This window comes from Loxodonta africana, chromosome X, assembly GCF_030014295.1.
Source record: "Loxodonta africana isolate mLoxAfr1 chromosome X, mLoxAfr1.hap2, whole genome shotgun sequence".
Lineage (NCBI taxonomy): Eukaryota > Metazoa > Chordata > Mammalia > Proboscidea > Elephantidae > Loxodonta > Loxodonta africana.
The window spans coordinates 109,412,751-110,566,183 of NC_087369.1; the positions used below are offsets into that span (position 1 = coordinate 109,412,751).

The window sequence follows — 1,153,433 nt, forward strand, 5'->3', positions numbered from 1 at the left end:
AACAGTCTGACATCTGACCTGCTGATCTTGGGTTCAGCAGCCCATGTAACTCCAAGAGTCAGGAGAATTCTCTAGCCTGAAGCCTGATCCACAGACTTGTTATTTGCCAGTCTTTACGACTGCATGAGCCATTTCCTTCATATGTGTATACGTGTGTGTGTGTGTACGTATGTGTGTGTGTCACTGGTATTTCTTCTCTAGAGAACCCAGCCTAAGACAGTAGCTATTTGGAGTTCTCCTTTAGTATGTAAAAAACATGTATAACAAACTAAATGCATGCACTGTAGAGAAAGACGTAATGGGACACACATGATCTGGGCTTGTGTGTAAGGGGGTAAGGATATGTGAAAAAGGGGAAAGACATTTCCTTTTTATTTTTTGAATATTTAATTTCATCTTTAATTTGAATGTGAGCCATAGACTCTTTGTTAACATCTCTTCTTCTACTCTCCTAAATCATCCTCAAGCCTCCTCAAGCCTGGAGAAAAATTAGGGCTGAAATTAATGAGAAGAACAAGCATAAAGAAAAACCATTTCAGCTTTGTTTTTCCCATATCAGTTCATTTCAACATTTATGGCATTCCCACCAAATGCAGAAAGCTGACTTCCCTTTGTAGCTCATTCTACCAATTCAGATGTAATCATAAGTATTCAACTTTTTGCAAATTTTTTACTTAGCCTACAAATATGCACTACCTCCCAAATTACATGTAGTGTAGATAAAATAAAAATTACTATTGAAAATTGGTCTTGATTAACCAACCCCATGATAGCAACTTATTCTTTTAATAGTCAGATATTTGAAAACAAAATGGAAATTGAGACACGAGAGAAAACCTGAAATTAAAATATAAACAATATTAAGAAATACATTGTTAATGAAATAATATTACCTGATGAAGTTTTTTCATTAAGAATAATTTTCCTCTTTTACATGAACCATAGCTTGTGTTTGTTAAAAAGGTGCCACAGTAAATAATTAAAGGTGGTAACAATTATGAATGTCTGCAAAAAGGAAAATAACACTTCCATGTTCAATAGCTAAAGAGTACTTTAGGTGTAAAATCAATGGCCTTAGTGTAAATTTAAAAAGAAATACATGGCTGACTGGCACCGACACTGACCACCCAAGCCCTGGACCCCACTCCGTGCAACCTCCCAGCCCCACCCTGCCAAACACTGTGCATCTGGGCAGGCCTGGTGCAGACCTCTGGACCCCCAGACCCCACCCCACCATGGTTGCCACCAGACCCACACTGCCAACCCCAAATCATGCTGCAGAAAAAATCCATCCCTGTCCTTCCTCTCCTCCCCCACTGGACCTGGCCTGATGCACCATAGCTGGGTGACCAGCCCTGTCCCCCTGGGTAAGGTGGCGAGAACTATCATGCCCACAGAGAAGCAAGCAACAAAACATGGCCAGCCCTCCCTCCCAGACAAAACCAAAATAAACCAAAAAAGCAGGACAAAACAAACAAACCTACAATCAATAAATGAAGAAAATAAATCCTGACTGTCTCGGAGAATATCAAAACATACAAAAAAAGAAAAGAAAAGAAAAGATGCCTCCAGTAAGCAAGCAAAATAAAACACCAGATGGCCTTCTGGTAGAAGAAAAGTCACTGGAACTAACTGATAGGGAATTCAAAAGTCTAATATTCAGGGCTCTCCAAGAGATTAGGAAATAGATTAAGGAAAACACAGACAAAACTAAGGAAAAAATAACCCAAATCAGGAAAAATACAGACACAATCAGGGAAAACACAGACAAAGCAATGGAAGAATTCAGGAGAATAACACAAGAAAAAAGTGTCAAAAATAAATAAACGATTAGTAACTACACAAAAACTGCAGTTACAAATCCAAAAGATAAACAAAAAGATACCAGAAATGGACAATGCAATAGAAAGTTATAGGAAAAAAATTGAAACAATGGAAGATAGGATCCTTGGATACCACTTTGAGGAAAAAACAGAGAAAAAAATGAAGAACACCAAAGAACTATATGGGATATAGTCAAGAGCAAAAATTTGCATGTTATCAGAGTCCCAAAATAGCAGGAGAAAATGGAAAACACAGAGTAAATCATTGAAGATTTGCTGACAGAATGCTTCCCTATTATCATGAAAGATGAAAAGCTGACCTTCCCAGAAGCTTAACGAACCCCATATAGGATAGACCCCAAAAGAAAGTCACCAAGACGTATCATAATCACACTCTCAAAAACCAAAGACAAAGAAGAATCCTGACAGTAGCTCAAGAAAAACAAAAAGTCACAAAGGGGAAACAATAAGACTAAGTTCTGATTACTCAGAAGAAACAATGCAGGCAAGAAGGAAATGGGATGACATATATAAAACCTTAAAAGAAAAAAAAAACCTGTCACCCAACAATAATATATCCTGCAAAATTATTGCTGAAATTTGATGGTGAAATTAGGACATTTCCAGATAAACAGAAATTAAGGGAATATATAAAAGCCAAACCAAATTTACAAGAATTAATAAAGGGAGTCCTTCGTTTAGAGAACCAACAACATCAGATAACAACCTGAATTTAGGACACAGGATGGTATCAGCCAGACACCAATCTAGGTAATGAATTCTCAAGGATAAAACAAAACTAAAAGACTTAGGACAAGGAACCAGAGATGTCAATATATAAATGACAATAATGTTAGAACAATAGAAGAGGGAATAAACAGTGTAAGTTAGAACTTTCGTGTGAAGAGGTAGTCAATGTGATACCAAATAATAAAAAACCGATTCAAGCTTAGGAAGATAGGAGTAAATTTCAAGGTAACTACAAAGAGAGTTAATAATGTAAATGGCTTAAATGCACCCATAAAAAGACAGAGAGTGACAGAATGGATAAAAAGCATGACCCATCAATATGTTGTTTAAAAGAGACACACCTTAAAAGCAAAGACATAAATATATTAAAAATCAAAGGGTGGAAAAAAAATGCACCAAGCAAACAGCAACCAAAAAAAAAAAAAAAAAACCAGGACTGGCAACATTAATCTCAGGTAAAATAGGCTTTAAGGTAAAGTCCACCATAAAGGATAGGGAAGGACACTATATGATGATTAAAGTAATAACCCATCATGATGACACAACCGTAATAAGTATGTACGTACCAAACAATAGGACTCCAAAATACATAAAATGAACTCTTAACAGCATTGAAAAGAGAAATTGACAGTTCCACAATAATAGTAGGAGACTTCAACATACCACTCCCAGTAAAGGACAGAACTTCTGGAAAGAAACTCAACAAAGATCTAAAAGCCACAATCAACCAATTTGACATCATAGACACATATGGAACACTCCAGCCAACAGCAGCAAAGTATACATTCTTTCCATGCACATGGAACATCCTCCAGAATAGAACACATCTTAGGCCACACAGCAACCCTCAACAAAATCCAAAACATTGAGATAATACAAAGCATCTTCTCTGATCACAACTCTATAAAAGTAGAAATTAATAACAGGAAAAGCAAGCAAAAAATAAATAAATAAAAAACATGGGAACTTAATAATACTTGCTTAAAAACCATTTGGTAATAGAAGAAATCAAAGATTGAATTAAAAAATTCCTAGAATCAAATAAGAATGAAAACACATCATGTCAAAACCATTGGGACTCAACAAAGGCAGTGCTCAGAGGCCAATTTATAGCAATAGAGGCACACATCAAAAAAGAAGAAAAGAATAAGATCAAAACGTTAGCTTTACAACTTGAACAAGTAGAAAGAGAACAGCAAAAGAAGACCACAGCCAAAGGAAGAAAGGAAAAAAAATAAAAGAGCATAATAAAATGAAATATAGAGAATACAAAAACAGTGGAAAGAATCAACAAAACCAAAAGTTGATTGCTTGAAAGGGTCAACAAAATCAACAAACCATTGGCCAAATTGACAAAAGAAAAACAGGAGAGGAAGCAAATAACCCAAACAAGAAATAAAAAGGGGAACATTACAACAGACCCAACTGAAATAAAATGGATCATTACAGAGTACTATGAAAAACTGTACTTTTTTTAATAAAGTTGAAAACCTAGGGAAAATGGATAAACTTCTAGAAACACACTACCTACCTAAACTAACAAAAACTGAAATAGAAAATCTGAACAGACCCGTAATAAGAGAAGAGACCGAAAAGGTAATTAAAAAACAAAAAGCTCCCAACACAAAAAAGTCCTGGCCCAGTAGGCTTCACTGGAGAATTCTAGCCAGCTTTCAGAGACGAGTTCATACGAGTACTACTCAAATTATTTCAGAACAGAGAAAAGGAAGGGATAGTTTCAAATTCATTCTATATAGCCAGCATAACCCTGATACCAAAACCAGGCAAGGACACAACAGAAAAAGAAAATTACAGACCAATGTCTGTCATGAATATAGATGCAAAAATTCTCAGCAAAATTCTAGCCAATAGAATTCAGTATCATATCAAAATAATAATAATAATAATACACATCTACCAAGTGGGATACATAGTATGTATGCAAGGATGGCTCAAAATTACATAATCAATCAATGTAATCCATCAATAAATAAAAGAATCACATGATCATATGAATTGGCACAGAAAAGGCATTTGATGAAGTCAAACTCCCAATCCTGATTAAAAAATCTCATCAAGATAGGAATAGAAGGGAAAATCCTCAACATAACAAGAAGCATCTATATAAAACCAATGGCCAACATCATTCTCAATGGAGAGAGGCTGAAAGTATTCCCCCCGAGAACAGGAAGAAGACAAGTGTGCCCTTTATCACCACTCCTATTTAGCATTGTGCTGGAAGTCCTAGCTAGAGCAATAAGGTAAGAAGAAGAAGTAAAGAGCATCCAAATTGGTAAGGGAGAAGTAGAACTGTCCCTATTCAAAGATGATATGATACTTTATACAGAGAACCCTAAAGACTCCAGGAGTAAACTACTGGAACTAATAAAAGGATTCAGCAGAGTAGCAGGATACAAGATTAACATACAAAAATCTGTAGGACTCCTATACACCAATAAAGCAAACTACAAAAAGGAAATCAGGAAAGCCATACCATCTATAATAGTGCCTAAAAAATTAAAATACTTGGGAGTAAATCTAATCACAGACATAAAAAACCTGTACAAAGACAACTACAAAACACTATTGCAAGAAACCAAAAGAGATCTACGGAAATGGAAAAACATACCATGCTCATGGATAGGTAGACTCAACATTGTGAAAATGTCAATTCTACCCAAAGCAATCTACAAATACAGAGAAATCACAATTCCAATACAAAAAACATTCTTAAATGAGATGGAAAAACTAGTTATTAACTTTATATAGAAAGGGAAGGGGCTTCAGATAAGTAAAGCATTGTCAAAGAAGAACAAAGTAGGAATCTTCGCACTACCTGACCTCAGAACCTACTATACAGCTTCAGTAGTCAAGACAGCCTGGTACTGGTAGAATGACAGACATATTGACCAATGTAACAGAATTGAAAATCCAGGTGTAAACCCATCTACTTACAGCCACCTGCCCAAAAGCAAAAACAAGAAGGCAGGAAGGGACAGGAAAGCTGGAGGAATGGAAATGGGGAACCCGAGGTATAGAAGGGCAGAGTGTTGACACATCTCAGAGTTGGCAACAAATGTCACAAAGCAATATATGTAGTAATTGTTTAATAAGAAACTAATTTGCTCTGTAAAGTTTCACCTAAAGCACAATAAAAACACAAATAAATAAATACACGGAATAATGTAGTTTATTTTAAATTTATGTAACATATACAAGTGAAGTTGTTTATGTGTGTTATGCACGTTTAATGAAACCAAAAACCAAAACCAAACCAATTGATGTCAAGTCGATTCCAACTCATAGCAATCCTATAGGACAGAGTAGAACTATCCCATAGGGTTTCAAGGAGCACCTGGTGGATTTGGACTGCCGACCTTTTGGTTAGCAGCTGAGCTCTTAACCAATGTGCCACCAGGACACCATGCTTTTAAAAGGCTACTTAAAACATATATGAAAAAAAAATTTTTTGGCAACCCTGTGGGGCAAGTCTACTCTGTCCTATAGGGTCACCGTGAGTTGGAATTGACTTGACGACAAAGGATTTTTTAAAAGTAAGCTGGAACTCAAAAATTGACACCCTGAAATAACCACTTATACTATTTGCACACACGCACAAATACTGTGCAGTGAGAGACTAAAAGAAAAAAGACACCCAAGCTTGGTAACTTCCTAAAATCAAACAGAAACAATAATAGCATATAATATTTGTAGAGCATTTAAAAAATGCTGGCATGATTTTAAGTGTTCCATGTGAATTAATGCGATTCATACAACAAAACTATGAAATTGACTCTCATTATGTCCATTTTTGAAATGAGAAAAAGAATGCACAGCAATAATAAGTGATTTACACAAATTCACACAGCAATAATATGTTGTAGTAGGATTCAAACTGGCCATCTGTTTCCTCATCTCATTGTCTTAAAAACTAAGCTATAACTCTGCTTAAGTAAAAACATCATTCAGTGAAACATTCAATAACTGAAACATTTTTTCAATGTTTATAATAAATATAGGAATCATTCTGGGGAATTTTATAGCTATACTTTAAGCCTAGATCAAGTAATGGCTTAATATATTCAGGTAAATTATTAATCACAGGATAGTTGTCCTCTGAACTTCCCTATCAAGTTAATCTCCAAGTTTGCCTCACTTTCTGAAAATAACCAAAAGCATATCTTTTTCTCTAACAGAAAGGCCTTTAAATGAAAGGAAGCAACCTGGTTTATATGTCACTCAAGACATAGGAGGCTAATTCTTTTTTGGGGGGGTGGGAATCAGAAGCAGCTTTCAATGTTGGCAGAAACACAAAAGCCTAATGGCATAATGCCTAATTTACTTCAAATATAGATATGCTCAAGTCAGACAAGCAATAATTTATAAGATGTCACTATTTAAGAACACTAATCGTTTATTTTTCCCCTAGGCAGGGTCAGCCAAAATGTTATAGATTAAGGATACCAAACAATTTTCTAAATAATGATCCAACTCAAGGCCAAAAAGGCAAAAGAAGCGTGTGAAGTGTATTCTGCTCCATACCTAAGAAGTTTCAAAATCTTTTATACTGGTTGAGATTTAGTAACAGTTGAACAGACAAATGATCAACCAGAATAATTGGATTAATAATCATAATTACACTAGAAAATATTTTTCAATATCTTTTTATGTGCCAGGCACTCTACTAAATGCTTTACATTTGTTAACTCATTTAATCCTTACAAAAACTCTGTGAAGTACTATTCTAATCTCACTTCACAGGTGAGGAAGATACTAAAAGCATCTGCTTGTTGGCATAATGCATGGTATTTGAAAGAATATCTACAGTTTAAGAAGTTTGGAATGTGTTGCTTAGTCAGCTAAGAATTACGATCATTCTCCAGGTCATTCAGGTTTCCAAAAGGAAAGAATTTAAATGAAAAATATCTAAATCCCCAGAACCACTGAACTTGCTCTATGTCCTAACTTGGGCCTCGAATTACTCGACAGCATCCTCGTCATCCAGTCCATTAGGATGCAAGAATTCTATACCCAAAGTACATTTTGTAGTCACTAGTTTCTGTGCTGTCCTCACTAGTATTTAAAATGCTCTTGTCCAGTCTTCTCTTGTGCTCATCATATTTATCCCAGTTTTCATTTTCGTTCCCATTGCTACCATGCTGGGCAAGATCCTTTGTGAAATGGGTTCAAAATGGTGTCCCTGCCTCCAGTCTGTCCCATTTCTAATATAGCCTTTACCTCAATGAGTTAACCTTATAATTTCTTTATTCAACAGATATTCCTTGAGCACTTACTATATTCCAGGCATTGTAGATATAGTAGTGAACAAAAGAGACATGGATTCTTGCTCTCATGGAACTTGTAGTGTGAGTTTGGCACTACTCAGGAACCTAAAATGGCTCCCACTGTTTTTAAGACTATTTCAAACTCCACAACCTTTTATTTAATTACTTAAAAATATGCCCCACAAGCAATGTCACCAAATAATTTGTGTAGAAATTGTTGAATGGGAACCTGAACTAAACTGCTATATAAACCTTGACTGAAAACACAATAAAATATTATTTGAAAAAATATGGCCCTAACTATTTTTACATGTTTCTCTTTCACGACTATCCAATACAAACTCTCTAATATAATCAGGGACGTCTCATTATCCTTCAAATGTGAAATATTCACTCCCAAACCTCAGAGAGTTTCCTCCATGAGAATTTTCTTCATTGTCTTCTTCTTGATCACAAAGGACTGTTCATCACTCTTCCAGTGTCAGATCAAACCTCTTCCCTATCATAAACATTTTTCTAATTCCTCCAGCTAATATCTTTCTTCTATGAGCAGGTTTGAACTTATAATTTACGTAGTGTTTCCCTATGGCAATTGCAAAGGCCATCAAGGAACACTGAGAATACATCAGAGCATGTTTATGACTAAGTTATAACTACAACTCTTTCACCTTGGTTAGAAGAGAAGCTCTCAAAAGATTGTACTGCGTGGACATAGAGGTTCAGGTTCTTAGGCTGCAAGATGTGTTCATGGGTGCTAATTTAATTATCATGATTATATATACATACATGTGTCATTTTATATATATATATAACTTATTATGTAGAAATATTTCTTTCTAAAATATAAAAAAATATATTCTCATAAAAGAGAAAGAAGACTGCTATGAATCCATCTGCTCTGTTCACTCCATCTTTTTTTAAATAAATAATAATATAAAAAATCAGGATCTAAATTAAGAGCAGCAGAATTCTATGATGGACTCCAGTAATTCCTCCCTCCCCCCATATACATATACATGCCTTGTATAATCCCTAGGACCATAAATTTGGTTGATTTTACTTCTGAGATTAGGTAGTGTTATACGGCAGAGTAAAAATAGGGAGATTATCATGGTGGGCCTGACTTAATCACACGAGCCCTTAAAAAGAAAGAGTTTTTCTGGCTAGTCAGAGGGGAAGAAGTCAGAAATTTGAATCATGAGAGATTCAATGCATTGTTGCCGGAGGGCGTGCATCTGAGAAGGAATGCAGTGGCCTTTACTAGTTGACAGTGGGCCCCAGGTAACAACCAGCAAGGAAGTGGGGACCTCAGTCCTACAGCCACAAAGAAATTAATTCTCCCAACAACCTGAATGAACTTGAAAGCAGTTTTTCCCCCAAGCCTCCAGGCTTAGATTAGCCAAGCACTCTGATTTTAGCCTTGTGTTAGCATGAGCAGAGAACCCAGCCATGCTGTGCCAGTTTTCTGGTCTACAGAATTTTGTGCTAAAAGACAGACATTGTTTAAAGTGACTAAATTTGTAGCAATTTGGTTCTCAGCAATAGAAAACTAATACATTAAACTTTGAGGTGAAAATGAATCAGGAAATTAAGAATTCCTCTTGTTTGAAAAGTCAGCACCTGAAAAAAAAATCCTTCTACTTAAATCATGGAACATTTGTTTCTATGATGCACATATGATGTCTAAAATATTCTGCTGTGACCTCTGCTAAGAACTCTCCCTAACTCTCTTATCTGTTCAAACTTTTCGGACTTCTGAATACCTACGGAGAACTATTATTCACTTCTAAATGGAGCAGCACAGGAAATGTAAGGTAGTGGGTGTTAGCAAAGCCATACATACGGTGTGAGGATAACACAACACATTGCAATAGTGTCCATTGTCAGCATAATTCATTTCACAGTGAATCTATTATATAAATAATCTATAACAATAATGTGAAAATTTAACAGCAATTGGCCAGTTGTTATTGTACAGAAGCCACAGCTTGTAGAATTATTCACACTTAGAGCCTCTGCAATGCCTTCCATCTCTCTTTCAAATCCACAACACTCCCATGCTTGAATTGCCGTGAAGAGGAAAAGAAATAACGTAATAATCTATTGTCATTTCACATTTAATAAAATCAAACTTGGTTTTATTGGATCATTTCTATCCTTAGCTGAGTTCAATAACCATATACAGAGCCTTTGTTATTTGAGGTAAGTAAACTGAAATCATTTGTTGAAACAGCATATTATTTATGATGCTTTTAACATTTCGTTTCTTATTAGTGTTAACCCATAGGATGAGGTTTCAGGTTAACAATGTGTATTACAACCTTGCCTCACCATTTTTGAACTTCAGAATCAAATCTTGGCCATGAAACATACAGGCTACAAGCAAAAAGAAAGATGTAGTTTTGAAATATACATATATAGAGAGAGTGACAGAGAACAAAATAAAGCCTTTTAGCAAAAGTTGTTAAATTAAATACATATTTAAAAAAGCAAGTTAAATACGTGTATTTAGCTTAGCATGTTTTGCTAAAAGGCTTTATTTTCTCCTGGAGACAACAAGGTATACAAAGGAGAGTAATACGAACTTTAGTAAGTAATATAACTACAAAAAAAACCCCTATGCCTTCGAGTCAATTCCGACTCATAGTGACCCTATAGCGATTCTATAGGACAGAGTAGAACTGCCCCATAGGGTTTCCAAGAAGTAGCGAGTGGATTCAAATGGCCAACCTTTTGGTTAGCAGCCAAGCTCTGAACCACTGCACCAACATAATAATCCATATACAGTGAAATCTGTGAGAGCTGGAAGTAGACAGGGCTGCCCTTTTTCTCTGGGTCTCACAAGTTTCCCACCTTTGATAGGATGCAGTCTTACCACTTTTCTATCACTCTTTTTAATGGAAAATATTTTAGTTTTACTTTTCTGACAATGTCTTGTTATTTAATGCTGTTTTAGCAGAAATACCACAAGTGGATGGCTTCAACAAACAGAAATTTATTCTCTCACAGCCTAGTAGGTGATACGTTAGAATTCAGGGTGCCAGCTCCAGGGGAAGGCTTTCTCTCTGTATTGGCTTTGGAGTAAGGCTTTGTCATCAATCTTCCACTAGTAAAGGAGCTTTCTCAGCACAGGGACCCCGGGTCCAAAGGTTGCACTATGCTCCCGGTGCTTCTTTCTTGGTGGTATGAGGTCTCCCTGTCCCTCTGGTCTCTTCTCTCTTTTATATCTCAAAAAAGATTGGCTCAAGACACAATTCCATCCTATAGATTGAGTCCTACCTCATTAACTTAACTACCACTAATCCCACCTCATCAACATCATAGAGATAGGATTTACAACACACAGAAAAATCACATCAGATGACAAAATGGTGGACAATCACACAATACTGGGAATCATGGCCTAGCCAAATTGATACACATATTTTGGGGGGACACAATTCAATCCATGACAGACAGATTTCCACCTTACACAGGTTCTGGCTTTTATAGGTTTTACGGTATCTTAAAAAAAAAAAAAAATTTTTTTTAATAGCCAGTCAGTCACTTGTCTTCTCCATCGGTAAGTCATTATATATTATGATATTAAGAGCATTATCAGAACTCTTAGTTCTTCAAGAGATTTGGGATCTTGAGGGGTATGAAGTTGGAAGGGAAATACTGATATCTGAATTTCTACTAGAGGCCAGACACTGAATTAATGTATGTATGCATGTATATGTGTGTGTGTGTATATATATATGTGTATATCCTTATGTGGAAACCTTAGTGGCATAGTGGTTAAGAGCTTCCTCTGCTAAGCAAAAGGTCAGCAGTTCAAATCCACCAGCCACTCCTTGGAAACCCTATGGGGTTACTATTAGTCGGAATCAACTCGATGGTAATGGGTTATCCTTTTGTGATCCTCATAATAATAAAAAAGATTCTAAGAGGCTAGTGTTATTTTCACCTGTCGCTCAGACAAATTAAGTAAACTGATCATGATAACTCGGTTAATAATGGGCAGACCTAATATTCAAACTCTGGTCTGCATGCCACAAAAATCCATGCATTTTCAGAAAAAAATTGGTATTCTTTGATTAAAAAAAAAAACAGCTTGACACCTATGTACATTTAAATAAGAAATGATAATTTCCAGGTATACTTAATCTCCAAATTAAGTGCTATAAATTATAAAATAAGGAGCCCTGGTGGTGCAGTGGTTAAAAGGACTCACCTGCTAACTGAAAGGTAAGCAGTTGGAACCCACCAGCAACTCAGTGGAAGAAAGATGTGACAGTCCACTTCTGTAAAGATTTACAGCCTTGGAAACCCTTTGGGGCAGTTCTATTCTGTCCTATAGGGTCACTGTGAGTCAGAATTGACATGCCAGCTGTGGGTTTAGTTTTGGTTTTGGATGGTGTAGAAGAAGACTTTTAGAACTCATGCCTTCTAGGCAAACTTGGGTTCCAAGTAATGTCCTGAAATTGCTTAAGGGAGTAAATTAAACAAAATGCAGGAAAACAATGACTTTGATTCTTTGAAGTTTAAAAGGGCATAGGAATATAAGACCTAGGACCATGAGATTGAGTGACATAAAATAAAATGGTGATTTATATGGGGCAGTGTCCCATTGTTTGGCATGGTTTGTCCTGATCCAACCTATCATATTCTATAAATCAATTTCAGCCTTCCCCATGGTTTGACTTCATAAGCTTATGGAAGCAAACTCGATCCTCTTGCTGGGTTTCGTGGTGTGTGTCGTTTCAAGCATCTTTCAAATTAAGGAAGCATCAGATTACTTTCCATATTTTGTGTTTCTACAGAAGAACAAAATCAGCTGATTCAGGCAATACTTATTTATAACCTATTCAAAGTTGAAAAGTTTTAATCTCTAAAGCCTTAAGAGAAATTGTATAACATGAGTTCTTGCTCTATAGAAATGCCTCTAATGGATCAATAGAGACAAGATGTAATTTTTGAAAAGTCAATAAATTCCCAAATTTAATTCATAGCTCACACTCTAAGGAATTTATTCTTACCTGTAAAAGAGATCGCTCAGTTTCAGATACTTATTCTATGTCTTAGTTATCTAGTGGTGCTATAACCGAAATACAACAAGTGGGTCGCTTTAACAAACAGAAATTTATTTGCTCACAGTTTAGGAGGACAGAAATTCAAAATCAGGATGCCGACCCTAGGGGCAGGCTATCTCTGTCTGTCAGCACTGGGCAAACATTCTTGTCTGTTTCTCTTGGATCCTTGGCGATCTTCATGTGGCATGGCATCTGTCTTCCCCCATCTCTACTTGCTTTTCTGTTCTAACCTTCTCTTTTTATATCTCAAAAGTGATTACCTTAAAACACACCCTTCACTGATATCTCCTCTTAACAAAGAAAATCTGTCCTTAAATGGAATTATAACCACATGCACAGGGGTTAGAATTTACAACACATGTTTTGGGGGACTCAATTCAACACATAACATTCTAGGCCCCCCAAATTCATGTCCTTCCCACATGTAAAACACATTCACCCCATCACATCATCCTAAAAGTCTTAAATCCATTCCAAGTCCAAAATTTCATCTTCTGAATCATCTAAATCAAATATCAGTAAGACTTTAGGCAGATTCCATCCTGAGGCAAAATTCTTCCTCTTCTGTGAACCTATGAAATCTAGAATACAAATAATCTGTTTCCAAAGTACAATGGTGGAACAGGTACAAGGTAGACATTTCCATTAAAAATGGGAGAAATTGGAGAAAAAGAGGTAATGGGCACCAAGCAAGTCCAAAACCCAGCAGAAAAAATTACATTAATTCTCAAGCCTTTAAAATAATCATCTGTTCTCTGAGACCATCTGGACAATGGCCCTGTCCTCCACACTCTTGGTGTTGGCCATGCTGTCTGGGTTCTGGGTGGAGACCGCTCATCCCTGGGCTTCAGCTCCACCTTCCAGGTCCACTGGGATGGCAACTCCACTCCCCCAGCTTCAGGTTCCCCATTCTCCTAGTCCATCTGAGTGGTGATCCCACCCTTTGGTGACTGTTAGGCCTGGTTCTTCTGCCCCCTCAGCATGCCTCCACTTTGAGTGGTGGCCCTATCCTGTTGGCACAACTAAATGGCAGCCCCACACAGAGGGAAAGATCAAAGCCTACAGCCTTCAGTATGGATTACACATCAATTTAAAGAAAAAAAAAAAAAACCTTCACAACTGGACCAATAAGCAATATCATAACAAATGGAGAAAATATTGAAATTGTCCAGGATTTCATTTTACTTGGATCCACAATCAACATCAATGGAAGCAGGAGTCAAGAAATCAAACAATGTATTGCACTGGGCAAATCTGCTGCAAAAGACCTCTTTCGAGTGTTAAAAAGCAAAGATGTCACTTTAAGGACTAAGGTGCTCCTGACAAGCCATAGTATTTAAAATCACCTCATATGCATGTGAAAGCTGGACGATGAATAAGGAAGAAGAATTGACGCCTTTGAGTTGTGGTGTTGGTGAAGAATATTGAGTATACCATGGACTGCCAGAAGAACAAACAAATCTGTCTTGGAAGAAGTACAGCCAGAATGCTCCTTAGATGAGAGGACGATCTAGAGGATCATGGCACCACCCTTTGAAACTGATGCAACCTTACTTCCTCCTTCCTATGCTCTTCCCAACAGTTCTGCTGATTTCCACACTGTTCCAGGGATGGTCCTTTTCTTGGACGACAACACATGCTCCTTTGGCCTGCTGACTGCTTATAGAATTGCAAGAGGCAGACAGATTTCCTTTCTTTCCTCCAATGTCTGTCTCCCTTCAGTCTAAGCTGATTGGTGTTCTGCCGTGGTAGTTGGTTAGATCCATCAGTCACAGGTTTTATCTCTTTAACAAAAGATTGAGTCACCAAGGCTTTGGTTAGAGTTTTACAGCATGTGTCCTTAGTTTGTACGACAGAATTCTCCAAACTTTAAGTTTTGTCTTCATTTTGCAGATTTTGTTATTAAGTCCGTATCTTTTCTCTCGCATTTTAATATGAGGGGCAAGGAGAAACCATGCAGTCTCTTTAAGATCTTGCTTAGAAATGCCCTCAGCCAAATATCCAAGTTCATCACTTACAAGTTCTACCTTGCCCCAAACATTTGAACGTAACTCAGGCAAGATTTTTGCCACTGAATAAAAAGCATCACCCTTCCTCCGTGGTCCAATCACGCGTTCACCATTTTCTTTTAAAGCCTCACCAGAAGCACAGTTAATGTCCACATGTTTAGCAACATTCTGTTGACAGCGCCATATGTATTCTCTAAGGTGGTAGAGACTCGATCTATGGCTCTCCTCACTTCTTTCTGAGCCCTCATCAGAATTGCCTTTGACACCCGTAATTCCACCAAGAGTCTCTTCAGTCCAATCTAGGCTTTTACCACTAGGCACCTTAAACCTCTGCCAGCCTCCACTCATTACTCAATTCCAAAACCACTTCCACCTTTTAGGTATTTTTTAGAACAGCACCACACTCTTTGCTACAAAATTCTTAGTTTTATCTACTGCTGCTATAATAGACATAGAAGTGGGTGGCTTTGAAAAATAGAAATTTATTTCCTCATAGTTTAGAAGGCTAGAAGTTCAAAATCAGGGTGCCAGCTCTAAGGGAAGTCTTTCTCTCTCTGGGGGAAGTTTGACGTCTTTTTTTCCTTGGCTCCTTGGTGATCTTCACGTTGCGTAGCATCTGTCTGCCCCCATGCTTACTTTTTGGTCCTAATCTTCTCTTTTTGTATCTCAAATGCGATTGGCTTAAAATACACCATACAGTGGTATGGCTTCTTAACATAACAAAACCCATTCACAAACGGGATTACAGGTAGTCCCCGATTTACCATGGGGTTCCGTTTTGATGACTCCGTTGTAAATCAGTTCTGACATAAATTGAATACCTCTTTTTTTTTTGTTTTTCTTTATTACTGCCTTTTATTATCAGTATCGTTATAAAGCCAATCTTTAATTGTTGGCAAGTGAACATCTAATAATGACAACATTAGCAAATAACGCCACACTGCAACATTGTATGTAGTACATATTACTAAAGATGTACAAAAAATAAAAAGCTGATGGTTGTAAGTGAGTTTTGTTGTAACTCGATTATGTTGTAAGTCAGGGAATACCTGTATAGCGGTAGGTATAACCAAGAAAAAAAAAAACTCATTGCTGTGGAGTCTAACTCCAACTCATAGAGACCTATAGGACAGAGTAGAACTGCCCCACAGCACTGGGTTTTTGTTAAATCTTTATGGAAGCGGACTGCCACATCTTTCTCCCACAGAGCGGCTGGTGGGTTTGAACTGCCGACCTTCTGCTTAGCAGCCAAGAGCTCAACCCTGTGCCACCAGGGGCCCTTAGCTACAGCTCTAGGGGTTAGCACTTACAACACATATTTTGGGGGGACACAATTCAAGCCATATCATTCTATTTTTAAGTTCATGGAATTGTGTATGATTCTATATTTAACTTTAAATGTCTCTCTGCTATACAAAAAGTGAATGCTACAGTTAAAGGAGTACAAAAAAGGAATAATTTCTGATTGCTGAAAACTATTTTCATAGTAATAATAGGAGATCATTAAGGTCCTGTGTCAGCTCGGCTGGGCCATGATTCCAAGTGGTTTGGCAGTTATGATGTAGTTTGGCAGTCATTTAATGATGTAATCACCTCCATGATGAGATCTGACATAATGTGATCACCTCCATAATGGGATCTGCTGTGAGCAGCCAATCAGTTGAGAATTTCCTTGGAAGTGTGGCCTGCATGCAACATATGTGGACTTTCTGGTGAAGCTCACAGTCTTTTGCTTGCTCTGGATCTTGCAGCTGTCTCCTGTTATCTGACCTCCAGTTCTTGGGACTTAAGCTAGCAGCTGACCTGCTGATCTTGGGTTCACCAGCCCCTGCTGCTACTTGAGTCAGGAGAAGCCTCAAGCCTGACCCACAGACTTGGGGCTTGCCAGCCTTTACAACCACATGAGCCATTTCCTTGATATAAATCTTTCTCTTTATATATATATATACACATATACTATTACATATATAGGCACTTCACTGGTTTTGCTTCTCTAGAGAACCCAGCCTTAGACATTTGGCACCAAGAGTGGTTCTAAAGAAACAAAATTTTAAGAATGAATTTTCTAAATTGGTCCTCAAATCTCGTTAGTCTTAAAGATTTTGGTGACTCTGACTCCAGTAGTAAAGAGGGCACCACTAATCCATGGCTTGAGGTGGCAATAGAAATGTGCAAAATATCACCACCAATAAATCAGGTATTGGTGAGAGGTGAGGCTCTGGGTGATTGCGTGCTCGATACCTTTCTACAATTCTGTCATAATGAGAAGTGTAAGGAAATTGGTTGGTTGGTACTACTTTAGTTAGACAAAATGATGAAAGAAAGAGATGAGCTCAGGGCTTCAGAGTCAAAGCTTAAGCACCGCATAAATCATGTCAAAGTTTACACTTGTGCCTTGAAAGAAAGTCTTATTTCTTATAGTAAAAGAGCTGATATTGTTGAAAACTAAACCCAGAGTCTTATCATAAAAGTAGCTGAATTACAACCCCAACTGAATTCCCAAACTTGAGTGATGATCTATCAGGTTAGATCCACAGACCTACACGTGGAATGCCCTGAGGACATACCTTTTACCACAACTGTGAGGAAGAAATTTTTGAAGGGAGTGCCAGCATCCTTGAAGAATGCTGTGATTGCTATTTTAGGTAAGTCGGATTTGACAGTGGGAACTGCCCTAACTGAATAAAGACGCCTAACTCCAGGGGGGATGATTTGACTCTGTGGTGGTAAGCACAAAGTGGTGGCACCCAATCAACAAAGACAAAGTGGGCATTGTTTTCCATAATGGACAGCGGAGTCAAAGTGGTAATCAGGATAGTCTGACTCATTTGGACTTATGGGATTGACACCTTAGTCCTAGTATCCCTAGGATTGAAATATACAGGAAATCTACTTAATATTTGCTTGATCTGTACAAGTGAATGAATTCTAGGTCAAGTGAACAGCAATCTAACCAATTGCCAAAATAGAGAGTCACGGCCCCCCAATAAATTCCAATATTTGACCGAGTATACAGACTCACAACCCCTTGAACAAAAGGGAGGCTGGGTTCTCTTGAGGAAGGACTCCGCTACATTGCAAAAAATTTATACTGTTAATCTTTCTCCTTGCCTCCCCAAAAGAGTTCCACAGCCTTTTATGAGAGTGACAGTTCATTGGGGTAAATGAAATAATCAGACTTTTGGGGGATTACTGGATACAGTCCCTTACCTGACACTGATTGCTGGAGACCCAAAACGGCATTGTGGCCCACAAGTCAGAGTGGAGGCATATAAAAGTCAGGCTAGTTTTAGCTCATGCCCATCTCACAGTAGTCCAGCAGGCCCCCAAACTCATCCTGTAGTGATTTCTCCAGCTCCAGAATGCAGAAATGGAATAGGTATACTCAGCTACTAGCAGAGCCCCCATATTAGATCTCTGACAAGTGGAGCAAGGGCTATTATGGTAGGAAAAGCCAAGTGGAAGCCATCAGAACAGCCCCTACCTAAGGAAATAATAAACCAAAAGCAAAACCGTATTGCTGGATGGACTGTAGAGATTAGTGCCACCATCAAGGACTTGAAGGATGCAGGGGTAGTGATTCCCACCACATCCCCTTTCAACTCACCTATTTGGCCTGTGCAAAAAACACATGGATCTTGGAGAATGACAGTGCATTATCAAAAATTTAACCAAGCAATGACTCCAATTGTAGCTGCTGATCCAGATGTGGTTTCATTACTTAAGCAAATTAATACATCTCCCGGTACCTGGTATGCAGCTATTGATCTAGCTAATATCTTTTTCTCCATTCCCATTTCAAAGGACCACTAGAAGCAGTTTCCCTTCAGCAGAAAAGGCCAGCAATATACCTTCATGTCCTACCTCAAGGGTATATCAACTTTCCAGCTCTATGTCATAATTTAGGGTCTTTGATTGTCTTTCCATTCCAGAACACGTAACATAGGTCCATTACATTGATGATATTATGCTGGCTGGACCTAATAAGGAAGAAGTGCTGATTACTCTGGACTTATTGGTAAGACATTTGCATGCTAGAGGGTGGGAAATTGATCTATTAAAAATTCAGGTGCCTTCCTCCTCAGTGAAATTTCTAGGGGTTCAGTGGTGTGGGGCGTGTTGAGATATTCCTCCTAAAGCAAAGGATAAGTTAGTGCATCTAGCCCCTCCTACACTAAAAAGGAGGCAAAGCACCTACTGGGACTCCAGATTTTGGAGGCAAAATATCCCTCATTTGGGTGTGCTACTCCAGTGTGTTTATCAAGGGACTGAAAAAGCTGCTCATTTTGAGTGCAGCCCAAAACAAAAGAAGGCTGTACAACAGGTTCAGGCTGCCATGCAAGTGGCTCTGCCACTTGGGCCATATAATCTGGCTGGTTCAATGGTACTTGAAGTGTCAGTGGCAGGTAGAGATGCTGTTTGGAGTCTTTGTCAGGCTCCTATTGGTGAATCACAGTGCAGACTCCTAGGATTTTGGAGCAAAGCCCTGCCACCCTCTGCAGAAACAGGTTTTAGCTTCTCACTAGGCCTTAGTAGAGACTTAATGCTTAAATGAGGGTCACCAAGTAACCATGCAGCCTGAGCTGGCCATCATCAACTGGGTGTTGTCTGACTCACACAGTCATAGAGTTGGATGTGCACAGCAGCATTGCATCATTAAATGAAAGTGATATATACCAGATCAGGTCCAAATAGGACCTGAAGGCACAAGTAAGTTGCATGAGGAAGTGGCCCAAATGTCCATGGTCTCCACTCCTGTGACATTACCTGCCTTCTTCATATCTGCACCTATGGCCTCATGGGGAGTTCCTTATGATCAGTTGACTGAGGAAGAGAAAAGTTGTGCCTGGTTTAGAGATGGTTCTACACAATATGCAGTCTCCACTCAAAAGTGGACAGCGGCAGCACTGCAGCCCCTTTCTGGGACTTCCCTGAAGGAAGTTCTATCAATGGGTAGAACATCGAGCAGTGCCCCTAGTTGTTCACTGTGCTTGGGAGAAGAAATGGTCTTATGTGTGACTGCAGACTGATTCATGGGCTGTGGCCAATGGTTTGACTGGATAATTAGGGACTTGGAAGGAACATGATTGGAAAATTGGAGACAAGGAAGTATGGGGAAGAGGTATATGGAGATATACAGATAGACCTCTCTGAATGGGCCAACAAAGTGAAGATATTTGTGTCTCATACAAATGTTCACCAAAAGGTGACCTCTGCAAAGGAGAATTTTAACAATCAAGTGAAAAGGATGACACATTCTGTGGAAACCAGTCATCCTCTTTCCCCAGGCACTTCCATCGTTGTTCAGTGGCCAATGAACAAAGTAGCCATGGTGGCAGGGATGAAGGTTATGCATGGGCTCAACAACGTGGACTTCTACTCACCAAGGCTGACTTGTCTAAAGCCACTGCTGAATGCCCAATCTGTCAGCAGCAGAGACCAACACTGAGTCCCCGATATGGCACCATTCCTCAAGTTGATCAACCAGCAGCCTGATGGCATGTTGATTACATCGGACTGCTTCCTTCATGGGAAGGGCAGTGATTTCTTCTCACTGGAATAGACAGTTACTCTGGATATGGATTTGCCTTCCTGCACACAATGCTTCTGCCAAAAGTACTATCTGTGGACTTACAGAATGCCTTATGCACTGTCATGGTACCCCACACAGCATTGCCTTGGATCAAGGGACTCATCTCACAGCAAATAAATCATGCCAATGGGACCAGGCTCATGGAAAATCACTGTTTTTTACCATGTTCCCCATCATTTTGAAGCAGCTCACCTGATAGAACAATGGAATGCCCTTCTAAAGACACAATTACTGTGCCAGCTAGGTGGCAATGCCTTGTAGGGATGGGGCAATATTCTCGAGGACACTGTGTATGCTGTAAGCCAGTGTTCAATAAATGGTGCTATTTCTCCCATAGCTAGGATTCATGGGTCCAGAAATGAAGAGGTGAAAATGGGAGTAACCAGTCACAAAATTTTTGCTCCCTGCTCCTCAGACCTTATGCTCTGTGGGTCTTGAGGTCTATATTCTAAAGGAATGAATGCTCCCGCATGGAGACACATCACTGATTTCACTGAACTGGAAGTTAAGAATGCCACCCGGCCCCTTTGGACTTATGCCTCTGGATCAGCAGGCAAAGAAAGGAGTTACTATTTTGGCTGGCATGACTGATCCTGATTACCAAGAGGTAATCAATTGATATTACATAATGGAGATAAAGAAAAGTATGTATGGAATGTAGGAAATCCCTGAGTGTGTCTTTTGGTACTACCATGCCCCCTGATTAAAGTCCATGGAAAACTACAGCAACCCACTTCCGACATGACTACTAATGACCCAGACCCTTCAGGAATGAAGGTTTGGCTCACCCCACCAGGCAAAGAGCCATGACCAGCTGAGGTGCTTGGTGAGGGTAAAGGGAATATGGAATGAATGGTGGAAGAAGGTAGTTGTAAATATCAGTTATGATGACGTGATCAGTTGCAGAAATGAGGTCTGCAATTTTTATGAGTATTTCTTCCTTGTATGAGTGCATCTAATATTTTTTGCCTTCTTCACTTTTAAAATATAAGATGTAAAAAAGGCTAGTGCATTTTGGTTTTATGCCTGTTAGTTGCATCATATTAAGCTCAAGTATGACTTTATAATTGTCTTTATTCAGAGATTATGTATGATTTAGATAAAGGAATTATAAAAAGATCTAGAACTATTTTTGTTTTTTTTTTTGTTTTGTTTTCTATAGGACAAAGAAAGCCTCATTCATATTTCATAGATAATATTTAAGTCTAATATTTAACAAAAATTTAAGAGTTAGATTTGTTTAAATATAGATAAATAAAAAATAAAAACCTACGTTTTGCTTGCTTTATGTTTGTTGTTTGTTATATCCATAGAATATGACTTGTCTACTTATTTTTCATATTTTGCTTTTTTTATTTTAGATATTCAATTTATGTGGGCTTTGTTTTTTCATTTTCTATTTTAATGAGATTTTGCAACAAAAGCTACCCTGAAAATGAGATGAAATATTGCAGGTGTGTGCATCCTGGTAAGATATATTTAATAAATATGTAAATAAATCAATTTATCTCTCCCCTCAGGCAGAAAAGGTGTATGAATTTATAAGCACCACTTTAAATTCTACTGAGTGCACCCAAAGTCTTTCCAGGAGATATTGGAAAGAAAGTTTAAATTTTATGTTTGTCATACGGACATACAATATTGGCACCATCATATACAATTCCTTACTCCAAATTCAGAAACGGCATGACAGATCTGAAACCTAGCATTATTTACTGTTTCCAGTCAAGTTTCATAAAGCAGAGGAAGAGTGAATACAACCAGACTCAAAATTATAATATGCCATTCTATTCTAGTCTGACAAATGAAGTAAACACTTTATGTGAACTCTCTTCATCTGATTTCGACAGGCAGAATGATATTTGTCTAGCCTGGTAAAACTGGCAGTCTTACACACTTTGCATCATGTAAAGTATGAAAACATGCACAATTGCTTGTGAAATTTCAAAGTAAACCAAACTAAATAAGTACAATAAATATACTGAAATACTATTTGTGACTATGTCTATAAGAGAAATGTGAGGTAGGAATATGAGAAAAAATATACGAGAAGTAAATATTTTACTCCAATTTCATGCATATTTCCAACAAAGGAATTTTGAATCTTTTTCTCAAGTCTCTTTATTACTTCTCTTGTGTAAACATAGTACACATATTATACAATAATTTGTGTTTTCTGATGAGCCTGTCAATTGTCTAACTTTGATTTTCTCATTAAGTTCTCCGTGTTTTTTTTTTTTAATAGAAAATGAAGATTTGTAAATTTAAGGCTGGAAAAGAACAAAAGATATTTCACATGAAATGACATTCTATAAAGCAAAAACTTATGGATGGCCATACTGGGTCAAATTAATGATGTATCCAATCAGGTATTCTTTCTCAAAGCAAAGAATGTCTTCGATGTCACAGATGGTTTCTTGGGTATTATTTTCAAAAGACTAAGAAAAAAAAATTATATCTTTATATCTAAATGGTGCTTTAGAGTTCACAGTCTATTTACCACAACCCTATGATATAGTGACCCCAACAATAGGAGATTAAAAAAAAAAAAGCAGATGGAACTGGTAGTAATGGTTTTAATTGCCATATTATTTTATATATGAGAAAACTGAAAAAACTCATCGTACATTTTCATGGCTATATAAATGGATACCAGGCCATCAAAACCTTCTGACTCCTATTTAATTATTTTGACCACCATACATCCATGAGCATGCTAGTTTCTCTTCAAAAACCCATTTTAGAGCTATTATCCATGTAGCTATCTAAGCATTTAAACCATTTTATATGTTCTTTTTGTAGCATTTATTGAGAACAATGTAATCCATGTATTATTTTATTTACTTAGCCAAAGTTTGCTTTCACAAACATTATCCAAGTTCTGACACTCTAGTATGTTATGAAAAAATATGCATCCAAATTGGCATGATTCTGTACATTTCAACCGTAACTCGTCTCAGCTTTTATCTTTATAAAATAGTTATAATCTTTTTTGAATCAATCCCCCAAATCATTATATTAATCGATTGTACAATCAATGCCCATGACAGGAGTCAAGAAATCAAACCGTCTATTGCATTGGGCAAATCTGCCACAAAAGACCCCTGTAAAATCTTAAAAATAAGGATGTCACTCTGATGACTAAGGTGCACCTGACACAAGCCATGGTCTTCTCAATAGCCTCACATGCATGCGAAAGCTAGACAATGAATAAGGAAGACCAAAAAAGAGTTGATGCTTTTGAATTATGGTGTTGGTGAAGAATATTGACTGTATCCTTGTCTGCCAGAAGAACAAACAAACCTGTCTTGGAGGAAGTACAGCCAGAATGCTCCTTGGAAGTGAGGATAGCAACATGTTATCAGGAGGGACCAATCACTGGAGAAAGACATAATGCTTGGTAAACTTGAGGGTCAGCAAAACAAAGAGGAAGACCCTCAATGAGATGGACTGACAAAATGGCTAGAACAATGGGCTCCAACATACTTACCACTTTGGGGATAGCACAGGTTTCGTTCTGTTATACATAGGGTCACTATGAGTTGGAGGTGACTCAACTGCAAACAACAAAAACAACAAACTGATCCCCAATAAAGAATAATTGCTTTGCTTTAACCTGAAAAGCAACATTAATATCTTCTACCCAATTTAAGGTTCATATACTTCAAGAAGCAAATTCTTTTCATTAAACTTTTGGAAATTTTGGAAAAGAAGTAATTCCTTCTGTAGTGCCTATTTTAGGCTACAAAACTGGCCTGGAAAAGGCAAAATTAATAGCAGAAAGTTTCTACATGTTAAAGAATAATGCTGAAAATTACCGTGGGTGAAATGGTTATAAAACCAACCATATTAATTTTTTCAGATTAGTCTGTAAGCTATTAATAACAAATAATCCAAGCCTGTATTTAAACAAAAACCTCTTATGATATTCTCCAAATCATTGTTCTACCATTTTTATATGTAAACCATAGAGTGAAAGACTGTTGAAAGAAGCATTACTAAATGGTATCAGTTTAAACAAATAAGACATACGCACAGTTACCATCTTCCCACATCTTTGCTATCAGCTGGAAAATATACTACTATTAAAACAGGTCAACCACCCCTCTGTCAGTTTGTCATACTGTGATGGTTTGTGTGTTGCTATGATGCTAGAAGCTATGCCACTGGTATTTCGAATACGAGTAGGGTTACCCAAGGAGGACAAGTTTCAGCAGAGCTTCTAGAACAAGAAAGAATAGAAAGAAAGACCTGGCAATATACTTCTGAAAATTAGTAGAGGGTAAAGTAATGGGTAGAGCAAATGAGGAAAACCCTCAACAAGATGGACTGACACAATAGCCTCAACAATGGGCTCAAGCATATCAAAGATCACGGAGATATTACAGGACCAGATAATATTTCATTCTGATATACGTAAGGTCGCAGCAGTAGTAGCTGCTCCAACAGCAGTTAACAATAACAACCACAACATTAAAACACATAAGGTAGTAGAAGGCGAAAGTTTTAATGTTGGAAAAATATAACTGGTAAAGTTCCTGATAGCTGCTTCTATTAGAGAATTTTATTTATTATAAGTAGTTAACAGGTTCATGTTGTTAGGTGCCGTCAAGTCATTTCCAACTGATAGCGACACTATGTACAACAGAAGGAAACACTGCCCGGTCCTGTGCCATCCTCACAATCGTTGTTATGCTTCAGTCCATTGTTGCAGCCACTGTGTCAATCCATCTCATTGAGGGCCTTCCTCTTTTTCACTGACCCTCTACCCAACATGGTGTCCTTCTCCCTGATAACATATGCAAAGTATGTGAGACAAATCTTTTGCCATCCTTGCTTCTAAGAAGCATTCTGGCTGTACTTCTTCCAAGACAGATTTGTTTGTTCTTCTGGCAGTCCAAGGTATATTCAATATTCTTCACCAACACCATAATTCAAAGGCATCAATTCTTCTTTGGTCTTCCTTATTCAGTGTCCTGCTTCCTCATGCACATGAGGTGATTGAAAATACCAAGGCTTGAGTCAGGAGCACCTTAATCCTCAAAGTGACATCTTTGCTTCTTAACACTTTAAAGAAGTCTTTTGCAGCAGATTTGCCCAATGCAATTGATTTCTTGACTGCTCCTTCCATGGGTGTTGATCCAAATAAAATGAAATCTGTGACAACGTCAATCTTTTCTCCATTTATCATGATGTTGCTTATTGGTCCAGTTGTGAGGATTTTTGTTTTCTTTATGTTGAGGTGCAATCCATACTGAGGGCTACAGTCTTTGGTCTTCATCAGTATGTGCTTCAAGTCTTTCTTCACTCATTAACAACCTGTGATATGCAGATGATACAACCTTGCTTGCTGAAAGTGAAGAGGACTACAGGTTCATAGGATGTTGTTATTCATTAAGTAGCTTTTTTGGGCTTTATTATGAGCAATTAGTAAAAATTGTCAGTAAAACAATTAATCATTCAGTAATTCATTATGTCAACACTTATTGAAGTTTGTCACACTCCAAGTGCTGTGATAGGAGCTTGAAAAATCTTCAGGTAGAGATAAACATATAATGTAATAAAATTTTGTGATAAATACTGGAATAGCATAATATTTAGCAAAACACTATGGTAACACAGATACATGTGCACGAGAATCATGTAAAAGAATTGTCACAGCAGCACTGTTTATAAAAGAAACTGAATAAAACTCAAATATCCATGAACAGACACATCCATGAAAGAGTAGAGCAGAAAAATAAATTCAGATATATTCATAGAATGGAATCCTATGCAGCTACGAAAAAAAAAAAAAAAAAACTATTGTTACACAAAACAGTAGATTTTGGATGAATCTTATATGTATAATATTGAGTGAAAAAAGCCAGATACAAAAGAACACATACTATGGTACTGTTTATATATATATATATATATAATTTTAAATACACATAAATAATCTCTTTGGGGACAGAAATCAGAAATGTGGTTACCTTGAAGTAAGTAAGACAAGGTAGTAGCTGGTGGGGGGAGTGGAGAAAAGGAGGCTTCTGGAGTGCTGATAGTGTTCAATATCTTGATCTTGGTGGTTGTTATACAGGTGTTTTCACTTTGTAAAAATTCATTGAGCTGTACTCTTAATATTTGTGTTCTTTGCTACCTGCATATTACATATTGTATTTCTGTTTAAAAGTTTTAAAACTATATTGTAGATTAAAGAAAGCAAGAGGAAAGAGTTAACACATTCCTCATATGTAAAATAAAATTTTGCCAGGCACACAGTGAATGCTTAATGAAACTTAGCTATTATTATAAATTTAGGCTTTGTAGGATGAATAAAACTTCTCCTAGGAAGAAAAGCCTAGGGAAGAGCATTCAAGGCAAAGGAAACAACATGAATAAAGACATGGAGGGATGAAATTATTTGGAAAATCAAACAATGATTTCAAATTATGAGCTCTGAGTCAGAAAGCCCTAGGTTTAAGTACAGGCTCTGCCACTTACTATGTGTATATCCAAAAAAAAAGAAAATCTCACTGCCGTCAAGTCGATTCCAACCCATAGCAACCCTACAGGAGAGAGTAGAACTGCCCCATAGGGTTTCCAAGGAGTGGCTAGTGGATTCGAACTGCTGACTTTTTGGTTAGCAGCTGTATCACTTAACCACTGCACCCCTAAGGGCTCCTACTAGGTATATGACCTTAGAAAATCCACTTAGTTTAATCTCTCTAAGCATCACTTCTCTTATCTACAAAATGGAAATTACATTAGTAACTAAGTCTTATATTTGAGCCCCTCTAGTCTGTCACAAAGTCTGAACTCTAGACTGTCTTTGTTGTTGTTGTGTGCTGCCAAGTTAATTCCGACTAGTAGCAACTCGATAGCACAGAGGAGTATTGCCTCATAGGGTTTCCATGACTGTAATCTCTACAGAAGCAGACTGCCACATCTTTCTCCTGCAGAATGGCTGGTGGGTTTGAACCACAGGCCTTTCAGTTAGCAGCCAGGCACTTTAACCACTGCTTCAGCAGGGCTCCTGTATAGCCTTTACATGGGCCATTAAAAAACAAAAACAAAAACACAGTTGCCTTAAGTCGATTCCTACCCATGCTAACCCCATGTTTGTCAGAGTAGAACTGTGCTCCATAGACTTTTCAATGGCTGATTTTTCAGAATTAGATTGCTGGGCCTTTCTTTTGAGGAACTTCTGGGTGGACCCCAACTTCCAATCTTTAGGTTACCAGCTGAGCACATTAACTGCTTGCTCCACCCAGGGACTACTACTTGGGTCACAAAGTCTCTTAATTCAATTGTTCAATTACGAATCTCTGTTTGCTTAATATTATCAATTACTCACCTGGTTTGCTAAAAGTCAAAGCTACTCCTACAATTATTTTTTAAGAATTTACTATTATAATAATCCCTGCGATCGTTCATCCCATTTTCACTCCCAAGGTCTATTAATTTCTCTTTCGTTAGTTAATCTTAAGAGGAAATTAAGAATCATTTGTCTACACCTCTTCTTCTGGAAGTAATACCAGAATTCTTCACAAGTACTTGTTTCCAAGACTTTTCCTTATCCTTTTGTAGAATACTGGATATACTGGATGCAGGTTCTTCATCACAAAGAACCTTAGGGCTATAAGGATCCATTAGTAAATTCCAAATCTGTGCACCAACAGAACACTAAGAGCCCTTGCTCAAAGTGCATTAGTGATTTTATCCATGTGCTTAAAAAATAAATACTCTGTTTTTCATAAGCAACAAAAGAGATACAATATCTTGAAATAGTAAAGGTCAGCTAGTCTCAAAGACTGCCAGAAATCTTTGTCAATAAAAAAAAAAAATTGTCAATAGTTGCCTATAATTTAAAATATGTGATTTGAAATTAAATAAAAATAATTCTTTTAGTTAAAAGTGTATTTATTTTTAAATGTGGGATAATATGCTATTAAGTAATATTTCACTGATAAAGTGAATATCAAGTAAATTTTTTGCTATATAATGAGATCAAAGAGGACAGTGGTAATAGAAATAATCGTAAGTCTTGTAAAGACTAAAGGAATATTCAATTGTGAAGGAAGTTTGTGAAAACAGTGAGGGATACTACCTGCCCGGCCATAATTCTCATGTAAAAGAACCTGGAGATAAAGTAGAAATGATTGAAAACTTTGACAAAAATTGATCATGTTTAACTTGGTGTTAGGACCAGCCATGGGGAGGAATTGTTGATGGATTGGATGTGGGATGTGAAAGAAACAGAGGAGTTAGGAATGACCTTACGGTTTTTGGCATGAACAGTTGGAAACATAGAGTTGCCATTCTCTGAGATGGAGAATACTGGAGGAGAAACAAGCATGGGGAAGAAATTCAAGAGTTGAGATTGCTGTACATTTTAGGAAAAAATGAAAACGTCCATTAAATAGATAGTGTTAAGAGGATGTATCAAAGGAATTGTTGATCACTTGGAGACAAGAAAAGATTTTGAGAGTAGAGGAAGCCAAATTAACTAATTTTCTTCATTTTTGTTTTAATTACAAGATTAGTAGATGAGAGCAATGCTATAAACATTCTTTATTATCTTAACTAAAGCATAGGATAGGACAAATAAAGAAATGTGAGCTAGATAACAGGGTTAAGGGGATTCCTAATTTAGTAGATAAACTAGATTTAAAGTGTATCGTTTAATAGATTGATGACAAAATTGGAGAGAGCTCTCCAGAGGTCTGCCATAGGTCTTTGCACTTGATAATGCCCTGTTTGGTGCAAAATAATATTTGTAGATGACAAACCTGAAAGGTGTAGTAAATCTCTTAGGTGGCAGAATCAAGATTTTCAAAATGCGCAATGGAAAAATATTCATTATAATGAAAGATCGATACTAGTAAGAGTAAACTAATCAGAATAGGCTAATACATGCTATGGTAAAAAAAATCAAAATCTCATTGGCTTAACACAACAAAGTTTTGTATCTCCCTCATACTACACGTCCTTCAAGTCCTTTGGGAATCATTAATGGGGGGGAGGAGGAGTTCTGCTCCATAAAGTCCTCACTCAGGGTCACAGTCTGATAGAGTTTCCACCATCTTGACCATTGCCAGTTACTTTGGCTAGGGAGGAGGGATTATGGAACACAACACATGTGGGGTTTTTTTTGGTTTTTTGTTTTGTTTTGATCATTAGTTTTTTTTTTTTTAATTATTTTTTGTGCTTTAAGTGAAAGTTTACAAATCAAGTCAGTCTCTCACACAAAAATGTATACACACCTTGCTATACACTCCTAATTGCTCTCCCCCTAATAGGACAGCCCGATCCTTCCCTCCACTCTCTCTCCTTGTGTCCATTCGGGCAGCTCCTGGCCCGCTCTGCCCTCTCATCTCCCCTCCCGACAGGAGATGCCAACACAGTCTCGTGTGTCTACTTGATGCAAGAAGCTCATTCTTCACCAGCAATTTTTTCTATCCCATTGTCCAGTCCAATCCCTGTCTGAAGGGTTGGCTTTGGGAATGATTCCTGTCTTAGGCTAACAGAAGGTCTGGGGGCCATGACCACTGGGGTCCTTCTAGTCCTAGTCTGACCATTAAGCCTGGTCTTTTTATGAGAATTTGGGGTCTGCATCCCACTGTTCTGCTGCTCCCTCAGGGGTTCTCTGTTAACACATGTGTTTTTAAGAGCTTTTTGCCTAGAAGTGACACTCATCACTTCTGCTCACGTTTTGTTGCCTGCTCAAGGCAAGTCTCATGGCTACAGTTATTTTCAAAGAGAAGGAGAAATGCAATCTTCCATAGAGACCGGAGAGAAGAATGAGAGATACTGGTGAGTGGGACTAATGGCTTCCACAAAAATAAAATGAAATTATCTTTACCGTTGCAGTAGTTATCATTATTATTATTACCATCTTTACTCTTTGTAATGTGTTAAGGTTTTCTAAACTGTTTCATACAAATAATCTCACTTGAACCTCAGAATAACTCATATTATTATTCTTACTTTACTAATTAAGGTTAAATTTTTTTTTTCAAAGTTAAAGTAGGAATGATAATAAAGAAGTCTGTCAAGGATAATGGCATGACACAGGAGAGATATTCAGGAACTAACGGGCATGTCAGTATTCTTCACATCATATCACATATCACTCAGATAGCTAGGCAATGTGGTCCATATCATGAGAGAATAAAATGGGCTCTCTGATCATGGTTGGAGAAGATAAACTTATGCTAGAAGTATGGAAAGTGTTCTGAAAGTTCGACTAAGGAGAAAAGCACATACTCTCTACTAACTATACGTCATCGTCCAAATGTTAATTTTTTTAAACGCCACGACTGGCTGAAAATTGGTTTGGAAAGACTGACAAAATCAGAAATGCAGTTAGGTAGGGTGCAGTTAAGGCTGGTTTTTCTCAGAGCAAGATGGCCAAAATCCTCAAAATATATTATACTGGAATTAGTACAAGGAATTGATATTTTCCTAGAACATTTATATTTTAAAATTTATGTTACTTACGCTTTGGTGTCCCCACTCACAATCCTAAAGGTATTTTCCTTGATTTCATATGTAATATTCAACATTAAGTCTATTTGTGTCTGTACCATTTTTTGGTTTGTTTTATTATATAGTCCTAGCCTTATAATTGAAGCCCATCTCTCAAAGTACTCCTTAAATGGAAAAATTTTCTATTTATTTTATTTCTAATAAAGTAAAATACATAAACATTGAATGGAAATCTCATAGAAAAGATTACTCTATAAACAAAACAGTAGCAGCCCCATAGTAATAAAGTCATAGGCGTTTGTCACTTAAAAGGATATTAACCTATCTAAACACCTCTGTTCTCCTGAAAACTGCTAAAAAAAAAAAAAAAAGGAAACTTTCATCAAACTCCTCACTGTGGGTGGATTAGCAGAAAACCATGCATCTGAGTGACAGGAATTCATCCAAAAAAAGTATGAATTTTAATTTTATTTATGTAATACTCTTTCTTAAAATATTTTGCAAATATTTTATGTTACACTTTATGAAAAATTAAAACACAGCTTCTTTACCAAAGAAATGAATCCTTCTAAGTGGAGTTTTATAAATCAGATTATTGCAGCTTTAAATTTTGTCACTCTTGTTTCTGAACATGTTTGTTTCTATATTTCTATACCTTCTCCATGTCAACAGCAATTCCTAGTTTACATTTAATCCTCTATACAAAAAAAAAAAAATCCTCTATAGGTAAGCATATTTGTTACATAAAAGCAAGAGTATTAAAAGAGAGTGTGAGAAGAGGATGTAAGAAGATACCGTGGAATTGAGAAAGACATCATTAGGTATACAGATGTATAGTTTAGTTCAGAACAGGCTCTAAACAAAACTGTAAGAACTATCTACTGGTCTTTTCTACAATTCTCTCCCACAGAGAACTTCCCTCTCATTTCTTTGAAAGACATCACATAACCCCCTCACTCATCACAATCTCACTTTCCTAACAACCTACCAACTCACGCACACTGATAGCATTAAATATTACCTGCTGAGGCATAGAGGTTTAAGATAAAGCTTTTCTACTAGACGTTTGTCTCATTCATTTCTTTTCATTCATTCACGAATATGTGTTGAACATTTCTAGGTACTGTGTCAGCTATCTTGAAGACAAATACATTCATCTGATGCTGCAACTGAAGTTTGGGCAAGGTGCTCTGGAAGAGTGAGGTCAAGCCTAATGACCTAAAGTAGTGAAGAAGGTGTTCCCAGAGGAAATAAAATTAAAATGAGTCTTCAGTGATTAACAAGGGTCTCCTTAAACCTGGAAAGTCATTACTACCTAAAGCATTTGGAAATTTTCTTAATACATTCACCATTCAGAAGGTTGAAGATTGAGTTATTTTGAATGTGACAGAGAGTGGGTGAGAAAAGGGGAGGAGTTTTATAGCACACCTCAAATGATAGCACAAATGTGGGCCAATTGTGCCTACTTGAAATATAAGCCTTTTTTAAGTTAATGGGGAACGTATCTTCAGGAAGCATTGATAACAGAGTGGACTGTTATCTAGCTCTGTTCCATACCCCCTAGATAATTTAAATGGCGCAGAGTGAAATGAAACAAGAGAATAATTCCAATTTATATGAGTGTATATAACCATGAGAAGAGATAACATGGTTATTTGAACTCCAAGAAAAGTTTAAAGATAAGCAAATGTGAGGTAATACACTCCAGACCAGAAAAAGAATAACCCAAATTATTTTATTTATGCTGTGATTTAAGGCCTAAGAATAGGATCTAGGTCATTGTCAACTATGAATTACATGGAAAATAATGAAACGAAGAACATTACCTTACTCTAGTCATTCTTGTAAAATACCGTGGTTCAGATGCATCTAAACTATACTAGATTTGGCAACTGCTGATAAACAATTAGGTGCCTGGGTGGCACAAACTATTTGAGCTTGGCTACTAACCAAGAAGTTGGCAGTTTGAATACACTCAGTGGTGACATGGAAGAAATGCCTTGTGATCTATTTCTGTAACATTACAACTAATGAAAACCCCGTGTGCTAGTTAAGCTAAACTATTGTTGGGTTTTAAGAAGACTTCTGGAATATTTTTGGTTTAAGGTTTAAAGATTATCTCAGGGCAATAGTTCCAGGAGTTAGTGCAAGCTTCATGACTCCAGAAAGTTTAAGAACTATCTATACGGGATTAAATTGACAAAAGCAACTTGAAAGATTGGATAGGAACCTTAGGGGGGCAGTGAATTTATGTTAATGGAGGAGGAATAACTCAGAAAAGAGGGTGAGAATGGCTACACAACTCAAAGAATGTAATCAATGTCACTAAACGGTACATATAGAGACTATTGAATTGGTGTACATTTTGCTGTGTATATTCTCAACAACAACAAAATAAATACAATTATATTTAAAAAAGAAAACCCTATGTGCATTTCTACTCTGACACACATGGCATAGCCATGAGTCTCAATTGACTCAACGGCAACTTTTTTTGTTTTTGATTTTGTTTTTTAGTTTGTTAAAGGATTAGAAACAGAGCAGGAAATGGTCAAAAGAAGGGCATATGGAAGAATTCAAAAGATGTTGGATTTATTTTATGTAAAGTCAGACTTAAGAAAAGACCAAGAAATAAATGGAACTAAGTGTACCTTTGAAAGAGATGATGAGATAATGATGATGATGACAGCTACAATTTATTGAGCATCAGACACTTAATTAAGCATGTTACATACATACCTTACTTCACACTTACCACATGAATCGGGCATTTTAAGGTCTATTTTATAGATGAGGAAAATAGAAATACATTTTATAATCAGTGACAGCTACAAATATGAACCTCCTTTGTTATTAAGATCAATACTAAATAAAATCAAAGGTGCCATGTTCCTAACTAAATAACATTTTTAAAAGCTAGTGACCTTGGAAGCCATTATGAAATCGCTGTATTTGCATTTGGTTTTATTTGTCCCTGCATTCTGTTGCCTGGTTCCCTTGTAAAACCGTAATTAGCTTTTGTGTTTATCTCTATTGACCTGGAGGAAATAGGATATTTTGCTTTACTCTTTGGATGTGTATTATGCATAAGAGAAAATAAAATTGTACCTCATTAAAAAAAAAAAAAAGCTTGTATAAGATCTGATTTTAGTAACTGAATATAAACAAATTATTTGTATTTAAATTAAAAATGAATGAATGTGGGGGATTCTGGGAAGATGGTGACATGAGCAGGTTTAGATTATTGACCCTGCCTACGTATACACTAAGAAATACAACAAAAGACCTGTACTCTGCCATGTGGGACACTAAATTAGTGAGCAGAGAACAGTAGCAAACACCTACAGATGAACCCAAGTCAATGATGAGTCTCAAGTGGTAGGAAAACACTTCTTTCACTGTCCCCACCCTTCCTACTCCTGGCGTGGCAGACTGTTGGCTGCTGCACACTATGGCTACGCTAGAAAGCTAATGATTACAGCAAAGCCTGCTTCTGTAGCCAACACACAGCTTGACTGTGCACAGGGAAGGACTTTAAACTGTGGCTCTGAAATTAATAGGACATATCTCCCTGGTGGTCCACTTAGGGTGTTCCTGCCCGTCCCCACAGTGGAAAGATGGTGCACAGTAAAAGTTCACCCATTGCTCACCTGAGCACAAGACAGGGCCTGGACTTCTGGCTTCCAGAGAAGTGGGCCCTCACAGAGTTGGGGAGGGACTGGCAAACAAAAACCGAAGACTATACTGGCTGGAGGGTCATTCATTCAATGTGGGTTTTCTGATCAGTTTGGGAGCCACAAAAGGACAGAAATCACGGTCTGATTCAGCCCTCTCAGAGCAAAGAATGATAACCAAAGAATGAAGGCTGCGTCCCCTGGAGGAAGAATTGATTACTGTGTGTTCTCAATTCTGTTTGGGAGCCTTTGAAAGATGGAAATGGAGTTATTGTGGAGTAGGAAATAGAGTGGTAAGCAAAGTCTGAAGGCTCTGCCCACCTAAGATTTTCTTGGAGAAAGTAGTGCTGTTGAAAACACTGAATACTTGGAACAACTGAAAAATCTAACATCTTGTAAAATGCATTGATAATTACTGGTGATTGGAATATGAAAGGTGGAAACAGAGAAGAAGGATCAGTAGTTGAAAAATATGGGCTTGGTGATAGAAACGATGCCAGAGATCACATGATAAAGTTTTTCAAGACCAACGACTTCTTCACTGCAAATACCGTTTTTCACCAACACAAACGGAGACTATACATGTGGAGCTCGCCCGATGGAATACACAGGAATGAAATCCACTAAATCTGTGGAAGAAGACAATGGAAAAGCTCAATATCATCAGTCAGAACAAGGCCAGGGACCGACTGTGGAACAGATCACCTATTGTTCATATGCAAGTTCAAGCTGAAACTGAAGAAAATTAGAACAAGTCTATGAGAGCCAAAGTACAACCTTGATCACATTTCATCTGAACTGAGATAACATCTCAAGAATAGATTTGACGAGGTGAACACTAATGACTGAAAACCAGATGAGTTGTGAAACGACATCAAGGGCACCATGAAGAAAGCAAGAAGTCATTATAAGACAGGACAGAAAGAAAAGACCAAAATGGATTCAGAAGAGACCTTGAAACTTGGTCTTGAAGGTCAAGATTTCAGGGAATTGATGGAATATCAATTGAGATGTTTCAACTAATGGATGCAGCACTGGAAGTGCTCACTTGTCTATGCCAAGAAATTTGAAAGGCAGCTACCTGGCCAAATGAAGAGATCCGTATTTATGCCTATTCCCAAGAAAGGTATCCAACCAAATGTGGAAATCATTGCACAATATCATCAATATCACATGCAAGTAAAATTTTGCTGAAGGTTATTCAAAAGCAGCTGCAGCAGTGTAGTGAAAGGGACTGTCAGAAATTGAAGCCAGATTCAGAAGAGGGCATGGAACCAGGGATATCATTGCTGATGTCACATGGATCCTGGCCCAAAGCAGAAAATACCAGAAAGATGTTTACCTGTGTTTTATTGACGATGCAAAGGCATTCGACTGTGTGGATCATAACAAATTATGGATAACATTGTGAAGAATGAGAATTCCAAAACACTTAATTGTCCTAACGGGGAGCCTGTACATAGACCAAGAGGCAGTCATTCAAACAGAACAAGGGGACACTGACTGGTTTAAAGTCAGAAAAGGTGTGCACCAGGGTTGTATCCTTTAATCATACTTATGCAATCTGTATGCTAAACAAATAATCCGAGAAACTGGACTATATGAAGAAGAATGGGGCATCAGGATTGGAGGAAAACTCATTAATAAACTGTGTTATGCAGATGACACAACCTTGCTTGGTGAAAATGAAGAGGACTTGAAACACTTACTGATGAAGCTCAAAGACCACAACCTTCAGTATGGATTACACATCAACATAAAGAAAACAAAAATCCTCACAACTGGACCAATGAGCAACATCATGATAAATGGAGAAAATATTGAAGTTGTCAAGGGTTCCATTTTACTTGGATCCACAATCAACAACCATGGAAGCAGCAGTCAAGAAACCAAAAGATGCATTGCATTGGGTAAATCTGCTACAAAGGACCTGTTGAAAAGCAAAGATGTTACCTTGAAGCCCTTAGCTGTGGTGTTTTCCATCGCGTCATATGCATGCAAAAACTGGATGATGAATAAGGAAGACTGAAGAAAAACTGATGCACGCCTTTGAATTGTGGTGTTGGCAAAGAATATTGAATATACCATGGACTGCTAAAAAAAATCTGTCTCGGAAGATGTCTTAGTCATCTAGGGCTGCTATAACAGAAACACCACAAGTGGATGGCTTTAACAAAGAGAAGTTTATTCTCTCACAGTCCAGTAGGCTACAAGTCCAAATTCAGGGTGTCAGCTCCAGGGGAATGCTTTCTCTCTCTGTCGGCTCTGGAGGAAGGTCCTTGTGATGCATCAGTCTTCCATTGGTCTAGAAGCATCTCAGCGCAGGAACCTCAGGTCCAAAGGGCATGCTCTGTTCCCAGTGCTGCTTTCTTGGTGGTATGAGGTCTCCAACTCTCTGCTTGCTTCCCTTTCCTTTTATCTCTTGAGAGATAAAAGGTGGTGCAGGAGACACCCCAGGGAAACTCCCTTTATATTTGATCAGGCATGTGACCTGGTAAGGGTGTTACAGTCCCACCCTAATCCTCTTTAAGGTAAAATTACAATCACAAAATGAAGGACAACCACAGAATACTGGGAATCACGTCCTAACCAAGTTCATACACACATTTTCAGGGGGGACATAATTCAATCTATGACAGAAGAAGTACAGCAAAAGTTCTCTTTAGAAGCAAGGATGGCAAGACTACATCTCACATACTTTGGACATGTTATCAGTAGGAATCAGTCCCTGGAGAAGATAATGCTTGGTGAAGTAGAGGATCAGTGAAAAAGAGGAAGACCCTCAGCTATATGGATTGACACAGTGGCTGCAACAATGGGTTCAATCATAACAACAATCATGAAGATGGAGCAGGACTGGGCACTGTTTCGTTCTGTTGTACATAAGGTGGCTATGTAGGAATAGTAGAATTGACTCGATAGCACCTAACATCAACTACAGCAATACTTTACACCACATACAGAAACTAACTCAAAATGTATCAAAAACCTAGATGTAAGGATTGAAAGCATAGCACTCTTAAAAGAGAACATAGGGATAATGCTTTGGGACATAATTTTTAGCAATGGATTCTTACTTATTACACTGAAAGCAAGGGCAGCAGAAGGCAAAATAGATAAATGAAACTTCATCAAAATTAAAAATTTTTGATGATCAAAGGACTTAATCAACAACATTAAGAGGCAACCTACAGATTGGAAAATTTGCAGTACTATATATCTGATAAGGGTTTAATACCCAGAATAGGTAATAAAATCCTACAATGAAACAAAAAGACAAGCAACTCAATCAAAAATGGGCAAAGGTCTTGAATAGGCATTTAACCAAGAAGATATACAAATGACCAACAAGTAGAAGAGAAGATTCTCAATGTCATTATTCATTAAACCAAACCAAACCAATTGCTGTAAATTCAATTCTGACTCGTGGTGACCCCGTGTGTTTCAGAGTAAAACTGTGATCCATAGGATTTTCATGATTGTGACCCTCTAAAAGAAGATTACCAGACATTTCTTCTGAGGTGCCTCTTGGCAAGTTTGAACCGCCAACTTTTGGTTAGTAGCCCAGCACTTAACCATTTGCACCACCAAGTGGCTCCCATTAGCCATTGTTTTTGAAAGTTGCCTTCAAGTCTATTCTGACTCATGGAAACCTCATGTGTGCAGAATAGAACTACTCCATAGAATTTTCTAGGCTGTGATCTTTTGGAAGCAGGTCTCCAGACCTGTCTTCCAAGGAACCTCTGGTTGGGTTTGAAGCCAACTTTTGGATAGTAGTTGAGTGCTTAACCATTTGCTCCACCCAGGGACTCCTTCCCATTAGTCATTAAAAAAAAAAAAGTCATTAAGTAGGTGCAAATCAAAACCACAGTAATATGCCACTTCACACTCACTAGAAGGTCTATGATAAAGACAAAAAACAAGCAGAAAATAACAGGTGTTGTTGAGGATGTGGAAAAACTGGAACCCTTATCCACTGCTGGTGGGAATGTAAAATGGTACAGCCACCGTGGAAAACAATTTGACGTTTCCTCAAAAAGTTAAACTGAACTACCATACAACCCAGCAATCCAAATCTTATGTATACACCCAGAAGAAGGGAAAGTAGGAATGCAAATAGAAATTTGTACACCAATGTTCATTGCAGCACTCTTCACAATAGCCAAAAGTTGGAAACAACCTAAATGTCCATCAACAGATAAAAGGGTAAACAAATGTGGTATGTACATACAATGGTGTATTACTCTGAGAGAATTGAAGTTCTGATACATGTTACAACATGGATAACCCTTGAAAATATTATGTTGATTGAATTAAGTCAGTCATAAAAAGACAAATATTGTGTGATCCCATTTATATGAAATAGGCAAATGTAGAGAAACTAAAATTTATTAGTGGTTACCTGGGACATGTTGTTAGGAGGGATCAGTCCCTGGAGAAGGACATCGTGCTTGGCAGAGTACAGGGTCAGTGGAAAAGAGGAAGACTCTCAACGAGGTGGATTGACACAGTGGCTGCATCAATGAGCTCAAGCATAACAATGATTGTAAGGATGGCTCAGGACCGGGCAGTGTTTCATTCTGTTGTGCATAGGGTCGCTATGAGTTGGAATCGACTTGACGGCACCTAACAACAACAACAACAACCTGGGATGAGTGGGATGGGGAGCGGGGATTTTTCCTTGACAGCATACCTAGTTTCTGTTATGGTGGTGGGATAATTTGGAGAAGGATGGTGGTCATGGTTGCAAAGCATGATGAATATGATTGGTGTCACTGAGTTGTACATGTAAAGATTGCTGAATTGAAAATTTCATTTGTTATATAAATTTTTACCATAATTAAAAAGAGGTAAAGATCTTGAATAGACATTTCACCAAAGAAGTAATAGAAATTGCCAACAAGCAGATGAAAAAAATGTTCAATGTCACTAGTCATTGTTGTTAGTTACTGTCAAGTTGGCTCTAACTCATCGTGGCCTTGTGTATAACAGAATGAAATGTTGCCCAGTCCTGTGCAGTCTTCACGATCATTGGTATGTTTAAGTCCATTGAACTAGTCATCATGAAAATCAAAACCACTGTGAGGTACTACTTCACACCCAATAAGATGGCTATGATTTAAAAAATGGAAAACAGTGAATGTTGGTGAGTATGTGAAGAAATTGGAACCCTCATCTGCTGCTAATGGGAATGTAAAATGGTATAGCCTCTGTGGAAAACAGTTTGGCAGTTTCTCAAAATGCTAGACATAGACTTACCATATGATCCAGCAATTCCACTCCTGGGTATATACCCAAAAGAATTGAAAAGAAGAACTCAAACAGATATTTGCACATCAATGTTCATTGCAGTGTTATTTACAATAGTCTAAATATCCATCAACAGATGAATGGATAAACAAACTGTGGTACATACATGCTGTTACTAGATGAATGGATAAACAAACTGTGGTACATACATGCCTCTTCCTTCTGAGGCACCTCTGGGTGGACTTGAGCCTCCTACCTTTTGGTTAGCAGCTGAGAAAATTAACCATTGCACCACCCAATGAAACATTACTCAGTCATAAAGAGAAATGAAGTTATGATATATGCAACAACATGGATGAACTTCGTAAATGTGTTGAATGAAAGAAGTCAGTCACAAAAAGACGAATATTGTATGATCTCACTTATATGAAATATCTAGATTAAGCAAATGCATGGAAACAAAAGTTTTTTTAGTGGTTACCAGGAGTGGGCAGGAGGAAGGGGAAAAGGGGAAATCATTGCTTAGAGGACACTGAGCTTCTATTAAAGTTTATAGAAAAACTTGGAAAGGGATAGTGGTGAAAGTTGAACACATGGTGAATGTAATTAGTGTTACTGAATGATATATGTAAAAAATGTTGAAATGGTATATGTTTTGTTACAAATTTACCAATGTATTCACTTTTTTATTGTGGCAACTATATTTGTAACAATAAAAAAGTGAATACATTGGTAAGAGCCACTGAGCAAATATAATGAAATCAAATTGTTTTAAATGTTGTAGATAAAATGTATCTTTAATTTTTACTTCAGTACATCTAATGAACAAATCCCAAGATGACTTTTCCAGTGTTTTTTTTTCCTATTTGATTTTCCTGCTTTTCTACTTCCTGAACAAGCTTTTATATGGCACCCACAGCAATGCCTTTTTACACTGACCCAAAAAAAGAAGTTCTAAAATTATCTCTTCTTTTTAAAGTACACGAGCATATCATTCTACTGTATAACTTACCACAGACCCATCATTCCTCACATTTTTATATTTGTGATTGTGTTCTATTGCTCTGAAGTCACATAATTCAAATAAACATGAAATATTTTGGATATGTATGCATTCATTTGTATATACTTACATAAACATGAATGTTCTGTTACGATGCAGAACACTGGAACTAAGGCATTTATTTATGAGTGGAATTTTCAGGTATTTTACCTTTGTTCAACAAATATACTGAGTACTTACAATGTGCAAGGCACTGCCCAAATAAACTCTTCCTGCCTCTCTCCTCAAGAAAAAAATTCAGTTGTCCCAGGCAGGAAATGGGGATTATGTGGGATTATGAAAGCATGCTCTCCGGTCCTTGTAACACCAACACTTACTTATGAAGCCACTTGCCAGAATAGGGAGGCAATCTTTGTGAAAGCTTTTGGTCAACATTACAGCTTTAGCCAAGGTTAAAATAAAGAACGAGTATACAGGATCTGGCCTCTTATCCAAGAAAATAATCATTTCAAACTTTTTCCTTTTTAATAAAGGAAAAATATTTACTTCTGTATTCAAACTAAGTATATGCCTTATTAATAGAGAATTTAATAGAATTATCAAGCTGGATAAAGGCTTTAATTTTGGTAGAGTCTTAATAAGTATTAAATTAATTTAGGATAAGAGAGAGGGGAAGAAAAGAACTGAAACACTAATTCCAAAAATACAGTGAAAAGCTTTAAAAAAAAAAAAACTATCAATGCCTAGTCTGAAATCATGAACTATGTTTTGTAATAAATGACCAGGTACTTAATTTGGTACACATCAAAAAATCAAAAAATGTTGGTATCTGGCTTCATATATATTTATATTTTTATTTATATATAAAAATACTAGGAAAAAACTAGCTTCTCCCAAAGAATGATTTAATTTTTAATAATATAATTCATACCAAAGAGAGGGAACATAATTGATTAAATGTATGAGATAGGAGTTCAAATACCTACATATATACCTAGTTATTGCATACTTTTTTTTTTTTTTTTCATATGAAACTTTTTTATTGTGGTAAATTATACATAATGAAACATTTTCCATTTCAACAATTTTTACATGGACAATTCAGCAACATTATGTACATCATATTGTGTGACCATTACCACCATTTGTTTCCAAGTTTTTCCATCACTATTAACAGAAACTCAGTGACCTCTAAGAAATAACTCTCCCTATCCTCCTCCTTCCTACCCCTGGCAACCAATAATAAACTTTGGTCTCTATACATTTGCTTATGAAAGGCATTTCTTATAAGTGGGATGATACAATATTTGTCATTTTGTGACTTATTTCACTCAGCATAATGTTTTCAAGGTTCACCCATGTTGTAGCTTGTATCAGAACTTCATATCTCTTTACAGTTGAATGATATTCCATTGCATTAATATAGTGACGATGGCATAGGACCTGGGAGTGTTTTGTTCTATTGTACATAGGTTCTGTCGCTATGAGTCGAAACCAACTCAACAGCACTGAACAACTATAAAAAAAAAATATATATATATATATATATATGTAGTTTTGTGTGTTTATTCATTATCTGTTGATGGACATTTAGGTTGCTTCCACCTTTGGACTACTGTGAGTAGTGCTGCAATGAACATTGGTATACAAGTATCTGCTTTCAATTCTTTGGGGTTTATAACTAGGACTGGAATTATTAGGTCATATGGTATTTTTTTTTATGGTATTACCATTTTTTTTTATGGTAATTCTAGGGGCCTTGGTGGCACAGCGGTTAAGCACACAGCTACTAACCAAGTCAGCGGTCTGAACCTACCAGGCTCTCTGTGGGAGAAAGATGTGGCAGTCTGCTTCCGTAAAGATTTACGGTTTTGGAAATCCTCTGGGGTAGTTCTACTCTTTCCTATAGGGTCACTATGAGTTGGAATTGACTTGAAGGCAACAGGTTTCTCTGTTATTTTCTTTTAATGGTAATTCTATTTTTAACTTTCTGAGGAACCACCAAAATTTTTCCACAGCAGCTGTACCATTTTACATTCCCATCAGCAATGGATGGGGGTTCCAATTTTTCCACATCCTTGTCAACACTTGTTGTATTCTGTTTTTCTGACTTTAGCTATCCTAGTGGGGGTGAAGTAGTATCTCAGTGTCATTTTGATTTGCATTTCCCTAATAACTAACAGGAGCCCTGGTGGAGCAGTGGTTAAGCATTCAGTCACTAAGCAAAAGGTCGGCAGTTCAAATCCACCAGCCCTCTTTGGAAAATCTATGGGGCAGTTCTACTCTGTCCTATAGGTTCGTTATGAGTCGGAATCGACTTGATGGCAATGGATTTTTGGTTTGGTTTAATGACTAATGACACTGAGCATTTTTTCATGTACTTGTTGGACATCTGTATATCTTCCTTGGTGAGATGGCTATTCAGGTCCTTGGTAAATTCTTTTTTTTTTTTTTTTTATAATTTTTATTGTGCTTTAAGTGAAAGTTTACAAATCAAGTCAGTCTCTCACATGTAAACTTATATACACCTTACTACATACTCCCACTTACTCTCCCCCTAATGAGTCAGCCTGCTCCCTCCTTCCAGTCTCTCCTTTCATGACTATTTTGGCAGTTTCTAACCCCCTCTACCCTCTCATCTCCCCTCTAGACAGGAGATGCCAGCATAGTCTCAAGTGTCCACCTGATACAAGTAGCTCACTCCTCATCAGCATCTCTCTCCAACCCATTGTCCAGTCCAATCCATGTCTGATGAGTTGGCTTCAGGAATGGTTCCTGTCCTGGGCCAACAGAAGGTTTAGGGAGCATGACCACTGGGATTTTTCTAGTCTTAGTCAGACCATTCAGTCTGATCTTTTTATGAGGATTTGGGGTCTGCATCCCACTGTTCTCCCTTGGCAAATTTTTTAATTGGTGTTGTTAAGTTGTAGATTTATATATATTTTTTTTTCTGCATATTTTTCTCCCATTGTGTAGGTTGTTTCTTCACTTTGTTGATAAAGTCCTTTGATGCACAAGATTTTAATTTCTTTTTTATTGTATTTTAGGTGAAGATTTACAGAGCAAATTAGTTTCTCACTAAACAATACGCATATTGTTTTGGGACATTGGTTGCCAATCCCACGACATGTCAACTCTCTCCCCTTCTTGACCTTGGGTTCCCCATTACCAGCTTTTCTGTTCCCTTCTGCCTTCTTGTACCTGCCCCTGAGCTGATGTGCCCAGTTAGTCTTGTTTTGTTTTATGGGCCTTCTAATCTCTGCCTGAAGGGTGAACCTCAGGAGTGATTTCAGTACTGAATTAAAAGGGTGTCCAAGGGCCATATTCTGGGGGTTTCTCCAGTCTCTGTCAGACCAGAAAGTCTGGTCTTTTTCGTGAAATGGAATTTTGTTCTACAATTTTTTTTTTTCCACCTCTGCCTGGGACCCTCTATTCTGATCCGTCAGTGTAGTTGGTGGTACCACCACCTGGCATCATCTAGTTGTGCTAGACTTAGTCTGGTGGAGGCCATGGTAGCTGTGGCCCATTAGTCCTTTGGACTAATCTTTTCCTTGTGTCTTTGGTTTTCTTCATTCTCCCTTGCTCTAGATGGGATGGGACCAGTGGAGTATCTTAGATGGCTGCTCACAAGCTTTTAAAACCCCAGATGCTACTCACCAAAGTAGGATTTGAACATTTTCTTTATAAACTATGTTATGCCAATTGAGCTAGATGTCCCTTGAGATCATGGTCCCCAGCCCTCAGCCCAGTAATTCAGTCCCTCAGGGAGTTTGGATGTGTCTAGGAAGCTTCCATACCCTTGCTTTGGTCAAGTTTTCTGACTTACCCAGTATCGTGTACTGTCTTACCCTTCACCAAAGTTGCCATTTACCTATTGTCTATTTAGTGTTTTTTCCTCCCCACCCTTCCCCTCCCTAGTAACCATCAAAGGTTGTTTCTTTCTGTGTGTCAACCTTTTCATGAGTTTTTATAATAGTGGTCTCATACAGTATTTATTCTTTTGTGATTGACTTATTTCACTCAGCATAATGCCCTCCAGATTCATCCATGTTTTGAGATGTTTCGTGCATTCATCATTGTTCTCTATTGTTGCATAGTATTCTATTGTGTGTACCATAGTTTGTTTATCCATTCATCTTTCAGTGGGCACTCAGGTTGTTTCCATCTTTTTGGTATTGTGAATAATGCTACCATGAACATGGGTGTGTACATGTCTATTTGTTTGATGGCTCTTATTTCTCTAGGATATATTCCTAAGAGTGGGATTGCTGGATCATATGTATTTCCATTTCTAACTTTTTAAGGAACCACCATATTGTTTTCCCAAAATGGTTATACTATTTTACTTTCCCACCAGCAATGCATAAGCATTCCAAGCACCCAGCAGCCTCTCCAACTTTTGTTATTTTCCATTTTTTGATTTGTGCCAGTAATGTCAGAGTGAGATGGTATCCTATTGTGTTTTTTTTTTTTTTTTTTTTGGTAGTGATTATTGTTGTTAGTGACCCCATGTGACAGAGTAGAACTGCCCCATAGGGTTTTTTTTTTTTTTTTATAATAACTTTTATTAAGCTTCAAGTGAACGTTTACAAATCCAATCAGTCTGTCACATATAAGTTTACATACATCTCACTCCCTACTCCCACTTGCTCTCCCCGTCTTGAGTCAGCCCTTTCAGTCTCTCCTTTCTTGACAATTTTGCCGGCTTCCCTCTCTCTCTATCCTCCCATCCCCCCTCCAGACAAGAGTTGCCAACACAATCTCAAGTGTCCACCTGATATAATTAGCTCACTCTTCATCAGCATCTCTCTCCCACCCGCTGACCAGTCCCTTTCATTTCTGATGAGTTGTCTTCGGGGATGGTTCCTGTCCTGTGTCAACTGAAGGTCTGGGGAGCATGGCCGCCGGGATTCCTCCAGTCTCAGTCAGACCATTAAGTTTGGCCTTCTTATGAGAATTTGGGGTCTGCATCCCACTGATCTCCTGCTCCCTCAGGGGTCCTCTGCTGAGCTCCCTGTCAGGGCAGTCATCAATTGTGGCCGGGCACCAACTAGTTCTTCTGGTCTCAGGATGATGTAGGTCTCTGGTTCATGCGGCCCTTTCTGTCTCTTGGGCTCTTAGTTGTCATGTGGGCTTGGTGTTCTTCATTTTTCTTTGCTCCAGGTGGGTTGAGACCAATTGCTGCATCTTAGATGGCTGCTTGTTAGCATTTAAGACCCCAGACGCCACATTTCAAAGTGGGATGCAGAATGATTTCATAATAGAATTATTTTGCCAATTGACTTAGAAGTCCCTGCAAACCATGCTCCCCAGACCCCCGCGCTTGCTCCGCTGACCTTTGAAGCATTCATTTTATCCCGGAAACTTCTTTGCTTTTGGTCCAGTCCAATTGAGCTGACCTTCCATGTATTGAGTGTTGTCTTTCCCTTCACCTAAAGCAGTTCTTATCTACTGATTAATCAATAAAAAAACCCTCTCCCACCCTCCCTCCCTCCCCACCTCGTAACCACAAAAGTATGTGTTCTTCTCAGGTTTACTGTTTCTCAAGATCTTATAATAGTGGTCTTATACAATATTTGTCCTTTTGCCTCTGACTAATTTCGCTCAGCATAATGCCTTCCAGGTTCCTCCATGTTATGAAATGTTTCAGAGATTCGTCACTGTTCTTTATCGATGCGTAGTATTCCATTGTGTGAATATACCACAATTTATTTAACCATTCATCCGTTGATGGACACCTTGGTTGCTTCCAACTTTTTGCTATTGTAAACAGAGCTGCAATAAACATGGGTGTGCATGTATCTGTTTGTATGAAGGCTCTTGTATCTCTAGGGTATATTCCGAGGAGTGGGATTTCTGGGTTGTATGGTAGTTCTATTTCTAACTGTTTAAGATAACGCCAGATAGATTTCCAAAGTGGTTGTACCATTTTACATTCCCACCAGCAGTGTATGAGAGTTCCAATCTCTCCGCAGCCTCTCCAACATTTATTATTTTGTGTTTTTTGGATTAATGCCAGCCTTGCTGGTGTGAGATGGAATCTCATCGTAGTTTTAATTTGCATTTCTCTAATGGCTAATGATCGAGAGCATTTTCTCATGTATCTGTTGGCTGCCTGAATATCTTCTTTAGTGAAATGTGTGTTCATATCCTTTGCCCACTTCTTGATTGGGTTGTTTGTCTTTTTGTGGTTGAGTTTTGACAGAATCATGTAGATTTTAGAGATCAGGCGCTGGTCGGAGATGTCATAGCTGAAAATTCTTTCCCAATCTGTAGGTGGTCTTTTTCCTCTTTTGGTGAAGTCTTTAGATGAGCATAGGTGTTTGATTTTTAGGAGCTCCCAGTTATCGGGTTTCTCTTCATCATTTTTGGTAATGTTTTGTATTCTGTTTATACCTTGTATTAGGGCTCCTAGGGTTGTCCCAATTTTTTCTTCCATGATCTTTATCGTTTTAGTCTTTATGTTTAGGTCTTTGATCCACTTGGAGTTAGTTTTTGTGCATGGTGTGAGGTATGGGTCCTGTTTCATTTTTTTGCAAATGGATATCCAGTTATGCCAGCACCATTTGTTAAAAAGGCTGTCTTTTCCCCAGTTAATTGACACTGGTCCTTTGTCAAATATCAGCTGCTCATACGTGGATGGAACTATGTCTGGGTTCTCAATTCTGTTCCATTGGTCTATGTGTCTGTTGTTGTACCAATACCAGGCTGTTTTGACTACTGTGGCTGTATAATAGGTTCTGAAGTCAGGTAAGGTGAGGCCTCCCACTTTCTTCTTCTTTTTCAGTAGTGCTTTGCTTATCCGGGGCTTCTTTCCCTTCCATATGAAATTGGTGATTTGTTTCTCTATCCCCTTAAAATATGACATTGGAATTTGGATCGGAAGTGCGTTAAATGTATAGATGGCTTTTGGTAGAATAGACATTTTTACTATGTTAAGTCTTCCTATCCATGAGCAAGGTATGTTTTTCCACTTAAGTATGTCCTTTTGAATTTCTTGTAGTAGAGCTTTGTAGTTTTCTTTGTATAGGTCTTTTACATCCTTGGTAAGATTTGTTCCTAAGTATCTTATCTTCTTGGGGGCTACTGTGAATGGTATTGATTTGGTTATTTCCTCTTCGGTGTTCTTTTTGTTGATGTAGAGGAATCCAAGTGATTTTTGTATGTTTATTTTATAACCTGAGACTCTGCCAAACTCTTCTATTAGTTTCAGTAGTTTTCTGGAGGATTCCTTAGGGTTTTCTGCGCATATAATCATGTCATCTGCAAATAGTGATAACTTTACTTCTTCCTTGCCAATCCGGATACCTTTTATTTCTTTGTCTAGCCTGATTGCCCTGGCTAAGACTTCCAACACGATGTTGAATAAGAGTGGTGATAAAGGGCATCCTTGTCTGGTTCCCGTTCTCAAGGGAAATGCTTTCAGGTTCTCTCCATTTAGAGTGATATTGGCTGTTGGCTTTGCATAGATGCCCTTTATTATGTTGAGGAATTTTCCTTCAATTCCTATTTTGGTAAGAGTTTTTATCATGAATGGGTGTTGGACTTTGTCAAATGCCTTTTCTGCATCAATTGATAAGATCATGTGGTTTTTGTCTTTTGTTTTATTTATGTGATGGATTACATTAATGGTTTTTCTGATATTAAACCAGCCTTGCATACCTGGTATAAATCCCACTTGATCAGGGTGAATTATTTTTTTGATGTGTCGTTGGATTCTATTGGCTAGAATTTTGTTGAGGATTTTTGCATCAATGTTCATGAGGGATATAGGTCTATAATTTTCTTTTTTTGTAATGTCTTTACCTGGTTTTGGTATCAGGGAGATGGTGGCTTCATAGAATGAGTTGGGTAGTATTCCGTCATTTTCTATGCTTTGGAATACCTTTAGTAGTAGTGGTGTTAACTCTTCTCTGAAAATTTGGTAGAACTCTGCAGTGAAGCCGTCCGGGCCAGGACTTTTTTTTGTTGGGAGTTTTTTGATTACCGTTTCAATCTCTTTTTTTGTTATGGGTCTATTTAGTTGTTCTACTTCTGAATGTGTTAGTTTAGGTAGGTAGTGTTTTTCCAGGAATTCATCCATTTCTTCTAGGTTTTCAAATTTGTTAGAGTACAATTTTTCATAATAATCTGAAATGATTCTTTTAATTTCATTTGGTTCTGTTGTGATGTGGTCCTTCTCATTTCTTATTCGGGTTATTTGTTTCCTTTCCTGTATTTCTTTAGTCAGTCTAGCCAATGGTTTATCAATTTTGTTAATTTTTTCAAAGAACCAGCTTTTGGCTTTGTTAATTCTTTCGATTGTTTTTCTGTTCTCTAATTCATTTAGTTCAGCTCTAATTTTTATTATTTGTTTTCTTCTGGAGCCTGATGGATTCTTTTGTTGCTCACTTTCTATTTGTTCAAGTTGTAGGGACAGTTCTCTGATTTTGGCTCTTTCTTCTTTTTGTATGTGTGCATTTATGGATATAAATTGGCCTCTGAGCACTGCTTTTGCTGTGTCCCAGAGGTTTTGATAGGAAGTATTTTCATTCTCGTTGCTTTCTATGAATTTCCTTATTCCCTCCTTGATGTCTTCTATAACCCAGTCTTTTTTCAGGAGGGTATTGTTCATTTTCCAAGTATTTGATTTCTTTTCCCTCGTTTTTCTGTTATTGGTCTCTAGTTTTATTGCCTTGTGGTCTGAGAAGATGCTCTGTAATATTTCGATGTTTTGGACTCTGCAAAGGTTTGTTTTATGACCTAATATGTGGTCTATTCTAGAGAATGTTCCATGTGCGCTGGAAAAAAAAGTATATTTTGCAGCAGTTGGGTGGAGAGTTCTGTATAAGTCAATGAGGTCAAGTTGGTTGATTGTTGTAATTAGATCTTCCGTGTCTCTGTTGAGCTTCTTACTGGATGTCCTGTCCTTCTCCGAAAGTGGTGTGTTGAAGTCTCCTACTATAATTGTGGAGGTATCTATCTTGCTTTTCAGTTCTGTTAAAATTTGATTTATGTATCTTGCAGCCCTGTCATTGGGTGCGTAAATATTTAATATGGTTATGTCTTCCTGATCAATTGTCCCTTTTATCATTATATAGTGTCCTTCTTTATCCTTTGTGGTGGATTTAAGTCTAAAGTCTATTTTGTCAGAAATTAATATTGCTACTCCTCTTCTTTTTTGCTTGTTGTTTGCTTGATATACTTTTTTCCATCCTTTGAGTTTTAGTTTGTTTGTGTCTCTAAGTCTAAGGTGTGTCTCTTGTAGGCAGCATATAGATGGATCGTGTTTCTTTATCCAGTCCGTGACTCTCTGTCTCTTTATTGGTGCATTTAGTCCATTTACATTCAGCGTAATTATAGATAAATAAGTTTTTAGTGCTGTCATTTTGATGCCTTTTTATGTGTGTTGTTGACAATTTCATTTTTCCACACACTTTTTTGTGCTGAGGCGTTTTTCTTAGTAAATTGTGAGATCCTCATTTTCATAGTGTTTGACTTTATGTTAGTTGAGTCGTTACGTTTTTCTTGGTTTTTGTCTTGAGTTATAGAGTTGTTATGCCTTTTTGTGGTTACCTCATTATATACCCCTATTTTTCTAAGTAAAAACCTAACTTGTATTGTTCTATATCGCCTTGTATCACTCTCCATATGGCAGTTCAATGCCTCCTGTATTTAGTCCCTCTTTTTGATTATTGTGATCTTTTACCTATTGACTTCCATAATTCCCTGTTATGTGTATTTTTTTTTTAATTAATCTTAATTTGTTTGTTTTTGTGATTTCCCTATTTGAGTTGATATCAGGACGTTCTGTTTTGTGACCTTGTGTTGTGCTGATATCTGATATTATTGGTTCTGTGACCAAACAATATCCTTTAGTATTTCTTGTAGCTTTGGTTTGGTTTTTGCAAATTCTCTAAACTTGTGTTTGTCTGTAAATATCTTAATTTCGCCTTCATATTTCAGAGAGAGTTTTGCTGGATATATGATCCTTGGTTGGCAGTTTTTCTCCTTCAGTGTTCTCTATATGTCGTCCCATTCCCTTCTTGCCTGCATGGTTTCTGCTGAGTAGTCAGAACATATTCTTATTGATTCTCCCTTGAAGGAAACCTTTCTTTTCTCCCTGGCTGCTTTTAAAATTTTCTGTTTATCTTTGGTTTTGGTGAGTTTGATGATAATATGTCTTGGTGTTTTTCTTTTTGGATCAATCTTAAATGGGGTTCGATGAGCATCTTGGATAGATATCCTTTCGTCTTTCATGATGTCAGGGAAGTTTTCTGTCAGAAGTTCTTCAACTATTTTCTCTGTGTTTTCTGTCCCCCCTCCCTGTTCTGGGACTCCAATCACCCGCAGGTTATCCTTCTTGATAGAGTCCCACATAATTCTTAGGGTTTCTTCATTTTTTTAAATTCTTTTATCTGATTTTTTTTCAGCTATGTTGGTGTTGATTCCCTGGTCCTCCAGATGTCCCAGTCTGCATTCTAATTGCTCGAGTCTGCTCCTCTGACTTCCTAGTGTGTTGTCTAATTCTGTTATTTTATTGTTAATCTTTTGGATTTCTACATGTTGTCTCTCTAAGGATTCTTGCAACTTATTAATTTTTCCAGTATGTTCTTGAATAATCTTTTTGAGTTCTTCAACAGTTTTATCAGTGTGTTCCTTGGCTTTTTCTGCAGATATCCTAATTTCATTTGTGATATCATTAAGCATTCTGTAAATTAGTTTTTTATATTCTGTATCTGATAATTCCAAAATTGTATCTTCATTTGGGAAAGATTTTGATTCTTTTGTTTGGGGGGTTGGAGAAGCTGTCACGGTCTGCTTCTTTAAGTGGTTTGATATGGATTGTTGTCTCCGAGCCATCACTGGGAAACTAGTTTTTCCAGAAAATCCGCTAAAAAAAAAATGCAGTCAGATCCCTATCAGAGTTCTCCCTCTGGCTCAGGCTATTCAGATGTTAATGAAGCCGCCTGGGGAGGGTGGGGGAGGGAACAGAGAGATAGGAGAGTAGCACCTCAGAATATAGCCAGAGTTGCTTGTCTTGCTTGGAATGACTGTTATATCTGAGATTCCCGCGGGCGTGTCGCCTGTGTGTGCTGGCTGTGTGGAGATTGCCCCCAGGGGGTCTGGCCCGCTGGAGTCACGGTCAGATCCTCCGCTTCCAGCCACACGCCCAGCGTCAAGGCTCCCCTACTGGGACGGTGCACTCTCAACTCCAAAATCAGTCGCTGCCTCCTGGGGACTTCTCGTCCCTCCAGCCGCGTGGCCGTGCCGCCTCCGTGAACCAGGTGGGCCCCCTCCCGGGGTTAGTTCAGATGGGTGGAGTAGCTCCCCGTGCTTGTGCCGCGACCAAGTGTCCCGGCTGGAACGCTGTTCTCCCCACTCCAATACCAGTCGCTGCCTCCCGGGGACTTCTCCTACCGGCTGCATCCCACGCCGCCCGCGCGACCCGGCTGGTCCCCTTCCCGGGGTTAGTTCAGGGGGTGGAGCAACTCTCCGTGTTTATGGCGTACCTGCGAGCAGTCCAAATCCCTGCGGGACGGTTCCCCGGCTCGGATGCTGCTCTTTCTGCTCCAAGATCAGTCACTGCCTCCCGGGGACTTCTCCTACCGGCTGCGTCCCACGCCGCCCGTGGAACCGGCTGGTCCCCCTCCCGGGGTTAGTTCAGGGGGGTGGAGCAGGTCTCTGTCCTTGTGCCGTACCTGACTGGTACGCTGGCTCCAGGCTCTGGAAACTATCGCTGCTTCCCCGTATTAGTTCGTTCTCCGTCTCTAAATCCGTGTTTGTTGTTCAGAGTTCGTAGATTGTTATGTATGTGATCGATTCACTTGTTTTTCCGTGTCTTTGTTGTAAGAGGGATCCGAGGTAACGTCTGCCTAGTCCGCCATCTTGGCTCCGCCCCTTATTGCATACTTTATTTACTAAAATGATTCAACAAAAAAGTTTAAATCATAGCCCATTAAGATAATGTTATATACTTGAAAAAGGCGTTAATTAAAAAATTTCCAAGGCCCATTTTCATTATTCCTATCTTGAGACATCTTACATATTACCCCAGAGGATGTATATGGCCACAGTGATTGCACATTGCTTTGAGATTTTCCCCAAAGAATAATGATCCAGAGAGGCAAAGAGAAGGACCAAAGTAAAGCCAGGGAACAAACATTTTTTTCTCCTCTCTTACATTTGTCTAGAAATACAGAACAACATAAATAGAATTTCAGCAATAAGTAAAAATGGGACCATCTCTTGAAAAATGCCTGAGATGGCTGGGACTAGCTCCAATTTTATTCCCTTTCCCCTTCATAAAACAGATATCCTATTGGCTATAGAGACTATTTTCTCTTTTTTTCTCGTTCTGTAATCAAATGGCACAGACACAAACCTAATTTCGCCAGAAATGCAGGAAACTGGTTAAAATGTATTTTTCTCTCACTGAGGAATAAAGGATACTCAATAGATTTTAAAAGAATAATAATGTTGATTGCATATGGCACTGGAATTAAGATTAATAGCTGCAGAATACTTTACAATTTACAAAGGACTCCCATATATATGATTTGATTTCTCAGCAAACCTGTAAGGGATTTTGTATTAATCGCATTTTACAAATAAAGATACGTGAGCTCAGAATCCCTGCTTCTTACACTTAAACTGTTTTTTACTACTGCAATTTAACTTACTATATGAGGGGTACCAAAGGACAACAGTTGTAATGTTGTATATTAGACATTCAATGCGTATTTCCATAGAATCTGCTAAGTAATCAATAGAGTCTGTTATTTTTAAAACACTAATTGGTGACTTCCAATAGGAATTGAATTATCCTCTAAAGCAAAAACTACAAATAAACAGCTTTCTCTATTTTCTCAAACCCCTCTTTAAAATTTAAAGCACATGGTAAAGAATTTTCCACTAAAACACCAATCTTTTAACAATAAAAATGATTTTATTAGTCTGACATAGAAAAACATTGGGTACACCTGCTTTGGAGGAATGAGGACTCCTTTCTCCAGTATAACGGTAGTAACTGACCAAGGGACCTTCAAAAACTTCAAAGCTTGTTCACCTTCAATATTACGTTCATATCATAAAATCATGGCAGCTTTCCTAGTGCTAGTATCTGGTTTAGTAGTCAAGGGCTGTGTTTTACAATCAATCATTTTCAGGCCTTTTTTTATATCACTTCCTTTCACTTGGCCTTAGAGTCCTGAAAAAGCAAAAGTAGAATAAATCTCTCTGAGAAGGTTTCTCATAGTACAGCTGCAGTATATTTGACATACAGATACTGAGGTTACAAGAATTCTCCTTTAATCTAACAATTTTAAACTTACCCTAGTTTAGTGCCCTCATCATTTCCTTTACCAAAAAGCAGTTAGAGAGATAATATTATATTTAAGTATATCACATGCTTTTAAGCCTTTGCATACAGTCAAAAGCAAGTTTTTTATTGTCGAAAATATACACAGCATAAGATACACGAATTCAACAATTTCTACATGTACGATTTTAAATTAGAAAACACTTCTTATTTCACCATCCTCTAATTTTCTCTACCATGAAATAATTGTGTAACGACCATCGTGTACAAGGCCCCATCCTAGATGCGATGGGGTTTCAAAAGCCTTTTTACACATAGTAATGGCCTTCACAGAACTTTCAATGACTGTACAAATGCATTTACACTGACTTACTAAGGAGAGAGACAATAAAGGTGATCATTATTAATAATATTCCCTACTAAGTTTACAAATAAATGGTCAGTCCTTGTCGGTCACTTGCTTTATTCTCAAGTTAACTTTTCTTGCTATATGTCTCATGGAGTTTAATAAAGGAGCCATTTTAAGGAACTCTGAGAGCTTTTAGGAAAGGCACTTAACCTTATTATTATTTTATTAGCATCTGATTGGTATAATGCTCTCACATTTAAATTAATATATATATACACATATGTGTGTATGCATATATATATACACACACACATACACACACTTTTTACTGAAAGCTAGCTTCTCTAACTAGGGGAATTGCATGTGTAATGATCTGATCAGAAATACAGTGACAAAAAGTATTTGCATTAATTTTAAAGTGGTCACCCCTGATTGGAGTAAAGCTCCAAGTAAAAGTGGGGAGGGGGGAATCTGTCTACTGGAAAATCTAAAAAAAGGTGAATATTTCTCAGTTTATAAGGATGTTTTATTAAAATAAAAGTAATTAATACCTGGCATTTTTACAACAGGCAGATCATTGTCATACAGACTATTGCAGTGAAACAATGAAATGGGCATCAAAAAGATTTTGAAATGATTGATTGTTAAAAAAAAAAAAGATCTAGATTACTGCAACTTACAGTCCATGAGGACTTCATGATTTATAAGGTACATGCACGTGCTCCTCAAACTTGACATGGAATGGTTGCTGGAGCAAAACCTCCCTTATATCCTGATGCTGACTAGATCTACTTCTCTAGTACTGGTATAGTACTGACTACAGTGAAAATATTTCTGCTATGAGCAATATATGCATTATTAAGAAAACCTCACATTCTGTGAAATCACTCACTAAGAAGAACAGGTGTATATGGGGAAAAATACGTTAGAGCAGACCACTCAAACTCTAAGAAACATCGTGAAAAGCAAACAAAAATAAAACAATTTCAATAAAATGTAGCACTGTTAAAAAAAAAAAAAAGACATGTTAAACTCTCAATAAATGAAGAAATACAGCAGTAAATATAGGACTTTATCTTAAAAGAAAAATATGAAGATAGCTGGATGGAAGCATGTGTAGGGGGAGTTTGATATGTTGAGCTCTGGAATTAAGGCCAAAATGCACATTCTGAAGAGACATGCAATAAGTACTCCCAAGAATGAGAGTATGGACATAACAAGCCTAGAGGAAGACGGTAGTGAAGAATGGACAGTATTCTCCTGTGATTTGCCACATTTGTCTATGTTAGTGTATTTTGGTTAAGCTGCTGTTATGTGATAGCGCAAAAGGTTAATGAGCTAGAAAAAACCATACACAACTTTGACTATAATGACATGCTCTGGCCAATGAACTGTATTGATGCTTGACTTTCCACCCTGCCTTATGCTTGTTAAAGTTATTGTAGAAACATGACATAGGTTTGCCATTATGAGTCTGGAATGCCAAGCCAAGACATGAAGGACAACTGCTTAGTGGAGTTTTCTGAACCCACTGGAGATTATATGTAAGCAAAGAATAAACTTTGTCTTAAGTTACTGATTTTTTATTTTCTTTAACTTAACATAGCCTAACCTTCCTTGACTAACACCAGGACCTTACAGGAAAGCTTGAAAATGTGTTCTAAGAGAATCAGCAATGTTTTCAAAGAAGCATTTTTTCTCACAACGAAATTGTACTGTACCTTTTGAAAATTTCCAACTGTTTGCAACTTCACTGCAACTGGATATGTTGGTCAAGCACAGAACTCAGAGTACACAATACTATTAACTTCGTGGAGTCACGCAAAAATATAATTTCTTCTCCTTTTGAATATTGCCTCCGTTAGGAATTCAAGGAAATTGTTACATACTCAAATATAGTGGCTGGAATACACCCTCTCTTTCAGTGTTCCCTCTTAAATAGAGGTAGTTGTGCCTTTCACAAGGGATTGTTCTTTACTTGCTTCCAGTGGCTGGAAAGACATCTTAACTAGTCTCTATTCCTTTCACTGCCCTCCTCAATTCTAGATAAAACTCCCCTATCATCAGCTCTTTAAACTATGCTCAATCTGAGGGCCTGCCTGTATTTTGGGTGGTGGTGTCACACCTCAAAATTGTTACCTTACTTAAGAGCAGCATCTAAGCTACATCTATTGGTCCCATCCCAACCGGAGCAAAGGAGAATGATGAAAACTAAAGACACAAGGAAAATATTAGCCCAAAGGACTAAAGGACCACAAGAACCAGAGCCTCCACCAGCCTGAGCCCAGAAGAACTAGATGGTGCCCGGCTATCACCACTTTCAGCTCTAACAGGGATCACAATAGACAGTCCCAGACAGAGTGGGAGAAAAATGTAGAATAAAATTCAAATTTGAGAGATAAAACCTGACTTACTGGTCTGAACAGAGACTGGAAGAATCCCTGAGACTATGTCCCCCAGACACACTGCTAACCTAGAACTGAAAACACTCCTAAAGCTCACTTTTCAGACAAAGATTACACAGGCCTATAAAACAAATAACAACACAAGTGAGGAACGTGCTTCTAGTTCAATAAATACATGAGACCAAATGGGCAACTCCTGCCCAAAAGCAATATGAGAAGGCAGAAAGAGACAGGAACTGGACAAATGGACAGAGGGAACCTAGGGTAGAAAAGTGGAGCATGCTGTCACATTGTGGGGATTGCAACCAATGTCAGAAAATAATATGTGTATACATTTTTGAATGAGAAATTAACTTGAGCTGTAAACTTTGACATAAAGCACAATAAAATTAAAAAAAAAAGTTAACTAATAGGAATTTCATACTATTGACTATTTCAAAGTACTATTTCGAATGTTCTAGTAAATGGTTGTTTTCACTTTGCCATATAGTACACAGTGGGTAGATTAGTACAGTTTGTTTAATATTACCGAAAAGATGAAGAAGCTGACAGCAATCAATGCCGTGTATTCAATAAGGGAAGAAAAATTGGATTAGGCAAATTTAGCAACATACTGCTTCATTTTACAAAAAGTCCTACTTTCCAAGTGCAATGGCTAACATCTGCTACACCAACCCGCAATTAATTCACTATGAAAATAATCTTTTGAAACATTTTCCTCAAAGCAAAAGACGTCTTCAATCCAAAAAGTTTATTCTTCTCTCTCAATTCACTGTAATATTTTTTTTAAAAAGTCTACTATGTTCCAGGCACTATGGTAGACCTTGTGAATGCTAAGGTAAACAGATAGTTCCTGACTCTTAATAAGTAGAAGTTTAATTTTCTTTTCTGAGTCCCTTAGCACCATTTTCCTTCAAAATTGTCCTTTCACTTTCTATCTTACCTCAGTTTTCTCTCTTCATCTTCTATCAGTGTGTGTTTTTTATATTGAGGATAAATCTTGTATGGAGGCTTGAAGTGATGTACTCAAGATTGAAAGGTACCTCCATTTTGTTCACTACAGGTTTTATGATTTGGAGCCCTTTTATCCCTCTGGGCAGAATCAGTTAGTGTTAATAAGAGGAAGCATTCTGTGCTTTTGAATCAAATCCTTCTGAGAAAGATTAAGCTTATTATTATCCCACCTATAAAAATAAGATAGAAAATGTGTGGTTACGGTCACAAAGGAAGCCAGTGGCAGAAATCAGAATTAATTGCCTTCATCTCCGCTACCTAATTAACTAAGATCAAAATGGTCTGATTATTCTGTCATGTATGCACAATTTTGAGTATTTTTTGAAATTCATAAAAGCAAAAAATTGATTTTTACTTAAAGCTTACAGAAAAGTTGCCTTTTAAAAAATCTTCCATTCCTATAATAAGCTCAGCCTGTCAAATGGATACTGTATTAAAATATTACACTAACAATTTATCAGTGATCTAAATATGATGAGTTAGTGTCTAAGAATAGGGAAAAATTAATAGTCTACAAATGTATGCATTTTAAGATAAATAAATAAAATGAGGACTCACTAACACTTTACTCTCAATCTTGTATATTTAGAAAGAAATAAGTATTTGCATGTCAGAATTGGTGCAGAAACGTCTATTTCAGAATCATTCTCTTTTTTTCCTGTTAGCAGATGGATCCTACTGTTCACGTTTGAATCTGGGACATTTTAAAAGCCTGTCTTCCCATTCCATCTGACTGAGATCTTTCCAGGAGGGAAGACAAATCTACATCAAGAACAGTAAGGAAGCTTACTTTCCACCTTTCAAAACACTCTGGGATAGGGGAACAAAGCAGCAGTTAGGCAGAAACAAATTAGTTCAGGACAGGGAATATTTTCATTATTAATTCCTAAATACAAGAAAGGGGGTTTATCTCTTTATAATACGTGGAATATATGGAAGTGTTTTTTATTCATATCTTTTCATATGGCTTGTGCATGCCACCACATTAGTAGGTAAATATTTACAAGTTGAGCATCTGGCTATATAAGTCTCTCACCTCCTGAAGATAAAAACAACAAAGGTAAATACTAATGAGCAAAAGCAGAGCATATTTTACAATTGGGAGTGGAAATTACAATATCAGACCAAACATAAGATGTGTTCATTAACACTCAAGTAACCATTAAGATTACCAGAGTTTTATAACTCCTCTTCCCCCAGTGACAGTGAGTCAAAGAAGAAAACACCGTTGTACAAAGACTCAAGGACATAACCTTTCATTATGGCTGAGTAATGTTCTAGTCATTGAGGTTTGAAAGAACATCTTTTTTCTAAATGTAAAAAATAATGTTCACCATTTCTCAAGTGAATGCATTATTGTTGCTCAAAAGTACTTGACTTTTGAAGAATTCTGCTGGGTAGTATAAGTCCTACTGCAACTTAAATTTCAAGACCCTTTCCATTACATCTTAAAATAGTTGAAATTACAAAGGAAAACAAAGAAAGGATCATTTAGAGGCTTAGCTTTTTCTCGATTCTGCTAGCATTACAGTCTTGGCAAAAAGCAAAACTGATTCACTGGTTTAATTCACTTCTATGATCAGAGAGAGAAAGAGAAAGACCGGATAAAGACAAGATGAATGTGTAATGGAATGCAGAATTACCAGAAGACAATTGTCCCCATGTGTCTGCTGTCCTAATACTACTAGGCAATCTGCTTCATTTTAAATCCTAATTGTATGAATGAGATGTGTTCTAAATTGTATGTATTTGTTGCCAAATGACTGGAAATTTGTTCATTAACTATCAGGTAGAAGAAAAAACTCTCTCAGGTGCAGAAAGAAGCAATACTGTGCAGTCAGTGGAAAGAAACATTCAAATAATTATACACCCTACTGCTCCAAGTCATATTAAAATAATATGTAAACTAATGCAATACTAACACAATGATTCATAAATGGAAAATGGGCTCTATGAGCAGCTAACCTTCCAAGTTAAAAAAAATATAGTATCATTGTTTTGTTCTATAAGAGTTTAAATGCCACATATGTTTTTATTCACAGTATGCGTATTTAGAGTGCTGTGAATAATATGCTCTGTATAAACAAATACATGATAAATGTCTCATTTTTATGGGACAACTTTCACAAACACCTGAAAACAATTACAAGGAGAGAGTTTGGCACACTTGTAAAAATAATGTCTATGCTTGAGCTTTTTACATTTAGATATCTGTAATTTCCTCTTGCTTTGTAAACATATGACCACAAATCAGGCATACAAAGGTTAAAGCTATAGTTATTTACACTTTCACAGTTTTGTCTTCTAATTTTTATTATAAATCTACGATCTAAAGCCTCTTTGCTACACAAAGTGTGCTCCACAGATCATCAGCATAGGCATCACCTGGGAACTTGATAGAAATGCAGAATCTTAGGCCCCATCCCAGAAGTATTGAATAATAGTCTCTATTTTAACAAGGTCCACAGGTGATTTCTGTGCCCAAAAAAGTTTGGGAATCACTGGGCTAGAGCAGTAAGTTTGTTATAATAGAACAATGACCCTGGTTCAAAGCCTAGTTCTACTGCTGGCCTTTCTAAGGCTCAGTTTCCTCATCTACCAATAGCAACAGTAATTCTGACATGACTACCTCAGAGTTAAACTATGAATCAAATTAGTGTTTATGTGAAAATTTGATGAAATTTAACACCTGACAAGAGTTTCAAACAATATGATGGCTGATCTCCTGGGGATAAGCAATGAAAGCGTTCAAGGGTGGAGGAGTAAAGAAGAAAGAAAACAGATGGAAAGGTAAGTAATTAAATCAATATATACCAAAAAGCTAAGAGAGAGGGAAAAGGGAAGAAAAGCAACTGTATTAGAAAATAACATGTTAACTCACATAATATGCACTTTTCAAACAAATGATAGCTCTTTGTCCACTAAAAAATAACAATGACAAAAATTACAATAATAATGTGTTTAAAATACTTTCAAATGCTAAATGCAAGAGCTAAGTTACCTTTTCTTTGTGTTTGTTCCCTTTACCCAACCCAAAAACAATGTAGGAGAGTCAACACAAAGGGAGAAAAGTCAAAATGCTTCGTAAAGTTAAAAAAAAAAAAAAAAGCCTAGCAAAACAAACTATATAATTTGTCCCAGAGAATTAGTTTCCTGTGGCTGCTGTAACAAATTTTCACAAACACGATGGCTTAAACCAATAAAAATTTATTCTCATAATTCTGGAGGCCAGAAGTCTGAAATTAAGGTGTCAAAGGTGTGAGCAGGGCTACACTCTGTCAGAAGACTCTGTGAGAGAATCCACTCCTTGCCTCTGTCAATTTCTGGTAGCTCCAGGCTTTCCTTGGCTTATGGCTGCATCACTTCAATCTCTGCCTCCATGGTCACACTACCTTCTCTTGGTCTCTCTGTGTGTAATCTCCCTCTATTTCACTCTCATAAGGACACTTGTTGTTGGATTTTTGGCTCACCTAGATGATATAGGAGAAAACCAAAACAAAACAAAAAAAGCAAACCCATTGCCATAGATTCCAACTTATAGCAACCCTATAGGACAGAGTAGAACTGCCTCAAAGAGTTTCCAAGAAGCGGCTGGTGGATTCAAACTGCTGACCTTTTAGTTAACAGCCTGAACTCTTAACCACTGTACCACCAGGGTTCTGTTAAAGGAGAAGCTCCTCTCAAGATCCTTAACCTAATCACATATTTTGCCATATAAGGTAATACTGTTTTACCACATAAAATAACATTCATAGGTTCCAGGGATTAGGACCTGTGTATGTGTTTTGGTGGGTCCACCATCCAGCCCAGTACAAATAGCATATTTGATTACATCCAGCAGATTCATGTTTAATAAAATGATGAAGCATTTTTTGGTCTACTGTAATGTTGTTGTTGCTATTAGATGCTGTCCAGTTGGTTCTGACTCATAGCGACCCTATGTACAACAGAAAGAATCACTGCCTGATCCTGCACCATCCAGACGATTGTTGCTATGTTTGATACTATTGTTGCACCCACTGAGTCAATCCTTCTCACTGAGGATCTTCTTTTTTGCTGACCTTCTGCTTTACCAAGCATGAAGTCCTTCTCTAGGGATTGGTCATCCCTGACAACATGTCCAAAGTATGTGAGACAAAGTCTCAACATCCTCGGGAACTTTCTGGCTGAACTTCTTCTAAGACAGATTTGTTCATTCTTCTTGCAGTTCATGGCATACTCAATATTCTTCACCAGCGCAATAATTCAAAGGCATTACTTCTTCTTCTGTCTTCCTTATTCATTGTCCAGCTTTCGCATGCATATAACGCTATTGAAAATACCATGGCTTGGATCAGGTGCTCCTTAATCCTCAAAGCGACATCTTTGCTATTTAACAATTTAAAGAGGTCTTTTGCAGCAGATTTGCACAATGCAATGCATAGTTTGATTTCTTGACTGAGGCTTCCATGAGTGTCAATTGTGGATCCAAGTAAAATGAAATCCTTGACAACTTCAATCTTTTCTGTTTGTCATGATTTTGCTTACTGGTCTAGGAGTGAGTTTTTGTTTTCTTTATGTTGAGGTGCAATCCATACCGAAGGCTGTGGTCTTTGATCTTCATTAGTAAGTGCTTCAAGTCCTCTTTGCTTTCAGCAAGCAAGGTTGTGTCATTTGCATATCACAGATTGTTGGTGAGCGTTCCTCCAATCCTGATGCCACATTCTTCTTCATATAGCTCAGCTTCTCAGTTTATTTGCTCAGCATGTTGACTGAAAAGTATGGTGAAAGGATACAACCCTGACACACATATTTCCTGATTTTAACCACTCAGTATTCCCTTGTTCTGTTTGAATGACTTCCTCTTGGTCCATGTACAGATTCCTCATGAACAAAATTAAGTCTTCTGGAATTTCCATTCTTGGAAATATTATCCAAAATTTGTTATGATCCACACAGTCAAATGTCTTTGCACAGTCAATAAAACACAAGTACACAAACATCTTTTTGGTATTCTCTGCTTTCAGCCAAGACTCATCTAATATCAGCAATGATATCCCCTGTTCTTATGAAATAGGTGCTATTATTATTTCCATTTACAGATATTGAAACAGAGTCATGAAGTAATTAAATAACTTATCCAAGGTCACATAGCTAGTCATTTTTAGAGGCAACACTCAAACCTAGGCAGCCTGGCTCCAGAGCCCTCTCTCTCAATCAGGGTGAATGAGACTATATGTATAAAACATAAATTTGCATTTATGGGAGTTTCATAAGCTCATAATCATTTTGTTAACTGTATATGAAAAGAGCAAAAAAAAATACCTTACCCTAGTAAGGTAAGGGAAAAAAGATATAATATCTGTAAACAGTACAGTCACGCTCTGCCTAACGTCCATTCAGGCAATGCCCCACCGCATATACATCCCTGGTCCCATAAGTTTATAATAGAGTTCTGAAATCCTGATCATAGAACTGGACTTAGTGGATGTAACCAGACATAATGAACACGATAGTTTCCCACAGTCAACATGTGTATCTCATGTCTCTTGTGTACAAAGTGATTGCACTGCCAGGCATATAATAGTACAATACATATATAACCTATAATACATATGTCTTGATAGTCACAATAAAGACTTATGTTACTGGCTTATGTATGTACTGTACTGTACTTTCTATCATTATTTTAATGTGAACTTACCTTATTTACAAATAAAAAGTTCACTGTGTAACATTGTATGCTTCAACTGATAGGCAGTAGCATCTAATATCTTGTATGGCACATCTCTTCAGTGTTGTAGTGTTATCTCTCTGTTTAAATTTGCTTTGAAAATATTACCATGAAGTGCATCATGACTCACAAAAGCAGCATAACCAGTACTAGTGATAGCAGCAGCAAGAGGCAAAGGACGAGTATCAATTTGGAAGTGAAACAAAAGTTAGAGCATATAGCTAGCTTTGCTAAGCATAATATATGGTATTCTCACAATGTCCAAATGACATTACGTCTCTTTTTTTTTATCGTGGAGGTTAAGCGATGCATGACTGTACTTGAAAATTGTGGCGAGTTTTTGAAATACTGTTAAATCAGCTTCATAGATTACATGGATCTGTGTTAGACTAGATGTGGAAAAATATAATATTTGTCTAAAAATGTCCAAATAGCAATGTATTCTTAGTAATATTGACCCTTGCATAGCAATTAAGGAAACAACATCCTATACTCTCCTTGATTATTTTGACTTGGACTTCCATTTAGCACAGAAAAAACTTCAATAATATTGAGAAAAAAAATCATAAGTTGAAGAAAACTGCAGATGAGTATGTTATTAAAAAGTTGAATTCCAGGACACTGCATTTTCAGACTATGGTAGTGTAAGCAAAGACTAAGTTTTTACAGAGATCATATCAAGATATACAAGAAAAGAGTATTCCCGGAGGTTTAAGTTCACCCTCAAGAAATATATCTTGAGTAATAGAGAATAAGGCAGAAGAGAAAGGAGAGCAGAAAAGTACAGGAAAGGGACTAGAAGAGGCATACCACTGATCTAGGAAGGACTGTAGTGCCACAGAATTATCAGTCTTTAAATAGATATTATCCTTCTTTGTTCTGGATAGCATTTTACTTTGGGAAAGGTCAAAGCATTTTTAATAATTCTCTTACAACATCCTTTCTTTTGTCCCTTCTCAAGAAAATCACTCAATATATTTTCCTCCTTTACACTACAGACACTTTTTTATGTGTATTTAAGTATGACCAACTCTCTCCTATCTTAAACATTAAAAAAAAAAACCTTCACTTGACCTCATGTTATGAAACAAGATTTGTCCTTTATATTCTCCTCTTCCCAGAAAAAAAGTTTCCATTTGCCATCTGCCTTTCGTCACCTGCAATCACTCTTTCACTTACTGAAATGTAGCTCACCATCACCGCTACCACCAAAAGGTAATACTACTTCTTCTTCAAAGATCATATTCCCTTAGTTTCTATTACATCACTACTTTCGGTCTCATTTTTTTTTTCCTACTTCTCTCATGCCTCCTGTTTGTACTGCTTTCGAGCTCCTCTTACGGTGCCCAACCCTTAAATGTATCTGCTTTGCAAGTTTATAACCTCTTTTCTCAACCTGGAGTCCATGACCCCCAAAAGCTCATGGATAGTGTTTAGGCAGCTATAAACATAGATGAGGAAAAAATAAAACTTTATTTTCACTAAATTTCCAGCATCACAGCAACACACAAGCCACTGCAGTACCACAAATTGACAGACAAGTGATGGATAGTTAACTATTATTCAAAATTTACACACCAACCAATAATGTCAAAAATGAAGAAATTGAAGATTTTTACCAACTCCTGCAGTCAGACATTGATCAAACGTGCAATCAAGACCCACCGATAATTACTGGAGATTGGAATGCAAAACTTGAAAATAAAGAAGAATCCATAGTTAGTAAATTTGACCTTGGTGACTAAATGACCTCAGAGATCTCATTATAAGAATTTTGCCAGACCAATGACTTCTTTATTGCAAATACCTTTTTTCAACAACATAAATTGCAACGGTACACGTGGGCCTCACCAGATAGAATACACAAAAATCAAATCAACTGCATCTGTGGAAAGAGACCATGGAAAAGCCCAATACTGTCAGTCAGAACAAGGCCAGGGGCCAACTGTGGAACAGATCATCAATTGCTCATACGCAAGTTCAAGTTGAAGCTGAAGAAAATTAAAACAAGTCCCTGAGAACCAAAGTACAACCTTGAGTATATCCCATTTGAATTAAGAGGCCATCTCAAGAATAGATTTGACACATCGAACACTAATTATAGAAGACCAAAAGAGTTGTGGAATGACATCAAAGACATCATACATAAAGAAAGCAAAAGGTTATTAAAAAGACAGGAAAGAAATGGAAGACCAAATGGATGTCAGAAGAGACTTGGAAACTTGCTCTTGAACATACAGTAGCTAAAGCCAACGGAAGAAATGATGACATAAAAGAGCTGAACAGAAGATGTCAAAGGGCAGCTCGAGAAGACAAAGTAAATATTATAATGAAATGTGCCAAGGCCTGGGGTGAGAAATCCAAAAGAGAAGAACGGGCTTGGCATGTCTCAAGCTGAAAGAACTGAAGAAAAAAATTAAGCCTCGAGTTGCAATATTGAAGGATTATGGGCAAAATATTAAATGACACAGGAAGCATCAAAAGAAGATGGAAGAATACATAGCATCACTCACTGTACCAAAAAAGAATTGGCCAATGTTCGACCATTTCAGGAGGCAGGATATGATCAAGAATCAATGGTACTGAAGGAAGAAGTCCAAGCTGAACTGAAGGCACTGGCAAAAAACAAGGCTCCAGGAATTAGACAGAATTCCAACTGAAATGTTTCAACAAAGGGATTCAGAGATGAAGGTGCTCATTCACCAATGCCAAGAAATTTGGAAGACAGTTACCTGGGTAACAGACTGAAAGAGATCCATATTTGTTCCCATTCCAAAGAAAGGTAATACAAAAGAATGTGGAAATTATCAAACAATATCATTAATATCACAAGCAAGTAAAATTTTGTTGAAGATAATTCAAAAATTGCTGCAGCAGTACATTGACAGGGAACTGCCAGAAAGTCAAGCTGGATACAGAAGAGGATGTGGAAGAAGGAATATCATTACTGATGTCAGATGGATCTTGGCTAAAAGCAGAGACTACCAGAAAGATGTTTACATGTGTTTTATGAACTATGCAAAGGGATTCAACTTGTGGATCATTAAAAGTTATGGGTAATATTTTGAAGAATGGAAATTCCACAACACTTAATTGTGCTCATGGGGAACCTGTACATCGACCAAGAGGCAGTCATTCCACCAATAAGGGGCTACTGAGTGTTTTAAATCAGGAAAGGTGTGTGTCAGGGTTGTATCCTCTCACCATATTTATCCAGTCTGTATACTGAGCAAAAAATCTGATTAGCTGGACTATATGAAAAAGAACAAAACATCAGAATTGGAGTAAGACTCATTAACAACCTGTAATATGCAGATGACACAATCTTACTTGCTGAAAGTGAAGAGGAATTGAAGCATTTACTGACGAATATCAAAGACTACAGGCTTCAGTACGGGTTACACATCAACATAAACAAAAATCCTCACAACTGGACCAATAAGCAACATCATAATAAACGAAGAAAAGATTGAAATTGTCAAGGATTTCATTTTACTTGGATCCACAATCAACACCCATAGAAGCAGCAGCCAATAAATCAAAGGACTTAGAGCACTGGGCAAATCTGCTGCAAAAGGGCCCTCTAAAGTGTTAAAAAGCAAAGATGTCTCTTTGAGGACTAAGGTGTGCCTGACTCAAGTCATGGTATTTTCAATTGCCTCATTTGCATGCGAAAGCTGGACAATTTTTAAGGAAGACCAAAAAAAATTGATGTATTTGAATTATGACATTGGTGAAGAATAGTTAATATACCATTAACTACCAGAAGAAGGAACAAATCTGTCTTGGAAGACTTACAGCCAGAATGCTCCTTAGAAGCGAGGATGAGGAGACTTCGTCTTATGTACTTCGGACATGTTGTCTGGAAGGATGAGTCCCTAGGGAAGGATATCACACTTGGTAAGGTAAAGGGTCAACGAAAAAGAAGGAGACCCTCAATGAGATAAATTGACACAGTGGCTACAACACTGGGCTCAAATACAGCAAAGACTGGGAGGATGGTGCAGGACTGAACAGTGTTTCTTTCTGTTGTAGATAGGGTCTTGAGTTGGAACCAACTCAAGGGCACCTAACAACATAACAAAAACAACAAATATAATTTCGTCCATGAAGCCTTCTTTGACTTATTGATTTCTAACTCTCACCCCAGCACATATAAGCACAGGGTAGGTGGTTTTTAAATGAGCTTCCAGAACACACTGCATTCCCCACAGCATATCCCTAAGGACACTTTAGAGTGCTTATTTGACTACATCCCCAGATAGACTGTATCTCCGCCAGGAGTGCAAATGATATTTTGTGTTGAATAAGTGAATAAATGAGCACATAAATATCTTTGAAATTACTAAGCATAAACTAATAATAACATCTAACACTTACTAAAAGCCTTCTATGTGTCAGGAGCCGTTCTAAGTGCTTCATATATATTAACTCATATCCTCACAAATAACCTAAGGCACAAAGTATTCATATCCCCATCTTATAGAGGAGGAAACTGTGGCAGAGAGGGAACACAGGGCAAAATAACACAGCAAGAAAATAATGGAATTGGAATTTGCATTCATGCAATCTCATTCCAGACTCCAGGCTCTTAACTGTTCATTAAAAAATAAATAAATAGCCAACACTCACGTAGAATTTATCACACACCAGGCACTTTTCTAATTCATATACATATGTTGACCTAAATAATCTCAAAACAATCATCCAACAATTTGATAATACAGGCATAACTAGCACTGGTTTCTGGGTTTAGCGCTGGTAGTCCCTGCATTGCTAAAATTGTAGGGGAGGGCATAAAAAGAGAAGATCTTCTCTCCCAAGGGAGCTATTTATTTTTAAATAATAAAAAGGCAATTATATCAATTCACATTCGTGAAGCAATTTTATTCAAAGCATTCACACATGTAAGGTCACCTCTTTTTTCTCTGGGGCCTGATAATTTGAAATAATTACATTAGCAATATTACTTTCCAGTTTAATTTTATACTGTAAATCTGATGGTGTTTGAAATTGTGACCAATTTGAGCCCACCACAGGATACCAAGGTAACAACTTCCAAGGTAGCCCTTTAATCACATGAATGAGGGTTTCAGAGTGTTCTTATATTGCAGGTGCACCACATGTGATGAGCCAGTATAGCTCTGTAAGATGTGATGCTGAAAACTTAGCAGCTTCATGTTGAGAATCCTGATTGGGAATCAGAAGTACTGGCTTCCGTTCTCGCCTCTGACACTAACTGGGAGACTTAACTTACCTGAACCTCAGTTTTTTCACCTGTGAAATTACCATGGTGGACGAGGATATATGTAAGAATTTATAACTCTAAAAGCCTGATTCTGTAAAGCCACTAGCCACTCAAAATGCAGTTTAATTCTTTTGTAAGACCTTTTCCAGCCAGCTTGTCAACACTAATAAATGCTACCTCTTTTGTCCCTGTTGGTGAGACACATAAGATTAAAACATAATCATTATTTACCCTGTATTACAGGCTTGAGAAGTAAGGAGAACCCCATCTCTTAAACTCATAGCATTGAATAGAAACTCTTTTGAAAATATCCACATTATGTCGTGTGTGAGCAGAAAATTACCATCGTGATACCAGTAGGTAGATTGTTCACAGAGTGTTAATTATGAAGCAGTGCTAACTGAATAATACATGGCAGTTATTAAGAGATTTTCAGGAACTGATGTGCCATGACTCAACTGTCAATCAGTAATGAACTATTACACTACAGAGCCCAGGTACAAAGAATCTATAGCACCAGTGATGGGGATGTGTGATGGCTATCTGGCGCCAAAAATCATGGTCAATACTGAGGGTGAGCTAAGGTTCCTAAAGCATCTGCTGCCAGAAAGAGCCATCTGAGCAGATATAAACCACATACATCTGGTAAGCTGTTTTCATGGACCTTGAGTGCAGAGCTAATGAGGTCAGGATAAAACCTCCCCAGGAGGTCATCCTGTAAGATTTGTTCTTTCCTCTTCAGGCATTGTGTAAAATAATAGTAAATATCCAATTTCAACTGAATTACTAAACAAGAGCAGCTTACCTACCTCCTGAGTGAAGGAAACAATAGAGAAGAAAGAAAAAAATAAAAGGGCAAAAGAATCTGTTTTTAGAATTTCTTACAGGAAAATACGGTTTTAATGAATGTAAGTACAATGAAGTCAGTCATGCCATAAACTCAGGAAGCATCAAATTTACTAAGCATTTATTTTTAGCTCTAACAAGACTGAAGTGAATGCACTAAAAAATTACCATGGTAAAATATGAAGCTGAAAAAGATATCACAGTTACAGGCTTTATTTTTAACAAGAAAAAATTCCATTAACATCGACTTATAGTATTTCCCTGAAATGTAAAACATCCCAATCTTCTTAGTTAAAGGTCTTTTAACCAGCAAGGCCATGGCCTTTTAAGAAACATTTCTTAATAATGTAATTAAGGCAAATTACCATCTAGCACGGGTGGGGTATAGGAACCACAAATAGGAGTTCTGGGTTAACAGATTTTAGCAATTCAAAAATATATTCCAAAAATTCTTTTAGTTAATGCAATTTCTCTTTGCACTATTTTTATTTTCCGTAGTCTCAGTCATCATCAAAGGCATTCACACAAAAAAATACCAATTGATTAAACTGCTTCCAGAGAGCGCTCTTCATGATAAGGGAAAATAAATTAAAACAGAAAAGACAGACCGTATTAGATAAGGAATACTAGTCTTTTTGAATTGAAAGAGACCTTAGAGATCCTCCAATCACTCCTGGAAATTTTTTGAAAGGAACGATTTTGTTTTTCTGAGTAGTCTGTTCTCTAACATAACTCCAGCTGTCCAGTTAGGTAAGTCACTTCAATCAGGGATAACACAGAAGAACAGGATCGACAATAACAACAACAACAAAAAAAAAATCACTGGGAAAAAAAAATAGGTTCCTGTCAGGTAATGCAGACTTTGTAATATGAAAATGTGAGTGTGAATAAGCTGCTGACGTAATAGCCTGCAGCCATTTGGCCAAAGCATAAAGATGGCGCTGATGTTTTTACATTAGCAGATAAACCATGCTTGTTACTACAGAATTTCTACAGACAGTATTTGGAGGGACACAGTAGCAGTATTCCTGAATTACTGAACAGTAATACATGGCATAAATTTTACAATGGACAAGCCAGCTAACAGAAAGGAGATTTATTTCATGAAATCTCTCTCCTGTCAATGTATGACATCCAAGGGGAGAAACACTGAGCAAGGATTTCCACAAACCGGGCAAGACTGAAAATGTGTTCTTGCCTCTTTAGGAAAGGCTCTTAATTTCTGTCCTTGCCCTTTATGATGCTTTTTCCACCTTCTATTTTTTCGTAGTCCTTCTTACCCCAACTAGTAGGGGAAAAACAATCACAGGAAAAAATTATGTAAACTATATCATTTCTTTAATTTTTGACTGTCGATATTAACCCAAATACTTTTGATTATGATATATCCCTCTTCCCTTTCTCTCTGTTACACACACACACACACAACTACACACATGTGCATACACAGACAATTATTTCTAGGACTGAATGTCCTAGAAGGCAAATGTATTTGTATTTTTTTGTTACATATGATATTTACTACAGAGTTATGATTGCCATTTATATTTTAAAAAATGATAAATTAATAAGTAAAAGCGTTCTCCTAAAACAAAAGGAAATTCAGCCTTTTCAGGGAGATTAAATACAATGCCCACTGATACTGACCGCAGCTGTGAATATACATCTTAAAAAAGGGCTTGTTTACAGTAATTAAAAAAACAAAACAAACCCATTGCTGTGGAGTTGAACTGCCCCATAGAGTTTCCAAGGAGTGGCTGGTGGATTTGAACTGCTGACGTTTTTGGTTAGCAGCGGATCTCTTAACCACTGTGGCACCAGGGCGCCGCAGTAAATAAAGCTATAATAAATTAAAAAAAAAAAAAAACTTTTTTGTGTGCGTAGGATTAGTAAACTACACAGATCACGCCTGTACATGGACTGCCTGCTTCCCCAATACAAATTATAATAAGTAACAAAGTACATTTGAGTGTGTCTAACATTTTAGCAAGGAGTCCTGGCGGCACAGTGGTTAAGCACTCCGCTGCTAGCCGAAAGGTCTCTGGTTCCGACCCACCAGAAGCGTCATGGAAAAAAGATGTGCCTGTCTGATTCTGTAAAGATTTACACCTTTGGAAACCTTATACGGCAGTTCTACTTTATTCTACAGGGTCGCCATGAGTCAGAATTGACTCGATGGCAATGGGAGCTTTTTAACCAAGTTGAGGCAAACGCTGCACCTCTACATAAGAACACAGTGTTCTAAAGAATCAAAAGGAAGTTTTTTTTTTTTTTTTTTAGGAACTGGAAATAAGCTCCAATTAAGGAATGACAACACAACCAAAAATGGCAAATTAGAACTGACAGGTAAAAAGCTTTGCATAAAACAAATTGAGCGCATATTGAGTGTACACAGTTAATTTCCTATTATCCGTATCAGTGAATAGAGGCAATCACATAGAAAATTCACAATGGTAGGCATTGAACAAACATCAATATTCGGTTTGATGTGTCTGGAACTAGATTTCAATATGAGTATAATCTTACACAAACTTGTGAATTGGCTGTGAAAAATCTGACTTACTTCTTCTTGTGATAATTAAGTTTGGAAAACCACACAGCTTCTAAATTCTGCTTTCCATGCCATGTGGGAAATTATTGCTCAGATTGATTCAAAGTAGCCTTGAAAAGTCAACTTTCCAAACTTGCTTTTCGGGCAGTTTTCTTAGAGCAAACAGCTAAATGCTTTATCCAAAAGGCATTTTCTTCCAGATGTCTCTCGGACTGGCTAGAGAGAGAGAAAAAAAAAAAAAAAGTTACGCTTTTTAAGACATCATGGTACTTAATTAAACAGGGAACAAAATATTAGTAAGGTTTGGAAAATACTTTCTTACCCAAAACCAACTGAAGAAAAAAAATAAAATAAAAGATACTAATTCAAGATCAGGCAGATTAATAAAAAAAAGTTACAGTTAGAAAGATCCATAGGTCCTCATTTTATAGATGAAGAAAAGCGAAGGCCAGTGAATCTAAGTCCTGACCATTTCAAGTGTGGTCTGGGCCAGTAGCAGAGGGATCAGAAGTGCATAATTATAAGCCCTACCCAAGAACCACTGTATTTTAACAAAATCCCCTATTTCATATGATTTGGATGTACATCGAAGTTTGAGAAGCACTGGTTAAAAATATTTTTTTAATTGAACTTTAGGTGAAGGTTTACAGAACAAATTAGTCTCTCACCAAACAGTTAGTATACACATTGTTGTATGACATTGGTTAACAACCCCATGACGTGTCAACAGTCTCCCTTCTCAACCCTGGTTTCCCTATTATCTGCTTTCCTGTTCCCTCCTACTTTCCAGTCCTTGCCCCAGGGCTGGTGCGCCCCTTTAGTCTTGTTTTGTTCCATGGGTCTGTTCGATCTTTGGCTGAAGTGTGAACCTCAGGAGTGGCCTCATTACTGAGCTGAAATGGCATCCGGGGGCCACACTCTCAGGGTTTCTCCAGTATCTGTCAGGCCAGCAAGTCTGGTCTTTCATTTTGAGTAAGAAGCTTGCTCTACATTTTTCTCCAGCTCATTCTGGGACCCTCTATTGTGATTCCTGTCAGGACAGTCAGTGGTAGTAGCTGGGCACAATCTCGTCATACTGGACTCAGTCTGGTGGAGGCCGTGGTAGATGTGGTCCATTAGTCCTTTGGACTAATCTTTCCCTTGTGTCTTTAGTTTTCTTCATTCTTGCTTGCTCCCGAAGGGATGAGACAAGTGGAGTATCCAAGATGGCCACTCACAGGCTTTTAAGACCCCAGATGCTACTCACCAAAGTAGAATGTAGAACATTTTCTTCATAAACTTTGTTATGCAGATTGAGCTAGATGTTCCCTGAGACCATGGTCCCCACAGCCCTCAGCCCAGCAGTTCAGTCCCTCAGGGAATTTGGGTGTGTTTTTTTTTTTTTTTTTTTTTTTATGGAGCTAGCATGGCCCTTCCTTGTACAGGCTGTGCTGGCTTCCCCAGTATTGTGTACTGTCTTACCTTTCAAATTTTTTTTTTTTTACCTTTCACCAAAGTTATCGCTTATCTATTGCCTATTAAGTGTTTTTCTATCCCCACCCCTCCCCACCCTCATAACCATCAAAGATTGTTTCTTTTTGTATGTAAACCTTTTCACGAGTTTTTACAGTAGTGGTCTCACACAATATTTGTCCTTTTGTGATTGACTTATTTCACTCAGCATAATGTCCTCCAGATGCATCCGTGTTATGTGATGCTTCACAGATTCATCATTGTTCTTTAGCGTTGCATAATACTCCATCCTGTGTATGTATCACTGTTTATCCATTCATCTGTTGATGGGCATCTAGGTTGTTTCCATCTTTTTGCCATTGTGAACAATGCTGCAATGAATGTGGGTGTGCATACGTCTATTCGTGTGATGACTCTTATTTCTCTAGGATATGTTCCTAGGAGTGGGATTGCTGGATCATATGGTATTTCTATTTCTAGCTTTCTAAGGAAACGCCACATCATTTTTCAAAATGGTTGTATCAGTTTGCATTCCCACCACCAGTGCATAAGAGTTCCTATTTCCCAGCAGCCTCTCCAACATTTGTTATTTTCTGTTTTATTGATTCATACCAGTAATGCTGGAGTGAGATGGTATCTCATTGTGGTTTTGATTTGCATTTCTCTGATGGCTAGGGATCGTGAGCATTTCCTCACTTGTCGGCCACTTGAACGTCTTCTTTGGTGAGGTGTCTGTTCATATCCTTTGCCCATTTTTTAATTGGATTGTCTTTTTGTTGTAGAGATGTTAGATTTTCTTGTAGATTTTAGAGATTAGACCTTTGTCTGGTTTGTAATAGCCAAATTTTTTTTTCCCAGTCTGTAGGTTCTCTTTTTACTCTTTTGGTGAAGTCTTTTGATGAGCATAAGAGTTCAATTTTTAGAAGATCCCGGTTATCTAGCTTATCCTCTGGAGCTAGTGTGTTGTTGATTGTGATTTGTATCCTGTTAATGCGTGTATGGAAACCCTGATGGTGTAGTGGTTAAGTGCTATAGCTGCTAAACAATGGGTCGGCAGTTCGAATCCTCCGGGTGCTCCTTGGAAACTCTATGGGGCAGTTCTACTCTGTCCTATAGGGTCGCTATGGGTTGGAATCAATTCGACGGCACTGGGTTTGGTGTTTTTTTTTTTTTTTTTGGAATGCCATGTATTAGGGCCTTTTGCGTTGTTTCTACTTTTTCTTCTATGAACTTCATAGTTTTTGGCTTTATGTTTAGGCCTTTGGCCCATTTTGAGTTAGTTTTTGTATATGGTGTGAGGTATGGGTCCTGTTTCATTTTTTTGCAGATGGATATCTGCATTTGCAGATGGCGGTGGGTTTTTTTTTTTTTATTTGTGAAAAAGAATGTCTTTTTCCCATTTGATGGATTTTGAGCCCTTGTCGAAGATCAGGTGACTGTAGGCAAATGGATTTACATCTGGGTTCTCAATTCTGTTCCATTAGTCAATGTATCTGTTATTGTACCAGTACCAGGCTGTTTTGGCTAGTGTAGCTGTGTAGTAGGTTCTGAGGTCAGGTAGTTTATTCTTACAACTTTATTCTTTTTCTTCAATGGTGCTTTACTTAAACGGGGCCTCTTCCCTTTCCATATAAAGTTAACGATATGTTTTTTTCATCTTTTTAGAGAATGTTGTTTCATATTTAGATGGGGATCGCATTGTATTTGTAAATTGCTTTAGGTAGAATGGTCATTTTCACAATGCTGAGTCTACCTATCCGTGAGCATGGTATGTTTTTCCATTCATGTAGATCTCTTTTGGTTTCTTGCAGTAGTGTTTTGTAGCTTTCTTTGTATAGGTCTTTTACATCCCTGGTTAGGTTTATTCCCAAGTATTTTATTTTTTTAGGGGCTATTATAAATGGTATTGTTTTCCTGATTCTCTTTATTGTTGTATAGGATTCCAACTGATTTTTGTATGTTGATCTTGTATCCTGCTAATCTTTCTATTAGTTCCAGTAGTTTTCTGGTGGAGTCTTTTGGATTTTATACATATAATATCATATCATCTGCAAATAGGGAGAATTTAACTTCTTCATTACCAATTTGGATGCCCTTTATTTCTGCTTCTTGCTTTATTGCTCTAGATAGGACTTCCAACATGATATTAAATAGGAGTAGTGATAAAGGGCATCCTTGTCTTATTCCTGTTCTCAAGGGGAATGTTTTCAGCCTCTCTCCATAGAGAGCGATGTCGGCTGTTGGTTTTGCATAGATGCCCTTTATTATGTTGAGAAGTTTCCCTTCTATACCTATTTTATTGAGAGTTTTTATGAGGAATTGGTGTTGGACTTTGCCAAATGTTTTTTCTGTGTCGATTGAAATGATCATGTGATTCTTTTCTTTTTATTTATGTGGTGGATTACATTGATTGATTTTCTGATGTTGAACCATCCTGCATACCCACTATGAATCCTACTTGGTCATGGTGTATTATTTTTTTGATATGATGCTGAATGCTATTGGCTAGAATTTTGTCGAGAATTTTTGCATCTATATTCATGAGAGATATTGGTATGTAATTTTCTTTGTGGTGTCTTTGCCTGGTTTTGGTATCAGTGTTATGCTGGCTTTATAGAGTGAATTCAGAAGTATTGCTTCCTTTTCTATGTTCTGAAATAGTTGGAGTAGCACTGCTGTAAGCTCTTGGCTGAATCTTTGGTAGAATTTCCAGTGAATCCATCTGGGCCAGGGCTTTTTTTGATGGGTTTTTTTTTTTTTTTAATTACCTTTTCCATCTCTTCTCTTGTTATGGGTCTGTTCAGATTTTCAATGTCATTTTGTGTTAGTTTGGGTAGGTGGTGTATCTTTAGAAATTTGTCTGTTTCCTCCAGGTTTTCAAATTTGTTGAAGTGTAGTTTTTCATAATACTCTGTTATGATTCTTTTTATTTCAGTGGGGTCTGTTGTAATGTCCCTCATTTCATTTCTTATTTGGGTTATTTGCATTCTCTCCTGTTTTCTTTTGTCAATTTGGCCAGCTGTTTGTCAATTTTGTTGATCCTTTCAAAGAACCAACTTTTGGTTTTGTTGATCCTTTCTATTGTTTTTCTATTCCCTTTTTATTTCTGCTCTGATATTTATTATTTCCTTCCTTCTGGTGGCTATGGACTTCTTTTCCTGTTCTCTATTTGTTCAAGTTGTGTAACTAATGTTTTGATTTTGTCCCTTTCTTCTTTTTTGATGTGTGCATCTAGTGTTATAAATTGATCTCTGAGGACTGCCTTTGCTGTACCCCAAAGGTTTTGGTATGATGTGTTTTCATTCTCGTTTGATTCTAGGAACTTTTTGATTCCATCTTTGATTTCTTCTATTACCTAGTGGTTTTTAAGCAGGGTGTTATTCAGCTTCAATGTAATTGATTTTTTTTTTTCCTTACTCTTCCTGTTGTTAATTTCTACTTTGATGGCATTGTGGTCAGAGAAGATACTTTGTATTATCTCAATGTTTTGGATTTTGTTGAGGGTTGCTCTGTGGCCTAAGATGTGGTCTATTCTGCAGAACATTCCTTGTGCGTTGGAAAAGAATGTGTACTTTCCAGCTGTTGGGTGGAGTGTTCTATATATGTCTATGAGGTCAAGTTGGCTGATTGTGCTCTTTAGCTCTTCAGTATCTTTGTTGAGTTTCTTTCTAGATGTTCTGTCCTTTACTGAGAGTGGTGTGTTGAAGTCTCCTATTATTATTGTGGAAATGTCAATTTCTGTTTTTAGTGTTTGTTTTATGTATTTTGAAGCCTTCTCATTTGGTGCATAGATGTCAATTATGGTTAAGTCTTCATGACGGATTGTCCCTTTAATCATTATATAGTGCCCTTTTTTGTCTTTAGTGGTGGATTTTGATTTAAAGTCTACCTTATCTGAAATTAGTACTGACACTCCTGCTCTTTTTTGGTAGTTATTTGCCTGATACATTTTTTCCATCTTTTGATTTTAAATAAATTTACATCTTTGTTTCTAAGGTGTGTCTCTTGTAAACAGCATATTGATGGATCTTGTTTTTTTAACCATTCTGTCACTCTATGTCTCTTTATGGGTACATTTAGGTGTGAGTTTATTGCTGTCATTTTGTAGGGCTTTTTTTTTTTTGTGGTGCTAACTTTTTGTTTCTTCCTCTTCCTCTCCTGTGCTGAGTTCCTTTTGTTTGTGGATTTCTTTTCTCTTTGTAGATTTTGTTTTTATTGAGACTTTATGTTTTTATTGAGACTTTATGTTTTTCTTCTTTATTTTGATGAGTAGGTTTGTTAACTTTCTTTGTGGTTACCTCAAAGTTTACCCTTATCTTCCTGGATTTGAACCAGTCTATTGTTACTGGGCATCACCTTGCCTTCCTCTCCATTAGGAAGTTCTGTACCTATACCGTTTATTCCCTCTTCACACCCAGAAACCATTTCCGGCTTCCTACCTTCTTCTCTTTATTGCTCCACTACAAAGTCAGAGATAAATAAGCATAGTTTATTTTTATTCAATTAATTATCAAAAAGTTTAAAAAAAAATTCTAGTTCTTCTAGATGTAAATGATGCCTTCAGTTTGTAATGTAGCTATTTTACAGAAAGGAAACATTTTGATACCTGGTTTTGGCTCCTTTTTACTTTAGGTAATAGATGAAAAAGGGCTCTGAAGGATAAAAATTGCTAGCAATTGCAAGTATTGTTGATCACTTGAAGTCATGTCAGATTTGGGATCTTAAACTATTATGTCATTTTAGCATTTAAAAATATCCTAACTTCTCTATTCTTCTCTTTCTTTTACAAGTATTTGTGCTGGTCAAAATGGTACCAAAAGTTCAGTATACTGGCTGGGAAATCCATAACATATCTGTATCTACATCTCACTTTTTGTGCCTCTCTTGCTTTCTCACTAACTTTGATACTTAAAAGAATTATTGAGTCAGTAATCAATTACTATTAACACATCATTAACTCAAACTATAAAGTCGACCAATCTAAAAGTGCAAAAAGTTTGAGCTAGAGAACAGTTTACAAGTTGACCACCTTGTATTAGCCTACTTTTTTTTTTTTTTAATTAGAAATCCTTCTTGGCATTTCACACTGCTTTCCAAATCTTTCTTGACATCCTCTCAGCTTATATAATGCTACACTTAGTATGTCTCTTACCATTTGGACCAGTCCTTTGCTGGCTTCTCTTTAGATTCAATTTCTTTCATCAGCTCCATAAAGGTATATAGATAAATATTCTCTAGTTATTCTGTTCTTCTTTCTTCTTGTATTACCCTTCACAGATCTCATCTTGCTATATACCTTGGACAAGTTTCTTAACATCCCTGTGTCTCAGCTTCCTTCTAAGTAAAATAGGGACAATAAGGTACCTTCTGCATAAGGTTGTTTAAAGATGTTAATTAGTTCATACATATAAAGCACTTTGAACAACACCTGGCACATAGAGAATTTGTGGATGATTTCCAAATCTGTATCTCCAGCCCTTCAGGAGCTTCTCCTAAGCTCCAATCTAACATTGCCAATTGTTTATTGGACACAATCCTAAACAATGTCCTGATTTCCCCTCACACTCAACTAATACAGATGTCAACCTTTTTCACTCAGTCCAGCTCCCCATGCCCGAATTTTCCATTTCTATTGATGATATTATCATTAACTACATATCAGAACTAAAAGTCTCAGTAAACTTCTACACTTAACAGATTCACGTTTTGTCAATCCTTCCTGATTGTCTGTTTCATCAGTCACCTTTTAATGCCCATTGCCACTATGTCAGCACATGTCATTTTCTCCTCATTACTCCATTACTACAATAAGCCTCTAACAAGGCTTTCTTTCTGCATCCTCTCACACCCCAGTCTCAATTCATTATGCTTATCACTACTAAAGTAATCTCCTGAAGAGTAGCTTCATCAAATCATTCTTATACTCCACATTCTTCATTAACCCTCTACCATCTGGCACCAAAACCCTCCATAATCTGGTCTTTATTTTGATAGTCCTAACTCCTCTGAACTTGTAGCATGTGTTACCATTAATTTTGCAATTAATCACGTTTTACATTGAGAATCTCATATTACTATTATTTAAAATGTATGGGATCACATCTTAACTGTCTTGATAAAATTGTAATCTGCTTATGGACAGCTACAGAATAATATGTATGAACTGGTGTTAATTAGACTTATGCTATGCACAATAAACATTGCTGTTGTTTTTAGTTGCCATCGAGTCAGCTCCAACTCATGCCCAGCCCTGTGCCATCTTCATGATTGCTGACATGTTTAAGTCCATTGTTTCAGCCACTTGTGTCAGTTCATCTCATTGAGGGACACCTTCTCCTTCACTGATGCTCCACTTCACCAAATATGATGTCCTTTTCTAGGGATTGCTCTTTCCTCATGACATGTTCAAAACAATAAATACTAGTTTATTTTATATTGTTACCTGTTAGTTTATAGACTGAAGTAAATTCTTTTTTACTTTTTATTGTTATTGAAGTGAAATTTCACAAATCAAGTCAGTCTGTTATAGAAAAACTTATATAGACCCCTAAAAAAAGAAAAAAAAAATTTATACACTCCTAACTGCTCTCCCCTTAACAAGGCAGCACACCCTCTTCCTCCACTTTCTATTTTTGTGTCCATTCGACCAGCTTCTGACCCCCTCTGTTCTCACATCTCCCTCCAGACAGGAGATGCCAACATAGTCTCCTATGTCCAGTTGATCCAAGAAGCGTACTCCTCGCCAGCATCATCTTCCATTCCATAGTCCAGTCCAATAACTGTCTGAAGAGTTGGCTTTGGGAATGGTTCCTGTCTTGGGCTTACGGAAGGTCTCAGTCTCAGTCAGACCATTAACTCTGGTCTTTTTAAGAGAATATGGGGTCTGCATCCCACTGCTCACCTACTCCCTCAGGGTTTCTCTGTTGTATTCCCTGTCAGGGCAGTCATTGGTTGTAGCCAGGCACCATCTAGTTCTTCTGGTCTCAGGCTGATGTTGTCATTGGTTTATGTGGTCTTTTTCGTCTCTTGGGCTCATAATTACCTTGTGTTTTTTGGTGTTTTTCATTCTCCTTTGCTCCAGGTGGACTGACACCCATTGATGCATCTTAGATGGCCACTTGCTAGCATTTAAGAACCCAGAAGCCACTCTTCAAAGTGGGATGCAGAATGTTTTCTTAATAGATTTTATTCTGCCACTTGTCTTAGGTGTCCCCTGAAACCATGGTCCCCAAACCCCTGCCCCTGCTTTGCTGGCCTTCGAAAAGTTCAGTTTATTCAGGAAACTTCTTGCTTTTAGTTTAGTCCAGTTGTGCTGACCTCTCCTGTATTATGTGTTGTCTTTCCCTTCACTTAAAATAATTCTTATCTACTATCTTCAACTACGTTATCTGTGTGTTCCTTGGCTTGTTCTGCGTATTGCCTGATCTCCTTCCTAATTTCGTTCCTGATGTCTTGTAGAGTTCTGTATATTAATCTTTTGAATTCTGCATCTGGTAATTCCAGGAAGGCACCTTCATCCAGAAGATCCATTGATTCTTTGTTTTGATAGCTTGTTGAGGTGATCATAGTCTGTTTCTTTATGTGACTTGATATTGACTGTTGTTTCCAAGCTATCTGTAAGTTATTGTATTAGTTTATTTTATATTTGCTTACTGTATCCTAGCTTCTTGCTTAGTTTTGTTTTGATATGCCCAAATGGGTTGCTTGAGTGAACTAGCTTGATTATTTTCACCTTTGAAACTGATGTCCTGTCACCAGATGGCTAGAGGTGTTATCAAGTATATCAGTCTAGAAGACCATTCACTTTTCTTGTATGAATTCAGCTCAAGTGTCCAGGTAGCTGGTCATCAAGTGTGTGATACAGGCTCTGCCCTACAGTCTTAGGAAGGTAAGGGTGATTGGTGTAGGTACCGGTATCTGATTGCAGCAGGGGGTCAAGCTCTGAACAAGACAGGGGGCTGAGAATAGTCCCCCAAGTCTCTCTGAGGAAACCATGTCCCTGTTCCCTAGAGTGTACAGGTGGGTGGGTTCTGCAGACGGACCATGGGCATCAAATGCTTTTGTTTGTAAGGACTGGGAGGTACCAGTTATCCTTGGACCCCTGTCGCAGGTGACTGGGTGACCTGAGTGGAGCCACCAGTCCTTATGCCCCTGATGTGGGTAGGTGAGGACCTTGATTAATAGGCAAAGCGGTGTCAAATATCAAACGCAGCTGAAACAGTTGCAGTCTGCCAACAAGGGTCTATTCTACTGAAGTAGGCCCACACAGGTCCATGCTGGGGGAAAAAGGTATTCAAAGTCCATGGACTGTTTATGCCTGAGCAAGGGCCACTTCTTTCCTGAGCTCCCCTAGTTAGGGGAGCTGGCAAATTATCTTTTCCCCTAATTGTGAATTTATTCCTACTCCAAGGCCAGGAGGGTGGCTCAGGACGCTCAACAGGACTTATCTCAGGCCCAGGAAAACAACAGCCACTGAATCTGGCTTGGGGGTGGGGGGCGTGGTCAAATATACCAGTGACTTTTTAAAGACCACCTTATGTAGCAAACAGATGTATTTTGGTAAGACGTAATTAGTATGGTCACTAAAATTCATCCTAATATTCATTCAAAAGCAGGGACTAGACCATTTTCAGTAGGTTCTCTTTTATTGGTGGTCAGAAACTGGCTCTTGCTCTCTACTTTGAACTCTCCAGCCATATGTTAGGATTGTGTCTACAGCAAGCTGAGCCCTTCCTATACTCCAAACAAGTGGTTCTCAACCAGGGGCAATTTTGGCCCTCAGGAGACATTTGGTAATATCTGGAGATATTTCTGGATGTCACAACTGGGAGTATGAAGGGTGTTAATAGCATCTATTTGGGAAAGGTTAGGGTTGCTGCTCACCATTCTACAACGTATAGGACAGCACCCCAACAGAGCCCAAAATATCAACAGTTTTGAGTTTGAGAAACCTTTCTCTAGATGCATTGATCCTATAAGTTAGCCCCTTCTTTATTCCTAAACCTTTATAAGTTAATTTTCCTCTTCAGATTCAGCTATTTGCTTCCTACCTGCTGACTTAGCTATCCCCAAGTTATTAAGATCTATCCCATCTTTAGAAAGGAGGGATCCAATACTGACTTGGTGCCCAAATAATGGGTCTTTGTTTATTCTCAAAATATAGGTTTTTCCTTCTATTATAAATTTTGATAATGGTTTAATACTTTGTCCCATAGTCTCGAGTATCCCAGTAACTCAATGGCTAAGAGCTTATGTTACTCTTGTTAATTTTCTTTTAAGGAAAAGTCTTGCTTTCTAGCATCTCATGACTGGTTTCTGCATTTGCTATCAGACTTCCTTTGCTATTGCCTGCTTTTTGATTTTCCAATTTTATTCTTCACCTGTCTGTAGGGTGATATGCTTATCCCTGGGGTTGACATTATCATTATATTGAAAAACCCATTAAAAATAAGCATTCATCATAAAAATCCTGTCAGTTGTACTCTTGGGAATAGTTCTCTGACATAAATACTATGGTAACACAGAATGTTACAAAGAAATTCTCTTTAGGTCAAATCTCTAATAAATATGCTGAGAATTATTTAGTATCTTTATTAATATCTCAGCTTCTGTCTTAAATAATGCAGAAGTAAGTAATTGTAGCATGTAGAAAATGTAGACTGATTTCAATTACTATCTGACATTTTCTGGATTAGTATTGCTCTTTCAAAGATTTACCTATGTGGGATAAAATTGACAACAACATCTAGAAAGGTTAGATGAGAAGCTTCGGGGGCAGTGAGTTTATGCAAATCGTAGTGGAATAATTTGGAAAAGGATGGGGAGATAGGTTACACAACTTGAAGAATGTAAAATAGTCACTGAATTGTACATGTAGAATTTGTTGAAATCGTCTATCATTTGCTGTGTATATTTTCACCAAATAAATAAAATTAAAATAATGACAAATAATTACTTTGGTCTTTCAATTCAATTGTAACTAAAGGATAATTTTAGAAAGAAGAAATGGTAAGCATAAAGAAAAAACAAACCAAAGAGAGAAAAAACAAAACCAAACTCCTAAAAATTCACTAGCAAAAAGAGCTACGAATGTTTCAAGATCTCAGAAAAAAATGATTGTATGTAGATTTTCTTTGAATTCAAACATGTACAGTTTTGTTTGAGAATTACAAATAGCTTGTTTAAACCAGTTTACTGTTTTAGCTGTTGTGACTGCCCCACAGTGGTACATCTAAACATAAAAGAATAAGATGTCAGATTTTTTTCATTTTCTGTTCATAGAGAGAAAAAAGAACCATCATTTTTTTCACTGTCATATTAATAATCGATCTTTATAGACCAAAGCAAATACAACCTAAAATCACATTTCTTCAGATCACTTTTATTAAAGAGATAAAGCATCTTCTCTTAAATGTTGTTACATTTTCCCTTTCTAAAGAGTAGTTTAGATGAAACGAATGGAGGCATATGAAGCAGATAAATGAGACTGATTCAGAGAACAAGCCAGTCATTGAATCCCAGGAATAAGGAGTGATGTCTCAACAGGAATTCACGAATGATAAAAATTTCAGGGCAAGCACTTTAAATGCCTGAGTATATGAGTGTGTTATTTTAAATGCTGCCTGAGTCCATCCTGGTTGAGTGTAATAATTTATGTATTGTGGCCACTGTTTTAGAATGCATTGTAATTTAGATATAGTGAACTACTGATCACTATATAATAGGACTACTATTGCCCTTGTCATGGTAACACTTTGTTTATAATAAAATTTTATCTTTATCTGGTTGTAGTATATATGAAGTTTTCATTTTCATTCATTTCATTAGAGGTTATCATTAGGTGACAGAGTTTTGTGTTTTCTTTAAAGTGCGTTAAGTCATGAAAGACAGCAGGCTACTCCTAGACCTGTGCTCTATTTTACTATGAAACAACAAAAAACTGGAAGTTTTAAGGCATGTTCATAAGTTAAACATGTTTCTAGCCACAGCAGTTCATATTTCAGGAGTTCATAACATAGCAGCATTTTCTCAGGAAAATGAAATCTCTCAATCTGACAAAATATGAATACTGTATACTAAACTACACTAAAAAAACAAACAGGTTTTCTTTATAAGGTTTAATGTTTAACACTACTGCTGCTTTATTTCGTTTGGTTTGATTTTTCTTTTTTTAATAAACTGATGTTAAGGGTTAACTGGAATTTTTAGTTAACTTTCCAATTAATAGAGTGAACTGGAATTCTCCAAATTTCTTCTTACGTGTTGAACTACTGTGTCACTTTGATTGTGAAGACTGAAAAGCATATAAGTGCATCTAAGAAAGGGTAAAATGCAAAGTATATGTTATTTTTTAGTTGTTTAAGTCCATAGAAGAATGATGATGATGCATTTGTACTATAATCAAAAACAACTTCAGCAGTGTCCTCTCAGCCTATAATATGATGTTTCCGGTTTATTTAGAAGCATCTGTGTGATGTCACAGATTTCATAATAGTACTGCCCTCCCTTATTTCAGAGGTTATTTACTTACAAGGCTAGCAGTTTTAGTTTACAAGGTTAGGTGTCATTCCAAGCACACTGCACTGCTCAACCAAAGCGCTACTGAATGATCACCTCTTTCCGATAAGCTGGATGCCAGTTCTAAAAAATACTCAAGGACACAATTAAAAATAATACATAAAAATATGTTTATGTAAGATTTAGCACTATTCAAAGGTTTGCCATGATGTCACTGCTGATGTTCTGTGGAACAGATTAGAGGTGGAAAGGGAAGTGAAACCAGCAGGGAAAACAAGCACGAGAACAATTCTTTACCTTTGATTGAGTTTTTCAGATCAGTAGTTACACCAACAATCGTTACAATTTCACTGAAAACAACTGAACTTGAGAATCAAAAAGGAAAACCTATGAATTGTCTCCCTCAAAGACTTTCCCCTGCTGTCCTGAAGAGCTTAGGCATAAAGCCACTAGCACATAACCAAAAACTAAACCAAACCCCTTGCTGCCGAGTCTACTCTGACTCATAGCGACCCTATAGGACAGAGCAGAACTGCCCCATAGGGTTTCCAAGGAGCGCCTGGTGAATTTGAACTGCTAACCTTTTGGTTTGCAGCGGTAGCTCTTAACCACTACGCCACCAGGGCACACAGGGCACCTCTATATGCTTAAAAAAGAAAGAAAGAAAGAAACCTGTGTAAGTTTTCTATTGCTATCATAACAAATTACCACATGCTTTTTTTAGAGGCTTAAAGCAACAGCCATTTATTATCTTGTAGTTCTGTAAGTCAGACGTCTAGGGGGACTTGACTGGGTTTTCTGCTTGGGGTCTTACAAGGTGTTGGCAGGAGTGCGTTCCTTTCTAGAGGATTTGGGGAAGAATTGGCTTCCAAGTTCACTCAGGTTGTTTGCGGAATCCAGTTTCTTGTAGTTGTAGGAATGAGTTCTCTCTTCCCTTGCTGGCTGTCAGCTGAGGACTGCTCTCAGCCCCTAAAAACTACTCACATTCCTTTGCACAGGGCCTCGTCTAACTTCAAAGCCAGCAGCAGCTTGTTGAATGCCTCTTGCACTTTGGATCTTTCACTTCCCCTTCTTTGACCAACAAAAGAAAACTCTCGGCTTTAAAGGGGCACATGATTAGGTCAGGTCATCTAGATAATCTCTGTCAACTGCCTTGTGACATAATTACATCTAAAAATTCTGTTCACAATAGTACCTAGATTAGTGCTTGACTAAATAGCCAATGAAGTGAATTTTGGGGACTGGGGGCGTATTTAGAATTCTGTCTGTCATAGCACCTCTTCCTCTAAGAGTAAAAACCTCCAGGGTACCTAAAAACCTAGCTTCATTTAAATCAAATTAGCCCACATATTAATTCCTTCACCTTGGGGTCAAGGGGACTTGCTCTTATCCCTTGGCTTCTTTCTGACATTAGAACTTTTTATGCTTTGCCCAAACGTATTTATTGAAGAGATCCTATCTTCATAACGTATTTCCTCCTCACATTCCTCCAAACTCTAATATTTATTTCCCAGTGTATTTTACATTTTTAATGAGCACTTGATGATAATTATTTATTTGATAATTATCATTTGACAATAATGTGTACATAACTGTTGCTCTGGAATACATCTCTATGTCTAATTCATTTCTATCAGTGGAGGCATGTTTTCCCCAAAAGAAGTGTGCCATTCAAATATATCTTTTTCAGTAATCTCTCATTTTAATTTCAACTAAATGAAATGCCACAATCCCATAGAAGTACAGATTTTTCTAGTTCATTTTTACTACTGAAAAAGTGACTGCTGAATTGCAGTATAGACAATGGTCAATTAAGAGTATAGTCGTGCTTCTAAGGTCAGTATCTAAGATATACGAATCACGTTTCATTTTGTGTATTTGTGAAAGAAGCTCCACAGTTGAGAAAGCATCTAAGGAGATGTTAATAGTAGAAATAAATGCATGTAGAAAAGTAACTATGAAAATGCTTTTCATAGGTCTATCAGAGATTTATATAAAAAAAATTGTTTAAATAAACATACTTATTGTGTCTGAATGGCCTGGGAATGAAAAAGAACTTTATCTTTCAAGGGCAATAAACTTCCAGGGGACTGAGACTTCATTCAGAAAATGTGACAATTGAATCTCTCAACTGGGCAGAAAAGCGGGGTATTCTTCACTTGCAAGCTCTCACAGTAATTGACCAAGAAGACTACTATTTCTATGCAAATGGTTGTTGTCACTATTCGTTGCCTTGGAGTCAGCTCCAAATCATGGTGACCCTATGTACAACAGAACAAAACTTGCTCGGTCCTGCACAATTTCCACACTCATTGGTATGCTTGAGGCCATTGTTGTGGCTACTGTGTATTTGAGTGCCTTCCAACTTAGGGGACTCATCCTTCAGCACAATATCAGACAATATTCTACTGCGACCCATAGGGGTTTCATTGACTAATATTTTGAGGTATATTGCCAGGCCTTTCTTCCTAGTCTTAGTCTGGAAGCTCCACTGAAACCCGAACACCATAGGTAGGTAGGTATTTGAAATACCGGTGGCATAGTTTCCAGCATCATAGCAACACACAAGTCACCACAGTATGATAAACTGACAGATAGATGATGAATGCAAATGGTAGATGACCATAACCCCTCCTCCCACAATGAACATTCCTTTATTCCTTAGGGACACTGTAATTCATAAAAGAGCTTATCACACTCACCTCAGTGAATTAAGTCCACTGCAGTGAGGTCTTTTGGCATTCTTAGAGGAGTTAGATGATTAAAAGCACGGGTCAGGAACTCTGGCAACAATGTTTGTTTCCACTAGTTAGCATATGTCTACAAGACAAAATGCAGTTTGGTAGGAAAAACACTGACTTAAACTTAGGATATGTGAATTTTAATTCACACTCTGCCTCTAACTATAAGACTTTTTATTTAGCCCAAGTCTCAGTTTCTTCATCAGCAAAATGAGAATGTGGGCCTAGATATTTCGTATATAAGATTTTAAGAATTTTATGGTGACCACATCATGGACTTTTGAGAAGCATTTTGACAAGTGCACGTGCCACATCTGTATAAAGTGCCAATTCCTAAGAAAGCTATTTTTGGAGCAAGTGATGGTCCAAGGCAAGGCTCTGGGAGTCAGGAAAACTTAATTGTCATCCTGATTCTTCCAACAAAGTTGTATCACTTTGGTGGCTTTAATTATTTCAATCTCATTTCATCTCTAAAATTAAGCTAAAGCTTGCTTTAACCACTTAAGAGCATTATTTTCTAGGGTCATATCAGATAACAGACACGAAATTTCTTTAAAAAGTTCAAAATCATATATAAATATAAGGAATAGTATATCCTGGCAAATTTCTTTGCTGAACACTTCATTCTGCCACTAAGTAAATGGATACACCACTCATGAAGAAGTTATTTAAACTCACTGGCCCTCAGTTTTCTCAAGTATAAAATGAGGGTGATGGTCAAGATCAGTGATCTTTTAAAGGTATTTTTATCTTTTTTAGCAATAGAACTCCAACTTCAAACAAAGTGTTAAGTGGGACCCTAACATATAAAAAGATGGAAACAGCAATTCCGACTGTGAATGACCCAGGGCCTTGTCCACCAGCTTTATTCTCATTGCCTCACCTTAGATTCTGAGGCACTTCCATAAAGCCTTAAGACTCTGATCAATACAATGTGGAAATATCTGGACCAGACGATCCAGTTTCAAATATCTGTTTAAAATTATTACTACTGAAAAGACCTGTTCATGATTTCTATGTAGAAAATTTGTATTATTTTAGACAGGAGTAAGAAGTAAATTCAACACTTTTACAGCAAGATTTCTGTTTTGTTTTGTTTTTGAGTTCTTTGTCCTTTGATTTTCATAGTTTAAAGGAGTACAATGCCTTCCTGATTATGAAATGAGGCTTGTTGTCATAAAACGTATTTACTACTTACACTTCACTGGTTAGGGATTGAAACAGATAAATTGTTTTTCATTTAAAACTCATTATGAAACAACTACTTCTAGTGCTCTCATCATAAGGAATAGTTATTAACAGCGCAAAAAATGATTGTGAAATTTGTATAGCGCTACTGAGCAATTCCACTATAAACACTCACCAAGAAAAATGAATACTGGTATTACCAGATGCATAGAAAGATCCAGACCCCATTAGGCAGACCCATTTCAGAACACAATATTTTATTTCCTCCCAAATGATAAAAATAAGTTTGTAACCATGGAATTATATGGTGTTATGGTGATTTTCTGAAAAGGATATTGAAAATACTTGGCTATAAATGAAGTAAAATTAGGTAGTACCACTATTCAAACAAGGTATGTAATTAATGAATAAGCACCTCCTGTGCACCCAGCCCATGCACTTCATGAATTCAGAATTACACTTGATAGATGACCTGCTTTCCTATTAAACTTATGACAAAGTGTACCGCAGGAATAACCCATTTACAGCTACAAAGCGATGTTCTACTATCCAATTAGAAACATAATTTTAAAACCAACTGAAATCATATATGTATATCTGAGTCAGTTAATTTTAGAAAAGAGTATGTCTGATGGGTTAAACAAGAATGTGAAGAGAAATGACAAAGTTGGTACTACAAATTCCTTCATTATTTTTCAAAAATGACTTTGGTTAACAGAATGAAATTGTAAATGTCATTGATCTATTAAGTATATTATGTCCTGAGGAGACTTTAATAAAAATACTAAAAATAACTGTTTTATTTTCAATATTTCCTGTATTGAAAACTATTTTTTATCTTAACCAAAAGGAACAGGGATTTAAAGATGTGGCTTTAGTGCCTATGGTTGACTATCCATAGCCAAAATTGGTGTGGCAAGCCTAGCTGCCTAACAAGTCAATAATCTTCAAAGTGAAATTGTCCTATGAGAGATCACTGAGTTCATCTGCTGAATGACATATACTGAAAAATATGCTAGTTCTCTTTCATGTCAGTTACCAAAAACAACAAAAAAAAGCAACCTCTTAAAAACAAATACAAAAGAAAATTAACAAAGAAATTATGGCCAAGTAAAATGAGTTTCATTTACATCGTGACTGTGATCTGAAGCCACTTACAAAACCAAAGTATCAGTCATCTTAGGGGTGCAACTTGGCAACTACTTAACACAAGGTGACATAACACAGCAGTTTAAGGCAGGAAGTAAAAGAAACTACATATAATCGATGTTAGAAGGGGAATTTTAATTAGGCAGAATGTGATTTAGCAGAAATTGGACTTTGACCAAGTAACCGATATTGCTTCTCTTGTGCTCATGAATGTCTTGATATAGAGTCAGGTCGCGATGAGTCAGAATCGACTGGATGGCAATGGGTTTTTTTTTTTTTTCTTTTTAGAGACACTCTGGAGCCCTATTGGGGTAATGATTAAAAGCTCGGCTGCTAACCAAAAGGTAGGCAGTTTGAATCCACCAGTCGATTCTTGGAAAACCCTATGAGGCAGTTCTACTCTGAAATCTACTCAACGACAACAGGTTTAGAGACACGCTAGTCCAAAGGCCTATTTAAATCTATTAGTGTTATTTTAACCATTTTAAATACTGTGTTGTATAATTTTGGACATTAAAATAAAAGTTTAGAGACATAAAGAAGTAATTCTTAGTATAATTGAGCCTCAATTTTTCAATTGTGATATTTCTGCAATATATAAGTGGTTTTTATCTATTTTTTTATATGTTCTTTCAGTAGGACTATAAAAACAAAAAATCAAACCCAGTGCTGTCGAGTCGATTCCGACTCCTAGCGACCCTATAGGACAGAGTAGAACTGCCCCATTGAGTTTCCAAGGAGCGCCTGGCGGATTCAAACTGTTGACCCTTTGGTTAGCAGCCGTAGCACTTATCCACTATACCACCAGGGTTTCCAGTAGGACTATAAGTACCTTATAAATCATCATTTCTCAAAGTGGGTTCCATAGTGTCATAACAGTTGTTACTGATAAAAAGAAAAGAAAAAAGACTCCACAGGCAATTAATTTTGGGAAATTCTACGTGAAAAAAATTTTGAGTTATTTCTTTGCTGCAATACATCTCAGAGCCTTTAATGCTAAAATGTTATTTACAAATCTAAGGAACATACTTTCAAAAACATCATCCTAACTAAATGCCTCACTTAGTTAATGAGTAATCTGACAAGGGTTATATGGTTGTCTGAATGAAACCTTGAGGCACTTTAATAAGCAAACTGATGGATCTGCTTTAGCCCTCTTGCACTATTGGGTATTAAGATCACCAAAACAATCAGTGACCAAAACAACTTAACTGCCCAATTTAGTTGTGGTGATCCTCTAATACTATGATTGGTAGTACAACATTGATATGGCCCCTGATTCAGCACCATGTTTCAGAGGATAAAATTTATTAGATTACTTAAGTTTCCAATTTTTTGTGAGCATGCATGGGTAGTATTTTAACAATAAACCCAGTGCCCTCGAGTCGATTCCAATTCATAGCAACCCTATAGGACAGAGTAGAACTGCCCCATAGAGTTTCCAAGGAGTGGAAGATTCAAACTGCCAACCCTTTGGTTAGCAGCTGGAGCACTTAACCACTACACCACTAGGGTTTCCATTTTAACAATATCCGGTATTTTTGATCTCTATATTCTGTCCTTTTTGTGTTCCCCTTATCATTTTTTAAGGATTAAGGTGTACCTGACCCAAGCCATGTTTTCAAACTCATCCTATGCATGAGAAAGTTGGACAATGAATAAGGAAGACCAAAGAAGAACTGACACCTTTGAATTATAATGTTGGCGAAGAATATTGAATACACCATGGACTGCCAGGAGACTGAATAAATTTGTCTTGGAAGAAGTACAGCCAGAAATCTCCTTAAAAGCAAGCATGGCAAGACTTCATCTCATGTACTTTGGACATGTTATACGGAGGGACCAGTCCTTGGAAAATGACATCGTGCTTGGTAGAGGATCAGAGAAAAAGAGGAAGACCCTCAATGAGATGGACTGACACAGTGGCTGCAAACAAAGGGCTCAAGCATAACAATTATTGTGAGGATGCCCCAGGACCAGGCAGTGTTTTGTTCTGTTCATAGGGTTGCTATGAATTGGAACTGACTCGATGGCACATAACGACTACATAAACTTTTCCATTTTTTAGTACTATCAACATTGGCCAGTAGACTACTGAATGCTAATTATGCCATGCTCTGCCTGTATGACCAAGTACCAGGAAAAAAGAAAGACAATTCTTTTTCTCTACTGTCATTGTAATGTCAGGAAATGTTAGCACATTTTGGCATCCTTGCTTAATAGTCTACATCTGTTTTAACAAGCCAAGTTAAAGAACCTTATTCTTTCAAACTTAGGATTTGTCATTATTTTGAGATTCATTAGTTTAATTAGTTAGAACATTGTGCTAATGAGTCCAAGGCCATGCATTTGAGTCACATATAGGCCAGTTAATTTTGTATGGAAAAAATACTGTTTCCACCCACACTAGGCCCTTTGCCATTAGCCAAACATCTAACGAATGTCTAGTTTTTGATCATAAAGGAAAACCATCACTGCTGCTATAAAAAAAGGAGTAAGCAAGATCCTGTGCATATATAGCCAGCACACTTGTTCATCATTATTAACTAACAGTTCTTTAGCCATACTTCTAAACACATGCTTTGCTTAAAGAAACTTTCCCAAAGGGAGAAACTTAAGATTTAATCACCTTTTAACTCACAAATGCTCCATTTTAACCAATGACTGTTCGAATTGCTCATTCTCTTACACAAATACCAACATTTTTTAAGTTGAAAAATACTGTGCGCAGTACTACAACAATTATAAAATTAAGAGATTCATGGGCTATTATTATGTGCTAAAATTTAGTCTGTTTGCATTTTTATAATTCATTGTAATTTAGTCTAAATTCTGATTCTTTTTTTAGCTCAGAGCAGACTGTAAATAAGAGTGAAGACTTCACTTGAGGTAGAGAAAATCATGGCAATTGCTTCCCATCCCTTGTGGTTTAAAATAACAAAAATGTCAACTGGCCTGAAGAAAAGTTTAGAAGTTTGACTAATGCTCTTTTTGTGTGAAATATAATATACTTAACAGTTCAAAGTGGAAAAAATCTAATGCAAGAGAGGTTTGTCATCATAGAACTCAAAAGAAAGATTGATCTGATAGTTATCCACTTTATGTTCAATACAAAATTCCATTTCATTTGATTTCTCAGGAATTTCATATAGCCTTTAAATATGACAGATTATTATCTGAGAAGACATATGCCTATGACCAAAAGTTCAAAACTTGAATTCTATAATTTCCAAAATGATAAAGGCCAGTTCTAGTTTACAGAGTCCCATATGTATGGTCACAGATTGCATGTTCTCTGCAATCTTGCACTACTGGGTATTAAGATCACCAAAACAATCAGTGACCAAAAGAACTTAACTGCCCAATTTAGATGTAATGATCCTCCAATACTATGTTTGGTAGTACAACATTGATATGGCCCCTGATTCAGCCAATAAGTCTCCATGGGCGGAAAATGTAACACAGGCTTATATATCCCATGGTCCATAGAAGTGTTATTGTACTCTATCGAATGTACCATGGACAACTAGAAGAACGAGCAAATCTGTCTTGGAAGAAGTACTACCAGAATGCTCGTCAGAAGCAAGGAAGTTGAGACTTCTTCTTACATACTTTGGATATGTTATCAGGAGGGACCAGCCCCTGGAGAAGGACGTCATACTTGGTAGAGGGTCAGTGAAAAAGATGAAGAGCCTCAATGATATGGATTGAGAGGGTGGTTGCAACAAAGGGCTCAGGCATAATAGCAATTGTGAGGATGGTGTAGCACCAGGCAGTGTTTAGTTCTGTTGTACATAGGGTGGCTATGAGGTGGAATTAACTCCATGGCAGTGAGTTTGGATTTTTGGGTTTACTCAGCATATATAACTCATCGGAGCCCTGGTGGCACAGTGGTTAAGAGCTCGGCTGCTAACCAAAATGTTGGCAGTTTGTATCCACCAGCCAATCGTTGGGAACCCTATGGAGAAGTTCTACTCTGTCCTATAGGGTAGCTATAGGGTCCCTATGAGTAGAAATCGACTCCACAGCAACAGGTTTGTTTGTTTTTGCTTTTGTTTTTTTGTTATATAACTCATCAGCTAGATTTTTAAAAACATACATCAAATGAAAAAGCTATTTAAGGAAGTAATATGCATAAAAGGTGCCTTGAACATAGTAGTTGCTCAATAATCATTTATTCATTCATCAAGAAGATCAGTGAATAAATGAACTAACAAAAGAGTAAATGAATAAAATTGCTCTCTCCACCTCCCTTTTTCTTTTACCTCAGGGACTACTTTAGGTGTGTAATGAAGTTTAAATCTATTAGAGCATTAAACTATTTGTGTCAGATACTCAGTTGTTTTTATGTTCATTATCTCGTTTATTCCTTATAATGATTTTAGGTAATTTCATTTTTCAATCCTTAGCTATTAAAATTGTAATTTAGACAGTTTAAGTAACTTGTGAAATGTTCTACAGCTAGAATGCCATAGGATTCTAAATTGAGTCCAGATTTTCTAGACACCTAGGTAAAATACACCATAGCCGTTTCTGTTCTCTTCATGTACAAACATAGATTAGAGAGAAAGAGCACTCATGCGGCATGCACACATAAGAGATGACAAAATAAATTAATACTGTGTTACATAAATAACAAGCTCTAGACAAAAATGTAACATGTCAAAAATAGCTACAATTGAGTCCCTTGTTGTGTTACAATGTACAAATTTCTTCAACTTATTCCCTTTTATTTTCAGATCTATAAATTGCTCTTCATGTTTCCAGTTTTGAAATTGAGTTTGGTCTGGTCTTGGGCAGCAGCACATCAAGGTTAACATGTATGTTAATATCATGGCATAGCTATACAAGGAAGGGATAACCTCATTATGATGGGGCAAACAGGTTTGAAGAGCAAAGAAAGAGAGGTTAAATTTGAACTGCCTAGAGGTATTTTTCAATCTATTTCAAAAAGGTTCAGTGGTTGAATACACTCTTTGTAGATTTCTCCTGGAGGGTCAAAACATATTAAAGACACCAGAGGTCCTACTCTGTGTAAACTGTTTCCCATCCCTGCACATTCCTACCTCCCCCAATGCCAATATTTTTCTCTGCTGCCCCCTAAAGGATCTTACCCACAGCACATTCGCTATTACTGCCCTCTCCCCTATGATTTCCTTTTTCTATCTCAGACCCCATTGCTGAGCTCAGGTCTGGGAAGCTCAAAACAAAGAGCTTCCAGGCTTGGGGGCAGGGTTCAAGCACTGATTTGTATGTGTCCACCATTTGCTAAGAACTTCCTTCGCTTCTTTCCAGAGTCTGCAATATGGAAACCATTGAGAAGAGAAAGGCAATTTCAGGTCCTTTCTTGCTATCACTTTGAATTCTCCCTTACACTAGCCGCCACATGGGCATTTTACTTTGCTGGAGTGCTTACAGAAAGTTGAAAGAGAAGTATCAGAAAATAAGTTTAAAAAGTGATGGTAGTGAAGTTGAAGGAGAAATAAAAGTTTAAAAAAAAACTCTATGGCCTCCCTTCCCTCAGGTCCCTAAGTTTGCCTATTCCTCATGTCTTACTACCCATCTCCTCCTCTTAGACTCCACCCAAGTTACTGGCTCCCAAACATGCCTCTGGGGAAAAAGTCTACCTTCTAGTTTGTGGATCCATTTTATTAGTTGAATAGAACTCTAAGTCAAGTTAATTTTCTTGTTAAAAATTCATTGAACTATAATTTATAGTTTCTTGGTGGATCAAATCTAATGTAACATAAAGATATTTTTTATCTAACAATTTTACCTGTCTAGAATGCATCTCACCATGTTCATGTTGTTCTGTAAAGCATAACAAGTAGGCACTATATTTCAGGGAATATTTTAATTTATATTATTTTTATGAGTTTTTAACCCAGAAACCTTTGCAGAAGAAACTAGAAGGGCATCAAGTTAAAAACAAAACTTAATTTAATACAAACTTTAGAAGCATTCAATTCCCCATGAAACATTAGTTTATAACAATGGTTGACAAAATCAGTTTAATACCTGCAATGTTTCCATCATAAGTATACAATTCTTGAGATCCTTGACTAACTTTGAAGATTCACATTTCATTGTCTGTGCCACTAATTGAGACCCACTTCAAAAATGCCACACATCTTGTCTTGTAAATGCGCTTTTAAAATATAGCCTTTTCAAAAATCCACTCACGCTGTTCTCCAAATGATCTGTGTAAAAAAGGGGCAATTTTAATAATTCGTAAGACATTTTGAAACCTCTATCACTTGACAATTTTATGACAAAGTTAATCACATTCTCTGATTTTTTATTTGTAATTTTTCTATGATTGTTATATCACTGTGGTTTTTTTTTTAGAATAATTTATAATCGATGGGAGTGGAGATGTGGGTGTTAAGTAATTCTGTAGTGCTGTTCAAGAATAACAAACATCTTTGAATAATATAACATTACTTATTATTATGAACTGCAAAATGCTGACCAACATAGCCTACCCATTTCAGCATCTTCCATAGAATAAATGGTCCAAGAATGTGAAACAGTGAGGTGGAGTCACAAGTGACTTTGATATTGTAAGACAGTTTTGGAATGTTGTCCTTTTGGGACCACAAACCTAAGCCAAGTAGGTAATATTTTAGTGTCTAGGGTGCCAGGGAATAGGACTGAGTATCAGAGCCTGAGCAGTGATCCTAGCAGTGGGTACTAGAGAATGACTCAGATAAATAAGGTAGATGGCTCCTTATACAAACTAGACCACTAGGTTTGGACTTGGAGTAAAACCTGGATATGTTGGGTTCACCACAAGCACACTAAATACTGGGTTTGAAAAGACATCAAATTAAAAAAAAACCATCAGTTGGCAAAGTGGAGATTTCTGAAGGGTTTCTTGACATGACAGGATTAGGTTCAGTTTGAAGGAAACGTTCCTTTAGGGCTTAGAGCCCCAGCAATAGGACTGGAGAAGATGGAGGTTATCAATGACATTCACAGTGGAGGAAATCTAAGGTATAATATTTTATTTTCATTGTCAATTTTGTGTTACACTTCCGTTTTTCTCAAAAGAAGAGCCTTCTATGCTCCTACCCCCTTTTCATTCGCTATCCAGCCTTTCAAAAATGGTAACTACAATAGGATCAACAATGTCTCAAACTGAATCTGTGATTTCACTTTATTTAGAGGTTACTCAGGAAAGTACACTTAATAAAAAATTCATGACATCATTTCGCTTTTCCTGAAAATAAAATGAATCACCTTTCTTCACCTTATGCAAAAGGAAACTGAAAAGGAATAGTGGAGACCAGCTGCGTTTTGGCAATTGAGGAGAATCTTGGGCTTTTATATTTTATCAGTTTAAAGACAGAAGCTGACATTCAGCTAAGTTTCAGTAATAATGAAACAAAAAATGTTCAATCTTAAAAGTAAATCAGAAATCCGATGTTGATTATGTAAACGCATGTCTAACCATATAAAATGGAATGTCTGTAGTACACCAGTCATTGAAAAATTGCCCCAAATAGCCATCCATTAAAAACTTTGTTGATTAAACCACAGCCATGCTTGTTCAAAATAAAATAAAACAATTTTCCGTATGTTTCAATAAAATACACAGTATATTTGTTATTATACATTAAAAAAAAAGCTTAGTTTACAAACCATGGTGGCACAGTGGTTAAGAGCTTGGCTGCTAACCAAAAGGTTGGCAGTTCAAATCTATCAGCCACTCCTTGGAAACCCTATGGGGCTGTTCTACTCTGTCCTATAGGGTTGCTATGAATCGGAATCGACTTGCTGGCAATGGGTTTGATTTTTTTTTTTTTTGGTATAGTAAAAATAAAGAGATTTAAAAAGTTAAGAAGTACTGGAGTGGTGTGGGATTTGTCCAGGACTCATATTATTTCTTTGTTTTCATATGTGTATGTATTTCCTAAATTTAGAGCAGTAACTACTACGTATTTCCTACTTCCTGGAGAGATGGCCCTGTAGCAGTTTTGGTAAGATGGAAAGATTCATACTTTATGTTAAAAGAAACAACAAAAAATAATTCTGCTTTCCTCAGCGAGCAAAATCTCTTTGCATCTATTACCCCATGATTCCAAATCTGGACAACTCAAGCCAAAGCCTGTTCTAAGGAAACAAGAAGGACAGAGACCATAAATAGCATTCTGATTCTTTTATGTTTTAAAAGGCAGAATGATTTACCCTGCTCGTGTTTCCATCACAATACAGGCAAATGCACGCAGAGAAAAAGCCTCATCCAGTACAGTTGGCAGCTATTCATTTGTAAACAAACAAACAAACAAAAATGAAGTGCAGTAGAAGCACTTTGTTTAGTAGGAAACTGTAACCTTGAGGAAAACATCTCATACCTTCACTTGCTTAATTGCATTAATCAGAGTTCAGTGCTTCAGCAAAGTTCAGCTAAACACAGAAGGCAGTAAATATCAGGCTCGTATGAAAGGAAAGCCAGTTGCAGCTTCTGTCCACTGCAAAAGAGTAGCTGTTCACGCCTAGAACGGAAAAGAATCTTATATGGCATGATTACCAAACAACAGCTCCCCCCGCCCCCCCGCCAAAAAAAAAAAAAAAACCTGTTGCCATCCAGTCAATTCTAAATCATGGCGACCCGTATGAGAGTAGAACTGCCCCATAGGACTTCCAAGGAGCAGCTGGTGGATTCGAAGGCCAGCTTGACTTTTTGGTTAGCAGCCCAGCTCTTAATCACTGCAAACAGCCCCATTCCTACTTAATTACAGAGGTGGTTGGGGTAATGAGGAATTCCTATAGAAATTTTTCCTCCATGAAAAATCCTTTCTTTTTTTTTTTTTTTTAATCTTATCTCCCTGGGCTGCTTTTTCCTCAAAGCAGAGAATCATTTCAAATTTTTCCCAATTATTTCCCAAGCACCATGGCAAACTTCTAATATTTTATTATCTTGATAATATTGTAAAACCAGTCTCAGGAAAAAAAAATAAACTTGCAAGTCACGTCCAGGAGGGAATGGAGCAGTGTTAGTTTCATTTCACAGGCATGCCCTTTTCAAATTCTTATGATATATAGGAGCAGGGGGGGGGAAGGTGTTGGAAGATTTTATTCTTACTCCTAAGCTTTCACTAATAGCACCCTCTAGTGTTTCCAGCTGAGCTACACATTTTGTCATCAGCTAGGCACAGTATTTCTGCAGTTAAACTATTGAAAGCATAGAACTCTATAACTAACAGGCTTTCTCCACTGTTTGTATATCTTCAGCTTCTGCAGAAATTCATTTCTTCTGTTTGTACCCGCTGCAGTTTGCAATCTTATCTTTGTGACTTGAATGCCTCAACACTAGAAATGTCTACCAATTAAATGTTAAAGTGCCTGCACAAATGATGATAGCAAAAATGCTTGGAGTTGAGAAAGCGCCTTCATCTACATAATTATTTTTGTGTCTCACAATTTTGTCCCTACCCTCATCACCACGCATGTATGTTTTTCCTCATTGTTTTTAGAGAAAGAAGTAGAATGTTTTCACTTGGGGTAAAGAGAAATTAAGTCTTAACTAAGGCCTTCTCTTTAAGCAATCCCTACCCTATCAAGTTTTAGGTTATATTTTAATTTTACCTAACATCTTTATTTTCATCTCTTGTATAGTGACAACTTAATGGTAGGCACTGTGGTAACCATGTTAAAATTTTCTATCAGCCACATTAAAAATATTAAAAATAAGCAGATGAAATTGATTTTAATCATGTATTTAACTAACAAGCCAAAATATTATCATTTCAGAATGTACTCGATATAAAAATATTAATATTTTACATACTATTTGTGTGTGCGTGTGTGTGTGTGTGTGAGCATGCACAAAGTCTTCAAAATCAGGTGTTTATTTTACACTTACAGCACGTCTCATTTTAGACTAGCCAGATTTTAAGTGCTCAGCCTGTGGCTGGTGGCTATCATATTGGACAGTGCAGGTTTAGAGATTTGCCCTCAGCCCCACAGCTAGAAAGTGGCAGAGCCAGGATTCCAAATTTAGTGTAAAACTAAAGCCCTTTTCTTAAACCCTTTCTTAAATCACTGCCTCCTACTAATGCAATTGATGCTTATGGTTTAATAATAAACATGAAAAATACGGCAAACAGTGTATTCGGTCTTACAGATCTGTGGCCACTCCCTCACCTATTTTCCCAATAGCAATGACGATCTATTGATTGTAACACTAGTGCTTAACTTACAGGGCAAGTTGATATGGACAACAAAAAGATGAATGAGATTTAATGTAAAATAATTGTCACAGGATAAAAAGTGCTTGTTCTCATACATCTCATGACCTGCAGATTCTCTCTCTGCAGAGAGATTAAATGGCAAAACAAATCACAATCAGTCGGCAGGTTACTTGAACTTGATAAGAGGTGTTTAAATGCAAGTACAACTAAAATTACAGAATATTTGATTGGCACCATCAATTTCATATTAAGGATGGTTTTGTCAGTGAGATGAAAAAGTTTGTAGATAGGCACTGCCAATATTCATCTCTCTGAGTCTCCTTTTACTAGGTCCCCATTTCTGATCAACACTTCTCCATATTGACACATTATTTCTCAGATTTAATCAATTCTTACAGGCCTGGGAGACATCCTTACTCACTGAAGACTTTTAAGTCTCTTCTCTGCTGCATTATAGTTATAATACTGGAAAGTTTAACCTTTAGGGAGCTGATGTATTTCCATGGTTATGGGGTACACATTACTATAACTTCCCTTTTCTACCCTTAGCAGGACTCCGGTTCCAAGTTCCAAATTGGAACAATGAAAAAAAAAAAAATGAAATGCAATAAATGTCACAGTTCCTTCACAGCATCTCTTCCCCAAAACAAATTCCTACCGTGTCCTTTTCACTTTGAAGGACTTTTGTTAACTATAAAATTTTGGATGTAATATGCATTGTCAAAATGGGTAACTGCACAATCTGAAACCATATGCTGAGAGTCTGCATAGTGGACTAGAAATGACATAGATTTGAATTTCCCAAAGCTATTTTTTTTTTTATCATTTATAACTATATAATCTTGGGCATTTTACCAGGCCCCTCTGAGTCTCTGTTTCTCATTTATTAAAAGAAAAAAGAGGCTAATAATACCTACCTCATAGAACAGTTGTAGGGATTAACAGGACAGTGGATATAATGCAGAAGTTCCATAAAAGGCATTCAATACAGGGGAGTCCCCCTCTCTCTAAGTAAGCAGAGTCCTCATTAGTCCTTTTGGAGTTAGAACGCCTAAAGCTTTTGCCAGGTGTCCTGGTTTTTAGTTATTTCATTGCTCATTGGCGCCACCATCAGACAGAACATAGGAGAAGAGAAAATGGAAATAAAAATCTTTATTTTCAGATGTGGATTTCTGTTCATCTTATCAATAAATTGGATATCTCAGATGATTTTCTGGGTTACTTAGTTCAACTACTAGAGTCTCCTGGGTCTGTAAGTGACGTTTCTACTCTACAGAGATGATTTTATTTAAGATTATACACTAAAACTAAAAGCTGTGCTCAATATTACAGAAGAATCCAGATTAACCGTAAAGCAACCACATAGATGAATTTAGGAGTTATACACCCCTGAGTGGAAATCTTCTGAGTCTGTCTCTCTTTAGCACCGTGGCCTTGTGCAAATTACCTGCCCTTTATGAATTTGTGCTTAATAAGGAATTGTGAATAATAATATTAACCTCATGAGTCTCTCATGATGATTGCTTTAAATACCAAACAATGGACAGGAGATAGTTCTCTCCCTCTACTTTAGGTTTAAGATGAAAATCATAATAAATCAATTAACAGGTGTCTAATTCAAACATTTCAAATGATTATTAGTGCTCTGAGAGTACCTCCATAGCATGGCTTTGCCACACTGTCCTGGATCAATCAGTGATTTTATTTTCATTGAGTTCCTGCCATCCCCTATGACAGAGTTTCATCCAGTAGTGCAAACCACAAGAGTCAGAGCTGTAACTATTTGACAGCTTCTGATTCCATGAACAGGACAATGCATGCGTGGTACACTGTGAATAATGGAGGCAGAATTACAGGAGTGAAGTGCAATAGTAAAGTGTCCATCCCGACCTGGGCAAGCAAATACTGCCTTAATCTTCTGCAGACTACACTGAACTACGGTCCTGATGGTTCCCCCAGTAATGGCTTTATGTGTAAAAGAAAGCAAAAGGAAAAAAAAAATCATGTGAGGACTATTTTAACCAAGGTTTTAACCTTAAAAATAATAGAAATTGGAAACAAGGCAGTTTTGAAGATGGAGAAGGACATACTGGAAAAGGTGTCATAAAGATTTGTCCCTTCAATAAAAAAAAACTTTCCATGAAGGAGTCATTAGACGAAATCAACTTAAAATAATTCATAAATCTGTTTTTTCCCTTCTTGATGTTCTATTCCTATGCAGACACCATTTCCCCTTCCATTCAAGAGACAAAATATAAGAATGGATAATGTGCTTTTGGTACCCGAAAACATTGTCTACTTTTTCTCCTTTTATTTCAGGAAAGAGTGTCTCCTTCTTCTTCTAAAAACAAGGCAGAGCACTGGAAACAAATTTTTTGGTTAATCATGGTGTCATGATTACATACATGGAAAGTGTATTTCCTCCTTAAAATCGTACACCTTTCTCGAGAGGAATTTAGAGAATTCACCTGGCTCATTTTCCGGACTCTGGGCAAATTAAAGGACCTGCTCCTTGGAGGGAGAATCAGAGTAGAACAGCTGGGGAGGTTTTTGGCTGTTATTGTTTGTTTTTAATCCCACGCCTGGGACCAGGGAATTAGCTACTGCTGCTTGATACTTGCGACCCATCTGAGCCATAAATCAGCCAAATTGCTCCTGGTCGTTTAGTGGTTTTTGGAGACCCGAAACCCTGATGTCCGCCGGAGCGTCGCCAACTAGGCAGTCCGGAGCGCGCTGGCAAGCACCAGCCTGGCGGCTCTGGGTTGGGTTCCTCCCTCTCTTGCATTTTTCCCTACCTCAGAAACGCGCTGCCCACTCCCGCGATGCAGCCCGGTCTTCGGCCATCCCGACCCGCTGAAGCTCACTCACTCGTACTTGCTTTCTTGTATAGCCAAAACACAAGATCCCCTGTTCACCTCTCCCCCGCTCCCAGATGTACAATCTGAAAGGCCACCGAGGTACCAGACCCCGCTCACAGTTGAGAGTGATATGTGCGGACACAGCCTCTGGGCTCCAACTGTGGGCTTTGCCAGGCTCCTGCCCCTACTTCCACTAGTGTGTCTTAAGTATCCTTTGTATGAGAAAATGATGCTGCTGGAAGCTTGTGCTCTAGCTGGAGTCAGGGCGGCCAGCGGGATCTCGAGAAAAGCACACATAAGTAGAAAAACAAAACTTCTGGATGATAATTTGAATGAGTTAAACTTAAGCGGAAGCTTAGGAGGGGCTCGAGCAGGGGACTGAGGGAGCGATGCATGCCCTCGTTTTTGCTCGGAAAAGCCGGCTGCCAGAAAGCGGCGCGTTTTCCCCAGCAGCGGGTCCCACACGCGAGAGTGCAGCCAGCACGCATTCTGCCGCCTTCTTGGGGCGGCAAGCAGTAACTTCCTAAGCTTACCTCCATCTCGCCCCCGCCCTTCTCCCCTGGTTCCCAGTCAGCGGGGAAGGGCCGCCCCCGTAACGGCGGGGGATGTGGGGTGCGGGAGTGGGGACCAGAGGGGGGTACTCAGCAGTTGGTGCTGAGCCATCCCCTCCCAGCAGGCAGCCCGGGCACTGGTTCACTTTTCTCTCCCCCCCGCCCTCCACTCGCTCACCCCCCTTCCTTCCCCCCTTCTCCCCCTCTTGCTAGTCCCTCCCCCTCGCCATTGAAAAGGGCTGGCTCGGCACTGGCTCCTTGCAGTCGGCGAACTGTCAGGGCGGGAGGAGCTCTGAGCCTAGCTGAAAGCTGCGGCCCGAGCGGCAAAGCGGAAGGCAAGCGAAACAGAGTGCGCTGAGTGGCAGCGGCAGCGGCAGCGGCAGCGGCGATACAGGCGACACAAGCAGCCCAGGCACCCCGGGCGGTTCGAACAGCCTCAGAAGCCCCATCCACGACTCCAGCTGCTCCGCGGACTGCGAGCTGTGGCGGAAGAGCCCGCTACAGCAATCGCAGTCTTCGTGGAGCTAAAGCTTTTTCTCTCTTTCACCTCCCACCCCATTCTACTCAAGAGGCTTCTTTCACTGGGTGAGTATCCGGTCCGGGTGCCAGAACGGAGCGCGGTGTGTGAGGCGTGCGTCCCGCACTTAGTGCGCGGAGGTTTCCTGCTGCCTGGGGTCTTGACTGACTACCGAGTAGTTTCAGAGACCCTTCTGGTGTCCTCCCCCATCCTCATCCCCTTCTCTTACCTGAAAGTAAGAGAAAAAGCAAACCCCGGAGGTGCGCGCAGATAGAATATCTTTTTGGCCCTGCCACCGCTCGGCTTGCTTACTTTGCGAAAACTCACTTTAGTCAGTAAAGTGCCCGCTCATGAATTTTCCCGATATTGGCTATGCAAAAAAGTCTCTCCCTTTAACAGATACAGCCAGCTTCAGCGCGGCTGAAAAAAACTCTAAGATCCGGGCAGGTGCTGGAAAAAATCATGCCCCAGAGTCACAGGCTAACCTGGTGGAGTAGTCCAAACTGAGAGGGGCAATGCCCTGAGCCAAGCATTTGCCTCAGACATCGCGCGCCCGGCCCCGCGGCGCTCCTTTCTCTGGGGGTTCTGGATTTGGAGCCCTGTCGGGCCGATGCTTCCCTTCTGGGGTCCGACCTTTGGCGCAGAGCTGAGATCTAAGTGAGCCTCCAAGCGCGCAGGACCCCGGGGCATTCCTCCTGGCGCTAGTTTCCCCGCCCCTCTTTCCCGCCCTACTTCTGGGGCCGTGCTCAGCCAGCACCTGCTGGGTGTGGAGATGGAAGGTGTGGAAAATTCTGCCTATCATTAAAAACATAAATAAATAAATAAAACTTATAACCGCATAGCCTAAAAACGGCACCCTTTTCTTATAAATGACTTTCTAAGAGTGTAGTTGAAATAAAAAGGGGGTTTCTCTTTCTCTAAGGAAATGACTTTTAATCCTTCAGAAAAAAAAGCCTACCTATCCCATAATGACGCTTTCTAAGATAGAACAACAACAAAAAAAGCAAAAACAGTTCATAACGCCACGTTTTTTTTTTTTTTTAAAGCGCGTAGTCATAAAACAGCTCCTTTTCCCGAAAACGAATGCCTCTTAATAAGAGTGCCATCGGGAAAGGTGACTTTTTAAAAGCTAGTAGCTGCTAATGGGTTCTTGTCTTTAGACTTTACAAGAGCTGAGCGATAGTCTGCCCTGGGTTGGAGACACGACCTGCATACGAGCGCATAGTCGAAAATTGAGCAGCCCGCCCCCTCTTGCAAAAAAGAAAAAAAAAGGTCACTTTTTTTTAGAGCACCTTTCCTTCCACAGTGATTTAGTCCGTGCTTCCCTGCTTTGGCCGCATTTGCGGTTTGGGGTGCGGGGCGCTGGAGTGCGTGTGTGCACGCGCGCGCCTGCGGGCGGGGCCCTCGCGTCTCTGAACCGGGTGTCCTTCCAAAATGTTGGCTCAGGGGCTGGGAATCAAAATTTGCGCCACTGCGGCGCATATCCACAAAGCAAAGACGAGAGAGAAGAGTGGCTAGGACAAAATTATAAATGAAAATTAAAAAAAAAAATGCCAAGATGGCATTTTAGCCTAGCCCAGGAGCTGTTTCTGTAGGAATCGGAGTATGTTGAATAAAGTGTTTGAAAATCTGCATAGACTGGGAGACGGGCAGAAAATATGGGGAGTGGGCGATGGAATCACCGGAGCCACTAGTGTGCGCTTAGCGCTGCAGCAAGGAAACAACCTGAGGAGCGTGCGGAGCAGAATTCCGAACACCAAGATAACGTCCAAAAAGGTAGTGTGTGCTTTATGACTAAAGCGTAGACCCCTCTCCCAAGGTGAAACATGTGTGATTAAAAAAAAAAAAAAAAGTACTTGCGGGCACCTTCAGAACTTGGTAAAGAATAAATGGAATTCCACTCTTAATCTTGTTTGAAAACTCGCACAATCACTCCAGGAAGTCTCGGCCCCAGGGCTGCCCTTTCCTGTGTCTATGTGTATGTGTGTGTGGAGGGAGGTTTGAAAGCAAGCTGAAGTCATAGTATATATACATGTTTCCAGCTTTCTTGTCTTTGTCTGGTTCATCCGAGGAAGCGCGGACGGTGTGCGGGCTGTTTTGAGGACTTGACCGACAGATGGGCACGCTAAGGTCTAAAGACCACTTTCTCATTCTGCTAAATTAAGAATTGCCGCGCGTAGCCCACCAGCCGCCACCGCCACGGCGCTGCGATTGCCAGGCGGCGAGGGAGCGCCTCCACCAGCCGGGCCCGAAAACCCAGTTCTCCAGTCTCCTTCGCTCGGACAGCCCCTCCTTCTGACAATGATGTCAGTCCCGGCGAGGCACGTCTGGCCTAGAGGAGGCCGTGTGGAGGATCGGGCCGGGAGCGCGAGCGACCCTGCCCCGCGCGCTCCCTGCGCGCAGCCGCCCTTGCATCCTTTTGGCCTCCTTCCCGCGCACTCGCTCTCGGCCCCTCCTTCCAGCTCGCCCGCTCCCTAGAGGCGCGCATAGCCACCGGGGGGCGGGGCAGGCCACTGCAGGCCTGGCCTTGGCCGGTTTTGAACCCCTAGGTTCAAACCCAGATTTGAGGTCTTTCCCCGCCCTTTCCCTCCCCTTGCTACCGATTTTCTCCTCTTTTCAGCTCGCACGTTTACTGTTCACGGTGAATATACTTAGCAGCATTTTAGAGGGCAACTACTTTAGCTACAATAATAATAGTTACCATTGTTAAATTTCCGCTGTTTTCCCTCTCTCAAGTTGAGGAGGCAGGGGGATGTGAAGACCGACGCCTTTAAAATACCTTGGCTGTCTCTTTGCCTTCGACAGAGCGAGCACCCTAGAAGGTGGGGAGGATCGGCGGTGGGGGATGGGGCAGTCGAAGGCGTGTATGGGGGGAGGTCCCCTTAACTGAAGTAGGGACTGGCAACTGGGGGTTACGGAGAGAAAGGCTCTAGAAGCTGCTGCCGAAGGGGAGAGGCTACCGTGCTCTCTATGATAAGGCTGCACAGACACTTCCCGAGGCCGGCCCGCCAAATTGGGAAGATTCAGGAATAGGATTTTACAAGACGGAAGCCCGCTTCGGCGTCCCTTCTGAGCTTGCTCTTCACGGTTTAACGAGTAAACCCTTGCTTTCCAGAATTTGAGGCTAATCAGTTTCTCCTGATTGCGGGAAATGCTTTCTTTAGCTCAGGGAAAAAAGGCGCAGCGCGCAGTTGGAGAAGGTTGTATAGGGCAAGAAGGAAGGGAAGGAGGCAGGGCGTGGGGAGGCAACTGGAGCCTCAGGACTGTTACCTTCCAAAGGAAATTACATACAAAGGAGATCCCAACAAACTGCTTAGTTCCTGTATCAAGGCTTGGAGGCAGGTGGGAAATTTGGCGGAAGGGGAGCAGGAGCAAAGAATTCTTCCTTTTTGTAAATGGAATCCCCCCGCCCCCCACACACCCTTTTATGGAAGGCTTCCCTTACATGATATATCACTGGCAGCAAACTTAGTTGCTGTTCTTTTGAAATACAGGAATGAGGAGAAAACGCAGACCAAGCATAACGACACGTCCATTTTCTAGAGCTCAATCATTTGCTAAGGGTTGGAAGGAAGCTTTTTTTTTCCTTTTTGTCATCCAAATGTGATTCTGATGGATGCCCAAGCAATGTTGGATTTCGGCAGCTGGGAACCCTGGCAAAAGGGATTGCAAGTTTCACACTATTTTTTCCCTTCTTATTCATAACTTTGTTTTTTGCAAGATAGAAATTCCTGATAGCTGCTGGTGGCAGGAAGAAATCTGGTAAGGAATTTAGAAAGCGGAAAATTCTCCTTTTTCTCTATGCAAGCAGTCTACAACAGCCTTTAGCCAGGATTTATAAGATTCTTGGAGGAAGGAGGAAAGACACACGACAAGGAGACTTTATATATAAACCACTAGCTTTGAGGTACATTTATGAAATATATATGGTTGCCACATTTTCTATTGCTGTTAAAGGAAACTATTCAGAGAATAGAAAATCTGAGAGCTGATTTTCTCCAATAATCCTGTTTCATATATTTTAAAAGAGGTGCCCTACATTTATGTATTCACCAAAAGAATCTTCAAACATATTAGTCACCTACTGTGCCAGACAATGTGCTAGGTTCCAGGAATACAAAGATCGTAAGAAAACATGACCATGGTCCTTTGTGAGCAGAGGACACTCTCAAAATTATTGTACAGTGTGATAAATGCTCTAATTGAGCAAAATGGAGGGAGAAATTAATTTTTCCTAAGAGGTTAAGAAAAGATTCTTAAAGAAAGTGTCTCTCTGGCTTTGAAAAATAGGCATTCCAAGCCAAGAAGTAGACTTGGAAGGGCATGTCAGACACAGAACAATTAGATATGGAATTAAGAGGAACGTTGTGTTTTGTAGACTAGGCCATCTTTGATGGTTTTTCAAGCAGATAGTCTTAAAAAAAAAAAAAAACAGGATGACAAAATTGGGCAGTAGCTGGCAAACGGTAGGTTTTTTTTGTTGTGTTTTAAGTGAATGACTTGAGTAAAGAATGGATGCAAATAAATTTTAAAAAATTCTATAATATCAAGAAAAGGGGACAAATGAATGAAGAAGGCCTAAATTAAATCAGTCGAAGCAGGATAAAAAAAGAATGTTACTTTGGGGAAGAAAATTTTTCGTTAGTACATGATCACCTACTCACTTTTAAATCATCTCACTTTCCTCACCTAATCCTTAAAATTCCAATCTTCGGCCATTAAAAAAAAAAAAAAAAAAAGGAGACTCACTCCCCTTCAGCCATTTGCAAACGCGTGTATCTCCCTCTCCCATTTCCACACACATCCCTGTTTCATCTATGCCCTTATCCCCCCTTATCCGCTTCCACACTATCTCTCTCACCAGTTAGTGTCATTTAATCTTGGGCTTTCTCCCACATAGGCACTAGAAAGCACCTTGATCTCTCCGCTTTTCCTCCTTCACATCAGTTGTCCCACCTCCCTTTCGCTTCCTCCTCCACATTACCAACCTGGGGGTGGGCTTACTCCACTAATCCCCCCTTAGCTCCTTTCTCCCAACTACCTACCTGGGACTCTCCTCCCCTTCAGTGACCTCAAAGAAGCTACCGAAAAGGAGGAACCTCTACTTCAAACTCCATTACAGATTTGTCAAGTTTTCTGGCCAAGAAGTTTTCTTGCTGTCTGTGTGTATCTTTTGCTGTTTTATTTCAAACAAGATTTATAGTGGAATTTCTCAGATTTGTTATATTTTTTATTATGCCTACAAATGCCTGTTTTGGTTACACCCAGGGATTCAAATATTGTACGTTGGGGAGTACTTACAACTTTTCTGAATTTCTCACCGCACACTCCTGACACTGTTTCTCTGCATCCCATCCCATGCTCTTTTCCCATGGGTCATTCCTTCTGTGTTTTCGGTAAAAATTTCTTTCTTATTTTTATTCCCCTCTCTTTTTTGCTTTGTGGGATTATCATAGTGGCTTGAGTTTAAATATTTTGAGAGGATGTCTCCCTCACCCCACACACAGGATTTCAAGGCTTTTGTCAATGTGTGTTCATACCAACACACACACTTACCATCTCGATTTTCAAAGGCAAAGAAACCCTTGATTTTTACTTTATTCTTAGAAAGTTCTTTTTTTGGGGTAGAAAAAAGGCAATTCCCACATCGCCCATATCTCCACATTCAATGAGGTTGACTCAGTATCATTGGGAATTGGGGAGGGAAGAAAGAGGATGCCATAAAAATAGATGATACATTCTTTCATCATTGACATATGTAAATTTTAACTTTGGGGAAAACAAAATATATAATTTACATTTAATTGGATTGACATTATACTATAACATTCCAAATCACATGTCATTGTCTGAGCAGAGTTCTAATATCTGAAGACTTTATTGATCATTCAGTATCCAGAATGAAGAATCCTAGGTAAGATGCCTGTATGTTCCAGACTGGCTTGAAATGTTTAAATTAATGGAATCATATTGAAAAATGGTGTTATTATTCAACAGAGTTTCATCAGGAAGACAGCGTCCCTAAAATATGGTCATCTAGGAGAAAATATCAAATGACCTATATGCCATAGTCCCTCAAGATTTCTGCCCTGTGCAACATTAGTTGTTAAGCACAGGCTTATCGCATAGAGAAAGCTATTTTACGGTGAAAAGTGTCTTGAGATTTGTTTAGATTGTAGAAAGAACGCATTCTAATTATGAAACAAAAAATATGAATTGGGAAAAGGAAGACTTTTTCAATTATGGTTTTGAATTAGAAGGGTGACACGCCAGAAATCATAAAAGCTTCTACTAAATTTTGCCCTTAAAAAAAATGTCAATTGCTGAAGGATTTAAACTGGCGCTGTTAGTGTCTCTAATGTGTTAAGTAACTAATAAGAGTGAGATCAGTAGAAAAAATTTTGAAACTAAGAGTGACAATGGCTATAGTTGTCATTTGCAGCTCAAACCTACAAGAATTATTTTTCTACCTAATCCGCTCATCTTGAATGTGTAGATTTGTGAAAACAGATGAAAGAAAAATAGAAAAGGTAAAGAAGAAATTCTGAGAAAGGGTTTTTATCTGTTCAATAAAAACTGCTTCAATAATCTAATAAATCTGTTTTGCATGACTATAATAAACTAATTTGCTGGTGGATTTTAATTAAACAATCTGAAGACTAACCTTTTTTTTACATTTTAAGTAATTGAAATGCAAATTGAGATTTGAACTGATTTTACAATTCAGTTACTATCATACTGAAATGAAAACAAAATGTTTAAGTAGTTTTCTGCCATGCTTTTTTTTGATGCATTCTTCTAGTTTAATACCTTCAGTTTGTGCAATATTCTATATTTTTATATCATTTAAAAAGGCATTATGTTATTTTAGTCTCATAAAAACTTTCAGTACAAAAAAGAAGGCATAGTTCTATCTGTTTTATGAATGTGAAAGCTGAAGCCCAGACAGGTTTAATGAGTCCCCCAAATCTTTCCAATTACTAAAACGGGAAGTCTGTATAGGGATGTTGATCTTCAGTCTCCAAACCAGGGCTTTTCCCAACTCCCGCTTTTCCTTTCTTATTTTTTTTAGTATATCTTATCAAAATTCTGAATGTAAAATAAAAAACAGTGCTTCTTGGATTAAAAAATAAAAATCTCAACGATAAATATATTCAAAAACGTTGATCAATTAATTGGCTATCTGCATTATATTTTCTTCCTAGTGTCTTTGTGCACTAACCCTGTAAAAATTATGTGATAAAATGGTAAGACTACTAAAATTTAATGGTATACACACTCAGACACACTCATACATTTTATTTTCAGAAATGATTTAGATTACGGTCCATCTAATGATACTGTAAAGTTTAAGCTTTCTTAATGTAATATTTAGTCCTATAGCCTAATTCATGTTTCTTTCAGGACATCTGTATTTTTACATATGATTTATTTTAGGGAATGCTTGCCAGTGATTTTTCAGTAGTGGTTTTCTTCTGACATGTCATCTCTGAAGCAGCCTGCCTTTGGAAATCAATTGAATGTGTGTATCGTATAAACCAAAACGGCATTAAGCTTCCAATGTGCAAATCATTGTTTTTTGGTCTTTAGGATTATAAACTCCTTTTTCTCGTGGTTTTGGGGCAGGGAATGGGAATATAGGGTAAATTTAAATTGTGTAAAGCACTAAGCATTTTGTGATTTAAATGCTATTTAGCATCTAGAAAGTGACCTTGGGCAAATAACTTCATTCTCCCTGGACTACTGTGTCCCGAAACGAAAAATGAGAGACTTGTAAATTACTTCAAGTTCTCTTCCAATGAAAAACAATTCAAGATGTTTTGCAATGAATAGTAGTCATACAAAGCATTCTTTCCTTGCCCTTGATTCTACAGGTATTACCAGTTTAACTACATTGATTCATTAATCATCAGTAACTAAAAACCTCATTTGTCCAGCATTTCAATACTCTATGTGGTGGCTGGGCTGATTGTGAAGCTTGGCCCTTAAAGAAATTAAGCAGAGTACCTTCTTAAAGAAGCTTACATTCTGACTGAGCAAAAACAATGAGCAACATCAACAAAGTAATGTATACTCACATTAAGTCAAATTCAACGAATATTTATTGACTGCTCTGTGCATTACAGTACACCAAGTATGGCCCAAGTTTTAATAGGCTCCGAAAGTGGAAGGGACCCAAGAGATCATTTTGTCCAACCCCTTCATTTTACAGATAAGAAAACTAAGGCTCCGAGATGTGAAATGAGTGCTATAGGAGCTCGGTAAGGTATAGAACGATGGCATTAATTAATTCACTTCACAATCTTACCTCTTCCGTACTCTAAAATGTATTTATAATTCCAAAAGGCCATCATATATGGCTTTTTAATTAATGTTGCTCAAGTGCAATAATAGGTTTGTATCTTATCAGAAAGTTAACTATAAGATTCGTTTATTTCTTTGGCTTTGTTAAACTGGACAGTTTCCCACTCTGACTCAGGTATAGAAAATAGTGCATTTTCTACATTTTAACGTTTTGAATTTAGATTATTAAAAGCACCTGCATTGTACACAGTATATTATAAGGCATACACTATGAAGGCCGAGTAACGGACTACAGTACCAATGCATTAAATAATATAAATATTTTAACTATTTAAAATATTTTTACTTGAAAAGCCCATTTACCTAAGTTTTCTAGAAATAGGCATTCCTTGAAGGATGGTTTTAGTTTTATAAATGCACATTTTCCTAAGGACTTAATGTATATTTCCCTGGATTTTAAAATATAATTTGGGGAGGATTTTGAGTGAATTTTCTAGAATATGATCTCTTGGCTACATCATCTTATTTTATTTTCCATGTCAGGGTGTGTGTGTGTATGTGTGTGTGTGGGAAGTATAGGTCAGGAAAAGGTAGTCAGGCAAAATATACCAAAGCAAAGCTTTTCTTTCTTTTCTGAATTACCTTAGACTGATTTATTTTACTTTGTGGCTGAGTGGAAGGAGGAAAAAAAAAAAAAGAGGAAATCAAGTGGAGATAAAATTTAGAGAATGGCCAGAGTGTTAGGTAATAGGGCCTGCATTTTAGTTTAGTCTGAAATATGCAGTCTTTGTGAAACTACCTAGGCTGCCATCCCTCTTTCAATTCTAACATTAGAAACTTGTAATTTTTTTAAAAATGTTTTTTGATAATTGTTTGCTAGTTTAACTAGGATCAGTAAATTTCAAAAATGTGACTATGTTAAATTTTTAAAAGAGACTTAAGAATAGGAAACAAACACACAAACAACAGGAAAAAACTTTTATATGGGAGCTTCCTTTATGCTCATTAGGCAGAATTTCCATTGTCTTTTCTTTTTACACTAGGGAAGAATTTGCTCAGTTTAACACTGAACTTTTAGCCTTAAGTCAGTCTCCATAGTTTTTACATCTCTCTTTGTCTTGCAGCTTTTCTTAGTCCATTAACTCAATTTTTACATTCATGAGATAAAGCAGTTACAGTAAGTATTGGCCATTTTGTAATGAGATTGAATGCAAAGCAGGATTATTTGGAGAAGGGAATTTGAATCCATTAAATGTCATACATATGCCTAAGAACTGTATACAAGAGTAAACTAATATGGGAATATAAAGCTACTCCAACAAAAAAAAAAAATTGTATAGTTGGGTAGCTATAACAGAATCAAAGCACTTTAGAATGAAATAGAGCCAATAAACGGTTTCTAATCAATCACCATCACTGCTAATGACTTGTAATTTTAAACTCCAGCTTATAGGAAGTTATATTCTATTCCTGTGCTTCTCAAACTTTAATGTGCATACCCATCACCTGGGAATCTTGTTAAAATGCAGATTATGACTCAGTAGGTTTGGAGTGAGGCCTGAAATTCAACATATTTTACAAGCTCCCTGGTGATGCAGATGCTGCTGTTCCTCAGATCACATTTTGAGGAGCAAGGGGCTAATTCATATCCTGACAGACCAGCAGGAAAAAGGTGAAGTGAGCCAAGGGTAGCCATTTTTTAAAAATATTCAATTAGGTATTTTACAAAAGGATGAAATAAAAAAAAAGTAGATATACAGTTCTTTACACTTGGATATTAAAATTGATTTTAACTTTTGGTGTAATTACATCATTTAAAACTGTAATCCGGAACAAAAGCTGATTACTTGATAATTTTACAGTCTATTCTATTTCACAGGCACTATATATTTTTATATACATGTAGGAAACCTTGGTGGCATAGTGGTTAAGAGTTCAGCTGCTAACCAAAACGTCTGCAGTTCAAATCCACCAAGTGCTCCTTGAAAACACTGTGAGGCAGTTCTACTCTGGCCTGTAGGGTCGCTATGAGGTGGAAGTGACTCAATGACAACACGGTTTTTTTATGTACATGCATTCATACTACTTTGAAAATGAAAATCGTTGACCACACAGTACCAATAGCTTACCCACATTTTAAAACTTTCCCCCAAAAGATCCAAAAGCTCTGAGCGATGTTAGTATAGATCCTTGATGGTGTTAGTTTGTAAAATATTGAAAATGAAAAATATTTTAATTTTTCAGGTTTTAGAAGAAAATGACCAATTACAATTTTCATGTATCTATTTGAAGACAGAGTCCCTGGACCTATAGAGTGGTTTTCTTCTCTAGTCTTTGAAAATACACCTTTCTTGAGGAAGTATTGTTATTTTTTTCATCAGTTTCTTTTGGTATTTTCCTTTTGGTATATTTTACAAATGATTAACGAGCTCAGCTGCTAACTGAAAGGTTGGAGGTTCCAGTCCACCCAGAGATGCCTCAGGAGAAAGGCCACACACACGTGGGGACACGAAGACTCGGAATTCACTCAATGGCGACTGGTATAGGTTTTAATTGGAAGACCTTCTTTATATTTTCTTATAAGTGTCTGACATTTGGTAGGACAACAACAACAACAAAAGAGATTTGGTAGAAGTTATTTTATATTTGCTCCCTCAACAAACATTCGTCAAAGCAGGAACACATGGTAAATTCAGCATCATGCTACGTTTTAATGCCTAGACTTTTATATTAGAATACAGCAGAGAAGCCCTTTAATCTAAGTGTGCTTTTCTCATTCATCGGAAGTCTAGGAAAACTTCCGTAGTTCCCGTTCTTTACATGCAGCTCATGTAAAAGGTTGTCAATTAAAAATTTTTAAATTAAAATTTTTTTCCCTCTTTCCTTCTTCCCCAGTGTCAAATTAAAGCAAACATACACACAATGTTGAAAGCAACTATTGACATACATTAAGTGTAAGTGCTTAAACTGTGTTTGCTGGGAAACATGATGTGCCTCTGGCAGGATTAGAAAAACAACTGAAAAAGTTGTCATTTCAAAGCTGGGATTTCATGTCTTAATTATGGTGTTGGGATTCAGAAGTTATCACCTTCCGAATGAAGCTGTGTTAGTCTTTTCTAAGCTCTGATACTTTAATATCAAAAGCAGAGCTCGTTTTGTGGCAACTTGAAGTTCCCAGTGTACTGAAGGGCCAATTGGATTAAAATGTTTTTTGTAAGTGCTAATAAACTTGGGTGTCTGCCAAAATTGCCTCGGATTTCATTACTCTTAACATTATTTAATAACAATGTTAAACATAGACTGTTTCTATGTGCCTGAGGAGCTATGAGTATAGCAACCAGAATATATTTGTTTTTGGGGGGAGACATTCCAAAATATACAAAAAAAGAAAAATACCAAAACAATAGAAACTGATGAAAAAATAAAACATCCTCAAGAAATGTATATTTTCAAAGACTAGAGATCGAAACCACTCTATAGAAAGCATAAATATCAGTTCTATGAAAACATGCACTGTTTAAAAAAATGGAATATAATTTGAAAATCAGACTATGGCATGGTTAAAACGAATTAGAAGCAAAAAAAAAAACAATTTCTTTGACTAATCTAGCAAATATTAGGAATGCTAAAAAATATTAAACAAAAGGTTCAATTAGAGTAATTTAATACAGCTACTTTTTTTTTTACATACCTTTAAATAAATTCTTTTTCCTCCTTTGGAGTCATTATGACTACATCATAATAGAAGGATTTTTTTTTTTTTTAATGAAAGGAAAATATTTTGTAACTGGAAAAAATTTTAGTAATAAATCCCATAATTTTGGTAAAAATTTTAAAGAGATTGCAGTTAAAGTTGAGCAAAATTTGCCAGAAAATAGTGCGCCATAATGTAGACTAAATGTTGAAGTACTCACAATTGCTAATAATAGGCTAAGATAGCAAAATTAGTAATATTGCTAAGAAACTGAGTAGATTATAGTCCTAAGAAAAAATAATTAGAATTCGAAGTTGAGATTAATTAGGTTCCAGGATGAAGATTGAGAACTAAAGCATCATCATTCAAATAAATGAAACATGCTTGGAAAACATGTGGTTAGGTGCCCTGGAGTCGGTTCCGACTAATAGCGGTCCTATGCACAACAGAACGAAACACTGGGCGATCCTGCGCCAGCCTCACAACTGTTTCTGTGCTTGAGTGCATTGTTGCAGCCACTGTGTCAGTCCATTTCCTTGAGGGTCTTCCTCTTTTTCGCTGACCCTGTACTTTACCAAGCATGATGTTCTTCTCCAGGGACTGATTCCTCCTGACAACATGTCCAAAGTGAGACTAGTGTCGCCATCCTTTCCTTCTAAGGAACATTCTAGTTGTGCTTTTACCAAGACAGTACATAAAAATGTCAGTATACTTTATACCTTCCTTACACTAATGGTAGCAACTATATTATGCAAGAAAAATGCTTTGGTGGTAACTGAAACTACTGAGTTTTTGAAACAAATAATTTTTTAAGTAGACTTATTATAATATTTTTCATTAAATTTAAAGATACTACCTGAAACAACATCTCTCAGTAACTATGAAAGGCACTATGACCAGGTTTAATATTTTTCAAGTGTTTTCATTTCATTTTAGGGTACTACAGATTTTATCTCATCTGAATGTCACCACAGTCCTCTGAAACAAGTTTTGTAAATATTATGCCTTTTTGACTTATGAAAAAAGAGACACAGACATGTTGTTTATTTTTGTTAAGGTCAGATATCTATTAAGTGACAGAGACAGCACTTAATCCTGGTTCTCCTGATCCCTGGAATAACATTCATTCCATCAACCAGTGTTGCATACTATTTTCTTTAAGTGTAAATACAGTTAAGGGTATATATTAAAGAAAAAATGTAAATGTATTATAATTAATCTTTAGAAGTTTTGCATTTATTCAATCCTATTATGCACAATTAGGATAACATCACTGGCCTTAGTAATTTAAAATATATGATAACTAAAATATACAGTAATACAATAGTCGTAGTAGACTAGGAAAAAAAAAAAAAAAGATGTAAACAAATTGACCAAGAGAGCGATGCTAGAATTGGATATATCTGAGAAACTTTTTTTTTTTCAAAAAAAGGAAAATTTGGTTATAATTTAAAATAGGCTCAGAAACCAGAGTCAAGTTCCTGAGAATTTCCTTCTATTTAAAGATAAAAAAAAATTTGAGAGAACAAGTCTGGAGGGACAGTGTTTGGGAGAAAAAAGAAAATTTATTATGTCTAGGCTATGAGTTGGCTTACACATAAACTGTTAAATAATAAACTAAGCTGTATTGCTCTAGATAAATTCTGGCAATGTTTGAATCCCTGACTTTGGGAGGTTTTAGGTTTCTTATTTTATTTGAATTACATTTGGGCATTTTAGTAAGATAGATTTTGTAATAGTAGTTAACAGTCAGTGGGGCGAATAGTTTTCCCTTTGGGAGATCACACTTTGTTTTCCCTTGGAAGAACTAGATTATTAGAAGGTATTACAAAAATATCTTTTGTTGTCAGAGAAACAAACCCTGTTTAGTTCCTTTAATGAATCTCATGAGGAAATTAGTAGACTTAAAAGTATAAACTATGACACATATTCTGCCAAAGTGCTACCAAATATAAAAGAAAAACACTATTCTTATTGTAAAGTTTCCTTGAAACTATAGCTCTTCTAAATAAAATTGACATTTGTGAATTTATATTTGACAAAAGACTAGTAATGAATATAATCATTTAACAATTCATGCAACCCTGTGAGTTAGGTGGAGCAGACATTTTTATCCCTCTGTTTTTGTTTTTTTTTTTTTCCTAATGGGGACTCAGGCTAGTCCAGAGTTAGGTAAATAATGGCTTGCTCAAGGTCGCAAAATTAGAACTGGGTTCAAATCCATGTGTTTTTCACTATGCCATATAAATTGAGTAATTGTGTATAACTTACCTGGGAAATATGCAGTATTTGAATTTTTTAATAAAGGAAGAGAGAGAAAGGAGATATTTCTTACATATCAAATTAAAGCTAGGGTTACTATTTCTCTTCAGAAATAGTACAGGTGATAGTTACTCAGGCTTGACTGTGAACCAGCAGTATGTGGAGATAACTAGCAATGTTTCAATGGAAATACATTAATTTGTTTGCTGTTGTGATTTTATTTCTGTTCTTTTTATTAAAGACTCCAAATGGAGAAAGTAGGGATATTTCAGTGAAATACATGTTAGTGGATACTATGTAATGTCTTCGAATTTTCAGTTTATTTAGTTTGTCTGTTTTACTTAGGAAGATCATTCTTCAGGATGTTTTGTGTTTGTGCTTAACTTGTGTTTTTTCTGAGTTAATTTAGTAAAGCACAAAATTGTTTAAATGTGAACTGTGATCTGTTACACCTACTTATAGTTTAGTTTTTCAGAAGGTTCCATTTTCCTTTTGAAGTGAATTTCCCAAGGTCACAAAAGCTACTTAGTGACAGTCTGGAATAGAATTTATGTCTTCTGTCTCCTAGTCAGTGTACTTTTCACTGTATCGTATGTCTTTTACCATAGTAATAGTGCTTGTGCAAATTAAAAAAAAATTTAATCTGTAGCGATCAAATAGCCTAAAATGTTCCAAAGTGCTGGAAGTAGTTTTTGTTATTGATTTTTGTAGTAAATACCCAATTAAAGTTTATTAACTAGCAAAATTGACGAATCTTTTCAAACAAATTAAAAACTTAAAATATGAACGTATTAACAATTTTTGTGAATAAAACTTAATTTTATAAGGCAACATTACATATTTCATAGCAACTTATCATCTTGAATGTTAGATACGTCTTTTACATGAGAATTCATGCTGCAATTTAAACTGTACTGAAAATTCACTGTAATACCATTATATTGCAACATAGATTTGTCTTGCATTATAGAATTCTATTTGGAATAAACACCGTAAGAACAATATTATAGTCATCTTAACTTTAACAGTGTGTCCCTGTTAACTTAGGCCCTCATATACATTAATGTAGAGTTTTAATATTCCATGAGCACTAACAGCAAGCCAATTTTATGAAACTTATGTTTTTCTCATTTGCAGAAAACTAAATATTTTCCCTATTTTTTATTTTAAAGGTGTTTGCTTTCCTGCTAAAAATGTCTAACACATTAGGCTTTTAATAGATGGACTGGAGTTGTGAATTTTTGCTTAGCAAACACACCTTCAAAGGTCATGCTGCTTTTCAAAATATAAATTAACAACTTTTGGTTAATTGCAAAGAAATAATCTACAAGCCAGCAACCTCAGTTATATTTTGACCCTAGTTGTATTTCTTTGAATGAAATAATGACACCTTTTTTTCCCATTATGAACAGAAAGCATTTTATTTGACATAATTTTTTTCTTTTTCTTTTCATTTCTACCAGAACCTTAGTAGCTATAGGTTATACCTATGTAAATGTGCTGCTTAGAGTGGGAGGGTGTCTAACTTAAAAGTATTTGAGAGTAAATTCTTTTAAGAAACAATTCGAATGTCTTTTATTTTTCTGAGAAATTTTGTATATATTTTTTTTAATAACTTTTGGAACTAATATAGAGATAAATTTTGAAATTTTAGCTGTGTGGTGAAAAAGTCAAGAGAAAAATCTCCTTTCAGAAGCTATTGAAGACAAACAGGTAAAGTCGTAAACTGTTAAGTGACTAAAAAAGGACAGATATGATCAATAGCATTTTCTTAGCTCTCCTTCTACAAATGGCTTGCTTGATAGGTTGATTCTCAAAACTAGCACATTCACAATAACTGAAAAATCCAGTTAATTACTTAACCAAAGATTATGGTTAAAATATAAATGTCAAAAATACTAGAAAATTACTTTTTGCCCACTTGATAATCATGATTTATAAATATTTCAGTTGGTCCAAATGAACCAAAATTGTGCTCTGTTCTTCCATTATCTATATCTTAGACATCTACATCTGAACCCCTGTAAGGTGGGAGGCATTCTAATAATTTTCATGTTATAAACATGGAAATTGAGACTTGCCCAAAGTTACATAGTTATTAAATAACAATGTTACTAATCAAATTCACAAATTCAGACCTTATTAAATTCACAGCACATATTTTTGACCACTATGGTAAATAAAAAATTTGTTTGCCTAAGATTTTGAAATATCATTTAACTATATTAATAATAACTGAGCAAATGGACATTTTATTTTCATTTCTCTTTAGATACTTTTCATGTTAGATCCATTGTTTACCTGTATTTACTGTGTTGTCGTTAATGTTGTGTGTAACTGTACTAGGGCTGTAGAAACAAAAAACTACATAGGTTAAACTGAATGTTAAGAATTTTTTTCTTCTTCAGAACATCTTAATTGTAGTGGAAATATTCACTCTATGAAGTCACCAGCCATTAACAATTCATGTATATCTTGGAAAATGTGTGAATACACACTTAATTGGTTTAATTTAAAATCTAGATTTCTCCTTTGATAATTGTATTTTTATTGCATATTACAACGCAATCGGATAGTAGGAGCCCTGCTGGCTCAGTGGTTAAGTGCTACACTGGTAAGTGAAAGGTTGGTGGTTCAAACCCACCAGCCGCTCCATGGGAAAAGACGTAGCAGTCGGCTTTGGTAAAGATTTACAGCCTTGGAAACCCTATGGGGCCAGTTCTGCTCTGTCTTGTAGGGTTGCTGTGAGTTGGAATCGACCTGACGGTAACGCAGTTTATATACCCAGTTTAAACAAATTAAAATTATAGATGACTTGGGATCTTTCTCATCAAAGGCCATTGCTTTTTTATTTCATTTTTATTAGAAACTTGACAGTTTTGATCTAGAGGCATGATGCAATTTTTATTTTTAATGGATTTGCTTGGTCAATCTCAAAATAAAAGCTTTCAGTTCTATTCTCTGTTCAAAAATCCTGACATAATTCTGGGATAGATACTGGAGGGATAAAATTCTTCACATCATTAAGTAAATAAGTAGTATTCTCTTGAACCAAAAGGGAGAATCGAATTTATTTACAATCTATCTGCATAGTACCACGTCTAGTTAAGTCAATAATTTATTTGAAGCGACCTTTCACCAAATTAACAGCGGTTTCCTTTTTAGGTGGACATTAACCTTACTGTCCAAATAACTCAGTCTATATTTCTACCTAACCCAAAGTGCCAAAACCAAAATCAAACCTGTTGCCGTCAAGCCGATTCTGACTCATGGAGACCCAAACTGTAAAAACCCAAAGTGTAGCAGTTCTTTATTCTTAATTATATTCTTAGAATTTATAAGCCAGGATGAAAAATTGTGAACCAAGGATATTGATCATAGCTTGGTCAAAAGTTAAAATATCTTCTCTTGGATTTATTTTTAAAAAATAATTACCAGTATTAGCATGCAATAATGATGCAAATGCAGCTCAAATATAGAACATAGATTAACCGCTTGAAAGAAGTACAAACAAGGAAGCCTAGCATGGTGGCATCTTGCCTAAGTAGGCTCTCTTTCTAGTAGGTAAAGATGCATTTTTTCTTACGGCGATTTTTTTAGAATCTTCGAAAAAGACAAAAAATTTTCTAAAATACAAGTACATAGGCACCCACACACACACCTTTTAAAATGTATAACATATAATGGTTTTTGAATAAGATACAGACAGAAGTTTGTCTTTAATAATGCTTAAACTGTATTTCTCTTGGTAATATTCAGTGCCCCTTTAGAATTGTAGTTTTTACAAAAAAGAACCTACGATTGTAAGGCCTCGGTGGTGTTCCTGCTATTAAGATACATTACCAACAGATGGCAGTGGTACAGTGTAAGAACTCTACTTTTTGGCATTATTCAGACAAGCATTATTTCTTCCTTTGAGATATATAATATATGAAATATCTGAAATTGTATAATATATCATAAATATGTACGTATCCAGGACAGATTTTTATAAATAAAGATTAGGCCCAACTTATTACATTTTTCTTATCGTCTATTTTTATCACCAGGTAAAACTTAATCAAAACATACTTTTCTCCAGAGGCTTAGAATACCTTATTTCTGAAATATTTCATACTTTTTATAACATTTTCTTTAACTATCTTTTGAAAAAATATTGCCAAAATTATATTTAAAATACAAATTTTAAGAGTATTCTACAATTGACTAGAGATTTGGACTAAATTGATGATCTTCTAAACAGAAATCATTCCACTTTCTGACTGATTTAAGAAAAAGACGTCTAAAACTATGATATATTAGATATTAGTATTTAGGGATAGCCATATGCAGACACATAAGCTCATATATTTTTGTTTAGACAAAATGGCAATATAATGATTGGATAAAGTTCCTAAACAGAAATTTGCAATTAGCATATGTACTAATACTGGCAAAACAAATTCGATCTTTTAAGTTTTCATCTACAAAACCAATTCCAAGTGTCTTTTTCTCCCCCCACATTAGTAGCACTTTGAGGCCTTAGTAATAATCACCCCCACATGCTGGGGTGGGGAGTTAAAAGGCCAGAGAAAGTGTACAACGTAGGGATTTTGACCTGATTTTACCTCGGTAGGGTTTTTGTCCAACACTTTACGTAACTCTTTTACGTTCCATTCCGTTTTCATTTCCTCCTACTAAAATTAGCTTCTTCCATTGAATTTTCACCACTCCTTCTTCATAAGTTTAGTTGTTGAAAGATTAAATAGTTTACTACAAGTAACTCTGTTGTCTACTTCTGCTGTTCTACATATACACACATATGCTAAAAAAATCAGTTTGAAAACCTCCTTTATTTTCCTGTTTTTGTCTCTTTCCAAAAGTAAAAACAGAAGTTATCAATCAAGAATACTGGTTTCTACAAGGCTAATATTTGCCCCACACTCTGAAATCGCCCCCTTGTTTGGCCTCAGTTGTCTTGGAGATGCACAATGAAAGAGTATATGCCCAGGAGAATAAGGCCCTGATGTTTCAGCTTGGCCTGATAAGGTAGTCATATAAGCATACAGACATTTTTTATTCACATTTTGAAAAAAGGTGATACTAGATAGATCATTTTTGCTGTAATTATAATGATTCTGTATATGTAACTTTATGTGTATGTACTCATTAGTTTTTTTTTTATCTAGCATATAAGTCAGAAATTACTTACTTTTCAAAATTAAGGCCCTTTTTGTTGCTGTCATTGACGATTGAAAGAAAAAAAACGAAGACAAAAAAACAAACTAATCATATAGTAAATGAGGTCAGTCGACCATTCAAATTAAGGTAGATGGTGGTTTACATGTTAATTTAGGAATATTTGGTTTAAATTCAAAAGTTACTCCGTTTTTGAAAAATAAGTACTTTTTTTAAAGAAAAATTCATTTCCCCATCTGGGCTTCAAAGAAAACGATTTTAATAAATACTGCTGTTACTTACTCAACTTGGCAGAGTTTATAAGAAATAGAACTTAGAGGATTTTGACAGAAGCATTTATTTTATGCCTTTGTTAGTCAAATAAAACGAGGACAATAAATTGGAACAAGATTCCTTCATTCTCAATTTATTAATAAAACGTAATTTGGGGTTCATATTGTGCCTGAATAAGGAAATTTCTTCAACATTATCTGATTTGAAATCATTTGCATAGAAATTATAGGTTAACCCTTGGTTATATACAGAGGGTGGGAAATAGCCAAGCATGATTTTTCTAGAATAAAATAAACTTTCCTTTTATTAGTGAAAGTCACATTTTACTTTCATTTGGAGTTACAGAAATACTTTACAACTTTATCTACATAGTAAATTCATAAAGATAATTACATATTTTAAAACTAGGAATATTTTGACATTAAAGATTTCCTTATAAAACCAAAATTAAAGATGATATTAACATAATTTATACAACATTAAATATTATTTCTTTCATAAAAAATGATTCATCATTGTATAAGTGGATTCATCATAGATTTTTTAAATATCAAGCACTCAAACTGTATTAAAAATGGCATTTGTTATTAGGCCTCCAGGTGTTACATATGACTAAGAATCATGGATAGACGACAACATAAGTAAAAAATGCTTAGCAGAGGCAAGAATCTGGGAGGCCAAATTACGTTAAAGAACTTTATTTAAATGAAACAAAAAAATCTGGACTCATTAAAAACGCTAATGTATTATGGTTACTTGAAGAATTGGTCATTAGAGGAATACAAAACTGAGAGTTTTCCCTACTTCCTTAAAGTGGGGGAAGATACTCATGCCGGCCTTCATAGCTTTCCTTATGATTCAAGGGCAGTGCTAACAATCATACACATGCAAATGTCATCCTGCTTGCCATATTAGAAGAGATGGAGTAAAGTGTCTATTCAAGTTGTTACTGGCAGCCTGTGTTCCACTGGGTGGAAATTTACCAAATTAAATGCAGGCGATTTTCTTCATCTAGATACCAGACAAGTGTTCTTTTTCAGGTTGTCTCTATATTTGCTTTGTTGTCTTTTCTTTACAGTTCCTTATGTTAACTCAGTATAGTGCACACAGCTTAGATTAAAATAATTCTGTTGACTAAAACACACTTTTTTAATCCTTTTTTTTTCTTCTCACAGCTACACATCCTACTCTGCTTTGCCTCTGTTGATGTTGTTAGGTGCCACCGAATTGGTTCCAACTCATAGCAACCCGTGTACAACAGAACAAAACACAGGCTGGTCCTGTGACTTCCTCATAATTGTTGAGCCCACTGTTGAAGCCACTGTGTCAGTCCATCTTTTGAAGGTCTTCGTCTTTTTCATTGACCTACTTTATCTAGCATGATGTCTGTCTCCAGAGATTGGTCCCTTCTCATAAGATGTCCAAAGTATGTGAGGTGAAGTCTAACCATCCTTGCTTTTGAGGAGCATTCTAGCTGTACTGCTTCCAAGACAGATAGTTCCTTCTTCTGGCAGTCCATGGTATATTCAATATTGTTCGCCAACACCATAATTCAAATGCATCAGTTCTTTTTCGGTCTTCCTTATTCATTGTCCAGCTTTCACATGCATGTGAGGAAATTGAAAGTACTATGGCTTAGATCCAAAAAACAAAAACCAAACCTGTTGCCGTCAAGTCGATTCCGACTCATAGCGACCCTATAGGAGAGAGTAGAACTTCCCCATAGAGTTTCCAAGGAGCACCTGGTGAATTCGAACTGCCAGTCTTTTGGTTAGCAGCCGTAGCACTTAACCACTGTGCCACCAGGGTTTCCATGGCTTAGGTCCGGTGCACCTTATTTCTCAAAGTTTTTTTTTTTTTTCTTTTTTAACACTTTAAAAAGGTCTTTTGCAGCAGATTTGGCAATGTAGTACGTCATTCCATTTCTTGACTGCTGCTTCCATGGGTGTCAATTGTGGATCCAAATAAAATGAAATCCTTGACAACTTCAGTCATTTTTTCTGTTTATCATGAAGTTGCTTATTGGTCCAGTCGTGTGGATTTTTATTTTCCTGATGTTGAGGTGTAATCCATATTGAAGCCTGTCGTCTTTGATCTTCATCACTAAGTGCTTCAAATCCTGTTCACTTTCAGCAAGCAAGGTTGTGTCATCTGCATATCAGAGTTTGTTAATGAGCTTCCTCCAATCCTGATGCCTAGTACTTTTTTGTATTGTCCAGCTTCTTGGATTATTTGCTCAGCACACAGATTAAATAAGTATGGTGAAAGGATACAACCCTGATGCACACCTTTCCTGATTTTGAACCATGCAGTATTCCCTCATTCTGTTTGAACCACTGCCTCTTGGCCTATGTACAGGTTCTTCATGAACACAATTAAATGTTCTGAAATTCCTATTCTTAACAATGCTATCCATAATTTGTTACGATCCACACAGCCGAATGCCTTTTTGCACAGTCAATAAAACACAGGCAAGCATCTTTCTGGTATTCTCTGCTTTCAGCCAAGATCCATCTGACATCAGCAATGATATCCCTCCTTCCACATCCTCTTGTGAATTTGGGCAATTTCCTGTCCATGTACTGCTGCAACCACTTTTGAATTGTTTTCAGCAGAATTTTACTTGTGTGTGATATTAATGATATTATTTGATAATTTGTACAACTTGTTGGATAACCTTTCTTTAGAATGGACACGAATATGGATCTCTTCCAGTTGGTTGGCCAGGTAGCTGTCTTCCAGATTTCTTGGCATAGATGAGTGAGTGCTTGCAATGTTGCATTCATTTATTGAAACATCTCAGTTGTTGGTCTGTCAATTCCTGGAGCCTTGTTTTTCACTGATGCCTTCAGTGCAGCTTGACCTTCTTCCTTCGGTACCATCAGTTCTTGATCATGATTATATGCTACCTCATGAAATGGTTGAATGTTGACCAATTCTTTTTGGTACAGTGACTCTGTGTATTCCTTCCATCTTCTTTTGGTGTTTCTTGTGTTGTTCAATACTTTGTCTGTAAAACCCAAACTAAACCCATTGCCATCAAGTCAATTGCCCACAGAATCCTTCAATATTGCAATTCGAAGCTTGAATTGTTTCTTCACTTCTTTCAGCTTGAGGAATGCCCAGCATGTTTTTCCCTTTTGGTTTTCTAAGTCCCGGTCTTTCAATATTTCATTGTAAAACTTTACTTTCTTTTCTTGACCTGCCCTTTGAAATATTCTGTTCAGGTCTTTTATGTTCAGGTCATTTCTTCTGTTCACTTTGGCTACTCTACATTCAGGGACAAGATTCAGTCTCTTCTGACATCCATTTTTTTGTTTTCTATCTTTCCCGTCTTTTTAATGACCTTTTGCCTCCTTTGTGTATGATGTCCTTGGTGTCGTCCCATAACTGATCTGGTCTTTGGTCATTAGTGTTCAGTGTCTCAAATCTATTCCTGAGATTTTCCCTAAATTCAGGTTGGATATACTCAAGGTTTTACTTCAGCTCTTATGGACTTGTTCTAATTTTCTTCAACTTCAACTTGAGCATGCATATGAGCAATTGACAGTCTGTTCCACATTCAGCCCCATGCCTTGTTCTGTTATTGAGATTCTTCAGTGTCTCTTTCCACAGATATAGTGAATTTGATTCTTGTGAATTATATCTGGTGAGGTACATGTGTTTAGTGGTCATTTTTGTTCTTGAAAAAAGTTATTTCGAATTAATAGATCCTTGGTTTTGCAAAGTTCTATCATGTGATCTCCAGTGTAGTTTCTATCACCAAGGCCATTTTTCCAATTACTGACCCTTCTTCTTGGTTTCCAGCTTTTGCATTCCAATTGCCAATAATTATCAGTGCCTTTTGATTGCATGTTGATCAATTTCAGACTGCAAGAGTGGTGAAAGTATTCAATTTCTTCATCTTAGGCATTAGTGATTGGTGTGTAAATTTGAATTATCTTCGTATTAACTGGTCTTCCTTGTAGGTATATTGATATTATCCTATCACTAACAGCATTGTACTTCAGGATAGATCTTGAAATGCCCTTTTTGACAATGAATGTGACACCATTCCTCTTCAATTTGTGATTCCCAGCATAGTAGACCATATGATTGTCCTATTCAAAATGACCAATACCAGCCCATTTCAGTTTACTAATGCCTAGGATATTGATTTTCAAGTGTTCTGCTTCATTTTTCACAACTTCTAATAATCCTAGATTCACACTTAGTACATTCCATCTTCTGATTATTAACAGACGTTTGCAGCTGTTTCTTCTCATTGTGAGTTGTACCACATCAACAAATGAAGATCCCACAAGCTTGACTCCATCCACGTCATTCAGATAGACTCTACTTTGATGAGGCAGCTCTTCCCCAGTCATATTTTGAGTGCCTGTCAATCTGAGGTGCTCATCTTTCAGCATTAGAGAAACCTGCCCACCGTGAGTGACCCTGCTGGTATGAAATACTGGTGGCTTAGTTTCCAGCATCACAGCAACACAGAAGTCACCACAATACAATAAAATGACACAGGAATGGTGGCTGTGCCTTTATCAACTCTCAAATAATTTCACTTATTCAAGCACTTTACTGCTCATCTCACATTAAAGTAACCTCATTAAGAAGGACCACATATTTTGATAATTTCCATGCAATTATTAATGTTCATAAGTAGGTAATGAGTTTTCCTGCACACCTTTTTTGTATATTCCACAGACTTTTGGGATTAATCTTTTCTTATTGATGCTGTGATTTATATGAAGAATTGAATATCAGTGGAAAGTCTGACTAAATACCAGGCAGATAATATGAAATTGTCTTTTTTAGGTCAAAATCAGTTGAATATCTGCAATTTCTTATGGTGTAACCTGATAACCATAGTCCAGGAAATGTACTGAAAGTTAGAAACTTTCCTGTTGATAACTCATAAATCATAGTAAGTTATCAATGGAGGTATTTGCTGAATATCCTCCTCACTTAATGTAGGTTTATTAAGACCATTACAAGAGGCTTAAGTAAAAATTAGTTTTGGAGAAATCCTTATGAATCATGGATATTTCTGGAGAAAGTGAGATTTTTAATGCTCGGACTTCTGATCTAATTTCCACATGAGTTCCCGAACAATGAAACATAGCTCTATTAAATGTCCTTAGTGAAACTTAGCCAATTATGCTACATCAATTTCAACACGATCAAGTAAATTTATTTCCCAATTCAATTACTTATTGAATGCAAGGATATTTTTTTTTCTGATAAGGTAAGCATTTGAATCAAAGGACAGTGTTTAGTTCAGTCTACAGAAGATATAGTGTTTGCAATTTAATTTGGATTATACTAACATGTGGAATGATCCCTCCATTTAATTGTTCATACCATTATCAGAAAATTTGATTCCTAAGAAAAACTTAAATCAACAAAACCATTTGTTGTCAAGGATCTTTACCATTTTGCCTACAATTACATTGTCATATAGATTAGCTTTTTACTGGGTGATCCCTCTTGATAATTTTGATGTAGATTCTAATTCCAAAACATTTTTCCTTTTAGTATAAGTGAACACATGAACATATTTTTTTCCTGATATAAAAGATAAATCTGCTTTCAAATTCTAGCTGCATACCTTAATAGCTGTGTAAACTTAGCCAAGTTACTTAAATTGTTGGATCTTCCATTTCCTTTTATGTAAATGAAAGTGATAATAATAGTACATATATCATAGAAATGCTGTATTAAAGGCACTTAACACAGTGCTTCGCATATAATAAAAACTCATTAAATGACAACCATTGATTGTGGCTCATAGTGATCCTATAGGACAAAGTACAACTGCCCCATGGAGTTTCCAGGGAGGTGAATTTGAACTACTGACCTTTTAGTTAGCAGCCGAGCTCTAAATCCCTGTGCCACCAGGGCTCCCAATAAATGATAGCTACTATTTTTAATAATTGAGCACATGCTTTGGAAACTGTATTAAGATGAAACCAACGACTGAATGTATCAAGATATCTGTCACACTAGTATTTGCAGAAACATAGATCTTTATTTCCTTTATATTTTCTTTTAGTAGGATTATGATTTACAGAAAATTGCCAGTGTGTAAATAATTTTGTCAAAAGGACTTAAAATATCCAGAGTGGAAAATTCTCCAAGTTATCAGTTTTCTTTCAATCACATATAGTGTAATTACTGATAAAGACAATTACAAAAAAAAACAAAACCTGTTGCCGTCGAGTTGATTCTGACTCATAACAACCCTATAGGACAGGGTAGAACTGTCCCATAGAGTTTCCAAGGAGCACCTGGTGGATTCAAACTGCTGACCTTTTGGTTAGCAGACAGAGCTGTTAACCAAAGTCAATAGTTTGTTAAATAGTGGAAATTTTACACTTGTTGAATTGGAGGCATTGCTGGCGACAGCAGTCAGTACAAATAAAGCATATTCTTGTCTTGACAGTTTAAGCCAATGTTAAAGTAAGAAGTTCTCCCTTCTTACCAAATGGAAGTCTTTTCAAACTTAGCAAAATTTATCTCAGTGGTTTCTTAAAAATAAAAGTTATTTTAAAGCATATTATATAACTAAAATATATCATTTTTAAGATTTTTGTGGTGATGCAGGATGGTATTTGTAATTGTGCACAAGACATGAAATGATAGTGTTGTATTTCAAATTGTTTTGGTCATTTATAATTAACCTGTGAGGAAGTAAGAAAAAATTAAGACAATTAAAAATTATCAGTAGTTCACTAGATTAAAATTTTAATTGGTTAAAGTTTATTTTTTATACAGTCTTTAGTAAATGTATTCATTAGGTTATCTGAGGAAATTCTACTTTAAAATAAGTGTTACTTCATTGTTCTCAAACAACTACTCAGTCAGTACACATATGGTTGTGGGTTTTCTTGATTTTTCTTTTTTTACCAGCAGTGATGCTTTATTTCTAAACTGATCACTTTATCTGGATAAAGAGGACATAGTTTAAAGTGTAACTATTTATTCTTTAATTGTGTATTTAAAATCATTTTAGTTTTGAACCATCAGATATTCAAGTAACCTCGATAATTGTGCATGTTTTTAAAAGATTCATATAATAATAGTAAAAAGACATACTATAAAACATCATGATAAAAGACAACCAAGAACATATTACTTAATCCTATTCAGAAAGACTAATTTTTCTAAGAGACTTTACAGAATTCTTGAGAATAATCAAGAATAACATTTTTTCACTTTTTTAACATGGTAAGTCAGAGTTTTGAAAACTGGTAAATATAACAGTAAAAATGTCAAGAAAAATATTCAATTTCCATTTATAAAAACTGAAATGACAAGAAGACTAATAAAATCCCTTACTGTCATTATTTCTAGAAGTTGCAGTTTTGCTTTGTGATATATTAAAAAAAATGATGAAAACACCAAACTTTATTGTATGGTAGACTTTTTCATGAATATAAAGGTTAATAATCAGACTTAACTTTCTATCACTGATTCTATTACTACTCATTGAATATATGTAAAAATGCTTAATGTAACACATTTAAATGGAGTACTTATTTTGCAGAATTTTAGTCCCCAAAGTAAAGAAATAGTCATAGAAGATGAATTTTTAAGACCCAGAATTTCATTTATCCCCCAAAATGCAGTTCCTTATCTATTCTTCTGGCATTCTTTAGACGCTAGGCCCTGTTGATCTCGATACTGCATGTGTGTGTGTACTTTTAAATCATTATTTGTAGTAACTTACCTCAAAAATGAATTAACATATTCTAAGGCTCTAATATTAGGATAGAAATAGTATATTCATCACAATGATATTTGTTGGTCACATGTAATATAATTAGAGCAGTTTCACACTAAAATAAGTAACCAAGATAAATAAGATATAGAGAAAAATAAATGAAATGTTTACTCCAAAAAATAGAAGGAAAACAAATTTTGACAGTATGAAAGTGACATTGGATAAGTGCATTGCCTAGGACTTTTCTTGAATAATTTAGTATATTTTATCTGAATAATTTAAAGGAGTGTAAAGTGGGGAGATCAGCAGTACTGTATCATGAAGGAGGAGAAGAAAGATTGTTATTCAGACTTGATTTAAATTGATTGCCTTTGTAATGACATGAGCTTGAGTTTTTGTGTCTATTTATAATGAGTATTCTAAGGATTTATTAACTCTCAAAAACGGGGGAAAAATATTCATGCTTTTTTCCCCTATTTCGAGGTAGGCCAAAAATAAAACTTGCTTGAAGGATAAGGGAATGAAAGTGAAGTCGTGTGTGCTAAAGCATAGCCACTTAAACAGTTTGATTTACACTAGAATTTTTTTTTTAAAGGAGATAATGGGCATTCGATATTTCTCACCTTTGACAGTTATGTCAATTCTCTTAGATATCTTAAATTCTCTAAGTGGAGATTTGTCATAGTCTCCACAGTACACCTGTTCAAAAAATTGTTGCCCACGGAAATCTCAAGATGATAAGTTTAAAGAAATGCAAATTTCAGTTACCTCACCTGTGGGAAAATTTTTTCTATTACTTTTCAGCTAATAAGGCACCCAGGTGATGGGAATTTTAATCTCACTGAAGAGCCAAATTTCCTTTTGGAAATTAAATTTGCATATGCAAATTAAAATTTGAGTTTAGGCTTAGGCACCTTGAGTAGGGATAATAGGCGATGTGGAATTTGTTACTTGACCATTGATCAAACTTACTGAGTGCTGGAGAAAAAAACAAAAACAAAAACCTTCAGAAAATTTCCTCATGTTGACAGGGGCTAGTATCTATATTCCTTGGCATTTTTTCCTTATTGATTGTTTCCACACTGTCATATCTCAAAATGTACACAAGAGCAGAGAGTAGAAAACATTTTACTCATATCTTCTGCCAAACCTGAATAAAGAGAAAAGTTTTGTATTATCACTTCAGTTTCCTCGTTTTTCTCTGCTTTTCTTCTATGTTAACAAAATCTCAAGTCAGACCTTGCAACTTCTTCTAGCCATGTGTTTGTTTGTTTGACTGTCTTTTAAAGCCCATTAGAATTACTTTTTGCTACACTGAGAAATCTTTATGAACTGCTAGTTCTTTTAAAGATTTGTAATTCGTTTTATTCCAAGTACTCAAGTAAATTCTCACAGTCTCACAGACAGAAGCCGGGATAGTTGATTATCTGAACTGGTAAAGATATGCTGACCAAACAGAGGAAAGTAACTTAAAACTGTAGCATATCACTTTATGTTAAACTTTCAATCATCTTTTAATCTTACTGCAATCTCTCTTTTTTCATACACCTGACATTTGGCATCATCTCTTGCTCTTCTATCCAGTGCACACTAACTATCCAGTATTACTAGACTCAGCTCTTGGCAGGTAGTTCATGTAGTTATGCTATACCTGAAATTTTGTCTTTTGTCTGCCAATCAGTGTTCCTACAATAAATGTGCTTAGGATTCAAAGTAATTTTTGCTTCACTTTGAACTTACAAAAGTCATCCAGCTAGCAGGGTAAAGTGGAAGAACCCAAAACATTAAGTATTGGCCATTCTAGCTTTGTTGTAACAGAATTTATCAAGGATGAAGCTGTTCTCTGAAAGGAGGTCAACTGTAGTTTATTGTATTTTGACTTCTATTCAGATCAGGTTTGTACAACTTCATCTTGAATTTTAGAGCATCTACCCTTAAATGACAAATACCCTAATGTGCCATTGAGTCAATTACTACTTAAAAGTTATTTTTGCAGGCAATTATACCATCACCATTTAGTTTGGAGTGAATTAGCTACACTGACATGTTGCATTAACAATAATCAAAAGTAATTTGAAGGGAGATAAAAATGTTTCCATCCTCATACATTTGCCACTTATGTTTTTCATTAATAATAAAATTGTGTGTGTGTGTGTGTGTGTGTTTGAGAGAGTGAGAGAGATCATAAAAGTAGTTTTTTTTCATTCACCCTATGAAATACTTCTTTGGTGGTCAAGTTCAGAGATATTTTTAATTAGGGGGGAGAAATTCCACTATTTGAGAATCTGTGTGTCAGCAAACTGTTTATCTACAATTTCTTGATTTTCATGTATCATTTTAGGAGGAAAAAAAATGCCTACATTTAAGTCAAAGTGCACCTGATGTTCATAAAATGTTAAATATAAAGAGCAACAACTTTTCAATGATCTCTTGAGATACAAATTTCTTCTTAAAAACATTAGTGGAAAAAACATACATCTGTGTTAATTATCTTTCTGGGACTCATAATTGCATAAAAGAAATGACATCCATATCTGTTACGTCTATGAATCCAGAGATGAAAGATCAGTTAAGAAAATAACTTTAACCTACTACAGGACTGGTCTTGATTAAAAGCAGAGATATAGCCATGATTATCTCCCACATTTTAACATGCCTTCAGATGGAATACATATATTTATATTAAATACTTCATTATTTAAGATCCCATTTACTTAAACCGAGAAAATTCTTTAATTCTCCATTTGCAAAGAAAGCAAAATGATTTTCTGGACAAAATAGCATTAACTTCCAGATACACAAAACAAAAACAAAAACTCAACAATGGTCTCTGTAGATAAATATTAACTTTCATTCAATTTACATAAATTTTAATAAATTTATATTCCAAAGGAATGTGTGATGGATCCGGGCATCAGTAAATCCATAACTAATATTATATATTTATGGCATGTGTTTAGCCATCCACATCACATTATTTAAAAAAAAAAAATTGCCATTGAGTTGATTCCGTCTCATAGTGACTATATAGGACGGAGTAGAACTGCCCCATAGGGTTTCCAAGGAGCGGCTTGTGGATTCGAACTGCCAACCTTTTGGCTAGCAACCAAATGCTGAAACACTGCACCACCAGGACCTCACATATAGGGATGTCTTATTCCCCAGGAAGTGTTTTAGTCATCACTTATAGATTAATAGATGATGCAATATTTGCTGAGGATTTTAGGCACTCTCCTAGGGCATGAAAAAAATTTAATAAATCTTAGGTGATCTGCACCACCCCATAAGAATCTTATACAGGAATTAAAATTCCAGTAAGTTTTTGTTTAGCTACACTGACTATAGCTACCCTGGTCTTTGTCTTTAAATATAGAGACTAAGATGGAAGTTTAGATAGATGATTAATGCTCACACTTTACTAGACATATCTTTTCAGCATATCCCATCATCATATTGGTTAGATTTGTCTTTAGTAAAATTATAACCAACATATAAAGTACCTTTGATTGCTAAAGTATTAACTCACTTCAATGAACTTTTGTAACTAAGGAGCTCAAATTTAAATATGTTCCCTTATTTAGGCTCAACATTTTCCTACAAAACCTGTTATTTCTCCTGACTTTATCTGTTCCTGACACTAACCTCAGTCACTCAGACTTAAAAAGCCTTGGGCTATTTCCTTTTCTTTATCCCCACATTCCAGACTAAACTTGAGACTTTTCTATCTTCTAATCTTTTCCCCTTCTGATCTTTCTACAGCTTTCAGTTAATTCTCAAAAACATTTAAAGAACTACTTCCTCTGTGAACCTTCCACTGATTCTATCCCAAAAGTATTTGATACTCCCATAGCCTTTTTCTCTTTCTTTTGTCACTTAGCCTATTTAGCATATTATTTGTTTTGTACTTCCTGTCTTTTCTCCCCCACCATATAAACTTACTGTAGTGATTTACACTCATAGGTTGCTTAAAAATTATATATAAACTAGATGGATGGGTGGAAAATGATGGCGTATTCTAACAAAACAAAATTTCCTTAAGTAAATTCATGCATACCCCAAAGCTAAAGACAACATATGAAATACCTCTGAACTGTGCTGTCCAATATGGTAGCTACTAGCTACATGTAGCTATATAAATTTAAATTAATTAAAATTAAAAATTCACTTCCTCAGTCGCAGTAGCCACATTTCAAGCGGTTAAAAGCCACACGTAGCTACCAAATTGGACCCTGCAAAAAGTTATGTTGTATAGGACTGCTCTAGAACTATTTGATGGTGAAAAATTTGAGAGAAACACTCTTCTCTGGAATGCTAAGAAGGTCATATCTATGAAATAATAGGTGTAGGATTTCTATTTTCTCATATTAAAAAGTATAATTTATAGCCGTTTACAACATAAACAATTATCCCACAAAGAGGAAGAGTCATATGAGTGTCATTCTAGTCACTTTTTCATTTAATCTATAATTTTTTGCAACACCAGTGATATGAAACAAAATATAACTTGAATAGGTAGGAAGTTGCCCATATTTCTACATAAAAATGTGTTAAATGCTTTTACTATATAGATCTGGCTTAATTAGAATTAAGAACACAACAGTTTAGTCTGGCTTTTCAAAATTTTAAGAGCTTCTTCGATGCTAAAAAATGGAAATACCCTTCCAGCATCCTCTGTTTTGAAAACTATTGTGGACTTTTTGTTTTTTAATCCAAGAGAGATCCATAAGGTCATATTTAAAAACACAGTCTTTATGTTCCTTGCTTTCTCTTTTTCAAAATCTAAAATTGTGCAATGCAAAAACCATTAACCTCTTCTTGATTTGTAGCCAGTACAGCAAATTGGAGGATCCTGCTGTATAATGATGGACCTCTGTCATGTGTTGTCTACTTTTTTAATTTAGATTTGTGGTTTCTTGAAATCCATCTCAAAAGTCTTTGACCAACCACAGGAAAATCCTTTTGTGAGTAAGAAGGATTCCACAGATCACATACCAGAGAGGTCTTGCCTCAGCTGCTCTCAACTTTATAGTCTTGTGACGAAGCTGACAAGCTTGGGTGAGACAATGTTTTGCTATCCTCCTTACTGAATTAGAAATTCCCCTCTAGGACATTATTAATTGATATCAAGAGGCATTGTACATGAGATTAGTTTCATGACTGAAACTAATAACGGATATCAAATTGAAATTGGTATGTAGGTAATTATGAATTCACATAATACATGACTAATATTCAAGGCATGATCATTTTTCTCAGAGTCAGGAAATAAATTCTACTATCCAATGGGGATAGTATAGTTCATATATGTATTACCTTGAATCAATGCTTTCTAATATTTGCTAAACCTGCAAATTCCCAATGCTGTGTATTAGGTTTATAAATCTATTATAATGATCTAGGGATGACGACTAATTAGTGGAAATGGTATTTTTATTTAAGCTTTTCTTAGCAGATAAGGATAGCAGAGACCTCCCATTATTTTGAATTCCTGGAATATTTTGTGCCTACATTCAGAGTCCTAGTTGATTTGCTGCTAACAGCACTTTATTTACCAGGAAATGCAGAATCATTGCATCCTTCAAACTAAAGGAGCCTTGGAGATCCAGCAGTAGAACTTGCCACCTAGTACAGCATTTGGGTTATTAAAGCCCTGTCTTTTTAGTGCATTTAATTTATTTAAGTTTGAAATGATTACATTGTACTGGAGACAAAGACATTTTTCTTCCCCTCTTTTCATTCTCCACCCCACAGCTGATTGCAGAGCACTATGAGGACTGTACCAAAGTGGGTTTTAGTTCAGATATTTCAAGGTGAGTCTTATATGCGTAAAATAACATGTAAGTCACCATTACTCTAGATCTTTTCAGGGGTACTAACTTTTTCTGAACTCCTATTTTTAGTATTTAAACTTTTTTTTCTTACAAGATTTGTTTCAAGCTTAAAATGTTAACAGTGAGAATGGATGGGGGGAAGAGGAAGATTATATTAAAATGTATTGATTAATATCATGTACGGAGATATGTTTAAAATTCTATTTAGTTACATGAAATTTGGAAACGGTGCAAAATGTCATGAGGTTTTAGTTCATTTAAAAAATCATTTAAGTTTGTAGACAAAGGGATAACGTGTCTTCCAACCATCCCTTCAGCCTTGTCACATTGCTGCTGATATAACACAGTATTTTTTTTATGTAAAAATAATGTATTTAAGCTCTTCACCACAAATTCCAATTTTTTTTTCTGTCTTCCATGTGGCAGAAGAAGGGAGTGAAATATGCACCCCCTGGCATTGCTAAAAAAAAAAAAAGAAATCTCTAGAAAGTTTTAGTCAATGCTAAATTTCTTAGGCACTTTACTCCTTGTTTAAACAACCTCTTTTACTTTTTACGTCATTATGATTACTTGACCCTATTCCCCCCAAATACTCAAATCCACATAATCTCAGTGTTGCCCAACACATCCCAGACCCTGCAAATCACCTTACTTTCCCTCTGTACTTTTCGGTCCTGCAATTCTACCAGTCACTGAAGTTATTTCCGGCAGTCATTCCACTCATTTTCTCAAATAGCTCCCAGTCTTTAGAGCTTCTATAATTCTTCCAAGTCTCTACCCAATCCTTAGGTTCCCTGTTATCTCAGTCACCCTAGTTATTCTCAATTAGCTTCCATGCATTCTTGTCCTACTTAGCAAAAAACCCAAACCCACTGCCGTCGAGTTGATTCTGACTCATAATGACCCTATGGGACCGAGTAGAACTGCCTCATAGGGTTTCTAAGGAGTAGCTGGTGGATTCAAACTGCTGACCTTTCAGTTAGCAGCCTGAGCTCTTAACCACTGCACCACCAGGGCTCCTGTCCTGGTTAGACTCTGGGAACACTTATTATTCTGTTATTGTTGTGACCATCGAGTTGAGAGTTGATTATGAGTTGTAGTGACCCTGTAAGACAGAGCAGAACAGCCCCATACATTTCCTAGGCTGTAATCTTTCTGGGAGTATATCACCAAGTCTTTTCTCTCAAGGAGGAGCGGGCGGGTTTCAACCTCCAGTCTTCTCATTAACAGCCGAGCACTTAACCATTACGCTACCAGGTCTCATTGTTTAATTACTGTATTTCCTCCTAATCCTCAAAATCATTCCTTGCCTCTCTTCAGTCATCCCTTGCCTTTTCTTAGTACCCCTGTTCTTCCCAAGTTTTATCCACAGCCTCTTCCATGTCTTCTGATCCTTCCAATTTCCCTTAGTGCCTCATAGTCTTTCCCAAATTATTCAGGCCCCTTACAGGTAACTGGAACATAATTCATCACATTAATACTATTTTTAGAAACAGCTTAAGTTTGCAAACTACCATGCATAACACAGTTTATAGTTTAATCTTTGATGGGTTAATTTAATTTTATTCATTATTGCCCCTAACATGCATATGGAATTTTACATACTTGATGTTTATACCAGGCTTGCTTCCAAAAGAATTTGAGGAAGTGGAGGGGGATTACAAAAAATGAGGAGGCATAGTCTCCGTTTTTATAGTAGTAACTTATTAAAATAACAAATTCAAATCAAAGCATGGTAATTTTTTAAAATTCAACAAGACATTCAGTTCAAAACAATATTCTACAAATTTATTAAGGGGTAAATGAAAAAGAACAGATGAGCAAGGGAACGTGCCATTTGAACGTCCCTGACACTTAGTAACTACGTAATTTGATCCCCCCGAATTAAAGTTAAAACTCATTGCTCCAAGACTTTCCTGATTGCCTTTCCTATAATTGTCGCATTTTAACTACAAGCCCTTTAAGCACTTATTTTTAATATTATCCTTCCTCTTATCCTTATTCAGGTATTCTCTATGTGATGTTTACCTGTGAAAGTTTCTTAGAAGAATGAGTTTTTAATTTCCCTGAAGCAGATGATGACCTTGGATGACCCGAGAAGATGGGGAAAATATGGGTAGAGAGTAGGGATTGGCTTGGCCAAAGAGGTCGTAGATTATAAATTAAAGAAAAAGGTAGATGTTGGAAGCAACTAATTAAGGACCTTGAATGCTAGGGTTCAGAGTTTAGATATATTTCAGTAAAGGACAAATATAGTTTTGTGTGTTTTTTGCTGTTTTGTTTTGCTTGTATATAATGCTTTACAAAATAATATTTATCTTCCAAAATCAGAAAAAATAAGAGTAGTCTATAAAATAAAGTACTGGTTGAATAGATACCGTATTTTCATTAAAAAGAAAAAAAAAAAAGCTTTTTTCTGAATTAAAAAAAAAAAAGAGTTGGAGAAACTGTCCTTATGTCAAACCTGACTCATTTTAACAGTTCCTCTGGAAAACTAGCAGCAGTAATTAGTGGAAAAATTTGAAGGCGCAAAGTTGTAGCTGTCAGCTATAACAAGTTTTAATTATATGTTTTTTATTTTAAAGTGATCAACTTTACAGAAGTCAATTTTTTTTATCATTTTCAGTAGGAAATGATGATGATATAATTAACATATTTTAGTTTGAACTATTTTAAAAATCACTTGATTATGTGAGATGTGTTTGGTTTACTATTTTGAACATAATGCTGAATTACAGGGTTTAAAGTATTATAATTATTGAATTAAAATACACCCCTCCACTTTTTCTAATTTATATTTGTTTTTAAAATTTTAAAATAACAGTTCAAAACATCCAATGAGTCAATATATGTTTCCTGGATTATCACAGGAAACTCTGGTGGTGTGGTGGTTAAGTGCTATGACTGCTAACAGTTGGCCATTTGAATCCACCAGGCACTCCTTGGAAATTTTATGGGGCAGTTTTATCAAAGGGGTAAATAGGTCAGTTTAGGTATTTGAAAACCAAGCATCATAATATCTAAAGGTAAATGTCAATGGAATATATCCTTCTTGAAAATGTTATCAAGATTTATAAAATTTTGAGGTGAAATATCAACAAAATATCCTGAAAATGGAAAACAATAATTAAAATAATGTTCTAAAACAAGCTTTACATTATAAATTCTATGAAAAAAAAAAAAAAAACATTACCAAGCTAGGAAACAACCATAAAATTTCTACCCACAGGGACAACAAAGCATATAGCCTTTAACCTTACATGTATGATTTTAAAAACAATGAAAATTATATGAAGTGCAATTGGTGAGTATAAGATATGTTGGCCTTACATATGAGATTGTAGTGCAAAATCCTTCAAAACAGTGATATTTCTCATAATTGAGATTCATTATGCAAATGATTAAAGATTTATGATTAAAGCTTATTTCAATCATAGGATAGTTTCCTTAAATGAGGAAATGAGGTCCAGAGTGATTAAATTACTTTGGCAAAGTCATGTAGCTACTTATGCGGAGAGTTGGTTGAGCTAGAATTCAAGTCTTCTATGTTTTTTCACAGCATTGGACATGCTTTTGTGACTATATAAAAAAACGAAACCCATTGCCTTCTAGTCTGTTCTGAGTCATAGTGAGCCTATAGCGACCCTATAGAACAGGGTGGAACTGCCCCACAGAGTTTCCAAGGAGCGGCTGGTGGATTTGAACTGCCAACTTTTTGGTCAGCCGAGCTGTTAACCACTGCACCACTAGGGCTCTTTTGTGACTGTAGGATATGCAAACACTTTTGTTTATTTTCTTTAGTAATAACAATAGCAACCGTTACAAACACACGCAGCACTCAGATTCTAAGTACTTGAAATAACGTTAATTCGCTTAGTCCTCACAGTAACACTAAGCGTCAGATTCTGTAATTATCGCCATTTTACACTGAGTCAGAGAGAGTTCAAATAACTGGCTAAAAAAAATCACACAGCTACTAAGTAGTAGATCTTGGATTCAAACCCAGGCAATGTGGCTTCAAAACCCATGCTGGAAAATTGTAAATAATTAAAAAAAAAATCTGCTAGGGCTTTGGGTATGGTAATGTTTTATAACTTTGATTTTTAAGTACTAGAAATGAATGGCTGTCTTGATTTCTGTGTTAAATACACTTAGCAATACCTTCTAAGGAATGGTCTTGTCACAATGTATGTGAATCCTTGAATGAATGATTCATCTAAAATCAGTATTGATCCTTAAGACAGTTTAATGAATGATGGACTCTTTCATTTAATTCTTTATATGGAGAAATTTTAATTTATTTTTAAAACTAGAAAATCAAACCAAAAGCATATTTAAACAATTGCTCTAGGAAATAGCTTTTGTGCTCTGTGTGTGTGTGTGACAGAGAGAGAGCATGGTGGAATTAGCTATAGACTAATTATTGTTTTCATGCACTTGATAACGACTATAGATGAAAAATAGATTTTACATTTTTTCATGAATGTTGCACACAACACAGAAACGGAAGTCCACTTTTTTCCAAGTTTTTTTAGTGTGTGGACTCAGTTGTTAGTTTGAAAATAATACTGAGTATAATCATCCTCTGTGAAAGAGAGAATATTTTGACATATTGACACATGAGAAAAAAATAAGTGGGTGTAAAATGAAAAGCAAATAGAGAGACATTTCTTATTGAATATGGAAAAGGTGAAAAAAGATTCTTACTGTACAAAATGTCCATATAAGTTTAATGTATGAAGCATGAAGTATTACAGTATTATAGTAAATTCCGAAAAATTTTGGTATGAAAACATTAAAATGAAATTAGATTGTCAGATCTTCTACACACTGCCTTTCTTCATTTTTAATTCAAGTAGAATTGAGAGAGAATAAAATTAAAATGGAGAAGAGCTAACTGATAGGAAATGGGAAATTTGGGGAAAAATGAGATTAGGTGCAAGGCTAAACATTGTGTAGGAAAAACTGAAAATTTCATTTCCATTTTCTAGTGCCTTAACTATAACTTTGGCTAAGTTCTTTAAACTCTGAGTAATTTTCTTTATTGACATTAATTAAAAATTTATATGAATATGTTAGTAAATAAAAACAATAAATTATCAGCATCCATTAAGACTGTATCCAGTACAGTGCAGAACTTTGAGGTCAGTGATTAAGTCTGGGCAGTAGTAGAAATATGAGAAAATACATAAACTGTAGCAGTAAATGTATATCAGTTCTCTAAGTTCAGAGAAATAAGACAGCAGTGCAGGCAGGGGTACAATAAAGAAAGATTAAGCGTGAAAGGATCATTGGATATTTTAGAAAACAGTGGTTTGCATTGTATGGTTCTACATTACAAGTACTTATTTCTAGAATGCATGCATTTTTGATATTATTAAGCCAAGATAGCGGCAAACTTACATAGTTGCCTGTTAGAATATTTGCAGTATACCCATCAGTTTCCTATAGGAAGCTCTTGAAGAATTGCTGATTTCTACCACGCATCATTTTTTTTTTTAACACGCATCATATTCTTCATATTATCCATTTAAGGACTATAATAGTGGTAAATCAGAAGAATACGATCAGTACTCCATACTTCTATCAAGCCTACCCAATATACTAAACACTATCAACTGGGTAGTTGTGTTGGTATATTACTACTTCATAATTTTAGTGTCTCAGATACAGTACATTTATTTATATAGCATTTCTCATAGGTTTTATTTGGATCATATAATGTATTACCAAAATAAATATTTTAAAGGTACTGTTTATAAAACATTTTTTTCCCAATTTATCTCAGAGGATATCAAGGAATGTGATTTATAATTTAAAATGAGAGGACATTTGACCGTTTCTCCTTGAAATAAAAATTACCAATCTCTTAAAGAAATACTTATTATCTAATAGTTTCAAGATTTAACACCGTAAAATAGTATTAATTCCTAAATGGCTTAATAATACATTTTTTTGAGCTATTTCACTTTATCTTCCCCCATTCCCACCTATGAATTGGGTACTTCAGCCATCATTTCCCTTTCCCAGGAGCACTCATAGCTCAAGATTATTGACCTCTTGATCTGAACGAGCATTGTTCAATAGAACTTTCTGTGACAATGGAAATGTTCTATATTCTATGTCATGCAATATTGCAGCCACTAGCCACATTTGCCTATTGAGCTCTTGAAATGTGCCTTGTTGGACTAAGGAATTGAATTTTAAATTAAATTGTATTCTTAATAGCCATATATGGTTAAGAACTACTATACTGGGCTCCTCAGCTCTAGATGCTCAAAGTATAAATATGACTAAAGTACAGAAAAGAGACTTCTTTTTTTCAGGGCATAATCACATTTGCTTCTAAATTTTGTTTTTGTGCCATCTATAATACTCAGTCCTGATGCAAAATATTTTTAATGTGAATAGCAATGGCCATTATTTTCCAGGTTGCCAGTTTATAGGAAGAGTTGATCCAGCATGTGACCACAATTTCCTAGAGTAACAGTTACAGAAATAGTGAAATAGTTCTGATTGTGATAGCTCACTATTCTTTCAACTCCAAAAAGGGGTTGAATGTCTTTGAAAAGAAAAAAAATTCCCAGTATTTACAATATTTCTTGTAATGATAAGAAAATTTGAAAATAACGTAATAAGTTTATCAACTGTATAAAAGCAAACCAAACCCGTTGCCAACAAGTACATTCCGACTCATAGCGACCCTATAGGACAGAGTAGAACTGCCCTATAGGGTTCCAAGGTATCGACTGTATAGAAATTGTAATTTAACTAAAATGAGACAATGGGAATTTTTCATTCATTTAGTACTCTATTTCAACTTTTGAATCATCATAATTTAAGGTGTAATTCTAAAAACAATTTTTTTTGAGGAAAAAGTTTCACAAATAATTTGAGCCCGTAGTACCTAATAATGTCTTTTATTTTCTTTCTTTTATATCTCTTTTTCAAAACCAAAGTGAAATCAAATTTCGAGAAGATGAATTTTATAATTGTTTGCAAACCTTCATAAATAAGGAAAGTTCAAACCATGTTTTTCTTAAGCAGCACAATAGCTAAATAAGTAAAAATAGGAATGGCTGGAAATACCTAAATAAAAATATCTTTTTGGTCTCTCTATATTCATCACTTGAGTATGCTTTGGTGTGGAAAATAATGGAAGTACTGCATTTTGGGACCATCTTTATAGGAGAGTAACTGCTGACCACAGGGCTTGCATTTCAACTGGTAATTTTCATTGATACTCTCTCTCCTTGTGTGCACACATACCTGCACATGCACTCATATTGACATGAAGATTTTTATTATAAATGTAAAAATATCCCATGAATATTCTACAACTGGAATTTGGCTGTTTGATAGGAGATGAAACTTGTATATTTTTGACTTTCCATTTGACGGTTACTTAACTGTTTTTTTTTAAAGTCATTGTGAAGTTAATATACTACATGATTTATAAAAACAAAGTAGCACGTAATGCTTTTTCCAATGTGCTAATCTATTACCTCGTAGAGGCGAGACTCCTTACTAGTGTTGAGAAAGCTTGGCGTATGCTGAATGAAGGGTAATAATGAAAGACATCACTTTTAATTTCTTTATGAATTTGAGTGGGTAATATGAAGTGGGAAACATAAGACAAAGGAATAAAAATTAAAGAGGAGAAACCTATAAATATTTTGAAAAAATGCAGGATTACTTCATTAATTTAAATGTTTTGTTTCCTACTAACTGGGAAAACTGTTTTCCTAAGAAAAACGTAGTGTAATTTGTAACAAAAAGCACTGCAGATGAAGATTGTACTTGAAATATACTCTTGTCAGAAAAAATTAGATCTTTTAATACAATAGAATATGTATGAGATAATGAACACACCAAGTTGTAAATCATTCTTACTGTTTCTCGGAGTCATTGCCAGTCTTAGTAATATGTTCTTGGAAAAAAAAAAAAAAAGAGTTCAAACCAGAAGAACTGAAGACCCAGAGCTTCAACAAACATTTCTTAAACACTTATTATGTATTTGGCACAATGTCCATTCATTGCTAAATTAAATATAAAAACTTTCTAATTTTCGGTTTGTATTTGAAATTACTTTCAGAGGGGAGAAATACAGTACAAAATATGGATCTATCCAATTATTTTGATTTAAAACAGATTTTTATGGGGGAGAATTATACATAAATTACTATTTTGAAGAGATAAAATAGTTATTATGTAGATCTTTACACTTGGTAAAGAGACTTCTCTTGAAAAATATTCAGTATTTACTGACTATCTTTGCAGTCTCTCAAATACAATAATATTGAAGCAGGACCCAACAGGCCTTCTCTAAAATTAGCATTTCTTTCAAATTTAACAAGTTGTTTTTGAATGCCCAAATTGAAGTTTGAATGATTAGTGTTATATTTGGAATTAAAATGTATTTGAAATAATAACCTGGTGCAGGTGTGAGGAATATTGCTAAATCAGCAAAACACTCTCTTACGTATTAAGAAGAATGAGAGAGGAAAAATAATAGAAATACCACCATTTGTAATTTATCTTTGTATGAGCAGCTTGTAAATACATTTGGATTGTATCCATTATAGATACTGTTCTTTCATGAAAACCAGTCTAAACCCTGTGCACTAACCAAGGGTAACAGTGGGCAAATACCACCTTCATTGCTGTGTCTAAGGATAAGCATGAATTCAGTCCCCAAAATGTGGGGATGGATCCAGTCCTCACCCTTCCACTTTTTCATCTCATTGTTGACCACTCACTGGGGCACTTTCTCTCCAAACCTGTTCTACCCAGAGCTGGGTGAGAGCTCACGAGTTAGACGGACATCTTTCAGACTAGCTGCCCATGTAGCCCTCCTTTAACCCTAGCCACTCAGAGCCAGGTCAGAGCTCACAAGTTAGGACACTTTCTTGTCAAATAGGCAGGCACCAAAAACTTCTGGCTCTCACTCCCCTTGTGGGTTTGTTAATTCACTGGAATGACTTGCAGAATAAACGGAGAGTATTTTTTTATACCATAATTAAGGTTACAGATTTATTACAACAGAAAAGGATATAGGTGAAGAGACACATAGGTTTAGGACTGGGAGGGGTCATTTTGAGGAGTTTTCATGCCCCTAAGAAGTGCTACCCTCTCCCATTCATGATCACCAACCAGGAAACCCCTCTGAGCCTCAGGGTTCAGGGCTCTTATTGGCCTCTGCATGTAGCCATGATAGATTACATCATGCCTCTTGAGGCTTGGTCAGCATCAGGCTCCCAGGTGGTCCATCTTGGTCTGGTCAGCCCCCACTCATTAGCCTGGGGCATTGGCATGGCTCCAAAGAACTGGGAACAAAGGCCAAGTTTTTCAGGATGATTTCACACCTCACAAAAAAGCGCATACATTTATTGCTCAAATTAAGAACAGAGTAGTAGAATTCATAAATGCTAATTCAGTTTTTTTTTAATTCAGTTTTTAAAGACAGAATTCTGCCTTATTATTTCTCTGACCCAAATGTATTATAACTGAAATTCAAAATGTGGCCTGTGTGGCTCAATTTTTTTTTTTTTTATAATTTATGTATTAATGTTATAATTTGAAATTCACAATATAATTTATTTTGGTTTTGAGTTGACACAAAACAAAAATCACATAAATAATGTTAAAATGTGTGTAAAAGAATAAAAGGAGAAGGGATAATGCTGAACTTTTAGGCTGAGCCTCCTGTTATTTAAAAAAAAAAAAAAAGAGCCAAATCCATTACCATCAAGTGGGTTCCAACTCATAGCAACCCTATAGGACAGGGTAGAGCTCCCCCATAGAGTTTCCAAGGAGCACCTGTTGGATTTGAACTGCCGACCTTTTGGTTAGCAGCCGTAGCTCTTAACCACTACTCCACCAGGGTTTCTGTTGTTAGTTGATAAACCAGCAGCGAGAATTGATTTAAAAAAGTTGGTATGTCATTTTGAGTTTCAGGGTTTATGATTTATAGTTATTGACTGTGGATTTATGTCACCCCAAAGTCAATTTACCAGGAAGAGCTTCTTTGTCTTCCTGGGTGAATGCATGCAGCTATTAAAGATGGAAGTCTCCTTATTTCTTAAAACAATAGTTTGATAGATACAATTTGCTTTCTGATAGCTAATACCTTGATTCATTTTTCACAGTATCAGCTTGGATCTTATTTTCAACCACCATTTCCAATATTCTGGTGACATATCTCATTTGTCTTTAACTGTTGATTTTATTGTATCATGATTTTGATCAAAAAGTAACTGACACAAATAAAAAATACACTGTCATTATGAGGTATGCATGTATATAGGGCAGTAATCTGATCCGAAACTTTGAGCAAATATTGCAATTAGAACTTAAGTTTAGGGAGCTGGTTATGAGTAGGCTGTATTATTAGATATTAGTGAAATATTGTTCTTTTTACATAGATAATTTAAATATTAATATATGCCATCTAATTTTTTTCTGGTTAGACCTGTATTATATATTACTCTTTCATGGGACCAAGAATTAATAAAAACTATTGCTTCTCTTTACATATCTAAAAATCAAAATAGGCTATTCAACAAATAACCAGTGAAGTCACTAATTTTTTCAAAAATGTATTTTAAGAAAACACTTTTTAACAAATTACTAGAACTGTCATGTCTGAAATTTTTGTAATTAAACAATACCTCTCCTTATTTTTTTTCTCCTTATCTCTCAATTTCTTTACCTTTATCATGCCACAGCACCTTTATCACTTCATATCTAAGTAACAGATGGTAGTAAGCCCATCATTTACTGTCTCTAAATCCCGCCCGCCCTTTTTCTGTAAGCACTTTCACTTTATACATGGGGATTTTTGTTTAGGTTACTTGTACCTTCTTAAAACCTGATCATTTTTAGAGTGTAAAATTAATGCCTAATTGATTGAAATATTTAATATATAAATTACTGCCTACAGACACTTATATATCTTGCATTAACTGTTACAAAGATTAAATGAAATAACTAATTTGAAAGCACTTAAAGCAATTAAAATGTTACACCCAATGGAAATTACTCTTTTTGCTCCAGTAAATCTAGAATTTGTTATGATAATATGGTACTTATTGACTAAGTACTTTAAAGTAATTATTAAATGCTGAAATAATCATGACTAAATTCACCCCAAGGTGATAAAAGGATATGTGATGATGAAAGAATATTATATTTTTGTCATATAGGATATTTATTCCTTGATTAATCTGTAAAGCCAGATTTTCACATCCTCCTTAAATCGTATATCAAAAATCCAGAAAAACTGATATAGAAAAAAAAAAAGAAAAAAAGATATAGAACAGCCTTTATAAATTGCCTCATAAGTGCTATTTGAGCATTGATTATTAATAAGTTTTGAAACCCTGTTAAACTGTTAGGAAGTATTAAAATGAATCAACAAACCATAAACATTTTAAAGAAGAAAGTAGCACTGATGGAAGACACTTCTCAGAGAAGCTCAGACCCAAATGTGGAAAATTAAGATGTGCACAAAAAGAAATACACTAAATGATCCATTTGGTGGAATAAAATTTAATGAAAGTATCAGTTTTATAGAGTTAAAGTAACTTATTAAATCATCCATTTTGAAATCCAAAGTTTCAAAAGATTCAGGATTTAATTATGTCAAAGTGGGCAGCCCGTGCACCCACCTGCCCAACTCTTTGAACACATTTGGTTCATCGGTTGTTCCATATTGTCTTTACTCCAAGGATGATTACTTTTCTTGCAATATCTTAGATTCCTTTGTGTCAGCCTGCATAGCCACTTATTACTTAACACATCTATGCATCAGAACAGGAACATATAAGATTATAAAATACACCATGGCTGTTTAATGGTGTATTTTTTACTTCAAGAAAAATCAATCAGATGGTGGAGAGCCAAGTGGAATTAGAATAATGGGGGCAACAACATATAGGTTATAGCTAAATTTGTGCTAGTTTAACTATTTGTTATTGTGGCATGTAAGCCAGTCTTTCGCATAGAATTATTTCAAGTACACTGCAAAGGAACCATAGCTACAATGAAGGAAAATATAACAAGAATATCAAAGAAATTATGTATGCCTTGAATTCTTCCGACCAACCATTTGAACCACTTTTGTGGTCTGAAATCTCTAGAATTGCGTAGACTCAGCTCCATACCTACTTACCTTTGATTTTAGAACTAAATTGTTCCAAAACTATAAAATGACTTGTATTTTTTACTTTCATATCTTTAGATTTTTGGAGTTTCTTATTTTGTTTTTTGCTTTTGCTCTCTCTGATTGTCATGATTCTGTCCCTTAACTATCCAACCACTAAGTGTGGAGATAAAAGGCATCACCTAAATAACACAGGCACTACTAGACCTTTTAGAAAATTTTGATTCTTTGTATCTATTTACACTGTGCTTTTTTTTTATCCATATCAATTTCCAAACTACCCCGAGATTTTAGGAGTCCAGGGAAGAGTAAAGAACTTTAAGGTTATCTTATCATTTGTTTTTGATACTGAGAAAAATAAAGCCGTATATAGATGTATGTACTAAGGAATATTTTTTCCCTGCATATCTCAGTTAAATTCATCATGCTTCCATAAAACTAAGCAGTAGCTACTAATATGTGTATTTACTAGCTAAATTGCCATACTGGTCATTTAAGGAATTAAACTCAGTATTTCCAAATAAAACCCATATAATTTCAAAGATGAGAATTTTCAAGTGGTAAATTTTTTAAGAGTAGTAATAAAAATCTGGAGATGGAGGTTATTTAAGCAAGCATGTTCACATAGTGATAGAGACTGAGTTGAATTTTTTATACACTGGCTGAACACTGGATTAAATAAATTCTGGAATATTTATATTATCAAATGTAAATTCTATGAGGGCAGAAATTTTGCCTGTTTTGTTCACTGATGTTTTCTCAATGCCTAAAACAGTATCTGGCATATGAAAGTGCTTAATAAATATTTGTTGAATAAGTGACTAAACATTAATTCAGTTCATCGGAAGCTAATTACTAATTAGTGTAATATTCCTTCTAGGTTTGCAATATTTATTTTTGCTTACGCTCTAGAAATGGTATTGTCTTTTTTCCCAATTTTTCTTTTTAACTTCCAAATGAACTTTAAGGGTTGAAAGGCATTTTAAAATGTTTTATCTGATGGCATAATTAAGTGTAGAATAGAGCAGATTTAGAATGGAATTGTAAAAGGGGGACTGTTTGGAATGAGGTCACTTTCTTAAGTCTTCCTCTTGTGTAGAGATTGCAACACGCATGCAACGTTTTTTAAAAACAATCTGTAGTATTTTTCTGTCAGTTGTAATAATGTGTAATACCTCAGGGTAAGATAAGAATAGAGTGGTAGTATTAATTCCAACTGTCATTGCACCATTTTTGTTTTTGCTTATGTTTGCATGGCATTTATAAAACCACACACTAGGCACTCAGTTTTTTCTAGATGTCCTAGATTTCACAGTGCATAAGAAACACATATATGTATGCATAGTCAGTATCAATGGAGTATTTTTATTCTCACATTCATTAAGGCGTATAAGGCCAGTAATTCACAAGAGACTGAATCTTGAGAAGGTTTCTTTATTATGTAATCCCAGTGCTCATTAATGAGCAAATGATGCTAAAAATACAATACCACAGACAATAGCTTTTTGTGTTGTTTACTAGGATAATGTTTTCAGCATTATCATTGCTCACTATGACACCTAAAATGTTTTAGAAGTGGCACCAACTGCTCAATGCAGAAAGATGTTTGGATCTGTAATGTATATTTTTTAAAATCTGTGATAAGAATTTATAAAATGAGACTTTAATGTTTACCTAGCTCATTCTTGGTTCTGTTCATGACCTGAACAATCTCAATTGTTACAACAAGTGCATTTATTATATTGTTGATTGAAAATGGGGGGGTTCTTTTTTTTTAATTTTTGTGTCTTCCTATATGTGCCTGTGGGTGGCATAAATGGTAAAGTGCTCTACTACTAGCCAAAAGGGTGGTAGTTCAGACCCACCCAGAGGGATCCAAGAAGACAGATCTGGTGATCTGCTTCTGAAAGGTTATAGCCTTGAAAACCCTATGGAACAGTTCTACCCTGTACTCATAGGGTCGCCATGAGTCCGAGTTGACTTGACTTCAACTAACAACACCATGTACATGTACATATTAAAAAAAAAGGCACATGTGCAGTTATGCAGTGGGACAATTATTTGATACACTACTATAATAAGAGCATAATATCCATATCAAGTTGTTTACATCATGTCATAAGTCCTCCTGTTTTTAGGACCATTATTACTAAAACATTGTTAACGTTATTGATTAGCAATAACTATTGAGAACTTCCTTAATTAGATACCAACACGCATTAATACTTTTCTGTAATTGATTTTTAAATGACCACCTGTTAACTGATCTTTTAAAACTGCTGAAAGTCTTCATAGCTACATTAACTGCAATTTAACTATAAAAATACAACACCTGGTAGGGTTTAGTGCAGTATGATACAAGTTTCATTTTGTGTTTGTACAGTGTGTTACCTACAAATAATATCCAGAAGTACAATAAAATGTTTCATGATACTAGAAATTAAAAATATTTGACATATCAAATGGAGAATTAAGAAAGGAAATTAAAGATTTTGCAAATTATAGGAAAATCAAAATTCCTTATTTTTGTCAGAAGAACTAGAGAACCGAAATAATTTGAGAGATTTTCAGTGTGTGAAAATCAGTAAGTGAGGGGGAGAAAATTCCAGAAAGCTTGTTTGGTTGTTTCTTGACTCACTGTTTTAACTCAGTGGGGTGTTTTTAAATGCTTTTCTTATTTTTAAACCCTATTCAGGCTGTTCTCTGTAGTTAATTTCTATGTCAGTTTGTAGATGTGAAACTGATTTGAATATGGGCTACTTTCTGCAATATGTAAGCATAGATTCTCAGATTTGGTATGTCTTCTAGTCCAGCTCTTCCACTGAATCTTTGAATGCCCTTTACCAAATCCTAAATATGTAGATCCAAACTAGTGGTCCAGCTTCTATAACAATACCGCCCAAAGATGTGGGCTTCACTACCTCCTTAAAACTTTTTTTTCTTTTTTCAGAATGCTCTAATAGGCAGTTCTTCATGTTGATCTGAAATCTACCTTCCAATAATTTATATCTATTTTTGTTACTCTCATCCAAAGAAAGAAAAACTTTAATCCCTTTTCCACATGATAGTTCTTCCCATGTTTAGGCATTTATCATATCAACCCCTCTCCTCTCCAAAAGGACTTTTGCTCCCCAATCCAAATGTTTGAGTCTCCTTTTATCTAGATTGTTTTTACATTTCGATGCTCAGAACTGAACATATCATACTGAATAAAACATTCATTGCCAATAGAAGAATTGCATCAAGATCAAGTATTACAGCAAAAAATAATGATCATATTTTTGTGATTGTTAACAAGTATCTCTTTACCTTTTCTTAACTATTGAATTAAATATTTTGAACTACTTTTATAACGTTGAACTATCTTGGTATTTTAAGATATATTATTTTGTATTTCATTAATGGTGGACACTTCTAAATTCTCTTTTTAATTACTATAGGTATCTTGCTATTATATTTCATCTTAATGTAAAAATGTATAATATTAGAGTCAACAAAAATTTGTCAGGAGTTAACATTGTTGATTGTGGTAATATTTCATTTAATGATTTTATTTTAAAGCTGAGCATTTAGTTAACATTCTTGTTTATGGTTGGTTTGTTAATCTTTTTCTTTATCTTCCTCTTTCTTCTCCTTCTCTTTCTGTCTCCTCCCCTTTTTCTACCCTTTCTTTTTTTTTCTTTGTTAGTTTTGTGTGGGCTGATACAGAGAACCGTTACAATCGTGCCTGGTATGGACTTGTTGTCCGGGACGTATATATTTGCGGTCCTGTTAGCATGCGTCGTGTTTCAGTCTGGCGCCCAGGAGAAAAACTATACAGTAAGAGAAGAAATGCCAGAAAACGTCCTGATAGGGGACTTGCTGAAAGACCTGAACTTATCACTGATCCCGCACAAGTCCTTGACATCTCCTATGCAGTTCAAGCTAGTGTACAAGACTGGGGATGTGCCACTGATTCGAATTGAAGAGGGTAGCGGTGAAATCTTCACTACTGGTGTTCGCATTGATCGTGAGAAGTTATGTGCTGGTATCTTGGTGGATGCCCATTGCTTTTACGAAGTGGAGGTTGCCGTTTTACCGGATGAAATATTTAGACTGATTAAGATACGTTTTCTGATAGAAGACATAAATGATAATGCACCATTATTCCCAACAACGGTTATCAACATATCAATTCCGGAGAATTCAGCTATAAATTCCCGATATGCTCTTCCAGCGGCCATTGATCCTGACGTAGGAATAAATGGAGTTCAAAACTACCAACTAATTAAGGTGAGTTTTTAAAATTCTCTTTATTGAAAGCATCTCATTTTTTAAGGACAAAAAAAAAATTGGATCTAAGTGTACTTCAAACATTGAGCAAAACAATCCAGTATTTCTGTTTAACCAAAGTTTAGTGGAGAAAATTGATCAATGCAATGTTTGCAGTTGTATAGAGATTATATTTATTTAATATAATAATCATTTGCAAACCTTGTTTGTTTTCTTCAACAGTTTATTATAGGCATCAGACAAATTGGTCCGCACTACTCCTTAAAAATCAATATCTTGCTCACTGTCTTAGTCTTAAGCTGCCTAGTCATGATTCTGCCATAAACACGACCTAAACAAGCAAATCTAAATGTTAAGAATGAATTCACAAACGCTTGAATCAATTTTTCTAAGTGGTTATTTTAAGTTTAAAAAAAAAACAAACTTTATCTTCCATTTGAAAAAAAAAAAGATGCCAAATTTCAGGGAGTGATTTGAATACTCTTTATTACCAGAATTTTTGGACATAGATAATGATATTTATCATGATAATTTCAAATCAGGGTAAGAGCTTTGTTTCTTGAATCATTAAAGGGACATTAAGTTTTAGCCATTCTGCTGTTAATGTTAAATATGTTCACTTTAGTACAATTCTTTGAAAAACAAAACAGTGTCCATTTACTATAAAAGGTAAGTAATCTTTTTATCAAAAAACTAATCAGTGAATTTGAAGAACATATTTTGACTTGATTTGGGTTTTGGGGGTGGGGATGGAAGAGGGAAGAATAGATGGTATATTTGGTATTCTTCAAAATATGGGCAGAGGGGTCACATTTATGAAGTGAATTTGTGTTTCTCTTTAATTACCTGCTTGGCATGTAGAGTAGAAACTCAGATTTGGGCACATGAACTAGTGCAATACACTTCAGTGATCTTGGAAAATCCAAAAGAAAACAAATATGCAGATTTAATATAGATAAGACCAGGGAGATTTTCACATTCGTATAAATATTTTCTGATTATTCATTAGCAGAGTATGATTGATACAATGACCAATGTTAAAAAATATTTAAAGAACATATAAATAAGTCTCTCTGAATTATGTCGTCTGAATGTTTTGACATGAAGGCTGTATAATACTGGAAAATTGGTCTCAACTGATGCACGTATATTGTGGGTATGTATTTGTTAAGAAATACATTCAGGACTCAAAGACAACATATCTCTTAAGCAAATTCAAGTAAAGTACAGACTTGTTTGTGAGTATGAGAAGTAGGAACAGAAGGAGAAAGAATAGTTGGTTTATAAATGACCAATGGTAGTTAAGGCCCGTGTATTGATATCACGTTATTTGATGAATGGAAAAATATGCAGGGACCAGACGACACGGATCTGAGTTTTGTGTTTAACATTGACTAGTCATACTACCTCCAGCTTAATCTCTGACCTTTAGATTCTTTGATCATAAAATAAGGATGATTACATAAATACCAGAAGGGGAGAATTGGGAAGAGTAGGCAGTAAGTGTAGGTAAGAGCCGTTGGTGGTTCAGTGGTAGAATCCTCACCTTCCATGGGGGAGATCCAGTTTCGACTCTCAGCCAAAGCACCTCATGCACAGCCACCTCGTGTCTGTCAGTGGAGGTTGGTATGTTGCTATCATGCTGAACAGATTTCAGTGGAGCTTCCAGACTAAGTCAGAGAAGGAATAACGGCCTGGTGAACTACTTCGGGAAATCAGCCAGTGAAAACCCTGTGGATAACAATGGTCAGGTCCACAACCAATCATAGGTATGGGGCAGGAACTATGAGTGTTTTGGTCCCTTGTGCATTGGGTCTCCGTGAGTCAGGACCCAACTGGATGGCAGCTAACAACAATAGAGTGGGATATAATGGTATTGAAAATTTAGGAGATGATTTAAAACATTTGACTGTTTCTAGAAATGTGAATTGCAACTAAAGGCTTATTTTAAGTAATCAATTGTATAACAAAGAAAACCATTGCCGCTGAGTCAATTCCGACTCATAACAACCCTAAAAGACAGGGTAGAACTGCCCCATAGAGTTTCCAAGGAGCTCCTGGTCAATTTGAACTGCTGACCTTTTGGTTAGTAGCCGTGGCTTTTAACCACTACGCCACCAGAGTTTCCACTGTATAGCAGAGTGGGTGTTATTTCTAAGGCAGAGTTGTCCAGTGGAACTTCCTGTAATGATGGAAGTTCTATAATAGGCGATACCCAGTTCAACATCCACTAATCACATGTAGCTATTGAACACTTGAAAAGTGGCTAGTACTACTAAGGAACTGAAATTTTTATTTTATTTAGTTTTAATTTTAATAACCACAGTGACTGTTGTGTGCCTTTGAGGTGATTCTGACTCATAACGACCCTGTATGACACAGTAAAAATGTACCATAGGTTTTCCTAACATGTGATCTTTATGGGAGCAGATCCCTAGGTCTTTTCTCTCGCTGTGCCACTGGGTGGGTTTGAACCTCCGACCTTTTGGTTAGTAGCCGAGTGCTTAACCATTGCACCGCCAGGGCTCCTCCGCATGTTACTAAAACCAAAACCAAACCCACTGCCGTTGAGTCGATTCCGACTCATAGCAACCCATAGGGCTTCCAAGGCTGTAAATCTCTACAGAAGCAGACTGCCACACCTTTGTCCAAAGGAGCCGCTGTTAGCAGTCAATTGCTTTAACCACTGCGCTATCAGGGCTCCACATGTTACTAGTGGTTATTATTATGGACAGCACAACCCAAAGAAAGAAAACAGTTTCTTTGGAAAAATAAAAATTACCAGGTAACGTAAAAATGAGACCTTACTAAATATAAATTAAATAAAAAATATAAATAAAAGTAAAATATAAATTAAAATTAGGTATTAGTAATTGGGCGTCTTCTCCCAACCATTTTGACAGATGTGTTGTTTAAAACACGGTGCTTTACTCAGGAATAATTTTGTCGTGTTTCCCTCAGGAAAGCTTAACGAATTTCCAAATAGAAATTTCTGACTTGAAAGCTTAACTAATTCAGATAAAACAAACAAACATACTGGCATAATTTTAGCTTTGTTAAAACATGTTTTCATTTGAAAGACTGTCAGCAAATGACAAAAAGACAGGCTCAGTAGAAGTCCTTAGATGAGTCTTAGAAATAGAAATGCTCAAAAATGCCTTTCTGCCTTCGAATGTGTGATAAACCTTCAGTGAACTGTGTGATGTACCTAAAGTAAAGGGGCATTTGTATGGTCCTGTGGACAAATACTGTCCTGACTGCTTGTTAAAAATAACGAGAATGGAACACAAAGCATAGCCCTGGGCATGCAGAGGGCCATGACATGGATCATGTTAACTGTGTACTTTTGACTTATAAAAAGGCCTTGTCATAAAAGTGGTATGTATGCTGGAGGAGTGGGGTTAGAAAATAAGGAAAGAAATGAAACGTGTTATGATCCATCTATAATCTTTAGTAACTTTTACAATTTAAAAGTAAGTAGGCTGTCCACAACAATTTCTTTCAAAAGACCCTTTGTCCTGCACAATAGGATGAGCTTTTAATTAACTTGCTCTTTTTTTTACTTCTGTTGAGTAGACAAGGATAGCAAAGTTGCACAGTTAGTTTATACTAACTGGGGTAATATAAAATTTATATGGATATTCAGATAGCAAATGGAGAAAAGGGAGAGATATAGAGAACATTTCTAGGAAAAATAAGTCAAATTATAGATAAATAAGGGGTCTTGCTATTGACAATTCTATATCAATTAACTGAAAATAAAAGGAGTGGTAGAAAAGATTTACTAAATTTATCCAAAATGTATATAATAAAAAGTTTCAAGAGATTTAAAACTTACCAGTATAATATTTACTTCTGAAACTTTTGACTAATTTGTGTGTGTGTGTGTGTGTGTGTGTGTGTGTGTATGGCTTTTAGGTATGCTTTATCATAAACTGGGAAAGTATTATCATTCCCTATTTTAAATATTTGGAAAGAAGTTTCAGAGAAATAATTTATTTCTCTTATGATGATATGGCTAGTAAATGAGTTGGGATCTAGAGTGGGTCTTCTGACTCATGTTCCATACCCCACAGACAGATAGATAAAGTTGAGGGCAGAGATTACAAAAGTTCATGATACAAGAGGAAGGATGTAAAAGAAGAAAAAAAAGAGAAAATGAGAAGTGAAAGAATGAAGTGATTATCAAGTGACTCTACTTGGTAAAGAAAAAGGCTCGTTAAAATAAAATATCTATGTGACCTTGGTAAGGTTAATTTTCAACTTTTCAAAAGATCAGGTTACTGTCTAAAGTGAGAAAGATTAATCTATTTGAGTTCTTGATGTTGGTTGACACTAAAAAAAAAAAAAATTCAGAAGTGAAATATCTCCCTGTGTTTCAAGTAAAATTATGCTGTTACAAGACTCCCTGCAGATATTTTTATATGATTTTCTGTCAATGTTGGGCTCTCTATCATGAAAATACATCAGTATTCAAGGGCCACTGAAGCCTTGCAATATTTGATAAAGCTTTTGGCCAGGAGCAGGAGATGACAATATCTCTTTAACTTTATTATTCAAATGGCCTGTTATTTATAAAGGTTTTTTTTTTTTTTTTCATATTCCAGGTCATGTTGGCAGGGAAGCTAACATTTTCACAAATAGAAATATCCCTCAAGAACCCAGTCTGTCTTAGGTTATATATGTAAACCCCAGGGACCTACTTCTCCCCATGGCTGGAACTCAGGGGAAATTAGTGTATGGAATGATATTACATATGTCTTCATTTTCTACTTCATCTTTCCTCATATATATCAGCAATAAAATTCTTATACTAGCCCAGTGACAGTGCACTGATTGGCTCCCTTGAGGCAGGCATGACAATGTTTCAAAGGTTGACAGTTTGTGATGATCAAGCACAAAGATCACGTTTTTCTCAGATTGGTGATCCCACATGACACCTTCACTTCTTTCAGCCAATCCCATGAGGCATCCTCATCTTTTCCATCAAACTAAAAAAAAAAAAAAAGAAAAATTAATCTGGGGAGGAGTTCTCTCACATAGTCAAGGTTTTTAGGCCCTTGTTTCTATTTTGATTAAAACAAGATGTGTTTGATCTTTGCTTTAAAAACTAAATGAGAATTAAACATTTTCCTGCTTGATCAAGAGCTGGACTTGGACTTATGAAGCTTAGGTTAGAATTAGATTTGTTTTGAAATCTGGGGCTAGAAAATCCAAGTTATGAAAATATTAGCTACAATTAGATTTAGTAATCTTGATTCCAATTGCCAAGAATGAAGTGAATTTACTATTGTGAAGAAGTAATATTTCTTTACCTTTTGTAATCGTAGCCAAAAGTGGTGTGTAACATCAAGGAGAATGAGTAAAGATTTCATTAATGTTGTTGCAGGCAGAATATGCTATTACAAAAGAATGTATCTATTTTAGAAAGCTTATTTGCCTCCAAGAGGCTCAGAAGAGTTGGGATATAGTGATTTCCTCATTTTTCATCTATAAAATGAAGGATTTGGACTCTATTACTTCAAAGTTCACCCTTTTGGCTCTGAGATTACTTGATTTGATGATGTATGAATTCTATGATATGCATATTAATGTATTTTTGAGCTGTGCTAAAAAGCAAAAGAGAAGACAATCAAATGCTAATGACGGTTAGGTCCTTGAAAGCTGGGGGTTATTATCAAAGTGCACCTCCTGTGGGGATAAATGACAACATGAAACTCATTCTCTTCCTAAATGGACCTTTATTAATGCTGTCAGATCTTATTAAAATTAGAATGTGACACTAATAGGATTAAGTAACTTTTGACTTCATTACTATTATGAGAGTCCTGGTTAATATTCATAGCTCGCTAATGCTTTAGTTAAATGCATTTGTTATTAATAGTCTCATGGAACACATATATGTTGGACAATTTAAATAGCTCGATTTTAAAAGTTATAAATTGAGATTCTGAAGAACCAGCATGTTTCCATTAATTTACTCACACCATGCCTCTTAGCCTGAGAATATAACTACAAGAAGTACCGCAAAATTCTGTTAGTTTTTATTAAATGAAGATTTATTGAACTGTTACTCCATTGTTCACTATCGAAATAATAATCATTTTGATGCTTAATTTTTGTCTGCTGAAGCAAATAATTGAGAACCTAAGATAAAAAATATATACAAAACCTACAGTTATTTCTTACAGAACTCTTTAATGGAAACATGGGATTTTGTTGCACAGATTGATTTCACTTCCATAATTCTGACCAATGTTAACAGGTTAGTAATAAATGCCCTAATGTGAATATTAGCTTGGCATAAATTTTCATTTTGTCTACACTGCTTTACATTAACTATGTAACATTCTGTGCTGTGATGGCACACTGAGTAAACGGAAGCGTGATCTTTCATTCAATTTAGATTAAAAAATGTAAAGGATTGGTAAAGCTTTTGATGTCCTTGTATCAGAAGTAATAATAAAAGCAGTAGGGTCTTTCTGGGGGGGGGAACTTTCTGATCTTGTTTAAATTTGATCTATAAAATGATTTATATAGCAGTATGCCATTATCAATACACGTGAATTTGACCAATTTTTCAAGAATTTTTTCTTTAGCAAAAAATACGAAGTGCACATGAAAAAGAGCTCTTGCTTAAAAATCAAGTACTAAAGAAATTAACATTCTTCTTCCTTCACATTTATCAGTTTACAGCCATCTTCATAATATCAATTTAGGAAGTGTGGATCATTAAATAATTCAAGGGTACAATATATCAAATAAATTGTTTGGCCACAAATTAAATTTTATTAGATCTTTCTTGCAGTATCTCTTACTTTATGAATGCAGGTACAATTACCAGAGGATGGAATACACTGAAGGAGCCCTGGTAGTGCAGTGGTTAAAACACTCAGCTGCTAACCAAAACGTTGGGTGTTCAAATGCAACAGCTGCTCAGTGGGAGGAAGATGTGGCAGCCTGCTTCTATAAAGATATACAGCCTTGGAAACCCTATGGACAGTTCTACTCTGTCCTTCAGGGTCTCTCTGAGTCCAAATCAACTCCACAGCATCGGATCGGATGGGATGTATTGGATTCACTTTAATTAAAAACATAGAGCTAAAATATCTTAACAATATTTGAAATGTCCTTTATTTACCAACTCCTGACACTGGCAATCTCTTGCTAGACTTGACTCCATCTCTAGGCTGACCCTGTGGGTAGCCTCGATAAATGAAATAATCACACACACACCTGTGTATGTGTGTCTTGTAGCATCTATGACAATGAAAAAAATAGCTGTTCATATATTTTCCATTTGCTGTGGAAGATAAGAAGTAATTGTAGACGACCAGTGATAAGAAACCTATTGCTTATTTTTTTGAATGGAGTGGAAGATTGTTTAATGATATACTGTTTTAATTGCTACGTATACACATCTCTATTTTTTTTATACTTGCAGGTAAGCTAAGAAAAAAAGTACAGAAATACAGAGAAATGATCTATTTAAAATGGTAATCATAAATTTCGATTCATGAAACAAGTAGTTTAAAAAGATGAATATTATAAAATGAAGTTTTGGGTTATTTAACCTAATTTAACTTTGATCTTGAGATTACTTTTAATCAAGAGTTTTATTTTTATTTTTTAAAACTTTTATTGTGCTTTAAGTGAAAGTTTACAAATTGAGTCAGTCTCTCATATAAAAATTTATACAAATTGAGTCAGTATCTCATACAAAAATTTATATACACCTTGCTATTCGACGGCACTGGGTGACTGGTATATACCCCTAATTTCTCTCCCCTTTATATCTGTTGTTGTACCAGTACCAGGCTGTTTTGACTACTGTGGCCCTGTAATATGTTCTAAAATCAGGTAATGTGAGGCCTACCACTTTGTTCTTCTTTCTCAGCAATGCTTTACTTATCCGGGGCCTCTTTCCTTTCCATATGAAGTTGGTGATTTATTTCGCCATCTCATTAAAAAATGTCATTGGAATTTGAATCAGAATTGCATTGTATCTGTAGATCACTTTTTGTAGAATAGACATTTTTACACTGTTAACTCTTCCTATCCATGAGCAAGGTATGTTTTTCCACTTATGTAGGTCACTTTTGGTTTCTTGCAGTAGTGTCTTGTAGTTTTCTTTGTGTAAGTCTTTTATGTTTCTGGTAAGATTTATTCCTACATATTTTATCTTCTTGGGGGCTACTGTAAATGTATTGATTTGGTGATTTCCTCCTTGATGTTCTTTTTGGTGGTGTAGAGGAATCCAACTGATTTTTGTTTGTTTATCTTGTATTCTTTGCTCTGCTGAACTCATATTAGTTTAAGTAATTTTCCTGAGGATTCTTTAGGGTTTTTTGTGTATAAGATCATGTTTCTTATTTGGGTTATTTGCCTCCTCACCTGTTTTTCTTTTTTCGGTTTGGCCAATGGTTTTTCAATTTTGTTAATTTTTTCAAGGAACCAGCTTTTGGTCTTAACTCTTTCAATTGTTTTTCTGTTTCATTTAATTCTGCTCTAATTTTTATTATTTGCTTTCTTGTAGTGCCTGAGGGTTTCTTTTGTTGCTCTTTTTCTATTTTTTCAAATTGTGGGGATAATTCTTTGATTTTGGCCCTTTCTTCTTTTTGTATGTGTGCATTTATTGATATAAATTGACCTCTGAGCGCTGCTTTCACTGTGTCCCAAAGGTTCTGATAGGAAGAATTTTCACTCTCACTGGATTCTGCGAATTTCTTTATTCCAGCCTTGATGTCTTCTGTAACCCAGTTGTTTTTGAGCAGCATATTGCACAGTTTCCTAGTGCTTGATTTCTTTTCCCTGCTTTTTCTGTTATTGATTTCTACTTTTATGGCCTTACGGTCAGAGAAGATGCTTTGTAATATTTTGATGTTTTGGATTCTGCTAAGGCTTGCTTTATGGCCAAATGTGTGGTCTATTCTAGAGAATGATCCATGTGCACTAGAAAAGAAAGTATACTTTGCTGCTGCTGGATGGAGTGTTCTGTATATGTCTATGAGGTCAAGTTGGTTGATTGTGGCATTTAGATCTTCCGTGTCTTCACTGAGCTTCTTTCTGGATGTCCTGTCCTTCACCAAAAGTTGTGTGTTGAAGTCCCCTACTATAATTGTGGAGCTGCCTATCTCACTTTTCAGTGCTTTTAGAGTTTACCTATCTTGCAGCCCTGTCATTGGGTGCATAAATATTTAATATGGTTATATCCTCCTGGTATATTGTCCCTTTAATTATTATATAGTGTCCTTCCTTATCTTTTGTGGTGGATTTAACTTTAAAGTCTATTTTGTTGGAAATCAATACTGCCACTCCTGCTCTTTTTTGATTGTTGTTTGCTTGATATATTTTTTCCATCCTTTGAGTTTTAGCTTGTGTCTCTAAGTCTAAGGTGTGTCTCTTGTAGGCAGCATATAGATGGATCGTGTTTTTTATCCATTCTGCCAATCGCTGTCTCTTTATTGGTGCATTTAGTCCATTTACATAGATAGGTGCGAGTTTAGTGCTGTCATTTTGTTGTCTTTTTTTGTGTGTTGTTGACAGTTTCTTTTTCCCACTAAATTTTTTGTGCTAAGTGACTTATATATTCTCTTTTCCTCTTATTTGTTGTTGTTGATTTTGTTTCTGCTGAGTCTATTTTTTTCTTGTATTTTATTTTGATGAGTAAGATAGTTTCCTTTGTGGTTACCTTAATAATTACACCTATTTTTCTAAGTTTAAACCTAACCTTTATGTCTTTATATCACCTTGTTTTTCTCTGCATATGAAAGACATATGACTACATTTCTTAGTGCCTTTTTATTATTTCAGCGTTGTCTTCCTTTCCATAATAACATCGCTGTTTCTCTGTTGTGAGCATTTTTTTTTTATCTTGAATTATTTTTTGATTTCCCGGTCTGGGTTGACATCTGATGACTCTGTCCAGTGTTCTAGTATTGGGTTGATACCTGAAATTATTGATCTTCAAACCAAAGAACTCCCTTTAGTATTTCTTGTAGTTTTGGTTGGTTTTTATGAATTCTCTAAACTTCTGTTTATCTGGAAATGTCCTTACTTCACCTTCGTATTTGAGAGACGGTTTTGCTGGGATGTATGATCTTGGCTGGCAGTTTTTTTCCTTCAGTGCTCTATATAAGTCATCTCATTGCCTTCTTGCCTGCATGATTTCTGCCGAGTAGTCTGAGCTTATTCGTATTGACTCCCCTTTGTACGTGACTTTTCGTTTATCTCTAGCTGCTCTTAAAATTCTCTCTTTGTCTTTGGTTTTGGCAAGTTTGATTATAATATGTCCTGGTGACTTTCTTTTTAAAATGTACCTTATGTGGAGTTCGATGAGCATCTTGAATAGCTATCTTCTCATCTTTCATGATATCAGTGAAGTTTTCTGCCAATAAATCTCCAGCAATTCTCTCTGTATTTTCTGTTGTTCCTCCCTGTTGCAGTACTCCAGTCACTCCTAGGTTATTTCTCTTGTTAGAGTCCCACATGATCCTTAATGTATCTTCATATTTTAAAATTCTTTTATCTGATTTTTCTTCAAATATATTCATGCCAAGTGTTTTATCTTCAATCTCACCAATTCTGCCTTTCACTTGCTCAATTCTGCTCCTCTGACTTTCCATTGCGTTTTCTAATTCTGTAATTTTATTGTTAATCTTCTGAATTTTTGATTGCTGTCTCTCTAAGAATTCTTGCAGCTTATGAATTTTTCATTATGTTCTTGAATAACCTTTTTAATTTCTTCTACTACTTTATCTGTGTGTTCGTTGGCTTGTTCTGCATATTTCCTGATCTCCTTCCTAATTTTGTTACTGATGTCTTGAAGAGTTCTGTGTATTAATCCTTTGAATTATGCATCCATTAATTCCAGGAAGGCACCTTCATCCGAAGATCCATTGATTGTGTGTTTTGATATAGCTTGTTGAGGCGATCATGGTCTGTTTCTTTGTGTGACTTGGTTTGACTCTTGTCTCCGAGCCATCTATAAGTTATTGTATTAGTTTATTTTATGTTTGATTACTGTATCCTAGCTTCTTGCTTTGTTTGGTTTTGATATGCCCAAATGCTTGTTTGAGTGAGCTAGCTTGATTATTTTCACCTTTGAAGCTCTGACGTCCTGTCACCAGATGGCTAGAGCTGTTATCAGGTATATCAGTCTAGGAGTCCATTCACTTTTCTTGTATGAATTCAGCTCAGGTGTCCAGGGAGCTACTCATCAAGTGTGTGGTACAGGCTCTGTCCTTCAGTCTTAGAGGGGCAGGGGTGATTGGTGTAGGTACCGGTATCTGGTTGTAGCAGGGAGTCAGGCTTTGTAACAAGGCAGGGGGCTGAGAACTGTTCCCTGAATGTCTGTGAGAAAAGTGTTTCCCTATTCCCTATAGCATACAGGTTGGTGGGTTCTGCAGATGGACCATGGGCCCCTAGTGCTTTTGTTTGTAAGGATTGGGAGGTGCCAGTTATCCTTGGACCCCTGTCGCGGGTGGCTGCGTGACCTGAGTGGAACCACGAGTCCCTGGTCCCGTGATGTGGGTAGGTGAGGACCCGATTTAATAGGCAGAGTGGTGTCAAATACCAAACACCCACCTCTTCACCACACAGCTGAAATGGTTGCAGTCTGCCAACAAAGGTCTGTTCTCCTGAAACAGGCCCACATGGGTTCATGCAGGGGGGAAAGGTATTCAAAGTCCATAGACCTTTTATGGCTGGACAGTAGCCACTTCTGTCCTGAACTCCCCTGGTTAGTGGAGATGGTGAATTATCTTTTCCCCCAATTGTGAATTTATTCTTACTCCAAGGCTGGGAGGATGGCTCCAGGTGCTCAACACGGCCTATCTCAGGCCTGGGGAAAGCAATGGCCACTGAATCCAGTTTGGGGGCTGGGGCCATGGTAAAATATATGTGAGTACTTAGCTTTTGCCGATAGCGCCGTTATTTTTTGGTTCCGGAGGTGTGAGTAGGGTATGCAGCTGCCTGCTTCTCCCTGAGGAAACTGCGGCTGAATACTACCACCAGCCCCCACAGCCGCTCCTAGGAATTGTTCCTTAGGGATCCAGGTGATTCAGGTCAGGTAACGCGTCTGTGCTTCTGAACCATCCCTCCCTCTCCGTGCCGCTGAGTCCATTTTCTAAGTTTGCCTTTGATGTTCAGGGCTTCTAGCTTGTCATAAATATAATCGTTTCACTAGTTTTTTCGGGTGTTTGTTGTAAGAGACTTATTCTGACTCATAAGGATCTATAGGTCGCTATGAGTCAGCATCGACTTGACGACACTGGGTTGGTTTTTTTGGTGTTGTTGTAAGAGGGATCGCAGACAGTGTCTGGCTATTCCACCATCTTGGCCCTGACTCCAGTAGTTTTATATAAAGCATTGTCATTGAACATTTCTCATCCTAGTGCTTATTTTGTATAATGAAGTCTGTTACTTTAACCTTCTCTGATACAATGAAGTAAAATTCTAATGAATTGAAAGCTCCTATACTAAATGTTGTCTTAGTTGTAACAGTAACTAACTACTAACTGGTATCTTAGTCTAATTCCAATAATCCATATTTAACACAAACCTAATGAGTGCCTAATGTAGAAAGTCTTGAGGGATAAAAATGTTTGAAAAAGATTCACTATCTCCAAAGAGCTTAATAATAAGTATCCTAGGAAGTATGTGTTTTCAGTAATGATAGTAAGGAGAAAAACATTTATTAGATAAAAAGAAAATTTTATTTTGAATTGGCCTTGCTGCCTTTAAGAGTATAGAATTATTTTAAGTCTTTGTAGTCTCAGAAAAAGTTAAAATATCTAAATCTACTTTTAGTGGATTTCCACCCACATAATAGCTTTTAATAGCTTTATTAAATTATGTTATAGTTTGTTTCTGTTGTTGTTAGGTGCCATTGGACTCAGAGTGACCTACGTAGAATAGAATGAAACACTGCCCAGTTCTGTAGTATTCTTATAATTGCTGTTAAGCTTGAGCCCGTTGTTGCAGCCACTGTGCCATTCCATCTCCTCGAGGGTCTTCCTCTCTTTTGTTGACCCTTTTCTTGACCAAGCATGATGTCCTTCTCCAGGGACTGGTCCCTTCTTATAACATGTTCAAAGTATGTGAGACAAAGTCTCATCACCCTTGCCTCTAAGGAGCATTCTGGCTGTACTTCTTCCGAGACGGATTTTTTTCTTTCTTTTGGCAGTCCATGGTATATTCAGTATTCTTTGCCAGCACTTTAATTCAAAGGCATCAATTCTTCTTCAGACTTCCTCATCCATTTTCCAGCTTTCGAATGCATATGAGGCAATTGAAAACACCATAGCTTGGGTCAGGCACACCTTAGTCTTCCACGTGACATTTTTGCTTTTTAACACTTTAAAGAAGTATTTTGCAGTAGCTTTGTCCAATGCAATATGCCATTCGATTTCTTGACTGCTGTTTCCATGGGCGTTGCTGATTGTGGGTCTAAGTAAAATGAAATATTTGACAACTTCAGTCTTTTCTCCATTTATCATGATGTGCAGTTGTGAGAATTTTTGTTTTCTTTATGTTGAGGTGTAATTCGTAGTGAAGACTGTAGCCTTTGATATTCATCAGTAAGTACTTCAAGTACTCTTCACTTTCAGCAGGCAAGGTTGTGCCATCTGCATAACACAAGTTGTTGATGAATCTTCCTCCAGTCCTGATGTCCCGTTCTTCACATAGTTCAGTTTCTCATAGTATTGCTCAGCATACAGATTGAATAATTGTGATGAAAGGATACAGCCCTGATGCACACCTTTCTTGAGTTTAAACCACTTAGTATCCCCTTGTTCTGTCTGAATGATTGTCTCTTGGTCTAAGTATAGGCTCCTCATGAGCACAGTTGTGTTCTGGAATTCCCGTTGTCCAAGACAGGTTCTGCCCTCTTGTCCTTACCCTAATCCTTGTGGACATTGAATTCCCAAAAAGGATATGACTCTTTCCTACTATTAAATTCCAAGGCCAAAGGGAGGTGAGGACTGTAGTGGGGTTGGCAGGTGGCCTCACTTTCTCAGGTGATTCCTTGGGGAGGTAGGGGGAAGGGATTTATTTCCCCAGCAAGATGGGGTCCTGAAGGTGAGCCAGGGAGAGAGTACATCTTCAGGAGCCGCAGGCGTGGACCAGGGGCTGCAGTGCCTTGGATGTCTGGGATGTCCAAGTATGGAGCCAGTGCAGGGGAACTTGGTTTTTGTTACTAAGTCTGCAATAATGGCAGTAATTCTTTTAATCCACATTTATCTGAAAAATCATTTGAGGTTGAAGTTGGAAATAAAAATTTTTTGTATTGATGATAATTCCACACAAGAAGTTGTAATTACATGATTCTATTAATTCTAAAACTCTTTATCTATGCCTCCAATTCCTCTCCTATATAATGGAGAATATTAAAATTGTCCATATCTAACAAGCAAAGACACTGTAAGAATTAATGAAATAAGAAAAATCTATAATTTTTGGCCAAATTCCTTGAAGAAGTATTCTATAAGCCATATGTATTGGTTTTACTCTAGCTTAAGATTCATTATCGTCTTCCCCAATTTTTAAAAAGTCTGATGCTTTATACTCCTTAAGAGGCTTGTTTTACAACCAAAACTTTGTTTTTCATACATATTTTATGTACACATACAGAGAAAAAATATGACAGCATTATTCTCTTTCTCAATCAATGCCACTGGCTCCACATTTATTTCTGGACGTAGTTCAATTTGAAAAGAAAAATCTTCCATTGACTTTCTTTAGGTTATCTTTTGAATCAACTGTCTCCTTTTCTTCATTTGTCTTTGCATCCTGGCCCTCCATATAACCATGATACCACTAATATGTATATACAACTTCTACCATCTGGAATTGCTTTATTTACATCTCAATCATATGCCATTTAAAAAATTTCTTTACACTGAAAACTTTTAATTTTCCTATCCCTTTTCTCATAAAAAAAACTCATAAGTCAATCACAATTACCTTTGTAGTAGATTTTCTAGGAGAGATATAACGTATTTTAATTTTCAATCACACTAAATTAAATAGGTTTTAAATGTAATTTTTCAATAGCATATTAAAGTCCAAGCAGGAGATTTACTGGAACAAACTTTTCATGGATATCAGTATGTTTTCTTGATTTATGATGAGGTCAAGATGTCCTCTGAGGACAGTAGATAGGTTAGAAGTATCCATTTAAAGTAGTTTGGCCCAGGAAAATAAAACAGAACAAATATTCTGAATCCTAAAGACAGTGGGACATGGAGAGTTTTGCTGTCAGTAGTGAAAATAATGATGTAAATCGTTACCAGGAGAATAAAGTTATGCAAAAATTTTAGAACAACAGTTTAATGGATTATAAATAAATTAAGTATAGAAATTTATAGATTACTTTTTGTTAGACATGAAGTTTGTTTACTGAATGATTACATGGATGGATATGACAGTGTATATAGATAGCAAAAAGCTGAAAAATATAATCATGTTTAGTTACAAACTAATGAATATTCAATTAACTCCCAGAAATTCAACTACCCTCAATAAATATAAAATGAAGGTTACTTTCTTCAGTTTAATACACAATAATTTTTTAATGTTCTAAGGTTTATCATTTCATTTTCTTCTTCATTGATTGATCTCACACTGCTTTTTCTCTGAGGACTCAAGTATTTAACAAATTTTGCATGGTTCAGGAGTCATTTAAATCTTGCAGTTTTAATGTTGGGAATGGCATTCCTAAGGGACCAGCTACAGATAACCATACCATTTTCTTAAACACTATCTCACCCTATCGAATGTATCATTACCTTACATTCTAAAACCTGTCTAGAACTATTCAGATTGAAGAAATAACAATGACCACCCTATCATTTTTTAATTGTTATGAAAATATGCACAACAAAGCATATATCCGTTCAACAATTTCTATATGGATAATCCAGTGACATGGATTACATTCTTCAAGTTGTGCAACCATTCTCGCTATCCTTTTCCAAATTATTCTAACATCATTAACATACATTCACTGCACCCTAAGTAAAAACTCCCTCTTTCTTCTTCAGTCCTACTCCTGGTGGTTGTCATTAGGTGGCCTCGTGCCTACTCCAACTCATAGGGATTCCATGCATAACAGAAGGAAATGTTCCCCGGTCCCGGTCCTGTGTCATCCTCACAATCATTACTATGTTTGAGCCCAGTGTGGCAGCCGCTGTGTCAATCCATCTCGTTAAAGGTCTTTCTCGTTTTAGTTGACTCTCTGTTTTACCAGGCACAGTGTCCTTCTCCAGGGATCGATCCCTCCTCCAAAGCATATAAGATGAAGTCTCAACATCCTCTCTTCTAAGGAGCATTCTGGCTGTACTTCCTCCAAGACAGATTTGTTCATTCTTCTGGTTTTTCTGACAGTCCACGGTATATTCAGTATTCTTTGCCAGTACCATAACACAAATACATCAGTTCTTCTTTGGTCTTCCTTATTCATTGTCCAGCTTTCACATGTGTATGAGATGATTGAAAATACCATGATTTGGGACAGGTGCACCTTAGTCCTTGAAGTGATATCTTTGCTTTTTAACAATGTTAAGAGGTCTTTTGCAGATTTCCCCAATGCAACACTTTGATTTCTTGACTGCTGCTTCCATGGGCATTGATTGTGGATCCAAGTAAAACAACATCCTTGACAATGTCAGTATTTTCTCCATTTATCATGATGTTGCTTATTTGTCCAATTTTGAGGGTTTTTTTTTTTTTGTATGTTGAGTTATAATCCAAATAAAGGCTTTTATCTTCATCAGTAAATGCTTCAAGTCATCTTCACTTTTGCCAAGCAAGGTCATGTCCTCTACATATCGCAAGTTGCTAATGAGTGTACCTCCAGTTCTGATGCTGAGTTCTTCTTCATATAGTCCTGCTTCTTGGATTATTTGTCTCAGCATACATATTGAATAAGTATGGTGATAGGATACAACCTTGCCTCACCCTTTTTGCGATATTAAACCACACAGTATTCCCTTGTTCTGTTCGAAAGACTGCCTGTTGATCTATGCACACGCTCCACTTGAGCACAATTAAGTTTTCCGGAATTCCCATTTTTCCTAATGTTATCCATAAATCCCACCCCTGGCAACAGCTAATAATTTTTGGTTTTTATATATCTGCTTATTTTGTGACTTAGTTATTTCACTCAGCATAATATTTTCTAGGTTCATCCATGTTGTGAGATACATCAGGACTTTATTCTTCTTTATGTTTGAATAAATTCCATTGTATTGCTATGCCATATTCTGTTTATCCATTTTTCAGTTGATGGGCATTTTGATTGTTTCCACCTTTTGGCTATTGTGAATAGTGCTGGAGTGAACAGTGGTGTACATGTGTCTGTTCACGTTGCTGTTGAGTTCTTTTGGATATATATGTAAGAAAAAAAAATTTTTTTTTTTTTTTTTATGGTAGTTCTTGGAATTGACTCAATGGCAGTGAGTTTAGTGAGTGAGTATGGTAGTTCAATGTTAAACTTTTGGAGGAATTGACAAAATGTTTTCTGCAGTGCTGTACCATTTTATATTCCCACCAGCAGTGAATGAGGGTTTTCAGTTTCTCCACAACCTTACCAAAACCTAATGTTTTCCTTTTTTTTGATCGTTGCCATTCTAATGGGGGTGAGATCATATCTCATTGTGCTTTTGATTTGCATCTCCCTAATGTATCCTATTATATTTAATCCTTTGTAACCACAGTAATGATATGGAATACACCTTTAACTAGAAGTACTTGTGGGCCTGAAAAAGCTAAAGTTTCCTCATTGGTGATGGGATACATGGCACTTAGCTGGGTGGCACAAACGGTTAAGCACTGGACTACTAGCCAAAAGGCTGATGGTTCAAACCCACCTAGAGGCACCTCAGAAGACAGGCCTGGTGATCTCTTTATGAAAGATTACAGCCTTGAAAACACTATAGAGCATTTCTAATCTGTACACATGGGATGGCCATGTGTACAAATCTGGGACTGGTTTCCCATTACCCTTTCAGGACGCCATCCACAAGCTCAGGAGTTCACATGACATTCTTACTTTCTGACCTGCTGGCTCCCACTGTCTCTTTGGGTTCAATAATTTGCTGGATAACAACCAACAGAAACAGTAATAGTTGGACTGTTGTTGGCTGACTTCTCTATAGGGTGAACAAATTTATCCACCTGTAGCACTTAGGATTCGTAACATTTCTTAGAAATCTGTTTTCTCCAGAAATCTTGCCATGCGTTTTCAGGCATGTTTAGGTGTCTGGAATTTTGGCTTAGTCCTTCATCTGACGTTTAGGACTAAATATCAAACTGGTATAATGAAAGGATTTTTTATAGCTAGAACTCTCACATACACAACTAGTTTACTTGTGACATAATCAGATTAATAGAACTAAGGTATTAATCTCCCTAACTCTTAGAAATTGGATTTTTATTATTTATTTAATAGACAAGCCTTCTTGAGCTATACTTGTCTACAGAAATACATTTATCCTATGGGGAATTTAAGTAATATAAAGTTATTTGTAATCTTTCTTCACTTGTTTTGTGGCTATTTTGCAGATAGTAGTCTCATGTGCAGACTGGAAGTTTGAGGCAAAATTTGACTCCTTTCTGAGTTAGTGTTCTACCAACAGAATAGTGACTGGCCTTATTTGGGTATTACTGAGTGTAAAAATGGCACTTTACCCAATAATCTCCTCATTTTACAAGGAAACTATGGAATTTGTTGCAACAATTATTTTTCTATTCTTTTTGTTTCACCTAAAGGAATAGTGTCTTAATTAAATATCTGTATACATATAGCTATAATTAAACATGAACTAAGGAACTGTGATGGTACAGTGGTTAAGCACTGAACTGGTAATTAAAAAGTCAACAGTTCAAAGCTACCAGCAGCTCCATGGGAGAAAGATGTGTCACTGTGCTCCCATAAAGATTACAGCCTTAGAAACTCTATGGGGCATGTAGTTCTACTTTGTCCTATAGAGTCGCTATGAGTAAGAATCGACTCAATGGCAGTGGGGAAAACATAAACTATCTTCTATAACCTCAACGGTTATCCCACAGTCCATCCCTGCTTTGCCTTACAGTTTACTGACAGTAGTTGCATCTCTGCTTCTCTTAAACTTTTTGTTATTTTAATGAGTTAGTGATAGTTGATTCACCCATATTTGCAGAGCATTACCACAGTAAGTGTGCAGCATGAATCCAACCCCCAAAACGTAGAAATTGATACAGTCCTCACCTTTCCACTTCTCCATCCTTATTGTCATTTGCCTTGGTGGCACTCTATCTCTCTCTGGTTCTGGCACCTGGAGCTAGGTCAGAGCAGACAATTTACAAGGATGCTGTCCGTCAGATTGTCAGATAGGCAGGCACAAGCCACAGTTATAGGGAGTCTACATGAGACCTCAACTTTCTAAACTACTGCCTACAAATTTGGGGCTGGCTTCCTACTACTCCTTCAGGATGCCAGCCACAAGTTCAGGAGTCCATATTACACCCTTACGTTATGACATTCTGGCTCCCACTGCCCCTTTGGGTTCAATTAATTTGCTGAAATCACTCTCAGAACTTACAGAGTGTATACCACACTCACTTCTACAGAGTGAAAACCTCACATAAGATGAGGTCTTGGAGATTTCCCAGCACAAAACTTACATGTCCCAAGGGATGCAGCACCCTCCTGAGAGCAGATGTTCTCATCAACCAGGAAGCTCTCTGAGCCTTCATGTTTAGGGCTTTTATGGGCCAGTTCTGCATGATAGGTAAATCATCCCTCCTGAGGCTAGTTGATATCAGCCTCCCAAGTGACTCTTTTCTGGTCTGGCCAGCCTCCACTCACCAGCATAAATTCTTAGATGTGCCCTGCAAATCCCCTACCAAGACACCGCAATAACTCTAAGGGTTATTTTCAGAAGCCAAGGACAAAGGCCACTGTACTTAGGTTAAAACTAGGTCCTTTACCCTGCAATGAGTTATTGACACTTCCTTTTACTGACAACAGCTTTTGTGTTTTGTGCTACAGTGTGTTTTAGAGAGGGTTTTGTTGTTTGTTTTGGTTTATTTTCACACATATAACTAACTGTATAACTCTGTGCTATTTCACACGGTTAGCAATGGCTGTTTCTCAAATAACTGGGTTTGTTCTCCTAGTTACAGTTACCTGTTGTTGTTTGAAAAGGTAGTTGCTTAGGCAGTATTTATAGCTATTTTAAGTATTGCTTTTTCGAACTGGTTTGCCACAGGGACAAGTGACAAATGCTTTGACCGTACAGTTCAGATTCAATTTGTAGCTTAAAGAAAGAATTATCATTGTATGCTTTGTATATATCTTTGTGTTTAATTTTCACCTCTATTTCATCTTCATCTGATCTTCTGTTATCTATATGCATTGTATAAAATGAGGGCGAACATAAAATTTATCCTCCAAATCAGGACTATTTTAAAAATGAAAGGGGTCCCTCTTTATAATTAAACAGGGACACCCAGAATATATAGTCACAATATGTAAAACTTGAGAAATTTAGACTAGCTCATTCTTGGTAATTTTACACTTATCATTTTTGAAGGTCTAGTCTACCTTGAGTGAGAGAGCTACCATTTCTTGCATAATATCAGTGATGCTAAATATTACTTGCACAGCCTCAACGTGCACTCTCCCTTTATTTTAGCTGAACAACCCTCAAGCTAAGTTAACCCAAATGGCAAAATATTAGCTTGTGAAGAATTTTCTGGCAGCAGACATGCTGTCATCAAATCTATATAGGGCGAATCCTTTTCTGAGATGGCATCATTCATCTTATATAGTGTTTGCTATAGGGTCGCTATGAGTTGGAATTGACTCAACGGCACTGGGTTTGGGTTTTGGTTTGGGTAAAGTTGAATAGGCAAGAACATGGTATGGAAAGCAGATGTAATATAATTGCATTAAGAATTATTTTACCTTTAGACATAAGTTTTCTATTTTCTTCATCATTATGGAAATACAGTAAGACCTGCAAAAGCCTGTGTAAGGCAGAAACCTGTCAGAGAAGGAAAACTCAAATTTTTTCCAGTAAGATGAGTGATGGAAAAGTGGTAAGACCGTACCCTGTCAAAGACGGAAAACTTTCCAGACCCAGGAAAAAAAAAAAGAAGGCGGTTGCATTGAGTTCCGACTCTCACAGGTTTCACTGTATATGTGGCTATCTGACCTTTAACTTCCATGCACTGATGCACAAAAAGTAGAAGGGATTATACTTCTGCCCAAGGTCCTAAACAATTAAATTTTAAGAAGCTAAATATGTTTCTCCTTCTTTGCACATTTTCCCCCTGAATAGCTATTTATATGGAGGCAATTTGCTCATGGCCTGAAGAGAGGATGAGCTAGAAAACCTCTTGAGCATCTTTCCAAGATAGAAATTAGGTTGTAGATCCAAGAGCTTTGAGTAGTTTCTTGAGCATCTTTCCAAGATAGAAATTAGGTTGTAGATCCAAGAGCTTTGAGTAGTTTCTTTAGGAGAATAGTTATTTTATCTCTATGAAAATACTCTTCAAATATACTTCCAACAGAACAGTTTATATTTTACCGCATTTTACTGTTTGAGGATAAAAAAACACTATAATGAAGAATCAAATTTGTACGCTGTTGGTTGTTTTTCCATTCATCAAGATTAGACTTTCTGGAGCTATGGAAGCTGGGTGAACCTCTGAAACTGTTGCTCTGAGGTAATCTTTAAACCTTAAACCAAAAATATCCCCTGAAGTCTTCTTAAAACCAAATAATAATTTATTTGGACTAGTAAAGAATACCTGTTTTGAGCATTGTGCTCTTTCAAGATCTATCTACATAGGATCAAAGTGACAACAGCAACAAAAAGATTAATAGGAACTTAGAAGGCAGTGAGTTCATGTTAATGGTGGAGGAACAACTCAGAAAAGGAGAGTGAAAATGGGTTTACAACTTGAAGAATGTAATCTATGTCACTGAACTGTACATGTAGAAATTGTTGAATTGACATATGTTTTTCTGTATGCACTCCTGACAACAACAACAAAATTTAAAAACAAAATGATACTGAGATTCCAGGAAGTACGGTTGGGGCACTGACCATGTCAGCCACAGTAGATTAGTGTTGTTGTTATAGTTATTCTACTTTTGTAAAAACAAACAAATAAATCCTATGCAATAGTAGGAAGAAGAAAAAAAAGAATATAATCAATGTCAGTGAGCAATATGTGTAGAAATTGTTGAAAGGGAAACTGTTTTGCTGTGCACACTTTCACCAAAAATATAATAAAATATTTTTAAAAATTACAAAATATGCAAAACATGATATTACCACAAACATTTAATATTTTTCTTCTTTTAGAAAAAATATTGTGGCAAAGTAGCTCTATTAATAAGCTTGCCATATTAACAATTTTTCAAAATACAATTCAGTGACTTTAATACATTCACCATATTATGCTACCATCACCACTATTTCTGAAAGAATTTCATCCCCCATTAAATTGTATTTTCCTTAATATGTTGCGATTTTCTCCATGGAATTCAAATAGATTTTTCATTCAGGGTTTTGGATATTTAAAAAAAAATACTATGTGTCTTTTAATGATAACTTAAACACCTGTGTCTTATTTTGGTAAAGCTCATCATTTTCCTTGAAGCTTTACCAAAATGAAATTCTACATCTGTTGCCTAATTGAAGCAGATATGATGTAGATTTCTATTTTCATAACAACTGTGTGTATCAGGATCACTGATATTTTATATGACATTATTCATGAAAAGTGAAGAAATTAAATGAATTAATAAACACATTCTAAGTGTGTTTTCACTCTCATCTGTCGATTTGTTTACTGTGCTGGCTTGCGTCTTGCTGTGATGCTGGAAGCTATGCTACCAGTATTTCAAATACCAGCAGGGCCACCCATGGTGGGCAGGTTTCAGCAGAGCTTCCAGACTAAGACAGACAAGGAAGAAGGACCTGGTGGTCTGCTTCTGAAAAAATTGGCCAGTGAAAACCTTATGAATAGCAGCAGAACACTGTTTGATATAGTGCTGGAAGATGAGCCCCTCAGGTTGTAAACCAAAAAATAAAAAACCAAACCCGCTGCCATCGAGTTGATTCTGACTCATAGGAAGGCACTCAGAACACCACTGGGGAAGAGCCGTGTCCTCAAAGTATAGTCGACCATAATGACCTAGATGAAGTAAAGCTTTGGGGACCTTCATTTGCTGATGTGGCATGACTCAAAATGAGAAGAAACAGCTGCAAACATCCATTAATAATTGGAACATGGAATGTACAAAGTATGAATCTGAGAAAATTGGAAGTCATCAAAAATGAAATGGAACGCATAAAGATTGATATTCTAGGCATTAGTGAGCTGAAATGACAAGTTATTGGCCATTTTGAATCCGAAAAACATATGGAAACCCTGGTGGCATAGTGGTTAAGAGCTGGCAGCTCAAAGGTTGGCAGCTCAAATCCACCAGGCACTCCTTGGAAACTCTATGGGGCAGTTCTTCTCTGTCCTATAGGGTCACTGTCTTGAAGGATCGCTATGAGTCAGGACCGACTCAATGGCAACGGGTTTGGTTTACTATGCCAGGAATGGCAAATTGAAAAGGAATGGCTTTGCATTTGTCTTAAAAAAGAACATTTCAAGATCTATCCTGAAGTACAATGCTGTTACTGATAAAGATAATATTCATACATCTACAAGGAAGACCAGTTAATGCAATGATTATTCAAATTTACTCACCAACCACTAAGGCCAAAGATGAAGAAATTGAAGATTATTATCAACTTCTACAGTCTGAAGTTGATCAAACACGCAGTTAAGATGCATTGATAATTACTTGTGGTTGGAATAGAAGATTGGAAACGAAGGATAGAAATGACGCCAGAGATAGCATGATAGGATTTTGCAAGACCAATGAGTTCTTCATGCCAATACCTTTTTTCAACAACATAAATGGTGACTATACATGTGGACCTCACTGGATGGAAGACACAAGAATCAAATTGATCACATCTGTGGAAAGAGACGATGGAGAAGTTTGGTATCATCAGTCATAACAAGGCCAGGGTCCCACTGTGGAACACATCATCAATTGCTCATATTCAAGTTCAAGTTGAAACTGAAGAAAATTAGAACAAGTCCATGACAGCCAACATATGACTTTGAGTGTATCCCACCTGAATTTAGAGACCATCTGAAGAATAGATTAAACACATTGTACACTAATGACTGAAGACCCAGCTAGTTGTGGAATACATCAAGGACATCATACATGAATGTCATGGATTGAATTGTGTCCCCCCAAAATATCTATCATCTTAGCTGAGCCATGAGTCCCAGTATTGTGTGATTGTCCACAATTTTATGTGATTTCCCTGTGTGTTGTAAATCCTATCATTATGATGTAATAAGATGGATTAGTGGCAGTTACATTGATGAGGTCTACAGTATTAGGTAGTGTCTTAAGCTGATCTCTTTTGAGATATAAAAGAGAGAAGCGAGCAAAGAGATATCGGAACCTCACACCACCACAAAAGCAGTGCTGGGAGCAGAGTCTGTCCTTTGGATCTGAGGTTCCTGCACTGAGATGCTCCCAGACCAAGGGAAGACTCATGCATCGCAAAGACCTTCCTCCAGAGCCAACAGAGAGAGAAAACCTTCCCCTGGAGCTGACACTCTGAATTTGGACTTGTGACATATTCAACTGTGAGAGAATAAACTCCTCTTTGTTAGAGCCATCCAGTTGTGGTATTTCTGTTATAGTACCACTAGATGACTAAGTCAATGAAGAAAGCAAAGTCATTAAAAAGACAGGAAAGAAAGAAAAGACCAAAATGAATGCAGGAGAAACTCTGAAACTTGCTCTTCAACTTACACTAGCTAAATTGAATGAAAGAAATGATGAAGTAAAAGAGCTGAACAGATTTCAAAGGGCAGCTAGAGAAGACAAAGCAAATAATTATAATAAAATGTGCCAAAACCTGGAGTTAGAAAACCAGAAGGGAAGAATATGCCTGGCATTTCTCAAGCTGAAAGAATGGAAGAAAAATATCAAGCCTTGAGTTGAAATTTTGAAGGATTTTATGGGCAAAATATTTGAATGATTCAGGAAGTACCAAAGGAAGATGAAAGGAATACACAGAGTCGCTGTACCAAGAAGAATTGGTCGACATTCAGCCATTTCAGGAGGTAGCATATGGTCAAGAACCAATGATATTGAAGGAAGAGGTCCAAGCTGCACTGAAGGTATTGGTGAAAAACAAGTCTCCAGGAACTGGCGGGGTACCAATTGAGGTGTTTCAACAAACAGGTACAGTGCTGGAGGGGCTTACTCATTTATGCCAAGAAATTTGGAAGAAAGCTACCTGGACAACTTACTGGAAGAGATTCTTATTTGTGCCCATTTCAAAGAAAAGTGATTCAACAGAATGTGGAGATTATCAAACAATATTATTAATATCACACAAAAGTAAAATTTTGCTGAAGATCATTCAAAAGTGGTTGCAGCAGTACATTGACAGGGAACTGCCAGAAATTCAAGCTGGATTCAGAAGAGGATGTGGAACGAAGGGTATCATTGCTGATGTCAGGTGGATCTTGTCTGAAAGCAGAGTATACCAGAAAGATGTTTATCTGTGTTTTATTGAATATGCAAAGGCATTTGATGGTATGGATCATAACAAATTATGGATAACATTGTGAAGAATGGGAATTCCAGAACACTTAAATGTGCTCATGCGGGACCTGTACATAGACCAAGAGGTAGTCGCTCTAACAGAACAAGGGAAAACTGTGTGGTTTAAAAACAGGAAAGGTGTGGTTCACAGTTGAATCCTTTCACCATATTTTTTCAATCTGTATACTAAGCAAATAATCCAAGAAGGTGAACAATATGAAGAATAATGTGGTATCAGGATTGGAGGAAGACTCATTAATAACCTTTGATATGCAAATGACACAACCTTGCTTGAGGAAAATGAGGAAGACTTGAACCACTTACTGGTAAAGATTAAAGACTACAGCCTTCAGTATGGAATGCACCTCAACGTAAAGAAAACAAATCCTCACAACTGGACCAATAAGCAACATAATGATAAATGGAGAAAATGTTGAGGTGGACAAGTATTTCATTTTACTTGGATCCACAATCCATGCCCATGAAAGCAGTAGTCAAGAAATCAAAGGATGTATATTGCATTGAGCTAATCTGCTGTAGGAAACCCTACTGTAGTGGTTAAGAGGTATGGTTGCTAACCAAAATGCCGGCAGTTCCAATCCACCAGGTACTCCTTGGAAACCCTATGGTGCAGTTCTACTCTGTCCTATAGGGCTGCTATGAGTTGGAATCGACTCGACGGCAATGTTTTTTTTTTAAATCTGCTGCGAAGGACCTCTTTTAAGTGTTCAAAAGCAAAGATGTCACATTGATGACTAAGGTGTGCCTGACCCAAGCTATGTTGTAGCCTGTTGCCTCGTATACATGCGAAAGCCAGACAATAAGGAAGATGAAAGAAGAATTGATGCATTTGAATTATGGTGTTGGTGAAGAAAATTGAATATACCGTGGACGGCCGAAGAAGGAACAAATCTGTCTTGAAGTACAACCGGAATGCTTCTTAGAAGCAAGAATGGCAAGACTTCGTCTCATGCACTTTGGACATGTTATCAGGAGGAAATAATCCCTGGAGAAAGATATCATGCTTGGTAAAGTAGAGGTTCATCAAAAAAAGAGGAAGGCTCTCAAGGATATGGATTGACACAGTGGCTGCAACAAGGCTTAAACTTAACCATTGTGAGGATGGTGCAGGATCTGTTTTACACAGGGTCCTGTGAGTAGGAAGCAACTTGAAAGCACCTAACAACAAGTGTGCTTATTTTGAAACTTGCCTTTAATTCTTAGTGATAGCTTCAATATTTAACATAAAAAAAATTTTTTTAGTTACTAATAAAAATAATTGAATTAAATTCAAGTAAGTATCCAGCAAATGGAATTAATAGAAATTGCTACAAATTCAAATAATTCCTGGTGATAATGAAAATCAATCTAGATGCAATAGGTGGAATAGAGTTTAATAGTACACATTCAACTTTAGTGTAATGATGTTATAAAATTCAAATTGCTTATTATTAGGTTCTTTAATTTTATATGAGTTAAATGCTTTTCTTCCACTTCTTGGCAGTTTTACAAATCATAAACTTTAATTGGAGAAAAATGTCTTTTTCAGAAATTAAACTCAGTATTTACTAAATATTTACCAACCCATTGCCAATCGTAGGATTTCTGTTTCCCAGAACTATATATTGAAATATTGTCAAACTTTTGAGAAATTTATTTTATTAGAGTTTGGTAATAAAAATATACCTTCAAAATATAGCACCTGAGTGACACTTTAATATCCAGGCTTCTCTGTATGTGGTATTATGTGGAAGAAAGTAGTTTAGTATTATAACTATACAGTTTCATGTAATTCATTAGTTCAAAACCATAACCAATACTTGGTTATTCAGTAGTTTATAATCAAATTTGAGTGAATCATATCCCTCCCCATTACATGTTATATTCTTTCAGAATACTTTTAAATGCTTCCTAGAAATTTTCTGTTTCATCGGATGTATATTAAGATTCCCAGAAAACTTTTTTTTAATTCAGAATTATTCATGAAATTGAATTAGCTCACATCTCCATTAGATGTGTTTTCTTTTAGTAATAAACTCTGCTCTTAGTTTAAATCAGTGTTGTTGCATCCTTATTCTTGGTTTCCATTACTCATAGAGTAAAAAAAAATATTCTAAGATGAAAACTTAAAGCAAATATATGTGTTTATTTAGAACAATAGAGATACTTTTTAGGAAGTTTCAAATTGGACTTTGTAGATACCACAAACCTCAGTGCAATAGACATCGTAGATAAAGAGATTCCTCTTTTAAACCATTTATTTTGATGCACCTATATTTCTTTTCAAAATGTTTTGGCAGTCTTATTTATGTTTCCGTAAGCCATTTTTCATACAACTGTTGACTTCTTCCTGAGGCTGTGATAACATATAGAAGCTGTGAACACCTACATTTTAACTCCTGCTTTAATTCTGAGAGGGAAAATAAAAATATTGGCTTTGACAGATAAGGTTTTTAGATTAACTTTTGGTAAGATAAAAAATAATTGCTGCATTGCCTAATATCATCCTTTAATTGTTGCTGTTAGTTGCCTTTGAGTTTGTTCTGACTCATGGTGACCCCATGTACTTCAGAAAGAAATGTTGCTCAGTCCTGTACCATCTTCTCCATCCTTGGTATGCTGGAGTACACCCTTGCAGCCATTGTGTATTTTGGGTTCCTTCCAACCTAGGGGGCTGGCTCATCTTCCAGCACTGTGTTGGACAATATTCTGTTGTGATCCATATGGTTTTCATTGGTTAATTTTCAGAAGTAGATTGGCAGGCTTCCTAGTCTGTTTTAGCCTGGAAGCTTCACTGAAATTTGTCCACCATGTGTGATCTTGCTAGTATTTGAAATAAACTGTGTCATAGCTTCCACTATCATAACAACATGCAAGCCACCACAGAATGACAAACTGGCAGATGAGTGATAGCCTTTAATCCTGATAACTTATTAATGCTTAAAAAAGTTTTTTCTTTAACCATTGTTGTTGTCGTATGCCCTCAAGTCGATTCTAACTCATAGCGACCACATAGGACATTATAGAACTCCCCCATAGGATTTCCTAGGTTGTAATCTTTATGGGAGCAGATTGCCAGGTCTTTTCTCCCATTGAGCTATTGGTGGGTTCCAACCTCCGACCTTTGCTGTTGCCCAGTGCTTAACTATTGTGCCTCCAGTACTCCTTCCTTCAATCACAATAAATTATTATGGCTACAAAACACTATTTTCAGAACATTTCATTCTAAAAAATCTTTTCACGATGTGTGATTTTACACATATATATTTTCTTATTAAATTTGTATCTGTTTTTGCTTTCCCTTTTAAACCATGACGTGTAACTGCACTCAGATCGAAAATAGCTTTGTTTATTTATGACATTAAATTAGTAAGCTTCATTTAATGTAGGTCATAAAAAAGGAAACTTCTTGTTAGGTCCTGCTGCGTCGCTTCCCACTCATAGCGACCTTATGTATAACAGAACAAAACATTGCCCTGTCCTATTCCATCCTCACAATCTTTGCTGTGTTTGAGACAAAAGAGGAGATTAAATTACCAAAAATATTCCAATTAAAAAGATAACTAAATTAAAAATTCTCTTCTGTCAACTCTGTAATGTTGAAGCATTTATTCTATAACCCTTAACTGTCAAGAATGTCACATCTTTTGACATTTATGACAGCTCTTTTAGTAGAATAAGGGAGAAGTATTGTTATAATAGGTAAGGAGGAATTAAATCAGGGTCCTAGCAGATTATAAAATGGTGATAATTCTGCTATCATGCTGTTGATTTTTCCTGCACTGTTTGCTGGATTATCCATTATTACTCCAAATAATGCAAATTAATTAAGATATTTAGAAAGCCATGGAAAATTTTCAATATTTTATCAAATACCTATGTTTACTGATTGTACATCAGTAAATCACTAAACAATGCATGGAAGTCTAACAGTTATATTAGAATACTATGAAAATGTCCTGAAAAACCACTAGTATTTCTATGATATTGCCATAGATCAAATATATTTTTATTTTAGCAATAATCACCAATGTTAGATTTAAACTTATGTAAATATAAAAAGAGTTGGACATTTATTCATATCAGATAGTAGCATGTCTTAAAATGTATGCATGTTATTGTTGTTGTTGTTAGGTGCCATCAAGTTGGTTCCGACTCATAGCAACCCTATGCACAACAGAACGAAACACTGCCCGGTACTGCGCCCCTCACAATTGTTGCTGTGCTTGAGCCCATTGTTGCAGCCACTGTGTCAGTCCATCTTGTTAAGGGTCTTCCTCTTTTTCGCTGGCCCTCAATTTTACCAAGCATGATGTCCTTCTCCAGGGACTAATCCCTGCTAATAACATGCCCAAAGTATGTGAGACATAGTCTCGCCATTCTTGCTTCCGATGAGCATTCTCGTTGTACTTCCAAGATAGATTTGTTTGTTCTACTGGCAGTCCATGGTATACTCAATATTCTTCTCCAGCACCACAATTCAAAGGCATCAGTTCTTCCTCAGTTCCTCGTTCATTGTCCAGCTTTCACGTGCATATGAGGCACCTGAAAATACCATGGCTTATGTCAGGTGTACCTTAGTCCTCAAGGTGACATTTTTGCCCCAGCAGTTTACAGATGTCTTTTGCAGCCAATTTGCCCAATGCAATGCATCTTTTGATTTCTTGACTGCTGCTTCCATGGGTGTTGATTGTGGATCGAAGTAAAATGAAAGCTTTGACAACTTCAATCTTTTCTCCATTTATCATGATGTTGCTTATTGGTCCAGTTATGAGGATTTTTGTTTTCTTTATGTTGAGGTGGAATCCATACTGAAGGCTGTGGTCTTTATCTTTTTCAGTAAGTACTTCAAGCCTTCTTCACTTTCAGCAAGCAAGGTTGTATAATCTGCATAACGCAGGTTGTTAGTGAGTCTTTCTCCAATCCTGATACCCCATTCTTCTTCATATAGGCCAGCTTCTTGGATTATGTGCTCAGCGTATAGATTGAATAAAAAACTACCTGTTGCCGTCAAGTCGATTACGATTCATAACGACCCTACAGGGACCCTACAGGACAGAGTAGAACTGCCATATAGCATTTCCAAGGAGTGCCTGGTGAATTCAAATGGCCAGACTTTCGGTTAGCAGCCATAGCACTTAACCACTATGCCACCAGGGTTTCCACAGATTGAATAGGTATGGTGAAAGGACACAACCCTGACACACACCTTTCCTGACTTTAAATGACTCAGTATCCCCTTGTTCTGTCTGAATAACTGCCTCTTGATCTATGTACAGGTTCCTCATGAGCACAATTAAGTGTTCTGGAATTCACATTCTCCACAATGTTATCCATAGTTTGTCATGATCCTCACAGTCGAATGCCTTAGCATGTCAATAAAACACAGGTAAACATCTTTCTGGTATTCTCTGCTTTCAGCCAGGATCAGTCTGACATCAGCAGTGATATCCCTGGTTCCATGTCCTCATCTAATTCTGGCTTGAATTTCTTGCAGTTCCTTGTTGATATGCTGTATACTCTTTCCCATATTTTTTAGTTTTTCTTTGTCTATGGATTTAGCTCTGATTGAATAAAAACTTCTCTTGGAACTGTCTCTGAATTTGATTTTTAAATTCTAGTTGAAAACCAAAGGTCAGTTGAAGAAATCAAGTTTTCTGCAGGTCTATAGACAGGTGATCTCATCATTAGCCTAATTGGATTCATTTAAATCCAGATACCCTGTTTTAAAGGTACATTGATTTGTATCACATCTAATTTTCAGCTATTGTATAAACCTATGAATGGTTTAAACAGTGCCTCACTGGTCACAGATAGGAATTGGATTGCTGCTGTTTTGGCCTAGCATACAAGTAAACTAAGTAAAGCTTCTCTTCTTAGAAGTGTTTAGTCAGTTATATTTTCAAAAAATTAAAGAAGAAAAAAAAATTAGTTGCTATTTATTAGTGGTTTTAGTGTTTATGAGTCAGAATCGACTCGAAGGCACTGGGGTTGGGTTATACACAAATATGTGCCTTTATAGTCAGCTTATTGCCCTAAAAAGTGATGTTTGTTTAAATGATTCAGATGCACGAATGGTATTTCTTTGCATATATATTTCTCAGTGTCTTTTCTAATTTTTTTTTGCTGAATCCTAGAGCAATAAGTTGCTATACCAATTTCAGAGTAAAACTTTGCATTTAGATACCATTTAGTTTTTTTTCTCCTAGTATTCGTAATTTTTTTTGTGTTGGCCCAGGGTTTCTAAACCTTAGCACTACTGACATTTGTGGGCCAGATAATTTTTTTTTTTTTTTGATGCGGGCTTCTTGTGATTTGTAGGTTTAGCAGCATCCTTGGCTTCTACCCACTAGATTCCAGTAACATCCTCCTGCCTAATTGTGACAAGCACAAAGTCTCTAGACTTTGCCAAATGTTCCTGGGGAGACATTTGATAGTTCTGGTAGAAACCTACTGCTCTAGCCCATCCTTGTACACCCTGGTTTGGTAAGAGCAGATTTGGACTTTTAGAGAGAGGTTTCAGTAACCTCGAGGACAAATGAAGTTGTTCCTGAAATCACACCAAACGTGTAAGTGATAAGCCTTTCAAGTTAAGGAAATGCTTTGAGTATATTTAAACAATAAATGCAGTTTGAACAAGTTCTTAACCTTAAGGGTCATAGATGGAATAGTATTAGCACATGTAACAAGTCCGTTAATAGGAGGTGATTCTATAAATTAACAGTGTTGTTTTAAGCTTGCAAAAAATATTGATAATAAATTTTTTAAAAATAGTAAATATTATTATAATAAAAATATTACGATAATAAAAATTTAAATTTTAGAGATTACTTTGTTATGTATGTAACTGCAGAGGAAAACTATGCTAGATGATAGGGCAGAATAGCTTGAGAGATGGTTTGCTTTCACGTGGAAATAAGGATTTTAACAATTATATAGGTATTGCAATGTTTATTCTCTTTTAATATATATCAAGAACACATTTATTATTGATACTAGCAATAAATTGTCATTCACTTTATGAATTGAATATTTTTGTAAACTAAATATATGTGATCTTTGCCAACCAAATTTCCACTCTTAACAATTAAAATTTCCTGCTTGTACTTTAATATACTATTGAAAAATTGTATTTAAAACCTATTTAATTTAGTATGATTAAAAATCAAAAATTAAAATGTGTTATTACATATCTCTCCTGCAAAATCTACTGCAAAGATAGTCACAGATTGACTTACAAGAAAAGGAATAGGAAAATTAAAAGTTTCCAGTGTGAAAAAAGAAAACACATGAGAGGAAATTTAATTTTTTAAATGGCATATGAATGAGATGTAAATAAAACTTGGAAGGAAAATTTATATTTATGAGTATATTTGTTTGCATATGTGTTATAAATGATTACAGTTTAGCCAGTAAAGAAAGGTTTATTTTTTCATTAGTAAAATAATTGTTTTTCTGATTTTGATTCCATGGTGGTATAAGAATTTGTAGTAATGTTGAAATAGTAAACTTTGAAAAATATCATTTGTTATTTGTTTATATAAATAAGAAATGATAAAAAATTAACATCTAGAATTAGGCAAATTTAAAAATTCATTGAAGAGACTATATGAATGGAATGGAAACAATTGATATTGGTGTATGATAGCACTAATATGACTATCTTATTAAAAGAAGCATTCAATAAGCTAATTTTTATTTATGGGTTCATTTATAAAGATGTTCTTAGCACTTGAAATAAATATATTTTATTTTAGTATAGTGAGACATTAAAAATGTTAATGACCATATGTCCATAACCCTTTATATCAAACATGCTATTAGTCATTGAGAATTTCTCTGCTTCAGTGAGCAACGCTGGGGCCAGTTTGGTTAAGCTAGTCACCACTGGGTGGGACTGTAAAGAACTGGTAATTGAATGTGAAGGGAAATTTTAGATGTTGGATTGTTTTATGTAGTTGTTGTCATACAGACAGCATAAAAGTACTGGTTCTGCATTTTGAGATATCACTTTAATTAATACTGGAGAAATTTCATGGGCATTACTATTCTCTGGGTGGAGGTTAGATAATTTAGTGGATTGATACCCTGAATAAAGAGTGTTTTTCAGTGCACCTGGGGAAAAATTTTTTTACTAGTAGTCTGAAAATATCATTACATCTCCTAATTCAAACTGCATCCAAATGTAATTTAAATCACACCTAGAATCAGTATTTGCTGCTATTAAATACTTATTGTATATCTGAGTAGGGTAAGACTTATTAAATACATAAACAGTAATTGTGATTATAGAACATTGATGACTTTTCTTCCTATGAAGGAGTTGCTTTAAGAAGATATGATTTTTAAAGATTTTTAGTGGAAGGTGGTGTTAAAACTATTTATTACTTGCATAAGTGAGTGCAGAACTCAAATTCTATTAAGAAAAAAAAAACAGACCATTAAGTCTGTTTTTTTTTTTTAAAATAGAATTTGAGTTCTGCACTCACTTATGCAAGTAATAAATCTAGATAACAGTGACTTAAGTATTTTAGTGTTTCAAAAGTGAATATAAAAACTTTATTTTGATTTGTTAGTCCCATGAGTTTATGTGAAAGATACCTATCTTGGCCTATGGACGTGGTCAGGAGCTGACATTTGTCCCGAAGAGGTAGTGCCCTCAGAGGATGAATGTGACTGCAAAGATCATGATGATGATGAGGAGGGTAATGGTAATGATGGTATTATTGATGGTGAAGATAATTGATTTTCTGGCAATGATCAGTTTTTTTTTTTTATTGTGTATTCTTTAATGATACTCATGAATAGCTTAACGTCAGAGACATCTGGACTTCACCTCTCCATCTTTCTAAAAATATAGACAGTAATTAAGAGTGAGAAATAATCTCAAAAAAAAGGACATGGTATTTCCTGTGTGACAGAATCCGAAAATAATTGGGCAGATGAGCATGAGTTCCGCTTTCACCGAAATTAAAGCAGGAAAGCATAGGTGAGGGGTTAGGCTCTGTTAACAACTTGAGCTGTACCCATGGGATCACAGCCAACTTGGTAGGCCATGGATTATGAAAATAACTGATTATAAAGCCTTACCTGAAGCTTTCTCTCATTTAGTGGACAAGGCACTCTTCTCTCTTTATATGACCTACTGTTGTTTACCTTGAACTTTTTTCTATTTCCGTGCATGCCATCTCCCACATTTTTTTCCTGGTCTTACCTCCAGCAAAGAAGAAGTGTACATTTGAATTAAAATCCAGATTGCAAAAAGTTACCATCAGTATTCACAATCCTTCGCCTGCACTGGGGAAAAGTACTCTATTGGTCTGTTTGAAACATGCATGGGTAAAAAAAGTTCCAAGTTTACCATTTCTCCATCCTTGCCCTTCCCACTGGGGAGATTTGACTATTTCCAAATTTAACATGTTTGTTGTCATGTGCCATTGAGTTGGTTCTAACCCATAGTGACCCTATGTACAACAGAATGAAATACTGCCTGGTCCTGCACCGTCCTCAAAATCCTTGTCCTAGCAGATTATAAAATGGTGATAATTCTGCTATCATACTGTTGATTTTTCCTGCACCGTCCACTGGATTATCCATTATTAGTCAATATAATGCAAATTAATTAAGATATTTAGGGAGCCATGGAAAATTTTCAATATTTTATCAAATACCTATGTTTACTGACTATACGTCAGTAAATCACTAAACAATGGATGAAAGTCTAACAACTATATTAGACTATTATAACTATTATAACCACTGCTATTTCTATGATATTGCCATACACCAAATGCATTTTTATTTTAGCAATAATCACCAATGTTAGATTTAAACTTATATAAATATAGAGTTGAACATTTATTCATATCAAATAAGTAGCATGATGTCTTAAAATGCATGTATGCATGTTGTGTTGTTAGGTGCCATTGAGTCGGCTTCAACTCATAGTGACCCTATGCGCGACAGAACAAAACACTGCCTGATCCTGCACCATTCTCACAACTGTTGCTGTGTTTGAGCCCATCATTGCAGCCACTGTGTCAGTCCATCTCATGGAGGGTCTTCTCTTTTTTGCTGACCCTCTATCAGGCATGATGTCCTTCTCCAGGAACTGATTCCTCCTGATAACATGTGCAAGGTGTATAAGATGTAATCTCACTATCCTTGCTTCTAAGGAGCATTCTGCTTGTACTTCTTCCAAGACAGATTTTTTTCCTTGTTCTGGCACTCCATGGTATATTCAATATTCTATAGCGTAATTCAAAGGTGTCAATTCTCCTTCAGTCTTCCTTATTCATTGCCCAGGTTTCCAATGTGTATGAGAGAATTGAAAATGTCCTGGCCTGGCTTCCTCCGTGGGCGTTGATTGTGGATCTAAGTAAAATGAAATCCTTGACAACTTCAATATTTTCTCCATTTATCGTGATGTTGCTTATTGGTCTAGTTATGAGGACTTACGTTTTCTTTATGTTGTGGTGCAATCCACACTAAAAGCTGTAGCCTTTGATCTTCATCAGTAAGTGCTTCAAGTCCTCTTCACTTTCAGCAAGCAAAGTTGAGTCATCTGCGTATTGCACGTTGTTAATGAGTTTTCCACCAAACTTGATGCCACACTCTTCTTCATATTGTTCAGCTTCTTAGATCATATGCTTAGCATACAGATTGCATTGCTACGGTGAAAGAATACAATCCTGACACACACCTTTCCCGATTTAATCCAGACAGCATCCCTTTGTTATGTGAAAATGACTGCCTCTTGGTCTATGTACAGGTTCCCGATGAACACAGTTAAGTGTTCTGGAATTTCCATTCTTTGCAATGTTATCTATAATTTGTTATGATCCACATAGTTGAATTACTTTGCATAGTCAATAAAACACAGGTAAACATCTTTCTGGTATTCTCTGCTTTCAGCCAGGATCATCTGACATCAGCAATGATATCCCTGGTTCCATGTCCTGTTCTCAGTCTGGCCTGAACTTCTGGTAGTTCCATGTCCGTGTATTGCTGCAACCGTTTTTGAATGATCTTTAGCAAAATTTTACTGGTGTGTTATATTAATGATATTGTTGGATAGTTACTGCATTCTCTTTGGTCACCTTTCTTTGAAATGGGCACTAATGTGGATCTCTTCCAGTTCGTCGGACAGGTAGCTGTCTTGCAAATTCTTGGCATAAATGAGTGAGCACCTCCAGTGCCTCTGCATCCATTTGTTGAAACATCTCAGTTACGATTCTATCAATTCCTGAAGGCTTGCTTTTAGCCAATGCCTTCAGTGCAGCTTGGACTTCTTCCTTCAGGACCGTTGATTCTTGGTCATACGCTACCTCCTGAAATGGTTGAACTTTGACCAGTTCTTTTCGATACAATGACTCTGTATTTCTTCCATCTTCTTTTGATGCTTCCTGCATCATTCCTCTCTGTTGGTTTTCTAACTCCAGGTCTTTGCACATTTCATTTTAATACTTTGTTTCTCGAGCTGCCCTTTGAAATCTTCTGTTAAGGTCTTTTACTTCATCATTTCTTCCATTCACTTTAGCTACTCTATGTTTAAGAGCAGGTTTCAGTCTCTTCTGACATCCATTTTGGTCTCTTCTTTCTTTCCTGTCTTTTTAATGACCTTTTTCTTTCTTCATGTATGATGTTCTTGATGTCATCCCTCACCTCATCTGGTCTTCTGTCATTAGTGTTCAGTGTGTCAAATCTATTCTTGACATGGTCTCCAGATTCAGGTGGGTTGTGCTCAATTTTGTGCATTGTTTCTTGTGAACCTGTTTTAATTTTCTTCAGTTTCAAATTGAACTTGCATAGGACAATTGGTGGTCTGCTCCGTAGATGCCTGTGGCCTTGTTTTAACTTATGATATTGAGCTTTTCCATTGTCTCTTTGCACAGATGAAGTTGATTTGATTCCTGTGTTTTCCGTCCTGTGAGGTCCACGTGTATAGTCGTCATTTATGTTGTTGATAAAAAGGTATTTGCAATGAATAATCGTTGGTCTTGCAGAATTCTATTATGTGATATCTGGCATCATTTCTATCACTAAGCCCATATTTTCCAACTATGGATCCTTCTTTGTTTCCAACTTTCACCTTGCAGTCACCGGTAATTATCAATTCATAATTGATAATTGCACATTTGATCAACTTCAGACTGCAGAAATTGGTAAAAATCTTCAATTTCATCATCTTTGGCCTTAGTGGTTGGTGTGTAAATTTGAATAATAGTCTTATTAATTGGTAGTTATAGTTAAGATTGGGTGTTAACTTGGCTGGGCAATGATTCTCAGTGGTTTGGCAGTTATGGTATCATTTGGTAGCTATGTAATGATGTAATAACCTCCATAATTAGATCTGATATAATATAATCAACTCCATGTTGAGATCTGGTATGAACAGCCATTCAATTGTAAGGGAGTTTCCTTGGGGATGCGGCCTTCATTCAATATATGTGGACTTTCTGGCAATGCTTAAAGGGCTTTGGCTTGCTCTGGATCCTGCAGCTGGCTCCAGTCCATCTGACCCTCATTTCTTGGGACTTGAGCTAGCAGCTTACCTGACAATGTTGGAATTTGCTGGCCTCTGCAGCCTGTGAGCCAGAGGTCTGCTGTCTGACCTGTCAGTCTTAGGTTCACCAGCCCCTGCAGCTACATGAGTCAGGAGAAGCCTCCAGCTTGACCCATGGACTTATGGCTTTCCAGCCTCTATGACCACCTCAGCCACTTCCTCTCTCTCTATATATATATAAATACATACACACACGCAATTCACTGGTTTTACTTCTCTGGAGAACCCAGCCTAAGACACTGGTCTTCCTTGAAGGCATATGGGTACTATTCTGTCACTTGCAGTGTTATATTTCCAGATAGACCTTGAAATGTTCTTTTTGATGATGAATGTGATACCATTACTTTTCGATTTGTCATTTCCGGCATAGTAGATCATATGATTGCCTGATTCAAAATGGCCAATACCAGTCCAATTCAGCTCACTAATGCCTAGGATATCAATCTTTATGCATTCCATTTCATTTTTGATGACATCCAATTTTCCTAGATTCATACTTAGTACATTGTAAATGCTGGTTATTGTTGGGTATTTACAGTTGTTGGTTCTCGTTTTGAGTTATGTCACATCAGCAAATTAAGGTCCCAAAAGCTTGACTCTATCATTAAGGTCAGCTCTTCTTTGAGGAGGCAGTCTTCTCTAGTCGTATTTTGAGTGCCTTCCAACCTGAGGGTCTCTTCTTTTGGCACTATGTTAGACTTTGGTCCATTGCTATTCATAAGGGATTCACTGGCTAATTTTTTTCAGAAGTAGACCACCAGGTCCTTCTTCCTAGTATGTCTTAGTCTGGAAGCTCCGCTGACAAATGTTTACCATAGGTGACCCTGCTGACAGTTGAAATACTGGTGGCATAGCTTCCAGCAGCACAACATGTAAGCCAACACAGTACAGCAAACTGACAGATGAGAGGTGGACTCACAGTTGTGTGGCGGTATGTTTAGGACTGCTTTTTCTTTTTTTGTACTTTTAGCTTTTTATTTATTTATTTTGATTTTGATGTTTTTTATTGTGCTTTAAGTGAAAGTTTACAATTCAAGTCAGTTTCTCATACAAAAACCTATGCACACATTGTTATGTGACCTTAGTTGCTCTCCCTATAATGTGACAGCACACTCTTCCTCTCCACCCTGTATTTCCCGTGTCTAGTAAACCAGTTCCTGTCCCCATGTGCCTTCTCATCTCACCTCCGGACAGGAGCTGCCCACTTAGTCTCATGTATCTACTTGAGCTTAGAGGCATATTTCTCACCAGTATCATTTTATGTCTAGTCCAGTCTAATCTTTGTCTGAAGAGTTGGCTTCAGGAATGCTTTTACTTTTGGGCTAACAGAGAGTCTGGGGGCCATGTCCTCTGGGGTCCTTCCAGTCTCAGTCAGACCATTAAGTCTGGTTTTTTTTTTTTTTTTAAATAGAATTTGAGTTCTGCACCTCACTTTTCTCCTGCTCCATCAGGGACTCTCTGTTGTATTCTCTGTCAGAGTGGTCTTTTGTGTTAGCCGGGCAGCATCTAGTTCTTCTGGTCTCAAGAGTCACTGGTTTCTGTGGCCCTTTCTGTCTCTTGGGCTCATATTTTCCTTGTGTCTTTGGTATTCTTCATTCTCCTTTGCTCCAGGTGGGTTGGGACCAATCGATGCATCTTGGATGGCCACTTGCTAGCTTTTAAGAACCAGACGCCACTCGCCAAAGTGGGATGCAGAACATTTTCTTAATAAACTTTGTTATGCCAGTTGACCTAGATGTCCCCCGAAACCATGGTCCCTAGACCCCTGCCCCTGCCACTCTGTCCCTCGCAGTCTTTGGTTGTATTCAGGAAACTTCTTAGCTTTTGGTTTAGTCCAGTTGAGCTGACTTCCCCTGGTGGATTTGAATTGCCGACCTTTTGGTTAGCAGCCAAGCTCTTAACCACTGTGCCACCAGGGCTCCGTAATTTAAATAATACCACAATATTAAATATGTAAGAAATAATTGTTATTCTCCCTACTAGTTCTAGGCATCCTGTAGGAACCCAAGACACATTTTAGTGGAATCAAAGTTAAATTTATCATGTTGTTGTGTGCTGTTGAGTTGATTCCAACTCATAGCGACCCTATGAGTGCCCATTATATTTGTGCTCTGAATAGTTAAGTTTATCTCCCTAGAACTTTCTAAAATAAAATAAGTAAAATAAAATAGTGGCCTTATCCATTTGAAGGTATGTTCTTGTGTTTCTCTGGCTTGAAGGTATATCAGTCACGAACAGTTAGGAAAAAAAAAAAAAAGGAAACTTAAAAAAAAAAATCAGGTTGATTCTTAAGAAATCAAACAGTGGTAGAAACTCAGATATAAATTTTTAGTCTTTCCCCCAGCATTCCTTGAACAACAGAGTAAACATTTTTACTTAAATCAGTTTTGGAATCCAGTCTCTTTGGAACTACTTTCAGCACTTACTGCCACTCTGTACATTTTCTGGGCAACTGTACCAGATTTATGGCTCTGGAAGTGCAGTGTTATTTATTACCTTCCAATAGGCAGCAGAGTGGTGTCTTGCAAATGCGTATGTCAAAAATGTTAAAGTTTAGTACAGTGGCTCAGTTAATTCTTTCCCAGAACAATTGGAAAAACATACAGCTTTTTATTTGGCATTTTCTTTATTCTTTTCTTTTTTTTCAAAAGCAAAATACTTCTCTTGGCAGTTTTCATGTTCAACACCAACTTTCATTTCTTTGATTCTGTAAATCCCTACAAAAATTAAAGTCTCAGATGGGCTTAACATCTTGCTTATTTCAGCAGCTTTTGTCATGGGCTTACAACCACAAAGATTATTTTTTGAATTCAGGAAAAAATATCACTCACAAATGAAATAAAAAGTCTTTTGCCTTACATGATGTTATTACCCAGTCCATACATTTTTCTTGACCCCGAATTGGCTATTTTGTGTACTTGAGATCAGTGCAGTTTAAGGTGTCAGAATACAAAATCTACATGATGTGTGTGTATGATTCTTATACCCAGTTTATGTTATATGTCGTTTTCTCCTCTGAGTTTAAAAAAAAAATTATCATTTGTTTGTACACATGTGTATTTGACACACTTAGAGTTTTGTGTTTTATACCTAATGCACTGGCCACATACCACATTTAGTATTTGCCATCATTTCTTCTGAAAATAAAGGTTTACAACTAGGTTGTAAAATTTTGCTAGGGATTGACACTTTGGCTTAACTGAAAAAAAGTAGTTTCATAAAATAATTACAAAATGATTTTTAGACAGTTTTATTAAAGGAAAAGTAAAATAAAAAAATTTAAATTAACAATTACAGGGTATTCCTGTGTCTACACAGCCTGTGAATTAGAAATAAGAACAACCAAACTCTGCTCTTCTGTTATCTTTTAACATAGGAACTATCCTTTTAATTGTTGGATTTATTCATTTAACAGCTGCTTATTGAATGTTTATACATGCTAGGTGCTGTCTCTTTAGAGAGTGTACGTATAAACAAAGCTTCTTACCATCTTACGCCACACTCAAATCCATCCGTGTATTGTTTTTGTCAGTTGCTGTTGAGTTGGCTCTGACTCGTGGCGACCTTATGTATAACAGGAGGAAACATTACCTATTTCTGCGCCATATTCATGATCCTTGGTATGTTTGAGTCCATTGCTGTGGTTACATCAGTGTATTAGGCTGAAGTAAATTACAAAGAGATACACACATATGAATGATAGCTAGTGATCTCACCAAAGACCAAAGAACGTTTGGAAGAGATATCTAAGGTTTTGCTCAGGTGAAGTTTTTGTCTCTATAGATAAAAAAAAAAGGGGGGAAATAATTTAGGTAGGTTTGGAATTCAAAATACTACAGTTCAATTGTCCCAAACTTTTTACTTCGTTTTGTATATGGGGCATGTCTGTGCTAAAGTTGGGGAGATAATGAATTACAGAGGCATGCATCTTTATTTCTTCCTTTCCTCTTTACCACTGTTTTCATATCATGGTCAAATATCTGGCAGAGGGCTTCAGTTTTTTTCATTGCCCCTGTGGGTGTGAATGTAAATTCGGCTAACTGCCAAGAGTAGGACTATCGTGGGGTCCGTGTGTTAGTCATTCTTTATTCTTGAAGAAGAGGCTGAGGAACAACCTTGAAATAGTCATTCAGTGACTATTCTGGCATCACACATTGGCACAAAACAAATAATCTGGCTAAAACTTCGTTGAAAAGTATTTATATATGACATATAGGCAACTCCTGTTCAAATTCGTTGGAAAATATGAATTTAAAAAGATAAACTAGCAAGCCATTTGTAGAATTCTAAATATCTAGGTGTGTGTATTGGGGGGAATTATGCTAGGCAATCCCCTGGCTGAACATAGAGTTTTGTTTTGTTTTTTGACAGGAAAATATTATGACATCTTAGAACATACAGTTCAATAGAAATTTTTGCAGTAATGGAAATGTTCTATATCTATACTATCCAGTGCAGTAGCCACTAGCCACATGTAGCTTGAAATGTGGCTAGTGCAACTAAGGAACTGAATATTTAGGTTTATCCAATTTTATTTAATTTATATTTGAATAGCCTTTTATGGCTAATGCCTGTCATGTGGGACAGCGCAGTCACAGAATGTAGATGAGCAATAGGGGAATTATCCATTAGCTGCTATGTTTATTTAATTATCGTCTTGAACATTAAAAAAAAATTAAGATTACTGTCACTTTACATAAACTGATTAAAAGACAGTGAAATGTTGTTCTTGGATTTTTTTCAACTGATATAAATTTGTCTTTATTTGCTGGTCGGATTCAAAATTCAGGCAAATACATAGAAGCTAGAAACTAAATGTATAAACATGAAATACATAAACATAAGTACATAAAATAAAACTAGCATAGTCATTTTTTCTTAGATGCATTAGAGTCATGAATCGGGTAACTGGTTCTGAAACTCAAGAACTTTAGAAGAGCATTTACTTGTTCCTTTCTAATTACATAGTAATATTATAGTAATATCATTATTATATAAGGGGAAACTAGACTGCATAATAGTATAGTTTATATATATAATATTTTAATATATATGCTAATACTCATTACTATAAGTATATATATATAAGTATGTACATTATATATTTACATATGTAATTTTGTAACAATATTATTAATAATAATAAGGAGATGGCACTGGGTTTTATAATACATGAACCTCTAATAATACCTTTTAACATCCACTCACAGCTCTTATTAAAATGTAATTATTCTTTTATAAAAAAAAACTTTTATCATATATGCCTGTTAATATCAATACCATCAATTAATACTGTGATCATCAATGATTTTCTCCCATGCTAGCTAAGATTTCATTTCCATTAGGGTAGGGACTATATTTACTCACTGCCATATCCTCAATGTCTAGGAGAATGCTGTGACCATATTAGTTGCTCAATTTTGGCATGCCAGGAATTAACAGAGTAATATTAAGTGCCATGAATTTTTTACGAAGTAGAATTTATAAACTATTTTTTCTACCCATGAATGAGATATTCTATATTTGAACTTTCCTAAAAGCTTTTTGGTATATTACTGCAAAAATAAAATTATTAGTAATCACTAAGTTAATTTAGATAAAATTATAATAGTAAATATGGTTTATTTATATTTAATAGCACTCTCATTAAATTATAATTTTTATTTGTAAAATATGCAGTTTAAGAAATAGTATATTTAAATTTGATAATTTTCACATTTGTCAATAGATGTAACAAAATGTTTCCCTTGCTTATATAATTTATCCAAAGAAAATCCAGATTTTTGCTCATTTATATGAATTAAAATGTGAATAGGATGCTTTTTTTTAGTTATATGAATTAAAAACTAGATAACCAATATACATTGAAATTTATATTTTAAAAAATCACATTGTAGAAAGCCAATTATCTTAATTTATATTTCTGATATGCCACCTTAAATTTCGTAATAAGCATCTATGTCTTCCACCAGGGCGTATTACAGAAACCCTGGTGGCATAGTGGTTAAGAGCTACAGCTGCGGACCATAAAGGTCAGCAGTTCGAATCCACCAGCCTCTCTTTTGAAACCCAATGGGGCAGTTCTACTCTGTCCTATAGGGTCACTGTAAGTCGGAATTTGACTTGACGGCAATGAATTTGGTTTGGTTGGTGGTTTAACCTTTAGGATGGAGCCCTGGTGGTGCAGTAGTTAAGAGCTATGGCTGCTAACCAAAAGGTTGGCAGTTTGAATCCACCAGCTGCTCCTTGGAAACCCTATGAGGCAGTTGTACTTTTTCCTATAGGATTACTATGAGCTGGAATCGATTTAATGGCAACGGTTTTTTCTTTTTTTTAATCTTTAGGATCTTATTTTAGACAGTGGTATGTCAAAACTACAAACAAAAAATTCAGGTGTTATCTTGTTCTTTTATGATAGAGCATATGCATGCAAGATCGATAACTGGTCCTTGCTGTGTCAGCAGCTTTTCTGTCTACAAATATATTGGGGAATTAACTCACACGCATATTCACAAAACATTCATGTAATAGGAAGAGGAATCCGAAGGTCCTCTTCTGATATATTCTTCACAACCTCCAGTACCTTATCTTACTCTTTTCTGTCAAAATCTTATAACTGTCACTGTGTAGGACTGACTCCTCCTGAGAGCCAGTCAACAGTATTCCTCAGTCAACTTGCAGGATCAGTTTATCTGTGTAGAACCCATCTTATTGGAGTTCGGAGAAGGACTTTTTAAAATTTTTTTTCCCCAAAATACCCATATTGTGACCTCATGGGCATAAAGAGAAAATACATGTTGTCCTAAGCTATACTTTCCTATTTGACATTTCAGCACACCAGTTTCAAAAAGTAAATTAACTTTGTGTTGTTACTCCAAAATAATTTCATTTTTAATGTCTTGTTCTTATAGGAAAAAATGAAAATTCTGTATATTTTATGCAGGTTTATATTCTAATTACAGAATGTATTTCTTCCCTCTGAAAAAAATTTCAATTGTATTTATTAGATATTATACACATGTTAGGGAAACCCTGGTGGTGTAGTGGTTAAATGCTATGGTTGCTAACCAAAGGGTCAGCAGTTCAAATCTGCCAGGTGCTCCTTGGAAACTTTATGGGGCAGTTCTACTCTGTCTTATAGGGTCACTACGAGTCGTAATAGACTCGACGGCACTGGGTTTGGTTTTTGTTTGGTTTATACACATGTTAATGCCTTGGATGGTTATTTCATACTCAATTTTTATTTTTGGTGTTGCGAAAGTATCCTAGCCAACTGAAATCTACAGTAACAATTTAATTCATTTGGTGTAACCATAAATTACTCCACTTATTATAATTCACTTACAGCTTCATTTATCACATGAAATTTAGTGACAATTATTTTTTATATTCTATGTACTCCTTCCTTTTGAACACTTTAATAATTTAAATAAATGAGTTACATTTATTACTATAAAATGCTATAGCCTGAAATGTTACAGACAATCTTCTAGCACAACCTTCTAATTTTACAAATGCCTAGAGAAATTAGGCAGCTTGCTTGTGGTTACAATATTAGTTATAGGCAGAGCTGGAACTTAGAGCCCAAGTCTTCTGGTATCTATTTTTGAGCTGATTCTACTATATTATAGAGTTTAAAGACATTGAAAATTGATCTCATTACATAATTACATACGTTAAAATATTTTTCATTCCATGTTTTCCAGGGTCAAGGTGTATTTGGGCTTGATGTCATTGAAACACCAGAAGGACAGAAGATGCCACAACTAATCGTTCAAAAGGAGTTAGATAGGGAAGAGAAGGATACATATGTAATGAAAGTAAAGGTTGAAGATGGCGGCTTTCCTCGAAGATCCAGTACTGCTATTTTGCAAGTAAGTGTAGCTGATACAAACGACAACCACCCAGTCTTCAAGGAGAATGAGATTGAAGTCAGTATACCAGAAAATGCTCCTGTAGGTACTTCAGTGACACAGCTCCATGCCACAGATGCCGACATAGGTGAAAATGCCAGGATTCACTTCTTTTTCAGCAATCTAGTCTCTAACATGGCCAAGAGACTGTTTCACCTCAACGACACTACTGGACTTATCACAATCAAAGAACCACTGGATAGGGAAGAATCACCGAACCACAAATTACTTGTTTTGGCAAGTGATGGTGGATCGATGCCAGCAAGAGCAATGGTGCTGGTAAATGTTACAGATGTCAATGACAATGTACCATCAATTGATATAAGATACATCATCAATCCAATCAATGGCACTGTGGTTCTTTCAGAAAATGCTCCATTCAACACCAAAATTGCTCTTATAACTGTAACAGATAAGGATGCTGACCATAATGGAAGGGTGACATGCTTCACAGATCATGAAGTCCCTTTCAGATTAAGGCCAGTGTTCAGTAATCAGTTCCTCCTGGAGACGGCTTCACATCTCGACTATGAGTCCACAAGAGAATACGCCATTAAATTACTGGCCGCAGATGCTGGCAAACCTCCTTTGAATCAATCATCCATGCTCCTCGTCAAAGTGAAAGATGAAAACGACAATGCTCCGGTTTTCACCCAGCCTTTCATAAGTCTTTCTGTTCCTGAGAATAATTCTCCTGGCACCCAGCTAACAAAAATAAGTGCAACAGATGCAGACAGTGGGCGTAATGCTGAGATCAGTTACCTGCTAGGTGTTGATGCTCCGTCTGAATTCGACCTAGATCATCGTACAGGCATCCTGACTGCAGTGAAGAAACTGGATAGGGAAAAGCAGGAAAAATATTCTTTCACAGTTCTGGCAAAAGATAATGGGATACCACCCTTGATGACCAATGCCACAGTCTTAGTGACCGTTCTTGATCAGAATGACAACAGCCCAGTTTTCACTCACAACGAGTATAACTTCTATGTCCCTGAAAGCCTTCCAAGACATGGCACAGTAGGACTAATCACTGTAACTGATCTTGATTATGGAGAAAATTCTGCAGTCACTCTCTCGATTTTAGATGTGAATGATGATTTCTCTATTGATCCACAAACTGGTGTCATCCGACCAAATATTTCGTTTGATAGAGAAAAACAAGAATCTTACACTTTCCATGTAAAGGCTGAGGATGCTGGTAGGGTATCACGTTCTTCGACAGCCAAAGTGACGATAAATGTGGTCGACGTTAATGATAACAAACCAGTTTTTGTTGTCCCTCCTACCAACTACACTTATGAATTGGTTCTACCATCCACTAATCCAGAAACAGTGGTCTTCAAGGTAGTTGCTGTTGACAATGATACTGGTACGAATGCAGAGCTTCGTTACAGCATTGTGGGAGGAAATACAAAAGGTCTGTTTATAATTGATGAAACAACAGGCAACATTACACTGAAGGAGAAATGTGTTGCTGCAGATCTTGGTTTACACAGACTGGTAGTCAAAGCTAATGACTTAGGACAACCTGATTCTCTCTTCAATATTATAATTGTTAATCTATTCGTGAATGAGTCAGTGACCAATGCTACACTGATTTATGAACTGGTGCGCAAGAGCATTGAAAATCCTGAGACCGAAAATATTGAGACAACTCAGGCACCCTCACCAAGCACTGACTATGTCAAGATCATGGTTGCTATCGTTGCTGGCACCATAACTGTGGTTCTAGTACTTCTCATCGCTGCTGTGGTGAGATGTCGCCAGTCCCCACACCTTAAGGCTGCCCAGAAAAACAAGCAGAATTCAGAATGGGTTACTCCAAACCCAGAAAATAGGCAGATGATAATGATGAAGAAGAAGAAGAAGAAGAAGAAGCATGCCCCTAAGAACCTGCTGCTTAACTTTGTCACTATTGAAGAAGCTAAGACAGATGATGCTGACACTGATGGAAACAGCATCACACTAGACCTTCCCATTGAGCTAGAAGACCAAGCCATGGGCACCTACAGCTGGGGCACAACACCTACTACTTTTAAGCCTGATAGCCCTGATTTGGCCCAGCACTACAAATCTGCCTCTCCACAGCCTGCCTTCCAGATCCAGCCTGAAACTCCCCTGAATTCGAAGCACCACATCATCCAGGAACTGCCTCTTGATAACACCTTTGTGGCCTGTGATTCCATTTCCAAGTGTTCCTCCAGCAGTTCTGATCCCTACAGCGTTTCTGAGTGCAGCTATTCAGTGACAACCTTTAAGGCCCCTGTGTCTGTTCACGTCAGACCGGTAGGTAATTCAAATTTCTAACTGAGCTTTCTAACTTTATTTTTTATTATTTTCATTTGAAGTAGGGCTTTATACAATCTGTTGAGTTGAAAACCTGAACCTGTTGCTGTCCAGTGGATTCTGACTCATAGTGCTCCCATAGCGACCCTATAGGACTGAGTAGAACTGCTGCATAGGGTTTCCAAGGAGCGGCTGGTTGATTCGAACTACTGACCTTTTGGTTAGTAGCCGAGCTCTTAACCACTGCCACACACACACACACACACACACACACACACACAGAGAGAGAGAGAGAGAGAAAAGATCATATTTTGCAGAATTATCCAAATAGATATATGGATTCATTTAAGTTTGGTAGAAAATCAGAATAAAATGACTAATGATTTAGGAAAATTGGGTGTAGAATGATGATTATAATAGGGGGAATTTTGTCTGTAGATGGCAGTATGATGCTTCTTCCTAGAGAATATACTGGAAACACTCTAAACCAATGTAAAGTTAGAACACTGTCCTCAGTCAATACTGTTGTGTGCGAGAGTTTCAGAACAGTCTGGGCTAGGTACATCTCAGTAAACCTGTTCAAAATCTGATGAGCATCTCTTAATACTAATGATGTTGAGAATTCCAGATGCACATGGGAAAATCTGTGTATACCCAAGGTGTCTAAATAGCACCAAGAGATCTGCTTCCTCCCCACCCTTGCCAGCCATGGCCAGACACACATACAGAAAAAAAAAAAAAAAAGTCATTTTCAGGTTAGGAACTCACCATTATTCCTGTGTGTAAAATCTATCTTAATTCGCACAATATAACAAGAATGGAGTTAGAAAAATGAGGATACGTGCTTCTCACTCTCATTTTCAAGCCAGAGAATGAAATATATATGAGAACCTTATTTTAGATATCCATTTAAATATTTGCATATTTATACAAGATACTTAGAACCCTTCCGTAGACATTCTTAAGAGATAATAAGTTTTGAAAAATGAAATATGTTTGCTTTTTTATAATGGGCATGAAGGAAAATAAGATGCAAATTAAGATGGAAGAAATTTGTGCAGAATAATTTAAGACCCAATAAATTTATGAAAGCAAGAATTTGCATAGTGGCTTTTTATCTGTATTCCATAGGGAAGATGAAAAAAAAAACTACAAATTCATAAGTAAATTATTTAAGTTTGCTTCTTTCCTTGACAAAGTCAAGTGATACAGTCCATCTACAGTTTTTTCTCTTGAAATCATGCCATATATTGACTTTATTATTTTGTATATGTCTTAATCTCAGTTTCAGTGAGTAAAGGCTTTTGAAAACCTAGTCAGGCTTAACAAAATGGTAGCAGTGTGAAAGTCAAAATAGGCTTCCTCTCACAAAAAGTTAGAGATAGTATATAAGTCTATTGGGTTCAAGACAGCAATGAAAATAATTTACCACAGGTTTGGAAATGGCTTTAAGAAACAAGGTCATTCAAAGATATGCACAGTTAAATAACACAATAGTATTAACCTACTTTGTTAAACACACAATGCAGGTAAGTTCCTTATTCAGTTGTGAGTGGATTTTTGTTACAGTGGGTCCACAGTTATGCTGTTGCAGATGGCAAAATAGAAACATCGTATTTGTGTGTGGGGGTTTCTTTTATGCTTTGAGTGAGTTTACAGGGCAATGGTTATTTCCCGAATTTGGATGAACCCCATGTTTCCCTGCCTAGGTGGATCTTAGATAAGTGACACACATAATAGATGCCTAACATCTCATGGTGTGTTTTTGTTTATATTTAGCTATTTGAAACAGCACTCAATTATATAATTCTTGTCATTATTATGCATTTCAGAAACATTTCTCAACCGAAAAGTATCCTTTATGATGAACACTTTATGTGTGTTGTGTATCCCAATAGCACTTTTTCCAGGGCTCAATTTGTGATTAGTTTTAAAAGAGTATTCAAAGAGTGGGGTTTGTGAATTACATCTGAAGATCATCATTTTTAATATACTGGTTCAGAAAGTCAGTTAAAAGAGCAAATTCTGGTTTCAGCTGCTTTCAAAAGCCTGGAGAAGTTTTATGAGCTAGACATTTTTACTGAAGTATATGAATATACAGTAAGCAAGGCACAGATGAAGAAAAAAAAGTGTTTGATAACTATTTTCCTGTTTTAGTTTTTTCATATTCTATAAATTAAAATTCAATAAAGTTGATAACTTTTCATGATGGCATTTTATATTCTTTAGCTAAGAAACTTTGTCCTAAACAGAGGACAAATGGCTTCACGAATTAGGAAAAATATGGAAAAAGTAAATGCTAATATGAATAAATTGGTCATTATTAGTTTTTATTAGCTTAAAGGGCTATCCTAGAATCAGTGAGTTCTGAGATGACTTACTGAATTTTTTCACATCTTGAAAAATCGCGAAATAGTAGATCGTATGTCATTGGTTCACAGTTGTTTCATATTCATTACTAAGTACCTTCTAAAAATGAATTGGAGAACTTAAGCAGACTAATGTGATACTAAAAATAATTTGAATCTTCATATTTTGTGCTACATTTGCAATGTTCTTCACCCTTTCTATATACTCTTCCACTTGTGATCAATTCCAAAAGAGGCATCTTATATTCACTGACTTTGCAGAATGCAAAAAGATAAGCACTGAAAAAGAAACTATATATTTAAAAATTCAGGTACAGTTGGTGTCTTCTTTTTAAAAAAACATACAAAATGGGAGAAAATATCTGCCAATACAATATAAAATCGTTGTTCCTTAAAAGAATTCTGTGACATTGGGAGAAAATATTAGTTACTAGAAGGCAGAAATAGTCCAGTGAATTTTATACAAAGTAAGGAATGTATTTTCCAAAAGACGGTTTAGAATGCTGTTTACATTTAGTTCATTACCCATCAGAATAAAAATACAGGCAGTCCGCAGGTTACTAACAAGATCCGTTCCTGTGTCTTTAAGTTGAATTTGTAGGTAAGTTGGAAAAGGTGCATATAGTTCTTATTTAGCCTTACAGTACTTTAGTGCAAGAAAAGGCCCACAGCCTTTTCCCTGATTTAAAAGCTGCACGTGCAGCTGGTGAAGGTGATTGTGAGGAAGAATTTGTTGCGAGTAGGGGCGGTCAGTTCAATGGTTTCAAAGTGAGGGCAAATTTACATAATATTAAAGGGCAAGTACAAGTTGTCCTTAAGTCCGAAGTTCATAACCCGAGGACTGCCTGTGTAAAAGTGGAGAAATAAATTGGTTTTAAGTAGGCTGTAAGAGTTAGGGGGATTTATCAGAAATTTCATGTTTTAGAAAGGGAAAATACTTTCTAGGGATTTTTTTTTTTTTCTGACTAGTGTTCTTAAAAAAAATGGAACATTTATTACATACGTTGATGTTAGCACTGCATATATTGCATAAAGCCACCTATACCTGGGAAATATGATGCTTTTCTTTGGTATAAATTTCTATACTTATTCTGGAAGGCATTTTTGTACGTATTGTAGTAGAAATGAGAAACATAAGATTTAAGAAGATGAATCTATAGATTACCTTCTATGAACACCTTCAGTGTTTCAGAGCAAGCAGATAGCATTTGGTTGGTATGATGCTAGAAATACCATAAATATAAATAACTACTTTAGAATAAATTTTGGTAATTTAATATAAAATAGATATACTGCCAAAAACACGTCTTGCTTATCACAGTAATCCTATTAAACTATTATGAAGATTATACACATGAAAAATAGAGAAGAGAATAAAATTGAAAGTACAATTTGTTTAAAGTACCATTTTTGAGAGTCTTTTATGTACCAGACACTGTCTTAGGCATATATTTGAGGTAGTTCATTAAAAAAAAAAAATCCTAACAAATTACCGTGATTGGAGTTGGAATAGTCTTGTAATTGCAGAAATGAGGTATATAGAATAGTGGAAATTTGGGACGTTTATAAGACAATTCATTGATGTAACCATGGTATAGGTGTTATGTCTGGATCCCAAACGGTAACAGCAGACTGAGTTAGCTTAGAATAGGATTGACATTCACCACAGTTAAATTTAGTAGCATTGATTCTATGCATCTATCATTTGGTAATGTGAATTTTAGCCATGTAGCATGCTAGGCAATTAAGACTCCTAGAGTACAATCATTGATTTTGATAACATGTTATTTTTCTTGTCCTAGACTGATTCCAGGACATCAACTATTGAAATCTGCAGTGAGATATAACTTTCTAGGAACAACATAATTATATTCCCCTTCCAAAAAATTCCAATGATTTGTGATTTCAAAATTTGGCTAAGATTTGGTAATCTGAATTTCCCGGTGTAAAAGCAAGCAAAACAAAACAACTTTAAGAAGGATTTCCCATTGAATCTCATACTTACTTTAGCTGGTATCTGGAAATGAAAATTTAAAATTTATGGAAGAAACAGTGCAGTGAAATAGCAGCTTTATCATGCTGTTTCTGTTTGCTTGCTCTGAATGGCAACAACTGTGATGTGTTGTAATACGTCCTGGTGCCCACACTGATGGTTAATACATCAAACATGAAAGATGGAATTACTTGCCCTGTCTGATTGCTGAAGAGTTAAACACCATCTCCGGGGGTTTGGAAGTGAAGCTGAACTATCCAAGCTACCCTTCTGAAAGGTATCTAGGGCAAGATATTTTTTTAAGACCAAAATAAATAAATATAAGCCAAAAAACTTTAATTCATTTTTATGAAAATGTTAACTAATATAGTGTTGTTGAAAAATCACTTTAATTAGCCATCACTCTGTTTAATATGTGGATTATATAAAATAATCTAATTGGGTTCTTCCGTTGATTATAATCTTATTCCACTACTTTCATCATTAAAAATTATTTTTGTTGTAATCATGTTTTTTTTTAAATAAATACTGAAAGAGAAAACATTTTTTTCTATTTATACCTATCAAAAGGAGAATGTAAAGTTCTTTATACTCCCTGATATTTTGAAAAAGATACTGATATTTCTTGTATTGTGAAATACAGCTTCAGTCATTTTAGAGTAGAAACAAGAGTTTAGGTAAGATTTTTTTTTTAAAGATTATATCTTAATTTTGAAACTGCCTAAGATACTAGAGTCTCATCTAAATACATCTATTTTATTTCTCTGGCATTAAATTCGTGAGCATATTTCATTGTTTTGAGTAAGTTGCCACTTAAAATTAACTTTTCACGGTGTGTCACTTAGCTCATTTCCTACACAAATGAGTAAATTTCTTGAATTGGGTGTACATTGTATTTTACTTAGCACAGAATGACATGTTCCAATTTTACACTATTACCCTTAGGCTGTTTATGCCTTACATGACTAACAGAATTAAAAAAAAATCATGATTTCTTGAGACGAGAAGGGAGTATAAATGACCCTCATAATTATGGCATAAAGGTTATGTTCCCTGGCTTTTGATTCAAATACTTAATTGTGTGTCATTTTACTTTAAAATGTGAATAAGATTTGGCCTATTATGTGTATGTGCATTAAAACTAGTGTATTATTTGAAGTGTTCTTTGATGTAAAGGTATTTAGAAGAGGTTTATGTTTTATTTAGCACTGCAAATTAGTGTAATTCTTGGATATTTGATGTTTAGGTAATATTTTAAATAGGTTGATGTTAAAACTTAGTGTTTCTGTGGACTAAATAGAGAATCCCTCGTACCTCCAAGGATGTAGAGTTCCTTGAACATACTTGCTATCTGGCTCTTTAAACACTAGTTAGTTGATTGTATTGACTGTGAATGGGAACTATTTTTAATGGTAATGGAAAATGTCACATAAGTTAGAATATTGTATTAAAAAATTATTGTATTACATACTTATAAATTACTGTGTAGAAAAATGCTTAAAATTAAAATTTACCTTTGTACAAGTTATTTATATAGAACCACTAAACAATTCCTCCCAATTTCTTCTTGATAAATATTTAACTCAGATCACTCTAAAGTAAGTCAGAATCTAACCAACTTCTTAGACTCTTGGAGACACTACCTTGCAAGTATCAAGATGTACTAATAGTAGGGGGTTCTGAAATCCATAGTCTCAATTTAATTGTGAATAAAGTGGTAATGCCCAAGAGAAGGAATCAGCACTTCAAATACTCCCTAATACACTACCATGGCTTCATCACCATTTGAGTATATAATTTTTATATAGATGCATTATTAATATGAGTGTGTCATGACAACCCTGATGTCTCCTTTTCTGACTGTTCAGTGAACTAAGGGACAGCACCTCATTTTTTTTTTTTTTTTTGCCTCGGTGATCCTTGCTTTGAAGACTATAATAAGAAAAACTCCCAATTACTCCTTTGTATTTTTTTATACATGAAAATGATAATGTCTTGAAATAGTTATCCAGAATCTCTTAATGCATCCTCACTAGTTTTATGAGTGTTATCTTTGCAGAGGATGGAAATAAGAAACTTTATTTTTAAAGCTGCAAGGGTTTACATCTTTCAGGATGCAGATTTTGTGAGAAGAGTACATCTAACTTGTTTTCTATCCTGCTCTCTGAGCTAAAGCTTGCAGTAAACAAACTACGTTGATGATGTCAACACCAAAGTAGTTCCTCTTCTTGTTACAGTGAACATAAATATCAATATAAACAATGATTATTTAGATTTAACCATATTTAAAATTAAGCCATACATGAAAATACATTCTGCTTTTGTGTATTGAATTCCATTGATCTATCCCTCACCTATGCTTGACGGAATAATGTTACCATTTGAGAAAAAGACAAGAAGGCATTGAAACTAGTTTCCCACAAAAGCTAGAGAGGAGATAAGTAAGGAATTTTCCTAATTAGTTTCTTCTTATCAGTTGATTTAGTGACACCTTTAATTTAACTGTTGTTATTATTACGTGTTTCTCTTAGAAGGTATCAGATACCTCCCTACCTCTTGTGTTGGCGTTAGTGATATCCTGGAGTATTCTCAATGATGTTCTCTCTGATTCTTGTTTGCGTCAGTGAACAGGGAAAGACAAAAGGAAGGCAAATATAAAAATGAGTCAATATAGGTAAGACAAGGAAGCCTTTAGTGAATTTACAGAGGATTTTATCTATGGCATCATGTGTAGACTACTAATTGATGAGCCACAATATATTGTGTACTGCAGGCAGCCAAAGAAATATTTTGTTTTGATTAAAATCCAGAGTGCATAAATAGAAAACAGATTTGTGACATTCCCTCCTTTTACTTTAAATATAAAAGTGCTTTAATTTTTAAAAGTAAATACTTGAGCCATTACATTTCTTAAATTATTTTCATTTTCAATGGTTTGTATTTAAAAAAGATGAAAAAATTTTAATTCTATCCATTAATTAATATTTTATGTATATAGCTTCCATTTTCTCTGTTAACCACCCCGTCCACATTATCAAGGTGAACACATACAGTTTAGAATTTTCAAGTCAAAATTAGATTAAATCAGTCAACCACTATTTTGTATAAAATTTAGTAAGGTTTTAATTTCTACACAAAATAATACTGACTTGTTTTACTGTTTTGTTGCCTGCATTCTTCACTGTTTAATTAGATTTTGTAATTGTGTATCTAGCTAGGAGTGGTGTGAAGCCTGTCTTGACAGAAATGCTAGAGGACAAGCAAATCTTAAGAGACCGCTTACGAATTTAAGCCACACTTTGTAAATGCTTCCTATAGGTGCTCTTGTGTAATAGACATGTTCTCTTAGATTTTGTGAAGCTTAGTTTTTGTTTGTCTATTTAACATATTATTTAGAGGTAGGTTTCGAACATATTCAAAGGTGCTGTGATATTATAAAGTTGTATGTGTTGTATATAATTACTGCTTTTTAAAAGAACTGTGCAAGTTGTCTTTTCATGCATTATGGGTATTCATACATGACACCTGTGGCTGAATGTGGTATTTAGAATTAGGATTAAACTTTTTAAATTTTACAGTAGTCATAGGCTTTTATTTTCATCACACATATAATACACATCCATCCTAGAAAATTTAGAAAATCATAGGTAGATTTTAGGTGAAGAATTTTTAAATGATTTGGTTTGATTTAAAGCTAAATCAATAAGCTCTTTTTAACTCAGTAATTCTGTTTGAAGGCTGTATAACCTTTGGAAGTGGTGCATTTTAAAATTACAGCATTATCCTGTTCTTTTTATATTATGAACTATCCACCCAGAAATTTTTACGTGTTGGTAATTGATTGATTTATTATGCATATTTTTATGTTTATAGATGTAAGATTGGAGAAATTCATGTAATATTATAGCTTGATTAGTTGATAGTATAATATGGAGGCATGCTATGTATTTCAACCATGAGGCTGCCTTCCCTCAATGAAAACATCAAGGCTTGATGAAAAAGCTTTCTCAGTTAAAAAAAGAAAAAGAAGCCATCTAAATTTCTGTCAAAATTTCCTAACAAATAATGAAGACATTTAATTATTTTCAAGAATTCTTATACCCAACACTTTTATCTTCTTCACATTCTAGATACTCTCAATTGAAAATTGCATTAAATTTCTCTTTTTAAGTGATTAATTATATTTCATTTTCTACACATACACAAGTACTATTCAAGGAGAAAAAAGACTTTTTTGTCAAGTGAAAAATCACAGGCAGATAGTTAAATTTATGTAATAATGCAAATGAAGCATTTCAGTGGATTTTCTAGAAATACATTTTTTTCTTATCCTGGAGCCTTGCAGGAAACCCTGGTGGTGTAGTGATTAAGTGCTACGGCTGTTAACCAAGAGGTCGGCAGTTCGAATCCGCCAGGGGCTCCTCGGAAACTCTACGGGGCAGTTCTACTCTGTCCCATAGGGTAGCTGTGAGTTGGGATTGACTCGACAGCAGTGGGTCTTTTTTTTGTGTGTGTGGAGCCTTACAATTATGAGTTATTTATTGATTTACTTCATAAAATGTTATTCTCTTTGAAATGCAGTTAACTTTTAGGACATTTTCATTCTTTTTGTTCAATACTTGGCAGAAACATTAGATAACAGAAGAATGCTTTCATTAAATACTCAGAGAAAAGTTTAAATAATCCTATTTTTCCTTTATTCAATGATAGTTAAAAATAATCAAATATGTAATTCTGGTGAAAGATAATAATTTTCAAAATTCATAAATTAAACTTTAAAATGCCTTTACTTGTTTTATCATGTAACAGTTCTAACTTTAATTACAAAATAAATGCAGATCACCAGGATGCTAATGATACATTACTGAGAGAATTGATCATAAACACTGTTAACTACACGAAAATATTTCCAATAATTCAAACATGCACTTCAACTAGTTATTCTGTGCCACAAATAAACCTTGTTGTAATTAAAATTATAAAACAAATTCGATCAACTTTTTTTGCCATGTAAACACAAACATAGTCATATACAAGGTTGGAACAGATACATAGAAATAAAAATGCATGGACTCTGGAAAACTAGTTTGTGAGCCCCTATACGAGAGACTTTATTTCATTATGATTTGTATTCATTTGATCATCTGTAATTCAAATCTATGTGTATTAGGTGCCTTTTTTTGCAGAACATTGTATACATTATTTCTGATGTTCAGACTGCATAATTACATTTTTTTCACACAACCAGTTATTTAAGGGAAGGGACTGAGTTCTCTTCCAGATAGGTATCATGGCTGTGTCTATATAATATCAAAATACCTGGAGGCAAAATACGTTTTCACTCATCAGGGAGATATTTTGTCTATCTGACAAAATTGTCTGACTTTACAGAGGCACAGGTTTTGTCTAATACTACAGAATAATATTATAATAGTTTCATTTTAGATAGATAAAAGTTTGACATCCTATATAATGTTATCATTACCTGAATCTAGAGATAAAAAAACACACAGTGCTACAAATATTTATATATATATGTGCTGTACATGCATCTATTTCCAAATGCACAGGAATTATAGAAATGATGGAGGACATACAATTAAGTCTATTTAGGTGTAAGAATTGAAGGATCAATATACCAAACTCCTGTCCGGAAGTTAATATACCTAATTTTGTTAAGGAGAAAATTCATTTTAATGTGATGTACAAGAAATTCAAATATGGTGGGATTAAAAAGTTGGATTCAGTGTGTGTGCATATTTGGTTTATCTAATTTCTAGTAGAATTAAATGATATAAATTACATAATTTAAACTGCAACCTAAAGACAGCTAGTTCAAAGACTGTGCTTTTACGTTTATAGTGTTATTGTCTCTTTTTAAATTGTGATGCCTCAACTCAAAACTTTAATTATCCTGTATCCTTTATATCATCCTCTATACCTGATTTTGTTTAGTAAAATTGCTGTCATGTTCAGTGCATTCTGAATATGTGCTTACATATTTTTTTCCTTTTAATCAAAGTATTTTGGCTGTAATGTAACTGTAGTACTTTTCTTTATCAAGTTTCCCTGTTTTCTGAATGATCAGAAATCCAGTAACATCAAAACACATACGAAAAAAAATTAAATTGCTTTTTCCTATCTAAGCAGTAGAGTAGATTCTATTTCTCTTGCACGCGCGCGCACACACACACACAACGAGGATAATTCTCCTTTACTAACAACCAATTTCTGCTCAGTTGGTATAACAAATATGTGTCTTACAAAGCCCATCAAAACAAGCTCTTTTGTTTTTCATTAGTCCCTTACTTAATTTGAATACCTATGAAAACAAAACAGAGATAAGGCATTAGTTCTTGGTTAGTGCTCTATACAGTGTCAGATTTGCAGTTTCATATGTCTGAAATTTTGTGGGTTTCATTTGTTTATATTTCCATCAAAAGGCAATGAGATAGAGTTACCAGAATCACATAATACAAACACACATACACATGTGTGTAGATACATACACACACCTTTTTGTAAACAGTTCAATGTTGACAATGAATTACCGTAAATTTTGGGAATATTTATGAAGATAGATCCCGTTTTTAGATTGGGAAATGTGTACAATTTATTATCCATTCTCATTTTGAGTGGCATCAGCACTAAGAACAGCAGTGGAAGGAGCTCTGTAACATTAAAATTGTGAAGATTTAACATGTAAGGATATTCACAACAGTTTTCAAATCTTGTTTTTGTTTTGTAAGACGTAGCTGTAATTAAAAAAAAAAAAGAATAAGTAGGTTTTTGTGTGGATATATTAGAATGAATATTATAGAACTTTTTCAACTGGAATATGTGTAGATACTAACAACTGGTTGTATTTGATGTGATTTCAGTGAATAAAATGTGTGCAATCTGTGTAAAGTGAAATGCCTATAATAAAGTTGTTTCTGTATTGCAAGAATATATCTTCTGATATTTTTTGAAGCGCTTGTTGTTAGCAGAGGTTACCAATTTCTTTAATGCCATCAATGATACTAAAATAATTTTTAACACCTCAACATCCTACAATTCTGTGTGGTATAACTCATTATCTGGCATACTGTGTCAACCAGAACTTTATAGATTAGCACTTCTGTTCACCAACATTGTGACTTAACTGATACTTTTCAATTATTCCAAAGCAATCAAGCAAGTAGAAGTGAATCATATTTACTAAAGTTTTAATTTTGTGCGTTTTGTTGTACTCAAATTCTTTGATTATTGGGGATGTGGTATCTTTTATTATTATTTATGTATTTGATAAAACATGCTAGATAATGGATTTACCACGGATTTAAAAGAGATTTGTCAAATATTTCTCAAAGACTTGATATGAGAAAGGCAATGTGGAGAATGATGGTGGTTAAGTTGAAGGATGGGGTGTAGGGGAGTGGGGAGGTGGGAAAATTGAGGTTCTTCCTTCGTTCCTATTAGTGTACACCACTACCCCCCATGAGTTTAACTGAAAGTATGTTAAAAAATTATTTCACTTTTTCAATGTAGAAAATCCCTGAGTATACCAGGTTTTAAAAAAAAGAAAAATAAACAAGAAAAAGTAACAAGATAAAAAACATCAGTTTTTATCATAACAATTATGAGTGTGTGCGAGAGAGAGAGACAGAGAACATGACTAGCGAAGTAGCTTGCGTGGATTAGGTACTCATTTCAAATTTCATGAAATCTGAACCCTTTGCTTCTGAGCAGGCATGTAACCTAAAACGTTTTAGGAAGCATCTTAATCGACACTTCCTTCTCCTCAGTCACATTGAGGCAGCAACCAAATCCTGTTGATCTGACCTCTAAAATATCTCTCACACTTTCCCCTTTGGTCAGTTCCTTAGTTCAGATCATCGTTATCAGTTTACCTGTTCCACTGGTAACAGGTTGCCTGCTTCTAATTTTCATCTGCCCAATCCATTTTCTACCCTGTAACCAAATACTATGTCTAAAACACAATTTTGATCAAGTGAAGCCTATGACTGAAAAGCTTCCAAGTCCTTCCCCATTGTAGATAGAATAAATCCTCCATTACTGTATTTTTCAAGGGCCTTTCAATCTTAACCAGGTCAACTTTTTCACCCTTAGCTTCTACCACTCCGTGCGCCCAAGTTTTTGTCGCACCTTGTACCCTGACCATGCCATGTACTAGAAGCCTCCATAATTTTTCACAATTCACCAGAATTAATTGAGCACTTGCTTTGGTTAAGACAATTCTTTGCAGACTATAAAATAAGTAGATCCAGTTTAGTGAAGTAGAAGTGCATAATAAGACTGCAAATAATTTTAATTCCTGTAAGAATACAGCAAAATGCTACCTGTGATTTTATTTAAAATATATATGTATATATAAGCTTGTATGATATCCTTTTCTCCCGTATCTTTCATGCTTCTTAGCATTAACCTCACCTAATTCTTGTAAAATAAAACCCTCCAAATAAACAACTACATCATTTAACTTTTCAAACATTAGTTTCAGGAAATTATTTCTAGAAAAATCCTGTTATATCATTTTATCTCATTAACTACAGCAAAATTTTAAAGCCTTTTTTTCCCTGCTATTTTGATCAAAACGTATTGAAGAAAAACAACCCATTTGTTCATCGGAATATAACCCATGAAAAAGAGACTAGGGAACCTGCTTGAGATGTATATGTGTATATATATCTATATATAGATATATACGTATGTGTATATATATATATAATGTATGTATGTACATATTGTATATATAATTTTAAAGAATGTTACTTCTTGGCACACATATTGAAAGCAAATATACCACTTGCTTCCTGGAAATAGATGAGGTAAAAATAAACCACATAGCTCTTAAGTTAGTCCTTTTTTTTTTCCTTTTGTCCTTATTCTGACAGAAAAAATCTTTCTAAATTGCATGCAAGGAAGCGTCTTCAGAAATTGTAGTTCCATTTTGGCTAGTTTCTTTTTCATATCTTTGCTAGACAGCCTTATATCAGAATGCTGGAATACCCACATTATTATAAGACATTTCCACAGTGCCAGTTGTTTTACAAAAATTATCACTTATTTCACTTCTTATTGTTATGTGAATGATCACCAACATAGGTAGGGAAATGTTTCTTTAGCTCAGTTAAAATTATGAAGACATTTCCAACAGCCATGGTAAAATAAAAACTACTATTAACATTCTTAGAATAAAAGTTAGTGGCTATTTTCTTCAGTGCATATACCTTGAGATTATAAGACCATTATAAAGGGGTAATAAAGTGGAAGCTTGCATATAAAGACAAGGTTAAGGCCTCAAGAACATGAAAAATATAGCAAGAGTAGTACATTACCACATTTCTAGTGAACAGACTTTCCCCTCATGTTTGTATGGTGCTTTATATTTTTCCAAGTGGAAGGATTAGTATTAATAAAATTTACCCCCTCTTTTCCTTTTTTTAATCTGATAGAGTCAAGGAATACTTTTCATTCTGATTTATTTCTTAGAAACAATTCTAGCTAAAATGAATGTAACTAAAAAAAAACACCTTAAGTTAAGCTGATTCTGCCTTAACTCTTCCTACAACTAACTTCGTACTTTTGTGTGAAATTTCAAATTTCGTGGTGCATTTGGTTTCATGAAGAAAATACCATATCCCTTCTGATATAAAATCCTGAGAAGATTCTGAAAATAGACTTGTCAAATTTCCTTTCTTTAGGTTGGTCTGGTGTGTGGAATGTTTTAGAACCCCAGATTGACTGCAATATATGGACATGGGAAATATTGGGCTCACTAACTGATAAAGCCGTGTGCTGTTAACACATAAAGAAAACATGCTGTAAGTCAGGCTTCCATATCCAATTGCTGTCAATTCCATAGGGTGAAATAAAAGTCTTGATCACCTAGACACTTTCTGGATGAGGTGACATCTTTTACCCTGGAATACAGGACTTTGACCATCCTGCCCTTATAATACATTGTTATAAGTCTTAGTAATCTCTCTCTGATGTCCTTCAGTCAAATCACCTGAATTCTAATTCCCTGAGTAGTGATCACTGTACTCATCACAATGTAGATATGTAAACTTTACCCAGATCACCCGCTATTCTGAAAATACACCTTTCACATGGAAAGAAGTATAGTTTGCATAGCTAAAGCAACAAAGTAGTTGTATATTATACTCCTGAGGTCTCCCCTTGATCAACAGAATCGTATAATCCAGAAAGATTTCCGTACAGTTTTAGTTTGCATACAGACTTATGCATACATATGTATGTATATTTTTGTTTTGGATTTGGAGAGACATTTTACTTGAATTATTGAGAACACTATTTTTCTGGTTATATTCCACTGACCAATCTAATTCCCAGGCATGTAGTGCTTACTATAATCTTTATGAGATTGATTGTTTCACCTGTGACCTGCTTCTATTTTAGAGATGGAATGGAACTATAGAGATTATGTAGTGTCCCATCTGCCCGTTATTTGACGAATGATGGAACCAAGGCCCAGAGAGAGAACTGACCTTTATTGATCACCTGTATTATATCAGGATCCCTGGTGGCAAAGTGGTTAAGAGCTTGGCTGCTAACCAAAAGGTCAGCAGTTCCAGTCCACCAGCTGCTCCTTGAAAACCTTATGGAGCAGTTCTACTCTGTCCTGTAGAGTCGCTATGAGTCGGAATTGACTGGATAGCAGTAGGTTTGGTTTTTGTGGTTATATTATATCAGGCGGACTGCTGGGCACTTTACATATGTTAGTTCTGTATCTCGGATAGGTTACACAGGTAGTTAGTGGTTAGTTTCAGTTGACTCTCAAGTTCTCCTTCAGTTATGCCCAAATCATGTGTTTGATTATGGCTCCCAAATCTTCAGACTTGAAGTTCAGAGACCCTTCACTTTTCCATTTTTCTATTAAATTTGTTATCTGCTTTATAAATCAACATCTATTTCAAGTAGATACCCTAGTCGTCTTTTTCCATTCCTAGACTCATTCTCATCTATGCAAACTCAAGGGGATAATTCTGTACACGGCTCTTTTTATTAGATGTTCATAAGGTGGGCAAGTACCATGTTCATTCTGGAAGATACTACTGTTAACAGATATGCTGGGCATAATTTCCTGTGAACAGGCAGAATTTTTCTGCAAATGGGAAAGATACAAATAGCATGAACAACAAATTCACTCTTCTTCCATCTGCCCACATTCCCAATACATGATCCCCAGAACAAATCTCCAACATAGTGGCTATTCAAGAAATGTTTAATTGTGTTGAATTTTCTGCAGATAGAATGTTGAGAGCCCCCTCTCCCTCTGTTCTGCCTTTGCAACGTTTAAAACATATAGAGATGCTAATGTCCTGCAGTTTCAGAAACCACAAGATGAGTTTGAGAAAAGTATATATGTGTATCACTAAATACAAATGTAAAATAATTTATACATCAATTCATTATAAAAGGAACATTTTAATATATTCAGTATAACTATGAATTTCTAACTAGCCCAATTAGACACATTGGCAATAGCCAGAAATTTATATCAAATATAGTCACCAGATACCTATAAAAAGTCTTGAAAATCACTGATACCAAGTACAATATGAATTTTCACTTCAGTCATTTAAAATTACCAACTTCTATTACATAGGAGAAATTAGAAGAATTTTTTTTTTCTTCTGGATTGCACTGCTTAATTTAGCCAATCGATTGTAGAATTTGGAACATTATTTTTTAACAGTATCTGGCAATCTGCTTCTGTAAATATTACAGCCTTAGAAAGCCCTGTGGGGCATTTTTACTCGCCGTATAGGGCTACTATGAGTCAGAATCAACTCAGCAGGATTGGTTTGGTTTTTAACATATACTAGGAGTCCCCAGAGTCTTGGTGGCACAGTGGCTAAGAGTTTGGCTGCTAACCAAAAGGTCAGCAGTTTGAATCCACCAGCCAGTCCTTGGAAATCCCGTGGAGCAGTTCTACTCTTTCCCATAGCGCTGCTTTGAGTCAGAATCGACTTGATGGCAATGAGTTCAAGGAATCCCTCAGTGATGGAAACCTTATGGGGCAGTTCTACTCTGTCCTATAGGGTCGCTATGAATCTGAATCGACCTGACAGCAGTAGGTTTGTTTTTTTTCTTTTTTTGGTTTTGTGTGGTGCAAACAGCACACTCAGCTTAAAAGTTGGAGGTTTGAGTAAACCCAGAAGCACCACAAAAGAAAGGCCTAGCAATCTACTTTAAAAAAAAAATCAGCCATTGCAAACCTTGTGGAGCGCAGTTCTCCTCTGACACACATGAGGTTGCCATGAGTTGGAACTGCTGTCATAACAACTGGTTTTTAAATATATACCAAACCATATTATCCATCACAATTGATTTCAAATGAGAAAGATTCAGCAATTATTTAGGATGCTATATTAATTCCTTATGGCCACTCATGGAACTTATATCAGATGCCTATGCTACATTAATTCCTGAAAATAAACAGAAAAGAGAAGGAAGGGAGAGAAGAATAGTTTGAAGAAAATATTGTGAGTGACCACTAGGTGCCAGGCATAGTAAGTACTAGGCACACTGGGGCAGCAATGTGTAGTGGGATGTGGTTGTACTTCAGACTCAGACCTGGTTTTTAATCCTGTATGTAGAGGTTTTAGGTATATGGTTTTTAACTTCTCAGAACCTCAGAATCTTTATCTTTCCAGTGGCATAAAAATGTCCAGTTTAACAGGACTAAATGATAATCTATAAAATTTCCATAGCACAGTATATGGCATAAAGTAGATAGTCGATAAGTCCTTTTTCACACTGATTAACTCGTCCGACTTCTTAACATCTCTGTGAGCTGCTGGATTTTATTAATATTATAATTATATATTTCAACAAACAAAAAAACTGTATTTCAGAGAGCTCCACTAATTTAGCCAAGTCCAATTTAACTTAAATATTTGTTAAATTAAACCATTAAACATTTATTTAATTGAACAATTAAATTTGAGCATTTAATTTCAATGTGCTTTCTCCTACACCACAGCTGTCTCAAATCAAAAACATAGGCAATCTTATTGTCACTAAACTGCTTAAAGTTCACCCACATGGTGGCTTTACCTCTTGAACCCTGCAGTGTGTGTTCTTTATAGGAGCCTGAGTAGAAATATTGAGTATTGCTCCAAGCAGTAACGTTAACTTTAAAACCCTTTCCATTGTAGGGGGATGAATTTTTAAATATAGATGTTGGAAAAAAAGTTTTGTGTTCTAATGATTGTGAAAATTATTAACAAGGCTGATTTAGTGTTAGAATCATAAAATGTCAGATGGAGCAAATAAGACTCAGAATGTTAATTTGCCCAAGGTCATACAGAGTGATTTGCTCAAGGTCGTACAGGTAGATTTTAAAAGAATAAGGTAATAAGTGTTCGTCTCCAGACTCCGAGTTCATATTCTTGACCACTTTATACACAACCATTTTTATTGCCCCTATTTGGTCTGTGACAACTTTGTGTCCTGAATAATATCTGTACAAAGTGTCATTAAACAGTATTAAAATTAGAGAAAAAAGTGGAGCTAACCAAAATATAACTATTATAGGAATTAGACTACAATTGAGGTTAAGCATTCCCATTAAGTAAACCTTATGTGACATTGGTAGATCACTTACCCTCTCTGAGACTCGACTTCATTTGTAAAATGAAGATAATTTTCTTAAGCTTACGTGGGTTGATCAGAGCCTCAAATGTGGTGATTTTTCAGAAAGCATTTTAGAAAATGAGAGCTCCATAAAAAAAAACCTAGAAACGATAATTGTTATCAATACTATGTAACTATACACACTTCTTAATTTGTTTTTATTTTGGTGATAGAATACACAGCCAAGGATATACCATGTCAACAGTTTCTACATGCACAGTTCAGTGCTGTTGGTTGTATTCTCCCTGTGTTCTACAATCAACAGTTTCCTCTCAAAAAAGACACTGAAAATGACTGGTTCTTGATTACAAATACCTTACTAATATTTCAAGGAAGCACCCGAAATGACCAAGTTTTGATCATATGGGGAAGACTGGGAGACTTCTCTGTCTCGAAAACGCGCTTTCTATTCATGAACTAAATTTATATCAAGTATTTCTTAGAATAGGTCATAAGCATATTGAGCCACACACCTTTCAACATGGGTTTTGTAGGGCACTTAATTAAAGAAAGGATCCCTGGTGGCACCGTGGGTAAGTGCTTTGCTGCTAACTGTAAAGGTCGGCGGTTTGAACCCACCAGCCACTCCATGGGAGAAAGATGTGGTAGTCTGCTTCTGTAAAGATTTACAGCCTTCGAAACCCTATAGGATCGCTATGAGTTTTAATCGACTTTATGGCAATGAGTTTTTTTTTTTGTTTTTTTTTTTTTTTGCTTTAAGAAAGCTGAGTCAGCTTTCAGAGGCAAGTAAGGGCCATTTTAGAAATGATAGCTATAATGACTCTTTTCACAAAAGGAAGGAAAAAAAGGTGAAAACTTTTCTTGTGTGACTATTCTGTGTCAGGCACACTGGCACGGTAGGACATGGATCAGCCTCAGAATCAGATGGTTTGGATTCTAATTCTGATTTGTAATCTTTAGCTGTTGGGTTTGCATAAAACTAGTTAAGCATTCTGAGCCTTCAGATCTTCACACACAAAAAAGTCAAGTTCATAAATAAGATAATCTATAAAATGTGCCTCACGCATAATAGGCACTTAATAAGCACCCTGGTAGTGTAGTGGTTAAGATTTTGGCTGCTAACCAAAACGTCAGCAGTTCAAATCCACCAGCTGCACCTTGGAAACCCTATGGGGCAGTTCTACTCTGTCCTATAGGGTCGCTATGAATTGGAATTGACTTCACGACAGTGGGTGTTGGGTTGGTTGCCTTCATCGCCAGTTATCTCAATTACACTACCCAACTACCCAGCAAGGGAGATATTATTAGCATCATTCCCATGTCAAAAACTAAATTAGGAGGCTGAGTTTCATAAGGAAACCCTGGTGGCGTAGTGGTTAAGTGCTATGGCTGCTAACCAAAAGGTCGGCAGTTCGAATCTGCCAGGTGCTCCTTGGAAACTCTACAGGACAGTTCTATTCTGTCTTATAGGGTCGCTATGAGTCAGAATCGACTTGATGGCAGTGGGTTTGGTTTTTTTTTTTTTTTTTGGTTTGATTTTCATAAAGTTTCAGCCAGGTGCTTAAGCTTAGGCAACTAGTAAAGTGGCTCGTCTGGAATTTTACCTAGTTTGGCCTCATTTCTGAGTCCTTCCCTGTTCACCATTCTGCCTCAGTCATAGGACCCAAATTGCGTCACTTCAAAAGTAGTTTACAAACTCAGAAAACCCAAGTTGCTATGCATGACACTTGTCAAAGAGAAAATCTCGTAATCTGTTAGGAGTGAAAGAATAGGAATTTTATTGAGGAATAATACAGCTTAAGCTGGGTGGTTGTTGTTATCAGGTGCTGTTGATTCCGACTCATAGCTACCCTGTGTACAACAGAATGAAAACTTTGCCCTGTCCTGCACCATCCTTCACAATCGTTGTTGTGTTTAAGCCCATTGTTGCAGCCACTGTGTCAATCCATCTCATTGAGGGTCTTCCTCTTTTTCGCTGACCCTCTACTTTACCAAACATGATATCCTTCTTCAGGGACTGATTCCTCCAGCAACACAACAACATGCAAGCCCCCACAGTACAAAAAACTGACAGACCTGTGGGGGGATCTGGGTAGTGCTAAGTAAAAATACAAAACACTCCACTGTCCCTATCAAGTTAAAGGTTTTTATCCATAGAGAACAAAGGAAAGGTAGGGGATTAATAATTGATTTAGCTTCAACTTTGGAGTCTGAAATGTAAAGGTCGGCCATTTGGCTTGGGGTAAATTTTACTCCCTAGGTGAGTGGCCCTAGCTGATTTGGTTATATAAATTCTTCTTAGGAACAAATTGTTTACATCCTGAACTTTTGCTTCCTGGGAGTGAGTGTCGATACCACCATTACTGTTCTGAGAAGAGTTCCTCCATGTTTGAAAATTTCCAACTGTATATTTCCCCCTTTTAATCAGGTCTCCACTAGGGGGCAATGATGAGCCACAATAGAGTAACTTTTCTTCTGCAAGGACTTTGTTTTCCTGAGGAGCCTCGGCTGAAGAATAATATATATATTTTTTATTTCATCTTGCTGAATAAATAGACCTCATCTTCAGGGTGAGTGGGTTTTATGGGGAGCATCTTGATGGACAAGGCCCACATATGAGGAACATTTCTCAGTCAGGACAGAATGATAGAGATCAAGATGAAACATACCCAGGGAGACAAAAGGGAGGTGATTAAACACAATCATTGGTCAAAGCTTGTAAAACCAGCATGCTTTATGTGAAGGGCCAAATGGTTTTAAAGTTCAGCATTTCATGGATAGAATGCATTGAACCAAAGCGAAACAGCATTTTATAATTACAGTAATACAAATGATGAGGAATATAAAGATTCCAAAATAAAGTAGCAATTTTTTTCACCATCCACCCTAAGAAGAAAACAAATTACTTTTAATATCAGTTAAGGAAGGAACGGGATTGTTAAGGTGAGATACTACATATTGGATATGATTAATATACAGTGTAATATTAGCACTATTGTCAGGAATATAGGCACAGCAATCAGATTTTATTATAGCACAGGTACCTCCTTGGGCTGCAGTGGGAATGTCAAGGCCCATTCAATTTTGGAATGCTACTTTTGTCATCATTGCTATTTTGGTATTGATCTCTTGAAGCCCACAGACACTGTCATTTAGGGAAATTTGTATGTATTTGGAGACTATTTCTACATGTACCATAACATCCTCAAGTCCTATCTCAGGTAAGAATACTGTGGCTAAATGACCAAGCCAGAACACTGATTAAGACCATCAAGTTCTTAATTTGAGTAGATTAGCTGATGAAGGAGGTTCAGTTAAAGTATGCCTTTGACTCCATCACACACCCAGAGTGCATCTTCCAATCTAGCCTGGTGGGAGCCAGGGCCAAAGGTTGGTCCACATAGTAAAAAGGTGCCAGTAGGGGCTACCTGTAGGTACCTGAGCATGGTAGCTAGTTGGTGGTGAACCAATCAGTAGCTTATGAGGTTATAACTGATGTACATTCAGACATTGGATGCCATCCAATAGGTCTAGTGATGGCTGGGTTATTCATCTGGGTGTGGTTAGATTGTTCCCAGCAAAGGGAGTAACCTGACTTAACCTCCTCCCTTGGAGAGTTAACCAGGCGAATCTGTTCCACAGTTGTTGATATGGACCTATAATATGAGGAGTACTATTTATGGGTTTGGAAGACTGTTCAACTAGCTCTTCTTGGGAGGCTTTAGTAAAGTAAGGGTTGTGTTAATACTAAATGTTAAGTAATGGCCTGAGTTTTGTTTAGATCCTAAAAGAGGCCTTTTATCAATGGGAAATCTAGTAATAGTGACTTCCTGTGGCAATAAACTATTTCTCCATTATTCATGTATCCATAGATCAAGAGCAACCCAATCATATCCCTGTAGTGGAGATACCCAACAGGGAAGGCCAGGCTGACTTGAGGTTGGGAGGGCACCACATATCCAACAATTGACGCCTTTTGAATTGGTGAGGATAAGCATCTGCCCAATCTGGGAAAACGTTAGTAGAGGCATGACTGTAACAAAAGTAAAAAAAGGACAAAGAGGTTCATTTTCAGGCCTGGTCCAGTGTCTTGGGTCAGCCGTCTGCTTCAGATGTTATCTGTTTCTTCTGGCCAAAGGGACATTTAAATGTAACCTTCAATTCTCCAGTGGATTGGCTAGTCCAAAGAGAAGTCTTAGCCTTTTTTAACCGTGACAGATTTATCCAAGGTTTTATTCCCTATAATTTGGCTGCACATGATTAGTGAGGACTAAATATAGTCCCTTCCAATGAGGTTCTAATGAGTATTTTATTTGGTGTCTCTTCCAATATACATATTCTCCTGGGGCAATGTTAGGAAGACTTTGGGAGTCTGCTTTCTATTCATCAAAGGCTTTTCTAGCCTGAGAAAGATATTCTTTAGAATAGGTTGAACGATGTTAGGGTCAGTGCAGGCAACATGAGGAAAGACCATGGTTCTTCCAGTAATTATTTCATAGGGGGTAGGTTTGTGAAATCCGAATGGTGTGAACCTCAGATTTAAAAGCACTAAGGGAAATACCTTAGTCCAGGATAAATTTAAAGTTTCACAAATCTTTGCTATATGTGTTTTTTTTTTTATTCCATTAGTTCTGTCTACTAGACCAAAATACTGAGGAAAATAGGGACAGTGTAGCCTTTGATAAATGGGAAAAACTCTACACAGGTCTTGGATGACTTGACTGGTGAAATGAGTTCCCTGATTACTACAAAGAGTTTTTGATGCTCCCTGGGTAGATATGATGTTTTCAATAAGTTTCTTTGCTACAAAGGCTGAAGTAGCACAACATCAGGGGAACCCTTCTACCAAATGTGAAAACCTGCAAATCACTACTAATACATATTTATAATCATTTGAGAGTGGAAGCTGAATAAAGTCTAACTTTACCATTCAAGCATAGGCACAGAAAGTGAAGGGTATTCGTCCAGGTAGGACTTCAAGGTGTTTTCCTGGTTTGTAGCTAGGGCAAATAGTGCAAAGGGTGGCAACATGTTTGGCAGCCTAGAAAATTTTTTCCCGCCAATATGACCTTAAGGTCTCAATCATTTTATCTTGTCCCATGTGGGAACCTTCATGTAAGGCTTGCATTATGGGAACATGTAGGAAGTTGGGTAAGACAGTTTTCTTATTAGGCCCAGTCCACAGCTTAGTGGCAGAATCTTCATAATAAAACCTGCCTTTTTCTGTGCCTTAATTTCATCTATTTGGGCTAATTGTTGGTGTTTTAAAAGTTTTTACAAAGTTAATTCATGATGGTTGGAGTCATCAGCAGACAAATTTGGAGAGTTCTTGTCTTTATTTATCATAAGCATAGAATTAATTTGAGAGGCAGTTTGTTTGGCTGCTATATCAGCAAGATTAAAAAAAAAAAAAAAACCGTTGCCGTTGAGTCAATTCTGACTCATAGCGACCCTATAGGTGAGAGTAGAACTGCCCTGTAGAGTTGCCAAGGAGAGCTTGGTAGATTCAAACTGCCGACCTTTTGGATAGCAGCCATAGCACTTTACTACTATGCCACCAGGGTTTCCATCAGCAAGGTTATTTCCTCAGTTTGGGGTACTCCTTTAGGTTGGTAAGCTTGTATTTTTATCACAGCAATTTCAGCGGGAAGTAATAGAATGTCTAGAAAGCCCACTACTGAAGCTCCATTTTTTATGGCATTTCTGGAAGAGATTAAATATTCTCTTCATATCTAGAACATGGAAAATCATATGCAGTTCAAAAACAATATCTACTCTCCATAAAAATGGAAACATATTTGCCTGAAGCAATTCTATAAGCTCTAGTGAGGGCAAATAATTTGGCTCGTCCTGAAGTGGCTTCAGAGAGAGCCTGACTGTCTTAGTCATCGTGCTTCCGTAACAGAAATACCACAAGTAGATGGCTTTAACAAAGAGAAATTTATCTTCTTACAGTCTAGTAGGTTACAAGTCCAAATTCAGGGCATCAGCTCCAGGGGAAGGCTTTCTGTCTCTGTTGGCTCTGGTGGAAGGTCCTTGTCCTCAGTCTTCCCCTGGTCGAGGAGCTTCTTGGGTGCAGGGACCCTGTGTCCAAAGGATGCGCTCTGCTTCTGGTGCTGCTTTCTTGGTGGTATAAGGTCCCCAACCCTCTGTTTGCTTTCCTTTCCTTTAATCTCTTGAGAGATAAAAGGAGGTGCAGGCCACACCCCAGGGAAACTCCTTTTATCTTAGATCAGGGAGGTGACTTGAGTAAGGGTTGTGTTACAATACCACTCTAATCCTCTCAACATAAAATTACAATCACAAAATGGAGGACAACCACACAATACTGGGAATCATGGCCTAACCGAGTTGATACACATGTTTTTTGGGGGACATAATTCAACCCATGACACTGACTTTCAGTGTCTTCAGTAGAAGTTATAACAGAGTATGCTGCTGGATAGTGAGGACTAGTAGGATTAGGTTTTGAATAGGAGCCACCCACAAACAAAACAAAATCAGGATTAAAGCGGTCTCTTTTAAGTCTTTCCAAGGCTTCGCTCAGTCAAATCTAGCCATTCATGTGTAAGATAGTTGTTCTCAGTTGTTGGGAAAAGAGTAGCAGAGTGTAAATAGGCAATGAAATGTAGTTTAATGTTAAATGCAGACAGAAGGGGAACTTCAGAGGAGGTGAGCCTGCTGGCAGAAAGATGTGTCAAGGCAAAGTTAAGTAAGTCAGGCACAGCATGGGGCACATAAAAAAAAAAAAAACCTGTTGTGGTTGAGTTGATTCTGATTCATAACAACGCTATAGGACAGAGTAGAACTTCCCCATAGGGTTTCCAAGGAGTGACTGGTGGATTTGAACTGCCAACCTTTTGATTAGCAGGCAGGCTCTTAACCACTACGTCACCAGGGCTCCATGGGGAGTGTATACATCTAAAAATTTCCCAGCAGCACATCTGCTGTGGTTTCCACTTGTTGAGCAGTAGCAGCCACAGCCGTAAGGCAGGGAGGGTATCGTCTGGTTACAGGGTCAAGCTGTAGGCTATAATAACCTATAGGTTTATGTTTTCTTCCATGTTTTCGAGTTAGTATGCCTAAAGTGTTTTCAGATATTTCATGTACAGATAGGGAACTATGGCCCCTTGATCTTCTGGTGCAATTTGGAATGAATTTGACAAATTTTAAGTATTTTATAAAGGTTGAGCCAACAAAGAAAAAAATTGAATCCAGGTTCGTCACTAGCTGCAGGGTCCTAGAAAACTCCATGACTGTTTGTTTTGGGTATAGGAAAGACAAGAAAATCTTCTATTTAGAATCAATAAAGATGCCTTCTGCAGAAATTAGGTGGCCCAAAAATTTAACAGAAGGATGAGCTAATTGACATTTTTCATTGGAAACCTTATGTCCACCAGCAACCAGATGTTTTAATAAAGCTACTCTGTCATCAAGGCAGACCTGCTGGGAGGTTGAGCAGCTAGTAAATCATCAATGTATTGCAGCAATATGGATTTGTTTGTAAACTGTAAAGGCTTCAAATGCACATGCAGAATCTGATAAAAAAAATAAGCAAGAGATTCAGTAAATCCTTGGGGCATTACTGTTCAGGTATTTTGTTGATTTTCCCAGGTAAAAGCAAACAAATACTGACTTTCAGAATGCACAGGAATACTGAAAAAGTTGCAGCAAAGATCCCTGACCAAAAAATAAATTGCATCTGAAGGGACATTGGAAAGTAATAAATGAGGATTAGGGACTATTGGGAATCTAGGAATAACAATATAGTTGATTGCACACAAATCTTGAACAAATCTCCAGCCCCTATTAGTCTTGTTTGTTTATTTTTTTTTAACTGGAAGAACAGGAGTATTACAGGGGCTGGTACAAGACACAAGTAAAGAAATTTTGTATGATGGGAGGTAGCTTTTGCTTCTCATTTGAGTGGATAGGGAGAATTTTTGGCAGAGGTCAAAATAAATCTATTTAAAATATAATCTTCTTAGCTGACAAAACTCAATCTACATCTGCGGATGTGGTGGCCCATAGGACTACAGGACTTAGGGAAAAGATGTCATAAGGGAGAGGGCTAGGTTGAGTTGCATTTTGGAGAGGCATGACAAGCACTTGCATATGGCAAATGGCTTCTTCTTCCTGAATATTGTCTAATTTAGGGCCTGTCTGTTTTGACTTAGGGATATCAGGCATACTCAGTAATATTTCTCCCTTTTCATTAAATTGTAAGTGGCAATTTCATTTGGATAAAAGATCTCTTTCCGAATAGATTCAAAGTGTGTCAGAACTGTGCAGAAAAGGGTGTCAATCTTTTATAGGGCCAAGAGATATTGGAACAGGTTGGGAATGAATCAGTGTTTGTTCCTGATTGGCAACTCCCAATACTTTTGAGGTTAGTACTCTGGCACAGGTGGGGTTAATAGCAGAGAGGGTGGCTCTAGTGTCAATTGAAAATTGGCAAGGTTCTCCAAATATACAAAGTGGTTTTTCCTTGCCGATTAAAAGCCACCCCCAGAAAAGTCTCTGTTTTGTCCCTGGAGCACTTTCATCAAATAGTAAGATTTGTGTGTGTGTGTGTGTGTGTGTGTGTGTGTGTGTGTGTGTGTGAGAGTGAGAGTGTGTGTGTGTGTGTGTGTGTGTGGGGTTAAGTCAGTCTTTTGGAAACCTTGAGCTTAGTGGTTAAGAGCTACAGCTGCTAACCAAAAGATTGCCAGTTTGAATTCACCAGGCACTCCTTGGAAATCCTGTGGGGCAGTTCTACTCTGTCCTATAGGGTCGCTATGAGTCAGAATCAACTTGACGGCAATGGGTTTGATTTTTGGTTTGGTAAGTCAGTCTTATTTTTTAACTTATAGTGTTCATTTTTTCAGTGAGATTTTTGCAATAGTGACAAATACCACCCTTTGTTCTATTGGAAGGTTTAGCATTTTTTCTTTTGACTGGGAGATTGTTATTGTTGCAATTGAAGTACCATTAATTTACTAGCCTTAGAAACTCTTTTGGCTTCAAGAGCCGAATGTTTGTAAGCCAAGCTGATTGGCTTGACAGTAGGAGCTGTCTCCCAGTCTAATCGATGTTGCTTTATTGAGGCTGTGATCTCAGGTTTAAGACTGGATATGATAACAACATTAAAAGCTCTGGAGGCTCCATGTGCAGTCAGCATGAGTCCAGAGTGTTTGGAAAACCTCTGGAGCTGCCGAGTCTGATAATCATAAAAAAAACTCTCATCTTTATGTTGTTTACAAGAGTGAATTTTAGTCCAGTCAACTAGTGGAGAAAGGCTTTTGGGATACCTTCTCACAATTTTTTACTCATGAACTGGGAGTCTTCCAACATCTTGGTGCCCCTTTTATCAATTTTTAAGGCTAAATTGTCCTTGGGGGTCTTTTCATTCTGTCTGTTCTAGCCATAATCAGCCTTCCAATAATCATTTAAATAAGCTAATATAAGTTGGGGAGTCCAGGCTGGTAGGTTTCAACAAAGATTTTAAATTCTTCAGAAAATTTGTAGGAGTCTTCACAAAGTTTAGGAAAATCTCCTACAATGCTATGTAATTCTGAATGTGTCCATAGGGCAAAAGTGATATGAGGGGAATCTTCAGCATCAGTGCTGGCATGAATTTTAAAGGGCATTTCAGGCAAGTGTTTATTTGCAGGTTTTTTAGGGAAAAAGGAAAGTTCAGATAAAGTGTTATCAGAGGAGTAGGAAGACAAAGAAAGGTATAAAGAGGCAGCAGCCTGCAGGGGAACAGAAGGGATGGGAGCTGAAATTGGACATTGTAATTCTTTATTCTGCTTAGTTAATTTAGAGACAGTGTCTTGCAGGGAAGCAATTTTACTGTCTTGATGTCTTTTAGAGACCTTAATTTACCAATCAAAATATGCATCCCACTGGGACTGTTTAGGTTCTCTAACTTACTGTGCAGAAAAGTTAGAGAGATCAAAAGAACCCCAAAGTTGCCATTGGTTTTCCAAACTGTCTTGAGGGAGGTTATGTAAGACAGATAAAAACATGCATGACAAGAGACCATAATGCCTCTTCAAGTAGTGAGCAGAAGTCCAAGAAGGTGGCTCCAAATCTGTAGACACGGCGTTTCATATTTTATAATGACAGTTAAAACAAACAAACCTTTACTTGCTAAAACAAAAACAAATTCACAATAAAAGCAGGAGAGATATGAACAAAAGGGAGCAGAACTCAGATTTGAGGGTTTTTGTTTTTTTACCTTAAGTGATTCCCAAGAATTTGCAGATGTGGAGAGCCCAATGTGGCTCGGCAGGTACCATGCCCATGTCTGGATTACTCAGGGATTGTCTAAGATAATGCATCTTCGAAATTCTGCTTCTGACACCAGAAATGTCAAAGAAGAAAATCTCACTAGGAGTGAAAGAAAAGGAGTTTTATTGAAGAATAATACAGCTTGAGCTGGGCAGTGCTAAGTAAAAATACATAGTAGTCCACTGTCTCTAATGAGTTAGAGGTTTTTATGCCTAGAGCACAAAGGAAAGGTGGGTTTAATGACTGATTCAGCTTCATCTTTGGAGTAGTTCGAAATGTTAAAGTCAGCCATTGGGCTAGGTGAGTGGCCCTTGCCTCTTTGGATATGCACATTCTTCCTAGGAACAAATTGTTTTCATCCTGACACATTCATCCCAGGAACAAATTGTTTATATCCTGACCTTTGCTTCCCAGGAGTGCATGTTGATCCTGCCATTCCTGTTCTGAGATGAGTATCTCCATATTTGAAATTTTCCATCTGTGTATTAAATATATACTTAATTACATTTTTCACATTCTTTTTCTTTACACGTAGGGCAATAGGGTATGTTAGGACTGTATTTTCTGAAACACAGTAAATGACTTCAGAGGAAAAAGTTTATAATGATAATGAATCTGACTTAATATGCGATTTTGATATTAGCCATTTTCTCTATCATCTTTGAAATCAAAAACACTTTTTTTTCAAATTACATGGATGATTATCTTCCAAAGGGTTGCTCTAGTTAAAATAGGTGTCCCAAGATGAAACATTAAGACACTTTAAATTTGCCTGTGGTTTTGTTTAGATTCTTTGATTATAGTCACCTATGATTTTATTGAACCTAGGGCCAGATAGATGCAAATTTATCTGCCAGAGTTGGGTGACATCTCTCCATTTATCCATCCCTGTGAAGTTCAGTCAGTTTGCTGGTCAGAAACTGGTTATCATATAACTTCACAATAATATATATGTTTTCAATATACCAGAACCCAGTGCCGTCGAGTCGATTCTGACTCATGTTTTCAATATAAGTAGTAGTATTAGAAGATAGGTTAAACATAATTAGAATCCTATAATAGAAACCAAATTGCCTAACACAAATATTTTGAAACATGAAATTAAATTATGTATCATCTAGAATCTGTTAAGCAATTTTTCAATTAAAGTTTTATTTCCATGACATCTGTAATGCTAATCAAGATATGTACCAATTTAGCAAACCAAATCATGCATCTATAAAATTTTAAATGAATAATTTATAGATTTTCAGCTCATGAGCACAATTATTTTATCTCCACTACCTTAATTTTTTCTAGTTATAAAAGTTCATGATAGAAAATTTAGAAAATATAGGAATAGAACAGTGTTAGAAATAGGAGTTATTTTATATTCCTGCCACTCGAACGTAAACCCTTTTAGCATTTTGGTAAATAGCCTTATAAATTTTTATAAGCACAAATTTATAAATTTAAACTTGCATATAATTTAAAATGAGAAAATTCTAGGAATACCTTAATGTTATGTATAATTCTGTTAACTTCTTTATTTAAAAATTAAGTCATTCAAAGGTGGTTTCAGAACTGAAAGCAAATTATTTATGCTTTTACATTGTACACTCATAAAAAATAAATATTTATGGCAACCTCATATTAGTCAGAGTAGAACTGTTGCTCCATAGAGTTTTCAATGGCTGATTTTTCAAAAGTAGATCACCAGGCCTTTCTTCCCAGGTGCCTCTAGGTAGACTCAAATCTCCAGCCTTTCAGTTAACAGTTGGATATGTTAATCATTTGCACCACCCAGGCACTCCTAAATGCAACTCACTATAGGGTTAATTGCCCTTTTCAGTATGAAAAGAGAAACCACTGTGGAGTAGAATAGAGTGGGAAAGATTCATGGAAGAGATTTAATATGATTTGGTCTTTAAAGTAGGATTTAGGAAAACGGAGAGGAAGGAAAGTTCAAGTTGGTATGAATGGAATGAGCTAATGCACATGTCATATTTTTATAACAGGGATTTTAGCCACATTAGATATAAATTGAGAAAAATATGTTGTTAGGGCCATATTATGGTCAATGTTGGGCAGGCAATAAACACCAGTGTATAGAAATTTTTATATTTATTTTTGGCATACTGTTTCTCATATATCCTCCTCAAATGGAAGAATTACATTTACTATCTAAACTGCCTCAGTTCCCATTCACTCCTCAAAATATTGTAATCTTTTTACTTGTATATGCTCACTAGCCACATTCCTCATGTGGTTAGCAGTGGCCTCCTATTTGCCGAACTCAATGGATATATTTCAGTTGTGTTCCTTTCTTCTGCATTTGACACTTTTTTTCATCCATCCTCTCCTTTTGAAGGTCTGTTTTCTCAGCTTCCACGATATTCCTTTCTAGCTTCACTTCTCCCTTCTGACATTTCCGTGTATTTTGTGTATGTAGGTATTTCTTCGTCTGTCCATGACATGAATGTTGGTTTATCTTGGAATTTTGTCCTTAGCCTACTGTTCTCTTTATTCTCTTCCTGTTGTTTCATATATGGCCTATATTCTGATTAGTTCTAATTTCCATAGATAGTCTTAAAAGCTCTCCTGAGATTTTCACCGATATATCAAACTTTCCTACGAAAATCTCCCCCTCAACAATCTACATAACCTCAAACTCAGCAAGGCCCAGATGGGACTGCTTCCCTTTAACCCCCTTTACTCAAACTTGGCTCATCATAACAACTGCTGAAGTTACTGTTCATTCAAATTACTCAAGTTAGAAAGCTGGGCAACATCCTATGTTTTCTTCTCCCCCACCCCCATTTCAATAATTAAACAATTCATTCTGACTTTAGTTTTGAAATATTGTTAAAAATGAGAATAATAGCAGATAATATTTTTTAAAAAATTTGCTATGTTGCAGACATGATTCCAAGAACTTCAAGAGCATTATCTAATCCCCATTTCACTTTTAGGGACAATGCAACTTAGAGAGGTTCAGCACCTTGCCCCATCCCACATAAATAATCATCAGTAAATTTAGCATTTAAATAAAAATATTTTACTTCCAGATTCCATACTCTTACACACAATGCTATCTTTATTGGAAGCGGCTCTTGCTTCCTATATCTACTCCACTGCCCTATTTTGGTCTTCTTCATCTTTCACATGGACAATTGCAATAGTTGCTTTGTTTGCATTCTTCATATCTACTCTGGTTAAACTGAAACCAATGTCAGCACAGCCAGTAGAATGTTATATTTCAATCATTAACATTATTTCATTTCCCTGCTTGAATTGCTTCATTATATCTTCATAATTTTCAGGATAGATACTCAAATTTCTTAGCATGGCATACAAAGTGTTCTTTGATGTGGCTTATGCTTACCTTTTCAGCCTTTGTACACACCCATCCCTGGGTCATATTTTATGCTGCAGAGATATCAAATTGCTGACAGCTTTCTAGTACGCAACAAGGTGATTTTAGTTTCTGATAATTCAGTTAAGTTTTTAATAGTGGGGTTCTGCTGTTTGTCATTCTATTTACATGATTAATTTCTACTGATTCTTTGTGACTCAGCTCAGGCTCTTCTATGAAACCTTTCCTGACCAACCTCTTACCATGATCACATGAAACTCCATTTCAAAATTACTGTTGCTTTAAATGCCTTATTAGCCTCATTAGATTTGAGCTCTTTGAGAGAATGATTGTTGTCTTTCCAACTTAAGCATAGTCCTGGGAAATCATATATATATATATATATATATATATATATATATATATATACACACACACACTCATACATACATACATATGTAAAAACCATTGCGCTCAAGTTGATTCTGACTCATAGCAACCCTATAGGACAGAGTAGAACTGTCCTATAGGATTTCCAATGAGTGGCTGGTGGTTTCGAACTGCTGACCTTTTGGTTGACAGCCATAGCTCTTAACCACTGCATCACCAGGGCTCCCTATATCCCTATATCTACATACATATATATGTATTAAATATGAAAGATATACTTGAGTAGGCAAATAATATGATGAAAACATTCAAAGCTCATAATGGAAGATGGAAGGTGACTTTGAAGGTAGGGAAATCAGCTAGGAGAATGTTACATTAAGACCAAAATAAGAGGTAAGGGCCACAGCTGAGGTGGTAGAGGTAGGAATTGAAAATAAGGACTGATGAATGAGATGTGGAGGAACAAAAATAATAACGTGAATCATATGATTCCAAAATTTGAAGACAGCTGGGTTGAGATTACCAATTGGAGTTTGAGCTAAGATAATTAAGAGTGTACATTCTGAAAAGAACTGGTAGTTGAGGATATGGAGTACAAATGCGGGTGGATTTTCCATGTAAAGATGGGGAAACTCTAATTTCTTTTAACTATTGGGAAAAGAAAAGGTGTGAAGATGGTGAAGAAGATGGTGAATGAGAAAGCCGTTATAAGTAAATGGTTATTTAGCACAGATTTTACATAGGACAGAAATATATTCAGAAGTTAAAGCCAGCACTACAACTACATATTTTATCACTATATTGTTTAGTGGAAGCAATCCAACTATGATTGATTGATCAATGAGCAGTTTCTTCAAATAACATTGTTTTCACATGATATAGCCCACAATTAACTTACACTTGTTGGTAAATGACCTTTTTATGACTATAAAACAGTATGCATTAACTGTAGAAAGTTTGAAAAACACAGATGAATAAATAAAGAAAAAGTCACTTGCAATCCTAACAACTTAATGATTATAACTATTGTTACAGTAGCACATATTCTTCCCATCTTTTTTCTATGCATGTGCTACATTGATTGTTTTGTTTTTACACTCTAGGGATCGTCATTTTCCTATTTTATTCATTACTCTTCTAAAACATGATTTTTGATGCCTGTCTAATATTCCCTAATACATTTAGTCATTCAATATTACTCTATGTTTTCATTTTTATGCTATTATAAATAACACTATAATGAGCCTTCCTTAAATATAAATCTCTATATGTACTGAAGAAAGAGCCAACATCATAATTCACAGAAAAACACTAGAGGAGATTCTATCAACATATGTAATATGCTAGAATTACCAATATTTGTTTAAAAAGTGTTTTGGGCATTCTATTAAAAACAATAGTACAAAGAAAAATGAATACATATCAAAAGGGTGAATACAGTGCTAATATTATTTGTTGGTAACAATGATCTTCTACCTAGAGAATTCAAGAGCAACTTCTGCTAATATAAAGAGAAACAGCTTTTAGCAGTAGGAAAGTCAGTAATTCCATTTGTAGAAATTTATTTTCATGGATAAATAAATGCAAAGTATGTGACTACATTTTAAAAAGGGTTTTATATACCTTCCCATCAGTTATCAATTGCTTTAAAAGATAACATAATACTATTATAAATACTTTTCTCAGTTTTTGAAACAATAGCTACTTTTGTACATAAAATAGTTTTTACAGGGAAACTCAATTACAAGGTTAAGATTTACTAATTTTATCTACTTAATTATATTTAAAATTACAACTGGAAAATAATGCATAATTGATAAATAGTATTTTTTTCATTTTCAAGACAGAATGGTATTTTCACTTTCCTTTTTATAGGTTTTTCTGTGTGAACTCTACACATTTTATGGTATAAAATGACACATCAAGTAATTTTCTCCAGATTTTTAACTTATATTTCTAAAAGACGAACTTAATTCTGCCTTAGTGTATGGTTCTTAGTGTGCCATGGTACAATTCAGAAAAGAAAAAGAAAAGTCTGCTGATTTTCTCTTGAATTCATATCATCTTAGAAATTGAAAATAATTCTTTTTCTGCATAATTTCTACATAAATTAAGCATATTTACAACTTATGAGTTCATATTTTCCAAACATGGAACTAATCAAGGGTCACATACGTACTTCAAAACTGCTCCTTCAGAGAAGTCGGTAGAAGAAAGTAGCATACAGAATGCAGTTTCCAATGTATGTTCACTATCTTTACATTTTAGGACCATATTTAAAGTAAAGACTAACATATTCAAGACTAGAAAAGGTATAATACAGTTAACTTATACAGTCAGTAATGTGATAGAAGAGGCATTTTTAACTCACAAATATCTCCAGAAGTTGATATTAACTTACTGTGTATTTATAGAGATAACTTTAAATAGTATTTTAAATAAAACTCAGTACGTTGATGTATTTGTTTTCAATGGTGGGCATGGGCAGTTAAATTATCTAACACATTGGAATATATTAAAGATTCTTTAGCATTTCCTCATTTTCATTTTACTTAAGAGTTTTAAAGGACGTCAACCTCTCCTTCTATTAGAATGGGGCAAAACAGCTGAATCATCAGTGGCCCAGTATACTAACCACTTTGATAGAAGTGGCCTTTTATTTTATCGCTGTCCAGACCAGTGGTTTACAACACTGTCTGTGCATTAAAATTGCATGTAGAGGTCAGAATCTATCCCATGAGATTCTGATAAAGTAGTTCCTAGTGGAAGCCTAGCCATTTTCATTTTTTATCAGCTAAACAGGTAATTTGGATGTGCAAACAGGGTTAATAATCACTGAGCACACACCATACATACATCCATTGAATGAGTTCTCATTCAAATATTTGAAGCATGGATCATTATTAAGTTGATTCACTAGATCGAAATTTTCAAAGTCAGAAATAATGTCTTCATTAGCTCTTTATCCCTAATAACTAGCTCAGTACTAGCTCAGTGTTCAGTACATAGTAAAAAAAAATAGTAGGCACTTAAAAACATTTTACGTATATATGTATTAGTTAACTCATTCATTTATTAAATGTATTCATAGGCACTCACTAGATCAATGAAGAAATATGCCATCAATTAGATTCATAGAAAGTGCCAAAAATGCTTGTGAAATTCCTGTTTAAAAATCGAACAAAAAATTACTTTTGGAATGAATATTAACATTGCTCTTTTATTGTCCTTTTTTTCTAAGAAGGACACGCTCCTTGAAGAAAGCCAAGAATGTTGCTAGAAAACCATTTTCACCATTAAGATGCTAATGGATACAATGTTCATTGTCCAACGATTAAACTTCAGATCACACGGCTAAGTCAATTCTGTCTTTAAAATATAGCGGTATGGCAAGTGGGAGTATAACAATCATGTGTACTACATTACTGTTTTCACTAATAGAATTCTAAAACATGAGCACGTGTTGCACTGCTTTTAGTAGTTTTATAAATAGTTGATTTTTAGATAGAACTATAGTAAATCAAAGCATAGTGGTTACGAGCTCAGCTGCTAACCAAAAGGTTGGCAGTTCAAATCTAACAGCCACTCCTTGGAAAACCGACGGGGCAGTTCTACTCTGTCCTGTAGGGTTTCTATGTATGAGCTGGAACCAACTCAAAGGCACCTAACAACAACAACATGATAAATCTGATATTTATATTTTATTTGCTGAATACCTTCTGAATTTTTATTACTTCCCCTAAGAGCAACCATTGGTATACACATGCACACAGAGATGCACTCAACCCTCATCACACACACATACACACACATCTTCACCTAAATTCACTGTAACAGACAAATATGGGTTTTCAGGTTGCCATGGTCTTAGGCAGCACTGGTGATTTTCAGTTCATTTTTTTTTAAATCAAATATATTGCCAACATAAAAGACAGCCTTATACACTTCAGTATTTCTTTACCAGTTTCTCAAACAATCACACATAGTTATGTGCTTCTAAAACAAACCCTATAAAACATTCAAGTTAGAATAGAAAATAGCACAATATAAAGCCATTTCATTCCTTTGAGAAGAGGAAGTTTTGCATGGGTCTATAACAAGGGGGCCCTGGTGGCACAGTGGTTAAGAGCTCACCCGCTAACCAAGAGGTCAGCAGTTTGAATCCACTAGCTGCTTCTTGGAAACGCTATGGGACAATTCTACTCTGTCTTACAGGGTCACTGTGAGTTGGAACTGGTTATTCAAAACAAGCTATTCCGAATGGTTGGATTCAGTGTTTTTTTTTTTTAATTAACTTTTATTAAGCTTCAAGTGAACATTTACCATTCCAATCAGTCTGTCACATGTAAGTTTACATACATCTTACTCCCTTCTCCCACTTGCTCTCCCCCTATTGAGTCAGCCCCTTCAGTCTCTCGTTTCGTGCCAATTTTGCCGTCTTCCCTCTCTCTCTATCTTCCCATCCCCTCTCCAGTCACGAGTTGCCAACACACTCTCCCGTGTCCACCTGATTTAATTAGCTCACTCTTCATCAGCATCTCTCCCCCCCCCCCCAGCTGACCAGTCCCTTTCATGTCTGATGAGTTGTCTTCGGGGATGGTTCCTGTCCTGTGCCAACAGAAGGTCTGGGGAGCATTGCCACCGGGATTCCTCTAGTCGCAGTCAGACCATTAAGTATGGTCTTTTTATGAGAATTTGGGGTCTGCATCCCACTGATCTCCGGCTCCCTCAGGAGTTCTCTGTTGTGCTCCCTGACAGGGCAGTCATCGATTGTGGCCGGGCACCAACTAGTTCTTCTGGTCTCAGGATGATGTAGGTCTCTGGTTCATGTGGCCCTTTCTGTCTCTTGGGTTCTTAGTTGTTGTGTGACCTTGATGTTCTTCATTTTCCTTTGCTCCAGGTGGGTTGAGACCAATTGATGTATCTTAGATAGCCGCTTGTTAGCATTTAAGACCCCAGACGCCACATTTCAAAGTGGGATGCAGAATGTTTTCATAACAGAATTATTTTGCCAATTGACTTAGAAGTCCCCTCAAACCATGTTCCCCAGACCCCAGCCCATGCTCCGCTGACCTTTGAAGCTTTCATTTTATCCCAGAAACCTCTTTGCTTTTAGTCCAGTCCAATTGGGCTGACCTTCCTTGTATTGAGTGTTGTCTTTCCCCTCACCCAAAGCAGTTCTTATCTACTGATTGATCAATAAAAAACCCTCTCCCTCCCTCCCTCCCTCCCTCCCCGCCTCGTAACCACAAAAGTATGTGTTCTTCTCAGTTTTTTCTATTTCTCAAGATCTTATAATAGTGGTCTTATACATTATTTGTCCTTTTGCCTCTGACTCATTTCGCTCAGCATAATGCCTTCCAGATTCCCCCATGTTATGAAATGTTTCAGAGATTCGTCACTGTTCTTTATCGATGTGTAGTGTTCCATTGTGTGAATATACCACAATTTATTTACCCATTCATCCGTTGACGGACACCTTGGTTGCTTCCAACTTTTTGCTATTGTAAACAGAGCTGCAATAAACATGGGTGTGCATATATCTGTTTGTGTGAAGGCTCTTGTTTCTCTAGGGTATATTCCGAGGAGTGGGATTTCTGGGTTGTATGGTAGTTCTATTTCTAACTGTTTAAGATAATGCCAGATGGATTTCCAAAGTGGTTGTACCATTTTACATTCCCACCAGCATTGTATGAGAGTTCCAATCTCTCCGCAGCCTCTCCAACATTTATTATTTTGTGTTTTTTGGATTAATGCCAGTCTAGTTGGTGTGAGATGGAGTCTCATCGGAGTTTTAATTTGCATTTCTTTAATGGCTAATGATCGGGAGCATTTTCTCATGTGTCTGTTCGCTGCCTGAATATCTTCTTTAGTGAAATGTGTGTTCATATCCTTTGCCCACTTCTCGATTGGGTTGTTTGTCTTTTTGTGGCTGAGTTTTGACAGAATCATGTAGATTTTAGAGATCAGGCGCTGGTCTGAGATGTCATAGCTGAATATTCTTTCCCAGTCTGTAGGTGGTCTTTTTACTCTTTTGGTGAAGTGTTTAGATGAGCATAGGTGTTTGATTTTTAGGAGCTCCCACTTATCGGGTTTCTCTTCATCATTTTTGGTAATGTTTTGTATTCTGTTTATGCCCTGTATTAGGGCTCCTAGGGTTGTCCCTATTTTTTCTTCCATGATCTTTATCGTTTTAGTCTTTATGTTTAGGTCTTTGATCCACTTGGAGTTAGTTTTTGTGCATGGTGTGAGGTATGGGTCCTGTTTCATTCTTTTGCAAATGGATATCCAGTTATGCCAGCACCATTTGTTAAAAAGACTATTATTTCCCCAATTAACTGACACTGGTCCTTTGTCAAATATCAGCTGCTCATAAATGGATGGATTTATATCTGGATTCTCAATTCTGTTCCATTGGTCTATGTGCCTGTTGTTGTACCAGTACCAGGCTGTTTTGACTACTGTAGCTGTATAATAGGTTCTGAAATCAGGTAGAGTGAGGCCTCCCACTTTCTTCTTCTTTTTCAGTAATGCTTTGCTTATCCGGGGCTTCTTTCCCTTCTGTATGAAATTGGTGATTTGTTTCTCTATCCCCTTAAAATATGACATTGGAATTTGATCGGGAGTGCGTTATATGTATAGATGGCTTTTGGTAGAATAGACATTTTTACTATGTTAAGTCTTCCTATCCATGAGCAGGGTATGTTTTTCCACTTAAGTATGTCCTTTTGAATTTCTTGTAGTAGAGCTTTGTAGTTTTCTTTGTATAGGTCTTTTACGTCCTTGGTAATATTTATTCCTAAGTATTTTATCTTCTTGGGGGCTACTGTGAATGGTATTGATTTGGTGATTTCCTCTTCGGTGTTCTTTTTGTTGATGTAGAGGAATCCAAGTGATTTTTGTATGTTTATTTTATAACCTGAGACTCTGCCAAACTCTTAGTTTCAGTAGTTTTCTGGAGGATTCCTTAGGGTTTTCCGTGTATACGATCATGTCATCTGCAAATAGTGATAGCTTTACTTCTTCCTTGCCAATCCGGATACCCTTTATTTCTTTGTCTAGCCTAATTGCCCTGGCTAGGACTTCAAGTACGATGTTGAATAAGAGCGGTGATAAAGGGCATCCTTGTCTGGTTCCCGTTCTCAAGGGAAATGCTTTCAGGTTCTCTCCATTTAGAGTGATATTGGCTGTTGGCTTTGCATAGATGCCCTTTATTATGTTGAGGAATTTTCCTTCAATTCCTATTTTGGTAAGAGTTTTTATCATAAATGGGTGTTGAACTTCGTCAAATGCCTTTTCTGCATCTATTGATGAGATCATGTGGTTTTTATCTTTTGTTTTATTTATGTGATGGATTACATTAATAGTTTTTCTGATATTAAACCAGCCTTGCATACCTGGTATAAATCCCACTTGGTCAGGGTGAATTATTTTTTTGATGTGTTGTTGGATTCTATTGGCTAGAATTTTGTTGAGGATTTTTGCATCTATGTTCATCAGGGATATAGGTCTATAATTTTCTTTTTTTGTAATGTCTTTACCTGATTTTGGTATCAGGGAGATGGTAGCTTCAAAGAATGAGTTGGGTAGTATTCCGTCTTTTTCTATGCTTTGAAATACCTTCAGTAGTAGTGGTGTTAAGTCTTCTCTGAAGATTTGGTAGAACTCTGCAGTGAAGCCGTCTGGGCCAGGGCATTTTTTTGTTGGAAGTGTTTTGATTACCGTTTCAATCTCTTTTTTTGTTATGGGTCTATTTAGTTGTTCTACTTCTGAATGTGTTAGTTTAGGTAGGTAGTGTTTTTCCAAGAATTTATCCATTTCTTCTAGGTTTTCAAATTTGTTAGAGTACAATTTTTCGTAGTAATCTGAAATGATTCTTTTAATTTCATTTGGCTCTGTTGTGATGTGGTCCTTCTCGTTTCTTATTCAGGTTATTTGTTTCCTTTCCTGTTTTTCTTTAGTCAGTCTAGCTAATGCTTTATCAATTTTGTTAATTTTTTCAAAGAACCAGCTTTTGGCTTTGTTAATTCTTTCAATTGTTTTTCTGTTCTCTAATTCATTTAGTTCAGCTCTAATTTTTATTATTTGTTTTCTTCTGGTGCCTGATGGGTTCTTTTGTTGCTCACTTTCTATTTGTTCAAGTTGTAGGGACAGTTCTCTGATTTTGGCTCTTTCTTCTTTTTGTATGTGTGCATTTATCAATATAAATTGGCCTCTGAGCACTGCTTTTGCTGTGTCCCAGAGGTTTTGATAGGAAGTATTTTCATTCTCGTTGCTTTCTAAGAATTTCCTTATTCCCTCCTTGATGTCTTCTATAACCCAGTCTTTTTTCAGGAGGGTATTGTTCATTTTCCAAGTATTTGATTTCTTTTCCCTAGTTTTTCTGTTATTGATTTCTAGTTTCATTGCCTTGTGGTCTGAGAAGATGCTTTGTAATATTTCGATGTTTTGGACTCTGCAAAGATTTGTTTTATGACCTGATATGTGGTCTATTCTAGAGAATGTTCCATATGCACTAGAAAAAAAAGTATATTTTGCAGCAGTTGGGTGGAGAGTTCTGTATAAGTCAATGAGGTCAAGTTGGTTGATTGTTTTAAGTAGGTCTTCCGTGTCTCTATTGAGCTTCTTACTGGATGTCCTGTCCTTCTCCGAAAGTGGTGTGTTGAAGTCTCCTACTATAAATGTGGAGGTGTCTATCTCACTTTTCAATTCTGTTAAAATTTGATTTATGTATCTTGCAGCCCTGTCATTGGGTGCATAAATATTTAATATGGTTATGTCTTCCTGATCAATTGTCCCTTTTATCATTATATAGTGTCCTTCTTTATCCTTTGTGGTGGATTTAAGTCTAAAGTCTATTTTGTCAGAAATTAATATTGCTACTCCTCTTCTTTTTTTGCTTATTGTTTGCTTGATATATTTTTTTCCATCCTTTGAGTTTTAGTTTGTTTGTGTCTCTAAGTCTAAGGTGTGTCTCTTGTAGGCAGCATATAGATGGATCGTGTTTCTTTATCCAGTCCGTGACTCTCTGTCTCTTTATTGGTGCATTTAGTCCATTTACATTCAGCGTGATTATAGATAAATAAGTTTTTAGTGCTGTCATTTTGATGCCTTTTCATGTGTGTTGTTGGCCATTTCATTTTTCCACATAGTTTTTTGTGCTGAGACGTTTTTCTTAGTAGATTGTGAGATCCTCATTTTCATAATGTTTAACTTTATGTTAGTTGAGTCGTTACGTTTTTCTTGGCTTTTTTCTTGAGTTATGGAGTTGATATTCCTTTTTGTGGTTACCTTATTATTTACTCCTATTTTTCTAAGTAAAAACCTAACTTGTATCGTTCTATATCGCCTTGTATCACTCTCCATCTGGCAGTTCAATGCCTCCTATATTTAGTCCCTCTTTTTGATTATTGTGATCTTTTATCTATTGATTTCCATGATTCCCTGTTATGTGTATTATTTTGTTTCTTTCTTTATTTTTTAGAATTAATCTTAGTTTGTTTGTTTTTGTGCTTTCCCTATTTGAGTTGATATCAGGACGTTCTGTTTTGTGACCTTGTATTGTGCTGGTACCTGGTATTATTGGTCATCTGACCAAACAATCTCCTTTAGCATTTCTTGTAGCCTTGGTTGGGTTTTTGCAAATTCTCTAAACTTGTGTTTATCTGTAAATATCTTAATTTCTCCTTCATATTTCAGAGAGAGTTTTGCTGGATATATGATCCTTGGTTGGCAGTTTTTCTCCTTCAGTGCTCTGTATACGTCGTCCCATTCCCTTCTTGCCTGCATCGTTTCTGCTGAGTAGTCTGAACTTATTCTTATTGATTCTCCCTTGAAGGAAACCTTTCTTTTCTCCCTGGCTGCTTTTAAAATTTTCTGTTTATCTTTGGTTTTGGCAAGTTTGATGATAATATGTCTTGGTGTTTTTCTTTTTGGATCAATCTTAAATGGGGTTCGATGAGCATCTTGGATAGATATCCTTTCGTCTTTCATGATGTCAGGGAAGTTTTCTGTCAGGAGTTTTTCGACTATTTTCTCTGTGTTTTCTGTCCCCCTCCCTGTTCTGGGACTCCAATCACTCGCAAGTTATCCTTCTTGATAGAGTCCCACATGATTCTTAGGGTTTCTTCATTTTTTTTAATTCTTTTATCTGATTTTTTTTCAGCTATGTTGGTGTTGATTCCCTAGTCCTCCAGATGTCCCAGTTTACATTCTAATTGCTCGAGTCTGCTCCTCTGACTTCCTATTGCGTTGTCTAATTCTGTAATTTTATTGTTAATCTTTTGGATTTCTACATGCTATCTCTCTATGGATTCTTGCAACTTATTAATTTTTCCACTATGTTCTTGAATAATCTTTTTGAGTTCTTCAACAGTTTTATCAGTGTGTTCCTTGGCTTTTTCTGCAGTTAGCCTAATTTCATTTGTGATGTCTTTAAGCATTCTGTAAATTAGTTTTTTATATTCTGTATCTGATAATTCCAGGATTGTATCTTCATTTGGGAAGGATTTTGATTCTTTTGTTTGGGAGGTTGGAGAAGCTGTCATGGTCTGCTTCTTTATGTGGTTTGATATGGACTGCCGTCTCCGAGCCATCACTGGGAAACTAGTTTTTCCAGAAAATCCGCTAAAAAAAAAATGCAGTCAGATCCCTATCAGAGTTCTCCCTCTGGCTCCAGGTATTCGGATGTTAATGGAGCCGCCTGGGGAGGGTGGGGGAGGGATCAGAGCGCTAGAAGTGTAGCACCTCAGAATATAGCCAGAGTTGTTTCTCTTACTTGGAATGACTCTTATATCTGAGATTTCCGCGGGGCGTGTCGCCTATATGTACTGGGTGTGTGGAGATTGCCCCCCGGGGGGTCTGGCCCGCTGGCGTCACGGTCAGATCCTCCGCTGTCAGCCCCACCCCCAAGGTTAAGGCTCCCCTACTGGGACGGTGCACTCCCGTCTCCAAAATCCGTCGCTGCCTCCCAGGGGCTCCCCGTCCCTCCAGCCACGTCACGTGCCGTTCCCATGAACCGGGTGCGACTGCGCGTCCAGGCTGGGACGCCGCTCTCCCTGCTCCAAGACCAGCCACTGCCTCTCAGGGACTTCTCCCTCCGGCGTGCCACGCCGCTCTCGCGAACAGTGTGGGCGCCTCCCGCACGAACGACTGGACCCCCCCCAGGGGTCAATTCAGGGAAATGTAGGTGGTCCCCAGGCTCGCGCCCCGCCCGCTTCCCGCCAAACTCCCGGCGGGACGGCTCCCCAGCTGGGACGCTGCTCTCCCCAGGCCAAGACCAGTCACTGCCTCCCGGGGACTTCTCCCACCAGCTGTACTGCCACGCCGCCTGCGCCAACCGGCTGGGCTCACTCCCGGGATGATTTCGGGGGCTAGGGCTGGGCCCCTTGTCTGTGCTGTCTGCCCCCCTGGGCTCTGCCCCAACTCGGGCTCCGAAGGTCACCTGCCTGGTGCGCTGGCTCCTGGCTCTGAAAACAATCACTGTCTCCCCGTATTTGTTCGTTCTCCGTCTCTAAATCTGTGTTTGTTGTTCAGAGTTCGTAGATTGTTATGTATGTGATCAATTCACTTGTTTTTCCGAGTCTTTGTTGCAAGAGGGATCCGCAGTAGCGCCCACCTAGTCCGCCATATTGGCCCCACCTCCCTGGATTCAGTGTTTTTATCCAGATTAAAGCTGATTGGAAATTTGATTGCTCTCTGTTAGCCAAATGCTTTGTTGAAAAAAAATGTTTAACATAACGTAATTAAAGAAAAGTATTAAACTATTTTGAAAAATTAGATGATGCTATTATCTACACCAACGTTGTGAAAACATGGATTTCTCCTTCCTGAGCCTCTGCTTCTGGCAGAGATTATTCACATTTGATAGCTCATATGTTGTTAATATTCTTCAGTTTCCCAAACACTCCCAATCATGAGGGACCCAGCTTAATGCACTCAGTGGAAAACACATTAAATAAAAACATGTAATTTCATATGTTGAAATAAATTTTGCAGTGTTTTAAAAATGCCTCACTGATAAAATGAACAACGGTGCAGGCCCTTAAGCTTTGCTAACTTCAAAGGTGGTCAGTTCAGGCTAAATTTTGAATTTAGAAATCTTTTTATACCTCATTATGTTTAGACTCTTACCTGTTATTGTCTGATAAATAGTTGGAAAATTCAGCTAAAGAGAAACCCTTGGAAATTGTTAAGTCACATCAGAGTCCTAGTTCGTCTGTAAAGATGGCACATTGTATGATTAGATTGCTAGTTCTAAGGCAATTTTACTTTTCAGCCCTGCCTGTTTTATAACTCCTGTTTTAGGCTTGTTGAAGGTCATTGGTCAATAATACCAGGTCATTTAAGAAAGTTTTATTAATATATCCTCTCTTGAATATACGTTTTTTGCAGTGTCAGTTGGTGAAATAAAGTGTTCTGTCTAATCCGAAAAGACTTCTGATGACCATAATCATTTTTCTATTTGTGGTTCCCTATTTTTTTTTTTTTTATGGGTATCAACATGCTAAGATTTCACCTAATGTGAAGCAAAGAAAATAACACTATGTTTCCCTTGTTGGGACTTATCAATTCCCAGTAAAGTTACTTAAGGTGGCGAGAGAAGAAATTAGAAGTTGCAAAGGGTTGATACTAATATTAATTTATGATATAATTTCTTTTATAGGCCCAATCAAAATGCCTTGCCATTTGAACTTGGTCATTTGCATATGCAATGAAATATTATCTTAAGAATGTCCCAGCTGTCATGAGTAGATACATTTATCCACATATTAAATAAGTGCTTAATTCTTTATACGATTACTCACTAAAACAAAAAGAAACAAAAACAATTTTCTCCAGTTTTAGATATATAACATTTGACTTCTTAAAATATGTTATATCCTAATCCTGGCATCTGCAAACCTCAAAGAAGACATTACATGATGATTTGCGAGTATAGAAAAATATTCAAGAAGAAAATTTTTATGTCAGATCAAATTTATCAGTATCATTGCCTAGTTTGAAAAGTTCAGTGGTGTCAAATGCACATTTTGTTTTCTGTGACAGTATCTGACCTTTATTTAAAATGTCACTCTCACCTCATCCCCCAAATCATAATTACTTGGTTCAACCAATGATTTATAAAACAGTTTGGCTATTTTTTTTTCCACATCACTCATTACTATGAGATAAAATGCACTAAACTCTATTAAATAGTTCAATATTTTCTTCATAGAACTTTTACTAATTTGCAACCTATTTCAGGAAATAAAAAAACAGAACAAAACTAGAATAATTTGGATGCTTTTGATGCTATAATTTCTGTCATATTCCAAAAATTTTAGATTTATAAAAGTTAATTATCTGAACTTCAAGCACAGCTTTTCTTAAGTCTGTACCTTTTCAGAATGTTTATTTGGGAATAAAATCACAAAATGGCAAAAGTTCTGTGAAGCTAATCCAAGCTGATAAGTGTTAGGCCATTTTCTTATTGCTTCTACATATGCCTGGCCATTTCAATAATTAGATTTGGTTAACTCAGCTTCCCAGGTAGAGGGATAAATCTTTTCTCCCGTTATTTTTAGCAAAAAATAAATGCTCCATGATGCTAAAGAAAGTATTTGGTGGGCATACTTATTGGTACTTTAGGTACCAATAAGTATGCCCACCAAATACTTTCTTTTTTCAAATATGATATTGCATTTTTGCCTTCTTTCTCAAATATTAAAAATGCATACATGATCATTTTATACATTTACAACTCTCATTCATCATAGCACCTGTTGCAAAATTAAATAATATAAAACTCAGTTAACGTACATTACAGGGCTGGGGATAGATTGAGGTAAGGCAGGTGAAGAGGGCGCAAAATTGAAGGAGGCACTCATTCTCAGTGTCATGAAAGTGCACTGATAGAAAAACCTCCTTAAGTTTTGTGCCCTAGGTGCCTTGTTTGCCTCTGCAGTCCCGGCCCTGGTAAATTGAAGTAGACATTTGCAAATCTGATTGTTTTTATTGCTTCAATTAAAAATAGTTTTAATCTTATCGGGGCAAATACACTTGAAACAACAAAATGAGTACTGTAGAGCAGTATTCTTAATTTATATAATCAATAGACTCGACAAAAAGTATACCACTGTATTCATGTGTACCAAGCACCGAAATACAGATACATATAAAAGTAGAAAGCATTTTCTGAAAAAATAACTATTTATAATTATAAAAATGAAACCCCTCTGTGTCATGGTCTGTGAAAGTGGAAATTTCTGATCTTAAAGGTGAACTCAGAGCCTGAACAAACTGAATAAATTAAAATGATTTGTAGCCAAAGAGTATAGAAGATCAATAGGTCAGATTGAAGTTCCACTGATTGAAAGTTACAGGGGCATTCTCCTTATAATCTCATGCATCATTTTAATGTTATAATTATTAGAAATGTTATAATTCCAGAGGAGGAATCAGATTTAAAGTTGAGAGGAAAAAAATCTTATTATATGTAAGCAAAGACAGTTTATTGGGCCTATCTCTAAAATAATATAGAAAGTAGAAGGGACATCACATATCCTCTAACGAAAGCACACTAGAAATAACATTCATGATAGAGCAGTCAAATTTCCTGACTGCTAACTAGAAAAGTGATTTTTCTAAGACACTATCCTGCCTTCTCAAGCCATATCACTTAATTTGCTTTTATTTTACCAATGTTAATTGCAAGAAGCATATATATATGCGCAAGTATACACACACTACGCCCAATAGCTTGGTATTTGAACACATCCTGAAGGCTTACATAAGTTTTTCCATTTTATTTGGCTGTATAATTCTAATATAGTTTTTTGTTATGCCTGATAAATTGTTCAGAACAAACACTTGCTAACTCTAGCAAATGACAGATTTTGGAGTCACATCAGCAGTTTATCTCTTCCTTAATAGGATTACTAAAACTCCATTCAGTTGATATGGTGTTATTTTTAAAGCTCATTTAGGTGCACCCCAAAATAAGAGATTTTATATTTGTTTCTGAAATTTGCAAACACATAGGGACTTTTGCATGTTCATTAAATGTGAAATAACAAAACAAGCTAAGTCTGAGTAATTAAGCTTATCTCTAAAGGTTGTTTTTAAATAATTAGTTGAATGTATGTGTAGAAAAGCTATTATGGACACCAAAATATTCTAGACCTATGGAAAATGGGGAGCCTAATCAGTTTACTACCAAGGCTAAAAGGAAAGTGGTTTCAGTTAATGTTTGGAGATGTGTAACCATAATATCCACATCAGTACACCTGATAACTCAGTAATTTGTGTTAATTTCCTGCCAAACTTTTGAGTTTTGTGGTATTAACTTTTAAAATAATTAGAGTTTTGTCTTGCAGGATTCACAGATGGTTAGCAATAGAGGAATACAATTTATATATACTAGGTGGAATGTGAAGAATAAAGAGTGAAACACATCATTTCACATTTGTTGACCTCTCTGACTCAGTTTCCTCATCTGTAAAATGGGGGTTGTATTAGTTTTTGTGGCTATGTAATAAATTACCACTAATTTAGCAGCTGAACACAATACTCATTTATTATCTCATAATTCTGTAGGTCCAATGTTCAGGCAAGCTTGACTAGGTTCTCTCCTTAAAATCGCACAAGACCAAAATCAAGATTTCAGGCAGGCTGAGCTTTTATCTGGAGTCTCTGAGGAGAACCCACTTCCAAGCTCCATTAGATTGTTGGTAAATTTTAGTTCCTGGTAGTTCTAAGACTGAGGTTCTCATTTTCTTGCTGCCAGTCAACCAGGGACCACTCTTACTTTCTAGACGCCACCTCTCTCATGTTGAATCACTCTCGCAGTTGGAATCTCTCTGACTTCCTTTTCAGCCATCATCCAGTGAAAAATCTCTGCTTTTAAAGGGGGTTGCTAAGAGTCAGAATCCACTCAATGGCAAGGGGTTGGGTTTTTTTATGATTAGATTAATACACGTTTCCCTCCAGTAGATTCTGACCCATAGCGACCCTAGAGGACAGAGAAGAACTGCCTCATAGGGTTTACAAGGAGTGGCTGGTGGATTTGAACTGCCAAATTTTGGGTTAGCAGCCCTATCACACAACCACTGAACCACTAGGGCTCCATAATTAAATTAGACCCACCCATATAATTCTTTTTGATTCACTTGAAATCAACTGATTAGTAACCTTAATTGCATCTAAAAATTTCCTTTTGCCATATAATATAACGTAATGACAGGGATAGCATTTGATCATAGTCACAGTCCCAGAGTTTAGGGAAGGAGATCTGGAGGGAGGATGTTTGAGAATTGTGCCTGCCACAAAGGGGTTAGATGAAAATGATTTCTGCAGTTGTTAATATTCTGATTCTAATCAAACTGGTCTCTGGAAGTAAAGTGGATTCTGAATAATTTATTGCATTTACCATTACTTTTCAAAGGCTTCCCGTTGTATTTTTATCTCAGACGAAGAAATGTATAAATATATACGCAAAATTCTGTATTTTCTGCCTCAGTTAATTAGGTTAATAAGAGATAGAGTCCAACAGATATCTACAAGAGTTACGAACAATATCTACTGTACCCCATTATTAATGAACAGCAATTTCAGCCTTATCCAAAAAAATATGGCCCTCTATTCACACTACAAAATAATTGGTCTAGGAAGGAATGAAAGGAGAAAATGAGAAGTGTATTGTTTGCATTAGGCATGGTTTAGACATGTTAATCTATGGAGTCTCCTACATTTTCTCTTACATTTTTCTATATGTTCAGCATATACCAAATAGTAGGTTGAATGAATAATGTTTGTCAGTGGGATACTAAATAAACTTCCTTATGTTTCTAAGCATCTAGTTTTTTGTAATATGAACAACAAAAGGTAGCTTGCATATGTTTTCTAGTATGTATTACTTAGGCAGAGCAAAGAATTATGTATTGGCAAAGAGATTTGCAACACTTGATTATTTATGAAATATGAATTTCTTTGTGAACACTAATCAAAAATTATTTTAAATTATATTAGATGAATAAATTTTATCATGGATTTGGGAACATTTACTTCACTTTATCCAGTTCTATTGTTATCTAGCATTTCTGTTAGAGAAATCTGCTATTTAATTTAATAACAGTTTTCTTTTATTCTGATATTTATTTTAAAGTTTTTTTTGCTAAATCTTTCTGTCACTTTCACTTAGAGTATTATATTTAAGTCTCATTAAACAGGTAAAAAGAAATTACAGTATTATTTGAAAATGATTTTACAGGCTTTAGATTTTTATAAATTTAACCTCTGTATTTATCATATTTCTTAACCTACCAAGAAGATTGTAACAGAAAAACCACTATTAAAATAATGCAATTAAATATTCTGAAGAAGTAATATTAAAGAATGTTTACACTTAACTGAGAATAATTTGTGGATTATGAATTTTTAGATAGTTATATCTCTTCTGGTTTTGTGAAAAATTTCATACCATTGACTACTTAATGTGCAAAATGATATGGAAAATGCAATACATTGTGGGACTATTTCACTTAGCAATGTAACCAGACTTTTAAACCTTTCAGTCAAATGATGTAGACATTGTCAGTGGTTAAAACTGATCATTCTTCAGAACTAGATGGTGTTTGCCTACCACCACTGACCATTCCAATCAGGGCCACAATAGATGGACTCTGTGGTAGAATAGGAGAAAAATGTGGAGCAAAACTTCAAATTTCTAAAAACAAAACAAAACAAAAAACACTGCAAATTGGGTCAAAAAATAATGAATGTCACCCACAAATACTGTGCTCTTTTACTTTAAAAACAAAGATGAGAATGTAAGAGGGCAGGGAAACTAGATCAATGGAAAAGGGACAACCAGAATGGAAATAATGAGAATGTTCACACATTGTGAAGAATGTAACCAATGCAACTGAGCAACTTGTATAGAAATTGTTGAATGGGATCCCAAACTGCTATAAACCTTCACTGAAACCACAATAAAATGTTATTTAAAAAGAAATTTCCCCTTCTCAAAATGACCCCAAAATATTTATGGCACTTTAAAATTTCCACATCTCTGTTGGTTTGGTAACTTTCTAGATATGAATATATCCCACAAAAAGAATAGTACAAATCTCTTCACTGGTCATGAATATTCTGTTGGATTAAAAATTACTCAAATGATTATGGGTCATTCAAAAACAGCAAAGGTATTCTTTGATGATCTTTTATATACCATGTACTGCACTGGGTTCTTGGAATACAAAGATGTATAAATTGTGGTCCCCACAAGTTGCGTTGACAGATCAGTAAACAGTTCTAAGATGTAAGATCCATTAGCTCAAGGCATTTTTCTCTTACATATAGGGACTTTATAAATATTTGGTAGCTTTTTCTGTTCAGTTGATTTGAGTATGTTTTTGAAAATTCATTTAGCTTATTTTGATAGCAAAAGGAAAGGTAAGGATATTTAGATGCCACAAATCTTATGAATAAAGCTCTAAAACTAAACTGTAAAAAAAAACTGTAGGTTAGAATTTCATAAAATGAAACTAAAAGGCATTGATAGAACAAATTTTGTAGCACCCTTTGTAAATTAAACTGAAAATATAGCAAATATGGTCATAGAAGAAAAGATTATAATTTTATGAAATATGTAGTTACAATAATCATTTTTGAATATAACCAAATAGCTAGAATTTAGGCCTCCCGATGTGTAAATGTGCATTTTTAAGAAGAGCTATTTTTAACTGGTGAAATATCAAACAACATACTCAAATATATTTTTCAATCATCACAGAAACAAATTATGCAAAAAAAATATGTATTCAAAATTTTAGTCACTTATCCTCTATGTTTTCTAAAGGGTTTCATCACTACTAATAGTTGACAAGATGAATTTCTTGAGAGCAATCAAATATATAAAATCAGGCCAATGATACTTATTTTAATCTTGGTTTGCCACAGTTTGTTCTGTCACACTTTTAAATATTATTGAAGTTGTTTTTCAGTAAAATTAGTGCCTTTATAGAAATTCCTGAAATTAACACTGAAATAAAACCATTACTGAGTTAAATGTAGGAAGTAAACTATGATCCTTAGTTTAAGATATTAAAAATTATGTGAATTATTTACACTTGAGTCTAAAACATGACAGTCGTACAGATGTAGATTTTTATGAAGAAAGAAAGCTAATTTGAGATATCTACATACATGTTTACTTTTCACAAGACATGTTTGTTTATTTAATTTTACTTCAATTATAGAAATTTAATTACAAACTTAATGAGTTTCTGATATGTTTGAAGTAATGATAAAAAATAATAACTGTTGGTGGCAAAGGTTTCTCCCAATCAGCTTCATATTCTCCAAGGTCCAAGTTCTGTTGATTCTAACTCCAAAATTGATCACATGTTCCCATGATCAGTGCCACCATCTTCATTCAGGCCTTGATTACAGGCAGCCCCCAGGTTAGGAACTTCTGACTTACAACCAACTTTTACTTGCCCTTTAATGTTACCTAAATTTGTCCTCACTTTGAAACCATTGAACTAACCTCTACTGGCAACAAATTAATCGGAATCACCTTCACTTGCTACATATGCAGCTTTTAAATAATTGAAAAGGCTCAAAGCTAAATCTGAACCATTATGCACCTATTACTGACTTACAAATTCAAATTAACAGCGGAGTTAGGAATGGATCTCACGCATAACTCGGGGACTTCCTATATCTTATTTCTTTTGCTGTTGTTAATTTTTTTAATTGAAATAAATTATACACTACAATTACCTATCACCATAATTATTAAAATGATTTCTTAAATGGTTTTCCTGTTTCCAGGTTTCAGACTAGCCAACCAATTGGTGTTAGATTCATCTTCCTGTAGTCATGTTCTGATAATTTAATCTCCTATTCCAAACTTTCCATCATTTAATATAGAAGGCTCAGACTTCCTCATCTTGCATTTAAGGTCTTCTATGATCTTTTTTTTTTTTTTTATGATCTGGTTCCAACATGAAATTCCCAACTCATTTCTCAATATTGCTCTGCCTTATATAATATACAATCTAACTATAATAGATGCAGCCTGTAGAGTATATTCAACTTACAAAATGCACAACAAACACCTGTTGCCATGGAGTCGATTCCGACTCAAAGCTACTCTAGGAGGCAACACATTTATTTTAAAACTATGTTTTTTATTCATAAAATCTTGGTACATTGTACAATAACCCAGAACCCCAGTGCTGTCGAGTCAATTCCGACTCATAGCGACATTGTACAATAAAGGGGGAAAAAAAAAAAAAGAAACCTGACTGTCTTCAAGTCGATGCCAACTCATAGTGATCGTGTAGGACGGAGTAGATCTGCCCCACAGGGTCTCCAAGGCTGTAAATCTTTAATGAAATAGACTGCCACATCTTTCTCTGGCAGAGCAGCTGGTGGGTTCAAATTGCAGACCTTTCCTTTAGCAGCCAAGGACTTGAACCACTGTGTCACCAGGGCTCACATTTTACAATAATGGAGCTAAATTATATGATATAAGCTTATGCAACTATCTCTTATGAAATGCGTGTATTGCTATATATAAATTAAATTATAATTATATAAAGTATTCTACTAAACTCATATTAATCTGGGAAAGTAGTGTACCATTAGTAAATTAATATTTATATAAAAAACCCAACGTATTTTCTAATTTTTTAAAATAATTTTTATTGTGCTTTAAGTGAAAGTTTACAAATCAAGTCAGTCTCTCACACAAAAACCCATATACACCTTGCTACATACTCCCAATTACTCTCCCCCTAATGAGACAGCCCGTTCCCTCCCTCCACTCTCTTTTCTATCCATTTCGCCAACTTCTAACCCCCTCCACCCTCTCATCTCCCCTCCAGGCAGGGGATACCAACATAGTCTCAAGTGTCCACCAGATCCAAGAAGCTCACTCCTCACCAGCATCCCTCTCCAACCCATTGTCCAGTCCAATCCATGTCTGAAGAGTTGGCTTTGGGAATGGTTCCTGTCCTGGGCCAACAGAAGGTCTGGGGGCCATGACCAACAAGGTCATTCCAATCTCAGTCAGACCATTAAGTCTGGTCTTTTTATGAGAATTTGGGGTCTGCATCCCACTGCTCTCCTGCTCCCTCAGGGGTTCTCTGTTGTGTTCCCTGTCACGGCAGTCATCGGTTGTAGCTGGGCACCATCTAGTTCTTCTGGTCTCAGGCTGATGGAGTCTCTGGTTCATGTGGCTCTTTCTGTTTCTTGGGCTTGTAATTACCTTGTGTCCTTGGTGTTCTTCATTCTCCTTTGATCCAGGTGGGTTGAGACTCATTGATGCATCTTAGATGGCCACTTGCTAGTATTTAAGACCCCAGACACCACTCTTTGAAGTGGGATGCAGAATGTTTTCTTAATAGATTTTATTATGCCAATTGACTTAGATGTCCCCTGAAACCTTTCTAAAATTCTTGATGTTCATGTATTTCTGTCAGTAAACATACAAACTTTTGTTAGTCTACTACTGTAAAACACAGAGAACTGAAGTCATTATCAAGATATTTCTAGCAAGTTAAAGACCTAACTTTATGTTCTTTTTTGTTAGTAGAGGATTGAAATCAAAATTAGTGTGCCTTGTTGTCTTACGTTTTTACTGTTCGAGTTTTTTTTTTTTTTTTTAAGAATTCTTAGATGTATTAACAAATAAAAAAGACACAAAGAATCAAATACAAAGTTTGTTCCTAAACTTATATTGTGGTGTGGTGGTGAGGGAGGGGGAGGTGGAATCTATTGAATATTTTTAAGCATTAAACTTTGTCCCAGAGACTTGGTCATCAAAAAACAAACAAAAAAAACAAGTGTTACCATTTAATCTCGAATTAAATGCCTTGTAGTGTTAAACAAAAATTTCTGACAAAAAAATAAATTTTAGAGTTTATTTAATTTCGGAAAGGATTAATGAACTGGCGGCAGTCTCAGTGAGATATGTTCCACTGGACAGAGTGAAGCCGGGAGTTTTTATAAAAGATAAAAAGGGAAGAGAGAGAAACAAAGCACCTTTCATATATTTTGATATAGCATCAGGTAAAAGCAGAATGTAAAGAACACCCCAAAATTTAAATATATTTAATAAAAGCTTATTGGAGCCCTAAAAAAATTTTTTTTTTTTTTTTTAGTGGTGCAGTAGTTAAGTGTTTGGCTGCTAACCAAAGGGTTGGCAGTTCGAATCTACTAGCTGCTACTTGGAAACCCTACTGGGCAGTTCTACTCTGTCCTGTAGGGTTGCTATGAGTCGGAATCGACTCAATGGCAGTGGGTTTGGTTTTGGTTTTGTTTAATGTCTGAACTAAAAATTCTGAGCATGCAGGCAAAAACATTTGTGCATACCAAATGAGATAAACCAAAACTCGAAACTCGTAGCCATGGAGTTGATTTCGACTCATAGTGACTGTACGGGACAGAGTGGAACTGTCCCATAGGGTTTCCAAGGAGGACGGGTGGATTCGAACTGCTGATCTTTTGGATAGCAACCAAGCTCCTAACCACTACGCTACCAGGGTTCCAATGAGATCAAAGGAAATAGAAATTTCAAATGGGGGGTGAGAAGGACCGAAGTGGAATCGTCCAAGCTTCTTTAACTCTTTTTAAGAGCTTTTTAATTCCACCAAGACTGGAAAATAAAATACAAATGTAACACTAGAAAGAACGTGCCTGAATATATCTGATTAATTCTAAGACATATTTGAAGCTAAATTTGTTGCTTTATTCATTCATAGTTGTAATTAATCAGGATACTGGCTTTGACCTCTCTACTCTGACTTTTGTCTTGCTATTTTTGTTTGGAAACCCTGGTGGTGTAGTGGTTAAGTGCTGGAGCTGCTAACCAATGGTTCAGCAGTTCAAATCCGCCAGGCGCTCCTTGGAAATCCTATGGAGCAGTTCTACTCTGTCCTATAGGGTCGCTATGAGTCGGAATCGACTTAACGGCAACGAGTTTGGATTTTGATGTTTACTGTATTTTAGTCACATTTTAATCTTCCCAAGGAATTTAATACTTGGTAATAATCAGTCTTTAGCCTCTTTACAATGGTGTGTGTATATGTGTGTGTGTGAGCACATGTGCATGCCTGTCCCCGAGATTGAGGTGGAGAGTTGAGAGAAGTGTCATAGTTATTGTTCTTATAATGATTACTGTTTCCTGAAATCTCAGTGTACATAGCATTGTACTTGCCCTTAAGTGGGAAGTTGTACATTAAAAAAAAAAAAAAAGAAAGGAAGAATGAGAGCATTGAATTTAGAGCCTCTTAAGATTGATTTTAGTTTTGACTCTGCCACTGACACCGCTGTGTATTTAGTCAAGTCATTTAATGCCTTAGCCTGAGTTTCCTTTCTTGGAACGAATATTTGCCATAACATTTCTCTGTATCGTGATCTTGAAGAGAGATTATATATGGTGAAAGTATTTTACATTTACTGGATGGTAGTGCTAGTGGAATGCCACGTATAATTAATTGAAATTCCATTTCAAATGCTTGTGTAAACCCCTTTTTTTTTCCTTCAAAAAGCAAGGATATATTCTAATCTCCCAAGAAGAATATAAGTTTATTTGGCACCTAAACATTGGCAGATATGAGGATGAAAATATTTAGGTAACGGTATTTATTATTTAAGTGGGGAGCAAGATGTAGTTGATTAAAAGGCATTCTATTGGATCTGAAATCTCTCAGGGGAATATTATGATGGGCATGTTTATTGCAAAGTTGTTTCTTTTTTTCACATTTTGTGCTAATGGTGGATTTTCCACTTTTAATTAAGGAAAGTTCTTAATCACATCAGGAAATTTTGGCTTTATTATCTTAGTTATCTAGTGCTGCAGTAACAGAAATACCACAAGTAGGTGGCTTTATCGAACAGAAATTTATTTCCTCACAGTTTAGGAGGCTAGATGTTTGAATTCAGAGTGCCGGCTCTAAGGGAAGGCTTTCTGTCTGTGTCAGCTCTAGAGGAAGGTCCTTGTCTATTCAGCTTCTGCTCCTGGGCAACCTTAATGTAGCTTGGCGTCTCTCTTCCCCAATCTCCGCTTCCTTAAACTCCTCCTTTTGTATTTTTAAGAGATTGATTGAAGACACACTGTACACTAGTCCTATCTCATAAACATAACAAAGAAAGCCCATTCCCAAATGAAATTATAACCACAGGTATAGAGGTTAGGATTTACAATATATATTTTGGGGGGACACAATTCAATCCGTAACACTTAAATTTCATGGATAATAAAACCAATTGTTATGCATTCATGTATGAAGTAGGGCTTTTTAAATTTATCACGGGCTCATGATAAATGCCTTCCTCAGACAGCCCCTGGTGTTCTGGCCCTCTCTCTGTTTTAAAATATTATGAAGAATTCAAATCTACAGGAACAGAATTTAGGACAATACAGACTTAAGAGAAGTTCGTGTACCAGCAGTATTTCCCACTGGGGCAGTCTAGATAGGATACAACCCACGGGGGAGGATACAAACTCTGCAGGGAGCCTGGAAAAATGAAAGGCATGAAATTAGGGAATACAAACGAACAAATTACTTTTAAATTCAGTAGGGGTCTGTAATTCTACACTGCTTAGGTGCAGATGAAAACTACTCAGGTCAGAATCAAGTCATTTCAGTAAGAGATGGCACTATAAATAATGAGCTGTTCTCTGGTGAGTCAGTCACTACCAATTGCCTGTTTAAAATGTCAGAGCTGTCAAGGTCACTTGGCGTTCAACTGATGGCAGCACTGACCCAGTGTCACTTACACATCGTCTGTAAATTAAATTTGAAGCCTCAAAAAAAGGGTTATCTTCGTTTCTAGAGACAATATTTGAATCAATAATGTTTTGGGCACTGCAGTGAAAGAGTCATGTGTAACTTCAAGTTTATAAGCTGTAGACAATTGTCCATTAAAGCAATTACATTAATACAGACTTTTTGAAATCAGTATCAAGGCAGACTAAAAATATTTGTATATTTTTTCCCCCTCATTTTGTCCTCACCATAGATTTTGGAAATTTTTTTTCAAATGCACTTTAAACTCCACAACCAGGACTTAAACAGTAAAGATCCAAGAAAAGAGAACACTAACAGGAAGAGAAAGAAAAAGAAAGAAGTTTTTTTTTTTAATAATATTTTATCGAGTTTTGGTGAAAGTTTACACAACAAATTAGGTTCCCATTTAACAATTTCCACACGAATTGTTCGGTGACATTAGTTACGTTTATCACAATGTGTCAACAGTCTCTAATTAGGTTCAGTTTGTTCCCTTTCCAGTACTCTAGTTTCCCTGCTCCCTTATCTTCTCATCTTTGCTTTTGAGTAATTGTTGACCTTTTGGTCTCATACTGATGGTTTTTAAGTAGGGCACTGATCTTACAGGTAAGATCCTTTATTTTGTGTGCCACTCTGCTGTTTCACTAAAGGGTGATCTCAGGGGATAGACTCAGTTCTAGGTTTAAAGACTGTCTGAGAGTGATAAAGTCTCAGGGAATTATCTGTTTTCTACTATTCCAGTTTGCCTGGCTTTTTTTCTTTTAATAAGAATTTGAGTTCTGCTCCATGTTTTTCTCCCATTCTATTGGAGACTCGACTGCAATGGGTTATTTTGGTATAGATACTGGAGGTACCAGTCCCTGGAGAAAGACGTCATGCTTCATAAAGTAGAAGTCAGCGAAAAAGAGGAAGACCCTCCATGAGGTGGATTGACACAGTGGCTGCAGCAGTGAGCTGAAACATAGCAATGTTTGTAAGGATTACGCTGGACCTGGCAGTGTTTCCTTCTGTTTTACAAAGGGTCATTGCAATGAGTCGGAACTGAGTTGATGGCACCTAATAGCAACAACAACATAGATACTTCTGTCTGTTCTCAACTATGTGCACACCTGTCCCTGCTCGTATACCAGTTTGCCTGTACCAATCCATTTGTGCTCAGAGAGTTGTTTTTACTTTGATTATGCTGTACTTATTACATCCACATTGAGTGCCACTTTCCCCATCACACACACACACACAAACACAAGTCTCTGTGATTTAAAGCATACTTTCCACCTCCCTCCTCTCCCTGGTAACCACCAATGAACATTGGTGTCTATGTCTTTATATATTCTTATTTTCTTATAAAAGAGGGATAATTCAATATTTGTCCTTATATGCTTGACTTATTTCACTTAGCATTATGCCCTCCAGGTCCATTCTTGTTATAATATGTTTTGCTGACTCATCATTTTTCTTTAAGGTTGCATAGTACTCATTGTATGTGTGTACCACAATTTGCTTATTCATTCATCCCTTGGTGATCACTTCGGTTGTTTCCATTTATTTGCTATTGTGAATAAAGCAGCAATGAACATAGGTGTGCATGTATCTGTTAGTGTCATTATTTCTAGGTTTCTAGGATATTCACCTTGTAATGGGATTGCTGGATCATAGGGTAGTTCTATTTCTAGTATTTTTTAGAAAGTGCCATACCATTTTCCACAGTGGTCGTGCCATTCTACAGTCCCACCAGCAATGGATAAGGGTTCCAATCTCCCCACATCCTCACAAACACTTGTTATCTGGCTTTTTTTTTTTTTTAAATCAGAGCCATTTTAGGCGGGGTAAGATGATTAAAAAAAAATTTAAGATGATAATCTGATTGTAGTTTTGATTTGCATCTCTCTTATGGCTAATGATCCTGAACATCTTTTCATATGTTTCTTGACTGCATGGATGTCCTCTTTGGTGAAGGTTCTGTTCATGTCCTTTGACCATTTTGTGATTGGGCTGTTTATCTTTTTGTTGTTGAGTTGTTGCAGTTTTCTATAGATTTTAGAGATTAGATTTTTATAGGATAAGTCATTTCATAGATTTTTTCCCCAGCCTGTAGGTTGTCTATTTACTCTTTTCATAAAGTATTTTGATAAGAATAAGTTTTTATTTTTATGAGGTCCCATTAATCTATTTTGTCTTCTTCTATTTTTGCATTTATTGTAATGTTTGTTATTGTATTTTTACAAAAGATTAGGTCCCGTAGTTTTCCGCCATGTTTTCTCCCAGAAATTTTATGGTTTTACGTTTAACATTTAGGTCTTTGATCCATTTTGAGTTAGTTTTTCATATGGTGTGATGTATGGGTCCTGTTTCATTTTTCTGCAGGTGGATATGTAGTTTTGCCAGCACCATTTATTAAAGTGACTATTTCTGCCCCACTTTGACCTCTTGTGACAATCAGTTGTCTATAGATGACTGAGTTTAATTCTGAGTTTTTGATTCTATTCTGCTGGCCTATGTGTGTATCGTTGAACCAATGCCAGTCTGTTTTGATTGTAGTGGCTGTATAGTATGTTTTTATATCAGAGAGTGTGAGGCCTCCTGTTTTGTTCTGTTTCTTCAGTGTTGCTTTGGCTCTTTGGGGTTTCTTTCCTGTCCATACAAAGTTAGTCATTAGTTTTTGCATTGTAGTAAAGAATGCTGTTGGTATTTGTATTGGGATTGCATGGTATCTGTAGATCACTTTAGGTAGAATTGACACTTTCACTATATTAAATCTTCCAATCTATGAGCACAGAATATCTTTTCATTATTTTTTTGTAGTCTTTTATAGTAGTGTTTTATAATTTTCCTTGTATAAGTCTTTTATGTTCCTAATTAGGTTAAATCGTAGGTATTTTATGATTTAGGGCTATTGTAAATGGTATTGTTCTCTTAATTTCTTTCTCGGAATACTCTTTCTTAGTGTAGAGGAACTCACCTGATTTTTGCATATTGGTTTTGTACTCTACAAATTTACTAAATCCTTCTATTAGTTCCAGATGTTTTCTTGTGGAATATTTAGTCTTCTATGTATAGGATCATGTCATCTGAAAATAGAGATAGTTTTGCTTCCTCCTTTCCTATTTGGATACATTTTATTTCTCTTGTTTGTCTTATTGCTCTCACTAGGACTTCCAGTACAGTGTTGAATAAGAGTAGTGGTAATGTGTATCCTTGTCTCGTTTGCATTCTCAAAGGGAAGGCTCTCAGCATTTCTCTGTCCATTATAATTTTGGCTGTTGGTTTTGCATATATACCCTTAATTATAGAGAAATTTCCCTTCTATTCCTATTTTGCTGACAGTTTTTTTCAGGAAAGGGTGTTGAATTTTATCAAATGCCTTTTCTTCCTCAAATGGTATGATCGTTCGCGTCTTTTCCTTTGTTTTATTTATGTGGTGGATTACATTGATGATTTTCTACTGTTGAGCCAACCTTGTAATTCTTGTATGAATCCTACTTGATCATGGTGTATGATTTCTTTTTTTATATGTTGCTGAAGTCTGATGGCTAGAATTTTGTTGAAATATTTTGCATCTGTGTTTATGATGAGGAATATTGATCTATAATTCTCTTTTTCTTTCCTTTTTTTTTTTTTGTGATGTCTTTGCCTGGTTTAAGTATTAGGGTTGTGCTGGCTTCATAGAAAGAATTTGGTAGTGTTCCTTGCTCTTTTATGTTTTTGCAAAGATTGAGGAGAATTGGTGTCAACTCTTCTCTGAATTTGTGGTTGAATTCTCTAGTGTAGCCATCTGGTCCTGGGCTTCTTTTTGTTGGCAGTTTTTTTTTTTTTTTTAATGACATCTTCAGTCTGTTCTTTTGTAATGAGTCTGTTTAAATTTTTTACCTCTGTGTTAGTTTGTTTAGGTAGAGTGTTTCTAGGAATTTGTCCATATCATGTAGGGTTTTAAATTTGTTGGAGTCCAATTTTTCATTGTAATCAGTTATGATCTTTATCTCTGTTGGATTGGTTGTAATGTCACCAAATTCATTTCTTAATTGGGTTATTTGCTTCTTCCATTTTTTTCTTTTGTCAGTCTAGCCAGTGCTTTGTCCATTTTATTGATCCTTTCAAAGAATCAGCTTCTGGTTTTGTTGATTCTATTTTTTTTATTTTGTTTATTTCTGCTCTGATCTTTATTATTTCCCCTTTTCTGGTAGTTTTAGCTTCTTTTGCTCTTTGTTTTCTATTTGTTGAAAGTGTCATTTTAAGTTAATGATTTTGGATCTTCTTTTTTTTTATGTAGGCATTTATTTCTATAAATTTTCCCTGACCACTGCATTTTCTGTGTTTCAAGCATTTTGATATGTTGTGTTTTCATTTTGATTTGATTCTAGGAATTTTTAAATTTCACTTTTGATTTCTTCTATGATCCAATAGTTTTTTAGTAGTGTATTATTTAGTTTTCATGTATTTTTTTTTTTTTCCTTATTCTTTCTGTTGTTGATTTCTATCTTCCTACTGTTATGGTCAGAGAAGATGCTTTGCATGATTTTAATCTTTTTTAAAATTGTTGAGACATGCTTTGTGTCCCAGCATATGGTCTATTCTGGAAGATGATCCATGTGTGCTGGAGAAGACTGGGTATTTTTCTGATGCTGGTGGGGGGGATGTTCTATATATGTCCGTTAGGTCCATTTGGCCTATGGTTTTATTTAAGTTCTTGATGTCCTTAGTGATCTTCTTTTTAGGGATGTTCTGTCTGTAATTGAAAGTGGTGTGTTGAAGTCCCCCACTATTATTGTGGAGTGGCCTATTTCTCTTTTCATATTAGTCAGTATTTGTTTCATATATTTTGGTGCATTGCTGTTAGGTGCATATGTAATTGTTATGTCTTCTTGCTGGATTGACCCTTTTATTATTACGTAATGTCCTTCCTTATCCCTTGTAATAGACTTTGATTTAAAGTCTATTTTATCTGATATCAGTATGGCCATCCCTGTTTTTGTTTAATGGTGGTGGAATATTTTTCTCCATCCTTTTATTTTCAGCCTGTTTCTGTCTTTAAGACTCAAGTGTGTTTCTTGTAGACAGTAAAAGAATGAATCATGTTTTTTCCCCCCCCCAATTCTGCTACTCTCTGCATTTTGCATGTGGTGTTTACACGATTTACACTATTTTCTTTTAAGGTTATAACTGAAAATGAAGTTTCTACCTCATTCGTTTTCCTATTTGTTTTTATATCTTTTTTTTTTTAAATTCTGATTTTTCTGTTTTTGTTTGTATTTGGGTGCTTTCTTGTGATGAGTTTTTTTGCTAACTTCCTTCTTCTGAACATTTCTTCTTGGTGATTTCTTAGTGGTTACCACATATGTTACATTACACTACTTACAAGTGCAACAACATTTACCATATGAACAACAGTTAACATACAACCTTAACATAATAAATCTATTTCTGATGTGCTTCTCCCTCCCGCATTTATCTTAGAGTGTCTCCATTAACATCAATACACAATCTATATTTGATAAGTTTACTTTGTATTTATTTCTTACAAACTTGATGTATTGTTTGCAGGAATCAAGTATTCAGTTTATTCCCTGAAAATATCATATACTTGGTCCTTATTATTGCCCCTGTTGTGTTTTTTTGGAGCTCTCTCTTTCTTATTTTTTTTTCCCTGTGTATAAAAAAAATTTTTTTTTTTGGTATAGATACAACTATTTACATAATGTTCTTTCCTTTCCATTAAAAGTACCCCCCTTGAGTAATACTTGCAGAACTGATCCTGTGGTGGCAAATTCCCAGAGCTTCTGATTGTTTGGGATGTCTTGATTTCTCCCTTGTTTTTGAATGACAGCTTTGCTGGGTAAAAAAATTCTTGGTTGGCTGTTGTTTTCTTTCAGTATTTTATAGATGTTACTCCATTGTCTATTTCTGGGGAGAAATCCACAGCAGTGAGTTTGGTATCTTCTCCTGAGAAAAACTAGATCCCACTGTTATACTTAGTTTTTTTTTTTTTTTCCACTGTTGATTCAGCTCTGGATGCTTGATCTCTGGAATTCAATACACATGCAAGGGACAAGGAGTATTTAGTGATCACAGACACTGTGGAAAAGGTGGGGAGCTCTCTATGTCTTTCCCTCACTGGCACCCCTACACAGGTTCACCCACGGTGTCCCCCTGTGGGCTATTTCCTTCTGTGTCACCCTATCAGTCTGAAGTATTCCCCTCACCATGCTGCCCTTTGCTGTTCCTCCTGGGCCTCATGCCCATTCTTCCTGGGCCTCAGTGAGATTCAACAGCACTCTGTCACAGTGCCATGGTAAAACACCTCCACCTCCCGATTGCACGGCCCAAGGATTCCCTTGGCCAAAATGTGCCACCTTAAAAAAAAACTGGTCTTTAGCTTCCTCAGATTAGCTCCTGTTCTGAGTTCCCTGCTTTGGGTGTTACCGAGCCTCATCTCAGAATGGCTGTAATGAGCGAGTGCTCCCAATGTTAGTGGGTAGGTTTTCCCAGCTTCTGTGTCATCCGTGCTCCTCCTCTCCATGCTTCTGGACTCACCCTGAATCAATAACATCTCAGCTGCCATCCAAAGTTCTGTGATCTCAGACTGTGCTTGTTTTTATCCATTGTCTAGTGAGTTAGTTACTGGGGGAGTAAATGGGAGACTCCACTCACTTCACCATCTTGTTCTGCCTCCTCTGAAGTTTAGTTTTGATAAAAGTATATCTAATTATGAGTATTAAGGGAATGTGAGAATGTTTCCTCTGAAAGAGCTTGATTTCTCAATCCTTGTGACTTGTCTTAAATTTACTTTCAAGTAATTTCAAATGGATAGGTGATGGGAACCTAGCTTGTTGAAAACTTGCTAGGTTACATATTCAACAAGCCTGATGGACTGTTTTGATTATTTTTGCCCTTTACATAGTAAGTGTAAAGTAACACTAATTAAAAGCTTTTCTACTGAATAATCCATGTATGCTACCTTCCAACATTTAGCTTAAGGGGCCTACATTGACAAAAGTGCATTTTATTCCCTTTGCTTAATTTCTTTAGTGGGACTTCTCTTTGACTTTGTGGGAACATTTAGATTTTCCTCCAGAGCATGTTAGAGCACAGACCGATTAGCAGAGCATTTGAGTAACCACAGCTCAGGGATAATGGGAATGAGTCCTATAGCACTGTGCAAGCACCAGAGCCATTTATAGATGTTCTGTGCAATGGTGGGTAAAATAGGGATGCACTGTATTGTCCCACAGGCATTTTCTCTAGAGCCCTCTACAAATCCCTTCTATGCTAAATAATTCAAATATATATTTTGCATTCAGTAAACAATTGAAAACATAAAGGCAATGAAGAAAAAAAATAGCCTTGCTTTTAAAAAGGAAGGCTAATATTTAAGATCATCTTGAATTGCCTATTGAATTCCTGGTGGTATGGGTAAATGCAGAGAAATCTTGCACTCAATAAAAAAAAAATCAAGTTTTTTGTCTTTGTTGTTGTTATAATTTGCTTTGTAGTATATTTTTGAAAATTTAGACCTTTTGTACTACATTTGGTATTTACATGAACACAACAGAGGAATGAGAAAAAATATATTTGCTTAGAAAAAAATACCTGAATTTAGCTTGCTTTCTTCTTAATTTTTCTACCACTAACAATAATTCCTCAGTAACCATGTTCATAATTTCAAAAATGCTAAGTCTTAGGAAATCTTGGAATTATATGGATTCTTTTTTACCTGATCGTTAACAGACCTATACTTTTAGGTAAATCTCAATTGAGATCCATCTTAGGCAGTTAGACTAACTAGTTTGTAATTTCATATTCTGAATGCTTACAGGCAGCACACACTTGAAAAGCTCTAGATCTACAAATGCTTTTGACCAGGTGGATTTCTAGACAGAGTCAAAGTATCACCCAAAAATCTACTAATCAAATTTGCTGCAGAGGCTCCAGTGATACTTGGTCTGTGAATGAATTTTCTGTTTACAACCTCATGCCCAAAGCATCTCTCTCCTTAGAAGTATTTAATCTCTCCCCCTATTTTTGGAAGATGGAACCAAATAATATCTCAGCCATTTTATGACTCTGTTTTCTATCATATAAGAATGATCTTTGTCTTAGTTCATATTTAGCATTACACATACCCAAAAAAAAAAACCACATACATGTATTAAATTTCCATTTTTAGTGAGACTTTGTTCTATAACATAGTTAGAAGTTATAGAAAGTGTCAATATCTATTATTAATGTTGGCAATTAATTTTTATTAGACATTTTAATAGTTTTATTATAACTCAGTAATAATAGCTTATATAGCACTTAACTGTGTGCCAGGCACTGTTATAAGCACTTGACATATATTAGCTCATTTAGCTGCAAAACAATGCTGTGAGTTTGGTAATATGAATTCCATTTCACAGAGGTATAGAATGGTTAAATGACTTGTTGAAGATGACACAATTACCAAGTGCACAGCTGAGATTTAAACCCAATCAGTCTAGCTTTAGAGTCTGTGCTCTTTGACACTTGTAGGACTAATTCTTAAGTTACTTAAGATGAAAGAATCTTTGGTCTCTCTTGTAAATAACTTTCAAAGCTTTAATGACATTTGCAACATATCACCTTTCCTTTAGCAAAAGCAAGTGACCTAAAGTATTTCTTAATAACCCTTAAAGCAGAGTCAGAGGACCTAAAATTTCACATAGGCTAAAAATTAGTTATTTCTGGGAATACTAACTCAGAAGATACATTTTTCTTGAATTAACAAAAATTGAAAACAAATTCACATTTTTTGGACTTCAACGTAAAAAATACACACATATGTACTGTGCTACGTAGAATAATGGTCCTCCAAAGATGTCTGCATCCTAATCCCTGGAAACTGAAATGTTATTTTTCAAAGAAAAGGGAATTAAGCTTGTCGATGGAATTATTATTGCTAATCAGCTGTTCTTAAAATAGGAGCATTACCCTAAATTATCCATGTAGGCCCAATTTAATCGTAAGATTTCCTAAATATGGAAGATGAAAACAGAGGAGGTCAAAATAACGGTATGTGAGGACTTGACCAGCTGCTGCTGGCTTGAAGAGGGAGGAAAGGTGCTACAAGCCAAGGAATGTGGGTGGCCTCTAGAAGCTGGAATGCGGTTCTCTCTTAGATCCTCCAGAAAGGAACACAGCCCTGACAACATCTTGATTTTAGCCCAGTGAGACTCATTTCTGACTTCGAACCTCCAGACCTGTAAGATAATAAATTTATATTTTTTAGGCCACTAAGTTAGTACTGGAAACCCTGGTGGTGTAGTGGTTAGTGCTACGGCTGCTAACCAAGAGGTCAGCAGTTCGAATCCTCCAGGTGCTCCTTGGAAAATCTATTGGGCAGTTTTACTCTGTCCTATAGGGTTTTTATAGGGTCGCTATGAGTTGGAATCGACTCGATGGCAGTGGGTTTGGGTTTTTGGGTTTTTTAAATTAGTAGTAACTTGTTACAGCCAAGATAGGAAACTCATAGACACACATACAACACATTGAAAATTTAGTTGCAGTTGAAAACTATATCTTTCCCTGTTTCCTAATTCCTACGCATAGTTTATTTCCTTGCTAATTTTTTGACTTTTAATCTCTTATAGCTCTCTCATCCTTGCATCAACCTAGAATCTACTGATGTTTATGTGTGTGTGGGTGGGGGGGACCTCAATGGCACTATAAGTTTGCTGATTGTGGGAGATGAGCGAGTATGAACCTTCCGTTTAGCTGGTTTTAAACATACTATGTCCTCTTGGCCTCGTGAGCCATTGTGTGTGTGCATCTAGTAGTACGTTATATAGACCTCACTCTATGCTGCAAACCAATATTAGATAAGAAATAAAGATTAGTATAGAAGTTGGAGACTCAAAACTATTATCTAAACATATGCAAGACAACTGATTTTTTTAAAACATGCCACTTAAGGCTTTAAATACTATGAAACTTATTAGGGAGTATAGTTTTGAAGAAGAAACTACAATATTAAGTCAACAAGACAAACAGTATAAAAATACAGAAAACTGACATTAGTCATAAATTATATTTCCATTGAAATATCTACCAATCTATGACCTATTTAGCCATCTTTCTCTCCCATTGTTTTTGGACAAGAACAGACTTTTATGTCTCACTAAAGATTATTAATTGACATTCCTTGGTGTTAAGTACTATCTATAAAGAACACTTATTTCATTAAAAAAAAAAAAAGTCAAGAAGATAGTTATGGGATGTTTAAAAGCACTTGATTCCCCAAGTTCTCAGTGAACGATTCATCATTAAAGTTAAATATTATCCTTAGAGTAGTTTGGCAAACCACACTATTCTTTCTAACAGGGAGCATTCTCAGGACAGACCAACAAAATGCAGCCAGAGCTTTAGTGCAACCGTTTCAGGAAGTCCATGGCTTTATAAGACTTAAAGTAGTTGGCAGAGTTAGCTTACCTTTAACTGGATTTTCCCTTTTACTTCAAAGTATACTGATAACTTGGTATAGGGAAAAATGTTGGTGACACATTGTCCTAGTGTGTGTTTGCTTTTTTTTTTTCTATTTAGTGGAGACACCTACAATACTGAACAGAATCTGTATTGTAGTACACATTCTATTACTATTGTAAAGGTATCGCCACGTTTGGTGAGGTCACTATTTGATCCTGGCTTTTCTGTCTGTTGTTATATAGAACAGTCAATTGATTGAAAATAAGTGGATGCATTTTGCATAAATACCCATCTATTCCATATGTAATTCCTATTGAAGTGAAGTGAAGAAAATAAATATTTTGACATGTGGGAAGCATAGTTTATTCTAAGCTTGCCTGTGGGAAAATGTGGCACCAGAGCAGAGTTGAGAGGGTTAAAAAAAAAGGGGGGTATTTGGACTGAGGGAGCTAGAAAGATAATAGAGGTGGTATAATTCAATGCTAGATAATGAGTGTCGTTAAAGAGAGGATGCGAATATGATTTAATGCTAAATAGTGAGTGTTGGTAAAGAGAGGGTGATAGACATATTGAATCACACACACACATACACAGGTCATATATTTGCCCTGAGTGCTGTTCAGTGTAAGACAATACTTTTGTGTAATGCTTAGCAAAATAGTGAAAACATAGTCAAAATGAGTTTAGGCTTTTGTCATTGGCAGTTAGTACACGTGATAAATTTACCATCTAACAATCTGAATAAGAACAAAAACCCAGTGCCGTCAAGTTGATTATGCTGTAAAGATTATCAGGGTCAAGCTTATGAAGACTCAAATGTCTTTGAATGAACCATGATAACAAGGTAAATTAAAGATATTTCTTTTGTCTGAAACTGAGAACTGACTAATGCCCTTAGATATTTTTTAATAAAATGTTAAAAAAGAGATGTGCGATTTAGTAACCCCTTTGTATGTGTAAGGAGTCCTGGTGGCACAGTGGTTAAAGCGGTGGACAGCTAACCGAAAGGTCGGCAGTTGGAAACCACCAGTGGCTCCATGGAAGAAAGATGTGGCAGTTTGGTTCTGTAGAGATTTACAGCCTTGGGAACCCTATGGGGTCAATAGGAGTCAGAATTGACTCAATGGCAGTGGGTTTGGGTTTTTTTTTTTTTTTTGGTTTGTATGTGTAGACTATGAGAATAATGGCAACATTTTTCACTTTTACATTACTGTCGAGTTAATTCCATTAAAAACCTGTTGCTGCTGAGTCGAATTATAAATGTATTAAAGTTGTGCAGGGCAAGAAAAGGAAATTTAAGAAGGCACTGATAATTTTTTGGCAGAATTTTGTTTGTAAAACAACCTAAACATGTCATTTGAAGTAAGTTTGGTAAAATATTTGAATGCAGTGAAACTAGTAAAAATAACCACATGTCTTTTATTACTTCATACATTTGTTCTTCCAGCCCTTTTTAAAATGTTCCTATACTTAATGCTGTTTTAGCCATGATTTTGTGTAAATTTTAATTATATGTATAAAGAGTAGCTTTCATTTATCTATTAAATAAAATCATGTATAAATTGTTACTATAGAGGAATGCATTTAGGGAGTTTAGTCTGTATTAAACTTACATTACAGATATAAACCTGTTACATTTTAGGGGAAGAAAATGAATGTTTGGGAATTAAATAGGAACTGGGAAGCATTAGAGGTGCCCCACTAATATTTTAGGTAAAAACTTGCAAGGAAAGACTAATTAGGGTTCCTGCTAAATGTGGAGCTGTCATATGCATTTGTTTCTATCAATTTTATCTCTTACTTTGCTTCTTTATACTTCTGTATAAGAACCATATTTGACTTCCTAAGAAAAACTTTAGATTTACTAGTTATTAGCATTTTAATGTATTGCCATTAATATTGCTGTAATCAAGGGAGCCTTTCTGGACCTTAGTTTCCTTGTCTGTCAAATAATAAAGATAAACGTACTGCCATGTAAGATTACTTCCAGCTCAATAATGTTGTGATTTTTGCTCCACAAGTACTTTCTTCTTAATTTTTTTCTGATATATAAACAATTATAACTAATATTTACAAAGAACTTGCTAGGTATCATAGTCATCTAGTGCTGCTATAACAGAAATACCACAAGTGGATAGCTTTAACAAAGAGAAGTTTATTCTCTCACAGTCTTGTAGGCTAGAAGCCCGAATTCAGGCACCGGCTCCAGGGGAATGCTTTCTCTGTTGGCTCTAAACGAAGGTCCTTGTCATCAGTCTTGCCTTGGTCTGGGAGCATCTCAGCGTGGGAACCTCAGGTTCCCATGTCTCTCTGCTCACTTCTTTCTTTTATATCTCAAAAGAAATTGGCTTAAGACACTATCTAACCTTATAGATCTCATCAATACAACTGCCACTAATCCATCTTATTAACATTGTAGGGACAGGATTTACAACACATAGGAAGATCTCATCAAATGACAAAATGGTGGACAATCACACAACACTGGGAATCATGGCCAAACCAAGTTGACACATATTTTGGGGGGACACAATTCTATCCATGACACTGTGTCAGACACTTTTCTAAGTGTTCTATATATGTTAATGCATTTTATTCTCATAATAATTGTATAATATGGAATCCACTGTCATCCCCTTCTACAGATAGGAAAGAAGGAAGAGTTTAAATAATTTGTTCATGGTCTCGGAACTAGTAAGTGGTAAATAGTCCAGGCATTTTGGCTCTACACACCACCACCACCCAGTGCTGTCGACTCCGACTCATAGCGACCCTATAGGATAGAGTAGAACTGCCCCACAGAGTTTCCAAGGAGCGCCTGGCAGATTCGAACTGCCAACCCTTTGGTTAGCAGCTGTAGCACTTAACCACTACACCGCCAGGGTTTCCATTTTTGGCTCTAGAGAAGAGGCTTTTAACCATTAAGCATTCTGCATTTCAAAGGGGAATTAAAAAAAATGATTATGATGTAACTGATGTTCTAAACAAATTACAAGGCAGAGATTTTAGATTTACAAAGCTAGAAGGGCCTTTTAGTCTAATTCTTTCACTTTATCAGTGAGTTACCTGAGGAAACCAGAGAAGTTAAATGACTTAATCAAAGTTCATGCAGCAAACTTAAATATCTGTCATAACTTTTCCAAAAATCTCTCCCATTGCAGAAGACCAGGGGCAGCTAGGGAAGCAGAATTTTTAAAAAATATATACTGAGAGAGGTAATATAACACCTACTGAATCTGTTTCCAGGTTCTGATCTGCTACGTAATTAGGTATTTGCTTAGACAAGAGTAAGCTTCATAATGCACAGGGGTGTGAAGGAAGAAAGATTGTACTTGGGGCCCCACAGTTTACTGGGAGGGTATTAGTAATCTGTCCAGTGCTACTGTCTACTTAGACAGTCTAATTTATAGCCTAAATAAATAGCCAGATAAAAGTATATATTGTTTCTTCATCTATTTCTCAGTTAAAAAAAAAATGTTGAGACAAACAACCACCTAGCCTGGAAATTAAGTTTCAAGGTTTATTTTAGTGATTCCTCTTTTCTGTACTCACTACTGACAGCAGGCTGTGAATATGTTCTTGACTGCTGCAGTGAGTATCACTTCCCTCACTATGCATATAAAAAAGACTAAACTATTTGTCATGTGGTTTCATAAAATACACAACTGTCTCAAACTTGGCTCTTTTGGTTTGTATTATTCTCAGGCACCCATGAGGAGCATCATTTATTCATATACATTATGCAATGAGTGATTGCTTTCAATACAGAAGATAGTAAGAGGGCTATTTTTAAATTTATCAGACATGGTAAGATATACCATTACAAATTATTACTGTAAAAACAAGACACAAATTTAGAGTCAAAATCAAATCCAAATATTGATGTGAGAGGAAGGAAATAGGGATTTATTACATTTACTAAACTTTAATTTTAGCAGGACTTTAACCAGACAGTACACTTTCAGACACCCTCAAGTTGTAATTTGACAATTAGTGGTTTGGTGTGTGAGTAAATGTCTTTATAGAAGGGAAATGAATGGTTAGTATCTCCTAGCTGAGAATGTGAATGTCAGGGGTATGAGTTCATAATGAATGATACATGCCCTGAAAATGATGTGTGTTGTTTTATTTTCAAGTACTGCAATCCCCTCTAATATCATTGTAATTCACATTTTCAATTTAAGGAATTCACTGCTCCAGGATATCACAGAATTAATCAAATGCCTTGAGTATATTAGGAGAACAAATTAGTTACATAGGCATATGAACAAAACCTAAATAGGAACAACTGAATCAAATCCTTACATATAGTATGTATACATAATTTTTTTTGTTTCAATAAGCCTTTATATATAAATGTTTTAAAGAAACTTGAATTTGTTTTTTATGACTTAGAGTCCTTACCCCCCACACGTCTGTCTGTTTGTTGTACTGTGGGGGCTTGGGTGTTGCTGTGATGCTGAAAGCTATGCCAGTGGTATTCAAACACCAGCAGGGTGACCTGTGGCAGTCAGGTTTCAGCTGAGCTTCCAGACTGAGACAGACTAGGAAGAAGAACTTGGCAGTCTATTTCTGAAAGGAATTAGCTAGTGAAAACCTTATGAATAGCGGGGAACACTGATATAGTGCTGGAAGATGAGTCCCTCAGGTTGGAAGGTTGCATTATGCAGATGACACAATCTTGCTTGCTGAAAGTGAAGAGAACTTGAAGCACTTACTAATGAAGATCAAAGGCTGCAGTCTTCAGTATGGATTACACCTCAACATAAACAAAATAAAAATCCTCACAACTGGACCAATAAGCACATCATGATAAATGGAAAAAAGATTGACAATGTCAAGGATTTCATTTTACCTGGATCCACGATCAACACCCATGGAAGCAGCAGTCAAGAAATGAAAAGACGCATGGCATTGGGCAAATGTGCTGCAAAAGATCTCTTTAAAGTGTTAAAAAGCAATGAGGTTACCTTGAGGACTAAGGTGCGACCTTAGTCATGGTGTTTTAAGTGCCTCTTATGTATGCTAAAGCTGGAGGATGCATAAGGAAGACCAAAGAAGAATTGCACCTTTGAATTGTGGTGTTGGCGAAGAATGTTGAATATATCATGGACTTCCAAAAGAAAGAGCAAATCTGTCTTGGAAGATGTACAGCCAGAATGCTCCTTAGAAGCAAGGATGGCAAACTACGTCTCACATACTTTGGTCATGTTATCAGGAGGGATCAGTCCTTGGTAAAGCAGTGGGTCAGTGAAAGGAGGACCCTTAACTAGATGGATTGACCCAGTGGCTGCAAAAATGGGCTCAAGCATAACAAGGATCATAAGAATGGTGTAGGACCTGGCAGTGTTTCTTTCTCTTATGCATAGGGTCACTATGAGCCAGAACCGACTCGGCGGCACCTAACAACAACAACAAAAATCCTTAAAAATAATAAACTGAATCTGATCAAATGGTGCCTGGCCTAGATGGTAACGAGCAGTCTGTTTTTTGTACGGGTAAGTACATCCGGAATATAAGATGAAATAATAAATCCTATTTAGCTATTATTTTTCTGAAAAGTGAAATGATCTGCTCTTCATATATTTAGTAAAATCACTGCAACCACTTTGGCAGTAGGTGTGAATTATTTGGCCCCTATTATAGCAAATGTATTACATTAAAAGTCCATGTGATGGGCATGAATATAGAAATTCTAAGGAGTAAGTAAGAGGATAAATAAGGTTTATAAAGTTCTTGCTATCAACCAGGTATTGTTCTAAGCACTTGGACATATAGAACTTTTCACCCCTTACAAGAGTCTGATGAAATACATTCCCTTTTACCCCCATTTTCTAGATAAGGAAACTGAAGCACAGAAATGTTAATATCACCAACCTAGGAAGTAGCGGAGCTAGCATTCAAGCATAGACAGTCTGGCTTTGGAAATTCTGTTTTGACTATCTTTATTGAGCACCGTGCCACACTGTACAGAAAAGCAGATAGCATTCTTAAAATTGCATTTTTTTTAAAGCATTTAGGTTTTTTTTCTTTGAGTAGATACTAGATTTTATTCATTCTTTATTATTGTAATTTAGATGAAGGTTAACAGAACAAACTAGCTTCTCATTAAACAGTTAGTACACATATTGTTTTGTGACATTGATTACCCACCCCACAACACGTCAGCACTCTCCCTTCTTGACCTTGGGTTCCCTATTACCAGCTTTCCTGTCCCCTCCTGCCTTCTAGTCCTTGCCCCTGGGCTGGTGTGCCTGTTTAGTCTCGTTTTGTTTTATGGCCCGTCTAATCTGGCTGAAGGGCAAATCTCAGAAGTGACTTCATTACTAAGCTAAAAGGGTGTCTGGGGGCCATAGTCTCGGAGTTTCTCCGGTCTCTGTCAGGCCAGTAAGTCTGGTCTTTTTTTTGTGTGTGTGTGAGTTAGAATTTTGGTCTACATTTTTTTTTTTCTCCAGCTCTGTCCGGGAGCCTCTATTGTGATCCCTACCAGAGCAATCGGTGGTGGTAGCTGGGCACCATCTAGTTGTACTAAACTCAGTCTGGTGGAGGCTGTGGTAGTTGTGGTCCATTAGTCCTTTGGACTAATCTTTCACTTGTGTCTTTAGTTTTCTTCATTCTTTTCTTGCTCCCAACAGAGTGAGACCAGTGGAGTCTCTTAGATTTAAAAGCATTTAGTTTTGTTGTTAACTTAGGTGGCATCAAATCAGCTGACTCATAGCTACCCTGCATAAAACAGAATGAAACATTGCCCAGTCTTGACCCATCCTCACAATTGTTGCAGCCACTGTGTTAATCCAACAACCTTTAGAAATGCTATTAAAAGTGGGAATCTGGGGGCAATAATGAAATTAACCTCATAGCAGAGAAAGCATAAAGGAAAGGAAATATGATTTAGCATCTTATGTTTACCCAAGTTTTTGAATGTTTAATAACTTTAATTATCTAAACAGATTCCAATAGACTATATGAAAAGTTATAGTCAACTCTGATGCTCAGAAAATTGGTTAGTTTTTAGTACTGTTTTACTTCGAACAGTGTTATACAAATTCACAATATGTTGGTGATTATGTGTTCTTCAGATACTTGGCAGGCTGACAAGCGCTCCTTGAGAACAGTGGTGTGATTTATTTAGAAAAGAGGAAGTTAGAAATAACAGAAAGCAAGTTGAAGTCCATAAATAGGGAAAAAACTGATTAATAATATATTAGCAGATACAGATGATATCTCAGAAAGGCAATAAAAAAAAAATAGGCCCAAGTATGCAAAAGTTTCTTCTGGCAATAAACTCTCTTTTAAAGGTGCTAGATCCAGCCCAAGTGTCTGTAGGTAAGTCTGAAATATAGGATATTTATTGGATTAAAATGTTAGAAAAAATTTGGTGGAATAGGTAAAAATCCATCTTACATGTAAAAAAGTCCAAAATCCAGAAGCATACTTGATAATACTGATCAATTAAGCATTCTGTCTCTCTCTCTTTGTATGTATAAACAATTAGTAAAAGAATAAAAGACAAGAACCTCACCTCTCCTAATTCTGTGAAATAACAGATTACCCAAGGCAACAGGAAAAGATATTTGTCAAAAAAGTAGGGGCAAAAAAACAAAATTTGCGAGAAAACATTTATTTTATTCCTTAATCAGAAAGTAAAGGAGACTATGGGTCCAATATGTGGTCACTGAAAGTGAGAAGTGGAGTCAGTAGCCCTAAATTACCAGATTCAGCATAGCTGCTAACCCTGCCACATGCTCCAGTTAATTTAGGTCTTAGTTTTTCGTAAAATCTCCATTTTTACTTGGAAGTGAATTTGATCACTTAATTTGCCCCAGATTCTGGAAGGCATGGTGAGTAAGCATTAAAGGTGGCCTAGTGTCCTCTCAGAGTGTAAATTTTAGCGTGGTTATAGGGTTCAGACTTGAAGTCTAAGAATTAAATGTATATGTAGGTGGGGAAGTGCTGTGTGGCCACTTACATTGTTAATCTTATAGACTTAGAGCCCTAAATATATAACATTCAAAACCCCAAGTAATCCCAGAGGAAATATTTAGAAACTGTTCAGGAAGGGGCATTATCTGGACTTAGTCTTTGAGGGTTCATTACAGGTAAATTTTTCATTTTTTTTCCTCCTCCATGTTTTTATGGGTAGGTGTGTGTTGTGTGTGTGCGTGTTTTTTTTGTGTGTGTGTTTGTGTGTATTTACATAATATATAATCATGAATTAACTGCCAACATAAGTTTGCATGAAAGGAAAACCTTTTTGAAACTTTTCAGCTTGTTCCAACTAACTTTTATATAATAAGAGGCAGTAAAGCTATGTGCCTTTTGGGCTGCCAGAAAAAGATTCTGAAAGACAGAATTAATTATGTTGAATACAGTCTGCTAATGTACTAGGAGTAATTAGTAGTAACCTATGAGTGGAGTTTACAGAGACAGATTTTATGTCATTAGAAGGCAGAATTTTCTAATACAATGGAATGAACTGTCTAATGCGTTAGTAAGATTCCCAACGCTGGAATTTAAAAAGCAAAAGATAGATGACCACTTACAGAGGATTCTGTTGAAGGGGTTGTACTGCATGAATTATAAGACAACTTCCACCTCTCACTTTTTGTAATATTGTGATTTATGTAAACACTCCTGGCTGCAAAAGAAACACAGAATTTTAGATGTACATTATCCAGTCACTCCTCAAGGGTTCAATTTCAGCCACAGATGTTTAAAAGAAAATGTTCCCTTGGCCAATGAGTCAAATTGAACCCCATTGAGAAGATGTATTTCAGAGAGTTAAAAATTCTCTATTCAGCAGAAAAATAAACAATTTTATTGTTATTATAGTGTGTTCCTGACAAAAAGCTAAACCAAACAAAAATTGTTGGCATGGAATACTATATATGTGCATATAAAGAAAGGAAAAGAAAAGAAAATCATGTGCCCCTTTGTGATCATTGGAAACCCTGGTGGCGTAGTGGTTAAATGCTACAACTGCTAACCAAAAGATCTGTAGTTTGAAGCCACCAGGCACTCCTTGGAAGCTCTATGGGGCGGTTCTTCTCTGTTCTGTAGGGCTGATATGGGTTGGAATTGACTCACGGGCAACGATTTTGGGTTTTTTGGGTTTTGTGATCCTTGGAGGGAGAATGGGGAGAAAGAAATGAAGAGATGGTAAAGGAGAGGGGAAGGGAGAAGAGTGTGGAGAGAGAAGGGTGAAAATAGGGAGGAAACACAGTAAAGTGAAGTCAAAGAGAGGTGTGTGGAGAGATAGAAAGAGGGAAGGGAGTGATAGGGAGGGGATTTAATAAGAAATAGTGAAGTGGAGAGAGAAGTTGGGAGAGATTTGGAACGAGAGAGAGAATCAGGAGTAAGAGAAAGGGGGAAAGCAAAGAGAAAGGGAGGGAGAGAACAGAGATAAAAAGAGAGGGCAGGGAAAAGAGGGAAACTGAGGTATGTAAAGACATGTGTTGGGGAGAGAGAGAATTTCTACTGAAACATTTTCAGTAATATCTGATAATCATCCTATGCGAAGCTCATGGTTTAGTATATTTTAAGAAGGAAGTTCAGGCTGTACCTGTGCTCTTGCTCTCTCTCTTTTTGCCTCTCTCTCTTTCCCACTCCTTCCCTCTCCACAAACGTTAGAGGAGTATATGTCTCTGGAATTCAAACCTTGATCACTTCACCTTTGAATGGAAAATCCTCCTTAGGTCACCCAATATCGATATACATTTTCTGCAGATGCCATGAAAATTATTTGATTATGAAAAACATTATTTTACTATTTGACTTCCTAAATATCATTGTTTGGATTTTAAGATTATTTTAGGATAATCAGGGTAGGCCTTGATTTGCCTATTTTGAAAATCTCCCCTAACTGGTAAAAGCAGATTCATGTTTTGCAAAGCTATTCCTACTTCTTAATTCCTGATTAGCGCACCAGTGGAAAGACTGCAGTGATTAACAAGTCAAGATGTATTCAGGAAGTTTGGACACACCCAGAGAAAATTATCTCCCACTCCTTGGAAACCTTTTGGGCCAGTTCTACTTTGTCCTATAGGGTCGCTATAAGTTGGAATTGACTCGAAGGCAACAGGTTTGGTTTTGGTCTGCTACTATTAACCTTGGGAAAGAGAATAGTCTTTTTAAAATAATGAACTACCCTTAATAAAATATCAGAGGCAGGCAGTTTTTATGTATAATATTACTTCATGTTAATGGATTTTTGTTTTTATATATTTAATTCAAATGCCTACAATACATTGTTTCAACCTTCACGATGTCACACAGTACTCTATGCAACTATTTGATAGATATTTCCACATTTGATGCATTTTAAAGCAAATTTCTTTTACTAAGAAAAAGATCCAGGTTATATGCAAAAAACAATTTTAATATAAACTAGTAATCCTGATATATTTAGATGTATTTATTATTAAAATATACACTAGTTTCCTGGTTTGTTGATAAAAATCAATGCATATTTATGAACTGCTTAGGTAGTAAGCAATTGTTTCTAAATTTGTCAGTGAATAAGAATTGCTGAATGGGATACTTGGTGTGAATAAGTGAATATTTTAGGTGTCAGACATGCCTAAGAAAATCTCATTTTGCATGAAATCAGTGTTAAATTCTCCCCCTCAAAAAAGTTTCTGGTGAGAAAGTAGTAACAATCATAAGATGTGAAAAATAAACACAAATCACAAAAAGCCCAGGTTTTCAATATAGGCATTCTTTTTAAAAAATTTCTTAATAAAGACATTCTTAATGGCCTTTTTGTTAAATGTGCTTTAGGGAAAGGAGATAGCAAAGTTGTACTTAAGGATATCTCTTCATCCAAAGAAACTTTCCAAGTTTCTTAATTACAACAACAGTAGAACTAACTTCCCAGACACCCAGACATTATTCTTAAAAGTTGACTAAATATTTCACCTCAATTATATAAGTATTTTGTTTTCAAAATGAGCTTTCTCACTTTATCTTGGCTGTTTTCATTTGTCATTGTCCCTAAACATGGGAATGTTGTTGCAGAAGAATTTTCACATCTCAAATGATAAGACCCATTGATTAGGGACATTCAAATTTTACCAGCACCAGGGGAAAACTTGGTTCCTTCCGGCTTGAGTTAGGATAGCACCCACAATTAAAAATATCTGTCAACTGTTGTTACGCTCCAGTTTTAACGTTTTAAAAAAGACAGTCAGCTCTTTTTGAGAGAACAGTGTTTGTTTTCTTATCCTGAGACTTATAAGTCACCTGTTTTTGCTAAAATTAGAAATTCTTGGCACAACACTCTACTGTTAAAAAAAAAAAAAAAGCTAGATAATTTTTCTTCTTCTTCTCTTTTTTTTTTTTTTTTTGGCTGTACTGAGGTTTATAGACATTAGTTCCGGGATGTCTTCTGTGTCTCTCTGGGATACTCTAGAATGTACCAAGGAGATCTTATCCAGTCAGTTCTTCAAAACTATATGTAAACAGTTTAAATTAAACTTTAAGTTATTATATAATTTCAACATTTTATTTTGGAGTATACTAATTCACTTGTCTATGCCAAGAAATATGGAAGACAGCTTCCTGGCCAAATGACTGGAAGAGATCCATATTTATGCCTATCCTCAAGAAAGGTGATCCAACCAAATGCGGAAATTATAGGACAATATCATTAATATCACACACAAGCAAAATTTTGCTGAAGATAGTTCAAAAGTGGCTGCAGTAGCATATCGACAGGGAACTGCCGGAAACTCAGGCCGGTTTCAGAAGAGGACGTGGAACCAGGGGTATTATTGCTGATGTCAAATGGATCCTGGCTGAAAGCAGAGAATACCAGAAGGATGTTTACCTGTGTTTTATTGACTGCACAAAGGCATTCGACTGTGTGGATCACGACAAATTATGGATAACATTGCGAAGAATGGGAATTCCAGAACACTTAATTGTGCTCATGAGGAGCCTTTACATAGATCAAGAGGCAGTTGTTTAGACAGAACAAGGGGATACTGCATGGTTTAAAGTCAGGATAGGTGTGCGTTGGGGTTGTATCCTTTCTCCATACCTATTCAATCTGTATGCCGAGCAAATAATCCGAGAAGCTGGACTATATGAAGAACGGGGCATCAGGATTGGAGGAAGACTTATTAACAACCTGCATTATGCAGATGACACAACCTCGCTTGCTGAAAGTGAAGGGGACTTGAAGAACTTACTGAAGAAGATCAAAAGCTACAGTTTTCAGTATGAATTATACCTCAACATAAGGAAAACAAAAATCCTCATACCTGGATCAATAAACAACATCATGATAAATGGATAAAAGATTGAAGTAGTCAAGGATTTCATTTTACTTGGATCCACGATCAACAACCATGGAAGCAGCAGTCAAGAAATCAAAAGACGCATTGCGTTGGGTAAATCTGCTGCAAAGGACCTGTTCAAAGTGTTGAGGAGCAAAGATGTCACCTTGAAGACTAAGGTGTGCCAGACCCAAGCCATGGTATTTTCAGTTGCCTGATATGCATGTGAAAGCTGGACAACGAATAAGGAAGACCGAAGAATTGATGCTTTTAAATTGTGGTGTTGGCGAAGAACATTGAGTATACTATGGACTGCCAAAAGAAAGAACAAATCTTTCTTGCAAGAAGTAAAAACAGAATGCTTCATAGAAGCAAGGATGGGGAGACTGCATCTTACATACTTTGGACATGTTTTCAGGAGGGATCAGTCCCTGGAGAAGGACATCATCCTTGGAAAAGTGCAGGGTCAGGGGAAAAGAGGAAGACCCTCAATGAGGTGGACTGACACAGTGGCTGGAACAATGAGCTCAAGCATAACAACGATTGTAATGGCTCAGGACCGGGCAGTGTTTGGTTCTGTTGTGCATAGGGTCGCTATGAGTCAGAACCGACTCGACGACATCTAACAACAACAACAACAATTCTATTAATCCTTTACCCAAAATGCTGGTAACTTTGTTGTATCTATCAATTTTTTGGTGTTTATATGCCTGATAAGCAGGCAATTATAACTGAAGATACCTCAATTTATTTTTTCTCAGTGAAAGGCTTTTGTTGTTGTTGTGTTTCTTCTCTATTGAATTGAAGGAAGCTTGAGTTTTGATTTTTGCCATTCAAGAGTCCTAGACAATTTACAGAAATTTAACAGGAATCCCACTGTAGACTTGTTATTAAATTTAAACTAAAATAACTCATCCCATGAAAATAATCCATCCCCAAACTGGACAATTAACAGGTGTCAGTTTTTGAGCAGTTAGAACAGTTAATTTTTTAAGCTGCAACTCAGCGAGTCACAAGAATGCAATTCAATGAACACAGGTTAGGAAGATCAGAAATTTGAAAAGGAAAAATATTTTTCAATGTATGCTAATTCAGGTAGAAAATATTTCAGCAAAATGTGTTATCCTAATTGTATATTAATCTAAGAAACTTTTTTTTAAAAAAAAGCAGTTTGTTTCAAAAGATAAAGTATGCAAATGAGAGAATATTGGAACATGTTTTTATTTTGTCAAAGTAAAGAAGTAAAAGAAATATATTTTACTGGAGAAGACCTAGTACAACAAGCTTAAAGAGGTGGTAAAGGGACATCATGAAATAAGAGTTTGGAGAAAATATTACAGTGTTCAGTTTTCGTATACAGCTGAATTGTTTTCTTATAATCTATAATTTTGTATAATTCCTTACACTGAAATTTCCCCAATTTATATTGTTGCTTATACAGAGTGTAAATTATTTTCTCTGAATTTATATTCTATTTTTATACATGTTGCTGTTAAAAAAAAATTAGCATAGCTCGCTTACAAAAATACCTCGAGGTAGACTGGGGGGTGTGATTGGCGAACAAAGGTAGAAAACAGTTGTTAATAGAGTAAGCAACTTAATTCAAAGTCACATTTTGCAAAAACGAACAAACAAACAAAAAAAAACCATTGCCATTGAATTGATTCTGACTCATAGCAACCATATAGGACAGAGTAGAACTTCCTCATGGGTTTTCCAAGGACCGACTAGTGGATTTGAACTGCCAACTTTTTTGTTAGCAGCTGAACTCTTAACCACTGTGCTACCAGGGCTCCCACATTCTGCAAAGGAATCCCTTGTATTAAACTGAAATTGCCTGCAAGATTCTGGATTGAAATACTGCATAACTGATTAAGTAACTGCCCCTTACCATAAATCTTTCTTTGTAAAACTGTATACAGATTTTGTGGATGGAAGCAGGTTTAGGCTCACTGACTATTCATCCAACTGCCCATATACATAATGAGAACAAAGGCAGTAGAATGAAGTATAAATTCAGTAGGTAGCATTCATTCCTGAATTTATTTTCTATTACCAATGAGCTTCTGTTATTTTAATGATTCAGAATTAAATCTCCATAGTGATCCAGTGCTGAAAATATCTACCAAACCTTGCCACATTTTTGTTACTGTGCCTTTTGGAGGGAATATTAGTTTCTTTGCCCTATCCAGTTAACTTATGTTCTTCAAGTTATGTCAGAGCCAGGAGAGGGTGAGATATTTCAGCATGTTGGAATCTGCTAGGTGATATTTGTCTTTCAGTACTCCCAGATCAATAGTGTCTAAAGAATTGGAAAACAGTGAATGTAGAGTTAAACTATATTTGGTAGGGCTCCAAGATGAAAATTTTATTCACTCGAGTAAGATTAGCCTTCCTACCATTTAGCTGATGCATGCAGATATTGATGCACATTTGACCCCTTACACTTATCTCAAACTCCTCATTCCCTCCTCTCTAAAACTATCTCTTTTTGAAATCAAAACTATAGCCTGCCCTTTATATAATGTAGTTTCAGTAACATTGGGAATGGTTCCTTGCCTAAAGTGATTTTTCTGAGTTTCCTCTAGTGTGAAGATTATATTTGCTAGTGTTTGTTTTGGCTTTTGAGAGTCCTGAAAGGAATGGTTTATGGTAGGTTAATGATTTAAGTTCAGAGATAGGCTAACATTTTGTACCATTTTAGCATTAATCCATACATGAGGAAAGTTCATCACTTACTGCACCAAAGAATTATTATGAAAGCAATAGGTTTTAACTTATGGATGAGCTTAACATTTTTACCTTTTCATTTTTTAGTATATTTGATGAAGATGCTTATTACCTTCTCATTTTGTAAGATTTAAATATGCTTAAATATGTTATATCTTACTGTAATTCTTTAGATTACCATATTTTTACACAAATAACGCATACCTTCTTTGCTTTGCTGTTGCTAACCAAGCCCTCTCTGTCTGAGGTATTTTCATAAGCAGGGCTATGGTAATTTTTTTTACAGATTGCTGTTAAAAAAAAAAAAAAGCATAGCATGTTTACAAAAATACCTGGCAGGAGGAGGGCACGGTTGGCAGACAGACGTAAAAGTCATGCTTTATTTGTGTAAAAAAATGGTAAGTAGCTTAATTCAAAGTCATATTTGTAAAGGAATCATTTTTATTAAACTATAATTGACTGCAGGATTCTGATTGTAATACTACGTAATTGACTAAGCAATTGCCCTTTAATATAAATCTTCCTTTGTAAAACTATATACAGATTTTGTGGGTGGGGGGCAGATTTAGACTCATTGACTATTCATTCAATGGCCCACATACACAATGAGAGCAAAGACCGTAGAATGAGCATTTTCTATATGTGCATGACTCAGTATACATAACCATTTTTCCTTTTAAATAATAACACACACCACTTCTGTGCTACTGTATTTTCAGAAAAGCATAGTAGGTTTTTTTTTTTTTTAATTTCTTAGCTAGTATATGAAGTTCTTTAAAGCATTTTCTCCTTAACTTTCTTATGCTGTTTGTAAAATGAAGAGCCCTGGTGGTGCAGCAGTCAAATGCTAACTGAGAGGTTGGCAGTTCAAGCCCACTCAGTGGCTTTGCAGGAGAAACACCTGGCTAGCTGCTTCCATAAGATGGAAGAAAACTATATGGGGCAGTTCTACTCTGTCACATCAGGTCGCTATGAGTCAGAATCGACTGGATGGCACCCAACAATTACAACAATTTGTAAAATGAACATGTCTAGAAATAAAGTTAGATTTTTTTTTTTAGTGTATCAAACATAGGGTCAAACGTTAAATATCCAGAGGTTATGCATTATGAAAAAAGTGAAAGATTATTTAATTCTGATGATTGCAGTAAAATTTGGCAGGTCTAGCTATTGGCTGCTTGTGAAATGAGTGCTATCAGTTTTACTAGTTCATTTTACCCAAGTTTTTATGGATCTTAAAAAAAGCTAATATTAGAAAATATATTTGGTAATCATGTGTCACTTTCAATCATCTATAATCTAATAATTTCTAGTTATGATTCTGACATGCATAGCCTTTGCTATAGAGAAGTAGTGATTAGATTTATTAGCTAGATCTCATTAGTTTAAAACATCATTACAGTGTTTCTTTTTGTCTTCAGTGATTGTACAAGACTCCCTGTCATTTATAAGTGTAGTTTCAACATACGGTGTTGTTTTCGGCCACTTTTCTCTTCTTTATCAATTGCTTTTAATTAAGCTCAATTTTCTCAGGCAAACATGCCCTGTATATTTCATCCAATTAAATTAAATTCATTATGGCTGTTTGTATAGTAGGGTCAATAAAGTGACCGTTAATTTTAAATCAATCATTTCATGCTTTGTAATTTTTCCCGCATTGAGAAAACTAGTAATAGAACATGGCATAATGCCATATTTCCAAAAGAGGGGGAATATGCTTAAATAAATATAGTCTGGAATCTAAAGTTGCTACAACTTTCCTTTAATATCCGGAAGCTGGAGGAGTCAAAGTAGCCTGAAACATCTAAACTGGAAACTATGTGTTTTCACAAGGTCAACCTTCAGAAGCATACTTGTGGATATTAAAACTACTTGAAAATTTGTTCTTCCACCCAAGATGAAGTAACAGGGATGAGATTTACCTGGCCACCTGAAACAACAACCACAACAAAAAGAGAGAATATATGAAACAACATTTTTCAAGATTGTGAACAACAGGCAATGAAGGACAGTGATTCCAGAGAGGAAAAAAAAATAAGGCAAACTCTATAATTGCTCCAGTATACGACCTTGAGTTTCCAGGGCATGGCTAAGGGAGAGGTAACTTAGGTGGAGCCTAGCAAACTCCCTGAGTTGAAAAGGTGGAGATGAGAATCCAGGGAGAATAAGGTGGGTGGAGTTTCCAGGACAGAGTACTGAAGAGAAAAGAGCTGCACAGAGAGAAAACCTTGGGGATCATCAGCAGAAAGTCCTCCTTGAATATTCAGCAGTTTACTGATTAGTATACATGTGTGAAGAAACTATCTGAGGTCAGTGAAAAAACATCCAATAGTATCAGAGAACATTTCCTGGTGTTTACACAGAATTGGGAATGTGCCTTTTCCCACAGCCAGACTGGATAAACTCATATTTCTGGAGCATTGAACGGAAACCCTCGTGGTGTAGCAGTTAAGAGCTACAGCTGCTAACCAAAAGGTCAGCAGTTCAAATCTACCAGGCGCTCCTTGGAAACTCAATGAGGCAGTTCTACTCTGTCTTATAGGGTCGCTATGAGTCAGAATCGACTTGATGGCAGCGGGTTTAGTTTGGTTTGGTTTGAATAGAATACTCAGGAATATCTTGCCTCTGGGTGGCACAAATGGTTTGTGCTTGACTACTAACTCAGCAGTGACGCAGAAGGAAAAACCTGGTGATCTGCTTCCGTAAAGATTATAGCCAAGAAAACCTTACGAAGTAGTTCTACTCAGTAGCACGTAGGATCACCATGAGTCAGAACGGACTTGAAGGCAAAGGTTTTGGTAGTTGGGAATAATTAGCCCTAGGTGGAGCAGTACTCCAAACCTACCCAACAAATAATAAAAGCAAGAACTGAAAGGATCAAACTGTTTTCAGTTAACTTGAATGCATCCCATAAAAAGCTTAAGAATATTTATAGGAATAGAAAACATATCCAGAAGCCAATAAAGTAAAAATTCAAAATGAATGGCATCCAAACAAAGATTACCAGTGATACAAAGAAGCAGGGAAAATTTACCCATGAAGAGGGAAATAATCAACCAATAGAAACTGACCTAAAACTGACACAGTTGTTAGAATTAGTATCTGAGGGTATTTTAGATAGTTATTATAATTTTATTCTATATGTTCAAAAAGTTAGACAGAGATATGGATGATACCAAAAATTCAAAGCAAAATTCTAGAGATGAAACCTACAATGTATGACATGAAAAATACCTAGGATGGAATTAACGTTAGATTAGACATTAAAGAAGAAAAGATTAATGAATATGAGTATTTTACATTACAAAAAATCCAAAATTAAACAGAAAAAAAATTAAAATAATGAAAAGAGTAATTGAGCTGTGGGACTTCTAGCAGTCTTATATACATGAAGCTGGAGTCCAAGAAGAAGAAGTGGAGCAGGGGAAGGCAGAAAAAATATTTGAATTAATAATGGCCAAAATTTTTCCAATTTTCGTGGCAACTATGAACACTTAGGAGCCCTGGTGGGCCAGTGGTTAAGAGCTTAGGCTGCTAACCGAAAGGTCGGCAGTTCGACTCCACCAGCCGCCGCTTGGAAACCCTATGGGGTAGTTCTACTCTGTCCTATAGGGTCACTGTGAGTCAGAATCGACTCAGTGGCAACAGGTTTGGGTTTTTTTTAATGAACCCACAGGGTCAAGAGGTTAATGAGCACCAAGCACATGAAACATGAAGAAAACTACACTAAGGCTCAACATAGTCACATTATTCTAAATCAGTGATAAAGAAAAAAAAAATCCTAAAAGCAACCAGAGAAACAAGGCACATTATGTACAGAGGCACAAAGAGATGACAGTTAATTTGTAGTCTGAAACAATGCAACTGAGAAGATAGTGGCACAACAAAGAAAAAAACAAAACTGTCAACTTAAAATTTTATATTCAGAAAAATATCTTTTAAAATGAAAGGCAAAATAAAAACATTTCTGGTATACAAAAGTTAAAAGAGTTTATCCATAACAGACTTGCATTACAAGAAATGTTAAAAGAAGTCATTCAGACAGAAGGAAGTAATACCAGATAGAAGTGTGGATCTACACACGGAAGAACATCAGAAATGGTAGTTACAGGGTAAATACACAAGATATTTTATTATTTAATTCTTTTTTTTTTAAGCAACTTGACAGTTTATAAAAAAATAATAACATATTTTTGGATTTATAACATGTATAAGGAAAATGTATTACAATAACTTAAAGGCTAGGAGAGGAGAAATGCCAAGTTAAAGCCACCACGAGATGCCATTACACACCAATTCAAATGGCAAAAATTAAAGACTGACGATACTGACAAAAGATCAACTATAGTGTTGAAGAGGATATGGTGGAATTGGTACATTCATGTACTGCTGGTGGAAATGCCAAATGGAACAACCATTTTGATAAACAGTTTGGCAGTTTCTTGAACTGTGGAATATGACCTATCCATTCCATCCTTAGGTATTTACCCAAAATAAATGAAAGTTTATAGCTATGCAAAGATTTGCCCATGAATGTTCATAGAAACTTTATTTATAATAGTAAAAAACTGGAAAGAACCCAAAATGTCAATCAACCAGTGGACAAACACACATTGATGTATCCATACAATGGAATACTACTCAGCAATAAAAGGAGTATATTAATTATTCAGGTACAACATGGATGAATCCCTAAATAACTATGCTGGGTGAAATAATCAAGATTAAAAAAAGAGTACATTTTGTTTGGTTCCGTTTATGTAAAATTCTAGAAAAAACAGACTAATCTAAACTGACAGAAAACAAATCAGTGGTTGCTTGTGCAGTGGGGTTGTTGGCAGCAGCAGGTGCCTTTTGAGGTGATGGATATGTTCAGTATGTTAATTGTGGTGATCGTTTTAAGAGTGTATGCTTATTTTAAAAATTATCAAATTATGCAGTTTAAATATGTGCAATTCATTGTATGTCAATTATACTTCAATAAAGTTGTTATAAACAAGCCTTTATAAAATTAGTAGATTAATAACCAAAAAAAAAAAACCAAGCCCAGTGCCGTTGAGTCAATTCCGACTCATAGCGACCCTATAGGACAGAGTAGAACTGCCCCATAGAGTTTCCCAGGAGCGCCTGGCGAATTCGAACTGCCGACCCTTTGGTTAACAGCCAAAGCACTTAACCACTACGCCACCAGGTTTTCCAGTAGATTAATGTAGCTCACTAAAACCACACTATTAAATAACTTTTCAGTTGGACAACAAAAAATTTTTTTTTCCTTAAAAAAATTTATTTTCCTAAATGATATGATTTTAATATATTCTTCTGTATTATGTCATTTACTTGATGATACTTGCTGAAAGATTGAAAATTGGTTTAAAAAAATAAAGGTTTAGTTTTTGACTTTTTTGTTGAAATTATATTAGATGCATAACATAGATATACTAAAATGTATTTTTGTAACTCTTGTATTAATAGCTAATGATGCAATTTTTAATCTATCATTTAGTATTTCATATCTGATATTTGAAAAGAGTATAACAGTACAAACAGATTTAAGAGAAAACACATAACCACGGTATTTCACATTTCTTTCATACCGAAAAAATAAACAACGACAACAAGCCACATGCTTATTTCCGGTTTTTGATATACCCGTTAACATATCTGACATCCTCAGTGAGAACCATTTGTAATTTCACCTTAGCTGGCTTAAATTTTTCTCCTTTCATCACTGCATGTACCAAAGCTGTATCACTTTCTGGATTTTTTTTCTTTCTTGTTAAGTGTTTAGTAACAGGCCTACAACAGTTTTGTCATTTTAATACACAATTAGAACATCTTTGATCACATCATGATAGAATTAGGGTTAACTACACCACACACCAAGAGGAAACTGACACTAATGTGTGAAGTGAATAGAGTGAGTGAATTTAATTGATAAGATGTACTTACAAAAAAAATTAGTTTGAAATTCTAATAGGAAGAGTATGGAGCACTGTTAGATTTCATTGAAGTTGTTTATGCTCCACAAAAAAGCTAGCTACATCAAGACTGCTATGATAAAAGGTAATGGTCTGTAGCATATCAAAAATTGTTAAAAATGCTTGAACATAAATTCACACAAAGGGTATATTCTTTAAAAATATCTGTATTTAAACATCTTTAAAAAAATTGTTGTTAAGTGCTCTCGAGTCGCTTTTGGACTCACAGCAACCCCATGTGACACAGTAGAACTACCCCATAGGGTTTTCCAGGCTGTAATCATTCTGGGAGCAGATCGCCCATCTTTTTCCTGCGGAGCCTCTGGGTGGCTTTTAACCACCAATCTTTTGGTTTGCAACAGAGTGCTTAAGTGTTGTGCCATCAGGCCTCCCTTTAAAAAATTAAGACACATAAAATACGTGAATCATTATGTAACATCGAATAATATATTTTTTAAATTTTATTGTGGTTTAGGTGAAAGCTTACATAGAAAATTAGTTTCCCATTCAATAATCCATATACAAATTTTTCCATGACATTGGTCGCAAGCCTCAAAACGTGTCAGCGCTCCCCACATCAAATAATCTTATAATATTTCCTCATTTTTTTCTTGGATTTTTATACACTGGCTCTGTCTGTTAAAAATAGATGGTAGGTGAAATATTCTTACTGCATACAAATTAAAATTGTTTATTTTAATTGTCCTCTCAAAATCACTTAATAATGATCAAATCATTTTGTATGGGTTTACTTTAGAAATGGGCTTACGCATTTAATGAAAGTATGACATATGAAACTAGGATATTTATCATTTATCATAATATTATCATTAAAAAAAAAAAAAGCAAACCTGTTGCTGCCAAGTCGATTCCAAACCACAGCAACCCTATAGGAGAGACTAGAACTGCCCTATAGAATTTCCAAGGAGCACCTGGTGGATTCGAACTGCCAACCTTTAGGTTAGCAGCTGTAGCACTTAACCACTACACCATCAGGGTTTCCAATATTATCATTAGTCGACAGAAAATAATCCCTTTGTAGAAATTATTTTAAAAGCATTTAATACTATCAAAAATAAAGTTTTCAAAACACAAATCAAGTAAATCAGTCCGGTAAATGTGGTCCCATCAATAATTAGATCGAAACCATCATATGACACTTAGCACTATAAGATTATATTAAAATCCCTCTTCTTTGAAACCCTTTATATTAACTAACTAGAAATAGCAGCTGTCTCTCTTATTTTTTTCTAAGCTTTCATAGAGTTCATGTACGTCTTTCTAAATGCCAAAATGATGTTGCTGTTTTCATATATGTTGGAAATAATCAAATTCTTAAAAATATGCTGTTCCTATGGATAATTAATCTCTGGAAGTTTAGATTAAGAAAATCTAAGTGACAAGATAAAAAGCTATAAGAAATTATTAGTTTTATTCCTATTTATAATTCTGCAGGACTAAGTCTTTAAGCCGAATCCCTAGAATATGCAGGTAAATATTGTGACAGTACTGGAGAGTCATGTCAATTTGTTTTATTAGTACTATCATGTGCTGGCAGTCAAGACTGAAAGACTAAGATTTTACATTGCGGAGGAGGAACTGATTTAGGGTAGGGTTGCACGACTGATTATTGTAATTGCTGTCAATAAGTTGTACACCTGTAAAAAGTTGAATTGGCAGAAGTTGTGTGATACATATACAATTTCCAAAAAAAAAAAAAAAAAACTGCTGAGGCTGCTTATGTACAACCAAACAGCTCATGGGATTTGGTTCTTTTTTGATTCCTTGGTTTGGAAGTTTAGAGTCATGGTTTCATGAAAAGTCCCAGTTAATTGGTCTAATAACATGTTTAGTGCTTCTCTTCTACCTCCTAGTTCACAGTGTAGTGCCTGGGGTTTTAAAAGCTTGCAAATGGCCACCTAAGGCACAACTATTGGTCTCTAGTCACCTGGAGCAACAGAGGAAGAAGGAGATCAGGAATAGAAGGAGGAGGTGGAATGTGTGGCTATTTGCCTCCATGAACAACTGTCTCATTTGCCATGACACCAGAAGAACTGAGTGGGGCCCAGCTATTATTACTGAACATTTTGATTAAAAATTCTATGGAAGAATCCTGATCAAAAGGGATAAAATGTAGAACAGAATTACAAATCCTCATGGATTCCAGACTCCTGGAGCCATGAAGGTTGGATGAACTTATGAAACTATTGCCCTGAGATAATCTTTAAACCTTAAACCAAAAATATCCCTTGAAGGGTTAGAAAGGTTGCACAACTCAAAAAAGTAATCAGTGTCACTGAATTGTAAATGTAGAAACTGTTGAATCGGTGCATGTTTTGCTGTGCTTACTCTCAATAACACCAACGAAATAATTAAAATTTAGAAATAAAAAATAATAACCCTGGCCTTTACAATTAAAGTGATAACAACTCTAAATTAAACTTCTAAATTACCAGGAGCTCTTCGATCCCCAAACTACAAAGGCTAGTTTCGTTGTACAAGATGAATTAGGTGTACAATGTCCTTTGAAATATGGGGGTAGAGTACAGGAATGGCATTGGTTTTAGCCTTGGAAGGACGCGATTCTCTTTATTATTTTAAACATCTGTTTATGTGAGAAGACAAGTACGTTATTAATGAATCTTTGAGAATTTTAAGGCAAAAGAATGTATTATCCGCTGTCCTAAAAATGCAGCCTGTTTACACCATCCTATGATAAATAGGATACATTCAAGATAATGGCAAAAGTACACTTTTGTTACAAAGAAAGAATTATATTAGCCTTTTACAAAAACTAAAACTTCTCTTCTAAACATAGGCAATACGTAAAACACTAACGTCCTTATACTTGTACAATGATACCGAACCCATAAGCCACTTTGAAACTGCCACATGTGTCCAAACCCACGTTAGATATTTCTTAACCCTCACCCTCAATTCTGTTCCTAGTTGAGTCCTCAGATTTCAAGTTGGCATATAGTATGAATCAATTATTTAGGAACTAACAAGACAATTTTTAGTAAGTAGGTGGTATACCTACAAAATCTTTTAAATTGGAACACAGAACAAATAGAAGGGATAAAGAAGATTATATACATACTAAACCCTCTCCATTGTGAAATTGATTAGTATGGACATTTTTACTTAAACTAGTCTGTTTTATACTGATCATTTCATATCAATATCCCTTTTAATATAGATATTGTTACCCCCGTTTTACAGAATAGGGGCACAAATTGGTGAAATTTCTTGCCTAGAGTCACATATGTAGGAGGCATTTTGGAAGTTCACATCTAATTTACTTTGCTTCAATTAGATATTAAGTTCTACTTCTGTTCTACATGCCGATTTATGGGGATATTAAAATTTCTATGTTAAACTTTATTCTACGAAAATATTGATGCCAAGGTCTCGGTAACATAATCTTGTTTATAATACATCGTTTTTGAATTGCAAAAATTTGGAATCCCACAAGGTTAAGAAAAAGATGTATTTTAGTGTCAGCTTTGTCAATGAAGAAAAAAAAAACTTTGTCACCTCTGCTTGATGTATGGAGTACGTCTTTTGATTCAAACCTGTTTCCTTGTTCTAGTTCTTGATTTTTAAAATACTTACCTAAGATAAGCTTGTGATATCTTTATCTTTCATGATGCATGGGATGAAGCAATGTAGTTTTTTTTTTTTTAATTTAACAGTAATTAGCATGTTTTTCTGACTTTTGTTCTCTTTGCCACTATATACGGTTTTCATCCTTTTCCTTCTTTTGCTTTTATCCAGTCTGTTTAAAATTCTTACATATTTATAGAGATCAATAAGGTATACTTGTAGGTGTTTAAGTTAAAATAGCCTAGGTTAAAATTTCTGAAGACACCCCAATGTCATCTCCTACTTACTGTGCATGTATGTTTTTCTACCTGAATACATTTTTTAATTATCGTGGTAGAGATAATGTAAATTATCTTTGAAACACCTAATCACAGATGTTCTTAGAGAATGATAAAGCCCAGGTACTTGCACCAATAAATAAATAAAAAACCCATTGCTGTTGAGTCAATTCTGATTTCTAGCAACCCCGTAGGAGAAAGTAGAACTATACCACAGAGTTTCCAAGTCTGTAATCTTTATGGAAGAAGACTGCCACATCTTTCTCCTGCAGAGTGGCTGGTGGCTTCGAACCACCAACCTTTCGGTTAGCAGCCGAGCACTGAACCACTGGGCCGCCAGGGCTCCTCTAGGTACATGGACGTGCAAAGCTAATTTTGGGTGGTGGTCAACCAGGGGATGCAGTTACCATAATAAGTGTACTCTCAAAGAATTCCCCCCAAAGGCCCTTTTACTCTTGCTGGGACCCACTACAAAATTTTTTGATGATGTCTACATGCACTTGCACATGTGGGTGGGTGTGAGAGAGGGGTGTAGCAGTCTAAAAAAACTGTGATACTTGATCCTCAGAAATGATTGTTTTCAACCTCACCCAGGTGAAATCTTGATGTAAATGAGATTCAAGGAACTTCAGATAAGAAGCAATTTAAAAATAGGAAGGGTGGAAGTCATCCATTCTCTCCATTCACACTTAAGGAACACATTTCCGCTTGCAAGATGTGTTTTGCATAAATACACTCTACAAGAATGCCATCATTTTTAGGATACACTTAGTAGTTGGAGGAAGTTTTCATGTTTGAAACTCCTATAGTTTATATGGTTATTCTAGACACAACTGCTGTAATTTTGCAGCTCATTTCATATTTTTAATCTATAGCCCAAGTTAGAGCTTTGAAAAGAAAAAAATGTAGGGAAGAGAGGATGTCTATGAAGACTTTTATCAAGATAACTACACAGCTGGGTTCCGTGTCAGCAATTCCTTTCTCTATCACTTTCTTGGGGGTATATAGACTGAGTTTGCCCGAGGCCTTGGCTTGGGGAATGTGCAAAAATCAGTGAATCTCGTCATTATTAATTGGCTGATTGGCATGTAGGATACGGCTGCCTCAAATCACATTCTGTCTAGATACACACTTCTAGTAACTTGGGGAATCTGCTGGTATCCTCCTGATTACCTGCACTTCTGGATATCAGAAAGCAGTCTCATTTCCGTTTCTAAAATCAGACCCAACCACTAGGTGAAATTCCTTCTAGGCATTGTTAGGAGACATTCCAGTCTCCCAGGTCTCCTTCTTAATCTAGGTTCATGAAATGTTTTAAATTTTACTATATGGCATCTTTTGTTTTAAGCTGTCCTAGAAGCAAACCTGAGGTACTTGCTCTGTTTATACTTCATTCTCATGTAAACAGTCTTATTCTTAACAGTTTTAATTAGCTTCCATATGCTGTGCTTTAACTAAGAGTTTTTGATTTTTATGATAATATTAAAAGAATCTGAGACCAGCATTATCACTCAAAAATGTTACACAGTAAAATTCGCAAGACAAAGTAAAAGAAAAGGAAAAAGCTGTATTTAAAAAATACTTGACAATTCTACCAACACATTACTATCAACTCCATGTTACGTTGCAGCCCAAAGAAAAGCAATGGAACTCATGCAGTTTATCTTGGAGGGCCAGGGACTGTGGATTTGGGGATAACTGATGGCATGTGCAAAATAAATACAGAACTCCACAGTTGCCTCTGACAATGCACCTGGGATTTGGAATTCAATAAATTAGATGCTATGGCTACACCCCCTATGACTCACACTGAGATGTTGCATATCAGTAGGGTATGTGAAGACATATTACTAGTCATCACTTTGTAGCTCAGCACTTTCCATGTTATTGGGACACTGAGAACAGATTGTTAGGGAATTGGCCCAGCAGTTGAACATTAAGGTGAATGGAGGGACTGTTATCTTTGGAGATTGATTTTGTCGGGGAAGATTCTTACAAGGATGAGTTAAAACAATAGTAATTTAACAAGCACAGAAGATGACTGAAAGAGCTGCTTTCAGTTTGTAATTACTCAGATTAAAATTACCAAACATTTTTTAGAGAGGTAGATGTAAGGGGGGGGGGGGCTTACTGTAGAAAATACTGCTGTATATAAATAAATGGAATAACTCTGAGTTAAAAAAATTATATATATATATATATATATATATAAGCCAGTGCTGTTGAGTTGATTCCAACTCATAGCGACCCTATAGGACAGAGTAGAACTGCCCCACAGGGTTTCCAAGGAACGCCTGGTGGATTCGAACTGTTGACCCTTTGGTTAGCAGCTGTAGCGCTTAACCACTATGGCACCAGGGTTTCCATATATATATATATATATTTTTTTTTATATATATATATGGCATAGGCAAAAAAAGCATTTGGAACTTGACTGGATCTTAACACTGTAAAAAATAGATTATTGAGGAGGAAAAAATAAAAACAACCTTTACAAGCAGTTTTGTGAGGTGGAAAAGTACTGTAAAAGGGGGTCAAGTGCTAAGGCTTCAAAAACCCAATTGTGCATTTGAAATCTGGGTAACTGTGAGTAATCATTCAGCTTCTAGGACTCAGTTTTTTCTCTCCTATAAAATGAATTTAAAAACACATGATTTTAAAAATCCATCCAAACATATTTAATGGTGAAATATTTGAAAATGTAATAAGCAGCAAATATAATTATTTGATTAATTGGAATTATAAATTTTCAGGGAAGGAAGAAATCAGCAAAGGCCAGAGTGATTGGGAGTATTTTAGGGAAGAGGTGGAATTTACACTACGTGGATCACAGTTGCATAAAAAATTGGCTGAGTTCGTCAGAGGTAGACAGTAAAACAGGGATAAGAAGGGAGACTTTAGTTGGGGTAACAGCTTGAGTGATGAGGAAAAGTATAATGCGTATGGGCCTATTTAGAAGGAAAGGGAGTGGTATGTGTGTTGGCCACTAAAGAGTCCAGCTTGACAAAAGTAAGCCAAAGAATCCTTTTGCCATCAAGTCGATTCTGACTCATAGCAAACCTATAGCAAACCTATAGTAAAAATAGTAGTGGGTGAAAAATGACAAATCAGACGGGATTACACAATTTAGAGATTAATGCTAGCATGTTGAATTCTCACAAAATATTCTTGAAGATCTAAATATGTTTTATTATTTCAAAATATATTTGAAGATGCAAACTATTTTTTAAATATGCAATTGTGACGTGAAATATAGATAGTTCTGTTCTTACCACGGGGTTCCGTTCTGGTGACTTTGCCCTAAGTCTGTTCTAACATGAGTCTAATACATCTTTTTTTTTAGTTTTCATTTTTATTGCATTTTATTATCAGTATCTTTATAAATCCAGTCTTTGAGCAACTGCAAGTATCTGAGAATAACATCAGATTCTACAACATTGTGTGAAGTACATATTATTTTTAAAGATAAACCAAACCCACTGCAATCGAGTCTATTCCGACTCATAGTGACCCTATAGGACAGAGTAGAACTACCGCATAGGATTTTCAAGACTGAAAATCCTTAAGGAAGCCAACTGCCCCATCTTTCTCTTGCGGAGCAGCTAGTGGGATCTAACTGCTGACTTTTGGTTAGCAGCTGAGTGCTTAATGGCTGTGCCACCAGAGCTCCTTCATTACTAACAACAATAAGATGTACAAAAAAATGACAGTAGAATATTTTAATAAGTCTGGGACTACTTGCGTTTTGCTCCCTCCATGAGTATGCAAAGGAGCCCTGGTGGTGCCGTGGTTAAGCGCTCTGCTGCTCACCAGGAGGTCGGTGGCTGGAAACCACCAGCCACTCTGCTGGAGAAAGATCTGGCAGTTTGCTTCAGTAAAGAACACAGCCTTGGAAACCCCATGGGGCAGTTCTACTCTGCCCTGTAAGGTGCTATGAATGGAAATCAACTTGATAGTACTCAACATTAGTATGTAAGTTCCATGAGGGCAGTGATTATTGTCTGTTTTGTTCCTTCTGTATTCTCAGCATTCAGAATAGTGTCTGGAATATGAGTACATATTGCCCATGTTAAATTTTGTTTTAATGATTTAAAATTTGTTCTTATATCTTGAAAATGAAATCTTGTACATTAAAGGAGCCTTGAAAAGTAATTCCCACGTATAAAGATGTATTAAATATACAATTGTTAAGAGTAACCTTATTAGTTTGTCAAAGGCAGAGCTAGACATTTTTGTAGCTTTTTAGCTGAAGGCATTTATGACTACAACCTAAACCCCTTGCCATCCAATCTCTTCTGACTTATAGTGACGCAATAGGACAGAGTAGAACTGCCCCATAGGGGTTTGAAGGCTGTAATTTTTACGGAAGCTGACTGCCACATCTTTTTCCTGTGGAACAGCTGGTGGGTTCGAACCACCGACTTTTTGGTTAGCTTCCAAGCGCTTAAGCATTGCACCACCAGGGCTTCTTAGATATAACCTAAGTCTTAGTAAATAATGAATCTTCATTTCTCAGGCAGAAATGGTAACTAGCCATCCATGGTTTATTATTTTACTCTCGGGGTACTGTGTTAAATGTGAGTGTACCTAAATATAAAATAACCCCTGCCACTAGAGTGAAAGCCATTTGAAAGTCAGAAAACTACAACTGCTGTTGGCTATGGAACACTGTGTTAGAACACTGTTTGAAGCAGCTTAAAACAGCAGGACAGCAGTTCTACAGACAGTAACAGAATTTGTGTGAACTTAATTTTCTGCAGGCTGGGAGAAGTAGACTATCTGTTCTTTCATGTGATTTTTAAAGTCATAATTCTAACATTTAAGCATTCATAGTAGATGTAGAAATTGTTTGCAGAAGAAAAGGGCTGACTTTCTTTGGACACAAATTAGCATCATAGAGGGTTACTAAATTTGGACATTCTATGTATTGAATTTCCATTTTAATGAAATGTTATTTGTGTTGACTATTTTCCTCCTTGGTGCATAAAATATTCCATTGTCTGTAATTCATTTTTATCAAGACACAATTTTCAATGATATTAATATGACTTGTGACAACTTCGTATTTGTTTTTTCATAATTGTTTCAGTCCAACAACCACATAATAAATAGTAAATTAATATGCATGACTTTTATCTCATTGAATTAATAAAACCATGAAGCAAATTACATTTTCTGGTGATTCTCAGTTAAGGATTCACAAATTTCTTACAATTTCATTAGTAATCCTCTAGCAGTCTTGGTTGGAAGAAAAGCTTCTAGTTGCTCTTTCAGGAGATGCCTGCTGAAACTGTAATGGAAGTTGTAGAAGTAAAGCCTAGACCTCCTCATTGGTATTGCTGCTACTAGGGCAGTACAGAGACAGTGCCATGGCAGAGGCCTAACTTGGGTATGGCAGGTATGGCACGTATTGAAACAGCCCTGGACGTGTGGCATCACTGAGCAGTTTCTATTAACCTGGTATGGCCAGCGGCGTAGCTATGGAAAAGGGCGCCTATGGCAAGCACTGAAATTGCGCCCCGTCCAAACTTCTGACACCCCTCTTTTATATAACTTTACCATAATATCAGCTCAAAAATACAAGTCAAGCTTGTTAATCTTTTAATTAAGACATTACGGTGCTTCAGGAAGGACGTTGGGCCTTACTGGGTCAACAGAAATTGCTCAGTGGTGTCACGCACCCAAGGCCAGTGCAATACTGTAGATAGGCCGCTGCATGGGTGTTGTAACTCCCGATAGACACCTGGTTTTCCCATACCTTCTACGAGTGTAATAGTCATCAGAGCCAGATGCCAAAACGACAACAAAAAAACTCCCTTAAGTATCCCATCTACATTCCCTACCTCTCTGCCTCTCCTCTCCACTTTCAAAATGTGATTTATAGGTAAATGGGATTCATGGAAATTCACTTTGTAGCAAACTTTTCTGAATGTCTATCCCATATTAAAGAATTAGTGTGCTGGAAGTATACTTGAGAAGGATTATTGTTTCCACTTTTAGGAATACCTATACCATAGATAGATATGGTAAATTTGTTGAAGATTAGGTTTTATTTGATAAGATATGGATTATTATTCAATATTGCCTACAATTTAGAAGTAAAAACACTTGAGTTGTACTTTGGGATATAGTGTTTGAGGGAAGTTGAATAAAAGCGCCTTTAAAATTTACTTTTTAAGTATTTAAATTCAGCAACATTGCTATTTTTCGATTTAGTCGTTTTCTTCGGTCAGTTGCTGTTTGTCAACTTGAAGAACTATAAAACTGCCAAAAAGTGAATAAAATTAAGACACAATGACTCTTTAGATGCATTATTTGTATCACTATAGTGGAAGGAATAAAAACATGTTTGCTCTAAGACATATCCACCAATAGAGAATCTAATCATAATCTAAATTGAAGACATGCAGAGGGATCTTGAAGAGGTATCAGATTGAATAATTTATCTAAAGTAAAAATAAGATGGCAGATCTGTTAAAAGCATAATTGCCAGGATACCTGAGTTACTCTTTTTTGTTGCCCTTTTCACTTCAGAACAAGTTGGCATAGGAGGAAAAAAAGATCAGAAACTCAGTCACCATCAGTAACTTCCTATTATTGCTAATTTTCCTTAGAGGTCTAACCACAAATATGAATTGCCTTCTGCCTTGATATTTAGATCTTGTTCCTTCCTGCATTTTTAGTATTGCGTGAATATGTTTTATTATTGGACAAGTCCTAACAGCAATGTATCCAGATCTTTTTCTATTGCTTAATACTCTATAGACTGGCAAACAGGTAAGGTCAGGTTGCTACAGTGCTGGTATTTGGGAGTGCGGTCTAGAAATTAGGTTGTTTCTTATGAAGTTCTATTATGTGGCTTTGATAATATAAGTCATCCCTATATCTACAAGAACATAAAATGAATGTTTAGTATATGCATGGATGGAGGCATTGTATTAAAGCTAGCAGTGTTAGGAACACTAGTTTTCAGTCTTGACATATGTGTTGATATTAATAATGAAAAATATTATATATAAATGCTAATAAGATGGATCTCAGTCAAAAGTGGCATTGTTCCAATTTAATGGATAATGGACTTTATTAGCTATTGATGGCATCCATGGCAATAATAATGAATTTGTAAGGTATGTTTATTTTCTCCCTGAAATGATTTAGGGAAGTTCAAATTAATTTTTTGTAAAAAATTTTAAAACTTTAAAATATTTACTTTTGTTGTTAATAGGTTGACTGTAAAGTCATCATGGCCTTGCCCAATAGACTCTTTAATTATATTGCAAGGTTTCATCCATCTGTTTAGATAGAAAATGATTATGCCATTTTATATTAATAATATCATGTTTTGAAAACATTATTATGGCTGAAAATCATGGTAGTTATACTATAGAGCATCATACTTATTGAATTTAAATAATATTTTTTGCCTTGTTTTTCTTTTTGAATCTGCTCCTGCTGAAGTGTGGTTTTCTCTCCTGGACTTTGCTCCATCAGTAAGACTTGCATGTACTGTGTTTCAAGTACTGACAGATTGTACTAGATTGTATTCCATCCCTTATCAGTGCTTCTCTGGCCTAGCAACATGCAACGTGAGATTACTTGTAATGACTAGGGTGTAGGTTTAGACCCTTAGTATCCTCAGCAACAGTAGACAGCTCATAAAAACAGAAGTAGATAAAGGCAGAACTAAGTAGAACTGCTTTCACTTAGTTTACATGGTGCCAAATCTTGCTGTCATTTTTGGGTTGCTGAGTTTCTTTCTTATAGATATTTTTGCGTACTGATGACAGATAACTAATTGGAAGTACTCTTAACATTTTAACTTTGCATGACAAAAAGTAAATATTCTATTTACTTTTGTTTTCAGTAGCTTTAAGTACATGCAGTTATTTTAAATAACAGAGGATGACCTTCAATTTATTGCAAATAGAGGGAATGAACAAGGACACAAAGTTATGACAATCCTCTATTTTAACGAGTGATAATATGAGTGAGAGATAATATAAAATGAAAGAGAGTGAATGGGAAAGAAGAATACAGAAAGATGTGCAAAATTATAGTGGCTCCAAAGATTATTGTTTACCGCCTTTGTATGATGTGTAAGGTTCATTTAAGGATGCAGAAGAGTACAAAAGTTCATTCACACAAGACACAATTTATCATTCTTATATGTCAAACATGCTGATGGGCCCTTGCAAACTCACTTTTTGCCACTTTCTTCCTTTTCCTTTGCATTCATAGCCCAAATAAGTATTAAGAGACCCTGCATATTAGATGTGCAATTCACAACTATGGCTTTGCTGACAGCAGGCATTAAGTGGAGTACCTTCTAGACACACTTGTGAGTTAATTTATAGTTGAGTAAACAGAGAATTTAGGACTACTTCATTTCATTGTCCTTATTTAAACAGATCAATGTCTAACTTTTTAAAAAATGATGTTAGTAGTAACTCAGTACTTCACTTTCCTAAGTGTGCTCATGCTTTCTTTTTTCCTTAAAAACCCTGAGAGGAAATATTATTCTGATTTTAGTGATGAGAAACTGTATACTCGGAGATTGTTTTTACATTTGCACCCAGGTAATTAGGAACAATGGTAGAAATTGAACAATCTTTTGACTGTAATCCATTTGTTTTTTAACCTTTAAATTACAAAGTAAATCAGAATGTGGAGTAGTACAGTAGACTGAAAAAGCCCACCGTGAAATATGAAGTGGTTTAAGAAATAATTCTTCACTCTAATAGAAAACCTTAGCATATATTTAAAAAAATCTGCTAACACAAGAAACTGTTCGCAATGATTTTTTTGTGGTGAGTGTGTTTCAGATAGGGGGTTTACTTTTCTTTATATTTCTTACCGTGCTGTTTTAATTTTTATTCAATAGGCTTATATCATTTATATCATTACCTGTTTATACTCAGTCTATCTGCACTATAACCAGTAAAATAACAATAGAAATACCTAAGATTTGTATATAGAATTTTCTCCTTTCAAAATACCACCACATCTGTTTATTTTTTCTTTACTTTATCATCACATTTAACAGCTAATGAAACAGAGTAAAATCAACTAAAGAGGATCACCCAAGGTCTCACAGCTAGTTTGTGTACAGTACAGATGTCAGGCTCCTGATTTTAGGCCAGAGCTCTTTTCACAGAAAACATTATCTTTTACATTTTTTTCTAAACCCCATCTTTTGCAGTCTTAGCTTAATTGTCCTGAAGCTGATCAAAACCCAAACCCAGTGCCGTCGATTCGATTCCGACTCATAGCGTCCCTTTAGAACAGAGTAGAACTGCCCCATAGAGTTTCCGAGGAGTGCCTGGTGGATTCGTACTGCTGACCTCTTGGTTACCAGCCATAGCATTTAACCACTGTGCCACCAGGGTTTCCCCTGAAGCTGATAGGAATTTGTAATAATATGTTTCAGGCATGCTTAACTGATTACCATTTCAGGTTGTTAGCAAATGCCCTGATGACATGAAAAATGTGTGCACCTCTTAGGAAGTCTCATTTTCAATTCCAAAAGAACTTATCGATTTGGAAGGATCTAGTTCACCATGCCACTGAAATATTATAATAAAGCATTGTGATTTATGACACTATGTTGTTATAAGTCTAAAAACTAGGTGACCTAGTTCAGTTGTACTTTGTGTATTCAGATATAACATAGATGTATAACATGAAATTATTAACTTTAATTAATGTTGGTTGAATTTGATGCAGCTTAGAGCTAAAAAAAGGGCATGTCTCCACTTTTCATGGCTCTTTAAAAATATGAAATCTTCAGTTTCAACAATGAACTTTCACATTCTCATTGAAATATAAGCAGAAAGGATGTATATTTTCTTCCCCCCATTCCCTTCCATTTGCATAAAGATTGTAGTTGCTGGCAGACACAGAATGTTTAACTATTCAGTGATACATCTTTTAATTAAAATACAATACACCACGATTATATACTGCCAGATCTTCCATTATTACCCAAAGGAAAGTAGTTGATAAAAAAAAGGAAGGCTGGGTAATAAAGTGGCCACCTCAGAAAGTATACCTTAATTATATGAACATTTTGTTGACTTTGGAGAGGAGCCGTTTGCAAGCCCAATAGCAATATTTACAAATATATCCACATGTGAAAGCAGCTTTCCCTGTAACAATTTACACTGCAAAATTAGTATTCAAACAAGACTTTGCTCATTTGATGTGCATTTCTTGGAAAATAGTGTATTGTTAGATATAAAGTTGTTGTGATTGTTTTAAAAGGTAGCATCATGTTATTAAAAGCCAAGGCACAATGCTTAGATATCACGAAGCATCCAGGTAGTAAGCATAATCAATCAAAGAAGAGTTTTTCTCTTTGGTAGCACGGTGTGGTGGTAAGAGTATAGGCTGGAATCCTGATTCTTCCAGTTCCTTCTGTGTAATCTGGGATGATTTATTCAATCACACTGAGGCTCAGTTTCCTCTTCTGTAAAGTAGGTATAATAACACCTATCTTGCGTGGTTTTAGTGAAAGTTAGCAATGCAGTAAAGTTCATTTTGTTTAGTAGGCACTCAGTAAAGATAGTTCTGATTATTCTTCTGCTTTTCAAAAGCATCAAGTGCCATAAAACATGATGCAGTGGGGGAAAAACCAAAAAAAACTTTGGATCCGAAATCAGCATAATGAAAGAAGTTGTCTAATTCATAAGTGCAGTTGAGAATGCCTTTTAGAGCCTGTATAGGCTTTGGGGCGAAAAAATGAGGATATGAATCCTAGGTCTTTTTCCTAATCTGTTGTGTGGTCCTAGGTGATTTGCTGTGGCTCAATTTCCTTATATATAAAACTGAGCTATAACAATACCTACTTAATTGAGAGTAAAATGATATGATGTGTTGAAGTTACCAAGCATACTGTTTGATCCCATACATTTCCGATGACTGTTACCTTAACTTCCTCAATGGGTTGTGAAGTCCAAGTGCAAGTGTAGGTGTAAGGCATTGTAAACTGTAAAGTGTCATGCAAATACTACTTACTAGTACCATAATTTAAACTTCATTGCAGTTTTTATCGATTTGTTCTCTTAGGACAAACGGGTAAGGGAAAAAAATAAAGCATAACTACCTGTTCTTATTTTTATTATTTAAGAAAGCATTGGAAACCCTGGTGGCATAGTGGTTAAGTGCTAACCAAAGGGTTGGCCGTTCGAATCCGCCAGGCACTCCGTGGAAACTCTGTGGGACAGTTCTACTCTGTCCTATAAGGTCACTATGAGTCGGAATCGACTCAACGGCACTGGATCTTTTGGGTTTTAAGAAAGCATTAAAGAAACAGTAAGACAAGACATATAATTCAAGTAAGCAAAGAAAGCTTTCTTTTCTTTTTGATTTCGCACTGGGGGAATTTTTCTTGATTGTTTTCTTCAAAGGGAGCAGAGGATTCATTTATGAAAGCCAGGGGTCATGATTATTAAAAAAGAAGAAATTGAACAATTTCACATACTTCAGTAAAACAAAACAATTAAATTAAGCCTACTCAGTTCATCTTGGAGTTTTAGAAAGGTTGGAAAAATCATTTGACTTCTATTGTTAAGGGGGACTCTATAGACATTTATATTTGTACGAATGTTACTCAGTTTTCAGCGTGTGAATAAGGTCTAAACCAGGAAGATTTTCAGTTACACAGACAATGAATTCAGTCTTAAAGATAAATTGTTCACTGAAGTTACCAAAATAAACCCGTTGCCGTCGAGTAGATTCTGACTCATCACTGAAGGTAAGGCGGCTGAATTTCTGCTATAAGTAGCCATATAATCATGAGAGCTTTACCTCTAATGATACCACAGCTGTTTCTTCTTGAAAACAGTTACTTCACCTTTAGTGAGCAATTTGTCTTTTAGACTTGATGCATTAGCCTCTTATGTGACAGGCTTTTTGCCTGTTCTGTAAAATAGTTGGCAGAAATCTGACAGTGAACAGAAACTGTCAAACAAGCCCTTGATATTTCTCCGAGGAGTTGATCTGTTCAATTTTAAGCTTGAAAGTTTAAGTGAGACTGGAAAATAAAAACTTGTTTTACTGTTTCGAAGATCATTTTTCTTATATTATTCTATATTCACTGTAGAGAAACAGTTGTCTACATGTAAGACCTACTTAAAGGTCAAATCAACAGGTACCTTGCAAAGGTTCTGTACTGGTAGTATTTCCCATTTGTATCATCACTTATTTCGTCTCAATTTCAGAGCAGTAGAAACTTTTTTTTTAATAAACTTTTATTAAGCTTCAAGTGAACATTTACAATTCCAATCAGTCTGTCACATGTAGGTTTACATACATCTTACTCCCTTCTCCCACTTGCCCTCCCCCTATTGAGTCAGCCCTTTCAGTCTCTCGTTTTGTGCCAATTTTGCCATCTTCCCTCTCTCTCTATCTTCCCATTCCCCCTCCAGTCAAGAGTTGCCAACACACTCTCAAGTGTCCACCTGATTTAATTAGCTCACTCTTCATCAGCATCTCTCTCCCCCCCGCTGACCAGTCCCTTTCATGTCTGATGAGTTGTCTTCGGGGATGGTTCCTGTCCTGTGCCAACAGAAGGTCTGGGGAGCATTGCCACCGGGATTCCTCTAGTCCCAGTCAGACCGTTAAGTATGGTCTTTTTATGAGAATTTGGGGTCTGCATCCCACTGATCTCCGGCTCCCTCAGGAGTTCTCTGTTGTGCTCCCTGACAGGGCAGTCATCGATTGTGGCCGGGCACCAACTAGTTCTTCTGGTCTCAGGATGATGTAGGTCTCTGGTTCATGTGGCCCTTTCTGTCTCTTGGGTTCTTAGTTGTTGTGTGAACTTGGTGTTCTTCATTTTCCTTTGCTCCAGGTGGGTTGAGACCAATTGATGTAACTTAGATAGCCGCTTGTTAGCATTTAAGACCCCAGACGCCACATTTCAAAGTGGGATGCAGAATGATTTCATAATAGAATTATTTTGCCAATTAACTTAGAAGTCCCCTCAAACCATGTTCCCCAGACCCCCGCCCCTGCTCCGCTGACCTTTGAAGCATTCATTTTATCCCAGAAACCTCTTTGCTTTTAGTCCAGTCCAATTGGGCTGACCTTCCTTGTATTGAGTGTTGTCTTTCCCCTCACCCAAAGCAGTTCTTATCTACTGATTGATCAATAAAAAACCCTCTCCCTCCCTCCCTCTCTCCCCCCCTCGTAACCACAAAAGTATGTGTTCTTCTCCGTTTTTTCTATTTCTCAAGATCTTATAATAGTGGTCTTATACAATATTTGTCCTTTTGCCTCTGACTCATTTCGCTCAGCATAATGCCTTCCAGATTCCTCCATGTTATGAAATGTTTCAGAGATTCGTCACTGTTCTTTATCGATGCATAGTGTTCCATTGTGTGAATATACCACAATTTATTTACCCATTCATCCGTTGACGGACATCTTGGTTGCTTCCAGCTTTTTGCTATTGTAAACAGAGCTGCAATAAACATGGGTGTGCATATATCTGTTTGTGTGAAGGCTCTTGTATCTCTAGGGTATATTCCGAGGAGTGGGATTTCTGGGTTGTATGGTAGTTCTATTTCTAACTGTTTAAGATAACGCCAGATGGATTTCCAAAGTGATTGTACCATTTTACATTCCCACCAGCAGTGTATGAGAGTTCCAATCTCTCCGCAGCCTCTCCAACATTTATTATTTTGTGTTTTTTGGATTAATGCCAGTCTAGTTGGTGTGAGATGGAATCTCATCGTAGTTTTAATTTGCGTTTCTCTAATGGCTAATGATCGGGAGCATTTTCTCATGTGTCTGTTGGCTGCCTGAATATCTTCTTTAGTGAAATGTGTGTTCATATCCTTTGCCCACTTCTCGATTGGGTTGTTTGTCTTTTTGTGGTTGAGTTTTCACAGAATCATGTAGATTTTAGAGACCAGGCGCTGGTCTGAGATGTCATAGCTGAATATTCTTTCCCAGTCTGAAGGTGGTCTTTTTACTCTTTTGGTGAAGTCTTTAGATGAGCATAGGTGTTTGATTTTTAGGAGCTCCCAGTTATCTGGTTTCTCTTCATCATTTTTGGTAATGTTTTGTATTCTGTTTATGCCCTGTATTAGGGCTCCTAGGGTTGTCCCTATTTTTTCTTCCATGATCTTTATCGTTTTAGTCTTTATGTTTAGGTCTTTGATCCACTTGGAGTTAGTTTTTGTGCATGGTGTGAGGTATGGGTCCTGTTTCATTCTTTTGCAAATGGATATCCAGTTATGCCAGCACCATTTGTTAAAAAGACTATCTTTTCCCCAATTAACTGACACTGGTCCTTTGTCAAATATCAGCTGCTCATACGTGGATGGATTTATATCTGGGTTCTCAATTCTGTTCCATTGGTCTATGTGCCTGTTGTTGTACCAGTACCAGGCTGTTTTGACTACTGTAGCTGTATAATAGGTTCTGAAATCAGGCAGAGTGAGGCCTCCCACTTTCTTCTTCTTTTTCAGTAATGCTTTGCTTATCCGGGGCTTCTTTCCCTTCCATATGAAATTGGTGATTTGTTTCTCTATCCCCTTAAAATATGACATTGGAATTTGGATCGGGAGTGCGTTATATGTATAGATGGCTTTTGGTAGAATAGACATTTTTACTATGTTAAGTCTTCCTATCCATGAGCAGGGTATGTTTTTCCACTTAAGTATGTCCTTTTGAATTTCTTGTAGTAGAGCTTTGTAGTTTTCTTTGTATAGGTCTTTTACATCCTTGGTAAGATTTATTCCTAAGTATTTTATCTTCTTGGGGGCTACTGTGAATGGTATTGATTTGGTGATTTCCTCTTCGGTGTTCTTTTTGTTGATGTAGAGGAATCCAAGTGATTTTTGTATGTTTATTTTATAACCTGAGACTCTGCCAAACTCTTCTATTAGTTTCAGTAGTTTTCTGGAGGATTCCTTAGGGTTTTCTGTGTATACGATCATGTCATCTGCAAATAGTGATAGCTCCTTGCCAATCCGGATACCCTTTATTTCTTTGTCTAGCCTAATTGCCCTGGCTAGGACTTCAAGTACGATGTTGAATAAGAGCGGTGATAAAGGGCATCCTTGTCTGGTTCCCGTTCTCAAGGGAAATGCTTTCAGGTTCTCTCCATTTAGAGTGATATTGGCTGTTGGCTTTGCATAGATGCCCTTTATTATGTTGAGGAATTTTCCTTCAATTCCTATTTTGGTAAGAGTTTTTATCATGAATGGGTGTTGAACTTTGTCAAATGCCTTTTCTGCATCTATTGATAAGATCATGTGGTTTTTATCTTTTGTTTTATTTATGTGATGGATTACATTAATAGTTTTTCTGATATTAAACCAGCCTTGCATACCTGGTATAAATCCCACTTGATCAGGGTGAATTATTTTTTTGATGTGTTGTTGGATTCTATTGGCTAGAATTTTGTTGAGGATTTTTGCATCTATGTTCATGAGGGATATAGGTCTATAATTTTCTTTTTTTGTAATGTCTTTACCTGGTTTTGGTATCAGGGAGATGGTAGCTTCATAGAATGAGTTGGGTAGTATTCCGTCTTTTTCTATGCTTTGAAATACCTTCAGTAGTAGTGGTGTTAAGTCTTCTCTGAAGATTTGGTAGAACTCTGCAGTGAAGCCGTCCGGGCCAGGGCTTTTTTTTTGTTGGAAGTTTTTTGATTACCGTTTCAATCTCTTTTTTTGTTATGGGTCTATTTAGTTGTTCTACTTCTGAATGTGTTAGTTTAGGTAGGTAGTGTTTTTCCAAGAATTTATCCATTTCTTCTAGGTTTTCAAATTTGTTAGAGTACAATTTTTCGTAGTAATCTGAAATGATTCTTTTAATTTCATTTGGCTCTGTTGTGATGTGGTCCTTCTCGTTTCTTATTTGGGTTATTTGTTTCCTTTCCTGTTTTTCTTTAGTCAGTCTAGCCAATGGTTTATGAATTTTGTTAATTTTTTCAAAGAACCAGCTTTTGGCTTTGTTAACTCTTTCAATTGTTTTTCTGTTCTCTAATTCATTTAGTTCAGCTCTAATTTTTATTATTTGTTTTCTTCTGGTGCCTGATGGGTTCTTTTGTTGCTCACTTTCTATTTGTTCAAGTTGTCGAGACAGTTCTCTGCTTTTGGCTCTTTCTTCTTTTTGTATGTGTGCATTTATCGATATAAATTGGCCTCTGAGCACTGCTTTTGCTGTGTCCCAGAGGTTTTGATAGGAAGTATTTTCATTCTCGTTGCTTTCTAAGAATTTCCTTATTCCCTCCTTGATGTCTTCTATAACCCAGTCTTTTTTCAGGAGGGTATTGTTCATTTTCCAAGTATTTGATTTCTTTTCCCTAGTTTTTCTGTTATTGATTTCTAGTTTCATTGCCTTGTGGTCTGAGAAGATGCTTTGTAATATTTCAATGTTTTGGAATCTGCAAAGGTTTGTTTTATGACCTAATATGTGGTCTATTCTAGAGAATGTTCCATGTGCACTAGAAAAAAAAGTATATTTTGCAGCAGTTGGGTGGAGAGTTCTGTATAAGTCAATGAGGTCAAGTTGGTTGATTGTTGTAAGTAGGTCTTCCGTGTCTCTATTGAGCTTCTTACTGGATGTCCTGTCCTTCTCCGAAAGTAGTGTGTTGAAGTCTCCTACTATAAATGTGGAGGTGTCTATCTCAGTTTTCAATTCTGTTAAAATTTGATTTATGTATCTTGTAGCCCTGTCATTAGGTGCGTGAATATTTAATATGGTTATGTCTTCCTGATCAATTGTCCCTTTTATCATTATATAGTGTCCTTCTTTATCCTTTGTGGTGGATTTAAGTCTAAAGTCTATTTTGTCAGAAATTAATATTGCTACTCCTCTTCTTTTTTCCTTATTGTTTGCTTGATATATTTTTTTCCATCCTTTGAGTTTTAGTTTGTTTGTGTCTCTAAGTCTAAGGTGTGTCTCTTGTAGGCAACATATAGATGGATCGTGTTTCTTTATCCAGTCCGTGACTCTCTGTCTCTTTATTGGTGCATTTAGTCCATTTACATTCAGCGTGATTATAGATAAATAAGTTTTTAGTGCTGTCATTTTGATGCCTTTTCATGTGTGTTGTTGGCCATTTCATTTTTCCACATAGTTTTTTGTGCTGAGACGTTTTTGTTAGTAGATTGTGAGATCCTCATTTTCATAATGTTTAACTTTATGTTAGTTGAGTCGTTACGTTTTTCTTGGCTTTTTTCTTGAGTCATGGAGTTGATATTCCTTTTTGTGGTTACCTTATTATTTACTCCTATTTTTCTAAGTAAAAACCTAACTTGTATCGTTCTATATCGCCTTGTATCACTGTCCATCTGGCAGTTGAATGCCTCCTATATTTAGTCCCTCTTTTTGATTATTGTGATCTTTTATCTATTGATTTCCATGATTCCCTGTTATGTGTATTATTTTGTTTCTTTCTTTATTTTTTAGAATTAATCTTAGTTTGTTTGTTTTTGTGCTTTCCCTATTTGAGTTGATATCAGGACGTTCTGTTTTGTGACCTTGTATTGTGCTGGTACCTGGTATTATTCGTCATCTGACCAAACAATCTCCTTTAGCATTTCTTGTAGCCTTGGTTTGGTTTTTGCAAATTCTCCAAACTTGTGTTTATCTGTAAATATCTTAATTTCTCCTTCATATTTCAGAGAGAGTTTTGCTGGATATATGATCCTTGGTTGGCAGTTTTTCTCCTTCAGTGCTCTGTATATGTCGTCCCATTCCCTTCTTGCCTGCATGGTTTCTGCTGAGTAGTCTGAACTTATTCTTATTGATTCTCCCTTGAAGGAAACCTTTCTTTTCTCCCTGGCTGCTTTTAAAATTTTCTGTTTGTCTTTGGTTTTGGCAAGTTTGATGATAATATGTCTTGGTGTTTTTCTCTTTGGATCAATCTTAAATGGGGTTCGATGAGCATCTTGGATAGATATCCTTTCGTCTTTCATGATGTCAGGGAAGTTTTGTGTCAGGAGTTCTTCAACTATTTTCTCTGTGTTTTCTGTCCCCCCTCCCTGTTCTGGGACTCCAGTCACTCCCAAGTTATCCTTCTTGATAGAGTCCCACATGATTCTTAGGGTTTCTTCATTTTTTTTAATTCTTTTATCGGATTTTTTTTCAGCTATGTTGGTGTTGATTCCCTGGTCCTCCAGATGTCCCAGTTTACATTCTAATTGCTCGAGTCTGCTCCTCTGACTTCCTATTGCGTTGTCTAATTCTGTAATTTTATTGTTAATCTTTTGGATTTCTACATGCTGTCTCTCTATGGATTCTTGCAACTTACTAATTTTTCCACTATGTTCTTGAATAATCTTTTTGAGTTCTTCAACAGTGTGTTCCTTGGCTTTTTCTGCAGTTAGCCTAATTTCATTTGTGATGTCTTTAAGCATTCTGTAAATTAGTTTTTTATATTCTGTATCTGATAATTCCAGGATTGTATCTTCATTTGGGAAGGATTTTGATTCTTTTGTTTGGGAGGTTGGAGAAGCTGTCATGGTCTGCTTCTTTATGTGGTGTGATATGGACTGCTGTCTCCGAGCCATCACTGGCAAACTAGTTTTTCCAGAAAATCCGCTAAAAAAAAAATGCAGTCAGATCCGTATCAGAGTTCTCCCTCTGGCTCAGGCTTTTCGGACGTTAATGGAGCCCCCTGGGGAGGGTGGGGGAGGGATCAGAGAGGTAGGAGTGTAGCACCTCAGAATATAGCCAGAGTTGTTTGTCTTACTTGAAATGACTCTTATATCTGAGATTTCCACGGGGCGCGTCGCCTATATGTACTGGGTGTGTGGAGATTGCCCACCGGGGGGTCTGGCCCCCTGGCGTCAGGGTCAGATCCTCCTCTGTCAGCCCCACCCCCAAGGTTAAGGCTCCCCTACTGGGACGGTGCACTCCCGTCTCCAAAATCCGTCGCTGCCTCCCGGGGGCTCCCCGTCCCTCCAGCCGCATCGCGTGCCACTCCCACGAACCGGGTGTGACTTCTATTCCCAGCTGGGACGCCGCTGTCCCTGCTCCAAGACCAGCCACTGCCTCCCGGGGACTTCTCCCTCCGGTGCGCCACGGCGCTCACGCGAACTGGTTGGGCGCCTCCCGCACAAACGACTGGACCCCCCCCGGGGTCAATTCAGGGAAATGTAGTTGGTCCCCAAGCTCGTGCCCCTCCTGCTTCCCACCAAACTCCCGGCGGGACGGCTCCCCGGCTGGGACGCTGCTCTCCCCACGCCAAGACCTGTCACTGCCTCCCGGGGACTTCTCCCACCGGCTGCGCCGCCACGCCACCCACGCCAACCGGCTGGGCTCGCTCCCCGGATGAGTTTGGGGGCTAGGGCTGGGCCCCTTGTCTGTGCCGTCTGCCCCCCGGGCTCTGCCCCAACTCGGGCTCCGAAGGTCACCTGCCTGGTGCGCTGGCTCCTGGCTCTGAAAACAATCGCTGTTTCCCCGTATTTGTTCGTTCTCCATCTCTAAATCTGTGTTTGTTGTTCAGAGTTCGTAGATTGTTATGTATGTGATTGATTCACTTGTTTTTCTGAGTCTTTGTTGCAAGAGGGATCCGCGGTAGTTTCCACCTAGTCCGCCATCTTGGCCCCGCTGCCAGAAACTTTTTACAAATATTAAATAAAAAGTTTTTTCAATAATATGAGAAAATAATTATCAGAAACATTAAAAATGAAAATGGATGATATTGATTAATTACAGATCAATCTTATAGCCAGTCATTCTTACCTATTTATGGTTCATTTGGATATCTATATGTTGATTACCTTAAGCAATATATAGGTGACAAATTCTTATTGAAGAAAGACGATATATTTTGTATTAAGTGACAGTGTTTGCAAAGCTTGACTCTTCTCATGGTGACTCTATATGCTACCGAGTAGAACTGCTTCATAGAGTTTTCTTGGCTGTAATATTTACGGAAGAAGTTTTTTAGGGCTTTCTTGCATGGTACTATGCACTTAACGTGTTACTTTCAATTTTCTTCTTATTGATAATTGTGTAAAATATCAGTACTACAAATTAAATTAAAGCACCCTGAAAAATTGTCATGTCTGATAATTTAATAAACTAAAAGCAATATTTACTGAGTGCTAACTACATTCCAGATGTTCTCCTAAGTGCTTGAGATGATATACCAGGAAAAAGAACAACAACAACAACTAAGATGCCTATCCTAATGGCACTTACAATCTAGCAGGGGGACACAAAATATTAAGTGATAATTAGATGGGTAAATTACAGAGACCATTAGAAATGATAATCTCTGTGGAGCAGAGTAAATGGGATTAGGAGTACCAGGGTGTGTGGTGGTGGTGGTAGTGCAGGTGATCAGAGTTTGACTCATTGAGAAGGTGGTATTTCAGCAAAAATGGAATGTGATGAGTTTGTCAAGCACACATCTAGAAGAATTTTCTGGGCAGAGGTAATAATTAGGCCCTTACATGAAAGCATGTCAGGTATGTTCAAGAAACAGTAAAAGGCCAGTGTGGCTGTATCGGCTTGAACTAGGGGAGAATGCTTCAAGAGGATATGGGCGATGGTGATCATGGCAGGGGAGTTCTCTTGAAGGGCCTTGTAAGAGGCCACTGTAAGGATAATGGCTTAACTCAGAATAAAATGGGAAGCCACAGCAAGATTTGCCCAGCAGCTTGAAATGATTTTACTTGGGTTTTGAAAGGATCACTCTGGCTATTATGTTGAAACTAGTGTATAGGGGGCATGGATGCAAGCAATAAGATCTATTGCAGTAATTGCCAAGAGAGAGAATGGTGGCTTGGAATGGAATGGGAGCAGTAAAGGTAATGAAAAGTGGACAAATTCTATATTTATTCAAAAAAATTTCCTGATGAATTAAGAATCTAGGTTTGAGAAAAATAGAGATGTCAAGATGACACCAAGAGTTATGACTTCAGTAACTGAAAATATAGTTACTATCAACAGCTTGAATCCACCAGCCGCTCCTTGGAAACCATATGGGGGGCAGCTCTACTCTGTCCTGTAGGTTCACTATAAGTTGGAATCAACTCGAAGGCAAAAGTATCAACTGAGATGAGAAAGAATACAAAGGGGCATGTTTGAGAGATCAAGAGTTCAGTTTTGGAAATTTTGAGTTGTCTGTTAGACATCCATATGGAAATGTTGAGTGGGCACAGTCTGGAGTTCTGGAGAGAGGTCTGGGCTGGAGATAGAAATTTGGTAGTTGACAGTATATTGCTGTTAGTTAAAGGCGTGATACTGGATATCACCAAAGGAGTGAGCGTGTAGATTCAGAAAGGAATAAGCGTTAGAATACTCCAACTTTAGGAAATCTAGAAGAAGAGCAGCAACTAGTCAAGGAGAGTAAGGAATGGCTACCAAAGTAACAGGAAAACCCAAACGTGTGGCGTCAGGGAATCCAGGTGAAAGATGTGTATCAAGGACGAGGGAGTGATAACTGGGTTAAATGCTTCTGATATTTTCAAGTAAGATGAGGAGGGAGATTGACCAGTGATAAACTAGTTTATTGACCTGTGGAAAGCAATATGACCACCCAAGTGAAAGAAGATACTTTAAAACCATTAATAATAGATGACTTAGGACTCAGGAGTCACTATCTTATACCCCCCCCCCAAAAAAAATTTAAGAAATGTGAAAGCTGTTGGGAGGTATGTAGTCTCCTACAGGCCACAGACTCCATCATCTCCCATTATCTTAAATTTGGGATCTTAACATATTTAACATATTTGCCTGGCTCCTGAAAGATTTTGAGTTTTTAACCCGTGGTTATTAGGTATACTTTTGCTTTGGCACAGGCAAAGTAACCAGATACAGTTTTGAAGGTATAGCTATTTCCATCATTACAGACATAAAAGACCCTGATTTTTAGCTTGGCGTATTTGAACTTTTCATCTAAATCTATGTTCCTCTTCAAGGCCACAAAAATTTTCTCTTTTTGCAAGGACATTGTATGATGAATTGTTTGTTAGAAGGAGTGATTGGTTTGTAATTTTGCCTTCTCTCATTTGTCTGCACAGAAGATGGACCTGAACACAGAGATTAAATGTCTTGCTTAATGTCACACAGAAAATGGACAGTTGTAATATGATAAAGGCTCTAAATTTTCTTCCAGCCTTTTTTTTTTTTGTCATTGGTAGTCATTTTTGAAACCAGGAAATGTGCATAAACGTGTGAGATTTGCATAGGTTGCTTTTTATCACATGTAGTAGTTTCTAAGGTTGTATTTATACATGTTACTTCAGTAATAATTTATGATCAGGTTAGCTTAAGTGAAGAAAAGCCATATTAATGCTCTGCTTCGGTTTTGAGATAACTATCTGTATTCAATTCATTATTCTTATTATTCATTAGAATTCCTGTTTTGTCCAGAGATTATTCGGCCCTTAGAATCAAGTCTATGCTTCCCTATTTATGTTTCCCTCACTTCAAGTCTAAGTAGACACCATGTCTGCAAATTTTCCTACCATACTATGGTCATAGATAATATGTCTATTTAGATGTAGATTGCAGAAGTAAGAAGATTATTTTTATTGACGTAGATTAGAATTTTAATTGAAAATCATTTTCAATTATCAAGTCATTTTTTGCCTCTGTCACTGCTATAAAGAGTCCCCTCCTCCCACCCAGCATAATCCAGCCACTGTTAACCACAGACAAATAACTGTATAAAGTAAACCAGCTTTTGACTAAGGCTAGGCTATTTTCTTTGTTACCAAGGTCAAACTGTAGTTTAAATATGTTTAAAAGCAGCATTGGCTTATACCTTTCAGTATCTATGCACAATTTTTATCCAATGGTAGTATGTAAGGGCCAAATATTTCTTTCTTGCTTTCTCCTTAGCCTTTACTGGATGGAGTCAGTGAACACATCTTTTGGCATTTTTAGTGATTATTTTGATTTCCTAGTGCTTCAGGAAAAGCTGCAAGTGTCCCATTAGCCACTCAAATATAAATGGAATTTATCTCCTCTTTTTTATTCCTCATGTCTCCATTCCATAATTCAAAACTTCATCATTCTTTTTCTTAGATATGGTTAACAAACTGGCATTTCTAAATCAAATTCTGGCCTAAGTGATGTTTGGCCAACAAAGTTTGTTTACTTATATATTTATTTGAATTTAATGCCCTGTAGTGGGATGGGGGTTAGTGTCACACTTTTGAGTTCTTTGCTGGGCCTTTGAAAGCATTTGGATTTGTAATCCTTACCTACACTACTGTAACACAGCCTTCTAATTGGTTTTCCTCCCTTCATCCCTTCAGTCCCCCTTGTCAAATTAACCCTCCACATTGTTCCCAAAGATAGCATTCTAACAACCACTTCTGATCATATAACCCTTTTTTTTTATAAATCCTGTTGGATTCCCTGTTACTTGCAGGGTAAGATCTAAACTCTAACATGGTGGACAAGAACTTTCATTATATGGTTCCAATCTGTTTTTTCTGCTCACTTCACTTCCACTTTTTCTTGACCTCCTGTCTCCACAGCATACACTGTGAGCCCCAGCTGAGCACACTACACCTAGTCCCTTTAGCCTGAGTGTTCTTTAGTGTCCCTGCCTTTTATGTGTGCTTTTCTCTACCTATACTCCCTTTGACTTTGTTCTCCATCTGAAAAATTCCTATTCTTCTACTAAGCTCCAAATCATATAATAATTCCTGTGTGAAGAGTTTCTTGAGTCTCCTTGGCAGTTAATTCTTTTCCTGGGATACCAATAACGCTTTCCACATAGCTTTATCATAAGACCTATCACAATGCGTTTTAACATTTAAGTGTTTCACTTGCTATACAGGAAACACTGATCGCGAGGGTGGAGCTAATTCATTTTTGTTTCTCCAGCATCCAACACCGTGTCTGCCTCATAATGAGGAGGGGAGGACAAGGGATGTTTCTTGAATACATGAAACAGAGATCTATTTACCCTTAATTGTGTTCTGTCTGTAGCTGCTGTCCCCCTGCTGGTCTGCCTGATCCTCAGTCTCTTCCTCTTGTTACTTCTCAAACTTCATCTTGACACTGTGCTCATTCATCTTACCCATGACCTCTGATTGTAGAGATGGTGATAAAGACAGGCGCCAGGGCTCTGTGATTGATTATGTGTAGACATTGCAGTTTGGTTTGGCACCAGCATCAATGACAGCGGCTGCTATCATTTTTCTGTTTCCAGGATTTCTTCCAATATCCCGAGGCATAGTCTAATTCTAGAGATACCTCTGATGATTTGAGGCTTATGGTATATATAATTCAGTGCTTCGTATCTATATTCATTATACAATATGAGCCTTCCATAAGGGCAGTTTTGTCAGTTTAAAATTTAACCACAAATCAAAGAAATTGAGTTTTCTATATATCTGAATGCATTATTGTGAAACAACTTTAATGGCATCCAGATAAAATTTAGATTGAAAACATAGTTGTACCGATTGTATCTTTTACATGTCTGTGTAACAAACAGGAATAGGGTATGAGTTGTGAATGAATAACCGTAATAAAACTCAGTAGGTTTATTCTTGAGAGTGAGATTACACAAATTTTGAAACAGCAAGGTATGTAATATGAAACTAACGAAGTTAACCTTCTGGGGTTTAAATTAACATGTGACAATTTGCATTGCTTAAAATATTAAAGGCAACTTAGTACTTTTCAAAAGGGTAAGTGCAAGACAAAGAATAATGATAGACTGTTACTTTTTATATTGTCTTCTTTAGTATATTTTCATTTCTCCATCTTATCAACAACCTTCATATTATATTATTTTTAACCAATGTTCTTAGTCATCTAGTGCTGCTATAACAGAAATACCACAAGTGGATGGCTTTAAGAAAGAGAAATTTATTTCTTCACAGTAAACTAGGCTAAAAGTCCAAAATCAGGGCGTCAGCTCTAGGGGAAGGCTTTCTCTCTCTGTAGGCCTTGTTATCAATCTTCCCCCGGACTAGGAGCTTCTCTGCACAGGGACCCCAGGTCCAAAGGACGTGCTCTGCTCCTGGCACCACTTTCTTGGTGGTATGAGGTCCCCAACTCTCTGCTTGCTTCCCTTTTCTTTTATCTCTTGTAAGATAAAAGGTGGTGCAGGCCACACCCCAGGGAAAGTCTCTTTACGTTGGATCAGGGATCTGACCTTACTAAGGGTGTTACAATCCCACCCTATACCTCTTTAACATGAAATTACAATCACAAAATGGAGGACATCCACACAATACTGGGAATCATGGCCCAGCTAAACTGATACACACATTTCTGGGAGGACATAATTCAATCCACGACAACCAAGAAAACAGATTATATAATTTTATTGAAAAGAAAACAGAAGCTCAGATAATCTAAATAATTTATCCAAAGACATACAACTAGTTAATAACAAGATTGGGACTAAAATCCGGGTTCCCTCACTCTCAGACTGGGGATCTTTACCACATTGTATGCTATTTTCCCTCATTTGTCTTTCTTCTTGTCAGAATGTGTGCAGTTTTATTTGTTACATAGAAAAGATGCTTTGTGTCTCTGTAAAGTTATTACAAATTGTGTGGAACAACAGTCATCATAGTTGTTCCTACAAATAATTGAAATAGAAAATATTGAAAATGCTTGAATAGCCTTATCTTCACTGCCAATAGAAGAACAACAAAATGGTAATTACTGAATAGCAAAACAGTCATTTAACAACCAATATAATTGTCAAATGCTCTAAAGGCAAACATTTAAAAAAGCAATGGATTAATATAATTTTCCAAATTCTAACTCATCACACATAAACTGAAGGCTCAATATTCAATGGTTTGATGATTACATCAGAAACTGGGGAGGCACTGAAGAGATTAGCAAATGGTATATTTTATCCTGGATTGCCCTGGTTTAAAATTAGCAAAAAATGTGCTTGCTCTCTAATTTCTGAGAAGTAAAGACAGCTGTGGCTGTTTACCCTAAGTTTAGAACAAAATTGTATTGAATGAAAGCAAAAAGTGGAGTAGAAATTTTAGCATGTTAAAAGCTGAAGGCTCTAGCCTGAACTAGCAGTAGTTATCTTCTTAAAATATCTAAATGCCCCTGAGTCAGGCCATTTCTTCTTTCTGAACCAGGGCTTCGAACCGGTTCTTTCCGGTTCAATCATGGCCTAGGAAGTGAAACCAGAACAGAATTTGGGAGAACTGAGATAGTGGCGCAGTAGTTAAGAGCTTGGCTGTTATCCAAAAGGTCTGCAGTTCGAATCCACTAGCTGCTCCTTGGAAACCATATGGGGCAGGTCTACTCTGTCTCATAAGGTCGTTGTGAGTCGGAATCGACTCCAAAGCATCGGGTTTGTTTGTTCCTTTGTTTTGGTTGGAATGGTAACCAGAACTGGAAAAATTACAGATCAAGCCCTGCTAGAAATAACGTTCCTCTCAGACAACAAGGGCAGTGTATGTGTTGCATAACAGCCAAATCTCTTGCCGTGGAAACTTGGCACAGAGTGGGAAGAGTGGTGCCGCGCTCAAAGATGCCTGGCGGACGACCACCCGTTTTGAATGTGCACAGCTCTCCAAGGTCCTGATAGTAATCCAGTCTCACACATCAGGCTCCTGAAAGGGCTCGCTATGCCTCTTCTGAGCCTCCCATTCCAGGTCTTTCACCCATAATTTTTTCCTTTCCAGTTACCAGTTCCAGATCACCCAATTTGCAAAAATTTAGTCTCTTCCGATTTTCTTGGTTGGCTTTGACTGAACTGGTTTGAACAGGCTTGAAGCACTGTTCTGCACTGCTCTCTATCCACTTCTCCACCAGTGACATGTGATTCTTCTTTCAAAGCAAAGGATAAATCTAGCCCGAAGTAGGAATGTTTCCTTGACCAAGTACACCTCATTTGAGGGATTTTGTGAGAGTGTTCAAGCTTCCTTCTAGCTGTAAAATTATATCTGTTAATGGTTATCTCAGGAAAGCAATTTTTAAAAACGACAATGAAAACCTGGGGACTTTATAGAGTATGTTGTGTTGCTTTCATCGAGGATATGTGGTAAAATGATAAAAGCTGCAGTGTTACTTCCTTGTATTCAAAAGGAAGGAAAAAGGGAAGAAAAGTTGAAATTGGTTATTTATTCAGTAAACACCATTGCTTGCCTACTATGGTTGAAACTCTGTGGTAGACTCTGGGTATATAGTGGATGACATTTATTCCCTGTCCTCAAGAAGCTCACAGTATTAATCTTAAATTCAGTAAATGTTCAATAGCTAATTCTACAGTGCTATATAACTGTCGGAAACTCTGGTGGTGTAGTGGTCAAGAGGTATGGCTGCTAACCAAAAGGTCGGCAGTTTGAATCCACCAGGCTCTCCTTGGAAACTCTATGGGCAGTTCTACTGTGTCCTATGAGTCGGAATCGACTCGATGGCAATGGGGTTTTTTTTTTTGTTGTTGGTTATATAACTGACAGGTTATGTTTATTACACTTCTCTACACTTTCACTTACTGAATAAAGAATTGAATAAGGGGAAAATGAAGCAGAACCAAGTTTCCTCAAACTGTAGTCCTGATCACTATCTCAACTAATTCTATTCTTCTAATTCTTCTTCTGGAAACCCTGGTGGCGTAGTGGTTAAGTGCTATGGCTGCTAACCAAAGGGTCAGCAGTTTGAATCCGCCAGGCGCTCCTTGGAAACTCTATGGGGCAGTTCTACTCTGTCCTATAGGGTCGCTATGAGTCGGAATCGACTTGAAGGCACTGGGTTTGGTTTTTTTTGGATTTTTAATTCTTCTTCTTATTTATTTATTGTGATCCAAGAGAATCTTGACTTGTCCTTGTGATAATCAAATATTCAACAGAGACCTATAGTCGTGGTTTGGAAATCTACAATGTTGCACGAGGCAGTATAAGAACATGGGTGGCTACGTGATACATCTTACCCTGCCTGCTGTTATTGCACAAAATGATTCATTAATTAAAAATAATTTGGAATCAGAAATTATAGGTTCTATTTCTGGACCTACCACTTAACCCTTATTTTGATATGTAATAAGTCACTTGAACCATTTATACCATCAATAAAACCAATTTAATAAAATAAATAATATAAATGCATGTGAAAGATCCATACTGTATATTTTAAACCACAGACAAAAGAATCGTAGAAAAATTGCTTATAACCTACTTATGGAAAATATTATATAAATATGTGGATTGTATTCTTTTTGCACTATTAACATTTCAACTTAACTTTGAAGTCTCTAATTTGAGTTGAATATTACCAATCATCCCAACCTATCACTTTTTATTTCATATGGAAATTTCTTTTCCTTTTTAAAAATTTTTCTGTGATTTTAGAACTACAACATGTATGTCTAGTCTTCTATAAGTCGGTGATGTTCTGCAATCTGAGGATGGATATAGTAGTACTTTAAAATCAGGGGGAAATTTAAAGTAAGGTGAAATCCATGTGTCATGGTTGTCCTAATTTTTACTGTACCCACTGCCCTCAAGTCGATTCTGACCCATAGCGACCCTATAGGACAGAGTAGAACTGCCCCATATGGTTTCTGAGGACCACCTGGGGGATTCAAACTGCTGACCTTTTGGTTAGCAGCTGTAGCTCTTAACCACTATACCACCAGGATTTCCATTTTTACTCTATTACCTTATCAAGATAAAATGCTTTATTAATCCCTTAATCGTTAGAATCATTTTTTCCTTTTTGAATAAATGCTCTGCTAGGTTTTAGTTTCCATGACTACATATTTATTAATTTTTACACATTTAATTTATTTTAAAATATATACAATATTTTGTGATGTCATGCTTTTTGCATATTTTTTATTCTTATTGTGTCTTTAACCAAGTTAATGATGCTTCTTTTCATCTATCTAATGACTCTCAAAAGTTTTTGGGGCAACAGTAGGGCTGTTTGTTGTGGTTGCTGACTGTTTACTAGGATAAATTGTTTTCTCTCTCTTTCTGTCTTGGCAATTTTTGAACTCCGAGCTAATTTTCAGAGGTGGTTTATATATAGGAATCCTGTTCTGCCTGGACTGAATGTACATCCTTCTAAACAAGTTTTGTTTGTACTTTTTCCAGGAACCCAGGAGTATTTGCTGCTTGGGACTAATTTTTACTTTAAATTTTTAGTTTGGGTCTCCTTTTTAGACTATATGAGTAGTATAAACTCAGATTACAACTTGTTCAAAAGTAGATCTGTGGTTATAAATTCTCAGGAGACTTTTTTACCCCCCCCCAGAGGCTAGACTAAAATAAGCGCTGTTCCTTGTAATCTCGCTGTTGTAATGGGTAATTTTTCAAGAAATTTAGTCTATGTATAACTCTTTAAATGTACTGGTTTTATTCAGGAGTTCCCACCTCATGTGAATCTAAGACGGAGCCTCATGCCACTTCTTTGGTTTGAGAACCTGTAAATCCTGTCCCTTCCAACATCACAACCAGTGGAGCCCAAGTGTCAGTTCCTTATTTTTGTTTGTTTTGTTTTTATCCTCTAAATAGGGAGCCCTGGTGGTGCAGTGATTAAACACTGGCCTCCTAACCGAAAGGTAGACGGTTGAAACCTACCAGATGCTCTCCAGGAGAAAGATGTGTCAGTACGCTCCCATAAAGATTACAGCCTTGGAAACCCTATGGGGCAGTTCTTATTCTGCGATAGGGTCTCTATGAGTTGGAATTGACTCAACCAACAGCAGTGGTTTTGATTTTGGTTTAGTGTCTTCTAAGTATTGCTTTCCTTTTCCTGTGATCTTAGCAATTCATTTAAAAGGTTGTTGTTATATTCTACCAAGAAATTCTATGAGTTTTGTAGTGGATTTTTCAGGTGACTTATTCTGCTGTCTTGCCAGAAATGGAAGTCTTCTGAGTTCTACATTCTTACAAATTTTATTTGTGATATACAGGGAAGAACAATACAACCCATTTTTATCCTCCCCTGGAGTGTTTGCCTTATTCAGAGAACATTGCCACACTACAACAGAAACTTAGAAATTTCTCCGGAATTTTTGTTTATTTTGCTTATATCTGGGCTTAACTTTTAAATGCATCCTTATTGTCTTCTTTGCTGTCTTCCAAGCTCACAGTTACCATTGCAGAAGAAGAGAGTACTCTTCATCAAACCTCTATAAAGAAGTCACATCTAGCTTGAAGTCTATTTTATAGGGAATATAAATTAATTCAGGATAAAAATAAGCTAAATGCCAGTACAGAAATTTGCCTGTTTTAAATGCATCTTTTTTAAGAGCCTGAAATGTCTGGTAGGGAAGCATAATTCTTTCACCAAAGGGTTTCATGAAGCACAGATGTTTTTCAGCCTCCCACAGGGATATATGCAACCACAGTGAGGACAGCAGATGCCTCTTCTCCCACTTTCTTATCTGGCTCCATTCCTAAGGAATCTATTTCTTTCAGTGATTAGCTCAAATAAGCTTTCTCAGCACAGTTAACCTCAGCCTCTTCTTGAAAATAGGTTTTAGGGGATGAGGTAAGAGGAAATACACCAATTCCCCTAAAAATTCTGGCAGCTCCAACTGTTAATTTTTCTTTGGATGCCATTTGATGTACCCACCAAAAACATAAATATCTAAGAATTTAAATTATTTTAGGGAAATAAATATAATGTAGATTTAACTAATTGAATCATAAATATGCTAAATTTATGTTAAATTATGTATGAATCAACCATTTAAAAACTATATTCATTATGTATGACATTGGAACTATGTCAATGTCAATGTGTAGATACTGAATTATATTTGTGTCTGTATTTGTTTTTTTATTGGTGCTGTAACAAATTATCATCAATTTAGTAGCTTATAACAACAAAAGTATATTATTTTATAATTCTGTAGGTTAGATGTCTTGCACAGGTCTCACTGGGCTAAAACCAAGGTGTCAGCAGGCCTGCATTTCTTTCTGGAGTCTCTAGGGGAGAATGCATTTCCTTGTCTTTTCCAGAGTCTAGAAGCTGCTCTCACTTCTTGGCTCATGGCCTACTTTTTCCATCTTCAAATCCAGCAACTCTGCATCTCTCTGGCCCTTGTTCCTTCCTCACATCTCCCTCTAACTGCAGTCAGGAAAAATTTTTCTTTTTTAAGCACAAGTGGGATTAGACTGACCCCAGACAGATAATCCAAGTTAAGCTCCCCAAGTCAAGACAATTTAATGACATCTGCAAAGTCCTTTTCCCATATAAGGTAACATACTCATATGTTCCAAGGATTAGAATGTGGACATTTTGGGGACCATAATTCTGCCTTACCACAACGTATACAATTAAGTCTTGTTCTCAGCCTTCTTAAAGTTTCCATGAGCAAATGAACTGGCAATGTAGTCAATCCAATTCAGTCATTAATATCATCATAATAAAAATTTAACTGAAATATTTTAGATATAACCAGAATTAAAATGAAAACCATCTCATTAAAACAATATTTTGAACATCCAGCAATTATTTATTGAGCACATAAGATGTGTCTGACAAGTTAGTTATTAATCAAATAAGTTTAAACTGGGTTAGATGGTATTAGAATTGATGAGTGTCTAAAGTTTACCTTATATCTAGATTACAATGGGCAAGTATTTGTATATTCTAAATCTAATATTTATGTTAAAATTTTCCAGTCTCTCAGGGGGGTAGATTTTTTAAGCTTATAAAAATTGATTTTGATTACAAATTGTTCATACTATTCACTATGAATATTTTACATTATATAAAGAAAAGAAAAAAATCACATAATTTTTTATTGTGGCAAATGTATATGTAATAAAACATTTGCCATTTCAACATTCTTGAAATATGCAATTCACTGACGTTGTGTCCATCTTGTTGTGCAACCATCGCTATAATCCATTTTCATATATAGCCCCATCACCCTGAACAGAAAGAAGCTCTGTGTCCCCTAAACAATAAGTCTTCCTTTCTCCCTCCCTCACACTCTCCTCTGAAGACCACTAATAAACTTAGGTCTGTATAAACTTCCTTATTCTAAATGTTTCATATAAGTGAGATCGGCCAACATTTGTCCTTTTGTAAGTGACTTATTTCACTCAGCATGATGTTTTCAAGGTTCACCCATGTTGTAGCATGTATCAGGCTTTACTAAATATTAATAATTTTATACTAAAACTCATTCTAATTTTAAGAAATAAAATACAGAATAATCCATGAAAAAATCAGAGACACAAGGTAAACGCAACAAATTAAATATTAACATAACGTGGCATGTTTTTGTACTTCAAAAATGCATAGAATTTGTGATAAATGACAATTTTATGAGTTAATCTAGTATATAATTCTTCATTCAGAACTGGACATTATGTACTGAAATAAAATGTTGGAGCACACTGTCAATAATTCAGTTTTTTTTGTATGTGTAAGGTTTCATCAATTTAATAAAGCATTTAAGAATTAAATAGCTTGCATTTCAATGAGGTTTCAGAATGGAAACATTTTTGAAACATCCTTATGGTCTATAATAAACTCTCACAATGAAAAAGATAATTTCCTTTGGAGAGAAACCACATCTTGTTTATCTTTGTGTCTCCCATGGTGGGATGGTGAGTTTGTTGTTGTTGCTGTTTAATTTATGAGCTGTGAAGATATCAAAGCCAATTCTTTTTTAGAAGTTAAAATTTTAAAACACAGAGGAAAAAACTTGGAATAGAATCCCACTGTTAGCATACTTCTTTTGAGTAGCGATAATGTAAGAAATAGCACCATTGTTATAGTAGTAGATTAATATTCTGAGAAAGCTATTTCCTTTCCCTTCCCTTTTCTCTCTTTTACCTTCTGTCCTCTTTCTTATCATTTCCCTCTTTCCATTTCTCTTTGCTTTTTTTTTTTTTGCTCTTCTCTCTCTCCCTCACTTAGCCCTCTACCCTTCCCCTCGTATTGAAACCATTCAAAATCTGCTACTAGAAAATGCTTACTTAGCATGTCTTAAAACATATGCATTCATGACACATAGCATTAATATGTTTTTCCCCTTTACTTGACTGTGAGAATGTGTTGTCTTGGCCTTTCTTTTTTCCAGATTCTTGCAGACAATTTACGTCACTCTCTCTTCTACAAATAATCACATAGTAATTATAGTAGTCAATTTACATGCAGTAATTTTTTTTTTAATCACATTAGCTGTGATAATTATTTCACCTGAACCTGTATTTGTTTCAAAAGGAAGAACCAATAATTCTCAAGTGGGCAAAAGTGTGAAGCTGATTGTATGTTCAAGTGATCGGAGATTAGGTAGCATTTGATTAAATGAACTATTTGGAGCTTTTGCAATTACTTTTGATCTGCAAAATAGAAGGTACTTATAATAAATCTAAATTAGAAAATCATATCTGTTTTACCTTTGAAGCTGTTTTTGTTTTTCTTGGGGGAATTCACATAATACAGAAACTTCATATACCTCCAAGTGTCCCTGTGTCAAATTTTTTAAAGATGTTAGTCAACCTAGTCACTTCAGTAAAATGGTCAGTGTAACTTACTTTTTTATTATTTTATTTTTGTAATTAAGGTGTTTGCCATTTTCTTCTACACCATTTTAAGTTGGGGGTATGTATTCAAGAATAAGTACGAGAGAAGGCAAACTTGATGGATTAATGAGAACCAACAGTAATAAAGTATGATTGCTTCTTAAAGCTTGGTTGTAATAGGATGATTAGGGTCTTTGTGAGGAAAAGTTAGTATTATATGGACAGGTAGTTTTGAACCCACAGAGCTTTAGTTTAAAATCAGAATCCTTAGTCACCTTGGTAACTTATCTTTACCTAAGTCTCTATGTAGTTTCTTTGGTGGTAAGAAAGAATTTTTTATATTCACTTATCGAGATTAATTCTGTAAAATATACCTGTTGAGAAAGGACATCACCTTATTTTTTTTAATCTTATATATTTTAAAATATAAAATTGTCACTGTAAATCTTTATGTGACTGTCGGGGGCCTGTTCCACAGTCTCTTCTGTGAATGAAACCTTTCTATGTTCAGTTTCATTGGCAGAGAAAATCATTCCTTTTTTTGATGCTCCCATAACAATTTGTCCATACCTCTTTTAAGGTACTTATCACCCTGTACTGTAATTTATATGTTTATATTTATATTTGTCTTACTCTATTTTGAACAACTTCTCAACAGTAACTATGAAATTCATTTCTGTAACCTCTGCCTACTACAGCTCCTGACAAACAATAAATGTCTTTGAAGTGAAAGAATTGTATCAGCATTACTCAGATATTGCTTTGTGCCTGAACCATAAATAGGCTTTCAATATTTTTTGAATGACTTAAAATGTATGTGAAGATGGAATGACTTCAAATAATATGTAATAAATTCTACTAAGTATAAGCAGTGTGAACTATACTCACAGATGCCAAGTAGAAATAAGATTCACTTCAATTTACATTTTTCTAATTGAATCTGTCTCCTTTCCCTGCCCTCCCCCGTCCCCATCTCAAATTGACCAAGAATACTATGATTCCCTATGCAGTAGAAATGGGGGTCTGCTTGAATTCCAAACCCAAGAAGTGACATTTGATATTTCCACTATAACCTTTGCTGTTGGCTGTTGAACACTGGTCCTATAAATATAGTCTGGTAAATGGCACAGACCGTTGCTACTATGGTATACTATAGATCCAGATCACATCACAAGCTCTTAGGGTTATTTTCCCAAGAGAATGGTTATACTACTCAATGCTTATAAGCTCAGCTATCCAAGGGTACCCATTCTTGGGCTTTCAAGGACTCACTTCTTGGTTCAGGTATACATCCATTTCCCAGGGGACCAGCGGGCTCAAGGGTCAGGTTTGGTTTTTGTGTCTGTTACCTCATGGACCCAGATTCACAAGGGCTTTCACTCTCTAGAAGTCTACTCCTAGGCATTTCAAAATGTAGAGGGCCTGATTAGACTTCGTTTCCTTAGACAGTAGTGTTTCTCATACCTCCTTCAGAGGGAAGATGCCTTCTGTGGTGCTATTAGGCCCCTAAGAAAGTCCAGTTTACTTCCCAGTTGTGATTCTAATGTTGCTTACACTTCTTTAAAAAAAAAAAAAGCTAAAAAAAATCTATTCTTACCAATTTCCCAACATCTCTTGTTAAAGAAAAAGAAACAATCCAGGATATACATTTAATACCAGGTGGAAGGTAGTAGAGTAACCCTCTCTAGTAGGTCCCCTAAATACAGCTGGAAAAACAATGGTTGCATATCTAATAAATTTGTGAAGTTCTGATTTCATAATGCATAATAGCATATTCAAGATTCTGAGAATTTCTGGTGAAAATTGATTTAGCCATTTTTACTCAGCTTCTTGAATATATAGTTTTTTTTTTTCTTACGTATTGGGGATATTTTCAGCTATTATTTTTTCAGATTCTTTTTCAGCCCTGCCTTCTTTATTCTTTCCATCCAGGATTATGATGACATGAATGTGAGACCTTTTGTTATAGTCCTACAGGTCCCTGCTGCTCTGTTCAATTAATTTCCAGTCTTTTTTTCTTTTCAACTTGGGTAAATTTAATTCATCTGTCTTCAAGTTCACTGACTGTTTCCTCTGACCCCTCCTTTATGGTGTTGAAACAATCTGTTGAGCCTTTTTTTTTTTTTTCAGTTATTGTATTTTTCAGTTCTAAAGTTTACATTTGGCTCTCCTTTTTTATTTCAGCTGCTTTTCTTGCCTTTACCCACTATGCTTTTCAGTGGACACTTCTTTGCTATTACAGGTTACTCTGGTCCTCAGGCCCATCAGCCACCATATTGCTTCTCTTTGCTTCTTCCCACACAGACCTTGTCAACATGCGTGCCTTGTGATTGTTGGTGGTTTTTCCTCAACAATTTGCATTTTGAAAATTAGGGGGATACCTTGTCACCTGGTTTCATTTTAATATTTTCCCTGGATTTTTGATTTTGCTATCAAGTTGCTTGGAATTTTTCTGTGGGAATTCTGGGAGTTTGAAAAGCAGGAACCACCACCACCATCTTCCCAGAATCATTTTTTTATGCTTACTCTGTACTCACAGGCTGAGATGGATTATCTCCCTTTCACCTCATAACAACTCTATGAGGCAAATATAATTATTATCTCAGAAAATTGAGGCTAAAAGAGTTTAAGTAACATAGCTAGTAAATGGTGGAGCAACGTCTTATTTTAGGTCTGGTCGACTTTAAAGCCTATGCTTTTAGCTATTATATATACTGTTTCTCTGTTTGTGTAAATGGGGATCTATTTTGGGATAAGGCTTGGGAGAAATAATTTATGTTTGTTTATTAATCAATTCATGCATCCATCAAACATCTAATGACCACTCATGATACAGTAGATATTGGGCTTTGTCCTGGGGATGCAAGGGTGAAATATAGTAGTAAGGTCTTTGTTGTTAAGAAGCAATAGAAATCAGTCAATCAGGAGATGACACTGGCCACATAAGTCATACCATATTCACTTCCAGGTAAAACTAAGCATTTTGCAAACAGCTTAGATCTGTTTGCAAAGGTGAACATACTGAAAACACCAAGGTAACATTTGTTGAATTTTAAAATTGTTTTAGATTAACAAGTTTGCCAAATCTGTGCTCTTGTTAATTAGTTTCACAATGTGATGTGTGAACAGTAGACTAGTTCATACATTATGGAAAGTAATTTTGAATATATATTTCCTAGTACTTTTAACATCCAAACAGAAATTTGAACAGTATATCCTCTATTAACTTTTTGCTCACCCTATAAGTGCTGTGATTTATTTCAAAGATTAAAGAATAGTTGTTGTTTCTAATCACCTTTTTACAGATGGAAAGCTACAGGTTAAATGAATATTGTAAATATTTTTTAAAATCTTAAAGCTATGAATTCTCCTAAAATTCAGATTAAATTCTTGACTTTTCTCTTCCCTTCTTTGAGAAGAAGTGGGGTGGGGATGCCACAACATTGGAGTTGTGTTCCTGTAAAGTGATAAATGTAGAGATGATAAAATTAGAAAAACCTAATTTTCCTCAGGACCTGAAAATCTGCAGGAAGGCTGAGAAAACTGCTTAACAAGGCTGCTTTTAGGGAATTATAAAGAAGTGGGCCTGTTAAGATCTTCTTCCCTTCCCCTTGCCTGCAGGATTAATGCTTTTTTTCTGGTAAATTGCTTGAGTTTATTTACATTTATTATTAATGTGGAGAATAAAATTTTCTGTTACTGTGCTTCTTCAGTGTAAACCAGTCCTCTACGGTACTTTGCCAAGTATTCTCCAATGATTTTTTCCTTTAGTTTTTCTCAGTGAAGCTGACAGAAAAAGAATCTGTTATACCCGTAACTATCTCATCTATCTTTATATGAAAAATTTTGATTTAAGATATTAGGTTAAATTTAATTGGCCTTTCAATACTGAGGGCCTGCCTAAAAATACTAATCACTATTAGTCAAATAAAAAACATGAATTAAAGTTGTGGAATGCCCTAGAACACTTTGTAAGTTTATAAGAGATAAGACAAAATTACAAACAGATTGGCATTTTAAACACTAAAATTTAAACAGATATCTATCAGGAGAAAAATGGATAAGATGAGAAAGCTTTTTCATAAAAGACTGAGATCTCTATACCCTAAGTATAACTTGGTCTAGGAGCTGATGCCTTTTCTAATTTTAACATCCTTAGAGTATAAACAGAAATACTGCATTGATATGCCTTGTTCTTGTCCTTGTTAGGTGCTGTTGAGTGGGTCCTGACTCATCACAACATTTATGTACAACAGATTTAAACACTGCCTTGTCCTATGCCATCCTCAAAACCTTTGCTATGCTTGAGCTCATCCTTGCAGCCACTGTGTCAATCCATCTCGTTAAGGGTCTCCCTCTCTTTCCCTGACCCTCTACTTTATCAAGCGTGATATTCTTCTCAAGGGACTGGTCCCTCCTGATAACATCTCTGATAACATCTCCAAAGTACATGAGATGAAGTTTCACCATCCTTGCCTCCAAGGAACATTCTGGCTGTAGGTCTTCCAAGAAGATTTGTTGCAGTCCATGGTATATATAATATTCATCACCAACACCATGATTCAAATGCATAAATTTTTCTCTGGTCTTCCTAATTCATTGTCCACCTTTCACATGCATATGAAGCACGTTAGTCCTTAAAGTGATATCTTTGCTTTTTAACACTTTAAAGAGATCTTTTGCAGCAGATTTGCCCAGTGCAATGTGTCATTTGATTTCTTGAGTGCTGCTTCCATGGGTGTTGATTGTGGATCCAAGTAAAATGAAATCCTTGACAACTTTAATCTTTTCTCTATTCATCGTGGTGTTGCTTATTGGTCCAGTTGTGAGGGTTTTTGTTTTCTTTATGTTGAAGTGCAATCCACACTGAAGGCTGTAGCCTTTGATCTTCATCAGTAAGTGCTTCAAGTCCTCTTCGCTTTCAGCAGGCAAGGTTGTGCATATCGCAGTTTGCTAATGAGTCTTCCTCCAATCCTGATGCCCTGTTCTTCTTCATATAGTCCAGCTTCTCAAATTATTTGCTTGGCATAGAGATTGAATAAGTAAGGTGAAAGGATGCAACCACGGTGCACACCTTTCTTGACTTTAAACTACGGAGTATCCCTTTGGTCTGCTCCAACGCCTGCCTTTTGGTTTATGTACAGTTTCCTCATGAGCACAATTTAGTGTTCTGTAATTCCCATTCTTTGCAATGTTATTGATAATTTATAGTCAAATGCCTTGGCAAAGTAAATAAAACATAGGCAAACATCTATCTGGTATTCTCTGCCTTCAGCCAAGGTCCATCAGACATCAGCTATGATATACCTTGTTCCATGTCCTCTTCTGAATCCAGCTTTAATTTCAGGCAGTTCTCTATCCATGTAATGTGGCAACCTCTTTTGAATTATCTTCAGTAAAATTTTACTTGAGTGTGATATTAATGATACTGTTCAATAAGTTCTTCATTTTTGGGGGGTCACCTTTCTTTGGAATGGGCAAAATATCAATCTCTTTCAGTCAATTGGCCAGGTAGCTGTCTTCCAAATTTCTTGGCATAGACAAGTGAGCACCTCCAGCTATGCATCAGTTTGTTGAAATATCTCCATTGGTATTCTGTCAATTTCTTGAGGCTTGTTTTTCACCAATGCCTTCAGTGCAGCTTAGATGTCTTCCTTCAATATCATCGGTTTTTGATCACATGCTACCTCTTGAAATTATTGAACATTGACCAGTTCTTTTTAATATAGTGACTGTATTCGTTCCATCTCCTTTTGATACATCCTGTGTAGTACTTCAATATTTTGTCCAGAGAATCCTTCAGTATTGCAACTAGAGGCTTGAATTTTTTCTGCAATTCTTCCAGCTTGAGAAATTCTGAGCCTGTTCTTCCCTTTTTGTTTTCTAATGCCAGGCCTTTGCACATGTCATTATAATACTTCACTTTGTCCTCGTGAGCTGCCCTTTGAAATCTTCTTTTCAGCTCTTTTATTTCATCATTTTTTTTCCATTTACTTTAATATTCAAGAGCAAGTTTCAGAGTCTCTTCTGACATCCATTTTGGACTTTTCTTTCTTTCCTGTCTTTTTAATGACCTTTTCCTTTATGTATGGTGTCGTTGATGTCATCTCACAACTTGTCTGGTCTTCAGCCATTAGTGTTCACTGTGTCAAATTTATTCTTGAGATGGTCTCTATATTCAGATGGGATGTACTCAGGGACGTATTTTGGCCCCTGTGGATTTTTTTTTTTCTTCAGCTTCAGTTTGCACTTACATATGAGTAAATGATGGTCGGTTCTGCAGTCGCCCCCTGGCCTTGTTCTGATTGATGATATTGAGCTTCCCCACTGTCTGTTTCCACAGATACAGTCAATTTAATTTCTGTGTATTACACCCGGTGAGGTGCAAGTGTAGAGTCTCCATTTATGTTGTTGAAAAATGTATTTCAAGTGAATAAGTCGTCAGTCTTGCAAAATTCTATCATGTGATCCCTGATATCATTTATATCACCAAGGTCATATTTTCCAACTATCAGTCCTTCTCTGTTTCCAATTTTTGCATTCTAATCACCAGTAATTATCAATGCGTCTTGAGTACAATCAGTTTAGAACTGTAAAAGGTGGTAAAAACCTTCTATTTCTTCATCTTATCATTAGTGGTTGGTGTGTAGTTTGAATAATAGTTTTATTAATGGTTTTCCTTGTAGGCGTATAGATATTGTCCTATCACTGTGTCATACGTCTGGATATATATATATATATATATACACATATACATATATATATTTAATATGTCTTAGGACTGTCCATTTAAACCTATGTCCCGGCATGTCCCAGTCTTCCTCAAACAGTTCTGCTTTACTCCTTTTTTTCACCATACCCTTGGGTATATCATTGGTCTTGGACAATAGTTTCTCAGTTTAAATAATATTTTTTCACCACACATAAGATGTATTTAAGATACAGAATCAGTGCAAATTCACGTGCATTATGTCATATTAACACAAGATTCTTAAAACTTCCAATCATGCAAGAAAGTGGTCTTAACGAGATACAGTGTGTTCCTCCCAAACTCTCCACACCAAACAACTAACTTTCTCCATTACCTGCTTATCAGGATTGCCTATACAAAAGACTGACAATACGGAGTAGAAAAATAGTGGAGTGTGTGCATGTGTGTCTGATTATTGCGTACTTGCTTACTACATGCATTTACTGCATTGACTGATACATCGTTTATGCATACGCAATAGCCAAAAGGTGGAAGCAACCCAAATGCTCATTAACTCATGAATGGATAAACAAAATGCTAATCAGAAAGTAAAATGAAATCCTGATACATGCTACAACATGGATGAACCTTGAAAACCTTACGCTAAATGAAGGAAACCAGTCAAAAAAGTACACATACTGTATGATTCCATTTATATAAGATATCCAGAATAGGCAAATCCATAGACACAGAAAGCAGATTAGAGGATGTAACTAATCTTGTTAGTAGAGCAATTTTCTCTTTATTGTTGTTTGCTGTAATTACACAGGGGCTTAGGGAAGGAAGGAATGGGAGTGACTGCTTAATAGGTTGTTGCTGTTGTTAGTTGCTATCCAGTTGACCGAGACGATGACCTTATGTATAAAGGAATGAAAAGTTACCCTGTCCTGTGCCATCTTCATGATCACTGGTATGTTTGGACTCATCTTCTAGCACTATATTGGACAATATTTCAGCTAAATAGGTACTGATTTCCTTTTGTGGTGAGGAAAAAGTTCTGGAACTAGATTGTGGTGATGGTTATACAACATTGTGAATTTACTTAATGCCACTGAATTGAACCATTTAAAATGCTTAGAATGGTAGCTTTATGTTACTTGTAATTTGATCTCAATTAACATTTTTTTTATATGTATATTGTATCCCCACACGTCTGTCAGTTTGTCATACTATGGTGGCTTCCATGTTGCTGTGATGCTGGAAGCTATGCCACCAGTATTAAAATACCAGCAGGGTCACTAATGGTGGGCAGGTTTCAGCTGAGCTTCCAGACTAAGATAGTCTAAGAAGGACATGGCAGTCTACATGTGAAAAAAGTTAGGCAGTAAAAACTTTATGAATAGCAGCAGAACATTGTCTGATATTGTGCTGGATGATGAGTACCTCAGGTTGGAAGGCACTCAAAATACTACTGGGGAAGAGATGCCTCCTCAAAGTAGAGTCAAAGTAGACTCAAAATAAGAACAGCTACAAACATCCATTAATAATCAGAATGTGGAATGTATGAAGTATGAATCTAGGAAAATAGGAAATTGTCAAAAGTGAAATGGAATACACTAACAGTGACACCATATGCATTAATGAGCTGAAATGGACTGGTATTGGCCATTTTGAATGGGATAATCATATGTTCTACTATGCCAGGAATGACAAATTGAATAGGAATGGTGTTGCATTCATCATCCAAAAGAATATTTTAAGATCTATCCTTAAGTACAACACTGTCAGTGATACGATAATATCCGTGTGCTTACAAGGAAGATCAGTTAATACAAGTATTATTCAAATTTATACACCAACCACAAAGGCCAAAGAAGAAGGAATTGAAGATTTTACCAACTTTTGCAGTTCAAACTGATCAAACTTGCAATCACGGTGCACTGATAATTCCTGGCTATTGGAATGGGAAAGTTGGAAACAGGAAGGATAGGTAGTTGGAAAATTTGGCCTTGGTGATAGAAATTATGCCAGAGATCACGTGATAGAATTTTGAAGACCAGCAGCTTCTTCCTTGGTATGGGTGAAATACTGAATGACACAGGAAGCTTCAAATGAAGATGGAAGGAATACACAGAGTCACCGCACCAAAAAGAATTGGTCGACGTTCAGTCATTTCAGGGGATAGCATATGATCAAGAACTGATGGTAGTAAAGGAAGAAGTCCAAGTTGCCCTGAAGACATTGGCAAAAAAACAAGGTCCATGAATTAACAGAATACCAGTTGTGATGTTTCAACAAACTGACATAGCACTGGAAGTGCTCACTTATTTATGCCAAGAAATTTGGAAGACAGCTACTTGGCAAACTGAGTGGAATAGATGAAGTATGAATCTAGGAATTTATGCCTATTCCAAAGAAAGATGATCCAACATAATGCGGAAATTATTTAACAATATCATCTGCAAGTAAAATTTTGTTGAAGATCATTCAAAAGTGATTGCAGCAGCTCATTGACAGCGAACTGCCAGAAATTCAAGCCAGATTCAGAATGCAAAGGCATTTGATTGTGTGGATCATAACAGATTATGGACAACATTGCGAAGAATGGGAATTCGAGAACACTTAATTGTGCTCATGAGGAACCTGTTCACAGACCAAGAGGCAGTCATTTGAACAGAGCAAGGGGATACTGCCTGGTTTAGAGTGAAGAATCCTGTGCATCAGAGTTGTATCCTTTGCCCATACTTGTTCAATCTGTATGCAGAGCAAATAATCCAAAAACCTGGAATATATAAAGAAGAATAGGGCATTAGGATTGGAGGAAGACTCATTAACAACTTGCATTATTCAGTCGACACAACTTCACTTGCTGAAAGTGAAGAGGACTTGCAGCACTTAGTGATGAAGATAAAAAACCAAAGCCTTTGGTATGGATTACAACTGAACTTAAAACAAAAACCCTCACAACTGGACCAATAAGCAACATCAGGATGAATGGAGAATAGATTGAAGTTGTCAGGGATTTCATTTTACTTGTGTCCACAATCAACGCCCGTGGAAGCAGCAGTCAAGAAATCAAATGACGCATTGCATGGGGGAAATCTGCTGCAAAAGACCTCTTTAAAGTGTTGAAAAGCAAAAACATCACTTTTAAGGACTGAGGTGTGCCTTACCCAAGCCATGGCGTTTTCCATCACCTCATATTCATGTGAAAGCTGGAAAATGAATAAGCAAGATAGCAGAAGAATTGAAGCCTTTGAATTGTGGCATTGGCAAAGAATATTGAATATATCATGGACTGCCAGAAGAACAAACAAATCTATCTTGGAAGAAGTGCAGCCAGAATGCTCGTTAGAAGTGAGGAAAGAGAGACTTTGTCTCACATAACTTGGGCATATTATCAGGAGGGATCAGTCCCTGGAGAAGGACATCGTGCTTGGTAAAGTAGAGGGTCATCAAAAAAGAGGAAGACCCTCAAAGAGATGGATTGACGTAGTGGTTGCAACAATGGGTTCAAGCATAACAACGACTATGATGAGGACAGCACAGGACCAGGCAGTGATTCGTTCCATTGTGCATAGGGTCTCTATAAGTCGGAACTGACTCTAGGGCACCTAGCAACAATAACAACATACTGTTTACTTGCTATATACACTGTGGCATTTTAGAATGGAAACTCCTAAGTGGCAGAGACATATTGTATCTCAATTTTTCTTCAAGTATGAAAAAATGTGTGGTTTAAATATTTTTTGTGATTATTTTGTTTTTTTCTTTTTTTTTCTTATTATTGTTTCTGTATGGCTAGAATATTACATTATTTATTAATATTGTGAAAGTCTGATTCAGTTCAGCTACATCTTAACTCTATAACCTTACCCTATCCATGCTAAGCATTCCTCTATGCTTTATATTATACTATTTTGTGCTTATATATATGCATATACGTATATATATATATTTGTATTGTGATTTTATTATTTCATATATGTAATTTTTTTCTCTCCAACCAAATTATAAGTTCTCAAGGAGTAGGTTTTGTATGTTAAATTTTTCTACATTACTATCATGCTGAAGCATTTAATAGAGATATTCAGTAATTTGTTGCCTGATAAGTAACATGTTTCTGTAAAAGTGTAATGTAATAACACTTCAGTGAACTGGCATGCTGGCAAGTAAGGTATCTTGATTAATGGACATTCCTTGTAAGGGTTTGATCATTTTATGAAATGTAATCTTTCAGGTGGAATATCCCTGTGTAGAATATAGAAATTGCCATTAAGACACTCAAATCTGTTCATTTGTTTGTTTACACTATTAATTATTTTTGGACAACTATGTTTCTCAAGAAACTTCATTCAGATCAGTATGCTTGGAAAGAGACCACATAAAAATATTCAAAATTGTTACTAAAAATGTTACATAAACAGCATAAAGCTTTAAAGAAAAAAAATTTCCTTCAAAATTCATATGATTTAGGAGATTAAAGAGAGTAGAGCTTCATAAAAAATTGCAGCTTCAAAGTTTTGCTTAAGTAAAAAGCTAGCACTGGTTATACCAGAAAATGGAGAGATTGGGAGGTATTTTTTCTTGTTTATCCCTACCGAAGCTGCATATTCTTGAATTAAGGCTATAGGAATAGCTGCCCACTCCCAAAAGTTCAGGGTAAGCAGGTTTAAAGTGATGGTGTTAATATAGAAATCTAATGGAGGGAAAAATGGTCTAAATTCGTCTTTGTTTCTGTTAGCTAGCAAAATAACCCTATGATGATAACTGAAGAACTAGTTTTTCTCTGTGTAGGTCTTTAGGTAAGGCGTAAAAACATGAGGCACCTGGCATGCAAATGGGTTCTTATCCACACCAGGTAAGAGAGTAATAATTGTATCTGACCAGGGTTATATCATATATTGACTACCCTGGAAACCCCAGGGTTTCTATCCTTTATGCTTAGGCACTGGGGGAAAAAAACAAAAACAGAACAAATAAATCCAAAACAAAAAAGCAGACTAATCCCACAAAGAATTCATGGAACAAATAATTTATTTTATACAAATATTAATGAAATGTGAACACAGTAGATAGAGCTGTGATTTCCGGGTAGCCAGCAATTTGCTATGTGCTCCTTTTTTATAATTACATTTAAAAAAACTAAGTTTTTTCCCATTATTAAGGTTGGATATGGTTATTATTGTATTTCCCTTCAAAAGTAGTATTCTAGCTCAATTTTACTAGCTTCCAGATAAGAATAATGGAAATACTGAAATATAATTGTTGCTTGCTGTAATTACACAGGGTAGTTTGTGGCCAAGTTATAAAATTATTAAGGGCATAACTTCAAGTTTTTGAACTTAAACCTAAATGTACTAAACAGCAACAAAATGGTATAGAATAGGGCCACCTTTAACAAAACCTTGGGAATAGTGAAAACACGCAACTTCTTCCAGATGACAAATCAAGACAATGCCATCATGCTAAGAATAAAGTGGAATGCTTTTACTAATTGTTTTTTTTAGCTCAATTTTTCTTATTTATTTTGCTCCTATCTTAACATCAATAGTTCTGATGTAGCGCTGTTTTTAATCCTTGATTACAATCTTTTGCACCAAAGTTACATGATTATATTCTACAACATATAATTCATTATATATTTTAAATTAAACAATTCCTTATTTAAAAAATAGTTTTTGCTCTCACAAGTAATATTATGGAATATTTTATATAAGTTATGTTTTAAGAGCTATCATTTTACAAGACATTTTAATAATATTTTCAAGTTTTCAGACTATCATATTTCTTCCATACCTATTTAAAATGGTACAAACTGTATTTTGTGATGAGAATAGTTGATACATCATAAAAGATCTTCCCATCAATCTTTTATGATGTATCAAAAAAATAAATAAGAATTATGATGCAATTAAAATGAATTCTCATATATTGCAGTGTTTTAAATATTATAATATCCTGAAATGTTTTACAAAAGAATGCTATGGTAGAAATATGTGTCACTAAAGTGATGAAAAATAAAAGTTACATTTACTCAAAATAAGCAAATATCTACTTATAAGAAACTGTTCAGAGGAAAGGAAATATTTTTTGCCAATTTTCAATTTCAATTAAAATGGACAGCATATAAGTTGCATAATTCCCCAAATATAAATTTGCCTTCAGACTGTGAACACTGAAAACATGTTATCTGATGGTGTATCTGGAGGTGATCAGGAAACCCTGGTGGCATACTGGTTAAGAGCTAAGGCTGCTAACCAAAAGGTCAGCAGTTCAAATCAACCAGAAGCTCCTTGGAAACCCTATGGTGCAGTTCTACCCTGTCCGATAGGGTCGCTATGAGTCGGAATTGAGTCAACAGCAATGGGTTTGGTTTTTGGGTTTGGGGGTGATCATTAAGATATCCTAGATGATTGAATCTGCTGTTTCCCTTCTTTGTGCTTATGGACACATCTAAAAACATGTTTTTTTTTTTTTTGCCCAAAAAATATCATAAATTTATCATAATGCTGACTGATATGTAGATACTGTTTCTACTCTCCCAGAGAGTTCTTTCACTATCTCATTGTTTGTGATCTATGAGCTTTTCTCTGCGTGCAAGCAGTTTGGTTTTATGTGTTGAAAATATTTGATAAAATAACTCTTCAAGATTGATATGTACAGATATTATCTGTTTTTTTTTAATTTTTTTTTATGAATACTAGGGAATTCCCTAATTAGTGAAAAGGCAAATGTCACTTTTTATCTAGGGATCCTGGGTTCACAGTATATCAGTTGACCCACTTAATATAAAATGTGCTTCAATTTGGAGAAGGCAAATATTTCTGAAAACAAATGAGATCTAACTTGCTTGGGCAACTTAGAAAATACAGTTTATGGCCTTAACAATCTGAAGAATGTGTAAACTCTGTTGTCATTGTTGTTGTTAGGTGCCGTCAAGTCGGTTGCAACTCATAGCGACCCCATGAACAAGAGAACGAAACACTGCCCAGTCCTGTGCCATCCTTACGATTGTTGTTATGCTTGAGCACATTGTTGCAGTCATTGTGTCAATCCATCTCATTGAGGGACTTCCTCTTTTCTGCTGACCCTGTACTTTATGAGGCAGGATGTCCTTCTCCAGGAACTGGTCACTCCTGACAACATGTCCAAAGTATGTAAGACGCAATCTCACCATCCTTGCTTCTAAGGAGCATTCTGGTTGTACTTCTTCCAAGACAGATTTGTTCACTCTTTTGGCAGTCCATGGTATATTCAATATTCTTCGCCACCATCACAATTCAAAGGTGTCAGTTTATCTTCAGTTTTCCTTATTCATTGTCCAGCTTTCGCGTGCACATGATGTGATTGAAAATACCATGGCTTGGGTCAGGCGCATCTTAGTCTTCAAGGTGACATCTTTGCTCTTCAACACTTTCAAGAGGTCTTTTGCAGCAGATTTACCCAATGCAATGGGTCTTTTGATTTCTTGACCGCTGCTTCCATGGGTGTTGATTGTGGATCAAGTAACATGAAATCCTTGACAACTTCAATCTTTTCTCCGTTTATCATAATGGTGCTCATTGGTCCAGTTGTGAGGATTTTTGTTTTCTTTATGTTGAGGTGCAATCCAAACTGAAGGCTGTGGTCTTTGATCTTCCTCAGTAAGCGCTACAAGTTCTCTTCACTTTCAGCAAGCAAGATTGTGTCATCTGCATAATGCAGGTTGTTAATGAGTCTTCCTCCAATCCTGATGCCCTGTTCTTCTTCACATAGTCCAGCTTCTCATATTATTTGCTCAGCATACAGATTGAATAGGTGTGGTGAAAGAATACAACCCTGATGCACGCCTTTCCTGACTTTAAACCAATCAGTATCCCCTTGTTCTCTCTGAACAACTGGCTCTTGATCTGCGTAAAGGTTCCTCATGAGCACAATTAAGTGTTCTGTAATTCCCATTCTTCGCAGTGTTATCCATAGTTTGTTATGATCCACACAGTCGAATGCCTTTTCATAGTCAATAAAACACAGGTAAACATCCTTCCGGTATTCTCTGCTTTCAGCCAGGATCCATCTGACATCAGCAATGATATCCCTTGTTCTGCGTCCTCTTCTGAATCTGGCCTGAATTTCTGGTAGTTCCCTGTTGATACTCTGCTGCAGCTGCTTTTGAATAATCTTCAGCGAAATTTTGCTTTCGTGTGATATTAATGAAAACCAAACCCAAACCAAACCCAGTGCCGTCGAGTTGATTCCAACTATAACGACCCTATAGGACAGAGTAGAACTGCCCCATAGAGTTTCCAAGGAGCGCCTGGCAGATTTGAACTGCTGACCCTTTGGTTAGCAGCCACAGCACTTAACCACTACACCACCAGGGTTTCCGATAGTAATGATATCTCTCGATAATTTCCACATTTGGTTGGATCACCTTTCTTGGGAATAGGCGTCAACATGGATCTCTTCCAGTCACTTGGCCAGAGAGCTGTCTTCCATATTTCTTGGCATAGACGAGTGAGCAGTTCCAGCACTGCATCCGCTTGTAAACTGTACATAACAAAAACTGTTTTCTTAGAATTTACTCACATGATATCATTGCCCACTTACCACCCTTCGGCATAACTGCTTAATGTATAATAAGCTAAATAGATAGATGATAGATAGATATACTGATAGAGATTTATTGATTAAAAGCAGGAAGAATAACACTACTTTGTTTTAGCGTCAGTACCAGAAGGGAACCTGGCATTCATTTAGTCAGTCCCATACTCTTACAGATGAAGCCACTGAAACCCAGAGAAAAATGACTTACCTGAAGTCTGATATCTCATTAGTAGTATAGCCTGCCGTAGAATCTAGGTCTGCTGACTCCTAGGCCAATACTTTCTCTATAAGTCCTAATACATTTTTAAGTCACCCTAGTAAGTTTTTTGATATCTTGGTTCTTACCATAGCTGAAATAAAACAAAAAGTCAATCCTAACATATTTGGACATTGCAATAACATAATAGGTAAATCTAACACATATCCATTGTACTCTAAAAACTTTAGACACATCTTGATTCTTCACGCTATATAAAAGCAATGAAGTGGTGGTGAATATAAGAACATCTGTGTGTTTATAAAGGACATGTTATTTTTGTTTAATGTGGTAATGTTTTGATATACTGCAGAGTACCTCATCTTTGGATGACAGGAAAATGGCACCTGGTTTTACCATAGAAGACATCTTACTAGGGAAATTATAGCTGTGAATATATGATACTTCCTTAAATGGACAAAGAGAAGTTATCCCATATGTAAAATTGTTCTTCACATCTGTGCTGCTTTAGGAACCATGTTCTCTTTGTAATTGACTTCTAGCAAAAAACAAAACAAAAACAAAAAGAAACCCATTCCTGTCAAGTCCATTCTGACTCATAGTGACCCTATGGGGCAGAGTAGAACTGTCGGGTAGGGTTTCCAGGGCTATAATCTTTATAGAAGTAGGCTGCCACATCTTTCCCCCATGGAGTGGCTGGTGGGTTCTTACCACCAAACTTTCGGTTAGCAGCTGAGCGCTTTAACCACTGTGCACACCAGAATCCTAATTGGATTCTACAAGAAGTTTTATTTATTTTTTTAATTGTAAAATAAAATGTCAAAAACTGAATTTGTACAAAATGCTTTAAAATAATTGCAATGAGGATTTCAAAAACACCTATCGCAAGTGCAGCCTTCTTGAAAGTATAAATATATATGAGTATTTGAAGAGGGCTTGCTACAATCACCACGTTAAGATAAATAGTTAAATTATTGTGTGCCTTACTTATCAAAGCCCTGCCTAAAATCATTGGTGAACTTATGAGTGTATACCTGGTACAGGTTCATATTCCCAGAGTCCCACTGGGAAAATTCCTATTTAACAAACAAACAAAAAAATTAGATTGCATATCTTTGATCGTGATTAATGATATAGTCCCAGTGGAGGAAAATGCTTTGAATTTAGTAAAATATTATATCTCTTCTATTTAATGATAACTAATTCATCGACCAAAAAAAAAAAGAAAAAGAAAAGAAATCCTGTGGATTTATCAAAAATACATTTCCTTCCTTTAGTGGTCGTTAAGGCAAAATAGTAGATATACTTTACCAGGTTATAAAATGTATGAATCTGAAGAGCCATAACAAGCAGCTACGTGGTTAGGCTGAGGCAACTAGATTCTTTAGTAGCTGTCTGATATCTGCTTCTCTCATTCTTACTATTTGCTGCCAGAGCTGATGGGGAGGGAAAAGGATTTCTCATAGAAATTACTGGAGAAGGATCATCTGAAACCATTATATGTTGGTTGATTTTCAGCCCCAAGTAATATTGAAGTTTGTCTTCCTACACAATAAAAATTGTGTAAATCTGTTTTGGTTTAAAAATAATAATTTAAGAAGGTAGTTATTAAAAAAAATCAATGTTAAACATCTTAAATAGAATTATAATTAATATTATATATCACTAGGTAGGAAACCCTGGTGTCGTAGTGGTTAAGAGTTTGACTGCTAACTAAAAGGTCGGCAGTTTGAATCCAGCAGGTGCTCTTTGGAAACCCTATGGGGCAGTTCTACCCTGTCCTATAGGGTCGCTATGAGTGAGAACCAGCTAGACAGCATTGGGCTTTTTTTTTTTTTTAATCACTAAGTAGGGCATTATTATAAAGGTAGTGTTACCATTTTTTAAAACAAACCTATCAGAATGTATAGAGTTAAAAATGCCGTTGCTTTCTTAGCAGTTACCTTGGAAAACAATTTCAAATAAAATACTTCAAAAATGTTTTGAACAATAGTAGCCTCCTTGTGAGTAACGAATATAGTCTCTCAAGATAAATTCTTATAAATGAATGATATTCTTTCACATATATGGTCTGATGTTGTTATTTGTTGTCAAGCAGGCTCTAATGCATAGTGACCCCATGGACAACATAACAGAATATTGCTCAACCATGCACTATCTTCACAATACTTGATATGCTCATTGTTGTTGACACTATGTATTTTGAGTGCCTTCAAACATAGGTGGCTCATCTTCCACCATTACGTAGGACAACACTCTGTCGTGATCCATGGAGTGTTCATTGGCCAATTTTCTGAAGTAAATGACTTCTAGTCTGTGTTAGCCTGAAATCTCCACTGAAACCTGTCCACCATGGTTGACCCTGCTGGTATTTAAAATTCTGGTGGCAGAGCTTGCAGCATCACAGCAAGGTGTGAGCCACCACAGTATGACAAACTGACAGCAGGGTGGTGGATATGTTCTGATAATCAAACAACAACAACAAAAACAAAACCATTCTGACTCACGTTCTGAGAGGTTTGTTAAAAAACAGTTTTATTAATGTTTAGCCATGTGACTAATGTTTAGCAACAATTAGTATCTAATTTTGTGTGGGGGGCATGTGTGCACATATGCACACACACACACACACACACACACAACACACGCATGACTTTATTTTCTGCCGTGTCGGATATGGAGAGAGGAAGATCATTGTCTGATTTTTAGTTCCACCATACCTATACTCATAATCTCATACGTGCAGGAAACAATGTGGTGCCATAGATCAGGAGTTGGCAAACTACGGCTAGTGGGCTACATTTAGCCTGCTGCCTCTTTTGTGCAGCCTGCAGATAAGATTCTGTTTTTCATTTTTAAAAAAAGGTTGAAAACAATCCAAAGAAGAATATTATATGATATGTGAAATTATATGAAATTTAAATTTCTTTGTCCACCAAGTTTTATCGGAACACCGTTTGTCTACGTATTGCCTCTGGCTGCTTTCACACCACGACGGCAGATTGAGTAGATGCAACAGATTCTAGACAGCCTAAAATATTTACTGTCTTGCCAACCCCTGCAGTAAATCAGCCACTGAGGAATAAACGTGAGGGTAAGAGAAAAAACGCACTAACCCCAGGAATCAAGGAACACTCGTTATCCAGTTTTGAGAGAAAATTATATGAGTTTGACAAGTGGTATAAATTGAGCAAAATAGTATCTTCTATACCTTAAGATGGTGAGGAAGAATAATTTTCAAATTGTAGATATTAATTCACAGTGAGCATGTGTTTTCTGAGTAGTGTGGTTCTTAAATCAAACATTACACGGGGTAGAGCATGGGTAGAAAGAAGACAAGGCAGGTTATGATTCCATCCTATTGCCAGATTTCTTCTCCATCCTTCATTAAAGTGTAGAAGATACATCTGCTTCAAGATGGGCACGGTGGTCTTATTCCCTCTTGAGAGGCGATTCAATTTTAGGCACAGGGAAGAACATGACCACTCTAAAACCACAAGGGAATACATCCTGGGCTCAAAGGGGAAAATTGTATCTGATTGGAATTTAGCCACTGTCTGTTCAGCCTTTGCTCTTTCTTTCATCAAAATGTTACTGTGATGAGCACATATTCTATACAAGAATCAGCGTTATACATTGTCATTCTAGTGACTAGGTCTAATCTTGAGGAATATGTTCTAATTTTCTTTCTTGTACTAAAATCTTCAGTGTGTGTATTGTATGTGTATGTATATATAGTATATACACGTGTATACATACGTGTGTATCTATTTGCGTATTATATTTACGCATCAATGTGTCTCGGTGACAGTGTCATTGCCATAACAACATAATGATTACTGGTATGATCTAATAAAATTTAGCTTTCTTATTTTCTTGGAACACAATTACCAGGGAGCTTGTTGATTTGTATAAAGAAGCTCCTAGTTGGTATCTAAATGCCCTCACAGTAGCTAAACTTCCACCTACTCACTGTACAGAAACCAAATAATACAGAACATAAGGGACCAAAGCAATTTTCACTGATTGCTTCTTATTTGAAGGATAGGAGATATGCAGAACAAGTTAATAGCCCCAGGGATGGTGTGTATTATGGCCAAGAAAGACAGAAATGCGACTCATAAATTAGGTTTATTAGATCTTGTATATGGTATAGAAAGAGAGGCTTGAAAGTGATACCATATCGCTTCTGTTTTCATTCATCCATGAATATTAGATTTATCAATTATGCTTAGTGGTTAGTCCATGCATGAAAGAGCCATTATAATACACATATAATCCTATAATATAGCTGAAGAAGTATAGTTAAATATCTGATACTCTCTTGTATAAACCAAACTAATAATCCAGAGGGAGCTGAACTTGGCATTCAATGTTTCAGCTAGGATATGAGATCTAAGTTTTTAAAATAAATTTGTATGTGACCGTTGCAGTGTCGTTGCATTGAAGGAAAATTCACTTTACTATATAATTTTCTTACCATCTGAATTATGAATATCTTATTTTTAATGCTTTTTATTAAAAATATATTTATAGGCCTTTCCATTTCTAACTTTATTTTCTCTCTTAAAATTTGTCATAAATGAGTCCTGACTGTGCTTTTTTTTAATTAAATTTCTTAAGTACTTGCACTAGCTTTCCCCACATTTCCCCTTTCCCCCTCTAAGTTCAGAGTTTCCTAAATATTATTATTTATCTCACACTGTCTAGTGTAAAATGCTCTCTGCACAGTCAGTGCCATCCAAAGCTTATTAACTAATTAAGAGAAACAAAAATACGAACCCATTGCCCTCCAGCAGATTTCAACTCATAGTGACCATATACAGCAGAATAGAACTGCCCCATAGGGTTCCCAAGTAGCAGCTGGTGGATATGAACTGCCGACCTTTTGATTAGTAGCCAAACACTTAACTACTGCACCACCAGGGCTCCAAAAGAAACAAAAGTGCAAAAATTTATGTAGAGATCACACATTGAGAGAACACTCTGAAAATTTGCTAAAATGTATCAACACAAACTTCTCCAAAGTATACCCATGGGTATCATTAAAACAAAACAAAAAACGTTGCTTTCAAGTGGATTCTGACTCATAGCGACCCTACAGGACAGAGTATAACTGCCCTATATTATTCCCAAAGCTGTAATCTTTACGGAAGCAGACTGCCACAAATTTCTCCCATGGAGGGGCTGGTGGGTTCAAACAGCTGATGTTTCTTTCAGTTAGCAGCCAAGCACTTAACCACTGTGCCACCCGGGCTCTTTACGGTTATCATTGCATACCTTGTACTCTGTAAAATAGTGACATTAAAGAATAGGGCATATTTGCAATTTTGTGATCCTCATTGTTCAGCTTCTTACTTGTGAACTTAAGTCAGAAGTAGAATTTATTAACCAGCGATTTCATACCACCTTCACTCTTTTTATCTTCGTCTGAGCCAACTTTAATTCCTCACCTGAATTATTGCAGTAGTCTCTTTTATAGTTCCCTTGCTTTCATACTTGCCTTCCCATGCTCTAGTCTCAACACAGCAGCCAGAGAGATTCTGTTAAAAAGGTAGCCAGTGAATTTCTTTGTTCAAATCTCCGATCGTTCCCCTTTTCATTTAGATTAAAACCCAAGGCTCTTACAGTGGCCTACAAAAACAAAAAACAAAACAAAAAATATATTGCCAAAGTGCTGATTCCCGATTCCTACACATAGCATCCCTATAGGACAGAGTAGAACTGTCCCAAGGCCGTAATCTTTACGGAAGCAGCAGGCTGCCACATCTTTCTCCAGTGGAGTGACTGGTGGGTTTGAACCGCTGACCTTTCGCTTAGCAGCGGACTGTTTAACCACTGCACCACCAGGGCTCCAGTAGTCTACAAGGCCTTAAAAAAATCTTCAGTTTACTAATGTAAACTCACTCTTCTATTTAATCTCATCTCCTACTACTTTCTTCCCCACTCAAAGTAGCCTTTTTGCTCTCATCTATGAATTTTCATTTATAATTTATTTTCCCATTTCCTTTTTAAAATCCTTAGAAGCTGACATAGTCATAAATTGCGTTCTACTTGGTTGTCCTATGAATAGTTTTTCTAGGACTCAACAAGCATAATATTTGGAGGCCAAATAGGCAGCAATAACAACACCAACAAGATGTCTTTGCTCCCTTTCTGAAATTCTTTGCTTAAACTACAAATTATGCCGGGTTGGAATGGAGAATCAATGAGCCATTGTGAGCAACCTGCACACACTGTTGGTTTTGACATTTTCTTTTCTTTTTGGTTGGTCAGAAGGGTACTGTTGAAAATTACTGCTTCAGTGCCTGAAAGAGTTAATTTAGCTTCCAAAAATGCTTATTATACTCCCAGGCAGTAATTTATGCACTAGGAGACTCTGGTTCTATTTTTTGGTAAAATGCACATCTGCTACAGGACAGGATAGGGACAGCTGTTGATTAAAAGAGACTTCAGTGTCTTTGCGCCTTAGGAGAGAGTTATCAGAGCAATTTTACTCATTAGAAAGTGCTTAAAGATTATATTCACAGTCCAATGTGCCTTTTCTCATCCCATCTTACAGATAGTTTTTTTTTTTTTTAAATAAATGAACATAAATTGCTGTTGTTGTTGTTAGGTGCCGTTGAGTCGGCTCTGACTCATCGAGACCCTATGCACAACAGAACGAAATACCGCCTGGTCTTGCACCATCCTTACAATTCTTGTTACGCTTGAGCTCATTGTTGCAGCCACTGTGTCAATCCACCTAGTTAAGGGTCTTACTCTTTTCTGCTGGCCCTGTACTTTACCAAGCATGAGGTCCTTCTCCAGGGACTGATCCCTCCTGAAAAAATGTCCAAAGTAGGTAAGACACAGTCTCGCCCTCCTTGCTTCTAAGGAGCATTCTGGTTGTACGCCTTCTGAGACAGATTTGTTTGTTCTTTTGGCAGTCCATGGTATAGTCAATATTCTTGACCATAGCCACAATTCAAAGACGTCAATTCTTCTTTGGTCTTCCTTATTCATTGTCCAGCTTTCACATGCATATGATGCCATTGAAAATACCATGGCTTGGGTCAGGTGCACCTTAGTCTTCAAGGGGACATCTTTGCTTTTCAACACTTCAAAGAGGTCCTTTGCAGCAGATTTACCCAATGCAATGCGTCCTTTGATTTCTTGACTGGTGCTTCCATGGCTGTTAATTGTGGATCAAGTAAAATTAAATCCTTGATAACTTCAATCTTTTCTCCATTTATCATGATGTTGCTCGTTGGTCCAGTTGTAAAGATTCTTGTTTTCTTTATGTTGAGGTGCAATCCATACCGATGGCTGTGGTCTTTGATCTTCATTAGTAAGTGCTTCAAGTCTTTTCATTTTCAGCAAGCAAGGTTGTGTCATCTGCATAACACAGGTTGCTAATGAGTCTGCCTCCAATCCTGAGGCTCTGTCCTTCTTCATATACTCCAGCTTCTCGGACTATTTGCTCCATACAGATTCAATAGGTATGGTAAGAGGATACAACCCTGACCCACACCTTTCCTGACTTTAAATGACTCAGTATTCCCTTGTTCTGTCCGAACAACTGCCTCTTGATCTATGTACAGGTTCCTCATGAGCACAATTAAGGATTCTGGAATTCCCATTCTTCGCAATGTTATCCGTCATTTTTTATGATCCACACAGTCTAATGCCTTTGCATAGTCAATAAAACATAGGTAAACATCCTTCTGGTATTCTCTACTTTCAGCCAGGATCCATATGACATCAGCAATGATACCCCTGGTTCCACGTCCTCCTGTGAAACCAGCCTGAATTTCTGGTAGTTCTCTGTCAATATACTGCTGCAGCTGTTTTTGAATGATCTTTAGCAAAAGTTTCCTTGCGTGTGGTATTAATGATATTGTTCTATAATTTCCGCATTTGGTTGGATCACTTTTCTTGGGAATAGGCATAAATATGGATCTCTTCCAGGTAGTTGGCCAGGAAGCTGTCTTCCATATTTCCTGGTATAGACGAGTGAGCACCTCCAGCGCTACATCCATTTGTTGAAACATCGTAGTTGATATTCCATCCATTCCTGGAGTCTTGTTTTTTCGCCAGTGCCTTCAGAGCAGCTTATACTTCTTCCTTCGGTACCATCGGTTCCTGATCATATGCTACCTCTTGAAATGGTTGAACATCGACTAATTATTTTTGGTATAATGACTCTGTGTATTCCTTTCATCTTCTTTTGATACTTCCAGCATTTTTTAAGATTTTCCCCATAGAATCCATCACTATTGCAACTCGAGGCTTGAATTTTTTCTTCAGTTCTTTCAGCTTGAGAAATGCCGAGCATGTTCTTCCCTTTTGGTTTTCTATCTCCAGCCCTTTGCACATGTCATTATAATACTTTGTCTTCTCGATCCGCCCTTTGAAATCTTCCGTTCAGCTCTTTTACTTCATCAATTCTTCCTTTTGCTTTTGCTGCCCAGCATTCGTGAGCAAGTTCCAGTCTCCTCTGACATCCATCTTGTTCTTTTCTTTCTTTCCTGTCTTTTCAATGACCTCTTGCTTTCTTCATGTATGATGTCCTTGATGTCATTCCACAACTCCTCTGTTCTTTGGTCACTAGTGTTCAATGAGTCAAGTCTACTCTTGAGATTGCCTCTAAATTCAGGTGGGATATACTCAAGGTCATATTTTGGCTCTGGTGGACTTGCTCTGATTTTCTTCAGATTTGTTTGTTCATTTCAAACTGGGGTCCAGATTGATATTGGAAAAACATGCCAATAAGGTACAAAGACGTACAATATGCAGATCTTAGCCTTCTAGTAAAGCTCTATTTCTAAATAGTAACTGAGATTGTTTATACCTTTGTAGTTTATACTTTTATAATATTTTCTGGTGAGATAGATATTTTACCAAAGAAATTCTGAAAAGGAGAGAAACATTTTCTGCTTCAGTAATTTCAGAAATTTCCCCATTTAAAAAAACAAAACAAAACTATTGTTAGGTATTTTGAATGTTTTAGGAATTACAGTAAAGCCTGCAAAAGCTGGAATCTGTCAGAAAAGGGAAACTCGAATATTTTCCACTAAAATGAAGGATTGTTGTTGTTAGATGCCGTCTAGTTAGTTCCAATTCATACCAGAACAAAATACTGCCTGGTCCGGCTCCATCCTTACAATCATTGCTATGTTTGAACCCATTGTAGCAGCCACTGTGTCAATCCATGTCATTAAGTGTCTTCCTCTTTTTCAGTGACCCTCTACTGAGCATGATCTCCTTGTCCAGGGACTGGTCCCTCCTGATAACATGTACAGGGGCTGGTTATCCAATAAGCAAGATAAGCATGGGCTTACGTGTGTGTAGTTACTAATCTGTGATGAACAATTTCATATGGGTTTCACCACACCACATGCGAGTGAAACCCATGTGAAATTGGGCAAGTAAAACCCATGTGAAATTAGTAAGCAATCACAAGTAAGCCTGTGCTTACCCTGCTTACAAGGTCATCTGCCCTTGTTACCTAAAAAAACCTGAAAATTTACGAGGTCATCTGCCCTTGTTAGGGATGATAAATTTGAAAAGAGGCTTTGATTCTGTATGAAGGTGCTGTGTGGTTGGGAAAGAGAGAGCTTTCAGCCATACCTAGAAGCAGAATCTTTGGTATGGTGAAAAAATGTGAAATTGTTCACTACAGATTAGTAAATAAGCACGAGTAAGTGTCTTTTTTGGTGATTCTCTAATTTACCAAGCATGATGTCCTTCTCCAGGGATTGATCCCTTCTGATGACATGTAAGACAAAGCCTCACTCTCCTTGCTTCTAAACAGCATTCTGGTTGTACTTCTTCCAACGCGGATTTTTTTTTTTTGGCAGTTCATGGTATATTCAATATTCTCTTCACCAACACCACAATTCAAATGCATCAGTTCTTCTTACATCTTCCTTATAAAAAAAAGTAGCCAGTGAAAACAAATGATAGAAAGTAGTAAGACTGCACCCTGTCAAAGGCAGAAAACTTAAGACCCAGAAAAACAAAGCAGTTCTGTAAATTTCCAGTTCTCACAGGTTTCACAGTACCATTTAACATATTGGTTATTTTTTAAAATTTCAGTAAATCGGCACATGAAAGGAAAGAGAAATAGTGCTGTATAGTTTTAATTTGGCCGTTTCTCTTTAAACAAAACAAGGAATTATTATGCTTTTATAATATGACACTTTGAAAGGCATATATGTTTGTATAATAGACTGCAAATTATAAAGCCTAGTTACAATTGTTTTATTTTAAATTACCAAATTGATACTGTTTTGTGGTAACAGTTTTTCTTTCTCGGGGCCTTAATGCTTTGCCTTATGGTAATTCAGTGCAAACCAGAACAATATACAATAGTTATACAAAAATGCAGGTTTTAGAAATCATATCTAGGATACCTGATTTTCCCTAAATGTTCACATTAAAAAAAAAAAGGCAATATAAGGTTATATTTTTTGGTAGTTAGATCAGAAAAGAAGTAAATAATTCTAGATTACACTATTTGAATTTCAAATGGTTTTAACACACCATGTATAATTCTGCAGAGGCAAAATGATGAATGAGTACCACATAGATAGCTACTATTACAGTTTAAATAATCTCTTTGCTCATTTTGATTCCACAGTGTGTGAGACATGTGATTATTAATATATCAATTGTAAATTGTGATGAAATCTTAATGTAAATAGGATAACTAAATAAAATTTATCTTAATTACAGTATTTTGTGATAAGAACGTAGGTACAAATATTTCCCACACAGTTCATTAAAGTTTAATGGTCAAAATTAAGAAACACTAAATTTTAAAGTATTAACTAAAAATAAACTCTGGAGGATGCTATGATGTTTTTCAGTGAAAAATCGGAAATCTTAGTCTTGAATAAATTATCAACTAAAAACATTTACTTATTTTAAAGTAATGCATAAATGTTAGTGCAAAATTGATCTGTATGCATGTATCTTTCCAAATATTTCTGTAAATCAAATATCATATGACAGATTAAAACACATACTTAAAAAGATGTTTAATTTCTGAGTATACTTGGTATTGTTTTTTCCTTAATGAACACTAGTAAGTGGGCTTTTATGGTAACATACATACATCAATTTTTTTTTCAATAAACCACAGTTTGCTATTAATTGCCCTTTTCCAAATACACACAAATGAGTTTTCAAAGAAAACTTTAGCGCAGAAAACTACAAAGTTGTTGCTCATTTTTTAAGAACACAGTTCAGTGATTTTCACTGTTTAATATACTATTGTAGTGACCTACAAAAAGTTAAGTATTTTCATGTATTAGATTTATTCTGTGATTGTTATTGAAGAATGAATGATATCCTAGCTTTCTTATATATTAATATGTATGTGGTTGAAAAGTGAGGGAGAGCACTATTTTTCAGAAATTAAATGTTGCCTTTTTTAGTACATCAGCATGTAAGAACACCAGCACTTAAAAATAGCAGTAATTTCTTTAATATATTTTACTTCTATTGGTTTCATTTCAATTGAAGTTGCCTTGCAGTTTCTGCAATTAGTGGTTATTGCTCTATTTTTTTCCCTGTCAGTGCAAATGAGTAGTTGTTGGGTAAAATTTAGAAGACTGGGCTGTAAATCATTGAATCTCTGCATAAAAATCTCTAGCAGATTGTCAGGGTTGTTGTCCCATAAGGCCTTTAATTTCTAAAATATTTCAAAGCTTGTGTTTAGGGATGAACATTTTTGCACAATAGATATACTGGTATTCTCCTAGTCCTTCATCAGAATGCTAACTGATCTTTTGCTTTCAAGCGTTCATGGGCCATTGGTCCATAGTGATGAAGCTAAAACCTGGACGTAGAAAAAGGACATGAATATATGCAGAAATGATAACCCCTTAGCAGCTATGATTTATAAGCAAATGTTCAGAGTATATAAAAAAATTTACAAGAATAGCAAGTTGTCAATTTATCAGTCAAAATGACTGATCATCCCCATGTAAGTCCAATCATACAGAAATCCTAATAAAAATTTGATTTTGACTTTAAATGATTTGAGCTTCACTAACAAACATACTATCATAGGCATGACTTTCTGCAGGTTTAAAATAGCAGCATGAGCATATTATAATCTTCCATTTATAGATGGTTGATAGAGTTAATAAGAAAAATCCTGACTATAATCTTAAAAGTGAAATACTTAGTGAACTATTTGTTCAACTTGTCAATTCCCTGTAAGTATGTTGTTGAAATTCCTAAGGACATATTCTAGTTGCCTGGCAATGGATTGTGGTGAAATTCATTTAAAGTTCATTGAACATGGGAAGGATGTAATTTATTCAAATCCCCCACTTACTAAATCTGGATTTGACTTTTTTAAATATTTATTTTTTTCCACCTAATGAAATGGACTTGAAAAGAATTAGCAAAATCTCTGTAGAATTGTGACAGAGTAATTCCAGTGTTGTCTATAAAAGTTTTCACCGACAGGAGCTGAAGGCTGAATTAAGATAAATATATTTATTGTTGTTTAGAGGATTTGTTCTGTTTTGATTTTTCTTTCCAGAAAGTGATTCTGTTTTAAATGCTTTATAATCTTGCCAACACCTCCCTTTCCAGATAAATAATGAGATCATGTATCCACGCATTTAATGGGTACATACAGTAATAAAAAGTTTTACAGATGGGCTCCTGGATTTCTTAATAGTTAATCACATAGGTAGTAGAAGGCAGAATTTTTCCATGGACTTATATTGAAGCTATCTCAAGTAAGCATAGGTTTTTGAAGTATAAATTATATGACAGTTTTAAATGTGTAAAAATTTTTCACCTGAGACTGTTTTTACACACCTGATACTTTTAGATTCCTCCTTTTTTTTTTTAATTCTCTATATGTAGGTTATCCACATGCTCACAGCCATGTTTGTATAGATTCTGCAATTTCAGCTCTTTGGTCTTAGGTGTGATCCTTAATATCTGTGGTCAAGACCAAGCACATGCGTTCTTGTTAGTAAGAAAAGTCTTTGACTTAGTAAAGACTTAACTACTAAATTGTTTTCTGTTTAATGGAAGTGCAATGGAGCTAAAATTCAAAGCAGTAGGTGTGAAAATGAATTGTTTGGGAGACTCTTTTAATTGCATCCAATAATGTGCATGATATGTAACCAAATCTATGAAGCCATATTAGCCCTCTCACATTCATGATTTCTTTCACTGAATTATGGAAGAAGTTCTTAGTGAGAAAACCAAATAATTAGCAATTAAGAGAAAGATAGTCTTTAAATTAAATCTTGTTAAAACCAATAATTCTATTTTAAAATGACAACACAGGTTGTTTTCTCTCTCCTGTGCTAATAAATGAAATAGGCATAAATGTAGACTTCAAGAAGTTCAAGGTGTCCTAGAAGCTCCGGGAGATATAAAGATGAATTTACATCCAGTTTCTGCTTTTAGGGACCACATAGCCAAATTAGGGCAGATAAGAAATATAGGCAGATAATTATATTTCAAGGGAGAAACTGATTGATTCCAGAAAGGAGATAGAGAGCCTGAGCCATGGGAAGTCAGAGAAAGGAGAGATCTATTCAGGCAGGAGAAGGATTCCTAGTGCAGGTGGCACATTGTTGAAAGAATTAGACATGTGAGTCAGCAGGAAGAGGGTGTTCCGTAATTAAGAAAAGAATAATTAAAGGCATAAACATGGCAAGTCTCTGGTGTACACTGATGTACATTGGAAAGTTCAGTTTCCATGGGACAAATGTATGAGACAGAGTAGCTGGAAGGAAACTTGAAAGGTTAAGTTTAAGTCTTGAATGCCAGATACAGGAGCTCTGTTGATATTTAAAATTTGGGGGCTGGAGAGTCAGAACTACACTTCAGGAATTTTTTTTTTTTTCTGGCAGGGGCACCAAAAAAATAATCTGACTCTAATATACTTTACTCTATTTGTAACCACTGATTCTAAAGATATCCTGACAGTGGCATGCTGGAGCAGGCCAGTACTCACTTGTGTGAGCCGACTGTATGCATCTCTTCTAAGTCTATACAGTGATATCATGTTGTTAGCTTGAAATCAGCCATGGTGGGATTATTATACCATCAAAAAAACCAAAAAACCCAGTGCCGTAGGAGTTGATAAATGTTACAAAGCAGGATTTTTTTTTTTTTTTTGCCCTTTCTGAGAGCTGGTTGTTAAATATTAACCAGCATACCACTGAATGTACAATGTTAATGTTTACTTATTATTTTTAAATGTGGAGGCTTGAATGTTGCCGTGATGCTTGGAGCTATGCCTCCAGTGTTGCAAGTGCCAGCAGGGCCACTCATGGTGCACAGGCTTCAGTGGAGCTTCTAGACTAAGAATAGGAAGAAGGTCCTGGTGATCTCCTTAAAAAAAAAAAGAAAAGCCAGTGAAAACCTTATGAATAGCAGCAGAATATTGTCTGACATAGTTCCGGAAGATGAGACCCTCAGGTTTGAAGGCACTCAAAATACCGCTGGGGAGGAGCTGCCTTCTCAAATAACCTTCTCAAATAAAGTCTACCTTAATAACATGAATGGAGTTAAGCTTTCGGGACCTTAATTTGCTGATGTGATATGGCTCAAAACAAGAAAAAACAGCTGCAAACATCCATTAATAATCAGAATGTGGGATGTATGAAGTATGAATCTAAGAAAATTGGAAGTTGTCAAAAATGAAATGGAACACATAAAGATCAGTATCCTAGGCATTAGTGAGCTGAAGTGGAATCCTACTGGCCATTTTGAATCAGACAATCATATGGCCTACTAAGCTGGGAATGACAAATTGAAGAATGATGGCATTGCATTCAACATCAAAAAGAACAGTTCAAGATCTATCCTGAAGTACAGTGCTGTCATATCCATATGCCTACAAGAAAGATCAATTAATATTACTATTATTCAAATTTTTGCACCCAACTGCTAATGCCAAAGACAAGGAAATTGAAGATTTTTACCAACATCAGCATTCTGAAATTGATCAAACATGCAATCAAAATGCATTGATAATTACTGGTGATTAGAATGCAAAATTGGAAACAAAGAAGGATCAGTAGTTGGAAAATACAACCTTGGTGATAGAAACTACACTGCAGATCCCATGACAGAATTTTGCAAGACCAACAACTTATTCATTGCAAATACCTTTTTTCATCAACATTAAGGGTGATGATAATGCACATGGACCTCACCAGACAGAAAACACAGGAACCGAATCAACTACACCTGTGGAAGGAGACCCTGGAGAAGCTCAATATCATCAGTCAGAACAAGGCCAGGGGCCAATTGCAGAACAGACCATCAATTGCTCACATGCAAGTTCAAGTTGAAACTGAAGAAAATTTTAAAAAGTATACAAGAATGAAAATATGACTGAGAATATCACACCTGAATTTGGAGACCATCTTAAGAATAGATTTGACGCATTGAACACTAACAATGGAAGACCAGAGAAGTTATGGGAATACATCAAGGACATCATACTTGAAGAAAACAAATGGTCACTAAAAAGACAGGAAAGAAAGAAAAGACCAAAATGGATGTCAGAAAGACTCTGAAACTTGTTCTTGAACGTAGAATAGTTAAAATGAATGGAGGAAATGTTGAGGTAAAAGAGCTGAATAGAACATTTGAAAGGGCTGCTTGAGAAGAGAAAGTAATGTATTATAATGACATGTGCAAAGACCTGGAAATAGAAACTCAAAGGGTAAGAACATGCTTAGCATTTCTCAAGCTGAAGGAACTGAAGCAAAAATTCAGGCCTCGAGTAGCAATTTTTAAGGATTCTATAGGCAAAATATTGAATGACCGGGATGTATCAAAAGAAGATGGAAAGAATACAGAGTTACTGCACCAAAAAGAATTGGTCAACTTGCAACCAATTCAGGAGTCAGCATATCATCAAGAACTCATGGTATTGAAGGAAGAAGACTAAGCTGCACTGAAGGCATTGGCAAAAAACAAGGCTCCAGGAATTGACAGAATACTAACTGAGATGTTTCAACAAGCAGATGCAGCACTGGAGTAGCTTACTAGTCTATGCCAAGAAATTTGGAAGACAGCTACCTGGCCAACCCACTGGAAGAGATCCATATTTGTGCTCATTCCAAAGAAAGGTGATCCAACAGAACGCAGAAATCACTGAACAATACCATTAATATCACATGCAAGTAAAATTTTGCTGAAGATAATCCAAAAATTGTTCTAGCAGTACATGGACTGGGAACTGCCAGAAATTCCAGCCATGTTTAGAAGAGGATGTGGAACTTGAAAGCAGAAAATACCAGAAAGATGTTTACCTGTGTTTTATTGACTGTGCAAAACCATTAAACTGTGTGGATCAAAACAAATTATGGTTAACATTAAGAAGAATGGGAATTCCAGAACACTTAATTGTGCTCGTAAGGATCCTGTACATAGACTAGAAGACACATTTTTGAACAGAACAATGGGATACTGCACAATTTAAAATCAAGAAAGGTGGTACGTCTGGGCTGTATCCCTTCACCATACTTATTCAATCTGTATGCTAAGCAAATTATCTGAGATGCTGGACTATATGAAGAAGGACAGGGCATCAAGATTGGAAGGAGACTCATTAAAAACCTTCAATATGCAGATGACACAACCTTGCTTGCTGAAAGTGAAGAGGACTTGAAGCACTTTCTGCTGAAGGTCAAAGACTACAGCCTTCAGTATGGGTTACACCTCAACATAAAGAACACAAAAATCCCTACTACTGGACCAGTAAGCAACAATCACGATAAATGGAGAAAATATTGAAATTGTCAAGGATTTCATTTTATTTGAACCCACAATCGATGCCCACGGAAGCAACTAAGCCATGATATTTTCAATCACCTCATATGCATGCGAAAGGTGGACAATGGATAAGGAAGATCGAAGAAAAATTGATGCCTTTGAATTATCATGTTAGCAAAGAATATGGACTGCCACAAGAATAAGCAACTCTGTCTTGAAAGAAGTACAGCCATAGAACTCTTTGGAAGAGAGGTTGACAAGACTTTATCTCATGTACTTTGGACATGTTATTAGGAGGGACCAGTCCCTGGAGAAGGACATCAATGCTTGATAAAGTAGAGGGTCAGTGAAAAGGAGGGAGAGTCTCAGCTATACGGATTGACACAGTGGCTGCAAAAATGGGCTCATACAGCAACAATTGTGAGGAAGGCCCATGACCAGGCAGCATTTCATTTTGTTGTGCGTAGGGTTGCCATGAGTTGGAACTGACTAGATAGTGCCTAACAAGAACAAGAACAGACTTAATTCTCATTTGTACTTGCAAATTGATAACAGACTTTGAAGAGAAAATGAGGGTGTTATCATCGTTGCTTTATTATAAAAGGAAGATGATAATTTACCGAACACATTGAATTTTGTCCTCTAAGAAATCAAATACCTTGAGAAACTTAAACTTTGCAAAGAAAAAATTTCTTGGAAGCATTAATGAAAAGTATTATATATATATTTGATGTTATTTGTACTTACGTAGATTCTTTTGGTTTGTTGCTTTGGACATACCATCTTGGTTGAATGAAACACGGTAAGCACCACAGTGGTATCAAGGGAAATAAGCAATATTTCTTGTCTGAGAAAATCAAATGAGCAACATAAATGCCTGGGGCATTACTAGAAAGACTATGCAAATACTTTATTACTTTACTTAAAATAACATCATATTTTTAGAAGATATTTTTTGCAATTATTTTTAGCTAATCATGTACATTAGTATTAGAAATACAAAACAAATATTTTTTTTCTTGATTCAAGACTCTTATTAAGTATACAACTAAGTGTAGTTGTAACCAATACATTTTTTCATGGGATTAAGTGGTGCTGCCCTTGCACTTAAAATTTATTATACAACTTTCTCTATGAGCTCACAAAATTAAATTAAAATAAAACAATAAATAAAGAAGGAAAAACTATAAATACTGTTCTATACATGCATAGAAGCAAAAAATAAAATCCAAAGCAGAAAATAAGAAACATTTCTTCACAGTAGTAAGATATCTTTGTCATGATATCATACATCTGAATGATGTTTTAATACATATTATCTCCTTTGCAAGTTATGTACTCTGTTAAAATGTGAAGCATAAGAATATATAAAAATATGCTAAATTGGTTATAATAATACTACTATACACTTTATATGTGAATATAATTTCTTTTGCAATTCAGTTTTCTCCTTGTTTCTTATATTCTTTGAAACTTAAACATGTTGGCTCTCTGTCCTCCCTGTGAATAACATGGAAAAACTAGAATTGTACCTCAGCTCTTCCCTTTGTCTTGCTTGATTGATTGTGTTCTGTAGATATAGGCTGAGTCACTACTGAGCTTCTGAATTTATACAACTTCTTTTTGCTGTTTCTAATAATCAGTACGTTTAAGATGATTCTGGTCTTTACGTGCTTTAACTTTGGCTCTTAGCTGTATTTTCACTTTTGTTTTCTGGGATATGATGCTAGTGTGTTGCATATTGAAAGCTGATGTGTGACGTAGTGCTGCCTAAATAGAGTATAGATAGATAGATGATAGGTAGATAGACAGACAGACAGGCAGACAGGCAGGCAGACAGACAGGCAAAGAGGCAGATAGATAGATGGTTGGATATGGCTGAAATTTCCAGGTAATTTATACCAAAAACCAATCCAAACCCATTGCCATCGAGTTGATTCCCACTCATAGCGACCCTACAGGACAGAGTAGAACTGTCCCATAGGGTTTCCAAGGATCTACTGGTGGATTCAAACTGCTGACCTTTTGGTTAGCAGCTGAGCTCTTAACCACTATGCCCCCAGGGCTCCAGGTAACTTATAGAGGAATGAATATCATTTTCTATTTTTGTTTGTTTGTTTCTAAGAAATCAGAGTAAATAATTTCTCCCATCAACTTGTCTTTCAGACGCAAGTTTGAAATTCATCCTGGTAAAAAGAACAGAGACAGATTTTGGGGAGTCTAATTTAGGAACATGCCCACAATGTACTTTCAAGCAATGAAAAAAGTTTTAGCATCCCAGAAAAAGCAAACATTATCCAGCTCAATGAATTGTCAAAATCAAAGTAGATACATGCACAGTAGCGACTTGGGATTACCTACTCCCTTTACGGATGCACCTTAAGTGTGATGGAGAAATTTACAGCCTTCAGATTTAGGGAAAGGAAAAGAATATTTGCTGACTACTTTCATCAGGTCAGCCTAAAGCAGTGTTATTCGTATCAATATCATAGATTCTTACCTAGTAAAATGTCTTAAAATGCAGGACTTTTATGATTCAGAAGAAATAACTAATAGTCTAACATAGTGTTTGGAGGAGTCATAAAATCATCTAAAGACACATCGTTTCAAAACACAAATAATTATTGCTTACCAAGTAATATGAAGCTTTAGTTTTCAAGAAAAATACCATTCTTTCTCTTCCCCAATACCTACTTTGTGACTTTGGCCATGTTCTAAGTATCCTTTTTCTCAGGTTCTTATTCATTAAGACTTTGACAGTAAGAGCAGGATACAGCTAAGAGTAAACGAGAAAAACAAAACAACCTCTTTTTGCAGACTAAGCTCTCTTGTTTCAATGACTGAATTCGAGACATTTAAATTTTATAAACCTGATAAATCACTACAAAACAATTCAAATTTTAGTTATATTAATTACTGAAAAAAGAATCTTTATCCTTTTTTAATAGTTACTTATCCAGAGAAGTTAAAGTTGCAAGATGTTAGAATTTTAAACTGAAAATATGATTATTTTAGGTGAAACTTAACACCTTTTCAGTTAAAAGTTTTATGTTTAAAATAGCTACTAGAAAATAAATTCATTCTGTGGCACTGGCAGTTCCTGATTTTACATTGAGCGAAAAAGTTTTAAAGGATCTCCTGTGAAATTAAAGGAGGTTCACATTATTTGAATTTCAGTACAGTAGGGTAGTAAATATAAGTCAGAAAAGTATGATTGTAAACCCCTCATATGTAAAGCCTATGATATATATCTTTATGTATTCCCAATACTAGGATAGTGCCTAGCAGACATAGTAAGCAATTAACAAATGTTTTGATTGCAAATAAACTCTCCATTGCATGTTGGAAGTTGATTTAATTCCTTTGCAATTTCTGGTCCAGGTTACACAGGAACCCAATGTGGTACCAAGCTGAATCAAGGCTGCTGATTCACATATCAATGCAATAAATATTTGCTGGAAGGATTGCATAATATATTGCCCTCTTTTTGTCTGTTTGTGTCGATCCCATTGTCTTAGTTAATGCTGTAACATAAACACCACAAGTGAGTGGCTTTAAACAACAGAAATTAATTTTCTTACAGTTCTGGAGGCCAACTTTCTAAATCGGGTTCTTGGCCATGTTGAATCCCTACTTCTCAGTAGCCCCAAATGTTCCTTGGTTCTTTGGCATTTCTTGGCTTGTAGATGATCCTCACATGGAGTTGGTCTTCTCCTATATGTGTATGTCTCTGTGTCTATTCGGGTCTTTTATAACTCAGAAATGATTACGATTAACATCCACCCTACTTGATATGACCTCATTAACATAACAAAATTAAAAACTCTGTTTCCAAACAGGATCACATCCACAGATACAAGGGTCAGGAAAGCAACAAATATGTTTGGGGGACATAATTCAGTCCACGTTGTTGTTGTTAGGTGCCGTTGAGTCGGTTCTGACTCATAGCGACCGTATGCACAACAGAATGAAACACTGCCCGGTCCTGAGCCATCCTTACAATCGTTGTTATGCTTGAGCTCATTGTTGCAGCCACTGTCAGTCCACCTAGTTGAGGGTCTTCCTCTTTTCTGCTGACCCTGTACTTTGCCAAGCATGATGTCCTTTTCCAGGGACTGACCCCTCCTGATAACATGTCCAAAGTATGTAAGATGCAGTCTCACCATCCTTGCCTCTAAGGAGCATTCTGGTTGTACATCTTCCAATACAGATTCGTTCTTTCTTTTGGCAATACATGGTATATTCAATATTCTTCACCAAAACCACAATTCAAAGGCGTCAGTTCTTCGGTCTTCCTTATTCATTGCTCAGCTTTCACATGCATATGATGCGATTGAGAATACCATGGCTTGGGTCAGTTGCACCTTAGTCTTCAGGGTGACATCTTTGCTTTTTAACGCTTCAAAGATTCAGTCCATTAAATGATTTTTTTTATTGATTTAAGAAATGTTCAAACAATTTTATTTTATTTTAGATGAAGGTTTACAGAGCAAATTAGTTTTCTTTTTTTTTTAATTTTTATTAAGCTTCAAGTGAACATTTACCATTCCAATCAGTCTGTCACATGTAAGTTTACATACATCTTACTCCCTTCTCCCACTTGCTCTCCCCCTACTGAGTCACCCCTTTCAGTCTCTCGTTTCGTGGCAATTTTGCCATCTTCCCTCTCTCTCTATCTTCCCATCCCCCCTCCAGTCAAGAGCTGCCAACACACTCTCCCGTGTCCACCTGATTTAATTAGCTCACTCTTCATCAGCATCTCTCTCCCCCCCACTGACCAGTCCTTTTCATGCCTGATGATTTGTCTTCGGGGATGGTTCCTGTCCTGTGCCATCAGAAGGTCTGGGGAGCATTGTCTCTGGGATTCCTCTAGTCGCAATCATACCATTAGGTGTGGCCTTTTAGTGAGAATTTGGGGTCTGTATCCCATTGGCCTCCTGCTCCCTCAGGAGTTGTCTGTTGTGCTCCCTGTCAGGGCAGACATCGATTGTGGCCGGGCACCAACTAGTTCTTCTGGTCTCAGGATAATGTAGGTCTCTGGTTCATGTGGCCCTTTCTGTCTCTTGGGTTCTTAGTTGTCGTGTGACCTTGGTGTTCTTCCTTTGCCTTTGCTCCAGGTGGGTTGAGACCAATTAATGTATTTTAGATGGCCGCTTGTTGGCATTTAGGACCCCAGGCGCCACAATTCAAAGTGGGATGCAGAGTGTTTTCATAATAGAATTGTTTTGCCCATTGACTTAGAAGTCCCCTCAAACCAAGTTCCCCAGACCCCAGCCCCTGCTTCGCTGACCTTTGAAGCTTTCATTTTATCCCGGAAACCTCTTTACTTTTAATCCAGTCCAATTAGGCTGACCTTCCTTGTTTTGAGTGTTGTCTTTCCCTTCACCCAAAGCAGTTCTTATCTACTGATTGATCAATAAAAAGCCCTCTCCCTCCCTCCCTCCCTCCCCGCTTTGTAACCACATAAGTATGTGTTCTTCTCCGATTTTTCTATTTCTCAAGATCTTATAATAGTGGTCTTATACAGTATTTGTCCTTTTGCAACTGACTCATTTCGCTCAGCATAATGCCTTCCAGATTCTTCCATGTTATGAAATGTTTCAGAGATTCGTCACTGTTCTTTATCGATGCGTAGTATTCCATTGTGTGAATATACCACAATTTATTTACCCATTCGTCCGTTGATGGACATCTTGGTTGCTTCCAGCTTTTTGCTATTGTAAACAGAGCTGCAATAAACATGGGTGTGCATATATCTGTTTGTGTGAAGGCTCTTGTATCTTTAGGGTATATTCCGAGGAGTGGGATTTCTGGGTTGTATGGTAGTTCTATTTCTAACTGTTTAAGATAATGCCAGATGGATTTCCAAAGTGGTTGTACCATTTTACAATCCCACCAGCAGTGTATGAGAGTTCCAATCTCTCCGCAGCCTCTCCAACATTTATTATTTTGTGTTTTTTGAATTAATGCCAGTCTAGTTGGTGTGAGATGGAATCTCATCGTAGTTTTAATTTGCATTTCTCTAATGGCTAATGATCGAGAGCATTTTCTCAGGTATCTGTTAGCTGCCTGAATATCTTCCTTAGTGAAATGTGTGTTCATATCCTTTGCCCACTTCTTGATTGGGTTGTTTGTCTTTTTGTGGTTGAGTTTTGACAGAATCATGTGGATTTTACAGATCAGGTGCTGGTCTGAGATGTCATAGCTGAATATTCTTTCCCAGTCTGTAGGTGGTCTTTTTACTCTTTTGGTGAAGTGTTTAGATGAGCATAGGTGTTTGATTTTTAGGAGCTCCCACTTATCGGGTTTCTCTTCATCATTTTTGGTAATGTTTTGTATTCTGTTTATGCCCTGTATTAGGGCTCCTAGGGTAGATCCTATTTTTTCTTCCATGATTTTTATCGTTTGAGTCTTTATGTTTAGGTCTTTGATCTACTTGGAGTTAGTTTTTGTGCATGGTGTGAGGTATGGGTCCTGTTTCATTCTTTTGCAAATGGATATCCAGTTATGCCAGCACCATTTGTTAAAAAGACTATTATTTCCCCAATTGACTGACACTGGTCCTTTGTCAAATATCAGCTGCTCATACGTGGATGGATTTATATCTGGATTCTCAATTCTGTTCCATTGGTCTATGTGCCTGTTGTTGTACCAGTACCAGGCTGTTTTGACTACTGTAGCTATATAATAGGTTCTGAAATCAGGTAAGGTGAGGCCTCCCACTTTCTTCTTCTTTTTCAGTAATGTTTTGCTTATCCGGGGGTTCTTTCCTTTCCATATGAAATTAGTGATTTGTTTCTCTATTCCCTTAAAGTATGACATTGGTATTTGGATTGGAAGTGCGTTATATTTATAAATGGCTTTTGGTAGAATAGACATTTTTACCATGTTAAGTCTTCCTATCCATGAGCAGGGTATGTTTTTCCACTTAAGTATGTCCTTTTGAATATCTTGTAGCAGAGTTTTATAGTTTTCTTTGTATAGGTCTTTTACATCCTTGGTAAGATTTATTCCTAAGTATTTTATCTTCTTGGGGGCTACTGTGAATGGTATTGATTTGGTGATTTCCTCTTCGGTGTTCTTTTTGTTGATGTAGAGGAATCCAAGTGATTTTTGTATGTTTATTTTATATCCTGAGACTCTTCCAAACTCTTTTATTAGTTTCAGTAGTTTTCTGGAGGATTCCTTAGGGTTTTCTGTGTATACGATCATGTCATCTGCAAATAGTGATAACTTTACTTCCTCCTTACCAATCTGGATACCCTTTATTTCTTTGTCTAGCCTAATTGCCCTGGCTAGGACTTCAAGTACGATGTTGAATAAGAGCGGTGATAAAGGGCATCCTTGTCTGGTTCCCGTTCTCAAGGGAAATGCTTTCAGGTTCTCTCCATTTAGAGTGATATTGGCTGTTGGCTTTGCATATATGCCCTTTATTATGTTGAGGAATTTTCCTTCAATTCCTATTTTGGTTAGAGTTTTTATCATAAATGCGTGTTGAACTTTGTCAAATGCCTTTTCTGCATCTATTGATAAGATCATGTGGTTTTTATCTTTTGTTTTATTTATGTGATGGATTACATTAATGGTTTTTCTGATATTAAACCAGCCTTGCATACCTGGTATAAATCCCACTTGATCAGGGTGTATTATTTTTTTGATGTGTTGTTGGATTCTATTGGCTAGAATTTTGTTGAGGATTTTTGCATCTATGTTCATGAGGGATATAGGTCTAAAATTTTCTTTTTTTGTAATGTCTTTACCTGGTTTTGGTATCAGGGAGATGGTAGCTTCATAGAATGAGTTGGGTAGTATTCCGTCTTTTTCTATACTTTGAAATACCTTCAATAGTAATGGTGTTAAGTCTTCTCTGAACGTTTGGTAGAACTCTGCAGTGAAGCCATCTGGGCCAGGACTTTTTTTTGTTGGAAGTTTTTTGATTACCGTTTCAATCTCTTTTTTTGTTATGGGTCTATTTAGTTGTTCTGCTTCTGAATGTGTTAGTTTAGGTAGGTAGTATTGTTCCAAGAATTTATCCATTTCTTCTAGGTTTTCAAATTTGTTAGAGTACAATTTTATGTAGTAATCTGATATGATTCTTTTGATTTCATTTGGTTCTGTTGTGATGTGGTCCTTTTCGTTTCTTATTCGGGTTATTTGTTTCCTTTCCTGTTTTTCTTTAGTCAGTCTAGCCAATGGTTTATCAATTTTGTTAATTTTTTCAAAGAACCAGCTTTTGGCTTTGTTAATTCTTTCAATTGTTTTTCTGTTCTCTAATTCATTTAGTTCAGCTCTAATTTTTAGTATTTGTTTTCTTCTGGTGCCTGATGGGTTCTTTTGTTGCTCACTTTCTATTTGTTCAAGTTGTCGGGACAGTTCTCTGATTTTGTCTCTTTCTTCTTTTTGTATGTGTGCATTTATCGATATAAATTGGCCTCTGAGCACTGCTTTTGCTGTGTCCCAGAGGTTTTGATAGGAAGTATTTTCATTCTCGTTGCTTTGTATGAATTTCCTTATTCCCTCCTTGATGTCTTCTATAACCCAGTCTTTTTTCAGGAGGGTATTGTTCATTTTCCAAGTATTTGATTTCTTTTCCCTAGTTTTTTTGTTATTGATTTCTAGCTTCGTTGCCTTGTGGTCTGAGAAGATGCTTTGTAATATTTCAATGTTTTGGATTCTGGAAAGATTTGTTTTATGACCTAATATGTGGTCTATTCTAGAGAATGTTCCATGTGCACTAGAAAAAAAAGTATATTTTGCAGCAGTTGGGTGGAGAGTTCTGTATAAGTCTATGAGGTCAAGTTGGTTGGTTGTTGTAAGTAGGTCTTCCGTGTCTCTATTGAGCTTCTTACTGGATGTCCTGTCCTTCTCCGAAAGTGGTGTGTTGAAGTCTCCTACTATATATGTGGAGGTGTCTATCTCACTTTTCAATTCTGTTAAAATTTGATTTATGTATTTTGCAGCACTGTCATTAGGTGCGTAAATATTTAATATGGTTATGTCTTCCTGATCAATTGTCCCTTTTATCATTATATAGTGTCCTTCTTTATCCTTTGTGGTGGATTTAAGTCTAAAGTCTATTTTGTCAGAAATTAATATTGCTACTCCTCTTCTTTTTTGCTTATTGTTTGCTTGATATATTTTTTTCCATCCTTTGAGTTTTAGTTTGTTTGTGTCTCTAAGTCTAAGGTGTGTCTCTTGTAGGCAGCATATAGATGGATCGTATTTCTTTATCCAGTCCGTGACTCTCTGTCTCTTTATTGGTGCATTTAGTCCATTTACATTCAGCGTAATTATAGATAAGTAAGTTTTTAGTGCTGTCATTTTGATGCCTTTTCGTGTGTGTTGGTGGCCATTTCATTTTTCCACATAGTTTTTTGTGCTGAGACGTTTTTGTTAGTAGATTGTGAGATCCTCATTTTCATAATGTTTAACTTTGTGTTTATTGAGTCGTTACGTTTTTCTTGGCTTTTTTCTTGAGTTATGGAATTGATATTCCTTTTTGTGGTTACCTTTTTATTTACCCCTATTTTTCTGAATAAAAACCTAACTTGTATCCTTCTATATCGCCTTGTATCACTCTCCATCTGGCAGTTCAATGCCTCCTATATTTAGTCCCTCTTTTTGATTATTGTGATCGTTTATCTATTGATTTCCATGATTTCCTGTTGTGTGTATTATTTTGTTTATTTATTTATTTTTTAGAATTAGCCTTAATTTGTTTGTTTTTGTGCTTTCCCTATTTGAGTTGCTTTGATATCAGGACGTTCTGTTTTGTGACCTTGTATTGTGCTGGTATCTGATATTATTGGTTTTCTGCACAATCTCCTTTAGCATTTCTTGCAGCCTTGGTTTAGTTTTTGCAAATTCTCTAAACTTGTGTTTATCTGTAAATATCTTAATTTCTCCTTCATATTTCAGAGAGAGTTTTGCTGGATATATGATCCTTGGTTGGCAGTTTTTCTCGTTCAGTGCTCTGTATACATTGTCCCATTCCCTTCTTGCCTGCATGGTTTCTGCTGAGTAGTCTGAACTTATTCTTATTGATTCTCCCTTGAAGGAAACCTTTCTTTTCTCTCTGGCTGCTTTTAAAATTTTCTGTTTGTCTTTGGTTTTGGCAAGTTTGATGATAATATGTCTTGGTGTTTTTCTTTTTGGATCAGTCTTAAATGGGGTTCCATGAGCATCTTGGGTAGATATCCTTTCGTCTTTCATGATGTCAGGGAAGTTTTGTGTCAGGATTTCTTCAACTATTTTCTCTGTGTTTTCTGTCCCCCCTCCCTGTTCTGGGACTCCAATCACTCGCAAGTTATCCTTCTTGATAGAGTCCCACATGATTCTTAGGGTTTCTTCATTTTTTTTAATTCTTTTATCTGATTTTTTTTCAGCTATGTTGGTGTTGTTTCCCTGGTCCTCCAGATGTCCCAGTCTACATTCTAATTGCTCGAGTCTGCTCCTCTGACTTTCTATTGTGTTGTGAAATTCTGTAATTTTATTGTTAATCTTTTGGATTTCTACATGCTGTCTCTCTATGGATTCTTGCAACTTGTTAATTTTTCCACTATGTTCTTGAATAATCTTTTTGAGTTCTTCAACAGTTTTATCAGTGTGTTCCTTGGCTTTTTCTGCATTTATCCTAATTTCATTTGTGATATCTTTAAGCATTCTGTAAATTAGTTTTTTATATTCTGTATCTGATAATTCCAGGATTGTATCTTCATTTGGGAAAGATTTTGATTCTTTTGTTTGGGGGGTTAGAGAAGCTGTCATTGTCTGTTTCTTTATGTGGTTTGATATGGACTGCTGTCCCCGAGCCATCACTGGGAAACTAGATTTTCCAAGTAGTCGGCTGGTACGCTGGCTCCTGGTTCTGAAAACGGTCGCTGTCTGCCCGTATTTGTTCGTTTTCTGTCTCTAAGTCTGTGCTTATTGTTCAGAGTTCGTAGATTGTTATGTATGTGATCGATTCCCTTGTTTTTCCGAGTCTTTGTTGCAAGAGGGATCCGCGGTAGCGTCCACCTAGTCCGCCATCTTGGCCCCACCCTCAAATTAGTTTTTTTTATTAAACAATTGATACACATATTGTTTTGTGACGTTGGTTGCCAACCCCACGACAAGTCAACGCTCCCCTTCTTGACCTTCAGTTCCCCGTTAGCAGCTTTCCTGCCCCTCCTGCTTTCTTGTCCTTGTCCCTGAGCCGGTGTGCCCATTTAGTCTCATTTTATTTTATGGAATTGTCTAATCTTTGGCTGAAGGGTGAACCTCAGGAGTGACTTCACTACTGAGTTGAAAGGGTGTCCAGGGGGAAACGTTTAAAATTTTATTCATATAAATAACACATTTTTATGGCATGACAATTAGCATTCCACAAATTCCATAGAACTAAATGATGAGATAGAGGTTTGATGCATGGAGGGAAGACAGAGAGATGGATGGATGGATGGATGGATGGATGGATGGATGGATGGATGGATGGATGGATGGATGGATGGGTGGGTGGGTGGGTGGTTGGGTGGGTGGGTGGATGGATGGATGGATGAACAGAAATGTAGTACAGAATATAGTTCTGGAAGTATTATTAACCCATTTCATCCCAAGTACTAAACCATTATGATACCTTCCACTTCTTCCCCTTGCCTCCATCAGCATATGATAAAATTCTCTGCCCTAATATCTCTCTTTTCTGATTCTCCAGTATTGGTTTACAACTGGCATTGCCTCTCTTCATAATGGAAAATCAAATAATTAAAACTAGTTTTAAAGCTTCAATGTTCTAAAGTACTGCTATTTCAAAAGAGAAAACTTTTCTCTATGTTTCTATTATAATAAATGAGCCAGCAATGCTTTCAAATACAGTAGGATATAAATTCCAGGCTGATGCAATATGTTAATTACCTACATATTAATTAAGAGTTTTTTTGTTTATGTTCAGAGACATAAAATTTCATAAATCATTGAGATGCTTGTGCATGTGTGGACGACATTTTAATTTTTATGGTACTAAAAACTTTTTTTTTTTTTAAAAACAATACAAGAGAAAATATACAAATTCACTTTCCTTTATATACCTGCATAAAAAGACTTGAGAGTTTATGGGATTTCATTCCTAACATTGTGTTATGGCAGTCTCTGTAAATCCCCAAGGCATCAGTTGGCTCTGCAGTAAGGTTTTCTAAAGCTAAAGGAGTAACAAAAAAGTGAAATCTTGTTTCCACTCTCTCCAATTTGCTGCTTAATCATTCTTATCCCTTTAGTAACATAGAGGAGTTGGAATGAATGTCCCAGCCTCCATTTCTCCTGCCTTAGTAAACCTGCATATTTGATTAGTATGATTCTACACGTGGGTTGGAATTTAGATTCCATATGATTAAAGAAACTAAAGTAGGCACATTATTTTTCAAAACTTTTGAATTTGCAGAAAATACCAAAAGTTAATCCGTATGTGTTCAATTATTAAATTATTTTTATATTTAAGTGAGTTTTGTTGGAATGGGATAGGGATTGGTGATACTAACCAGTGAAGTGGTTTGTTTTAAAAAGGATATATAAAATTGTGTTGATTTTCAAGTCTGCATTGAATGATTTGTTTTAAAGCATTATAAACAGGAAAGGAATAAAAATCATGTTAAAGATATTATTAAATTTTGAAAAAATCTATTAAAAAACCAGTATGTTATGTATAGCCCAGTTATAATTCTCTGTTTTTTTGTTTGTTTTTGTTTTGTTTTTTTGTCTCTCTCTGTCAATTTAGTTCTGGATATTTGCTAAGGGTAATTACCCAGAGTAGAAACTAAACTCCAGATACACGTATTCCACTAAATTCCAATTAATCTGGTAGGTGTAGATTTGCCTAAATTTTAATCAATCCATATTTTTCTTTCAGTACCATAGCAACCAATACATGTTAACATAATCGATTTTTCAGATATACTGTGATGTGTTTGAACTTTGCTATAATTATCATTTTGATTTTCTAAAAATTTATAATTTTCCCTGGAGTGTCTAATTTTATTTTCTCTGTCCAGATTCCCTAAGGTACATGCTATTGAAGCTTTATGAAATAAGAAATTTTTATTCTCTACTACTGAATTTTTTGTTTGAATTAAATTCAGAAAATAAAATTTTAAGATAAAGTCATATTTTTACTGCTGGAATTAGATGTAGAAACAAAGTGATCAGTGTTTAGGTCCATGTTTTCAAGAAAATGAAGCCCCTGATTTAGTTTAGAAAAAACTTTAGCTAATCCTTTTACTGTAAAATTTTTAAACAACTTCTTTCCTTCCTCTTCCTCATTATTTCTTTCTTCTTTAGCCAATTACGTGCTGCAACATTGTATGTAGTATATATTACTAATGAGAAGATGTACAAAAATAAATAAAACAGATGGTTGTAATCAGAATGCTTCGTAAGTAGGGTACTACCTGTAAGTGCTTCAAATCATCTTCATTTTCAGCAAGAAAGGTAGTATCACTTGAATGTCACAGGTTGTTAATGAGTCTTTCTCCAATCTTGATGCCCTGTTCTTCTTCATATAGTCCAGTTTCTTGGATTATTTGCTCAGCATACAGACTGAATATATGGCGAAAGTGTACAACCCTGATGCACACCTTTCCTGATTTTAAACCATGAAGTATCCCCTCGTTCTGTTTGAACGACTACCTCTTGATCCATGTACAGGTCTCGTAGGAGCACAATTAGGTGTTCTGGAATTCCTGTTCTTCATTAATGTTATCCATAATTTGTTATGATCTGCACAGTTGGACACATTTGCATAGTCTATAAAACACAGGTAAACATCTTTCTGGTTTTCTCTACTTTCAGCCAAGATCATCTGACATCGACATCCCTCATTCTACGTCCTCTTCTGCATCCAGCTTGAACTCCTAGCAGTTTCCTGTTGATGTACAACTGCAGTCATTTTTTAATTACCTTCAGCAAAATTTTACTTGCATGTGGTAATAATGATAATGTTTGATAGTTTTCTCATTCTGTTGGATCACCTTTCTTTGGAATGGACACAAATATGGATCTCCTCCAGTTGGTTGGCCAGGTAGTTTTCTTCCACATTTTTTGGCATAGATGTGTGAGCATCTCCACCACTGCAACCGTTCGTTGAAACAATGCAACTGGTATTCCATCGATTCCTGGAGCCTTGTTTTTTCACCAGTGCTTTCGATGCAGCTTGGACTTCTTCCTTCAGTACCATCGCTTTTTGTTTATATGCTACTTCCTGAAATGGATGAAGGTCAACCAATTCTTTTTGATACAGTTCCTCTCTGTATTCCTTCCATCTTCTTTTGATGCTTCCTGTGTCGTTCAATATTTTCCTGTAAAATCCTTCAATGTTGCAACTCAGTTGTTTCAGGCTGAGAAATGCTGAGCATGGTCTTCCCTTTTGGTTTTCTAACTCCAGGTCTTTTCACATTTCATTTTAATACTTTGTCTTCGCAAGTTGCCCTTTGAAATCTTCTGTATGGCTCCTTTACTTTCTCATTTCTTCCTTTTGCTTTAGCTACTCTAGCCTCAAGAGCAAGTTTCAGAGTCTCTTCTGACATCCATTTTGGTCTTTTCTTGCTTTCCTGCCTTTTTAAGGACCTTTTACTTTCGTCATGTATGATGTCCTTGATATCATTCCACTACTTGTCTGGTCTTGTGTCATTAGTGCCCGATGTGTCAAATCCCTTGAAATGATCTCTAAATTCAGGTGGGATAGTCTCATGGTCATATTTTGGCCTCGTGGACTTGTTTTCATTTTCTTCAGTTTCAACTTCAACTTGCACATGAGTAATTGGTAGTCTGTACTATAGTCGGCCCCTGGTCTTGTTCTGAATGATGATATTGAGCTTTTCCATAGTCTCTTTCCACAGATGTAGTTGGTTTGATTCCTGTGTATTCCACCTGACGAGGTCTATATGTATAGTCTCCATTTATGTTGTTGAAAAAAGGTATTTGTAATAGTCGTTGGTTTTGCAAACTTCTATCATATGATCTTTGGTCTTCTTTCAAATACCAAGGCCATGTTTTCCAACTACTGATCCTTCTTTTTTATTTCAACTTCTGCATTCCAATTACCAGTAATTATCAATGCATCCTGATTGCATGTTTGATCAATTGCAGACTGCAGAAGTTGCTAAAAATCTTCAAATTTTTCATCTTTGGCTTTAGTGGTTGGTGCGTAATTTTGAAAAATAGTGGTTGTCTTAGTCATCTAGTGTTGCTATAACAGAAATACCACAAGTGGATGGCTTTAACAAAGAGAAATTCATTTCTTCATAGTAAAGGAGGTTAAAAGTCCAAATTCAGGGCATCAGCTCCAGGGGAAAGCTTTCTCTCTCTTTTGGCCTTCTCATCTATCTCCCCACCAGACTAGAAGTTTCTCTGCACAAGGACCCCAGGTCCAAAGGCTGTGCTCCACTCCTGGCACTGCTTTCTTTGTGGTATGAGTGCCCCCCCCCCCCCGCTGGCTTTCCTTTCCTTTTTCTCTTGAGAGATAAAATGTGGTACAGGCCACACCCCAGGGAAGCTCCCTTTACATTGACTGAATCATGGATGTGACCTGGGTAAGGGTGTTACAATCCCACCCTAATCCTCTTTAACATAAAATTGCAATCACAAAATGGAGGACAACCACACAATACTGGGAATCATGGCCTAACCAAGTTGACACATATTTTGAGGGGACACAATTCAATCCATGACAGTCATATTAACAGGTCTTTCTTGTAGGCATATGGTTGTTAACCTATTTCTGATTGCTGTTTTACTTCAGGAAAGATCTGGATATATTCTTTTTAAGGATGTATGCAACTCCATTCTTCTTCAATTTGTTGTCCCCATTACAGAAGACCATATGATTGTTAGATTCAAAATGATCAATGCCGGTCCATTCCAACTCACTAACATCTAGGCTGTCAAACCCTAAGTGTTCCGCTTCATTTTTGAAGATAACCAATTTTCCTTGATTCATAATTCGTACATTCCATGTTCTGATTGCTAAAGGATGTTTGCAGCAGTTTCTTCTCATTTTGAGTCGTGCCACATCAACAAATGAAGGTCCTGAAAGGCTTTACTCCACTCACACCATTAATGTCAACTCTACTTTGAAGAGGCAGTTCTTCCTCAGTTGTATTTTGAGTGCCTTCTGACCTGAGAGGCTTATCTTGCAGTACTATATTGGACAATGCTCTGTTGTGATCTATAGGGTTTTCATTAACTAATTTTCAGAAGTAGATCACCAAACCCTTCTTCCTAGTCTGTGGTAGTTTGGAACCTCTGCTAAAAGCTGTCCAACCATGGGTGACCCTTATGGCATAGCTTTCATCATCTTAGCAACATGCGAGGCACCACAGTACTACAAACTGATAAAGTTCTCCATAGTTGTCATTATTCCATCCTAAAAGAAAAATCAGTTACCTAGCGAAGTGTCTAATAAGCTTAAACAGTAATCCACTCACTCATTTATTTCTTAAGTTCCATAATGGACTGTCTTCTAACATAGAAAAAATAAAACATTTTCAACTTATATTCCAGTTTCTCCTCTAGTCGCCAAGACTGAATATTTCTTTTGAAGGATAAAGGGGATGAGATTAGTGGCAGAACACTCACTCATTACCATTATTAACGAGCCTTATCCTAGTTTTAAATGATTTATGGGTCGAAATGTGTAAAGGTGATGACCAAATATGTACAGCCATGTAGAGAAATGGCAACAAAGTTAACCAAAAGTTAAACATAGAATAGTTTTTTCTTTTTAATTCATTTGTTTGCTTGCTTTTTTTTTTTTTACAAAGAGGCAGTGTGGCATATGGGAACCTGGATTTTATCTCTCTCAATTTTATCTCTATCAATTAGTGACTGTATAATTCTTGGGGGAAAAATTCTGTAGCCTCAATTAATCTCATTTGTAAAAGGTGTTTCAGAAGCCATAAAATTCCATAAAACATTAATTCGAATAAAGCATATTTGAAATATATATTTACTCTTTAGCATACATTCAAGGGAAGAGAGAATAGTAAACTACAGAAAATCTACCCCCGTGGGGTTAGGATCTTAACCTTATTCTCTATGACAGGATTCTGTGTCACTTAGTGGTGATACAGACTGACTATAAACTATGGCTTCCACTTAGTTGGTACAAAAAAGAAGCCTCATTAAAAATAACAGAGATCAGTCCTGAAATCTGATTTAAAAAAGAGGATTTACAGACTATCTCTTTTTTTTTTTTCTATCATTATGAGTGCCTATGTGCTCCCATGTAATTCTTCCCATAGATAGGTATTCATATTTTCTGTTAATGTTGGAGGATTTCTTAAATAAATTCTCATATAGCAGAATACTGTCATACTTTTAATGGAAGTTTTCTATATAATTTGATACAAGATACTGTCTTAGTTATCTAGTGCTGCTATAAGAGAAGTACTACAAGTAGATGGCTTTAACAAAGAGAAATTCATTGTCACATAGTCTAAGAGGCTAGAAGTCCAAATTCAGGGTGTCAGTTCCAGGGGAAGGCTTTCTCTCTCTCTGTTGGCTCTGGAAGAAGGTCCTCATCATCAATCTTTCCGGGTTGAGGAGCTTCTTAGCACAGGGATCCCTGGTCCAAAGGACACACTGTTGTTTCTTGGTTCTATAAGGTCCCCATGCCTCTGCTCCCCTCTCTCTTTTTTATCTCATAAGAGATTGCCTTAAAAGGGTCCTCATGCTTCTCCTCCCCTCTCTCTTTTTTATCTCATAAGAGATTGCCTTAAAAGGGACCTAATCTTGTAGATTGAGTCCTGCCCTATTACCATAACTGCCTCTAATCCTGCCTCACTAACATCATAGAGGTAGAATTTACAACACATAGAATAATCACATCAGATGACAAAATGGTGGATGATCACACAATACTGGGAATAGTGGCCTAGCCAAAGTGATACACATTTTGGGGGGACACAATACAATCCGTGACAGATACCATACGATGTTTCAAAAACACTGTAGTAAATTTGATAGTCTTTAGCATTGGGCATCTAACATTGAAGCAAATTTTACTTCGACATTTGGAAACTGTGTTATCTTAGTATCTAACAGATATTTTTAGATATCTTTCAATTTACACCAAGCTTCATTTTATCATTGAATTGGGACTAAAATTTCCCAAAACTACAAATAAAATAAATGAGATAAAAAACATTAATGATGCTTAGCTTACTTATCAAAATACCAACATGGTACAACCTTTGCACTACAAATTGGTTTTTAAATTCTGAGTTTACTTTCTGTTTGCCATGCATTCAACTTGATCTTACATAGGATAGCTTGTTTTCATAGTTATACATCCATGTACCTGGAAGATTTGATTTATCACTTATCTCTCTAAATAAGTGAACTTGATAAACATACTGGTACTCTTTAGAGAATAGACATTTTGCTCATTATATTGTGGATTCAATTCTGAAGCCAGCTATTTTGGCATTGCAGTTGAAATTATTTATTTTAATCATGCTGTTAATAGATGATTTCACAGACACCATGCAGTAAAATTACAAAGTAGACTTATTCTGCGTTAATGCTTCCCGTATCTATGTTGGCCTTAGCAGTTCAGTGTCAGTCTTGAATACTCAAGTCTTGGAATATGACTTTGCAGTGATCCATCTCCACTTCTCTCAGGCCTACTCACTGTAGCAGTCCTCTAGCACCTCATGGCCTCTGTTTTTATCAGTGCCTCACAGGGGAAAGTTTGATGGTGGGAGACTACGAGTGTTCTATAAATCATTTTTAGAATATATTTTGTAAACCTACCTATATGGGTCATTGGAACTTGCACACACTATGACTAAATTGAGTACATATACATAAACACATACATGTGTGTATGTGTGTGTGTTTAATTGTGGAATTAAAATATGCCTAATTAGATTCGATACATGAGTAGCATTCAGAGTGTTTACAAAGTGACTATAGCCAAATTTTAATGTGCTAATAAGACATAACTTTATAATATATTTTAGACCAAGTAAGAGCTGTTATCTACCATGAGTTTGTCAGTTTGTCATACTGTGGTGGTTTGCCTATTACTGTGATTCTCAGAGCTATGTCACCAGTATTTCAAATGCCAGTAGGGTCCCTCATGGTGGACAGGTTTCAGCAGAGCTTCCAGACTAAGACAGACTGGGAAGAAGGACCTGGCAATGTACTTGTGAAAAAATGGGCCAGTGAAACCCTTATGAATAGCAGCAGAATATTGTCTGATCCAGTACTGGAAGATGAGACCATCTCAGAAATAGACCTGAGGCATTGAACACTAATGACAAAAGACCAGATGAGTTGTGCCATGACATCATGGACATCATACATGAAATGTTAAAGGATCCTATGGGCAAAATACTGGACACAGGAAGCATCAAAAGAAGATGGAAGGAATACACAGAGTCACTGTACCAAAAGGAATTGGTCAGCTTTCAGTCATTTCATGTGGTAGACTATGATCAAGAACCGATGGTATTGAAAGAAGTCCAAGCTTCACTGAACACATTGGCAAAAAACAAGGCTCCACAAATTGACCGACTGAGATTTTTAAACAAATGCATACAATGCCATAAATGCTCACTGGTCTATGTCAAGAAATATGGAAGAGAGCTACCTCGTCAACCAACAGGAAGAGATCCATATTTGTCCCCATTTCAAAGAAAAGTGATCCAACAGAATGCAGAAATTACTGAAAAATATCACTAATATCACACTCAAGTAAAATTTTGCTGACAATAAATCAAAAATGGTTGCAGCGGTACATTGACAGGGAACTGCCAGAAATTCAAGCTGGATTCAGCAGACGATGGGGAATGAAAAATGCCATTGTTCATGTCAGATGGATCTAGGCTGAAAGCAGAGAATACCAGAAAGATGTTTAGCTGCGTTTTATTGACTATGCAAAGGCATTCGACTGTGTGGATCAGAACAAATTATGGATAACATGGCAAAGAATGGGAATTTTACAACACTTAATTGTGCTCATGAGGAACCTTTACATAGACCAAGAAGCAGTTTGAACAGCACAAAGGGATACTGCCTGGTTTAAAATCAGGAAAGGGGTGAATCAGGGTTGTATCCTTTCACCATACTTATTCTATTTGTATTCTGAGCAAATAATCTGAGAAGCTGGACTATATGAAGAAGAACATGACATCAGGATTAGAGGAAGATCCATTAACAAACAACCTCTGATGTATGGATGACACAATCTTGCTTGCTAAAAGTGAAGAGGACTTGAAGCTCTCAGTGATGAAGATCAATGTGATTATACACAACTAAGGACTTGCCTTGATCCCATTAGACTCTTCTGTTTTTTTTCCTAGGTACAGATTGTCGCAGGCATTAAAATTGCATCCATGAAAAGAAGTTTGCCTCTAAAAAACATAGATTAGTTTATGGAACTAAATGTGGATTAATTATGTGGTGCTTTGAGATAATTTCACCTATAATCTGGTTAACACCCATGAAAAAATACTAAACATGATTTAAAATAAAATTTTCAGCTTTTATTCTATGTGTCCTAAAGTAAAATTGAAAGATTCCCATATGGGTTGGAATATTTTCTCTGTCTCTGATGACTTTCTACTTCTCTGGTCATTTTATTTATAAGCTTTTTTTTTTTTGTTAACTTTTATTGAGCTTCAAGTGAACGTTTACAAATCAAGTCAGACTGTCACATATAAGTTTATATACACCTTACTCTGTACTCCCACTTGCTCTCCCCCTAATGAGTCAGCCCTTCCAGTCTCTCCTTTCGTGACAATTTTGCCAGCTTCCAACTCTCTCTATCCTCCCATCCCCCCTCCAGACAGGAGATGCCAACGCACTCTCAAGTGTCCACCTGATATAATTAGCTCACTCTTCATCAGCATCTCTCTCCTACCCACTGTCCAGTCCCTTTCATGTCTGATGAGTTGTCTTCGGGAATGGTTCCTGTCCTGTGCCAACAGAAGGTTTGGGGACCATGACCGCCGGGATTCCTCTAGTCTCAGTCAGACCATTAAGTATGGTCTTTTTATGAGAATTTATATTTATATTATATTTATAAGCTTTTTAGAAATTTATTTTCTTTTATTAATAACTTTATTTAGATATAATTTACATAAAATAAATACAACAATTTTAATTGCCCTGTTCAATGTGTTTTGATGGACATGCACACTTGTGTAACCATCATCACAATCAAGTTACAGAACATTTCCTTTTCAGCAAATAGTTCCTTCATGCCTCTTTGCAGTCAGTTTTCTCCCTTACCTGTCCCAGGGCAACTACTGATCTGCTTTCTGTCAGCATAGGTTAGTTTAGTCTATTTAGAATTTCGTATAAGTGGAATCACAAAGTAATTATAGCTTTATGATTGCATGATAATTAAGGGACTTATTCGTTCTAAATTGAACTGTGCCTTAATGTTTATAGAGGGAGATTACTTTAGAGGTTTAGTAATAATGTGAAATCCTAATAGCTGAGGATGTTTGACATTTTAAATTGCGTTTTTAGGCAGTGTATGGAATTCTAGTACCGCTACTCTATAACAAAGACTGAGGATTTCATGTAAAGTAAATGTCTATTTATACTTCCAAACTGAGTAATCTTTGCTTTGTGTTGAAGGCTCTGTAGCAGAAACACGTTTTCTGTAAATAGCCATGTAGCAATTCATGGCACTAAAGGATAGAAAATATTTTTAGACTTCCTCTGTCTGTTGTTACACTTAAGTACTAAAATGGAAAAATTGAGTAAATTATGTATTCAGATAAAAACATTGATAGGCTATGAATTTTCAAGAGCTATTTTTTTTATACTACACATTTATTTAAAGTTCAGTGTAAGCATAGTTATTAATAAATGAACATGATATCATGGGAGATGTGGAGGAGACTTAGTAAGTGGGAATTTTCTTAAAAGGATTAAGTTTGACCTGAGGATTGAGGACTAAATCATAGACATTCCGTAGGTCTATTGAATATATTATTTCTTCCCCTCCCCATTCATTAATATCACGACTGATAATAGATATACTATATATATTCATATTATATAAAAAAAAGTCTTTCTTAAAAATTACCTCTTTTTTTCTTGTATTCCATGAATGTATTGGCAGTGGCCATGCTGAAAGTTAAAATATTGTGAAGTACTTAACTTGCCTTTTTTACTTGGAAGTGCATTAGTATTTTAAATAAAAAGGCTGTTAATTCAATCCATCTAAGTCAGATTTGCCTTCCTAGAGCAAATAGCTTTAAGTCCGTAAGTCCAACTTCTTGAGCAGCTGGTTTAATGGTTCTCAAGCCTGGCTGCACAATAGAATTGCCAGGGCAGCTTTTATAAAATAATGATGCCCAGGTCTCACAGCCAGATATTCTGATTTCTAGTTCTGGAGTGGGCCTGAGCATTGGTACTTTTCAAAAGCTCCCTAGGTGATTCAAATGTATAGCCAGAATTGAGGACCCGTGTACTAGATCATCCTTAGGTATCTTAAAAATTTTTTGATTGTAAGGTTGTTCTTCAGTTAGTTGAGGAAAAAACATGTCTTAATTTCTCAAATAATACAAAATGTGGGGGAAGGAAGAGACTATACTTGAGACCCTTGCCTTTGTGCCTACAACGATGGTCCTCAACTTTAGCTGCACGTTAGAACCTTCTGGAGAGCATTAATAAGACAGTGATGGTCCCCTGGTGATTCTAATATGTAGCCACAGTTGAAAATCACTGAGCTAGTCACTAGGAGAAGCACCAATGGCCTTTCTTTTGCCACTTGGTGGGTTTAGAGTAAAACCCAGAGAAAGTAATTCATATTCCCTCTATTCCTTATATCTCTATTTCTATGTTATAGAATGAATTCGTAGTAGTGAAAACCAGAAATCTTGGATATAAGTTATCTTAGACAATTTATTTAGCCTTTCTGAGCCTCAGTTCCATATATATATATTTTTTTTTGGTATCAGGAAGAGATAATCTTGATGTGATAGAAAATTAAAATATTTCCAGTAACACCGTTGAAAGATTTAGTATTATCAGGTTACATTTTAGACTAATTTAAAAAATATTTAATAGAGAAGAAACATCCTAAGATGGGTTGTGTTGCTCAAAAATATTAAATATGCATTGATGCCTCTCTGTACCCTGTTGGCACAGTGGTTAAGAGTTATGACTGCTAACCAAAAGGTTGGCAGTTCAAATCCACCAGCTTCTCCTTGGAAACCCTATGGGGCATCACACTTCCTGAAGCCTTAGAGAGTCTACCATATACCCATCATGCCATCAAGAGGCCATAAAGAAAGACTCCTTTCTTCACTCTGCCATTTCCCCGCTACATATGTTGCAGGAAACCATTTAACAGAACCTAAGATTAATGGGGAATCCTGGTGGTGCAGTGGTTAAGAGCTTGTCTGCAAACCAAAAAAGATGATTAGTTTGAATCCACCAGCCACCCTTTGGAAACCCCATGGGGCAGTTTTACTCTGTCCTATAGGGTCACTGTGAGTTGGAATCTACTCAGTGGCAATGGGTTTTGACACCTCTCTAAGGCCAGGGTTCTAGCCCGTGATCCATCGTTTGCCATACCTGTGAACAATTCGTTTAACCTCTCTGGACTTCTTTGGTTTTCAGGATTAAAATAATAAACTTTTCTGCCTTTGTCAGGAGTTTGTTCTTAGCCCAAAATTCAATTAAGCATGTGAAGAGGTATCCCTGTATCTTTAATATTATTATTACTAAATAAAATCCTGAACATTCTAGAAACTATTTTTCCTCTTCCTCAAATTCAGAAGCATATCTGAATATTTACTCAAGAATAGAAAACTTCTTAATTGTCTTAAAATTGCTGATTATGAACTCAGTTCCATAATGGATGCATTTAATTTAGTATACACCTGCACTGAAAAAGAGTAATCAGTAGAAACTAATGTAAGCTTACTGTTCTCAGAGAAATACATTGACCTCCATTTCCTCTAATATCATCCCCGTGATTACCTATATTAGTCATTCTCCCATGGAATAGACAAGATTTCTCTAATGCTAATTAGTACAATTACCACTACAAACCTGAGTGCCACTGCTGTGAACCAAACTTGTTTGCTTTTCCAAGCATTATAAATGTAATGGCTACTTTAACCATGATTTATATGTTTGGATTTTGAACCTGTAAAGGCGCATTAAAATTATAGCTGTTGCAATCTCCATGCTTCATTTAAAATTTATCATATATGTATTTAAAAAGAAGTCTGCAGTGTCTAAGAAGACTAACTAACAGCTATAGATATTAGAGTGACATAAAGAATTGTCTTATATATAGTCAGAAATGCTTAAGGGCAATGGTTAAAATTTACAGACCCCAGTTTACTGCAAATTCTCTGGTCTTAAATGTTCTTTGACTTTTAAAAATGCCATCACTGATGTGTGCTAAATCATCAGAAATTTTTCAGAAATAAAATTTAAGCCATACAGGAATAGTAATACACAACCAGATAGACTCTGCGTTTCTGACATCAGTAATGTTGGCAACATTTTTCTTTTAAAAAATTGTGTAAAGTGATCATTTTACTTTGAGCCAGTGCTGAAAATGAGACAGACATTTCTCATTTCATATCTAGTACAATGAGTGGACAGCTGACTGTTAGAAGTGTTGAGGATAAAATAGGCTATATTAGCCATGAAACGCTTCTTATTTTCTAATTATCAATGAACCTAGAGGCAATTACAGGCGAACCTGAGGTGATGAAACAGTAATGGACTTGTTTTTATGAACAAATGTATGAAAGATTATGGGATCATCAAGTAGCTGATGGTTATTTTCCAGGTCTTCAGGGGTGAGTTTTTTAGGTGCGGTAAGAGCCTAGATGAGGTAAGCAACCTCGTTAGTGAAGCAACAGTTAATCAAGATATTCCAAGTTAGGTGTATGGGAGGGTTGTTTTGTAGAGAAAACATTTGGATGGTAGAATACTAGGAGATCGTACCTAGTTTGGAATTGTGGCAGATGAGTGGACAAGTGTAATGTAGAGCTATACAGCTAGGATAAAACAAACAAACAAAAAACATTGCCTATGAGTTGATTCTGACTCATACTGACCCTTACAGTGATACAGTAAATGTGCCCCCTAGGGTTTCCTGTGAATGGCTGGTGGATTCGAACTCCTGACTTTTGGTTAGGAACCATAGCTCGTAACCACTGTGCCACCAGGGCTCCAGCTGAGGTAAAAGTAGGCTTTTAATATGTATGGGACAACTTTAAGGGGCTGGGCAACTACTTCATATGTCTGTAATAGAATACAGTTTGATGCTCACTGGGTTTAATTAATTTAAGTAATTAATTTTCCTTTTGATGAGTTATTTATACCTATTCAATGAAAGCTGCGTTATTTCCATTAAATATGTTTCCCAAAACATGATATTATAATAACTTGGATTAGAAACACCGGCAGAGCATGTTACAAGTGAAATACTGATTCAGGTGGCTGTTGGATCCACAGCAGAAAACACTTATCTCTTGTTCCTTTTTGCAACAGTGCTACTTTGTATCACTGACTTTCTCTTGTTTCAATTAGCTATAATACTTCTGTAGTGAAATGTTTTTTAAAAGCAAACTTTGACATTGGGCATTGAAAGAAAACAGAAATAATGGTAATTTTTTCTGTATTCCCATAAAATGAAGTTAAGCTGATGTCAGATTAAAAGTTATGATTTAGTTACAGATAGTAAAACTTGTGGCAGTGAAGTTTAATTGTTTTTTTTTTCAGGAAATTTAAATAAATGTATTTATATATGAAACGGAAGAGGAAAAACAAACCTCTATGTTTTCAATTGTACACACAGATCTAGTTTTAAAAAACTATTAAAAATTTTTTATCTTTAATAATAGAATAACTTTTTAAGTGTGTTTCAGTAGATATTCCCAACTACCTGTAGATATTTTAGGTTATGTGAACAAAATAGTTATATTTATTCACCTATTGAACACTCCATTTAGTTTATTGGAAAACATATCTCTTTGTATGAAACTGCAGGTAAAAAAATTTTTTTTTTACAGAGTCGTAAATCAGGTATAGAAACAAAGCAATAGAACATATATTCCATTTCTAACAGTCAATATTTTTTTCATATAATGCTCCATCGAGAATTTTTCCAACCCAATATTTAATTCATAAGTAACAAATCATGTATTAATTTGAAAAGGTGTTAATTGCAGCTAAAATCATATATTTTTTCTTTTTTTAATTTTTATTGCTTTAAGTGAAGGTTTACAAATCAAGTCAGCCTCTCATACAAAAATTTATGTACACCTTGCTGTATACTCCTAGTTGCTCTCCGCCTAATGAGACAACACACTCCTTCTCTCCACCCTGTATTCCCCGTGTCCGGTCAGCCAGCTTCTGTCCCCCTCTGCCTTCTCATCTCCTCTCCAGACAGGAGCTGCCCACATAGTCTCATGTGTCTACTTGATTCGAAAACCTCACTCCTCATCAGGATCATTTTCTACCCCATAGTCCAGTCCAATCCCTGTCTGAAGTAAAATCATAATTTTATTTTCTGTATTTAGAAAAGTTACTTTTATTTTGTCGTTTCTTGTTTTGTTTTCTTAATATCATTCCATCACCCTCAATTCTATCTACCCTGGGGTTAAAATCAATGTGTGTCTGACATCACAGTGGTAGTATTTACCCAGGTTAGCAGCCTTCCTAAATCTTGTCTCTCTAAATATCCATTCAAAGAATATAGAGCATATAGGTAAAGATCACTATAAGTAATGACACATAAACATGTTACATAGTATATTCATAAAAAAGTAAAGATACTTCCATTTTAGGTAATAATTGTCCTAAGGGTTTTTTTTTTTTTCCTTTAGGTAATAATGGACGCTAAATTCAAGGATCCTTGAGATGATTTCTCTTATTTATATGTAGGTTTCATAGAGGCCTAAGTTGGAATTAATGTAATAACTAAAAATCCACTGCTGTTGAGTCGATTCTGACTCATAGCAACCCTATAGAACGGAGTAGAACTGCCCCATAGAGTATTCCAAGGAGCACCTGGCGGATTCGAATTGCTGACCTCTTGGTTAGCAGCCGTAGCACTTAACCACTACGCCACCAGGGTTTACAATGTAATAACTAGCCGTTTTATATCCCTAGTTCAGTGGGTCCCAGAGTTTAATGTACAGAAAAATCAGCTGGAATGCTTGTAACTGTAGATTACAAGGCTCCACACCCAAGTACAGAAATTTGGGAGGTCAGAGGTATAGGTTAGGAAACTGCATTTTTAACCAGTATCTCAGCACCTTTAGATGCAGGTGGGTCTTAGACTCTGCTTGGGGAAGCACTGACTTAGGTTATGCCTACCCTTGGTGAACACTTTGTATAGGGTTCCTATTTGAATGAATGAGTCGTATATATCTCTGCGTGTGTTGAAACAAAGCAACAGAATAAGCTTTTGTAAAATGACTCAGACAAAATTATTTCTTTTTTTCTTTTTAATACTTTGAGCAACCTTCAGTTCATTCAAAGGTATTTTGGCTTCCTGAGATTAAAATACTTTGTCTGTTCCAGGGTCATTTTGTTGTTGTTGTTGAATTCACCCAGATCCATGAAATGGACTTATACGAATTGGAAAATTTCAGCCACATATTTATTCTTAATTAATAATCACACAAATTCGTAAGAGTAGCCCTCACTTTCTTTCTTCACAAATGGATAAATTGAGCTTAAGAATGATCAATTTCTCCAGGAAATGCATTTAGTAAGCACAAACTGAGCCCTCAAATATATGTTTTGGACCATACCTCTCTTTCTGGCCGTTGTACTAGGCAGTAGTGTACAAAGACATAGCTGATAAGAAGTTCATAATCTGAAGCTGTTGGAAGGTGTGGGGTATTTCTTATTTGTATGCCATGCCTTTTTCTGGAAATGAAGAAATTGCAAAACTGTAGTGAAATTAATTCATTTGATAGACATGCATATGCACCATCCTGTTACTGCAGTTATTTCTCTGAATGGGCATAAAAAAAAAAAAAAGGCATAGAAGATGTTAAAAAGACTTGGTGATAAAAGATGAAAAAGAAGAGAAAGGAATCCTATGCAAGGAAATATGTTAGCCTCTAGCCTAAACATTGTTACAGTGACAGCAGGTTTATGGTCTCTCAAAAAAGCATGCATCATTTTACTTGAATTCTTTTCCTAACATTTTGCCTGTGTCCAAGAGAAAACGAATGAGAGACCACAGCAATTGTTTGTAATTGTCATGATCAAATGAAGATGAGCCAAACTTCAAGATCATTACCAGTGCAATGTAGTGAGAAGTCGATGTTTATCACCCAGAAAGGGAAGCCAAGACTCAGCTATCGTTTGTTCGGGAAAGTTTCCAGTAAGGTCTGTGATCGATTAAGTGGTTGCTGTGTTGGATTTTACTAAAATCAGACTTTGATGCTCACGTTGTGGAACAGATGTGTTAAAAGGGTTGGAAAAGAAACAGCGTGATAAAGGCAGAATAGCACCAAAAGGGAAAAATAACTGAAGCTCCATTGCCTTTGTGGGACTGAGGTTTCCCTCATTAAATATGCAAAATCCTCAAATTACATTATTTCAGTAAAACCCAATTTGAATCATTTATTTTTATTGACATTTGGCTTTTTTGTTTCCTGCCAGATAACGCAATATTCTGAGCTTAATACATAAATACAATAAAATTGACATCTGCCCAGCTGGGTTTACTCAAAATTTCTGGATCCTCAATTTTTTTATTTTCTGACACAAAAACTACCCAAAACGCTTTGCCCATTCAAATAATCTCTTAGACACTAAGTTATATCTAGTGTACTAGAAGTGTATGCTAAAAATCATTTAGGAGATATGTACTTATTTAATAAACAAAGTTCTTTTCATTTGAAATATTAGAAACAGTTTCATAAAATTACTTTGTGTTCCGTAACACTGAGGTTGAAAACAACAGGTTTATCGTCTTTCATTCTTCTTGCTAATATACATGTTTATACGCATCATTCATACGATGAAACTATTTAGCACCTGCCATGGGCCAGTGGTTAAGAGCTAAGGCTGCTAAATAAAAGGTCAGCATTTCGGATCTAGCAGCTGCTCCTTGGAAACCGTATGGGGCAGTTCTGTTCTGTTCTGTCCTACAGGGTCTCTATGAGTTGGAATTGACAAGACAGCAGTCGATTTGGTACTGTGGTTTATGGGCCAGGCATAGTGTTAGGTGCAAGGGAACAAAACTGAAAAAGACAAAAATAGTACTGGCCCTCATCAATTTTATATTCTCTTGTAGGCAGCTTTTTTGAAATATCTACAGTCAATAAGAGCTCTCATCTTTAATTTTGATATTATATGTTCTAATATGAATAACATATTACAATAATACAAGAGTCTTTTCCTGCCATATATAGCCAGTTACATCTGGTTGATATTATGGCCTGAAAACTTACTGTGCCACTTTCTTTGGTGAGTATATGCATATCTTAACACATATCAACAGTTCTTCCACATGCCGGAAATTAAATTTGAGATAATATTATTTTAAATCATAATCTGGTTCCTTTGAAGACAAAGAGGTTAGCTAGCCTCACGATCACACTTAGTTTTTTTTAAATAATTTTTATTGTGCTTTAAGTGAAAGTTTACAAATCAAGTCAGTCTGTCACATATAAGCTTATATACACCTTACTCCATACTCCCACTTACTCTCCCCCTAATGAGTCAGCCCGCTCCCTCCTTCCAGTCTCTCCTTTCGTGATGATTTTGCCAGTTTCTAACCGTCTCTACCCTCCCATCTCCCCTCCAGACAGGAGATGCCAACACAGTCTCAAGTGTCCACCTGATACAAGTAGCTCACTCTTCCTCAGCATCTCTCTCCAACCCATTGTCCACTCCCTTCCATGTCTGATGAGTTGTCTTCAGGAATGGTTCCTGTCCTGGGCCAACAGAAGGTTTGGGGACCATGACCGCCGAGATTCCTCTAGTCTCAGTCAGACCATTAAGTCTGGTCTTTTTATGAGAATTTGGGGTCTGCATCCCACTGTTCTCCTGCTCCCTCAGGGGTTCTCTGTTGTGCTCCCTGTCAGAGTGGTCATTGGTTGTGACCGGGCACCATCTAGTTCTTCTGGACTCAGGATGATGTAAGTCTCTAGTTCATGTGGCCCTTTCTGTCTCTTGGGCTCATAGTTATCGTGTGACCTTGGTGTTCTTCATTCTCCTTTGATCCAGGTGTGTTGAGACCAATTGATGCATCTTAGATGGCCGCTTGTTAGCATTTAAAATCCCAGATGCCACACTTCAAAGTGGGATGCAGAATGTTTTCTTAATAGAATTATTTTGCCAATTGACTTAGAAGTCCCCTTAAGCCATAGTCCCCAAACCCCCGCCCTTGCTCGAAGCATTCAGTTTATCCCGGAAACTTCTTTGCTTTTGGTCCAGTCCATTTGAGCTGACCTTCCGTGTATTGAGTATTGTCCTTCCCTTCACCTAAAGTGGTTCTTATCTACTAACTAATCAGTAAATAGCCCTCTCTCACCCTCCCTCCTTTCCCCCCCAACCACAAAAGTATGTGTTCTTCTCAGTTTACACTATTTCTCAAGATCTTATAATAGTGGTCTTATACAATATTTGTCCTTTTGCCTCTGACTAATTTCACTCACCATAATGCCTTCCAGGTTCCTCCATGTTATGAAATGTTTCACAGATTCCTCACTGTTCTTTATCGATGCGTAGTATTCCATCGTGTGAATATACTATAATTTATTTACCCATTCATCCGTTGATGGACACCTTGGTTGCTTCCAGCTTTTTGCTGTTGTAAACAGAGCTGCAATAAACATGGGTGTGCATATATCTGTTCGTGATCACACTTAATTTTGAATTTTTTCCATAGCCTTCACATGGTACCTCCAATATGCAGGTAATTAGTGCATACCTGTAGCATATACAGGAGTCAGTACAGTGCAATTGAAGGAACATCTGAGCAGAAATGAAACAAAAAAATTAATTCTATCTTTAACTCTATTGTTGAATCAACATGCATTGTGTCCACTTCCTAGGATTTGATTTCCTTAACTGTGATTTTAGCGGTGTTCCCTTTATGAAATTTATTGTCCTTTATCTCCATCAATATATATTGACAATGTTCCCTTAAAAATATTTGAATTAAGGTATTTCTGGTTGTTTCCATAGCATGACCTTATTCCTTTTTGCCCTTTCATAGTAAATGTTTTGGAAAGGAAAGAAAGAAGGAAGGAAGGAAAGAAGGAAGAAAGAGAGGGAGAGAGAGAGGGAGGGAGGGAGGGAGGGACAGAGGAAGGAAGGAAAGGAAAGAGGCATCGAGTAAAAACAAACTAGGCACACAAATCTCACTTTAGTATATAGCACATAAACTCCTGAAAAGTAAGAAATATATAGGGATATTTCTGTGCTATTTTCTTGAGGGAACTTAAAGGTTGGAACTAAATGCTTCCAGTTTAACAAATTCTGGAATAGCTTTATCTCTGTTTGGATTTTGGGCCTCTAAAACCCTAAGTGATCATTTAACAATTTCTTCATTATTGTAATAAAAAAGACTAAATTGTTATTTATGATCATATATAAACTGTCGTATCTTGAGTGTCTCAGTGGGAAAATGAGTGCTTTTAAAATGTTGTTATTGCTCTTAGCTTTAGCAAGATTCTTGTTCCTGGAAACAAAGTGGAGTAGTATTTCCCTGTGGACTGAGTAGATTATTCAGACTATTTTGGCTCTCTCCTGCACAAGTTTAAAATTTTTTTAATATTCTCATCTGATGCTTGAGCAGAAAAAAAAAACATGTGTATACATATGTACATTGCTATGCTTACATCTTAATTTATTTTAATGTTTGTGATAATTATAGTCACTTATGAATAAATTTGTTTACTGATTTCCTGAGAATTGAACTGCAGGATTTTTTTTTCTTTTAAAATGAAGATACTGGAAGACTTGGCATCTTTACAGTATTTCAGTTTAAGCATTCCAAAGGATCTGCTCATGTTGCAAAGTATTTATAAAATATTTTAGCTAATGTAATTAAATCCCAGTAGTACAGAAAGCTTAGATTCTTCATTTTTCTTCTTCTGTTTTTACTTGTGTAGAAAATATGTGCGTATTGAACTGCTTTTACTCTACTTTTTGAAATACAACATTAGATATGTGTTTACAAATCTGCTTGATTAAGGTAGGTTTTCTTGTTGTAGTATCAAATTGCTTCCTCAGAAACTGTAATTCATATTATTGTCTGACCATCTGTGAGGTGCAGAAGGCAATTTGGCCCTTTTTTTCTTATCCCTGAGAACCCTGAAGACAGAGGCCCACCTGGGGGCCTGGTACTGACTAAGCCTCATGAGGCATGATGTAATTTATCATGGCCGCATGATCAGGCCAATAATGGGTTTGAAAGATGAAGGCTCAGTGGAGCTTCTGGGCTGGTGACCATGCGGAGGAAACTGTAATGCATTCGTTGTTGAGACATGGTAATTCTGCACTGAGACCACTCCTAGACCTGGAACTGTGCATCATTTTTATCCTTTTATGTTATATAAAAGTTAATATTGCAGGTATAGTGTATCCCGTGAGCTCCAAGAGCCAGCAAATTATTGGACACAAAGGAGCAGGGGGAGCTGGCCAGCCTGAAGTGGCTAGAGTCATTTGGACTCCTGGGCTTGTGGCTGGTTCCCTGAGAGGTTAGAGAAAAACCCTAGATTTTGTACCAACTGATCTGAATTGAACTGAGCCATATGGACCATCGAGCTTGTAACCAGTACCTAGCCCCAGGTGGCTGAGAGTGAAAGAAAGAGAAGGGCTGTGTAGGCACCTGGAGTCTGAAGTGAACAGGGAAGAAAAGCTGAGATTTCCATAGAACATAGCTGGCATTTAGAGTGAGATTTGTTATTCACCACACAATTTGGCATCAGAGGCGAGTGATCTTAGTTCCCCTGGGCTGGTTTGCATAATTGACACTGTGAGCAGGGACCTTGACAGTGCAAACCATATTACATGGATGGGCACTAATTATTGCTCAATGATTTTGCAAAGGATATCATGGTAAACAGAATAATGCTCCCTTCCCCCAAAGATGTCTGCATTCTAATGTCTGCAGTCTGTGAATTTGTTCAGTTACATGGTAAAGGAAAATTAAGATTGAAAATTGAAGATGGAATTAAGGCTGACCTTAAAACAGGGAAAATATCATGGTTTATCTGAGTGGACCCAATGTAATCATAAGGGTCTTTAATAGTAGTAGAGGAAGGTGGAAGAAGGAGAACTAGAGAGATGGCAGCATGAGAAGGACCTGGGCCAATGCTGCTGGCTTTGAATATGGAAGGAGGCCACAAGCCAAGGAATGCAGGTGACCTCTAGAAGCTGGAAAAGGCAAGAAAATGGATTCACCCCTAGAGTCTCCAGAAAGGAATGCAGCCTTACTGATACCTTGATTTTATTCCAGTAAGATCCATTTCAGATATATAGCCTCCAGAACTGATAATAGATTTGCGTTATTTTAAGCCACTAAATTTGTAATAACAATACACAATTACTAGTGATGTCTTCAAATCATGACTTGATATTTTTTGCTGTTGTTGGTGTTGTTTTAGTCAAAATTTATGTAATTAACTTGGTATTAAAAGAGTCAAATGAGAACAACATTTTTAGCTGAAAAAATGTTCCTGTTCAGTACCATTTGTCAACTTGGGGTAAATTGAGATACTAAAGAGTGCCCCTTGAATTGTATAATTTTCAGGTTCCAGAAACCTTCTTGAATACCTTATCAGGAAACTTATCTGTATAGCATTAAGAGAGTAAGTGAAGGACAGAGATTGATTTTGACCAGAAAACCCTCAACAAAATGAAACACTTGTGTCTCAAGTATACTTGTACATGTTCGCCTCCCAAGACATATTTACTGGTTTGTGGGTGCACATGATAATGATATATGAGGAATAAGATGGAGATAGGCAACTGGTACCAAATACACAATTCATTTAGTGTTAATCAATCAAACACTATGTGGCTAATCATATGGACTATATGAGAGATCTGTGCCTCACTTCAAGTTCACTAACCCCATTAAAACCCATTCGTTGCCATCCAGTGGATTCCAACTTATAGCGACCCTATAGGAAGGAGTATAAGTGCCCCCATAGGGTTTCTAAGGCTGTAATCTTTACAGAAGTGGACTGGCACATCTTTCTCCCATGGAGCAGCTGGTGGGTTTGAACTGCTGACCTTTCAGCTTGCAGCCGAGATCTTACCCACTGTGCCACCAGGGCTCCTTCACTGGTAAATTGCAATGTAATTGAGAAGATAAAACTTACACAAACAAATCATCATCAGTATAATACATATATAATTAAGTGCTAATGTGTGTGGTACTGGAAATTAGAGAACGGCATAATAACTTACAGCTTTATCTGAGCCAATAACACACACAAATACCCATGCACACAATTAAATGGTGGCTTCATAGAAGAGGAGCAACCTGCATTTGATCTCAAGGGGTCACTCACGGGATGACTATCGTTTAATTATTATTTAATTGGTGGCTATTTAATTTGAGGCAGTGGCTCAAATAACAGCATAAGAGATGAAAAACATAAGTTGTCTTACAAACGATAAAGGCTTGACTAGAAAAAATAAAAATACCTGATAGGCTGAGTACCTTTCATCACTTATTCCATTTTATCATTGCAACAATCTTTTGAGGCAGACACTATTTATTATCTTTGGCTCACTGAGGGGAAACTGAGAATGATTTAACAATTTGCCCAAGGTCACAGATGTAGTGGGTGGCAAGGCCAGGACTGAAACTCAGGACTGTCTGACCCACAGTCTCTGCTCTTATGCACTTGAAAAGTTGTGATGTTGAGGGAAAATAAGATTGGACAAGTTTCAAACACTTTTCAAAGACTTCATCTAGTTTATAGGTAAGCATACCTACAAACGAAGCATATATTTGTATATATACATACCTAACCTTTGAGAAATAATTTCTTCAGCTGCTGAAACTTCCAGTCCCAAACAAGCTTCTGTATGTCTTTGACATATATATGTAGATTGCTGAGGCATGTGTTAACATCAGAAATAACTTGTCTTGGTGTCACGGAAATGAATTTAATAGTGTAATAGGCTTTGTTCTTGTCACAATAATAATAGGGTACTTCAAAATATGTGAAATTATAGGTTAAAAAACAAAAACCCAGTGCCGTCGAGTCGATTCCGACTCATAGCGACCCTATAGGACAGAGTAGAACTGCCCCATAGAGTTTCCGAGGAGCACCTGGCGGATTCGAACTGCCGACCTCTTGGTTAGCAGCCGTAGTGTTGTGTTAAATACTTAGTAAGTATAGGGTCGCTGTGGGTCGGAATCGACTCGATGGCACTGGCTTTGGTTTTTTGCTTTTTAAGTCATACTAAAAAGATGGAAAGTGTGCTTAGGGGTTTTGCTTTTTTAAGAAATAAATGTCAATCAGAGATGCTTAAGGAAATGGCCAGGTAAAGAATTGGAGCCATTTGACTGCATTTGAAATCTAGTACATGTCTAAGAGCCTATAAAAATCTGAATTATTATTTATGGATTAATATGAACTTCTTCAGAACAGTATAACAAGTGTCATTAAGCCTAATAATTGATCACAGATGCCTTAACTGGTAATGCAATGTACTATCAATCTCAGGTTGAAAATACCTTGAAGAAAAAATATTTGGACAATTACCAGCTTTTCTTTTATAGAGACTTTTAATTTTGACTTTCTAAATTTTGCTTCACTCATCTTAAACAAAATGGGTGTTAATTTAACAGATATTCAAGTTTTATTAACATACTTTTTGCAGGATTTAAAAAGATGCAGTTGGGATATCGTGTTTGGCATATATAACTATAAGCGTATGGAGATTCATGTGTGTTGGATTAGAGCTTGTGAAATAATAAAAGAAAGAGATATATTAGATGCTAGAAGTCGCGTGAATTATTTGGAAGCACTAGTGTTAATTTGTAAATGAAAAAGGAACCCTCCACCAGTTTTCTGTATGTATTTCCATGGACTAGCAAATCGCTTTGCAAAAACGAAACCTGATTAAAAAAAAAAAAAAAATTTTGTTTGTTTTAAATCAGTAAGTTTTGTAAAGCAAGCAAATACAACTACTGTATTTATAGTAAGGTAGTTGATATTCACCATCAAGATTTACTAATTTCAGAGTACTCTGGACCGCCAGTGTTTTGTCTTGATTTTAAAATCAGGGCATTTGTTGTTCACTAGTATGGCCTTGGGAAATGGGCTTCACAATTCAAGTAATTTAATTTCCTCATCTAGAGAGTGAGGCAGGTCCTTAAAGTTTTATCTAGTGTATTTCTCCCTCTAAAATTCTAAGGTCCTTTTACTTTGGTGACATTGGCTAATACCAAGTTATTGTGCATTTGCAAGAAAATGATAAAACGCTGTTGGCTGTGTTTGACAAGTGGACACATGTATTTATGTTCGTAAAAACTGATACTTTTTTCAGAGTTTTTATGTTGACAGATATTATGAACTAGAAATAATTGTAAGAAGAAATTAGGGAAAAATAAGAGATCCATAGCTATTTAGGATATTCAGTTTTTACATGCTAAGTTACATAAAACTTTATATTACCAAGTAATTTTAAAGGAATACAGATTTAAAATGTGTTATCATGTCAGAACCACAGCAGCTTGGATGACAGGGCCATAGTTATGGTTGAAGACCTAAATCATATTAACACTATGAATGATCTTAGGTAACACTGCAATGTGCAATATTAGAAATGGGTAGTTTGGCAGGAATAATACATTTATCTAGGAAATATATGGTTGGATGGAACTGTGTCAGAGCTGGCAGGAATCACCAGAAATTTATGTAAAACATGGGTATTGTCAGTTTACTGTATTTTATTTTATTTATTATTTAATTTTACTAAGTGCTGAAAGTGTGTCTCATAAAAGCCTGCTGAAATGACATCTTGGCTCATTCCACTGGTTAAGAGAGGTATACTTAAATGTAAAAAGCTGCACCTAAACATAAGCTGTTTGGCCATTTCAAAACAGTGCAGAATAAACCCAAACAATAAGTTGAAATGAATCTACAAAATTGCCACATCAAGGAATTCTTCATTTTGCAAATAAGGCTAAATAATATTTTCTTGGCATTGTTTTAGATTTCAGAAAAATTATAGCACTTTGTTTATTTTAAATATGAGATGAACTTTTGTATAAAAGTCATGTAAACTACAAACTAGAATATGTGCAAATTTTAAGTATACAATTTCCTTGCACAACACTATTTCTTATATCCACTCCAAGGAAGATTAAAAAAGAAAAAAAAAAACACCTTTGAAAGTTCATCTTATGATTATTTTGGATTGTGTTACACTTTACGTTCTTTTTAAACTCATAAGGCTTCCTTTTCAAACCCAAATTAAATTGTTTTACTTAACGAATAAACCAGTTGGTGTTGAGTCATTTCCGACTCGTGGAGACCTCATGTGTGTCACAGTAGAACTGTGCCCCGTAGGATTTTCAGAGGCTAATTTTTTGGAAGTAGATACCTAGGCCTTTCTTCGAAGGCCCCTTTGGGGCTCAAATCTCTAACCTTTTGGTTAGTAACCCAGTGTGTTAACCGTTTGCACCACCCAGGGATTTAATTTACTGAATAAGTGGAAAAAAAATTTTTTTAATGAATAATTTTTTTTTAATGAATAATAATAAAAAAAATAGCCTCGGCTAATTTCAAAATCTGAATAGGTAACAACCATTTCTTTACAAAAGGCAGCTTTGCAGAGGAAAAGAGTATTTGGTAGAAAATCTGCCATTTGAATAGATTATTTATACAGCTTACTACGACACTTTTGGTAAGATACGTTTTTATTTTAATCAAAATAGTCTAGCTTTTTGGAGAACTTGGAAGAGTTCAGTTAACAGAGACTGAATTAATTTCTGAAGTTCTCTCTTCATTAAAATATTCTAATATTAAGTACCATTTCCAAGAGATCAAAGGTTTTGACTTAAATAATTTATTTACATATAAAACTGAAAGAGATTTGATTATAGTAATAAGAAAACTCTGGGACTATAACAAGCAGTAATTGCTCCTCTAGAGGATCACAAGCACTTGGTTGCACCACCCTAGCTGGACCACCTCTTGATCGTAGAAGGCTTTTAAAAGAGTGGCTATTATATAATGGCACAAAGGTGGAATTAGTTACATCATTTCTTGGAGCTGTAGTTTTGATTACAAATGACCTTAGGTTACTTCCTTTAAGCCCATTTAAGTCAAATTTTCATTTGGTCATAGGTTTCCTCATTGATATAAGATAAATGTTATTTGCTACGTGTAGCTCTAATTGGTTGGAGTTAAAATTAACCTTTCCTTAGGCACTGCAGGCTCAATTTCAAAATCCCTCTCCCTGTCCACCTCCTCTTGCGCTAGAAATTCATTCTCTAAAAATCTCTTCTTCCTTGGTTGTCAGAAATATAAATTAAAAAAAAGAAAAGAAAAAGCCACCCACATGCCATGGATGCTGTATTCTTACCCTGGAATTCTGCCATTACTTAACAGTATGTGCTCAGCTATGTTAAATCTCTTACAATTCCCACCCTCATGTTGTAGAAGGGGGAAAAAATAGTCCAAAGAACTTCCACCATCTGTCATATTGAGACTTTGAAAATTAAAGAAGGACTGTTAAGTTATGGTCAGACATGTTTTCTTCCCAAATAGCACCTATGCAAGAAAAAAAAAAAAACATACCACAGCAATTGAGCTATCACTTAGAGATATCAAAAGAGAAATACTGTTGCAGGGGATATGCAATGCCTGTGCTGTCCAATAAGGTAGCTAGTAGCTATGTGCAGATATTAGGCACTTAAAATGCAGCTGGTCTGAATTGAGATTTTTTTTTGTGAATGTAAAATACATACCCGATTTTGATCACTTGGATGGAAAAATGAATAAAATGATACTTTTTATATTTATTGCATGTCATAATGAGAATATTTTGGAGATATTGGATTAAATAAAATGCATTATTAAAATGAATTTTACCTGTTCTTTTTTTTTTAATAGCAATTGCATATTTCTTGCCTTATATTTTTGTTGAACAGGGCTCTTCTATACCAAAAGTAGTAAAGAAAATTTTGTGTGAAGGTTGCTTGATTCTAACACATTTGGCTTTCTTGTTTCTTGTGGTATAGCTAATCAAATATATAACTCCAAAGGCATATACCATTTATGAATTTTAATATTAAATATTAATATGAATTTACTAATATCATAAAATAGATGCAAGTAAACATTAGATATGCTTTTAAGAGTTCACGAACTTGAAACTTAATTGGACTTCTTCCTGCTCTTCAGCATATCTTTGAAGTGAGATTATTATTTTTTGGGCCACGAAAATGTGATTGACTAATCAAAAATAATGTTTATGAAAAGTTTATTAACTGATGATAAGAAACTATTTAAACCTCAGAGCGGTAAGTAAACTGTACGATATAGGTTATATCAACAAACAATGCTAAATGGAGGAATGATGTATTTTCAATAAAAAATATATAGTTTTTGTTATAGAGGACATATTCACTCACTCTTTATATTTCATATTTCCCTCCGTTCAAAAGTATAAAACTTTTTTAGGTGTTCCCAAAATATAGGAAAGGCAACCTCACACATTTCTTTATTTAAATCAACTAAGTATTGTGACTGACAGATTTGCACATGATTCATACCTCATCAATTTATGGCAATTATTTTCAAATACTTGCTGAACTCCTCCTCAGTTTAATGTTGGAATTATAAGTGAGCTAGAAAAAAAAATAATTGTATATCAAATATAGTTTTACTCTCCAAGCATGTACTAACAATGGCAAATAATGGTTTATGCTGAATAATTAATGGCAGTTAAAAAATGTTGATCTGTATTCATTTAGTTAGTTTGAAAATTTCTTAGTTGTTTAATAAGCAGTTTTACTGGCAAATAAGGCCTTGATTTCTTGGATTCTTTAAAAGCCTCAGTGATTTTGAGTGTGAGCTTTCCAGTTTGACTACATTCTTGGAAATCTGAAGTTATTTTAACTATATTAAGTAGAAATAAATAAAGAAAAGCATATTATTATCAAAACCACATTTAGCGTGAATAAATTAAATGAATTTAATAACTTTACATACCTATAGAATCTTTAGACTTTATAATTCTCAGCAACATATTTTTTCTCTGGAAGTATTTTTCAATTCTGTTGTTACAGATGTTTGTTCTAATTTTTATTATCAATAAATTAAAAAAACTGTAACAATTATGTCAGTGTTTTCTATCAAGTATCAAATATTCCTCCTTTGAGGAATTCTTCCTTTTTTAATACTTTGATCCCATGTCCTGGGAAATCATTAGGGACTCATATGCACATCTGTTCATTTAGTTAGTCCTTGAATTATGTGACAAATATCATTTTAAATAAGTAGAAAATGGGTTATAAGAAAAGGAGTTACTTTCGCTTATTGCAGTTCCCTAAAATTATGCTTTAAAGCTCAAAGACACTTTTGATTTATTAACTAGTGTGAGATTGGAGGAGCCAACCTACGTCTGGGAAATATCTTATAGATCCAAATCAGAACACCAAAGTAGAGAGAGAGTAACTGACTGGATTTCCCTAGTGCCAAAGTATGTTTCTCACTGAAAAGAGTGGAAATTCCCCCAACATCTACTTAAATTATTTTATTTCCCCAATTCTGCCAGAATTGGGCTTTTTTCCCTCTACTCTCTTAGGACTATTTATGTTGAAGAGACACTCATCAATTTTGGAGATCTTTGTAGTGTTCTGCAAGGTCTTACCATCTTAAAGTAATGCATTCATGTATTAGTCTCCTAATAATATTTTCACATCATTATACACAGATGCCAGAAGAGAAGAAATTAATAAAACAAAACAAAATAAAGCAAAACAAAACCCAAGACATGTTATTTTATTGAGGTAAAAAGAATGGAGAATGAAACAACCCTTGGGATGAGCGAGCATCTCATCTGAACATCTGAAGATAATTTCTTGTTACTTGGCAAATGCAACAATTCTTTCACATATCTAAAGGTATGTTATAAGGAATGTTCATAAGAAGCATAAATAAATTGATTTTCTAATTTTATATGTTGACAATAAAGTGCTTGCAGCACAATTTTAAACTGCGATATAACTAGACACATGATACAAGAGAAAACAACATGCTTTAATATAAAGAGAATTATAACATCCATTCAGTAAACTTGAATAACATGTACTTTCCCTAAATAATGAACACTTTAAATACTATATATTAATTTTATTTCTAAACAGCCTAATCTGGGGAGATATTATATCGTTTTTGTATCACATAGTCATATATAGTTATATGCTACCGATGTCATTAATAGTTTAATTAATTTGAAAATAATTTAATCAACTTTTTATGGTCTCTTGAGCTTAGCTTATGCTAAATAAAAGTCCACATTCTATACTTCTTTTGGGGCATGGGGCCCACACTACCCTTAGTAAATTGTTCTGTTAAGCCTTTTCCTGTTTGTTTAAAAGGTGATTTCTGTGGCAGCAGTTGATTTAACATTTGATTAAATGAACAATGACAGACTGCACAGAGATGGATTCATCATCTTAATGATAGTGGGTTGAGTCTTTTTCGATTTGCTCTCTTTTTTTAAAAATGAGCATCTCCCTTAACTTTATTGCATTCAGCCTTTTCATTTTTTGAAAGAGTGCAGACCAGCAACCTATCCATTGTAAATACATTTTTTTCAACGACATAAATGGCTATTATACACATGGACTTCACCAGACACAAGACAAAGGAGTCAAATCAACTACATCTCTGGAAAGAGAAGACAGAGAAGTTCAATATCATCAGTCAGAACAAGGCCAGGGGCTGACTGCTGAATAGACCATCAATTGCTCATATGCAATTTCAAGGAGAAAAAAGCTGAAGAAAATTAAAACAAGTCTATGAGAGCCAAAGTACACACTTGAGTATATCCCACCTGAATTCAGAGATCATCTCGAGAATAGATTTTACTCATTGAACACTAATGACTGGAGACAAGATGAGTTGTGGAATGACATCAAGGACATCAGACATGAAGAGAGAAAAAGGTCATTGAAAAGACAGGAAAGAAAGAAAAGATCAAAATGGATGTCAGAAGAGACACTGAAACTTGCTCTTGAATGTTGAGTAGCTAAAGCAAATGAAAGAAATGATGAAGTAAAAGAGCTGAACAGAAGATTTCACCGAGTGGCTAGAGAAGACAAAATAAAGTATTACAATGAAATATGCAAAGACATGGAGTTAGGAAACCAAAAAGAAAGAACATGCTCAACATTTCTCAAGCCGAAAGAACTGCAGAAAAAATTCAAGCCTCAGGTTGCAATAGTGAAGGATTCTATGGGCAAAATGTTGAATGATGCAGATAGCATCAAAAGAAGATGGAAGGAATACACAGAGTCACTGTACCAAAAAGAGTTGGTTGACTTACAACCATTTCGGGAAATAGCATATGACCAAGAAACAATGGTACTGAAGGAAGAAATACAAGCTGCACTGAAGGCACTGGCGAAAAGTAAGGCTTCAGGAGTTGATGAAATACAAATTGAGATATTTCACCAAACACATGCAAGACTGGAAGCACTCACTTTTCTATGGTAAGAAACTTGGAAGGCAGCTACCTGACCAACTGCCTGGAAGAGGTTCATATTCATGCCCGTTGCAAAGAAAGGTGATCCAACAGGATGCAGAAATTACCAAACAATATCATTATATCACATAAAAGTAAAATCTTGCTGAAGATAATTAAAAAATGATTGCAGCACTACATCAACAGGGAACAACCAGAAATTTAAGCCAGATTCAGAAGAGAATGTGGAATGAGGGATACCATTGCTGTGTCAGATAGATCTCGGCTAAATCAGATACTATCAGAAAGATGTTTACCTGTGTTTGACTGTCTATGCAAATACATCCCACTGTGTGGATCAAAACAACTTATGGATAACGTTGTAAAGAATGGGGATTCTAGGACATTTAATTGTGCTCTTGTGGAACCTGAATACAGATCTAGAGGCAGTCATTTGAACAGAACAAAGGGATGCCGTGTGGCTTAAAATCAGGAAAGGTGTGCTTCAGGACTGTACCCTTTCACCATACTTATTCATTCTGTATGCTGAGCAAGCAGAGACAGTGGTATATATGAAGAAGAATGAGGTATCAGAGTTGGAGGAAGACTCATTAACAACCTGTGATACACAGGTATCACAACCTTGCTTGCTGGAAGTGAAGAGGACTTGAAGCACTTACTGATGAAGATCAAAGACCACAGCCTTCATAATGGATCATGCCTCAACATAAAGAAAACAAAAATCCTCACAACTGGACCAATAAGCAACATCATGATAAATGGAGAAAACGTTGAAGTTGTCAAGGATTTCATTTTACTTGTATCCACAATCAATGCCCAGGGAAGCAACAGTCCAGAAATTAAATGACATATTACATTGGGCATATCTCCTGAAAAAGACCTCTTTGAAGTGTTAAAAAGATGTCGTCTTGAGGACTGGGTACACCTGACTCAAGCCATGGTATTTTCAGTCGCTTCTTATAGATGCAAAAGCCAGACAATGAATAAAGAAGACCTAAGAACAATTGGTGCATTCTAAATATGGTGTTGGTGAGGAAAATTGCATATACTATGGACTACCAGAAAAAAAAAAAAAAAGCCAGAAGATGGAACAAATCTGTTGTGGAAGAAGTACAGACAGAATGCTCCTTAGAATCAAGGGTGGTGAGATTTTGTCTCACATTCTTTGGGCATGTTATCAGGAGGGGTCCCTGGAGGACATCATGCTTAGTAAAGTAGAAGGTCACTGAAAAACAGGAAGACCCTCAAGGAAATGAAATGACACAGTAGCTGTAACAATTGGCTCAAATATAGCAATGACTGTGAGGATGGCGCAGGACCAGGCAGTGTTTTGTTCTGTTGTACATAGGGTCTCTATGAGTTGCAGCCAACTTTATATGGCAGCAACACTATAAATATGCTACTGATGATAGTGTTGGCTAAGTCACATAGCTACATCATTTAATCTTTCTACGGCCTGTTTTTTGAACCACAATTTGAAAGAATAGACTCTGTTCACGAGGAATTATGATTGTATGGCATTGCTAAAAGGTGTAGATGGTAGAAATATCAGGATTTGCCATTGCACACATAAAAAGCAGTACAAGCAATTGAATACTTTGAGATAGAGCTAAGATACATTTCTACCTTTTTATTGAGGACATGATAGGCTAATTATAATGCATTTTTTCAGACTTCTGAATAATAGCAAGCTCTTAAATAAGAAGGGAAGCATGTTAGAAGCCCCTTGCAAAAGTGGTTTCCAAATGGTCTTAGAGTAAATGGATTATTTAGGTCTTTAATCTCATCAGTAGTGTAGACAGATTTCTGCCTTTTCTAAATACCTAGACAAATGGTGGTTTTGATTTATCTGTATTCCAACTTTTCCTTCAAAGATAATTGTTCCCTAATTTAAAATGGTAATATAAAGAAATATTGATGTGCATTTTAATGAAAATGAAAATTCAGAGAAATAGTGACATAAATGAATCAGACCTAGGAAAGTGGAGGCTAGGTCTTCAAGTTTTTCAAATGTAATCCTTACTGAAAAATGGGCAAAGCCTTGAGACAGACTTAAGAACCCTGAAGTAGGAAATACATAAAAAGCTGTTTTAATTGCTAATGCATTTGTATTAACAGGGCAATCTATGACAATTGTGCTATCAATAATTACTGAGACATGGTTAAAGAATAGACATAGCAAGAAGAGATGATATTGCCAGCCAAATGGAGGTCCGGTAATTGTCTGCAGTATCAAACTCTCAAGTATAATGACTTTTGAAGGCTGAGGTTTATGAGAGCAGTTCATTATGCATTTCAAACAAAGCATTATTTTGCTATTGTTCTTCCATCGACTGGAGTAGTAAGCACTGCAGCTGAAATTGTGCCCAAGGGAACCTATGTCTACCAGTTGGTTAACCTTGTGACATTCCACTAAAAAGCACCAGGTTCTTCTGAAATACATAATTCATGAACATCTCTGATTGTTTAGCATTGATCAGCACTTGAATAAATTGAGTTGCTATCATATTAATATAAGTAGTAGTGCTTTAGTGAATTTTTTCTCTTATTTTCTTTTCTACAGTCCATCAAGTGGTTGAGGCACTTCTAGTTCTTAAAACAGGAAGTCAGTTTAGGAGACTGCAGAACTGTGAATCCAACTATAAAGATAGCAGAAGGCTGGGAAGTACATCCTTATAACTGTTTGCACATTCCATTTAAACTGTAAAATTATGCTGCCAGTATGGATTTGTTCTCAGACTTCTTGTCTTCTGTGTTGTCAGATATGTCTATCTTGGCATTTTTCAACTCTATACATAATTATTCTTAAGTCTAGGTAGGTTTATGTGGTTATATAATTGCCCAATATGTCAGCAGGCAAGGGACTGTAATTTTTATCCTCCAGTACCTGACAGGGTAATGCACTAAAGCAACCAGTCTTTCTCTAAGGAGCAAAAATGGATATAATAGTGATCTCTATGTATATAGAAAAACATTACTATTGTGTTGTAAGGGGATAAATTTTCATACAAGCTGAAGATTGAGAATAGGAATTCATTTGAGAATGTGCTTTGATACATAGATATTTCATTGCTTTTGTCTTTTGGCATACTTTGCATCTTTTAAAAGAGATAAGCATTTTAGCAAGAGAGAAAACATTATTAATTTTTTAGGTAATTTTACCTACAGTTTGAACTATTAGAGAAATTTAATATAATGTAAATGTGAGGTGGGCCATATTTAAATAGACCATTTAACATATGGACAAGCGAGTTCCCCAATGGTGGTAGGAATCCCACCAGTGAAACTACCCTTATTCTTGGGACGAAAGTCCCCCTGGTAAGAAGTCAAATGGCACAAGTGTCTCATATGATTTCCTACTTAATCACTGTTCCTTCTAGGGACTCATCCATGACCACTCGGCCATTCCACTCTCAATTCCTTAGGAATATATGTGTATGAAAAGCACCAACCTGGGAGAATTAGTTGCAGATTTGCCACTCAGAATGGTGAATATCTAGTGGAGCAGAAAGGAGGTATAGGACATCCAATTAATCAGAGAAAGTGATTCAATTTTCCAGTGTATCAGCATTTGTAGGCCAAATATATAGTGATATGAAAGAGATTGACTTTCTAAAAATTAAAAAAAAAAAGTTTTGATCCAGTGAAATAAAATGTTCACATTCTTCATTTAATTAGATTATTACCTGGTATAATAAAGACTTACTACACATTTGCCTAGACTCATGACTTCATTTTTGTTCTAAATCTACCTGTTTTTATGAACATGTATTATATATGAACTTTTTATTCATAAAGCTTTATTCCATTCAATTTACTTGTTATTCAAAAATACTCAGCATATTTATTTAACATCCCACACACATTGTTTCAAATAACAGAAAAAGATAATAACATATTATCAATCCTCGTCTTGAAAAATGCATTTATAAAATAGAATAAGTAAAACCAAATTTAATTTTCATTCTAGAATCTGTTTCCAAGTGATATTTGAAATGAAAATTTAATTTGGAGCCTTAATATCTTGTAAAAAATGTTATGTCTTTTGATACATATGTGTTAATCAGCTTTAATTGATTATTTCTATCCTTGAGGATATAAAGTTATATGTGAGTATAAGCCCACACTTACCTCTTTCTAAAGGAATAGAGAAAAGATTGAGGTGTGGCAATACGTCTTATAGAAAACCCTGGTGGCGTAGTGGTTAAGTGCTATGGCTGCCAACCAAAGGGTTGGCAGTTTGAATCCGCCAGGCACTCCTCGGAAACTCTATGGGGCAGTTCTACTCTGCCTTACAGGGTCGCTATGAGTTGGAATTGACTCGACAGCACTGGTTTTTTTTTTTTTTAATATGTCTTATTTTCCCCTCATTTTATAGTCTAAGACAATGTGAGACTCCTGTTCTAACATCCAACTGCTCTATCATCTCCATTACTAGGTTATCTGCCAATGGGATGACCATACATTCCAATTCTCCTAGCTTCTAGTAATTCTGCATTTAGAGCAGTTTGATTTTTGCCGGCGGAGTTCACCGGGACAATATGCCATGCCATCATGAATACCTCCTGGCTTGGGGGGAAACATTTAATGCTGTTTAAAACATATTTGGAGAACATTTTAAAATGAGATTGTCATAGTAATTTCTACAATCCAGAGTTTATAAAATAACGCCCCTTTGATTTAAGTTGAATGCTTAAGATGTCACACACACACAAACACACACACACAAACTCACATTGCTATCAATACTTAAATTACATTAAGATACTATATCTAAGAGCAAAGCTTTTTCATTGCAATGTGCATGGTAACATTTTCAGTATTACCTGATGAAGACAGAGTAAGGACTGAATTCTTTGCGGGATTTCATACAAATGAAAATTCAAAGTCAAATCCTGAGTCTGTCCTTAAGAGTCACTTAGTTGGTATCTTTCCAATTTTTTTTTTTTAACTCATAGAAATATCTCAGTCATTCATGTTTTGGTAAAAACTAATGCATTTGCCCTTCCAGTGCCTATGATCGGTCAGGCTTTTTCTGTGTCTCATGTTCTTTTTTTCTTTACTGGCTTTTCTCTTCTCAGCTTAATTTTATGAAAGGTTGAACTATATGTATTGAGAATTCCATTCCTAAATACAAAAAGAAAAGTTTTTAATCATCAATATTAATTTTTATTTTCTTCAGAATATTCTCGGCTGTTGTTTAGAAGTACATACCCCTGAATAAGTTATACCTTTTCATGTATATTTAATAAAATATAAATATTTCACCCGGGCATTATTGTGGTACATCCAAAGGTTATTACAGTTTCTATATAAATGCCCTTTATATATGTCTTTGAATATTGATTGACCTATACAAATTACAATTGATTTATTTACCTTGATACATCTATTTAACATTGAAAAATTATATAAGGGCCACCTCTTCACATTTCATCCTCACAGTGTAATTTTTGTGGGGTTTTTCATCTAGAATTAGATCATGAGTGATCCCTATAAGCCTAAATTAAATCTAATTCAAAGCTTAAAATGATGAAAAATTTGAATCAAGTGATTACTTGGCACTTCCTCCTATCTAAGTTTGAAATTTAAATGTTCCATAATATAAAAAGATGTGCCACTTAAAGCTCCTGCCCTACACATCAGTGGTAATGACCTTGTATTTTTTAATAATTAAATTTGTAGACATAGTGAAAATGCTTCATGGATATTGACAAGCCAGAACTCTTCACATTGGGAAATGTTGCCTTTTCCTGTAAAATCTTAGAAATGTAAAAATATTTTCTGAATGGCAATGAATCTTGACTCAAAATTACTTTTTGTTATTCAATTTCCTGGGCAAAGAAGGCTGTTTAGTGCTTTTAGACTGATTATTTTGCAAAATTAAAGAAAAAATGTAGGCGTTCCACCTTTTCTGGCAAGTTCTTGAAAGAGATATTACAATGAAAAAATTATAAAATCACAAATAATAGAATTAGTCACCTACATGTATTATCATGAAGGAGAAAGATGTGGTTGTCTGCTTCGGTAAAGATTTACAAACTTGGAAACCCAATGGGGCAGTTATACCCTGCCCTATAAGATCTGTATGAGTTGAAATCAACTCGAGGGCGGTGGATTTTTTTTTTTTTTTGTGTGTGTGTGTGTGTGTGTGGTATGTATTATCACAGAGGGTATCAACGAATAGAAATTTTCCTTACAAATATGTTGAAAAAATGATAAGGTAGTAAATCAACCTACATTGGAATTTAGGATGTCAAGGAAATATTCATGGACTGAAGAAGTGAATGCCCATTCTGAATGATATTTGAAGATCCCGTTCACCTTTACAGGAGCCCTGGTGTGTAGTGGTTAGGAGCTCGGCTGCTAACCAAAAGGTCAGTAGTTTGAATCCACCAGCCACTCTTTGGAAAACCTGTGGGGCAGTTCTACTCTGTCTTACAGGGCCATTATGAATTGGAATCTACTTGATGACAGTGGGTTTTTTTTTTTTTTAAAGTTCACCTTTATGAGCTTATACGGGGGTACTTTGAATGCATGGGACACAGTAATCACATGCTGCCAGGGAGACTATGTAAGAGGACTAAATGAGCAGCTAGGCTTACATATAGTTTAGATAGAGTGCAGAGCATGAGATTATGACATTTGAATAAATATATGGGAAAAGTTGGAGAAGTTGGAATTAATGTGGGAACTGAACCTAATGGATTTGACAAACACGTGTCCAATCTCTAGTATACAGAAATGTTTGCCTTCTGGTAATATTATAGTTAATAAAAAGGGATAAAATATTGATAGTTTTACTTACGTGTCTCAACAAGTTTATTTTCTACTCTCAGAAAACAAAATTTCTTTCACTGTACCCTTCCACCAACACCAAAAAAAATTTGTTTTTCATTTCCTCTGAGCCCTCACATGTCTAATGATGGCGTGTTTTCATGTTGAAAATTTATTATTCCTAAAATTTATACTCAGATAAGGTATATAAAAGTATACAAAGCAATAATTTATAATTAGATAAATAGCATTGAGATTGACAAAAATCCACAAAATTTCAAGAACATTAATTTTATTTATTTATGTACATATATATAGATATGTTGTTGTTCTCGTTAGGTGCTGTTGAGTTGCTACCTACTTGTAGTGACCCTATGTGCAACAGGAGGAAATGCTGTCCAGTCTTGCACCATTATCACAACTATTGCTATGTTTGAGCCCAGTGTTGAAGTCCTTGTGTTAATTCATCTCTTTGAGGAGCTTCCTCTTTTTTGCTGACCCTCTATTTTACCAAGCATGTTACCCTTCTCCAGGGACTGGTCCTTCCTGATAACATGTCCAAAGTACAAGAGAGGAAGTCTCCATCCTTGCTTCTAAGGAGCATTCTAGTTATACTTCTTCCAAGACGGATTTGTTCGATCTTCTGGCTATCCATGGTATATTCACTATTCTTCATCAACAGCATAATTCAAAGGCACCAATTCTCCTTTGATCGTCCTTATTAACTGCCCAGATTTCACATGTGTATGAGGCGATTGAAAATACCATGGCTTGGGTCAGGGGTACCTTAGTCCTCAAAATGACATCTTTGCTTTTTAACACTTGAAATAGATCTTTTTCAGCAGATTTGCCCAATACAATGCATTGTTTGATTTCTTGACTGCTTCTTCCAAGGCTGTTGATTGTGGATCCAAGTAATATGAAATCTTTGACAACTTCAATCTTTTCTCCTTTTATCATGATGTTGCTTTTTGGTCCAGTTGTGAGGATTTTTGTTTTCTTTATGTTAAAGTGTAATCCACACTGAAGTCCGTAGTCTTTGTTTTTCATCAGTAAGTGTTTCAAGTCCTCTTCACTTTCAGCAAGCAAATTTGTGTCATCTACATATCACAGGTTGTCAATGAGTCTTCCTCCAGTCCTGATGCCAAGTTCTTCATATAGTCCAACTTCTCGGATTATTTGCTAAGCATATGGTGAAAAGGATACAATGCTGACACAGACCTTTTCTAATTTTAAGCCAAGCAGAATCCCCTTGTTCTGTTCAAACAAGTGTCTCTTGGTCTATGTACAAGTTCTGCATGAGCACAATTAGGTGTTCTGGAATTCCCATTCTTCACAGTGTTATCCATAACTTATTGTGATCCTCAGACTTGACTGCCTTTCTGGTATTCTTTGCTTTCAGCCAAGATCCATCTGATATCATAGGGATATTTATTTATGTGTGTATATCAAATATCAAAATAGCAAATGTTGTCTCATTAATCCTAAGGATATACTCGCCCCACCCTTTTGATCCAGAATTTCCTGACTTACAATACACTATTCAAAGTAGATAAAACTACATTTCATGTTGTGAGGTTATGTGCTCATAACTTGAGCCTTGAGCACAGAATCAAATTAGGGTAAGCTTAGATGCAATTCCAATTATGAGTAAGCACTCAGTGCACCTGTCTCTAAAGCACGATAAAAGCCAAAAACCAAACCTGTTGCCATCGAGTCGATTCTGACTCACAGTAACCCTACAGGACAGAGTAGAACTGCCCCATAAGGTTTCCAAGGAACGCCTGGTAAATTTGAACTACCAACCTTTTGGTTAGCAGCCGAATGCTTAACCACTGTTCCACCAGGGCTCGAAAGCAGGATACCTAGATCTAATAAATGATTGCTATTTCATACAACCTTATTTCTATTTTGTTTTCAATAAATATGAACTCTTATTTAAATAAACATGTAGTTAGCTATTTAAGCCAAAAGCCTAAACTGAAACACAATGCTTGAAATTGCTAAGCATTTTTTCTTTCCTCGGACACTGGCCAGAATCTCATCCGTGGTTAAAGCGCAGGCGCGATTCTGGAAATGTATTGCCAGAAATCAACAGAGCTGGCTGCAGTTGACCAGGGAAGCTCCAAAGGCTCTCTTTTATTTATTCATTACAAATACATATGGGTCTGTGTGTTCCTAAAAGTGTAATGCCATACCGTATTGGCCACATCAAGCGTGTTTACATAGGACTACCTCGTTCATATTTATTTTAACGAAAACGTCTCTAAAAATTGCTTTCCTAGCTTAATCATTTTTTTATTGGCTTTCTTTGTCATTTATCTGTTAAAATTTTTCTTTGACAACTTGGCTGGATAACTGCTTTGCATTATTATTAATTCCATGTGTACAGTTGTTTAGAACTTGTACTGAAAGTCTGTATTTGCTTGGAACTGAATCCAATTAGGAAATATAAATGACACTTCTTCTCAGCTTGGCAGAAACTGTGAGAGACGAATGAATTATTGCCAAAAGCTTATTGCGGTGTCTTCTTTTCAGTATGCTCTCTTCGAACTTCATAGCAGTAAATGCAGAAGAATCTCATGTATCAAACTTATAGCAAGCTGTGAGCCAGGTGTCTTCCATCGCAGGTCATATGTTGAGCTACGTTAATCATTTTAATGTTTTGAATAAAATTCCCCCCAAATGAGGGATTTTAACCTCAGCAAAAGTGTGGTTGCTTATAAGTTCTTTTTTCCCTCCCACTTCTGAATCCTGTGTTACATTTGCCTGGAGTAACTCTGGGGAAAGAATAAGGCATAGTGTATAGTACATAGAGGGTAGGCAATAAGTGTTTTGGACAGACTTAGATTGTTAGCATGTTGAAAGCATGTGCCAGAGGCATTCTTTTATACAAAACTCAAGCATTTAGTACATTACTATGTAACCTGTTTTCAGTCAGTGAAAAACTGTTTATTATTTACACACTAATAAAATGGTTCAGGGACTTGTATTACCTTTTATAGTCATTGGAGCCAATTGTAATGTGAACTATGTTATGACGCTCAGGTGAAAAGAAGTGCTCTGATCTATAATTTTTCTGAAAATCAACTCCAAGTTTCAAGTAGGCAAGGGGGAATGATGGCTGAATTCAGCACATTAATTCAAATTCTAGTTAGAGCAAATTTGGCTTATTTAATTTCCACCATATTGATAGGACTACCAAGCACAACATTTAGCAGAATGTGTAGTTTGTATAAAAAAGTATACTTCCCCTTAAATGGGCATGTTTTCCCAGGTTTTTCATTTTTTTCTCTTTATTTGTTGTGGTTTTGAATATGTATTGTGCTCAAATCGTTTAAAAATCAAAACTAGGTAACAAACCCTACTTCCACTCCTGTCCATGTTTATCCCACTTATCCCCATCTCCATATGTCATAACTTTCACTAAATTCCTGTGTAGGTTTCCAGAGTTTGTTTCATTTTATTTTATTTTGGTTAGTATATGTATAATAAAGTATATGTATAACAAAGCATTTGCCATTTCAACATTACTTGTACAATCCAGTGACATTAATTGGGTTCATGCTGTTGTGCAATAATCACCACAGTTTCTAAACTTTTCCATCACCTTTAACAGTCACCCATTGTCCCATAAGCAGTGATTCTGACTTTCTGAATCCCTCTCACTCCTAGTAACCACTAATAAACTTTGGTCTCCACACAATTCATAATCAAGGTATTTCATGTAAGTGGAATCATATAATGTTTGTCCTTTTGTGACTGATTTATTACAGTCAGCCTAATGTTTTCACATTCATCCATGTTGTAGCATGTATCAGGACTCATTTATCTTTAAGGCTGAGTAATATTCCAATGTATGTATGTACCACATTTTGTTTATCTATTCATCTGTTGGTGGACATTTAGGTTGTTTCTACTTTGGTGATTGTGAGGAGTGCTGCAATGAACATTGGTATGTACTTGAATCTGTTTGCATTACTGCTTATAGTTCTTTTCGGTATGTACTTAGGGATGGAGTTGTTGGATTATATGGTAATTTTGTGCTTATCTTTTTAAGGAGCCACCAAATTGTTTTCCACAGTGACTGTACCATTGTAAAATCCCACCAGCAATAGATTAAATTTCAATTCTGCATATTCTCACCTGCTATTTTCCATTTTCTATTTTTCTGATCACAGTCATCCTAGTGAGGATGAAGGGGTCTCTCATGGTTTTAATTTCCATTTCCCTAATAACTAATGACACTGAATGTCATTTCACGTGGTTGTTAGCCATTTATTTTTTCTTTGGTGAAATGTCTATTCAAGTACTTGGCCCATTTTTTGACACAGTTGTTTCTTTTTTTGTTGTTGTAGGATTTATTTACATATGATGGATATTAAACCCTTATCAGATACAGGGTTTGCAAAATTTTTATCCCAATTCCAGAGTTTCTTTATGTAGCTATAAGCAAATATGCATAGAATGTGCCATGATTGTTATAAATGTCTTTGCTGTTGTTAGGTGCCATCGAGTCGGTACCTATTCATAGAAATCCTATGCATACACAACAGAACGAAACACTGCCCAGTCCTGTCCCATCTTCCCATTGTTGGAGCCACTTTGTCAGTCCACCTCGCTGAGGGACTTCCTCTTATTCGCTGACCCTCTACTTTACCAAGCATGATGCCATTCTCCAGGGATTGATTGCTCGTGATAACGTGTCCAAAGTATGTGAAACATAGCCTCGGCATCCTTGCCTCTAAGGATCATTCTGGTTATACTTCGTCCAAGGCAGATTTGTTCATTCTTTTGGCAGTCCATGGTATAGTCAATGTTCTTTACCAACACCACAATTCAAAGGCATCGATTCTTCTTCGGTCTTCCTTATTCATTGTCCAGTTTTCACATGCGTATGACACGATTGAAAATACTTTGATCAGGTGCATCTTAGTCTTCAAGATGATATCAGTGCTTTTCAACACTTTAAAGAGGTCTTTGCAGCCGATTTGCCCAATGCAATGTGTCCTTTGATTTCTTGACTGCCGCTCCCATGGATGTTGATTGTGGATGCAAGCAAAATGAAGTCCCTGACAACCTCAATCTTTTCTCCATTTATCATGATGTTGCTTATTGGTCCAGTTGTGAGGATTTTTGTTTTCTTTATGTTGAGGTGTAATCCATTATGAAGACTGTGGTCGTTGATCTTCATCAGTAAGTGCTACAATTCTGCTTCACTTTCAGCAAGCAAGGTTGTGTCATTTGCATAACGCAGGTTGTTAATGAGTCTTCCTCCAATCCTGACACCCCATTCTTCTTCATATAGCCCAGCTTCTCGAATTATTTGCTCAGCATACAGATTGAATAGGCATGGTGAAAGGATACAACCCTGATGCACACCTTTCCTGACTTTAAACCATGCAGTTTCCCCTTGTTCTGTTCAAACGAGTGCCTCTTGCTCCATGTACAGATTCCTCATAAGCACAATTAAGTGTTCTGGAATTCCCATTCTTCGCAATGTTATCCATAATTTTTTGTGATCCACACAGTCGAATGTCTTAGCACAGTCAATAAAACACAGGTAAACATCTTTCTGGTATTCTCTGCTTTCAGCCAGAATCCATCCAACATCAGCAATGATATCCCTGGTTCCACGTCCTCTTCTAAACCCTGCTTGAATTTCTGGCAGTTCCCTGTCAATATACTACTGTAGCCGCTTTTGAGTGATTTTCAGCAAAATTTTGCTTGCATGTGATATTAATGATATTGTTCGATAATTTCCACATTCGGTTGGGTCATCTTTCTTGGGAATAGGCATAAATATGGATCTCTTCCAGTCAGTTGGCCACGCTGCTGTCTTCCAAATTTCTTGGCATAGATGAGTGAGTACTTCCAGCTCTGCTTCTGTTTGTTAAAACACCTCATTTGGTATTCTGTCAATTCCAGGAGCCCTGTTTTTCACCAATGCCTTCAGTGCAGCTTGGACTTCTTCCTTCAGTTCCATTGGTTTCTGATCATATGTTACCTCCTGAAATGGCTGAACATCAACCAGTTCTTTTTGGTATAGTGATTCTGTGTATTCCTTCCATCTTCTTTTGTTGTTTCCTGCATCGTTTCATATTTTCCCTGTAGAATCCTTCTGTATTGCAACTCGAGGTTTGAATTTTTTCTTTAGTTCTTTCAGCTTGAGAAATGCCGAGTGTGTTCTTCCCTTTTGTTTTCTATGTTCAGGTCTTTGCACATGTCATCATGATACTTCACTTTGTCCTCTTGAGCCTCCCTTTGAAATCTTCTGCTCATCTCTTTTACGTCATCATTTTTTTCCTTTTGCTTTAGGTACTCAACTTTTAAGAGCAAGTTTCAGAGTCTCCTCTGACATCCATTTAGGTCTTTCATTTCTCTCCTGTCTTTTTAATGACCTCTTGCTTTCTTCATGGATGATGTCCTTCGTGTCATTCCACAACTCATCTGGTTTTCGGTCATTAGTGTTCAATGCATCAAATCTATTCTTGATATGGTTTCTAAATTCAAGTGGGATATACTCGTGGTCATACTTTGGCTCCCGTGGACTTGAAATTTTCTTCAATTTCAAGTTGAACTTGCATATGAGTAATTTATGGTCTGATTCACAATCGGATCCTGGCCTTGTTCTGACTGATGATATTGAGCTTTTCCATTGTCTCTTTCCACAGATGTAGTCAATTTGATTCCTGTGTATTCCATCTGGTGAGGTCCATGTGTAAAAAAAAAAAACAAATGAAAAAAGGTATTTGCACTGAAGAGGTCATTGGTTTTCCAGAATTCAATCAAGTGATCTCGGACATCTTTTCTTTCACCAAGAACATATTTCCAACTATTGATCCTTCTTCTTTGTTTCCAACTTCCACATTCCAATCTCACCAGTAATTATCAGTGCATCTTGATTGCATGTTCAAACAATTTCAGACTGCAGAAGTTGGTAAAAGTCTTTAATTTCTTCATCTTTGGCATTAGTCATTGGTGCATAAATTTGAATAGTAGTCATATTAACTGGCCTTCCTGGTAGGCATATGGATATTATCTTATCACTGACGGTATTGTACTTCCGGATCGACTTTGAAATTTTTTTTTTGACATTGAATGCAATGCCATTCCTTTTCAAATTGTTGTTCCTGTCATAGTAGATGATATGATTATCCAATTCAGAATGACCAATACCAGTCCATAACAGCTCACTAATGCCTAGGACATCAATCTTTCTGTGTTCCATTTCATTTTTGATGATTTCCTCTTTTCCTAGATTCATACTTTGTACATTCCAGGTTCTGATTATTAATGGATGTTTGCAGCTGTTTCTTCACATTTTGAGTTGTGCCACATCAGCAAATGTAAATCTCCAAAGCTTAACGCCATCCACGTCATTAAGGTCAACTCTACTTTGAGGAGGCAGCTCTTCCCCAGTCGTGTTTTAAGTGCCTGCCAACCTGAGGGGCTCATCTTCCGGCACTCTATCAGACAATGTTCCACTGCTATTCGTAAGGTTTTCACTGGCTAATGCTTTTCAGAAGTAGACTGCAAGGTCATTTTTCCTAGTCTGTCTTAGTCTGGAAGCTCAGCTGAAACCTGTCCACGATGTGTGACCCTGCTGGTATTTGAATACCGGTGGCATAGCTTCCAACATCACAGCAACATACAAGCCACCACGGTACTGCAAACTGTCAGCTGACCTTCCAGATAAGACCCCCACGCGTCTGTTAGTTGTTATAAGTAAAAAAAAAAAATTTAATTTAATTTTTTTATTATTTTTTTTTATAAGTAGTCCCCAATAAATAAATACTGAAAGCTATTTACAATTTTAAAATGTAAACAGTGCTGCAATGAATAATGTTACACATGTGTCATTTACATATATTCCTAGAAGTGTGATTGCTGGGTAAAATGACCTTTCTAATCGATTTATCTAGTTCCAGGAAAATGTTTCTGTTTATTGGAATCACTCCAAACTTAATATTAATGTAGAAAGAATTGTCATCTTTATGAGGTTGTGCCTTCCTATTTGGGAATATACAGTGTCTTTCATTTTTCCATTCCACATTTGTGTCTAGAAGTATTTCAAAGATTTCTCTACGACCGCACATATCTTGCTGTGTTTATTTCTAGGTATTTTACTTATTTATATCACTCTTGCTATTGTAAGAGCCCTTCCATTCTTAGCATATTAAGTATTGCCCATATAAGAAATATGAAGATATTGAGCAGAATTGGATGTGTTGCTGTTGTTGTTAGGTTTCGACTCATAGCTTCCCTATGTACGACAGAATGAAATACTGCCTAGTCCTGAGCCATCCTCACAATCATTGCTATGCTTGAGCCCAATGTTGCAGCCACTGTGTCAGTCCATCTCATTGAGGGTCTCCCTCTTTTTCGCTGACCCTCTACTTTACCAAGCATGATACCTTTCTCTAGGGACTGGTCCCTCCTGATGTCATGTCCAACCTACATGAGAGGAAGTCTCACCATCCTCCCTTCTAAGGACCATTCTGGCTGTACTTCTTTCAAGAAAGATTTGTACCTTCTTCTGACAGTCCATGGTATATTCAGTATTCTTCGCCAACACCACAATTCAAAGGCATCAATTTTTCTTCGGTGTTCCTTACTCATGGCCCAGCTTTAGCATGTGTATGAGGCAATTGAAAATACCATGGCTTGAATCAGGTATACCTTAGTCCTCAAGGTGACATTTTTTTTTTTTTAACACTTTAAAGAGGTCTTTTGCAGCAAATTTGCATAATGCAATAAGTTGTTTGATTTCTTGACTGCTGCTTCCATGGGTGTTGATTGTGGATCCAAGTAAAATGAAATCCTTGACAATTTCAATCTTTTCGCCATTTATTATGAAGTTGCTTATTCTTTCAGTTGTGAGGATTTTTGTTTTTATGTTGAAGTGTAATCAAGACTGAAGGCTGTAGTCTTTGGTCTTTATCAATAACAGCTTCAAGTCCTCTTTGCTTTAAGCAAGCAAGGTTGTATCATCTGCATATCACAGATTGTTAACGAGTCTTCCTCCAATCCTGATGCCACATTCTTTTTCATATAATCCAGCTTCTCGATTATTTAATCAAATTGGATGTAGCACACAGTATACATTTGTATCAAATGCATGTTAATCCAAAAATTTATTTGTATGAATATTCAATGAATAATTATTGATCTTACTAAGTTTATGATGCCCAGTACATGACTATTACTCAAATACCTGCTGATACAGATATACACTATCATGAAAATTTTCAAATTGGAGAAAATAAAAGACATTTTGTGATTTAGTGACTTATTAAAAAAAATTCAAATACTGAATTACCTCTTTAATTAACAAGATGTCACTTATATTTTGTAAGCTGTTTTCTGGGATTTAGCTGTCTGACACCCTTTGATATTAATGGGATCCATTGTCTACATATCCATGAGCAGCTTGGAAATTTAATATGTGTGTCAGACAGTCATGTCACAGCTGCAGTATTTTTCATAGTTTTCTTTATTCATTTCATTTCTCTCTGTTGTATATTTTTATCATATAATAGTAATATTAAGCACTATTGATTTTTAAAGCACTTTCGAAAGGTTAACTAATAAAATCTAACACCTGTACAAAGGAGGTAAATAGTTTTAATCTCCTTTTAGCTGAAGGAGGACAACGGAGTGAGAGCCAGCAATTCATTAAAATTAAAAGAAGAGGTGGTTATTGGAACAGCAGTCCTGTTGGTTTTAGACAAAGATCAGGTCAGAAGTAAAATTTTGATGAAGAAAATTCCTGGAAGGGCCTTGCAATGTGTAGCACCCCTTTTGCTCTGAGCCACCTAGCCTACAAGCTACCCTGGATATCCTTTATCTGCTGTGGTTACCTTGTCTCTTTCCTATATCTCTTTCCCAGCCCTTGTAGAACAACTCAAGACCTCTCCAGTTATTTGAGTGGGTATGAAAAAATTTTAAATGTTTAAAAAATGCATATCATTTTACATTATAAATTGCATTTTGAACTTTATTTTATTTGTTCACAACAAATCTTGTTCCACAAAAGATTGGAAGTATGGGTAGTCTTAATAATATAACAATTTCAGGAGAAGGGAGAAGATGGTAGGCAGACTGAATGATATGAAGGCAAAACTCAATTAAGATATGGGATAATTGAGACATAATCTATAGATAGGTAGATAGGTAGAATAACGTAATACTAGATTTAAAAAGCGTAACTTGCTTGAGCTAGCAACCAGTATAATATGCATAGAAAATTACTAGTGCAATTAACTTATCAGTGTTATCTGATAGTTTGCAAAATATCCTGTGTGTAAGCAATATGAACTGATTTTAAAAAATGACTAGTTCTGATGTTAGGATGCAGAGTTCTTTGATAAGTCCAATGAATAAAAAGTACCTAATACGTAACAACAACAATGCTGAAGGAGTCCTGAACATTGCTTAGTTTGTAAGCATCAAGCAGTCCAACACCTGTTTCTGAAAATACCCCTGGTTCAAAATACAGATTTTCTCAAAAGGTCTACATCAGTACAAAAGTAAATATATGATGTAATTACTTTACTAGTTTATTCCTCTTTTGTTCATTAAAATGGTACAATGACAATAGGCTTGCAAGTGATGTCAGCCGCTTTGGACTTATGATTCTGTCAGGAGGGTTTAATGTTGTGATAAGGAAAAAAAAAACAAAAAACTAGTATTTTCAAGTCTGACTGCCTGGGGAAGACACTGTACTTCAAATCAGTATGTATCAATTGTGAATATTAAGAAGGAAAATGAATTTAATAATTTCAATAGAGGCTTAGAAAAAGCATAAGACACTATCATTCTGAGGTTAATTATCTTCTGTGTTGAGTTTTACCTTCCATAATTCAAAATGATAAAAATTTTCACTCAGTCTATCAATACAGATTAACGTTTCACCATTATGGTATGAATGTAATGCAGAGTGCTCTGTTTCCCATTGTGACCTTTACCACAAAACTGCTTTTTCATAGCAGACTGTGGGAGGAAATACTTTTTAAATAGAATTCCAATAATGCATTTGTAAACACAAACTCTTATCCTTTGAACTGCTAAGTGTTAACCTTACTATGGAACATGTTATTCCTTGTGTTTTTGAATAAGTAATAAGAGGTAGGGATAGAGAATAAAAATGCATCGATAATTATGGTTAGCATTAAATAAGGTTAGTCTAAAATGTGTATTTCAAAACAGTGAATAACAGTATATAAAATGTTTTATTGTCATTGGAAAATTTATATTTTTACGTTATTCTATGAAGATCCATTTGTCGAAGAAGACACTGTATAATTCACCTGTTGGTCCAGAGAGCTGCAAAGCTTCTTAGCCGTTAGTCTTTTCTAAAAGCTAGTTTGCACTTGAAAGATATATTTTTCTACGTTGATTAGTTCCTAAATATAAATCAGTTATGTGTTTAGAAAAGTTTTAATTTAAAACACACTTTAGAGCTTTTGGGTAAAACAAGCTAGAAGTGCTGAAAAAGTTTTCGCTTATTGAGAACTAAGAGAATTTTTCCTATAGCCTGAATAACTAGTAGGAATAAGTAAATCTTAGTATCTTTCACAAAGAAAAGAAAAATCAAATCCTAGATTAAGATTTTCCGGTATGAATGAGAGGATAGACTAGATAGCTAAAAAATCAAAGAGAAAATTTTGAATTTAAGACACCTTATTCGAGACAACTCCAAGCATTCCTGTCAGCCTCTATTTTATTTTCTTACTGGGACCCTAACATCAAGATAACCTTTCTTAAAATACGTTAATCTGTAAAGCCAGCCAGCATCTGGGGTATTCTGGGCCTTTGATAGCTCCGCAAACACAAATATTTTCACCTGGAGAGAGCTTCTAAATCCTAAGACTTTGTGGCAAAATAAAGATTATTATGAGTCTGGTGTAGTTTAATCTGTACCAGTGATATTTTATTACTAGTATTCTCTGTAGGTTTGGAGAATATGAAAACAAGCTCTATATTAGCCGTAAACTTTCTGAGCTGGCTTTTAAGCACTTAAGACATTCTTTTTTTTTAAATTCTGTTTCAACTACTTAGAAAGTTAGCATGTCTGTTCCCAAGACATAGGAGCATATTATTTAGAATAACATTTAGAATAACAATAATAAAAATGCATCTACCGAGAAATTTCATGTCCTGCCTTAATGTTTCTTGTTATTAATAAGAAAGGAATTTCTTGTGAAAATGTAGTTGTCTCTCTATTAGAAACTCTGTTCATATGAGCTTTATCTACTAGTCCCAAAACAAAAATTTAATGCCACAGGGTGGAAGCAAATTTCCTCAAGTTAGAATTAATAATATGTATAGTTCTTTTTACTTTTAAGATAACCAAGCCAGTTGCCATCGAGTTGATTGTGACTCATGGGGACGCCAAGTGTTTCATGGAAGAACTGTGATCCATGGGATTTTCAAGGAATGAAGCAGATTGCCAGGTTTTCTTCTGAGGTGTTTTTCGGTCTGGTTTACTATTGTCTGCTAACATAAATGTTGACCTTCGAACCTAGCCAGTGGATCTATGGAAGAATAGGCCTGGTGACCTGCTTCCATAAAAGATTACAGCCAAAAAAAACCCTATGGAACCTTTCTACTCTGTAACACATGGGTTCACCATGAACCTCGGGCTGACTTGAAGGCAGCTAATAACAACAATAAATATTTATCCAGTGTCCTTTGGTCAGGGAATCACTTAGTTGATAATGCCCTAGAGGTCAGGGTTTTACAAAGGAAAAAAAAAATTCTGAAAGACAAAATAATTTTTACAAATCACATACTTAGTTAATGGCAGAATTGGGCTAAAACTTGTCTTGTAACCCCAAATCTAATGGCCATTTCACTAAACTGAACTGATTATCAATCACTCAATAAATCATTACAGGGAACTAAAAAGAAAAAAATAGATATAAGCTATAATCATTGCTCTTATGGATCTTATAATATAGTGAGAGAGATATATATCAGATGACAACTACCCATGGTCAAAAGAGCCGTAACCTGTACTTTTGTCCAGAAGACAGAGACATCATGGTGTAGTTCTGGGGTTGAGAGAGGCTTAAAAAACAGTTAGTATCTGGGGTAGGGTGAGGATGTCATAGGAAATGATATTTTATCCTATAGTTATCAATTATTTAAATTTTTTTTCTGTTAAAAATTTTGAAATAAATCATTTCCTAAAAAGTTTTTAAAAAGTTTGGATTTTTGAATTTTCTCGTAATGGAAAATGGAAGTAAATTAAAAATATTAATGATTTTGATGATATAATTGCTACTTACTGCCATTTGTGCAGAATAATTTGAATAAATATGTATATTTTTAGCTAAAGAGATTTATAATAATGCTTTCATATGCCATTTTGATATCATTGTGTTGTTTATTTATCTTGTTTAAAAATTATTCATTTCTCTCTTTTATGTCATTATGATTTGTTGAGTAATTATAAATGAGTTTATGATTAAGACAATCTTAGTCATTTGTTAAGCCATTTTCTCTTTTTACTGGAACATATGAGTTCTAATTGCAATTAATAGTTAAAGTTGAACATTTGGGGGTTACTTGATGAATTACTCAAGTTGTTTTAGTGTAAATTATTTAACTCTATGGAAGATATCAATTTATACTTTGTCTTTTATGTGCAAGGGTTAACAGTGGTTATAGATGATTTTTGTCCCAAACATTTATTCAACTTCTCTGCACAAGAACCTGTAATGACAGTCTGTAGCTTAAAGAGACATATTCAAACTATTTGCAAATCTTAAATGTTTGAGGAAGACTGGTGAATGTTTGTGGGTTAGGTGTAGAAAAAGGGAATTATACTTTAAGCACAATTGCTGCACTTTTATCTATTTTCTGTATTTTGGCTTTGGTTCTGCTTAAGTTTCTAGTAAAAATGTAGGGAAGTCTTTTGCAAAGTTTCAACTTTTAAAATAAAAAAAAAAAATCACTTGCCTAAAGAATGAAGATCAAAATCATTCAAAATTTTCCACATTTAATTATACTTTCTGCTGCTTCTTCTACTATGCAAATGCTTTGTCTCATGCAAGCTTATTTCCTGGACATGGTCTCAATGTACCTTGTGGTTTTCTTGCTGCCTGCCTTTGCATGGACTTGTCGTCTCCATCTAGGAAGCTCTCCTTTCCTGTTCTCCACCCCCACACCCTTACCAAAACGTTACCCTTCCTTTCAAGTTTAGATTTACATTAAATTTTCTCCTTGAAGTCTTCTAAATCATAATACCTGGAAATGATCTCTCTGTTCTCTGAACTCCAATGCCATTTACCACTTACTCTTTTCCACTGCTTTATATTATCCTTGTATATGTAGACTAGATTAAAAATTCCTTGATTAGGTACTCAATAAATAAGTGTTGAATGAAGAAGAAGAAAAAAAAAAAACAAGTGAGGCATTCATGGGTTACAAATTCTGCAAGAATAATAAAGTTTTGTTTTTATTGTTCTTCTAGTTGCAAGCAATAATAAAACAATGAAAATATGTGTTTATCAAGAAAGTTTTCTACTAAATACCATGTAAAATTATAACTCTGGGAGACTATAGTGCACCTATAGTCTCAGACTCAAAGATTTTCTCTGAGTGATAGTCACCTATAATTTAAAAATTAAAAATATATTACTCTGCAGAAATATGTTCTGTAAGAATTGTAGATGTATGTGTTTTAATTAGCTCTTCAACATGTAGCTTTTTAACACTTAGAATGCTCTACTTGAAGTAGATTTTTTATTTCTCTTGAGACTTTTCCTAAATCCACGATTAATCCTTTAAGACATGGGTCTGGTATTCATATATAATCTTAAGTGTATTTTTTCCTTATAGCCTATAACATTTGATTTACTTTAAAAATATTTTTCATTTTAAAATTGACCTATGATGGCATCTAGAATAAATTATTGAACCCAACAGAGAATCAAGAAACAAAAAGAGACAGTTCTTTCTACCATCTGTTTGGATTATCCCATTGATCCGTTCTAACTTTAATAGCAATGGATGCCAAAATCAATATTAATTAATTAGCATTAATGCAGTTATAAACAGATATATTGGAAAGCTACAGAAAAGTGAATTCTTAGAAGATCATTCTTGGTATTTCTTCATTTGGCAAATTTATTTTATAATTAAAATGATCAATATTATGAGGATCAGTGTTGTATAGTAGAAGGAACACTAAGGATTAGGAAACCTGGGTAGGGATTAGCTGTATGACTTTTGGAACATGTATTCCCTTCTCTGCTCCTCAACCTGTCTCTTCTGTCACAGGGGGTTTGGAACTTGTTCATTTCTGGAAGAGTTCTTCCAGTTCAACGATTTTATGTCTTTAGAGTTATGAAAGGCAGGGGAAAATCCTCAAAAATTAATACCATGTTTATACACCTATTATCCAGAGGAACAAATGCAAAAGGTTCTGTATGTACTAGTGGAAGTTGTTCTTTGAAATTCAGGATGTTACTTCTTCATGCAATGCATGAAAAGGTTATAGATTAACTTTTGTTAAATAAAGAAAATAAAAAACACTTTTCAGCCTAGAGTTTGATTTCTGTGGCAGCAGAAGTTCTTCCATGTATTAAATAGAGGAAAAAATGCCTCAGAAATATATTTTAAGAGAGCTTTTATATTAAATTTCAGAGGAAAGATTCAACATCTCTGGTAACCCCCGGGTCCCTTCAATGAAGTGCTCTAGTTTATACATCAAAGTGAGAATAAGCATGCTGAAACACAAGGCCAGAAGAAACAACTCAATGTTTCTACCAAAATGTAGTTCAGCAGTTATACAGTTCGTGAAACGCTCATTAACAGGCAGAGGCAATATGCACTGAGTATACAGATTCACCTTTGCATATTAATGAGCAATGTGTAATAACATTTATGACTCTTGCTGTTCCACATGCAGGGAACATTGAGATTAGAGCTGGGATATATAAATGTCAAATGGATTTATGGTCATGCATACTGCTGTTTTAAAACAGTAGTCTCTTAACAGCCACAAATGTCCCATTTATATGCAGGTACTTGGCACCTACCTTATTTCTTGAGCCACAGATTACTTCTGCTATAGATTTCCAACCTACGACACAGAACTACCACCAACAGTTTTATGAAGCCATTTGCCCTTCAGAAATAATATGATTTTGGTTTTCCTGCCATAATAATGAACATTATCCTAATGTTTCAAAAAAAGAAAAAAAAACTTTTATTTAAAGAGGGGCAAACCTAGAAGTCAGGAAAAATAAATCCAGCTAACATGTCACTAAACAAGACTCTAAGTGCTGAAATTAAAATATAGTTTTCTGCTTTACTAGCAGCATGAGATCTCTTCAATATAAAATTTCCAAACCCACAAGAAGGGAAGAGAGTGGAATAAACACATTTATTCATTCATTCCAAAGCATCCTTAAATACTTCAAAACCAGAAAACAATGACATCAATGTCTCAGCTGCTTTCTCACCCATTTCTAGGATGCCTTGTCTGAATAGCCCACCCTCACAGCCTTCTCCACGTGGACTTTAGAATATGAATTCAATATATATCTTTTAAAATTAATAGTTATATGAACATTTTCTTTCAAATTTGTCACATTGCAGATTTTACTATATTTTTGTATTCAAACTAGGCATGCATATGTATTGTTTTGATTGTAATACACTCTTGAGATTATCTGATAAATCATGGGAAAAAAAATAGATATTAGAACCAGAACTTGTTAGCAACAAACTACCTATGTGGCATAACTTTTTGGAATACAGTATTGGGTATAGATATTCCACAACAAACAGTAGTACTTTATTAGAATAGATATGAAATTATAAAAATGAGGAGGGAATTTTGAGAGGCCTTAAGCAATTCAATAATTTCCCAAAACAAAGTGAACTGATTAGTAGTAGAGCTTTTTGTTTTCCGTTATTATTTCATTATTTTCAAATAAACTTCTTTACAAAATACGTGTATGTAAGCCAAGTTGAATAACCAGCACACTGCTTGGTGTTATGGATTGAATTGTGTCCCCCAAAAATGTGTGTCATCTTGGCTGGGACATGATTCCTAGTATTGTGTGGCTGTCCACCATTTTGTGACCTGATGTGATTATTCTATGTGTTATAAATTCTAACCTCTATGATGTTAATAAAGCAGGATTAGAGGCAGTTATGTTAATGAGGCAGGACTCAATCTACAGGATTGGGTTGTATCTTGAGTCAATCTCTTTTGAGATATAAAAGAAAGAAGTGAGCGGAGAGACAGAGGGACCTCGTAACACCAAGAAAAAAAAACGCTGGGAGCAGAGTGGTCCTTTAGACCCAGGGTCCCTGCGCGAAGAAACTCCTTGACCAGGAAAAGATTGATGACAAGGACCTTCCCCCAGAATCAACACAGAGAGAAAGCCTTCCCCTGGAGATAGTGCCCTGAATTCAGACTACTAGCCTCCTAGACTGTGAGAGAGTAAATTTATTTGTTAAAGGCAATCACTTCTGGTATTTCTGTTACAGCAACACTAGGTAATTAAGACACTTGGTAAATACTGGGTGCCCTTAAATGTATATTAAAAATTTAAGATATATTTCTGCATTTTCTATATTTATTTTATATATTTCTTAGTTTAGCTGTGAAGGGAAAACATGTTTTTTTAATATTTTGAAAAATTAAAGGAGTGGCTTTTTCATGATAGAGTATTTGTTTTCTTGTACTTTTTGAGATAAGAAATAGCTTTGTGGTTTTGATAACGTATTGCCAGCTATATTAACGTGATATATCAGAACTGCTTCAAAACACACTATCAGAATGGAGTAAGATGAAAAGGGGCAGGAAACATATGCTGTAATACTTTTTAAAAAATAAGGAATCCCTTCGCCCATACTATGTAGTAAAGATATTGACTTGTAGAATGGCGCCATTTGTTAACTTTTCTAAGATGTAGTTAGCTGCCCGTTGAGTCAGCCCTTAGTTCATGGCAACCACATGCACAACAGAAAAAAATGCTGCCCTGTTCAGTACCATCCCCACAGTCGATTGGGGAGTGGACCGTTGTGATCCATAGGCTAATTTTCAGAAGTACAGGGCTAGGCATTTCTTCCTTGTTCATCTTAGTCTGCAAGCTCCTCTGAAACTTGTTTAGCATCATAGAAACACACAAACCCCCACTGACAGATGAGTGATGGCTGCACTTGAGGTGTATTGGCTGGGAATTGGACCAGTGGAAGGCAAAATTCTGTCACTGAACCACCAATACCCCCTTCTAAGATGTAGGGGTAAATATAGAGATAAGCTTAGTTAAAATAAAGATTAAGAATAGGTAGAATTTCATTTTTGATTAAGTAATTTTATATGTTAATTATCAAATTCATATTTTACACTTTTTGATTATAAGCCTTATATTTTTACTGTGACACTGTAGACCAGAGTCATGCCTTTTACACTCATGAATGAAGGCAGATCCGTACACATGATTTATTGTGGAAAAGGTCTTAAGTCTTTCACACAGTGACCATTATAACGATGACTGTTATTAGGTGCCATCGAGTTGGTTTCGACTCATAGCAAGTCCATGTGACAAAGTAGAACTGCCTCGTTGGGTTTTCTAGGTTATAATCCTTATGGGGAGCCCAGGTGGTGTAGTGATTAAGAGCTCAGCTGCTAACCAAAAGGTCAGCAGTTCGATTTCACCAGCCACTCTTTGGAAACCCTATGAGGCAGTTCTGCTCTGTCCTATAGGGTCTCTATGAGTCAGAATTGACTTGACAGCAATGGGTTTGGTTTTCAGTTTTGGTAATCTTTACAGAAGCAGATGGTCAGGTCGTTCTCCCACAGAACCACTGGGTGGATTCAAACCACCTACCTTTCAGTTTGAGCTGAACTACTAAGTGTTGCACTACCAAAACCAAAAATCAAACCCGTTGCTGTCCAGTTAATTCTGACTCATAGTGACCATATAGGCCAGAGTAAAACTGCCCCATTAGGGTTTCCAAGGCTGTAATCTTTATGGAAGCAGATCAGCACAACTTTCTCCTGCAGAGCAGCTTGTAGTTTCAAACCATCAACCTTTCAGTAAGCATTTGAGTGCTTAACCACTGTGCAACCAGGGCTCCTTAAGAAACCAAAAACCCATTCCCGTCATGTTGATTCTGACTCAGCGATCCTATAAGACAGTAGAACTGCCCCATAGGGTTTCCAAGGCTGCAATCCTTATGGAAGCAGACTTCCACATCTTATTCCTGCAGAGCAGCTAGTAGTTTCAAACTGCCAACTTTTCGGGAAGCATCCGAATCACTAACCACTGTGCAACCAGGGCTCCCTAATAAACCAAAAACCCACTGTCGTCGAGTTGATTCTGACTCATAGCCATCCTATAAGAGACAGTAGAACTGCCCCATAGGGTTTCCAAGGAGCAGCTGGTGGATTCAAACTGCCATCCTTTTGGTTAGCAGCCAAACAGGGGCTCCTTGATAGGAGGCAAAATAAAATTTATTTCAACATGGTTTTATCTTTTAAAGCATACTTTTTTTTAAGGCTGAACAAAATTAATAACATAGGATCTTCATAAACATTAACTGTAGTGTGTGCATACTGGCTTCTGAAATCCTTTAATCACTCAGGAGTTTTTTTTTAGCATTACTTAAAAAATACATTTCAGGAAGGTAGCACACACTCGAGTGTTGAATTTCTTTGTCTGTTCTAATCTCTTATTAACTTAAATGGCCAGATTTTGTTTTCTTGATAGCGTAAAGCCTGTAGCATGGGCCAATAACAAATGCATCTATCAATTTTTAGGACGAGTATCTGTGTGATGTATTTTTACTTTTAGTAACATGATACTTATTTTCAAACGTGTCTCCTAAAAATATTTTTTTAATTAACCTTGAAACTCCCATTAAGTAATTAATGTCTATAAACATATTCTGTCAAGTCAGTAGGGGGCCATTTTTTGCCTTACACTATCAAAGCACATTTTCCCCAGTGTACTGTGTGTCATCTGTGCCACAGTGTTTCTCTTATCACTTGGACCTCTTTAGGAAAAATTGAGTAGTTGGGGAAAAATATAATTTCTTTACTCACACCAGGATAAGATCAGTTTTTCCCAATTCTTTATTGGTTTTACTTTTTCCCTCATATTTGTCATTAAAAGTTTAGAAATAAAAGATATCTGAACATTTTTCCCTCATGGGAGTTATATGTATTAGAAGGAAATGATATTTTTCTCAATTTAGCTTGTATAGATATGCTTACCTTTTTTTAATAAAGAGCAAAAATACAGTAGTATATAGCTTAATCATCTACCCCCTCTTCCCTTCTAGCAAAACAAGATAAAGACATTTTAAAAAAATGTCAAATTGACAAACAAATGAAAATATCTGAATGGAACTAGAAAGACAACCTACGGTGTCCATCTTCAAAGGTCAAATATAAAAAAATCAGACAGCTCTTGAAAAACCAAATTCCGTTAGAATAGTAACTACAGCATTTCTGGTATCCCTGAAATAAGTATTATGGGAGGATTTGGGGAATAATTTTTGAAACTATTGAACAGTGAACTGCTTGGTTTTTTTCTTGGCTACTAGTTTCAAAATGGCATTCATGATGAGAAGTCTCCAGTTCATAATCCTCTTGTTTCTTTCTTTTGTACTTAAGATGTCTATTGCATTTGTGAACCTTGCTAGAAATTCTGCTACAAAGAAAAGAACTGAAAGGAATCAACGAATATCACATTAAATGGTGGTGTAGTGAGAATGAAGGACAAGTGATACTCTTGAGTAATTAATTTTTACATTTAAGAACATTTGTAATCTCAAAGTATCGCCCTTCATTCACCCTATGCTTTAACCAGTTGAACGACTTATTGTTCCTGGAACGCGAGCAACGTTATCCTGCATCTACGTTGGGGGGGGGAGGGATTTTTTTCTCACCTGAAATCCCTTCGCTCCCTCCTCCACCCACCCCCTGTATGTTGACATGTACATTTTTCTTTTTCCTTTAATGCCAAATCAACATCCTCTACCAGTTAGTCTCCTTTGATTTTCCCCAGCTCCATGAATATTCCTTGCCTTCTCTGACCTACCACAGCATGTTGTTGCTGTTACTCTGCTTATCACAATCCAATAATTTTTGTGCGTATCATCTCCTTAAATAGACTGTAAGCTCTTTGTGGGCAGGAACCACACAATTTACCATTGTCACAACATCTACTCAAGCTGTAATTGTTGAAGTTTCTCAGGGCTCAGTGCTAAGATGCCATCTACTTCTTCTCTGTTATTTTTTCCTTGATGATCATATCCATTCTAATGGCACTAAATACCATCTATAGGGTCGCTATGATTTGGAATCAATTGGATGGCAATGGGTTTGGTATTTTTGGTTTATATGCTGATGAGTCTCCACCTTTAAATGTGTGTATTTAACTACTTACCTCCTAGGCATTTTAAATTCTAACAGATCACAGGCATTTTAAATTCTAGCCACCTCCCTGTTGTACCAAACCTACACTTTCTTCACCATGCCTTTCTATATAACTGGTACCAACATCAACTCAACCCAATTTCTCCCACCACTACAACTTCTACTCAATCCATCACCAAGCCCTGTTTATTCTGCCTCAAAATTTTATGCCTTATTCATCAAGTTCTCTCTGTCTCTACTGCTACCACACTATTCCTAATCATCGCCCATCTGCCACACGCTATTGTACCAGTCTTCTATGTGGTCTCTCCAGCTTTCAGTCTTACAATCTTCAGTTACATTCTCCTCAGAACAGCTAGCGTGATATTGAAAAACATGAATCAGACCATAAAAACTTTTCAATGCATTTAGAATAAAATTAAAATCCTTTCCATGACCTACAATATCCTACATGATGTGATTCTTATCTATCACTAATCTCATTTCATTTTACTTTTCTCCTCCCTTTTGTGTTTTTATTATGTAAGGTAAGCGCTTTCCCACCTCAGTGTCTTTGCCCTTGCTCTGATTTCTGCCTAGGACACTGCAGCACCCACTCATTCTTCTTATCCTTTAGGTTTAAGCTTAAAAGTCACTTTCTCAGAGATGCTATCCATAACACTACCCTTCGCTGTCAAGTCGATTCCGACTCATAGTGACCCTATAGGAACAGAGTGGAACTGTCTCATAGGATTTCCAAGGCTGTAATCTTTACAAAAGTAGACTGTTGCATCTTTCTCCTGTGGAGTGGCTGGTGGGTTCGAACAGTGACCTTCCAGTTAGCAGCCTAACCCCTAACCACTGTGCAACAAGGTCTACTTATCCGTAGCACTATTATCTATTAAAATGATTCTGTATTTTTACCTCATTTTTTTTCTTTTATTGCATGTCTTATACTTTGTAATTATGATGTACTTCAGAGGCAACAAGCTTAACTTGACAGGGGCCAGACAGATAAATAGGTGAAGTGGGCCTGGTATAAAACCGTATGAGTGGTGAGGATTGGGAGTGAACTAAAAAAACAGACTATTTGAAAATACAGCCCTAATGTTGGAAATATTCAGTTTTTCAAGAAAGAACAATCTAAATATTTATGTGAATATTCTAGATATTTACATGTTATAAATCAATTAATATTTGTAAAACATTGTGTGGACCAAATAAAACATGTCTGATGACCATATTTGCCCTAGTCCTCCAATGTGTGAACTCTGATCCATTTATCCACTTATTTATCTGTTTGTTGCCTATTTTACCTACTAGACTGTGAGCTCCATGAGGGTCAGGGAATATGTCTGTATTGTTCATCAAGGCATCTCCAGTGCCTAACAAGTGTCTGACACATAATGTGAACTCACTAAATATTTAGCACATAATTAATAAGTTTATATTTTATATACATATTATTTAATAATGTTTTTGGATTGAATTATTAAAAAACAAATCAATTAATTTTAATTTTTTATGCTTAAAAAGAACAATGCAGTAGAGGCAGCCAATATTTAGTTGCATGCTTCCATGATAGATGGCGCTACTCAAATATAAAAAATATATTAACATGATAATGTTTAAATTTGATGTCTTCAAAATAAGCAAAAGCAAGACTGTGCCCTTTTAGACAAAACAGTGGAGCTAGTAGCATTGCAATGACATATGCAACCAAAAAAGTTATTCATATTGGTCGTTTGAGTTTTACATTTCTATATAAGTCTCAAATAGTTGTCACTGCCACAAGCATACAGTTTAATATTGAGTGTAAAGGGGTAAGTAGGTTTGTTTGTCATTATTACACAACGAATGAGTATAAATAATGGGACTGGCTTTGATGACTTATTGAAATCAATCTCATTGCTTATTAGCCACATTGTATAACAGTATACAACAGTGGTTTTTGCAAGCACCTTAAATGGAGCTTTCCTGAAAAGAGCTAAACTCTTACTAACCTCTGATAAGCGCCTGCTTTTTACAAAGGGTGTTATAAGAAGCTCATGGTTATAGGACATTTGCTAATTTTTTAAGTGAGCTTGTATATAAACTGATCTCTCTGAATTAGTTCAGGAAGGTAACTAATTCTTAGCAATTTAAGACAAATAGCAGCTTTCTAAACACATCTAATTTTATCCTCCTACTGTTCTGAAAATAAACTTACACTTCATTAAACGCATCGTAATAGTCACAGATGTTTTAATTAAACATTGAAAATATTTTCTCTTTTGATTTAGAAGAGAATTTTTCATCAGAATGAAGAATGTATATACACACACACCCCCACACACACTCAACATATGGAAATTAGATTGGATTTTGAGGCGAAAAATAAGTTTAGTGTGTGAGAGAGTCTAATTGAAGACATAATATTTTAAAATTGATGCTTTAAGAGGAATATATACTTCTGCTTTTGTTTGGAATATGTTTAAAAAAAGATTCATTGCTAATGATGTCAGTATCTCAAGCAAGGGAAGTTGAGTTTTGTTGAAAAATAGCAAAATTTTTATTAAATACATCATTTTATTTGGTTCTAATCCAAGATAATTGTTTCCTTTTTAATTTTATTCTTTCTACATGGGAGTGTCTGATACGGAAATGTTCATATTTGATTGAAAAATCATCCCATATAATTGGTGAAAACTTTTGAAGGATGATGTGGAAAAACGACATATATGAATCTAATTATTATTACTGCCAGTAAACACATATGTTTTATCTGACCACCAAGCCACTAAGTATATTATTAAAATGTATAGTTATTAAATTCCATGTTATAAATATTAATTAGTATCTATATTATGCCATGCAATTTACTGGTGTTTTTATTTTCCTCTATATAGAGGTTGATAACAAATTACTTTTATAAAATGAAAGAACTTTGAATTCCCAATTCCTGGATTCAGCTGTTCCATTCCCTCCACTGTTGAATTAGATTAATTACATTTACAGCATTTGGTTATAATTATACTGTAATCGTATTTGTAAGTTGAATCACCAGTCTTAAATCTTTTTGAAATAGTGCAAGCTTTAAATTTAAATGTTACATGCTCCCTCCCATAGTCACGCCCCCTCCTTTAAGACATTTTGTTGTTGTTCGTTACTCTAACCGTGTATAAAATATCAAGTCAATAAAGAACTACCGGTTTTGTGTTACTGTTATGGTGATTGTCGGATCAGGTTAGACTCCGGTAAAAGTAGAGATCAAGTTATTAGAAAATAATAGCCAAAAGAGTTACGTGGCCTAAGGAGAGAATATGTTGATCAGAAATAGACTGATTCTACATTTAATGTGTGAGTGTTTGGAAGTAAAGTCACTATTCTTCAAACCCCTGCATCAATGAATCTATCAAATAATTTGTTATAGTTAATTATTAGGAATCTGGAAAAAATTTGAAAAACTACTAAACACTATATAAATGTAAAACTTTACTCTGGTGGGAGTATTAGCTAAGTAGTATTTACAGAAATAGAAAGTAATAATACATCTACTTTCTCTGAATTCATTCTTTTTAGAGTTTCACTAAGTCAGCAACATATGTGGTGAAGAAATAGTATTCTAGGAATTGTGCGTGCCTTGCACAGAGAAGGAGAACAGATAACAGTAGGACCTTTAGCTGCAATATCTTATAAAAGTATTAACTTTATGAGATGATTCCTGGTTTATTAGAAAGTATTTATTCTGATAAATATTAGTATTAAAAATAATTTAACAAAAGGTAGAATAAGTATGTACCAAAATTATGTTCATTTCACATTTTTTAATGCAATGAATTGTTATTAATAGAAAGGAGATTTTTACAGTAGAAATAAATCAGAATTAGAAGAACTGAATGTTCTGAATGTATGTTATGGGTTGAATTGTGTCCCCCAAAATATGTGTCAACTTAGCTAGGCCATGATACCTGGTAGTGTGTGGTTGTCCTCCATTTTGTGATCTCATGTAATTATCCCAGGTGTTGTAAATCCTAACCTCTATGATGTTAATCAGGCAGGGTTATAGTCAGTTATGTTAATGACGCAGGAAACAATCTACAGGATTAGGTTGAACCTTGAGTCAATCCCTTTTGAGATATAAAAGAGAGAAGTGAGCAGAGAGAGGGACCTCGTGCCACCAAGAAAGGAGCATTGGGAGCAGAGTGCATCCTGTGGACCCTGGGGTCCCTGCACTGAGAAGCTCATAGACCAGGGAAAGATTGATGACCAGGACCTTCCCCCAGAACCAAAAGAGAGAGAAATTTTTATGTATAACAGAACACAATTTTACCGAGCCATGGCCCACCTTCACAGTCTTTGCCATGTTTAAGCTCGTTAAAACAACTGTGCCAGTCTATCTCATTGGAGGTCTTCTTATTTTCAATGACCCTCTAATTTGCTAAATTAATGTCCTACTCTACGGATTGGTTCCTACTGATAACGTTATGGCCAAAGTACTTGAGACAAAGTCTCACCCTTCTCGCTTCTGAGGAACACTCTGGCTATACTTATTCTGAGACAGATTTGTTCATTCTTCTGGCAGCCCAGGTGTATTTGATATTCTTCACCAACACTATAGTTCAAATGCATCCATTCTTCTTCAATCTTCCTTTTTTATTGTCCAGCTTTCACACGCATATAAGGCGATTGACAACACCATGGCTTGGGTCAGGTGCAACTTAGTCTTTAAAATGACATCTTTGCTTTTTAACACTTTAAAGAGTCTTTTTGCAGCAGATTTACCCAATGCAATGTGTGGTTGATTTCTTGACTACTGCTTCCTTGGGCGTTATTGTGGATCCAAGTAAAATGAAATTCTTGACAACTTCAGTCTTTTCTCCAGTTATCATGATGCTGCTTATTGGTCCAGTTGTGAGGATTTTGTTTTCTTTATGTTGAGGTGTAATCCATACTGAAGGCTGTAGTCTTTGATCTTCATCAGTAAGTGCTTCAAGCCTTCTTCACTTTCAGCAAGCAAGGTTGTGTCATCTGCATATCACAGGTTGCTAATGAGTCTTCCTCCAATCCAGACGAATACTGCACTCCATTTATAGTGCATATTTCAAATTACCATATTTTTTACACAAATAACATGCACTTTCTACGTTTGTTTTCCAGCTGCATCTTCCCCCTTGCAAGGTATTTTAATAATCACCACTATGCCATTTTTTCTTCACATGTTCCTGACAAACAAACATATAAGGTTGCATGTAATGCCTTAACATGAATTTATAAGGTTATTTTGTAATGTTAGAGTGTAACAATTTTAGGAGTAATTTAACTCATTTATCTCTGTATATATTTTTCAATTTATGATTTGATTTTTCTAGTATTATATCTGTGTAATATTGGAAAATTAGACCCAAATTTTAAAGACTGATAATCTCTTCATTAAATAAATATGTTGCACCACACTTAGATAATTCTTCCTTTGTATTATTATTGTAAAGCATTTCCCATATTACTGCTATGCTCTCATTTCTTATTAAAATCCCTTTAATTAATGTGTACTCTAAATCACCTTTTAGGATCTTCTTACTAGCTCAGTAAGAAAAAAAAGTATGATTTTCCATGTTTTAAGAAACTGTTATTATTGAACCAGTTTTCATATTTTAAGAAAAAATTTCCTTGGGATAGATCACATTTATCTGTGCATCATATTAATTATAATTAGCATACCTGGTACTTTGTGATCAGAATATGTATTTTTTATGTTGATGAAATCTACATTGAATCCTATTGTTTGATATAGTCAACGTTCTCTTTGTGGTGCAGTAGATATAATGAGCTAGGAAATCAACATTAACTCATTTAGTGTACAGGTTCCCTAATACTAATTATACAATCTAAATATCTGTAGAAACATGCAAAAGAAACATATACATCTGCTGTATGTTGGAATGCAGTCTCCTATGCTATTGTAAATAAACAGATTTCACCTTTTTTTTTTACAAGAATTAGTTCTTTAAGACAAGGACATTTTCTACTTTGTTTACCTTAAATCTCCAGGGACAGGCAGAGTTCCTGGAGCATGGTAGGTATTCCTAAAGATTTTTTCAACAAATGAATGATTGCATTGTTTTCATGGAGAGCTGGGAAACTTTATTGTAGCTTCAAAAACAATAGCCGTAGGACTGAAGAATTCAAGATTTTTTTTTTTTTTTGGATTTTAGAGATAAACCGATGATAATAGAGTTTTTATAAAGCATTATCTTAGAATATTTTTCATGCTTTTATGAACTTCCTGGACAAATTTAATTCATGGGTACAAAATACTTTTTCATTTAATGGAATGCCTTGATAATATTAAAAACAATACACACCCAAATCATAACGTATACTTGAATTGATCTTACTGAGTTTTCATCTGGAGAAAATAATGTTTGAATGTCTTAGATCACCCCATTTTAAAAAAATCAGTAGTTGTTATCCTACTATGTTACCTTGGCTTAATATTTATTGAATTTAAAAATATGTTCAGTGTTCATTTTACCTTTCAAAGTCTTAAGTTTAGGTTAAAATTTTGATGGATTTGAATGTTCAATCAAGGAGAAAGCAAAAATAAAGAAAGATTAAGGAGTATTGACTTACAAAAGACATAGTAAGGGATATAAACTTCCTCTTGATTTTCATTTTCCATGAGAAAATATCCTAGTGTGACATGGAATAATTTTTATTTCTTTGATTTGCAGCTTTCATCACAGTTCACTCTGAAGAATTAATAGGAAAAGTAGATTCCTTTCATATTAAGAATTCGTATCTTTTCCAATTAATGACCTAAAATGTCTGACATTTCCTAATATTTGAAAAGCAAATACTTGTTTAGGAGCAAAACAACACAAATTCAATATTTATTACTTTAGTCTGAGGGGTTATTAAGAAGAAAAACATTTTCTTAATTTTAATTTCATGTAAAATAATTCCATAAAAAATGACATTGCATGAAAAGAATATAATCATATCGAGTAGATTTTTGACTTTAAAAATCATGGTAATTCACTTAAATATGTCTAATGCCATTATGCTGACACTTTCTGACTTTTCCTACAAATTCTGGATGATTGTTTATATTTTGCCTGAATGTTCACATTAATCTTGATTAAAATTTAGATGCTTTTTGAAAATTTATTTTGAAGCTTTTCAAGGATACATGGTATTATAGGCAGCTGTCCCTGGTGGTGTAGTAGTTAAGTTCTACAGCTGCTAACCAATGGATCAGCAGTTCAAATCCTCCAGGCGCTCCTTGGAAACTCTGTGGGGCAGTTCTTCTCTGTCTTACAGGGTCTCTATGAGTCGGAATCAACTCGACGGCACAGGGTTTTTGTTTTCGGTGAAGTTTTGTGCTCTTTATTTGGCTGAATTTTTATTTTTATTAGAATCACACATCTTAAGATACAAGGGCATTGCAAATACCAAAACCAAACCCTTTGCTGATGAGTCGATTGCAACTCATAGCGACCCTATAGGACAAAGTAGAACTGCCCCATAGTGTTTCCAAGGAGTGCCTGGTGGATTCAAACTGCCAACCTTTTGTTTAGCAGCCGTCGCTCTTAACCTCTACCCCACCAGAGTTTCCAAGTGCTCTGTAAATATAGATGGACATAACTGTTTTAAGAGAGGTACAGAATATACATTCTGGAAATGGATGATGCTTTCTTCAAAATAGAACTAATTGCTCTTTTTCAGAAAAATGAACAACAAAAAAAAGGAAAACGTACGTTTTCTTAGAGGAAGAGACTTGTGTAGATATTACAAAGAAATAAATATTTGGAAATAAAAATAAAATACCTGAGAATGTTTACATTGTATTAAAATATGGTTGCCTGCTTGGATTTTGGCTTGCTATTTTAAAATGAACTAAAGCTTTTTCACTAAATTTTAATTCAAAAAGAATTATTTTGATGCTTTCCGTTTTCAGTATTGGAATGCATGCTTACTAATTGAGTGTGTTTATATTTTTGTTTGGTAATATGGATTTTGAGAAATATGATCTTGTAATACAAGCCACCAATAATGTGAGCGGCATTGTGTTGCCACCGATCCGTGGTATGACAATACAGCAATAAGAACTAAACGGTTAGTTTATTTCAAGTGCCTTTCCATTAGGTTACATGGGGGAAACTCTGGTTTTCCAAATATGACTCAGAAAAAGCAAAAGAAACCCATCAGGGCTCCCTAACTATGACATAGGAAAGCCATAATTATGCTTGCAAGACTTATCTCTCAGAATTAAAGGAACAAAGGCAAAAGTTTACAAAACTAACACACCCAGGAAGCGTCATCTATAGAATGCTCAACCTTCACAACTATGAGGCCCCAACTCAGGTCTGTTGATCTTCATGCATTTCAAAAAGACCCACCTTAAGGCTAAATGTGTTAAAAAAAAAAAATTAGAACCGGAATAATGCCTTACCTATGAGGTCCAGAAGCGTAAAAAGTGGTTTGTATACCATTTTGGAGCACTGGTGGCACAGTGGTTAAGCATTTGGCTGCTAACCAAAAGGTCAGCAGTTTGAATCCACTAGCTACTCCTTGGAAACCCTATGGGACTGTTCTACTCTGTCTTGCAGGGTCACTATGAGTAGAAACCAACTCAATGGCAATGAGTTTGTTTTTTTTGGTTTGGTATGCCGTTACACCCATAGTAACGAAAGAGCTAATAAGACAGCCAATGTAATGTATTTTATTGCGGAATTTGTTGTGTTTTGGTCTTCCCTGAATGCAGAGTTTAGTCTCCTGTCTTGAATGTTGTCTAACAAAAACGGATATTAACATCATTCATTGTCTCATCACATTCAATTTGTCACAAGGAATGCCTAATTCAGTGCATTAATCCTATGCAATGGAGCCAAGAATGAATAATTTCTTCAAGAACAGTATTAGTCCTCTTTACTATATGGGCTATGATTGTGTTGTACAGTGAAAGGTCCCGTGAGCAGGGCTTAATTTTTTTTTGCAATGAAGGCTGTACATTTTATTAATATTCAGTTTTTCCATTCCAGTAAAGGTAACACAAGTGCTTGTGCAAGAGTAGTGTTTCTATTTTAATATAAATATTAATTTGAACCCTGCCCCCCAAAATGTTATGTGTGCCCTTGGAGAATGTAGTAGACTAATAAAATTCGGAAGAAACTATATATTGTCCCATAGCTCCATGAATATGTACATACATATATATATATATTTTAATGATGAAATACACAAAATCAACTGGAGTATTGGTTTTTCTGTATAGTAATTCCAATGACAATTTTAATCTTGGTGAAGAAAATCTGTGCTATCAGTCTTTGGTAATGAGAAAAGAATAATAAAGCCGAGAACACATACATTGTAGTTTGAAAATGACGTATGTAAAAAATGTCATTTCATCCAAACAGAAATATTTGGGAGCAAGTAATAGTTTGTTTACTTGTATTTATTCAGTCAGTAATTGGTTTTCATTTACAAAGTACAAGCACATGGCAAAGAAGTCTTCTTATATGCTCAAATTAAGATACTAGAATGTTAATTAGTCCCACATTAGCTGTTGTCTTAGTCATCTAGTGCTGCTATAACAGAAATACCTACAAGTGGATGGCTTTAACAAAAAGAAATTTATTTTCTCAGAGTCTAGTAGGATACAGGCCCAAATTCAGAGCATCAGCTTCAGGGAAAGGCTTTCTCTGTTGGCTCTGGAGGAAGCTGCTTGTCATCAATCTTCCGGTGGTCTATGAGCTTCTCTGCACAGGAACCAAAGCGGTTGCAGCAGTACATTGACAGGGAACTGCCAGAAATTCAAGCCAGGTTCAGAAGATGATTTGGAACAAGGGATATCATTGCTGGTGTCAGATGGATCTTGGCTGAAAACAGAAAATACCAGAAAAATATTTACCTGTGTTTTATTGACTATGAAAAGGCTTTCGACTGTGTGGATCATAAGAAATTATGGATAACATTGAGAAGAATGGGAATTTCCCGAACACTTAACTTTGCTCACAAGGAACCTGTACATAGACTAAGAGACAGTCGTTCCATCAGAACAAGGGGATACTGTGTGGTTTAAATTCAGGAAAGGTGTGCATCAGGGTTGTATACTTCCACCATACTTATTCAATCTGTATGCTGAGCAAAATATTCTGGGAAGCTGGACTATATGAGCAAATAATTAATGAACAAATAAATGATGAGAAAATAACCCAAGAAGCTGGACTACGTCAAAAAGAATGGATATCAGGATTGGAGGAAGACTCATTAAAAACCTGCAAAATGGAAATGATACAACCTTGCTTGCTGTAAGTCAAGAGGACTTGAAGCAGTTACTGATGAATATCAAAGACCACAGCCTTCAGTATGGATTGCACCTCAACATAAAGAAAACAAAAATCCTCACAACATGACCAATAAGCAACATCACGATAAAGAGAGAAAATTTTGAAGTTGTGAAGGATTTTGTTTTACTTGGATCCAAGGTCAACACCCATGGAAGCAAAAAACAACAACCGAAGCAGCAGTCCAGAAGTCAAAAGACATATTACATTATACAAATCTGTTGCAAAATACCTCTTTAAAGTGTTAAAAAGCGAAGATGTTACTTTGAGGACTAAGGTTAGCCTGACCCAAGCCATGGTATTTTCAGCCCCCTCATATGCTTGTGAAAGCTGGACAATGAAAATGGAAGACCTAGAGAAGATTTGCTGCCTTTGAATTATGGTTTTGGTGAAGAATATTGAATATACCATGAACTGGCAGAAAGGAAAAAAATCTGTCTTGGAAGAAGTATAGCCATTAGACAGATGCAAATCAAAACTACAGCGAGATACTGTTTCACGTCTGCAAAAATGGCACTAAAAAAAAAAGAAAAGAATAAATGCCAGTGAGGTTGTGGAGTGATTAGAACTCTTATAAACTGCTGGTGGGATTGTAAAATGATATAACCACTGTGGAAAATGGTATGGCACTTCCTCAAAAAGATTGAAATAGAAATACTTTATGATCCAGCAATCCCACTCCTAGTATCTCTTAGTTATCTAGTGCTGTTATAATAGAAATACTGCAAGTGGATGGCTTTAACAAACAGAAGTTTATTGTCTCACAGTTTCGAAGGTTAAAAGTCTTAATTCAGGGTGCCACCTTCAGGGAAAGGCATTCTCTCTATGTGGGCTCTGGGGAAAGACCTTTGTCATCAATCTTCCCCTGTCTAGGGGCTTCTCAGCACAGGGATCCTGGGTGCAAAGGACGTGCTCTGCTCCTGGCACTGCTTTCTTGGTGGTGTGAAGTCCCCCTGTCTCTCTGCTTACTTCTCTCTTTTATATCTCAAAGGAGATTGAGTTAAGGTACAACCTAATCTTGTAGATTGAGTCCTGCCTCATTGACATAACTGCCTCTAATCCTACCTCATTAACATCATAGGAGTAGGATTTAAAACACATAGGAAATCACATCAGATGACAAAATGGACAATCACACAATACTGGGAATCATGGACAAGCCAAGTTGACATACATTTTGAGGGGACACAATTTAATCCATAACAGTATATATTCTAGAGATATAAGAGTGGTGACATGAATAGACATATACACACTTATGATCATTGTAGCATTATTCACAATAGCTAAAAATGGAAAAAAACCTAAGTGCCCATGAGAGGATGAAAGGATTAACAAATTGTGGTATATAGGTACAATGAAATACTATGCAACTGTAAAGAATAATGAGGAGTCCGTAAAACATCTTATAACATGGATGAATCTGGAGGACTGTGTGATGAGTGAAGTAAGTTAATAACCAAAGGACAAATATTGTATGGTATCACTTTTATATAAAGTCAAGAATAAGTATACACACAGAAAGCAACGTTCTTTGATGAATACCAGGGATGGGAAGAGGAGGGAGAGGAGCCACTTTTGGTGATGGGAAAGGCAATACCCAATATGGGTGATGTCTGAACAACTTGACCAACGTAAATGAAGACGCTAAGAAGTACTCAAGAATAAGGGGCAATTTTGGTAAATGCTATACAACGTATACAACTTTACAACAACCAAAAAAATATGAGTGTGTTTACAGAGGTAGGTACGTATGCATATATGTATATAGGAAGGCATATGTGGTAACATGCATGTGAATGTGTAGGTGTATCTGTAGGCATATGTATATAGATGTTTGTGTGTACTGCGTATATATTCATATATGTAATAAAGCAGATAGGGGCACAGTTCAGATACTTTCTAGATATATCCAAACACCTTTTGGAGTTGGTTTACTGGGTTAAAAGGCTTAGGACCATGGTCTCATGGAATAACTCAGTCAACTGGCATAACATAGTTCATAAAGATAATGTTCTACATCCTAGTTTGGTGAGTAGTGTCTGGGGTCTTAAAAGCTTGTGAGCCGCCATCTAAGATACAACTATTGGTCTCTGCTCCTCATGATCAAAAGAGAATGAAGGAAACTGAAGGCTTAGAGAAGAAAATAGTCCACAGGACTAATAGCCCACAGAACCACAGCCTTTTCTAGCCTGAGAAAAGAAGATACTAGATGGTGCCTGGCTACCACTACGACCATTCTGACCATGGACACAATGAAAGGTCCTGGATAGAATGGGAGAAAAATGTTCAATAAATTTCAGATGCCTGAAAAAGGCTAGACCTACTGAACCAATAGAGGCTAGAGGAACCCCCGAGACAATTGCCCTCAGATACCCTTTAACTTGGAACCTTTCAGAGGAATAATAGATAGGCTTAGAAAATAAACAATATCACCTGTGAGTAATGTGCTCCCTTAGAAAATCAACTATATGAGACCAAATGGTCAACATTTCCCCAAAAGCAAAAATAAGGTAGGGAAGCCCGATCAATGGAAACAGAACAAACAGAATGGAAATAATGAGAATGTTGATGCGTTGTGAAACTTGTTTCCAATGTCACAGAACGATTTGTATAAAAATCGTTAAACGGGAACCTTATTTTCACCTAAAACACAATAAAATATTTTTTTAAAAAATGATTATGTCAGCTGTTTATTAGACCACACAAAAAAGATAAATATGTCAACAAGTTAGGGATTAATCATTTAAAAGCATAAATGCGAAGTAAAAAAAAGAAAAACCCCAAACCAAACACATTGCCATCGAGTCAATTCCGACTCATAGCAACCCTATAGGACAGAGTAGGACTGCCCCATAGAGTTTCCAAGGAGCACCTGGTGGATTCAAACAGCTGACCTTTTGGTCATCAGCTATAGCTCTTTACCACTACACCACCAGGGTTTCCACAAAAGCAAAGTACTTATTTTATTTCCACGTTTGCAAGTCATTACATTAATAGTCTATCGAATAAAAAAGTATTGATGATTTTATAAAAAAGTTAAAGTTCGGAAAATTTCAAAAGAAAGCCCATTTTTTTGTTCAAATTCATTCTTTTGAAATTCTTCAAAATGAACATTCCAATATCCAATGTCTGTATGCTTAGACAAAACAATAAAACAGAATGAGTGGGCATATTTAAAGTTCTTACGTGACCCTCTGCTCACTGCACTTCAGGTCAGAGAAATCCAGGTACATAGCAAGTCACTGTCAATTTTAACCAAAAATATGCAAATGATAGATTCTGGTGAAAAACCCTGAAACTTAGCTAAAAAAAGGCATTTTAATTCTTTGATTCAAAGAGATATATCAATAAAAACATACTGATTTCTAAATTAAAAATAAAATAACTAGTTGCCCTTTTTTTAAACTATGGAAAGACTGAAACAAAACATTTTTTTTTCATTAAAGAAAAAATCACTTAAGAAGGATAACTTGTTATCTATGTTGAAAAATGTCTGCAGTGGCAAAGATCAATCTTAGGTGATGTTAATGCTTGCTAAATCCAGCGTTGTCCTGATTTCCAGCAGGAAATGAAGAATACAGGTTTCTCATAAGATGCCCTAAAATAAGAAAATTATTTCTCCCATCATTTAGCATACAAACTCCTTTTTCTGTAACAGCTTTGAGACATAAATCACATACTATACTACTCCCCTATCTAAAGTGAACAACATAATGTTTTTTAGCATATTCACAGAATTGTGCAGCCATCACCACAATAAATTTTAGGATGTTTTCATCACCCACAAAACACCACACCTATTAGCAGTCAGCCTCCAACCCTCCCACCTCCGCGCCCCCCGGCCACCAATGATCTACTTTCTCTCTCTCTATATGTGCCTATTCTAAATATTTCATGTAAATGAACCATACAGTCTATGATCTTTTGTCACTGGCTTCTTCCACTTAGCGTAATATTTTAGGAAAGCTTTTTTAATGGCATGCTATAAAAATTGGAATAGCCTCAGTTTTACTTTAGCATTAGAATATGTTTTCGTTTCCATAATTGTTGCAACATAAGCACTTGGGGTAAAATATCCTTTAATATGTGCATTGAGAATATAATATGAAGTGTCCCATTGCCACAGAGCGGAATCCGACTCATAACGACCCTATATCGAGTTCAGATTATAATATAATCTCCAATATTGAAATAGCCTAGACTATCAATTTTTTTTTTTTTATCAGAGCACACTCCAAACACTAGTTCTTGTAGTAGCCTTGGAGACCCTGGTAGCATACTGGTTGAGAGCTACAGCTGCTGACCAAAAGATCGGCAGTTTGAATCCACCAGGTGTTCCTTGGAAACTCTCTGGGGCAGTTCTACCCTGTCCTATAGGATTGCTATGAGTCGGAATCGAATCCACAGCAACAGGTTTTTTTTTTTTTGGTTTTACTAGCCTTGGCTTAAAGAAGTGTTCCACATTTCTCAATCCTCAATTTAAATAAGCATTCTATATAATTACAACCTATAAGGGGCAAAAAATTTTAGTATTATAAGAAAGCCCAAATATTTAGTGTAATACTAATCTGTATAATTAGCATCTTTATTTAATTTTATGCATAATTCTTAAACAGTATTTATATTAAAAAAATAATTATCTGGGGATTTCAACTTCCTAATACTTTTAGGACAGTGTGCAAAAAGATCTCAGGGTTAAGCCTATCATCGACGCTATTTTCTTTACCAACAACTTTGCTAAGCTTCTTACACATGCACAACACATTTGAATTTTTTTGGACGGGGGAGAATGTTCAATCTGGATGCAAAAGTTTTGCTAATTGTTAATGGCAGTAGCAAGGCTTGTGTCCTTGAAAATGCATTCACATAGAGATTATTTTCACCTCACATCTTTGTTTGGTAATGTAGATAAGCAAATGGAGAGTTTGGAATTTCATGAAAATTCAGCTTAGCTTTTCCAATATCTGGTATTGGGATTATCTACAGATAATATTTGGTACTTTTTGAAAATAAAGTCAAATATATTTAAAAAGTCTTTTATATCTGAATAACAGTGGCTATAGGCAGGTGGTTACTCAAATAAAACCTGTAGTGTTTCTCTATGAACTATTTCTCCATGAGACAAGAATAAGTAATCTTTATCAGAAAGATTGTTTATCTGTGCACTGTAACTATGAGAACCATTTCACAAACTTCTTGATAATTTTTAATAGTTAATAATTTAAAGGAATACAATCTACACTTTCATCACTAACATGCTGTTGTAGTCTCTATGATCTATCAATAAAGGGACACTTTATGTTCCATCCAGTTATTCTCATTTATTGTAACCTAACGTGTTTATAGGAAACCCTGGTGGCATAGTGGTTACGTGCTGCAGCTGCTAACCTAAAGGTCGGCAGTTCAAATCTGCCAGGTGCTCTTTGGAAACTCTATGGGGCAGTTCTACTCTTTCCTATAGGGTCGCTGTGAGTCAGAATCCACTCGACGGCAATGGGTTTGTTTTTTAATGTGTTTATAGAACTACTTTTAGGAAAAGATGAAAATTATCTTCTGCTTATGTTCCTCTACTCCTTTTATATTTTCTTTTATCTCAGAGAGAAAATATGAAATGGAATAATCAGGATGAATATATATTGAAAAGAAAATGACTTGTAAAATATGGATCTAAATGCAAGTTTTAATATTTCTAAATATGTTTTCAAAATTAGAATTTTGAAATGTACAAGACAGATATATATGCACATGCATATTTAACCATATAACTGTGTATGTGTGCATATATTGGAATCCCTGGGTGGTACAAAAGTTCTTGGCTATTCACCAAAAGGTTGGAGATTTTAGGCCACCCAGAGGTGCCTGGGAATAAAGATCTGGTAGTCCACATGTGAAAAATCAGCCATTAAAAACCCTATGGAGCACAGTTCTACTCTAACACATACATGGGGTTGCCATGAGTCAGAATCAACTTGATGACAACTGGGCTGGGCTGAAGCATATATTAAACATGAAGAGATATTTATGAGTTCAATGGTTTTTCTAAAAGCTATTTTATCAGCATTAATTTTAGTTCAACATCTAAGTAGACTGTTAATTTAATCTCTGTTCAAAAGCATATTTAAATGTTGTTTACAATGCTGTGTTATATACTTATATAGAGTATGGTTACCATTACGTATGGATATTTGTGAGGGGCTATACTAGCCCTAGGTAACGCAGATAACATAGAGGTTAAGAGCTACAACTGCTAACCGAAAGGTTGGCAGTTTGAATCCACCAGGCGCTCCTTGGAAACCATATGGGGCGGTTCTACTTTGTTCTGTAGGGTCACTGTGAGCCAGAATCAACTCCACAGCTACGAGGTTTTTTTTTTTTTTTGATACTAGCCCTGAGTTCTGGTTGTGCAGTGGTTAAGCACTCGGTTGCTAACTGAAAGGTTGGCAATTGGAACCAATCGGGCCCTGTGCTTGTTGGAGAAAGATGTGGCGGTCTGCTTCTATAAAGATTACAAGCCTCGGAAACCCTATGAGGTAGTTCTCTGTCCTATAGGGCCACTATGAGTCCAAACTGACTCCACAGCAATGGGTTTTTTTTTTAATACTAGCCTTACATTTTATTTAGGAGAGAACCACTAAAGAAGATCTGTTTTTCAAACCTCTTGTGTAATTTACCCAAGAGCAGTAAATGAAAATAGAACTATATAAACACAAATTATATTGTGCTTTTAGACCACTTTTTTCCTTAATCTTTAATGAAAGTCCTTTTATACTGTTTTTCCTGTGCTAAAAACAAGAGCATTTTGAGATTTCTTGAGAAGCTTGTGAAGTAAAATAAAACAAAGCAAAACAAAAAACTTACATATAAATTTTCAAAAAAAAATGTTTTTTTCCCAAATTATTTTTGCCTTGAATTTCTATCTTCCCAACTCCCTTATGAGTAAGGATTATAAAAAAAAGTCATCTCTGTGCTGTAAAGATTAATTGTCCTAAAAAATAAAAAAAGCTTATTCAGTGTTAGGATGTATGTAGCTGTGTCATCCCCCTCACTTAGCATTCAGTCTAAGAGGTACCTGAGAGGATTTATGTGAAATGAAAATATGCTTGTAAATATGCATCTCGCTTTTTATAGTTACAGAGAAAAGGCTGGCAAATGCATACTAAATCTATAAGAATAGTCTACATAGGGAATATATTTTTATTCATTATTACTCTATCATTAATTTTACATGAGGATGGGCAGGGTCATTATGTTTCGTGTCTGTATACAATGCCATCTTCTATAGGATTTTTACAGTTATTATTCAAAGAAAGAGAAACAGGTGGAAAGTAGAGAACTACACTGGTAGAACATGACGAATTACTTAGCTTATCAAAACACACAAACAAGTAGCAAAACAAGAAAATATTCAGTTAAGATGTTGTCCAAGCTTAATTTAACCTAGACAGAGACAGTGCTTTTAATTTTAAAAAGTGAAGTTATAAGCTACATTAAAGAGGAAGCTTTCCCTTCCCCATTTTTAATTCCATATTGTTTGTAAGCTGCTTAATGTAATAATAATAATAAAAAGACCATTTAAACCTAATGCTTGTTTTCAAATACCATTTTTTCTGCCCTAAATATATTACCATTTTATATTTATAGTACAGCCATATGCTTTAGTTACGTTAACAATGCCTATTTTTTATTCATTTTGACTGCATTTTTTGCAATATATTTGTTGTCTATATAAAAGTATGTTTGTCAAGTTATAGGACAGAGATAGGTGTTCTAACCGAACCCAACAGACTTAATTTCCAACAATAGCTCTATGTTTACAGCTATGCTTCTATTGCTTGTAATTTGAATATTCCTTTTGTCCTAATATTGTATCTGAGTTTTAAGGTGTGGCTATTCACTCCATAAAAGTATAGATTATTGTTAAATGCTGTTTTATGTGTGACATTGTTTGGATAAATTTTATCAGACCAAGCAGATTGTTACAGTTTATAACATTATAAATTAAACTCAAGCTGTATATGGTTGAGAAAATTTTAGAGATTGTCTCAAATTTGCCAGGTAATTGTAAAACATCCCTGCCCTACTATGGCCATGTAGACATGGTATATTAGATAATCAAGTAACTCAACATTTTGTAGGTCAAATGCAGAGAAAGAGATTGAAAGAGCTCATTCCTACTACTTAAATAACCAAAATACAAATTGGTAACCAAAGATTCCATAGCTTTAACTTTTAGTACTTAAATGAAACACGTGGGCATAGGTTGTTTGTGAGTTAGGCACACACACTCATACCTTAACCTTCAAAATGCTTAATCTATTTTACAAATACAGATATTTTCTTTTGTTCCCCCCAGCCCTGCAGTGAATTATTGGACTACCCAACATCCTTATTCCCCCCAACCACAAAAAAAAAAAAAAAAAACAAGAAAGAAGCCAAACCCTTTCCCTCTGAGTCCATTGTGACTCACAGCGATCCTATTTTGACAGTTCACATAGGATGGTACCAATCTTTATCAACAGAATTTTATCCTAAATACGCAAATATATAAATACATATATATATATGCATTTTAAAATGCTGCCCCATTTCTTGTTTTTCCCACTCTTTTCAGTTAATTCTTCAGAATTTTTACATCTTTTGCTTTGCCTCCCTTTATCTCATGTGCCAAATATTTGGTAAAAATATGATATATTCATGCTATAAATAATTTCTAATATTACATATTATACATTGATTTTATGGCTTCATTTAAGATCACGGCTGAATATTTTGAGAGCCATATAGGAATTTTAATACCCATGTATGCCTGTCTTTGCTTTTCTCAGATAAGCAATCATTTGTGCTAATTGTTTGTATAATTTTAAAACTCTCATCCAAAAAACGCCTTCTAATTTTATGAGCATTTTAAAATTATTATTCCAATGATAGAAGAAAATTCAGTCAGCATCACTATAGAAATTTTTTAAAGCAAAAAACTGGATTTCTGAGTGAGATCACACTGCTCCCAAGATGCAAATTATATACTGACAATGAAAACAATTATGTTACATGAATATATCTATTAAATTTGTAATTTTCTGTTCCAATACCAGTATTTTAACAGTAATGCTAGTGGAATTATATGGCAAACTTCAAAGAGGCCATTTCATTTGCCAAAGATTTTACCTTTCTGTAGTAGGAAAAGAAAGCCAGTTTCTTAGAATTTTTTTTTCAGAAGGCAATAGAATTTGAATCTATTATTTGTTATTTTATTAATTAATTTTCTCGAGAGCATATTTTTGAGCATCATTTTCATGTAATAACACAGGAGTGATATGTTAGCTTTTTGCTTTTGAAATGATGTCAGACAAAAATTAGTATAAATGCTACTGCTTATAAATTATTTTTTTTTTAATTTTTTAGTGTTTTAAAAAGTGCATGTTCGCATGGAAAATAGCAGGTAAAACTTAAAAATAGAGAGGAACTCCGTACCAAGCCTTATAATTTATTAATCAATGTTAGCTGTATGTATATACCCATGCATTTATAATTATATGCACCAGTCTATACATGTGGAATTTCTAGATGTTTATATAAAAAAAGAATATTAATTCATTTTTTTATTTGACAATATACATTGTACAATTAAATTGCTTATCATCGTTATGCATGCACAAAACAAGCTAAATTCATGTCTAGATTTTCCTTGCGCTAAAAAGGTCTATCTCCCAGACTTCTCATAATATAGAAAGAGGTGCCTAAAGGAGCCAAATGAAGTAGAAAATTGATTTGAAGGCAGTGCTTGACTGTGCTGTGAGCTTGCTTGCAGTTCAATCACTATTTCCAAATTTTTCCACAGTGGGTTTTAATATGGTAAAGTGATGATCAAGAACTCAATAAAAAAAATCACAAAGTCATAGAATCTCCAAGTGGAAATGTACCTTGGTGGCAGTAATATCTAATCTCTATTTGAAATGCAAACCCTTGCTACAACATCCTTGTCATTATACTCACACCAGTTCTGGATTTTTCTCATGCATTCCAATAAGCATGAAGTTCAATAACTCTCATTGTCGGAAAGTTCAGCTTTAGAATGAAACAAAATTGTATTTCTTGTAATATGTAGACGTAGAAAGATAATTGCCTCAACTAGAACAGAATTATCTCCACTCCTTTTATAGGCCAGTACACCAAAATCCACAAAGGTGTGACTACTTCGCCAGTCAAAGGTAGAACAATATAGATTAGGTTGAAATGCCCAAATAAACCAATTAATCGGAGGAAAGAAAAGGAGAAGAAAAATTATAGGATAAATACTTTACAGAGCTCATGTCTGGAATTGCTGTTGTTTTATTAGTTCTACACCTTAATAAATATGTAGTATTTAAAAATACCATTAAAATCATACTTACCTTTGGCTGCTATTCCATTTTCGTTATTTGTCAAGCTTGCCCTTTAGTATTTTCAGACAGCATCACCCAACTCTAACTTCCTGATCTGCCCTCCTGATCTGTCCGCCTCCCTTACAACAGTTTGTGATTGTCGTGATTACAGCTAGGTTTTTGTAACAATATTTTTTAACTCTGAATTTTTTTCTTTGTTCTTCATGGAATTGGTGGGGAAGCAAGAAGCAACACTGTTAATAAAAACAAAAAATTAATATGTACTGGAAATTCAAGGACTGATAGCTTCCTATGTATGACTTTGACCAATTGATTTAAAAGTTTAATCTTTGAACTAGATCTACAGAATTGGTTGTTACATAGACACAATCTAAAGGATATGGAATCATTGGATTGTATGTAAACATATTTAGGGAACTGTCAAACAATGGTGCTACGGTACTGAACATTTATTCTGCTAACCACTATTGATTAATTTATTTCTATTGTTCTATCTCTTAAAAACTGTTGCATAATCACCATAGTGTCAGTTTGGGCAATGGACTTGGCTTTCAAATGAATACAACCTGTAGACAGTGAGATGATTGTGCAAAGTAAACAAGCTGCTTGTGTGTAACTCAAATACATATACAACGGCTCCATTTTTTAATTCATTAAGTGTAAACAAAGGGAATCAGAAAAATGTGAGGACGGCCCTGTAACAGACTAAAAAGAGTTGAAACTTTACAAGATGTGTTGCTGTGGTCACTTGACAAGTATTTATCAGCCCAAATAGCTACAGCTGTTTTTTGTTTTTGTTTTTGTTTTTTAATTTTGTTTTGTTCTGGTCTGTGAGCTGGACACTATAGGTCAGAATGTAGGCTTCGTGGAACTTATCTGACAGTGCAAGTAAAAGCAGCATTCTCTAGAGACTTAAAAATGTACTAGCAAAGATTTTTGTATCAAACAAGATGTCTTTGCCTTATAAACTGTGCATGTAGAAGATGGTTAAATGAGTTTATTAAAAAAAACAATATGAATGTGACTGGATAAAAAAAATTATGCATTTTGATCAGAGGTGGCAGATAGAAACTTTATTTCACATTGTCAGTCGTAGTGCTATTAAAACTTTGTTGTTGTTGTTACGTGCTGTCGAGTCGGTTCCAACTCATAGCGACACTATGTACCACAGAAGGAAACACTGCCCGGTCCTGTGCCATGCTCACAATTGTTGTTATGCTTGAGCCCACTGTTGCAGCCACTGTGTCAAAAAAAAAAAAAAAAAAAACAGGACTAAAACTTAGTGGCTAAGAATGTCTACACTTGCAAGAACTGAAAATTTACAAATATATAAATAGAATAATGAACTAGTCTTAGTCTTATTTAGTAGACTATTATTATAAAAACACATTAATTTCCTTGAGAATTAGAGACTTCAAAGTCAGGTTTAATTTTATATACTTCCATAATTTCCCACTCTTTCACTGGACTTTTGAGTACATTTTATAATGTCTTTTCAGTAGTTTTATAATCTCGAGAACGATGTTTCAGTTCTGCTTGCTTAGAAACTATTTTTCAAATAGAAATGTCAAGCTGTTCCAAAGTCTTGTTTTTCTAATGTATAATATACCCATTTGGAGAATGCAGAAGTATTAAATTGTTGCACTGCCTCTGGTCTAGTGCCTTGCAGATATGCTTTGCACATAACAGACAACCCTGGAATATTTTTTTTTTATCATCAAAATCGTAAGACCTAGGATACATTCTATAGAACTGTCATGAGTAATATTTTTCCATAAACATCACATTTAGAGGGTGTTTTAGCATACTCTTCTGCCTGTGATGAAGAATAGGCCAATAAAAACTGCACTATTATTTTGAAATTTAATTTCGACAACTGAGAATCCCTAGACATTCCAGTCAGGTACAGCAATCTTCTCTTTCAACCTGGGAGTCTATTAAATGGGAAGACTCTGCAACTGCATATAATTGGCTGTTTTTTTCGGGGTGGGGACAGTGTACAACCCTTATAAATGTGCAACTTCTGCTATAGCTAAGAGTCAAAATGCCCTTCGAAATAAAATGAGCAAGATGGAACACTGGTGTTTCTGACATTAATTAATGTCTTTGTTTTCTTGAAATGTGTCTTCCTTTTTCCAGCAAAACCAGATTAAGCATTTTTGGGGGAATTTTGGGATAGCTGGCACTGCATAAGGAGCTATGAGTCGGAATCGACTCGAGGGCACTGGGGTTGGGTTAAGAAGTCCAAGTTGTAGAATTCCCCTGTTAATTCTTAGTTTGATGACAAAATACACCCCTAAACTCATAAAAGACCTATTTACTGTACCTATAAATGCCACATAGAATTTGAGTTATGGATAATTTGGGGGTTAAAATATAACTGCAGTAATATATACCGCAGAGAATGGAGCTAATAGATGTTAGAAAATATGATATAGTGGTTCATTTCGATTTTTCTTAAATGAGAAAGAGGTAGATGGTTATCAGCAGAGGCTTTGTTACTATTATTTTTTAAGACGAGAAGGAGAAAATTGGAATGTGGAATGGTTGATTTTTGAAGAGTTTAACAAAAACCATAAGCAGAAGCAAATTCTAGAATGGGACCGTTGAGCTACTTTAGGTGTACAGTAATTATTCATATTTTTAAATAAAGATACAACCTCACGAACTCATTCCTCCGATTTGATTACAGCCTCTGATTGCAGTGTTTTCTCAATATTTGCCAAATGTGTGATTTCATGCTATGTCCTCATATAAACCACAAAAATGTCAGCTAAAAAAAAAACACATTTCAAATCCTTGAGTAGCTGGTATGATGCAATTGTGAACATACTTGGAACATATCAGCATCTTGTCCCAGAATATTTAACTTACTCTGGCATAAAATACTTTTTTCTCTGGGAAAATGCTATTTAGGGTCTTGTATTTCATATTATGCAGATACATTTTCTTACATGCATATTTATATACTAGCAAATTTCTGAATTTAGCCTATGAAAAGGCCAAATTTGCATTTCTTCATTTTTTTTTCTCATTGATCCGAACTGGTTTCATTCCACTACACCAGTATGTTATCACACATTATGACCAATCTGAAGGCTTGTTAAAAAGATTGCTGACCAGCCCCAAAGTTTCTGATACAATAGGGTGGTGTCCAAGGATGTGCATTTCTAACAGGTTCCTAGGTGACTCTGAGGCTGCTGCTTTGGGGATGATACTTTGAGAATTCCTGTAGTAGACTGTAAACTACCAGATGGCGGGGTTCTTACATTTCTTTTTACCATTTTATCTCCAGAGCTCAGCAGCAAGCATGTAAAACCCATTGCCATCGAGTCTATTCCTACTCATAACAACCCTATAGGACAAAGCAAAACTGCCCCACAGGGTTTCCGAGGAGCCCCTGGTGGATTCAAACTGCCAACCTTTTGGTTAGCAGCCATAGCTCTTAACCACTACACCACTTAGAAGTCCCAAATTTTCCATCTGAAAGGAGAGAGTAAATATTTGGGGATTTTCAAAGGATTATTTTTAAACTTTTTCAAAAATCAGTCCCCAGGGCCATATTCTTTTCAGAGAAAACTCTAATGTGTATTTGAAAGGGATCCTTTGGCATTGTTTTGACTTTGAGCCAGCAAAGCTTGACAGTCCTTTGAAAAGTGATTGAAGGGGTATGGAAAAGAAAAAGGAGGGATTTTCTTTGTAAACCCTGCTATTGTTTAATCAATTAGCAAATTAGCCAAGTGTTCTCTAGTATTTGCAATTTCTAGCAGGGAACTTGATCACAGTTTAAATTCTTCCATCAATAACTCTAATTAATTTGTTATACACATATGTATTAATGAATTATCAAGTTTGCCAAGTACAAATGGACAACTTTGGAGCAAAACACTGCAGAAGTGTCAGACTCGTAACTAAAATCAATGATTCTCATTTTCTACTCTCATTTACAGATGGAACAAATAAAATTTTTAACTTTTGCAATACTCAATGGATCATAGAAGATTTTAGATAAGCACTGGTACAGGTGTTTTCATAAGTCAATGGTCTAGAATAGTATAGTTGTGCAATCCTTTCAACTAAATTCTAAGCTCTGTGTCTGTTTTACTAGTGGCACCTAACATTATTACTGCACATAGTAAACCAAACCAAACCAAACCAAACCAAACCAAACCAAACCAAACCAAACCAAACCAAACCCACTGCCGTGGAGTCGATTCCAACTCATAGAGACCCTACAGGGCAGAGTAGAACTGCACCATAGAGTTTCCAAGAAGTGCCTGGCAGATTCGAACTGCCGACTTTTGATTAGCAGCCGTAGCACTTAACACTACGCTACCAGGGTTTCTGCACATAGTAAGTGTCCTAATACAATTCAGGGTCTTTAGGACAGCAAGGGATGTTAAACACATCTAGGGTGGGGCCTGAGTATGGTACTGAAGCCACTAGTCATATGTGGCTATTGAGCACTTTCAATGAAGGCAGTCTAAACAGAGATGTGTAAAATATACCCTGGATTTCATAGGTTTGCTGTTGTTGTTAGGTACCGTGGAGTCGGTTCCGACTAATAGTGACCCATTTGTACAACAGAAAGAAGCACTGCCTAGTCCTGCACCATCCTCACAGTCATTGTTATGCTTGAGTCCATTGTTGCAGCCACTCTGTCAATACATCTCATTGAGTGTCTGCCTCTTTTTCACTGACCTTCTTCACCAAGCATGATGTCCTTCTCCAGAGATCGGTCCCTCCTGATAACACGTACAAAGTGAGACAAAGTCTTGTCATCCTTGCTCCTAAGGAGCATTCTGGTTGTACCTCTTCCAAGACAGATTTGTTCATTCTTTTGGCAGATCATGGTATATTCAATATTCTTCGCCAACACCACAATTCAAAGGTGTCAATTCTCCTTCGGTCTTCCTTATTCATTGTCCAGCTTTCACAAGCATATGATGCCATTGAAAATACCATGGCTTGGGTCGGGTGCATCTTAGCCTCCAAGGTGACATCTTGGCTTTTTGACACTTTAAAGAGGTCTTCTGCTGAAGATTTGCCCAGTGCAATGCATTTTTTAATTTCTTGACTGCTGCTTTCATGAGTGTTGATTGTGGATCCAAGTAAAATGAAATCCTTGACAACTTCAGTCTTTTCCCCGTTTAACATGATGTTGCTTAGTGATCCAGTTGTGAGGATTTTTGTTTTCTTTATGTTGAGGTATAATCCATACTGAGGGCTGTGGTCTTTGATCTTCATCAGTAGTAAGTGCTTCAAGTCCTCTTTACTTCCAGCAAGCAAGGCTGTGTCATCTGCATAATGCAGGTTGTTAATGAGTCTTCCTCATCTTCATTCTTCTTCATATATTCCAGCTTTTTGGATTATTTGCTCATTGAGATATTTTACATTCTTTTCTCTTTTTTTTTTGGTACTAAATCTATGAATTATTTTTTTAGCAAATAATCAAAAAATAATTCAAAGATTTAGTACCAAAAAAAGAATGTAAAATATCTCAATAATTTTTATGTTGACTAGATGTTGAAATTAGAATATTTTGAATATATTGAGTAAAATAAAATGTACTATTGAGATTAATTTCACCTTTTTCTTTTTATCATATGGTTACTAAAAAATGTAAAAATGCATGTATGACTTGCATTTGTGGTTCATATTATATAGCTATTGGGCAGTGCTGGTCTAAAAGTAGAAGCAAAGTGACTTGTCCGAGGTGATAAAACAGAAATGAAGGGAAGACTAGGAGGAAAATCTTGTATATTGGGAAAGCTTTCTTTTGTAATTCTTAAATAGGTATTTAGTTGGCATAAAAAAAATCAAACTCAAACCCATTGCCATTGAGTAGATTATGACTCATATCAACCTTATAGGACAGCGTAGAACTGCACCATAGATTTTCCAAGGAGCGGCTGGTGGATTGAAACTGCTGACCTTTTGGTTAGCATCCGAGCTCTTAACCACTATAGGTGAGTGCAAGAAAAAAAAGAGATTTGAAGAAATGACAGGAATTAGAAAATAGATGTGGAGCCAGGTATGGGCTGGTGCCTAGAAAGATCAAGGCAATCATCACTGGTAGAAACAAACACTCATCCCAAAAAGGCAATTAAGGTGAATAGGTGATTTTAAAAATATAAATCTATGAAGTTCAATTTACTTAAAAAATATTCAATCTAGCATCTAAATAGCTGCTATAGCAAAGCTACATAAATGACTAAATGATAATAAAATTTGGGATATTATATACTTTGAATCTGACACTTTTTATTGTGGTAAATGTATATGAAACAAAACATTTCAACATGTACAGCTTAGTGAAATTAATTGTGAACATCATATTGTGCGACCATCACCATTACCCTTTTCCATCACCACTAATAATTTTAGGACTGTATATATAAAAAAAAAGCAGGTACTACATATTTCATATAAGTGGAATCATGTAATATATGTCCTTTCGTGGCTGAATTATTTGTTTCAGCATGGTGTTTTTAAGGTTTATTCATGTTGTAGCATGTATTAGGACTTCATTTCTCTTTATGGTTGAGTAATATTCCAATGTACATATGCACCACATTGTCTTTACCATTCAGCTGCTGATAGACGTTTAGGCTATTTCCATCTTTTGGCTATTGTGAATAGTGATGCAGTGTACATTGCTGTACATAGATTTTTTATGTGTTTCTGCTTTCAATTCTATTGGATATATATCTTAAGTGGAATTGCTGGATCATATGGTATTTGTATGTTTAATTTTTTGAGGAAATGCTAGACTGTTTTCCAGTGTAGCTGTACCATTTTACAACCCGTCTGTCTTAGTTATCTAGTGCTGCTATAACATAAATACCACAAGTGGGTTACTTTAACAAACAGAACTTTATTCTCTCATGCTAATAGGCTAGAAGTCTAAATTCAGGCCACTAGCTCCAGGGGAAGGTTTTCTCTGTCAGCTCTGGAGGAAGGCCCTTGTCATCAATCTTTCCCTGGTCGAGGGGCTTCTCAGGCTCAGGGACTCTGGGTCCAAAAGACACACTCTGCCCCTGTCACTACTTTTTTGGTGGTATGAGGTTCCCCTGTCTCTGCTTGTTTCTTTCTCTTATATCTCAAAAGAGATCAATTTAAGACACAGCCTAATCTTGTAGATTGAGTTCTGCCTCATTAACATAACTGCCTCTAATCCTGCCTTGTTAACATCATAGAGGTAGAATTTACAACGCATAGGAAAATCATATCAGATGACAAAATGGTGGACAATCACACAATCCTGGGAATCATGGACTAGCCAAATTGACACTTTTTTGGGGGGAGGGAGACACAATTCAATCCACAACACCCTCCTTGACACTTTTGTCAAGAATCAGTTGATTTTGTATGTGTAGGTGTATCTCTGGACTCTCTTTTTATTGTATTGGTCTGTGTGTCTGTCATATTTCTTAATCAACTCTTCTGATTAACACAGGTTTATAGTAGGTCCTGAGTTTAAAGAGTTGAAATCAGGTGGGGTTCATAATTTAACTTTTTTCTTCATTTTAAAAAATCCTTGGTTATTTATATTTCAATATAAATTTTAGAATCAGCTTGTCTGCTTTTATAAAAATGCTTTCTTCAGAATTTTGAGCTTTCTAATCCATGAACATAGGCTACCTTTCCATCTATTTAGGCCTATTTAACTTCTCTCGGCAATATTTTGTAGTATTTAGTGCAGAGGAAACTTAGATTTATTTGTAATATATTTCATGTTGTTTGACATTACCATGTAATTTTTTAAATTTCATGCTCCAATTGTTTGCTGACAGCATATAAGAATATAAGAATGTGTGTAAATCTTGTATCGTGCAAACTTGTTAAATTTATTTATTAATTCTAACAGCTGTAGGTTCTCTGGAACTTTTTTATGGAAGCAATCATATAATTTGTTGATAGGAATGTTTTAATTTCTTTCTGTTCTTTACACATTTATTTATTTACTTTTTGGCTTGTTTATTGCTATATTCTAATTCTTATAACTTCCAGAACAATGTCAAATATAAGTGACATGAGTGGGCATTCTTGCTTTATTCCCAATCTCAGAAGGAAAGCATTCAGACTTTCACAATTAAGTATGATTTTAGCTGTAGGTTTTTGTTGATGCCGTTTTCAGGTTTAGGGAGTTTCTTAACATTCTTAGTTTGCTGAGAGGTTTTTCTTTTTTTTTAACTCATGCTGTTTCTACATATATGGACATGATAACGTATTTCTTCTTTATTCTGCTAGTATAGTATAGTTATTTTCTAATATAATTTCTTTTTCACACTGAAATTACCTGTTTATTATCAATCTTAATTCTAGTATTCTCTTCCAGAGATAGTAAGTTGACAACAAAGCTTCACTTTGGTATTTATTAGGGTGTTATTTTTATGTTTAACTAATTTCATCGTATTTGTAGACCTGACTAATGAAATAAAAAGTGCTTCACCTTTACAAGCAAATTGTTTTTATGTACATTCTGCTTCCTTGGCAGGTGTACATAAACAAGCAAATCTAAGAGTTCATTTCTGTTTTAAAAATACATTCTTTTTTAACTCTTTAAATTTCTAAATAACTATTTCTCTGAAAGCTTAAGACAGTTTAAATATAGCAAGTACTAATTGCGGTTCCTTAGCATTATAGACTAATCTATGAGTCGGAATCGACTCTAAGGCAATGATGACTGAATGAGCATTATAGAACTGAAAGTTTAGAGGATAAATGGCATAAAAGGAAAGCAAAATGTACCACAATGACATAACAGGAAGAAGTAAGAAAAGCATTCACATCAGGGAAACAGAATATATTTGTGTAGATGTACTCTAACACCACACCTATGTTTGTTTGGCACATATGTCTTTGATTCTGACATTCCAACTTTTGGATGGGCATCATGCCATACCAACAGATGTGTTGATTATGTAGACCTGCCAAGGAAGCAGAATGTACATAAAACAATAAAGAATTCATGCTGGTAGTTAAGTGTGGAAGTTCCTTAACTAACATAAGCGTGCATATATTTATATTTGAATATTTCCATCAAATACTGAAGTCAGAAAACACAAAATCATTTTATGCCAGTAATTGATTAAGGTATGTCTTTTTGGGGGTGTATATTTAATATTATCTAGACAGTTCAGTCAAAGAATTTAATTTTTATAATTTTCAATTGTAGTTCAAAGTAGGAGACACTTTTTCCAAAAGGTTTTTATATACAAGAGTTGGTTTATATTTGCTTATATAGCTTCAGTTACACTTCATGAACACTTCATGACTACTTAGAACACTAAAATGTCTCGAGCAATGGAAGGAAAGTCATAAAGACAAATTGTTTTAAAATTGCACTTCAAGCTTTTATTTCAGTGACCTTTGCTTATTTAAAATATTTTAATGCTCTATACGTTTAGACACTATATTACATACCTTCACAAAACAGATAGGATGATCTTATAAAGCCCACTTTAGACAGACAAATCTTTCTTGAAATTTAATTAAAAAAGCCTAAAAAGTATAAAAATTCATTGTGTCTTTTTTGATATTAACAGTAGCATTGCTACTACTTCTGAGACTTAGTGAACTTTTAAAAACAGAATTTGCCCCTAGAGGATATATTTTCTAGGGGCAAATTAGAAACTATATCAGAAAGTCTGATATTTGATATACAGTAGGATGCATCTGTGTGGTTCTTCTACGTGCAATCTTAACTAAATTTCATGAGTCATGAACCAAATCCGACTGGAATAAAATGTCATTCCTATCATCGTCTGTGATGCCATTTTGTATGATGTATATACAAGAAGTTAATTCTAAGTTAATTCTACAGAACAGAACCTCATCTAACTTTGTTAGCTGCCTGAAAATGATAATTATTTGTCAGTGGTTTTTTTTTTTTTTTTTTTTTGTGGTACCTTTTTTTACCAAACTGACAGTGGATTACAGCCTTGGAAACCCTATGGGGCAATTCTACCCTGTCCTATAGGGTTGCTATGAGTCGGAATTGACTGGATGGCAATGGGTTTATATGTTTTTCTGATTTTGTATTGTTTTAATTATTTAAGAGATTTCTTCCCATTTAGCACAACTGGGAGGTATAGAAGGTTCAGATGTGTATTGGGATGGTAATCATGGCAGGGACTACAAGAATTCTTGGGAACTATAATAATTCTAGTATTAAAAAATCTAGGACTAAATCTAAAAGCCATATATTTTAAAAACCAGCACTAATTTTTCAAGAAACAAAAGACATTGCATAAGTAATGATAAAAACTAAATGCTCTTATCTAGAAAGCCATTTTATTAAAGATTTCTTTATTCTTTTATGATGAAAACAAATAACAAAGGAGAATAAAAGTACTATTAGCAACAAACAACAAAAAAGCTAGTAGTCATACAGGGAGAAAACACTAAAAATTAAGGACTGAGGAAATTTAAAATGAAGCCAAAACTCAAAACCAAACCCGTTGCCTTCAAGTCGATTCTGACTCATTGTGACCCTATAGGATAGAGTAGAACTGCCCCAAAGAGTTTCCAAGGAGCATCTGGTGGATTTGAACTGCTGAACTTTTGGTTAGCAGCCATAGCACTTAACCACTACACCACCAGGGTTTCCATTTAAAATGAAAGGGCCACATAAATGAGCTGTATAACTATAAATATACCACAAAATAGTTAGATGGAGAAAACTACGTAAGAGCTGTACAGTAAATTTCAGTTATTCAGTTTTGATGAATGAACTCTGCTGCAACTTGCTGTATATTTTTACAAGAAAATCCATTTACCTATCTATTGATGGAAAAGTAGGAAACTTAACCACCGATTTTCTCAGGTTTCTTTTCAGTATTTATCAACTGTAATTTAAAATTGTATTCAAATATTTTAAGTGATTTAAGATACTCTGGGTTAAGATATTTAAGACATTCTTATATGTAATCTCTCTTATCCCATGCTTAAATGGCAGCCTCTCAATGAGGCCTTCGCTGACCATCTTATTTAAAATTGCAACTCCCTCCCCGAATCTACAACTCTCCTCATATTTTTTTTCATAGCATCATCACCTTCTAATTTATTATATAATTTACCATTTTTTAATGTTTACCTATTTTAAATTTTGTTATGGAATATTTTAAACAAATACATATAGAAATATTATATTAAACCCCTAGGTATCCATCATTCAGCTTCTACAATTATCATAGTCTGTTCATGCTGATTTTTAAAATAAATATTTTTTGGTCACGCTATCATGTTAGCATTGCTTGCTCAAGAAAAGTTATCCCCCAAGACTAATATGCTCTTTACTCTAAATCAGTCCTGAAACCAAACTAAAATCCTGGGGGTAATTTACAAATTTAAAATTCATGTGTTACATTCCATCCCATCATTAAAATCAGTGTGAGGGCAGTCATTTCTCTACTCCCGGCACCTAGTACAGAGCTTGGCCTATAATAGGTGCTCAATAAATATTTCTTGAGTGAAGCAATATAACCTATAATTTGTTCTCATATTTTAGCATAGTATTCTCTCCCCGTTACTGTGGCGGTGAACTCATACAGTTTAATTGAACTTGTTTATTATTTAGGCTCTGGTTATGCTTTTGCATATATGTGAATTTGAATGTTTGAAATTGCACAAAGAAGCAGTTCCCACTCACGAAATAAATGTCCTAACACATCTTTTGTATAAAAAGCCAGAAGATAGCAGTGGCACTTACATACAACTTCTGCTATGAGGAATTTAAAATGACCTCCATAAGAAGGATTTGAATACACCTTAAATTAATCAAGACAAATGTTTCATTTAGCTGATGTATCACCACTTCCAAAAATCTGTGACTAGAATACAAAATCAAACAGTTGCAGTATGTTCTATGTCAATTCATACATACACTCATTTAGGAAACCATCAGCGCACTCTCTTGAACCTGAAACTCAGAGAGGTCTTCTGCCCGATATTTTTCAGGGGAGCCGTCCAATAAAGCATTTCCCTGGTGTGTAGGATTGTGGTTTTTATGAACTTCCTCCCTCACCTTAAACTTATCAAATGCGTATCTTCTACTATTCCTCTGGTGATCATGGTAGATGCTGGTTTAATTGTACTGTCAACAACTTAGAAATAGTGTATTTTTTTTCTGTGTAGAATTAATATCATTTGCCATTAATTATTTTGTGAAAGTGTGAGTGGAGCATGTAGAGCAAGTTTATGGCAAAAGCCCAGAATTATTGGTCTATTCACCAAACAAAGATGACAAAGGTGTAAAAGGTAGTTGTTACAATACATGTTCAGCTGCTGTAATATAACTATTTTAAAGCATACCAGGATATCATTTAAAATGAAGGGGCTTCTGGCAATATGCTTGTTTCTGTTAAAATTATATTTACATTAAAAAAGAAATAAATAATTGTTGCTGGACTGAAATGTTCACTTTTAAAATTTTTCTTGATCATAATCAGCACTTACTCAGAAACTCAATTAAGACTTGAATAAATTTTACTCTTACTAGGTTTGTACTTTCATCATACCTATTTTCTTATAGCATTTTCATTGTGATAATCTAAATAAATATTCGAATAATATTAATACTAAAAAGAAAAAGAAAAAACGTTGCCATCAAGTTGATTCCGACTCAGAGTGACCCTATAGGACAGCATAGAACTGTCCCATAGGGTTTCCCAGGAGTGGCTGGTGGATTCAAGTTGCCAACCATTTGGTTGGCAGCCACAGCTCTTAAGCACTGCACCACCAGGGCTCCAATATTAATAAAAAAATAAAATTAATAACAGTAGTTAATTATGTTCTTTGTAACATGGAAAATAATACCTTCTGTGTTAAAAGCCAGTCCATTAAAGTTTTTCTGTTGTACAGAATATCAAGTATACTTTTCATTGTTTGTAATTTTAAAATTCTAAAATACTTTAAATTCAAAGAAAACACATTTATGAAATAATTGACTTTGTTCACTTTATTTGTCTTTGTTATTACTATCTTGGATTTTAACAATGCTCAAATGTTAACACACTCTAGTCTTTCCTCTAAAATAGATCATTTTAATATTTAGCCACTACACTTGCTTTGTTCACCTTCATTGTTCTGCACTGAGTGTCTCTGAGATTTTTTTCTTTTTTCTTTTTTTTTTTGTTGTACTTTAAATGAAGGTTTACAAAACAAACTAGTTTCTCATCGAACAGTACACACATTGTTCTATGACACTGGTTAGCAACTCCACGACATGTCAACACTCTCCCTTCTCAACCTTGGGTTCCCTGTTACCAGCTTTCCTGTTCCCTCCTGCCTTCCTGTCCCTGACCCAGGGCTGGTGCGCCCTTTTAGTCTTGTTTTGTTCCGTGGGCCTGTTCAATCTTTGGCTGGAGGGTGAACCTCAGGAGTGGCCTCATTAAGGAGCTGAAAGGGTGTTGGGAGTCACATTCTCTGGGTTTCTCCAGTCTGTCAGGCCAGCAAGTCTTGCCTTCTTTTTCAGTTAGAATTTTGTTCTACGTTTTTCTTCAGCTCTGTCCAGAACCCTCTATTGTGATCTCTGTTAGAGCAGTCAGTGGTGGTAGTTGGGCACCATCTGGTTATACTGGACTTAGTCTGATGGAGGCCGTGGTAGATGCGGTCCATTAGTCCTTTGGACTATTCTTTCCCTTGTATCTTTAGTTTTCTTCTTTCTTCCTTGCTCCCCAAGGGGTGAGACTAATAGAGTATCCTAGATGGCCGCTCATAGGCTTTTAAGACCCCAAACGCTACTCACCAAAGTAGAATGTAGAACAATTTCTTTATAAACTATGTTATGTCAATTGAGCTAGATATTCCCCGAGACCATGGTCCTCACAGCCCTCAGCCCAGCATTTGGTCTCTCAGGGAGTGTGGATGTGTCTATGGAGCTACCATGAAACTTACCTTGAACAGATTGTGCAGGCTTCCCCACTACCATGTACTGTCTTACCCTTCACCAAAGTTTCCACTTATCTATTGTCTATTAAGTGTTTTTCCATCCGCATCCCTCCCCTCCCTCGTAACCATTAAAGATTGTTTCTTTTTTGTGTGTAAACATTTTCATGAGTATTTACAGTAGTGGTCTCACACAATATTTGTCCTTTTGTGATTGACTTGTTTCACTCAGCATAATGCCCTCCAGATTCATCTATGTTATGAGATTTTGAAGATAAAATCAAGTGCACATTAGGAAAATAACTTAATAGCCCAGAGATTTTATAGACTTTATCAAGTTAGCATGTTAATAACCAAATTCTTGTTCTTTTAATTTGTAAATATAAAAAACCCCAGAAACTTTAGCAGAGATTTAAGCTAAATAATATTTGGAAGCAGATGAGGTAATAGTGAATAAATGGATAAAGTTTGGATATCCCAGGTAAAGGATCAATAAGTAGGTAGAATCTCAGTCTGTTCTATTTTCAAATGTTGATATAAAAGAGTTTGCTTTGCTCTTTCTCATGTGACCATTGCAAAAGATGCAACATGAATTTAATGAAAACAAAAATCCTACGTAGTAAAGAAAAAATCACATTTATGCATTCTTTTAAGAATAAGCTCATTAAACTATTGAAAAGTTTTCATACTTTATTGGACAACAGTCAGTATAGTTAGTGGGCTCAAACTCCTTAGAGGGGTTTTGCTATTAATGAGAATAAAAAACAGAAGTGCCTGTACATTCTATAGTATAAAAAGGAATTTTCCAGAACAAATACAAAGGGATTTGGTGGAGAACTCAATTAAACCCATTTGCAGAAAAAGTTAGGAAATTTGTTTTAGTATTTTATAACCTCAAAATAATCTAAAGTTTTGGTCATTTTACAGTTAAAAAAAATTATCATCTAAACAGAATGTACTTTATAAATGTAAATGAATTATTTTAATCTAAAGAGGAAACTTTAATGAATTGTGTAGCCATCTTTAAATCTTCTGAAATTTAACCAAGTGAGAAGTAATGTTTTCCAAATTGAACTCCATAATATCATGAGGAAAAGTTTTTATTTGAGATTATTGTCTGGTTTACAAATACCCTGCAGTGGTATCTCCTTCTTTCTCAAAGTTAGAAATACCATTTATGGCACTGTCATTCTGGCTACTCAAATAAAGAACCAGATTGCTGTTTCCTTATTATTGTTGTTTGTTTTGTTTTGGCTTACTAAAGCAAGACTTTATTATTGAACCATACTGATTAAAAAAAGGTACAGTTTAGCTTATATCAAGGGAAAAGTTAAAATTAATCAGGGAGGAACATACCAGCATCTAAAAAACTGCTGTTATGAAAGATCTAAGGTAACTCTTTTTCCTTCGTCTTTTGTAGTAATTATAAGTAATAATATTTTTCTGTACATTGTTTAGTTAGAAATGGCCTGAGATATGCCATCAATGACATTTATATATGAATGTTCTTGAATACAAGAATTGAAGGGCATAAGTGTGAAAATGTATATAAAAGAAATGAAAATGTGCATAAGAATTAAAACACGGACAATGCTTAAAAAAATACAAATACATTTTAGCACAAAGAATTTTTGAATTAAAAAAATGGCCTTTGTTATAATTCTAATGGAAGAATTCCATACATAGTATGATGCTTGATAAATAAATTAGTATCATGATTGTATTGCAGTATTGAGTAATTGGCTGGATTCAAATCAAGGAATAACTAAAAAACATCATATATGGGTTTAAAACCCCAAAACCACTGCTGTCGAGTCAATTCTGACTCATAGAGACCCTATACAATTATAATGAAGATCATTTATATATTGAATACGAAGAGTCTACTTGGTAGGACAATGTAAAATCTTTGTAATTTAAAGATGTTCTGATGAGCAGCCCTCTCTGTATATTTTGAAAGCTGAAAATGAGAGATCATGATCTGCCCTTCTATTTCATTGATATTATTGATAATGACCATGGACCCCCTCAAATAAAACAGCCTCTGCAATACACTTAATGTACTCTTTAGGCATCTTGCCTATGGGATTTTTAGCTCTGTAGAAGGCATTTGTCATTACCAAACTTATCTTTTATTCGCTCTCCACTGGGAACTGGCTCTAGCTCTATAACATATGAAATGCTCCACTTAAACAGAATTAGGCAACACAAGTGCAAAGAGATTCAGTTCAAGAGGCTATTGGCTTTGTTGTAAAGTGTCATGGACATACCCTAATTATAATACAGCTCTACATTGCTTCTGATGTTCTGTAATTAGGACCAGTGATATATCTTCTTGATTTTAAAGCAATTTAGAAATGGTCCATGTTCAGATTTGAGTAACTACGTGCACTGTAATTGCTTTGGTAATGTGTCTGTGTTATATTTGAATGTTTAAGGATGGCATTCCGGCTAATGAAAAATCATTGTTTGCCCTTTTGTAGTTCTAACCTTGCCTGTTATAAATGCAGCAGCCATAGCAGGAAATAATTTTCCTGAAATTTCTATAAGTATCATGTGACCATTATCAGATATACGGGATTTGCAAGAAAAATTTGTCCAAAAAAGTGAAATTGATAAAGACACATAATTTGCATTACATAAAATCTTGAATGGTCAACACTGACCAAAGGACATTTACCTCCTTCTTTTAGTTAGTATACTGGTAGGATTTGTGAATATTAATACTCCTATTGTGTAAAATTATGAAAACCAGTCCTAAATAATGTATACCTAGTGAATAAATGGTAATTTAGGTATTTAAATATAAATTGAATTTGTAATTATTTCTTCGTGTATCATCCATTTCTGTTTTTTACACTTCTGAAGCTAATCACTGTGTTATGTTTTATTTCACCATATAATAGTGAAATGTTATCTCACCAATTTAAAAGAGAAAAACATTGTTCTTATAAGAATATATTAGTACTAATCAGACTAATGTTCCAAAAATGCATGCACTGCACTTTTATTCTCTTTGTCAGTGCAATTCTTGTATGAATGTATTGTAATATTAAAAAAATTATATTATACATGTAGTTTGATGTTATTTCTAATATGTAATAATTTTGAATAGGTAAAACATTGACTATGTCTTTTCATATCAGAAAATGATTTCCCATATTGTCAATCTTTTATTTAAAATATTAGATTTTCCACAGAGCTCACAAATCCTGTAACTTTCACATGGAGTTCTTGTTGTATTTCACATGGAGCTCTTGCTAATAATTCCCACCACAATTATGTGAGCAGCACCAGTATAGTAAAACAAAGTGTCAAGCAGAAATTTTTAAATATCAGAAAATCTTTTGACCACATAGAATTTCCTGTAACATTTCTATTATAAGAAATTCATCCTTGACAAAAGAGGCAATTAGTTTGCTGAATGACAACAGGAAATGTCACCAATGACTGTAAGCTGATGATTCTATTCATTATCATGTTGGCAACCCTCCTTATTATGAACATTAAAATTATCACTTTCCTGTCATTTAAAACCTACACCTGCATTTCTCTTTGCTGAAACATCCTAACTTCAGTTGTGTACTGCAGTTTTACCTGATAATTTTTGCTTCCTGTTCCTCACTCAATATGAAGTGCTATACTAATCCTTAAAGTATGCTTTAAAAAATATCCTCTTAAAAATATCAAATGGAAATTATAATTGCTGGCAGTGAGTCTTCTTTGAAGAACTTTTAAAATAGACATTGAAAGTATAATTGAACAGTTTCAGTCTATTCAGGAAAATAAATAACCTATGGGCTATCAAGCCATAGAATTATTAAGGGAAATATGTATTCACGTTTCAGGTGAAAATAGCCATCTACTAGCAATTTATTTTAGTCAAGTTTTCTCCCTCAATAGAGAATAGTAAGTGTTCATCCTACAGGCAAATATCTAATGATTTTTTTTTCAGGGAATTATTTGGATCTTGGAAAAGTTAAAATCAAAATTTACGTTCTAGATTTTTGCCTCTTATTCATGTTTGTCTCTGTAACTCATTTCCTATGTTGCTTTATGATGAAAGCAAAAACCATGTCAGAAAATATTATTTGAACTTTTCTGTACTTTTCAGTACATGTAGTCCCTAATTTATGACATATTCCAGTTACGAGGAACAGCTCTTATGTACTACAATGTTGCAGCACGTAATTTACTGTTATCATTCTCATGCCAAACCCTAAAGACAAAGAAAGATCAGATTTATAAAGATACTGATAGTAAAAGGCAATAATAGTGAAAACTAAAAAAAAAAAAAAAATCAGGTATTTGACTTATGTCAGAATTGACTTAAAACAGAGTCATGGGAACAGAACCCAGTGGTAAGTTGGGTACTACCTGTAGTATATTATTTTGGCCATCTTGTTAAATTACTGGAGAGATCTCGCTGCCTGTTTTATGTGTTACTTTGGGGTTTCTTACCATAATTTCTACTTGTCTTAAAGGTAGGACAATTAGGAAAATTTGGAAATTCAGTAATGGGAATGGTGATATCACTATACTTTGTTAATGTGCTTAAGTGAAATTGTTCACTGTTTAATGGAAAATGTGTAAATACATATATCATGTTTTCTGATTGTGATTATTGAAGAAAGAGTCCAAGTTAGGGCCTGCAAGGGTAAGAACTAGTTCTGACTATGGTGCCAGGATTGACTGCTGCCTCACTTTGCTGACAAATTTAGACAGCACTATTATAAAAAAAAAAAAAAAAAAAAAAAAAAAAACCCTGATGGCATAGTGGTTAAGAGTTTGGCTGCTAACCAAAAGGTGGGCAGTTTGAATCCACCAGGCACCCCTTGGAAACCTTATGGGGAAGTTCTACTCTGTCCTATATAGGGTCACTATGAGTCAGAATTGACTGCAATGAGTTTGGTTTTTTTGGGGGGTGGGTATAATCTCATAAAGGAGCCCTGGTGGCACAGTGGTTAAGCACTCGGCTGCTAACCAAAAGGTGAGCAGTTCAAACCTACCAGCCACTATGAGGGAGAATGATGTGGCAGTCTGCTGCCATAAATATTACAGTCTTGGAAACCCTATGGGGCAGTTCTACTCTGTCTTACAAAAACCAAAACCATTGCCTTTGAGTCGATTCTTGCTCATACCGACTCTGTTCTATATGGTTGCTGTAAATCAGAGTCGACTTGATGGCAGTGGATTTAGTTTTGGTATAATCCCTTAAAAAATATAAAAGTAAAAATGGCAAAAAGTGAATTAACAAGCATTTGAATGTGCTCTTTTGTTGAGGTTGCAAGGACAAAGAATCAGTTTTCCATTATTTACCACAAAATTATTGACTCGTACAGTTGAAAGTTATTTAAAAGATCATCTTTCCAATAATTTCATTTTAAAGGTGAGAAAAAGTAGTCTCAGAGAGATGAAGTAACTTTCTCAAGTTCATACAGTTGGATAGACGAATTAGAAGTAGAATGACAGTTCTATTGTGTTCAGTGTACTTTCTGGGTATTACGAAATCAGCCTTGGAACTAGCTTTGCAGCATGAGGATTCTCCCTCAAGTTTTCTCAAAGTTTGCTGATAGTGCCTCGCCTAAAATATGCATATGAGTTTGTGTATTTTATAAAACTATTCTTTGGATAACATGGCATGCCATTTTGAAGTATTCTTTTCCTAAATAAAGTCCAGAAAACAATGTCCTTTATTCTCTTCTTCGGGCTGATAATGGTCTATATAAAACTACTTTCTCAAGATAAATGGAAGGTAAAAAGGCTTCTTAGACATCATCGTTTATGGGAAAGGTATTTTTTGTACAGATAAAAACTGAGCATGTTGAAACCCACTTGGAAAGTTGTAAGGCAGCTAATGTATACAGTGATAGAATTGAGGAAGCCACACTGCAATCTCTTTTCCCAACCTTAATCTTGTCCTTACATCTCTCTTCTTCCTATTAGAGGAAGGTAGTTACATTCACTTCTAAACTTGGCTTAATGCCTTTGAGCCCTGAGAATTAGAGAAGTCAACTGAACGTCATAACTCTCAAGTGACTTCCCCCCCACCAAATACATACAACAAATAATAGTAGAGCTAAGAGTGAAGTTCAGAAGAGTCCTTACTCTACTGATTGTTTTCATCCACATGCCTGGAATATGTAAGACAAGAGAAGTCAATTCTATAGACGAAGAGTTAGTGCTGTACTTTTTTTCAAGTTTCAGTTGAAATGGTAACTATTATTAACTGGTTTTCCCTTGCCCCCAGTATATTTTCGGGGCCAGTGAACATAGTAAAAGTCTATAACATTCAGTTCCCTAGAATTAGCCTAGCCATTTTCTTGAGTAATTGGGTGGTTTCACTACAAATGGAGGTAAAAGTATTTATTAGTATAACTTCTTTCTCCTCTTCTTGAGGCAATGAGATTATTATAGCTGTTCCTTATTCCAGTTACAGAAACATTTATTGAGTGATTACTATAGGCCAGGACTGTGTTAGACGTTAAGTTCGATAAATTCCCATCATCTAGCACTGTATGTGGCGCATAATAAATCGGATTTTTTTAAAAATGAAACAGTGATACAGTATAACACAGTCTCTGCCTTCAAGGACCTCATGGTCTAGTGAGGGAGAAAAAGCGCCTAAATATAATTAATATTCATTGTTATAACCACTTACTACAGCACTAGGGAATGAACAGAGGGCAGTGCAAGCACAAATGTCGTAGAAATTTCTTAGGCTCAAGAAATTCATACAAAGTGCTTTTCTACTTATTCTGTGGTAACTATCACATTAAATACTGTTAGAGATATTTTACATGAAGACATTAGCATACAACTAAAATAAAAATACTTCTCTATATATATTTGATCACAATAAACTTAGAAGCCACCTCACTTTTTAACCAAAAGTTGTATTTATCATTGTCTCAAAATATTTAGGGCTAAGATGAATAAACTATTTCACTATCTTCTCCTACCTAATATTAAAGTTAAATTTAATGGAGATATTAATTTTATGAATATTTTATAATGTATCTATGCTTTTATATCCAAACAGCATTATATGGGTAAAACATATGTGTATGAATTATGCATCAACGGAAGTTTTAGTTCTGTGGTTGATGAATATAAAGAAAGTCTAAGATTACTAAAGGAGAACTCAAATAAAAGTGGCGACATGTATGAAAATAAAGTAGTCCTGTGATAGAATCAATTCTCAAGCCTTGTTACAAAAAACAAAAACAAAAAAACTCATTGCCGTTAAGTCAATTCCCACTCATAGCGACACTATAGGACAGAGTAGAACTGCTTCACAGGGTTTCCAAGGAGGGGTTGGTGGATTCAGCTGCCAAACTGTTTGGTTAGTAGCCAAGCTCTTAACCACTGCACCACCAGGGCTCCAGCCTTGTTCCACAGTGAGGGAAATTAAAGTTTTCAAATGTAAAGTTGAAAGGATTTAAAAGTCATCACCTGTTTACTCAACACCTAGATTCTACCATTAATATTCCACTATAAAACCTGATATCTTGGTATATTTTCTGGTCTAAAGGAGCTTTCTCATACTAATGCTCATTTCTGATAGTCAGAGCAGATATTCTGCTCATTTTACAAATAAGGACACTGAGGTTCAGAGCTAGTTACTATTTCAGTGCCCAACATAGTTCTTTACAGTGTTATTTCTCAACCTTGCCTGGACTTGTTATTTGCCCCAAAACTTTAAAAAATTCTGAGCCTGGGCCCCACACTAAGAAATTTTGATATAATTGTTCTGAGAGACTGCTGGGGTATTGGAATTTTTAAAAGCTCCCTAGGGGATTCTAATGTTCACTCAAGGTTTAGAATTCCTGTGTAAATGCTCACTAAATAAATAAATGCATACATGTATATACATAAATAAAAGAGAAAAAACGAGTTGTTGAATGAATTCTGAATTTTAGTTTTTCTGTTTTTTCTAATAGCTTTACTGAGATATACTTACATTCCATACAATTCATTTAAAATGTACAATTTAATGGTTTTTAGTATATTCACAGAGTTGAACAACCATTACCACAATCAATTCTAGAACATATTCATCACCCCCCACAGAACTCTGATTCATTAGCAGTGAATCCCCATTTGCTTCCAACCCCTCCAGGCCTAGGAAACCGCTAATCTATTTTCTGTGTCTATAGATTTGCCTATTCTGGACATTTCATATATCTCTAACCATACATTATGTAGTCTTTTGAGTCTGGCTTCTTTCACTTAACTTAATGTGTTTAAGGTTTATCTATGTTTTAGTGTGTATCAGCTCAGTACTTCATTCTTCCTATGACTGAATAATATCCTATTGTATAGATATACTAATTTGTTTTTTTACCCATTCACCTGTTGACAGACATTTGGATTATTTCCACTTTGTAACTATAATGAATAATCCTTCTATGAACATTCATTCATGCATGCACGTTTGTGTGAACACATATGCATTTTTTAATTTCTCTTGAACATTTAACTAGGAGCGAATTTATGGGTCATATGATAACTCTATGTTTAATCTTTTGAAGAACTGCTAAATTGTTTTCCAAAGCAGCGGAACCATTGTGCTTTTTCACTGACAATGTATGAAGGTTCTGATTTCTTCACATCCTCGTCAGCACTTGTTATTATCTCTTTTTGATTATAGCTTGTGGTTTTAAATATATACATATATATTAAAAAAAAAAAACCTTGCTGTCGAGTCAATTCCAACTCATAGCAACCCTAGGACGGAGTAAAACTGCCCTATGGGGTTGCCAAGGAGCAGATGGTGGGTTCGAACTGCCGACCTTTTAGTTAGCAGCTGTAGCTCTTAACTACTGTGTCACTGGGGCTCCATTGTATATACGTTGTGGTTTCTAATTTGCATTTACCTGATGGCTAAGGATGTTGAGCATCTTTTAATGCACTTTTCGATCACTTGTTTATCATCTTTGAAAAGATACCTATTCATATTTTTGCTTGATTTTTAATTAAATTTCTAGTCACTTAACTTTTAAGAGTCATGATATATTTTATATAGGTTCAAAATGAATTCTTTTTTTTTTTTTTTTTTACAATTTTAGGAATGAAGTTGGTGGCCATAATTATATGGAATTTGACTGAAATATTTTTCAATGATCATACAGTGTGGAAATTTCACAGTCACTGAACACTGTGTGATTATTCCTGAAGCATTTAAGGCAAATCTTCTTAAAATTATGGCTACCAACTCCATTCCTAAAATTGTTTTTCTATAAAATGTCCAAATAATTGATACATTTTTATTTAAATTATTCAGAAAACTGAGTTGGTACATTAAAATTCAAAGTTTTCATAGCATTTTTAATTTTTACCTATACAAGGTGGCAAGCAGAAATTGTCCTCTTATCTTAGTCTTCCATAACCAAACAGGATTTCTCAAATTGTCTTTCCCGGCTTTAGATTGCAATTAAAGAACTACTCTACTTAATAATTCCATGAAAGACATTGTCCTTTCTTTTCAGAGTTTCAGAAACTTTAAGCAATGCAAGCTATTGACTTTGATGTTGGATTGCTTTTAGATGACATATTCTGAGAGTCTAGGACTGATTTCAGTTAGGTATATACTTGCTGCAGTGATAAATGCTTGCTCAGTTATGGGTAAGCCCCTACTATGTGGCTTTTTGGAGCTCTGGTGGCACAGTGGTTAAGAGTTCGGCTGCTAACCAAAAGGTCAGCAGTTCAAATCCACCAGCTGGTCCTTGGAAACCCTACAGGGCAGTTCTACTCTGTCCTACCTGATCTCCATGAGTCAGAATTGACTCGATGGCAATTTTTTTTTTATATGGTTTTTTAGAATAAAAAAGATGAAAGGGTCATTTATTGTTTGCTTGTTTGAGGCAGCATTGCTTTAAATTTCCGCTTGTAGTTTCTGAATGTTAAAAGTAGTTAGCTATATAATCTGACAAGGCATATAATACCATTTAGCTTCTCCTTGAACATAAACAGCCAGAACTGACCAGGTCACACATTAATAATGACTTCATCCTCCTCAAAGGAAATAGTTTTCTAGAAAAAGGAATATAGTTACTCTACTTCCCCACTGGTTTGACGTGAACGATTTATTTTTTCCTGGCGAGTCCGATTTTAAAACCTGTGAGGGCCAAATGCATTTTGTAATTCTATCTTTAAAAATGTAATCAGAAACAGAAATCAGGAAACCAATTGCTCACCGAAACAAGAAATTTTGATAAAATGAGAATAAAGATCAGAATACCTATCAGGGAAAAGGACAGATAAAATGGTTCACAGACTCTTGGAGGGAAATCGGGGCAAAGAAGAAGCTACTTTCAGTGTTAATGTCAAAGTTGATCATCAGAACAGGAGGCTACAGAGAAGACCGTTTTTAAAAAGAATAATCAAAACAAACTGATAAAACCCACTTTTAAATCAGCAAAAAGGGAGAAAAGAGTAAAAGGTGAAAATATTGCTGCTTGGCTTAGAGGAGAATGCAATGACCTTATGTGAGACTCTCCTGACTTTGAGTTCACACTATTTCAAAGAGGCTACAAAAATCACTTCCACGGCTTATTGATTAAACTGATCAACAAAGAAAGGCTGAATATTGAGAGTCCCTGATTTCAGTTTTTGGTAGGTTCTGGATATCAACGGTACATATATGTCAGAATCACACAATGTAGAGAATCAAATGCTAGATCAAGAGTTAAGACATAGTTGGAAATACATATTTGAGAAGATTACATGCTGAAACCAAGAAAGAGTTTCTTTTAAAAGGGGGATCTAGTTGCCTAGAAGTGACAGCTTGTGATATGCTCCAAGATGTATGTTGTTTATAACATATCTATCCGTAAATCATGTATCTTTCTACCTATATTTCTGAGGCCTCTGGAATACAGAAAGATAAATTCTGAAACTATCACAAAGTGCATCTTACTACTTGATGTTAAAATCTAGAGCCTTAACCATTTTTTGTTCCCCAAAGTACGCAAAATGTTAACTTTATAGCTTTTTATACTTCAGTAATGAAAAATGATGGTTTCCCAGCAGCTATTAAACGTGGTTAGCCACAACAGAGTAATCCTGAGGAAATTAGTTCCGGCATAAAAGCATCTAAAATATACAAAACTTTTAAAATCTCAGTTAATCATTCAGGGAAGAAGAAAGGTGCATATTGTATATCTGCAGTTTCGCTGCAAAGCTGCCACAGCCTAACGTAAAGTTCAATTTACAGTAAAAAAAAGAAGTCTGATTTTGCAAGAAACCCATAAAGTAGAAGCCATAGTCATGGATGAGTAAATAAATAGCCTTAGGATCCAATGTTAGGCACTTTTAGTTAAGCATTTTTAACTTTTTGAAGCAGATATGAATGATACATGTAAATTATTGCTTACCATAAAAGACATTCTCTCCCGAAAAAGACACATAGACATACAAAAATGTACATACAATACTTAGGTGTTCACATAATTCTGTGATATCCTGAAAATCCCCAAATAAGAAATTTCTGTTCTACAAACACATTAAGGCAAATTATTAAGATTGATTTCCTCATTTAGGAAAATACTACAATTTTTCCATTTAACAGTCAAGGTAACTGTCTTAAAACCACAGAAGAAGTTAGTGACAAAAACGAAACCAGAACCCAAATGCCAGATTTTTATTTAATCTTTTCCATTATAGCACAGGGCCCCATCATGAGCTAAGCAAAAGGAAGCAAAGTGAACATGAACTACTGCCATCTGGCCTCATCACTGGAGTGTTAACTTTTTTCTAAAAATTTAGGATACATCTAGAAATTGATTTCACAGATTGGGTCTGGACAAAAACTACAAAATTTGGAGATAGTTTTGATTTCTTCTTATCCACTGTAATGGATTTCACTAGGGCTTTAAACCCCCCACTGAAAATTCCATCAGAATTTAATGGATTAGTCAAATCACAGGCTTGTAGATATTCCTGGACAATGTGCTGAATTGCTTGAAAAGTATAGCTTGCTTAATCTTCCAAGTTTAACTTCCTTTCATTCCTACAGCACCTGCCAATTCATGCATTCATTCAGTGTACAATATAGTAGGGGATATTGTTCCAATAATGTGAATCAGGTTCAACATGCAGAGCATTTGTTAATTTTGAAAATTAACCTTTATATCCTAAAACCATATGCAGCTCTCCAAATCCAAGCTGTCTACTAATGAAATAAATCATTTAAAATATTCAGTGCCTCCTTTGTACAAGGATATCTCTTCACAAATAAACATATAAAAATAAACTTCCCGGAATGGTATAAACACACACGTGCAATATTTAAGACCAAACTCATCCAGATCTTAGGAGGGAAAAAAAAAAAAACTTCCTTTTACCTGGGAGTGGAAGAAGAGAAAAATTTCGCATATGTGGAGATATTACAATATCGCTACCTTTGTTAACAGCTTCTTCCAGGTTCTTTAAACCTTAGAAAAGGTTCCAGCACTTTCATTTGAAAACTGAATAATGTCTGGATTTTGCAGTTTGTTGTAAACGGAACGGTGAATACTAGTCAAGAAAACAGAATGGCTCTAGATGTTCAGTTTGTGTTCATTATTTTATGCTTTAGATACTCTGGAGCTGTAGAATCATATCTAGCTACAGGTGTATCTTAAGAATTAATATATATATATTTATTCTAAATCATATTCTTTTGATATTATTCTGTATTATTTAAAGGGATGACTAACAATATGTCTCCATACTTAAACATTTTGGAAGGTGGCTGAATAGTATGGTGAATTCAGGAAATTTGGAAAATGTGCATATAGAAATACATCATCTATAAATTGACTGTTTACTCTGCTCAAAATTCACCAGATAATTTCTCAGTTTTTCACTTTCCATAACGTATCTTCCAAGGTTTCTCTGTTCTAAGACTGATGCAATAATTCCTACGTATTTAAGCTTTCATGTATTAATTTAAGTAATGCATTTTATCACTCACTACATGTCAAACCAATCATGAATATGGCACAGAACCCGGCAACGTTTCGTTCTGTTATACATGAGATGTGCTATGAGTCAGAGCCAACTCGACGGCAACTAACAACATGTCAAACAAAATTCACTATCATTAAAAATAAAGATTAAAAAGAAAAAAAATTACTTGAAATCTGTTTCAGAGACTACTTCAGGATTAAAGGAAACATTTTGCAGAAGATAGATAGGGACACTGAGGAAACCCTGGTGGTGTAGTGATTAAGAGCTACGGCTGTTAACCAAAGGGTCAGCAGTTCAAATCTGCCAGGTGCTCCTTGGAAACTCTATGGGGCAGTTTTAGGGTCACTATGAGTCAGAATCGACTTGACGGCAGTGGGTTAGATAGGGACATTATTCATTGCCATTATCAATACTACCCACATATATGAATTCAAGTGAAATGTTTCCAAATAATTATGTTTTTCATTGGCTTTTCCCAGCATGTAGGCTAACCCAGAGGTTTATGGAGTTAACTCTTTCAGATCACTAGTTTCCTAAGGAATAATAACTCTTGCTCCTCTGTATCTACAAAGTAAGGCAGAAGAATAAAACAATTGACTAATTCTGGCCAAAAAATACTATTCAGTTCAATTTAAAAACAACAGAAGCAGAAGCTGGTTATTTTATCTTAAGCTATCTGTGTTATTACTTTACTTTTCTGTTTGACTTTGTATATGTGAACAAGTCCAACAGAGACAAGTTAAAGCATCGGCATTAACATCTCAGAAAGCAGCATACTTCAAGTTGCCTTCTTTTCCAAAACATTTTCACTTTCTTTTCATGATATTTTATATATCCATCACTAAGACTGATGCAAACATTTGAAAATTTTAACTCACCTGAATTTAAAAAAATGGACATAAATCATATTACCCCTGGCCACATGAACATGTGTATAAAAAAGCCACAAGTTTAAACTGCTTAGTATATATTGGAATGATGTGGACAAAGAAAGATGATAAAATAAACATAACTAAGCTTCATTAAAAGACTTTGGTATTAAAAAATGTTACAGTTTCTTATCAGTAAAGTGTTTATTACTTTGTTCATAGTTTGCTTAATGGAAATAGTGTTAACAATGAATTCCGTGCCTGTATCATGGTATCCTTTTGAGTTTATTCAGAAGAGAATTAGAGATGATACAGTTGTAGGAAACTTGAAAATGTTTGTGGAGAACCTGACAGGACATCTTGTACTCCCTCCCATTAAGTTTTTATTCTCACCGCTGCACTGAAGTAGCAGTTGCCAAGATCAATATTTACCACCGTGTTACTATAGCTAGTGATCAGTTATAAGTTCTTATCTTACTTGACCTATCTGCGGCATTTGGACTACATTCTTCAGTTAGCTTCTTGGACCTCAACCTCTATTGTTTCTCTAACTCCAAAGCCATTCATTCTCAGCTTCCTTTGCTGGGTCCTCCTCATCCTCCTGGCCTCCAAGCATTGTAGCGCCACAGAGCTCAGTCCTTTGACCACTGCTTTATCTTGTCTCACTCTCTTGCTTAACTAATCCATTCCCATGGCTTTAAATACCATCTATATGCTGATGACTCCTAAAGTTATACGTTCAGCTCATACCTTTCTCCTCAGCTTTACCAACTTGCTCAAAACTTAACTCCTGATTCCCTTCCTCCAAACGTGCTCTCCCTCAGTCCTCACCATCTCATTTGTTATTGAAAAAAATGTGTACCTCCAATCATTCAACAAATTCTGTAGGCTTTACCTTCAAACTTACAGAACACAGCCAGTTAACAGGTGTTTTGGTGTCCTATATTTTTGCTGTAACAAATTACTACAAAGTGGCTTAAAACCATGCAAATGTATTATCTTACATTTCTGGAGGTCAGAAGCCCAAAATGAGTCACCACATTAAATTTATTCCATTAAAAATTCAACCCTATATGGTAAGCAGAATAATGGTCTCCCAAAAATGTTGACATCTTAATACCATAGCCTGGGAATATGTTATGGGGCAAAACTCAATGTGTTGGCAGAGCTACATTCCTTCTGGAGCCTCTAAGGGAAAATCCGTTTCCTTGCTTTTTCCAGTTTCTAGAGGCTGCCCACATTCCTTGGCTCATGGCCACATCATTCCCACTTCTACTCATACTACTCTTATCTCCTTCTTTGAGTCTTCTTCCTCCGTTATTCCTTTTTAAGGCCCGTTGTGATAACAATGGCCCCACCCGTATAATCCAGGATATCTCAGAACGTTCAAATCATTAATTTAGCCACATCTGTAAATTCTCTTTTGCTATGTATGGCGACATATTCACAGGCTGTGGAATTAAGACATCAACATTTTCTGGAGACCATTATTCTGCCAACCATATTAATGGAATAAATTTAGTGTGGTAACAGGAAACTGTGTCAAAATCTAAGCAAATCGTAAAACCATTGCCAAGCTAATATATGAGTCAGAATATGAGAAAAACATATGCATTAAAGTAGAATTTTGTGTGTGTGTTTTATAGTTCTTCCCAGTACTGCTGAAAGAATGGCTGCAGACTAGTCTGGAAGTTCCCATTTTCTTTAAAAAAAAAAAAAACTTGTTGTCGTTGAGTCAATTCCTACTCATAGCTACCCTATAAGACAGAGTAGAACTGCCCCATAGGGTTTCCAAGGAGCGAGCTGGTGGATTCAAACTGCCAACTGTTTGGTTAGCAGCTGAGCTCTTAACCACTACAGCACCAGGGCTCACATTTTCTTATTTGCAAAGAAATAAATGGAAAATTTCCAAAAATTTAATTTAAAACCTCGCCAGGTCTTTATTGAATACCCAAACTCATTTGTTTCTAGCCAGAGGTGAAGATTCAAGTGACTTTTATCTGCTCTATACCTTGACTAATCCTGAATATAAACATGATGGTATTTGTTCTTCTCTTTGTTATCATAGATCTGAAAATCCTTTGTACTGATTATTATACTCAGTAAAAATAGGAAGCTAAAGATGAGGTACTTGGATGAACTGTCTAGGAAGAGCAAAACTTACACGTGAGAACTGATTACATAAAATTCTTGAAAAGCCCAGGAGGCCAGACATCTACTTGAGACAATTCTCACCTCCTTACAAGGGTGAGTTTTATACTGATATTTACCCATTGCAGAGAGTAGGAATCCCTATAATCTCTGTGGCAGAGGTCAAAAAAACTGTGACTGATACTGTAAATGGAGTGATTGGGGAAAGAAAGAGACAGAACTGAGTGTCCTGTGAGTTTCTCCTGTCTACCTCTTTCTTATTTCTGGGTTCTTGCCTCATTGGCCTGCCTAGTCTCCACATTTTCTTTCTTTCTTTCTTTCTTTCTTTCTTTCTTTCTTTCTTTCTTTCTTTCTTTCTTTCTTTCTTTCTTTCTTTCTTTCTTTCTTTCTTTCTTTCTTTCTTTCTTTCTTTCTTTCTTTCTTTCTTTCTTTCTTTCTTTCTTTCTTTCTTTCTTTCTTTCTTTCTTTCTTTCTTTCTTTCTTTCTTTCTTTCTTTCTTTCTTCCTTCCTTCCTTCCTTCCTTCCTTCCTTCCTTCCTTCCTTCCTTCCTTCCTTCCTCCCTTCCTTCCTCCCTCCCTCCCTCCCTCCCTCCCTCCCTCCCTCCCTCCCTCCCTCCCTCCCTCCCTCCCTCCCTCCCTCCCTCCCTCCCTCCCTCCCTCTCCCTCCCTCCCTCCCTCCCTCCCTCCCTTCCTTCCTTCCTTCCTTCCTTCCTTTTCTGCTTTAGATAAAGGTTTACAAAACAAAACCAGTTTTTCATTAAACAGTTAGTACACATATTGTTCTATGACATTGGTTAACAACCCCACGACCTGTCAACACTCTCCCTTCTCAACCTTAGGTTCCCTGTGACCAGCTTTCCTGTCCCCTTCTGCCTTCTAGTCCTTGCCCCAGGGTTGGTGTGCCCCTTTAGTCTCGTTTTGTTTTATGGGCCTGTCTAATCTTTGGCTGAAGGGTGAACCTCAGGAGTAACTTCATTACTGAGCTGAAAGAGTGCCCTGGGGCCATACTCTCCTCAGGGTTTCTCTAGTCTCTGTCAGACCAGCAAGTCTGATCTTTCTTTTTGAGTTGGAATTTTGTTCTACATTTTTCTCCAGCTCTGTCCAGAACCCTCTATTGTGATCCCTGTCAGAGCAGTCAGTGATGGTAGCTGGGTACCATCTAGTTGTGCTGGATTCAGCCTGGTGGAGGCCATGGTAGATGTGGTAGCCTAATCATTGAGTTAATACATTAGGTCTCCAAAAGTGCAACTTCAGCTTGAGAGAAAGTGGCATAATCAGGCATTAACACTTTAGGACTCATTACTAAAAAAAATGAGCCTCTATTCACTAACCAAGGCTCTAAGAAAACAACGCACTGAGAAGATCAACTTGACGTAATAGTAGGAACAGGAAATTTACCAAGTTGTAGACCTGATGACGGAGAACAAGACCAAATGGGGTACTGTGATGAAGCAGATTCTGGGGCAGCCATTTAAGCAGTTTTTGTCACGATTAGAAGAAAATTATATATAATATTGCAAATGGAGTGGGCATTGCCTATGCACTGTTTCCTTTATTTCACTCATTTTTTTTTTTTAAATTTGGCTATAAGAGAGAGTGAATGATGAGTTGAGACTGAAAGGAATTTTGGAGGATATTAGCGGTCTTAAGAAGATAAGTTATCAGGCATTTTTGCAAGTTTCTATTCTTTCTGACAACTTACTAAGACATCTACATTCATTAAGTTTACACGTGAAATGATCTCAAAGATTATTCCAAAGGCATTGATTTTGTGGCATTTTAAGGGAGAAACTTGTACAATGGAAGGTCTTTCTTTGCGGTAATATGTGTCTTATGGCAATCACAGATTTATATGATTTTTACCATGATTAACTGTATTTGAAGTATAAATTGGTATGTTGTAGTTGTTGTTAGGCGAAGTGGAGTTGATTTCAACTCATAACAACCCCATGTGACAGAATAGAACTGTCCTTGTAGGGTTTTCTAGACTGTAATCTTTATGGAAGCAGATTACAAGTCTTTTCTCCCACTGGGTGTGTTTGAACCACCTACCTTTGAGTTAGCAGCCAATCACTTAATGGTTATGCCACTGCCCTATAGGGTTTCCAAAGAGGAGCTGGTGGATTCAAACTGCTGACAATTTGGTTAGCACCAAGCTCTTAACCACTGTGTCACCAGGGCTTCCCCACGGCTCCTAGTCAAATTTGATTAATATAAAGTCATAAATCTAAGAAAATTTTAATCTAGCATAATAAAATTATATGATACGTGGATAATCTTAGAATTTGGTGTTTATTGATTAAATTATCTGAGCATTTGGCATAAAAGAGTAATATGCATTAAGGTTCTATAGGGATGGTACTGGGAAATAGGAATATTTATAATTTAAAAACACCACTATACTTTCATTTACTATTTGAACATATATATATTTTTTTTTTAATGCAGTTGCTCAGATAACAATGATTAAATTTTATCAGCCTATCACATGATGAACATCTTCATTACAGGCATTATCTTTAAAATTCTTTATATTGACCCTGTGTAATTCTGTTGCAAATCCCTAAGCTACTATGAGAACAAAGCCCAGTTCTCATAGGAGCAACAAAGGCCCCTCTTTGACCATGTTTATGTTGCTAAATAATTCAGTATAAATGGGATCTTTGAAGAACTCAGAGGATTTTCAAGGCAGCAACTGCCCAGGACAAATTTCTTTGAGACAAAAATCTAGTGAGATTTTATTTTTACATAATGTGTGAATCTCGCCTGGAATTGAAAGTATAGATTTCTTTAAACTTCTTAAATTCATTCACCAAATACTCAGGGTTAGTATGAAATGCTGTTTTGTCCCTTCTGACATGAATCTTGACGTGTCATATTTTGGAAACTCTGGTGGCATAGTGGTTAAGAGTTATGTTAACCAAAGGTTGGCAGTTCGAATCTACCAGGCGTTCCTTGGAAACACTATGGGGCAATTCTATCCTGTACTATAGGGTTGCTATGAGTCGGAATCGACTTGATAGCAACGAGTTTGTTTTTTTGTTGTTGTTGTTTGTATTAGAATACTGTTCTTTTCCCCCATCTAACCCTCCTAAATTCAATAGATAATTGTTCAGGATTGGGATGCAACTACAGAGGTCACATTTTTTTACCTGCATTTTTTTCTAGTTATGCATTAGGCAGATAGCTTCTCTCTTTTCCTACTCATTGTAATTATTATTTTCCCATTCTTACTTATTTGGATTTACTTTCTATTACACTTTTCAGTCACCAACCCCCCCATGTTCTTAACTGATTATTGTAGATCGTAGACCAATTCAGGTGAAAATGTTTTCTTGGCATATTACTTCAGATTCCTAGAAGGACCTCTTGAGGAATAAGAAACTTCATGGTTATATGAGGGCTTTAATATAATCATAATGCATTTTCTGGTGGTTCTTAATGAAAGGAAATTAAATTCAATGGTAGCTTAGTCTAGTATATTTTTTAACTGTAGAAATCATCTCAATTCAGTTCATTACTAGTTTATTGATACAAACCTAAACATTGCAGTATGTATGTTTAGTAAGCAAAGCTATAAATGTTTTTAAAATAGTGAATTAATAAGGTTCTAAGTATTGAAAACTAATTTCAATTACTATTTTAAATAGTATGTCTACATAGATAATTTTTAATCATTTAGTATTGAATTTACATTTACAAAGCCCAGTTCTCATAGTAGCAACGAAGGCCCCTGTATGACCATGTTTTTGTTGCTAAATAATTCAATATAAATGGGATCTTTGAAGAACTCAGAGGATTTTCAAGATAGCAATCTCCCAGACAAATTTCTCTTAGACAAAAATACAGTGAGACTTTGTTTTTATATATAATGTGTGAATCTTGATTAAAATTGAAAGCATAGGTTCTCTAAATTTCTTAAATTCATTCACCAAATACTCAAGGTTGGAATGAAATACCGTTTTGCCGGTTATGATATGAATCTTGAAGTAAGTCATATTTTATGAAATGAAATAGGACTATTCCCTCTCCCTGTTACACACTTAAACATAATGCCTGTATCTTGATGTGAGGAAACAAAGGACCTATAATTCTTTAATTCTTGACTTTTAATGGATTTTTGGAAAAAGAAAGTTAACGCATAATTGTTATAGCCACCAGCTCTTTGATAAAACTTTTTGCACATATTTTGTGTTCACTCTGAAAATCATAGAAAATAAAATAATACACGATAGCATTCTCTGTTTAAACAATCAGTGTCAGAGTTTCATTCTTATATCTGAATGATGGCAAGTTAGAGTAGACAGAGATGATACAATTATAACTCATTGTAATTGTAGACATGCCTTAATGTTTTGGTATTACCAAACCTAATATGAGTATGAAATTGAAAGAGAGATTTTTCATTTTACTTAATCATTAGGAAGGCTTCCTGCAAGCAAGATTACAGACTAATGTTAGTGAAAAAGACATCATTTTTTGTGTGTTCTAGAGAATTTGAAAGGTTAATCCATCTTTTATCATAGATTGGTAGGATAATCTTGGTACTATTGATGTACAGTAGATCCTCTTTATGATGGCATCCAGTTGATATACAGTAGAATTCCTTTATGACCTTTTTTGATGGAGATAAGCATGATGCTGATAAACCAAACTGTCTTCCGTATATCATGCTTTCATTGCAGTAAGTAGTTAAATCTTTAGAAATCTACCTTTATCTACAGTATATCTGTCTTCATGAATAATAGGGATATTATAGTTTTTGATTGATTATAATCACATTTAATATTCTGGGCAGAAATTAGGCCAAAATATTTCTCTACTTTTCTTTTCAAATTCAAAGTAATACTTTTATTTCAAATAGATCATTCCTACAATATGTTGTAAATTATCATGTGTTTTTCCTTAAAGAGGTTTGTGCCTGGAAATGTTTCCTAGTGACTGATACACTTTTAAAAGTGAGCAATAAACCCATGAATTAATTGTACTTTCATATTTCTTACAAAAATTCAGTAAAGAATATTTATATAAAAGCCTCCCTGGGGTTTGGGGACTATGGCTTCAGGGGACATCTAAGTCAATTGGTGATATGAATTCTACTAAGAAAACATTCTGCATCCCACTTTGAAGTGTGGCATCTGGGGTCTTAAATGCTAACAAGCGGCCATCTAAGATGCATCAATTGGTCTCAACCCACCTGGACCAAAGGAGAATGAAGAACACCAAGGTCACAAGGTAATTATGAGCCCAAGAGACAGAAAGGGCCACATGAACTAGAGACTTACATCATCCTGAGACCAGAATAACTAGATGGTGCCTAGCCACAACTGATGACTGCCTTGACAGGAAGCACAACAGACAACTCCTGAGGGAGCAGGAGAACAGTAGGATGCAGACCCCAAATTCTCATAAAAAGACCAAACTTAATGGTCTGACTGAGACTAGAAGAATCCCGGCGGTCATGGTCCCCAAACCTTCTGTTGGCCCAGGACAGGAACCATTCCAGAACACAACTCATCAGACATGGATTGGACTGGACAATGGGTTGGAGAGAGATGCTGATGAAGAGTGAGCTACTTGTATCAGGTGGACACTTGAGACTATGTTGATATCTCCTGTCTGAAGGGGAGATGGGAGGGTAGAGGGGGTTAGAAACTGGCAAAATGGTCACAAAAGGAGTGACTGGAATGAGGGAGCAGGCTGACTCATTAGGGGGAGAGTAAGTGGGAGTATGTAGTAAGTTGTATATAAGTTTACATGTGAGAGACTGACTTGATTTGTAAACTTTCAGTTAAAGCACAATAAAAATCATTTTAAAAAAAAAAGCCGCCCTATATTAAGCTGCTGAATAACCAATTGCTCTCGTTCATCTGAGCTTGTTTATCTCCTATTGGAGAGAAAAAAAGTATTTTGATGCAATGGCTTAACACTACTCTTAACCTGCTCTACCAATTCATAAAATCTAAGAAAATGTTTAGCTATTAATTATGAATTATGAGTTTAGAAGTTTTTAATGCTTTCATAGCCACTTTCAAACACTTAGAAATCATTTGAGAGATTAGCCCAGGCACTACTTACATATTTTTTTCTTTAGGAATTTATGATAACAGCAATGACAATAATTATTTTGAAAATGAGGGCTACATGAAGCTTAAAGCGGTGGGTGTGTGTCTTCATTTGGAGCTAAAATTTTGGTAGTTATTAATTTGAAACATCTGTGTCTATAGTGTGGAGTAATTTTCAGCTGTTTCCTGAGAGGTGAAAGCAAGAAATAATTTAGTGAGTAAGCAAACATAAATTGTTCTTTTAATGTGTTAGACATGATTCACTGATATTTCCTGATAAAATGTGATATTTATACTATGGAAGTTCTAATGATCTGATGCTTAATAAGAAGCTGATGATTATATAACTCTTCTACTGAATATCTGAGGCTCATACATTTTCATTATTAGGCACATTTCTTAGTAGGCTTTCAGTAGGAATATAGAAATATGGAAATACTGTAGTTTTGTGTAGTTACTCTTTTGGTCTCTGGTGTATAGATAAAGTATACTTAAATTATAAAAAAAAATGGGAAAACGTCTTCTCCTTCAAATAAAACTGATAAACTGGAACTAAATGAAAATTACCTGAGAAATAAATATACTTTATTTTTATTCCACTAATGTCTATGACAGATATAATCTCTCCCAAATGCTCCAGGGCAGTTTGACTCATGGAAGTACATGATCTCTGGGTCTTACTGTCTAGATTTGGGAGCTTGTCAGGATCAGACCTCTTCACAGGAACATTAAGAAAAAGCTTTTGGCATATGAACATTTCTACATGTTCGGTTAAGCTTTTTGAAAAGCATTGTTCTTCTATGGATGACCTCTTTGCACAGAATGATAGCTTTATCCTTTTCCACATCATTATGTTTTCAGGGGGAAAATCCTGCTGTGCTACATCATAATAACATGTAATCTCCTTGCTCAGTTTAGCTGAGATTTTTGGAGCCTCTGTTCATAGAAGCTGTTCTTTAAAGCTTGATCTATAATTTTGCAGAATCACCCTAGCAGAAGGGCAAGAGGCTTTAGAAGAGTGATACAACTATTAAAACTCTTAAATGAAGATTAGTTTCAAGTTTTACAATCCACTACCAAACCATCTGTCAAACCTCATGTCAGGTTTTGTTAAACCTCTGAGCTCTCTAAGTGTTAATTCATCCCCCTTCTATAACATCCTCTCTTCCCTAAACACACACACACACACACACACTTTTGCTTGTTGATGATTAAAAGATCTAATTAAGTGCTCCAAGCTTGTTGATTTTTCCACCTAGTGATCTGTTGCCCTTAAAGACAATTTCAAAATAGCTGCTTGCCTTTTGCAGATTCATTGGAATCCTTCTGGATTCCACCATTTTCCCCTTAGCCGACACTACATCAAGAAGGAAGACCGGCACTTTTCTGGTTGATACCAAACCACTTCAGAGAGACTCAGGCCAGTCTGGCAAATATTGGACAAACCTATGAAATAACTCAACACTGTTTTTTTTCTTAAGCCTTCACCATTTCAGCTGTGATGATGGCAGTTATCTTAAGAAAAGTTAAATATAGGTTTAAAATAAACTTCAGTTTATATTACACTGGTGTTAATCTTTTCCCCACCATTCTGTCCACCACTATCAGATTTTGCTTTCCATTTAGAAATTCATGCCTTTTGACACCAATTTACAGGAGCCCTGGTGATACAGTGATTAAGGCTCAGCTAAAAACCAAAAAGTTGGAGATTCAAACCTGCCAGCCACTCCTTGGGAAAAGCTGTAGCAGTCGGCTTCTGTAAAGGTTTACAGCTATGGAAACCCTATGGGGCAGTTCTGCTCTGTCCTATAAGGTCAATATGAGTCAGAATAGACTGGATGGCAACATGTTTGGTTTTCTGACACCAATTTGAAAGTAAAAAACAAAACCACATAAAACCCAAAACAACAGACAAACAATAAAGGGTGATCAACAGGGTCCTGTCTGTGCTAGACATAGGTTTGCATGTCCCTTTAATTCTGACAAATGCATGCCACTTACCCTGTACACCGGAAATATTAGTAAATTATGTATTTTCAGTTCTGGATTCATTTCCAAAAAAACATGATGTAAATTCAATTTGTGAGTTCGTAGGGGGATAACTGTACCTGATGTAACTTATTATGAAAGCTTAGTGTTGTCGTATTTCTTCAAGCGTGTAATCTATACACTGCTTTTAGAAAACAGAGTATCTTAAGGATACTTGAAAGTTTAAACTGAATACTAAGTATCAAGCTCCATTTTTAAGCCTTTTCAATCCAACTCTTCTCCTTCTACCTCTTTCCAAAAGCCCTAATTCATGTCTAAACAAATTTAGATACATTTTATAATCTTTTAACTAGGCAATTAATTTAAACTTTGAGTAGTGGATTTGAGCTTTAGGTCTATTTTTATTTCTCTTTAGTATGAACATTCATAAATATGATTAGTAATAATTCTCAAATTTTGAAGATTTCAGGAACTCTCTAGTTTTATAAACCAACTTTTTCTTCAGAACATCAACTATTCACAAAAGTTTTTACATAAGAGTAAATTATAATAAAAATAGGTTGCTTTCAATATGAGCTTATGTAATAATTATAAAAATTAAAGAGTAATTAATGTCTGCCTTCCCTTTTCTCTCCACCCTCACCTATCACAGTATGGTGGTATTTATGATAAAAAACAAACAAACAAACAAAAACTTTGCATTGAGTCGGTTCCCACTCCTAGTGACCCTATAGGGTTAACTTTTATTTTAAATATATACCAAAAATCTTATGTATGTAATTGGAATTTCCTGTGTCAAAATTTTTGAGATGCCATGTAATATTTTATTGATGAGAATTGGGACTCATTTGTGAATGAGGAGAGAAGGCTTTGGGGTCATCAACATGTCCCATCACTCTCATGGCTGCTCAGCGCCTCTGTCTTGTCCTGAAATGATCATTTCACTTAGGCAGGAGAGAGAGAGGAGAGAGTGTGTGTGTGAATATGTGTGTATGTGTGTGAGAGAAAGAGAAGTAGAGAGGTAGGCAGAGAAAGATGGCTAGATGGTTTCTTCTGCATGTTATTAGGGAAAATGTAGCCATAATAGTGCAAGGGCATGGGACAATTATAAAGTGCCAAGAGGCTTATTTTAGCCATTCAATATAATGCAATAATCCTACCATTCTCATGTTATACTCATTTCACAGTTGATGAAACTAAGATTAAGTTTAAATAAATTGACACAGGATGTAAAAGTAGTAAGATGTAAAGCCAGATGCAGATTCCAAAGGCCATGTTCTGTCCATTGGTGTACCATATTGCTGAGTAAATTTTAATCTCTTTTAAATACCTTTCTCTTGCTCCTTATATATGGCCTGCCACCTCTTGAATTACAAGATGAAAAGATATGCCAGGAGGACCTTAAGAAACATTGAGAAGGGTAGGAATTAACAAAGGACTTTTCCTATTCCAAAAAATCTCTGACACATATTCACTGTAATTGTAAAATGTGCCCTGAAATTTATTATAAAAATTAAAAGTTGATATTTTGCCATAGTACTGTATAGTATTGCTGGACATTATTTCTATAGTAAGGATCTAGATTTCTTATAAGGAAATGAATAAAAATATATTAAAGCTTATAAGTGTAATCATTAAAAGCATCACCCACATAGTTAGATGTCCGTAGACACATGCCATTGTGCTAGATAATACATAGGACTCTCAAAAAAAAAAAAAATCTCATCCCTGCCCCCCAGAAGGGGTTGTGTAGGATGATATGCTGATTGGAAAAAAAATTTTTCTTATTCTGTCAAAAACATAGCAATAAAATAACAATAATTCATTAGTCCTACTCACTTGTAGTCTTTGGTAGCTAAAATAAAGTGATGGCTGTAACAATTCAGAATATCACATTTTTGTAAAACATGAGATTCTTGGTGTGCATATGATTACTCAAAAAATGGCAGCATACTTAAATTTCTTGGGGAAAACCTGCTCCATTTGAGAAAGTAATGCAATAGCTGAATACAGCTTGTCTGGGTTCTCTTTTCATTAAATTTTGAGGAAACAATAATGTAATGTTGAGACCGTAATCAGAAATATCATGATCTTATTCTGAATGCAATTTCCTTCCCGTTAGGTTTGGGTAACAATAAAATTTCCGAGTGGGAGAATAAAGGATGCCTTCCACACTTCTTAAACCATCACAGAAGCAGTCTGGGTTTACAGTCACTTTGGGATTAGACAGGTTAAAGTTTGCAGTTAATGTGTCAAGTTGCTAAACTTCATAATTTGTAAGACATGGTTCAGAAAACATAGAGTTTAATTTGAGAAGGACAGTAAGAAGGACAAGCCAGATTTAGAATGTTGGATCACATTATCTTGCTTCATAAGCCTTTTTTGCAAAGCAGTTATATTTTGGGAAGTGAATTTCACTCTTTTAGGTCACTTGTAACAGCGTCTCCGTCTTTTCCTGAAAGACTAAATTCTTGGAAGCTGGAAATATTTTCCCATTTAAAAGCTAATTGACTGAATAAAAAATTGCCTTAAAACTTTCTTTCTTTTTGCCTTAGACTGCCCCCCCCAAAAAATTGGGGAGATTTAATAGAGTTATGGGCCTTTACTTTGAACAAATGCTTGTTTGAGTCGGCCTCCCCCACCTCTTCTATAAATAAAAGCATTTGAGAAGGTGATATATAATTTTTGTAAGCCATAAAATTTTTGGAGTCTGAGAAGTGAGGTGATATAAATGAACACATTTTCTCTCATGCACCTTGATTTCTTTAGACCAACAGGGCATCACTGTAAAATAATGTATTAGTGCTTAAAAGAGCTAATGCAATTTTAAACAATGTCCAATTCTCTTCCAAAGTTTAATGTATGAACTAGGAATATCTGACTAAGGAATAATAAGAAGATCCAATATCTATCCCTCCTTTTCATGGAAGTATTATTTTTTTATTGTTAGCAATAATGGCAGTGACACTTCTCAAAACTCTGAGATCAGTGGTAAAACACTTCTTTTCAGCAGTGTGCACTGTCTTAATGTGAACTGGATTAAAATGAGACTCAAATCTGTAAAGACTGTGATTATTATAAAGCACTTTAATCTTTTCTTGACAGTTTGACATCTAATTCCATAAAAGGCAAGATTCAGTTTGGTTCAGTACCGGGTGCATGTAAGGAAACAGAAATGCACGTCTGTGTTTTATTTCTCATGTGTCACTGATGAATTATATCTCATTTTAATAATAAAAAGTAAAGCATAAATGTATTTGAGCATTAATATTTCCTGGAATTGCCGTTTCTCTTACTTGCATTATATTTAAACTTCAGCAGTTCTATATTGGAGTTGTTAGGCAAACTCCTAGTTATTAGCCTTATAACTGTAAGGTTTTGGTGAAAAGGAGTAATGGGAAGAACATTGGCCGAGGTAGGAGTATTATTTTACATTTAAGTCACTTTTTACAAAACAAATTTTAGTAAACTTTCCCCAATATTTGAATTTTGAAGCATACAAAAAACAGAGGTGTTTAATTACTGTGATGGTTAATGTTATGTGTCAACTTTATTAGGCCCTGATTCTCAGTAGTATGTAATTATCCTCAATTTTGTGATCTGATGTAAGTATCCTCCATTTTGTGATCTCCTATGCGTAACATAATATGATCATCTATGCGATATTATTTTCTGACATCAGCCAATCATTTGTAAAGGGAGTTTCTTCAGGTGTGTGGCCTGCACCTAATATCTATCTCTATCTCTATCATCTATATCTATATCTTTATCATCTATCTCTATCTCTATATCTATATCATCTATATCTATGGATGTTCTGAAAAGGCTCACTTGCTTGCTCTGGGTCCTACATCGGGCTTGTCATCACCTGACCTCTGGTTCTGGGACCTGAGCCAGCAGCCTGCTTTATTGCCTGCTGATCTTGTGGTTTGTCAGCCTCTACAACTTGTGATCAGGCAGTCTGCTGTTTCACCTACTGATCCTGGGTTCATCAGCCCCTGCGGCTGTGTGAATCAGGAGATGCCTGATGCCTGACCCATGGACACCAGCCTCTACAACTGCATGAGCCATTTCCTTGATATAAACCTCTCTCTCTCTCTCTGTGTATATATATATATATTATACACACACACACACTCTACACCGGTTTTGCTTCTCTAGAGAACCCAATCTAAGACATTTGGTACCGAGAATGCTTCTAGAGAAACAAAATTGTAAGGATGAGTTTTCTAAATTGTTTCTCAAGTATGACTATTCTTAAAGGCCCTGATGACTCTGCCTCCAGTAGTAAAGAGGGTGCTGCTAATCCATGGTGTCAGGCGGCAATATTAACAGGAAAATATCACCACCAATAGATCGAGTGAGTATTGGTGTATTGGTGAGAAGTGAGGGACTGGGTGATTTCATGTTTAATGCTTTTCTACATTTTTGTCAGAAACAGAAACATAAGGAAGCTGGTTGGTTGGTCCTGCTTTCACTAGACAAAGTGGTGAATGAAAGAGGAACCCCAGGCTTCAGAGGCAAGGCTCAAGTATCACATAAAAGACCGGAAAGTTGCCACTTGTGCCCTGAAAGAAAGCCTTATTTCTTGTAGTAATAGAGCTGAATTTTCCCAAAACCAAACCCAGTCTTATTGTAAAAGTGGCTGAATTAAAATGCCAGTTGAATTCCCAATGTCGAATGGTATCTGAAGATAAATGAAGGCATTGATTGGGAAGAAATGGGATCTTGAAGCTTGAGATGGGGACACATGGGCAGATAATCAGGAAGCTTGGGACACTGTGGCACTAAATTCCATTGAATCACTCCTGCCAACAGATTCAGCCCTCTTACTCCCATCCGAAGGGATTGGTCCATCTTTGTGGGCTAAGCCACCCTCCACAGGAAAGCCATTATCCCTTCCACCACTATCTCATGAAATTAACCCATTGTCTGAGATATCACCTAAGGCAGCTCCTGGGGCATTCCCTGTGGCATTGCCTGAGGTAGATGCCTTATAAGACACTGCTGAAATGATCCTAGGACCCACCCCCACCACTCATTTTTTCTCATTTTTTTTAAGACCTATAACTAGACTTAAGTCTCCCTGAGCCCTAAAAGGTAAAGTGCAAAGTGTGACTCAGAAGGAAGTATGCTACACTCCAAAAGAACTGCTTTACTTTTCTAATATGTACAAACAGAAACATGGGAAATATGTATGGAAATGGCTATTAAGGATGTCGAATAATGGTGCAAGGAACATGAAGTTGGATCAGTCTGATTTTATTGATATGGGCCCATTAAGCACAGATTCTTCATTCAATATTTCAGCTTGAGATGTTGGGAAAGAACCTAATAGTTTATATGGTTTGTTAACTAAAGTATGGATTACATGGTGACCTACAATAAATCAAGTTGAAGTACCAGACCTGCCTTGGTATACTGTAGAAGAAGGTATCCAAAGTCTTAGGGAAATTGGCATGTCAGAGTGGATTTGTCAAGTTAGACCCGCAAATCCACACATAGAGTACCTAGAGGAAACACCTTTTACTACAACAATGAAGAACAAATTTGCAAAGGGAGCCCCCGAATCCCTGAAGACTGCTGTGACTGTTATTTTATTTAAGTCAGATTTGACAGTGGGAACTGCCATAACTGAATTAAGACACCTACTTACAATGGGGCTGATTGGGCCCTTGATGGTAGAAGCCAAAAGGTGGCAATCAGTCAACAAAGATAAGGGGGATCTGGTTACCATAATGGACACCAGAGCTACTTGTTTTAAATTTTGACAGTGCTGGAGAATATGAAGCAGCTTGGTATTATGATTCAAACAATGTTACTTTTCATCAAAATTACTGCAGTATTAGTTTCTCATATAAGTACTGTTTTGCCTTGTGATTTTAGGTTGATTTGACTAAGAGGCATTATCAAGTTTTCAGCAAAAACTAGTTTCCAAAGCCATTCAGAGTTTGATAATGGTGGCTGAGGATGGTTCTTCTCATTTAGAAAAATTTAAATTTTGGACCCAAGGGGGAAAAAAAAAATCACAGTAAAACTTTGCCATTGCTATGCCAACTGCTTGTGCAGTAGGACGAGTCAGCTTGTATTTCTGACAAAAATTCACAAAACTGACAATGGTTCTTTCCACAATTGTGAATGAAGTTCATTGTTAACCATAATGGTTCAAGAATACATAATAGATTCAAATATTTTTCTCATAGTACCTGCTAATGAGTAATACAATAAATAACTGTAGGCCTTGAACATCTTACATTTTGACAAATTTTGTAAATTTGTCTAACTAAGCTGTTTTCTCCTCCACACTGTTATAATACTTCTTAGCAGATTCTACTTCAGGTTGTACTGAATTAGTGTTTTCTTAAATTCTTTGAACATATTCTCAATTGTAGTTGTTCTATGAAGTCTATAACAGTTAGACTATTCATAGAGTCTTTCATAGAGTGAATTCTGTCACTTCAAACTCAGCATTGCCTCTTCAAATAAATAAAAACTAAGCAGTGTTGGTAACATCTGTCAGCTCATCGAGAGACAAAGAAAATCACTCAAAACCATTTTCTTAGTTTTTTTTTTTTTAATTCACTATTGATGTTGTTCTCAATTGTTTCAAGTGTTTGGGTACAATCCATGTGAGAAAGCTAATAGGCTTAAGTTTATCTTCTCTGGACACCTTTCTTTCGCTGTTGCAATCAAACATGATTTAATTAACTCACCATTGGTAAAGGGTCTTCTTTACTTGACTAACAGGTGAGTCTCAGAAATTTACTTTGGTCACAGTGTCGTTTTGGTTTTTTATTTCTGTGAAGAAATTCTTCTGTGATGAGATACTCCATTTGAAATTTCTAATGTTTCTGTTTCTTTCCTGTGAGTTGGAATATTGTGATGAGTGGTGTCTGATAAAGTTGACGTGCACTGTATTCTTTTTTCTGTTGTTACAACTATAGTGTCGTTATACAGCAAACACAATGCTTTGCCATTTAATTCAATCACCAAATTATCCATACTCCACTGTGCCTTAAACGTGCAACATTCCAAGTCTGATTTTCTTTTCTTTCTTGTTTTGACAAAATGGGTATTCACTTGTAATTAAATAAATAAAATAAAATTTTGGAGTATAATAATACATTTTTCACTTGAAACCGTATCCAGCAATAACTGCATCACTGCAGCACATGGAACAGCAGGGTGAATTCATGAGAGCGTGACATAAGGTCTCTGTCACAACCACTCAACTCTTCTTTTGTAGTACAAAAGCTTCCAGCAGTCACTGAGTTGAGTTCTCTCAGCTTCCTTGAAAAATTTCTCCCTTTCATAGACCAAAGAACATTTTGCCAAATTCTTTACCTCATATGCTAAAAGTAGTCATTAAAGAATGTGTAAGTATACTTTCAACTGTTTCAAAACAACAGAACATACTCCATGTCCTGAGGTAAACTAAATGAACACAGACATCTTTTCAAGACTTTGATAATTATTCTGGGTTGGTAGGTCAGCATCTGTGGATCACTTCATAAATCCCTTAGCATTTATAACATCTATTAAATATTTATGTACGATAGAGTAAATGTGTGTGATGTGGTGACACACACAGGATAGATGGTGAATTAGCAAATATAGCTCGTGAAGCCATTCAGTTTCAAAGGCATTGGACTGAAATTTTCCATCCTAAATTTCAGCCATTTGAGTATTGTAAGTTGTCCTTCACAATTCCATTTATGTGTTTAATGGAACACTTAAATGTGACACTGGAATGTAAACTCCATGAGAAAAGGTTTTTTTTGTTTGTTTCTGTTTTTTCTCTCTTTTGTATCTCCAGCACCTAGACCTGTGCTTGGCACAGGGTAAGCACTCAGTAAATATTTGAAGAGTTAATGAATAAGTAAACTCTGATGTCTATAAAGAGATAATTTACAATAGTATTTTAAATACCTGTGTGCAATGCATACTTAGATTTTACACCATATTTTTTTATTTTAACAAACTACTTAAAAAATTCTTCTGTATTTTTTCTTTTACAGACAATGAAGGAGGTTGTGCGATCTCACACCCCCATGAAAGAATCCACCACTGTGGAGATCTGGACTCATCCTCAGCCACAGGTATGAAGGCAAATATTTCTCATAATTCCTCCAATTTCCTTTTAATTGAATTTTATGAATGTTTAAGAACAATTCTTAAGTAGTGCTTTTCAGTGTGTGCTATTCAGATGGTTTTGTGCCAGATTCTATTGTTGAACATATGACAGTAAGTATATATTTTTCCCTGGTGTGGGCTAAAATTGGAAACCCTGGTGACATAATGGTTAAGAGTTCAGCTGCTAACCAAAAGGTCGGCAGTTCAAATCCACCAGGTGCTCCTTGGAAACCCGATGGGGCAGTTCTATTCTATCCTATAGGGTCACTATGAGTCAGAATTGGCTTGATGGCAACGGGTTTGGTGGGCTAATATTAGTGGAATTTGTTTCTTTGGTGGGTCAGGTCCACACATTCCTCTTCTAAATGGTTGTCCATTCCACCAATGTTTAAACCTTGTTCTGAAATCATGGACTGAAAAAACATTGAGAACTGCTGCTGTATAATTTGATTTAACTTTAAGGTTTAACATTATATAAGACTTTTTGTTTATATAATTAGGCAAAGTTAACTAAAACCTCACTAAAGCACATTCATTCAGGGGGAAGACAGCCTGAATGAAAAAAAAAATCATTTGTACAGTGTTTTTAAAGAATGATTGTTCATTTCAATCAAGACAGCTTAAAAGATGGCTTAACAAATCCATTCGAATGTGTTTTCCTAGTAGAGGCTTTAAAGGGACTTTTAAAACTAGAGACCAGTGTCTAAACACTGGCTTCTTGGTTTTGTATGGCAGGGTAACTTACTGTTGTTAATAAGCTAAAGATCCTGAATCTGACACTTTGGGTGTCAAATTAACAGGCATAAACAGTTCTCTATCTAGTTATTTTCAAATATCTTATTGGTTACAAGGGAAATACATTAAGAAAATGTGGATAAATAAAATGTCAATCTATAGTATTAGGAAAGCAGCCCAAATGGAATGGAAGGAGCATCGTAATTGTCTATTATACGTTATTTCATATGTGCTTCTGGGAAGGTTAGGATGGACTGTGAAACCGCATGTTCAGTGATAATAATAGTACACAAAATTTTGCAGTGTTAATTTACACTCTCTGTGAAAAAAATTTTTTTTTTGTGAAGACATGTTTAATTAAATAAAGGTATATTGTAACCCAACATCTGTCCAAATTGTCATAAGTTTGAAATTATTCAATTGTGATTTAGTGAAGTTTTGCCAGATTCCAAATTCTGGCTTTCATATATTGCATACAAGTCATCTTTGATTCAGTCTCAAGAAAATTGGTAAGCGTGTAGAATGCAAGGTGAATTTAATATAATAACCCCATCTACCTCTGTATTTAAGAAGCATCTTGGAATATTACTATCAGTGTATCGATTCTTTAATTAAGAAGTCTTCAGAATAGTAGTTCTGAGGAAAACTAAACAGTTTTTTAAATGTATACCTTAAGGTCCAACAATTTGACCTACCAATATGACTTAATGTACAACTGGAACAAATTGAAATGCGGCACTGTTTCTCCACTAATATAAAGGTATTCTATAAGCAATAATTTATCTAGCCATGTAGTTACTGTTGTATTCTATTAAGTGGAGTGTAATATCATTGTTTTTGTTGTTAGGTCCTGTCGAGTCGGTTCTGACTCATAGCGACCCTATATACAACAGAACAAAGCACTGAGTGGTCTTGCACCACCTCACAGTCATTACTATATTTGAGCCCATTGTTGTAGCCACTACGTCAATCCATCTTTTTGAATGTCTTCTTTTTTGCTGACCCTCTACCATACCAAGCATGATGTCCTTCTCCAGGGACTGGTCCCTATGAATAACATGTCCAAAGTACATGAGACATGGTGCTTCCAAGGAGCATTTTGGCTGTACTTCTTCCAAGAGAGACTCATTCTTCCTTCTGGCAGTCCATGCTACACTCCCACGCTAATCCTCTCAACCTGAAATTACAAATCACAAAATGGAGTATAGCCACACGATACTGGGAACAGTGTCCTAACCAAATTGATATACACATTTTTTTTGGGGGGGGGAAGTAATTCAATGCATGATAGTATCACTACTCACAGGTAAAGATAGGGAATTTTCACCCTTGTTTTTGATTAAAAAATTATGCTTTCCTGTGAAAAGTTTAAAGAAAGTATTTTTTTCATTAATAAGCTTTTAGGGTTCCTCACGAAATATCTCACCTTTAGCAAGATACTCAATATTCATTTGAGGGATGTAAAAAACCGGTCTGAAAACAGAAACCACTGAAGCTGGCATGGAAATGAAATATTAAATATTTTTGTTCCTCCACTGAAATATTTAAGCTATTTGATAATGCCTCCTCAACCATCCACGTGACACCTAGTCAAAATTCATGATACAGATAATGACTTTGAGGATTTATAAAATAAAAATGGCCATATGTTACAACAGTTTCCCGTAAACCAGAATCATTCCTATTTGTAAAAACAAACTATTCCACTAATTAATGTCATGAAATCATAGGTTAACTTATTCTTTAGGTGAAGAAAATAAAAAGGAAGGTGTCTATCTCTTTAGAATTAAAAATAGCATTTTTATTAGAATCTTTAGAAAGTGTTTAGATATGCAACTATAGTACATATCTTGAGGTTTTAAGTTAGATTTTTAAAAATTAACATGATATTTTATCAACAAATGAAATAATTCAAATCACCGAGAGTACCTTTTGAATGTGCAGGGGACAGTGGAGAAATCAACATTGACTGAAGTCATAAACATAAACATCCTAGCATCTGTGCAATATTGAGAGGAAATAGAAAACTACTCAAAAATGGTTGTTGACCAGCTTTTCACATGCTGTGTACATATGCCCATTGGCATGGAGCTCTTGTTTTACTGTAATTCAGTATTTTGTAATCACTGATATTTTCCCCTTCCATGATAAGCGCTCCTCCCGCACCTTCTCTGCTCCTTGATTCTTAGATATTACAATGATCAATGAGCCAGCAACCTTAAAACTGTATAATACTCTGCCAAAAAATTGAAATAGAATAAACTGGTATATTACTTGGGGACTTTTCATGATTTTCCATGACTTTCAATGGTAACTGAATTGCTGGTGACAGAATCTTCTACAAAGATGACAGCCTGATTATGAATACAGCTAATATCTTGGCCACCATTGTATTTCATTAAATACAGATATCTACAGCATTCACTGGGACATTTATATATTATGTCATGTCTTATATTCATTGAGAAATAAATAGCTGAGAACAACAGTACTGGACAACTGCTGTAGATTATTTGGAAGAGGCATGGATCTATTGCCTAATTTTAATTCCCCCAAATGTTAATGCCCATAGCTAGTGGCTCATAGAGGAGCCTTGGTGGAGTAGTGGTTAAGAACTTGGCTGCAAATCAAAAGGTCGGCAGTTCAAATCCACTAGAGGCTCCTTGGAAACTATGGGCACAGTTCAACTCTGTCCTATAGGGTCACTATGAGCCAGAATTGACTCCACGGCAATGGGTTTAGTGGCTCATATGTCTCCCACAAAGAATGTGATTGACCTCTGGTACAGAAAGTAAATAAAATAGTGGAAACAGTGTGAGCTGACGTAAGATAAAAGGAAAGTAGAAAGAACGATTACTTGGGACAGATGATGGATGTCAACTGTACTAAGAAATTGATTTATTTTATTAAACAAAAAAAATATATAAACATACACTGTACCAGGTACTCTGTTAAGCGACTAAAAATATTAACTCATTTAAATCTTGAAAGGGAGATGAGGGGGCAGGGGGTTTAGAAGCTGGCGGGATGGACATGAAAAGAGAGAGTGGAGGGAAGGAGAGGGCTGTCTCATTGGGGGAGAGCAATTAGGAGTATATATATAGCAAGGTGTATATAAATTTTTGTATGAAAGACTGACTTGATTCGTAAACTTTCACTTAAAGCACAATAAAAATTAAAAAAAATGTTAACTCATTGAAATCTTATTACAAACCTAGGAATGTTACTAAATTCATTATTAGTCTTAGCTCTATTTTATAGATGGGGAAACTGGGGGCATAGAGAAGTGCTAGTAAGTATCAAAGACAGGATGTAAACTGCCTGGGTTTGGCTCTAAATCTCATCCTCTTAATTATGTGATAACGTCTCGCTAAATATCAACAGCAAGAATGAAAGTTCATTCTTGGGGCAAGAAATAATTTTGAAGGAGACTCTAATTTGAAACTAATGTAATTCTATATTCAGCTAGGAGAAGACCTGCATGTATATATATATGGAAAATGAAGATGACCCCTTTATGATACTGGAGTGAAAAAAAGAAAACATATGGACCATACAGAACACTAGGTTTTGAAATAATCAGAAAAATGCTGTTTAGAAATGTTAAATTTACTATGATAATCCTTAATGAAAATCTTCCTGCAAGATGAGAAAGGCTAATTAACAGTGATAAAATGTGAGAATTCCCCCAGTTTAAAAGAATTACCTTGTAATCTTGGGATAATGGCTAACAGGATTACTAATTTGATAAGTTAACAGTAACTGCATTTGATGAAGGAATTGGTATGCTAATTTTATATTTTATCACAGTACAGTTAAGAAACCCACAGGGGTTTGGCTAATCAGTTTTTATGAAGTAAAACCGGCTCTTACAATTCCTTCATTGCTCGAAATGGTCTGCAATTGTTGACAGAGCCACACAAGGTTGAGCTTATTTTTTGGTTGTTTTTAATTGAACAATCCCCCAAAAAGGTTTATATGCTCAGGCTAGGACTGATACCAGAGACTTCGCTTCTCTTGCAAGGAATAAAAATAGGTAATTTAAGAAAACAACCATGCTAAAGTATGAGTAATTGAATCATTGAATGTTAAGACTACTCTTAGGAAGAATTTTGCATTGATTTCAATATGTCTACACACGGGGAGGAAACCACGGTGGCAGAGTGGTTAAGTGCTACAGCTGCTAACCAAAAGGTCAGCAGTTCGAATCTGCCAGGTGCTCCTTGGAAACTCTATAGGGCAGTTCTACTCTGTCCTATACGGTTGCTATGAGTCGGAATCGACTTGATGGCACTGGGTTTGGCTTTTTTGGTTTGTATGCATGGGAAAAGCTGCAATGCTTCTTCATCGTCAACACAGGTATCTTGAGAAAAATTCATTGGAGTCCTGAAACCACACAACGGTTTCCAAAGACCATATTACCATTAACTCCCTTTAGGTGCCACTCTCAGTTTCACATCAGATACTACTTTTGATAATGCTTTTAAGATACACACTTATTTAAAAAAAAAAAAAAAAGGCTTTTTTGAACCACACACTTCATAATTCATGTTTTCCTCAAAGCCCAAAGCACTTATCTTTTGGCTGGAAGTTCAGGATGTGGTTTTTGTTATAGTTTGTCTATGTGTTGCATGGAAAAACGTGTGTTCAGTAGGAATGTGAGCTAACTGTTATCGTAGAATGATTTGAGATCAGAATTTTTCCAAAGTAGGATGTGGGGCAACTTTCATTTTATTTTCATTTTCAGGGGCTATGTTGTGCAGGGTCTTAAATACCAAATCAAGTTTAAAAATAAAACACCACAGGAACACTAATTAAAAAAAAATCAACATGCCCTGGTGTGTCATTGTTTAAAAGTCTGAAGTTTTTTTGTGTTTTTGTTTTGGTTTGTTTTTTAGGCATTACGTAAAATCTCAACCTTATTCTCATCCTAATTTTCTGACCAAAGTCCTAAGCTTTAGCCTCTGTCCTTGACCTTTGGTGCTCTGAATACTTTACTTTTGGTCATTAATAACTTTTATCTTTAAGTGACTAAAAAAGTATCATACTTGGAGTTCCACAGTAATTATCTCTTTTACTTCATTCTTATAGAAGTTGTGTTGCGATGCAGATATTAATATCCCATTTTCTTAGTTGAGGCAACTGAGGCTCAGAGAAATTAAATAATGGGCCTAAGATTGCCCAGCGGGCAATTGTTAAATTGGGGGATTCAAACATACATGCATTAACTCTGAAGTCCATGATCTTTTCCCAACCGTACATAACCTCTCATTCTTTGTATATTCGTAGAGAATGCCTGCTCAATGAATGTGCATCCCAGGTGTGACCCGACATCCTCCAGATTCCCATAACATGTTAATAAATGTTGGCAGTGTAGCAGATGGGTGCCATGTCCACAGATAAAGGCCTTGTGGGCACTCACAGCAGATAAATACAAACCGCAACAGATGGGGCAGTTCTTCTGGAGCAAGTGGACTATAAAATATTGACAAAGAACTTTGATAAAAAAAAAGTTGCTAACTATGATGCTAATATTGACTACTTCTTAGATTTTTAAAGCAGAAAATGTAGAATTTAAACACCAATTTAATATGATAGCAATTCAAATGAATGAAATACAGATGCTCAGTTATCAAAATATAAGGAAGAAACCATATAAATTGTTTCTTTACATAGAGTTTTGGATTATGACTCAACTTGTCCTTGAGTCCTCTTGCAATGTCTAGAGCCCAAGGACAACAGCATATGTTTAGTAGTCAAGATGAAACCTCGTGAATGACATTGATTTCATAGTGCTAAAAGCTGGTCTCTGGATTTACTATATTTCATGTGTGCTCACTAATAAAGCATGTAGTTCAACGTAGGCCACTTGAGAGAGGAGTAAACACCAGAAATAGGTGGGGCTAGACCTAGGGGTGGTGGTGTCTCTGGGTGGTGCAAACAGTTAATGCGCTTGGCAGCTAACCAAAAGGTTGGAGATTCGAGTCCACCCAGAGTTTGCTCTGGAGAAAGGCCTGGTGATCTACTTCTGAAAAATCAGCCATTGGACACCCAGTGGAGCACAATTCTGCTCTGACACACATGGGCTCTTCATGAGTTGGAATTGACTCAACTGCAAGTCATAGAGATAGGGGCACCGTTCAGGCTATAGGTATGATCCTCAAAGGACAGTTGCCAGCAGAACAAGTTAGATTGCCCAAGGGAAGATAGACTAAAATTGGACTAACTTTCAGAAGCCAAAGTTCCTAATCTAGTGGAAGGGGTTCTGTAGAAAAGATGCTTAGGTAGTACTAATGATCAGCAGCAGTGTTTGGTTCTCTTTGTAGTAAGAACCCAGCCGATGGCTCTTTTATTAACTGTGCATGTAGCCTGGGGCGAGTAACATTACTTGAATTTGTTCCCACATCTGTTAAATGGGGCTAATTATATCGTTCTCATATAGTCTCACATATTTCTATGAGAGCATAACGTTTTTAAAGTATGCACTTTAAAAACATTATGGTGATTACTCAATATCTAGGCATTAAATTTCTCTCCCTCTAATTTTTTTTAATCCCATCTAAAAATTGGATGATAAAACAGGAAAAAGATAAATTTCAGGTATATAAACCGGGCAAATGGAATGCGCATTAGAAAAGATGTACGTTCAGATGTCTGTGGCCCACACCAGTACATTAAATTGTGCATATCTCACTTAGGCAACGAGACTGGGCATTTTAAAGTACTGTCAGGTATGGTCTAGATTGGCTCAACCACTAGGTGGGGTTGGTCTTCACCTCCTGCAATTAAGCAGGCTGAGATTCTGCAGAAGTATCCGTAGAGAAAAACTAGATAAATGCCAGAGACATCAATGCCCTACCTTTTTGTTAATTTTGAGAGAAATTAATCCCGAAGGAAAAAAGGTTTATGTATCAGTTTCTTAGATCAGCATGGAATTTATATGTTAAAAATACTTTATTTTGGCTGATCTGGAACTATGATAAAAATTAAAAGAAACACCGGGTGACTGCTCAGATCCATATTAGCAAATATGTAAGGTCTTTAACTACTTTAATCAAAGCCTGCTGATGTAATCTAGCGCTAAGTTAAAAACATGAAAATAAAAACAAATCTCATCAAAATCTCATCTTCAGCCTTATTATTTAACCTAATGATTATTCCAGTTGTTGATTTCCAGCCTTACTGGGGAGCAAATTGTTGTCCCCCTTAGATCTTTTTTGTTTGTTTGTTTTTGAAAGATTATACAATGTCAGGGAGCGCCTTGGTGTGATATGGAAATATCTTACCCAATGTTTTTGGCAGATAACACAATCTGAGTACTGGATCTGTCATTCTAGGACTTGTTGCTCTAGAACACATCCCATCTTACATGTAACAATATCACATTGCTCTATTTAATGTTAGTGCCCAAACTTCAGAGAAGAAATGCTAGAACAATTTAGCAGGTCGCATGCCTCTGAGACTTTAAAGATTTTCCTCTTTTGTTTTGTGTTGTGTTTTCCTGGACTTTGCAGTAGATAATCCTTCTCCCCTGCTGTAGTTTCCTGCTGTTAATTCCCATTAACAAACATTGTGGACCATCCTGATCCCTCTGCAGTTGTCAATCCTTCTCTATGATGTAGAGCGCCCCCCTTTTTTTTTTCGGTTTAGTGAAGTGAATGAGAATATGTTGGACTTTCCATTCATAATGAAACTGTCACCAAGTTTCTGCAAAGCAGAACACTGGTTAGGTTTGAGTTATATTAGAAATAATTCACAAGAATGAACTTTAGAATGTATTTCATCTGTACATTCATTACAGTAAGACTGCAAAAAACATATCTCTGGAATGCTGCTGTAAGACTCCAGCTTGTCGCCCCTCTCCTAGATTTCTATCAGTCCTTTCTCAAACAGCTTCTACAGTAAAACCTGTGAAAGCCAGAACCTGTGTAAGGTGGAAATCTGTTAGAGAAGGAAAGCGCAAATATTTTCCACTAATAGAGAGCTATAGAAAAGTGGTAGGACTGCACCCTATCAAAGGTGGGAAACTTGCGAGCCCTATTAAAAAAAGGCAGTCCTTTTGAGTTCCAGCTCTCACAGGTTTCACTGTATATTTTTCACCCTAAATGGTAACACTAATTATGGATTATCCCAGTGTCAAAAATCTTCAGTTGTTTCCTATTGCTTATTAAATGAAGTCTAGTTATATTCACACCGCTTCTTGTTTGGGCCTACACATTTCTTTCTGGTCTCAGCACCTGCTATATTTTAAATACATGCTTATGTTCCAACAAAACTGGGCTTTTTGCTCTTCCTTTAATGTTCTTCTCTGTATGTTCATTTATATATATGTCTCCCTCCCTAAACAATGTACTTTCCTTTTCTCCACCTGGCTTCATACTCATTTTTTTTAAGGTAGCATTTGACATCTTACTATAATATTAGTTCCTTGAAAGCAAGGATGGTTTTAAACTCATGACTCCACACCTAGCATACTACCTTGTACTGGCTATGTGTTCTTTAGTGCCAAATACAGCATTCTTCTCTCACCTAAGCACCTAGGCACTGGTATTTGCCTCTACTCTCTTTTTTTTTTTTTTTAAAGAGGCTTGTGCTACCACGGACTAGCTATGTAATCTTGCACAAACTCTTTCAGTGTGCACCCCGCCCCAGGTATTTTAGTTAAGGGCGCTATGCTAATTTTTTTAACTGCAACTAGTGGAAGAGAATTGGCTTGTTGGTGCTTGTGAGGGTGATGGGGGGGGAGGGCGTGGTTGGCAAACAAACACAGTGTGAGAGCTTTATTTGCATAAAATACAGTAATAATTATACGTATTTCCTTGAGAATTGATGTGGATTAAGTTACCTAACGAATATAAAGTACTTGGCACAATGTCTGACATAAAAAATGTTCAATAAATGTCAGTTACATTGTGTGTTTCCAAGGAGCAGCTGGTGAATTCAAATTGCCAACCTTTTGGTTAGCAGCCGAGCTCTTAACCACTGTGTCACCAGGACCCCTATATATACATACATTCACATACATATACATTTATATACACACACACACACATATACATATATATGTATACATTACATTGAGGCAGTTCTACTCTGTCCTATACGGTTGGAACCAACTCAATGGCAACAGAGTTATGTTATAGAGACAAATATGTATGTCTTATATATGTATATATATATATATATGCTAAATTTTATATGTCTGCTGTTTTTATCGAATTCTTTATTGAATTTATTGATTTCTTAACCACAAATCCTTTTTTTTAATAACTCAAAGCAGTTTTATTTATTCTTTTATCCATTCTTTTTCAAAAAAGTACAAGCTGCTCTGTCTCAAAACCTATGTCACCTCACAGATAGGTTTCCATCTTTATTTTAAAGTCTCCAAACAGGAAGATTACTTACCTTCTAAAGTAACTAACTCATTGAACTATGTCTGTTTTTTGACCATGTATGTACGGCTTAACAGAACAAGAGAACCAAGAAGCAAGAGAACCAAAGCAAAGCCATCTACTGTCACTGCTGTCCTCCAAAATGCCATCACCGTTCTTGGCACATACAGGCTAAATGTGAAACACAATCAAATGCTTCTTGGTGGCCACAATAACTGACCTCCTTATTAAAGATACATTTGAAAAATCAACTGTAACTAACTTGTACAAGACTGTTAAGTGATCTCAAAATATTCCAAAAAAACACTACTTTTGGGTGGGATACTCCTTGGGTACATATTAATATGTGAACTACTTTTATATTCTATTTACATAAATGGGTAGCTGCTTGCTAGGCGTGAATACTAAAGTTACAAAGATAGGAGATTTAGTGATCTGCCTTACCTCCTTAATGTATATGTGATATGTACCACAAGAGGGACAAGTGAAAAATCATTTACCCATTTTCCTTTGTATGTACAAGAAACGAGTTCCTATAAGGAGGTGTCTTAAGTATTCTGAAGTAAAAAATAACAACTGTAGCACCTCCACACCTACTCTCTCATGACCATAAGGCACCCTGAAAAGCATTTAACCATGGTATATTAAGAGTTAGGGCAAGATGGTTATTCAGTCACACATCTGTACTGAGTCTCCTTTGAGGCAAAACCAAAACCCACTGCTGTCGAGTCGATTGCTACTCATAGCGACCTTATAGGCCTGAGTAGAACTGCCCCACAGAGTTTCCAAGGACCGCCTGGCGGATTTGAACTGCTGAACTCTTGGTTAGCAGCTGTAGCACTTAACCGCTATGCCACCAGGGTGCTTATTTCGGCTGATGCCACTGAAGACAACACTGAGCTAATTCTAGCCAGTCTTCTACTTGATACCTTAAGGAGAGGTAGTAGAGATTGTTTATGGGAGAATGATGATAAAAATATATTTGCAGACTTTTTCAATCCTAGAAGTTGTCTCGCATATTTATACATGTGAAGAGAAGAAAATAATTAAACAGTAAATGCAGCAGCCTCTCACATGTCATACTTAATTACTGAACATGTACTCTAGGCATTGTTTATCTTGACTTGCCTAAAATGGTTATTTCTGGACAAATTGGTGTACTTTGAGAATTTTGTGGGTGTCCTCCATCAACCCAATAGCCCTTTTTCCTCTCCTCCCTTACATCACCTCTTAGTATATGGCACTGTTGTCAATATGTAGTATAGAAACACATCGAGCTTATGTTGATATTATTTCTATTGCAACAACTTTTGAAAGCTCCATTGTTAGTTTGAAGGGGAGTTTTGCAACATGTCAAAATGCAAATTTGTTCAATATTCTAATGGAAATGTCTTTGAGAGTTAGCTTTTCTGAGGCCATATAATTTACACCTGTACAAAATACATTTTGCTAAATAAATTATTTGTGTCATATGCCCCACTCTCTTTGCTGTTCTAATGTTTTCCAGAGAAAGCTGCTTGTACACTTTGTACCTTGCTCAATTGTCATTTAACATAAGAATTAAAAAAAAAAAAAAAAAACTTTATTGAGGGTTTAGCTTGTTCTAAGTACCGGTGCAAATATTGGAAATTTAATCATGAAAAAAAGTAAAAATATAGGCTCTGTCCTGCAGTATCTCAGTCTAGTGAAAAAGAATATTGTACCAACCACTAATCATAACACAATATACGTATAAATAGATGTTAAGTGGTTTTACAAGTAACACACTATGATCATGCCAAAATGATTGCATCTGAATGACGGTGGCAATCAGGAAAGATTTCAAGCTGGTAATGGCACTGGAGCTGGGATTAAGAGATAAGAATGGTTAAGAGTGAAGTTGGGCTTAATTTGATAACATTTGTTGAAGAAGAAGAAAAAAAAAAGCACAGTGATTTTTTACTAAGCAGATCTTCAATCAGTGGGAAAAGCTATTATTTCCCAGACTCAGTGATAGTGGTAGAGTTGGAAACCAGATCTCCTGTTTTTCATTAAGTTTACTTTCTACACATTTTTCTCTTCAAGAGACTATGCCCCCATTAACAGAGTTGCCTTAGTATCTGTAGGAAAAATTGTAAATTGTGCTGAAACAATTTTAGGTTGAAGATGATCACCTGGAGAACTTCCATTTTGGGGAAAAAGTGCAAGGAAGAAATAGATTAATTATCAAAAAACATTCCTGATTGTCTGGCAATGAAATGTTAGTTGAACCCAAAATTCAGAATAGTTCAAAATAATCTTTTGGGACTAGTTAAACATAACAACACACCTTGTGTCTCTCATAATCTTTTGATTCTGAGCTTTTATAGTGGAAATACATTAAGAGTTTCAGAGATAAAGAGGCCACCAAAAATAAGCTCTCCAGTGGCCTGGTTTTTATTTAATACTTAGAAGAAATTTTTGAAGTAGATAAGGAAATGCCCCCATTAATCTATACTGTGAATATAATTTAGTGACACATTTAGTTTTAATAGTGAAGAGATTAAAGTGTACTTCAGCAAGTTTGCAAGTGATTGTGTATATTGTCTTCTCTTTCACACACACAGACCCACCTGTAATATCAATTTACCTCCAAGGAGTGCATTTATAACTCCTGCATTTCAATTTTACTCTTTGGCTTTCCCCCAGCTTTCCTTTACCTCTTTTATTTCATTGCCAGATGTAACACCTGATCCTTGCATTTATCCTATGAAATATGTTAGTTTTAACTCCCTCTTCTGGATTTTTTTTTTTCCTGGCGTTGCTTAGTGTGTCAAGATCTGCAAATGTGATGCTAATTTCAATAAATTTCAGTCAATTGTATTCACCCAGTTTTATTTTTTGTTCAGAAATATATTCTCTAAGATGTTGAGATAAGGCTCCTCATTTTGCCTAACAGTCTTAAAGCTGGTGTATTTCCTGACATAAATTATTTAATTTTTGCCACAAACAAACCTATGCTTTACGTTCACTGGAATAAAAGCTCTTTATGTTTACTTAGTCTGTTTTACATGTTTTTGAACATGATTTAAAAGTCACACACCATATTCTTTAGGAGAAATACCATTCAAATATAAAAAGTATTTTTTTGTGGTCCTTTTCAGACAAAGATTAGACAGGCCTATAAAACAAAAAGTAATGCCTGTGAGGAACATACTTCTTAGTTCAAATATACGAGACTAAATGGGCAAATTCTGTCTAACAGCAAGACAAGAAGGCAGGAAGGGATAGTAGCCAGACAAAAGAACACGGGGAGCCTGGGCAGGAAGAAGGAGCATGCTGTCACATTGTGAGGATTACAACCAAGGTCAAAAAACAATATGTGTATAAATTTTTGAATGAGAAATTAACTTGAACTCTAAACTTTTACCTAAAGCACAATAAAATAAAAAATAGAAATAAATTAAAAAATTAAAATGCTATCTATAGTTCAAGTTGTTTCGTTTCTGAGCTTATGTATTTCTTGGGAAAACGATTTGTGTAGGTGTGTGGGGGCTTTAGTGATTCAGATAAGAGCTTCACTTTCATTCTTATATGTTCATGGACACTATAGTGTAGACCCTATAAAGACATGGTAGCTGTCTATAGAAAAAGCATATAAACTGTTCCAATTTATAAAACCAAACAAGCATTTCCATTTAATAATGAATATGAAGAGTATTGCTCTATAAAAAATGAAAAATATATGTAAATACTTAAAAAAAAAAAAAAACTTTGTCCCTGAAGGCAGTTGTAGCAAAATAGCAAAAATTATATCATAATAATATAAAACAGAAATTGACTTAAAAGAGACAGGAAAAAAAACTATGGCATACCTTCTCTTGGATACTCTTCAATTCATTAACCTTCCAGTTTTTTCATTCTGTCTTTAAGGAAATGTAATCTTAGTAACATACAGCCAAAATATATTGATCTAGATTTTTGTTTTCTGATGCCTCCTGGTTAGTTGGACATTGAAAGGTGTGTTAAAAAGTCTACCAGATCATACTCCATTACCCTATGATACTCAGCAATAACTGTCTATTGTCTAATTGAATAATATAGTGACCTGAAAGAAATTAATATTTCCCATGTTCTCTAACCTATACTGAGGAAATTATTGAAGTCTTGGCAAGACAGAGAAAATCAGTGATTAAATGATTGGGGCTAAGGAAATGTATAAGAAAATGAATCACTCTTATTAGTTATTTAGTTACGGTACTAGTCTTAAAATAATATACGGGTGTGTTATAGGTAACCAACATGATATGTTTTCTGACCTCTGGTATTCCCTTTTACATAGTAAAGCTCCTATATGGCTCAAGCCATAATAGATGGGTTAAAAGAAGCTTGTTAATATGCATTAGAGACGAGGAAATTTACTCTAGTGATACTACAATTTAATTTGTACAGAGAAGTTAAATAGTCGACCCTTAATCTAAAACTCATGAGGTTGAACTGTTTTTCAAAGGAGAAGCCACTAAATTATGTATTAAAGGAGAAGCCAAGAGGGCACAATAATATTGAGAGGAGACAGTAACTAAAGGAGTAGTTTATGTTGCCCCAATGTGGAGGACCAAGAATTTTTTTTCCCCCTATTAGTGGATCTCTAATTATTCTTTTTTTTTTTTTTTTTGAGGTAAAGCTATTTAATAGAAAAAAGAATAAATTTACACTTGACCGCTAGAGGCAGTGAGCTTCACAAAACAAAAATAACGGAGGTCGACATAGAACCTAAGAATCCTAGCATGAAATCAGACCCCCATAACTGACACTTCTATTGAATCATTCGACCTTTTATACAATGCCTAAGAAATTTGAGGACTTGCTTTTCTCTTTGGTTCTTAACAGGATTGGTACAACCGGCTAACCTTGTGCATACTGAGCATCAGATCAAGTAACTTTAAAGTTTCTTAAGAATTAGACAGGGATTTAGCAGAGAAAGGACTTCCCTGAGTTTCTTTCTTTCTTCTTTTCTAAATATTTCAAAATGAGAAGCTGATGGTTGAAGTCATATTCGAATGGGAACACCAGAGACTGCTTTTGAACTGCCAAAAGAAAAATGGACAGAGGCAGAGAGAATACAGTGTTTCCCTAGGGTCTGCCTGTGTAATTCCATCTACATTCAAATTTGGAAGAAAAAATTCTGCATTTTTTCCCTCTCCATGGACCTCAGTTTCACTTTAGGGAGGCGGTATAACATAGTACTTAAAAGCATGAGCTTTGTATACGGGCAGATCTGGGTTTGAGTCATAGTTCAGCCCTCACTAACTATACAAAAATGGAAAAAAAAACTACTTAGTTTCTCTAAGTGGCAGTTTTCTCATCAGTAAAATGGAGAAAATAATAGTGTTTGCTGCCTAGAAATGCTGGAAGGATTAAAGTCAATAGTGCATGTAAAGCAATTAGGCCAGTGCTGGGTAGTGTTGTGGGATATAGTAGACTCTTTGAGTCTACTTTTTAACATTTAAGAAGGGACATTATCTGGACCGTTTTGCACTATTTATCTTCTAGGACAAGCAATAGTTTTTTGATTTTTGATTTTTTCCTCTCACTGGAAAATGGCCCTTAACGCCTTCATTATTTGAGACCTTATAATTCCTTACAGACATCTGACCCAAAGCAATTTGTCAGATTATCCAACGTACATTTTATAGGCTAGAGGGTATGCAGAGATTCAATGCCCACTTCTTTCTTCCAATGAACCTATACCTTGGATGAGGAGAAATGATGCGCATAAAAAAACACAAGTCTTGTTTAATTAAGTGCTAAATTGTACAATATAGACTTTAGGTACTCCGGGAGTTAAAGACAGTTGAGGCTGATGTGGACTATAGTGTCCACACAGGTCTGTGCAAAAGATAAGATTTGAACTGGACCTTCAGAAATGGGTTTGATTTGGATGGAAAAAAAGAATAACGAGTGCATTCTGTAGAGCTGGAAAGTGGGGAATTTGTCAGCAGCATGAGCAGAAAAGGCTTAGCAGGTGAAATAAAAATATCATTTGTGGGGGTGGGAATAGCAATCAGATTATAAGGACAACATACAACAGCCATCAGGTCTCCCCTCATATGCCTAGGTCTCATTTTTCTTCCTAGACAATTCCCAAAGATGAGTGAGTGGTGGGATTGCTTGCCACAGAAGAGTTTAAATTTGTTTTCTTTCCTGCTAAGTGATTCTGAAATATAAATGCTAACACCTAGAGAGTTGAGCTTTCAGCTTACTGTGTGATTCCATAAGGGAGCCATTAATAATGTCAGAATGCATTAACAGCCTAGAGAGGAGAAAAACTCTAGACTTGAAACTTGCATGACAGCACCTGAAATAAATTGTTAGCTAATATCAGAGGAGTGGCAGGGCTGACATGAGTTTTGTCTGGGTATAATTATATCATAACTTTTGCTATTTATATTAAGTCATTAACCATTCAGGCCATTGGCAGGTCTAAAATAAGATTTTAATATTTATTCTGGATAAATTGAAATCAACACAAAAAAGGAAGGTTGCAAGTCAGCTTATTTATTTCTTCGAGCATGCTCCACGTTAGTTACTATGCAGCCTAGGCCCAGATACAGTCAGTAAGTAAAATTATGTAATTTTGGCTTAAAATCTCATTTTATTGAATAACAATTTTCTGGCCACCCTTAATAAAAGGCTTCTATGAAAAAAAAATGTCTAATGAGATACAGTTTATAATATCTTATAAAAGTGAATTGAAGACATTTTCAAGTTTAGAAACCCAGAAATGTTGATGACTGTATTGCTTTGAACTAATGTACTGTGGATTACATTGGGTAATTAAGTCAATGGAAGGCAATCACTGGAAATTTCAGTAATCCTAAAGTCAGATGATATCTCTTCTTCGTAGGGCAAAAATATTAGTCATATGCTGAAATAGATTTATGCTAAACAAATAATTTGAAAACATTTTTAAGTGTAAAGATATTTCTTTTAGAATACCAATGTGCAAGAAACGTGCACTCTGTTTCTTGCTCTAATTTGTACACAAAACAAAATAAAAAAAAACTGTTGCCATCAAGTTGATTCCAACTCATGACAACCCCATTTGTTATACAGTCGAAGTGCCACTTTGGGTTTTTTTGGCTGTAATCTTTACAAAAGCAGGGCGTCAGGCCTTTCTTCTGTGGCATCACTGGGCTGGTTGAAACCATAACCTTTAGGTTAGTACTGGAGTACAAAACATTTGTGCCACCCAGGGACCTTTAATTTGTATGCCAAATAAAATAAAAACATAAACTGAAGACAGTTTGAATATTTATACTTACAGTGTTCCCTTAACTCGAGTTGTTTTCTCATTGTCTTATTTATGTTTCGTATATCTCAGTTTTGTTCTGGGTTTCCATTTATGAATATGAGTGTACACATCTCTCATATTGAAATACAGGTGCCTTTCTCTGCACAGAAGTCCTCTTCATTTGGTGAATATGGATGTTGCTAGAGCGACCAATGAAGTTGGTGTACTGGGATATTGTTCCTTTACTTTTCAGTGACAAAAAGATAACAGGAATGGGTTGCTGCACAACTTGCCAGTGGCATAGACAAATGTTTTGCCACTGTCAGCAAATATTCCAGAGAAGCAGTATGCTGCAGGGAAGTTCATTTCGATTCTCCATTGCCAGCCATACCACAGGAGAATATGGCAGTGCAGAAAGGCCATGAAGTACATTCATCTCTGTTTCAAGGCCTTCTTATTTTCTGTCTGACATAACCATAGAATATAGTCTAGAGGTACAGACTGTGGCAACAGGGAATTAACAGTGAAATCACTGCAATTCTTCACTAACGTCTGTGAGTACAGAGAGCAGCTTTAGGCAGTTTTCAATAGATACTTTACTTTCTGGTAGAGAATTTGTCTGTATAACATACATAAGTTCATCCAGAGTAGAAATAGAAAGAGTACTCTAAATTCTCTTCATTTAGCCTGTCTTAGTAGAGAAGAGCTTTTTTTTTTTTTTTGATTTGTTTTCCAAAATGTGCCCATTTTGAGATACCAGTAAAGAATCAGGAATAAGCTGTTTTTTTGTTTGTTTGCTGTTGTTTGTTTGTTTTTTAAGATTTACTGCTAACTGAAAGTGGAAGCTAGCAGGGGAAAATTTCAATCATTTTTAACTCTATTTTGTGTTCTTGTGTATAAGATTTGATATTCTATAGCTGAGGAGCTAAAAGAAAAAATTGCCAGTTTATTGGGAAGAAGGGCCATCCTTGAAAACTTTCATTGTTTTTTTCCCTTATTTAAATATATATATATAATAATAGAAGTAGAAATGTCAGTAGGAGGTTAGTTGGTGAACTAGGAATGATTCCATTCTGGTATAGGTATACTTGCCAGGGAAGTAAAGGCTTCAGAAGATTATTGTTTGTAATAGACATACAAATAAAAAAGTAAATAAAATAAAAACTATTGCCATCAAGTTGATTCCAACTCATAGTGACCCTATAGGACAGAGCAGAACTGCCCCATAGAGTTTCCAAGCAGCGGTTGTTGGACTAGAACTGCCAACCTTTTGGTTAGCAGCTGAGCTCCTAACCACTGAGCCGCCAGTGCTCTAATAGACCTACCCACAGAGCCTTTAATATGCTTGTGTTTGCCCTTTGCATCTGTATAAAGATGTAATAATATACTGGTAGGATAAAATACATAGTTTCTGTTCTTTAGTCATTTATACTCAGTTGAATGAGAATTTCAAAAGTACAAAAAAAATCATCTGGCATATGAGCATGCGTGTAAAATAAGAGATAATTCGCAGATGTCAATTTAAAGTTCTTATGGATGTAAGGCTAGTAAGGCACTTCTACTCAAGGACACCATTTGATCATGGGATGTCCCAATCCATACTGCTGTACTGCCGAAGGCTTATGGGGGAACCCTGGGCAATCTCTAAGTACATCTTTAGGCTAGAGAGAATATAGAAGACTCATTTCATTCCAATGTGACTATACAAAGCAACTTTCATTTTAGATTGGATTTGGCAATTTAGGGAACTATTCAGAATGAGGGTGCACACAGGGCTCCAGGATTTTATATCAGTTCTATGAGAAAAGATAGATGGATACATTCAGGATGTCCCCATTCTTTGACTGTGATAAATGTTAATGTCCTTATTGTTGGATGAATTTTGTGCTTACTACTTATTTGTGACCAAATTTCTCTAGTTTTAGATGAATGATGCTATAGTACAGACTTATAGCAGCATATGTTATAAAACCTATGCTTCAAAATAATGTAATATAGTGGTTTGTGGCAACAGAGACAAAGAGGGGCATTAAAAAAAAAAATGTGAGGCAAAACTCTAAAACAAGAACCCTGTGTAGTCTAATGCTCAACAAGATAATATTGTCAGGTACTAAACTGAACCACTAGATGGTGCACTCTGCAATAATGTTGATTTCATGTTTTCCCAAATTTTGAGAAATACCCCAAATACCCTGCATATGCGAACTTCTAAATGTCCCTTCTAAAAATTGATAGAAATATGCAATCTATGTCTTACCTAGTAACTCTCTAAGGCTAGTACATGCGTCTCTTATCAGCAATTAACATGATTATGTTGCCTCTGGGCGAACTACACTTGTGTGCAGGTGCACACATGCTGTCACATTTATTTTTCAGATCGTATGAATGACGGTGAATCCAAAGGAGACAATATAATTTAGAAACTGACAACTAGGAGATAAGTTACTAGTATTGACATTTATGTCCACCCTAGGTATAGTCAAATAAGTAGTAAAATTCGACTCCACTCGGACCCCTCGCCGGTCCCTACTGCTTACTTCTTTTGATTCTCTGCATCGTGAATCCCACTTAATGCCTTCTAGTGCCTTATTCAATTACACCCTTTCAGGTCAGTAACTCGTATTCTGGATGGCTCATTATATTTGGTAATAGTACACTACTTAATAGCCTCTGACCTCATTGATTACATTTATTTTCCTCCTCATTGTCATACTCAGTACCTAGTAGCACACAGTTCTTTCCCTTTTGTTTAATGAAACAGAGATTATTACTTCACAATTTAGTTAAGATTAATTGAATACCCAACTTCTCATAAATTGCATGAACAATATGCCATAGTTCTAGCAGACAGTAACTTGGGTGTTTCACTTTGTGCTTTAGTTTTCATAGAAGGTCAGAGCTAAATCCATTGCTTAAATACAACATTAAAACACCTAAGAGTTATGCTAGTATATATTTTCCAGCTCTTGGTGTTGTCTTAATTTACCCTATTTTATTGTATGAGCCTGCTTCAGATCATTGTTGGAACTAAGTGGACTTATACTGTGTGCAGGTGCATGTGAGTTCTAGCTCACAGAAGAAAATTTTCACTTTCATTATGGAGTTATGGATTTTTTACTTTGCACCAATATAATGTGAAATCTACCTTAAAGCTATGAATATTTTTTTTTGTAATCCACAAAGTAATTACATTATCCACAAGAATTCCAAGTGTGTTTGCAACTTAACTAGTAAAGGCCACTGTGGACCTTTGATGTGAGAATAGCGGTGATTCAGTTATACCTTTATTATGTCTTTTTTACAGCATACTTGATTTTTTTTTTTTTTTTTGCAGAATGTACTGATTAAAAAAAAGTCCTCCAAAGGACAGGTAACTCCAAGTTTATGACTGTATGAAGACATAGTGATTTCAATTTTCTGTGGCAGTACAGGCATGGTTTAAGCAGCTTGACTTTAATAGAATAATATGTATCTCCAGACCTTATATCTGAGGATGTTGTCAAGTGGTCAGGACAATTCAGATAATCCAATAATATTGTTTCAATTATTGTCTAAAATGGGAGAGGCACTTGCTACTCTTCTAGAAAGATAATGTTCTTTTGCAATACATCTTTTTTTTAATTAACGTAAACTTTACAGAGTTGAATAGCACTTTCTTCCTTTTCGCCTGCCTATAACATTTAAAAAAAAAGTCTTTTTTTATAACATTTATAACATGTCAATAGTTATATTAAACTAAAAGATACCTAAAAAGAGAAGGCTATGACTAGTCAGAGCATGCAGATGAAGTGATAACTATAAGCTATAGCTTTGATGGGAAGGTCTGGGGCAGCAGTTGCCAGGGTGGGAAATAAAGAAGTTTTCACAAACAAACATACTAACTGCTGAGTTATGAATTATTAAGGCATGACTATGTATACTGAAATGCAAATTTTAAACCAATGATATCAAATCTAATATACAAGGTAGTTTTAGCATGCATCTTAATATTGGCTTTCAAGAAAACCATCTTTAGACTCTCTTGTCGCAGAACTTTTTGCACTTCATGAAAAAGCACGCAAATTACATAGAACGTCACCTTGTTTTAATGAAAGAATCAATGACATAAAAGATTATTGTACTTGCATTCTAGTTCCAGATCATTTTGGTTTTCTTTTCCCTCCCGGCTGTGAGCATTTACATGTGCAGCAAACTGAGACTTTCTTAAGTGGACCATGGACAAGCCAATACATTTTATTAAAGTTTTCAAAAGGAAGAGATTTGATCATCAATAAAGTCAGGATCTTTATTAAGATAAATAAAATTTTTTTATCTTAATAATGTGCATTAAAAATAATAAAATAATTTATTTTCCCATGTGTCGTTTCAATTGTAAAGGACAAAGAAAATTATTTACATTTATATGATTTCTCCAAAGTAAACTTTAATTTATTTGTCCAGAACCTTCAGAAGCATGTATTTTTAATTTTATTTAGAGGATTTTTGTATGAATGTGATGAAAAAGGAAAAGAAATATAAACACAAAGTATTTTTCTTTCTTTTGACATAGCTATATCACAATCCATGAATCCAGTAGCTTGCTTATATAGATGATTCTTATATTTATTCTTGGATTTTCAGAAGTCAGCCTGAGCTCCCCGAGGCTTTGCATGGTTGGGTTGTGCTGAATTCTAGCTGTCGTGTTCGTGTTACGATTTCAACAACAATATTAATTCTTACCATTTATGTAAGGGTTTTTATAAATGGAACTTGTTTATCTTAACTTAATGCAAATCTCTTCTTATAAATCTGGTGTCATGTAAATAATAATGATAAGAAATAGAATATAACTAAAATAAGCTTGAAATCATTTTCTCATTTTAACAAAGGAGTTCTGATTTTGCTTATTGTAGTTAGTGTTACCTCTGAAAGTTTTCTGCAGATGGATTTGTTTATTTTCTCACTATTCCTGGAGAAAATGGCAATGTTAGTTTGCAACTCTAAAGCTTTGATAAAGTCTGCAGAACAACACTCTACCATTCAAAGCTGCCTTTTTTATTTTCTTCTTCCTTAAGGGAGAGGAAAAAAGAGTAAGAGGTCAGTTTTTTTTAAAGAACCAATTTGGAAGCCTACGTGGGATCATGCTGAGAGGAATTCGGCTTTGCACTTGCTTGAACTGCAACTCAAAATCAAATGATTGTTGATCAAACAATAGTTTGCAATGCACCTCAGGGTAGGTTGTCACCTCTCATGTACAACCATGAGTAGAATTTTTTTTTTCATCTGGAAACGTTGCCACTTATAGTTGTACTGATATTAAAAGAAAAGATTGTACTGGCTTGGATGACCCTCAACCAACTTCCAGCACAATAGCATCTACCATATTTCCACATGTCAAAATAATTGTAATTTCTCTATTTTTGAGGCACTAAGAAGCTAGCAACTGAATTAAATATATTCTATGCAAAGGCATTTGACTGTGCAGATCATAAAAAAGCTATGGATAACATTGTGAAGAACGGAAATTCCAGAACACTTCATTGTGCTCATGCAGAATATGTACATAGACCAAGAAGCAGTCGTTTGAAAAGCACGAGGGGATACTGCGTGGTTTTAAATCAGGAAAGTTGTGTGTCAGGATTGTATGCATTCACCATACTTACTCAGTCTCTATGCTGAGCAAATAATATGAGAAGCTGGCTATATGAAGAAGAATAAGGCATCAGGACTGGAGGGAGACTCATTAACAACCTGCACTATGCAGAAGACACAGCCTTGCTTGATGTAAGTACAGAGGACTTGAAGCACTTACACCTCAACGTAAAGAAAACAAAAATCCTCATAACTGGAAAAATAAGCAACATTGTGATAAATGAAGAAAATACTGAAGTTATCAAGGATTTCATTTTACTTGGATCCACAATCAATACCCTTGGAAGCAGCAGTCAAAAAATTAAATAACATATAGCACTGGGCAAATCTCATGCAAAAGACCTCCTTGAAGGGTTAAAAAGAAAAGATGTCACTTCGAGGACTAAGGTGCACCTGACCCAAGCCATGGTATTTTCAATTGCTTCATGTGCATGTGAATGCCGGACAAGGAATAAGGAAGACTGAAGAAAAATGGATACATCTGATATATTGTGTTGGGGAAAAATATTGACTAAATCCATGGACTTCAAGAAGAATGAACAAATCTATCATGAAAGAATAGCCAGAATGCTCCTTAGAAGGGAGGTTGGTGAGACTTTGTCTTGTGTACTTTGGACATGTTATCAGGAGTGACCATCCCTGGAGAGGTACTCCATGCTTGATAAAGTAGAGGGTCAGTGAAAAAGAGAAAAATCCTCAATGAGATATACTGATCCAGTGGCTGCAACAATAGACTCAAACATAGCAACTATTGTGAGCTGGCAGTGTTTAGTTTTATTTTACATAGGGTCACTATGAGTCTGAACTGACTCCACAATACCTGACAAGAACAACAGCAATGTTTCACAATTTAATCAAAGAAATCTGGGACTTTAGCTTTGTCAAAAAAATACATTTTAAATAGATTTAAGTAATGTAACTATGTTGAACATCTGAAGATCAAACAATGAATGCACCAAGGGGATTAATCAAGGTAAGGCATGGTCAGTTCCTATCTGAAAAATCAAATCCAGACCCAATACCTAAATAGTATTAATAAATGGTATTTGATACTCTAACTTTTTTTAATGAAAAATAATTTTGGAAATGACCTACACTTATATGCACTCTGGGAAGCCAAATCATAATACAACACTAAATCCTAATTCCTTTTTATATTTTCCTTAATTCGGTTTTAAAAATTGTACCCTTCGTCTTACCCTTCTAATCAGTTCCTCTTATCACTCATTCGTCACCGTGAGAAAGTTACTTATCTTCTTCGTACTAGTTAATCATAATCTCTGTATGATTTAGTCAATTCATCTGTAATATGGTATAATAAGAGTATCCACCACAGAAGTGTATTTTGAAAATTTAATAAGATGTAATACTTCAGCATAATATCAGGCACATAGTAAGTTCTCAATAAAAATATAGCTCCAATTACTTATAATGATATTTCCTTATATTTTTGCTGTAGTCCAATTTTCAATACAAGGATATCTAAAAGCTCCACAGCAGTGATTCTTTTCAGTCTTCGGTTCTGGTATTTGTTGTTGTTGCTATGCCCTTTGGTTTCTGGACCCATATTTAATGAAACATAATGGATAAAGTCCATCATCTAAAAAATCTTTAGTGCCAAAGCATGAATAAAACAAGTCAGCAACTTGTCTGTTCAGAATAACATGTGGATAATTATACCAGCTTCATAGCAGTGATGAGTCTACCTATTGATGATATTAATCTGCAATAGAGTGCATATTCCTACTTACACATTTGCATATTCTTTTCCATCTGAAAGAAAGCAAGTTAATCTCAGTATTTTTTCATGGACAGCTCAGAGGCTACGAAAAGTGCCTTTTCTACAACAATATTAACTTCCACACCTTTGCAAGAAAACAAAGCTCACCCAAAATATTATGCTAATGAGAGTCGTGGGGTGTTTGAAAAATTTTCAAAGATTTTTAAAAACTAAAATACATTAAAAAGCACACCTTGTATCTTGAAAACTTTGGCATTTCTGGCATATAATATTAAAATAAAGGCCAGTAATTTTAATGTGTGTGCATGTGCGTGTGTGTGTATATATGTGTACGTGAAAGTTTGCACATGAGTGTACAATGAGTATCTTACATAGACATCTAATTGTCGAGTACCATATTTATATAACATTGTCATTTGTGGACAGAATCATATGCGATATGCATTATGAATGCTGGTAAGCAACTCAACTTTTGATTTCAAACACATCTACATTGAAGTTCTATTTCAGCTATTTACATGGTGGCCAACTTGGGATGAGTAGCTTAACTTCTCTGAGCTACAATTTCTTCATTTATATAAAACAAAAACTAAACAAACCCGTTGCCATCGAGTCCATTCCGACTCATAGCTGACCCTATAGGACGGAGTAGAGCTGCCCCATATGGTTTCCAAGAAGCTCCTGGTGGATTCAAACTGCCAACCTTTTGGTTAGCAGCTGAAGATGTTAATCACTACGTCACCAGAATTTCCTCATTTATATAGTGGGAGTAAAAAAGAAAGAAAAAAAAATCTCTTAGAGTGATTCAGAGATTAAAGGAGATAATACATATATTGCAAGGGTTTATGATAATGTCTGACAATTAGTACTAAAAAAAGTCTGTTGCCATCAAGTTGATTCGGACTCAGGGTCACCCTATAGGACTGGGTACAACTGCCCCATAGGGTTTCCATGGAGCCGCTGGTAGATTCCAACTGCCAACCTTTTGGTTAGCAGCTGTAGTTCTTTAACCACTGGGCCATGCAGCCTTGGTGGCACAGTGGTTAAGAGCTTCACTGCTCCCCAAAAGGCTGGCAGTTCGAATTCACCAGCCTCTCCTTGGAAACCCTACACGGCAGTTCTACTCTGTCCTATAGAGTGGCTATGAGTCGGAGCTGATCCTATGGCAACGAGTTTTTATGTATAGTGCCTAATACATAGTGAGTGCTCAATAAGTTTATAAATATTGCCCATGTCTTGCACACCATAGGTAGAGACTTACATGTCTAATGTGTGACTGTTGAATCACATGTACTCAAAACATAGCACCCCAGTCATTATTCCAGAACAATAAATTAGCCTGTTTGCTTTTGATATTTTCTTTCTATCCATATGTTAACTCTCTGCTTTTGAAAAATACGCTTTATTTATTTTACTTTTACTCATTTCACTTCATCAGATATCGTCTGCCTTTGTTTCCATTCATCAATCATTCATCTTCATTTACTCTCTAAATGTGTCCCATCTATTGGAATTTGGAATACAAGTTTATGAAATGAGTGAACCGTTCCTTAAATATTGATCCAAGAAGGGATGATGTGGAGTCTGTATTGTTGTGTTTAATATGTAATCTGTTGCCCAAAAAGAATTCTGTCCATCAATTGACATTTGCCCATCTCTTTTCTCGTTTAGTTAATTCACGCATAGGTTATAGTTTTAGAGTCCACTAGGTATAGATTTAGCACTGATAGAAATGGTCAGCATTAGTCAGATGCCAAGTTCAAAACCCACCCTACAGAGGAATAAACTGGTTTCAAATGGTAATCACATATGCTTTGTAATATCTGTGGAACACTTTATTTTTATCAGTTTTTGTGTACCTAACTGTAAAAATTAAATTAAGAGTAATGATATACAGGAACTTCAACTGAAATAATTTTCCTATGTAAGACTTTTTAAAAGATTGTCATTGAGACACGCAACTCTGTATTACTGAGAATGCACATTACTCTCATTCTAGACAGGTTGGGAGATTGATGTGCCAACCTTTAGCTCATACATTAACTGACCCAACTGTCTGATTGAACATTGTAATGTAACCCAGAGCACTTTATTGCTACTTCATCATGCACCATACGCTGCTGTTATTTATTATCGTCCATTGCACGTTTCTACACCCTCTGGCACATGCTCAGATGAATTACACCTAAGATTAGTAAATAGGACCTTTTATTTTTCCACTGCTACCAAAGCTTATTGTTGTAAAAATTAACAATCCATTTTTTTTCAATATTACACTTTTGTGTTTTCCTTTTATCTCAAAATTAAATTATGAAAATGTTCAAACATACAAGAAAGCTGAAATAATTTTACACCAAATATTGTATACACATTTTTTAGTTTTTGATTGCTACCTAATACATTTCTTAGTTGGTTAAAAAAACACAAATTTATCTTCTTACAGTTTCTGTAAGTCAGAAGCTCAGTCACAGCCTAGCTAGATTCTCTGCTCATGACCTCACTGGGCTGAAATCAAGTCATTCACCAGGGCTGTGATTCTAATCTGAGATTCAGGGATCTCTTTAAAGCATACTGCTTTTTGTGTATGTGTGTGTGTTTGTTTTGTAAAATTAATTTCCTTGTAGTTATAGGACTAAAGTCTCTGTTTACCCTCAAACTGTTGGCTGAGGACCACTTTCCACTCCTAGAGGCTTCCCACAGTTCCTTGCCACATGGCCTTAGACATAAGCAGTTCACAGCATGATGCTTGCTTTCTTTCAGGCCATCTGGAATGCATCTCTCTGACTTTCTTTCCTTTGACCAGTCAGAGAAAACTCTGTTTTTAAAGGGCTCACATTATTAGGGGACTTAACCAGGAGACTTCATATTTATAGGCCACAATGAAAGGAAAGGGGATTGTACAAGGGCAAGGGTCATTGGTAGTCATCTTACAATTCTACCTTCTGCATTTATTCTGCCAGCAATACTTATTACAGTGCCCCTGAGGTATGATTAGACACACCATAGAATCTACCCCATAGAATTTACCCATCTCCTCTTAATATTTTAATTAATCATTTTTTTATAAATATATATGTAACAAAAAGTTGTCATTTCAGAATTCTTCACATATACAATTCTGGCACATTAATTATGCTTATCATGATGTTCAACCATCACTATTATCTAGTTTGAAATTTTCCCATCACCCTGAACTCAGTCTGCCCTTAGCAATCAATCCTCTCTTCCCCAGTCTACTGTCTGCCCTTGGTAACTGCAAATACACTTTGGCCTACATACACTTGCCTATTCTAGATCTTTCATATAAGTGGGATCATACAATTCCTGTCCTTTTGTGCCTGACTTATTTCACTCAGCATAATGTTTTCAAGGTTCATTTATGTTTTAGCATGTATTAGGACTTCATTGCTCTTTATGGTTGAGTAATATTCAGCTGTATGTGTGTACCATATTTTGTTTATCCATTCATCTGTTGATGGACATTTATTCTGTTTCCACCTTTTCGTTATTGTGAATAGTGCTTCAGTGAACATTTGTGTACAAGTAACTATTTGCATTCCTGTTTTCAATTCTTTTGAGTATATACCTAGGAGTGGAATTGCTGGGTCATTTGATAATTCTTCTTATAGGATAATATCCATACACCTACAAGGAAGACCAGTTAATAATGACAATTATGCAAATTTAGGCACCTACCACTAATGCCAAAGATAAGGAAATTGAAGATTTTGACCAACTTCTGTAGTCTGAAATTGATCAAACATGCAATCAAGATGCATTGATAATTATTGGTGTTCAGAATATGAAAGTTGGAAACAAAGAAGAATCTGTTGTTAGAAAATATGGCCTTGGTAAAAGAAATGACTCCAGAGATCTCATGATAGAATTTTGCATTGAAAACCAATGACTTATTGACTGCGAATACCTTTTTTCAACAACAGAATCAGTGACTATACACATGAACCTCACTGGATAGAATACATAGAAATCAAATAGAGTATGGAGAAACTCATTATCAGCAGTCAGAACAAGGCCATGGGCCAACTGCAAAAAAGACCATTAATTGCTCATATGAAAGTTCAAGATGAAGCTGAAGAAAACTAAAACAAGTCTGCAAGTACCAAAATACAACCTTTACTGTATCCCACCTGAATTTGGAGATCGTCTCAAGAATAGATTTCATGTGTTTAATAAAATGACTGAACACCAAACAAGTTGTGGGATGATATCAAGGACGTTATACGAGAAGAAAGAAAAAGGTCAATAAAAAGGCAGGAAAGAAAGAAATGATAAAATGGATGTCAGAAGAGACTCTGAAACTTGCTCTTGAATGTAGAGTAGCTAAAGTGAATGGAAAAAATGATGAAGTAGAACAGCTGAACAGAAGATTTCAAAGGGTAGCTTGAGAAGACAAACTAAAGTATCATAAAGAAATGTGCAAAGACCTGGAGTTAAAAAACCAAAAGTGAAGAACATGCTCGGCATTACTCAAACTGAAAGAACTGAACAAAAATTTCAAGCATCAAGTTGCAATTTTGAAGGATTCTATATGCAAAGTATTAAATGACATAGAAAGCATCAAAAGACGATAGAAATCACCAAATCAATACCATTTATAGTAGCCCCTGAGAAGATAAAATACTTAGGAATAAATCTTACCAGAGACATAAAAAAACCTATACAAAGAAAACTACAGTACACTTCTGCAACAAACCAAAAGAGACCTACATAAGTGGAAAAACATACCTTGCTCATGGATAGGAAGGCTTAACATTGTAAAAATATCTATTCTACCAAAAGCCGTCTATAGATACAATGCAATTCTGATCCAAATTCCAAAGGCATTTTTTAATGAGATGGAGAAACAAATCACCAACACCATAAGAAAGGGCAAAAGACCCCAGATAAGTAAAGCATTACTGAAAAAGAAGATCAAAGTGGGAGACCTACTCTACTTGATTTTAGAACCTATTATACTGCCACAGTAGTCAAAACAGCCTGGTACTGGTACAACAATAGATACATAGACCAATGGAACAGAATTGAGAATCCAGACATAAATCCATCCACATATGAGCAGCTGATATTTGACAAGGCCCAAAGTTAGTTAAATGGGGAAAAGGCAGTCTTTTTAACAAATGGTACTGGTATAACTGGATATCCATCTGCACAAAAAAATGAAACAAGACCCATACCTCACTCCACGCACAAAAACTAACTCAAAATGGATCAAAGACCTAAATATAAGATCTAAAACGATAAAGATCATGGAAGAAAAAATAAGGACAATGCTAGGAGCCCTAATACATGGCATAAACAGTATACAAAACATTACTAACAATGAAGAAGAGAAACTAGATAACTGGGAGTTCCTAACAATCAAACACCTATGCTCATCCAAAGACTTCACCAAAAGAGTAAAAAGATTACCTACACAGTCAGGGAAAAAGTTTTTAGCTGTGACATTTCCGATCAGCGCCTGATCTCTAAGATCTACACAATTCTGCTAAAACTCAACTACAAAAAGACAAATAACCCAATTAAAAAATGGGCAAAAGGTATGAACAGGCACTTCACTAAAGAAGACATTCAGGCTGATACAGATACATGAGGAAATGCTCACGATCATTAGCCACTAGAGAAATGCAAATCAAAACTACAGTGAGATTTTATCTCACTCCAAGAAGGCTGGCATTAATCCAAAAAGCACGTAAAAATAAATGTTGAAGAGGTAGTGGAGAGGCTGGAACACTTATACACTGCTGGTGGGAATGTAAAATGGCACAATCACTTTGGAAATCGATTTGGCGCTTCCTTAAAAAGCTAGAAATACAACTACCATATGATCCAGCAATCCCATTCCTTGAAATATATCCTAGAGAAATAAGAGCCTTTACATGAACAGATACATGCACACCCATGTTCCTTGCTGCACTCTTTACAATAGCAAAAAGATGGAATTAACCAAGGTGCCCGTTAATGAATGAATGGATAAATAAATTATGTTATATTCACACAATGGAATACTATGCATTGATAAAGAACAATGATGAATCCGTGAAATATTTCCTAACATGGAGGAATCTGGAAGGCATTAGGTGAATGAAATCAGTCAGTTTCAAAAGGACAAATATTGTATGAGACTACTATCATAAGAACTCAAAAAATAGTTTAACAGAGAAGAAAATATTCTTTGATTGTTACAAGAGGGGGAGGGAAGGAAGGAGGGAGAGGGGTATTCACTAATCAGATAGTAGTTAAGTTTTATTTTAGGTGAAGGGAAAGACAATACACAATACAGGAGAGGTCAACGCAATTGGATTCAACCAAAAGCAAAGATGTTTCCTGAATAAACTGAATGCTTCAAAGGCCAGCATAGCAGGGGTGGGGTTTTAGAACCATGGTTTCAGGGGACATCTAAGTTAATTGGCATTATAAAATCTATTAAGAAAACATTCTGCATCCCACTTTGGAGGGTGGCTTCTGAGGTCTTAAGCGCTAGCAAGCGGCCATCTAAGATGCATCAATTGGTCTCAAACAACCTGGAGCAAGGAAGAATGCAGAACACCAAAGACCCAAGGTAATTATGAGCCTACGAGACAGAAAGAACCACAGAAACCAGAGACTACATCAGCCTGAGACCAGAAGAATTAGATGGTGCCCAGCCACAAACGATGACTGCCCTGACAGGGAACACAACAGAGAACCCCTGAGGGAGCAGGAGGACAGTGGGATGCAGACCCCAAATTCTCATAAAAAGACCAGACTTAATGGTCATACTGGGACTAGAAGGACCCCAGAGGCCATTGTCCCCAGACCTTCTGTTAGCCCAAGACATGAACCATTCCCAAAGCCAACTCTTCAGACAGGGATTGGACTGGAATATGGGATGGAAAAGGATACTGGTGAAGAACGAGCTTATTGGATCAAGTAGGCACACGAGACTATGTGGCATCCTCTGTCTTGAGGGGAGATGACAGGGCAGAAGGGGCCAGAAGCTACCCGAATGGACACGAGGAGAGAGAGTGGAGGGAAGAACTGTGCTATCTCACTAGAGGGAGAACAATTAGGAGTGTATAGCAAGGTGTATGTAAATTCTTGTATGAGAGGCTGACCTGATTTGTAAACTTTCACTTTAAGCACAATAAAAATTAATTTAAAATAAAGAAAAGATGATGTAAGTATACCAAAGTGTACATAGAGTCACTGTACCAAAAAAGTATTGGTTGAAGTCCAGCCATTTCAGTAGGTAGCATATGATCAAGAACTGATTGATAGTACTGAAGGAAGAAATTGAAGCTGCACTGAAGGCATTGGCAAAAAAACAAGGCTCAAAGAATTGACTAAATACCAATTGAGATGTTTCAACAAATGAATGAAACACTGGAAGTGCTCACTCCTCTATGCTAAGAAATTTGGAAGACAGCCAGCCGGCCAATCAACTGGAAGAGATCCATATTTGTGACCATTCCAAAGAAAGGTGATCCAACAGAATAGGGAAATTAGGAAATAATATCATTTATAACAAGTAAATTTTTGCTAAAGATAATTCAAAAATGTTTGCAGCAGTACACCCACAGGGAACTGCCAGAAATTCAAGCCAGACTAGAAGAGGATGTGGAATGAGGGATATCATTGCTAATGACAAATGGATCTTGGTTGGAAGCAGAGAATACCAGAAGAATGTTTACTTGTCTTTTATTGACTACGCAAAGGCGTTCAACTGTGTGGATCATAACTAATAATGAAAAAACATTGCAAAGAATGGAAATTCAAGAACACTTAACTTGTGCTCACGTGGAACCTGAACATAGACCAAGAGGCGGTCATTCGAACAGATCAAGGGGATACTGTGTGGTTTAAAATAAGGAAATGTGTGCGTCAGGGTTGTATCATTTTACCATACTTACTCAAACTGTATGCTTAGGAAATAATCCAAGAAGCTGGACTATATGAAGAAGCATCAGGATTGGAGAAAAACTCATTAACAACCTGCAGTGCAGATGACACAACCTTGCTTGCTGAAAGCAAAGAAGACTTGAAGCACTCACTGATGAAGATCAAAGACTTCAGCCTTCAGTATGGATTACACCTCAGGATGAAGAAAACAAAATTCCTCACAACTAGATCAATGAGCAACATTATGATAAATGGAGAAAAGATTGATGCTGTTAAGGATTTCATTTTACATGGATCCAAATCCATGCCCGTGGAAGCAGTAGTCAAGAAATCAAAAGACGTAGTGCATTGGGCAAATCTGCTGCTGCTGCTGCTGCTGCAAAAAGCCTTTGAAGTGTTGAAAAGCAAAGGTTTCACTTTAAAAGCTAAGGCGCACCTGACTCAAGACATGATATTTTCAATTGCCTCATATACACACAAATGCTGGACAATGAATAAGGAAGACTGGAGAAAAATTGATTCCTTTGAATTATGGTGTTGGTGAACAATATTGACTATACCTTGGACTTCCAAATGAACAAGCAATTCTGTCTTGGACGAAGTACTGCTGGAGTGCTCCTTGGAAGCAAGAATGATGAGACTTTGTCTCATGTAGTTTGGACATGTTATCAGGAGGGACCAGTACCTGGAGAAGGACATCATGCTTGGTAAAGTAGAGGGTCAGCGAAAAAGAGGAAGACCCTCAATGAGATGGATTGACCTGCAGTGCCTGCAACAATGGGCTAAAACAGCAAGGATTTTCAGGATAGTGCAGGACTGGGCAGTGTTAAGTTCTGTTGTACATAGGGTCGCTGTGAGTAGGAACTGATTTGATGGCATCTATAAAAAAAAATTTTTTTTTATAACAACAACAACAGCATGGTAATTTTATGTTTAACTTTTTGAGGGACTGCCCAACTCTTTTCCACAGCAGCTGCACCATTTTACAACCCCAGAAAAAACATTTATGAGGGTTACAATTTCTTCACATCCTCACCAAAATCTGTTGTTTCCTGTTTGTGTTTGTTTTTTTTTTTAGTCATAGCCATCTTAGTGGGTGTGAAGTGATATCTCATTGTGGTTTTGATTTGCAATTCCCTAATGACTAATGATGTCCACCATCTTTTCATGTGCTTTTTTGGCCATTTTTATTTCTTCTTTGGTGAAAAGCTCTAGTCAGAGCCATTAGGCAAAAAAAAAAAAAAAAAAAAGTAATAAAAGGTATCCCAATAAGGAAGAAAGAAGTAAAACTATTCCTTTTCACAAATGGCAGGATCCTATACATAGAAGACTCCAAATAATCCACAAGATAATTTTTAGAGCTAATAAAAGAATTCGGCAAATTGGCAGGATCCAAGGTCAACACATAAAATTTGTTAGGTTTTTATACATCAGCAATTAGAAATCTGAAGAGAAGTTGAAGGAACAATTCCATTTACAGCAGTATCTAAAAAAATAAAATACCTAGAAATAATTTTAACCAAGAAAGCGAAAGCCTAGTGCACTAAAAGCTATAAACCATTACTGAAAGACCGAAATTCATGGAAGAGAAATCGGTGATTTCTTGGTGGAATTCTCAACTCTATGCAGGAGACCCAGGTTTGATTCCCAGCCCGTGCACCTTACGCACAGCCACCACTAATCAGTCAGTGGAGGCTCGTGTGTTGCTATGATGCTGAACGGGTTTCAGCAGAATTTCCAGACTAAAATGGACTAGGAATAAAGACTTGACTACCTACTTACCAAAGGGTCGGCAGTTCGAATCCGCCAGGTGCTCCTTGGAGACTCTATTGGGCAGGTCTACTCTGTCCTATAGGGTCTCTATGAGTCGGAATCGACTCGACGGCACTGGGTTTTTGTCTGGGTACCTACTTAATCAGCCATTGAAAACCCTATGGACCACAACAGTCCAATCCAAAACTGATCCTATGGATAGTAAAGTGCCAAGCAGCATTTCTTTTTGTTGTATGTGGGATTGCCATGAGTCAGGAGCTTACTCTACAGCAGCTAACAACATCAACAAATAAATGGAAGGATATTCCAGGGTCATGGACTGGATGACTTAATACTGTTAAATTGTCAATACTACATAAAGCGATCTATACATTCAACACAATTCCCATCAAAATCTCAACAGCCTTCTTTGTAGAAAGGGAAAAGCCAATTGTCAGATTTATATGGGATGGCAAAGGGCCCTGAATAGCCAAATCAATCTTGAAAACTATGGAGAAAAAAAAAAAATTAAAGGAAGACTCATAATTCCTCATCTCAAAACATTACAAAGCTACGGTAATCAAAAGAGTCTGCTCCTTCTCCAGGGACTGATCCCTCCTGACAACATGTCCAAAGTATGTAAGATGCAGTCTCACCATCCTTGCTTCTAAGGAGCATTCTGGCTGCACTTCTTCCAAGACAGATTTGTTCGTTCTTTTGGCAGTCCATGGTATATTCAATATTCTTCGCCAACACCACAATCCAAAGGTGTCAACTCTTTTTCGGTCTTCCTTATTCATTGCCCAGCTTTCACATGCATATGATGTGATTGAAAATACTATGGCTTGGGTCAGGCGCACCTTAGTCTTCAGGGTGACATCTTTGCTCTTCAACACTTCAAAGAGGTTCTTTGCAGCAGATTTACCCAATGCGATGTGTCTTTTGATTTCTTGACTGCTGCTTCCATGGCTGTTGATTGTGGACCCAAGTAAAATAAAGTCCTTGACAACTTCAATCTTTTCTCCGTTTATCATGATGTTACTCATTGGTCCAGTTGTGAGGATTTTTGTTTTCTTTATGTTGAGGTGCAATCCATACTGAAGGCTGTGATCTTTGATCTTCATTAGTAAGTGCTTCAAGGCCTCTTCACTTTCAGCAAGCAAGGTTGTGTCATCTGCATAATGCAGGTTGTTAATGAGTCTTCCTCCAATCCTGATGCTCCGTTCTTCATATAGTCCAGCTTCTTGTATTATATCCTCAGCCTACAGATTGAATAGGTATGGTGAAAGAATACAACCCTGGCACACACCTTTCCTGACTTTAAGCCAATCAGTATCCCCTTGTTCTGTCCGAACAACTGCCTCTTGCTCTATGTAAAGGTTCCGTATGAGCCCAATTAAGTGTTCTGGAATTCCCATTCTTCCCAATGTTATCCATAGTTTGTTACGATCCACACAGTCGAATGCCTTTGCATAGTCAATGAAACACAGGTAACCGTCCTTCTGGTATTCTCTGCTTTCAGCCAGGATCCATCCGACATCAGCAATGATATACCTGGTTCCACGCCCTCTTCTGAAACCAGACTGAATTTCTGGCAGTTCCCTGTCGATATACTGCTGCAGTTGTTTTTGAGTGTATATACATTTTATTAATGGCATTAGCCAGTTACTCTGCCTCAGAAGAATGTTGCTTACTATACATTCATATGATGAAACCGAGGGACTGATATTAAAATAGTAGTGATAAAGTTGCACTGATTTTAATGGTATGCATTTCCATATAAATGAAAGAGTGGTTCCAAATAAATTTCATAATATTTTGAAGAAAATTATTATAAATTAAGGTCACCTTGCACGATGTAATAAAGAAGACCTGTTAGCTCTGATGTTTATGGAGGACAAACACAAATGAGTATGATTCTTAAAAAACTGTGGAGATACATATTTCTTTTTCCTTAAGCAATTTATTAAATAAAATTAGAAAAAATAGAATGGATGCATCAGGAAAGAAATGGTGTGCAGTGATTTATGAAAAATAAAATATTCTTCTCAATATCTCATCTTGTCACTTATGACACACATGAAAGGTGCAGTACAATGGCACCAAATACAATCTTTCCTAATATGAAATCTTTCCAGTTTCTTGTTTAGATCTTATTTCATTTTCCACTTTTTATTTTATTTTACGCATTGTTATTTCTTTCACGCCACTGAGAATTTTTTTTTAAATGAAAACACGAAAAACTAGAATTTTGTGCAAAGTTTAAAAAGTGGCCATCTCTTTCAGTGGGCTTCTCTTGCAACAGACAATGTTTATAGACAATATATTTCATCCCAGACAAGGCTACTTTTTGGACTAATAAAGATTTTGCTTATTCTTGATTAGTTTCTTTAGAACTCAAGAAGGCTTTGTTTTTTAAATTGACATTCTTATTGAAATAATTCTAGGTTTACGTGAAGTTGTAAGGAATAATATGGAGAGATCCCCTGTACCCTTTATCTGGTTTTCCCAAATGTTAACATCTTGCAACACAGCCAGGATATTCACATCAATACAGTCCATCAAATGTATTCAGCTTTTTGCAGGTTTACCTGTGCTCATTTGTGTGTGTGTGTGTTTAGTGATGTACAGTTTTACCACAGGTGTATGTTGGTGTATCTACCACCACAGCCAAGATACTGAAAAGACCCATCACCAAAAGGATCCCTTCTTACGGCACTTTCATAACTACATTTGCCTCCCTTTCACCTCCCATCCCCATGACTAACCTCCAGCAATCTTCATTTCTACAGTTTTGTCACTTCAATAATGTATATTAATGAAATCATACAGTATGTAACCTTTTTGGATTGACATTTTCACTCAGCATAATTACCTGGACCCTTATTCAAATTGTGTGTAGCAATTGTCCATTCTTTATTTCTAAGACGTATTCCATGGTATGGATATACCATAGTTTGTTTAATCATTCACCTTTTGAAGGACATTTAGGCAGTTTCCCATTTTTTGCTATTATAACAAAGCTTCTTTGTACATTTATGTGCAGGTCTTTGTGTAAACATAAGTTTTAATTCCTCTGGGGTAAATGTCCAAAAGTGTAATTGCTAGCTAGTGTGGCAATTGCATGCTTAGTTTTGTAAGAAACTGTCAAACTGGTGTGGCTGTACCATTTTAATTCCCAACAGCAATGTATCAATGATTCAGTTTTTCTGAAACCTCTCCAGCATTTGATGTTGACACTGTCTTGTTTTAGCTATTGTGAAAAGTGTGTAGTAACATCTCATTGTTGTTTTAATTTGCATTTTTCTAAGGGACTACTGATGTTGAACATCTTTTCATGTGTCTACTTTCTCTTTAGTGAAATGGTTTTACATGGCTTTTGCCAATTTTCTAAATGATTTTTTTCTTTTAATATTGCATTTTAAGAGCTCTTCATATATTCTAGATCTGTGAATTGCAGATACTTTCAACCAGCCTGTAGCTTGTCTTTTCATCCTCTTATCTCACTGTATGTTTAATGTACCTTTTCTAATGACTGATGATATTGAATATATTTTCATGTTATTATTTGCCATTCGAACATATATAATATATACATGGTGAGGAGTCTTTTCAATTTTTTGGCATTTTCTTTTATTGTGGTAAAATATACATAATATACAATTTACTATTTTAACCATTTTAAAGTTTACCATTCCGGTGACATTTAGTATATTTAGTATATTCACTATCTTGTTCCAGAATTTTTTTTCCACTCTAAGAGGAAGCCTCTTACCCATTAAGCAGTTACTACACATTCTCCCCACCCTAGGCACTGATAACCACTAATCTGATTTCTGTCTCGTTAGATTTGCCTATTCTGAATATGTTACATAAATGGAATGAGACAATATGTGACCTTTTATGTCTGACTTCTTTTACTTACAAGTTTTCAAGATTCATCTATGTTTTAATCTATGTCAGCCTTCATTCCTTGTTATAGCTGATTAATATTCCATTGCATAGATATACTACATTATGTTTACCCATCCATCAGTTTATGGGAATTTAGTTTGCTTCTCCCTACAATTCTTTTATATATATATATTTTTTATATTGTACATTTAATTCTGTAATCAATTTTGAGATAATTTTGTATAAGGTGTGAGATTTAGATTGGGTTCATTTTTTTTTTAACCTATAGATGTACATTGCTCCAGAAACATTTATTGAAAAGGCTTCTCTTTCGCCATTGAATTATTTTTGTACCTTTTCCAAAAATCAGTAAGTCTATTTCTGAGATGGCTATTCAGTTCTAATATCTATAAATCTATCCCTCTGCTAATACCTCAATGCCTTGATTACTGTAGCTACAAAATAGTCCATAATACCTGGTAAAGTGATTACACTTGCTTTAATATTATTTTTTAAAAAATTTGTTTTAGCTATTCTAGAGCCTGTGTCTTTCTATATAAATTTTAGAATAAGCTTATCGATATATTTAAAAACCTAGCTGAGAATTGGATAGGGAATGCATTAAACCTTTATAACAATTTGGGGATAATTGAAAGCTTTACTATGTTGAGGCTTCTAATCCATGAACATTTTATACCTCTCCATTTATTTAGGCCTTCTTTGATTTCTTTCATCAGAATTTTGTGTTTTTCAGCATATGGATCTTGCATGTGTTTTGTATGATGTATACCTAAGTATTTTATTATCTTTTAAAATATTGTAAATGGCATTGTATTTTTAATTTCAGTTTACACATGTTGTTAGTATATAGAAATCCAATTGTGTGCTTGTGTGTGTGCGTGTGTGTGTTGATCTTGTGTCCTGTGGTATCGCTAAACTCATTCATTAGTTCTAGGAATTTTTTTTATTTTTGTTTTAGTAAATTCCTTGGATTTTTTAAGTAGACAATTACGTGCTCTCCAAATTAAGGTAGTTCTACATTTTCCTATACAAAATGTATGCTTTTTATCTCATTTTCTTGCCTTATTGCAGAGCTAAAACTTCCAGTAAAATATTGAATAAGATTGGTGGACATTCTTGCTTTATTTCTGATCATAGGGGAATAGCATCCAATTTTTCCCTGTTAAATATAGTGTTAGCTACATGTTTTTTGTAGATACTGTTTATCACATAAAGGTAGTTTTCCACTATTCTTAACTTGCTGAGAGTTTTTATCATGAGTAGTCAATGAATTTCTGTCAAATGTTTTTTTCTGTATCAGTTAAAAGGATCATATGACATTTCTTCTTTAGTCTACAGATACAATGAATTACACTGATTCATTTTTGAATGTTGAATTATCCCTACATACATGGAATGAATCCATCTTCATGGTGCATACTTCTTCTTATACATTGTCAGATTCTGTTTAATATTTTGTTGTGAATTTTTGCATTTAATTTTATGAGAGATACTGATCTCTAGTTTTCTTTTATTTTATTGTCTTTGTCTGGTGTTGATAACAGGATAATGATAACCTTATAAAATAAACTGGAGTGGCATCAGCAAAATGGAGTAGACAACCCCAAAGTCCTGTATTTCCACAGAAACATCAAAAACTAGTGGACATTGCTTGAAAATATTGTAAGGTGGTTGAAAAACCCTCAGGCCCCTGAGGCAAAACACTGTGATTGAAACATATAATAGACAGCCTACAGCCAGGAAGGAAAAGCCAGGGATAGAGTTTGTTTAGTAAATTAGGGCATTCAAAGACACTCATGTATACTGGGTAGTTTAGAAGAGCACACACATGTCCAAGACAAGGAACCATGCTCATAAAATACCTGGAGATCTTAACACTCAGGAATGGCTGATGTATTACCTTAGTTCAAGAGGAAAGTAAAGGATGAGGATGATTGTAATTACAATGGAAACCTTGGTCGTATAGTGGTTAAGTGCTATAGCTGCTAACCGAAGGGTCGGCAGTTCGAATCTGCCAGGTGCTCCTTGGAAACTCTTTGGGGCAGTTCTACTCTGTCCTATATGGTCACTATGAGTCAGAATCAACTTGACAGCATGGGGTAAGTGTTAAAGGAGTGCCCCAGCAAACAGTTGAGCTGCAAAAACTGAGACAGATCTTGTTGTTGTTACTACATTTTGTTTTTTAAACTCCTGGCATTCAAGGAAATCTCAGTAAAAACGCTGGCTGAACACAAGCTATGTCTTCATCAGTCCAGAACAGTAAATCCTGGGGAGAAGGATAATCGTATTTCCAATATTATCATTATATAATTTTCAAATGTACAGTTTTCAACAAAAAATGTAAAGCACACAAAGAAGCAGGAAAAATTGTCCATTCAAATAAATAAATAAAGTGACAGAAAACACCTCTGAGGAAGCACAGGCATTGAACTTACTGAACAAAAACACTAAATCAATTGTCTTAAATATATGTTCAAGAAGACAAAGTAAAATATTATAATGAAATGTGCAAAGACCTGGAGTTAAGAAACCAAATGTGAAGACCATGTTCTGCATTTCTCAAGTTGAAAGAACTATAGAAAAAAATTGAGTTGCAATTTTGAAGGATTCTACACGCAAAATATTGAATGACACAGAGCATCAAAAGCAAATGGAAGGAATACAAAGAGTCAGTGTACCAAAAATAATTAGCTGACATTCAACCATTTCAGGCTGTAGCATGTGATCAAGAACTGATGGCATTGAAAGAAAAAGTCCAAACTCCACTAAAGGCACTGGTGAAAGGCTAGGCTCCAGGAATTGAAGGAATATCAACTGAGATGTTTCAGCAAATGGATGCAGCAGTAGATTTGCTCACTCATCTATGCCAAGAAATTTGGAAGTTAGCAACCTGGCCAGCCAATTGGAAGGGATACATATTTGTGCCCATTCCAAAGAAAGGTGATCCAACAGAATGTGGAAATTATCAAACAATATTATTTACATTACACACAGGTAAAATTTTGCTGAAGATATTTGAAAAAATGGTTGTAGTGGTACATCTACAGGGAACTGCCAGAAATTCAAGCCAGATTCAGAAGAGGATGTGGAATAAAGGATATCATTGCTGATGTCAGGTGGATCCTGGCTGAAAACAGAAAATACCAGAAAGACGTTTACCTGTGTTTTATTGACTACGCAAAGGCATTCGACTGTGTGGATCGTAACAAATTATGGATAACGTTGCAAAAAATGGGAATTCCAGAACACTTGTGTTCATGAGGAACCTGTATATAGATCAAGAGGCAGTAGTTCCAACAAAACAAGGGGATACTGCATGGTTTAAGGTCAGGAAAGGTGTGAGTCAGGGTTGTATCCTTTCAACCATATTTATGCAATCTGTATGCTGAGCAAATAATACAAGAAGCTGGACTATATGAAGAAGAACAGGGCATCAAGATTTGAGGAAGACTCATTAACAACCTGCTTTATGCAGATGACACAACCTTGCTTGCTGAAAGTGAAGAGGCCTTGAAGCACTTACTAATGAAGATCAAAGACCACATCCTTCAGGATGGATTACACCTCAGCATAAAGAAAACAAAAATCCTCACAACTGAACCAATAACCAACATCATGATAAATGGAGAAAAGTTTGAAGTTCTCAAGGATTTCATTTTACTTGCATACACAATCAACACCCCTGGAAGCAGCAGTCAAGAAATCAAAGGACACGTTGCATTGGGCAAATCTGCTGCAAAAGACCTCTTTAAAGTGTTAAAAAAAAAAAAAAAGTACAGGGTCAGCGAAAAAGGGGAAGACCCTTAACAAGATGGATTGGGACAGTGGCTGCAATGGTGGGCTCAAGCATAACAATTGTTGGCATGGTGCAGGATAGGGCAGTGTTTCATTCTGTTGTACATAGGGTTGCTATGAGTCTGAACCGACTAGACAGCACCTAACATTAACGTAACAACAATAATAAATTTACTACACAATCAACCCCCACGGAAGCAGCAGTCAAGAAATCAATTGACATTTTGCATTGGGCAAATCTGTTGCAAAAGACCTCTTTAAAGTGTTAAAAAGCAAAGATGTCACTTTGAGGACTAAGTTGTGCCTGACCCAAGCCATGGTATTTTCAGTTGCCTTATATGCACACGAAAGCTGGACAACGAAGAAGGAAGACAGGTAAGAATCAATGCCTTTGAATTATGGTGTCGGTGAAGAATATTGACTATACCATGGACTTCCAGAAGAACAAACAAATCTGTCTTGGAAGAAATACAGCCAGAATGCTCCTTAGAAGCGAGGGTGGTGAAACTTTGTTTCACATACTTTGGACATGCTGTCAGGAGTTACCAGTCCCTGGAGAAGGTCATCATGCTTGGTAAAGTAGAGGGTCAGACAAAAAGAGGAAGACCCTTGATGAGATGGATTTACACAGTGGCTGCAAAAATGGGCTCAAACAAATAATGTTTGTGAGGATGGCACAGAACCAGGCAGTATTCCGTTCCGTTGTACGTAGGGTGACTATGAGTAGAGCTGAATTGATGGCACCTAACAAGAACAACAAAAATTTAACCAAATAGATGGAAAACTTGTACCTGAAGACTACAAAATATTGCTGAAAGAAATTAAGGAAGTCCTAAATGAATGGAAAGACATCCCATGTTCATGTATTAGAAGACTTAATATTGTTAAGATGCCAATATTATCTAAAATGATATATGGATTTAATCCAATCCCTATCAAAATCTCAATGACATTTTTTTTTCAGAAAGGAAAAAGCTGATTCTCAAATTAATGTGAAATTACAAGGGGCTCTGAATAAACAAAACATTCTTGAAAAAAAAATTGAGTGTCCACAGTTCCTGATTTGAAAACTTACTAGAAATAAGATAAATGGAATAGAACTGAGAGCCCAGAAATAAACTCTCACATCTCTAGTTAATTGATTTTTGGCAAGGATGCCAAGATCAACTAATGGGGAAAGAACAGTCTCTTCAACAGATGGTGCTTGGAAATCTGAATATCCACATGCAAATGAATGAAGTTGAACCCTTACCTTAAACCACACACAAAAAATTAACTGAAAATGGATTAAATATTCAAATTTAAGAGTGAAAACTATGTAACTCGGGGCAAAACTGCATGGTCTTGGTGTTGGTTTCTTAAATATGACACCAAAAGCACAAGCAACAAAAGGAATAAAATAGAGAAATCATACTTTATTAATTAAAAACTTTTGTGATTTAAAGGGTACCATGAAGAAAGTGAAAAGACACTTGCCTCCCATAGGATGGAAGACAATATTTTCAAATAATATATTTCATAAAGATTTAATATCCAGAATATACAGAGAAATTGACAATAGTTAATATGACCAAAAAAAGGCAAGGCAACAAATAAAAATTAGATAAATTGGACTTTATTAAAATTAAAAACTTTTGTGTATCAAAGGACATTATGGGGAAAATGAAAAGAAAGCCCACAGAATGGGAGAAACTTTATCTGTAAATCATATAGCTAATAAGGGTTTGTTTGTTTGTTTTTAGTCTGGAATATATAAAAAACTCCAACAACTAAATGGTAAAAAAACTAACTAACTAACTAAAGAATGGGCAAAGCAACCGAATAGGCATTTTTCCAAAGAAGATGTACAAATGGCCAATAAGCTCATGGAAAGATGTTTAACATCAATAGTCAATGGGGAGATGTAAATATAAGTGAAAACCACAGTGAGATACCACGTCACAGGTACTCACATGGCTATACTCAACAAAGTGGAAAATAAAAAGTGTTAAAGAGGTTTGGAGAAATTGGAATATTTGTATATTGCTGGTGTGGTGTAACATGGTGAGCAACTGTGAAATATAGTTTTATGGTTCCTCAAAAAGTTAAATATAAAATTACCATAAAAATTACCATATGACTCACCAATTCCACTCCCAGGTATATATTCAAAAGAATTGAAAACTAGATCTTAAAGAGATACTTGTATGCCAGTTTTCATAGTTGCGTTATTCACAATAGTCAAAAGATGTAACAATTTAAGTGTCCAACAGCAAAAAAAAATGGGTAAACAAAATGACATATAAACATACAAGAGAATATTAATTATATTTAAAAAGGATGAAGGCCTCATACACGGTACAACATGGATGAATCTTGAAAATAGTATGCTAATGAAGTAAGGAATATACAGAAGGACACAAATTATATGTTTCCACTAATATGAAATATATACACGCCCAAAATGCCCATTGCCGTCGAGTCAATTCTTACTCCTAGTGACCCTATAGGACAGAGTAGAACTGCCCCATAGGGTTTCCAAGGAGCTGCTAGTGGATTTGAACTGCCAACATTTTGCTTAGCAGCCTGACCTCTTAACCACTGTGCCACCAGGGCTTCTTGACGTACAGTAATCCTCCTCTTATCCAAGGTTTCTCTTTCCATGGTTTCAGTTACCCACTGTAATTTTTAAACTAGCAGAACTTCCCCCTTTACTTGACTCTTGTTTTTACACATATTGACTAATTTCAAGGAAATATGCCTACATTAGTTTCTACTCATTTTAACCATAAATTATTTAGAGAAACAATAGAACAGTTCTGACAGTTTTATGTTTAGTATGCTACAACTTGGAAATCTATTTTCGTGGTAAACAAAAGAATCAGTTGCAACTTACCCAGGAACAAGACAGATGATATTAGGATCGAGCTCTTGGAGATTATCAGCCTTGACTGCTTGAAATTCTCTTTTTCTCTCTCTTGGAGGAAAAGAAAACAACTAAGTTTCCCATAACAGTGAAAGGAAAAAAAAAAAAAAAAGAAAAAGAAGTCTTGATGCTCAGAGATTGATTTTTCCTTCAACTCAAATTAAACCAAATAATGTTTGAACATTTCTAATGGCTTACTTTTGTTCTGGCTTGTTGTACCAAGGGTTGTCCCTGTAGCCCATTTTTAAGCTTTTCTATGTCTATAGCACTAGTTATAAAATATTTTGCTTTCTGCTGTTCTTTGCTTACAATGATTAAATCCTAGCCTGGTGATGAATGTGTATAAATGGTAGCAATTACAATTTCTTTAATCACTTAATAATTTGAGTGCATGGCTCAAATCAAACTTTAGACAACTATTCAAAGGAATATACCAAATTTTCTATTAATCACTGCATCCTTAGTACTGACAAGGCCTATTTCTAACAATAGATCTAATCATTTCAAGATGAGCCACAATTAGAATGAATATGATAAAGAGCTCATCATCTAGGCCAAGATTTTGATCCCATGAGTCCAGGAGAGAAACCTCTGTTTCACTACTGGTTTAACATTAAGGGCCATGCATTAAGTTGTGTGGCTCTGGAGATTTATAAATGTTTAAAGCCTTTAATAAACTTAGCTTTTTACTTTTGAACTGTAGTCACTAGCTGAATAAAACGTTTGATATTTTTTAAAACTGGGACTCTATTTGTATGCCCCAGGCAAACTACCTCAGTATTGTAGCTTTCTATAATTCATTTTCATGAGGTATTGATTCACTTGGAACCCCAAAGAAAAAGTTTCCCCACTCACAAACTTTTAGTAACACTCAAGGCACTTTTGCACATATCAGTAGCTAATGTATTCAGGATATTTGTAAGCTTCTTTCTTGCTCGTCATAGTGTTTTGAAGGTTTCATATTGTGCATGGTTGAAATAATGGTGTTGTAACAATAACAGCAAGCATTTATTGAGTGTTCACTGCATGGCCAACAGTGTGCTTTACTGTATTAACACATTTAACCCTCACATCCATCTATCGTATGTTGTTGTTAAGTGCTGTCGAGTCGGTTCCGACTCATAGCGACCCTATGCACAACAGAACGAAACACTGCCTGATCCTGCGCCAACCTCACAATCGTTGTTATGCTTGAACCCGTTGTTGCAGCCATTGTGTCAATCCACTTCGTTGAGGGTCTTCCTCTTTTCCGCTGACCCTGTACTTTGCCAAGCATGATGTCCTTCCCCAGGGACTGATCCCTGCTGACAACATGTCCAAAGTATGTAAGGCGCAGTCTCGCCACCCTTGCTTCTAAGGAGTATGCTGGTTGTACTTTTTCCAAGATAGATTTATTCGTTCTTCTGGCAGTCCGTGGTATATTGACTACACCATGGACTGCCACTCTATCGTATAATTACTATTAATATCAATGTTTTACAAATGGGAAGACTCAAGCGCAGAGTAGTCAGAGTAGTTAAGCAACTTGTCCTTTTCCAAGGTCATACAGATAAATACATGGTGGAGCTGGATTTTGAGCCACACATTCTAGTCTTAGAGCCCATGGTCTTAAGTACTATTCCTATTTCATAGTAGGTGCTCAATAAATATTTGACTTATAAAATTCTATAGTTAGGACTCCAAAGAATCACAACTCTCTCATTTTTTTCCAAAAAATATCAATAATAAATAACCAATAATAAAAATAAACAGGTCCAGAATACAGAGCTCCGCTGAGAATAAATTCAGCTGGAGAGATAAATGGAACCATTGGCTGCTTTATGTTGAACTGGAAGCAGAAAATAGCAACTTCATCTTGGTAAACTTAAAAAAAAAAGGAAAATCTACATGATAGACTCATAAAGCAGTAAAAAAATGTACAAGCTTAAAATATTTTAGATACTTTAAGAGCTAAATACTGAAAAGATACCTGAGGCGAGTGAGCCTCTAGGGGAATGAAATAGCTTTTTTAAATAAAGCTCAGACCCTACCTTATGCAGTTTTAATGTAAGCGTTTGATAATTTAAGACTTCATGGAACACTCAAGAGAAGTGCTTTTATTTCTGTATTATGGAAATCTGGCAGCATCATAGGTATTGGAGTTGAGCTGTGGTAAATAACGTTATGTCTTTAATTAATAATTGTATTTCTGCTAAAGCTGTAGCTAAATGATTAGAAATTATCATCTAGGAGAGAAAATTATATAAGAATGCTTCTATTAATGAAGAAAATCTGCCAGACTACTTTGATATCACACATATTGTCTTTATTACTTTATGGAGACCATATAAGCTCCTCGAGGGCAAAGGTGGTTATGCGTATCTTGGCATTCACTGTAGTTTTAGTACTTGACCTTAGACTGAATGAATAAATCAATGAATGAAAGAGTTAGACATGGCTTAGGAGACAAGAATTTATTCTAGGATGTAGATTTCCAACTTTGTCACAGTGGGTAGTTCTTCCTACACTGAAGGAGAACAAGATTTTGGATCCTTGACCCTTTCTTCACACAGGGAATATTCTCTTTACATATGATCCATCTGAATCAAGCTGATGGCAACTGAACCCAAAGGAAACTAAAATGTAAAATAGGAAAATTTGACAATTGTACAATTTACTAGATTACCTGAATTATAGAAAAATAAACTGATTAATACTCAACGCTCCAGATTATTACTTGCATGTGTGAAAACACTGACTAACCCAAAGTTGTTTTTGTTGGGTATGGTTGAATCTATTTTCAACTCATAAAGTCCTCATGTAACAGTAGAACTGCCCTACAGGGTTTTCCAGGCTGTAATCATTATGGGACAAGATTGCTAGGTCCTACAGAGCCACTATAGGGGTTCAAACTGCCAACCTTTCAGTTAGCAGTCAAGTACTTAATCATTGCAGCACCAGGGTTTCTTGAATATCCCAATAGTTAATATAAACACTATTGCCAATTTTTGAGGTAAAGCTAACTTAGATCAATTCACTAAAATAAATACAAATGTAACCGCCTAACATTAATATCAATGCAAATAGCTAGTTTGTAGTGATACATCTGAATGTTCTTTCTCTAGCATAGATGATAATTTAGTAAGGAAATGAAGTGCTATACAGGTTTACATAATATTCATATATTTATTTTTATTAATGTATATTTTAAAATATTTTTCTGGATATAATTTATTTATTGTTAGAAATTTGGACACATGGGACATTAACTCTCAATAGTATAATATTTATATTTTATGTATTTATATCTAAGGTGTACAGCAGGCCATGCTGAAAAAGAATGTTGACATCCTGGTTAACAGTCTGTGTAAATTTTGACAAATAGCATAAACTTCTTTGTGCCTCAGTTTCCACAAATTTAAATATTACAATGATGAAATATTTTAGAAATTAAATCAGATAATGTATATTAAATATCTAAAATGAGTGTCAAACTCAGTGAAACTCAGTGGGCACTTAAAAATAGCAGATGCCAAAAATAGTTGGGGGAAGGAGGACAAGGAAGAAAGGAGGAGTGGGGAAGAAGATTTTATTTGAGTCTCAATAGCCTCAAAAGGTAGAGGGCTAAGTGTTGTTTTTGTTATCTTCATTTTACAGATTAGTAAACTGAGATTCAGATAGACCAAGTGACTTACTCAGTGTCGTACAGCACCTTGCTGATATGAATTGTAGTTTAATAGCATTTTATTGGCATGCCCATTATTACGCTTAAAATGTTATATTGTAATTATTTGTTTCCACATCTGGTTTTCCTACCAAACTATAAGGTCCTTCAAGGCAAAGATCTTATCTTGTTCATTTCTCTATGACCTAGAAACTTTGTACACAGTAGCAAACAGGCTTTTGATAAATGGTTCACAAATGAACAAGTGATCTAGAACTAGAACCTATACCTTGTTACTAAAAACATGATACTATTTCCACTTTACCATCCTTACTTATAATCATTCCAGTTGTGCAGAAATTTGCATATAACACAAAATACAGTGATTAGTGCCTAATAATTTTTCAATGAATTTCTGGCATGGTGAATTGGTTAACTAATGGAGTGACACATTTTTTTTTCCAGTCTTTTCCTGAGTTGGAAGTGTATCTTTTTGGCTATTAGGCTTCATTTGCAGTAATAATATCAAGACAGACTTAATTAAACCTCACAATTCTAGAAACAATGAATTCAACTGGATAAAATAGAAGGGATTCATATTGACTTTAATTTTTCTTAGATGATTTCAAATAAAATTCCACAGAAAAGGCATTGAAAATGAAAGTTCAGCATGTAATTGTTAGATAAGTTTGAAATAGGGGAGACTCTATCAGTAAGGACTCAGGAAAACTATGTGATAATCTCAGAAGAGATTATTTTTCTGACCTAGGAAATGAACAACAGATGGTATCAGGTATCAGACTCTTAATTATAACAACTTCACAGCCTGTTACAAGATTGGAAATATTAGGTTGAAACTAAAGTTTTCAGGATAATTAAAAAATAATGCATATATAATCTAAATTCAAGTCTATCAGAAATTTACACATGTAAAAAAAAAACATGTAACTGGTATTTATTTAGAATGCTTTCACTTGAATGAGATGAATGCTAAGAAACTAGTAATACTATTCTCATTTTTATCGTTGTAAAAATATATATAACATTTGCCAGTTTAGCATCTGTCATGCGTACAATTCAGTGACAGCAATTACATCAGTCATATTGTGCAGCCATCAACAGTATCTTTTACCAAATTTTACATCACCACAAACAAACTCATTGCTTCCAAAACAATGATTCTCCTTTTCCCCCCTCTCTCCCATACCTGGTAACCACTGTTAAACTCTGATCTCTACACATTTTACTATTTTAGGTATGTCATATAAGTGATATCATACAATATTTGCCATTTTGTGATTGAATTATTTCATTTAGCATGTTTTCAAGGTTCGTCCATGTTGTGGCAAGTGTCAGGACCTCGAGAAATATTCCATTGCATGTATACAACACAGTTTTTTAAATCCGTTCATCTTCTGATGGGCATTTAATTTGTTTCCACTTTTTGACTATTGTGAATGGCATTGCAGCTGACATTGGTGTACATGTGTGTGGTGAAATGAGTTCCTTTATGTGGTCTTTTGCTTTGGTTCTTTGGAAAAACAGCTTGGGAGATTTTTTCCCCTAAACTTAGAAAGTTACCTTTACCCTAGCTCTTTGGAGAAAGAGCCCTGGTGGTGCAGTGGTTAAGCACTTGGTTGCTAACTAAAAGGTTGATGGTTAGAACCTTCCCAGTGACTCTGCAGGAGAAAGGCCTGGCAATCTGCTTCTGTAAGGATTACAGCCTAGAGAACCCTGTAGGGGAGTTGTACTCTGTCACATGGGATGGCTATGAGTCGAAATTGATTCCACGGCACCTAACAACAAAAACAGTTCTTTGGAGAAGCAACTTGGGGGGCGTTGCCAGATTGTTTTCTATCCCAGACAGTTTGTTACAAGGGATTCCCCAGGTTGATTGGCATTTCCTGGGTAAGCTGTAAGTAACTTACTGGTTTAACATTTTTGGTCTGGCCCTGGCTGCAGTCTAATCTGTGATTGGTCTCTTTTGTGCACTTTGCAGGGATTGGTTGATTTACTATGCGAATATTGACTTGAAAATCCACCCAATAGGACTGAGTGACTTGCAGTCCACCGAGGGGACTGGTAGATTCATGGTCTTGCTGGGAAGGCCAAGCCTTGAAATTGACAAGGAGTTTGCCTATATAAGCCATCTACCCCAAGGAGGTTTTTCAGAGAAGAGAAAAGCAGAGGGGGAGAAGGCGAGGAACCTCCTAAAAAAGATGCAATATGGGTCACGGGCTGTAACAGTGAATACCTGGATGGGGCCCTGTGGCAGAGTCGGCGGTGACAGCAGAAAGCTGCTGCTAAGGAGGCAGTTAAGAGAACTGAGCAAGCCATTACACTGACTATGAGCTGGGCCAGTTATCGGCAGAGATTCCGACAGCAGGGATGCCAAAGGCAGAGAGGTCTGCACGGCGGAGAGGAGGGTGTGCTTGGCCAAAAGCGGGTGTAGCACAGCGGATAGAAGGGCTTGCTTGCTTGCACGGCCAAGAGAAGGACCTGCTAGCGTGGCTGAGAAGGGCCTGAGAGAGCTGTCCAGCTTGGAAGTTGTCCTGCACTGAAGAACATAAGAATGTGCTCTCCACCTTGGGGGAACATTCTAAACCTCACCTATGTGCTTTCTGATCCTAATCCCGAGTTGTTCATGTCGCTTCCAATTTGATCTTGATTCCAAGTTACAGCCTGTTACTGCCCTGTAAACCACATGACTGTGAATTCTGTGTGGTTACTGCAAGGAATTATTGAACCCAGCGGAGTAGAGAGTTCTGTGCGGGTAAGGAATGGTGTCCAAAATGGTGAAGAAGTTGGATAGTGGATATATGTCTGACACCCACCTCATAGGAACCAACTCTGTGCTGATCCTGATTCTTTTCATTCATGAATTTAGGTGACTCCTTATGCTGTTAGATTACAATGTGTCTGTCTGCATAACTGTTTTCAAGTCTATTGGGTATATACCTAAATACCCTTGTGTCTATCTGGTTTCGTATAAAGGTAAGCACATAGTTGGCTTTTTAACTTTTAGCTATTACAACTGATACATTTTGCTACACTGTATTCTAATGTGAAAAAGCAGGGATTCAGAGAATTAAGCAGTTTGGCAGCTAGTGCAGTTTAAAAAATGCTTTATTTCTAGTAAATAAGAAAGATTATTTGTATTCCATGTTTATTCTCATAATTTTAGTGCTCTGATGTTCATTTTGCAAACATCTTACAAGCTTTAATAGACACAATGCAACATTCTCAGTCAGATTTTCACATTTAACAAGGAAGGCACGTGTTAAGATGATCCGTAATTGAAACTGATATAGGAGATAATTGCATATGCCCTCAGCAACAAAGGTATCTTTATGCAAAACTCAAACAATTAAAAATGAAACATTGTTTCAACTGACACACAATATTTTTAGAAAGCAGATGTGTCTGTCACATTGCTTTTGTTACTGTCATAGTATAAGGATGTTTCAGGGCAAGAGTAGGATTTTGAATCAGCCAAAAGGATTATGCTGGAACAAGGTGAAATTGTGCTCTGAGTCAACCCTGGCTCCTGGTAAGCTGAGGATTTGGCATCATACATAACATTCTGCTTGTATGTCGTTTTGATAATATTTTGTTCTTGTTTAGCTTTTATTACATCTAACGTAGCATCAATCTTGAATAAAACAATTTTCATTTAATTTGACTCTCATTCTACTATTCTATATAATATCTGCATGTTACAATTCCAAGATGTATAACCCATAAAACAATTAAGGTACATTCAGTCCAGTACTCTTAATTTCTCTACCCCTTGTCATATAAGCGCAATGTCACTGTCCCATGATATCTTATTTCTTTCTCCAATTGTCTTTTCTTTCAGGGTTTAACAGTGATATATGGTTTTCTGGATTTTAATAAATAATAATTTGATAATCATTTTTAAATGACATTCGTTTTAACATAAGGAATTTTATCATTTAACATATGCATTTTAAATGATGGGTAAATTTGTCCAGGAAATTTGTATCAGGAAATGGATAACATTCAACCCTCTGAAATGGATGATCTTGGCAATTTGCTGCCCGATATTTTAATCCCAGGAAGTAGTCCATCCTGCATAATTTTATTAATCTAACTAAAATAATTTTGGACATCAGTATATAGGTTTTTTTTTTTTTAATTTTGGACAGGAATACAGTCTTTAATTCCAAGTTAATTGGTACAAAATAAATTACCATTAATAATAGCTAACACACAAAGAAAGAAGAGTCAAAAACAAAGAATTATAGATATGAGTATGCAAAATCAAGATGATGTAAGAACAAGCATGTTAATCATTTCAGTTAGTAGTGATCACATTAAAGTTTCCTTTAAGAAGATAAGGACTATCTTGTGGTTTTCAGAGACTGCAGATGTTCCCCTACAGAATAGGACTCAGTACTTTTAGGTGGGGACATTGAGTGAAAATAACGTGCACATTTTACCACCACCTTCCCAAGGTGACCACATGACTATGTTCTGGCCAGGGTACGTGAATGAAAGTGATGGATAAAATTCTGATTTAAGTTCTCAAAAGTAAATATGTGTCTCTACTTTATGCCCTTTCTTTTCCCTTGTTTCTGATATAATAATGTAGTGCGAACTCTCTGGGACTGGACAAAGAAAGGCAAGACCCCAGAGATAGTTAGGAAAAACAAGAGAGGGATTCTAACATATGGTGAGAATAACAGCACCTTTTTACGCTTGTACTGAAAGTTTAGGTGAGACATAGGTAGTTCTATCTTACATAAGTCACAGCTTTTTGGGGCCTGTATTCCAGCATCTGAAACTATATCCTAAATTAGCCTTTGCGCTCTAAGGTATTTATTCAAAATGAATTAAAGCATGTATCCCTAGTAAAACTTGTACACAACTGTTCATAGCAGCTTTATTTGTGATAGTTAACAGCTGAAAACAACCTAATGTGCGTCAGCAGATGAATTAATAAACAAAGTGGACTATTACTCAATAATAAAAATAAATGAACTATTAATACACACAGCAACATGGATGAATCTCAGAATAATTATGAGAAGTGGAAGAAGCCCGACAAAAATATTTTAAACTATATGATACCATTTATATAAAATTCTAATGCAAACTAATATAATAGTGATAGAAAACAGAGTAAGTACCTCCAGTGGAAGGAGGGGTTTAGGAACGGTGAGCGGATTAAAATGGGGCACAAAGATACTTTTGGATGTGATGTGTATATTGATTATCTTGACGTGAAGATGGTTTGTTGGTTGTCTACATATGTCAAACCCATCAAATTGTACATGGTATATACAGGCAGCTTATTGTACGCCCATAATATCTCAATGAAGCAATTAAAAAATAACAGCTAACACATATCTTTCTTACAAATGCCAGCAACTATTAAAACCACTTAAATTACTCGTTTAACCCTCATCACAATTCCTCTGAAGTAGGCAGTATTTTTTCCCTATTCTACAGATGACAAAACTAAAGCAAAGGGGCAAAAAGATACTGCCTAAAGTCACTGAGGTAGTAAATGGTAGAACCAGGGTTTGAACCCAGGTAGTTCAGCTTCAGAATTTGTACTTTTCACCAAGATTCATGACTAAATATTACACACTGACTCTAATTACCTATAATCATATAATTAAAGAATAGAGAGAGGCATGTACCTGGCATTTTTATTCAGTCAATAAATATTTACTGGTGGTCTGCTATGTGCCAGGCACATTTTTGGGTATTGAGGCTATAGAAGTAATCCAAAATGACAAAGCTCCTGCTGCCATGGAGCTTACATTCTAGAACATGGACTTTAGAATCCAGTACAGTAGGGTGTAAATCTAAGCTCTTCCTCTTTCAAGGAGAGTGATTAAGTAAGTTACTTATCTTTTTTAAGCCACATTTTCCTTTTCTATAGAATGGGAGTGATAATTTCACTGTAAAAATGAAATGGGATGGTATTTGAAAAACATTTAGTACAATGCCTCATACTTAATAGCTAGGATGGCAATAGTGGTGGTAGTGAGATGGTTAACAGTGGTGTTGCCATCATTGTCACAATCATTATCACCATCGTCAGAATCAATTAATGTAGTCAGCGTCTGGGACTCAGTGTAGGAGGAAGATACAGCACTCTAAAGCTTGCTTAAATGAGATGCTATAGCTACCTGTGGAACCAGGACTGACACCTCAGTATTTTGATTTAAAATGTCATGTTCTCTTTGTTGTTGCTGTTGTGTGCTGTCGAGTCGATTCCAACTCATAGCGACCCTATAGGACAGAGTAGAACTGCAGTGTAAATACTATCTATGAAATTTTGATACCAGCCTCAATTTTAGAAAAGGTGGAATAAGGTGATAGAAAGCCCTAGATGCATTCGCATAGATTCGTTCTTTAGAAATGATGTTTTACTTTTTCAAAAAGAAATAAATTATAAACAAACATGTTGAGAAAGCAGATAACGATGATGATGTTGATGATGATGATGATTAGACCAGTGTATTTCTTTTAAGGGCTAGAGCTCTCTAAGTTGATAACACAATAGAGGTCTTAAGTAGGATGCCATATATGTCAGTTAACAGAATGAAGTAAACTGGGTGATGGTCATTATCTAGAATTTAAACCAAGTAAAAATTAATTGGTCTTAAAGTGACATTTTTTCTCAATATAGAATCTGTGCACACAATTTTTAAATGCAGATTAGGGGTGTATTCCACATGGTATAGCATTAGAAAGCTGACTTCACAGGCTTCTAGTTTGTTATGTTGCAAACACACACACACACATAGACACAGATATGAACCTCCTTCCCCAGTTTCACTCATCCACTAAATAAGTATTTATTGAGGACCTACTATGTGTTTACAATGGTAAAAAAAAATTTTCTTTGAAAATGCTGTTCAAGAAAGATACCATCATATTAACACTTGCAAGCGTGCATAACACTGCCAGTGTCATTCTGATAAGTGCTTTAAAGCATTGACTGTTATTGAACATCTCAAGTTGATTTTGCTCTTAGTCCAGCTGGCAAAATTTATTTGTAATTGGTGCTTTATTGGGTAAGACCTGTAGTCAAGGTTTTATAATAAATCAGTGCTCACCAAGTGCATTGTCTACCTGTACACATCTGTTCTACTTCTTTCCTAATCAGCAGGCAGAGTAGCGATTTAGGATAAGCTCCAATGTCTTTTTACTTTAGTGTGTTTCTCCTTTCTGTTACTTGTGTGCAAAGATGTGGCCTCCTGACTTCCTACTCTAGTTTTGTTCCCTTTACTCTCTCATACTCTACCTTAGTGGTCAGAAATGACTAATACTGGTGTTCAAGAGGACATTCTCTGTGTAAGCAGCAAAAATACACGGGAATATACAACTTGCAATCAAAATGAAGATAACATCTGTACTTTACATAGGAAGGAGAAAGAAAGGGGGTGTTGTAAACTTGGAGAAGGGGGTAAAAAAGGAATTAGGATTTCCCAGAGAGACTGCACAAAAGCAACACTCTTTTAGGTTATTGATCTCTCCCTTACCCTTTGAAGATTTATTCACACCAGGAAGTTAATAAGGACATATGAAAATACATGATTTATGTATATTATGGAAAAATCTGAGCCAATAAGTATTCAGATGGGTTAACTTTTCTCCCCCTTCTGGCTATATATAACTTAGCTTGAACAATGTCTTAGTTATCTAACGCTGTTATAACAGAAATATCACAAGGGATGGCTTTAAGAATCAGAAGTTTATTCTTTCACAGTTTAGGGGGCTAGAAGTCCAAATTCAGGGTGCCAGCTTCAGCAGAAGGCTTTCTCTCTCCATTGGCTTTAGGGGAAGGCCTTTGTCATCAATCTTCCCCTGGTCTGGGAGCTTCTCGGCACAGGGACCCCGGGTCCAAAGGGTGCACTCTGCTCCCGGCTCTTCTTTGTTGGTGGTAGGAGGCCCCTCCCCTCTCTATTCAACTCTCTCTTTCATACCTCAAAAGAGATTGACTCAAGATGCAACCTAATCTTGTAGATTGAGTCCTGATGCATTAATATAACTGCCTCTAATCCTACCTCATTGACATCATAGAACTTAGGATTTAGAACACATAGGATAATTATGTCAGATCACAAAATGGTGGGCAACCACACAATACTGGGAATTGTGGTCTAGCCAAGTTGACACACATTTTGGGGGGGAACACAATGCAATCCATAACAAACAACAGTTTTGTTGATTTAATGCTGGTCATTTTGGGACCAGTTTTTAAATAAGGAAATAAAAATCCATACCTCTATTAAAGTAGAAATTGCTTTTAGAATGCTTTTTTCCCCCTTCTATCATTGATTTTTAAAATACATTTTTAGCATCAAATCTGGTATCAGTTTGCCAACTTACTTGTATGCCTGCCAATATATTCCTGTGATGTTTCTTAATTCTAATCTAATGCTGGCCTAATTGTCATGCAACAAGACCCACTCATGGTGACAGATTGTGTTGTGTCTGTGGGGTGTGGATAAATGCAAAGACTATCATATTAATATTTCTCACAGGATCTATTTTAAGCTTTTCTCAATAGAAATTCTCAAATAAGGGTAAAATAGTGCAGCACAGGCAAAGCTCTTCATTAAAATATATAATTTAGGTAGATGACCACATATATTTTGGCATTGTCCTTTTTTGTTGGGTGAAGATGGAGGATGTGCTCACCTTAACATGTTGGTTAGCCTTAAATCTTGACTAGATGATTAACATTACAACAATTCACTATATAATTTATCAAGATAGATACAACGAACATTTCTGTGACTTCAGTAGTTCACTGAGGATTTTAATGGTATTAGATTGTTCAGTGATAAAAGGGTAAAAATATAACTAAAATCTCTCATATTTTTGCAGATGACCTCTAATAGTGCAAATATAAAAAGATCTATTTTAGTTCTGCAAAGCAGAGAATGGTAGTTTTTAATGTTGTATCCTTAGATATGGACAAAGTTTTTTTTTTTTTAATTTTATGAGTTTGTTTATTTGGGAAAGTTAAATTTATTATTATTCATAATAAAAGAGATGGAAAACCAGAATACTGATTGTTCAAGGCATTAAAGAGCCGAGGACACTTTCTTGGAAGAGTCTATTCAAACCATTATCCTCAGGCAATGTCTTCACAGACAAGTTGAATTCTAACATTGAGCCATTGGCAGTTGACTTTGATCAATGAAGACAGACAATATGAAAATCTTGGGCTAAAAATAAATAACCAAAATGGAAAGACAAAAAGCACACTTTGATTTTCTAGGATAATAGATTTGTGCCTATACAGATAAAACCATAATTCCACTTTTGAAGAATCAAATTTTATTAAAACGACAAAAATAAAATAAAACAAAAAAAACTCTCTTGGTCTAGGAATAAACCATTAAATAAAAAATATAGAACATTCATCCTCTTACTACATTAAATGTATCTCTCTTTGTATTAACCCTTATTTCAAAACAACCCCTAACCTCATCACCAATTTTCTGTGATTATTTGAGAAAGCTCTCACAGTTACTTTTGCATAACTGTAGAGAGGACAGGAAACAGACCAAATTTGGGGGGAAAGCACTTTTAGGAGCAACATTAGATGGAAATGTAAACATTTCATCTATTTACCATATGGTGTACCCATCCTATACAAAGGAGAATGAATCAAAAATGCCAAATGGCCTAAACGTTTCTGGGATCTTAATTTTAATTTAACCTGTTTTCTGACGGTGGATGAGGCAAAAATAGAAGTCATAAATAAATGTGAACAAAAGGGCTTCACCAGGATGGCTGAAAAAAGATTTGATTGCATAGGGTTAAATTAAGATGCTCCTAAGAACCATCAAAATTATTGTTTTAACATTTAGAGATAGTACCTCAATGCCATATAGATATGTCTTATGTTTACTCTTAATTGATGAATTTCCAAGCAGTCTAGTTCTTCTTACTTTGATTAAGAAATAAAGGCCCTCATTTAAAAATAAGCAATACCATAGTATTGAATTGAAAGGGTTCCTTTTCTTGGCCAGTGCTTATGTGAGCCAAGTATATAACAATTCATCGATTCTGACTAAAGTTTTTATATGGCTCCTCATATGGTTGCAAACCCCCTCCCCGCCCCCAAGAAAAAAAAAATTGCCATCAAGTCAATTCTCACTCATAGAAACCCTATAGGACAGGGTAGAACTGCCCCATAGGGTTTCCAAGGAGCAGCTGGTGGATTTGAACAGCTAACCTTTTAGGTAGAAGCCATAGCTCCCCATAGCTCTTAACGTCTATGCCACCAGAGCTCCATATGGTTGCAAGAAATTTACAGTGTTGTCATATCCCACTTCTGAAATCCCTGAAGAATGGAAGAGATTAATGCCACTTCAGCAGAGGAACAAAATTGTGTCCTATGGCACTGGGGGTCTGGACATGCTTTTAAAAAAATGTATTTGAAATAACCAAATTGAAGCTGATTTTTCTTTTTGTTTTTTCCCTTGCCTTCGTTTTATCCCAAATCAGCGGAAATCTGAGGGGAAAAAGCCAGGAAAGGTAAGATTGTGAATTTCAAAGAAAATTGATTTTTTTAAATGTTATGTTTTTTTTTATTAAATTTCTGAAACTACAGTAGTTATTCCATTGAGTTAAAACTGTAAATATTTAGCATGATATACGTTATGGTTCCGCCTTAAAAGAGCTTCACGCTGAGCTGTCTCCACATATTTTATCACTTAAACAGTCCTGGAAGCAATTTTCAAGTCTGATTTTATTTTATTTTTCACCAGCACTTTCTTTTCCCACTGTGCCAAAACAACATACTGCTGACAGCATCATTTTGTGAATCTTCTGGTAATACAGTTACTTTATGATGAATTTTTTGCAATAAAAAAACGACCATTTTGGTGTCAATTCACAATTTAGCAGTGTCAGCAAAAGTTGCTTAATATGAACCATGAAGATCTCTGATAAAGTCCCAGGGAAGAACCCTGTAACTAAACTAAATAGGTTAATTGGCAAAACGATGTTCTCAGAGAAATTGGGCGTTAGAATGTCATCTTCCAAACTGAAAAATTTTAAAAATTCCGTTCAAATATATATGAACAGTCCAGTTTTCTTGAAGTTGTTTTTCAACTATTAAAAAAAAAAAAACTCACACATGCTGTTAAATTATAAGCACCTCACTAGTTAAGTTGCACTACCTCTAAAAATAAAGTTACTAAAGTTTTCCTGCTGTTCACTGGCAATTTTTTCCTAGCATCTATGCCATGGTTTCCTCACCATATTTTAAGGTTGAAAGAAATGAGTTTCACTTACAAGCTTCTGATGAAAGATGTTTTAGAAATTAAATTCAGGAAGCCTTAAACTCTATCCATATTAGAAGTCAAAGTATTACCATTACTGTATGCTAGGTTAGATGTGAAAGGGGTGAACCATCCTATTTTAGTTTGAGGGTTCAAAATTTGCTTTTGAAAAGGAACTCGCTAAAGAGTGGTCTGGGCTATGCCAGGAAGTAATCTGTTAGCCTTGGATGTCTTTATCGAGTGTAAGAATTGCCTGAAAAGGGCATCTGACTAAAATGCCAAAGTGATGTTTGAGAGATAAACTAAAATTTATGTTTGAGAGATAAACTAGAGTAAGAGTATCAGAGAGTTTTAAATCAATACATCTTTCTGCGAGTTTTCAAATGCCTGTCAGAGAGTCAGCTCCTCCCAGAAGACAAAAGGTCACAGAAGAATTCTCCAGTTAACAGTGGGAAAGAAAGGAAGCAGGGGAAGTAAAATGTCACTGGCTACTAATGTATAGTATGTGGAATTACACACACACACACACACAGACACATATATATATATATATATATATATATATATATATATATATATATATATTTTGAGGGCAGTGGTGGTTCAGTGGTAGAATTCTCCCCTTCTGTGTAGAGGACCCAGGTTCAATTCCTGGCCAGTGTGCCTCATGCACAGTCACCACTCGTCTGTCAGTGGAGACTTTATTGCTACAATGCTGAACAGGTTTCAGTGCAGCTTCTGAACTGAGATGTACTAGGAAGAAAGTCCTGGTAATCTGCTTTGGAAAATTAGACAATGAAAACCCTATGCATTTTCACAATGGTGACATCCGTACTGCACACAGTTAAGTGCCTGGCTACTAATTGAAAGATTGGCGGTTTGGACCCATCCAGAGGCACCTAGGAAGAAAGGCCTGGTGATCTGCTTCCAAAAGGTTAAAGCCATGAAAATCCTATGGAGCCCAGTTCTACTCTGAAACACATAGGATTGCTATGAATCAGAACTGACTTGACAGCAACTGGTTTGGTTTTTAAAGAGTCTCTGGGTGGTACAAATGGTTAAATGCTCAACTACTAGCCTAAAGGTTGGCAGTTCAAAACCACCAAGAGGTGCCTCAGAAGACAGACGTGGCAATCTGCCTCCTGAAATGTCACAACCTTGAAAACCCTGTGGATCAATTCTGCTCTGCAAATATGGGGTCTTCAAGAGTCAGAATCAACTCAATGGCACCTATCGACAACAACATAGCCCATCTGCAACCGATCATGTGGATGGTACAGGACCGGACAGCAATTTGTTCCATTGGAATTATGGTCTTAGTGAATTGCTTACCAGCTAAATGGCTGCTAACAACAACATACAGTTAGATGATAGATACATAATTAGATAGATAGATGATAGAGATAGATAGATAGATAGACAGACATATAGATAGATAGACAGACAGACAGACAGACAGATAGAGATAGATGATAGATAGAGAGAGAGAGAGAGAGAGAGAGAGAGAAGTCCCGCAAACTTTAGGTTTTCTGACATTCCCAACCATTATGGCAAATTTAGCAAAAGACCTGTTGCTCAGTTATTTAAAAGTTCAAATTTTGAAGAACAGAAGTACTGGCAAATTTTATCCAGCATAGTTACCCTGTAAAGAGGAGATCATCTTTCTTTTAAAAACTTAGGACTCTGTATTCTTCACTTTGCGTTGAACCCATGTCCCTATTCAGAAAACTGTTTTATCACTTCATTAAATATACACCTAGATGTCCCCAGACACCCTGCTAAATCAGAACTGAAACCATTCCTGAAGCCCACTTTTCAAAGATTAGACAGGCCTGTAAAACAAGGAAAACATGTGAGGAACATACTGCCTGGATCAATCAACTATACGAGACCAAATGGACAACTCCTGACCAAAAGCAAGACTAGAAGGCAGGAAGGGACAGGAACTGGATGAATGGACTTAGGGAATGTAGAGTGGAAAGGGGGGGGGTGTTGTCACATTATGGGGATTGCAACCAATGTCACAAAACAATATGTGTATACAATTTTGAATGAGAAATTAACTTCAGCTGTACACTTTCACCTAAAGCACAATAAAATTTAAAGAGGAATAAATAAATATACACCTAGGAAATGAAATTTTAACATAAATTTAAACAGGAAATTTTAAAGCATCAATTTAATCACAGTATAAGGGCCAATGGAAAATGAGACTTGGTGAAAGACATTATTTGCTTTCTTCCATTCTCTTTCTAAACCAAAATAAGCATGATAAAGATACCTACTAATGTTGTGCTTATTCTGTTCTATGAACTGTATGCACATATTTAAACCTCACAATGGCCACTTAAGCTATTTTACAGATGAGGAAACTATGGCACCAAACCAAAAAACCAAACCCACTGCCGTGGAGTCGATTCAGACTCATAGCGACCGTATAGGACAGAGTAGAACTGCCCTATAGAGTTTCCAAGGAGCGCCTGGTGGATTGAACTGCCGACCCTTTGGTTAGCAGCTGTAGCACTTAACCACTATACCACCAGGGTTTCCAACTATGGCACAGAGAGCTTAAATGACTTGCTTAAGGTTACAGAGCTCATAAGTAGAAGAGACAGGGTTTGATTCCAAACAGTCTGCCTCAGAATACCCCAAAAAACAAACCAAACCCACTGCCTTTGAGTTGATACCAACTCATAGCGACCCTGTAGGACAGAGTAGAGCTGCCCCATAGAGTTTCCAAGAAGCACCTGGCAAATATGAACTGCCAACCTCTTGGTTAACAGCTGTAGCACTTAACCACTACGCCACCAGGAACCCACTGCCGTCGAGTTGATTCCGACTCATAGCGACCCTATAAGACAGAGTAAAACTGCCCCATAGAGTTCCCAAGGTGTGCTTGGCGGATTCAAACTGCCGACCTCTTGGTTAGCAGCCGTAGCACTTGACCACTATGCCACCGGGGTTTCCAAAAATTCAAACCCCTTGCCATCGAGTTAATTCCGACTCATAGTGACCCTATAGGACGGAGTAGAACTGCCCCCATAGAATTTCCAAGGAGCACCTGGTAGATTCAAACTGCCAACTCTTTGTTAGCAGCCATGCCACTTAACCACTACGTCGCCAGGGTTTTTGTCTCAGAATATCTCCTGTAAAAAAGAAAAGAAAAACTTGCACTCTTAAAACAAATACATCTTTAGATCTCAAAATAATTGTATTTGTTGAATTTTAGAGGGAAGTTTAAATATATTTTAATGTTGTAAGGTGCTAGAAGTGTTTCTGAAAGAGTTGTTGAGTTTTTTATTTTTACTTCTGTCAACTCTGATGATGCTGTATAGACTCATCATCAAGCTGTTTTCACTAGTCTCTGCACATTCTGTACCTAGCCTGATATAATATGGTGAGCATATACCATGGAGGTGAAGTCTATCCTCCGATGCCCTTTATTTTTGGTTCATTGCTTTTATGTATACCTTTTGAAGGGTATTTTGGGTATTAAATTCAAGAAGCTATAAACCTTAAATATATTAGGTGTCAGAATATTCATTAACTTTGGATTTATTGCAAATGTTTCCATAAAAAGTTGAATTAATCTCTTGAACTCATGAACTTCATCTATTTAGGTTTTTTTTTTTTTTTAATGAATTATAAAATAGAGCTTTTATGTTCAGTTTAATTCAGGGTAAGTGAAGAAAATGAAGATCCTACATTTTTAAAAAAAATTAAGGCAACATATTATCTTTCCTAAGAATGAAATACCTATATTATATTTTAGATACTAAAACATCAAAAAGTGGAAGATTTCTCAAGGACTGTGCCTGTTTAAATTGAAATGATTTCAGAGGCCTCACCAAACAAATCCTATTTATAGATTCCAAATAGGAGGTTTAAGTTACAGAGGTAGACATTTTATTCTACTCTCTTCTGAAAGATTACATTTCACAGAGAAGCGAGTGGCGAACAGCGGAATAAAAACAAATGCCATACTCCACGGTTCATTCTTTCTTGTGGCTAATAGCTAATTTGGGGGAAAAGAACACATTTCAACACATAGTCACCTGTGATTGAATAGATTAGTGTGAACAATATTTTCCACTAAAAGAGAGTGCAATTTTTTAAAAACTGGTTAATATTTTTAAAATATTATTTTTAATAATATAAATCATTATATTAGCACAGACTGGTTTGTAGATTCCATGTACTGGCTCTCCCTTAGTTAGCATTAAGCTGAAAATTTTCTTGTAGACGTTTTCCTTAAACATCCCTCCCCCTCTTTGGTTAAGCCTGAGAGCAAACTGCCCTCAGGGTTTGAGCAAATGGCCAGCTTTGTTAAAGAGTATGTTCACCAAAGTACTAAACTGAAAATGGCAGAAACAGAACTGACTGAGATTCTCAAAGGAGTATATACCTTATTTTTTCATATTTGCCTGGGGTGAATTTACAAAGTAACTTCTTTTAGACTAGGTTAGTGGGTAACAGAAAAAGCAGCTACAGTGGCAATGCATGTAAAAGCCATTCTCTGCCCTTGGCCTACCCGCTTCCAGAATCTTGTCATTTGGGTAGTCATTTGCTTCAAAGCTACATGAGGAAGAGAGGAGCAATGAGAATGTTCCAGTGCCCATGTTGCTGGTGTCCCCAAGGTATTTCTTCATCCCCTATTGTATTCAACAATCTAGAAATATTTGGAAGTTCTTTCTTCAGAAAAAAAAGTATTCTTCTAGCATCGTATTTTAAGAGTTTGTATATGGTATGGTGCATTGAGATATATTATTTAATGTTACCTTCAAATTAGCCTAATTTTAATGGTATGCTTTGGAGGAGATATACCCATATGTTTTGGTTTTAGTGAAAGATTATTTTCATGTATTACTTTTTGGAGTGTTATGATGTAGCAAATGCGTGAAGCAAAATCTGTGTCCATTATAAATGCCGTATCTTCTATACTAACCTCTTTTCCCTACCATGTAGTTCAGTATTAGTAATAAGAGAAAATTAAATCACACTAAGAGTTCTAATTTAGCATTACCACACCTACAAGGAAACCCATCTTTATTCGTCCTACATATGATCCATAGATATGCCCTTTGTAAAAACATAATACTACAGGCACACTACAATAACTTTTTTTAAGTGTCTTAACGGCTTCTTATTTTGCTTCAAGATAAATCGTTTATTTATTCAACTCAATTGGTAGAGATTATAAATTTGGTCAGTGGAAAAAAGTGGCAAATAATCTGAAGAACACCTCTGCTTTAATCTTTTTGATTCCTCTTCCATGCTTACAGACTTATGCTTACATCTCACATTCAGTGTTACAACTGTTAATTGCAGCAATTGTCATAAACATCCATTTTGTCTTACATCATTGCGTATTATTTTTGTTGATTCTGTGGCTCTTCTATGTGCATTCCTGGATGCTATTTTCATGTGAATATAATTTTTAACATGGTGTCCCTTTTTATGATAACTTTAAAAAAATTTTTTGCCTTATGCTATCTTACCTACTTAACTTGAGTTTTTCCTTTAATAGGTCCTCCAGTTAACTCAGTGCCTCTCCATTTTACCTCTTTCATAAAATTTCTTCCTGGCTACATTTATCTCCCTGTCTTATCATTGCCATCCTTGGCTTTTCACCCTGTTTACAGTGCCAATCTCCAACTATAGAGTACTCTTACATATTGTATTCTCCACAGGACACTTATCACTATTTGGGGAAAAAAAAGCAGAAAATTGTACAGAAGATTTAACTTTTTATACATTAATGGCATTAAGCTTCAGTTGGGCTGTAGATATTGTTGAGAAATCTTTTTCTTATTCTGTCATTAACTTTCTATTCCATGCCTTGCGAATGACTGTCTAACCTTTTTTAACCATCTTCAAATTTCTTTCCCAATCTCCAGCCCTGGATTATCGCAAATTATTTTAAGTCCTACGATCAAATCTGCCAGGCACTCCTTGGAAATTCTATGGGGCAGCTCTACTCTGCCCTATAGGATCGCTGTGAGTCCTAATGGACTCGAAAGCAAAGAGTTTTTTTTTTCCTTTTTAATAATAAAATAGAAACCATACTTGTAACTCCATATATTTCTGAGTTCCTTTCTAGTCTCTCATTTATTCCCTCGCGACTTTGAAACATCTAGTTTTTTAGTCTCTTTTTATGTGCTATTTTCTTTTTACCTTTAAAAGTATGAAAATGCCATTTCTCAAGGAAAAAAATGTAATAACACAACTACCTTTAAGTTGGCTATTCTCTTTAGATATTGCTGTAATTTACTACTAAATTGAGGAAATGATCTCCTCCTATTGACTGCATCATCTCACTACACATTCCTAGATGTAATATGACTATTCTTTCCCTTCCAATTAAAATAGACCTCTTTCGTCAGTTGCCTAAAATTTTCTGCATGCTACATGTAGACTTTTCTGTTACATTTGACATTTGAACCAGAGCTCCTCTTTCATTTTTTTTTAAGAAACCTCCATAAACCCTTCTGTGATCTCTCCAAACCACTGGAACACATTCTCACTTTAAACTTTTTTTTTGTCAGAACCACCCATTTCTACACATAAGTATCATGTTCACACCTGGGTTGAGAGTTCATGTTGATTAAATACACATTTCATCTGTATCTCCTCAATAGCTAGCACAATAATAGCATATTTCACTTTCTATAAACACATAGTACATTTGTCTTATTTTTAATTTCTTCACTTTGATAAGAAGAGTCTAACAGAACTGACTTAATGAAAAGAAAACTTATTTCCAATTTTTGAGAATAAAACATGGAATTCTCTGGCAATATAATAGCAAATTCTGATTATACCGGGATTTAAAATTTCCCTTTCAGGGTCCTTGATCTTCAGGTGAAACGGAAAGGAATATATGTAATAAATGAGGAACTATGCCCTAATTAAAGTTGTAATATTGCTTTTCAGTGTATATAGAACTTTTCTGAGAAAGTCAATGTTGAAAGTCATTTTCTTTTTTTTATATTATTTTATTGTTGTTGAGAATATACACAGCAAAACCTACACCAATTCAACAGTTTCTGCATGTACAATTTAGTGACATTGATTACATTCTTCAAGTTGTGTAACCATTCTCACCCTCCTTTTCTGAGTTGTTCCTCCCACATCAACATGAATTCACTGCCCTCTAAGATTCCTATCTAATCTTTCAATTTGCTGTTGTCAATTTGATTCATCTAAATAGTTCTTAAATGAGCGTAATGCTCAAGGCAGATATTTTTTACCAGTTAAGTTCAGTTTTAAGAAGCCATCAGGAGATATTTTTAGTTTAGGCTTTAACAGTTATCTTAGGGCAATCGTTTCAGGGGTTCTTCCAACCGTTATGGCTCCAGGAAATCTGGCGTCCATGAGAATTTGAAATTCATTTCTGCGTTTTCCCCTCTTTGAGCAGGGTTCTTCTATGGAGTCTTTGATCAAAATATTCAGTAATGGTAGCCAAGCACCATCCAGTTCTTCTGGTCTCATGGCAAAGGAGGCAGTTGTTCATGGAGGCAATTAGCCACACGTTCCATATCCTCCTACTACTGACCCTCCCTCGTCTGTTGTTCCAGGCATACAGAGACCAGTTGTTGTGCCTTGGATGGCCGCTTACAAACTTTTAAGACCTACTATGCATCGAACTAGGAGGTAGAATAGAGGCACTAAACATGTTATTAGCCAATTAACTGGGATGCCCCAGGAAACCATGACCCTAAACCTCCAAACTAAGAAACTAAATCCCATGAGGTGTTTTTTGTACATAAGCAGCCTCAGTAGCTACTGTATTTTAAGCAAATAATGCGTGCCTTCTCAGTTTGTTTGCCAACTGTGCCCTCCCCCTGAGAGGTATTTTTGTAAGTGCGCTTTGCTAATTTTTTTAAAAGCAACATGTAAAAAAAATTGGCATAGTGGCACTTACAAAAGCACCTCACAGAGGGAGGGCATGGTTGGCAAACAGACATAGAAGGTACATGTCATTTGTCTAAAAATACCATACTCTCATTTTTTTTGGTCATTGTTGTAAATATATCTATCACACAGCTTTTTGCAGATGTACAACTTACTGACAGCAATTACAATAATCGGCTGTGCAATGCTACCCTTAATCAGTGCAATATTTTCATCACCATTTACCCCACTTTTTTTCCTCCCTTCTGCCTCTGGTAACCACTAATAAACTTTGTTCTCTCTGCATTTGTTTTTTCTTGTCTTTTTATACAGGTGAAGTTATACACTATTTGTCCTTTTGTGATTGAATTATTTCACTTGGCATAATGTCTTCCAGCTCCATCCATACTTGTAGCATGTGTTAAGACTTCATTGCTCCTACTGGCTGAGTAGTGGTATTTCATTGTATGTATATATCAGATTTTGTTTATCCAATCATCTGTTGATGGGCATTTAGGTTGTTTCCACCTTTTGGCAACTGTGAATACTGCAGCATTGAACATTGTTGTATAAGTCTCTGTTTGAGTCTCTGCATTCAAGTCTTTTGGGTAGGCCTAGGAGTGAAATTGCTGGATCGTATGGTAATTTTATTTTTCATTTTTTGAGGAACGGCCACACTGTTTTCCACAATGGCTGTACCATTTTGCATTCCCACCACCATTAATGGGGTCAGGGTTCCAATTTCCACACATTTTCTCTGACTTTTTTTTTTTATCTTAGCCATCCTAAAAAGTGAAATGGTATCTCGTTGTGGCTTTGATTTGCACCTCTCTGATGGCTAATGAAGCTAGGCATCTTTTCATGTGTCTGGTGGCCATTTGAATGTCCTCTTTGATGGAATGTCTATTCAAGTTTTTGCCCGTTTTATGATTGGGTTATTTGTCTTTTTGTTTTTAAGATGTCCAAATTTATATATATTTTGCTTATTAGGTTCTTGTTGCATAAATGGTTTCAGAAGATATTCTACCAGCCAGTTGCTTGTCTTTTCACTTTTTTTTTTTTTTTGGTAAAGTCTTTTGAGGAACAAAGGTTTTTAGTTTTTATAGGTCCCATTTATTTCTTTTGTCTTTTGCTGTTTGTATTAGATATTAATTATTAGATAATCCGTTGTTAAAAACTAGTCCTTACAGTTTTGTCTCTTCTTTTTCTTCTAAGAATTTTATGGTTTTCTTTTGCACATTTAGGTTCTTAATCCATTTTGAATTTGTTTTTGTGTATGGTGTGAGGTGTGGATTCTGCTTATTTTGTGCATGTGGAAATTCAATGTCCCCAACACCACTTGTTGAAGAGACTCTCCTTTCCTCATTGAATGGATTTAACATCCTTGTCAAAAATCAGTTGACCATAGAAGTCTGGGTTTATATCTGGACTCTCAATTCTATTCCATTGGCCTATGTGTCTACTGTTACACCAGTACCAGGCTGTTTTGATTACCGAAGCTGTGTAGTATGTTTTTAAAATCAGGAAGTGTGAGTCCTCCTGCTTTGTTCTTCTCTTTCAGCATTGCTTTACCTGTTCACGGCCTCTTGCCATTCCATACAATATTGAGGATTGGTTTTTCTATTTCTGAAAGAAGACTGTTGGAACTCTGATCAGGATTGTGTTGAATCTATAGATCACTTTGGGTAGTACTGAGTTCTTAACAATATTAAGTCTTCCAATCCATGAACATGGAACATCTTTCCATTTATTTAAGTCTTCTTTAATCTCTTTCAGAAGTGTTTTATAGGTTTTTTTTGGTTTTGTTTTTTTGTATAAGTCCTTCACATCCCTGGTTAGATTTATTCCTAGTTATTTTATCCTCTTAGATGCTATTGTAAATGGAATTGTTTCCCTAAATTCCCTTACCGAATTCTCATTGCCGGTGCATAGAAATGCAACTGATTTTTGTTTGTTGAATTTGTACCCTGCAACTTTGCTAAATTTCTCTAAAAGCTCTAGAAGTTTTCTTGTGGACTCTTTGAGTTTTTCTACATAGCAGATTATATCATTTGTGAATAGAGATAATTTTATTTTTTCTTTTCCAATCTGGATACTTAAACTTTGATGCTCTGAATATTTTTTCAAGTATGTTTCTACAAGATCCCAGTTTGGTGAACTGTCCAATTGGAACTCTTTATCTCTTTTAAAATATTTTTTTCTTAGGTTTTATGCAAAAGGGGGGAGGGAGGCTACAAGGTCACATCTTCATCCTTTTTTCTCATTTCTTACCGAAAACTCTAAACTTCACATCAAAATGTTCTAAACCTTCCAATATCAAACCCATCAATTGTATCTCTGAGAAACAGATGTTTCCACTCTGTGTGTAGCATAATACTAAGGATGTACTGAAATTAAATCATCAATAATCATTTAAGCTGTACGCCCTATTCCTAACGTACGGGAGATAATAGATAGCGACACCTTAAGTAAAATAAGTCAAGGTTTTAAGTGGTTTTGAAAATATGTTTTATTCAAAGCAATAGAAAAGGGGAAAGCATTATAAAAAGGTTTATTTTAATAGCACTGTAACATATACAAAATATGCCATTCCAAGGTGTTTTGCTTTACCATTGTGTTAGGTGTAGTTACAAATTTAGCTTTTCGCATATGTGCTCTTTCCATTGTCACAGAATGGACCATTTTCCACTTTTTTTTTCCCTTAGCAACTATTGGCAGTCATTGCTTCATTCAATACCATTTAATTTGATCTGTAACTTAGAAGCCTTGTCTGGTGCTATCTATGACTAATTCAGCAACTGATACATTGAAATTTGATACTCTAAACTATGAAGCTCTGATAATAATTTATATCTCTGATCTCAACAAACAATTGAAATAATTGTAATTCCAAAGATTTTCATATAAGAAACAGTAATATTGATACCTTCACTGCTAAATTAATGACAACTTTCAAATAAAAAATCCTCCTATTTTAGGATAACAAATAGTTTTAATTTCACCTTAATTCATACCTTTTGATTTCTGAAAGTAACTAGTAAGGGAAGCTTTCCTAGGGGATTTAGTGAAAACTGTTTTCTAATAAAGTTTGCTAATAGCTTTGATATAAAGATATCTGCTTACTCTGTCCTTTAGAATACTAGATTAACAAACCATGCTTATTTAATCAAACCATACGTTTTTCTTCATGGCTCAACTAAGGATTAATTACTCTATGGCCTATTGCTCTCATGTCACCAGTAGGAGACAGTCTTTTTCAGTACCTATTTGGAGCAAATGGTTTGCTCTCAACTACTAACCTAAAAGTTGGTGATTTGAACCCACCCAGTAGTGCCATGGAAGAAACACGTAGTGCTATGCCTCCCTAAAGATTAAACCAAAACCAAACTTATTACCACAGAGTAGATTATAGCTAATTAAACCCTATGGTAACACATGGAGTTGTCATGAATTGGAATCTACTTGATAGCAATGGGTCATATTCATATGCACTTACCATGCTTTTTTGCAGTGATGTTAGATTTTCCTAGTAGTCTAGTATTTATGATTTTGTAAGCTTTATAGTAAAAACAGGAGACCTAGGTGATGCAGTAGTTAAGCACTCGGCTGCTAACTGGAAGGTTGTTGGTTAGAACTCACCAGCCTCTCCACAGGAGGAAGATGTGGCAGTCTGCTTCCATAAAGATTTACAGCCTTGGAAACCCTATGGGGCAGTCTTATTCTGTCCTATAGGGTCACTAGGAGTCAGAATCAACGCAACAGCAAGGGATTTGGTTTGATTTCGGGTTACAGTAATAACACAACTAGGATTTTCATTGGGTCATTCAAGCATCACAAAACATTTCAGTATCTTAAAGACAATTTATTACATATGTTCTGTCCCTTAAACATTGTGTTGAGGACAAAAGCAAGCATGCATTAATTTCCGGAGAAATGGTATATGTAGATTGGACTTACGGAGTTGGATGAAGTTTCATAATACGTGACTGTATTGATTCAAGTATTTTGTTTGCTTCTATGGAAAAATATCTAGATTTAAGAGTGTAATAGAGTCCTCAGCAGTAGTGGTTTAGAGGTGCTTCTTTCTTGCCAAGTGGTATTTATATTGGAAATTTGACAGGTTTTCTTCTGAACACGTGTTTCCACAATACATTTAGCAGGAGTTGAGAGGTCAGATATTGAGAAATTTATGAATAATAATTACAATTTTAAAATGTCATATCTTATGTCTATTAGGTTAGATACATTGCCTTTAGCAACTTCTTTGTATTCATTTAGTTCCTAATGGTTAAGTACTCGACTACTAAAAGGTTGGCAATTCAAATCTACTCAGAGGCGCCTCAGAAGACAAGGTCTGGCAATCTGCTTCCAAAATGTCACAGTCTTGAAAACCCTATGAAGCGGTTCTACTCTGCACACATGGGGTTGCCATGAGTTGGAGTTGACTTGACAGCAATTAACAAAAATAACACCTCATACATTTCCGTGTCATCATACATTAAAACTTTTAAGTTGGTTACATCTTCCACTGAACTCCTAGGTAACTCACGGGTGGCATTTTACCAAAGGGAGTGTAAATATATTAGTCAAGCCTGTAGCCCAATCCTTGAGGATCACAATGAATCTATTCTTGCTCAGTTACCTAAATTATTTTGTGGCTGCTTAAAAAGAACTTGCTAGGATTATTTTATCCTTTGAATTAGAGATATTAAAGTGGTAAATTCTACAGTATATGTTGTGATACAAAGAATTAATAATTCAAGACGTTTTATAAGTTCCTGTAACCTATGCCTAGCACAGCCCTTGAAACCTAGTAAATATTTAATGCAAATCTGTTGCCATTTATTTGACAAATACATATGTGATGATGTCTTTGTATCAGATCCTACACTTGGTGATAAGGATATCAAAGAAATGAGACAGGCTGTTTGACCTCAAGTGACCCACTGTCCAGTGAGAAAAACAGATATGGAAACAGCAATTTCAGTCTGTTATAACTAGCTTAGTTCATTATGATAACCTATTACAGAACTTTCTTCTTGAATAAGGCTAAATCTCACTTACACATACTGAGATTCTTAATTGGGCTTGCTCGTTTAAAGGTAAGACCATCAATAAATGCATTCATGGTTGTTAAAAATAGATTTCCTTCTTATAATCTTATTTATCTAAATTTGGTCTTCATAGCTTATGTCAATTATATAAGCCATTGCATTTTTATTCTGTTGTAGTGTCATCCTTTATCCCATTATATTTGACTCCTCTTGCCCTAAAGTATTTATTGGATACTCTTTAACAGCTTGTTTTATTATTTATGAATGAGAGCTATTGTTATCCAAATATACTTTAAACATTAAGAGTTGGGTTTTCTCCTTGAACCGCATAATACTTCCAACAATGCATCTCTTGACTATTGTAACCTATTACCCTCCTTATTTTAGTGAAAATAAGACGTGTAGTAGAGCAAGTCTTAAATACTGACCTTCAATCTTTTCCACAGTAAGCAATTGTGAATGTAAGGTTGTAAATCTCTAGCATTAAAGGAACTCTCTCTGAGATCTGTTTCATACTCTGTAATAAAGGTGATTGCTGGGAATTGTTTGTTGTTTAACTCCAGAACAGGTTGTATATCATTTTTATTGATGATAAGATACTATCTACGTAATGCCTATGTAAAGTTGACTGGGTGTAAAATTGATTTAAAACATTATGCTTCAGATTAGCCATAAAGATACCAGTGGCTATTGCAAATCAGGAAATCCCATGCATCTCTGAGCAAAGAAGCCATCTGCGAAAGAAAAAAAAAAAAAAAAAAAAACACAATTCAATGCAGAAACCAGTGCAGTTATATGTATTAAACAAAAACTCCTAGTGGGAAGGGTTTTTGGCTTTTTGGATTCTGTAAAATAAGTAGATAGCAAATACTCATTTAGTCCAGTTCCTTCTTCATGCCTTATACTCATCAGTTAATATGGCTCACTACACAGTGATTCGCAAATGGAGAGGAAATTTTAGCAGTGATTCATAGTTCTGTCTGTACATTAGAATCACCTAGAACCTTTGAAAATTTGCAGTGCCCAGTTTGCATCCCAGACCAATTATAAAAAAATTTCTGGGGTTGGACCTACTCATTGATATTTCCTAAGATCCCTAGGTATTTCTAATGCACTGCCAAATTTGAGGACTACCTTGTTCAATTCTTACTGCCTTTAATTTGGATTTTGTGAATTTATTTGTTTGTGTGGCAAAATCTTAGTATAAAATTCAAAATTTCACTGAAAGAAAATTAGATTTGTTCTCTTTTTATGAGTTTTAGTAAAATGCTTCCATAATTTTATGCTGATTGTAAAATATAGTTAACGATATGGGACCACTGCCACAGAAAGGGCAAGCAATGACCAGGAACGTGATCACTTGCCAATGAAGTTAATTGACCCAACTGAAAATATGCATATGTCACTTTGAATGATGTTAAATCTTTTGAAAGGCAGCACATACCTTCAATATGTTTAAGCAATCCCTGGTAAACATAGCCAAATTAGGTAATTTTCCCCCCAATCTTATAAATTAGAATTTAAAAGATACTATAATGATTTTAGGAGTCCCTGGGTGATGCTAATGCTTAAACACTCGACACCAACTGAAACGTTGGTTGCTTGAACCCACTCAGAGGTGTCTCAGGAGAAAGGCCTGGTGATCTGCTTCCAAAAGATCACAGCCATGAAATTCCTATGAACCACAGTTCTAGTCTGCAACAGCTGAAGTCGCCATGAGTTGGAAATGAGTTGATGGCGATTTTTTTTTTTTTGGCTTGATAATGACTTTAGCAGACTAGATTTCAAGAAGACTGTTGCTGTTACTTTGTCAGTTACCTTTGAGTAGGTTCCTACTCGTGGCGACCCTGTGTGTGCTGAGTAGAACTGCACTCAGTAGGGTTTTCAATGGCTGTGATCTTTATGAAGTACATCGCCAGGCCTATCTTCTGAGGCACTTATGGGTGAGTTCAAACTGCCAGCCATTTGGCTAGTACTCAAGCACTTAACTATTTGAGTTACTCAGGGACTAGAGGCTCAGTAGTGATAATAAAGTGTATATTTATGTTGATATAAATACCAACCATAATATACATAATATTCCCTATTTTATTCTTATTGTGTTAGGTATTGAAATAGTGTTGCTTCTGGAGACCCTCCCAATTCGACATAATAGCATATTAAATATTCTCATTTGAAATCCACCAACATACAAAAGCTAAATAATTTTTCCCTTCTTTCTGTGGCTGTATTTTAGGACTGCTAGGTAAATGAAAACTTTGTTGGACAGGAAAGACTGCAGGAAAATGATCAGAGTAGAAAAGAGCCAGCTATAATTTGGAGCACAAATGGATGATGGGGGTGAATTGAAGAAAGTGTTAACAAGATAAATACATAGGAACTAGGTGGCAAAGTAATATTGGGCATCCCAGAGATAAAGCTCTGCAGACTGAAGGTATATCTGAGTACTGTTTGATCCATTTACAAAATGTGCAGAAAGCCAAGATTTTTATATTAGTTGGACCTGAAGAGTGTGAACTGTGAATCCTTTATTATATTTTATCCTGCATTCATTATTCAAGGTTCAGCTACCAAGAAATCTTTGTAAGTTTAAATATGAACAGCACCTTATAAATCCTTGGTATATTGTGTATAGCATATTAGAAGGCTGCATGGTTTTTTTTAGGTATAGAATCTTTTTAAATAAGAGTTGTTATGTACCCAGCACACACTATTTAATATGTAAAATCTTCTTACATGACACTTAACAGTGCATTGGGTTGTTACAACTTTCCATTATTAATGCTTTTTCTAGCAGAGAATATCATTTCTATTTTAGAATCCTTGTTGATATTTTAATAGCAAAACACCAGACACTCAACCACACTGGGGTACTTTATACCATCCAATAACCACTTTTAACTTAATACCTAGTGTAGCTTATTCTCATCAGCCCTCTCAAAAGAAAGCTAACAATGTAATTTATTTTACATCCTATGTGCTTTTGGTTATGTTTGCTTTATCATATGCTTTAACTTTAGATAAGAGTATTCTCCATGGATGGAATCTATAGTGTCATAGGCATGACATCCTATCATTGCTTTGTAAATCCACACTGTACCCTCACTATTTGGCATTACCTCATCTTGTTTTATTTAAAATAGATGAAAACTTTTGTTAATAAAGTATGTTATATATCCTTATATTAAATGTCTTAAGGTTCTCTAGAGAAAAAAGAACCAGTGATATATATATCAAATGTATACATGTATGTATATATATATATATATAATACATAACCAAAAAACCAAACCCGTTGCCATCGGGTCGTTAAACCAAAAAAAAAAAAAAAAAACACTGCCGTCAAGTCGATTACGACTCATAGCGACCCTATAGTTCTATAGTTATTGCTGTTGGAAACCCTGGTGGCATAGTGGTTAAGAGCTACAGCTGCTGACCGAAAAGTCGGCAGTTTGAATCCACCAGGTGCTCTTCGGAAACCCTATGGGGCAGTTCTACTTTGTCCTGTAGGACAGGACGTCGGAATCGACTCAACGGGCATTTTTTGTTGTTGTTGTTAGTTGCCATCTGGTCAGCTTTGACTCATGTCAACCTTATGTATAACAGAACAAAATGTGGCCTGATCCCATGTCGTCTTTAAGATTGCTGGTATGTTTGACAACATTGTTGTGGCTATTGTGTCAATCCATCTCACTGAGGGTTTCCTTTGTTTTCACAGAAAAAAATTTTTTTTTTTTATCTACTTTGTTGTTTGTTGTTGCTAGATGCTATTGAGTTGGCTCCGACCCATAGGGACCCCATACATAGCAGAACAGAATGTCGCCTGGTCAGCTCCACTTTTCCAAGCATAATTTTCTAGTGATCGGTCTTTCCTGAGGACATGTCCAAAGTAATCAAGCCAAAGTCTTGCCATCTTTGCACATGTGTGTGAGCACACACACACATGTGTATGTACATATATATATAAAGAGAGAGAAATTTACTTTAATGAATTGACTTACACAATTGTGGGGATGGCAAGTTCAAAATATGTAGGTCAGGTGACAGGCTGGAGATTCCTACTGGCTCCTGTGATTGTGACAGGGATTGGCAAATCCAAAATCCTTAGATCAGGTGTACAAGCTAGAGACTCCTTCATGCTTGTGTCTCAAGATCCTTTGATCAGGCAACAGAAAGAGTGAAAAATGAACAAGAGTAAAAAAAAGAATTCTCCCAAAATATCGATTTATACTCTGGAGACATACCCTAGGGAAACCCATCCTTTCAATTGATTGGTTGATCAGATTACATTATATTACGTTATGGTATTCAATATACTCTACCCAAGGCAAACTGTTTTAATCACATGTAACTACTACATGACAGAAACTAGACTAGTGTTTGGCCAAACAACTGGAACCATAGCATATCTATGTGCACACATAAAATTAACCATCACACAAAGCATTTTTTGAAATCTGATGGGTTACTGTGTAGGAGATTAGATTCTGGGAAGAAAGGAATATTATTTAAGTTTAGAATAGCTCACCTCCAATGTAAAATTTCTCCTTTGGAGTGATGTGATTTGACAATGCCTGTGCAACTTTTCAATGGAGGTCCTAGCTTTACTTCAACAAAGTGCCCAAGGGTCTACTTTTAAAGTTTTCTTACATCAGAAACACCATCCAGACATTGGCTTTTGAAGAACTATCACAACTTAGTTCACCAAACACCTTTCTGGACATAAATGGACCCATATTTCCTTAAATCAAGAGGAAGGAAACTCATATATAATAGGATAATTTGTTAGTTAGGAGTTACAAATCCACTGGGAATCCATACCTCTAAGATATTAGAGACAATACCACTTGTCTTAAATTCTGCTTTAGTTTATTAACACAAATCTGTTTTTCTTCCTAAAATGAAAAATCAGCCTACTACAATACACTGCTATTTTCTGTTTCAATTCAATGTATTGGATTTCTATCTAGCTTTCTTTATTTTGGGTTATGTTTTTGCATACATTATTACATTTCCATTAATGTGCCAATAAAGGACATTGAAATGATCCACAGCAATTAAACAGAAATAAAATTTCTAAAACTATATATAATTCCAAACTTAGATAACTTGCCGCTTTCAAAAGGAACTTCACTATACATATGTGTGTGTGTGTGTGTTTGTGTATAATAGTTTTAAGGCTAAACATAACCTAGATATTTATGTTTATCTGGTAGGAAATATGTAAAGTAAAAGCAGACATAATTTGAATGTAATTGTTACATTTTGAAATTATTTAAATTAACAGAGATTAATGAAAATGTATCTATTGTCATAGAAAGTAATGAGTACACCCACATGTTGTAGTGAAAACATTTTCAATATAGATTTAAATATACAAATCATCATACTCTTTGCCTATGAATATAAATACAGCCATGGACCAGTCTGACCTTTCTGAGTGTTTTTTTTTTAATTAGCCTTTTTTAGAGCAGTTTTTGGTTTACATAAAAATTGCACAGAAGTACTACTCTCATATACTCCCTCCCTTCCCCAGACTTCCCACACAGCTTCTCCTATGAATAACATCTTGCATTACTCTAATGCATTTGCTACAATTGATGAATTGCTACTGATACATTATGATTAACTGAAGTCCATAGTTTACATTAGGGTTCACTCTTTGTGTTGTACAGTTCTGCAGGTTTTGAAAAATGCTTAATGTCATGTCTACTTCATTATTGCCCTAAAATGAATAGTTTCACTGCCCTAAAAATGATCCTTGTTTCACCTACTCATCCCTCCCCATAAACCACAGGCAAGCAGTGATCTTTTTACTGTCTCCATATTTTTACCTTTTCCAGAATGTCATGTAGTTGAAATTATATAGCATGTAGCCCTTTCAGACTGGCTTCTTTTACTTAACAATATTCATTTAAGGTCATTAATAGGACATTTCTTTTTACTGCTGAATAACAGTCTCATGTATAGATGTATCACAGTGTGTTCATCCATTCACCTATTGTAGGAATCTTAGTTGCTTCCAGTTTTTGGCAATTATGAATAAAGCTGCTATAATTTGTGTGCAGGTTTTGTGTGGACATAAATTTTCATCTTACTTGGATAAATACCTAGGAGGGTGATTGCTGCATTACATGGCAAGCTTATGTTTAAATTTGGACCCGTAAGCAATTGCCATCGAGTTGATTCTGACTCATGGCAGCCCAATGGAACAGAGTAGAACTGCCTCATAGAGTTTCCAAGGAGCTCCTGGTGGATTTGAACTGCTGATCTTTTGATTAGCAGCCATAGCTCTTAACCACTACGCCACCGGGGCTTCCTTATCTTTGGAAGAACCTACCAAAGTGTTTTCCAAAGCGACCATTCTATTTTTCCACCAGCAATGAATGAAAGTTTTTTTTTGACTCCACAGCATTGACAACATTTGGTGTTTTCAGTGTTTTCGACTTTATTATAATAGGTGTAAAGTTGTATCTCAGTGTTGTTTTAATCTGCAATTGCCTAATGATGCATGATTTTGATCATCTTTTCAAATGCTTATTTGCTGTCTATATATCTTCTTTGGTGAGGTGTCCAGATCTTTTGTACATATCGTACTTGGGTTGTTTGCTTTCTTTTTGTTGAGATTCAGATGTTCTTTGTATATTTTGGATACAAGTTCTTTAAATGTGTTTTACAAATGTTTTTTCAAAATATGTGGCTTGTTTTTCATGTTCTTAACAGTGTATTTTGCAGAGCAAAGGCTTTCAATTTTAAAGAAGTCCAAATTATTATTATTTTTTTTTTCATGTATCGTGATTTTCATGTGGTATCTAAATTTCATTGTCAAACCTAAGGGCACCTAGATTTTTTCCTATATTTTGCAATTTTTATAGTTTCATGTTTTACTTTTGGGTCTATAATCCATTCCAAGTTTTTTTTTTAAATATGTCAAGTACAGATTCTTTTTTTCTGCATGTGATTGGTGAGTTTCTACAGCACTATTTGTTGAAAAGACTACCCTTTTGCTATTGAATTGCGTTTGTCCCTTTATCAAAGATCAGTTGACTGCTTGTGTGGGTCTATTTCTGGCCTCTCTATTCTTTCGTCAATGTCACACTGTGTTGATCACTGTAGTTTTACAGTAAGTGTTAAAGTTGAATAGCATCAGTCCTCAGATTTTGTTCTTCTCTATTACTTTAGGTATACTGAGGTCTTTTGTCTTTCCATATAAAATTTAGAATCAATTTGTCAATATCCACAAAATAACTGGGATTTTGATTGGGATTGTGTTGGCTCTATAGATCAAGTTAGGAAGAATTGACATCTTGATAATATTGAGTCGTCACCTCCATGAACATGATATACCTTTCCATTTATTTAGATTTCTTTGATTTATGTCACCAGAGCTTTGTAATTTTTCTCATATAGGCCTTGTACAGGCATAGCTTATTTTATTGCATTTTGCTTTATTGGGCTTTGCAGATGTTGTGCTCTTTACAAATTGAAGATTTTCTGCAACTCTGCATCAAGCAAGTTTATCAATACCGTTTTTCCAACAGTATGTGCTCCCTCAGTGTTTCTGTGTCACATTTTGGTAATTTTTGCAGTATTTCAAACTTTTCCATTATTGTGTTATCTATTATGGTGATCTGTGATCAGTGATATTTGATATTACTTTCATAATTGTTGTGGGAAGCCACAGACTGGGTCCATATAAGACTGCAAACTTAACTGATAAATGTTGTGCGTGTTCTGACTGCTCCACCAACTGGCTGTTCCCCGACTCTCTCCTTCTCCTTGGGCCTCCTTATTCCCTGAAACACGACAGAAGCTGCAGCAAGTTATCCAGAAGATCTAGCTAAGATAATTGACGAATGTGGCTACACTAAAACTGCCTTATATTGGAAGAAGAATCCATCTTAGACTTTCATAGCTAGAGAGGAGAAGTCCATGCCTGGCTTCAAAGCTTCAAAGGACAGGCTGACTCTCTTGCTAGGGGCTAATGCAGCTGGTGACTTTAAGCTGAAGCCAATGCTCATTTACTATTCTAAAAATCCTAAGGCCCTTAAGATTTATGCTAAATCTACTCTGCCTGTGCTCTATAAATGGAACAACAAAGCCTGAATGAGAGCACATCTGTTTACAACATGGTGTACTGAATATTTTAAGCCCACTGTTGAGACCTGCTGCTCAGAAAAAAAGATTCTTTTCAAAATATTACTGCTCATTGACAATGCACCTGATCATCCAAGAGCTCTGATGGATATGTACAAGGAGAATAATATTTTTAGGCCTGCTAACATAACATCCTTTCTGAAGCCCATGAACGCAGGAGTAATTTTGACTTTCAAGACTTATTATTTAAGAAATATATTTTGCAAGGGGTCAGGTTTTTTTTTTTTTTTAATGGATTATAGCTGTCATAGATAGTGATTCCTCTGATAGATCTGGGAAAAGTAAATTGAAAACTTTCTGGAAATTATTCACCATTGTAGATGCCATCAAGTACATTCATGATTCATGGGAGAAGGTCAAAATATCAACATGAACAGGAGTTTGGAAGAAGTTGATTCCATCCCTCATGGATGACTTTGAAGGGTTCAAGACTTCAGTGGAGGAAGTAACTGCAGATGTGGTAGAAATAGCAAGAGAACTGGAATTATAAATGAAGCCTGAAGGTGTGACTGAATTCTACAATGTCATGATGAAACTTTCACTAGTAAGGAGTTGCTTCTTATGGATGAGCAAAGAAAGTGGTTTCTTGAGATGAAATCTACTCCTGGTGAAGATGCTGTGAATATTGTTGAAATGACAACAAAGAATTTAGAATATTACATAAACTTAGTTGACAAAGCAGGAGCAGGGTGTGAGAAAATTGACTCCAATTTTGAAAGAAGGTCTACTGTAGGTAAAATGCTATCAAACAGAATCATGTGCTACAGAGAAATCATTTGTGAAAGGAAGAGTCAAATTATGTGACAAAATTCATTGCTGTTTTACTTTAAGAAAGTGCCACAGCCACCTCATCCTTCAGCAACTACCACCTCAATCAGTCAGCAGTGATCAACATCAAGGCAAGACCCTCCACCAGCAAAAAGATTTTGACTCACTGAAGGCTCAGATGAGGGTTAGCCTTTTTAAGCACTAAAGTACTTTTTAATTAAGGTATGTATTTTTTTTAAGACATAATGCTATTGTACACTTAATAGGCTATAGTATAGCTTAGACACAACTCTTACATGCACTGGGAAACCAAAAACTTCTTGTGACTCATTTTATTGGGATAATCACTTTGGTTTGGAAGAGAGCATCATATGCATCATCGCCTCATATGCATGAGAAAGCTGGTCTATGAATAAGAAAGATTGAAGAGGAATTGACATTTTTGAATTGTGGTGTTGGCAAAGAAAATAAATATACCATGGACTTCCAAAAGAATGAGAAAATCTGTCTTGGCAGAAGTACAACCAGAATGCTCCTTAGAAGGAAGCATGGCAAAACTATGTCTCATATACTTTGGACATGTTATCAGAAGGGATCAGTCCCTGGAGAAGGACACCATGCTTGGTAAAGAAGTGGGTTAGCGAAAAAGAGAAAGACCCTCGACAAGACGGATTGACACTGTGGCGGCAACAATGGGCTCAAGCATAGCAATGATTGTGAGGATGGTGCAGGACTGGGTGGTTTTCATTCTGTTATGCATGGGGTCACTATGAGTCAGAACTGACTCAATGGCACCTAACAACAGCAACAACAATGCCTAGGATATCAATCTTTGTGTCCCTTTTCATTTTTGAGGGTTTCCAATTTTCCTAGGTTCACACTTCGTGCATTCCACATTCCTATTATTAATGGATGTTTGCAGCTGTATCTTCTCATTTTAAGGCATGCTGTATCAGCAAATCAAGGTCCCGAAAGCTTGACTCCATCTAAGTCATTAAGGTTAACTCTACTTTGAGGAGGAAGCTCTTCCCCAATCATCTTTTGAGTGCCTTCCAACCTGTGGGGCTTATCTTCCAGCACTATGTCAAACAATTATGCTGTTATTCATAAGGTTTTCACTGGTTAATTTTTTTTTCAAAAATAGACTGCCAGGTCCTTCTTCCTAGTCTGTCTTAGTCTGGAAGCTCTGCTGAAACCTGTCCACCATGGGTAACCCTGCTGATATTTGAAATACTGTTGACATAGCTTCCAGCATCACAGCAACATGCAAGCCACCACAGTGTGACAAACTGACAGATAATTGGTGGCTTGTATTAACAGCAACTCACCAAAAAAAAAAAAAATCAATGAAGCATATATGGAACCGAATGTGTGTAAGTCTGAGTCAAACTATTATACATTGTAAATTTCCATGCAGTTTTTAAACAGTGAAGTATTCTAACAAAACAAAAACATCAACAAAAATTTTATGCTAATACCTACTGTAAAGTTTATCCTGTTATACTTTACTAGAATAAAGGCCATAAAATAACAATATTTTAAGCCACCATAAAACACCAGGATTGAGGATAATTTTGAGAATGTGGGAAACCAAGGACAATTTTTGCTGAGAGGCAGGGCTACTTTTTTGTAGTAGCTTTTAAAGCAGCTGAAATTGTTTGTGCACAAGAATATTTCTATTGCTTACGTAGTACAGCTTTTTTATGTTTGAACAGGATATGTTCTAATGCAATATATTTTTATTTCTGAGGATAATCTGCTGCCAACTCTCAATGGTTTGTTGCAGAAACCTGTCTAAAAATGATCTGAATCTCTGGGGTCTAGTGTATAAAATGCTATAGCTTCACATCTGGGACTGCATTTCAAATTTCATCTGAAGGGCTTGATGAGATATACCAAACTACCTAAAAATAATTTGGGTAGCTAGTGAACTGTGGTATCTTGAGGCCCATAGACACTGAAAGTACTTTCTTTGCTTTTCTCCCCTGCTTTTCACTCCAAATATTTGCAGATTATGTACATTAAAACTATAATGATATTGCAATGAATACACAAGCGCAGATGGTTTTGTCATGATGAAAAACGATATGTATTTACTGCCAGTTTATTATTATTATTATTATTGTTGTTATTAGGATATCAATATGCAAAGCAATGCAAATGTCGTAACAAATACTATGGTGCTAGTATCACATTGTTCTAAGTATGGATTTTCTGAGAGAATGCAACATAATTTAATAAAAATTATAAGTCAATTTATGTATATAATAATGTATCCTTATACTTTAAATTGGAGTTTTGTTAGAGAACTAAAATTTAAAACAAGGAAATGTGCTAACATAAACTGCCTCTTTTCTCTTTATATATATGGAATATCCATTAGCAAAAAAAATTCAATACATCTTCATCAAACTGAGGTGAGTTTTACTACTTTAGCCCACAAAAAATTCTTTACCATTGGTGAACAAAAATATTCCATCCTTCACAGAAGACTCAGAATTATCCACTAATTGAGGGGTGTTGATAGTCAGCAGAAAGTCCACTTGACATTTTGAAAAATAAAGTGGGAAGTTAGGCAACGTTCCTCTTAATGCATTAAATCGAATTCAAAAAGTAAAAATACAATACTGTTTAAGCTGAAGTTTTAATTGATTATTCTTCTCTAATAATTATAATTTGATTATGATTAATGTAACTTTTCTCATTAATTAGATCTATAAATAAAACAAAAGGAAAAGCAAATGGATATAGTACAGATAAGCAAACCAAAAAAAAAAAAAAAAACCCGTTGCTCTCCAGTCGATTCAGACTCACAGCAACCCTATACGACAGGGTAGAGCTACCACACAGGGTTTCCAAGGAGCATCTGGTGGATTAGAACTGCCGACATTTTGGTTAGCAGCCGTAGCCCTTAACTACTATGCCACCAGGCTGGATAGTACAGATAGACTTCCTTAAAAGAGGCCATTTGTTTCATTCTGAATTAAATGGGCTTCTGTACTTTCAAATGGATGCTTAGACAAAGCTCTACTAAAGGATCTTACTAGCTTTCAGTTCCTTAAAAGAAAACTTATTTATTTTGTATTGCTTATTGAAATATGAAAAAAAGAACAAAGTAGCAACAACAGAACAAATGGAGTGGAATTATATGGAAAGAAGTGGTTATAATCTACAAATATAGCCCCTCCCCCCCAAAAGGCCTCACATCTAAAAGCATGATAGTATTTTAGATAATCTATTTTTTTTAACAAGGTATTTTTCTAGTTCATGAAATGAGGATAACAATAATACTTACCTCATTGGGTTGTTGTGAGGATTAAGTGTATGTTAAATAAGGTAATACATCTAAAATTAATTATAGCAGTGCCTGGCACATACGAGCGCTATGTAAGTTTTAGCTATTATCAACATTATTAGTGGTAATAAGTATGATGTACTGTGGGTACTGGGTTACTGAAGTACATTGTATTTATATGACTTTAAAACAGCAGATGCCAAACTGCTTTGCTTTTTACTGGAACTGATTGTCAGCCAAAAACAGAATGTGAAAATAATGCTTCTGTCCCACCTTTCCCAACATCCCTCCTTTTCAGTATTCATCGTCTGCATTACGTGTCCCTGTTCCAATGCTTGGAAACCCTGGTGGAGTAGGGGTCAAGAGCTAAGGCTGCTGGCCAAAAGGTTGGAAGTTCGAATCCACCAGGCACTCCTTGGAAACTCTGTGGGGTGGTTCTACTCTGTCCTTACAGTGTCTCTGAGAGCCGGAATCCACTCGATGACAATGGGTTCAGTTATTCCAACACTTAATATCCTCATTCAGTCATTCGCCAGCATGGATGCTTGTGTTGTACTGTCCCACATGATTCATCATTATTTGGACAGTATCCTGGAATCTAGAATTTTTATCCCCTCTCTCTTCTATAAAACTTTCCTAGATCAGCATTTTATTACCTAATAACTTAGTTCTCTAGGCTCTGCTCCCTACCTAATGAACTGACATCTAGCTGATTCTACTAAAATAAATCCAAGCTATTCGATTTAATGTATTACTACTCTTTGAAATACATTTTCTTTTTGAGAGGGAGATAGCAGAGACCAGTCAGTGATGCAGTGGTTAACAGCTCAGCTGCTAACTAAAAATCGGCAGTTGGAATCCACCAGCTACTCCTTGGAAACAATATGGTGGCTGGTCTACTCTGTCCTATAGGTTCGCTATGAGTCAGAATAAACTGGACAGCAATGAGTTTGGTTCTTTTTTGGTTTTTGTGGGAATTCTATCCCTGTTGCAAGAAGGTCTGAGATACTTTGCCTTTTCAGTAGACAATGGGAAATTAGACCTACAGGAAGGAAAGTTCTACCCATTTATGAAAGCATTTTCTTAATTCATTGGAAGATATTAAAGTCACTTACAAATTTTGAGTTAGTTATTCCTTCTAAGGCTGTTTAGATAAATTCCAGGCTTTAAAAAAAATATTTATTTTTACCATTAATCAAGGCAACTGTCATTTATTTATACATGCTGTTATTTGCATCAGTTAAATTTTATTCTCAGTTCAGAAAAATTCAAGTTACAGTAAATGTATTAAACAGCTCTGCAGTTTATTTTGTTTTATGAGTTCGATCCTAGAGTTTAATCTTTATGTGTTTTTTTTCAAAAGCATAGACTCGTTTTTTATAGCCTCAGCAAATAATCCAGTCTGAATTTCTAAATTAAAGGGAGTATCATGCTAATAAATACATTTCCTTAATCTTACAAACTATCAATTGATGACAATTTCTATATATAAAAGAGAAATTAACAGAATGCTGTATTGCAAGGAGATCATTCTAACTTGATCCCACCAAATTTTCTATTTATTTTGAAACCACAAAAAGTCAAGTAAAATCCTGAAAAATTGTTTCAATAATAGATTTTGTATTTCTCTTTTGGTGGATTTTGTACTGAAATTATCAAATAGATTTAACTTTTAATCTTAATGGGCTTCGATTTTTATAGCTGCTCTGTAGCCACTAAATAATTCAGTTCTATTTACTGGAATTTCTTCAAGATTTATTACTGGTTTTTATTCATATGATTAAAAATCATATTAAAATACAAATGAATAATATGTACATCTATTTATAAATGATTACAGTGAAACTGTTATCTGAATTTCAGATCACCTGTATAAAATAATTTGAAGTCATATATCTGCCATCTCATCAACAAGTGCAATAAAGAGTGCCAAAGTTAAATGGTTATTCATTATTCTTTATGGTGGAAATGAGACTCAGACTTTCCAAGCTGGTGTAGCAAGTGCTAAAACATAGCTTATGAAACATCATAAAATTAAATAACTGTATTTCCTTGACTTAAGTAATAGTTTCATTTATGTCATTTTTCACTTTTTATAAATGTTTATGTACTGAGGAATATGAAAAAATGTACTGAATATTGAAATGGTAAATGTTATTTTAATTCATTTTACTAAATTAAGAGTTGAGAACTCATGGGTTAGAGCAAAAGGTAAAATAAATTTGTGAATATAAATTGAAATATAAATATAAACAATTGCTACAACTAGGTAAGTTACCTAGGTTTGCCTAAAAAATACAAGCCTGTCTTATAACGTGTAAACTCTGTAATTCCAAGGACTGTCTAGTACAAGAGCATAATTTAATACACCAAAGCCTATTCACTTCTTTCTTTTTGCAAATTTATACACATCCTAATTCTTTATATGAAAAGACACATAGAAAAATCTGTTAGCTTACCTAATAAGATTGCCTGGCAGTTTCAAAATCTTTTAAGTGTTCCTGAAGCACACTTCATACTAACATGGTTTTAAAAGAACAAGGCTATAGTCAAGATTATAAAACATTTGTCTAAAACACTTGTTTATATAAGGGTCAATAACAGAGATGACATTTAAAACTGCCGTTAACTATTTTTGTAAGCTGAAGTGTTAATTGATTATTTTCTCTGACAGTTACAATTCGATTATGATTAATGTAACTGTTCTCATTTGTTTGATATGTAATAAAATGATTAATGAGACAAATTAGTGAGTGATAATAACATCTGCATTTTTTATTTACTTTCCGTTTTCACGCATTTATCTCAGACATGAAATCTGCTAATTTTTATATAACAGTGGTTACTTTTTTCACCATGATTTGATAGGGGTCAGAACTAGTACACCACTGCCCTAGATTTACTCGGTGGCTAAAACACGTTGTCAAAGCTATGCGATGTTATAACCACCTGGCTCCATAAGCATATGTTTTCACTTTCGTTCAGATTCCACTTCCTAAATGACACATCTGATTATTTCAGAACTATGACGGACAGTCATAGTAAGGATACTTCCAGTGATTTTATGAAAAGCATATTAATGTTTTGACTTGTGTAAAAATTGCATTTTCTATTTGCAAAAATAAAAAATCGAGGATTTGAGAAAATTGTCCTCCTGTGCCACTATGTTTGTGTGAAAATAGGTTAATATTTTGCATAACATGACTAGCCAGTGACATGACTAAGGGTTCGAGTATTTTCAAAGTATTTCAATATATCTGAGTGTAGTTGTTGGATCTTTTTCATCAGCCACATTACTTGAGAATGCAGTTAACATATAGTAGTTCCATTTGTATATTAACAAGAATAATATTCCACAGTGCATTTATTAATTATACTATTTATACATTTACAGCATCAATGCAATTTACGTAGAAGGTGTAATTGTCGGATGAAAGATGAACCGGCAAAGTAATTTTCATATATTAAAACATACTGTTATAACACTGCGTTTTCAAAGACTTTTACTTATGGAATAACAAAAATATCTCTTTGAGGAGGAGATGAAAATGTGTGTGTGTGTGTGTGTGTTTGAGGAGGAGTTATTTCCTGTGACCTATATGCATGCATGATAGCTTAAAATAATTAAAAATAGTCTTAGGAAAAAAATGGAATGCTCCATTTTGTTAGACTCACAGAAGTTTTGGCCCTCCTGCCCTTGTACAGGGATGTCACAGAAGTATACTCCCCATTTGTAACCTTTCAGGTTCACTAAACTGTAAGTCTATGCATGCAACCAATATAGGATAAAAATGGCTTGGGGTCTTAACATAGGAAAACAAACTACCTAAGTATTCTGTTGCTTCATAATATATTAATATATCAAGGGTAATTTGTTTTTGAACAAATTCCATGAACTGTTACCAGAATTTTGTGTTTTTCTTTTTCATGTTTGGAAATGAATCAAATTGTGTTTATATGCCTGAATGCACAGAGGTGAAAAATTCCATCTCGGAAAAAAAATGCATCAGCAACATGATTTCTGACTTTTGCAAATTCTTTTAAATCATGATTTAGTCTGTTGTATGGCATTTTTTTTTTATGGCATTATGAAAATATAAATTGCTGAAAATAGTGTATATGAGACTTTATAGAATATCAACAACATTTTTTGAGGCATCAAAATATAGCTTTTTAAGTTAAAAGCAGTGTGAACTTAGATAAATTCAGCCTCCTTTTCTTCAGCCATATTCATCTCTTTGAAAGTCGAGCCACACAGCACTGTTTATTTCTGTGAATAGGAAAGAGTTAGGAGAGGAGAAAGCTCTGAAGTCATGCATTCAACAGTGCTATTCCTCAGCTATTGAAAGGTACAGCTGTGGATGTCTGCTTTTTTCTCATGCTGTTTTGGACTGGCTCACTACATCAGAGAGTGTTGATTTTGTACAGAAAGGTTGATGTTTTTCAGCAGTGAGAAAGGAGGGAGTTCTGGTTGGTCTAAATTAATAATTATAATATATGCCATCCTTTGAGGATCATTTGTCAAACCAGTGGAATATAATACAGACTAGCTGACACTAAAACCAGAGCAAATATAATATAAACATTTTTCTAATGGCTCGGAAGGCCCATATGTATCTCAGTGATTGAGGGGAATCATTATGAACAACAATCATCCCTCTACTGGCAAAGTGGAGAAATAGTGGTTAATAGAGATATGTAGTAGACAGAATGGTAGGCAAGCAGCAATTTAAAGTTCTTCCAAAAGTGCTGGTAAATTTCTCTTCTTTAGTTCCATTTTCAGAATGTAGTTCCTGAGGGATAAACAGGCAGCAAAGCTTCATCATGGAAAAAGACCATGGTATTTTAGAGTCAGACAAAGGCCAGAGGTGAGAGTATCGTCTTTTCTAACATTTCCAACCTGAGAGCCAGGGAAGGGACTGCTTGTTACATAATGGAAGAAAATCACTTCATGAAAAAGAAATCTAGTCTTCAACCTATCATTTCCATACCTTCACTCAGCACCCTCATCCCTGCCATCCCCCTTTCCCAACCCCTTTCCTGGATGTCTGATTGGGGAATATGAGAAAAAAGAAGACTTTCCATCTCTGGTCTTTGTATGACTCTAAAATATCATCATCTTTGATGAAGTTTTGCTGCTTGCTCTTCCCTCAGAACTGAAAAATGGAACTAAGGAAGAAACTTTTGCCAGTACTTTTGAATCAAATATATAGTAAACACTGCTTGCCTACAATTCTGTCTACTGCAAATCTCCATTAACCTCACTTCCTCCAGTAGACTTACTGCGACGTCTGGATTTGGATTGTAGATGTAAGAAGAGATAGTGAGCTTGTCAGCTAAACTAAATTTCAGACTTTTGTAGTATTGTGGGTTAAGTGATAAGGGTGGGAATGGGCCTGTAAAGAACACTGTCAATTTAAGGCTCCTATTTTTTTTTTCTTTCCTTGGATCCCCTTCCTCCTCAGATTTGTCTTCTCTTTCCTTCTCATTCCAGTTTCCCTTTAAAAGTAGTATATCTTTCTTTACTTTTCCCATCTTCCTTTTCTCCCTCCCTCTCTTCTTTCCTCAACAAGAGAAAATACTCACATGACTATTTTTTTTTTTAAGTTTTCTCTTGTAGATACTGGATTCATTATGAATAAGAGTAATGTTTTTTTTTAGGGAGAGAAACACAAAAGAATAAGAAAGGCAACACAAAAGTAGGTTTATCCTAGTAAAGACAGGGAAAAAAAAACCACATGGAAACCATATTCTATCACAGGGATAAGTAGTAAATTTAGTAGTAGAGTAAAAGTGTTAAACTTTTAACGGAAGTTGCCAGAAATATACCTGAGATATCATACGTGCTCTGTCATGCTGTATATAATTGATAATGGGAAATGTGTCAAAAATAAAATCTATACTATAAACTGTCGTGCTGTATATAATTGATAATGGGAAATGTGTCAAAAATAAAATCATAATAGCATTTCATTATTACTTTCAATAGGGTTATGACACAACCTGGGGAATTTTTGACAAAGTAGGCTTTTTGTCTTCAGTGCATCCTCCCTTTAGTGTCCCTGATGCTTTCATGCAATTGCTCTGGGTTCACATATAACTTTCTTAGGATCATCTCTTCATATGCCAGGCATGACCCATAAAAGAGCTTTTTGTGTCTCCCCAAATTTTTACCTGTATTCTCCTGTCTGTGCTCCATCCTTGGTCCTTACTCTCTACCCTGAAAAACTTGTAACTGAGGTACAACGCTAAAGAAAAAATGAGCCTCCTTAACTTATCCTTTAGTAATAACATATTTAATTTTTTTCAACTATTCATAACTATGTTTTGGATATCTCACTCAAATTAAATATGTGGCTGAAATTTTGGAATTATAGCCAAGAAAGAGAGATGATAGTCCAGAGCAGTCAAGTTTACAATATCGCTATTTTGTGTGAGTGTGCTTAAATGGGAGTTATGGTGCTACGGCAAATGGTTTCCTCACAAATAGATAAATGCCCCTCAAAATCATAGAAAATATGTTTCTTTGGTACACAAATGGCTGCTAATTGGTATTCCACCAGTTTCTCAATAGTTTGAAAGATATATCTCCTTTTATGATATAAATTTGATCTCGTCTTCATCTCTACTGTCGCTCTTATTTTTAAACTGAAATTGTAATTACATATTGATAGACACATAGTTCATTTCTCTGACTACTTCTAGAGGTAGATGATCAATTTTCAGTAAGGTAAGATGAGAGAAAGTGATTGCTTTAATTCTGATTGGCAAAAATAATCAAGACTGGCCGGCTGTTGTAGTCACAGCTGTAGGAGACCAGTTTACCCTTCAATAAACTTTCCAGCCCTGTCATAAATATTTTGAAATGGGTTATTTCCAGTTGACTTTTGATGTGCATTCTTGTTAGAAAAATACAGAAAATTCCAAGATACTTTGAATAACATCATTTACCTACCTAAGGAATAGCCAATAGTTTTTAAACTTTAAAAAATGATACCTAATACTAAATTTCTGATTTTCAGTATGAAACCTCAAATGCAGAACTTATTGCATGTTCACAAATCCAGCTGTTTTCTTCAAATTCAATGTCCTGCTGTTGTTGTTGTTAGCTGACATCGAGTCGGTTCCGGCTCATAGTGACCTTACGTACTACAGAAAAAAACACTGCCCAGTCCTGCACCATCCTCACACTCCCTGCTGTGCTTGAGCCCATTGTTGCAGCCACTGTGTCAATCCATCTCACCGAGGGTCTTCCTCTCTTTCGTTGACCCTACACCTTACCAAGCATGATGTCCTTGTACAGGCACTGGTCCCTCCTGATAACATGTCCAAAGTAAGTGAGACAAAAGTCTTGTCATTCTCACTTCCAAGGAGCGCTCTGGCTGTACTTCTCCAAGACAGACTTATTTGTTCTTCTGGCAGTCCATGGTATATTCAATATTCTTTGCCAACACTGTATTTCAAAGACATCAGTTTTTCGTTGGTCTTGCTTATTCATTGTTCACCTCTCGCATGCATATGAGGTGACTGAAAACACCATGGCTTGGGTCAGGTGCACCTTAGTTCTTAAAGTGACATCATTGCTTTTTAACACTTTAAAGAGGTCTTTTGCAGCAGATTTGCCCAATGCAATATGTTCTTTGATTTCTTCACTGCTGCTTCCTTGGGCATTGATTGTGAATCCAAGTAAAATGAAATCCTTGACAACTTCTGTTTTTCTCCATTTATCATGATGTTGCTTGTTGGTTGGATTGTGAGGATTTTTGTTTTCTTTGTCAATGTTCTAGTCCTACATTATTTTAGTCTACTGTGTTTAGCAGTATAATTAACTTTGAAAGCTCAAAGGGGAGGGGCATAAGTAATATCAGAATGAAAAATTAAGAATAGCTTTATAGTGATTCTAAATTCTTACTTCCTCACAAAGAAGAAGAAAAATTGTGTTTGAGTACTTCATGGTGCACTTGCTACAAAGAGGGACAGTATGTCATTGTAAGCAATTGCATATCTGATGTGATTCATCTTGTTCCTGTGCTGAGTATCAGCTGATACAGAGATGTTCTTACAAAAACAGATTATGAACTGTGACAAAGTCTGTTCACTTCAAGGAGTGTTCATTTCCCTGAAGGATAGTTATCACAATTATGTAAGAGAAAGATTTTCTTCCCAAAGCATAAAGCTGGTAGATAATTTAGAGATCATTGGCTCCATCTACATTATTTTACAGATGAGGAAACTAATACCTGGGAACGAGAGGTGACAGGTGGTTCACATCAGAAGCAAAACTAAAACTAAAATCTATTGAATGGCAGCTCAATGGTGTTTCCTGTGAGGAATACGGTACAAAGTTATGACAGAGGCCAGGTTTGTCTATGGTTCTGTCCTATCTACCCACTTTATAATGGTCTTTACATCTTGTGAAAGGAGCCCAGGTGATGCAATGGGTATCTGCTTGGCTAATAACTGAAAAATTAGTGATTTGAACCCACCCAGAGGCTCTATGGGAGAAAAACCAGGTGAACTGCTCCTGTAAAGACTATAGCCTAGAAAACCCTATGGAGCAGTTCTACTGTGTCAGCTGGGGTCACTAAGAGTCAGAATTAACTCAGCGGCATCCAATAACAACAACACCTTAAGGAATTCTGGCTGTTTAATTCTCTTCATTATGTCATTATGATCCTAAAATTCAAATGTATGCTTAATTTTTCCCCATTCGGGAGGAATCACACTACTCAGGGATTGCTGTTAATTCAATAGCTTTTTTGGAAGAAAGGCTTTCTAATAGCTATAGCTGTTGTTGTTGTGTGCCATCGAGTCAATTCTGACTCATAGCAAACCAATAGGACAGAGTAGAACTGCCCCATAGGGTTTCCAAGGAGTGGCTGCTGAATTTGAACCGCAAACATTTTAGTTAGCAGCCTGAGCCCTTAGCCACTTTGCCACCAGTGTTAGTCATTGGTATAGGACACTGTGCGTATGGAAGGGTAGAAGTTTGATCAGTTTTTCATCCTATATTCCTCTAACATATCACTTATGTATCCACTACCGTCTATATCCAAAAATGGTTCAGCGGTACAATAGAGAACTGCCAGAAATTCAAGCCAGATTTAGAAGAGGAGGTGGAATGAACGGTATCATTGCTGATGTCAGATGGATCTTGGCTGAAAACAGAGAATACCAGAAAGATGTTTAGCTGTGTTTTATCGACTATGCAAAGGCATTCAACTGTGTGGATCATAATAAATTATGAATAACATTGTGAAGAATGGGAATTCTAGAACACTTAGTTGTGTTCACGCAGAACCTATACATAGACCAAGACGGAACCCTTAAAACAGAATGAGGGCATACTTCTTGGTTTAAAATCGGGATAGGTGTGTGTCAGGGTAGTATTTTTTCACAATACTTATTCAGTCTGTATGCTGAGCAAATAATCCGAGAATCTGGACTATATGAAGGAGAAAGTGGTATCAGGATTGGAGGAAGACTCATTAACAACCTTCGATATGCAGGTAACACAACCTTGCTTGCTAAAAGTGAAGAACAATTGAAGTACCTACTGATGAAGATCAAAGACTACAGCCTTCAGTATGGATTACATCTCAACATAAAGAAAACAAATACCCTCACAACTGGACCAATAAGCAACATCATGATAAAGGGAGAAAATATAGAAGTTGTCAAGGATTTCGTTATAATTGGATCCACAATCAATGCCCATGGAAGCAGCGGTCAAGAAGTTAAATGACGTATTACATTGGGAAATCTGCTGCAAAAAATCACTTTAAAGTGTTATAACACAAAGATGTCACTTTGAGGACTAAGGTACGCCTGATCCAAGCCATGGTATTTTCAGTCGCCTCATATGTATGCAAACTTTGGACAATGAATAAAGAAGACTGGAGAAAAATGACACCTTTTAATTATGGTGTCAGTGAGGACTACTGAGTATACCATGGACTGCCAGAAGAATGAACATGTCCCTCTTGGAGGAAGTACAGCCAGAGGCTCCTTGAAAGTGAGGATGGCTCAAGGCTTTTGTCTCACTTACTTTGGATATGTTATCAAGAGGAACAAATCCCTGGAGAAGGACATCATACTTGATTAGGTAAAGGGCCATCGGAAAAGAGGAAGCTCCTCAACAAGATGGGTTGACACAGCAGCTGCGACAATTGTTTTGCACATATTGTTTTGTGACATTGGTTGCCAGTCCCCTGACCTGTCAACACTCTCCCCCTCTTGACCATGGGCTCAAACATAGCAAAGACTGTGAGAATGTTGCAGGACTGGGCACTGTTTTGTTTTATTGTATGCAGTGTTGCTATGAGTCAAAATGGGCTCAATGGCCCCCACCAACAACATCAACCCTGGAGAATATTTGGAAAATAACATTGAATAGAAAGAATGTCAAAGTAAGGCATATCATTTTGGTTAAGTATTAGTAGATGGCCATACATTCCCCCCAAAATGAACTATTCTATATAATATTGGGACTAGTTAAAGCATAATATTCTTATAAAAATATATAGCTTAATCTTTCTGGATGGTGGGTTACAAAGAATTATTTACAGTTTAGAGCTAAGGAAGTGGCTGATCTTGCTGGATCAATGAGTAAACACTTCTCAGATTGTGCTGCAGAAAATAATAGGCTTCGTTTTTGTAAAAGTTATGTTACATGCCATAATAGTTAACAAGTAACTTTTTATCAAAGATAAAGATCTTATAAATTTCAAATATCTTTAATGGGTTTCATTTTTCTGGGGCATTTTACCTGTATACTGTTCTTTAAATGCTATCACTCTCATTTTATTTCAACTTGTGCAGTCTTCTCATGGAAGTCATTTCTATGCACTACTTGCCAGGTCAGAGGCAGGCTTCCCCTTTTTCTGCGTCAGTTGAAAAATTCAGGGATCTCTTAAAGTTAAACACATTAAAAAAACCAAACCAAACCCAATGCCACCGAGTCGATTCTGACTCATAGCGACCCTGTAAACACATAAAGGATGATCTAAAAAATGCATCTCTAGGTAGTCAAGGGAAACCGTAGCCTTCTGGAGCAACAACTTTTTTTTTTTAATTGTACTTTAGATAAAGGCTTACAGAACAAACTAGCTTCTCATTAAACAATTAATGTACATATTGTTTTGTGACATTGGTTGCCAATCCCCTGACCTGTCAGCACTCTACCTTTCTTGACCATGGGTTTCTTATTACTAGCTTTCCTGTCCTCTCCTGCCTTCTCATCCTTGCTCCTGGGCTGGTGTGCCCATTTAGTCTCATTTTGATTTATGGGCCTGCCTAATCTTTGGTTGAAGGATGAACTTCAGGAGTGACTTCATTACTGAGCTAAAATGGTGTCTGAGTGCCATACTCTGGGGGCTTCTCTAGTCTCTGTCAGATCAGTAAGTCTGGTCTTTTGTGTGTGTGTGTGTGAGTTTGGATTTTGTTCTACATTTTTCTCCAGCTCTATCCAGGACCCTATATTGTGATCCCTGTAAGAACAGTTGGTGATGGTAGCCAGGCACCACTTAATTGTGCTGGACTAAAGCTGGTGGAGGTTGCAGTAACTGTGGTCCACTAGTCCTTTGGACTAATCTTTCCCTTATGTTTTTGGTTTTCTTCATTCTCCCTTGCTCCAGATGGGGTGAGACCAGTGGAGTATCTTAAATGGCCACTCACAAGTTTTCAAGACCCCAGACACTACTCACTGAAGTAGAATGTAGTACGTTTTCTTTATAAACTGTGTTATGCCAGTTGAGCTAGAAGTTCCCCGATACCATGGCCCCCACAGCCCTCAGCCCAGTAATCTGGTCCCTCGGGGAGTTTGGATATGTCTAAAAGCAACAACTTCTTGACAACAAGAAAAAGAAGGTCAAGAAGAAAATGTTAAAGGAAGCTAGTGTCTCCTTCCTCTAGCTGTGTAATATTTTACTGTTGGTGCACTACCAGTGGTGTACTAGGGTATTGCACTGGTCTTGGGTGCATGGCACCACTGAGCAGTTTCTATTAACCTGATATGGCCCAATGTCCTTCCTCAAGCATGGTAGAGTGTTATATAAAAGATTAATGAGCTTGACTTGTATATATGAGCTGATATCATTGTAAAGTTATGTAAAAGAGGGGTGTCGGATGTTTGGACAGGGGCACAATTTCAGTGCTTGCCATAGGCGCCATTTTCCATAGATACACAGCTGGCGGTACTGGCCACACACACATAATGACACATAGTGTCTACGGGGAATGATAGGCAAGGAAGACAAATGCTTTATTATTTATTGGTTTTCAAACAACTGAAAAGTAGAAGAAAGAGAATTGCAGCGGGAATACAGCATGAATTGTATACTTAATTCCTTCAATTTGTTGACCTCAGTAAAATACAAAGTGATTTGAACTAAGAGTAATTAACATGAGAGAGCCTGCCTAATGAAACACAGAGAGGATCATATTTGTTTCAGGAATCAATAACAGCCAGTGACTGAAGATCATAATGGAACCATTCAGGAAAACAAAGAGCCTATTTCTAAGGTAGTTGTCATGCTGTACATGTGTTTATCTGTGCTGAGCATTTCAAATTTATCCCCTGAAAGAAAAGAAAGAGAAAATACGTGATAAATGTTGAGAAACCTAATACTTAATTTGTTAAGCTTCCAATACTATAATCACAGCTAGTGCATTTCTCTGCTATGTCTGCAATAGCCATTACCAAATAATTTTAGGGAGCAAATATATTAAAATTAGCTTTTCTTATGAGGAAGCGTGAACAATTGTTTGGTTTCTTATACCATGGTTATCATATTTCATGGCTAAATATTCTTAGGAAAAACATTATATGTTCACTCGCCCAGAAAAAGAAAAAAGCATATTTGTTACATTCCATAAATTTCTGGAAACATCTATTGGATTTCTCAATATCTGTAACTGGGTAAAGAATGACCGAAGCTGTAATTGGCTGTGAGCGTGCACCATCTAACAGTCTTCATTTCATAAAAAAATTCTTCCATGGAAAATAAAGTGAGGAGAGATTATGTACCAGGCAGTTCTCAGTGACAATAAAATGTCATTTTTGATGCCAAGTTTAAGAAAATATTGTGCAAATGGGGTGCCATACAACACAGATTTTTTTTCATTTTAATATAATAGTCCATTGTTACTAAAAGTAAAATACAACTTTAAATAAAATTTAATGAGGAACTTTGGGATTGTAATGGAAAAAATCACCTTTCTAAACATAAGATTCCATTTTTATTCTGGTTATATTATGGGCTTAATATTTTGTTTTATTGTTTTACGTATGGATGTATCTATGTATGAATTTTGTTCTAAGGTTCAGAGTCCTCTAACTGGCTTGTTCTTGTTACCTTCAGTAGTTATACAAGGAAAGGCATTATGCTTGTTTTAGAAATGGGGAAATCAAGATCCAGTGGTTAATTTGTTTTTCTTGATCTGTACAATTCCAGCCCATAAATGAGTTGATAATTTACTTAGTAACCCTTGCCCTAAAATATTTATTTTGTGAATTAATTAATGAGTGAAACGGAATCAGGCAGTACCTTTGAGCCTTTAATAGTTTATTACCCTGATGGAACTACAACCACTTTAGATAGGATAGGACTAAATCACACCGGAAGCATTAAACTCGTAACAAGAATTTTTGCATAAAATGTATATGAATACATTGCGTGATACCTTTGTTGATACATTATAGTATAGTTGTTTATGCATTAGCACACAGTATGATTATAACTACAAAAATACTAAAATGTTATTGGTATCAGAGTTAATTGGCCAAACCAAACAGGGTACCTGCTGGTAGATTAGATGTACAAAGCATAGAATATTAGGATGAATCCCCTGTAATTAATAACATAACCTGAAAGTTATTTGGGAGGCTACATCCCTGCTATAAGTTTGTTTTCGTTGTGACTTACTTAGATATGAAAATGAAAACACAAGCAAACAAACAAAAAAGACAAAATGGGTAAATGAGACTTCATCAAATTTAAAACTTCTGTTCATCAAAGGCCTTTGTCAACAAAGTGAGGAGACAACTTGGAGAATGGAGAAAATAATTGGGAACCATATACCTGATAAGGGTTTAGTATCCAGAATTAAAAAAAAAAAATCTTAGCAACAAAAAGACAAACAACTCAATTAAAAAACAGAGAAAAGCACTTGAATTAACATTTTAATGTCATTAATCATTAGGGAAATTCAAATCAAAAAACCACAGTGAGATGCCATATCACACCCACTAAAATCAAAACTAGTTGCCATTGAGTGGATTCCAACTCATGGAGGCCCCGGGAATGTCAGAGCAGAACTGTTTTCCATCGGGTTTTGAGTGGTTGATTTTTTAGAAACAGATCACCAGGCCTTTCTTCTGAAGCACCTCTGGGTGGGCTCAAACCTCCAATATTTTGATTTGTAACTGAATGCGTTAACCGCTGTACCACCCATGGACTCCTTACATCCTCTAGGAGGGCTAATGTCAGGAAAATGGGAAACAGCAAGTGCTGGAGAGGATAACCCTCATACATTGATGCTGGTACTGTAAAATGTTATAACCACTGTGGAAAACGGTTTGGTGGTTCCTCAGAAAGAATTACTTTATGATCCAGCAATTCGACTCCTATATATATACCCAAAATAACTGAAAACAGGAACATAGATACTTGAACACCAAATCCTTGCAGCACTATTCACAATAGCCAAATGATGGAAACAGCCTAAATGTTCATCAGCAGATAAATGGATAGACAAACTGTGGTACAATGGAATATTACTCAGCCATAAAAGGAAATGATGTCCTGCTACATGCTACAACATGAATGAACCTGGGAAACATTATGCTGAGTGAAATAAGTCAGTCACAAAATAACAAAAATTGTACAATCTCATTTACATAAAATGACAATACTAGGCAAATGTACAGAGACTAAGATTTATTCGTGGTTATCAGGGATGCTAGAGAAGGGAATAAGAGAATGCATTACTTATGGGCACAGAGCATCTGTTAAGGGTGATAGAATAATTTGGGGAAATAAAAGTGATGGATGCATAACATGATAAATATAATTATTGTCATGAAATTGTACATGTAAAAAATGCTGAAATGACAAATGTTTTGGTTTACATATATATAAAACCATGGTTAGTGCTCAGGTGCTAACTGAAAGGTAGAAGGTTCGAACCCACCAGCGGCTCCCCGGGAGAAAAGACGTGTTGACTTGCTCCCGTAAAGATTACAGGCTAGCCCTGACGGGGAACATAACAGAGAATCCCTGAAGGAGCAGGAGAGCAGCGGGATACAGACCTCAAATTCTTGTAAAAAGACCAGACTTAACGGTCTGACTGAGACTAGAAGGATCCTGGTGCTCATGGCCCCCAGACCTTCTGTTACCCCAAGACAGGGACTATTTCCAAAGCCAACTCTTCAGACAGGGATTGGACTGGACTATGGATAGAAAATGATACTGGTGAGGAGTGAGCTTCTTGGATTTAGTAGACACATGAGACTATGTGGGCAGCTCCTATCTGGAGGGGAGGTGAGAGGGCACAGGAGATCAGAAGATGGCTGAATGGACACGAAAATAGAGGGTGGAGAGAAGAAATGTGCTGTCTCATTAGGGGGAGACCAACTAGGAGTATATATATATAAAACAGTGCCGTGGAGTGGCTGGCAGGTTCAAACTGCCAACCTGCAGGTTAGCAACTGAGCACTTAACCACCGCACCACCAGGGCTCCTTTATTGGTGAAGACGACACCATTATTATCATAAATTTTGCACAATGCAGCATATCACATTGTAAAAGGTAAGGGAGCCACAGAAATTTTGAAGTTTTCTCTTTCTGTTTCAGCTGTTTGAAACCATACTCTGGAAGCCAAAATTTGTTAATTTAATTGGAATAAATAGATAAATGTAGTTTTATGAATGGCCAAGAAAACTTTTTTACAACCAAAAATAGAGAAAATATCATGAATAGTAACTTAAACTTTGTAAATAATAAAAGCAAACAAAATACAATACAGGAAGAAAAAGGTAAAACAAACACTGAAGTGCAAGAAATCATAGAAATAAGAAAGCATAAAACAAAATGATTGAAATGAGTCCAAAAGTTAAATACCTAGTATTATTTATATTTGTTATATCTAAAAGCAAACAAAAGCTAAATGAAGTATAGGTTCCCCTATGCTTTTTCAAAGCTTTGTGAAATCTAATTCATATAATATGCAATTCATCCATTTAAAATGTACATTTCAATGCTTATAAGTGCTTTTTATATTTGTTATATCTGAAAGCAAAGAAAAACTAAATGAATTGAAGAATAATTTGCCATTTTTTTTAGTTTTGTGAGATATAATTAACAACATACAATTCACTCGTTTAAAATGTGCAATTCATTGGCTTTTAATGAATTCACAGACATGTGCAACCATAACCATAGTCAAGTTTAGGACATTTTCATCATGTCAGAAAGAACACCCCTCCCAAAAGAAGCCCTGTACCTTTAGCTATCGCCCACAACCCTTCTCCCAGCCCTAAGCAACCACTAAAGTACTTTCCGTAGATCATCTATAGATTTGGCTATATGGGATATTGCATATAAAAGTAAGCATCTAAAAGTTGGATGTAAAAAAAAAATTATGCAACAAAAATTGGCTCTGGCTTCTTTCACTTAGCATAATTTTTCAAAATTCATCCATGTTTGAGCATATATCACTCCTTCATTCCTTTCTATGGCTGAAAGTGTTTCCATTGCATTGCTATACCATATTTTGTTTATTCATTTGTATGTTGATAGACATTTAGTTTGTTTCTGCCTTTTGGTTATTATGAATAATGCTGCTATAAACATATGTTACAGGTTTTTTTGAAAATATGTTTTCATTTCCCTTGGGTATATACCTAAGGGTGGAATTGTTAGGCCATAAGGTAATTGTTATGTTTAATAGGTCGAGGAACTGCCACGCTGCTTTCCAAAGCAATTTCACCATTTTATATTCCCATGCACAATGAATGAGGTTCCAATTTTTCCATTCCTTGTTTACATTTATTATTGTCTGACTTTTTTATTCCAGCCACCTTAGTGAATGTGAAGTGGTATCTCATTGTGCTTTTGGTTTGCATTTCCTGGTTAAGAGCTAGGCTTCAAACCAAAAGGTCAGCAGTTCGAATCCACCAGCCACTCCTTGGAAACCCTGTGGGGCAGTTCTACTCTGTCCTACAAAGTTCGCTATGAGTTGGAATCGACTTGACGGCAATGGGAATGACAAATGATACTGAGTATCTTTTCATGTGTTTATTGATCGTTTGTGTATCTTCTTTGAATAAATGTCTATTCAGATTCCTTGCTAATTTTCAAGTTGGATTTTCTTTTATTAAGTTTAACAGTTTTTTATAAGTCCCTTGTGAGAAATAATTTGCAAATATTTTTTACCATTCTATGGGTTGCTTTTTTACTTTCTTGATAGTTTTGTTTGAAGCACAATTTTTTTTTTTAATTTTAATGAAGTACAATTTATTTTTCTTTAGTTATTTGGGCTTTTGAGGTCATATCCAAGGATTCATTGTCAAATCCAAAGTCATAAAGATCTACCCCTATGTTTACTTCTAGGAGTTTTATAGTTTCAACTCTTTGATCCATTTTAAGTGAACTTTTGCACATGGTGTGAGGAAAGTAAGTGTTCAGCTTCACTTTGCATAGGGGGGTGTTCCAGCACCATTTGTTGAAAAGACGATTTTTTCCCCGTTGAATGATCTTGGCACAGTTGTCTGAAATTTATTGACCGTTAATAGGTTTATTTCTGGACTCCTCATTTGAGTCCTTTGAACCTCATAGCTATCCTTATGCCAGTATCACACTGTTTTAATTAGTGTTGCATTGTGTTAAGTTTTGAAGTGGCAAGTGCGAGTCCTCCATCTTTCTTTTTTTTTCTCAAGTTGTTTTAACTATTCTAGATTCCTTGCGATTCCTTATCTTTGCTCCTGTAAACAGTGCTGCAGTGAACATGAGTGTGCATGTATCTGTTCATGCGAAGGCTCTTATTTCTCTAGGATATATTCCAAGGAGTGGGATTACTGAACTGTATGGCAGTTCATTTCTAGCTTTTTAAGGAAACGCCAAATTGACTTCCAAAGTGGTTGTACCATTTTATATTCCTACCAGCCGTGTATAAGTGTTCCAGTCTCTCCACAACCTCTCCAACATTTATTATTTTGTGTTTTTTGGATTAATGCTATCCTGGTTGGGGTGAGATGGTATCTCATTGTAGTTTTAATTTGCATTTCTCTAATGGCTAATGATTGTGAGCATTTCCTCATGTACCTTTTAGCTACCTGAATGTCTTCTTTGATGAAGTGCCTGTTCATATCCTTGTCCATTTTTTAATTGGATTGTCTTTTTTTTGTACAGGTTTTGCAATATCTTGTAGGTTTTAGAGTTTAGACTCTGATTGGACCCATTATAGCCAATTTCCCCCCCCAGTCCTTAGGTTGACTTTTTACTCTTTCGGTGAAGTCTTTTGATGAGCATCGGTGTTATATTTTTAGGAGCTCCCAGTTATCTAGTTTATATTCTGGTGTTTTGGTATCATTAGTAACATTTCACATTCTGGTTATGCCATGTATTATGGCTCCTAGCATTGCCCCTATTTTTTCTTCTGTGATCTTTATCATTTTAGATTTTATATTTAGGTCTTTGATCCATTTTGAATTAGTTTTTGTGCATGGTGTGAGGTATCGGTCTTGATTCATTTTTTTGCAGGTGGATATCCAGTTATGTCACCACCATTTTTTAAAGAGACTTTCTTTCCCCCAGTTACCAGACTTTGTGCCTTTGTCAAGCATGAGCTGCTCACAGGTGGATGAATTTATGTCTAGATTCTCAATCCTGTCCCATTGGTCTATGTTATCTGTTGCTGTACGAGTACCAGGTTGTTTTGACTACTGTGGCAGTGTAATAGGTTCTATAATTAGGTAGTGTGAGGCCTCCCACTTTGTTCTTCTTTTTCGGTAATGCTTTATTTATTTGGGGCCTCTTCTTTTAATTTCAGTTGGGTCTGTTGTGATATCACCTATCTCATTTCTTATTTGGGTTATTTGTTTCCTCTTCTGTTTTTCTTTTGTCAGTTTGGCCAATGGTTTATCGATTTGGTTGATCTTTTCAAAGAACCAGCTTTTGGTCTTGTTAACTCTTTCGATTGTTTTTCTATTACTTATTTCATTCAACTGTGCTCAAATTTTTATTATTTGCTTTCTTCTGGTGCCTAAGGGCTTCTTTTTTTAATGCTCTCTTTCTATTTATTCAAGGCGTAGGGACAATTCTTTGATTTTGGCCCTTCTTGGATGTGTGCACATATTGGTATAAATTGACCTCTGAGCACTGCTTTTGCTGTGTTCCAAAGGTTCTGGTAGGATGTGTTTTCATTCTCATTTGATTCTGTGAATTTCTTTATTCTATCCTTAATTTCTTCTTCAACACAGTAGTTTTTGAGCAAGGTGTTGTTTAGAGTCCATGTGTTTGATTTTTTTTTTTCCTTGCTTTTTCTGTTATTGATTTCTACTTTTATGGCTTTATGGTCAGAAAAGATGCTTTGTAATATTTCAATGCTTTGGATTCTGTTAAGGCTTGCTTTATGGCCTAATACATGGTCTATTCTGGAGAATGTTCCATGTGCATTGGAAAAGAAAATATACCTGGCTGCTGTTGGGTGGCGTGGTTTGTATATGTCTATGAGATCAAGTTGGTTGATTGTGGCATTTAGATCTTCTTTGTCTTTATTGAGCTTCTTTCTTGGTGTTGTGCCCTTCACCAAAAGCGGTGCATTGAAGTCTCCTACTGTTATCGTGGAGATGTCTATTTCTCCTTTCAATGCTGTTAGAGTTCGTGTTATGTATTTTGGAGCCCTGTCATTGGGTAGGTAAATATTTACTATGGTTATGTCCTCTTGGTGTATTGACTCTTTAATCATTATATAGTGCTTTTCCTTATCCTTTGTGGTGGATTTTACTTTAAAGTCTATTTTGTCAGAGATTTTTATTGCCAATCCTGCTTTTTTTTTATTGTTGTTTTCTTTGATATATATTTTTCCATCCTTTGAGTTTCAGTTTGCTTGTGTCTTTAAGTCTAAGGTGTGTTTCTTGTAGGCAGCATACAAACGGATCATTTTTTTTTAAATCCATTCTGCCACTCTCTGTTTATTGGTGCATTTAGCCCATTTACAGTCACTGTAATTATTGATAGGTTTGAGTTTAGTGCTGTCATTTTGATGTATTCTTTTGTGTGTTGTTGACAGTTTCTTTGCTCCACTTAATTTTCTGTACGGAGTCGTTTTTCTTTATGTATTTTCTTTTCATCCTTTTCATTGTTGTTGGTTTTGTATTTGCTGAGTCTTCATGTTTTTCTTGTTTTTTATTTTGATGTGTAGGATTGTTAGTTTCCTTTGTGGTTACCTTAATATTTACTTCTGTGTTTCTAAGTTTAAACCAATCTTTTTAAAATATATTTCTTGACTTCCTCTCCATATGAAAAATCTATGACTACATTATTTAGTACCTCCTTTTTGTTTTAATATTGTTATCTTTTACTTACTGATGTCTGTTTCCCTATTTTTAGTGTTTTAACATTGATTTTTTTGTGACTTCCTTACCTGGGTTGATATCTGGTTGTTCTGTCCTGTGTTCTAGTCTTAGGTTGTTATCTGATGTTATTGCTTTTCTAACCAAAGGACACCCTTTAGCATTTCTTGTAATTTTGATTTGGTTTTTGCAAATTCCCTAAACTTTGGCTTATCTGGAAATGCCCTAATTTTGCCATCATATTTGAGAGACAGTTTTGCTGGATATGTAATTCTTGGCTGGCAATTTCTTTTTCCTTCAAGCCTTTATATATGTTACAGTAGGATGTTCTTGATAGTATATATGTTGAAATAATTTAAAGAAATCTTATCTGGTAAATGCTGTAATTAGTAGCTCTATGTCTTAAGTACTGGCCCCATTTTGTGCTTCAGTCTATGAACGTATTTGCATCTATTTTGCATCTGCAAGCATGTGTACAAATGTTTCTCAGGTTACCAGATGTTTAAGAAGCAGTATTCATCAAACCTCTAAAAGAGTAAAATTTCTTTCCCATTTTTATGATCATTTTGCATATTAATTTCCATACTAAGAAGATGCTTTGTTTTCCCATGAATAATACAACTAACACTAATGTTTGCCATTACAATCCAAAACAGTCCCTTGTAGTCCCATTGATATTGGTGTTTTATAATCATGCCTTACAAGATAAACAGTGCTTTAATGGGTCCAGATATTTATTACCATGCAACATGTATTCTGAATGACTAAGTTGAGATGTTTCATGTTATGAGTATGAGAACTCTTTACTCCTAGTGGAATGGGAAATTCTGTTAACAGTGAGGTTTAGAGAAAATAAGCAGGTAGAATATTTAAAGGTAAATCATAAAAGCACTGTTTTATTCCTGTTATATTTTGGTTATATCTATCCAGGATCGTCCAGGTTGGCTAGCTATATTGATAATGTTAATCACATACCTTCAAAATTCTTTCTTCACCTTTCACAATTTATCTGTAGATTTAGTTTTGACCAATATAACAAAGTAAAACCCATTTTTACTGAAGATTTTACAGTATTCATTTGAAGGAATACAAGGGTCTACTTTTAGTGTGAGATATAAAAAAAGGTGATCATTGGATACCTTCAAATCTATAGTATTAAGCAGAAAGAGGAGCTTATTCAAATTAATAAAACATTAAATTGACAAAATGCTGAATGGGTATATTTATTTTTAATTGATATGTATTTGTGACATTGGAAAAGAATGATCTAATGGTAGAAACATGCTGCTTATGTTGTCTATATCCAAATTAGATATGTTCTTTTACATGTGGTGCAATTCAGTCCAAGTGAAATAAAGAGAGCACATTACGTAAGGAAAACATTACCCTTAGATAACATATTGTCAGAACTGGGAAAGTCCTTAGGGGCTGTCTAGTCCACCTGCCCCACTCCCATTCTTCAGATGATGAAAATAAGATTCAGATAACAAAATGTCTTATTGTTATAAATGGGACTGCCATTCTCATTTTAAACTCTTATTAACCTATCCAATATTCTCTCCATTCTACTATACTATCCCTTATGCTTAAAAATTATAATAATCTTTGATCAAAGAGCAATAAAATAAAGCTTCTATATCGAGCCACTACTTCTAGTGATTTTGAGATGAAAATAGGATGATGTTGAATTGAGATAAACATAGAATAGTTACGGCTTCCCAGTCATCTTAATTATGACTGAAACGAATATAATACTGCAGCAATTTTTTTCTTTTATGTTTCCTAAGACATGTTACGTTTGTAAATGGAAATATTTTAATGCAATTTGTAGCATCCATGTCTGTCTACATCCAGCCAGTTGAATCAGTTTTATTGTCGATTTTGTATATTTTAATAAGGTTTCACAAAAAAGTCACTTAACAGCTGATTATATCAGATTCTCAGCAAAAAAAAAAAAAAAAAAAAAATCCTGAATAAAGCTCCAGGAAGAGCTGGCACAATGCCTCATGTTACTAATACAGTTAAATGTGATTGACACAGTACATTAAAACTAGCCACTACCCTTATTTTCTTGCTTTTCAGGTGCACTTATCCATAGTAACAAAAATTGCTCCAAAAACTTTTGGACTAGCATAAAATGGGTGGCAATGGTAATGGATAGACTTTTGTGGTTTGTTTTTAAATTATTTGCAAGGTTATTGGAAAGCATGTTTTGCTTTCTTGTCAGTAGTTCAAAAACTTTGTATCTAGTGTTCATTTGGAAAACAGTAGAATGAAGGGCATTCAGAGTTGGGGAGAGAAGTGATTCCACACCCTTATAAAGAAACTACTCAAAATAACAGCTAAATATTATCTTTGCAGGCCACTTTTATTTAAATGTAAAACAATAAAGACATGTTATTCAGAATGCTTGCATTTCAGTCCCTAAAGAAGTAGGCTTTGGGTTGAGACATTTGGAAGCAGAGTTTTATAGCTATTTGGAGGGAAAAATATTCTGAGAAGAGTGAGCTAGAAAGAGACTGCAGTCAACATCTCACATTCCAGAACATACATAAATAACTTGCAATATCAAATTGGCATCTATGATTAGCATCCAAGCATGGCATCTTGTCAGGGTACAGTACTGCTGGTTAGGTCTTTCAGTGCTAATAAAGACAAAACTATGTATATGAATGCAGGCAGCTAACAATTGAAGATAATTTACAAATGCACAAATAAGCGTGGAAAATTTGATCATTTTCAATGTGTGATTTTCTATTAATGATTCTTTAGATAATGTATTCATGGGTTATAATAACAGATTTTACCAAACTAGCTAATACAAAAAAAAAAAATTTGCCGTCAAGTCAATTCTGACTCATAGCGACCCTATCAGACAGAGTAGAACTGCCCCATAGGGTTTCTAAGGAAGGGGTGGTGGATTTGAACTGTTGACCTTTTGGTTAGCAGCCATATCATTCAACCACTGTGCCACCTGGGCTCCAAACTAGCTAGCAAAAGCAAGAAATTCAAAAATGGAAATCTGTAAGTCCTGCAATGTCTAAAATAAAATGGAACTTTTCATTCACTAAGAAAACAAAAGAAAGTGTTTGCTAACAGGGCCCTCTCTGCCAGGGACATTTCCCCAAGCCAATGATAGCTGGGACAAAACGCAGCTACTTGTATAGGAACAATTTTCTATCTAACGCAAATCTAAATCAGCTTTCTGCTGCTGAAGATAGATGTTACTTGATTGTACAGATTTATACTTTTAAAAAAAAAATAATAATAATAAAGAAAAATCTGGCTCAGTCTCCAGATACTCCAGTTTCTACTACCCCTTTTTTCACTCTAATCATCAATCCTGCTTTCATACTTTGATTCCCTGCCATTTTTTCATCACCCAGTTCACTATGGTGCTGCCTTTGTTGTGCCCTTTCTTTCAGTTAACTACTCTCTACCACTTTTTTTTAATAACTGAATCCTCTACGCCCCTCTCCATCATTTCCAATATTCTCTCATGTTTGGCTCTTCTGTTCAGGTTGAAATTGCAGACAACTAAAAAGGTCAAACTGGGAAAGTTATGTTTAAATAAGTTTGGTAATAGGAACTTCCAATTTTATGAACATCATCACATTCTAAAATCTCTCCTTCCATTTTTTTTTTTTTGGAAACCCACATCTCCACTTTATTTTGTGTTGACTTCATTTTTTCCCTCTGAATCAAAATACTTTATTTATTCCAGCCATTCCCTGTCTAGTATGAAGGAAAAGCAAAAATAATGAGAAATGTTATCTATTCAGGAATATACGAATCCCTCTCTGATAAACATATTTACAGAATTTTGAAAAATAGTTAACATTTAGTTTTTGTTTTTTGTAATATCTAGCCTATTGTGGATTTCAGTTGTAAGTCTTAATTCACCTGAAAGTCTGAGTGAAATAATTTTAGCAGTTTGATGAATAAAAGGGCACTAGATTAATGGAAATGAGCCAAATAATGAATTCTGTAGGCTCTGAGTTTTCTGTATAGCCCAATTAATTTTATCTATATTGACTTTTACCTCAACTAAACTTGCAGTTTATCTAATTGTATTAGATGAAAACTGGATGGGGAATAAACTTGAAAATTGTGGAAATGTAAAATAGGGATTATACCTATCTTTCAAAGTTTTCAAAAATGATAAGATAATCTGTAAAAATTACCAGAGATACAGTAGGTACTCAGTTAAGGATGGACTCTTTTCTGCTTTCTAATCAGTTTTATTTTTTGCCTTGAAATCATTCCAGAGTAGAATGAATCTTCTAAAAATAGTGGTTTTCTACTTTAGTTAATTGTTAATATGTTCTAAGTGGTGCCTAATATTTGCATTTAATAGTTCTTGCCATGTTTTTCTGATACCTTTTATAATCTTATTTGATGTGCCATCAGCAGAGGGAATAATTGTTTGTATATTTAGTTCTTTAAAAAAAGAGAAAAAAATTAAGCCCTAGCACTCAATTATACCAAATTGGAATTGTTCAGTTAAAATAATTAGCCACCGTATTTGATATTTGGGAATGAAAATAAATTCTCAAGGAAGGCATACATTAAAATTTTATTTATATTATCTCACATGACATCTCTCTCATTACTACCAGTGTATTTGCTTCTTCTGCTCTAGAACGTAAGCAGTTACACTGTACGTGGAACATTTTCATCCTGAACATTACTTTATACTTTTAACATGGGAACTCCGTCTTTTAACTACTGGGCTTTTTTGTTTGTTTGTTACTATCGGACTTTTTTGAAGTGGATTTGAAATATATAGTCCTTTTCTCATTGTATATAACAGTATAGATAAGATACATGGAAGATCATATGCTATTAGGAAGCAAAAGGCTGAATATTAATAGTTTTTCCATAAAAGAAAATATTTTTATTTTCATTTTCAGCACAGAAAAGTTAGTTATTATTGCTGGAAAAAAAGGCAACAAAATGCTATCTTTGAAAAATAGGTAAACATATTGTGTAAATTAGATCATTTGAACATTGTCAAGTATACTGTTGGTTTTAAATTACTCGTTTAAATTGCACTGACTTACACATGCCCAGTGGTGTTCTTTGCATGGTCTTATTAAATATCCCAACAGAGAACACTGGGTTGTTTTTGTAAATTTTGCTCAATATCTAACACACTAAGATATTCAATAAATCTCAATTATGTAGAAAGCACTATGAGTGTTTACCAGTCTGTGAAGATTTAAAAGTGCAGCGTTTGGGAAATAGGGTAAATTAATATTTCTTTGAAAGCCTCTGTATTTCAATATGTCTAAATTTGAACACTTTATAATATGCTGTGATTGGAGTTTACATTTATTTTCCTTTCATATACCAGCGTGAATTTCTCCAATTTTTATGTATATGCCTATGGTAAGTGCATGCCACAAGAAGAGTGCAATCAATATGTACACCCCCCAGAGTGCCCTGAGCAATTTGAATCACTAAACACCTTTCAAATCTTTGAACTTTTATAGATAAGCATGGGTGTATAGTGATATTACCTGTACACTGTATGCCTTACTGAAATACTCAACAACATTTTTTTTTACTCCAGATCGACATACTGTGATGTGAAGTGAAGGACTAGTGTTTGTCTGGTAAATTTTAATCAGTAGAGAGACAGTTTAGAGATTTCAAACTCTATTTTCCTATCATCTGTTTGTTTGTTTTGTTTATGAGATAGATTGCTTACTTAAATATTAACTGGAGTCATGCGAATAATTTCAGATCCACAGAACTAGTCTCAGAAGAGCGAACTTAAGCCATAACTTCCATGTGAAAAGTGATTGAATCCTTTAATTGCAGAGCATTGTTCTTCACTTATTGTTGCTGTGTCTTCTTGACCAAAACCAAGGGGAGAGTTGAGAAAATTATGCAATTAATACAAGTATCATAACCAAAACAAGAATGCACTATTTTTTATTGAAATGGACTTGGCAAATTAATACAAAATAAACGTTTCTTTTATTGATAGAATAAGTTATTAATGGCCTCATAAACTCCAATGAAGAATTGAACCCCATATACTTTAATCAGCAAATTTTCTGAACACCTGTCTTGTCTGGAACTACACTAGATGTTGAAGATTAGAAATGAATAGGGCATGACAATTGCTTTAGACAAACTCACAGTCTTGTGTGGGAGGAAGGCAAATAAGCCATAGATAATAAAACAGCACACTGAATGTTTTACCTAAAATTATTTACCAAGTGCTAAGCAAGTAATGCTCTGAGAATGACTATAACTGGGAAAATCATGCCTATATAAGTTGGATTGGAAGAATATTTAGGCATTATTTAGGAAGAGAAGCAAAGGGAAGGCCATTATAGACAAAAACTAATAGTGGAGATATAACAGCGCATGGCTCACTCTGAAATTTGTAAGAATTTTGTTTTAGCAGGAGTTGAAGTCATATACCAATGTACATGGTGAGTATGGGGGGGTGAGGAAAGGAGCAATATGTTTTCCTTGTGGCATCTCTGGGATGAAATCTGGGTAGGTAAACTAGAAATATATGAATCCACCCAACCCAGTGCCATCGAGTTGATTCCGACCCATAGCGACCCTATAAGACAGAGTAGAACTGCCCCATAGAGTTTCCAAGGAGCGCCTGGCAGATTTGAACCGCTGACCCTTTGTTTAGCAGCCGTAGCACTTAACCACTACACCACAGAAATATATGAATAGTTAAACAAAAGAAAAAAAAAAGATATGTATGATGACATTTAATTTCACTATAATGGAGTAGGTTGGGATGTCTTTTGATAAGGAAAAGGTTATAGATTGTTGTGCAAAAGGCTCTTCATGAGTGCAAGAGAGTTAAATATTTTGTATTTAGCAAGTAATCATTAGACAAATATGCGTGACTCATTTGCTCATTTAGTTGGTATCTGGGGAGATAGTAGGGAGAGATGAAGACAGAAAACCATTATCTCTGTCTCTGTCTCTCTCCCCTTCCCCCTCACACAAACACACACACAGACACAAACAGATAAACACATATACTGTTTGAGGAAGTGGCTTCTCAGGTCTATAAACACCCTTAGTTTTGAAATGATCCTTTGACTTGCTCTAGAATAATTACCTTTAATTCTAAGCCATATTTATAGAAATTGTAACTTGAACATCATGCACTTTGGCAATATCTTAAAGACTTTTACTCACTTCCGGCCATATAAAACCAAATAAATATTCTAATTATGATTTATTATACTTTTTTTCTGCTGACACATTGTATGAAACTAGTTTGTACAAACCCATCATAAAAATGGGTTTGTACATAAGATGCAGAGAAATTTAGCAATTGCTCTAAATAGAACAGTAACAAAATATGATTAATCAGTTAGCCAAAATGTATTTTTCAAGTGCAGTTCCCAAATTAGCTTCTTCTTTACATCCAAGACAATTTAAAATATGATGTAATGCCTTTCTCTTCTTAAAATAATGTGAAACTTCTCATAGGTATATTTTCAATTATGCACCCAAATAATTCATCCAGCTTAGAAATTTAAACACTATTAGAGAATTTTAGTATCATTATGAAAGACTCTGTTATGAAAACAGTGATGCAATCTCTTTTTTCTGTTACTGATTTACTATTTTCTTTAATTTGGGACACTTGGCGAAAAAAAGTCACTAGGGTTAAAACTTATCTGACAGTAACATCAGAGAGAATTCTGAGAAAAATGAAGTTACTTTGTATTTCAAGTTCTAAGAAATTTAGAGCTGGTAGATTTTGCAAATTCTTCTACCTCTTCTTCTGCTAATCTTTCTTAATTTTTAATCTTACAATATCTCTGTGGTCACTAAAGAACCAGTCTCTGATAGGCATTTATTTTACGTGCACATCTATATTGAAAAGCTTGATTTAGGCCTTTATTGCCAAAAATGGCATTCCATTTTAATTCAACTCTATTTTAATTTCAAAAAGCACATTTCAAAGACAGGCAAACACAGACTATCAGAAAAAATTGCAATCAAGGAGGGAAAAGTAGAAAGTCATCTGTAAAACTGTTCATTTTTAAATGTCGAATTTAGAGTGGAAATAGGACAGGGACAAGAGTGAAAAAATTTATGGGAAAGAATATCACTTGTTTTGAATTTTTTTTTCCATCAAGAGCTACATTTGCATGATATTTTGATGAAGACATACTGATAGACAAAGATAGCATCTTTAGAGGCTCCTTATTCATCCTCTTTTAATCTGTAAAGTATTGTTCCACATTCCTACCACATAATTTTAATTCATTCCACAAATTTCCTTCAAGAGTCCAAAAACTACACACTATGCAAATATGGACATATTTGTTAAAACAATTGTTATTTTTGAAAGTCTCTTTCTTTCTCCCCATCTCTCGCTCCTAATACTATTCCTCCATTCACAATATACGTTAAAATCAGAGCGGGGCAAAAAATTGACAAAAATTATAGAGAATATTTTCCAGTAGTCTGTAATAAAGCTTGACTGTTTCTCAGCTGAAATGATTGACTGGATACAAAAGCAGAGAATTATCATCTACAGAATATTTTGAACAAATATTTAAAATCCTTAGCAAATTTAAGCTGTTCCATAAGATTTTTTTTTTTAACTCCTAATACTTTAGTGTAAAAGGCAGCTTACCCAACAAACAAACAAACCCGACTCATGGCGACCCTCTCACAAATTTGGAGTTAGGAATACCTGAGGTTAGATCCTGGATGCCCTATCTACTAGCTGTTTGAAATTTAGCAAGTGACATAACTTGTCTAAAACTCATTTGTCCCAACTGTAAATGGGGGGAAATTATGGTAAATATCTCCTAGGGTTACTGTTAACTTTAAATGTAATAATAAACATAAAAGACCTCGACACACAAGAATTCTTATTAAATGTTTGTTATTTTTATTAATTATTAATAATAGTATTAATAATAGAATAGTAGTAGTAGTGCAAAATAACAGTAGTGTATCACCTCTGAAAATGTAGGATTGCCATTAACAGATTTTTGGCCTTCCTTAGCTTCTTTCATGCTTGAGTTCACAGTATAAAATTACTTTTGTAATGCCATGTTCTTTTGATCATAAGAAAAATTTAGGGCAATCAAACTTACATCATAATTCCTGTGGATAATTGTGTCTTTGAATAAAATTATTCTATCAAAATACACCATCTGTACAGATATGTCTTCCTCATGTTTTTTATTGCCTCTCTGCATTTCAAAATTGATCTGTTTTTATCCTCTGATTTGAGATTTGTCATGTTCTTGAAAATTCCATATTTTGTTGCTAAACTTGGTTTCTCCATGTTTTTTGACAGTTGCCAACCAGCAAACCTTGCCTGTGCTATTCAACAATCAAAAACCATATGTAAACACAAAGACAAAAATAGAATTAGTCAGTAGAAAGCAGTTTCACTCAGAAATTTCTTTTCTCTATGATTGCATAGCCAAACTCAAAGTTTGTCTTTTGAAATATAGGGGTTGGGTAGCTGAGTTGTGTAATGAGGAAAATATAGCCCCAAACTGTGTAAATTTTTTTTTCCTCTTGCAAGAAAGTGTTTATTCTTGGATTTGTGTGAGTTCAGTGTTTGACATCATTTTCCTGGGTGTAGGTCGGAACCTTTATTATTTCAAAGCACCTTAGCTCAGGAATGTGTTGGCTTACTGTCTGATCACCAAAAATCTCAGCAGGCCTTCCACTATCCCTCTAATTATAAGAAATTGGCTCTTCAAAAACAAAATGAAAAGAATCACATTCAAGATGAAGGCAAATAATTCTGTAATTGTCACTTTTTCATCAGTTTTACAAATCAGTGAAGGGGAGTGAAACTTTTATTATCCACAGGTAGATGTAGTTAGATAGTTGCCATTGAGTAGACACCGACTCAAAGCAACCTTATCTACAATAGAACAAAATGGTACCTGGTCGTGCATCATCCTCACAATTGCCTGCATGTTTGAGTCCATCGTTGCATCTATAATGCAAATCCATCTCACCAAGGGTCTCCCTCACTGGCCCTCTACTGCATCAAACATGATGCTTTTCCCCAGAAATTGCTACCTTCTGATGATGGGTCCAAAGCAAGTAAGTCCGACAATGTTCTGTTGTGATCCATAAGATTTTCATTCGCTAATTTTCAGGAATAGGTCACCAGGCCTTTCTTCCTAGTCTGTCTCAGTCTGGAAGCTCTGATGAAACCAGTCGCCCTGGGGTGACCCTGTTGATATCTAAAATACTATCATAGCAACATAAAAGCAACCACAGTACTAAAAACTGACAGACGGTTGGTGATGCCATATACTAAACAAAACCAAAAACCAAACCCCTTGTCCTTGAGTCGATTCTGACTCATAGCGACCCTGTAGGACAGAGTAGAACTGCCCCCATAGAGTTTCCAAGGAATGGCTGGTGAATTCATAATGCAAGAAATATAGGAAAAAGTTGGACTTAATTTTGGAGGGGTTGTTATAGTCCTAGGGCTTTATGGACTCTTTATATCGTATTTACTTTCATTTGATCAAGTTTCTAATCATCCTAGTACAAACGTGAATGAACCATCACATGAAAAGGTAGCTCTAAAAATAGTTCTTGACAAAGAAAAGTTTTACAAGAGGTATTTCCAAGGTAACAATACTTAATTCAATTGCAATCACAATACTATTAATAGTATTACTATTAATACACTAATACACCCTCTTGCAAGGAGAATATTGTTACTCTAAGAACAAAATAATGACAAAGACTAGGGAAAAACAGCTTGAAATAAAAAAAAAAAACAGCTTGAAATCAAAGAGCTATAGCAAAACTCAAATAATGAAACCCACGATTATTAATATTCTATAAAACCTGGTGGCATAGTGGTTGAGAGCTATGGCTGCTAAGCAAAAGGTCGGCAGTTCAAATCCACCGGGCATTCCTTGGAAACTCTGTGGGGCAGTTCTACTCTGTCCTATAGGCTCGCTATGAGTTGGGATCGACTCGATGGCAATGGGTTTGGTTTTTTTTTTTTTCTTAATTGTAACAAAATTTCAACTCTCTTTTCACGATGTTATGGCCTTTAGATGTGTCAAATAGGTTGTGTTTCCTCTCTCAGGATTCAGATTACCCATTCATTGGAACCACCAGGAAGAACTATTAACTTGAAATCGATGATACATTTATAGCTACTTTGTTTTGTTTAGTTGCTGAGTAATGACACTATCTTTTCTAGATTATTTGCTTGCTTAAGCCAGAAACTTACCAATTAACAAAGAAGTGCATTGTGATAAACAAATACTTTGTAAAGGTTTCATGTGGGGAACAAGCCTATTTTTTTCCATTTAATGCAATTGCTATGCTTTTCTGAACAGAAAATATTAAAGCTTTTGATGGAGAAGGGAAATAAGGTATAGACTCGATTAAAAATATGATACCTTATAGAAAGTAAATGGAAAAACTATCATGCTGTGATATATCTCCTGATTTTATACTATTTAGATAGGCTGGTATTCAGATCAGGAGGAGAGGTAACTGCGGGGCTTGACCTTTACCTTCCACACCATAAACTGAATAAAGATGGGATAAATCCAAAGGTGCATTCTTCATCTTGGATTTCATACATGTCTCTTTACTGGTGGGCTGGTGAGCCCATGAATATGAGTTTCCTGTGCTTGTTTGGGGTCTATCCCATTTCTCTGAACTTTGAAATACTAACATTCTACTAAGAACACAGATGTGTGCCTCTGGGGAATGGATGTTATTTATGACACCTTAAAATTTTCTCTCGCTGTTATATTTGTCATCATCAGACTCACCCTGCTTTTAAAAAGTGTCAAATCCATTTATGTTGAATAATGTAGATTTATCTTAATTTCAATAATAGAAATTAAATGGGATTGTTTTATACATTTTTCAGTTTCCCCAGGCATTAATAACATACTTACTGTCAATCCAAGGCAAAGGATACTAAATATAAAATTCAATCAGTATTCCAGAGTGTAATTTTTGCTTGTGATTTAATCCTAGGTAATATATTCTGTATTTAGTTAAAATTACCTTGAGAAAGTGATTAATGTATTTCTGCATTCTGCTGGTAGATTAGGGTGGAACTGGCGTGGGGAGGGAAACTCTTGTCTTACAAATGGCATAAGCATAAACAAAATTCGTGTACTTTCTCTGATGAGTAGGAGTGTGACAGTTTTGGTTCACTTAAGTATTTTGACAAGCTGTGCTAAAATCACTGATGCCTGCTCTACCTTGTTGGCTAAAGTGCTCAGGTCATGCATGAGGCTACTCAAGTGCCCATCATCTTCTGTGTAATCCTAACAACCTGTTGCTGGAAGGCAGTAAGTTAATGTGGTGGTGTCCACAGTATTTATAAATCAACATGGAAATCCCTTTTTGCAGTGTCAATAGAGTGAATAATCTGACTTCCTAAGTCAGATAAATTGACCTTCAGTTACATCTTTGGAGTTTCACAACACTCTGTAGTGTTATTGAAATAACTCAATGGCATTCATATTTTTTCTTTAAATACCTTCAGGTAACACACAAGGTAAATATAGACTGTACTAAGTGAAGTTTATATAAAATTTATTGCTGAGTTAAGCTATTGACAGAGATAAGGTAAAAATGTAGTACATAATAGTATCATTCATCACCGTGACTTTGAGTGCCATTATTAGCATCTGCAGTTGTTTGAGACAAAAGGATATCCAGTGGGAAAGGACAGAAAAACTGAGTAACCAAGGTTTTTAGGGATGGTCTGCACACTTTCAAACTTGGTCACACTGTGTGGCTAAGAATTCTAGAAGGAATGAATCTCACTCATGTTCACAACACACGTTCCCTGATCTTAAATTAAATAAATGAAAACAGAAGGTAAATGATAGAAAATAGCCAATGACTCTTGTCTCATGAAAATTACACATAACTTTTTAAAAAGCAGTAAGTAACTATGATGAATGGCTTGTCAAACATAATAGTAAAATACTCTCTCTACACAGAATACTTCTAACACTTAGAAATACAAACACTTTAAAATAAATTTTAAGAAATTGATTATTCCAATTTAAGCAGTAAAATTTATTTTAAGTGATGTTTTCAACTACGTGAGAGAAAAAGAAACTTACTTTTTTCTCATATTGCTCCAATTTCTTCCCTAAATAGTCTAGGAAACAGATTGTAACTGTGGCCTAGGTGGCCTTACAACTATGGCAAATGTCACAATCAGTACAACCCTGACTTATACATTGGTTCCACAGACAAATCTTGTCTGTGCTTCCAATACATCCTTTAATCTAAGACCTATCCCCATGATACCTCCTGGTTGCCCAAACCGTCTCATATTAGTTTCACTCATTGTGCAAGGCTTTTCAAGAGTTCCACTTCCTTATTGAAACTATCCTGCCCCTATTCCTTCTCTCTGAAGTTGACTATTGATCTGAGAAAATAATGCTGCACTGTTAAGGGCGGATGCTAGAATAACATGTTATCCCTTTCAGATATCAGTGTGTTAAAATACGTAAAAGGGATGAATGTTCTCTTTATCTAGTTATATGTAACAAATCGATTCAAAACAAAGTGGCTTAAAATGATATCAATTATTTTATTATCTCTCATAGTATCTATGGGTCAAGAATTAAGGAAAAGCTTGGCAGAGCTTCCGTGGCATGGGGTCTCTCGTTTGGTTGCAGTCAGAAGTTGGCCCAGCTAAAACAGCAGGTGACTGAAAAAGCTGGGGACTCACAGGGCACTGCTCTCTTTATGCAGTTTCTGGGGACCTTCCAAACAGTCTCTTCATCTGGACTATTTTGGGGTCTTTGCAGCATGGCAGCCTCAGGGCAATCAGATTGCTTACCAAAGGGCTGAAGGCTCCAGTGGTCAGCATTCACGGAGAATAAAGTGGAGGTCCATGACATTTTTATTACCCTATATTAGAAGTCATATAGTATCATTTCTGCTCTACTCTGTTAGTAGAGACAGACCAAAGTCCATCCAGGTTCAAGGAGAGGGAACATGAGATTCAATCTTCTGATGGTAGAGTGGCAAGGTTCTAGAAAAATCTATACATTAGGAGATAATATTGTAGCCACCCTTGGAAAATACAATCTGCCACGATGAGTAATGCAGGGAATTGAATGACCTTTATAATGTTTACTCTCTAGCATGTTATTTCCAGTTATATTTAGTAAATGTCTATCAATATATAATGGAAAATAAAATGATAGAAGAGCTGACTGAATACCATTTAAAACCCCTTTCAAGACCCAATTATTTTCTGCTTTGAAGTTTTGTTGATACCATGTGTTTTCATTAATGGAAGCATGGTAAATCACTGCGTGTTGTTGAATTTTCGATAGGCAGTATGAATTTTTTTTGCCCCCTCCCTCAAGCCTACCCTTAGAGACCAGAAAGCAAATATTGTCCCACTAATTCTACCCTCCAGACCCTCCTAAGTCCATTGGAACATATGTGTCCCCCCAAATTTTTCAAAATTTCTGTTTTTCCTACCAAAAATGCACACACTTCATGTAACACTCTGTAGAAATAGTAATTTGTGGCACATGCCTGTTTTTTTTTTTTTCCAGTTTCAAAGAGTCATAAAGGCCCCTGCCTTGCTGCAGCATGCACAGTCAGTAGAAAAGCAGCTTCCTAATGAACTTGAGAGACAGAAATGTTGGTAGGCGACCATATATCCCACCAGTCATGAAAAGGTTAAGAATTTTTGTTTTCGTTTTCCCCATTATTCCCCTAAGAATACTACTTACAAAAATATATAATGTTATTCATTTTTGCCATATTTAATGAAGTTTATTGTTGCCTATATCAGTATTAGAAAAGTCAGAGTACTTTTGACAAATACAAGAAAATTTTGTGGAAATGATTAGAAATGTCAAGTTATCATCTCACAATTTAGAAATCTAAGACAGGGAGGAATTGTAAAGCTCTAAGACAGGGAGGAATTGTAAAGCTCATTCTTATAAGAAATCCCTCATTAGTCTTCTCAGGTATTTGTTTTAATGATCTGAAAAACTAGAGTATGCATATACCATGTATATTCAGTCCTTAATTATGTGCATTCAAAGAAATAATTACAGAAATAGAGAGATCGCCATTAAACCTGAAAAATCTTACATTAGAAGGTCAAAGAATAAACTCAGTAGCCCATGAATATTGTGAATGTTTGCATTATATCAAATTTTGAAAACACCTGTACTGAATAACCTTGTGTTGATTCATTGTGAGGGTTTTGTGTGTGTGTGTGTGTGTGTGTGCGCGCGCACCTGTGCTCAATTGCCCTCAAAATTTATCATTTGTCACCTTCACTTGTGTAGTTCAGTTGACTGCACATGAAGTTATATTCTGTAGCTTTAAGGGGGTTTATTAAAAACTCATAAAAGGCTTCCATTTTATTACCTGCAAGGCTCCCATGTACTTTTTGCTACTTGAAATATGTGATGTAAGAATTTATCATTTTCATTCTGAAAAGAAAGAACTGATTTCACCATTTTACTTTGAGTCTTGGCTGCTTTTTATCCTGGCTTTTTCAGAATCACATTTTTGAAGACATTTCAAACTGTCCATATAGTTTGCACTTGACATTGGTATACATTGTGAGATTTCTATTTGACTTGGACATATCATAAAAGATGATTTAGTCCCCCTTGGGAGACATTTTCTCCAACAGAAAGACCTCTTTGGAGCAACTAAGGGATAGTAATTAAGATGTAAATAAGGTTAGGCTCTGTGAAAGTTCATTCTTCAGAAATATAACATGTAGTCTCAGAGGCACAACTTAGAGAATTCTGAATATGAAATACATTACTAAGAATGCTGTTTTAAAATATTTCAAAAACCCAAATACTTAAGTTAATAACTATATTTAAAGAAAAACAAGTAATAAAATCATTTGAAATTTGCACCCCTTGCCAAGTTTAAGTAATAGGGAGTAAAAAAAAAAAACAAAAGACAAATGTATGACACAATGTAGATATTAATTATAATTATAATGCTACAAGAGTAGTGATGCCTAAAAGATGGAAAACAAACAAAGTGATTTCTCCAATTGACCTAGCTTACTACTGGGATAAAGTTTCCAGTCTGTGGTGCAAGAAGACAGAAATCAGTTGGAGCCTGGTGGGCTCTTTTGGTTGACTCTTTCTGGAGGTGGAAGTCCAGAGAGGCCAAGGTGGCTAAGGTCCCAAGTCAGTACTTAGAGGAAAACTTATGACATAAAATTCTCATAAGAGAAGAAAGGTATTAAATTAAGTCTCTAAGCTTCTACCTTAAGAAATTAGAGAAGAGCAAAATAAAACCAAAGTAAGCAGAAGAAAGGAAAGAAAAATCAGAGTACATATCAATGAAATGAAAAACATAAAAACAATCAAACCAAAAGATGGTTCTTTGAGGAGATCAATAAAATTAATAAACCTCCAGCTAGACCGATGGAAAATAAAAAAGAGAAGATACAAATTACCAATATCAGGAATGAGAGAGGTGACATCACTACAAATCCTATACCAAACCAAACCCACTGCCGCCGAGTCGATTCCGGCTCATAGCGACCCTATAGGACAGAGTAGAACTGCCCCATAGAGTTTCCAAAGAGCATCTGGCGGATTCAAACTGCTGACCTTTTGGTTAGCAGCCATAGCACTTAACCACTAAGCCACCAGGGTTTCCACAAATTCTATATATATTAAAAAAGGAAAATGGAATATTAATATTTCCACTTTTATATTTGGCAATTTTGATTAAATATAAAAATTACTTGGAAAAAAACTACCAGAGATCACTCAAAAAGAAATGGAATATCTGAATAGCCCTATATCAGTTAAAGAAATTGAATTTATACTTAAAATGAATCTTCCCCAAAAGAATAGCCAGCCTGGATGGTTTCACTGGTAATTCTACCAAATATTTAAGGACAAAGTAAGACCAATTTTATACAAGCTCTGAGAAAATTGAAGAGGCACAAATATATCCCAACTTACTCTTTGATCAGGAAACCCTGGTGGTGTAGTGGTTAAGTGCTACAGCTGCTAACCAAGAGGTCAGCAGTTTGAATCCGCCGGGCACTCCTTGGAAATTGTATGGTGCAGTTCTACTCTGTCCTATCGGGTCGCTATGAGTCGGAATCGACTTGACAGCAATGGGCTTGGTTTTTGGTTTTTTATTCTTTGATCAGAGTTACTCTGATACCAGAAACAGATATTAGAAGAAAATTTGCACACCAATATCCATGAACATAGATGCAAAAATTCTCAACAAAAGTTTAGCAAACGAAATAGAGTATATAAAAAAGGCAATAACTCCCGAACGAGTGGAGTTTATCCTCTTGTAAACAAGTGGAATTTATCCCACTTGTTTTAACATTCAAAAATCAAAATTGTTTTAACATTCAAAAATCAATGTAATTCACCATATTAACAGACTAAAAATCGAAAAACATATGAACTTCTCAATAGATGCAAAAAAAGCATATGACAATATCTAGACTTCATTCCTTATAGAAACTCTCAGCAAAGTAGGACTAGAAAGGAAGTTTTTCCACCTAATAAAGGGCATCTATTATGAAGAACCTACAGGTCACATCATACTAATAGTGAAAGACTGAGTCATTATTCTTAGGAAAAGAAACAAGGTGCGAATGTCTGTTCTTACCACTTCTATTCAACATCTTTCTGAAGATATTAGGAAGTGCTATATGGTAAGAAAAAGAAATAAAATGAATCTGTATTGGAAAGGATGAAGTAAATTGTCTTTCTTCACCATGACATGGCTGTTGTAAGCTCTGCCTATCTGCATTGCTCACAGGGACAGGCTGTGCCTCAAACTTTCAGATAGCCATTAGACTGCTAGGAATGAGACATATACACTTACTGGCATGAATCATTCTTTGGGTGCTATGTTCATCTGTGCTCTAGTCAGACACACGAGACACACAGAGTACTGGCAAAGTGAAAGTCATTGCTATTATTTATAGAAAAAGAACGGTAAACAATAGCAATAGATTCACAAAAAGGGAAATGCTTACCTTTCCCCAAATTACCCATATCCATTCCTATGTTGCTGGGCAGGTGTGCTGTGGTTCAGGCCAGATGCCGTGTTCACATCACCACTGTCTCAGGCTACCACCAGGCTGTTCAGGGGGACTGCCCAGCTCCTGAGGATTCTGCTCTGTTTCTGGGCCTTGTTAACCTCTGCTACCAACTCCTGCCATGCTACCAGGGCCTCCAGGGCTCTCTTGCTGCCACACGAATTGGGTTTGTGATGCCCTGGGTGGGGTTAAGGTGTGCAGTCCCTGCAGGGGGCACACTCAGTCCTCCTTGACCTGCACAAGCAAGTGTTACAGTTCTTTTAACTCCGCTGGCAGCCCTCCTGTCCAAAGATATCCAGCTCTGCTCTGCTGTAGGGAGACTCCAGCTTATGATCCTCCAAGGCAACCACTGCACAGGGCACACTCAAGCCTCTGCTCTGCACAGGCAAGTGTTATAGCTCCTTTAGCTCTGCTAGTAAGCCTCCTGCCTGAAGGTGTTCAGCTCTCCCTCTGAGAGCTGGCAAGCCCACTGTAGCTGCCTTCTCCATGGGCCCAAGCCCACCACAGCCACCTCTTTCCATGGGCCAGCATGCCCACTGCTACTGTCTCTCACAATTTTGCATCATCTTCAGTGTTACTGCTCTTTCTTCTGGATCTAGGACGTTCTCAGCACAGGGACGCCCTCCACTCCAGACTCTTCTTGGTGGTAGTGATGTCCCCCGAACTTCTGCGAGAGTGGCCCTTATAAAAGTATACTTGTCAATTTTAAGTCACGGCCCTCCCACCAGGACCACAAACTAACCCATCCCCTCTAAACTCCAAAAACCCAGTGCCGTCGAGTCGATTCTGACTCATAGCGACCCTATAGGACAGAGTAGAACTGCCCCACAGAGTTTCCAAGGAGCAACTGGCGGATTTGAACTGCCGACCTCTTGGTTAGCAGCTGTAGCTGGTAGACCACAAATCACTCAGTTTGCATAGTAATTGACTAATCCCTCTGTGAACTGTAAATCACTCAATTTGCATCGTAAACTGAACAATCCCTTGCAAGATTGTGGCCCAGTCAATCATTTTAGGGTAGTTAGAAGACCATGGCTAGAAAGACCATATAAAAGCAATTCAAGGCACTGCAGTTGTCTATGTAGAATATCCTATAGAATCTACACTAAAGCTGCTAGATCTAACAAGTAACTTCACTAAACCTGTAGGATATGAGGTCATATACAAATGCCAATTGCATTTCTATATACTAGTAGTGAATAAAAAATAAATAAATTTTTCTTAAAAATCAGTTTCACATTGACATATGAAATACTTAGGGATAAACTGGACAAAGGAAGTGCAAGACCTGTATCCTAAAAACTACAAAAGTTTGAAGAGGGTAATTAAAGAAGACATAAATAAATGGAGAGTCCAATACGTTTATGAATTGAAAGCCTCGATATTGTTATGATGTCAAATCCCCAGATGATTTATAGTTTCTCTGCAATCCCAATAAAAAAACCCAGTAGGCTTTTGTTTTTTAGAAATTGACAAGCTCATTCAAAGTTCATAAGGAAACGCAAGGGACCTAGAATAGTATAAAATTCTTTGAAAAAGAAGAACGGTATTGGAAGAATTACAATACCTGAGTTCAAGACATATTAAAGCTACAGTAATTAATACAGCATGGTTGTCAATAAAATAGATAAAATTATCCATGGAATTTAATAGAAAGTTCAGAAATAGGCCCACACAGTATATAATCAACTTATTTTTGACAAAGGTACACAAACAATTCAGTGGAGAATTATAGTCTTGTTAATACATGATGTTGGAACATTTAGATATATACATGAGAAGAAATGAACTTTAATCCATATCTCACACCATATACAAATATACAAAAATGAACTCAAAATAGATCATAGACTTAAAGGTAAAACCTGTGTCTTGGTCATCTATCTAGTCCTGCTATAACAGAAATATCACAAGTGGATGGCTTTAACAAAGAAAAGTTTATTTCCTCACAATAAAGTAAACTAAAAGTCCAAATTCAGGGCATCAGCTCCAGGGGAAGCCTTTCTTCTTCTGCAGGCCTTCTCATCAATCTTCCCCCAGACTAGGAGCTTATCTATGCAGAGACCCTGGGTCCAAAGGGCGTGCTCTTCTCCCAGCACTGCTTTCTTGGTATTATGGGGTCCCCTACTCTCTGCTTGCTTCCCTTTCCTTTTATCTCTTGTAAGATAAAAAGTGGTGCAGGACACACACCAGGAAAACTCCCTTTACACTGGATCAGGTATGCATCTTAGTAAGGTTGTTACAATCCCACCCTAATCACCTAAAACTTAAATTTATAATCCCAAAATGGAGGATAACCACACAATACTGGGAATCATGACCTAACCAAGTTGACACATGTTTTGGGGGGACATAGTTCAATCTATGACAACCAGAAACTATAAAACTTCTAAAATAAAACAAATCAGAAAATCTTTCTAACCTTGGGTTATACAATAATTTCTTACTTATACGCAACACCCCCCCCAAAAAGGATAAATTGGACTTCATCAAAATTAAGAATTTCAACTTTTTGAAAGACACTATTAAGAGTATGACAAGGCAAGCCACAGACAGAGAAAATATTTTCAAATTTTGTATCTGGTTAAGTAGTTGCACACAGAATATATAAAGAACTGTCAAATGACAGAAAACAAATAAGAACACATGCAACCTAATAACAATGGACAATAAAAAGTGGACACTTGACCAAAGAAGATATATGGATGGTAAATAAGTAAAAGATGCATGTGCCGGTCATCAGAGAAATGGAAAAAAAAAAATTTAGAATACTTAAAAATTAAAAACAAAGTTTACACTTGTCCTTAACAAGCCTTGGTGAAGCTGGGGAGGAACTGGAACTCTCAAATATTGCTGGTGGGAATGTAATTGAACAAATACTTTGGAAAATAATTTAGCAATATCTTAAAATGTTAAACATACACACTCTTGCTATACGACCTAGTCATTTCACTTTTAGTCATTTGCCCAAGAGAAGTAAAATTATAGGTCCATGAGATGACTTACATAGAAATGTTCATTGAAGCTTTATTTATGATAGCCAAAATCTGGAACTATCCCAAATTTCCATCAATAGGAGAATGGATGCATCAATTGTGATAAATCAACACAATAGACTACAGCTCCTCAATAGAAAGTAACAAACTATTAATACACACACAAAAGAATAGGTGATTTGCAAATAATGCTCCTGATTGGAAGAAGCCAGAAAAAGAGCATGAATCCATTTATGTAAAACTCTATGAAATGCACTCTCACAAGAGTCAAAATGTTGAAACAATCTGAATGTCCATCCGCAGATTAATGGATAAGCAAAATGTGGTACATATGTTCAATGAAATACTGCTCAGCCAATAGGAGAAATGAAATATTAATTTCATCCTTGCTTAATTCAGTGTTCCATAAATAATAGGCATTCAAATAAATAGCATTATATGGCACGTATTAATTATAATACATGCCATAAAAAACCCAGGGTTTACTATTTACAACTTGAAGTCTACAATTACAGACTCTGTTAAAAAAAATGTACTTACAGTGAAACCACTTCCATTCATTAATTGTTAAATATCTAAGACCTAAGTTCACTTAAATAAATTTAATTAAATTTATTCAATTTAAATTTCTTAAATAAAACGGCATTAATATTCAATGCAATGAGATTTATATAAACAAGAAAAATGAGGAAAGGAAATAAATACTTTTCTAACCAGTATTTCACTACTTCTGACAAAGGCATCATTTACTGGTATTACAGGGCAGCTTCACTCTAACAATAAGAACACTCGGGTTGTACCGCTTTTGACTTCTTAAAACCTTTTGCATGAGTGCATGCGTGTGTGTTTGTGTCGACACGTGTGTGCATCTCTGGGAGCCTGCGAGCACAGATCACTTACTTAGTTTTGGGTGACAATTTGCCCACTGTGGTTAAGTACTTTCTAAGGACATCATGCTTGACAAAGTACAGGGTCAGCGAAAAAGAGGAAGACCCTCAATGAGGTAGATCGACACAGTGGCTGCAACAATGGACTCAAGCATAACAATGATTGTGAGGATGGCGCAGGACCGGGCAGTGTTTCCTTCTGTTGTGCATAGGGTCGCTATGGGTCAGGACCGACTCGACGGCACCTAACAACAACAACATTGTAAACAAGGTTTACACATGTCATAAGAAGCACATAAGACATAAGATGTAGGATCTCTGGGTTTCTAATTTGAGCTCGAGTGTGTTTCTTAAAGTACTGTTGTCATCACTCTTGATATATGTTGTCTTTTAGTGAAGAAAAGTAAATCAGTAAAAACAGTTATTGGCTTTGATTTATAAATATGTCCTGACAAGTTCTGGAGCTAAATGCTATAATTTATCCTTATCCTTTGCTTTTACAAAATATTGTGTCTCTTAATGAATTGGCAATGATTTGGGTTAGTAAACCAGTGATTTTCAAACTGTGGTGTCTGGACCAGCAGCAGTAAGAGCAACATCACCTAAGAACTGCTTAGAAATGTACATCTCAGGCCACACCTCAGGCCTACTGAATCAGAAACTTCAGGAGTTGGCCTCAAAAATCAATGTTTTACCAAGTCCTCTAGGTTATTCTGATGCACGTAAGTTGAGAGTCACTGGGTTAGACAAAGTGGAAATTTAACAACTTGGGTTTATGTGTAGGCATTCAGAAGGACTTAGCCAATAAAAACTGCTGCCGTATTAAATCCCAGGGTACAAAACAGCGAGCGTAGAAGAACCTACGCAACATCTATGTAGGAGGCAGAAGAGGATATTAGTTTAGTGCCTTTGCTCTTGCTTGAAGCTGCTAGAATTTAATGCCCAGCCTCACTCGCCATGAATTAGTGAAAAGAACTTACTTAACACGTCTGTGACTTAGTTTCCATCTCTGCAAACTGAGGGTGACACTAGTATCTGCTGACTAGCATTTTTGTGAGAATTAAATGAGCAAATATACATATGAAATATTTGAATTTCAGGGGATTAAAATCCTTAGGTTTTACATGAAAGGACTTTTTTTTTTACTTTTTGCTTTTTGTGCCTTACGTTACTTAGTTCACAATCATTATCTGTTATATAATGAGTTATGGAATGATTAAATTGTTCCCACCTGTTTGAGAAAGCATTTTGTACTGAGCAACCAATGTTTTATCCAGGGCTTCTGAACAGGTTCATTCTGGTTCCAATTCCTGCTGAGAATTTGCATTTCTAACAAGCTTCCGGCTGAGAATTTGCATATCAACCCCAGATATACTGAATCATACATTTTAACAAGATCTCCGGGTGATTCTTCTGTGTAACTTCCTGGGAAGTTGTTAGAAATGAAAATTCTCAGCAGGATCTGGAACCGAAATGAACCAATTCAAAGCCCTGGTTTTATCAAGCATTTCATTTCCAGAATATTCCTTTCGAAAGAATATTTCACTGCTTAGAAAGTCATTTGAAATGAATTTCCTGGTATAAGGCTAAATGTAAATACATAGATGAAGATACTGAAAGAAATCACTTTGAGACCTTTCGTGGGGGAATGGTAGGCATAGAGCAGCTTTCGTATTTGAATAGAGGTGCTGCAAGCACAGGTCACTTGTTTAGTTTCAGGTGACAATTTGCCACTGTAGTTAAATACTTTCGATTCCTAAATACAAATTTAACATTTATAAATTATCTTTGATATTTCTAGAAAGTAAATTTCAATTAAATAAGACATGTTTATTAGCATATTTAATGACAGAAAAACCGTAAAATAATTTACTTTTATAGAAAGCCAGCATAGAATTATCATCTATGTTGAAAATTTTAGATGGGTTTTTATATTTCTGCTTCTGTGATTCAACTGCATTAGAAAGTTTCAATTGGCATCTGAGGCTCTAGAAATGGCATTTGTTACAGAATATTTTGTTCTGTCTCTCAGGGTAAGGGGCTTAAGGTCAATCAGTTTCAGTCAAGGAGAAAGTGAAATTCACTCTTTCTGTTCCTCACATGCTATAGCCCCCTCTTTTTATCAATTGAAGGACAAGAAATTATTTTCCCAACATTGGGTACATTGATTGTATGTAAAATCAATTTTTCAAAGCCCAAGGCATAGAAATAACTATTTTCAATTCTAGATGAGCACCAAAGTCCATATTTTAGACCTCGGGTGATTCTTGATCCAACATGACAGCTGGTGTTTCTATTTGGTTCACTTGTAAGTAGCTTCTTATGTTTAAATCATACTTGCATCTATAATCAGAAATCTGAAAGTAATGTGCTCCAGGCTTTGATTCCTGTAAGTTGTCTGAAAATAAGTGAAAATCAAGGCATTTGTAGAAAATAGAAATTTATTCATCTTGAACGGGGTTTGCATGCATAAGCATGTTTTCCAATCCCATTGTTGAACTAGAAGGAACTGAATGATAACAAATCTTAAGAGTGAAAATGAGCTTCTCTCTAATCTGCAAGTATCAGATCAATAACACTCCATCTGTTAATGGAGCAGACCAACACTCTTGAGTTTTCCAAAGTGTGTGAAAATCACGCTTAAAATGAGTAACAGAAAGCATCTACTAGGAACATTGTGCAGAAAAGTTTCTTTAAATGTACTTTGTTGGTAACACTGGAACTGTACTATAATGAAGTCATTTGTAGCTAGCCAGTACCTTGTAAATGTTTATATATGTGGAGGTATATGTGTGTTGATAGCTAGATACGGAGTGTGGAGATATGTCTATAAAATGTTCAAATTAGTGATTACTATTTGACAGTTAATATCTAAAATTCTTTCTATTTAATATCAGTAAGTTTTGACTTAATTGGTCTACTTTGTGTAGTGGGTAGTATACAAGTAAGACTAGAGCCCCCGAGTGGACCAGTAGTGGTCATATTACCAAAGCTATTATTATTTGGAAATTAACTAGGAAGCTGCATTTTAAAGGCTGTAGGTGACACCTACCACAAGAGAGCAACTCCAGAAGTTCTCTTAGTAGTTTTGTTTATGGTTATTTCATAACAGTTGTAAGGAAGCTGCCACCTAAATATGTCACAACTTTATAACAGTTACAATAAGAAAAATGATTTTTAAAAATTAAAATATGCTTCATTTATTATTTCTAACATGCAGAGGAGGTCCATTTTCAAATATGTGGTATGACATGGATGAACCTAGTAAACCTTACGCTGAGTGAAAATAAGTCAGCCACAAGGGACAAAGATTGTATGATTCCACTTATATGAAATATTTAAGATAGGCAAATGATAGAGGTCCAAGATTGTTAGGGTTTAAGAGAGGGTGGGAGGGAGGGGAAAAGGGGGACTCACTGCTTTAGGGCACACTGAGCTTCTGGTGGAGCAATGGTTAAATTCTGGGCTGCTAATCGAAAGGGTGGAACTGGTTGGGTAATCAAAAGGTCAGTGGTTTGAACCCATCAGTCACTCTGCGGGAGAAAAGATGTGACAGTCTATTTCCATAAAGATTACAACCTCGGAAACTCTATGAGGCAGTTCTATTCTGTACTATAGGGTCACTGTAAGTCAGGATCGACTCAACGGCAACAGGTGGTGGGGGGTGTGAGCTCCTGTTAAAGGTGATAAGAAAATTTGGAGGGGATAATGTTAATGATTAAACCACAAGACAGCATAACTAACGTCACTGAAGGAGCCCAGTGGCACAATTGTGAAAGTGCTCAGCTGCGAACCAGAAGGTCGCCGTTCACAGGAGAAAGACGTGGCAGCCTACTTCTATAAAGATTACAGCTTTGGAAACCCTATGGGGCAGTTCCACTCTGTCGTATAGGGTTGCTATGAGTCGGAATCGACTGATAGCAAACAATACAAACACGACTAAATCGTACATGTGAAGAATGTTGAAATGGCAAACAATTCGTTACATATATATATATACCACAATATAAAAAGAACATGCATACACAAATTACTTGGAAACTAAGGTACGTTCAAGGTCATAATAAAACAAAATCCTGAGATATTTGTGAGATTTAATTGTAATACTGAAATAGATATTATTTATTACAGAAATATTATTGGTACTCAATGATTCTGAAAATAAATGTATAGAACAAACTTGTCTTATATGTATGATAAATATATCCCAGGGCTTTCAATAATTAATAATTGATTATTCATATTATCTCGACCTGTAAATATCAACAACTAAATTCTGAAGGATATGCAAACTTTTACATTTGGATTTAATAACATTCTTCCAATATGTTCTTTGTTAAGGTTTTTTCTTTTTTGCTTAAGCTATAAATTCGCTGATTTTTACCATGTATGTCGCAGTTAAAATGTACACTTCGCAATTACTCTACCTCAAATTCATTCAGGTTTTTCAAATTTCCAAACATTTATCACATTTATGAGATACACAGGGCACGGACAACTTCACTAACATGTTTCGCTTTTGCTGTCTAATACGTCTTCACTGCTGATTGTCTTCTATTAAGATTTTGAGGCAACTAGTTCATGCAAAAGTATTCAACATAAGTTGTTTTAAGAACATTGTCCCAGAGATTGAGATCTCATTAACTTAAGCCTACCAAACAACTCATACAACACACTTTTGAATTCAGTGCCTTACTATTTATGTATGGAGGGGTTGATAGGCCCATAATATTTGAAGTTCCATCCCAAGTGACAGTGAGTTTCTATACAAATAAATGGAGGTGTCAAGGTACTACTCAGCCTTTGCACAAATGAGTTTGATCCTGTTCAAACGATACATATTTGGCAGTACATAGTGGAAGCCTCTATGATCTTTAAATGGCTGAAAAGTGACTAGAGATGCCTACAACACTGAGACTTCATCTGTGACAAAGATGCAGTTTCTAATCTTGGTATTCCTAGGTAGGAAATTTGCATTTAGTACGTGGGAAGCTCTCACCAGGCTGTCTAACATCTGATGCCTTGTTCTACTTCTGACATGCTGATTAATTCCACAAGTTGTCTGTGAAGCACCAGTCCTGTGCCTTGTGCAGGATAGATACTAAGCCAAATGTAAGTTCTCATTCCCTATGGGGACTTAACAGACGTCTTATAGTTCCAGCTAATAGATTTTCAGAGAAAGAACTGCATTGCTCTCTTTAACATCGCTGGCAAAGAAATGCTGACATTCATAGATCATTCATTCAGCAAGCATTTATTGAATGTCCTCCATGCACTCACTCTGCTGGACCCTGGAGATACAAAGATGAATAAGACAAAGTCCCAGCTGGAGTAAAGTACATAATCAATCAAGAAGTCAGACGTGAAAATCTGAAGGTGTAATTCAATGTAAGTAAGTTGCATAATTCCCAGTTTTTCCCACTGCCATCAAGTTGATTCTGACTCATAGTGACCCTATAGGACAGAATAGAACTGCCCTGTAGAGTTTCCAAGGAGCATCTGGCGGATTCAAACTGCTGACCTTTTGCTTAGCAGCCGTAGCACTTAACCACTACGCCACCAGGGTTTCCAATTGCATAATGGAGATATGTATTATCCTGAGTGCCTAGCTGATACCAGAAGTGAAAGCAAGTAAATCTGAGTAGAGTAGCAGAGTAGACTTAGAGTAATTAGAATAGAGTAGTAATTAGAGAAGTAGAGTAAGTAGAGTAGATTTCCTGGAGATTAATTGATATAACAAGTCCTGATTCCAGAGAGATCATCTTCTGGGTTTCTTAAAGTTCTTAAATAAGGGTAAATGTATAAAAGGTGATTTACTGTGGCCAAAAATAAGAGTATCTATATCCACCATTTATAGAGCATTTACTGTGTAGTAGGTACCATGCTAAGGAATGCAGGGATAATTATAAGCATACAAACAAATAAAAATTACTTTACAACATGAATATATGAATTAAAAAAAATGTATATGTGTCCAAAGAGAGGAAGAAAGTGAGGCATAAAGAGTCCAGAACACTTGTCTAAGGACACACAGCTAATAAGTATTTGAGCCTCCAATTCAATTCCTTGATTAGATTCCAAAACCCTTGCTTTTTTGACCTCAATATTTTTTTGTATTATATAACCCATTCTTCAGTCTATATTTCCATACCCAGTAACTACATGTATTTTTGCCTATACAGCTTTCTTAGAACTTTTTTTCTTAAATGGAAAGCCTATATTCACTCAAAGAAGGCAAAATTCAAGTTTCTAAGGCCCTTACTCAAATTCACACCACCTTTTCAAATAATGCAATAAACCAGGTTGACAACCTTTTCGCATAGCATCTTGTTCTTCAAATAACTACCATAGTAACTTATTTTGCGTATAAATTTCTTGCTTCTCAAATGACTAAAGTTAATAAATTAGCCTCTGCTGTTATAGAGAATTTGGGCTGCATTCTGTATTGATCAGCTAAATCCATGCTACAATAGTAGAGAGCCGAATTTGCAGCTGTGAAGGTCTGTCACAATGTTCCTTTCATTTAATTGAATATTTTGGACATGGTGACAGAAAAGTCTATATAAAAACAAGTGTGAACAGTTTTAAATAGAAAACCTGTAGTTAATTTTCTCTTTCATAATCAAACTCATCAGATTGCACATCAATAAAGTAAGTTCTTTACCAAGTGTTGGAAACAATCCATCACACAGTACTGTTTTCCTGCTGTGGATTATTGTTGTGTTTTGAACCAACTACCTATTACTATATTTTAAAGCTAATTATACTTCCTTAATGAGACCATCGACCCTCATTTTAGACAACATAATATTGATCTTCAGGTGGCTTAGAAACAGACAAGCATAGTAAATGCTTGTAAACAACCAATAGCCAATCAGATCAAATTGTAATTTGTAGTGCTACGAATTACTCTGCTATAAGTGGCTGACCCATGTTGGTTGATGTCCTGAAGCCCAGGTGTAAAAACTAATTTTGAAGTGTTTGATTTGTTTTTTCTTTATTCAAAATGTCTGATGGACTGATCAAGCTACAAATTTGAATTTATTTACCTTAATAAGGAATTCAAAAGAAACTGGAAAAAGTACTCAATGATAATTATATTATTCCCTTTATCTTTGCTAATAGATTATTGGTTTTATTCTGTGCTATTTGAAGTAGCTGATCTCAAACATTTTCAAGATATAACGCTGGCCAAATGTGAGATTCTTTCTTTAATAAATGGAGTGTTTTATTTAATCAAGATCCTGATGAAGACTCTATTGGATAAAGTTGCCTTGGGGCTTGCGATATCATGCCAGTCCTGGCCTGGGAGGCTGGTTTAAAAATCTCAGCTCCCCTTCCCTGGCCAGTTCAGACCCCAGCTGCCAGGGCAGCCATTTCTCTCTCATCTCCATTTACACAGGGCTAGGTCAGCGGGCAATGGCCCCTTCTGTTTCTTATGTCAAAAACCTAAATGCTCAGAGAAACACCAAAAATTAGTGTGACAGAATTATTTATTTTGAGTACATACTATTTGAATCGGGCAGCGTCAACATGAAAGTATCAGGAAGGCACTCCAAAGGAAGAAAAAAAATAGGTTGGGTCCAGGCAGGGTAGCCTTCTTAGGATCTTTGTAATTCTCCAGGAGAGTTCAATGACTAAATCAAAAGGATCTTCAGCAAGCTGCTTACTAGGCTATTGTTGACTTGAAGGTGACTTCAGGAAAATAGTTCCTTAAAGGCTCAAGGCTCAAAAAGACACCCAAGGGCAAACGGCCTCAGTGGGTCACCCCAACTCCATGGACCCAGAAATCTGGGTTCCAGGAGAATTAAAATTGTTACTCACTTCAGTCTGATAATCTGTTGAAACAACTTGCAAACTTCAGGGAAAGGACTATCTTTAATTTAGAGGGAAAAAAGATATGAACACAGAGTGAGGGCCAGGAGGGGTCTTAGTAGTGTCAAGGCTCATCTAACTTCAGGGAGAATGAGAATCAGCATCAGCATCAGCATCAGCCAAAGCTGATTCCTATGAGGTGGATATCAGGCATACTTCTGCTCTCAAACCTTTTTACCAATTCTGACACCGGCTGTCCTCCCTACGACATTCTCTACTTCTCTGCCGGATTGGGTAATTAATTCTAATGGTCACACAGAACTCAGAGACCATACTCACAGTTAGATGACTCATTAGGGAAATAACATGGGATCAGGATTAACTTGGAAGTGACAGGAACAGTATCAATATCAGGCAGTACACGGGCAAGGTCTGGAAGCCTCCCCCACTGTGAAGAGCATATCTCTCCCTTTTTCAGTGTAGGACAACTCTCTATCTCTCTCTCAGCTGTGCATGCCCCTGAGAATAGGCCTCCTCTTGGCCCCCTCAGGACAGATCTCCTCTTGATCCCCTCAGGATAGGCCTCCTCTTGGACCCTGCCCTGCTCGGGCAAGTGTTACAGCTCTTTAACTCTGCCAACAAGTGCCCAGTGGCATCTCACTCCGCCAGCAAACCTACTGCCTGAAGTCTCAGATCTCTTGTTCCATGGATTGGCTAGCCCCTTTAGCTTCACTGACAAGTACCTAAGTTACCCCAGTCTGCCAGCAAGCCTCTTGTCCAAAGACACTCAGCTATCTTTTTCTGTGGGTAAGCAGGCCCACTGTAGCCACCTTATTCTGTGCACCAGGAAGCCCACAGTGCTGTCTTGCACTAATCTCCTGGTTCTGCTGCCGTTGCTGCAGTGTTACAGTTCTCTCTCTGTCACTTCTCAACCTCTGTGGGATGGCTGCTTATAAAGGAATGTGGCTTAAATCTATTGTGCAGATTTTACACACCTCATTTGCAAAATAACTGACCAGTCCCCTTACTGGACTAATTTGGCCAATCCCCTCGCAAGTGTCTTCATCTTTTTGCACAATAACTGACATTTTCCACCAGGAGGGACTGGCTTTTTTCTTGGGCAAAAGTAGCAAGCTTCTCCAAAGGACTAGGACAACTGTAACAACTTCTCAGGGCCCAGGGGATAATCTCCCAAGCTGTTTTCTTTTTCTCTTTTTTTTCACAGAACCAAGGTAAAAGACCACGTAAAGAAACTCATTTCACCACAGTCAGGATGGCCCTCAATCACAGGCCTCAGGAGTGGTCCTGCAGTCAGGAACCAGACCAAAGTCCAAATTGTTTACTGCAAAGGGGCTCCACACTTCACAAGGCTAAACACCTTTTTTTGAAACTCAAATAGCTATCTCATTGTAAATGTGTAATAGATAACATTCAGACAAAATCCACCTTGAAGATGAGTTTGCACCAAGGCCATTTGGAAGACCAAGCCTTAAGGTCAGATTAATTTTAGAATTCATTCTGGAAATTCTGTCTGACTATTGAGGGTTGAATATAATGGAATTTAGCACAAATCAGTTGAACACTAATGATACAAACTTTTAGGTTCTACCGTTTTAGAAACCAGTCAAAATCACGTAGAAATTCAGACTCACTTTCCGAAAGCATTTTCACCTCACATTTCAGTAAGATAAGTAAGCTTACAGTTAAGGGTGGGAAAAAGAGGCAATAATTGTAGTGACACTTTAAATTTATTTCAGAATCACTCATATTCAGCATGAACATTATGGAACATACATGAAGTATTTTATCTAAGGCTGTATTTCTAGGTTTTTTTTTTTTTCATGTAGTATTATAACAGCAAAATGACTTTTTGACTTTAGAGAAAAAGAGAATCACATTAAATAAGATTTCTAGTGCCACCAATCTGCTCTAACTTTAAATTATTATCCAGTGGATCTCAGTTCAATGTTTAAAAAATCCCATTTGTGCATTTAGTTAAAAAAAAATTAAATAGTTTTAATCAATAAACCTGGGAAAATAACACTGAAAAATTAATACCCAAGTCAACAGAATTCAGTAGTATTTGTTGAGCATCTAATTATACATTCTATATACAATGAATTCTTTCCTATGTTTAGTGTTGACAACGTGAATGTAATTTAGAGTTTGTGATCTCATCTACATGAGAAAACTTTGCTTTGTGTATTCTGGCTCTAAATGATTTTGTAAGCTCCTTGAGAGCTGCTTACATGGCTTTTTTTTTTTTTTTCCTTGTGTACCAATTATTTGGCTTCTTAAGTTTTAGGATGCCATTTTTCACATAGTAGGGTTTCAATAAATGAATAATTTCTGACTTACAGAATATGAGGCCAATGAATGATGATGTTTCAGGGTTATGTCCATTTGACCTTTTCCTCATGCCTCTGGAAGCAAACTAATGATATTATTTAATAAATGATGAGGCAACAAGGAAGAAAGAAAGTGCCATTAACTTTATTTTATAAACCAATTAACAATATGGCTATTATATCATTTTCTCAAAGCCATATAGTAAGTCAAGACACATGAGAAGCATAAACTATTTCTTCTTCTCTGTCCCAGTGCTACCTTATAGTAGGCTGCTGTTCTGTTCCACTGGTTGGGTTGGGGGAGTAAGGGATATGTCAAAGCAACTTGATATGTAGTGCTAAACATTTGTAAAAATAAAATCTTAGTATCCACATTTACCAGAATTGTAATATAGAATTGTATTATGGAAATGTTATTGACCATAAGGAATAACTTCTATGTATGCTGTAAATACATCACTGTCTTAGTCATTTAGCGCTGCTGTAATAGAAATACCACAAGTGGATGGCTTTAACAAAAAAGAAGCTTATTCTCTCAGAGTCCAGTAGGCTAGAAGTCCATATTCGGGGCGTCAACTCCAAGGGAAGCCTTTCTCTCTCTGTTGGCTCTGGAGGAAAGTCCTCATCATCAGTTTTCCCTTGGTCTGAGAGCTACTCAGCACAGGAACCTCAGGTCTAAAGGGTGCACCATGATCCCAGCACAGTTTTCTTGGTGGTATGAGGTCCCCAACTCTCTGCTTTTTTACCCTTCCTTTTATCTCGTGTAAGATAAAATGTGGTGCAGGCCACACCCCAGGGAAACTCCCTTTACATTAGATCAGGGATGTGGCCCAAGCAAGAGTGTTACATCTCACCCTAATCCTCTTTAAACACAGGCAGAGATTATGATTTATAAAACATAGGAAAATCACAAAATGGAGGACAACCACACATGGCTTAACCAAGTTGACACATTTGGGGGGGGCACAATTCAATCCATTAAAATCAGCAAGGCAGAATAAGCTTATGTCATTTGACAGGGAAATAAAATGGATTCATTTGTCCAGAACGTTATGTTTATAAGCTATTCCTAAATTCTCTCTTAAAGTTTACATAATAAATTCAATTTTGAATAAGAAATGGAGAAAAGGCTAATGACAGAGTTACAGTAATGAATGCTGACATTAACGATGTTAAATGGAAAGAAAAAATAAAATAATAATATATATCTGGGAAAAGAGTCCACAATCTGTCTACTATCCCTTCAAGAAGCAGAAATAGAACAATTTCCTCCTACAGCTTGTTACTAGCTAATATGATGAAGAGGTGGAAATGTTTGCCCTTCATCATTCATTTTTTTTCCACTTCACTTGTCTTCCTTCCTTCCATTGATTCATCCATATATCTCTAGGTGCTTAGTAATTCTGTTCCACTTGGTTTGGTTTTTAGTTTTTTGAAGGATAGGAAGCTTATAAATCTTATTAACCAACCAATAAGCATTATGGAGATTCAAGTATATAGTTTTAATGGAAAGAGAGTTGAAGAGGATGGAAATAAACATGTGACTTTTTAATTTGGTGCATGATTTTCCCATTGTATCTAGGTTTTTAGTAATATGACTGAATTTATCAATAGCTACTATCACATACAAACGAGGCACATAAACATAAACATATCATCAGAAACAGTTTACCAGTGACTACAGAGAAGATGGTTAATAGTACTTTTACACAGAAACATTGGTTTAAAAATAATAAATGTTGGCAGAGTTACAAAGATAAAACCACAGAAAAAGTCACTTAGAATTTGAAGGTTTATAACGCATTCTCCCACTGCCCTCAATTATACACTTATAACTATGTCCACACACAAACAATCAGAATCTTAAAAGATTATAGAATTTTTTTAAAGAATGCCTTAAAGAAACTTTATTAAATCTGCAGTTCTGTTAATTTATCTTTTAAAATTCATATTTACTTCTAATAACTGTAGTAATTTCAGAAATAGAATTCGCAAACAAAATATAATGGCTTTATAAAGTAAGCTCATTAGTATTAATAGTTAGGTCTTCTTTCCCACATTATAGGGATTCTACAAGTCATTTATGTCATCTACATCTGTCCTTTGGAGTCATTCTGGAACTTGCCAAAATAAAGTAATTCATTATTTTCCAGAGTAAGTGAACACAGTAGACTCAGTATTTGTAGCTAGTTAATCAATCATGAGCACATATCAGAACAGTATCAAAAAGGTTAGTATCAGTAGTATTTTTTTTCTGATAAATGGAAACAAACAAACAAACCCATTGCCATCAAGTCAATTCCAACTCATAGAGACCATGTAGGACAGAGGAGAACTGCCTCAGAGGGTTTCCAAGGAGCGGCTGGTGGATTTGAACTGCTGACCTTTTAGTTAACAGCCATAGCTCTTAACCACTGAGCCACCAGGGCTCCAGGCTTTTACTATTAAAAAATTCTTCCAGCCTCCACCGATTACCCAATTCCAAAACCACAGTATATACTCTTTTGTCTGGCATTGCTCACTCAGCATAACTATTTTGTGATTCATACATGTTGTTCTATGTATCAGTAGTTCAATAATCAGTAGTTATTGCTGAATAGTATTTCGTTTTATTGATATATCACAATCTCTGTCCAATCAACTGTTAGTGAACATTTGCATTGTCCAGTTTTAGGCTATTATAAATAAATCTGCTATGAATCAGTATGTAAAATCTTTGTGTGGGCATATATACTTTTGGTTCTTTATATGGCTGGTACATATGGTAGGTGTATGTTTCACTTTTAAAGATAATTCCAAACTACTTTCCAAAGTGGTTGTACCAGGTTATATATCCATTATCATTGTTCGAGAGTTCTATTAGGTGGGGGATTTAAGAGTAGCTTCCTGGTAGGTCTCACTGAAACTGTGTTCGGCTGATGGATTCGAACTGCGAACGTTTTGGTTAGCAGCCAACACTTAACCACTGGGCCGCCAGGTAAGTGACTATCTTCTAATGTGTGAGCAACTAATATATCAAAAATATGAAATCTAAGGCAAAAACGTATTTGAAGGCTATCTTTAATGTAAAATTTTATAGTTTTGAATTTCCAGCTCCGGGTTTTCGATCTGTTTATTTAATTTAGACAACAAATATTGATGGGATTCTTGCATGTGCATTAAAAACTGCCAATGCTATATTGGCAATGAATCTATCAACTCATATGACAGATTCAAGATTAGGTTCTTATAACTTTAGTGACATTTTGAAATAGACCATTTTTGTTGTGGGGCAAAGAAAGAGGAAAAACAAAGGTCATAGAATTCTTATCAAGCAGTTATGTTGTTCTGTAAAATAGAAACGTCTGTTTAATGTCAGTGAACAACCCAGATGAGGGTTCATGGGTTATTTGTCAGAGCAATGCATCTATGCCTCATTTTACATCTCAAGGTTTGTAATTCTTTAATCTTTGCAATAATAGAATGCTCAGTCACTTACTGTGTGGATCCTCTGTGCAAAATCAGTTATTTCCCTTTTCTAAGCCTCACTCCTCATCATAATACGAATAAAATCTGAACAGATTCAAGAATCAAAAGCCTTGCCTAAATTTCTCCTGAGAAAATAAGGCTTTGTATTAAAAATTTACCAGTAACACATAGAATTTTCTGTTTAGTTGAAACATAAACATATATAGTAGACTACAATCAACATTTAGCAATAAGTGCTCGTGTATCTTGGCTTCTTACAAAAAAATTATATATTCCAATAAGATATTTCTGTTCAATTTGCTTACCTGACGTTCTTTAATTCATTCTGGTCAGAAGGGCCTATCTTGAGTCCATCTTCATAGTGACAGGCTTTGAGATTTAGTTATTATATAAACCAACAATTGATGCTTTGTCACAATTTTTAACATACACTTTTCTACAGCTACTCAAACTTTAAGGAGATAATTTGTAGCATACTTTTCCCTAGAAAATATTTTGTGTAGCTTCAAATAACATTTGATTTTTCTAATTGGTTTTGTGCTCATTTTCTATTAATTATGGGGAAGAAGGGCTAAATTGTATTAAATAACTTTTCAAATTATTCACTTAAATTATCTCCTTATATTAGATGTCTTTTGTGCTAAAATAAATATTTGTGTCTTTAGATTTGCTTAAATTACCTTCCACATCCTTAAGTATATATTGAATTACAGCTGTACCTTGCTATATAAAATACAGTTTGCACATGTTTGCATATCTGTGCTTGTGTCCAAGCTCAGGCATAAACCATACACTAAAAAAAAAAAACTACTAGTGATAAATGTCAAGTTAGTCAACAATCATATAAATAACCCATTCATATGCAAGCAACCCATTAAGTAATTTAAAAAATGAAGCAAAATCAGATGTCATTAATCATTCAAGGAGGCTGTGGCACAGTGGTTAAGCATTCAGCCGCTAACCAAAAGCTCAGCAGTTCGAATCCACCAGCCGCTCCTTGAAAACCCTATGGGGTAGTTCTACTCTATCCTATAGGTAGTTCTACTCTACTCTATCCTATGGGGTAGTTCTACTCTATCCTATAGGGTCGCTATGAATCAGATTCGACTCGATGGCAATGGGTTTTAATAGGTATACATTCAAAGAGTTTGACTTAAAGAAATATTTGATGTTCAACCATGGTATTAATAGTTAATAAGGAGATCTTTTTCCTCTTTGGATGCTTTTAAATCTTCTAATACAATAAAATTATGACAGAGACAAACAAATAAATAATCTGGAGAAAATAAAGAGTACTTGAAATCATAATCCAAAGCCTGAGAGACTTCTGGGTAGAAATCAATTCCTTAAGTATGCCTGCCTGTTAAAGAAAGCATCTGACCTTCAGGGCTGCTCTAAACCATGTATATCCAGGTTTATATCACCAATGCAATTTGACACAACACATTCCCATCACTTGCAGCTGAGAGTCCCGGACCCCTAGATGACATGGTATCAAAGCTGTAGCCTCCTTTATGACTTCACAGGTCCTACTTTTCTTTTATAATCTGGTTATGGGCAAAGTGGATATTCTTTTATAAGAGAAGACCCTTTGTAGTTTATGCTCATTATCTATACTGCAACATAAACATAGTAGATTCCACAGAAATATTTATTTATTTGCAAATCAAAGATAATCTATATTTTTTGATGTCTGTCAGTAACATGGAAACCCTGGTGGTGTAGAGGTTAAGAGCTACGGCTGCTAACCAAAAGGTCTGCAGTTTGAATCCATCAGGTGCTCCTTGGAAACCCTATGGGACAGTTCTACTCGATCCTTCAGGGTCGCTATGAGTCAGAATTGACTTGATGGCAATGGTATAAGTAGCATAATTTGGGGACTTAATACTATCCTTGATGACAAACAGTTGTTATTTTGTTATAAACCATAGGGAATACATGAAACAAGAAGCCATTATACATAATAGCCTAGCCAAAGAGATTTAAAAAACAGAATAAAGGCTGATGTCCCTCAGAGCCCCATTTTCACTGTCTGGAGCCATTAGCTTTCTTGTTAGGGTAATTTATAAAACCCCCTACTTTAGAGGAAGGCAACAAAACAAAATTCTGGCATTTATGTGTTCATTTGCATACCACTCTCAACTGGTTTCCTCAAGCTTAAGCAAAGAAATTGCTTAAGTAATTGAAGCTGTCTTGTCCTTTTTACCTCTGAAAACCTCTGTTGCTGGAGCAGCAGGATACCAGGAATCAGTGATTCAGTTCCTGGCTTTCTCACAAAAACAAAATGAAATAAATATAAAATGCAAAATAAATATATATTGTAAACCAAGGGCTCTTCTAAGCTAGTAAATAGAAACAGAACTCTAATCCTGGTATATTTGACTCCACAATCCCAGGATCTCAACAAATAAGCTATATTATTTTCTCTACTGTAACTTTCCAAAGGAAACCCTGGTGGCGTAGTGGTTAAGAGCTACGGCTGCTAACCAAAAGGTTGGCAGTTTGAATCCACCAGGTGCTCCTTGGAACCCCTATGGGGCAGTTCTACTCTGTCCTTTAGGGTCGCTATGAGTCAGAGTTGACTGGAGGGCAACTTTTTTTTTTGTTAACCTTCCAAAATCAGAGTCCAGGGATTGAGCCCATTAATCTATGAGCTGTTTTAACACTTACAGAAATCAAACCCATGAAAAGAGTAATGAACATATAAAATATGGAACTCTGGTCATAATTTTTTTTTGTTTTGTTTTTTGGTCATAATTAGCACCATTGATTCTGGCAGTAGTCAAACACTTATGCATAGTTGTAATCTGAAGCATTTTTTTTTCTATAAAGGACTCTGTCTGAGCATCTGGCATGTGGAGATTAGTCCATCATTCCAGTGTAGTGCATGTGGCTATAGCTGGTAGAGCTCATATGATCTCAAACATTGCAACTTTTTGCCTAGATTTGGTGAAATGGACATTGATACATATATTTAAATGATTAAAGCCATTGTTTGTGCCTATTCATTAATCCTTAGATGAAGTATACAACCTAAATAATGAAGAGTTCTCATTTGGAAATTTAAATTTTAAACATGAAAAAGGATCTAAATCTTGTTAATTTTCTACATGTCTAACAAAACATGTTTAAATTCTTATGAAACCATGGCGAATCTAAGGCAATTTAATAAGACTCTCTATGGGAATAATAAAATATATAAATCCTTGAAGTTCATCTAACTACTTACTTTATAGTAAATGAATTTTTAACTTGCATTAACATAAGAATGATCTCCTTGATTCTAGCCTTGTCCTCTCCAGTCTATTCTCAATAAAGCTGCCACACCAATCTTTTAAAAATCAAAGTCAGATCAGGTAACTCTTCTGCTCACAACCCTCCAATGGCTTCCTTTCCCTCTCAGAAGAAAATTTAAATACTTTATCCCGACCTGCAACTCTTTGCTCCCCCTTCCATTCCTTCTCTGATATCCTTTCCTACTATTCCCTCCTTACCTCACTCAGATCAAGCTACACTGGTCTCCTCACCTTGAACAAACAAACCGTGATTTCAGGACTTTTGCATATTGTATTCACATTTCACAAAATGTTTTGTGTTCCCCGCAACCCAGATAAATGTATGACTATACTTATGGTAGTTAGAATAATGGTCCCCCAAAGATGTTTGAGTCCTAAACCCTGGAGCTTGTAAATATGTCATTTTACATGGCATAAGGGAATTTGCAGATGTGATTATGGTTGTGGACCTTGAGATGAGTGGAAACAATCTAGTCATGTGAATCCTTAAAGCAGGAAACCTTTCTCAGGCTTCAGTCAGAAGGAGACATAGGGATGGAAGAGGGGTCAGAGAGATGAAAAGCATTACTGGCTTTGAAGATGGAAGAATGGGCCATGAACCAAGGAATGTGGCAGGTTCTAGAAGCAAAGACATGGATTCTTTCTAAGAGCCACCAGAAAAGAACTTAACCTTTCTGAAATCTTGATTTTATCCCAGTGACAAGGATGCCAGGATTCTGATCTAACAGAGCTGTAAAAAAAAAAAAAAAAATTGCATTGTTTTAAGCCACCTTGCTTGTGGTAATTTTTTTTGAACAGCAAAAGGAAACTGTTACTCTTACCTCTTTCAAGTCTTCACTAAAAAATATTGCTTTTAAATAAGAAGCTTTCTGCTTATCCTACTTTAAATTTTCACCACCTGAAATTCCTTACATCCTTCCCTGTTCTAATTTTTTTTATATAGCACTTGTCAGTAACTATTGTTTATCTATAACTGGTATAATGTACCCATCAAAAGGTATACTGAAGTCCTAAACCCTGCATCCATGAATGTGACCTTGTCAGAGGGAAATGAAGTTGTTATTTGCAGATGAGTAGGGTGGATCTTAATCCTAATACCTTTTGAGCAGTGTTTTATAAATGAGGACAGACACAGAAACATAGTCACACACACAAGGGGATGACAACATGTGAAGGTATATCTACAATCCAATAAATGCCCATGGCTACAGAATCTTAAAGAGATAAGGAAGGATCTGCACCTAGAGCTGACAGAAAGAGAGGTGACACCCTGAATTAGAACTTCCAGCCGTCAGAACTGTGAGAAAATAAATTTATTTTCTTTAAAGCCACACATTTTGTGGTATTTTGTTATGGTCTTGCTAGGAAATTAAGGACAATATTAAAGTTGATAACAACATAGATATATGTACATCTTTTTTTTTTAATACCTATATTCATTATTTATCTTCCTCCACTAGAATATTAGTTCTACCCCCAGGTATTCTTATTTCTTTTGTTTACTGATGTATCTCCCCTGTGTATAACAGTTTCTAACAAAGAGTAGATGCTGAATAAACACTTGTTGAATTAATAACAATAAACTTTTTATGCATTTCTAATTGATGACAGTAGCCCTGGTGGCATAGTGTTTAAGAGCTCAGCTGCTAACCAAAAGGTCGGCAGTTCAAATCTATCAGCCACTACTTGGAAACCCTCTCCTTTGCCCTATAGGGTCGCTATGAGTCAGAATCAACTTGACAGCAAAGAGTTTTTTTTTTTTGTTGTTGTTAGTTTGTTTTAATTGATGACTAAGTCAACTTGATAAGAAAACTTGAAAATGGACTCCCAGTAGATAATGGAAGACTGGAGCAAGAGGATAGTACAAACAGTCGCAAGCTCCTATCAATCCCACAGAAACACCAAAAAAAAAAAAAAAACTGGCAAAACTAAATTTTTCAAAATTCTGGAAACTATTCAAAGGGGTACAGCAACTACATAAATGCTGGATCAAGAAACTGGTAGCATAAAAATGGAAGAAAAGGTCTGGGTCTTCTATGTTCTGAGCCCATTCCCTCCCCAGCTCAGTGTAGGTATCTTAACAAGGCACTAGCCTGTACTGCCAGAGAGGGAGCCTACCCTCTGGCTCTAGATAGAGAATAACTGACTTAAGAGCAAAATATTGTGTGTACCTGTTTTAACCTGACTTGAGGCCACCTGAAGGAATAAAGCAAGGTGCACATCTTGGTTTGGCTTGTTTCAGAGCTCAGGCAGGGCTGAGGGGCAGTGGGAAATGGCCTAAGACTGGAAGCATCTTTAGCTGCCTGGGGCTAAAGAGTTCTGTTAAGGCATACAATAGGTGCCTAAGACTGGAAGTAGAGCTTGGGATAGACTGTCTCTTGGAAAATAAGGTTTTCAAAAGGACAGTGAATAGAGAGGAACTGATAAAGCCACTCACATACTGAGAGAAAGACAAATGCTTAGAAATTACCAGAGAAGATCCTATGATTTCCCCTGGTTAATCCCTAGCCTCAGCGCAGGACAAGATAAGTGCTGAAGGACAGTCCTGTCACAGAGTCAATTTGCAATTACTGGGAGAGGGTTTTCTCCCCTTGTGTTCTAGGAAATAAGCAGTTCACTAGTGGAACACAAGCTGGGAAACAGAGACATCAGTGTCCACACAGGTGCTGAAATAAAGTCTTCACAAACATAGTTAGGAGATGTCACTAAACAAATGGACGTCTATAGCTTATGAAAATTTAAAACACACGAACAAAAAAAAAAGGAAAGAAAAAATACAGCAAACCCTGGGGAAGGGTAAAAATTTGATTTCCAAGAGTTACCAAATTATAATATCCAAAGGTCTGGGTTTCAACAAAAAAATCACAAGAAACAGGAAAGGATGACTCATTCAAAAGATCAAAATAAAGTGACTGAAACCATCCCAATGGAAGCTCAGTTAATGAATTTACTAGACAGAGACTTCAAAACAACAGGATTAAATATGCTCAGAGAGCCAAAGGGAAACATGGAAAAGGAACTAAAGGATCAGAAAAATGATACAGAAAAAAAAGAGAATATCAATAAAGAGATGTAGATTATAAAAAGAAATGAAAGAAATAGTCAAGCTGAAAAGTACAATAAGTGACATGAAAAATTCACTGGAAAGATTGAACAACACATTTGAGCTGGCACAAGAAAGAATAATAAAACTTGAAGATAAGAAAATTGAAATTATCAGGTCTGAGAAGCAAAAGGAAACCCTGGTGGCTTAGTGGTTAAGAGCTACTGCTGCTAACCAAAAGTTTGGCATTTCGAATCCACCAGGTACTCCTTGGAAACTCTATGGGGGCAGTTCTACTCTCTCCTATAGGGTCGCTATGAGTCTGAATTGACTTGAAGACAATGGGTTTGGTTTTTTGAGAAGGAAAAACAAAAAGAATGAAAAAAAAAAAAAGTGAACAGAGCCTAAGAAAATTGTAGAACATCATCAAGGGGACCAGCATACACATTATGGGAGTTCCAGAAGAACAGAGAGAGAGAAACAGCAGGAAGAATATTTAAAGAAATTACTAAAAACTTCCCAAATTTGATAAAATACATGAATCTACACATCCAACAAAGCTACTGAACTCCAAGTAGGATAAACCTAAAGAGATACACTGAGACACATTATAATCAAACTGTTGAAAAATAAAGATAAAGAGAAAATCTTGAAAGCATTGCAAGAGAGCCGAATTATCACAAAGGAATTTTCAATAAGATTAAGCATCGATTTCTACTCAGAAACCATGGAGGCCAGAAAGCAGTAGGATGACATATTTGTAGTGCTTAAAGAAAAGACGTATCAACCAACAATTCTATATCCAGCAAAACTTTCCTTCAAAATGAGAGTGAAATTAAGGCTCTCCCAGATAAACAAAATCTGAGAGACTTTGTTATCATGAGATTTTCCCCAGGAAAAAAGCTAGAGAGTCCTTCAGGTTAAAATGAGAAGACACTAGAGAGTAATCCAAAGTCATGTGAACAAAAGATCTCCAGTGAAGATTACTTCATGAGCAAATAGAAAAGTTAGTTTTATGGTATTTTTATGTTGTATTTTTACTTATTATGTCCTTGGCTATTGAAATTACAAATACATAAGAATAATTATACATATATATTATTGCTCACACAATATATAAACATGTTATTTGTGACAACAATAACATAAAAGGGTAGTAGCAGTATACATTTTTTCTAAGTTGGTATCAATTTACACTATGTTGTTGTAATTTTAGAATATTAAATGAAACCCCCATGGGAAAAACTACAAAAAAAAATCTAAAAATGAATACTCAAAAGGAAAAGAGAATGGAGTCAGAATGCTTCAGGAAAAAAATCAATTAAACACAAAATAGGCAGTATTAAAGGAAATGAGGGGGGAAAAAGGTATAAAACTTACAGAAATAAAAAGCAAAATAGCAGAAGTAACTCTTTTCTTATTGTTAATTGCTTTTGATGTAGATTAAACCCTTCAATGAAAAGGCAGAGATCCAAAGAATGAATAACAAAATGACTGTTTACAAGAGACCCAGTTTAGATACAAAGACACTAATAGATTGAAAGTGAGAGAGTGAGAAAAATATATTACGTGAAAATACTAACCAAAAAAGCTGGGGCAACAATTTTAGTATCAGACAAAATAGACTTTAATGCAAAATCTGTTACAAGAAGCAAAGAAGGACATTTCATAATGATGAAAGGCTAAGTTCATTAAGAAGACACAACAATTATAAATATATATGCAGCCTCAAAATATAGGAAGTAAACTCTGATAGATTTGAAGGAAGAAATAGACAGTTTTACAATAATAGTTGGAGACATCAGTGCATCACTTTCAATAATGGAAGTGCCATCTAGACAGAGGATCAATAAGGAAATAGAGGACCTGAACAACACTGAAAACCAACTAGACCTAACAGACATATGGAGAACACACTACCCAACAGCAGCAGAATATATATTTTCCGGCTCATACAGATTACTTTTTAGGATAGACTATATGTTAGATCACAAAACAAGTGTCGATAGTTTAAAAAAAGATAGAAATCAAGCAAAGTTTCTTTTTGGACCACAATGGAATGAAACTAAAAATCAGTAACAGAAGACTGGAAATTTCATAATTATATAGAAATTAAGCAACAGAGTGAAAAAATCAATGGTTCAAAAAAGAAATCACAATGGAAATTAAAAAATAATTCAAGATGAACAAAAATGAAAGCAAAACATACCAAAATTTATGGAATGCAGCAAATGCAATGCACAAGGGGAAATTCATAGCTGTTGTCTTAGCCATCTAGTGCTGCTATAACAGAAATACCACAAATGGAAGGCTTTAACAAAGAGAAGTTTATTTTCTCACAGTCCGGTAGGCTGGAAGTATGAATTCATGGCTCCAGTTCCAGGCGAAGGCTTTCTCTCTCTGTCAGCTCTGGAGGAAGGTCCTTGTCACTCAGTCTTCTCTTGGTCTGGGAGCATTTCAATGCAGGAACCTCAGGTCCAAAGGACAAGCTCTCCTCCCGGCACTGCTTTCTTGGTGGTATGATGTTCCCATGTCTCTCTGCTCCCGTCTCTCTTTTATATCTCAAAAGAGATTGGCTTAAGACACTATCTAATCCTGTAGATCTCATCAATATAGCTGCTGCTAATCCAGTTATTTAATCCAGTTATTACATCATAGTGTTGGGATTTACAGCATATAGAGAAATCACATCAGATGATAAAATGGTAGACAATCATACAATCATATAAGGGAATCATGACCTAGACAAGTTGACAGATTTTTGGGGGGACATAATTCAATCCCTGACAGCTGTAAAGACCTACGTTAAAAAAGAAGAAATATTTCAAATAAATAAACTAACTACTCCATGAGAAACTAGAAAAAGAAGAACATGCCAAGCTCAAAGGTACCAGAAGGAAGGAAATACTAAAGGTTAGAGAAGAAATAAATGAAGTAGAGAATAGAGACACAGTAGAGAAAAGTCAATGAAAACAAAGTTGGTTCCTTGAAAATAACAATAAAATTAGGAAAACTTTAGTTAATCTGGCAAGGAAAAAAATAGATAAAACACAATAATGAAAATAAGAAATGGAAGTGAGGATATTATTGACTCTAAAGAAATAATAAGAATTATAAGGGAATAATATGAATACTTGTATGCCAACAAACTGGGTGACCTAGATTTAATGGAGAAATTCTTAGGAACATACCAACTATTTAAATTGATTCTAGAAGAAGTAGAAAATCCCCAAAGACCAATAACAAATTAAGAAATTAAATGAGTAATCAAAAGCCTCCCAACAAAGAAAAGTCTAGGACTAGATGGCTTAACTGGGGAATTCTACCAAATATTTGAAGAAAAATTGACACCAACCCATCTCAGACTCTTCCAAAAAATTGAAGAGGAAGCCAGGATTACTTTGATGTGAAAGACAGACAAAGACATCACAAGGAAAGAAACCTACAGATTAATGTCCTTTATGAACATAGACGCCAAAATCTTTAACATGGACTAGCAAATCAAATCCAACAGTATGTTAAAAGGATTATACACTGTGACTAAATGGGACTTATCCCAGGAACGCAAGCGTGGTTCAGCATAAGAAAATCAATGTAATACACTGCATAAAGAGAACAAAGGAAAAGAACCACATGGTTATTTCAATTGACAAAAAAAAAGGTATTTGCCAAAATCCAACACCCTTTCATGATAAAAGTACTCAACAAACCAGGAATATAAAGGAAATCCCTCAACATGATACAGGACATTTATGAAAAAGCCACATCTAACATTATACTCAATGCTGAAAGTCTGAAAAATTTCCCCCTAAGAACAGGAACAGGACAAGGATACGTGCATTCATCACTGCTATTAAGCATTTTACTGGAAGTACTAGACAGAGCAATTAAACCAAAAAACCAGACCCAGTGCCTCAAGTTGGTTCCGACTCATAGCGACCCTATAGGACAGAGTAGAACTGCCCCATAGGGTTTCTTAGGAGTGGCTGATGGATTCGAACTGCTGACCTTTGGGTGAGCAGCCAAGCTCTTAATAACTGTGCCACCAAGGCTCCTGGTGAAAGAAAAGGGTTCAACTATCTCTATTCACAGGAGAAATGATTCTATATATAGAAAATCCTAAAGAATCCACAAGACAGCAGTCATAGCTAATAAAGAAATTCAGCATAACTGCATAGTTCAACAGTTGTGTTCTGTACACCAGCAATGAACAAGCTGAAAAGAAAATTAAGAAAACAATTTTATCTATAATAGCATTGTCATGATTGAATTATGTCCCCCCAAAATGTGTATGTCAATTGGGCTGGACCATGATTCCCGGTATTATGTGATTTTCCTATATGTTGTAAGTCCTGCCTCTAGGATGTTAATGAGGGAGAATGGGCGGCAGTTGTGTTAGTGAGGCAGGACTCAGTCTACAAGATTCGATTGTGCCTTGAGGCAATCTCTTGAGATATAAAAGAGAGAAGCGAGCAGAGAGATAGGGAGACCTCATATCACCAAGAAAGAAGCACCAGGAGCAGAGTGCATCCTTTAGACCCGGGGTTCCTCTGCAGAGAAGCTCCTAGTCTAGGGGAAGATTGATGAGAAAGACCTTCCTCCAGAACCGACACAGAGAGAAAGCCTTTCCCTGGAGCTGACATCCTGAATTTGGGCTTTGGCCTACTTTACTCTGAGAAAATAAACTTCTCTTTGTTAAAGCCATCCACTTGTGGTATTTCTGTTATAGCAGCACTAGATAACTAAGACAAACACCTAAAAGAATGAAATACCTATGAATATATTTAACCTGTGAGGTGAAAACTTGTGCACTGAAAAATATAAAATGCTGTTGAAAGAAATTAAAGAAGACCTAAATAAATGGAAAGACATCCATGTTCATGGATTCGTAGACTTAATCTTGTTACGATGTCACTACTACCCAAAGTGACCTACAGAGTCAGCACAATCCCTATCAAAATTCCAACAGCCATTTTTACAGAAGTGGAAAAGCCAATCCTCAAATTTATCTGGAATTACGAGGGGAACTGAATAGCCAAAACAATGGTGAAAAAGAGTAAGGTTGGAGACTCACACTTCCAAGTTTCAAAATGTGCTATACAACTACAGTAATTACAACAGTTTGGTACTGGTATGAGGACAGACGTATAGACCAATAGAATAAAATTGAGTGACCATAAATAAAACCGTACATGTATGATGAATTGATTTTCAAAGAGGATGCCAAGTCATTTCTCAGTGGAGAATTAATAATCTCTTCAATACAAGTTTCTGTGACAACTGGCTATCCACATGCAAAAGAGTGAAGTTGGACCCATACATCACACCATAGATGAAAATTAATTCAAAAAGGAACAATGACCTAGCTATAAGAACTAAAATTATAAAATTTTTGTAAGAATGCATAGAGATAATGCCTTGAGACCTAGCTTTCAACAACAGGCATTTCTTCCTAGTCTTAGTCTAGAGGTATCAGTGAAACTTATTCCCCCTGCTGATATTTGAAATACTGGTAGCATAGATTTCAGCAGATGGCTATTATTAGAAAAATGAAAAAAACAAGTGTTGGGAGAATGTGGAGATATTAAAACCTTGTGTTGCTGGTGAGAATGTAAAATGGTACATCAGCTGTGGAAAATATTTTTGTGGTTCCTCAAAAAGTTAAATATTTAATTACTGTAGGACCCTAAGTATATACCCGAAAGACAGGAAACTGGGGACTCAAACAGATACTTGTACAGCAATGTTCATTGCAGCACTACTCAAAATAGCCAAAATATGGAAATAACCCAAGTGTCCATCAACAGATGAATGGATAAACAAAATGTGATATATATATATATATATATGGAGCCCTGGTGGCAAAGTGGTTAAGAGCTTGGCTGCTAACCAACAGGTCGGCAGTTCAAATCTACCAGCAGCTCCTTGGAAACCCTATAGGGCAGTTCTGTCAGTTCTACTCTGTCGCTATGAATTGGAACAGACTCGATGGCACATAACAACAACAACAAATATATATATATTTATATAATATGAATGTCATATATATAATAGGATATTATTCAATCATAAATAGAAATGTATTTCTCATATATGCTACAACCTGGATGAACCTTGAAAAAATTACGCCATGTGAAATAAGTCAGATACAAAAAGACAATTTTTGTATCATCTTGTTTATACAACCCCATTGCCGTCGAGTTGATTCTGACTAATAGTGACCCTATAGGACAGAGTAGAACAGCCCCATAGGGTTTCCAAGGATTGGCTGGTGGATTCAAACTGCTGACCTCTTGGTTAGCAGCTGAGCTCATAATCAGTATAGGGTCGCTATGAGCCAGAATCTATGCCAACGGGTTGTTGTTGTTGTTGTTTTTACATGAAATATCTAGAGAAGGTAAATGCATAGAGAAAAAAGTTTATTAGTGTTTACCTGGGGCTTGTGGGAGGGGAGATGGGGAGTTATTGCTTAAGAAGTACTGAGTGTCTGGGATGTGGAAAAACTTTTGGAAATTGATTGTGGTGATGGTTGCACAACATTGTGAATGTAATTAACATCACTGAATTGTACACTTAAAGATTGTTAAAATGACAACTTTTTATCTTATATGTATTTTATCACCATAAAATTTTAAGAAGTAGTTTGTGAAAATATTGGAACCAAGCCCTTTTCTACCTAACGAGTATAATTTATTTGGCTCTATAATGGTTTTATTAACGTCCAAAAGATTCACTATCTCTTTCCTAACTTTGGAGAAAAAGTGTACTTACACATAAATGCCTATAAACCAAACCCAGTGCCGTCAAATTGATTCCAACTCACAGCTACCCTACAGACCCTACAGGACAGAGTAGAACTGCCCCATAGGGTTTCCAAGGAGGGCTTGGCGGATTTGAACTGCCAACCCTTTGGTTAGCAGCCATAGCACTTAACCACTACACCACCAGGGTTTCCTAAATCCCTGTAGACCTACATTTATAATTGCAATAAAAAGGAAGCAGAAAAGCTTATGTGTATAAAACTTGTAGGCCTGTGACCATTATTCTGTTCGTAAAGTTACTTATATGTCATTTGACTTCAAAACATATAAATTCCACCCATATCATCCATTATTCTTTTCTTTAAAAAAAAAAAAAAATTTTTTTTTTTTTTTTTAGCCAGGAAATATTTGTGCATTGATAGACAATAGAAATTAGCAGTTTGCTCTAGTTTTCACTGCTGGCTGATTTTGAACTTATGTAAACTACTTTGCAATTCAAAGGGGAGGAAAGAACATGAGAGTTGATTTCAAACTTCTGAGTAACCTCTGTTCATCAAGATGTTTACTTACTGTGATCACAGGTCCATTGTTCTTCGGTCCTAAAACACAATAATCTATAATCAGGTACATCTGTTTCAAGAACGAAAATTATCTCTATTTTACAAGAGTAACTTCTTTTCAATTGAATTCTACCCCCTCCTAAAGCTCTTTTGTTTTGGTTCACAAGTAAATAATTTCAAATTTTTTTGTCATCACTATAAATTGCCCAAGAATAACTGAGACTTCGTTTAACTGAAACACATTCAAATTTAACTTCATGTTAACTAAATGATACTCAATTTCATTTAAAAATATTTTGTATCAGTTGAATCTATGGAGTACATTTAAAAGTGAATTTTTCTTCCATTTCTTTAGCTATCTTTAAAATTCAAATTGAATAATTTTATAAGATCTATGACTTTGTTATACATAATTTTATCTTCACTGCTATCAATGTTATTTATAGTATAATAATAATTATGTTTACGTTCGAGTAGAGTACACAGGGCTTGGGCCAAATTTTCCAACGCTCATTAAACACTGCCTGTTTATTTACTGAAAGTACCATATGACTCATAGTTGAAGTGAAAGGCACTTTTTCTCTACCCCCTTAATAAATCTCCACTGTGCCTGATTTCTCCCTTCACCCAGGCGAATCCATCTGAAATTTTGCTTCTGTGGTGTTGGTTACAGGAGAAGTTCATTCACCCAAATTTAGTAGTGCATCAACTGTTGTCCTACTGAAAGAGTGTTAAGATCATCATTTCATCCCTAGAACTTGCCTATAAAGCATCATATAGGTTATGGAGAAGAGTTGTGGTGTGTTTATATAGAAACATTTGTTATTCCCGAACAGTGGAGAATTGCAGGTGGTAACTCAATCTGACCAGTGACCACGCCATCAAATGGGGAGGAAGTTATTCCCAGTTGCCCTACAACTGACAGCTTAATTTTATTACCATCACGATGTTCCACTTTACACAGTAAAAATTTCTAATGTTCATGCTCCAGCTAATGACCTTGCATCCTAAATTAATTATGGCTTGTGCAAAGAGTTAGCCTCTTCATATAAAAGCCATAAAGTTTGAGAGAAGGGAATATTGCAAAGAAAAGATTTATTTACCAAAGGAGAAAACTGATGCCAAGTGTGGCTTGAATTATCTGGATTTAAATTAACTAGAACTGGAACAATTTTTACTCCATTAAACCCCCTTTATTATTTACTACATCTTGAAAATTTTACTAGGATGAAGTTTTCAATGTAGGATTTTTTTTTTTCATTGTTAAGGCAAGTGTTGCTGTTGACGTATATATTGTAGTTGTTAAGTCCCATCAAGTTGATTTCAACTCATAGTGACCCCATGTGGCAGAGTAGAACTCCCTCACAGGGTTTTCTAGGCTGTAGTCTTTGTAATCAAGCGGAAAATAAGAAAATAAGATGGTTGAAATCTGCTGAAGTTGTACTAAAGGCACCAAGGAAAATTCTCAAACATTAGTAGGTACTCAGTGAAGGAAAGGAGTTTAGTAAGATAAATTTATAAAAACCTTGATAAATATGAAGGTTAATCAATGAAGCAGTGAAAATTGTCTTCTTATGTAGCTTATAAACTAGCACTAAAGACCAATCTGAAGTAAATAGTAAAATGCCCTGAGCAAAAAAAAAAAAAAAAATCCTATTGCTGTCTAGTCAATTCTGACTCATTGCAACCCTATAGAGTAAAACTTGCCCATAGCGTTTCCAAGGAACAGCTGGTGGATTCCATGGTTGGCAGCCTAGCTCTTATCCACTGCGCCACCAATAGCATCATTGAAATAAGCAGTCTCCCTCTATGATAGTCTGTAATTAGACTTTTAATTAATTAGTAATATTTATTGATTTTGCTTTCCAAAAAGAACTGCTATTCTTATAATCTTTCTCTCTTCTGGCAACTGATAAAATCTAAGGCTGATTACTTTTCAGAAAGAAATGTTGTTGAAGTACATTCGCTTCTGTTAAAGCAAAAAGCGAATAAACAAAAAAATCTCTTAACTGTATCTGAAGTCTACAAATAAAAAGTAAACTTTCAAGTTGCATTATATTATTATTAAATAATGCTATATTATTAAAACATTGTGAGTGGTTTCTTCATTTATTAATTATAGTTTATATTACTGTAAATTTCTCATAGCCCTTGAATTTTTTACAAATTCTATATAATCTAATGTAGGCATGCAATGTTTTATATGCAGCTCATAAATATCTGGTTTTGATCACGACCAAGAACTAGCAGCCTAAGGATTCACTTGGAAAGTTATGAAAGGAGTATAGATTTATATTGCAATATATTTATGCACATTTATAACTGCTGTCATCTGAGAGGAACCCTGGTGGTGCAGCGGTTAAGAGCTACGGCTGCTAACAAAAAGGTTAGCAGTTCAACTCCACTGGCCTCTCCTTGGAAACTCTATGGGGCAGTTCTACTCTGTCCTATAGGGTCGCTATGAGTGGGAATGACTCCATGACAATGGCTTTGGGTCCTCAGAGAAATGTGCTGTGATCTTGAGACTGTGTAAATATACTGTTTGACAAATCTCCTATAATTGTGAATTAAAAAAAAAAACACTTTAAATGTGGCCTTAAATATACCCAAGTATTGGAGCCCTGGTGGCGCAGTGGTTAAACGCTCAGCTGCTAATCAAAGGTCAGCAGTTCGAATCCACCAGCTGCTCCTTGGAAATCTTATGGGGAAGTTCTACTCTGTCCTATAGGGTCGCTATGAGTTGGAATCAAATTGATGGCAACAGGGTTGGGTTTTTTGTTTTTTTTTTTTAATTGTCTTCTATAGTCTCATATTTCACCGGGCCAAGCAAAGCACACAGAGAATGAAAAAACTCTGTGAAAGCACTCCTGTTGTCTCTTTTGATTAGACCACCAGGAGCGCCTTCTGTGTCAGTGCTCCTGGTAAACGTTTCAACTTTTATTCCCTGGAGGGAACCGTAGGAGATAATCTGGAGAGGAAAGCAAAAGTTGTAAAATTTCTTCTCTGCTTCTTTGATGCACTAGGAGTTCATTTACTTTATTCACAGGCGGCCTTGTTTTGCCTGCAAAGAAGGTACAATTTATATAGCTTCATAAAAAGGACCTATTAACAACATTAAAATGTTTCATGTCTCTAAAAATGTGGTATGTAATTACCTAATACTGAATTCTTAAAGAAGGAAAAAAATAATAATACCAATTTTAACTGTAATATTGCCTGGATATATCTCATATAAATTCCATTAAAGTAACTATTTATCCCAAGCTTTAAAACTATTATGTGATTCGTTGTTCAAAATATTTTCCCTATAGTTACAAGATAACTGAGAGTAGAATCACTTTTTAATAATCAAATTAAAAACCAATGGACTTGCCTGTTGATACATTAAGCAGCAAATGCAGCAAGAATATAATAGCATAAGTGAAAGTAGAAAACAAGTTTGATGGGGGGGATGTTGCTTTTAACAAACGAGGTAACAGGACCTGGTTTTGTTTGTTGTTTACCATTTGGCCATTTATCCATAATCTCTGGGTAAGGAAATTAAATAGCATAAACCATATTTCTTTCAACCCTAACAAGCAAACATAGCCTAACTATTAAGGAATGGGGTCTTTGAATTAGTCTTTGGCCATATCAGTTCTCACAGTTATCTACTTAAACTGAATGTAATCTTAACATAGAGGCTGCAATTATCCATAGATGGTCTACGGGCGATTCAGGGTCCATAACAAAGATTGTCTTTGTGAGAGTCAGCAGAGTTAAACTGCTATATGTAGTATAAGTGGAAACCCTGGTGGCATAGTGGTTAAGTGTTACGGTTGCTAACTAAAAGGTCAGCAGTTTGAATCCACCAGGCGCTCCTTGGAAATTCTGTGGGGCAATTCTATTCTGTCCTATAGGGTCGCTATGAAACGGAATCAACTCGACGGCAACGGGTTTGGTTTTGGTTTGCAGGGAATGTGGCTTCTAAGTGACAGTGAAAATGCAGTAAATACTGAGTGTCAAAAGCAGGTGACTCAGGTAGGAGCCAAGTTTGAAAACCTACTTCAATTCCCAGTGGAGAACAGTCAGGTTTATGCTGATTGAATCACAGAAAGCTTCATATGTTAGATATCACCCAAAACAGAGAGTGTAGGCCATTAGTTACAATTCCAGGTTGCTCCTGTGCTTTATTCTAAAAATACAGTTGAATGTAATTACCATAATAGAGAATCAGGAGTAATCTTTTTAAAAATGGATACTGATGTCCTAATATTCTCTTTACCATTAACTGCTACAGTTGATGACGTATGTAATTCTTTATCTCAGTTGTGAAAAAAAAACCCTTGTGCTTCTTTTACCCTGCGTTAATCTCATTGATTATAAATCTGTTTTTGTTTTATTAGTGTTCCAGTCTCCTATCTGTTTTTGTTTTGTTTTGTTTTAGACAAGAGAATTGAAGATGTTGAAAGTTAGTTTTCAGAGATGTATATTCTTTCTTTCTTTTTTTTTTTCAACCCACAGCTAGATTTATGGTCACACTCAGTGACTGTAGGAATGAAGCAAGGGGTCTGGAGGATGGAGAAAGGGAGAAAATCGGCACGTATTTAGAGTGTGAATGAACAAGAATTGGTGATGTATATGGGGACAAGGAAAGGAAATTACCAGGGCTGTACAACAAGAAATACATTAGAAGGATCAAGTTTGAAAGAAGGGCAATATGGGATTTGCTTTTGGATATGAGGTTTTTGAAATGACTATAAGCAGTCTGTTGGAGAATTCCAGTAGGTAGTTAGAAAAAAAAAAAAAAGTGTAAATCTCAGGAGAGACATCTGACGAGTCAGACGGTAGAGATTTGGAAATCACTGGATACCGGTGGTAATTGAAATTGTGGGTTATAGAAAGATTCTAGAGCCTCTTACATACATAATTCATTCATGTATTAAACAAATTATTTCGAGTGCCTACTGGGTGCCATGGAGCCCTGGTGATGCAGTGGTTAAGAGCTTGGCTGCTAACCAAAAGGTCAGCAGTTTGAATCCACCAGCTGCTCCTTGGAAGGCAACGGATTTGGTTTGCTTTAGTTTACTGGGTGCCACACACTTAATAGTGAGAAGAGAATAACATTCATGTTATTGAAAACACAAAGATGTTGAAGGTGCTCATTCATTTAATGTAGGAACTGTATCTTTGACCATTTCTAGATCCTTTTAGGTCTTAGATTTACATTTTTCAGGCTCTTATGAAAAAATATTGCAATATTTTTGGTAAGTTGTTCAATGTTGTTTGCTTTGCTACATTTTGTTCTGACACAGGAATTTACATATTTGGATATTTCAGTGTCTTTCCACAATAATCCATGGCTTATATTGTGACTTAAAGGAGCTCAATATTTCTCTTACCTCTAAAGGACCAACAACACATCCTTGGGATCCATGGCATTAGAAAATCCTATACCTATATGCTCACAGCTGGAGACAAAAAATATGATCCTGGGCAAACAGAATGGCATTTTATCCCACTTGCATTGGTTCCCCCTGTTTTCTTCTAGAATCTAAGATCTAGAGTTTCTTATATCTGTTTATTATAAATTCTGTTCATAGGGGCCCTGCTATTAGTCTTATAGGAAGCTTATTCTTCAGGGAGTATAAACTTACTAAAGCAAGGGCATTTATTGATATAGTCATTAATTCTCGCTAACATACAGTTCTTCAGCGTTAAGATCTGATTCATATAAAAAGCTGTCATCAGAAGATAGTTGCAATGTACATTTTCCCTAGAAACTGATTGTGATACATTGTTCAATGGTGGTGCCTCATGTCTGGGACAGTCATTGCTATGTTTCTTCTCATCTAATTTGTGTTCCTTTATACTGACTGCCCACCAGACAGCTTTGGGGATGGAGGAGAATGAACATATAATTGTGTGTGTGTGTGTGTGTGTGTGTGTGTGTGTGAGACCTATCTTCACCTTTTGGTGTGTTCAAAAGGCTTGAGTATTTGTGATACTACTAATATAGTAAAATTTGGTATCTTGTTATTTAAACTTATTGATCACAAGGAAAAAAACATTGTGAGAACCAATTGTAATTAAAATTCTATAGGACTCTACATTAGTTTAGAACATCTAAATAGATTTCTCACAATAATTAAGAATAAATGTATCCTTTGGTTCATATACACCATAAACAGCTTTAATTGTTATATTCGATTTCTTATACAGACTCTAGCAATGTGGGGAAAAGCCCTAGGAATCTGCTTCCATTACGATTACGGTCAAGACAACTGGATGGGTCAGTTCTACTCTGTTACATGGGGTCCTATGAGCCTAAATAGACTCAATGGCACAAAAAGCAACAACAACAAAAAAAAAAACACAGAATCGTTCTATTATATATAGACTAACATAGATAAAACATTATATTGTAGATAGAATCATTTGATGTTCCTGTTAACTTTCTAGATGTTTCTTAAAACACAATAGTAATCCATTTAAAAAAATTTAGTTGTTCAGGTCCTCCTCAGTGCTTTGTACCCAGCGGGTACTTAATTCTTTTTAAAAGTTAAGTAATCTGCAAGAGCAAACAAGCCTATATGTCTAAGCATAAATCTCTCTCTCAATCGAGTTTCATTGCTAGAGTCCTTATTTTTTCACATCTAAGGAACTCTTTTTTACAAATTATCTGAATTTGAAAGATCTGAAGTGTAAAGCTCCATATTGATTCAAATTGTTTTCTTTTTTTAAAAGTGCTTATACAATACTTTTTTCTTTCACTTTTTGAAAGTGTAATACAGCTTTATCTCTTGCTTTTATGATGTTTCTTTTCCCTTACATCGAAAAATTATTTCAGGATGATAAGACCATTTCCATGTCCACAGCATTTTGAAATATCAGAACATTTTAATGCTCAAAATATTTTGACGTTGTGGAATGCATTTTGCCCGGGATGAATCAATAAAATAGTCTTTTCTAGGAATTGGGTTTATCTAAATTTCATGCCAGCAATTGTAATATGGGAGGATTATTATTTTTTAAATATCTGAGAAAATAAATTGAAAATCAGCCTACTCAAAATGCTATTTTTGTATTTCTAGTATAAACTGAAACTTGTATTTCTCCTTTTATTTTGTAATTGTTTTCTGTCAGCATTACTGCTATTGTCGAGTTGAAAAAATATTTCGTATTTCATATTTAAAGAACTTTGCATCATTAATCAATGTCTGTTTGCTCCGAGTACTACTCTAGGCACTATAGGTCTTCACTAGGTTATGAAAGTGACATTCATATTAAAATAAATGAGCTGTATTAAGCAAAATCGAATATTTTCTTCTTCCCCTGCCATAATTTCAAATACTTTTGGAAAATATACTTTTTCAAGTGGCCTGGCCTGGGACCACTACAAATCTATGCTTTCTAACTACCGGGGACTATTGGTGCTGCCGGGCAGTATTTTAATCAGTCCTCTAAGTATTTCTTATCACATAATCTTCAAAAGCTGATTCAAAACCTTGTCAGTTTCTTCAAACACCTGTTCCATCCTACTCTTAAAATTTGCCAGAAATGATCTCACCTACTATTTTCTAAGGAGATGAATGCAATTTAGCCTGGATTTTCTTGCTTTCGCTCTTCTGTACTTAACAGTATTTCTGAATCTTTCATTTCACTGGCTTTTAGTGTTTCTTTCTTTGAGGAAGAAGTATACTTCTCCTGTCAACCCCCCCTTGTACAATTTTCAAGATATTTTTCTATTTTGTCTTCATATTTCATTATGTGTGATCAGATTTTTAAAAACAAATAAGTAATTATAAATTTAGCTCTCCCTCAGACTTCTGTCCAGGTTCTTCACTTTATTTTAACTCCAAACTATTTGCAAAATTATTCTATACCTAAAACCAAAAAACCAGACACATTGCCACTGAGTCAATTTCTACTCACAGCGACCCTGTAGGACAAGTAGAACTGGTCCATAGGGTTTCCGAGGAGCAGCTAGGGGATTCAAACTGCTGACCTTTTGGTTAGCTGCCAACTTACCTGCTACTCCTTGAATATACAACTCCTTAAATTTTTGCAACCTGGATCCTTCTTTCATCATTTGCCTGATTTTATATCCTTTAAGGAAACCAATGATTACCAAACCCAACTGACTTTTTCCAGTTCATAGTTTCTTCAATGTTTGAATGTTTTTTATTGAATCCCATTTATAGGTTATCCTCCTCTCTGAGCATTTGTGGTATTCCACTGTTTGAGATAAAACACCCTCTTTTTTTTTTTTGACTTCTCTGACTATCCCGTTTTCTATTCTTGAGCCCCCTTTTCTTCCTTTTCTATCTTATTCTCAGAGCTTCCAGTAAAAATACATCCTGGCTTTTTAGCACTCTGTAAAAATGAGACAATTAAAAAATCTTTCCTATCATATTCTTCCTGAATTGAAATTGACTCCTAAAAGTGTAAGTGACTTCTCTTGCGAGATCCAGAATTTCCAGTTGCCTATCTGGTATCTCTACCTGTACTTCTATACTCTACTGACTTAAGTGGGAAAAGAGGATGCTAATTTTGAAAATTATTTTTATTAATTAAGGTAAAAACTGAAAGAGTCAGTTCATTAAAACATTTTCTTCCTGAGACAAGCTAGTTAACTCAAGTTATTATGATACTCTCTTTTACAAGTATCAGCCCTAAAAAAATCATTTATTCTTTAATTCAACAATACTTTTATTGAATTTTACCTACTATGTTCTAGGCATTGTTCTAGTCACTGAACATAGCGCAGTGGTCAAGGTAGACAAGTTCTTGTCCTCATGAAGACAATAAACATAATAAAAAAGTAAATGGTATTATATGTTAAAAGATGTTTATGTGTTATAGAAATACTATAGAAGCATAGGGGAGAAGTCAGTAGTGCCAGTTGGGGTGGGTTAGTCACATTTTAAATAGTGTGTTCAAGGTGGGCCTCATTGATAAGGTGACATTTGAGAAAGGACTTGAAGAGAATGAGAAGGTCTTTCAAGTAATTGTGAGAAGAACATTTTTAGGCATAAAGAAAGAACTGGGCAGAGTCTGTGAGGCAGGAGCATACCTGTTGTCTATGAACAACAGCAGGAGACAATTATGGCTGAGCTAAGGGAGAGAGTGGTAGTGCGATGGATCAGAGAGGTAATGAAGGGCCAGATTGTAATGGGCGTAGAGTATGACACTAAGGATTTTGACTAATACTCTCAGTGAAACAGGAAGTATTGGAGTATTTTAAGAAGGGAATTGACATAATTTGACTGATTTTAACAAATCCCTCTGTATGATATGTTGAAAGTAGTCAGAAGGAGAGAAAGGCTGAAATTCACAAGAAAAATTAGGAAACTATTCCAATATTCTTGGCAAGAGATGATGGTGGCTTGGACTAAGGTGGTAACAGTGGAGGTTTTGAGAGTGGTCAGATGGTCACATTTTGTATATACATCCAATAATAATTGTTGACTTTCCTATATCAATCGTATGGTAGTTGCCATGTAAACATACACTAAAAATTTGGGATATGTATATGGAGGCAAATCAGCTAAATTTGGGTAACGGTACATACAAAGGCCCTAAGTATGAGGTGATCATAATTATATTATTAAACAAAGATAAAATTTGTATTATCTTTATATTGCAAGAAATGATGTTATGTACCTACTTCATATACAAAGCACATTGATTTAGTGTGATTCTGAGCAACTGATAACTATCTGATTTAACAGCTCTCCCTGAAGTTCAAGTGCAATCAAAATATGCTAATGAAGAAAGAAATTAAAGCCAGAACCCATGTAGGCCAGTGAGGAATTAATGACCATCAATATCAGAATCTCCTTTCAGAAGGCTACCACAAAAATATGCTGATAGACATTGTGAAGAAAAATAAAAGATTCTTGGAAGAGGTATTTTCCTATTTCTTGCAATAAGCAACTCCTGTTGCATCCCGTTAGTAAAGGGCTGTAGCCCAACCCTAAATTTTAAACTGTCTTGAAGAATATGTTTTAAAATCAACCAAACTACGCCAATATAAAAAACTGAATTCACCAATAGACACATTCTAATCTACTTCAAGCATACAGTTGGTTTAGTAATGGTAGATGCAATGAAAAGAGCTGAGCATTACTTCTTATTTGTTACAGTAACAAAATAACTCAAAATCATTCAGATCCTAAATGATTTCTATTTGTTTTTCCCTATAGATTTGGTGAGACTTTCATTTTTTTTTTCCATTTGCAGCTTTATCTCATGAAATGCTCCAACTCTCTCACTGATTTTGTGTTAGGTGTTTGAAAAAAAACCTTAAAACACTGCATTGATTGATTAAAGTGTTAACAGTCTTTATCCAGACCAATTATCAACTACTTTCCAATTACTACATTGGAAGACAGTGTTTCTGGTAGAAATCAAACAAATTAAAATAAAACAGTTGGGGAACAGCAGGTCTACTGCTTGTGTCCATTCTCGAAAGCGTGTAAATTGGAAGTGAATTGTGCGAGTTCCAAAGAAGCCGTCACAAATGCCTCAACCCGTTGCCGTGGAGTCGATTTCGACTCATAGTGACACGATAGGACAGAGTAGAATTGCCCCATAGGGCTTCCAAGGAGCGCCTGGTGGATTCAAACTGACCTTTTGGTTAACAGCCATCTCCCTTAACCACTATGCTACCAGGGTTTCCAAATGCATCAGTGTCTCCAATAATTACGGCATACTTTGTAACACTGACGTCTTTCCCTCTGGGTAGTTTACCATTTATTTTCAATCACACTTAAGCTCTGTATGAGGTGTTATATACCTTGGGCTATCATTCATTTTCGTCTGTGAGGTGAAAATTTATGACATTAAAACTGCCACTGACTCTACAGATTCAATGAATAAAGAGGCCCAGTGTGAGGCCGTGAAACCACAGAATTCAACACCTGATGAGAACAACCATATCTGTCACAGAAACTAACAATGACATCAGGAGTACACATGTATTTTTCTGGGATAATAGAGTATTATCAAAACAATCACTTTTCCTTAGAATTAAATACATGCAAGGTGTTGTTTAATTATCGGTTCAAAGAGGAAATAATGAAAATTTAGTGCTGATCGGACTGTTTTTTATTTCCACTATGGAAGTAGTTGCATTCATTTATTTTGAAAATTCTTAGTAAGTACGTTGCACTGGAATCCATACATTATAAGCTGTTTTGCGACCCAGAAGTCTACACTTTAGTTAAAGAAGAGCCACATTTAAACAAATATTCAATCAAGTATTAATAGTGTGACCATAAATTATTAATAAATGTGCATTCTGTCAGTTTTAGAGGATACATTTTATATTTGAACTCATCTAAATCTTTCATGTGCATTGGGTTGAATTTAGACTTAAACCTCAGTAAAAGTTTACAATTCACTGTTTATTGTTTGTTGTACTTGTTGCAGCTATATTTCCTCATAAGGTCATATATGTGGATCCATTGGTAATATATTTGAATTATCTAATTACAATACTTTGAGGGGGCTATATGTCAAAAGAAGTTAGGAAGATCTTAATCTTATTGTGTACAGAATTGAGAACAGAGTCTGTTTTTTTTCCTGATAGCACTATTATCATAGAGAAAAGCTCCTAAACGCAATGAAATTCAGGAGATTTCTATTCCATTTAAGTTAAATCATGGAAGCAATTGTAAGTTAAAATTACTTCCCTGATAGTTGTAAACTTGCTCCAATATATATTTAAAATATTCAGTACATATTTTCTCACTCGGCTTTCTATGTACACATTTCATGATTGCCCTGGTTTCCTGTCTCTCACCTGAGAAATTCCAATTAAAAAACAAAAGTTATCTAAAATCAGATTGATTTCCCATTTTCAGGCAATATCAGCTGATATTGCAAGAGCAGTGGTAGTTTGGAGCCACCATAATGCATTATGAAAAATAGCACAGGAGATTTTTTATTTTAAACTTACATATTGTGCTTAAGGGGTCCTGGTGGTGCAACCGCTCCAGCACTCAGCTGCTAATTGAAAGGTTGGCAGTTGGAACCCACCCAGCTGCTCTGCAGGAGAAAGACATGGCAATCTGCTTCCATAAAGATTACAGCCAAGAAACCTTATGTGGCAGTTCTACTCTGTCACATGGGGTCACTGAGTCGAAAATGACTCAATGACACTTAACAACAATATTGTGCTTAAATAGAAACAAGAATTGAGTTGGTTATATACCATTTTCATAATTTATTTTAATACCACACTAGTCAGAATTTTTTTCTTAAATAGCTATTTCCTAGGTAAAATCAAAATATTGTCTGATAATTGAGGTCATGGATAATTGATAATCTTCATAAAAACAGTGTGGACCTAAAATATTTCCTCATTTTGATTCTAGAGTTCTGATATCCTAAAAATATTATGCATATTTGTTAAGGGGATTTAAAGCTATTTCAATTCAAAATATGATAACCTTTTTATCATATTTTGAATTGAAATAGCCTTAAATTACTGAACAAACAGTTATTTGATAATGATTTTCACTAGTTTCAATTATGCTGTAAGATGATCTAGAAACTCTGTAAAAGACATATAAACTGTTCACCTAGTATGGCCTGCTTACAGCTGGAGATCATTTATTGAGAAATATGTTTTATTTGCATATGTGTGCTTTCATTGTTAGTACCTATGACTGGCATGCATATGCACTGATCTTTAATTTTAAATAAATCTTACACACTTCTATGCATATTATTTAGGAGCCCTGGTATAATGTAGTATCTAACTCATCTAACTTCACAAGGAGAGATGAGAATCAGGATCAGCACAAAGCTGGTCTCTATGAGGTGGAGGTCAGACATACCACCACTCGCCATATTCTTCACCATTCCTGACGCCAGCCACCCTACCCACCATGGCACTCTCTGCTTCTCTGCCGGGTTCTGTAATTTGTTGCAATGACCACAGACCTCAAAGGCCACAGTCACAGTTGTGTGGTTTATTAGGGAAGTAACAGGCTACAAATCAGGATTAGGATCAACTTGGAAGTAACAGGATACAACTCAGGAGACAGGATACAGTCCGTCAATCAGAGCAGCTTCCAACCAAGATAGCTTTTAGCTTCTCAGCCATGCACACTTGCAGGCCATTCTCTTGGCATTGCCAGCCGGGAGCCCTCCTCTCAGCCATTGGGCCTCACTGGGCCTTGTCTCTGCTGCTGTGTCTCGCTGAGCCTCTGTCCTTCTCCGGAAAGTGTTACAGCTCTTTTGTTTCCACCCACAAGTACCCGGAATACCCTGCTTTGCCAGCAGTCCTTCTGCCCTAGGCGTTCAGCTGTCTTTTTTCTCCACTGGCCAGCAATCACTACTCCTACCGTCTGCCAGGTCCCATGATTCCCGCTGCTCATACTGCTGCCACTTTCTTATGCCATCTCGCGCTGTCTTCAGTGTTACAGCTCTTGACCCATATTACATCCCTTTTAGGAGGTTACCTCTTTTTCTCATTACCTCTCTCTAAAACTCTGTTGGGTAGGCTGCTAATATAAGCAAGTCACTCAATCCTATTGGGTGGTTTTATGCACCACTATTTGCATAGCAACTGACCAATCCCTTGTAAGATTGTGTCTCTGCTAATCATTTTTGGTAGAATTATAAACCCAAGGCCATATATAAGAGAAACCTATTGCACTGCACCTGGTGGCACAACAGGTTAAGTACTTGGCTTCTAAATGAAAGACTAGAGGTTCAAACTCACCTAGCAACTCCCCTGGAGGAAGACCTGGTGATCTGCTCCTGCAAAGATCACAGCCTAGAAAACACTATGGGGCAGTTCTGCTCTTTCACATGGGGTTGCTATGAGTTGAAATGGACCACACAGCACTTAACAACAATAACAACATGCATATTATTTGACTAAATAATTTGAAATAAATGTCTAACTTATCTTGTATTTCTATCTTAACTTTGACTTATTTATTTAATTTCATTTTCAAAGATCAATAATGAGATATCTTGACTCTTTTTGTTTAGAGTTTAAATAATAAGGATGTGTGTATGTGTGTGTGTGTATGTGTTTGTGTTGAAATAAAATGCTTTTTCTTTTGGTGTAGCAGCTGCCACTTGCATTTCTTTAAAGAACTAAATACCAGCTGCTGTCAACTACATTGAGGTCGTATTTATTCCATTAATCCATAGGCTACTCTTAAAATGGTATCGCACATCACTAGTATCATGCTTCCCATTTTTTGTTAATGTTACAAAAGCACATTAGGTATATTTAGTCTTTAATTCTCCTAATGTGCAGCTTGTCTTCAAATCCTGAAGCCATAGCTTTCACTGGGAGTAGCTATATTAGAAGGGCAATGTGCTACAAGAGGTTTAAATCAATCTCGAGGGAGTGGATTATTTGGGCCAACTGGATGCAACTCTATGAAGATCTGATTCTTCTTGCTTGTACTGACCATACTAGTTATATTTTGATTTATATTTTCCATTTTAAATTGGGTATAAGTGATTTCTAAGTATTCAATAATCATTTTGATAAATCTAGCTAATAAATATTCAATTATGATGTAAATTTTTTAGAAAATTGAGAATCACATTTTGAGTGCTGGGCATTACCACCCTTGTATTTTACTTCAATTTAGCTAAAATTAAACTCTCAATTAATAATGTATTTTTGGATGCCCTGTCAATAGTAAGTGCTTAAAATTATTGATTCTCAAGCTTTAGCAAGCATAGATATCACCTAATATGCAGGTAAAAATACAGGATCTAAAGCCATGTTACCTGGATTTTGATTTAGTGTGCCTGTTTTGACACCCAGTAATTTGAATACTTAATTCAACCTTGTCACCAAGTCACTGCCACCACTCTCCCCAGACCACACACTGAGAATTGCTGGTTTAAATAATGCATTCATGGTACTTTTGGGAAGCTTTTAAGGCAGATCCTTGTGGCTAGTGAGACACTTGCTTTTTTGCCTTACCATCATAGTCATAGTCCTTTATCAGTCTATTCAAGCTGGTAAAAGTCAATCAGATGGACTTTCAGATATTTTCTTTGTAATTGTGTATTCACAGATTGAATTTTAAAGACAACATTGAATTCTAAGGTTAGAAAAGAGCAGAATATGATTATTAAAATAAATCCTTCTAAACCTTAAAAGCTCTGAAAAAATATAAAGTAGGCTTTTCTTGAATGAGGCGGAGGCAACAACCGTCTGCACCCTTTCTAGAAGCTTATCAATAATCAAATAACCATTTCAGAAAGATAATTATCTTTGATCCTTAATAATATGCTTATATATTTTAAAATGAAGCTAAGGGTAATATTTTACTGAATCAGTTGATAATGTTCAAACATGGCAAGTGAGCTGTGTTCATTGGTTTTCATTCATTTTAGTGAAATGGCATCCAGTTTCATGCACTCATTCTATCCCGAGAGCAACCCATGATGCCTCTGAAAATTAAAAAAAAAAAAAAAGATAATTTATTTGTCCATAGTTATTGAATTATACAACTTGGTAGTCGAAAGATCAACGATGCACATTCCTTCAGTAAGAGCGAGCAATATTTTACACTTTTTAGGTGTAGTTTTATTCAATAAATTAACAAAAGCTATAACTTCTATGAAACACTTTCATATAGTCTTTCTTTTCTTCATTGGGATTTCAAAGTTCATTTTTATATTTGTCGTTTTTTCCTACAGAAATGAATCACATTTTCCTGGCTATTCCTTCTTCTTCTTTTTTAAATATAATTTTTTAAAGTCATATTCAACTCTTTTAAAATACATGAATCAAATTCTAAACTTCTGAAGATTATTTCCAATTTACTTCTTTATAAATTACATTCTATTCTCCTCGACTTCCCTGCTCCCTGCAGAGTACTGCCTCAGCTTCCCATAGTACTCATAAATGATCTTAACCTTCTTTTATCCAAAGCTGGCTTATCCACTGCCTCCCAGAGAGTGTTCACTCCTTGTCTCCAGATATTTGCCCTTGATTGTAACTCTCAGGAAGACATTTACCAAGACTTTACAATATCAATGAGAAGTCTTTTTTTTTTTTTTTCTTAACAAATGAGTATTATGTGTGGAAACTTCATAATATAGAATATTTCTAGGTTGAGTAACAACAACAACAACAGATGATAGTTTAGCTGAAGCACGATTCTCCTGGAAAGTCACTTTTTTGTTGTTGTTGTTGTTCTGCAGAGAATAATGGAAAGTGCTATGGATTATCCTCCGGATCTGAGATGTTCTGAAGTGTAATAAGTTTATCCAAGCAAGCTCACCATGAAGTCTGAAAATCTATATTGCTTTGATGGGCAGGGGCTAGTTTTTACTTACATTTCTGCTGAATACACAGTACTACATCGTTGGCCTTAAACAAATGCCCTTGGAATTTAATTGAAGAGTTTTCAGTGAGAATTCATATCGCATTGTGGAATAGGTGATTTGGATCTTTTTTATCCATAGTTGGAGAATGGTATAAGAATAATAACATTTTCCAAAGGGGCTATCAGATTGAATTACCAGTAACCATCGCAGTTGTTAAGCATTTGGTTGCTAACCAAAGAGTGGGCAGTTTGAATCCACCAGCCACTCCTTGGAAACCCTATGGGGTAGTTCTACTTTGTCCTATAGGATCGCTATGAGTCAGAATTAACTCAACAGCTATGTTTTTTTTTTTAATACTGAAATTGTCATTATAAAGTATGTAAGTTGTTTTTGATGTTATTAATATTAATATACTGGTCAACAAACTTAGACGTGATTTCTTCATAAAACATAGGCATTGAATTTTTTTTTAAATATTAAAAAATAAAAACTTCAAACTGTTCGGGATCCTTAACTATAAAACGTATATATTTTTAATAGTTTACCTAACTTTCTTTTGAATCATTCCATTAGTTTGCATTTTTAAGAATTAGCTTTAATTTATATTTCTTTTAAATTAGTAGGACTTAAAATGTTTTCTCTATTAGTGTATGGCTAATAACGCTTCCAATTTTGAAGTTTGCACTCAGCATCATTTATTCAAATAACTTTTAATATACCTTGTTTGTTAAAGTAATTATAAAAATAACCCCAGAAGGAAAATAAAAGAAGTTGATGTGCTTGGAATTTTGAAAAGCAGTGTGTTTGTGTGTATGTGTGTGTGTACCATATTTGTATGCACTATACAAACAATGCATGCCTTCTGCATTTGTTTGTTGGTTTAGCCCCGCTTCCTCGAAGCACTCTCGGCACCCTCACTAATGTGGCCACGTCAATCCTCTTCTACATGTTGCTGTAAAAAAAGAAATTTAGCACAGCACCCTTACAAAAATACCTCTGGGAGGAGGGCAAGGCCGGCAAACAAACACAGAAGACACATGTTATTTGGGTAAAAATATGGTATTCTGTGTTTTTGTAACTTCAAGGTATACCAGTTTTGCCCTCCACTCCCATATTAGTTCTGAGGTCCCATTTTTTAATATATACGTAACAAAAATATTTGAAATAAGGATTTTAAACATGTACTTAAAAACCAATTGTTTCCATTGCCTTCATATCAATTCTGACTCACGGTGACCCTTGGTGTGCAGAGTAGAACTTCTCCACAGGATTTTCAAGACTGTGATCTTTCGAAAGCAGATTGCCAGAGGCACCTCTGGCTGGATTAGAACTGCCAATCTGTTGGTTAGTAGTCCAGTACTTATCTGTTAGTGGCACCCAGGGACTCCAAATCATTTAAAATCTTTAAATCCTATCCCTTATGACCAACCTCCAACCTTAATCACTTTACCATCAAGTTACTTTTGTTATTTCCTCCAAGTGGTGTGATTATTTTGTTTTATTATGGCAACAAAACTTGAATAGGTTCATGGATAGGCTATTTTAGAGGAGCGTGAAAACTAGCCTAATTTAACCTAAACGTACTGAAGAGATTTTAAGATTTGCATTTCCATGAAGCTGTTGAACCGAAAATATTCAGCAGCACTAATATGCAGCAAATTCATCTTTGAACAATAGAGCTAAATTAATTCTTTTGTGTCATATTCCTATCAGGAAGCTGTGAAGGATTTTAAGTTGCTTGGTTGCCAGTGGATGCCAAGTGAAGGTGAAGTCTTGATGAGCAAAGTATTTTCCAGGGGCTGATTTCAAATGGAAGCAAATGTTTAGCAATCTGCTACACTGTGTTTCTGTCAGTACAAGAAACACCACTTGGTTCCTTCTCACTCTTTTCAGTATTACTTTTCGTTAAAAACAAAAACAAATCTTCTTTACTTATTTACAGCAATAACTTAATATTGCAGTGTATTCAACTTTAACATTCACTTTAACATTCTCTCTAAACACTGTAACATAATGGCATTCTCTAAAGTCCCACCGCTTCTTACTCCTGACCCCTGTGTCATTTTTTAATAAGTCACTTATCTTTTACCTTAAGATTAGGAGAAGTGCTCAAAATATTTCTATTCAAAATAAACTTTTTTCTTCCAGTAATATTGTGAATCAGTAATACTAAAGACATCCTCAGACATCCAAGGAAATATTCTGTATAATCGCTGGCTACAGCTATGTGATTCTATGTAATGGTAACTTACTGAAGAATTGTCAACATATAAAGTGGGAAACACTAAAAGGCATTGTTTTGAAAGTCTAAAAGGAACTTCAGAGCTCTAGAGACAGCACTCCTCTTTTAAAACTGTACAATATAGCCTACTGGATTTTGTAGGGTTTAGACGGCACTGGGTTGGTTTTAGACTTTTCAATTTGTGGATCTCAAACCAAACCATAAAATGCACTTCAGAAATCAGAACTTTTGAAACACCATTAAACTGGAATAGTAGTTGAATTCAGTGTTGGTTCTGGAGTTATTATAGTTAGTTCTGAGTGCTGTATGTGCAGGTGTCCCAACAATGAAAAGCTTATAGAGCTTCTAAACACAAACTTCTTTTACCAACATTGTTTTTTCCCCATCACTGTCACCAGGTTCATAGCTCTAATTTTAACAATCCTATGACATGGAAACCCTGGTGGCTTAGTGGTTAAATGCTATGGCTGCTAACCAAAGGGCCAGCAGTTTGAGTCTGCCAGGCGCTCCTTGGAAACTCTATGCAGCAGTTCTGCTCTCTTCTATAGGGTTGCTGTGAGGGTTGCTGTGAGTCGGAATCAATTCGACAGCACTGGGTTTGGTTAGGTTTTTGGTTTATGCTTGAACTGGAAACCCTGGTGGTGTAGTGGTTAAGTGCTATGGCTGCTAACCAAAAGGTCGGCAGTTCAAATCCGCCAGGCGCTCCTTGTAAACTCTATGGGGCAGTTCTACTCTGTCCTATAGGGTCGCTTTCAGTCGGAATTGACTCGACAGCACTGGGTTTGGTTTTTGTTTTTTTCTTTGGTTATGATTGAACTGGAGCCCTGGTGGTGCAGTAGTTAAGAGCTATGGCTGCTAGCCAGAATGTCGGCAGTTTGAATCCACCAGCTGCTCTTGGAAATCCTATGGGGCAGTTCTATTCTGTCCTGTATGTTCGCTATGAGTGGGAATGGACACGAAAGCAACAGATTTTGTTTTTTCTTCTTTTTTTTAGTGATTGAACTTGTCTTTGGGTCAATAAAAGTAGAATTTTGTATTACAAAGACTCTGTACCAAACAGTAATCAGTTCTTCTTAAATAGAAAAACATTATTATTCCATAGTTCACACATAGATGTAATTTTAAATATATATTTTCCAAAGATTTTATTTTAATCCATATACTACCACTGAAACTGTCTTTGTTTTTCTTCAGAATACAATCATATGTTAGTATGATCAAGTTATAAAAAGATAATTTTATATCTGTGAAGCTTTCTTCCCCCACATATACACACACACACCTTTTCATCATTGTATGCCATGGTCACCTTCGTGTTCATAATGTCATAGCTGTAACATATGTATCATTCATTAAAAGTGAGCAAGAATGCTAACATTCTAGCAATAGCTATTAATTAAACTAAGCTGATAAAACTGTAAATTAAGTAGAGGTAATGGCTTTTTTTTTATAACGGCTTAAAAATGTGGAATTGTAAATATATCCAAAGACAATTAATCAAATTTCTTTACTAAAAGTGAATATATTCAAGTTGTGGAATCAATCTTTTATTCTTAACATAATACTATAATTCTTGAGTGTTCTAAAACTTACTCAATAAATAACAAATTGTTTCTAATCATGATTTCTCTGATCGGTGCACTGTATTTATGATCTATAAAGTACCTAGACAAGAGAAATGCCAGAAATGTTGCCACTAATGATTTGGAATTACCAATATTGTAAAGATAATTCTTTTTGTACATCTAATTTGATTGTTAGGAAAAGTAATGATTAAAGATTAAGAATTTCGATTTTATAGTTTCACTGAATTGTCTTGGCTTATTGGCCCCTCAGTGAGTGTCGAGGGAGCATGTGGGGTTGAACAGAATATTGTGATACAAGGAAATGCTTATTGTATAAATATCTGAAATAATGATTTTCTTTTATTTCTATTCAGACTACAGGCTGATATTATTACAATGTCATTTCTCGAATGTGGCCAATATATTTTAAATGTCAAGAAAGAAATCATCTATAAAAAAACAAACATTTAGAAAACCTAATCAGTACATCTTATTTTCTCATCTCACACACACACACACACACACACTCACTCACACACACATTTTTTCTGAAATTGTGGTCAAAGGACCATATGCCTGAAATCACCTGAATCCTACCCCAGATCTACTAAATCAGAATGTGTAAGGGTTGGAATCTGGAAATTTGCATTCTTAACTAGCTAGGTGATTTGTATGCACCCAGTGTTTTGAAAAGAACTGGATAGATGCTATCAATTTTATGAAAATTTCATGCCTTTTTCTCCCTAATTTCTAAATATAACAAAAAGGCAACAAAAGTAATATTATAAATGTCAAAATAAGATATTTGGGGTAAACAAGTAAGATTGGTTTTAAGATTTTAGGCTTGGAGACTTATGGATTGAATTGTGTCCCCCCAAAATGTGTCAACTTGTCTAGACCATGATTCTCAGAATTGTGTGATTGTTCCCCATTTTGCATTTGATGTGATTTTCCTATGTGTTGTAAATCCTACCTTTATGATGTTAATGATACGGAATTAGTGGCAGTTATGCTAATGAGGCAGGACTCAATCGACAAAATTATGTTGTGTCTTAAGTAAATCTCTTTTGAGATAAAGAAGAGAGAAGAACGCAGAGACATAGGACCTGATACCACCAAGGAACAGAGCCAAGAGAATAGTACATCCTTTGGACCTGGGGTCCCTGCGCTGAGAAGCTCCTCTACCAGGGGAAAATTGATGACAAGGACATTCTCCCAGATCCTACAGAGAGAGAAAGCCTTCCTCTGGAGCTGGCACCCTGAATTTGAACTTCTAGCCTCCTAAACACTCAGAGAATAAATTTCTCTTTGTTAAAGCCATCCACTTGTGGTATTTCTGTTACAGCAGCACAAGATAACAAAAACAGAGACTAAATTTTTCTACTAGTTTCTGTTTCCATCCTCAGCTTCAAACAAAAACAGATTGCCCTTGAGTCAATTCCAACTCATAGCAACCCTATAAGACAGAATAGAACTTCCCCATAGGATTTCCAAGGAGCAGCTGGCGGATTTGAACTGCCGATCCTTTGGTTAGCAGCCTAGCTCTTAACCATTGCACCACCAGGGCTCCATCCTCAGCTTAGATATTAAAAAAATACACGTATATAAGTTTGTAAGAACAACAAAGAGGCTAGTGGTATATCAACTTTCTCCTCAGACCCTAGAATAATAAGTGGTTTTGTTAACTTCTTATCTTTTCGATTGCTGTGAGGTTATTTTTAATATCGTGTGTGTGTGTTGGTGTGTGTGTGTGTGTTCTGGAGAATAAATGGGTGTGGCAATTTGTAGGGGTGTTCTTGTTTGCATGTAACATAAGTACCGAGTATTACGCTTTCAGAAAAATAAATCTGTATAGAGAACACCTCGAGTAAATGAATGTGCAATACTACATATAATAAGTGTTTTCAATTTCTTTCTTCTGCCCCCTCAACTATATTCACCACAACCTTGCTTGCTGATTACCTTTCATCACTGGTAAATGTTATTGCTGGAAGATGCAGCTCTTTTAATTTACTGTTTGTTAATCAATGGAAATTATATAGCTCCAAATATAAAAACAAGCAAGAAGAGTTCAAAGGAAGCATTAGTTTTCTCATCTCATATTAATTTCCAGGAAGTGACACATTTTACATGAGTAGCAGTTATTTCTGAAGTGCTAATAAGCACCAGGTAAGGAAGTTAAATATATTTTATATACACTGTAAACCAAACCCAAACCTGTTGGCATCGAGTTGACTCTGACTCATAGTGACCCTAACGGGCCTAAAACAGACAATATACCAATGACCATAAATTCAACATACTAAATAAATTATTACCTTACTAGTTGATGTGAACCCTCTCCAATTTTATTAGAAAATATTCTAGTGATTATTATTTTTAAGTTCATATTTGATCACCATCACATACTTTTTTGTTGTGATTCCTGCTAACATTAAACAAGAAATTATTTTGTTCCAGTGTTTGTGCAATTAATGACAAAGCCAGTTTTTATACTTTTACTGTATATAACATAATCATTCTAACCTATGTAATTTACGTCAGAAACCATCTGTTGCTTGAATGACTTTTGGCTTGTTTAAAATGTATCTTTACAGACATATTTTATAACGATGGCAATGGGAAATTTATTTTGCAAATATAAATAAGTGATGCCAAAAACAATATAAAAACAAAGCACCATTTAAAACAAAATTTGTAGCTTCTCTCATTGAAAGAAACTTTCAAATAATTTAACAATTAAAAACCACCAAAACCCAGTTCCGTTGAGTCAATTCCAATTCATAGCAACCCTATAGGGCAGAGTAGAACTGCCCCATAGAATTTCCAAGGAGCACCTGGTGGATTTGAACTACTGACCTTTTGGTTCACAGCCATAGCTCCTAACTACAATGCCACCAGGATTTCCAGTTTATCAATTATAAAATGTTAAATATTGATTAATGTTCAGAAAAATAAAATGATCATTTGGGCCACACGTGAACTATGAACTCATCATCTGGACGGCCCATTTTATTACTGACAATTGAGAGTTAAATATCTTAAGCCTAACCTTATTTATGGACTGGTAGGGCAGTGATTAAGATCTTGGCTGTTAACCAAAAGGTTGGCAGTTCAAATCCACCAGCCACTCCTTGCAAACCCTATGGGGCAGTTTTACCCCGTCCTATCGCTTTGAGTCAGAATCAACTCGAAGGCAACGGGTTTGTTTCGTTTTGTTTTTGAACCTTATTATTTATGTAAATAAATTACATGGGGATAAAGGAAAAGTGTTAACATGTTGGTAAAAAGTCTGAAAACCATGCCAAGTTAGGATGGGGATTTTTGCTTGAAATGGGAAGATTTGTACATGAGGCTTAACTATCTTCTAACACTGGAAGGATTTTCGTGTAGAAGAATCAAACTTATTCTATTTAACTATACAGGGCAGATCTAGGGAAAATTGTTGGAAATTTTTCCTGTGTCAATGTTTCCATTTCCAATAGCTACTAAACTTTCCAATACACTATGAGCTGTTAAAGTATAAAAGCAGAATAAGGTAGATAGGATTTTCAGCATGAACTTTGGATGCATAATTTTGCAATTTTAAATTCCTTTTTTTCCCCTTAATTCCTGGTATGTGGCTGCTTTCTGGATAGTAGAGGCTGCAAGATAGCTGCTTCTGGATAACTAAGATGCTATTTTAATTCATAGATTTACATATAAGTCACTGAATACAGGCGTGGTTAGAATTTTTAAAGTAGACATTTCTATTTGTTTTTGTTGATTGATAGTTGAATTTTTTTTTTAACTGAGACCATTGCAGTGTTGCAGTTTTAATATTATTTAATAGCATTTTTGGTCACATCCTAGTTTTAAAGTACGTTAAACTTCATTTCTGTCCTGCTTTGTCAGTCATACACTTGTTGTTGCTCTAACATTTACAATAATGCTGTCTCATTTTCAAAGTTCACAAAACTCTGATAATTGCCAGTTTAGCAATTTACAATCACAAATTCTTGAAAGAAGACGCTGTATTTGGTGTGTCAAGTAGATTATTTCCATTCAGATTGAGCTGAAGTGAATCATGACTCAAGGAAAGATACCTCAAGTAATGTCATAGCAATTTTCTAACCATCAAAGGCATACATCTGACTTGTTTGACCAAATAGCAACAAAAATCACAAAGTGCCATGAAAAAATGTAGTGGTAGAAAAGTCAGAGCTAAAAGGAGACTTGATTCTGGGACAACTGAGCATCCTGAAGAACTTCCTGCACATGCTAGTAATTTGTTATGGTATTAAAAAAAAAATTGCCTTGAAGGGTAAGAGCCTCAGGAACAGAATATTGTAGAGAAAATGAGAAATAAGGCAGAACGCTCAAATTTTATGAAACAGAACAGTGAAAAAACAATTAGGTCAACTGATCTAGCTTTCAAGATGACTTAAATTGGAAAAGTAGGAGGTTTTATGACTACAAACTACAGGGTCAGATAGTAAAGACTTACTATAAAACATGCCAAGTGGGAATTTTTACAGTGGGAATTACAAGCTACAAGTGGGATTTTTGTGCTGGCCATAAAACGCAGATGAAAATCTCAAGTTGAGTGTTTATTTAAGCTATTTTACTTTATACTATACCCCTTGCCATCGAGTAGATTCCGACTCATAGCAATCCTATAGGACAGAGTAGAACTGCCCCGTAGTGTTTCCAAGGAGCAGCTTGTGCTGCCGACCTTTTGGCTAGCAGTCGAGCTCTTAACCGCTGTGACGCCGGGGCTCCACTTTATACTATGTTGAGTAGTTATAAATTATTTGGTTAGGCAATAGTACCCAGGGGAAAATGCAAAGCATGTCTAACATTAAGAATGAAGCAGACTGCCAAGAATTATTATAGAATATGGGAACTCAGAAATGTAAATATGCTTGATAGTTTGGTATCCAGAATGTTTTATATATGAATCAAAAACAACCCTGCATATGATACTCCTTAAAAAAAAAAAAAAAAAAGCCTAAGCTTACCTATGGTTACCTTTTCTAATAGAGTGACTGGTATGGCAGTGAATCCAAAGGAAGGCCGGATCAGGATGCATTGGAATTGGAAACAGGGGCAGTGCAAGGTTGTATGATTAGTTTGAAAACTTTGACAGGTGATTCTAATGAGCCCTCTAGGACATGATACTCAGGCGTCTCATAAAGAGAATCACAGGCGGGCCTATCTCCATGCAGCCTCTCAGCTGCCAGATTAACCTTTCTACAATGCCACTTGCATTATGTTATGACAATGTAACAATATTCACCTGATGTTTAGTATGCAATTATGCCTTTGTGAGGTATTATGGACACAAAAATGTTGGACATTTAATAGTTTGCCTTTAAATCATTCAGCTAAGAGACACTGGTATAACGTCTGAGTAGTCACATGTCCTGGAATTTTGATTGATTTGAACTAAAAACAAGGCATGTAGGTTTTAGGGAGAGGCATTCTGTGTGATATTTCTCTGTTATTGGCAGAAAAAAAAATTGCCATTCAGTACATACATCTATTCATGAATAATCCAGGGTTTATATCCACCCCATAAAGTCACCATTATAGTCAATAGATCTGTTTTAATTTGTATGCCACAGCTTCCTTGAAGGACTGCAGACAGACAAATTATGACATGGCCATTAACGTAATAGCAGTTCTATATTGCACCAGCAATCACCTTCAACACTTGAAAAAAGAAATATATTTATCTTTTTCTGTGAGACTTAATGGATGGCTTTTAGGAAATAATATTTCTAAATATATGGGATGAGAAAAATACCTCTGTAATTGTAATTAATTATGACTATGAACAGAGAAGTGCCATCAGAGATTAAGAATTCATCTATTAAAAAGTAAAGGGCAAGTGAGTTAAATCTGATTGTCCAATATTTACCACAAGGGATTCATAAATTGTTAAAGTTTATATAATTATTTTATATTCAGTTCTATCTGGGAATGTCACAAATTGCAAAATGCAAGCTTAAGTAGGAATCAAAGTGATGTTAGGAAAAAAAATCAAATAAAAATGTTCTTATCCCATCAAAAGTTAAATTTTCAGAAATATTTTAAGACAATTCCTCAAATATTAAGCTTTAATAATTTCACTTAAGACCATATTTTATGGAGACTGATAGAACAGCAGATAACCTAGTGTTATAGATTGAATGGTGTCTCCCAAAAATATGTGCTGTAAATCCTAACCACTATGCCTGTGGTTATAATCTTATTTGGGAATGAGTTTTCTTTGTTATGTTAATGAAGGCAGGATGAAGGTAGCCTATATTTTGAGTAGGTTTCTTTTGAGATATAAGAGAGATTAAATGCAAGCTAGCAAGGAGAGATGGGAAGAGCGATACCAAACCACATGAAGATCACCCAAGAGCAGAAGTTCAGAAGAGACAAGGACATTCCTCCAAAGCCAACAGAGAGAGAAAGCCTTCCCCTAGAGCTGGCACCCTGAATTCAGACTTTTAGCCTGCTGAAATGTGAGAAAATAAATTGGTTACAGCCACCCACTTGTGGTATTTTTGTTACAGCACCACTAGATAACTAAGACAGAAATGGGTATTGGAAGAGTGGGATGTTGTTCTAACAGATACCTAAAATGTGAGAGTGATTTTGAAATCAGGTAATGGGTAGACGCTGGAAGAGTTTTAAGGTGCCTAATAGTAAGAAAGAAGTGAGGAGAGGTATAGAGAAAGTCTCTGTTGTCACAGAGAATACATATGGTGCCAGCAACAAAATGTTGCTAGAAATATGGATGGTAAATGTGCTTTTGGAGAGGCTTTAAGAGAAAATAATAACATGTTATTGGACGGTGGAGGAAGGGCAATACTTTTTATGCAGTGGCAAAGAACTTTTCTGAATTATGTTCAAATGTTTGGTGGAAGGTAGAACTTATAGGTGATGAACTTGGATATCTGGCTGAGAAGATTTATAAGCAAGATCTTAAAGCGGCCATGTAGTTTCTCCTTGCCACTTATAGTAAAATATTAGAGGAAAGAGATAGACTTAAAAAAAGAGCTGTACAAAATGAAAACGGGACTTAAAGATTTGGAAAATTCTGTTGTACAAACTAAGGACACGTGTCCTAGAATTTTCTCTAGGGATGTGGCTACACAATTTTTGCTAAATAGATTAAGCCTGCAACTGATGGAGCTAACCAAGTACCACAGCAGAAAACCTATCAGCTTAGACTGAAGGGAACAGAGAAAGAATGAAAGGAAAGAATCCCTTCTCTCTCTTGGAATTCTACAGGCAGGAAATAGGCCAAAGAAGCTACATCTGTTGTCCTCCAAGAAAAGAAAAGGACAATCCCTGGAGCAACTCAGACATCACCAGAACTGTTTGAAAGAGCATAGGAAGTGAGGCCTTTTTGGTTTCAAAGGGTAGGGTTATGGTCTCCTGGATCTCAAAAGTGGGGCCACAATCCCCAAGGTTTCAGAGTCAGATCATGACCAACTTGGTTCCAGAGTGTGGGCTGTCTTCAGTTATACCAGGAGGATGGGACTGCTGCCCAAAGTTGAAGAGGTGGGACTACCAGGCCCAAAGGGCAGAAGAAGGGGGCATGTCAAAGCCGAAGGTTTAAGGTGGCCCCACAGATGGCCTAGGAGAATGGAGCCACCTAAAACTTAAGGAGGCTGGAAGGTGGAGCCGAAGCCCAGGGCCAAGGGGCCTCCACCCAGAATCCAGAGGATGTGGCCAACATCCAGGGTCAGGAGGGCGGGGCCATTGCCCAGATGGTCTCAGAGAGGATTATTTTCAAGTCTTGAGAGCTAATGTAATTTGTTCTGTTGGGCTTTGGATTGTTTTGGTGCCCATTATTCCTTCTTTCCCTCCAATTTCTTCCATTTGTAATGGAAATGTCTACCTTGTGCCTGCTCCACTATTGTACTATGGAAACAGATAACTTGTAGCCTAGATTTCACAGGTTCACAGATGAAAAGTAATTTTTCCCCAGGATGGAATATGCCTAAAGTCTCACACATAGTTTTAGATGATTCAGAAGACGAGATTTTGGACTTGGAGTTAATTTAAGACTTTTGGGATGATGTGATGGGGTGAATGTGTTTTGCATGTGGCAAGGACGTGAATTTTGGGGTGCCAAAAAGTAGAATGTTATTGATTGAACTGTGTCCTCCCAAAATAGGTATTGTAAATGCTAACCTCTACGTCTGTATTTATAATCCCATTTTGGAATGGGTTGTCTTTGTTATGTTAATGAGACAGGATTAGTGTAGAGTTGTCAATTTTGTCCCCCCGAAATATGTGTCAACTTGGTTAGGCCATGATTCCCAGTAATGTGTGGTTGTTCTCCATTTCGTGATTTTCCTAGTGTTATAAATCATAATCCCTGCCTGTGGTTAAAAAGGATTAGGGTGGGATGTAACACCCTTACTCAGGTTACATCCCTGATCCAGCATAAAGGGTGCTTCCCTGGGGTGTGGCCTGCACCACCTTTTATCTTACAAGAGATTAAAAAAAGGGAAGCAAACAGAAAGTTATGACCTCATACCACCAAGAAAACAGTACTGGAAGAAGAGTGCATCCTTTGGACCTGGGTTCCTTTGAGAAGAAGCTTCTAGTCCAGGGGAAGATTGACGACAAGGACCTTCCTCCAGATCTGAGAGAGAGACAAAGCCATTCCCTGGAGTTTATGCCCTGAAATGGTCTTCTAGCTTACTAGACTGTGAGATATTAAATTACTCTTTGTTAAAGCCATCTACTTGTGGTATTTTTGTTATAGCAGCACTAGATAACTAGACAAATTTGGTACCGAGAGAGTGGGGTGCTGCTCTAACAGATATCTAAAATGTGAAAGTGGTTTTGAAACTGTGAATGCATAGAAGACTCAGAAGGCAGTGAGGAAAACTGTTAACATGGGAGAAGGTGCACGGGATAAGAAACAGCAGCAGAGGATTCACAGCAGCAGAGGACCCGCAGCTGCAGTGAACCGGCAGCAGCAGAACCAGGAGACCAGTGCCAGACAGCACTGGAGCTGAGCTACAGACCAAGAGAGCTGAGCGCCTGTGTGCAGGAGGTTTCCTGGTAGAGTGGGGTGCCTCTGGGCACTTATTGGTGGAGCTACTGAGCTTTGGAACACTTGCCCCAGTAGGGCAGATGTGGATATGAGGTCCGAGGGCCGAGAGGCCAAGGAACACAGGGAGCTGAGCTCCTCAGTCTCAAAAGGTATGGCCACAACCTCTGGGATTTCAAAGGGTGGAGCCACGGCCTCTGTTGTTTCTAAGGGTGGAGTCACCACTCAAACAGACTGGGAGAATGGTGTGCCTAAAGCTGAGGGAGCAGAGTTGCTGCCCCAGTGGGCCTGGAAGGTGGAGCTGAAGCCCAGGGCTGAGGGCCTAGAGTGTGGCCAATACCTAGAGTCTGGAGGGCAGGGCTATTGTCTAAATGATCTCAGGGAACAGAGGATTATTTTCAAAGCCTTCAGGGCTAATGTAATGTGTTCTGCTGACTTGCTTGGTGCTTGTTATGCCTTATTTCCCTCCAATTTCTCCTGTATGTAATGGAAATGTCTAGCTTGTGCCTATTTTGCCATTGTGTTTTGGAAGCAGATAACTTATATTCTAGATTTCACAGATAAAGAGGAATTTTTGGAATTTGGACTTGAATTGTTTTAAGGCTTTTGCTATGATATGACGGGATGAATGTTCTACATGTGGCAAGGACATGAATTTTTGCCAGCCAAAGGGAGGAATGTCATTCATTGAATTGTGTCCCCCCAAACTATGTGTCAATGTGGTTAGGCCATGATTTCCAGTATTGTGTGGGTTTCCTCCATTTTGTCATTTTCCTATGTGTTATAATTCATAATTTCTGCCTGTGGTTAAAGAGCATTAGGATAGGATGGAACACCTTTGCTCAGGTCACATCCCTTATCCAATGTAATGGGAGTTTCCCTGGGGTGTGGCTTGCACCACCTTTTGTCTTACAAGAGATAAAAGGAAAGGGAAGCCAGCAGAGAATGGGGGACCTCATACAACCAAGAAAGCACCTCTGGGAGCAGAGTGTGTCCCTTGCACCCAGGGTTCCTGGGGGGAGAAGCTCCTAGTCCAGGGGAAGACTGATGACAAGGACCTTCCTCCAGAGCCAAAAAAGAGAAGTCTTCCTCTGGAGTTGATGCCCTGAATTTGGACTTCTAGCCTACTAGATTGTGAGAAAATAAACTTGTCTTTGTTAAAAGCATCCACTTGTGGTATTTCTGTTATATCAGCACTAGGTACCAAAGACAAGGGTGTTTTTTCCTTTTTTAAATTGTATTTTAGATGAAGGTTTACAGAACAAACTAGCTTCTCATTGAACAGTTAGTACACATATTGTTTTATGACCTTGGATAACAACTTCCATGACACGTCAACACTCTCCCTTCTCGAACTTAGGTTCCCTTTTACCAGCTTTTCTGTTCTCTTCTGCTTTCTAGTCCTTGGCCCTGGGCTGGAGTGCCCCTTTAGTCTTGTTCTGTTTTATGGGCCTGTCTAATCTTCGGCTGAAGGGTGAACCTCAGGAGTGACTTCATTACCGAGCTAAAAGGGTGTGCAATGGCCATACTCTTGGGGTGTCTCCAGTCTCTGTCAGACGAGTAAGTCTGGGTTTTTTGTGAGTTAGCATTTTGTTCCACATTTTCCTCCAGCTCTGTCTGGAACCCTCTATTGTGATCCCTGTCAGGGCAGTCAGTGGGAGTAGCTGGGCACCATCTAGTTATACTGGACTCAGTCTGGCAGAGGCTGTGGTAGATGTGGTCTGTTAGTCCTTAGGACTAATCTTTCCCTTGCATCTTTAGTTTTCTTCATTCTCTCTTGTTCCCAAAGGGGTAAGATCAGTGTTGTATCTTAGAAGGCCGCTCACAGGTTTTTAAGACCCCAGATGCTACTCACCAAAGTAGAATGTAGGACATTTTCTTTATAAAATATATTATGCCAATTGAGCTAGATATTCCCTAAGACCATGGTCCCCACAGCCCTCAGCCCAGCAATTTGGTCCCTCAGGGAGTTTGGACATGTCTATGGGGCTTCCATGAGCTTGCCTTGTACAAGTTGTGCTGGCTTCTCCAGTTTTGTGTACTGTATTACCCTTCACCAAAGTCACAACTTATCTATTGTGTATTTAGTGTTCTTCCATTCCCATCACTCCCCTCCCTCGTAAACATCAGATTGTTTCTTTTTGTGTGTAAACGTTTTCATGAGTTTTTACAGTAGTGTTCTCATACAATATTTTTTTGTGATTGACTTATTTCACTCAGCATAGTGCCCTCCAGATTCATCTGCATTATGAGATGCTTCACAGGTTCATCATTGTTCTTTATCATTGCATAATACTCCATTGTGTGTATGTACCATAGTTTGTTTATCCATTCAACTGTTGATGGGCATGTAGGTTGTTTCCATCTTTTTGCTATTTGAACAATGCTACAATGAACATAGGTGTGCATATATCTATTTGTGTGACAGCTCTTATTTCCCTAGGACATATTCCTAGCAGTGGGATTGCTGGGTCATATGGTATTTCTAATATTAGCTTTCTAACGAAGCGCCATGTTATTTTCCAAAATGGTTGTATCATTTTGCATTCTCACCAGCAGTGCATAAGAATTCCAATATCCACACCGCCTCTCCAAAGTTTGTTATCTCCTGTTTTTTTGATTCTTGCCAGTAATACCAGGGTGAGATGGTATCTTGTTGTGGTTTTAATTTGCACTTCTCTAATGGCTATGGCTAGTTATTGCAAGCATTTCCTCACTTGTCTGTCGGCTACTTGAATGTCTTCTTTGGTGAAGTGTCTGTTCTTTTGCCTGTTTTTTTAAATTGGATTGTCTTTTTGTTGTAGATGTGTTGGATTTTCTTGTAGATTTTAGAGATCAGAACTTTGATTTGTAATAGCCAAATTTTTTTTCTCACTCTGTAGCTTCCCTTTTTACTCTTTTGGTGAAGTCTTTTGATGAGCATAAGTGTTTAATTTTTAGAAAATCCCAGTTATCTAGCTTATCTTCTGGAGTTTGTGTGTTTTTCCTTATGGTCTGTATCCTGTTAAAATCCTGTAGCCTGTCTTAGGGCTTCTAGAGTAGATCCTATTTTTTCTTCTATGAACTTTATAGTTTTTGGCTTTATATTTAGGTCTTTGATCCATTTTGAGTTAGTTTTTGTATATGGTGTGAGGCATTTTTTTGTAGATGGACATCTAGTTTTGCCAGCACCATTTGTTAAAAAGACTGTCTTTTCCCTGTTTGATAGATTTTGGGCCTTGTTGAAGATCAGGTGACCGTAGGTGGATGAATTTACATCTGGGTTCTTAATTGTGTTCCATTGGTCAATGTATGTATTGTACTAGCACCAAGCAATTTTGACTACCGTAGCTGTATAGTGCATTCTGAAGTCAGGTAATGTGAGTCCTCCTACTTTATTCTTCTTCTTCAATAATGCTTCAGTCATTTGGGGCTTCTTCCCTTTCCATATAAAGTTAATGATTAGTTTTTTTCATCTCCTTAAAGAATGTTACCAGGATTTGGATCGGGATTGCATTGTCTTTGTAAACAGTTTTGGGTAGAATTGTCATTTTCACCATGTTGAGTCTACCTATCCATGAGCATGGTATGTTTTTCTGTTTATGTAGATATCTTGGTTTCTTGCAGTAGTGTTTTGTAGTTTTCTTTGTATGTTTCTTTTACATTCCCAGTTAGATTTATTCCTATGAATTTTTTTTTTTTATTATAAATGGTATTGTTTTCCTGATTTCCATTTCATTGTTCTTTTTATTGGCATATAAGAATCCAAATGATTTTTGTATGTTTATCTTGTATCCTGCTGCTCTGCTGAATCTTTCTTTTAGTTCCAATAGCTTTCTTGTGGAGTCTTTTGGGTTTTCTATGTATAGTATCATATCATCTGCAAATAGGAACAGTTTAACTTCTTTGTTACCAATTTGGATGCCCTTTTTTTTTTTTTTTTTTTTTTTTTTACTTCTTCTTGCCTTATTGCTCTAGCTAGGACTTCCAGCACAATGTTAAATAGGAGGGTGATAAAGGGCATCCTTGTCTTGTTCCTGTTCTCAAGGGGAATTTTTTCAGCCTCTCTCCATTAAGAATGATGTTCGCCATTGCTTTTGCATACATGCCCTTTATTATGTTGAGAAATTTCCCTTCTATACCTAGTTTATTGAGAATTTTTATCAGGAATGGGTGATGGACTCTGTCGAAAGCCTTTTCTGCTTTGATTGAGATGATCATGTGATTCTTTTCTCTACTTTTATTTATATGGTAGATTACATTGATTGATTTTCTAATATCGAACCATCCTTGCATACCTGGTATGAATCCTACTTGGTTGTGGTGTATTACTTTTTTGATATGATGCTGAATTCTATTGACTGGAATTTTGTTGGGAATTTTTGCATTATATTCATGAGAGATACCGGTCTGTAATTTTTTTTGTGGTGTCCTTGCCTGGTTTTGATATCAGGGTTATGCCTTCATAGAATGAATTCAGAGGTATCACTTCCTTTTCTATGTTCTGTAACAGTTTGATTAGTACTGGTGTAAGCTCTTCTCTAAATGTTTGGTAGAATTCTCTAGTGAAGCCGTCTGGGCCAGGGTTTTTTGTTGTTGTTGGGAATTTTTTTTTTTTTTTTTACCCTATCTATCTCTTCTCTTGTTATGGTTCTGTTCAGATTTTCAACATCATTTTGTGTTAGTTTGGGTAGTAGTGTGTTTCTATAATTTGACCATTTCCTGTAGGTTTTAAATTTGTTGGAGTAGAGTTTTTCATAATACTCTGTTATGATCCTTTTTATTTCAGTTGGATCTGTGGTAATGTCCCTCATTTCATTTCTTATTTGGGTTATTTGCATCCTCTCCTGTTTTCTGTCAAATTGGCCAGTGGTATTTCAACTTTGTTGATCCTTTCAAAGAACCTACTTTTGGTTTTGTTGATTCTTTCTATTGTTTTTCTATTCTCTATGTCATTTGTTTCCACTCTAATCCTTATTATTTCCTTTCTTCTGATGGCTGAAATCTTCTTTTGCTGTTCTCTTTCTATTTGTTCAAGTTGTGTAGCTAATATTTTAATTTTGTCCCTTTCTTCTTTTTGATGCGTGCATCTATTGCTACAAATTGACCTCTGAGGACTGCCTTTGCTGTGTCCCAAAGGTTTTGGTATGGCGTGTTTTTGTTATTGTTTGATTCTGGGAATTTTTTGCTTCCATGTCTGATTTTTTTGTATTACCCAGTGGTTTTTAAGCAGGGTGTTATTCAGTTTCCTTGTACTTTTTTTTTTTTTCCTTACTTTTCCTGTTGTTAATTTCTACCTTGATGGCATTGTGGTCAGAGAAGACACTGTGTATTATCTTAATGTTTTGGATTTTGTTGAGGTTTGCTCTGTGGCCTAAGATGTGATCTTTTCTGGAGAACATTCCATGTGTGTTGAAAAAGAATGTGCACTTTGCAGCTGTTGGGTGAAGTGTTCTATATATGTCTATGTGGTCAAGTTGGGTGATTGAGTCCTTTAGCTCTTCTGAATCTTTGTTGAGTTTCTTTCTAGATGTTCCATCCTTTACCAAGAGTGGTGTGTTGAATGAAGCCTCCTACTATTATTGTGGGACTGTCAATTTTTGTTTTCAGTGCTGTTAGTTTGTTTTCTGTATTTTGGAACTCTGCCGTTGTGTGTGTAGATGTTTATTATGTTTATGTCTTCATGATGGACCATCCCTTTAATCGTTATATAGTGCCTTTCTTTGTCTTTCATGGTGGATTTTGTTTTAAGGTCTATTTTATCTGAGATTAGTATTGCCACTCCTGCTTTTTTAGGTAGCTATTTACTTGGTATATTTTTTCCATCCTTTGATTTTTAATAAATTTACATCTTTTTTTCTAAGGTATGTCTCTTGTAGACAACATATGGATGGATTCTGTTTTGTTTTGTTTTTTATCCATTCTGTCACTCTGTGTCTCTTTATGGGCACATTTAGGCCGTTTACATTCAGTGTAATTATTGATAGGTGTGAATTTATTGCTGTCATTTTGTAGTGCTTTTTTTTGTGGTGCTGAAGTTTTCTTTGTTCCTCTTATTCTCCTGTGCTGAGTTCCTTTTGTTTGTGGACTTCTTTTTCATTTCTTTTATTTTTGTAGATTTTGCTTTTATTGAGACTTTATGTTTTTCTTCTTTATTTGATGATCAGGTTTGTTAACTTTCTTTGTGGTTACCTTGAAATTTACCCTTATCTTCCTAGGTTTGAACCAGTATATTATTACTTGTTATTGCCTTGCCTTCCTCTCCATTAGAAAGTTCTATACCTACACCATTTGTTCCCTCTTTTATTTTTCTGATCTTGTTTTCATTTGTAGATTAATCTCTCTGGTTAGTGTTGTCATTCTTTTGGTTTTGGGTAGTCCTTGAGAGTTCATTTCCTAGGTTTGTATCTGGCTCGTGCAATCTTATGGCCTAGTTTCAGGCTGTGTTCTGATGTTGTTTGTTCTTCAGATCAAAGAACTCCCTTTAAAAATTCTTGTAAGTTTGGTTTGGTTTTTACATATTCCTTTAATTTCTGTTTATCTGGAAATATTCTAATTTCACCATCATATTTAAATGAGAGCTTTGTAGGATATATTATTCGTTGTCATTTTTTTTTTCTTTCAAGGTCATCCCATTGCCTTCTTGCCTGCAAGGTGTCTGCTGAATAATCAGAGCTTAGTCTTATTGTTTCTCCCTGTATGTGACTTTTCATTTTTTCCAAGCTGCTCTCAAGATTCTTTCTTTGGTTTTAGTGAGTGTGATTATGATATGCCTCGGTGGTTTTCTTTTGGAGTCTATCCTATACAGGGTTCATTGAGCTTCTTGGATGGTCAGCTTTTCATCTTTCACGATATTAGGGAAGTTTTCTGTCAATAATTCTTCAGTGTTCCTCTTTTTTGTGTTTTTTGTTTTCTCCCCCTGTTTTGGAACTTTGTTTACTCGCAATTTTTCACTTTTGATTGTATCCCACGTTATTCTCAGGGCTTCTTCATTTTCTGCATTGTTTTTTTGTGATTTTTCCTCAACAGAGTAATATCCAAGTGTTTGCTTTCACCTTTGCTGATCCTGTCTTCCATTGTTTCAGTCCTGCTCCTCATCCCTTTTATGACACTGTCCATTTCTGAAATCCTGTTGTTTATCTTTTGGACATCTAGTTGTTTTTGTAGGATTTCTGGTTGTGAATTTATTTTGGCATTTTGCTCTCATATTATTTTACTGAATTCTTCCATTTTTCCTGCATTTTCCATGAATTTGTCTGCCTTTTCCATAAATTTGTCCATTTTTTTCCTCATTTTGTCTGCTTTTTGCTTCAACTCTTGGAGTGCTCTGAATATTAAGGTTTGAATTCCCTGTCAGGTAGTTCTAGTGCCTTTTCTTCTACTAGAAAGTCAGCTGGTGTTTTATTTTGGATGCCTACTGGAACCACCCTACCCTGTCATTTTTGATATGGTCTGCAGGTCTTCAGGACATTCAGTAGTTATTTTTTTTTGTTTCTTGATTGTAGATTTGTTTATTTCATCTTCTTTTTTTCATTTTATTTGGTCATGTCTGAGCAGGTGGGCTGTACATTCTTTGTTGTTTGCTCATCCCTGGACACAATACTTTTTACCTCCTTGCCCAATGGGCAGGGCCATTTGCTCAGCTATGGTGCAATAGAGCAGGTCCAGCTGAAGTGGAGGGGCTGGGATAGGCTGTTTGTGGCATGTACTAGGGCCAGCTGGGTGGCCTGGGCATCAGCGAAGGGCAGGTTTTGATAGTCTGTGTTGCTTGGGGGTCTGATATTCAGTGCACAGTGCAGGTAGGCAGTTAGGAAGGGGGAGGTTGTGATGTGTGGAGGTAAGATGGATATGGGAAAGAGAGGAGAGAGAGGAGAGAGAAACAGGAACCAAAAACAAACAAAAAAGTGCTAAGGGAGCTTTCTATTGGTGTGGAGAGATGAGAAATGGAGAAAAACAAAAGTGAAAATAGATAGATGATAGATAGATAGAGAGATGATAGAGAGATGGATGGATGACAGACAGATAGATAAAAATTACAAAAAAAAAAAAAAAAAAAAGCCTCCAGGGATCTCACCGGTGCTGCTGTGAGACTGGAATAGTGGCTCCCAGGCCATGCAGAACAGACTGGCTAGAAGGGGTAGAGATGTCACACAGCGCCAGGAATTCAGGAGACAGGAAAAAAAAGGTAAGTATAGAGAGCCGAGATACTAAGAAATGAAGACAAAAAAAAAAGGAGAAAAAAAGAAATGTCCCCAGCACCACTGCACCTGTACAGACCAGGGAAGTGGCTCCCAAGCCACATAGTACAGCCTGGCTAGAAGGGACTCCCAAGCCTCCAAAAGAAAAAGAAAACAAACAAACAAACCAAAACAAAGCAAAATAAAATAAAATCCTCAGGGATCGCACCAGCATGGCAGCGGGTCTGGGAAGCAGTTCCCCAGTTGTTCGGTGCTTCACAGCCTTTCAAGAAGAAGCAAAGATACCACATGGAGCCAGGTGTTGGAGAGAAAGGAGGGAGAGGCACAGAAGAAGCCAAAGGAAGCAGAATAAAGCAATAGCAGCAACAAACAAATGTCACTCTGGGAGCCAGCCAGTGTGGATTGGTGAATCCAAGTGGCAAGGGGCTGAAGCCAGTGCTTCTCGGCCAAGAAACTGTGGCCGGCAGGAAGCAGAGGATACTGAGAAGCAGAGGGGAGAAGAATAGGGAGTTGGAAAACATATTGCTGGTTACTGCATGTTCTGTCTCCTGCTGGTATCTCCATAAAACCGCTTTCCTGTACTCCCCGTCCGCCACTCTCCAACAGGAGTCCAAAATGTTGAATCCGTGCTGCATTAGCTGATGGGGACCTCCCCAAGTATCTCTCTCCTCGCTCTCTTTTCTCTGTCAGTTTCTTATTCCATTCGGTGCTTGGCTGATTTCTTTATCTCTTGATTTGATGCTTAGAGTTTAAGGATTGACACCTGTCTCTGTTTTACTTAGTTTTTCACGTCTTTGCTGTAGAGGGACAGTGTGGTGCTTCCATCTATAGCGCCATGTTGGCTGGAAGCCACCGACAAGGCTGTTTCTTGAGTCAATCTTTTTTGAGATTAAAAGCAAGTTAATAAGTAGAAATGGTGAAAGAGAGATGCTAAGCCACATGAATATTGCTCAGGAGCAGAAGGTCAGAAGAGACAAGGATCCTCCTCCATAGCCAACAGAGAGAAAAAGCCTTCTCCTAGAGCTGTTACCCTGAATTTGGAATCCTATCCTCCTAAACTGTGAGAAAATAAATTTCTGTTTATTAAACCCACATACTTGTGGTATTTGTATTACAGCAGCACTAGATAACTAAGACACCTAGTTAATCACACATATGGAAATATAGTCTCTTGTGAATGCACTGAATATATAGAGAAAAAACAAAAATGAACCCATGGCCAATGAGTCGATTCTGACTCAAAGTGTCCCTATAGCGACCCTATAGGACAGAGTAGAACTACTCCATAGGATTTCCAAGGCTGTAATCTTTACAGAAGCAGACTGCCACATCTTTCTCCCGTGGAGCATTTGGTGGGTTCCAACCACCAACGTAGTGGTTAGCAGCCAAGTGCTTAACCACTGCATCACCAGGTCTCCTTGAATATAGAGATAGAATACTATATTTAACTGATTGCCTGGTATGGATTGTAGAATTAGGTAAAACAGTGTTTCAGACTGTAAACTTTCAAACTGTAAATTGAGAAAGGGATAAAATTCCCAACATACAATTGAACTTCAGACTATTTTATCATGGTGTTGGGCCACTGATGACTAAACAGCACTCCATGATCTATAGCTGAGACATTTTAATACTTGGTAAAATTGCTATGAACATGGAGTTTTCTATGCTTGTTAAAAAGCTTTAAAAGGTAAAAATGTATTATATATGCATAAGATATATATGTATATTATGTATATATAATATACATATATTTGACATATATTACTTGTGTCTTAATAGAAATGAAAATGTGCCTTAAACCACTATGCATTATGGTAGAAGTAATTGTAAATTAGCTTCATGCCAAACTAGTTTATTTTCCATACAATGATATTTAATATATACACTGTTATTTTGACTTCAAGTTATATACAAAAGAAAATTGTAGATAAATTTCTACAGTATAATGTTTCCAGCATTTTAAAATGTTATTATTTTTCCAGGCCTTGCAGTTTTAAAGGTTTATAGGCATAAATGTTTTATTTTAACAGAAGTCACTGAAAACATACTAATAACTACTGTGATGGTTCAGATTCTGTGTCATTTTGGCTGGGCCATGTTTCTCAGTGTTTTGGCAGTTGTATAATGTTGTGGTCATGTCCCTGTTGAAATTTGATATGTGATCACCCCCATGATGGAATCTTCTGAGTGGTACGGGTGGGAGCATGGCCTGTGGTGGCACACTGGCCCCTCAGCCTTCATCTCTCCACCCTCCACTGCCTACTTCTTTCTTGCTTGCCTTGCCAAGGTTTTTGGCTTGTTCTGGATCCAGCAGCTGCCTCTTGTCTCACCTCTGGTTGTTGGGACTTAAGCTAGCAGCTTATCTGTCTATCTTGGGATTCATCAATCCTCACAGCCTGCAAGCAAGAGTCCAGCTCCTCAACCTGCCGATCATGGGTTCACCAGCCCCTGCAGCTGTGTGAATCAGGAAAAGCCCTGCAGTCTTGCCTGCCAACCTTGGGATCCCTCAACCTTCATAGTCTGTGAACTGGAGCCCTGCTCTCTGACCTGCGGTCTTGGGTTCACCAGCTTCTGCGGCTCTGTGAATTAGAAGAGGCCTCTATCCCTATCCATGGACCTGGGACATTCCAACTGCTAAAATCACATGAGCTGTTTCCTTGATATAAATCTCTCTCTATATATACATTCATACGCTTTACTGGATTTGCTTCTCTAGAGAATCCAGCCTAAGACAACTATGCGTAATTTTTGGAATAAAATGAGGTTTATCCTATAGCTAACTCAGCATCTCATCTAGGAGACAGAAAAATAAAATCCAGAATTACTGGACCAAGAAAGTAAGTCTTCTGGATCAGAGATTTGCAAACTATGGCCCCTTGGGCCGAGTTCTTTTTGCTCCCTGTTTTTGAACAGCCCACTAGTAGAGAATATTTTTTACATGGTTGAAAAAAATTTTTAAATAGTATGTAATGATACATAAAATATATAAAATTCAAATTTTAATGTTAATAAATACAATTTTATTGGGACACAGTCATGCAATTTTTTTCAGTACTGTATATGGATGCTTTCTCACTACAATGGCAGAGTTTAATAACTTCAACAGAGACCATATGGCACACAAAATCTAAAATGTTTACTATTTAGCCTTTTATAGGAAAAGTTTGCTGACCCATAGAGTAGATGGTTGTAAGAAGACTCCTGAAGAATAATCTGTTGAACATTGTCAAAATTGCAGATTAATTTTATAAATTTTGATGGTAAGCACTTCATTATATACCCACCAAACTACTGACAATGTTTTAGTTTAGCTTATCTGCAAGAATACAAGGATGGTTGCAGCAGTACGTAGACAAGGAACTGCCAAAAATTCAAGCCAGATTCAGAAGACAGCATGGAATGAGGGATATCATTGCTGATATCAGGTGGATTTTGGTTGAAATCAGAGAATACCAGAAAGATGTTTTACTGTGTTTTTTTGACTATGCAAAGGCGTTCGACTGCATGAATCATAACAAATTATGGATAACATTGTGAAGAATGGGATTTCCAGAACACTTAACTGTGCTCGTGCAGAACCCGTACATAGACCAAGAGGCAGTGGTTCGAAAAGAACAAAGAAATACTGTGTGGTTTAAAATCAGGAAAGGTGTGTGTCAGGGTTATATCCTTTCACCATATTTATTCATCCTGTATGCTGAGCAAATTATCCAAGAACCTGGACTATATGCAGAAGAATGCAGCTCAGGGTTGGGGGAAGACTAACAACCTGTGATATGCAGATGGCACAACCTTGTTTGCTGAAAGCAAAGAAGACCTGAAGCACTTATTGATGAAGATCAAAGACTACAGCCTTCAGTATAGATTGTGCCTTGACATAAAGTAAGCAAAAATCCTCAAAACTGGACCAATAAGCAACATCACAATAAATGGAGAAAATATAGAAATTGTCAAGGATTTCATTTTAATTGAATTCACAATCAATGCCCATGGAAGCAACAGTCAAGAAATCAAATGATGCATTGCATTGGTCAAATCTACTGCAAAAGACCTCCTTAAAGTGTTAAAAAGCAAAGATGTCACTTTGAGGATTAAGGTATGCTTGATCCAATCCATGATGTTTTCAGTCGCCTTATATGTATGCAAAGCCTGGACAATGAATAAAGAAGACCAAAGAATAATTGATGTCTTTGAATTATGGCGCTGGCAAAGAATGTTGAGTATACCATGAACTGCCAGAAGAATAGACAAACCTTTCTTGGAAGAATACAGCCAGAGTGCTCCTTACAGGCAAGGATGAGGAGACTTCATCTCAAGTACTTTGGGCATGTTATCAGGAGGGATCAGCCCCTGGAGAAGGACATCGTGCCTTGGTAGTAGAGGTTCAGTGAAAAAGAGAAAGACTCTCAACGAGAAGGATTGACACAGTGGTTACAACAATGGACTCAAACATAGCAATGATCGTGAGGATTGTGCGGATGTCACCAGGCTGGCCTGTGTTTCGTTCTGTCGTACGTAGGGTTGCTTTGAGTTGGAACCGACTGGACAGCGCCTGACCGCAACAACAAGGACTATTTAGTGCTTTTAAGCAGCATAAAATTTTCCAATTTTTATGAAATTATGCTTTTCAAAAATGTAGTTTTGATGGTTATTTTAGCCCCCCCCCCCCATAAGTTTCTTTAGTACTAATAATAAACTATAGGGTGACTGTCAGGCTAGGTAATCCATATTTCTAGGCCTTCTAATGTGATGAAATGCCTGTGTGATAATGAGTGCAAATGCAGAAATCAGATCAGAAGTCCTAAAATTTTGTTTTACTTTTTTCCTCATGGATTGTAGATACAAAGACTAAGAGAAAAAAGAGAGATAGTGAAAGGCAAAAGCATAGGAAAGGAAATTTAAGTTATATCATTTCCCTGAGTAATGCTCCTATTAACTAACTACTGAAGCAAATAATAGCTTTAAATCCTAGAATGTACACTGCAGTTTATTCATGTAATACAGTGTCACTCTCCACAGTGTTCTTGCTACCCATTACACACGCACATATGCAGCACACACACACAAAGACACAGAGAAAGAGATTTAGTGTTTATGGAACATGGCCATAAATAGCTTTAGAGGTGGAACTACTGGAACTAAAAAACTACTAGCTGTTAATCTGGGAATCTTACAAACCAATGCTTCTCAACTAGAGATTGCCTGAGCTAAAGGAAACCACATCTCATGCGGGTGAAGCCCAAACATCTGTATTTTTTAAAGCTCTCTGAGTGAATCTGATACAAAGTGAAGATGAAGAAATATTTTTTCTGATCCAATGACCTCATTATACAAATATTTTTAATCATATTAGCACCAAACCAAAAACCCATTGCCTTTGAGTAGATTCTGACTCAAAGCAATCCTGTAACACCAAAGTGCCTGAAAAAAATTACTAAAATTATTTAAAATTTGCCCATTAACTAGGATGCCCAATTTATAATGAAATTTTATTACCAAATCTATTTGACAAGAAAATATTATTTTAATTTCAAATTTACCTTCCCCAAATGCATAACATACACTTCAAGAAGGTCTACTGGCGTTGCTGGTGTCTTATATTCTTGTCGAACTTCTTGTTCTTATCCTTCATAGCATTTACCTTATTGTAATTAAAGATGTAATTAATTTTGTGATGGATTTTTCCTTTTCTTCCCCTTCTTCCCTTCTACCCATTAAAAAGTAAGCTTCATGAGGTAAAGTCTGTACCTGTTCTAAATACTGTGCTGGTATGTGATACCTACTGAATGAATTAATTATTAAGTTCACTAAACTGTGGTAAAATCGGTTTTTATCTTACAGAAAGGACTGTGTTAAAGTCACTTTCAGACATAATAGCCTCCCAGTAAATATTTGGTGAAAGAATTAATGAACTTTAGGTATCAAATCCTGATCAAATATGAAATATGTAATACATTTTATGTGAGTCCCTGAAAGTACAAACATTTTAGCATCCAACTACTAACTGAAAGGTTGGCTGTTCAAATCCACCCAGAGGTGCCTCAGGAGAAAGGTCACTTCTGAATGGTCATAGCCTTGAAAATCCGGTAGAGCAGAGCTACTCTGCACACATGGGGTTGCTGTGAGTCAGAATTGACTCAGTGACAACTAAGAATAACAACAACAACATATATTTTACACTTCCAGGGAATATTTATTGTAGGAATGCTGAGTATTGCTGAAATAAGCGGGAATATTAAAAAATTTTCCTTTCTTGTTTAAAAAAAGGAAATTAAGAACTGTAACTATAGCTTCTTTAACTTTTTGAGTTTATATTATTGAGTTTCCTGGTTTACAGACTTGAACAGAAAAGTTACAGCAGTATGATTCACCTTTTTATACATAGAGATCTGTGATTCGATTATACAAAATCGATGTGTATACCTTTATTACTGTTTAGTACTTGATATTATGGTAAGACACAATGTATAGAAATTGCATAGCAAAATATGTAGTTTTGTAGGAAGGCAAAAAAAATTGATGGTTGCATAATCGTATAAGCACAAGAGAGATGTTATTTAAAGGAATGTGTTCAGAAGGCAGAGTTTTTTGCTATTTATTTATTTTGGTTTGTTTTTTTAAACTTTTTATTTTCAAGTAATTTTATATTTATATTGAAATAATTTTGGAGCTTACAAAATAACATGGAGTCCTCATATACTCTTTGCCCAGATTCCCTTAATGTTAATATCTTAAACATATCCATGTATATTTATATCCACGTGTGTATTTATGTATCTGTCCAAACTAAGGAGTTAACATTGATACAGTACTATTAACTAAACCACAGACTTTATTTGAATTTTCTGTTTTTCCAGTGATAGACTTTCTGTTTCAGGATCCAATCCATTACAGCACATTACATTGACTATATATACATATATATTTTTTAACTTAATTTTATTTTGGAAATATATATCCATAAAATTCACCATGTTAACAATTTTTAAATGGACGATTTATTGGAATTAATTACATTCACCATGTTGAGCAGCCAACACCACTATCTATTTCCAAAATTTTTCATCTCTTGGGTTGAAAAACAATTTGATGGACTTTTTTGTTTGTTTTTCGTATATTCAGAAAAAGACAGGGTAACAGGGTTCATCTGGAGGCTGAATCTACTCACTCATAAAGGCCACTCCTAGCAGCAAATGTCCAATTTATATAGAGAGCAATAGCAATGATACTATCAGTTGCTGGTTTAAGACTACTTTTATTAATATTATTCCATCTTTATCTAATGGTTTCAAATTATGCCACTATTATCTGACAATGGGTCTTCCTTATTCAAAGAATAAGGAAGACCGAAGAAGAATTGATGCTTTTGAATTGTGGTGTTGGCGAAGAATATTGACTATACCATGGACTGCCAAAAGAAAGAACAAATCTGTCTTGGAAGAAGTACAACCAGAATGTTCCTTAGAGGCAAGGATGGCGAGACTGCGTCTTACATACTTTGGACATGTTGTCAGGAGGGATCAGTCCATGGAGAAGGACATCATGCTTGGCAGAGTACAGGGTCAGCAGAAAAGAGGAAGACCCTCAACAAGGTGGACTGACACAGTGGCTGCAACAATGGGCTCAAGCATAACAACGATTGTAAGGATGGCTCAGGACTGGGCAGTGTTTCTTTCTGTTGCGCATAGGGTCACTATGGGTCAGAACCGACTCGACGGCACCTAACAACAACAACAAAGCTATCTGACAAATTGGCTATTTAGTTATCCTTAGCGTCAGTCAGTAAGTTGTCAATTTATTTGGGTAGTTTTTGAGTTATTAAAAGTTTTCTATGCATATTTTATATTGAAATCACATACTCAGATTGAACAAGTACTCCAAACAGATGTAAGATTAGTCCTGTACCCAGCATTCAGTTCAACACATTGAGTTGCATACCTACTGTTTTCTAGTGTTTTACTGACTGTTAAAGTTCCACTAAAGAGTTATCTTTGGAAGCTGTGCAGATCAAACAGAAAAAATTATACTTCCTTATATAATTTTAAGATGTGTTTCTTCTTGGGAGTAACAACAAATGCTGAGTTTGTTGTTAAAGTAAAATAGCATTGAAGTAGCAGATTAAATATGTGCATAATTACCTTTATTTTATTAAGGAAAAATGATACTTTTGACAACATCTGTAGTCAATGATGATCTATTAATATCAAAGCTCTAAGACAAAACAATTTCGGTCTTTGCTAATACTCCTTCTTAATTTCTGGTAAGTCTACAGACTCGCCTATTTTCTCAGCGTCTAACTCCTGCTTGTTTGATTTGGAACTAAGAAAGACTTTCCCCCAAAATAATGCAGCTTCATTAGGTAGCTGACATGGATTTTATGTCTCCCTTTTATACCTATAATGGAAACACATTCTTTCGCTACCTTTTCCTAGTGAAAGTGTTCTGATCATCAGATAGCATTTTTGCCCCTCTCTTCCTGGTTACTTAGAGAAAGATCTCTCTATCTTGGCCATGCCCTAAAAATTCTTGCCTTAACTCCACTTAAGGTCAAACCCTTGGCTTTCTATCCGTATTTATACCAATACATCTTATTTTAATCCTGTGTCATGGATTGAATTATGTCCTCCCAAAAATGTGTGTATCAACTTGGTTAGGCCATGTGTGCTTGTCCTCCATTTTGTGATTTTAATTTTATATTAAGAGGATTAGGGTGGGATTGTAACACCATCCTTAGGTCACCTCCCTGATCCATGGTAAAGGGAGTTTCCCTGGTGTGTGGCCTGCATCACCTATTATCTTTCTAGAGATAAAACGAAGGGGAAGCAAGCACAGAGTTGGGGACCTCATACCACCAAGAAAGCAGCACCAGGAGCAGAGCACATCCTTTGGACATGGGGTCCCTGCACCTGAGAAGGCCCTTGACCAGGGGAAGATTGAGGGCAAGGACCTTCCCCCAGAGCCCACAGGGAAAGCCTTCCCCTGGAGCTGACACCTGAATTTGGACTTGTAACCTACTAGACTGTGAGAGAATAAATTTCTCTTTGTTAAAGCCATCCACTTGTGGTATCTCTGTTATAGCAGCACTAGATGACTAAGACATCCTGGCACCTTTGGATTTCCAATTTGATCAGTCTGCTTCCTAGATGAGTAGCAAATACACATATTGTCCTCTTGGCCATGGAAATATAGAACCAAACTTTATTATCTTAGATCAGTCAATAAGGCAATATACCAGACAACAGGGGGTATTTCACAGAGAGAGGAAATACAACATCTTGTATCAAAAAGGCAAGTGTATAGGATCTTGCTCACCTCCCTCACTTATTCTCCTGAAGGTCATCATTATAAATCAGTCAAGCTTAGCAACAACTTTTTATGGGTCTCCAATATTATTCTGTTCTAGCAAATTTTTCTTTTACTCTGCTTAGTTCCTGCTCAACTAATTCTGCTAGGAATTATCCCAAACAACACCCTCACTACTCACTCTAACAGGCCCAATGGGTTCCTGCCTGGCTGTAGTATTACATTTAGAAAATCAGCAAAATCTTTTTCATTAAAATGAATGATTCTGTAATCATAAACATACTCCATAGAATATAGAATCTATTGTGTTTTATATAATATATTAGTCATTTGTTCATATTTCATTGATATTTTAATATATAAGTAATGACTATAAAATTTAGGAGGGTTCAAGTTAGCTATTTAAATATTATATATATCTATCGTATGTGGTGCAGTGGTTACTGCTGGTGCAGTGGTTAAGAGCTCAGCTACTAAGGAAAAGTCAACAGTTCAAATCCACCAGCTGCTCCTTGGAAACCCTATGGGGCCATTCTACTCTGTCCTGTAGGGCCTCTATGAGTCAGAATTGACTCAACTGAAATGGGTTTTTTTTTTTTTATCTTATTTCCACATTATATTTTATTATTAGATTGAAATTTGCTATTCAAATGTTTTCATATCTCCAGCTGAAGAAATGGTTGACTATCAAAACAGAATTTACAAAAGTATATGCATTCTATCATGGGAATGACTAGGTACCTAATTTTGATGTATATAAATGGAACCTCTTAAATTATTATCTCTAAGCTACATTTTTTTTTATGCTGCCAGTAGTTTAGTGTTTTTATTCTTGATCTATTGCTAGCTAGCAAAACATCCCTAAACAGTGGAGCTTAAAATGACAACCCAATAAATTTATCCTTTTGTGGGTCAGGAGTTTGGAGTTCTTCTGGCACCTGAACTGGGGAGGCTGGAAGAACCAGATCGTTTCTATGTATTGTTTTCTCTTTGTCTGCAGTCTTTCCACATGGATAGCTTGAGTTTCCTTATAGCATGGCAGTCTCTCAGTAGTCAGAGTTCTCTCAGTGTAGCTGGTTACCCTCAGAGTGAATGTTCCAAGGAATAAGGCAGATGCTGCAAAGCTTGGTTGCAGAAAATCAGCCTATATTCCAACTGGGTGAGGAGACTATGTAAGAGTCTGAATACCAAAGGGCATGATCCATTGCAGAAGCTATCTTTCAAGACTAGCTACTAAATATAGTACTGATGGAAACAAAAATACTGCTGCGTCTGGCAGATATATCTCCCTTACTAGATGTCAGAAACCTCATGTTTTTAGAAACCAAATGCTTCATCTTTATATTTTGATTTGTATATATATATTTGTATTCTGTTATAATTACTATTTAAGTGTATTACCTATAGTTGCTATTATAATTACTATCAAATGCTATCCATACCATCTATTTTTTGTTTTTTTAGAAAGTAGAATCAATTTTCATTAATTCCAACTCAAAATCTTGCCCCTAAGATTCTTCTGAAAGATGATTTGTACTTCTAATATTCTAAGACTACATGATTGAATAAATTTGTGTTATTTATTTTTCAGCCCACTAAGATTTTAAAGATACAGCAACCACCTTTTGTTATATTTGTCCATGCTTATTACTGCAAAAATCAATTATTGTCAAATGATAGCTAAATAAATTCTTGTTCAAATAATCGTCAGAATTTCCAATGTGTCCATACGCCTATAATATCTGACAGCCTCCTGCTTTAGAATAAGTTGACTTTCATTCTGCATCAGTATGTGCCCTGTTTGAAAATATAATAGAAGCCACTCTGCTGCCAGGTAAAAGAGGTTGGAACACAAAGCTGCCTGTTCACAACAGCTGGAAATTGTTCACAACTCAAGATAATGTGGATCACCAGATAGCTGAATTAATACATTTTCTAAATTGGATGCATTAAACAATTATTCAGATCATAGCTGAGACCCTGTGATTTTCTTTCTTCCTTTCAGCCCCAGCGCCATGTCACATTTCATCTACCAGAAGGCTCTCAGGAAAGCAGCAGTGATGGTGGGCTGGGAGACCATGATGCAGGCAGCCTTCCCAGCACATCACATGCCCTGCCCCTTGGATATCCTCAGGAGGAGTACTTTGATCATGCTGCACCCTATAACCGTACTGAAGGGGATGGCAACTCTGATCCTGAAACTAGTAAGTGATCTCTCCCTAGTTCCCCGATGTAAATGAGTCTGCTGTGTTTACAAGGGAGTCCTGGTGGTGCAGTGGTTAAGTGCTTGGCTGCTAACCAAAAGGTTGGGGTTTGAACCCACCAGACACTCTGCAGCAGAAAGATGTGGCAGTCTGCTTCTGTAAAGTTTATGCCTTGGAAACTCTATGGGGCAGTTCTACTCTGTCCTATAGAGTCACTCTGAGTCAGAATTGACTTAACAGGAATGGATTTGTTTGTTTTTTAGTACTGTGTTTATAAGGTGTAATAACATGGGCAAATTCATTATATTAATGTGAGTAGTACAACATTTGTAAAAGATAAAAACTCAAAATTAGGCCAATGGCATATATTCAGCAATTTATAATATTTGAAATGTAGGTCATAGCTACTCTGAATGAAATTTATTATGAAACTTATTACTGTTGATTTTTTTGTATACACACACACACATATACACCCATGCCAAACCAATTTATTTTTATTGGCATACTTTTTTTCTAGTTTTCATTTTTAATAAATGTGAGAATCTTTAACAATTATTTCCTTCCTGGGAAAATAAGAGATCCTGACTCCAATGTTGGCGTGAGATTTTCCATAATGTCCTGAAATCTCAAGCCTTGTGCCATTTTACTGTTTAGAAAGATATTCAGGTTTTATTTCTAGATAGTAGGCATGACGACTACCTTTTGCAAAATCCAAAGATGTTGAACTCTTAAGAAGGACCATAAAGTTGATATTAAATAGAGAACTTCATTTAATTTATGATCTTGAACATGTATTGAACATTCCTGCCTTCTATTATAATTGCTGGAAATGCAAAATTTGATAAGGTATACATTTTTGGAAGATTTTTTCAAATCCAAGAAGCTATAATTTGCTCCAGGTAGGTTTTTTATATATATTACATACATAAAAGTGTGTATGTATAACAGAGTATACCATATATGCTATAGAGAAGAGTCGCAGTTATAAAAAAAAGATATGAACTAAGGAGTCAAGTAACAAGAATAAACATATAAAATAAATTAATATAAAATAGAAATTTTGAAAGGCTGTTTTGAGCATTATGGATAGTATGGATATATAATTTAAATAAAGCATCTAGGCTTTAGAACAAAATGGCTTCCCATCATTGTATTTTAATCCTCTATTTTTGAAACTTCGGAAAAGAGGGAAATGGACTGATTGAACATCTAGATTTAAGTCTCAGGCTAAAAATACAGAACCAATGACTTTAAAACTTCAGCTTTTTTCTCTCTACTGGTGTAGACATTGGCTATTAAAGGTGTTTTCGATATAAAAATATTAGTCTTTTGAATCATCAAGTTCAGAAAAATGCTAAACCTGCTGCCTCCATTTTTAATTTTATACTTACAATATATAATCAACATTTTTCTGAGGATGACAAATTCTCCTGTAACATCCATAAGTAATCTACCTTTGATATATTACCATATTTTTAGGCAAATAACTCATGCTTTCTACAGTTTCCAACCACACCTACCCCTGCGAGGTATTTTTGCATGCGTGCTGTGCTAATTTTTTTTTTTTAACAGCAACATGTAAAAAATTGGTGCAGCAACACTTATGAAAATATCTTGCAGGGGGAGGGCATGGTTGTCAAACAAACATAGGAGGTGAGTGTTATATGTGTAAAAGTATGAAATATGTAACACGACAATGGCTCCTGGTAGAAATACATAGTTGTGATTATATATGTTGCTACAATGAACTCAATCTCTAGTAAGTGTAAGGTCATACGTAACAAATATGCATTTACTCAAAGGTATCCATGGTATTTTTTTACTTCATAAATAATCATTTTGATTGTAGATCTAACATGGCTCTGTAAACAGATAACAATACAGAGATGAACTAAACACCTTTTTTATAAACTGGAAATAATGGATTCCTTTGCGTAGGAGATGGGTTACTAAGCCCATTTCTTAGCATCCACAGTGTAGATCTAATGCTGAAATAAGCTAACTCTGAAATAAGCTTTCAAGCTGAATGGGACTAGGATAGAATATTATTGATAGTAATAGGGAAAGAATCAGTATGCATTATTAGAAATTATGAAACATTTAAATTTATATATGGTTTTGTTGCTTCCAATTATATCTGGTAATAAGTGGTTGTTTAACAAAATATTCAAGCACAGAGTTATTTACAGGACCTGCTTTTAGGCATAGTGAAAACTGTATTATAAAATGTTAATGACAAGGTATTAGGTAACATACCTAAGGACTTTTTCAAAGCTTGGTTTTGCTAGGGACTAAAGATTCTTCTGTAACTGTGTTAAAACCCCTATTTTGAGTATTAAATATTTTGTTCATAACTACTCTACAAGATGAAGCAATCACAACTCCGAATTAACAAATTTCTTCATTAATTAGGCTTTATGTTAATATTGCGATAATAATACAAATAATACAGTTTGGTACTCGATATTCTAATATACTTATGCAAAGGTAGAGATAATTAAAAACAAATGTCCATTTATGTATGAAGTTTAACAATATTTTTGATCAATATTTAATGATTATTATTACTAGGGATAATATTAACAACCTCCTGTTAACTGAAACCTACCTTTAAGCCACGTTCCAAGATGATTTTTTGGTTAGGTGTTCTATTTTGGACAGTAATAGATCTTTTCTACACTTACGAGAAGCGCAGTAGTTCATGTAAAGTAGGTCCTATTATCTTAATATGGCACACTAGTGAAATATTTAAAATAGTATATACTCATATGTGTGCGTGTGTTTTGCTTTGATTAATAAGAAAAAAATAACAGATGCAGAAATTGCCATAGCAGAATAATCTCTTTGGGCTAATACTGTTGGTAAGGTACTTTGACTCTTCAGAAAGAAACTCTATAGCTCTGAAATAGCATGCAATAATGGTTTTTGTGATATGGAGCAGATGCCAGTAAACTGGGCAGTGTTAGTCAGTAGCACCACAAATAGGAATGTAAACTGTTAGTGGAAGTAAATGCTGTCCTTAAGCAATAGAATTAATTTATTCTGTTGCCATTTCATTTTTTGAAATGTACTATTACATCTGCAATCTACTTTCTTTTCTGCTAATGAATTGCCTGAAATAGTACATAGTTCTGAACATTTCTTTTAACTTCATAAAAACACATAGAAATACAACTTTTATGAATAAGATTTGCCCCAAAATTTGCTAGAGGAATTTATTAATACTACTTTAAAAATATAGTTCCCTGGTTGATAAAAATCTGCTGATTGGATGAAGAAATTATGCAATCAATTCTCTTGAGTCTTTTGCCGAGAATATTAACTTTCCTTTTTAAGATAAAGAAGAAACAAGCAAACTAAATCCAGTTATTTCCCTTTCATGCTACAAGTTGAATGAAACATCCTGCCTCATTCCATTTTAAGGCTTTGTGAATTCTTAAATGTCACAATTGCAATCCCCTGACTTTAGCCTTTGGTATGAGGATCAATTAATGCTATTCTGTGTACTTCTGTCTTCCTTGGAAAACAGACTGTATTCTAGATCTTTAATCCTACCATACCTCCGATCAAACTGTGCGTACCGTTTCCAATGGACCCTGCTCTTTGAAGATCAATAATTTGGTTAAACACAGCAACAGACAGAAGCTCAGCCCATAAACATCATTATCAAGTTACTGTGCATACTGTAATAGGTGATGTCTTTGCGTTTTCAGAAGATCTTCTGGAGATACATTCACTGAGACACACGGTGTGTGGTCCTAGTAAAGAGAGTGTGACTGTACTGTTGGGCATTTTACATATCAAGTTACAGTGTTATGTGTGAGATCTGGGGCCTGAGTGAGCCTCTCAGAACTACTCTAAACATGCTGTCTTAGGCTGGGTCCTCTAGAGAAGCCAAACCAGTGAAAGATTATATATATATATATATATATATATATATATGTATGCATTATACCAGAAACCAAACCCATTGCCATCGAGTGGATGCCAACTCATAGCAACCTTGCAGGACCGAATAGAACTGCCCCATAGGGTTTCCAAGGAGTGGCTGTTAGACTCAAACTGCTGACCTTTCAGTTAGTAGCCAAGCTCTTAGTCACTGTGCCATTATGGTTCCATATATATATATTATATTTATATATATTTATACATATGTACTTATGGAGAGAGACAAAGAGATAGATTTATCTCAAGGAAACGGCTCAAACTCTTGTAGAGGGTGGCAAGTCCAGAGTCTGTGGGTCAGGTGTCAGGCTGGAGGCTTCTACTGACTCACATAGCTGCAGGGACTAATGAACCCAAGATTCACAGGCCAGACAGCAGGTTGCTGGCTCACAGACCGTGGAGGCTGATGAATCCAATATCGTCAGGTAAGATGGTAGGTTGATGGCTCACAGGCTGCAGAAACTGATGAACCCCAAGACCGGCAAGCAATATGGCAGGCCAGTGGCTCAAGTTCCAAGAACTGGAGGTCAGATGATGATGAGATGGGTGCAGGGTCCAGAGTGAGCAAAAGCCAGCAAGCTTTGCCAGAATATCCATAGATATTGGATGCAAGCCACACCTCCCAGGAAACTCCCCATATATCTGATCACATCATGGAAGTTATTACATTATATAACAAAATGCAGGATAGCTACATCATTACACAACTTCCAAACTATGTCATTACATAACTGCCAAACCACATCATTACATAACTGCCAAACTACTGAGAATCATGGCCCAGCCAAGTTGACACCCAACCTTAACCATCAGATATGCCAAACTATTTATGGCTGCATGTTCATTGCTACTTATTTTAAATTTTTAGACACATAGAAATAATTAGCAAATGTCTACCACGTTGAATTGTATAGATTTCTGAACTAATATGGAGTCAGCACATGTATTTTTTTTTTTTTCCTCAGAGAATATAGTGTGCTTTCTTACTGTGGACACCTTGGAGAGAAAATGGCAAATACTTCTAAATTTATACCTATCTGCTGACCGTATTGTAATTTGACTGATCATAGATAAAATCCATGTTTCTTTGGAAGAAAGGTGGTGAAACATAAAATGTTTCTACAGAGGCTTAAATCAAGCTTCTGTTTGTGAACTTGTAGTTAGTTGTTGTCAAGTTCACTCAGACTCATGGCGACCTAGTGTGACAGAAGGAAAAGTTACCTGATCCTGCACTGTCTTCAGGATCCTTGGCATGTTTTGTCCCATTGTTGTGGCTATTGCGTAAATGCATCTCATTGAGGGCTTCCCTTATTTTCATTGGTCCTCTACTTCACTAAACACAATGTTCTTTTCTAGCAATCTGAATTTTTTAAGTCTTCTTCATTGGCTATGGTAATTTCACAAATAGAAGACACTGTATCCGAAAAAGTCATAGGGCTCTAGTGTCTAACAATGGAGCTTGAAGTATCAAGTGTAAAAATTCATCACCTTTCAAAAAAGTATTTGTTAGTGTTTTGCTTTGTTTTTTTTTCTGATACTATACTCATTTCTGCAATACAAAGGTAAGAAAAAAAGAATTCTAAGAGCATGCAGGGTTAAAGGAATTCTGAATTTAAAATAAAGAACATATTTTATCATTAATTTAAAACTGATAAATCTCTGTATTAGAGTATATCCCTGGTTAGCACATCTGTTTGGCATTCACTTTCCTTTCACTACATCTGGTTTGCTGAGCACTTAATATGGTATTAATTAATTCACAAAAATGGAAGTAATTAATTTTCCTCTGGCAGCACATTTCGATTGATCCTCCACCAGTAATCTAATTAGTTGGTATAAAAAATGGGAGGCCAGTTTGATTGACTAGAACACCACTCAGAGAAATGTCAGATTTTGTCTTGATCTGCTCAGCCTGTTTTCATTCACACTAGGGTGATCATTAACTTAACGTTTGATTAGTTGAACATCTGATTCTAGACGTAGACAAAATTGGTAAAATTAACTAAAAAAATAAAACTATAAAACTTTTTAAAAATCACCTAATAATGGATCATTACAACCTAGCCCTTCATATTTAAGAACACAAGGATTCAGGTACCTAAATGCAAAATAAAACTATTCCAATATTTTTCTAGGCAAAATTTGATACTGTAGTGATGTGTGGAAAGCAGTGATCTTCAGGGATTGTGCTAATTACTCATGTAAAAAATCAACAAGAAAACACTATTCAATTCATTAGAAAGAAGAGTAATAATGGGTGATATATACAAGGGAGCTGTAGCACTTAACTCTTTTCAGAGAAACATTCCGATATCACAGAAAATCACCCAAATCCACAGTTTAACGAGTGTTATTCATATAACTGTTAATTGGGCATTTTTTGTTTCTTTGCTGTTTGTTATCACCCAAAAAATTTGATTTCACAGACCTCTAAAATTTCTTTAAAATGCATTTTGAGGGAAGCCCCACATCAATTCATGTTTTACAACAAAGAGGAAAGTGAATGCCATCATTTTCTTAATTTTATTACGTGAAAAAAAATTCACTAATCTTAAGAAAGAGAAGTTATGGCCCTTTTAAAAGTTAATTATCTACCCAGGCCAGTTCTGTCCCTGTTGGCTATGTATTTGAAATATAGCTTCCTAAGACTGTGTTCATTCTAGACTGTGTAAAGCTGAATAATAACATCAGTCCATGGAGTGGGGGAAAGAAATAAAATAATTCTCATCAGCTCCAAAACCAAACCAAACCCATTGCCATCAAGTGGATTCCGACTCATAGCAACCCTATAGGACAGGGTAGAACTGCCCCATAGAGTTTCCAAGGAGCACCTGGTGGATTTGAACTGCCAACCTTTAGGGTAGCAGCCGTAGCACTTAACCACTACGCCACCAGGGTTTCCCTCATCAGCTCAGCAAACCTGAAATCACATGTTTTGAAAAACAAATAAATTATTATTTCTAAGGAATGAGATTATCATTATTAATTAGGTCAGTTTTGGCCCACTTGTAGAAAGGGACTGGACTCAGTACTCCTGGTTCTGGAGGTTAAAGACAAACACCTGATATCCTACATTTGCCAACGGAAAACAATGTATAGCTTTCTCCTTTTGCTGAAATTAAAAAAAAAAAAAATCCCTCACATAGAGTAATATTTTTAAGCTAACAATAATATCAAAATCTCTTTATTCTTTCTCAAAGGAAAATCACTGCAGGCATTAACAGTGTCTGTGACTACTCATTTATTTTAGTTTCTCAATGTGTTATAAATAATAGCACTAGAAACGTATCTGTACATAAATGGATTAGAAAGAATAGTTCCACCCAAGAGTTCAGCTGTCTGCCATTATTTGGGAGACAATAAGGCACACTTGATAGCAGTTTATATAAATAATGAGTTTAGAAAGATACAAACAGTGATCTGGTGACAGATGTTCTGTGATGAGTATTCATTTTATCACTTAAACTGACGTGCTTTTGAAAAGTCAATTTTTCTCTATTCAAGTTTATGAAAGTTTTAAAATACATCATAATAAGAAAATGGGTAAGACAAATTGTACAATACCATCCTATCATTTCCAACTTTTCTATACAGGAAATGTAATCACAATATAGACCAACTGAAAAAAAAGGCTTCTAAGAGGCTTTGTGAAGGCAATGAAAGATTTATAGTAGAGAAAGCCTTCAAAAAGTCAACAGAGGTCGTGGATCGAAATGCGAAGTATATCTCTAAAGTGCAAAACTTGAAGACATTGACAGGATTCCATTTGGGTGACAGCCACTACGACGAGTGTATCTTTAGTATCTTAAATCTAGTCTGAATTAGATACAGGTTTATCACTCAAAAACAGACCACTCCAAGTAAAAAGACCTCTTATCTTGTCTTTCCTGCTTGAAAATGACAAGCAGTAGGAGCTTGGCACAAGCTGCCAATTGAAAGCCAATGCCATAAGGTCTGGAATGTCACTAAGCTTGAATAACTGCCTTCAGTGACATAGAATAGGTGGCCTTCTCTTCACAATAAGCCTTCCATTGCTTCTAAGTTTTTATTAGGCGACCTACATCATATAATAAAGTTCATATGACATTTATGTTTCTATTATTTATGAGCCATGAGGCAATTCATTTTATGACCTTCTTCTGTCTTTATTCTGCTTCTTTTATCTTACTCTTCACTTTGGAGTATAAGATATGACTGTTTCCCACTTGTTCTTTTTTTGTAGTTCTTTGAAAGTCAATATAATCAATCACTCAAGATGCAGCTTTTAGATAGCTTGGAATATTTATTAGTGTTAGCCACCCACTGATTTCTATTTTAAAATGGTTTAAAGAATGAGGAGCATTGTAACAATATATTTATAGTTTCCATGAGACTTTTAAAGTATACAGTATACAGTAACTTGCAACTCTAATCATTGCTTACATCAACAGAACACTCTATAACTAGTGAATATAGCAAGAAATTCATTAAATAATGAATAACCATAGACAATCTGGGGAGCCCTGGTGGCACAGTGGTTAAAGCACTCAGCTGCTAACTTAAAGGTCTGTGGTTTGAACACACCAGTCGCTCTGTGGGAAAAAAAAAATGTGACAGTCTGCTTCCGTAAAGATTTGGAAACCCTATTTTTTTTATGAGGCAGTTCTACTATGTCCTATAGGGGTGCCATGAGTCAGAATCAACTCAACAGCAATGGGTTTGTTTGTTTTGTTTTCGCTTTTTGCACGGACAATCTGTCTTATCAAGATTTCTGTAATTATTTGGTTTACATCTTTGAGTGTTAAAATTCCCAGTAGAGAGTGGAATAGATGTGACAGTGTTTGCTGAGCAATTTCTCCCCATTTTAATCAGTAATCTTAGTAATTATTGTCCCATTTCTACTAGGCACATGCTCTTGGTCCAGCACTTTATTTTTCTCTTATCTTATATTGGAAAAAAGTTGTAGGTTACATAAAAATAGTTCTTAATACAATATATTATATTAGCCACTAAAACTTTAATTTTTTTTTCTTAGGAATCTCTTCACCTGTAATATATATAGACAATAAAAGCTATGAGAAAGCAAGTAATTTTAAATATTATATTCGAGTGGCTGTTTAAGTCTTACTTTTTAATAATCTGGATGTTGATACTAATGATGGTAAAATAAATTTTATTGTAATACTTTATTTTGAAATATACTATTAAATAAATCTTTTCACAAATGTTCATCTATTTTAGGCAATTGCCTTTGATGCTACAGCGTTCTAATCCAGGCAGTATCATTTACTAGTTACATGATCATGGGAAAGACTTTTAACTTCACTGTGTCTCTTTTTTCTTAACTATGAAATGAAGGGATTATACTGATCTCTAATGCTTCTTGTAGGGTCGTAATTTTATAGCTATTCGAACCCTAAAATGCAAATATTCAGGTGTTTCTTTCCAAATTATATAGTCTTCAAATTTTAGAGTTCTACGGGACCTCCAAAGAAAGGTCTGGTGATCTGCTTCTGAAAATCAGCCAATGAAAACCCTATGGATCTCAACAGTTTGACCTGCAACCAGATCATGGGAACAGTGCAGGACCACAAAGCATTTCCTTCTGTTGTGCATGAGTACGGGGTCGACTCTGTAGCAGCTAGTAACAACAATAAGGTATCAATCCAACACTCTCATTATATAAATGAGAGAACTGAGATTTAACACTTTCAAGCAATAGCTTAATGTCCTAAACGAAGATTCGATGTTTAGTATTTTCTAAACTAGGAGAGTCATGCCTACTAACTGGAAGGTCTGCAGTTCAAATCCACCAGCCCCTCCTTGGAAACCCTATGGGGCAGTTCTACTCTGTCCTACAGGGTCGCTATGAGTTAGAATTGACCGACAACAAAGGGATTGGTAGGAGAGTCATGTGAAGCAACATATTGACAGTAGTATACAATTTAAATAGTTCTCACCCCCTATGGAGAATGCTGTAGTAATATACCTATATGGAAAACTGTTTATATATGTTTTGAGGACATGTATTTTTAAAAAGGTTCTCTTTTACCATCTTTTGCACCTATAAGGCCAATTTATGCAGTATATACTACTGATTTCTAAAATTGCTACTAGTACTATCCACTGAAAGTTTTATAGGGAAAATTATAAGCTTGCTGAATAATAATGAGTACTAGAACAGGAGAGCTAGCTAATCTTCACTATTGTTATCTAGCATAGATAAATGTGGGGTGTCTAAGTATGTATGTGTGTGCGCTACTTACAGAGCAACTTGGAATTAAAAATGAATTACAGAAGGCAAATTTCCTGTGAATACGGCAAAAAGTACATAAAACAATCTCAAAGGGAGGAAAAACAGATTATATAAATGCATCCCTCATCCATTCTGCTGTGAAAACCAATTCTCCCTCTATTCTGAAATTCCCGTGTTTTCCTCTCCTACTGCCATTTTCTAGCCGAATGATGGAGTTACATTTAACAGGGAAGTGATTTGATAGACTCAAACTGACTGAGCTGATAGTGTGCCATTTAGTCAAAATATTTGGAGTAAGCTTTATTATAATAGTTTTTATGCACAGTGATTAGAACTGGCGATGAAAGCAGGATAAGCACAGGAGCTAAAAAGGAGCCGTACTCTGCTGAAATAATTAAAATACATGAAACAGTTTGTCTTACACATGAACTCTGTTAGCTTTTATTTATACTAAATTGATGACATCATGGAAGCTGTTACCCGGGATCAATAAAATCATATATAAATTTAAAAGAAAACATTTTTTTGAGAAAAATACTTGGATGATCTTTGGAGTAGCATAATTTTTACAGGACAAAATTATCTAAGAATATTAAAAATGATGGTTTTTAATTGGCTTTAAGAAGATTCTACTCCTACTCATTGGATCACAGATAGTGCCTTGCAAGGCTTATTGGCTCACTATAATTTTTGTCTTAATGGACTAGTTTTCCAGGGTTGGGATCTGACTCTACATCCCTTAGATTTATGCATTTAACTTAATCCAAAACTGAAGTGCACAATTCTGTCCTTTCTGATACTTCTATTTAAAAAATGTGTTTCCCCATAATTCATAAATACTTCTTGGCTTTCATTTCAGGGAAAAGCCAATTTTACAGGGGCACATACATATCATTTAAGTACTTTTAAACAATGAAGTAAATTAATCTTATTGTTTAAGACTTAGCGAACAGTTAAGCACTGGAGTACTAGCCAAAAGTGTGGCAGTTCAAACCCACCCAGAAGCACCTCAGAAGAGGCCTGGCAATCTGCTTCCAAAAGGACAAACCTCGAAAACCCTATGGAGCAGTTCAACTCTGCTCACATGAGATCGCTATGAGTCAGAGTCCGCTCAACTAACAACAGCAACAACTTAAATATTAAAAAGGAATGTTAGAATTTTTTTGCCTAATTCAGGTTCTATTAGTAAGGATGGAGTACTCATCAGAGATATTTTTGAAATATGAAAAGGCATTCTCAGCCATTGGATCAATCATCATGCTTTTTATTCAGCTGTTTGTATTTGGGTTTTTTTTTTCCACGTGTAGTTTTCTATAAAAGCTAGTTTTACCACTTAGAACTAAGGCAAATATTGCAGTACTAGTATTTTCTAAGTGTTGAATCTGAATTGAATTGGACAGGAGAACAGGAAATATTGGAAAACATCACACAAATATCTGTTTTTATTCAAGTAGAAAATTGGAGTTTCAGGATTCAACCAGAATTAAGTCCAAATATTGAAATTCCAATTACAAGTGCGATTGTACTGAACTATAATTTAAGTCTTCCTTTCTGAAAGCACTAGCCATTACATTTTTGCAGAACAGCTTAAAAAAAAAAAAGCAAAACGGAAACCCTGGTGGCGTAGTTTAGCTTCCAAAATGTAACATCTGAAATCCAAATACCATGTGAAAAGACCTTAAACACACTGAACCCAATTCAATACCCATGTAACTCTTTGAAACATCCCCTCAAGGTTTCAAAGGGTATGAACTGTAGCTAAGTGGAAAAAAAAAAAAAAAACAAAAACTCTCATCTAGAAAGATCCCATCATGCCCAACAGCCTGAAGTGAATCTGTCTATACATTATCACTCAATATAGGGTAAAAGCAGACTGCTTTTTTTTTTTTTTTCAGTGTAGGGAGTGAAAGACCACTGCGTAGGTGAAATTAATCACACATTTTAAAGTGAGGTTTCTGAGCTATTTTGGCAATACTATTTTTGAAAAAGAAAAAAATATATCACGGTAAATTCAAGCATGCTAAGACCTTCAAAGACCTTGATTTTTTGTGTTTGCAGACTCCCAGATAGATTTTTTTTTCCTGAAATTGGAGTATTTAGACTCCCTTAGATTGAAAAAATACACTAAGATGTAGGAAGTGCAGATATGTTTTGATTCTTCCATGTTTCTTCTTTAGCCTCTTATCTACAAAAGTGAGCCTAGTTGCTATAGTAACATGCATGATTAAATACTATATTTTTATGCAAATAATGTGCCCCATCTACCTTTGTTTGCCAACCATGCCCTCCCTCCATGAGGTATTTTCACAAGACAGCCATGCTGTAAAAAAAAAAATTTGGCATAGCATGCTTATGAAAATACCTCCCAAGGGGAGGGTGAGGTTGGCAAACAAACTTAGAAAGTGTACTATTTGCATGAAAGTATGGAATTAGTTGTGAGAAGAGACATTCTAGCGGGGTGAGGCCAGACTGCCTGGATTAAAATCTCACTTCTGCCACTTGCTAAAAGCCAAAACCAAACTTGTTGCCGCGGAGTTGATTTCAACTCACAGAGACCCTATAGGGCAGAATAGAACTGACCCATAGGGCTTCCAAAGATCAGCTGGTGAATCTGAACTGCGACTTTTGGGTTAGCAGCCTGAGCCCTTAACCACAGCACCACCGGTGGTATGATATTTGCCAAGACATTTAAGCTTCCTGTGCCTCGGTTTCTTCATCCTTAAATGGTAATGATAATAATAGCTGTCTCATAGCGTTGTTGTAGTAAATAATTGTGTGTATGCGTATGTATATTAGTATATACATATGTTTATAGCATTTTATTTATTTTTCCCCTTGGGAAAATTCAGATTATCACACAGTGCTTTTCAAACTTTCATGCGCATACAAACCATTTGGAGATTTTGTTAAAAAATGTAGACTCAGTAGACTGCTGTGGAAGCCTGAGTTCTGTATTTCTAACAAGCCCTTGGGTGCTGCCCATCTGCTAGCCCAGGGACCATATTTTGGGTAGCAAGAATCTAACACGTGTTAGTGGGTGAACAAAATAGGTATGAGAGAACACTGCAAAAATTGGCCATAATGAATTAAAGCATTACAATAACTCATGATGATCTGTGGCAAAGCCTCAAAAGACATTATTTTATATTCTAAGTGTAACAAATTTTACTGTGCTGGAGTTTATATTATAGACACTTTGGGAAAAGTAGAGTACTAAAGTGCAGAAAAGCATTATAGATAATTTTGATGTATTAGTGTGTACTTACCTGATTCTTCAAAAATAGGCTGTCTTTCCTCTCTATAGACATATACACACATGCATACGCATATATGCACAAGTGCACACACAGTTCTACTTATATTTTTCTGACAATTTCTGTTTGAAAAACAATGCACTCCTTTTGTCACCCATATCATCTAGGGGAAGAGAAATGCTATTTTTATTTTTTTAATAAATACTATTTTTAACCTAGGTGTGAAACTATGCACAGATTCTGTTTCTAGGAAGTTAATTAAGAGAACAACAGGGCAGATAGGGCATTAGCAAAGTAGAGTAATAACTGCACTGTCAAATAATCGAATCAGCAAACATCTTATTGCACATGAAGTCATTATACTTCCCATTATAAACAAGCTTTATTATTGCTAGTGTTGATGTTCTGATTTGTGTGAACTACTATATGAATGGGGAAGGTGAACAAAGGAAACCAAGAAAGTCACAAGAAAGTAGATGAAAAGAGACATATAAGTTTCCCATTGGATGTGGGGTGCTGGTCTGTCTTATCTGACTACTTTTGCATGTATGCAGAAGAATCTGCTTTCTGTGTATGCCTACTGAGACATAAAAAAGAAATGTCCTGTTGTTAAAGTCCTAATAGTTTTGAGAAAGCATATTTGCTTAGCAATTCAATGTGTATGCATTCTATGATAAGAACTTTAATTGAGTAACTGCTGGTTATGTGTGAGTTTTATTTCTTTCTTTATCTCATTGCTTACTAATATATCCTAGTTTCGCTGGAAAGAGTGAAGAATTATTGACTGATTATTTTTTCTTGCATCTTGTTTTATTATCATCATTCATTTTCTTGGCAACTTCCCCCTTGATGCCCCACCTCCCAGTATGTTTTAGGAAGCTTTATGCCTCAAGCCTAATGGACATAAAATGAAGGGAAATCTGTGTTTTCAGTATGCGTGATGCTTTCTGAATATAGATGCTTAGAGAAATTGTAGGCGGATGTGTTTTCATTTCTTATGGTATATGACTTTTTCTATTCCATGGTAGGAATCAAAGATAGCCAAGTTCTATTCAACAGTTTGGCTTATTTGCCTTGAAACCTCATACAGTTTAGAATTTATTGAGCCTTGGTGGCACAGTGGTTAAGAGCTGTGGCTGCTAACCAAAAGGTCGGCAGTTTGAATCTACCAGCCTCTCCTTGGAAATCCTATGGGGCAGTTCTATTCTGTCCTGTAGGGTCACTATGAGTCAGAATTGACTCTATGACTATCGGTTTCAAATTATTTTAGGATCCTCAAATCAATCATCAGCACTTCTTCCCAGAAAAATAATAGTTTAGGATCTTAACAACAACAACAGCAGTAATAATAATCATAGTCAGAAGTAAAATGTTGATGTTTAAATTTAGACTATTTTTCTTTAATGGAGTCCCTGAGTGGCAAAAACGGTTAAGCACTCAACTACTAAACAAAAGCTTGGTGATTTAAATTCACCCAGAGGTGCCTGGGAAGAAAGGCCTAGTGACCTACTTCTGAAAGGTCACAGCCATTGAAAATCCCGTGAAGTACAATTCTACTCTGACACACATGGGGTCACCATGAGTCAGAATACAATCAACAGCAACTGGTTTGGCTACTTTTCTTTATAAGTGAGTGTATTTCTATGTAAAAAGAGATATAACCCTTACACTCCATAGGTATAAATACAAATAAAGATTCACCTCCATGTAAATGATTGAACATACTTCAGGTAAACCAAACTCACTTACTCTCGGCAAGATATAATAATAATATTTGACATTTTATAACTTACCCAGATTTTCAGAGAAATAAGCCATCTTCTTATCTTTTCAGTTTGTTCCCTCTTCTCTTTTAATTACTCTTAATATATGTGATTTTAGAATGCCCTGCCTCAAATTATTTTTGTAATACGTGTGTAGAAATTATTATTCTACTTCCTTGTACTTATCAAAATATAGATACTGGATCTTCTTACTCTTCTAAAGGTTGTGGATTCTATGAGACATAACATAATTCTTCTAATGTTTACTAATTGAATACCAGTGCAGTAGATAGGCTAACTGAACAGCTTTAATTTCAGTGGAATTATTTTTGAATATACTACTTGAGGTTTTACCAGGTTAAATGGTTATTTTCTCAATACGTCCTAGATGTCTCAAAATGCTACTGTTGCTACTGTCCACAATCCATATACAATGTCATTGAAGATGATTACTGTGTCTGTATATTTTTGAAGTTAAAAAGAACAACACCTTGGAAGTAGTCTTTTCAACCTTGCAAATGTAAATAGTTTGCACTTTTATTTATAGCTGGAAACCAGTTATATCTCTTTCCCAGGAATATGGAAAGCATATTGGGATTGGGTAAAAACTCATGTAGGCCAATGATACATGGTGAAAGCAATGACTGAATTGAGTCTAGGAGACAATGTATGAATCATGTAGGATACCTTAGCAAACTAACTGGGATATCAACATATTTTATCACATTTAACTATATCATATTTTAATTAGAGTACCCATTTTTCCAACAATGATAGCAGAGATAGACACTATCATTTAGTCTTCTATTTTATTAAAATTTTTAAATGTCAGAGGAGCACAAAATGGCATCTTAGACACACCCTAACATCCCCTTACAACAAAGACTAGAGAAACCAAGTGAAACGGATACAGATGACAACCTTGGAAGTAAGAGCATCAAACGGAAGGCTGACGAATTACGCTGAGTGCAGAGTGGGAGCAGAGATTGAACAAAAATAGCTGAAGTAGAGATTTATGGATCATCAGCTTCCTATCAGCTAGCCCAGGGCAGTGTGGCCATCTTGAGACAAGGCAAACAGCATTCCTGGATGAGAAGTACAGGAAGGCAAATCTATGGAATTTAAAACAGGAGACAGAGATACCGTGCAAACAAACCTGGAAAGAAACAAAGTGAGCAGGACAAGAAGTGAATCTAAAAAGGGAATGTACAGAAGGGCGGAGGAAAGCTCCAGTGATTGTGGCGACCACAGAGAAGGAAAGTAACCAGGAACTACTCACCAGCAGTGGTGCTGACCATTTGGACAGGGAACATCCACTGAATTATAAAATCATAGAGTAAAAACTAGAGGTCCCCCACCCAGCCAGCCTCTGTGCAGCACGCACCCTATCACATTTAGTGAGGCCAACCCCAATCCCCTGGTACGCCCTACCAGTAGCATCAGCACACCCACGCCCAGTGTCAGGAGGGTGCATCCTCCCACCCAGAGACAGTCAGGCATGCTCACTGCACCCCCACCCAGTGAACAACAATGCATTCCGTGGCACAACACCCAGCGAACGGTGGCTGTGGTCCCGTGCCACACACCTGGTTAATGGCTGATGTGCTCAACAGAGAGCCCACTGAACCCCTGCTCAGTGACAGACAGGTACATCCCTGTCCAGCAACAGACAGGCACGCACCATATCACCTGTCCAGAGACCAGCAGGTGAGATCCCCCCACACCAGAACAGTGGCCAGAAAAGCACCCTGCACCACTGCCCAACCAGATAGGTGTGCCTCCATGCCCCAGCCCAATGACTAGCAGAAGTGCCCCCTGCCCACCCTTCCAACAACCACATTGCATAGCCCAGCAGGCACGGCTCCTTACCAACTACCACCCAGCACATCACGACAGGTGTCTCCCATGCCCGCACCCAACAAAGAGCAAGTGATCCCCGTGCACTCACTCACAGACATCCCAGCTGCAAGAACACCCATCTCACACCCAGCTAGTTTCTGCAGGCCAACCACACATGCACTGAGGTTTCTTGATCTCCCCTTACCTACTGAGATGCCAATTCATGTATGCACAGAGGGCCTACCCCATACATTTGGGTAGTACTGCCCTCCTGTAGCTACAAAGATGACCTGTCCTGCTCTTCAGTGGATACACTAACTGCTAGCATCAACATGGAAGGACCACACTGTCCCACAAGAGCTGCAGCGGGACCATGATTACCCAACACTTGCCCGCTCAAATCAGGAAAAGTACCTGCTCTTATATCTCCACTCAATCCTGTAAGGGGAGACATATGAGCCTACTGAAAGAGGACTCACATGAATGTGCAACCCACCAGACCCACTAGTGAGAGGAAATTATACACACCCAACCAACACCACCAGTCATACATAGACCAGTATCACAAAATTAGGACATTCCCAGATAAGCAGAAATTCAGGGAATTTGTAACCACCAGCCAGTCATATAAGAAATATTAAAGAGAGTTCTTCAGACAGAGAAACAATGATATCAGACAACAAACAGATAAAGACACACAACAGCATTGCCCAAATACCAAACCAGGTAAAGTCCTCACAAAAGTAAAATAAAGCTGAAAAATTGATTGCAGAGAATCAGAGATATTAAGCTGTAAACCACAACAACTTCACAAAAAAGGGTGAATATAAGTCGTAGTTATAATTCTTCTTTATGGAGAGGACATCAAGGTGATTTCAAGATACAGCTCACTGTTTTAAATATAGGAGGATAACTGTAAACTTCAGAGTAATCACAAAGAGAATAAATGTACTCACCAAAATAAAGAAGAAAATAAAAAAAGACTCAGTAAATTCAAAAACAACAATAACAAATAATAAGAAAAAGAAAATCCATATACAAAAATCACTCAGCACAGAAAATTAAGAACACAGAAACCTTTAACATCACACATACACACAAAATATATATATATAGCAGAATGGCAGCTGTGATTTCATACCTATCGATAATCACACTGTATGTAAGTGGATTAAATGCACTTTAAGAGGCAGAGAGCGGCAGAATGAATTAAAAAACATGACCAATCAATGTGTTGCCTACAAGTGACACACCTTAGACACAAAAAACATAAATAGGTTAAAAATCAAGGATGGAAAAAATATATCAAGCAAATAATAACCGAAAGAGAGCAGGAGTGGCAATATCGATTTCTGACAAAATAGAATTTAATTCAAAATCCATTATAAGAGACAAAGAAGGACATTATATAATGATTAGAGGATTAATTCACCAGGAAGATATAATAGTAATAAATATTTATACATCCAATGCCAGAGCTCCAAAATATATAAAATAAACTCTAATAGAATTTAAGAGAAATAGACAATTCTAAAATAATGGTAGGAGACTTTAACACACCACTTTCGATGATGACCAAAACAACTAGAAAGAAAATCAACAAAGATACAGAAGATTTAAATAACATTATTAGTCAACTTAACATAACAGACATGCTTAGAACACCCCACACAACAGCAACACAATACATAATCTTCAAAGCACATGGAACAATCTCCAGAATAGACCATATTTTAGGCCAGAACACAAGCCTCAATAAGTTTAAAAACATTGAAATTATAATGAACATCTTCTCTGACCATAATGCTCTAAAACTGGAAATCAGTAACAAGAAGAACAAGGAAAGCAAATTAAATACATGGATGCAAAATAACATATTACTAAAAAAAATAGTGAATCAAAGAAGAAATCAAAAGTGAAGTTAAAAAAAAAAAGAATCAAACGAGAATGAAAATAAAACATACCAAAACTTTTGGGATATGGCAAAAGCAGTGCTCAGAGGAAAATTTGTATCAATAAATGCATACATTAAAAGAGAAGAAAGGTCCAAAATCAATAACTTGCCCAACAACATGAACAAGTATAAAAGGAAGAGCAAAAGAAGACCGAACTACCAGAAGAAAGGAAATAATAAAGATTAGAGCAGAAATAAATGGAATAGAAAATAGAATCAACAAGACTAGAAGCTGGTTCTTTGAGAGGATCAATAAGATCAACAAACCACTGGCCAAATTGACATAGGAACAAAAAAAAAAAGAGAGAGAAGATGCAAATAACCAAAATAAGAAATAAAATGGGTGGCATTACAACGGATTCAATTCAGAAAGAGGATCATAACAGAATATTATGAAAAATTGTACTCTAACAAATTTAAAAACCTGGAAGTGGACAAATTTCTATAAACACACTGCCTACCTAAACTAACAGAGGTAGAAAATCCCAATAGACCTATAACAAAAGAAGAGGTTGAAGATGTCATCAAAAAGATCCCAACAAAAATAACCCTGGCCCAGATAGCTTCACTGGGGAAATCCACCAAACATTTAGAGAAGAGTTGACACTCATTTTACTCAAAATTTTCCAGAACAAAGAAAAGGAAAGAATACTCCCTCATTCATTCTGTGAAGCAAGCATAACCCTTGCTTCAAAACCAGGTAAAGACATCACACACACACACACACACACACACACACACAAAGAAAATTACAGGTAAATATTCCTTATGAATATAAACACAAAAATTGTCAACAGAATTCTAGCCAACAGGTTTCAACAGCATAACAAAGAAAGAAAGAGAGAGACAAAGAAAGAAAGAAAGAAAGATGGAGAGAAGGAGACAGAGGAAGAAAGAAAAAGAGAGAGAGAGGAAGGAAGGGAGGGAAGGAGGGAGGGAGGGAGGGAGGGAGGGAGGGAGGAAGGAAGGAAGGAAGGAAGGAAGGAAGGAAGGAAGGAAGGAAGGAAGGAAGGAAGGAAGGAAGGAAGGAAGGAAGGAAGGAAGGAAGGAAGGAAGGAAGGATTATGTTCAAGTGGGATTCATACCAGGAATGCAAGGGTACTTCAACATAAGAAAATCAATGTAATTCACCACATAAATAAAGGATAAAAATCACATAATCATCTCAATGCAGAAAAGGTATTGATACAGTCTAACACCCTGTCCAGATAAAAACTCTCAGCAAAATAGGAATAGAGGGAAATTATTCTACATAATTAAGGGCATAGATGCACAATCAACAGACAACATTATTCTCAATGGAAAAAAAGATAGAGTCTTCTCCTTGAGAACAGGAATGAGACAAGGATGCCCATTATCACCCCTTTTATTCAATATTGTACTGGAAGTCCTAGCCAGAGCAATAAAGCAAGAAAGGGAGATAAAGTGTATCCAAATTGAAAAAGAAGAAGTAAAACTATCCGTATTCACAGATGACATGATCCTATACACCGAAAATACCAGATATTCCACAAGAAAGCTAATGGATCTAATAGAAGGATTCAGCAAAGTGGCGGGGTACAAGATTATCTTAGTTATTGAAGGCTGCTATAACACAAATACCCTAAGTGAATGGCTTTAACAAAGAGAAATTTATTTTCTCACAGTTCAGGAGGCTAGAAGTCTGAATTCAGGGTGTTGGCTCTAGGGGAACACTATCGCTGTAGACTATGAGGGAAGTTCCTTGTTTCATCTAAGCTTCTGCTCCTGGACAATCTTCATTAGCTTAGCATCTCTCCCTATCTCTGCTAGCTTGCTAGCTTGTTTAATCTTTTTTATAACTCAAAAAATAGTGACTCAGCTCTTCCTCACTGGCTGCCTGAGGATCTGCCACCATCATGAATGACACAGTAACTATCCGGACTAGGAAGTTTGTGACCAACCAACTACTCCAGTGGAAAAAAATGATCTTTGATGTCCTTCACCCTGGGAAGGCAACAGTACCTAAGGCAGAAATTCGGGAAAAACTAGCCAAAATGTACAAGACCACACCAGATGTCATCTTTGTGTTTGGATTCAGAACCCATTTTGGTCGTGGAAAGACTACTGGCTTTGGCATGGTTTAGGATTCCTTCAAATATGCAAAGAAAAATGAACCTAAACTCAGATTTGCAAGTCTGTATGAGAAGAAAAAGACCTCAAGAAAATAGCTCAAGGAGTGCAAGAACAGAATGAAGAAAGCCAGGGGGCCTGCAAAGGAATAAAGATTCTGCAGCGACTTGATCTGCAATGACTGTGTGGATTTTTCACCAGAGGATTAATAAACCACAAAAACTAAAAAAAAAAAAAGAAAAAAGATATTGACTCAAGACGCAACCTACACTAATCCTGCCTCATTAGCATATCAAAGAAGCCAATTCCGAGATGGGATTATAACACAGGCACAGAGGATAGGGATTCTATCAAATATTTGGGGGGACACAATTCAACTCATAGCAAAGATCAACACAGAAGAATCAGCTGGGCTGTTTCACACTAACAAGGAAAACTCCAAAAAGGAAATCAAGAAAACAGTACCGTTTACAGGATAAAATACCTGGGAGTAAACCTAACCAGGGATGTAAAAGACCTACATGTCGAGAACTACAAAACACTACCAAAAGAAACCTACATAAATGGAAAAACGTTCCATGCTCATGGATTGGACGACTTAACATTGTGAAAATGTCGATAGTACCCAAAACAATCTATAGATATAATGCAATTCTGATCCGAATCTCAACAACATTCTCTACTCAAATGGAAAAACTAATCATTCACTTTATGTGGAAAGGAAAGAGGCCCCAAATAGCCAAAACAATATTGACAAAGAACAAAGTAGTAGGCCTCACACTTCCTGATATCAAAACATACTATACAAAACATCAGAACAGCCTGGTACTGGTTCAATGACAGACACAGACCAATGGAGTAGAATTGAGAACTTAAGTAAATCCAGCCATCTATGGGCAGCTGATTTTCAACAAAGGGTCAAAGTCCACATAATAGGGGAAGAAACAGTCTCTTTAAAAAATGGTGCTGGAAAAGCTGAATATCCATTTGCAGCAAAATGAAACCAGATCCATATCTCACACCATAGAAAAAAACCTAACTCATAATGGATCAAAGACCTAAATGTTAAAGCTAAAACTGTAAAGTTCCTGGAAGATAACATAGGGACAAAATTTTGAATTTAATCTTTTGAAGATACAGACTTTCAAACACAGCTATAAAATGCATGAACAACAGAAGACAAATTAGAGAACTGGGACCTCCTAAAAATTAAATATTTATGCTCACCAAAAGAGTAAAAAGAGAATCTACAGACTGGAAAAAAATCTTTGGGAATGACATATCTGATAAAGGTCTAACCTCTAAAATATATAGAAAACTTCAATGACAAAAAAGACGGACAGTCCAATTAAAAAATGGGCAAAAGACACACAGACACTTCATCAAAGAGGACATTCAGGTGGCCGACAAACACATGAAAAAGGGCTGGTGATCATTAGCCGTTGATGTTGTTGGTGTTAGGTGCCATCCAGTCGGTTCCAACTCATAGGGACCCTATGTACAACCTAACAAAACGCTGCCCAGTCCTGTTCCATCCTTGCAATTGTTGCTATGTTTGAGCCCACTGTTGCAGCCCCTGTGTCATTCCATCTTGTTGAGAGTTTTTCTCTTTTTTGATAACCCTCTACTTTACCAAGCATGATGTCCTTCTCCAGGGACTGCTACCTCCTGATAACACACCCAAAATATGTGAGACAGTCTTACCATCTAAGGAGCATTCTGGCTGTACTTCTTCCAAGACAAATTTGTTCGTTCTTTTGGCAGTCCATGTTATATTCAATATTCTTTGCCAACACCATAATTCAAAGGCATCAATTATTCTTCAGCCTTCCTTATTCATTGTCAAGCTTTCACATGGATGTGAGGCGATTGAAAATACCATGACTTGTGTCAGGCACACCTTAGTCCTCAAGGTGACATCTTTGCTTTTGAACAGTTTAAAGAGGTCTTCTGCAGCATATTTGTCCAATACAATACATCATTTGGTTTTTTGACTTCTGCTTCCATGGGTGTTGATTGTGGACCCAAGTAATTTGAAATGCTTGACAACTTCAATCTTTTCTCTGTTTATCCTTTTGCTGCTTATTTCTTCAGTTGTGAGGATCTTTGTTTTCTTTATGTTGAGGTGTAATCCATACTGAAGGCTGAGATCTTTGATCTTCATCAGTAAGTGCTTCAAGCCCTCTTCACTTTCAGCAAGCAAGGTTGTGTCATCTGCGTATCACAGGTTATTTAATGAGTCTTCCTCCAATCATGATGTCGAGTTCTTCTTCATATGGTCCAGCTTCTCGGACTATTTGCTCAGCATACAGATTGAATAAATATGGTGAAAGGATACAACCCTGATGCACACCTTTCATGATTTTAAACCAATCAGTACCCCCTTATTCAGTTCAAACAACTGCCACTTGGTCTATGTACAGCTTCTGCATGAGCACAATTAAGAGTTCTGGAATTCCAGTTCTTCAAAATGTTCTCCATAATTTGTTATGATCCACACAGTTGAATGCCTTTGCATAGTCAATAAAACACAGGTGAAATTCTTTCTGGTATTCTCTGCTTCCAGCCAAGATCCATCTCTTATGAATTGAATTCTGTCCCCCTAAAATGTGTGCCAACTTGTCTAGGCCCTGATTCCCAGTATTACGTGATTATCCACCATTTTGTGATCTAAAGTGATTATCCTATGTGTTTCGAATCCTAACCTCTATAATATTAGTTAGGCAGAATTACATGCAGTTATTTTTTTATGTTAATGAAGCAGGATCTATAGGATCAAGTTGTATCTTGAGTAAATCTCTTTTGAGATATAAAAGAGAGAAATGAGCAGAGAGGAGAGGGACCTCATACTACCAAGAAAGAAGAGCTGGCAGTGGAGCATGTCCTTTGGACCCAGGCTTCCTGCACTGAGAAGTTCCTAGACCACGGGAAGATTGATGACAAGGACCTTTCCCCATAACTAAAAGAGAGAGAAAGCCTTCCCCTGGAGCTGGTGCCCTGAATTCAGACTTCTAGCCTCCTAGACTATAAGAGAATAAATTTTTGTTTGTTAAAGCCATCTAGTTGTGGTATTTCTGTTATAGCAGCACTAGATAACCACCATCTGACATCAGCAATGATATTCCTCGTTCCACATCCTCTTCTGAATCTAATTAGCCATTAACCCTCCAAAAGACCTGTTGCCTTTGAGTAGATTCTGACCCATAGCGACCCTATAGGACAAAGTAGAACTGCCTCCTAGGGTTTCCAAGAAGCTGCTGGTGGAGTTCAACTGCCAGCCTCTTGGTTAGCATTCAAGCTCTTAATCACTGCACCACCAGGGCTCCTAATTAGCCATTAGAGAGATCCAAATGAAAACTACATGAGATACCATCTCACTCCTGCAAAAAAGGCACTGATCCAAACAAACAAAGAAACGGAAAACCAACAAATGCTAGCAAGGTGGAAGGGAAGGCTGAAATGCTAATAAACTGGGGTTGTAAAATCATACAGCCTCTATGGAAAACAGTATGGCACTTTCTCAAAAAGCTGGAAATATATATATATAAAAGTACCTTACAATCCAGCAATCCTGCCCCTAGGCATATATACTAGAGAAATAAGAGCAGTGACACGAATAGACATATGCCCATCCAGGTTCATTGCAGCATTATTCACAATAGCAAAAAGACGGAAACAACCTAAGTGCCTATAAATGGATGAATAGATAAAAAATTGTGCTACATACACACAGTGGAACACTATGGAGCTATAAAGAATAAATGATGAGTTCTTGAAACATAGATGAACTGGTGGATATTATGCTGAGCGAAATAGGTCAATCACAAAAGGATAAATATTGCATCGTCTCACTTTTATAAAGACAAGAATAGGTATACATACAGAAAACAATGTTTTTTGTGGTTACCAGGGAAGGGAGGTTGAAGGAGGGAAAATCACTTTCTAGATAGTAAAATAGTAGACACTTGTTATTTTTGGTCATGTGAAAGGCAATACCCAATGTGGGAGAAGACTGCATTATTTGATGAAGGTAAATAATGACACTAAGAAGTACTCAAGAATAAGGAACAATTTTAGTAAATGCTATAATATAAACAACTTTGCAACAATAGTAATAAAATCAAAAATAGATGTATGTGGTTACATAGGTATGCATATATGTGTAGGAAGGCACATGTGAGTATATGTGGTGCAGATATAGGTGAAGCTGTAGGCATATATACATGGCATATATATGTGTATATATATATTATATATATACACATGTTTGTGTGTATGGCATATATATTCATATATGTAATAAAGCACATAGAGGTAGAGTTATGGATACTTCCGCGACAAAACCAAACACCTCGCAGAATTGGTTTACTGGATTAAAAGGCTTAGGACCATAGTCTCCTGGGACAACTTGATGAAGTGGCATAACATAGTTAATAAAGATAATGTTCTATATCCTAATTTGGTGAGTAGCGCCTGGGGTCTTAAAATCTTGCAATTGGCCATCTAAGATAAATATATAGAAATTGTTAAATGGAAATCTAATTTACTGTGTAAACTTTCACCAAAAACAATGCAATATTATAAAAAATTTGTAAATGTCAATTTATTGAGTTTGAGGCTGTATTTACTTTCATAATTGCACTGGTCATATGTGATAGATAATAGTATCTGTTTAGAAATATAAATACTATTCAAAATTAATTCCTTAAATTACATAGGTTAAGATTTTCCTTATTTTAAATACAAAGAGCATAGAACTCTGATTTTATATATATATATATTTTTAACTAGCTTTGTCTGTCTAAAAGCTAGAGTGGTTCTATTTCTAAAAACCTGCTTAAAATCCTTCGATATTATCAATATTAGGATATACTCCAACCTCCTTCACATACATTAAAAAGTCCTTGATAACCTACCTTAAATTACCTTTCCATCCTTATTTCTCTCTTTTTAACCCTTGAATTCTATTCTACCTACTTGTGGTTAGAGGTCTTTGATCAAGGATTCCAGGCATTTTTTTCTTATTAGAATGCTACTTCAGTTTCCTTATCCTTTATAACTTGTTTCATATGCCACTTCCTTCAGTAGTCTTGCCCAATTTCTGGCCCTATTAAGAGAGCTTTTCATTGTAAATTTTTAAGTATATATTTATAATGCTCTGTACAATGGCTACATTTTATGAGACTGAGCCATTTCATTGTAATATTTGAAGATGATTTATTACAAGTAACTCCACGGCAAAATGTCTTTTTTTCCCCTAATAAAAAAAAATTCATGGACAAACACAAAAAAGTATGTTTTTGATCAATGAAATTTATTTTTAAAGTATATTATCTGTGTATTAATAATGAAACTACTATACACGTGGAATGCTGAAAGCCCTATCAGATTTCAGCCTGTACTGATTTATAATAAGTAATTGTCTAATGAAGACAGTGCTAGGTATGCTTGGGAGTTCTTGAAGCAATGATTTGCAGTTTTGACAATTGCTGTAGATGAAATGATAATGCCTCATTTGTATTCTTTCTCCTCTTTCTTGAACCTACAAACTTTAAGCAAATATAGAAATGGTTTTCAAAAGAAATAATTATTTGTAAGGAAGAGTAAATGGCCCTTAGATTGACACATGAACTATTCCTTAGTGAGTATGTACTTTTAAGTTACTTCTTGTCTTTGAAGGAGAGATTAATTTTGTTATCAAACTGTTACATTATACATCTACTTAATACTGTATATTCAGTAGAAAGAACACGGTTATTATGAAAGGGACCTGAGAAATAGTTTAGTTCTGTCCATAGCTCTTTGTTTGACCTTGAAGAAATCAGTTGTTCTCTTTAGACCACTGTTAAATATTTGTAAAATGATAAGCTTGGACTAGCTCTAAAATTCTCCACTTTGATGAACCCCTGGAACTATTGCCCGGAGATAGTCTTTAAACCTTTAAACTTAAATCAAAAATATCTCTGAAGTCTTCTTAAAACCAAACAATAGTTTAGCTTAGATAGTAAAGAATGTCTGCCTTGAGCATTGTGGTCTCTTAAGATCTATCTATATGGGATCAAACTGACAACAGCAACTTGAAAGATTAGATAGGAAACTTAAGAGGCAGTGAGTTTATATTAATGTGGGAGGAGCAGCTCTGAAAAGGAGAGCGAGAATGGTTGTACAACATAAAGTATGTAGTCAACTTTATTGAACTGGACATAGAAATTGTTGAATTGGTGTATATTCTGTTGTGCATATTCTCAAACAACAACAAAACAACAAAATAAAATAATTTATCAAAAACAATGTGTGGTTAAATTTATACTGCATTTAGGTGGCAATTTAAAAATTCTCTGCTCCCTTTTCTGTGGTATGTTACATTAATTCAATAATGTTGAATAAAAAAAAAAATCAAACCCATTGCCATCGAGTCAATTCCAACCCATAGTGACCCTATAGAACACAGTATAACTGCCCCATAGGGTTTCAAAGGAGCAGTTGGTGGATTTGAACTGCCGGCCTTTTGGTTAGCAGGTGAGCTCTTAACCACTGCTCCACCAGGGCTCCGGGTTGAATAATAGTTAACACAAATAGCTATTATTCATGCCAAAGGATTGGATACGAATTTGTTTTTTGAGCTAACAAAATGGCATGCAATGCTAAAATATAATAACTTGAAGATGAAAGTAAAAACATTAGAAAACCTCAAAAACACATCAGCTAAATACTTAAGGGATGTCTTACCCAGTTTAAACCTCAAGGGAAATTCTGGTAGACAAATAGACATCATTTAAAAAATTAATAGAGAAAATAAAGGATAATTTTTAAATGAGTACAGTAGCAATACAACAAATTTAAAACAATTTTTAAAAGATCATTAAGCTACTTAACTATATATGTTCCAACACCCGTCTGTAAGTTTGGCATACTGTGGTGGCTTACATGCTGCAGTGATGCTGGAAGCTACGTCACCAGTATTTCAAATACTAGCAAGGTCACCCATGGTGGACAGGTTTCAGCAGAGCTTCCAGACTAAGACAGACTAGGAAAAAGGACCTGGCAATCTACTTCCAGAGAGAATTATCCAGTGAAAACCTTATGAATAATAGCAGAACATTGATATAGTGCTGGAAGTTGAGCTCCACAGGTTGCAAGGCACTCAAAATATGACTGGGAAAGAGCTGCCTCCTCAAAGTAGAGTCGACCTTAAGGATGTGGATGGACCAAAGCTTTTGGGACATTCATTTGTTGATGCAGCATGACTCAAAATTACAAGAAACCATTGGGAACATCCCTTAGTAATGGGAACATGGAATGTACATTGCATGAATCAAAGAAAATTGGAAATTGTCAAAAATGAAATGGAACTCTTGAAGATCAATACCTAGGCATTAATGAGCTGAAATGTACTGTTATTGGCCATTTTGGTCCAGACAGTCATGTGGTCTACTATGCCTGGAACAACAAATTAAAGAATGTTTATTACATTCATTGTAAAAAATTAAAAGTACATTTCAAAATCTATCCTGAAGTGCCATGCTGTCAGTAATAGGATAATATCCAGATGCCTACAAGAAAGAACAGTTATTATGATTATTATTCAAATTTACGTGCCAATCAATGCCAAAGATGTAGAAATTAAAGATTTTTACTAACTGCTACAGCCTGAAATTGATCAAAGACGCATTGATAATTACTGGTGATTGGAATACAAAAGCTGGAAACAAGCAGGGATCAATATTTGGAAAATATGATCTTGTGATAGAAATGATGCCAGTGATCCCATGATGGAATTCTACAAGAGCGTTGACTTATTGGTCGGAAATACATTTCTCAACAACACAGATGAAAACTATACACATGGAACTCACCTGTTGGAATACACAAGAATCAAATTGATTACATCTGTGGAAAGAGATAATGGAGAAGCTGAATATCATCAGTAAGGACAAGGTCAGGGGACAACTGCATAACAGACCACCGGTTGCTCATATGGAAGGCCTAGACAAAGCTGAAGAAAGTTAAAAAAAAAAAAAAAGTCCATGAGATATATCCCTCCTGAATTTAGAGACCATCTTAAGAATAGATTTGATGCACTGAAAACTGATGAGAGAAGACCACAAGAATTGTGGAATGACATCAAGGACATCATACAGGAAGAAAGCAAAAGGTCATTAAAAATAAAAAGAAAGGAATAAAAGACAAAGATGGATGTCAGGAGAGACTCTGAAACTTACTTGAGTACAGAGTAGCTGAAGTGAATGAAGAAATAAAAGAGCTGAATGGAAGACTTTAAAGGGTGGTTTGAGAAGACAAGGTAAATTATTAGAATAAAATGTACAAAGATTCGGCATCAGAAAACTAAAAGGGAAGAACATGCTAGGTATTTCTCAATCTGAAAAAAAGGAAGAAAAAATTCAGGTATCGGTATTGAGTTGTAAGATTGAAGGATTCTATGGGCAAAAAAAGGAATGACATTGGAAGCATCAAAAAAAAAAAGCTGGAAGGAAAACACAGAATCACTGTATCGAGAAGAATTGGTTGACCTTTAATCATTTCAGGAGGTAACGTATGATCAAGTACCAATGGTATTGAAGGGAGAAGTCCAAGCTGCACTGAAAGCACTGGCAAAAAACAAGGCTTCAGGGGTTGACAGATCACCAATTGAGATGCTTTAAGAAATGCATGCAGTGTTGGAAGTGCTCATCATCTATGCCAAGAAATTTGAAAGAGAGCTACCTGTACAACTAACTGGAAGAGATTCATATTCATGCCCATTCCAAAGAATGATGATCCAACAGAATGCTGAAATTATCAAAAAATGTCATTAATATCACATACAAGGAAAATTTTGCTGAAGAGAATTAAAAAATGGCTGCAGCCATATATCAACAGGGGACTGACAGAAATTCAAGGTCAATTTAGAAGAGGACATGGAATGAGGGATATCATTTTTTATGTCAGATGTATCTTGGCTGGAAGCAGATAACACCAGAATGATGTTTACCTGTGTTTCATTGACTATGCAGTGGCGTTCAATTGTGTGGCTCATAACAAATTATGGATAACATTGCAAAGAATAGGAATTCCAGAACATTTAATTGTGCTCATGAGGAACCCGTACATAGACCAAGGGGCAGTCATTTGAAAAGAACAAGGGGATACTGCATGGTTTAAAATCAGGAAAGGTGTGTGTCAGGGTTGTATCCTTTCACCATACTTATTCAATCTGTATGCTGAGTAAATAATCTAAGAAGCTGGACTATATGAAGAAGAATGTGGCATCATGATTGGAGGAAGACTCATTAAATAACCTGTGATATGCAGATGGCACAACCTTGCTTGCTGAAAGTGAAGAAGGCTTGAAGCACTTACTAATGAAAATCAAAGACTACAGCCTTAAGGATAGATTACACTTCAACATAAAGAAAACAAAAATCCTCACGACTGGACCAGTAAGCAACATCTTAATTAACGGAGAAAATATTGAGTTGTCACGGATTGAATTATGTCCCCCAAAAATGTGCACATCAACTTGGTTAGGCGATAATACCCAGTATTCTGTGATTGTCCTCCATTTTTGTGATTGTAATTTTATGTTAAAGAGGATTAGAGTGGGATTGTAACACCACCCTTACCCAGGTCTCACCTGGATCCAAAGTAAAGGGAGTTTCCCTGGGGTGCGGCCTGCACCGCTTTTATCTCTTAAGAGATAAAAGGAAAGGGAAGCAAGCAGAGAGTTGGGGACCTCATACCACCAAGAAAGAAGTACCAGGAGCAGAGCCCGTCCTTTGGAGATGGGGTCCCTGCGCTTGAGAAGCTCCTAGACCAGGGCAAGATTGAGGACCTTCCTCCAGAGCTTAAAGAGAGAGAAAGCCTTCCCCTGGAGCCGACGCCCTGAATTTGGACTTGTAACCTACTAGACTGTGAGGAAATAAATTTCTCTTTGTTAAAGCCATCCACTTGTGGTATTTCTGTTATAGCAGCACTAGGTTACTAACACACTTGTCAAGGGTTTTATTTTGGATTCACAAACAATGCCCGTGGAGGCAGCAGTCAAGAAATCAAATGACATATTGCACTGGGCAAATCTGCTTCAAAAAAAGAAAGCAAAGATGTCACTTTGAGGGCTAAGGTGTGCCTGAACCAAGCCATGGTATTTTCAATCTCCTCATTTGCATGAGGAAGCTGGACAATGAATATGGAAGAGTGAAGAAGAATTGAAGCATTCTAATTGTGGTCTTAGTGAAGAATATTGAATACACTGTGGACTGCCAGAAGAACTAACAAATCTGTCTTAGAGGAAATACAGCCAGAATGTTCCTTATAAGTGAGCATGACGAGACATTGTCTCACTTACTTTGAACATGTCATCAGGAAAAGGACATCATGCCTGATAAAGTAGAGGGTCAGTGAAAAAGAAGAAGCCCCTCAAAAAGTTGGATTGGCACAGTGGCTGCAACAATGGGCTCAAATATAGCAAGGATTGTGAGGATGGCACAAGATCGGGTCACGTTTTATTCTGTTGTACAAGGGGATTGCTATGTGTCTGAGCCAACTCAACAGCACCTAACAACAACTATACACGTTGATTCAGTGTCACTGATTCAAAAGTACTGAATAAATCATTTGAAGTTTGAAGAAATAGCAGAAATTTTCCTAGTGAATTGTGACAAAACAGAGTTCTTCACATAAAAGGTGTTCCCTGAGGAGTTCTGCTATTTCTTCGGAAATGTTTAAGTTTTATTTTTCAGTTTTGGAAAGTTAACTTAAAATGATCTGAAAATGATTATTATTCATCATGTTCTATTTTTTAAGGTAGGTGACTGATCAGTGCTGTCTTAAGGATGGAAGGAGGAGCTGCTCGTTACATGTTAAGCAAAATTCCACATCTATATTATCTGTCACATAGGGCTGGCTCATGAAACATGCCATTACACTACTGTCCACTGTCTTAATACAAATAAGCAACCCTTTTTGTAACTTTTTCTTTGGTTATTAGAGCTTTACTTAATAATACCAACTTCCACCATTGCTTGTTGAATAATTAGTATTGTATTTTTAACTAGTTATTTTGCATATGTTTGTTTTTAGGTGTTTCCAAGTTAATACATTTGCCAAAAGTACAGACATATATGTCACGATTTAGAGATAGCTATTTTTTTTTACTTGTATTTATTACTTGGATACAAATGTAATCTAGCTCAATATTGGGATTAAAAACATATACTGCTAAAGGCTTGTGCTTTCTATGGGTTAATTATAAAACTTACCTCTCCCACCTGTGAATTGATGAATAGACATGATTATTTCATTAGATTTCATTGATGATGGGGAAGGAGGATGTATGTAGTTAAAGGCAAAGTTAATTATACACTGCTTTCTTTTTTAATACACTATGAAAAGACTCACTTCGTTCAGCACAGGCCTAGTAATCATGTTCAATGATTGTATTTTTGTTAGAGGATAGAGTGCAGGTAAAAGAAAGTGAGGAATACTGTTATGTGAACACAGTCTCTCACTGGGAGCAATTAGGGCTCTATTTATATAACACACACACAGACACACACACACATTTTTTCAATAATGTGTATTTTGTGGTATTTCTAGAATGATCCATAAAGAAAGTTCTTAACAGCCCATGGGAACATTACATTAAACAATTATTTTAGGAAACTGGCATATCTTCAAAGTTGAATCACTTAGTAATTTTAAAATCCACTGAAATATTGCTTCTGAGAAAATTAACACATACAGTAAGCTCCAAGAACTCATCTTTTGTTCTCAGGTCATTAATATGACCATGATATGGTGAATGCTTGATAGAATTTCAAACACAGTTTCTGATATCTTCAAAGCCTACCATACCAAAGATAACAATACAGGTCACTCCCATAGTCACTGCTTTGGTTTAATAGGCCATTTATAATTTAAGTACTTAAAGATATTGGAGTTTTAAATCAAGTTAGTATATTTAGAGTGCCCCAAGCAACTACAGAAATGATGTTAGCCTTCATAAGCTGGTAGATATTTTAAGCCCATGAAAAATTTTTATTTTCATATAATATTTCCTCATTTTTATTCTGTCTGCACTATATCATAATACCTGTACTATAAGTATTTTCTAATCTCTCAAGTTTAAACAAAGGGCCACTTTTTTTCCTGAGATTATGCCTTCCTTCTGATGTCAGCACTACTAATCAGTGAATGGCATTTCAAAAGGCTTAAAAAAAATAATGCCTTATAACTCATAATCTGTTTATTTTGTTTCTCCTTTTCTGCTTATTTTATGACACAATTGAAAATTAGTTGTAGGTTTTGCATTTGAAACCTGACCTGAGAAAGTGCACTCATAAATAAATATGTAAGAAATAAATACCTTGGACAGGAAGGATAAATAAAGAAGGAAAGATAAATAAAGAAGAGAAAAATAAAACCTAAAATATACCATAAGAGAATCAAGCTATGGCATTGACTTCTATTTTTTTAAATGTCACTGGGGAAATAAATTTCCTCCTGGACTAGATCACTTTTTCCAAACTAAGAATTCATTCATCCCAGGCTGCATTCCAGCCACTCAGGGAACCAAGACCAGCATCCTCCCGGTGCTGCTGCAGTCACTGAGACTTGGAGGCTTTCTTCACCCACGCAGATGCCAGTCATCACCAGGCCAGAGCAAGAGATGCATTTAGGCAGAACAAGATGGCTCCAGCAAGTGACCAAAATAAAGAATCAGATGACCTCTCCAAAGAAGAAAAAGGAGCGGACATACCTGGTACGGAATTCAAAAGACTTATATTTAGGAATCTGCAAGAGATTAGGAAAGAGATTGAGGAAAATGCAGGCAAAATCATGGAAAAAATAGGCAAAACCAACCAAAACCAAGAAAAACACAGACAAAGCAATAGAAGAATTCAGGAAAATAATACAAGAACAAAAGGTCAAAATAAATACATAATTAGAACTTATACAAAAACAGTAACTGGAAATCAGTTTCAGAAATGGACAACTCAATAGAAAGTTTAGGAGCAAATGTGAAACAACGGAGGTGAGAATCAGCCAGATTGTAGATAAATTCATGGACGCCCTTTTGCTTGAAGAAAAATCAGAGGAAAGAACGAAGAAAAATCAGAGAAAAGAACAAAGAAAAATGAAGAAAACCTAAGAATTATGTGGGACACAATCAAGAGCAAAAACCTGTGCCTGATCAAAGTCTCAGAACAGGGGGAGGAAATGGAAAACAGAAAAGATTGTTGAAGGTTTGCTGGCAGAAAACTTCCCAAATATCATGAAAGATGAAAAGCTGACCATCCAAGATGCTCAACAAACCATGTATGGAATAAACCCCGAAAGAGGGTCATCAAGACATATCATAATCACACTTGCCAAAACCAAAGACAAAGAAAGGACCCTGACAGCAGCTCGAGAAAAACAAAAAGCCATTTACAAAGGGGAAACAATAGAAATGAGTTCTGATTATTTGGCAGAAACTATGCAGGCCAGAAGGCAATGGAATTACATGTATAAAACCTTGAAAGAAAAAAAACTGCCAACCAAGAATAATATAACCTGCAAAATTCTCTCTCAAATATGATGACAAAATTAGGACATTTCCAGGTAAACAGAAATTAAGGAAATTTGTAAAAACCAATCCAAACTTACAAGAGATATTAAAGGGGGTCCTTCAGTTAATTTTTTTTCAGTTAGAGAACTAACATCAGACAACAAGTGGTGTCTAGGACACAGGACAGCATCAGCCAGATGCCAACCTAGGTAAAGAACTCTCAAAAATAAAACAAAGCTAAAAGACTTAAAACAGGGAAACAGGCACATCAACCTATAAATGACAACAGCAAAATAATAAAAGGGAGAATAAATAGTGTAGGTATAAAACTTTCAAATGGAGAGGAAGTCAAGGTGACTAGACTGGTTCAAATGTAGGAAGATAAGGGTGAATTTCAAGGTAACCACAAAGAAAGTTAACAAACCTACTCTTTAGGATAAAAAAGAAGAAAAACATAAAGCCTTAGTAAACACAAATGTATAATAACAAGAGAAAAGAAAAAAATCCACAAACAAAAGGAACTCAGCACAGGAAACTAAAAGTAACAAAGAAAACGTCAGCACCACAAAAAAAAAGCACAATATGAAAACAATAAGCTCATATCTATTGTTAATCACACTGATATAAATTGCTTAAAGTTCTTTTTTAATTAAAAATAATGACCTTTGAATCTCACTTCCATAATACCTTTTTTGTTTGTTTTGTAGAGTATAACTTATAGCTGAAAATAGGAGCCACTGAATTCTCACATTCCATTTAATTTTTAAACAGTAAATTACACCAATGGATTATGGCCAACACACGTGCTTATTTGGTTTTGTCTTTGCCACTTCTGCCATTTTCCTACCTGATTGCAAATCAGTTTGGTCATTGCAATGTCACCCCCTCTGACAGTGTCACACTGTGTGGTCTGCACCTACCCGTGCATCCCCCTAATGACACTAAAAAAAAAAAAAAAAAAAAAAATGACACTACACCTTCCAAATTAGAAATGTTCAGCACCTGCAGATGAAAAGTCCCGGGAGACAGTTAACCTTGACGGAGAACCTTGCACAGTCTGGGACAGGCCATTTCTTACCTCTCCAAGAACTTCCAACTTTCCCAAATAGTCCAACACATGGCACTTACTCTCCCCTCTGAATTTCCTTTCATTGTTTTACCGTATAGTTAGAGACTGATTATACTGAGTGCATACAATCACCAGTATGATTCTCCTAGGCTTAAGTTTTACCAATCCAGCCAGGTCATAAGCATATTTAGGGAAAGGGTCACTCTCATGGTTTTCTTGTGTCTAATAAAGCAGATGAAAATAAATCCTTAATGGCAGTTTATAGAAGTGAAAGAAGAACTATACATCAATAATTACAGAACTTAACATGGTGACAAGAGGGTAATGTTTAACACTTTCTCCTGGACTGTTATCTTTTTAGATGTGATTTTAGTTGTGTACAATATACTAAAAAAAAACCCCAGTGCCGTTGAGTCGATTCCGACTCATAGCGACCCTACAGGACAGAGTAGAACTGCCCTATAGAGTTTCCAAGGAGCACCTGGTGAATTCTGATAAAAAAAAAAAAAAAAAATCCGTAGAAGAGATGTAGTGATGATGAATGTTTTTAGTAGCTTATTTTATACATATAATAACAATACAAAAAGGATTCAAATTAAACCAGATAGAAAAGTAAATATACAGGGTTTTAATAAATTCTAATTAAAGGTAAATGGTACATTTAAACCCAGGAAATCTTACCACAGTGCCTATTCAGTTACTGATAATGGAGATTTTCCAAAACAAAGAAACACATTTGAAGAAATGATAACCATAAATCACAAATGAAATATAAAAAGCCCATCTTTATCCAATATAAGATAAAGATTGCATACTCAGACATTTAGGCAGAAGATTATCATCTGTCTTAAGATAGCAAAGCTTCCCCATATCATAGAAATTTTCCTGGATTTCATATGAACTCAAATCAGTCTGAATTATTGATTTCTATCCACCTCTTCAACTTTAAAATCTACAAAGCTCGTTGCTATTTTGGATTAAAACATCATGAATTGCTGCTGTGTGCCTGAGTGTCCAAATATCTGTTTATATTTGTGTGCAAGGGTATGTGTCGGGCATTTACTTAGTATTTATTTTGTAGAATATGAATTTGTAAGTCACTTCATGAATCCCTCCCATGAGTTTAAAAATAAGTCTCTTTTGGTTGCTAAATCAAGTTGTAAATACCTCATTTAGTCTGCTACTACACTAACTCATACGAAGGAAATGGCTGCTTTTTCATATTTTACCGCTGGCCTCTTCTTATGCCAGTGACTGCTGATTATAAGTACTATTAGTGAAACAGAAATCAGCATGAAGCACTCAAGTTGCTTTTCAAATAAAGTTCTTGTTTCAGCATTTAGTTTCCCAAAAGGCTTTTAATCAAGGTTATGGGAAAGTCCATAAACTTTCTGCTGAATATTTAACAAGCTTGAGGTCACTGCAAACACGTTTTATCAAGGGCAAGTGAAATGAGATTGCAATCAGGAAAATAGAAGGCTAGATGATAAGCAAAGCTTTGTCACCTAGATAAAACTCTAACAACAACAACAAAAAAATTAAAGTGACTCACATTTTCAACTTTCTTTCATAGGATCTAATTTTCTGTGTTTGAGCCATGATTTTCTCAAATGGTAAATAGGACAGGGTAATTCATTTAATTTGTCACTATCTTGTCTTCAAGATGATGATTGCAGTTAATTCTTTACAATGGTGACACTGGCAGAATTTAACTAAGAGGAGTTTACGAAAGCTTTGCCGTTTAATATTAAAAGCATAATTTCTTTTTATTAAAATAATACTTACAAATATCATGTGATATTTGTACATTTTCCAATTGACCTAAACTACTTTTGTGAATACATAAGCCAAAAATCTAACAAAGCTATGCTTCCACTCTCACAGGAATCAAAAATTCTGAAAGAAAATAGCAACAGAGATTTAAAAATACTTACGTATTATATTCTTTCCTAATATATATAAAAAAAAAACCTATAATGTTTTGTCTACTGAAAACAATAACTAATTGATAAAATAGAAATTAATGTCTTGGATTTTGAGAAACATAGAGACATTTCAGAGGATTTAGCATGATAAGGGGAAGCCCTGAGGTGGTGCAAATGGTTAAACACTAGGCTGATAACCAAAAGGTTGGCAGCTTGAGTCCACCCAGAGGTTCCTTAGATGAAAGATCTGATGATCTACTTGAGAAAAATCAACCACTGAAAACCATATGGAGTACAGTTCTACACATGGGGTCTCCATGAGTTGACATCAACTTGATGGCAAATGGTTGGTGTCATGGATTGAATTGTGGCCCCTCAAAATATGTGTCAACTTGGTTAGGCCATGATTCCCAGTATTGTGTGGTTGTCCTCCATTTTGTGATTTTCTTATGTGTTATAAATCATAATCTCTGCCTGTGGTTAAAGAGGATTAAGGTGGGATGTAATACCCTTGCTCAGGTCACATCCCTGATCCAATGTAAAGGGAGTTTCCCTGGAGTGTGACCTGCACCAACTTTTATCTTACAAGAGGTAAAAGGAAAGGGAAGCCAGCAGATAGTGGGGCATCTCATACTACCAAGAAAGTAGTGCCAGGAGGGGAGCAGAGCCTGTCTTTTAAACCTGGGGTTCCTTCAAGAAGAAGCTCCTAGTCCAGGGGAAGATTGATGACAAGGACCTTTCTCCAGAGCTGACAAAGAGAGGAAGCCTTCCAGTGGAGCTGATGCCCCGAATTTGGACTTCTAGCCTACTAGACTGTGAGAAAATAAATTTCTCTTTGTTAAAACCATCCACTTCTGGTACTTCTGGTATATGAGCACTAGATGACTGGGACAGTTGGTTTAGTGTGGTAAGGGCAAATAATGGTAACGTGTATCATATTTACTGTGAAATAAATGAATGAATGAGTGAGTTTTCACTTTCTGCTCCATTATTTGTAAATAACCTATATAAGGAAATTATTTCTTTAGCTAGATCACATAGGTATGTACAGTGAAACTTTCAATTATCTACTCTTTTCATTAGTTTATAAAATACCTATACAAGATGTGTGTGTATATATATATATATATATGTATGTATATACATATACATAGCCTTACCATAACTTCAAGTTTTAATCTATTGGAAAAAAAATACTATCTTCTGTTACGACTTAAAATTTTATGTGTGGAGATAAGTAGCCTTATTCTTTTCTAAAAAATATTTTTTTAAGAGAAAAATGTATATAAGGGGTGCACATAGATTGGAACTTACTGTCTTCCAGCTTATATATCCTTTGGTGGTCTCTGGCTCCAGCACACGTTTGTATATGAGGCAATAGATTTGTTTTTGAGTCTAATCACTAAGTTCCACTCGTCCATGAAGTGGATGGGTAAGGCAGCTATTGGAAAATGGATATAACTACATATAACGCAGCCCTGGCCTCTGCCATTTATCTAAGCAAACGCGTAATTAAAGACTTTTAAAGAACACAAATGGTCTGTTGCGTCAGAGCAATTTCCACGGTATGCAGATAATAAAAACCAAAAACCAAACTCAGTGCCATCATGTTGATTCCGACTCATAGCGACCCTACAGGACAGAGTAGAACGGCCCCATAGAGTTTCCAAGGAGCGCCTGGCGGATTTGAACTGCCGACCCTTGGGTTAGCAGCTGTAGCACTTAACCACTACACCACCAGGGTTTCCATGCAGATAATATCATATTGTTATTGCCTCAATCCTTCCTATGAAGAATAAAGATGTACAGTATAGGATGGTGGTTGGTTGTAATTTGGAGAAGTTGTATAATTGTGCTCCAGCTGAATCTTCTCCTGTGTGAAATGTGTATAATGATAGACCCCAACTCACTGGATTAATGTGAGGAATTAATGGCATAAGCAATGCAAAACACTTAGCACCGTATCTGACACATCTAAAACAATATGTTGTTGTTGTGTGCTGTCATGTCAATTTTGACCCATAGCAACCCTATATGACAGAGTAAAACTGCCCCATAGGGTTTCTGGAATCTTCATGGGAGCAGATTGACAGGTGTTTTCTCCATTGGAACCACTGGTGGATTAGAACCTCTGAGCTTTGGGTTAGCAGCTGAGCACTTAACCATTGCACCACCAGGGCTTTCGAAACCATATGGGACAGTTCTACTCTCCCCCATAGGGTTGTTATGAGTCAGACTTAGCTTGACGGCACAGAACAGCCACAAATATTAATAATGGACACTTCTTGAATCAAATGTAAGCTATGAACTCCCTCTTCCAAAATAATGCACATACATGCAATATTTTAAATAAAATTTCAAGACGTCTATGAATGCATTGGGGAATCAGTTGTCTTTAATCTGAATAAGAAAGGCAGTTGCTATGAGTCTACTAAAAAGCAGCTTCATTGACCAGTTTGTCTTCCCAGACTGGTCCAGTTAGGTAAATTTGTGGTCTCTCTGATTCTTTTTTAAAGTGGAATTTTTGGTCTACTAAATCAAATGAGGAAACCCTGGTGATGTAGTGGTTAAGTGCTACGGCTGCTAACTAAAATGTCGGCAGTTTGAATCCACCAGGCGCTTCTTGGAAAACTCTATGGGGCAGTTCTACTCTATCTGATAGCTCACTATGAGTTGGGGCCGACTCCACGGCAATGTTTTTTGTTTTTTTGGTAAATTAAATGAATTAATCAACTGTTTCATTTTCATATAGGCAGAGTGTTAGTTGTATTTTCTTCTTGTTCCTTTCTTTTTTGATGTCTACTCTGAACTTTCTATTACAAAGAACATTCTTATAAGTTTTAGAATAAAGAAGAAAATAAAATAAACTGTGATCTCAATATCAATATAATACCTATTATATTAAGAATAAAAGTTATACATATGCATAGTAAAAAATATAAATAGCACAGTAAGGTATGAAATGAAAAGTCAGTGTCTCCGTTTGTACCTCTTGTCACTGCTCACAATTACCTCTTACTACTTATAGCTTCTATTGAGAATTGTCTTGTGTTTTATTATAGGAAAAAATTCCATATGCCAGTGTATATGGAAATGTGTACAAATGATTTTAAAATATGACACAAACGGGAACTACTATAGACAGATGTATATGCCTTCTTTTTTTCACTTAAAATTTGTCTTGTAGAATTTTCCACAATAAAAAGAACAGGGCTATTTTATTCTTTTTATTGGCTATGTAGTATTCTGATGGATGGACAGACCGTAATTGATTTAATATTTAGATGGCCATTTAAGTAGTGTTCAGGTTTTTGCTAAAACAGACAATGGTGCAATGAATATCTTTGAGCATATACTACACAATGTTTTTTCATTGTAATGAAATTTTTGGGTATAAGTGTGTCTTAGGCTGGGTTCTCTAGAAAAGCAAAACCAGTGAAGCATCTATACAAGCACACACACAGAGAGAGAGAGAGAGAGAGAGGCATTTATCTCAAGGAAATGGCTCACGTGGTTGTAGAGGCTGGCAGGTCCAAAGTCTGTGGGTCATGCTTAGGGCTAGAGGCTTCTCCTGAATCACGTAGCTGCAGGGGCTGATGAACCTGAGATCAGTAGGTAAGACAGCAGGCTGCTGACTCACAGGCTGTGGATGCCAAACAATCCCACCATCAGCAGATGAAACAGCAGGTCGCTGGCTCACAGACTGCAGAGGCTGACAAATCCCAAGATTGAGGGGTAATACAGAAGGCAGCTGACTTAAGTCCCAAGAACTGGAGATCAAATACTGTTGAGCTGGATGCAGTATTCAGGAAAGCAAGCAAACTTTCCTAGAACATCAATATATAGCAGGCCACACCACTGAGGAAAATCTCCTTACAACTGTTTGGCTGAACACATTGGATCACATCATGGAGGATGACTATCACTACATAACTGCCAAATCGCATCATTACATAACTGCCGAACTACATCATTACATAACTACCAAACTACATCATGACATTATGTATATTTACTAAAGTATAGTGTAGATACGGCAAGTACATGATAATGGGAGAGAATGTGGTTTGTTTTAATAGAGCTACTGGGGTCTTCTTTTTTCTTCCCTGGCTCTGGATTACTAAAAATTTCAAACTCTGTGGTCCAAACAACTGCAAGGGACCCATTATATTGAAATCATATTTTATTAATAATTGGGTTAAATAGGAACAACGGCTAAAAATAAGTGAAGATATGGCTCTAGAGCGTATTAGACTCAAACGCTACTTACTCTTAGTTAATTGCTTCACCTCATTTTACTAGTGCTTATTTTGTTTCAATTAGTGGACTCTTAACATTTGTATTTACTGAAAATCCATGCCAAGAAATTGCTTATTCAAGACTTATGCTTTGAAGTGTGAAATATTTATCTTTCTCTAGCACTTTAAAAGCCTATCTTGTAACATTTTAAAATAAACATATATTTACATACAGGACTGGCAGCAGCAGCATTTAAGCTGTAAATACGGCTCTTATAATACTTGTAATTACTTTGTAGGAAATTTAGAAGTATGTGCCCATATGCAAATAACCTCCCTCCCCCATAATGTCATCCATTTGAATTATTTTAAAGAAGCATCCTTTATGTATTGCAGCTCTTTTTTTGTTTTCCCTTATCATGGTTTTTGAGGGGGTTGGTAAGAAGGAATATAATTAAAGGGAAAAAAATCACACTTAAGAATTACTGAGCATGATTATCTCTTCTCTCATTGTTTGCCACTAGGCATCCCTCAAGGTGACTAGTCGAAGATAGAGTGAATTTTCTTCGTGCGTATAATTGTGGCTGTTGTTGGGGACACAGTGTCAATGCTGCGTATTAGTTACACAGACACAAAAAGTTATATTCTTATCATATTTTCAATGTGAAATTTGTACTTGAGTACTGCCTTTCATGCAGAATTGCCCCTGTGGTACTAAGTAAGAGGCTTTTAATGCTACACCTGAAAGACAGAACAAGGGATGAAGAAAATTTTGAAAAGAGATATTAGATCTCTTCATGTTACAAAGAAAAATCTAGTTTGTAATTATCGTTTAATTTTGCCAAATTGGCTTAAAGTTCTTATTAGCCTCTACGTTCATGAGCCCAATCATCTATTTGTTGTTATAAAACATAGTAGGAAATATTATGGTTTTAGAAACTCGCATTTAGACTCAACAATACCAAAAAGTTATAGTGGGCAATGGGAAAATAAGACAGTCTCCACAAGCAGGAAGGATTGCTTCTTAAGGAATCTGAGAAGGGTCAGCTGGTATTTGACACCATCAAATGTTACTGATCTTCTATTAAGGACAAAAATCAGTGCCTTGGGGATAATAAAAAAGTAGTGGCAAACTCTCTATAAAGCAAGTTGGATCCATGTGATATCATTCAGTAAGAAAAAGACTTAATTCAAGAAAAGCCATTTACATTCCTTTATTAGCTATGAAAATGGGTAATATCAGATTGTGGCTTATAACCTCAGTATTTTCTTTGTTCCTCATTGTGTAGTGTAACTAATTTTTGAAACTAATATAAACTATGAGGCACAAATATCTTAAAATACAAATATATTGCAGAAGATTGTTGTCAGAGAAAGTTTGTTTAGGTCAATGCTATAAAGTGCATTAGACTTATATTTCCTCTCAAGTAGAATAATTGGCAAAACTCCGTGATTGCACTTTCTTTTCTAGAGGGAAGTTAAGAAGGGAAATATAACACAAAATTCAGATTTAACATGGTATTTCAGAGAGGAATAATCAGATGAGGGAAGGCAAAATATGCTACTGCTGTTAAGTTAAAAAAAATGAAAAAAGAAAGAAAAGGTAGTTCTTATTACCAGAATAAAGACCCTGCTTTGCCTTCTAACTCTTAAGCTTAAGATCTTCCTTCCTGTAGACTAGCTAATAGTTCTTTACAACATGCCCATTTGTAGTACTTCTCCCTACTGGCTCATTCTTGCTCTTATTCTGTAGGCACTGGTCACAGCAATACCGAACCAGCAATTGTACTCTAACAATTGTCTGTCTCAGAACCTACTGAGGCTCTGTGCCATCATATGGGGCTTTAAGTGCTGACAAATTAATTTTTTAAATATATAAAATAAGAGTAAAATGTAGTGTTTTTGTGTGGAACCTGCTTTTTTTTTTTTTTAACCATCGTAGCCTTCTGTCTTATTGAGTGAAACATTGATCTGATGATGTATTTCTCTCTTTGTGCTGCTTTCTGTAAAGCACAGTGCCAGAGCTGTAGCACACAAAGCAGGGAGAGAGCATTTAATTGTTGCATTATTGACACTATTAGATTTATTTACATGTGCTTTGATTTTTCCTTTCCTTCATTTAGCTTTTTAATGTATTTAATTTTGTTGTATATGAAGTATCTTCCTTGCCCTTTTGAATTTGGTTAATGATGAAGAGAGGAATTTTGAGAGATGTTAGGTGTAAAAACAAACAAAATCAATAGTAGATACCTGACAGTGTCCAGATCCAGAATAGTCAACATTAAGAGTGGTTCACATATGACTGATTGAATTTTTAGATAATAATATATGCATGCCATAATTACAATCACCTTTCAGATGCCACTGGGTAGATTCTTCACGCTGTGGCTTATTTTGCCTCCAAATAATTATAATTAATTTTTTGACAATCAATTGGATCTTAGGTTGTTTTTTTTCCCACTATCTAGTAAGAACAGCAAGACAAAGAACAGCAAGACAAGTCCTGCCATTTAAAAGCAACCCTAATTCCCAACAGCCCCAACTGAGAAAAGGCATATATCAGGAAGTAATACAGAAAACTCAGCTCTGATCTTCTCTTATTATTCTGGAAAGTGAAGCTAGGCGATAGACAGGAGGAGAAGGAGTGAATGGGGAGAGTAAACAACGTTATTTTAGGGTTCTGAACTCTTAGAGCAACTGATAAAATAATCCTATCCAGATATAAATCAAAAAATTTCAAAAACCAGGCTGATGATCCATGCATATATTCATTGTTCAATTACTACGTGGCAAGCGTTTTTCTAGGGACTGAATCAAACAAAACAAAAGCTAACATAGGCTTCATAGACTTTACTGTTTAGCTAATTAAGAATTGTGACGTGCTTTCTCTCTCTCTCTGTGTAGAAATGTAGAAAAGACGCCCTTTATTTGCTTAAAAATAAGGGCGTGTGTTGTTTATAAGTATATAATGATCTTAATCGTAAATAATAATATTATTATTTACGATTAAGATCATGTTTCTCTGTCTCTCTATATATGATCATATATATGTACAATTTTGTATATAGCTTTTATATACTGTATTTTTGCACAAATACCGTGCACCTTCTACATTTGTTTGCGAACTGCTCCCTCCCCCAGCAAGGTATTTTCATCAGCACTCTATGCTATAATTATTTTTATTTTTTTTACAACATGTAAAAAAAATAATTAGCATAGCAGTGCTTGTGAAAATACCTCACGGGGGAAGGAAGCAGTTGGCAAACAAATGTAGAAAAGACGCCCTTTATTTGCTTAAAAATAAGGGCGTGTGTTGTTTATAAGTATATAATGATCTTAATTATAAATAATAATATTATTATTTATAATTAAGATCATGTTTACATTTGTGTTTCAAACATAATCATAGTTTTAAAATACATGTGATTTATGCCTACTTATAACCCCAAAAAAACACTGCTGTCCAGTTGATTCTGACTCATAGCAACTCTATAGGACGGAGTAGAACTGCCCCATAGAGTTTCCAAGGAGTGCCTGGTGGATTCAAACTGCCAACCTTTTGGTCAGCAGCCATAGCTCTTAACCGCTACACCACCAGGGTTTCCATGCTTACTTATAGAGTATGCTTAATTAACTATCATTTATTATGGAGATGACCATCGTTCAATAAAAAATAGCATATTTCAATTTTATAAGTAAGTATGAATTGCACATGTCTTACATTTCTCGGTAGAAACACACACTCAGAAATTATGTTCTCAAAATGGCAAGTGTCTAGACAAAATCTTACCTATAACTTAATAAATGTTCATTATTCTCAAATAGCTAGTAATCAGTACTCTAACCAAGGAAGTCAGGGTAAGAGGTGTTTGTGTTTAAGTGCATTAATTCAAATTTAGTCATTCGTAGTCTATGTTTTTAAGGTAAACTTTTTTGGAGCAGTTTTAGATTTGCAAAATTATTGTGAAGGTAGAACAGAGAATTCTCACATGCCCTGCAACTGTTATTATCATCTTACATTAGTATGTTACATTTGTTATAATTAATCAATCAATAATGATAACTATTATTAACTAAAATCTATGCTTCATTCAGATTTCCTTAGTTTTTACCTAATGTCCTTTTTCTGGTCCAAGATTCAATCAAGGATACCATATTACAGTTAGCTGCTATGCCTCTTTAGGCTTCTTTTAGCTGTGACAGTTTCTCAGACTTGACTTGTTTTTAATGACCTCAACAGTTTTGAGGATTATTGCTAATTTTGTACAGTGTCCCTCAATTGGGATTTGTCTGCTATTTTTTTCACAGTTAGTCTGGAATTGGGTTTTGGTTTTTTTTTTTTTCTAATGCCATTCTCAACACATGCTATCAACAGGAATTATCATTGATGATGTTGACTTTGATTACCTGGCTGAGGTAGTGTTTTGTAAAGTTACTCCTTTTTTCCCCTTTCTATACTCCGCACAGCTCTAATTTAAGAATTGGGGAGTTATGTTCCCGTTCCTTGAGGGTGGGGCATCGACATAAATTTTCTGGAATTCTTCTGTAAGGGAGATTTGTGTCTTCTTCCCCATTCATTAAGTATTTATTCAATTCCTTATGTCTGTATGGACACGTCCATATTTATTTTATACTTTGGTTTATAATCTAATACTACTTTATTTTGTTGCTCAATTTTTTTCCAGCTTTGGCCACTGGGAGCTCTTTCTTTTTGACCCCTGTGTGCCTTTGACATACTCCCATCATTGTAGTTTGGGTACTTCCTGAATTTGTGGCACTTTCCAGATATCTTTTTTTTTTCCTCCATTCTTTTTTCTCCTTGCATCTCAGTTTGGGAAACTTCTATCAACAACTATTAGTAGTCCAGTCTACTGATAAACCCATGAAAAGCATTCTTCATTTCTGTTATAGTGTTTTTGATTTATGGCATTTGTTTTTTATTCTTTCTTAGAGTTTCCATCTCTTTGCTTATATTACTCATCTGTAATTGTATCTTGTAGTTTTTTTCCAAAAGAGCCCTTAATATATTAATCATAAATCAAACAAAACCAAACCCATTGCTGTCAAGTTGATTCCTACTCATAGTGACCCTATAAAACATAGAAGAACTGCCCCATAGGGTTTCCAAAGCTAAGTCTGTATGGAAGCAGTCTGTCACATTTTTCTCTAGCAGAGCCTGGTGCATTCAAACTGCTGAACTTTAGGTTAGCAACAGAGCACTTAACCACTTCTTATATTAATCGTAGTTATTTTGAAATCTCTGATTGATAATTCCAACATCTGTGTCACATCTGACTATGGTACTGATGATTTCTTTGTATGAGGGTAATAATCAACATACATCAAAATCCCCGATTCTCACCTCTGTTTTGACACCTGCTACACATGCAGCATTTCTTCCTTTGATCCTAACCTCCTGAAGCTAGGACATATCTCACAAGTTAAAGGATACATTCCTGTAGACTACGGAGTCAGCAGAAGACTTCAGATGCCAGCTGCAAGCTTGGGAGTCCCTAGGGTTCCCCTCATTTCTGAACTGCTGGCTCCTATTACTCCCTCAGGTTTGATAATTCACTGGCATGACTCACAGAATTCAGAGAAAATGCTGTACTTATGATTGCGGCTTTCCTTTAAAGGATCCAAATCAGGATCAGCATCGAGCTAGTCCCAGATGGTTCCCAGTGTGCAGCTTCCATATCCCAGACAGGGAGCAGGTGTCTTTCACCAACTAGGAAGCTCATGGGGATTCAGCATCCAGAGCTTTTATTGAAGATTTTTACAAGTGTCTCTTCCCCAGGGAGTCTGTCTTGCAGCTCTTTCAGCTGTAATCCACTGCTACTTTGCTGGAGCTCTGTTGGCGTAGTGGTAAGGTGTAGAGGAGGGAAAGCAGTCTATAATCAAAAGTTTAAATCTTAGTCTTTTAGTGGACTTGTGTCTCCGGGCTATGACCTTCATAGTGTTTCTCAAGTGGCATAGCTTTTTTATTTCCTTCTATGACCTCAGTTTCTCCGATGGGTCCAAGAAAAGTCATTTATTTTTAGTTTGTTCAGATTTTTCATGTTGTAAGGGCGGGAGTGACAACTGCCAGGCTCTATAGATAATTATTTCAATGAAAATAAAATTTCATCGAGCTTTGCATTCAGTCACAATCAGTAGTCAGTTTTCATTACCTTACTTATTTCCATATTCTTATTGGATGAGCTTTTACTATATATTTTAAAATCCTGAAATTAATACAATACTTGGGAACAACTTAAAAAAAAACCTACAAAATGTAGCACAATGTTATTTCTGCTATAAAAATTTCAAAAGAGTGAATTTTTTAATATGAATTTTTATTAAGACATGACTCAATGCATTCAGTGTAGTTTCCTTTATTAAATGTGTCATTATTGTTATTATTATTATTATTGGAACAGACAAGGTATGAGAAAGCTTAAAAGAGATTTAGGAATGTTATATTGACAAGAAAATCTACCTAATATTCACAGCTTTAAAAATCAGCCTATGTGTCTACAGTAGGTTTTACCAATTAATACTATTTTGATTAGTTATTTTTTATTAGAAAATTCCTTGCTAAGAAGTGTTCAATAATATAAATTGCTAGTTATGGATAATAGTATATTCCTCCTGAATATTCTTTTTAACCCATGGCATGGTTCTTTATTGTTTTTATAACCTAGTTTTACTTTTTCTGATTTAGTCCCCATGTTAATTTATGCCTTTGATGATTTTCTATGGCATAAATAAAAAAAAATTGTTTTTATTTATGGCATAGACAACCCAAAATTTATTAAGAAGAGCTTTGAAACATTTTCTCAAGACCTGAAATTCTAATGTTATCTCTCTTTTTAGAGAAATCCAACATTATTATTTGATGCACATATTTTCTAAGAAAGATCTTAAAGTAGGTCTGTTGGGGCTTGGTTCTTCATGACCTATCAACTCACCTTCTCGATATACCATGGTAGAATGGATGGTGTGGTATTCTTTGTGGAAAATTTGGAAAATGTGGCAGACTAAGTGTTTAAATACCATTACTAATTATTAATGGAGCCCTGGTGGCACAGTAATTAAGAACTCAGCTGCTAATCAAAAGGTTAGCAGTTCAAATCCACCAGGCACTCCTTGGAAACCCTATGGGGCAGCTCTACTCTGTCCTATAGGGTGACTGTGAGTCAGAATCGACTAGATGGCAACTTTTTTAAAAAAAGTAATAATAATGATATTCAACGCCTTTTATTTCATGCTTATTGTGTCCAAGGCACTAACATTTTATTTTTGAAAACAAATATATGAAATAGACTTTAGTATCTCAAATTAAAAGGTTATTAAACTGAAGTTTAAGGAGCCTAAACAGGTTGCTCAATTATGCCATTAGAAAGTGATGGAATCCTTTATTGTTGTTGTTAGGTACCATCGAGTCAGTTCTGACTCATAGTGACCCTTCGTACCACAGAACGAAACACTGCTCTGCTCTTTGAGCTGCACTATTGCTTCAGGAGGACCATTTAACTTCCTAGAAGAGGTGATTTACCTCAACTAGATGAACATAATTATGCCTTTTATTTTGTCTTTTTTAAATAATTATGAAGAGATTGTGGACCTTTATTTCGTTACATTAATGTGCTTTTATGTCACTGACTACCAAGTAACCTAATGTCCCCTTCTTAATATGAGATAGATTAAAAAAAAAAGATAGATTACTAGTCTCTTAATGGAAGTACAGGTCTTTCAATTGTCATTTCTGAATATTAAATCTATTTTCTTTAAAAGAAGAATAAAGAGTACTCGTAAGTATGAAACGAAACATTTTAAATTATTCTAAAATATAACTACACATTTATTTGCATTTTAAAAAATCAATAGGATACTGTGTAGGCAAGTTGAAAATATTTCCTATAGATAATACTTAAATGACTTTAATGCTGAATTGCATGGAATTTTAAGAAAAGTAAAATAATTTGCTATTTTATGACTACAATGGTAGGTATGTTTGGCTGATTTAGTTACGTCACTGAATAGCAACCATGTAAATGTGAATACCAGGACATAATTTAGACTGAATATGTTTTTAGCTAATGGATAAACTGGCACAAATTTCACACACCACAATTAAAATATTGGCATTTTACAATTTACTTTAAATTAATAGAAAATATTTTATTTCCAAAGCTTTAGATTATTAAGGGAGGAAAAATACTGTAGTTATTTTTTACTTTGTATGATTGGAATAATTGTTTTAATATATGTTTGTAGGAAAGTAAATGTTGATTTTATGTCTTAGTATGCTCTACTGAATGTATAATGAAGCTTCTGAAATGACATGAATTCAAAATATTTCTAATAAGATTTCTAACCACTTAAAAGCCAGAAGTATGCTGTTGACTTTGCATGTGTGTTTCCTTTTTCTTGAACCAACTTATCAATATTTAAAATACAAATTCTTGTAAATTCATTTAAAGGGAAGAAAAGGAATGTACATGTTTAAAAAGAAGATGAGGGCTTTATTGAGAATGGAAATTAGAAAGTTGATTCTTCTGCTCTTTCTTTTTTGTTAATGCATAACATTTCTGTTGGGGATTGTTAAACTCAGCATTTCTATTTATTTTAGTAACTCAATATTTGTTAAATATAAATAAAATTGTACATAATTTATTGTGTTTCCAGGTTTTCAAGCCACTTCAGTAGCATTTTTTGTTTTTACTTTAACATCATTTCATAATTATAGCTTCAGAACACCGGACAATTACTTCACTGCATGTAAGTGCATCTCATTGATTTTAGCAATGACAGAGGTCAGTGGCTGGCACTCATTTTTTTTTAAGCTGTTGTCCTTTTCTGAGTGGCGATGTAGTCTGCATTAAGTGTTGAATAAATGCCACCCGTAGACAAAGTAATGATTTGTTAAAAGAAAGGTAGCAATAAATAAAAATTATAGAGGAATTTAACAAATAGAACTAGATGAACTGTAAAAAGCAAATAAATATTAGTTTTATATTTTTAAAATGTATTTCGAAAATAATCTATCATTTTCTTTTCATGTATGTCATTTCTAATACAGTACCAATAAGTTACCAAGCATATACCTGCCAAATTGGTATTATACTTTTATATTTTTCTAAATTCTGCCACTATAAAAACAAAAGATATCTGCTTTGCCTTGGTCACAGTTGGCATGGCTCCCAAATGTGTCAGTAGTTGAATTATGGATGCTCTGCACTGCCTTCAAACCAACCTTTCATTACTTACGATACTGAAATAGAATGTTTTTTTTAAATTTTCTTTCAAGAAAGAGATTAAGTAAATACTCAATATGGATTTTAAGACTATATTTCAATGCTCAGGGAGCTCTAATCTCTACATGTACTCCTTGTTAAACTTTATTTCTGTGCTTTGCTCGCTCTAAATGTAAAGGCAAAAATGACTGGTTAAGGAGACTGTGAAACAGTTACAGTCTATGATTATAGCGGAGGTTTAGTTGGTTGCCTAATGTGTTTAATTAATACTGAACAACTGCCAATTCACTTTGGCTTACAGCCGTGGTCACACACTTTTGCTTTCTTTCTTTTCTTCTTTTATCTATCTCTTATGCAAAACCCAGTTTTTATTTTATATATAAGAAGGTTAATCCTTGATTAACGTACTCCTAAAAGATTAGTTTACTGACCAAAATGTTCGTTTTTTTAATATAGACCATTTGACCTAGCTGGCTAAAGTATTTTATGTTTTCAGTATGATGTTGGGTAATAGTCAACTAATTGTCCCCTGAGGTACGTTCGTGTATGCCTGGACTATTTATAACCTCCAGATTTCCAACCTACTTTTGTCACCCTAAGCCAGATCTCTTCCCCATCTACCCATTTTTTTCAATTTTTTATTCTGTTTTAGCATCTTTGATATTACTAGTAATTTCTACTAAATTATGATGCCACTGTGTGCCTTGGAATCAATTTAGACTGATACCGTCCCTATACAACAGAGGAGAACTGTCCTATAGGGTTTTCTAGGCTAAAATCTTCATGGGAGCAGATTATCAGGTCTTTTCTCTCTCAGAGCAGCAGGGTGGGTTCAAACCACCAGCCTTTCAGTTAGCAGCCAAGGGCTTAATCACTGTGCAACCAGAGCTCCTTTTACTAGGTTAGGAGTGTGGAACAATTACTATTACAGTTTGTTGCCTACTGAGACAAACGTACCAAAGCATAGCCATTTCTTGATCATTTACAACAGCAGATAATCATAAAAGTATACATGGGCAGGTAATAATAAAAACATATCTGTTTCAAATGTGTTGTTGGATTTTTTTTTTTTTTCCTGGAGGCAGCAGCAGATATAATTTCCTGATTTTTTTTCCAGGTAATATTTTAGTTAGAGGTTGGTATTTAAATGACAGATAATCCTTGTATTTGTGCAATTAAAATTAGGTGTGTCCTGTCCTTTTGTAAATATGAATCATTCATTTAGATTAAGTCTTAGTAGAGTAAAGCAACTTTTAGGAACTTGACAAGTACTTCATACACATTTAAAAACCAAGCCCATTGCCATCGAGTCAATTCTGACTCATAGTGACCCTATGGGACAGAGTAGAACTGCCCGCATAGAGTTTCCAAGGAACACCTGGTGCATTCAAACTGCTGACCTTTTGGTTAGCAGCTGTAGCACTTAACCACTACACCACCAGGGTTTCCTTATACACATTTAGGGCAGTATAAAACACATTATTCTCACCTTCCTCTTTGTCCTTTCAGAACATAAGGGAATCATTTTGTTGATGGAAAAAGAAATAGTTCTTGTTGCATACAACTTGTATTCAAGTAATAAAATGTTTACCAAATCTGTCATTTGTTGATTTTTAATACCAATTTGTAAAATAATGATAGATGTTGCTATTTTTTGTAGAGCTCATTAAGATCAAAGGCTACTTTAGATAATCAGGCCAATAAAACTTGGAAAGAAGGGAGAAAAGAATTCTTAACCTTGAATAACACAAGATTAGTCCCCATGATATTTTTTATAAATTATTCACATTATCCACCTAGAATGGCATCAAATTACCTTGTGGTGTCTGCATAAGGGACTTCAACGGAAATGATAGCTATGTGAATTTCATATTTAGTGCAATGTGGCATATTTAGAATAGTGAGAAAATGTACCAGAGGACAAAATTTTATGATCTATTTAGCAAGGTGTTCACGGCTTTCCACTTGCTTTCTCTGTGCCGTTTTTTACACTCACTTACAGCCATCATTTATTTATAATTTGTTTACTGGGGAGAAAATTGAAAGATAAATGCCATTTCATGAACATAGGTTCCTGGGGCAAAAATCCAGAGTCTAATCAGTACAAACACCCAACATTCTACAAAGCCTCATAAATTTAATAGGGGCTCTGTAATACCCAGAGTAAATTCCATTTTAGAGGAAAGTTTATATTGAAAATGCACTTACTGCAATGGTCAGAGAAAAAAATAAATACTAAGAAAGAAAAATAAATGTATTGGCTCATTTAAAAAAAAAATCTCTAATGAAAATATTCACGACATTTTTTTCCTCCGGTAACTTTTGAGACTTTGTATGGGAAATATTATGATTAATGAGAGTCATGTGTGCCCAAGATTTGACACCTCTCATTTCGTTCTTTGCTAAATCAAAAACATTTATTTAGAATTGCTTTACAGATATTTGCAAGAACATATATCTACTATTTAACTATAATTATTACATTCATAATATTTTTATTCTTTTAGAAAAATTTTAGACCATAATGCCATCTGGTTTTAAATACATGTAGAGCTTCTGCAGATAATTAACACAATTTAAAATTTTCAAGGGGCTCTATTTGGGCCTCTCACAGCTCCATATTAGAAAGGTAGCATTAATACTTAAGATAGAAAAAACCCTGGGGAATAAAATCCTGTAGTTTCCAAATTTTGTTTCTAATTTTCTGCTATACAGTTCTAGTTCCTACAGTTTCCATAAGTCAGTAAAGATAGTTTCTACAATCCTGCTTCATCTGTCACATGACTTATTATGATAATTTTCATAAATTCTACAGAAATAAAAAAAAATATAGAAGGAACTAAATTCAAATCGTCCAGGGGAAAACATAAAACCAAAAAACCCACTGCCATCGAATCAATTCCAACTCATAGCGACCCTATAGAACAGAGTAGAACTGCCCCATAGAGTTTCCAAGGAGCGCCTGCTAGATTCAAACTGCTGACCTCTTGGTTGGTAGCCATAGCACTTAACCACTATGCTACCAGGGTTTCCAGGGAAAACATAGGATAACTCAAACCTTGATCATGTTTATCACAAATTTACTTCCCGAGGGGGAATGAAATCATGAAAAGTAAATGTAATATTTACTACGTCCTGTGTATTACTTCTTTTTATTTTCTCTCACCTTGAACTTTTCAAAAAAAATCAACTTTGGGTTTCATTATATTTTTCTGTTATTTTTTTGTCCTTCGATTTTATTGAATTCTGTTCTTTTCTTCATTATTTCCATTTTCTGCTTGCCTTGTGTGTAATTTGTTCTTTTAGTTTCTTAAAGTGGAAATTTAAAACATGGAATTAAGAACTGTTTTCTTCCTAAATTTGCAGTATTTGATGTAATATCCCCTCTAACCACTGTTTTATTTGCATTTGGTATGCTGTTTTTTATTTTCTTTCATTTCAATGTATTTTCTAATTTCCCATGTGACTTCCTTTTTAGACCATGTATTATTTAGACTTGTGTTGTTTATTTTCTATTTTCAATTCTATTAGTTTTTGCTTCATGTATACTTCAAAGTTCTGTTGTAAGGAACACGTAGGATTCTTAAGTTTTCATGGTGAATTGATCCTTTTATAATTTCCTTCTTTATCCTTGGTTATATTCGTGTCCTGAAATGTACTTTGTCAGATATTAATGTGGTAATATGATTGTTTTTATGGCATATCTTTTTATATCCTTTTACTTTAACCAATCTGTTTCTTTATAGTTAAAATAGGTTTCTTGCTGACAGGATATAGTTGGGCCTTGGTTTTTTTGTTTATTTTTTATCCAACCTGGTGATCTCCTGCCTTTAATTGGTGTGTTGCAAAGGTTTACATTTAATGTGTTTATTTGATTTAGTTCTTCTATTTCATTGTTTTCTGTTTGTCCCTTCTGTATTTTGCTACTTTCTCCCCCTTTTCTTTGCTTACTTTTGAGTATTTTTTTTTTTTTTTTGCTTATCCACTTTATTTATTAACTTTTGGCTATGTGGCTTTGTATTATTTGTTGGTGCTTGTTCTAGACCTTATAATACAGATACCTAACCTTTCACAGTATACTCAGAGTTATATTTCACCACTTCAGTAAAAATGTAGAGGCTTTACAACCATAAAAGTTCCCATTACCCTTACCCACTGACCTTTGTTATAGGTGCCATATGGGTTACTTCAAAATACATTGATTTCAATGATCAAATATATTTTGAAGAGCTTAAGAGGAGAAAATAGAGCTTTATACTTACTCAAATATTCACCATTTCTCTTGGCAAACTATTTTATTATTTACAGTATTGAAAAAGAACAAGCTTCTTTCCCAAGGTTGAGAAGGGGAGAGTATTGACATGTCATGGGGGTGGCAACCAATGTCACAAAACAATATCTGTATTAATTGTTTAATGAGAAACTAATTTGCCCTGTAAACCTTTATCTAAAATACAATAAAAAAGAGAAAGATTTAATAACTTATCATCAATGGATATAAAATTTTAGATTGACAGTTCTTTTCTTTCATCATTTTAATATGCCTTCCCACTGTCTTCTGGCCTGCGTAGTTTTTAATGAGAAATTCATAGTCATTCAAATCATTCTTTCTCTAATTGTAATGTGTTGTTTTTCTCTACCTACTTTCAAGGTTTCATCTTTATCTATTGTTTTCAGCAGTTTGATTTCCATAGGTTAGGACATTGTTTTCTTTTTATTTACCATGTTTAGGGGTCACTGAGCTTCTTGAATCTGTAATTTTCTTTCTTTCACCAAATTTGTAAGTTATTTGTGACCTTGATAAGAGAATTTTCAGAATAGTACTGACAGGGAAATTCTGGACAGAGTTGGTTAAAGACAAAATGAGAGAAGAGAAAGTGGTTAAGAGCTATGGCTGGTAACCAAAAGGTTGGCAGTTCAAATCCAGCAAGCACTCCTTGAAAACTCTATGGGGACAGTTCTACTCTGTCCTATACGGTTGCTATGAGTTGGAATTGACTCAACAGCAATGGGTTTTAGTATAGACAAAATGTAAAGAGCTTGCTGAAAGAAAGGCAGAAGAATTGTTTGGGTCCAAGGAAGATAATTCAAGGAGGTTTTTCAAATAACAAAAATACATAATAGATGTATTTTGATGAAAGAGTATCCTTTTATTAATATTTTGCATCTTTCAGCTATTGCCTTTTTTTAAAGAGTTAAACCATTAGACAATCAATAGACACCTATTAACCTCAGAGTATGATGGAGTTGATCAAAATGTTCTGCTTCTAATAAGTACAGCATAAGTAGCATTTATAGAGCTATAAGGGCATTTCAATAGTTCTATACCTTTTTTTTTTTTTTTTTTTTATACCTTAGGCATTGCTGCAAGCAATTTGGAACATTACTATCCTGTCTTAAAAGGGGAATGCAAGTAGAGAAAATGAGCCAGCTGAATTGACTAAGAAATGTATTTTCATCAATTTCATTACTTTTACAATAGCATTTTGGCCTGAATTATTTTTGGGTTGCATATTTACAACTGATACATATATTTCATAATATACAAAAGTTTGCATCCAACTATCTTTCATGTGGATAATAAAAATGGTAATAATGTATAATAAAAATGCTCAATTTTAATGATATCATACCTAATATCAATGCTCACATATTCTTATGTGAAACAATGTTATTTTAGGAAATTATTAAAAATAACACATGTATATTCATGAAGTTGAAAATATGTTGAAATAGTGACAACAGGATTATTTATCTTTAATATGCCCTCTCTTAATAATATTTTATTTTGCAGTCTAAGCTGAAATTATTAGAGAAAATAACAATATTTGAAAGACGCCCTGGAGGTGATCCAGCCCAAGTCTTTATATTTATAAATGAAGAAATGTAAATGCAATGCATGTAATGACTTGTCCAAGGTCACACAGCTAATTTTGAAAAAGTTAGGTATTCGATGGTTTCCAGTCTCCAAGTTCACTACTCTTTCAACTTTACTATTGAGAATCACATTACAAAAGAAATTAAACATGCTAGGAAAACCTTGCGTTCTCTTTTTTCCTCCGCCATTCCCTTCACTGCCTGGCTTTCTCCCGTATCTTCTATCTCTTCTCTTCTCCCTACTCCCTTTAGCTTTATTCTTATTTCTCTGTAACACTTTACCTTCATGCACACATACACTTAAATCCATTTGGAAGACATAATCCTAAGAGTTCTAGTGTTCCAAACTCCTTGTAGTTTAAAAAATAACCTCTAATATTTCAGAAAATATAATAGCCCATATATCCTTGGTCAAAAATAAATAACAGTAACCCTACAGATTCATTTCATGAACTTCAGATCATTCATGTTCTGAAGTTTCTCTTTTCTCAGGGTTGTTGATCACTTATACACAAAGGTTATCAGTTTAAGAATGCAGACAGGCCTGGTTTTGAATTCATTGCTCATATTCTCCAGATTTTTTTAAATAGAATTTATATTTTAGAGACATTTTATGTTTACATAAAAATTATGCAGAAAGTACAAATAGTTCCTATATAGCTCTCTGTAACCCGTTTATTAATATCTTTCATTAGCATAGCACATTTGTTACAATTGATCAGACAATATCAATACATTCTAACTAAATGAAGTCCATAGTTTGCAATAGGGTTCACTTCTGCTGTACAGTTCTATGGGTTTTGACAAATACTTAATGTCATGTGTTCATCATTACAGTATCATACGGAACAGTTTCACTGTCCTAAAAATGTTATGTTCCACCTACTCATCCACTCCCACCCTCTCTCTGAACTTGCAAACACTAATCTTTCACTGTCTCCACAATTTTGCCTTTTCCAGAATGTCATATAGTTGTAATCAGAGAATATATAGCTTTTTTAGACTGTCTTTTTTCACTTAGCAATATTCATTTAAGGTTCCTCCATGTCTGTTCAGTGCTCGATAACTCATTTCTTTTTATTGCTGAATAGTATTCCATTGTACAAATTACTGTATTTTGCTTATTCATTCACCGATTGAAAGACATCTTGGTTGCTTCAATCTTTTGGCAGTTATGAATAAAACTGCTATAAAAATCCATATGCAAGTCTCTGTGCATACATAAGTTTTCAACTCATTTGGATAAATACCTAAAAGTGTGATTGCTGGATTGTATGGAAGTCTACGTTTAGCTTTGCATGAAACTGCCAAACTGTCTCCCAAAGTGACTTCATGGTACCATTTTGCGTTCCTACCAGCAATGAATGAGAGTTTTTATTTTTTTTCTCCCCATCATTGCCAACGTTTGGTGTTTTCAGTGTTTTTGAGCTTTTTTTTTTAAAGCCATTCTAATAGGTATATAATGGTATCTCATTGTTGTTTTAATCTGCAATTCCCTAATGACATATGAATTTGAGCTTTTTTCTTTTTTTAATTTGCAAATGTTTTAACACCTCTGAACCTCAGTTTGCTAATCTAAAAAATAGGGCTGATAAGAGGAGTTCCTTGGTGGCATAAACTGTTAAGAGCTCAACTACTAGCCAAAAGAAAGGCAGTTTACAGCCACCTAAAGGTGCCTCAGAAGACAGGACTGGGAATCTGCTTCAAAAAGGTCACAGCATTTAAAACCCTATGCTGTAGGCATATGTAGGCATATGTAGGCAGTGGGTGGTTGGCTGTAGTTCTACATTGTACACATGGGGTCACCATGAGCCAGAATTGATTTGACAGCAAGTATCAACAACAACAATGCTTCCTTCATAAGCTATTGTTGGCTTTAAATGTTACATCTGGAGCATTATAAGTACAAATTTGTGTTAAGTATTTTAATTATTATTCATATTACTGTTGCAATGCGAATGACCTTTCTGATAACTGATTAATGCATTAATAGCCATTGTTTCAAAGATGAGCCAGAAGTAGGACTTGCATCGTGAAGCTATTCAACTTAAAATTTAGTTTTGACATCATCGAATAAAGGAAGGCATAAAATTGTTTCATATTCTAAAGTAACATTTTCTTTGCTTTATGACTTTTGGCGTGTGTCCTATATTCCATCCTAAGAAATCCAATTCTTCTAATAATTGTCATCAAATTAAGCTTGTTGTCAGAACTTGTCTTTTAACTGTGCTGATGACATGAGTTTGAGACTAAAAGTGAAATGGACAGATTTTATTTATGAGCCCCAAATGAGCACTTATTGATGTCACTGTAACTTCTCATACAGGTATGCAAATGCTACAGCAATTTCTCTTTCAGGTGTTGCAGTCACAGTCATAACATTATGCTTTACAGAACATGTGTGCACATCTTAAAGGAGGTGGCAAAGATTTTTCTTTGAGAAGTGGGAGTTCTTACCGGCATTGGTTGAATTATGCATCTGTGTTCATAACTGACTGACTGATGCAGCAGTGAATTGTTTTGTACACATTCCTGTGTTTTCCCTTCTGCTTGCCCTTCTATGAGTTATTCTGTCACCCAGCCGACCCAGGTGAGAGTGAAGTTTTCCCTTTCTGGCTTTACGGTTTGGAGCTAATGGAGGAAGGCAGCTGCATGTGCAGGGAGAAAGTACCTGTTGTCATAACCTCACTTTTCTGTTGTCCCTCTTCATTTATTTCTGAGCCTTTGAAATTCTAAGCACAATCCTTTCATAACACTTCAAAGTATAGCCCTTCCCACCGACAGAGAGTACAGATGGTGAATGCCCAGCACATCACGGCATTTACTCATCTAGATTAATAAATACGCCATTGATTTTCTCTTCTTTTTTCTTCCCTTTTTTATTTAGTATAGCCCACATTCACATATTTACTTATTTAATTTGTTTTAATGAACATGCTGCTACTGTTGTGCCATCTGAAAATTAAGTCTTTCAGCTTCTTTGATGGCATAATTACCGTATTTTATGCAAATAACTCATGCCCTCTGCATTTGTTTTCCGGCTGTGCCCTCTCCCCACGAGGCCCCTCACAAGCACTGCCATGCCAACCCTCTTCCACATGTTGTTGTAAAAAAAAATTAACATAGTGCACTTATGAAAATACCTCATGGGGGGTGGGCAAATCCAGCAAACAAACACAGAAGGTATGTATTATTTGTGTAAAAAGACAGTAACATGAACTAAATAAAACCAGCTTGTACCACAGCTGTCCAGGCACCTGGGTATTTATGGTTTCACTCTCTCTTCTGAGGCAGGAAAGATTTCATAACACATATGGTAGGGTGAATCTGGAGCAGATGGATTTATACACTCTGGCTTTCAATAAGGCAAGAGGGGATAACACTGCATATAGCCCAGATACAACTTTATTGAGGGTACTCCTGAACCAGAAAATGCCCGAGTGTAACTGTATACATTCTAGATACTACAAGGCTGGGATTTTTTGGTTCTGTAATTTTCACATAAAAAAGTCAACATATGGGAAAAAGCATAAATAATTTTCTTGCCAGTGGCCCACGACCTGAATTTACAAAAATAACCTTTTAGAGGAAGGTAACTCAGAATTCTTCACAACCTGTCTCTCAGTCTGCTTTCATGTTGCTATGATGGTGGAAGCTATGTGACCAGGATTTCAAATACTGCCAGGGTCACCCGTTGTGGGCAGGTTCCAGCAGAGCTTCCAGATTAAGGTAGACTGGGAAGAAAAGCAGCTGATGAAAACCTAATGGATAACAACAGAACACTGTCCAACATACTGCTGGAAGATGAGCCTCTCTGGCTGGAAGGCACTCAAAATACAACTGATTAAGGCTGTCTCCTCAAGGTAGAGTTGACCTTAATGATCTGGATGGAGTAAAGCCTTCAAAAAAAAAAGGGCCTTCATTTTTTGATGTGGCAACACTCAAAATGAGAACTAACCTCTGTGAATGTCCATTCAGATTTAGTAATCTAAATAGAAGGTACGAACTATGAATCAAGGAAAATTGGTAGGGATTAAAATGAAATGACTGATATCCTAGGTGATAGTGAACTGTAATGGACTAGTAACAGCCATTTTGAATTGGACAATGATATGGTCTACTATGCTGGGCGCAATAAATTGAAGAGGAACAATATTGCATTCATCATGAAAAAGAACATGTCAGTATCTATTCTGAAGTACACTTTCAGAAATAGGTTAACGTTCATAAGCATGCTAGAGACACCAGTTAATACAACTACTATTCAATTTCACACATACCCCAGAATCCCAAAGATGAAGAAATTGAAGGTTTTTATGACTTTCTGCAGTCTAATATTGACCAAAAATACAATCAAGTTTCATTGATAATTACTGCTTATTAGAATGTGAAAGTTGGAAACAAGAATGTTCAATACTTGGAAAACGTAGTCTTGGTGATAGAAATGGCGCTGGAGTTCGCATGACAGAATTTTGCAAGACAAAAGATTTTTTCATCTGAAATACTTTTATTCAACATTAAAATCCATCTCACCAGACTGATTATGCAGGGAATCGAATTGACAACATCTGTGAAAAGAGATGATAAAGAAGCTCAATATTTCAGTCAAGACAAAGCCAGGAGCCAACTATGGAACAGACCATCAATTGCTCACGTACTAGTTCTAAATGAAGCTGAAAAAAATCAAATTAAGTCCATAGGAGCCAAAGTACAATATTAAATACAACCTGACTGAATTTAGAAACCATCTCAAGAATAGATTTCACACACTGAACCCTAATGACCAAAGACCTGAATATTTGTGAGAAGACATCAAGGACATCATACATGAAAAAAGTGAGATATTACTTAAAAAGTCAGGGAAGAAGAAAATGATGAAATTAATGTTGGAAAAGACCGTTAAACTTATTTTCTGAATCACAGAATAACAAAAATTAATAGAAAAAAATGATGATGCAGAGGAGCGGAACAGAAGATTTCAACAGGTGCCTTGAGAAGAAAAAGTAAAGTATTATAATAAAATGTGAAAAGATCTGGAGTTAGAAAACCAAAAGGGAAGAACGTAATCAGCATGTCTTAAGCTGAAAGAACTCAAGTGAAAATTCAAGCCTGAAGTTGCATTATTGAAGGAGTTTATGCACAAAAATTCAAATTCTGCAGGAAGCATCAAAAGAAGATGGAAGGAAAATGTTGAATTGGCAAATGTGTTATGTATATTTTTACAACTGTTAATATAAAAAAGAAGATGAAAGAAACACACAGAATCACTGTACCAAAAATAATTGGTCAATATTCAACCATTTCAAGAGGTAGAATGTCGTCAAGCTGCAATGAAGGCGTTGGCAAAAAAAAAGGACTCTATGTTGGAATTTCAGTTGAGATTCCTAAACAAATGGATACAATTCTGGAAGCGCTCACTCATCTATGTCAAGAAATTTTCAAGACAGCTACCTGGACAATTTATTGGAAGAAATCCATATTTTGTGCGTTCAAAAGAAGAGCAATCAAACAGAATATGGAAATGATCAAACAATGTCATTAATATTACATGCTAGTAAAATTTTGCTGAAGATAATCGGAAAATGATGTACAATCCCCTGTACATTGCCAGGGAATGGCCGGAAGTTTAATTCAGATTCAGAGGAGGACATGGAACGAGGGATATCATTGTTGATGTCAGATGGATCTTGGCTGACAGCAGAGACTACCAGAAAGATGTTTACCTGTGTTTTATCAAGTATGTGAAGGCATTCAACTGTGTGAATCTTAACAAATTATGGATAACATTGTGAAGAATGGGAATTACAGAACATTTAATTGTACTCATGCAGAACCTGTACATGAATCAAGAGGCAGTCATCCAAACAGAACAAGGGGTAAATACACGGCTTAAAATCAGAAAAAGTGTGCAAGCAGGATTGTATCCTTTCACCTTATTTATTCATTCTGTATGTTTAAATAATCCCAGAAGCTGGGCTATACAAAGAACAACACTTTATCAGGATTGGAGGAAGACTCATTAAAAACCCATGATATGCAGATGACACAACCTTGCTTTGCTGAAAATGAAGATGACTTGAACCATTTACTGATGAAGGTCAAAGACTCCTGCCTTCAGTATAGATTATACCCGTTTGTGAAGAAAATGAAAAGCCTCACTACTGGACCAATAAACATCATTATTAATCAAGGAAGTTTGACCTTGTCAACAATTTTATTCTACTTGGATTAACAACCAATGTCAATGGAAGCAACAGACTAGAAACCAAACTATGTGCTGCATTGGGAAAATCTATTGCAAAACACCTCCTTAATGCTCTAAAAAGAAAAGATATCACTTTTATGATAAGGTGTGTGTGTGTGTGTAGCTGACCCAAATCATGGCAATTTCATTTGCCTCATATGCATGTGAAAACTGGCCAATGAAAGAAGAAACAGAAAAAAAAAATTTTTTTTTTAATTGCGGTGTTGGTGAAGAATATCGAATATACTGTTGACTGTCAGAAGAACAAACAAATTAGTCTTACATGAAATGCAACCAAAATTCTCCTTAGAAGCACAGGGTCGGTTCCAACTCTTATCAACCCTATGTACAACAGAACAAAACATGACCCGGTCCTGCACCATCCTCACAATCGTTGTTATGTTTAAGCCCATTGTTGCAGTCACTGTGTCAATCCATCTCAATAAGGGTTTTTTCTCTTTTTCACTGACTCTCCACTTTACCAAACATGATGTCCTTCTCCAGGGACTGATCCTTCCTGACAACATGTCCAAGGTGTGTAAGACACAGTCTTGCCATCCTTGCTTCTAAGGAGCATTCCGGTTGTAGTTCTTCCAAGACAGATGTGTTCGTTTTTTTGGCAGTCCATGGTATATTCAATATTCTTCACCAACACCACAATTCACAGGCATCAATTATTCTCTGGTCTTCCTTATTCATTGTCCAGCTTTCACATGCATAGAAGGTGATTGAAAACACCATGGCTTGGGTCAGGCGCACCTTGGTCTTCAAGGTGACATCTTTGCTTTTCAACACTTTAAAGGGGTCTTTTGCAGAAGATTTGCCCAGTGCAATGCATCTTTTAATTCCTTGACTGCTGCTTCCATGAGTGTTGATTGTGGATCCAAGTAAAATGAAATAAATGACAACTTCAGTCTTTTCCCCATCTATCATGATGTTACTCATTGGTCCAGTTGTGAGGATTTTTGTTTTCTTTATGTTGAGGTGCAATCCATACCGAAGGCTGTGGTCTGTGATCTTCATTAGTAAGTGCTTCAAGTCTTCTTCACTTTCAGCAAGCAAGGTTGTGTCACCTGCATAACACAGGTTGTTAACAAGTCTTTCTTCAATCCTGATGTCCCGTTCTTCTTCATATAGTACAGCTTCTCAGATTATTTGCTCAGCATACAGATTGAATAGGTATGGTGAAAGGATACAACCCTGATGCACAACTTTTCTGACTTTAAACCATGCAGTATTCCCTTGTTCTGTTGAAATGGCTGCCTCTTGACCTATGTAAAGGCTCCTCGTGAGCATGATCAAGTGTTCCAGAATTCCCATTCTTTGCAATGTTATCCCAAATTTGTTATGATCCACACAAATGCCTTTGTATAGTAAATAAAACAAAGGTAAACATCTTTCTGGTATTCTCCGCTTTCAGCCAAGATTCATTTGACATCAACAATGATATCACTGGTTCTGCATCCTCTTCTGAATCCAATCTGAATTTCTGGCAGTTCCTTGTTGATATACTGCTGCAGGTGCTTTTGAATGGTCTTCAGCAAAATTTTACTTGTGTATGATATTAATAATATTGTTCGATAATTTCCGAATTTGGTCAAATCACCTTTCTTGGGAATAGGCATAACTATAGATCTCTTCCAGTTGGTTGGCCAGGTAGCTGTCTTCCAAATTTCTTGGCATAGACAAGTGAGTACCACCAGCACTGCATCCATTTGTTGAAACATCTCAGTTGGTAGCACGTCACTTCCTGGGGCCTTGTTTTTCTCCAATGCCTTCAAATGCAGCTTGGACTTCTTCCTTTAGTACCACTGGCTGCTTCTCATAAGTACCTCCTAAAATGGTTGAATGCCGACCCCACATATATGTCAGTTTGTCATACTCTGGGGGGCTTGTGTGTTGCTGTGATGTTGGAAGCTATGCCACTGGTGTTCGAATACCAGCAGGGGCACCCATGGCGGACAGTTTCAGCTGAGCTTCCAGACTAAGACAGACTAGGAAGAGGGATCCAGCAGTCTACTTCTGAAAAGATTTAGCCAGTGAAAACATTATGAATAGCAGGGGAACACTGGTACAGTGCTGTAAGATGAGCCCTCAGGTTGGAAGGCACTCAAAAGATGACTGGGGAAGAGCTGCCTCCTCAAAGTAGAGTCGGCTTTAATGACATGGATGGAGTCAAGCTTTCAGGACCTTCATTTCCTGATGTGGCACAACTTAAAATGAGAAGAAACAGCTGCAAACATCCATTAATAATTGGAACATGGAATGTACTAAGTATGAATCTAAGAAAATTGGAAGTCATCAAAAATGAAATGCATAAACATTGATACCCTAGGCATTAGTGAGCTGAAATGGACTTGTATTGGCCATTTTGAATTGGACAATCATGTGGTCTACTATGCCAGGAATGGCAACTTGAGGAGCAATGGCATTGCATTCATTGTCAAAAAGAACATTTCAAGATCTATCCTGAAGTACAGTGCTGTCAGTGATAGAATAATATCCGTATGCCTATAAGGAAGACCAGTTAATAGGACTATTATTCAAATTTATGCATCAATCACTAAGTCCAAAGACAAAGAAATTGAAGGTTTTTACCAACTTCTGCAGTCTGAAATTGATTGAACATGCCATCAGGATGCATAGATAATTGCTGGAGATTGGAATGCGAGAATTGGAAACAAAGAAGAAGGATCAGTAGTTGGACAATATGGCCTTGGTAATAGAAATGATGGCGGAGACCACATGATAGGATTTTACAAGACCAATGACTTCTTCACTGCAAATACCTTTTTTCACCAACGTAAATGCTGACTATACACGTGGATCTCGCCAGATGGAATATTGTCAATAGGTAGATAAAAATAAAACAGCATGAGATGTTTGTCAGCCCTAAGAAGTCAGAGACCCTCCTATAGAATAACCCTGCCCAGATAGCACATCTGAGACAGGTATCAATCTGTTAACCTGATGTTAACATTGCAGATAACTTTGTTTTCTCTATTACTAATATTTGCCATATACACCCTTTAGGAAATAAATATGCCATCGTTGAAAGCCAATGTCAGGGAGTTAGTGGAATTTTATAAGAATAATCCACACCTGGTTGGTGAAAATCTACGATAAATAGTGTTTCAAATCCTTTTTTTCTTTTTTTTAAATCAGAGCCCTTGTTCATAATATTCTATGGCTCATAAACGAAGAGAGATCAGTGATTTTCAAAGAGGGTGAGTATGTGCGGATGTTCCTCTAAAAAAAAAAAAAATTTTTTTTTTTTTTTTTTTTTTTTAGGGGACTAATATCAGGATAACTGGTGCGGTTCTTCCAAATTATACCTACTTACTACCCAGATTCTGTGAATCCCTAATGGTGCAAGGCTCTGTTGACAATCACTGCCTAATGAGCCACACTGACAGAACTTACCACACTCAGATCTCATGACTTTTCTTGTCCACAACAAATTTTCCTAAAACTTCCAGTATATTGTTAAACAACAGAGGAGCTGTTTCAGTTTTAGGAGCTTCTGTCTGTGTGGAGGCATAAAGTATGTTTCTTATGAGAATATGAGACTTGCCATCTGCTTTAATGTCTTTGGAGAACAGTTATCAATGACTCCCTTCCAGGGTTAAAATTAATTGACTTGAGACTATTGTACTGCAAGCATCTTTAGGATTTTTCACTGTTATGAAAATATCTTCCAAATGGCATTCTGCCAAATCTTAGGCCTTGTGGAATTTTGTGATAGTTCATCCTAATATGCCTAAAATGTCTGTTCTGGTTCCAGTTTTGAAATTCTGTGTTCTATTTTTATTTGTAGGATGAAGATAATACTAAATAAGACTCAAAGGAAAGATATTAAATATGAAAAACAATAGTTATAGAATTAATATTTACAATTTCCTAAGCAACTGATTAAAAAAAAATGATTACATGCTTGTTATTCAGTAGTTTGGCACAGTTGTTTTATGAAATTTTTCACTCTAGTGTCCATTGAACTGTTTATTTACTTCGCTTTAGAGTGTTTCTTTTTTGTGATAATAATTTCAATGTTTTTTGCACTACTTATGCCTATGGAGGAATTGTTTTGCCAATAGGAAGGCCTGGTCTCAGTTTTTGTAGCAGTAGTGTTTTGGCTGATTGAACTATGACCATTTATCCTCTAAAAAAAATTGGCAACCTCCACAAAGATCAATTTTAAATCTATAATAATTAACTATGAGTTAGAAAATATATTTAATAAGTACAGAAGAACAAAATTATGCTGTTCATGTTGTGGAATGCTCGTTTAAAATATTTGGTAAAATATGCTGAAAATTCAACCTACTGGAATTATGTAACAGTTTATCATATATGTCTCATTGTCATTAGGCAATGAGATGATGGCAGAAGCAGCACTATATATGCTACATAAATCAAAATAAGTCAGGTTTACACCTCTGTCTGCATCTACCTGTAATGCCTGATACCATATGCTTTATATTGCTGATTATTAAGATAATATCATTTTTCATTCTCAAAACTTTGAATTTTGAACTCTCATTGAGAGAAATTAATTCCTGAATTAAAAGCTAAAGTGAATTCCACTGTGATTAGTCTTCTACTGACTTTACAAAATGCAGATTTACTTGAAGGAGACGGTCTGTCTTTTTTTTTTTTCTTTATTCATTAAAACTGAAACTACCACTCATCCGTCAGTATGCCCCAGTGTGGTGGCTTGCATGTTGCTAAGATGCTGGAAGCTATGCCACCAGTATTTCAAATACCGTCAGGGTCACCAATGGTGGATAGGTTTCAGCAGAGTGGCCAGACTAAGACAGAATAAGAAGAAGGGTCTGGTGATCTACTTCTAAAAAATACTGGCCAGTGAAAATTTTATGAAGAGCATCAGAACATTGTGTGATACAATGCCAGAAGATGAGCCCCTCAGGTTGGAAGGCGCTCAAAATATGACTGAAGAGCTGCCTCCTCAAAGTAGAGTTGACATAAAAAGACATATATGGCGTTGAACTTTGTACACTGTCATTTGCTGGTTGTGGCACAACTCAAAATGAGAAGAAACAACTGCAAATATCCATTAATAATTGGAAAGTGGAATACATCAACTCTAAATCTAGGAAAATTGGAAGTCATCAAAAACATAATGAAATGCATAAAGATTGATATCCTAGGCATTAGTGAGCTGAAATGGACTGGTATTGGCCATTGTGGATCTGACAATCATATCATCTGCTATGCCGGGAATGACAAATTGAAGAGGAATGGCCTTGCATTTACCACCAAAAAGAACATTTCATGATCTATCCTGAAGTACAATGCTGTCAGTGAGAGGCTAATATCTATACACATACAAGGAAGACCAGTTAATACGACTGTTATTTAAATTTACACACCAACCACTGATGACCAAGATGAAGAAATTGAAGATTTTTTCCCAACTTCTGCAATCTGAAATTGATCAAAGACACAATCGAGATGCCTTGATAATTACTTTTAATTGGAAAATGAAAGCTGCAAACAAGGGAAAGGATCAGTAGTTGGAAAATATGGCCTTGGTGAAAGAAATGACGTCAGAGACTGCATAATAGAATGTTACAACACCAAGGATGTATTCATTGCACATACCTTTTTTAAACAACATAAACAGTGACTATACACGTGGACCTTGCCAGATGGAATACACAGCAATGAAATCAACTACATCTGTGTAAAGAGGTGATGGAGAAGCTCAATATAATGAGTCAGAACAATGCTAGGGGCCATCTGCAGAACAATCAATTGCTCATATGCAAGTTGAATTTGAAGCTGAAGAAAATTAGAACAAGTCCACCAGAGCCAAAGGACATCTTTGAATATATCCCACCTGAATTTAGAGACGATCTCAAGAATAGATTTGACACATTGAACACATGACTGAAGAACAGATGAGTTGTGGGATGACATCAAGGACATCATACATGAAGAAAGCAAAAGGTCATTAAAAAGACAAGAAAGAATTAAAAAAGAAAATAGATTTCAGAAGACACTCTGAAACTTGCTCTTGAACATAGAGTACTTAAAGCAAACTGAAGAAATGATGAAGTAAAGGAGCTGAACAGAAGATTTCAAATGGCAGTTTGAAAAGGCAAAGTAATTATTATAATGAAATGTGCAAAGACCTGGAGTTACAAAACTAAAAGGGAGGAACATATTCGTTGTTTGTGAAGCTGAAAGGACTGAAGAAAAAATTCAGGCTTTGAGTTGCAATTTGAATGTTTCTATGGGCAAAATATTGAATGATACAGGAAGCATCAAAAGAAGACGGAAGCAATACAGAGTCACTGTACCATAAAGAATTGGTCAATGTTCAACCATTTCAGAAGGTAGCATATCATCAGGAACCAATGGTACTGAAGTAAGAAGTCCAAGCTGCACTGAAGATATTAGTGAAAAACAAGACTCCAGGATTTGGCAGAATACCAATTGAGGTGTTCAATAAAGGGATGCAGCCCTGGGGGTGCTCACTTGCCTATGCCAAGAAATTTGGAATACAGCTACTTGGCCATCTGACTGGAAGAGATCCATATTTGTGTTCATTCCAAAGAAAGGTGATCCAAAGGAATTTGGAAATTGTCAAACAATATCACTATCACGTGCAAGTAAAATTTTGTTGAAGGTAATTAAAAAATGGTTGCAGCAGTACATCAAAACGGAACTACCAGGAATTAAGGCTGGATTCAGAAGAGGATATGGAATAAGGGATATCATTGCTGATGTCAGATGGATCCTGGCGGAAAGCAGAAAATACCAGAAAGATGTTTTCCTGTTTTGTTTTGTTTTGTTTTGTTTACTATGCAAAGACATTCTACTGTGTGGATCATAACAATTTATGGATAACATTGCAAAGAATGGGAATTTCAGAACACTTAGTTGTGCTCGTGTGAAACTTGTACATAGAACAAGAGGCAGTCATTCAAACAGAACAATGGAATACTGAGTGGTTTAAAATCAGAAAAGTTGTGTGTCACGGTTGTGTCCTTTCAGAATAATTATTCAATCTGTATGCTGAGCAAATAATACGAGAAACTGGACATATGAAGAAGAATACAGCATCAGAATTGGAGAAAGACTCATTAACAACTTGTGATATGCAGGTGACACAACCTTGCTTGCTGAAAGTGAAGAGGACTTGAAGCACTTATTGATGAAGATCAAAGACTACAGCTTTCAGTATGGATTACACCTCAACATAAAGAAAACAAAAATCTTCACAACTGGAGCAATAAACAACATCATGATAAATGGAGAAAAGATTGAAGTTGTCAAGGATTTTATTTTACTTGGATCCACAATCAACACCCATGAAAGCAGCAGTCAAGATATCAAATGACATATTGCATTGGGAAAATCTGAAGCAAAAGACTTCTTTAAAGTGTTAAGAAGCAACGATATCACTTTGAGGACTGAGATGCACCTGACCCAGGCCATGTTATTTTCAATTGCCTCATATGCATGGGAAAGATTCACAATGAATAAGGAAGTCTGAAAAAGAATCGATGCATTTGAATTACGGTGTTAGCAAAGAATGTTAAATATGCCATGGACTGCCAGAAGAAGGAACAAATCTGCCTTGGAAGAAACACATCCAGAATGTTCCTTAGAAGTGAAGATGTTGAGTCTTCGTCTCACGTGCTTTGGACGTGTTATCAAGAGGGACCAGTGCCTGGAGAAGAACATCATGTTTAGTGAAGGAGAGTGTCAGTGAAAAAGAGGAAGACCCTCAACTAGATGGATTGACACAGTGATTACAACAATGGGCTTAGACATAGCAAAGATTTTGAAGATGCTGTAAGACTGGGCAGTGTTTTCTTCTGTTGAACATGGGGCTTCTGCAGGAGAAAATGTTTAGTGTGGTGTTTATGATTTTTTGTTTTGAAATAATTTTCATTGTTATTATTATAAGTGAATGTAGACTGACAATAAACTTAAGTTATTTGAAAAAATGTTTTATAAACCATTCGGCCTGACCCAGCAAACAAAAATAGTGAAGAAATGAATGGTCAATATGTAAATAATACTTATTATCTGCAATAATAATAATATTCAAACTTTTTTCCTAATTGCTGTTAGAAGGGTGACCCACATTTTTGAGGAATATTGCAGAGGCCCACTTTCACAGTGTAGGACTTGTGCCCTTTATCATGATTAAAATAAAATTTTATAGCTATGTGAAGTAGTTGCAGGGCTGCTTAAAGATATTTCATAAGCCCCTTTCCTTTTTCTTTGATTTCATGCTCTGAGAATGTTTCTGTTAGGAGTCCAGACAGTGTTGCTAAAATGTCAATGTTATGGAAACTTGTAATCAGTTCCACAAAAGGACCTCATAGTTGAATAGCAAAGGCAGCGTGAGGTTTGGAATCAGTATTGAATGTGAGTCCTGCTTTTGCTGTAAACCGCATTTTTTTTTTCCTGCGTAGATTGGATGCGGATGAAATTAGACAATCTATGTATTTTTTTTATGTAAAGCTGCTAATATAGTGCTTGAAACTTAAGTGTTCATTAATAATAGCTTATTGTTCTTATCATTTTTGTTGTTATATGGAGATTTAGGAATATAGGTGCAATTTTACTATTTAATGTCATTTTATGATCGAATAACATTAGTGATATGTGTGGTGGTAGATAAGTGAGAAAAGGTTCTGAAAATGCAGTAGGGCTCCTGGAAACAGGGGAATACCAAAAGCAACTCACTTTGGCTAGAGTTAGCCATATATATATATATACACACACACACATATATATACACATATATACACATATATATGTATCTAAGTACACAACTTAAGCACAGGATTCTTATATATGTATTTTAACTTAAATTGTATATGTCTATCCATCTTTCTATTTATTCAATAATGCTATGATGTACAAATAAACTTTGGCATTTAAAAGCGTGTTGCTTAACACTTGGTCCAAAAAAAAGCTAAATGAAAAGAACATGAATGAACCATCTCTCATAACTACCACACATATTTTTCAAAAATCCTAACAAGACTTCATAATTAGATGACACTCCTTTTTCATTGGCATAGCTTAAGGGGGAAAAAAGAGAAAGAGAGAGAGAGAGAGAGAGAAAAGTTGCCAGTCTTTGGCATAGTGTGTCAAATGCCTATATTCATAGTGAATAAAATTTAAATCGCAAAATAGTAGAATCAATTTTTTTTAACTCATATATTCACTTAATGGAAACCTTAAGTAATGGTATATGACCATACTCAAAATTAAAATTTTCTCTTTTAATAGATTGTCCAGTATTAGTTTAGGAAAAAAAAAATCTACATCAGTTAAGCCTCAAATAAAAATGCATTAAGTCAGAGTGAAAATATTTTGGAAGAGGATATTTAGAAGAGGATATTCAACAATTTGAAGAATTTAACAGCATCTTAGGTCCAAAGAAGAAAAAGTGTTTGGATTTTAAAATTTTCAGTAATTTAAAATAGTGCAAATAAACAAACAAAAACCCTTCCATTTTTATTGAGATAAAATCTGCATGGAGAAAAGTGGGTGACAAAATAGAGGAAATTATAAATAGATGAAAAAAGAAATAGAAATAGAATGGAAAGATTGCTGACATATATATTCATGGTAATAAATAGAGATGGATAAAGTTCCCTATAAAATATGAATTTAATGTAATTATTAAGAAAAATTGGCAAAAAATAATTCCAGAAACTAGAAATATTCATAAGATCCTGAATTATATTGATTAAATATCAAGTATTTCTACATGGTTTTATCTTACACTTGCTTTCATAGACTTGAATTTTGTGGGTATCCTACTCAGAGAATTTAAGTAAGCACTAAGCCTTGTATTTCTGTACGTTTGTTTTTTTAAGTCAACACTGTATCACTATTGACTAACTTAAAAGCCAGCAGCAATAGAATTGGTGTGTTAGTCCACCATAGAGCTTATCACAGGACAACTCACGAGTGAAATAGCACTGAATATGTATACAGTGATATTTTCAAAATTGTATTTTGGCACATTTATTATTGCCTGTTTGGGCATATGGACTACTGTGTGTAGGTATTTTCAATGAAGGAAACCTGAACCCTGTGATCATTTTCCCTGTTTAAGATAAGCATTGATTGTCCCACAATAAAAGTACATCCTCTCCTCACTTATCAACATGGCTAGCTTTCAAAGACCAGGTCATTATGTGAAAATCAGAGCTATGCAAAAATGGAGGATGGCCAGGTCATTTACATAACTGCCAGATTACATCATTACATAGCTGCCAAACCACTGAGACTCAAGCCCAGCCAAGTTGCCACATAACCTTAACCATCACAGCCGGTGTTATTCTCACCTGGCACCTCAGCGTTCATTACCACCAGATATAGGTTGTTAATGTGCAAAATAGTTAGATAGTAGAAATAATGAGACAGTCGATAAGTGAGGAGTAGGTGTAATGTTGTGAGTGATCTAATCTGGTTAAAAATGCATGAGACTTGAAACTTTATATATTCTCTTTTTAATCCTGAATTAATTTATTTCTGAGCTTGTCACCTGACATTATTTCTTTCATCAAGGAGAAGGAAATCATCAAATGCAGGGAAAGAGTTGGCAAGAGTTGTTTTATTTAGGTTGATAATATATTGCCTTTTAAAATTCTATTTAACTTTCACAGAGTGAGTGCAACAGTAGATTGGGAACAATAACAGTCCCACAAAATATGAGTGCTGAGTATAATTAATCACTAGGCTGTTGTTACCTATAAGCATGCTGCATGGCTGAAACTATGGGAGCTTTAGATGAGAATGTTCAAATACGGACTTTGAAAAATTCATAGTGCTGCTGTGCTAGTAACCTAAAATACATATATCACATTTAAAAACAACAGAATAGTATATAAAGTGGAGTTTATGCATGTTTTATTGCTATGATGCTGGAAGCTATGGTGCCAAGATTTCAAATACCAACAGGGTCACCCGTGGTGGGCAGGTTTCAGTGGATCTCCTAGACCAAGACAGACTAGGAAGAAAGGCCTAGTGATTTACTTCCAAAATTAGCCAATGAAATCTTTACAGATAAGAACAGAATATTGTCTCACATAGTGCTGGAAGATGAGCCCCTCTGACTAGAAAGCACTCAAAATATAACTGTTTAAAAATTGTCTCCTCAAGGTAGTTACCTTAATGACCTAGATGGTATAAAGCATTTGGGACCTTCATTTGCTGATATGGAATGACTCAAATTGAGAAGTAATAGCTGCAAACATCCATTAGTGATCAGAGTGTGGAATGTACAAAGTATGAATCAGGGAAAATTGGAAATAATCAAAAATGAAATGGAACACTTGAAGATCGATGTCTTAGGCATTAATGAGCTGAAATGGACTGATAATGATTTTGAATGAGACAATTGTATAGACTACTGTCCCAGGGACAACAAACTCAAGAGGAAAGTCATTGCGTTTTCAGTTAAAAAGAACATTTCCAGACCTGTACTAAAATACAACGCTGTCAGGGATAGTATGATATCATATGCCTATAAGGAAGACAAGTCAATACAACCGTAACTCAAATTTATACACCTACCACAAATGCTGAAATTGAAGTTTTTTATGAACTGCTGAAATCTGAAATTGATCAAATATACAATCAAGATGCGTTCATAATTACTGGTGATTGGAATGCAAAAGTTGGAAAGAAAGAAGAAGAAGCATCAGTCATTGGAAAATATGTCCTAGGTGGTAGAAATGAGGCTGGAGAATGCATGGCAGAATTCTGCAATAATAATGACTTATTCATTGGAAATACTTTTCCAACAACACAGTTGACAACTACATACATGGATCATGCTGAATGGATTACACAGGAATCAAGTTGACTACAGCAGTGGAAAAACATATATAAAATATATCATCAGTCAAGACAAAATCAGGGGCCTACTGAGAAACAGACCAGTAGCTCATGTGCAAGATCACATATAAGCTGAAGAAAACTAAAGCAAGTCCATGAGAACCAAATTACAACCTTAACTACATCCCACCTAAATTTAGAGAGCATCTCAAGAACAGATCTGACCCACTGAACTCTAGCGATCAAATACCAGAAGACTTGTGGGAAGACATCAAAGATATCATACATGAAGAAAGTGAAAGGTCATTAAAAAGACAAGAAAGAAGGAAAAGACCAAAATGGATGTCAGAAGAGACTCTGAAATCTGTCTTAAGCACACAGTAGCTAAAAGCAAGTGAAGGAAATGATGAAGTGAAAGAGCCGAACAGTAGATTTCAATGGGTGCCTTAGGAAGACAAGGTAAAGTATTATAATGAAATGTAGAAAGACCTGGAGTTAGAAAACAAAAAGGGAAAGACATGATCATCATCTCTCAAGCTGAAAGAATTAAAGAGAAAATTCAAACCTCCTGTTGCATCACTAAAGGATTGTATGGGCAAAAAGTTGAATGATGCAGGGAACATCAAAAGAAGATGGAAGGAATATACAGTCACTGTATTAAAAAGAATTTGTCGGCATTCTGTTATTTCAAGAGGCAGCATATGATCAAGAGCCGCTGATACTGAAGGAAGAATTTCCAGCTCTACTAAAGGCAATGGGGGAAAAAATAAAGCTCCAGGAGTTGTGGGAAAATCAACTAAGATTGTTCAACAAATGAACGCAGTACTGGAAGTGCCTGTTCATCTATGTCAAGAAATTTAGAGGAAAGCTAACTGGCCAACTGACTGGAAGAGATTATACTCATTTCAAAGAAATGCGATCAGGTGGAATGTATAAACTATATAACAATGTCATTAATATCACACGCTATAAAAATTTTGCTCAAGATAATTCAAAAACAACTGCAGCTGTACACTGACAGGGAACTGCCAGAAAGTCAAGCCAGATTTGGAAGGGGACACAGAACAAAGGACACCATTGCTGATGTCAGATGGATATTGTCTGAAAACAGAGAATACCAGAAAAATATTTATGTGTGTTTTATCAACGATGCAAAATCATTAGATTGTGTGCACCATAATAAGTTATGGATGACATTACAAAAAATGGGAATTCCAGAACACTTAATTGTGCTCATGCAGAACCTCTACATGGATCATGGACTGTCATTGGAACAGAACAATGGAATACTGCATGGCTCATTTTTTTTTTTTTCATGATTGGAAAAGATGTGCAGCAGGGTTTATCCTTTCACCTTACTTTTTCAGTTTGTATGTTGAACAATAAATCTGAGAAGGCGGACTATATGAAGAACAACGTGGCTTCAAGTATGGAGGAAGACTTTTAACATCCTGTGATACACAGATGACACAACCTTCCTTGTTAAAAATGAAGACAACTTGAAGCACTTACTGCTGGAGGTCAAAAACTGCACCCTTCAGTATGGATTATCTCTGAACTTGAAGAAAATTAAAATCCTCACAAGTGGACTGATAAACAGCATCATGACAAATGGAAAAAAAAATTAAAGCCATTAAAGATTTCAATCTACTTGGTTCAACAATGAACATTCATGGAAGTAGCAACCAAGAAATCAAACAACATATTGCATTGGGCAAATCTGTTGCAAAAGACCTCTTTAAAGCTCTGAAAAACAAAGATATTGCTTTGATGGCTAAGGCGCACCTGACCCAAGCCATGGAATTTTCTATTAATTCATATGCATGCAAAAAGCTGGATAATGAACAAAGAAGACCGAAGAATTGATGCATTTGAATTATGGTGTTAGTGAAGAATACTGAATATATCTTGGACTGCCAAAAGAAAAACAACTCAATCTTAGAAGAAGAAACACAACTGTAATACTCCTTAGAAGTGAGGATAGCAAGACTTCATCTTGCTTACTCTGGACACGTCATCAAGAAAGGCCAGTCGCTAGAAAAGGATATCATGTTTGGTTAAATAGAGGGTCAGCAAAAAAGAGGAAAACCCTCCAGAAGATGGATTGATACAATAGCTTTAACTATGGACTCAGACTTGCCAAAGATCATGGAGACTGAGCAACTTACCTTCTGTCACACATAACGTTGCCTTAAGTTGGAGCTGACTGGACGGCAAGTAACAACAAAGACCACATTATGTTGTCTGTTATGGCTTAAGGCCAACATCAACAACAGGAATTAAAAGTTAAAAAAATAATAATAAGTCAGGATTCTCTGTATAATTCTACTTTAAGTATAATCACATAATCTTTACAGTAAAATTCCATACTTTTTCTATAGGTATTGGTAAAATTTGAGGGCTAAGTTTGTTTGGGTGGATCTCGTCTAAGAAAAGCAAAGTATTTGAAAGGTAAAAGTAAATTTTGAAAGTCAGATACTGATAATAAAAGATAAATTGCCCTTACTTTAAACAAATACATGATTGACCTTAATAATAGAGATATAAATATGACTATAATTAATTTTTAATTTTCCATGTGTGCCATCTCTTCTCTCTTTAAACTTAGCATCTGCTCATTAACTAAATTTACTGGCTTTTATTAGGCGCATCATGAGCTCTGGCAATATGCTATTACTGCCTTTGAGGCTTTTAAAGAAGCAAAAGAGAAGATTTCTCTTATGGATTGGCCCAGAGTTTTAAATGGAAACAGAAGTCCTGCAAAAGTCCTGGAATTTTTCTTAACTGGCGTGTAATGTATATTAGTGTTGTATATATAAGATATTCCTGTAAATCTGAAAGACTTCAAGGTGGAAAATGACTCTGTTATAAGCCTTGATTAAACTAAAGCTGACAGAAAGGAGGATGAGAAATTTAAGACAATTACAGGTACAGATAAATGGTTGGACAGAAGGAGGAGTATGATTTTGGTAGATTGGAAACAATAAGGGAATGACTGAAATAATGGAAGCTAAGATTGCATAGAAAGTTGAATGCCACTATGGATACATGGTTTGAACTTAATCTGATAGGTAGTGAGATGTATAAGCAAAATGCAATATTTAGAGTTTATAAAAATTCAGTGTTATAAAGAAATTTAGAGATGATATTTTCCTTCTTGATACCCCATCCAGCAACCTAGTCTACATATCATATTTTCCATAATTCTACTCGAGTGAGGAGTCAATTCAAATCACAACCTGAAAGATGTCTCTTATGGTCTGAAAAAAATTATGTATATTGCATAAGCAAATCCTTTAGAAAATATGTGACATCCAATGTAAAACAAAAAAAAAAAAAGAAGAAGCTACCTGTGTATTGTTGCTTTCTCCGAATGCAGTTGGACTTATATGTCATGACACTCCCAATAGACATACATGGGATTTTTAATACTTTTGTCTTAGCAAAACTTACGGGAGAAACAGGACCTTTAGGTGAATATCAGACTGTTCATAAATCTATAACCTCGACTTCATTTGGGCCTCTTAAGTGTTATTGTGGAATACTGGCATTGACATAATAAAACTGAGGTCATGACTGTTAAAAAATGAAGAAGGAAATTGTAGTGTCTCTAGACCATACTTCTGAAGTTAATAACACCAAGTAGGCTGCAATAAAGGAGCCCTGGTGGTGAAGCCAGTGATTAAGTGCTCAGCTGCTAACAGAAAGATTGACAGTTCAAACCAATCAGTGCTCTAAGGAAGAAAGAGATGTGGCAGTCTGCTTCCTTGAAGATTACTACAGCCTTGGGAACCCTACGGGGCAGTTCTGTTCTATCCTATAGGGACTCTTGGAGTCAGAATCGACCCGAAGGCAATGGTTTTTAGCCTGCAATAATAAAAACAATTTAGTTCATGTTTTATCCTAGTGAACAAATTGTAGCTGTTTATATTATATTGAAATAGGAGGCCGTAACTTAAAAGGACAACAAAGTGTGACCCAAACCTGGAGGAGTATGGTCAGACCACAGAGTAAATGAGAATCACAGGATCTTCCACCATATGATAACCAAAAAAAAAAAAAAAAAAACACAGCTTTTCTGGGTAGCTGTGGATCAGATCTTCTTGCAAATAGTACTAAAACAAATGTGGTTTAGAAGCATATCCCAGAGAAAGTATGAAAAAATTGCCCAAGATTAAAACAAAAAGTCTAAAAGATTTTTCGTCTGTATTTAAAGATGTATGTTATTTAAGTAATCATTCACTAAAGCATGTTAAATAGACATTTTGTGAACTTCGTGAGAGTTCAGGCTTAGGTACATAAAAAGGTATCAGCGTAGAAACTTCAGCTTTCCAGAGCTCCCTCTCTCTCTCTCTCTCCCTTCTTTCTCCTTCTCCTCCTCCCCTCCCTCTATCCCCCTTTTTTTCTTTGCTTCTACTTATGCATTAGAGACGTTTTAAACAAAATGAGTCCTAACGCTATACTCAAAAACTTTGGAAGACTAAAGGCATTTGAAAAAACAAGCCAAAGAGTGTTGTAAAGTACAGGGTATTACACAGGAATATGAGATGTTACCTTTCAGAGTTATTTCTACTTGATAATTATACTTAAGCACAACGCTGTGATTGCTAGTTTTGTGTGTGTGTGTGTATTTCATTTCATTCTATTTTATGATAGAGTGCTAACATGCTCTTCCTTTTTGAATTCTGCAGTGCAAGTCTCATTTTTAACATTAAAAAATGTTAAGGATTAACTTTTCTTTTGTAACCTCTTCTCCCGATGATCTCTTGTAAATTGTGAGGTATCATTTTCGAATGCCAAAAGTTGTTTGAAAATGATACAAAATATAAATTAATTCCAACATGGATTACAATAGTTCACACCATGTATGATTCTGAAATTTAGCTTCAAGGTATATCAATTATAAAAGGATTGTTTGGAAGCCATTTTCTCAAGTTGGAAAATGTGCATTCTAAGGAATTATTTTACTGATAGATTCACTACCTAACATTTTAGAGAATGCTAAGATGAAAGGCGTAATATTCAGATCTCGAAAATTGTTCATCAAAGCGCTTATCATTAAGGGCGACCTTAGATTTTTTTTTTTTTTAGATTACACACTATTCAGAAAAATGTAGACAAATGAGGAAAAAGTTGAAGTTAGAAACGATGCAATTCAGGGTAGTTTTGTTTGTTCTTTTTTTTTAAGCACAATATAAGGGAGAGCAACTAAGGGTAGTTTTTGCTTGTTCTTTTTTTTTTAAGCACAATATAAGGGAGAGCAACAAGTATGATTTTCTGATCCACGTAATATGTAATAAATCTAATTTGTATTTTATTCTGTGAAAAAATGAACAATTTTACATAAAATGATTTAAATAGCACCAAAGCCCAGCACATAATTGAATCATGCCCATATGAGACTTTCAACAAAGAAGTAGGATCATATACTTTGAATCATATTGTTGTCGTTGTTAGTTATTATCGAATCGGCTCCAACTCATTGTGACCTTGTAGATAACAGAAGGAAACATTGCCCAATCAAGTTGTTGTTGTTATTAGGTGCTGTCCAGTTGGCTCCCAATCATACAGATCATATGTACAACAGAACAAAACACTGCCTGTTCCTGCGCCATCCTCACAATCGTTGCTATGTTTCAGCCTATTGTTGCAGCCACTGTATCAGTACATCTTGTTGAGAGTCTTCCTCTCTTTCACTGACCCTCACTTTACCAAGCATGATGTCCTTTCCAAGGGACTGGTCCCTCCTGATAACATTTCCAAAGTACATTAAACGAAATCTTGACATCCTCGCTTCTAAGGAGCATTAAGGCTATACTTCTTCTAAGACAGACCTGTTTGTTCTTCTGGCAGTCCGTGGTATATGCAATATTCTTCGCCGACACCATAATTCAAAGGCATCAATTCTTCTTTGGTCTTCCTTATTCATTGTCCAGCTTTTGCATGCATATGAGGTGGTTGAAAATACCATGACTTGGGTATGGCCCACCTTAATCCTCAACGTGACATCTTTGCTTTTGCACGCTATAAAGAGGTCTTTCGCCGCAGATTTGCCCAGTGCAAAGCGTCTTTTGATTTCCTTCCATGGACGTTGACTGTGGATCCAAGTAAAATGAAATCCTTGACAACTTTAACCTTTTCTCTGTTTCATGATGTTGCTTATTGGTTGAGTTGTGAGGATTTTTGTGTTCTTTCTGTTGAGGCATAGTCTGTACTGAAGGCTGTAGCCTTTGATCGTCATCAGGAAGTGCTTCAAATCATCTTCGCTTTCAGCAAGCAAGGTTGTGTCATCTGTATAACGCAGGTTGTTAATGAGTCTTCCTCCAATCCCGATGCCCCGTTCTTTTTCATATAGTCCAGATTCTCAGATTATTTGTTCAGCATACAGATTGAATAAGTATGGTGAAAGGATACAACCCTGATGAACACATTTCCTGATTTTAAACCAGGCAGTATCCCCTGTTCTGTTCGAAGGACTTCCTCTTGTTCTTTGTACAGGTTACTTATGAGCACAATCAAGTGTCCTGGAATTTTTATTCTTCACAATGTTGTCCGTAATTTGTTATGATTCAGAATTCAAATGCCTTTGCATAGTCAATAAAACACAGGCAAATATCTTTCTGGTATTCTCTGCTTTCAGCCAATCAAGTTAGAGAGGTATAAATCTTGTAAATAAGCTAACAGGTACAGAAAACCGAAGATCTTTGGTATTCATCCTTTATCACTGGGATACTCTCTAGGTTTTGGGCATCATGATAGACAAGGATTGTTTTTTTAAAAATCTACAGTAAGACCTGAAGCATTGTCACAAAAGTATTAAAATGAGGTAGCAGACTGGGCTAGGAGAATTATATTTTTCTCCCTACTTTTATTCCATGATAATCCTGAAAGAATAAAACATATGATCAAATGTCTTCAACTTCAGTGAAATTCTAAGATTAAAATCTAGGCGTTATTAGGTATTAATCAAGAATTTAAAACCTGGCCTCGCTTTGGTGGGATATTGAGTCATGACAAAATATACATGTTACCTAATAATTCCCAGATTTTAATCTTAGAAAGTCATCTTCACGGGATCACAAAACATAATTAACAAAAGAAAGAGCAGGGAATAATATGTATTTCTTTCTGAATATCATCCAGTATTTGACTCTAGATCAGTTGAAGCCTCTTCTCTCTCCTATGTAGTATGGAAAATAATGTATTTGTTACCAGATTAAACAGATCTAGAAATGAGCGCATGCAATTATAGAATATTACATAAAATTGCCTTGAATTTACCATATGCAATTCCCCTACCTTTTAAAATGAGAACTAAAGAGACTGAGCCTAGAGACAAAAAAAAAAAAAAAGGAAAATTTAAGTAACTATTCCCAATTTGAGAAGTTCAGTAAAGTTTCTGCATGTTGTTGTTAGGTGTCGTCAAGTCAGTTCCAACTCATAGCGACCCTATGTCCTACGTACAAGAGAATGAATTACTGCCCAATCCTGCACCATCCTCACGATCGTTGTTATGCTTGAGCCCATTGTTGCAGCCACTGTGTCGATACATCTCGTTGAGGATCTTCCTCCTTTTTTGCTGACCCTTTACTTTACCAAGCATGACGTCCTTCTCCAGGAACTGGTCCTTCCTGATAACATATCCAATGTTTCTGCATAGTATAAGTAATACTGGCTTGGGTAATTTTAATAGTTCTAAGTAACTTCTTACAACCTGAATTGTATCATTCATTAGCTGGCAAAAGCAATACATTTAAAAATATATGCCAACAGATTTTCACATTCTTTTAAAATTTTGACATTAGTCAGCTATCTAAATTGGTTGAGAAGAGAAAGATCAATATAGATATACTCTGAATTTTGCTCATTTTTGGTGGGCTACCTACAAGTAGGGTGTAGAGTTTTACTGCAGAGAAAAATTTTAACAAATATCATAGATATTTTCCTTAGATATTTCACGTGTAGACAGTATGAGCAGAAAATGTAGTTATCTAAAAGGAATTAGGGAAAAGCAGATAATACAGAAACTTTCTAATTAACTTATACCATAGTAGTTTTGATCTTGTCCTCTACCACAAATTATGTTAAAGCATTAAATTAAATATTTTTATTTGACTCCATACTGTTCTGTGGTGGATATTCTCATGAGCAGTGCCTGATATGAGAGTGTAAACATTTTTTCAGAGCTAAACTGAACATTTAGAACAATATATATAGACACTCCATTATACAGGTATGGAAATTAAGATGGAAAAAAGATAGGTAACTTGCACAAAGGTAGCCAACAATTTAATGAAAGAGTATGAATTAAAACCGAGAATGTCACAATTTTATTTGAATCTCCCATGAGAATTCAATTTGCCTAGTGCACTGCCGGTTCTGCCAGGGAACATTCTGAAAGGTCATTGTCATGCAACGGTTAAGCCCACAAAGGCTCTGGAAGCATACTCCTTTGTTTGAATCCTAACCCTGCACTTAGCTTTCTATCTCAGTGTCAGTTTCCTCATCTATTAAATAGTACTTGTAAAATGCATGCAGAAAAGCCTGGTAGAGTTCCCAGTACATAGTATGTGCGTTGCCGTGAGTTGGAATCGACTCCGCAGCAATTAACAACAGTATGTGCGTAATGAATATTAGCATGTGGTAGGTTTTTGTTTTTCATCTGGAAGTGTACAATTTTGTAATTAAAATATATTATTTCATATCACATTGAATAAATATTATTTTTATAGAGTTTGTATATAAGCAAAGATAAAATCTACTAAATTGTATCCATCTCATATAACTGGGTGAATTTTCTTCACACAAACATAAACTCATACCCACACACCAAGAATGCAACCACAGAGACTAGAAACTTGAGCTAGCAAACCTTTGGTTAGAAGGTTTTAGAAAGTCAGGATTTTATTTACAAGACCACTTTGGGACCCCGTTCAGTTCCAACAGAAGCCCTCTTTACTGATACAATCAGGACAAGTTGTAGGATGATTCTTCAAAAAAAATAGATGAAGTTGTGTATCATTTTTTAAAAATGTATATATGTCTTAAATACATATGATGCATCAAACCAAAACCAAACCCCTTACCATTGAGTCATTCCAACTCACGGCAGCCCAATAGGACAGAGTAAAACTGCCCTTAGGGCTTTCAAGGCTGTAAATATTTCCAAGGCTGTAAATCTTTACAGAAGCAGACTGCCACATCTTTCTCCAGTGGAGCAGCTGGTGGGGTCAAACCACTGACCTTTCGGTTAGCGGCCCAGCACTTTAACCACTGTGCCTCCAGGGCTGCTTATATGATGCATAAATAATTGAAATATGAAAGTGTGTATTTGTCTTCTCTTATTTGATTTAGGGCCTTTGTTTATGTGTTCACTGATTAGAGACATGCATCAGCTTTATTACACAAACCACACACATAATGCATAGTTTGGGATTTTCACTTTCATTTTCCATAAAATGGAGTGTGGATTTAAATACTTGTGAAAAACTTTCTGAGTACAGAATTCTAGATATTTATGATACTTTTCCTCAATCTTTTGCAGTTTTCTTCCTCAGGCCTAATTCTACGGCAAATCTTTTTAGCACCTTGCCCTTTACAAATCTTTCTAAAAAGTTCAATTTAATTTTTTTTGAAGCAATTATTTTTGTACCCATATTTCACTGGTTCACATAAGATTTAATAAAGCTAAATACTTGTAATAGCAAGTGCAGCTGTTAAAAAGCATGTCTATGAACACAGATCTAAGTTTTCATAAACATAAAACTCATTTGGACAGCAGGAGTGAACGTATTTTATGAAGTAGCCTCCTAACTGAGGGTATTCACCTTATTGAAGTCATCAAATCAACATGTTTTATTCATTGAGAGAATAATGAGCTCTATTTCTTCCAGTGAGTTGGTTAAGTAGATTTCGGCCAAAAAAGTTCTGGCTTTATTAATATTGAAATATTTGCTGTATCAGAGTAGGGCATCCAATTGAGGTAGAATTCACTGCAATTAGAAATATATTCACAAATCTTAAATTTTAATTAGCACTGTATTATGAATCTTAAGTTTTTATCAAAATACAAGAACAATAATTGTTATAATTCTAATATCTCAAGAAGTTTATTTTTTTATTTTTATTTTTTGCTATCTACATGTATCCTTCAGTGATATGTGACTGCTACAAGACAGCAGCACCAGCCTTTGATCAGGTATAAAAATTTTTGAATGAAGAAAATACATATGGATGGTTTTAAAAACGGTGCATCTCAAACTTTGAAGCTCATGTGTATCACCTATGAGATCTTGTTAAAATGCAGATTCTGATTCTGTAGGTCAGTCGTGAGATCTAGTTCCTGCATTTCTAACATAATCTCAGATGATGTTGATGTAATGCTGATGGTCTAGGGATTACACTTTAAGTAGCAAGGGTTTAAATCAGGGGTTCTCAAATTTGGCTGCGTATTAGAATCATAGGAGCCCTAGTGGTGCAGTGGTTGAGAGCTCGGCTACTAACTGAAAGGTCAGCAGATCAAATCCACCCGCCGCTCCTTGGAAACCCTATGGGGCAGTTCTACTCCGTCCTATAGGGTTGCTATGGGTCGAAATTGACTCAACAGCAATGGATTGTTTTTTGTGGTATATAGTGCTTAAAAAAAGTCTATTGGTGCCAAGCCCCATACCGGAGCAATTTGATCACTTACCCTGATTGTGGGCCTGGAAATGATTTCTTTTTTTTAAGTTCAACAGGTGATTCTAATCAGTAGTCAAAGAACCACTGATTTACATGTCAAAACTTACAATATCTTCCAGTCACTCACCGCTTGAGTTCTGGCAAGAATGAAAGTAAAAGCTTAACTTTGATCCATCAATTCTTTTGCCACGAGGAAAGAAAGCATGCTTGCTAAGTAGCCTCAAAACCATGTTAAGCTGAAAATAACACAGAAAAAGCTTCATGATAAGAAAAGCAAAGAAACCTGCTTCACAGTACTTAATGTAATGAAGAGACACAAATTTTTGGCTTTCTAATTTGTTTATAGTTGATTATTTGAGGATCGAAAAATACTTTAGTAAACAGAGATAGGAGTAAACCTTTCTTTTTAATCATTTTAGTTTCTTCTTAGGCTAAATCGGATAATTTTTAAATGCTCAAAATATAGGAAACAGGAAGGTGAACAGTAATTATTCAACTGGTATTAAAGTTTCATCAGCTAATTAAATCATAAAATATTTTATTAATCTGAGGGTATTCACAGAACTGATAAGAAAACTGAAGAACTGTTAAAAGTGATATTTTAGTGCACATAAACAGGTGAATTCTGTTACATATTAATATACTCTGTGTGTATATATATGTGTGTGTATGTTTGTATATCCATATATTGTATCAAGTATAAACCCTTCTAAAAATATTGATTCACTTATAAACTCATTTGTCAAAACAGGAGAAGGAATTTAGTCATCAGAACCAGATACTCTAGTCAGAGTAGTGCTAGCTATGTGATGTTGAGCAGGTTTGACTGCTCAGGTTCTAAATTCTCTAACCTGTGCAATGAAAACTTGTAATAGTGAAAAGAATTTCAAACTGTAAGAAGGAAGATGAAATCATCCTGATAGTGTGAGTATAGATATTATATTTGAGCACTATAGGACAAAGTTGAGATGATAAAGATTATATTATATATTATATTATGTAATATATAATAAACCCAAAGCACAATATATAATATAATACAGTAATATTTGGGATATTTGTATGCCTTCTTTTATTTCTATATCCCTGTTTTCGTTATAATTTCCTGCCCCTTTTTTATAAGTTCCCTTTTATACTTTTTAGCATATTACCTATATGGAATTATAATCATGTTATACTTTTATGCATATGTCAGTATTTATAATAGTGTTTGAGGCAAACAGGTTCCTCTCCTAAATCTAATTTATAAATACGACCAGTAATTATAGATCTTATGCTGTATTAAATATTAATTTGCAAATAATACATTAATGTTATAGACCAAGTGACTTCCTCAATTGCTAAGTAAAAGTGAATTAGTGAAGTGGCATATTTTGTTTTCTTGCTGCAAACATTTCATTTGAACCTCTCCTCCAACCCCACAGAACTGCAGTATAGAGAAATGATACCAAATATTAGTCATGAGCGCTCATTCTAAACTTCATCCTCATCAACATTATTTTATGAAAATATAGGAAGATGGATTCCTGCCCTAAATACTTGACGTGTAAGCATACATCGCCTTGCAAAGTATAAAAAAATTAGTAAAAGTTACTTACTAAGTAAGAAACGTAATAGTGGATACTTGAAAACTGATCAGCAATCAAATTTAGACACTTAACAAATGTTATCAAATTCAAAAGTCCCTGTACACGAAATCCACGGCAACTATTTAGTCAATAGAATGATATTCTTTTCCTGTTTTATGACACTACATATTGCGTTGTCTTTTAGACTTTTCCCAATTTATTTAAGAAATTATTTTTTTGAATAATTGTTTCTACACAGATAGTTTATGATTTGCACACATCCTTTGAAAACCAAAGACATGATTTCCTCTGTATGAAATAATGTCTAATATATTTGCATTCTTAAAGTTTGGACTTGTAAAATGATTTCAGGTACCTGTGGATCAGGTGAAATTTATATGAACTCCAACACTTTGAGCCTTGTTATATAAACATTGCTTTAATGATAACCTTACCTACTTGCTATACAGGGATTAGGGGAACTATTTGTTGAAAGCCTAGAACATCATAATCGTTCCTTCTTATACCACCCATGCCGTAATGTTTCATCTGAATGTAATGAGCATTAGAGGACTGGATAGGCCTGGTGTACATTTTGAATAAATGTCTTGCTTGGTCATGGCTTAGATTCTCATGGGCCATATTTCGGTCAGATTCTTGGCAACATAAATCTGCTTGTTTGTGCTACTTTGCGAATCAATCCCCCAACCTGGCTAGCAGAAATGTTACCATTTTATGTTTGAAGGAACTAAGGTAAATAAAAAATAAAAATAAAGAGAACGATTAATCCATTTGAATTCAAGTCAATGCAGAAAGATTTATATTTCCCTCCTTGTTATATAAAAAGTAGATCTCAAGCAATGTTTTATCTCTTAGTGGTATGCATACCAAAAATATAATATTTATATTTTGAGTATCCAAAGAGCCATTACCTTGAATCTTTGTGTCTTTAAATCACAAAGTACACATGACTTCTAAGGCAGGCAGCATTCGGTTTATTCAGAAAACCTTTTAACATGTCTTGTGCAGTCAGTTAATCTGTCAGGCTGATAAAATAAGTTATTCATACTCCTCCTCCTCTTCCTGTGCATATAAGCTTTTATTTAATTCAGTTTGAAATAGATTGCTTCTGCTTTTCATTTCCTCTTCATATTTGTGGCACTGTCTTTTATGCTCTGTTCTTTGCTGACATAAAATATTAATCTACATATCATCTATGAAGATTGCTTTCTCCACAGTAGAGGCCCAATATGTTTCACCACATAGAAATTGTCTCTTCTTGTTTATTCTTTAAATCTATACCCAAATTTCCATATGTCAATTTATCCACAGATATTTGAAATTTAAAACTAAATAATTCTGTGGATAGAATTATTCATGGGCATTGCCATTAAACACTAAATTAAGATAATTTAGATGTAAACTAAATAATAAAAATTATACTTCTTTAGCTATCAAGCAAACAAGGATTTGGATTTTATTCTGTTCTAGTAATTGTCCTAATGGGAAAATAGGTATTTTAAATGTTTATTTTCAGTTTTTCTTCAATATAATGTCCCAAATATTTAAAACAATAAATCTATCCCAAGACTATGTTTTTAGAATTGACCTAGCATATCAAATTTGACTCCTTTCTCCAAATGTTCAATACAACATATAAACAACCAAGAATGAAAAGTTCTGCTTTGAAGGCCAGAGTAGCAGGGATGAGGGTCTGGGGACAATGGTTTCAGGGGACATCTAGGTCAGTTGGCATAACAAAACATATTAAGAAAACGTTCTGCATCCCACTTTGGAGAGTGGCTTCTGGGGTCTTAAACGCTAGAAAGCGGCCATCTAAGATGTATCAATTGGTGTCAACCCACCTGGAGCAAAGGAGAATGAAGAACACCAAAGGCATATGGTAAAGATGAGCCCAAGAGTCAGAAAGGGCCACATAAACCAAAGACTCCATCAGTCTGAGACCGGAAGAATTAGTTGGTGCCTGGCTACCACCTGTGACTACACTGACAGGGAACAAAACACAGAATCCCTGATGGAGCAGAAGAACAGTGGGATGCAGACCTCAAATTCTCATAAAAAGACCAGACTTAGTGGTCTGACCAAGACTAGAGCGTCCCTGGAGGTCATGGTACCCAGATCCTTTGTTCGCCCAAGACTGGTGAAGCCAACTCTTCAAACAGGGATTGGACTAGACTATAAAACAGAAAATGATACTGGTGAGGAGTGAGCCTCTTGGCTCAAGTAGACACAGGAGACTATGTGGGCAGCTCCTGTCTGGAGGCAAGATGAGAAGGCAGAGGGAGACAGGGGCTGGTTGAATGGATACGGGGAACACAGGGTGGAGAAGAGGAGTGTGCTGTCTCATTAGGGGGAGAGCAGCTAGAAGTACATAGCAAAGTGTATATAAGTTTTTGTATGAGAAACTGACTTGATTTGTAAACTTTCACTTAAAGCACAATAGTAAAAAAAAGAATGAAAAGTTCTGCCAAACTTGGATTGGTCCTCTGTCACAAAAGTCCCAATAAAATACACATTAGGGAGAGAGAGAATGTAAAATATAGGAAATTAATGAAAAGTCTCCAATTCTTAAAAATTACCAGCTTGATGCTACCATTAAACTGGTATTAATTCACTGTGATTACAAGTAATCACAACTTTAGTAGGCGATAACATAGCATATGAGAATATGAAAACATGTTCATAAAGAAAATCATCACGTCAGATTGCACTTCTCACACCTCACTTTCTCTTTCAATCTTTTTATCTGCTTAAATATGTGATGTGTAAATATTGAGATGTACATGGTAAAATAATCAAGTTATTTAGAATTTTGTAAGTTGTTCAACCAGATACAACTCTCCAAACTGATGCATTAGCAGAAAAAATCCAGTCAGTAAATAAACTTAAACATAACTCTCATTTTGTAAAAAAGCTTAAAGCAAAATTAGCAGAACACTAGCTTTGGGGAACTTATATTTATGATAAAGACAGAATATTATTGAAATTAGTTCATATTTCTTACGGAATTTTTAAAATCATGCTTTCATATATAAAAATGAATTAACCTCTGCCCAAAATAAACTTGATTCATGTTTTGAAATTGTAATTATAATGTCTATATGCACATATAATATATTATATATATATAAATATAAACCCTTTGGAAATGAAATATCTTTGTCTCCAAACTACACAGTAGCATGTGTGCAGAGTCTAATATTTTTAGCAAGTTATATTCATATGCAAGGACAAAATACCCTACGGAACTCACAAAATTGATTTCCAATAATGAAATAATATCTTCAAGTGTGTTAGTCAAAAATGTGTCCGGATACTATGTTAATTTATACTATAACAGATATTTTAATAAACTACTGTTATCTTTTATGCTGTGACAAGTTTTTTAATTTGTTTATAATAGAGCAAAGAGTTTGTTGGAAATGTGAGGGAAAGTTTCAAAAATTCTTTAAAATGTGGCTTCTTTTTAAAAGAAAATTTTATTGTAATATAGTACATGTCTAATTAATTTGCGATTGATTCCTGTTATTTTTCTACATGTACTACTCAAAAAGGTTGGTTGACAAGCCATCCAAAACTTCTAAAATTGGATAAACTGATTAAAATAAAATCATATTCACTTTCAAAAAGAAGAGATTAAAAACTTAAATCCTTTAGTAGTGTACAGATTGGACACTATTACCTTGAAGGCATGTATTTTACGTGTCTGCAATAAATCAGGCAAAGGAACATGCCCTAAAAGTCAATTTCTTTATGGACCCAAACACTAGATACACCCCTAAGTCCTATTTTTAAATAGTCTTTATATAGGGTTTATTTTTTATCTGTTTTGTCACTTCTAATAATTCATTCACTCAAGAACAGATTGAATATTGAAAGGTGTGAAATGTTTGAGAACTGCAATTGTTTCAAACATTTTGTACAGTTTAGAGACAGATTTCAGAAACATTAATTGCTTAGCCTTTTCTTTGACAAACTGAAAAAAATAATGGATCCAACCCTTAAGCTTCTGCTTTTGGAATTTCTCAAGATCATTAAAATTTGTATATTATCATAACTGTTCCATGTAACTCTCAAAGCAGTGTAACCAGGGGCTTGGGAGGAACTTTAAATGGACTATAAAACCATTTATATCGCCACTTTTAGTTTCATGAAAAGTTGAGAGTTTTTCATGATTCACATTTCTTAAATTCCTCCTTAAGAGTCAGCACAATCTGTATAAAAGGTATCCTCTCCCTTCAATACCCAAACTAAACCAGAGGAATGTGAAATGAACATTTCTCCCATTAGAACAGTTTTACAATGTGATTTGTTGTTGTTCTTAGTTGTCTTTGAGTCATTGGTGACGCCATGTTTGTAGAGTAGAACATCCGCATAGGGTTTTCAAGGCCACGACCTTTTGGAAGCAGATCTGTTTTTCGAGACATTTCTCCGGGGGGGGAGGTTTGAACCAGTGGTGTCACTAGGGTTGGTGTCACCCAGTGTGGTTACTCATGGTGTCACTCCCCCATGCTAATTACCACAATATTGTAGCTAAAACTCAGAAAATTAGACAGTCAGCCACTATAAAGACGCCGGCAGCAATGAAAACAATGGGGTGTGCTTGTAGCATGTGCAGACGAAACCACATAATTTGAAGATCCATTGTAATTGGGTAATAATGACAGCTCTGAGAGGAGACATTATAAGGTTCACAAAGTAAGTTAACAGAGAGTTTTAGGTTTGTAGCTATATTGATATACAAAAGCTGGGCTTATGAAAATTTTTTTGATGATATAACTATAGGAATATTTTTATAAAAAATAATAAATTTCTGCTGAAACATTGCACAAAAATTTTGTAGTCGTTTTGGTGTCACCCCTCTGACAGTGTCACCTGGTGCAATACACAGCCCCCACATTCCCTCAGTAACACCGCTGGTTCAAACTGCCAACCTTTTGCCTAATAGTCTAGCATTTAACCATTTGTGCCACTCCGGAACTCCTACAATGTGATTACTCATTGCCATCGAGTTGATTCCAACTCATAGTGACCCTGTAGGACAGAGTAGATCTGCCCCATAGGGCTTCCAAGGAGCACCTGGTGGATTCACACTGCTGACCTTTTGGTTAGCAGCCAAAGTCTTAACCACTACACCACCAGGGTTTCCAATGTGATTAAGTGAAGTCAGTACCAGAAGAACAATAGAGGACAAAATGATGTGATCATGAGAGTCTTTTTCTCTAAAGTGTCTAGCCCTCTACATCTCAGAAATTTTCTTCTCTTAATTGTAACTTCCAAAAGGAATTCTTATGACTGGCTAGATTCATTCCACGTGATTTTGAACCCCTGAAAACATCTAGGCTAGATTTTGAGATGAAAATTTTTTTGCCTTAAATCTTTAGGGAAAAGAAGGCATTGGATTCCATTTCTCATTAGGAAAAACTAAATTACAAATTAATATTTTTTCAATAGGAGTGAGCATATTATTTGGATTTGCCACAGCAAAGTTTTAAATCTCAAAATGTGCTCTGCCCTTGTGAGTTGTGTATGCATAGAGGTAAATTACATTTAATATTTGCCTAATTTGGAACTTCCAAAAAAATACATTCTAACAAGCATTAATCATTTGATATTCTCTTCAATAAAACTTTGCCTTTGGCATATAGGTTTGGATATACATATTGTTTCCATCTCTTGGAAATGGTCAATAAAAAGAGCATTTGAGCAGTTTTGTGGTGGAGAAAAAGTGAACTTTAATTCTAATTCTTCCTCAAGCTAGTTGTATGGGTCTTAGGCAAGGCACTTCATTTTTCTCGACCTCATTTCCTCATATGTAGACTGAGGATGTTGAATCAGAGGGTATTCTAAGGGCTCTGATCCTTAGTCTTTGAACTCATTTTATGTTAGATAAAATTTAAGTTGTAGCTCTATGCTTTGAGGTGTTTATGCTTTGAGGTGTTTAAACACTGGCAACACGAAAAAAAAAAAAAAGCATTTTAAAGTGTTATTCATTGTAGCGACACTAAAGATTTTCCCAAATAAAAGGGTTGAAAATATAGTCAATATCCTGTTGACTAGAAATGTTTTGTGATGAATAGGAAAAATTAGTTGATTTCAGAAATTTAAAAAAACATACAACCCTAGATTATGAAAGTAAAGGAGCTATTTGGTGTTATGACATAACATGAGTTTGGTCAAACAAAACTTGATTAATGTGGAAAATGGAAATTGCATATACAGTTAAAGTATTTTCCTTTAATTTCTAAGATTTTATTAATTCCTAAAAAGGCAACACTGTGACTTTAGTTGTTGCCAATTTTGAAATGCATCTTTCTTTGATCCAGCAGTAGCCTAACATCTATAGAAACTTAAGGCCCCGAAAGATATGAAAGGAAAGTTTAATATACTAGGATGAAGAATTTATTTTAGATTTACATCATTGCTTTCACTGTAAGTAAGATGCTCATTACATCAATCACCTCACAGCTTTTGAATTTGCAGCTTAACCTTTCACACAATTTGAACAGAAAATTTGATTTGAGCTTCACTATTTTTGTGGATCAGACTCCATGCAATCTACATAAGTACAATAACGCTGAAGCTTATTAGTTTTGCAATCAAAAGAAGATGCACTGGGGTGATTTGAATTATACATCAAAAAGAATTGAATCTTTTTGGCACATTGTGTAGAATGTGTTAAAATTGGCATTATTCATAGAAAACTATGTATTGGCTTGTTAACTTGGCATTATAATTTTCAAGTACATTGATTGTTTCTTTGTTTATTCCATACTAATTCTGCTATATTCTGTGACCTTCAGTACACACTCTTGTGACTCTGCATAGGAAAATAAAGAGGAAGTTGTTCTCAAAATTTAGCTCATAATAACTTAGAAAATGTGTTAGGTTTTAGGTGAATTGAATCTTGATTTACGTTTCTCTCTGTATTAGGAAGTATAATAAGCATTGTAATTTACTGAGTTAAGGAGACATAGAAGATGAATAGCTATAAATACTTATACAAATCATTATCCTTCAATTTGACTCTAGTGGCAAAGGTATCTCATTAGTCCCAAACAAATTCCTTTAAAAATATTTTCAATTCTTACTTACCCTAAGGAACAATGACCTTTATTTCAAAAATGTCTTTACTAAAAGTAGTTTTATTATATGACTTTAAAAATTATGCATGATAAAACAACTGCAGCTGTTACTACTTTATTGAAGTAAATGGCAATCATACATTGATGCATGATGCTTGATCAACAAGCATTATGCCAACAGTATCAATTTTGTGGTGAGCTCTGTTGACCTTTAAGCTATGCAAGCATTATCTGTTTACCGGTAACTCTCTTTAACAACTAACCAGATGTTTCTAGTGCAGATAGAGTACTTAAATATTTATGTTAGAATTATAAAAAATATTAAAATATAAGTGTATAGGAGAATATAACATTATTTGGCATTTTTCCCATGGTAATGTGACTTAAAAAGGAGCTTCTTTGTTAACTTTTAAAAATTTTGTTTCCTTTAAGTTGAACTTTGCAGTACAGGAAGTGCAGTGATTTCTATTGTTTTAAGTTTATTAACTCAGATATTTGTGGGGTCATTAATTTACAAAATGATATAAAAACCTCGATTATACTTCAAAATAGCCATTTATACAAACATACATTTTTATATTAATATAGCATTTATATAAGTAAAAATAATGATACCTGGACTATTCACCGTGCTTTGCTATAATTAATTTAATGGTACAATATTTAATAACTTGAAAACATTGTTTTCATTGAAAACAAATTTTATTTAACTTGTTAAATATATTCGTTTTTTATATTAGTAAAATTACAGATCACATTACACATAAATGTATTATGCACATATTCATAATACAGAATTTGGTTGAATTAATTCATAGAAACGTTAATTTCCATCACAATAACTCCACATAAACTGCAGTAGCTCAAAGGACGAGGATGGTGGTGGCTCTGCCAAAATCTTGAGCAGTGTGGATGCTTCAAAAGTATCAATAATAAAAACTTAAACTTTAAGAAGTGGCCTTAACTTTATGGACACATTTGGAGATGGGTTTTCTTTTATGAAAACAAAAATCCTCAAAATTATATTGAATATTACTTCATTTTGTTGTTATCATTTAATGATACATATACAGCATTAGTGAGGGAAAGTGGTTTCCATTTTGACCGTGTCTCATGTGATGAATTCAAGCGTCTTTTCAGAGTTAGCCTTGAAAATTTTCTGCAGAACCTGCTTATTGTTCTGAATTTTAAGAAAAATTGATCAGTATTCATCTTTGGTGGTTTATGAACTAGTTGGGAATTCAGGTGGGAATTAAAATATCCTGGAATAGGTTTTAAAAATGTGTTTGTTTTCTTTTTCATGGTTGTCATTTCACTTGTTTTGCTCCTTTTATTTGTACCGCCATACCCTTAGAAATAAGTCTTTTTACCCTTAGAAATAAGTCTAGACTCATCACATGCATTTTTTTTTCTGACCTTTTCAGTTACCATATTAGAAAGGATTTTGATCATTAAGGCCTACATCACACTGATATTGCAGTCTTAAAAATGAAAAGCAATCACTTTATCCCTTATTTGCCTAAAGCAGCCTTTCTCTTTTCACTCCAGTGTGTTTGAAAACTCCACGTGATGCATTAAGTCAAATAATAAACTAGAATAGAGTGTGTGTGTGTGTGTATGTGCCTGTGTGTGATTCTTGTCATTGAAGCAGAGAACGATTTCTGGGTGAGGAGTTGTAAAATTCTATTTAGAAGGTCAATCTTACCTAAATTGTCAAGGAAAAGAACTGGGTTTTAATTCTATTTTATACTTCAGATAATAGTAAAATTAAATTATATTGCTTATAAATGAAACAACTTATCATGAAAAATAAATGTGTTGGGTATATGTCAATGACATCCCAAAAAAGGTTGTGCAACTCACTCTCATTAATCCTTATAATTGTATAATCTTTTACCTTCAGTTTTGTGTTTATTTCTGACCTATTCCTTCTGTCTAAGAATTTTGTCTTTAGTTTCATTACGGTGCCCTGGTGGCGCAGTGGTTAAGAGGTCAGCCGCTAACCAAAAAGTTGGCTGTTCGAATCCACCAGCTGCTCCTTGGAAACCCTATAGGGCAGTTGTACTATGAGTCTGAATGGGCTTGACAACAATGGGTTTGGTTTTTTTGGTTTGGTTTCATTATATTCTAATTTCATTCTAAATATATTTTTAAACAAGTTCCAAATATTTAGCATTTAAGTTTTTATTCTGATATGACTATTATATAAAATATCTTAAAATACAGAAATAATTAGGGAATAATTTTTCCCCTTGGCCTTAAAAGTTTTACAAATATTAAATTTGAGTGTCATCTGTCCAGATTGACACATACCCGAGTTTTTATAAGCGTGCAATTATTTCATACAAAAATAAGCTTCACTACCTTGGGTTTCGATGGCACTGGGTACCTGTGAAGATCAAGCACAGTCTCACACAGTTTTGAAGAGGGTCACTTAATAATGCAATGCCTGAATTTGTCTAGAAAATAATGATAATCCCTAATAGCTCATGTTCTAATTGTGAGAAATAATATGGAATTCTAGTTTTGAAAACAGCTGTATTTTAGGAAAATTATCTTAAACTATTGGGCCATTCTCATGCTAATGCCTATTAATTTTTGGTCTTTTCCCATTACTATTTTCTGTACCAGAATTTGGGGTCAGAACAACCTGTTAAGTCAAAAACAATGGCATTTCAATAGGGAGCTATACTGTGCCATCACAGGCAATGAAGCAAAAGAGATCCACTGAGGTCTAGCAATATGCTGAATTCAAGAGCACATTGCCTTTAGGAAAAGAACAAATTATTCCTTCTCAAGATGCCAGCAAATATCATTGCTTGAGTCTGATTTTAGAAAAACATATCACAGAAGACATTTCATAGTCTATCAGTCCCTTACCTCATTAATCTCAATCATAGACTCTGTAAAATGAAGTTGAAAATATATTGCTGTATGTTAAAATTTACATTTATTTTTTATGTTAACAGAATGTATTAGCAATAAGAGAAAATATTTATTGTGTTTAACTTTATTAAAATCTCTTTTAGCTTTCATTCCTGGACTAAAGAAAGGTACAGTAGAAATCAACGCAATTACTGTGATTGATGCATGTTTCATTATAAAATAAGTTGCTTATTTGTGTTTGTTTTAAGAACTTTTGGCCTTTTCACTTTCTCATAAAACATTGCAATTTCAACTGTTTGCTTCAAACACATTTTTAGTATGTTAAAATAAGCTGATGGCTACAAAGGTGTTCAGTCAACTGGATATCTTTTTTACTGAAAAGTTTTTTTCCAAGTTATGGGTCATCAATTTTTAGATAGCAGATTTAACGTGACCCTATAGTTATTTATTTGACTTACAGTAGTTGCTTTCAAATTACCTACAAATTTAATATTCACTTTTTTCCTCTAATAGTGTAAGTTTTTGGCATTTTATCTGAGGAGGCATTGAAAGTTTAGTTGTTGTTTTCTGAATTACTTACTCCAATTTGATCTTTAAATTGTATGTAAGTGTACATACCTAGCAAAACAATCCAAATTTACATACTTTGTGAACCTGTAAATAATACGTAGGCTGTATTTTCTTACCAAATTATAATATAAAGAATACATGAGCATCTATACTAAATTAGAGAAGAAAGATAACAGAATCTTTAAATCTGGAGTTTAAGCAATCAGTTAAAATGTTTATAATTTTATAGCACTGATAAAAATTTTAAAATGTGATATGATATTTTGAATGTTTCAAATATATTTGCATCCACTGTATATATTCACCCATTTCTTTGTCATCCACCCTTTATTTGGAAATGGATATGTCATATTGTTCCATTGCTGTTTAAAACAATAATTTATTTTACCTTCATACATTTTTATTTTAAATGATAATTTATAGTTTCTTGATTTTGTGACTAAATAGAAATAGTACTCAAAGAATAAATCTTCCCGAAATCAGTCATACATCTTAATTGTTATGTAAAGAAGAACTTCAACATTAATATTTAATTTTTACATATTACCTATACTAAAAAAAAAAAAAGTTTTTTTTTTTTTAATAGCATGCTTAATTAGCATTTGATATTTTAAATGTTTTTAAATTTTGATGTGGTCTTTTTATATCATGTTGGAGTAGTCCTCTTGTGAACTTATATAATCAGTTCCTATGTTCATGATAATTTTTGGCTGTCATCTAAATAGTAGAATCTCAAGCAGAATATATTATTCCTCTTGAAAGCTTTGCGTATTCAAAGTTTCCATGGTTTATTTCAGATTAAAGTAGATCTAATATGTTTGCTTTTTACTTTCTCTCTCCCCTTCTTGTTAATTTTTAGGCATTCCTGATAGATACTTTTCATATTGACTTGGCTGTGGTTATGATAAAAAGTTAAGGTGTTTTGATCATAAATTTTCAGAGATATAGTGGAAAGAGTATTTGAATGTTTGTCAGAACACCTTCAGTTCTAGTGCCAGTTCTGCACCTAACTAGATGTGTACACTTGGCCAGGTCATCTAAACTTAGACTCTCAGCTTTCTTTTTTTCTTGTTCCATTTTAAAACTCGCAGTAATCGTATTTATACCTAAGCCTCAGAGAAGTTGTGGTGATGAAGGATAATGCTAATTATAATAAAATGTACAATAGCTAATATTTGAGTGCATACTATATTCCAGGGACAGTTCCAATTAATATTACTATAATATTTGCAACAATCCTATGTGGCAGGTTCTACTATTATCTCCACTTTTCGGAGTGAGAAACTGAAACAAGAGAGGTTAAATAATATAGGAATGCATTTGATAATCTCTAAAGCACTATACCTTTTGTAATGTATTACTATTACTTAGATACTTTGAACCTTCATCAGTAGATCAATGAGTAATGACAATTTCAATCAAACTCAGACTTCAACTTTTCCTTTAATTCAACCATATTTATATAACATATTCATAGTGCAGATGGGCTCTGACTCCAAGCTATACTGAAATTCCATAGTAACATTTACAGTTATCTTTTATGACCATTTCCACACCATGTCATGTACAACCATTTTCCAGTGTCAGCCCATTTGACTAGACTTGGTATTATTTATCTCACGTACTACAATTCCTTAGGCATATTTCATATTTAAATGTTAGTACATAACAGGGAAACAAATTTATGACCTTAACTCATTAATATATGGATCTCAGATAATTTCATTCATTAAACTTTTCTATTGAGGGATGACTGATTAACAGCCATGACATTGATTTATTTTCTAAAATATGTAGGCTTTTTCCCTCATAGTCAATTAGGTGTATGCATGCAAGGTCCTTGTAGTAAGATAACTACTCCTACTTCTGGAGGTGCCTTACTTGTGTCCAAAGAGGAGATGGCAAACATATACTTGTCAATTCATCCAGGACAAATTATTTTATACCTTGTGAGCAAAATACTAATTAATAAGCATTAATAAACTAATACCTTTCATTGTGTTTGTTTGCAAATGTAGTTTAATTTTTTGCACTTTTTAAATATAATGGCAAGAGTTTCATCAATAAGATATCAATTACATTTTCTTCTGTCAATGAAGTTTAGGGTTAGAAAGCAATAGAAAGTCAACTGGTTTGGCTACCTGCAGTCATTTATCTGTTGTTCATACTAATGCTTCAGTTATCCAAGCTGATTTTGGACATATTCTTACAGTGTTTCCATAGATAATCCTTACCCTCTTGGCTCTCAGATAACTCTTGTCTGTTCTTGAGTTCTTTTTCATAATTATTGTTAGTACTTAAGGATCAACTGTAACTTACTGTAGACTTGAAATGTTGACTTTGAATCAGAGACAACTGCTTAGGGATGGAGGTGTGGGGGGGAAACAGGTTATGGTTGAGGATTCAAAGAGAGACTATGGGAAAATAGATTCTCTCTCAGCCAAAGGAATCACCTGTCTTCATCTAACTACGTAGTTAACGAGAGTTTGTGAACATAAAGCATAATTCATTCCTATGCATCATAGATATGGAGCCTTTCAAATGTCAATTAGTGAAAAAAGTAGTATCTTTTCACAGAGTATCTTTCGTCATGTCCAGGAGTTAATGAAAATTCATGTGTAAGTTTCCAAGTGACAAATTTATAGGACAGGCTATAATATTAATTCATTCATGCTAATTTAGTATCTTGCTAAATTCCCCAACCAAAGAACTAAATCAACATGAAGTTTTGTTAGTTTTGTTTTAGATTATTAATAATAGACCCTAGAATGTCATAGAAAAATATTTGTGAACAGAATTAAGTCTTATGAAGTGCTAGCATTTGGATATTTTGGCATCTAAAATTGCCTTCCTCAAATAATATATAACAAGTTAATTCTGCCATATTCATTATATATTGTACATTGACAGATGGAGCTAGAAAAATGTGCCTTATGATAAAATTATATTATTTTAATACTTTTTTCCATAATGAAGAAAAAAGAAGCAAATTTGACATTATTTATCATAAAAATAGACTACTGGAAAAACATATTATCTTTCCGAGGCTACATTATCATTCTGCTAAAAACCTTTGGCATAGCTTTCAAACGTGGCCTGTGCAAAGAAAATGTATTCTTTAAACTTCGTGTTCTGGGTTTACACTATTTGTCTTTTTTTCTTTTCTTTTTTTGAGCCCTAGTTGCACAGTGGTTAGAGCACTGGGCTGCTAACCTGAATGTCCACAGTTTGAACTCACCAGCTGTTCCATGAGAGAAAGATGTGGCAGTCTGCTTCCATAAGATTACAGCCTTGAAAACCCTGTGGGGCAGTTCTACTCTATCCTATATGGTCATTATGAGTTAGAATTGACTCAATAGTAATGGGTTTATTTGATCTTTTTGATCTTTTTTTTTTTTTTTTAATCCATGTAGGTGAAATAAATGTCATTGCTAAGTGGCATATTAGTCAGCTGCTCGTTAGCAAAACATGGCTCAAAAGTTTAAATGAGCCATAAACATTGTGATAGTTCTAACTTTGCATTTCTGCTTTAGCTAATTAGAACAGTAATCCCCATTTCATACAGAACGATTTTACTATACATCACTCTTGTATTACATTGTTTTGAAATTGACTCTTTTCCCGACTCAGAAAAAAGATACTGTGTTTCTTTACTTTCACTTGCAGCTATCACATCAAAAGCTGCCCTCCTACCCCCTTATGAATATTAAGAACAACTGTGTGGTGTATCTCCGTATATCTCCTATGTGAGAAAAATATTTTAAACCGTCCATTTTAAATATTAGTAGCCCTTTCACACAGAAGACTACTGATACGATTTATTACAAAATACATACCTTTCCATAAAATTTGTTAAAAATAGTCATATAGTATTTTTTCATACATACATCAAAATCCGTGTTAATAATTTGAGCGTTTAAATAAAGTTAATGAAAAATCTGCCTAATTTTTTAAATCTAGAAGTACAGGTGTCCAGTACTCTCCATATGACAAAATCAAATAAAAACAAAACCAAACCCATTGCCATCAAGTGGATTCCAACTCATGGCGACCCCATGTGCTTGAGAGTAGAACTGCACTCCACAGGATTTTTGGGCTGTAATCTTATGGAAGCAGATCACCAGGCCTTTCTTCTGTCGTGCCTATGGGTGACCTCAAACTGCCAACTTTACAGTTTGCACTATCCAGGTAATAAGGCAGATAATAAGCAAAACCAGCCTATCTGCTGACCCATAGATAGTTAAAGCAGGTTTTTTACTACAAGAAGATATCTGTGCTGATGATTCTACCTCCCCATGTTCTGACATTTTGTTTTTTCCATCCTCATTGAAATCTTACACAGCTTTCATGGACTAATCTAGGAAATCTTTCATGGTTACCCAGCCGAAGTGTGAGTATCTTCAGCTGGGTAATCTTGTGTTACCTTTCTCTAAACGTCAATTGTATGAACTGATATTTCCAACTCATTTGATATATTTCATAAAAGATTTCATATTATTTCTATGTGTACACTCAAGATGAAAAACTTGAGAGTAGGAATCATTTCTAATATTTATTTGTATCCCTAAGCACGCAATAAATAACTTACTGAGTGAACAAATGTGAGCAGAATGATTAACTAGTCAAGTCCACAAAAGAAGGCCCACTACTGTGGAGATATAGCCACACACACACGCATACATAGGCAGAGTCACAAACAGTAGGTTGAGTAGTTGATGCCCACTTGGGTTATCATTTTTGTCTATCTCTGCTTTCCAACTGAAGTTAGTTTTATTATATAACTTTGAACAAAAAAGCATGAATACTAAATTCTTGCAAATACTTTGGGAGAATTCAAAAAAGCTGGCTCATATACTATGTTTTTCACTGTTCAAACATTTTCAATTTTGTTTACTTGTAATTCAAGACCATTAAAAACATTATGGGAAAACTATTCTCAAATCTAATCATTTTCTCTTTACATATGTAATTGACAAAATACATTTTAGAGTTTACTTGCCTTCCAATTATTAAAATTCACAGTTGACAATTTTGGGGAATGCAACACTTAATGAGAAATATTTCATTAAACTAATGGAATATTGAGATTTGTATAAACTTGCTTTTTGATTCACTCTTTTTTATTTTATTGTGCTTTAAGTGAAAGTTTACAGTTCAAGTTAGTTTCTCATGCAAAAATTTATGCACACATTGTTATGTGACCCTAACTGTTCTCCCCATAATGTGAAAGCACACTCCTCTTCACCATGTATTTCCCCTGTCCATTCAACCAGCTTCTGTCCCTTTCTGCCTTCTCATCTTGCCTCTGGACAGGTGCCACCCATTTAGTTTCATGTACCTACTTGAGCTAAGAAGCACAGTCTCCACAAGTATCATTTAATGTCTTATAGTCCAGTCTAATCTTTGTCTGAAGAGTTGGTTTTGGGAATGGTTTTAGTGTTGGGCTAAGAGAGAGTCCCGGGACCATGTCTTCCGGGGTCCCTCCAGTCTCAGGTCATTAAGTCTGGGCTTTTTACTAGAATTGAGTTTTACACCTCACTTTTCTCCTGCTTCCCCAGGGATTCTCTGTTATGTTCCCTGTCAGGTCAATTATTGGTGGTAGCCTGGCACCATCTAGTTCTTCTGGTCTCAGGCTGATGGAATCTCTCTAGTTTATGTGGCCCTTTCTGTCTCTTGGGCTCATGTTTTCCTTGTGTCTTTGGTGTTCTTCATTTTCCTTTGCTCCAGGTTGGGACCAACTGATGCATCTTAAATGGCCACTTGCTAGCTTTAAGACCCCAGATGCCACTCACCAAAGTGAGATGCAGAAGATTTTTTTAATAAACTTTGTTATGCCAATTGATGTAGATGTCCCCTGAAACCATAGTCCCCAGACCCCTGCCCCTGCTACTCTGTCCCTGGAAGTGTTTAGGTGTATTCAGGAAACTTCTTAGCTTTTGGTTTAGTCCAGGTGTGCTGACATCTCCTGCACTGTGTGTTGTCTTTCCCTTCACCTAAAATAGTTCTTATCTACTATCTAATTAGTGAAAACCCCTCTCCTTCCCTCCCTCCACCCTCTCGTAACCATCAAAGAATATTCTCTTCTACAGTTCTGATAATAGTGGTCTTATACAATATTTTTCCTTTTGCAGCTGACTAATTTCACTCAGCGTAATGCCTTCCAGATTCCTCCATGTTATGAGATATTTCACAGTTTCATCCTTGTTCTTGATTGTTGCATTGCATTCCATTTTGTGAATATACCATAATTTATTTATCCATTCATCTGCTGCTGGGCACCTAAGTTGTCTCCATCTTTTTGCTATTGTGAACAGTGCTGCAGTGCACATGAGTGTGCATATATCTATTCGTGCGAGGGCTCTTATTTCTCTAGGATATATTCCTAGGAGTGGGATTCTGGACCATATGGGACTTCTAACTTTTTAAGGAAGTACCAAATCGATTTTCAAAGTGCTTCTACCGTTTTACATTCCCACTAGCAGTGTATACGTGTTCCAGTCTCTCCACGACCTCTCCAACAGTTATTATTTTGTGTTTTTTTTTTGATTAATGCTAGCCTTCTTGGGGTGAGATGGCATCTCATTTTAGTTTTGATTTGCATTTTTCTAATCGCTAATAATCATGAGCATTTCCTCATACATCTGTTAGCTGCCTGAACGTCTTCTTTGGTGAAGTACATGTTCATATCCTTTGCCTATTTTTTAATTGGGTTATTTTTCATTTTGTTGTTGAGGTTTTGCAGTAGATTTTAGAGATTAGATGCTGATTGGATTTGTCGTACCCAAAATTTTTTTCCCAGTCTGTACATTGTCATTTTACACTTTTGGTGAAGTCTTTGGATAAGCATAACTCTTTGATTTTTAGGAGCTCCCAGTTATCTAGTTTCTCTTCTGGTGTTTGTGCATTGTTAGTAATGTTTTGTATTTTCTTTATGCCATGTATTAGGGATCCCAGCATTGTCCCTAATTTTTCTCACATGATCTTTATCATTTTAGATTTTATATTTAGGTCTTTGATCCATTTTGACTTAGTTTTTGTGCCTGGTGTGAGGTATGGGTCTTGTTTCATTTTTTTTGCAGATGGATATCCAGTTATGTGCACCATTTTTTAAACATGCTGTCTTTTCTCCAATTAATGGACTTTGGGACTTTGTCAAATATCAGCTGTTTATAGGTGGACGAATTTACATCTGGATTCTCAATTCTGTTCCATTGGTCTATGTATCTGTTGTTGTACCAGTACCAGGCTATTTTGACTACTTTGGCAGTATAATAGGTTCTAAAATCAGGTAGTATGAGGCCCCCAATTTGTTCTTCTTCTTTAGTAATGCTTTACTTATCCAGGGCCTCTTCCCAATCCATATGAAGTTGGTGATTTGTTTCTCCATCTCATTAAAAAATGCCATTGGAATTTGGATCAGAATTGCATTGTATCTGTAGATGGCTTTGGGTAGAATAGACATTTTCACAATGTTGAGTCTTCCTATCCATGAGTAAGGTATGTTTTCCCACTTGTGTAGGTCTCTCTTGGTTTCTTCCAGTAGTGTCTTGTAGTTTACTTTGTATACATCTTTTACGTCTCTGGTTAGATTTATTCCTATGTATTTTACCTTCTTGGGGGCTATTGTAAATGGTATTCATTTGGTGATTTCCTCTTTGAAGTTCTGTCTGTTGGTATAGAGGAATCTGGCTGATTTTTATCTTGTATCCTGATACTTTGCTGAAATCTTCTATTAGTTCCAGTAGTTCTCTTGTGGATTCTTTGGGATTTTCTGTGTATAACATCATATTATCTGCAAATAGAGATACTTTTACTTCTTTCTTACTAATCTGAATGCCTTTATTTCTTTTTCTGGCCTGATTGCTCTGGCCAGGACCTCCAGCACAATGTTGAATAAGAGTGCCGATAAAGGACATCCTCCTGTGGTTCCAGTTCTCAAGGGAAATGCTTTCAGACTCTCTCCATTTAGGATGATGTTGGCTCTTGGCTTTGTATAAATGCCGTTTATTAAGTTGATGAATTTCCCTTCTATTCCTATTTTGTTGAGAGTTTTTATCATGAATGGGTGTTGGACTTTGTCAATTGCTTTTTCAGCATCAATTGATAAGATCATGCGGTTTTTGTCTTTTGTTTCATTGGTGTGATGGATTGCATTGACTGTTTTTTTGATGTTGAACCATCCCTTCATACCAGGTATGATTCCCCCTTGTTCATGGTGAATTATTTTTTTGATAAGTTGTTGAACTCTATTGGCTAAAATTTTGTTGAGTATTTTAGTGTCTAATGAGGGATATTGGTCTGTAGTTTTCTTTTTTTGTGGTGACTTTACCTGGTTTTCTTATCAAAATTATGCTGGCTTCATAGAATAAGTTTGGGAGTATTCCATCCTTTTCTATGCTCTGAAATACCTTTAGTAGTAGTGGTGTTAACTCTTCTCTGAAAGCTTCATAGAATTCTCCAGTGAAGCTGTCAGGGCCAGGGCTTTTTTTTATTATTATTATTACCTTTTTAATCTCTTCTTTTGTTATAGATTTATTTAGTTGTCCTACCTCTGTGTTAGTGTAGGTAGATAGTGTGTTTCTGGAAATTTATACATTTGGTGCTCCCTTAAAAAGCTAGAAATAGAACTACCATATGATCCAGCCTTTCTTTTGTCAGTTTGGTCAATGGTTTATCGATTTTGTTGATCTTTTCAAAGAACCAGCTTTTGGTCTTGTTAACACTTTCAAATTGTGTTTATATTCTCTATTTCATTTAGTTCTGCTCTAAATTTTATTATTTGCTTTCTTCTTGTGCCTGAAGGTTTCATTTGCTACTCTTTTTTCTATTTGTTTGAGTTATACAGTTAATGTTTTGATTATGGCCCTTTCTTCTTTTTGGCTGTGTCATTTATTGCTATAAATTGACCTCTGAGCACTGCTTTTGCTGTGTTCCAAAGGTTCTGGTAGGAAGTGTTTTCATTCTCATTTGATTCTGTGAATTTCTTTATTCTGTCTTTAGTTTCTTCTATAAACTAGTAGTTTTTGAGCAAGGTGTTGTTCAGTTTCCATGTGTTTGATTTTTTTTTCCTTGGTTTTTCTGTTATTGATTTCTACTTTTATGGCTTTATGGTCAGAAAAGATACTTTATGATATTTTGATGCTTTGGATTCTGGTAAGGCTTGCTTTATGGCCTAATATGTGGTTTCTTCTCGAGAATGTTCCATGTGCACTAGAAAAGAAAGTATACTTGGTTCCTGTTGGGTGGAGTGTTCTGTATAAGTTTGTAACATCAAGTTGTTTGATTGTGGCATTTAGACCTTGCGTGTCTTTGTTGAGCTTCTTTCTGGATGTTCAGTCCTTCACTGAAAGTGGTGTGGTGAAGTCTCCTACTATTATGGAGCTTTCTATCTGTTTTCAATACCGTTAGAGTTTGTTTTATGAATTTTGGAGCCCTGTTGTTGGGTGCATAAATATTTATTTTGGTTATTTCCTCCTGGTGTACTGACCCTTTAATTATTATATAGTGCCCTTCCTTATCCTTTATGGTGGATTTTAGTTTAAAGTCTATTTTGTCAGAAATTAATATTGCCACTCCTGCTTTTTTAATCGTTGTTTGCTTGATATATTCTTTTCCATCCTTTGAATTTTAGTTTGTTTGTCTTTAAGTCTAAAGTATGTCTCTTGTAGGCTACATATAGACTGACCATGTTTTTTTTTTTTATCCATTCTGTTACTCTCTGTCTCTTTATTGGCACATTTAGTCCATTTATATTCCATGTAATTATTGATATGTATGAGTTTAGTGGTTTCATTTTAATGCCTTTTTTTCTGTGTGTTGTTGACAGTTTCTTTGTTACGCTTTATTTTCTGTGCTGAGTTGTTTTTGTTTATGAATTTTCTTTTCATCTTTTTCATTGTGGTTGATTTTGTGTTTGCTGAGTCTTCATGTTTTTCTTCTTTTATTTTGTTGTGTAGGATTATTAGTTTCCTTTGTATTTACCCCTATTTTTCTAAGTTCAAACCAATCTTTTATTTCTTTGTATCATCTTGCCTTCCTTTCCATATGAAAGACCTATGACTACATTTTTTAGTCCTTCTTTTTTTGTTTTAACATCATCTTTTACATATTGACATCTCTCTATTCCTATTTTTAACTTTTTAGCTTTTATTTATTTTTGTGACTTCCCCATCAGGGTTTATATCTGGTTGTTCTGACCTGTGTTCTAGACTTAGGTTGTTATCTGATGTTAATGGATTTTCTAACCAGAGGACTCTCTTTAGTATTTCTTATAATTTTCGTTTGGTTTTTGCAAATTCCCTAAACTTCTTTTTATCAGGAAATGCCCTAATTTCATAATAATATTTGAGAGACAGTTTTGCTGGATGTATAATAATTCATTGGCAATTTTTTTTCCTTCAAGGCTTTTTATGTCGTACCATTGCTTTCTTGCCTGCATGGTTTCTGCTGAGTAGTCTGAACTTAGTCTTATTGGCTCTTTACAGAGTCCCACATAATTCTTAGTGTTTCTTAATTTTTTTTAATTCTTTTATCTGATTTTTCCTCAATAAGTTGATGTCAAGTTATTTATCTTCAATCTCACGAATTCTGTCTTCCTTTGCCTCAATTCTGCTCCTATGACTTTCTATTTAGTTGTCTAATTCTGAAATTTTATTGTTAATCTTCAGGATTTCTGTTTGCTGTCTCTCTATGGATTCTTGCAGCCTGTTGAATTTGTCATTGTGCTCTTCCAATACCTCCATAAGTTCATCTATTGCTTTGTCTGTGTGTTCCTTGGTTTGTTCTACATTTTGACTGATCTCCTTCCTTAGCTCTTGAAGAATTCTGCATATTAATCTTTCATATTCTACCTCCAGTAATTCCAGGAACTTCTCTTCCTCCAGAAGATTTCTAGACTCTTTGTTTTTGGAACTTGCTGAAGCCGTCATGGTCTGTGTCTATGTGATTTGATATTGACTGTTGTCTCTGAGCCATCATGTTATTATATTTATTTATTTTATGTTTGCTTACTGTGTCCTAGCTTCTTGTTTTGTTTTGATATGCCCAAATAGGCTGCTCTTGTGAGCAAGCTCGATTATTGGTGCCTTTGAAGCTCTAATATCCTGTTACCAGGTGGTTAGATCTGTTACCAGGCATGCGAGCTCAGGAGTCCATTTACTTTTCTTGTATAGATTCAGGTCAGATGTCCAGGTAGTCAGTCACCAAGTGTGTGGTGCAGACTCTCACCTACAGTTGTAGTTGGGCAGGGGTGATTGGTGTTGGCACATGTATCTGACTGCAGTGGGCGGGCATATGCTCAGTAAGGCAGGGGGCTACTAGCTGCCCCTGAGTGTCTGGGAGTAAAGTGTGTCCCTATTCCCTAGAGTGCCTATGTGGGTAAATTTTGCAGACAGACTATGAGCACACAATGCTGTTGGCTGTAAGGACTGGGAGGCACCACTTATTCTTGGACACCTGTCTCAGGTGGCTAGGTGAAGTGGGTGGAGCCACCAGTCCTCAGGCCCCTGATATAGGTAGGTGAGGACCCTGCTTAATAGACTGAGCAGTGCCAAATAACAGGAACCTACCACTCCATCATATAACATACAGTTGAAGTTAGGCTTCAGGTATATACCCTGCTGTACTGTCTTAATGAGGGCCTATGCCATTGAAAATGGGCCCACACAGGTCTAATCAGGAGTGAAAGGCATTCAAAGTCTCTGGACCCCTTATGCCTGTGCCTAAGCAAAGGAGCTGTGCCTGCCGTGATTCCCAGCTTAGTGTCACTGGGAGGTTATTTTTTCCTGTTTGTTAATTTGTTCTCTGTCCAAGGCTGGAAGAATGGCTCAGTGCATGACGCGTTCTATTTCCAGCCCAGGGGATGTGGCTATCTTGATGCTGGCTGGGGACCTGGTGCAGAGTAGGGAGGGGGTAGGTAAATGGGTAAGAGGTTTTCCCCATAAGGGTATTTTTTGATCTGCATGGTAGGTTAGATGCACGTAGTTATCTTTTGCCAATTGACTGCCCCTTTTCACTGGTTCTGGAGGCTTGAGTAGACTCTTCGCTGTTCAGTCTCTCCCAATGCGGAAAATGTGTCCTGAGCACCACTGCTCGCCTCACCACTCGCATCAGCCAATCTGGCCTGCAGAGTGCTGGTTCCTGCTGGGTCAGGTCTGGCAACTCCTCACTGCTTCTGAACCATCTCTCCTTCCCCCTGCTGCTCAATCCAATTCTTCAGCTTTGCCTTTGATGTTCAGGTCTCTTAGGTTGTCATACATAATCATATTACTTGTTTTTCTTTGGTCTTTGTTGTAAGAATGAAAGCAGGAAGTGTCTGACTACTCCACCGTCTTTGCCCCGCCTCTTTTTGTTCACTCATTTAAAAAGTTTTTCTATTTGTGACTTTAGGTAATTATTACCATATTTTACATTTTCATAATATATGTCCTTGTACAAATTAAAACATTAATGCAAAATATAGTCACGAACAGCAGTAAAAAAAATGGTGGATAAGAAGAAATTAGTCATGTTTTTGGCTGTATCTACAAAACTAAAAGTAAAAGTAGCAAGTTAAAAAGCATGACACCACCATCACCAGCAAAAACAACAGATAATCAATATGAGCCTTCCTAAAGACTAAATAGGGTTGCCTTCATTCATGATGAAGTTATGTAGAAATTGCTTTATTCAAGAATACCTAAATTTTATTGCAATTAGAAAATGACTGATTCAGCTCTGATCTTTCTTTATCTTAAACTTTAGTCTGTGGTTACTGTTGTTTCTCTTTCTTTATGAAATGGTTCCCAAATAATGATTCAGTATTCCTGAAATGTTTTTCCTTTTTTCTTTTTTTGACTGACAAAAATCATAAAGTTAATAATTTTAAATTTCTGTGTCTACTGTGAGGCAGAATTTTTAGGTCGAAATATAATTTACAAATATGTATTTTTTCTAGGATACACAAAAATTGGTTACTGAAAAAGCATCTGTCTCTTTAGAGAAATTGTTTATCTCAGACTGTAGCCCAAGAGTCTTAAATTTCAGGTAATTTTTTATCAATGAGCTTGATCAATACCATTAAATGGAAATATGTAATTTCAGATTGTTTATTGGCCATATTTAAAGAGGTAAAAGAAACAAATGAAATTAATTTTATAATATATTTTATTTAACCCAATATATAGAAGTATTATCATTCCAACCTTTAATCAATATAAAATTATCAATAAGCTGTTTTACATTTGTTTTTTCTTGCTAAATCTTTAAATCTGGTATATATTTTACATTTACAGCATATTTCAATTTCATCTAGTCATATTCCATGTGTTCATTAGCTGTGAGTGGCTAGTGACTACTGTATTAGCACAATGTGAGATATTTATCAATGAGTAAGGGTTAATTGCTGGGTTTGGGCCACAGAGAGGAAAGGGACCTAGGTATGCTTTGGTTTGATATTATACCTCAAATAAAGCAAACAAAGAGAATCTTGAAACCTTTGAATTAATGCTTGCTCCTTTAAGAACATTTTCCTTCTGGCTTTTTTCAAAGTTCAAAGCAAAATACATTTGGGAAAAGCGCTTTCGTTGGTTTTTACTGCTATGGGTGATATTGGGAAAAATGTTGAATGTGAGGCACCAAGGGGCTGTATAGATCAAAGTTGATACTTTCAATTGCAGACTTTATGGCATATATTTGAGGCTCTTAAGGACCACAATTCATTGCATTTAGCTCTCTTTGAAATTTTTGAGTAGCTTTCAAGAGAAGCCCTCAGTAGAGAACACTGATTTGCACTATTTAATCTGAAGGCTACACAGGCATGGATGATTTGGGAAAGTGTAATGTAGAGTATTTTATAATAGCCAGTATGTATCATTACCAGAACTAGGAGCTAAAAATTTCTATCCTCTTCATTTAGAATGCAGAACTTCAATTTTAAAAGATTAATAATATATTTAACACGTTAATATGAAAGTCAAGTGTGTGGATTTCTAACAATATTAAATAAGAGCCTATAATTTCTTAAATCTAAAATATTTATATGATGAAGATGTACTGGTGGTTGTGATGGTTAATATTATGTCAACTTAGCTAGACTATGATTCTCAGGGGTTTAACAGACACTATGTAGTCATCTTTCATTTTGTGATCTGATGTGAACAGCCAGCCAATTGAAAGGGGAGTTTCCTTGGGGGTGTGGCCTGCCTCTAGTATTTAAATGGATGTTCTGGCAAAGGTCACTCTCTTTCTCAACCTTCCACTCTTGTTACCTGACCTCCAGTTCTTGGGACATAAGCCTGCAGAAGACTCTACCCTGCCACCTGACCTGCAGATTTGGGGTTTGTCAGCCTCTGCAACCACATGAGCAGAGGTCTTCAGCGTGTCACCTGCCCCCACAGATATGGAACTTGCCAGCCCCCACAATTGTGTAAGCCATGTCCTCACAATTGTGTGAGCCATTTCCTTGAAGTAAATTTCTCTCTATATATGTTTATACACACGGGTTTTTCTTCTCTAGAGAACCCAGACTAAGACAGTGGTCCTCATGATACTAATGCTCACACAACATATTTCCTAGTCTTACTAGGTATAACAATGATTCTAAATGATGCAGTGTGTAAGAGACAACTTAAAATGTTGATTCCTTTGCTCGATAATCAGTTATTAGTAGTCCAGAATACCACCAGGCTAAAAACAGAAAATATCTTACAAAGTGATGAAATGTAACGCTCCTTTAATAGTACAACAGTTAAGTAAATTGATACCAGCTTTATATTCTTAACTACAATCAAATCTAACTATATTATTGCTGACTGGTAAAGATGTAGAAGACAGAGTTTTACTATTATTCAAAATCCAAGTGAGATGTAGAAAATAAACAGTTTGTAGCTTGGAGAAAGCATCTGTTGGAAGCTTTACAGAGTTTCAGTTTACACCAGATTTACAAAGTTATACTTTCTTGCAGTTATTATTTGTTGTTGGGTTGCAAATATAATAATAATCTAGAAAATAAGATAGAAGAAATGTGAAACTTCAGAAAACTCACATTCAACATTTTCTAGATATGGACTCAGATCTTGTTAAGCTTGTTCTAGTGTATATAAAATGGTAAGAATAAGAATATTTTGTAAAATAAACAGAGGAAAGAGAGTCTTGTTATCAAATATCAGGACATATACAGCTTTAACATTAAAATAAGATAGTGTCTGTATAGAAATTGTATATCAATGTGATAAAAGTTACCATAATACACATGTGAACTTACTATGTGATTTAGAAATAATCAAATCCAGAGATGAAGTTGTGAATTATTAAACAAATGATGTTGGGAAAGTTGGCAAAATATTTGGAATAATAAATATTAAACTAGATCATCACTCCGTAATATACATCCAATAAAATTATAGGTAGATTATAAAGAGCTAAATATCAACCAGGGGCCATAGAATTTAGGAGAAAATGGAAGTGAATATTAACCAATCAAAGAAATAAGCCTCATTTTAATTTTGATTTTTTATTATCTGTATAATTGGTGGCAGACTATCCTAGAACAGTTCTAATAAAAACATTTAGTCGAATTACTGAAATTAGTTCTCATGGTGACACTGAAAATCACTGTACCTTCTGGTTAGTTTTACCCAAAACTTCAATCCTAGAGTGGCTCAGTTGTCATTAATTAACAAAACACTGCCTGGTCCAGCACCATCCTTACAATCGTTGTTATGCTTGAGCCCATTGTTGCCCCCACTGGGTCAATCCATCTTGTAGAGGGTCTCCCTCTTTTTCACCGACCCTCTACTTTACCAAGCATGATGTCCTTCTCCAGGGACTGGTCCCTCCTGATAACATGTCCGAAGTATGTGAGATGAAGTCCAGCTATCCTCACTTCTAATGAGCATTCTGACTGTACTTCCTCCAAGGCAGATTTGTTTATTTTTCTGCAGTCCGTGGTATATTCAGTATTCTTCACCAACACCATAATTCAAAGGCATCAATTCTCCTTCAGTCTTCCTTATTCATTGTGAAGCTTTTGCATGCATATGAGAGGATTGAAAACACCATGGCTTGGGTCAGGCACACCTTAGTCCTTAAAATGACACCTTTGTTTTTTAACACTTTAAGAGATCTTTTGCAGTAGATTTGCCCAATGCAATGTGTCCTTTGATTTCTTGACTGCTGCTTCCATGGGTTTTGATTATGGATCCAAGTAAGATGAAGTCCTTGGCAACTTCAATCTTTTCCCTGTTTATCACGATGTAGCTTATTGGTCAGTTGTGAGGATTTTTGTTTTCTTTATGTTGAGGTATAACCCACACTGAAGGCTGAGGTCTTTGATCTTCTTCAGTAAGTGCTTCAAGTCCTCTTCACTTTCAGCAAGCAAGGTTGTGTCATCTGCATATCACAGGTTAATAAGTCTTCCTCCAATCCTGATATTGTATTCTTCTTCATGTAGTCCAGCTTCTCAGATTTTTTGTCCAGTATACAGATTGAATGAGTATGGTGAAAAGATACCACCCTGGCACACAATTTTCCTGACTTTAAACCACACAGCATCCCCTTGTTCTGTTCAAATGACTGCTTCTTGATCTAAATACAGGTACCTCATGAGCAAAGTTAAGTGTTCTGGAATTCCCATTCTTCACAATGTTATCCATAATTTGTTATGACCCACACAGTCAAATGCCTTTGTATAGTCAAAAAAGCACAGGTAAACATCTGGTGTTCTCTGCATTCAGCCATGATCCATCTGACATCAGCAATGATATCTGTTGTCCCACATCCTCTTCTGAATCCAGCTTGAATTTCTGGCAGTTCCCTGTCAATATACTGCAGCAACCACTTTTAGATAATCTTTAGCAAAATTTTACATGTGCGTGATATTAATGATGTTGTTCCATAATTTCTGCATTCTGTTGAATCACCTTTCTTTAGAATATGGTACAAATAAGTATGGTAGAATAAGTACAAATATGGATCTCTTCCAGTCGGATGGCCAGGTATCTGCCTTCCAGATTTCTTGGCATAGATGACTGCAATTTCCAGAGCTGCATCTGTTTGTGGAAACATCTCATTTGGCATTCTGTCAGTTCCTGGAGCTTTGTTTTTTGCCAAGGCCTTCAGTGTAGCTTGGATCTCTTCCTTCAGTACCACTGGCTCTTGATCATATGCTGTCTCCTGAAATGGTCAAATGTCGACCAATACTTTTTAGTACAGTGACTGTGTGTATTCCTTCCATCTTCTTTTGATGCTTTCTGCATCATTTAGTATTTTCCTTGTAGAATTCTTCAGTATTGCAACTCGAGGCTTGATTTTTTATTTTAGTTTTATTCAGCTTGAGAAATGCCAAGCATGTTTTTCCCTTTTGGTTTTCTAGCTCCAAGTCTTTGTGGATTTCGTTATGGTGCTTTACTTTGTCTTCTCAAGCTGCACTTTGAAATCTTATGTTCGGCTCTTTTACTTCATCATTTCTTCCTTTAGTTTTAGATATTCTGCATTCAAGAGGGAAACCCTGGTGGCACAGTGGTTAAGTGTTAGGTTAGCGGTTCAAATCCACCAGGTGCTCCTTGGAAATTCTATGGGGCAATTCTACTCTGTCTATAGGGTCTCTATGAGCAAATTTCAGAGTCTCTTCTGACGTCCATTTTGATCTTTTCTTTCTTTCCTGTATTTTTAATGACCGCTTGCTTTCTTCATGATGCCTTTGATGTCATTCCACAACCTGTCTTGTCTTCGGTCACTAGTGTTCAATGCCTCATATGTATTCTTGAGATGGTCTCTAAATTCAGGTGGGATATACTCAAAGTCATACTTTGGCTCTCATGGCCTTGTTCTAATTTTCTTCAACTTCAACTTGCATATGAGCGATTGATGGTCTATTCCACGGTTGGCCACTGGCCTTGATCTGACTGTTGATATTGAGCTTTTCCATCATCTCTTTACACAGATGTAGTCCATTTGATTCCTCTGTATTTCATCTGGTGATGTTCACGTGTATAGTTGCCATTTATGTTGATGAAAAAACTCTTATGAAATTCTATCATGCAATTTCTGGCACCATTTCTATTACCAAGGCCATATTTTCCAACTACTAATCCTTCTTTGTTTCCAACTTTTGCATTCTAATCGCCAGTAATTATCAATGCATCATGATTGTATGTTTGATCAGTTTCAGACTGTGGAAGTTGGTAAATATCTTCAATTTCTTCATTTTGACCTTAGTGGTTGGTGCATAAATTTGAATAATAGTTGTATTAACTGCTCTTCCTTGTAGGCGCGTAGATATTATCCTATCACTGACAGCATTGTACTTCAAGATAGATCTTGAAATGTTCTTTTTGATGATGAACGCTATGCCATTCCTCTTCAGTTTGTCATTCTCGGCATAGTAGACCATGTGATTGTCTGATTTGAAATGGCTAATAACAGTCCAATTCCTCCCTAATGTCTAGGATATCAATGTTTAAGCATTCCATTTCATTTTTGAGAATTTCCAATGTTCCTAGATTCATATTTCATACATTCCATGTTCTATTAATGGATATTTGTAGATGTTTTCTCATTTTGAGTAGTGCCACTGCAGCAGATGAAGGTCCCAAAAGCTTGACTACATCCATGTCATCAAGGTCAACTCTACTTTGAGAAGACAGCTCTTCCCCAATTGTATTTTGAGTGCCTTCCAACCTGAGATGCTCATCTTCCAACATTGTATCAGACAATGTTCCACTGCTATTCATAAGGTTTTCACTGGATAATTTTTTTTTAGAAGTAGACTACCAGGTCTTTCTTCCTAGTCTGTCTTAGTCTGGAAGCTCAGCTGAAACCTGCCCACCGTGGGTGACCTTGCTGGTATTTGAATACCAACGGCCTAGCTTCCAGCATCACAGTAACTTGCAAGCCCCCACAGTACAACAAACTGACAGACATATGGAGGATATGCAGCATTAAGGCATAGTTATTCCCTTTTCATTTATATTGATAGTGATAATGTTAAAGATAATAATAATCACAAACTTTCAATGAGCAGGTGTAAAACATTATTTTCTGTGTGGATTTCAAAGCACCAAGAAATGAAGTTAGTCCCTGTCACACAATAAAAACCCCAGTGCTGTCAAGTCGATTCTGACTCATAGTGACCCTACACAATAGGTTATTTTTAAGTAAGTGGTTGCATGATTTCTTCTAAGAATATTTGATGAAATTGGCTTATGTTTGCAAACGTAGCTTTATTGTTCTTTTAATGCTAATTTACTTTGCGTGTAGAGAATTTCCTAAAAGCCATAGACAGTTCTGCCTTTCCCTGCCTCCCTTTACAGACCTCTTAACACCACTCCTTCCCTTCTCTTCCTTTTATTCAACAGCTTTTGCTCAGAAACTGCCACATACTCTACTCAGTTCCCTTCCCTCATCCTCTAACCTCCTCCTAATGAGCAGAGTGTGTCCAGGAGGAAATTCGTAATATAGGTATAGTTATAGGCAGGAATAAGATAGAAGTAGAGCTATGGGTATTTATTCATAAATTGGTAAAAAAGCAATATTTTTTTGTATTAATGTTCCACGACTGTCTTAGTTATTTAGTGTTTCTCTAACAGAAATACCACAAGTGGATGGCTTTACCAAAGAGAAATTTATTCTTTAACAGTATAGAAGTTTGAATTCAGGGTGCCAGCTCCAGGGGAAGGCTTTCTCTTTTGTAGGCTCTGGGGGAAAGTCCTTGTCATCAATCTTCCCCAGTCGAGGAGATTCTCAGCACAAGGACCCTGGGTCCAAAGGATGTGCTATTCTCCTCACTCTTATTTCTTGGTGGTGTGAGATCCCCATGTCTCTCTGCTCCCTTCTGTCTTTTATATCTCAAAAGAAATTGGCTGAAGACACTGTTCAATCTTTTAGATTGAGACCTGCCTCATTAACATAACTGCTGCTAATCCCAGCTCATTAACATCATAGAGGTAGGATTTACAACGCATAAGAAAATCTGATCAGATAACAAAATGGTGGACAAGCACAGGATGCTGGGAATCATGGCCTAGCCAAGTTGACCCATATTTTTGGGGGACACGATTCAATGCATGACAATGACATTCTGTGGAGGAATATTTGATATAAATTGAAATTTTGATCAAAACCATATAATGATTTTCAATAATTCCTCAAAACTTTCATAGGCAGAAGATGTAGCCCAAAGAGTCTGCCTGAGCAGTCACTTGTATCCCTGTTATAAGATTGTGCTTTCATTAAAAAATGAAAATGGTATATGAAATAGCTCCTTCGTGTAAAATGATATTATTGAAATTTTATTTAAAACTGTAAAAATGCAACAGATTCTCAATCATATACTCTAACATATTCTTCCACATTTTACAAGCCCCTAAACCATCAGGATTATTTGAGAGCCACATAATAGAATTACTTAACCTGATAATCTAATTGCTCATGTCTGTAAGCATTTACTTTCCTTAGTTATCAGTAGCTATTTTAATTTATTTGTTTAGTTTGGTGTTATGACTCTCTTAAACTTAATATTTTACTGAACTACTTAATGCTCAATAAAAATAGTATAACTCTGAAGGGAAAATAATATCTAGGTTTTATTTATTTGACATGTTCTCTTAAGATTTTAATGTGAGAACTATTAATTTCCATTTTATGTATAATAATACTGTAATCATAATTACTATGTATTCTCTCATGGTAATTTAAAATAAGTATTATACCGTGCATTGTTTGCTTGCTTTTAAGATTTAATTAACAAATATAGTACAATTAATTGAGTTAAGTAATGCTTACTTGAAAAGACTCCCTACTGGAAGTTATAAGACCTTTTCTACTAATTAACAAATCTTTCATTCCACATTTTTTTTTGGAATTTAGTTGTGGTGTGAGCTGCAATTTCTTCTGTTGAATACAACTATTGTAAATGTTTTCCCTTTGAAAGCTTATATAGCAGAATATTAATATTTTCATTCATTTTTTATTGAGATATAATTCACATACTATACCATTCACCCTTTGAAAGTGTATAATTAAGTGGTTTTTATTATATTAAAAAGTGCTACCTTTGCCACTATCTAATTCTAGAACACTTTCATCACTCAGAAAAGAAACTCTGTAATCTCTAGTAGTCTCCATTAACCCCTCCCACCAGCCACTGGCAACCACTACTCTACTTTGTATCTCTTCAGATTTGCCTACTTTAGATATTTCATAAAAACAGAATTATACAATATGTAGTTTTTTTGTGTCTGACTTCTTTAATGTAGCATAATGTTCTCAAGCTTCATTCATATTGTAGCATGTATCAGTACTCCATTTCTTTTTATGGCTGAATAAATATTCCATTGTATGAATATACCATAGTTTGCTTATCCATTCACCAGTTGATAGACATTTGGGTGTTTCTACCATTTGGATATTATGAATAATGTGGCTATGAACACCTGTGTACAAGTTTTTGTGTGAACATATGTTTTTTAATTCCCTCGGATGTATACCTAAGGGTGGAATTGCTGGACCATATGGTAACTCTATGTTTAATATTTTCAGGAACTGTCAAACTGTTTTCCAAAGTGCACCATTTTACATTCCCACCGGCACTGTATGAGGGCTCCATGTCCTCACCAACAATTGCTTTTATCTGTCTTTTTTATTGTAGCCATCCTAAGTGGTTTTATATTGTTACCTCATTTTCATTTTGATTTGCATTTCTCTAATGGTTGATTACATTGACCATCTTTTCATACTTACTGGCAATTTGTATATCTTCTTTAGATAAAGCTTAATCCAAATACTATGTTCATTTTTTATTTGATTTATATGTGTTTTTATTGTTGAATATTTGTATATTCTAGATACTATTTTCTTATCAATTATATTATTTGCAAATAATTTCTCCCATTCTGTGGTCAGTTTTTTCATTTTCTTGGTAATGGCCTTGGAAGCAGAAAAGGTTTATTTTGATGAAGTCTAATTTATTTTTTCCTTTGGTTGTTTATGTTTTAAGTGTTATATCTAGGATACCATTACATAATCCAAGGTCATGAAGATTTACACCTATGTTTTCTTCTAATAGTTTTATAATTTTAGGTGGTTAAGTTTTATAATTTTAAGTCTTACATTTAGGTTTTCAATCTATTTTGGGCTAATTTTTTGATACGATGTAAGGCGGAAACCCTGGTGGCGTAGTAGTTAAGCGCTATGGCTCCTAACCAAAGGGCCGGCAGTTCGAATCTGCCAGGCTCTCCTTGGAAACTCTATGGGGCAGTTCTACTCTCTCCTATAGGGTCGCTATGAGTCGGAATGGACTCGACGGCACTGGGTATTGTGTGTGTTTGTGTAAGGCAAAGATCCAACTTCGTTTTTTTTGCACGTGGCTATCCAGTTGTCCCAGCACCATTTTTTCAGAAGAATTCTATTTCCCCATTGAATTGCCATGGTAATCTTATCTAATATCAGTTGACCAAAAAAGTGTTTTTTTTTTTTTTCCAGATTATAAATTGTGGTTACTTTATTTATGAGTCTATCCTAATGCTCATACCATACAGTCTTGATTACTGTAATTTTGTAGTAAATTACAGTCAGTGTGAGTGTGAGACATCCAAATTTATTCTTAATTCCCAAGATTGTCTATTTTGGGTCTTTTGAATTTCTGTAAGAATTTTAGAATCATCTTGTCAATTTCTGCAAATCAAGTTAGCTGGATAGTATGCTTGATGGTGTTCCATAGGTTTATGAGGCTTTGCTCATTTTTCTTCATCTTTCTTTTCTTTCTGTTCCCAAGAGAAATCTTCTCAAATAACCTATTTTTAAGTACGCTGCTTTTTTTCCACATACTCCATGCTGTTGAAATTATCTAGTGAATGTTTCATTTCTGTTATTATACTTTTCAACTCTAGAATTTTTTGGTTCCTTTTTATAATTTCTGTCTCCTTACCTTTATTCTCTATTTGCTGAGATATCACTCCCATACATCCTCTGAGTCCTTTAGACATAATTTACTTTTGCTCTTTTAATATATTTTAAATGGCTGATTTAAAGTCTTTGTCTAAGAAGTCCAATATTTGGGTTTTCTCAGGGACAGTTTCTATTGATTGTTTTTTTTTTTTTTTCCTGTGTATGGGCCATAATTTCTTGTTTGCACATTTTGTATTTTTTTGTTGTTGTTGTTGAAAGCTAGTCATTTTAATAATATAATGTGGATACCCTGGAACTCATATTCTCCCTACTCTCCAGGATTGTTGTTGTTTCTGCCTGTTGTACTTGTTTAATGACTATTCCGAACCCATACTTTAAAGTCTGTATTCTTTGTCATGTGTGGCCAATGAAGTCTCTAACTGCTTAGTTTAGTAGTCAGCTAATTATTGAATAGAAAAAAAATTATTGAATAGAGATTCCCTTAAATATACCTGAAACCAAAAAATCTTTTAGCATCTTCGGATGGGCTCTTTATGCATGTTGGGGCACCCCTTCAACACTCAACCAGGCATTTTACAGCTCCTCAGCCTTCACTTCCTACTTCTGCAGAGTCTCAAGGTCATACAGAGGCCAAAGCTGAGAGCCTTTTCTGATCTTTCCTGAGTGTTCACACAGGTCTATGTATGTATGTGGTCTTGTAATTACCCAGGAATATGTTGTAACTTTTCAAGTCCATGTAAACATCTTATTCCCCAGCTTTTCCTTTTAAGATTTTTGGCTTGTCTATTGTTTGCTCGTGGATGGTGTGAACAGTTAAGCACTTGACTACTAACCAAAAGTTTGGTGGCTCAAATCCACCCAGATGTGGCTCAGAAGAAAAGCCTTGTGATCTACTTCTGAAAGATCACAGCCTTTGAAAACAGTATGGAAAACTATTCTATTCTGAAATACATAGGATCACCATGAATCAGACTCGACTTGATGACATCTGGTGGTGGTATTGTTTTATACAACTGTTATCCATCACTTCAGGCAGCATCAAAGTTAAAACGCTTGTCCTTAATTGTTTTTTGACAACAGCCTAATGATGAGAAGTCCTTTAGAACAAAGAAAGCTCCAATCCAGACTAAATGTGATGTCTTCCCAGAAACCATCAAACAGGTGATATAATGACAATTCCTTGGAATGAAGCTTTGAAAGAGCTCCAACTCCATTCTGTTTTCTCCAGTGGCTGCCAAGCTGTCCTGGGAATACACTGTTATTTTTTCAAAGTTACTGCTGATCTAGAGAGTGTAGGATACGATTAGGGCAAGATAGAAGGTCACTGACCTCATCATTCTTACAGAGAGTCATATGTTTTTCTTGAGAGAAAAAAAAATTCACTGGGTTGCTGCAAGACTTTGTTTAATTTCAAGAGTTCTGGAAAACTTGACTCTGATATTTTTCCCAGTGTTCTTGTTGCTTTCATGGAGGAGAGGGTTTTCAGGGTTTCTAAGTCCGTAATTTTTACTGACACCACTCTTGATTCAGTTTTAAATTTATTTGCATTTATTAAATGTATTCCATCTGATTGTAAGGTTAGAGATATAATAAACTTTTCCCACCAGTTAAACTATACCATTAGGAATAGGAAGCTAAGTAGAATAACAAACTTTATTGAGTGCATATGGCTAGATGCCTTTTTTTTTTTTTCATTTAAGCCTCGCTTGACAGATATTATCCCCAGTTTACAAGTGAGCAACAAAGGCCAAGCAGCTTAAACTATCTTACTCATTTCACAAAAATAGTGGTGATATGAATATTTGAACCCAGATATGTATACTTTAAAAGCCCATTGTTTTAACCATTAAAATTTTATGTCTTGTAAGCTATAATGACAATATAAAATTTATCTTTCAATAGAATATTTGAGAATATTTCAGATGTTGAGTTCTCCAAGTTGTTGTTTTTTGGTGCTGTCGAGTTAATTCCGACTCAGAGAACTCATGTGTAACAGAACTAAATGTTGCCAGGTCCTGCTCTGTAAAAATTGGCTTGAGGGCATTGTCTGACCTCCTCTAAATTCACAAGGGGGAAGAAGAATCAAGATCAACAGCCCAAGGCTGATTTCTTTGAGGCAGAGGTCAGACAAGTCTCCTCTTTCTGCCATCTTTACTAATTCTGATACCAGCTGCCCCTCGCACAGCACTACTTCTCTACTGGGTTCAATAATTCATTGCAATGGCCACACAGAACTCACAGACTGTACTCATGATTATGGGGTTTATTAGGGAAGTAACAGATTACAATTCAGACTCGGGAACACTCAAGGATACAGTTCTTCCATCAGGACACCCTCTTCCCAGCTGTGCTCACAGGTATGCCTGCCTCTGGCCCTTGGCCTCTGACCAAAGGCAGTCAGCTTTTTCTCTCCATGGTCCAGGAAGCTCACTGCACTGTCTACTGTTGCTGGATCTCTCCTGCCATTGTTTCTCACTGGCTTCAGGGTTACAGCTTGCTCTCTCTCTCTGGGTCTCTTGCTTCCAGGAGCTTTTCAGTGCAGGGATCCCGGGTCCAAAGGAAGCACTATCCACTCTTGGCTGTTGTTCCTTGGTGGTGGTAGGGTCTTCCTTTCTGCTCTGGAATTGGCTCTCTTTTAAGGCAAAACTGACCAATCCTCTTGGTAGGCCACAATTTCCCTATCACACAGTCCTGCCCTATCACCTGGGTGGGAGTTATAAGACCATGGCTAGAAAGGCCACACACAAACGTAATTAATCACACCACATGTACCATATCACAGTCTTTGCTATGTTTGAGCCCATTGTTGCAGCCACTGTCAATCCGTATCATTGAGGCTCTTCCTTTTTTTTGGTGACATTCTACCTTACCAAGCATGCTGTCCTTCTCCGGGGATTTGTACCTCCATTAACATGTCCAACATGAGTGAGACAATTTCTTGCCATCCTCACTTCTAAGGAGCATTCTGGCTGTGCTTCTTGTGAGATGGATGTGTTCAGTCTTCTGACAGTACATTGTATATTTAGTATTCTTCACCAATACCACAATTCAAATGCATCAATTCTTCTTTGATCTTCCTTTTTTACTGTGAACTTTTGCATGCTTATGAGGTGTCTGAAAACACCATGACATGGCTCAGGCACACCTTAATTATCAAATTGACATCTTTGACTTTTAGCACTTTAAAAGGTATTTTGCAAGAGATTTGCCCAATGCAATATGTCATTTGATTTCTTGACAGCTGCTTCCATGGGCATTGATTTTTGATCCAAGAAGAATGAAATCCTTGACAACTATTTCTTCATCCTATATCATGATGTTGTTTATTGGTCCAGTTATAATAATTTTTTTTTTTATTATGAGATATAAGCTGTTCTGAAGGCTGTGGTCTCTGATTTTGATCAGAAGTGCTTCAAGTCATCTTCACTTTTGGCAATCAAGGTTCTACTTAAATTCTGAAATGAGAAAATAAAACAGACTATGTTTTATTAAAAAAAAACATAGTCTGTTTTATTTTCTCATTTCAGAATTTAATCCTGGGGACGTAGTGGTTAAGTGCTACAGCTGCTAACCAAAGGGTTGTCAGTTCAGATGCACCAGGCGCTCCTTAGAAACCCTATGGGGCATTTCGACTCTGTCCTATAGGGTCTCTATGAGTCGGAATTGACTCAACAGCACTGGGTTCGGTTTTTTTTTTTTTGTAATAAATTCTGTCATTTTACTAACTAGGCATACTCCATGTTTTCGTGTTAGTTGATATATCTCCAGTGTCTAGAATAATGCCTATCACAAAATGAATTAATATTGATTATTTATCTATTAATGAATCAATACAGATTTGTAAATTATAAATAAATATCAATTTGCTATTAGTAGTGATTGACTATGCTATAGTGATATAGCATATCAGAAAAAAATGGAATGTTCATAATGAACTAAATCTGTGGTTTAGTTCCAACAGGGCAGAATAAAAAGTATAGATTTATATCAAACATATGTGAGAAATTGGGTAAAAACAACACAGAAAGGGAAAGTTAGTGTAAAACTACACTTACTGAGATTATATAACATATAAAATCATTTTCAGAAAGCAAAATAAAATATAGATTACAGATCATTAATAGAAATGAACTTAAATTAATAAAAACTGCTTTTTTATTTTTTTCTAATACCCAAAACCCAGTGCCATCAAGTTGATTATTCATTGAAATTGTATATACTTGGAGAAAATTTTACTCAAAAGGAAATAAATTTTAAGCAATTTTGGCATTACTTATATTCAAGCTACAAATTTTTCATGTTCAGACTAGATATTATAGTTGGAAGTCAGTCTATTAGAAAATTTTTTCTACTATTCAAAGCTGATATATGCTGTCATGATAATAGACAATGACAATTTCTCAAAAGAAAAGAAAGTTCAATTTAAGAAAAAAATTGTGCATCACCCTATGATAATTTCTACAAAGATAAAATAAACAAAAGTAATTTTAAGAATGACGAGGAATCTAGATGTCATTCTTACACCGTGTATCTTAGTCTTAAAATTATGCATAAAAGAAACAAAATCAACAGGAGCAGAATAAAAGTAGCTTCACTTTATTTTTTGCTATAAGATAAACCTTATACTGAAATTTTGTTACTTAAAATTTCTCAATTTTTATGTCAACAACAGTGTTATAATACCTTGAGTGAAATCTCTTTTTCCTCTTTAAATCTTTAATTTTCATATTTTAGACATATACAATACTTAATACATGTAGTGTAAATTTGTTTCATTTGTATGATTACTCTCATTCTTTATATCTGCTACTTAAATAGCATAAAAGACTACACCCATGTCTAGCAGGGAATATTTAAAAGACTGCTTTTCTGTGTAAATATGTATTTTAATATATCAGTCTTCTGATAATCAAACAAGCTTTAGGGTTTTAGAAATAATATGTTTTTAATGTGTTTAGCTATTTTTAGAAATATTCCATGGGAAACAATTAATAATTTAGATTTTAGAAAACTAAAAATCATGGGAAGTAATTAGGAAAAATACTGTATTTTAAAATTGATTAACTGCCACTAGTTACTAAATTTGTAGTCATCAAAATGGTTCATGAGTAAATATGATAGGACTAAAATTCCCAAGATTTTTTTCATTCAGGTGATAAAAGTGATTAGATTGTATTTTCTAGTTTAGTTTTTATTTTAAGACATTTTTAAATAAAAATAAACTTAGTTATTATATGAATAATTCAGTTGATTCAAACCAAATAATATTTTTCCCTTCAGCTCTTTCAAGGAAAGGAACATGTCAAACCTACAAAGTTTAGCTTTAAATAGACAGACAAGTAGGTATTAAGTTGCTAAAAATGTTTTTGGCAGTATATCGCAGTAACTGCAAATTTATTCCAGAATATTTGGCTATGTGATTCAGGTAGATATTTGGATAGATGATAGAGAGAGAGAGAGAGAGAGAGGTAGGTAGATAGATAGATAGATAGATAGATAGATAGATAGATAGATAGATAGATAGATAGATAGATAGATAGATAGATAGATAGATAAGAGACGGATGGTAATTATCTCAAAGTTCAAACTTTACCAACTTGAATTTTATGTCCGTCCTTTGACAATATAATATATCTGCATTTGGAAGAATTCTTTTGCTATCCATAGATTTGCCTACATTGGTGTATATATATATATTATATATATATATTTTTTAATTTATCAATCTGTTTAAGTGGTAAATAGCTACTCTGTTTTCAAAGTAAATCAATTTATTAACAAGATTCCAATGAGTATTTTATGACAAATACTTTGTTAGCTCCTAAAATTACTAAAACAATGAAGGAAATTAGCTGTGAAATTTCTGCCTTTATTAGTTTCCTATTGCTGTTGCTTTTTTTTTTTATTTCTGTTGTAATAAATTATCTAGCCTTGGTAACTTAAAACAACACAAATTTATTGTCTTACAGTTTGGAAGACAGAAGTCCAAATGGGGTCTCACTGGGCTAAAATTAAGGCATATTCAGGGCTGTATTCCTTTCTGGAGAGTCTAGAGGAGAATTCGTTCTCTTGTGTTTTCCAAGTTTCAGTTGTTGGTTGCCATAGAGTCTATTCCCACTCATGCCAGGCCTGTCTTTGAGGCACCTCTGGGTCAGTTTGAACCATCAACCTGTCTGCTAGTAGTCAAGCACGTAACTGTTTGTACCACCTACATTCCTTGTCTTGTGGCCTTCTACCTTCAAAGCCAGCAATAGCTGGTTGAGTATTTCTTACCATTTCATCTCTCTGGTTCTGACTCTTCTGCCTCCCTCCTTCCCAATTCAGACTCTTGTGATTACATTACTGGGATAGTCCAGGATATTCTTTTTATTTTAAGGTTATCTGATTAGCAATCTTAATTCATATGTAACCTTAAATCCCCTTTGCCAAGTAACATAACATTTACAGGTTCTGGAAATTAGGCCCTGGACACCTTGGGGAAGCCATTGTTCTGCCTACCCAACCACCTTTGACTATGCTTTGAAAATCAACTTTTAGCACTGTAATCATGTTTAAAATATGTTTAAATATATGTTTAGTAAAGGAATTTAAATAATTTAACTTTTGAGATCTATCCAAGGAAGCCAAGAACTATTTTAGAGACTGGGGTAATTTCTTACATGCTAATTGCATCCAAGTTTTCAGGATATTAAATCCTGCTGAACTTTAAATGACCCATTCCCACAAGTTACAATCTGACCTGCTATAAAAATATTTCCTTGCTTTTGCATTTCAAATTAAATAAATGCCCCTCTTGCTTCTTAGCAAGGACTTATTTAGCCTCTTAAAATCTGTTTCCTCATTTATAAAATATAAATTTAAATTGCATCTACCCCGTAGGTGAGGATTTAATGAATTAATGCATGCAAAAAATTCAGCACTGTCCTTCAGACACAGTAGTTGCTCAATATCATGCTGGTATAATAATAACATGAATATTCTCCCAAAATTATTATTTCTCTAGATCAAATTTTTACTGGATGCCTGTTTAGCCTTTAGGAAAAAACAATTTTTTTTATTCCAAATATAAATAAAAGAATTGCCTTTTGCTTTCACTAACCTGTGAAATAATTTTCTGTCAGTTTTCGAAATAAAGGTGTGTATGTAATTTATTCTTTTATCATTATCAGTATTTCAGACATATTTATGTTAAGAGGATATTTTTGGTAGGATTTAAAAACAGGAGAAGGGCCATGGTCTCAAGGGACAATCCAGTCAATTGGCATAATACTGTTTTTAGAGTTTCTGTTCTACCTCCTAGTTTGGTGAGTAGGGCCTGGAGTCTTCAAAGCTTTCAAGAGGCCATCCAAGATACAACAACTGGTGTGTAGTCATAGGCAGCAACAGAAAAAGAAGGAGACCTAGGAATCAGAGAAGGAGATGGAATACAGGACTAACTGCATCCATGAACTACTGCCTCCTCCATCGGGAGACCAGAACTGGATGATGCTTGGCTAGCATTACAGAAATGTGATCATAGCCACGATAGATGCATCACGATCAAAAGGGGGAAAAATGTGGTATGAAACTTCAAATTCTTAAAGATTCCAGACTTTCTGGACCCACTAGACTGGAGGAACCCATGAAACTATTACCCTGAGATATTATTTAAACCTTTAACCAAAACTATCCCCTGAAGTCATCTTTAGACTAAACAACAGTTTAGCTCAATTGGTAAGGAATGTTTGCCTTGAGTACTGCCCTCTCTAAAAGATTATGTATGAGACCAAATTGACAACAGTAAACCTACAGTATAGATAAGAAGACTAGGGGAGCAGTGAGTCTAAGTTAAAGGTGATGAAAAAATTTGAGTAGAAATAGCAAGATTGTTAACACAAAGTGAAGAATGTGAACAATGTCACTGAACTGTACGTGTAGAAATTGTTGAATGTGCATGCTTTGCTCTGTATATTTTCACCAAAAATAGAATATTATTAATTAAAAAACAAACAAACATGAGATATGCTTTTGTATAAGTTTAAAAAAGGAACCTGTAACTGTTAAATATGTTTTGAACCATCTATTATCACAACTAGGTACATTTGGCCTTTACCTCCAGTTAACTTCTCTGTTAACTTTATTAGTGCCTAACCCTGAAGATAAGTACATAACTGCTTAATTATTTTTTAGCATATTTTAAAATCTAGGCAAAATCTTGATGGAAAAAAATAAATACATGCTCATTAATCCATGGTTAACAGTATCTCTCTCTTATTTGCATATATTTTATTAAAATCATGGGGAATGTTCTTCCTTTACTCTATTTTTCTCTTAGTCCTCAAGCATTTACTTTCAGTCTCCTTATAGTCTCATCCTAATTGTTTGTAATAAAGACAAATACTTGCATTTTAACATCCAGGGGGAATACTACATTGTGTCTGAAATAGGCATCTGACATCAATCATTAAACATAGCATTTCCTTTCTTATCCCATCCTTTGATATTTTTTATTGTATGAGGTTTTTAAAGAAAAGATGTGGGACATGCAGCCGTCAACATTCGTGTACAATATTTTGTGTAGACGTATGTTTTCAATTGTCTTTGGTATATACCTAGTAGTAGAATTTCTGGGTTATGTGGTAACTTTATGATTATCTTTTTTTTTTTTTTTAATGCTTCCTTTTGGAGGAACTGCTAAGCTGTTTTCCAAAGCAGCTGCGCCATTTTAGATTCCCACCAGTGCTGTATGAGAACTCTAATTTCTCCACATTCTCTCCAACACTTTTTGTTGCCTGTCTTTTTTATTATAGTTATCTCAGTGTGTGTGAGGATTTCCCTGGGTGGTGCAAATGGTTTGTAGTTGACTATTAACCTAAAGGTTGGCGGTTCAAAACCTGCAGCAGCACTGTGGAAGAAAGGACTATTAGCTTTAATAAAGATTACAGCCAGGAAAAAGTAATGGACTTTTTTTTTTCTTTTCAAATTGGTGTAAAGTGGTATCTTATCAGTGAGATATTCATCTGGTATCTATAGTGACAGGAGAAAAGAAATAGACCCCATACTCTAAACAACCTCAAAACTAGGAAATTCAATATTTTCCTTTTGCTTTGTTTTTCACTTCCTAACCAGAACTCTGTACATTCCAACTTCCTATACAGAACTCTGCAAATTACTCTGGTACCTAGCATTTTTTAACTCCTTTTTTTCTATCTGCCAGGTACTTTGTTATGTAGTTTACATAACTCCATGCTTCCAAACACATGAATATAATATTTTTGTAAGTGTGAGATAGTAGATATAAAGCATTTAGCAGAGTATTTGGCCCATTGTTGTTGTTGTGTAGTCAAGTCGATTCCGACTTATATTAATAATAAAAACACAAACACCAACTCTATAACATTTAGAGGTTATTATCAACGAAAATTCATAGATAATACTACTTACTGTTTGTCCTGGGGACAAGTCAATCTCTCTGTGCCTCCAGTTTTTAACTAGCAGTCTCACAGTTCAAATACAGTCTACTTTATTACAAATATAATAATTTGCAACATCATTCTCTAAGAGAAATATCAACAACTGCATGATTTTTTCAATTATTTTACATAATTTTAATCATTTTGAAATAAGGAAATTCTGCATTCAATGTTATGTCATACAGGATAAGAACTACCTTTGAGTAAACAGAATTACACACACGTTACAAACGCATTTGACACTGGCATTTTTATCATGGCCTACAGCTTGAGAAACACCATACTGAGTTATTTTTACTGTTTCTCATTTAGTTTCCTCTAAAGTCATATACCAAATACCTATGGAAATTTTAAGTCAGAACTAGAAGGGTGAGTTAGATGACTCTACACTACAGTGATGCCATATCACAGTTGAGTGTCAACTTGGAAACTGCTCTGAGCTCAAAGTAGCATCACACAGTTCTTTGGCCATATCATGACAGTATCTGAAACAGGTTTCTTCCAGGAATTGCAATACTGATCTATGGGTGAACAGTGTGAAGACATATGGTAAGGAAACTTATATAGTTAGCCATAGTATTTTTTTTTTTCATTACAGGCAATTCCTAACATGGAAATTTGCATTCGATGATTTTAGAAATGAATGTCATAGTGATTATATGAGAACCTAATCTATAGGTGATTTAGGATAAGGTTCAAAATTATGACTAAGTTAAATACTACACACAATTTATCACAGCATATTTAACACAAGAATTTATCACAAAATATTTAGGTACTGAACTTCCATTTTGCCAGAATATGATCCAGTGCATATTTTTACACATATTTTTATTCATTCTCTTTTCACTCAGTAACATGACCTTTAGAGAATACCCCTGAAAATCTTCTTAGTTTTTTGTTTTTTTTTTTAATTTAACTTAGATGGAAAACACAAAGCTTTTAGCTTAAAGGGTTTTTATTCTATTTAATGTTAACTTGACTTAGTATTTAGAAGGTGAAGTTTATCTTTATCCTTTCCTCATTATTTATTTGATTGTTTCAGAGTGTTGTAGAGTCTCAAAATGTCACTTCAAGTGTCCAGATAAACCAGCAAGTGATAACTATTCTTTGCTCATTGGAAAAATAATGCCTCTTGTTAAAAGTTTACTGGTTAGGTAGACGATCAGCACTTAATATGTATTTTCAGTTCCAGTGTTACATAAGTCACGATCCATCAAAAAATAGTTTCATTAATATATCAAGCCGGTCAGGGAATTTGATTTTTTCTGTTATTTTCATGAAATCTGTCTGCATTGCTTTGCCTAGCTCCACTTATTTCCATTAAGTCAATAGATACGATCGGTAAAAACTAAGAAACTTAAAGTTAGTTGAAGTTCAAACTCCTTGTGGCAGCATCCTTAGCCCTGTGTGGATATAAGCATCCCACTCACTGCCATCAAGTCCATTACAACTCATAGTGACCCTATAGGACAGAATAGAACTGCCTCATAGAGTTTCCAAGGCTGTAATCTTTACAGAAGCAGATAGCCACATCTTTCTCCCATGGAGCAGCTGGTGAGTTCCAACCTCCAACCTTTCCCTTAGCAGCTGAGCTCTTTAACCACTGTGCTACCAGGGCTTCCAATATAAGCGTCACCTGTATACCCGTTGCGGTCGAGTGGGTTCCAACTCATAGTGACCCTATAGGACAGAGTAGAACTGCCTCATAGAGTTTCCAAGGAGTGCCTGGTGAATTCGAGCTGCTGACTTTTTGGACAGCAGCGGTAGAACTTAACCACTAGACCACCAGCGTTTCCATATATATAAGCATCCAAAACCAAAAACCAAACCCACTGCCGTCAAGTCGATTCTGACTCATAGCATCAGTTAAGTATAAATCTGTAACCTCAGAAAGAACAAGCTTTTATTTTATTCTTTCATAATCTATTGCATGGGATAATTTCTTTATAGATACTATTAGAAAATTAGGCAACATTTTGCATTTGATATGTTGCCTAGAAATTAAAGTCCCTATTCCAGTGTGAGATTATTTCTGATTTTGTATTTCTTCTACTAGAGAGTGTGAACTACTGATGAAGCAGTGACGTAAAAAAAAATATATGTATAACTACCCCTCTGAACATTACTGCTTAGTGAAGGGGCATGATTGAATGGAAAGATCACTAAATTAGACTTCAGAGATTATGGATGTGTGCAAAGTTAAAAAAAAAAAAACTTAAATTACCTGAGCCTGTCTTTATACTTTAAAAATATGTATAAGCCACAGAACACCATTAAAATGTAAGAAAATTAAGCAATTAAAAAGTATTTATTTTGTCCTGGTACCACAAGGTAGTTTGGCATTAAAGAATCACGCTGCCCTTTTTATTTTTCCCCTATGTCCTACATGGTAATAATCAGTCTTCCTTAAGATGAGAAACACTAGTGCTTTAGTGATAACCTATTTTGGGGATCTTCATCTTCATTCACTTATAGGCTATGTCTAAAAAACAAACCAAACCTATTGCCATTGAGTCAATTCCGACTCATACCAGCCCTATAGGACAGAGTATAACTGCCCCATCGGGTTTCCAAGGCTGTAAATCTTTACAGAAGCAGACTGTAAATCTTTACAGAAGCAGACTGTGGCATCTTTCTCCCGAGGAGCGGTAGTGCTTAACCACTGTGCAACCAGGGTTGTGTCTACATGATACCAGATTAGTCGGTCACACTATAAGTAAGTGATGTTAAGGTGACAGGTGTCAGTTTTAATTGACTTTTACCTTGGCCATCACAGTCAAGTTCAGAGAGTGATTTAGTTACAGTAGTATAGTACAGTTTTCATACACTTTCTTTTCTCATTTAATAATAGTTTTTTTTATTTTGGACAAAACAAACTTCTAAGATGAATAAAGATCAAATAAGTGTGTTGTTTTGTTGATAAATATATAAAGAAGTCACTGGGTGGCACAGTTAAGCACTTGACTACTAGCCAAAAGATTGGCTGTTCGAACCTACCCAGAGACACCTTGGAAGGCGGGCCTGGGAATCTGCTTCCAAAAGGTCACTGCCCTGAAAATCCTATGGAGCAGTTCTACTTTGCACACACGGAGTCGCCATGAGTCATAATTGACTTGATGGGATCTAACAACAACATTGATGTAATAGTTAAATTATAAATATTATAGGCAATCATATTTGGGGCAATTTATATTGGTCATTTGCCTAAAATTGCTGACAATATTGAAAAAGATAACTAATATAAACATATAGCAGTGTATTTAACCCAGAAAAAAAAAGTGATTCAGTATGACATAGAAAAGGATCAAGATTTATTATGACATGGTATGTCATAAATGCTCATACTTTTTCACTTATCATAAGAAGCACATTTACAATGAAGATTAATTTTCAGGCTTTAATAATAATAAAAAGGTTAATAATGTAACAATATGACACAATTATCCCATTTAAACATATATTTTTTGTAAAGGTAATAAAATAAGAGGCTATTTTAAGGCCTGAAAGAACATGCTATCTCCTTGAGTCAATTTATCATTGTTAATAATCAATAAAGCTTCAATTACTTGTGATAGTAAAATTTAATATTATCTTCCGTAAGTCATTATATAATGGTTGACGAAATGGTCAGGAATGTTAAACTTAGAAGAAACATTTATTATGAGACAAGTCTAGTTGTAGTTCTCGAAATTCATTTTATTTTTCTCTCAACAGAGCAAAAATTGAAGATATGTAAAAAGCCTTATTTTCCCATTAAATATAGAGCTGAAAGTCTTGTCAGGCTGCATATTGGATTAACCAATACAAAACGGAGTACTTTGATACTACCCTACCAAAGAGGCAGCCAAGAGGATTTGGGTAACTTTATTAAAAGCTTGATTGGAGGGTAAAGCTGAGTGCTAATTCTTCATGCAGTAGAATACAACCTCAAGCTTGTCTTCTGGGGCTACCTTTTCCTTCTATTACATTACAAGGTAGAAGAGAACTTCCAGAATAATAGAGCAGAAGTTTAGACGTCAAGTGTTAACTATCTAGATGCATTTTCACCAGCATAGTAGCAAGGAAAATAAAGTATTTTAACTGCTAATATTGTTAAGTAAAATGACAAATTTCCCAAAATACCCAAATCATAAGAAAACATAAATTACCTATTTCAACTGTTAACTGGACTGTGGAGGTGGGCAAGATTCACTGATTCAATGATACAAAGGCATTGTATTTAACATGGCAAACATTGTATCTTTATTAAGATCTTATCTATGAATCTCTGCACTCATTTAAAAACAATGCTTGCAGGCAAATAATCATGTATGAATGTATTAAAAATATTCAAGCAGGACACTTGTGTGCCTTAATTATCTTCTATTAGCCTTATAGTTTGAAACTCTAATAGCTTTGATTTTATTGGAAAATATGGAATTATAATATGTTAGAATTAATATTTGTAAAACACCTGCCATATCATAAATGCTCAATATATATTAGTTGCCCATGATAAACTATGGATGCAGGGTCATAAGAATTAAAGATCACAGACATAAAATGTAAAGCTATTAAAAAATAAATTAACTCCCACATGTCCCAAATTAATTCAAATATCCCTACATTGTTATATTCAAATTACTTTTAGAAAAAAATGTACTAATTTTAACCAGGATGCTCAAAGCATAATAGCATCATAATTCATAATTCCCTTATTTTCTCTTCCCTATCCATTCAATTTTTTCCTGGTAATTATTTTGCTTGAACAAATATATTGAGATGAACAAATAAACTTACCAAGTATTACTGATTTCTTATCATTGCTCACCAATTAGATGCATAAATTGAGAACATTTTAATGTGTGTCCTTAAGCAGTGGTAAGATCATCTGCCTGTCATAGAAGAATTTTAATATATCCTCTTAGAGATACTGTATTGAAGTTTTCCAAACGTCATATACTCCTGTGTTAAGTTTAAATTGAAGCATAACATTGTGAAGCCACAGAACTCCATGTTACTGTAGATAAAAATGTTTTTAGTAAAGTTTAGGTGACATGACAAATACATATTTTTTAAATTCCAGGAAATACGCTTTCTACATTTTTTTGCTTAACTCAAAAAAAAAAAAAAAAAGAAAACACTTCCCAATTTGCTTAGTCTATTCAACATTCTGGAAAGGATATATATATATATATATATATATATAAAGGTTGCGGAGATAGTGCTTAATCCTGTTAATTGTTTCACCTTTATAGACTTAAAACTTAGATCCTGTGTGTTTACTTAGTATCTATGGTTAAAATTACTTGAGGATATCCTGAACATACAGTTTGATAAGAAAATGCTAAAATGTGTGCATGTGCATGTACATGTGTGCATACACACACAGGTTGTACTCTAAATCCCAAGCAATCATAAGACCACTAGGGTAAAGACTCTACTATCAGATAGCATCGGATCGCACACACAAAGACACTTTACAAAGTGTTGGCAATTGAAAGCTGTTATTATTGTTTATAGAAGGTAAACAGTAAACAGCAGGAACAAATTTGAGGTGAACCGGTCCTCTCCACCCAACCAGTACCCCACTTGGTTGATGCATGTAAGTGGCAGTGCCTGACACATAGTAAGCAGCCACTCAATAAATACGAAGTGTTGCTATTACTATTGACTGAGGAGCCCAAGGCTCTCATGATGCCAGAAGGTGCCTCTGGGCCCCCCAGGTTAGCATCTTACCTTACAGGCTCACGCTCCTACCCACCACTAATCTGTCTGCACATGGGTATACATGTGTGCATACACACATAGGTTTTCCCTCTAAATCCCAAGCAACCATGAGACTGCCGGGATGAAGACTCTACTGTCTGATCCTATTGGGTCATACACACAAGACACACAGTGTTGGCAATTGAAAGCTGTTATTACCATTTATAGAAGGTAAGCAGTAAACAACTAGAGCAGATTACTTATAGAAAACAAATAGGAAACAATATTTTGTGATCTGATATAATCTCCTGCATGATGAGATCTGATACAATGTAACTGACTCCGTGATGAAATCTGCTATGAGCAATCAGTTGTAAGGGGAGTTTCCCTGGGGTGTGGCCTGCATCACCTTTTATCTTTCAAGAGATAAAAGTAGAGAGAAGCGAGTAGAGAGAGAGGGAACCTCCTACCACCAAGAAAGAAGAGCTGGGAGTGGAGCATCTGCAAGATGCTTTCCTTGGAGATACCCATGTGTTTTGGTATCTGTCTTATCCTGGATCTAGGAGACTCTCAGCTCAGGAACCCTGGGTCTTATAATTTTAGCCTGGCACTGGGTTGTGGGCTTATTCATCTAATATAGTGTTTCTCATTCTCAAAGCTATTAACATTTTGGGCTGTATGATTCTTTGTCACGTGAAATAAAAGGGCTCTTTTTGACTCCTGTGACCTAACATGTTTCTCTTAGGGTTCTTAATATTGGCAAACTAATGACGTGTATGCATCACTGAAAATAATACTTTATCCTTCAGTGAACACCCTGTAATGGTGTGGTTGAATTATATTTCGATGAATCTCAAATCCTGAATATCAGTAAGAGGTGAATCTGGTTAATATTTTGTTAGAGCCATATTGTGTAATCATCGCCTTGGTTAACCTCTCAGCATCAGTAGCTTCTTTTTAAGGTGGTAGAACATCTGAAGGTTGTAAGACTTTATGGGGGGCCTCTACTCTTGGGAAAATTTTGTTTAGTGTCTTGATTTTTAGCAGAGGTATTTCTTTCTACAATCACTTGAATATAAACCGACTAGGATGTAAACTAATGTATCCCAAGTGCCTATAGCCTCTACTCTTGGGAAAATTTTGTTTAGTGTCTTGATTATTAGCAGAGGTATTTCTTTCTGGAATCACTTGAATATAAGCCGACTAGGATGTAAACTAATGTATCCCAAGTGCCTGTAGCCTCTACTCTTGGGAAGATTTTGTTTAGTGTCTTAATTATTAGCAGAGGTATTTCTTTCTAGAATCGCTTGAATATAAGCCAACTAGGAGGTAAACTAATGTATCCCAAGTGCCTATAACAGTACCTGACACATAGTAGATGTTCAATAAATATTTGTTCATGAATTTCTACCTAATTGTAACAATCATTTGTCTTTTCCCTAAGTAGAGACCAATTTTTCTAGGTGTCTTATAATATATACAAGACCCATGCACAGTAACTAAGGTTGAGTTTTTATTTAGAGCTAATTAACTACTAGAAAACTCAAAATTGCAATTATACATGCGTTGGACCTGGGCAGACTTGAGAAAGATGCTGTTTGAATTTTAAAATTCATATTCAAAATAGTTTCAACCTATCCTGCAAAAAAAGTTGAATCAGTCTAAATCTATGTACAATAAAATCCTTATTGCTCAAAAGTGGATATGTACCATGTAAATTCTGACCTGCAGGAATGATACTTGTTTCAAAAGCCTCCTCTGTCTTCTATCTTTATTTGAATAGAAAGAGAACAAAAAAATAAGCAGGAATGATATAGCCAATTTTCGAATGGCTTTTTGTGATAACTTATTCCTACTCAGCTTTCCAGAAAGTGACACCTGCAGCTCTGTGGGGGTGATTTTATACAAAAGCTAATTTGTACCTGTTCCAAATGGGCATCTGCACCCAGACCTAGAATGTGGGTATGCACACACATTTAGAGACCATTTTAAATTTTGCTGTCTAATAGCATAGTTTTTATATCCCAACTGATGATTTAGCTCTTCTTGACTCAGTCTTCTAGCCTATAAGCATCAGTGCAGTTTACATTTAAATTCTGACATCACAATAGATTGGCATTTGTTATGAGTGTAGCTATGGTGCTCTTATACCACTAGAAATATAAATGTGAATGAGGTATTTCACCCATTTTTGGACTCTGCTGGTTTACTCCTGTGTCAGAAAAAAGTTGTGAGGATACAAAGTTTCTGGTATTAGAACCTGGTTAGAGATATCCACCATCAACTCAGAGCCAAAATGGCAGGCAAAATCAGTAAGTAGTCAGTCTTGGGGAAGAACTTAGAGACTTTAACTCAGAAATCCAGGCGTATTTACATCTGCATGCTCATTTATTATAGTAGTCATTTGCCTCTTCTCCCTTCTCACCCCCAGTTTTTTATTTTTAACTTTTCTTCTTAGGCAGAGTCCATTTTTGTGAGCCTCTTTAGGTAATTTCTTATTGTATTTACACCACTCTCTTTTCTTTTTTTCTTCAAATCCTCATACAGTTTTACTGAGGGCAGGATTATACACCTCTTTCTGATTCCCTTCTGCTCTTGATATCACAATTTGCTTAAACTATCTGCATCTCTGCCCTCAAATGTTAGATATGCCTTCTAAATTGTAAATAATTTCTGTATAAGCCCCTATGCTAAACAATGTGATCTTATTTGAACTCAGTAAGTATTAATTCTGACATGCTATTTCTAAAATCTATAATTATATAATAATAATAATAACTTGAACTTGCATATGAACAATTGATGGTTTGTTCCACAAACAGCACCTGGCCTTGTTCTGACTGATGACATTGAGCTTCTCCATTGTCTATTTTCACAGATGTAGACAATTTGATTCCTGTGAATTCTATCCATTGAGGTCCATGTGTATAGTAGCCACTTATGTTGTTGAAAAGGTATTTGCAATGAAAAAGTGGCTGGTGTTGCAAAATTCTATCATGTGATCTCCAGCGTCATTTCTGTCATTGTCTTAGTTATCTAGTTCTGCTCTAATAGAAATACCACAAGCAGATGGCTTTATCAAAGAGAAATTTACTCTCTCACAGTCTAGGAAGCTAAAAGTCCGAATTCAGGGTGCCAGCTTCAGGGGAAGGCTTTCTCTTTCTTTTGGTTCTGGGAAAGGTCCTTGTCATCAATCTTCCCCTGCTCTAGGAACTTCTCAGGGAAGGGACCCCAGTCCAAAGGATGTGCGCTCCTGGCTCTACTTTCTTGGTCTTATGAGGTCCTCCTGTCTCTCTGCTTGCTTCTCTCTTTTATATCTCAAAAGAGATTGGCTTAAGACACAAACTAATCTTGTAGATTGGGTCCTACCTCATTGACATAACCACCTCTAATTCCATCTCATTAACATCATAGAGATAGGATTTACAACACATAGAAAAATCTCATTATATGACACAGTGGTGGACAATCACACAATACTGACAATCATGGCTTAGCCAAGTTGACATACAATTTTGGGGACACAATTCAATCCATAACAATCACCAACTACTGGTCCTTTCTCTTTGTTTCCAACTTTTGTGTTACAATGCATCTTGATTGCATGTTTGATTAATTTCAGACTGCAAAAGTTGGCAAAAATCTTCAATTTCTTCATCTTTGGCTTAAGTAGTAAAAAAAAAAGTAGGTACATAAATTTGAATAATAGTCATATTAATTGGTCTGCCTCGTAAGCATGATGATATTATCCTATCGCTGACAGCATTGTATTTCAGGATAGATCTTTAAATGTTCTTTTTGACCATGAATGTGTTGCTGTTCCTCTTTATTTCATCATCCCACGGCATAGTAGACTATACAATTGCATCAACAACCTGTGATATGCAGATGACACAACCTTGCTGCTGAAAGTGAAGAGGACTTGAAGCAATTACTGATGAAGATCAAAGACTATGGATTGCACCTTAATATAAGGAAAATAAAAACCCTCACAACTGGACAAATAAGTAACATCATGATAAACGGAAAATATTGAAGTTGTCAAAGATTTCATTTTACTTGGATCCACAATCAATGCCCATGGAAACAGCAGTCAAGAAATCAAGTGACATATTGCATTGGGAAAATCTGCAGCAAAAGACCTCTTTCAAGTGTTAAAAAGCAAAAATGTCACATTTAGGACTAAGGTGCACCTGACCCAAGCCATGGTGTTCTCAATTGCCTCATATGCATGTGAAAGCTAGACAATGAATGAGGAAGACCCAAGATGAATTGATGCCTTTGAATTATGGTGTTGGCCAAGAATATTGACTATACCACAGACTTCTCAAAGAATGAACAAATCTTTCTTGGAAGAAATACAGCCCAAATCCTCCTTAGAAGGGAAGATGGTGAGCCTTCCTCTCATGACTTTGGACCTGTTAACAAGAGGGACCAGTCCCTGGAGAAGGATTTCACATTTGGTAAAGGGTCAGTGAAAAAAAGGAAGACCCTCAACGAGGTGGATTGACACAGTGGCTGCAACAATGGGCTCAAACATAGCAAGACTGTGAGGATGGCACAGGACCAGGCAATGTTTCCTTCAGTTGTGCATAGAGTCCTTATGAGTCAGAACTGACTGGATGGCACCTAACAACAACAACGATAAAAATAACAGCAACAACAATAATATAACAGCTTTTACAATTAAAATCGATCTTCAGATATAAAACAACTTTGTAAGCATGTAAGAGCATTGCCAATCCTTGGACTCACACAAAAGCAGAAAATGGTTTTGCTGATACAGCAACAGAAATTCTTTACAACTAATGCCAGTACATGAAAGGATAGTAAATACATTCTTATTACTTTTGGTGCTAAGTACATGTACAAAAGAGATAGAAGAGCTACTTGTACTCAGAGAGTAAGAAGGCCATCAGAGACAAATTGGCAGAGAGGTAAGGACATGGATCATCTTTAGAGTAGATGATTTAATAATGTGATTTATAGCAACAGAACTTCAGATATAATTCATTTTTATCTAAATTTCTATGGATTTTTTTTCTTCCACATATCTTTCTTTCATATACTCTAGAGGATTTTCCTTCTTTCCATTTATATTGATGAAGCAGTCAAGTTAATGGATATTTACAATTTATAAAAACTACAGTGTGAAGCTAAATGCAGGTTGAAGTTATGCAGCTCCAGGAAGTAAAATGCTACATTCTGTATCAATGATCATGAAAGATCTGTCTATGCAGTTATAATGAATCTGTCACCAATAGAACTTACACCAGATGTCAGAGAAAGACCCCAGAGACCATAGCTCTCTATTAAGTACACAGAACAGAAATGGCATGTACAGTGGCACTGAACTTATGTGCCCTGTTTCACTACCATGTTTGCCCTGGAGACCTTGCTCTGGGAGAGAGACAGAAATTCAGTCTTTGTTGAGCCATTCAGTCGTTGGCACATTTACTCAAATGACAAGTAGGATAGAAATTAATGTCAACTGTGATTTTGGATGCAGAGTCTTAGGGAATTCTAAGCTTGGATATTGACAGCTGAATGACTATAATTAACAACAAAAACATCAACAAAAAAGTAGATAAGCTTCAGGATGATCTCGATAAACTTCTCTTGTAATTTATTTTGTGATCTATTTGAGTATGAACTGAAACAGGTCTTAATTTCAAAAGGAAGAAAGTTGAGTAAAGTGAGAGCGAGCAATATTTTTTTCTATTCAAATTCATTTAAAAATATGACATAACAGCTTTTTTCCAGAATCCAAATTCAAATTTCATCTAACAGTTTTATAGGGAACCAGCAGGAGACAGAGCACAGAAATTATGTATGCTGCATAATATATTGCACTGCAAAATTCCAAGGTGCCTCAGGGATAATATTATCCACAAATGAAATGGAAAAAATATCGTGCATTCCTCCATTTGTTGTATTTCCAGGACTGAATTGTGTATTCCAAATGGTTTTACATAAGAGGCCTGGTCTCCCAATATCCTTTATTAAGGATCTGATTGTTAATAGCACAATTAATGCAGCTTGCACTTACAACACCTGTAGCCAAATGCCAGGAAACTAATCAGTTTTGAAGTTAATATAGCAATATATGCACTAATTGGAAAATAGCAGACTTTAGTGGAAACAAGTCATCCTCTTTTTAAGTTTACATTTTATCCTCAAACCTACTTTATTTTAGTTGCTTGTAAAAATTAAAATGAGCTGTGATCTTTTTAAATTTTTCAATTTTATGTACTTATTAAGTGTTTTGCTAATTGATTCTGAGCCTCTGGGTACAACTTGAATGATTAGAAACTACTTATATTTCTACAATAAAATAATAAGCCCCTTAAGCTTCAAGGCAAACTACAGCATATTAGTAGGCTGCATTTTTACACTGGCAGTCTATGTAATTCAGTTAGTTTGAATTTACTTTTGCAAGCATAGCAACTTTGATGCTGATAATATCTTAGTTGCAGAATAGCTAAATTCCAAATATCCAAATAGGAATCTGTGTATATATTTTTCACTTTGAATAATGATTTTAATTGGATTCACAATTTTTCAGAGTAAAACACAATTGCTTTGGAGAAAGATGACTTTTCTGTCCTTTGGTGAGCTGAATCTAAGCAAACTACCTTTTTGTCATCGATATGAACTTCAGGTAGCAAATTTTTCCCCGCAGTAGGAGCATAGTTGGGAGAAAACTTTCAGATCTTATTCTGCCCCTAAAAGGGAAGGAAAGTACCTTATTCAAATCATGATTGCTCACCATACAAGACAACATTACTATGGAGAATCTTCACCTTTTACATCCTTCCCGAAGAATGCATAACAGACATGACCAGTTCACTCAATCATTGTATATATTTAATCTCGGGCATTGTTCTTGCTTAATATGCATTCTCCTGTCCGCATGAAAGTAAGTGAATGTGTTTTGATGATTAAAAGCATACTACATATTTTACCACCACTTGTCTGTCAGTTTGTCTTACTGTGGTGGCTCTCATGGTACTGTGATTACTGTGATACTGGAAGCTATGCCACCGATATTTCAATTACCAGTAAGGTCACCCATGGTGGACAGGTTTCAGTGGAGCTTCCAGTCTAAGACAGACTAGAAGAAGGACCTTGAGGCCTACTTCCAAAAAACTGGCCAGAAAAAGCCTTTTGAATAGCAGCGGAACATTCTCCGATATCTTGTCGGAAGATGAGGCCATCAGTCTGGAAGGGACTCAAAATATGACTGGGGAAGAGTCGCCCCCTCAAAGTAGAGTCCACCTTAATGATGTGGATGGAGCGAAGCTTTCAGGACCTTCATTTGCTGATGTGGCATGACTCAAAATGAGAAGAAATAGCAGGAGACGTTCATTGAAAATCCGAACGTGGAATGTACGAAGTATGAATCTAAGAAAATTGGAAGTCATCAGAAATGAAATGGAACATGTAAGGATCAATATTCAAGGCATTAGTGAGCTAAAATGGACTGGTACTGGCCATTTTGAATCAGATAATCATATGGTCTACTATGCTGGGAATGACAAGTTGAAGAGGAATGGCTTGCATTCATCTTCAAAAAGAACATTTCAACATCTTTCCTGAAGTATAATGCTGTCAGTGATAAGATAATATCCACACGCCTACAAGGAAGAAGAGTTAGTGTGACTACTACTCAAACTTATCCACCAATCACTATAGCCAAAGATGAAGAAATTGAAGATTTTTAACAACTTCTGCAGTCTGAAATTGATAAAATATGCAATCAAGATGCATTGATAATTACCGATGATTGGAATGCAAATTTAGAAACAAAGAGGAAGGACCAGTAGTTGGAAAATATCACCTTGGTAATAGAAATAAAGCCGGAGAATGCATAACAGAATTCTGCAAGACAAACAACCTCTTCATTGCAAATAACTTTTTTCAACAACAAAAGTGGTGACTACACACATGGACCTCGCCAGATGGAATATTCAGGAATCAAATCAGCTACATCTGTGGAAAGAGACAATGGAGAAGCTCAATATCATCAGACAGAACAAGGCCAGGAGCCTACTGTGGAACAAACCATCAATTGCTCATATGCAAGTTCAACTTGAAGCTGAAGAATATTAAAGGAAGTACGTGAAAGCCAAAGTACTACCTTGAGTGTATCCCACCTCAATTTAGAGACCATTTCAAGCATAGATTTGACTCATTGAACTCTAATGACCAAAGACCAGACGAGTTGTGGAATGACATCAAGGACTGCATACATGAAGAAACAAAGAGGTCATTAAAAAGACAGAAAAGAAATTCTGAAATTTGCTTTTCAAAGTAGAGTAGTAGCTAAAGCAAAAGGAAGAAATGATGAAGTAAAAGAGCTGAACAGAAGATTTCAAAGGCCAGCTCAAGAAGACAAAGTAAAGTATTATAATGATATGTGCAGAGACCTGGAGTTAGAAAACCAAAAGGAAGAACGTGCTAAGCATTTCTCAAGCTGAAAGAACTGAAGAAAAAATTCAAGCCTGGAGTTGCAACATTGAAGAATTCTATGAGAGAAAATATTGAATGGTTCAGGAAGCATCAAATGAAGACGAAAGGAATACATGGAGTTATTATACCAAAAAGAATTGGTCGAGGTTCAGCCATTTCAGGAGGTAGCATATGATCAAGAACCCATGGTACCAAAGGAAGAAATCCAACCTGCGCTGAAGGTATTGGCAAAAAACAAGTCTCCAGGAAATGATGGAATTCCAATTGAGATGTTTCAACAAACAGATGCAGTGATGGAGGTGCTCACTAGTCTGTGCCAAGAAATTTGGAAAACAGCTACCTGGCCAACTGACTGGAAGAGATTCATATTTGTGTCCATTCCAAAGAAAGGTGATCCAACACATGGAGAAATTACTGAACAATATCATTAATATCATGCACAAGTAAAATTTTGCCGAAGATCATTCAAAAGCAGTTGCAATAATACATCGGCAGGAAATTGCCAGAAATTCAAGCTGGATTCAGAACAGGATTTGGAATGAGGGATATCATTGCTGATGTTAGATGGATCTTGTCTGAAAGCAGAGAATACCAGAAAGGTGTTTACCTGTGTTTTCTTGACTATATAAAGTCATTTGACTGTGTGAATCATAACAAATTATGGCTAACATTGTGAAGAATGGGATTTCCGGAACACTTAATTGTGCTCAAGCAGAATGTGTACATAGACCAAGAGGCAGTCATTCAAACAGAACAAGGAGATACTGCCTGGTTTCAAATCAGGAAAGGTGTCTGTCAGGTTTGTATCCTTTCACCATACTTATTCAATCTGTATGCTGAATAAATAATCTGAGAAGCTGGAGTAAATGGAGAAGAACGGGGCATCAAGATCGGAGGAAGACTCATTAACAACCTATGTTATCGAGATGACACAACCTTGCTTGCTGAATGTGAAGAGGACTTGAAGCGCTTACTACAGGAGATCAAAAACTACATCCTTCAGTGTGAATTACACCTCAACATAAAGAAAACTAAAACCCTCACAACTTGACCAATAAGCAACATCATAATAAATGGTGAAAATATTGAAATTTTCAAGGATTTCATTTTACTTGGATTCACAATCAACACCCATGGAAGCAGCAGTCAAGAAATCAAATAATGTATTGCATTGGACAAATCTGCAGAAGACCTCTTTAAAGTGTTAAAAATCAAAGATGTCACCTTGAGGACTAATGTGCATCTGACCCGAGCCATGGTATTTCAAGAGCCTCCAATGCGTGTGAGCCATGGTATTTCAAGAGCCTCCAATGCGTGTGAAAGGTGGACAGTGAATAAGGAAAACTGAAGAAGAATTGAAATTTGAATTATGGTGTTGGTGAGGAATATTGAGCTGCCAGAAGAATGAACCAATCTGTCTTGAAAGAAGTACAGCCAGAATACTCCTTAAAGGCAAGGATGCTGAGACTTCCTCTCACATACTTTGAACATGTTATCAGGAGGGACCAGTTCCTGGAAAAGGACATCATGCTTGGTAAAGTAGAGAGTCTGCGAAATAGAGGAAAACTCTCAAGGAGATGGAGTGACACCATGGCTGCAACAATGAGCTCAAGCATAACAATGATTATGAGGAGGGCACAGGACCGGTCAGTGTTTTGTTCTGTTGTACATAGGGTCACTATGAGTCAGAAGCAACTCCACAGCACCTAAAAAAAAACTTATATTTTAAGTTGATTTCTTTTTTTAGAGCTGATAACAGGTTGGCAAAGTACTTGTATCAACTTTTCAGAACTTCAAGGTGGTAGAATAGACGTGCCAGAAGCTGTGAACCTAGAGATTTGCATTCAAGTCCTAGCTCTTTTTCTGCCATTTACACTGAGAAAATCTTGCAGGATGTATGGTTAAATTGATCACGTTTATGTCAGATATGAAGGATCAGCCCCATCCTACTTTACCACCTGGATTATTGTGAGACGTTGTGGCATGAGATTGATTCAGACAGTTGAAAGTCATGATGGGCATACTACACATTGCTGTATGTCTCAGGTAGCTCAGCTGTAAAATTATTCAAGCTATTTCTGACTTGTCAGGTTTTTGGATGTTCAATTCATTTTAACACATTGGCACACTATAGTAGTAGCAGAACTAGTTTATTAATATGAAAGTAAGGACCACTGGGTTCTAACTTTCTTAGAATATTGCTATTCCCCCTGAACATCATTTGCATACATCCACCTTGATGCCTTTTAGAAGTATCAAAGTGTCTTTGGGAGTTGTTCTCTGGGAGCCAGCATGGCTTAGTGGACTAGGCAGAATATTTAAATATTTAAATTCCACACCCTGAAATGCATATGTGTGTCCTCTACGACGCTTAACCTTGCTAAGTTTAGTCTGGAAAATGAGCTTGAAGAATGTCATTGGTTAAGGTACCTAACAATAATAATCTATAGGTCATAACACTATGTAAAGATGTAGATATTAAAAAACCCACAATAATAATTTATAGGTCATACCACTGTGTAAAGATGTAGATATATGTGTCATAAAAAACATATCCATCGTTTATATATCATTTGTTGAACAGTATATGTGAAAATTCAGCAAGCATAGGTGCTGGGTGGTGAACAGAACTTTTGAGACAAAAGTCCTGCCATCAAATAGTTAATGTTTTCAAGGGGAAAAAGAAGTCAGAACAATGTGAACTTTGCTTTTAGAAACCACATTTGAAGTGGCTAGAGAGAAAGAAAACTTTCTGAAAAACTTGTAACCTCAGTAAATCAGAAATGTAAATTAAAGCAAGACTGAAAGAGAATGAAATTAGTTAAGCCACCAAAGTTGAACATTTTATACAAGCTAACGCTTTGTAAAGATGTGGGTGTATGAATCAAATGTGATCTTTCTGTAAGGGTAAGCTTAGATATAGCTTTAATAGTTTATGGGTACAAATTTTCATGATCAGATCAAAATTTCCTAATCCTCTTTTGGTTTATTATAATCTCTTCTTTCATTTTCTAACAGGCCTACTAGTGCCTTTCTTTAGTTTGTATACCACAATACCAAGTGGTAATTTAGTGAGAAAGACCTCTAAAATATCCACGTGTCTTTACAAAACACATCCGAGAGCCCGTTATTTCACATTGAGTACAGTGTGATTTCTCTAAATGTAGGTGAATCATTGATCCGTACTGTTTCTTATTTTGAAAAACAGAATCATGTGAAACAAACTAACACATTTTCTAAGTGCCTATTTAAAACATATTTGTGATTTGAATATATGAATGGATATTGCACATATGAAAAGATCATAAATACAGATCACACTGTGAGAGATTACAATATAGTTCAGTGAGATACATTTTATCTTGATTGCAAGGTTAAATATTTTAATAAAACCTCTAAAATATCATTTCAGTAAAAACCTCAAAACTGTTATAAATAGGTGTTAACATTTACATTTCCAGTATAAGAAATAGGGCAGTTGACACCTCTGTCTTTTTCATTCTCATTAGAAGCCAATAAGGCAGTGGTGGTGTTTATTTACAATACAAAATTCTTCTTTAGAAGCAAAAAAAGGATGAAAACTTTTGTTCAATACTTAGATTCTGAATAACATAGCAACTAGTTTTTTTTTTTTTTTTTAGAGAACGTAAGCAATAAAACCCACATAATGTTTGCCCTCTGGATTTTTATAACCCTTTCACGCCAACATTTTTGGGAAAAAAAAGTTAATTTATCTCCCTTCACAAGGCTGCATAATGTAATGCCAAGGAAAATGAGAAACATCTGCCGTAGAGTCAAATGTATAACCTACCAAAAAACCCATTTGCTATTTTACCCTTCGTCTACTCTAAGGGGTGTTTAAAGAGCCACACCCCAAACTCATATACAATTCAACAATGCCATTAAGTAAAATCAGGGTCGAAATATTGGACATGAATTAGTAAAGAGGTATAAATTGTTCAGAACCTCTTATTATGAAATAACTAGAAGATCATGCAAATATAAAAAAAAAAAGTCACTCCTAAATCTTTTTCATGTCATTTGTAATTGAAGAGGTGTATTTTGCCCTGGCCTCTCAATAGGATATCAGTGCACTTTTGTCTTTTCTGCATGAACTACCAAGCAGCCTCACAGATCAGAATGGCTGTCCCCTCTTAGGGGTATTAGATGTCACTGTCAGTTTATCCTATGAAAAATGAAGTATATTTTAGTGCGGCTGTCATACCATGTATATAAACAGTTCACCTTTCACTTTGTTTCAGTAGAGAGAGGCTGACATTTTTTCTTCTTTTTTACTCGGTCTTGTTTTCTCCAGTGAATATTATAGGCCAGCACCACTGTAATCCATCCTTTCTCACTGACAATACTGAATTTACATAATGTATTCAAGAAAATTGCGTTAGGCCCTTTTCCTGGAATAAGGCTTCAAGGGCTCAGTGGTGGTGGGAACTCTTTCTCTAACCTGAAGTATCAGTAAATGCAGAAGACATGTGGATGGTTAGCCTGTATTGTCCGTACAACTGAACATAATCAAATGCCTTGTTGAGTGCTTGTTTTGAAGTTGTATGTAGACTACAGGTTGCCATTCTATGTTGCTGATTATGTGTCAGGTACGAAAACACCATTATGTTGAATCTACTTTCTGTTACTATGGATTGATTTGCATATTCTAGAATTTTATTTAAATGGAATAAAAAAAATGGAAAAATACAGTATAAATTCTTTGACTTTCACTCAGCATAACTACGTTGAGATTAATCCATGTCGTGTGTATTAATCCTTCATTCCTTTTTTATTTCTGAGTCGTATTCCATTGTACTGCTATACCACAATTTGCTTATACATTCACTTATTAATGAGCATTTAAGTTGTCTCCAGCTGCTATGAACATTGATTTTTATGAACATTGATGTAATTATTATTTCCAATGTTCTTCATTCTTTTATGTACATCATATTTCAATCTGGAATCATTTTCCTTCTGCCTGAAGGACTTCCTTTAACATTTTTCATAGTGCAGGTCTATAAATTCATTCATCTTGTTTATGGCTGAAAATTCTATATTTGGCCTTCCTTTTTGAAATATATTTTCACTGGGCATAGAATCTAAGTGGACAGTTTTTTACTGTCAGTACTTCTGCCTTCTTCTCAATTGCAGTTTCTGATGATAAATCAGTTGTCATCCTTATTTTTGTTCCTCTCTGTATGTCTTTTTTTCTGTGGCTCCTTTTCACATTTTCTCTTTATCACTGATTTTGAAACAATTTGATTACTGTAATTTTCTTCATGTTTCTGTACTTGGGGTTGTTGAGCTTCATGTATCTGTAGGTTTATAGATTTCATTAAATTTGGAAAATCTGGGGACATTACTGTTCCCTTTGTTTTTTTTTTTTTTTTTTTCCTGTCCCAACCCCACATCTCTCTTCCTGGTTATCCTGGAGGATTTAATCTTAAGGATAAAGAAAGGAATGGTAAGGTTTGTCATGCATAAACTCCTTTAGTTTATTGCAAGGTAGTCATGGCAAGGCACTCAAGTAAGACTCAAGACATTTATTTAGCATTGGAGAATCAGAATTAACAATTAACTTCAATGTTAGTGCAAATCTTTAGACTTAAGACTTTCGCCTTTAATGAGTGGTCTCGAGAAGAGAACTTGACCACTCCTCGAACTCAGAGAAGGGGCCTGAGGTTGTTTGTGGTGAGCGGTATCTCAGCAGGCTTCTCAGTCTTCACGCAGAAATTCAGAATTTTTGCTTCTGTTTTCTTCTCTGAAAACAAGCAGAAATCCACGCATTTATATACCCTGCATGCTGTCATGTTCAACTATAATTGGTATGTTTTATTGCCAGTTAAGGGCATTGTTGTAGGACATATTTATGTTCTTGTTTACTACATGTTTCAAGGCAAAGTGAATTAATTAAAAATTATGGGAATTGTTTAGTGATATATTTATGTTTTGTTAACTTATGGAGATATGATTAATGTTACATTCCATTATCACAGAGTGCAGGTGAACAACCCAATTTCAGAAAGTTATTTACAACCTACTTCACACACTTTTGTTATCTATTTTCAAGTTTAGATCAACTTTCTAATGACTTGTAATTAACGGTTAGAGTCTATTTCTAAGTTCAAAAATTCTCTAACTTCGTGGTCTAAGTGACTTATACATAGCTGATTAAAAGCATTATAAAAACATAATAATGGTGTAAAAAGCATTTTAGAAGTACACGTAATAGTGACTTACACATATGTGTTTTAAGAACATTACAGAATAAGATGTGATTTGAAAAAATATAGAAAGCATATGTAACACTGGGGATTTCAATTACCCATTTATTAGGCTATTTGAAGTTGTCACATAGCCCACTGATGCTCTTTACATTTAAAAAATGTTTTTTCTGTACATTTCAATTTGGATAGTTTCTATTGCTATGTTCTCAATTTCACTTTTTTTTTTCTTCTTCAATGCCTAATCTGCCTTTAACACCATCCAGGGTATTTTTTGTCACACACCTTGTAGTTTTTATCTCTAGAAGTTCAATTTGATATTTTAAAATACATTGCATGTCTCTAACTTTTTGAGCATATAGAATACAGTAATGACTTCAGATTTTCTTGTCTGATAATTCTAACATCTGAGTCATTGCTGGGTCAGTTTCAACAGATTGATTTTTTCCTCTTTCGAGATTAATTTCCCTGCTTGTTTGTATTCATAGTAAATTTTTATTAGATGCCAGACGTTGTGAATTTTACCTTGTTGGGCACTAGATATTTTTGTATCCCCATGAATATTCTTACGTTTTATTTGGGGATGCAGTTATTTGAAAACAGTTTGATATGGGGAGTCTTGCTTTTAAGATTTGTTAGGTGGGACTGGAGAAGTACTCAATCTTGGGCTAATTATCCCCCACTACTTACTGAGGCAAGATCTGTCTGAGTACCATACTCAATACCCCATGTATCATGAGGTTTTCCAATCTGGCTGTTGGAATCTGGGTGAGCACTGTAAGCTGCTACCTATAATCTTTTCTGATGGTTCTTTCCCTAACCTCTGACAGTTTACTCACAAGCATGTGCTGACCAGCATGCTACTGAATATTCTAGGGGACCCTCTACTTCTTTGCATACCTGATAATCTTTGCTTAAATGTCAAACGTAGTGCATTTTCCTTGTTGAGTGGTGGGTATTTTTGTATTCCTGTAAAGATTCTTGACCTTCGTTTGGTGGGCACAGTTAATTTACTTGGAAATATTTTGATCCTTTCGGGCCTTGTTTTAAAGATTTGTTGGGTTGCTCCAGAACAATTTTTCATCTAGAGCTAATTATTAGCCATTTACTGAGGCAAGAATTTCTTGACTATATTACCCAATGCCCCAGGAATTATGAGTTTTCCCAGTATGGCTGGCTGAGATAGTTACTATCTCCATCCCTATGGGAATGCTAGGAATTATGTTCTCTAACCTTTCCGGTGGTTTCTCACACATATGCTGATCAGTACTCTGCTGCATAGTTGTGGCAGATCTTCATAGTCCTCTCTCTTTGTAACTCTTATCGCCAGCACTCTGTCCTGCTAGCTTTAGCTGCCTTGGTCTCCTCAACTCAGGGAGCATGCTGGGCCCCACCTCAGTTTTTTTCCCTCACTTCATGACCTGAAAACTTTCTCCAGGGAGTAATACAGGGCAATCAGAGCTCACCTCATTTGTTTCATGTCTCTCAGAGATCACTGTCCTTTGTTCTCTGATGTCCAATATTTTAAAAAATGTTATTTCACGTTGTCTGTTTCACATTGTTTCACATTTTATCTGTTTATCTCTTTTGTTATTGTTGCAGGTGGTAGGGTAGATTAGGTCCCTGTTTGTCCATCTTAGAAGGAAGTGCAGGTCTCTTATTACGTTTTCATATTTTTTCTTTTTATGTGTTTTTCACTCTACTGGTCTTTAAACTCCATAAAGTTAAAGGCTATGTCTTTGTCAGCTTTATATCCCTAACACCTAATGCATTGAATAACTTCTTAGATTCTAGTAGGTAATAAATATATATGCATAAACTTAAAGAACATTATTAGGCAATATCTTTTTGAAGTATATATACTGTCAGGTTGTATTGTCCTTGATATAGGTTAGATTGGTTTTAAACCTACAAATAGGAAACATTTATAAGAGAGTCTTGAAAAATTAGTAAGAATCTACAGGAGACAAATTATCTACTTATTCTTTTTATTTTTAAGAACTGGTAAAATCCTTCAATAATGCAAATAAGCAACCATAATGAAAAACAAACAAAAAATGAATACCAGTTGAGCCTTATTTGAGGATTTACTTTTTTTAAAAAATAAGATTCACAATAAAAAAGCAAAACCAAACCCAGTGCCATCAAGTCAATTCCGACTCATAGCAACCCTGTAGGACAGAGTAGAACTGCCACATAGAGTTTCCAAGGAGCACCTGGCAGATCCGAACTGCCGACCCTTTGGTTAGCAGCCGTAGCACTTAACCACCACGCCACCAGGATTTCACAAGATTCACAATAGGGGTTGGTTAATTATACAGCAACTTTGAAAATGTGGTGATGAAATTTAAATAAATCTTGTAGTTGACCATCTTGGAAATAATTGTTAGAGGAAAAGTAATTCTTAGGTTTCAGAGCATCAGTTAATAGACATAGGTTGTATCATCTACAGCAGCCAATGATCAAGTACTTGAATGTGGTTGTATAAGCTTTTCTTTCAGAAATTTGAGCTCTTTGACTTCCGGGCTCCTACCAGGTATGGCTGCATTGAAAATATTCCATGGAGATTGACAATGGATCTCATGGAATATGGTAAGAACAAAGTTATGCTAATGTTGCAGCCAAAGTAATTACTCCTCTCTGGGAACACATCCGGATAGCTAAGCATACTACCTACCTATCTAGATTGATCTCTCACTACTGTACCCCTAACACATTATATTCCAGGCATTGAAACAGCTAACAATTCCAAGAATGGACTATTCTTACTCTAATTTCCATGCTTTTGCAATACTCTTTCCTATACTGCTTTTTACCCACTCACACAACCCTTTGCCTAGTTCTCTCTCAGCCTTTAGCTCTAATTCTGAGGTCATTTTCTTTAAGAAGACATTTCTGACTGAACTAGTTAAGAGCCTCAATTTTGTGTTCCATCTATAGCGTTCTGAGTTTACCGTTATCAAAACATTTATCACAAAGTCCTGAAATAGATTTTTTTTAAAAACATGAGCATATTCCTAATTAGACTGGAAGCTGCAGAAAGATAGAGATCATTGTGCATTCAATGTTGTATAACCCACAAAAGGCATGTAGATTGCCTGGCATGTGGTAGGAAATCAATAAATATTTAATTGAAGTGAACTTTTAAATTGTAGAGCATAACACAAATATAAGCTACTATTTTTAAAGATGGGGACCTGGCGGCGAAGTGGTTAAGAGCTCAGGCTGCTCACCAAATGGCCAGCAGTTCAAATCCACCAGCCGCTCCTTGGAAACCCTATGGAAGAGTTCTACCCTGTTCTGTAGGGTCACTATGAGTCAGGCTTGCCTCGATGGCACACAACAGCATTTTTAAAAATAAAGCTTTAGATGTCAGATATTCATTAGATTTAAGACACTGGGATTCTACAATCAAGTGATAAATCCTTCAAAGTGTAGCTTTTTGTTTGAAAAGTTTAGATACTTTTAGTAATTACAAAACTGGCAACTGCATAATTTAATTGATCATCTGAACTATCGCTAAAACATCTAGTTTTTTTCAAATCATTATCATAATAGAGAATATTTCTGAACACTAGAAAAAAGACTAAGATAGGACTAGACAGAAGTCTCAAGTCATTCTTGAAAGATAGTAATAATCCAAGTTATCTAAATATTGTCTTATATGCTCTTTTAAATGTTGCTATATACCTTTTAGTTGTTAGACACAATGACAGATATTGAACATTTAAGAACAATATGTGATGAAAAAACAAATCTGCTTAGTTCGTTCAGTGACTGAAAAGTCAAGCACTTAGTTGATTTTTTTTTTCAGTTTTGGATTCATTGTTATGTCAGTGCGTAAAGACACATTTCTTGTTTTGAACTGTAAAACATAACAAGCATTTGATGGAGTATAATGACATGTCCATAAATGGACCATTATTTGAGATGTTCACAATAAATCATACCCTATGAGTTTTCATTTCCTCTCTTTCAAAGTGAGTTTTTGAATCCACGCTCTTTACAAGAGATAGCTTAGCTTGTCTTAAATTGAGTAAAATCTATAGGAGTAACAAAAGCATAATGCTAAAATACAAAGTATCTAGGCAAAGATGCTATCCTATTGGAGCAGCATGGCCTCACATATGGTATGCAAAATCACTCACTCTTTAGAGACTCCTGTGATTCATTAACAAGGTGGTGGAATAACACTAAATATATAGACATTTTATAGTTTAAAACGAATCGGCTACATTATTACAGTAGAATTCTTTCCCCAAATATCCACTACCCAGTTTGTTAAAAATAAAAACCATGAACAAGAATGAAACTTCAAGCCTTATTACATTAGTCATATAATAGGCCTTATATCATAAGTACGATATACAGCAGTTAACATTTATAAAATATTTAAGAGTCAAGATCACACTCATATACATAAAATGCAACCCTAAATTATGAAATGAGAGCTATAACATGAAGCAATGATGGTAAAAATTCCAATGGGAGACAAATTCCTTAATTGGAACAGCAGCCAATTAAAAAACTAAATAGAATTATTTAACTTGTATAATGCGTCAGTAATATATTAGAGATTATTCTGATAGCAAAACTTGAAATATTTTGAATGTATTCTATAGATAACTGGGGGGCGGGCAAAAAGAACATTTGTTTTTTAGCTGATTCTTTAAGATTTTCCTAAAAAGATGTCCACAGACACTTTGTTTTTCCACTCTGAAAATTCTTCATGAATCTACTAAATATATCCTAATAAGTTTCAGTTTAGTTCCCTTTGTATTGTATCTCTTTTCATTAAAATTTAAACCACTTCACTGCACTGACAAACAAGCTTTTTAAAAACCCAGGTATAAAAGTTCTGTGAAATTTGTCTCAATATTTATGCCCATGCACATTACCAATGTGCTACCTAAGTTAAATTAGTTTTTTTCTCTCTTTCGTTTATACGAATAAATATAAAAAAGCCAGTATCTGATTCTGTATTCATACCATTTTTATATTAATCTTTTGACTATATAATGACTATGGGTTTAAAAAAATGAATAAAATAAATGAAAGAGCTTCTCCTTATTTGAAATTTCAAAAAGTCAGTGGGTAGCTATTGCTATCGCCATTAATAATGCACTTTATAAATACCATCCAAGAAGGGCAACAGTAGTTCCAATCTTCCTCCGCCCTTGTCTTAGTTATCTAGTGCTGCTGTGACAGAAATACCACAAGTGGATGGCTTTAACAAAGAGAAATTTATTCTCTCACAGTCTAGGAGGCTACAAGTCCAAATTCAGGGTGTCAGCTCCAGGGGACGGCTTTCTCTCTCTTTCTGCTCTGGAGGAAGATTCCTTGTCATCAATCTTCCCCTGGCTGAATAGCTTCTCAGGCGCAGGGATCCCATGTTCAAAGGACTTGCTCTGCTCCTGGTGCTGCTTTCTTGGTGGTATGAGGTCCCCAACTCTGCTTGCTTCCCTTTCCTTTGTATCTCTTGAGAGATAAGAGGTGCTGCAGGCCACACCCTAGGAAAACTCCCTTTACATTGGATCAGGAATGTGTCCTGGGTAAGGGTGTTACAATCCCACCCTAATCCTCTTTAACATAAAATTACAATCACAAAATGAAGGACAACCACACAATACTAGAAATCATGGCCCAGCCAAATTAATACACACATTTTTGGGGGGACATAATTCAATCCATTGCAGCCCTTTATAAGGAGAGTTCTGGCCACTGTAATGTTGTAAATTTCTTCAGTTGTGAACCTAGGTCTTCTTTGTATTTGCTTTGTAGCCCATGTTTCCAATGCAGGTATTTGATCCTTGTTGATGTTGTTGGTTGCTGTGGAGTAGGCTCTGACTCATGACGACATTGTGTATAACAGAACAAAGTGTGGCGGGGTCCAGGGGTTATTTATTTATGATAATTGCAGGGGCTTATGCAACTTTTCTTAGTAATTGATACTCACCTAAAAATACAGTATTCCTTGAGCCAAGTAATGAATATTAGATTTAAAATGTACTCGGTTGTTTTAAGTAGTTGCAGTCTGCATTTTCGTATGCCTGTCACAGCAATTTATCTTTCAAAGAAATTGAATTCCTAGAATTAGGATCCTATTGTAAAAAATTGTAGATACCCCTAATTAATGATTTTTTTTTAATTACCTGGACCTGAGACTTGCAAGAGATGTCTCCTATCTTTTATTGTGTTTTCTTTCCACAATGCCAATTTCAATTTTCATGTGGAAAAATAAGACATATAATGGAGGGTGACTATATTTCTGGTTGGTTTTACTTCTTTTGGAAACATTTTATTGTGCTTTAGGTGAAGGTTTACAGAGCAAATTAGTTTCCCTATCAATAACTTATATACAAATTTTTTCAGGACATTAGTTGCAATCCCTGCAATGTGTCAGCACTCCCGCATCACCACCCTGAGTTCCCCATTCCCATTCGTCTGGTTTTCCTGCCCCTTCCTGCCTTTGCATCTTTGCTTTTGGGCAGATGTTGCCCTTTTGGTCTCATATAGATGATTGTTCTAAGGTGCACTTTCCTCATGGGTGTTATTGTCTATTAAATAAGCCTGTGTATTATTTGGGTGAAAGGGTATCTCCGGGAGTGGCTTCAGTTCCAAGTTAGGGGGGTGTCTAAGGGTCATAGTCTCCAGGTTCCTTCAGTCTCTATCAGACCAGTAAGTCTGGTCTTTGACCCATTTTGAGTTAGTTTTTGTGTATGGTGTGAGGTATGGATTTTGTTTCATTTTCCTGCAAATGGATAACCAGTTTTGTCAGCACCTTTTGTTAAAGAGACTTATCTCTTCCCCATTTAATGAACCTTAAGACTTTGTCAAAGATCAGCTGCCCATAGGTGGATGGATTTACTTCTGCATTCTCAATTCTGTTCCATTGGTCTATGTGTCTGTTGTACCAGTATCAGGCTGTTTTGACTACCACGGCTGTATAGGAGGTTCTGAGACTGGTGTAAGGCCTCCTACTTTGATCTTCTTCTTCAACTATGCGTTGCTTATCTGGGGCCCCTTTCCTTTTCAAATGAAATTGGTGATTAGTTTTTCTATCTCGTTAGAGAATGTTCCTGGAATTTGGATTGGGATTGCATTATATTTGTAGATTGCTTTGGGTAATGATGTTTTTACGATGTTAAGTCTTCCTATCCATGAGCATGATATGTTTTTCCATTTATGTAGGTCACTTTTGGTTTCTTGTAGTAGTGTTCTGTAGTTTTCTTTGTGTAAGTTTTTTATGTCCCCCCCTAAAAAAAAAAAAAAAAACAAAAAAACATCTCATTGCTGTTGAATCAATTCCGACTGATAGTGACCCTATAGATTTATTCCTAAGTATGCTATCTTTTGGGGGGCTACTGAAAATGGTATTGTTTTCCTCATTTCCTTTTCAGAGTTCTCTTTGTTAGTCTAGAGGAATTCAACTGATTTTCGTATGTTGATTTTGTACCCTGCCACTTTGCTCAATCCTTCTATTAGTTCAAACAGCTTTCTGGTAGAATCTATGTATATGATCATATCATCTGCAAATAAGGATAATTTTACTTCTTCCTTACCAATTTGTATGCCCTTTAATTCCTTTTTCTTGCCTTATTGCTGTAGCTATGATTTTGCAGTATAGTACTGAATAAGAGCGGTGATAAAGCCATCCTTGTTTGATTGCCATTCAGAGGGAAATGATTTCAATCTCTCTCCAATGAGAATAATATTGGATGTTGCTTTTGTGTAAATACCCTTATTTATGTTGAGGAATTTTCCTTCTATACCTATTTTGGTGAGCTGCCCTGGCTGGGTCTCAGTGCTCCCCCCTCTCCATGGGTGCTGGATTCCTGGAGCTCTTTTCCTCCTTCCTGCACCAGTCCTTCCTAGGTCTGGTTCATGTCATGCTCACCCCACTTCACTCCGGGTATGTCAGTACAGTTTTTATGTCTCCTGTTGGGAGTTCTGTGAAGTTGCCTTTCTGTGATCCTCACCCAGGATCACTGCTGGCTTTGTCTCAAGATGGCCATTCTGTGAAGGGTAGGTTGGCAGGGCTTCTGCCCTCATTCACTGGTTTTAATCAGCTTCTTCTTCCAATTGGTGTTTGATCTAGTTCTTCATCCTTTCATTTTGATGCTTAGGTTCCAGGATTGTCAACTGTATCTGTTTTACTTGGTTTCTCTGCTCTTTGCCATAGAGGGATGGCAAGGTGTGTCTGACTAACCCGTTATGTTGGCTCCTCTCCCTGGTTGGTTTTTCTTGATGAAAACTGAAAAATCATTTTGTTTTTCATCAGGGATGAGCTAAAGGGAGACCATGCTACCTTAAGTAGAATGTCATAAACTTTTGACAACATGGACCCGAAGGAGGCCTAAGAGATGTGAGGAAAATTTAGGCAGAAAATGGAGGATATGAACATGAGGTGGGGTGTGTCATCATATCTGAGTGGCCAGATCAGAGCATTTTTTCAGCAGTTTCAGAGTTAGACCTTTCACAATGTCTCTGAATCATTTTGCTTGAATTGAATGCCTCAAATCAGAAAACACCTATGTGCAAAAAAATGCCCTGCCAAAAATTCATTCCAAAACTGCATGTAAATGACTTATGGATTATCCTTGTTACTATACTTTTCTGTACAGCCAGATTGGTGAGAGCTGACTTTAGTTCAATTTTTTACAATGAGAAATACTCATTTTTAAGTGAGATGAATTTCTTTAGAAACTGACATTCATTTGAAATCAAAATACCTGGGACAAAATTTAGCTGAATATTGTAGTTTTATGTACAGATGCTAAATAGTTGATTTGTGTCTAAAGAAAATCTCTCATGTTTAAAGTGATGTTTAATTGATGTTGGAGTTGAAGTGAAAGTGCAGGATGTTAACAACAGCCCTCACTGGAGGAAGTACTGCTCAGAGTTAACATGCTTCTCTAAGCACATAGATTTAAAAGAAACAAAACAGGAAGAGAAGTTCCAAAAAACAAAAATATTGACAGTGAACCATAAGGCCTCCTTTCCTTCATCATTTCGCAACACTCTTAGAATATATAATACTTTATTGACATTTTGTCAACAATATAAAACCAAGCCTGACATAAAACCAGTTATAGTACATGAATATAATAATAAAGTAACTGAAATGATAGAAAATTTAAAAATAGCATTTGGAACAGAAATGTACCTGTAATTTTATTGTGTCCTGTAAATAAGTTCCTATATAAAAAGAAGTTGAAAACAGCACATATTTTAAATTGCCTAACCAAAACCCACTCCTGCTGAGTTGACTCTGACTCATAGCAACCCTACAGGACAGCACAGAACTGCTCCCATAGGGTTTCCAAGGCTGTAAATCTTCACAGAAGCACATTGCCACATCTTGCTCTTAGAGAGTGGCTGGTCTGTTCGGACAGCTGACTTTTTGGTTAGCAGCTGAGCGCTTAACCACTGCACCACCAGGGCTTCTTAAATTGCCTGAAGAATGCCTACTTTTCTTATTTAATACAAGGACCAAAATAATGAATTATTAAAACATTTTTCTTCTGGGTCAGTGGATTATATATTGCCTGAAAAGTAAAGAGTTTGCCAAGTTCAAGCATTGGCCGTTTATTCATTCTGGCTAGGAAAAAAAAAAAGTCTTGTGTTAGTCATTATTCTGCTGTTATGACTATGTTAGACAAAAAAATGATGTGCATTGTTGAAAAAAATTACTTCGCAGGCACCTATTTTTATTTACTTTCATGGCAATTTTCCCAGGGAAACAAGATATATCAAAATTAAAACAGCAGCAAGGAAATCGTTTACTATGGTGAAGCTGAGGAAAGCCAAAGTGACAGCAGTTATAGAAAGCGGCGGTAGCTCTTGAAGTTAAGCTGCTCTGTCACATACCGTCAATTGGACCATTATCTGCAACAGGAGGGCTGTAATAAATTGTCAGATTTGCTTCTTAGCTGAAATGATGGGATGGAAATTGTGCTATATATATATATATATATATATATATATATATGAGGTTGGGGTGGCGTTTGGGGAGAATGGGTATATCAGATTTGCCCACATGTAAGTCTGAAATAATTGACACTCTGGCACCAGACATACAATTTCTTCAAATAAATTATAACTTGAGTGTCTGGATCTCATGATTCTTTAAGGACAAAAAGGTCAGATAAAAGAAAGTGCTATTAATAGTGACAAGAAATATTAATTTACTTTTCCTTTTATGACATATTTTTTATTATAATTCCTCAAAATGGTTTCTGCTTCAGATTCTCCTTTTCCTTTTGATAAGTATTATTTGAGAACAGTCTGCATTCTTATTGATGACAGCTTCCTACTTATTCATTGTAAGAGCTACTATTGCTGCAGTAATACTTTGTTCGTTTCTTCTGCATTTCAAGAGAGAAAACATGGCATATTGAGCAAAATGAGGGACTAAGGGTTTAGTGACCTGGATTCTAGTCCAGATTTTGGTGTTCAGGAAATGCTTACTAGCTGTTAGTCCCCATCCCCTCCCTGGGTAAAGAATTCTTTGCCTAGACAAAGATCAACTTCATAAAAGCACCTTTGTGCAACATACTGAAATGTTGTTGTTAGGTGCTTTTGAGTCAGTTCCCACTCACAGAGACCTTATATACAACAGAAGAAAACATTTTCAGCTCCTGCACCATCCTCACAATCCTTGCTATGTTGGAGCCCATTGTTGTAGCCACTGTGTCAGTCCATCTCTTTGGGGGGTCTTCCCCTTTTTCACTCACCCTCTTTTTTACAAAGCATGATGTCTTTGTCCAGGGATTGGTCTCTCCTGATAACATGTCCAAAGTTATGTGAGATGAAGTCTTGCCATCCTTTCTTCCAAGGAGCACTTTGGCTGGACTTCTTCCAAGACAGACTTGTTCGTTCTTCTGGCGGTCCATAGTATATTCAATATTCTTCACCAACACTATGCCCTCGCCTGAACCTTACATCCTCTTTTGATTTTGAGCCTCAAATTGAAATATGTTAAAATTTAAAATAAACAGTGAGATATAGTCAAAATATGACATCAAAAATTATATGATATTTTGTTTTCATTTCACATATCTTAATTTTTAATATTATAGTTATCATGTTTGTGTGAAAATAGACAAGCTGTATGCAGTTTCAGGGTGAGTGAAATTAAATGCTACCTTGATTCAGGATAAAACTAAATCTTGACGTAATTGTAATTTGTAACTTATTGAGAATACCATTGAAATATTTAATTAATATTAATATAATATTTAATATTTCAATAATAGCATCTCATCTATATGATTGCTCTGAGTGTTTTTTTTTCTTCCTTTTAGTGATATCTAACAAAGGCTATTTTCCCTTATTCCTGAATAATAATTTGGCTATAAAAGAAGCAATTATTCTATTACATGGTTAAAACAATTAAATAAAAAAGGCAACACTCTGGCAAATGCAAATTCCTGAATCTTTTATTTAGTTATCAGTACAAGTTTAAAGAAAGGTTTTTCGTCTGAATTATCCTGATGTAATAATTATCTCAATTCTCTACCTTGCTTAACCCATGAAGATGCAACCCGAGGGCATTCAGTACACCACTGACAGTTTTCAAAGCACTAAATTGTCCTGACGAGGCCTTGAAAAGGTGACTGCTGCTGAAGCACCCTAACCTATTACAAGGGAATGATTCAGGTACTGGGATAAATATAACTTAGTATTCCTAACAGTGCCTACCTGTATTAACAGACTGCATCTTGGTAAGCAGTTTTGTAAGGTGCAGGTTCTCTTAACAGAATTCTCCTGCCTGTGCATTTTATTAGATTGTTAAGAAATTCAGTTTTTATTACCCTAACTCATCTCTGGGTTTTTAAGTACAGCTTCCCCAAACACATCAGATTCACTCTGCTTTTCAATTACTGTACATGAAAGGTATTCTTAAATTATGGAAATCCATTCTCAGGCTTTCAATTATCTTAAGTGTTTATCTCTAAGAAGTGCACATTTAGCAATAGCTTTTAAAGTTGCTGAATGTTCAGACCACAGACAGTAACACTGAGTGCGCTTGGGGATGCTGTAGGCCAATTTCCCTGGATGTCACATAGGAATAGAAAAGGATGGCCTGTAATGATTTGCATTTCTCACTGGACTTTGCATCTTTGCATGTGGCTGATATACATTTCTGTGCCATCACCTCTGGAGAGATAAGTATACCTGAAAATTGCTACTGCCTGTGATATGGATTTGAGAGGCATTTCTGTGGCAACTCTGTAATTTTTAGGATTCTAAGTCACCGTACTGACCCCAGGCAGAGATAGTTGCAGAATGTTGTTAGAGCATATTGCTGTGAATTCCTTGGATCAGAAGGGACAACTGAGACTCTTAAACCTCACAGTCCCATTAGTAGGTAGTAAGGGGGAAAATAGGTAATGTTAATGTGATTGGGAAAGTGTAGCTTTGGAAGATTAAGCCTGATTTTGAATATAGTATTCATTACTTATTACCCTAATATGTTTCCTCTGTAAATTGGATGCAATTATACCAACCTTAATGAAATAATATGTGTTAAAACACTAAGCACGGTGCCTGGCAGAGTGGTTTCCAAATAAATTGTAGCTGTAGTTGTTGTTGCTAGTATTATTTTTCCATGGGTAGGTAAGATGAGGCACAGAGAAGTTAATTGAACTACATGAATCAGAAACTCAGCCTTAATTCAATACATTTCTGCAATGAAGCATTTTAGTGGCAGAGAGCAAAGGCAGGACATTGTTTATTATAAAACTTTCCCACATTTTCCAAGAAATAATTCAAGGTTGCAGAAAAATCTCCAAAATTCCACATTGCATTTTTTGCTTCTCGATACTGTGCACATTGTTACCAAAAGCTATCTAGAAACTTCCCCACTCCTGGAACATGAAGGGGTACCTAACACAATGACAGCTCGAGCTTCTTGATGGCAATCTCAGCACAAATTCAATGAGGCCTTTGTCTATGGCATCACATAGTAATATTGATTGTTCATCTGCACTTTTGTTTGAGGACATTCTTCGAAATAATATAGATCATTATAAAATGATGCTGTAGTGAACCTCTTCCCTGAGTATGTACCATTACTTGGTGTTTAAAGCAATGGATTATAAATCAGAACCTTTAGAAGCCTTATCATCCATGAAGCAGATTTCACATACCATCTGCTGTGTGAAGGACATACTGACATAATAGTCTATTTCTCTAAAGCATCAGCACATTCATGCAGATACCTGTCCATTGACCTGGACTTCTGAAAGCAATAGAATATTATCTACACAGTTCATTGAATTGAATCAGTGCTTCCTATTAAGATGAAAAGATAGACACACAACTGGAAAGTGAAACAGCCTCTGATGACAGCAGCATTGCCAAGATAGGTGAATGGTAGTTAGCATATTAATCCTGGGAACTATTTTGGGGTTAAATATAATTATATTAAATTCATCAGAATGCTCTTACTCATATTAAAACATTTTTAGGAGCCATCTAAAATGTCTTCAGGAGACTAAGTTTAAGAAATATGGAATTGAGATGAGTTTCTCCTGAGAACTAAATTATTTAGCTAGGATGAAATTACTAAAGGAATGCTTAAAGTATGATATAAGAAAGAAAGAAAAATGTTTAATTAAGACTGGTAGTTAGTATCTTTGTACCTACAGGCCATAAAACTGAGCCTTCATCTCACAGTGGGTGTACAGAGTGCTGAAGCACAATGGGAAGTGATTTTTTAGTAATTTATTAAATTGAAATATTTTAGATTATTTTGAAATGTGAACTTGAAAATTTTATGTACATTGAGAGACAACATTGTGCATTAGTTAAGACCATGGTCCTGTAGTCAGACTACTGAATTTATACTCTCGCCTCTACAATTCTAGCTGTGTGGTCTTGAAAAGGTCACATAATTGTACCTCAGTTTTCCCATCTGTCTAACGGAGATAATATTAGTACCTACCTCATGGGAATGCTTTGCAAATTAAAAGATATTATGTATATAGTGTATTTAGAAAAGTGCTTGGCATATAAAATTTTTTTTTTAATAGTAGGTCTTTAGTAAGTGTTATCCATATTTTACTATGGAAAACCCTGGTGGCATAGTGGTTAAGTGCTACGGCTGCAAACCAAAGGGTCGGCAGTTCGAATCTGCCAGGTGCTCCTTGGAAACTCTATGGAGCAGTTCTACCCTGTCCTGTAGGGTCGCTATGAGTCAGAATTGACTCGACAGCACTGGGTTTGGTTTTTTGTTTTTATATTTACTATAAGAATTAATTGAGATACAATGGTTTTAAAGCACTTGTGATGGTATTTAGTGATTTTATAGTTATAGGATATGCGAGTAACACATGCCCATGTTTACTACTGTTAAAATCCAAAGAAAAGTAGAAACTCAAAACACTCATGCACTCATTAAGGAGACGTATGTACATGTACTGATTGTAACTTCCATAACTTGAAGTTTTGTCCATTCTTTCTAATAAACAAGAGCAAGTCACTGTTTTACTGAGGGTAGCAAGAAGTATCCCCTACTAAGTAAGTCACAGCCTTTACATCATTAGGGAACTAAAAATATTAATATCAATAATAAAGAAGAAACTTTGCACAGTCAGCAGTGTAGATTATTGAATTGATAAAAGTAAGGCATACTGAGGAATTGCTAAATGTTCGTATTATACAAGAATGCGAATATTAGATTTCTGTCCACCATATAATGTGAAATTTCATAAGATTTTTGTGATCATAAGAATTCTGATATTTAATTATTATAGCTATTGAAGATCTTAAGCACTCAGATTTGAAATGAGTTTAATCTTCTTATTTCAAAAACATTTTGATTCTTTTTGATTTTTCAATTTGAAAAGTACTTTTTTGTCATTTCATATTCTTATTTATAAGTTTCCTCATATTGACTTTTTAATGTTTTTATTTTTTACAGTTTCATTGAGGTATAATTTACATACCATAAAATTCACCTATTTAAAGTGTACAGTTCAATAATGTTTTTAAAAAACAAATTTACAGAGTTGTGCAACCATCACCACAATCTGATTTTAGAACATTTCCATCACTCTCAAAAAATTATTTGTGCCCACTTCCAACCCTAAAAAAAAAAAATTAATCTGCTTTCAGTGTCTATAGATTTGCCTCTTCTGGACTTTTCATATAAATGAAATCATACAGTGTTTATCCTATTGTGTTGGCCTATTCCGCTCATCATAATGCTTTCAAGGTTCATCCATGTTGGAGCATATATCAAGATTTCATCCTTTTTCTCACTGAATGATAATCCATCGAATGGATATACCACGTTTGTTTATCCATTCATTAGTTGACGGGCACTTGGGTCATTTCCACTTTTTCTCTATCACAAATAATTCTGCTATGAACATCCAAATACAAGTTTTGTGGACATATGTTGTCATTTCTCTAAGAATGGAATTACTAGGTCCTATAGGGTCGCTATGAGTCAGGGTCAACTCACCAGCAACGTTAATAGGTTATGGTAACTCTAAGGTTAGCATTTTGAGGAATTGCCAAACTGTTTTGCAAAGTGGCTGCACCATTTTACATTCCTACGAACAATGCTCACATTTGTGAATAAAGCGCTGAATAAGATTGGGTATTTTTACTGCTAGCAAATTGGTTTCAGTCTTAGTTACTTAAGAGCATATAGTTTAACAGTTTGAAGGGATTGAAAAATTAAAATTTGTAGATCACCTTCATCCTTCAAAATTGATTTTTGCTTCTGCCACATACACAGTTCTATCGAACATAAAAAAGTGAATCTTCAAGTGATATTATCAAAAGAATCATATCAACTAATGTTAAACTCAGCCATTATGACAAGTGTTTCAGGAAAATGTGTGATGAAGCTATCTTTCATTTCTTACACAAGTTTAGTCCGTCCCACACATGTCTGTCAGTTTGTCGTACTATGAGGACTTGCGTGTTGCTGTGATGCTAGAAGCTATGCCACTAGTATTCAGATATCAGCAGGGTCACCTACAGTGACAGCTTTTAGCTGAGCCTCCAGACTAAGACTAGGAAGAAGGACCTGACAGTCTACTTCTGAAAAGAATTAGCCAGTGAAAACCTTATGAACAGCAGTGGAACATTGATACAGTGCCAGAAGATGATCGCCCTCAGGTTGGAAGGTACTCAAAAGATGACTGGGGAAGAGCTGCCTCCTCAAAGTAGAGTCGATCTTAATGATGTGGATGGAGTCAAGCTTTCAGGATCTTCATTTGCTTATGTGACACAACTCAAAATGAGAATAAACAGCTGCAAAGATCCATTAATAATTGGAACCTGGAATGTATGATGTATGAATCTAGGAAAACTGGAAATTGTAAAAAATGAAATGCATAAACATCGATATCCTAGGTATTAGTGAGCTGAAATGGACTGAAATTGGCCATTTTGAATTGGACAATCATATTGTCTATTATGCTGGGAATGACAAATTGAAGAGGAATGGCGAAGCATTCATCCTCAAAAAAAAAATTCAAAATCTCTTCCGAAGTACAACGCTGTCAGTGATAGGATAATATCTATACGCCTACAAGGAAGACCAGTTAATATGACTATTATTCAAATTTATGCACCAACTACTAAGGCCAAAGATGAAGAAATTGAAGATTTTTTTACCAACTTCTGCAGTCTGAAATTGATTGAACGTGCAATCAGGATGCACCGATAATTACTGGTAATTGGAATGCAAAAGGTGAAAACAAGAAGGATCAGTAGTTGGAAAATATGGCCTTGGTGCTAGAAATGATGCTGGAGATCGCATGATAGAATTTTGTAAGACCAACAAGTTCTTCATTGCAAATACCTTTTTTCACCAACATAAACAGCGACTATACACATGGACCTCACCAGATGGAACACACAGGAATCAAATCGACTACATCTTTGGAAAGAGATGATGGAAAAGCTCAATATCATCAGTGAGAACAAGGCCAGGGGCTGTCTGTGGATTAGACCATCAATTGCTCATACGCAAGTTCAAGTAGAAACTGCAGAAAATTAGAACAAACCCATGAGAGCCAAAGTACAACTTTGAGTATATCTCACCTGAATTTAGAGACCATCCGAAAAATAGATTTGATGCGTTGAACACTAATAATCGAAGACCAGACAAGTTGTGGAATGACATCAAGGACATCATACAAGAAGAAAGCAAGAGGTCATTAAACAGACAAGAAAGAAAGAAAAGACCAAAATGGATGTCAGAAGAGACTCTTAAACTTGCTCTTGAATGTCGAGCAGCTGAAGCAAAATGAAGAAATGAAGAAGTTAAGGAACTGAACAGAAAATTTCAAAGGGTGGCTCGAGAAGACAAAGTAGTATTACAATGACGTGTTCAAAGAGCTGGAGATAGAAAACCAAAAGGGAAGAACATGCTCAGCATTTCTCAAGCTGAAGGAACTGAAGAAAAAATTCAAGCCTTGAGTTGCAATAGTGAAGGATTCCATGGGGAAACTATTGAACGACACAGGAAGCATCAAAATAAGATGGAAGGAATACACAGAGTCATTATACCAAAAAGAATTGGTCAACATTCACCCAATTCGAGAGGTGGCATATGGTCAGGAACTGATGGTACTGAAAGAAAAAGTCCAAGCTGCACTGAAGGCATTGGCAAAAAACACAGTTCCAGGAGTTAATGGAATATTGGTGGAGATGTTTCAACAAACAGATGCAGCACTGGAAGTGCTCACTCATCTATGCCAAGAAATTCGGAAGACCTGGCCAATGATCTGGAAGAGAGCCATATTTATGCCTATTCCCAAGAAAGGTGATCCAACCAAATGTGAAAATTATCAAACAATTTCATTAATATCACCTGTAAGTAAAATTTTGCTGACGATCATTTAAAAGCGGCTGCAGCGGTATATCGACTAGGAACTGCCAGTCATTCAGGCCAGATTCAGAAGAGGACGTGGAACCAGGAATATCATTGCTGATGTCAGTTGGATCCTTGCTGAAAGCAGAGAATATTGGAAGGATGTTTACCTGTGTTTTATTGACTATGCAAAGGCATTTGACTGTGTGGATCATAACAAATTATGGATAAGATTGTGAAGAATGGGAATTCCAGAACACTTAATTGTGCTCATGAGGAACCTTTACGTAGATCAAGAGGCAGTTGTTCAGACAGAACAAGGGGATTGGTTTAGGGTCAGGAAAGGTGTGCGTCAGGGTTGTATCCTTTCACCATACCTATTCGATCTGTATGCTGAGCAAATAATACGAGAAGCTGGACTATATGAAGAAGAACGGGGCATCCGGATTGGAGGAAGACTCATTCACAGCCTGAATTATGCAGATGACACAACATTGCTTGCTGAAAGTGAAAAGGACTTGAAGCACTTAGTAATGAAGATCAAAGACCACAGTCTTCAGTATGGATTGCACCTCAACATAAAGAAAACAAAAATCCTCACAACTGGACCAATGAGCAACATCATGATAAACAGAGAAAAGATTGAAGTTGTCAAGGATTTCGTTTTACTTAGATCCACAATCAACAGTCATGGAGGCAGGAGTCAAGAAATCAAACAATGCATTGCATTGGGTAAATCTGCTACAAGCGACCGCTTTAAAGTGTTGAAGAACAAAGATGTCACCTTGAAGACTAAGGTGCGCCTGACCCAAGCCATGGTATTTTCAATCGCTTCATATGCATGTGAAAGCTGAACAACAAATAAAAAAGGCTAAAGAAGAATTGATGCCTTTGAATTGTGGTGTTGACGAGAAATATTGAATATACCACGGACTGCCAAAATAACGAACAAATCTGTCTTGGAAGAAGTACAACCAGAATGCTCCTTAGAAGCAAGGATGGCGAGACTGTGTCTTACATACTTTGGACATGTTATCAGGAGGGATCAGTTCCTGGAGGACATCATGCTTGGTAAAATGCAAGGTCAGTGGAAAAGAGGAGAACTCTCAACGAGATGGATTGACACAGTAGCTGCAACAATGGCTCAAGCATAACAGTGATTGTAAGCGTGGCACAGGATCGAGCGGTGTTTCGTTCTGTGGTATATGGGATTGCTATAAGTCAGAGCTGACTCGATGGCACCTAACAGCAAGAAAAACAACTTTAGTCCCTATTTCTTCTCACGTCAAAAACACGATCTTTGCGAATACACTAAACTTAATAAACCACAATTCAGCATCCAGATGTTTTAATGCAGATTTAAAGAAAGAGTAGTTAGTCTAGGTAATGTTTCCTTATCTGAGGTAGGTACTCACCATAATGAAAGATATTACAGGTCTTCCTAAACAGCAAGAATCAATTGCTTAAAGTAATTATTACAAATTAAATTTAGTATTATTAACAAGTGTTCAGATACACATGTCTGATATTTTCCATTGGAAATTTTCTTTCATTTGCAAATATACCTGGTATCATGGATTGAATTATTTCCCCTAAAAAATGTGGGTATTAACTTGGTTACACCATGATTCCCAGTATTCTGCGGTTGTCCTCCATTTTGTGATTGTAATTTTATGTTAAAGAAGATTAGGGTGGGATTGTAACACTCTTACCAGGTCACACCCCTGATCCAATGTAAAGGGAGTTTCCCTGGGGTGTGGCCTGCTCCACCTTTTATCTCTCAAAAGATTAAAGGAAGGGGAAGCTAGCAGGGAGTTGAGGACCTCATATCACCAAGAAAGCAGTGCTGGAAGCAGAGCGCATCCTTTGGACCTGAGGTTCCTGTGCTGAGATTCTCCCAGACCAAGGGAAGACTTGATGCATCGCAAGGACCTGCCTTCAGAGCTGACAGAGAGAAAACCTTCCCCTGGAGCCAGTGCACTGAATTCAGTCTTCTAGCCTACTGGATTGTGAGAGAATAAACTTCTCTTTGTTAAAGCCATGCACTTGTGGTATTTCTGTTATAGAAGCACTAGATGACTCAGACACCTGTGGAAGCAACAGTTCAAATGAAAAAGAAATTGTTCTCTTACCATCTTATAGTGCTAACAATTTATCAAGTGGGTATAGCCCACACCTTGCTTCAAAGGAAAGACTCATAGGCCTATATCTGCCCTAGAAATTGTTCTTTTGCCAGATGAAGTCTTGAAAATTTGATCAGCCTTGGGGCAAATTTATTTTGTCCTATAGGGTCGCTATGAGTCGGAATTGACTCAACGGCAATGGGTTTTTGGGTTTGGGGCAAATTTAGAGAAGTGGCTGATTAATCTCTTCACAGCTGTGTAAATATAAACATAAATTCTGTCTATTGAATTGAGGTGTTGTTAGTCCCTAGCAATCATGCTCGTGCCAACTTGATTGCTGAGCTCAAGAAATTTCCAGTCACAAGAAACTGTAAAAACATATGGCTTTTAGAAAAGGAACAGGGAGAAGATGGTGATTCTAAATGAAAAGGAACAGGACTAAACAAAAGTCTTGATAAGACAAAGTTTAGAAAGTAAAGGATTCTGTGAAATGTCCTAGTGCCCCCTGGGAAGATGAAGAAATAAAATTAGGATTTTTCAGCTTGATTAGTGTTTGACTTATGGGCTCTTTCCCTTGTAAGAGAGAAAAGTGTTTTGAAAAATGCCTTCCAGTTCATATAGTTTAACAAAATTAAAAAAAAAAAAACAAAAACACAGTTTTGGGACTTGTTTAAAAAAACTCTAGGGGAGAAAAAAGATTACTGAATCATATAATTAAACTATGGTTTATATGTAGATTTAATACAAATAGTTTATCATTTTAAGTTTTATCAGTGTTCCCCTTTCCAAAGCATGTATTTGCATTCTACTTATAGGACTAATCAGTCTGTCTTACAAGCACATTTTCCAACTTGTTTCTCAATTCCTTCTTTTTTATATATAACAAAACACATAACAACATCAGAAAACCACCACCAACAACAACAACCTAAAGCACAAACACAACAATCTGGATATAAAGGTTCATTTCAGAGAAAGGTAACTTTCTAACATTTGTCTTCAAGATGGAAACCCTAGTGTTATAGTGGTTTGGCTGCTAACTGCATCCACCAGGCACTCCTTGGAAACCCTATGGGGCAGTTCTACTCTGTCCTATGAGGTCGCGATGAGTCAGAATCGACTCGACGGCAACAGTTTTTTTTTTTTTTTTTTATCCTCAAGACAGATAGAAATAGGCTGACTCCGAAAGATAAGGGGGTCAATGTTAGGCATGACTGATTGTTTTCTGACGACTTTTCCTGAATAAAGGAATGACTTTTTGAGGAAGATTGTGAGAACTTCATCCTGGATGGATTTTTTTCTGAGATACTGCTCAGACTGAGTTATGACCTAACTAATGTCTCGAAGTACTTAAGATTCTACTAACTATGCTTCTGTAGAGGGCAAATAGGAGACCTAAAAGAATTATCTGAATGAATCAACTCCTTGCTATTCTTACCTTGTCTGCCCCATAGTTTTTCTTCTCCCTGCTTTTATATTATCTATATATTTCAAGAAATATATAGAAGTACAGCCAGAATGATCCTTAGACACAAGGATGGCGAGACTACATCTCACATACTTTGGATCAGTTCCAGGAGGACATCATGTTTCGTAAAGTAGAGGGTCAGCGAAAAAGAGGAAGACCCTCAACGAGATGGGTTGATACACTGGCTGCAACAATGGCCTCAAGCATAGCAAATATAATGAGGATGTTGGAGAACTGGGCAGTGATTCATTCTGTTGTACATAGGGTCGATATTAGTCAGGACCGACTCAACAGCACCTAACAACAACAACATATATTTCAAAAACAAAAAAAGTTTGTTTGTGAATGTGGGCGGGGGAGGCAGTGCTTAGTTCCAAAAGTGAGTTGAAGTAGCTTCAGGGATCTATCTTCAGACCAAACAGACTCTTGAGAAGCTTATTGGCAGTTACATAGAACATAGCTACATCAGAATTTCTTCTTTTTTGTATATCTAGTAATGGTATAAACTCCTCTTAGCCTTTGTGATAATTCAAACATGAATCATTTTATGTTCAATGAAAAAAAAGTATGAGATAAAATTAATAATGTGAACCACCTTTCAAGGAAAATACAGAGCTCAAGAACACTAGCCCCAAACATATATCATTAGGAATATCCACTTGTATAAAAATAAGTGTTCATTTTATGTGGCGTTTGTGTCTTTATTAGATCTCATGAGATTTGTATTTTTAATACTTAAGTTTTTTTTGCTGTAAATATATGAAATTAAAAACTAATTTTTTTATTTCTTTTTTATTGTGCTTTAGATGAAGATCTACAGAGCAAATTAGTTTTTCATGAAACAATACACATTATGTTTTGTGACATTGGTTGCCAACCCCACGACATTTCAACACTCCCCTTCTCAACCTTGGGTTCCCTGTTGCCAGCTTTCCTGTCCCCTCCTACCTTCTCATCCTTGCCCCTGGGCTGGTGTGCCCATTTAGTCTCATTTTGTTTTATGGGCCTGTTTAATCTTTGGCTGAAGGGTGAACCTCAGGAGTGACTTCATTACTGAGCTAAGGGGTATCCGGGGCCATACTCTCGGGGTTTCTCCAGTCTCTGTCAGACCAGTAATTCTGGTCTTTTTTTTTTTTTTTTGAGTTAGAATTTGGTTCTATGTTTTTCTCCAGCTCTATTCAGGACCCTCAACTGTGATGCCTGTGAGAGCAGCTGTTGATGGTAGCCAGGCACCACCTAGTTATGCTGGTCTCAGTATGGTGGAGGCTGTGGTAGTTGTGGTTCATTAGTCCTTTGGACTAACCTTTCCCTTGTGTCTTTGGTTTTCTTCATTCTCCCTTGCTCCAGATGGGCTCGGACCAGTGGAGTATCTTAGATGGCTTCTCACAAGCTTTTAAGACCCCAGATGCTACTCACCAAAGTAGGATGTAGAATATGTTCTTTGCAAGCTTTGTTATGCCAATTAAACTAAATGTCCCTCAAGACCATGGTCCCCAGTCCTCAGCCCAGTAATTTGGTCCATCAGGGATTTGGATGTGTCTGTAAAGCTTCCATAGCCTTGTCTTAGTCAAATTGTGCTACTTCTCAGTATTGTGTACTGTCTTACCCTTCACAAATGTTTAAACCAGTCTTTTATTATTTGATATCACCTTGACTTCCTCTCTATTTGAAAGTTCTGTACCTACACCGTTTATTCACTCTTTTATTGTTCTGATGTTGTTACTGTCATTTACAGATTGACCTCTGTGGTTTCCTGTAGTAAATCTTTTAGTTTCATTTTATCCTTGAGAGTTCCTTATCTAGGTTGGTATCTGCCTGATACTGTCTTGTGTCCTAGATTCAGGTTGCTGTCTGATGTTGCTGAATCTCTAACTAAAGGACTCTTTTTAATACTTCTTGTAAGTTTGGTTTGGTTTTTACATATTCTCTTAATTTCTGTTTATCTGGAAATGTCCTAATTTCACCATCATATTTGAGAGAGAGTTTTGCGGGATGTATTATTCTTGATTGGCAGTTTTTTTTCTTTCTTTCAAGATTTTATACATGTCATCCAAAGGCCTTCTTGCCTGCATGGTTTCTACTGAGTAATCAGACCTTAGTCTTATTGTTTCCCCTTTGTATGTGGCTTTTCATTTTTCTCAAGTGTTTCTCAGGGTTCTTTCTTTGTCTTTGGTTTTAGCAAGTGTGATTATGATATGTGTTGGAGATTTTCTTTTGGAATGTATTCTATATGGGGTTCTTTGAGTTTCCTGGATGGTGACCTTTGCCTTTCACGATATTTGGGAAGTTTACTGTCAGCAAATCTTCAATGATTCTCTTTGTGTTTTCCTTCCCTCTTCCCCCTGTTCTGGAACTCCGATCACATGCAAATATTTGCTTTTTATTGTATCACACATGATTCTCAGGGTTTCTTCATTTTTCTTCATTCTTTTCTCTGATTTTTCCTCATACAAAGTCCATCCAAGGATTTTTCTTCAATTTCACTGATCCTGTCTTCCATTGTTTCAAAATTGCTCCTAAAAATTTCTATTGCACTGTCCATTTCTGAAATCCTGCTGTTTATCTTTTGAATTTCTCATTGCTGTTTTTGTATGATTTCTAGTTTGTTTATTTTGACATTTTATTCCTGTATTATTTTTCTGACTTCTTCCAGTGGTTTGTCTGTGTGTTTCCCTGATTTTGTCTGTATTTTTCATGATTTTGTCTATCTTTTCCTTATTTTTGTCTGCATTTACCTTCATCTCTTGGAGAACTGTGAATATTAGAGTTTTGAATTCTGTATCAGGTAGTTCAGTGCCTTTTCTTGTACCAGAAGGTCATCTGGTGTTTTATTTTGGTTGCTTTCTGGAGCCCTCCTGTCCCAGGAGTCAGTGAGCTGGTGTCTCTCTGGCCGAGCAACCACCATGGCCCATTGGGAAGTGGCAGAGGCTGTGTAAAGGGAAGAAGGGTAGGAAGTGGGAAAACACGTATCCCTAATTACGGGGTGCTCTGTCTTCTGTTGAGAGCTCCATAAGCTGCCTTCCCGTACTCCCTGTCTGCTGTCCTTGGTGGCTGAGGTCCAAGATAGCAAATTTGGGCAGCAGTGAGCTGGTGTCTCTCTGGCTGAGTGATTGTGACCCTGTAGAAAGCAGCAGAGGCCTCCTACAGGGAAGGTTTAAGATGAAATATTTACAGTCATGAGACTTTGGGCAATCTTCTTCTTGAGCAATGCTACCTAATTCACTAGAGTTCTTTTTCATATATCTCCATTAAAATGTACCCTATAATCTGTGATGATTTTTTTTAAAGGAGTTGTTATAATGCAGTAATAGCAGTATTTCCACTCACTGGGGGACAGCTATATCTTCTTTTGGTAAAATTGCTTGAACTAACATGCTAATTTAATACCATATTTTCTTCTTTCTTTAATGGTGTTAGTTGTTTTAAGCAAACTATTATGTGAAAGCTGCCATATCATTTAAATATTTTTCAAAAACAAAGTTAGATTTGTCTCCATCTGTCCTAAACCTGTTTGTTTTAACTAATCTTTGAGTCTAACTGGGCTCCTTTTATGTTAAAAAAAAATCTGTAAACTCATCAACTGAGAAATACAATGCTGTCATATAAGTTTTTCTTTTTGAAATATCTTCCTTTCAATATTTGTCAACCCACCCAGTGCCATCAAGTCAATTCTGACTCATAGCAACCCTATAGGACAGAGTAGAACTGCCCCATAGAGTTTCCAAGGAGCGCCTGGTGGATTGTCAACAGTGTCCACTGAATTTTGTGTACTTTCTCTTTACTTACCATGTGAATGTTATTATTATAGTTTCCTTAACAACAACTAAAGACTGATAATGCAAAAGATTTATGTAAAACACAATCACAACTGTAAACATTGATAGTTAGACATAGAGATATTCTCTGTAGGCTCAGTCCAGTGATTACTGGGGAGCCTAATTTAGATCAATCCCATTAAACTAATTCACATAATATACCTCATAACTACAAAAAGGAGCTGATGTTTTGCACTCTATACTTGGTCAAGTCACCTATTCAGCTTCTTTACATAGGTCCTATTTCCTTGCCTCAGAAAAGCTAGGATGGTCAGGCCATTGAACCTTCAGAATTATGTCCTGTCAGACTACGGAGACGTTCTGTGTGCATGTCAGCAAAAGAGAACTTTGCTAGATAAAAAACAAATTTTGTAGGGAATATTCAGCATGGCTTCCTGAAAAAAAGATCTGTTTTCAATTCTGTTCTGCTGCATACTAATTGTGTGACCTTGGAAAAGTTATTAGATACTTTGAGCCCCTATTTCCTCGTCTGTAAAATGAAGGTCATAATGTTGTTGTTGCTAGGTGCCATTGAGTCAGTTCCGACTAATAGTGACCCTATGCACAACAGAATGAAGCACAGCTGGGTCCTGCACCATCCTCACAATTGTTGCTATGCTTGAGCCCATTGTTGCAGCCACTGTGTATATCTGTCTCATTGACGGTGTTTCTATTTTCTGCTGACCCTCTACTTTACCAGTTATGATGTCCTTCTCCAGGGACCTGTTCCTCCTGATAACATGTCCAAAGTATGTGAGACATAGTCTCTCCATCCTTGCTTCTAAGGAACATTCTGGCTGTACTTCTTCCAAGATAGGTTTGTTCATTATTTTGGCAGTACATGGTATATTCAATATTCTTCGCCAACACAACAATTCAAAGGAATCAATTCTTCTTTGGTCTTCCTTATTCATTGTCCAGCTTTCCCATGTATATGAAGCAATTGATAACACCATGGCTATGGTCAGGCGCACCTTAGTCTTCAAAGTGACATCTTTGCTTTTTCAACACTTTAAAGAGGTCCTTTGCAGCAGATTTACCCAATGCAGTGCGTCTTTTAATTTCTTGACTGCTGCTTCCATGGCTGTTGATTGTGGATCCAAGTAAAATGAAATCCTTGACAACCTCAATCTCTTCTCCGTTTATCATGATGTTGCTTATAGGTCCATTTGTGAGGATTTTTGTTTTCTTTATGTTGAGGTGTAATCCATACTGAAGGCTGTGGTTTTTGATCTTCGTGGCTAAGTGCTTCAAGTCCTCTTCACTTTCAGCAAGGAAGATTGTGTCATCTGCATAATGCAGGTTGTTAACGAGTCTTCCTCCAATCTTGGTGCCCCGTTCTTCTTCATATAGTCCAGTTTCTCGGATTATTTGCTCAGCATACAGATTCAATAGATATGGTGAAATGATACAACCCTGATGCACACCTTTCCTGACTTTAAACATGCAGTATTCCCTTGTTCTGTTCGAATGACTGCCTCTTGATCCATGTACAGATTCCTCATGAGCACAATTAAGTGTTCTGTAACTCCCATTCTCTGCAATGTTATCCGTAATTTGTTATGATCCACACAGTCCAATGCCTTAGCATAGTCAATAAAGCACAAGTAAACATCTTTCTGGTGTTCTCTGCTCTCAGCCAGGATCCATCTGACATCAGCAAGGATATTACTGGTTCCAAGTCCTCCTCTAAATCTGCCTTGAATTTCTGGCAGTTTCCTGTCGATATATTACTGCAGCCGCTTTTGAATGATCTTCAGCAAAATTTTGCTTCCATGTGGTATTAATGATATTGTTCTATAATTTCCGCATTCGGCTGGATCACCTTTGTCGGGAATAGGCATAAATATAGATCTCTTCCAGTCAGTTAGCCATGTATCTGTCTTCCAAATTTCTTGGCATAGACGAGTGAGCACCTTTAGCACTGCATCCATTTGTTGAAACATCTTGATTGGTATTCTGTCAATTCCTGGAGCTTTCTTTTTCACCAATGCCTTCAGTACAACTTGGACTTCTTCCTTTGGTACTATTGGCTCCTGGTCATATGCTACCTCCTGAAATGGTTGAACTCCAACAAATTTTTTTTGGTATGGTGTCTCTGTGTATTCCTTCCATCTTCTTTTAATGCTTCCTTCATCATTTAATATTTTCCCCATAGAATACTTCAGTATTGCAACTTGAGGTTTGAATATTTTCTTCAGTTCTTTCAGCTTGAGAAATGCTGAGCATGTTCTTCACTTTTGGTTTTCCATCTCCAGGTCTTTGCACATGTCATCATAATACTTTACTTTGTCTTCTTGAGCCATCCTTTGAAATCTTCTGTTTAGCTCTTTCACTTCATCATTTTTTCCTTTTGCTTTAGCTACTCGATGTTCAAGAACAAGTTTCAGAGTCTCTTCTGACATCTGTTTTGGTCTTCTCTTTCTCTCCTGTCTTTTTAATGACCTTTTGCTTTCTTCATGTATGATGTCCTAGATGTTATTCCACAAGTCGTCTGGTCTTTGGTCATTCGTGTTCAAAGTGTCAAATCTATTCTTGAAATTGTCCCTAAATTCAGGTGGGATATACTCACGGTTGTGCTTTGGCTCTCGTGGACTTGTTCTAATTTTTTTCAGTTACAACTTGAACTTAACCCACCCAGTGCCATCTTGAACTTGCATATGAGTAATTAATGGTCTGATCTGCAGTCAGCCCCTGTCATTGTTCTGTCTGCTGATACTGAGCTTTTCCATCATTTCTTTCCACAGATGTAGTCGATTTGATTCCTGTGTATTTCATCTGGCGAAGGTCATAGTAGTTTAAACTTATAGGGTAATTGTGATAATATACATAATAACACATGTACAGCATTTCAGGCAGTGTCTTGAAAGGTGAAGAAATTGGCCCCAAGAAGCTGGATAACTTGTTCAAACTCACATGGCTAGGTAGTAATGGAACTCGGAGTACACACCGAGATAGTCTAGCTCCAGAGGCCATGTGTCTAACCACTATACATTACTGCTGTCTTCTAAGGCATACAATGATGTTGCAAGTATTTCTAGACTTTGTACGCGAATATCTAAATAAGTATACAAAGTTGTCAAACCACGGTGGTAGATTTGTTTTATTTTTAACTAATTTATAACTGAGTCCAAAATTTTATTTATCTTTCTGTTATAGTACCACATAGGTTTTTTTATCATTACACTAAAAATGACAAAAAGATTGACCTTCTCCTTCCCCCTAATGCCAGCCAATATGTGCTTCATCTTTATTTTACTTTATGACTAAGCTAGTGCCACTCCCTGCCTTGCAAGGCACTGAGGTATAATTAATTGTTACTCTTCCTTTGCTAGCAATAAAAAATATTATTAATGACTATAAAATCATCTATCAAAAGGAATATTAAACTATTAGTTGTAATTAGTTAAATTTATTATCAGGGTTGGGAAGCAAAAATACCATAATGACACATATCCTTTGTGTTTTTTATCTTATGACAGGAAAAGAAATCAAAGGTATTTCTTTATAATGAGTTCATTTTAATAGCCTCAGTACAGTTATATAGTACATTTTTTCTTCAGCATGTCAGAATTATACTGATATACTTTCTCTTTAATCCTCTGACCCGTTCTTTTGCCTTCATATACCCCCTTTAAGTATACTTGTATAGTAACTGCTTATTGCTTTACATTTTTTGGAGGGGGTGGACTTTTGAGGGTTTATTACCTGAGGTGACAGTAACATCACTAGCTATATCTTTGTGGTTGTGAGTTTTTACCATAATGGTTGGGAAATGATACTGACAAGAATTAAACATTTTCTTTTCCCTGTGGAGTAGGGTGAAAGGAACAGCTGGTTGGCCTCTAATTATATGACTGCGAGAGGAAATAAGATAATTGGACACCATTAGTAAAAATGACAATACAAAAACAATTGCTGATATATGCTGATATATGCACATATCTAGGAGGTGGGGCAGAGAAATCAACACTAACATTTATTGTATTTATAGTAAATGTTATTTTATTGTGTTTACCAGGTCCTGTGTTAGGCACTTTACATACATTATATTTAATTTTCCAAACAGATCATCTGAGAGATAGAATTACAAACTTTTGTCTGGCGCTTAAGAAAAAGGGGAGGCAAAAGCTCTAAGAACAAATTATCTTTCCCAATATTAAAAATTGTAAAGTACCAAAACAGAGCATCAAGCCCAGGACTGTCTGATGCCAGTACTTATCTTTTCTTTTTCCCCAAAACTTGACACCAGTTGGGTGAAAATGTATCCAGGAGTTGCTCTGAACAGTTACCAGTATGACCATTCAGAAAGTATGGCTTTCTGACAAATCAGCTACAGATGGGCCAGATAGAGAGTGAGCTAAATATATAGGAAAGGAAATGAAGGGCCAAGCTTTCTGCACCATTTTAATGATCACTAGTTAAACATCTTGTTTGGGGGAAAAATTGCTGAAGTTAGCAAAGTGAAACTTCTCAGACCGTTTTAGACCACTACAAATTTTGTTGGAGATGGTTTGGTCTGGAGTATTGTTCAACTCCTATAGACATTGTATAAATATGCATATCCTTTAAGTGTTGTCTCATTTTAGAGTCATTTCCCCCAGAGTAACATCACAGGAACAGCCAATTCATTTTGTCATTGCTATCCAATGCCATATCAACTTTTCTCAATGATGCACTGCTTTTTGACCAAAATGATGATATTTATTAGTTTGGACAAGTCACCTCTTTTGCTTACTATTCTGCCCACAGGCTCTTTTGAATCCCTTTCTAGATATACACAGAAATATAGTTGGTCAATCTCTAAAATTTCATATTATTAAATTGATCCACAAATGTTTTATCCACTCATCTCTTCATTATCTTCCCTCATAATGTGCTAGATAGCTGTGAGCTACATTTTCTTTCTAAAAATAGTAAGAGTAATGTTAGACATTTCTAACATCTTAGGAAAAAAAAGACATTGAATAAAGATTGAAATTTGACATTAGCTAGTGTTATTGCAGTCTTAACTGTCTCACACCCAAAATGGACTCAGTGACATGGAGCCTTCTCCAACTCCCTCTAGCTCTGCTTTGGTCAGCTTGCCCCATAAACTTTGTAGTGCCTCTCTAAGGGAAAGATCAGGAACCCTAGTGAACCCTTACCTTCACTTTTAAAGACTTCCAAGGACAGAGATTTTGCAGCAGTGAATCAGTAAGCCTTTCCTGTAATTAATAGCTCATGTCATTGTGAAATTCTTTTACTCACTCACAACTCCATTCTTACATCTTGCATCCAACATTTGGTCTTTTTTTGGTTTGTTTTGTTTTTATTTTCAAAAATATCCTCTACCTAACGATTCATCATGCATCTGTTTTTAATGTTTTGTAGCATTTTTCCAAATGAAATAGCGCCTGTTTCTTTAACCTTTTTCTATGATTCCATTGTTCAATTAAATTGAGCCATTTTCATACAGAAGATCAGATATTTTTCAATAAGTTAAAATAGGGAAGATAGAAAGCATGGGGGTAAACATTTGCCTAGAACATCACAATACCTTTGTGTTCTAGAAGATAGATTCAAATACAGGCAAACAATGGGCCAAAATCCTGTTTTCTTGTATTGCATATTATATGGAACTAAATTTCAGATACCTTGACATCCTAGAGATAAGTACCCTGCGTTTATCTCCTCTGAATTCCACTAACTTATTTCCTGTCTGTCTTTCCCATATTCTTTCTAATGTTTTTGTGGAGTTGTGAATCAGAACTTATAATAAGAAGCAAAGATATCAAGCCATAAATCAGGTCAAGTTAACAGAGGGAAAATCCAGACTGACTAACTACTTAGTCTGTATAAACTTACCTGACGTCCAACTTCCACTCTGCGTCTCTTATAATATTTCTAAATTCTTTGTGCATTTATTTTTCAGAAGAGGCTCCTGTAAATACATACTATGGTGAAATTAATGCAACGATATCTATCTGGTCGATCCTTTGATTTTTGAACTGGTACCCTTCTATATGGGCATCCACACCTACCTAACAGATATCTCATCCCCATTTTTATACCCCTAAAAAAGGATTTGTGTTTAGTTTTCATCGGAGCAGTAGTTTGCTGGACTAAATACACATTAAATGTATCCTGTGGTATTTATGTTCTTTCCCTGCAACAGACGTTTCTTTCAATCTGTTGCTGTTTTCTGTCTTGGCCATTCCTTGAGATTTGATAACTGACTAAAGTTAACTTAAAAGCAGGATAGTGAGGTCAGAGAGTGTCATCTTTACAGACGCGTGTGTATGGTAGTACCTAAAGTTCAGTTCAGGGTTTGTGCTTGGGTCTGTAACCAAGACCTTGTTTTTCTGCTATGAGGAACTCCATGAATTTTGCTAATTGACCCACACGCTACCAAAAAAAGTAAATCCAACAGCAGGAATCAACCCTGTGAAGCTTTTCCTTACTCAGTTAATATAAAATAGTACCAGAAGAGTCCTTAAATGGAAACTGTGTAAAATATTCATAAACTAGTACATGGCATCAATCAACCCACAAAAATGAATTTTAACTTAGTTTTTATGTGATGTTATGATTAACATTATCATCTTTATTAGCAATTTAGAATTATCTTTTTTTTTCTAATAAATGCTAACTTTTTCTTCCTAAATTATGTTTTCTTTTTCAACCTGGCAAGATTCTTCCTCTTGTTTTCCTTTATAGACAGGAGCATGAAGTCAGGAAAAAGATCAAAGTAATTCAAATGATTCATGAAAATGATACTGCATAAAATTGACCAGATAAGTTTATTTTTTTTCCATGGAGTCATGACCTTATCAGTTCTTGGCAAATCAGGTACACAGCTACTTATTATAAAGTTAATACTCTCTCTGTAAACCTTTCCTTAAAAACATCATAATGATGCTAACCTGTCTTAAAGCCAATCTCTTAGCTTTTCCTTGATAACTACTTAAAAGGAAAATATTACAATGATAATACAACTTTAGCCAGAGCATAGAATTCATCCATTGGGTCTTTTCCAAATTATTTGTTGTATTTTTTAAAATGAGAAGATAAAACAGAGAGTGCTATGAAGTGACCTAAGAATTAATTGGTATACAAGATTAAGAAATGGAACTCAGTACTTGGGCTGCAGATTCCCCACTGTCGCCGATAGCCAAATATTTCTCAAGTGTCAGAATACAATATGTCATGCTCTGAACTTTGAAGGGAGTACCTGTCCTTGAAATAAAAGTCCTTCTTAATTCATCACAAAAGGTTTATGTCCTTGCAGATTGACTTTAGCATATCCTTCCTTTCTTCTTTTAACACCTGCAACATTTGATTTAAAGTCCCAGTTCTATGATCATTAACAGCTTATTGAAGACTGACGGTGGTGGAAGCCAAGTGAGGAAAACAAGGAATCTATAAATTCTTCCAGGAAACTGAGACTTTAGATGATTTTTTTTTTTAATGAGCTATGCTCCACTTGCTTGCTTAACAGCTCGAGTTTATATGAAGGAGTCATTGTTTTGGTCTACTTTTCTTTGTTATAAACCCGAAAAAAAAAAAAAAAAAAAAAACCTTGCCATTGAGTCCATTTAGTTAGCAGCTGAGCTCTTAACCACTGTGCCACCAGGGCTCCTTTGTTATACTTCATAAAAATATACCATCTCACTTTAAAACAAAACCTTGCATTTCCTGAAAATGAGAGCTTTTATGCCTTGAAATCAGTGATAGAAAGATATTTTTATGGCAAATCTTGAAGTCATAGGGTAAGTTTTATTTAAGTACATTTTTAGCCCGAGTGAGAGCCAATGAACGTGTATTTTTAGATTCCAAGTATTTGGAGAGTCAGATGATTTTATTCTCCTAGTAAAACTTGAACTTTCTTGCTTTAATTTGTGGCACATGCACAATTTCTAAATATTTACAATGTTATTATTGAAATCTTTCTACATTTAACTAAACAAGCAGTGTAATTACGGATGTTACGTCTTAGATGAGTGTAAAGCTTGGAATGGAGTTTCATTTTGTATATGATTAGACAGAAAAAAAGAATGAACTATTTCTGTCATAAATTATAGGAATACCTCTGGCAGATCACAGGCATAAATGAAGATATCAGTTTAAAAACTAATGCAATAGATAAAAACAAAATTGCTGTCTCCATTTAAAAGTATTATGAGAGTACGATATTCCATAAAGGATGTTTGAAATCACTAAAGAATAAACACATTCTATCTTTTTAAATTGCACATGGAGTTATTCTCATATATATCATCTTATATAATCTTTAAAAAGATTATAACATATTTTAAAGTGTTGGAAACTTTGACAAATTGATTATTTTACTTATTTAGGCTGGAAAATTAGCCCTATAATTAATTCACTTAAAAATATTATCAGACCCTAAACTTAAAAATAAAACACACAAATATATAAAATATCCATCTATTTAATAATTCTGCCCATAAGAAATTATCTAATTGACTCTTCCTTGCCAAGGGTATTCATTCATTCTTTCAAGACTCAAGTGAATTTTTTAACCCAAATATCTGAATTGTATTTTACTTGTAGAACTAGGTTCCTTCCTTTCATCAGCAATGTCAAGCATATTTAAAAACAAATTTTTGATTTATCAGAAACAAATGAAAAAATGAATTAGCAAATGAAATGGGACATGATATGACAGATATTCCAGAGAGACCTTTTATTCTAGAATGAAGAGACTGAAGTGTAAGGAGAGTGTGAGCACTACCTCTAACTCTCTCCTAGCCTTAGTTACTAATTAAAAACAGAATGAGATTGATAACTGTGGGACCAGCTGTGAAGGCAGGTCTCTGGTTGATTAAATGAATTGAATTAATTTTCTGAGAAAAGAAAGTCAAATAATACATCCAGTAACACTAAAGAGAAATTTTCTTTTAAGATAATAAAAGTACACATACATAATCCACAAATATTTATTGAGTCCTAGGTTGTGGTAGGTTGTGATAGTAATCCCTAGCAAAATTCCAGCTTAATTCATTTCTATCTAACCCTAAAAGGACTGTATCTCTCTATTTTGTAATGAGAATTTTAATTGTTATGTCAAAATCTCTGAGAAAAGAAGAGGTAATGTTTGTACAAAACCTTTGTGGATTAAAAAGGAGACTATTCAGTTGTCTTTATTCTTAGACTCACTATCTAGAAATGTGAGCTGTGACTCTGATGATAAAATGAGAATATCAGCATTGAGATCTAGAAATTATGTCCAATTTAAACCCTAGAATTTCCTACGTTATTAATTGGTGAAAGGTTAGTACAAGACCGATAAAGGTTGCAGAGGGAATCATTGCATGAAATGATTATCAGCTCAACATACATTAATAAAACAGCCTGACATTAGACAGACTATTGGATGAACAAAAGGGTAAAAATTTTTAATGCATCACTTTTTCCCGAAGCACTGTACTTCAAATATGTTCTTTTTATGGGTTTGTAGGATGAACAATTATTTTAAAAGGAAATCAGAAGAAAAGAATACAGTTAGATTGATGTTTACAGAATAAAAACCAAACAACCAAGTGCCGTCAAGTCGATTCCGACTCATAGCGACCTAGGCAAAGATTATTGTGCAGTCTGTGTTGATGTAACAAGCAAAACACCATTGCTTGTTTCTGGATGGGCTATTCATGCTAGATGCATTAGTCACAGTGTCCATGTTAATTTAGATTTATTCCATGGCTGCAAATGTTGTTCTAACAGCAGAACTAGGCTGTGATACCTTTCAGTGAAATGCTAATCACAGCCCACTGAATCTGTATGTTTTAGTGCCATTACCACTCCTAGAGCTTTCCAGGTTTTTATTTCTCTGTTATTTATTTGTGTTCACGGATCTTAGTAATGCATTACAGCCCTTATACTGGGATAATAAAGATTAACTACAAGAGCAATTGTTAGTCTATGCTCTTGCCTAGAGTAGTATTGGGATGGAGTTGAAAGTGAGTGTAGAGAGGATTAACAAAATTAAAATTGTGACTAATTAGATATAAGTACTCAAGAAAAGATCACACAATCCTTCTCTGAGTTTCAGTGCCTGCATTAAGAAGAAAGAATTAGGTGACTCAAAGACCTATGAACTGAGATCAACATTTCCTAAAGTATGAACACTAACACAGACAGACACTTCTTTAAAATGTAAAAATAAATACAGGTTCTGTGTTCTATTATGTTTGGAAATGAAAATAGAAATTTGGCCTTAAGTCAATAATGGCGCCTATCATTCATGACAGTTTTCACTATGTTTGGTAGAAATAATAACTGAAGATTACTTCATATAAGGATTTATTGGAAACACATGCTCAAAGGATTTCTCTATAACACACCATTCTTTAGAGAGTACTAACCTCTTTTTTTTTTTGAAACCAAGTTTTTGGAAATAAAAATATGCGATAGGCTGAAGGATATTAAAACACAATTTGAAATACTCTGGCACCAACTTCTACATGATCAAACAAAAAAATGAAAATACCCTTGAACTTGAAAATTAGCTTTCAATTTAGATGATCCTCAACGAAGCAAAAAAGAAAAAAAACTTTTAAAAAAGATTAGTATTTATTTTGTTTCCTTTATTATTTCTTGAATCCAAAATTCAAGGTGCATCTCATCCTCCCAATAGTCAGAGCTGACCTGATGGCAAAAAACAATAAGATAGTTTTTATCTTTCAGTGGAGTAGAAGAACTTTTTCCTAACAAGATTCAAAACCATTTGAATATTAACTCTTTTGCAATCTCAGTCTGAGTCTATTTTACTTGAGATGTTTATGAATCCCAAGCTTCTTGAGAAAGGTAGGGAAGAACATCTACCCCCACTAACATAGTCATCCTTTGTTGTTGGTGTACTAATTATAAAGAATGTTAAGTCTTTCTCCTATGATAGGTCCATCTACCCTATAGCTGTCAAACAGGAGAAATCCCCAGTGTGGTGCTATAAATGCTACCAGAATGTTTAGCATTTTCCTAATCCTTTGTCATGGCCCTTTGAGAGATCCTATGGCCTATCAGGAAACCCAGGTGGCGTAGTGGCTAAGTGCTATGGCTGCTAACCAAAGGGTCGGCAGTTCAAATCTGCCAGACGCTCCTTGGAAACTCTATGGGTCGATTCTACTCTGTCTATAGGGTCACTATGAGTCGGAATTGACCCGACGGCAATGGGTTAGTTTAGTTGGGTTATGGCCTATCAATACATAAATCACAGTAATGCTTCAAAATGGTTTTTGTGATTCAAGAATAAGATTGCAGAATTGAAAAGCTGTACAAGAGAGGCCTCAGTCACAAATTCTCAAAAGATAGGATATGATATCCCTTAACCCAAAACACCCAGTGCCATCATAATATCCCTTAGGCCGCGAATATCTGAATCAACCATTTTTAGCACAAGTTATTTTTTTCATCCCTCTTGACAACTGATTACCACAGAAACAATTATATTATTCATAGTGTCATCAAAACTCAAAACTCCAAGTCAAGCATTTTACATTCTCCTTTCATGGGTGAAAAGTAATATAAATGAAGACAATTTCAGTGAGTCTTTTTTTAAAGTACACTGGTGGCAAACATAGGTATAGATTTTTCTTTTTTAATTCTAAAGCTAATGCATTATTCCCTAAACTATTTTCCTTATGTTGGGAGAAACACTTCTGTGGCACTCCAACATGTGAGAAAAACACTAGAAATGGAATGGCTTTCTTGAGAAAAAAAATCAATTTAGTGGGAGTAAAGTGTCAATTTAAAAGTGTACGCGTGTACACACACAGTCTTAATTAAACTCCCTCTGAGGTTTCTTCTCAGGTTTTAGAACAAGAAAGACTTTAAACTTAATGTCTTAAATTAAAATTAGCTCTGTAAATAGAACTTTATCCCCAGAGTATCAAGAACAAAGGGTAAGACATCCATAAACCTTATCGACAATGCCAAAGTTACCACTTTTTAAGCAGAACGTCAGTGTTTCAATTTTTTTTTAATTTCAGATGTCAAATTAATTTCCTGCATAAGTGAATGTAATTTTCTGTATTAGAAATCAATGACTGAAATTTGCTGTTTCTGAAGACCTAAACTCCTTGTGCATTCCCTTAGTGAATCTACTTATTTAATTCATAAACATAATCCTATGTAATATTTGCTTAAGCCATCTTATCTGCTACTAGCATATTATATATCATGCTCCGAAAATTTGCTTAACACAATTTTATGAAAATTTGGCATATATTAAACAATCAGGTAAATATTTATACTAAGATTGAGCAAATCTAATTTTGACAATATTTGATATACCAGAGAACTTAACATGAAAAAATTAATATTAAACAACTGACCCATTTATTCAATCTTCCTTAGCTCTGAGCTTTTCTGAGTTTAGAGAGAGACTTTATATTGTCAAAAAATGAAATTAAAACAAAGTCAATTATCTTTTTCAGAGAGAAAATCATGAAAGATTATGGCCTAACAGTGTGCCTGTGCCTGAGGGACTGGAAATGAAAAGATCTTTGACTTCATTAATTTTACTAACGTGGATAATATAATACCTATTTTTCATTGGTGTTTTATGGATAAATGAGATTTTATGTTGCACTACAGTAATGTATCTGCAATGCATGAAATGATACCTCAGTGGCACCTCAGTAATCACCCTAACATACTACAGGGACAAAGTAGGCAATGGGGAAAGTAATTTCTAGTATATGGATTTTAAGACAGGGAGATGTGCCAACAGAAATATATTTTAATTCTGCTAGAACCTGTGGTATCTTGAGAGTATCTGTTCTACCTCTTTATATTTCAGTTTCCATTATTTAACTGATGTTTATAAAGATTTGCTGTTGATTAATATAGTGTTCATTCTCCCAAGTGGGCAACAGAAGGGAAAGAAAGACATTAATAAGAAGTTCTTTGAAGGTAGAGATTATGGAATTAATCTAAATATCAATTACAGCTTTCTTTTTAAGAAATTAGTGATTTAATGGGATCCTTATTATTCAAATACTAGGAGTAGATCTAGCTTTTTCCCAGTTTTTAAAGAAAACTATCTTTACTAAATAAAATATACTTACAAACACCACACTATATTATCATCAACTAAATCTACAGTGCACTTTAGCATACATGAGAGCAGAGAGTAAAGACAAGATGTGTTTAGTCGAATTAAGAAGAATAAATCAGGAGATAGGAAAAAAAAAGAAAAAGATATATTGATTATTTTCCAGTGGGACAACATACAATGTTCGCATTTGGATGTCGTGATGTTTAAGATGACAGGGGACTTAGGGATAAGTTGGACAGTACTGTATTTAGCAAGGGAAAATTTAGATTTCTTCATTATTTTTCTAAAATTCTAAATATTAAGAACTGATTAGAACAGAAAGAACAGGTTAGTTGGAAGCTTTTAAAATGATGTCATAGTCAAGATAGAATACAAAAGACGGAATACTGTGCAACGATAAAGAACAGTGATGAATCTGAGAAACATTTCACAACATGGATGAATCTGGAGGGCATTATGCTGAATGCAATAAGTCAGTCACAAAAGGACAAATATTGTATGAGACCACTATTATAAGAGCTCAAGAAAAGGCTTACACACAGAAAAAAGCATTCTTTGATGATTACGAGGGTAGAGAGGGAGGGAGATGGGTATTCACTAATCAGATAGTAGACAAGTGTCAACTTTGGTGAAGGGAAGGACAACACACAATATAAGGGAAGTCAGCACGACAGCATCAAAGCAAAAGTATAGAAGATTCCTAGACACATCAAAACACTTTGAGGGACTGAGTAGCTGGGCCTGAGGCCTGAGGACCATAGTCTCGGGGAACATCTAGGTCAATTTGCAAAACAAAAGTTTATTAAAAAAATGTTCTACATCCCACATTGGTGAGTGGTGGCTGGGGTCTTAAAAGCCTTCCAGAAAACAGCTAAGATACATCTATTGGCCCCATCCCACCTGGAGCAAACATGCAAGGAAAATACGCACCCAAAGGACTAAAGGACCAGAGACTCCATCAGCCTAAGACCAGAAGAACTAGGTGATGCCTGGCTGCCACCGACTACCACCCTGACAGGGATCACAACAGAGGGTCCTGCACAGAGGAGAAAAATGTAGAACAGAATTCAAATTCACATAAAAAGACCAGACTTACTGGTCTGACAGAGACTGGAGGAACCCCCAAAACTATGGCCCCCGGACACTCTGCTAACCAAGAACTGAAACCATTCCTGAAGCCCACTTTTCAGACTAAGATTAGACAGGCCTATAAAACTAAAGGAAACCCTGGTTTCATAGTGGTTAAGTGCTACAGCTGCTAACCAAGAGGTCGGCAGTTCAAATCCACCAGACGCTCCTTGGAAACTCTATAGGGCAGTGCTACTCTGTCCTATAGGGTCGCTATGAGTCAGAATCAACTCGATGGTAGTGGGTTTGGTTTGGTTGGTCATAAAACTAAAAATAACACACGTAAGGAGCATGCTTCTTAGTTCAATTAAATATACATGGCCAAATGGGCAGCTCCTGTCCAAAATCAGGCTGAGAAGGCACGAAGGGACAGGAACCGGACAAACTAACCTGGGGTGGAAATGGGGAGCATGCTGTCACATTGTGGGAACTGCAACCAATGTCACAAAATGATATGTGTATAAGTTTTTGAATGAGAAATTAACTTGAGCTATAAACTTTTACTAAAGCACACACACACAAAAAGAATACAAATGAAGTGGCTTTGATAGGGATAGGTAAAAAGTAAATAATAGTAAATTATAAAAATGCCTGTGATGTATTACATAATTTAAATGCATAACAGAAGTTCTTTTAGTAATATTTACTGAATGCCTTTTATGACCCAGCCATTTTGTAGGTGGTTGGGATGTATCAGAGGGCAAAATAGAAAAAAAAAAAAATCTGCTATCTTTGAATTAATATTTTAGTGGTGAGAGAGAGACAACAAACAATAAGCATAATAAATAAGAGTCCTGGGTTGAATTGTGTCTCCCAAAAAGTTATGTTGATGTCCTGAACCCTATACCTATAAATATGACCCTGTTCGGAAATAGGGATTTTCTTTTGTTATGTTGATGGGTCATAACAGAGTAGGGTTGGTTCTGAACCTAATCCTTTCTGCATGACATATTATAAAAAGAGAGACTGTTTTAGTTACCTAGGACTCCCTGGGTAGCACAAAGTGTTACGTGCTGGATTGCTAGCCAAAATATTGGCCTGGCGATCTGCTTCCCAAAGGTCACAACCTTAAAAACTATACGGAGCTGCTCTACTCTATGCACATGGGGTCACTACGAGTTGGAATTGACTGGTGGGCAACTAACAGCAAAAACAAGTGCTGCTGTAAGAGAAGTACCACAAGTGAGGTGCTTTAAAGAAGAGAAATTTATTTTCCCACAGTACTGGAAACTAAAAGACTGTGTTGATTCCTTTCTTGTAGGTAACCAGGGAATTCCTTGGTTCCTTGACAGTCCTCACAATCCTCACATGGCATCTGTCTTCCCTCTTGGGTGGCTGTCGCTGTGTCTAGCATGCTCTTTTTATAACTCAGAAGCAATTAGATTTAGAAACCACCCTACTAGTATTATCTTAGTTATCTAGTGCTGCCAGGGACAGATTACCCAATAAGCAAGGTAAGCACGTGCTTAGAGCATCAACTAAACAGGGGCACCAGTTGTCCAAAGCAAAGACCCATAGATGCCAAGCAGACAGGACACAAGGAAAAGTGAGTGTCACAGTGGAAAGGAACTGGCGGGCACTAAATGAAATTGATAACAGCTCCAGTGTGTGAGAATGTGCCCGCCAGAAATAAAGTTCACATAGGGTCACAAGGGCACCTACGTGCCAGGTTGTTTAAGCTATGAGGCTCCTACCACTTCAATAACTTTTGTTGACATTTGTCTGCTACAGTTCCCTCCCATGTAATCGAAACATCTTATCTCAGAGGGTCACTCGGGAGTATACTATTCTTTCTACAGAAGGCTGAGTTTCATCCCTGTTGTTGTTCGGTGCTGTCGAGTCAGTTCTGATTCATAGCAACCCTTTGTTCAACAGAACGAAACACTGCCTCGTCCTGGGCCATCCTCACAATCATTGCTATGCTTAAACTTATTATTGCAGCCACTCTGTCAATCCATCTTGATGAAGGTCTTCCTCTTTTTCGCTGACCCTCTGGTTTACCAAGCATGATGTCCTTCTCCAGGGACTGATCCCTCCTGATAACATGTCCAAAGTATGTGAGATGTAGTCTTGCCATCCCTGCTTTTAAGGAGAATTCTGGCTGTACTTTTTCCAAGACAGATTTGTTCCTTCTTCTGGCAGTCCATGGTATATTTGATATTCTTCGTCAACATCATAATTAGAAGGCATTGATTCTTCTTTGGCCCTCCTAATTCATTGCCCAACTTTCACACACATATGAAGCCAATGAGAACACCATGGCTTGGGGTCAGGCACACCTTAGTCTTCAAGGTGACATCTTTGCTTTTTAACATTTTTTTAAAGAGATTTTTCACAACAGATTTGCCCGTTGCAATGTGTCGTTCGATTTCTTGACGGCTGCTTCCATAGGCATTGATTGCAGATCCAAGAAAAAAAGAAATATTTTACAACTTCAATATTTTCTCCTTTTATCATGATGTTGCTTATTGGTCCAGTTGTGAGGATTTTTGTTTTCTTTCTGTTGAGGCATAATCCGTACTGAAAACTGCGGTCCTTGATCTTCATCAGCAATTATTCAAGTCCTCTTCACTTCCAGCAAGCAAGGTTGTTTCATCTGCATAAAACAGGTTGTTAATGAGTCTTCCTCCAAGGCTGATGCTGAGATCTTCTTCATAAAGTCCAGCCCCTCTGATTATTTGCTCAGCATACAGATTGAATAGTATGGTAAAAGGATACAACCCTGACACACACCTTTACTGAGTGTAAACCACCCAGTAGTCCCTTGTTCTGTTCAAACATCTGCCTCTTAGTCTAAGTACAGATTCCTCATGAGCACAATGAAGTCTTCTGAAATTCTCATTCTTCTCAATGTTATCCATAATTTGTTATGACCCACACAGTTGAATGTCGTTGCATAGTCAATAAAACACAGTTAAACACCTTTCTGGCTTTCTCTGCTTTTAGCCATGATCCATCTGACATAAGCAACGATATTCCTTGTTCCATGTTCTCTTCGGCATCCGGTTTGAATATCTGTCAATGTACTGTTGCAACTGTTTTTCAATGATCTTCAGTAAAATTTTACTTGTGTGTGGTATTAATGATGTTTGACAATTCCTGCATTCTATTGGACCACCTTTCTTTGGAATGGGTACAAATATGAATCTCTTCCAGTTGGTTGGCCAGGTACCTGTCTTCACCAAATTTCTTGACATAGATGAATGAGTACGTCCAGTGTTGCATCTGTTCATTGAAACACCTCAATTAGTATTTCATCAATTCCTAGGGCCTTGTTTTTTTGCCAATGCCTTCAGTGCAGCTTGAATTTCTTCCTTCTGTACTATTGGTTCCTTCTCATAAGGTCCCTCCCGAAATGGTTGAATGTCGACCAATTCTTTTCAGTACAGTGACTGTATCCCTTCCATGTTCTTTCGATGCTTCTTGCTTTGTTCAATATCTTGGCCATAAAAATCTTTGGTATTGCAACTCAAAACTTGAATATTTTCTTCAGTTCTTTCAGCTTGAAAATGCCAAGGATATTCTTCCCTTTTGATTTTCTAACTTCAGATCTTTTCACTTTTCATTATAATACTTGACATTGTCTTCTTGAGCTCCCCTTTGAAATCTTCTGTTTAGCTCTTTTACTTTATCATTTCTTCCTTTTGATTTAGCTACTCTATGTTCAGGAGCAAATTTCAGAGTCTCTTCTGACATCCATTTTGGTCTTTTCTTTCTTTCCTGTTTTTAATGACCTGTTGTTCTTCATGTGCTATGTCCTTGAAGTCATCCCACAACTCCTCTGGTCTGTATCATTAGTGTTCAATGTGTAAACTCTATCCTTGAGATGATTAATACTGAGACTGTTATATATACTGGATATTAAACCTTTATCAGATGTATGATGTGCAAACATTTTCTCCCATTCTTTGGGTTGTCTTTTCACTCTCTTGATAGTGTTTTATGATGCACAAAAGTTTTTAATTATTGAAGTCCTATTTATATATTTTTTATTTTATTTTTGGTGTCATTTTAAAAAACTGTTGGTAAATCCAAGGTCAAGTTTTACTGCTATATTTTCTTTTATGGGTTTTAGATTTTTAGCTCCTAAATTTAGGTCTCTGATCTATTGTAAGTTAGTTTTTGTATATGGTGTGAGATAAGGATCCAACTTCATTCTTTTGAATGCAGATAATCCGGTTTTTCCCAGCACCATTTGTTGAAAGGACTGTTCTTTCCCCTACTGTAGGTCCTTGTGAAAAATAAATTGACCACAGATGTATGGGTTTATTTCCTGGGCCCTCAATTCTAGGCCATTGATTTTATGTCTCTCTTTATTCCAGTATCACTCTGTTTTTATTACTGTAACTTTGGAATGGGAAAATGTGAGTCCTCCAAATTGGTTTTCATTTTCAAGATTGTTTCGGCTATTCTGGGTTTCTTAAAATTCCATATGAATTTTAGGATGCGCCTTTCCAATTCTGAAAAAAAAAATACACCATTGGGTTTTTGATAAGGACTGCATTGAATCTGTATATCACTTTGGGTAATATCGTTACTTTAACAACATTAAATATTCCACTTCATGAAGACAAAATGTCTTTTCATTTATTTAGCTCTTCTTTAATTTCTTTCAGCACTGATTTGTAGCTTTTAGTGTACAGATCATGCACCACTCTGTTTAAATTTATTCCTAAGTATTTTATACTTGTTGATGCTATTGTAATACAATTTTTTCGTAATTCTCTTTTCTGATTGTTCACAGTTATTATATAGAAAGACAACAGATTTGTGTGTGTGTTGATTTTGTGTTCTGCAACTTTGCTGTGCATGTGTGAGTGTGTGTGTGCTCTTTAGGGTTTTGTAATGTAAAGTCATGTCATCTGTGAATAGGGATAGTTTTACTTCTTTTCCAATTTGGATTTCCTTTATTTATTTTTCTTGCTTAATTTCTCTGGCTAGAACTTCCAGTACTATGTTCTTAAAAGTGGCAAAAATTGATTTTGGTGAATATCTTTCGGTCTTTGACCATTGAGTATGATGTTGACTGTGGGTTTTTCATATCTGGCCTTTATCATGTTGATGAAATTCACTTCTATTCCTACATTAATGAGTGTTTTTATCATGAACAGGTTTTGGAGTTCACCAAATTCTTTTTTTTGTTTGTTTGTTTATTGGGATGATTGTGCTTTGTTTTGTTTTTGTTTCATTTTCTTCAAACTATTAATGTAGTGTATTACAATGTTTAAGGAACCCTGGTGGTGCTGTGGCTAATACTCAGCTGCTAACGAAGAGGTCAGTGGTTCAAGCTACCAGCCACTCTGTGGGTTAAAGATGTGGCAATCTGCTTCCTTAAATATCACAGCCTTGGAAACCCTGTGGGGCAGTTCTACTCTGTCCTGTAGGGCCACTATCAGTCAGAAATGACTGGACTGCAACAGTTTTTTACAATGTTTGATTTCCTTATGTTGAAACATTCCTGAATTCCTAGAATAAATCCTACATTGTCATGGTGTACAGTCCTTTTAATATGCTGTTAAATTCAGTTTGCTAGTACTTTTTTGAGGATTTTTGCATTTATGTTCATAAGGGGTATTTTTCTATAGTTTTCTTGTTGTGCTGGCCTCATAGAATACGTAGGGAAGTTAACCCTCCTCTTCAGTTATTTGAAGGAGTTTAAGAAGGACTGGTGTTAAGTCTTCTATAAAAGTTTGGTGAAATTTACCAAAGGAGCTATGTGGTCCTGGGATTTTCTTTATTGGGAGGTTTTTGATTGCTGATTCAATCTCTTCACTTGTTATGGTCTATTCAGATTTTCTATTTCTTTTTGGCTGAGTTTTACTAGTTTGTGTATTTGTAGAAATTAGTCCATTCCATCTAGGTTATGGAATTTGGTGGCATGCAATTGTTCAAAGTATAACTGATTTTTGAGCAAATGTATTTATACTATATTCTCGAGCTTTCTTGAACTTTTTTAGAAACTCATTAAGACATGTAATGCAACAGTCACTGAGAATACTAGCTTCTTAGAAGAAGAATACAAGTTTCTTAGAAGCTATTTTGTGGGAAGTGCTTTTTAAAGAGTAAAATCCTAGGCAGTATAACTAGGTATTTTCTTATGAGTACTTTATTACTAATTGCTACTGGGTATATTTAAAATCTAGAGACTAGATAAAATACTAATCATTTAGTTACTAAGATACATAACAAACCAAACTCCTATTAAATAAAAATAATAAGACACAGAAAAGCTATTACAAGTATTGAAATATATACTTAATAATCCTAATATGACTCTTTGGCTATTTTGTGAAAATAAAACTTTAGATTATGATAGTAGACATGGTTTCAACTTATGTATGAGTAAGATAATGGGAGGAGTGTGATTTATTAATATTAACACCAAACTGTATTCAGAACCTTTGCTAAATAGTAATGTGTGAATTCTTTTATTTGTTTAAATAATTTAGGAAAAAAATAAGTACAGTCATTGAGGTAAAATAGGTGGGACAGCTCAAATATTTTGTTTAAACTACTAAAAGACCATATGCTATTTTTTGTATAATTTTATTTCAAATGTGAGGCACATCATTAACCATAGGATTCACGGAGGTGAAACTTTTCTGGGGAGAAATGTATTTTAGCATACAAAAAATTATGAGGAATTCTAACTCACTAGAAAGAAGCATATCAAACTCTATAGAACAAGACAATCTATTTTTCTTTTTTTATTGTGCTTTAGATGAAGGTTTATAGAAAAAATAGCTTCTCATTAAACAGTTAGTACACGTATTGTTTTATGACTTTGGTTACCAACCCCACGACATGGCACCACTCTCCCTTCTTGACCTTGGGTTCCCTATCACCAGCTTTCCTGTCCCCTCTTGCCTTCCAGGCCTTGCCCCTGGGCTGTTGTGCCCCTTAGTCTCATTTTGTTTTATGGGCCTGTCAGATCTTTTGCTGAAGGGTGAACCTTGGGAGTGACTTCATTACTGAGCTAAAAGGGTGTCTGGGGGCCATACTCTCAGAGTTTCTCCAGTCTCTGTTAGGCCAGTAAGCCTCGTATTTTTGTGTGTGTGTGAGTCAGAGTTTTAGAACAAAATGATTTTAATGACCTAACATTAAGTTGAAGGGATGAACCCTGAAACCTATCCAATTTACCTTGTTAATATGATACATTTGAGAAGGTAATCAAGCATCTTAGAATCATTTTTCAGTTCTGTACAAAACAGTTCTAGAGTAGGAAATACTTGAGGAGGTCTTTTTTGTTAATTTAAGTGATCATTCAGTTTAAGTCAGTGTTTTCTAATGTTTATCCTTAGTGCTACTATGTTGTACCACAGGATCAAATAACTGTCTTTGCCTCAATTTCTATCTGACTAATCTTGTATTAGGAGCCCTGAGTGGCACAAAACGTTAAGCACCTGACCACTAGCTAAAAGTTTGGCAGTTAGAACCCACCCAGACAAAGGCACCTTGGAAGATAAGCCTGGTGATCTGCTTCCAAAGGTCATAGCTTTGAAAACCCCATGGAGCAGTTCTACTCCATACACGTGGTGTGGCCATGAGTTGGAATTCCCTGGATGGTAACTAACAGCAACACAATCTTATATTTTCTAATTAAATCTACTTCTACTCTAGATTTTTTACTTCTAAAATATTTTGTGGCCTCAATAATTTTACTGAAAAGAAATTATTCAATGGAAATTATTCATCAGTAATACTAGACAAAATTATGTGGTACAATATTTAAAGTTGCCATTACAATTTTATTTGAACAAAACCAGACTTTCGCTGAACATCTGTAAGATAAGAATATGTGATTTGATGTGCAACAAATGTAGAATTGCTTTCAGTCTTGTGATGGTGTTTATTACTCAAATGCAAAGCCATTTTAACAGTATGAACTCTTCAATTTCCCATGATTTCTAAGATTTTGTTTCTTTAAGGTTTTTATTTCTCTTTAAAAGTTCTTTGAAAAATGACTGAATGAAAAAAATTCATCTACCTTTCACTATTAGAAGGCCATAAAATATTTTATATTTTTTACATAGATATATGCCTTTTAGTTTAAACAATTCTCAAATACTTCTATCTCTGGGAGATGTCAGTTTACATTTATTTTAAATTTATCTTTTGTAATTCTTATGTAGTGTATCCTGACACTATATAGGCGTGATTGAGTATAATTACATTTAGTTTAAAATAATTGAATTTAATAAAGTCAGATTCAATACCTATTTGACTGAATTGTTCTTTTCTTGTTGGGTTTTTAACATTGCCTAGATAAATCCTTCATTTAAAAAACTCATTAAATATCCTTTAGGCTTCAGTATTAGGACCTCCAAGTAAATACTTGTTCGGGGAGAGATAAGCTTTATGAGTTGCCTATGGGTTCTGCCTAAAAATTCAAATCTTAATTCAGATGATTCCCAAACTTCTATTTTGACTTCAAAAGTTTTCTGCATTGCCACACTATTTAATTGCTTGACTAATAGAGCTATTAAACCCATTGCCATAGAGTCGAGTCCAACTCATAGCAACCCTATAGGACAGAGTAAAACTGCCCCATAGGGTTTCCAAGACTTAATCTTTATGGAAGCAGACTGTCACATCTTTCTCCCATGGAACAGCTGGTATATTTGAACTGCTGACCTTGTGGTTAGCTGCTGAGTGCCTAACCACTGCACTACCAGGCTCCTTAATAAGACAATTACTAATTTTGAAAATGCCCATGAATTATAATAAAATTACAATAAAAATATTTTCATAAGTTTTTTTTTTCTTTTTTTCTGAACAGCCTCTAATAAAACCCAAAGTTTTGAGGGATTAACAGTGCATTATCAACATATATGGTATGTAAAAATAATCTACAAGAAAAAAATGATTTCAAGCTCACTAATATGTGAGGCATATAACATTCTCCTTTTAGAAGAAAGAATAAAACTTTATTTTCTGTAAAAGCAGAAAAAATAACATCAACCAAATGGATTATTTATACCATTAAAAAGAGATTGCAATTTATATTCTGGTGACTGGTATACTCTATGCAAAACCTGAAGCCTCTCTAGTGGCAGAAATCTACAAAGTTCAATGCAGTTCCAATAAAAAAGAATACATAATCTTCTTTAAAAATGCAATAAAGAAAATATCATTTTACTCTCTAGAGAGCTATCTTTCTGTATCTTTCATAGTACGGAAGAAAAATGAAGTGTTTCAACCAATTCTGTTATTAATGATCCTGAACAAGAGTATTCATCATAAGACATCAAAATTTCTCAGCACACAATTTCATCTTTTTAAAAACAGGTTTTCCTTAAATCTGGATTGTAAAACCACTCACTTCTCCTTTTCCAGTTAAAATATGAAGAACTCCTGAGACCATCTGATTTCTACAGATATTTAAAGGGTTATTTTATGATTTTTTTTTTGCATTTTTTGGGGTTTTATTCTAAAATTACTACTCAGCGCAAAGTCCCCTGAATCTCAGGACAGTGTAATCTTTGATCATTCAAGAATAAATACGCATCCTTTAAAAAGTTTGCTCTTAATCACTTTTGAAATTTTATTTTTAAACACAACTATGATTTCCTTTAGATATGTCAGTTCTCCAAATCTTGTTTGAAGACAAATATTGCATAAAATTGAATTTCATGTTGTCAAGATGATTTACAGTTATTGACCCAAATAAATTTTTATTCAAATCAACCTTTTTTGGTCCACCCCTTCTGAAATTATAGACATGTTAAGAATATACATGGTAAGATACTATTTTTAATCCCTCCCTTCCCAATTATCCCTACTAATAAGAAAGTAGAATAATATCTCTAGTTAACTCATTTTAGCAGCTTTATAAATAGGCTAGAGGCTATCATACAAATTCATATAATCAGGGTCAGAGTCATGATTTAGGAAAACAATTAAAAAAATCCTAGTATATAGTATAGGAGAACAGAAGGAGAGACTATATACAAAATTATCTAAAGTAAGTAATCAAAAGCCCATCTTATTTTCCAAATAAGTGAAAGATATATAAGAATACATATATTTTATTATAAAAGTGTCTTTGTAGGTAACATAGATGATAGACAACTTAGAAAAGGAAGGAAGGAAGGAAGGAAGGAAGGAAGGAAGGAAGGAAGGAAGGAAGGAAGGAAGGAAGGAAGGAAGGAAGGAAGGAAGGAAGGAAGGAAGGAAGGAAGGAAGGAAGGAAGGAAGGAAGGAAGGAAGGAAAATTTTAAAGTAACAGACTTCAGACATTTTTATTCTCCTCTTGAATAAAGCTGATAAATTTGGGGCCCAATGTATGGTGGCAGGTAAACACCTTCCATTCCATAGCCCCCTTAAGTAATTTGGTAAAAACCTAATCCTCAAGCTGGTAAATTTTATTATTGAAATTCTCTCTCTGTTCCTGATTTCACATACAGTACTCCACATTTGCCCATAAACTGGTTGAGTAAAACCAAACTAAACCCAGTGCAGTGAAGTCAATTCCGACTCATAGCGACCCTATAGGACAGAGTAGAATTGCTCCCATAGAGTTTTCAAGGCACACCTGGCGGGTTTGAACTGCTGAGCCTTTGGTTAGCACTTAAACACTACGCCACCAGGTTGAGAGCAAAATCCTTTAAAGGGGTATACCATTTTAAGAGCTTATCTTTTTCCTTACATGTATAAAACTAAGTAGCTATTCTTTACCCACGGAAAAAATATTCATATTCCCCTCCAGAATGGGTTCTTGAAGAACACAGTCTTTGAAGAATACAAAGAAATTACTGCCTAGGTTTAACAAAAAGTATAGCAAAGTATGTTTGCCCTTGAATTTTTTCCTTTAAGCAGTGGGAAGAAACTTTGGAGATGTTAGACTTAGTTACCCAAGGCATTGCACTGAGAGTTTATCACAAGGCAATTTTGCTTTTTTTGTTTTGTTTTGTTTCAGTTTTTTGTATTACCCCTTTTAGTCTTGTCTTACGGGAACATTTACCATTGTAGCATCTTGGCATTTACCCTCATCATATAATTTTATTTTAGTTCAGAACATTCAGTTAAAATAAAAATAGATATTCTTAAACTCCTCCTATTTGAAGTCTCCAATTTAGTCATATCTCTCCTGAATATCAAACTCTACAATTGCCTTTAATGAAGAAAATTTACTGGTGTGTTTATTATTATTATTATTAATAGTGGAAGTACTTTTTAAAAGCAAGGAAATCTTGTATAATGAAATTTTTGGAATCAATTTGGATGTCATATCTTTACTGATGGCCCAGACTACTGCAATTTATATATCCAGATTCATACTCCCTAAATTCCAAGCAGAGTATACTGGCACTAATCTCTTTCTACTACCTTTGCCCTCTTTTCATGACCTCTGTATGTGGACAGAAAGGTTATTGGGTAGCACAGAGTTTTTAACAGCATAGGTGGAGGGATCCAGTTGTCAAAAGCATACTTCCATGTGGTGCCCTGGAATAAAATGGTCGTTATAGCTTTTGGTATACTCTGTAGGAGAGAAGGGAGAAGTCATGATGAGAAGCATGCAAGTTTTGTGATTGTCCTGATCACGAGGGGAGCATCTGATGATTTACTTTAATGCATATTGTTCAATTTTTACCAGAACGATTTACAATTTACAGGCCTTATTGATTCTAAAGACCAGTAGTAACTTATCACATAAGAGATATTTCATTATCATATACAGAGATTTGTAAAACTGTGTTTTTCAGTATCACTAACATTAAGGCTTAAGCTCTTGAATTGGTAAGTAATCCACTGATCGTCTTTGAGTTTCTAAATTTAAATAAGGCTCTTGCCTCAGAATTTAATGGAAAAATCAGTAGGATGACTTTAGATGTGTGATGATACCCCATGCCAGACATTTTATGTTAAGAATATAAAATTTGTGCTAATGCTTAAGGCTTTCGTTTTAAAGGAAATATTTCCCTGTTATCCGTTTCTCCTAATTCATATGACAGGAAGTAGAGAAAGTGTTATCACTAGCCTGCCAGCACTGTTGATATGTACCTGCTCCTTTCATTTTAAAAATATGTAGCAGACAATGAATTGCTACATATTCAGTTTAAGGCATTATGTAGTAAGCTGACCCTTAAACAATTGAGATACTTTTTCTTCTTTAATAAAAAAAAAAAGACCAAGAAAAGGAAAATCATTGAATTTCAGATCAGGAAGGAATATGGAAGGTAACAGAGATCATTTTTATTTTATTTTATCTTATGGATGAGAAAATTGAGTCCTAAGAGGATGTGACTTACCCAAGATCACACATTTATTTAGTTGTGTAATAAGGAATAGAATCTGGCAAAAATTATTGGAGGAATTATCATCCTATCAGAATCTGGCTGAATGATGCTGAAATGTGAAAATTATTTACTATTTAAGAAGACTGTATTGCCGTAAAGTCCAAATAGTGTTGTTTTCCATTAACATATGTGAAGGAGGAATCTTAGAAAATTCTCCTCTCCATGTCTGCATGAGAACTTTCTTTTTTTCCATAAAAATGCTAAATGACATTTCTAGTTTATTCTCTTGTTATCAATTCTTATTTTGCAAGTAGATAGCAAACAACTTACTTGGAAATAATAATTCTCATACATTACAGAAGGAAGAAAATAGGTAAAACCAATTCCCCATTTTCCTTTTTCCAATCAGAGATGTTACCTGAATCTAAAGTAAGTTGCTATGTAGTAATAACCCATAGACAAGTGGAGAAAAGCCAGGTTTATGAGTATATCAGGAACTATATAAAAAATGTGGGTGTTTGATGGAAAAAATGCATTTCCTTGCAGTATTTCAAACCACAAAATTATTTTCTTGTTTTGGTCTTTAGAAAAATATAGTATCTGAGAGGGGGCTTTACATACTTCCCTTAATATTGGATCTTACTTTCCTTAATATTGACTCTATAGCTGCAGAACCACATATAGCCCATATCATCTACTCAGCAGCTAACTATACATTACAAGGGCATGTTGTCCTAATTGCAAAAAGTTATCTGCTGCTCTCTTCCCTGTCTCTTTGCAGTACATCTCAGCACAGTGTCTTATTGTTCTCCTTGGAGCACTAACATCACTCACTGCTGAGGGGGGAAAGAGTTTTCCTCCTCAGAGTGGACATATTTATTGTACCTTCAGGAAAACTCAGCAAAATAGAACTAGCTTCTAGATAGTTCCATTAGAAAACACCATTACCATCTGAAATTCTACATAAATTCACTTTGAAGAAGTGTTACCTCATTCTGTCTGTGAATTAGAGTAACATAGTAGTGATCTGGAAAGAACTGTGGAAACTAATTGTTGTGTTCTGTGTTGGATCACAGCTGTCAGGATTCCTGGATACATTATTTAGAAAATGACATAAAAAGTGAGAGATTAGCAATAAAAGAATTTGGTTATAAAATAAAACAGGAAAATAACAGAAGGGTTTTTATGTTGCTTAGGGCAATATTTGTTATTTGGGGAAAATGCTATTTAAATGTAGATTCTACTTTCCACCTAGGGTTTCTAAGTGAAGATTAAGTTGTAATGTCAAAAAAGAAATGTGAATGCAAATCTCTCTCTTTCCCCCATCCCCCTTAACACTATAAACTTTGCTAGTTACTTTCCTTACACTATTATGAGGATTTACATTGAGTGTTGTTCTTCTCTAACAAGGCTTTTAAAAGATACATACTTACCCCAAGAAAAGGACAGCTTTCTTTTTTTCTTTTAATGAGCTGTGACTTGGCATTTAACTGATTCTCTTTTTGTTGTATAGGTTTATTATTTCCAACTACAAATAATAAGAAAAATTACATTGGACCTTGCCAAAATACTCTATTTAATCATCACAGTATAGACAATGAAATGTTTGGAAGATTTTTACCATCCTTTAAAATGTCATTTTGGCAGTACAGAAATTCCAGAAACACTCTTATTTGTGCAGAGTGCAGATAGCTTCAAAATATGTAAAACGTACTTTAAAAAAAAAAAAAAGCCCATGTTAAAGGAGATGATCTGGCTTCCTCTTCCCTGCACAATCCAGGTTTAAATTCTGCAGCACTATCTAGAAATTGTTGTTGTTAAAGGGGAAAGCTCAGTCCCTTCCTGTGAGTTTTTTTTTTTTCTTTTATCTAGCCTTCTGGCATTTTATTATCAGTGTTTGCAATGACACTTGCTTATCTTGTCAAACCTGTTGGTAACATGATGAGCATCCCCAAACTAATTTCTCTTTAATACTAGTACCTTCTGGAATGTGAGTCAAATTTAATACAGCAATGTCAAGTTTTGCTTTCAATTATTTTCCCTTTGACTCCCAGAGCCAACAGCAAATGATATAAATTCCATTTGAGATATTTATTCATAGGAGCAAAGAAAAAAGTACACTTCATTCACTGAGTTGTTTAACCCATTATTAGAGAATATTGTAGGTATTACTAGGTGTTTTAGTCATCCAGTGTTGCTCTAACAGAAATACCACAAGTGGATGGCTTTAACAAAAATAAATTTATTCTCTCACAGTCTAAGAGGCCAGAAGTTCAAATTCAGGGTACCAGCTCCAGGGGAAGGCTTTCTCTCTCTGTCGGGTCTGGGGGAAGGTCCTTGTCACCAATCTTCCCTAGTCGAGGAGTTTCTCAGTGCAGGGACCCTGGGTCCAAAGGATGCGCCATTCTCCTGACTCTTGCTTCTTAGTGGCATGAGGTCCCTCTGTCTCTCTGCTCACTTCTCTCTTTTATATCTCTAAAGAGATTGACTTCAGACACAACCTAATCCTGTAGATTGAGTCCTGCCTCATTAACATCATAGAGGTAGGATTTACAAAACCAAAAAACCAAACCCATTGCCATCAAGTCGATTCCGACGCATAGCAACCCTTTAGGACAGAGTAGAACTGCCCCCATAGAGTTTCCAAGGAGCGCCTGGTGGATTTGAACTGCTGACCTTTTGGTTTGCAGCCATAGCTCTTAACCACTATACCACCAGGGATTTACAACACACAGGAAAATCACATCAGATGACAAAATGGTGGACAATCACATAATACTGGGTATCACGGCCTAGCCAGGTTGGCACACATTTTGGGGCGACACAATTCAGTCCATAACACTAGGCTTATTAAAGTCATTGTAAAGAAACCGACACTCAAAACAAATCAAAACGTCAGAATGTCTTCAGAAATGCCTTAATTAATTTCTTTAATGTGTGAAAAAAAAAAAAGAATGTAATTGCCATCTATTAAAATCAGGCTTAAAGTGTACCAATCAATATTTTAAAACATACACCAGGTACATTGGACCACAGAAGAACTAGATAATAAATAAAAAATGACTCGTTTTATATTCTCACAAGGCACAGGGATATAGATGTCTAAAATCCTGTCTTCAAAACTTTATGAGTGATACCAAGCTGTAATTGCTAAATCTCACAGTACTGTTCAATTCAGAAATTACATATATATGCATATTATACACATATATGTACATTTACATACATATACACAAATATGTATATATGTATTTGACTTTGCTTTTCTACCTTAAATTTTAGTTTGATACATTATATTGTCATATTTTAGAGCAGTCATATATAGCTTGGAGCCCTGATGGCACAGTGGTTAAGAGCTTGGCTGCTGACCAAAAGCTCTGCAGTTCAAATCCACCAGCTGCCCGTTGGAAACCCTATGGGGCAGTTCTGCTCTGTCCTATAGGATCACTATGAATCAGAATTGACTGGATGGCAATAAATTCTTTTTTTTTTTTCTTTTTAGCTTATAAAGACTTTCACACGCATCATCTTATTTCATCTTGACCATGAAACGGATTTTCGTTTCATCTCATTTGCTGCTTACTTAGGCAGAATTGTGATTTGGGGTCAATGCAAGAATACTACCTATACTGCTCGATCTGAAATTTAGCGTCCCTGTCCAGCACTTATATTGACCTTCAATCCAGTTTCTTAATTTGTGTAAATGAGTTTTAATATGATAGATGAGATGAAAAACTGTGTAAAATGATGAACATTTTCAAATTTGTGATATGTAAATTCGATTCCTTGAGTTCCTACAAAAAATGCTATTTAATAAAAATGTATTTCTCACACTGGATAGCACTTTTTATTCTGCGACGTATCTATTTTGATCCCAAACTTCATTGCTTCATTTACTCTTTCTCTGTTTTTCTTTTTATGATGACAAAAGAGAACACAGAACACCTATGCTTTAGAATAAATAAAACAAAATTATCTTACTGACATATCAATGAAAGAGATTCAAGCATACTATATTGATTGAACATCATACGTATTTTTTAAAAGCATATCAAATGTGCTATTTAGTAAAGGGTTGACTTTTTTTCTGCTGAAATATAATAAATACCTTGCTTGAATATTGAGGTTTTACCAGTCACATATAGTTACAGAGGTGAAACATGTCCACTTTAGTATCAATTTGTGGAATACTATATGAACTTTCAAAAACAGCCTATTACATTACTCAGAATGGAGAATGTGGGTGAGCTGCAGAAGCAACAAACTGTGAGTAGTAGGAGCTTGATAAATGTAATATCTCATTCTGTCATTCCTAGAATGGTTTCCTTTTGATCTAGAGTCTACTTTAACCCAGTGGGAAGAGCACTAGATCTTAGTTAACTGATAGAGTCAAGGAAGAGTCCTACAATCATAGCATAATCCATACTGTGGGGCGGGGTGTACACCTTAGAAATTGCCTAGCCTGTTTCTCCTCAGCCTTTTCGACCAAGGTGTCCCCATCAGCAAAGGAGAATGAACTGGTCGATCTGATAACCTGTGAGTTACCCAAACTGTAATATTCCTTCTAAGTTTTATGTTTTACCTGTAGCAAATGTGAGTATTTTGCATTGTACTCCTCAGTATTTTGTACATATTAAGAAAAATAAAAATAATTTTTTCATGTTATATCATTTTGGGCATGGCAATCTCCTTCATTTAGAATCAAAGTCTTTGCATCTTTTACAGCTAAATACTCAATTTAGCCTAGCATTCAAGGCCCCCTAGGATCTGGGCCCAGCCTGGCTATAACCTTAGAAACGTTTAGAATCAGAGGGGCCTATATCAATTATACCATTTAAACATGTATATCCAACTATTACCCCTTCAATAATCCTCCATTTCAGATAAACTGGATATTCTTTAACCTGAAGCACATTATTATATCCCTTCCCTGCTTTTATTTTTTCAATAATTCCTTAATGCCTACGAAAAACCACACCCAGTGTGGTCGAGTCAATTCCAACTCATAGCGGCCCTATAGGACAGAGTAGAACTGCCCCAATGCCGACAAGAAACGATTAAAACGTCTTCATATATTTTATAATCTGTCTCCTCTGTTCTTTTAGTTTCATCTTTCCCTGTCTCTTCCAGTGTGCCCTATTTTCCTTCAACTGTAAACTAAGTATGGTCCAGGAAACAAAAACCTTGCTTTCTTGTCTGTGTGCCTTTGTGCAGGCCAGGCTTTCCCACTGCCAGCATACCACTTCCCACCAAACCTTCCTTATTGTATTAGGCCTTCCTTTAGCCCTCAAGAACATCTCAACTGTAGAATTTAGTGCTTTCTAGTGTAATTATTTGTTTATGTAAGTATATTCCCCATTAGAATATTAGAGACTTAATAGTAGGGTTCATGTCATATTTGCTTTGTTTCTCCAATGCTCAGACTAATATCTGACACAAGGTGGGAACACTGCATAATCTTTAAAAATATTCTGTTAAATAATTAGTATTAAAAGTAAATTTAGATACCATCTAGTTCTACATCTCCATTTTAAGGAAAAATTGAGGCCCAGACATCAGAAGGGATTTGCCAGTATTATAAGGATAGGACCTTGTTTGGAGTAGAGGGGACGCATTAATTCGTATGTACAGTCTAAAACGTGAAAGAAATGTTTGATCTTTAGCACCTCTTTTACATAGGATCTATCGTGACAGTCTCTAAACATTCAGCTTGAAACATTAGGTTTATGACGGGGAAAAATTATTTTTTAACTTTATCTAATTCTTGAGTGACTTAAAATTTTGGCAGAAGAAATGTCTAATTTTTAAAATATGTTAATACCATGATTCAGATATAACCAAAGGAAATAGGAATAGTGCAGATTAAAGACTTCAAGAGAATACTTTAAAATTCACTCTAGGCAGTATCTGAGGTCTGGAGAAGCCTGAGGTTTTAACTAAAACACTTAATACTTTAGTTATGCAGCACTACTGGATTTCCACAGCCGTAATTACTCTTAATGAGCCCTGGTCACACAGTGGTTAAGCACTGGCTCCTAATCAAAAGTTGAGCGGTTCGAACCCACCAGCAGCTCCTTGAAAGAAAAATGTGGCAGTCTGCTTCTCTAAACATTACAGCCTTGGAAAAACTGTGATGCAGGTGTACTCTGTCCTATAAAGTCACTGTGAGTCAGAATCTACTCAATGGCAACAGGTTTGAATTTTCCTTAAAAATCAGCTGCTCAGTATTTACATGACATTTGCATCACCATAATTTTTCATCAATTTCAGCAAGTTTCTGTCTTGCTTATAGTCAATATAGTTATTTATAAGAAGTTTTAATTCATAGGCTATTTTTTTTTTATTATATTAGGGGATCCTGGAAATTTCCCTACCCTAAATACATATATGTTTTCCAGTTGACTCAATATTTTAATATGCACTTCCAAAATATCACACTTTGATCTTGGCATTTCCCTTTTCTTGTGCACACTTATAACATCATTGTGTCTTTCCTTGCCTGCCCATTTCCCTATGAGCTCTGTGTTTTGTCCCTTACACATCTTGTAAAAAAATTAATTAATTTGCTGAATGAATGGATAAATAACTGAATCATCCTATGAAAGTGTACATAATGTAAAAAGAATTGATATAATTGTTACTACACCATAAAATAATCCGAGAAGCTGAACTATATGAAGAAGAGCGCAACATCAGGCTTGGAGGAAGACTCATTAACAACCTGCCATATTTCAGCAAACTTGCTTGCTGAAAGCAAAGAGGACTTGAAGCACTTACTGATGAAGATCAAAGACTACAACCTTCAGTGTGGATTTTACCTCAACATAAAGAAAACAAAAATCATTACAACTGGACTGGTAAGCAACATCGTGATAAACCGGAAAATATTGAAGGTTTCAAGGATGTCATATTACTTGGATCCACAATCAACGCCCATGGACATAGCAGTCAAGTAATCAAACGATGTATTGCACTGAGTGAATCTGCTGCAAAAAGACCTCTATACACTGTGAAAAAGCAAAGATGTCACCTTGAGGACTAAGGTGCACCTGACCCAAGCCGTGGTATTTTCAGTCGCCTCATATGCATGTGAAAGCTGGACAATGAATAAGGAAGAGATAGAAGAAGAATTCGTGCCTTTGAATTATGGTGTTGGCGAAAAGCCCAAAAGAACGAACAAATCTGTCTTGGAAGAAGTAGTCAGAATGTTCCTTAGAAGCAAGGATGGTGAGACTTTATTTCACGTACTTTGGGCATGTTTTCAGGACGGACAAGTACCTTGAGAAGAGCAACATGCTTGGTAAAGTAGAGGCTCAGGGAAAGAGAGGAAGACCCTCAATGAGATGGATTGACACAGTGACTACAACAGTGGGCTTAAGCATAGCAACAATTGTGAAGATGGCACAGGACCAGGCAGTGTTTCGTTCTGCTGTACATGGGGTCAGTAGGAGTTGGAACCAACTCGATGGCACCTAACAATAACAATGATAATATACCATAAAATAAGGATTATATCAAATCTTTTTAAAACTATCTAAAAAAATTAAGTTCATAGGGAAAGTACTAATAAAAGAGTACAATAAATCAAAGTATAAGTACTTGAAGTACTATATGGAAAGAAGAGTAAAACCTAAGCCCATTGACTATCACACTTATGGATAACTTGGCATGGTTTACTGGACTGAGTAGATAAGATAAATCACTTTTAAAGTATAAGAAATCATCCTGGACATTGCTGAGGGGGCAGAAATTGTTTTAAAGTGTATGTAGAGAAATGAGAACTGATTTGAGATGATTAACTTCCAATTAATACATTTGTTTGCTGTCCTATAGACCTGCATTTTATTTGGACTTATTTTAGTGATTAAGGAATTATAGATAGCTTCAAGTTGGTGTTGGTGGCACCTGAACTGATAGTTACTGATTATTTTAATTATGTATACTTTTAATTATTAATTTCCATGTCAAATAAGAGTCAGATATAATTATCCTTGCTAGATTTTTAAACTTTAATCCAGTATTAAATTTTTGAAGTATTATGAATCATATAATTAAATTTTATTTAAAAGATAACTTATGTGAATACCTTTTAATTTAACTTTTAAGATACCAACTAAAATCCATACTGGATAATCTTTGCCAATATTTCCGTTGGATATGTAGTTTATTTTGCTTGTTTCTGATTCAAAGTAATCAGCAACCACTTAGAAGATGTATGTGAAGCCCTTTGCGTATCTGGCAGAGAGCTCAGAGATTTCTGCACCAAAAAAGAGATGGCAACAAATGTCTGAAGATGACGCTCATACCTATTAGGATAAATGCATTGGCAAATCCAATTAAAAAAGAATAATTTGCAAGGTAAAGATAAAAGAAGAGTTGGGATACTACATAATATGATCTATATTCCTAATTGTGTATGACTAATCAAATATTGTTATTTGTTATATGCTTAATTTTTAAAATTCGAATCATATGCTTATCTCATATTAACCAAGGATGAAACTACATCTCAAATATAATATAGATCTTTGAGAAAAAAATAATCTGATGAATGTGTGTACAAAATTCTAAATCTAAATAACGTCAATAGGATTGCAGAGCAAAATGTTAAATTACAAAAGAAGGCGACTTCTTGTTGATGATTCAGCCAAATATTTCTGAGTAATTATCTATACAAAATCCAAACTAATCCAACAAACCATATTAATGCAATAATTTTACCAAAATTGTATGAGATACAAGAAAATAGAATATGGCATAATTAACTATAATTTTCCCAAGTCTGTCTTGGAAGAAGTACAACCAGAATTCTCCATAGAAGCAAGGATGGCGACACTGTGTCTTACATACTTTGGACATGTTGTCAGGAGGGATCAGTCCCTGGAGAAGGACATCATGCTTGGTAAAGTACAGGGTCAGCAGAAAAGAGGAAGATCCTCAACGGGATAGATTGACATAGTGGCTGCAACAATGGGCTCAAGGATAACAATGATTGTGTGGGTGGTACAGGACCAGACAGTGTTTTTGTTCTGTGGTACCTAGAGTTGCTGAGTCGGAACTGATTCAACGGCACCTAACAACAAGAACTATAACTTTATAAAATATAAACATTAGATGGTGAGGTGAAATATACTTGAGAATGTGCAAGGGCCAAATATCAATAACATAGCACAACAAATAATTTTTTTCTATTAATATTTCATTGGAAACAGTGAGTTAACTTGACCTCTTTTAGAATTGTAATTGACTCAGTGAGAAATGGAAAATACTATTGCAAATAAATGTGTAGTTATTTATGCAAAAATGCATATACATCTGTCTAAATGTATCTATAGTAATTAAATCCAAATTTAGACATACAGGCTTCTGAAGAGCAACCTGAATGAATATCTCTCCTCTTTAATATAGACATTGTTATACCCAGAAGAATATGTTAAAACTGATGCTTTATAAAACCAAAACCAAACCCAGTGCCGTCGAGTTGATTCCGACTCATAGCGATCCTATAGGACAGAGGAGAACTGCCCCACAGAGTTTCCAAGGAGCACCTGGCAGATTCGAACTGCCAACCCTTTGGTTAGCAGCCCTAGCACCACCAGAGTTTATGATACTTTATTTACTCCCTCCAGAATATGCCTACTTTAGAACAGTATAAAAATTTCTAACAACTACTTTTACCTTATTATTGAATATTTTGAAAGTCAGTATTTTTTTAGGATAACTGAGCATTCGGTTTCCATTCAATCACAAATATTCCTTCTTCTTACCATTTTTAAAAACATGATTTTGACTTTTCTTTTCTTAGTCGTATTATCCCAGTGATATTGGATTTCCTGGTATGTCTCAAAATGCTGCATATTGTGTGAATTTCAATGATCTTTTAAAAAGTTTTATAAATACTCTGAGGTACCCTAAAGCCAGACTTAGGAATCAACATTCACCAGAGCTAAGAAATATTCCTGAGGAATAACAGAATAAACCATAGGTCAGTTCTAGGAAGAAAGAAGAATGTGCCTTTTTTTTTTAATTGATATTTGGTACTTAATTATCTTAGAAACTGTTTGAAGGCTTTATTTAAATATCCAGAATCTGAATAAGATTTCATCCTACCAGCAACATTTTATTATCATTGTACAAAATATTTTTGTAAGAAAACTGAGAAAAAATAAATAATGAAACATTTTTTAAAACCTGTCATAAAAAAAAATTATTTTACATGTCTTTTAAATGTGTTACTGGCTTGTTATCAGTGTCTAAATTTCCAACATGAAACAAAGTAAAATTATCTATCATTTTAAATGGCTATTTAATAGGACTATGAAAAAAATAAAATTCCATTCGAGTTTCAGTGATTTCCCCCACATTTTGGAAGATAGTGCAAATAGCGTATTTTAACCCCTCCCTCGACTTTGCTCAGGGAATCTTCACTGCTTAAAATCTTTCTGCCTGTTTCGTTATTTACCTTTAGTTTTGAAGGAAAGAAGTGATGAAATATCACATAGTCTTAATATAATTCATTCAGTAACCATTGAAGGAGCATTATGGTAAAACGCAAAGATTATGAAACTTTGAGTTAGACTCAATGCCTTTTAAATCCTGATCTGTCAATCAGTTGTGTGGCCTTAGAAATTTATTTAACCTTCCTGACCTTCAGTTACCTCGTCCCAGTTTCTTCATCTGTAACATTGGAAAAACAATACTTACTTTGCACAGTTGCTGTGATGATTAAATAGAATGTCACATGAAATGTACTAGATGCTGTGTTTGACATTTAACTGGCTCTTAGTACGTGTTATTAATCTTTTATTGAGAGTCCACTATACCTTGAGTACTCTGCCGCACCACAATACAAATATACGTGTACTAAAATTTGATTTGATAATATATTAATGCATGCTCTTTGGTAAAATTGTAGAAAATACTGAACATGTAGAAAATATTAAACATAAAAATCACTTAGGCATAACTACTGTTAAAATGTGAGACTGTGATTCATTCCAATAATTTTATTTTATCAGTGTCAGAATATATGCCTTCATTGGTTTGGTTTTTAAACATTGGGGTTATAGACTATTTGATGTCTGCATTTTTTTTTTAACTTAACGTTTTACCATGAGCTCTTATAATGCCATTAACCATTCTTTGAAATTCTGATTTTTAATTGTTCTATTCCACTGTGTGGCCTCCAGTGTATTTATATTCCTTTTGAGTAAATTAACATTTGATATTATGTATTCATTAAAATATATTGCAACATATTGGGCTGCTTTCACATGTTTGACATCAATTTAACTTGAACCCATTAACCTGTTGCTGTTCAGTCGACTCATAAAGACCCTATAGGACAGAGTAGAACTGCCCCATGGAGCTTCCAAAGAGTGCCTAGTGGATTCGTAACTGCCGACCTTTTGGTTAGCAACTGTAGCACTTAACCACTATGCCACCAGCCTTTCTAGTAGTGATCATTTAAGTGCTTGCAGGAACTATACTATAGCCAGCCAAGCCACTGCCCTCGAGTCGATTCCGACTCATATAGTATAGCAGTGAACTTATATTCATGTGCTGTTGTTTGTAAATGATGCAGTTTAAGTTCTAGCGTAGTCAGTAAAAGCGTGTACATTCTCACGTGCATACCTTGCTAGAAAAACTTGATAGTCATCATTGCCATACCTTGGAATTATACTAATCCATGTTTTATGAAATACAATTATAGATAGTACATCAAGAGAGAAAAACATATTGTGTAATATGGAAGCAGTTGACTGTGTTAGTCTATTGATGAACAGCTTGTAACCCGCTGTGATTCAATGACATTTCTGAAAAGCTAAATGACTCACTGTCAATCATGTTGCTCCTTTGAGGTGCACTGCGAAACTATGATTCTTCACTGTGTGCAAAAGTAATTTGATGTCCTCACTTATCATTATAGCCTCAAGGTAGCAGGGAGAGAGGGGAGAATTTTAAAAATGTAATCAAACAGTATTGCAAAACCTGCGTATTTTAAATTCATTTCTCCTCATTTCTAGTAGCCCCCAACCAGAATAATTCAGCATTATATTTTTGTCTTCTAACTCTCATCCCAGTTGGTGAGAAGTTTTTTAATAGCCATGATGAATTATTTCCTGTCAGAATCTAAATCTATCTTCTCAAGTCTGATCGTTTTTGATGACTATGTTCTGCCAACATCAGCTTGAATGGAAGTAAAGGGCTATAATGAATTAACTATAGACATACTGATGGCATTTACGGTGGATTAAGAAATAAATAGCAACAGAGAGTATATAATAAAAAGGTACATATTTAATGTTCCCTCTTTAAAAAAGGGTATTGTTTAATTGAATATTATTCTTTACTATCTTTACAGTTCAATTAAACGATACGGAGCCCTTGTGGCACAGTGTTTAAAAACTTGGCTGCTAACCAAAACGCTGGCAGTTTGAATCCACTAGCTGCTCCTTGGAAACACTATGGGAAGCTGTACTCTATCATATAGGGTTACTATGAGTCAGAATTGACTCAATGGCAGTGGGTTAGTTTTTTTTTGAGTTTATGTAAATTATCTCACATTTTTCAAATTGATGGCAGAGTTAATTTAATGTCTTTATAAAATTGGAACTCAGCTTTATTTTTATTCACTGGCACATACAGAGAGTGAAACACAAAATGAATGTTATACATTAGTTCCCATTTGTTCCCATGGCTGTTCTTTCTGAGAGAAGTTTGATCAGATGCTTGAAATTTCCATTAACATATTATAAGAAACAGTGTATGGCTGATCTCTTTAGTTTTACTTTGTGACTTGGATCAGAATACACAAACCTAGTTATTAACCCCTAATAAATATTTCCACCTCCTGTCAATTTGTTGTGCTGTGGTGGCTTTCTTGTTCCTATGATGCTGGAAGCAATGCCACCAGTATTTTAAACACCGGCATGTTCAGCTGTAGAGGACAGATTTCAATAGAGCCTCCAGACTGAGATAAACAAAGGAAGAAAGGCCTGGCAATCTACTCTCAAAAATGAGCCGATGAAAACTTTATGAATCACAACAGAACATTGTTTGACTCGCTTGCTTTTGGCATGTCATCAGGAGGGATCAATCACTAGAGGAGAGCATCATGTTTGGTGAAGTAGAGGGCCAGCAAGGGCATGGGAGCTCCTTGGTGAGATGAATTGGCACAGTATCTGCAGGGATGAACTCGAACATGCTGATGATTGTGAGAATGACACAGGACCTGGCAACATTTCATTCTCATATACATAAGGTCACCAGGAGTCAGTTGAATTGATGACAACAAACAATAAATATTAGATGAGTGTTAAATTATTATTTTTAGTAAAATAAAATTTAATATATGAAGTAAAACTTAAAAGCAAATTAATAAATAATAAATTAGTGGTAGTAGAAATTACTTGGTGGAAAAATATGGAGCTGATATTTAGTATTATAGTTAGGTGTGATACAATTACAGGGAGTCTGTTGGACCATAACTCAAAATCCTATGGAAAAAAAAAGTTTGTTTTCTTAATTAACTATTTGGCATTATAAATATTGTTGACTTACTTAAGGTCCTAGATATAAGAATTGCCAAATCAGACTGATGACTATTCCAGAAGAAAAATAGCACTCCAGGTCCCTGGGTGGTGTGACCGGTTTACACTCTGCTGATAATCCACTGGTGCCATGGAAGAAAGGCCTGGTGATCTGCTTCCCTAAAGATTACAGCCAAGAAAACCACGTGGAGCAGTTATACACTGTAGCAAATGGGGTAACCAGGAGTCGGACCCGACTCGATGGAAACAGGTGTGGTTTGGTTTATGCATGGTTTGGTAATTGACTTAGGCTAGGTTTTAATAGGAACCCCCATTGAGAAATGGTATGTATTTTTGTACGCTTAAAGTTTTATCCACTACTACCACTTGTTCTATATTCTAGGTCTTTCTCTATCACTAGGATCATCAGGAAGAACAAACGGCAAATGTAGGACAGGGACAATGTATGGATTGGGTCAAATATAGTGTTCGCAAACCATGATATCAAACAAATGAACAAGGAAACTACAAAACTCTCAATCAAAATCATATTTTATACCATGTGAAAAAAAAAAGAACTAGATTGACTTCAAATTAACCTATGTTGTACATATAGATAAATTTTAGGGTAAAAAAATGTAAATAAAACTTCAAAATCTGACTTAAAAAGTCATCCTTAACATTCTAAAGCAGATAAGTAGATTATGTTCCCGGCGTACTGGTAGTAAAAATAAAGCTTAAGGTCTCAAGCTCATCTCACAATTAAGCTTTCTATTTCAAATTATAAATCAGATATGTGACTGCTGTATTTCTTGATTTTATGAGTTGAGAGCACTTATTAATAGGTACCTCTTACATTATGCACGTGAGCAACAGAGAACTATCAAGTACAACTGAGATTGGCTGATTATGGGTTATATTCTAAAAAGAAGGAAGAGAAGTGATAAACTACTTGACTGTCTGAATACTAATTACTAGCTTCAAGGCTGGTTGACTTTTATGAGTTTATGTCTAAAATCTAGGAGTGTGTTTTCCAGGAGCTTAAATATTACTAATATTTTATTTGATATCTTAATTATCATGTAATCTCTTTTCAAAAAGTTAAAAGTAAATTTGGAAAGTAGAATACAATTTTCTAAAGAGAATTTCAGAAATTTAGATTATGAATTCACATTATTTTTCAGAGAGGAACTGAACACAAACTATGATGCAATGCTAAAACATTGTATTTTAATGTGAAACATGAAATCAGTTTGCCTTTTCAAATGTGAATGAATGATTTTGATTGAAGAATATAACACACTGCATATTGTGCTCATTACCCCATAAGATCAAAGGGTAGACAGAATAATGCTCAATTAGGAGTGAGGAGAATATGGTTCTAGGCTCTCCTCTATCACTAACTAGCTGTGTGACCTTGGGCAGTTCCCTTAACATTTCAGCCTGGGTTTCCTCGTCTGCATACAACTAGTTTATCTCTACACCTTCTTAAGTTCTTCACATAAAAGAAAAAAAAAATTCTACCATTCTATTTAAGGGAATTGGGATTGGAAGAGAGGAATTGACATGACATCCATTGAACAATCCATAATAAAATAGAATTGTGAAGAAAAACACTCATTACTCAACCTCACTTCCTCCATAGAGTCAACTAAAAATTGACTAGCTCCTTTTTGAGCACTAACATTCATTTAACATGTAGTGAACCAGGTACAGCATTTATGGTATGATGGTGATTCAAAGTTATACCATAATCCAGGTGAAAAGTAACTGAAGTTTTTAGTTATGTTTGTAAGGAGGTCAAGATTTTAAATAAAATAAATTACATAGACACCACCTTATCTATTTCATACACAACCATTTTGTCTTTAAATTTTATCTCTTTCCTGGAAATAATAATGATATAATGCAATAAGGGAATAAGGTAAACTTTTGTAGGGTTATAATATAATTTCTCTTTTGAGAAAGTTATATAAAGAAAAGTGTTTAGGCTTTCCATGATTCTAAATATGTGGTTAAAGGAGAAAATAAATAGTGTCACAAGAATACAAATTTATCTTCTTTTATACAAATTCTTTTAGTTACAATTGAGAATACCATATTCCAAAGGGAAAACTACAGTTTAAATGCATGTTCATGCAAATTAAGGTAGTTTTTAATGTGGTTAGATATAATTCATGTGTCTCATTTAAAACTTTGAATGTCATTTAAGGATTTTATTGTAGCATTTACAGTGCATAAATCCTTTACCATACTGCAAATACAGTGCAATTCATACCAACCTTGTAAGATAGAAATGACTTCTGAATTATTTTCATCATTATGTGGAGAGCTAAAATAAATAGACCTCTTTTTTCTTTGGAAAAAAACATTCACTTTTAAGTGCTAAAAGCGTTCTTGTTGTTATGCCCCAGAAAGTAGATTTTCAATGCTATTAACTTTCCTGTTATATTCAAAGTGCAGTAGGTGTTTTTTTTTTTCCTTAAATTCAGTACTGAAATTTAATGTGAAATTAGTAAGTGGTCATCTGACTAATTTGCCTCCAAGCTATTTTGGGGAGATAAAAGTTGCATTTTGATTATATAAGAGTTGTTCACTATGATAATTTATATTCAATTTCTCTAGATCAATAAATGTGAAATGTCTTCGTGACACATTAGCTCAGCCTGGCAATACCCATGTGCTAAGTTAATTAAGGTGGTTATATAGGGTTTCTTGGAGTTGTTATTGTTGTTTTTAGACACAGTCACATTTTTTCCTACTTATGGCGACCCTATGTACAACAAAACTAAACACTACCCAGTCCTGTGCCATCCTCACAATCACTGCTATGTTTGACTCCATTGTTGCAGCCACTGTGTCAATCCATCTCGTTGAGGGTCTCCATCTTTTTTGCCCTGTCTACTTTACCAAGCATGATGTCATTCTCCAGGGGCAGGTCCCTCCCAATAACATGTCCAAAGTACCTGAAATGAAGTCTCTCCATCCTTGCTTCTAAGGAACGTTCTGTCTGTACTTCTTCCAAGACAAACTTGTTCATTCTTCAGGCAGTCCATGGTATATTCAATATTCTTCCACAACACCATAATTCAAAGGCATCAATTCTTCTTTTGTCTTCCTTATTCACCGTCCAGCTTTCACATGCACATGAGGTGATTGAAAATACCGTGGCTTGGGTCAGATACACCTTAGTCCTCCAAGTGATGTCTTTTCTTTTTAACGCCTAAAAAAAAAAAAAAAATGGAGTAGAGGTATGAAAATTCTTAGCCAAAATTTAAATTATGCTCTCAAGATCCTCTCGTAATCTCTCCATTTCATGAGTGAAATACAGAAGACAGGAGAGCATTAACTCATTCTTACACTAATATAGTGAATCCTTCTGTTTAATTTCAATAATCAAAATGTCCTTCAAGTCTTCTAATATCATCTGATGGAATTGGTTTAATTGTTCTTCCGCTATATCAAGTGCATAGGCATAAAGAGATTGGATTTACCAACTATCAGGCTAAATATTTGTTTATATGATTTTTCCATGACTGCTTAAATTTTACAAAAGTTTATGCTTTTGACATGTGACCTTTTAATATTAGATCCCCTGGTAGACAAGTTGACTGTATGTGGACATTATTATGAAATTATCCAGTATTTGAATTGATTGTTCTGTCTCTTAACCCTTGGAAGTTTTGTTGAGCAAGTTAGCGTGAATACTTATTTCAAAATTGGGAAGTATCAGAAAAAGTGTCTTCAAGCATATGTTAATGTCTTTAATATGACTGAAAAAGTACATTTTTGTTTGGTAATTTAGATAAGTAAAATATTCCAGAATGCTTAAAATATAAGAAAGACAGATACAGTTTTTCACTAAGACATTATTTTATTTACTTTATTACATTATTTTATTTACAAGTAATCAACGTAAATCCGTTGCCGTCTAGTCAATTCCAACACATAGTGACCCTATAGGACAGAGTAGACCTGCCCCGTAGGGTTTCCAAGGAGTGACTGGAGGATTCTAACTCCCAACCTTTTGGTTAGCAGCTGTAGCTCACTGTAGCTCTTAACCCCTGTACCACCAGGGCTCCAATAATCAGTGCAGTATATATTAAATTTAAAGTTATTTAAAGTAGGGTGTATACATGTAGAAAATAATTTTATAAGAATATATTATGATATATTTACTTATGTATTACCATAGATTCATAACTAAATTATTGTAGTTACTATTCAGAAAAACCGATACCTACTATTATGCTTGTGCACAGTTATAAATAAAATAAATGATTTTGTACCTCTAGCCTAAATAGAATCTAAATTGGTACCATATTCACTTAATATCTTTATCTCCCCTTCTACAAGCATATTTTGAGGACAAAATTGAGAAATGAGCTTCCTTTGTATAATTAGCTATATATAAATAAATATAAACAAAATAAATGATTTTGTACCTCTAGCCTAAATAGAATCTAAATTGGTACCATATTCACTTAACATCTCTATTGCCCCTCCTACAACCATATTTTGAGGACAAAATTGAGACAGGAGCTTCCTTTGAATAATTAACTAGTGTCTATATGATAAAAAAAAAAATTATATGATAAAAAAGAAAATAGCCCCCCAAGGAAGTTATATCAATCTTTTTCATCACACCTGATGTGAAGTTTTTAGTCTTATCATTTCAGTACATTGAACCCTGTGGCTCCAATTATCATGCACTAACATAAACTAGTTAATCTCCCTGGAATGGAATTTTGTAGATTACCTGAGGAGTCATACAGTAACTTTTGACCAACTTCTGCCATTGCATACATACATGGAATCTCTGTTAACAACTTTTAAAATGTCAGGACCGTGTTAATCATATATATTTATTATTATTATTTACTTTGTTGTATTGTAATTTGTATTACCGACAATTAGCATATGCGGTATTTTATGTATGCGGGACTAAATTATTTTCCCTTTACTTGGTAAATTATGTTTTGAAGTATTAAGTGGTGATTATCTCGTAAAAAGTTATTTTTACTCTTCACAGCTCTATCCTAAGGATACAAGTAAGCAACTAAACAACAATATACTTAAACACAATTTTCTAATACAAAACATCTAACCTGTTTTGTAGAAATGCCAAAATAATATAAATTACTCAGAAACACACTTAAATCAGTGTTACATATGATAGGAGCACAATATATCTGGATTGTACTATTTAAAATTATTACACATTTTGGAAATAATTTTCTTCATCAAACAGGATTAAAATGACTGTAATTCAAACCATTTTAACCTAAGATGATGTGAACACTGTAGAACTCATATTGTTTCTATTTGTCATTTTGATTAGACATTTTTCCCTCATTTAAAATATTAAATTATTGATTCAAAAAATGCTTCATTTTATGTTTAAACATTCTGGTGCAACTACCTAATAATAAAAATATAAGTCATTACCTTTTATGCTTTTTATTGTATAAGGCATTACCACACATTTTAAAATAGTTATCTCTACACCTATTTATACAGACACTCCTATATAAACAAATGTAACCGTCTATGCACCAACTACTAATGCCAAAGATTAAGAAATTAAAGATTTTTACCAAATTCTACAGTCTGAAATTGATCAATCATGCAATCAAGATGCATTGATAATCATTGGTAATTGGAATGTGAAAGTTGCAAACAAAGAAGCATCAGTAGGTGGAAATATGGCCGTGGTAACAGGAATGATACCATAGATCACATGACAGAGTTTTACAAGGCCAATGACTCATTCATTGCAAATACCTTTTTCAGCAACATAAATGGCGATTATAGACGTGGACTTCACTAGATGAAATGAACAGGAATCAACTACAACTGTGGAAAGAGACACCAGAGAAGCTCAATATCATCAGTCAGAACAAGACCAGGGGTTGACTGCAGAACAGATCATCAATTACTCATATGGAAGTTCTAGTTGAAGCTGAAGAAAATTAAAACAAGTCCATGACAGCCAAAGTATAACCTTTACTATATTGCACCTGAATTTAGAGACCATCTTAGGATAGATTAGACTCGTTGAATACTAAATACCAAAGACCAAAAGAGTTGTGGAATGACATTAAGGACATCATACATGAAGAAAGCAAAAGGCCATTAAAAAGACAGGAAAGAAACAAAAGACCAAAATAGATACCAGAAAAGACTCTGAAACTTGCTCTTGAATGTAGACTGCCTAAATGAAAAAGAAGAAAAGATAAAGTAAAAGAGCTTAACAGAAGATTTCAAAGAGTAGCTCAAGAAGACAATGTATTACAATGAAATGTGCAAAGACCTGGATTTAGAAAACTAAAAAAGGAAGAACATGCTCAGCATTTCTCAAGTTGCAAACACTGAACAAAAAACTCAAGCTTAGAGTTTCAAGATTGAAGGATTCTATGGGCAAAAAATTGAATTACATATGAATCATCAAAGGAAGATAGTAGAATGATGTAGAGTCACTGTACCAAAAAGAATTGGTTGACATTCAACCATTTCAGGAGATAGCATCTGATCAAGAACTGATGATAACTGAAGGGAGAAGTCCATGCTGCACTGAAGTCATTGGCAAAAAAAAAAAAAAAAAAGGCTCCAGGAATTGATGGAATACCAATTGAAATATTTCAACAAATGGATGCAACACTGAAAGCACTCACTCATCTATGGCCAACCGACTGGAAGCAATCCATATTTGTGCCCATTTCAAAGAAAAATGATCCAACAGAATTCAGAAATTATCAAACAATATAATTAGTATCACATGCAAGTAAAATTTTGTTGAAGATCATTCAAAAACGATTGCAGCAGTAAATCAACAGGGAACTTCCAGAAATTCAAGCTGGATTTGGAAGAGGATGTGGAACAAGGGATATCATAGCTGATGTCAGATGGATATTGGCTGAAAGCAGGGAATACCAAAAATGTGTTTACCTGTGTTTTATTGACTATGCAAAGACATTTGACTGGGTGGATCATAACGAATTATAGATAACATTGGGAAGAATGGGAACTCTGGAACACTTAATTGTGCTTATGTAGAACCTGTACATAGACTAAGAGGCAGTCGTTTGACCAGAACTAGTGTGGAATCGACTCAACGGCAGTGGGTAGTGGATACTGCATGGTTCAAGATCAGGAGAAGTGTGTGTCAGTGTTTTATCTTTTCACCATACTTATTCAGTCTGTATGCTGAGTAAATAATCCAAGAAGCTGAACTATATGAAGAATGCAGCATCAGGATTGCAGGAAGACTCATCAAAAACTTTCAATATGCAGATGACACAACCTTGCTTGCTGAAAGTGAAGAGGGCTTGAAGCACATACTGATGAAGATCTAAGACTACAGCTTTCAGTATGGATTACACTTCAACATAAAGAAAACAAAAATCCTCACAAATGGAGAAAATACTGAAGTTATTAAGAATTTCATTTACTTGGATCCACAATCAATGCCCATGGGAGCAGCAATCCAGAAATTAAATGATGCATTGCATTGGGCAAATCTGCTGCAAAAGATCTCTTTAAAGTGTTAAAAAGCAGAGACTTCACCTTGAGGATTTAGATGTGTCTGACCCAAGCCACAGTATTGTCAATCACCTCATATGCATGTGAAAGCTGAACAATGAAAAAAGAAGACCAAAGAAGAATTGACACCTCTGAATCATGGTGTTGGTGAAAAATATTGAATATAACATGGGCTGCCAGAAAAATAACAAATCTGTCTTGGAAGAAGTAGAGCCAGAATGTTTCTTAGAAGCGAGGATGGCGAGACTTTATCTCATGCATTTTGAACATGTTATCGGGGGGACAAGTCCCTAGAGAAGGACATCATGCTTGGTAAAGTACAGGGCCAGTAGCAGAGAGGAAGGCCCTCAATGAGATGGACTGACATAGTGGCTGCAACAATGGGCTCAAACATAACAACAATTGTGAGGATGACAGAGGACTGGGCAGTGTAGTTCTGTTGTACATAGGTTCACTATGAGTCAGAACCAACTTGATGACACCTGACAATAACAACAACGATCTTCTAACATTTTGATAATTTGCATTTAACTTAGATGACAATGACCTAAATTTTCTGTGAAAAACAAAGTGGTCTTTGGATGAAAAACCCATTGTTGTCAAGTAAATTCCAACTCATAGCGACCCTATAAGATAGAGTAGAACTGCTCCATAGGGTTTCCAAAGAGCACCTGGTAGATTCAAACTGCTGACCTTTTGGTTAGCAGCTGTAGCTCTTAACCACTACGTCATCAGGGTTTCCCTTTAGATGAAAAGAAGTCATTATTTTATTTGGTAATATATGTTATTAACATCTATAATACATATATAAAACTTTAAGAAGCACTTGCCAATTGGATATTAACTATAAAACATACATTAATTGTGGGTACATATACACGTGCATGGATATATAGCATATCCATTTCCTCATTATTTTGAATGGTGTGGATATGAGGCAGTGCTGTTTTAAATGCTAAGTATTCATGTTTTACATTACTTATGTTCATATTCTTTGGAACATGACTAATCAAATTAATTAAATTGTATTTTCTAAATCATGTGATATACTAGAGGTACTCAGTTAAGATACATGAAATAGACACTAATTGCGTTTTACTAATGCTACAAATTTTAAATAATTGGCAATAATAGCTAGGGGTAAACATGGTACTCAAGTAATGAAAATTGTTTGTTTTATATTGTTCCTTGAGGTGTAATATTGTCAGGAAAATTTAGGGTTTTTTTGTTTTTAATCTAAGTAAACAGCATGCAGCACCACAAATGTATAATACATGTTTTAATATACAATCATTAGGATGTAAATCATATTTTCAAAAAGTATCATAGTATACTGATTACATCTTAAATTGATTTGATAAAATAATTTAAGTAGCTTTAATAGTGAATTTCATCATAGAACTTATGAAACCCCACACAATACAATGAAATTTCTAATTTAAAAAAACTGTATATTTCAATTATATAATAATTTCTCTGTGGAATGGGCAGATCATCCAAACCTTAGTAAAAGGAATTCTTGGTTGAAATTGAATCGCTTCAAGAATAAATACAAAACAATATATATACTTTGTTTATTTGTTTATTGATTACTCTGGCCTATAGGGTCATTATGAGCAGGAATTGACTCGATGGCTTTGGGTTTTATTGGGTTTTTGGGTTTTATTGATTTGTTTAGATACAATTTTATTTTTAATGGCTTGAGTAAAAATAGTTAATATGAAAACATACTGTCATTTATGTCTAAAATATATTTTAGTGTTCAGTATCTCTAATCTCCCTGTGCTTCATTAATATACAGTAATAGAAAGGTAGGTTTCCTTATGTTATTACAAATATGGATTCTTGGTTACAGGCAGTGCTAATCAAGAATGTGTGAATACCTCAGTACAAATCTATGACTGTCATCAGAAATAATCTCTCCTATTTTTTTTTTATTAACTTTAAATCAGTAGCTTAATTTCCACAAATGAATAACAATTCATTAGGTGTGATTAAGATGACAAGAATGATTTTAATGAACTCCCATAAATACCTTATTTCAGACATGAGCTAAAGTAGAATGGATCACAAAACAAAAAGCAACCAATTTACCAAAATGTGTCTTTACGGTTTTGTTGCTGGATGGAAACCCCAGATTCTGCTTGGTGTGACTCATCTCAGCCATTAAAAAAAAAAGACCAAGGTAGGGGAGTGGAAAGGCACCTTTATTTTGATATGCAAGGAAACAGTCGGGGCTGCTGCATCCAAAACTGCTCAGTGAGGGTGAGGGAAAGGTAACTTTTAAGGGGTTTTTAAGTAGGAAGTCCATACAAGTTACATCAGCAACATTCTTAATCATACTATGCAGGTGCAATGAGGTTTACATATAACTTCATGCCTCACATGTTCAGAAAACGGCAGTTAAACTTCACCCAGAGGTAGAGAGGTTACTATGCATTTGGTATTTCATGAACTAAATGGTTATCTTGAATGCCAACATGGTGCTTAAACCGATTTCCACCAATTTCCTCTAGTTTGGGGGCAGCAGTTAAGGAGAGGGGAACCAGGATTCTAATGTAAAGCTACAGGGTGTGCCAAGCAAGCTGCTTGAGGCAGTGGAATTTTCTGCAGCCTGGGGACCTCTGTCTTAGTTTAAAAAAAAAAAGTTTAGCCTCCAAAAATACTCAGACATACTAGAACCAAATAAACAGTAATTACTCAATATATTTTTGCTAAATTAATATAATATAAAAAAATAATAATATACCCCCAAGTAAATACAAGGCATATATTGAGGATAAGAAGGAGGACTAGTCTAATTTGATAAGCTAAAAAATCAGGCAGTGTCCATCAAGGCATGGAAATTTAAATTAAAGTGTTTAGTATTAAGATAGTTCTTTCTAACTCCTCCAAGGTATATGGTTTATAATGTTAGGATATGTATAAGAAATGTAGCATAAATTTATTCAGAAAAATATTGCCTACTATGCACATGTAGGGATTATTTTAAGTAATCTTTTTAAGTGTGACTGAAAGTAAATAAATTTCATTGATTTTGTTTACAGCTGTTACACAATTACGAAAAATTCATAGATATGTTGGGGCATCATATCAAGAGTAGGACTGCCAGATAAAATAGAGAATAGCCATATAAATGTGAATTTCAAATAAACAATGATTTTTTTTATAAATATATCCCAAATATTGCATGGGACATAGTTATACTAAAAAAATTAGTTGTTTATCTGAAACGCAAATTTCACTGGATAGCCTATACTTTGTTAATTCTGGCAACCCTAGTTTAAAAGCAATACAGAACACCATTAAAGTCTCTGTTAGCTGTTACATTTGTGTTTTTTACAGTAACATTATAACATCTTTCTTGTAAGATATTTGCAGGGTTGAATAACATAATTATTATGAATGAGTTATTTCTCAATAAATCCAAGAAAAGTGAGAGAGAAAATATAGAAATATTATTCAATTTATATTCTTCATATAATTAATACCTTTCAGATTTCTTTATCCAGTGAACACAATATTGTTAATCAAATACGCTTCTTCCCCCTCAATATAAATTTTCTTTCTTGAATAGAAAAATAATATGCTCTAAGTCTCTTCCAGAAGCATTCTATAGAAGAGAAACAAAGTGGGTGGTTACAAAACACTGCTGTACGAAAAAGCTTAAAATTCTTGCTTAATAACCTGTACTTTTGGATTTGTTTTTCAACTGATATGTTGCAGTAAACACAATAAGTTACTGCATTTTATGTGAAGTGGTACAACAGTAATTCTAAGTAGACTGTGAAAACTTAAGGGTGTATATTATACTTCCTAGAAAAATCACTAAAAAAAAAAAGCGAGCACATATTAGCTAAAAACCAACATATAAGTTAAAATAGACACTAAAAATATTCAAATATGCCCAAAAAGTCAGAAAAAAATAAACATCTTAAAAAGCAGAGAAAGGACAAACATTAAATGAATAATAAAATGGAAAACCAAATAAAATCATATCTACAATTACATTAAATGTTACTGAATTAAACACTCCAAATAAAAGCAGAGAGCAAGACCCAACTTTATACTGTCTAAAAGAGATACACTTTAAATAAAAGATGCAAAAAGCTTGAATACAAATAGATGGAAAAACATATCATTCAAACAGTAAATGTAAGAAGGCTAAAGTGGCTTTATTAATATTAGATAAAATAGATTTCATGACAGAGAAGATTACCAAGGATAAAGAAGACTATTTCATAATGATAAAAATGCTAATTCATTAGGAATACATAACAATCATAAGTGTGTATGCATCTAATTGCTTTAAAATACATGAAGCAAGAAAAGACAGAATTAAAAGAGGAATAGACAATTCCACAAATAGTAGGTTTTTAACACCACTCTCTCTGCAATTGATAGAACAACTAGATAAAAGAATCAGTAAAGAAATAGAGGACCCAAACAACACTATCAACCACGTTGACCTAACTGATACTTCTATATAGAACATTACACACTAAAACAGCAGAACGTGCATTTTTTTGAAGTGTATATGATGCGTTCAACATTTGCTGGGCAATAAGAAATCTTGATAAATTGAAAAGGATTGAAAGCACACAGATTATGTTCATTTACTACAATGGAATTAAATTCCAAATCAGGAACAATAAAATATGTAGAAAAATCTCAATGTTTGGAAATTAAACAAGAAAAAAATTAAAAAGTAAGTTAGAAAATATTTCAAACTGAACTATAGTAAAAATACAATATGTCAAAATTCATGGGATGCAACTAAAACTGTGCTTAGAGAAAAATTTATAGCTTTAAATGCTTATTCTAGAAAAGAAGGAAAGTCTAAAATGAACAGACCCTCCAGACATTAAAAAAAATAAGAACAGGATAATTATGAACAATTTCATGTAAAAAAATTGGACAATTTAGAAGACCTAGATGAATTCCTTGAAAGACACAATGTACCAAAGCTCATTTAAGAGGAAATCTGATTAACTTTATGTCTTACTAAAGAAATTTCCTTTGTAGTTATAAACCTTCCCACAAAGAAAACTGTCAGCCAAGATTGTTTCACAGGTTAATTTTATCAAATATTTAAGGAAGAAAGGATAAAAAATTATACACAACCTCTTTCAGAAAACAGAAAAGGGGAAGCTCTTCAGCTCATTTATGAGGCCAAAACCAGACAAAGACGTTATGAAAGAAATTAAAAGGAAAAATGAAAAAACCAACGGACCATATCCCTCAAGAATATAGACACAAAAATCTTCTAAAATTAGTAAAACAAATCCATTAATACATAAAAGTAAGACATATATTAGGGAATGAGGTTTATCTGAGGAATGTACTGCTTATTTAACATTCAAAAATATGTCCATGTAATTCCGCATATTAATACAGTAAACTTAGTGCCTTAGAAGTAGGCTTTGTGGTAGAAAAGAAAAAGTGGTGTCATGGACCTGTCTTCTTCATGATTATTTTGAAACCAGTATTTTGTTACTATAGTAAGAAAATACAGGTCCTTTCTGATAGCCTATGTGGAACCAAATCACTAAGAAAACTAATGAGTCAATGAGAGAATACAAATACGAAGCTAATGAGAAGCCATTCTTGCTTAGTAAATGGATATGCATATGTACTCAATTACACTTAAATTGTGTATATATTATAATAAAATCCATAATTTGGGGTTAGGATATGTGTTAATAGTGAAGAAAGACAATTTCAGAAAAAAAAATGTTTTGAGAGAAAATGTTTGGATTCGAGAAATGTTTCCTACTTTTTCCTTATTTTCTACCTACTACCCTGCAAGTCACATGTTTCAAATATTTCTGTGCCCATTTATCAAGGATTATTTTTAGTTTGTTTCCCCCAATTGACAAAGAGTACTGCCTTTGGAACTTTCTCTTCACTTTAGGTCCCAATCAACTTTCCAAAGAATGTTCACACTAACTCACTGCAAAGCGCCCCTATCTATTTCTCCCCGTCCTTCACCTGTTTCGCTTTTCCCCAATTCTCTATAGACATTTCCTTCCCTCCACCCTCACATCCTTCCTATCTTTACACACACACACACATACATATAAACGCTAAGATTTTTGACTTGCCCATGACTTTATCACCATCTTCCTTTCATATAAAAAAAATATGGAGGAGTTAAATTATCTGTGGAATTCTTGGATGTTGCAAACAGTCAACACACTCCAGTGCTAACCAAAATGTTGGAGGTGCAATTCCACCCACAGTTGCCTCGAAACAAAGACCTGGAGATCTACTTCTGAAAAATCAGCCATTGAAAATCCTATAGAGCAATTGTACTCTGTCACATGCAAGTTTGCTGTGAATTGGAATTGACTGAACAGCAACTGGTAACTAGTTTAAATTGTAATTCATAAATTACTAACAAATATTTTGATCAAACAAATGTTTATGAAATCTCATCTCTCCCTTCTTCAGTCTGTTTTTAAGTAACATACAATGGGTCTGATACAATATGACAGTTTATTTATCAGGATAACTAATTAGAACTTTTGTTTTCCATGAAGAAAGACAATTTAAATGGAGAATATATTCCATAACACACTATATGTTTTTATGGCACATAGACTTGTCTTTCACATCTTGTGCAGAATAACTAAAATACAAGTTGTCTTCAGTTGAAACATCATAGTTATAGATCATTACATTGAATTTGATTGATTGCTTGTCCATCTTACACTGTTACAAACATTCTAATGCCTCCTCTTACAAAACTCCAGATAGCACATTCAATAGATAATATGCCAAATACACCTGGAACACTGATTGTCATTTCTATAAAACTAATTTGAAAGACAAATATCCTTGTGACATTTACAGTCCATGTATGAGATTTATATTAATATAAGTAGGTAATTAGCCTTATCTTTTTACCAATTAAAATATAATTATATTGCTATTATAAAATTATATAGAGTGTTATTTGTGTTAATCGCCTCTAAAATATATGTAAATCAATACAAGCACGAGTTGAAAAACAATACCAGGCTTTCCCTGCCTCAAAATGAAAAAGCAACATTTTTTTGTCTCATGCTAAAAGCCAATTTGCATATTGGCACCAGTAACAACTAATTCGATTAATTAAAATAATAAATAGTGAATAAATGCTCCTGCACATGATGTTTGGTTGAGGTAAATCAGAATTCATTGGATACTATGTCCAAATAATATGTAATACTTGAATAAAAATACTTGAATACATTTGGCTAATTCCTACATAGCTATACTCTGGAAAATAGTTCAAAAATATTGGAACAGGAGTTAAGGATATTGCCATTGGAAAAGGACTGTCATGACTTCTTGTTTTTTTATTCTGAGTTACTTTGGAATCAATTTATTCTGAGTAACTTTGGAATAAGTGTTTTCACATTTGTTTCATTATATATGTTGACATTTCCAAATCCTAGCCAGAATAAGCTGGAATTGATCTCAGCAATGAGAATATCTGGTGTGTCCGTGGTTTGTTCTTACTCTTATTATCACTATGTTCAAAGAACATCTTTAGAGGAAGAAATCCTTTCTCTTCTCCAGGTCCTAAGTAGTTAGCAATGATGACAATGAGAACTAACACATTCTCTGTTGTATATATTTTCAGTAGGGAAAAACAGTTTTATATAAATGCAATTATTTAAATGGTATGTCCAAAGTAATTTGGATGTCTGGTTATTCTTTCTATGTACACCTTTTTCAATGTTTTCTAGTACTATATATGATAGACTTAAAATGTAAGTTTTTTTTTAATAAGCACCAAAAGATACTTTTTTAGGATCTTTGAATGTATTTTTTTCTTGTACTTAGTAGTCTTTAAGTCAAAGTCAAAGATACCCATTTTACAGATCACGTTGAAAGAAAAATAAATGGCATATTTTAAAAATTACCAGATACACAGAGATTCTGGAACCAAGATGATCCAATAAGAAGCTCCATGCTCCTGTCCTTTCACAGAAAAAGCAAAAATAAATAAATGAATAAACAACAATAAAGTAGAAAATGATAGTACTAGCCATGTTGGAACTCTTGCGAACAGTCAGGGGATCACAGCAGTTGGGTGAAGGCCTTCAGAATGGTAGGAAGACTCTGAGACTTTGTTGTTGTTTGTTTGTTTTATACCGGCTAGAGCATGACTCTGCCACCACTTGGACGCTGGATAAAATTGTAAGCCATGTTTCCTGCTTGGGATCTTGGCACCTACTTCTGTAGTGAGCAGAAAGCCAAAAAAACCAGTCACCATCGAGTCAGTTTCAACGCCTAGCCACCCTATAGGACAGAGTAGAACTGTTCTCATAGGATTTCCAAGGAGCAGGTGGTGGATTTGAACTGCCTACTTTTTGGTTAGTTGCCATGTCCATAACCACTGCGCCACCAGGGCTCTGTAATGAGCAGAGCAGACTTTATTAACAAAATGTGTTTTTTTGCCTGTTTAATTTAATTAACTGAGTGCTTGCCTGTTTTGCCCATCTTGGAAATCACTCAGGGCAGAAGAGCATCAGGCACAACCTGTGGCATTGTAAGGTGACCTGAAGAGCCCCTGGCTACCTGTAGCAAAGGAAGGCAATTAAGATGCCAAGGTTCAAGCCCCTGGGAGAAAGTTTCCTTGGGGAATTACGGCATTTAAAGGCACCTAAGTGTATACAAAAAAAAAAAAAAATTTTTAAGTGTATATAGGAAACCCTGATGGTGTAGTAGTTAAGTAGTACAGCTACTAACCAAAAGGTTGGCAGTTTGAATCCACCAGGCACTCCTTGGAAACTCTATGGGGCAGTTCTACTCTGTTATATAGGGTTGCTAGGAGTTGGAATTGACTTGACAACAATGGGTCTCGTGTTTTTTTGGTTTTAAGTGTATATAATTCAGAGAGACACATGCATTCCCAGGAATAGATGCATGCCCAGAAAAACCTAAGGTATTCTTAAATTTTCTCCTTCATTTGATCTTCTGGCTTTGTGTAAACCTGATTAAAGATTGGCCCAGTATAGAACCATGCTGCAAAGACTGCAAGATTTTTTTTTTGGTTTATTTTGTTTTTGTTTGTTTGTTTGCTTCCCCAATGGTTTTTCTTCTGTTTGTTTCTGTAAAAACAGTTTGGAAAAGTCACTAAGCTCATGGACTACCACAGCATTCAACAATAGAAAAAGAGAGGAGAGGAGAAAAGAAAGAAAGAAAAAACCTAGAAAACCCAGAGGAAGAGGGAGAACCTGAGTTCTAGAACTACTGTATTATATTACTCAAATACACCATTTTCAGTAACAACAAAAATCACAAGACATGTGGAGAAAAAGGAAGGATGGTCCATTCAAAGAAACAAACTAAGTCAATAGAAACCATCCTTGGGAAAAATCAAACATTAGACCTACTAGATACAGATTTTAAAATAATTGTTTTAAATATGCTCAAAGAACTAAGGGATAATATGGACAAAGAACTACAGGAAATCAAGAAAATGATGTATTAATAAAATGAGAGTATTGTATTTTTACTCAAATAATGGACATCTTCTGCATTTATTTGCCAGCCACACCCTCCCCCCACAAGGTATTTTCATAAGCACGCTATGCTGACTTTTTACAGCAATATGTGGAAGATGAATGGCACAGTTGCTCTTGTGTGGGTGTCTCGAGGGGGAGGGGTGCAGCTGGCAAACAAGCACAAAGGGTGCACATTATTTACATAGGAATACAGTATTAACAAATAGAAGTTACAAAAATAAAACAAAAACAAATTCTGAAGCTTAAAAGTACAATAACTGAAATTAAAAACTCATTAGTAGGTTCGGTAGCATATTTGAGCTGGCAGAAGAAAGAAACGTGAAGATAGGAGACATTTGAAGTTCTACCAAGACTGAAATCTGAAGATCAGGAAGAAAAAGATTAAGGAAAAATGAGGAGAACAGCGAGACTTGCGGGATACTATTAAATGAACCAACATATGCATTATGAAAGTCCTAAAGGAAAGATAAAAGAAAAAGTGGTGGAAAGAATATTTGAAACTTTTCCAGACACGATGAAATAAATGAATTTTTACATTCCTGAAACAACAAGTCCCAAGTAAGATAAACCAAGGAGATCTATACCAAGGCACGTTTTAACTGAATTGTTGAAAGCCAAAGATTGGCATCACTTCTGTAAATGTTTGGTAGAATTTCCCAATGAAGCTATCTGATCCTGGGCTTTTATTGGTTGGGAGTTTTTTAATTACTGCTTTGATCTCTTCACTTGTTAGGGTCTCTTGAGGTATTCTATTTCTTCTTGAGTATATGGAGGAAGTTAGTGTGTTTCTAGGAATTTGTTCATTTTATCTAAATTACCTAATTTTTTGGCATGAAGTTGTTCATAGTATTCTCTTATGATAGTTTTTGAAAGCAGCAAGAGAATAGCATACTCTATAATACAAGGGAGCCCCAATAAGACAAAGTGTGGATTACTCCTCAGACACCTTGAAAGCCAGAATGTAGTGGGATGATATATTCAAAGTGTTGGGGAAAAAAATCTGTCATCTAATAATCCTCTGACCAGCAAAATTATGTTTCAATGGAGAGAGTGTAATTATGACATTCCCAGATAAACAAAATTTGACGTAATTCATTACTACCAGACCTACCCTAAAAGAAATGCTAAAAAAAAAAAAAAAGAACCCTCCAATTTAAAAAGTGAGGACACTAGATAATAATTTGAAATTATATGAAGAAATAAAGATCTTTGGTAAAGCTAATTTCAAGGGCAAATATAAAGGCTAGTTTTGGTGTATTTTTGGTTTATAACTGTATTTATTACGTTCTGTTGTTGTTAGGTGCTGTTGAGTCAATTTTGACTTATAGCAACCCCATGTGAGAGAATGGAACCACTTCATTGGGTTTTCTTGGCTGTAATCATTACAGAAACAGATCACCAGGTCTTTGACCCAGGGAGCTTCTGGTTGGGTTTGAGCCTCCAGCCTTTCAGTTAGCAGCCAAGTGCTCAACCATTGCACAACCAGGGCTCCTTTATTATGTCCTACATGATATAAAAGTCAAAATTATAGATAATAATTATAAATATATGACACTGTGTAAATAATGCACAAAGATGTAATGCATGACATCAACAACCTACAGGAGGATGCGGAGTAACATAGGAACAGTTTTTGTATGTTATTGAAGTTAAGTAGGTATCAATGTAAACTAAAAAAAAAAAAAAAATTTAAACTAGGTTGGTATAAATTTAGGATAGTAAAGGTAATCCCCGCAGTAACCACAAGTAAATTTTTTAAAGAAATATACAAAAAAGGAAATGAGAAGGGGACAAAAATTATTCACCATAAATAAAATACAATAAACACAGAAAAAAGGGAAATACTCAAGGAAATAAGGAACAAAAAATGTATAAGGCACACCAAAAACAAATAACAAAATGGCAGAAGTCTTTCCTTATCAGTAATCACTTTAAAGATGTGAATGAATTGAACTCTCCAATCAAAAGGCACAGACTGCTAAAATAGATAAGAAAACATGGCTCGAATATATGTTGTTTACAAGAGATTCATTTTAAATAAAAAGACAAAAATAAGCTGAAAGTGAAAGATTGGGGGAAAAATACCCCATGCAAATAGAAACCAAAAGAGCACAGGGGTGGATATATTAATATCAGACAAAATAAACTTGAAGTCAAAAATTGTTATGAGACAAAGTTACTCTATAATGACAAAAAAAAGAAACTAGAAAGGGTCAATTAATCAAGAAAAGATAACAGTATATATGCACTTAATAGCAGAACTCCAAAACATGTGGAGCAAACACTGACAGAACTGAAGGGAAAAATAAGCACATCTACAATAATAGTAGGAGACTTCAACACACCAATTTCAATAATGGATAGAACAGCTAGACAGAAGAGCAACAAGAAAATAGAGGACTTCAATGACACTATAAACCAACTAGACCTAACAGCCATTTGTAGAACACTTCACCCAACTACTGCAGGATATACATTCTTTTTTTCAGTGCACTTGGGTCATTCTCAAGAATAGACCATAGGTTAGATTACAGGATCAGCTTCAACAAATTTTTAAAAATTGAAATCATCCAAAGTATCTTCTCCAACCATAGTGGAATAAAACTAGAAATCAACGATAGAAGAAAAACTAGAAATTTCACAAATATGTGGAAATTAAACAACAAAATAATAATCAATGGATCAAAAAATAAATCATAGGGGAAATCAGAAAAATTTTAGAGAAAAATGAAAATGAGAACACAAAATCTCTGGGATGCAGCGAACGCAGTATTCTTGAGCAAAACTGATAGCTATAAAAGCCTACATTAAAAAAGAAGAGCCCAAATCAATAACCTAACTTCACACCTTGAAAAACAAAAAAAGGAAGATGAAACAAAGCCCAAAACAACCAGAAAGATGGAAATAATAAAGATTACAGTGGAGATAAACAAAATAGAGAATAGAAAAACAATGGAGAGTATCAAAAAAACCACACATTGGATTTTTGAAGGTATCAACAAAATTGGCAAACCTCTAACTGCACTGATGAAGAAAAACAAAGTAGTAACTAAAATAAAAAAATGAAAGTGTCAGCATTATTACCAAACTTGCAGCAATTAAAACGACTCTAAGAGATAACAATGAATAATTATTTGTCAACAAACTAGATAACCTGGATGAAATGCATAAATTCCTAGAAATATAAAAACTATCTAAATTGCCTCAAGTAGAAATGCAAAATCTTAACAGACCACAAGGGAAGATATTGAAGCAGTAATAATAATAAAAAAAAAAAACTCCCAATAGAGAAAAGTCCAAGGCTAGATGGCTTCACTGGTGAGTTCTATCAAACATTTAAAGAAGAATTAGCACCATTTCTTCTCAAACTCTTCCAAAAAAAATGGAGTAGGAAGGAACACTACCTAACTCATTCTGTGAGCCTAACATTATTCTGATACCAAAACCAGATACAGATATTAGAAAACTACAAAATAACATCCGTTATGAATATAGATGCAAAAATCTTCAAACAAAATACTAGCAAATAAAATTCAAAAGCATATTAAAAGGGTCATACATTGTAACTAAGTGAAATTAATTCTAGGAATGAAAGGGTGGTTCAAAACAAGAAAATCAATCAATATACATACTAATGCAATCAAGAGAAAAAACCTACAATCATCTTACATGGTGCAGAGAAGGTATTTGATAAAATCCAAACCCTCTCATGATAAAAGTATTCAAGAAACTAGGGAGAGAAGTTCCTCAACATGATGAAGGGCATTTATAAAACAAACAAAAGTTATATACTCAATGGTGAAAGATCAGGAACAAGACAAGGATGCCCACTTTTACCACTGCTAGTCAGCATTGTCCTGAAAGTTCTACCAGAGCAATTAGGCAAGAAAAATGACTAAAAAGCATCCAAATTGGAAAAGAAAAAGTAAAACTATTTCTATTTGAAGACAACATGATACTATGTACAGCCCAAAGAATCCCCAAGAAAGCTACTAGAGCTAATAAATCAATTCAGCAAAAGTTGCAAGGTACAAGATCAGCACACAGAAATCAGTTGTGTTTCTATGCACTAACCAAAAAAAAAACAAACCAAACCCAGTTTTCTATACACTAGCAACAAACAATCTGACAAGGAAATTAAGAAAACCATACCTCTTACAAAAGAATATAAAAGAATACAATCAATAGAATAAAGAAGAATAAAATACCTAGGATTTAATTTATCCAAGGAGGGAAAAGACCTTTACACTGAAAGCTATAAAACACTGCTGAAAGAAATTAACGGAGACCTAAATAGAGGAAACCCTGGTGGCATAGTGGTTAAGTGCTACAGCTGCTGGTCAAAAGGTCGGCAGTTCGAATCCACCAGGCACTCCTTGGAAACCCTAATGGGCAGTTCTACTCTGTCCTATAGGGTTGCTATGAGTCAGAATCGACTCAACAGGAATGGGTTTGGTTTTGGTTTAAATAGATAGAAAGCATTCAATGTTCATGGTTTGGTAGGCTTAATATTATTAAGAGGTCAATACTACCCAAGGTAAAATACAGATACAATGCAATTAATATTAAAATTCCAACTGCCATTGTACAAAAAGAGAAAAGCCAATGATCAAATTCATATGGAATTACAAGGGGCCCTGAATAGCCAAAACAATCTTGAAAAAAAGAACACAGGATGAGGACCCATACTTCCGGTTTTCAAAATATACCACAAATCTGGAGCTATAAAAACAGTGTGGTTCTGGTATAAGGATGGACATATAGAACAATGGAACTGAATTGAGGATCCAAAAATAAATCCATATATCTATGATTTTTATGCATTGCTGGTGGGAATGAAAATGTTACATCCATTTTAGAAAAATATGTGGCTCTTCCTTAGAAAGCTAGAAATAGAAATACCATATGATCCAGCAATCCCACTCCTAGAAATATATCCTAGAGAAACAAGAGCTGTCACACGAATAGACATATGCACACCCATGTTCATTGCAGCATTGTTCACAATAGCAAAAAGATGGAAACAGCCTTGAGGTCCATCAACAGATGAATGGATAAACAAATTATGATACATACACACAATGGAGTACTACACAACTATAAAGAACAATGATGAACCTCCGAAGCATCTCACAACATGGATGAATCTGGAGGGTATTATGCTGAGTGAAATAAGTCAATCACAAAAGGACAAATATTGTATGAGACCACTACTATAAAAACTCATGACAAAGTTTACACACAAAAAGAAACAATCTTTGGTGGTTACAAGAGAGGGGAGAGATGGGGATGGGAAAACACTATGCAATAGATAAATGGTTTTTTAACTTTGGTGACAGGTAAGACAGTATACAATACTGTCACAACTTGTACAAGGCAAGGTCATGGAAGCTCCATAAACACATCCAAACTCCATGAGGGACCGAATTACTGGGCTAAGGGCTATGGGGACATGGTCTCAGGGAACATCTAGCTCAATTGGCATTACATAAAGAAAATGTTCTACATTCTACTGTGGTGAGTAGCAACTGAGGTCTTAAAAGCCTGTGAGCAGCCATCCAGGGTATTTCAATGGTCTCACCCCTTTGGGTGAAAGGAAGAATGAAGAAAACTAAAGATACAAAGGGAAAGATTAGTCTAAAGGACTAATGGACCGCATCTACCATGGCCTCCAGCAGACTGAGTCCAGTACAACTAGATGGTGCCCGGCTACCACCACTGATCATAATAGAGGGTCTCGGACAGAGCTGGAGAAAAGTGTAGAATAAAATTCTAACTCACAAAAAAGATCAGACTTACTGGCCTGACAGAGACTGGAGAAACCCCGAGAGCATGGCCCCCGGACGCGCTTTTAGCTCCGTAATGAAGTCACTCCTGAGGCTCACCCTTCATCCAAAGATTAGAAAAAAAAAAAAAAGGCCCATAAAACAAAACAAGACTAAAGGAGCACACCAGCCCAGGGGCAAGGACTAGAAGGCAGGAGAGGACAGGAAAGCTGGTAATAGGGAGCCCAAGGTCAAGAAGGGGGAGTGTTGACATGTTTTGGGGTTGTTACCCAATGTCATAAAACAATATGTGTATTAACTGTTTTTTGAGAAACGAGTTTGTTCTGTAAACTTTCATGTAAAGTACAATAAAGTACACACACAAAGAATGCCTCACACCATGTACAAAATTTAACTCAAAATGGGTCAATGACTTAAATATAAGAACTAAAGCCATGAAACTCTTAGAAGAAAACATGGTTGCAAAGTTTTAGGAATTTCTTTTAGGCAATTCACTCTTAGATGTGACAACAAAAGCACAAGCAACAAGAGAAAAAATAGATAAACTGGACTTTATCAAAATAAAAAATTTTTGTGCCTCAAGGGACATTATCAAGAAAGTGAAAAGACAACCAACAGAATGAGAGAAAATATTTGGAAACTGTATATCAGATAAGGGTTTTGTATCCAGAATATATAAAGAACTCTTAAAATTCAACAAAAAATTAACAACTCAATCGCAAAATGGGCAAAAGACTCGAATAAACACATCTTCAAAGAAGACATACAAATAGCTAATAAGCACTTGAAAATATGCTCCATGTCATTAGTCACCAGGGAAATGTACAACAAAACCACAATGAGATACCACTCCACACCCACTGCTGGTGGGATTGTATATTGGAGCAGCCACTACGGAAAACAGTTTGGGAGCTCCTCAAAGAGTTTAACATAGAATTACCATTTGAACCAGCAAGTAGATTCATAGTTATATACCCAAAAGAATTTAAAACAGCAACTCAATAGATACATGTACATCAATATTCAATACAGCATTTTTTCACAAAAGCCCATAGGTGGAAACAACCCACATGCCCATCTACAGATGAAAGGATAAACAAAACATGATATATACATACGATAGAATATTATTTAGCCTTAAAGAGAAATGAAGTTTTGATACACACCACCACATGGAGAAACCTTGAAATAGTATGCTAAGTGAAACAAGCAAGACACAAAAGGACAAATATCCTACGATCCCACATATATGAAATGTCTAGAACAGATAAATCTATTGAGACAGGAAATTGGGAGTTAAAAAATATACACTGAAAATTGGTGAATAAAAAAATAGTTATTTTTAAAACAAATACCTAATTAATTTAATTGATTTTATATTATTAGTTAATACTAGCTCTTGCTTTTGCCAAATATAGTTCTTCAACAAGTAAATGAAAGTAAATTTATGAATAAATATTTCCCAAAGAATCACTAAAATATCATGACTGATTTTATATTAATAATCATTTATGGATTTTTAAAATAACATGTATTAATGTTAACAGAAATGTTCTTTTCTTATAAATAAACTGGACAGTATTTATTATTAATGATGCAGAATTCTAAAACAATTATTTGAGAAATCTAACATTCTTGCAAGAAACTTCCAGCATTTATAACAGAAGTATTTTAAAAAGGTAGAATTATTAATATTTAAATGTAGAGGGTAATTTCTATTTCTCATAAAGCATATTCAAATGAGGATAACAGATAAAACCCGAAGATTTTGTCAAATGATTTCTTACACGAGGCAGCTGTGTCCCAGTTTTCCCAGTCTAAATAAATACAGGTTTCCTGCTTCACACAGTAGCAATTGTTATTTCCAAGCCCTCTTCATTAGCACAGTATTTTTGCATAAATGGCATTGGTTACTTTTGCTGGACCTTAATAATTCTGTATGTTTTTTATAGTGTCTGTGGCCATCCACCAAAAACCACTTTCTCCATTTTCCGAAAGAAGGCTTCAGTCTGACTGACTGCACTAAAGTAAAAAAAGTTGAAAGGCATACCAAAGACAATTGCCTAGTATTGCTTAGGACTTCAGTAAATGCTAATTTCAGGCTATAATCCAAACTTCCATAGGATAATAAAAATTACTTCCCTCCAAAAATAAAACTTTGCCCTTTTCAACTTCAAAAGCCAAATAATGCTTTTCTGAGTATACCTTCCATCACAATATCCCAAACATGAAAACATTTTGCACCAAGCTTTTATTGTCTCTTTATCAAAGATGTGTGCACCATTTTAACTATTCCTCTAAAATTATAAAGCAGTTAATAGTTTGTGATTTATGTACATTCTTTTTTAATTTTGAATAGACTCGGAGTTAAAAAAAAACATTTTATGGTCTCGTGATGCAGATTAATATGTCATACATAATTTTGAAACGACAGATATCACAACTCGTTTCATTAAAGCATACCAGTTCATATTAACACATCAATTGCAGGTCTTTCAAAGTGTTTAAGGTATATATGAAATAAAATGTATACAATAATATTACCCATCTGGTTATTTTTGGTTGCCGAGGTAATTCAGAAGCTTTTTTTCTTATATCAGGGCTGACTTGCTATTTTCATCAAATACTATTTTAGAGGGGAAAAAGAAAGAATTTTCTTATTGAATATTGGTTAACTAAACCACCATAAGTTTGTCATATCCATCATTTTGCTGAGGTTCTAATGGTGAGGTAAAGTTCTACCTTGTTGGTTAAATAGAAGTTCTTCAGCAAATCAAAGTTGTTTCTTATCGTTTAATGGCTATTGATGCCACGAACTATGTATTTGTGTATGGGTAGTATTGTGAAATATGAAAAGTATCTCAGTACAATTATAGACAATTTGTTTAATTGTATGAGAATTGTGCTTATTTTATCATCTTATTTTAAATGGAATCCCAGATTGTTAATATTAAGAATTTACTTAATTTAAACCTGGGCTTTGTTAAGTTAGGTAACCTACTCAATTTAGACTTTGTGTTATATAGGAATACAACTCTGGGGACTCTAAAATTTGAACCTAATACATGCTTATGGAACTATTAAAAAAAAATTTTTTTTTTTTTTTTTTTAGTTCTGTTAAAAGCCTGGTGAAGAATTAGTCTGCTTACTAGGGGAAAAAAAAAAAAAGCTATTTTAGCTTTAAAGTAGCCAAACCTAAAAATACTTTTACAGTAAGTTCAACAACCCCACCAATTTCCTGATGTTTGCTTAGCCATGCAGGTCCCAAGTTAACACCTTAGTGTTGATCTCTTGACTCAAAGTATCAACCTGTTAAACCAAAACCCACTGCCATCGAGTTGATTCCGACTCATATCGACCCTATAGAATAGAGTAGAACTGCCCCATAGAGATTCCGAGGAGCACCTGGCGGATTTGAACAGCTGACCTCTTGGTTAGCAGCCATAGCACTTAAACCACTATGCCACCAGGGTTTCCGTCAACCTGTTAGGCAAGTCATATATTACTCAGTTGTTGTTTTGGGAAAACCAAATCATTCAGGACTGTAATTTTTTCCTGCTGGAATTTATATATCAGTTAAAAACCAATATTCTCCTAAAAAGTTAACTCTAAAAGTCTAAAATTGTACAACTGGAAGATACTGAATTAGCAAGAGCAAGATCAAAAGAAAATTTACAGCAATATTCTCATTCCCTTTCATGAGGGTTCAGCTTTGAACATTAATCAAATTATCTGTATAAGACCTCTATCATGTGAAATTGTCTACCAAAGATTAACAGATACATTAAATGGAATAGTTTGACTGGAGATTCCTGTATAATGGCATTCATTTCTGCTTTAGGATAGCACTGAAGAAAATGGCTATAAAATATGCATTTGTCCTCCAATTGTAGAGGTTAGAAAATGATAGGGAGCATCAACAGAGCACATTTAATCAGTTCTATAAACTTGGTATCTGAATTTTGAAAGACTTGGGTTTGCTCCTCTATATCTTGAAACATTTTATATCAGGCAATTAAATAAATATAAGTTAATAGATCATTCTCGAAAGCAATTTAAAGTTTGAATAACTGTAAGCATTCAGAATGAAGGAAAATATCCAAATGAATTTGTTTAACCTCATAAGAGCACATTTTTTCTCTGAGTCAAAACAGATGAATTATACTCTAGCACTGATCTTCATTTCATTGTGCTAAAAATATATTTCAAAATACCGTCATTTTTCCTCACCCTTTTTCATCAACTGCAGATGGTAACAGTTTACTTGTGAATAGCCTGCAAAAGAGATATTCGGACTGTCTTCTCAGCAATATATCCTTTGTAGATATCTTAGGTATTTTTATTACCCTCCTATATATTCCATCTTCTCAGAAGACTCGATTTATGTGCATGTTAGAATTTTGGGCCATTATTTCAATCATAACTTTAGGTCAAGCTGCCTTTTTTTTTTTTTTGTGCTTTAAGTGAAAGTTTACAAACCAAGTCAGTCTCTTATACAAAAACTTATATACACCTTGGTATATACTCCTAGTTGCTCTCCCCCTAATGAGACAGCACACTCCTTCCCTCCACTCTCAATTTTTGTGTCCATTCCACCAGCTTCTGACCCCCTCTGCCCTCTCATCTCCTCTCCAGACAGGAGCTGCCCACATAGTCTTATGCATCTACTTGATCCAAGAAGCTCACTCCTCACTGGTATCATTTTCTATCCCATCGTCCAGTCCAATCCCTGTCTGAAGAGTTGGCGTTGGGCATGCCTCCTGTCTTGGGCTAACAGAAGGTTTGGGGACCATGACCTCTGGGATCCTTCTAGTCTCAATCAGACCATTAAGTCTGGTCTTTTTACGGGAATTTAAGGTCTGCATCCCACTGCTCTCCTGCTTCCCCAGGGGTTCTCTGTTGTGTTCACTGTTAGGTCAGTCATCGGTTGTAGCTGGGCACCATCTAGTTCTTCTGGTCTCAGGCTGATGGAGTCTCTGGTTTATGTGGCCCTTTCTGTCTCTCGGGCTCATAATTACCTTGTATCTTTGGTGTTCTTCATTCTCCTTTGCTCCAGGTGGGTTAAGATCAGTTGATGCATCTTAGATGGCCTCTTGCTAGCGTTTAAGACCCCAGATGCCACTCTCCAAAGTGGGATGCAGAATGTTTTCTTAATAGATTTTATTATGCCAATTGACTTAGATGTCCCCTGAAACCATGGTCCCCAAACCCCTGCCCCTGCTTTGCTGGCCTTCGAAGCATTCAGTTTATTCAGGAAACTTCATTGAGTCAAGCTGCCTTTTAAACATGATAAAATGATCCACTATGTGATTACATCACATTTTTTCTATAGAATAACTATTGTGATATCCACAGGATGTTTTGAAGCTGTGTGAAGACAATGTATTTCCTTAGGAAGAATATTTACTTCTCAAAGTTAAATGTTATCAATGAGTTACAGGAGCCTTCAGAGAAGATTGTTTTAATTATAATTATTTTGAAGCTCACTAATTCACAAGGGATGTCATTTTGAACTTGCACTGAGTTAATCTATGCTAGTTTCATAGTGTCTCTTTAGGAAATAAATTGCAAGGCTAATTAAATAGTGCTAAAAAAAAAAAAAAAAAAAAAAAATTGTTTTTTTTTTTTTTAATAATATTAAGGGAGGTGTTATGATTCACTAAACAAAAAATGTTTAATGGATACTTCAGTTCATTCACATAGAAATTCAGAGTATTAACTACAATTCTACTTTTTGTTTGTTTAAAATTGATTCACTAATGGTTGGTGGATTTTTATGTAGATAAATAAAAAACAGAATTTTTTTTTATAAAACTGGTTTAATTAAAACTAAGATTTCCACCAAGGTGTTCTCAGTTGGTGAGATTGAACACATTTAGCAAAAGGCATATGAATTTTTACCAATCTTACATACATATGTGTTGTAGATAATTCTCTTCTCCCCCAAATTGAGTATAAAAATTATACTTAGTAGCTTTAGAGTTATATTTAGAATATATGAGTTTGCCTTGTTGTAGCTGTTGAATAATGTATTTTTATTATCGTAAATCCAGCTACTTAAATTAATAAGCATTATTTATGGGAAAAAATTTATGGGAAGAAAGTATTTTTTAGAACAAATAAATTTCAGTTTATTTGTAATAAAAAAGAAGGCCACCAAATTGACAAAGGCTATCTTCAATTAGTAGTCTTTTATTTGTAGTGAATCAATTATAGTTAAGTAATGAAGTGCCAAAATTTTTTAGATTATTGTAAAGATGAATTTTTGATAGGAGCTCTAGAGATGTACTGGATTATCTGTATTTTATTTCAAAATATTATTTGGCTAACCAATATTACACTACTTGGTCACTTTTTAGGGAAACATTTCATGTAAAGTATAATCCAGTCATATAAAATATTATGTGCCAACTAATTTCCAATTTAACCAGAACATTTGTCAAATGATGAAAACCACTATAACATTTGGCATGCATAATGCTATTTTTAAAAAAACTTAACTTTTGGATTTCTTGTTTTTCTTCAATTCTGTATCTGTTACTTAATTTCCCAAGTTTTCAAAAATTCTCTAATTTTGTTCAGAATATTGGCATTTCAATATACACCTTTGTTTTATTCTTTAAGGACTAAAGACTATCTAGTAGGAAATCAGTGACACTGCTTATTAGTACTAATGCTTAACTATAAGTAGAGTAATAGCAATTGAATTTAGCAAGTAGATGGTGCTTACTTAATGAATTATACTTCTGAAAGTTTGCAGATGTTTATTTAAAGGTGTAGAAATAGTTTGTTTTTCCTGGAAAAGGGGGGCAATATGAATAATTATCATTTAATTATAGGGAAGATACAATTTCTGAAATGGTGGCATGAGGAGCTCCGTGGACCCTCTCCCCAGAAAAACAACCATAATTGGTGAAAATTATTAAAAAAAAAATTAAAGTCTCTGAAAATTGTCCTAAGAGCTAACAGCAAATGGAGAAGCATTTATTCTAGAAAATCTACTAATAGTAAGAATACTAAGATTTCTGTGGCATATGAGCCACAACACAGGCCCCTTCCCAAATCTCAACGTGACAAAAGCTCCACTCTGGGCAAGGTCACCCAAAAACAAAGGGCTCCTTCTCCCTCCAGCTCCCAGGCCAGGATTAAGGTATCTCTCAGGGAGGAGCAGGCTTCCAGCATTTCTCATCCCTCCCAGCTCCATATTGCAGAAGCTCTATTTCAGGCAAAAGTTGCTGAGAGGTATGGGATGCCCTTCCTCCTTCCCCGCTTATAGAGTGGAAGCTCCAACCTAGGCACAGCAGGATAAGAATGATGGACCCTCATTGCCCTTGCTGAGAAGACCAGAGGTTACTTCCCTCATTCGGCCCCCCGTTCATAAAGCATGGATCTCACTCTGAGAGAAGCAGAGAAGTGGACTACTATCTCTGCCCCCCAACTCTGGGGCAGTGGCACAGAGATTTTTCCCAGGGGCAGAGAGAGGATATAAAAACAGAGAATTCCAAAGCTATCCCCAAGGGGAGTGGCTTTATTTACAACAAAGATGGGGAAGTTCAAGCTAAGGGAGTTGTCAAAATCAGTGGAAATTTTGGTTAATAAGAGGTTGATAGATCCGTGAGATCAACAAACTAAACCATAGATGAACTGCGAGTTTAACAGAGAGGACCAAGGAAAGAGAAAAGAGTATTTCTTGGGTCAGAACAAACCTCAAAGACTGGCCTCAAAGGCTGCCCCTGCCAAGGGGCCTGAATTTAATTGGATTGGGCTTCGGAACAATTTATGTTTCAGGGCATTGTCAAAAACAATAGAGCAATCAGCTGGTATTTAGCGGAGCCTAACAATTGGGGTACAATACCAATTGAAGTAGACAGCTTAACTATTACATAAAAAAAAACCTCAAATTTATGGTCAACTGGTTTTGAACAAGTGTCCCAGTTGAATTCAGTGGGGAATGAGCAGTCTTCCAAAAATGATGCTGAAATGACCAGATAACCCCATGCAAAGAATTGCTTGGGATCCTTTCCTAACACATACACAAAAATATAACTCCAAAACTAACTCCCAATAGATCAAAGTAAGAGGTAAAACTATAAAACTCTTAGAAGAATACATAGGAGTAAATTTTCATGACCTTGTGTTAAGTAAAAATCCATGTGTGTTAAGTAACTTTTTTAGGTATGACACCAAAAGCACAAGTGATGAAAGACAAACTCAAATACATGCAAAAAAGATGAATGTAACTTCAAGTTAAAGACTTTTGTGCTTCAAAGAGTTCCATTGAAAAAGTGAAAAAAAAAGAGAACAACACAGAATGGGAGAAAATATGTACAAATTATATATCTGATAAGGGACTTGTATCTAGAACCTATAAAGAATCTGTACAACCCAATAATAAAAAGGCTAAGAACCCAGTTTAAAAATGGACGAAGGATATACATTTAAACCAAGAAAATAAATGAATGACAGACAAGCACATGAAAAGATGCTAAACTTCATTAGCAGCTAATGAAATGTGAATCAAAGACAAAATGAGGTATCATATCGTACCCACTCTATTGTTGTAGTTGTTACTTGCCATCAAGTTAGTCCCCACTCATGGGATCTTAATGTAGAATAGAATAAAATGTTGCTAGGATGGCTATAATAAAAAAGACAGATCATAAAAATTGTTGGCAAGTATATGGAGAAATTGGAATCTTTGTGTACTTCTAATAGTAATGTAAAATGATGCAGCCAGTTTGTATGTAAAACAGTTTTGCGTTTCCTCAAAGCATGGAGTTACCATGTGACTCAGCAACTGCTCTCCTGGGTGTATTTCCACCCAAATGCCCATCAACTGATGAATGGATAAAGACAATGTGGTATATCAATACAATGGAATATTATTCAGCAGTAAAAAGGAGTTGAGGTACTGATGCCTGGTACAACACGAAGAAACCTTGAAACATTATGCTAAGTGAAACAAGCCAGTCACAAAAGACTCTATATTAAAAAAAGACTCTATATAAATGATTCCATTTATATTAAGCCCATAATAGGCAAATCTATTGAAACAGATGGAAGGTTGATTAATGGTTGCCTAGGAGTGTGAAGTTTGGAGGGAAATGGAAAGCGACTATTTTTTTTTTTTAATTAGGAGTGTGAAGTTTGGAGGGAAACGGAAAGTGACTAATATTGGATATGAGGTTTCTTTTAGGAGTGATGAAGATGTTCTGAAATTGATTTTGATGATGGTTGCACAACTGTCTGAATATTCTAAAATCTCTTGATCCATTTAGAATTAGTTCTTCTTTTGTAAGGGTGAAAGGTATTGACCAAGGCTTGTTTTTTTTTTTTTTCCTTTTTTTTTTGCTTATAGACCTATGATAGTCCAGTCAACATTGGGTGAAAAGATAATACTTTCTCCATTTAATTACCTTCTCACTTTTGTCAAAAATCACTTGACTTTATTTATATAAGTCTATTTTTGGACTCACTTTTCTCTTGATCTTTGTGTTTAACATTTTGCCAATACTGCACTGTCTCCACCATTAGCTTTATAATACATCTTGAAATCAGATAATGTGAGGCCTCCTAATTTGTTCTTTCTCAAAATTGTTTGGATATTCTGATTCCTTTATCTCTACATATAAATTTCAGAATCATGTCAATATTTACAAGAAAGAGTGGGATTTTTACTGAATCTACGGATCAATTTGATCAGAATTGACATCATAACAATACTGTCTTCTAAGCCATAAATATGGTGGATACTTCCATTTATTTGGATCTTCTTTCATTTCTTTCATCCGTACTTTGTAATTTTAAGCATACAGATGCTGTGCACATTTTGTCAGATTTATATCTAAATGTCTGTGAATACAGTTTTATTTCTTCCTTTCCAATCTGTATGCCTTTAGTTTAATTTCCTTGCACTAATTAGACTTCCCAATACTGTGTTGAATAAGATTTATCAAAGCAGTCAACCTTTTTGTGGTCCTGATTTTCAGGGGAAAGCATTTAGTCTTTCACTGTTAAGTATGTTACCTGTAGGGTTTTTTTTTTTTTTTTTTTTTGTAAATTCTCTTTAAAGTTCCCATGTTTCTGTATTGCTTAGAGTGGAATGTTCTACAGATATAATTTGGATCTATTTGGTTGATAGTATTGTTCAAGTTTTCTATATTCCTACAGATTTCTATTTGTTGTACTTTTTACTGAGGAGTATTGAAATTCCCAAGTGTAATTGAAGATACATCCATTTTTCCTTTCATTTCTGGAAGGTTTTGATTTTTGCATCTTGAAGCCCTGCTGTTAGGTGTATATATGTCTTCTTGGATAATCAACTTTTTTATCATTATGTAATGACCTTCCTTATTCTGAAACCACTTTTATCTTGATGTATCTACTCCATCTTTCTTTGCTAGTCTTTGTATGGTATACTTACTGATATCTGGTATCTATTAGTATTTGGAAACTACAGAAACCTTATAAAAGAGTTTTAAAAGGGACTTTAGCTCAAAGCTAAGTACTTTGGATCTGTGGTTTATTATGTTGCTAACCCCTGATTTATCATGATTTCAAGAAAATGAGAAATTCAGGAATCAATTATCTCTGAGGTAATTAGGGCTATATTTCATTCTTGAAATTAAGTAACATATCTTAAGAGTTCAATAAACTGCATTTCCAAATTAATCTAATTTATTCTTAGCTAAGCATTTGGTTAGTTTTAATTGGTTAGTTATTACATATTCCTATGATTTGTTTTCCCATTCATTTTACTTTTATGTCCTCCCTCCATGTTAGTTAGGAACCATATTTTAACCGATTTCTGTGTATAGATAAGTGACCATGGTTTCAATTTATAGCCACAACACAATTAAGAATACCTACAATTGAGAGACTAGAACAAAGTGGCATAATTGTAAAAATAAGACCTCCTCCACTTACTCCCAGTTATTTATGTTTGTGCAGGAATGATATCTTGACAAATCAAGCACTGACCGTAAAAAATTTGAAGGTTTGTAATGTATTTACACGTAAAACATTAGCTTTTCCTTTAACAATATGATTTGTTTTAAGTGGCTCATCGTACTGCATATAACATATATCTTTGACATAAAAATATTATTATTTATTTCCCCACCCCAACAGCTGCAGAAGTGACTGTTGAACCAACTGTGGAAGAGGCCTCTGACAACTGCACTCAAGAATGTCTCATCTTGGGTCATTCGGATGCCTGCTGGATGCCAGCTTCTTTGACCCATTCCAGCCCTTCGCAAGCACAGGCCTCTGCTCACCGCAGCAGCCCTCCAGTGACACAGACGATTGCTCTCTGCCACAGCCCTCCAGTGACCCAGGTTATCGCACTGTGCCACAGCCCTCCACCAGCACAGGCCTCTGCTCTCCACCACAGTCCTCCTCTAGCACAGGCTACTGTGCTTCGTCATAGCCCACCACCAGCACAGGCCTCAGCCCTCTGCTACAGCCCCCCCTTGGCACAGGCTGCTGCAATCCACCGCAGCCCTCCTCTGCCACAAGTTGCTGCCCTCCGTCACAGCCCTGCACAGCCACCAATGGGTTTGCAGCAAGGTTGGGTGCAAGGTGCTGGATCTGATGTACAGCAGTCTTTTGATCAGGGAGGACAAGGTAGTCCAAGGTCTCAGTTTTACACCATGTCTGAAAGACTTCATCCCAGTGATGATTCAATTAAAGTCATTCCTCTGACTACCTTCACTCCAGGTCAACAGGCCAGACCCCCTAGGGGTGATTCCCCCATAATGGAAGAACATCCCTTATAAATCTACAGCACCTATTTCACATTTTCAGACTGTATGTATATAGTAAAACTTAAAAGCCAATTTCAATGACTATTCTAAATTTATGGTTTGTAAATAGCCATGTAAATAGGAACAGAAACCAGAATAAAAGTCTAGAGCTAGACCCTTAGTCAAATGTCAAAAATAAATTAAAATTCGTTTAATTCAGAATTTGTATTATAAAAGAAAATAAATTGAAAAATTCATACTCCTTTGTACAGAAAGGCTTATCATGACAGATAATATATAATGTACAGTAGTATTTCTGATGCACTCTACTTTTTTTTTCATTTTTTACCAACATGTGCAATATTACTGATTTTTTTTTATTCTGGTGTTTGTGGAACTAGTACATAGCAAATGGAAAACTAGCAAATATCTCATTTCTGATTTTCCATGTTTACTTTTAGTTTACCTAAACTTGTATTCGGATAACATTAAATGGTGTAAGCAGAGTAGCATTTTTATCTTTTGTTTGATATTTGTTTGTTGTTTCCAGCTTTTTTGTTTTTTAATTAGCTCTTCTACCTTCAAAACTACACAGTAAAGGAGTGTAAATATCTCTTCTTATATTTTTGTCTTTGTCTTTGTTTTTTATGTTTTCTACCTTTATTTCAAGAATATATTGTCGATACACTTTGTATATACATTTTCAGTAAAAATATATATATGTATATATATAAACTGTACAGTTTTAGGTCTATAACCTATTCCTCTACTCTTTAGTAGAGTTCGAGACACTGAAGTGCAATAGCCATGCCCAAATTAGGCAACTATTTGCTAAAGAGGGCATTTACAAAAAAAATTACCTTGTAGTTTAGTGGAAAGTGCATCAGAAATGTTTTATCTGCCATTTTAAGCCTACATTCATTATTAATTGGGTCTTTACTTTCTGAAATTTGTATTAATTGGATATAACAGCCTAGAAAATCACAAGGAAGGTGGATGCATTTGAAGTGTGATTCATTTAGTAGTTTGCAGCTGTAGCTATAAACTACCGTTTTCTAGAGAATAGCAAAGAGATTTAAGTGTTAATTTGTCAGCTCAATAGGCTGTTGCTGAAAGACATTCAGTAAAAAGAATAAATAACCCCAACTGTAGATAAAACCACAAACTAAACCTATAAGACTAAGGGATTTTTGTCATTCTAGCTCACCTGACTGAAGAAAATCACTGATAACAAGATCAAAGTCAAAAAGGAACTTTTCAAGAGACTTAATTATAAATCTACATCAAATGTGTTATTACACAGAGTTTTCAGGAGACGTGCAGAGGGAGAAATGAGATTCATTACTGATTCTTGGGGTGCATAAGAAATACCCCAATAAAATAAAGAAAAACAAAAAACACAAAATCTCGTATATGAGACAAGACATGACCTTCTAAGCAAAGAATACAGTAGTATTCCAAGGGAAACATTAGTTTCCTTCTGTTTGTTCTTCATTTTCTGTTTTTATTCTCTTAACTGGCCATTATCTTCTATGTGACATTTCATCTGTTAACAGAAAACATCATCCACTTAGTTTTCCTCCATAATAAAACCGAAAAAAAAAAAAAGTTGTTTCAGTATTACATTCATTCAACAGACAATTGATGTTTTATGGGGGGGGGGTTGAATATTTCTTGTTGATTAAATTAGATGTAGGCTTTGTAATGTGTAACTTGAAGATACATAATTTATGAGTAAACTGTGTATAAATGTTGTAATATAAACTGTGGCAAATGTATAATTTCATTGCTGAAAGTTTCCACTGAATGTTGAAAAGGCTTCTCTTAATGTGCCCAGCAGGTTAAGTAGCGTTTTGAGAATATATTGTTCCCATTGTAAAGCTCTTAAATCATATTTGATTTAGTGTGTAGAATAACTTCTTAACATATAACTGTTAGAGTTTAATGAGTGAAATCTCAAATTGATTAGTGTTATATTTTTATCTTGTGTTTGTCAGTAATGTCCAAAAGATTTTGAAGAATACTGGTGTTCCAGGTGTGTGTGAATCCTGAAAGACTAATGATAATCATCATGTATATGTGTTGATATTGTTGTTATTGTTGTTGTTGATTAAATTTTTAAACCTGGGGAAGATAAAGAGACCCAGAATGACAAAATCAGTGCTTCCAGTAGATCTTAGATTTGTTTTTTCTCTCGAACAACTTGCAAATGATATGCAAGTGAGAATTTTTTCTTGTATGTTAGTTATTCCACTTTTCCTCTTCACACTTTCAGTTTAAGACTTACATATAGAAAAGAAAATTAAAAAGATTAAAGAGGAGAATCTGAAAGCTATTAAATAATATGACAGGCATCTAAATTGTTACTATCTAAGATAATGAAAATCAGAAGAAGAACCAAGTTAGATATTTGGGAATTTTTTTTTTTTGATAGTGTCATTTATTGAGTTACAAGGAAGGCTCTTGAATCATCGTAACAAAAAAATTTGTCAAGTTTTTATACCTTTCCTAGAGATATAGGAATGAACAAACATGCTTTTGTTACCCTTTCTAATGCTGATTCTATAATCAGACTTAGATTGTGTTTAAAACATTTGATAACTGGGCACCCTCTTCTGGGTTTATACCAGAGAGGCTTTGAATGGAAGCAGGCTCGAAGTAGCCAAAGAGGCAAGGGGTGTGAGCCCAGTTATTCTCCCCAATGCATTCTCTTTCTAAGCTTCCACTGGGTCTGGCCTTGGAGACCTGTAACTTCCAGGGCTTCAGAGTTGATGAGATCTTTCTCATCACATTACAAATTCTTTAAACAGATGGACAAGAGCTATAGATTGACAAAGCCACAGTGGGCACTTCTGGGGTGCAATTAATTTAGTCTGGAACCACAAAAAGTTTTACTTTACCATCAATCAAAAAAAAATTCCCTTGAAAAAAAGATTTGATTTGATTTGAAATCAGAACTTCAAATTGAATGATTTGTATGATAATGATATGTTCAGTCAGAGTGGTTTTTCTATTTTGTTGCCTATTCAATTACATTGTGATTATGAATTTTCTAGCTATATAGTTAATATGCCACATTTCGAAGTATGTATTCCAACACTGTGTTTCTTCTACGCTAAGTACAAACACATTCTTTTCTTGAACTTTCTTCTATTCAAGTTTTAACTAAAACTGTGTCAGTGTATTAAAAGCTAACTTTTATGTATAATACAATGTAACAGATTTAGATAGTAGACTTTCGTACATTGTTTTTTTCGTTATGTAAATTTGGGTAGAAAAAAATGATTGTTAAGTGCTTAGTGCTATTGTGTAATGGTGACAGTTATGAAGAGACTTTGCCTTCCCAAATAAGTATTTGTTGCACACTTTCATTAAAATGTAAAACAAAAATTGACTTAAAAAAACACAAATTGGACAATTCTTAAAATGTAATCATGTCCCATGCACAAAATCTTTTTCAGTCCTGGGAAAATTCTGTCTTTAAAAAAAAAACCTGTTGCAGCCGAGTCCATTCCAATGCATAGCGACCCTATAGGACAGAGTAGAACTGCCACATAGGGTTTCCAAGGCTGTAATCTTTACGGAAGCAGACTGTCACATCTTTCTCCCGTGGAGTGGCTGGTAGGTTCAAACTCCTGACCCTTCAGTTAGCAGCTGAGTGCTTAATCCCTGTGCCACCAGGGCTCCCCCACATGCATATTTCAACATTAGTTTTTTGTTGCTTATATTAAGGCTGAATGTACATATCTCTCCTAACATATATTTAAGAAACTCTCATCGTTTAGTCTTTACATTTTGACCTACTTCTGATTTATATTTGCCTGTCTGTTTATGGTTTCTCATCTTTCTTTCAGACTTTTTACCCAAATGAAATTTATAGTTGTGTTTAGATAAAGTTTTTCTCATGATGAGGAGGCACTATTTTGGCTATTTCCGACTGGCACATTTGGCCTGGATAACATGGAAGCAAGAAAAGCTGAACTATATCTGGATAGGAACCTTATTTGCATTACATGCTAATTACCACACCAGACCAATTTTATGCAGAAGCCTTGAAAAATTTATTTCTAGTAGCTTTCTTACACTACTCATGTGCTTTCAGTAAATATGATTTTAAAAAGCAGTGCAAAATATCAACAGAAAGAGTAGCAATGAAAAGGCTGCTCAAAAAATGTGTGTGCACAAATTACGAAAAAAAATGAAGGCAATTATTTAGTGATTGTATGTGATACTTTTAGATATAAAATGTGTGAAATTTATGATATCCCTGCTTAAAATATTTGGAATTTTATGAAATATATATTTATGTTTGTATCTTGGAAAGATTCTTCCCCTGTGACATCATACAGCATCTGAAAGTGAACAGTATTCCAAAGCAGCTATAACCATGCTTTGAAAGTGAGAAGGTTGAATATCGTATGGCCCAGGATGGCAGTATGTAGTCCAGTGGCAAATGCGTATTAATTGTCCTAGTTTACGTTCTGTCTTGCATGTTTTCTTATTCCTTATTATAGGTATTAATAAAATAGTTATGAGAAATAAAGATGATTTTTATTGTGTGTGTGTGTTTGTTCATTCAAAATCAAAGGTTTAATTACATTTCAAATTGATTTTTAAATTTATGTAAAGTACAAAACAGTTTGGTGGTATAGTTCTAGGAGTTAGCTTCATTTATTGTTTACTCTGTTACTGTCTAAAATATGTCTCTCAATTGAACATGGTCTAAATCATTTATCAAAGTTGGTCAACAATATTGTAGTGTTTTAGAACATTTATTTTATACCTTCCAAGACAAATTTAAGGGTTATATTTTTATTCCATAGGAAGTCTATTGCCTCATTTAATGTAAAAGCTACATTAGGATTTCTTTGTACAATTCTAGGAAATCCAAGTAAAATAAGTTTCTGGAAAATGTTTACAGTATTCATGAAACAAAATGACTTCAATTCTGCATTAATTTTCACCCTAACTAAATGTAGAGAATCTCAGGACATTGAAACCTCTCAAACTGCAGTGTCACTACTCAATTGCATTTGGTATTTTTTATTTTTATGTTATTTATTTATTTATTTTTACTATTTTTTTTTTTTTAGTTTTTATTAGCCCTGAAGTTTAAGAGTTATCTAGCAGATAACCTAGTAGTCTTTGTCTTCTTTCTTTTCTCACACATCTTTCCATTATTGTACTCTTAATCTATTCATTCTCACTAAGGGTAAGTTGAGGAAGGAAAAAAATTCAAGTCAAACAAAACTTCAACCACTGGCAAAAGGAGATTGGAGTTTTATAATAAGTATAATGTATGTGCAGGTTATTTTGCATTATTTTTCATTCTGACTCTAGTCATTTTGGAAAGCCCACAAGTTGCAGTGAATAATACATGGGGCAGATTAGGAATCTACAGGCTACATTGAAATTATCATAATAAACTTGGCAATAATTCTAAAAGCCTGAAAAAATAAAATGATGAATACATACTCTGAGAACAGGGAAAAAATGTCCTAGTGAAAAAGGGTATTAAAATTTTCTTCTAATATATCAATAAATGGACACATGAGTGAGCTAATATTTAGTTTGACTAAACACATTGTTGAAGTTGCTGATCTTATTGTCAGAACCATTCACACTGATAACATAAGGTTTTAAGGCATAACGGTAATTGCTTAAAAAAAAAAAAGCCTCTTAGCAGACAAACAGGTTTAGCATTTAATTTCTTTATTTTGGCTTACAAATTCTATATCCATTTCAAGTATATAAGAATAAATATCTGTGTATAAACACCTGAAATTTAACCAATGCACTGGGTTAATTCTTATCTATCAAAATACTGTAAAGTTAATTGCAGACAAAAAGCAAGAAAACAATAAATAGAAGTTTAATCCTAACAGCAACTTAAGTAACTCTAGGATCCATTCATAAACATTTATGAACAGTTTTAGATTTACAGAAAAATTAAGACGCTAGTACAGAATTTCCCATATATTTCCACTCCATACCCAGAGTTCACAATTATTGACATCTTACTTTAATATGGTTTATTTTTTATGGTTAATGAACCACTATTGATACATTATTATCAACTTAAGTCCATACTTTATTCAGACCTCCTTAGTTTTTAGCCTAATGTCCTTTTTCTGTTCCAGGACCCCATCCAGAATACGTTATTACATTTAGTCGTTATGCCTCCTTAGGTTCTTCTTGGCTGTGACAGTTTCACAGACTTTCCTTGTTTTTGATGACCTTAGGAACCCTGGTGGTGCAGTGGTTAAGAGCACAGGCTGCTAAGGAAATGGTTGCCAATTCAAAGCTACCAGCTGCTCCCTGGAAACCCTATGGGGCAGTTCTACCCTGTCATATAGGGTCGTTGTGAATTGGAATAGACTCAGTGGCAATGGGTTTGGTTTGGGTTGTTATTTTTAATAGTTTTTAAGAGTTGTTGTTAAGGTGCCTTCAAGTTGGTTCCAACTCATAGCAATCCTATGTACAACAGAACGAAACACTGCCTGGTCCTGCACCATTCTCACAATCATTGCTGTTTGAGCCCATTATTGTAGCCACTGTATCAATCCATCTCATTGAGGTCCTTCCTCTTTTTCGCTGACCCTCTAACAAGCAAGATATCCTTCTCCAGAGACTTGCCCCTCCTGATAACATGTCCAACATATGTGAGACAAAGTCTCGCCATTCTTGCTTCTAAGGAGCATTCTGGCTATACTTCTTCCAAGACAGATTTTCACTGGTCGGGTATATTTTACAATGCCCCTCAATCGGGATTTGTCTGATATTTTTCTCATGATTAAACTAAGTTTATGGGTTTGGGGGAGGAAGATCACAGAGGTAAAATGTCATTCTCATTAAAACATATAAAGTGTACATGATAGTACTTTTTTTTTTAACCTGCAAAACTTAGTGTTTGAAATCATCTCATTTTCTATTTGGGTTTCTCTCTTCATCACTGTAGCAAAGACCCACAGTTTTTGTCTGTTTAGGGATATTCCTCTATTCAAAACTCCCCACCAACCACACAGGTTACTACCTTAGTATTTCATTTTAATTTGTCAGTTTCTAATAAGGCAATTTATACTAAAGTATTAATAAAAAAATAATAGGTAAATGTGCTTCCTTTCCCACTTTTGCTCAAGAGCAAGTGAGTACTGTGGTGATACTCCACTAATAAAGAAAGTGTCTGGTATAATGGCAAGTAGAGAAAGATCTAGATCATATAGTCACACAGAACAAATGCAATACAATAAGTAAATTTTCATTTTTTCTGGGGTGGGGGACAAAAATTGCTAGATTCGAACTGGTTTTGGAGTTGCGAAGAAATGTAGATAAAGTGATCATTATGTGATAGATTGATGTTTATTAAAGGGCATTTGCTAGATATTGTCAAGGGAGAAATGCTGTTCAATATTCATCTAATGACAGAAAACCAATGGCCCTTTCCTAAATCACCTTAATTGTACACCTAAAGAAATTGGCTCTTCGACATCACATATTTCAAGTTACAAAAATTTACTATTAAATAATATCTTCAATGTGGGAGAGGGAAGGGATTTTTTTTTTTTTATGAACTAAAAAAAAATCGAGGTCTTCGTTTAGAATGGTTCTACAAGAACAGTTCAAACTTGTGCAGTAAACTACACTGCAGTTGCCCAAGTTAAATGTTTTCCACTGCATTCTTTCTTCATAAGAATAGAAAAAGAATCAATTACGGGATGACATGTGTGAGTGCGTTTTAGGTGCAAAGACGATAATGTGTGTCACTGCATATTTTTCTATGAGAGCATTCATGTGGTCAAAAACAATGAAACTAAGACCCTAAGTCATACCCTGCTTGTTTCGCACAACCAAAAATCCTCTGCCTCCAGATTACAGTTCAGTTACATGCTTAGAGCTTTTGTTTAAAGGATCAGCCATTAACTACCTGATTAACTTTCATTTACTCAGTAGTGGCCAGTAAGTTGTCAAGAAAATGTTCAGTATGCACAGGCTTGTTTATTGCCCAGGAGCAACTTGGAAAGAAGTTAGGCTTTAAACTTCAAGAATAAGGTTCCCTGGGATAGAAAGCACTTGCCAGATATGCAATTGGAGGAAGCATCCAACCATCCTAAAAAGCTTATCTGTGTGTGCTATTGAACAACTGAAGACATAAAGAAAGTAGACTGTTCATTTAGAAAATCTTATTATGTCTGTTTGGGTTCAAAAATGTCACACTGGCATTTGCAGTAGAGTCAGATTTACCAATAAGTGGTTGTTAGTTCACCAAGGAAGGTTTTTGAGGTTCCAATAAGAAAAAGAAAAAATGTCCTAAGAACTGCCATATAAGGTCAGGCCTGATGAGGTATGTTTCGTTCAGTATTCTGGTTAAGTTCTCAGGATCTAAAACCCTACAGGCTGAAATCCCAGTTTTTCCACTGAGAGCTAGGATACCATGAGCAAAATTTTAACCCTGTGAGACTTTTTTTATATGTAAAATAGAACTAATATTTGGTTTATTGTGAGAAATAGTTGTAATATACTATTTATGCACTTTGATTGGAGAGGGAGGAGCTGTGTAGTGAAGAAGGAAGCGAGAAAGGTTTCCTCCAGTGCAAAAACTGTATGTAATCCACCTCACATAGCTACTACATTTTCCTATTCAGTGGGGAGTGAGACCAAGAAGAATGAACTAGTCAGTCCTACTCTGACTTTGGAGAGGGTACCTGAGCCCTGGGGTACCTGAAATCTCATCAACTGGTGGCCAACAAAAGAACAAAAGGGCCTCTCAACTCATCGGCCTTGAGGAATGCTTATGGGGCATTTTCAAATACCTAACTTGACCAAGGCCATCACATTACAGCTAAAGTCTTAGACCTGTGACTTTATTAGTGGAGAAGGAAGCAACCAAGGAAATAATCTAGGAAACAAATATTTAAGGAGTGAGATGAGAGGCAGGGATGGAAATTAGAAAGAAGAGCATGAAAAAGAGCAAAAGAGAGAAAGTTTTCATGCATTCAAGAGGTATTTAATGAGTGCCTATCTTGTGGCAAGCATTCTTCTAGGCACTGAGGACACAATGGTGAGAAGAAAAACAGAATTTCTGCTCTCGTGGAGCTTATGATCTAGTGATATACAGAGGAGAGGCAATAAATAAGAACAAATACATTTATAAGAGAATCCCTGATAGTGCTAAATGAGTGAGGAAAATAAAACAAGGGGATATAATAGAGGCTGACAGTCACAAGGGCAACACAATTTTTTTCTAGGATGTGTATCAAGTAGGATGCTTTTAGCTCCAGAGAATAGAAAACTGACTCAAATACCTTCAAAATGAGAAAATACATTATTTTCCACAATATCCTGAGGCTAGGAAGTTTCAGATATAGTACATCTAGTCTCTGACTTTGTTTCCGTATAATTCCCTTTGACTTACCCACCATTCAGTGTTGGAAATTTCTAACAGCTAAAGTTTCAATGTCATAGTGACATCCAGAGAAAGAAGAGATGCCACTTTTTAAGAGTGAGAATAATCTGTCCCAGGAGCCTCCCAGCTTACATACCCTCACATTTTCTTAGCCAAAATGAGTTCACATGCCCCTTCCAAACCAACTGTCGTTAAAGAGAATGGGATTGCCATGAATGAATTAGACTAGATGGAATACATTTAGGACAGTCAAATACCACAGCAACCTTAGGAGGTTTCTTTGAGAAAATGACATGTGAGATAAGGGGTGAATGACAAAAAAAAAAAAAAAAAGCAGCCAATGATATGATAAATGAGGGAGGGTGATTCTGGTAGGGGAAAAGCAAAAATAGTTTTTTTGGAAGTCAAAGTAGGAAAGAATATCAACAAAACGTAAAATGTTGATTCTGTTAAATTAAATTTCAAAATTCAAAGTTAATTTTCTCTCATCTCGAATGGACATTATTGCTGATCTACATTGACACTATTTTAGTTCATTTCCTCTCCTTCTCTTCTAGACGATTAGTTCATTTATTCTCAACTGACAATCATGCTTCCTATTTCAATGAGAAAATTAGAGCAACTTGAATAGAATTTCCATAAGCTCCTACCATCAACGCTTACCTCTAACTAGCTATGTCTGTGACCATAATATAGCCTTCTCTCTCTCCTGTTAGTATTGATGAACAGTTCAAACTCTTGATGTCAGTAATTACACATGTGTGCTGGATTCAATCCTTAAGCACATTGAAGTATGCTTAAGCATACTTAAGCACGTTGACTCAACAATCTTCCCCTCACTATCCTGCATCATTGCCCTTACCCTCTCTACTGTGTTGTTCTCATCAGTATATAAATGTGCAGTTATTTTTGCTATTTAAAAACTTCTATCTTGACCCCATTTAACCATCTGGTTAATATCCTCTTTTTATCCTTCTTTTCTTTTACAACAAACTCTTTGAGAGAACCTGTTGTATTCAATGGGTCTAATAATCACTTGAACACACAATCAGGCATTTGTCTCCACATCGCCACCAAAATTGCCCTTACCAAGGTAACAAAGTAAAAACATGTTCTTTAAATACAATAGTGAGTTTTTCAGCTCATCTTACGTAAACTTTCAGAAACATTTGATACAGTTGCTCAGACTCTTTACCTTGAAAAAATTACTTCGCTTGTATGATACCACACATGTCTGGTTTCACTCCTACTGCTCTACCTGTTCAGTGTCTGTCGCATCTGCTGAGTCTTCCTCATCTCCCCCAGATCTTTTTCCTTATACAATTTTTTTTGAAGTATAATTCACATACTATAAAATTCACATTTTTGAAGTAAATAAACTCAATGGTTTTTAGTATTTCAAAATTTGTGCAAGCATAACCACTATTTAATTATACCACCGGTATTTCACATGCCAGCAGGGTCACCCATGGTGGACAGGTTTCAACGGAACTCTGAGACTAAGATAGAATGCATAAAAGGACCTGGTGATCCACTTCTGAAAAAACTGGCCAGTGAAAACGTTATGAATAGCAGCAGAACATAGTCTAATATGCTGTCAGAAGGTGAGTCTCTCCGATTGGAAGACACTCAGAATATGACTGGGAGAAAGCTGCTTCCACCAACTAGAGTCAACCTTAGTAATGTGGATGGAGTGAAGCTTTCTGGACCTTCATTTCCGATGTGGCATGACTCAAAATAAGAAGAAATAGCTGTAAATATCCATTAATAATTGGAATGTGGAACTTAGGAAGTATAAATCTAAGAAAATAGGAAGTAGTCAAAAGTGAAATGGAATGCTGGACGATTGATATCCTAGGCATTGGTGAGCTGAAATGGATTGGTATTGACCATTCTGAATCAAACAATCATATGATCTACTATGCCATGAATGACAAATTGAAAAGGAATGGCATTGCATTCATTGCCAAAAAGAGCATTTCAAGATCTATCCTGAAGTGCAGTGCTGTTAGTGATAGGATAATATCCATACACCTACAAGGAAGACTAGCTAATATGACCACTATTCAAATTTATATACCAACAATGAATGTAAAAGATGAAGAAATTGAAGATTTTTACCAACTTCTACAGTCTAAGATTGATCAAGCATGCAATCAAAATGCATTGGTAATTACTGGTGATTGGAATGAGAATGTTGGAAACAAAGAAGGATCAGCAGTTGAAAAATATGGCCTTGGTGGAAGAAACGACAGCAAAGATCAAATGATAGAATTTTGCAAGATCAATGACGTACTGGAAATACCTTTTTATAACGACATAAACGGAGACTATATCCACAGACCTTCTCAGATATAATACACAGGAAACAAATTGACTAGAGCTGTGGAAAGAGATAAGCACGATATCATCAATCAGACAAGACCGGGGCGGACTATGGAACAGACCATCAATTGCTTATATGCAAGTTCAAGTTCAAGCTGAAGAAAGTTAAAACAATCTCACAAGAGCCAAAGTATGACCTTGAGTATATTCCACCTGAATTTAAAAACCATCTCAAGAATAGATTTGACACACTGAACACCAATGACTGAAGCCCTGACAAGTTGCGGGATGACATCAAGGGCATTATACATGAAGAAAGCAAAAGGTTATTAACAAGAGGGAAGAAAAAAGAAAAAAAATGCAATGAATGTCAGAATAGACTCTGAACCTTCTCCTTAACTTAGAGTAGCTACAGCAAATGGAAGAAATGATGAAGTAAAATGTTAAACAGAAGATTTCAAAGGATGGCTCAAAAAAGACAAAGTAACAGTTATAATGAAATGTGCAAAGACCTGGAGGTAGAAACCAAAAAGGAAGAACATGCTTGGCATTTCTAGAGCCAAAAGAACTGAAGAAATATTTCAAGCCTTGAGTTGAAATATTAAAAAGTCCATGGGTAAAATACTTAACGATGCAGGAAGCATCACAAGAAGGTATAAGGAATACACAGAATCACTATACCAAACAGAATTGGTCGATATTCAACTATTTCAGGAATTAGGATATGATCAAGAACTGATGGTATTAAAGGAAGAAGTTCAAGCTGCACTGAAGGCATTGGTGGAAAACAAGGCTTCAGGAATTGACAGAATTCCAATTGAGATGTTTCAACAAACGGGTGCAATGCTGGAAGCGCTCACTTGTCTATGCCAAGAAATTTGGAAGACAGTTACCTGGCCACCGACTAGAAGAGATCCATATTTGTGCCCATTCCAAAGAAAGGTGAGCCATCTGAAAGCAGAAATTATTTAACAATGTCATTAACATCACACACAAGTAAAATTTTGCTGAAGGTAATTTAAAAACACTTGGAGCAGTACATCTACAGAGAACTGCCAGAAATTCAAGCTGGATTCAGAAGAGGATGTGGAATGAAGGATATCATTGCCGATGTTGGAGCGATCTTTCCTGAAAGCAGAGAATACCAGAAAGATGTTTACCTATGTTTTACTAACTATTCAAATGCTTTCGACTGTGTGGATCATAACAAATTATGGATAACATTGTGTAGAATGGGAATTCCATGAGCCTATTGGCCATATGAACATCTTCTTTGGAGAAATGTCTATTCAAATCCTTTGCCCAATTTTTTTTTTTTAATTCAGTTACTGGTTTCTTTATTGTTGACTTTAAGTGTTCTTTATATATTCCAGATACTAAATTCTTACCAAACATTGATTTGAAAATATTTTTTTCACGTACCGTGAGTGGTATTTTCACTTTCTTCATGGTGTCCTTTTCAGCAAGGAAGTTTTTAATTTTTATGAAGTCTATTTTTTTTCTTTTGTTACTTGTGCTTTTGGTGTCATAGGTAAGAAGCCATTACCTAATCTAAGTCATGAATATTTACCCATGTTTTCTTCTAAGCGTTTTACGGAAACCCTGGTGGCGTAGTAGTTAAGCGCTACAGCTGCTAACCAAAGGGTCGGCAGTTTGAATCCACCAGGTGCTCCTTGGAAACTCTGTGGGGCAGTTCTACTCTGTCCTATAGGGTCACTATGAGTCGGAATCGACTCCACGCCCTGGGTTTAAGTGTTTTGTAATTTTAACTTGTGCATTTAGTCCTTCCAATCATTTTGAGACTTTTGTATATAGTGTGAGTTGAGGGTACAAATTTATTCTTTTAAAATGTGGATATTCAGTAGTCCCAGCATAGTTTGTTGAAAAGACTATTCTTTATCCTTTGAATTGTCTCAAGACCCTTGTCAAAATCAATTGAATCACCCAAATGACAGCACAATATGAATTCTTCTCCAGTGCACATGAGTCATCCTCTAGACTAGACCATATCTTAAGATACAAAACCAGTCTCAATAAACTTAAAGATTGAAATCATACAAAGTATCTTTTCCAATCACAGTGAAATGAAACTAGAAATTAATAACATAAAGAAAACTGAAAATTCACAAATATGTGGAAACTAAATAACATACCACTAAACAACCAACTAGTCAAAGAAGACATCAAGAGAGAAATAAAAACAATACTTAGAGTCAAATGAAAATGAAACCATAACATACTGAAATCTATGGAATGCAGTAGAGGCAGTACACAGAGGGAAATTTATACCAATAAACATGCATGTTAAAATTGAAGGAGATCTCAAATCAATAGCCACACTCTACAACTTGAGGGACTGGAAAAGGAAGAGTAAACTAAGCCTAAAGGTACCAGAAGAGAGAAAATAATAAAGATCAGAGGAGAAATAAATAAAATAGGAAAAGAAAAATAGAATCAAGAGAACCAGAATTTGTTTGTTGAAAACATAGATAAAATCAACAAACATTTGGAAAGCTGACAAAGAAAAAAAGAGAAGATACAAATATCTAAAATTAGAAATGAAAGTGGGGACAGTACAACTGACCTTACAGAAACAAAAACAATTGCAAGGAAATACTATGAACAGTTGTATGCCAACAAATTAGATAACTTAGAGGAAATGTAAAGATTTCTTGAAACATACAAACTGCCTACATTGACTCAAGAAGAATACTGGATCTCAACAGACTCATAACAACTGAAGAGATTGAAACACTAATCAAAAATCTCCCAACAAAGAAAAGCCATGGACCAAGTGGCTTCACTGGGGAATTCTACCAAATATTTATAGAAGTGACTGCAATCCTACTGAAACTTTTCTAAAAAATAGAAGAGGAGGGTACACTTCCTAACTATAAGGAAAGCACTACTCTGATACCAAACCAGGCAAAGACAGCACAAGAAAGTAAAACTGCAGATCAATATCCCTAATGAATATGGACACAAATACTCAACAAAATACTAGAAAACTGAATCAAAAACATATGAAAAGGAATATACACCATGATAAAGTATGATTTATCCTAGAAATGGAAGGGTGGCTCAACATTAGAAAATTAATCGATGTGATACATTATATAAATAGAACAAAGGAAACAAAACACATGATTATATCGATCAATGCAGAAAAGGCATTTGACAAAATTCAAAACCTTTCATGATAAAAACACTCAAAAAAATAAGAATAAGAGGGAAATTCCTAAATATGATAAAGGGCATTTATGAAAAATCTACAGCAAACTTCATATTCAATGGAGAGAGACTAATAGCTTTCCCATTAAGATCAGGAACAAGAAAGGTATGCCCACTCTCACCACTGCTATTCAACATTATTCTAGAAGTCATAGCCAGAGCAATTAGGCTAGGAAAAAAAATCCAAACCTGGAAGGAGAAATTAACACTATCCTTTTTTCAGGGATGACATGATCCTATATATAGAAAACCCCAAATAATCCAAAGAAAGTTATTAGAACTAATAAATAAAGATCAAAATTGGAGATACAAGGTCTACACACAAATATCAGTCAGGTCTCTATACATAAAAAAGGAACAAGTGGAAAAGGAAATTAAAGAAACACTACCATTTACAATAGCATCTGAAAGAATAAAGTACCTAGAAATAAATTTACCCAGGAAGTTGAAAGACTTGTACACAGAAAACTATAGAATAATTAATAAGAGAAATCGAAGAAGATTCAAATAAATGGAAGGACATTCTGTGTTCATAGATTGGAAGGCTTAAAATAGTTAAGACGTCAATACTACTCAAAGCAATCCATAAATTCGTTGTTATTCCCATCAAAATTCCAGCAGGCTTCTCTGTAGAAATAGAAAAGCCAATCCTCAAGTTCATGTAGGACCTAAAGAAGAATAAAGTAGGTAGACACAGATTTCCTTATTTTAAACATACGATAAAGCCACAGTAATTAAAACAGCCTGGTACTGGTATAATGACAGACGTATAGACCAATGCAATAGAGTTGCAAGCCCAGAAACAAATCTATGCACTTATAGTCAACTGATTTTTGACAAGGGTGCTAAGTCCATTCAAGGGGGAAGGAAAAGTCTCTTCAATAAATGGTGCTGGGAAAATTGGATTTTCACATGCAAAAGTATGAATCAGGATCCATGCCTCACACCATATACAAAAAACAATTTGAAATGGATCAAGGACCTAAATATGAAAACTGAAAACACAAAATTCTTAGAAGAAAACATAGGGGCATGGCCTAGTTTTTAACTGGTGGATTATCATATATGACAACAAAAGCCTGGGCGTCAAAAGACAAATTAGATAAATGAGATTTCATAAAAATTAAATATTTTGTTCATCAAACTGCTTTATCAGAAAACTGAAAAAACAGCCTACAGATTGGGAGAAACATATCCAATAAAGGTCTAACATTCAAAATATATTTTTTTAAAAAACTCCTACAACTCACCAACAAAAAGAGAAGCAACCCAATCAAAAAGTTGGCAAAGGACTTGAACAGACATTTCGCCAAAGAGTATATTTAAATGACTTATCAACATATCCAAAGATGCTCAGTCATTAGCAATTAGGGAGATACAAATCAAAACCACCCTGAGAGAGCACCTCACCCCCATTAGAATGGCAATGATAAATAATCAAACAATCAATCAACAAATGGAAAGCAATAGATGTTGGTAAAGTTGTGTAGAAATTGAAACTATCATCCACTGCTGGTGAGAATGTAAAATGGTACAGCTACTGTGGAGGAAAATTTGGCGATTCCTTAGAAAGTTTAATACAGAATTACTATGTGACCCAGCAATCTCAATCCTAATGTATGCAGAAGTGAAAGCAAAAATGCAAACAGAAACCTACATATTGCAACACTTTTCACAATAGCCAAAATGTGGTAACAGTTGAAATGTCCATCAACATATGAATGGATAAACAGCAAGTGGTATATATATATATATATATACACACACACACAATGGAATATTTCTTAGCTATGAAGAGAAATTAAGTCTTGATGCATACCACAACATGGAGGAACCTTGAAAACATTATGCTAAGGAAAATAAGTCAGTAGCAAAAAGATAAATTTTGCACAATCTCACTTGTAAGAAATAATCAAATATATTGAAATCAGGGATTATTAATGGTTACCAGGGGTGAGAGGGAGATAAAAGGAGGAGTTTTCACTTAGGGGACATTGAGTTTATATTAATGGTAGTGGGAAAATTTTTGGAAAACAATAGCAAGAACAGTTACATAACTTGAAGGATGTAATTAATGTCACTTAATTATACATGTAAGAATTGTTGAATTGTCACATGTTTTGTTATGCAGATTTTCACAACAATGGAAAAAGAAAAGAAAAGGGCATGCAATGGGCCATAAATAAGATAGTTTGTTTCTGGATTGTCAGCTCTATTCCATTGATTTCTCTCTCTATCCTTGGGGAGGTACCACATAGTTATGATTATTGTAGCTTTGTATTAAGTTTTGAGATAGGACATGAGAGTCCTCCAACTTTATTCCTCTTTTTCAAGTTGGTTTTGACTATTCTGGATCCCTTACATTTCCATACAAATTTTAGGATCAGTTTCCTAACTTCAGCCAAAAAAAAAAGTATGATTTTAATAATTGCATTGAATCTATAGATCTATTTGGAGAGTATTGCCATTTTAACAACACCATCTTCCAATCCATGTGTATAGGATGTCTTTCCATTTATTTAAATATTTTTAAAAACTTCTTTAAATGATGTTTTGTAGTTTTCATAGTGCGAGTCTTGTACTTCTTTTGTTAATTTTTTTCTTATGTAATCTTTCTGATGCTGTTATAAATAAAATTGTTTTCTTAATTTCATTTTCAGGTTTTTCAATGCTAGTATGGATATACAACTGATTTCTGTATCTTGATTTTTTACCCTGGGGCCTTGATGACTTGTATATTATCTAATAGTGTGTGTGTGTGTGTGGTGTGCGCATTCCTTAGGATTTTGTTTATGCAAGATCATGTCATCTGAAAATGGAGATTTTTATTTCTTCCTTCCCAATTTGATGACTTTATTTATTTTTTTGCTTAATGTTCAGAACTTCCAATAAAATGTTGAATAGAAACAGAAGATTGGATATATTTGTCTTGTTCCTAATCTTAAAGGAAAAGCATGCAGTCATTCACCATTAAGTACTTTCTAATTTTCTTGTAATTTCCTTTTTGACCCATGGGTTATTTAGTAATGTGCTAATTACTATCCACATACTCATGAGTTTCCCCAATTTCTCTGCTATTGTTTTCTAATTTCATTACGTTGTGATCAGAGAATATACTTTGCATGATTTAAATCCTTTTAAATTTATTGAAGCTTGTCTAATTGTCTAGAATATGGTTTATATCGGAGAATGTTCCATGTGCACTTAAGACTAATGTTTTCCACTGTTGTAAGATCAAATGTTCCATAGATGTACATTAGATCTAGCTGGCTTAAAGTGTTGTTTAAGTCTTCAATTTTCTTATTGGTCTTCTGCCTAGTTGTTCTATGTATTACCATAGGTGAGGTATTGAAATCTAAATTATTATTGTTGAATTATATTTTTCTTCCTTCTATCCTCTCTTTTTGCATTATATTTTTTGGACTCTGATGTTAGATACATATATGTTTATAATTGTTATATATTCCTGATGGATTGACTTGTTTATTTTACTAAAAAACCCTCTTTATTTCTATTGACAATTTTTGTTTTAAATTGTATTTTTTCTGATATTTATATAGACACCAGCTTTCTTATGTTTCCTGTTTACTGATATATCTTTTTACATCCTTTTACTTTGACACTGTGTCTTTGAATCTTATTTACCATTTCTGGTTCTCTGTGTTTCTGTGGGTTTGAGTTATTACATAGTATTATTTCCTTACCTGTCTTAGTTATCTAGTGCTGCTATAATAGAAATACCACAAGTGGGTGGCTTTAACAAACAGATACGTATTTTCTCACAGTTTAGGAGGCTAGAAGTTCAAATTCAGGGCACTGGCTCCAGGGGAAGGTTCTCTTTCTGTGGGCTCTAGGAGAAAATCTTTGTCTCAGCATCTCTAGCTGGCCATCCTTGGAGTTCCTGGGTTTTTAGACTGGTCGGTTTCCTTTGTCTTCAGATAGTGTAGGTACTTCCCCTGTGTTTGCCTTCTTTGGTGTTGGATATGCTTTTTTATAGCTCAAAAGGGATTGGCTTAAGACACACCCTACACTAAAATGATATTATTAACATAACAAAAAACATATTCCCAAATGGGAGTACAGCCACAGACATAAGGGTTAGGATTTACAACACATATTTTGGGGAGACATAATTCAATCCATAATATTATCCCAATACAGGTTTGCTCCCACACATTTGTGCTGTTACTGTCAAATACATAACATTTTTATATGTTATTGGCCTAACAATGCAATTATATACGTATTTTTTCACACAATACCTTTTCAAATCCATTAGGAGAGGAAATACACAATTATATTATTTTTTTTAAGTTACCTGCATAATTACCTTTACCAGCACTCTGTGTTTTTATGTGGATTTAAATTACTCTTTGAGATCACCTGTTTTTAGGCTGAAGAACATCTTTTAGTATTTCATGTAAGACAAGTCTGTTAGTAACAAGATATCTCAATTTTTGTCTATCTGGGGAGGAATTTATTTTGTCTTCATTTTTCTAAGGTAGTTTTGCTGGATTTATCTGGAAAGACCAATATCTAGAAAAGGACACCATTTAGGTAAAGTAAACAGTTCATCAAAAATGAGGAAATCCCTAAATGAGATGAATTGACACAATAGCCACAATGGACTTAATAAACTCAAACATATGATCGTGAAGACAATATGGGACTGGGCAACAGGAGTTGGAGACAACTCAACAGCAACTAATGACAGCAAAAAAAAATGATTAAACTTTTTTCCAATAAAACCAACAACAAGTATGTTTAGTACTGAAGTGCTATTTTCAATTGCTGTCAGAAAAAGACAAATATTCACTATTACCCAGCATTGTTTTGGAGTTTTTAGCTAATGTAATAAGAAAATGTAACATTAAATATAACTTAAAGAAAAAAGAATTTGCAAAAAGGAAAATATTCTAGGAAATTCAGACTCTTCTGAAAACTATTAGAGTTAATAACACCATTCAATGTTACGCTTTAAATTGAAAAAGTCAATCACTTTTCTAAATACTAGCCAATTAAAAACAGAAAAGTAAAAAAAAATTCACACTAATGATAACTCCATAAAATGCTTTGCAATAAAACTAATAGGAATGGGTCAATATCTATATAAGACCATAAAAATCTTATAGAAGAACATAAAACTAAAACTAAATCCGTCTCAATGGAGACATATGCCATGTTCTCAGATGGGGAGACATAATACCATCAAAATGTCAGTACATCATAAATTAATACATTTCTTTAGTGCATCCAGTGGATAAGTCCAATGGAGTTATTATTTTGGGAATCCACATAAAATTATTTTAAAGTTCGAGTAAGTAATTCTGAAAAAAAGAGTAGTAAAAGGAGATTTACTTCACCAGATGTTAAAACTTAGTATACGAACATTATATTCAAAACAGTATGACTTTGAAACAGAAATACAAAAATACGTCTTTGAGAGGGAAAGATTAGAGGCTCTAGAAATAGACTTAAGTACATATATAATGTTGGTTTGGATTAAGTTTGGATACAAGAGACCCAAAATAACAGTAGCTTTAAAAAGAGGCAATTTTATCTCATTAATCTAGACGTAATCATTTGAAGCTGGTAAGAAAATCCACTGGGTCAGGGATAATGATTCCTTCTATGTTGTTGTGCCTTTCGCATGATTATTCATGTTCCAGCGTAGCTGCTTCACCTCCAGTCATTCCATCAGCATAACAGTTAGCAAGAAAGAAACCAAAACCAAAAACCAAACCCAGTGCTGTTGATTCGATTCTGACTCATAGTGACCGCATAGGACAGAGTAGAACTGCCCCATAGAGTTTCCAAGGAGTGCCTGATGGATTTGAACTGCCAACCTCTTGGTTAGGAGCCATAGTTCTTAACAACTACGCCACCAGGGTTTCCAGCAACAAAGAGGAGAGGAAAACATAAGGTCACAAAATCCCTCTTTTAAGGTCAGTTTCTGACAAGTCACATATACTACTTCCATTCACCCAGAATTTAGTCAACTGGCAACACCTAGTGCAAGATAAGCCAAAAAATTTGAAATCTTTTAGGCAGCTATTTACTCAGCTAAAAGCTGAAAAGGGCTATACGATTATAAAAGAAGGGGAGAACAGATATTGATAGACTACTAGCAATACCTATCACATATGACAAGGCTAAAATTTCAATTCAGTAAGAAAGGATGGATTATTTCAGTGGCTCTTAAACTTGTGAGTGTATTAGAATCACCTGGAGAGCTTGTTAAAAAAACAGCTGAATGCCAACCCTAGAGGTTCTGATTCAGAAGGCTTGGGATAACACCCCAAAATCTGTATTTCTAACAAGTTCCTAAATGTGGTAGACAGACTCTAAAATGGATCCCATGATCCCTACTCCTTTGTGTAATTCCCTTTTCTTGAGTGTTGGCAATAAACGTGACTTGCTTCTAACCAACAGCATAAGGTAAAGGTGATGGGAATATGTGATTATGTGTATGTGATTCTGTTACTTAAGATTATAACTTGTCTTTGCTAGGAAACTCTCTCACTTGAGGGCTTTGAAAAAGCAAGTTGTCAGGTTATGAGATGTTCAGCTGAGAGCGACATATGGGAAGGACCTGACAGCAGCCACTGGTTGACTGAAAGAAAGTGAGGGTATCAGTCTGACAGCCGGTAAGGAACTGAATACTGCCAAGAAGGATGTATCTTGGGATCATATCCTTCCCCAGTTGAGCCTTTGCATGAGAACTCAGTCCTGGCTAACACCTTGATTGCAGTCTTGCAGAGTACACAGTTAAGCTGTGCTCAGAATTTTGACCCATAGAAACCTGTGAGATAATAAATGTGTGTTGTTTGAAGACACAAATTTTGTGGTAAAACTGTTATGCAGCATTACATAACCACTACACGAGGTGATGTTGATGCTGCTGATCTTTGAGGCTCACCGGTTTACTCAGTACATTGTGCCAGCCACTCTATCTGCAACAAAGCAATTCTCCTTTCCCCATGGCATCAATTTCCATGTATGGAACCTTCGGATAGAGAGACTATTTTAGTCTTAATCTGTTCCTAATTCAATTCTTTCCTAAGAGAAGGAAGTTAACTTATGGTGGATTTCATCTATTGGCCCATGATTATTGAGTGGCACTAGACCTGCACTGTCCAATACAGTAGTCACTAGCCACATGTGGCTATTATATTTAAATTAAGTCATATTAAATTAAAAACTCAATTCTTCATTCTCACTAACCATATTTCAAGTGCTAAATAGTAATATTTGGCTTGTGGCTATCATACTGGAGAGTGCTAATACAGACTATTTCCATCATCATAGTAAATTCTATTGGATGGTGCTTGACTTAAGGGGATGAGAAGAGTAGCAGGCAGAAAATATTAGGAAGGTCTTTTGGCCAAGGAGGTCCAGATTTTTTTTCCAACTTATCTTCTCTATCAGTAATAAAACTAATATATTTATCTCCAACTATCCCTTGTGTCTCTTGATTGGTTCCTACCTTCAGAAGTGAAGAAGGTAGTTTAATTAACTAAAAACTACTCCTTAAAATTCAATACTGTACATTAGAGAAAAAATATTGCAATATCTCTAAGTCTTATCATATATAAAACAAATGTGAAATGGGTAATATACTTAATAATAAAAACACAGTACCTCATCTATTTTAAGATACACATTTTTTATTCACATTCTAACTTATCTCAAATAGGATGTCTTATAATCAATGGTGCCTTGCAATTACTCACAGACAGGTGGCAGTCATACCCAGGCTTTGAATAGGTTTGGACTGGTACCAAAACCAAACCAAACCCAGTGCCGTCGAGTCGATTCTGACTCATGGCAACCGTACAGGACAGAGTAGAACTGTCCCATAGAGTTTCCAAGGAGCGCCTGGCAGATTCAAACTGCCAGCCCTTTGGTTAGCAGCCATAGCACTTAACCACTACGCCACCAGGGTTTCCTGAACTGGTACAGTCATGGCCAAAGAAGTGAAACAGGAACAGACCCAAAGCTTTACAATTTAGAATATTTGGCATAGTATGTGGAATGGGAAAAATCACAGGTCAAAGCCCTGGAATGAGAGACTCAGAAGAGACATAGCGAGCCCTTTCAGGAGCCTGATGCACAAGACTGTATTGGCAGGACTGTAGGAGAGCAGCATACATTCAAAGCAGCACAGTAGGCCACCATCTCTGAGCAAGGTGCTGCCACCTTAGAGCAGAGCACCATCATCTTTGAGTGGAGCAGCGCTGCTTCTGGCTGTGCTCAAAATCTGAGGGCAAGAGATTTGGTGAGTATGCAATGGCTATGCTGCCCTTGTTCTCTAAGAGTGAGGTTAAGTTTCTAGCAGGGCTTCAACTCATAATTTTTCCTGTCCTGGCTATTTTTCCAGTTCACCGTAACTTTAAAAAAAATTGGATCTACTCTGGTGACTCTTTCTCAGCCGTGACAGAAGCAAGCAGAACCAGTTTGAACCCCTGGTCATAGCACAATTGCTAATGTCTATACATGTGTGAATTTGGTTGTTGTTTTGGGTAAAATTATTGCATAGTTGCGCCCCTTGAAGTTTCCATCAACATACCATACAAGAACCATTTGATGAAGGAATATGAGCCCGTTAATACCTATTGGCAAGATCCAGAAAGAAAAAAAAAAGATTATTTTTTTTATTTTTTTTTAGAGCTGATTAAAACTTACAAAACGGGTGCTGAAGACCAGGAAGAAAATACAACAGACAATAGTGGAGTACTCTTGACGCAACAACAACAACAAAAAAAAAAAACCAGTGCCAACAACGAGCATCAATATTTTCTGGCAAAATGCATAAATCAGAATAGCTAAATCTTCAGAGTAAAGAAATATTAGAAATATTTTAATAACTTGACTTAATTTGTTTTCCTTTTCCTATATCCTTAAACAGTGATATAGTGTAAAATCTATACCAAAATAAGTGTTAAAAACTTTCAATAAGATAAAATAAAAATGGTAAATAAAAAGAAAGCATTGGGCCAGTTAAATTGGCAGTGTCATTTTCTATCTTCTTGATACATAAAATAATTATGTATCATCAAATTGAAGGTATCTTATTTTTTAAGAGAATTAAATATAAAATACAATCATTATAATAAGAATATTGGGAGAAAATTAAGTATTTGTATAAAGTTAGGATGGGGGAGAATTTATTAAGCCAGTAAGTGAATCCATAATCTAAAATATGGACATTTTTGATAACCTAAAATACTATTGTTTGGAAAAGACAGCATAAACAAAGTCAAAATATGAACAATACAAAACAATTGGTCTCTATTCAGATGGAGCAACAGAGGAAGAAGGAGAGTCAGGAATAGGAGGAGGCTTTGGAATGTGTGGCTAATTTCCTCCTTGAACAACTGCCTTCTTTGCCATGAGACCAGAAGAACTGGATGGAACCCAGCTACCATTACTGAATATTTTGATCAAAGAATTCATAGAAGAACCCTGATCAAAGGGGAGAAATGCAGAACCAAATTTCATATTCTCATGGACTCTATACTTTCTCGAGCCATGGAGGGTGAATGAACCCATGAAACTATTGCTTTGAGACACGGATGGATTACCCAATAAGCAAAGTACACCTGGGTTTAATTGTGCTTACTTACTAATCTGTAACGCACAATTTCACCTGCTTTTTTTTTAACCACCGCAAACATGATGAAACTCATGTGAAGTTGTTCACTGCAAATTTGTAAGTAAACACAATTAAGCCTAAACCCTGGTGGCATAGTGGTTAAGTTCTACACTAGTAACCAAAAGGTCAGCAGTTCGAATCCACCAGACACTCCTTGCAAACTCTACTGGGCAGTTCTAAGCTGTCCTATAGGGTCGCTATGAGTCAGAATCGACTCTATGGCAATGGGTTTGGCTTTTTGGCACTGTAAGTTTGTGAATACTGTGCTTACTGGTTAATCTGCCACTGCCCTGAGATGATCTTTAAACCTATAACCAAAAGTGTCCCGTGAAGTCATCTTAAAACCAAACAATAGCTTAACTTAACTAGTGAAAAAAAAAGGTCTGCCTTGAGCATTACCGTCTTTTAAGAACAGTCTATATGAGATCAAACTGACAACAGCAACTCAAAAGATTAGATAGAAACCTTAGGGGGCTGTGAATTTATGTTAAAAAGGGAGGAACAATTTAGAAAATGAGGGTGAGACTGGTTGCACAACTCAAACGATGTAATCAATGACACTAAATAGTAAACATAGAAACTGCAGAATCAGTGTATGTTTTGCTGTGTATATTCTCAACGGCAACAAAAACAAAATAAAATTTAGGAAAACAATATAAACAATAGACTGAGGACAAATGATTGCAGAACACATGACAGAGTAAGAATAACACTAATACACAAAGAGCTCTTACAAATTGAAAGGGACAAATAATCCTGCTAAAATATGAAAAAAAAATTAAAAGACAATTCAACTAAGAGGGATGTTGCAAAAAAAGAGTCAGAATAATCCCTTCATTCAATAAAACCATAATTTAGAAATGCCCTACAGAGTCTAAAGTTCGAGCTAAAGGCTGAGGGCTGTCATTCACTCCAAACACATGTAAGCAATGAAGACCAGAGAGATTTAAGTACTTGTTTCTCAGTCTTTAGATAGAAAGCACTTAACTCTTCATTGCATAGGAACTAGAAAGGTAATGGAGCCCTGGTGGTGAAGTGGTTAAGAGCTCAGGCTGCTAACCAAAAGATCAGCAGTTCAAATCCACCAGCCACACCTTGAAAACTCTTTGGGGCAATTCTACTATGTCCTATAGGGTCACTATGTGTCAGAATCAGTGCAAGGGCAATGGGGTTTAAAAAGGTAATAAAACTTTTTGACAAATATTTGTTTCCTGCTGCCCTAAATTTTTCATCTTATTGTAATTAAAAAGATTAAAAGTAGTATAAACTATACAGCTGTTGTTGTTAGGTGCCATCAAGCCACAGCGTCAACGTACAACAGAACGAAACACTGCCCGGTCCTGTAAAAAAAAAAAGAGCCCTGTGCCATCCTCAAAATCGTTGTTATGCTTGAGCCCGTTGTTGCAGCCCCTGAGTCAATCTATCTTGTTTAGGTATTCCTCTTTTTCACTGACCCTCTACTTTACCAAGAATGGTGTCCTTCTCTAGGGACTGATCCCTCCTGGTAACATGTCCAAACTATGTGAGACAGACGTAGTCTCGCCATCCTTGCTTCTAAGGAGCATTCTGACTGTACTTATTCCAAGACAGATTTGTTTGTTCTTCCAGCAGTCCATGGTATGTTAAATATTCTTCAACAACATCGCAATTCAAAGGTGTCAATTCTTCTTTCATCTTCCTTACAAAAGAGCAGACTTAGACAATTCATAAACAAATAAGTATGCCTGCGTCCAAATAAAACTTTATTTACAAAACGGAAGGTAGATTTGGCCAGTAGGCTATAGTTTGACAAGCCCTGTTTTGTTCCCTAAAACCATTTATGGACACAGAAATTTAAATTTATGTATATATATATATATAAAACACACACACACACACACACACATACACCCATTGCCATTGAGTCAATTCCAACTCATAGCAACCCTATAGGACAGGGTAGAGGTGCCCCATAAGCTTCCAAGGAACAGCTGGTGAATTTGAACTGCAGACCTTTTCTTTACCTCTGAGCTCTTAACAACTGTGCCACCAGGGCTCCATATACATGCACATTTTCATATGTCACATTTTTTTCAGCCATTTAAAAAGCAAAGCTCATTCTTGCCTTGTGAGCCTTACAAAGACAGGCAACTATCGAGATTTGGCCCACTGGCTATAATTTATCCATCCCTGATGGATGAAAGAACTAAGAATCCAAAAGAGGAGAATCAGAGATTAGCAACAGTAACCAAAAAACAAAACAAAATATTGCTGTCAAGTTATTCCAACTCATAGTGACCCTATAAGACAGAGTAGAACTGCCCCATAAGGTTTCCAAGGAGTGCCTGGTAGATTTGAACTGCCAACCTTTTGGTTAGCAGCCCTAGCTCTTAATCACTACGCCACCAGGGTTTCCAGGAAAAGTAAGAGGTCACAATTATCCCTAGCATTGAGGGACAAATGGTAGTGTTACCAAGACCAAGGGCTGGAGACAACCAGTGAAAGCTGCAACTAATGTGTGCCTCTTTGCTGGAATCTGGAGCCAGGGATGAGATGTAGCCATTCTTGAGGAGTGGAGTTGTGGATATTCTGATTTATGCCTTTCTTCTGACCTCCCAGTTCCCACCAGTGCCACTGGTCAAACCCAGTCAGAAGCCAGCTGCCAGAGGAGCCTAGAGCACAGCAATTTGAAGTCAGTTCCCCTGCAGTACAGAGCAGAGTTGGGACATAGTGAAGATTAGATCTAGAGCATACAAAAAAAAAAAAAAAAAAGCCAGGACTAATTGCACTAGCAAAGGTATTTAAGGCTAACTGTGTTTTTACAACCTGCCAGGTACAACTTTCAGAAAAGATCTGCTGCTCAGTTTTGGTTATTAGATAAGCAGATGCCCACCTAAAGCAAGGGCTACTTGGTGGAGTAAAATTGTTATCAATCCATGTCCCAGAATAAATATATTACTAGAGTTATCATGAGTATCCATAGAGGAATAGAGGGATACTTCTTTTAAATACTGCTCAATTGGCCACTGTATCTAAGGGGATTGCAGAGCTGTTAAATTTTCATTCAACAGGAGATGTAGGAAGCCTTTTCTGATATTGTTTTATTTGGGATATAGACCCAGAATATATATTAATTTTCTAAAACTGCCATGTCTATTTCAGGAGAAAACTAAGATTTTCCCAGTCAGTACCACCTTTCCTCCCATTTTCCTAGATGATATTGTTTAAAGAGAATTTTTGGTTCTTAATTGTAGTTAGTCTAGAAGTAATGACCTCTGTAATATTTTTACCAAAATTTTTAATAAAAAAAATTAATCATGATGAAACAAGCAGATATCCAGACAGTAGGATATTCTAAAATGTAACTTGCCTGGGCTCTTCCAAACATTAATATTATGAAAGACAAGTAAAAGTGGGGGAACTATTTGTGATGAAAGGAGATTAATGACAATCAAGTGCAATGCATGTTTCTTGATTAGATTCTGGTTGGGGGAAGAAAAATTTCAATACAGATTATATTTTATATAATATTATTGTGCTAGTTCTAAAAGTTTTGTGTGTGATACTGGTATTATGGTTGTACAGAGGAATGTCCTTATTCTTAGAAGACAGATATTGTAGTATAGACTGGTAAAGTCTCATGATATCCAAAACGTACTTTCAAATGATTTAGCTACCCTCTCAAATGTGTAAATGTGTGTGTATATGGAGAGAGAGAGAGAGAGAAAGATATCTATCATAGATGTGCTTATTATGTTGTTTTGGATAGGTGCCCTCAAGTCAGTTCTGACTCATAGCAATACTCTATACAACAGAAGGAAGCACTGCCTGGACCTGCACCACCCTCATGATTATTGCTATGCTTGAGCCCATTGTTGCAGCCACTGAATCAATCCTTCTCTTTGAGCATCTTCCTCTTTTCCACTGGCCTTCTACTTTGCAAAGCATGATGTCCTTCTCCAGGAACTGATACCTTCTGATAACTTGTCCAAAGTATGTGAGACTAAGTCTTGCCATCCTAACTTCTAAGGAGCATTCTGACTGTACTTCTTCCAAGACAGATTTGTTTGCTCTTCTGGAAACTCATGGTATATTCACTATTCTTCTTCACCAACACCGTAATTCAAAGGAGTCAATTCTTCTCTGGTCTTCCTTATTCCTTGCCCTGCTTTCACATGCATATGAAACTATTGAAAACACCATGGCTTTGGTCAGGTGCACCCTAGTCCTTAAAGTGACATCTTTCCTTTCTAACACTTTAAAGAGGTCTTTTGCAGCAGATTTGCCCAATGCAATGCATCTTTTGATTTCTTGACTGCTGCTTCCACAGCTGTTGATTATGGATCCAAATAAAATGAAATCCTTGACAACTTCAATCTTTTCTCCGTTTATTATGATGTTGTTTATTCGTCCAGTTATGAGGATTTTTGTTTTCTTTATGTTGAGGTGTAATCCATAGTGAAAGCTGTGGTCTTTGATCTTCATCAGTAGGTGCTTCAAGTCCTCTTCACTTTCAGCAAGCAAGGTTGTTTTTTCAAGGCCAACGACTTCTTCATTGCAAATACCTTTTTTCAACAACATGAATGGTGACTATACACATGGATCTTGCCAGATGGAATACACAGGAATCAAATTGACTACATCTGTGGAAAGAAAAGGTGAAAAAGCTCAATATCATCAGTCAGAACAAGGCCAGAGCTGACTGCAAAACAGACCATCAATTGCTCATATGCAAGTTCAAGTTGAAGCTGAAAAATTAGAACAAGTCCACGAGAGCCAAAGTACAACTTTGAGTATATCCCACTTGAATTTACAGGCCATCTCAAGAATAGATTTGATACATTGAACACTAATGACCAAAGACCAGACAAGCTGTAGAATGACATTGTATATGGAGAAAGCAAGAGGTCATTAAAAAGATAGGAAAAAAAGAAAAGACCAAAATGAATGTCAGGAGACTCTGAAACTTACTTTTGAACCTCAAGTAGCTAAAGCGAATGGAAGAAATGATGAAGTAAAAGAGCTGAACAAAAGATTTCAAAGGGTGGCTCGAGAAGACAAAGTATTAAAATGACATGTGCAAAGACCTGGAGTTAGAAAACCAGAAGGCAGGAACGTGCTCAGCATTTCTGAAGGTGTAAAACTGAAAAAAAAATTCAAGCCTTGAGTTGCAATAGTGAAGGATTCTATGGGCAATATACCGAATGATGCAGGAAGCATCAAAAGAAGATGGAAGGAGTACAGAGTCATTGTACCAAAAACAATTGGTTGATGTTCAATCATTTCAGGAGGTAGCATATGATCAAGAACCAATGGTACTGCACAAAGAAGTCCAAGCTGCACTTAAGACATTGGTGAAAAACAAGACTCCAGGAATTGACGGAATACCAATTGAGATGTTTCAACAAACGGATGCAGGTCTGGAAGTGTTCACTCATCTATGCCAAGAAATTTAGAAGAGAGCTACATGGTCAACTGACTGGAAGAGATCCATATTTGTGCCTATTCCAAAGAGAGGAGATCCAATCTAATGTGGAAATCTTCAAACAATATCATTAACATCACACAAGTAAAATTTTGCTGAAGATCATACAAAAGCAGTTGCAGCAGTATATTGACAGGGGAGTGCCAGAAATTCAAGCTGAATTCAGAAGAGGCCTTAGTACAATGACTACCATTGCTGATGTTAGATAGATTTTGGCTGAAAGCAGAGAATACCAGAAAGATGTTTACCTGTGTTTTATTGACTATGCAAAGGCATTTAACTGTGTGGATCATAACAAATTATGGATAACATTGCCAAGAATGGGAATTCCAGAATACTTAATTGTGCTCATGAGGAACCTATACATAGATCAAGAAGATAACTGGTTGGTTCAAAGTCAGGAAAGGTGTGAGTCAGGGTTGTATACTTTCACTACACTTAATCTGTATGCTAAGCAAATAATTGGAGAAGCTGGACTATATGAAGAAAAGTGTGGCATCAAGATTGTAGGAAGAGTGCTCATTATACTATTTTTTAAACTTCCCTGCCAGACTGAAAATTTTCTAAATGAACAATGGGAGAAAAAGAAAAAACAATAACCTCTTGAAAACTGTTGTTTGATAAGAGGGACTTTAAAAACAGGAAAGGGAGAGAAAAGGGATGTTTTCATTTTATATCTTATCTGTAATATTTATGTTTTTAAAATCACATACATATATACCTTACTTCATCAAATATAATCAATATCATTGATTCGAAGATGCAGTATTATTTTATATACTTTTAAGAAAAAAATTCTGCCAATTTAACTATGACACAACAATTTAATGATGATCATACGTGAGACAACGTTTTAAAAATAATCCAGCCTCTCATTGTATCTAAGTTTCTTTCATCTATTCCAAGGGGTATAGAAATTTCTCTTGTCTGCAATTCCATTGTTTGTTGAGTGATTGGCAAACTCTCCACACATATTTCAGTAATAAAACTTAACAGAGTTTCATTTACCCGTGTCTTTCTTTGGCCTTTCGAAGCACTTGATTTTTGCTTTGCAAGATAAATGAAATTGAGCTCTGTAGTGGATACTGTAATGTCCTTTCTGATTACCTTTCAGGAATAAAGGATGTAGTCTCCTAGCTACTAAGACTGTTGCCAGTAGACAGCCTTCAGCTGTCTGCCTGCTTCAGAATTGTCTCAGCTAAAGAAAGTCTCCACATCTAAGGGCACACTCTATTCCTGGGATAGCTTGTATCCAGTGCAGAAAGGTCTACTGCCTTTATTCCAATTTTAAACAATTCTGAAGGGCCATCCCACCTTGAGCACTCTTCAAGGGTTCAGCTGAGGCATTAGCTAAGACACAAATCTCACCACAATGTTTCCTGTCCAGTCTTGTTTCCTTGCCTTTCTTTCAACAGATGTTGATCCCAAAAACACTCCCTAATAAATATACTGCACGCTAACATTATCTCAGAGTCTGATCCTTGAGGAATTAAACCTGCAAAAAAGGTCATTCCACCAATAAGGACATTTACTTCACTGATTGCAGATCCATGCCCCCTCATCTCTTTCTACTTCTTTCTGCATAAACAGTATCTTTTCATTTCAATACAAAATCATAGTGTGATTTTTAAAAAACATTTTAGAGACCAATTAAACTCAACATTTGTAATTAAATGTCATAGCACAATTGAAGTGATGAAAATATAAACAGTTTTGACCACATTTTTACATGCACAGGCAGTGACAACCATCGATTGTAAGTTGCATCCTGTTTTCAAATATGTTATTTTGTCAAAAAATGGGTGCCTCATAATTGATGTAATACATTGTAAAGCTTTTTGTCAATGATGGTTATCTGGAGAGAGAGATCATTGATTCTTCTTAATACCTTTTCTGTATTTAAAAGCAAATAATTAATGCTAGTTTTTTTTTTAAGAAGTATCTTCTTAAATCAACTGTTTGAACCTACTAAAGAAGAAGAAGCTTTGTGAAATACCCATTGATAGGAAACACACCCAGAATATTTGGAGCTGCTAAAATGGGTCAACCAGGTAAGAAAAAACATGAGTGCACTGAGTAGGTTGGTGTGGGTAAAGGGGTGTGTGAGAGATAATCCAGGCGAGGAATACTTTTTTCTTTCTAACCTAGAACTATATGATCAAGAACCTTGAGTATGGGGATGGGGATGACTTACAGTTTGTAAATAAGGCTGAGGGCTAAGTGAATAATTTGAAACAAATTTAAAGTTACCTTATTGCTGCACATATGATTTATAAACTCATGGTTAATTTCAAGATTTTCCAGTTGCCTTTGGTAAGGGCCAGAGAAGCTGAATTTTGTACTGAACTCTATGTAATTTTCTGAGTAGAACCAATATCAAATGTATTTGTCCTTGCTAATATGTGTTATTTTTGACAGTTTTTCAATTCTGGTGAGATTTGGTTATACAGCCTGCCCAGTACAGCAGTTTTACTGAATTTACTATATTTAAAATCTACCATGTTTAGAATATACAATCTGTCATATATCTAAATATATGCACACTCTAAGAAACAAGGAAATAAAACAGTACTTGGAATTCCAAACAGATTCCATGAATAGCTTCTATACTAAATTAAAAAGAAAAAACAAAAAAAACCTGTTACCATGGTGTCAATTCTGACTCATAGTGTTACAGTATGTGATTTATATGCCAATCAAATGTTAAACGAAAATACATTATATTTTGACAGTATTTTTGCCTGTGGGAATTTACTATTTTTCATAATAATTTTTACATTTTTAACAGTTTTATTTTCGTATTTATGTTGTCTGAAATATTGACATATTCAGGTAGTGTTATTGAATAATTTGATTTGATAGCCTGAAGTGTCTGAAATATAAATATATTTCTACATTTTAAAGGCAAATTCTTTTCGGTTTTTTTTTTTTTTTTTTTCGTATTACGCAGCTGCTTTTTAGGGTTCATTGTTCATATTTTGTAAGAATGAAAATAAATTATACTGTAAAAAAATAACTTCATTCTCAAGATTTAATGTTATTGGAATAGTCATGTGTGAAACAAAAACCCTGAAATCTTAGTAGCTTAAAACAAAACAAGTTGGCTGAGGGTCCAGGTGACTCTCCAGGACAGCCCTTTGCTGTTGATTACCCATTCCAGGTTTTTTTTTTTTTTTCTGATCTTATAGTACTTCTAAGGAGCCCTGGTGGCACAATGGTTAAGTGCTCAGTTGCTCACCTCACTGAAAAGTTGGCAGTTTGAACACACCCAGCGGCTCCAAGGAAGAAAGACTTGGTGATCTGCTCCTGTAAAGATTACAGCCTAGAAAACGCTGTGGGGTAGTTCTACTCTGTAACACATGGAGTGGTTATGAGTCCGAATTGATCTGATGGCACCCAACGAAAAAGAAATAAAAGTACTTCTAGATCTACAGGTATTTCCATGGTTACCATGGTAGTGGAAGAGCAAGCTGAAGAGCACAGGCAGTTAAATATTTCCATTGGAAATGAAAGCTCAAACATCATTGGCCACAGCTGCTCACCTGATCATGTCTAACTTCAACTGCATGGGATGATGCAATCCTCCTGTGTACCAGGACATAGATAATCAGGTATCTGTGAATAGTGGTAATGCCTATCACAGTAACTGATAAATGCTATAAACAATTTTCATCATTTAATGGTAAAAAAAAAAAAAAAATTAGCTTTTTTACTTAGAATCTATACTATCTTTCAGTGTGAATATAAAATGCTAAGCTTTATTTAAAAAAATAAGAAATTCAAGGTCATTTTATTCAATCTCTGACCTATCTAAAGTTAAATTTTAATTAGAATTAGCTGGAGAATCCACTTTTAAGGTGTTCTTTCAAATGACTGGGAACTTGATACTGACTATAGGCCCTGAGCTCAGCTTGGGCTGTGGGCCAGGGACCTTGGTTCTTTGGTTATTCTCCAAGTAGCTCTATCCTCGTGGCTGTTCATTTGGTTGGCCAGATTTCAAGAGTGAGCATCTCAAACAAAACAGACAGAAATGTTATCATGTTTTAGGACTTAGCCTTAGAAGTCACATATTGTCACATCTGCTATAGTTACAAAGAGCATCAAAGTCACATTGTAAGAGGAACATCTAGGATGTGACCATCTTTAGAAGATATGATCTAACACACCTGTTTAAGACTAGAATTGGGTAAAAGAATCTTAACATTCATATGGGAGAACGAATAGCTTAGAATAGCAAAAGACATAAAATATAGAAACATAAAAGAATTGAAGAACTAGTCTTCCGACATGCCAAACAGTAAGGTACTGGCAAAAGTGTGAACAAATAAATCGGTGGGACAGAAAAAGAACCCAGAGGTAGATCCCAGTATATACTGAAACAAAATATGAAGACGATTGTCTTCATTCAAATGATAAAAAATGTTTTATTCAATGAACCAAACTGACACAATTTGTTATCCATATGGAAGAAACTAAAGTTGGACTTCTATAAAATATTCAGAAATAAATTTCAGATTGATTAAATATTTAACTGTAAAATCTGAAGCAATAATAAAAAAAAAAATAGCATTTAAAAATCTTAGATTACATATACCAACCATGACCTGAGGAGAGCTTGGTAACTAAGACAGGAAATATGAATGCTATAAAAGAAAAAAAAAAAAGGTTTGACTATAAAAATTAAAATTGTTCTATGGCAATAAATGCAAAATACAAAGTCTACAGATAAATGATAAAATATATTCAAGGCAGGTGACAGAAAAAACATTGATATCTGATATCATGTGCCATTGAGTCGATTCTGTTACACAGCAACCCTATAGGACAAAGTAGAACTGCCTCTAGGGTTTTCTAGGCTGAAATCTTTACAGGAGCAGATCACCAAGTCTTTTCCAAGGAACTACTGGTGGGTTCAAACCACTGACCTTTCAGTTAGCAGCTGAAGTCCTTCTGATATCTTATTGGTACATATTTTTCTAATTGAGAACAAAAGACTAAAATAGAAAAAAATGAGAAAAGGGTATGAGTAAATAATTAACACAAGATCAAATCCAAATGGCCAATACATATAGGAACTGAGGCTTAAATATTCCTAGTAGGGAAATTCAGATGAATAATGAATTGTTACTTTTGCCTAATAGATTGACAAAATTTTTAAAAGATTATAAAACCATTCCTAGAAAAGATCTGTGCAAAATGGTACTTTTTTTTTTGTCAGTGGACTTGTGAACTATTATAATCTTTTTTGAAAAATAGTCTGGCTGCAGCTATAAAAATAAATATACTCTTTCTCTCCGCTCACTCTCTTGATCTGTCTGTCTCCATTTTTTCTTTTAGCAGTCCTACATCTGGGAATCTATCCAACAGAAATAAATTTACATATGAATATATTACAGCACTCTTTGTATTGGCAAAACACTGGAAACAATGTAAATTCTGATCACACAATGGAATATTATGCAACCATTTTAAAAATAAGCTGGAGCTATACCAGCTGACTTGGCATATTTTCCACAATGTACTTTCGACTGAGAAAAGAAAGATGCAGAGTACATATACTAAAATTCTATTTTACTTAAAAATGCACATGTATGCAGAAACACATGGTTTTTGTTTTTTGTTTTTATAAATATGAACATGGAGAAAGGTATGGAAGGATCCAAAACAGACTGTTAACACTGGTTATCTAGAGGGTGTGCCTGGGGTAAATGCAGGGGGATGACTGAATGAGTAGTATGGATTACAGGGTGAATAAGAAAGAAAAGAGAAAAGAAAAATTAAAATAAAAGATTCAATATTTAAAGCCCAAAAGTTGAGCAATTACTTAAGAAAATTAAGAATTCATTCTTAAAATTCTGAAGCAAGGAGACATTACAGAACACACTGGGCCGGCAAAATCTGGCGTTGGACACAAAATGAAGATCTGCAACTGTGCTAGAACCTTACCTTAGCTTCACATGTTAATGGTGATTAACTCTTATTAGGTGGATCCTTAGGGAGGAGGACTAGAGACTGATAGCAAAAAATAATGTGTATCTTTTGTACTTAATTTTAGCAAATATGTGTAGAAAACTAAAAGGATTCCATGGTTTTTAAAAAAGTAAGCAGAATCAGTGATGGTGGTTGGAAGAGATGGGCAAACAGTATGAGAGTTACTGAAGGGTCTGGACACTCAGATGCAAGATGACATTTATTTAAGTAGATAATTATAAAGACTATATAGTGGTTTTTTTAAGTAAAAAGGCTCCTAATACGTATAATAAGCAAAATTTAATATTGTATTTATTCACTTGCTGTATATCTATGTTACAAATATACATGCACAAATACCTCAGAAGAACATGGAAAAAAGAGTGTAATTTATTTTTATAGTGGTGGACTGAATGTTTTTGTTTCAATTTGCTGTTAATGCTGTCATTTAGTACTAAGATTCACTCTGTATTTTTACCTGTTCAATTCTCTCTCACGATAAATTTCACCATCTGTGTTTCTTCTTGTTATTCTTTATCCTTCTCCAAGTTCTGCCTCCAGCTTTATGCTTTCAATTTTTATTATGGTGCTTTATTATTCCTTTTCTAAATTGGCGAGTTTATCCTTTTTTTTTTTTTTCCTCCAGTACAGTGGCTCTGTCTCTGTAGAATGGGGGTGCTGCCAACCTTCTGAGCTGGCCAGCCTCCTGCTCATCCTGTAACCTGACCCTACAAATGCCAGTAAATTTCCATTAGTCCTTAAGCCAGATTTGGCCTGCCCCACATGGGCAGAATGGCCACCTGTGAGCATTAATTGACCTCAAGCGTGGATGCAGCAACAGGTGGAATGAATCAGAGGAAAACATCATCTGGACCCTATTCCAAAGCAAGAGGTCCGACTAGAACCACATCACCTCCTGTTTTCTGGTCACCTTCTAAAATTTTCCCTCCCCAGTACACCTGCGAGGCTGCCATCTTGCTGCCCAAATCACGTATAAGTCCTGCTTCCCCATAGCTTGTGGAGTCGGATTTAAGAAACTTCCTCTCCACTCCTTGCTTTGAGAATTGCTATAGTTACTTTCTCTTTCTCAAAGGCCAGTGACCAGATTATTGGCAGGTCTGAGTGGGCCAGATAAGTCTCCACCTTCCTGGTTTCCTCAATAATTTTGGCACCAAACATGGGGCCAGAGGGTCGCACAGACCCTCCATCTGGAGCCCAGCATCCCCTCGACCAGAGCGGAATCTCCGCCGACCCCCAGTGCACACTGAGCCTTTTGTTCAGGAAGGTCGGGTGGGTCTCCTAACTAGCACCGAGGTGCTTTTACTTTGAGAATGGGAAACTAACTCAGGTATGGGCATCTACTAGGTAAGTGCCCTTTGGATTTATATTGTTAAATTTAAGTGCTTGAGATTAGAAATGGGGAAGCATTTGGAGGGTTGAAAGTAGGACTAAGACATCCCCATTAAGGGGGATTGAAGCCCTACTAAGACATTCTTGTTGCTTGGTGGACACTCCCCCTAGCCAGTAGCACAGAATGGGCACCCTAGGTTCTGGTTGGCTGTGATCCTAGTTCTGGTTCTGAGGTGGGGAGGTATCTGGAGGATTGAAAGTAGGACTAAGACATTCCCTTTAGGGGGGATTGAAGCCCCACTGAGATATCCTCATTACTTGCTCTGCCACTCCCCTTAGCCAACAGCAGAGAAGGGGCAGCCTAGTTTTTGGCCAACGAGTGAGTGTGTGTGTGTGAGTGAAATATGGGAAACCAACCTAGCATAGCTTTACCTGGTGCTTTTTGTTTTTTCATGTGGGTGCTAATTACTGTTTGGGGTCACTTAACTATGCTACCATCTTACAGTTAGATCTGTTTTGCAAAAGAGAGGGAAAATAGGATGAAATCCCCTACATACAAACCTTAATGTCTCTCTGGCAAAATAAAAACCTACAAAACCAGTGTAAGCTAATGGTGCAGAGGAAAAAGGAAGGGTAGAAAACCCCACCTGGAGAGGCCTGGGGCAAAAACCAGGCCAGATAAATGGGATGATTGATAAGGGGCCAGGGTCTTCTAGTTCCATCCAGCCAGATGCCCAAGGCCATATGTGCATAAATGGGAAGATAGTTAAGGTGAAGAGAGATGAATCTGGAATGTTTTTAAAAGGGTTATGTGTTTAGGATTATGCGTTTATCTGAATGTACTAAGGATATTGTTTTTCCTACCTAATGTTATAGCAGACCTAAATGCATGCTAGAAATGAATATTGGGTATTATAGATTACAAAGAGCATGTAACTCCACCTTCTGCCACTACTTAATTGGATATGCTAAGAGAGGAACTAGGATTTGCTGGGGATAAGCACAGGCTTTTTGTTTCAAGCCAGTAGCCCTGTGTATAGAGTGAGGACTTAAGTCAAAAACCGAGCCCAACCCAGATTTGCAATTATCTCCACCTATGCCCCCTCCTGGTGCTGTGAGACTTTTTCGGGCCCAACACTGGCCCTGATGCCGGCAGCCCCCACTGCGCTGCCTTACCGGTAGTAGCTGCTACCTCTTTGGTGGAAGCCTCTGCCACCCCTCTGGTGAATTGCTTGCAGGCCCTCATGAGTCAGAAACTCCTGGTCTTTCCCAGGGAATAGTCTCCCCAGCACACATCTGTAGTGGGGTGCAATTTGGCCAGGGATCCACCCAAGCCTCCTCAGGGCAATTTCTACTAAGACAAATGCCAGTTGGACTGGATCGCAATGGCCAGCCTAGATGGTTTATCTGGGTCCATACATCGTTCTCCACCTCTGACATGTATAACTGGAATATTCCTCTAATTCCAGAGGGATGGTGGATGGTCTTAGAAAAAGCATACCAAGAGGCTGACAGGTTGAGTAACCTCAACCCTCAGAATAGTGTTAGATTCCTGGCAACCCAGGCTGTACCTGCCACAGATATCAGCTGGGGGCAGAACAGCTAGAACATTATAAAAACTATTTGATGGTTTACAGCAAAGGGCCCCAAAACAGCAGAGCCTTACAAAAGTTCAGGATGTACAACTTGGCCCCAAGGAAAATCCCTCCAGCTTCCTAGAATGCGTGTTCGCTGTTTACTGATAAGACCTACAGAATGCTAGGTTAATTAATAATGCCTTTCATCAGCCAGAGCACCCCTACATCAGATAAAACTTCAAAAGTTAGAAGGAGGTCTAGGAACGAATATTTCACAACTTGTCAAGTTTGTCTTTAAGGTCTTCAATAATTGTGACTGGTTACAAGGAAAAAGGGAAAATCAAAAAATGAAACAATAGGCCGTGCTCCTGGCAGCAGCTCTCAGAGGTAATCCACCACCCAGGCAAATCCCCTATGGGGTAAGTCCCTGTGGGCCCCAGAAGGGCCAGGAGCCAACCCAAGACCCTCTAAATCTAGGCCCCAGATAGTGTGCCTACAGCAAACAAGAAGGCACCTGGAAATGAGAGCATCCCTCATGGACAACCCAATCAGAGCTGGAAACCCATAAGACAATTCCCACAGCAGTCAGCTGATGACTTGGAATGGCAGAGCCCAGGGGCTCCCCTACAACCCATGAGGAGCCCCGGGTTGCAATAACAGTGGGAGGACAACTTACTGACACAACAGACCAGAGAGCTGGAGAACATGGCCTCTGCTACTGTCCCAGGCACACAGGGCACCCTTCGGCTTCCCCAGGCAGGGACAAGTCTGCAGGGTCAGCTCTCAGCCGGCTTCACTGGCAGGGTGGAGAGCTGCCAAACACAGGCAAAGGTGGCACACAGCTTCAGGGCCTAGGCGAGACAGTCACCATCTTTACCTTGCCCCAAACCCTGGCAAGCCAATGACTGCAAAGAGCATCTGGGCTGGTGGGACGGGAAGAAAGAAAGCCTACTAGAGATGCCTTTATTGAATAGTGTACTATAGTCAAGCAGTTATACACAGCCCCAGGCACCAAAAGGGAGAGTCTCATATAATTAAAAGATCAGGCGGCCAAGCTAGCTGCTAGAACAAAAACCCCGGCCACTTGCCTTGCTCTAATTTCTAATCTTCAGCTACCAGAAAACCCTCAGGGCACTGAATGTGATATAAACAGAGCTTCTGAACGTGGCTTTGACCTTAGCAACAGAGCAGAAGACAGGTGTTTGTACAATTTCCAAGGACAGGACTCCTGATGCACCTGATAAAAAAGGCATCTCATGAAAGCACACATTATGGTTGGGAGGCTATGTTTCACTGGCTAGCCAAACTGATTAAAGGGCCTAGTCTACAAAAGACTATCCAGAAGGTAATGCAACAACGTGTCATGTATGGGAAGAACAACCCAAAACAGGCCCACCACTTCCTACGCCTCGGGTACAAGCCCACGGCACCGAACCGGGAGAAAGCTGGCAAGTAGACTTCATAGTTATAACAGCTACAGGAGGTTTCAAGTATCTTTTAGTGTTTTTAGTGCTGGGTAGATACCTTTACCTGATGGATAGAAGCCTTCCCCTATCGAATGGAAAAAGGCATCTGAGGTAAGCATAGCTCTCCTCAATGAAATTACTCCTAGATTTGGCCTACATTTTTCAATTCAAAGTGATAACGGAGGAGCCTTTGTATCCAAAGTCACACAGAGGTTTCAGGACATTTAGGAATTTGGTGGAAGCTGCCTGATCCCTGGAGACCACAGTCAACTGGAAAGGCAGAAAATATGACAGTAGCTGAACTATGCCAGGAGACCAACCTGTCCCGGATCAAACTGCTACACGTTGCCCTATTGACAGTCTGGGTGGCCCTTAGAAGCAGGCTCCAATTGAGTGACTATGAAATGCTGTATGGGAGACCCTTCCTTAAGGCAGCCTGGGGATGTAGTGTTAAGTGTTTCCAGGTATCTTAGGTCACTATATGTAATTCTGAAAGCTATTAACCAGTATGCTTCTAGTCATATGTTCTTTCCCACAGATACCCCTCTTCATCTCATAAAGAAGTGGGACAACCATCATCCATGCAGCCAGAGTGGTCTGGTCCTTACGAAGTTCTTCTAGTCACCTACTCCTTGGTGAAGATAGCCAGAGTCAAACCTTGGATCCACTACACCAGGGTGAAGTATGCAACCATAGATCCAGATGTACCTTTAAAGGCTTCAGGCACGGGTCATCAAAGTGCAGACTCTGTGGGACTACAAAGACAGCTAACCCAACCAACCAGAGTGGGAGTGCAAGCCACTAGAAGACTAAAGCCACCTTTTAAGTCTTCTTCGCCTGCTACCCTCCAAGAGCTAATCATTTCTTACCTGTTCCAAGGTCCCTAAAACTCCACCCCTTTTCGCAGGAAGTAGCCAGAGGAGTAGCTGACCCTTATCCCTTAAGATTAATACCTTGCTAAAACTGGAGGGGGGATTGGAACCTGACCCTATGAATGCCAGTAAATTTCCATTACTCCTGCAACCAGATTTGGCCCACTCTGCATAAGCAGAATGGTGAGCTGTGACCGTTAATTGACCTTAACAGAGGATGCAGCAACAGATGGAATGAATCAAGGAAAATTATCACCTGGACCCTATTCCGAAGCAAGAAGTCTGACAAGAACCACATCACCCCGTTTCCTGGCCGCCTTCTAGAATTTTCCTTCCCCAGTATGCCTGCACGGCCACCATCTTGCTGCCCAAATCACATATAAGCCCTTCTTCCCCATAGCTTAGGGAGTTGGATCTGAAGAACTTCCCCCTGGCCCCTTGCTCTGCACATTGCAATAAAGTTACTTTCTCAAAGCCCAGTGTCCAGATTATTGGCAGGTCTGAGCCCACTGGACAGGGACTACCTTCCCGGGTTTGGCAGCAATCCTTCAGCCCTGTGATCTTACATCATGAGTGCCTGCATTTGCAAAGGCCGTTTTACAAAATGGAAGACTCTTGTGGCAGTAAATATGCATGGTTTCCCAGAGGTGTGAAGTTTGAAAGATTTCTCTTTTTTTGTCTTGCTTGTTACAGACGTTTTCTGTCTGTATGGCTGTGCTTTTATCTGCTATTGATTTATCTTACTATGTTTTTCCTTTCTCCATTATCCTGCCTCCTGTGTATTTACTGTCTATTTTATGCTGTTTTATATACCCTCCTCACTCCCACATTATCTGTGTCAATTGTCTTATATTTTATCTTCTTTCTCAGCTTCTGACCTAGGGTTTTGCCCATTTTTCTGCTCCCTCTACTTCCAGTAATGTCCTTTATCTACTTTTATATCTGGTCCCTGTTCCTCTTTCCTTCAACCATGGTAGCACGCCATTCTTTTGTAAAATAGCTATTGATTTGTACCTTGCACCATCTAGATGTAGAAATAACACCTATTATTTATCGAAAGCCTACTACATGCCTGACACTGTACTCAATACTTGAAACTTAAATTATTTCATTTAATATTTAAGACACTTTTATGAGAGGCAATTCACTGAGCTTAAACCACTCGTCTAAGGTCATGCATATAAGTACTCAAGGCTCAAGCCTTCTGTGTCCAAATCTCATACTATTCTCACAACATACTATCTCTTAGATGATGAAAAAATGCAAAGAAGACAAGTATTTAGCTTATCTATGCCTTTGTCCTCATGCATTAAAGAGGAATATTAGTCTCTAACTTATGTAGATGTTGTGAGACTTAATTAGTGCCTGGGTATTGTAAATATTCAATATGTGGTGACTATTACTGTGTCAGGCGTTGGGGATACAGCAGTGAACAATTCAATTGAAGTCTCTGCTGTAAGGAATTTATACTCTAGGTGGGAAAACAGCAAATAGGAAACATGAGGAAAAAAATCAAATCTTGATGCATTATCACTCTGGCTGTTGTGTACAGAACAGACTCTAGAGGGCCAAGTGTGGAAGCAGGAAGAATAATAAAAGGCTATTTTAACAATCCAGGCAAGAAACAGTGGTTGTTTGGAATTGTACCATAATGAATTATTTAATATGGCCTTTCTAGCCATGGTCTTGTAACTCCCACCCAGGTGATTTGGGTGGGACTGTGTGATAGGGTAATTAATTGTGGCCCCACCAAGGGAATTAGTTTTGCCTTAAAAGATAGCCAATTCCAGAGCAAGAGAGGAGAATCCCAGCACCACCAACAAAGAACAGCCAGGAGCCAGCACGTCCTTTGGACCTGGGATCCCTGTGCTGAGAAGTCCCTGAACCCAGGAGACAGAGAGCAAGCCGCTACCTTGAATACAGTGAGAAGCGCTGGTAAGGGAGGCTCTACCGCAGATTAGAAGCAGGAGAAGGCTGGTGGGCTTCCCAGCCCACAGAGAGAGAAAGCTGAGTGCCTTTGAGCAGAGGTTGAGGGCCAGGGAAAGGCGTGCCTGTGAGCACGGCTGAGGAGAGCCTGTCCTGATGGAAGAACTGTATCCTTGAGTGTTCCTGAGCCTGAATTGTAACCTGTCAACTTCCCTAATAAACCCTGTAATTGTTTGTATAGTCTGTGAGTTCTGTGTGGCTGTTGCAATGAATTATTGAACCCAACAGAGAAGTAGTGTTGTGGGAGGGGTGATTGGTATCAGAATTGGTAAAGATGGCAGAGAAAGGAGGCACGTCTGACCCCTACCTCATAAGAATCAGCCTTGGGCTGTTGATCTTGATTCTCTTGTGAAATTAGAGGTCAGACATTGCCTCCTTGCCATTTTTACAAGAATGCATTGGCATTTGAGCCTGCTGGAGACCTTGAAAATATAGTATGTGGCTTAGTGGAATGGCAGGGACAAAACATTCCTGTCTTAGTCATCTAGTGCTGCTATAACAGAAATACCACAAGTGGATTGCTTTAACAAAGAGAAATTTATTTTCTCACAGTGTGATAGGCTACAAGTCCAATTTAGGGCATCAGCTCCAGGAGAAGGCTTTCTCTCGTTGTCAGCTCTGAAGAAAGGTCCTTGTCATCAATCTTCCCCTGGACTAGGAGCTTCTCCCCACAGGAAACTCGGGTCCAAAGGACATGCTCTGCTCCCAGTGCTGCTTTCTTGATGGTATGACATCCCCCACTCTCTGCTCGCTTCCCTTTCCTTTTCTCTTGTAAGGTAAAAGGTGATGCAGGCCACACTCCAGGGAAACTCCCTTTACATTTGATCAGGGATGTGACCTTAGTAAGGGTGTTACAATCCCACTCTAATCCTCTTTCACATTTTGTTTAATATTGCCTCTTTAACTACAGGCAGAGATTAGGATTTATAACACATAGGAAAAGTATAAAGTGGAGGGCAAACACACAATACTGGGAATCATGGCCTAACCGAGTTGACACATATTTTCAAGGGACACAGTTCAATCCATGACAATTCCCAATATGGATACAAGCTTAAAGAGGGGAAAAGTTACAATGAACAAGACTTGACCAGCAAGAGTACAGGGACTGCCTAAAATGGATAGACTGCTTGGGCAAACAGCTACATAAAAGTGAAATAGTTTTCAGTGTCCCCAATATTTATCTTTTTGTCTTGTTAAATCATTTTCTCATCCAGCCTAGATGCTGAGAAAGATCAGAACTGTTTCAGATTAAAAGCAATTTTAGACTGTTTCAGACTAAAAACTTGGTGTTTTACCTTGCATTTTAAGACACCCCTTCTGAATGTGATACTCCTTTTAGAGTCTGTAACTTCCAAATTAATTTTACCCTCTCTTTTGGGAGGAAGAGCAGTGTGATGGGTTGCTTTTGTTTGGCCTTTCTCGCCATGGCCTTGTAACTCCCACCCATATAAGGTAATTTTGGCCCACCAAGTGGATTGGTCAGTTTTGCCATTCTGCTAGGCTTAAAAGAGCCAATTCCACAGCAGAGAGGATCTCACCACCACCAAGGAAGAAGGTCCAAGAGTGCAGCGTGTCCTTTGGACCCAGAATCCCTGCACTGAGAAGTTCCTGGAACCAGGAGACTGAGAGAGACAGTGCTATAACACTGAAGACAGCTAGACGCAGTGGCAGAAAAATGGCAGCAGGAGATGGCATGTTTGGCTTCCCAGCCCAAGGAGCAAGAAAACTGAGTTCTTTTGGGCAGGAGGCTTGCTGATGGACTAGGGTGCCTCTAGACACTTGGTAGAGCTAGTTTTGCTGACCCATGGAGCTAGAATTGAGCACCTTTGAGACAAGGTTTACTGGCAGAGTGGGGTGTCTCAGGGCACTAATCAGAAGAACTAAAAGAGCTTTATAACATTTGCCCAGTAGGGCAGAGGCCAAGGGGCCAGAGAGAGGTGTGCCTGTGGGCAGAGCTGAAAAGAGCCTCTTCTGATGGAAGAATTGTATCCTGAGAGTTCTCAAACCTGAATTATAACCTGTTACTTCCCTAATAAACCCCGTAACTGTGAGTATGGTCTTTGAGTTCTGAGTGGCCATTGTGATGATTTATCAAACTCAGCAGAGAAGTAGAGAGTATCTTGGGAGGGGCAGCTGGTGTCAGAACTGGTAAAGACCGAGGGGAGAGGAAACATGTCTGACCTTCGCCTCACAGAAATCAACCTTGGGCTGTTGAACTTGAGTCTCCTTTCCCTTTATAAAGTTGGAGAAGGTTAGCCACTGCCCCCACGCCATTATTACTGGAGGGTAGCAGAGAGGAATAGGTGAGGAAGGATATTATTAATAAGCAACACAGAGCTTATAATTAGACTTCAGTTTATTTCCTGGTTCTGCTATAGATGTTTGCTCTGAACATTTTTACCTCATATACCAATGTTGTTTTTAGGTGCCGTCGAGCCAGTTCTGACTCATAGCGACCCTATGTACAACAGAATGAAACACCACCCAGTACTGCGCCATCCTTGCAAATGTTGTTATGCTTGAGCCCATTGTTGCAGTCACTGTGTCAATCCATCCCATTGAGGGTCTTCCTCTTTTTGGCTGACTCTCTACTTCTCTACTTTTTTAAAAAAAAAAAAAATTTTCTTTCTCTACTTTACCAAGCATGATATCCTTCTCCAGGGACTGATCCCTCCTGATAACATGTCCAAAGTATGTGAGATGAAATCCTGCCATCCTTGCTTCTAAGGAGCATTCTGGCTGTACTTACTCTAACACAGATTTGTTAGTTCTTTTGGCAGTCCATTGTATATTCAGTATTGTTTGGCAACACCATAATTCAAAGGCATCAATTCTTCAGTCTTTGTTATTCATTGTCCAGCTTTTGCATGTACATGAGGTGATGGAAAACACCATGGCTTGGGACAGGTGCAACTTAGTCCTCAAAGTGACATCTTTGCTTTTTAACACTTTAAAGAGATCTTTTGCAGCAGATTTGCCCAATGCAATGAATCTTTTGATTTCTTGACTGCTGCTTGGATGGGTGTTGATTATGGATCCAAGTAAAATGAAATCCTTGACAACTTCAATCTTTTCTCCATTTATCATGATGTAGCTTATTGTTCCAGTTGTGAGGATTTTTGTTTTCTCTATGTTGTGTAATCCATACTGAAGGCTGTGGTCTTTGATCTTCATCAGTAAGTGCTTCAAATCATCGTCACTTTCAGCAAGCAAGGTTGTGTCATCTCTATAAAGCAGGTTGTTAATAAGTCTCCCTCCAATCTTTATGCCATGTTCTTCTTTATATAGTCCAGCTTCTCAGATTATTTGCTCAGCATACAGACTAAGTATGGTGAAAGGATACAACCCTGACGCCACACCTTTCCTGACTTTAAGCGCTTGGCTGCTAACTGAAAGGTTTGTAGTTCAAACTCACCAGCTGCTCCATGGGAGAAAGATGTCATAGTCTGCTTCCATAAATATTTACAGCCTTGGAAACTCTATGGGGGCAGTTCTCTTTCCTACAACCTTAGTATGACTAGTGGGATACATGGTTGCCCACCAATATTTTCTGCCTTTCAGGTTCATCGGGAAGCTGCTTTCCTACTGACAGTGCATGCTGCTGCAAGACAGGGGGCTTTATGACTGAAACGGGAATAACAGACATGTGCTGCAAATTACTATTTCTACAGTTTGAGGTGTGTGCATTTTTGGCAGTAAAAATAGAAATTTAAAATTATTTTTTTGGGGGGACACATATGTCCCAGTGGACTCAGGGTGACTCTAGGGGTACAATTAGTGGTGCAACATATGTCCTCTAGATTCTAAGGGTAAGCTGTGGGAGACGGCAAGAAAAAAAAATCTGTACTACCTACCAAAAATTCATCAACACTCAATAATTCAGCATGCTTCCACTGATGAAAACAAATGGTATGAACAAAAAAATTGAGTTTTGATTTATTTGGGTCAAGACCCAGAAAATAATTGGGTCTTGATAGGGATAGGGTTGCTATGAGTGAGACTTAATTCAAAGGCAGTGGATTTGGTTGAATTTTTTCATTAGAGAGATAAATAAAACGCAAGCAATAATGCTCTGTTGATTTCCCAGTAATTTATGTTTGTATGGGAAGCTAAATACTATAGGAGAGATCTGAATATTAAATGAATCTTTATGCTGGTGTCATGTGAATGGATTCAGAGAATGAAAACCTACTAAGGATACAGACTCATCAAACAAGGATGAAACATTAGAACTGTTTTTACAAAAATACCAGAATCTCTGAAATGGAGTAATCGCTATAGTAAAAGACTCATTAAGTATATTAGAAGCCAGTGTGTTGAGTGTGCAGGGTGGTAATGATGGTGAAGCTACTTCACATGAAGAGATTTAAAACATACTGGGCTTTTCAGAAACATGTTCTATGTGCATCATTTTTAGAATCTAATAATTCTCTACATTTTCCAATTATCGATATGTGTGCTTAAAATTCACTTTACTGAAGGCAACAGTCTTAGGTCTCAGTTTGGGCGGGATAAAACAGGGCAAGATTATTGAATGAAAGTTGAGGACCAAATCTAGCTTGGAAAGAGTGAGGTTAGTTCAAAACATCTTGGCAGTTAGATTGGCCCCAATACTGCTAGCATTTTCATTTCAGACTTAGAAGAATTATATTCTGATATTTGTGGGAATCGGGGAAGGAGGATAATGCTAATGAATTAAAGTACAAATGGAAATTTACTTTCTTTGGCAAATATTATTTAAATGACTGCTGATTTGGAGAGATACACTGCTGTGCCTGTATCATAACACAACAGAAAAACAACACTATAGAAATGTCACTTTAGTTTTTCTCCCCCCACCCCCATTCTCTTCTTGTTAGGAACTGCACTGTCAGTGAGATATTTTTGTTTCCTTGTTTTATTTATTTTTTTTCTTTCCCCACTGTGACAAATATTTCATACAGGTCATTTAAACTAACTGTGTAGTAAGAGTGAAAGTGAAAACATTACAATTTTTGTACTAAATGCAAATGTAAAAGTAAGCTCAAGAGAGTTACAACTTTTAAATGAAGGAAAAAAAGCCTTTAAAAGGATATGTTATAACATTTATGAGACCATGGGGGAGATTTGAACACTGAGTGGCTATTTGATGATATTATATAATTGTGTTAATTTTAAGTGTGATGATTGTATTGTGGTTGTGCTTAAAAAGTCCTTATTTTTGAGAAATATACACTGAAATATGAAATAATATGTATGGGACTTGCTTCAAAATAATTCCAAATTGGAGGAAAAGCAGACAAATGAGTAAAAGTATAGATGAAACAAGATAGATATTGATTATTTTTCAGGCTTAAAGATGTGACCATGTGTTTTCATTACAATATAACCTTCACTTTTGTTCAAGTTTGAATCTTTCCATAATTAAAAAATACATTAGAATTGTTAAAAAAAATTGTTTTACTGACTTTTGAGTAAAATGTCTTTGTGGTAGATTTGGCATGGATTGGGATGTTTTTAGGGGAAATCCTCACATATGAAAATGTGCTCCTCCTTTTGGCATCAGAACCCTAACTATCCAAACCTTGGATAGCAAATATCTTCACTGCAGAATAGGTGGAGACTTTTTGGAGGATCATGAGTTCTATGGCACTACTGGCTCAGTAGAGCAAGAAGGCAATCATGTTTGTTCAGCCTTCTGTTTTGACCTGGAAATTCCACAGACTATCTTTAAAATGTTAGAATTGTTTGCTGACACATTTACAGAAATTAAAAGTATCAAAACAACCACTAAAGAAGTCAATAATGGTTATAAAATAATCAACACTAGGGTCTGTAATATCATCAACATTTATCATACTATTCACTCTACAGTACACTTTAGTAAAATTATTACAGTTCTTTACTGACTTGACCTTACCCTCTTATATACTCATGAGACAAATTTCTCAAGTATTTCACTAAACACATAATTTTTCTTTGACAGCAGCTTGGTGTTACGCTATGCCTCTTTTTCATTGCATCTTACAACTGCTCAGCTCAGTATTTCTTCTGACGTACTTTGCAATAAAAGTATGTAATCCCAATTAGGAAACCCTGGTGTCATAGTGGTTAAGTGCTACGGCTGCTAACCAAAGGGTTGGCAGTTCAAATCCACCAGGTACTCCTTGGAAACTCTATGGGGCAGTTCTACTCTGCCCTATAGGGTCGCTCTGAGATGGAATCAACGCGACGGCACTGGGTTTTTGTTTTTTGGAATCTCAGTTATAACGATGATAAAATTTATAGTTTGACAAAAATTTGGCAACACACTTATGAAGGATTTAGGGCACATATGACTGGTGGAGAATCCCCTGTTTTAATGACTGGATTTAACATAGTCTGTTCAATGTGGAGGTCCTGTGGCTGTTTACATTGGTATCTAAGAACACCAAATTAGCTCTTTTCCATTTTGTGTGCTTGGTCAATCATAGAAGTACAACCATGTTAAAAAGATTAGAAGGACACAGTAATATTATAATGCCTCTGAGAGGCATGAAAATGACCTTTATCTAGAGGACATTTTACCCAGACACAGTTACCTAGAATCCCAGGAAAAAGATCTTATTCTATATTCATGGAAGAAAAATGTATTTTTATATGGCTGTACTTTACAGAACTCTAACTTCTCTTGCCAAATCCACCAAGATTGCTCTTCATATCATGCTGTGGCTACCTGGAATTAGTACGACTATGATTTTGAGAATTACTTTCCCTGAAAATTTCCTACTGCTTTCGCTAAAGAGAGATTTGTGAGTGAAGTAATAAATTATTAATGCCACATGTCATAAAGTAAAATATATTCTTTTTTTCAGATCTTGATTCACTAATCAAGAGTAAATGAATGCATCTGAATTATTCAAAGAACTAAAATTATACAATTGTACTCAAATTGAATATTTTGAATATTCTATTCAAAATGTAACAAAAGAGATTGCTCTTAACATTAACCTATACTTTTACAAGGTAACATTCAGGCTCTTACATGAAACATTTAACAGTGTATTCTTTATGAATTAAAATGAAAAGAATGCTTTGAAAAAGGGAAAATTAACATCACATGCAGAATAGAAAATTAGCTATCTTGACATTATAAGGCAATTGTGCTAGGATGAACTTCAAGAGGTCAGACTCCAAAGCATTCCAATCCACATCATCAGCCAAACTTCCATCAAGTTTGCCATGATAATGTGATAGGTGATAGCTTTCCGTATTAAGTGATGTTTATTACTTCTTGATGGTTTTCAACCACTACTTGAAAATTGGCCTTCAGAAAATGCTACACATTAGAGAAAATGCTTTGATTTTAACGTGTCAAACTTGAGAGTGCAAAGGCTTGTAACATAGTTACATTAGACTATAGGACTCTAGGGCTAGAAGTATCCTACTTTTATACTTTCTCAGCTTTATTTTGCCCCAGGCCCTCAGTTTATGGAATGAGTTTGCTAAATGTATCTTAAAGGAGTTTATGTTGTATTTGGTTAATCTCTCAATCTATTTTAATTTGTAAAATTAGTTGAATCCCACTATACTGAAGACAAAGATAATATCAGAATTATAAACGTTTTATGTTATAGTAAAAGAAAGGTATATTGTTTGGGTTGCTGAGGAAATTAAATTCTTTGTTATATTCAAAGCACAATGCTTGACTTTCAATAACTCCAACAAGTGTATTATAATTATAATTCACTCGTCTACATGTCCAAATAACAGATCTGCCATCCTTTAAAAGGTACACTTTCTGTGCTTTACAGAGCATGCTCATATTATTCTTTACACGATAGGAAATGCATTTGTGAGTGTGCTCTGTCTCTTTTTTCATTCTTTTTTAGAAATTTGTAAACATCTTCTCCTTTCTCTCACAAACCATCCTGTAACCAACAATAATCTTACAATACCAATCAAAATCAGAAAATATCTTGGAGTTCGCACATTCATTTCTATACCTGAATAAGTTATTGCAGTACCTGTAGGTAACAGTCTTCATTCTTCTGGAAGGAAGACACTTTTTACCCCATCTCATGTGTTAAATTTTTAAATCATCAGTCTCTTTGGAGCCCTGCCATGCTTATAGCTACTGTTCCTATTAGATAAGAGAGTATTATTAGAAACATTGAGCTGAAAATAGGAAATTGATTGAAAGTTTAATACTAAAGCATAAATTTCCCTTTCACCACCACTCTCCTAAAAGACAAGTGCTGCCTCCGGATATGTGTCTAGCAGATATAAGAAATTGTTCTTATCGAAGAAAATCAAACTATTTTAGACTGAAGTTTTCTGAGTTCTGGCATTAGGGCATTCAGTAACATGATGGCCAGGTCCCAGTCTAATCAGAGAAAACCCTCCCTACTCACACCTCCAGAACCAGAGAAGAATGGTGTTCTCGGCAAAAGCTAAGTACTTGGGTATATTTTAATGCAACTCCCCACCCCCAAGCCGGCTTTAGCAGCTGAATTCCCTGGGCCTGGGAGAGGCACTGTTGAGCACCTAGCGCCATTCTCCTGGCCTTGAAGAAGAAAAAAATTTGCAATTGGGGGAAAAGATAATTTGCTAGTTCCACTAACCATATAAAAGAAGACAACATTAAATTAATAGAGACTAAGAAATGTAATCATAGACCTTATTAAAAAAAAAAAGCTCAAAACAGGATAACAGCATGCAGATGGGTGGGTTCTGCAGACAGACTATGGGCACCCAACATTTTTGGTTTTAAGGACTGGGAGGTACCAGTTATCCTTGGATCCCTGTCGCTTATGGCTGGGTGACCTGAGTGGAGCTACCAGTCCTTAGGTGCCTGATGTGGGTAGGTGAGGACCTTGTTTAATAGGCAAAGGAATGTCATACATCAAATACCCACCGCTTCACCACACGGCTGAAACAGTTGGAGTCTGCCAACAAGGGCCTATGTTCCCGAAATAGGCCACATAGGTCCATGCAGAGGGGAAAGGTGCCCAAAGTCTATGGACGGTTTATGCCTGGACAGGAGCAGCTTCCATATGGAGAGGAAGATACAGCAATACCTAGAAAAAAAAGTTAGGTTTAAATTTAGAAAAATACGGATAAATAATAGGGTGACCACAAAGGAGGCAAACTACCCTACACATCAAAATAAAAAACAAGAAAAAAAAAGACACTCAGCAGAAACAAAATCAACAACAACAAATATGAGGAAAGGACAATATATACAGATAATCTACTCAGCACATAAAAGTAAGTGGGAAAAAGAAGCTGTCAACAACACACACAAAAAAGAAATCAAAATGATAGCACTAAATTCATACCTATCCATAATTACGCTGAGTGTTAATGGACTAAATGCACTAATATAGAGACAGAGAGTGGCAGAATAGATTAAAAAAACAAGATCCATCTATATGCCTACAAGAGACACACCTTAGACTTACAGACACAAACTAAAACTCAAAGGATGGAAAAAATATATCAAGCAAACAACAATCAAAAAGAGCAGGAGTGGCAATATTAATTTCTGAGAAAATAGGCCTTAAAATTAAATCCATCATAAAGGATAAGGAAGGACACTATGTAGTGATTAAAGGGACAATACACCAAGAATATATAACCATATTAAATATTTATGCACCTAATGATAGGGCTGCAAGATACATAAAACAAACTGTATCAGCATTGAAAAGTGAGATAGGCAGCTCCACAATACAGGGCTGTGTATAACTGCTTGACATTATTCAATAAAGGCATCTCTAGTAGGCTTTCTTTCCTCCAGTCCCACCAGCCCAGATGCTCTTTGCTTTTTTGAATTACCCTGTCTGGGTTGACTTCTGGTTGCTCTGCCCAGTGTTCTAGTCTTGGGTTGATACCTGATATTATTGATATTCTAGGCAAAGAACTCCCTTTAGTATTTCTTGTAGTTTTGGTTTGGTTTTTACAAATTCCCTAAACTTGTGTTTATCTGGAAATGTCTTAATTTCACCTTCATATTTAAGAGACATGATTCTTGGCAAGCAAATTTTTTCCTTCAATTTTTGAAATATGTCATCCCATTGCCTTCTTGCCTGCATGGTTTCTGCTGAGTAGTCCAAGCTCATTCTTATTGGTTCTCCTTTGTAGGTGACTTTTCATTTATCCCTTCCTGCTCTTATAATTCTGTCTTTATCCTTTGGTTTGGGCAAATTTGATTATAATATGTCTTGGTGAATTTCTTTTAAGATCTACCTTATGTGGAGTTCTATGAGCATCTTGGATACATATCTTCTCATCTTTCACAATATCAAGGAAGTTTTCTGCCAACAAATCTTCAACAATTCTCTCTGTATTTTCTTTTATCCCTCCATGTCCTGGTATGCCAATCACTCGTAGGTTATTTCTGTTCATAGAGTCCCACATGATTCTTAAGGTTTCTTAATTTTTTTTTAATTCTTTTATCTGATTTTTCTTCAAATATATTAGTGTCAAGTGATTTATCTTTGAGTTCAGAAATTCTGGTTTCTACTTGCTTGATTCTGCTCCTCTGAATTTCTATTGAGTTGTCTACTTCTGTAATTTTATTGTTAATCTTCTGAATTTCTGATTGTTGTCTGTCTATGGATATTTCCAGCTTTTTGAATTTTCATTATGTTCCTGAATAACCTTTCTAATTTCTTCAATTGCTTTATCTGTGTGTTCCTTGGCTTGTTTTTCATATTGCATCATTTCCTTCATGGTGTCTTGAAGGGTTCTGTATATTAAACTTTTGTATTCTGGCTCTGGTAATTCCAGGAATGCACTTCCATCTAGAAGATCCCCAGATTCTTTGTTTTGAGAGTTTGTTGAGGTGATCATGGTCTGTTTTTTTATGTGACTTGATATTGACTTTGGCCTCTGAGCCATCTATAAATTATTGTATTAGTTTATGCTTGCTTACTGTGTCGTAGCTTCTTGCTTTGTTTTGTTTTGATATACCCAAATGGGTTGCTTGAGTGAGCTCGCATGATTATTTTTTGCTTTTGGAGCCCTGACAACCCATCCACAGATGGCTAGAGCTGTTTTCAGGTATATCAGTCTAGGAGTCCATTCATTTTTCTTGTATGAATTCAGCTCAGGTTTCCAGGTATCTGATCATCAAGTGTGTGGTACAGGCTCTGTCTTAGAGTCTTGGGGGGGCAGGGGTGACTGGCATATATACCAGTATCTGATTGCAGCAGCGGGTCACACTCTGAACAAGGCAGGGGGCTGAGAACCAACCCCCGAGTGTCTCTGAGGAAAAACATACTTTGCTTATGGATAGGAAGACTTAACATTGTAAAAATATCTATTCTACCAAAAGCTATCTATATATACAATGCACTTCTGATCCAGATTCCAATGACATTTTTTAATGTGATGGAGAAACAAATCACCAACTTCATATGGAAGGGAAAGAAGCCCTGGACAAGTAAAGCATTACTGAAAAAGAAGGACAAAGTGGGAGGCCTCGTTCTACCTGATTTTAGAGCCTATTATACAACCACAGTAGTCAAAACAGCCTGGTACTGGTACAACAACAGACACATAGACCAATGGAACAGAACTGAGAATCCAGGTAAAAATCCATCCACATATGAGCAGCTGATATTTAACAAAGGCCCAGTGTCAGTTAATTGGGGAAAAGATAGTCTTTTTAACAAATGGTGCTGGCATAACTGGATATCCATTTGCAAAAAAGTGAAACAGGACCCATACCTCACACCAAGCACAAAAACTAACTCCAAGTGGATCAAAGACCTAAACATAAAGACTAAAATGATAAAGATCATGGAAGAAAAAATAGGGACAACGTTAGGAGCCCTAATACAAGGCATAAACAGAATACAAAACATTACTAAAAATGCTGAAGAGAAACCAGATAACTGGGAGCTCCTAAAAATGAAACACCTATGCTCACCTAAAGATCACCAAAAAAGTAGAAAGACCACCTACAGACCAGGAAAAAATTTTCAGCTATGACATCCCTGACCAGTGCCTGATCTCTAAAACCTACATGATTCTGCTAAAACTGAACCACAAAAAGACAAACAACCCCATTAAAACATGGGCAAAGGATATGAACCAGCACTTCAGTAAAGAAGACATTCAGGTGGCTAATAGATACATGAGGAAATGCTCTCGATCGTTAGCCATTAGAGAAATGGAAATCAAAACTACAATGAGATTCCATCTCATTCCAACAAGGCTGGAATTAATCTAAGAAACACAAAATAATAAATGTTGGAGAGGCTGTGGAGAGATTGGAACACTTATACACTGCTGGTGGGAATGTAAGATGGTACAACCACTTTGGAAATTGATTTGGCGCTTCCTCAAAAAGCTAGAAATAGAACTACCATACGATCCAGCAATCCCACTCCACGGAATATATCCTAGAGGAGTAAGAGCCTTTACATGAACAGATATATGAACACCCATGTTTATTGTAGCACTGTTTACAATAGCAAAAAGATGGAAGCAACCAAGGTGTCTATCAACGGATGAATGGATAAATAAATTATGGTATATTCACACAATGGAATACTACACATTGTTAAAGAACAGTGATGAATCTGTGAAACATTTCATAACATGGATGAACCTGGAAAGCATTATGCTAAGTGAAATTAGCCAGTTGCAAAAGGACAAATATTGTATAAGACCACTATTATAAGATCTTGAGAAATAGTTTAAGCTGAGAGGAACACATTCTTTTGTAGTTACAAGAGGGGGGAGGGAGGGAGGGAGGGTGGGAGAGGGTATTTACTTATTAGATAGTAGATAAGAACTACTTTAGGTGAAAAGGGAAGGACAATACTCAATACAGGGGTGGTCAGCACAACTGGACTAAACCAAAAGCAGTTTCCTGAATAAATGGAATGCTTCAAAGGTCAGTGAAGGTGGGGCAGGGGTTTGGGGACCATAGTTTCAGAGGACATCTAAGTCAATTGGCATGATAAAATCTATTAAGAAAACATTCTGCTTCCCACTTTGAAGAGTGGCGTCTGGGGTCTTATACACTAGCAAGCGGCCATCTAAGACGTATCAATGAGTCTCAACCCACCTGGATCAAAGGATAATGAAGAACATCAAGGTCACAAGGTAATTACGAGCCCAAGAGACAGAAAGGGCTACGTGAACCAGAGACTACATCATCCTGAGACCAGAAGAACTAGATGGTGCCCGGCCACAACCGATGACTGCCCTCACAGGGAACACAACAGAGAACCCCTGAGGGAGCAGGAGAGCAGTGGGATGCAGATCCCAAATTCTCATAAAAAGACCAGACTTAGTGGTCTGACTGAGACTAGAAGGACCCCAGTGGTCATGGCCCCAGACCTTCTGTTGGCCCAACACAGGAACCATTCCCGAAGCCAACTCGTCAGACATGGATTGGACTGGACAATGGGTTGGAGAGGGATGCTGATGAGGCGTGAGCTACTTGGATCAGGTGGACACTTGAAACTATATTGGCATGTCCTGCCTGGAGGGGAGATGGGAGGGTAGAGAGGGTTAGAAGCTGGCACAATTGTCACAAAAAGAGAGTGGAAGGAGGGAGTGGGCTCTCTCATTAGGGAGAGTGTAATTGGGAGTATGTAATAAGGTGTATATAAGTTTTTATGTGAGAGACTGACTTGATTTGTAAACTTTCACTTAAAGCACAATAAAAATTATTAGGAAAAAAAAGGATGAACAACAGGGAACCAGAGAGGTTAATCCTAAATGACAACAACATCAGAGCAATAAAAGAGGGAATAAATTGTGTAGGTATAGAACTTTCAAATGGAGAAGAAGTCAAGGCAGTATCAAGTAATAAAAGACTAGTTTAAACTTAGGGAGATAAGGGTAAATTTCAAGATAACCACAAAGAATGTTAACAAACCTACTCATCAAAATAAAGAGGAAAAACATAAAATCTCAGTAAACACAAAATATACAAAAACAAAACAAACAAACAAATTCACAAACAGAAGGAATTCAGCACAGGACAGTAAGATGAACAAAAAAAATGTCAGCACCACACACACACACATACACACAAAGGCACTAAAGTGTAAAAAGAGAAACTACAGACTGGGAATTTTTGGCTATGAGAAATCCGACAAATGTCTAATCTCTAAAATCTATAGGAAAAGCTAACACCTTGACAACAAAAAGACAAATAATCCAATTAAAAAATGGGCAAAGGATGTGGACACTTCACGAGAGAAGACATTCAGGTGGCTAAAAGACACATGAGGAAATGCTCGCATTCACTAGGCATTACAGAAATGCAAATCAAAACTACAAGGAGATACCATCTCACCCTGACATTTCTGGCACAATTAAAAAAAAACAAAATAACAAATATTGGAGAGACTGCGAGGAGATTGGAACTCTTATGCACTGCTGGTGGGAATGCAAAATGGTACAACCATTTTGGAAAATGAAATGGCACTTCCTTTAAAAAGCTAGAAATAGAAATACCATATGACCTAGCTATCCCAGTCCTAGGAATATATCCTAGAGAAATAAGAGCTGTCACACAAATAGACATATGCAAACCCAGGTTCATTGCACCACTATTCACAGGAGCAAAAAGATGGAAACAACCTAGATGCCCATCAACAGATGAATGGATAAACAAATGAGGGTACATACACACAATGAAATTCTGTGCAACGATAACGAACAATGATGGATCTGCAAAACTTTTCTAACATGGATGAATCTGGAAGGCATTATGCTGAGTGAAATAAGACAATCACAAAAGGCGAAATACTGCATGAGACCACTATTAAAAACTCATGAAAATACAGAAAGAAACAATCTTTGATGGTTATGAGGGAGGGGAGAGGCGAGGAGAGAAAAATGCTAAATAGACAATAGATAAGTGGTAACTTTGGTGACGGATAAACAGGCACAATACTGGGGAAATAAGCACAACATGACCAAAGAAAGGTCATGGAAGCTTCATAGACACATCCAAACTCCCCAAGAGACTGAATTACTGGGCTGGGGACCATAGTCTCGGTGGACATCTAACTCAATTGGCATAACATAGTTTATAAATAAAATGTTCTACATTCTACTTTGGTGAGTAGTGTCTGGGGTCTTAAAAGCTTGTGAGCAGCCATCTAAGATACTATACTAGTCCCACCCTGTCAGGAGCAAGGAAGAATGCAGAAAACCATAGACACAGGGCAAAGATTAGTCCGCAACTACCAGAGCCTCCACCAGGCTGAGTCCAGGACAAGTAGTTGATGCCCGGCTACCACCAATGACTGCCCTGACAGGGATCACAATAGAAGGTCCCAGACAGAGCTGGAGAAAAATGTAAAACAAAATTCTAACTCAGAAGAAAAGACCAGACTTGCTAGCCTGACAGACACTAGAGAAACTCCAAGAGTATGGCCCCCGGACACCATGTTAACTCAGTACTGAAGTCACTCCTCAGGTTCACCCTTCAGCAAAGATTAGACAGGCCCATAAAACAAAACAAGACTAAATGAGCACACCAGCTCAGGGGCAAGGAGGAGAGGACAGGAGGGGGCAGGAAAGCTGGTAATGGGGAACCCAAGGTCCAGAAGGGGAGAGTGTTGACATGTCATGGGGTTGGCAACCAATGTCACAAACCAATATGTGTATTGATTGTTTAATGAGAAACTAATTTGCTCTGAAAACCTTCACCTAAAGCGCACACACACACACACACTGAAGACATTGAAATCCAGGGAATGCGTGACAGTAATTCCTGGGAGACAGGAAACAAATGAAGCGAATCCTATCATTTGCCCAGCTTAGGGCTTATGTGAGTTTCCAGAATACAGGTCAGAGGGCCAGAAGCCAGGGAGAGCCCAGCTGACTTCCAGAGTTGAGGAGATACACCTGACATTCAAACAAGACCAACATGACTAGAGTTCACAGGGATACAGTACTGGAGAGAAGAGAGGCGCACAGAGAAAGAAGTCTGGAGATTTGCAGAGGGTCCCCTTGAGTGTTCATCAGAGTCCTGATCGACTCATGGCAATGAGGGAAGTATTCAAGGCAAAAGAAGTGCCCCCAAATATTAGAGGGTAGAATACTCAGAGGCCTGGAATAATGCTTGTTTCCACCCATTAGACTGGTAAACCTCGTAACTGGGTACGTTATTAAGAAAAATCTTCCCTCAGGATGGGAGATAATTAGCCCTAGATTAAATGTTACTTGGGTCCCACCTAAGAAAACTTAAAAAGCAAAGATAAAGCTCTTCAAAAGATGACACTGCACCCCAGAGCAATGAGATTTATAGGAACACAAAAATAACCAGCACACAACAATCTAGGGAGAAAATTAGGCATGTTACATAGAGACATGAAAGATATAATAAAGACACAAGTCGAATTTCTAAAGTTAAAAACTACAATGTCTTAGATAATATTCTAGATATATGCCAGATTAGATGTTGAAGGAGAAAATATTAGTGAATTAAAGACATAGCAATTACCAAAATGGAACTGAAAATAAAAGACAAAAAAAAATCACATTTGTGAGCTATAGGAAAATTTCAAGTGGCCTAATAAATATGTAAGTACAGTCCCCAAAAGAAGAGGTAGGGGACAGAAAGAAATACTGGAAGAAATAATAGTCAAAATGTTTCCAAATTTGATGAAAACTATAAACTCACAAACCCAACAAGCTCAATGAAACCTGTATTAGTTTCCTAGGACTGTAATAATAAATTACCACAAACTGGGTGCTTTAAAACAACAGAAATGTATTCTCTCACGATTCTGGAGACTAGAAGTTCAAACTCAAAGTGTCAGAAGGCTCATGCTCTCTCTAAATACTCAAGAGGAGGCTCCTTCACAGCCTCTTTCTAGCTTTTGGTGGTTGTCAGCAACCATTGGCATTCCTTGGGTTGTAGACAGGGCTTTGAAGCAATTCATTCCAGTTTCAACCCCTGCCGAGAATTTGCATTTCCATCCCAGATATGCTGAATTAGAACCTACACTTTAACAAGATCCTCTGGTGATTCTTATGCAGAGATAACCAGGGTTCAAAGCCCTGTTTATAGGTATATGACTCCCACCTATATCTCTGTCATCACATGGTATTCTCCTTGTGTTTTTATGTCTCTCTCCACCTCTCCTTATAAGGATACCAGTTATATTGGGTTAGGGCTCACCCTAATCCATTATGATCTCATCTTACCTTGATTATATCTACAAAGATACTTTATCCAACTAAGGTCAAATTCCCACGTACCAGGGATTAGGACTTTAACATATTTTTGGAAAGGACTCAGTTTAACCCATGTTGTTGTTGTTGTTGTTAGGTGCTATTGAGTCAGTTTTGACTTATAGAGACCCTATGTACAGCAGAATTAAACACCGCTGGTCCTGCGCTATCCTCACAATCGTTATGCCTCAGCACATTGTTGCAGCCACTGTGTCAATACATCTTGTTGAGGGTCTTCCTCTTTTTCACTGACCCTCTACTTTACCAAGCATGATGTCCTTCTCCAGGAACTGGTTCCTTCTGATAATATGTCCATAGTATGTGAGATGAAGGCTTGCCATCCTTCCTTCTAAGGAGCATTCTGGCTGTACTTCTTCCAAGAAAGATTTGTTCGTTCTTCTGGCAGTCTAAGGTATAGTCAATATTCTTCACCGACACCATACTTCAAAGGCATCAATTCTTCTTCAGTCGTCCTTATTCATTGTCCAGCTTTCGTATGCACACGAGACAATTGAAAAGAGCTTGGCTTAGGTCAGGTGCATGTTAGTCCTTAAAATGACATCTTTGCATTTTAACACTTTAAAGAGATCTTTTGCAGTAGATTTGCCCAATGCAATGCACTGTTTGATTTCTTGACTGCGGCTTCCACAGGCATTGATTGGGATCCAAGTAAAATGAAATCCTTGACAATATCAGTCTTTTCTCCGTTTATCATGATGTTGCTTACTGGTTCAGTTGTGAAGATTTTTGTTTTCTTTATGTTGAGGTGTAATGCATACTGAAGGCTGTGGTCTTTGATCTTCATCACTAAGTGGGAACCCTATGGGGCAGCTCTATTCTATCCTATAGGGCCACTAGGAGTCCGAATTTACTCGAAGGCAATGGGTAGTAAGTGCTTCAAGTCCTCTTCACTTTCAACAAGCAAGGATTTGTCATGCTGCATATTGTTGTCATTGTTAGGTGCCGTTGAGTCGGCTCTGACTCACAGCGACCCTATGCACAACAGAACGAAACACTGCCTGGTCCTGCACCATCCTTAGAATCGTTGTTATACTTGAGCTCATTGTTGCAGCCACTGTGTCAATCCACCTAGTTGAGGGTCTTCCTCTTTTCCGCTGACCCTGTACTCTGCCAAGCATGATGTCCTTCTCCAGGGACTGATCCCATCTGACATGTCCAAAGTATGTAAGATGCAGTCTCGCCATCCTTGCCTCTAAGGAGCATTCTGTCCGCACTTCTTCCAAGACAGATTTGTTCGTTCTTTTGGCAGTCCATGGTATATTCAATATTCTTCACCAGCACCACAATTCAAAGGCGTCAACTCTTCTTCGGTCTTCCTTATTCATTGTCTAGCTTTCACATGCATATGATACAACTGAAAATACCATGGCTTGGGTCAGGCACACCTTAGTCTTCAGGGTGACATCTCTGCTCTTCAACATTTTGAAGAGGTTCTTTGCAGCAGATTTGCCCAATGCAATGCGTCTTTTGATTTCTTGACTGCTGCTTCCATGGCTGTGGATTGTGGATCCAAGTAAAATGAAATCCTTGACAACTTCAATCTTTTCTCCATTTATCGTGATGTTGCTCATTGGTCCAGTTGTGAGGATTTTTGTTTTCTTTATGTGGAGGTGCAGTCCATACTGAAGGCTGTGGTCTTTGATCTTCATTAGTAAGCGCTTCAGGTCCTCTTCACTTTCAGCAAGCAAGGTTGTGTCATCTGCGTAAGACAGCTTGTTAATGAGTCTTCCTCCAATCCTGATGCCCTGTTCTTCTTCATATAGTCCAGCTTCTCGTATTATTTGTTCAGCATACAGATTGAATAGGTATGGTGAAAGAATACAACCCTGATGCACACCTTTCCTGACTTTAAACCAATCAGTATCCCCTTGTTCTGTCCAAACAACTGCCTCTTGATCTATGTAAAGATTCCTCATGAGCACAATTAAGTGTTCTGGAATTCCCATTCTTCGCAGTGTTATCCATAGTTTATTATAATCCACACAGTAGAATGCCTTTGCATAGTCAATAAAACACAGGTAAACATCCTTCTGGTATTCTCTGCTTTCAGCCAGGACCCATCTGACATCAGCAATGATATCCCTGGTTCCACATCCCCTTCTGAAACCGGCCTCAATTTCTGGCAGTTCCCTGTCCATATACTGCTGAAGCCGCTTTTGAATGATCTTCAGCAAAATTTTGCTTGTGTGTGATATTAATGATATTGTTCTAAATTTCCACATTCGGTTAGATCACCTTTCGGGGGAATAGGATTAAACATGGATCGCTTCCAGTCAGTTGGCCAGGAATCTGTCTTCCATATTTCTTGGCATAGGCGAGTGAGCACCTCCAGGGCTGCATCTGTTTGTTGAAACATCTCCATTGATACTCCATCAATTCCTGGAGCCTTGTTTTTCGCCAATGCCTTCAGAGAAGCTTGGACTTCTTCCTTCAGTACCATTGGTTCCTGATCATATGCCACCTCTTGAAATGGTTGACTATCGACTAATTCTTTTTGGTATGATGACTTTGTGTATTCCTTCCATCTTTTTTGATGCTTCCTTTGTCGTTTAATATTTTCCCCATGGAATACTTCACTATTGCAACTCGAGGCTTGAATTTTTTCTTCAGTTCTTTCAGCTTGAGAAACTCCGAGTGCGTTCTTCCCTTTTGGTTTTCCATCTCCAGCTCTTTGCACATGTCATTATAATACTTTATTGTGTCTTCTCAAGAGGCCCTTTGAAATCTTCTGTTCAGTTCTTTTACTTCATTGATTCTTCCTTTTGCTTTAGCTGGTCGAAGCTCAAGAGCAAGTTTCAGAGTCTCCTCTGACATCCATCTTGGTCTTTTCTTTCTTTCCTGTCTCATTGACCTCTTGCTTTCTTCATGGATGGTGTCCTTGATCTAGGAAAATTGGAAATCGTCAGAAATGAAATGGAAAGCATAAACATCGATATCCTAAGCATTAGTGTGCTGAAATGGACGGGTATTGGCCATTTCGAATCAGACAATCCTATAGTCTGATGATTAGAATCATATAGTCTGATGATGGGAATGACAACTCAAAGAGGAATTGTGTTGCATTCATCATCAAAAAGAATGTTTCAAGATATATCCTGAAGTACAACGCTGTCAGTGATAGGATAATATCCATACACCTACAGGGAAGACCAGTTAATATGACTATTATTCAAATTTATGTACCAACCACTAGGACCAAAGATGAAGAAATAGAAAATTTTTATCAGCTGCTGCAGTCTGAAATTCATCGAACATGCAATGAAGATGCATTGATAACTACTGGTGATTGGAATGCGAAAGTTGGAAACAAAGAAGAAGGATCAGTAGTTGGAAAATATGGCCTTGGTGATAGAAACAATGACGGAGATCGAATGATAGAATTTTGCAAGACCAACGACTTCTTCATTGCAAATACCTTCTTTCATCAACATAAATGGTGACTGTACACATGGACCTCGCCAGATGGAACACAGAAATCAAATTGACTACATCTGTGGAAAGAGACGATGGAAAAGCTCAATATCATCAGTCAGAACAAGGCCAGGGGCTGACTGTGGAACAGACCATCAACTGCTCATATGCAAGTTCAAGCTGAAACTGCAGAAAATCAGAGCAAGTCCACGAGAGCCAAAATATGACCTTGAGTATATCCCACCTGAATTTAGAGACCATCTGAAGAACAGATTTGATGCATTGAACACTAGTGACTGAAGACCAGGCGAGTTGTGGAATGCTGCATATTGCAGGTTGTTAATGAGTCTTCCTCTAATCCTGTTTCCCCATTCTTCTTCATATAGCCCAGCTTCTTGGATTTTTTGTTCAACATACAGATTGAGTAGGTATGGTGAAAAGATACAACCATGATGCACACCTTTCCTGATTTTAAACACTCAGTATCCCCTTATTCTCTTCCAATGACTGCCTCTTGGTCTATGGACAGATTCCTCATGAGCACCATTAAGTGTCCTAGAATTCCCATTCTTTGCAGTGTTATCATAATTTGTTATGACCCACACCGCCCAATGCCTTTGCATAGCCAATAACACACAGGTAATCATTTTTCTGGTATTCTCTGCTTTCAGCCAAGATCCATCTGACATCAGCAATGATATCACTGATTCCATATTCTCTTCTGAATTTGGCTTCAATTTCTGGCAGTTCCCTGTCGATGTACTGCTGTAGCCACTTTTGAATAATCTTCTGTAAAATTTTGCTTGTGTGTGATATTAATGATATTGTTAGAAAATTTCCACATTCTGTTGCATCACCTTTCTTTGGAATAGACATAAATATGGATCTCTTCCCGTTGGTTCGCGAGGTAGCTGTCTTCCAAATTTCTTGGCATAAACAAATAAGCGCTTCCAGGATTGCAACCGTTTGTCGAAACATCTCAATTGATATTCAGTCAACTCCTGGAGCCTATATTTTGCCAGTACCTTCAGTGTCACTTGGACCTCTTCCTTCAGTACCATTGGTTCTTGTTCATATACTACCTCCTGAAATGGTTGAATGTCAACCAATTCTTTTTGGTATAGTGATTCCGTGTATTCCTTCCATCTTCTTTTGATGCTTCCTGAGTTGTTTACTATTTTCCCCATAGAATCTTTCAATATCGTAAGTCGAGGCTTGAGTTTTTTCTTCAGTTCTTTCAGCTTGAGAAATGCCGAGTGTGTTCTTCACTTTTGATTTTCTATCTCCAGGTTTTTTCACATTTCATTATAATATTACTTTGTCTTCTTGAGGAACACTTTGAAATCTTCTGTTCACCTCTTTTGCATCATCATTTCTTTTCATTTGCTTTAGCTACTCTAAGCTCAAGGGCAAGTTTCAGTCTCTTCTGACATCCATTTTGATCTTTTCTTTCCTTCCTGCCTTTTTAATGAATCTTGTTTTCTTCCTGTATGATGTCCTTGATGACATTCTACAATTCATCTCGTCTTCTGTCATTTGTGTTCAGTGCATCAAATTTATTCTTAAGATGGTCTCTAAATTCGGGTAGGATATACTCAAGGCTGTGCTTTGGCTCTTGTGGAATTGTTCTAATTTTCTTCTACTTCAACTTGAACTTCCATATGAGAAATTGATGTTCTGTTCCATAGTTGGCCCCTAGCCTTGTTCTGATTGATGATATTGAGTTTTCCATCATCTCTTTCCACAGATGTAGTCAATTTGATTCTTGTGTCTTCCATCTGGTAAGCTCCATGTTTATAGTAACCACTTATGTTGTTGAAAAAAGGTATTTGCAATGAAGAAGTCATTGGTCTTGCAAAATTCTATCATGCGATTTCCAAAGTCATTTCTATCATCAAGGCCATATTTTTCAACTACTAATCCTTCTTTGTTTCCAGCTTTTGCATTCCAATCAGCAGTACTTTTCAATGCATCTTGATTGTATATTTGAACAATTTTAGACTGCAGAACTTGGTGAAAATTTTCAATTTTTTCACCTCTGACCTTAATGGTTAGTATATAAATTTGAGTAATAGTCAGTCATATTAAATGGTGTTGCTTGTAGGTCTATGAATATTATCCTATTACTGACAGTTTTGTGCTTCAGAATAGATCCTGAAATGTTCTTTTTTATGAGGAATGTGATGCCATTCCTCTTCAATTTGTCATTCCTAACAATAGATCATATGATTGCCTGATTCAAAGGGCCAATACCACTCCATTTCAACTCTCTAATGCCTAGGATATCAATTTGTATGTGTTCCCTTCCATTTTTGACAACTTCCAATTTTCCTAGATTCACAGTTCATACATTCCACATTCTGATTATTAATGGAACTTTGCAGGTGTTTCATCTCATTTTGAGTCGTGCCACATCAGCAAATCAAGGTCTTGAAAGTTCTGCTCCATTCATGTCATTAAGGTTGATGCTACTTTGAAGAGGCAGCTCTCCCCCAGTTGTATTTTGAGTACCTTCCAACCTGAGAGGCTCATTTTCTAGCACTATTTCATACAATATTCCGCTGCTATTTGTAATGTTTTCACTGGCCAATTTTTTCAGAAGTATACTTCCATGCCCTTCTTCCTAGTCTGTCTTAGTCTGGAACTCTGCTGAAACTTGTCCACCTAGTGTGACCCTGCTGTTATTTGAAATGCCAGTGGCAAAATTTTCAGCATCACAGTAACATGCAAGCCATCACAGTAAAACAAACTGACAGACATGTGTCAGAAGAAATTTGAAGAAATCTACACCAAGACACATCATAATAAAATATTTCGAAACAAGTGATAAAAATTTTGAGTTTTTTGATATGTTCATTATAGTGATGGTTTTGTGGGTTACTTCAAAACTTGATCAAATTATACACTTATGTGCAGTATAGTGTAAGACAATTAGCTGGTTCCATAGGCAAAGAACTTGAAAGTTGTTACTCTTTCCTTCACAAAAAAGCTGAGGAACTAAAAAATCAACAACTCTTCTTAGGTTTGTCAGAGAATTGAGATCACAGAGCACACCACTCCCCAAAACAGTGGAGCTAGAGGCAGAGAGAGAAAAATCATAGATTACCAGGATTAGAAACTGCTGCATGATCTAGCATCAGGCACTACTATTTAAAGGGTAATTGACTAATTCCTGAAGACTGAGCATGGACTAATTTGAGAGATAAAAATTCCTGGAGTCTCAACCTTAGGGGGAATCCCACACTTTCTTGTGTCTTACCTTCATGAGTCCCACCAGGTTCTCATTGTGAAGATCAGAGAAACATCCCTACTTACTTCTGGCAGAGGGAGGGGACAAGTAACCATGTGAAATACTCCCAGAGTGCTTTTCTCTCCTTAATGGTAGCCTGCCCTCAATGAAAACTATTTAACCAGAAGGAAATCAACCAAAGTAAAGGGAAATACCCAATGTCAGCTCCCTCTAGCCTTCCTTTCTCACTTAAAGAGTGAAAAAAGAAATAGCTGAGAACCACTTGTAAAGATCACACTTCTGGGGCACAATCTCACTAAAAGACTGACAGTTAGTCACATGATTATAGAATTTTTCCACTCCCCTCCATCTTACCCTCCCATCAACATGGATCCAGTACAATAACAGGGGGTTACAACAAAAGAGAACTGCTAAGCTCAGACCCCATTTAAGGAGTCTCTAAAAATAAAACAAAAACATAGCTGTCTTTTGGTCAATTCTGACTCATGGCAACCTCATGTGTATCAGAGTAGAACTATCCTACACTTTTTTTTTAATTCATTTTGCTGTAGTTGTTGAGAATATATACCTCAAAACATAAACCAAGTCAACTGTTTCTACATGTACAATTCAGTGACATTGACTATTTGAGTTGTGCAACCATTGTCACCCTCCTTTTTGAGTTTCCCCCCCGCATTAGCATAAACTCACTGCCCACTAAGATTCTTATCTAATATTACAAATATGGAATCCTTCACAAATTTCTGTGTCATCCTTGTTTAGGAGCCATGCTAATCTTCTCTATATCATTCCAATTTTAGTATATATGCTGCTGAAACAAGCACAGCATTGGGTTGTTAATGGCAGTTTATTTTTTTGGAAGTAGATCACCAGGTCTTTCTTCCAAGGCACCTCTGGGTGGATTTGAACCACTAACCTTTCAGTTACCAGCTGACTATGTTAACCATTTGCACCACCCAGGACCCAAGCAGTCTCTATGGAAACACAAAAACAACAAAGGAGACAAAATCAAGGACACCTGAAGAAATTTTATCCTTTTGCATCCATAGCTATAGCAAACAGTAAACACAGCCTAATTCCTAGCCAGATAAACATAAAACCTCACACTGAAGGACTGTTAAACCTCAATTTCTTTCATTTGATACATCATGTCCAGTTTTCAACCAAAAATTACAAGACATGCTAAAAGGCAAAGAAAACACAGTCTGATGAGTCAAGGCAAACATCAGAACAAGTCTCATAAATGGCCGAGATTTTGGAATTATCATACTGTGAGTTAAAAATAACTGGGATTTATATGCTAAGCTCTCTAATGGAAAAAGTGGACACAATGGAAGAACAGGTGTGTAATGTAAGCAGAGAGCTGTAAACTCCATGAAAAAGTCAAAGCAAAATGTTAGCAATCAAAAACAATATAGCACAAATGAAGGATGTCTTTGTCGGGCTCATCAGTAGACTGAACATGGTCAAGGAAAGCATTAGTCATCTTGGAGACATGTCAATAGAGCCTTCCAAACTGAAAAGCAAGGAGAAAAAAGATTGAAAAAAGGGACAGAATATCTAAGAACTGTGGGACAAAAGTGTAACATGCATGTAATGGGAATACCAGAAGAAGAGTAAAAGAAAGAGAAGAAATATTTGAAGTAATAATGGCTGAGAACTCTCCAAAATTAGTGACAGATGCCAAACTACAGATCCACTAATCTCAAAGAACACCAAGCAAAAACTACAACTAGCCAAAAAAAAAAAAAAAAAAAAAAAAACCATTGTTGTCAACTCAATTCTGACTCATAGCAATCCTATAGGACAGAGTAGAACTGCCCCTAGGGTTTCCAAGGAGTGGCTGATGAATTCGAACTGCTGACCTTTTGGTTAGCAGTCGAGCTTTTAACCACCTAGGTGTATCATATTCATGTTGCAGAAAATCAAAGAAAAAACAAAATGTTGAAAGAAGCCAGAAGAAAATACACCTTAATTATAGAGGTACAAGGGAATGAATTACATCAGATTTCTCTTCAGAAACCATGAAAGCAAGAGAGTGGAGTGAAATACTTAAAAGCAGGAAAAACAAAATAGCCTGGAATTTTGTACCCAGAAAAATTATTCTTCAAAAGTAAAGGAGAAATAAAGAATTTCTCAGACAAATAAAAATTGATGGAAATTGTCAGTAGATTTACCTTGCAAGAAATGTTAAAGCAAGTTCTTCAGTGAGAAGGAAAATGATACAGGTAAAAAAATTGGACCTACATAAAGGAAGAGTGGTCAATAAGAAACAAATGAAGGTAAAATAAAAACCTAAGAGATAATAGTTTGTTCAAAGTAACAATAGCAAGAATATAGTTAATGATTATAGATTATGGATAAGTGAAATGGACAACAGCAATGTTAAAAGGGATTGGGGTATAATATAGCTGTACTACCTGTGAAGTGGTATACTGCAGTTTAAAAGTGGACTTAGATTTATTGTAAATGTATATTTCAAACTCTAGGGCAATCGTTATGGAGCCCTGGAGGTGCAATGGTTAAAAGCTCAGGCTGCTAACTAAAAGGTCAGAGTTCGAATCCACCACCCACTCCTTGGAAACCCTATGGGGCAGTTCTACTCTGTTCTCTAGGGTCACTATGAGTCAGAATCAATTCAATGGTAATGGGCTTGGGCAGAGCAACCATCAAAAAGTTTTTAAAAAGAAATATAATTGTCATGCTGAGGAGAGAAAATGCAATCATATAAATGGCTCGATTAAAACCACAGAAAGCAAGAGAGTGGAAGACAATAAAAGACAGAACAAGAGCAAAAGATAGAAAACAATTACAAATATGGCATACACAGATAGTCGCAGACTTACATATTTTAGTTACCAGAAACTGCACTTATAAGCACGTGTTTTTTTTTTTTGGTTCATCTTATTGTTAGTAATGTGCATGCATGCATGTATGTATTAAAATATATCTATAAGTTTATACACAATGTTTCCAACCCCCAAAAGACAAAGATTGGATTTATAAATATACTAATAATAAAAAATAAATAAATAAAATAATAAAAGGCAATAATAATGAAAATTTTTTTTAAAAAGACATACTCGGCTAATGTCAGAAGTGACTTACAATGGAGTTGTCATAAGTTCGTGTCTTTGTGTTATCTAGAGAAGCAAAACCAGTGAAGCATATAAATATATAGAGAGAGAGATTTATATCAAGGAAATAGCTCACGCGGTTGTAGAAGCTGGAACGTCCCGAGTTCATGGGTCAGGCTGGAGACTTCCCCAGATTCACATAGCCGCAGGGACTGGAGAACCCAAGATTGGCAGGCAAGACAGCAAGTAAGCTTCTAGCTCAAGTCCCAAGAACTGGAGGTCAGATGAATAGGAGTCAGCTGCAGGATCCAGATTAAGCAAAAGCCCATGAGCCTTGCCAGAATGTCCACTATTCAATGCAAGCCACACACCCAAGGAAACTCCCTTCCAACTGATTAGCTACTCACAGCAGATCCCATCATGGAGGTGATCACATCATTATACTACTGCCAAACTATATCATAACTGTCAAGCCACTGAGAATCATGGCCCAGCCAAGTTGACACACAACCTTCACAATCGAAGTCGGGCAGTACCTGTATTATTCCAATCATATCAATACTCACTTTAATTGTGATTGGTATAAATAACCAATTAAATTATATAGGCACGTCTCCTAGGGTGCAGTTGATTAACAAAAATTCTTGTCTAAAGGATGAAAGTGGTTTAGGGTGGGGAGAGATGGTGACACCCTATGAGGACAGCACAGTGCAAACCAAGCCAAAGTCTGCCATCAATTGGTGGCTCTATCCAATTAGTCGACAGCAGTTAGTTAAAGGATCAAATGTCCTCAGTTGTGATTTGGCCACCCTGTTCCTGACACCAACTGTTTTAATCTCTTCCTCTTCACTCCATTGGTGGCGGAGGAATTCCTGCCCTAGGGATATGAGGAAGGATGAACACACACAAGACATGCAGATACTTAAGAGATCCACTGGAAATTGTCTCCCAATAGTGGCTATTTAAATTAATTGAATTTAATAAAATTTTAAAAATCAGTTCTTAAGGTGCATTTGAGATCATTCAAGGATTCAACGCCACATGTGGTAGTTGTTGTTGTTAGGTGCCGTCAAGTTGGTTCTGATTGATAGCCACTCTATGTACAACAGAATGAAACACTGCCCAATCCTGTGCCATCCTTACAATCGTTGTTTTGCTCGAGCCCATTGTTGCAGCAACTGTGTCAATCCACCTTGTTGAGGGTCTTCCTCTTTTCTGCTGACCCTGTACTTTACCAAGCATGATGTCCTTCTCCAGGGACTGATCCCTCCTGACAATATGGCCAAAATACGTAAGACACAGTCTCACCATCCTTGCTTCTAAGGAGCATTCTGGTTGTACTTCTTCCGAGACAGATTTGTTTCTTCTTTTGGCAGTCCATGGTATATTCAATGTTCTTCGCCAACACCACAATTCAAAAGTATCAATTCCTCTTTGGCATACTTATTCATTGTCCAGCTTTCACATGCAAATGATGCGATTGAAAATACCATGGCTTGGGTCAGGCGCACCTAAGTCTTCAAGGCGACATCTTTGCTTTTCAATACTTCGAAGAGGTCCTTTGCAGAAGATTTGCCCAATGCAATGCGTCTTTTGATTTCTTGACTGCTGCTTGCATGGGTGTTGACTGTGGATCCAATTAATGAAATCCTTGACAACTTCAATCTTTTCTTCATTTATCATGATGTTGCTCATTGGTCCAGTTGCGAAGATTTTCATTTTCTTTACGTTGAGGTGCAATCCATACTGAAGGCTGTGGTCTTTGATCTTCATTAGTAAGTGCTTCAAGTCCTTTTCACTTTCAGCAATCAAGGTTGTGTCATCTGTATAACACAGGTTGTTAATGAGTCTTCCTCCAATCCCGATGCCCCTTCCTTCTTCATATAGTCCAGTTTCTCAGATTATTTGCTCATCATACAGATTGAACAAGTATGGTGAAAGGATACAACCCTGACCACACAGTTCCTGACTTTAAACCACACGGTTCTGTGGAACAACTGCATCTTGAGCACAGCACAATTATGTGTTCTGGAATTCTCACTCTTAGCAACGTTATCCATAATTTGTTATGATCCATACCGTTGAATGCCTTTGCATAGTCAATAAAACATAGGTAAACATCCTTCTGATAGTCTCTGCTTTCAGCCAGAGTCCATCTAACATCAGCAACGATATCTCTGGTTTCACGTCCTCTTCTGAATCCAGCCTGAATTTCTGGCAGTTCCCTGTCAATATACTTCTGTAGCCGCTTTTGAATGATCTTCAGCAAAATTTTGCTTGCGTGTGATATTAATAATATTGTTCAATAATTTCTCTGGTTGGATCACCTTTTTTGGGAATAGGCATAAATATGGATCTCTTCCAGCTGGTTGTCCAGGTGGCTGTCTTCCAAATTTCTTGGCATAGATGAGTGAGGGCTTCCAGAGCTACCTCCGTTTGTTGAAACATCTCCACTGATATTCCATTAACTCCTGGAGCCGCGTTTTTTGCCAATGCCTTCAGTGCAGTTTGGACTTCTTCCTTCAGTACCATAGGTCTCTGATCATATGCTACCTCTTGAAATGGTTGAACGTGGACTAATTCTTTTTGGTGTAATGACTCTGTTTATTCCTTCCATCTTCTTTTGATGCTTCCTGCATCGTTTAATATTTTCCCCATAGAATCCTTCACTATTGCAACTTGAGGCTTGAATTTTTTCTTCAGTTCTTTCAGCTAGAGAAACGCTGAGTGTGTTCTTCCCTTTTGATTTTCTATCTCCAGCTCTTTGCACATGTCATTATAATACTTTACTTTGTCTTCTCGAGCCATCCCTTGAAATCTTCTGTTAAGTTCTTTTGCTTCATCATTTCTCCCTTTTGCTTTAGCTGCTCAGTGTTCGAGAGTAAGTTTCAGAGTGTCCTCTGACATGCATCTTGGTCTTTTCTTTCTTTCCCGTCTTTTCAATGACCTCTTTCTTTCTTCATGTATGATGTCCTTGATATCATTCCACAACTCATCTGGTCTTCAGTCATTAGTGTTCAACGCATCAAATGCATTCTTGAGGTGGTCTCTAAATTCAGGGGGATATACTCAAGGTCGTACTTTGGCTTTTTTGGACTTGCTCTGATTTTCTTCAGTTTCAACTTGAACTTGCATATGAGAAATGGATAGTCTGTTCCACACTTGGCAACTGGCCTTGTTTTGACTGATGATATTGAGATTTTCCAGTAGTCGATTTGATTTCTGTGTATTTCATCTGGTGAGGTCCATGTGTATAGTTGCCATTTATGTTGTTGAAAAAAGATATTTGTGATGATGAAGTCACTGGTCTTACAAAATTCTATCATTTGATCTTCAGCATTGTTTCTATCACCAAGGCCATATTTTCCAACTACTGATCCTTCTTCTTTGTTTCCACCTCTCACATTCCAATCACCAGTAATTATCAATGCATCCTGATTACATGTTCAATCAATTTCAGACTGCAGAAGCTGATAAAAATCTTCAGTTTCCTCATCTCTGTCCTTAGTGGTTGGTGTATAATTTGAATAATAGTCATATTAACTGGTCATCCTTGTAGGAGTATGGATATTATCCTATCATTGACAGAGTTGTACTTCAGGATAGATCTCAAAATGTTCTTTTTGACAATGAATGCAATACCATCCCTCTTCAAGTTATCATTCCCAGCTTAGTAGACTATATGATAGTCTGTTTCAAAATGGCCAGTGCCAGTTCATTTCAGCTTACTAATGCCTAGGATATCAATGTTTATGCATTCCAGTTCATTTCTGATGATTTCCAATTTTCCTAGGTTCATACTTGGCACATTCCATGTTCTGATTATTAATGGATGTTTGCAGCTGTTTCTTCTTATTTTGAGTTGTGCCACATCAGCGAATGAAGGTCCTGAAAACTTGACTCCATCCATGTCATTAAGGTCGACTCTACTTCAATCATTGACACTATTTTACATTGCCTTTGGAAGATAGTATTTTCAATAAGTACAACAATGAGTGCCTTCCAACCTGGGGGGCTCATCTTCTGGCAGTATATCAGACAATGTTCCACTGCCATTCGTAAGTTTTTAACTGGCTAATTCTTTTGAGAAGACTGCCAGGTACTTCCTCCTAGTCTATCTTAGTCTGGAAGCTCAGCTGAAACCTGTCTTCCATGGGTGACCCTTCTGGTATCTGAATACGAGTGGCATAGCTTCCAGCATCACAGCAACACACAAGCTCCCACAGTATGACAAATTGACAGACACATGGGGGCATATGATTAGGGACTACAATATCGGACAGTGCAAAGATAGAAGAAAATCATCATTAAAGAAAATACTGTAATACAGAATATTAAGAATTCACAATGTGTCAAGCACTTCAATGGATTATCTCACTTAATCCTCACATTAGTCCTATAAATTAAGGTTCTTCACTTTGCAAATGAGGAAATCATATCTCAGAAAGGTAGAAAAGTTTCCTTATCTGAGCTCAAGCATCTACTAAATGTCAGAGACTGGACTGCACTTAAATTCTGTTTTAGTCATTTAATGCTGCTATAATAGAAATAACACTAGTGGATGGCTTTAACAAAGAGAAATTTACTTCTTCATAGTAAAGTAGGGTAAAGGTACAAATTCAGGGACCCAGCTCCAGGGAAAGGCTTTCTCTCTCTGTCAGCCTTCTCATCAGTCCTCCCCTGGGCTAGGAGCTTCTCCGTGCAGGGACCTTGAGTCCAAAGGATGCACTCTGCTCCCAGCACTGCTTTCTTGGTGGTATGAGGTCACCCCTCTCTGCTCTCTTCCCTTTCCTTTTTATCTCTTGAGAGATAAAAGGTGGTGCAGGCCACACCCCAGGAAAACTCTGTTCACATTGGATCAGGCATGTGACCTGGGTAAGGGTGTTACAATTCCGCCCTAATCCTCTTTAACATAAAATTACAATCACAAAATGGAGGAAAACCACACAATTCTGGGAATCATGGCCTAACCAAGTTGACACATATTTTGGGGGGACACAATTCAGTCCATGCCACTATTTTACATTGCCTTTGTAAAATATTATTTTCAATAAATGATTGCAACAATCTTGACATTCCTACATGCTATGCTCTTCTAGCTATTCCCTCCCCTTGAACTTGGGTGTGCTCTTATTTCCTCAATGGAAGTAATGTTCTACCCTCAATGCAAATGATGTTACATACAGTGGAAATGACTTTCAAGGATACATCATAAAAGATGATAGAGCCCCACCCTGGTTGCCAATTGGGACACTAGCTCTTGGAAGTCAGCTGGCAGGCTGTGAGGATGCCCAGGCCACATGATGAAGCCATGACTAGATATTCTATCTGATAGTCATTGCTGAGGTCCCAACCAGCAACCAACATACATTCCCAAACATATGAGTGAGGAAGACTTCGAGATGACTCTAGCCTCAGCCCCCAAATTGATTGCAATTTGGGAAATCCATCAGGGAAATTGTCTACTTGATATAAATCAACCCTGAGAACTATGAGAGATAGTAATAATGATAATAAATTATTGTTGTTTGCTCTCACTAAGTTTGGGAGTTTGGGGTGATTTGTTATGCAACAATAGATAATTCAAACAATGCACTTTTCAGCCAATGACACAAAAAGCTTTATTTCAGACAATGAATTAATGTTTGTTTGCTTTCTTTGTGCACTTATGCATTAATAGTAGCAAGTGAACATATTCTTTTTATATTCTGACTTGAATTTTGTAGAATTAGAATTGAAAAGTCAAACCAATTTTTGCTTATTTTAAAAAATAAAAACATTTAAAAAGTTGAATGTTGTCCAAGCAAAACTGTTTCTTAAGTAGTACTGAAAATTTTGTTAGAAATTGCCATATTTGTATTTTAAACTCTAGACTTCGTCTTTCATTTATTTATTCTGGTTGCTAGATAAGTTGCCTTATTTGCATTATTTCCAAAGATGTGAAAAAATCACTTTGATTTTTTAATTTAAAAGCAAACATATTTAATCCTTTTCACTAAAAAATAGAGAAAATATTGTACAGAAAAATAATTTATTCCTATTCAAAGAAACATAAAGTATACTCAGTGAAAACATACAGCTTTGTCATATTTTAATGTTCTAGAATACATTTTGCATTGACATATGTTCATCATAAATCTAAGAAAGACCTTATTATTTTTTGGAAATTTTAAAATTTTATAGGTGTATTTTTTAGTAAGCTTAAATTTTCTAAAGATTATTTTTCATTTGGAGGTAAAAATAGCTCATGATCAAACTTTAAAAGAGTATATCCCCTTTCCAATTTGATCAAGTCTTGAGAAACTATGCAACAGTCTCATAATAAAACAGTTTAGAAATATTTTGTATGCTTATGTTTTAAGATGACCTCAAACAGTTACAGTCCCCTATCTCAACAGCATCACTCGCTCTAAAGCAGAGATAGGAGACAAGAATCAGGAGTTAACAGGATGGAGGAAATTGGAGCCATGTGGATTCCTGTTAGTTTATTGTTTAGTTTATTCACTGTGGCTTAAGGGGCAAGAAAGCTTCATCACTTACTAATCCCATCACCTTCAAGACTTTTCAGTAGACAATAACAAATACTGAGCAAGCAAATCTTTTGATCTATTTCAATCTACTTCTGATTAGGTAACAAAAAAAGAAAGCTTATGAAATTGATTCTGTGTGTATCCTATATCTACATCTATACCTATACATAAAATATTTTCCCCATATGTCTACATCTACATGTAAAATGGGGAAAAAAATTCCACCACCCCTGGTGTATTCTCTGAACAGGGAAAGAAAAGCAAAAGCATTTGGTATGATAAGGGAGTCCCATCTAAGAATTTGATCTGGGTATGTTGAAAAAAATCTGTAGTCTGAAAGCTTCTGCAGTTCTTTGTATGGCTTAAGACTGATGCCTCAATAGACAACTATTCTATTTTCAAGATTGCCCTTTTGCACTTTTCTTGTCCATAGGCCTCAAAGTCTGCATTGCATTGTGAACACTAGCAGTAAAACATTCTACTCCTACAGTCACCAGCAAATCATGAGGGAATATTTTTGTGCACTTGTCTTTAGCTCTCCTGGTAATGAATCAGCATAAACATATAAAGCCATTTAGAAAGTTTAAAGTTTAAAGGGGTCCTGATAACAAGCAGCCTCTCTAAATCAGAATGCTACAGAAGTTGTCCGATGGGTCTTCTCAAAAACTTAGTATCAGTAAATTTCTTATCCAGTCACATAGTAAGAGGGGCCTGTCTGCCCATCTTTGCCTCTCCTTCCTCCTAGAAAAGACAAGCAGCACTCCACCCCAAAGCACACCCACACTTCTTTGAAAATTACTCACCCCTCCCACTTACCTTCTGAGTAAGCCATCACAGCCATTTATTTCCATTGCCTGAAGATTCCTACAGGCTTCCAATCACAAGGGTGAAGCAAAGTCCCTTAAAGTGTGTTCATCTATTCCAACGTGAAAAATAAATTTACATATATTTGAAAGCAACTCACACCCACTAAAATACTGATTCACTCAGACCAGGATAGCAAATAAATACATGAAAAGCAGGAAATGTAAAAATGAGAAGCCCTTTGGATGTAATGTATAAAGTGAACTGTGGAGAACTAGAAAGTATATCCACTGTACCAAACTGAAGGTCTCCAGTTTTTGGCATATTAATCTGGACTTCACCAGTAAATAGTACACAGAACTAAATTTTTTGGCTATATCAGCACATTTGTGGCTCAGAAGAGATAATTCAATTCAGGTCGAACGGCCCAATCTAACAGGATGTTCCATAGAGAAAAGAGGAGAAAGCTTAAGAAAATTCTAGACAATATCTTTTGAAATGCACTGATAAAACAAGTGCATACTTTCACCAAAAAGGAATAATTTCTCAGTGTTTTAAGATTTTTTTTAATTGCCAAAAAAAATACATCAGTAAATACATTCAGGTACAGAGTAAAAAGAAAGAAAACTTTCTTTTTACGTCGTTAAAAACGTATGTATACAAGACATAAGTCAATGTCACTAAAGTGTACATGTGAAGAAGGTTGAAATGGCAAATGTTTTGTCACTCATATAATTTACCACAGTAAAAAAAATCTATAAGTCTATTGTTATTTATTCATCTATCTGATATATTTTATAACTTTTAAATGGGAAATATTCATTGTCTTCAAATGTTTGTGGCATACTTCAAATAGCGATCATGTATTAAGTCACAAAGAAAATTACTATTTTTCAAATACTTGCTAAGTGTTTTTCCCACATTGTTTTATTTAATCCTCATATAACCTCTTAGAGTTGGTGCTAATATTCTTTGCAGTTTAGAAATAAGGCTTAAAAAATTATCTGAGGTCACAAAGTTAATAGTGGGCCGGTTTTACACTGACCAAGCTTCTTAACATTTAAAAAATTATCAGAGATCTATCCCCACAACTGAAATAGCAGAACCAGGTTATTTTGAATATAAGTTCTACTAAACTGTCAAGTAATAAACAATTCATATGTTATTTAAACCATTACATAGTATAGACAGAGAAGGAAACCACCCTAATGCATTTATACACTTAGACTGAAACTGATAATAAAACATGGTAAAGTTAGAAAAAAAGTTTTCAATAGCTTCACCTCACTTATGAATAGAAATTCCTTCTTTATTTGATAAATATTTAACTCTCTATTATGTGCAAGGTACTGTGCTACGTGTCAAAATCCAAAAGAAAGCAATAGGTAATGTCATATTATAAACATTTCCACGTCTAGCTTGTCCACTACTTTACCTCCAGCACTAACACAGTGCCTGCTACATATTAGACATTCAAATATTTATTGACTTAAAAGCTTAATGGAAGTTTGGCATTAGCTAAGGAATTTTTGAGAAAAATGTGTCAGGGCTTGCACTAAATTATCAAAACCTATTTTATAGCTATAATACTCGAGTGTTGAACTGACAAACCAATCAAACTGACAAACCAATCAATGAAACAGAGTCCAGAAACAAAATTTTAAAAATGTGAGAATTTATGCTGTAAAGGTAGTGTTTCAAGTAACTAGGGAGAAAGCATGAATTATTCAATAAATTGTGTTAGAATAATTAACCACTTCAAAAAAAATAGAGCTAGATATCTCACACCACCATTTACAGAAATAGATTGCAGATAGAGGAAAGATTTAAATATAAACCAAAAAATGAAAACATGTAAAGTCTTCAAAAATATTAGACAACATGTATATAAACATAATTCCAAGACTAAAAATTTGAAAAGGGAAATTTAGGAAGATTTGAATCCAGGATAATATTTTTAATCTATGTGACAAAAGACACTATAAACAAATTTAGAGGACTAGTAATGAACTGGGAAATATTTTTACAAATATATGGGTCAGACAAAAGATTAGTGTCTATAACACATAAGAATCAATAAACTAAGGATAAATAAAAGGCTCATTGAAAAAATAAATGAACATGACAATAATTCACAACAGAATTCCAGATTGTACGTAAACATTTGAAAAGAAACTTCATATTTACTAATCAAAGAAATAACAAATTTAAACATGTTCTTAACACTTTATCAAAGATTAAAAACATAAATATTACCTAGTGCTAGTGTAAATTTGTGAATCATGTTCAGAGGACCACTGGAAATATTGTTTAATAACAAAACTGTTAACTTATAAAATCCATTCTCCAAATTTATTCTACACAAACATTTGTACAAATTAGAATAATAATCAGAGATGCTGTTTTAATTAAATATTGGAAGGGAGGTAGAGCCAACATGCTGCCCTAGACAGATACATCATGATGTCCCTCTGCAGCAAAGACCTGAAAAACTATGTAAAAGAGATACAAATGTTAATCCTGGAACCCTAAGCATCATATGGAGGGATAAAAAAAATAGATCAAACCCTGAACGGAAGAAGAAATTGAAGGAAAACAGAGAATGAGGAGACATACAGAGTGCAGGTTACCTGTCAACTAAAGTGACACAACATCATCATGTAGAACAGCCAGCAATGACCCTGCACAGGGAGTACAGGAAAGTAATTTCAAGGAGCTCCCAACAGGAGACAGAGCACTCAGTAACCAGAGAAACATGCTTTCCCACCCCTCACCCATCTGCCCTGTATGCCACCCCTACTCCTTCATGTGCCAAGCTGTGCCACCAGGCTAGAAAGCTATTGGCCCACCTTCACCTCAGGTCTGACCCATCCTCACCCACTGACTCCTGTTGTATTATTTTTTCCCCTCTTTTCCCTTTCTTCCTTTTCTTTCTCCTTACCACCTAGCCCTGTACACTACAATTACCGCTTCTTCACGCCACACCATGCTGCTTGGCTAGAGAGCTATCGGCCAACTGTCACCCTGGATCTGACCTGGCCCCACTCAATGACTCCTGCCACACCATTTTTTTCTTTTCCCTTTATTCCTTTTCTTTTGCCTTCTCACCTCGCCCTGTACACTACCTCCCACCATTACTGCCAGCCGCCAGGTCTGCCCTGTTCCCATCCACCAGCAATGTTTTTTTTTTTCTCTCCCTCATTTATTTTCTTTCCTCGCCCTGGCTCCATATGACACCCTCCCTTCCCACTGGCCCTCACCATGCTGCCAAGGCTAGAGCACCCCCAACTCAGGCCTGCCACCATACTGGGCCTGCATTGCCCCTTCCTTGACACCACTTGACCAGGTGCTGAATGGTGGGAAGTGAGCCTGTACCACTCCCTGTCCGACACCCCCACTTATCTGGCAAATGGGCTGTGAATGCTTCTAAACCACTGGATCAACATCAGGAGTCAGGCAGTGTCCACCCAGTCCACGCTCAGCCACCTTGACAAACCAGTGGACAGCAAAGCAGGCTTGCCCTGTCTGCTACTGCCCTTCCCACCCAGACAGGGTGGTGAGAACTATCAGCCCACAGACGAGCAAGCAGCAAACCATGCCAGGCCTGCATACCCTGACATATGAAAACAAAACAAAGAAGCAGAAGGAAACAAATGAACATAAAATCAGTAAATAAAATAATACCTTAATGTCTCAGTGACAGCAGACAATATCAAAACATATTAAAAAGCAGACAAGATGGTTCCAGCGAGTGACCAAAATAATCACATGACCTTCCAGTAGAAGAAAAGGCAATGGAACTACCTGATATTGAATTTGAAAGATTAATATTTAGGGCTCTCTGAAAGATTAGGAAATATATCAAAGAAAACCCAGACAAAACCAAGGAAAAAATAGACAAATCATGGAAAACAAGAACAAAACCAACAAAAGCATAGCCAAAATCAAAGAAAGCACAGACAAAGCAATAGAAGAATTCAGGAAAATAATGCAGCAAAACCTTAAAATAAATAAATGATTAGAAATCAAACAAAACAGCAGCTAGAAATTCAAAGGATAAACAACAAAATTTCAGAAATGGAAACTCAATGGAAGGTTTTGGGGCAAATTTGAAACAATGAAAGACAGAATCAACAAGATTGAAGACAAATCCATGGATGCCACTTTGCTTAAGGAAAAATCAGGGAAAAGAATAAGGAAAAATGAAGAAAATCTAAAAATTATGTGGGACACAATCAAGAGCAAAATTTTGCCCATAATCGGAGTTCTAGAACAGAGGGAGAAGATGGAAAACACAGAGAAGATTGTGGAAGATTTGCTAGCTGAAAACATCCCAAATATTATGAAAGATGAAAAGCTGACCATCAAAGAAGCTCAATGAAACGCATGTAGGACAGATCCCAAAAGAAAGTCACCAAGACAGATCATAAGCACATTTGCCACATCCGAAGATAAAGAAAGAATCCTGAGGGCAGCTCGAGAAAAACAAAATCACTTACAAAGGAAAAACAATAACACTAAACCCTGATGATTTGGCAGAAACTATGCAGGCAAGAAGGCAATTGGATGAGGTATATGAAACCTGGAAAAACAACAACAACAACAAAGTCGCAACCAAGAATAATATATCCTGCAAAACTCTCTTTCAAATACGATAGTGAAATCAGGACACCTCCAGATAAACAGAAATTAAGGGAATTAAAAAAAAAAAAACTTACAAGAAATATTAAAGGAAATTCTTTGGTTACACAACCAACAACATTAGGCAACACCCAGAGTCTAGGACATAGGACAGCATCAGCCAGATACCAACATAGGTAAAGAACTCTAAATAATAACAAAAAAATAGCTAAAGGACTTAAAACAGGAAAACAGAGATGTTAATCTACAAACAACAACAAGGTCAAAACAGTAAAAGGGGTAATAGAAGGTATAGAACTTTCAAATGGAGAGGAAATCTAGGTGATATCAAGTAATAAAAGACAGGTTTAAACTTAGAAAAATAAGGATAAATTTCAAAGTAACCACAAAGTTAAACTTACTCATCAGAATAAAAAAGAAGAAAAACAAAGTTTCAGTAAATACAAAATCTATAATAACAAAAGAAAAGAAAATCCACGAACAAAAGAAACTGAGCACAGAAAAGTAAAAGGAACAAAGAAAACGTCATCAAAAAAAAAAGCATAACAATATGACGGCAATAAATGTATGCCTATCAATAATCACACTGAATATAAATGGCTTAAATGCACCTGTAAAGAGGCAGAGTGGTAGAATGGATAAAAAAAGCACGACCCATCCATATGCTGTCTACAAGAGACACGAAGACAAAAAAAATATTAAAAATCAAAGGATGGAAAACTATACCAAACAGTTACCAAAAAAAAAGTCAGGAGTGGCAATTCTAATCTCAGATAAAATAGCCATTAAGGCAAAATCAACCATAAAAGAAAAGACATTATATAATGATTACAGGAACAATCCACCAGGAAGACAAACCCTTAATAAATAGCTATGCACTCAACAACAGGCCTCCAAAATACATAAAACAAGCTCTAACATCACTGAAAAGAGAAATACATAGTCCCACAATAACAGTAGTAGACTTTGACACACCACTCTTAGTAAAGGACAGTGTCTTAAGCTGGATGCTCTAGAGAATCAAAATCAGTAAATATATAGAGAGAGAGAAAGAGAGATTTATATCAAGGAAACAGTTTACGCAATTGTAGAGGCTGAAATGTCCCAAGTCCGTGTATCAAGATAGAGGCTTCTCTCAATTCACATAGTTGCAGGGGCTGGCAAACCCAAGATTGGCAGGTCGGAGAGCTGGGCTCTCTTTCTCAGGCTGTGAAGATCAACGAATTCCAATATCTGCAGAGAAGTTGATAGCTCAAGTCCCAAGAGCCAGAGGTCAGACCAACAAGAGGCAGTACAGGACCCAGAATGAGCAAAGAACCCAGAATGTCTGCTTATATTTGGATGCAGGCCACACCCCCAAGGAAACTTTATTTCAATTGATTGGCTACTCACAGCAGATTCAATCATGGGAGTGATCACATATAAACACTGAGAATCACGGCCCAGCCAAGTTGACACACAGTCTTAACCATCACAGACAGAAAATTGGGAAAGAAGCACAACAAAAATGCAGAAGATCTACAGGCCAAAATCAACCAACTTGACCTCATAGACATACATAGAACACTCCTCCCAACAGGAGAAAAGTATATATTCTTTTACAACATACATGGAACATTCTCCAGAATAGATCATATCTTAGGCCACAAAGCAACACTCAATAAAATCCAAAACATCAACATAATTCAAAGAATTCTCTCTGATCACAATGCCATAAACATAGAAATCAATAACAGAAAGAGCAAGGAAAAAAATCAAATACATGGAAACTGAATAACACTCTGCTTATAATTTTTTTTATATAAAGAACTAAGTAATAGAAGAAATCAAAGATGGAATTAAAAAATTCCTAGAATTAAATGAGAATTAAAATACAACATACAAAATCCTTTAGGATACAACAAAGGCAATGCTCACAGGTCAATATACAGCAATAAATGCACACATCAAAAAAGAAGAATGGGCCAAAATAAAAATGTTATCCCTACAACTTGAACAAATAGAAAGAGAACAGTAAAAGAAGCCTACACCCACCAGAAGAAAGGAAATAATAAAGATTAGAGCAGAAATAAATGAAATAGAGAACAGAAAAATAATTGAAGGTGTCAACAAGACCAAAAGTATGTTGTTTGAAAAGATCAACAAAATCAAAAAACCGCTGGCCAAATTGACAAAAGAAAAACAGGAGAGAAAGCAAATAACCCATATAAGAAATGAGATAGGGGGCATTACAAGAGGCCCAACTGAAATAAAAAGAATCATAATAAAATACTATGAAAAACACACCTTAGACTTAGAGACACAAACAAACTAAAACTCAAAGGATGGAAAAAAATATATCAAGCAGACAATAAGCAAAAAAGAAGAGGAGTAGCAATATTAATTTCTGACAAAATAGACTTTAGACTTATATCCACAACAAAGGATAAAGAAGGACACTACATAATGATAAAAGGGACAATTGATCAGGAAGACATAACCGTATTAAATATTTATGCACCCAATGACAGGGCTGCAAGATACATAAATCAAATTTTAACAGAATTGAAAAGTGAGATGGACACCTCCACAATTATCGTAGGAGACTTCAACACACCACTTTCGGAGAAGGACAGGACATCCAGTAAGAAGCTCAATAGAGACACGGTAGACCTACTTACAACAATCAACCAACTTGACCTCATTGACTTATACAGAACTCTCCACCCAACTGCTGCAAAGTATACTTTTTTCTCTAGCACACATGGAACATTCTCTAGAATAGACCACATATTAGGTCATAAAACAAACCTTTGCAGAGTCCAAAACATCGAAATATTACAAAGCATCTTCTCAGACCACAAGGAAATAAAACTAGAAATCAATAACAGAAAAACTAGGGAAAAGAAATCAAATACTTGGAAAATTAAAAGAATCATATCAGATTATTATGAAAAATTGTACTCTAACAAATTTGAAAACCTAGAAGAAATGGATGAATTCTTGGAAAAACACTACCTACCTAAACTAACACATTCAGAAGTAGAACAACTAAATAGACCCATAACAAAAAAAAGAGATTGAAACGGTAATCAAAAAACTCCCAACAAAAAAAAGCCCTGGCCCGGACGGCTTCACTGCAGAGTTCTACCAAACTTTCAGAGAAGAGTTAACCCCACTACTTCTGAAGGTATTTCAAAGCATAGAAAATGACGGAATACTGCCTAACTCATTCTATGAAGCCACCATCTCCCTGATACCAAACCCAGGTAAAGACATTACAAAAAAAGAAAATTATAGACCTATATCCCTCATGAACATAGATGCAAAAATCCTCAATAAAATTCTAGCCAATAGAATACAACAACATATCAAAAAAATAATTCACCATGATCAAGTGGGATTTATACCAGGTATGCAAGGCTGGTTTAATATCAGAAAAACCATTAATGTAATCCATCACATAAATAAAACAAAAGACAAAAACCACATGATCTTATCAATTGATGCAGAAAAGGCATTTGACAAAGTCCAACACCCATTCATGATTAAAACTCTCAGCAAAATAGAAATTGAAGGAAAATTCCTCAACATAATAAAGGGCATCTATGCAAAGCCAACAGCTAATATCACTCGAAATGGAGAGAACCTGAAAGCATTTCCCTTGAGAACGGGAACCAGACATGGATGCCCTTTATCACCGCTCTTATTCAACATCGTGCTAGAAGTCCTAGCCAGGACAATTAGGCTAGACAAAGAAATAAAAGGCATCCGGATTGGCAAGGAGGAAGTAAAATTATCTCTATTTGCAGATGACATGATCTTATACACAGAAAACCCTAAGGAATCCTCCAGAAAACTACTGAAACTAATAGAAGAGTTTGGCAGAGTCTCAGGTTATAAAATAAACATACAAAAATCACTTGGATTCCTCTACATCAACAAAAAGAACATCGAAGAGGAAATAACCAAATCAATACCATTCACAGTAGCCCCCAAGAAGATAAAATACTTAGGAATAAATCTTACCAAGGATGTAAAAGACCTATACAAAGAAAACTACAAAGCTCTACTACAAGAAATTAAGAAGGACATACTTAAGTGGAAAAACATACCTTGCTCATGGATAGGAAGACTTAACATAGTAAAAATGTCTATTCTACCAAAAGCCATCTATACATGCAATGCACTTCCGATCCAAATACTGATGTCATTTTTTAAGGTGATAGAGAAACAAATCACCAATTTCATATGGAAGGGAAAGAAGCCTCGGATAAGCAAAGCGTTACTGAAAAAGAAGAAGAAAGTGGGAGGCCTCACTCTACCTGATTTCAGAACCTATTATACAGCCACAGTAGTCAAAACAGCCTGGTACTGGTACAACAACAGGCACATAGACCAATGGAACAGAATTGAGAACCCAGATATAAATCCATCCATGTATGAGCAGCTGATATTTGACAAAGGCCCAGTGTCAGTTAATTGGGGAAAAGAGAGTCTTTTTAACAAATGGTGCTGGCATAACTGGATATCCATTTGCAAAAGAATGAAACAGGACCCATACCTCACACCAAGCACAAAAACTAACTCCAAGTGGATCAAAGACCTAAACATAAAGACTAAAACGATAAAGATCATGGAAGAAAAAATAGGGACAACTCTAGGAGCCCTAATACAAGGCATAAACAGAATACAAAACATTACCAAAAATGACGAAGAGAAACCAGATAACTGGGAGCTCCTAAAAATCAAACACGTATGCTCATCTAAAGACTTCACCAAAAGAGTAAAAAGACCACCTACAGACTGGGAAAGAATTTTCAGCTATGACATCTCCGACCAGCGCCTGATCTCTAAAATCTACATGATTCTGTCAAAACTCAACCACAAAAAGACAAACAACCCAATCAAGAAGTGGGCAAATGATATGAACACACACTTCACTAAAGAAGATATTCAGGCAGGTAACAGATACATGAGAAAATGCTCCCGATCATTAGCCATTAGAGAAATGCAAATTAAAACTACGATGAGATTCCATCTCACTCCAACAAGGCTGGCATTAATCCAAAAAACACAAAATAATAAATGTTGGAGATGCTGCGGAGAGATTGGAACTCTTATGCACTGCTGGTGGGAATGTAAAATGGTACAACCACTTTGGAAATCTATCTGGCGTCATCTTAAACAGTTAGAAATAGAACTACCATACAACCCAGAAATCCCACTCCTCAGAATATACCCTAGAGAAACAAGAGCCCTCACACAAACAGATATATGCACACCCATGTTTATTGCAGCTCTGTTTACAATAGCAAAAAGCTGGAAGCAACCAAGGTGCCCATCAACGGATGAATGGGTAAATAAATTGTGGTATATTCACACAATGGAATACTACGCATCGATAAAGAACAGTGACGAATCTGTGAAACATCTCATAACATGGAGGAACCTGGAAGGCATTATGCTGAGCGAAATTAGTCAGAGGCAAAAGGACAAATATTGTATAAGACCACTATTATAAGATATTGAGAAATAGTAAAAACTGAGAAGAACACATACTTTTGTGGTTACGAGGGGCGGAGGGAGGGAGACGGTTTTTTATTGATTAATTAGTAGATAAGAACTGCTTTAGGTGAAGGGAAAGACAATACTCAATACATGGAAGGTCAGCTCAATTGGACTGGACCAAAAGCAAAGAAGTTTCTGGGATAAAATGAATGCTTCAAAGGTCAGCGGAGCAGGGGCGGGGGTCTGGGGACCATGGCTTAAAGGGACTTCTAAGTCAATTGGCAAAATAATTCTATTATGAAAACATTCTGCATCCCACTTTGAAATGTGGCCTCTGGGGTCTTAAATGCTAAGAAGCGGCCATCTAAGATGCATCAATTGGTCTCAACCCACCTGGAGCAAAGGAAAATGAAGAATACCAAGGTCACACGACAACTAAGAGCCCAAGAGACAGAAAGGGCCACATGAACCAGAGACCTACATCATCCTGAGACCAGAAGAACTAGTTGGTGCCCGGCCACTATCGATGACTGCCCTGACAGGGAGCACAACAGAGAACCCCTGAGGGAGCAGGAGATCAGTGGGATGCAGACCCCAAATTCTCATAAAAAGACCATACTTAATGGTCTGACTGAGACTAGAGAAATCCTGGCGGCCAGGGTCCCCAGACCTTCTGTTGGCACAGGACGGGAACCATCCCTGAAGACAAGTCATCAGAGATGAAAGGAACTGGACAGTGGGTGGGAGAGAGATGCTGATGAAGAGTGAGCTAATTATATCAGGTGGACACTTGAGATTGTGTTGGCATCTCATGTCAGGAGGGGGGATGGGAGGATAGAGAGAGTGGGAAGCTGGCAAAATTGTCACGAAAGGAGAGACTGGAAGGGCTGACTCAATAGGGGGAGAGCAAGTGGGAGTACGGAGTAAGATGTATGTAAACTTATATGTGACAGACTGACTTGATTTGTAAACTTTCACTTGAAGCTCAATAAAAGTTAAAAAAAAATACTATGAAAAACAGTGCTCCAACAAATTTGAAAACATGGTGGAAATAGGCAAATTTCTAGAAACTCAATACCTACCTAAACTACCTCAAGCTTGAAGTAGAAAATCTGAACAGATTCATAAGAAGAGAAGAGATTGAAGAGGTAATTAAAAAAAAAAAACCTCCCAAGAAAAAAAGCCTGGGCTCGGACAGCTTCACTTGGGAAATCTACCAAATATTCAGAGAAGACCTTACACGAGTACTACTCAAACTATTTCAGAGCATAGAAAAGGAAGGAATACTCCTGAATTCATTCTATGAAGCCAACATAACCCTGATACCAAAGCCAGGCAAAGACACCATAAAAAATAAAACTACAGACCAATATCTCTCATGAATACAGATGCAAAAATTCTCAACAAATTTTATCCAATAGAATTCAGAATCATATCAATAATAATAATAATGATACACCATGAACAAGTGGGATTGATTCCAGGTATGCAAGACGTTTCAACATCAGAAAATCAATGAATGAAATCCACCACATAAACAGAACAAAAGAATCACATGATCATCTGAATCAACACAGAAATGGCATTTGATAAAGTCCAATACTTATTTCTGATAAAAACTCTCAATAAAATAGGAACAGAAGAAAAATTCTTCAACATAATAAAGGGCATCTAGATTATTTATTATTATTTTTCATATTATAATTTTTTTTCTATATTATACGAAATCAACAGCCAACATCATTCTCAACTGAGAGAGGCTGAAAGAATTACCCCTGAGAATGGAAAAAAGATAAGGATGCTGTTTATCAATCACCACTCTTATTTAACATTGTGTTGGAAGTCCCTAGATAGACCAATAAGGCAAGAAAAAGAAATAAAAGACAGCCAAATTGGAAAGGAAGAAGTAAAACTATTCCTATTTGCAGATGATATGATCCTATAGATAACACCAAAAATTCCACAAGAGAACTACTGGAACAAATAGATTCAGCAAAGTAGCAAGATACAAAATCAACATAAAAAATCAGTTGGTTTCCTTTACATAAATGAACACTTCAAACAGGAAATCAGGAAAACAATACCATTTATTGTTATTAGCTACCTTCGAGTTGGTTCCCACTCACAGTGACCCTATGTACAACAGAATGAAACACTGCCTAGTAGCACCATCCTCACAAACATTTTTATGCCTGAGTCCATTGTTGCAGCCACTGTGTCAATGCATCTCGTTGAGGGTCTTCCTCTTTTTTTGCTGGTGCTCTACTTTACCAGGCATGATGTCCTTCTCCAGGGACTGGCCCCTCCTGATAACATGTCTAACGTATGTGAGATGTAGTCTCGCCATCCTTGTTTCTAAGGAGCATTCTGGCTGTACTTCTTCCAGCACAGATTTGTTTGATCTTCTGAGAGTGCATGGTATATTCAATATTCTTCACCAAAACCATAATTCAAAGACATGAATTCTTCTTCTTCAGTCTTTCTTGTTCATTGTCCAAATTTCACATGCATATGAGGCGATTGAAAATATTATGGTGTGCGTCAGGTGGACCTTAGTCCTCAAAGTGTCATCTTTGCTTTTTAACACTTGAAAGTGGCCTTCCGCAGCAGATTTGCCCAATGCAGTGCGTTGACTTATTTCTTGACTGCTTCCTTTCTTCAATGGGCATTGATTGTGGACCTAACTAAAATGAAATCCTGAAAACTTCAATATTTTGTCCCTTTAGAAAGATGTTGCTTATTGTTCCAACTGTGAGGATTTTTGTTTTCTTTATGTTGAAGTGTAATCCATACTGAAGGCTGTGGTCTTTGATCTTCACCAGTAAGTGCTTCAAGTCCTCTGCACTTTAAGCAAGCAGGATTATATCATCTGCATGTTGCAGGTTGTTAATGAGCCTTCCGCCTATCCTGATTCCCTGTTCTTCTTCATATAGCCCAGCTTCTTGGATTATTTGCTCAGCATACAGGTTGAGTAAGTATAGTATAAGGATACAACCCTGAAGCACACCTTTCCTGATTTTAAACCATGCAGTATTCCCTTGTTCGGTTCAAACAACTGCCTCTTGATCTACATACAGGTTCCTCATGAGCACAATTAAGGGTTCTGGAATTCCCATTCTTCCCAATGTTATCCATAATTGGTTATGAGCCACACAGTTGAATGCCTTTGCATAGTTAAAAAACAAAGGTAAACATTTTTCTGATAGTCTCTGATTTCAGCCATGATCCATTTGACATCAGCAATGATATCCTTTGTTTCAAGTCTTCTGATTCCAGCTTGACTTTCTGGCAGTTCCCTGTCCATGTACTGTGGCAACCACTTTTGTAGGATCTTTAGCAAAATTTTACTTGTTTGTGATATTATTGATTTTGTTCAGTAGTTTCTGCATTCTGTTGAATCACCTTTCTTAGGAATGGGGACAAATATGGATCTCTTCCTGTCGGTTGGCCAGGTAGCTCTCTTCCAAATTTTTTGGCATAGATGAGTGAGCACTTCCAGTGCTGCATCCATTTGTTGAAACATCTCAATTGGTATTCTATCAGTTCCTGGAACCTTGTTTTTCACAATGCCTTCAGTGCAGCTTGGACTTCTTCCTTCGGTACCATTGGTTCTTGGTCATATGCTACCTCCTGAAATGGTTGAATTTCTTTTTGGTACAGTGACTCTGTATTCCTTCCATCTTCTTTGATGCTTCCTGGGTTGTTCAAATTTTTCCCATAAAACCCTTCAGTATTGGGGGCCAAGATGGCGGACTAGGTGGACGCTACCGCGGATCCCTCTTGCAACAAAGACTCGGAAAAACAAGTGAATCGATCACATACATAACAATCTACGAACTCTGAACAACAAGCACAGACTTAGAGACAGAAAACGAACAAATACAGGCAGACAGCGACCGTTTTCAGAACTAGGAGCCAGCGTACCAGGCAGGTGACCTTCGGAGCCCGATCTGGGGCAGAGCCCAGGGGGGCAGACGGCACAGACAAGGGGCCCAGCCCTACCCCCCCGAACCCATCCCGGGAGAGAGTCTAGCTGGTTGGTGCGGGCGGCGTAGTGGCGCAGCCGGAGGGAGAAGCACCCGGGAGGCAGTGACTGATCTTGGAGCAGGGAGAGCAGCATCCCAGCCGGGGAGCCGTCCCGCCGGGAGTTTGGGGGGAAGCGGGCGGGGCGCGAGCGGGGGGGGTGCTCAGCTATATTTCCCTAAAGCGACCCTGGGGCGGGGCCCACACGTTCCTGCTGGGGGGACGCCTACCCAGTTCGCGCGTGTGGGGCGGCGCAGCGGAGGGAGAAGTCCCTAGGAGGAAGTGACAGCTCTTGGAGCGGAGAGAGCAGCATCCCAGCCGGGGAGCCGTCCCACTGGGATTTTGGCGAAAGCGGGTGGGGTGTGAGCGCGGGGTCCAATTATATTCTCCTGAATAGACCCTGGGGGCGGGCCCACCCGTTCGGGCGGGAGATGCCCACCCAGTTCACGTGAGCAGTGCCACGCACCGGAGGGAGAAGTCCCCGGGAGGAAGTGACTGGTCTCGGAGCGGGGAGAGTATCGTCCCAACCGGGGAGCTGTCCCGCCCGGATTTTGGTGGACGGGGGCGGAGCGTGAACGCGGTGATTAGCTCTATATTCTGTGGTGCTACACTCCTAGCTCTCTGATCCCTCCTCCACCCTCCCCAGGTGGCTCCATTAACATCCGAATACCCGGAGCCAGAGGGAGAATTCAGATAGGGATCTGACTGCATTTTTTTTTAGCTGATTACCTGGAAAATCTAGTTTCCCAGAGATGGCTCGGAGACAGCAGTCCATATCAAACCACATAAAGAAACAGACCATGACAGCTTCTCCAACCCCCCAAACAAAAGAATCAAAATCTTTCCCAAATGAAGATACAATCCTGGAATTATCAGATACAGAATATAAAAAACTAATTTACAGAATGCTTAAAGATATCACAAATGAAATTAGGATAACTGCAGAAAAAGCCAAGGAACACACTGATAAAACTGTTGAAGAACTCAAAAAGATTATTCAAGAACATACTGGAAAAATTAATAAGTTGCAAGAATCCATAGAGAGACAGCACGTAGAAATCCAAAAGATTAACAATAAAATTACGGAATTTGACAACGCAATAGAAAGTCAGAGGAGCAGACTCGAGCAATTAGAATGTAGACTGGGACTTCTGGAGGACCAGGGAATCAACACCAACATAGCTGAAAAAAAATCAGATGAAATAATTAAAAAAAATGAAGAAACCCTAAGAATCATGTGAGACTCTATCAAGAAGGATAACTTGCGGGTGATTGGAGTCCCAGAACAGGGAGGGGGGACACAAAACACAGAGAAAATAGTTGAAGAACTCCTGACACAAAACTTCCCTGACATCATGAAAGACGAAAGGATATCTATCCAAGATGCTCATCGAACCCCATTTAAGATTGATCCAAAAAGAAAAACACCAAGACATATTATCATCAAACTCGCCAAAACCAAAGATAAACAGAAAATTTTAAAAGCAGCCAGGGAGAAAAGAAAGGTTTCCTTCAAGGGAGAATCAATAAGAATAAGTTCAGACTACTCAGCAGAAACCATGCAGGCAAGAAGGGAATGGGATGACGTATACAGAGCACTGAAGGAGAAAAACTGCCAGCCAAGGATCATATATCCAGCAAAACTCTCTCTGAAATATGAAGGCGAAATTAAGATATTTACAGATAAACACAAGTTTAGAGAATTTGCAAAAACTAAACCAAGACTGCAAGAAATGCTAAAGGAGATTGTTTGACCTGATGACCAATAATATCAGGTACCAGCACAATACAAGGTCACAAAACAGAACGTCCTGATATCAACACAACTCAAATAGGGAAAGCACAAAAACAAACAAATTAAGACTAATTCTAAAAAATAAATAAATAAACAAAATAATACACATAACAGGAAATCATGGAAATCAATAGATAAACGATGATAATAATCAAAAAGAGGGACTAAATATAGGAGGCATTGAACTGCCAGACGGAGAGTGATACACGGTGATATGGAAGGATACAAGTTAGGTTTTTACTTAGAAAAATAGGGGTAAATAATAAGGTAATCAAAAAAAGGAATATCAATTCCATAACTCAAGAAAAAAGCCAAGAAAAACGTAACGACTCAACAAACACAAAGTTAAACATTATGAAAATGAGGATCTCACAAGCTACTAAGAAAAACGTCTCAGCACAAAAAAGCATGTGGAAAAATGAAATGGCCAACACCACACTTGAAAAGGCATCAAAATGACAGCACTAAAAACTTATTTATCTATAATTACGCTGAATGTAAATGGACTAAATGCACCAATAAAGAGACAGAGAGTCACGGACTGGATAAAGAAACACGATCCATCTATATGCTGCCTACAAGAGACACACCTTAGACTTAGAGACACAAACAAACTAAAACTCAAAGGATGGAAAAAAATATATCAAGCAAACAATAAGCAAAAAAGAAGAGGAGTAGCAATATTAATTTCTGACAAAATAGACTTTAGACTTATATCCACAACAAAGGATAAAGAAGGACACTATATAATGATAAAAGGGACAATTGATCAGGAAGACATAACCATAGTAAATATTTACGCACCCAATGACAGGGCTGCAAGATACATAAATCAAATTTTAACAGAATTGAAAAGCGAGATAGACACCTCCACATTTATAGTAGGAGACTTCAACACACCACTTTCGGAGAAGGACAGGACATCCAGTAAGAAGCTCAATAGAGACACGGAAGACCTACTTACAACAATCAACCAACTTGACCTCATAGACTTATACAGAACTCTCCACCCAACTGCTGCAAAATATACTTTTTTTTTCTAGTGCACATGGAACATTCTCTAGAATAGACCACATATTAGGTCATAAAACAAATCTTTGCAGAATCCAAAACATCGAAATATTACAAAGCATCTTCTCAGACCACAAGGCAATGAAGCTAGAAACCAATAACAGAAAAACTAGGGAAAAGAAATCAAATACTTGGAAAATGAACAATACCCTCCTGAAAAAAGACTGGGTGATAGAAGACATCAAGGAGGGAATAAGGAAATTCTTAGAAAGCAACGAGAATGAAAATACTTCCTATCAAAACCTCTGGGACACAGCAAAAGCAGTGCTCAGAGGCCAATTTATATTGATAAATGCACACATACAAAAAGAAGAAAGAGCCAAAATCAGAGAATTCTCCCTACAACTTGAACAAATAGAAAGTGAGCAACAAAAGAACCCATCAGGCACCAGAAGAAAACAAATAATAAAAATTAGAGCTGAACTAAGTGAATTAGAGAACAGAAAAACAATTGAAAGAATTAACAAAGCCAAACGCTGGTTCTTTGAAAAATTAACAAAATTGATAAAGCATTGGCTAGACTGACTAAAGAAAAACAGGAAAGGAAACAAATAACCCAAATAAGAAACGAAAAGGACCACATCACAACAGAGCAAAATGAAATTAAAAGAATCATTTCAGATTACTACGTAAAATTGTACTCTAACAAATTTGAAAACCTAGAAGAAATGGATAAATTCTTGGAACAATACTACCTACCTAAACTAACACATTCAGAAGTAGAACAACTAAGTAGACCCATGACATAAAAAGAGATTGAAACGGTAATCAAAAAACTTCCAACAAAAAAAAAGCCCTGGCCCAGACGGCTTCACTGCAGAGTTCTACCAAACCTTCAGAGAAGACTTAACACCATTACTATTGAAGGTATTTCAAAGCATAGAAAAAGACGGAATACTACCCAACTCATTCTATGAAGCAACCATCTCCCTGATACCAAAACCAGGTAAAGACATTACAAAAAGAGAAAATTATAGACCTATATCCCTCATGAACATAGATGCAAAAATCCTCAACAAAATTCTAGCCAATAGAATCCAACAACACATCAAAAAAATAATTCACCCTGATCAAGTGGGATTTATACCAGGTATGCAAGGCTGGTTTAATATCAGAAAAACCATTAATGTAATCCATCACATAAATAAAACAAAAGACAAAAACCACATGATCTTATCAATTGATGCAGAAAAGGCATTTGACAAAGTCCAACACCCATTCATGATAAAAACTCTTACCAAAATAGGAATTGAAGGAAAATTCCTCAACATAATAAAGGGCATCTATGCAAAGCCAACAGCCAGTATCACTCTAAATGGAGAGAACCTGAAAGCATTTCCCTTGAGAACGGGAACCAGACATGGATGCCCTTTATCACCGCTCTTATTCAACATCGTACTTGAAGTCCTAGCCAGGGCAATTAGGCTAGACAAAGAAATAAAGGGTATCCGGATTGGCAAGGAGGAAGTAAAGCTATCACTATTTGCAGATGACATGATCTTATACACAGAAAACCCTAAGGAATCCTCCAGAAAACTACTGAAACTAATAGAAGAGTTTGGAAGAGTCTCAGGTTATAAAATAAACATACAAAAATCACTTGGATTCCTCTACATCAACAAAAAGAACATCGAAGAGGAAATAACCAAATCAATACCATTCACAGTAGCCCCCAAGAAGATAAAATACTTAGGAATAAATCTTACCAAGGATGTAAAAGACCTATACAAAGAAAACTATAAAACTCTGCTACAAGAAATTCAAAAGGACATACTTAAGTGGAAAAACATACCCTGCTCATGGATAGGAAGACTTAACATAGTAAAAATGTCTATTCTACCAAGAGCCATCTATACATATAATGCACTTCCAATCCAAATACCAATGTCATGTTTTAAGGGGATAGAGAAACAAATCACTAATTTCATATGGAAGGGAAAGAACCCCCGGATAAGCAAAGCATTACTGAAAAAGAAGAAGAAAGTGGGAGGCCTCACTCTACCTGATTTCAGAACCTATTATACAGCTACAGTAGTCAAAACATCCTGGTACTGGTACAACAACAGGCACATAGACCAATGGAACAGAATTGAGAACCCAGATATAAATCCATCCACGTATGAGCAGCTGAGATTTGACAAAGGACCAGTGTCAGTCAATTGGGGAAATGATAGTCTTTTTAACAAATGGTGCTGGCATAACTGGATATCCATTTGCAAAAGAATGAAACAGGACCCATACCTCACACCAAGCACAAAAACTAACTCCAAGTGGATCAAAGACCTAAACATAAAGACTAACACGATAAAGATCATGGAAGAAAAAATAGGATCAACCCTAGGAGCCCTAATACAGGGCATAAACAGAATACAAAACATTACCAAAAATGATGAAGAGAAACCAGATAACTGGGAGCTCCTAAAAATCAAACACCTATGCTCATCTAAAGACTTCACCAAAAGAGTAAAAAGACCACCTACAGACTGGGAAAGAATATTCAGCTATGACATTTCAGACCAGCGCCTGATCTCTAAAATCTACATGATTCTGTCAAAACTCAACCACAAAAAGACAAACAACCCAATCAAGAAGTGGGCAAAGGATATGAACACACATTTCAGTAAAGAAGATATTCAGGCAGCCAACAGATACATGAGAAAATGCTCCCGATCATTAGCCATTAGAGAAATGCAAATTAAAACTACGATGAGATTCCATCTCACACCAACAAGGCTGGCATTAATCCAAAAAACAGAAAATAGTAAATGTTGGAGATGCTGCGGAGAGATTGGAACTCTCACACACTGCTGGTGGGATTGTAAAATGGTACAACCACTTTGGAAATCCATCTGGCGTTATCTTAAACAGTTAGAAATAGAACTACCATACAACCCAGAAATCCCACTCCTCGGAATATACCCTAGAGATACAAGAGCCTTCACACAAACAGATATATGCACACCCATGTTTATTGCAGCTCTGCTTACAATAGCAAAAAGCTGGAAGCAACCAAGATGTCCGTCAATGGATGAATGGGTAAATAAATTGTGGTATATTCACACAATGGAATACTACACATCGATAAAGAACAGTGACGAATCTCTGAAACATTTCATAACATGGAGGAATCTGGAAGGCATTATGCTGAGCGAAATGAGTCAGTTGCAAAAGGACAAATATTGTATAAGACCACTATTATAAGATCTTGAGAAATAGAAAAAATGGAGAAGAACACATACTTTTGTGGTTACAAAGCAGGGAGGGAGGGAAGGAGGGAGAGGGCTTTTTATTGATCAATCTGTAGATAAGAACTGCTTTGGGTGAAGGGAAAGACAACACTCAATACAAGGAAGGTCAGCCTAATTGGACTGGACTAAAAGCAAAGAGGTTTCCGGGATAAAATGAAAGCTTCAAAGGTCAGCGGAACAGGGGCTGGGGTCTGGGGAACTTGGTTTGAGGGGACTTCTAAGTCAATGGGCAAAATAATTCTATTATGAAAACATTCTGCATCCCACTTTGAATTGTGGCGCCTGGGGTCCTAAATGCCAACAAGCGACCATCTAAGATACATCAATTGGTCTCAACCCACCTGGAGCAAAGGCAAAGGAAGAACACCAAGGTCACACGACAACTAAGAACCCAAGAGACAGAAAGGGCCACATGAACCAGAGACCTACATTATCCTGAGACCAGAAGAACCAGTTGGTGCCCAGCCACAATCGATGTCTGCCCTGTCAGGGAGCACAACAGACAACTCCTGAGGGAGCAGGAGACCAATGGGATACAGACCCCAAATTCTCATGAAAAGACCATACCTAATGGTATGACTGCGACTAGAGGAATCCCAGAGACAATGCTCCCCAGAACTTCTGATGGCACAGGACAGGAACCATCCCCAGAGACAAATCATCAGGCATGAAAGGACTGGTCGGTGGAGGGGAGAGAGATGCTGATGAAGAGTGAGCTAATTAAATCAGGTGGACACTGGAGAGTGTGTTGGCAACTCTTGACTGGAGGGGGGATGGGAAGATAGAGAGAGAGGGAAGATGGCAAAATTGGCACGAAACGAGAGACTGAAAGGACTGACTCAATAGGGGGAGAGCAAGTGGGAGAAGGGAGTAAGATGTATGTAAACTTACATGTGACAGACTGATTGGAATGGTAAATGTTCACTTGAAGCTTAATAAAAATTAATTAAAAAAAAATAATAAGTAGCAGATCCAAAACCGGGCATATGTTGTACATAAATTTTATAAACTGCAAAAAAAAAAACCCTTCAATATTGCAACTTGAGGCTTGAATTTTCTCTTCAGGTCTTTCAGCTTGAGAAATGATGAGCACGTTCTTTTTCAGTTTTCTATCTCCAGTTCTTTGCACATTTCATTGTAATGCTTTTTCTTTCCAGCCACCCTTTGAAAACTGTTCAGCTCATTTACTTCATCAATTTTTCCTTTCGCTTTAGCTACTCTATATTTAAGAGCAAGTTTCAGAATCTATTCTGACATCCATTTTGGTCCTTTTTTTTTCCCTTTTCTGTCCTTTTAATGGCCTCTTACTTTTAAATGTATTATATCCTTGATGTCATTCCACAACTTGTCTGGTCTTTGATTATTAGTGTTCAATGTGACAAAGCTATTATTGAAATAGTCTCTAAATTCAGGTAGGATATACTCAAGATCATACTTTGGCTCTCCTCCACTTGTTCTAATTTTCTCCTACTTCAGCTTGAACTTGCATATGAAAATTAATGGTCTGTTGTACAGTCGGCCCCTGGCCTTGTTCTGATTGATGATATTGAGCTTTTCCATAGTCTCTTTCCACAAATGTAGTCAATTTGATTCCTATGTATTCCATTGGGCAAAGTCCACGTGTATAGTCACGGTTTATGTTGCTGAAAAAAGATATTTGCAATGAAAAACTCGGTCTTAGAAAATTTTATAATGCGATCTCTGGCATTGTTTCTCTCATCAAGGCAACATTTTCCAACTACCAATCGTTCTTCTTGGCTTCCCACTTTTACATTCTAATCACCAGTAATTATCAATGCATCCTGATTGCATGTTTGATCAATTTTAGACTATAGAAGTTGGTAAACATCTTCAAATTGTTCATCTTTAGCCTCAGTGATTGATACATATAATTGAATGATAGTCATATTAACTTGTCTTTCTTGTAGGGATATGGATATTATCCTATCACTGACAACGTTGTACTTCAGGATAGATCTTGAAATGTTCTTTGACAATGAACACAACACTGTTGCTCTTTAATTTGTCATTCCCGATGTAGTAGACCATATGACTGGTGCAAAATGACCAACACCGGTCCATTTCAGCTAACTAATGCCTAGGATTTTGATGTTTATGTGTTCCATTTCATTTCTGGCAACTTTCAATTTTCCTAGATTCATACTTCATACATTTCACATTCTGATTATTAATGGATGTTTGCAGCTGTTTCCTCTCATTTTGAGTCATGCCACATCAGCAGATGAAGGTCCCAAAAGATTGACTCCATCCAAATCATTAAGGTGGACTCTACTTTGAGGAGGTAGCTCTTCCCCAGTCATATTTTGCATGCCTTCCAACCTGTGGGGTCCATCTCCTGGCACTATATCAGACAATGCCCTGCTGCTATTCATGGGATTTTCACTGGTGAATTTTTTCAGAAGTAGGCTGCCAACTCCTTCTTCCTAGTCTGTCCTAATCTGGAAGCCTGTCCACCAAGGGTGACCCTGCTGGTATTTGAAATACTGGTGGCAAAGCTTCCAGTATCGCAGCAACATGAAAGCCACCGCAGTACGACAAACTGTCAGACACATGGTGGATACCATTTAATGAGATGGAAAATCTAATCACCAACTTTATATGGGAGGTAAAGATGCCACAGATAAGCAAGGCATTATTGAAGAAAAAGAACAAAGTAGGAGGTCTCACACTACCATCTCTCAGAACCTACTATGCAGCCACAGTAGTCAAAACAGCCTGGTACAATGACAGGTAAATAGACCAATATCACAGAATCAAGAACCCCAATGTAAATACATCCACCTATGGTCAGCTGATGTTTGACAAAGAACCCAAGTCCATTAAACGGGAAAAATTCAGCTTTTTTTTTTTAAACAATTGGTGGTGGAAAAACTCTGTGTCCACCTGTAAAAAAATTAAACAGGCTCCTTACCTCACACCATACACAGAAACTAATTAGAAATGCATCAAAGACCTAAATATAAAGCCTAAAATGATAAAGATGATGGAAGAAAAACTAGAGGACCTAATACATGGCATAAATTCAATACAAAACATAACTAACAATTAACAAACACCAGAAGATAAACTAAATAACTGGGAGCTCCTAAAAATTAAATATTTATGCTAATTGAAAGACTTAAGAAAGAGTAAAAAGAGAACCTACAGACTAGGAAAAAAAATTAGCTACAATATACCTGACAAGCATCTAATCTTTAAAACCCATAGAATACTTCAATCCTCAATAACAGAAAGACAAATAATCCAATTAAAAAATGGGCAAAAGAGGGGGCCAAGATGGCGGAATAGACAGGTGCTTCTGACAAGCCCTCTTACAACAAAGACCCCCCCAAAACAAGTGAAACGACAAGTTAGAAGCCATGAACATAAAAGGCAAGATTAGAAAACAAATTGAGGGGGAGAGGGAGAAAGAGACAGTTAGGAAGCAGAGAGGAGTTACCGGACCTGAATGAACAGGAGCCCTCAGGCATCATTCTTGGGAGCAGCTGCGGTGGGCCAGTACTAGCCTTCGGCTGCAGTTTCCTCAGGGAGAAGCAGCCAGCCACACAGCCAACACACATCTCTGGACCCGGAGAAGAGTGGCACTCTCGGCAAAAGCTAAGTACTTACGTATATTTTACCACACTCCCCCACCCCTGCTCCCAAGCCAGCTTCTGCGGCTGATTTCCCTGGGCCTGAGATAGGCCCTGTTGAGTGTCTAGACCCATCCACCTGGCCTTGGAGATGGAATACATTTGCAATTGGGGGAAAAGATAATTTGCCAGCTCCGTTAAACAGGGGGAGCTCAGGACAGAAGCAGCTCCTGTCCAGGAATAAATGGTCCGTGGACTTTGAGTACTTTTCCTCTCTGCATGGGCCTGTGTGGGCCTATTTTAGGAGGATAGGCTCTTGTTGGCAGACTACAACCATTTCAGCTGTGCGGTAGACAGGACAGTGTTTGATGTTTTACATTGCTTTGCCTATTAAACAGGGTCCTCACCTAACCACATCAGGAGCCTAAAGACTGGTGGCTCCACCCAGGTCACCCAGTCACCCGCGACAAGGGTCCAGGATAACTGGTACCTCCCAGACCTTACAACCAAAAACATTGGGTGCCCGTGATCCATCTGCAGAACCCACCCAGCTGTAAGCTGTAGGGAATAGGGACACACTTTTTCAGAGACACTTGGAGGATGATTCTCAGCCCCCTTCCTTGTTCAGAGTGTGACACCCTGCTGTAACCAGATACCAGTACCTACGCAAATCACCCCTACCCCTTTAAGACTGTAGGACAGAGCCTATACCACATGCTTGATGATCAGCTACCTGAGCTGAACTCATACAAGAAAAGTGAATGGATTCCTAGAGTGATATACCTCATAACAGCTCTAGCCATCTGGGGACAGGACGTCAGAGCTCCAAAGGCAAAAATAATCAAGCTAGCTCACTCAAGCAACCCATTTGGGCATATCAAAACAAAACAAAGCAAGAAGCTATGACATAGTAAGAAAACATAAAATAAACTAATACAATAACTTATAGATGGCTCAGAGACAGCAGTCAATATCAAGTCACGTAAAGAAACAGAGCATGAGAGCCTCAACAAGCTCTCAGAAGAAAGAATCAATGGATCTTCTAGATGAAAGTGCCTTCTGGGAATTACCAGAGGCAGAATACAAAAGACTAATATACAGAATCCTTCAAGACATCAGGAAGGAAATGAGGCAATATACAGAACAAGCCAAGGAACGCACAGATAAAGCAGATGAAGAAATTAAAAAGATTATTCAGGAACTTAATGAATAATTTTATAAGCTGGAAAAATCCATAGACAGACAGCAATCAGAAATTCAGAAGATTAACAATTAAATTACAGAAGTAGACAACTTAATAGAAAGCCAGAGGAGCAGAATTGAGCAAGTAGAAGGCAGAATTTCTGAACTTGAAGATAAAGCACTGGGCACTAGTATATTTGAAGAAAAATCCGACAAAAAAAATTTTTTTTTAAATGAAGAAACCTTAAGAATCATGTGGGACTCTGTCAAGAGATAACCTACGAGGGATTGGATTACCTGAACAGAAAGAGATAACATAAAATACAGAGAGAGTTGTTGAAGATTTGTTGGCAGAAAACTTCCCTGATATTGTGAAAGATGAGAAGATATCTATCCAAGATGCTCATCCAACTCCACATAAGGTAGATTTTACAAGAAAGTCACCAAGACATATTATAATCAAACTTGTCAAAACAAAAGATAAAGAAAGAATTTTAAGAGTAGCCAGGGATAAATGAAAAGTCACCTACAAAGGAGAGTCAATCAGAATCAGCCCGGACTACTCAGCAGAAACCATGCAGGCTAGAAGGCAATGGGATGACTTATATAAAAAAATGAAGGAAAAAAATTGCCAACCAAGAATCATATATCCAGCAAAACTGTCTCTCAAATATGAAGGCGAAATTAGGACATTTCCAGAAAAATTGAAGTTTAGGGAATTCATAAAAAATCAAACCAAAACTACAAGAAATACTAAAGGGAGTACTTTGGTTAGAAAATCAATAATATCAGGTATCAACCCAAGACTAGAACACTTGGCAGAGTAATCAGAAGTCAACACAGGTAGGGAAATAAAAAAAATAAGATAAAAAAAATGCTCAAAACAGGGAAACAGCGATGTTCTTATGTTAAAGAAGACAACATTAAAACAATAAAGAGGGACTATGAAATGCAATCATAGATCTTCCATATGGAGAGGAAGACAATGCAATACAAAGAAATCAAAGTTAGGTTCAAATTTAGAAAAATAGGGGTAAATAATAAGATAAAAACAAAGGAGAAAAACTATCCTACGGATCAAAATAAAATACAAGAAAAAAAAATGGAGACTCAGCAGAAACAAAATCAACAACAATGAATATGAGGAAAGGACAATATATAAAGATAATCTTCTCAGCACATAAAATTAAGCAAGAAAAAGAAACTGTCAACAACACACACAAAAGAGACATCAAAATGATAGCACTAAATTCATACCTATCCATAATTACCCTGAATGTAAATGGACTAAATGCACCAATAAAGAGACAGAGAGTGGCAGAATGGGTTAAAAAACATGATCCGTGTATATGCTGCCTACAAGAGACATACCTTAGATTTAGAGACACAAACAAACTAAACCTCAAAGGATGGAAAAAATATATATCAATCAAAGAACAATCAAAAAAGAGCAGGAGTGGCAATACTAATTTCTGATAAAATAGACTTTAAAGTTAAATCCATCATAAACGATAAGGAAGGACACTGTATAATGAATAAAGGGACAATATACCAAGAAGATCTAGCCATATTAAGTATTTATGCACCCAATGAAAGAGCTGTAAAAAAATGGAAAAAAAAAACTCTATCAGCATTGAAAAGTGAGATAGACAGCTCCACAATACTAGTAGGATACATCAACACGCCACTTTTGGTGAAGGACAGGACATCCAGAAAGAAGCTCAATAAAGACACAGAAGACCTAAATGCCACAATCAACCAACTTGACCTCATAGACATGTACAGAACACTCCACCCAACAGCAGCCAAGTATACTTCCTTTTCTAGTGCACATGGAACATTCTCTAGAATAGACCACATATTAGGTCATAAAGCAAGCCTTACCAGAATCCACACCATTGAAATATTACAAAGCATCTTCTCTGACCATAAGGCCATAAATGTGGAAATCAATTACGGGAAAAGAAATCAAACACTCAGAAACTGAACAATACCCTGCTCAAAAAAAGACTGGATTATAGATGACATTAAGGTTGCAATAAAGAAATTCATAGAATCCAATGAGAATGAAAACACTTCCTATCAGAACCTTTGGGACACAGTGAAAGCAGTGCTCAGAGGTCAATTTATACCCATAAATGCACACATCCAAAAAGAAGAAAGGGCCAAAATCAAAGATTTATCCCTATAACTTGAATAAAGAGAAAGAGAGCAACAAAAGAAACCCTCAGGTACCAGAAGAAAACAAATAATAAAAATTAGAGCAGAACTAAATGAAATAGAAAACAAAAACAATTGAAAGAATTAACAAGACCAAAAGACATCACAAAAAAAGAAAATTACAGAGCTATATCCCTCATGAACTTAGATGCAAAAATTCTCAACAAAATTCTAGCCAATAGAATTCAACAACATATCAAAAAAATAACTCACCATGACCACGTGGGATTCATACCAGGTATGCAGGGATGGTTCAACATTAGAAAAACAATTAATGTAATCCACCACATAAATCAAACAAATGACAAGAATCACATGATTTTATCAATTGATGCAGAAAAGACATTTGACAAAGTTCAACACCAATTCATGATAACAACTCTCAGCAAAATAGGAATATAAGGAATATTCCTGAACATAATAAAGGGCATTTATACCAAGTCAACAGCCAACATCATCCTAAATGGAGACAGCCTGAAAGCATTCCCATTGAGACGGGCAACCAGACAAGGATGCCCTTTTTCACTGGTCTTATTCAACATTGTGCTGGAGGTCCTAGCCAGAGCAATTAGGCTAGATAAAGAAATAAAGGGCATCCAGAATGGCAAGGAAGAAGTAAGAGTATATTTGCAGATGACATGATCTTATATATAGAAAAACATAAGGAATCCTCAAGAAAACTACTGAAACTAATAGAAGAGTTCAGCAGAGAATCAGGATACAAGATAAACATACAAAAATCAATTGGATTCCTATATACCGACGAAAAGAACATTGAAGAGGAAATCATGAAATCATCAATACCATTTACAGTAGCCATAGAAGATAAAATACTTAGGAATAAATCTAACCAGAGATTTAAAAGACTTATACAAAGAAAACTACAAAACACTTCTGCAAGAAACCTACATAAGTGGAAAAATATACCCTGCTCATGGATAGGAAGATTTAACCTTATAAAAATGTCTATTCTTCCAAAAGTGATCTACAGATGTAATGCAGTTCTGAATCAAATTAGAACAACATTTTTCAATGAGATAGAGAAACAAATCACCAACTTCATATGAAAGGAAAAGAGGCCCCGGATATGTAAAGCATTACTGAAAAAGAAGAACAAACTCAGAGGCCTTGCTCTACCTAATTTTAGAACCTATTATACTGCCACAGTAGTCAAAACAGCTTGGTAATGGTACAACAACAGATACATAAACCAATGGAACAGAATTGAGAATCCAGACATAAATCCATTCACATATGAGCAGTTGATATTTGACAAAGGCCCCAAAGCAGTTAAATGGGGAAAAGACAGTCTTTTAAACAAATGGTACTGGCATAACTGGATATCCATCTGCAAAAAAATGAAACAACACCCATACCTCACTCCATGCACAGAAACTAACTGAAAATGGGTCAAAGACCTAAATATAAAATCTAAAATGATAAATATCATGGAAGAAAACATAGGGAAAACATTAGGAGCCTTAATACATGGCATAAACAGTATACAAAACATTACTAACAATGCAGGTGAAAAAGTAGATAACTGGGAGCTCCTAAAAATCGAACACCTGTGCTCATCCAAAGACTTCACCAAAAGAGTAAAAAGATTACCCACAGACTGGGAAAAAGTTTTTAGCTATGACATTTCCGATCAGCACCCGATCTCTAAAATCTACATGATACTGCAAAAACTCAACTACAAAAAGACAAATAACCCAATTAAAAAACTGGCAAAAGATATAAACAATCACTTCACTAAAGAAGACATTCAGGTAGCTAACAGATACATGAGGAAATGCTCATGATCATTAGCCATTAGAGAAATGCAAATCAAAACTACAATGAGATTCTATCTCATTCCAATACGGCTGGCATTAATCTAAAAACCACAAAATAATAAATGTTGGAGAGCTTGTGGAGGGGCTGGAACACTTATACACTGCTGGTGTGAATGTAAAATGGTACAAGCACTTAGGAAATTGATTTGGCACTTCCTTAAATAGCTGGAAATAGAAGTACCATACGATCCAGCAATCCTACTCCTTGGAATATATCCTACAGAAATAAGAGCCTTTACACGAACACGTACATACACACCCATGTGCATTGCAGCACTGTTTACAATAGCAAAAAGATGGAAAGAACCAAGGTGCCCATCAATGGATGAATAGATAAATAAATTACGGTATATTCACACAATGGAATACTATGCATCGATAAAGAACAGTGACGAATCTGTGAAACATTTCATAACATGGAGGAATCTGGAAGGCGTTATGCTGAGTGAAATTAGTCAGTTGCAAAAGGACAAATATTGTATAAGACCACTATTATAAGAACTGGAGAAATAGCTTAAACAGAGAAGAAGATATTCTTCAATGGTTAGGAGAGGGGGAGGGAGGAAGGGTAGGAAAGGGGTATTCACTAATTAGATAGTAGATAAGAACTGCTTTAGGTGAAGGGAAAGACAACATACAAAACAGGCGAGGTCAGCACAACTGGACTAAACCAAAAACAAAGAAGTTTCCTGAATAAACTGAATGCTTCGAAGGCCAATGTAGCACGGGCAGGTGTTTGGGGACCATGGTTTCAGGGAACATCTAAGTCAATTGGCATGATAAAATCTATTAGGAAAACATTCTGCATCCCACTTTGGAGAGTGGCATCTGGGGTCTTAAATGCTAACAAGTAGCCATCTAAGATACATCAATTGGTCTCAACCCACGAGGGCCAAAGGCGAATGAAGAACATCAAGGACACAAGGTGATTATGAGCCCAAGAGACAGAAAGGGCCACATAAACCAGAGACTATATCAGCCTGAGACCAGAAGAACCAGATGGTGCCCGGCTACTACTGATGACTGCCCTGACAGGGAACACAACAGAGAACCCCTGAGGGAGCAGAGCAGTGGGATGCAGATCCCAAATTCTTGTAAAAAGACCAGACTTAATGGTCTGGCTGAGACGAGAAGGACCCCAGTGGTCATGGCCCCCAGGCCTTCTGTTGCCCCAGGACAGGAACCATTCCCAAAGCCAACTCTTCAGACATTGATTGGACTGGACAATGTGTTGGAGAGGGATGCTGGTGAGGAATGAGCTTCTTGGATCAGGTGGACACTTGAGACTATGTTGGCATCTCCTGTCTGGAGGGGAGATGAAGAGGGTAGAGGGGGTTAGAAGCTGGAGAAATGGATATGAAAAGAGAGACTGGAAGGAGGGAGTGGGCTGTCTCATTGGGGGGAGAGTAATTGGGAGTATATAAAAAAAAAATTGGGAGTATATAGTAAGGTGTATATAAGTTTTTATGTGAGAGACTGACTTGATTTGTAAACTTTCACTTAAAGTGCAATAACCCAAAACCCAGTGCCAGTGAGTCGATTCTGACTCATACCGACCCTATAGCACAATAAAAAAATTATTTTTAAAAAATCAAGAGTCAAACAATACCATTAAAATATAACAATAACAACAACACTTTGTCAAGATTAATATTACCAAAAGACTTGTCACTGGAATGTAAAAAGAAAGAAGTAAAAACTTCTCACCTCAGTAATATTCAGGGAATGTTATGGTATTTTTACACAAATCATGCATGCCTTCTGTGTTTGTTTGCCAACCACACCCTTGTTGCACAAGAAATTTTCATAAGCGCCTCTATGCCAATTTTTTTTTTACATGTTGCTGTAAAAAACAAAAAAACAGCACAGTGCTCCTACGGGGGCGGGGCATGTTTGGTAAACAATCGTAGGAGTCACGCATTATTTGTGTAAAAATATGGTATTTACATTTTGGACACTTGTCAAGATGTGTTCTAGGCACTATTTTCAGCTTTTAAAAGCTTTTTAAAAAAACTGTACTGTCGTTATATTTTTTACTCAAAACTTGGATCAAACAAACCTGCCGACAACTTCAGTCTCCTTCCTGATCTTGTGCCTGTTCCCCAGCCTTATGTAGAAATACAAAAGCTAAGTGACATTTTATGTTGAGGAAAAAATAAACTATGTGGATAAATGAAAAAAAGAAAAACACCTTGAGGAACTGAGTTACTGGAGCTTAGGGCTGGGGATCATGGTCTTGGGGGACATCTAGGTCAACTGGCATAACATAGTTCATAAGGAAAAAGCTTTACACTCTCCTTCGGTGAGTAATGTCTGGGGTCTTAAAAGCTTGCAAGCAGCCATCTAAAATACTTCTATTGGTCCTATCTCTTTCAGGGCAAAGAACAATGAAGAAAACCAAAAACACAAGGAAAATATCAGTCCAAAGGTCTTATGGACCACATGAATCACAGCCTCCACCAGTCTGAACCCAGCAGAACTTGATGGTACCTGGCAACTACCACTGACTGCTCTGACAGGGATCTCAATAGATTGTTCCAGACAGAGCAGGAGAAAAATATACAACAAAATTCAAATTCGCAAAAAGGACCATACTTACTGGTCTGACAGAGATTGGAGGAACCCCCGAGACTATGGCTCCCAGACACCCAGCTAACTCAGAACTGAAGACACTGCTGAAGTCCACTGTTCAGCCAAAGATTAGACAGGCCTATAAAACAAAATAACACACCTGAAGAATGTGCTTCTTCGTTCAATCAAGTATACAAGACCAAATGGGCAACACTTGCCCAAAAGCAAAGATGAAAAGGCAGGAAGGGACAGGAAACCTGGACTAATGGACACAGGGACCCCAGGATGTAAAGGGAAAGGGGAAGAGTGCTGACACATTGCAGGGATTGCAACCAATGTCATAAAGCAGTTTGTGTATACATTTTTTAATGAGAAACGAATTTCCACTGTAAATTTTCACTTAAAATTAAATTAAAAACAACAACAACAAACCCAAGGGGGGAAAAATATTGGAAGCAACTAAAATGTCCATCAATTTAACTGTCTAAATTATGGAACCTCCACATGACGTAATACTGCAACTATGAGTTAGAGTCAGAATGTCATTATAAAATGCCCAGATTATATTTGTAGGTAAAAAATTAAGTTACGTGGTAATAATAATAAAAACAATAGCATAATATGATAGGTTGTGGTAAACATAAATATGTGCAATTTTTACATTATTATTATTTTAACTTAAAAAATATTTCCAAAATACAGAAAAAACAGACAATAAGATAATACTTCTTTTACCTACCACCTAGATTTAATATATTTGCTTCTGAAGCATTTTTTAAGAAATCAGTGTTACAGGTGCCATTGAAACCTGCCAATGCCTCCTCCCCCCAATCAACTTTCCCTTCCTCTAGTCCCAGAGGTAAGTATGATCCAAAAGTTGGTGTTATCTTCCTATGCATGTTTTTTCCCACATAACCTACATATGTATGTGTCCTTAGCCAATATAATTTAATGTGCTTTTAAATTTTACATAAATTATATTATATTAATTATCTTTTGCTGTGTAAAAAACTACCCCAAAACTTAGTAACTTGGAAGAAGAAATATTTATTATCTCACAGTTTATGTGGCAAGGGAATCAGGATGTAGCTTGACTGTGTACTTCTGCCTCAAGGTCTCTCAAAAGGTTGCAATCACAATGTTGGCCAGGACTGCAGTCTCTCCTGAGGCTTCAACAGAGGGAAAATCTGCTTCCAAGCTCACTCACGCGGTTGTTAGCAGGATTTTGTTCCTTGCAAGTTGTGGAATTGAGGGATTCAGTTACTCATTGGCTGTTTATAAGAGGCCTCCCTAAATTTTGTGCTATGTAGGTATTTCTATAGGGCAGTTCCCAACATGGCAGCTGGATTCCATTAGTACTAACAGTTGGGAGACTAACAGAAGCCAAGAAAGACAGAATCCAGTGTCTTGTAATCTACTCTCAGAAGTGACGTCGCATCACTTTTGCCATATGCTATTCATTAGAAGGAAGTCAGTAGATTCAGCCCATATTCCAAGCAAAGGGATTACACAAGAGCATATATACAAGGTGGGGAGAATCATTGGAGGCCATCTCAGAGGTGTCTAATAGAGTTATCATAGAGTGCCTATTTTTCTACAACTTTCTTTTTAACACCTGCTTTATATACATATATATATATATATATATATATATATATATATATATATATATGAAACTCTACGGGGCAGTTCTACCCTGTTCTTTAGGGTCACTATGAGTCAGAATCGACTCGACGGCACTGGGTTTTGGGGTTTTTACATATATATATGGTAATATATGTAAATCTCATCATTTCAAGCATTGTTTAGTGTAATTCATACAGCCATTTCCATCACATTAGGAGGCTTTTCAAAACAGTTTTACCATTTTAAACTCCTATGAGCATTTTATGAGAATACATATTTCCTTCAACTTTTGACTTTCTATATTTCTGTATTATTTCCATTTAATAGGATGAGCAGGTATGACTTCCATACTTAGAAAAATATATAAATTACAACATAAATCTAAATATACATAATCCAAGTCTGTCTGAGTCAGTGTGGCGATTCCTAGCATAATATATTACATAGAAACACAATTTCAACCACCACAAAGCCTTGAAAAGAATTAAAATCGTGACTAAAGGATTTCAGAAGTCCATATGTGCATGACACACATCGAGGTGCTCTAAAATTGTTCATCTCTCACCTCAAACTCTCACACTTCACATTCCCAAACTTCTCTATTCCCACCACTACCTCAAGTCTTTTAAAAATGACTGCCTCTTATGCATTAAATTGTCTTCCGCTAAAATACCCATTGGAATCCTAACCCCTACACCTGTGGATATAATCTCACTTAGAAATAGGGTTTTCCTTGTTATATTAATGAGGCTATTTCAGTGTAGAGTGTGCCCTAAACCTAATCACTTATGAGTTATAAGGAGCAGCATAGACACAGAGAAAAAAAGCACAAATTGGGGAAGACAGATGATAGTTGAAGATCATCAAGGAACTGAGAAATGCCTGGGCTACGAAAGCTGAAAGAGACAAAAATCTTTCCCCAGAGCTGACAGAAAGAAAACAGGGATGGACTATCCAATAAGCAAGGTAAGCACGTGCTTAGGGCCTGAACAAAACAGGGACATCCGTTGTCCAAAGCAAAGACCCATAGATTCCAAGTAGGCAGGACATAAGGAAAAGAGAGCACACAACAATGATTCAAGAAAGACTTCATTCATTATCCTTATTATGTATGGAACTTAATTGTGATAAAATCATTGCAGAATTTGTAAGAGCAGAAGACAGGGACAGATTACCCAATAAGCAAAGTAAGCACATGCTTAGGGCATCAGCAAAATAGGGGTACCAGTTGTACAAAGCAAAGTCCCATAGATGCTAAGCAGACAGGACACAAGGAAAAATGAGTGCTGCAGTGGAAACGAAATGGCAGGGCACTAAATGAAATTGATTTCAGCCAGAAACAAAGTTCACTCAGGATCACAACAGGGCCCATGGGCAAGGTTATTTAAACTGAGAGGTCCCAACAACCTTTTAGACATCTGTCTTCTACAGTCCCCTCCTGAGTAACTGAAACTCCTTATCTTGGAGGGTCTCTTGGGGGTATGCTCTTTCTTTCTAATAAACAAGAGGTGAGGGTGGGCTGTTGAGTCTAACTTTTGCTACACTTACCTGCTAAAAATTTTACAATCCACCCTGGCAAATAAAAAAAAAATTTTTTGAAAGAAATATTTTTAATTATAACATGTTAGAGATGAAAGATCTATCTAAAAATAAAATATAGTAATTTGTTGTGATATTTATTTTCTGAGCATTAAATTTTCTTTTATGACATCTTTTCATTTGTTCATTTATAATTACAGCATTTATTATGAAATAAATATCAAAACTGAAGTATGACCAGTTTAAAACAAAATTGGTGAAAGTCAATTTTTCATTGTGGGACATAACAGAATTTTACATTGATTGTTGAAACAACTAAGTTCACTGACTTATTTTCTTTGTTGTAGAATGTGTGGAATATGCTTTTTGTAGAAAATGTGGTATATAGTGAAAATCTTTGGACCCTGCATCCACTAAAAATTTTATAATCCAGTTCATTTCATTCCACTAAAATGGCATAAGGCACTTTTGCATTCAATGCTAATATTATAGCCACATTTGAAAAAGAAGTTATAATTTAGATAGCTAAGACACACACACACATATTGTATATATTTAAGTTACATAGCCCATTCAAATGCGTGAGTAAGCAGAGGAGGGGGCACTGCAGATTAGCAGTGTTTAGGGCTCTCACCTGCCTTAATTCAGCCCTGAGAGAAAGCTTCCCCCTAGAGGCAGTGTCCTGAATTTGGACTTCTACGCTCCTGAATTGTGAGAAAATAAATTGCTATTCTTCAAAGCTACTCAGTCATTCTGTTACAGTAGCGCTAGGAAACGAGGACACCGCCTATTCTTGAGCTCCTCTCTATTCCTTCTCCTCTCAAGTTTAGCTTAACATAAATGTTATAGATCATTGCAGCATTTATGGATTTCATTCAGGTGTTTTCTTCACCTATTGCACAAACTTCCCAAAATCTTAGCAATGCATACAAACAGAAATTTTCTTGGGGGAGAGTTAGGATGTTGTCAAAGTAAAGGAGAGAAAGGGAAAATTTGTAAATGCATTAATAATTTTGTAATTGTCATGCAAAAACAAGTTCTACCTTGGCGGGGGGGAAGAAAGAACATATAAAGAATCAACTTGGTTTAGTAGATTAACCTGGTGGATTTTGGAAGTGTTAAAATTTAAATCAGTTGCTTTGCTTCATGGAACACTTCTTTTTTTTTTTAATCTTCCAGGTTAAAAATAATTCTACCCAATATATCTTAATGGCAGAGTTTCAGCAAAACTTTGAATTCCAACTTCCTCTTGAGTTCTGTGATCCATCTGCACTTGAGTTTCCATTTTTTTTTAATGAGATTTATTATGTTAATGTCATGTTTATCTTAGGAGACATGGCAGTCTTCTCGGTTTGTCTGCTGCCTCTGTGTCTCTTCTCTTTTTATAAGAACACTAGTCTTATTAGATTAGGGCCCACCCTACTCCGATATGAACTCATGTTAACTAATAACATTTTCAAAGACTTTAATCCTAACTAGTACACATTCACAGGTACCAGAGGTTAGGACTTCAACATAGCTTTCATTGGAACACAATTCAACCCATAATTATAAGATCATTGGGTATATTAGATATCTTTTATTGAGCACTTATATTGTGTTGCAGGAGGGAAGAATGTTAATCACTTCATATGCATGTAACAGTATAAAGTTTTCAGTATTTCCCTGAATGTTTTTCCGTCTGCATAATTTTGCTTTTCAGCTCCCATCACTAACACTAGATCTAGAGATTGAGGTTTAATGTCCTCAAGGAAGAGAAAAGACATGAGGACACAGTTGAAGGTTTTTTACGTGCACTAAAGAAGAATGTGTAATCTGAAGCTGTTGTGTTGAATGTTGTATAAATGTCAGTTAGGTCGAGTTGGTTGACAGTGCTATTCAGGTCTTTTGTATCCTTGCTGATATTCACTGTAGTTCTATAAATTATTGAGCACGGGGTATTGAAATCTCCATCTATTTTTGATGAATTATTTATTGTTCATTCCAATTCTATCAATTTTTGCTTCATGTGTTTTGAGGTTCTATTTTAGGTGCATGTACATTTATAATTGTTGTATCTTCCTGATACCTTTAATCTTTTATAATTATGAAATTTCACTCTGTCTCTAATAACTTTTTTGTCTTAAAATCTATTTTTTGATATTAATAAAGTCAAATGAGCTTTCTTATGGTAACAGTTTGCATAGTGTATGTTATAAATAGAATTGTGTCCCCCCAAAATAAATGTGCAAGTCCTAAACTCAGTACTTGTAAATATGAAATAGAAATTTTCTTTTGTTATCTTGATGATATAATAAACATGGTAGAGTGGATTCTGAAAGTAATTATTTCTTAATGGTGTCTTATAAAAAAGAGCATAATAGACACAGAGCGACACACAGGGGGAAGACAGATGCCATGTGAGGATCTATCTATAAGGAAATGGAACACCAAGTATTGTGGCCAGAAACTAGAAAAGAGGCCCACAGAACGAATCGACACAACTAAAGTCTTAATTTGGACTTCCAGCACCTAGAACTGTGAGGAAACAAATTTCTGCTTTTTAAAATCAACCTACTGCGATATTCTTTGTTATGGAAGCACTAGGTAACTAAGATAATATCTGGTACCAAAGAGTTGGGGGTGGGGGTGTTACTGTAACAAATAATAATGTGGAAGGAGCTTTGGAATTGGGTAGTGGGTAGAGGCTAAAACAGTTTGAAGGCACTTGGTAGTAAGAGCCTAGATTGCCTTAAATAGACTGGACATTAAGCATAATTTTGATGAGGGTTCAGAAGCATCCTTAAGACTAACCAGATTTGAGAACCAATTTAGAAAATTCATCCTTAAGAATTTTTTTCTCTAGAACCACTCTTGGTACCAAATGTCTTAGGCTGGGTTCTCTAGAGAAGCAAAACTAGTAAAGCATATGGATATATGTAGGGAGAGGTTATATCAGAGAAACGGCTCACATGGTTGGAGAGTCTGGAACATCCCAAGTCTGTGGATCAGGATAGTGTCTTCTGCCTCATGTAGCCGTAGGGGATGGGGAACACAAGATCAGCAGGTCAGAGAGGAGGACTCTTGCTCACAGGCTGTGAAGATTGCTGAATTCCAAGTTCGGCAGGTAAACTACTAGCTCAAATCCCAAGAACCAGAGGCCAAATGAACAGGAGCAAGCTGCAGGATCCAGAGCCAGCAAAAAGTCAGAACATTTGCTTAAATTTGGATGCAGGCCACACCCCCAAGGAAACTCCTTTTCAACTGATTGCCTATTCACAGCAGATATCATCATGGGAGTGATCACATTTAAACACTGAGAATCATGGCCCAACCAAGTTGACACACAATCTTAACCATCATGGTCCGCCCCTTGTCAACTTGCCACACGTACACATCTCCTTAAACCATACTAATCTCTGAATAAAGACAATTATAAAGTCATACTTGTGCCTAACATGATACAACTAACACGTGTACAACTGAAAACACGCTAGCCCCATTTACATTTTACATTTTATAAGGGAAGAAAACAAAAATATTTGATGCACACATGCAAAGCAGAAATACTCATAATAATTGCAATCCTCGTTTCTGCAACTGGTCACATGGCCATAACTGGTATTTAGAACTACCCTCTCCCACCACCCATTCCATATTCCCTTTGCCTTCAGCAAGCACCTCAGCTGGTCATGGTTCTTTGCCTGGTGGGGTGACCCAAACCTTCATTACTGAAGGGTCTGGGCCATTAGCAGTCGTGTTGGAATTGGGTTGCTGTAGTTTTCCATTGACTTTAATCACAGGGTATGGTAGTACTAAGAGACACCCTAAGGGATCTCCTGCATACTCTTCTTTACTTCAACTATGTAATATCAATCTGATTTCCTCCTGGTAATCATGATCAATCACATCAGCCAGTAGGGTTACTCCTGTTGATCCACAGGTACAAGGAGCCAAAAAGTGGCCAGGTGGCATTCTTAGCTTCCAGTTCAATGGGATCAGTGATGTGTCTCCAGGTGGGAGGATTCCTCTTTTGTAGCTAAGACCTCTAGACCTGCATAAGGTTACGGTGACAGGAAGCAAAAATTTCGTGAGTGGGTCACTAGGGGTAATAGTGAGTGGTGCCACTCCCATTTCCACCCCTTGAATCCTGGACCCATGAATCCTAACTATGGGAGAAATAGCACCATATATTGGGCGCTGATTTAGAGCATATACAGCCTCCTGGAGAACATTGTCCCAACCCTGCAGGTTTTGCTGCCTAGCTGGAGCTGTAACTGTGTATTTAGGAAGCCATTCCATCATTTTATCAAGCTAGCTGCTTCAGAATGATGAGGAACATGGTAAGAGCAGTGAATTTCATGAGCATGGGCCCACTGCTGCACTTCATTTGCTGTGAAGTGAGTCCCTTGATCTGAGGCAATGCTGTGTGAGATACCATGACGGTGGATAAGACATTGTGTAAGTCCATGCATAGTAGTTTTGGCAGAACTATTATGTACAGGGAAGTCAAATCCATATCCAGAGTAAGTGTCTATTCCAGTAAGGACAAAACACTGCCCTTTCCATTATGGAAGTGGTCCAATGTAATCAGCTTGCCACCAGGTTGCTGGCTCATCACCTCGATGGATAGTACCATATTGGGGACTCAGTGTTGGTCTCTGCTTCTGGCAGATTGGGCACTTAGCAGTGGCTGTAGCCAAGTCAGCCTTGGGGAGTGGAAGTCTATGTTGCTGGGCCCATGCATAACTTCCATCCCTGTCACTGTGGCCTCTTGGTTCATGAGCCCATTGAGCAATGACAGGAGTGGCGGGGGAAAGAGGATGGCTGGTTTCCACAGAATACCTCGTCCTATCCACTTGATTGTTAAAATCCTCCTCTGCTGAGGTCACCCTTTGTTGAGCATTCACATGAGACACAAATATCTTCACTTCTTTGGCCCATTCAGAGAGGTTTATCCAAATATCTCTTACCCATAAATCCTTGTATCCAATTTTCCAATCGTGTTCATTCCATGTCCCTGACCGTAGAGCCAAACCATTGGCCACAGCCCATGAATACAATTGCCCATCTGGCCATTTCTCCTTCCAAGCAAAGTAAACAGCCACGTGCAGTGCATAAAGTTCTGCCCATTGAGAGGATTTCCCTTCACCATTGTCCTTCAGGGAGGTCCCAGAAAGGGGCTGTAGTGCTGCTGCTGTTTACTTTTGAGTGGTGTTGGCATATCACACAGAATCATCTGTAAACCAGGAACGAGTTTTCTCTTCTTCAGTCAAATGATCATAGGGAACTCTCCATGAGGCCGTAGGTGCAGACCAGGAGATGGAAGGTAATGTGGCAAGAGTGGAGGCCATGGGCATTTGGGCCATTTCATCATGCAACTTAATTGTGCCTTCAGGTTCTGCTTGGGCCCGATCTCATATATTCCACTTCCATTTAATGATGGAGTGCTGCTGTGCATGTCCAACTTTATGACTATGTGGGTCAGACAACACCCAGTTCATGATGGGCAGCTCAGGCAGCGTGGTGACTTGGTGTCCTGTGGTTAAGCATTCTACTAATGCCCAGCAACACGCCGAAAGCTGTTTCTCAAAATGAGAGTAGTTATCTGCAGAGGATGACAGGGCTTTGCTCCAAAATTGTAAGGGTCTGTGCTGTGATTCACCAATAGGGGCCTGCCAAAGACTTCAAACAGCATCTCTATCTGCCACTGACACTTCAGGTGCCTTTGGATCAGCTGGATCATAAGACCCAAGTGGCAGAGCAGCTTGCACGGCAGCCTGAACCTGTTGCAGACCCTATTCTTGTTCTGCGCCCCACTCAAAACTAGCAGCTCTTTGAGTCACTTGATAAATAGGCCAGAGTAGCATACCCAAATGAGGAATATGTTGCCTCCAAAATCTAAAGAGGCCCACTAGGTGTTGTGCCTCCTTTTTAGTTGTGGGAGAAGCCAGATGCCATAACTTATCCTTCACTTTAGAAGGAATAGCTTGACATGCCCCATGCCACTGGACCCCTAGAAATTTCACTGAGGTGGAAGGTGCCTAAATTTTTGTGGGATTAATTTCCCACCTCTAGCACACAAATGTTTTACTAGTAAGTCCAGAGTCGTTGACTCTTCTTCCTTACTAGGTCCAATCAGCATAATCTCATCAATGTAACAGACCAGTGTGAAGTCTTGTGGAAGGGAAAGGCAATCAAGGTCCCTGAGGACTAAATTATGACATAGGGCTAGAGAGCTGATGTAGCCCTGAGGTAGGCCAATGAAGGTGAATTTCCAGCCTTGCCAGCTGAAGGCAAACTGCTTCTGATGAGCCTTTGAAACAGGTATGGAGAAAAAGGCATTATCCAGATCAATAGCTATATACCAGGTACCAGGAGATGTGTTAAGTTTCTCAAGCAATGAAACTACATCTGCAACAGCAGCCACAATTGGAGTCATCATCTGGTTAAGTTTTCTAAATCTACCGTCATTCTCCAAGATCCATCTGTTTTTTGCACAGGCCAAATAGGTGATTTGAACAAGGATGTGGTGGGAGTCACCACCCCTGCATCCTTCAAGTCCTTGATGGTGGCAGTAATCTCTGCAATCCCTCCAGGAATGCAGTATTGCTTTTGGTTTACTATTTTCCTCGGTAGGGGAAGTTCTAATGGTGTCCACTTGGCTTTTCCTACCATAATAGCCCTTACTGCATTTGTTAGGAATCCAATGTTGGGGGTTTTCCAGTTGCTGAGTATATCTATTCCAATTATGCATTCTGGAACTGGGGAAATCACTACAGGATGGATTCAGAGACCCACTGGACCTACTGTGAGATGGACATGAACCAAGACTCCATTGATAACCTTACCTCTATGTGTTCCCACTCTGACTGGTGGGCCAGAGTGATGTTTTGGTATCCTGGAATTAGTGTCAGTTCAGAGCCAATATCCAGTAATCCCCAAAAAGCCTGATTATTTCTTTTTCTCCAATGAACAGACACTCTCATAAAAGGGGGCTGCTGTTCATCTGATCTAGAATTCATTCTTTTGTACAGATCAAGTAAATATTTAGTATATTTCCTATCTATTTCACTCCTAGGGACACCATGACTAAGTAGCCAATGACATAAAGTCCATACAAGTCAGGCTATTCTCATTACTGCTTTGAATCTACTGTTCATTACCGTAACCATGCCCACGTTGTCTTTGTCAATTGAGTGCAGCCACTTGGCCCCTAGTACCACGGGGTCCAGTCAGCCCTGTTGTATTTAGGTGTCTTAATTCAGTTAGGGCAGTTCCAACTCTCAAATCTGATTTACATAAAATAGCAATCACAGCAGTCATCAAGGATACTGGGGTTCCCTTCACAAAGTTGTTCCTCACAGTTGTGGTAAAAGGTGTATCCTCTGGGCACTCCATGTGTGGGTTTGTGGTTCTAACCTGATAAATCCATTCTAGCATGCCAATTTCCCTAAGCCTTTGGTTACCTTCTTCAGTATACCAAGGCAGGTCTGGTACTTCAACTTGATTTAGTGTAGGCCACCACATAAACCATGCTTTACCAACCCAACCAAATAAACTATTAGATCCTTTCCTAACTTCTGGAGCTGAAACATTGAATGAAGAATCTGTGCTTAGTGGAGCCATATCAATAAACTCAGACTGATCCATCTTTAAGTTCCTTGCACCATTATCCCACACCCTTAATAGCCATTCCTACACATATTCCCCAGGTTTCTGTTTGTACATATTAGAAAAGTCAAGCAGTTTCTGATTGTTAAGATTGTGTGTCAACTTGGCTGGGCCATGATTCTCAGTGTTTTGTCAGTTGTATAATGTTGTGATCACTTTTCTGTTTAAATCTGATATTTCATCACCCCCTTGATGGAATCTGCTGAGTGGTACCAGTGGGGGTGGGGCCTGTGGTGGCTCACCACCCCCTCAGCCTTCATCTCTTTGCCTTCTGCTGCCTACTTCCTTCCTGCTTGCCTTGCAGATGTTGTTGGCTTGTTCTGGGTCCAGCAGCTGTCTCTTGTCTGACCTCTGGTTCTTGGGACTTGATCTAGAAGCTTACCTGTCCATCTTGGGATTCGCTGATCTTCACAGCCTGTGAGCAAGAGTCCTGCTTCCCAACCTGCCTATCTTGGGTTTACCAACCCTTGTAGCTAAGTGACTCAGGAGAAATCTTGAGTCTTGCCTGCCGACCTTGGGGATTCCTCGACCATCACAACCTGTGAGCAGGATGCCTGCTCTCCAACCTACTCATCTTGGGTTCACCAGCTTCTGTGGCTCTGTGAATTGGGAAAGGACTCTATTCTGATTCAAGGACTTGGGAAGTTCCAACCCCTACAAACCTGTGAGCTGTTTCCTTAATATAAATCTCTCTATATATATTTATACGCATTACTGGTTTTTCTTCTTTAGATAACCCAGCCTAAGACACAGTTCTTTTGGAGTGAAGAGTACTTTCTCCTGGGTCACACTATGTATTTCACCTTTTGGGGCTTACTGGAACTTTAGTTATAGGGCTAGAAGCCAGAATCCGTAGTGTGGAATTGTTTTGGGAACATTTAGCATTGTCTTCTCAAGCATCTGCCTGAGGCCATGCCCCAGGCAATAACTCAGGCAAGGGCTCTTTAGATGCAGATGGGCTGGGACTCTTTAGAGACAGCTGGGCTAGGACTAACCTCATTAGATGGGAGTGGAGAGGCTAATGGTTTTTCTGGGCAGGGTGGTTTAGCAGACAAACAAAAAGTAATCTCTTCAGATGGGAGTGGTTCTGTTGGCAGGAGTGAGTCAACAGAATTTAGGGGCTCACTGTTTCCAGTTCCCTCATTTTCTGCCCATATGTCCCCATCCCAAGTTTCAGTATTCCGTTTCTTCCCAATCAATGCCCTCACTTTAATTCAGACACCTCTCAACGTTGGCAATTGAGCTGGCACTGTAATTCAGCCACTCTTACAATAAGATTTTGGTTTGGTTTTTGGCAGCATCAGCTTTGTTACTACAAGAAATAACGTTTTCTTTCAAAGCACAAGTGGAAGCTTTGAGTCATTTATGTGGTATTTGAACTTTGACTCTGAAGCCCTGAGCACATCTCTTTCTTTCATCAGTTTGTCTAGTGAAAGTAGGAACAACCAGCTTCCTTATACTTTTCATTCTGACAAAACTGTGGAAAGATATCACAAATGTGTTCACTCAGAGCTTTGCCTTTCACCAGTACATGATCTATTGGTGGTGATATTTTGTGTATTTGTTTCACCACCTCACTCCATGGAAGCAGAGTCATCAACATCTTTAAGACTAACCAGACATGAGAACCAATTTAGAAAACTCATCCTTACAATTTTGTTTCTCTAGTATCACTCTAGGTACTAAATGTCTTAGGCTGGGTTCTCTAGAGAAACAAAACTAGTAAAATGTATAAATATATATATATATATATATAGATTTATATCAAAGGAATGGCCCACATGGTTGTAGAGTCTGGAACATCCCAAGTCTGTGGATCAGGATAGAGGCTTCTCCTGATTCATGTAGCCACAGAGGCTGGGAAGCCCAAAAAGTGGCAGGTCAGAGAGCAGCACTCTTGTTTACAGGCTGTGAAGATCGACGAATCCCAAGTTCAGCAGGTAAGCTGCTAGCTCAAGTCCCAAGAACCAGAGGTCAGATGAACAGGAGACAGTGGCAGGATCCAGAGTGATTAAAAAGCTAGAACATCTGCTTATATTCAGATGCTGGCCGCATGCCAAGGAAATTCCCTTTCAACTGACTGGCTGCTCACAGCAGATCCCATCATGGGAGTGATCACATATAAACACTGAGAATTATGGCCCAGCCAAGTTGACATACAATCTTAACCATCACAGTGTGTAAATTTGAATAATAGTCATATTAACTGGTCTTCCTTGTAGGCATATGGATATTATTCTATCAGTGATCGTCTTGTACTTTAGGATAGATCTTGAAATGTTCTTTTTGATGATGAACGCAAGGCCATTCCTTTTCAAATTGTCATTCCTGGCCTAGTAGACCATATGATTGTGTGATTCAAAATGGCCAATACCAGTCCATTTCGGCTCACTAAAGCCTAGGATATTGATGTGTTACACAACCCTGAAAGGTGGGTCCTCATCTAGCGCACTCAGACTTGGCAATTATCTGGACACCAGTCTTTGAGAAAGAGAAAGTAACTTTTTTGCAGTGCACAGAGCAAGGAGCCAGGAGGAAGCTCCTCAAATCTGGCTCACCAAGCTACAGGGAAGCAGGGTTTACATGTGATTTGGGCAACAGGATGGTGGCCATGTAGGTGTTCTGGGGAGAGAAAACTCTAGAAGGTGGAGAGGAAACAGGAGGTGACGTGGTTCTTGTTGGACCTCCCACTTCTATACAGGGTCGGGGTGATGATTTTCCTTCTGATTCATTCCACCTGTTGCTGAGTCCTCTGTTGCAGTCAGTTAGCTGTCACAGCTGGCCCTCCTGTGAATGCAGGGCAGGCCAAATCTGATTTGGGCTAGTTTAAGGACTAATGGAGTTTTACTGGTATTAGTAAGATTGGGTTACAGATGTTTGTGTTCCATTTTATTTTTGACGATTTCCAATTTTCCTAGATTTGTACTTTGTACATTCCATGTTCCAATAATTAATGGATGTTTGTAGCTCCTTATTCTCATTTTGAGTCATGCCACATCAGCAAATGAAGGTCCCGAAAGCTTTACTCCATCCACGTCATTAAGGTCGACTCTACTTTGAGGAAGCAGCTCTTCCCCAGTCATCTTTTGAGTGCCTTCCAAACTGGGGGGGTTCATCTTCCAGCACCATATCAGACTATGTTCCACTGCTATTCATAAGGTTTTCACTGGCTAATTCTTTTCATAAGTAGACTGCCAGGTCCTTCTTCCTAGCCTGTCTTAGTCTGAAAACTCAGCTGAAACCTGTCTACCCTGAAGGACCCTGCTGGTATATGAATACCAGTGGCATAGCTTTCAAGCCCCCACAGTACGACAAACTGACAGATGTGTGGGGGGTAAATATATATATATATACCAAACCTATTTCCGTCAAGTTGATTCCAACTCACACCAACCCTATAGGACAGAGGTGAACTGCCCCATAGGGTTTCCAAGGCTGTAATCTTTTTTAATTTTTATTGTGTTTTAAGTGAAAGTTTACAATTCAAGTCGGTCTTTCATACAAAAATTTGTATACGCCTTGCTATATACTCCTAGTTGCTCTCCCCGTAATGAGACAGCACACTCCTTCTCTCCGCCCTCTATTTTCATGTCCATTCAGCCAGCTTCTGACCCTCTCTGCCCTCTCATCTCCCCTCCAGACAGGAGATGCCCACATAGTCTCATGTATCTACTTGATCCGAGAAGCTCACTCCTCACCAGTATCATTTTCTATCCCATAGTCCAGTCCAATCCCTGTCTGAAGAGTTGGCTTTGGAAATGGTTCCTGTCTTCGGCTAACAGAAGGTCTGGGGGCCATGACTTCTGGGGTCCTTCTAGTTTCAGTCAGACCATTAAGTCTGGTCTTTTTACGAGAATTTGGGGTCTGCATCCCACTGCTCTCCTGCTCCTTCAGGGGTTCTCTGTTGTGTTCCCTGTCCGGGCAGTCATCAGTTGTAGCTGGGCACCGTCTAGTTCTTCTGGTCTCAGGCTGATGTAGATTCTGGTTTATGTGGCCCTTTCTGTCTCTTGGGCTTACAATTACCTTACGTCTTTGGTGTTCTTCATTCTCCTTTGCTCCAGGTGTGTTGAGACCAATTGACACATCTTAGATGACAGCTTGCTAGCGTCTAAGGCCCCAGACAATGCTCTCCAAAGTGGGATGCAGAAAATTTTCTCAATATATTTTATTCTGCCACTTGACCTAGATGTTCCCTGAAACCGTGGTCCCCAAACCCCCACCCCTGCTTACACTGGCCTTCGAAGCATTCAGTTTATTCAGGAAACGTCTTTGCTTTTGGTTTAGTCCAGTTGTGTGGACCTCTTCTGTATTGTGTGTTGTCTTTCCCTTCACCTTAAATAGTTCTTGTCTATTATCTAGTTAGTGAATACCCCTCTCCCTCCCTCCCCCGTCTCGTAACCACCAAAGAATATTTTCTTCTCTGTTTAAACAGTTTCTCAAGTTCTTATAATAGTGGTCTCATATAATATTTGTCCTTATACAACTGACTAATTTCAGTCAGTATAATGCCTTCCAGATTCCTCCATGTTACGAAATGTTTCACGGATTCATCGTTGTTCTTTATCGATGCATAGTATTTCATTGTGTGAACATACCATAATTTATCTATTCATCCATTGGTGGGCACCTTGGCTGCTTCCATCTTTTTGCTATTGTAAACAATGCTGCAATGAACATGGGTGTGCATATATCTGTTCGTGTAAAGGCTCTTATTTCTCTAGGATATATTCCAAGGAATGGGATTGCTGGATGGTATGGTAGTTCTATTTCTAGCTTCTTAAGGAAGTGCCAAATCGATTTCCAAAGTGGTTGTACCATTTTACACTCCCACCAGCAGTGTATAAGTGTTCCAGTCTCTCCATAACCTCTCCAATATGTATTATTTTGTGTTTTTTGGATTAATGCCAGCCTTGTTGGAGTGAGATGGAATCTCATTGTAGTTTTAATTTGCATTTCTCTAATGGCTAATGATTGTGTACATTTCCTCATGTATCTGTTAGCTACCTGAATGTCTTCTTTAGTGAAGTGCCTGTTATTATCCTTTGCCCATTTTTTAATTGGGTTATTTGTCTTTTCGTAGTTTTGTTTTTGCAGTATCATGTAGATTTTTGAGATCAGATGCTGATCGGAAATGTCATAGCTAAAAACTAAGGCTGTAATCTTTATGGAAGCAGAGTACCACCCATTTGTCCCACGGAGCAGCTCATAGGTTCCAATCATTGACCTTTCAGTTACCACAGACTGAGTGCTTAACCACTGTGCCACCAGGGCTTCTTTGTAGCTATAGATTAGGCCTTAATATGGAATGATTCCCCCCACTTCATTATCCCTTTCAAGAGTATTTTAGCTTGTCTAGGTCCTGTGCCTTTTTATACATATTTTAGTAAAAGGTCGTCTACATCCTCAAAAAGACTTGCTGGTGAGAAGGACATCATTACTATCTTGATTCTTCCAACCATGAACATGGTTTCTCTCTCCATTTATTGAGGTCTTCTTTGATTTCTTTTTTCAGCATTTTTTAAAATTTTTCATCATACAGATCCTGTATCTGATTTGTGAAGTGTGTATTTAATTTTTTAAGTGACTGTAAATAATACTGTAGTTTTAACTTCAGGTTCCAAATGTTCATTATTAGTATATAGAAATGAACCTAATCTTTGTTGATCTTGTATCTTGCAATCATGCTGATTCATCTTGGTATATGGCTGTGATGTTTTGGTTCTTGGTATTGATGAGTGATGTGTTTATTGTATCCTTGGACTTTTTTTTCTATCATGTTAGGAGACTCTAGATTCTATTTAACTTTTTTATTTAACAGGCAATCACTCTACATTCAGTGTGCAGGCCCTGGATTAATTTTGTGGGCCATGGTTCAAATGGCAGTTTGATTTTCAGAGCATTTGAAATGTTCTTTGTTCTTTTTGGTTTATCTCATGCCACTGGGCCTCCTACTGGTCTCTGCTGGTGTTCCTTGACAGGGCCAAATGGTTTTATCCAAACTAGACTTCCAATAATCTCTTGGTAAGAAGAGGTTGTGGTGGGATTCTCTTAAATGTGCCCCCAGAATACCCTGGTGTCTTGAGGCAGTCGTAGAGAGTCTCAGGACTGCTGGATCAAAGAGGCTTCCCAATTGGGCCATTGGTTATGACTGGTTCCCCCTTGATGGTTTCACCTGTCCAACCTCATGCCTCTGGTGGGGGAGGAGAGTTTTGGACCCATGGGGAAAAAGATGCTCTCAGGTCCAGGCCACATGTTGTGGCTACATCTCTTTTGCCAATGTGCCAACCAGTAAGTCTCTGGGTGGAGAAACAGAGTCTTATGACCAGGTAGATAAAGAGGCTACCTGAACCGGGCTGCTTATTTTTCCTTTATTTTTTGAGAGATATTTTTACTCTTTATAGAATTCTAAATTGAAAGTTTTGTGTTTTACTTTTTTTGGTACTTTAAAGGTATTATTCCATTGTTTTCCATCTTGCATTGTTTCTGATGAGAACTCAGCTGCCATATATATCTTGGTTCCTCTGAACATACTACATCTTGGCTACTTTAAAATTTTCTTTTTAACAGTAGTTTTGAATAATTCGATTATGACTTGCATTGGTATATTTTTCTTCATGTATCTTTGCCCTTGAGGCTTGTTGAAATTTTTGGATCTGCATTTTTAGAGGACTTGTTCTCAATTAGGGGTAGTTTTGCCCCCTTGGGAACATTTGGAAACTTCATGAAGAGATTTTTTGTTGCCAAAAAATTAGAGGTGCTTCTGACATCTAGTGGGATACTGCTAACCATCCTAAAATGTGAAAGGTAGCCCCCCACAACAACAACAAAAATATCGGGCTAAAAATTTCAACAGTATCAATGCTGATAAATACTGGTTTAAAGTTTTCATCAAGGTGGAAAAAAAATTGACCATTACTTCTTTAAATATTTTTTTCTTATCTCCTCCTAGAACCTCAATTATATAATTATTACTCTATTTTAAATTAACCCACAACTCACTGATGCTGTGTTTGTTTTCTGTTTTTTTTTCTTTGTGTTTCATTTTGCATCATTTTTATTGCTATGGCTTCAAGTTCATTAATATTTTGTTCTGCACTAATATGGCTTTAATCTCAACCAGTAGATTTTCCACCTCAAATATTGTAGTTTTTCATCTCCAGAAGTTAATTCTATGCCTTTTTGTATCTTCCTTGTTTTCCTCTACCTTCCTGAGCATATGGAATATATTAATAATAGGTATTTTAATGTTATTCTCTCCTAATTTTACCATCTATGTCTTTTTTTAGGTTCCCAAGCTTTGCATCACACCATATACACAAATTATTTAGATATGAATTGTGTACTTAAATATAAAAGCTTGTGAAAAACAGGATTTTTTTTTAAGGTTTTTAGTTTGGGAGACAGTTTGGTGGTTTCTTTTATAGGTAAACATTTCCTTATCATTTCCATTCTTAGCATTTCCATTCTTAGGTATTTACACAAGAGAAATTTAAAAACATATTCTCACAAAGACTTGTGGATAAACATTCATAGCAGCTTTATTTATAGTAGTCAACAACCAGAAACAACCCAAATATCCAGCAAAAGGTGAATGGGTCAACAAATTTCAATACATATATACAGTGGAATACACTTGTCAGTTAAAAGAAACTACTAATACATAATATGAGGCATCGGTGGTTCAGTGGGAGAATTCTCACCTTCTATGTTTTTTTTTTATGTGGGAGATTTGGGTCTGATTCCTGGCCAATGCACCTCATATGCAGCCACCACCCATCAGTGGTGGTTTGTGTGTTGCTATCCTGTTGAACAGATTTCAGCACAGCTTTCAGACTAAGACAGACTAGGAAGAAAGGCATGGCGATCTACTCATGAAAATCAACCAGTGCAGACCCTATGAATCACGATGGTCTGATGCAAAACCAATCAAGAAGTTGGTGCAGGATTGGGCAGCATTTCGTCCATTGTGCACGGAGTTGTTGTGAGTCAGGGACCAACTCAACAGCAACTAACAACAACAACATTACTGATGCCTAAAATAACATGGAGGTATCTCAGAAACAGTATACTATGTAAAAAGAGCCAGACACAAAATTTGCTAACTCTATGTATGATTCCATTTATATGAAATTCTGAAACGAGCAAAACTAAACTATATTGAAAGAAAGTAGTTCAGTGGTTGCTTAGGACATGAAGTTGGGAAGATTGATTGCAAAAGAACACAGCTTACCTTTAAAATTTTTTGTATTTAATTTTATTTTTGGTGAAAATATACACAGCAAAACTCACTACCATTCCATGGTGTCTAGATGTAATGATCAGTGACATTGGTCACATTCTTTACATTGTGTCAACAGCCTGCTATTTCTGTTCTAGTTGTTTCACTTCCATTTACTTAATCTCCCTGCCCCCCCCCAACATTTTTCATCTATGCTTTAAAATAGTTGTTGACCGTTTGGTCTTATATAGATATATTTTTTAATGTAACGCAATACTCAAGGATGACAATATTAACTCTTTTGGCTAAACTGCTACTTAGTTTAAAAGTAAATTCAGGGGATAGTTTCAATTAAAAGTTTGAAAAGCTACTCAAGGCCATAGACTTGGGGACTCCTCCAGCCTCACTGGGTCCAGTAACTTTGGATTCTTTAATAATATCAAGTTCTGTTCCACAAATTTCTCTGTTTTTATCAGGATTCATCTGCTGTGTTCCTGATCAGAATATTCAGTAATGGTAGCCAGGCACCATCTAGTTCTTCTGGTCTCAAGGTGGAGGAGGCAGTGGTTCATAAAGACAATCCTGTAGTTCAGCTCCTTCTACGATTCTTGAGTTTCCTTTTTTCTCTTCTGTTCCAGATGAATAAAGACCAATAGTTGTATCTTAGATGGTCGCTTGTAAGGTGTTAATACCCTAGACACTACTCACCATACAGAGAGATAGAACATAAACTTTAAGAACTATATTATGCCAATTGACTGGATTTTCCCATGAGACCACTGCCTTAAACCCCCAAGCCAATTAATCCCATGAGATGATTGGTTATGTCTAATTAGTATAGCATCTGTAGCCCCCACCTCCCCCTTTTTTTGGTTATTATTGTTGCATTTGCCCATTGATCCCTTTTTGTTACATCTTATTGACATCACTTACATCAGTCATGCTGTGCAAATCTCACCTATATTCAGAGCCACCTTCTTTTTCTCCTTCTTTTCCACCCCGCTCCCTGGTAACCACTAATAACATTCATTTCTGTATATTTACCTATTCATGTCATTTCATAAGAGTGAGAACATACAATAATTTATGTGTGTGTGTGTGTGTGATTGACTTGTTTCACTCAGTGTAATGTCCTCCAGGTTCATCGACATTGTAAGATGTTTTGGGGACTTGTTTTTTTTTTTTTAATTACTGAGTAGAATTCCACTGTATTATGTACTCCATTTTACTTACCCATTCATCCACTGAGGGGCACTTAGGTTGTTTCCATCTTTTTGCTGTTGTGAATACTGCTGAAATGAACATAGGTATGCATGTGTGATTTTTTTTTTTACTTTTGATTTAAGTGTTCTATCTTGATGGTGATTACACAAGTCTATATACAATTGTCAAAACTCATTGAAGTCAACTCTTAAGATCTGTGCTTTTTATTGTAAATTCTACCTCAATTGTTTTTGTTAAAACTTAAAAAAGAATCATGCCAATAATGTGGGCCTCAGAAGTGGCCAAAGTTACTGGGATTAGCTGTTGCTTATAGCCAAAGGAATTCTTAACTGGTACAGGTAAACTACTGACACAAGTGAAGGGAGAGTCTACGTGGATGGAGCTGGCAGCAACCTAACAGAATACCACACACTTCCCATGCGGTACAAAATAAGTAACCAAGATTTTCTGGGCCTCTATAAAAAGGGCACAGAAGTGCCAGAGAACAGAAGGGCCAGGTTTATATAGAGTGAGTTGAGTTTATTACCAAACTTATTTATACTTGTTATTTATTTCTTGTTATTGACGGTAAAGGTGTAAATGATATTTTGCAAAGTTGAAAATATGAGTACAAAAAGAGCTGTTTCTATGAACACTAAGTTGAATATTTTGGAAAGACTTAACAGGAGAGAGATGCTAAAAGTAACTGCTATCATATTAAGTATTGTTGAGGCAACTTTAAAAGACTGGGAAAAATCATAACAATATGAAAAGTTTATGCATCAGATTGATTCACAAGGATATGTAAATTAGTGCTCCAGTTTGAAGAAACTGAAGCAGGAAATTTTAGAAGATACATTATGGGTGTGATTTAGGCAGGAGAAGCAATATGAGAGGAACCCCAATTGCAATCGCATATTTGAAATTATAACAACAAAATAAGCCTTGGCAGCACATCAAAAGATTGATAAATGAATGTGCATTGAATTAACCAGCCAACACCTGTTTTTAATTTTCTTAATTAAAAATGTGTTTTGTTGATGTATTATTATTTATTTGCTAATGTTGTAGTTACTAGGAGAGTGTGTATGAATAACCAAATATTTAAATAATTTTGGATATATTTTATGTTTGTTTGTTTGTTTATTATATTGCAGTCTGAAAATATTACATGTGAAGTTCTCCTTGTTATCGAATGGTGACCTGTAATGACAGCCTACTAACATGATCATTTGAATGAAATATATAGGTATGTTTTTCAAGAAATACAGTTCATTTTTTTCTATTTAGTTCAGACTAAAATGTGTGTTATATGTTTATTATCTGCCCTCTTCATCTTAATATAAGTTTTTTCTTTAGCTAGTCATTACGGGGGTGTTAATATATGTGCCTGGAATTTTGTCTACTGCTTTTTAGTTTTTTTTTTAATATCAAATTGTCTTGTACAAGTTTTGCTGCTGTATTGTGTACTAAATATATAATCAATTTTTTTAACTATTTACTTTTGCTTTTATCTTTGTGCTACTAAATTAGTCACTTTTTAAGGATTTTTTAATTTAATTCCTATTTTAGAAGTTATAATTTCTACTTTTGTTTTTCTTATTTTATTTAATAAATCTTAACACCAACTTTTATTCTGTTTACCTAACCTTTTGTTCTAAAAATACCTCTTACAGGTACCAACATTTTGCTGGAATTTGTGACTCATCTCAGATCTTTTTTGATACGGGAAATGGATACTCTGTCATCATTGTCATATTTGGAAAGTTTTCCATTTTGTTTCTTCTCTGCTATATCTTTTGACGGAAAGGAAGTTTGTTTTCTCTTTTCTATTAAATCTTTTAAATTTATAATCTATATACTTTTAGAAATAGCTGAAACCCACTGACACAATAACCTAAATTCAGCATCATTGACAGGCATATATCTACTGTTCTTCGTTCCAAAGGCAAGTGTAGTGAAAGAACATGTGCTTCTTAAAGACAAGCATGGGAATTACGGACAGATTTGAGTGATGGGGATCATAAGGCTTTAAACTAATGTCCTGTCTAAATTTTACATTCTGTGAAAAAAAAAACACTGAGAAAGGATCATATAATAAAAATACCTAAGAAATTCAGATGTCCTGAAGAGAAAATATAACTTCTAAACAGAGATTTTTGTTGTTATTGTTGTTGGGCTCCATCGAGTTGATTCTAACTCACAGCGACCCCATGTGACGGAGTAAAACTGCCCCATAGGGTTTTTCTGGCTATAATTTTTACAGAAGCAGATGGCCAGGTCTTTCTCCTGTGGAGCTGCTGGGTGTGTTCGAACCACTAACCTTTTGGCTAGCAGCCTAGCACTTAATCATTGCACCACCAGGGGTCCCTCTAAATGAAGATAGTCCCTGAAATATCTTTTGTATGAATTTTGGCCACTATGGATGTAAGGCAATTGATGGTGCGTGTGAATGACTGTATAATATCTGAGTATGTAAATAAATTTTTTTCTCTCATTTCATATTCATAACAACTCTGCAAAATAGATTCTATTATTTTCAATAAGGAAACTGAAAGTTTACAGAGGAAGTAACACACTCAAGTAACTTAGAAAGTGGGGAAACAAGGATCTAAAACATAGTTTGTTGTGACTGAGCAATCCTCTCAAAACAAAAACCTAATGTCACTATTTTAAATCATATTTTAGCAACAATACCTGGCATAAGAGAGGAAATAGCTAAGGTATGTTTTGAAAGTATACCAGAATTTTATTATAGCAAGCTTGTACAGTAAAGGAATTCAGAGTTATATGAATACAATGTAAATGTAATTTTCATTCCCGTGTTTTCCTTATCTCAGTTGTAATGGGTATCTATATCTGAGCCATTTTCATCTTCTTTCTTTCGATCAAAACCTCACTGGGTATATGTATTCATGGATGTTTAGTTTCATGTATAACAGTCAAGAAGATTCTGGCAGTTTCATTGTTGTACAGGCACATCTTTATAGGGAAAAAAATGTTCCTAGAGGCTTCTTTATTTAGACAATCTCCTAGACTGTGAAGGACCGCAAAAAAGTACCTTGGCATAACCTATGTAAAATAAATAAAGATAAAAAGTAAATTTTAGGTAAAAAGAAGCTGAATTTGTAGTGTTAATTATCATTTATATGATAACAGAAAAAGATGAATTACAAAAGAAAATTTAAAAACAGTCCATTCTTTTTTGTATACCTTCCTTCCTCTCTCTCCATTTTCTATTGACCATCAATGAATAAATCATTAACTGTATTAAAACAAAGTAGATTTTTGAAACATGCTGTTTTATCTGTCTGTCCTTATGTAAACAACAAATAGTTCACATCTACGTAAAATTAAGAGTCAATCTTTCATAAATCACAGAAAGGACCAGAAGAAAATCTTCTGATTTTTCACACTTTACTTTGCATACGAATTGCCTCTTGTATAATTCCACATAAATCGAAATTACAATTTGCAGCCCAGAATGAAAATGATTAAATGACTTTACTTATTCGTTCTTACCCCGACAGAAGAGCCGCCTACACAGAAACAACACTGACAAAAAAAAAAAAAAAAAAATGGAGACGGCCAGTATAACCTTTCCCGGTTTGCCAAGTTTAAACTTAAATACACTGTTTTTGTGTATCTTATAGAAGAAACCCATTTGCTTTGTTTATGTCATTTTTCTGTAATTATATATACAATATTGGAATAGTAAAATTTTGAGCTGCCAAGTTTATTAAAAAAATAGTATATTCTTCAATGCAGTTGGAAGGGTCAAGATTTAAACAACATTGGAAACTGTAAATGGCCTATGGGAGAATTCCTCTTATATCTTTTTAGCATGTTCTACTCATTTATTCCACAATACTTTGGGCAGGCAGAGTGTTCCTCCATTTTTCTACGTTTGGTAGGATACAAATGTTCAAATAGACACATTTAACACAATTATAATAGATTTCAACAAAATTTTCTATTTGGGTAGATAAGGTAGCAATTACCCACTGAATTCTAAAGTATCCAGAACCACTGTGTTTAAACTTCCCTGTGGCTTCCTTAAACTTTCCTATGGCTTCCTTAGGAGCCCTGGTAGTACAGAGGTTAAGTGCTCCGCTGCTAACCAAAAGGGCAATAGCTCAAAACCACCAGTTGCTCTGTGGAGAAAGATGTGGCAGTCTGCATTCATAAGATTTACATCCTCGGAATCCCTACGGGGCAGTTCTGCTCTGTCCTATGGGGTCACTATGAGTTGAACTCGACAGCAATGGGTTTTTCTGTTTTGTTTTCTTCTTTGGGTTTATGGCTTCCTTCCCTACCCCCCATCCTTTTCAGGGGTCCCTACTCCAGTTTAACTTCCCACTAAACTAAGAAACAATAACTGAGCTGTATGACAAAAGAAGACACATGCCTTACGGTATTCTTTCCCCTTCATTTTTTCTTTCCTTTATTCATTCATTTTGTAAACATTTGAGGTATATGTCACATTTGATGAGATGAGGAAAAGAAAAGATATTTGCTGCTTTCAGGCCCTCACTGACAATTTTAGGTTCTTGAAGGGTAAAATAATTTCACAGCCAGTGACTTATACATAATGAGAAGCTCTGATGCATTTGGAGGAGGCTCTGAAAAGCATCAGAGGGGCAGCCCATGCTGTAGCTGTATTTGTTGTCATTTTTCTGAAAAGCATCAGAGGGGCAGCCCATGCTGTAGCTGTATTTGTTGTCATTCTGTCCCTACTCAAGAAAGGAGTAGCATTCCTACTCCCTTCATGCACACTAACAGATGTTTTGTACCTCCACCATAACATTAGAAAATTTGACTTACTTGAAATTACTAAATGATTTTACTGAATATTTTTTATGTGTAAACAATCTGCTAATCATTATAGGGATACGAACATAAGTAAGGTTATCCATGTTCTTACATTGCTTAGATACTAGCGGGAATGAGATTGTGGGTAGGACTAGAGGGTGTGGGTGGAAGTGAAAAATAACTAAAATTAAAAAATCAGGATGTTATAAATAGCATTAAAATAGGTATAAAATGGTATGGGAACAAATGAAGAAAAAAACTACATCTGATTAAAAAACCCATTGCCAAATTAGAGGGACCAAAAGACATTTCATTGAAGAAGCGATAAGATAGAATTGCAGGATTTTGACTTGTGGAATTCAAGGATGAGACAGACTGCATTCCAGGAAGACGGTGTAAAATAAGCCTGGAGGAGGCAAAGCATGAAGCAGTAAGCAACCCAGTATGTTTATAAAAAAAATAATTTTTAGAGGGCCCAGCAGGTTAGAACGATAAAAGCCTGGAAAGGTAGTTTGGAACAAAATGAAGAGCCTTGAATGCAAGGTTGAGGAGTTCCTAGTTAACTGGATAGTGAGCTGGGGAGGGAGAATGAATGATTTTGAGTAGAAAAATAAAATATATAAAGGTTTACTGGAGAAAAATGATTTTGATAGCAAGATAGGGTAATTTGGAAGTGTGGGAGGCTGAAGACATGAAGACCAGTTTAGAAGGTCTTACAACAGCACAAGATTGAGTAAATCAAGCCTGAACTAAAGCAGCAGTAGAGGAAACCAAACCAAAAAACCAAACCCATTGCAGTGGAGTTGATTCTGACTCATAGGGACCATAGAGGACAAAGTAGAACTGCCGCAGAGGGTTTCCTGGGAGCAGCTGGTGGATTTATACTGCCAACCTTTTGGTTAGGAGCCATGCTCTTAACCACTGTGCCAGCAGGGACAGATAGAAAAAAATGGATAAAAGACATCACATGGAAACTAAAATCAATACAGTTTAGCAACTGTTGGACATAGGGAATATGAGAGAGAGAGGAATAAAATAATAAAGATATTTCAAGTCAGAGTAGGGCTGTTGGAATAAATTGTCAGGAAAATAAATTGCCTTGAGAATGAAAATGAGGAGTTCAGTTCTGGAAATGTTGAATTTGTAGGGCCAGTGAGGTAGAAATATTAGTGAAGCAGTTTGCAGTGCAGATCTCTTGTTCTAGAGAGCTATTAGGACCACAGATATGAAAGTAAGAGTCATTTACATAAAGGTGATGGTTGAACCCATAGATGTAAATGTATTTTCTGATGAGGAGATTGTGGAGAAAAAAATGACCAGAGGACTGTGCATAGAATCTTAAGGAGTAAATAAAAGAAGTAGGGCTTCCAACCAGTTTATTCCGGTTTGAACCCCACCTGAAAGTTTGCATTTCTAACAGCTTGCAGGTGATGCTAATGCTGCTGGTTAGGGACTAATCTGAGAACCACTAGTAGAGCCAAAACCAAAAACCAAAGCCGTTGCCTACAAGTAGATTCTGACTCTTAGTGACCCTGTAGGACAAAGTAGAACTGCCCCATCTGTTTTGCAAGGAGCGCTGGTGGATTCAAACAGCTGACCTTTTGGTTAACAGCCAAATTCTTAACTACTGCGCCACCAGGGCTTCACTAGTAGAGCAGTGGTTCTCAAAATTTATTATACATAAGAATCACCTGGGGCTTTTGTTGAACTATAAATTCTGAATTCAGTATATCTGGGGTGGAAATGCAAATTCTCAGCAGAACCGGAAAGAACCAGTTGAAAGCCCTGAAAAGTAGTGGGGTTCAACTTGAAGAGAAAAGCAATTAGGCTTATCTGTGAATGTGTAGATAACTCATGTGATAGACTCACAAAATATATTTGTGTGAGAATTTTGGAAAACAATTCAGATACAGCTAGGCATGTTCAGCAAACTGATCGGCTGTTCTACCAGGAGACTTAAAAAAAATCAAACCTATGCTTGACCCAGTAACAAAGATTAGCTAATTTAGGGGAGCCCTGGTGGCACAGTGGTTAAGCGGTAGGCTGCTAACCAAAAGGTCAGCAGTTGGAATCCACCAGCAGCTCCTTGAAAACCCTGTTCTACTGTTCTACTCGGTCCTATACACTAGCTATGAGTTGAAATCGACAAGACGGCAATGAGTTTAATCTTAGAAAAATATTGTGTCTGTAACATGGACTTTGAAATGTGGTAAAGTCAAGAGGTTAAGAGTATAATCTCTCCAGCAAGAGTGCCTTGCCACTTAGTAGTTTTGTGGTTTGGAAAAGTAACTTCTCTGTGCCTAAGTATTTTCAAATGTATAATTAATAAAATGTTATTATCCCACAAGATTGTTGTGCTGATTAAATAAATTAAATCATGGTAAGCATTTAGAACTTTTTCTAAGCATTTAGAACAGTTCCTGGGACTTGATAGATAGATAGATGATAGATAGACGATAGATAGATAGATAGATGATAGATGATAGATAGATAGATAGATAGATAGATAGATAGATAGATAGATAGATAGATAGATAGATAGATAGATGATAGATAGATAGATGAAAGATAGATGATAGCTTAGACAGACAGACAGACAGATTAGACAGAGAGATAGATTAGACAGACAGACAGATAGATAGATAGATTAGACAGACAGATAGATGGACAGACAGACAGATAGATAGAGAGATAGATAGATATAGATAGATGATAGTTAAATAGACAGGTAGATAGATATATAATACATAGCTGCTGTCAAGTCAACTCCAACTCATGATGACATCATGTACAAGAGAATGGAATGCTGCCCAGTCCTGCATCATCCTCTCAATCGCCCAGCCTCTCCTTTGGGCTAGTGTTCCAGTTCATCTCACTGAGGGTATCCCTCGCCCATGCTGGCCTTCTTCACCAAACATGATGTCCTCCTCTAGCAATTGATCCCTTCTGATGATGGGTCCAAAGCAAGTGAGTCAGACAATGCTCTGTTGAAATCCATAAGGTTTTCATTTAAGAAGTAGATTGCCAGGTCTTTCTTCCTAGTCTATCTTAGTCTCAAAGCACCACTGAAACCTGTCCATCATGGGTGAGTCTGCTGGTATTTGAAATAGCAGTGGCATAATTTCCAGCTACACACAAGCTACCATAGTACAACAAACTGACAGACAGGAGGTGGTCCTGGGACTTAGCAATTGCTAAGTAAATGTTAAACCAAAACCAAAATGATTTTTTTTTTAATTCTTCTAGCCCAACTCCACTTAGATTGTCTGAGGCCTCTGGAAAATATTTCACTAACTATTCTATGAGATATGGGTGCATTGTTACAGGGTGGAAACCCCAGGTTCTTCTCGACATGACTCATATTGGCCAATGAATGAGAGACCGAGGTGGGAGAATAGGAAAGGCATCTTTATTGCAGTGTACAAGGAAAAGGAGTCAGAGCTGCTGCTGCCAAGACTGCTCCCCAAGGGCGAGCAGACAAGTGACTTTTAAGGGGTTTATAAGTAGGGAGTTCATACAAGTTAGGTCAGCAACATTCTTAACCATACTACGCAGGCGCAATGGGGTTTACACATAACCTCCAGGCAAAAGCAGGATTCGAATGCAAAGCTGGGGGAGGTGGGGGAAGGAAACCCAGCAAAGGAAACAGGGTTTTTAATGCAGCACTGTTGGGGAGTCTGTCTCTTTATAAGAACCCTTCTTTGGGACTCATTTAGCAAATTGTAAAATAAAGGGGAAGGACTAATTCTCCATCACACTGTCACACAAACCCTTTCAACTTTTACAACTTGAAGAGATAAATGTCGTGCAAAACACATCAAGTAGAGAGGCTACAGCACCCAGAAGAGCAAAGACAGAACATTGGCAACAGTCTGATCTACAGTATTGGAGAAATGCCTACTGTACTAGACAGAGCTTCTAGATTTCTCAAAATTAGAGAAGCTGAATGGCAGAGGCAACTAGAGCACCTAATATCACAGTGTAGCTACATTGACAGTGGAACACATATTTCCTGAATAGACCGTGAGAATGATAAGGGCCGACTTTGTAGGGAGTTGGAGTAAACTTGTCAGCAAATGGGATACCAAGCTAGTACAATTTAGATCACATATATTTAGCAGGCTGGATGAATAAGAAAGGCTGACAAAGGGAACAGAAGAATCAGTCAGGTAGGAATGAGGGGAATATAGTTTTTAAAAACCCAAAGAAGTAGGAATTCCTAGAAGTATAAAGTTGTCAATAGCGTCAACTACTGCAGAAATGCCAAGAAGGATAAATACCTATAAAAGGCAATCAGATTTGGAAACCCGAGGTCATTTGTAAGATTTAGTAAAGCAGTTTCAGTAACGCAGTGTTGCTACGAGCCTGTAAAGAGTAAATTCGTGAGTGCGTGGTGAGGAAGTGGAGAACGATGGTTTTGGTTTAGAGAGTGATGAGCCATGTTTGTAGATGTAGGAGGAGAAGCTGACACTGGGAGGTATTAAAAATTCAAACAATAGAGATAGTGATAGATACCTAGGTAGTGTAAATGGTTTGTGGTTGACTGTTATCCTAAAGGTTGGCAGTTCAAGCCTACCCAACATTACCACAGAAGAAAAGGCTGGCAATCTGCTTCTGTAAAGATTACTATCAAGAAAACCCTATGGATCAGTTCTACTCTGTTACGTACGGGGTTGCCATGAGTTGGAATCGACTGGACTCGGCTACATGCTCAGTGCTAGGAATACAATATTAAATTGAAACATGCTTTCTACTCTGGCAGTGGTTACCAGTTAGTCATTATCTCAGTGCAATAGTCTCTTTCAGGCAATTTGAGGTCCCTAAACTCTGGGGTCTATGTTGTACCTAATCTACATGATGGAGATATCAAACTTTCTCCTTCTGTTTTATTTTTGTCCGCTTGTTTTGTTTTTGTTTGTTTGTTTGTTTTGGTCCATAAGCCACTGAGATGTCGAAGTCTAAGTCAAACAACAAACAAAAAAGAATCAGAAAACCTAGTCTCTAGTTCTAGTTCATTTTCTGACCACTAGGTCAGCTTCGCTATGAGTCAGAATAGACTTGACGGCAGTAAGTTTGTTGTTTTTTTTTTTGTTTTTTTTTTTAGGTCAGCTTGCACATGTCTCTGCTATTCAGTTTCTTCATCTTCCTCATCAACTTCCCAGGGCATTTACATCAAGGGTAAGTTGATACAAATATAAAAAAAAATAGTATATATTTATTCACTTAGAGTTTGGTATATGCAGTCTCTAAATTGTAAGTAATTCCCTACTAAGAACAACAAAGAGTGTGATAAATGAAATGTCATGCAAAGAATGGAGGCAGAGAGAAGTTTCCCTATTTTATATTTGGCTCATCTAGTTTCAAGAAACAGAGTCTTTCTCTGACCAGCTCAAGTTACAGGCATTAATATAAGGAGATATGGAAAAGCTTATGATAGGACTTTCATGGAAATCCCAGAAGATGAGCAGCACAATAAGCAGATTTCACAGAGACAAGAACAGTTCTGAGACTACTAAATGAATAATTTCTGTTACAAGTGTCATCACAAAGTTGATTCCTATGAGGCAGATGGCAAGGATGTCCCAAATGTCCAACTTTTCCAAGCTGCTGTACCACTGGCTCACCAGGCTGCAAAAGCTTGTGAATCAGGTCAGATGATGGAGCCCAGGGAATCCCAGAATCAGCAGGTAAGACAGCAGACCTCTGGCTCAAGTCAATTGATTATGAACCAGATGCAGGATCCAGATGCAGAGAGTGAGCGCCTTGCCATGACACACATATATATCTTAGATGCTGGTGACACTCCAGGGAAGGTCATAACTTGAGTAAGGGTAGAACTTGAGTCACACCTTCCTGCAAGGCTGCTACCCAAGACACACCCTACACCAACCCTGCCTCATCAAGATGTAGAGGTCAGGATCCACAACACATAAAATGGAGGACAACCATATAGTATTGGGGATCATGGCCTAACCAAAGCAACACATAACCCCAAACATCACAGGTTCCATATACCTTATTTGCATAGCACCACTCAATCATTGTGTGTGAGTCACAAAGACCATAGCTAGAAGGCCCATATTAAGTAATTCATTGTACCACACTGTGTTATATGGACTATCAAAGACTGTTGCAGGAACGACTCTAGCAGTTGCTCGTGAATTTTCACTGTAGTATTTTACCATTAATGCAACTCAGCTAAATCTTTTATTCTTTGATGCTTTCTTTGTATCTACTCATTTCTCTTGCTTCTATACCTTGAATATTTTACTCTCCACTCAGTTTATTTTCTCTTTGCCCTGATGTTACCCAGATTAATTATGTATAACTCATCATGTCCCAACATCACCACATTTATTTTATTATAAATTTCCTTTATTGCTGTGTAACATGGATATCTGACAAAACAAGCTCCAATTTTCTCAAATTTTCTGTTTGCTTATAATTTTGATTGATCCATGAACTTCAGTTTATTCATGGTTTCTCATTGTCCCTCTTGCCTTTTCACCTCTCTCTGTACATGCTTTCAGCGTCAGCTCCCCCTATTAATGATAACATTCTCTTGCAACTCTCAGTTGAAATCGATTAAAAATAGAAACTGATCAGTCTAGTTCATCCCCATTTGGACAGAATTATTCATGCTATGTCACTTCATAGGTTACTGATAAGCTTCAGGAATGGCTGCACTATGCCAAATTACCATTTGTAGTTTACTCCCATACAGCTCAGTACTGGTGGTAGAAAAGTGTGAAGTGGAACATCATGTGGGCAAACAGACACAATTAAGAAACAATGGCATTCGTTTCCCCCAGTGGGCATTTTGGTAAAAGAAGTCATCCATAGAATGGTCTTTATACCTAGTAAGCACTTATAATTGACCTGTTGAGGACATCTGTGCATCAAATAAACTTACACAGACACACTGAAACTACTTCTGAAGTATTTCTCAGTTCTGTATTTTCCTCTTCATTCTCATCAGCAGTGTCTTAGTTTACATTTCTATCATCTTTTATCTAGATGTTTGCTAACTTTTCTCACTGCCTCTGGTCTCTTCTCCATTCTAAATTATCTTCCACACTAATTTTGGAGCTTTCATTCAAAAACACATTAAATCACCTAACTCTCCTGTTGAATGTATTTAATGACAATAAAAGCTAGTGTTTTACATTTCTTTCTGTATTCTATCCACTTAAGATGTGTTTTTTAAATCTTTTTAAAATAATAAAAATAGATTCCTATTATTATCTTCATTCTACACATAAAAATATTGATACTCAGAAAAGTTATTTACCCAAGAAAATAAAATTAGTAAGGGGTGAAACCAAGGTGTGAACTGTTACTTATCTTAATATTGACTTAATATCATTTCAATATTTATTATTTTAAACTCTATCCTATAAAACTGCCATTGCTTACAGATAAAAGTCCAAAATCCTTATAAATTCATACATGGTCCTTCACAATTTGTCCCAATCCACATTGTGAAACTCATTTCTGGCCTCTTTCTTTCATCATGAAACCACCCCACAAATTAACCATGCTGAACTTGCAGTTTAGTAAATATTCCACTTTTAAAAATTCTTCCTATTCATTTCTAAATTCTTGTGCTGGATATGTTCAAATGACACTATTCCAAGTTCCTTCTAGTATTATCTTTAGTGTTATAGTAGCTGGTAAGTTGTCTTTTTTTTTTTAAGTCCAGAAATCCCTAGTAACTTGAGTTAAGGGTCCCCCACCTCAAGATTCCCATCCTCTGTTTAATAAAAAATTAATCTAAATACTGCTGTGAAGGGATTTTACAGATGTAATTAAAGCCCCAAATCAGTTGGCCTTAATATAAGGAGATTATCTGACCCAACTGAGTCCTACAAAAGCAGAGATTTTTTTCCACCTGGTTGCAGAAAGGGAAGTCAGAGAGATTTGAAGCAGAAGGATTCAACATGCTTGCTCTTGCTGGCTTTAAAGATGGACAGGACCATGTGCAAGGAATGGAGAGTGGCTTCTAGGAACTGAGAGTGACCTCTGGCTGACAGGCAGCAAAGAAATGAAGATCTCAGTCCTCTAATCTCATGGAGATAAATTCTGCCAAAAGCCTGGATAATCTTGTAAGTTAATTTTTCCCCTGGTCCTCCAGAACAGAACTCAGACTAGCTGACACTTGATTCCAGCCTTGTGACACCCTGAGCAGAGAACCCAGCCATATCATGCTAGACTTTTGAACTAGAGAACTGTGAGCTCAAAAAAATGGGATATGTTATAAACTGCTATGTTTGTGATGAATTGTTCTGTAGCAATAGAAAACTAATACACAGTCAAATCAGGTTTTTCCAAGAAGGTGTACTCATAAGATTTGGAAGGCAGAAACGAGGCATAGGCCCTCTACAATGGCTTTTGCAGTTCTCTGGTTGTGAACACATGACTGCGGAGATGCCGTTCTTTAATTTCTAGTTTGATGGGTGAAAGTGTTAGTTAAGCAACAATAGTGTCCAGACAGCATTTCTGAATCCAGTCTTTAGCATTATGGTTTTTGAGAAAAATAGTGGCTGTCAGGGTGGCTAGATTCCACATTCCAGTGTCTAGACAGTCGCAGTAGTTGTAATAGTAGTCCTAGCTTTCTGATCAGTATTTCAATTCTCTGGATCATGACAACAGTACTGTTATAGTTCATATCTTAAGGGATAGTCTCTTGATTTCATGCCTTTCTGATAAAGGTAGTGATGTTTTTAGTGTGTCTGTTCTGAGGAATATGAGGTGTCATTACTGGATATCTAGCTTAGAGTTTCATCCTCCAACTCTTACAATAACCTCATAAATGCCTAATTTGCTGGATTAAATTCTTTTTTGCTTAAAATTCTTGGAGTGGTTTCTATTACCTGAATTGGGCCCTGACTGATAGAGTGTTTGATATTAGAAGTAATTGCAGGCAATGAACCCTCAAAATTGGGAATCTGAGATTGGTTATGTGAACTGGTTGGGTATAAAGGTAGTGACAGTACAGTTATTGGAAAATGTGTCACTGTTAGAGCATAGCACAGCATGGCAAATGGTTACTTAAATTTTTGCTGGTGACCGTAATGAAATGCTATTGTGATAGACTGTTATTGTTGGAATGGGTAATACAAGTTTAGGGGTTGTATATTTTCTGGTTGCACTTGATAACTTTAAGAAAGAAAATGGTAAACTCAGGCTTATAATTTATTTGCTTGGAATTTCTACTCTGAACCAACTTCTCTAGGGGGGGACCAAGGTATTTCTAGCATAAAAATCCCTCACTGACTATAAAGACTAAATAAACCCTAATTGAAGAAAAACTTCCCAATGTTATAACCACAGGACATCTGAAAATTAAGTGTAAGCATGATCTCACAAAGAACAATGAACACATGAGAAAGAGAATTTCTATGATTTTGAGTCAGCAAAAGGGAGAAACACATTTAGAACTGCAGCAACTACAGGTATATACATTGTCAGACACAAAATATAGAATAGTTAAGCACAGAATATTTCAAGAAATAAAGGATGAAGTTAAAATGATCAGTAAGAAACTATCAGAAAACAATAGACATATTTGAAAAATGAAACTTCCAGGAATGAAAAATATATGCTCAGTGTAATCACAAAAACCCACTGGATGGGTTAAATGGCAGATTACAGTTTTCATACAGCTAAAGAGATGATGAGTGAACTAAAAGATATATTTAAAGAATTTGTCCAGAATATATTTAAAAACATGATAGAAAATATGAAATAGAGGCCAAAAGAACTGGAAGATAAACTGAGAAGGTCTAATATTTGAGTGAATCAGTTCATCAAGAGGAAATTAAGAGAAAATATAAGAGGCAAAAAGACAAAATTGGAAGAGATAATTGTGACTTCCATTTCCAAAAATGGATAGTCATTTAGATTTTTCAGAAAATAACTAAAAATACTGGAACACATACACACTCATTAAAACCACTTGAAGAGACTATGGCTGAGATATCCCTAGAAATTTTGAGACACCAAATGAATTACACATGCATGATAAAGAAATCAACATCAGTGTGATAGTTTTTGTTGTGTGTCAAATTAGGCTAAAATCCCCAGTAGTCTGACAGACACTGGATTGTTTGCTTTTCCATAATGTAACATAATTTAATCACTTTCCATGACGTGATCTGATGTGATCAGCCAATCATTTGAAATGGGAGTTTCCTTTGCATGTGGCCTGCCTCCAGAATATAAATGGAGGAGAGGCAGGGCCAAGATGGAGCAATAGTCAGACGCTTCGTGTCGTCCCTCTTACAACAAAGACTCCAAAACACAAGTGAGTTGGATATATATGACAATCTAGGAACCTTAATTTTCAAAAACAAAGCCGAAGAATTGGACTGAGTGAAAGGCAGAAAGAGGGACAATTCAAAACCAGCAGGAGCATACTTTGAAGATGACTGACTAGGTAGAAGCTTGTGCTGATCCCTCTTGCAACAAAGACTTGAAAAAACAAGTGAATCAATTACATACATGACAATCTACGAACCCTGACCATCAAACACAGAACTAAGGAGTTGACCCGAGTGGCAGGGGAGCGAAAAGCCATGCGCTGAAGCAGCGACCGCCTCCAGAGCCAGGGTGCCATGCCTCAGCCTTGAGCCCTTGCAGTTCCTTGGTGCCAGAGTGGTGGGGCTGATCACGGCTTACTGAGAGGGGCAAGCACGGGGCGCAGTCCTAACCCCCTGGAAAAGCCTCGGTGGAGACCCGGCCAGCACATGCAGAGTGCACACTGACATGGCTGACAGAAGAATGAGAAACCGTGGGGAAGCAGCGACTGGTTTTGGAGCCTGGAGCGCAGAGTCCCAACCAGGAGACCTTGGTGCTAGGCTTTGGAATAAGCATGGTGGGGCTGATCGCAGCTTCCTGAGATGGGGCAAGTACAGGACACAGCCCTAACCCTCTGGGGAAATCTCAGCAGGGACCTAGCCAGCACACACAGGCTACACACCCCTCTGGAATCTCAGATAAAACAGTCCTCACCAAACAAGATAAGTAACTTTGTCTATCTTGCTGCACTACTCTCTCCTATCTATCTGATCCCTCACCTCCCTGCCCCAGCTGGCTTCATTAACATTGGAATTCCCTGGGCCAGAGAGTGAAGGGCTCTGTGGTTTTCTTTTTTTATTTTCTAACCCATTCTCCTGGCCTGAGAAAAGCAGCAATTAACAATCGGGGGAAAAATCATTCCCTAACTTTCCCAAACTGGAATAACCATACAGAACCAGCTCAATCCAGGCATAAGAGATCCACAGTCTTTGGCTTTCACCCCTACAGGGAACCAGGTGGCTATTATAATGCAAAGGCAATTCTGATAGAGATCTGACTGTAATTGTTTTAGCTGAGCAGTGGAAAGGCAAGTTTTGGAGGTCAGATACCTCTCCACCTATTAAACAGAGCCCGCACTGATCCACAGCAGGGAACTGAGGGCTGAGGCTCAATCCACACCACCTAGCCACCTGCTAAAGGGGTCTCAGGACAGTGACACCTACCAATCTTTAGAGGTACAAGCATTGGGTGCCTAAGGTACAGCTTCAGAGCCCACCCACCAGAGTGCTCTAGAGAAAAGAGACACCCCTACCTCACTGGCACCTGGGGGAAGGCTTTCAGCATCTCACCCTCCTTGGAGTGTGACCCGCTTCCGCTACTAGAAACTGGCACATATAACCTTTACCACTATTCCTCTAAGTTAATGGAGAGAGCCTACACCACACACTAGGTGACCCACTATCGGGACACCTGAGCTGATTCTATTCAAGAATAGTGAATGGACTCATAGGCTCATATACCTGGTAACAGCTCAAAACAGCTGGTAAAAGGACATAAGTGATTCAAAAGCTACAACAATCAAGTTAGCACACTCCAGAAGCCCATCTGGGTGTACTGAAACAAAACAAAACAAGAAGATAAAATTCAGTGAGCCAATATAAAATAAATCATTACGATATCTTATAGATGGCTAGGAGACAGCAGTCAATAGTAAATCACATAAAGAAGCAGGCCATGATTGCTTCTAAAAACAAACCCCCAAATCAAAGAAGCAAAATCTTTCCCAGATGAAGGTACATTCCTGGAATTGCCAGATGTAGAATATAAAAAATTAATGTACAGAATGCTTCAAGACATCAGGGATGACCTCAGAAATGAAATAGGCAATCTACAGAAAAAGCCAGGGAACACACAGATAAAGCAGTTGAAGAAATCAAAACCATTATTCAAGAACATAGTGAAAAATTTAATAAGCTGCAAGAATCCATAGAGACAGCATTCAGAAATTCAAAAGATTAACAATAAAATTACAGAATTAGACAACTCAATAGGAAGTCAGAGGAGCAGAATTGAGGAATTGGAATGCAGAGTTGGGGAGATGGAGGATAAGGCAATTGACACCAATATATTTGAAGAAAAATCATAAAACAATTAAAAAAAATGAAGAAATCCTAAGAATCATGTGGGACTCTATCAAGAAGAATAACTTGCCTGTGATTGGAGTTCCAGAACAGGGAGAGATAACAGAAATACAGAGAGTATAGTTGAAGATCTGTTGGCAGAAAACTTAATTGGCATTGTGAAAGAGGAAAGGATATCTATCCAAGATTCTCATCAAACCCCATATAAGATTGATCCAAAAAGAAAACCACTGAGACATATTATCAATGTTACCAAAACCAAAGATAAAGAGAAAATTTTAAAAGCAGTCAGTGATAAACGAAAAGTCATATACAAAGGAGAATCGATAAGAATAAGTTCGCACTACTCAGCAGAAACAATGCAGGCTAGAAGGCAGTGGGATAACATATATAGAGCACTGAAGGAGAAAAACTGCCAGCCAAGAATCATATATCCAGCAAAGTTCTCTCTCAAATATGAAGGTGAAATTAAGACATTTACAGATAAACACAAGCTTAGAGAATTTGCAAAAACCAAAACAAAGCTACAAGAAATACTAAAGGAAATTGTTTGGTCAGAAAATCAACATATATCAGATACCAACACAATACAAGGTCATAGAACAGAACATCCTGATATCAGTTCAGACGCGGAAATCACAAAAACAAAATAAGATTCATTAAAAAAATGCTCAAAACAGGGAATCATTGATGCCATTATGTAAAAGATTACAAGAATCAAAAAAGAGGGACTAAATACAGGAGGCATAGATCTTCCATATGGAGAGGAAACCAAGGCAATATAGGGCGACACAAGTTAGGATTTTACTTAGAGAAATAGGGGTAAATATGAAGGTAACCACAAAGAGGTCTAACAATTCCACACTTCAAAATAAAAGCCAAGATAAACATACGGATTCAGCAAAAATAAATTCAACTACTATGAAAATGAGGAACATACAATTAACAAAGAAAAACTTCTCAGCACAAAAAAGTAAGTAGAAAATGAAATTGTCAACAACACACAAAAAAGGCATCAAAATGACAGCACTAAACTCATACTTATCTATAATTACACAGAATGTAAATGGACTAAATGAACCAATAAAGAGACAGTTGCAGACTGGATAAATAAACTTGCTCCTTCTATATGCTGCCTACAAGAGACATACCTTAGACTTAGAGACACAAATAAACTAAAATTCAAAGGATGGAAAAAATATATCAAGCAAAAAACAATCAAAAAAGAGCAGGAGTGGCAATATTAATTTCTGGCAAAATAGACTTTAAAGTTAAATCCACCACAAAGGATAAAGAAAGACACTACATAATGATTAAAGGGACAATTTACCAGGAAGATATGACCGTATTAAATATTTATGCACCCAATGACAGGGCTGCAAGATACATAAAACAAACTCTAACAGAATTGAAAAGTGAGATACACACCTCCCCAATTATACTAGGAGACTTCAACACGCCACTTTCAGTGAAGGATAGGACATCCAGAAAGAAGCTCAATAGAGACACGGAAGATCTAATTGCTACAATGAACCAACTTGACATCATAGACTTATACAGAACACTCCACCCAATAGCTGCAAAGTATACTTTCTTCTGTAGTGCACATGGAACATTCTCTAGGATAAATCACATATTAGGTCACAAAACAAACCAAATCAGCATCAAAAACATTGAAACATTACAAAGCAACTTCTTGGACCATAAGGCCATAAAAGAAGAAATCAATAACAGAAAAACCAGGGAAAATAAATCAAATACTTGGAAACAGAACAATACCCTGCTCAAGAAAGACTGCGTTATAGAAGACATTAAGGAGGGACTAAAGAAATTCATGGAATGCAATGAGACAGAAAACACTTCCTATCAAAACCTTTGGGACACAGTGAAAGCAGTGCTTAGAGGTCAATTTAAATCAATAAATGCACACATGCATAAAGAAGAAAGAGAAAAAACCAAAGACCTGTCCCTACAACTTGAACAAATAGAAAGACCAACAAAAGAAACCGTCAGGCACCAGAAGAAAACAAATAATAAAAATTACAGCAGGATTAAATGAATTAGAGAACAGAAAAACAATTGAAAGAGTTAACAAGGCCAAAAGGTGGTTCTTTGAAAAAAATAACAAAATTGAAAAACCATTGTCCAGACTGACTAAAGAAATACAGGAAAGGAAACAAATAACTTGAATATGAAATGAGAGGGGCCTTATTACAACAGACCCAACTGAAATTAAACGAATCATATCAGATTATTATGAAAAACTGTACTCTAACAAATTTGAAAACCTAGAAGAAATGGATGAATTCCTAGAAACACACTACCTACCTAAACTAACACAAACATAAGTAGAACTAAATAGACCCATAACAAAAAAAGAGATTGAAAAGGTAATCAAAAAACTCCCAACAAAAAAAAGCCCTGGCCTGGATGGCTTCACTGCAGAGTTCTACCAACCTTGGAGAGAAGAGTTAACACCACTACTACTGAAGGTATTTCAAATCATAGAAAAGGACGGAATACTACCAAACTCATTCTATGATGCCACCATATCCCTGATACCAAAACCAGGTAAAGACACCACAAGAAAAGAAAATTATAGACCTATATCCCTCATGAACATAGATGCAAAAATCCTCAACAAAATTCTAGCCAATAGAATTCAACCACATATCAAAAAAATAATCCACCATGAACAAGTGGGATTCATACCAGGTATGCAGGGATGGTTCAACATTAGAAAAACAATTAATGTAATCCACCACATAAATAAAACAAAAGACAAGAATCACATGATTTTATCAATTGATGCAGAAAAGGCATTTGACAAAGTTCAACACCCACTCATGATGAAAACTCTCAGCAAAATAGGAATAGAAGGAAAATTCCTCAACATAATAAAGGGCATTTATACAAAGTTAACAGCCAGCATCACTCTAAATGGAGAGAGCATGAAAACATTCCCATTGAGATCGGGAACCAGACAAGGATGCCCTTTATCACCACTCTTATTCAACATTGTGCTGGAGGTCCTAGCCAGAGCAATTAGGCTAGATAAAGACATAAAGGGCATCCAGATTGGAAGGAAGAAGTAAGAGTATCTCTATTTGCAGATGACATGATATTATACACAGAAAACCCTAAGGAATCCTCCAGAAAACTACTGAAACTAATAGAAGAGTTCAGCAGAGTATCGGGATAGAAGATAAACATACAAAAATCAGTTGGATTCCTCTACACCAACAAAGAGAACATAGAAGAGGAAATCACCAAATCAATGCCATTTACAGTAGCTCCCAAGAAGATAAAATACTTAGGAATAAATCTTACCAGAGATGTAAAAGACTTATACAGAGAAAACTACAGTACACTTCTGCAAGAAACCAAAAGAGACTTACATAAGTGGAGAAACGTACCTTGCTCATGGATAGGAAGACTTAACATTATAAAAATGTCTATTCTACCAAAAGCGATCCATACATTTAATGCAATTCCAATCCAAATCCCAATGACATTCTTTAATGAGATGGAGAAACAGATCACCAACTTCATATGGAAGGGAAAGTGGCCCCAGATAAATAAGGCATTACTGAAAAAGAAGAACAAAATTGGAAGCCTTATTTTACCTGATTTTAGAACCAGTAGTCAAAACAGCCTGGTACTGGTACAACAGATACATGGACCAATGGAACAGAATTGAGAATCCAGACATAAATCCATCCACATATGAGCAGTTGATATTTGACAAGGCCCCAAAACAGTTAAATGGGGGAAGAGACAGTCTCTTTAACAAATGGTGCTGGCAAAACTGGATATCCATCTGCAAAAAAAAAAAAAAAAGTCTCATACCTCGCTCCAAGCACAAAAATGAGCTCAAAATGGATCAAAGACCTAAATATAAAATCTAAAATGATAAACATCATGGAAGAAAAAATAGGGACAATGTTAGGAGCCCTAACACATGGCATAAACAGTATACAGAACATTAAAAATGCAGAAGAAAAACCAGATAACTGGGAGCTCCTAAAAATCAAACACCTATGCTCATCCAAAGACTTCACCAAAAGAGTAAAAAGACTACCTACAGACTGGGAAAAAGTTTTTAGCTATGACATTTCTGATCAGCGTCTGATCTCTAAAATCTACATTATACTGCAAAAACTCAACTACAGAAAGACAAATAACCCTATTAAAAAATGGGCAAAAGATATGAATAAACACTTCACTAAAGAAGACATTCAGGTAGCTAACAGATACATGAGGAAATGTTCATGATCATTAGCCATTAGAGAAATGCAGATCAAAACTACAATGAGATTTCATCTCACGCCAACAAGGCTGGCATTAATCCAAAAAACACAAAATAATAAATGTTGGAGAGGCTGTGGAGAGATTGGAACACTAATACACTGCTGGTGGGAATGTAAAATGGTACAAACACTTTGGAAAACAATTTGGTGCTTCCTTAGAAAGCTAGAAATAGAACTACCATATGATCCAGCAAACCCACTCCTTGGAATATATCCTAGAGAAATAAGAGCCTTTACACGAACAGATATATGCACACCCATGTTTATTGTAGCACTGTTTACAAGAGCAAAAAGATGGAAGCAACCAAGGTGCACATCAACGGATGAATGGATAAATAAATTATAGTATATTTGCACAATGGAATACTACGCAATGATAAAGCACAGTGATGAATCTGTGAAACATTTCATAACATGGAGGAACCTGGAAGGCATTACGCTGAGTGAAATTAGTCAGTTGCAAAAGGACAAATATTGTATAAGACCACTATTACAAGAACTTCAGAAATATTTTAAACTGAGAAGAAAACGTTCTTTTGTGGTTACGAGAGGGGGGAGGGTGGTAGGGTGGGAGAGGGGTATTCACTAATTAGTTGGTAGATAAGAGCTACTTTAGGTGAAGGGAAAGACAGCACACAATACAGGGGAGGTCAGCACAACTGGCCTAAACTCAAAGCAGTTTCCTGAATAAACTGAATGCTTTGAAGGCCAGTGTAGCAGGGGTTTAGAGACCATGATTTTGGGGGACATCTAAGCCAATTGGCATAATAAAGTCTATTAAGAAAACATTCTGCATCCCAATGTGAAGAGTGGTGTCTGGGGTCTTAAATGCTAGCAAGCAGCCATCTAAGATGCATCAATTCGTCTCAACCCACATCGATCAAAGGAGAATGAAGAACACCAAGGACACAAGGTGATTACGAGCCCAAGAGACAGAAAGGGCCCCATGAACCAGAGACTACATTATTCTGAGACCAAAAGAACTAGATGGTGCCCAGCTATAACCAATGACTGCCCTGACAAGGAATGCAACAGAAATCCCCTCTGGGAGCAGGAGAGCAGTGGGATGCAGACTGCAAATTCTCATAAAAAGACCAGACTCAATGGTCTGAGTGAGTCTGGAAGTACCTGGTGGTCATGGCCCCCAGAACTTCTGTTGCCCCAGGACAGGAACCATTCCCGAAGCCAACTCTTCAGACAGGGAATGGAAAGGACAATGGTTGGAGAGAGATGCTGGTGAGGAGTGAGCTTCTGGGATCAGGTGGTAACGAGACTATGTTGGCATCTCATGCCTGAAGGGGAGATGAGAGGGTAGAGGGGGTTGGAAGCTGGTGAAATGGACACAAAAAGAGAGGGTGGAGGGAGAGAGAGGGCTGTCTCATTAGGGGGAGAGTAATTGGGAGTATGTAAAAAATAAAAAAAAAAGTATATGGGTTTTTGTGTGAGAGACTGACTTGATTTGTAAACTTTCACTTAAAGCACAATAGAAATTATATATATATTAGACCTTCCAGAGGAAAAAAAAAAAAAAAACTTGCACTAGTTTTTTTTTTTTTTTTTTTCCAGAGGAATATAAATTCTTCGACTTATCGGAGGTAGAATTCGAAAGACTAATATACAGAACTCTTCAAGAGATCAGGAAGGAGATCAGGCAAAATGCAGAACAAGCTAAGGAACACTGAGACAAAACAATAGACGAACTTGAGGAGATTATACAAGAGAATAATGCCAAATTTAACAGGCTGCAAGAATCCACAGAGAGACAACAAATAGGAATTCAAAAGATTAACAATAAAATTTCAGAAATAGACAACACAATAGAAAGTTATATGAGCAGAATTGAGGCAATGGAAGTCAGAATTAGTGAGATTGAAGATAAAGTACTTGACTCCAACTTACTAGAGGAAAAATGAGATTAAAGAATTTTTTAAAAAATGAAGAAAACCTAAGAAGTATGTGCGACTCTATAAAGAGGAATAATCTACAAGTGATTGGAGTACCAGACCAGGGGGAAGGGGAAGGATAACAGAGAATACAGAGAGAATTGTTGAAAGTTTGCTGACAGAAAACTTCCCTGATATCATGAAAGATGAGAAGATATCTATCCAAGAAGCTCATCGAACCCACACAAGGTAGATTCCCAAAAGAAAGTCAACAAGACATATTATAATAACACTTGCAGAAACTAAAGATAAAGAGAGAATTTAAAGAGCAGCTAGGGATTAACGGAAAGTCACCTACAAAGGAGAGTCAATAGAACTAAGCCCTGGCTACTCAGCAGAAACCATGCAGGCAAGAAGGCAATGGGATGATACATGTATAACACCTTAAAGGAAAAAATTGCCAGCCAAGAATTATATATCCAGCAAAACTGTCTCTCAAATATGTTGGCGAAATTAGGGTATTTCCAGATAAATAGATGTTTAGAGAATTTGTAAAAACCAAACCGAAATTATAGGAAATACTAAACAGAGTTCTCTGGTTAGAAAATCAATAACATCAGATCACAACCCAAGACTAGAACAAAGGACAGAGCAACCAGATATCAACCCAGATAGGGAAGTCACAAAAATAAATCAAAGTTAAAACACTCAAAGCAGGGAGTCAGAGACATCAATATGTAAAAGATGAGAACAATAAAACAAAAAAGGGACTAAAAAATTTAATCATATACCTTTCACATGGAGAGGAAGCCAAGGCGATATAAAGAAATAAAAGATTGGTTCAAACTTAGAAAAATAGGGGTAAAAATTAAGGTAATCGGAAAGGAAACTAACAATCCTACACATCAAAATAAAAAACAACAGAAACACAAAGATGCAACAAATACAAAAACAAAAACAATAAAAAAGATGAACAGAAAATACATAAAGAAAAACAACTCAGGACAGAAAATTCAGTGGACCAAAGGAACTGTCAATAGTACAAAAGAAAATACATCAAAATGACAGCATTAAGTCATAACTTTCAATAATTACGCTGAATGTAAATGAAGTAAATGCACCAATAAAAAGACAGGGAGTGGCAGAATGGATAAAAAAACACAATCCGTCTATATGCTGCTTACAAGAGACACACATTATACTTAAAGGCATAAACAAACTAAAACTAAAAGGATGGAAAAAAATATATCTAGCAAACAGCAATCAAAAAAGACCAGGAGTGGCAATATTAATCTCTAACAAAATAGACTTTAAAGCAAAATCTACCATAATGCTACAACAGTAGAAATCAATAACAGAAACCGCAAGGAAAAAAATTATACACATAGAAACTGAACAACACCTTGCTTAAAATCTACTGGGTAATAGAAGAGATCAAGGATGGAATGAAGAAATTCATAGAATCAACTGAAAATGAAAACATGTCTTACCAAAACTGTTTTGACACAGCAAAAGCAGTGCTTAGAGGTCAATTTATAGCAATAATTGCACACATCATAAAAGAAGAAAGGGCCAAATCCAAACATTAACACTATGATTCAAACAAATAGAAAGAGAGCAGCAAGAGAAGCACTAGGGCGCCAGAAGAAAGGAAATAATGAAGATTAGAGCAAAAATAAATGAAATAGAGAAAACAAAAACAATTGAAAGAATCAACAAGACTAAAAGTTGGTTCTTTGAAAAGATTAACAAAATTGAGAAACAATTGGCCAATCTGACAAAAGAAAAACAGGAGAGGAAGCAAATTACCTGAATAAGAAATGACCCAACTAAATAATAAGTATCATAACAGAATATTATGAAAAATTATACTCCAACAGATTTGAAAACCTAGAAGTGGACAAATTCCTAGAAACAGGCTACCTACCTAACCTAACACAAACTTAGGTTGAAAAACTAAACATACCCAGAACAAAAGAAGAGATGGAAGAGGTAATTAAAAAAAAAAAAAAAAACTCCCAACAACAACAACAACAAAAAAGCCTTGGCCCAGACAGCTTCACTGAAGAATTCTAAGAAACTTCCAGAGAAGCGCTAACACCAATACTACTCAAGCTATTTCAGGGCATACAAAAAGAAGGAATACTCCTGAACTCATTCTATGAAGCCAGCATAACCCTGATAACTAAGCCAGTCAAGACACCACAAAAAAGAAAACTGGGGACCAAAAGCCTCATAAACATAGACCAAAAATCCTCAATGAAATTCTAACCAACAGAATTCAGCAGCATATCAAAAAAATGATACATCATGACCAAGTGGGATTCATACTAGGTATGTTTTTGTGTGTGTGTGTGTGTAGGGATGGTTCAACATCGGAAAATCAATCGTATTAATCCATCACATAAATAAAACAAAACAAAAAGAACTACCTGATCTTATCAATCCATGTGGAAAAGGTATTTGTCAGAGTCCAATGCCATTCCTGATAAAAACTCTCAGCAAAATAAGAATAGAAGGGAAATTCCTCTATAAAATAAAGGGCATTTATACAAAACCAACAGCCGACATCATTCTAAAGGGAGAGACACTGAAAGCAGTCCCCTTGAGAATGGGAACCATAAAAGGATGCCCTTTATCACCACTCTTATTCAACTTTGTTCTGGAAGTCTTAGCTGGAGTAATAAGGCTAGAAAAAAAAATAAAGTGCATTCAAATAGGTAAGAAAGAGGTAAAACTCTTCCTATTCACAGATGATATGACCTTATATATACACACACACAAGAATCCACAAGAAAGCTATTGGAACTAATAGAAGATTTCAGTAAAATAGCAGGATACAAGATTTACATACAAAAATCAATTGACTTCTTCTATACCAATTAAGAGAACTTTGAAAAACAAATCACCAATTCAACACATTTACAACCACTCCCAAGAAGATAAAGTGCTTAGGAATAAATCTAACCAAGGATGTAAAAGACCAATACAAAGAAAATTACAAAACTCTACTGCAAGAAGCCAAAAGAGATCTACATAAATAGAAAAATATATCAGGCTCACGGATAGGAAAACTCAACAATGTGAAAATGGCTGTTCTATCCAAGGTGATCTACAGATACAATATAATCCTGATCCAAATTCCAACAGCATTCTTTAACGAGATGGAGAAAAAAAATCACCTACTTTACATTGAAAGGGAAGAGGCCTTGGATAAGTAAAGAATTACTGAAGAAGAACAAAGTGGGAGGCCTTACACTACCTGATTTTAGAACCTATTATACAGCCACGATAACCAAAACAGGCTGGCACTGGTACAACAACAGATACATGGACCAATGGAGCAGAATTGAGAATCCAGACACAAATCCATCCACATATAAGCAGTTGATATTTGACAACGGGGCAAAGTCTGTTAAATGGGAAAAAGACAGTCTCTTTAACAAACGGTGCTGGCCCGACTGAATATCCATCTGTAAAAAAATGAAACAAGATATATACTTCACACCATATGCAAAAACTAACTCAAAGTGTATTAAAGACCTAAATATAAAATCTAAATTGATAAAGATCATGGAAGAAAAAATAAGGACAAGGCTAGGGGCCCTAATGCATGGCATAGATTGGACACAAACCATAACTAACAATGCACCAACACCAGAAAAGAAACTAGATAACTGGGAACTCCTAAAAATTAAATATTTATGCTCATCAAAAGACTATATGAAAAGAGAACATATAGACTGGAAAAAAGTTTTGGCTATGACATATCCAACAAGGGTCTAATCTCAAAAATCTACAAAATACTTTAACACCTCAATAACAAAAGACAAATAATCCAGTTAAAAAATGCGGAAAGGATATGAACAGGCAATTCATCAAAGAAGACATTCAGTTGGCTAACAGCCACATGAGGAAATGCTCATGGTTACTAAGCATTAAAGAATGAAAATCAAAACTACAATGCGATACCATCTCACCCCGACACTAATGGCCCTAACTCAAAAAACACAAAATAACAAATGTTGGAGAGGTTGTAGGGAGATTGGAACTCTTATGCACTGTTGGTGAGAATGTATTGTGGTACAATCACTTTGGAAAATGATATGGCGCTTCCTTAAAAAGCTAGAAATAGAAATGTCATTGGATCCAGCAATCCCACTCCTAGGAATGTACCCTAGAGAAATAAGATCCATCACATGAATAGACTTATGCACATCCATATTCATTGGAGTACTATTCACAATAGCAAAATGATGGGAAAAAAACCCTAAATGCTTATTGATAGATAAAAGGATAAACAAATAATGGTATGTATTTTATACACAATGGAATACTACACAATGATAAAAAAACAATGATAGTTTCAAGAAACATCTCACAACATGGATGAATCTGCAGTGCATTATGCTAAGTGAAATAAGTCAGTCACAAAAGGACAAATATTGTATGAGACCACAGTTATAAAAACACAAGAAAAGGTTTACACACAGAAAAAAGCATTCTTTGATGTGGAATAAGGACCACATGAACCAGAGACTCCATCAGCCTAAGAAAAACTAGATGGTGCCCAGCTACCACCAACAACTGCTCTGAAGGGATCACAAAAGACAGTCTCTGACAGAGTGAGAAAAAAAATTCAGAACAGAATTCAAATTCACGAAAAAAGACCAGACTTACTGGTCTGACAGAGACTGGAGGAACTCCCAAGACTATGGCCCCTGGATACTCTGCTAACTCAGAAATGAAACTATTCCTAAAGCCCACTTTTCAGACAAAGATTAAACAGGCCTCTAAAACAAAAAATTACATACGTGAGGCACATGCTACTTAGTTCAATTAAATATACGAGACCAAATGGGCAAATCCTGTCCAAAAGCAAGATGAGAAGGCAGAAAGGGACAGGAACTGGATGAATGGACACAGGGAACCCAGGGGTGGAAAGGGGGAGTGTGCTGCCACATCGTGGGAATTGCAGCCAATGTCACAAAACAATTCTGCATATAAATTTTTGAATGAGAAATTAACTTGAGTTGTAAACTTTTACCTGAAGCACAATAAAATAAAAAAATGAATATAAATGGATGTTCTGGCATAGATCACTTTCTCTCGATCCTGCACTCTTCTTGTTGCCTGAGCTCTGGTTCATGAGATGTAGCCTGCAGAAGACTCCAGCTTGTTTCCTGACCTGCAGATTTTGAATTTGTCTGTCCCCATTATTGCATAGCTATTTCCTTGAAGTAAATCTCTCTGTATTTATACATATATATATATATATATATATATATATATCCCACTGGTTTTGCTCCTCTAGAGAATGCAGACTAAGACATTTTGGTACTGAGAGTGGTTATAGAGGAACAAAATATTACGGGTGAGTTTTCTGAATTGGTTCTCAAGTCTGGCTAGATTTAAAGGAATAGTGTGCTGTCGAGTTGAATCCAACTCATAAAGATCCTATATGACAGAGCTGCCCCATAGGATTTCCTAGGTTGTAATATTTATGGGAGCAGATTGACGGGTCTTTTCCCTGGTGTAGCTGATGGTGGGTTCAAACCGCTGACCATTTGATTAGCAGTAGAGTGCTTAAATATTATGCCACCAGGTTTCCTTAAAGGAGCTAATGACTCTATTTCCAGCAGTAAAAAGGCAATGCTACAAACACAAGTAAAAATGTAGCGATAAATTAGATAATTGAGATCTCCTAAAATTTAAATACTTATGCTCATCGAAATAGTTTATCAAGAGAGTAAAAAGAGACCTACAGACTGGGAAAGAAACCTTTGGCAATGACATATCTGAGAAGAGCCTAATCTCTAAAATATAAACTAAACTTCAACAACTAAACAACACAAGGACAAACAAACCAATCCAATCCAAAAAAAAAAAAAAAAATGGGCAAAGGACATGAACAGCCACTTCACCAAAGAGGACACTCAGGTGTCAAAAAAATACATGAAAAGATGCTCATGATCATTAGCCGTTAGAGAGATGCAAATCAAAACCACAATAAGATGCCATCTCACCCCAGTAATAATGGAACTGATCAAGAAAATAGAAAACAACAAATGTTGGCAAGGTTGTGGGGGAATTTGAAGACTTACACACTGCTGGTGGGACTGTAAAATGGTACAACCACTATGAAAAGTGGTATGGTGCTTCCTCAAAAAGCTAGAAATAGAAATACCTTATGATTCCGCAATTACAGTCCTAGGTATATATCCAAAAGATATAAAAGCAGTGACATGAATAGACATATGCACACCTATGTTCACTGCAGTATTATTCACAATAGCAAAAACATGGAAACAAGTGCTCATCAACAGATGAATGGATAAATAAATTGAAGTACATGCATACAATGAAATACTATGCAACGATAAAGAATAATGAGGAGCCTACAAAGCATCCTATAACATGGATGAAGGACACTATGCTGAGTGAAACAAGTCAATCACAAAAGAACAAATATTGTATGCTCTCACTGTTATAAAAGGTCAAGAACAGTTATACACATGGGAAGCAACATTCTTTGAATGGTTACCAGGGATGGGAAGGAGAAGGAGAAGGAGGAGGAATCACTTTCTAGATAGTAGACAGTTGTTATTTTTGGTGATAGGAAAGGCAATCACAAATACTAGTGAGGTCAGCACCACTCAACCAAGTTAAATAAAGACACTAAGAAGTACACAAGAAAAAGATAATTTCAATAAATGCTATAACTTATACAATTTTGCAACAACAGTAACAATGAAAAAATATGTGTGTGGTATATGTTGTTGTTGTTGTTAGGTGCCCTCTAGTGAGTTCCAACTCATAGTGACCCTGTATGCCACAGAATGAAACACTGCCCCATCTGGCACCATCCTTACAATCATTGTTATGCTTTAGCCCATTGTTGCAGTCACTGTGTCAATCCATCTCATTGAGGGTCTTCCTCTTTACTGCTGACCCTGTACTTTACGAAGCAGGATGTCCTTCTCCAGGGACTGGTCACTCCTGACAACATGTCCAAAGTATGTAAGACGCAGTCTCTCCATCCTTGCTTCTAAGGAGCTTTCTGGTTGTACCTCTTCCAAGACAGATTTGTTCGTTCTTTTGGCAGTCCATGGTATATTCAATATTCTTCACCAACACCACAATTCAAAGGCATCAATTCTTTGGTCTTCCTTATTCATTGCCCACCTTTCACATGCATAAGGTGTGATTGAAAATACCATGGCTTGGGTCAGGCGCACCTTAATTTTCAAGGTGACATCTTTGCTTTTCAACACTTTAAAGAGGTCCTTTGCAGCAGATTTGCCCAGTGGAATGCATCTTTTGATTTCTTGACTGCTGCTTCCATGGCTGTTGATTGTGGATCCAAGCAAAATGAAATCCTCGACAACTTCAATCTTTTCTCCGTTTATCATGATGTTACTTATTGGTTCAGTAGTGAGGATTTTTTTCTTTATGCTGAGGTGTAATCCATACTGAAGGCTGTGGTCTTTGATCTTCATCAGTATGTGCTTCAAGTCCTCTTCACTTTCAGCAACAAGGTTGTGTCATCTGCATAATGAAGGTTGTTAATGAGTCTTCCTTCAATCCTGATGCCCCGTTCTTCTTCATATAGCCCAGCTTCTCTGATTATTTGCTCAGCATACAGATTGAATAGGTATGGTGAAAGGATAGAACCCTGACGCACACCTTTCCTGACTTTAAACCACTCACTATCCCCTTGTTCTGTCCAAACAATTTCCTCTTGGTCTATGTACAGGTTTCTCACAAGCAGAATTAAGTGTTCTGGAATTCCCATTCTTTGCAATGTTATCCATAATTTATTATGACCCACCAGTCGAATGCCTTTGCATAGTCAATAAAACACAGGTAAACATCCTTCTGGTATTCTCTGCTTTCATCCAGGATCCATCTGACATCAGCAATGATATCCCTGGTTTATATATGTGTAGGAAGGCATTTGTAAGTAAATGCAAATGCATGTATAGGTGTATCAGTAGGCATATGTATATACAAGTTTGTGTGTGCTGCATATTTATCTGTATATATAACAAAGTACATTGGGGCCACAGTTACGGGGACTTCCTAGACATATCCAAACAACTCAAGTGATTGGTTTACTGGATTAAAAGGCTTAGGACCATAGTCTCTGGGGACAACTTTGTCAAATAGCATAACAGTTCATAAAGATAATATTCTACATTCTAGTTTGGTGAGTAGCGTCTGGGCTCTTAAAAGCTTGAGAGTGGCCATCTAAGATACAATTATTGGTATCTACTCATGTGGAGCAAAAGAGAATGAAGGAAATCAAAGGCTCAAGAAAGAAACTAGTCCACAGAACTAATAGCCACATGAACCATGACTTCTTCTAACCTGAGAACAGAAGAACTAGACGATGCCCAGCCATCACTACTGACTGTTCTGACCTGGGATACAATAGAAGGTCCCAGATAGAATGGAAGAACAATGTAGAACAAAATTCAAATTCCTAAGAAAGGCCACCCCTGCTGGACTGAAAGAGCCTAGAGGAACCCCCGAGACTATTGTCCTAAGAAATCATTAGAACTTGGAACTGAAGCTATTTCTGGAGTTCACCTTTCAGCCAAATAATAGTTTGGCTTATAAAATAAACAATATCACCCATGAGTATTATTTTCCCTTAAAAAATCAACTATATAAGAACAAATGGTCAACATTTACCCAAAAGCAAAGATGAGAATGCAAGGAGGGTAAGGGAAACTAGATCAATGAAAACAGAACAAACAAAATGGAAATAATGAGAATGCTGAAACATTGTGAAAATTGTTTCAATGGCATGAAACAATTTGTATAAAAATGGTTAAATAGGAACGTAATTTTCTCTGTAATCTTTCACCTAATACACAGTAAAGTTTTGTTTTTTAAAAGGCAATCGTAATCCATGGTGTGATGTGGCAATAGATACATGGAAAATATCACCACCATTGGATACACTTAACCAAATACTTGTGAGAGATAAGGCTATAAGTGATAGAGTATGTCATGGATTGAATTGTGTCCCCCAAATATATCTGTCAACTTGACTAGGTCATGATTCCCAGTATTGTGTGATCGTCTACCATTTTGTCATCTGATGTTATTTCCCTATGTGTTGTAAATCCTATCACTATGATGTCAATGAGATGGATTATGACAGTTATATTGATGAAATCCACAAGATTAGATAGTGTACATAAGCTAATCTCTTTTGAGATATAAAAGAGGGAGCAGAGAGACACATGAATCTCATACCACCAAGAAAGCAACACCAGGAGCAGAGTGCATTCTTTGGAACTGAGGTTCCTGTGGAACCTGATGGGAAGACTGATGCCAAGGACCTTCCTCCAGAGCTTACAGAGAGGGAAAGCCTTCCCCTGGAGCTGATGCCCTGAATTTGGACTTGTAGCCTACTAGACTGTGAGGTCTTGGAAGAAGTACAACCAGAATGCCCCTTAGAAGCAAGAATGGTGAAACTGTGTCTTGCATACTTTGGACATGTTGTTAAGAGAGATCAGTCCCTAGAGAATTGGAAGTCTGACTTGCATGGACCTATGGTACTGGATATTAGTCATGGTTCCCCTTGGAGTGAAATAGACAGGAAACATACTAAATATTTGCTTAATTTGTATATGCCAAGGAATTCTGGTTTAAGTGAATGGCAGTTTAACTTGAATTGTCAAAACAGAGAGTCACAGTCTCTCAATCAATTCCCAGACTTGAGCCACTTTTCAATCCACAACTTTTTGAATTAAGGAGAGGCAGAATCCCCTTGAGGAAGGACCTTACTACATTGCCAAAAACTGACACTGTTAAATCTTTCTCCCAGCCATTCATGAAAGGGGTCTAGCCTTTTACCAGAGTGACTGTTCATCAGGGAAAAAGAAATAACCTGAATTTTCAGAGATTACTGGACTATGTCTCTGAGTTGACAGTAATTCTAGGAGACCCAAAACATCATTGTGGCCCACCAGTCAGAATAAGGGCATATGGAGGTCTGGTTATAAATGTATTCTTAGCTCAGGTTCATCTCACAGTGGGTCCAGTGGCTCCCTGAACTCATCACCAGTTCTAGAATGCATAAGTTAAATTAGACACATTAATAAACTGGTACAATCCTGACATTGGATCCCTGACATATGGAGTAAGGGCTATTATGGTAGGAAAGGCCAAGTGGAAGCCAGTAGAACTTCCTCTACCTAGGAAAATTGTAAACCAAAAGCAATACAGCATACTGGAGAGATTGCAGAGATTCCTGCCACCATCAAGGACTTGAAGGATGCAGGGGTGGTGATTCCCACCACATCCCAATTCAACAAACCTATTTGGCCTTTGCAGTAAACAAGTGGATCTTGAAAAATGAAAGTGGATTATTGTAAACTTAATCAGGTGGTGACTCCAATTGAAGCTGCTGTTCCAGATGTGCTTTCATTGTTTAAGCACATCTTCCTGTACCTGATACACAGGTAATGATCTGGCCAATGCCTTTTCCTCAATACCTGTTTCTAAAGACCATCGGAAGTAGTTGGTCTTCAGCTGTCAAGTCCAGCAATACACTTTCCCTGTTCTACCTCAACCTGTTGACGTTGAGGCAATTCCAACTCATAGTGACCCTACAGGACAGAGCAGGACTGCCCAATAGTTTCTAAGGAGCAGCTGGTGGATTCAAACTGCCAACATTTTGGTTAGCAGCCGATCTCTTAAATACTATGCCACCAGGGCTTCTCAGGGATATATCAACTCTTAACCCTATGTCATAATTTAGTTCGCAGAGAACTTGATCATCTTTCCTTTCCACAAGACATCACATGGGTCCATTTCATTTATGACATAATGCTGATTAGACCTAGAAGGAAGAATTATCAATGACTCTAGACTTATGGGTAACACATTTGTGTGCCAGAGGGTGTGATATTAATCTGACAAAAATTCAGGCACCTTCCACCTGAGTGATTTTGCTCCTCTAGAAAATCCAGACTAAGACAATAAGATATATATCAGTGAAATTTCAAAACACCAAAATTAAGAGGATTTCTAAAAACAGTCAGAGAAAAAAAAGTTGGAATACCTTCAAAAGGTGACAGTTAACTATAAAACTGACTTCAACTGCAAAGGTGTTCAGAAGACTGTGAAATAACATCTTCAATATGCTGAAAGAAAATAGCTGCTAAAACATAATTCTAAACCACGCAATTACATTTTAAGAATGAAGGGGAAATAAAGAATTCTGTAGGCAATAAAACCTGAAAATTTTCCAGCAGCAGAGCTTCAAAGGGTATGCTTCAGGTAGAAGGAAAGTAATCTAAGATGGAAGATCTGAGATGCAAGACAAAATATAGACTAAAAAATGGTATATGACTAAATCTAAATGAGCACAAACCAAAAAAAAAAAAAAACAAAAAAAAAAACATAAACCCAGCACCGTTGAGTCGATTCTGACTTATAGCACCCTATAGGACAGAGTAGAACTGCCCCATAGAGTTTCCAAGGAGCGCCTGGCCGATTTGACCTGCCGACCCTTTGGTTCACAGCTGTAGCACTTAACCACTATGCCACCAGGGTTTCCAAATGAGCACAGACTTCATAAAGTAGTAATAATACACTTTGGTATTAAAAAATGTATATATATATGATTAATAAATGAGAAAAAAGACATGTTCTTTGGTAGTGGTTACATTGAGTGGAAGTTTTCTAAGGTTCTTGTCCTGTCAGAAAGGATGAAAAAGGTTTTGATTACACTAAGATCTATTAAGTGACTATGTGTATCTTCTAGATTACCCATGTAAAATATAAACCCATAAAACCCATTGCTGTTGAGTCAATTCTGACACATAGTGACCCGATAGAACAGAGTAGAACCGCCCCACAGAGTTTCCAAGGAGTGGCTGGTGATTCGAACTGCTGACCCTGTTGGTTAGCAGATGAACTCTTAGCCACTGCACCACCAGGGCTCCAAAACTATAAACAGATAGTACAATTTTGAAACTAGTAGAGAAAAAAAAATTGAATGATAAAAATGTATTCAGTACAAAACAAGGCAAAGAGAAAAAGGAACAAAGCACAGGTAACACAAATAAAAAAACAACATAATATGGTTCACTTAAACTCAAATATGTCAGTAATTTCATTAATTGTAAATGGGTTAAATGTTCCATGTAAAAGATAAAAGATTATAGAACTATAGCAAAAAGAAAACCCAACTATACACCGTTTTAAGAAGAAAATTCCAGGGGGGATTCTGGGAAGATGGCAGTGTAAACAAATCATCATTCTGATCCTCCCCCATAAATACAACAAGAAATATAACAAGAAAACAGTGTCCAGCCTTGAGGGATGCTGAATCAGGGCACCAAGGACAAAAGTGGGCAAATACAGAGGGTAAAGTATCAATGAGTCAAAAACAAGTCACATAAGGTAGAAAAACCACTTCTCCTACCATCTCTGCCCCTCTCCCCAGCCATGTAGAAAGCCAGTTGCTGTGAAATGGGGAAGCAACTCCAGCAAAGGAGCCTACTTCCATAGCCACCACACTCCTGTCTATGCAAAGAGGCAGAACCCCAAGCTTGTACTCTAAAATCAACAAGGCAGACATCCCTGGGGGTCTAGTCTGAGCATGCAAGCCCCTCCCCCACCCAGTAACTGTTGGCTGCCAGGCTGATGGGAAGTGCTACATAAGATCCCTGCAGTGGAGTCTGTTCTTATAGCCAGCAATCTGCCTGCCAGTCTGCACAATCCATAGCTCAGGCTTCCAAAATCAATGGGACAAATCTCCCTGGGGATCAGTGTGGGTCCGTGTGCTCATATTTACCAGACTGGCCCTACAAAATACACTAATGGGAGTCCTGCAGATGGAAACTAAAAAACCCTAGAAAGTAATTCGAAGCCATACATAAAAAGAAAGATCTCTAGTAAATGTAATTGCATGGCCAAGCACTAAGGACTAGAAATAAGATATTCATACTTACAATTCTAATTGTTTTGTCCTTCATGCTATTTAACAGTAAATGTATGAAAGGAAAGGATAAAATGGTGTTACAGGGCACATGAAATATAAAGATGCAACGAGTGACAACAACAATATGAGAGGGGGTAGTATAGGTATAGTTTTCTTGTATGTTACTGAAGTCAAATTGATATCAACTTACCATAAAAAAATGTTATAAATCAATATGTCCAATGTAATATTCACAGAATCCACTAAGAAAATATCTTTAAAAAAATACACAAAAGGAAAGAAGAAGGGAACCAAAATGGCTCACAACAATAAATCAACAAAACACAAAAGCTGGCAGTAATAAAAGAAAAAGACAAAGAAGGATTAAGACATACAAAAAACAAATAACAAAATGGCAGAAATAAGTCCTTTTTTTTCAGTAATTATTGTGAACGTAAGTGGACTAAATGCTCCAATCAAAAAGCTGAAAGTAGCAAAATAGATTAAAAAAAAATGTTCCAACTACATGCTGTTTATAAGAGACATACTTGAGAACTAAGGACACAAATAGGTTGAAAGTGAAAGGATGGAAAAAAAATTCCATGCAAATAATAAGCAAAAGAGAGCTAGCATGGCAATCTTAATATCAGATGAAGTAGACTTTAAGACAAAATCTTTTAGAAGAGATAAAGATGGGCATTATATAGTGATAAAAGGGTAAATACATTAAGAAGATTTAACAATCATAAATATATATGCACCCAACATTGGAGTTCCTAATCGTGTAAAGCAAACACTGATAGAATTGAAAGGAGAAATAGACAGCACTATAATAATACTTGGAGACTTCAGTACACCTCTCTCAATGTTAAAATATCTAGAAAGAAGAATAACAAGAAAACAGAGATCCTGAAAGACGCTATAAACCATCTAGGTGTAACAGACATGTGTAGAACACTTCAACAAACAACAGCACAACATACATTCATATCCAATGCACATGAATCATTCTCCAGGATAGACCACATGTTAGGCCACAAAGCAAGTCTTGACTAATTTAAAAAGAATGAAGTTGCACAAAGTGTTTTCTCTGACCACAATGGAGTGAAACTAAAAATCAGTAACAGAAAAAAAAAATACACAAACATATGGAAATTAACACAATGTTAAACTACAGATGGGTCAAGAGAGAAACCAGAAGAGAAACCACAGATTACTTAGAATCAAATAAAAATGAAAGCACAACATCCCAAAACTTGTGGAATGCCAAGAAGGCAGTACTCAGACAGAAACTTATAGCAATAAGTGCCTACATAAAAAAAGATGAAAGGTCTCATATCGTCAGCCTAACTCTACAACTTGAAGAACTAGAAAGAGAAGAGCAAATTAAGCCTAAACCTACCAGAAGAAAGGAAACAACAAATATCAGAGCATAAATAAATAAAATTGAAAGCAAAAAAAAAAAAAATTAAAACAAAACCAGAAGTTCCTTCTTTGAAAAGATCAATAAAATTGATAAATCTTTAGCTAGACCGATGAAAGAAAAAAGACAAAAGCTGCAAATAACCAAAATAAGAAATGAAAGTTGTGACATCAGAACTGACCAGATAGAAATAGAAAGAATTATGACAGAATACTATGAACAACTGTATGGCAATGAACTGGATAATCTAGATGAAATGGACAAATTCTTAGAAGTACACAATCTACCCAAGCTGACTCAAGAGGAAATAGAAAATCTCAACAAACACATAACAAGTGAAAAGATAACAAAAACCTCACAACAATATAAAATCCTGGGCCAAATGTCTTCCCTGGAGAATTCTACAAACATTTAGAGAAGAATTGACACCAATCCTGTTTAAATTCTTTCAAAAGAGAAGGAAGGAATACTCCCTAATTCATTCTATGAAGCAAACATAGCCCTGTTACCAAACAAAACAAAGACACTACGAAAAAGAAAACAAGAGGCCAATATCCCTTACAAACATAGATATGAAAATCCTCAACAATACACTAGTGAACAGAATCCAACTGCATATTTAAAGAGTCATACACCATGACCAAGTGGGGATTATTCCAGGAATGAGAAGATGGTTCAACATTAGAAAATTAATCAATGTAACACACCACATCAGTAGAACAAAGGAAAAGAACCACATTATCATCTCCATTGACGCAGAAAAGACATTTGATAAAACTCCACACCCCTTCTTGATGAAAACTCTCACAAAATTTGGAATAGAATGGAAGTTCCTCAATATGATTAAGAGTATATATGAAAAACCAACAGCCAACATTATATTTAATGTAGAAAGATTAATAACTTTCTTCTTGAAATCAGGAACAAGGGTGCCCTCTCTCTCACTACTCCTATTCAATATTGTATTACAAGTCATAAGCACAGCAATAAGAAAATAAACAGAAATAAAATGTATCCAAATTGGAAAAAAAGAAGTAAAACGATCTCTATTTACAGATGATATGATTCTACATATAGAAAATACCAAAGAATCCACAAGAAAGATTCTAGAGCTAATAGAAAAATTTAGCAAAGTTGCACGGTTCAAAGTCAAGAAACAAAAGTCAGTTGGGTTTCTATACACCAGAAATGAGAAATTTGAAGGGAAATTAGGAAAATGATTCCAATTAAAACAGCATCTAAGAAAATAAAATATCCAGTAATAAATTTAACCAAGAATGTGAACGACTTATACAACGCAAATTATATAACACCACTGAAAGAGATGCAAAAAGACTGAAATAAATAAAAGTTACTCCGAGTTTATGGATTGGAGGACTTAATCGTCTTAATATGTCAATACTACTCAAACCATCATATAGATTCAACTCAATCGTAATCAAAATTCCAACAGCTTTCTTCAAAGAAATTGAAAAATCAATCCTCAACTTTATTAGGAAGGAAAGAGACCCCAAATAGCTAAAGTAATTTTGAAGAAGAATAAAGAAGGAAGACTCACACTTCCTGATTTTAAAACGAAACAGCTTGGTACTGGTATAATAGTAGACACACAAACAAATGGAATAGATTTCAGGGTCCAGATAGAAACCCACAGATCTATGGTCAACTGATTTTTGGCAAGAGTGCTAAATCCATTCAAAGAGGAAGAAGAGTCTCTTCAATAAATGTTGTTGGGAAAATTAGATTTCCACGTGCAGAAAAATTAAACATGATCCATGCCTCACATGGTACACAAAAACAAATTCAAAATGGATTAAGGATCTAAATGTGAAAACTAAAACCTTATAAAATTCTTATAAGAAAATGCGGGGGCAAGGCAGTCAGGTCTAGTTTTAACAATGAATTATCTGATATAATAACAAAAACATGAAGAGCAAAAGACAAAATAAATAAATAGGACATCATAAAAATTAAAGATTTTACCTGGGGTGGAAAGTGAAAGGGGGGATTGCGACTGGTGTCACGTAACAATATGTGCATAAATTTTTGTATGAGAAATTAACTTGAGCTGTGGACTTTCACCTAAAGCAGAATAAAAAAAATTAAATATTTTGTTCACCAAAAGACATAACAAAAAAAAAAAGGGAAAAAACAAGCTATCAACTGGGAGAATATCCTCAGAAACCATATATCTGAAAAGTATCTAATAACCGAAATATATATAAAACTAGACAAACAACTGAATTGAAAATGGGCAAAGGCCTTGAATAGATATTTCGCCAAAGAAGATATACAAATGGGCACCAATCACATGGAAAGGTGCTCAACATCATTAGCCACCAGGGAGATGGAAATCAAAACCGCAACAACATATCTTTTTACTCTCACTAGGATGGCTAGGAAACTCTGGTGTCATAGTGGTTAAGAGCTACAGCTGCTAACCAAAAGGTTGGCAGTTTGAATCTACCAGGTGCTCTGCTCCTTGGAAACTCTATGGGGCAGTTCTACTCTGTCCTATAGGGTCACTATGAGTCGGAATCAACTCCAGGGCAACAGGTTTGGTTTTTGTTTGTTTGTTTTTTTAGGATGGCTAAGATTAAAAAAAAAAAAAAAAAACAGAAAATAACAAATGTTACTGAGAATGTGGAGAAATTGGAACCCTTATACATTGCTGGTGAAAGTGCAAAATGGTACAGCCCTTCTGGAAAAATCTGTGGTGGTTCCTCAAAAAACTAAAAATAGATCTACCCCAAAAACCCGTTGCCATCGAATGGATTCCAACTCATAGCGACCCTATAGGATAGAGTAGAACTGTCCCATAGGATTTCCACGGAGCACCTGGTAGATTTGAACTGCGAAACCTTTTATGGTTAGCAGCTGTAGCTCTTAACCACTATGCCACCAGGGTTTCATGGAACTACCATATAACCCAGTAATTCCACTGCTAGGAATATAGGCAAGGGACTTGAAAGCAGTGACAAGAACCGACATATGTACACCAATGTTCATTGCAGCTCTATTTATAGTAACCAAAAGGTGGAAACAACCTAAATGCCCATCAACTAAAGAATGGATAAACAAAATATGGTACATAAATACAATGGAATACTACTCTGTCAGAAACAGAAATGAAGTCCTGATACATGCTACAAAATGGATGAAGCTTGAGGACATTATGCTGGGTGAAATAAATCAACCACAAAGGACAAATATTATATGACCTCGCTTACTTAAAAAGCCAAGAACAGGCAAATGTATAGAGATCAAAGTTTATTAGCGGTTACCAGAAGTGTGAGGAAGTGGGAAAGGGGGGGGGCAGGTAATTGTTTATGGAGCAGAGTTTCTGTTTACAGTGATGGAAAATTTCCATTATGGGTAAGGGTTGCACAGCCAATTGATTTCATTGATGTCAATAAATTGTACACCTGTAAAAAGCTGAATTGGCAAATGTTGTGTCATGTATATATTTACAAAAACAAACAAAAAAACAGCAACTGCTGAGACCACCTATGTACAACCAAACACTCATGAGATCTGGTTTCTTAGTTCAGAGGTTTACAGTCATGGTGTCATGGGATATCCCAGTTAAGTGTTCTAATATTGTGTTTAGTGCTTTTTCTCTATTTCCTAGTTCATTGCGTAGTGCCTGGGATCCTAAAAGCTTGCAAAGGGCCATCCAAAGTACAACAAATAATCTCCATTTGCCTGGAGCAACAGAGGAAGAAGGAGAGTCAGGAATAGGAGGAAATGGAATGTGTGGCTAATTGCCTCCATGAACAACCACCTTTGCCATGAGACCATAGGAGCTGAATTTTGTCCAGATATAATTACCAAATGTTTTGATCACAAGATTATATAGAAGAAACCTCATCAAAAGAGGAAAATGAAGTACAGAATTTGAACTTCTCAAGAATCCCACACTTTCTGGAGCCATTGAGGCTGGATGAACTCCCAAAATTATTGCCCTGAGATAATCTTTAAACCTTAACCCAAAAATATTTCCTGAAACCAAACCCGTTACTGTCAAGTCGATTCTGATTCATAGTGACCCTATAGGACATTATTTGCGCCACCTAGGAAGCACTCTTTTCATAGATTCAAACCTAATTATGATCAAGTTTTTAAATCTGTGTACCATATTCCAGGAAATGCAAAGCAAAAAGAAATGTTAAATTTCACCGAGGGGATGCAGCCATGCAAATCTAGAATGTGGGGAATTCTACAAGACAAATGACCTAGTTTCAGCAGTAAGTAGTAGGAAGGGAAGGGGAACTATACTGAATAAAAGAGTCTTAAGAGACATAACTCTATGGGGAAGTTCTACTTTGTCCTACAGGGTTGCTATGAGTTGGAATAGACTCAACAGCAAAGGATTTTTGTTGTTGTTGTTGTTAAGAGACATATTAACCAAACACAATGTGCGGACTTTACTTAAACCCTGATTGATAAAAAAAAAACTGTAAAAATACATATTGAATCAACCAGGAACATTTTTATATTGATTGGAATTGTATCACCTTTAGGGATTATTGAGTTTAGGTGTGATAACACATCGTGGTTGTGTTTTAAAAAAAAGAGTCCTTATTTTTAAAATATATATTGAAGTATTTATGAATGAAATTATATGATGCCTGAGATTTTCTTTAAAATAATTTAAATATTTAATTATAATAATAATTTCATTATAATAAGGAAATCATAAAATAAATGGAAGAATTATAGTTCAATTCAGTTTTTGATCTCTGTTCAGTAAGGTATTTCTAACCTTTTTAAGCAAAGGAGGAGGAGCCCTGATGGCACAATGGTTAAGTGCTGGGCTGCTAACCAAAAGGTAGGCAGTTCGATCCTTTTGGCTCCATGGGAGAAAAGACTTGTTGATCTGCTCCCTTAAAGATTAAACCAACCCACTGCCGTCCTTAAAGATTACAGCCTAGAAAACCCTATAGGGCAGTTCTACTCTGTCCTCTAGGGTAACTGTGAGTTGGGATCGACTTGAAGGCATACAACAATAAGCACAGAAGAAATCACAGAAGAAAAAATCGTAATATGGCATATGTGGTTTTAAAACATCTTCTTATGGATTAAATTGTGTCTCCCAAAAATATGTGTTGGAGTCCTAAACCCTATACTTGTGGATGTAATCCCATTTAGAAATAGGGTTTTCTTTGTTATGATAATGAGGCCTTAGCAGTATTGGGTGTGTCCTAAACCTAATCACTTTTGAGTTATAAAAAGCAACATACACACAGAGATAAGCAAGCACAAACAAAGGGGCAGATAGATGCCACATGAAGATAACTAAGGAACCAAGGATCAGTGGCTACTAGAAGTTGAAATAAACGATATGCTCTAGAGCCATATTCTGAATTCAGACTTCTAACCTCCTTAACTGTGAGAAAATGAATTTCTGTGTTTTAAAGCCACCCACTTGTGGTATTTCTGTTACAACAGTACTAGGAAACTAAAACACATCTCTACAAAAATGATACTACACCTGGTATGCATATTTACAATATATACAACAGTCAAGAGTTATATCTTTTAATATGCATCATCACTATGTTAAGAGATCTTATACATCAATATAAAATACTGTTATTCAAGATTATTTTGAATGTAAGTGACAACAATCCAACTGTAAAAATGGCATGGGGGCATTATCTGACCTCCTCTAATTTTACAAGGGGGAAGGAGAACCAAGATCAACAGCCCAAGGCTGATTCCTATGAGGTGGAGATCAGGCAGCCTCTTCTCTCTGTGAGCTGGGAAGCCCACCTTGCCATTTCTTCTGCTGGGTCTCTGCTGCCAGGCCTCTTCTGCCACCTCTTCTCACCATCTTCAGGGTTACAGCCTGCTCTCTCTCTCTCTCTCTGTCTCCTGCTTCCAGGACCTTCTCAGCACAGGGATCTCAGGTCCAAAGGATGAAATCTCTGCTCCTGGCTGTTCTTCCTTGGTGGTGGTAGGATTCTCCTCTCTGCTCTAGAATTGGCTCTATTTTAAGGCAAAACTGACCAGTCCTCTCGGTGGTCTATCACACTGTACTGCCCAATCACCTGGGTGGGAGTTACAAGACTATGGCTAAAATGCCACACAAAAAATCAATCCACCACAGGCCACCCCTGGCTTTTCTCGCCATGGTTCTTTCATATTTGGAGGATAACTTCCCTGTCCCAATCAATTTACCAGTCCAAAACACTCATTAAAAATTAGTCTCTCAATAGGGCAAAGAGTCCGAAGGGTGAGTTTACCCAGGTACCTGCCAATCAGGTCTAATGCAGGTTTCAATCTGATCTGGTCAGGTTCTCCAAAAGTCATCTTGTATTCACTCTTTCTGGCCTCTGACAAAATCCAATGGAGAGAAGATTATTCCCTTACCCTGTGCCTCACGAGGCATGGCAAAACCTTTAAGGGACTTTGGGTTCGGCCATTACACCCTAATCCAGCAGTGCCTCCCCCTTAGTCCACTCTTTTATACTTACACCTTCTACAATTACAGTTTTTACAATCACAGTTAACCCTGTTAACAATTAACACTCATAGCTGAGTCACGTAATCCTACCATAATCTTCCGCCACACTCTCTTCCCCAGACTCATCAGGAAAAGAGGAATCTATTCAGTGGGGATCCTTTTTTGTCCCCTTCATTTTGAGTGTAAGCACACCTATGAAAGCGTATAAGCCAGCCACTTCATGCCTTTATCTTCCCCTGTTTTACACAGCCAATGTTTAAATTGCCCACCCCTATGAAACCAATACTCTGAGGAGACAAGCTTGTTGCTTGGTCTTGAAGAATCTCCTGTTCCATTTGGTAGTTTGAGCATCTGCATCCATAAGCAAAATCCAGTCCAGAGCAAGCCATCAAATTGCAGCAATCTACACCAGCTCTTGGTGTCAAACATCTTTCTCTACATTTAGTGGGGTTCTGGTCAGTTCATCCCTAGCCATCTAAGTTAGGTCACAATGGGTAGCAGTCTTAGGCTTAAGAATTTACACACACCTCCCAGCACTTTAGACAACCTCATTCACACACTCTCATCTCTAGCCCCCTTGGGCTAGGTCAACGGGTTCTACCCATAAACTTAAGAGTCCACACACAACTCCCTTTACTTCTGACCTGTCAGCCCTACCTGTATCTCTCATCTCTAGGCCCTGTGGGCTGGGCCAACGGGTGCAAATGGAACGTGTCCAAACTCAGCCTATCTCTTCATTGTTGCACTTCCCCCTATTGGACCCAGGTGGTCACCACAAGTGAGCAGATGAAATTGTCTACTCATCAGCTCCTTTTAACTTCCAGTCCTGGAAGGGGGTTCTTTCTGATGGACACTGACTTTTCTGGCCTGGATGCCTCCAACAGCAAACTGCTTGCTTAAAGTTCAAAAAACATAGCAGTCACTTTTTTAATGTAAGTTCTTCCTTCAAATGTGAATCTGCAGTTCTCTCAGCAGTTCTGGGTGGCTCTGCATGTCTTTTCAAATGCAAAACCTGGTCAGGGCTCAGGTTTTCAGCCTAAGCCCCCACACTATACACAGGGCTACTGCATTCAAACAGCCTGTGTTTCCCTCAGGCAACAACTAGATCCCTTTTAGCATATCCAGTCAAGTATTGGCTGAAGGCAGAGTTACAGGCTCTCTGTAATCTATAATACCCAATATTCATTTTTATCATACATTTAGGTATACTTTATAGCATTAAAAAAAAAAAAAACAAACCATTGAGTTGATTCAGACTCATAGCAACCCTATAGGGCAGAGTAGAACTTTCCCATAAGGTTTCCAAGGAGCAGCTGGTAGATTTTAACTGCCAACATTTTGGTTAGCAGCTGAACTCTTAACCACTGTGCCACCAGGGCTATTTCACAACATTAGGTAGGAGAAACATTCAATGCCCATAGTACATTCAATTAAACACATAATCCTAAACATATAACCCTTTTTAAAATATTCCAGTTGCATCTTCTCCAAACTTTATCTTCCCATTTATATGCATATGGTCTTGGGCCTCTGTGTGGAACCAGAAGATCCTGGTTCCCTATCAATCATCCTGGTTATCTGGCCTGGCTTTTGGCCCAGGCCACTCCAGGTGCTGTTTCAGTCATTACAGGTAACAACAACCAAAGTAACCATCTAAGAATCAAGTTTCACTTCCCAAGCCCTTTGTTCTTTCTCTTACAAAGTTCTATGCTTCCATGAATCTGGAGCCGTTGCAAAGAATCCTGCTTCTGACGCCAACCGTCCCTCCCACAGCACTCTCTATTGGGTTCAATAATTCATTGCAATGGCCACAAACAACTCACAGACCATACTCACAATTATGGGGTTTATTAGGGAAGTAACAGTTACAATTCAGGCTCAGGAACACGCTGGATACAGTTCTTCCATCAGGATAGCTGCTTCCCAAATGTGCTTGCAGTTGTGCCTCTCCCTGGCCCTAGGCCTCTTCCCAAAGGCACTCAGCTTTCTCTCTCTGTGAGCTGGGAAGCTCATTGTGCTATCTGCTGCTGGGTCTCTGCTGCCAGGTCTCTCCTGCCACCACTTCTCACTGTCTTCAGGGTTACAGCTTGCTCTCTCCTTCTCTCAATCTCCTGCTTCCAGGAGCTTCTCAGCACAGGGATCCCAGGTCCAGAGGATGCAATCTCTGCTCCTGGCTGTTCTTCCTTGGTGGTGGTAGGATTCTCCTTTCTGCTCTGGAATTGGCTCTATTTTAAGGCAAAACTGACCAGTCCCCTCCATGGGCCACAATTACCCTATCACACAGTCTGGCCCAGTCACTTGGGTGGGAGTTACAAGACAATGGCTAGAAAGGCCACACACAAAAGTAATTAATCCACTGCACCAAAACAAACTAACTTACTATAAAACAGGAACTTTATCAGCCCATATAATGAAGAAAGAATAAGAGTAGATTTGGTTTCAGGCATTACTATATCCACGTACAGGTAGTCTCCGAATTACAATGCATTCAAGTTATGATGAATCACACTTATGACGGTCCTTTTTTTGTACATTTTATTGTTAGTAATATATTACAGTGCATACATAACTTGCTGGTGTTATCATTCTCAGATGTTCACTAACAGATGTTCAATTTTATGATTTCCTGTTCAAAACACTGGTGGATTTATAAAGATACTGACAGTAAAAGGCAATAATAATGAAAACAAAAAAAAAAATGAGGCATTTGACTTACATCAGAGCCAAGTTATGACAGAGTCTTCAGAGAGGAACCCTATAGTAAATTGGGGACTACTTTTATTTTTTTTTTTTCTAATCAAATGATGCCGTTTTTCTTATTCTTTCACCCATCCTTTTGGCTCTGCTTCTCTTTGAATGCTGTGTGTTCTCATTCTCCTCACCTGAATATGGAGAAAATATGTGGGCTGAAAGAAATTGGAAGACAATGTGTATTCATGTAAATAAAAAAAATGGTTAGTAATTGTTGGCTCAATTATAGTTATTCAATATAATTAAATTTTGCATGGTTATGAAATGACATCATAGAAATATTTAATTATCCAATAGCGTGGAGAAAGTGCCTTCAGATATGCAAGTGCAGTGTCATTTCTTTATTATATGTAACTGATCTGATTTTTCTGCCAAGGCTTGTCCTCGACCGTATTGGATAGCAATAAAAAGAGGCAATAAAAACTAGCCCCCACCCTAGATTGCTTTCAATCCTGTTATCTCACTAGGCTCCAATAGCTTAAATTAGCTTTTTAGGTAAATCAGTCAGTCTCTTCTTAGAGACTCAAGTACCCTTCAGCTTTTAGTGTTCTCCCTTCATCCTTCTGATCCTTTCTGAGATGGCTTGTGGGTATGTTTGGGAAGAAGATGGACATGGCTTATGCAACTCTTAGAGCACTAATAGGGGTTTAGGATTTCTTGCTTCCTTATGGAGTCTTTTGGACCCTCATTGGACTCTCTGGACCCTCAATAGTTTGTCTATGCTTCTTTCTAGAATGGTGAATGCTGAGGTGAAACTGCTACCACCTGCCTTTCCAGGGTAGACGTGCTTCAACTACTTGTGGAACTCAGGTTTTTAAGTGTTGTCCCCTTATTTTAAAGTCCCAATCCATGGTGGTCTCTCTTCATTGAAATTCCAGGTTTTTGATGGTCCAAAGCTGTTCTGTCATCCCCAAGTAGCTGCCTCTTTGAGGCACATTGGGACATCTGGTTTCTCATTGTTCATGTCACAGAGAATTAGTGATTCTGCCTCAGAGTCCTCAAACTACCTGCCCAGACCATCTCTGCCCAAACGTCATAGCTCTAACATTGTGTCAGGGCAGCCTCTGCCTAATTTGCCAATAGTTCCTCCATAATTTTTGAGTGTGTGTTCTGGTGGGGAATTGTGAGAGTCCTAGTATCTGATCTCCTAGTTCTTTTTCTGTCTCTATTTTCCTACCAGAATTTACCAGGAACAGTATGGGCTGGCTTTCCCCCTTTTTCCAATTTGGGGAATATCCTTACATCAAACTAATGAAATCAAGCAGGTCTGTCTCCTGATTCTTAAATGGGAGCTAAGGATACCTAAACAATACTTTCCACTTGTCTGAAATTTAACAACTTACATCTTGCGAAAGGGTTTAAGAAGGTCAATTTTGACACTTACCGTTCATCAAGAAAATTGATCATTTGGTCAAAGAAATTTTCTTACTAGAAGACATGGAGGAGGAAAGTTGAAAATAGGGTTTAAGAAAGAGGTAAATAAATTAATTGGTTTAGTTTTTCCAGAATACAACCCTCTATAAGAGGGTATCAGGAAATACTGCTAAGTGAAAACGTGAACAGATGTGGATAGTACCTAATCATATAACTTTATACAATTCAAAGAAGTGGAGGGTCATTATGATTTTGATTTTTATGATTTTGCTGTGACTTGTATCATATTGAAGTGTAATTACTTTATTGATATACAAATTCTCTGATAATGAGGAAGGTAGATGAAAAAGCAAAGTGTGGTAGGATTAACTGGTCTCAGAACCTGAAGTAATTTCAGTGCTGTTATAAGGAAGATGCTTTGGGTCATTTCAGAACCGCAAATGTTGTTTACTATCTATGTCCTAGTGAGAATTCTTCTGAGTTGCTCAGGATTCCTTACAGTACACTGATGAAAAGTTACGCTACTATATAGGGAACAGTAGAGGAGTTTTCTTGTAGGATGAAAGTTAAATATAGAAACAATACAGAGAGAAAAATGGTAGAAGATATTTCAAATAATTAGGAGAAGGGAATTACAAAGGAAGTATCATATTATTCTACCAGATAGTGCAGGAAATCGTAACTTATAATTATAGCCTCTGCCAACCAGTTTAGCTGAAATCTTGGCAAACAATTTTTCTGATTCTTTTGTATCCAAAATGATCCTTAAATGCTTAGTTTGTCTATTCGTTAGTTATTCTGCTAACTACCTTTTCCAGAGTTAAATCTCATATTTTGCTTATTTTCTTGCTGTTGCTGTTGTTGTTATTAGGTGCCATCATCTTGTTTCTGACTCATAGTGACCCCATGCACAACAGAATGAAGCACTGCTAGGTCCTGTGTCATCTTCACAATCATTGTTATGCTTCAGCCCATTGTGACAGCACTGTGTCAATCCATCTTGTTGATGGTCTTCCTCTTTTTCATTGACCCTCTGCTTTACCAAGCAGAATGTCCTTCTCCAGGGACTGGTCCCTCATGATAACACCCAAAGCATGTGAGACAAAGTCTTGCCATCCTCCCTTCTAAGGAGCATTCTGGCTGTACTTCTTACAAGACAGATTTGTTCATTCTTCCAGCAGTCCATGGTGGAGTCAATATTCTTCACCAACATCATAATTCAAAGGCATCAATTCTTCTTTGGTCTTCCTTATTCATTGTTTAGCTTTCACATACACATGAAGTGATTGAAAATATCATGGCCTGAGTCAGGCACACCTTAGTCCTCAAAACACCATCTTTGCTTTTCAACACTTTAAAGAGGTTTTTTTTGCAGCAGATTTGTCCAATGCAATACATCTTTTGATTTCTTGACTGCTGCTTCTGTAGGTGTTGATTGTGGATCAAAGTAAGATGAAATCTTGACAATTTCAGTCTTTTCTCCATTTATCATGATGTTGCTTACTGGTCCAGTTGTGAACTTTTTTATTTTTTATGTTGGGGTGCAATCCATACTGAAGGCTGTGGTCTTCGATCTTCATCAGTAAGTGCTTCAAGTCCTCTTCATTTTCAGCAAGCAAGATTGTGTCATCTGTGTATCGCAGGTTGTTAATGAGTCTTCCTCCAATCCTGATGCCACGTTCTTCTTCACGTAGTCCAGCTTCTTGCACTATCTGACCAGCATACAGATTGAATAAGTATGGTAAAAGAATATATACATAGTACCGACACACACCTTTCCTGATTTTAAACCTAAAAGTATCCACTTTGTTCTGTTCAAACAACTCCCTTTTGGTCTAGGTACAGGTTCCTCATGAGCACATTAAGTGTTCTGAAATTCCCATTCTTTGCAATGTTATCCATACTTTGTTATGATCCACATAGTTGAATGACTGCATAGTTAATAAAACACAGATTAACATCTTTCTGGTATTCACTGCTTTCAGTCAACATCCATCTTACATCAGCCATGGTATCCCTCATTCCACATCCTTTAATGAATCCGGCTTGATTTCTGGCAGATCCCTGTGGATGTACTGCTGCAAATGCTTTTGAATTATCTCAAGCAAAAATTTTACTTGTGTGTGATGTTAATGATACGGTTAGATACTTTCCCCATTTTGTTGGATCACCTTTCTTTGGAATGTGCACGAACATAAATCTTTTCCAGTCGGTTGGCAAGGAAGCCGTTTTCCAAATTTCTTGACATAGACAAGTGAGCACCGCCAACGCTGCATCCATTTGTTGAAACATCTCAACTGATATTCAGTCAATTCCTGGAGACTTGTTTCTGCCATTCCCTTCAGTGCAGCTTGGACCTCTTCCTTCAGTACTCCTGATCTTATGCTACCTCCTGGAAAGGTTAAATGTCAACCAATTCTTTTTGGTACGGTGACTGTGTGTATTCCTTCCATCTTCTTTTAGTGCTTCTGAGTCATTCAATATTTTCCCTGTAGAATTCTGCAATACTGCACTCAAGGCTTGAATTTTCTCTTCAGTTCTTTCAGCTTCAGAAATGATGGGTGTGTTCCTCCCTTTTGGTTTCCTAACTCCAGGTCTTTGAACATTTCGTTATAAGGCTTTATTTTGTCTTCTCAATCTACCCTTCAAAATCTTCTGTCCAGCTCTTTTACTTCATCATTTCTTCCTTTTGCTTTAGCTACTCTACATTCAAGAGTGAGTTTCAGAGTCTCTTCTGACATCCATTTTCATCTTTTCCTTCTTTCCTGTCTTTTTTTTAAAAATATTTTTTTTTGTGCTTTAAGTGAAAGTTTACAAATCAAGTCAGTCTGTCACATAAAAAAAAGCTTGTATATACCTTACTACATACTCCCATTTACTCTCCCCCTAATGAGTCAGCCTGCTCCCTCCTTCCAGTTTCTCCTTTCGTGATCATTTTGCCAGTTTCTAACCCTCTCTACCCTCCCATCTCCCCTCCAGACAGGAGATTCCAACACAATCTCAAGTGTCCACCTGATACAAGTAGCTCACTCTTCTCCAGCATCTCTCCAACCCATCGTCCAGTCCCTTCCATGTCTGATGAGTTGTCTTCGGGAATGGTTCCTGTCTTGGGCCAACAGAAGGTTTGGGGACCATGACCGCCGGGATTCCTCTAGTCTCAGTCAGACCATTAAGTATGGTCTTTTTATGAGAATTTGGGGTCTGCATCCCACTGTTCTCCTGCTCCCTCAGGGGTTCTCTGCTGTGCTCCCTGTCAGGGCAGTCATTGGTAGTGGCCGGGCACCATCTAGTTCTTCTGGTCTCAGGATGATGTAAGTCTCTGGTTCATGTGGCCCCTTCTGTTTCCTGGGCTCATAGTTATCATGTGACCTTGGTGTTCTTCATTCTCTTTTGCTCCAGGTGGGTTGAGACCAGTTGATGCATCTTAGATGGCCTCTTGTTAGCATTTAAGACCCCAGACGCCACACTTCAAAGGGGATGCAGAATGTTTTCATAATAGATTTTATTTTTCCAGTTAACTTAGAAGTCCCCTTAAGCCATAGTTTCCAAACCCCCACCCTTGCTCCGCTGACCTTCGAAGCATTCAGTTTATCCCAGAAACTTCTTTGCTTTTGGTCCAATCCAGTTGAGCTGACCTTCCCTGTACTGAGTATTGTCCTTCCCTTCACCTAAAGTAGTTCTTATCTACTAACTAATCAGTAAATAACCCTCTCCCACCCTCCCTCCCTCCCCCCTCGTAACCACAAAAGAATGTGTTCTTCTCAGTTTATACTATTTCTCAAGATCTTATAATAGTGGTCTTATACAATATTTGTCCTTTTGCCTCTGACTAATTTCACTCAGCATAATGCCTTCCAGGTTCCTCCATGTTATGAAATGTTACACAGATTCGTCACTGTTCTTTATCGATGCATAGTATTCCATTGTGTGAATATACCATAATTTCTTTAATCACTCATCCGTTGATGGACACCTTGGTTGCTTCCAGCTTTTTGCTATTGTAAACAGTGCTGCAATAAACATGGGTGTGCATATATCTGTTTGTGTGAAGGCTCTTATTTCTCTAGGGTATATTCCGAGGAGTGGGATTTCTGGGTTGTATGGTAGTTCTATTTCTAACTTTTTAAGAAAACGCCAGATAGATTTCCAAAGTGGTTGTACCATTTTACATTCCCACCAGCAGTGTATGAGAGTTCCAATCTCTCCGCAGCCTCTCCAACATTTATTATTTTGTGTTTTCTGGATTAATGCCAGCCTTGTTAGAGTGAGATGGGATCTCAACGTAGTTTTAATTTGCTTTTCTCTAATGTCTAATGATCGAGAGCATTTTCTCATGTATCTGTTAGCTGCCTGAATATCTTCTTTAGTGAAGTGCGTGTTCATATCCTTTGCCCACTTCTTGATTGGGTTGTTTGTCTTTTTGTGGTTGGTTGAGTTTTAATGGAATCATATAGATTTTAGAGATTAGGCGCTGGTCAGAGATGTCATAGCTGAAAATTCTTTCCCAGTCTGTAGGTGGTCTTTTTACTCTTTTGGTGAAGTCTTTGGATGAGCATAGGTGTTTGATTTTTAGGAGCTCCCAGTTATCGGGTTTCTCTTCAGCATTTTTGGTAATGGTTTGTATTCTGTTTATGCCTTGTATTAGGGCTCCTAACATTGTCCCTATTTTTTCTTCCATGATCTTTATCCTTTTAGTCTTTATGTTTAGGTCTTTGATCCATTTGGAGTTAGTTTTTGTGCATGGTGTGAAGTATGGGTCCTGTTTCATTCTTTTGCAAATGGATATCCAGTTATGCCAGCACCATTTGTTAAAAGACTCTCTTTTCCCCAATTAAGTGACACTGGTCCTTTGTCAAATATCAGCTGCTCATATGTGGATGGATTTATATCTGGGTTCTCAATTCTGTTCCATTGGTCTATGTGCCTGTTGTTGTACCAGTACCAGGCTATTTTGACTACTGTGGCTGTATAATAGGTTCTAAAATCAGGTAGAGTGAGGCCTCCCACTTTCTTCTTCTTTTTCAGTAATGGTTTACTTATCCAGGGCTTCTTTCCTTTCCATATGAAGTTGGTGATTTGTTTCTCCATCACATTAAAAAATGTCATTGGAATTTAGATCAGAAGTGCATTGTATGTAGAGATGGCTTTTGGTAGAATAGACATTTTTACTATGTTAATTCTTCCTATCCATGAGCAAGGTATGTTTTTCCACTTATGTAGGTCCCTTTTAGTTTCTTGCACTAGTACTTTGTAGTTTTCTTTGTATAGGTCTTTTACATCCTTGGTAAGATTTATTCCTAAGTATTTTATCTTCTTGGGGGCTACTGTGAATGGTATTGATTTGCTGATTTCCTCTTCGATGTTCTTTTTGTTGATGTAGAAGAATCCAAGTGATTTTTGTATGTTTATCTTATAACCTGAGACTCTGCCGAACTCTTCTATTAGTTTCAGTAGTTTTCTGGAGGACTCCTTAGGGTTTTCTGTGTATAAGATCATGTTATCTGCAAATAGAGATAATTTTACTTCTTCCTTGCCAATCTGGATGTCTTTTATTTCTTTGTCTAGCCTAATTGCTCTGGCTAGGACCTCTAGCACAATGTTGAATAAGAGCGGTGACAAAGGGCATCCTTGTCTGGTTCCCATTCTCAAGGGAAATGCTTTCAGGCTCTCTCCATTTAGAGTGATGTCGGCTGTTGTATAGATGTCCTTTATTATGTTGAGGAATTTTCCTTCAATTTCTATTTTGCTGAGAGTTTTAATCATGAATGGGTGTTGGACTTTGTCAAATGCCTTTTCTGCATCAATTGAGAAGATCTTGTGGTTTTTGTCATTTGTTTTATTTATATGGTGGATTACATTAATGGTTTTTCTAATATTAAACCAACCTTGCATACCTGGCATAAATCCCACTTGGTCGTGGTGGATTATTGTTTTGATATGTGGTTGAATTCCATTGGCTAGAATTTTGTTGAGGATTTTTGCATCTATGTTCATAAGGGATATAGGTCTGTAATTTTCTTTTTTCTGTGATGTCTTTACCTGGTTTTGGTATCAGGGATATGGTGGCTTCATAGAATGAGCTAGGTAGTATTCCATCATTTTCTACGCTTTGAAATACTTTTAGTAGTAGTGATGTTAACTCTTCTCTGAAAGTTTGGTAGAACTCTGCAGTGAAGCAGTGAAGCCGTCCGGGCCAGGGATTTTTTTTTGTTGGGAGTTTTTTGATTACCTTTTCAATCTCCTTTTTTGTTATGGGTTATTTAGTTGTTCTACTTCTGATTGTGTTAGTTTAGGTAGGTAGTGTTTTTCTAGGAATTCATCCATTTCTTCTAGGTTTGTTAATTTGTTAGAGTACAATTTTTTGTAATAATCTGATATGATTCTTTTAATTTCAGTTGGGTCTGTTGCGATGTGGCCCATCTCATTTCTTATTTGGGTTATTTGTTTCCTTTCCTGTATTTCTTTAGTCAGTCTGGCCAATGGTTTATCAATTTTGTTCATTTTTTCAAAGAACCAGCTTTTGGCTTTGTTAATTCTTTCAATTGTTTTTCCGTTCTCTAATTCATTTAGTTCAGCTCTATTTTTTATCATTTGTTTTCTTCTGGTGCCTGATGGATTCTTTTGTTGCTTGCTTTCTATTTGTTCAAATTGTAGGCACAGTTCTCTGATTTTGGCTCTTTCTTCTTTATGTACGTGTGCATTTACTGATACAAATTGACCTCTGAGCACTGCTTTTGCTGTGTCTCAGAGGTTCTGATAGGAAGTGTTTTCATTCTTGTTGCATTCTATGAATTTCTTTATTCCCTCCTTAATGTCTTCTATAACCCAGTCTTTTTTGAGCAGGGTATTGTTCAGTTTCCAAGTATTTGATTTCTTTTCCCTGATTTTTCTGTTATTGATTTCCACGTTTATGGCCTTGTGGTCTGAGAAGATGCTTTGTAATATTTCGATGTTTTGGATTCTGCAAAGGTTTGTTTTATGACCTAATATGTGGTCTATTCTAGAGAATGTTCCATGTGTGCTAGAAAAAAAAGTATACTTTGCAGCAGTTGGGTGGAGAGTTCTGTATAAGTCTATGAGGTCAAGTTGGTTGATTGTAGCAATTGGGTCTTCCATGTCTCTCTTGAGCTTCTTACTGGAAGTCCTGTCCTTCTCCGAAAGTGGTGTGTTGAAGTCTCCTGCTGTAATTGTGGAGGTGTCTATCTCACTTTTCAGTTATGTTAAAGTTTGTTTTATGTATCTTGCAGCCCTGTCATTGGGTGCATAAATATTTAATATGGTTATATCTTCCTGGTCAATTGTCCCTTTAATCATTATGTAGTGTCCTTCTTTATCCTTTGTGATGAATATAACTTTAAAGTCTATTTTGTCCAAAATTAATATTGCTACTCCTGATCTTTTTTGCTTGTTGTTTTCTTGATATATTTTTTTCCATCCTTTGAGTTTTAGTTTGTTTGTGTCTCTAAGTCTAAGGTGTGTCTCTTGTATGCAGTATATAGACGGATTGTGTTTCTTTATCCAGTCTGAGACTCTCTCTTTATTGGTGCATTTAGTCCATTTACATTCAGCGTAATTATAGATAAGTATGTGTTTAGTGCAGTCATTTTGATGCCTTTTTGTGTGTGCTGTTGGCAATTTCATTTTTCCATTTACTTTTTTGTGCTGAGAAGTTTTTCATTGTAAATTGTGTGTTCATCATTTTCATAGTAGTTGAATTTATGTTTGCTGAGTCGTTATTTTTTTCTTGGTTTTTATTTTGAGTTATGGAATTGTTAGACCACTTTGTGGTTTTTATTTTTTTTTGTGGTTACGTTAATATTTACCCCTATTTTTCTAAGTAAAAACCTAACTTGTATTGTCCTATATCGCCTTGTTTTCCTCTCCATATGGCAGTTCTATGCCTCCTGTATTTAGTCCCTCTTTTTGATTATTGTGATCTTTTACATAATGACTTCAATGATTCCCTGTTTTGAGCATTTTTTTTCTTTTTAAAGTTACTCTTAATTTGTTTTTGTGATTTCCCTATTTGAGTTGATATCAGGATGTTCTGTTCTGTGACCTTGTGTTGTATTGGTATCTGATATTATTGATTTTCTGACCAATTTCCTTTAGTATTTCTTGTAGCTTTGGTTTGTTTTTTGCATATTCTCTAAGCTTGTGTTTATCTGTAAATGTTTTAATTTCACGTTCATATTTGAGAGAGAGTTTTGCTGGATATATGATCCTTGGCTGGCAGTTTTTCTCCTTCAGTGCTCTATATATGTCATCCCATTGCCTTCTTGACTGCGTGGTTTCTGTTGAGTAGTCTGAACTTACTCTTATTGATTCTCCTTTGTAGGAGACCTTTCTTTTATCCCTGGCTGCTTTTAAAATTTTCTCTTTATCTTTGGTTTTGGCAAGTTTGATGATAATATGTCTTGGTGATTTTCTTTTTGGATCAATCTTAAATGGGGTTCGATGAGCATCTTGGATAGATATCCTTTCATCTTTCATGATGTCAGGGAAGTTTTCTGCCAACAGATCTTCAACTATTCTCTCTGTATTTTCTGTTATCCCTCCCTGTTCTGGAACTCCAATCACACACGTTATTCTTCTTGATAGAGTCCCACATGATTCTTAGGGTTTCTTCATTTTTTTTAATTTTTTAATCTGATTTTTCTTCAACTATATATTTTTTTATATTGGTGTCAATTGTCTTAACCTCCAGCCTCCCCACTCTGCATTCCAATTGTTCAATTCTACTTCTCTGACTTCCTATTGAGTTGTCTAATTCTGTAATTTTACTGTTAATCTTTTGGATTTCTGAATGCTGTCTCTCTATGGATTCTTGAAGCTTATTAATTTTTTCACTATGATCTTGAATAATCTTTTTGATTTCTTCAACTACTTTATCAGTGTGTTCTTTGGCTTTTTCTGTAGATTGCCTTATTTTATTTATGAGGTCATCACTGATGTCTTGAAGCATTCTGTAAATTAGTTTTTAATATTCTGCATCTGGCAATTCCAGGATTGTACCTTCATTTGGGAAAGATTTTGATTCTTTAATTTGGGGAGTTGTAGAAGGAAGCATGCTCTGCTTCTTTATGTGGTTTGATATCGACTGCCATCTCCAAGCCATCTATAAGATATTGTAATGATTTATTTTATATTTGCTCACTGAGTCTTATCTTTTTTTGTTTTCTTTCAATATACGTAGATGGGCTACTAGATTGTGCTGTCTTGATTGTTGTATCCTTTGAATCACTATGTCCTATTACCAGCTGGTTTGGGCTGTTACCAGACATATAATCCTAAGAGTCCATTCACTATTCTTGAGTAGAATCTGATTTTGGGTCACCAAGTGTGTGGTGTAGACTGTCACCTCTTCACTTAGAGGAGTAGTGGTGATAGTTGTGTGCACCAGATTCTAGTTGCAGCAGGGGGTCTCTCTCCGGGGGGGGCAGGATGCTGACAGGCTTCCCCCAAGTGCCAGTGAGGTAGGTGTGTCTCTATTCCTAAAGCTCTTTGCTGGGCGGGCTCTGCAGCTGTACCTTAGGCACCCAATGCCTGTACCTCTACAGATTGTTGGGTATCACTATCCTCAGACCCCTATGGCAGGAGGCTAGGTGGTTTGGTGGAGCTTCAGCCCTTGGTTCTTCTTTGTGGGTCAGTGAGGGCTCTGTTTAATAGGTAGAGATATCAGACCTGGGAAACTTGTCTTTCCAGTAAGCTGCTAAAACAATTACAGTCAGATCACTATCAGAATTGCCTTTGCATTATAATAGCCACCTTGTTCCCTGTAGGGATGAAAGCCGAAGACTGTGGATCTCATATGCTTGGCTGGAGCTTGTTCTGTATTTTTATTCCAATTTCAGGAAGTCAGGGAAGGATTTTTGGTTCCTGGTTTTTTTTTGTAGCTGCTTCTCTCAGGCCAGGAGAATGGGTTAGGAAAAGACAAAAACAAAAAAAAAGAAAAAACCCGCAGAGCACTTAACTCTCTGACCCAGGAAATTCCAATGTTAATGATGCTGCCCGGGGGGGAGGGGAGAGATCAGATAGATAGGAGTGAGTAGCTCCCAGAAATATAGACAAAGTTAGGTATCTTGTTTGGTGATGACTGTTTTATCTGAGATTCCCGAGGGGTGTGTATCCTGTGGTTGCCGGGTCAAGATTGCCCCTGAGGGTCAGGCTTGCGTCCTGTGCTTGTGCTGTCTCAGAAACCGTGGTCAGTTCCTCCGCTCCCAGTCCAAAGCCCAGCGCCAAGATTCCCCAGCTGGGATGCCACACTCCAGGCTCCAAAACCAGTCGCTGCCTCCCGGTGACTTCTCCTCCTGTCAGCCGCATTGCTGTGCTACCTGCGTGCAGTGTCTGGGCTTCCCCCGAGGTCACTTCTGGGGTCTAGGGCTGCCTCCAGTGTTTGTGCTGTCTCAGGATGCCATGCTCAGCACCCCTGCTCCAAGTCCAAAGCCCGGCCGAAGGTTTTCTGACTGGGACGCTGGCTCCAGGCTCCAAAAACAGTCGCTGCTTCCCCGTGTTTGCTCGTTCTTTCATTAGCTACGTCAGTGTGCAGCCTGCTTGCACTGAGTGTCTGTCACTCAGGTCAACTCTTTATATCTGTGTTTGATGGTCAGGGTTTGTAGAATGTCATGTATGAGATCGATTCACTTGTTTTTCCGAGTCTTTATTGCAAGAGCAATCCAAGGTGGCTTCTACCTACTCAGCCATTTGGCCCCTCCTCCTTTCCTGTCTTTTAATGACCTTTTGCTTTCTTCATTTACGACATCATTCCACAACTTGTTTGATCTTCATTAGTGTTCAATGCATCAAATATATTCTTGAGATGGTCTCTAAATTCAGGTGGGATATACTCAAGATCGTATTTTGGCTCTCTTGGACTTACTCTAATTTTCTTCAGCTTCTACTTGAACTTGCATATGAACAATTGATTTTTTTTCTGCATCCGGCCCCTGGCCTTGTTCTGACTGATGATATTGAGCTTCTCCATCTTTCTTGCTTGTGCCCTATATTTTCATGCTCATCATTACTATTTTGCATTTTGGTCTTACTATGGGCTTTCTATACTGAACAGATCTTCTGACTTAAAACCATCAGCTTAAAGTTATTCGGATAATTCCAACCTCACATTATTTGGCATTCTCACAGATAAGTTAAGCCCACTCACCTGTCAGATCTGGTACTATACCAAATGATGATGAGTCAATAACTCAATCTTGAGTACTACGGGTCCAATTACTGGCATTTTTCTGTAAGACTAGCTCAGTGACATTTATCTCACAATCAATGTATGGATTCACAACAATCTGAATCAAATTCACAGCCAATTGTTTTTGAAAATCGACCATAAAATTATAAATTTATATGGATTTACAAAGGGTCAAAAATAACTAAGATAATCCCAAATAAGAAAACCATACTTTTATAAGATACTGTGATATTTTTTGCAAAAATAGACCAGTGAAACAGAATAAAGAGTCCAGAGTCTAGAAACAGACCCGATTATGTCATTTGATTTACTGGACCAATTGAATACTGATATGGGGAAAAACAATTTAAAAAAAAAACTTGATTTCTTCCTCATGCCATACAATTTGGGGAGTAAAAACTTGTTTGCACTGAAGAAAAAAAAAGTCAATCCTGTTGTTAATCAGGCTAGAAGACACAAAGTCAGCTGCAGTTAGCAGGAAACATTGTTTCACCCAAGGCCATGCAGCACCTATAATGTGCAAGGACTGCCTCTCTGACTGCCTGCTGCTTTCTTCCTAGGGACACCCCAGACAGATATTTTCTACTCTTCATTATTACTAAAAAAAACCCAAACCCATTGTCTTTCAGATGATTCTGACCATAGCAACCCTATATGACAGAGTAGAACTGCCTCATAGGATTTCCAAGGAATGGCTGGTGGATTTGAACTACTGACCTTTTGGTTAGCAGCTGTAGCTCTTAACCACTGCACGAGGGGAGGTCCAATTGCTAAACTCTCTCACCTCACCCCAGCAAACAATCACTAGTTAATTGCCCCTTCTTCTAATCCTCAGAAACAGCAACCAATTTAGAACAGATCCATGTTTCCCTTAGACCTTCCTCAGAATTCTTCAGATGTAACCCAATCTTTACAAAAGACACATTTATTCTCCATCTTGTTAAGTGGAACTTTATGGTTCCTCTGAAATGCACCTCCCTTGCTAGGAGTCAATAAGTTCTGTTTTTGTCAGACTACAGTCTTGTTTCTGGTAGTGTTAACAGGAGTTTGAAAACTCTAAATGTGCAGTGTAAAACTAGAACTGTAACAGAAAAATGTCTTCATGACTGTGTAATAGGCAAAGATTTATTCTAAAGAAAACAACTAGCACTAACCATAAAGAAAAAGATTTGTCTACATAAAAATTAAGAACTTCCTTTAATCAATACGTCTTTAAGAGAAAGAAAATACAAGTCAAAGAGTAGAAAGGGACAGTAGAAGCACATTTAATTGACAGAGGGGCCTTTGTCCATAATATATAATGAATTCCTAAAATTAATGAAAGCCAGACAATCTAAAAGGCAAATAGGGAATAGACTTTTTTAGACAATTTGGAAAGAAGAGATCCACACAGGAAAAATTGGTAAAATTACTTTGTAAAACTGTTCATCAGACTCTACTGCAACTGAATGTATGCACACCCTTTGAATCACCAGTTCCACTCATAGGTAAATGACCAACAGAAATGGGTACATATGTGTACCAGAAAGCAAGTACAAAAATGTTCATACCAGATCTGTTCATAATATCTAGAAACCAGAAATGACCCGAATGTCCACTAACAGTGGAATCAGCCAAAGAGTAAGTTCATTTGCAGCATACTCATAGAGTGGAATACTATGAAGAAATAAAAAAGGGTGAAGTGCTCCTACATGCAGCAGCATGGATGGATTTCACAAATGTGGAGCAAAAAAAAAAGCCAGTCACAAGATAATACATGCCATATGATTCAATTGCTATAACCTTCAAAAACAGGAAAAAGTAATTTACAATGCTAGAAAGGAGGGTGGGAACAGTGGTAGGTATTGGGGCAAAAAGAGGGTTTAGGTACTGGAAGCTATTTAATTTGCATTGACCTGAAAGGCCAATTCAGCAATCTCCACACTTATGATTTGGGACATTACTGTCTGTGTTATTCATAATTACATACTGTAAAAAAGGTAGGCACAGGGAGGAGGCAACTTATAACTCTAGTACAAAGGAAATGGCTAAAACTTAAATGAACCTGTAAAATTGAGAGAGATTCTCAATTCCCAAAATGCACTCCAAGTTTTCTTTTACTGTCAATCATGCAAAACAAGATTTTAAATGAGAGGGATTAACTGGGAAGTGACAGGGGAATTGAGGTTTTCCTGGGAGATTTTTCAGTCATTACTGGGTTATGACTGATGATAACTATGACTAGGGCATGTGTCGAAGATACTTCAAAAATGGCTGCAGCCATACATTGACAGGGAACTGCTAGAAGTTCAAGCTGGTTTCACAGAATGGTGTGGAATGAAGAATATCATTGTTGATGTCAGATGGGTATTTGCTGAAAACAGAGAATACCAGAAAGATGTTTACCTATGTTTTATTGACTATGCAAAGGCGTTTGACTGGATCATAACAAATTACAAATAACACTAAAAAGAATGGGAATTCCAGAACACTTAATTGTGCTCTTGCAGAATCTGTATATTGATCAAGGGAGTCATTCGAACAGAGCATGGTTTAAAATCAGAAAAAGTATGGGTCAGGATTGTATCCCTTCACCTTAATTATTCAATCTGTATGATAAGCAGATAATCTGAGAAGCTGGACTACATGAACGACACAGCATCAGGATTGGAGGAAGACTCATTAACAATCTACAATATGCAGATGACACAACACTACTTGATAAAAGTGAAGACAACTTGAAACACTTACCAAAGAAGGTCAAAAAGTACAGACTTACAAAAACAATAGAAAGAATCAACAAAAGCAAAAGTTGGTTCTTTGAAAGGATCAACAAAATCGACAAACTATTGGCCAAATTTACAAAAGAAAAAGAGGGGAGAACACAAATAACCCAAAGAAGAAATGAAATGGGGGACACTGCTACAGACTCAACTGCAATAAAAAGGATCATAATAGAGTACTATGAAAAACTATACCGCCAACAAATTTGAAAACCTAGAGGAAATGGATACATTTCCAGAAATAAACTACCTACCCAAACTAACACAAACTGAAGTTGAAAATGTGAACAGACTCATAACAAGAGAAGAGGTTGAAAAGGAAAAAAAAAAAAAAAAAAACTCCCACCAAAAAAGAGCCTAGGCCCAGATGGCTTCACTGGAGAATTCTACCAAACATTCAGAGAAGAGCTCACACCAGTACTACTCAAATGATTTCAGAACATAGAAAAGGGAGCAATACTTCCAAATTCATTTTATGAAGCCACCATAACCTTTGATATCAAAACCAAGCAAAGGCACCAAAAAAAAAAAAAAATTACAGACCAATATCTCTTGTGAATATAGAGGCAAAAATTCTCAACAAAATTCTAGCCAATAGAATTCAGCATCTACACCACGACTAAGTGGGATTCATACCAGGTATGCAGGGATGTTCAACATTAGAAAATCAATCAATATAATCCACCACATAAATAAAATAAAAGAATCACATGATAATTGATGCAGAAAAGGCATTTGACAAAGTCCAACACCCATTCCTGATTAAAAAAAAAAAAAAACTCTCAATAAAATAGTGTAGAAGGGCAAGTCCTTACCATAATAAAGGGCAACTTTACAAAACCAACAGCCAACATCATTCTTAATGGAGAGAGGCTGAAAACATCCTCCCTGAGAACAGAAACAAGGCAAGGTTGCCCTTTACCACCACTCCTATTTAACACTGTGCTGGAAGTCCTAGCTAGAGCAATAAGGCAAGAAAAGAAAACAAAGGGCACCCAGATTAGTAAGGAAGAAGTAAAACTGTTTCTATGTGCAGATGATATGATACTATACATAGGAAATCCAAAAGACTGTATGAAAAAATTATTGAAACTAACAAAAAGATTCAGCAGTGTAGCAGGATACAAGATCAACATTCAAAAATCAGCTGGATTCTTATACACCAATAAAGAGAATTATGAAAAGGAAATCAAACAACGTTTATAATAGCCCCTAAAAAAATAAGATACTTAGGAATAAATCTCACCAGGGATGTAAAAGATCTATACAAAGAAAACTACAAAACACTGCTGCAAGAAACCAAAAGAGACTTATATAAATGAAAAAGCACACCTAGGTCATGGATAGATAGACTCGACATTGTGAAAGTGTCAATGCTACCCAGAGCAATCTACAAATACAACATAATCCTGATTCAAATATCAACAGCATTCTTTAAAAGAGATGGAAAAACTAATTATTAACTTTATATGGAAAGGAAGAGGCCCTAGATAAGTAAAGCACTACTGAAGAAGAAGAATAAAGTAGGGGGACTCCCACTGTCTAGCCTCAGAATCTACTATATAGCTATGGTAGTCAAGACAGCCTGGAGGCAGTACAATGACAGACACATTGACCAGAATCGAGAACCCAGATGTACATCCATCCACATATGGTCACCTGATCTTCGACAAAGGCCCGAAGTCCATCAAATGGGGAAAAGATAGTCTTTTTTAACAAATAGTTCTGGCAAAACTGGATGTCCATCTGTAAAAAAATGATATAGGACCCATACTTCACACCATACACAAAAACTAATTAAAAATGGATCAAAGACCTAAATATAAAAGGAAAAACAATAAAGATCATAGAAGAAAAAATAGGGTCAATTCTAGAGGCCCTATTACAAGGCATAAACAAGATACAAACAATAACTTAAAATACACAAACACCAGGAGCTAAGCTAGATAACTTGGATCTCCTAAAAATTAAACACTTATGCTCATCAAAAGAGTAAAAAGAGAACCTACAGACTGGGGAAAAATTTTTGGCTATGAGAAATCTGACAAAGTTCTAATCTGTAAAATCTACAGGAAAATCCAACACCTCTGCAACAAAAAAGAGAAATAATCCAATTAAAAAATGGGCAAAAGATGTGAACAGATACTTCACCAATGAAGACATTCAGGATGCCAACAAACATATTAGGAAATGCTTGCAATCACTAGCCATTAGAGAAATGTAAATCAAAATCACAACGAGATACCATCTTACCCCGACATTACTGGCAAGAATAAAAAAAAAAATAGAAAATAACAACTGTTGGAGAGGCTGTGGGGAGAGTGGAACTCTTACACACTGCTGGTGGGGATGTAAAACGGTACAACCATTTTGGAAAACAATATGGTGATTCCTTTAAAAGTTAGAAATAAATATACCATATGATCCAGCGATCCCACTCCTAGGAATGTAGAAATAAAAGTCCTCACATGAATAGACATATGCACACCCATGTGCATTGCAGCATTATTCTCAATAGCAAAAAGATGGAAACAACCTAGGGGCCCATCAACAGATGAATGGATAAACAAACTATGGCACATACACACAAGGGAATACTATGCAACGATAAAGAACAGTGACGAATCTGTGAAACATCTTACAAGATGGATGAATCTGGAGGGAATTATGCTGAGTGAAATAAGTCAATCACAAAAGGACAAATGAGACTGCTATCGTAAAAACTCATGAAAAGTTTTACACCCAAAAAGAAACAATCTTTGATGGTTTCAAGGTTGGGGAATGGTAGGAAGGGAAAAACACTAAATAAGCAATAGATAAGTGATAACTTTGGTGAAGGGTAAGACAGTACACGATACTGAGGAAGCCAGCACAACTTGACCAAGGCAAGGTCATAGGAACTCCATAGATACATCCAAACTCACTGAGGGACCAAATTACTGGGCTGAGGGCTGTGGGGACCATGGTTTCAGGAGCATCTAGCTCAACTGACATAACAGTTTATAAAGAAAATATTCTACATCCTACTTTGGTGAGTAGTGTGTGGAGGTCTTCAAATATTGCAAGAGGCTATCTAAGACACTTCACTCTTCTCACCCCATATGGAGCAAGGGAGAAAGAAGAAAACCAAAGACTCAAGGGAAAGATTAGTCCAAAGGATTAATGGACCACAAGTATTATAGCCTCCACCAGGCTGAGTCCAGCACAAATAGATGGTGCCAGGCTACCATCACCGACTGCTCTGACAGGGATCACAATAAAGGCTCCAGACACAGCTGGGAAAAAAATGTAGAACAAAATTCTAACTAACCAAAACAAAACAAAACAAAAAAAACCAGACTTACTAGTCTGACAGAGATTGGAGAAATCAGAGTATGGCACCTGGAATCCCTTTTAACTCAATGATGAAGTCACTCCTGAGGTTCACCCTTCAGCCAAAGATTAGACAGGCCCATAAAACAAGAAGAGGCTAAATGGGCACACTAGCCTAGGGGCAAGGATGAGAAGGTAGGAAGGGACAGGAAAGCCAGGAATGGGGAACCAAAGGTTGAGAATGGGAGAGTGTAGACATGTTGTAGGGGTGGCAACTAATGTCACAAAATAATATGTGTATTAATTGTTTAATAAGAAACTAATTTTCTCTGTAAACCTTCATCTAAAATACAATTTAAAAAAATTGACAACATCAACTCAAAAGATTAGACAGAAACCTTAGGGGGCAGTGAGTTTATGTTAATGGGGGAGGAACAACTCAGAAAAGGAGCGTAAGAATTATCACACAACTTGAAGGATATAATCATTGTCACTGAATTGTACATGCAGAAATTGTTGAATTGATGTATGTTCTACTGTGTATGTTCTCAACAACAACAAAATAAAATAAATTAAAATTAAAAAAAAGTATAGCCTTGGATATAGATTACATTTGAAAATAAAGCAAAAATCCTCACAACTGGACTAATAAACAACATCATAGTAAATGCCAAAGAAATTGAAGTTGTCAAGGATTTCATTCTACTTGGATCAATCATCAATGCTCATGGAAGCTGCAGTCAAGAAATCAAACAACTTATTGCATTGGGAAAATCAGCTTCAAAGGAGCTCTTTAAAGTGTTAAAAAGCAAAGACATCACTTTCATGACTAAGGTGTACCCGACCCTAACCATGGTCTTATTAATCACCTCACATGCGTGTGAAAGCTGGGCAATGAAAAAGGAAGACCAAAGAAGAATTGATGCATTGGAATTCTGGTGTTAGTGATGAATATTAAATACCATGTAATACTAGAATGAACAAATCTTAGAGGAAGTATAGCCAGGATGCTTCTTAGAGGCAAGGATGGTAAGATTTTGTCTTGCTTATTTGGACACACCATCAGGAAAGGCGAGTTGCTAGAAAACAGCAGTACGTTTGGTAAAGTAGATGGTCAGCGAAAATGAGGGAAAAACTCCATAAGATGGGTTGACACAGTGTCTCTAACAACGGGATCAAATATAGCAGGGTTTGTGAGAATGGTGTTGGGATGAGCAATGTTTAGTTCTGTTATACATAAAGTTGACATGAGTTGGAGCCGATTCAATTGCAATTAACAACAACAGGGCATTTTGGGGTGCATTGGCAGAGTATGACAGGAATAAATTCTACAGGATTTCTCTAAGATTTACACTTGAGATAAGGTTTCTGCAAGAATTTTATCTGGGCAACCCTCCCAAGACAGTAATTGATATCAAGTCTCTAATTGGTTCAGAGATGTGCATTCCAATCTCATAGCAGATAATTTTGCAGACAATGATCAACAGTCTTGGTCAGGAAAGGGACAGGAGCCTGATTCAAATGTGAAAAAAAAAGTCTAAAAACTGGATAACCTACAAGTGTGCCTTGGAAAAAATACAACCAGAATGCTCCTTAGAAGCAAGGATGGCAAGAGTACGTCTCACATACTTTGGATATGTTACCAGGAGGGACCAGTCCCTGGAGAAAGACATCATGCTTGGTAAAACAGAGGGTCAGCAAAAAAGGAAGACCCTCAGCGATTATAACAATGGGCTTAAATGTAGCAACAATTGTGAGGATGGTGAAAGATTGGGCAATGTAGGGTTGTTGTGGGTTAGAACCAACTCGACAGCACCTAACAACAACAACAACATAATTAATAACTAAAGAATAATGATAGAAATAATTAATGTAAAATAATTTATATTTATTTTTAATTAATTTAAACATTTGTCAACAGTAGTTATGCCTATGAAAGTGGCAATCATGATGTCAGAGCAAAGGAATTGACACAAACTAAGTGACCACATACAATTTAGAAACCAGCTCTATTATCCTCAAGTATTCAATTTTTTTTCCACAGGGGATTGTGCAAAGCAAATACTTAAATAAGGAAGAAGACTGGGAAGTGACAGACAGTTTAAGTTTTGCCTTGAGATTTGCAGCCATTGTAGGGCGACTGGGGCATTTTGGGTGCATTGAGAGATGAGTGATAATAATTAATTATGCAAGTTTTTTCTGAAAGTTTGCACATGAACTCACACACCTGACCGCTCACATCTGTGTGTGGGCAGACAGATAATTTCAGTGTATAGGTTTGCTCAGATAAAAAAAGCTTGCAGAAACCCTATCTCAAGTACACCAGATCAGGTGCAAACCTTAGAGGACTTCTGTGCAATTCATTGCTCTCTTATTCACCCAATGCACCCCCAAAGCCCTAGTAACTCAGTAATGACTAAAAAACCCCCCAGTAAAACCTCAATTCCCCTATCACTTCCCAGTTAAACAAATAAGAACAATATAGGCCCCTGACCGGTCCAGAACAGAGAATCTCAACTGCTAAACTACAGAGTTCGGAAAAAAAAAAAAACGATTAACATCCAGGTTTATTTCGGGAATACAAGGAGATACTGCCTGGTTTAAAGTCAGAAAAGGTGTGTGTCTGGGTTGTATCCTTTCACCATACTTATTCAACCTGTATGCTGAGCAAATAATCCGAGACACGGGATAGACTATGTGAAGAAGAAAGGGGCATCAGGATTGGAGGAAGACTAATTAACAACCTGTGATATGCAGATAATACAACCTTGCTTGCTGAAAGTGAAGAGGAATTGAAGCACTTACTAATGAAGATCAAAGACCACAGCCTTCAGAATGGATTACGCCTCAACATAAAGAAAACAAAAATCCTCACAACTTGACCAACAAGCAACATCACGATAAACGGAGAAAAGATTGAAGTTCTCAAGGATTTCATTTGACTTGGATCCACAATCCATGCCCATGGAACCAGCAGTCAAGAATTCAAAAGATGCATTGCATTGGCAAAACCTGCTGCAAAAGATCTCTTTAAAGTGTTAAAAATCAAAGATGTCACTTTAAGGACTAAGGTGCATCTGACCCAAGCCATGGTGTTTTCAATCGCCTCATATGTATGTGAAAGCTGGACAGTAAATAAGGAAGACCAAAGAAGAATTGATGCCTTTGAATTATGGTGTTGGTGAAGAATATTGAATAAACCATGGACTTCCGGAAGAACAAACAAATCTGTCTTGGAGGAAGTACAGCCAGAATGTTCATTAGAAACAAGGATGGCGAGACTTGGTCTCACATATTTTGGACGTGTTATCAGGAGGAACCAGTCTCTGGAGAAGGACGTCCTGGTTGGTAAAGTTTAGGGTCAGCAAAAAAGAGGAAGACCCTCAACGAGATGGATTGACACAGTGGCTGTTACAATGATCTCAAACAGCAATGATTATGAGGATGGCACAGAACAGGGCAGTGTTTAGTTCTGTTGTACGCAAGGTCTCTGAGTTGGAGTCAACTTGATGGCACCTAACAACAACGCTCTGTGATTTTGCACCTGAGCATGTACACTTGAGTTTTGGGTGTCTTTCAGTTCTGTGTCTGGGCAAACCTAGAACAGTGCAGCTGACAGCTGTCTGCTGAGTGGTTTAGTCTTATGGTATTGAAGTTTGTGGAAAATGTTAAATAGCCAGGGTCACTACAGAAACAAGGCCCTACGTCAGAGCAACTCTTGACCCCAAGGCACCAGAATTTGGCAAAAACATAGTGAGCTCATAGAACTGAGAATCTTTATTAATTTCCCATATACATTCCTTGTCTTATCTACAAATTCCCCATCTTGAGGGATGCTTCTAAATAACTGTGATAAGTTGAAGTTCCCTGTTTACCTGTGTAGTCATGCAGAATGAGCAAGAAATAAACTCATAAAGTCATAATCATAGTTTAATGATTATAACTTTCACTCAGAAGATTAACTAGTATAGTGATGTTTTTATTCATAGCCATTGCTTTTTGTTTAACGATTCATTGTTCTTTTTTGGATATCATTCCTTTCATTTTCATTGACAGATAATAAACATATTCATTTCAGATTGTGTCATTATTTCTATTTTCTTAGAACTAAATTCTTCAGCTTATTTGTTGGCTGTTCTGCGAGCTTTAGTTTTGCTTTTGTATACTGATATTTTAAAGATTTCATCTTGAGAGAGGATTTCTTCCTGTCTGACAATTCTATAGCTGCTGTACCTGGTCCACACAAGTACACAGTAAGCTATACATTGGCAGCTTTTATAAAGTAACTTTTCAAAGAATACTTATAATATTTTCTCTTAAATCTGGCACTGATAGCCACTTCTGAAGCATATTGTTACAAAAAGGGACTAGATAAAAACCAATTCACTTTTTAGTATTCTCCTGAGACCTGTATAAATGAAGGTATTAAAAGATTCTAAGATGATGAGTATATACATATATGTATACATTTGTATGTGTGCAAGTATGTGAAAGATAACTATTTGACTTATATCTTGCAGATTTCAGAAGTGAGACCCCCCCCACATACACACACATTTCTAGTTTTCATGTGGATATACTGTCATCAGCATATGTGCTCACTAAGATATGGGAGAATCAACAGATCCTTGGGAGATGATGCTTATTTATGCTTACTTCCTCTGCTTAGCATCATTGGGTTTGTTCAGAGTGTTTCATAGATACAGAATTTGTTAATTTTATATCAACATGAAAGAATTATTTCTTTTGCTTTTTTATTAGAAACCAATTTTGAGAGATGTTTCTAATTTTGTGGACACCACAAAAAAGAAAGAGTATAGCAGAGCAATGCAAACTGTGTATGAGAGCAAAGTAAAAAGCGTCATTGGGTTTCATAAAATATTCTTAGCATGAGTCCTGTTTTTGTGATTAGTGATAAGGCATTAATAATGAGAAAGGGCAATTTAATACATAGTTATTTAATGGTACTAGATCGAAAAACTATGTAGCTACATTAAAAATTTTGTTTAAAGTTGAAGGAATAGATTACCTGTGATATGCCCTTCTTGTTTCTTAAGTATAAAGAACAGAGATGATGAAAATATTTGTCTGTGTAACTATGATAGTTACCATATTTTTACGAAAATAACATGCATCTTCTACGTTTGTCTGCCAACCATGCCCACTCCCACCCCCCACAAGGTATTTTCATAAGCACCACTACGTCATTTTTTTTTTACACGTTGCTGCAAAAAAAAGAAATTAGCATAACATGCTTACAAAAATACCTGTCAGGGGGAGGGCGTAGTTGGCCAAAAAACATAAAAGGTGCACATTATTTGCCTAAAAATAAGGTATACTGTAAGTGGCCTGTAATAATCAAGGAAATATATTTACATGAAACAAAAGAGGTACAGGGAAGAATGAAACCAACTGTTTCATTTAGTAGCTTTATACAATATTCTGTTCCATGGTTTAACATTTTAATTCCTAGATTTGGTTCTGTAGGTTCAAAAGGGAGAAATTTATTTATGTAAACGGCTATTCCTTTATTCTGGAGAGATTGCTATAAATTTGTACAAGGGTGCCGTATTTAGGATTTATGTGTGTCTTTATGTGGCCGTTGGAAATGGAGTTTTCTTTTTTTAGTGATTGTTTTTACATATGTCTCACAACAAGAATTGTTTGCTTTGGGATAATGTTTTAATGCATCACTCAAATATCCCAGAATGACGTTGATCTGTTCACCATTCTATCAATTCTCCCTAAAAATTAAGGAAGTACTATATTTTTGTGGCAGAATATAGAAGAAATTCCTTCCCCATTACATTTAGGAAATATGAGTTCCTTCCATGAAGAGGAAAACTGTGCTCTTCTTTCAAAAGAGAAGAGAATTTCCTAAGAATTTTTAGGTAGAACTTTTCAATTTAAGATAGCTCATATGGACTTTTCTTAACCTTTAAAATATCTTAAAAAGAGTCGATATTAATGATCACAATGGTAGTGTGCGTCATAGGTGGATCCTAATGCAGAAAGGGAGAAAAATAT

At 36.1% G+C, this 1,153,433-nt stretch overlaps 1 protein-coding gene, 1 non-coding gene and 1 pseudogene across 8 annotated transcripts; 2 read left to right on the forward strand and 1 right to left on the reverse strand.

The window, feature by feature from the left end:
- The first annotated feature begins 152,561 nt into the window (after positions 1–152,561).
- PCDH11X (protocadherin 11 X-linked) lies at positions 152,562–952,361 on the forward strand. Of its 7 annotated transcripts, XM_003412695.4 has the most exons (7): positions 152,562–154,227; positions 200,195–202,687; positions 497,932–498,012; positions 557,213–557,242; positions 701,634–701,832; positions 799,282–799,305; positions 951,624–952,361. In XM_003412695.4, exons 1-7 carry the CDS (start codon positions 153,544–153,546, stop codon positions 952,268–952,270), a joined length of 4,158 nt encoding a protein of 1,385 aa, XP_003412743.3. In that variant the 5' UTR covers positions 152,562–153,543; the 3' UTR covers positions 952,271–952,361. The 7 variants fall into 7 exon arrangements, with proteins under 7 accessions (XP_003412743.3, XP_003412746.3, XP_003412745.3 ...); XM_003412698.4 differs by lacking the exon at positions 799,282–799,305; XM_003412697.4 differs by lacking the exon at positions 557,213–557,242.
- LOC104846124 (small ribosomal subunit protein eS24-like) lies at positions 722,629–723,068 on the forward strand (annotated as a pseudogene).
- Positions 952,362–1,020,116: 67,755 nt separating the features above from the next.
- LOC111751395 (U6 spliceosomal RNA) lies at positions 1,020,117–1,020,223 on the reverse strand. Its single transcript, XR_002786461.1, has one exon. It is a non-coding gene; the product is annotated as a U6 spliceosomal RNA (small nuclear RNA).
- Between the last annotated feature and the right edge of the window lie 133,210 nt (positions 1,020,224–1,153,433).

Bases quoted from the DNA above. Each gene is read 5' to 3' on its own strand.
- PCDH11X (XM_003412695.4), top strand. From the start codon at position 153,544: ATGGTTGGTTTGTTAATCTTTTTCTTTATCTTCCTCTTTCTTCTCCTT. The intron at 498,013-557,212 runs GTATGAAGGCAA...ATCCCAAATCAG, and splicing joins GGACTCATCCTCAGCCACAG to CGGAAATCTGAGGGGAAAAA. The intron at 557,243-701,633 runs GTAAGATTGTGA...TCTTCCTTTCAG, and splicing joins AGGGGAAAAAGCCAGGAAAG to CCCCAGCGCCATGTCACATT.